This window comes from Triturus cristatus, chromosome 5_1, assembly GCF_964204655.1.
Source record: "Triturus cristatus chromosome 5_1, aTriCri1.1, whole genome shotgun sequence".
In the NCBI taxonomy this organism is placed as follows: Eukaryota; Metazoa; Chordata; class Amphibia; order Caudata; family Salamandridae; genus Triturus; species Triturus cristatus.
In genome coordinates this window covers 257,089,389-258,242,821 of record NC_140587.1, presented here as the reverse complement: position 1 = coordinate 258,242,821, position 1,153,433 = coordinate 257,089,389, and the positions used below count along the sequence as shown (strand labels likewise).

General features: G+C 45.5%; 6 protein-coding genes across 10 annotated transcripts in view; 2 read left to right on the top strand and 4 right to left on the bottom strand.

Moving 5' to 3' along the window:
* The window catches only part of PHF20L1 (PHD finger protein 20 like 1), an 802,667-nt gene extending 590,830 nt beyond the window's left edge, over positions 1–211,837 (top strand). For all 3 annotated transcript variants that reach the window (XM_085604898.1, XM_085604900.1, XM_085604899.1), the window contains 5 exons: positions 23,495–23,594; positions 100,496–100,691; positions 155,476–155,845; positions 174,097–174,259; positions 211,553–211,837. In XM_085604898.1, coding sequence (XP_085461024.1) covers positions 23,495–23,594; positions 100,496–100,691; positions 155,476–155,845; positions 174,097–174,259; positions 211,553–211,695 — 972 coding nt within the window. In that variant the 3' untranslated portion in view covers positions 211,696–211,837. The remainder of the gene's footprint in view (positions 1–23,494; positions 23,595–100,495; positions 100,692–155,475; positions 155,846–174,096; positions 174,260–211,552) is intronic.
* Positions 211,838–326,055: 114,218 nt separating this feature from the next.
* TG (thyroglobulin) lies at positions 326,056–986,296 on the top strand. The gene is made up of 48 exons (XM_085604890.1): positions 326,056–326,170; positions 327,518–327,626; positions 330,905–331,002; positions 335,039–335,242; positions 338,597–338,756; positions 437,665–437,771; positions 439,751–439,894; positions 447,110–447,295; positions 452,460–453,551; positions 455,664–456,251; positions 464,292–464,534; positions 468,709–468,849; positions 472,559–472,636; positions 473,167–473,279; positions 494,366–494,477; positions 498,699–498,905; positions 505,900–506,109; positions 514,897–515,051; positions 516,033–516,189; positions 523,649–523,864; positions 528,995–529,144; positions 532,454–532,624; positions 538,654–538,773; positions 539,890–540,005; positions 542,076–542,184; positions 551,743–551,940; positions 569,267–569,434; positions 590,483–590,602; positions 591,867–591,947; positions 592,143–592,280; positions 620,386–620,562; positions 624,371–624,482; positions 628,780–628,859; positions 631,159–631,299; positions 638,009–638,074; positions 685,500–685,634; positions 685,870–686,034; positions 692,356–692,575; positions 709,339–709,429; positions 724,559–724,718; positions 739,652–739,845; positions 899,938–900,102; positions 905,614–905,781; positions 919,953–920,134; positions 926,974–927,081; positions 975,468–975,608; positions 976,884–977,074; positions 985,812–986,296. Exons 1-48 carry the CDS (start codon positions 326,107–326,109, stop codon positions 985,931–985,933), a joined length of 8,373 nt encoding a protein of 2,790 aa, XP_085461016.1. The 5' UTR covers positions 326,056–326,106; the 3' UTR covers positions 985,934–986,296.
* Positions 754,378–865,122, bottom strand: SLA (Src like adaptor). Of its 3 annotated transcripts, none has more exons than XM_085604896.1 (8): positions 865,022–865,122; positions 792,925–793,013; positions 780,273–780,372; positions 768,254–768,340; positions 765,378–765,481; positions 761,495–761,626; positions 756,912–757,044; positions 754,378–756,814 (listed from the first exon to the last, which is right to left on the bottom strand). In XM_085604896.1, the coding sequence occupies exons 2-8, from the start codon at positions 792,983–792,985 to the stop codon at positions 756,583–756,585; spliced, it is 849 nt and encodes a 282-aa protein (XP_085461022.1). In that variant the 5' UTR covers positions 792,986–793,013; positions 865,022–865,122; the 3' UTR covers positions 754,378–756,582. The 3 variants fall into 3 exon arrangements, with proteins under 3 accessions (XP_085461022.1, XP_085461023.1, XP_085461019.1); XM_085604897.1 differs by lacking the exon at positions 865,022–865,122 and adding an exon at positions 864,827–864,847; XM_085604893.1 differs by lacking the exon at positions 865,022–865,122 and adding an exon at positions 830,556–830,918.
* On the bottom strand, positions 822,903–823,812 carry LOC146830700 (uncharacterized). The gene has a single exon (XM_085605121.1). It carries the CDS (start codon positions 823,503–823,505, stop codon positions 822,903–822,905), a length of 603 nt encoding a protein of 200 aa, XP_085461247.1. The 5' UTR covers positions 823,506–823,812.
* LOC146830699 (uncharacterized) lies at positions 822,980–824,942 on the bottom strand. The gene is made up of 2 exons (XM_085604892.1): positions 824,011–824,942; positions 822,980–823,918 (listed from the first exon to the last, which is right to left on the bottom strand). The coding sequence occupies exons 1-2, from the start codon at positions 824,940–824,942 to the stop codon at positions 823,885–823,887; spliced, it is 966 nt and encodes a 321-aa protein (XP_085461018.1). The 3' UTR covers positions 822,980–823,884.
* LOC146830698 (uncharacterized) lies at positions 825,925–830,266 on the bottom strand. The gene has a single exon (XM_085604891.1). It carries the CDS (start codon positions 828,682–828,684, stop codon positions 826,594–826,596), a length of 2,091 nt encoding a protein of 696 aa, XP_085461017.1. The 5' UTR covers positions 828,685–830,266; the 3' UTR covers positions 825,925–826,593.
* Positions 986,297–1,153,433: the final 167,137 nt, after the last annotated feature.

The window sequence follows — 1,153,433 nt, the reverse complement described above, 5'->3', positions numbered from 1 at the left end:
CTGGCAAGTTGTTAAATGCCCACTACTTTTTTGACGTGCATACTTTCTCTCCCTCAGAAAAGTATTTTTCAATTCAGTTTTAGGCATTTCTATTGCTTCATTGGGGTTTTCCAAAATATTTATTTTAAATAGATCCTTGAAAGTTTGTACTATATAATTAAGCCAAGTGATCTTTAAACAATTATCTAGTTGGAAACAGTCTTTAATAATTTTTCTGTTGAATGTGGTCTCTTCTTTCAGCCATATAGATCTCCAGATCAATAATGGTCTTGGCCCAATTAGGTCCATCAGGTAATTAATCCCCACTTCGCTGTGTATTAGATCAGAAGACGCTGAAGTGGGTAAACAGAGCAACTTTTTAAGAAACATATTTTCCTCTGTTTGCAAATCACCATGATAATGATGACCCCATACACCCGCACCATAAAGTGCGATTGAGGTACATCTCTGATAAATGTGCATCATATCTTTAATTCGGTGGTCCCCTATTTTGGTGGGAAACCTAAAGACCCCATGTACACTTTTTGCCATTTTAGACCTAACATTCGTCATTTCTTGCGAACATTTACTATTACCAGAAAAAGTTATCCCTAGGTAACAGAACTTATCTACCGTTTGTATTCTCTGTCCTTCTACAAAAAAGGATTTGGTTCTTCCGGGCCTTGAACCACAAACCATAGTATATGTTTTAGTCTTGTTAATCTGCAACTTTCTACCCTTAATAAAATCGGCAAACTTATCTGTTAACCTCTGTAGACCTATAGGTGTTCTCGTACGGCATCATATGCATAAAGCAAGACCGGCACATCTTGACCCTCCGCCTGAGGTGCAATCGACTTTACAAGTTTGAGTGCTGCCCCCCACAATCACTTTGCACCCACTCAAGACTTGCTCAAACAACTCACAGCCCTCAACTGCACCCCTCGTGTTGTTGACTCTGCAAGATCTTTAGGTATAACTCTGGACAAATACCAGCTCAACACATTAAGGAAAATCAAGCCATTCTTGCCCTCTGAGGGCATTCAGTCTGCAGTCCAATCCCTAGTTATCTCATGCTTGAAATATGGATTGGTGATCCTAGCTGGGTTACCTAAAGCTAGATTGGCACCACTTTGAGCCACTCTGAATACTTCGGCTGGACTCATCTCTGGTTCCAAAAAACATGACCGCATCACATCAGACCTAATGCAACTAAACTGGCTGTCTTGTTGAAGCAAGGATCCGTTTCAAGATAGCTTGCCTGACACACAAAGCTATTCACCACAACACCCCTGTTTACCTGGCAAAAAAACTTGAACTATCTGGTTCAAATCAGAACTTAAGAAGCTGTAACACCTTACTGTTGAAACCTCCCAAATTCAAAAAGAAAAGAACATACAATCATGCTTTCTCTGGTCTTGCACCAAGAATATGGAACGCTTTTCCTCCTGAGATCACGTTAAACCCCTCTACCGGCTCATTAAAAAAACATGTCAAATAGTTAATCCTGAATGACCATCTACAGCAATAGTCCCGTAGCCATTTTAACTGACCTCTATTTCCTGTCGACACTCTTAAATACTTTTGTTCAAAGGTTCTAATTTTGGCTCTTCACATGCCCTATGAGATTTGTTGCTCTTCTGGAGCTTTACATGTCCCACAAGATGGGTTGTTACCTCAGTTCAACCTTGTAATTCTGTTTTTCCATATGCTCCTTATGACTTTGTTGCTTTTCTGTTACCTCACATGTCCCTTTATGATGTTGTATTCCTGCTTTTTCCTCCTTCCACTTTCCGCTCCTTTGTACAGCTCTCTGATACCCGTACGGGTCTTGTTCGCGCTTTATAAAACTTTTCAAATAAATAAATGTTTACCTTTTGTGTTTGGGGTCAGAATACAACTCAAGGCCTGTAGTGAATGTGCCCCTGTGAATCTGAACACCGATGTGAGACAAAGTTATGCCTTTCCAAGCACAGGATGACTACAGGCCGTCATGGGTTGAAATCGAATGGAAAGGAAAGTCAATTTTTGCTATCAAAGTTGTTCCTGCAGCCGATCTTTGTTGCAGCTAAGCATGGGCGTAGTTGGGGCGTTACAACCCCTAATAAATGTATTATTTAATAAATAGTTGGGTACCAGAGCTTTCAGTGGGATACAGTCGGACTCTGTTCGATTTTCCCTGGAATTTTGACAAAAACACACACACTCTCATCTCTGTTTTGAAGATCTTGAAACATGGTTATTTTACAACATGCTGCGTTTTAAGTACCCCTCACAATTCCACTTCTTTCCCTTTCTACTGACGTTTAGTCCCCCTCATACGCTGCTTCCCATATCAAAATCAACATGGTATGCTAGCTTGATTGTCGTAAAATTTGAATCTCACACCCGAGGCTTACTGACCAAGCTACGCCCCTGAGTCGAAGTCCTAGGGTAAGTTGAAGAAAAAGCAGAAATCCAAGTGGTGCTCAGCACCTCTCCTCCACTCTAGAACTCTTTAGAAGGTTTATGGGCATACATGTTCCGGTCACTCTTGCTCTGTATTCTTTCTTCTTCAGAGCAGATTCTGAATTTGCTCCAGACACAACCCTAATGTCTGGGGCTATCGGCGTCACCACAGCAAATCCATGAGCTCCATGACGCCGTGCTGCATTTTTTTGGCATGCTACTGACTCCCTCTGGTATAGCTTTGGGCTCCAAGTAACCGCTAGGACTCTACCTGGAACTCTACTGGCAGATCTGCTTTCAGCACCAGCTGGAACCTCTGGACTCGCTGCAGGTCACTCCGGCTTCGTTGCCGACTCTGATCTTGGTGCTACGACAAATCTGAGGGCCTTCACGCCAGATGACGAAGCACAACTGATCGTGCTTTCAAACCCTGAGAAGCCACATCTTCGATGTCGACCAAGGCTGTGCCCTTATCCACCAGGCTGCAGCCTTCTGTTAAGGCATCTGACTCCGGCACAATGCCCTTGTCTCTAGGAAGGGCCCCATCATGCATAACTGGTTTTATACAGACTTGGACAATGACCCTTGCGATGAAGCGGATGAATTTAGTCACACTTATATGGATGACAACTGGTATGAGGAGTTAGAAGATGCCAACAGACTGGATACTTCTCCAGACTCTGGGCTTTTCGCCAACACCTCCTGCCACTGAGAAAAATGTCTTCTTTGCAGGGGTGATGTGAAGGGCGTGAGACTTTGCGCCCAAATACCCAGCATGGAAGTTAAGACCAATGTCTTGACTGCAGTCCTTCAGCCTGGGCAGACTAACACTGAACCTCTTTTAGCATTCAATGAGTCTCACCGTGACACTTTACTTAAGGCATGGACCCAGCCATGCTGTGGGCCCCTGGTTATAAGGCAGATTGCGAGACTCCAATGCCCTTCCTGGTGATCCAGCCTTTCTGACTCAACATCTGATACCAGAAAGCTTGGTAGTCCAGGCATCCACCAGTAAGATCAACCCCAATGCTCACCTTACTACTCCGCCAGACAGAGAATACAAGTGCATTGAAACTTTTGGAAAGCGCATGTTCTCTTCCTCTAGCCTGGCATTGTTCACTGTCAATGCCAGCTGCGTACTGGGTCACTATTCACATTCCATTTTGGACTCTGTTGCTCATGTCTTGCCTGCTGTGCCTGAGGACTTGCGCCCCACACTCATGAAAGTCTTTCAGAATAGCTGCGATGCTGCAAAACATATACGATCAGCATTCTTTCCCAGGGTGGCAGACAATCACTTTGGCAATGGATCTGCAAGTTGTCCAGACGGGTTCCCCCTTTCTCTTTCCCTCCTCCCTGCCACACTGGGGTATGGTCTTTTATAGAGTATGTGTTCCTTTAAGTAGCTTCCCTTAGCCAGTGTTCTATGTAGAGTGTTTATGTACTGCTGGGGGGGACTGATCCCTGTCTGACGTGAACAGTGGGTTCCTTATTTCCATTGGAATAAATTCTTTCTCTGCAACTGAAGCATTGTGAAATCATCTTTTTGGGGAAATCTACTGGATTACTACACTTTTCGGCGATGAGCTACTTTGAACGCTTCGAGGAACCTCTGTACAACTGTCTTACTGGGTACTGTTGTTTTCATTAGGGAACTTTTCCCTTATTCTCTTGGACTGCTTGTGGATCAATTATTTCTTCCAAGGATCCTATTGCTTCATCAAAGACCTCACGGCTTTGTGCCTAACTTATTCTGTTGGGGCTGCCATGGAAATGTATTCGCTCGCACTTAGGCATCACGCTGTTAGAGCAATTATTCGTATTTCCGTTTAATGCTGATGAACATCACACAGCTCTTGCACGACACAGCTTAAGGTGCAGCTTTGCTTTTTAACAAGTACTTTTGTCAGTCTCTCCTGAGAATTCTTTTTCATATTGTGTGCAATCACTCTGATTTAAGAGTACTTGCATGTGCTTTTTATGGCCCATAAACTCAAGAAGGGAATCTTTTTTCTTGTGTCCACTTGTTTTCGTATCCGCGCATGGCAGGACAGCAGATTCTTCAGTTGGCGGTCTAATGTCTTTTCAATGACATACCAGGAAGTGGCTGCATAATACTACCTGGAATCTACTGAACGGCCATCCTCACTTGCTGTGTGTCAATCAGGCATCTTCTCCTGGATTTGCTTCGAGCAGATCTGCATTTAAAGAACCTTCTTCTGTATTTTTGTTCTCCCTCCCTCAAAGACTATTGTGCTCAGCTGTGTACTGCTACAAATGGATTTGAGGGCTTGATGTACATTCTTTGTTACATTGTAATGAGTATGTGTTCCTTTTGTTATTTTATATATGTTTTGCAGTTTTTTAAGATCAGAATATCTTATGTCCACCTTTTTTTCTTCTGTCACCTGGGAATCAGCTTTACAGTGGTCGAAGTGGAAAAAATGTTTTATTAATTATTTTAAAGTTTGTGGTTCTAATATTTCACCTGAGCAAGAGACTTCAATGCTCATAAATTGTTCAGGAGCCGACGGTTAGGAGATTTCTGAAAATTTGCCTGAATTATCAGATGATAAACTTTACTTAAATTGGATAGGCATTTTTTACCCAAAGTTTCTACTATTCTTGAACAAAATCATATTGTAATGAGAAAGCAGTTTAAATATGAGTCTATGGAAGATTTTGTTACTGTAAGAAAATGTGCTTCTATGTGCAACTTTGGAGACTCAGTAGAAGAACTCGTTAGGTATCAGTTCATGTTGAAATGTAACAGTGATAAAATCAGAGAAGAATTGTGGCTTAAGGATAATCCGAAGTTGGGTGAAGGTATTACCATAGCGGAAAGAGTTGAGCATTCAATAGCCTGCGTTAATGAATTGTGTAAAAACAGTGGTAATATTCATAAAATTGATTTAAAACAAACATTCTTAAACATTCAGTCTTCAGTAAACCCCAAATTTTCAGTTTTCGCTGTGGTCATCCCAGTCATTTTGCCAACTGCAAAGATTGTCCTGCCATTCGGGTAACATGTAAAGTGTGTGTCAAGAAAGTGCATTTTGCTAAATGCTGTAAGAGATTTCTTCTGGTACTTAGGATGTTGTTCTTCAAATCAATATTAACCTTGTTAGTGATAATGCCAAAATCTCTTGTGAACATCCTTCAGATTTGGTTAATTTGAATGGAGTCATGGCGAACATGATGATGGACTCTGGAGCCCGGCTGTCATTGGTCTCTGATCGAGATTTTGAAATTTACTTCAAAGGGAAAGTGACTATAAATGAGGCTGATGTATTTCCGTTCAATTATGGGGGTAAGCCCATAGAATTGATTGCCTATTTTGCAGCAGATATAGAGTTCAGGGGAAATCCTACTTCAGGGAAAATGTATATTCCTGTCAAAGGGGACACCATTTTGAGTTGGCCACATCAAAAAATGCTGGGTATATATCTTGATGCAATCGAACTCCCCAAATGTTGGTGCACGATGTTGATTCCTTGAATTGCCTTCCTCCGACGCTACAACAAGAATTTCCTGAAGTGTTTTCAGATAAAGATGGGTGTGTTAAAGGGTATGTTCATGGCAATTGTGTGGAGCCCAATGCAGTTCCAGTTGCTTGTAAAGTTAGAAATGTACCCATTGCTGTACATAGCCAAGTAAAAAAAAACACAAAAGGAGTTGGAGCAGCTATGTATAGAAGGAATCATAGAACCTGTGAAAGCTACACAATGGCTTCCTGCAGTAGTTGTAGCTTTTTGTTTTTCATTTCAAAATGATTTATTGGTTCTAAGCGACTTAAACATATTTTGTACATAGATTGAGAAACCTTGAAAAAACTAAATATACAGACACTGTTGCATATATGTTTTCATTACTGTAAGAATATTGAAGGCTAACAGGACTGCTTATAAAAAAAATGACAGGAAAGTAGATAAGTGAGGAACAGAAAGGAGAAAAGAGTAGAAAGGAGTGGAGAATATACAGTAAGGCAAAGAATATATATATATATATATATATATATATATATATATATATATATATTTTTTTTTTTACTATTATCAAAAAAACACAACATTTGTAATGATTCCAATATTCACAGAGGCTAAATTTGATCAAGACAAACGGTTAGTTTTTCCCCATGTGGATTGGATATTCTGTTTCCAAGGAAGTGCTGTAGCGTAATGTGATCCGCTCCTCTAATGTAGAATAGCAGTTCCTTCCAGGCTTGGAAGGAGATTTTGGTGGATCTTTTCCAGATGCTTTGTATAGTTTAACAACAACTTATAAGGATGAGTTTGAGAAGATATCTGTCATTCACGCTTATTAGTTGTGTATCAGGAGGACCAAAAACAAGATTTGAGAAGCAGAATATATGTTACATTTCCAAAACATCCTAAATAAAACTAAAGTCTGAGTAGATGACAATAAAAAAAGCTTGTGAGCAAGGTCTCCTGTTGAAACATGACTATTCCAGCATTATGGGTAATTTCTTAACTTCGTTTTATACATGGTGTCCAAAAAGATCTAGTTCGGTAGTTATATTGGTTTGTGACGGAGGGCGTGATTTTATATTTAAAACTAGATGTCCACATCTCTTGCCAGTTGTAAGGGGAATTGTCGATATTGGTTTCACATTCCCATTTGGATTGAGTGAATGTCAGTAACTTTGGGAGGAGGAGGGTGTAGACGCTGAAAAACAAAGGGACCACTACTGTTGTAGAAGGCTATTAGATCTAGAATCGATGGGGAGGAGCAAGCTTAAGTTTAGAGATAACTGATTTCAATTTAAGGGATCAGTAGAATTTTGTATTGTGTAAGTGATATTTAGTTAGTAAGTTTTCAAATATCTGAGGGGATTGAGGGGGCGAGGCTGGTCCAACTAAATATACCAGCCACGGTCTAACTTGATACTTGAGCCCTCAATTTTGATTAGTTTACTATTCCACATGGAAGCCAAATTAAGTTTTGTGGTTGATTTCGAGTCAATAGATAAAATCATTTATTTGGGTTGATGAAAAATCTTGAGGGAGATGCACATTAGAAGCAGTTAAAAAAAAATTAGATAAATGTTGATGTTTGTAGGATCTGATGCTTTTCTTCCAGCCAAACTGATTGGTATTGGCCTGGTTGTGATAACCATTTAGAGCTTTGTTTGAAGAGGAAAACGTTATAATATAATGGAAGTTACCTAATCTGACCCCTCCCAAGTTTTTGGCTGTTAGTTTTTTCAGGGGGATCCTTGGTGTCTTGCCATTCTAAAGGAATTTGTTAAAAAGATTGTCCAAATTGCAAAATAAATCATTTAATAGGGAGATTGGAATCATAGAAATCATATAACTAATTCTCCCCCACCAAGTCACACATTTTGGGGACCAGCTTTCCAAGATTTTACTTCAGATTTATTCATGTCAGGGCCACCGTACTTATGCAATTCTGCAGTCGCTGTCATTTTCCGCATAATTATGGATTTGACGCATTTGCCACATACTGCATCATCTGCTGCATATTCTGAAGATTTTAACCAAAAAAAAAGAAATGTTTCTAGTTCAGACGGATCAAAAGAAATATGGTGACTCTGGTTCTTGGGCACCAGAAAGCTTTTTACAAATGTTGACTGGTTATCTTTCAGTTGTTTATTGCTGTATTTGGGTGTTAAATCGATACTAATAAGGTGAACTCTTTTCTCAGACACTGTTACCAAGTGTAAAGAAGACAAAATAATTAATTAATGCGATCGGAAAATGTGCTGCATCATGCCACATAATTTGCCTTGTCTTGCTGCATAATTTAGTCAACCCTGCCACATAATTTGGTCCTCCTCTGCCACATAATTCTAGTGGCCCTAGTTAATGTACATCCTGATAGTCGTGAATAAGCTTCGATAATTTTTGTTAAGGCCTGACTATATGCTTGAGCGTGTTCAGTAGAGTATAATATATCATTCACATATGTAGCTGCTTTAGCCATAATATTAACAAATTTAACACCTGCAATATCCTTATCTTCCCATATGGCTTGTAATAAAGGGTCAGTTAGGAAACAAAAGAGAACTGGTGAAAGTGGACAGCCTTGTCTCGTACCTTTCTAGGTCAAAAATTGCCAGAAATAGTACCATTAAGTCTAACTTACTATAGGATGGGCGTATAAGGCCATAACCATTTTAATAAAGTCTTCTCCTAGGTCGAATTTGTTAAGAACTGCTTTCAAAAACGGCCAGAATACCTTGTCAAATGCCTTTTCAGCATCAAGAGCTATAGCAACTGTTGGAGAAGTTGACAGCGAGTCCTTTACAATAAAGTGACAAAACAATCTGGTATTATTACTGGACAGTTGCTTCTTAACAAATCCAACTTTGGTGGGGTTAATTTATGTAGAAATTAGTTTATCCAACCATGTGGCAAGAATTTTAGAGTAGATTTTACAAAATATATTAATCAATGATATCGGCCTATAATTTTTCGAAAGTGATAGATCTTTACCTTCCTTTGGAATGACGACAATAACTGCTTCAGCAGGTGTGCCAGTGATTTCTCCTCTTGGAGTAGAATAATATCCCTTTTCCAGTTCTAAAGATAATCGGGTTTTTTGACAGGGTGATTGAAACTCTTGGCATTTAGCGGAAGAATGTTGAGGCTGATTTTCATTTGAACCATGAGTTAATATGAAAAAGATGGTGGAGATACATTACTAACATGTCACTCTAGGAAATAATTAAACACAAATTGATAACATGAATTCCTCCAAGGATTACGCAAAGGAAATACAATATTGAAAAAATAGCCAAACCAGACCGCAAATAAGTACAGCTCTCCAAGAAAGAAGAGACAGGAAAATGAGAAAAAAGAACAGAGAGAGGTATAATACTGGACTATAATTGAATCACGAGCTTCCAGCAAAGGTGTGAAATATTTCCTAAAAAAAAAACCAGTAAAGTGGTGACTAAATTAGTTATCAACCCCGATCCCCCCCCGATATGTTGGGTGGTCTGCAAAAGAAAATTCCATGTTCCTGGCTCTCAGTCTTGGTCTAAGGGCTAAGAAGGCTTTCCTAGTGTCCACTGTGGCTTTTGAGTAGTCTTGGGCAATGTACATTTTTGTGAGCTTTCTAGATGCAGTAGCTATTATTTTCTCATATAGTTCAATATGCGTTCCATGTGTTAAAATCTAAGAGGTTTACACACAGTTGGTCTTGGAAACTTCTTTTTCCGATTGAGACAGGCCCGGACCCTATGAGCTCTTTCTAATTCAAAGTTTTTCTGAAAGGATAAGCCAATCGTTTGAGGAATCCACGTCTCCAAGAATTTGATTCAGCCATTAAAGTCCTGGCACTCTGAACCTTGAGGTAGGCAAAGAATGAGAATGTTGCCCCTTCTAATCTGCTATTTCTCCATGTAATGAGAGAGAACAGGTCATAAGAATAGCGAGCTGCTTCAAATGTGAAGAATACCTGTCCTTAAGACTGCTGATTCGATCCTTCGCCACTGTAATTCTGATGTTGATCTGCTTAACCTCATTTTTTATCATAGAGATATCAGCATATTGTTCCTAATAGAGGTGGCACAGTCATGTATTTTCTTTATTATTCCCTGCATGATAGATATTGATTCAGATGTATGTTAAATGGGAGAGTCCGGGATGGGAGGATATGTCTTCGATGTTTTCATGGCTATTTTTAGGTCTCGCCTAGGCAGCGCGCGGGGACCTTTTGGAATCGATCAGCATTTTGGCTAAAAGCGTGCACGTTTTGCATTGCTTTCTATTGCAACGCGTGCACTTTTGGCGTTTCCCTTGCATGAGCGAGCATTGGCGCCATCTCTTTGTAGTTACCTTGAAAACAGATGGTGCCCCTGCTCGCTCCCGCAAGGGAAACACTGTGTGTGTCTGGTCCCTGTTACCATGCAGAGACTGCTTGTCTTTCACATTTGGCGGCTCTCGCTTTCCTTCAGTGCTACGCTCTCGCTCTTTCTGCTTTGGTGACTCAGTCCCACTCAGCCTCAGGGACTTCCTTCTTCTCTCCCTTGTGGGTTCACATTTCAGGGTCTTTGTCACACTGTTTTTTCATATCTCAATCGCTCTTTAAGCCTCGTTGTCAGGGGCTAGCTTTTTTGAGTCTCCCCTACACCTGCTTGTTCAATCCCAGAGCTCGGCTCCGCTGCCTCTCTCATGACCTCTTCTGCATTGCACACTTCCTCCTCAGCATAGAGTCGCTCTGTTCCACTTTCCTTCTAATTAAGACAGTCTAGCATGCCCACTCACTCTCAGACCATCAAGTATTATAGGCTATGTTTCTCTCACGTTTATATTTCTTCTGCCTCAGTTTTGTTTATTCGACTCTGTTTTCGTTAACACGAGTTATGAGTAGCCCTTTTGCCCAATCCTGCATGCACTTTCAGCTAGGATATGATGTTTCTTTTAGTTATATCTATCTATCTTTGTACGTGTCAGTAGTCCGTTTCTATTGCGTTCCCGGACAGGGCTTTGAATTATGGAATGTAACAAGCATTGATAAATGCATTAGGTTTCGCCTACCTTACTTGTATATGATAAAGAGACCTGCATGGAAAAGGCTTTGGCAACTTCAATTTAAGCAGTAGTTTAAAATATGTACAGAGTAACTACCAAGACAAACTGAAAATGCTTTAGAAAACATCAGCGTGGTGGGATTCCAGTCTGACGAATGTGTAATAAAAAAAATAAAAAAAATTGGGCGGACCTAAAAAGTCTTCCCAAAACCCCAACACATTCATGGATAATGTACTCTCAATAATACAGCCCCTCCTATTCTGTAGTTACCCTGAACTGGTTCCAATAAACACTACGGAACAGTTGTGACACACTGAAAGAGTGAATTCTAGAACATTTACGACATTACTCTAAAAGTGATGAAATATATAAAACATAAAAAATGTCAACTACAAATGCGCTTATATTAGTGGTAGGGAGGCAGAGTTCCCTAAACAAATGCCAGCAAGCATTGTCATAGCCAATAGAATAGGTCTCACCTTTGCGACCTTATAAGTGTTTAGCCATGCAACAGTTGATGTTGTTGCACCAAGGATATTGTGCTGAATAACTAAACACTTATAAGGTTCCAAAGGTGAGACCTATTGGCTATGCCAATGCTGGTTTGTTTCTTCTGGTCTTTCTCAGCCGCGTATCATCAGGTCAAATTTACCAATGATTCAAAAAATGTTACATCTTTCATCACACCTTTTGGGTGTTTCAGATTTAATCGTATCCCTTTTGGGTTTTTGCCAGTCGCTGTATTTCAGAAGGTTAATGAGTAATTTATTAGAATATTAAACCCATGTGAAGTTTTTACAGGATGATAAAACTTGTTTACAATCAGACAATTGATGATCACATGAATTCTATTGTACAAGTAATGGTGATTTTCCAAAACAAAGGTATTACCTAGAGAGTAGACAAATGTAGATTTGTATGTGAAGAAATACATTATTTTCGCCATATGATTTCAAGAGATGGTGTTCGTCCTAAGTAGAAGTTAGTTAACAACATTCTTAGTTTGATTGCCCCCACTAAGAAGGAAGATGTGCAAATGGGTTTGGGCATGAGGGGGTTTTACTCAAAATTTATTCAAGATTTTGCCATCAGGAAACCTTTGAGAAAAGGTGACGTTTTGACAGGAATGAAATGTGAGAAGGAGGTTTTGATTATAATGAATTGTTTAGCCAAACCTCAGTTGTTAAAGAGTTTTATACGTGGAAACCCTTGTTCTATAACTACAGATGCCAGCAGTAAAGGTCTAGGAGCTGTGTTCAAATAAATACATGATGGACATGAAGTAGTGATTGCATTTGCTTTAAGTAGTCAAAGGAGGTGAAAAGTAGGCATTCTACCATTGAGAAATAGGCGTTGGTTGTGTTTTGTGCGATCAATACATTTAAAAAATTTCTATGGGGAGCCAAGTTTGTTGTTCTTTCAGGTCACAAACCTTTAAGAGAGGTGTTTGCAAAAAAAGGTTTATATGGTATTTCATATCGCATTTGCAAATGGATAATTGCTAATTTGGAGTTTAGTCCATTCTGGGGTATACCAATAAAGCTGCAGACTGTTTGTCCAGAATGCAGTGTGGGCTGCGGATGAGAAAGTGTCCCTGATATGTGGTGGGAGAATGAAGAGTACAAAGTGAGTTAAGTGACGTCAAGTTGTGTCTTTTGAAGAGTGGCTAACTGAGCTTAACAAGGACCCTGTCTTGAAAAAGGTTGTTGAAATGGTATTGTCTGGATTCTGTGATATTAAGAGCGGCAAGGAGTGTGAGTAAAAAGATTTTCCATGAAATCTGTGGTGAAGATGGTTTGCTGGTCAGAAGCTCATGGTTAGTGGCACCACAAGGTGTATGCAAACAATTGATGGCACCTGCCCATGAAGGAAATCAGGCAGTCAGTAAAACTAAAGAGCATTTGAGATCATTGTATTGGTGGCCTGGAATGGATCTTCAAGTTTAAAGGCTAATCGGGTGTTAAGTGTGGATTGAGTGACAAATCTAAGATACTTAAGCAGCTCCCATGATCATCAGAAAATGTTCTGGTGGTCCTTGGGATGAAGTTGCTTTTGATATAGTAGGGCCATTGTATTCTAAATCAGGTGTAGAGTATATCTTTGGTTTTGCGGACATGTATTCTTGGTGACAAGAGTAAACATATTCTCATGACAATTATACAGCTTTGGTGATTAAGTTCAAGTCAGAGACCTTAGCCAGAGAAATTAACACCAAAGTTTTGCTGATGGACAATGGGGTTCAATTAACATCTTCTACCATGTCTGACGTTTTGAATTAGAATTATATAGTTCATAGGAGTTGTTGATTATATCATCCCCAAACCAATCGGTAGACCTTTAAAGGAAACAATTCAACTGGCTAGAAGTTGTGGAGGCAGTTGGAAAGATGTTGTAATGGACCATGTTATTCAGTATAGGTTTACACCACATTGGACAACTGGAGTGACGCCATTTGAATTCTTCCTCAAAATGTGGCCTTGTATTTGGACTATCATATTCCCTCCATCAGTAGAAGGTAGATTGAATTAATCAAGTGTTTCTGAGGGAAAACAACGGTGGAAAGGGCAAGAGTCAAAAGAACAATTCAAACGCAAATATTATTACAACAAGAACAGGAATGTTAAAGCTTTTTTTGTCGAGATTGTTCACATGGTGCAGGTGAAATTACCTAAAGAGAAATAAGTAAATGGCATCAAGTATAGCATTCCTCAAAAAGTCGTTAAAGTTAATGGATCTGTTCAGCTCGAAGATGGGAGTACTGCTTGCAATTGCTGGCATGATCTCTGTCTGACATATACAGTGGGTTCCTTATTTCTACCTTGAAAAAATGATTTATCCGCAACTGAAGCATTGTCAAATCTTCTTCTATTTGGAACTCTACTGGCTGATGGAGGACAATATATCTCTCTCGCAGCATAGTGCAGGCCCTATTGCCTAAAGGGGCTATACAGAAGGCACCGCCGCCAGAAGTAGGTACTGGTTGTTACTCCCGTTACTTTCTGGTATCGAAGAAAGATGAGATCTTGGCCCTCTCAATGCCTTTCTGCAGATGGACAAAATCAAGATGTTCGTCTTGTCCCAGGTCTTATCTGCCCTTGACCTTGCAGACCAAATGGTAGCGTTGGACCTGCAGGACGCTTATTTCCATATCCCCCTTCCTCCTGGTCAGTGGGGTAAGAGCCCTTTCAGTTTGCAGTGCTCCCCTTCTGCATCACCACTGCCCCTTGGGTGTACACAAATGTTTTGGCGGTGGTTACAGCGCAACTTCAGAGGTCAGGTGTCCCAGTCTTTCCCTACCTGGCTGGTGAAGACTGGCTTGCCACAGCAGGTGTCACCTACCTCCAGATTTCAGAAAACTTTCTAACATCTTTGGGGCTCACTATCCACATGCTAAAATTTCAACTGACTCCTTTGCAGATGTTCCCTTGCATCAGAGCCATGGCAGACACTGTGTAGGTTTGTACCTTCCCCATGGAGCAGAAAGTTTTGGACATTAGGGCTATGATCCCGTTGTTTCAGCCTCTCCCCTGGATTTTAGTGAAGATGACTCTTCGGCTATTGGGACTGACGGCTTTCTGCATCCTGCGGGTGAAACATGGTAGATTCCATACGTGGGCCCTGCAGTAGGATTTGAAGTCCCAGTGGACACAGTATCAGGTGTGGATCTGTTCGATTATGTCCAGATTTCGGAGGAAACTGCAAAAGACATGCAGTGGTGGGTGGTGGATCATCATTGGGTTAGTGGCAGACCTATCTCCTTGTCCCACTCAAAGCTTAACTGTGGTGACAGATACATCGCTTCTGGTTTGGGGAGGCCATTTGGGAGAGGTAGGGATGAAGGGTGTCTCATTTCAGGCAGAGGCTCGGCTCCACATCTGGAGCTGCATGCCATTCTTTTGGTGTTGAAAGCCTTCTTGCCAACCTTGGATGTGCTGCTTGGAAATCCTGTTCACCTATCCGCTGCTACTACTCCTGCCTAGAGTTCTGGTGAAGAAGAGAGTGGTATCCGGAGCACCTGGCCATGAGCATCTTTCCTCCGATCGGACTGCTGCTTCAGGAGTATCTTCTGTTACAGCAGCACTGAAGGGTCCTGCATCTGGGCCTTAATAATCTTCATCTCCATTCATGGATATTGAGCGATGATAGTTGACAGCTTTTGACTTCTCTCCCAAAGTCGTTGATGTAATTCTGGCAGCTAGGCATCTAGCCACAAAATCAGTATACACCTGTTTCTGTGGTTGGTGATTTAATGAGGTACTCATCAGATTGACCCACTTCAAGCCAAACTAACTAAAGTATTGCTTTTTGTGCTGTCAATAGCCCAGCCAAGGACTAGCTTTGGGCACAGTTAAAGCTAACATGTTGTCTCTTTATGCTTTTTTGCAAATGCCAGTCCGCCCTCGTTATTTAAATCACCTGTTGTGGGACCTGAACTTTGCCCTCACATTCCTAATGTGTACTCCCTGTGAAACGCTGCACAGCCATCCTTTGCAGCTCTTCACTTACGACGGATTTCCTCATCGTCATGACATCGGCATGGCGGGTGAATGACCTACAAGCTCTTTCTGCCATCCTGAACAGTAGTCGACACATTTCTCACCTTATATTGCTTATTCTCATCCTGACAACATGACTCCTAAGGTGTTAAGAGCTTAGGTATTTTAATTACCTTAGGAATATTGGTTGTTTCTTTGTGGCCCCCCCCCCCACTATCTTTTTTAAAAAGATTATTTTTCTGACTCTGTTCAACTGAGTCAAAAACTGGCTGCCAACACTTCCTGGCTTGCAGTGTTGCCACCCAATCAGATCTCAGGCACGAAATTGGAAGGGGTCACAGATCCACTGTGGCCACAGTTGTATATCTGAAAAAAATCTGTACATTTCTCATCAACTACTGAGCGGATTTACACCATTTAAAAAAAAAGAGTTCTTTCTGGACCAAGAGCTACCTTTTGGCCAAATTTGGTGTAATTCCGTTCAGCAGTAAGGGCTGTAGCCATGTGTCTAAAGTTCCCTATGAAAATTAACATCGGGGAAGGGGGGGCGTGTGCTTTGCCCCCCCCTCCCCATTTTTTATCGCCCGCGCTTGACGGAGCACCTGAAACGCGCACATATATCAGCTGAAATGCATTATGCTGTGGACTAATCTGTGAATCTGTGAATAAAAGGCTCCCGCATTGTATCCCGCTGTGTCCTAGAATTACTTTGGAGAAGTTGATCGTGGGGCAATATATATATATATATATCAACGCTCAAAGTCCACCTGATAAGGAGCACTCATGGGCGGGTGCCGGCTTGCGGCGGTGGATTCCGCTATATATTTTCGCTCAATTCCTTGGATAACAAGAAAATACCGCACTCACAGGGGGGCGCTTGAATACTTTATTCAGCAACCAACGAACAAACGCGTTTCGGCAAGAAGCCTTCCTCGGTGTTCATGACACACCGGAGGAGGCATGTTTAAAAAGCATTCCATCTATGCACTGAAATCGAGGGACAAGCGCTCTCATACTACCGTGAGTGCCATCTTGTAATTCTATACAGATATACATGAATCTATATAATTCATTGACAATAAACTTCGTTTTTAACATGATTGTGGTCAGAATTAGTACTTTCAAATCAGCTTCTTGCTAATTTAATCAATTCAGCCGTATATCGGCTGTACTATACTGCGTCACATAACATGTTTTTAAATCTCGCCGTGGATCGGCCTAAGTCCCTCCCTACACATCTCTATCACGATGCATTTGTGTAATTGCTATTAATCCCGCACACTGTCATCAAAAGTTTCAAAAAACACTTTACATAATTTCATACAAGCAAACTCAAGAGACTTATGTCTTGACTGTAGCTATTTGCAAATTAGGAGCCTATATGTACCGCTAAATCTTCCCCACTATTCATTCCTCGTGGAAATTTCGTGAGCAGTTCTATAATGTATTGTGATTCTAGTCTCCGTAGTTTGCGTAATCTGTCTCCTCCTCGAGCATTAGTTGGAACACAATCTAGACCAAAATACTGCAATTGGTTTCTATCACTCTGATGAAATTCGGCAAAATGGCGTGCTACAGGATATGCGGCATCCACTTTGTCTATGGCTCTTAGGTGTTCCAATATCCTGATCTTCAATTGATGGATAGTGCTGCCTATATAGCGTAAACCGCATGGGCATAACAGACAGTATACTGCATACGGTGTACTACAGGTTATGAACTTAGTTATTTCTTTTGTTTTCCCCGTATCTGGTATCTGGTATCTTGTAAGACAGGACTCTTCTACTTTTAGAACATGCTTTACACCTGCCGCAGGGAAAGAACCCCTTCATTTCTGTTAGAGTGCTCATTCTTTGTGGTGCTTTCTCTAGATGGCTTCTTACCAACATGTCTCGTAAAGACCTAGCCTTCTTCAAAGTTACCAAAGGATATGCCGGATTATCATCATAGATAACACTGTCTGTCTTCAGAATATGCCAGTTTTTTTAAGCATATATTTCAAATGGTTTGCTTCTGAGGAATAAGGGGTAACCAACCAGAATTTACCCTTATCATTATTACCTTTTTCCATCTGTTTCTGTCTGTCCATTAAAAGTTTATCTCTTGGGATCCCTCTCACCTTCTGCAAAGTTCTTGTTAAGGCTATGGGCTCATACCCCCTCACAGTGAATCTAGAGATACACTCTGTGGCAGCCGCCTCAAAGTCCTGCTCCCTAGTGTTGTTTCTCTTTAGTCTGAGAAGCTCGCCGTACGGAATGCTTTGAATGAGTTTGGGTGGATGGTTGCTCGTGGCATAAAGTGTTGAATTGCCCGCTGTGGATTTGCGGTATAGTGCCGTGTGTATCCTACCATCTTCCACAGACACCCTCCGGTCCAGGTAGTCCACTGCCACTGGACTCACTGTTCCCGAAAAGTGTAGGTTAAGGTCATTATTGTTAAGGGCATCTACATATCTAAGAGCTGAGTCTGTTGTACCCTGCCATACAATGAACAGGTCATCGATATATCGATACCACTCCACCACCCTGCCACTGCTCTGACCTAAATAGGTTTTGGGCACCCGCTCCTCCCACCAGCCAACGAACAAGTTAACATGGGACCCTACCTACCTACCTACTAATGGTGCTGGATATTACAAGCTTATATACTTGTATAGAGCACGAACACGGTGCAAGGGCCGTACAGTTTTATCTGGAGAAACGTCAGTTACGATATTCTGAACATAATCATCAGTGTGATAGAAACCAATTGCAGTATTTTGGTCTAGATTGTGTTCCAACTAATGCTCGAGGAGGAGACAGATTACGCAAACTACGGAGACTAGAATCACGATACATTATAGATCGGCTCACAAAACTTCCACGAGGAATGAATAGTGGGGAAGATTTGGCGGTACTTATAGGCTCCTAATTTGCAAATAGCTACAGTCAAGACATAAGTCTCTTGAGTTTGCTTGTATGAAATTATGTAATGTGTTTTTTGAACCTTTTGATGACAGTGTGCGGGATTAATAGCAATTACACAAATGCATGGTGATGGAGATGTGTAGGGAGGGACTTAGGTCGATCCACGGCGACATTTAAAAACATGTTATGTGACGCAGTATAGTACAGCCGATATACGGCTGAAATAATTAAATTAGCAAGAAGCTGATTTGAAAGTACTAATTCTGACCACAATCATGTTAAAAACGAAGTTTATTGTCAATGAATTATATAGATTCATGTATATCTGTATAGAATTACAAGATGGCACTCACGTTAGTATGAGAGTGCTTGTCCCTCCTTGATTTCAGTGCACAGATGGAATGCTTTTTAAACATGCCTCCTCCGATGTGTCATGAACACCGAGGAAGGCTTCTCGCCGAAGCAGTTGAAACCAGACGGCTTTATTATTTCAGAGAACCAGCATCTTCACTTGATGTAAGAATATCTTTGCCGACGCGTCTCGAGACAGTAGTCCCTTCTTCATGGGCAGCTCAAGTTCTCCACTCAGATGACTCCAATCACATCTTTAAGTACATGCACAGACCCCCAGTGGGTCAAAGATGTGATTGGAGTAATCTGTGTGGAGAAATTGAGCTGCCCATGAAGAAGGGACTATGGTCTCGAAACGCGTCGGCAAAGATATTCTTATCTCAAGTGAAGATGCTGGTTCTCTGAAATAATAAAGCCGTCTGGTTTCAACTGCTGTGAGTGCGTCTTCAAAAGCTTCAGGCCATTGTTCACAAATATATATATATATTCACTTAAAAAACCATAGGTTTCACACATGTTATAGTTAGCTGGACATTTCACTCGTAAAAAACAATGAAATTCCCCCGTTATAGTTGGTGCAGGCAACTATAACTCACGCGACCGCAATCCTCTGCTGATGACGTCAGATATTACATCACTGATGACATATGTGTTTTTATGAAAAATAAATATTTGTAATATATGTATAGCTAAAGATTAATGGAAGAAGACATGGGTAAATAAGTGTCTAAATACAGTGATGTAATATCTGACGTCATCAGCAGAGGATTGCGGTCGCGTGAGTTATAGTTGCCTGCACTAACTATAACGGGGGAATTTCATTGGTTTTTTACGAGTGAAATGTCCAGCTAACTATAACATGTGTGAAACCTATGGTTTTTTAAGTGAATTTGCAAGGTTTTTTAAATGCTAATTCGTAACTATAACCTATGGTTTTTTCAGTGAATATATAAATATAATCTGCATATCTATATAAATATAAATTCATGCAAACATATACATATATGCATACATATGCATGGTATGTACATGAAAGTTTGAAAAACTCTAATACAAGCAAAGCTAAAAAGCCACCTAATTACAAACAGAATTGCTTTAACTTAAACGAGGGCGAGACCTATTGCATTTTCAGTGCTTGTTTACTTTGATTCCATCAAGAAGGCATTCAGATGTGTCCCACATTTTCCATAAATTCTGAATGGTAGCACTCTAGTTGCTCATTAGATCACTGTAGTAAAGCTACTGCTCACCAGGCAAGTCTGCTGCTGGTATTGAAAGTGCATGTTTCAGTCTGCATGTCAGAATTTTTTAATGAAATAGAAGAGGATTTGATAAGTCACTCAAAATGTGCCCTAATTTTTCTTTTTTCCTCTCTAATCATAATTTCTATGGCAAAATGAACCTCCTCATTGTGTTCCTTTTAAATTAAACTACTCACTCTCTACTACTCACTCGCTACTACTTTCTACTACTCACTCTCTACTACTCACTTTCTACTACTCTACTACTCTCTACTACTCACTCTCTACTACTCACTCTCTACTACTCTCTACCACTCACTCTCTACTACTCTCTCTACTACTCCCTCTCTACTACTCCCTCTCTACTACTCACTCTCTACTACTCACTCTCTACTACTCACTCTACTACTCACTCTCTACTACTCCCTACTACTCCCTACTACTCACTCTACTACTCACTCTCTACTACTCTCTACTACTCACTCTCTACTTCTCCACCACTCTCTACTAATCACTCTCTACTACTCACTCTCTACTACTCTCTACTACTCTCTCTACTACTCACTCTCTCTACTACTCACTCTCTACTACTCACTCTCTACTACTCACTCTCTACTACTCTCTCTCTACTACTCTCTCTCTACTACTCTCTCTCTACTACTCTCTCTCTACTACTCATTCTCTACTAACTCTCTACTACTCACTCTCTACTACTCACTCTCTACTACTCATTCTCTACTACTCATTCTCTACTACTCTCTCTCTCTGCTACTCTCTCTCTGCTACTCAGTCTCCACTACTCACTCTCTACTACTCTCTGCTACTCCCTCTACTACTCACTCTCTACTACTCTCTACTACTCCCTCTACTACTCACTCTCTACTACTCTCTACTTCTCACTCGCTGCTACTCTCTACTACTCACTACTACTCTCTCCTACTCACTCTCTCTGCTACTCTCTCTACTACTCTCTACTACTCTCTCTACTACTCTCTCTCTACTCTACTCTCTATTACTCATCCTCTACTCTCTACCTCTCTACCTTTCTCTACCTCTCTCTACTACTCTCTACCTCTCTACCTCTACCTCTACGTCTCTACCTCTACGTCTCTACCTCTACATCTCTACCTCTCTCTACCTCTCTACACGCACACATATGCACATATATGCATTTATATATATTTATGTGTATATATATGTATATACATACATATATAAACATATATATAATCTGCATATCTATATAAATACAAATATAAATGCATGCATACATATACAGATATGCATGTTATTTACATGAAATTTTGAAAAACACTAATAAAAGCAAAGCTAAAAAGCCACCTAATTACAAACAGAATTGCTTTAACTTAAACGAGGGCGAGACCTATTGCATTTTCAATATTTGTTTACTTTGGTTCCATCAAGAAGGCATTCAGATGTGACACATTTGCCATAACTTCTGAATGGTAGCACTCTAGTTCCTCATTAGATCACTGTAGTAAAGCTACTGCTCACCAGGGAAGTCTGCTGCTGGTATTGAAAGTGCATGTTTCAGTCTGCATGTCAGAATTCTTTAATGAAATAGAAGAGGATTTGAGAAGTCACTCAAAATGTGCCCTAATTTTTCTTTCTGCAGCACTAATCATACATTCTATGGCAAAATGAACCCTCTCATTTTGTTCCTTTTTAAATTAAATGTTTTAAATGTTACCACTTTATTCCAATCAAGATGGCTTCAGGTGTGCCATTCCTTTGTCATAAGTAAGACTGTTAGCGCTCTAGTTGTTCTTTGGAACACTCTGGGAAGCTGCAGTAGAACACAAAGGAATCAACTGACAGTCTCTGCCCTTGTTGGATGTACATGTTTTACTGAGAATGTCAGACTTCATTCTCACATGACTGAGAAAGATAATGTGAATTTACAGAAAATATGCTCTCAGTTTAGCTTATAGATCACCTTCCAAACCTCTGTGGGAAAAGCATGTGAAAATAGTTTTCTCTCAAACATGATTCATGATATCCCAGCAGAAGGCTTTTTCACATGGTAAATCACCTTAGAACATACTACAATTCCTAAAATGAGTATGGTACCATCAACAAATGATTTATAATGTAACTAAAGTCTTAAAACCTTCTATTAACTGCAATGCTTTTTAATGAGGTGCTATCATGTATATTGGTCCCAAGATGGCTGCCAACACTTCTTGGATGAAGTGCTGACAGCCAATCAGATCTCTCAATGAAATGTGTAGTTAGGCTCCATACAGATATGTATATGATTTTACTTTTGATTTTCTCAGGAACTACTGAACGGATTTACACCATATATGCAAAAGGCACATACATGCCTGACCTGAGGACTACCTCTTTGCCAAATTTCAAGTAATTCTGTTCAGCCGTTCTGGCTGTAGCTGTGTCTAAAGGTCCTATGGAAAAATGCATGGGGAAAATGCATTTTGGGACCCCCCTTTTTTCTCGGCCCCCGCTTGACGAATCACCCCGAGACTTTCAGGGTAGGAGCTGAACGGAGCGCCCCATTAGTTTTGAAAATTTCGCGAGGATTCGTCAACCGGCGCCAAAGTTATTCAAAATAGAATTTTGAGATTTCCTATGGAAACTAGGTTGTAACTATAACTATCTACTGGCGACCGCCAGTAGATAATATATATATATATATATATATATATATCACGGGGATGGGCAGAAATTGGAGAAGCTGCTAGGGTGGCTGACACGAGGCCAGATTTTTGGGATTTTTTTTTTTAAATCTATATATCTGGGAAGAGAGGTTAATGCTGTAAGGGTTTTGTGGGACGATGCAATATAAATGTCACTGTCTAAGTCAAAATTCAGTTCTGATAGAGCACGTAACAGTGACCGTTCTATTCGGAGACTCGTTGTCTAGACCGGTTGTGTTCCCTGTTCTTTTTTTAATGATGACCTTAATTAATACCATGTCCGAAAAATAATTTAGTCTTTAATAAAAGATTAAGTGGGTCTATGTTTGTTGATGAAAAATGTATTGTGGTATTTTTAGTGGTATGTGCAGCTTTAGTCATTTTTTACTGTATATACATACTTATATGCGCCTTTATCTGTTCTACTGTGTGATCAACTGTAACACAGTACTTTTTCCATTTTTTATGGTTTTGGTTATTAAATCGTTGTTTCTATGTTGGCTTTGTAAATAATTTGAGACATTTTAATTGTGTTCAATCAAATTTATTATAAGCATAAATATAAAATATGTGGAAATTAGACTATAATGAACTAGTTGGTATATGTTCACTGTGGAAATTAAATCAAGTATTCATTTTTTAAGTTCTTGTAGAGTGTCACTTGCAGCATTAGGCTGGTGTAAGATATTTTGTTCTGGGAAAGACCTGAAAGAGATTGCTGAATGTTGACCCATTTTCATCTGTTATCTTTTGAATGTCTTTTATTTTTGTGTTTGTTTTGAGTTTATAATTTCGTAGGTTTAGATTGCATCTTCCATTACAGTTATTGTTCAAGAAGTCAGTTATTTATTTACTTTTTTTGTTTTTTGTTTACAGTGTGAAGAGTGCCTTTGTTGGCAACATAGTATATGCATGGGATTAATAGAGGACAGCATTCCAGAACATTACTTGTGCTACATCTGCAGGGATCCTCCAGGTAAAGTGGTGTTACTTACAGTCAAGGTTGTATCTGTTCACATTACTAGCACCATACTTTCAAACCAGTCTCAGACTTGTCATCTTGCATTTTAATTTAAACCACTGTCACTATTTCATAAAGCTTCACAAATATTTCTTCGTAGTATTATTTGGACCACCAGTATAATACATCTTTCATAAATGTGTTGCTTTGAAAAACTATCATTGTCTAATTTTAAGCCATTATCATAACAGTACACTAAAGCTTTACTGCAGTGGCCCATCCTCCTTATTTGGGATCTTTTTTCTTTCAGCCATTGGATGGGACTGCCTTTTACTCAGCCTTCTGAAGCTGTATCAGAATCTTATAGTGCTGATATGGGTTTCCTTTGTCAGCAACCTTAAAAGCCATTTGCGGCCCTATTTAAGATAGTAAATTCATATGGATGTTAAGCAAGGCTTCTAAAGATGTCGGAAGTACAAACTCCCTGCTGGTCATGGCATGCACTCTGTGTCTCAGTATTCTGTATGTATACTTCTCTTCAGAGTCAAATTAGTTGTCTGGCTTAGGATTTTTTTTTCTTAAACAGCCTGTTTAATTCAAGTTGTGTAAATGTTTTCGACAGAAAAAAAATCTCTATCAAAAATACCTATGTCAGAACCCCTTTCAGAGGACCTCTGGGTACGCAGGGGATACAGAGCCCAACTGTGGTGGTTGAGGTCCTGAGCAGCTGGGCCAAGCACCCTTCTGCACTTGACTCTGAGTGTTAGCTGTGTTCGGGCACTCAAGTCCCCCTCTGTGGTGATGTAGATAAGTCAGTGAACACAACTTATAAATCAAAGTGCAAACAGTATGAGCAATAAATCAATGTCTAGTCCAATACTCGCTTTATAGAAAAAGAAGTATTTTATTTCTAAGTCTTTACACGCAAAGGTATATGACATTCAGAAACAATAACACAATCCTCCTGAGGCTGGGGCTCTAGTGGTTGTCAGGCATATCCCTGTCCCACCCTCCTTCACGTAACATGTTTGGGGTTATTCCCCAGTCATTTGTGGCCACATATCGGGAATGCAGACTTTTCAGCCATTTTCAAGCGTTATGCCTTTGACTCTTTAGGAATCTGTCAAAAGTGTCTATGGTGCCGGAGCACCATTAGCAGCAAGTCCCCCGGGGCTCCAAAGGCCCAGTTCCTGTCTTATCTGCTCCGGCATGAAGACAGTGTTCAGCAGTGCAGCAAGTGCCTACTCATGAGTTTGGATCCTGTACGGCGAAGTGAGGCCACTTGTGGTGTGCGTGGCAGCACTAGCAAGTTCTGCTGGTTCATGCCAGTAATTGAAGCTGCTCCCACTCGCCAGACACAAAGGTAAGTTGCTCTTCCCCCTAGCAAAGGGAGCAGGTATGCTGGTGTGAACCTCCAGCTACAGACAAGAGCTCCAACAAGAGTACAATGTCCTCGGCGGCATCTTGGTGATCTTCGAGGAATCTGTCAGGTGCAGATCACAGCACAATATAGCTGCTTGGGAGATGACGAATGTTTGGGGACTCTACCTCCCTTTCTTATAGTCCTTTTCCAGACACTAAAAATTATTTAGGGTCTGAGTCTTTGACGTTTTATGTTGAGATTCTGCTTCTTTTGAAGTGTCATTGTCTCTTCTTTCCTTATAAAAGTTGTCTGTTACAGCAGGCAAGACTCCCAACCTGATTGTCCCACAAGACCACTCTTGGAAGTAACTAGAGTTCACACCTGGATGTAAGCCACAGTGATATGTGTATCAAAAGGTTTCCCAGACCCCATCCCTACTCTTTAGGACTCTCTTATCTTCATCTATCTTCCTGCGATGTGTCCAGACCCTTCCTTATTATCTATAGCTGAATCAAAGAGCAGTCTTTTGAAGTGTGTAAGGGAGTCTCTTCCTTTTCCCTCGAGTGTGTGTTCCATCCAGCACACAGGAATGCAGCAGTATTCAAATCTTTCTGGTTGAACTCCTAGCCTCTTCATGTCCACTTCATCAGACAGGCCTGGGCTTCCCAAAATGGAAACTTCAAGAAATGGCAGAATGTACACTGATTTTTCACCCAAAACTTCAATCACTATTTAAATGCTCAAAGGCAATGGTTTGTTGTGTGACACCGGTATCTCGCACCAGCAATGCACGAATAAATATGTGTGCAACATCACATATGATCTAGCAGAAGGATTTTGTTTATCTTTATTACACGGGGGATGAGTCACTTTTTTGTGTAGCCAATCCACACTATTTGAGTGCACACTGCGTTCATTTAGATTATTTGAATTTTCAGCAACAGACTGAGGAGTTTCGGTTTATCCGACTAGTGAAAGCTAAAGGAAGGGGATTTAGGCATGGCAATGGGCGATGTATAAGTGGGTTAAACCCTTGAAAAGCATTCTGGACGTGTATTGTTTTTGGAATTATATTCACTTATTTCAGCTTTTTAGTTAATTTGGTTTAGTATAAGTTGTGTTTTTTGTCACCATTCACACACATTTGTGAACCATTTCACATATATGTGTCTGGAACAAGGTTACTTTACATTTTTAAACAACCATTGGTCATTTTGCATTTAGTAATATAACAGAATTTGATTCTAGTGCTAGCGAAAGTCGCATTCTAACACAAATGTGTCTTTTATTACATATCCCCATTCCCCCCCCCCCCCCCGATGAGGGACAATGGCCCGCAATACAGTGGGTACAGACACTTTACATTGATTCACGGAGAATGATGAACCTGCCATATGCTGTTAGAAGAAATAATGAAATGAAATAATACCAGCATTTGTAAACCGCACCGCTACCTCCGGAGAGGTGTCTCAGCGCTGGGGGCCGTCTGGAAGATTAAGCAAGCTATTGCCCAGAGTCACATGGTGCTGGGCTAACATGCCTCCCGTGCCGGGGATCGAACCTTGAACCCCGTGGTACGGAGTCAGGCACCCTGGCAGCTTGGCCACACCTCTTCCACTAAGAAGAAGGCCTGAAGTGGCATCTTGTTCAATGTATTGCTTGAACTTGTTGCTTCGACTAAAACTATGGATAAAACTTATTAAAATTGAGTTAAGATTGCTTACATTTAAATTTGTTCTACGGTGTGGCATCCCGTGCCTGGGGTTCCTTACGGGGTTCCAGCTTCCTGCTTCCCAAAATGGAACCTAGGGTCCTCCATATAATGTACCATTGCAGACACACTTACTTAGTGTATGTTCTCAGCACACCTACTGTCCAGCACTAGTACCTTCATGCATTGTACTATTACATATACACATGCCGCGCACTCAGTCTGCGCGCATTGTTCAGCACTGAAGCTTGTATTGTACTTCTCACAAGCACACATACACCCGGCACATGCTTTTATTGTTAAAGCACTGCACAGCACTACATCTTTCATGTCATTGATTCCTCACCGCATACATACACTCAGCATGCACTAATCTCACATCTACTACACTGTGCTGCTCTATCCCTGTACTGTACCCCTCCCAGGCACACATGCAGCCCAATGCAGAGTCACTACTTGGGTCTGTCCTTGGATGTAATATCTCAGTCGCCGAATTTCACACTCTTGGGTGACCTCAATCTACACCTTGAAGACCTGTTGGATAGGGATGCAGTACATTGTATCGATTTCATGAATAGCCTAGGACTAACTCAGCAAGTAACCAGTAGCACCCACTCGGTAGGGCACCTGTTGGACGGCATTTTCTCCAATAATAGTGTTCTACAATGTCTCCCATCACTCCTGCTTATCTGGTCTGACCACAAAACCACCAAGTTCTCCCTTTCTCTTCATCATTTAGGATCTGAGAATTTAAGAAACCAACATCCTAGACTTTTTCGACCATGGAATAAAATTGCATCTGAAACCCTTGAAAGCTCCCTAGCCCAGAGTCCCCCTAAGATTAACAATGACACCGACATGGCAGCAGTTGCCTTTGAGCAGTGGATCCGCAGCTCAATTGACCATGTTTTCCCGAAAAAGTCCACCACTAATCAAAGAGCAAGACGCTCTGAACCCTAGTATACTGAAACGCTAAGACTTCAAACATAAAACTGTCGCCATCTTCAAAGGAAGTGGAGATCCTGTTATGATTTTAGTAACAGAACAGCCTATAAACAATCATTGCTAGACTATAAAAAAAACAAATGCATATTGAGAAGACCCGCTATTTCACCACAGCCATAACAGCAGCAAAAAACCCATCCAAAGAACTATTTGCTACAGTAAAAAAGCTTGCCATATCCCCTGAAATAGCCAACACACCAGTAAGCCAAACGTTTTGCAAATCCTTGGCCACCTTCTTTCAGGATAAAGTTAAATCAGTCTACAGTGGTTTCTCCACATCCCAGTCTCAATATGCGACCCCCCCAATGTACACTAGTCTTTCCTAACATTAAAGAGGAGGTATTTTTAGTCACTTCAAAAGCTATCGATCTTCCAGAACTACTTCATTTTCCATACTTCTCCTCTGATCAGTTAACCAAACTGCTTCTGTCTACTAAATCTCCATTAGACCCACGCCCCAAGATTTTTAATCTTCTACCTGAAATAATTGCTTCTCACCTCTCTCCCATTTTCAACCAAAAGTTTTCCTAAGGCATATTTCCCACCAATTGAAAATTAGCATCAGTCCTTCCTCTTCTAAAGAAAGCAAACTTAGATGGGGCAGATCCTAATAATTACCGTCCAATCTCAAGACTCCCCCGGCCCGCCAAAATGGTCGCGAGGGCCATGAATGTGGTATGATCTGAATACATCGAGGAAAATGCTTTCCTGGATGTCACCCAGTTCAGCTTCAGAAAACACCATTGCACGAAACTAGCATTGATCTCTGCAGATTAGGCAGACGGACGATGCAGGGGGCAATGCAGCACTTGTGCTGCTTGACCTCTCTGCCGCAATCGACACTGTGAGTCATACAAAACTACTGGAATGCCTTGAAAGGATAGGCATAAAAGGAAAAGCTCTCACCCTACTTAGATCTTTTCTGTCTGACTGAGAACAATTTGTAGTGCTTTCTGAATTCAAATCACATAATTTCACACTAACTTCTGGGGTTACCCCAGGGCTCTTCACTGAGCCCCACCTTTTTAACATCTACTTTGCCCCCCTTGCTCAGCTGATCAGATCTCTGGGCTTTTAGCAATTTCCTATGCTTATGATGCCCACATTGGGACATCGGTGACAGGCACGCCTTCGGACATAGCATCACAGTTCTATACCTGCCTCTGTCAAGTTGGTGATTGGATGGCCACCAACTGTCTGAAGGTAAATTCCAACAAAACCTGAAGTTCTGCTCTTTGGCAGCAACACCACTTTTTGGTCCCCAGCTCTTTGCCCATCGGACCTGAGCCCTTTGCCCACCCCTACAAATAAAGTAAAAAACCTAGGAGTCACCTGTGATTCCAAGCTCACATTCGAAGGTCATGTGAACCAGGTTACCTCTGCCTCCTTTTATACATTAAAAAATCCTTCCTTTCATCTCTGTCAATCTTCGCAAGCTGGTGATCTCTGCTCTGGTCTTGTCCAGAGCCGATTACTGCAACGGTCTTTTTTATCAACCTCAAGTCTAAATGCTTGACTAAACTACAGATTGTGCAAAATGCCGCTGTGCGCATCTTGATGAAAATCTCTGTAATAAACATGGTGAAAGGTAGAGTAGATGGGATCAGAAAGAAAGAATGGTGCTGCTGTTACATTCTGCATTTTTTTTTTTTAGAGATAAAAATAAATAAAAAAAGAATGTATAATCAATTGCACAGTAAAGCAGACATAAAACAAGTCCACCATTCACATGTAAATTAATTGCAACAATAAAGACTGACAAAGTTTTCCCTTTAGCAGTGTTTGTCAGCGAAATATGACAAACGAAAGGCTGTGTTTGTCAGCGCAAGATACACAAGGAGCTGTGCTTGTCAGCGAAACGTAGGAACAAGCAGCGAAATAGCTGTAAGCATTCATAAAATGAGATCATTCGAGAGTTGCTAGGAAACATGAAACACAACAGAGTAGAAACGTCACCCTTGAACCAGAAAGTGTGCCATTTCCTAAGTCAGCAAGTTTCTTAAAGGTGACGGCACTCTAGAGGGCGCAGTCCGGCGCCTTTAGGTAGTCTCTTAAAGGTAATGGCGCTCCAGACGTTGCAGTCGGCGCCTTTCAAGCAGCGTCGTACGAGGAAGCCCCAACAAGACGCGCTCGATACAGCGTGCGACACCCTGTGAAATTAGTATTGTGTTTATGGGTTCACAGCAACAGTGTGATGAATGAAACGCAACTGGGCACGGAGGGGTTCCGAGCGTGCAGAAGCCTCCAATAAGTGAGTACGCTACAAAATTAGATTAAAAGATCGAGATGACAGGCATTTACGTGAGCGTAGAGTCAAATCTCAAATAGTACAGTGTGGGGCAGCGATCACAAAAGAAAATTTGTGAGAAGAGAAGTGGTAGTCTTTAAGCAGGGCGAGCGTCGAGCTCAGTAAGGACACGCGTTTCAAACAGGAACAACGCGCGATGTGTTAGGACGCTTACAGGTCAGATCTCACCTCACAGCAAAGTAACGTCGCGAAATTCAACTGAGTGAAGTATGAGAGTTCACCACGGGTTACTGTCTCTTTGATCCCGGTCGTCGCCAGTGTAATAAACACGGTGAAAGGTAGAGTAGATGAAGTCTTCTTTATTTCAAGAACATCCATCAAAGCGTTCCAGCCACAGCAGGTTCATCTCAACTGTCGCTTACAGAACACTCTAACTCTACACCGTTCTACATTCTAGTTCCCACACCAATGAAAGGAACAAATATATAAATTAAGAACAACATCAAGAACATTGAATACCGGATTACCACAATCTCCAAGCGTAAATCTGCCACTGCTGCGTTAAAAGAATTGCACTGGTTACCAGTGAAGAGTCGCATTGAGTTTAAAGCCCTTTATATAGCATTTAAAGCAACCCATGATATAGAACCAGCCTTTTTCAAGCAGAACCTTCATCGGTACTCTCCCACACGCCACCTACGCTCAGCTCAGTCCCACAATTTGGTGATTCCTAGGTTCAAGAAAAGCTCCTGAGGCGGCAGAAGCTTTCTGGTCGGTACTACCCTACTCTAGAACTCTCTTCCCCAGAGGTTAAAAGACGAAACTCGCCTGTTGAGTTTCAGGAAAGCACTAAAAGACATGGCTGTTTAATCTATGACTCTGAATTAAGACCTTACAGCATATTTGATCAGATGAGACACCTTCGGGTAATTGTATTGCGCTCTTTCATTTCATTCACTACTCCTGTGCTACGCAGTGTAGGAAAGTGCCCCTTTTGGGCATGGTCACCCTCACTTTTTGCCTGGTATTTTATGCAATTTTACAGAAGTGCACTGGGTTCCTGCTAACCAGGCCCCCATTGCCAGTGCTCTTTCCCTAAAACAAGGTCATTGTTCAGTTATACCCAAATTGGCAAGGCTATTAGCACCTCTGTAAGTTTCTAGTAAATGGTACCCCTGGTACCTAGGGTATGGGTACTGAAGAGGGCCCATAAGGGCTGCAGCATGTATTGTGCCACGCTAAGGCACCCACCACCAAACTCATTGCCATTACAGGCTGCGTGAAATGGTGCAAACAAGTGTGAAAACACAAAGTGGCACACGCCCTGTGTGCTATGACCAGAGACACTGTGTGCTATATATGTAAGTCACGCTTACAGCAGGCCTTCTAACCCTAAGGCAGGGTACATTATATATCTGAAAGAAACAGTTAGTTATAGATTCCTTACCTTAGAATTACCCCCAGGCGTCAGACTGGATCCGGAAAGGTTTTCGTCAGCAGTACCCTTGCGCGTCAGAAAGACACCGCCCTCGCTCCCTGACGTCGGTTCTTTCTTTTTCCGCGCCAGCAAGAGCAGATCCCGAGAGAGCAGTACCCCCAGTCACTTTTTGACTGACTTTTTCTCGACTTTTGTTGACATCGTTTTTTTTAATCCATCGATTCCTGGTGCACGAGGGATGCCAGGCTTCAAGGCTTGCGGTTCCTGTAGCCGACTGATGTCGATGACGGATCCTCACCGCATGTGCCTCTTCTGCCTGGAGCACGACCACGACCCCATGTCGTGCTCCGACTACCGAACCATGAACCTGAAGACTTTGTGGGAGCGTCCAGAAAGCTGCTCGAGGCCCGGCAGTCGGTTCCGTGCTGCTCGTGGTCCCGGTCGCATAGGAGGTTGAGGAACCGGTCGCGGAGCCACCATCATTCTTCGTCCAAGTCTTCGCACTCGAGGTCAGGTAAGTCAAAGCACAAGAAGAAGTCGAAGAAGCATAGTCGCTCTTAGACTTCTCCCTGTCCGTCGGCCAACGCGACGAGGGTGCTCCCCCCGCGGCTTTGCGTGCGGACCCCGAAGGGTCGACTTTGGGTTCCCCCCCCTATCCGGGACCTGGTGCGACCCCTGCCCAGCTTCATCAGTTTTATGAAGGGGTGCACGCCATCTTTGGGCAGCCCAACACCTTCGGGCCCCACGGATTAGGCTGGGAGCCCTGGGCCTTCGACACCGGCGGCTCTGGCCTCAGCACCGCAGGGTCCGCTTGGATCCAGGCCTGGATCAGGATTCGTGCCATTCGACCTTGTTACACCTCCCACAGCACCGATTCCACCCGCACCACATCCGCAGCCGGCGTCGGCTGTGTCCCCAGCCGATGTCGACCTCGGCCTCCATCTTGAGGTAGACATGGAGCCGGACAGGCATCGACAGACGCCGAATCCGGCGCCGACGGGTACTTTTGTGCCCCTGTTCTACCCTGGCTCTTTGAGACCAGATTGGCAGCCAGAGGACGGTGAGAAGGACTGAGAGAGGCCCGGAGACCCTTTAACAGGCCAGTTAGGTTATGAACCGGACTGGAGAGAGGAACTGGGGGAAGCCAGTGGTCTGGATACCTCACCAGACCTTGGCAGGTTGTCTTCTCCTACCGTGGCTACAGAGGAGAGCGTCGCATGCAGTGGTGTTGCCTAGGGCCGCCGAGTAAGTAAGTTGGCAGTCAGGACTAACCTCCTGACAGAGGTGCTTCAACCGGCAACAAGCTATTCAGAGCCCCTGCTGCCGTTTAATGAAGCCCTAACTGACATCCTTTTGGGCACCTGGTCCAAGCCCAAAACAGGGGCCCCTGTGGACAGGATGATTGTCAGACGCCACCTCCTGGCCCCGGGTGACCCCACTTTGCTCTCCCAACACCCCACCCCTGAGAGATTGGTGGTCCAAGTCTCCACCTCCAAGGGCGCATTGCCTAAGGCGCCACCTGATAGGGAATCCAAAAAGCTGGACCATCTTGGGGAGAAGATGTTTTCTTCCTCCAGCTTGGGACTGCGGTCAGTAAACACCACGTCTGTTGGGCCGTTACACCCACTCCGTGTGGGACACGTTTGCGCAAGTGCTGCCTCAGTGCCCGGAGGAGGCCCGGGCCATTCTCTCTTGGACAGTTGGCGAAGGGAGAGACGCAGCAAAGTTTACTATCCACTGTGAGCTGGATACCACCAACTCACTAGGCTGGACGATTTCCACGTCGGTAGCCCTTCGACGCTACGCCTGGCTGAGGTCGACTGGTTTTTCAGGGGATGTCCAATCCACCCTTATGGAAATGCCCTTTGTTGGCCGTCACCTATTTGGTAACAAAGCAGACAACGCGCTAGAGCACTTTAAGGACTCTCGGGCTACGGCCAGGTCCTTGGGCCTCTCCACCACCCTCCCTGCGCAGTCTGCTTTTCGCCCCTTTTGTGGCTACGGAAGGGGTGCCCCGCCATATCCCGCCCAGAGCCGCAGGCCAGCGCAAGCTGTTCAGCTACTGCGCTACCGGAGACGTGGGAACCACCACCGTGGTTCTGAAGGCCAGCGGGCGGGCCAGTCCACCACTCCCCCCCCCCCCCCCCCCCCCGCCCCCTCCCCCCTCTGCAGCAGCCTCCAAACACTTCTAGTCCGACCTTCCAGGATCACCAATCGCCAGTGGGAGGCAGGATTCACTATCACCTCCCCCACTGGGACAGGTGGGTTTTGCAGATAGTCCGAAGGGTCTACTCCCTCCCCTTCGAGACTACCCCTCCAGCCATGCCACCTCAGTACCATCGCATGTCGGAGGATCATCTGTCCCTTCTCCAACAGGAAGTTTTAGCACTCTTGGCCAAGGGAGCCATCGAGCGCGTTCCTGTCCCAGAAGTAGGTCGTGGTTGCTATACTCACTACTTTCTGGTGCCCAAGGAGGACAAAGGCCTGCGTCCTATCTTGGCTCTCCGGAATTTCAAGCTTATTTTCACATCCCCTTCCTGCAGGCCCACCGACGTTGCCTACGGTTTCCTGTAACCCACAAGCACTTTCAGTTTACTGTGCTCCCGTTTTACCTTACCTCGGGTGTTCACGAAAGTGATGGCGGTGGTCGCAGCTCATCTGCGCAGATCAGGGGTTTCAGTCTTCCCCCTATCTCGACGACTGGATGTTGAAAGCGAATTCGCCCCAGGCAGTCGTCTCCCACCTCCAGACTACGGCCGACCTCCTGCACTTGCTGGGGTTTTTCATCAACGTGCCGAAGTCGCACCTGATTCCATCTCAGAAGCTCCTCTTCATCGGAGCGGTTCTGGATACGGCCCAGTTTCGGGTTTCTCCTCCCGAACAGTGAGTCCGGGACATACGGGCTATGATTCCGACCTTTCAGCCCCGGTCCTGGGTTTCGGTCCGGAAGACCCTGAGCCTGCTGGGCCTCATGGCCTCCTGCATCCTGCTGATCTATCATGCCAGATGGCATATGCGGGCTCTGCAGTGGGACCTGAAGTTCCAGTAGACGCAGCATCGAGGAAACCTGTCCGACTACGTCCAGATCTCAGAGGGCACTGTACAGGACTTGCAGTGGTGGCTCACGAACCAGCATTGTGGGTCAGCAGCAGATCTTTCTCCCTTCCCCAACCGGAGTACACAGTAGTGACGGACGCGTCCCTCCTGGGATGGGGCGGCCACATGAGAGAGGCGGAGATCAGAGGCCTCTGGTCTCCGGCAGAGTCCAAGCTCCATATCAACCTTTTGGAGCTCAGGGCGATCCTACTTGCACTGAAAGCATTCCTTCCCTCTGTCAAGGGGAGAGTAGTGCAGGTGTTCACAGACAACACCACCGCCATGTGGTACTGCAACAAGCAGGGCGGGGTGGGGTCGTGGACCCTATGTCAGGAGGCTCTACGTCTCTGGACGTGGCTGGAACGTCAGGGCATTTCCGTGGTGGTTCAACACCTGGCAGGTACCCTGAACGCCGGTGCGGACAAACTCAGCCACAGGTGCATGTTGGATCAGTAATGGCGTCTTCACTGAGAGGTGGCACATGGTTTCTTTCAACAGTGGGGAGAACCTTGGTTAGAGCTATTCGCCACCGAAGAGAACGTGCAATGTCAGCAGTTCTGCGCGTTGGAGTTTCCAAGGCGGCACTCGCTCGGAGACGCTTTTCGTCGCGAGTGGAGTTGCGGTCTATTCGCCTATACCACTTCTGCCCAGAGTGCGAAAGATGATCAGACATGACCGGGCCCAAGTAATTCTTGTGGCACCGGACTGGGCTCGGATAGTTGGGTATCCCGAGCTACTCAGTATGAGCGTGGATCCCCCGATCCGATTGTCTCTTCGTGAGGATCTCCTGTCGCAGCAACAGGGGACGGTCCTCCACCCGAACCTGTCCAGCCTCCACCTCCTTGTGTGGAGATTGAGCGGCGACAGCTGATTCCATTTGACTTGCCTCCTGAAGTCTGTAATGTGATTCTGGCAGCCAGGCGTCCCGCCACTAAAACGGTATATGCCTGTAGGTGGAAATATTTTGTGGCATGGTGCACAGCAAAAGCTGAAGATCCTCTTTCTGCCCCTCTTTCGGAGGTCATATTGTTCCTTCTCTCTGCTCTGGGCACTATCCAGGGCAACCTTTCTGCTCTTTCAGCCTTTCTTAGGCTGCCTGATTTCGTCCTTTTCCCTCCTATTCCTTTTATGATGCCTCAATGGGACTTGAACCTGGTTCTCACATACTTGATGTGTGCTCCCTTTGAACCTCTTTATAACTGTCCTTTGCGGTTATTTACTGTGAAAACTGTCTACCTGGTGGCCATCACCTCCGCTCGGCGGGTGAGTGTGCTCCAGGCTCTTTACTGTAAACCTCCTTTCCTGGCGATTCAGCCGTACAAGGTTGTGCTTTGACTAAGTCCCTCCTTTCTACCAAAAGTAGTCTCTGCCTTTCATCTCTTTCTTTCCGCCTCCGCACCCTTCAAGGGAAGAGGAGTGGCTCCACTGTCTGGACCCAAAACGTGCGCTTTCGTTCTATCTCAACCACACACAACAGTTTCGGGTGGATGACCAGCTCTTTGTTGGCTACGTGGGTGCCAAGAAAGGTCGGGCTGTGCACAAGCAGACTATCTCCCGATGAGTTGTCTTGTGCATTAAAACCTGTTACTCTCTGGCTAAAAAGGAGCCTCCGGTTGGGCTGCACGCCCATTCTATCAGGGCGACAGCAGCTATTACAGCATTGGGACGCGGTGTCCCACTTCAAGACATCTGTCAGGCGGCCACTTGGGCCTCGTTGCATACTTTCACAAAGCACTATTGCCTTGACAGTAGGGTCCAGACAGAGGGCTTCTTTGGCAGTTCGGTTCGCCGTGACTTTCTCTTTCAGATGCACAAGTCAATTACTTGTGTAACGATATATCTGTAAGAGACATTAGTTTGTGATAGATTCCTTACCACCCGCCCATCCTCCCCATTCTGGGAACTGTTCTCTAGGGTTCAGGTCATCCCTTTTAGGGCCCTAGTTCTATTGCACCAGTAGTCGGTCGCTGGCATGGCTCTGCGCTCCTGGCGTGGAAAAGTTATTGCACCAGTAGTCGGTTTCTGGCATGGCTCTGCGCTCCTGGCGAGGAAAAGTTATGTACAGAACTGACGTCGGAGCGCGTGGGCGCGTCTAAGTAGCTCCGACAACGTCATCTCGGTGGCTATGACGCCACCAACGTATGCAGAGCCACACAACGCCACGTACCGATCGCAGGGGTACTGCTGACGAAAACTTTCAGTATCCAGTCTGATGCCTGGGGATATTCTAAGGTAAGGAATCTATCACTAACTAATGTCTCTTACAGATATATCGTTACACAAGTAAGTAACTTGTGCATTAAGGACTTCCTTTCAGGGCCCTAGTTATGTGCACCAGTGGTCAGTGTCTTGCATGGCTCTCCGCTTCTGGCATGGAAAGTCGTGTACAGAACTGACGTCAGCGCCTGAGGGCGGCATCTAAGTAGCTACCGTGACGTCATCCCGGCGACCACGACGCCAATGACAAACGCGGAGTCGACCAAGGCTCAAGGGTACTGCTAACGGAAAACTTTCCGGATCCAGTCTGACGCCTGGGGGTAATTCTAAGGTAAGGAATCTATAACTAACCTATGTTTCTTACAGATATATTGTTAACCAAGGTAAGTAACTTGTTCTACATATGAGAACATATCTGAATGAGCAGATATGCCCTTGTGCTGTCTAGTTAAATAACCACATAGTACAAGGGAACAGGGAAGTTATCTTAAGTATATGTACTGGGCCCTGGTCATTTTGAGTTCCCCAGCTAGTTGTATGATAGAAGCACGCATGGCTAAACCATGCATGCCTCTACCACGTATCCCGAACTACAAATGCGGCTTAACCACGCATTCCTTTACCACGCATACCATGCCACGCAGTTGACCACGTGGTAAAGGCATGAATGGTAACTGGGTATACGTAGCTAAGTTCACCACTACTCTGACATCCGTCTCTACAAGCTACATACCCCCTGCCTGCACCCTGTCCTGATGGCCAAAACCCTCCCCCAACCCCCTCCCATCCCCCACACTCTCCCTAAATCTAACCCTTCCTCTGCCCTTAGGCCTAAAACCCTAACCCCTAATTAAAAAACTACCCCTCCTCCCCCCTTCCCCCCCCCATCCATAAGCTCTAAAAATTACCCCGCCTGCCCCTAAGCCCTAAAAATTACCCCAACTACCAATTCCTCTCCCTCTGCCCTGAGGCCTAAAACCCTGCCCCTTTACATACACTACCCGACTCATCGAGAACCCCACACTGCTCCAAAAACTACCCCGCCCTTCCCACTGCTCTTAAACCTAACCCCCAATTAAACAAGCATTGGCATAGCCAATAGGTCTCGCCTTTGGGACCTTCTAAGTGTTTAGCCGTGCAACAGTTGATGTTGTTGCACCAAGGATATTGTGCTGCATAACTAAATACTTATAAGGTCCCAAAAGCGAGACCTATTGGCTATGCCAATGCTTGTTTACAAGTTCTCTGCGCATATTAGTACAGAGCTACCACAGCCTGTGGATCTAGTGTGAGACCGAATGCAGTCCCTGTCAGTTGTCCTGGATCCAGTGTGTGAGTGAACGTAGTTTCGTGTCAGCAAGAGGTACCGTGGACCTAATGTTACGATCCGGGTTTAACCCCACACCAACAATAAAAAATATGGTAGGACAAGAGAATCCGGATTAAAAAAAACATGAGATTCCTGAACTTTGGCCAATCAAGTCTCCTGACGTTGTTGTGGATAGAATACGCGAATTTGCATCCTACATGTTCAGCGGATGAGACCACTTTCATAGTGGCTGCACCCCTTTCTTTAAACACTGCTGCCATATCAAGGTTACAGCGAGCCGCTTCTAAAGAAAGGGGCGTGCACCCCATTGAAGTGAAAGTTCGACATGGGGCGCTTTCCCGACCTCCTCCCTGCCCTGAAAAGAACCCTGACCCCTCAGCCCTGAAAACTACCCCCAACCCATTCAAACAACTCCCCACCCCCTCAAAACCCTGCGCCAGTCACCTCACCGCTTCCTATGCTTCCTTCTCTGAGGTCCTCCTGCTTCCGAGTTCCACCAAGCTGCAGCCAGCAGCTAGACCCCTTAGTGCCTTAACAACGCATATGCGTGGTTAAGGCAAGCGTGGTAACGCTTGCGTAGTTGGAACACGCATGTCTGAGGCCGCGGTGTTCTGACTGTTTCCCTCCCCAGCTACATGATGGCTTTACTGAAACCCATGTTTGGTATGAAACACCTTGTCTAAATGAATCCATATTGATACCAATAGTGTATCGATTAAGGCATGCACCCAGAGGTCACCTTAGAGGTGACCCCCTGATAATCCTACCACTAGCTAGTGTGCTTTCTGACTGGTTTCATCCAGCCTGCCACCACAAACATGTTTCTGTCTCCGTGCAGGTGAGAGCTCACCCACTGAGGCCAGGAATAATGCCTGCTCTGGAGAAAGATGTTCACACCTGGAAAATGCCACCCCCTGCCCTGAGTCCCATTTGGCACCAGGACAGGTGGGAAACTAGCTATGCAAGTAGGCATGTTGCACCACCAGGCTAGTCACACCCCTACAGTGGGCTGCCTGATGTGCTCCACCAAAGAAGGGTTCCACCTTCTTGATTTTGTTGGAATTAGGAACTCTGGGACATGGTTATGCCCACTCCGCACAGGAGGTGGTCATAAAGGGGGTGTAGTTGCCCCAAGGATAAGTTAACCATTGCATACTACTACCCTTCACTCCCTTAAACTCTCCTGAATTAAGTATTTAGATAGCCCCCTGACACCAGGAACTCATATTTGACTGACTCCAAAAGAAGGACCAAGAAGAGCCGAAGAACTCGACAATAGAGGACTAGCTGTGGACTTTGGCACCAAGCCCGCAACATCGGGTACACTCATCTGGTGACCACCAGGTCCACCGACGCAGCAGCCTCCCAGAAAGTGGTCACCGTGCCCCAGTAGGTCAGACCTGTCTCCCCACCAAGTTTGGAGACGCCAGGAGCCGCCCTACACCAATATCCGAGGTACTGGAGCCTGAAGCAAGCACCAAGGCTTGTTTGTGTTCAGTCTGAAAACCGACCTGCATGTCGAAGGACTTCACCAGCGGCCAGCTCCACGCCAGAAGTCCTCTTGCTGTGTTTCTTCCCCTCTTTTGCATGTGCACTGAGAACCGGAGACTCAAACTCGACAACCCGCCGGACAAAACACCAATGCACCTGAGCCCCCCCAGCCCGAGTCCATTGAAACAGATGGACTCTCTATGGCCCTGGGCCCCGCAAGAGTGGAGCCCCCTTTGGGTTCTGCCGGACTGGTCCCCCAGTCCTTCCTTGCAGCCTCTTTTTCTTATAAATACTTTTCCCATTGACTTTAGCGTGTAGCGTCCAAGGCTACCACTGCTAAACTCTTGGTGCTTTCTTGGACCTTGGCCCTACTCACTTTAAGTGAAGAAGAACAGTCCTGTAAATTGTTTGCAAGTAACACAATGCAATAAATGTTGCTCCCATAGGATAACATGACCGCATTCAATGCTCGTGCCTCAAATTGGACTGCTGCCATTGTCTATGGTTTCTGCTGTAAAAATTGCTAACGTCTAAAGTACTTTCCCCGATTATAAGTTTCTTGTGTCTGAAATTCTATAAAAAAAAAAAAACGAAATTGGTCTAGAGTTTCTCCTTGAGTGTGCGTTTCCTTTATTGACTCTGAGTGTACAGCAAATGCTTAACACAGCCCTCTGATAAGCCTAAAATGCTCACCCACACTACCACAAAAGAGAGCATTTGGGAATATTAATTTAAGCCCTATAAGCCAATGTGGGTTGTCTAGACTTTCTACACAGTGTACCTCATTTTGGTACACTACATAAAAAAACAGCTTCCTACACGCGGCATCTGTTAGTTAAGCAGCTGAACTTTTAAAAATGTGAGTGACCGAGTAAAAAGGTCCTGTTCACGAAACTCCTACACCTGAAAAGGATAGGATTTCTTGTGGTGTAGATGAATGGTGTCTACACTGGCACTTTCTCCTGAGAAAAAAACCCATCTAGCTCTACTCTGGATTTTAAAGCTGTGAAAATTTCAGCACCATAGCCTCTGCTTTGGGCACTCCTTCTCTGTTAACGTCTTGCGCTTATCCAACTTACTCTCCTCTTTTTTGAACTACCTTGTAAAAGCATTACCACCAGGAAGCAGCCGAATAGGAGAGCAAAAGATGTAGTATGATGGAAAGCTATCAGAGGAAAGGGCATGACTCTCTTAGGAAAAAGGATTTTCTTTCTCTTCATCATTATTCATAAGCAATGAATGGTACTGCCCGTAAGTGTAATTCCAGAGTACTCTAACAGCAAAGGAAAAAAAAAAAAACTCTCCAAGAAATCAAAAGAACCCAAGATAAATTTAAAATTGGGTTAGAAAAACATAGCTGCGATGTTACTCAGGAAAACTTCTTTCCCCTTTTTTAAACGTGAGGCAAGTGAAAAGAAATGGCTGTTGTAATAATACAACCTTGCATAGTGAGCAAACTCTGCTGTCATTTTAAGGGTGCTATTGACCCACTGCAGTCCCAACATGCAGCAGAATGGCAGTCCCCCAGAATACTGGGGTTTGCCCTTTTATCTCTGTTTATGATAAAAATGCTTGGGTGTGTCATATTTGATTCTGTACTCCACATCTTTCAGCAGTGTTTTGAAACTTGTTGTTCGAGGCATATGAGCTGCAGATTGTACACTTAGCATAGGTCGCCATCTGGTGTTGGGCCCGGATGTTTGCAGTTTGTTTTTCTTCTTGGACCGTGCTTGGAAGTCACGAGTTTGGTGACTCCTCCTTCGGTCCGTACTGCGCATGGGCTTCGGCTCCATCCTCAGATTGTTTTTTTCCGCCATCGGGCTCGGATGTGATACTTCGTGCTCCGGCTTCGAACTTCTACGGTTCCAGCCTCGACGGAAAATCCTCGATTCTTCGAGTTCCTTCATCATCTTCATCTCTCGAAGCGGCACTTTTTCCATCCCGTACATCGACACCGGCCTTCGGGCCCTCCGCGACTCCGGTCCCGGCCGATGGAAAGGACTCCGTTTAAAAAGTGCCCAGAATGTGGGTCTAAATTTCCCCACACCGACCTCCATCAGGTGTGTAACCTTTGCCTCTCTCCGGAACACGAGGCTCGAGACTGCCCCGCCTGCAAGTCTTTTCGATCGAAGAAAACGATCCGAGATCGAAGGGCTCGACGCACCATGGCGCACTCATCCTCGACAGTTCCACCGGACATCTTCGGAGACGACGCCGAAGCTTCGGGGCAGACACACACCGAACTGGGAGAAGACATCGTCAGCGCTTCCGAGGCCGACGACTCCGACCTGGAGGACGTAACACCAGGACAGCGGGCCGTGAGTACAATGCCCCCTCCCAGCCCCGCACCAAAAACCAAAGAGACTCCGGTTACTCCCTCGCCTGCCGGCCTGGGCAAAACCAAAACCAAAGCCTCGATCACCCCACCTTCGGGCCCGGTGTCGAAGCACTCAAAGTCTCACGGCAGCTCGGGATCGAGCCAGCCGACGCCCGGTGCCGATAAACACCACTCGGCACCGAAGCCTGCAAAATCCAGCTCGACTCCGAAACCACCGGTGCCGAAGCCTGGACACTCGGCGCCGACCAAACACAAACAGAAATCGGTCGGCACCGACGCTCCGGCGCCGAAACAGCATTCGACGCCGAAACACACGGAGACCTCCAAAAAGCAAGGCGTACACAGAACATCGAAACCTCCGGTTCCGAAATCGCCGGTGCCGACAGACGACTCGGCGCCATTGGCTCTGTTTACACCAGACCCTTTACAAAAGACTTTGTCCAGAGATCCAAAGACTGGCCTTTTGACTGTGATTACTAAGAAGCGTCGCCTTGAGGCTCCGGCTCCTCCTCCTCCACCCAAAAAGAGGGACTCAGCTACTTCTCCCCTTAGAGTACCCTCCCCACTGCCACCCCCCCTCCCACCACCACCCCCTCCACCTTTACCTCACTACGATCCGGCCCCATCCCCAGATCCGGATGACGGGGACCCGGACAATGACCCAGGGGACGCCCCAATGGATCCCACTCCACCAGGGACCCCAGATCCATGGGAGGATTATAATAACCCTGATGTACCCAATGTACCTCAAGACGACCTATACCCATCAAGGCCGTCTCCTCCAGAGGACTCTTTAGGGTTTCACCATTTAGTGCAGAGAGCAGCACACTACCATGGGGTGGACATGCACACGGAACCAGTGGAAGAAGACTTCCTACTGGATACATTTGATTTACAGGATCGTTCCACTGCTATTTTACCCATGCTTAAGGGTGTCACCAAGCACGCTACAGAGGTATTCAAAGACCCTGTCAGAGCCAGAGTACTAAACCCTAGAATAGAGAAGAAGTACAAGGCGGCACCCACAGACCCTGCATACATCAAGGGCCCTGCTCCTCTAGATTCCCTAGTTGTCTCCACAGCTAGAAAGCGGGCTAACTCCCAATCCTCAGGAGATGCCCCACCACCAGACAAGGAATCTAAACTTCTGGACGCGTCTGGTAAACGCACCGCCTACCAGGCTGCAAACATGTGGCGCATTGCAAATACACAAGCACTGCTTGCGCGATATGATAGAGCACACTATGATGAATTAGAGGCTCTTATGCAGCACCTTCCAGAGAAATACAAACGCCAAGCTCATGACCTGATACAGGAGGGCAAACTAATCACAAACACCTCCATTAAGTGTGCCCTCGATGCAGCAGACACTGCTTCTAGAGCCATAAACACCAGTGTCCTGCTTCGCCGCCATGCCTGGCTCAGGATATCAGGGTTCAAGCCTGAGGTCCAGACATCAATACTTAATCACACCTTTGACCAGCAAACACTCTTTGGCCCAAAGGTAGACGAAGCGCTCGAAAAAATGAAGAAAGATACAGACACAGCGAAGTCTATGGGAGCGCTCCAGACCCAAGCCTCTAAGCGTTCCTTTCGACGCTCGTCCTTTCGTGCCACAGGTAGAGGCTCCTCCACCGATAATGCCTCTACCTCCTACAAATCCCCTCCTCAAAATACCTTTTCAAAGGGCAACCAAAGAGGTGGCTACAGAGGCAACAACAATAAGGGCAGGGGCAAAACCAACAATACCCGTTCTGCCACCCCACCCGCACAATGACTCCCCTTCGCTCCCCCCAGACCATTCCACTCCGGTCGGGGGCAGACTACAAGATTTTATCCACGTATGGGAGTCCATAACATCGGACAAATGGGTGACCCAAATCATTCGGTCAGGGTACTGCCTCGAGCTAACATCTACCCCACCCAATATCCCACCAAGGCACCGTCCAATGTCCCAAGAGCATTCCACACTGCTCAAACAAGAGGTACTCTCGCTCCTCCAGAAACACGCCATAGAGCAGGTACCCGACAATCAACGAAATCTAGGGGTCTACTCCCTATATTTCTTAATCCCAAAGAAAGACGAGACCCTCAGACCCATTCTGGATCTCCGGCCTCTAAATGCCTACATACATTCAGACCACTTTCACATGGTCACCTTACAACAAGTCCTCCCACTCCTCTGCCAGGGAGACTTTCTCACAACACTGGATCTGAAAGACGCGTACTTTCACATTCCAATACACCCCTCTCACAGAAAATACCTCAGGTTCGTGGTGGACGGGCAACATTACCAATTCAAGGTTCTCCCCTTCGGGGTCACCACTGCACCACGGGTGTTTACCAAATGCCTAGCAGTAGTAGCAGCACACCTCAGACGTCAACATGTTCACGTCTTCCCTTACTTAGACGACTGGCTCATAAAAGCCGCGTCCTACCACCAATGCGTGCAACATACAAACAGCACCATCCAACTGCTTCATCAGCTAGGCTTCACGGTGAACTACCAAAAGTCCCACCTCATACCATCTCACACAAAGCAATATCTCGGGGCCACCATAGACACCTCAAAGGGTATTGCCTATCCAAACTCAGCCAGAATCACAAGCATTCTAGCCTTACGCAAAATATTCCTTCCTCAACACTCTCTACCAGCAAGAGTGTTTATGAAGCTCATAGGGATGATGGCGTCTTGCATCTTCATAGTGCCCCATGCAAGACTCCACATGCGTCCACTTCAGGAGTGCCTAGCACAACAGTGGAACCAGGCCCAGGGTCAGCTGACGGATCTGGTGTTGGTGGACGGCCGCACACATCACTCTCTGCAGTGGTGGAACACCACAAACCTTTCCAAGGGACGGCCGTTCCTGGACCCGGTTCCCCAAGTGACTCTAACAGCGGACGCATCGCTCTCCGGCTGGGGAGCGCACCTCTTACACCTCACAATGCAAGGTCTATGGACGCCACAGCAAAAAACGCTCCACATCAACCATCTGGAGCTTTTGGCGATCTTTCTAGCCCTAAAATCTTTCCAAAAGCAGATTTCAGGCAAAGCAGTCCTCATTCGCACAGACAACATGACTGCGATGTATTATATACAGAAACAGGGGGGGACACACTCTCCCCAGCTCTCCCGCTTAGCCCAGAGCATATGGAGATGGGCAATTCCCCAAAACATTTTTCTCCTGGCACAACATGTTCCAGGCGTACAAAACACCATAGCAGATCTGCTCAGCAGACAGACTCAACAACTACACGAATGGGAACTGCATCCACAAGTTCTTCACCCATTCTTCCAACAGTGGGGGCATCCTCAAATAGACCTCTTCGCCACCCACGAAAACAAAAAATGCCCAAGCTTCGCCGCCAGATACCCACACCCATTGTCCAAGGGCAATGCGATATGGATGAACTGGTCAGGCAGATTTGCATACGCCTTTCCACCTCTCCCACTAATTCCATTAGTGGTCAGGAAACTACAACAGCACTCCCTCACACTCATTCTGGTAGCTCCGACGTGGGCCAGACAGCCGTGGTACACCACGCTACTACAACTATCAGTGGTACCACATCAAAAACTGCACCTTTCCCCATGCCTCCTAACCCAGAACCATGGAGAAATCAGGCACCCGGACCCAGCTCAGCTCAACCTGGCGATCTGGCTCCTGAAATCTTAGAATTCGGGTACCTTAACCTTCCCCCTGATTGCATGAACATCATCATGGAAGCCAGACGTCCTACCACTAGAGCATGCTATGCCGCAAAGTGGAAAAGATTTGTAATGTACTGCCGTAACAATACAATCAACCCTCTAGATGCATCCATACAACACATCATATGCTATCTGCTCCATCTTCACAGGTGTAACCTGGCGTATTCATCCATACGCCTACACCTAGCAGCGATCGCTGCCTATCTACAAAACAGACAGCATTTGTCACTCTTCAGAGTGCCCGCTATTAAAGCCTTCATGGAAGGCCTTAAACGAGTAATTCCTCCCAGGGCACCACCCTCCCCTGTATGGAATCTAAATTTGGTCCTTACACGACTAATGGGTCCGCCCTTCGAACCAATGCACAAATGTGAGCTACAATTTCTCACCTGGAAAACAGCTTTCCTTGTAGCTATCACTTCCCTTAGAAGGGTTGGTGAAATACAAGCGTTCACCATACAGGAACCTTACATACAAATGCATCACAGCAAGGTCATACTTCGAACTAATCCGAAGTTCCTGCCCAAAGTCATTACCCCCTTCCACCTCAATCAATCAGTGGAATTACCTGTCTTCTTTTCGCAACCCCAATCTGTTGCGGAAAGGGCCTTACACACACTAGATGTGAAAAGAGCGTTGCTATATTACATACAAAGAACGCAACCCTTCAGGAAGACCAAACAGTTGTTCGTTTCCTTTTCTCCACCACATAAAGGCAACCCCATCTCAAAATCAGGGATAGCTAGGTGGATTGTAAAATGCATACAAATTTGCTATCAGAAGGCAAAGAGAACATTATCTGTTCCCCCTAAAGCCCACTCTACAAGAAAGTTAGGGGCTTCTATGGCTTTTCTAGGGAATATACCCTTAGATGACATATGCAAGGCAGCCACATGGTCTACACCGCACACATTCACAAAACACTACTGTGTAGATGTGCATTCCCAGCAGCAAGCTAGGGTGGGCCAGGCTGTACTAAAAACACTCTTTCAAACAGCTGCAACGGATACCGGTGGTCGCCGCTAAGGTTGGGTACTGCTAAATAATCTATGCTAAGTGTACAATCTGCAGCTCATATGCCTCGAACGGAATATGCTACTTACCAGTATGCATCTGTTCTTGGCATGTAGAGCTGCAGAGTTGTACACGCCCACCCGCCTCCCCGGCTACCTGTATCCGTTCCAGTCCATCTTATTTAGATACAACACACATGGGTTTCTCACTGTTATTACTACGCTCCATCATTTCCCTGTTGGCGAAAAACAATCTGAGGATGGAGCCGAAGCCCATGCGCAGTACGGACCGAAGGAGGAGTCACCAAACTCGTGACTTCCAAGCACGGTCCAAGAAGAAAAACAAACTGCAAACATCCGGGCCCAACACCAGATGGCGACCTATGCTAAGTGTACAACTCTGCAGCTCTACATGCCAAGAACAGATGCATACTGGTAAGTAGCATATTCCTTCTGTTGGATAACTCCAGTATTGAGCTCAGTTTTCTCTCTTTCTTGGTCAGTGAGTATAACCTTTTTCTGATAGGAATTATGGATAGTGGGAATAACGTTGAATATAAAATTTCCTTGCTATCGTAAAGGAAAGTTTCAATTCTATTAAGGATGCAAAGGCGAGGATTATGCTTTCTTTACTTTTAATAAACAGCAGCCATGTAAAACATCATAATCTGCAAGCCCCAAGAACATTAGGGATCAAGTTAATTGGAGTTCAGCAAGGATCAACCAATCGGGGCATTACTACGCCGTCATAGTCCCCCAAACAAGTCCTTTCTTCCTCTTTCTTCGCACGACGAGGAGTGAGAATCAACCTTTATTCCTGCTTGCCTGAATCATTTCCTGAAATAGAGACAAAAGGATTGAGCTCATGTCACAAAACCTCGGTTAACAGTTCTCAATGCGTTGACTAGTTGATCTGAAAAAAACACGTTAGTTAGATTCCTCACCTTAGAATATCCCCAGGCGTCAGACTGGATCCGGAAGATTTTTCGTCAGCAATACCCCTTGCGCGTCGCTAGGTGTCGTCTGCGGCTCCGCGTCCGTCGTCGGCGTCGTGCGCCGGAATGACGTCGTCGGAGTACTTAGACGCCGCCCTCGCGCGCTGACGTCAGTTCTTCTTTTTTCCGCGCCAGTAAGCGCAGATCCGGGAGAGCTACCCCTTTAGTCAATTTTTGACTAACTTTTTGATCCTTTTTGATCCTGTCTTGACTCCGGTGCCGGTAGGATGCCTGGTTTCAAAGCCTGTACGGACTGTAACCGCTTGATGTCGGTTACGGACCCTCACCGCCGGTGCCTTTATTGCTTGGGCCTCGATCACGACGCGGTGTCGTGCTCGGACTGCAAGGCCCTGACCTCGAAGGCTAGACTGGAGCGGTCCCGTAAGCTTCTCGAGATTCGCCACTCGGCTCCGCGCGCCTCTCGATCCCGGTCCAGGAGGAGGTCCAAGGATCGGTCGCGGAGCCGCAGCCGACGTCACCATCGGTCGTCGGGATCCAAGTCTTCGGGTAAGTCGAAGCATTCCAAGAAGTCCAAGAGGCGACACCGCTCTTCGGACTCCCCTCGCTGGTCGCGCGACTCGGCCGAGGGTCAGGGTGGTTCCACCCCCGCGGCTCCGGCGGAGCCGCGCACGTCCCCATACCCTCCGGTCCCTGGGACTGACGCGACGCCGGCGGAAGTCAGTGCCTTCCTCTCGGCCATGAGGAATCTGGCTCCGCCGTCGGCGCCCGCTGGTGCGCCTTCGGGCCCCGCGGACCCGACTGGGCTGCCTTGCCTGCCGGTGGCTCCGGCCCCGGCGCCGTTGACGGCTCCGGCCTCGACACCGCAAGCGCCCGTGGGACCCGTTCTCGAGTCCCCGTCGACGCCGGTCGACCTCGTCACGCCTCCTCCGCCGGCGTCGACACCGGTACCACCCCCGACGCCGACGTCGACTCCGTTCGACGTCGAGCCCCGGTTCAGTCCCACTCCGGGCCCGGCGCCGGTACGGCGTCGATGGACGCCGCGATCGGCGCCGCTAGAAACACATTGTCTACCGCCCGGCTCCGTTACTTTCTCCTCCACACCAGGAGTCGGATGATGGGGACAACTGGGAGGGATCCGAGGATCCTATGGCCGTTCAGGCTCAACTGGGCAGATGAACTGGGGGAGGCCAGTGGCCTGGATACCTCTCCAGACACTGGATTTGTCTCTCCTCCGACTGTGGCTTCGGAGGAGGGCGCTGCTTTCACTGTGGTGCTGCGTAAGGCGGCCGCAGCCCTTGGGCTCGAGCTGCCTGCCGTGGCTGTGAGGACTAACGTCCTTACTGAGGTGCTTCAGTCTGCAGCAAGCTCCACTGAGCCTCTGCTGTAATTCAATGAGGCCCTCATTGACGTTCTGCAGGGCACCTGGTCCAAGCCCTCCACAGTTCCTCCTGTGGACAGGAACGTCGCCAGGCGCCACCGCCCTGCTCCAGGCGACCCCAGTTTTCTGTCCCAACACCCTACCCCTGAGAGCCTGGTTATCCAGGCCTCCACCTCCCAATCCTCTTTCCCGACCGCCCCGCCGGACCGGGATTCCAAGAGACTTGAACAGTTTGGCAAGAAGCTGTTCTCCTCCCTTAGTTTGGGCCTGCGGTCTTTGAACACCGCTTGTCTCTTGGACCGTTATTCCCACTCTCTGTGGGATGCGGTGGAGGACGCGCTGCCCCTGTGTCCGGAGGAGGTCCGGACACGACTTACCCAGGCTCTGGCCAACGGGAGGGATGCCGCGCGACATGCTATACGATGTGGGCTTGACACCACGGACTCGCTGGGTAGGGCCATTTCTACCACAGTGGCGCTTAGACGTCACGCCTGGCTGCGGTCCACGTCATTTTCGGGCGATGTCCAGAGCACTCTCATGGACATGCCCTTTGATGGCACTCGCCTTTTTGGCGACAAAGCAGACAGTGCGCTGAATCGCTTTAAGGACTCCCGGGCTACGGCCAAGTCCTTGGGCCTCTCGGCCCCGCGGTCGCAAACTTCCGCCTTTCGTGGCCAAGGAAGGGGTGCCTAGCCACCAGCCGCAGAACCAACCTGCGCGCGGACGTGGTTTCCGCCGAGGCGGTTCTGGAGGACGACGAGGTCAGTCCACATCCACCCCGGCAGCATCCGCCTCAAAGCCTTCCTAGTCCGTGCTTTCAGGCCCATTCCACGCCAGTGGGCGGCAGAGTGCGCCATCAGCTGCTCCACTGGCGGTCCATCACATCGGACAGGTGGGTGCTGCAAATCGTCCGAAGAGGCTACTCCCTCCCCTTCGAGACGACCCCTCCAGCCATGCCACCGCAGCACCACCGTATCTCGGGGGATCATTTGAATCTTCTCCACGAGGAAGTTTCGGCCCTCTTGGCCAAGGGGGCCGTCGAGCGTGTTCCGAGCCCAGAAGTAGGTCGTGGTTGTTATTCCCACTACTTTCTGGTTCCCAAGAAGGGCAAAGGGGGCCTACGCCCTATCTTGGACCTCCGGAACGTCAATACCTTCCTCCGGAAGGAAAGGTTCAAGATGTTAACTTTGGCTCAGGTTCTAGCTGCCCTAGACCCCGGAGACTGGATGGTAGCGCTGGACTTGCAGGATGCATATTTCCACATCCCTGTCCTGCCGGCCCACCGGCGTTACCTGCGGTTCACGGTGGGCCCAGAGCACTTTCAGTTTACCGTGCTCCCCTTCGGCCTCACCAGTGCCCCTCGGGTGTTCACGAAAGTGATGGCGGTGGTCGCAGCTCATCTGCGCAGATCAGGGGTTCCAGTCTTCCCCTATCTCGATGACTGGTTGTTGAAGGCGGGCTCGCCCCAGGCAGTCGTCTCCCACCTCCAGACTACGGCGGATCTCCTGCATTTGCTGGGATTTTCCATCAACGTGCCAAAGTCACACCTGAGCCCCTCTCAAAAGCTCCTCTTCATCGGAGCGGTTCTCGATTCGGCGCAGTTCTGGGTCCATCCACCGGAACAGCGGGTCCGGGATATACAGGCCCTGATTCCCATCTTTCGGCCTCTATCCTGGGTCTCGGTCAGGCTAGTGTTGCGGCTTCTGGGGCTGATGGCCTCCTGCATCCTACTAGTGCATCACGCCAGGCGGCGCATGCGGGCTCTGCAGTGGGACCTGAAGTTTCAGTGGGCCCAGCATCACGGCAACCTGTCCGACCATGTCTTGATCTCGGAGGGCACTGCACAGCAGTTGCAGTGGTGGCTCACGGACCGCGATTGGGTCAAGGGCAAGAGCCTCTCCCTTCCCCAACCGGAGCATGTCGTAGTGACGGATGCGTCCCTCCTGGGATGGGGTGGCCATATGGGAGAGGCGGAGATCAGAGGCCTCTGGTCTCCGGCGGAGTCTCGTCTCCACATCAACCTGTTGGAGTTGAGAGCGATCCGACTTGCACTGAAAGCCTTCCTTCCCTCTGTCAGGGGAAGTGTTGTGCAGGTGTTGACGGACAACACCACCGCCATGTGGTATTGCTAAAAACAGGGCGGGGTGGGGTCGTGGACCCTTTGTCAGGAGGCTCTGCGCCTCTGGACATGGCTGGAACACCAGGGCGTCACCCTGGTGGTTCAACATCTGGCGGGCTCTCTGAACGCCAGAGCAGACGAACTCAGCCGCCGGTGCATGATGGATCACGAATGGCGTCTGAACTCCGAAGTGGCGCAAGGTCTCTTTCAGCAGTGGGGAGAGCCTTGGTTAGATCTATTCGCCACCGAAGAGAACGCGCAATGTCAGCAGTTCTGCGCGTTGGAATTTCCAAGGCGGCACTCGCTCGGCGACGCTTTTCGTCACGAGTGGAGTTGCGGTCTGTTGTACGCCTTTCCGCCTATACCACTTCTGCCCAGAGTGCTGAAGAAGATCAAGCGCGACCGGGCCCAAGTCATCTTGGTGGCTCCGGACTGGGCACGAAGGTACTGGTATCCCGAGCTACTCAGTATGTTGACCGATCCTCCGATACGTCTGCCCCTTCGGGAGGATCTTCTGTCGCAGCAGCAGGGGACGGTCCTCCACCCGAACCTGTCCAGCCTCCACCTCCATGCGTGGAGATTGAGCGGCGGCAGTTGATGCCATTTGACTTGCCTCCTGAAGTCTGTGATATCATTCTGGCAGCCAGGCGTCCCTCCACAAAGACTGTATACGCCTGCCGGTGGAACAAATTTGTGGCATGGTGCACAGCAAAGGCTGTGGATCCCCTTTCCGCCCCTCTTTCTGAGGTTCTCCTCTTTCTTCTTTCTTCTTTCTTCTTTCTTTGGCCCGGCAGGGCTCTGCCTTGGGCACCTTGAAAGGTTATCTTGCTGCCATCTCTGCCTTCTTAAGGCTTCCTGATCAGCCTTCTCTTTTCAAGTCCCCTGTAGTTACACGCTTTCTAAAAGGCATTACTCACACGTTCCCTCCTGTCCCTTTTGTAATGCCTCAGTGGGACTTGAATCTTGTCTTGACATTCCTGATGTGCGCTCCCTTCGAGCCTCTTCACAATTGTCCTCTTCGTCTTCTGACTCTTAAGACTGCTTTTCTGGTAGCCATCACCTCGGCTAGACGGGTGAGTGAGCTCCAGGCTTTATCTTCAAAGCCTCCTTTTCTGTCTGTTCATCCGGACAAGGTTGTCCTTCGGCCTCGTCCCTCCTTTCTTCCGAAAGTGGTGACTCCATTTCATCTTGGGCAGTCTGTCACCTTGCCCACCTTCTTTCCGCCTCCGCATCCTTCCAAAGAGGAAGAGAGGCTCCACCGTCTGGACCCAAAACGTGCGCTCTCCTTTTATCTGGACCGCACAAAGCAGTTCCGGGTGGACGACCAACTTTTCGTTGGATACGTGGGTGCTAAGAAGGGGAAAGCGGTGCACAAACGGACCATCTCTCGGTGGGTCGTTTTGTGCATCAAAATTTGTTACTCCTTGGCAAAAAAGGACCCTCCTGTTGGGCTGCGCGCCCACTCCACTCGGGCCACAGCGGCTACTACTGCTTTGGGACGGGGTGTCCCTTTGCAGGACATCTGTCAGGCGGCGACGTGGGCTTCGCTACACACGTTTGCCAGGCATTATTGCCTTGACAGCCAAGTTTGGAGGGATGGCTTCTTTGGCCGTTCTGTCCTCCAGGACTTTCTGGTGTGATCTTGGTTCGCAGACCCACCACCGGGGATGGTATTGCTTGGGTATCTATTCTAAGGTGAGGAATCTAACTAACGTGTTTCTTTCAGATGAACAAGTTACTTACCTTCGGTAACGATGTATCTGTAAGAAACATTAGTTAGTTAGATTCCTCACCGACCCACCCATCCTCCCCGTTCTGCGAACTGACATCTAGGGTTAAGGTTATCCTTTTCAGGCCCCTAGATTTTATTTTTGGCACCAGTGTCGGTCTTTGCATGGCTCTGCGTTCCTGGCGCGGAAAGCTATGTACAAGAACTGACGTCAGCGCGCGAGGGCGGCGTCTAAGTACTCCGACGATGTTATTCCGGCGCACGACGCCGACGACGGACGCGGAGCCGCAGACGACGCCTAGCGACGCGCAAGGGGTATTGCTGACGAAAAATCTTCCGGATCCAGTCTGACGCCTGGGGATATTCTAAGGTGAGGAATCTAACTAACTAATGTTTCTTACAGATACATCGTTACCGAAGGTAAGTAACTTGTTCTTCATGGATAATACAATGCATTCATCAACAATTTCATTGGAACGTTCAGAAATTACTTTTTGGCAGCACAAGCATAAAGAATTGAGATAATTTACTCACGTTCATTATGAATACATACATATATCCGGGGGGGGGGGAGGATATTCTGACCATGACCCCGGGGGGATAATCCTCGCCTACGTGCCCTTAATAGAATTGAAACTTAGCTTTACGATAGCTAGGAAATTTTATATTCTGTGTCAGGACCGCAGGCGTGGATTATGCCAATTCAAAGCTTATCCACTCCAAAGGATGCCATGCCATGCTATGATGCAGCTTAAAAAAAAAATATATTTTTAAATCTTTATTTAAAGAATAACATAAATACAAAAATACAACCAAAACAAATGCAGTCCGATGCATTGATCATAACATTCTAGAAAAGTGGTATACAATACACTTATATGTTCAGTCAGTGGGTTAATTACAAAACACACATCATTCCATACCTTGGACTATTTTAAAGAATAACATAAATACAAAAATACAACCAAAACAAATGCAGTACGATGCATTGATCATAACATTCTAGAAAAGTGGTATACAATACACTTATATGTTCAGTCAGTGGGTTAATTACAAAACACACATCATTCCATACCTTGGACTATTTTAAAGAATAACATAAATACAAAAATACAACCAAAACAAATGCAGTACGATGCATTGATCATAACATTCTAGAAAAGTGGTATACAATACACTTATATGTTCAGTCAGTGAGTTAATTACAAAACACACATCATTCCATACCTTGGACTATTAAATATCTTCATCGACCACAAGGGAGGGAGGGAGGCTAACCGGAGTACACAGCATGCTTCTACTCTTTTTCCAAGGGCCCCATATCCTTGTTCATTTATGGGGGCAACCTCCACTCTCTTAGACAACCCTCTCCGCCTGCATGCACCAATCCATGGCCAACTCCCAGTCAATGTACCTTGGCTGGGTTCCTCCCTTCCATGTTCTAGCTATATAACGCTTTGCCACCATACATCCTAATGTAACCCATAGTTTCTCAGTGCGTGACAAATCTGTGGCATCCCCGATGTTTAACAGACATAACCGGGTGGAAACATCAATCAGTTTCTTACATAATCCGGTCATTCCAGTGATAACCCTCTCCCAATATTTCTGAAGGATCGGGCAGTGCCACCATTAATGTATATAGGTACCCACATGACCACACCCACGGGACAGTGCAGCGATGTCATTACCCCCATCTTGACCATTACTGAGCTGGTGTATTAGGCCCGATGTAGCAATTTAAGTTAAATACGTTTAAATCTGGAGCGCATCGCGACTTCGTGGGGAGAGGGTAAGCGCCTCCCGCCAGTCGTCGTCATCGAAGTCCCCTACGTCGTCTGCCCACTTTATGCGTAGTTTCTCCTGGGCTTCTGGAGTATGATTAAGAATTTTACGGTAGGTCAGTGAGATGGCTTTTTCAGGGAGATAGTCATCTAATAATCAGTCTTCCAGAGGTGAGGAGACCGATAAATCCGAGTCTCTTGGAATAGCTTTGTACAATGCATTTCTAGCCCGTAGGTAGCGCAAGGTTTTCCTTTCATCCAACTGGTAGTCTCTTTGCAGGTTGCTGAATGGAATCACTTAACCCTTCACCCACATGTCTCCTACTTTCAAGAGGCCAATCAAGTCCCATTTGTCGAATCCTGGTTGTTTCGATAACATACCTAAACGGGCTGTTTCCAATAATGGGGTAACTTGGGTTAATTTGTCTTTCCAACCCATAGCACGTTCTAATGTGAGCCTTAAAGCGACAGTGGAGGATGTAGTAGCGAATTTAGGCGTGTACCTAGCCCCCCTATAAAGCGCCCTCAGATAGGTGCCCGGAAGCATGTTATACCTGTCCATTCTGTAAGCCGGGTCCGTTATGGGTCGATGGACCCAGTGATTCAGAACAACTAATTGTAAGGCCCAGTAGAAGGATCGAATGGCGGCTAGGGCAATGCCTCCATCATACCAGCTTTTTGTTAGTTTGGTGAGGGCAATACGAGGAGTACCCTAGTTCCAAAGCAAAGCACGTACTTCAGAATCTATTAATTGAAAATAGTGCAGTGGGACTAAGTACGGTGTATTTTGCAGGGCATATAAAAAGCGCAGGAGTGCCATCATCTTATAAAGGGCAGCTCTCCCTAAAAGTGTAAGAGGTAACGTTTTCCAATGGAGTACATCCGCTCGGAGGTGACGCAAGGGGGGCATCAAGTTACGCTCGTAGAAAACGGAGGTCTCTGGCATAATATATATTCCTAAATAATGAAAGCCGTCTGTTACTATTTGGGCCTCACACCCCAAAGGCAGACTCGGAGGGTCACCACTCAAGACGTATATTAGGGATTTATCTCAGTTAATAGTGTAGCCATAATGTTTTTGAAAGAGAGCAAAGATGTGTAGTACTCTACGAATAGAAAAGGGGGGTTTAGCCAAATATAGCAAAATGTCGTCGGCGTAGAGGGAAATCTTAGCTGTCCACTCAAAGGACCAATTCAGGCCCCTAACAAGGTGTTCTTCCATTATCCAGATCGCCAGGGGTTTCAGTGCCCTGGCAAAGAGCAAAGGTGACAGCGGGCAACCCTGTCTTGTGCCCTTTCCCAACGCAAACGGCGCTGAGTGGGCGCCATTTACCGAGATCCTCGCCAGAGGCTCCGAGTAAAGAAGGCGCACCCAGGACAGAAACCGACCACCAAAGCCATATCGTTCAAGTGCAGCGAACAGAAAGGGCCATTCGATCAAATCAAATCAAAGGCCATTTTGGCATCAAGGGACATAATAAGGGAATCTTCTTGTATAGTGGAGGGTCTCCCAGGACACCGTATTGACGGCAGAGATTCAATGCTGTATTCCTTGTCGGCATGAAGCCGGATTGATCAGGATGCACTAATTTGAGGAGGCATGGGGTGAGACGTTGTGCCAGAATCTTGGCTAGGATTTTAACCTCAGGGTCCAATAGTGAAATAGGTCGATAAGAGCTACATTGTTCGGGGGGGGGGTTATCCTTTTTATGAATTACTACGATATTAACTAGTCTTTGCGTCTCAGGCAGAGTGCCCTAAGTCACGCTCTCCTCATACATTCACACTAAGAATGGGGCGATGGTCGTGGCATTGGATTTATATAGTTAATCATCATCAAATATTTCATCTAAATATAATCATAAAAACGTATTATATTTACAAGACTCTAAGTAGCAAGGTTATATACTGATTTATCATTTTGGTCTTGACCCCTATTACGCAGGATTTGATTAAAATGTATTCACGATACAGTCCAAGGATAACAATTCAATTAGCACGAGCGGACCCTTTGGGCTCCACTGCTACTAAAATTTACAGATGATTCCAGCTAAAACATTTAAGAAATTAAAATGCATACAACATTTTGAAATCCATTTTAAAAAAAAAACTTTTTTTATATTTAAGCCCATTTCTATATCTAATATGTCTGACCGCTAACAAATATTTACTAATGCCAAATACAATAAGTTGGGCACTGTCAGTTTTTATGGTTTAAATCTTTTATTGGTTTTCAAACAGGAGACAAAAAGACCCCCAGCTCCCTGAGAACAGCGCAGTGAAAACAACAAGTGTCGCAGTAGATAACATTACTAAAGTAAGATGAGCGGAGCGGGTCTACGGGAGGAAACAACAAGTAGGCGTGGGGAAAAACAGAACAAAGATTTAAAACCCAACTTTACCTCCCTCCAAACCCCCCCCCGATCCACCCCCCCCCCCCCCCATCTTCGTCCATTAAAAAAGGGGAAAAAAAGAGAATGAGCGCACTGGAAATCAGCGTGGCTGCATGGGCTTACGCAAGGAGCTAGTTTGCGGGACTTGTGTGTCAGCAAGGCGAAGAAGTCTGAGATATCGGGGGCATGTTAGTTCTTGGAATTCAGCTGTGAGCAAGGTCAAAAAGGGTCGCCACATCTTTGGAAATTCAGACCCTTTGCCAGCTAAAGTGAGGGTGAGCTTTTCAATCCCCAGTACCTGCCAGAGCCTCTGTAGCCATCCAGTGTGTGTTGGGGGCTGGGTGGAGCGCCAGTGTGCAAGGATATTCTGAGTGGCTGCGCCCAGTGCGATAGCAATCAACCGGCCGCTCCTGGACTTTAGGGGATATGTTGTAGGAGTGGCTATCTACCTCATCTAGTTTGTCGGGCCAATATGGTTGGATGCGGTCGCAGCCCCAGAGAAGATGCGTGAGGGTGCCCACTTCCCCACAGCCTCTCGAGCATAGGGCACTCTGTCGAGCATTGAAGCGGTAAAGCCGTTCCGGTGGGTTGTACCAGTAGGTGGCTACCTTAGTCAGTGTCTCAGTGAGTCCTGTGTGGTATGCTGAGTGCCACGTCCTATGGTAAATGCCATCCCACTCCTTATGGCTACGTGTCCGTCCCAGTTCCCGCTCCCATCGCATTCGACCAGCATTGTAGGTGAGGGTAGAAGTTAGTAATAACTGTTTATATAGGTCGGAGATGATTTTTTATCGGAGGTGCGGGTGATGAGCCATTTTTCATAAGGGGTTAAAAGGCGCTGAGCGCCTGGTTTGATGTGCGGCTGAAGCGCCCAGTGCCTGAGTTGGAAGTAGGGTAGGCGTTCCGATTCAGGGATGCCATAGTGTGTCTTGAGTTGTGGGAATGGAATAATCCCTTCCAGGTGGAAGAGGTGGCCGCGGGATCGACATGCGGTGGAACGCCAAGCTGCGAAGGCCTTGGGGTCTATGCCAGGGTGAAATTTTGGATTATTGAATAGGGGTGTCAGGGGGGAGGGAAAAGAGGTCAGGGCGTGGGTGGTGTTGGTGCGATCCCAAGCCTCCATGATCGTGCCCGTGATATATGACGCATAGAGTTTGGGTGGCCTATGTGTCTTACGAAGGAAGGGAATGCCCTGGAGGGGCATAGCTGCCACCGCCTGGTCTTGAAACAGCCAATGTTTCTCTGACTCCAGGCAATGCCATTCTACTAGATATCGAAGTTGAGAGGCATAAAAGTAGAGCTGTAGGTCCAGGATCCCAACCCCCCCACCCCCCGACCGGGTGCTTGAACCGGGGCTTACAGCCCTGCCAGATGAAGTTTGCTAAATCAGTTTGTGTGTGTTGAATCCAGCCTGGGGGAGGACGAAGGGGGAGGGTCTGGAGGAGATACAGGATCTGGGGAAGTATGGTCATCTTGGTGGCTGCAATTCGGCCTAACCAGGATAGAGTGTAGTGCTTCCATTGCTCCAGTTCCTTGTGAATGTGTGCGCGAAGTTTGGAATAGTTGATGTCAATAGTGGCTTGTATGGTAGGCCCTAGCTGAATTCCCAGATAGGGGATCGAAGAAGTTGACCAGTGGAGAGTATGTTCGTCCTGCAAATGAGCGAACGTGGTAGAGGAGAGAGAAATGTCTAGAGCGGTTGACACATGTATGTTGACCTTAAAGCCGGAGGCCTGTGCAAAGCAGTGCAGCTCAGTAAAAAGGGCGCGCATCACGGAGATCGGGTTAGAGAGGGAGAGCAGGATGTCATCTGCGTAGAGGCTGATGGTATGGATATCCCCTCCAAATTTGATTCCCGTAATGAGGGGGTGATGTCTGATCTGTAGAGCAAGCGGCTCCATATAGAGCGCGAATAGGAGGGGGGAAGAGGGCACCCCTGCCTAGTACCTCTACCTATAGAGAGTTGTACAAAAGGGAGTGGTGATGGCCGGAGCATCAGAACCAATCAAACACTCACACCCAGTCAACAGATCTGGGTTTGATCCATCACCGTTCTTTAGCCCACTCTGCCACCCCAGTTCAGACATGGCCATATGCAAATCAGTCTGACCCTATGCCCTATGAAGGGTATGCCCAGACGTGGGTCCCGTGCTCACTACGCCACTGGATTCAAGCTATCCTGGCTGATGACGGCTGATAGCCAGAAACCGGTCCTAGGATGCTTGATTCCGGTCCAGGGAAGACATGGCTTGGCAGTTCGGGCTGGACTGTTCCCATGAGGCACAGGGTCAAGACTGATTTGCATATGGCCATGTCTGAACTGGGGTGGTGTGGTGAGCAAAATAACGATGGATTAAACCCAGATCTGTGACTGGGGGTGAGTGTTTTGCCATTGTGCAACATTCCGTCCATCATCTTGTGTGTTTTGCTGTTCTACCTATAGAGAAGCGTGACGACGTCTGACCATTCACCCGAACTGTCACTTTGGGTAAGCGGTAACAATTGAGGATCCAAGTGCATAGTTTTTCGAAGGCCTTTTCAGCGTCGATGGCTAGTAACATGTACTCCCCCATTGTGCGTGATACTTTCTCTATCAGGTGGAGGACTCTTAGTGTTATCGCTTGTTTGCCGTTGCGAGATAAAGCCGGCCTGGTCTGGTTCTGCCAATTGGGTCATATACGGTGCGAGACAAGTTGCGAGGATACTAGTGTAGAGTTTAATATCTATATTCAAGAGGGAGATCAGTCTATACGCGCTACTGTGCGTTCTATCTTTCCCGGGTTTCGGGATGACTACAAGTGATGCTTCCAGCATCTCCTCTGGGATTGCTCCATCTTCTGCGAAGGTGTTCAATAGGTCACACGATACAGGAGCTACTTGGGTGCAAAGGGTTTTATAAAAGGCCGCTGTATAGCCATCTGGCCCAGGTGATTTGCCAAGCTTAAGGCGAGATATCGCTGCTATAACCTCTTCTGTACCTATGTCCATGTCCAGATTGTCGGCCTGTGCTTTGTTAAGAGCGGGGTATGTGCGTTGCCGCTAAATAGTCATTACTGTATTGTGCATCTAAAGTGTCACCTCAGTAAAGCGTTGCGTAGAAGTCTCGAAAGGCTTCTGCAATTGGCGCGTCATCCATGGTAAGTTCGCCCCCGGTAGTACGAATGGTCTGTACGCCCTGTCGTTGCCTGGTTTCCTGCAATTTGTGGGCTAAGAGGCAACCACATCTGTCGCCCCCGGTGTAATAGGAGTGGCAAAGACGGAGAGCCGCATATTCGGCCCGATCCTGGTCAAGTGCTGCGAGTTGTTTCCGTTCTACTCATAGTTGGCGCCAGGCTCTGGCGGCTTCAGTGCACTGGTGCATCTGCTCTAGCTCTGTGACTCGTTGAGTAAGCTCAGCTCGTTTGTGACTGCGCTCTAGGTTATCGGCTGTGGATATGTCTATAAATTCCCCCCGTAACACCGCCTTGAGGGCTGTCCATTGTGTCGCTAAAGAGGTTTCTGGAGTGGCGTTGAGGGCAAGATAATTCGCTATAGCGGCCTTAATTTGGTCAACTGTGGAGGCCCGGTGAAGCAATGCATCGCGCAATCGCCAGTGTCTCAAAGGCTGTCGTGTGGGAGGGAACTGAATGGAGGCTATGACTGGGGAGTGATCTAATAGGGACGCCGTCAGGATCTCGGAGTCAGTTGCAAGCGCTTGTAGTGGGGTGGAACTAAGGAGGTTGTCTACTCTGGCATATGTTTTATGGGCTCCCGAGTAAAAAGTATAGGCTTGGCTGTGGGGGAGGAAGTGGCACCATAGATCGACAATCCCTAGTTCTTGGAGACGGGCCAGCCCTGTTGGGGAGAGAGCACCAGCCTGGCTCGTTCGTTGACACGAGCGGTCATGGAGGTTATCAAATACTACATTCATGTCCCCACCCAGCAATAGGCGCCGCTCCGAGTTAGCCGTCGCCTCAGTAAGTGCGTCGTGAATTTTTTTTTCTTGTCCTTCATTAGGGGCATATATGGATCCTGCTATGAAGGAAACTCCAGCTACAAGAAACTGATATGTGAGCAAGCGACCCCTGATCTCTGCCTCTTTCTGGAGCACTTTACCCTGGAAGGATCGGGAAACAAGAATGGCAACCCCGGCCGATTTAGTAGGATTGGAGGACAACATCTGTGTGGGAAAAGCCTGTGATTTCATCCTAGTGTGGTCTTTGGGGATAAGATGTCTCCTGCAGAAGGTATATGTCAGCTTTGGATTGTTCCAAGTAGTGAAGGACTGCCCTGCGTTTATTTGGGTTGTTTAAGCCGCGTACATTGAGTGTTAAAATTGTAAGAGGTTTATGTGGCATCAATGTTAAAAGGGAATACAAGCTGTGTCGCATCATGAGCGGTGATACGGGCTAAAGGGTGGAAGACTATAAGAAGGCATCCCATATCAACTGATAACTGGTACGCTCAGCGCAAAGATGAGAGGTGGACGAGGGGACCCCCCCCCCAAAAATAAACCCCTAAAAACAAAGCGCCAAAACAACATCCAGTTGGGAACAGTTCGAATAGTCAAGGTCAAGAAACATTGTCCGTCATCCCGAGATGACCGGTCAGACAAAAAAGGGTGGTCTGTTGTGTGACCAATAGGAGGAGTGCCACTCCACCCGCCGCCCACCAAGACCCAGTAAGGGAGCATGCAGAAGGTCCAAAGACCCCGAGGCTTTCATTTGGTGCTGGAGCCCTCTCCTGTAAGGGCCTCCGATACAGCAGTAGGGGCTGCCTGCTGGCTCCTGACTATTTCTGATTTGTGTGGTTTCCTGGAGCGTCTCCGTCTGCCTTGCCGCTGCCATCCTGATGGGTATATCTCGGGCCCCGACCCGGTGCTGCGTTCATCATCGTCTTCGCTCGGCAGGGCGAGGCCCAGCAGTCAGCAAGAGTCTATAAGTGAACGAAGTTGATGGAGTTTGCCATTGTGACGGAAGATTAGTTGGAATGGGTGCCCCCATGAGTAAGGAATCCCCTGCTGCCGAAGGTGTTCGGTCACAGGACGGAACTGCCGACGACGTTAAACTGTGATCAGAGCTAAGTCCTGGTACAGCACCGGAGAGTGGCCCCGGAAGGAGATGGGGTGCAGAGATCTTGCCCTAGTGAGGATGGTTTCCTTGATTTTGAAGTCCTGCACGCACACAAGGATATCTGCTGGGAGGGGCATTGGGTGCCCGGGGTGGCCCAACTCTGTGGGCCCTGTCTAGGATGATTTCAGAGTCATGGGAGTCACCAAGTATATGATGAAAGAGGGCTTTGGTAAATGTGAACAGATCTTTGGTGTCCTCTGCAGTTTTCACCCCACGGATCCTGATATTGTGTCTGCGGGACCTGTTTTCCAAGTCCTCTAGATGTGATTGGATGTCTACATGTTGATCCTGTAATCTGATTACTTCCTGTTGAAGCATGGTCAGCTCGGTTGCAGCAGTGTCGCTCTTCTCCTCCAAAGTGGCCACCCGCCCTCTGACATCGTCCACGTCCCTTCGTATCTCCTTGATCTCCGCTGCGAATTCAGTTTTGACTGACTGCATATCTTCCCTGAGAGTGAGAAACAGCGACTCCAGAAAAGCTTTTGTTATAGGTTCGTCACCAGAGGACACAGAGGGTTTAGGGGCCTCGTTCTCGGGGGCTGCGGCAGCCATGTTGGGGTTAGATTGCGAACTACCAAAAATATCCTTCAGAGGTTTCACCTTTTTCGTCCTAGACGTGGACATTCTCTTCCGTTGCCCCAAAGCCTACTACAGAAGAGGACGGGCGCTAAAGGAACCCCTGCCTATCCAACAAGGCGTCGGGCAGGTGGTATGGCAAGTTCGCTGTGCAGCCCGCGTCTGTCCCCTGCAATCACACCCGGGCCGTCCGATTCCGTTGTAGGGTATATGTCTCAAAGTGAGGGCAAAAATGCACCACCCCCTTTACCACTCCCTCAGTGCACCAGGGCCTTAAGAAGTTGTCGCTGGAAGGAGCGGCTGGACGGCGGTGATGGAAGGCGAGGACTGAGGCATCAGGTAGGAGGCCAAGCCCAGAGGGAGAGTCAAAAGTCTATGCAGCGTGGTCAGGCAGCTCCGCCCTAGGTTCTCTCAAAGTGCGTGAGGTCTGCGCGCTGTGTGGTCAATGATTGTCGGCATGCAGGGACTGCCTTCACTCAGGACAGGGGGCTCCCCGTCGCCCTGTCACCCGGAGTACACTCTTACCGGGGATCCGCTTGGAGGAGAGTTCTCGTGGGCCACAGCAGCAGTCTATCTCAGGGAGACAGATGGGCGATGTGTTCCGTGTTGCGTGTAGAAATCCACTGTGCAGGGGGGCGCGCTAGAGGGCGCACTGCGGGATGGCTGGCTGAGAAAGGCAGCTCCACCGGGCGGAAGCTAATTAGCGGACTTTCGCCCCCTTAAAACACCCCAACAGCGGCGAAAACAACAAATATGGCAATCGGAAACCTCAGCGCTTAAGTGATTACAGCTGCGAGGCAGAAACAGCGGCGTAAAAGGACATTGTCGGCCAAAAGTGGACGAGGACCCGAGAGCCACTACAAAATGGCCGCGCTCGCCGCTCAGGACTGCCGCCGCCTCTGAAAGTCTAACAACCGGCCCACTGATACCCGGACCCGCTGTGGTACCAGAAGCGGAGCGCCGACATCGACGCACCGGGGTAGTCTGGAGGTGAGCCCTAGTGCACGAGAAAAGTGCTTGAACACAACGTGCGTTCCAGCGACCGCAAGATGGCGGAGGAGCTGGATCGCAAACCCGAGGTCCCGAGAGGAAGGGCGGCACGAGCGAGTGAGGCGAGATGACCACCGCAGTCTCAGGATCGGGAGACACACGGCAAGTGGCTGATGGCGGGATATGACATGGGCAGCAAACGAGAGTGCGCCTACTAAAAACGACTGGGTGGAGGCTTCGGCTGCGAGGGAGAAAAAGGCGCGAAAACAGTGTTGCTGAGAGGCCAGTCCAGGCAAACGGGTAGTGCACGTCCCGTCCCGGCTGAAGCCTTAACCAATAGCGCAGATTAGCTAGCAGCTAAAACAACGACCCCGGACTGGAGCGCGACCATCACCTCGTGGCACTGAGGGAGGCACTTACTTGCATCACAGGAGAAACGGCACAGCAGCGGACCTAGGAGCCTCCATATTCAGATCGGTAAGCGCAAGGGTGTAAAGGCGCATGGAACCTGGGAAGGCTGCTTAAGCCAGTGCTGACAGGGATAAGTGTAGCGCTACTACTGCCAACAACCGACAGATGGCTGATGAGTAAACCCACTACCTTGCTGAGACCCCGAACACCTGCCCGCCGTACCACAGCCGTGACGATAGCCCAGAAACACGCTAGCCCGCACACCCAGAGCCCCCGGACACAAGTGGCCGACATGGGTAAACCGGACAAGCAACAGTCCAAGCTACAGTTCGAGACCAGAAAGCAAGGAAAGAATAACGCGACCACCCCAGACACTGAGGGTGACCGAGAGACGACTGAAGGCACGGGAATGGAGACTGTCCTGAAGGCGATCCAGCAGAGCCTACAAGAAATGAACAACAAACTGGATAACGTGATGCTGAGGGTCGACAACATGGCGGCAAAGATTGAGAAGCACGATGGACTGCTGACGGAAGCGGAGCAAAGGATCTCAAAAGCAGAAGACGACTCCAGGGCTGCGTTGAAAACGTGCAGTGGTCAGGATAAAGCGCTAGAGACTCTGCGAGCGAAGGTGGAGGACCAGGAAGCTAGGTCCAGGAGGAATAACGTACGCATTTCTGGCCTGCCAGAGTCCACAAACACTGGTAAGATGGAGACCTATGTGGAAACACTGCTAAAAGAGGTCTTCGGAGCTGACAAACTCTCACCTGTCTTCCTTGTTGAGCGGGCTCATAGATCACTGGCACCGACACCTAAACCAGGAGCAGCCCCACGCATGATAATAGCAAGGTTGTTGAACTACAGAGACAGGGATACAGTACTCAGGTTGGCCAGGGAAATGGGCAAAATCACGCATCAAGGAAATAACCTGGAATTTTACCCAGACCACACTATGGCGGTACAGATGGCACGCAAGGAGTTTGCCCCGATGAAGAAAAAATTACGAGATATGGGGCTAGAGTATGCAATGCTCTACCCAGCAAAACTCAAGGTCATGTCGGCGGGTAAGCCGGTAATACTCCCAACAGTGCAGGCGGCGCAGGAATACGTCAAGAAACTGGGAAAGCGGAGGGAATCACATGAAAGGGTCGATCGAACCAGCGACGTAGAATAACTCTTAGGCACACTGGACCACAAGCGAAGACAATGGTAAAAACTACTGTCCACCCAGCTGTGGATGTATATCGGCTGCCGAATGCCAAAAGGCGGACTGCGATCAGTACGCCATTGAGCGCCCAGTAAGACGACGGGAGGCCCTGTTCTCCCACTGCATGCGGGAATGAGGGCCTATGACAAACCCCGTGCCTGGAGCAGCTGATCGGTTGCACCGGAGGTGTCACCTCTCGCAGTGAGTACAGTGCAATCCAGCTGAGAGAGACAGCAGAAACTGAAGCTTGCAAGTGTAATGGGAGGTGCTGAACACTCAGGACACGGCAAACTTGCGAATCGGCAGCTAGGTCGAAGGGTGCGGTTGCGGACTTGCATGGGGTGAGGGAGGGGACGGAAGGGAACATGCAAGCTATTCAATATTAATGCACTAAGCTTCTGTCCACATCCACCACGTGGATGGAGATGTGTGAACCTGGCGACACCCCCAGGAGGGTGCGCCCCACTTCAAGTCTAACTATACTAAAGTTACTGTTACAGTTAATTCAGGGATGGCTTTGGCAAAGTTTGGGCGCTAAAGTGGGTGGGGGGAGGGTGGGTAACTTAGACTCTAACCGACTGCAGCCTCTGTGTCTGAGAAGCATGGCGAACTCCTTAGTCATGTACTATCATGTATATAATGTTTGCAATCAACGAATGCCGTTGTCACGTTCCAATACTGTAAGGTATAAAACTGTGCACACACGGTATGGAACGCTGATTAAACGTCTGAAGTGGATAATCCATCACCCAATACATACACATGTCGCGTAGTGACTCGCTGAAATTACTCACTTGGAATGTGAGAGGTCTGGGCAACCCAAAGAAAATTAGGCGACTGTTTGCTTATTTTGATAGATTGCGAATTAACATCGTTTTCTTGCAGGAAACTCATTTAGAACGAGACGGCACTTCCAAGCTGGGGGCTAAATGGGCTGAATCGGTAACTCACTCTAGCTACTCATCTTACTCCAGGGGAGTGAGCATATTGATTAGGAAGGGTACGGGCTTTGAAATTACCGACATTCACAGAGACACAGCTGGGCGGAGCGTGGTAATAGCTGGCAAGATTAGAAGGCAACAGATTCTATTAGTGAACACATATGGCCCTAATGTGGATGACCCGGGGTTTTTTAGCAAGGTATGGCACACCATCACGGACATGCAGGCGCCTCACGTAATATGGGGAGGGGACTTCAATGTCACGATGCAAGACGCTCTTGATAGAACAGCACACACTGCGGAACAACATGGGAATGCCAGGACACTGTTGCGGGACGCCATGGAAGACCTACATATGGTAGATTTATGGAGGGCACGTAACCCAGGGGTGACGACAGCGACACATATAAACGCGGCGAACAACAGTTGGTCCAGGATAGATTACTGGCTGGGCACACAAGATGTACTCTCATGGGTGTTAGATGTTGTACACTTACCCCGAACAATATCGGACCACAGTCCGGTACTTTTGGAAGTAGATATCCCACACTACGACCCACCACCCTTCACCTGGCGATTTAACGCAGCGGCACTGAGAGACCCAGTATACGTTACTACAATACATGAGGCAATAGGGGATTACTTTGATCTTAACGGCCCAACAACGGAAGACCCGGGTTTGTTATGGGAGGCCTTTAAGGCTACAATCCGGGGAGTCTGTCTCAGTACAACCTCGGGCATCCTTAGAGATATCAGACGGCAACTGCACACACGTGAACAGGCCATTCAAACACTGGAACAGTCATACACCCAGACGGGAGACACCAAAATTTTGGGGGATATCCAGGTGCTATTGACGGAGCATGCTAAATTTGCAACTGACGAGCTACAATATGTAACTAAACGAGCTACTGCGAGACGGTATGGGGAAGGAGGTAGACCCGGCAGGGAACTGGCCGCAAAGATATGCTCAGGCAAATCACCACAAAATATCACGTCCATAACTACCAGCACCGGGGAGGTGGTCACGGACACCAAGGGTATACTGCGAGAATTTATGAACACATATGGCACACTATACAAGGCACACCCCTCGCCGTCACAGGCTGAATTATTGAAGTACATGGAGGATATAGAGATGGCGTGGCTAGCTGATGGACATAGAAAATACTTAGAACGCCCCATAACTGTAGAAGAAGTCACAGACACCATTAGACGCTTACCTAACAACAAAGCGCCGGGGCCGGATGGCTTTGTAGCGGAATTTTATAAGGCGTACGCTGACTTACTCGCCCCGCACTTAGTACACTTGTACGGGGCGGCACATGAGGCCCAGACACTGCCGGCGTCTCTGAGGGAAGCCTTGCTCATTGCATTGCTGAAACCGGGCAAAGAAGTAGATAAATGTGACTCATACCGTCCCCTATCATTGTTAAATGTAGACACCAAAATCATAGCTAGTCTGCTGGCAGACAGGCTAAAACCGCTTATGCCGATGTTGATCAGGCCTGATCAGTCGGGATTTATCCCAGACAGGGCCACCACACACAACACCCGCACACTGTTCGCATTAGCGCATTATCTGGCTCCGGAAACGAAAGCTGTGGCAGTGCTACTAGACGCTGCTAAAGCGTTCGACACTATTGGCTGGCCCTTTATCCACGCAGTACTGGTGCGCATGGGATTCCCGTGGATATTTCAGAGATGGATAGCAATGCTCTACACAAACTTGACGGCACGCATCAGAGTAAACCGATACATATCAGAACCCATACAAATATGCAGAGGCACTCGGCAAGGGTGCCCACTCTCGCCGATGCTTTTCGCTTTAGTGCTGGAGCCACTAGCCTGCAAAATCCGGCAACATTACCATCACTCAGCGATTCAAATGCCCTCCCGACCTATACATATCTCACTATACGCGGATGATATGGTGTTATACGTTAAACACCCTGAACAACACCTAAATCCGCTCCTGAGAGAGTATATAAAATTCGGTCACCAAGCAGGATTACAGATAAACTGGGATAAATCCCTTGTACTGGCGCTAACAGACAGCACACAACCGACCAAATTGGACTATCCATTAGAGTGGCAAGAGGAACCCACAAAATATCTGGGAATATGGTTCCACAGAGACCCTGAATTGGTCATTAGGACGAACTACGGGCGGACGATAGCAGCCCTGGAAGACAAAGTTAAACAATGGAACAGACTTCCACTTTCATTGGCGGACAGGGCTGCGATAGTAAAAATGGTACTTCTACCGAAATTCCTATATTTATTTAACAATATCCCAATAAAACCTCCCGCTGCTGTCTTCCGCAATATCAAGACGCTAGTCCTTAGTTTACTGTGGGCGGGCAAACAGGCGAGGATGGAACTGCGCACCATGACATTGCCATATGCTAGGGGGGGGTTCAAAGTACCAGACTTCTACTTATATTACTTATGCGCTCAGGCGCAGTACGCACACTTCTGGTACCACGAAGTGCCATTCCTGACACATGTGGCGGTGGAGGCAGGCGACACTGACCCGATCCCTTTGGCCAATATACTCACGCATAAACGCACCAGGCTACATGACCGTGATATTAACACAGTTAACACGACCACAGAGGCATGGAGACTATTGGGCAAGGAAGCAGGCTGCCTACCACTCTACGCACCCACACTCCCACTAGCGCATCACCCAGCCCTCTCGGTAACGCACGAGAAGGTTGGCATGGATCTGTTCCGGCGGGCCGGAATAGACACATTGGGGGACCTGTACAAAGATGGCGAATTCCAGACACTTGATAAACTACAATACATCAGCAACCCATCTCCACTGTTCAGTTTCAACTTCTATAGGCTGCAGAGAGCACTACGGGAACACTACCCGACACATCCGGAAGAGCCGCCTACCCTTGAACCCCTGCGACTACTCTTGACTACACCCAAAGCATCTCACCTGGTTTCCAAACTGTATGCGAGTATACAGGGGGCGGTAGGGAACAACACACACAAGGCCAGGGACAGGTGGAGCGCTGGACTAGCAGTACCCCTGACGGATGTAGAATGGGATTCCTCTTGGATGCTTACGGGTATGCTGACACCTAACGGGAATTTGAAAATTATACATTACAAGTATTTGCATCAGGCTTACCACACACCTCAGAGGCTATACAAACATGGCTTAAGGGAAGATTCAAAATGTGGCAGGTGTAATCAAGAGGATGCGGACTTCATGCATCTAGCATGGCACTGTCGTAAAGTGGCGGGATATTGGGAACAAGTCATACAGGTTTTGAACGAAATGCTAGGGGTTGTCGTGCTGTGTGAAGCGAAGATCTGTCTGTTGGGTATTACTCCACACCTGAGAGCCTTGAAGCGTAAATTCTGTGCTGTTGCGCTACTGCTAGCTAATAGAAGGGTGTCGATTCACTGGAATAGCAAAAGAGCGCCAGAGGTAAAACGCTGGATTGAAGATATGGTGTATTGTCGAGACACGCTCATCACATACGAAGAGGAACTGCCAGTCGGCTCTAGGCCCAAAGACTATTGGGGGTACTTACGAGCCTATTTACTTGAACATGGCACGTCAGACTCAGAAACGGAAGTTGAGTAAAATGAACGTCTGAAAGTGACAGCACAGGGCGAACAATTGTACAGTACTGACACTTAGGAGGGAGGATGCTGTGATGCAGAGGGAAGGATGCAGGGGGAGAACTACAATTTGGGGAATGCACTGTTAAGTTAAGTTTCAGTTAAAAAAAAAACTGTAAAAACGTAAGATTATTGATGTATCAGGCAGTGAGCATAGCACTGACACACAACTGGATACTATCTGATAACACCCCGCCGCCTGCTGGATGTCGGCTGATGGGCTGTGTACAACTAGCACTGTTGCAGAAAACTGTGATTGCATGACGCCGGCCCGTTGCGGTTGTAGGCGAGCGCACTATAGGTGATTTTCGGTATGTTTTGTATGTGATAAAAAAAAGTGCAATAAAATTCCACCACCAAAAAAAAAAAAAAAAAGAAATCCACTGTGCAGGCCCAAAATCCAGCGCTTCGCCACCAGAGGGGGCCCCGCCAGGGAAGTCGTAGAGGCGCTCAGGTCTTCCCGCACTCTCACACGGGTGCGTCTGAAATGGAGGCTGGGAATCATCCTGGCCTAGTGCGTTAGTGAGCCCAGTTAGTGCGCACGCAGTGCTTGTGTCCAGGCCCGATGAATGCCAGGATCCAAACTCGATTGGCGGCGTGCAGCAGCTGAGGACGTCCAAAGTGTCTCCGGAGGGCCAGACCCGCCCCGCCGGCAGCCCGGGATGCAAGTCGGGGGCTCCGGATCTAGCCGCCGGTGGCACCACCTTCGGGGTTCTGCAGTGCAGGGCTGATTCCAGGCTCACCTCCTCATGCACCGACGCGGTATCTGGGCCTCCAGGTTGCACAGCCGGCGGTGCAACGTTGCGAGCCACATCTCCCCCCGGGCCCCGCGCTTTGTCCCACTGCGGTCTCTTCACTCACCTGAAGTCCGGGAGGTGTGGGTCACTGCCAGTGTAAGAACCGCCTCCCGAGTGCGTCTGCAGGCTGTCGGGTCGGTGATGGCCTCTGCTGTAGGGGAGCGTCACAGGCCACTGCTGCTCATCCGAGGGCATAAGCAGGCACGTCAGCAACCTTTCTGCTCGCCCGAGGCTTTAGGGCCCTTCATGTGCGTCGCCCGGGGCTCCCGCACTCCCTGTGGGCAGCTCTAAAATGGAGGCCGGGATCCTGCGGCCTAGCAGGCCGCGCGTTGCGGTCCGTTCGGTCTTTCCAGTGTGGCGATCCCCTCTCTGCTAGACACCGGAGGCACCCGCTGCATCCCCTTGGTCTGGTCCCATAGAGTTGGGGGCAACCTCCAAGGATGCGCTTGCCCCTACAGGCCTAACAGCAGTGAGGACGAGGCCAACACACCGGTCCCGAGTCCAGCGTCCTCTGGGGCGTATCAAGGTCACAGGCGGACAACCCGCGTGTCATCCGGGTCGCCGATGGAGCGGCTGGGTGGTAGGTAGCTGGCCCCGATGGTCCAGAACTCCGGGCCACCGCGTTGTCGAGGCCACTCCCAGGCGTTTGCGAGAAGAGGGCCGCGTCGCCTCGTACGCGGTCTCGGTGAGGCTGCTGTCCTTGGCGTCTGCGGCGGAGCCACAAGGTCAGTGCGGGGAGATCCTCGTCAGAGAGATCCTCCGGTGATATTTCAGGCTGTTTCTGCACCCCGCAGGGATCCGGGAGTGCTATTTTCGGCGGGCGGCAGGCAGGAGCTTCAAACAACGCGACCTACTTTGCAGCCATCTTGGCCACGCCCCCCACTGTGCGTTTTTAAAATTGTTAGGGACTCTAAGTAGCTCCTGATATTCAAACTTCTGCACAGGGGCTTGATCCACTTTTGTCTGGGTCTAGCATATGCAACGCAAAAGAATAAAACATGCACAATATCCTCATTAGCACCTGATGTACACAGTGAGCATTTTGGATCACTTGCCCTCAGTTGAACTTTTGCCCATTTAGCTGTAAAAGCATAACCTTGTAGTGTCTCATACCTGAATTTTACATAGAGGGACTTTGGCAGTTGTGGTTCAATCTCATCTAAATAGGGCTCAAAGCTCGGAGTCAGTTTAAAAGACAAAAATTGATTAGTCAGTCTCCCCAACTCAGGATTTAAAGTGACTTTGTGCGTTATGAATTCCCAATCTATATATTTGATCTCTCTCTTTGAATCGGGGGTCAACAAACTCTGGGTTGCCCAGTATCGGCTCAGACTTAAATCGGAGAGCCATTTGCGGAACCAGGGAAGAGTGACAAATGTATCCAAATGCAGTAGCTCCCCCAGGGTCTGCCTGTAAATCTCTAGTTCCTCCGTAGTCCAAATTCTAATTCAGTAGGCCAATAACCTCAATACAGCAAGAAATCCTATTCTTTTTATCCCAAGTCATATGTAAGAGGGATCATCGGGGTATTTTTGGGCATACGTGTAAGCATTCTCATGATCTTATTTTCCCCAATAATGAGGCTGAACATTTTCTCCCCCTCATAGCTCAGATCCATAGAGTGAAGCTGATTGAGCTCTGGCTTTGTAAACTTCTAGTGCAGGAGTAATTGCCTTTGATGAGGTTGAGTGCTGTTTCCTCACTACAGGAATGGAGTTCTTCATTAGGATTGTGTTTGACTTGTTTATTTGGGACTTCCATGTAAGTTTCGAATCTAATCTAACACCTAGGTATACAAAGTTTGGAACACATTCCAAAAGCTCCCCATTCAATGTTAATTTTTTCTGAAAGTTTTTATGTGGGTTGATAGCCATGTATTTAGTTGTGTTGGCATTTATCTCAAGGCCTTTTGTCTTGCAATAAATATCAAGTAAGTTTCGGAGACCCCTAGGTGTTTGTGACAACAGTATTGTCATCTGCAAAGGTAAGGGCACAAATATGGGTGCCTCCAAGCTTGGGGGAATCGTGTAAAGCTGAGTGAAGATGTTCTACCATGTCATTTACATATAATAGGAAAAGGGGTTGGCGCCAGGACACAGCCCTGGCGCACCCCTCTCCTAATCAGAATTTCTTCCGACAGCTCACCTCCGGGACCCCAGCGAACCTTTGCAAAATTCCCATCATGAAGTCTTATGATCTGATCTAATATCTTCTCTGGGACTCTTCAAATCTATTAATGCCACATATAGGTGACCATGTTTTATCTTTGTGCACTTCCAAGCTATACTGAAGAGTCTAAATAATTGGTCTATTGTGCTTATTCGCTTTCTAAACCCAGCCTGACAGGGTGAGAGGATGTCTTTCTCTTCCATCAAAGCAGTTAGCTTGGCCAGAATTTGTTTGGCGTACACCTTTTGGGTAATATCAATCAGGCTGATAGGCCTGTAATTCGCTGGATCGTCCCTACTACCCTTTTTGTGGATAGGGAGGATCTCAGCCCCCTTCCATGTATCTGAGATAGGCTCTCCCCTGGCTGTTGCGTTGCACAATTGATTCATTATTATGGAATCTGTTTATTGGCATTTTGTTAACATAAACATAGCACGTAGTACATTCAAGTGAACTTACAGGCAATGAGTCAACAGGTCCAATGACATACCTCCAATCGTGTACATGGTGACTAACAGGGTCCAGTGTCGCACCCGTTTGCTATGAGAGACAAACGTTATGGATCTCCGAATCAGTCCCATGGGCTCACCACCCCTCCCAACCTCATGTCACCGGGGCTTGCGTCCCAGGGGAGCCACTCATATAACACCCGTTTGTCCTTAGTACAGCCCTCTAAACAGTTCACTTAAACAATAAGAAAAGAAAGAATCAAAACAACATATGCACTAGTATAACCACATCAGCAGGCTCGGTCCGTACTATAAAATCACCATGGATCGTCCCCTAATCTGACCCTCCCCAGCGGCCTCCCGCCCCCCAGTACAGCCCACTCCATTGCAGGCAATCCTCCATTCCCCCGCACGTCACCTGTTTCAGTTAAGACCCCTGCAACCTCTCCCAAGCCTGATTCCCAGCCAAACCTCCACCCCCCTCCCCCCTGGTAATCGCCTCTCCAGTGTGCGCCCCACAGTCCCAGAGCATCCCCATCTAGCTGCATCAAGGTCTGCAAGTGTGTGTTCCACTGGCTCGCTATTGGTGTTCGCCTTAGGCCCAGTGTTTCCTCTCGCAAGAGGGCCGTGCCCTCAGCCCCTGCCCACACCAGCAGCGAACTCCGCCACGCCTGCGCTCGAGGAGGCTCTGCCGCCTTCCAGCATTTGGTGAGCAGTCGCTTCGCCACCACCAAACCCAAGTCGAAAAACCGAGAGGCGACCTTCGTGGAGGGGGTTCTACGGAACAAGTGCAGCAGGCATGCCGGCCATTCCAGCGGCACTTGGCGGCCCGCGCATTTACTTAATACACCGTGCACCGTCCGCCAATATGAATCCAGCATCGGGCAACTCCACAGCATGTGAACCAGTCCAGCATCCAGAGCCCTGCAGCGCGGGCAGCTTGCATCTATGCGATGGAAAGACCGGTTTATAGCGTCGGGAGTGAGATACGCTCTATGTAGTATAAAGTATTGAATTTGGCGAAACCGCATGTGTCTGGGGATACGTGTCGGTCCCCGCAACGCATTAGTGCACAATTGATTCATATAAGGAACCCAAACTTCTGGGGCATGTTTCAAAAGGTCCCCGGGAGTTTTATCTGGGCCAGGCGCCTTTGCTGGCTTCATACTATCTATCGCTAGTGCAGTATCCTCTAGACTATATTATATAGTTCAATTGGGAGGTCACTCGGGCCCATGGCCTTGCCGGACTGCAAAGAGCAGATTGCTTTAGTAACCTCTTCGGCTGCCAGAGCTGCATCAAGGTCTTTAACATCTTGGGCGTCTTAAAATAAAAATTCTTGAGCACAGAGTCTGAGGACCAGTAAGCCACGTTCATAATATCCTTTAACCTGGCTCGCAAGGCAAAAGTCTTTGATGCCATGGCTCCCCTGGTGGAATGAGCCCCGAAAGTCTGTGTGTTGATGCATGCCTCCTTCTTGGGCCATCTGACCCATTGAGCGATGGTAGGGGGATGAAACTGCCCTATGTGGCTTTGTGAGGGTAATAAGGATTTGGTTTTCTCCATGGGAACAGGTATCTTCCATCACAGCTTCACAAACCTTCATACATCTGACCACGCGTAACTTGGGAAAATGTGGAAATGCCATGTAAGAGTTGGAGTTGGTCTTTGTCTGTCTCGAAACATGAAAAGTGACTACCTCCAGATTAAACACTCTGCTTGTGATGTCTAAAGACCTGACACCGGGCACTCTCCTACAGGAAATTAGAGAAAGAAGGGATGTGTGTTTGGCAGATAACTATTTCCTAGACCAATATTTGTTCCTTGGTCATGAGAGGAACTGATTGAGAAGCACATTCACGTCCCAGAGTGTTGAGGACTTTGGTTTCGTAGGATTAGAAAGGCGTATTCTAAAGAGTTTTCGCATCATAGGATGTTCGCCTACCGGAAAACCCTTGATAGGAAGGTGACCAGCCGAATTTGCCGATCAGGTGTGTTGACTGTTTTGTAAGCCGGGCGTTTCCGAATCCAGAAAATTCAGGACATGGACAATGGAGATTCAAGTGTTGTTGATGACACCAGCCCAGCCCAGCCATCTGGACCAGTGGTATTGTTTCCCCATGCATTGGAGAGGAGGTCTGCAGGTTGGCACGAAAGGTCCTGGACATGCCAGTGACCTAGTAATCTTCCACGCGATTAGACTCTGGGAACCCTCCAGGACTAGATGATTGGGTTTGCCGGAACGATCCCTGGCTGAGAGGCTGATACAGGGATCCACGAATTGGAGTATTCCAAGAAGATTCCATCTGGACTGGAAACCATGCTTGAGAACTCCATAGGGGAGTGATTACCACCACCTCTGTTGCTGTAAACCTCCCACGCCCCATCCCCCCATTTTGCCAGACTACTGATGCACTTTGACTTGATGTGCCCTGGGTCCCTGACAATCAGGTTCCCAGGGTCTATGTTCTTTCCCAAAAACTCTACCTTGTACCCCCAATTGGCACCTCTCTGGTACCATGGACACCAAGGGCACTGTGGCCAGGGAAGGCCTCTAAGGGCTGCAGCACTTATTGTGCCCCCCTTAGAGGCCCTGTATCTTTACACACACACACACACACACACTGCACTTGCAGGCTGTGTGTTTTGGTGCAGAACAAAGTGAAGAGTCGACATGGCACACATCCCTGTGTGCCATGCCTACAACCCACTGCCCTGGCATAGATCAGCCACCCCTCTAGCTGGGTGCACTATACTGGTGGTGAGGGTACAGGTGCATGAGCCCTGTACCCCTACAGTGTCTAGACCAATTCCTAGACATTGTAAGTGCAGTAATGCCATTAAGAATATATGGTGCTGAGAGTTTGTCATTACGAACTCCACAGCACCATGATGGCTTTACTGAAAACTGAGAAGTTTGGTATCAAACTTCTCAGCTCATTAAACCCACACTGATGCCAGTGTGGGATTTAATGAAAAATGCACTCAGAGGGCATCTTAGAGATGCCCCCTGGAAAACGACCAGCCTCTTTATTGGTTGCCTGACTGGTACACACTAGCCTGCCACCACGAGATATGTCTCTGGACCCCTGGGGTGGAAGCCTTCGCTCACTGAGCCCAGAAGAAATGCCTTTCCTGGTAGGAGGTAGTCAGAAAAGCCATCCGTGGCAGGGTAGCTTCAAAGGCCTTGCAGCGTTTGTAATGCGACCCCCAGCCTCTCCTTCTATCAGAAGCAGGCCCCCTTCCTGTCTCCCCTCCTTTTCGGAGGGAAGACAGTTGGGAAAAATTAGCCAGCCCAGAAGGTGTGCCCACCTCTGCCAACCCCACCGCTCAGGTGGGGGAGGCGAGGTGCAGCACACTCTCCAGTGCCTGCCATCTTGAAGATGGCAGGCACTCCCCAATCAGGATTAGGGATTGTGCTCACTCCTCCACGTGGGGTGAGCACACCAAGGGTGTAGTCACCCTAGGGTCAGTAACCCATTGGCTACTGACCTCGAGATCCCTAAAACGTCCCCTAAATACAGTATTTAGGGGCAGCCCTGAACCAAGAAGACAGATTCCCGCAACATACAAAGAAGAAGGACGAAAGACGATGCCCAGCAGAGGAGACTGCAGAGAACAACTGACTTGGCCCCAGCCCTACCGTCCCGTCTGCATTATCCAGAGATCTTGCCCCAAAAGTCGCCTTGTCCTGCAGCCAGCGACCTCCAGAACACTGGGAGGACTGACTGCCTTAAACAAAGACCGGATCTCCTGTGAACAGCAGCTCTGTTCAAAAGAAACTCCCAAGACAGACTCTCAGCCTGCTGAGGAAAAAAAAAACCCGACCTGGAAACACCACTGCACCTGTCACCTACGGCCCGAGTTCGAGTGGCCCACCGGTCCCAGCGAGGTCCCCAGTGCTACATAGTCAGAGTCCACCGTGAGTTGACCCCTCCAGGACTCATGACATCGCCTGCAGCTTCTGCACAGAGACCCCCCTCCCGCAAGTGGCCTGGTAAGGTGAAATCCGACCTCAAAAGACACCCCTGCATCCAGCCCCCCTGGAGAAAAGAACCCAAGGTGCACCTACGTCTCCAAGCCCTCCAACTTACCTATCCAGCTGTTGATTCCTCCCGGAAGTCTTCCTGGACTGAGCCTGCAGCTAAAAATCAAAAACAAAAATCCCCATTGAAAACAACAGGGCACCCTGAGCCTAACACCAGGAGCTTTGCTCACATAACCTTATGGTCTGCTTGTGAGCAGCCACCAACCGGAGGCCCCCTATCCCCCATTGGATAACATTGGGCCTCGGCACGCTGCACCCGGCTGGTCTAGTGCCCCTGATGGTGCTTTGAGAGTGCATCCTTGACCCTGGGGGAATTCTTGTTCTAACCCCAGAAACTCAACCCCAAAGACCGAGTACTTACCTGTTAACCGATAACTTAATGTTCGAGACATATGAGCTGCAGATTACACACATTTCTTCTTGGAAAGTCTTTGGAAGTCACGAGGTATGCGGCGACTCCTCCTTTGGATCATATTGCGCATGGGCTTCGGCTCCATCCTCAGATTTTTTTTTTCCGCCATCGGGCTCAGATGTATTCTGCGCGCTCCGGTTCCGAACCGTTCCAGTTCTTCTGATCGGCACGCAATCCTTTCCATGGTATTGTTTTGACCGCGATCTCCACACTCGACGCGACTCATCATTCGAAGTCTTCGATTCCGGTCGTCGACGAAGGCCTTGGCTGATGGAAAGGACGCCATTCAAAAAATGTCCTCAATGTGGGTCGAAGTTTCCCCACACCGATCTACATGAGGTGTGCAACCTCTGCCTCTCCCCAGAACACGAGGCAAGAGACTGTCCGGCTTGCAAATCCTTCCGTTCGAAGAAGACTATTCGGGACCGACGAGCGAGGAGAACAATGGCTCACTCGTCGACTTCGATCCCCGATGACATCTTCGGAGAAGGCATCGATGTTCTGGAAGAGCAGCACTCCGAAGAGTGCCTCATCAGCGCCTCCGAAGCTGACGACTCCGATGTCCGATGTCGAGGACATCACTCCGGCACAGAGGGGCGTGAGTACTAACATCGACCCCCACCCTCGACGACATCGAAAAAGGCTTCGGTCACGCCTTCGCCCTTGGGCCTAGGCACGACCAAAGACACTGCTTCCCATACCTCGCCTTCGGGCCCGGTTACAAAGCCCATCAAGCCTTCCGGCGGCTCGGTCTCGAGCCAGCCTGCCGTCGGTGCCGAGAAACACTCCTCGGCACCAGCACCGAAAAAGAAGACGGCCTCCTCCGCGCCCAGCTCCACAACGAAGCACTCGGCGCCGAAGACTGGCACTAGCTCCTCGGTACCGACACCATCCCCGGAGCCGAGCAAAAAACAAAAGGCCCTCGAAACCCACACCTCGAAGCCAAAAGTAATCTCGGAACCGAGGAAACAAACAGACATTTCGAAAGCCCACGGTTCAAAACAACGAACCGATGCCGAGCCGAAGCCTAAGAAACCTACGGCTCCGACACCTTTGGCACTGAAGGATCGGCCCCCCACAGATGAACTATTTCGGCCTGATCCACAACAAAAAACACTCATGAAGGACCCTAAAACCGGACATTTGATGCTCAGCATCAAAAGGAGACCGCTGGACAAGCCTGCCCCAGCTCCACCTCCAAAGTGAAAAGACTTTGCTACCTCCCCTTTGAGACTACCTTCACCCTCTCCTCCTTCACCTCCTCCTCCACCTCCTCCTCCCCCACCTCATCATTCTCCCACACCCTCCCCTGATGAGGATGATGATGACTATGTCTACGACGACACGGGACGGGCTGGATAACCAGCCCACAGGGGACCCCACTCCTACAGGCTCCCCAGACCCCTGGGACGACTACAACATCCCAGACGTCCCTAACGTCCCGCAGGACGACCTTTACCATTCAAGACCGTCCCCCCCTGAAGACACAATGGGGTTTAACCAACTGCTCCATAGGGCTGCACACTACCATGGAGTTGATCTCCATACAGACCCCGTGGAGGAGGACTTCCTCCTAAATACTTTTGACACTACACAGAGGGCCACTTCCATTCTGCCCATGCTTAAAGGGGTTATTAAGCACGCACCGGAGGTCTTTAAAGACCCGGTCAGGGCCAGGGTAATCAACCCTCGCATTGAGAAAAAATATAAGACCGCCCCTACAGACCCCACCTACATCAGAGGTCCCGCACCACTAGACTCCCTAGTAGTCTCCAATGCGAGGAAGCGTGCAAACTCTCAGGCAAGGCTCCACCATACGATAAGGAGTCCAAACTCCTGGACGCCTCTGGCAAGGGAACTGCATCACAGGCTGCCAACATATGGCGCATTGCAAACACCCAAGCGCTTTTAGCAAGATATGACAGGGCACATTATGATGAACTAGAAGCCATAATGCAACACCTCCCTGACAAATACAAGAATAGGTCCAACGAGCTAATCCAGGAGGGCAAAATCATCACCAACACCTCCATTCGTTGCGCCCTCGATGTAGCTGACACCGCCTTTAGGGCAATTAACACCAACATCCTCCTACGTAGGCATGCCTGGCTACGAATTTCAGGTTTCAAACCCGAGGTGCAGAGTTCCATCCTCAACCACCCCTTTGACGAGCAACATCTGTTTGGCCCCAACGTCGACGTTGCCAATGAAAAAGGACCCCGACATGGCAAAATCTATGGGAGCCTTGCAGTCGCAAGCTCCCAGGCGCTCCTTTCGCCGCTCTTCCTTTAGAAGCCACTCCAGAGGCTACTCCTCCGACAGCACCTCCACTTCCTATAAGGCCCCTACCCAATCCACCTTCACTAGGGGTTACCAGAGAGGCGGCTACAGGGGTAACAACAATAAAGGCAGAGGCAAAACTAGCACCTCCCGCTCTGCCTCCACCCCCGCCCAATGACTTCCCTCCACTCCTCCCAGGCCATACCACTCCGGTCGGGGGCAAACTCCACAATTTTCTTCCTGTCTGGACCACCATCACCTCAGACAAATGGGTGACACAGATAATTCAGTCAGGCTACTGCCTCGAACTAACATCTACCCCCCCAAACATACTACCCAAACAGTGCCCAATGTCACAGGAACATTTGTCACTTCTAAAGCAGGAGGTCATCTTTCTCCTACAAAAGAGTGCAACAGAACCAGTTCCTGCCCACCAACAAAACATGGGAGTTTACTCCCTATATTTTCTCATACCAAAAAGGGACGACACTTTAAGGCCCATCCTAGACCTCAGACCCCTAAACCACTACATACACTCAGACCATTTCCACATGGTCACACTCCAGCAGGTACTCCCCCTACTCTCCCAGAACGACTTCCTTGCCACCCTAGACCTCAAGGACGCCTATTTCCACATTCCCGTCCTCCCCGCTCACAGGAAGTTTCTCAGATTTGTAGTCGACGGTCAACACTATCAATTCAAAGTACTCCCTTTCGGAGTCACCACAGCACCACAGGTGTTTACCAAGTGCCTAGCGATAGTGGCAGCACACCTGCGAAGACAACACATCCACGTATTCCCATACCTAGACGACTGGCTCATAAAAGCCAGCTCATACAACCAGTGTGTACAACACACTCACGCCACTATCCATCTACTTCACGAACTGGGCTTCACAGTAAACCACGCAAAGTCCCATCTGCAACCGTCACAAATAAAACAATACCTCTGTGCCACCATAGACACCTCAAAAGTGCTAGCCTATCCCAGTCCTGCCAGGATAGCAAGCATTCAGGCTCTACGCGCCAAATTTCAACCGGAACACTCTCTTCCAGCTCGAGTGTTCATGCAACTTATAGGAATGATGGCCTGTTGCATATTCATAGTACCTCACGCAAGACTCCAGATGCGTCCTCTCCAAGAGTGCTTAGCACGCCAATGGAACCAGGCCCAGGGACAATTGACAGATCTGGTGTTGGTAGACGGTCGTGCCCATCGCTCTCTGCAGTGGTGGACCACCAAAAACCTTTCCAGAGGGCGACCGTTCCTGGAGCCAATTCCTCAGATAGTCCTGACAGCGGACGCATCGCTCTCCGGCCGGGGAGCTCACCTACTGCATTACACCATGCAGGGCAGGTGGACACCTCAACAAATGTTACTCCACATTAACCATCTGGAGTAACTAGCCATATTCTTAGCCCTAAAGGCCTTTCAAACACATGTCTCAAGCAAGGCCGTCCTAGTCCACACGGACAACATGACAGCCATGTACTATATACAGAAACAAGGTGGCACACACTCTCCGCAGCTCTCTCAGCTAGCACAGAGCATATGGAGATAGGCCATACCCCAACATGTCCCAGGAGTCAAAAACACTATGGCCGATCTGCTGAGCAGACAAACACAACAGATCCACGAGTGGGAACTCCATCCACAAGTTCTTCACCCCTACTTTCAAATGTGGGGGCATCCACAGATAGACCTCTTCGCCACCCACGAAAACGCCAAATGCCCAAACTTCGCCGCCAGGTATCCACACCCATTGTCCAAAGGCAATGCGATATGGATGAACTGGTCAGGCAGATTTGCGTACGCCTTTCCGCCTCTCCCACTCATTCCATTAGTGGTGCGAAAACTACAGCAACACTCTCTCACTCTCATCCTAGTAGCTCCAACTGGGGCCAGACAACCGTGGTACACCACACTGCTGGAACTATTTGTAGTACAGCACCAAAAGTTACACCTCTCTCCACGCCTCTTAACCCAGAACCATGGAGAGATCAGGCACCCGGACCCAGCTCAGCTCAACCTTGCGATCTGGCTCCTGAAATCCTAGAATTTGGTTATCTTAATCTTCCCCCTGACTGTATGAACGTCATTAGAGAAGCTAGACGACCTACCACTAGAGCTTGCTACGCAGCCAAGTGGAAACGTTTCGTGATCTATTGTCACAACAATAAGTTCAATCCCCTAGATGTGTCCATTCAACACATCCTAGGCTATTTACTACACTTACAAAGATGCAACCTAGCCCACACGTCTATTAGACTGCACCTTGCGGCCATAGCAGCTTATCTACAAAACAGGCAACATCTATCACTCTTTAGACTACCTGCCATAAAAGCCTTCATGGCCTCAAAAGAATAATTCCCCCCAGAGTGCCACCCTCACCTGTGTGGAACCTAAACATCGTTCTCACAAGACTAATGGGGCCTCCCTTTGAACCTCTACACAAATGTGAAATTCAATTCCTAACATGGAAACCTGCTTTTCTTGTAGCCATTACTTCACTCAGAAGGGTCAGTGAGATACAAGCACTCACCATTCAAGAACCCTTTCTGCAAATGCACCATAACAAGGTTGTTATTCGCACTAATCCATAATTCCTCCCTAAAGTAATTTCTGCCTTTCACCTAAACCAATCTGTGGAACTGCCCGTATTCTTCTCGCAGCCACAGACCATTGCAGAAAAAGCTCTCCACACACTAGATGTCAAACGAGCCTTACTCTACTACATCGAGAGAACACAACCCTTTCGTAAGACCAAACAACTGTTCGTGTCTTTCTCACCACCACACAAAGGCAACCCCATCTCCAAATCATGGATTTGCCACTTGGATTGTCAAATGCATACAGATTTGCTACCACAACGCCAAACGTACGCTCACTATTCCCCCTAAAGCCCACTCTACACGTAAGATAGAGGCTTCCATGGCATTTTTAGGGAACATTCCCTTAGATGATATCTGCAGAGCAGCTACATGGTCTACATCACACACTTTCACTAAACAACTATTGAGTAGATGTGCAAACTAAGCAACAAGCTAGTGTGGGCCAGGCTGTACTCAAAACATGGTTTCAAACGACTGCAACAGATACTGGCGGTCGCCGCTAGGAGCGAGTACTGCTATATAATCTATGCACAGTGTGTAATCTGCAGCTCATATGCCTCGAACGGGGAATGCTACTTACCAGTATGCATTTGTTCTTGGCATGTAGAGCTGCAGATCTACACACACCCACCCGCCTCCCCGGCTACCTTTATCTGTTCCAGTTTCATCTTATTTAGATACAGCACACATGGGCTTCTTCACTTCTTATCACTACACTCCATCATTTCCCCGCTGGCGGAAAAAAATCTGAGGATGGAGCCGAAGCCCATGCGCAATATGATCCAAAGGAGGAGTCACATACCTCGTGACTTCCAAAGACTTTCCAAGAAGAAAGACAACTGCAAACATCCGGGCCCAACACCAGATGACGATCTATGCGCAGTGTGTAGATCTGAAGGCTCTACATGCCAAGAACAGATGCATACTGGTAAGTAGCATTTACCTTCTCTCCTTAGGAATACATTGACTGTTTTCCCTTGAAAAATGTTCTAAGTGTGGAGTTGATTTGTATGAAAACCTGAAAAACTACAACTGTACAAAACTAATTTTACTTACCTTTTCTCTTGGAAATGTACCAGTGTGATATCTAGGTAGAAAAACTAACTTAATAAGTAATCTGAAAGGTAATTTCGACATTTTAACTTCCCTGTATTTCCATCAGTTGCATTTGAACCAGAATTCAATTGTAAAATGTTGCATAAGATTTTGCAAAGCATTTATTTCACTTAACTCTGCCATGCTTGGCTTGGTTCTAGAAATAAAATAACTTAATATTGTTATACAAACAAAATTGCTCTGAGTTCAGTCTTTGAGTGTGTGAATGCTGATTGAGTGTGTACAACACTACCCTTGAATAAAGCCTTACTGCTTGCCGACACTACCACAAATAGAGAGTAAGGTGCTATCTACTTTTACCTCTGCCTACCTTTGGGGTTCCACTGGACCCGGTGCACACTATACCTCATTTTGGTATAGTATATGCAGAGCCAGCTCCTACATGATGTGTCTAGCCTACAGCTGAAGTATTTGTCTACTTGGTGATCCAGACTTGGGTGCAAAGAGGTCCACCGAGAAGGGGCCCCAATGGAGGTTCAGCTCCCAAAAGACAGACGGGTGCAGCTTCTAAAGACTGAGGTCTCCCAGATGGCGGAATTGCCAGTCCGCTACCTGATTGTTTACACCTGGAAGATGTTCCACTGTAACTGAGATCTGGTGTTCTAGGCAATACTCCCAAACGCTTCTGGCCAGTTCTGACAGTGGCTTGGATAGAGTCTCCTGAGGTGATTGATGTGCCTGACCACTCCAACATTGTCCATCTTTAGGAGGACATTGCACTGGATTTAGTCCTTCGTCTGCACTCGACAGTGAAAGAGCTTGCCATCCGCTCCAAACAATTGATGTGAAGAGAGCTCTCTAGTTCTGACCATCTTCCTCTTGTGGAAAAATTCCCAAGTTGTGCCCCCCCAAACCTACACCACTGGTGTCTGATTCTATTACTACGTCTGGTTGTGACCCACAAATGGCACCGCAGTTCACGCTTCCATGTGCGCCAGCCACCAGTGGAGCTCCGCTTTCGCTTCGTCGAACAGAGGCACTGATTCAGAGTACATCAGGCCCCTCCTTAAGTGAGAGCTTTTGAGTCTTTGGAGGGCCGTGTAGTGCAAAGGGCCCGGGAATATAGCTTGAATGGATGAGGAGAGAATGCCGACCACTCTCGCTATCTGGTGGAGAGAAGTGGCTGGTTTCGCTAGTGTGCAAATCCGCTTGTGTCGAATCTTGGCTATTTTGTGCGAGGGAAGACTTAGGGTTGTCTGGAAAGAGTCCTTCACAAACCCCAGGAAGACGATGGACTGTGTGGGAACCAACACTGACTTTGACCGCTGAGATTGCAAAAGGGATATTGCCCATTGGAGGGGATTCCGAAAGACCCTCGGGTCCTAGTTCATCAGAAGGAGATCGTCCACGTATATGATGAGGCTAACCCCTCTGGCTCGAATGTGTTCCACCACTGGCTGAAGGATCTTGGTGAAGCACCAAGGAGTCGAGGAAACTCTGAATGGCAGGGTACTAAACATGTAAGGGGGCACACAAAAGAATCGGGGGTTGAAATCTCTAGTAAATACCTTGCACGGGTTAACAAGGGCGCAAATGCACCTCAGGAGACCTCCACACGTGGTACAGAGAACGTGGTCAACGACCTCAATTATAGACTCAAAGCGCATAAGGAGCGCTATGCGCATTACTAGTGTTAAGCTTGTTGCTGTATACAGACCCTGGGGGGAGCGTGCACACTACGGGCCCTGGGCTCAGTAACCAGGAAAGCGGCAACCGAGATCGGACCAATCGTGTTCCTTGCGAGGAATGCAGACGATCCGCTGATGCGCCAAGCCTTCCGATTGCACCCAGCGATTCGAGGACCACCGCACACATCCCCAACACACCTGTAATAAGCAAGAGCACCACGTAGAAGCGAATGTGCTTCCATAGACCAACGGATCCCCTTTGAAGGGAAAATCAGTGAAACATGCAATTACAAGGATTTACACACATACGATCAAAGAAAATGGCACAGAGCCTGCACTTATCTTGTGGCTGTGAGGAGCAGCGAAGAAGAGGAATAAAGGACTCTCTTGGGGGACTAGGACGGCCTCTTGATGTCCTGACTGGTTGATCCTTGTTGAAATCCAATGAACTTTATCCCTAATGTTCATGGGACTTGTAGTTTTTTTGTTTTCCATGGGTGCTGTTTATTAAAAGCGAAGAAAGAAAGCATTATCCTCGCCTCCAGTCCTGACATAGAATCCTTGTATATTGCCACTGATTTCCCTATCTGATGGTTTTTTTTAAAGAGAAAAACGTGTCTCTGCTCCACTGATGTAGGTTTTTGAGGCAAAATGTTTAACATCCATTTCTGGGCTGTCTGATCTCGTAGGGGTCCCTAGGTCTCTTAACTGTTCAGGACAACACAGGGTCTATGTTGGAGCTATGATCCTAATGCTCCTCTGACCTCAGAAAAGGTCCCTCCAATGTATCTTCCTGTACTTCCTTGTGCGTTGTGGGGAGGCCCTTTTCCTTAAGGGGAGTCCCTCTATCATGGTGATTCTCTTGGCTGCATTCAGAGTTCCTTAATGTCATATTGAGGGCCTCAATGTCATGGATTCTCTAAGCCTCATGAAGAGGTCCTCCACAATCATTGGCTGCCACGAAGAGGACAAAAAAGCAATGATAGGGACCCATGCCAAGAATAAGCCAGCCACACCATCAATAGCTCATCGATTTTGCAGGGAGGTTACATGCTCAATACCGTAGATCTCCATGTAATATATGCTTTGTCCTTCTTGGCTTTTTCAGACATGAATTGTATTGGCCACATAGCGTCTGTCAAAGGTACCTGACCTTGTCAAAAGGGAGGAAAGGCTCTGAAAAAGCAGCCTAAGGCTGCAAGATGTCAATGGGTTTGCCTTAGTCTCCATACCTCAGTACCTGTAGGTCCAAAACAAATGCTGCTCTGAAGATTATGGCCTGGATCCCAGTCGACGCCGGTCGACCTTACGACCCCTCCGCCAGCGTCGACCCCATCGGTGCCGCCCCGCCGCCGCCTTTGGATGACGCCGTCGCCAGTTTTAGTCCCGGGCCCGGCGTCTGAGCGGTGCCACCCGGCGCCGTATCCGGCGCCGATGGATGACCGGTTCATCTTCCGCCCGGCTCCGATCATTCACCTGTATACCAGGAGTCGGATGACTGGGATGACTGGGAGGGGCCTGAGGACCCTCTGGCACAGCAGTGCCAGTTATCTCAGGACTGGGCAGAAGAACTGGGGGATGCCAGTGGTCTTGACACCTCCCCCGACACTGGCTTCATCTCTCCTCCCTCCGTGGCTACGGAGGAGGGTGCTACATATTCTGTGGTGCTGCGCAAGGTGGCCGAAGCCCTTGGGCTGGAGCTCCCTGCTGTGGTGGTGAGGACTAATCTCCTCACTGAAGTGCTTCAACCGCTAGTAAGCTCCTCGGAGTCCTCTGCTGCAGTTCAATGAAGCACTGACAGACGTTCTGATGGGCACCTGGTCCAAGCCCTCCATAGTCCCTCCTGTGGACCGGAACGTGGCCCGGAGCCACCGGCCTGCACCGGGCGACCCCAGTTTTCTGTCGGTGCACCCCATGCCCGAGAGCCTGGTTATCCAGGCCTCTACCTCCCATACCGCCTTCCTGTCCGCTCCCCCGGATCGGGAATCCAAAAGGTTGGAACAGTTTGGGAAGAAGCTGTTCTCCTCCCTTAGTTTGGAGTTGTGGTCTATCAACACCGCGTGCCTTTTGGACCGTTACACCCACTCCTTGTGGGATACGGTGGCGGACGTGCTGCCTCAGTGTCCGGAGGAGGCCCGGACACGGCTCGCCCAGGCTTTTGCCGAGGGGCGGGATGCAGCACGGTATTCAATCCGATGTGGACTGGACACAACGGACTCGCTAGGCAGGTTGATTGCGACCACGGTGGCGATTCGTCGCCACGCCTGGCTGAGATCCACGAACTTCTCCAGGGATGTCCAGAGCACCCTCTTGGACATGCCCTTCGTGGGAGAGGCAGAGATCAGAGGGCTCTGGTCTCCGGCGGAGTCCCGGCTCCATATCAACCTATTGGAGATGCGGGCGATCCAGCTTGCACTGAAGGCATTCCTTCCCTCTGTTCGGGGAAGTGTAGTGCAGATGTTCACGGACAACACCACCGCCATGTGGTATTGCAACAAACAGGGCGGGGTGGGGTCATGGACCCTTTGTCAGGAGGCTCTGCGCCTCTGGACATGGCTGGAACATCAGGGCATCACCCTGGTGGTTCAACACCTGGCGGGCTCTCTGAACGCCAGGGCAGACAAACTCAGCCGCCGGGGCATGATGGATCACAAATGGCGTCTGAACTCAGACGTGGCGCAAGGCCTCTTTCGGCATTGGGGAGAGCCTTGGTTAGATCTATTCGCCACCGAAGAGAACGTGCAATGTCAGCAGTTCTGCACGTTGGAATTTCCAAGGCGGCACTCGCTCGGAGACGCTTTCCGCCTATACTACTTCTGCCCAGAGTGCTGAAGAAGATCAGGCGCGACCGGGCCCAAGTCATCCTTGTGGCTCCGGATTGGGCACGAAGATACTGGTATCCCGAGCTACTCAGTCTATCGATCGATCCCCCGATGTCCAGCCTCCACCTCCATGCGTGGAGATTGAGCGGCGGCAGTTGATGCCATTTGATTTGCCTCCTGAAGTCTGTAATGTTATTCTGGCAGCCAGGCGTCCCTCCACAAAATCAGTATACGCCTGCAGGTGGAACAAATTTTTGGCATGGTGCACAGCAAAGGCTGAGGATCCCCTTTCCGCCCCTCTTTCTGAGGTTCTCCTCTTTCTTCTTTCCCTGGCCCAGCAGGGCTCTGCTCTGGGTACCCTCAAGGGATACCTTTTGGCTATTTCTGCTTTCTTACGGCTTCCTGATCAGCCGTCTCTTTTTAAATCCCCTGTTGTTTCTCGATTCTTTAAGGGCATTACTCACATGTTTCCTCCTGTCCCTTTGGTAATGCCTAAGTGGGATTTGAATCTAGTGTTGACCTATATGATGTGCGCTCCCTTTGAACCACTTCATAATTGTCCCCTTCATCTTCTTACTCTTAAGACTGCTTTCCTGGTTGCCATCACCTCTGCTAGAAGGGTGAGTGAGCTCCAGGCTCTATCTTCTAAGCCTCCTTTCCTTTCTGTCCATCCGGACAAAGTTGTTCTCAGGACTCGTCCTTCCTTTCTCCCTAAGGTGGTAACTGCCTTTAACATCGGCCAGTCTGTTACACTGCCCACCTTCTTTCCGCCTCCCTCGAAAGAGGAAGAGAGGCTCCACCATCTGAACCCAAAACGAGCGCTGTCCTTCCATCTGGACCGCACCAAACAGTTCCGGGTGGACAACCAACTGTTCGTTGGCTACGTGGGCGCTAAGAAGGGGCGGGTGGTGCACAAGCGAACCATCTCTCGGTGGGTCGTTTTGTGTATCAAGGCCTGTTATTCCTTAGCTAAAAAGGAACCTCCTGTAGGGCTGAGGGCCCATTCCACTCGGGCCACAGCAGCTACTACTGTCCTGGGTCAGGGAGTCCCTCTGCAGGACATTTGTCAGGCAGCAACGTGGGCCTCGCTGCACACGTTTGCCAAACATTATTGCCTGGACAGCCAAGTCCCGAGAGACGGCTTCTTTGGCCGTTCCGTCCTCCAGGACTTCCTGGTGTGATCTTGGTTCGCAGACCCACCTCCGGGGTTGGTATTGCTGGGGTATCTATTCTAAGGTGAGGAATCTAACTAACGTGTTTCTTTCAGATGAACAAGTTACTTACCTTCGGTAACGATATATCTGTAAGAAACATTAGTTAGTTAGATTCCTCACCGCCCCACCCATCCTCCCCGTTCTGCGAACCGATATCTAGTGTTAAGGTCATCCCTTACAGGGCCCTAGATTCTTGGCACCAGTGTCGGTCTCTTGCATGGCTCTGTGTTCCTGGCGCGGAAAGCTATGTACAAGAACTAATGTCAGTGCGCGAGGGCGGCGTCTAAGTACTCCAACGTCATCCCGGCGATTACGACGCCGACGACGGACGCGGAGCCGCAGACGACGCCTAGCGACGCGCAAGGGTATTGCTGACGAAAATTCTTTCCGGATCCAGCCTGACGCTTGGGGATATTCGAAGGTGAGGAATCTAACTAACTAATGTTTCTTACAGATATATCGTTACCGAAGGTAAGTAACTTGTTCTTTAGGGGCAATCCCCATGCAGAGAGAGCTATTCTGTAGTCTCCCATTGCCCCCAGAGGTGCAAAACCATAGCAATTCATGGGGGAAATGGATAGATTTTCCTGTGGCAGCCTGTGTTTTGCTTGGTTTAATTTTGACATAAAGTTAGTGAAATATGAACACCGTGCTCTTATGAACCATGAGCACTCATCCAGGTTTCGTTCCCAGGTTAGTTCAATTTTCATTATAACCTTTTGTCAAAGTGCTTTTTCTCCACATAAAATAAGTCTTTATATATTGGATGTCAGAATAGGGAAAAGTATCTAAAGAAAACCACAAACTTTGTTTGGCAATTTTGGGCCTCTTTGCACTGAATAAGCCACTTCAAAGAGGATCCTCTTCAGGGAGATCGTTTAACTCAGGTGAAAAACAGTACATCGTGCTCATACAAAAAAGAAAAAACAATGTAGTTAGAAACAGGTAAGGGTTGCAGACAGCTCAGCAATGAGAACAGTTGGAACAGAAGCAGTTGGTTCATTATGCATCAGTAACAACTAATGACCGTATTAAATGACAGATCAAAGCAGAGAGAAGTAACCCATGTCCACTCACTTTGGTGGACACACTATTTCCCAAGATAGTGATGTCCCCGAAATGTGTGGCTGTCGCAGAGGTGCTGGCAGTGTCAGGTTCACCCTCCACTCGCTTCCCAGTAGCACGGGTCACGTTGATATCGCCCAAGGGGGCAGAAGCAGCACCTTAGTCCAGGGAGAGAGAGGTTCGTCGGAGTTCAGTGCAGGGAATAAGGGAGGTTGTTAGCTGGCAGTGTATGGCTGTGCTGTAATAGGTTACAAGAGGTGTCTCCTCTAGTACACTAGGGAATCCTTAAGTGTTTGAAGGTCGTATAACAGACCGTCCCAAGAAGCAGCAAAGGGGACTCTGCGCCACACACGGATCTTCTCACGCCGCAATGCCACTGCTTCAGCCCTACCCCACTTGAGGGTTGCCGCAAACCAGTGCTGGAAGGACAGTAGGGTGAGCTACTTTCAGTGCATCGTTATGGATCGCCAGGCTATAAGGAGGGCCAAGTCTAGGAGACGGCTGGTCACCATTTGAGCTTTCTTCCTTTTAAATGTACCTAGTAGCCCCCCTTCCATGGTGAGGAACACCTCCCGGCTGGTCACCTCTGTCTGTGCCTTCGCCAGTCCTTGCCAGAGAGCCCCGACTAGCGGTCTGCTCCAGAGCACATGCGATATGTTAGCCTAAGGTGCACGATAGCGGGGACACAGCGAAGAAGACCCAAACATTTTATGTGGGCTTGTAGGAGTGAGATACACCCTTTGGAGAATATTGTGCTATATATACTGTATAGCATTTCGAGATACCTTCCACTCTTAATGTAGGGCCCTTTCCCACTCTTTGGCAGTGAACTCGGCCCATGTTGACCAACTTCGACGTGAGACCTGCAGGGGTCCGAAGTGGTGTGTGATAGAGCCCACACAAACCACGTTAGAAGTCTGCATTCGCTGCTCATGATGTGTAGAGTGTGCAAAAGTGGGTGATACTCTGACTCGGAGTCTATGATGCCCCACAGGCATCTCACAGCTGCCACCAGCCTGCCATAGGCAAGGAAATGTCCTGCCAAAAGGTTGTATTCTTCCTGCAGCTGATCAAAGGAAAAAAGGGCATCCTCACGGAACAGGTCTCCCAGCGTTTCCACTTCGGCTGTGATCCAGATCGCCACTCCCTCACATCAGAGTAGTGCACAGAATGCTGTATGTGGCTTATGCTGATCGCTGAGAAGTACGAGGTGATCGGAAACAGGCGCAACCTTCTGCGGTAGCTTGCATAGGTGGTGCTCAGGAGACCAGCGGACTCCTGAATAAGACCTGTCTGTGGGATTAACAGATTCCCCACCATGGTCTGTACACGTTTTACAGGCGACAGACCAATCTCCTCCGTGAGGCGGCCCTCCAGCTATCTTGTAGGTCACTGCAGCTGTGCTGCCAGGTAATAATGCTCGAAATTGGGCGCTCCCAATCCCCCATTGTCTACGGGCAGTTGTAATTTCCTGAGTGCCACCCTTATCCTGCCCTTATTCCACATGAAGGTTCCTAGCATGGCGTGTGAAGTCCTGAAGGTGTCCCATGTGATATGCACTGGGAGGTTATGGGAAAAGTAAAGTAGGCGTGGGAGCATTACCATTTTAGATAATGATATTCGCCCTTGAACCGTAAGAGGCAAGGTGCTTCAGAATGTCATCTAAGGGCACAGGGAGGATATGGCTCTGGTAAGGTTGCCATCAATGAGGTCCTGGGTATCATGGTATATGCGTATCCCCAGTTGGCAGAAGGCATGCGGTTCCCACTTAAGTAGGTGGGAGTCCATGAAGAGCTGTTGCTGGCAACAGCCTGTACTGAGTGAGAAAGCGGACAGGCTCTCACTGCGGCCAACTGTGGCTTGAGGATAGTTGCCAGTAGGCCGTGGCCTCCTCCAATGCGGCCAGGTCCACCCAGCCCCTCCATGCTCAGGTCCTTGGCTCCGCTGGCTCAGGAAGCACTGCTGTGGTGTCTCACACTTGCCCTCCAGTCTCTGCAGTCAGGAACGTTGGACGGGTCAGTTCGGCCCCCGTGGCTGTCAGCAGAGGCTCAGGAACGATTGTCTGCAGGCCGTGGCCTCATTTATGCTGTCATGGCCACCTCTCTCTGTCCCACCTGAATCCTGGGCCTCACCAGTTCTTATGTGCCTCAGGAGGCCCCGCATCGACATCATGCCTTGTCCCTCTATGTATTCAGCCGGCAGTGGCACGGATCGCAGCGAATGTGGGCGGATCGTGGGTCTGTGCTACGGAGCTAGCCTACCACACATCTGCCATCTTCTCAGGTCAGCCTCACACCTCCAGATAAAAAAATAAAAAACAAATAACCTTAGTGGTTGTCAGACCCCGTTCAGGAGTCCAAAGAGCTGGCAGAGGCTACTAGGCCACAACCATGGGGTTTGGAGCCTTTTTCTACTGTTGATCCAGGGCCTGCCTTACTGTGGCTGTGTAAAATTGGGCCACGTACAACCCATCCCGCACTTGACTGTCAGTAGTGGCAAGGGTGAGCAGTCACAGGCTTCTCAGAGAGGTTAGTGTTGGGGTTACTGAGACTCCAGAATCAATGCCACCCTCAGCAATGCATTGTAGAAAAAGCAGATGACCGTTCTTGGGCATGGTGGAAGCCAGAAGCTATCTTTGGCACACAGTGCTTTGAAGCAGCAACCTGGATTCTTGAATAGGTGCCCCTAGGGCCTCTCTAGGATCACTTAATGTTTTAATCTGGCTCTGACCCAGTTGGCACACTTGGCAGAATCACGGTCACACAGTCCACTCGTGGGGCACAGGAGCCACCAGGAAGAGCTCATCCCGGCTTCATTTGGCCATTGCACATGAGCACACATCTCGCTAGCTGCTCTGATGGGAATAACTGACAAAGATCGCCCTGCTTGACCTAGCACTGCCATGATGCTTTTGTCTCACTTGCTTAGTGAATCTGTCGACCCTGCGCCAGGGTCAATTGCTGCAGCCCCTTCCACAATCTGCTCCTCCTGCAGGGGTAGTTCTTCCTTCCCTCGCTCACAGGTAAGATATCTGGGCACCCAAGATCTACCTTTAATTCCTCCTTCAGATAGGACTCCAGGTATTTGTCCCTTGCCTGGGCAGTCCGTGCTACTCCAACCCTTGGCTGTGTAGCACTCCCTGATGAGCCCCTCTTCAGTAGAAGGAACCACAATAACAAAAAACGATGGGTCTTCAGCTCCCATCTGTATACCAAAGGTCTGTTCTTTGTAATCGATTTGGGTTGTTTCCGTTTCATCTTCCTGGCCAGGCCACCTCCCAGGCCTTGCCTCTGTCTCCAATGAAGTTCTACCCAGCAGATCGGTGTTCTGGTGGTATGCCCACCCCAAGAAGTATAAATAGATTAGAGCACTTAACACCTAACTATTTACGACCCCTCCTTACAGTGATAAGCAAGAGACAGGAATGTATGCCCCTTCAGAGGACTTATTTCCCTAATAAGAGGTAGAGCAGGCCTCACCCTGTTTCCCCTGCCATCTACCTAATAACAGCTGCTGTTAGTCATTTACAGCCCAACATATCGGTAATGGTCCTGGCATTTCTTAGGAAAGCCTACCTCGTTTTTTGTCACCAGAGCTTCAGGTGCTCCTCACCATTCCATCTAGAAGATGCCAGAAATACACATATGTTGTCTGTAGAAAGCAGCTTATCCTCTATCTTGTACTCTGTTCCAGGCTGTGGGCTTACAACCTGCAGGCCTGTATCACTCAAGAGTGGCACACTATGACGTCTAGCCCAAATGTACAATGCACAGGATATCAGGTTCAAATCTCCAGGTTTCTCGTAATTAGTGGAACGTTAGATGAATGGGCCTGTAAGCGTGCTTTAATGTATAGCAGGTAAAAGCCCGTCAATCTAATTCACTAACACGGTATGCTGCCACAACCGCGCTCCATGCATGAAACCCATATCTGATAGAGACCTCTAGCCACAGATTCCTTACCTTTGAACTTCCAGGCGTCACGCTGGATCCAGAAGATTTTTCATAGCAGTACCCCTGCGAGGCAGTACGTTGGTCGACTCCGCGTGATGCCGTCAGGCTTCTTGTTTGTCGGCGTCGTAACATCCGTATCTTCAATATAAACGCAACTCCGATGGGCTTACTGCAGTTCTTTTCTTTCCGTGCCAGCCAGCGCCAATCCGTTGAAGAAAGTTACTCCCTTTCTAGGAGCGACCTCCGCCAAACTCCAAGAATTTTATGACGCCATGTGCATCATATTAGGGTGGCCTGACCCTGCCAGCGTGCCTTCGGGCCCCGCAGGCTCAGAGGTTGGAGGGGCCCCCGTGCGTCCCGTGCCTGCATCTACGACCCCGGGTCCACGGCCTCCGAGTGAGCCCATTCCCGGGTCCGGACCAACGCCGGTCGCACCTCCACAGCCACCTTCCCCGGCGTCGCGTCCGGCATCCAGGTCTTCGGCCGCGCCTCCCCGATCCTCATTCCTGACGACTCGGAGCTGCTCGGGCATCCGCGAGACCGGTGCTGACAGAGCTGTACGGCTCCATGCTGGTTAGTGCTGGAGGAAGAGGATTCGGAGGGGAGCAGGCTCCCTTAGAAATCCCGCAACAACAAGATCTAGACGGGTATGAGGAATTTGGTAAGGCCAGTGGTCTGGACTCCTCCCCAGACTTTGGCATGCTTTCCCCTCCTACCCTGGCTACGGAGGAGGGAGCACCTTTTGCCATTGTGGTGCATAGGGCTGTGGAGGTCCTCGACCTGCAGCTTACTACAGTACGAACGTCTTGACAGAGGTCCTGCAGCCTGGGGTCTCGAGTTCGGAACCCCTACTGCCTTTCAATGAGGCCTTGACAGACGCCATTCTGGGGATGTGGTCCAAACCCAGCACAGCAGGGGCTCCTGTGAATTGGACGATCACCGGCCGCCATCGCCCCGCGCCAGGGGACCCACTTTTCCTCACCACCTAAAGCTTGGTGGTCCAAGCTTCCACGTCCTGAGGTGCATTCCCTTACCCACCCCTGGACAGGGAGTGCAAGAGGCTGACAAACTTCAGGAAGAAAATGTTCACTTCCGCCAGCCTAGCGCTGCGGTCGGTGAACACCGCATGCCTCTTGGGCCGTTACTGCCATTCTGTATAGGTAGTACAGGTGCTGCCTAGAGTGTCGGAGAAAGACCGGGCTCTACTCCCCAAGCTATATCAGATGGGAGAGATGCAGCGAAGTTCACCATCGGATGTGGTTTGGACACGACGAACTCTCTAGGTAGAGTGATTTCCACGACCGTGGCAGTTTGAACATCTGGTTTTTCAGGGGATGTCCAAGCTAACCTTGTGGACATGCTCTTTGATCACTCCCATCTCTTCGGAGACAAGGTGGATGCTGCACTTGAGCACTTTAAAGACTCGCGGGCCACGGCCAAGTCTTTGGGCCTCACTACTGTCCCCAGGGCTTCATCCAATTTTTGCTCCTTTCGTGGCTGCAGAATGGGCTACCAGCCGTGCCAAGCCTATCCTGGCCAAATGGCTCCACAAATTCAGCAACCTCTACAGGACCGCGGACACAGCTCACCCCGACCTCGTGGGTCAGGGAACCAGAAGTCGAATCAAACCACCATCCCCTCCGCAGAACCTTCCTAGTCCGATCCCCAAGGCTCACTCTCAGCCAGTTGGTGGCAGAATATGCCATCACCTCCTCCACTGGCAAAACGTCACATCGGACAGGTGAGTTCTGCAAATAGTCCGAAGGGGCTATTCCCTCCCCTTCGAGACTACTCCTCCTTCTATGCTTCCAGCATACAATCGGCTGACAGAGGATCACTATGCCTTGCTCAGCAAGAAAGTCAATGCTCTCTTGGCCAAGGGAGCTATAGAGAGAGTTCCCAGGCCCGAAGTAGGCAGTGGTTGCTAATCCCGCAACTTCCTGGTCCCCAAGAAGTACGGAGGTCTTTGTCCTATCCTAGACCTCAGAACCCTCAATTTCTTCCTCAAAAAGGAGAAATTTATGATGCTCACCCTTGCTCAGGTCCTGTCTGCCTTGGACCCAGGAGATTGGATGGTAGCGCTGCACTTGCAGGATCCCTACTTCCATATCCCCATCCTACCTGCCCATTGTCGTTACCTGCTGTTCACGGTGAGCCACAAGCACTTTTAGTTTACGGTGCTCCCCTTTGGCCTTACCAGCGCCCCTCGGGTGTTCACAAAGGTGATGGCCGTGGTCACAGCTCATCTGCAGAGATCTGGGGTTCCAGTCTTCCCCTATCTTGACGACTGGTTGTTGAAGGCAGGCTCGTCCCAAACAGTGTTCTCCCACCTCCAGACGATGGCAAACCTCTTGCATTCGCTGGGGTTCACTGACCATGTTCTGAAGTCGCTCCTGACTCCCTCTCAGTCGCTTCCTTTAATTGGGGTGGTTCTGGACACTGCAGTTTCGGGCCTATCCTCCCAAACCGCAAGACCAGGATATTAAGGCTATGATAACGATGTTTCAGCCTCTGTCCTGGATTTCAGTGAGACGGACTCTGAGGCCGTTAGGCCTCATGGGCTCCTGCATTCTGCTAGTAACCCATGCACGGTGGCAAATGCAGGCTCTACAGTGGGATCTGAAGTTCCAATGGGCACAGCATTGAGGAAATCTCACCAACCTAGTTCACATTTCAGAGGGCACTGCAAAAGATCTGCATCTGTGGCTGATGGACCGCGAGTGGTTCAACAGCAGATCCCTCTTCCCTTCCCCACCCAAATCTCACAGTAGTGACAGAAGCATCCCTTCTGGGCTGGAGTGGCCATCTGGGGGAGGTGGAGATCAGAAGACTCTGGTCTCCGGTGGAAGCCAAGCTCCATATCAACCTGCTGGAGCTTCGGGCGATCCGCCTGGCACTAAAAGCTTTTTTGCGGTCAATAAAGGGAAGGTTTGTTTAACTATTCACAGACAACACTACCACTATGTGGTACTGCAACTAACAGGATGGAGTGGGGTTGTGGCCCCTTTTTCTAGAGGCCCTGCTTTTCTGGACTTGGCTGGAACATCGGGGCATTTCCCTGGTGGTTCAACACCTGGCTGGTTCTTTGAACGTAGTTAGATTTGTTTGCCTCCGAAGAGAAAGCGCAGTGTCATCTGCTTTGCGCGTTGGAGTTTCCAAGGCGGCACTCACTTGGCGACGCTTTGCATCGCGAGTGGAGCCCACGCCTCCTATACGCCTTTCCGCCCATACCACTTCCGCCCAGAGTGCTCAAGATCAGGAGCGACCGGGCACAAGTTATTATTGTGGCTCCGGACTGGGCACTAAGAGTTTGGTTTCCCGAGCTTCTAGACATGAGCATTGATCCTCCGGTCAGGCTGCCTCTTCGGGAGGATCTTCTGTCGCAGCAGCAGGGGATCTTCTGTCGCAGCAGCAGGGGAAGACTCCTCCACCCAAACCTGTCCACTCACTGCCTCGCATGGAGATTGAGAGGCGACAGTTGACCGCTTTTGACCTTCCTCCTGAAGTCTGTGAGGTTATTTTGGCTGCCAGGCGTCCCTCTACAAAATCAGTATATGCCTGCCGATGGAACAAGTTTTGAAAATATTGTACAGACTGGTCTATTGACCCTTTATCTGCTCTCTTATCTAAAGTCCTACTCTTCATACGTTCTTTGGCCCAGCAGGGCTCTGCTCTGGGCACTTTGAAGGGCTATCTTTCGGCCCTTTCTTCTTTTCATCGGCTGCCTGATTAGCCATCCTTGTTCAAATCTCCTATAGTGCAGAGATTTTTGAAGGGGCTAACCCATTTGTTTCCCCCTTCACCTTTCATCATGCCACAGTGGGACCTTAATTTGGTGCTCACCTTTTCAAAGTGTGCACCGTTTGAGCCGCTGCATAACTGTCCTCTGTGGTTGCTCACCATCAAGACAGCTTTTTTGGTGGCAATAACCCCTGCCAGGAGAGTCCGGGAACTACAGGCTCTATCCTTAAAGCCTCGTTACCTGAATACCTTTCCGGATACGGTAGTACTCCAGACTAGGACAGCCTTTCTACCTAAGGTGGTAACACCATTCCTCCTGGGACAGTCGGTTACCCTGCCCACCTTCTATGCACCTCCGCATCCTTCCAAAGAAGAGGAACGTCTCCACCGTCTAGACCTAAAAAGGGCGTTATCGTTCTGCCTTGATCAAATCAGAGTTCCAGGTGGATGACCAACTATTTATAGGGTATGTGGGTGCAAAGAGAGGCCGTGCTGTCCAGAAGAGGACTATGTCCCGATGGGTTATCCGCTGTATTAAAATTTGTTACGCCTTAGCGAAGAAGAAGCCCCCTGAAGGGCTTTGGACCCATTCCACCAGGCCAAAAGCTGCCACCACGGCTTTCCAGGGTGGTGTTCCCGTTTCGGATATATGCCAAGCTGCCACGCAGACATCTCTGCACACGTTTGCCAGACACTTCTGCCTGGATACCATGGTTCGCGGAGAGGACCTCTTTGGTCACTCTGGATATCTGTTGAAAGGTATGTATTCTGCGGCTAGATGTCTCTATCAGATGGACAAGTTACTTACTTTCGGTAACGCCTTATTTGGTAGAGACCTGATCTAGCCACAGATTCCTTATAGACTCATCCATCCTCCCCACACTGCAGAATTTGGTTTTCAGTGTCAGGGTTGTCCCCTACAGGGCCCTAGCTGTTCGTTTTTTAACACACCATGGTCAGTCACTTCATGACTTCGCGCTTCTGGAGTAGAAAGTCGTGAAAAGTACTGACGTCACCGTGCCGGAGTGGCTGTTATATTGACGATGAGGACATCACGACGATGAACACGACGCCGACATCATCACACAGAGTCAACCTACGCCACCTACCGGCGCGCAGGGGTACTGCTACGAAACATCTTCCGGATGCCTGACGCCTGGAATTCAAAGGTAAGGAATCTGCGGCTAGATCATGTCTCTACCAGATAAGGCGTTACCGGAGATAAGTAACTTGTCCAATAGGTACGGTTGTCTCCTGTCACAATGAGAGTGCACGTGTTGCTTCTCTTTCTGTTCAGAACTAGGTTCATAAGCTATCATTGTCAAACAACCCAAAATGAAAATATCAGGATCACAACTGTGCAATTCAGGCATACAGTACTGGAGACCCAACTCTTCATCATGCAGGACACATTCCTGCCTCAACACGGGTAGTCTAAATGCTCAATAGGAGAAGTAGTTAATACAGCAGATGTAAGCTGCAGAGCTCTACCAGGCAGTCAACTGGAGTTCACACCTTTTAGACATTATCTTTATTGGGAATCCAGAGCTGATATCCACGTGTGTCAGACCTCCTTAAAGACTCTTAAGGTAATGCGTTATTCCTGCAGCATTTTAAACGAATGTGCATATTAGTCTATTCAGTGTGTATTACTATCCATGAAGACCCTTGAAGGAGAAGGAAAAGCTTCTTTCTTAAAGCCCTAGTGAAGGAAATGTTCATAGAATTCTTAATCCTCACTCCCTCTGTTTTTGCTTTATTATCTCATTCTGCCAGGATTTTTTTTTTTTAATGAATCTGTAGCTTGCATTTGAGAAAGAACTGTTGTCACAGGTAAGTTTCTTTTCCTTACTGTTAATTTACATTTGCAACGTTATATTTTGGCATTTAAATGTACATGTTTTCAGTAATCTTGCCATCCAGAAATTTCATCTAAGATGGACCTCCAATATTTTCTTCCTGTAAAATTAGTCTTAGCATATGCCCACTCTTGGGAGTGTCTGCAGCCAATATCCCTTGCTCCACTTTAGCAGAAAGACAACAGTGTTCCCCACTCCTCCCTCCCAATTCAATATCTCTTAAGGTTTAAGTTTTTTCAAATCTGATGTGTGAAATAATATTTTATCTTTCTTGCCACTTGCCCCTCAACTGATGGCTGAGATGTTCGCTTGTTTTACAGCTATACTCAAACTGAGGAAAGGTTTGGTATCTTCGCCTACTGCCTGGAAATATTTTTTTAAATGGTCTTCCTTGTTGGCTGAAATGATCATCCACCAGAAACATTAACACTTACTGTACAATATTTGCAGTTAACAGTTTTTTTTTAATTAACTTTTAAATTACTGTCTGATGAGCACTGAGTGTTGCACCATTGGAAAGTCTGATTGATGCTTTTCATCCATAGGTCAGAGATGGAGTGCAAAGTATCGTTTCGATAAAGATTGGTTAAATAATGGCCGAATGTGTGGATTATCATTTCTAAACGAAAATTACTCTCATCTAAATGCCAAAAAGATAGTTTCGACACATCACCTTCTTGCCGATGTGTACGCTGTCACTGAAATACTTCATGGTTTGCAACTAAGGATTGAGATACTGAAGTAAGTGGGACTTTACACTGATCACACATAGAACACATTTGAAATAACTCCAGAGAACTGCATGCAATCACTATGATAAAATTATTCCTGCAGTGCATACCTGGTAGTGGATTTGCATGATGGGTGTGTGTATAACACTATTTCTAGTGTTGGATTCTGAATATATTTTATAACATGTTCATAATTTATTGATCACCATAGTGTGTCTTCCCCAGTTTCCCTGCAGTTAAAACCGTACCATCCTCCAAACCAGTACATTTATTATAGCCTTATGTTTTTTCACTCTCTTGCAACAGATAACTATATCTGTATGTCACAGACTGCATTTTAACCAATGCATCAACATGTGCGAGATTGGGCAATGGGTCTTAACCTCCACTAACCACCACCCCCATCCCCGCTCCGGATTTGATGCGTTTCTCCTTATTCTTGTGAGTTGTTTTGCTTTCTTGCTTTTTTATTTATTATTTTAGCCTTAGTACTCAAAAGGAGTACATGTCTTACTCCTTTCTTAGTCTTTCCCAGGCTTTTTTCTCTCTGCACCTCCTCCCTTGTCATCCTCTTATTTCTCTCCCTACTCACTACCCCTTTAGTACACTCACTCACACCCCCTCCCGCAGAAATTGAGCACTGCGGCTGTTTAGTGTCATTCTCTTTTTTTCTCCCCCTGTTCTTCAGTCTCCTCTGCCTTCCCTGAAGACCTTCGACACATTACGTACCCTTGCTGCTATTGATGGATACATCTGCCAGTGGATTCCTCACCTTGTGAATATCCCCTGCGACAGCATTCCACGGAAATTTTTCCCCAGCTCTCCACGCGGATGTGGACGTCATAATTCCACGGCTCAGCTCGCGACTCCGTATGACATCACCGGAGCCATAAGAGAGCCACGTCGGCGTGATGACGTCAGTTCTCTTTTTTCCGCGCCGTTGACGCGTAACGGTTTTCCAGCACTCTCCTTGATTGTAGAGTTACTTTGTAGTCTCCTTGTGGGTTACTGTTTCTGAAGTACTCCTGTCTTCGTCGAGGAATTCAGGTTTCAAGCCGTATAGGGAATATGGGGGTCACATGTCCATCACTGACCCCCATGAAGACTGCTTATAGTGTTTCTTCGTCGGATCACGACATAGAAGACTGTTCCTGCTGCAGGAAAAAAAATCCTAAGGCCCTAAAAGAAAGAGAAGCGAAGCTGTTCATGGCCAATGCGAAGAAGGAGGGCAGAGGTCGAAAACGAGACAAGTCGAAGCCGGAGTCGTCGACTTCGCACTCGTCGAAGTCGAGAAGACACAAGAAGAAGAGGAAGCATGACTCTCGGCGACGATCGACGAAGAGTAGGGCTTCGAGGTCGCCTTCACCTCGACGTCGAAGTAAGGACTTGGTCTCTCCTTCACCTTCCCCTTCATTCTCCACAGAAGTCTCTTTCGCCAAAGATAACTCCGGCGCAGTCTCCGGCGCCGATGGATTCTCCAGCTTCCGACGCCGAGCCTGATCAAGTTGCTGAACTCTCTCCTGTGCCTGAAGGTGAACCTGTGGATCCAGTAGAGGATCTTTTGGCTCCGGCTCCAGCTACTCCTCGGCTGGATTCAGGTTCAAATCCATACCCGCATTTCCCGACTCCGGGTGCAGATCCAATGCATTTTTTGAATGCTATGTATGGTGGTTTCAAGAGAGCAGCCTTCCCATCCGGTGCACCTTCAGGTCCCGTGGGTCCAATGGCGTTTAGTTTGGGCGTGCCTCAACACTACGCTCAGGCACCTTGTATGCCCTTCTTGCCGATGGCGCCGTCATGGCAGTTCCCGGTGCCGTCTGGAGAACCTTCCTCCTGGATCGTGTGCCTTCGTCGGAGCCTCCCTCGACGCCGGCGCCGACTCCAGCTGCGCTGCGTGTGACGCCGCCGACTCCTTCGGCACAACCGGCTCCGCGTATGGCGCCGCCGACGCCGTGTCCTCGGATCCGCTCTCGAAGAGAGGCTCAGAGGCTTATAGAGGAGGACCAGTATCGAGCAGATGAAGTGGAGAAAGGTGAATTGGTTGACTCCATGGATGAATTTGAAGGTATTCAGGAGGCAAGTGGATTGGACACCACTCCTGAGTAGGAACTTTCTTCTTCCAGATCTTCTCCACCTCAAGAGTTGGCTCCTTTCTATTTGGTAATTAAGAAGGCTGCGGAGCTGTTGGACTTACAGTTACCTTCTGCGGAGTATAAGCCGAACTTATTGACTGAGGTCCTTCATTCGCCTTCTTCTATTGTCGAACCTCTGTTGCCTTTTAATGAGGCTATCTTAGATCCTATTATGAAAGTTTGGCGCAAGCCACTTTCTTCGCCTGTTGTTTCCAGGACTGTGGCGAGAAGATATAGAGTGGCTCCAGGGGATCCAAACTTCCTTTCCTCTCATCCTTCTCCGGAGAGTCTTGTAGCACAAGCATCCTGCTCAGAACAATCTTCGGGGGCTTTTCCGCAAGCGCCAGATGACAGGGACTCAAAGAAGATTGAGCAGTCAGCTAAAAAGGTCCTCTCATCTGCTAGTATGGCGCTTAAGTCAACAAATGCCACTTGCTTGTTGGGCCGCTACATTCATGCATTGATGGACTCTGTGAAACAGTTAGCTCTCAAATTGCCTGATGAGGAGAAGGGTTATTTTATGGAGGTTATTTCTGACACTCAAGCTGCAGCTAGGCAAGTTATTCAGTCAGGCCTAGATACGGCTGACTCTGTTGCCAGAGTTATGGGTTCTTCCATAGCCACTAGAAGGCAGGCTTGGCTCCGCTCTTCCGGTTTTTCTACAGATGTTCAGGCCACTCTGGTTGACTTACACTTTGATGGGGAAAAGCTTTTTGGAGAGAAAGCGGATTCCACCTTGCAGAGATTCAAAGATAGCAGAGCTACTGCGAAGTCTTTAGGTTTGCAGACACAGTCAAAAGGGTTTGGCTTCAAAAAGTATAGGGGTTTTGGAAGGTCATCCTTTCGTTCCTTCCGTCAACCTCAGCAGCAGAAACAAAATCCTCTCTATAGATCCTATAGAGGAAGACAGAGGGGTCGGCGTGGTTCTGGCTGCAATCCCTCCTCCTCAGCCTCCTATGCTCTTAATGATCCTACAGGGAAGCAGCCCTAGATCCCCCATCCTGGATCATGTGAGGCCTGTTGGGGTTGGGTGTCCCACTTTCTGAGAGGTTGGAAATCGGTCACGACGGACCTTTGGGTTTTAAACCTTGTGGAGAATGGGTACGCCCTTCCCTTTCGGGAATTTCCTTCCTCTTACCCTCCTTGCCAAGGTTTTTGCTCAGAGGACCATCTGCTTCTTCTGCAGAGGGAGGTTCTTGCATTGCTACAAAAAGGTGCGATAGAGGTGGTTCCAGAGCAGTTAAGGGGTCAGGGATGCTACTCCCGGTATTTCCTGATTCCCAAAAAGGACAGCAGAATTTTGAACTTTAACCTAAAGCAGGAGAAATTCAAGATGCTAACCCTTGCACAGGTTCTTCAGGCGTTGCAGCAAGAAGACTGGATGGTGTCGATCGATTTGCAGGATGCGTATTTCCACATGCCAATCCTGAAGTCGCACAGGAAGTATCTCCGTTTTACGGTTGGGTCGCAACACTACCAGTTTGCGGTTCTTCCGTTTGGTCTTACTACTGCACCTCGAGTCTTCACCAAGGTGATGGCGGTGGTGGCTGCCCATCTCAGGAGGTCGGGGATTCCGGTTTTCCCCTACCTGGACGACTGGCTTCTGAAAGCAGAGTCGCCAGAGATGGTGCAACATCATCTGCAGGTAACATCTCATCTGTTATTCAACTTGGGTTTTTCAATCAATGTGCCCAAATCTCACCTGGTGCCCTCTCAGCGCAACCTGTTCATAGGGGCGGTACTGGACACTACTGTGTGTCGAGCATTTCCTCCTCCACAAAGAATTCTCGACATTCAGGAGATCCCTTTATTCCACAATGGAGCGGTTGTTCCACTTCTGAAGGTTCTTCGCCTGCCCGGTCTGTTCACCTCCTGCATTCTGTTGGTCAACCATGCACGCTGGCACATGAGGGCACTCCAGTGGTGTCTCCGCAAGCAGTGGTATCAGCACAACAGGGATCTCAGGGAGTCAGTCAGGATCTCCAGAGAAGCTGCAGTGGATCTGTCTTGGTGGAGCGTGGAGGGCAGTCTATCTCAAGGAAAGCCCTTTCATCTTCCTCCAACGGTGGCCACAGTGATAACGGATGACTCCACCCTGGGGTGGGGTGCTCATCTGGGGGATCTGGAGATCAAGGGTCTTTGGTCTCCAGAGAAAAGATTGTATCATATCAATCTTCTAGAATTGTGGGCGATACGTTTGGCGCTCAAGGCCTTTCTCCCTTCCCTTCGCAGTCGATCGGTTCAAGTCCTGGCGGACAACACTACTGCGATGTGGTATGTCAACAAGCAGGGAGGAGTAGGGTCGTACTGTCTCTGTAGAGAGGCTTTGCGACTCTGGTCCTGGGCTCAGGACCATCGGATTTGCTTGATGGTGAATCATCTGGCCGGGGTGCTAAACGTGCGTGCGGACAGTTTCGGTCTGCAGTTTTCTGCCGACCACGAGTGGAGGCTTCATCCAGAGGTAGTTCAGCATGTCTTCCGGACGTGGGGGACTCCTCGGGTGGACCTGTTTGCCCCTCAAGAGAACGCGCATTGCCCGTCATTCTGCAGTCTCCAGTTTCTGATGCAGGGGGCATTGGGGGATGCGTTTCAGTTGAGTTGGGGCTCACAACTCCTTTATGCGTTTCCTCCCATACCCTTGATTCCTCGGGTTCTGAGGAAGATTTGCCAAGACCGGGCCCAAGTTATATTGATCTCCCCGGATTGGCCAAGAAGGGTGTGGTACACAGATCTACTTCACCTTTCGTTCCACCCTCCGCTCCGTCTCACTCTCCGGGCAGACCTCCTCTCGCAGTCGGAGGGGCAGGTTCTACACCCCCACCTCCAGAGCCTGCACCTTCATGCCTGGAGATTGAACGGGGCAACCTGAGTTCTTTCTCTCTCCCACCGGACGTAGTGGATGTTATATTATCTTCCAGGCGACACTCGACTAAGTCTATTCTAATAGATGGTCTAAGTTTGTAAATTGGTTTGGAGAGAGATCTATTGACCCTTTAAAGGCCCACTTGTCAAATGTGCTTCAGTTTGCTCTTTCCTTGGCTCAGCAGGTTTGTGCTGTGGCCATGGTTAAGTGCTATTTATCAGCCTTATCGGCTTTTCTGTGTCTTCCAGATCAGCCGTCATTATTTAAATCTCCTATTGTATTAAGATTTATCAAAGGTCTTACTAACGGGTTTCCACCTACTCCCTTTGTTATGCCACAGTGGGACCTTAATCTTGTTTTAACTTTTTTGATGGGGTCTCCTTTTGAGCCCCTTCATAGTTGTCCTTTGAGGCTGTTGTCCTTTAAAACGGTCTTTCTTGTAGCCATAACCTCGGCAAGGAGGGTGTGTGAGCTTCAAGCTCTTAGTTTGAAACCCCCGTTTTTATCCTTGCATGCTGAAAGGATGGTCCTCAGGACCAGGGCTGCTTTCCTACCTAAGGTAGTTACTCCTTTTCATCTGGGGCAGTCCATTACTCTCCCTGCGTTTTATCCTCCCCCTCACACTTCCAAGGAGGAGGAGAGACTTCACCGCTTGGACCCTAAAAGAGCAGTGAGCTTTTATTTGGACAGAACAAAGGATTTTCATTTGGAAGATCAGCTCTTCGTGGGCTATATTGGACACTCAAAAGGCAAAGCTGTGCACAAGCGCACTCTGTCCATATGGATCATACTAACCATCAAGATCTGCTACGCCCTTGCTGGTAAGGTTCCTCCTGAGGGTATTAGAGTTCATTCAACTAGAGATAAGTCTTCCACCTCTGCTTTGGCCAGGGGTGTTCCAGTTGCAGACATTTGTACGGCCGCGACTTGGGCTTCCCTCCATACTTTCGCAAAGCATTATTGCTTAGACTCTGAGATGAGGAGGAAGGGCCATTTTGCGCGCTCTGTCTTGCAGGACTTTTTGGTATAGGAAAGTGGACACCCTCCTCCAGGAGTGGGACTGCTGTGGGAATCTATTCACAAGGTGAGGAATCCACTGGCAGATGTATCCATCAGAAGAGCAAGTTACTTACCTTCGGTAACGCTTTTTCTGGTGGATACAGTATCTGCCTGTGGATTCCTCACTGACCCACCCGCCTCCCCGTTGCCCACCTTTGTATACCTTAAAGGATGCCTTATTTGACATGTTGTTTTACATTGTATCTTCTTCCTATCTGGTACATTTATAGGAAATGCTTATGTTCTTTAGCTTTCCTTTTGTTTATGTACTATGTCATGTCATGTCAATAGGAATTTGTAGAGCGCACGTACACCGGGGAGGTTTCATGGCACTAGTTTGGTAGAAGTCCAGGTCCCTGAGAAAGAATTAGAAGGCCTGTCGAAAGAGCCATGTTTTTAGAAGACTTCTGATGCCAAGGAAGTTGGTGGAGAGATGGATTTCAGATGGCAGGGAATTCCAAAAAGAGGGGGCCAAGGTTGAAAACCTGGTGCCACCGGTGCGCTTGAGTCTAAAAGGGGGGAGAAGAAGAAGGTTTTTGTGGGCTGAGCAAGGTTGCGTGTGGGAGCATATTTTTTAATCATATTGTTAACAAATTTTTGTCTGTTACCGTTGAGTGATTTGAAAATTAGGCATCCAATCTTGAAGGCACACAGCTGGGCAACCGGCAGCCAATGAAGTTGCTACAAGAGGGGGGGTAATGTGATGATGCCGAGGCAGATGAGTAATCAGACGCGCTGCCTGGTTTTGTATCAACTGCAAACGTTTTGAGAGATAGAGAGGGATGCCAAAATATAAAGAGTTGGCGTAGTCGACATGTGATATGACCAAGGCAATGATCACCTGGATCCGAGCATCAGAAGTAAGAAATTTACAGATCTTCTTTATTTTTCGAAGTTGAAAAAAGCAGGTGGCGATCACAGAACTAATCTGAGGCTTCAGAGTAAGATCTTGACTGATAACCACCCCAAGGCTTTTAGCCGAGCTGGAGGGGACAGGAGACTGACCCAGCTCTCCGGGCCAGAAGTGGGGTCCCCAGGGATTTTTGTCAATACCACCAGTCAGAATTAGCTCAGTTTTGTTCGGATTAAGTTTCAGATGGTTCTCGTTCATCCATTGACTGATGAACAGCATGGTGGATTGGAAAGCATGGATTGACTCAAGTATTACTAATGGAAAAAATAAGTTGAAAATCATCTGCATAATTAAAAGAGCAGGCTTTGTGCTCCCTCAGGGCTCGGACAAGTGGAAGAAGGTAAAGATTAAACAGCAGGGGAGAGAGGGAGGCGCCCTGAGGGACTCCGCAAGAGATTTTGACACTAGGGGCAGTGAACTGAGCAGTGCGAACTGCCTGGGAGCGATTTTCCAGAAAAGAGTTGATCCAGCTTAGGGCTGAAATTCCAGCATCCCTGACACGGTTGACCAAAAGAGAGTGGTCAACCGTGTCAAAGGCAGCGGAGAGATCAAGCAGGACGAGGGCCTGTGGAGAACCACTGATAGCCTCTCTATGGAGGGTATCCAACACTGTAAGAATAACCGCCTCGGTCGAATGGGCCGCGGGCAGCAGTCGGTGGGTGATCCAGATTTGACTTTGGAGAGAAGTTTAAGAGAGGTACGCTCATATATCATGGGGAAATGCGAGAGAGAGCTGTTATTAGTGATGAGAGGGGGACTAGGAGACAGTCTTTGACTGACCGGGATACTGGACTTGATTTTTTTATTTTTATCGATAAAAAAGAGGTTTAAGGCATTACAAAAGGTTTGAGAAGGGGGGGGGCCTACACAAGGTTCTTTCAGGGTTAGATAGCTCATCTACAATGTGAAAAATCTCCTTCAAGCGGGTGGTGGCTGACAAAATTTTAGAAGAAAAATGTGCCGCTTTGGCCATTGAAATAGATTTTTTTATAGGTTTTCATAAAGTTTAAATAGGACATTTTTGTCTTCAGATTTGTAATTGCGTCGCCACTTTCTTTCCAATTGTCGAAGGACTAGTTTTTGGTGTTTTAATTCACTTGAAAAACATTTTTGAGCATCATGGGAGCGGGGATCTTCCTGAGAGGAGCAAACGTATCACTAGGGCCGATAACCAGTTAGTAAGCTGGACGTCAGCCAGGTCAAGTAGGGGATTGCCCGGGGGAGCCGAATTTATGAGGGAATCAAGAAATAAAGATTTGTCAATCTTGTTCCAGTTTCTCCAAGTGCAACTAGCTAAACTAGGGTTTTTATTCATGACATTATCTTGAACTGTAAAGTGTATTATATGGTGGTCAGACATTTGTGCAGGGTGAGACTGAAACAGGAGACCGTGATATTCACAGTCCAAACCTGGTCAAGAATATGTCCCTTAATATGAGTGGCCTTGGGTACCTGTTGGGTTAGGTTTAGTTCGGAAAGTAGCTCGGTCAACTCAGCCAATTGGGGGCCACCGAGGGTGTCATTGGCCCAATAGTTGAAATTGCCAATCAGCATAACCCTCCCATAGTTCGTTACCAAATGGGCTATCTGTTCACCCAAAGAGTAGGGAAAGTGGGGCATCCTTTGAGGAGGTCTATAAAGCAGGACGCATACTAATGGCGCAGCGCTAGATTCAAACTCAAATTTCATCACCAGGTTGTCCACTAGGGGGAAATCAAGCGGGGTGAGAGTCTTGCAATTATAGTCGTGACAAGTGATTATAGCTACTCCTCCACCCACTTTCCCCTGGGGACGATTAGCCTGGGTTATATGGTAATCAGAGGGTAATGCCGCAAGAATATCAGGAGATGACTCTTGAGATACCCAGGTTTCAGAAAGCAGAAGGAGGTGAGGCTGCTTGCATTTGAGCAACAAAAAGATATCCATCTGGTGTTTAACCAGTGAACGAGTGTTTAGATATATAACCGAGATCTTGCGGGTATTATGGTCCTGGCCGTGTTGAGTTGTAGGTGGGCCAATTATGTTTGCACCACAGATTTCAGGGAAGGTAGTCCTAAATTCCAGGATTCCCTGCTCCAGGATGCTGGAATGTGTGAGGGGATTGAGCTTGAAATTGGCAGTGACTGTATGGAGTGCTAGCAGCTCGCCAAGAGTATAGCTGATTCACCGAGCATAGTGACAGGCCCCAGGTCCTAGAAAGGCGCGGACGGGCGCAGAGGGGCTTGCATTTGGCGCGCCCGCTGCGCACGTCTGCTGCCCTCCCGCGCTGCGACCGGCATGAAGTAGCCAGTGGTAGCCTTGGCTCCGCCCCCCTTCGCGCTGATAGGCTGACTAGTGGGCGTGACAGCCAGCAGCAGCTGGGCCGGGAGGAAGCGTGCGGGTGAGAGAATCAATTTTAAAAAGCAAATACAATTCTTTTTAAAAAAAATTAGCAGCAGAGAACAAGCGAGCCGCTTCTAAAACTATTCTGATCGTGGGAGGAGATCTTAGCCAAACTACCGCTCCCGCGCTGCGACCGTCGTGAAGTAGCCGTTGGCAGCCTTGGCTCCGCCCCCCCTTCGTGCTGATAGGCTGACTAGTGGGCGTGCCTGTGTATATTTGTTTGAATGTTGTATACTGTGTATACTTTGAATCTGTTGTCGGTCCACCTCTTCGCCTCGGAGGCACGGAAAAAATGGGTGGTACTGACGTCATCACGCCGACGTGGCTCTTATCGCTCCGGTGACATCATACGGAGTCGCGAGCGGAGCCGTGGAATTATGACGTCCACGTCGGCGTGGAGAGCTAGGGAAAAAATTCCGTGGAATGCTGGCGCAGGGGATATTCACAAGGTGAGGAATCCTCAGGCAGATACTGTATCCACCAGAAAAAGCATTACCGAAGGTAAGTAACTTGTTCTTTACCAATATCTGTAGAATTCTTTTGCAAGCATTGACAAAGTATAAGTGACAGGGGACTCCCAGGTGCCAGAGTGGATCTCTAAACATTTTCCAACAATGCTTATGTGTGCCAGGAGGTGAGGCTGAGTAGCTCTGCTGTGACTCATATCCCCCTGGAAGTGATAGAACAGAGAGCACATAGAAGTCACCACTGTGCCCTGACATCCATTTGAATCCGGAGCTCTACTTCAGACTCTGTCTTCAGATGACTTCGGAATCCCTATGATGATAGTATGCTAGAGTGTGTCAAGAGTACAGGAAGATGATATCTTTCACAGACCTGCATAACATGCTTTTGTGATACCTAGGTTACGATCAGGACATGGAAGTCATGTGAGAAGTGCACCCATATGCACCCAAAGGTGATCCGGGAACAAGTATTGAAGCTGTATGTCGCAGAATATAAGCGATCACGGTCGAAACACAAGCCCACTCACGGTCACAAAGCAGTTACCCAAAAAGTCCACTTCCTGGTTGAAGTCGTCCAGTAATTCAAAAGTCCTGCCATAAGCTCAAGAACGCCATCCGGGACTGAGTCGCATCCCGCTTTCGTAGTCTGGTGAGAAGGTGCAAGGGCTTGAAGTTAAAGTTCTAATGTATACTTCTAACTTGCAGATTCCTCATCTTTAGAATATTCTCCAGGCGCCAATCTCGATTGGTACATTTTCACAAATAGTGCTCTTGACCTTGTTTTGCCCTATAAGTGACTGAGCATAGCCGCATGTAAGCATAACCTCTGCTCGACAATGTCAGTTTCTGTTTTTTACACTCCTGGAAATCTGCTCCACTTTTTGTTAGTGGATGAAATCTTTCAAATTCTTTTTTCATGTGTGAAAGGGAACAATGTTCCCATTGAAGAGTACAAGGTTCAAACCGTGGCACAACTGTCGGGAACAGATGCCAGTAATGGACAAACATGGCGGCTGCCCCTGATGTTTAGACTCTTGGAGCGTCTCCAGAACATACAAAGAATGTGCCCTCATACACTCTAAGGCGATCTCGAACCGTGAGGCAAAGCTGTATGTTGCAGAACAACAAAAGAAGTCACAGGCACCACACAAGTTAGGCTCCAATTCGAGAGCATGGATCAGCAGATTGAGGCCTTTAAGGAGGCCATGCTATACATTTCACCCCCACATTACAATGACAATAGTGTATACATGGATTAGTATGAGGCCAGTGAGCTTGATACTTTTCCTGATACAGGGTAGATTTCACCCTATGGACACTCAGCGGATGAGAATGCTTCATTGCCTATTTTGATTAGACATGTGGCTAAGGTTCTAGACTTACAGCTGCCTTCTGTTGAAGTCAAGACACGGCCTTACTGAGGTTTTCCACCCTGGGCCAGCATCATCTGAGTCCTTACTTCCATTAAATGAAACACCGATTGGCAACTTTATAGGCACTTGGGCTAAGCTTTGGCCTTGCCAACAGGTAAGTGGCCAGTCGCCAGAACAGTGCCTGGTGGATCAGATTTTCTTATGCTGCACCCTACTCCTTAGTTTGGTGATCCATGCTTCTACCAGCAAAGTAAATCCTGATTCCTTCCCCACAGTTCCTACAGAGAGAGAGTGTCAAAAATGATTGAAGCATCTGGGAATCACATGTTCGCTTCGGCCAGCTTGGCAATGAGATTGGTCTATGCGGTCTGTTACACGCATGCCGCTTGGGACATGGCCAGCAAGGTATTGCCAGCAGTCCTGGAAATGTGTTGGGCCGCTAGCTTAAACCATCCAGAATGGACCTTACACAGCCAAGAAGGTAATTAGGACTGCCCTTGATACTATTGAGTGCTTGGGGCGAGCGATGGGCACTAGTGTAGTGCTCAGCTGACATGCATAGATGCGATCCCCTGGCTTTTCTGGAGATGTGCAGGCACCCATTATGGATATGCCTTTCGATGGGGCATATCTATTTGGCGAAAGGTCTGACTCGTCCCTCGAACGTTTTAAGAAAAGCAGAGCAATACCTTCAGGCTTTCCACCCCTGCTCATCAGCTTTCACATCAGTTTTGCTCATTCTGAGTCAACCCCAGAGATCTGTGGTATAGCCAGGGCCACTGGAATTATGCGGCAGAGGAAGACCAAATTCTGTGGCAGGGTTGACTAAATTAGGCAGAAAGAAAAGGCAAAAAATGTGGCATATTGCAGCACTTTTTGTGATAGTACTCCTTCATTATTTTATCATTTCTACACTTGTTAACATTGTCTGAGAGAAGAGTTCACCTTATTAGTATCAATTTAACACCCAAATACAGCAATAAACAACTGACAGCTGACCAGTCAGGGTTTATAAACAGCCTTCTGGTGCTCAGGAACCTGAGTCGCCATATTTTTTGTAACTTTTGAAACGTTTGAGCTAGAAACATTTGTTTTATGTTTAAATCTGCAGATTATGCAACAGATAATGGAGTATGTGGCAAATGCGGCAAATCCATAATCATGCGAAAATCTCCACACAATTTCATAAGTCCAGCTGCCCTGCCTGTAGGTCGGTCTTACCCTGTTCTTGCTTAAAATTGTGTGGGGATGCTCTGCAAGTTGGCCTTTCTGTAATCTGAGTGATGAAGTTTCTGCCTGCTTATTGGCTCTTTGTGTATCATTTTAGACTGGGTGTTTGCTGCTCCTAGGCATGCGTGACTAACTATTCTGTCTTATGAACATGATATGATGCCAAGGCATTTGAAGTAACTGAAGAAAAAATAACTACATCCATGCTAAACATTTTTGGGCAGAGAAATATGCGTCCTACTTAAAGTGTTGACTACAAGCATCCCTAGTTGTCTGCTGGCTGTAGTTGTGCAGAGTAAGGCAAATTCATTTGTATAGGTCTGTCTGCAGTTTGAATGGCTTACAGGTCTCTTCTGTGGCAATTTTGGGTGCCAGTGTGATTAATGGTAATCTGGAAGGTGAGCAGCTCCTAGTGTTGCATAGCATGAAAGCACACAGTCAATCATGTTAGGATGTAGTTCAGATGCTGATTCCTCTGTATTGGCTCTGATGTGACTCTGCTTCATCCCAGCTTGGTGTGCTCTCCTGTTAAGAGGTAGGCAGGTTTTAGGCTTGGTCATCATACTTTTGTGAAGACAGTTGGATTCTCTATTCCCGTGCTACTTGAAGCACAGTTTGAAGTCCATCCTGTTGTCATTTTGAGGTTCAGTAGAGCTGTGTGGCAGCTTCTTTGTAATTGAGGATGTAGGTGATGATTATAGTAGGTTCAGAGACTGTACCTAAATAAGTTGGCTCATATCCATATGACAAGTTCAGCCATGTAGAGGGGCCTTTTGACCACTATAGTTTATGAACAGTGCAAAAGACCTTACATTTAACCCTGGAATCTACAGGGTACTAATGGAGTGCTTTAACAGTGCATTTGGTGTGGTCTTAGTTATGACGGTTAAAACGCAGTCTGGGTACCAGGGCCCAAATAATTCAGAGCCTAGCAATGATTTTTTGTGGAGACCATAGAAAAAATGCAGTGTTTGAGTTGTTCTAGGATGAGGGGTCTCAGCAGCATAAGTCTGTAGTCCGTGTTGGGGAGTTAGAGAATTTCTTTTAAGAGATAATTGCATGTACACACCCTTTGCTACTGCTTCGACTCAGAAGCCGAAGAGAGCCAGTCAAATAGTAGTGTATCAGGTTCAGTGTCTCTAAATACCCGGATCTGCAACCATTCATGCACAGGAAGCCCTTTTTTACCTAGTGGAACATATGGTTGAGGCATGCAGTTATGTTCTTTGGAATCTTCGGACCATTTTCCAAGCAGGAGTGTGTCTTAAGTATGTCTTAAGACACACTTAAGATGGGTGTCTTAAGTGTACATTTGAAAGTTCACGTAGTACTGCAAGCAGCTGAACCAGAGGGTGGATATAAATATTGAAAAGAAATCACGAGACGGATGATGAAGAAAATCACAAGGCAGAGTGTGTGCATGACTCTGACTACCCGATCCTAACGTCTTAGCTTCATTTGGTAAGAAATCAGTGGAGCCATTGCAGTGAAAGTACAGAAATGGCTGTCCATTGTTGGAGCATTACCAGCAGGATTGGAGGGTAAAAAGTTCATAGGTGCAATTTTCTTGTTATAGCCAAAGGAAGAAGATGCTCTTCCCTCATATTGGCCAAGCTAGATTTGGAACCCTTCAAAGCTGTGTAGAAAGTAGTTAATTTTTGCATACTCTTTGTAGTTTTCATCACCTCCTTTACAGTGACTTTGCAGAGGAAAGGGAGTTAGGATACATGCTAGCAGTGGCCTGGATTTTTGGGTGGAAAGAAAGTTTTTTTTTTTTTAGAAGAATAGTTAAGATCGCATGTTTCAGAAGGCCCAGAATTGTAACAGAGCTAAGCAAGTTTTTGATCAGGGGAGAAGAGTTCTTTAAGGTATGTAGGTGAGCACAGATTTAGAGACTAATTGGACACCTTTTGATTTGATGACCAGAGGTTTAAAACCTCAGCAGGTTCCATCGGTATGAAGGAGGACTGTAGTGGAGGGGATGAGATGAGGGTGTAGTGGCGCTCTTCTGGGTGTTGGCAGTGGATTTGGCAATTAGGATTCCAAAAACTCAAGTTATTTGCAGTGATGTTGGAATATGCAATGATCACTTTTTAGGGCATCCGGGTTGTACAGTTCCGCAGATATAATAAATTCCCTACATCTGATCGGTGCCTCGTATTCATTTTGTAAAGTGAGCTTTTATGTCTATCATGATGGCTTTGTGATGGCCTTCCCACTGTCTTTTGTAGCAAATGCATCTTAAGGTGTAGAATGAGTTCAGAGAATTCATCAAAAAAATGTGGTTGTGTCCTGATGGCAGTTGAAAACTACTGTGTTGGAACTACTATTTGGATTCATGAGCAGGGTATGGCGATTCTTAGTAATTGGGTTTCTGGCTGTCACAGTATGCACCATGTACAAACAGGAACCATAATCCTAGTCCGGGTAAGCTAGATACACACTAAAAGATAACCCGTGCTCACCCTCGGTAGCTTGGCGCAGAGCAGTCAGGCTTATGTAAAGAGGCAATGTGTGAAGTATTTGTTCAACACAAACACACAGTAACCCAATGAAAACACCAGAAAAAGACTCCACACAGGTTTAGAAACCTAATAGCTTTGAAGCAATAGCAGCTTTAGGAGTTACTTGAGGTCGCGCTGGACCGGTGCAAAGTCAACAGTTCAAGCCGACTGCACTGAAGCGTTGCTGGGGACAAGAGCTACACAGGCCCGGTGAACAGGGTATCTTGATCCTGGTCACAACAGCGAGATGCAGGGTGCAGAAGAGGGAAGCATCATTATCAGGCCCGCATTCGAGGCGATGTGTCGATTTTCTTCTCAAGGTGGCGGCGATGTGCCTGGGTCCATTAAGTGAAGTGCAGGTTCTGAGTGCGATGGTTCCAAAGACGATGCGCCAGGTTAATCCACGCTGAAGGGATGATGCATCGATCTTCTCCACACAGTGGCGGCGATGCGCTGGTTCCGAAGTCGTGGTACCGGACGCGGTGCAGCGGTTCTGAGTGTGATGTCCCGGGTTCTACTCCGCAACAGGGTTCTGGTTGCCGGTTCTGCTACACACAGACTGTAGATGCGTCAGTTTCCGTGATGCAATTGTCTGGGTCCACATCCAGTGAACAAGGCTCATGAGCAGGGGCAGAGACTTTTATATCCCTGAGTCTCAAGCAACAGAAGGCCAGCCAACACTCCATTGGAGATCACTTCATTTGCAAGGCAGGGTACTGCTCTCCTCAGCAGGGCCAGGGAGCAGCAGGCAGCAGCGCAGCACAAGATTAAAGCAGGCCTGTCAGCGCGGCAGTCCTGTGGAGTGGCAGTCCTAGATGCAGCGCATCAGTTCTTCTGACAAAGTCCAGTTGTAGGTCCAGAAGTGTCTGATTTAGTGAGGTCAGAGACCCAGTAATTGTACCCAAATATGCCTTTGAAGTGGTCCCAACAAGCGCACTCAGGTCTATTCTTCTGAGCCCTGGCTCCAGATTATCAGTAGGGGGTAATCAGCCCTTTGTGTGGGAAACTGGTGCTGCCTATTCAAGTGTAAGTGTCCGCTCCCCTTCTCTTCCTGCTCAGGAAGAGCCATCAGAATGCGGATGTGTACCCAGACTAACCTTCCTGTGTTTGTGGCTGTCTAGAGGTAATGCACAAAGTGTAACTGTCACCCACCCCAGATGTGATTAGAAACAGACTGTAGGCACACAGAGCAGTAAGATCAGAGAAATGTCCACTTTCAGAAAGTGTAATTTCTAAATTAATAAGGCTATATTCAGCTTTACCAGTAAAAAGGATTCATACCATTCCAAAGATGTAAAACAGGATGCAATGGCAGGCCTGAGACAGGGTTGAAAGGCTTCTTGTTTGGGTGGCACAATCTGTGCTGCCAGCCTACTAGTACAATTTAGTTTACAAGCTCTTGGTATATGATATACTACTTTACAAGGGACTTACAAGTAAACTAAATGTCAAATGTGTATACACCATCCAAATCGATACTGATTCTTGTCTGTGGTGATCAAGATAGAGGAACTTGGGCATCTCAATTGACTCAGGCCATTGATGGTTTTCAGTTTTTGGAATTTATATCTTCTCTAACCTGACCATTTCCTGGACGCATGACAATAATCCTTTACTGTCCCGTGTCTGGGAGGAGGTGAGACCTTTGTCTCCCTTGCCTTTGTCATTACTCGGACGGTCCACCCTTTTAAAAACGGTATTATTACTGCAACACTTAGTGCAGAACAGCCCCTATGGCATTCCAAAATCGTGGTTCCGACAGATTAAAGCATTACTCAGTCACTTCCTGTGGTTGGGGCGGCGCTATTAGAGTAGGCCTCTGCACTTGTGTCTAGTGTACCTACTGTGTGTAGCCACAGGAGATGTTTGTTCTTATTACTCCGCCTCCTACCTACTCAACATCAATGAATGGTGGTATAGTGAGCAAACTGACCGAGCATATGCCGTAGAGAGACGAGCGATGGGCAGCCGGCCAATGCTAGACTTCCTCTGTAGTTCTACTGGTATAGACCACCTACCCCCAGCGGCCAAGGAGGTTATACAACTATGGTGGCAGATGAGCTGGCGGTTGGGGTGGTGGGGGAAGTTGACTCTGGAGACCCCACTGTGGCACGGAATCTTCATTCAGCAGGTGGCGGCGCTACCTGGGTTCCGTGCATGGGACCTTATTGGCTGGTCCACAATGGGGGACATTATGAAGGGGGCAATGCTCAAATCCTTCCAATAGTTGCAGGACGAGTATCGGCTCCATCATAGCCAATATTATAAGTGTGTACAACTCAGGCATGCTCTAACACCGTATATAAAGGACTTGACAGACCTAACGGTGTTTAATCTATTAGAAGGCAGGCTGTTAATGGGTGTTCTCTGCTCTCATAAGATTAGCTAATTATACCAAACCCTGATTACACACAGCCATACCACCCTGGGGGCACTGCTGGCTACCTGGGAGGGGGATATTGAGAACTTAAATGATGATGATTGGACTGTGACTCTGGTGGGACCCCAGGGTGCCGCTATCTCGTCACGTCACTGCCTAATCCTATTTAAATACCTGCATTGAGCCTACTACACAAGGAGCCGCCTATGGCGGTGATATCCTCTCCCACAAATCTCCACTGCAGCGAGGAGAAGGGGACCTTCCTCCACACAGCATGGAGCTGTACCGCACTGCTGACCTTCTGGTATGGGGTGACCTCTTGTCTAGCTCAGGTGCTGTTCTGGCAGATCCCCCTCAAACCTGAGTTAGTTCTCCTACATAGCACAGACGCGAGAGGCAGCAATAGATGCAAACACCTTCTGTTTAAGGGAGTGACATTAGATAAGCGCGATATCGCCCAACATTGGAAAACAGGCGCCCCCACCCCATGTAGTGGGTGGGTAAAAGCGGTCCATGGACAGATGTATGGGGATGGAAATAGTCTTTCAGACAATGGACTGCCCCCAGAAGCATAACAAAATCTGGAAGCTGTGTGCGAATTATAGGGGTATTGATTTGCCCTCTGCACAACCCTCTGAAACCCTTATAGAGATGAAGGTAAAGTCATATAGACTTGGACACAAAAGTATCCTGCAGCTGTAATCTTATTAATACTGTAGACATTTATCCTGTTGGGGTTCGGGGGGTAGTATTCAGTCTGTGTCTGGTTTTTGAAGTTTTTTGAGATTGGTATCGCTCAGAATTGCAGAATGCCTTATGTATGTGTATATGCGGGCCTTTTAGGCTGTGTTGTATTATCAATAAAACCACGATAAAATGTATTTTGTAAAAAAAAATGTATACACCCATGTTGCCACGTTTAGGAGAGAAGCACATGCACTTTAGCACTGGTCAGCAATGGTAAAGTGCTCAGTCCTAAGGCCAACAACAAGAGGAGATTAGCAGACAAAATGTTTGGGGGAAGTCCAACCTAATGATGACCAGTATAACAGTGATTAAGCAAATAATATAGGAATACAGTGTTGGGAAACTACAAAGTAGGACAAATGTAGAGTGTATTTATGAAGTGTAAATTCCCTTTTCTGGATTTTGCCACTGAATAGCAGATGTTGCCCAACTTAACCGTTCTTATTTTATCGAACACAGCAGGATTAAAAGCTGATGTAAACTTGTCACTCGGGTTTTGAACATGCAGCCCCCTTCGGCGCCCTTGTCTGTGGACCCTTTACTTGATGTCCTTCACTGTGGGTCAGGGAATGTGGAGCCGCTTCTGCCCTTTGAAGTTTCTCTTTATGATGCCCTTTTGGGCACCTGGGTTCGGCCAGCTTCTGGTGACCCGGTGGCTCGTTCGGTCTTGCACCGCCACCGTCCTGCGCCACATGATCCGGTCTGCTTATTTGTGCATCCCGACGTGCAGGGGTTTGTTTTGCAAACTGCCTTCCCTTCCTTGCCTAGGCTATTGCTTCCTCCCTCCTGGAAGTCCAGTTGCCTTGAGTCATGGGGTCGGAACATCTTTGCCTCCACTGGTGCTGCGCTACGGTCAATAAATACAGTGTGTGTCCTGGCTCAGGCTACCTCTGCCCTGTGGGACTCTGCAGAGTCTTTGTTCTCCACCAGCACGGAAGGCGCTCATTTTGACCTGCTTCACCTTCTCTGGGATGGCCGTTACCTTGCTGAGTTTACGATCCGCTCCACCTTGGATACTGCTGATTCCTTAGGCCGGGCTATGGCTGGTTCAGTCGCCCTGCGGCGCCATGCTTGGCTACGGGATAGCGTCTTCCCAGAAAATATACGGGAGAGTCTTGTTGATTTACCCTTTGATGGGGTATTATTGTTTGCCGACTCGGCTGTTCAGCGCCTCCTTGCGGACTTTTGCCCCACCCCCCCTTAGGCCTGTGTTCCTCAGCCTGGGGTGGTACCTTTTCATTTATCATTCTTTTGATGCGTTGTGTTTTAGGATGATAGTAAGCCTCAGGTCTTCCTTTTGCATGGTTGGAGGTGATTACCCTTTCATTTCTCATCCTTTGGATGCATTATGCATTTTACACTGGCGGTTAACCTGTTGTGGCAGTGTTCCAAAGATTGTTCCTCTGACTGTGGCTTGCCCTTATGAACGTGTTCCCCGTTGTTAGGGGGATACATACTCCGTGTGGGGTACTTGTTTGCTATTATATAGCTCTGTTATGTCAACTAGGCCTACGGGTTCCTTTGGCCTCTAGGCGTCCTCTGGGGCTCTTCTTGCCGTTGTACGGTGCTCAATGTGCTGCCTTGGCGGCATCTTTACGTCATTTGTCATCTTGCTTCATTCTCCTCCCTCGGAGGTTTTCGGGGTGTTCATCACGCTTTAACTGCAGCTTCCGTCTGCCATTACGGTACCAGGTGTGTTCCTCTACAACGATGTTGCATAGTCGTGGCTAGTTTACCTGTTTTTGCATATATCTGTAATTGGGTATATATGCCAGTTCCATGGGTACTCTTTTTCCTACTCTTCAACTCTCTTCGAGGCTGCAAGGTCTGGTCCGAAGTCTCCATGTTTCAGGGACTTTTCCGGTGATGCATGCGGCATTACCAATAAGGCCCCTTTTTGTGTTCAGCTTGCTGGGGTGGTTCCACGATTTTTCGCTGCTCCCTTCTTTGTGTTCAGTTACTGAACGATTCTCTGGTTTGGACAAGGGTTACTTTCCTTCCATTTGGAGGGTGTGGTCTGAAATTCTGCGATTATTCCTCAGTTTCTACGCTTTAGTGCCTCTGCGGCACCTTCCTTCAGCTGTGCTATACTGTATCAGCTGGGCATGCGGGACAGCTCTTCTACTGTCAGGCGTCCTAGATCTCCACCCTGCATATCTGTGTTTCGTGTGTTGGTCCTCACCTTGATCTTACCGCGGCCTGGTCGAGCAGCCTTATGCTTATTTTAGCTACGCCACCTTATGGTCTCTGTAGCTGTTTGCCCTGCGCATGTTTCTGTGGTGGCCTGCATCAGCGGGCTTAAGACTGTTACTGTTCGCCCCTGTTCCCCCTTTTGGGACTGGGTGTGCGCCTGGCGTTTTTCTTGTCTCCACCTACAATTCTAAGAACATTGCTAATTCTATCTCTTTCCCTTTGGTTCTTGGCTGTAGCTTCTCCGGCCTTCTGTACGTGGGCTAGCCTGGTAGGCTCTGGTTGCATCTCTTGATGTTTCTTTTCAACCTTTGGTCGGTGTTAACATAGTGCACCATTACGCTGAGAGGGGTCTTCCTTCCTCTCTTTCTTTTGTTCTGGTATATGGCTGGTGCCGTTTCTACCTCTCATGCTATACAGGTATGGTGTAGCACCATTACGGCATTTTTGGGATGTCTTGCATCCTGTTATCTTTTGCTCTTTCGAGCTATTTGGGTAGCTGTTTGGCTGTTCCGCCACCGCCTTCTCCATTGTCCGTCACTCTGTTACCAGCTCAAATGCTTGGCGCTTTCTGTTGTCCTGTAGCAGATCCCTCTCCCCTTTGGGGTATGGGTGTGGTATCTATTCTAAGTTAAGGAATCTGTGGCTAGATGTCTCTATCAGATGTACGAGTTACTTACCTTCAGTAACGATGTATCTGGTAGAGATATTGTCTAGCTGCACATTCCTCAACGCCCACCCAGCCTCCCCGTTCTGCGAGGACCTTGCCGAGTGGGGTTCTCCATTGGCCGCCCTTTTACAGTTGGCATTGTTTTTTCTCTCATGGGTGCTCACACTGTTGCGTCTCTTTGAGACTTGCCATAATACAGCTCACTCCCTCTCAGGGGTTTCTGTTACCATAATACAGTTGTCTCCCTCTCAGGGTTTTCTTATCTGTAAAATGATGCCTTTTTGATTGACCTTCACCAGGAGATTCCTCTTCATTTCTTATTTTCTCCTGCTGCCTTCCCGCCTTCTCTATAGGCTCAGCGTTCTGGTCTCCCCTACAGTAGTCTTCTTGGGGATCTGTTCACCTCTGGTTCAGACCTCCATTACTGTAGGGGCAGTGCCAGACTTTAAATACCTTCCTGCGTTGGACTGTTGTTTACTCTGTGCTCCGTTCTTGCTGGACGGCACAGTTCTACATGGTACTGACAGTCTAATTTTGTCTGTTGTTCTGCATGGTAATAACGGTCTATTTCTGTCTGTTGAGATATTCTTCCCTTGTTGCACTTGGGAAAGGTCTTCGCTTAGCTTGCGAAGTTCTTTCTCACATTTTTTTTACTTATATGTAGGCAGTGTCTAATTCTGTCTTTTACGATGGTGTCTTGCACCATCCTACTTATTTATTTATGGATTTTCATCCATCGCACACTGTTCCCATACTTTCACAGTTTTTTTTATTGGTGGCTCTGCGTTGTGTCGTGGAAAAGCTTCTCCGAAGAAAACTGACGTCAGCGCGCCGGGAAGGACTTATATGACCTCGCTGACATCATGTACGTGGACGACGTCAGCGCGGGGTCGTGTGGCGCCGTCCCCCGGCACGCAGAGGTGCTGCTGCAAAAAAGTTTTCCGGATCCAGTCTGACGCCTGGGGATATTCTAAGTTAAGGAATCTGCGGCAAGACAATTTCTTACCAGATACATCGTTACCGAAGGTAAGTAATTCGTACATTGTTTTCCTCATAGGATAACACTGGACAGCGTGAAAAAGTGTTGAATTTATGAAGTGAAAAGTAATTTTAATTTAAAACGTACTTAACTTATTACAAAGATCTGGGTCTTAAAATAAAGTACAAACAAAGTATAATTTTGTAAAATTGGTCTGGATTGCCTTCTTGCATCGTGTGTCTATTATTGATCATGTGTGTGAAATAAATGTCTTGCACTCCTCTGTGTTAGGCCTAAGGCTGCTTGTCCCAAACTACCACTAATAGATTACTTTGGGTTTTGCATTGAGCCCTGTACACTTTTGGGCAAACTCTGACTCTGTGCACGGTATTACCACCTAGTGGCAATATCAAATACAGAGCCAGCTTCCCGCAGCTCTCCTACATAAAAAAAAAGAAAGAAAGAAAGCCTGCCTGATACCAGCTCTCTCTTCTAGAGAAAATAAAACTGTTTCTTCAAGAAAGCAACGTAAGAACTGCTTTTGAAGCCTCTCACACTGTCCATGGACTCCCAGACTCCACACTGGCACCCTTAGGGGCATCCTACATGCCGCTGCACTTCTCTCCCAGCTCCCTAAGAAACATAACATCGCGCCTCTCCAGACAGAACTTTATTGTCTCTCTTTGATGAACTGCACTATCTTCAAAACCAGCTGAATTAGTCACAAAGCCATGATGACCAGCATCCAGATGTTTTGGCAGATAACAATAAGTGGATGCAGATGAACTAAAAAGCAAAATAAAATCAGTCCATCCAATTCCACTTACGTTTTGGAATTTTGTTGATCCAGCTTCTATTCCATCTTCATCAACACACCAGCAATTTGAAGCTCAGAATGACCAAGGGGCACATTAAAATCCCTGTAGGATCATGGGAGATGGGACAAGCGGTCGGTCAAAAGCCTCCAGAATATATAAGGGTTCAATAAAACTGAATCAGTTTTGGATGTGAAGTTGTCTTTCAACACAACTGAATGAATTCTGTCAAATGTGGAGTACTTGGAAAATACCTGGAAAATAGTCTGATGGCACGCGCTGTAGAGCAAGCCAACAAATACCGCAAAATCTTGCAATAACATCTTTTTATTCTCCATAATTTAGTTGATAATGTCCATGAGATGCACATCTTTGACTGCATTATTCTGGGTGGCACAGGCTTGTTACCATTCAAAGACTTGCTTGGTCGGACCCTTGCACTGCACTTCTCTTTATCCTCCATCAGCCTTGCACCTGTGAGATGTACATGCTAGAGAACTGAGGCAGGGTTGCAGGGCTGTATAACAGCAGTTGCGCCATCTGCAGAATGGGCTGATCTGCTCTGGCACTGGGACTTAAGATGGAGTATGTGCCATAGCTATAATTATGCGAACATCGCTGTGGCCACAGAATTGCATGAGTCCAGTGACCCTAGGTATAGGCAATACTAGGCCCTACCAGCCTAGTTTTCTCGTGACCAGGGTTCAATCCGATTTCATGCAGGTTAACAGGAGTAACACTCTACCTAGACCCCTGCACCTGCGACATCAGCTTTCAAACCACTTTAGTTTGCCCCTAAGGGCACACAACCACCTTGTGTCAAGCAGGATCAGACATTTTCTCCCAGGATGGCAATCCATCACATCTGATGGGTTCTGCAGATTATGCAGCGGGGTTATGCACTCACCTTCCTGGCTGACCCACCACATTTTCCTCAACATCGGAGCAGTTTTCAGTGGATCACCTCTCCATCTTGCTGCAAGAGGTGGAGGCCTTACTGGCAGAAAAGGGGCCATGGAGGGGGTGCACACCTTGGAAAGGAAGAAAGGTTGTTGCTCCTGCTATTTGCTTGTGCCTAAGAAAGACAGAGGTTTTCGTCCTATTTGAAATCTTTGCCCTTTAAATGTATTCGTGGTGAAAGAACGGGTTGAAAATACTCACACTGGCTCAAGTTCTATCTGCCCTGGCTCAAGAAGACTTGATGTTTGCCTTAGACCTTCAGTATGCATCCTTTCATGTACCTGTCCTGCACTACCACATGCATTATCTGCTGTTCAAAGTAGGCTGTGCTCCCCTTCATCCTTATCTATACCAGTTGGAGTTTCATAAAATTAATGACGGTGGTCACTGTCCATCTTTGAAGGTTGGGGATACCAGTTTTCCCCTGTCTCAACAAATAACTTTTGTAGGTTGGCTCACCACAGTCAGTTGGACACCTTTCCAGACGACGGTGAACCTCCTGATATATTTGGGATTCTTGATCAAAATGTAAAGTCACACCTGACTCCTTTGCAGAGGCTTCTTTTTATAGTAGCTCTTCTGGATACAATGTAATTCAGGACCTTTCCTCTTTTGTAATGAGTCCATGACTTTAGGCCTATGATCCTGATGTTTCAGCCTGGGTTCTGGTAAGAGCAACTCTGAGACTACTTGGCCAGCTGACCTCATGCATCCTAACTGTCCAGTTCACCAGGTGACCTATTTGGGCTCTACAATGAGATATAAGGTCTCATTGGGCCCAGCACCAAGGAATCCTTTCAGATGTTATCCATTTTTCAAGAGAAACTGCACAAGGTCTTGCATTAGGGCTGCTCGTCTGCAACCTAACTAGAATCCACTGCCCTTCCAGAGCTCAGATTGGTGACTGATGTGTGTCTGCTGGTTTGTGGAGGTCATATGAGAGAGGTTGAGATCAGAGGTCCATGGACTTCAGTGGAAGTCCTGCTCCACATAAATCTGTTGGAGCTGCAGGCCATCCACCTTCTATTGAAGGCCTTCCCTGGTCTATCAAAGGAAGCCCAGTCCAGGTTCTCACAGACCACACCCCATCATGTGGTACTGCAACAAGCAGGGCAGAATGGGGTCCTGTGCCAAGAGATGCAGGAGTCGACTGGAATGCGATTGCATTACCCTGATCATGAACCACCCGTTGGAATCTTTAAACACCTGTGCAGATGCACTCAGCCGGATATGCCTGATGGATCACGAATGGCGGTTGCATGCCTAGGTGGTGCAGGACATCTTCTGACAGTGGAAAGTGCTAAGAATGGATTTTTACAAAACTGCTGCACGTTGGTGTTTTCAAGAACGCGCTCACTGAGACACATTCAGAGTAGAGTGGAGCAGTGGACTCTTGTACTCATTTCCGCTTCTTCCGCTACTGCTCCAAGTTGTAAAGAAGAACCGGAACAACGGTGCCAAAATCAAGGGCAGGATTCTGCACTCAAACTTGTGCGAGCTACACCCTTCATGTTTGGAGATGGGGCAGTGACCGTTGACTGCTTTCAGTTTTGCCTATTGAGATTGTGGATGTTATCCTCGCTGCCTTGTGTTCATCTTCAAAGTCTATTTGCGCAGGTCACTGGAACAATTAATGGCCTGGTGTAGGTTCCACAACACAGATCACTTACAAGCCAAACTTCTGGATGTCCTGTTTGTTTTATCTTTAGCCCCGCAAAGTCTTCCAATGAGCTATTAAACATTTTTTGCCTGCTCTTTTGGCCTTTTCACATTTGCTGGAACAATTGACCTTGTTTAAATCTCCTGTTGTGATTTGGTTTATTAAAAGTTTGACACAGTTGCTTCCTCCCAAACCAACTGTGATGCCACAGTGGGATCTTAATTTGGTCCTGACATTTCTCATGTGTGCCACCTGCAAGCCAATGCTCAACTGTTTGTTGCGACTACTGACTCTCAAAACCAACTTCCTCATCGCACCATATGCTCCAGGCTCCCTCTGTGCAGCTGTCCTATACTACCTTTAATTCCATAGAAACTGATGCTAATGAATATGGCAGGTTAGCTTAGTCATGACACCTTTTCAAGTTAGGCAATCCATTATCCTCCCAGTGTTCTTTGCCACAGAGAGAAACCATCGACTGGACCTCAAAGGAGCCATGACCTTTTACATCATTCACACCAAAAACCATAGGAAGGACAATAAGCTTTTTCTGGGGTTCTCCAGTGCTAAGAAAAGTGAGGTGGTGCAGAAAGGACTCTTTTGAGGTGGATAGTCCTCTGAATTAAGATCTGCTATACATTGGCCAAAGAATAGCCTCCAGAAGGACTTAGGGTTCATTCCACCTGGGCTAAGGCAGCTACCACTGCATTGGCAAGTCGAGTGCCTGTTCTTGACATCTGCCAGGCCGCAACGTAAGCATCAGTGCACATGTTCGCAAAGCACTATTGCCTTGATGACCAGGTTGGACAGGAATAACTTTTCACTTCTTCAGTTCTGCAGGACTTTTTACTTGTCACCTGTGGAGGTATTAATTATGTATCTATTTTAAAGGTGAGAACTCTGTGGTTAAATGTACCCATCAAAAGAACAAGTTACTTACGCTCTTTTTGGTGGACCCTCTATCTGAGTGCAAATTCTTCACTACCCTTCCACTTTCCTGCTCTGTGGAATGGTCTATTTTACCGTCTGAAAGTTCCAAAACTAGAGATCTACACTCTGGTAGTTCCAATTGTTTTGTACTTTTGAGGGCATGGAAAGAGACAATCAAGAAACGGACTGCCAGAATGGCACCCATATGTCACTTCCGGGGGGAAACAAGGTCATCATGGAACTTCACAATGCCATCTAGTGACACGCTAGTCAAAGTTTCCAGATCCAGCGTGGCACCTTGTCGAAAGGTGAAAGTCTGCGGTTAGATAGAGAATCCACCAGAAAGAATCTTATTGAAGGAACGTAACTCGATCTTACCCTTCCAGTGTCACCTGAACCCGAGCAGATCCTGAAGTGCCCAAAATCCCGCTTGCTTTTGTCTACTCCTCAGCAAATAGTGACTTTCGGAGAAGCCATGCTGCTGGTGGAAGTTGGATAGGTGCCCCCAGCTTGACTTCAGCTGGCAGGTCCACCCCGACACAGATTGGTCCCTCAGTACCTGTACTGATGCTGTTTCAGACTTCCACATCAGTACCAAGGTTCATGCCAGTTTCTTCCCTGCTGGCACCAAAACAAACTTTGGCACGAAGTACAGTTCTGACCACGAACCAGTGTCTCCATGCTCCACCTTTCTGGAGAGTAGCTAGTTGTTACAGAGCCAGACACCAGTCCTAGGCTTCTTCTGTGACTTCAGTGCTGCCAAAGTTTAGAGGCTTTCTTTGGTCCTCGTGACACTGATGATGAGGATGTGGATAATTTACTCCCATCACATTACACTGACTATGGCTTCTATTTGGACTTCTAAAATGCCAGCGAACTAGACACAATCCTGTGACTGCCAATGGAAGTAGATGCCTCTTTTGCAGTTGTGATGTGAAGGCCAGCTGAAGTCTTTGACATACAGTTGCCTCCTTTTGAAGCAAAGGCAAATTTACTAACTGATGCTCCAAACAGGCCAGCTTTTTGCCATTCAGTGAAGCTTACTGACACCTTGATGGCCACATGGGCTCAGTCAAGTTCTGGTTCTCTGGATAGTCAACTTGTGCCTAGGCAAAATAAACTTACCCTCACTGGCCAAGTTTTCCTGACTTAATAGTCTACACCTGAAAGTTTGGTAGTTCAGCAACCACCAAGTAAGTCTACATTAAATTATTTTTTTCCAGTTCTCAAGATAGTTCTGAAACGGATTGATGCTTATGGAAAGAAAAAGTTCTTCTCAGTCAGTTATACACCTATGCTTTGTGGAACATGGCCAGTAAAATCTTGCCTGCCATCCCAGAAGACTGCAGGACTTTGTTGGTGTAAATGATGCAAGATGGTCAGGGCTCTACAAAGTATGTACTACTAGCCATCTTGGACCCTACAGACTGCTTACGTGAAGTTATTGGAACCAGCGTCTTGCTTAAAAGGCAGGCCTGATTGAGCTTATTCGGATTTGTAGGAGGCAAGAAAGGGTCGCTAGCGGCTGTGCCTTTTGATAGGTCCAGGTTGTTTGGAGAGGAAACTGATTCAGCTCTAGAATGATTTAAGTGGCACCACAACACTATGTTTGAGACTATTTGTAAGGAAACAGGCTTGTTGCAGGTTTACCCCCATTTTTGTGACTACTAGGTACTGGTGTAATGACTCTAAAATGCCATGAGTCATGCAAAACAGGACTCCATGCATGTGCTCTGAACCTTAAATTGGTGTATGTTTAATTAGCTTGTCCCCAGTTGGCATAACCTGACTTACTTCTAAGTCCCTAGCATATGGTACCAGGGGTACCTAGGGCCTTCAGGTTGAAGTCTCTCGTGGACTGCAGCTCTAATTGTGCCCACAGTACGATTAGGTAAAAATGACTCCTAGTCAGCTATTGAAGACTGGAAGGGCAGTTTAAAACTTGACTTTACCATTTAAAGTAATTGCGAAACCACAACCTTCCCTTTCAATATATCTAAGTCACCCCTCTGGCAGGCCTAACGAACCGTAAGACAGGGTGCTGTATGTTAAAAAGTGGAACCTGTGCTTTTACATGTTCCAGCTGTAAAAGCCCTAACTTGTCGTTTTTACTGTTTTTTAGTTTCCGAAGGTTTCCAGTGCCCATTTAGTGATGTACATGTGGCTTGTCCTGCACACAGTGTTCTGCCCTCCTGTGGAGATGGGCTAACAACTCCCAGCAAAGGACACAATAGGGGCCTGCATGGGAGAGAGGTGTTACCTCCCTCCTGCAGGAAGCCACACAGGTGTTAGCCCAAAAAGTGAGCTTAAAAGGAGAAGCCACCTTTGAAGGGCAAATGGGTAACACTTAGGAAACGGGCACTCTATTGTTTAAGCAGACAGGCTGGCTCTGGGAAAATTAGAGTAGAAGCCAGTTGGCAAACCGGTTTTCCCAGGGGTGTGTACCCCCTTGGTAGCCACACCTCTGGGTGGGCTAGGGAGCTCTGAGTGTCAAGAGATGGGTCTCGCCATCTTGGGAGTGGGCAGAACGATGCATCCTGTGATAGCCAGAAGCCTCACTTCCCAGGAAGTGATAATCAGGAGGGAGGGAAGCATGTAGCCCATTGGCTACCAACTGCATCCTATCCTGAGATCATTTTCTGTAGCTAAATAGGGCTTTCGGAACTCAGATCTCAACCGTCTGGAAGAAGGAATAAAAGAAGACTTTCCCTGCTGCATTGAGGGACCAGCAAAGAGAGACTGCATGAAGAAGACTGCACCTGCTGGCAGGCGAAGAAAGGGACTGTGGCTGCTGTGCCCTGCTCAAGGAGAAGTTGTCTCCAGAGCCCAGCAAAGCCAAGAAACTCCAAGGAGCAACTGACTGGCCTCCTGTTAGCAGCACAGCAACACAATAGCTAAAGAAGCCTGCTGGGGTGTTGGTAGCCCAAAGTCTTCAAGCCACTACCACTGTCGTCGTGCAGCACCAAGGACCAAGACACAATGCACATGAGTTGTATCCAAGTTCGCTGAGCCCGGGAGTGCTGTCGGAGAGTTGCTGTGACCCTCAAAAGGCGAGTTATTGACCCAGGAAGAATTGGCCTGTGACCACAGCATCGGGCGACTGGTAACCCAGTGGCAACTGGACTATGGCTAGATCGAAGAGGACCTTGTGGGATGTCTACCCTGCAACCAGGACCCCTTCACCATCTTCGTGGAACAAGTAATCTCTGTAGTTAGACCCTGTAGCATCCCTAGCATCGTTGGCATCCTTGGTGCATCTTCAGCGTCCTTCATCACTTGCATCAGGAACACTCCATAGGAAACCATTGCAGCATGGATAAAGTCCCTAGAACTGCTTGAGGACTGCTTCTTTTGTGGAGGTATCTGTTTATAAGGACCTTGCGGGTCCCCCTAACTAGCTCTGTACTGGAGTTGGTTGCTCCAAGTACTTCTACCCGACCGCACTGACACTTATTCAGGCTTTCCTTGAAAAAGTGCCAGATTTGTTGAATTTTCCAAGGCTTTTTGCAGTTCAGTGTAAATGCTTTGAATTATTATTTCTTGTAAAATCCATATTTCTGGAAACATCCAGTGGATCTTTTTCGTTGTGGTGTTTAAATTCTTATAAAAAGTACAGTCTATTTTTGTAAAGTAATGTCAAATTTCTTCAGTGTCTTGACTATTTCATCTTAAATTGTCTTGGTGCTGTTTAAATGCTTTACACTAGTTACTCTGTGTAAGCGTTGCTGCTCAATGCCACAGCTACCTATAGTTGAGCTGAGTGTTTGACAGACAAAACCTACTGGACCTAAAGGGTGTTTGTAAGTGGTTTACACAATGAGGTTGTACAACCAAACCATATGTGGCCATACGGTAAGAGCGGTTGACTTCAAAACTGGGGAACCGGGTTAGAGTCTCGGCAGTGATGCTCAACATCCTGTCATTCTGGGCAAATTACTTAATCTCCCCGTGCCCAATAAAAAATGAATATGTCCTTGTGTAACGCAACTGGTGCTCATGTAGAGCGCTCTGATACCTTCTGGTCAAGTTCGCACTATATAAACCCCCCCCCCCCACCCCCCTCCCCAAACATATATATTTTTTTTATATAGTGCAAACTTGACCCGAAGGTATCAGAGCACTTTACATGACTATATATATATATATATATATATATATATATATATATATATCGATCGATCGTGAACAAGGCTCGCGTGAGCCGAACGCGTTATGGCGACCACGGAGTAAAAAAAAAAAATATTCTCTGCACTTACCTTGGGTCCGTGTCCGTTCTTGGTGCTATCCAATTATAAACGGAAGAAAGTGAGATGTATATCGGACAAGAACGGACACGGACCCAAGGTACGTGCCGATTTTTTTTTTTTTACAGAACTTTTTTTACAGAAGAAAGTGATAGATATATATCACAGCAAATTTCCCCGCACTATTGTTTCCAGCCAAGCAATTTTAACACTATTAAAGAAAGTTGAGCTGTTATTCCAGGGGTCAGGCTTACTGACAATGCCAGCCCTCCCAGCCTCTGCTAAATCAGTGGACCCAGCCTTTTCGGGGCAGAGAATGTGGCAGGAGCCCAGATGGTTCATACCAACACAGGTGGTAATCCTGCAACTCCCTCCCTGCTGCAGCAGCTTACAAATGTCTTAGGTTTGCCTTCATTTACAGTGGTGCTGAAGAGTGTGCCAGTTGTAGTACAATTAGACCATTTTACTTTGTTTCTACAGAAAGAGCACTGGTACTCGGTCCTGGTTAGCTGGGACCCAGTGCACATCAGTCAAAAAACATCAGTTCCAGTAGCAAAAAGTAGGGGTGACCATGACAAAAAGAAGCACTTTCCTACAGCCGTCTCCCACTTACAGAGGACCTCCTGTATTTGCTGGGGTTCACTGTTAATTTGCCAAAGTCACACCTGGGAGGGCCCAGACACTCACTTTCATCAGAGCCATTCTTGACACCGTGCAGTTTCGGGCCTATCCTCCCGAACGGCGAATCCAGGATATTTGGGCTATGACACCGATGTTCCAACCTGGTATGGATTTCACTGAGACTGACTCTGAGGCTGCTGGGCATCATGGCCTCCTGCACCCTGCTTGTGATGCATGTCCGTTGGCATATGTGGACTCTCCGACATGGTCCGCATCTCAGAGGGAACTGCAAAGGACCTGCAGTGGTGGCCTACGATCTGTGATTGGGTAAGCGGAAGACCCCTCTCCCAACCAGATCTTACAGTGATGACAGATGCGTCACTCCTGGGATGGGGAGGTCATGGACCCTTTGTCAGGAGGCCCCGTGACTCTGGGCATGGCTGGAACAGCAGGGCATATCCCTTTTTTTTCAATATCTAGCGGGTTCCCTGAACACAGAGCGGATACAACTCAGCCGAAGGTGACTAGCTGATCACAGATGGCGTCTCCATCTAGAGGCGGTTAAAGATCTTTCATCAATGGGTAGAGCCTTAGGTAGATCTGTTCGCCACCATAGAGAACACGCAATGTCAGCAGTTTCCGTGCGCCGGAGTTTACAAGGCGGCTCTCACTCTAAGATGCTTCTCCTCTCGGTGGATCTCAGGCCTCCTGTACTCCTTTCCGCCCATACCGCTCCTACGCAAAGTTTTCATGATGACCGGCCAGGCCCAGGTCCTCCTCATGGCTCCGGACTGGGTACAGAGAGTCTGGTATCCTAGGCAGTTGAGCATGTCCATCGGTCCTCTGATCAGGCTGCCCCTTTAGGAGGATGTTCTTTTGCAGCAGCAGAAAAGGGTTCTCTACCTGAAACTGTCAACGCTACGCCTTCTTGCATGGAGATTGAGCGGTGACAGTTGACAGCTTTCGACCTTCTGGCTGAAATCTGTGACGTTATCTTGGCAGCCAGGCGTCCCTCTACGAAGATGGTTTATGCTTGCCATTGAGTTAAGTTTGTGGCATTGTGTTCAGAAAGAGACTCTGATCCCCTTTCTTAACCCTTTCTCAGGTTCTCCAGTTTGTTCTTTCCTTTGTTCAGTAGGCCTCTGCTCTGGGTACTGTTAAGAGATATCTAGCTGCAATTTCTGCCTCTGATAGACATCTAGCTGCAGATTCCTTAACTTAGAATATCCCCAGGCGTCAGACTGGATCCGGAAAATCTGCGGGAGATGGCACCACACGACCCCCCCGTGACGTCGTCCACGTACGTGATGTCAGCGAGTTCCTCCCGGCACGCTGACGTCAGTTTTCCTTCTTTTCCGCGTGCATAGCGGATCTGGAGTGAGCGGTTCCTCTGGCCTGTTTTCAGGCCTTGTCAACGCTTTGCGTTGGGAACAGTTTGCATTGCCTTCGGGCTTTAAAACTTGTAATTCCTGTTCGCGACAGATGTCCGCGACAGACCAGCATCTTATTTGTATGTTGTCTCTGGGCGAGCACCATGACTCCACGGACTGCGATGCGTGCCAACACCTGAAGCCGAAGTCTCGGCGCGAGAGCCGTATGAAGCTTCTCTCGGCGAGGCTGTCCAGGTCGGAGTCGTCTTGCCCCCCAGCTTCTTCTTCAATGGCAGGTCCCTCTACTGTCCGGTCCCGCCGTCGTTCGGCCTCCGGGGTCCGGGGTCCGGGGCCGCCGTTCGCCACTTGGTAAGTCGAGGCACTTGTCGCCAAGGTCTTCGACCTCCCCTTCTTCTGTTGTCAGGGGCACTGGTTCCCGGAACATTCCGGACGTGCGCTCCCAACAGTCGCCCTATCCGTCCTTTCCCGGTGTGGGGGCGACTCGGGCCCAAATGGAGGCATATGCCGCAGCTCTGCAGGCCTCCCTTGTGCCCTCTCTCGTTCCTGGGGCATCCTCGGGGCCTCCGCATTTTGTGGGATCTCTGGTGGACGCTCTGGCGGGTTCGCCCCCGGCGCCGATTGAGCCTCTGCCCCCCAGGAATATTGGAGATGTGGTGCCGTTAGGGCGTGGCCCAGTTGGGTCCTCCTCTACGACCCACGGCGCCTCCACCGTGCCACATAGCCCCGCTGGGCTCCCTGTGGTGCCGCTGGTGGTTGCCGGTGCTCATAGCCCTGCTTTGAGCACACCCCGGGCTCCCGGGACGGCGGTCGCCTGTCTGGAGCAGAGGTCTGCGCTGTACCGGCGCCAGAGGCTCACCTCCTCGGCTCCACCTCCGTTCCTTTCTCCGTAGTCTGAGCCTGTTGACACACCCCGGGCAGGCGGTTGGCTGTCCGGAGCTGGGGTCGGCGCCGTACCGGCGCCGGAGGCTCGCTTCCTCGGCTCCGCCTCCACTCCTTTCTCCGGAGTCGGAGCCTGTCATGGATAAGGTGGAGTTGGCGCTGGGGCGGCGCCAAAAGCTTACCTCTTCGGCTCCAGCATTTGCTCTTTCCTCGGAAGGGGAGCTTGTCATACTCTCAGCACCGAGTCGAAGCCGGGTGCAGCCGAGTCGGCGACTGAAGATGCAGGGTTGGCGCCGACGCACGTCGCTTCGGTGCCGTGTTGATGCAGAATTATGGACTCTTCTCCAGAGGCCTCTGGAGAGAATTCGGCGCCGTCCTCTTGCCCAGCGTCACCGGATGTACTGTTGCCAGTGCCCCCCTTGGAATCTGTAGCGCTTCCTCAGGAACTCCCAGATCCGGCAGGCTCTTCGTCTCCCCAGGCGCCACGTCAGGATCCTCATTCTTCAGTGGGACTCCCTTCCGTGGAACATTGGTCGCACCATCAGTGTCTTGGGAGGGTCAGCTTACAACCCTCCCCCACTGACGAGTTGTTGTCCCCTCCGCAGAGGGCTACCGAGGCTGGTGCGGCTTTTCTGAGGGTGGTCTCATTGGCCACCCGCATTTTAAACCTGCAACCCCCTTCTGCCCCCTTGTCTGTGGACCCCTTGCTTGAGGTCCTTCATCGGGGGTCCAGTAATGTGGAGCTGCTTCTGCCCTTTGAGTCTTCCTTTTATGATACCGTTTTAGGTACCTGGGTCCGGCCTTCTTCAGGCGACCCGGTGGCTCGTTCAGTTTTGCACCGCTGCCGTCCAGCTCCGCATGATCCTGAGTCCAGATGGCTAGAGTCATGGGGCATGAACGTCTTTGTTTCCACTAGTGCGGATCTACGGTCCTTAAATACAATGTGTGTTTTGGCGTGGGCTACCTCTGCCCTGTGGGTCTCTGCAGCGTCTTTGCTATCAGCCACCTATGAAGGTGCTCGGGTTTATCTCCTTCACCTCCTCCGGGATGGCCGCAACCTTGCCGAATTCACAATCCGTTCACCCTTAGATACTGCGGATACTTTGGGCCGTGCTATGGCGGGCTCTGTTGCCTTAAGGCGTCACCCTTGGTTGCGCGATAGTGTCTTCCCTGAAAGTATCCAGTTGCGACTGGTTGACTTACCCTTTGATGGTGTTTTGCTGTTTGATGCTCACGCTGAGTCGGCGGTTCACCCGCTCCTTGCGGGCTTTCGTCCTCCCACTTAGGTCTTCTTAGGCCTATCTTCCGTGCTGGTACTTTTTCATTTCGCATCATTTAGATGTGCTCTGTGTTTAACATGGGCGGTGAGCCTTGCGTCTTCTTTTTCTGTGGTCAAGGTTGATTACCCTTTTATTGGCATCCATTAGATGTGTTTTGCTTTGAGCTGCCTGTTGGCATGCTGTGGCCATGTTCCACAGATTGCTGTGTCTGGTCCTCTGACTGTGGTATTAAGCCGGTGGCTCAGCTCGGTAATGTCATACGGCTCGGAACGCACGTTCACGGGTTCAGTTTGTTACTGCGCTCTTTTAGCTTGGCTTATTGCCCTAAGAAATGTTCCCCGTTGTTTGGGGTATTCATACTCCATGTGGGGTACTTGTATGCTATTAAATAGCTTTGCTTATCTCACCTGGGGCTCGAGATCCTGTGGGCTTCATGTGTCGCTTGGTGGTCCGTTGTACGGTGCTCTATGTTTTTCCCTGGTGCCTTCTTCTTACGCCATGGTCATCCTGCCTGTTGCCTGCTCCACCTCCTTGGGAGGTTGCTTGATCTCTTCAAAAGCGGCTCCTTTACTATACTAGGTGTGCTCTGGTAGGGACATGTTCATGCTCCTGACTTGTTCTGTCTCTACATATTTATATGTTTATACATTTATGTATGTGTGCCGGTTGCCTTGGTATTCCTTTTCCTACGTCGCCACCTCTTTTCGAGGCTGCTAGGGACACGCAGATATCTCCATGTGCGAGGGAGCTTTTCGGAGTTGTTGCAAGCTGCCCATAGGTTCTTCCTTGCTTCCGCTTCCTGGGGTGATTTCCCAATTTGACAAATGCTCCCTTTTTGGTGTTCGACTCTGTACTTGTCTTTTCTGGAGTGTTTGGTCGCGGATTCTGAGGCTCTTTCCACGATTCGTTACCTTGGTGTTTTTGGCCACATCCTTCGGATATGCTACTGCCTGCAAGTCTATATTGTGGGTTGTTTCTCACTTTGGCTTCATACTGCCCGGTCGGGCACTTTTATGCACTTTAAGGTCTCTGTGGCCGTTTTACCTGCTGCGTGTTTCTACCTGCTTCAGCGGTTTAAACTTGATGCTATTCGCCCCTATTTTCCCTTTTTAGGTCTCGCTTGATCCAGCCATTGCGCTGGTCTGACCGAGACATTTAGTGTACGGGTTTTTCAAGTGCTGCCTGAGGCCTAAAGCTTGCGTGCGCGCTCACGTGCACGCGCGCAGCCGCCATGTGTCTTACCTCCGCCGTGCGTGATCGCGATCACTTTCACTTTTGCGGGCCGCTATGCAATGAAGAACCCTCACATCAAAATGCTTAAAAATCTTATCATCCATTTTAGGCTTTCATCTTTGGTTGGCAAATAATTAATGGCCTCATGTTTTGGGACTATGTTTAGCTGGTATATTGAAATAACATTTAGCCAGATCAGGCTTCTTGCATATGTATCCTCATATTTCAATACATTGTGATATATGTTGAAGTTTCCACTCAATCGCGCAGGCGAAACCTATTTTTCTCTGCTTGTTTCTTTTTAATTACCACTCCCAACATGGAGAAACAGGTTAAACAAAAAAAGCGCCGGCATTATTTTGTAGGCGCACACATGCATGGTGCCTGCGCCTACAAAATGATTTGGGCGCCTACTTTATCAGCTTTTATTCAATTCTTCTTTAGACATGCTTCACATCAACTGGGAACTCTGTACAGCATCGCTGAAAACCATTGGCAAGGCCGATTGGTCTGAATAACGAGCACATTGCTTTGACAATGGTTTTTAAAATATTATTTATGCTCCCCCTTGGGACGCTCAGCAACATCAAAGGCAAACCTTCTTTTATTTCGTTTATCCTTCTTCTAAGAGACACTTCTGCGTTCTCAGATGACAGTGCCACAATATGAGCCACGTCATCATTCTGTCCCCTCTACCTCTCATGGTAGGATATTAGCTAGCACATTCTAAAACCCCAGAGGACCCGCCCACCCCCACTTCTTGTCTCATCTAATATTGCTAACTTGCGGTTAGATCTGCTGCTCTATGCCTTCCGGTGCACTACAGTACAGTAGAGATTGTACACGGGGTCTTGACGATCACTGATTGCTTGAATTGGTGGGGAGTATTAAAGGAGAGCTATATTTTTCCAAATCTTGAAGCGTAAGGAGGAACATTTTAAAATAGGATACAAGTGTTTCTCGTCAAATGTATGAAAAGCTGTATTTCTAATATGTAGCTAGCAAAAATAGCTCATGCGCTGTGTCTCGGGAAGAAAAGCGAACAAGCATTGGCATAGCCAATAGGTCTCGCTTTTGGGACCTTTTAAGTATTTAGTTATGCAGCTCAATATCCTTGGTGCAACAACATCAACTGTTGCATGGCTAAACACTTATAAGGTCCCAAAAGCAAGACCTATTAGCTATGCCAATGCTTGTTGGGATTGGGTGTGCTCTTGGCGTGTTTCTTTTCCCGCCAGCTGTTCCAAACGCATTGCTCAGATTCTAGCTCTTGCCTTTGGGGCTCTTGGCACGGGCTCCTTCAGCCTTTCTTCTATAGGCTAGTCTGTTAGACTCGGTTGCATCTCTTCAGGTTATTTTCGAGCTTGGGTCGGTGCCCTCATCGTGCGCCATTATGCGGAGAGTGGTCCTGCTTGCTCTCTCTCTCTCTTCTTTGCTCTGGTATGGGGCTCATGCCTTTCTACCTGTCATATTTTTGTATACCGGTATGGTGTAGCGCCATACTGGCATTTTTAGGATATCTGCCTTCCCATGCCATTCCGAGCTGCTTGAGTTGTTGTATGGCTGTTCCGCCACAGCCTCCTCCCTTTATCCGTCACTCTGTTGCCGAATCGGATGCTTGGCGTTTTCTGTTGTTCTGTAGCAGACCCACCTCCCCTTTGGGGTATGGCTGTGGTATCTATTCTAAGTTAAGGAATCTGCGGCTAGGTGTCTCTATCAGATTTACTTACCTTCAGTAACGATGTATCTGGTAGAGACGTTGCGTAGCCGCAGATTTCTTAATGCCCACCCAGCCTCCTCGTTCTGCGAGGGCCTTGCCAAGTGAGGTTCTCCGCTGGCCCCGCAGTTACAGTTGGCATTGTCTTTTTCTCTCATTGGTGCTCACATTGTTGCGTCCCTTTGAGATTTGCCATACTACCACTGACTCCCTCTCAGGGGTTTCTGTCACAATAATACCGTTGACTCCCTCTCAAGGGTTTCTTATCAGTAAAATGAGGCCTTTTCCATTGTCCTTCACCAGGAGATTCCTCTTCATTTTCTTCTTCTCCTGTTGTCTTTCCGCCTTCTCTGTTGGTTCAGGGTTCTGGGCTCCTCTACTTTAGTCTTCTTGGGGGCTCTGTTTCAGACCTCCGTTCCTATAGGGGCGGTGTCAGTCTTTTCATTCCTATGGTGGACTGTTGTCTCTCTGTGCTCCATTCTTGCTGGATGGCACAGTTCCACATGGTTCTGACAGTCTATTTTTGTCTGTTATTCTGCATGGTACTAACAGTCTATTTCTGTTGAGATGTCTCCCCTGGTTGTACTAGGGAAGGGTCTTCGCTTCGCTTGCGAGGTTCTTTCTCACAGCTTTTTCACTTAAATGTAGGCAGTGTCTGATTCTGTCTTTTACGATGGTGTCTTGCACCATCCTCCCTATTAATTAATGAATTTTCATCCATCACACACTGCTCCCATACTTTCACCGTTTTTTTGTTGGTGGCTCCGCGTTGTGCGTGGAAAAGTTTCTCCGAGGAAAACTGACGTCAGCGTGCCGGGAGGGACTTATATGACCTCGCTGACGTCACGTACGTGGACGACGTCAGGGCGGGGTCGTGTGGTTCCGTCCCGCGGCTGGCAGAGGTGCTGCTGCAATGTTTTTTCAGGATCCATTCTGATGCCTGGGGATATTCTAAGTTCAGGAATCTGCGGCTAGACAACGTCTCTACCAGATACATCGTTACCGAAGGTAAGTAACTTGTACTTTTCTTTGGTTGCCTGACCAACCTTCCCTTTTCCAATCCCCTATTTTATATAGGTTTTGGAAAGGTTTGCAGCATATGTTCCCTTTCACTCCCTTCGTTATCTCGTTATGTCCCAGTGAGATCTCAATCTTGTCCTCGTCTTCCTTATGTGCGCTCCCTTTAAGCCTCTGCACGATTGTCCACTCAGGCTCCTTACCATCAAGACGGCCTATCTTGTGGCAATAACATCTGCCGGAAGGGTCAGTGAGCTTCAGTCCTTGTTATCCAACCCTCCTTATCTTAACATCTACCCAGACAAACTGGTGATTTGTACAAGAGCTTACTTTCTTCCGAAAGTGGTCACTCTCTGTTTCACGTAGGCCAAACCATCTCTCTGCCTACATTTTACACTCCACCTCATCCCTGCAAGACAGAGAAGTGACTTCACTGTCTGGATCCAAAATGAGCGTTGTGGTTCTACCTTGACCGCACAAAAGAGTTCCAGGTGGATGATCAACTCTTCGTGGGGTATTTCGGAGTAAAGAAAAGACTGACTGTGCAGAAACTGGCCATCTCCTGATTGATCGTGCTGTGCATCAAAATCCGCTATGCACTGATCTTGAAGCAATCCCATGAGGGGTTGCATGCTCATTCCACCAGAGCTAAACCTGCAACTACTGCGTAAGTTCACGGAGTTCCTGTTCTGGATATCTGGCAGGAAGCAGCGTTGGCCTCATTGCATAGGTTAACCAAATCTACTGCCCGAACAGTCATGTCCATAGAGCTAGGCATTTTGCCCTTTTGGTCCTGCAGGACTTAGTTGTGTGAAATTGGTCCTCTTCCCCCACCTCCAGGGAGGTATTCCTTGGGTATCTATTCCAAGGTAGGGAATCTGCGGCTAGAAGTCTCTATCACATGAACAAGTTACTTACCTTCGGCAACGCATTATCTGGTAGAGACTCTATCTAGCTGCAGATTCCTTACTGACCCATCCATCCTTTCCCGGTATAAACCGATTTCTAGAACAGGATACTTCCCTTTCAGGGCTTTAGTTTTCCACACCAGTGGTCAGTGTACTTTGTGGCACCATGCTTCTGGCGTGGAGAGTTGCTGAATGTAACAGACATCCATTTGCCTGGGAAGCGCGTCCTAAGGTCCAGCAAATGTCATTTCCGGCACAACCCACGCCACGCGCAGTTGAATGACACCATCTACCGGTGGTACTGTGCACAAAACATTTCCGGATCCAGTCTGATGCCTGGGGAATATTTTAAGTAAGGATTCTGCGGCTAGACAGAGTCTCTACCAGATCAGGCTTTACCAAAGGTAAGTAACTTGATCTTCCCATACCTTGATAACCTGCTGCTCAAGTGTGGCTTGTCCTGGTAGTTGTCGAGCACCTCTGGATGACAGAGGGACTTCTGACTTCTTTGGGCTTTACCATCCCCTAGTCAAATTCACACTTGAAGCCCACACAGAGGATTCTTTTCATTGGGCTAGCCTGGAAATGGTGACGCTCAAGACTGTTTTTCAGCAGGCCCATTACATTCAACATATGATCCTGATGATTTGGGCTCGTCTTGGGAAACTGTGATAATGGCTGTGAGGCCATTTGGACTCCTAGACTTGTGCTTCATCCTGAACAGCAAATGGCCTGTATGGGTCCCGCAGTGGAAACTTAGATTCCAGTGGGCCTAGCGTCGGGGCCTTATCTCCAACTCCTTTCAGATGTCACAGGCCATGGCTCAGGATCTGCCCTGGTGGATGGTAATTAATTTCCTGATCTGTCGCATGCCACTTTCCCATCCTGAAATTGAATTCATGGTTTTGACAGATGTGTCATTACATTCGGGTTGAAGATCAGAGCCCTCTAATCTCCAACAGAGAAGCAGCTCCACATAAATCTTCTGGAACTTCATTTGATCCATCTGTCTCTAAAAGCCTTTCTTCCATCAAGCAATCAACGGAGATGATGTTGCTGATGTTGGGACACCACGACTGCCTGGATTCTATATCAGGAAGCCCTATGTCTCTGGTGCAGCCACCCTACATCTCCTTTTTTACAAGTCAATTTGATGCTGACGACTCAGGCAACTTCTTTACAGTAAGTTTGAAATCCTTTTCATGTCTGCCAATGTTTTTCTCTCTGCCTTACCTCTCGAAAGAGTAGAGGTTCCATCTGTTCGACCCTAAAGGGGCCCTGAGCCTCTAATGACAGTTCAAAAGACTTTTATGTGGACAATCAGCACTTTGCAGGGTTGTCTGGTGCAAAGAAAGGAAAGATGGTGCATATGAGGTTACTGTTAAGGTGGATAGTCCTCTGAATCCAATCTTATATGCACTGACCTCAAAACAAACACTGAAGGCTTGCAGGCTCATAACACCAGAGCTGAGGCTGCTGAGACAGTATTGCTAGGAGTGGTACTTGTTTTAGACAGATACCAGGCTCCAATGTTGGTGCATGTGTATGAAGCACTGCCTTGACAGTCTGGTCCGGAGGGAAAGCAAGTTTTGCAGCGTGAATCTTTTCTGGATTCACATGCTGTGCATTATTCTGCCGTGTAGTGGTTGGGTCCGGAATCTTCTCCCAAAACCTTTGTCCTACTACTATTTTTGTCTTTTGTTGTTGGTGGGTGTTGACGTAAAATCATTTGATGCTCTTTGTGACGTCGTCATGTTTCCTCCCAAAGCTCCCACCTTTGGTCGCCATCTTCAGGTTCTGTTTTTTCCGCTGTTAGGTCTGGAATCATGCAGGAGGATCTCCAGCAACCTGAAGAAACAAGTTACAGAGAACCTGGGAATATTTCACCGAAATTACACCAGAACGAAGGATTCATCAAAGGAAGATACCGGAGAAGTTCTGGGACAAGGACAAAGAATTTTCAGCTACGAAGAAGGAAAATGCGCATGTGGGAGGCCCCTGTACTCGGTGATGGAGAATACACCATTGCAGTTTTGCAAAAACTGCCAGCATAAATTTGCAAAGAAGGACCAGCCCTCGTTCTGTAACCTCTGCTTGCTGGACGATAACCGTAGTGAAGATTGTAACGCCTGTTCAGTATTTGCCCCAAAGACGCTGAGGGGAAGACAGTGACAGAGAACAGCCCACCATACAATGTAGGGCCAGCATCACACACTGGTTCTATGAGATTTGGTCCTATCTAACGACAAGGAGGAGAACGTCGCTGTCCATAAGAAGACACGAAGGCAGACATCTACATCACTGACGCTGACCAAGGGGGCAAGAAGACGTTGAAATCAGAGGTAAGGGACTCTGTTTTTCTAAAGTCTGTAACCGAGACAATAAGCAAAGTCTAAAGGCTCGAAGACTGCGTTGGCGTCAAAACACTTGATGACCGCAATCATGTCCAAAGATAAAAATACCCTCGGATCCTTGAGAAAGGACACCAAAGCGGTAGAGACCCCTGAAAAACCCTAGTCGTTGAAGGATGGTCAAGTAAAGGCCGCATCGATGTCTAAACAGGAGAGGTCAAAGACGGAACAACACAGTTCGGTGAACACGTCTTCTACAGATTTGTCGACAAAACAAATACATGAAGATCTCGACAACCAACAACAAGAGGCCGAAATTGAACAGAAGAGGAGACTGTTCAAAGCCGAAATGGCCGATATCCTACAAAGAAAGAAAGACTTCAACCAAAATCTTTAACAAGCATTTGCAATGTAATAGGTCGCGCATTGACGACCGTTTGAGCTACTGACATTGTAATTAACAATGCCTTTTATTTGTTTTTAAAAAGAAAACAAAAATAAAAGGCATTGTTATTTGCAATGTCAATAGCTCAAACTCACGTCAATGCGAGACATATTGCATTGCAAATGCTTGTTATTAAATGTGTCGCAATACCTGGCACACATTAACGGTGAAATATCATGCATACTCGCCCTGAAAACAAGCAAAACAGAAAGCAGCTCCACGTCGGGGCCAGGGAGGAGACCTGGGAAGTCAAGGGCTGCCCGCACATGGGCGGTACCTGTAACTTTTGCGTGCCCAGTGGCGCCTGTCCTCTTCCGGGGCTCCCGTGGTGAAGAGGGAGCCCCGGCGCCAGAGAGGAAGTGCGGGAGCTGAAGTCCCGGGTCCCAGGAGGGGGCCCGGGTGAAAAGCGGCAGATAACCGTACGGGGCTCCCATGCCTAAGGAGAGAGCCCCGCGTCATGCTGGCAGAAGTATAGAGGAGCTGGAGTGCTCATGAAGCGCTCCGTACCCAGCCGCCGTTCAGGAGGATTCCCCCCGCAGACCGGGTGAGTGGGGGGATTCTCCATTTGTCCAGTGGTTGTGCCGATGAAGGCACAGTGTCAATGTTTATTTCCTGAGCCGACCAGCCGTTGCGGGCCGCTCCAACGATGGGGCAAGTTTAAAAAAAAGAAAAAAGTGAAAGTGAAACTGCATGCTGGCTTGCGAGGACAGAAGGGGGACAGGAGATGTGCACACCTCACAAGTGCGTACACAGGCTCCAATCCGCCAAATGCCTGCGCGTGCCCATCTCCTGTCCCACTTCCGAGGCAAGTCAGCAACAATAGATCTCGCTGGCGACAGCGCTTCGCGCTGCGTTCGCCAGGTGAAACCTAAAAATTTGGAATCCCTTGCAAGTCCTCGACTTTGTAAGAGCAAAGGGATTTAGATCTCGAGGACCCAGAGCCACCTCTAACTCCTGAGCCTCAAGAAGAACAAGAAATCTTAGAAAAGGAGTAGAAAGATCACGTTTTCCAGTGTTCTGAGGCTTCAGAATGCCAGATATTAGATCGGCAAGATCTGGAAACAGACTCACCAGAGGAAGGAGGAGACACATACCCATCAAGACCATCACCACCTGATGACATTGGTATCTATAATTAGGTAATAAAAAAGGCAGCAGAGATCTGGAGAACAGCTGGATGAGAAAAAAACAACTAGCATGTTTTCTGCTAGAAACTCTCCTGCCAGCACAATCAAGGAGCCAATTTGTACCAATGCTCCTAAGTGTCTTAGATCATGGAAAGGGGTCTTCAAAAAACCAGCTACATGTTAGGCGGTCGCACTTACGGCAGAAAAGAAATACAAACATTCTTCTAAGGATCAAGTTATACAAAAGGAACTTTCCCGGTGGATTCAGTAAAAGAGCCAATGTCACAAGCACCACAGGACCTCCTCCAGATAAGGAGAGCAAAAGAATGGACCTCATAGGACGAAAGGTGGAAAGGAGTGCTCCAACCCAATAGTTCATTGCCCACTCCACTGCTCAACCGCCATGCCTACCAACTTTGGGAAAAAAATAGGGGAGCTGATGAAACTTCTCCCGGAGAAGTACTAAAAGAGAACAGCACACCTGGTAGAGGAGAGTATTATGATAGGGATCACGGAGAGACGAAATGCCTGGCTTAGACTCCGGTTTTAACCCGGAGGTGCAAGCTAATGTACTAAATGCACCTTTCAATGTAGAACAGCTATTCGGGAGTGCAATGGACAAGACCCTGAGTCAATTGAAAAAGGATAATGAGACTGCAAAGTCAGTAGGCGCTCTGCAGTTCAGAGGTAACATGCACAGGGTATCAATATCATCACTCAACACAAGTAGGAGGCAGATTAAGAAATTTCCTCCAAGAGTAGAAGAATATCACCACAGACAAATGGGTACTAAAATTAATACAGTTTAGATATTGCGTTGAATTAAACAAGGGAACGCCAAGCAAAAGTCCAAGAAGAAAGTTACATTCAAAACAAGAAACAACCCGCCTACTCAAGGAAATAGAGAAAATGCAGGCAAAAGAAGCTATAGAGCTAGTGCCAAGGCTGGAAAGAAACAAGGGAAACTACTCAACATACATCTTAATACCAAAGGAAGATGGGTCGCTCAGACCAATTGTAGACCATATGTTTTAAACAAATTCATAAGAACTCGAAAGTTCAATATGACTACACTACAGGAGGTAATATTGCAAATACAACTGGGGGATTATATGGCCACAGTAGATTTAAAGAAATCTTACTTGCACATTCCCATGAATGCAAGTCACAAACAAATCCTCAGACTTATCGTAAACAATCAACAATACCAGTTCAAAGTCCTGCCCTTTGGAATAAAGTCAGCACCAAGAGTATTCACAAAGTGCCTAGCAACAGTGGTGGCATACCTGCAGAGGCAGGGAATACACGTCTATCCCTATCTCAACGACTGGCTGGTAAGAGCAAATTCATACAAAAAATGCAAATAGCACTTGCAAATGGTGATAACAATGCTGTTTCAACTGGGGTTCTCAATCCACAGAGAAAAGTCTTCACCCGAACCAGAGTAGGATAAAGTTTTCTTGGGTGCAAGAATAATTTCAAACCAAGGGAAAGTTTTCCCAAGTGAGAAGTGAACAATGGCACTTCTGAAGGAGGCACAACTCTACCGGAAGGGTCAAGTACTGACAGTGAGGACGGTGGGGAAGCTGCTGAGAATTGTGGCTTCTTGCATTCCGTTAATACCTAACACAAGGCTTCACATGAGACCATTTCAGGAATGGTTACAGAATCAATGGTCACAATCAACAGAGAGTTGGGAAGATCTTGTGGTTGTCACGTAGAAAGTAGAGGAAGCGATAGCATGGTGGAACAAAGCACATATACTACAAGGAAGAAATTTCACACTGCCAAATCCAACCATGACTTAACAATGGACGCCTCCCAGATGGGATGGAGGGCACACATGAACAAACTCAGTGAGGGGAGCCCAGAAGAACCAGTATGCCTTACAGCACATCAACGTCCTAGAATTGAAGACCATTTTCCTAGCCTTATTAGCCTTTCAAAAAGAGCTCTGGAGGAAATCGATATTGGCATAGACAGACAACACATCACCATGTTTTATATAAACCAACAAGTCACTACCACTGTCAAGACTAGCCCAATAAATTTGTATCACCATTGTTAAAAAAGGTGGGGTCTCTTTTAGATCGTTGGAACTTATTACCCCTGTCCTTAATGGGGCGAGCAGCATTAATACGAATGTCGGTCTTACCTCTGTTTAATTTCTTGTTTGACGCTGCACCTTGTCCAATTCAGGTCTCTTTTTTTAATAAAGTGGATGCTCTGATCTCTTCTTTTCTCTGGGCTAAAAAATCTCCTAGGCTTGCACGCAACACTTTATACCTTCCTTTTGCACAAGGAGGGTTGTCCCTTCCAAATATTAGAGAATATTACTTTGCATCCTTTGCACATCATAGGTTTAGGTTTTTTTTTTTCAGACACTTACGAAGCAGACACTTTTTTTATGAAGAAGATGCTGTCAGAAATAAAAATAATTGATCCAATTAGAATTATAAAAGATCCAAAGAAAGTTCGTTACAAGTCCCTTCAGTGGATTTTCAAACAGAAAATTCAGTTTTTGAAATTCTACTCTATCCCTAGAATAAGTAATACAACGGATTTGAACAACTTTAACTTTGGAGAAGAGGGAGGTATGGAGAGTAAAATAATAAATCTCTGGAAAGAAAATGGCTTTGTGAAGATTGAAGACTTCCTCACCGGCAATAGGTGGAAGTCATGGGATGAAATCTCCAGACAGGTACATTATTCGTATTCCACCTTGAATTGGTCTTTCTGTATGCTCAATCCAAGGCTTAGAGAGTTGGATATAGGAAATCTACACCACAAAAACTATCTCGACAGCTTTGAATAATAAAATTCAAAAAAAGATGAGTATCTGGATCAAATTATTAAAAGAGGATAAAGGGCAGGAATGCTCCAGTAGGATCATTGAGAGGTGGAAAAAGAGGGAAAATATTGAAATCAACAAGCTTGTATGGGATAAGATAAATAAATTTAATAAATAATTTTTCGTGGCGCTAATTTTAGACGCATGCAATTTTACAATAAATGGTTGATTTATAGAACTCCCGCTTATCTCCACAGCATCTTTCCCCTAGTTGTTGATAAATGTTTTCGATGTGAGGAGAAAGGGAACTAGAAACATATTGTCTGGGAATGTCCTAAAATCCAGCCATTCTGGAAGGAAATTGAAAAATACCTCTCCTCTGAGCTTAAAGCCATTATAATATTCGACGACTTAGTTCCTGTACTAGGCTGCTCTATGAGCCACACTCCATATGATGAGTCCCTTTTCATAGCCTCTTTAATAGCCAAATCTCTTATTTTGCAGTCCTGGAAAACCGATCAAGTACCAACTTTTCATGCTTGGAAAGCAAAATTACTACGAATCCAGGGCAGGGAAAGAAAATATGCACTGAGATGAGGGGCACTCAAGAAATATGAGAAGTTTTGGATTGTGTTTGAAACGTAGTCTTTTCTACTGTATTTTCTGACAGCATTTAATTTTAACTATATCTTCTTAACTAATAGTCTGCTAGATTGTTTCTCCTTACGCATTTCGCACTTTACAATTGCACATTGCACTTTACAATTAAGATCTGAATTGTCGAAATTCGTCTTTTTTTTATTTTTTTTTTTTTGGTCTTACACTTTGCACTTTATAATCAAGTTTCGAACTGATGAATTTGGAAAATGTTTTTACACCTATGTGCCTTGTACCGTATTAATTTTACTACAAATGTGTTCCGTATTGATGATTTTGTCTTTATGAACTCTCAATAAAAAGAATTTAAAAAAAAAAGACTAGCACAATAAATTTGGATCTGGGCCATCCAAAGGGAAATGGAGATTTTAGCTATTCATCTACTAAGGAAGGATAACACGGAGGCAGACAAACTGAGCAGAAAAGCCTCATGGTCTCATGAGTGGGAACTGAATCAAACAATACTCTTGAAGATTTTTCAAAGATGGGGAACACCGGAAATAGATCTCTTTGCAACTCCCCAGAACGCAAAATGCCGATACTTTGCCTCCAGGCAGCATTCAGCAATCATTGGGAATGACAGAAATTAGACTGGCCCAGGACATTTGCATACACCCCCCCCACCCCACAACAATACCACCACTTCACAATGATGATCAGAAAATGCAGGTTCTTCAGCATTACACTAATACTAATTGTACCACAGTGGGTAAGATGCAAAAAAGTAAACGTGGTTCATCCAGAACTAGAGTCTTTAAGTCTGGCAGCATGGTTCCCGAAGACTTAGAGTTGGGACCCTTAAAGTTACCAGAAAAGATACTGGCAGTCTTAAGAGAGGCAAGAGAACTACCAACTATAAAGAGTTATATAGCGAAATGGAAAATATACTCACTGTGGTGTAGAAGAAGGATTATTGAAAAGAATATCTAGAGAAAAGACAGTGCTTTTAGAGTATAAGCGAACCTACTCATCCTTGAAGTTGCATTTGGCAGCAATAGTGGCATACACAAAGGGTCACATTGGAAGAAGTTTCTTCATGTCACCAGTCATCAAACGGTTCTTAGAAGGAGCAAAATGCCAGCTCCCACATGGAATTTAAATATTGTGCTTAAACAATTAGTGAAGTCATCCTTTCAACCAATACATAAGGCAACTTTACGGATGTTCACAGTAAAGACTGCCTTTTTAGTAGCCATAACATCACTACTCTGAGTTAGTGAGTTACAAGCACTCCCGTTACGGCAACCTTACTTTAAAGTGCACAAAGACAGGCTTGTCATGAGAACCGACCTACAAATCATGTCAAAGGTTATCTCACTGTTCCACATGAACCAACGTATTCAGATACCAAGCCTCTTTCAGAAACCAAAGATGCACTCAGAAAGAACATTACACACCCTCGAGGCAAGACCTTTAGGTGCCTGCCACTAAGTGCAGGGATTAACAGGATCTCCCATTTCTCCATGGGAGATTGTGCTACGGCCGGTTTATGGCCACAGCACAAGCTCCTATGGAGAAATGGGAGTATGCGACCGCACCATTTGCAGTCGCATTGTAATATCGGTGTTGGCACTGCCGACCCGAGGTCAGTCGTCCACAAGAAAGCAGCAATGTCCCGCCCGACATCGTAATCAGGCCCAGAGTATTTTTTGTGGAAATCTAAATCCGCCAGTGGAGCAATGTTGCAGGCTCCATTCAGTCAAGTCCTTTTGAATTGTAATAGCTGTTGGACAAGGCACTGCCGAAGCTATTGATTTTGGCAGGAAAATACAGATTTTACAACCGACAAAGTCCTCATGTTGTCAGGTAAACATTTTTACTTTAGTGTTAGGTTCTTTTTTTGGAGCTCAAAACATAAAGCTGTCCAGAAAAGCATGCAAGAGCTGGTTGGCAGAGCTTTGCTTAGAACCTTTGATACAACAGCAGAAGCTAAATCCCAGCATATGCTCTTGGGCCTGCTGTTTCAGTCTCAACAGACTTACTATCTCAGAACAAATAAAGCATCAATTGAAGGCTGTTTTGCTCAGCTACAAGAGCTATCTACCTAAGACTATTGTTTACCAAAAGAATTCAGTTTGCTTATAATTTTCTGGCTCTTAAGTCAGTTCGACTGGCAGACAGGTTTTTCAGCTTCACTTTCTTTGTTTTATGAGGAAAAGCAAACCGAAACAATGTCTCACTTCGGTTTGAAAGAAGTGCATATGTTTCGGCATCAGGCACTGAGAAAAATCTGCCTCTATCAAGCACCTACTGGGCTCAAACAGCAATAATACAAACTTCCTTAATGTGGACAGGCCAGCCTATCATGAGTGGCCCTTACACAGGCAACTGTTGTACTTTATCTGCGACAGTTATGTACTGCCTCAAAAAACTATTTTGTGACTCAAGTAAATTTCAAATGGCTGTTCTTCCCTCCAAGACATGGCAACCATGAACTCGTAGAGAGACATTTTCCATCCTTGGTTTCGAGTAACTACTTAATACTTACCAGCCATTCTTTCTGGATTCCACGACAAAGCACCAAGATGAAAAATAGCGACACATTCAACTATATAGGGCCACTGTTGGCAAGTCATCCTCATAAAATGTCAACAGAAGCATCAGCCATTTTCAAAGTGCATCTTCACTTTCTTACCAATAATTTCCAGTCATTTACTACAACATGACCTCTCCTTAATAGAGTGGAATGCGTCTTTTAGAATGTACACTAATAACAAAAGAATCTGAAAGGAACAGTTATAGATTCTTTCCCTTAGAATTACCCCCAGGCGTCAGACTGGATCTGGATAATTCTTCTTAGCAATACCCCTGCTCGTCAGTCAGTAGGTGGCGTTGCTCGGCTCCGCATCAGTCGTCAGCGTCGTGGTTGCCGGAACTACATCGCGGTGCCTACTTAGACGCCGCCCCTGCGTGCTGACATCAGTTTTCTTTTTTCGCGCCAGCCTAGCACTGATCAGTAGAGAGCTACCCCTTTAGTCACTTTATGACAAAACTTTTTTTGACGTTTGTCAACTTCTTTTTGAGTCTTTGACTCCTGGTGTGCGAGGGATGTCCCATTGTTGGCCCGGCTTCACGCCCAGCAAGGCCTGTCACAGGCTGAGGATTGTGACGGACCCGCACCTAGTGTGCCTTTGGTGTCTGGAGCGCAACCATGACCGCGAAATCGTGCTCCGACTGCTGGGCCATGAATCCTAAGTCTTTGCAGAAGCGGTCCTGAAAGCTCTTGTAGGCTTGGCGGTCAACTCCGAGTCACTCACAGTCTCGTTTGAGGAGTATGTCTCGAGACCAGTCGCAGAGCCCCCACACCTCGTCCCATTCCAAGTATTCGAAGTCCTCTGGTAAGTCGAAGCACAAGAAAAAAGCGAAGAAGCACCTGCGCTCTTCGCCTTCTCCCCGTCAGTCGGCTGGCGCGACCCGGGAGCCAGGGCGTCCCCTGCCCAACTTCATACATTTTGCAACGCCCTCCACCCTATCTTTGGGCAGCTCGATTCTGCTGGTGTGCTTTCGGGCCCCCTCGGAGCCAGTCGGGGTCCCTGGGTGCCAGAGGGCCCCCGTAGATCCAACCCTGGATCCGGATCAACGCCGGACTATCTTACTGGACCTTCCCCAGTGACGATGCCCCGGCGTCGGCCGTGCCCCGGGCCAACGCCGTCCTCATCCCCAAGATGGACCCGTACCGACGTCGGCTGATGTCAGACCTGACGCCGTAGGGTACTTTTATTCTCTTGTTCATCCCTGGTGTTCCCTATCACCCAGAGGGTGGTGAGGAGGACTAGGAGGGGGTCATCAGACCCTTTAGCAGACCAGCTTGAAGAGCTGGACTGGTGAGAGGACCTGGGTGACGCCAGTGGTCTGGACACTTCTCCAGACCTTGGCAGGCTTTCTCCCCCTACCGTGGCTATGGATGAGGGAGCGTCCTACGCTGTGGTGGTGTGAAGGGCAGCTGAGGCCTTGGCCTAGAGCTCCCTTCAGTGGCGGTCAGGACTAACCTCCTGAGAGGTGCTTCAGCCTGCGGCAACCTCCTCTGAACCCCTCCTGCCCTTCAACGAGGCCCTCACTGACGTCCTTCTGGGCACTTGGTCCAAGCCCAGCACTGGGCTCCTGTGGAATGGACGATTGCCTGCCACCACCGCCCGGCCTGGGGTGACCCAGTTTTCCTCACCCAACAACCTTCCCCGAGAGCTTGGTGGTCCAAGCCTCTTCCTCCAAGGACGCATTCCCTTCTGGCTCCCCCAGACAGGGAGTCCAAGAAGCTGGATCATCTTCGGAAGCCCATTTTCTCTTCCTCCAGCTTGGCATTGCAGTCTGTGAATACCACTTGCCTCTTGATCCGATACTTCCATACAATCTGGGATACAGTTGCGCAGGTGCTGCCTCAGTGCCTGGAGGAGGCCTGGGCCGTTCTCTCCCAAGCGGTGGCAGATGGGAGCTACATTCACAATTCGATGTGGACTGGATACCACCGACTCACTGGGCAGAATGATTGCTACGCCGGTAGGCCTTCGGTGCCCTGCCTGGTTGAGAAAGTCTTGCTTTTCGGGGGATGTCCAGGCAACCTTGCTGGACATACCCTTTGATGGCCATCGCATTTTTGGTGTCAAGGCAGACTCTGCTGGAGCGCTTCAAGGATTCTCGAGCTACGACATGATCTTGGGGCCTCGCTGGTCTTCCCGTTCACCGCAGTCTGCCTTTTGCCCCTTTCGTGGCTATGGAAGGGGCACCCCACCACATCCGGCCCAGTCTAGCCACCGGCTCACATAAGCTGCCCAGTGTCTGCATGGCCGCCAAAGTGGGACACAGTGTTCTCGTGGGTCCGGGAGCCAGCAGGTGGGCTAGTCCACCATTTCCCCCCTGCAGCAGCCTCTAAACCTTCCTAGTCTGACCTTTCTGGGCCATTTACTGCCAGTGGGTGGCAAGATACGCCATCACCTCCCCCACTGGCAATCCATTACGTTGGACAGGTGGGTTTTGCAAATGGTCCGAAGGGGCTACTCCCTCCCCAACGAGGCTATCCCTCCATCTATGCCACTGTTTTTCAATCACATGTCAGAGGTTCATTTGGTGCTTCTCTGCCAGAAGTTTCAGCTCACTTGGCCAAGGGAGCTATTGAGAAGGTCCCTGCGCCAGAAGTAGGCCGTGGTTGCTATTCCCGCTACATTCTGGTGCCCAAGAAGGACAAAGGCCTGCATCCTATTCTAGACCTCAGGGCCCTCAACCGCTTCCTCTGGAAGAAGTTCAAAATGCTCATGTTGGCTCAGGTCCTGTCTGCCCTCGACCCTGGAGACTGGATGGTGGTGTTGGACTTGCAGGATGCCTATTTCCATATCCCCGCCCTGCAAGCCCACAGAAGCTACCTACAGTTAACAGTAGGCCACGAGCATTTTTAGTTCACCGTGCTCCCCTTTGGCCTTACCAGTGCCCCTCGGGAGTTCACAAATGTGATGGCGGTGGTCGCAGCTCATCTTCACAGATCAGGGGGTTCCAGTCTTCCCCTATGTCGACGACTGGCTGTTGAAGGCGGGCTCACCCTAGGCTGTCGTCTCCCACCTCCAGACTACGGCCGACCTCCTGCACTGACTGGGGTTCACTAGAACCGTTCAGAAGCCACACCTGACTCCCTCTCAGTCGCTCCCTTTCATTGGAGAACGGTGCAGTTTCGGACCTATCCTCCCGAGTCCGGGATATTGGGGCTATGATACCGGTGTTTCAGCCCCTATTATGGATTTCGCTGAGAATGACCCTGAGGCTGCTGGGCCTCATGGCCTCCTGCATCCTGCTGGTGGATAGTGCCATGTGGCATATGCTGGCTCTGCATTGGGACCTGAAGTTCCAGTGGGCGCAGCATCGGGGGAATCTTTCTGACTACGTCCAGATCTCGGAGGGAACTGCACAACAACTGCAGTGGTGGTCAGCAGACCAGGATTGAGTCAGAGGCAGATCCATCTCCCCTCCCCTCCCCAACCAGAACTAACAGACCAGTGCATCACTTCTGGGATGGGGCAGACTTCTAGGAGAGGCCGAGATCAGAGGAGTCTGGTCTCCGGCAGAGTCCAGGCTCCATATAAACCTGTTGGAGCTTCGGCAAGGCACCTGGCACTGAAGGCATTCCTTCCCTCCCTCAAGGATGAGGTAGTGCAGGCATTCACAGACAACAACACCACCACCATTCGGTACTGCAACAAACAGGGCGGGGTGGAGTCTTGAACCTGATGTGAAGAGTCTCTCCGCCTTTGGACATGGCTGACACATCAAGGCATGACCCTGGTGGTTCAACACCTGGCAGGTTCTGTGACCTCCAGGACGGATTAACTCAGCCGTCAGTGCCTGGTGGATCCTGAATGGCATCTTCATTCAGAGGTGATGCAAGGTTTTTTAGAAAGGAGAGCCTTGGTTAGATCTGTTCGCCACGCAATGTCAGCAATTCTGCACGATGGAGTTTCCGAGGCGGCACTCGCTCGATGACTCTTTTCGTCAGAAGTGGAACTGCGGCCTCCTGTATGCCTTTCCGCCTGTACCACTTCTGCCCCGAGTGACTGAAGAAGATAAAGCGCGACTGGGCCCAAGTCATTCTGGTGGCTCCGGACTGGGCATGATGAGTCTGGTACCCCGAGCTTCTGAGCATGGCCATCAATCCTCCAATCAGACTGCCCCTTCGGGAGGATCTTCTGTTGCAGCAAAAGGGGACGATCTTCCACCAGAACCTGTCCAGCCTCCACCTCCTTGCGTGGAGATTGAGCAGCAACAGTTGACAGCCTTTGACCTTCCATCACACAAAAGGGCCCTTGGGTCTATCAAGAGAATGAGAGGGAAAGAGAAAGGAAGAGGCTCACCAAAACGAGACGGGGGTTACACCTTTTCACATAGGACAAATAATTACTCTGCCCACCTTTTTCCCTCCACCGCACCCTTTTCAAGGAGGAGGAGACTCCACCGTATGGACCCAAAATGTGTGCTGTCCTATTTTGACCGCACTAAAGATTTCCAGGTGGCATCTGCCAGGTGGCAACGTGGACATCTATGCACACTTTCACCAGACATTACTGCTTGGACAGTCAAGTCCGAAGGGACGGCTATTTTGCCCGTTCTATCCTCCAGGTCTTTCTGCCCACTCTAGTAAAGGAATAGCACTTTGAAGCCATTTCTCAAACACTCCCCTTTATAAGACACTTAGACCTGGACATTCAGTCTAGATCAGAGACTAGAGTGGACAGGCAGTTTACGGTGAACTGCCATCCTGTCTCTGCTTTTTGTTCTGTTACCACTTGATTGTTATCTTTCAAGCATGATGATCTGTGAAAGATCCAATGATGATGAGTAAAGTTGCTTGCCCCCCTCACAGTCCTCCAGTAGTGGTCTTTTCACTGCTAGCAAGATTTATGTGTGAACTATGGTGGATTCTAAGGTCAGTAGAGCTCATAACCTACCATTTCATTAGCTGTGTGACAATTGAACCAGGAATTGGTTATTGAACGGAGATCACTATTGTGAGTACTTTCAGGCACTGCTGATTTATTGTGTTTTCTAAGGCTTCCCAGCTGTACGACTAAGAGTAATTAAAGCATTTCAATTTATGATCACTACCGTCAATAGAGAATTTTTGTTACATGAAAGCGTTTACTACTCTGTATTACATGATGCCATACGGAGAGCTTTAAGGGGAGTTTTACAGTGATTTTAACTGATTACTGGAGGCTGAGTTGCACTAACTGTTACTTGTACTGACATACAGAAATCCAGGGGCTGCCCCAGAATGAATGATGCAGTTTGATTTTGTACATGGTTGGTTGAAAGCTGCTTACTGGCCAATATTTTATTAATGCAGAAATGTATCTCGCATTCATTTCACACTGAAGCTGTTATTTTTTTTTCTCCACCGAAGGAATAAACAACATCCTGACCTTCATCTCTGGGCATGTCCTGGGAAAAATAAACAGCACGACCATTTCACTCTTGGAGTTGAGAAAACAGTGACTCCCCAGGACTCTGGCATTTTGCCCGGAAGGACACCTCATGGACCAAGCAATAAAGAAACAACATGCTTATCTCATAAAATGGAGGAAAACTATATCACAAGCGAGCATAGTTACCAAAAACCACAAAGTTTTAGCCAGCAGCACACATCTGTTAAGGGTCAAATGAGCTCTGAGGATGATGATGCCAGCAGTTTAGATGAAGACGACCAAATTATTCATTCTGCCATTGGAAATATTTCAAAGTATTCTTTAAAAAAAGATGGTCTGGGTGAACTGGTGAGTCCTGCTTGTGACTTTGAATCTTGTAGCAAAATGCAAGATTTTACTGTATTAGGCTAATTTACTAATTTATTAATTTGACCAACTTTAGCATTGTTGAATGTATCTGTGAAGAGTATTGTGTGATTAATTGACCAACAAATGTATAGGTGCCTGCTGTTTAACGTGTTACTGAAGTAGCGTATGAGAGTATACACCTTATGCAAAGATGTTGTAGTTCAGAAAGATTGTTTTAATGTTTCCCAATGTTACCATTTAACTTAGCAGTTTACTCCAATCATGTCAATTGATCTACAGTCTTTCAGTACTGCCTTCAGTGGCATGACCCAAAATCTTTAATAAGACATACTACTAGGTCATGATAAAGCAAAACCAAAATACTTACCCTGTTCATGCTACCAATGCGTTCAGTGAGACACAGAGTGGACCACCATTTAATGGTTCATCTTACCCTGCTTAGAAGAGTTTTCTTTACATGTTGTAGCAAGGTGAGGACAAATGTCCCCTGTATGGCATTGTAAAGCTGTCATGTCCTGCCTTTGTACACTTCTGGACAGCAGTGTACATATTTCCTCAGTGCTCTTGTCAATCCTTATAAGCGCACTGACAGTTCTCCGGTTTAAACTCACCTGGGACAATGCATCTGGTCTTTGATGCCAGGGGCACTCACAGAGTGCGCACTACTTTTGTGAGAGTAACTTCTACCTCATCTACCCAGCAAGACTGACAATGGTGGCAGTGTAATAGGTATTCATGAGCACAGACATGTTTAACTAGTCCTGCTGGGGAACTGCCCACTTGCTCCCCATCGTAAAAATCTGTTCAGTACCCCATAACTATGCGCGCTTTATCTTCTTTGTGTCTGAGACATGTATAAAGTGTGGCTATTGTGAATTTTTGTCTTGTGTCTTTCCCATGTTTGAATGAACTAGGCTCTGCATGTGTGTATTCACAGGATGTTGGTCTCCATTTTGCAGGGCTGATGAGGTCCTTATGGACATGCCTTCCTAATTTGTGCATTTTCTGAATTCTGCTCTGAAGCCAGAGGGCTTATTGAGTAAGGGGATATAACCTCTGACCCAGCTCTTTGATTTTGCAGATATTCCCATGTTAAAGTAAATCAGAGCCTCTCTCTTTTCCTGCCTGTGTCCAGCATTCCCCCAACGAAATGCCCTCACCAGACAGAAATTTCCTCCTACAACTGATTTAGCCATAGCTGGTTTCTGGAGTGACAGCTGAACAGGGAGTCTGCATCCTGGGGCTACTGGAGCAAGGAGAATGCCTCAAACAACCTCCCCCTCCTGCATTTTAGAAGCACCTTGATATTTAAACAATGAAGCCTCCCTAGTTGCCTGGACTTGTCCATCAGAGTTATAGTTGAGGAGGCCAGTACAAAGTTCAGCATTCATTTCACTACAGAGTAGATCCTGTTCACCCGGATAGTAGACACTATGGAGCAAGAAGGTTAATCTCTGCGTAATTTCCACTCTCCCTCCCAACTGGGCTGAAGTCTGGAAAACTTTCAGAACTGTCTTGCTGCTAGAACTATGGAGAGAGAAAAGTCGTCCTGCCTCTGTTGTGCACCTGCACTGAGCACTTACTTGATATGCAGAAGAAAGCCAAGGCCTGTCTGACTAGATGGGCCTACCTATAGGATAGGGGCCACAAGGTCTTCCCAGCTAACGGCTCTGAAAAGATAAGCACACTTGGTCAAGAAGCTGCTCCTTGGCCTTTCCAACAGAAAATTGGAGCCTTTATGTACAGCTCAGTATCCTGTGATGGCCCTGGAGCCTCAAGAAAAGACCTAAAAATAACACTTTTCTGTTTTCCTTTTCCTATTAAAATAATAATATAAATGTAGTCTGTTTTTATCACTTTTCTTGCTTTGCCTTCGAGGGTGAAGACAAGGCATTAGATTAGGCCCTGAACTGTTGGAAAAATCTCCTATATGCCTAAAACACAACCAACAGCCCCTGTTGGTGTTTCTTTCAGTCTTCTGGCTCTGCACTCCCCACTTGGCTCGTTGGACTGCTTATGTTTCCTCCAAATGGCCATACCTATTGACTATCCACTTAAAATCTACAGCTAGCAGCTTTGCTTTGGATCATTCAAATTGGAGCCAACTGCGTGATGTCTCGGAGTACTTCATCTCCATAAGAGTTCGGCCTACAGGAATGTGTTCAAATAATAATAATACATTGTTGTTCTCACCCCTCAATTAGCCATTCATGTTTTACTTTTGGTATAGCTCCCCATTTACTGTAATAAAGTACTCACGTGCTCACTGTTTATCTTTAAATTCACCTTCAGGGATGTCCTTGTTTCCATAATCTGGAGGTCTACTTAACAGAGCCTCTACCTTCTTCCCAGAAGACCAATACGATCATACTCCCAATAGGATTGCCAAGTTAATCTTTTTGGACGCTTAAAACACCAGGGATAATAATGTTGAGTACTTAATGTTGTCTCTAGTTCGTAGTATAGATTAGAAAGTCAGATAAAGCTTGCCAGCCATTAAACTGTGTCCAGCCAAGGTGTCTAAGAAAAAAAGTGCTTTAAAGTACAGCTATGCAAAAAGAGACGTTTAAGTTCTCTAACACTGGACCTTTCCTAAATTGACATCTTTGAATTATTTGCCCTCATCAGACAGCTACTTCTCAATAGTAACTGTTAAAGAGTAGTGTTAAGAAAAACATTAAACCATGTTTGTTATGCAGCCTATCCACCTCCCCAAATGCTTTATTCCCCCTTAAACATATGCAGGAAGTGAGCACTAGTTCCTTCCCTCTTTCTGACAGGATGTGCCAAGGGAGAGTTTATATGAGAACTTCTAACTTCACTGAAACGCCTTAAAAATCTAAAAGCTTTCTCAAAACTTTGTGGGTCAAAGATTTTTGTTTATGTTCCATGAGCATTGTCCATTTCTAACCGCAGATTACTTACCTTCGAATTTTCCCCAGGCATCAGACTCGATCTGGAATTTTTTTCGGGAGTATTACCTCTGCGTGCCAGTATTTGGCGTCTTTTGGCTCCACGTGGCGTCGTTCGCGCCAAAAGTGACGTACGTGGTGCCTATAGAGGTGCCATCCCAGGTGCCATCCCAGCGCGCTGACGTCAGTTCTTTTCTTTTCATGTCACTCAGTGTGAATCAGGAGAGAGCTACACCCCACTCCTTTTTTCGAGTCTTTTTTTCAGCCTTTGTTCAAAGTTTTTTTAAATCTGTCTCCTGGTATGGCCGGAATGTCCATGAGAACGCTGACTTCCAGCCCTCTGGTGCCTGTCACCTGCCAATGCCTGTGACGGACCTGCACCACGGTCTCTGGTGCCTGAAGCGCGACTACAATGCTAAGACATGCGTCAGTTGTTATGCCATGCACGCCAAGGCCTTGAGGGAGTGATCTCTCAAGCTCCTTGCCGCTCCATGTGCAACGCTGCAATGGTCTTGATCCTGGTCCAGAGGAAGGTCCCGGGATTTGTCACGGAGTCATTGACCTTCATCAAAGTCAAAGTTGTCAGTGCGTTTTTGTAAGTTCCACAAAAAAACGAGTAAAAGTTAGACTTCACCCCATCTGTCGAAGTCATCTGACGAGACGAGGGAGCGTCGCCACTGGAGGCCTGGCTTTGCAGTTAAGCCTGCACCTGGGCCGTCTCCACACCTCCTGGAGTTTACTATATCTGAAGCAACCCTGCCGAACTCCGAAAATTTTATGAGGCCATGCACCTCATATTTGAGCAGCCTGTTCCCGCTGGTGTGCTTTCAGGCACTGCAGGTTCAGGCTATGATTTCGATCTTTCAGCCTCTATCCTGGGTTTCAGTCAGAATGACACTGAGGCTGCTGGGCCTCATGGCCTCCTGCCTCCTGCAGGTCGATCATGCCAGGTGGCATATGCGGGCTCTGCAGTGGGACCTGAAGTTCCAGTGGGCGCTGCATCAGGGGAATCGGTCCGATTGCATCCAGATCTCGGAGAGCATTGCACGTCAATTGCAGTGGTGACTCAAGAACCAGGATTGGGTCAACGGCATATCTCTCTCCCTTCCCCAACCAGACCACACAGTGGTGATGGATGCGTCCCTTCTGGGATGGGGTGGCCACATGGGAGAGGCGCAGATCAGAGGCCTCTGGTCTCCGGCAGAGTCCGGGCTCCACATCAACCTTCTGGAGTTCCCGGCGATTCGTCTTGCATTGAAAGCATTCCTTCCGTCTGTCCGGGGAAGAGTAGTGCAGGTGTTCACGGACAACACCACTGCCATGTGGTACTGCAACAAACAGGACGTGGTGGGGTCGTGGACCCTATGGCAAGAGGCCCTCCGCCTCTGGACATGGCTGGAAAATCAGGGCATAACCCTGGTGGTTCAACACCGGGCAGGTTCCCTGAACGCCAGGGCGGACAAACTCAGCCACAGGTGCATGATGGATCATAAATGGCGTCTTCACTTGGAGGTGGTGCAAGGTTTCTTTCAACAGTGGGGAGAGCCTTGGTTAGATATATTCGCCACCGAAGAGAACGAGCAATGTCAGCAATTCTGGGCGTTGGAATTTCCAAGGCGGCACTCGCTAGGCGACGCTTTTCGTCGCGAGTGGAGTTGCGGTCTGTTGTACGCCTTTCCGTCTATACCACTTCTGCCCAGAGTGCTGAAGATCAGACGCGACCGGGCCCAAGTCATCCTTGTTGCTCCGGATTGTGCACGAAGAGTCTTGTATCCAGATCTGCTCAACATGGCCATCGATCCTCCGTCCCGTCTGCCTCTTCAGGAGGATCTTTTGTCGCAGCAACAGGGGACGGTCCTCCACCCGAATCTGTCCAGCCTCCACCTCCTTGCGTGGAGATTGAGCGGCAGCAGTTGATGTCTTTCGACCTGCCTCCTGAAGTCTGTGACGTAATCTTGGCAGCCAGGCGTCCCTCCACTAAGACTGTATACGCCTGCTAGTGAAACAAGTTTGTGGCATGGTGCACAGCAAAGGCTGTGGATCCCCTTTCTGCCCCTCTTTCTGATGTTCTCTTGTTTCTTCTTTCTTTAGCCTAACAGGGCTCTGCTCTGGTCGCTATCAAGGGCCATCTTGTTCCATCTCTGCCTTCCTTCGGCTTCCAGATCAGCCTTCCCTTTTCAAGTCCACAGTTGTTAATCGTTTCTTGAAAGGCATAACTAGTCTTTTTCATCCTATTCCTTTCGTTTTGCCTCAGTGGGACTTGAACCTGGTTTTAACTTATTTAATGTGCGCTCCCTTTGAGTCGCTTCACAACTGTCCTTTAAGGCTCTTGACTCTCAAAACTGCGTTCCTGGTGGCCATCACCTCTGCCAGACGGGTGAGTGAGCTCCAGGCGCTTTCTTCTAAGCCTCCTTTTCTCTCTATGCATCCAGACAAAGTTGTCCTCCGGACACGTCCATCCTTCCTGCCCAAGTTTGTCACTGCCTTCCACATCGGGCAGACTATCACTTTGCCCACCTTCTTTCTGCCTCCGCATTCTTCGAAAGAGGAAGGGAGGCTCCACCATCTGGACCCAAAACGTGCGCTTTCCTTTTATTTGGATCGCACCAAACAGTTCCGGGTGGATGACCAGCTCTTTGTTGGGTACGTGGGCAACAAGAAAGGGCAGGCCGCACACAAGCAGACTATCTCCCGATGGGTTGTCTTGTGTATCAAAGCTGGTTATTCTCTGGCAAAGAAGGAGCCTCCAGTGGGACTGCGCGCCCATTCCACCAGGGCGACTGCAGCAACTACTGCTTTGGGACATGGAGTTCCTCTGAATCACGTTTGTCAGGTAGCTACGTGGGCTTCGTTGCACACCTTTACCAAACACTACTGCCTTGACAGTCCAGTCCGGAGAGACTGCTTCCTTGGCCGTTCGGTTCTCCAGGAATTTCTGGTGTGATCTTGGTTCGCAGACCCACCACCAGGGTTGGTGTTGCTGGGATATCTATACTATGGTAAGGAATCTATAACTAACGTGTTTCTTTCAGATGAACAAGTTACTTACCTTTGGTAACAGATATGTCTGTAAGAAACATTAATTAGTTGTAGATTCCTTACCGCCCTACCCATCCTCCCCGTTCTGCAAACTAATTTCTAGGGTTAAGGACATCCTTTCAGGGCCCTAGTTTTGTGCACCAGTGGTCCGTGTCTTGCATGGCTCTGCGTTTCTGGCGCGGAAAGTCGTGTACAGAACAGACGTCAGCTCGCGAGGGCTACGTTTAAGTAGCTGCCGCAATGTCATCCCGGCAACAATGACTGATGCGGAGCCGACTGGCGCCACCTTCCTACGCGCAGAGGTACTGCTGATGAAAAAAAAATACTTTCTGGATCCAGTCTGACGCCTGGGGGTAATTCTAAGGTAAGGAATCTATAACTAACTAATGTTTCTTACAGGTATATCATTACCGAAGGTAAGTAACTTGTTCTTTAACATCAGACTTGAGTTGTGGGATGGTCAGGGTGATCTCCTCCAACTTGGTACTGAGAGAGGAGTAGGTGTGAGGAGCAGAGACTTGAGGCAGAAGGTTCTGTGGGAGGGGGTGTTCAAAGGGATAGTCCTGGGAAGAGGTTGGCCAGTGAGAGCCATCTGAGGTGAGGAAGGGTTATAGGAGGAGCGAGTTTTGACAGGCAAGAAAGAAGGGCACATTAAGTGGCTATATGAGGACACTGGCGAGTGAGGGGTCTGACTAATATCAGGGGGTTGGAAGTTCAGTACCAGACTGTGAGGAAGATGAGTCTATGATGAGGGTTTTGGGCCCATTGCTAGAGTTGTGGTAGGTCAGGGTAAGGAAGGGGCAATTATGAGATTGTCAGGGGTGTGTATCTCAGTGCTAGCTACTCTGGGAGAGCAATGGGAGTGAGGGAAGGTTTGGCACATGGTAGGGGGCTGCTCAGACCCAGTAGAAGGAGATGATGGGTTAGTGTCAGGTAAGCAGATATCATGAGATGTGTGAGGGGTGGAGAGGAAAGGGACAGGAAGGCTATCTAGATTGGGGATGGATGTGGGGTGAGAGACCAAGGGATTTGCAGAGGGGGTAGGATGGTTTCGGGAGAGGGCGGATTTCGTGTTGTTCACCAAGTTTTTTTATGATGGGGAAAAAGTCAAAGAACCGGTCAAGGTTATGAGCAGAGGATTAGATAAGCATAGTTCCATTATTGTAGAGGGAGATAGTAGCTTCAAACTTATAGGCTGGTGATTCTTAGACCATGGGGATTTTTTTGGGATGTGGTGATAGTGAGTATAGAGCGCTTCTCCATTGGGCGCGTCTTTGGATATAGAAGATAAGATCACCGACTAAATCTTTTTTTATGCAGAGAAGAGGATCTGAGATGTGTTTCTGGGTTTGATTTAAGGAGTCGATGTTTAAAGTTTTTAGTTGCGTTCTTAGACAAGTTGGGAGGATACAGGATTTTATATGCGTTAAGGTCTATAGGCTCCAGATGCGAGAGTGAGGCTGTGGATAAGTTGGTATCCATATTGAGCTTAGTGGAGCTGGAGGAAGGTGGAAATAAAAGTGTGATTGCTAAGTTGCTTGTGAGTGCAGTGTCACAGGAAAGGAGTTACAAAAACGAGGAGTGCAAGAAGATGGTTCCGGAGGCACTGAGAAGGTAGAAGGCGAGGGAAGAACCTAGGGAACTAAGGGAAAGGATGAGATGAGGCAGCACCCAACTAGCCAGGCTCCTGACTGAACAAGGAGATTGGGGGTGGGGAGTGGTAGTGACTGTGGCGGAGAGGTGGGGGACAGAGATGGAATAGGAATCAATATGTGAGGGTTATTTGATAGGAGGACTAAGGGCCGCATAAAACCATAGTCTAGTGACATAAGAGGAGTTGGTCGAGTGGAGGAAAATGAGAATGATCTGATAATGCGGAAGGAATGATGTGTGAGAGACAGGGTAGGCAGAGATTATTCCGAAATGACCAAAATTGTGACATCAAAGATCAGATATGAGTTATTGGAAGTCTTTTACTATCCCCATAGAGCTCCGGGAGGCCAAAGATACGAGAATCTCTTAAAGGGAACTGCAGAGTAGATAGTCATTATATTATTAACTGTTTTACTGACTGCGTACGGGTCCCTCACTGGCTGGGGAGCTCATCTCCAACAACACACAGTGCAAGGCCTGTGGAGCCAACAGCAGAAGTTGTTCCGCATAAATCATTTAGAGATGCTTGCAATCTTTCTAGCTCTCAAGGCGTTTCAGACTCACTTGGAGGGCAAAGCTGTCTTGGTTCGTACAGACATGACATCTATGTATTACATACAAAAACAGCGGGGACACATTCTCGTAAACTGTCACACTTAGCCCAATACATCTGGAAGTGGGCCATTCACCACAAACTTTATCTCCCAGCGGAATTCCTCCCAGGAGTGAACAACCAAATTGCAGATCTCCTCAGCAGGCAGAGACAGCAAATACACAAGTGGGAACTTCACCCACAGGTTCTCCTCCCATACTTTCAAATCCAAGGGCATTGCACTAAGGATGAACTGGTCAGGGATACGATACTGCCTACGCTTTTCCGCCTTCCCCATTCATTCCATTAGTGGTTCAGAAAGCTCAGGCAAGCATCTCTTACACTAATCCTGATAGCTCCCACATGGGCTCGTCAACCTTGGTTCACAACCCTGCTGGAGCTGTCTCTAGTCTTGCATCAAAAGCTGCATTTAACTTCCAGTCTCCTCACACAGAGCCATGGAGAAGTCAGACACTCAGATCTCAAACAGCTGAACCTCGCGATCATGCTCCTGAAGTCTTAGAGTTTGGTTACTTAAACCTTCCTCCAGGATGTATGACTATCATTAGGGAGGCTAGAAGGCCTACCTCAAGAGCCTGCTATGAAGCTAAGTGGAAACGATTTGTTATTTATTGCGGTAACAATCATATCAACCCTCTTGATGCTTCCATACAAAACATCATCTGCTATCTGTTACACTTGCAACAGTCAGCGTTGGCTTACACTTCCATTAAACTACACCTAGCAGCAATAGCCGCATATCTACAAAATAGACAGCATTTGTCGTTGTTTAGAGTTCCCATAATCAAAGCTTTCATGGAAGGACTATAAAGAGTCATACAACCAAGACTCCCACCTGCTCTAGTGTGGAATCTTAACATAGTCCTCACAAGATTAATGGGCCCACCTTTTGAGCCCATGCACAAATGCGATCCACAGTTCCTCTCTTGGAAATACGCTTTCCTCATTGCAATCACTTTATTAAGGAGAGTGAGTGAACTACAGGCATTAACCATACAAGAACCCTTGTTCCGGCTACACAGAGACTCAGTGGTTCTTCGTACCAACCCCAGATTTTTACCTAAGGTTGTATCTGCATTTCACATAAATCAGTCAGTAGAATTACCTATATTCTTCCCTCAACCTGATTCCGTTGCAGAACGAGCTCTACACACCATAGATGTCAGAAGAGCACTTTTGTACTACAATGAAAAAACTAAATCCTTTCGTAAAACAAAACAACTTATTGTTGTTTTTGCGCCACCACACAAGGGCAATCCTATCTCCAAATCAGGAATTGCAAGGTGGATTGTTAAGTGCATTCAAACTTGCTATGCGAAAGCAAAGAGAACTGTAACTGTAGCCCCTGGGGCGAATTCCACTCGTAAGCTAGGGGCCACTATGGCTTGCTTGGGAAACATTCCCATAGTTGACATTTGCAAAGCTGCAACATGGTCTACACCGCACACATTCACTAAACAGTATTGTGTGATGTGTTAGCCAGACAACAAGCCAATGTGGGTCAAGCAGTACTTAAAACACTATTTCAGACAACTCCAACACCTACAGGTTAGCCACCGCTTTGGGAGGATACTGCTATATAGTCTTTGCACAGCATGTGATCTACAGCTCACATGCCGCGAACGGATAATGTTACTTAACCAATAAGCATCTGTTTTTGGCATGTAGAGCTGTAGATTCACATGCGCCCACCCACCTCCCCGGATACCTGTAACTGCAGTAGTTCTCTATTAATTTACATACATACACATGGAGATCTCTATTCTTTACTATTACTCCATTCTCACCCTCTACGGGAAAACAAACTAACAATGGAGTCGATGCCCACGCGCACTATCACCGAAAGGAGGAATCACCTACCTTGTGACTGGAAAATACTTATTCGAAGAAAAACAAAGTGCAAACATCCGCACCCAACACTAGATGGCGGGCTATGCACAGCATGTGAATCTACAGCTCTACATGCCAAGAACAGATGCTTACTGGGTCCTCCTTTTGTACCACTGCACTTATATTCTCGAAGCATGGAAAGTTGCATCTCTAGTAGCCGTTAATTCCTTGTGCAGAGATAACGAACGCAAACTGCTATCAGTGGAATGGCTTTTCATTCAGGTCCACCAAGCAGTTGTCTGCTCGCATACATTATTCATTCTAAAGGTTGTATCCACTTCACATCCTGATTAAATAATTGCACTCCCAACATTCTTTCAAAACCCTACAAGCCGGACAGAAAGAGCACAGCATTCACTGGATGGTAAGCCAGCATTTGCATACTTCATAGGCAGCATCTGGCCTTCACCCAGGACAAAAGCTGTTTCTCTTCTTAGCACCCACATACCTTGTGGAATGCATTTCTAAAGGGGGAATAGCCGAATGGATTACACGTTGGATTCAGGTTTGTTATACGTGCTCACAGTCAAGTATTTCGCATGCACAACTAGCCCATAAAAGGGAGCGGGCCTCTATGGCTTTCTTTGGCAAAATCTCACTATCGAACTTTGCAAGGCTCATACATTATCTGCTCATGCAGTCACAACACATTACCATATTAACATTCATGCAAAACAAAAAACAAACAAATGGGTAAAACTTTCCTAAAAAGAATATATACAACTCCCTCCACTTTCCATCCATGTCAGCCTTAATCTTTTTCACTGTTAAGATGTTTGTGCAATCTCTTGCAAGAGCTCTTTTAAAAAAGGGAAACAATGTTGTTTGAGTCTTAAAACACATGCACCTCTTTGATAATTTTGTGCACCCATTCAAACTGTTTTTAGCAAATTCAGGACTATGTATTGGTGCAACCTCTTCATCACTAACTTATTGCACCTTCAAAATATAATGAAAAATATGGGGATTTTGCCAGGTTTGTTTTAACAAATGTGCTAAATAGTTCGCTGCATTGCTCAAATGAACAAACATAAATCCCAGAACACTAAACAAAGAAATGTAGCCTTCTTTATCTAGAGTTTCTAAATGCCAAAAATGCCTGTTTTTTTCCTTGGTGGTTGTGATCTTCATAATCAATTATGTAACATTAGCTTTTGCTTGTTGGTGGTACATAATATGGATGCCTGTGTGTTCCATTTTGATAAGGTTGACACTACCAGGGAATCTGATAGAGAGAGGCTTAGTCCTTTGAACCTTTCTGGTGTGTAATTCATTGGAGGCTGACAGCCATGTATGATCCCTGCTTACTCCCGTGACCTGTGTTGTGGGTCACTCAGAATTGGAGCAACTCCTGCTGTGGCAGACTGTCCCTTTGCCAAAGGGCAGTGCAGAGAAGCGAGCACTTCAAAGGAGCGGACACCCCCCAACACAAATTTCAAAGGGCAGACATTTAATCACATGTGTCTGGATTTGCACTATAAAGGTGAGAGCATGTGTCCCATACTTTGTTGAACAGCACTGTCTCATGAGGAAAGGGAAGATTGGCATAGCTTCTTGCTGCAGGAACCAGGATTGGGGATCAAGGACTTCCAGTCTCCCCTGCTGGGTGAAGGGACATAACTCAAGACTACTTGCCCTGAGCCAGGAACCACCAGCTTGCCTGCCTAGATCAGAGCCTCATATGAGGACTAAAAGCACCTAGAGTCAGCCTACCGTCCAATACCAGAGTACCCTGTAAGAAGGACAGGACCTAGAGTCTGCCTGCCTGCCAAGGCCTGAGGGCCCTGTTAGTAAGCGAGGCCCAAGGGGGATCCTGGCGAGTGGATCCCAATGAACGGACTGTGAGATGCCTGGTCCTGTCGGTAGCATGGTAGGAGTTCAGGCTGCCTGCCCAATCCTACAGAAGCTAGGTCCTTTGTCCTGCTGTGTGAGTGCTGAAGTTTGTGACCCTGTGTTCCAGAAGGGTACCACCCTGTAGTGTTGGCCATTGACCACGGGAGTACTGTAGTGTGTGATCCTGTGTGCCAAGAGGGGGCCACTGTAAGTGTGAGCCGCTGCAAGTGTGAGCTGCTGCCCATAAAAGTGCTTTCGTTTGCGTACTGTGTGCCTAGAAGGGGCCATCGTAGAGAGAGGCCTTTGCCCTAGTTAGTAATGTCAAAAATGCCCCCACCCTCCAAGATGCGCCCTGGTAAAGCTCTGGTGATTGGAACGGTTGAAATTCCTTCAATAATACCAGTTTGCATAAAAAAAGATTATTTTTAATGTGACAACGGGGCTGTTCAGCAGAAACTTTATGTGCATGCCTGCCCTGTCCAACCTATCTTGTCAGTTGGTAGGAATTATATTGAAAAATATTTTTCTATCATTTCTCTCTCCTTACTTCACTTCACCCCTGCTACCTCACTCCTCTTTACCACTCTTTTAACTATTTCTACTACTCTGTGCACCTACAACCGCTCTTTCTAGCACAAATGTACCTCACCTCTCTCTCCATATATCTTTATCTATTCCACGTTTCTAACTTTCATGACCTTTCCCTCTATATCGCCTCTCAACCTCTCCTTCTGAAATCCTTCTATCTCGACTCTCTCGTCCCTCACTGCTCTGTTTCAATTTGACATCCCTTTATTACTGTTCTGTCTACTTCACCTATCGCAGCAGTCATCTCTCTTTACCTAACCTCGCCATCTCCCACCATGCTACTTTATCTCTCTCTACTTTTCTCACAGCTTATTTTCGACCTCAACACTTTCACCCCCTCTCTCATTTATCTCCTTAGCTGACGTCTCTCACTGCCCCATCTCTTTCTACGTCACCTTTAGGTTTCTGTCACTAGGTAACCTCTAAATTACTCTAACCATTAGTTTGCTACTTCCCCTCTCCATCTGCCCTCTGGCTCTCTTTCTACCTCTGTTCCCTTTTTCACTAATTTGCTCCTTTCTGGATTCCTTACGTTTTTTTTCCTCTTGTCCTCTATAATCAATCACTTTTTTCTTTCTCTGTTTCTCACATTCTTTAACACAATAAAAGGGAATTTTCACCCCGTAAAGCTTACTGAAAGTGAGTGTATGCAATCTTCATTGGAATTCTGTACTACATTCACCTACTCAGGCATCCTATAATATCGCCCCTTTAGCCCGGTAAGCGATTTCTGCTCAGCACTCCCAAAACTGTTTGCGGAAATCTGCCTAAAAAAAATCACATTTCACAGTGCATGGGTAACATACACTTCTTTAGTAACTAACATTGAAAACATAAAAAATCTCATGCAGGAAATGGCTGCAATCCAAATGGTTCAAATAGTTAAGCACCCACTCATGAAATAGGCCACCTATTGGGCCCCATGTTTACCAACACAAAAGATCTTTCAACAGACATTCCTATTCCTATGTGCTGGTCTGGCCACCACCTAGTTCCCTTTATGCTGACCTTCTCAGGGCAGTTAGAAAAAACTACCCCATCCTACCAGACTAAAACGTTGTTGGTCAAAATTAGATGCCACAACATGGGAGAGTTCTCTAGTAGAATCTACTCCATAAAGGAAAGGAGGGATTTATAAAAGATTTTAAAAAGACTTGAGCACTGATCACAGATTCTCTGGACGCCTTAGTCCCTTTTAAGCCCAATGGAGCAGGACGACAGGGAGGGTTTTCAGCCAACTTTGTACAGCCAAAAGAGCAGAAAGAGAATGGGTAAAGTCATATGATGAGCCAAGTAAGACATTATACAAATAATCCATGAAAAATAATCAGTATGCCATAAGAGAAGGCGAAGAAGTGTACTTTAAGAGCAAAATGGAAAATGCTCCAAACTCCTCAAAGGAACTATTCAAGGTGTCCAATACTTTCATGAAGCCGGCCAAGACCTAAAGAAGGCCTACACCCTCTGATGATCAATGTAACATACTGGGGAATGTGAACAACATCCTCCTAACCCTCCCCACAAACTCCACTCAAAATATTTCTAGTACAGACATAGTAATACCAAACTTCACATTAACTACATTACCCCAATTGAGTACTGATCCTACTAAGGTGACCCCTAAATTCAATCAAATCAGGGTCGCCCCTTTAGCCAGCTCCCTCAGACATTTTAGAGAAAGGAGGAAACATCATCTTACATGAACTTAACACACCTCCTCAATCAGTCATTAGACAGTCGCACGGTACGTCGGACATGGAAACATGCTGTGGTGAAACATCTTCTAAAAAAAAACCTACGCTGTTCCACTACTTGGGGAGAACTACCGCCCCGTTTCACTTCTCCCTAGGGTAAGCAAGATCCTGGAAAATATTATGAACCAACATATGAACAAACATCTTTCCACCTTCCTGGAAACACACAACATCCTACACCCAGCTCAAACAGGGTTCAGACCTGGTAGCAGTACCGAGACTGCCCTCTTAGCAGCAACAGAGGAATTGAGGGCCCTTCTGGATCAGGGGGTCCAGCTGCAATGATCTTACTTGACCTAGCATGGCCTTCGACACAGTATCACATCCGGTCCTTATCCAAAGATCAAAAGAGGCTGGAATAGGCAGAATCGCCGTGAAATGGCTATCTAACTTTCTAGACCAGAGAAGTTTCCAAGTCCAGGAAGAATCCTCAATTTCCCCAACCTATGCTTAAAATGCAAAGAACCCCAGGGATCATAATTAATTCCAAACCTTTTTAACCTTTGTGCATCCTCTGGCAGAAATAGTACGGAGCCATGGGTTCGCACTATTCTCCTATGCAGATGACACACAACTGGTCATCTCACTGTCCACTGACATCAAGTACACCTCCCATCAGATAAATATATGTCTGAACCACATCACCAACTGGATGTAAGATAGCTGTTTAAAATTGAACAGAGAGAAAGCTGAGGTCCTGGTTTTAGGATATAAGCCCTCACTTTGGAGTGAACTCACATTACTGGCCAACTTAGGGCCCCTACCCAGCAGTAAAGAGCATAGGTGTTTGGATAGACATAAAGCTATCCTTAGAAGTTCATGCTAAGAAGTTAGCAGTATGTTACTTTGGACTTCTCTGCACCCTAAGAAAAATACTAAGTTGCTTCCAGCACCTAATTTATTCACGTTTGTATTATGGTTATCCCAAATACGGAACCAACCGGCTGCAAGTAGTGTCATGTGCCTGAGTTAGGCTGGGTAGTAATTAGTATCATTCTTGCATGTACACAAATCCTTTTTTTCCTAAAGTTGCCTTCTCTTTACCACATTAGTGTTTGACACATATTTAGCATTTGGGACGCTTGGACTGGTATCTCAGAAACACTGACCTTGCAGACACATAACCCTTCGTGAGAATACTATTACGCTGCCTTGGCATTAGTACAAAGGCCTCTTACGTGCATAATACAAAAGTGTTTAATTATTGCATCCATATGCCGACACAGCTATCTGTAGAACACAAACCGTGGTTACCCGATTAAAATCTCGGCCCAATGCAAGGATGCCATTTTCTAAATATAGCCTTTTGTTTCCTAAAATAATCAGAGGAGACGCTTCTGCTGATCTCGAAGGGGACCCTGCATGCTGAAGCCTTCACCTAGCAACTGAATGACATCTCAGTGAGAGGTGTCCAATTTGTGACCAAGACTGAGGTCATACACCCACTATGTAAAAGGGTTAGATCATCCAGAAGGGGGTTTTCTTGGCAGACCATACATTCACACCCAGACACATAAGTTAGGGTTAGCATCATAGGGGTACGCTCGATTGTTATAATCTGTTTTTAGGTATGCATATATAACCTGTATTAACAAGATGGTGGAACTCTTTGTTTTATTCTCTGTATTGACACACATAACTTTTATCTGCTTCGGTTTATTAATCATCGCAGACCATATATTTTATACAAGAGTCACTACGGTTCAATAAATATTGAAAGCGCCCCTTTGTGTATTATTTGTCTATTTCTCTGAGAGCAAGAATGCACAAGTGACTGAGGGAAAGTTTTAAGTCTGTCACCACGGTTCCTGAGGAAACAGTCGTCCTGTTCAGTGGTTGCCGGAATTGTTTGCTCCCTCTTCAGGTTTAGGGTGGGCTAACGGTGGCACTGCAAGCTAGCTGGTCCAAGGGTAACATATCCTACGGGGTTGCATGGAATCAGTCTGGCACCATCGTAAGTTTGTCAGTCGCAAACGTGCAGTTCCTACTGATTGGTAGAAACTACATGATGGTAGTGCAGAATGTGGTGGCTCATACTTTTCAGTGTTTCTAAAAGAACAGACGCAGTCCCCACTCTGGCAGCGCTTCATTTACTACCAATCCATAAGAGGATGCAATTCAAATCTCTCTGTTTAGTCTATCGGGCCATTCATGAAAAAGGCCCCTCGCTCATCCAACGTCTTGTAACTCACTTTGTTTTGAACTATAACTTGCAATCGGAAGAGCACAAACTACTCCTGAAGTCAAGAAAGCAAGAAGTAGGGGAAGTTCTCTCACATTTCTAGCCTCCAAACTGTGGAACGTGCTTCCTGTCCACATCAGGCTAAATCGCTCTGAAGTGAGCTTCAGGAAGCAACTCAAAACAGATCTATTCTAGAATATAGCAGGCATCAAAAACCAAGAGCTGAGGTTTACCAGTGTTGGGAGGCCCATTGGGTAGCCATGCAGTATACAGTTCCCAAGAAAAGAACAGACTTTGAATTTATACTCTGAGTAATTGAACTGGCCAGCACAGGTGCATATCTGCTCATGCAGCTATGTCCTCACATGTATTATAATGCACCCCGTCTTAAGGCTGTAAATCCTGCTGTAGGGGTGACTTACAAATATTACATGCAGTGTCAGGGACAATGCATACAGGGTGTGTTCCATGTCGTGTTATCACTTTTTAGAACACCTTGTCACGCAGCCTGCAGTGGCAGTCTGCATGAATTTGGTGCTGGATCCCTTAGAGTGGCACACTATATGCTGCAGCTCTTAAGGATCCTTGTTAAGGTCTATGGCCTAAGTACTAAGGGTATCTCTTACTAGGGACTTACAGATGTGCTGAAGCTTGGGCCCATTAGGGATTAATTGATCAGTTACCTTGTTTTGGGGAAAGAGCACTGCTACTGGAGTACCCCAGTCAAAGTTGCATCAAATACCAGGCATAAAGTGGGGGACTACTGCAACAATAACCCAGTTTTGAATCTTTCTGGATTCGCTATGCTGTGCATTATTCCGCCATCTAGAGGTTGGGTCCGGAATTGTAGTCTTTCTTCACATTTAAAGCTGCAAAGGGGTAAAAGGCAGGGGAACAGTTATCATTTTTTTAACCGACTGAATGATGAAAATGATATGAGCAGTCCTTAATTTTCACTGTTTATGCAAGAAGACCAGTAGTGAATGGGTACATATTTGTGATTACAAAATCCAGCAACTAAAGCTGTCATTTTAAGTGATATGTGAATGTCTTATTGTAATAGTATGCACTAGTCCACCAAACATCCATCAAGTTATACTTAACGTGTCTTTTTCCTACAAAGGGGGTAGAAGGCTGGTTAAACACTGGATTTCATAAAAAATGTTGTTGCAAGTCAAAAAAGAATATCTAGATGTAAGCTCAAAAACAAACGACTATCATTGCTTTTTCAAACTTTACTTTGGTACAGTGTAGCTGATGTACACCAGGTAATGTGAACATTTAGCATATCAATTATTATTGTTTGGGATGACAAGTGCTTGAATTACCTGAAAATAAGTAATATATCTTTCCTGGGGCCTGGAAAAATGCTTAAAATGTCACTGAAATCTACCCCTCTTGGCAGATGCTCTTGCTGCTTTGCACTACATTTTAGTGTGGGAGCCCTTCAAGGGATTGCATTGTGAACAAGTAAGAAGAGTACACTCCTCTCCTTAGCCTTCTGCTGTTCTTTGCTTTGGCTTCTTATGGCACTTTTGGTTGTGGGATAATTGCATAAACTTCTTTTAGAGAGCAAGCCAGTCTCTTGAAAATCCCTTGGCTGATTTTCCTGCTTTCATGGCAAAATCAGTGTGCATAGGCGTGATAATAAGTAGGACTATGCTCCTTTCAGCAAAACACCTTCAGTCTGTAATATTTATAAAGTTATATTTGTGAAATATTGCTTGTGTGCTAACACATATTTTTGTTTTTAATACTTGGAAAAGACTGCCACAGAAAAGAATACAGTGTTCATTCTAAGTGAAAAGAGAGAAGCTGATGAGCAAGTGGACTCTCGACTTCAATGGCAGCTAAATCTCCTGACACATGTGGAGAATGTTCAGAATGAAATAACCAACAGGATGGACCTCATTGAGAAAGAAGTTGATGGTAAATACTAATCAAGCACAATGTTATCTCATTACTGCCTTTTTTGTTGCTATTACTTTTAATACAATATAAGTATTATAATATGTTTAATACAAAATAGCTTTTAGGTTATTTTGGCATGTTTTATTTGGTTATTTAAGCATTGGGATCTTCGTTAAAGTTCCATGGTGTAAACCAGCTGTTAAAGATTATTTCCTCCCCACTTCCTGGAAAAGGTCGTTGGTTTACTCCTGACAACTTTTTTCAGGATCAGACGGGACCCCCACCCCTCCTTAATGTAACAAAAAGTGGGGTGTATGGAAAGTGGTTTCTCCATGGGGTACAATATTTCCCCTGAGAGGAAAAAAGGTTTGATTATTTGCACTTACTCTTCAGATTTTGGCATGAGCAAATATATGTTGGACCAAAAATGGAATTTTTACATGTTGCCCCGTTTATGTTAATTCCCCATTATTACTTTTTTTTTTAAATAATGGCATGTATCAAACATGTTTTATTAAATTATGCCTTAGATAAATGCACCATAGGTTAGCAAAACTGCCTGTAACCTTCATCTGTTTTTCCAGTTGCAAATATTTGTTGAGAAATTAAGTTTTGTAAGCAAACCAATTACAAACGTTCATCCGAACTGTCTGCAAACATCATCCTTTTTTCAAGTTGCAAATATGTTTTTTTATTTTTTGAACTCAAACAATCTCCAATCTTGCTTTCATCATTCTGCATCTACTTGCAAACTATTAAGGATTATTGCGGGAGCATAATAAACAGCTAGAGTTAGTTATATTTTGCAAACATGTGGAAACGTCTTTGGAACCATGGTCAGTAGAACCAGATGAACTTACAGCTCAAATTGTTTCCTAAGTATTCTTACCTGAACAGTAAAGTATTTGCATTAAAAAATCATTTATATACAAGGTTGACCATCTTATACTTTTGGATAAATATCTTGCCTAATGCAATCCTCTTTCCAACAGCCATATTATGGCACTGTAACTGGGAGAAAAGGATTTGTGCTCCACAGGGTTGGGTCTACTTGGCTAGAGGACATAATAAACAAGAAGATTTGTCCTCGACTACAAACAATATTTCCTGGGCATAAAATGATGGGAATTCCCTACCCCTGCTTATTGTAAAAATCAGACCAAACTTGATTCAGGTGTAAAAAGAAAGGATACTTGTAATAGATAACTCCTCCTGCAGAACCCCTGCAAAGAACTCCTCACAGATGTACTGTGCATAATCTCTTCTGCAGTGCTGGATCTGCTGTGTCGGGCTTGGAACCCAGCTGCTTCATCGGAAATGATGCTTCAGGTGCAAAAGAGTGAGTTCTGTGAGGCCTAATATACAGGTCTTGTGGTAATCTGAAGTTACTATGCTTTCATGCTGATCTGGGAAGCCATTGATGAGACTGAAGGATTCATGGTTTGTGTTTTTTGTGGGTGTTTGATTGTATGCGGTTCCCTTGGAATTTGTGCAGTGTTTGCGTTTGAAATGCTTTGAGTGAGTTATGTGAGGGAGTATGATGTTGTAGGTGTATGGTTTAGTGTGCCTAAGGACTTTTCATTTTTCTCTTAGTCATTTAGTATCAATTGTCCTTTGCTTTGCCAGAATATAATGCTTTTTAATTCACGCATCACAAGCCAGGTGTCTTATGATTCAATGCTTGCCTGAATGTTTAGTTTGTTTCTTTTAAGATGTGGTTTGTGAGATTGCCATTGATATGACTGTACTTCTCCAACTATATGTCCTGGGAGCTGTGTGTGGTGCAAGAGGTCCATTTGGGGTGTGCTGTTTGAGAATGACTGTAAAAGAGGCAAACTCTTACTTACCCCAGTGTGGTTAGAGAGTCTTCCCGCCATTGTGTAAATGTGAGGAGTGCAGTCTGAACTTTAGGCTGTAGTACACACCTTGTCGGCTGTCGCGGTTAGTACAGTGGCGGTGTTGGGTGAAGGAGCTGGTGCAGGGTTTTGCAATCGTGGCAGCGGTCGACAGGTAATGGATGGCAAATGTCAAACTGGTGGGAAGGTAAGCAGCAACTACTAACGCCAACCAGGAAGGAGTCGGTTTATAAAGGGGGTATGGCTTCCTGCCCTGTTTCAGAACAATTAACCTAGTGTATATGGCAGGCTCAATCAGAATGAGTCCTACCTCATTTTTGAGGGAGAGAGTAGGGTCTGTTAGCCAGATAAAAGTATGTTAAGAGGGAAGAAGAGATCAAAAGGGGAAACATCAGATTTCAATTAATGGGGCTTGTTGAAAGACACAGGCTCCTCTTCTCAGACAAGTTGGGGACCAAGAACTCCAGAGGTTACTGAGAACTATTGGAAGAAGGGAGAGGGAAGGCTGTAGACTGGCTAAATGGTGCATACATAAAGACACCCTTTGTTCTTCTCAGGATCCTGACACGTTTCTTACGGAGCCGTAACCTGGGATGGAATCTAGACTCCAAGGAGCTTTAATGCAAGGTTTACCCTTTTGTTCCAAGGGTATTGTTCAAACTTATCTTTATGAGTAATTTTCTTTAAGGAGGAAAAAGACTGTTGCCTCTATAGTGTGGACTTAAAGTAACATTTCCATAGAGTATGATAATTCAGAGAATTCTATTGGTCACTGTAAAAAGAAGGCACAAAGGAATATCTCCTACAGTGTGAAGAAGTGTGATTGTGAATTATTGATGCATGTGCACAATGACAATTTATAGGTGAGACTGAAAAGATAGTGCGTGGTTTTAAACTTTGTCATAGACTGTTAGTGGATGTAAGATGAAAGCCAACATATGGGTTATCAGAGTTATATTGGTTGTGTGGTAAGGAGTATGCATAACATTGAATGCGATTTGTATGTTGTTTTTGGATTTGAATAATGTAAATAGTAATATTGTAACTATTTTCCCAAAATCACTTTTTATGGTGTTAGAAAGTGCTTTCTGAGGATGTGAAGTCGGCCTTGGTTGTACTGTAAAATTAAACCTGGATTGGTTAGGTTACTGTTAAAGTAGAGCCTTCTATTGGACCGACCATGGCTTGGAATCAAGTTTGGTCATTTTCGATATGCATAGAGGAAAGAAGAGAACAGACTCTGACCACTTGTCACTAGTATTTCAGGTCTTAGGGCTGCTAAAGGATAACAGTATATTGTGTGAGTGTAGTGAAGGATAGGACATAGCAGTGCAGCACATTGTTTGTCGATGGAGAGGAAGGATTCAGGGCACCGACCCTTCCTCCTTTGGTGCTGTAATTTAAGGGTCTTGACCTTCTAGGAGATGATGATATAGTGGGTGAAAGTAAGTAAAAGGAACATTTTATAGCATGAACAGTAAAAATGTAGCCAGTCAGGTTGATTAGTACGTCTGTAGTGGTTATACAAGGGAGAGGAAAATTAGGTAGGCATGCCAGTAGGAGTGAGTAAAAGGGAAAGTTTCATGCTAAAAGCCACATTTTCCAGTTTTGCTGTTCCTTGATTTGCCAATTCCGCAGGTGTGTATTGAAACCTGTGAATGATGTTCCACTTACACTTTTATTAACAGGTAAGTAAATTGCACATTTGCAATTAAGATAACCAATGACTCAAATGCTTGCTTTCCCTGCAGCGGAGATACAACCCAAGTGCTTCATACCTCCATCTCACTAAGTTCAAATTATTTATTTATTTATACTTTTGGCCCTATGGCCACTGTTTTCCTATTGGAGGTGGGCAGCAACTATAGAGTGCTTCCGATCTCTTTTGTTCTAAAGGGGATGAATGATGGGAGAAATATTGCTATGGATACAATAATGTGAGCTTTACTTTGTCAATACTGATTTTTTTCCCAACAGGTAAATTCTATGTCCAGTGTAAAGAAAGATGTCTGTTGCCTAATAACTCAATTTACAATCAGCACAACCCCCCACTTGAGGACTTATTGTGACGGATACTTTTATCTGTAGATTCCTCACCTTGGAATACTCCCCAGGTGCCAGATTGGATACGGAAACGTTTTCCAACAATGCTCTGGCACGCCACTAGGTGTACAGTGCAGCTCCATACAGCCCTAGAAGTGATGGAGTGGGCTCAAGGCACGACTTGAAGTTGTGTGAAAAGTGCACCCTCATGCACCCAAAGGTGATCCGGGAGATGAAGCTGTATGTCTCCAAACATAAGGAGTCCTCCATCAGTCTCCCTCGGCTGTTCTCACAAGAGGTCTGCCTCATGTTAAAAGTCCTCCAGTAAGTCCAAAACGAAGTATAAATGCATACCTAATGCAAATCTGGCCTCAACCTCATTGCGCCACTCCATATCCACGGAGGTGGTGTGAGGGAATCACAATGTTAATTGGTCACCTTCGGGGTTTCGGAGATCTGCAATGATTTCCCAGCTGATCCTGGGGTGCCTGAGTGTCCCTGGCCATCGGTAATGCCAAAGCAAATCAAGTCCTTCAAAGGAAGCCTCTCTGTAAATATTTAGTGCTGTTCCAGCTCCCTGTGGTGCACCTTCGGGCCACAGGGATCTATAGGTGCCTCCAGTCAGGTTACCACCGGTTGTTCCTTCCTAGGCACCGACTGACCCTTCCTGGGAGGGTGTAGGATCCAATATTTCTTTAGAGGATCACAATCCTTCACGCACGAAAAATGGGTCATACCTGATCATTCAGAATAGCTATGCCCTACCTTTTCTATTTGATCTGCCACATCTCCCCCCATCCGATTGACTTTCAGAGGAGCACCTCTCTATTCTGCTGCAGGAGGTGTTTTTGTTTGAGGTTGTTATTCTTGCCCTTTACTTGTGCCGAAAAGATAACACAGGCCTCTGAGCTATATATACTTAGAACAAATTGAAATGTTAATGTTGGTTTGGATCTTGGACACTCTGGACCTAGTAGACTGGATGGTGTCTTTGGATATACAGGATGTGTATTTTCATATGCCTTTCTGCAGTCTCACGGGCATTACATAAGATTCAAGATTGGTGAGGAGTATTTCCAGTGCTCCCCTTTGTCCGCACCTGACTCCTACACAGAGATTGACATTCATTGGGGTTGGTCTAAACACAGATCAATTAAGGGTCTTCTGTCCGCCGCACCAAGTCTGGGACATTCGTGCTATGATCTTCATTCTCTGTCCTGGATTTGGCTAAGAGCAGTTCTAAGTCTTCTTGTCCTCTTACTCTCCTGCAAATTCCTGGTCAACTGCTCCAGGTGGCACATGTGGACTCTGCAATGTAACGTGAAGTTCCAGTGTGCCCAGCACCAAGGAAAACTAACAGATGCCATCTAGATTTCAGAAAAGACGGCTCACCGTCTGCAGTGGTAGCTAGTAGTAAACCGTTGATTCCGTCATGCACCTCTCCCTTCCCCCTCCAAAGCTGATGGCGATGGCGGATGCTCTACTTCTGGGTTAGTGAGGACGTCTGGGGAGGGGGAGATTAGGGGACTAATGGGTTCCTGCGGAAGCCCAGCTCTATATCGGTTAATTGGAGTTGCTGGCCAATCATCAGGCGTTGAAGGCCTTGCTGTTAGCATTGAAGAGAGGCAGATGCAGGTTCTCATGGACAACACCACCACCATGTGGTACTGCAGCAAGCAGAGTGGAGTGGGTTCCTGGGTCCTGAACCAGGAGGCTCTCTTCCTTTGTAGCTGGCTAGAACGTCAGGACACTCCTCTGAACGCCAACCACCTGCCGTTATCCTTCTGTACCTGGGGCCGACAACCTAAGCCTGAGGCATCTGGCGAACCATGAATAGAGTATGCATCCTGAGGTGGTGCAAGGCATCTTCCTACAGTGGAGAGAACCCTGACTAGATCTTTTTGCCACCACCCAGAACTTGTAGTGTCAAAGCTTTTGAGAGTTTCTACAAAGACACTTGCTAGGGGATAGTCTGTTGAGAATCAACCACAGAACTTCCTGCCTCACTCTCCTGTCCCAAGTTCTGAACAATATCCGGAACAACCAAGCCCAAGTCATTCTACTGTTTCCAGATTGGGCCAGGAGAGTATAGTACCCGGAAGTTCTGTGCAGAACCATCTGACCTCTGATTAGCCTCCAACTTTGAGAGCATCCTGTGTTGCAGCTCAGCAGAGCGGAGTCCTTCACCCAAACCTGTGTAATGTATGCCTCCATTTCATGGAGATTGAGAGGCACAGTTAGTTGTGTTTGATCTGAATGAGAATCAGCTGACTGAAGCTGAACTCGGACAAGACGGAGGTCCTCATCCTCGGTTCCACCCCCTCGGCCTGGGACGACTCCTGGTGGCCGACCGCACTAGGAACACCCCCAACTCCCACGGACCACGCACGCAACCTAGGGATCATCCTCTACTCTACCCTCTCCATTACAAAGCAGGTCAACGCCGTCTCCTCCTCCTCCTCCTGCTTCAACACCCTCCGCATACTTCGCAGGATCTTCAAGTGGCTCCCCACCAAAACTAGAAGGACAGTCACCCAGGCCCTCGTCAGCAGTAGACTGGACTACGGAAACGCACTCTACGCAGGAGCCCGGCCAAACTCCTGAAACTGCTTCAACGCATCCAGAACGCCTCCGCACACCTGATCATCCCACGCCGCAGCCACATCACACCCCACCTGAAAGACCTACACTGGCTCCCTGTCAACAAGAGGATAACCTTCAAACTCCTCACCCACGCACACAAGGCACTCCACAACACCGGACCAACGTACCTCAACAGCCGACTCAGCCTCTACACCTCCACCCGCCAGCTCCGCTCTGCAGACCTTGCCCTCGCCACCGTCCCCCGCATCCGAAGAATGACCAGCAGCGGCAGCTCTTTCTCCCGCCTTGCCGCCAAGACATGGAACACCCTCCTGACCTTCTGAGCTTCAGAAGACTTCTCAAGACCTGGCTCTTTGAACAGTAGCAGCTTTACTCATCCCCCCCCCCCCCCCCCCCCCCCTCAGCGCCTTGAGACCCTCGCGGGTATGTAGTGCGCTTTACAAATGCCATGATTGATTGATTGATTGATTGATTGATTGATCTGTCGCAGGAAGTAGTGGCTGTCTTTCTCGCCATTCTACAAAGTCAGTTTAAGCCAGGTGTTTCAGCAGGTTTGTGGCCTGGTGTAGAGTTCACAAGACCCGTCCCTTAAAAGCCAAACTCTTGGATGTTCTCCTATTCATTTTGTCTTAGTCCCAGCAAGTCCTTTCAGTGGGCACTTTTAAATGTTTGTCTGCTTTTTCAGTCTTTCTACTTTTACTGAACGGACTGTCCTTGTTTAAATCACCTGTAGTGAGGCAGTTTATTAAAGGTTTGAAACGCATATTTCCTCCCAAACAGTTTGTGAAGCAGCAGTGGGATGTTAACTTGATTATGAGGTTTTTCATGTGTTTGCCCTTCAAGACTATGCATAGCTACATGATGCATCTTTCAATTCTAATGATGGCCTTCCTCATTGTGATCACTTCAGCTTGTCACGTGAGTGAATTCCAGGTACTATTAGTGTAATCCCCCTACACCACATTTTTTAAGGACAAACTGTTGCTGAGTACATGGATGGCCTTCTTGCCTTAAGTTGTGACTCTCTGCCGCAGTGGCCAATCCATCATCCTGCCTGAGTTCTTCACAGCTGGACCCCAAAAGGGATTTAATCTGTTAACATTGATTGTACCAAGGAACACCAGATGGACAGTCTCCTTTTTGTGCGCTTCTGTGAGGGTGAAGAAATGGAAGGCTGTGTCGAAGAGGACCGTGTCAAGGTGGGTAGTCCTCTGCATGAATATCTGCTACACACTGGCTAACTAGTTAGCTTCAGATACACACTTTCTGTTGGATACTCTCTAACCGTAGATTCCTCACCCATCACCTACCCACCCACCTCCCCATTCTGTGGAGTGGCCCCTTTTTAACATCTAAATCGGTCCTAAGTTGGTAATCTGCACACTGGAACCAACCAGTGTTTCATTCTCCACGTCTGAGGGCACAGAACGAGTTCATTAGGAAACTGCTGACAGCAAGCAAGGTGTCACTTCTGGAGTAGTATGGAGCCGCACAGTGCCACCTAGCAGCACGAATCTGAGAAAGTTTCCAGATCTAGTCTGGGGAGTATTCTGAGGTGAGCAGTCAGAAATTAGATGAAATATCCATGAGAGAGAATGTTACTGAATGTAAATCAGTCTTCTCATTGGAGTCAAGTCAAATTAACTTTATTCCGCACATGGCCACAAACGTTTCGACAAACAAACGATACAAATTTAAATGATTTTTTTCTAATAAATATTAAAAAGATTAAAGTTCCTTTGTAAGCTAAATTCATACTCGTATATTGATGCAATAATGGCCATAGAATTTTGAATCAGTTTGGCATAAAAACAAGGAATACAGAACATTTCATCTCCCCACCCAATTATTGCACATTATAACTCAGTTGACTAGAGGAAAAAGCAGTAACTGCTGCTTTTGTGACATATTTCTAAGGCTGGCAATTGTAAATCGGTCACCTAAAAGTCCGCTCATGTCTTTGGTAACACTTTTGAAATCTGACTCTTAGACCTTGGTGGGTCACATTTCTCACTGTGATCTATTTAGCTGAATGCTTCTGTCCTGCTTTGGTTCCAATATCTGAGGTAGAATTTATTATTTAGCCGCTACCAAGTTAAGCCGTTTATGGATGTAAGAGAGAATCACATGACAGAAAGGGAAAAGTTATGAAACTATAATCCTATTCCTCCATCATGGATGTTTTCTTTGAATCCATAAACATCTCACCTGCTTCCTTGTGGTTCTGAAATATGGCTAGAACTTTGTTTTGCCAAGGTCTTTTTCAAGTTTTACCTTCAAAATCGAACTGCTTGTCTGAACCTACAAATTGGGGTGTAGCAGCTTCTGGAATTCTTAAAGGTGCACTATTTGTTTGCATTGTATATATTCTCACTTTATATCATGTTAAAAGTTTGATATTTTTAGTTATATGACTGGCTTGGCTGATGAATTCATTTTTGAAAACAAAAATGTGGGCTCTTTATAATCGTGTGTTTTTTAAACTCCTGCTTTTTTTTTTCTTCACCTGAAAACAATAGATTATAAAAACGTGTAACTGGAATCCAGCAGTTGCTTGGTGATACTTTGCTGTTTAGGATTCAGATATTATATTGATGACGGAGAACTAGGATTACAGGAAAATATCTTTGCCATTCACTTAAGACCTTCCTCCCAGATGAAGAGGACTAGTGCACAAACTAAGGTTTACATTTTTTAAAATTCACTCAAATATACTTGAACATCCGTCTTAATATTTATCCGTCGGGGGAAAATACAATCAGAAAAGTGTCTGTTATGTTGTGAGCTATTTTGGGTTTACGGTCCTTTGGTTGGTGCCCAATAGCAAATATTTATTTCTGAGAGAGACATCTAATAACAGATTCCTCACCTTCTGAATACTTCCCCATGCGTCAGACTGGATCTGAAATCTTTATAGTGCCTCTGCGTGCCTCTTATTGGTGCGGTGCAGCTCCGCACTGATGCTGTTCTGCTCTGACAATGATATGCAGAACACCACTCACTGATGTCAGTTAGTTTCTTTCCGTCTTCCTTTCCACATCACCATCCACGGATACGAAGCACCCTTTCATCTCTTTTCGAGACATGTGTATCTCAAAATTCTGAGTCCGGTGTATAAGGGAAAATTTCACCCAAGACTATTATTATTATATTATTATTCTGAGTTTTATATAGCGCCTGGTTACCAAATAGGCATCCCAGCGCTTGACGGCACAAGCCACTACTGCAAAAAACAGGGCCTACACGGGAAACAGAAAGGTTTTTAAAAGTTTACGGAAACGAAAAATACTGGCTTCCGCGCGCAGTTGTAGGGGCAATGAATTCCACAGGGAGGCCACATTTATAGAGAACCTTCTGCCACCAGTTCTTGCCTTTTTCACCCTGCTGACCTGAAGGAGATGTTGATGGTCAGAGCGGAGAGAACGAGAGGCCTTGTAAGGCTGGACCATTTCCTCCAAAATGGGTGGACCCACCCCATGCAGAACTTTGTGGGCAATGCAAAGTGATTTAAATTTCACCCTGTCCCTCACCGGGAGCCAGTGCAATGCTCTCAAGGCCGGGCGGGCAGATTGGCACCTAGGGAGACCCGTCAGAAGCCTAGCAGCCGCATTCTGCACTTGCTGCAGTTTATTCAGGGTAGCTTCGGGAGCACCCAGGAAAAGCGCATTGCTGAAGTCCAGCCGCGAGATGATAAGTCCCTGGATGAGAAGCCTGCGGGTGGCTACTGGGAGTAGAGGCAGAATCTTCTGAGCTGAGCGGAGCAGGCCAAAGCACACGCCAGCAGTCTTTTTGGCATGGGCTTTAAAAGATAGGTCCTGCTCCAGCCATACCCCCAGGCTCTTAATCTCCCGCTTGGGGGAAGGTACCGGTCCCAGACAGTCTGGCCAGCTGCTGGGGGACAGAGATGGAGAAGAGTTCCCCAGCAGCATCAATTCCGTCTTGGAGCCATTTAACTTTAGGGCTGAGCTGCACATCCAAGTGTAGATCTTTTCAAGACACGTGTGCAGCCGGTCGGGATGGTGTGCCGACTGGGGAAGGCCAACCACCAGCTGAGTATCATCAGCATAACTGATGATTTTAATACCCAGCGGCAGTACCACACTCTCCAGGGGGGCCATGTAAATGTTAAATAAGGTAGGGCTCAATGAGGAGCCCTGTGGCACACCACACTGGAGAGGGGATGAAGATGATTTTTCCTGGCCTTCCCATACCTCAAATGAGCGACCTTCCAAGAAGGAGGCGAACCATTTGAGGGCCAAACCCGTTATCCCCACCCCAGAGAGCCGTTGGAGAAGCACCTGATGGTCCACGGTGTCGAAAGCAGCGCTGAGATCCAGGAGGATCACTGCCACTGAACCTCCCGAGTCCAGCATGCTTCTCGCATTCTCCACGACCGCCAGCAAGGCGGTGTCAGTCCCCTGACCAGGGCGAAAGCCCGTTTGGGAATCGCCCAGAAGGGAATTGATTTCCAGAAAGTCCGAAAGGCGGCTGTTCACCAGCTTCTCAGCCACCTTACTGATACCCGGCAGCAAGGAGATAGGCCGAAAGTTAGCGAGGTCAGCGGGATCAAGGTTAGGTTTTTTCAAAAGGGCCTTGACCACCGCGCCTTTCCAACTAGGGGGAACTACCCCCTGGGCGAGAGACAGATTTATCAGGTCCGTCACAGGGCCACCAATTATAGATGACACCTGTTTGAGATATTTAATCGGTACTGGGTCTTTCGGGGAGCCGCTCTTCATAGACCCCAGAACCGCCAAAACTTCCTCCTTAGTGACCGGACCAAAGGAGGCCAGCTCCACCGATTGCGACTTACGTTGGGAGGTGGGACTGTCCTCCAAGGACAAGACCTCACCTGGCCGAGGAAGGGAGGCCAAAATGTTGTCAATTTTACTTTTGAAAAACGAGGCTAGTTCTGTACATTTTTTACGAGGGTCCTCGTGGCGAACCGGAGGGTCGGGGGCATTCAATAGCTCCTTAATAACCCTGAATGATTCTTTAGAAGAGTTGGCCGCCGAGCCTATACGCTCTTCAAAGAATCCTGATTTTGCCACCCGGATAGCGGATTTATACCTGCTCAGGGCCGCACGATATTCTTTGCGACTCGACTCACTCCAGTCTCTCCTCCAGGACCGCTCTAGTCTCTTGCATCCCTTCCTCAGGGTTCTCAGTTCAGGTGAGTACCAGGGTGCAGAGCCCGTTCTCTTCCCCCTCGTGAGTTGTATCTTTTTAGGTAGGAGAGTATCCAGGGAATCCACGAGCCAGGTATGAAGGTTTGCGTCAGCAACTATAGGGTTAGATCCCAGGGAGGGCTGCGTGGCCTCCAAATGCAGCATCCAGGTGTCAACTGGGAGCCTCGACCAGGCTCTCTCTAGGGTGTGTACCCGTGAAACCACTGCAGTTGGACTATCGGATTGCCATATAGCGGACACCAAAAAGTGGTCTGTCCAAGGCAGGGCAAGAGCAGAAGATGAAGTAAGATGGTCCAAGTTGGAAAATATAGGATCGAGCAGATGGCCCTTCTCATGAGTCCTGCCCGAGTTGGCCAGATTAATTCCGAACGATTTAAGGTCGTCAAGCAAATCGACTCCCGCGGCATTAGTGGGGTCCTCGAAATGGATATTAAAATCCCCGAGGACGACAAAATTGGCAGTCGAAGAGGCAAGGAGTGCAGTAGTTTCAAAAAGGGAATTATGGAAGCTACCCAAAGGTCCAGGGGGGCGGTAAATCAACAAACCAACCAAAGACACAGTAGGTGACACCCGAAGGGAGAACTGTAAGCTCTCACAATCAGTCACCCCTCCATTCTGAATCTTACAAGCAAACGTGTCTCTATAGAGGACTGCAATTCCTCCTCCCCTCCCTTTAGGTCGATCAAGATGGGCTATGTGAAAGCCCGGGGGGAGTGCTCTGACCATATCAGGACCAGAGCTGGGGGCGAGCCACGTCTCAGTAAGATACAGTACATCCAACTCGTGGTCTAAGATAAGAGAGTTAATTTCAATGGCATGGCTTGGCAAGGACCGGCAATTTAGTAAAGCCATGGAAATAACAGATTTCACCGCCACTGAATTGTGGCCGGTGGGACAGGCTCTACACGGTAAAAACGGAATAGTTCCCATCTGAGCAAAGCTACAACTAATGGGGTGGGGCGGCCGCAAAGCCAATAAGGCGTCCCTCCCATATCGCAGCCAGGTGGTAAATGGAGCCACAGGGTCGGGTTTAATGACAGGCCCTGGGCCCGTCTGGGCCCGGACGGGCACAGACGGGCTTGACTCTGGCGAAACTCCGGCGAAATTCCGGCGATGACGCTGCGTGATGACGCTGCGCGTCAACATGGCTGGCTTTATACTCGTCGAGCGCGGGACACTAGGGAGACTAGAGCGCTACCTACGCCTCCTGCAATATCCCCCTCCCAAGATGGCCACCAGAACGAGACAGTGGGCAGGGACCCGCTAAAACGCGGTGCTTTATCCAAAATTAGGTGGAGGTAAGGTGGCAGCAATGCGGGTGTGCGAGTGGCTGAATTTTAAAACCAGGGGAAAACCGAGTAACTGAATTAAAATAAAAGACAAAACGGGACGTTATTTAAAAGTATTTACAGCAGCGAGCTGCCGCAAAATGGCAGTGAATGCAAGGCTATCCAAAAGATGTTAAGGGTGCTCACCTGGAATTTGCCTGACTTTATACTCGTCGAGCGCGGGACACTAGGGAGACTAGAGCGCTACCTACGCCTCCTGCAATATCCCCCTCCCAAGATGGCCACCAGAACGAGACAGTGGGCAGGGACCCGCTAAAACGCGGTGCTTTATCCAAAATTAGGTGGAGGTAAGGTGGCAGCAATGCGGGTGTGCGAGTGGCTGAATTTTAAAACCAGGGGAAAACCGAGTAACTGAATTAAAATAAAAGACAAAACGGGACGTTATTTAAAAGTATTTACAGCAGCGAGCTGCCGCAAAATGGCAGTGAATGCAAGGCTATCCAAAAGATGTTAAGGGTGCTCACCTGGAATTTGCCTGACTTTATACTCGTCGAGCGCGGGACACTAGGGAGACTAGAGCGCTACCTACGCCTCCTGCAATATCCCCCTCCCAAGATGGCCACCAGAACGAGACAGTGGGCAGGGACCCGCTAAAACGCGGTGCTTTATCCAAAATTAGGTGGAGGTAAGGTGGCAGCAATGCGGGTGTGCGAGTGGCTGAATTTTAAAACCAGGGGAAAACCGAGTAACTGAATTAAAATAAAAGACAAAACGGGACGTTATTTAAAAGTATTTACAGCAGCGAGCTGCCGCGAAATGGCAGTGAATGCAAGGCAAGGCAATTGCTATCCAAAAGACTACAAGGTCTAAACCTTTTTTCCATTGAACAATATAGTCAAACACAAAAAATTATTCTGAACTCTATATATTCACTTAATGTTAGTATCACAAAAAAGCAAGCAATATCATAACTGTTGTGCTACTACTTGTTGCACAATTCACATTATTGAACAGTAACTACAGATGTGCTGATAATGATGCTTCCTAGATGTTTTCAGGCGACTTGTCTTCTGTCCCAGCTTGGGACTTTATCAAGGCTGATAAAATGCTACATGAAAAAGAAAAAAACATTAATAAAATCAGTTCTTTAGTTAAATTGATTAAAGAAAATGTTTAAAAACTGCTTTCTGTCACAATCTTGACCCTTGACCTCAGAATACTGCGTGAGCAGTTCAAAAAATGGAAAAGACGTACACTTGTGAATTTATTGATCTTCCACAAAACCATATGCGATCTAGAAAAGTCAAAAGATAGAAGATCCATTGTGCATTTGGGTCTGTGATCTTATTAGAAAAACATACTTTCCCAAAAGGAACCGAGAAGTCAACCGCTAAACAGCTGCACTTGTTCTAATGCAAATTGTATTGCCCATACCTCTAAGTTACAGGGTCATAGAGAAAGTAAACCTAATTACCCTATATTCAAAAGTTTATATTTGAATGGTAGGTTAATCTTGTATGCGGAGAGAATCAAGAGTCAAGAAGATCGCTAAAAGAAACAGACAGATGACACTAAGAGTTAGCCAAGTGACCTCAAACATAACCATAAAGTTCATGGGCAATCTGAGCCCAGATGTGATGGCAAAAAGGCAACTAACCTCAAGCTTATATGTTAAGATGAAATGGAACAGCTAATCCAAGTGGTGCGTAAATACTGTTCTTTCCCAGTCTGGTGTGAATATGTATGCTCTATTCCTCTGCGATCTGACGCAAATGAACTCAATTCATAGATTACGGCTGCCAATTTTGAAACCACACAAACCTGTACAATTGAAGTGAATCTTATTCCACCAATGTTCTTAAGAATGACAAGATTATTAATAGGTTCGTTCTTGATGGTTTCTGCAGGACACTTTTTTACATCCTCATCCGGCAGGCTCACAGTTCCCGAAAGCGATGGTGATGCAACATATCTTTGGAGATCAGGGTTCCCAGTCTTCCCTACCTTGATGACTGACTGGGCTCTCAAGAGTGGCTCATCACAGGCAGTCATCACCCACCTACAGACAATGGCCTACAGATTCCTGACTTCTTTAGGGTTCACTATCAACATGCCAAAATCTCACCTTACTCCTTCTCAGATGCTCCCATTCATCTGAGCCATTCTGGATACTGCGCGGTTTCATGCCTTTCCCCCATGTAGTATAGTCCAGGACATTCAGGTTTTGATTCCAATCTCCCATCCTCGGAACTGGATTTCCTTGAGGTTGATTGTGAAGCTGCTGGGACTGAGGGCCTCCTGCATCTTGCTGATCATGCACACCAGGTGGCATATGCGGGCCCTGCAGTGAGAGCTGAAATCTCAGTAGAGCAAGCATCAAGGGGATATCTCCCACCATCTCCAAATCTTGGAGGAGACTGCAAAAGACTAGAGTGGTGGTGGCTCAACCACGACTGGGTCAGTGGCAGACTCCTCTCCCTACCCCATCTAGAGCTGACACTGGTGACCGATGCATCACTTCTAGGTTGGGGCAGCCAACAGGGAGAGGTGAAGGTCAAAGACTTCTGGTCTCTAGAGGAGGGGCCGCTCCACATCAACCTTCTGGAGCTGAGAGCCATTCTCTTCGCATTGAAAACCTTCCTGCCCTCCATCAAGGAAAGGCTGATGCAGGTGCTCATAGAAAACACGACTGCCATGTCATGCCAAACTCCCCAGTACTCACCAGTAAAGGTAATAGGCCCCAATTCGGGGGTAGGATGGCTCTTTTAGTAGATAGACAGTAGGCCGTCTATCCACAGGAGTACAAATGTATGTGCCTCTGAACTAGAATCACAGTGCTCCCACCATGAGTAACTGCATAGCCTATGCTGAAGTGTGGTAGCCACCCTTACTCCGATTATTTAAACTCTTTGGGTGTCTCCCAGTATTCAGAATACTGTGTCAATAAGCAAACAAAAAAAACAGATGTAGCACATCTAGTGGGCTTACTCTTTGAGTCTATTAGAGATAATCCAATAGGCATTTAATCAAAACAATGAAGGGCAGAAAGTCTGCTTTATCAAACCATGCAGGGGACTTTTGAACAAAGAGAACTGACAGAGGTGGGCATATGGACAGAAATTAGGTATCCCCCTCATAATTTGCACAAATATCTGTGCTAATCGCACACAAGAATCTTTCTTAACAGTTATGGAAGCAAAATCTCAGCACACCACTAGGTGGAGAGATGCACTTCATGTTGATAATAGGGAAAAAAACTGTGGATAAAGGGTTATGGGGGCATCATATAGGTATCCTTTTCGACAGTGTACCGTAAATGAGGCTGTAACAGATTTCCACGATACAATAAATAATTTATGTGTAGCAGTAGTTCTGATGGAACTTCTAACCATAGATGCCTGAATTTTTTTATTCCTCGAGGCATCGTAAAAAAAGAAGCCAAGCAAGAGGACTTAATTTCCCATCACCTTAGGATTTGACACATGACGACCTCCCCAGGACCAACCTAATGTCGACTTCAACATGGACATGCTGAAGGCATGCCCGTCTGCGACCATCCGCAACTGGACCGCGCACAGTACCAGAAACTCTGGTCCGACCATAGGCCAGAAATACTCTTTAGCCGTCCTTAAATCATGAGACCCTGGTCACTGTTCCCACAACTGCTGCTGCGCTGTGCCTCACACCACAGTAGGAGCTTTCACCTAAACCGACTGCCGGTTCTTCAGCAGCCTCCCACCCATACCCCCCACCCCTGCAAACACTTACGACACACTCATCAACCCTTCACAACACAAACACCACACAAGCACCAACGCCTACACCCCCACCGTATACCACACGCCACATCAAACCTGAATGTCAACACACTCGCATTCATGCTTCTCAACACACAATCACACAACAAACACACACGCAAGAAGGCCTCCTTCAAAGACCGCCTCAACAACAACGCACACAATAGCAAGGAGCTTTTCAACATCGTGAAGGAACTCTCCAACCCCAGCTCCAACACCAACGACATCCTGCCATCGCAAGCCCTGTGCGACTCCCTCACCACTTTCTTCCACCTCAAGATAGCAGACATCCACGACCGCTTCAACAACCAGACAGCCCCAACAGACAGCAAAACAAGACTCTCCGCACACCATTGACCATGACCCCCTGCTAGCCTGGGCCAGCGTAAGCATCGATGATACCATCTAGACCATGAGCACAATCCACTCCGGCTCCCCGTCAGACCCATCCCCGCACCACATCTTCAACAAAGCAAGCAGCTCCATCGCACCCCACATGCGCAACGTCATCAATCTCTCTCTCGAGACCGCGACCTTCCCAGAGAGCTGGAAACACGCCAAGATCAACGCCCTACTCAAAAAACCCAAGGCAGACCCAAGAGACCTCAAGAACTTCCAGCCCATCTCTCTGTTCCCATTCCCGGCCAAGGTCATCGAGAAGATCGTCAACAGACAGCTAACCCGATACCTCTAAGAAAACAGAATCCTGGACCCTTCCCAGTCAGGGTTCTGCAGCAACCACAGCACTGAGACTGCCCTCATCGCTGCCACCGACGACATCAGGACCCTGCTGGACAACGGTGAGACCGCAGCCCTCATCCTCCTGGACCTCTCCTCCGCCTTCGACACCGTCTGCAACCGCACGCTACGTGCACGCCTCCATGCCGCAGGGATCCCAGACAAGGCTCTAGAATGGACCACCTACCTCAACAGACAACTTTCCTTCTACATCCCCAACCACCAGCTCCGCTCCGCCGACCTAGTGCTCGCCACCGTCCCGTGCATCCGAAGAACAACCACCGGCGGGAGATCCTTCTCCCACCTCGCCGCCAAGACATGGAACACCCTCCCACTGAGCCTACGACAGACCGAAGATCTGCTGACCTTCAGGAGGCTACTCAAGACCTGGCTGTTCGATCAGTAGCGCCCCCCCCCCCCTCCCAGCGCCTTGAGACCCTCACGGGTATGTGGTGCGCTTTACAAGTGACTGATTGATTGATTGATTGACCTGCTGAGTAGCGATGCACCCATCATCCTCTTCATCACAGAGACCTGGCTCAACCCCTCACTGGCTCCCAACATCAATTAGGCAATCCCAGCGGAATGCTAAATGAATCTACTGGACCGCCTCAAAAGTCAGAATGGAACCCTCGCCTACCGACTACCCGAATCATGAGCCACCTTTACCAACCTCACCACTGACTTCGTAGCTCAGCTCACCATCGACTCCAGGGCCTAAATTCCCCTTGTGACCTACTTTCACCTGGAAGACCCAAACGTCCCCTGCTTGACAGCACTCCTCGAAAGCTGGAGCAAAATCGAACTCATCCAGCTAGTCTCAGAACCAACCCACACCGCAGGACACACACTGGACCCCATCTTTACCAAAAGCGACCGCATCAACTATACCTTCACCACACCGCTCACATGGACTGACCACTCTATTATCCACTTCCAAATCAACACACCTCATGTCAACACCTATACCAGGTTCAGGATACTAAGCTGCAGCTGGGGCAAAATCACAGAAGCAGATTGGCTCAGTGCACTCGGCATGGATCAACATTGCCCCAAAGACAGACAATCTCAACAAGGAAATCTACAACTTCAACGTCTGGATCAATAACTGAAATGATCCCTCACACCCATCAGACCCTGCAATCATAGTAATGCAGGCCAGCTGGTAAACAGAAGACCTTCAAGACACCAAACGACACAGCTAGAAAGGAAATGGAGAGCCAGCCACGACACCACTGACAGAACTACTTGCAAGGCTGTACTCAGATGCTATCAATCAATCAATCGGAATTGTAAGTGCGTTACTCACCAGTGAGGGTCTCAAGGCGTTGAGGGGGGGGGGTCCGCAGATCTGTTTAGCCAAAGAGCAAGGCTCACTGGAGTCTTCCTGAAGGTGTTCAGGGAGGGGGCGCGTCTGATGTCTGTCGATAGCTCGTTCCAGGTCTTGGCTGCAATGTGAGAGAAGGATCTTCCGCCTGCTCTGTCTCTGGATGCACGAGTTTGGAATATCGGAGGTTTCTTTTGGGTGCGTGGAAGTTGATTCTGTCGTTGAGGTATTTGGGTCCGTTGTTGTGTAGGCATTTGTAGGCGCGTGAGAATTTTAAAGTGACTTTTTTCTCCGCGGCGAGCCAGTGGAGACTTCGTAGGTGTTGGCTGATATGTTCGTGTCGGGGAATGCCAAGGACAAGTCTGGTGGTGGTGTTCTGTATTGTCTGGAGGTTGTGGTGTAGGGACTTGTTAATACCGGTGTAGAGTGCGTTTCCGTAGTCCAGTCTGCTGGTGAGGAGTGCGGGGGTGACTGTCTTCTTGGACTCAGGGGGATCTACTTGAAAGTCTTGCGGAGGATGCAGAGGGTGTTGAAGCAGCTGGAGGTGACGACGTTGACCTGTTGGTTTATTGTGAGTGATGAGTCGAGTACGATGCCGAGGGGGTAGGTGGGCTTCCGAGGGCGATCGGCCACCAGGTGCTGTCCTGTGCAGAAGGGGTGGTGACAAGGACTTCTGTCTTATCGGTGTTGAGCTTCAGGCAGCTGTTGGTCATCCAGACTGCAACGTCTTGCATTCCTTTCTGGAAGTTGAGTTTGGCAGTGGTGGGGTCTTTGGTGTGGGAGAGGATGAGCTGGGTGTCGTCAGCGTAGGATACGAAGTTGAGGCTGTGTTGTCGGACGATGGCTACGAGGGGGGCCATGTAGATGTTGAAGAGGGTGGGGCTCAGTGTTGAACCCTGTGGGACTCCACAGGTGATTTTTGTGGGGTCGGAGAGGAAGGGTGGGAGTCTGATCCTTTGGCTTCTTCTGGTGAGGAATGATCGGATACAGTCCAGGGCTGTTCCTTGTATGCCTGCGTCATGAGGTCTGGTGACTAGTGTGCGGCGGGAGACGGTGTCAAAGGCCGCTGATAGGTTGAGTAGGATGAGGGCTGCGGAGTGGCCTTGGTCCAGGAGGGTGCGGATGTCGTCTGTGGCGTCGAGTAGGGCGGTCTCTGTGCTGTGGTTGCTTCGGAATCTGGACTGGGACAGATTCCTGTTGACTGTTTTCTCTGCAACTTTGGCTGCAAAGGGGAGAAGCAAGATGGGCCGATAGTTCTTGAGGTCGGTGAGGTCAGCTTTTGGCTTTTTGAGCAGGGGTCTGACTTCTGCGAGCTTCCAGTCGTCTGGGATGGTGCCTGTATTAAAGGTGGTGTTGATGGTGCGTTGTAGCTCGGGTGCGATGGCGGCTGCGGCTCTGTGATAGATGTGAGGGAGACGGGTCGTTGGGGGGCCCCCGAGTGGATGCTTTTCATGGTCGAGGCAGTGCCTTCGGCCGTGATCGGTGTCCAGTTGGAGATGGTGGGCTGGCTGGTGTTTATGTGGAGCAGGGGGCAGTCTGTGGCACCTAGTGGATTTGTCGATGAAGTTGTTGTAGAGGTTTTTGATCTTGATGTGGAATTAGGTTTCAAGCTTGTCGCAGAGGTCTTGGGATGGGGTGATGTCTGTGGCTTCGCTGCGTGGGTTGGTGAATTGAATGACACTGAAAAGTTCCTTGGAGTTGGCCAGGATTTTGTTGTGGATGAAGTTCCTCTTGGTGGCTCTGATTTGGTTGTGGTAGTCCTTCATGGCGTCCTTGCAGGTGGTGTGGTTTTTGGTTGTCTTGGTGTTTCTCCAGACGTCTGCAGGTGCATCTGGCTTCTTGGAGAGCGGTGGTGAACCAGTCGGCTTTCCTGGGACGTTGTCTGTCGGGGTTGCATTACGGGGCAAGCTCGTCGGCACAGTTGGAGATCCAGGTGTGGAGTTCTCTGGCTGCGTCATTGGCGTTGTTTGCTTCAGGTGCCCAGATGTGAGTGTCTCGGGTGAGGGTGGAGTTAAGTTGCTCGTCTGTAACCTTGCTCCAGTTCCTTCGTGGTGGGTGTGGGTCTGGTTTGGGTGCCTTAGGTTTGTTGATGGTTAAGTGTACGCATTGGTTGTCGGTCCATGGCGGCTGCGTTGTGTGGCTGAATTGGACGATGTTTCCTGCCGCGAAGATGGGGTAGAGGGTGTGTCCTGCTCTGTGGGTCGGTGTGTTGACGAGTTGTTCAAGTCCAATGCTGGCGAGGTTGTCACGAAGGATAGTGGAGTTAGGGTCGCTGGGGTTGTCGAGGTGACACTTCAGGTCTCCAATGAGTATGTAGTTTGTTGAGGCGATAGCGTGGAGTGCGATGAAGTTGGTGATGGTGGTTGCCACGGGTGTTCGGGGGCCGGGGGTCTGTAGACGAGGGTTCCTCGGAGTGTGACTTTGGGGGTGGTCTGGATCTGGAAGTGCAGATGTTCGGCGGAGGGGAAGGTTTTGGTGGAGGTGCTGAGGCGGAGGGTGCTCTTGTGGGCGATGGCGAGGGCCCTCCTGGTTGGTTGTGGCGGTCTTTCCTCTTGATCTTGTATCCGTCTGGGATGGCGGTGCTGATGTCGGGGGCGGAGGATGCGTTGGTCCAGGTCTCTGTGAAGAAGGCGATGTCGGGCGAGAGAGAGTAGAGTAGGTTCCAGTTTTCAATAGCGTGTTTGTGTACAGAGCGTACGTTGAGGATGCATTTTAGGGTGTCGCCGGTGCTGGCGTCAGCGTTGTTGGAGGCTGGGGTGGCGGTGAGGGTCTGGCGGGAGTGGAGGCGAGGCATGTTGGCATTCCCTAAGTCTTCCAGGGTTGAGTGAGAGGAGGGTTGTGGTGTTGTAGCAATGGGTAGTGAGAGGTTCCTGGCGCTGGCCACGGTCGGGTCGTGGACAGGCACAGACGGGCTTGCCTTTGGTGCCGCAGCCGCCATTAATTAGAGGAGGTGGGAGGGAGGAGAGGCTGGGAGGCGGGAGCGGGGGAATTCCGGGGGGAGGTGCAGCAGCGGCAAAAGCAACAGGCAGGCACAAGAAAATAACAACAGTGGTGGAATTAGAGCAAGACACAGATGGGCACAATAACAGTGGCACAACAGGTAAAAACTAAGAAAAAATAACGGCTGAGTAAGGTTACGGTGGTTCCAGGCAGTTTGGTCCCAGTTGGAGCGGGCAGCAGGCGCAGGAGTGGGCAACAGCCTCAAACCTCCCAAGGAGGAGGTCGGGGTCTGGAGGCAAGAGACGGCACAGTGCGGTCAGGGGTCTTACTCTATCGCCAGCAAATAAAAGTCTCCAGAAAAAGGCACTAGTGGACCGCATCAAAGGGAGCTCCAATAGCTGCAAGGGGGCCTTCACGATCGTTAAGGATTTCACCTCACCCTCAGCCACAGTCACCAACATCGCTGCCTCCCAACAACTCTGCGATAACTTATCCAACGTCTTCCATAAAAAAATCACAATCCGCTTTGCACACCAGCCCAACCCCAGATAAACCACCAACCAAGACCACCACCTGACCGAATGGACAACCCTCAGAAACACAACAGAAATCATGTGGACCATTCACCCAGGGGCCACAACGAACACATGCCCCCACTACATCTACAACTTGAGAACATCACCAAACCGCACCACTCTGATCTACATCACCAACACCTCTAGCACGTCCATCCGTCACTTTCACAGAATAATGGAAACTTGCATAAATCAATGCCCTCCTCAAGAAGCTCATCAACAACATGCATTAGCGCCAGATGGAGGGGAACATGGCGGCCGGAAGCTAACGGCCGTGGCAGAGCTCCCTGACACTTTCTCCCGGTTACCGCGTGAAGCGCAGCAAGATGCACCCTTTTCGCTAATTTACTAATTCGGAAATTTTCGAAGCTCTTCCCAATTTAACTCCCATATCTTTGGATTAATCATACCTGGATGGTGCCTGCAGAATTATCGGAGATCTCGCAGCTCAGGCTAGGCGGAGCAGTTCGGGAGTGGAGGAAGCGCGTCCCGGAGCTTTGGTTCCGGGCTAATCCTGGCAGAGACAGAACCTGCAAGCCTGGAATCAGCGAGTGGAGGAGGAAGTATTCAAACGGGCTGGCGCGCTGGGGGAGACAGAAGACTCGAGGTGAGGTTGTCCCTGCTATTGAAATCCAGGAAGCACCAGGAGCTCTGGATATCGACTCTAGGAGGAACGGTATATTTTTGTCTTCTTTGAATATTGGTCGAGTTACTCCTAAAGAAGAAAGTGGAGTGACTTTTTCACATATTATCTATCAAGATTGTATGGATAGCACGGAGTGCGACCACCAGAGTGCCCCTCGTAGTATTATTTCACAGCAAGGGGTTTTGTTGAATATTAATAACACCTGCAATATAACCCCGGTCAGTAGATATACCCTGCGAAATAGAGCTGCAAGGCTGGAGATAAATACGGACTCGGCTCCCCCTGCTGTTAAGATTAAAGATTCTGCTTGCCAGACAAAGAAAAAAGCTACCACGGAGGGTCTCTCCTCTTTTTATAAGGTATTATCTAATCCCTTAGACAGAGGTAAAGAAGCAAACAATAAAAATACTATGGCTTCCCCCAACAAACAGAGTTCACAATCTGAGAAATCACCCTCACTCTCATCTTCCGAGAACGGTATTCAGTCGAAGCCAGCTGAAGGATGTGATATAGTATCTCTAACAGACACCCGATACATACATCCCTCGGTTAGCGTGTCAAATAGATATTCGGCCTTAGAAACCCTAGACAGCCCCCTCAGTTGTGAAAATCAGGAAACTTCACCAGGGCTAGTCAAAACAGCAACGGAATTAGATCCAGTTACGACAACCCCGTTGCTTGTTGTAGAAATCCCCCGTCTACCAGAAAGTGGATCTTCTAGTAATAGGAATGAAGGAGTAGGGGGGCTCGCGGATATCTTACTGGCCTTAAAGGAAGACATTGGGAAGCGTTTCTCAATCTCTGAGTCTAACCAAGCTGATATTAAATCCTCATGTGAGGTTTTGGCACAAAGGATTGAAGAGGTCTCTAAGAGGACTGATACATTGGAAGAGGAAATTCCTAAGTTAAGGAAGCCTTACATAGTTCCACTGTTGAACTGGATAAGCTAGCCCTCCCAAATAGGGGATTAAAAGACAATATGGAACGGCTTGAGAATCATGCCAGGAAAAATAATCTGAAAATCTTGAATGTCCCGGAAGATCTGGAGGGAAGCGACATAAAAGAATTCGTGATAGCACTTTTGAAGGGAACAATTCTCAAAGATGTACCAGATATGTACCTAGCTACCGACATACAGCGAGTTCACCGAGATCCCTACAGAAGGAATCCCACAAGGCCTAAACCGAGGAAGAGCTTGGTGAACTTTCTCACATATACATCCAAAGAGAAAATCCTATCTCTTGCACTGAAAATAGGTCCAGTGAAGTGTAACCTATATCCCAGCCCGTTTTCCTACACCATCAGGTCTGATATTTCCCAAATTACGGCCACGAGACAATGGGAACTGGGTAAAAGGATGATAATTTTAAACAACTTAGGTGTTAAGGTTCAATTAAGGTTCCCGGCTCTCCTCAGAATAATGTGGAATAACCACATGTATAATATACATCAGATTGAGGAAGTAGATGACCTTATCAGGAAATTAAGGAGCGGAAAAGAGGGAGAAGCTTCCTTGTAATGATTTGTCAATAATTGTCAATAATTATTTCTTACACATAGCTCTTGCTTAGCGCTACACAGAGGGACCCGGGAAACAAATTATTCTTTTCTTTTTTGCATACATGGTGTCAGGGAGGTCCTGCCCTATGAGCTCATGCTCAGAAGAGAAGGGAGGGTTCCCCAGGGCAGTAAGGTAGGGATATTGGGGTTGGATAGGAGCACGGGTGTTAGGGGAGATAGAAGGGGGGTAGGGAGCACAGGTGGGGTTGCAAAGGGAAAAAATCTAAAAAAATATCCTCATTCTCATAGAAATCCTGTAAATATGGTACTCAGTAAGCAGCATATAGAATCTCTGAATAAAACCCGGTTAAAGGGGTAGCCACAATGAATAGGTGTATAAACTTTATTTCATGGAATGTTAATGGACTTAGATGTCCACGGAGGCTTGGGTTGGTAATGAAATTTCTTGAACAAACTACAGCTCAGGTCTTTCTCCTTCAAGAGTCGCATTTGAGTCTTGCAGAAAGTAGGGCTTCTTTTAGTAAATTCCGCTGGGTTGAGCTGCATTATTCATCTGAGCAAGTAAGCCATACTAAAGGGGTGGTAATTTTAATTAGAACGGGTACTGGAGTGAGTATTAAATCAGTCTCCTCAGATCAGACAGGTAGATGGATCACCGCACAGATTGAAATTGAAGGGAGAGAGTTATCCATAGCATCATTCTACGGACCAAATCTCGATGATCCAGCATATATGTATAAACTCCAGGCCAAGCTAACTGAAACCGCGTCCCCAATTATTATTGGAGGCGATTTTAACGTCCTTCTTAACCCTATTCGGGATAGATCTAATAATAGTCATTATATTGGTAATCCTAATATCCGTCGTGGGATGATTAATATGATGCATGAACTCGGGCTAGCTGACGTCTGGAGGGTAAAGCAAGGAGAGAAGACAGGTTTTACCTTCTTTAGTAAGAAATATGGTCATTCTTCAAGAATTGACTACATATTAGCTGATAGGTCTGTCTTGGAGAATGTCCTTGATATCTCGATTCTACCTACCATCCTCTCGGATCATGCACCTATATTTTTCTCATTTTTATGCTCAGGGGGAAGGAGAACCCCCAGACCCAGATGGACATTAAAACGGTCAATGCTTTCTAATATCGATATTATTATTAATGCCCTTAAAGCCTCCACAGTAGATTATTTTCAATTTAATTTAGGTTCCACATCCTTAGATATTGTTTGGGATGCCTTTAAAGCAAACATACGAGGTCAGTTACACAGTTTGATTTGCTCAAAAAATAGAGAAGAAATATTGATCTTTAAAAACATGGAATATAACATAAGTAAGCTGGAGGATGAAAGGACGAATAACCCCCAGTACTCAGATGAAAAAATGATACAAATAAATAAAGATCTTGAACATTTACGGCAGGTCTATAGAGGTAAATTAGAGACCAAAATTAAGGCACAGTGGTCCGTCCAAAACATGCAACATTTTGAATATGGTGAAAAAGCGGGGGCTATTTTAGCTTGGAAAGCAAGAGCAGATCGTGCCAAGAATAATATAAGCGAGCTAATAATTGACGAGAGTGGGGAGAGTTCAGGAAAATGGGAGGACATGCAGAGATGCCTTGTTTCCCTGTTTTCAGATCTATATAGAGAGGGGTCTACACCAAATGCAGACAGTATTCAGAAGTGGCTGCAACTCAAAGCACTACCTGTCTTAACTGAAAGCAGTCGACTCATTATAGAAGCCCCTATAACTGAGTTAGAAGTAAAACTACACATTAGTAAGATTAAGAACAATAAAGCTGCAGGGACGGATGCCCTTCCAGGTGAAATATATAAAATATTACAGAATGAGTTAGTCCCTGGGATGAGTGCATTGTTTAACTTAATATATAGCCCAAGTGGTAGAGTTCCAAATTCTTGGAAAGAAGCTACCATTGTTCTTGTACTAAAACCAGGGAAAGACCCCCGTAAAGCAGATTCATATAGACCAATCTCCTTGCTAAATGCTGACTATAAAATCTTTGAGCATACTTGCAGGGAGATTGGTCAAGGTAATCCCCCTACTGATAAACGGGGACCAAAAGGGCTTTATCCCTGGTAGATTCATTCAGGATCAGACTCTCCAATTAATTGGTAGTATCGACCTAGCGATAGCAAGGTCGGAGCCCCTGGCTGTTGCTGCATTTGATGCAGCTAAAGCCTTCGATCGCGTTTGCTGGATCTTTTTATGGGAACTTTTGAAATCAATGGGCTTGGGTCTAATTTTTATTCAGACTTTGACTAATTGTTACCAGGGGGCCTCTGCAACAATTTTACTAAATGGCATGCTAACATCTAGCTTTGCAATTACTAGAGGGACAAGGCAGGGTTGCCCTATCTCGCCTCTGTTGTTCGATCTGTATATAGAGCCTTTGGCTCAAGCCATAAGGCTGGAAGAGTCAATTACTCCCTTCAGTGTTAACTTATACAGCAGCAAGGTAGCACTATATGCAGATGACCTACTCATATATACCAATAATCCAAGTGAGGCACTCCCCAGAGTAGAATCAATAATGGACGAGTATGGTGTCCTTTCAGGGTATCTTACTAATTCATCTAAAACGGAGGTGATGTGCTGGAACATCGAGAACTGGACTGGCCGTATTAGTAAGGAATTCAGATATCTAGGGGTGACTATAGTGAGTAATCTAGATGATATTCCGAGGATTAATCTGAAAAAAGTGTCAAATGAGATCGATCATCTATTTTTAAGATGGAAGAATTTACCCCTAACTATATACGGAAGGGTTAACCTGGTAAAAATGGTAATCTTGCCTAAATTAACTTATTTATTTAGTACCATCCCTCTTAGTTTTTCTAACAAAGATATTAGTAAAATTCAAGGCAAGATTGGCAGCTTTATTTGGTCTAATAAAACCACGAGGCTCTCCTGGAAGAAGCTAAGGCGAAGACTCCTAAAGGGAGGCCTCGCTCTTCCCGATTTGCTTTTGTATTCCTATTCATTCCAATTTAAAAATATTCGGACGCTACTTATCTCCCTGGGAGATTCAAATTGGGGGATGATTTTGAAGGAAATAGCTACTCTTGAAGGTGGAGGAAGGGGTTTCCTATACAAATTCGGAGCCCCGAGATTTTTCAAAAAGGTGCGCTTGAAGATATTAAAAACAGCCCTAATTGGGTGGTATAAAATCAGGAAAATGTGGGGAATCTCTTATTATTCAGAGTTTGCTCCAATCTGGGATTCCCCTGGTATGCCCGCTTGCCTGAAAGATAGCCTCGCGAAACCCATAAAAGATGCTAGTCTTACAACTTGGGCTGACCTCATTTCTTTAGAAGGTGTCCATCCCTGGGAGGTGTTAAAGTCCCGAATTGGTTGCTCTTTTTCAAAGTTTAAGTATCTCCAACTGGTTTCCTGGTTTGCCGCTGAGAGAGAGCATATAGGTGGAAATTGGGAAATTGAGTCTCTTTTCCAAAATACAAATCTCATCAAAAAAGAGGCTGGCTTTTGGTACAAAAGTCTTTTGGAAAATGTTACATCTGAGTCTCCCCCCACAACAGATGGTTTGGAACTTGTCAGCCCTGGACAAAGATACAGAAGAGTTATACGAACCTTCTTTGGCTATATTGTACAAATCCATCAAACCTGCCTCGTTAAAAAAGAACCATTTTTATGTCATAAACCGGTTATATTACACCCCAAAGAAAATAGCCAAGTTTGCTCCCCTAGTTTCTGCAAAATGCCCAAGATGTGAATTCTCCCCGGCTGATGATTTACATATTTTCTTTGACTGTCTGAAATTAAGGCCCTTTTGGCAGCAAGTAGAATACGCTTTCCAAGCCATCTTCAAAGTTAAGATCAACTTGAGTCCCCCGATAGTAATTTTTGGAATTGATAAGGACTTGATGGACTGGATGTCTGCAAAACAGAAAGGTCTGATTATGTACCTAATTCTTATAGCTAGAAGGGAGATATGCAGGCTATGGAAAGATCCATCACCCCCACTGTACGAAAAATGGCTGCGAATTTCTTTTAGTGCTGCCCGATTAGATCTTGGTCATTTGGATGGTCTGGAAAACAGCATGTGGTCACCTCTTTTAAGCTGGGGGAAGAGATTTGAGATTGATTTAGTACCCCCAGGTCCTATGATTACACCTAGCTTCAAAAGAAGCTGACCTGGGTAGGTCTATAGCTAATGCAAAACGCAGATGCCAGGGGGAGCTCAGGACCATAGTTGGCTTGCTGCTCTTTATTGCAGGTGCTATATGGTGAGATGAGGACTAAAAAAAAAAAAAAGAAGCTCATCAACGACCCAAATCAACAGAGCAACTTCCGACCCATCTCCCTGCTCCTCTATCTAGTGAAAGTGATTGAGGTCATTAACAAGCAACTCACAAACCACCTTGAACTTCGCCATCTTCTAGTCAACACTCAATCAGGATTCAGTAAGAAAAACAGCACTTATCGCAGGCGATGACGATTTTCAAATCATCTTGGACTGAGGAGAAACAGCGCCTCTCATTCTGCTCAACCTCTCCACAGCCTTCGACACTCCCATAACACCCTCATCGGAAGACTCCATGAGACTGGCATATAAGAATCCGCTTTCAAGTGGACATGTTCCTTCCTCACAGTAAGAACCCAAATGGTCAGGATGCCACCCTTCACATCAAACACCAAGAAACTGATATGTGGAGTCCCAGAAGGATTGTCCCTCGCCCAACCCTTTTCAATATACATATGACACCGCTCTCCAACATCATCCGATCACAAGACATCACGGTTATCTCCTACACCAATGACACACAACTTATCCTTTCCCTGAGGGACAAGACAATCGCCAACAGAACCAACTGCATGAACATGGTAGCAAACTGGATGCAAACCAACCGCCTAAAGTTCCACTCCAACCAGACGTAAGTACTGGTCTTCAGCAACAAGTCCTCCCTATGGGACTCCACCTGGTGGCCGTCGGAGCTAGGACCAACACCCAAAGACTATGCAAGAAATCTAGGGCTCATCATATACGACAAGCTCTACATGGCGGCTCAAGTCAACAGAGTGTGCACCTCCTGCTTCCACATCCTTTGCATGCCGTGAAAGATCTTCAGATAGTTGCCTTAGAACACCAGACAGACCATCACACAAGCACTCATCACCAGCAGGCTGTACTACGGCAACACCATCTGTGCGGTAATCTTCAAACAACTCCTATACAGACTCCAGGCCATCCAGAACACCACCACAAGACTCCTACTCAACCTACCATTCCACACCCACATCACAATGCACCTCATGAAGTTTCACAGGCTTCCCATTCTCATACACAGCCAATTCAAAATTTGCACACACACAAACAAATCCCTACACAATACAGGACCAGAATATCTAAACAGCTGCATACACTTTCATAAACCCAACAGACACCTAGGTTATGCCCCATTCTCACTCACATACATTCACTGCAAAAGCAAAACTGGAGACAAGGAATGATCTCCCTCAAAACATTAGAGCATCCTCCGCTTTTTTGAGTTCCGCAAGAAGCTGAAGACTTGGTTATTTGGTATAAGCACCTTGGGGACCACACACCTACACACCTGCCCAAGCGCCTAGACACCCTCTCAGGTAATTAGTGCAGAACAATGGATCGGATCCCAACATTTTTCTGCAATCGCTCCAGTGCACTTCTAGTTGGTGTAAATAGACCTCCTGGAAATGTAAGTGGTTGCCCAAATAACCATCTGGAACTTGGGCTCAATTATGTATTAAAAGAAGTCTTTCTCTAACGGATAGATGGACCTAACAGCATTTAGCTTACCACAATAATGCATGCATCATTCTTAGTGTGTTCTTCAAACATTTCTTATTTATACTATCTTTGGTAACACTATACCTAAAGAGACAATTAGTTATAGATTCCTTACCTTGTGAATTACCCCCAGGCATCAGACTAGATCCAGAGAATTTTTTCATCAGCAGTACCCCTGTGTGTCGAAAGGTGGCGTCGGTCGGCTCCGCATTAGTTGTCGGCGTCATGGTCGCCGGGATGACGTTGCAGCAACTACTTAGACTTGCGTGCTGACGTCAGTTCTTTCTTTTTCCGAGCCAGCCAGCGCAGATCCGGAGAGAGCGGTACCTCCAGTCACTTTTTGACTGACTTTTTTTTTTTTAGCGACTTTTGTCGACACAGTTTTGAGTCCTTGACTCCTGCTGCACGTAGGGATGCACGGTTTCAAGGCTTGCAGTTCCTGCCTCCAGTTGATGTCGGTGACGGATCCGCACCGCGTGTGCCTGTTCTGCCTGGAACGTGACCACGACTCCAAGCCATGTTCCGACTGCCGGACTAGGAATCTGAAGTCTTTGCGGGAGCGGACCCGAAAGCTCCTCGAGCCCAGCAGTCAGTTCCACGCCGTTCGAGGTCCTGGTCGAACGGGAGGTCGAGGGACCAGTCGCTGAGCCACCACCACCAGTCCTCTTCCAAGTCTTCGCTCTCCTCAGGTAAGTCAAAGCACAAGAAGAAGTCGAAGAAGCACCGTCGCTCTTCAACTTCTCCCCATCCGTCGATCGACGCGACAAGGGATGCGGGCGGCGCCCTACCTGTGGGTCGACTCCAAGTTTCCCTCCCAACCCGGGACCCGGAGCGACCCCTGCCCAGCTTTGGAGTTTCTACGAAGCGATGCATGCCATCTTTGGGCAGCCCGACACCGCCGGCGGCCCTGGGCCTTCAACACCGGCGGCTTCGGCCCCGGCACCTCAGGGTCCCCTTGGATCCAGGCCTGGATCCAGATTGGCGCCAGTCAATCTTGTCACGCCTCCCCCGGCGCTGATCCTACCAGCACCGCGTCCGTATCCGGGGCCAATGGGTACTTTTGTGCCCTTGTTCCACCCTGGTGTTCCTTTCAGCCCAGACTGGCAACCAGAGGAGGGTGAGGAGGACTGGGAGGGGTCTGGAGACCCTTTGACTGACCAGTTGGAATACGACCCAGATTGGAGAGAGGAGATGGGGGAAGCCAGTGGTGTAGACTCCTCCCCAGACCTTGGCATGTTGTCTCCTCCTACCATGGCTACGGAGGAGGGAGCATCTTACGCAGTGGTGTTGCGTAGGGCGGCCAAGACTCTCAACCTCGAGCTATCTACGGTGGCAGTCAGGACTAACCTCCTGACAGAGGTGCTTCAGCTGGCAGTGAGCTCTTCGGAGCCCCTGCTGCCGTTTGATGAGGCCCTAACTGACATCCTTTTGGGCACCTGGTCCAGGCCCAACACAGAGGCTCCTGTGGATAGGATGATTGCCCAATGCCACCGCCCGGCACCGGGTGACCCCACTTTCCTCTCCGAGCACCCCACCCCTGAGAGCTTGGTGGTCCAAGTCACAACGTCTGAAGGCCCATTCCCTAAAGCACCACCTGATAAGGAATCCAAAAAGCTGGACCACCTTGGGAAGAAGATGTTTTCTTCCTCCAGCTTGGGACTGCTGTCGGTAAACACGGCATGTCTGTTGGACCGTTACACCCACTCTGTGTGAGATACGGTAGCGCAGGTGCTGCCCCAGTTCCCGGAGGAGGACAGGACCGTGTTCTCCCGTGCTGTCGCCGAGGGCAGAGATTCAGCCAAGTTTACCATCCGCTGTGGGCTGGACACCGCTGACTCGCTAGGCAGGACGATTTCCACGTCGGTAGCCCTTCGACGCTACGCCTGGCTGAGGCCGACTGGCTTTTCCGGGGATGTTCAGGCTACCCTTATGGACATGCCCTTTGATGCTGTCGCCTGTTCGGCGTCAAAGCAGACAACGCACTTGAGCGCTTCAAGGACTCCCGGGCTACGGCCAAGTCCCTGGGCCTCTCCACCACCCGTCCTGCACAGTCTACTTTTCGCCCCTTTCGTGGCTACGGAAGGGGTGCCATGCCATGTTCCACCCAGGGCCACAGGCTGGTGCAAGCTGTTCAGTTCCTGGGCAGCCGGGGACATGGGACCCACCATCGTTATCTCCGTAAGAGACATAGATTAGTTATATATTCCTTACCGCCCCACCCATCCTCCCCGTTCTGCAAACTGATTTCTAGGGTTAAGGATTTACTTTCAGGGCCCTAGTTTTGCTCACCAGTGTTCAGTGTCTTGCATGGATCTGCGCTTCTGGCGTGGAAAGTCGTGTACAGAACTGACGTCAGCGCGAGAGGGCAGCGTCTAAGTAGCTGTTGCGACGTCATCCCGGCGACCACGATGTCAACAATGAACGTGGAGCCGACCGACGCCACCTTTCGATGCGCAGTTGTACTGCTGATGAAAGAATTCTCCAGATCCAGTCTGACGCCTGGGGGTAATTCACAAGGTAAGGAATCTATACCTAATCTGTCTCCCTTGGATATATTGTTACCAAAGGTAAGTAACTTGTTCAATTGTGTGTGTTTTCATACTCAGTCCCTGGTGTGCACTATGAACTTAATTGCAGACTATCCTATAAAATAGCGTATTTTTTTCTATTGTGTTTAAATGTTTGCATTCTTCACTTATTGTACTTCAGAGTGCTCATCCTGACTCTGTAGGTGACAACACCGAGCTGTATATAGGTGTCCCCCCCCGCATGCTGACGACAGTTCCCTCCTTTCCAAGTCCTTCAATGTTGATTGTAAGCTTTCAATCTTTTTGCTGCAGTCTTTACTAGAAAAGTCATTACTGAAGGGGTAAGTAACTTGTTTATGCAGTCGCGTAGAGGACTTTCATATCAGCCCACGGTATGTAAATCTCTTTGCATCATCTTCTACTTTAGGTCACATGCTGTGCACACGTCTGCCATCTAGTTGGAAATACTAAAGCTTGTTTTTCTTCTGAGAAGGGCTTTCGGTTGAAAGTGTCTCATGATACAGCTTCTGAAACCCACAATGCCAGAGGACGCATTCTCCACTTTAGACCGTTTACTCTGCCAATGGGGTTTGTACATGTTATTGAGCGCTCTGTATGAAAAGGATTTTTGGCACTGCTGGATCGGGTACTTTGAGGACTACCATTATGGCATCAAGAGCACCATCCAGAACCAAATCAAGCTAAAGGGTCAGGTCAGGAAGGACGACTTGTTTGGAGGGTGTTGATGGAGAACACTCCTTAGGTCTTGCTGAGTCAGCGCGCATGCGTTGCTCGGACAGACATTTTGTAGGTGAGTTTTCAAAGTGCTGCTGGCTGGCCTAGCGCTTGCGTTCACGCGAGCGTGCATGCGCGAACCGCCACCTTCAGCAGCACTTTGATAACTCGCTCTGCCTCTCCACTGATGTGCTCAACCAATGGTTTCTCCGCCACTCCCCCGCTGCTGCGCGCGCATCCCTAGCGTGCTTTAACGAGTCATCGCGATCACTTTCGCTTTCAGAGCGATCGCGATGACTTTCGCTTTTACGGCTGCACGGCATTACTTTTACTGCCGCGCGGCCCATGCTTGTTTCAAATGTCACTTGGTGCTTTAATCTGGAGTATGGTTATCATCGAGGGTCCTTCTGCGTTGAATTTCGGGTATCTACCAATTTTGACCAGTAAGGCAACATCCAGGGTTCCTGGTTTAAGACTTTTTGATTATAATGTAATGTTTTTACTGCCTTTGTTTTGATTAGTTTATTCCTGACAGACTTTCATATTTCTAGAACTACTTTCCATACTTGCATCTGCAAAGCCACTGAACTGTAAATCACACGTCATGATTACCATTTAGAAGAAATAAGCTCATTGGACGCGTTCTGCTCCACTGCGGTGGTCTTTTAATGAAAGCTACCCAGAATGAACTCCACTGTTATCTGTTCAGCATATAGAGGCCAGAGATGGATACCAAGAGGAAGAACAGTTTGAAGAGGATTGACTGCAGCTTTCGTTGCTATTCTTCAATTGACCCAAAGCTGGGTTGGTGCATGCATCAATGATTGTTGTTCAATAGTGATCTGAGGATTACCACAAACGGATTATTTGTCCTAAAGAGTCCACTTATTCTGATGTGTGCTTTGTCACTTGTTTAATATGCTGCGACAAATGTATTGTATATGATTTTGTTGAGCACTTGCATGTTAGCACAGAAACAAGAGATCTTACACATTAAACCAGCTGGAGTGCCAAGGTAAATGTATGTGAAGGCCAACACCTAGATATTTGGTTACGAGACCTGCCAGCACAGGTCTACAATGTTTGTGAACGTGTCACAATCAAATTTCAAAAGAAGTTCTGGGTCCAAGAATCAATGAACAATGTCTCTTTCATCAAACATTCAAATGATCGGTATGCATTCTAGTTTCATCCACATCATTGATATGCCCAGGTATCTCGTACCTCATCTTACACCTATTGCACATGATGTTGCAGTAAGTGTTAGATTTACAAAATTCTAGAGTGATGCATTCACCGTACATTTCGTACCGTCCACCCCTCCTTTTTTCAAATTAGCTGGGCATTTCTGCCTCCTGTTTCTAACCTGTCTGCCTCAGTATCCCTTTATCTTCTACAGACAACGTGGGGTGATTTAGCGAGTTTGCTACTGCCTTGTTATAGGCAAGTTCTTCATTCGTTTGATTCATTTGATTTGCCCATCCCTTTTGATGAAAGTGATTGTTACTGATGTAAACATGTGCTTTTGTCCATTTGCTCACAAGGCAGCCTCATGTGCTTACTACAAGCTGAAATGCAACCTCTGCGTGTACCCACTGAAGCTCGCAAAAATGTAGTCTGTAATTATTTTTTGTCAGAAACTATAGTTGCTGAGCACCAGTTTCTGCTGTGTAATGAGCCTTTTATGAGTTGATAGACCGGTTTAGTCCCGACCTTTGCTCATGAATGTTTTAGGTTACTAATATAAAGTTATTTAAGTGGTCTCAGCTTAGTTCTTACTGACTGTTGGGTAGGCATTTTGGCATTTAGGAACTCTCCTAATAGAAGTCAAACGCTGTAATGTGGCATGTCCAGAAAAAATAATAGATTTTTACCACAGTGGAGAGGCCAGTGTTGTGCAGTTGCATAAGCCCTGGGCACAAATGCTTCCATTTTACATATTGATGTTTAAAGTTGACATCTTTTTAAACCGTGAACTTTGTCACACATTTTGCTTGCCCATCAGCATATTCTGAAAATAATTGCTTAGGTGTATATTTCTTCGTAGCCACATATTCGTCTCTTGGAACACTCTGTACAAGGCCCCTAGTACTCTGAGCAAACTGTTATGGATTGTTGTTTGTTCAGTGATAGCCCTGGATGGGTAGAATAAACAAGATGTGGCCAGTCCGGAGCTCAGGCTCTGAATGCATGAGTTTAGTTTAATATATAAACCGCACAAACCCTTGCTTCGGCAAAGGAGCGTTTCAACAGGATCGTCCTGGTCACTTTGTGCCTGCATTCTAGCCCAGCTGGATTCAATCCCTATCCTGAGGAGGACGGGGGCCTGCTCTACACTAGACCTGGCTTTCGGATGATACTCACAAACCGGTAAATGGAGAACTAGGCCACTCTGGAGGATCAGGCAGATGAGCACACCTATACATATTAGAATAGGCAAAGCTAGGTAGGAGTTCTATTATATTTATTCATATAATCTATTGCAATTGCACAATGGTTGAATTATTTATCCTGTTTACCATTCTTTTCATGCTGGTGACATTGGTTTGCTTGCTTCATTCTATTAATCATTGCAGTGCATATATTTTACACAGGATACCAGTTGCCTCAATAAATATTTGAAACTGCACTAGTGTATTTCTTGTGGTACCTCTTTGGGCATACCTGCGTTACAAAGGAAAGGGCAAGGTTTGTTTGCACGATTTCCTTGAGGGAATTTGGGTTGTCTTGTTCTGATGTTGCAGACACCACCCAGTGTCCTGTCATTTTAGGGGCCCAGGTGGCGCACTGTGAGCTAGCCAAGAATTAGGTCAACATATTCTGATGGTATGTGCGGACTAAGTCCCCCATAGTTTTGATGCATATGTTGCCCAAACGCACAGTCTTGCTGAGATAGTAGGAGCCATACGACACCAGAGTATCACAGTTTCCTCTCAAACACTTTTAAGGTAGTCTCCCCATTCCTAGGTCTATACCAGCAGAAAGTGGGGGTTACTTCCCTATAACACAAAGTATGTGGCAGAAATGTGTATAATGATATTCTAGTGCACTCCAAAATTATGACATCTCACAAACCCCTTCGTACCCACCCGCTGCCCGGTCTCCTAAAAAAAAAAAAGAAATGGCCAGCTTTACTGGTATGTTTTAATTTGTGCTGTTTACTCTTGCTAATCTTGTGATACAACCCATTGTAAGGAGAGGGATGTCTTGCATATAAACTCAGAGCAGGGGGTTCCAAACCAAACAAGCATTGGCATAGCCAATAGGTCTCGCCTTTGGGACCTGATAAGTGTTTAGCCATGCAACACTTGATGTTGTTGCACCAAGGATATTGTGCTGGATAACTAAACACTTATAAGGTCCCAAAGGCGAGACCTATTGGCTATGCCAATGCTTGTTGAATGTTGCACCACTTTCATACAGCAATGCAAGCTACAAGCAGATTCTTTCAGGTAAGTAGCATTTTCCATATCAGTTCAACAGTTATTAAAGGTAAGAATCATGTTTCTTTCTCATGCTGTTAATTTTCCCTTCCTTTTAATGCAAAATGTCTGTAACGTTATGGTTTAAGACCTCAGGAGGTTAAGCAAAAACTCTGGTTTGGTGTCCTCTGGTGGCAGTGGGGGGCACGATTGCTAGTGCTCTGTACGCTTACTCATGTATGTATTCGATGTTATTTTTGCCTCTTAATTATAATCCCTTCTTGTTTTTTAGTTCTAGAAAGCTGGTTAGATTTCACAGGTGAACTGGAACCACCGGACCCCCTTGCAAGACTGCCTCAACTGAAGCGTAGAATTAAACAACTCTTAACAGACATGGGAAAAGTTCAGCAGATAGCAACTTTCTGCACTGTATGACGAAAGGGGAACCTTGACAATACGGACTATTAAGAAGATTTAAGATTTTCTTATAAGATAATAGGAAATTGAAATTACATATTTTTGTGCCACCACATTGTTGGCAACGTCGCCATGGAAAGGAAAGTGTCACACACATGATTTAATCAGTCATTGGACGTGAAAGCTTGCACCAGGTCTAAACTTGAGCATGAAACATACGTTACATATCAATAAACAATTATCTGCCTATCATCATACATTTATACACCGACATTGTTGAAGTGTCAAGCGATTTGCAGTTGATTACCCTCTACAAAAGTATGGCTTGAATCGGTAGAAAGAAATTTCTTTGAAATTGAATTACTACTGTTTAAACAGCATTGAACAGATGCTTGCCATCTGCGGTTTGTGCGTTGAATGTTTCATATGCAAGTATCCGTTATTTTCTTTTCCAAATGTTGTCATTTAGACAACTGGGAACACCAGTGTCCTCTTGTAGAGGTCTGTGTCAAAGCCGGGGCGCCTGGGAATAAACGGCTTGAAAATCTTTGCAGTGTGGCACGTTAGGTGTGCATTTTTTTTAATAGATGGTGTGCATGCTAGCCACAAAATGTGCCAAATATGCTTCTTTGATTGGAGTTGGAGTATTTCTCAATTTCTCAGTAATTGTCAAAATTTGTTGCTGTGCCAGACAAGATAATTTTACTTAAGAAGAAAATTCTTCAGAAAGCATTTTAATAGCACTATTCAGGGGTAAGTTTATTTTGCTTCTTGAGTAGCATCACCGATGGTTTGCTTTTTTCAAACATACATACAACTTCAGCAGGGCTGAGGATTGTCGAGCAGCAAAAAGGACTGTGAACTGTAAAACCACTAGAAAGAATATATTGTAGAATTTCTTTTTTTTTTTTTTTTAAACAAAACTAAAGCCTCAGTCATGATTGCACACAATGTAGAAACCAAAGGCAACTTTGTTGCTGCATTAGCTCTTTCTGGTATTGAGCCCTGTTCCTCCTCTACTGTAGTGCTCACACAGACTGTCACTGCACCAGTGCGTAATATGTATATATACATATATATATAAATAAATATAAATAATATACATGTTTATATGTACACATGTCTAGTTTTATTACAACATACTAAAAATACCTGTGGTTAACATATTAAATGTTACCTTTTAAACGACTGTTTCTAAAAATGGAAAATAATGTATGTACAGGATTTTGGAATTTGTATAAATGACTGTTAAAAAGGAGGCTATTTAACTGATGACATTAAAATACTTGAACATTTTATGTCTCGGCTTTATCTAGTCATTTGTAGAAAAAGTATTTTGCATAGAATCCCTCTTGATTTTATTTCTGATTGAAGTAAAAAGTACTGCATATTAAAAATGTTTAAATTTGCAAGCACCGTTTACTGTAAGGTAATGTCTGCTAAATTGTGCATTAAGTTTATTCTGCATAATTCTGCTTTTGATGGATGCTTCTACCTGCAGATTCCTCACATCCTAAATGTCTTCCAAACTGGATCCGTAAAGTTGAAATGGCTGTCCAGCACTGATAGGCAGCATCTTAGCTCCAACTTAGATCAGGGACCACTCTGGGTATGAAATTGAGCAGTATCATTCTCCACCCCAACGCACACAACCCATGGATCTCTAATCGTGGAACAGCATGGTCAATCCCACCTTTTCCTCTCGGAGGTTAACTCTCTTCCTGGATGCATCTCAGAATAGTGGCGAGAATCTTTTAGAAAGGGAAAATAGGGCATGGAAATGTGAAAGACAGTCATTTTAGCAAGCTGAGGGGGAAGTGATGTTATGTAGTTCCTATAAAACCTCTACAGGATCTGCACGTTTAGACAACATATACTGTGGGCTTGGTGTCCAGACTGATTCCAGACAGCCCCACCGGGTATGTTAGCCTGTATACCAGCTAGCTCACAGTGCCACTAGAAACTCCTCTTACCAAGGAGAGAATAGTTCTTGGCAACTATCGAACATGACAACCCCGATCCCTCAGGACCGGGGAAACAGTGTACTACTTTTCGCTCAGTCACTCGTGCATACTTAGTCTCAGAGAGATGCACAGAATAAATGGTAGGGACGTTTTCAATAAGTATTTATTGACTGGTCATTATTCTAGTGTAGCATATATGTGTTGTAACAATCATTAGACAGTAGCAGATATAAATGACTAAAGGCACTAAGAAAGTAAAAGGATGGTATGTTTCTACTATTCTGATATAATCATGTATACAGGCAAGTATATAAAAACATGGCAATAAAATTACCATAAAATACATACTCCTACGATGCTACCCTAACTAGATGTACCTAGGTGTACCTAGCATGTATGTAGGTATTAAGCCAAGAATCCCTCTAGGATAGAGTCCACTCCTATTACCTGAAGTGAGAAACTGGTGGACCCCATCCTGGTCTCGGGTTGGACAACCCCGCAAGGGATGTCAGACCACTGCAAGCTGAAGTATCTGCATGCAGGTTTCTTCAGCATTTCGTGTCAGTGTGTTGGCATGGAAGTCCTGATCTCCTCTCTCTCTGTCTCAGCAGGATGTGATATTTTTATACCCATAGGTCTCCCCGGGGTTCTACTTTGCTGTGCCAGTGTCGTACTTAGGATGACGTCGGGAGTTAACTTTATACACAGTTATTATGCAGGAGATAAGCCCTGCAGAGTTTCCAAGAATCCTCATTCATAATGTATGAGAATGCTACTAGGGAAATCCCGCTTTGTGTGTGCAGTCTTGTATCTAGGTAAAAGGTCAGTTCCCAAGAACCGTTGTGTGTAATGTAGGGGACAATATAGGTGATGTTACTTGAGCGTATATTGGGGTATCTATATGGAATATAACACCCACTCCTCATTCGACTGGACGACAATTAAATTCTAACATACTACTAGTAAGTAATAATTATTTGTTTTGTTTATTTGTACATGATTAATTAAAATCTTTACAAAATATCATAAAACATCGAAATAAGTGTTTTAAAATTCGTTGATACATTGCCTTAAGCTAAAAATTTACTTAAGATCAGTTAAGTAACCTTAAAAAGTTTTTTTTTTTTTTTAGTTGTCATCAGGTGCTCTTAAGTCTTTTACACATTAAATCAAAAAACTTTACGACCTGGCAGTTCAGTTTGGTATATTTCGGATTAAAACACAGTATTACAGCTTGTCTACAAGTCCGTGTGCCATACTGCTTAAAGAAAGGGCGTAGTAAGTTATGCCTTAAGTCATTCAATTTAGTGCAAATGCAGATCACGTGAACAATGTCCTCCTTGTCAGTTTTGCACAGTCGGCACTGCTCTTAGGAGTTATTCCTCTCCCAAGGTGGCAAATGTGGGAGTATAGGAATTACTCCGAGACGTAATTTCAGAAACCTTTCTTTGATTTTTATTTTCATGCTATACTTGTGGTTGTACTGGCCCGTAATCACCCAGCGTTGTCCAACCGTGCGCTCTTTTCGCTAGATCATTCTTGTCTTCAATTACTGAGATAATGCACACCGATTTTTTTGCGATTTTTTTTAAAGGACAGGTGGTCTGTTGGAGTTTCCCATAAGTCTTTCAGGCCCAAGGCTTGAAGTGATTCAAATAGATAGTCTCTGGCCAATGATTTTTGATGTCGAAATAGCTCCCCCCCTACGTTGGAACTTAAGGAGCCAGTCTCAGCGGTGCAAATCTTGTGCCAGGTTCCTACATACGCGCACTGCCTTCCTATTGTCTGTTTAATTATACCAAATTCCAGCCGAATCTGAGCAGGAGAAACGTATTTGGGAAGATTGAAAATGGCCCTATATGATTTGGCCATAAGTATGTCCAGTAGGGCAGCATCCTTCCCATGTAGGGATTCGCTCCTGTATGTGATGGTCGGCTGTAATTTTGCACGTAGTATTTGAAGGAGAGGTTTGTGTAAGATCGGGAAGTTTTGCCTTTAGTGATTTGATGGCCAGGTGGATCATAATCGCCTTCCCTTGTAGAGATTCAAGTTGTGGCTTGGACGTATTTTTTGCGTCCAGGATTACTCCCAGGTATTTATAGGTAGTTACCAGATCCATTTTCTCTGCATTCAGGTACCAACGAATTTCCCTTTTTTTCTTATAATTCACAGCCATGGCCTTAGTCTTTTTAAGATTTATTTGAAGGGCGTTTCTTTCAGAAAAAGTATATACAACATTCAAAAGATGTTGAAGGCCCGTTGGGGTTCAACTTATTAACACTAAGTCGTCTGCATATAATAAGTTGGAGAGGATAATTGACCCAAGGTTAGGCGCGTGGTTAGAGCATTTGTCAAGTTCTCCTGGTAGATCAGCTAAATAAAGGTTAAATAAAAGAGGAGCCAGTACGCACCCTTGTTTTAGTCCTCTTGTTGTCTTGATAGGTTTCGAAAGGTGTGTTCCTGTTCCAAGTTTGATTTTAACCCAAGTGTTGGAGTGAAGTAGTATTAACACGTCTAAGAGATGTTTCGGTATCCCCCAATGGCTTAGTTTCTGCCAAAGTTTGTTACGATCTATGTGATCGAATGCGGCAGTGTAGTCGATGAACGTAAGATATAAAGGTGATTTGGTCTCTTTGGCCTGTCCCATCAGCAGGGACAGTGCCATGATGTTGGTTGTGGTGCCTTGGCCTCTGCAGAATCCTGTGTGAGTGATCGGGATAATGGATTTTTCAGCTACCCATGTTGTTAACTCTTCCAGAATTATGCCTGCAAAATATTTAGCCTCTACATCTAGTAATGCAATGAGTCGGTAGTTATTTGGATGCTTCTTACTACCGTGCTTATAAATCGGGCTGATGACTGACCCATACCAGGAGTCAGGAAGTATCTGGGTGTAAGTTAGACTATTGAATAAGGATGCCAATGATTTGCTCCAAAATTCCACGTCTTCCTTATACAACATGGGTGGAATACCATTTGGGCCCGGTGCTCCCGCAGATCGCCCTCTTTTTATTTGTCGTTTTACGTCAGCTGGAATAATTAAATTTTGCCATTGCTCGGCACATATCGAAACTTCTGCCATTGGTACTAATTTATGGAGCTTAGGTGAGGTCTTAAACCCATTCTCACGCTTTTCCTGGAACCTTGTGGGTGTGCGGCTGGTTTCTTTGCCTTCAATTTTGGGCCACATGGTTACTGCACGAGGTATGTGGGTTACGACTCCCTCTGTGATGTCCTCATTGTTAAAATGCAGTGACAGATATTTTGTCCAAACCTCCTCTGGTATGTGTGAGTTTTGACCCCGGTGGTCTGGGTTATTTATCTTTTTAACCATTTACCAGAATTTCGAACTATTTTTCTGCTTCACTTCATAATGGAGCTTTGCCCATAGCTCTTCATTCTGTTCCTTCCTTTTTTCCCATTTCATCCCTTTCAGGTGTTTTTTTGCTGTCTGTAGGACTGTTCGCAAACTGCAATTTGTTTGATCCTTTCGTAACAGCCTTAGTGTTTGATTTATTAGCCGTTTTTGAGTCTTCATTTCTAGGGTTACTGGATTTTTATTAGGGACTCTCTTCCCCTGGCGTAACGTGTTTGGCTTGTTGTTTATCAGCTTCTCGCTAATTTTTGTAATGAAGCTTTCTCAGTTTTCCAACGCTTTACATAAGGAATTGGCTGCTTGAGTGAAAAGGTTTTTTGCTGTTGTGCTTACTGACCTAATGTTGTCAATGTTGCATCGTAACCGCCGTAGGTTTGACGTGACTTCCAAGCAGGGGCCTTTGTATAATTCTTTTTCCAATTTTGCGGTGACTTTTATTATGGTTTCTAAGGGTAGATGGTCGCTGAGGTCACTCATCCCTATTCTGAACATTTTGGTCCAGCTGAACATGTTTAGAGATATAAACATGTAGTCCAGATGAGAGGTTTGTTTATTGGAGTGGAAGGTTGCAACTGGTGGGTCGTCTTCGTCATAACGCCCATTTAAGGCCCTTAGGTTGAGATGTTCCAAATTTTGGAGCAAGTTTTTTGAATACTTAGTTTGCTGTTTTTTACCGAGCAAGGCACATAACCTGTGCGCAATGTTTGCAGCGTCCAGCTCAATAACATAATAGAATGTAATTGTGATTGTCCGTGCTGTAGAATGGACAAATCTTGTTCTAGTACATCAATAGCTGAAGATACAAAGTCGCCCAGTGAATAAATCCTGGATGTTAAGGTAGTCATACCATTGTCCACTACGGCTATCGCCTTTTCTAAGTTGATCCTATCTATCTCTCGTAGTCTCTCCGCAGCTTTTTGCTGGGAGAATTTCCAAATGTCATTATAGACGGCATAATAGAAACATTTCTGACGTGGATTTCGGGGACCTAGTAGAAAATCCCTTAGATTCACATCTTCCATGAGTAAGGATAAGTGTTGAAGTCTCAACACTAACAACAGCCAATCGAGGCATAACTTCCCAACACTGTGATGTTACCACCCCCGGATGTTCTCTATGTACACCCTTCAGTTGTACCCCTGAATCTTTCCTGACACCTATTAGTGTCTGTGGGCCAAACCAACCATCCCTTCCAATTATGATCTGTCCTATTGTATTGTAGAATGTCATCTAGAGTAACCCCTTCTTTCGATGTAAAGTTCACCTAGGTATGCGATGGTGTTAGAAACCGAGGTGTGTTCAAGTCCTTGTTCTTGGCTATTCCTAGGCAGGAAGTCTGTTGCACAGTCTCATTTAGAAATATCATCTGCTGAGGAATGAGGCATATTCTAAATAGTGCTCCAATCCACTGGACTTGCCAGTCTCTAGAACCCCGACTGATTTCATGTCTATAGTGTCTTTCCATAAGTGGAAACCTTGTTCAGACAGTTGGGTAATAAAGGAAGCTGAGTACATCTGTTAAATCACCATATTTTTCTGTGCATGTGTAGGTGAAACCTTGTAATAATATGAGGTTGGGTCTGAAATATTAAACCCTGATAAATACTTTTCGGTGGTGTTGGGCAATGTTTCCATTGGTGGTATGTGAAAACATTTCTAGGGGCACTAGATTTGTGTAGGAAATGATGAGCAAAATGTTGATAACAGTACATTGTGTTAGTCTGATGTGTCTTCTAATATTTCATTGCTAGAAAATGTGTCAGTTTCAGAATCCCAATCATCGGAAAATGTACTGGAGGTAATAACATCAATCAAAGAAATTTTAAACAAATGTGGTATTTTTAAAAGTTCTGTCGGTCCAAATATATCATAATCAAGTTTGTCCCATACTACACCATTGGGTATAGGAACTGCTGTAATTTGCACTGATGACAAGTCTCTTTGTTCACGATGTGATGAAACATGTGGTTTCAGGAGTAAGTTCACTTTTGATGGTGCAGAGCTTTGGTGAAGGTAAGTTCCATTAACAAGAAAGCAGAAGACAGTTACTAAGCCTAACCAAAAGACAAAGTAAAGTATCCCGGTGTTTATCCACAGTTCTATCCAAGGTGACACCAGGTAAGTCTTTTTAAGAAAGATGTAGCCATCTTTGTTTTGTTGCTTACGAGAAATTGGGACTGGCCTTGTTTCAAGATCACTTGGATCCAGAGAAAAGGTGTTAAAGTCAATGAAATAGCCAGATGCAGTTCGATCTATTCTAGGTAGCTCAGCAGGTTTTGTTGAACTTGTAGATGGTGATTGTTGAGGCATGTTTACGTAGACAGCAGTGTACGGTCGAATTGAAATTTGTCTTTCTTCTTGATTTTGTTTTCCTTGTTTAAGGGGAGCGAGTTCCATTGCATTGTTGCTTAGTCCATCATTCCAAATAGGAGGCTCTTCGAATGTGATGAGCCTTTCCGTCTGAACTTCTTGTATAGTTGTGAAAGGAGGGTGTCTGCTACTCAGGAGTCCCTGAGGCCTACTATTCAGTATCTGCTACATAATGTGGTTCGATCAGGTAAGTGGAGACAAATCTTTTCTCCTTTTTCCCGGCAAGAGGTGGTAGAAGCACAGTTCTTGTTCCTTCGATGGCCAGGACAGGTACAGGCTTTCTGTATGATGGCCATGTCTGAACTGGGGTGGCAGAGTGGGCTAAAGAACGGTGATGGATCAAACCCAGATCTGTTGACTGGGTGTGAGTGTTTGATTGGTTCTGATGCTCCGTCCATCACCACCCCCTTTTGTACCGCTTTGTTCGCCATAAGTTGGCAGGGTATGCTCAGACGTGAGTCCCTTGCTCACTTTGCCACTGGATTCAAGCAAGCCTGGCTGAAGACGGCTGAAATGCCAGAAACCGGTCCTAGGAAGCTTGTTTCCGGTCCAGGGAAGGCATGGCTTGGCAGTTCGGGCTGGACTGTTCCCATGAGGCACAGGGTCAGACTGATTTGCATATGGCCATGTCTGAACTGGGGTGGCAGAGTGGGCTAAAGTACGGTGATGGATCAAACCCAGATCTGTTGACTGGGTGTGAGTGTTTGATTGGTTCTAATGCTCCGTCCATCACCACCCCCTTTTGTACCGCTTTGTTCGCCATAAGTTGGCAGGGTATGCTCAGACGTGAGTCCCTTGCTCACTTTGCCACTGGATTCAAGCAAGCCTGGCTGAAGACTGCTGAAATGCCAGAAACCGGTCCTAGGAAGCTTGTTTCCGGTCCAGGGAAGGCATGGCTTTGCAGTTCGGGCTGGACTGTTCCCATGAGGCACAGGGTCAGACTGATTTGCATATGGCCATGTCTGAACTGGGGTGGCAGAGTGGGCTAAAGAACGGTGATGGATCAAACCCAGATCTGTTGACTGGGTGTGAGTGTTTGATTGGTTCTGATGCTCCGTCCATCGCCACCCCCTTTTGTACCGCCAAATTATTTTTTGTCCATTGTTTTCTCTCTGACTAAATCCCCAACCTTAGGAATCCAGACAGGTCTTGCCGTGACTGACTTGACTTCCCCAGTGGCGGTTCTCTGTACCTGCACATTGCTTTGCAGGGCTCTGGCTTCGTTCAGATCCTCTAAGACCGCTAAACGTTTATTGATGTCAAAAGGTTTTTCGTCCGCCACTGTGCCTTCACAATCTAAATCAGGTACACACATTCACATCCCAAATAGGACTTCATAAGGAGTGACACCCCCTTGAGAACATCTTGGCATGTTGTTTAATGCCCGCTGAACCCAATATAAATGATTGACCCAACTACCACCCGTGCCTAATACTCTAGCTGTTAAGGATTGCTTTAAGTCCCGGTTTTTCCTCTCCACAACCGAATTTCCCTCTGGATGGTATGGAGAGGAGTACCGCAATGCTACACCCAAACCTCCCTTGGCCTCCTTGTAAGCCCTAGAGCTAAACGCAGGGCCACGGTCAGAATGTAATGTGCCAAATGCGTATGTCCCTATAAAGACCTGCAAATCTTTGATAACAGTTTGAGCGTCAGCCAAGCGCTGAGGCCATACCCACAGAAATCTCTAGCAGGAATCCACTGCAACCATGATATACTTGTAGGCCCCATCAGATTGTAAGGGGGCGCAGTCGTCCAAATAGATGCACGCGAGAGGTCTGTCTGCGCTGGACGTGTTATGGTGGAGCCTTTCATCTGTTGACAGATGTCGCATTTTAAGGCATAGTCTTTGGTCTGCTTTGTTAGCTTTGGCCACCAATAGTGCTATTTCAGTAAAGAGATTGTTGCCGTAACTCCTGCGTGTGCAGAACCTAAACCCTTGTGTGCAGCTAATATTAAGCCTAATCTGCGATCCATGTTTGGTGTTACTCTATCCCCCACTCCAGAAATCTTAGCAAATGGAATGTTTGCATCTAACTTATAGGAGTACTTGAGTGGAAAACCATTCAGAGGTGCTTTGTTGTCCTTACGCGGAATAATGACAGCTTCTATTATCTGTCTGTCTATTCTCGTTTATGAACGTGTGATCCCAGCTATGGACGCAGTTCGTACTGCCGCCTTCGCGGCTTTATCAGCCAATGAATTCACTTCAACGTGAACACCATCACATTGATAACTCGGCGTGTGTATCATGTGAGCTCTTGGTAGTTTGTTTTTTAACTCCGCTACCTGTTCCCATAGCGTTTTGTGCTTTATTGTGCCAACTTTTGAGTCCTTAAACCTATTTCGTCCCCAATAATGTAGATATATTAATTGTATGACTGGGTACAGTAAAATGAATCACACACAATTACTTTGGGGAATTCAGGATCTGTATTTACCAGTACCAGTAAAAAAGCTTTTAGTTCTGCTAACTGAGCCGTGAAGTCTCCTAGAGACTGAGTCTTTGTACAGCTTGGATGGAACTTACCACCCTGCAAAAGACCTTTAACAATTGCCCATGCAGCGCTGTATTGTGGTTTACTTCCTATGGCCGGTTGTGCAGATCCGTCAGTGTAAATTATGTATTCTTACTGATCTAGAGACATTATTTCATTTGGGAGAGGATATTCTTGTTCATATTGCAGTAATGCTTGTGTTTTCAGACTGGGATCGTATCTGTATTCTATGCCTGATGCAGTGAGAGAATTAGCCCATTGTATCCATCTCGGATGTAAGGCTTTAGCGTTAAGAATGCTTGCCTTTGTAGCAGCCTCTAAGACTGGTACTGGAGTCACGACAACTGGTTGTTTCTCCTGAGCCAGTGCTCCTTCTCTCACCACAGCAGTCTGTACTGCTGTCAGAATTTTTTCTGTGGAATGCGAAGCGCATCTCCGCATTTGTATACAAGTGTGATTTGTAAGCAATGGGTACTGTTTTGCCTTCATTATATGTGAGGTATGTGTACCCAGATTGACCCACAACGGATTCCCAGGTTGCGGACATTTACACGTGTTTGTAAGTGTTTAGATGCTATCAGGTCATCCTGGCGTGAACAAAGTGTATCTGTATGTTCTTGTGTCCATTGCCTAACTGAAAAATAAGGTCTTATAAGGTCGTAGAAAGGTTTGACTCTTTCTGTGTAATCCAAGGTGTACGTTCTGCCAAAATTAAGGAATTCCAGTATTGCAAATTCTTCAATGATTTTGGAGGTTGTAGCAGCACACTTTTCTAAAAAGTTGCCTGCCAGGCTTTTCTCTTCACTTGAAAGCTCATATTCCAAAAATAGGACACTGAGGTGGACTATATTTGATTTTTTTTAAGGTAAATGGGTAACCCTCTGAGGTGAATCCCAAAATGATGGTGCTCACTCTCGTCAAGTGTTACTCCAGGTCATCATCCGTCAGATAAATATCATCTATGTAGGACCATACCTCCACGTCCAGATTTTGAAGTAATTCAGTAACTCTGGCGGAAAACAGCCCTGGGCTGTTTTTATACCCCTGGGCTAGTTGACAAAATTGTCGCTGGGAACCTAGTACTGAGAACGCTGTCAAATATCTGCTCTCAGATGCTATATGCCGGCAGAAAAATCCATTTGAGATATCTAGTGTTTTATGTTTTTTCTGCGCACTGTTATTCATTAATGCGGCACTGTGTGAGTTTTGTACTGCAAAAGTGTTCGTGTATGAATTTAGATGTCTATAATCCAAAACTAGACCATATGTATTGTCTGGTTTCATTACGGTAAACAAACGATTATTCATTAAGGAGGTGCAAGTTTCAATCCCTCCCCCCACCCCCCGGCATTCAAGTTGATCTTAGATCTCCCAGACCTGTTTTTTTTAGCTTCTTGCTTAATTGGATATTGTCTCGTTGGAGTAGATTTTAATGGTACCGTGGTGGGTTGAATCTTCATCCCATTCAACATGGTTTCGATATACTGCTGGAGCAAGGGCTACTGCCCACTCCAGTGCGTATGTATGTATCTGATGGAGACTACTAGTAGCAGATTCCTTCATGTAGAATTATCCCGAGGCGTGAGACTGGACCCGGAAAACTCTTTTGCCCAGCTTCCCTGCACGCCGGGGGGACGGCATCACGCAACTCTGCCCAGGCGTTGTCCGCGTACGTGACGTCACCGAGGTCACAGAAGTCCCTCCCCAGCGCGCCCACGGCAGTTTTATCCTTTTCCGCGTGCAACGCGGATCCGGTTTGTGCGCTGGGCCTGTTTAGGCCTTTTCCTTTTGCTATTGCTGCGTGTGTGGGAACAGTGTGCGAATGCCTTCGGGCTTTAAAACTTGCTCGTCGTGTGGCCGCCTCAAGTCGGCGACGGATCCTCACCCCATCTGTATGTGGTGTTTGGGGAAGCACCACGACGCCATTGATTGTGAGGCGAGCCAGCAGATGAAGCCGAAATCCCGGCGGGAGCGCCGGATGAAACTTCTTTTGGCTCGTGTGTCCAGGTCGGCATCGTCAGCTCGCCCGCCCCCTGCGGATTGTTCTCTGACCCGCAGCTTCCCTCGCCGGCTTTGATCTTCTCCCAGGTCGCAAGAGCGCCGCTCACCTCTTGGTAAGTGTTGCAGTTTGTCCCTTAGGGTTGGGTTCCGGCCTGTCGTGGGCGTGGGCTCTCCGAGGGTGGTGCGGCCCCACGTGTCGTCCCCTTTTCCGCCATTTCCCGCCGTGGGGGCAACTAGAGCCCAGATGGAGACATATGCGGTGGCTTTGCAGGCCTCGCTGGCTTCTCCTCCTCCTACTTCCCCTCCTGGGACGTCAGCGGATCCCTTGCAGTGTGCAGGGCCCTCCGTGGCGTTGCCGGCGGCACCGGCCCCGGCGCCGACTGGTTTAGATCCAGACTCGGAGGATGTGGTGCCGTTGGGGTGCGGCCCTTCGGGGGTCCCGCCTTCGGACCACAGCGCCTCTGCTTCGCCGCAAACTCCCACGTGGTATCGCGGGAGGTCGGGGCTCTGGTTGCTCCCCCAAGCCCCTCTCGGTCCTCGGGACAGGCCGCGGCCTTGTCCGAGGCCGAGGTGATGCTGCTACGGCGCCGGCAGCTGCTGGCCCTGGTGGCGCCACAGGGGTCGGCGGAGGGCCCATCTCGCCCTGTCACGGGTTGCGGCTGGCGGGGGACTCCTTGTCCCTCAACGGGCCCTTCTCGTCCCTCCATGCAGGCGGCTGCCTCGTCGGAGGTCAGGTTGGCGCCGCCCCGGCTCCAGCCTAGCACCGGTCTCCTGCGCCTTCTGCTGTTTCGGAGTTCACCCCGGCGTCTCCTCGGGCGCCAGTGTCCTGCCTCAGGTTGCGGACTCTACGGCGCCAGGCCGACGTCGGGTTGTTGACTCGTCTTCGGACGCCTCCTCTTCTCCAGAGGTTCGGGGGTTGCTGGTGTCATCCTCGCCGGAGACGGGCCGCCGTTTCGTGGCTTTTTCCCTGACGTCGTCTAAAGGCGGCTCCTCACTGTCTCCACGGCCACAGTCTTCGCCGGAGGAGCCACAGGTCCCCCACTCCTCAGTCCCTCTTCCTTCCTTCCGGCCTTGGCCCTCCCTTCCCCCGGTTGGCTTGGGGTATGGCCACCTTAGCTTGAGCTGTCCCCTAACGAGGAGCTGCTTTCCCCTCCGCTGGGCCCTACGGAGGCGGGTGCGGCTTTCGCCCGCGCTGTTTCCACGGCTGTGGGAATTTTGTGCATAGGTGATCCAGCCACCCATTTCCCCGCAGATCATCTTCTGGAGGTTCTCCATCAGGGCTCTGGTGGTAGGGAACTGTTGCTTCCCTTCGAGGGTTCACTTCACTCTTCTCTCTTGGGGACTTGGGGCCGTCCCGCCACAGGGGACCCGGTGCCCCAGCACCTTCTGCACCGCCACCATCTGGCACCGCGTGATCCGATGTGCCTTTCTCTTCACCCTTCGACCAGAGGCCCCCTTTTGCTGTCTGCCTTTCCTGCTTTGCCGCTGCTGTTGTCTTCCCCGTCACAGGAGGCCCGCTGGTTGGACTTCTGGGGGCGCAATATGTTTGTTTCGACCAGTGCGGCTTTGCGGGCCCTTAACACACTGTGTGTTTTGGCTAGGGCCACTTCTTGCTTGTGGGACTCGGCGGAGTCCCTGATGTCTGCCGCTTCTCAGGAGGGTGCCTGTGTGGATTTGAGACACCATGTCTTGGATGGTCAGAAGCTGACGGCGTTTATCCTTCGCTCTGGACAGCTCGGAGGTGCTGGGTCGTGCCATGGCTTCTTCGGTTGCCCTTCGCCGCCATGCCTGGCTTCGGGACAGTGTGTTCCCGGAGAATGTTCGAGAACAGCTGGTGGACCTCCCATTCGATGGTGCTCTTTTGTTCCATGCCCCTGCGGACTCATCCATCCAGAGGTTCTTGGTGGGGCTTCGTCCTCCTCCTCCCCCACCTCCTCAGTGACCTGCGTGTTGATCTGGTTCTTGGAGCTGTTTATCCGTTGGGGTGGGTTGCCCCGGTTGTCTGTTCTGTGTGCTTCATGGCCATTCGAGTCCTTGCTGAGGCTCTGGTTCTGTTGGCTGCGGGCCACGCCTTTTTGACTGTGCGTTTTTCCTTTGAGTTTTTCATACTATGCTGGGCCAGAGATTGGGCATTCTGCATTTCCTCTCTGGCTGCTTGATAAGCCTCCTGCGGGGTTTTTTGCCGCAGGTCTTTTTTGTTGTCCTCTGCTGCGGAAGTTTTTTCTTAAGAGGTTCCCATGTCTTGGGGTATGACATACCCTATGTGGGGCAGGGTTGGCTGTTATATAGCCCTGGTATGTGCTGGGGGGTTGTGGTCGCCTGCGGGCTTCTGCTCTTCGTGGCGTTATGGTATGTTGCAGATGCAACCTTTTTCTTCGCCTTTTTGCTTTGAGTGTTTCGTTCTGTGGTGTCCCTGGCATCTGGCGGAGCTTGCCAGTGCCGCCCTCTTGTTCTTTCTGCACCGTTGTGCCTTCTTGGGGCATTTGTGGGACTGTCATCCTGCCTTCTCCGCTGCTTGCAGTGGGCCTTGCACTCGGTTCTACCTCTTCTCCCTGTGGGGGGGGAATGGTCCCTGACTTCTGGACCTTCTTGCGGGCACAGTTTGTCCCTGCGGGGCGTTGGACTATTCTTCCTGGGTGACCTTGAGTTCCCCTTTTCGACTTCCGCCTGCTTCTTGCTGCCGGCGCCGTCCTGTCTGGGATTGCCTTTGCTCTGCCTCTTCTCCTTGGTCTCTCTAGTTTGCTCTTCTCCTTCGGTGCTCCTTTCCTTGCTTTGGCCTTGAGCGGAGGTTCTGTTGCCTCACGTGGGCGTGGGGTGGTTGGCCTCTTTGCGCCTTGCCTTGTTTCCTCTGCTGAGTGAGGACAGGCTATCTTCTTCTTTTGCCCCCCCCCCCTTGGGGTTGGTGGCCTCCTGCTGGCGGGGCTTTCCCTTTTTCCTGGGGGACGGGGCTCCTCGTCCTGTTTTCAGACTCTACCCCCGTGCAGCCCTCTATTGTGCCCAGGTGGGTGAGGTCCTCTCGCAGACCCTCCTTCCCCTTTGGTATGGCTAGGGTATCTATTCTAAGTGAAGGAATCTGCGGCTAGTAGTCTCTATCAGATCTACGAGTTACTTACCTTCGGTATCGATGTATCTGGTAGAGACGATTCTAGCCACAGATTCCTTCACGGCCCGCCCTTCCTCCCCGTTCTGCGAGGGCTTGTGATTTGGTCTTTTGCACTCGCTTCCCTGTGGGTGGTTGTGTCTTCTATGAGTACATTCTTGCCCTCTTTCTGTCAGGCTGTCCCTTTTTCCTCCCCGTTGTCACATGGGAGGATAGGTTTATTGGTACTTCTGGCTCTTTGCGATCCTTGAGGTTGGGGTCTTTTGACTGTGCCTCTGCCCTTGTTCTTGATGGGGGTTGCCACACTCTGTGATGGGAATGTCTTGGAGTTTTGTCGTTCCCTATGTGCCCCCGACTGGTTCCCCTTCCTTGCCTTTGGTTGGGGTTGTATTCCTGTTGCATGTTATCGTGAACTTTTTACATATGTCCCTTGTCTCCGGGGGGGGGCTGTCTCTGTACTGGCAGGGTTTCTGCTCTGTTCTTTATTCTTTCCCTCCCTTTGGGTACTGCATAGATACGGTGGTATTGGTAATTGGTAATAGGCGCCTGTAGGTAATTCCACCAGGTATTCAAAGAGGTTATATTAGTGACGGTGCTCAGGGGTTAGAGACCACCTGCCTCCCTCAGTTATTGTGGCAAAAGCAACAAAGAGTCATCAAATATGTACCCAAGCACACGGAAAATTTCCATTCACAGTTTGCGAATTAGATCACACATGAAACACAATAAATCAATCTTTGGTTTCTTTCTCGTTTCTTTCTTTTAAATTTTTCCGTTTGGAAAGTAGTTCCCAAGCCAACACGTGTTTCGTCGCCTCAGTATGATTGTACATGCGACTTGTTCACGGCTAGGTAGAGAGTGATATGATATTATACATTAATTTGTTGTTTTTTATGATTTCTCGCAAACATTTGTTATTATTAAAAAAAAAATGTGCTCCCAGGGTAATTACAATAACATTGTGCTAGTTGATGTGTTAACACCTCATAGTCTGGTGTTTGTTCATGCAAATAGTGCCATCTGTGACATGTAAAGAAGTGTTGAGTCACACTTTGACAAAACAGTTATACAGAGGTATTAATTTGTGCTGAATGGTGAGAAGTGCGCGTGATAATGGTTGATTATGTGATAGGAATTATTTTCTATCTATTTTTTATTGTAATTACCCTGGGAGCACATTCGTTTTTAACAATAACAAATGTTTGCGAGAAATCATAAAAAACAACAAATTAATGTATAATATCATATCACTCTCTACCTAGCCATGAACTAGTCGCATGTACAATCATACTGAGGCGACGAAACACGTGTTGGCTTGGGAACTACTTTCCAAACGGAAAAATTAAAAAGGAGAAAGAAACGAGAAAGATACCAAAGATTGATTTATTGTGTTTCATGTGTGATCTAATTCGCAAACTATGAATGGAAATTTTACGTGTGCTTGGGTACATATTTACTGCAGTGCCGGGCACTGCTCTTTATGGTGTTGTTCCTCACCAATCCTTTTTCTGCTCTTTCGCACACTGTTCCTATACTCTGTTTTGTCTGCTGGCTCCGCGTTGTGACACGGAAAAGTTCTCCGAAGAAAACTGCCGTGGGCACGCCGGGGTGGTACTTATGTGACCTCGCTGACGTCACGTACGAGGACGATGCCTGGGCGGAGTCGCGTGATGCCGTCCCCCCGGCGCGCAGGGATGCTGGGCAAAAATGTTTTCCGGGTCCAGTCTCACGCCTGGGGATAATTCTACGTGAAGGAATCTGCGGCTAGAATCGTCTCTATCAGATACATCGTTACCGAAGGTAAGTAACTCGTACTTTAGGTATTGGGGAATGAGGTCGGAAAAAGCTATCATAATTATCGTTTCTCCGTTTGGGCAATCTATAACAAAAACAGGCAGCCAAACTTTTTCCGCTAGTAGGATGTCCTAGCCAAATGTTAAGTTCCCCCAAAACAGACCGTCTTGGTTTGTCCCCCTCTATCCGGAGTGTTATTTCATGTAACTTATGTGGTACGCTTACCCTAGTATCGGGCGTTTCCACCGTGATCTATTCACTCAACTCCACTGTCACCAGAAATTCCATCAGGGTCTGGCGAGCTATTGTTACTTCTGCTGCTCTCTCTAGCATCGTCAAAGCCCATTCCCGTTCAGTAGTTGAGTCGTCAGAATTCTGGGCATGTCTAACTTTGAGACCTGCTACTTTCTACTTTTTAAATTGAGGTTTAGGTGTTTGTTTGTCTTCTTTTTTAGGTGCATAGTCCATAGTGCATTACGTGTCTCTGGACTTTGTACGTTCCTCCTGTCTGTGTTTCCAACATCCTTCTCTCTCCGAGTTTTTCAATGATCCCTGAAAGGAACAAGAGGAACGTGTATCAGTGTCCTGATACCGGTCAGGTTTTCAAATGTTGTCTCTATTCCTAAGGATATACCTCCTTTCCGAGGGCTCCCGTTGAGGAGACTTACCTCTTCATTGAGATCTATTTGTTTTATTCTTTTGTTGTTTGTTATTGTCCCATTTCTTCTTTGAAGAATCGGGTGCTTGCTTAAAGGTATCCTTCTCAGGACTCCCCATTAGCTGACGGTTTACTGGTCTAGCTCCCAAACTGTCTACCTAATTCTGCAAGTTTCTATACTGTTAGATAATTCTGTCTCCTGTTGTAAAGGAGTGAAAATCTCTCAAACGTTGGCGTATTGCCACTGATGCTGCCTCCTCTTTAATGTTTGCTAATATTATAGCTGATACTTGGCCAAAGTTATTTAATAACTTCATCCCTAAGTTCAGAGCAGGTTCTGCTCCATACTCATTCTGTATCTGTTGCAATACGTCTGGTATTACTGCTAATGAAGGGATACCATGTGTTCTGGTTTATATGTCAGCGAAGACTGTACCCCAAGAGGTACAGTCTTCTACCGGGGAGCTATCCCCATGGGCAAGCAAATGGTAAGCATTCTATGCTGTTCTTGTGGACCAGTGTGTGGAAATACTGCCCCAGCTGTGTTATCTTTTGAGCTATTCAGAAGGGGATTTTCTCACGTTTAGTCGGCATTTTACCCATTACTGCGTGTAATGTTTGTGGTGTAATTTTGGTTGTAGTAGTTTGGACTGGGCCTGTTGGTATAGCCGGTGTTGGCTATAGCGTGAGTGTTCTCATCACAAACCTGTCATGTTTCTGTTAATTTGTATTAGTTCTTTATGAAGTATGACTAAGTTTGCTCCTGGCATTGTCTCAATGTCAGGATGTTGTGCATATGTTGCTAGTACTGGCCATGTTGCTCCATCTCTTCCGAGCGGGCCGAGTCTTACTCTATTTCTTGTATGGGGGGGCGCCTTTAAACTAGTAATCATGCTCCTGGTAAGTGAGTGGAATTTCAATGTCCTGGACAATATTCGTTTTGGTATGTTATCTTTTAAGTAATAATGAAATGTTTTTGAACGTGCATCTACATGTGGGAATTTAACCCATGAATAGAATACCTTTGTTCTAAATGATTTGTGTGCCTCATTCACGAATATTACTGGCCCACCCCTAGATGTTAAGCCATATTCTGCTAGTTTTAGAGTGATGGCAGTTCTAACATTTTCCAGAATGCGTATTGCATCTGCATCTTCTCCGGTTGAAAGGTGTAGATTTTGTCCTAAGTTATCTCTTTCCTCAGTTATTGTTTTAGTAGAGAAGAGTCTTCCAAGAGAACTAAGATAAGGTGTTATGCACAGTAGGAACAATGTGTCCTTCAAGATTGATTAACCAACAGCCAATACATAGGATTTTGCCTACTCCGCTGAGGCAGAGTTTTGTTCCCTCCCACTCCAGACGTCTCTGGGGAAATGTGAGATGGGGTCTCTGAGAATAGCACAACTGAACTACTCAGATTTGACTGTTAAATAAATACCCCTCCAACGTTGGCGGTGCCATGACGTGTAGTTCCTTTAGAACCTATACAGGATCTGCGCGTTTAGACAACATACACTGCGGGCTTGGTGTCCAGACTGATTCCAGACACTCCCACCAGGTATGTTAGCCTGTATACCAGCTAGCTCACAGTGCCACTAGAAACTCCTCTTACCAAGGAGAGAATAGTTCTTGGCAACTATCGAACATGACAACCCTGATCCCCCAGGGCCGTGGAAACAGTGTACTACTTTTCGCTCAGTCACTCATGCACACTTCGTCTCAGAGAGATATACAGAATAAACGGTAGAGACGTTTTCAATAAGTATTTATTGACCGGTAGTTATTCTAGTGTAGAATATATGTGGTGTAATTATCAGACAGTAGCAGATATAAATGACTAAAAGCACTAAGAAAGTAAAAGGATGATAGATTTCTACCATTCTGATATAATCATGAATACAAGCAAGTATATAAAATACATGACAATAAAATGACCATAAAATGCATACTCCTACAATGCTACCCTAACTAGATGTACCTAGGTGTTTCTCGCATGTATGTAGGTGTCAAGCCGAGAATCCCTCTAGGATAGAGTCAACCCCCTTTACCTGAAGTGAGAAACTGTGGGACCCCGTCCTGGTCTCGGGTTGGACACCCTGCAAGGGATGCCAGACCACTATGAGCTGGAGTATGCATGCAGGGTGCCTTAGTGTTTCGCGTCAGTGTGTCGGCATGGAAGTCCTGATCTCCTCTCTCTGTCTCAGCAAGATGTGATAATTTTAAACATAATGATCTGCCCGGGGGTTCCACCTTGCTGTGTCAGTGTCGGACTTAGGATGACGTCGGGAATGAACTTTATACACAGTTATTATGCAGATGAGTCCTGCCGAGTTTCCAAGAATCCTCATGCATAATGTGTGAGGCTGCTACTAGGGAAATACAGCGTTTTGTGTACAGTGTCGTATCGAAGTAAAAGGTCAGTCCCCAAGAATCGTTCTGTGTATGTAATGTAGGGGAGAATATAGGAGATGTTACCTGAACCTATATTGGGGTACCTAAATGGAATATAAAGTGAGCAAGCAAAATACAAATTGGTACGAAAGGTGAAGGAGTTGAAACAACAGTTGTTGCTAGGCAATAGTTTCTGGGTCAGCTGAACCTTTATAGACTCTGTCTCATCTGACCTGGAAGTCAAATCCCAGCCCTATAGTGGCTGGGACCCAACCCATGAAGACTCTGTTCCCTGTGATGTGGTTTCCATTGCCCTGTCGTCCCCCCTCCTCCGTGTTCAATTTATCCTATTTATTGTTTGGGTTGTTTCCAAATACGTGACATACAGTGACATCAGTTTCCACCCCTACCCCTGCTGCACCCTTCGACATGGATCCAGAGTTACTCTGCTCAGATCACACACAAATGTCACTCTTTGACCCTCACAACATGGGTCTATAATGCCTGGACCCAAAAATTACTCCAGATTATGTGAGAACTGTGGTCTCAAGCATGCTAAAGCCAGTAAGGACTGGAGGCTAAAGCTCTTCGAACACTGAAGTCATCCTTCCTGGCTTGACTTTGATCTGCAAGTTTAAGAAGCGGATCACTTCCAAGAACAAGGAGAAATCAGCCAGGAAGAACAGAAGTACCACAAAAGAGACTTATAGGCTATACCGTGCTGCTCCCAATTTAAGGGTAGGTCTTCGAGTGGACCGTATCATTCCCTGACTCTAGGCTCAAAATCTTACTTTGGAGCCACTCCTAATGAAGATGTGTTTAATTACAGATTCGACTCTGACTGGACTTCAGCTGGTGGCTCAATACCTAACGCTGGTATACCTGACTCAGCCTTCACTTGATGCATTCTATTGCTAGCCAAGCTTCTTTGCCATCCAAAGATTTTGTGGTTACCCCAGCACCTTCACTGCCACCACCAGCACTGACTTTGGTTTCTTTACAAAATGTAGTGAGTTTGCCAAAGACCATCTTCATCAGAATCAAGTGCAAGGCTCAGCCGGTGATGGGGAGGAATCCCCTTACAGGCCTTCTCCAGTTACTTTCTTTTTGCCAAGAAAGGCATTAGCCTCTGTTTCATTCTGTTCCTTTGGTTTCTGAATACATTGCTTATGAAAGAGAAATTTCAAATGCTTTCCCTCACACAGGTCCTCTTGGCAGTGGTGCTGGAAGACTGGAGAATGTCTCTATACTTGCAGAATGCATACTTTCGTGTAACGATCCAGCAGTCGTACAGGAGGCACTTGTACTTTGTGGTGTCCTGCACCCACTATCAATTCTGTTTAGTCTGACATCAGCTCCTCGAGTCTTTATGAACGTGATTTTTAGTTACGGCACATCTTCATCATTACATTTCCCATACCTCTATAACTGGCTGGTGAATGTAGACTTGCAAAGCTGGTGTTGGACACCTGCCAGACAAAATCGCACTGCTCTTCAACATGGGGTTTTTCATCATTCCTCTCAATCTCAGTTGGCAATGGCACTTTTTGCAGGGTTATCCCCAAACGTTTTGCTTTTTCCTCCTATTTTTCCCTGACCTGTTTTTGTTGGTTTTAGGACTCTGAGCACTTTACCACTGCTAATCAGTGCTAAAGTGCATATGCTCTCTGTATAAATTGTGTTATGGATTGGTGTTTCCATGATTGGATATTTGATTTACTTGTTAGTCCCTAGTAAAGTGCACTGAGTGTGCCAGGGCCTGTGAATCAAATGCTACTCGTGGGCCTGCAGCACTGATTGTGCCACCCACGTGAGTAGCCCTAAAAAGGTACCTCAGACCTGCCATTGCAGAGTCTGCACGCAGTTTGTAAACTGCCATGTCGACTTGGCCAGTGCGCACACTTGCCGGTCCCTAACCTTCCCTTTTCCTACATGTCAGGCACCCCTGAGGTAGGCCCAAGGTATCCCTGTGGGCCTGGTGCAGTGTATGTGAGGTGAGACATGCCCAGGTGTGTGTGGCATGTCCCGATATTGAAAAACGAAATTGGCTGTAATTCACTATTGCAAGGCTACCAGTTCCCCATAGGAGAGAATGGGAGGTTTGTTTATATCATCTTATAAACATAACTGGCCCAGGGAATTCGGTAAGAAAATAAAATGTAGTATGCTTGAAGGTGATTCTTACATTCTGCGTTTGAAAATACCACTTTTAGAAAGTGGGTATTTTCTTGCTCAGTCATCCTGTGTGCCTCTGCTGGAATGTGGATTGCCTGTCTGGGTTTTGGTTGATAGAAGGCTGGATGGCTGGAGGGGCTCCAGATAGTCTAGGTAGGTCAGGAAAGGGCTGAATAGACCTGGCTTGCAATGGAGGGAGAGGATTTCCTTGCACCTCAAAGGGCCTGGTCTGCCTCTGACAATGCCGTCTCTCCACCTCCTGCCAGGAAATCACACCAGAGAAGGCAGAACTGGTTCTGGCCGGGCACAGGCCCTCTCTGCCTAAGAGATCAAAGGATTTTTGGACATAAATACTGGGTCCCAGACCCCTGATCTTTAGAACTCATCTGGAACAAGAAGACTGCCAAGAAGAAGAGCCGGAGAAGCTGCGTAAAGGAACGACTGCTTTGCTGGGCTGACCTGTAGTGGCTGCTTCTGTCTTGGGCAGTGAAAGGCCTGGACTGGACTTTCTGCAACCTAATTTGTGAGTCTCTCCAAGGGCTTGAGGTAGAGCTTCACGAAGTCTCAGGAACAGCAAAGACTTCAAGTTCACTTCAAGAGCACTGCCGCCACACTGCACCGCGACCCTGGTCTCACCGACGACGCCTGTTGATGCCGCCACAGTGCTGCTGCTCGCACCACGACCTGTGGGCACCGCACTCCGCACCGCCTTGCTTCACGAGGACGCTTAGGCCTTCCTGACGCCGCCACTTCCCGCCGAGATTGACGCCGCTGCTTGCTCTGTGGTTCGGGGACACCACTCGGAAGTTACACGACGCACCGCCCTCATCCCACACCGCAGCCTTGGCTCAGCGTCGCTGGCTCCATCGACTCCCGTTCGTCAGCCGACTACAGCACTTCAGCAACGATGACGACGCTGCTTGCACCGTGACCTGCTAGCACCGTGACGAGCACCGCCTTCATTACGCACAGCGACCCTGGTCTCACCGATGACGTCATCTGACGACGCCACTGAGCCGATGCTCACACCGCGACCTGGGGGCACCGCACGCCGCACTGCTGCCCTTCGCACCGCAGCACCCGACGCCTGTTGGCGCCAGCGCTCCTGATCCCATCAGAAAGGAGCTCGCCCTGCCACACGAGTGACTTCAAGGGCCCCATCGCCCTGCATCTCTGAAAGGTACTGTTTGCGGGTCTTCCCGACACCGTAGCTGGCCTGCGACCCCGCGGTCAGCCAGAATCGTTTTTGGATTTGTGTGTTCACGACACCGTGGTAGCCCGAACGGAGCTATCCACACAAGGAACTCTTTTTAATCAACGTATTTTGAACTGTGAACTTTTAAGTATAGTTTTGTGGATTTTTATCGTTTTTGGTCTTGTTTTAATTATATAAAAATATTGGATATCTTTCTAAACTGGTGTGGTGTCCTTTTGTAGTACGTACCCTGTATTACTGTTGGGCAACTCAAGACCTGTGGTGGTGGATGGATATTGGACCCTGTTCATGGAGTTGTGATCATTTGGCTATGATGTCCCGGGATCCGTCTTACTATGGCTCTGCAAACTGGACCTAGTACCCCCTCAGCATTTGACTCTAAATGAGAGTAATGTCAAGCAGTTACAGGCTTTTTAGGGAGATAGTGTAGATGGACACAAACTCAGAATTTGGCACCCACACAGCTGCCCAATCACTGAATGTCTATCCCATTATTTTAATTTTATAAGAAACGTACTTCAGTTCACATACTGGAAACAGAATATCACACCGATAATATCAGCAGATAAAAACCACTGGTGCCTTGGATACTTCTCTCCCCTTCCTCTTTTCCTCGGTGTTCCTCCTCGTGGTAATCCAAGTAGGTCCACTTTCAGGTTAGTTTTGTGCCTCATGAATCAAAACTCCATTTCAGATCCAAATTTCAGTAATGGTTGTACTCAGTTCAGTAAAGACCTTATGATACTGTCTCACCATAATGCTGGTCTCTCTGCCCTTTCGGCTGTTTTCAGGAAACCGGCAAAATATGTCTGATCTCTCCTGCTTCTGGGATGAGACTTGCAGGTTGCAAACCCGGCCCTCAAGCCAGGGCTGCCACAGCAGGATGGTGCAGTGGGAGATGCTGTCTCGTGTCCTTTAGCTCATGCAGGTATTGGATGTCCCTTTTGCCCCTCAAGAGGCATCTGCCATACCTCTGGGTCACACTGCAATGAACAGCAGATGTACCACCACTTTGACATTGGTCTCAGCGGTGGGATGTCAGCACCAAAATGTTCTTTAAACATGCAGTGTTGGCTACCGTCGCTGGCACACTTATTGCGTCTGGTAGCGCTGTTCACTGCAGTCACAGGTCATAGTTTTCTGTGGCTACATTTTCTATGGCAGAGCTCTGCGTTGGTTGCAACATCCACAGTGGGCACATTTCTTGATTTACATGGAGTGATCTGTCTTCTTGCATGGCAGTGTGGTCTGCCATCAATCGCGATTCCTCCTTGAAACCAGATTCATGTAGAGACTTCGCCAACACTCCTAGGGCTCTCAGAGCACTCTCCACAGTCTTCTATAGTCTGAGAACTATGCCGCCAGGGTCTGGCTGCTAATTGCACTCTTTGGACAGACAATTCCTGCAGGGTTTGTTGGCTCCTTTTCTGACGGGCAGATTGGTTTCCAGGTGCTTCAGGTCAGGATTACAAGCCGCGTGACTTTAGCCCTGGTGGCGCACGGTGCGGAAATCTTTTTTTGGCCCCCCACACCCAATGACCGCCTCCTCCGATTCTCTCACTACCACTGGGCAAAAGTGCCCCTCAGCTCTCCAATCATAAGTTATTGCTCAACACAGTGCCCCCCTTGAGGTCCGCGCCCCCTCAACAGGTCAGTGCCCATTGCGGTTGCACTGCCCTAAAGGCGGCCCAAGTTACAACTCTTAAGCAATTGAACAATCCAGGTAATGTCCCCTCACCTCTGGGAAGCTGGCTGTCTGGTTGCACAGCAGTCATTAAAGTACTCCCTTCTTTGGTCAAAGAGAACTTGGGGCTGGAAACAAGCACCCACCCTGGTGCAGCAGCGTCTGTTCCCTTTTTTCCACGCCTTCGCTATTGATTCCTCACAAAGAAAATAATTAAGTGCTGTACTATGTCGCCACCAAGCGCACAGGTTTTAAGCTATATGAAGGACAGATGACATTTATTGACCCCCACACCACTCTATTTGTCTCTGGTGCTACGGTTCAGATCACGACTCTCGCTCCTGTGAAGTCGGAACATGCACCCTAAGGCCATCAAGGTGCGTTAGGCCAGGCTTGTTATGGCTCATGCCAAAGACGACAGACTAAGTCGATGTCAGTCTAAACTTCGCTCCAGAGCCGCCTCTTCATATTCTTCGGATGCAAAATGCAGGAAACATAAGAAGCACAAAAACCATAAAGGTAAGTCGCACAGATGCTGTCCAATCTCCACAGAATTTTCTACCTTGGAACCATGTTGGTTATCGTGGAGCCAGCCCAAACTTCTCCAGGTGGCCCCACTCCAGCCGCTCTACTGGGTACAGTGCCGGAGCCTCTCCCGTCTCCACCGCTCCACCATTTACGTTCTCTAAAAAATCAACACCAACTCTTATGGAATTTCCAGGTACTGACCCAATGGCATTCCTTAATGCCATGTATGCCACCTTTTCCAGAGTGTCGGCGCTATGTGGCAAGCCTTCAGGCTCCATGGTGCCAAACGGCTTCCTGCTGTTCAGGCCTCTGGTCCTGACACTGCTCGGATCCAGACTGCCTGAACTGATGCCATGACCTCCAGCCATCAAACCAGAACTGCACCTCTACCATCTGTAATGGCCGGCACCACCTCGACCGGCACCACCACAACCTCCTCTTTCGGTGCCAGACTTGGCGTGGTCGGCGCTGGTCCCCAAAGCCACACCACAAAACAGATCACAAAGGAAAGCACAAAGATTCCTCAAGTCGAAGGATAGGATACATTAAATGATCTAACTCATACAACCTCTTTTCCATTCCTTCTAGACTCTGTGTCCAGTGCTTCATGGTGCAAACCGCCTTGGTCTCTTTGATCAATAAATTTACATGTTTTTGCCACTGCAGTGGTGCCTCACGTTTTACTGCCTGGTTGCTCAGTTCCACTTAGGTTCTATCTGTCCAGCCGGTGCAGCATACTTACAAGCATACTGTGAGGAAAAAGCGGTAAGATTTTTCAAGTTGAAACCCCCTAATGAGCATAACTTTGACAGTGCTGGAAATTACATTGCACGGCCTATGGATGAGGACATAACAGGAATCCACATTTTATGATGTGGGACCCACATGAGAGAAAAGCAGGTGGCTTTTGATACTGATGTCATCATGAGAAATAAATACCCTGACATATGAGACTGGCTTTTGTGCCATGGCTCATCTCTTCGTCTACAAACATGCCTTACTGTGGAGTGAGGTCAGACAGTACCTCCAGTGGCAGCCACAAAGCATGTACCTCTACAGTGCTTTCAGGGACAACTTGTTCTTTTCTCGCTTAGAGAGGTGTCCTTCCGTGTGTAACGAGTTACTCTGCTGCTCTCCAAAACCATGAGGATTTTCCTCCCAAAAAAGTGTCAGCCTATCTCCTAAATAAAGAATGTTTGCAAGACTGGTGGAGCCCGCCAGCCAGTGCTACCAGACATTACATACGCAGGCTCCATGTAGTCATATCACTGGTCCTGGCCACTGGGGAACCCACAGTCCTCATCGACTTCGAGAAGGTGTTTGACTCATTAAAATGGTCCTTCCTTTTTGGAGTGTTGACACAGATGAGGCTTGCTCCTGGATTTCAATCATACATTAAAATCGTTTATACCCAACCAAGTGCACAAGGGAACGTATATGGAATTCTGTCTAAGCTCCCCCACCCCTTTCCAATTGGCAAGAGCACCAGACAGGGGTGCCCCTTTTACCCTTATTATTTGCCAGTGCAATGGAATGGGTTAGATGTCAAAAAGGATACTGGGGATGGAGAGTGGGGGGCGGGGGGGGGGGGCAATCAAACTCCAAGCATTGGAATAGACAAATGCCTACAGTCCACTTTTGATTGGAGCATGGGAATGGCGGATATTAAGCTCTACTATTGGGCCTCCCACATAATAGACCTAATGATTGGCTTTGTGGGGAGCATAATGACTCGACATATCGCTCCAAGCATGCAATGATAGGCCAGGAGCGCGTACTGGGGCTTATACTTGGGAATCCTGTGCCTGCATTCCTGGAGGAAATTAAATTTGTAGTTCAAAGCTGGAGGTCGGCGCTTAGATGTGTGACAAGAGGTTGACATTAGAAATGCCTCTGTGGGTGGGTACCTGGCCTAAACAATGGGTGGTGGTTGGGCTTTTGTGGGATTTGGAACTGTATTAGCAAAACAAGGCAGCGCCAGATTTTGGAGAGGATTTAGTGCCGCCTTTTGGGGGGCTGATTTAGGGAAATGAAACAAAGTGGAAGAAAAAACGTACTCGGCCAGGGACTGATCCCAAATGTATAAAAAGAAATACGGGGCTATTGGTGCGTGAATTTGAGCATGTGTTGAATCTCCGTAGATTGTGGAAACTATTGTACTGAAATAAGGATTTATATATGCTGTGCTCTGAGTTGCTCAGTTATAAGCAAGATAAAATCAATATAATCTTATTAAAAAACTGAATGGCGGAGCATCGGTGGATAGCATGCAGAACTAGGCCTCAGTCCTTCCCCACACCTACGTGCTTTCACTGCTGATGACGTCACATAGTACATCACTGATGACATCTCAAATGACATCACTGATGACGTCATCCAGTGACTTTGTGTTTCTATAAACTTTAAATATGTTTAATATATATGCCAAGCTGTATTGAAGAATGAGTGGTGTATAAGTGTCTGAATAGATGATTTAGTAGGTGCGTAACTGACTGTATAAGTGAATGATTAATCGTGTCTTACTGAATGCATGGGTTAGTGACTAAACTGTGTGAATGTCTGTATTAGTCTGTCAGTTGGTGTGTAAGTGGCTGCATGGGTTAGTGAGTAGCTACATGAGTGTCTATTTGTGTTATTGATTGGTTGTCTGAGTATCTGTATGGGTGCCTGAGTGTCTGTGGGTGGGTGTGGGGTGTGTTACTCTGTGCATAGATTTGTGAGTAGGTGAGTCACTGGGTTCAAGAGTGCATCTGTGAAGGGCTGTATGGGTGGTTGAGTGTCTGTATGGGTGTGTTGGTGAGTGAATGGATGCCTCAGTGGTACATGTGTGAGTAACTGCATATGTGAAACGCAGTATATGTAAGTGTTGGACTGTATAAATGACTGTGAGAGTGACTCATTGTGAGAGTGGCTCTATGGATCAGTGTGTGCTTGTATTATTTATTGTAAGAGTTTAAGTGTGTTAGTATATGTTTCGATAAGTGAGGTGGCGTGTGTACAACTGTATAGGTGAGTAAATGGTGGTGTGATTGATTCTTTGCATGACTGACTAGGTGTGTGAGTAACTGTGGATGAATGGTGGTGTGTGAGTGTCTGTATAGATATGTGAGTGCATATGATAATGCTGTATTGATGGTTGACTGAATGTACGAGTGACTGTATGAATGAATGAGTGGATGTTTGTGGAGACCTAGGAATTAGTGAGTGGGTATGTACTAACTGGTATTGCTGTTTCTATGGTTTCGAAAATGGTAGTCTGTATTTTAGAGTGGGTGTATCAAAGGTTATATTAGGGTATGAGGAGGTGCATCAGATTATCACGTGGATGATGTCATCAGTGATGTCATTCAAGATGTCATCAGTGATGTCACTGACCATGTCATGAATGATGTAATATGTGACATCATCAGCAGTGCATTGCGGGGGCGCGAGTTATAATTATCAGAACTAACTATAACAGTGGAATTTCTATGATTTTGTACGAGTGAAATGTCCAACTTACTATAACTTATTGAAACCTATGTTTTTTTCAGTGAAGTTGTAAGGTTTTTAAATTCTACTTTCGAACTATAACGTCTCTGAAACATGTTTTTTTCAGTGAATTTCTAAGGTTTTTTAATGCTAATTTCTAACTATAATGTCCCTGAAACGTATGGTTTTTTCAGTGAATTTCAAAGGATTTTTAAATGCTAATTTCTAACTATGACTGGCCTAAAACCTATGTCTTTTTCAGTGAATTTCATCGTTTTTTTCAATGCTAATTTGTAAGTTTATTATTTATAAAACCTTTTTTTCTGTAAATTACAAGTTTAAAAAAAAAGATATTTTGTAACTCTAATATTCTATAATTATTTCATTTAATTGTTTTCATTGTAATTTAATTATGTAATGTCCTATGTCTTTAAAAATATATATCTTTTTTTTCTCCAAAAAATACTGAAGTCACGTACCCATCGTGTACCTATCACGGCGGGTGCGCGAATTCAAGCCGCCATATTGGAAAAGTCAAGAAGGAGCCGTATTAGGATTGCGACAGGTGCGTTGCCCTGCGAAACATCATATATGTATGGGATCGCGTCATGTGCGCGAATAGTATGCGATGGGTGTGTGGTGCATGGCCCCGCGTAAAGTCATATACGTATGGGTTTGCACCTGCCATGTGCGCGTTTTGTATGTGACGTGTACGCAGTGCTGGGACCCGCGTGATGTCATGTACGTTCTGGGTCGCGTCGGGTGCGTAACTCCCATAAAATAATTTTTTTAAAACTATATATATATATATATATATATATATATATATATATATATATATATCTTTAATGTACATATCAGAGCAAGAGATTATCTAAACAATTTTTTTAAAACATATAGGTGTAGTTGTAATAAACATAATATTCTTAAATATATTTTTGCAAAGTCGTGTTGGGTGCGCGCTGGTTGCGTGACTCCCATGTGACTTTAAAAGAAACCATTTCATTGGTTGACAAGGTTTTTCATTATAGAACTTGCAGGACCCCACCCTTTTTAGTCATTCTCTCTGCTGCCTCAGAGGAGAGACACCTGCTGTGTTTTTAGGAGCAATAGTGAGTTTTTTTGGTGTTTATTTGAAAAATTTCTACAATGGCTTCTTCTGACCCTGCATTAGAGCTTCCATCTGATGAAGAAGATATGGTTCCACCTAAAAAAAGACCAGAATCAATTGTGTGGAAATTCTTCACAATTCCGGAGGGTGAAAGAAAAGTGAAGGTGAGCTGCACGCTCTGTCCCAGAGTGCTATCAAGAGGCAGTGACGAGAAGTACTCATGTGGCACCTCTAGCATGTATAAACATCTGCAAACTATACATCCTAGACAACTTGCAAGAGAACAACTGCGACGTGCTAAGGAGGCCACACCACAAACTAACGAGGGAGCTGGTCCCAGTACTTCAGGAGGCTCAACCTCTGCATCTCGTGGTCCGGGTATCTGTTCAGAGTTTGCGACGCTCAAACAGCATTGTATAAAATGCAATGCCATTTTATGCTGTGGGGAGCAATCAGTTGACGCTGTATGTTCAGCAGCAAGAAATCATCGCTGCAAAAAAAAAAAAATTCAGTTGGAATGACATTTTAATTCCGAAAATTTAAAGTTTTGTCGGTTTGATTTTTCATTTTTCAAAAAACACCAAATAAATCTCAATTGTTTAAAAAACAAAAGAATTAAAAAACAAAAAAGGAGAAAAAACAGTTCTCTTCAGAACTACCTTAAAAACAGAAATAACTGCATGCTAACATCTGGGTGATTGCTAGAGTACATGTGTAAAGCATGATTGATTCTAAGAGTGCATGGGTAGTGATAGAGAGATGGCTGGACTGAATGAGTAATGCACAGGTAATTGTAGGTCTGCATGTGTTAGTGCTTGTGTTATTGTAGGAGTACATGGGTACTGACTGGATGATTAGACTATTGCAAGGAGAGTGCATGTTTATTTTATAAGTGCTTGGGTTTTGACAGAGTGATTGGATTAGTGCATGGTACTGGCTGGGTGATTGGAGGAGTGCATGGGGAGTGACAGTGTGATTGCTGGACTGCATGGGTACTACCTGGGTAAGTGGAGGAGTGAATTAGTAGTGTGTAGGTGGTTAGAGGACTACATTGATAGTGCACATGTGATTGTAGCACTGCATGTGTTAGTGCCTGCATCATTGCATGAGTACATGGATAACGACAGGATACCTAGAGTGCTGCAAGGAGAGTGTATGGTGAATTTGTAAGTGCTTGGATTTTGGCAGAGTGATTGGATAAGGACATGGGACTGGCTGGGTAATTGGAGGAGTGCATAGGTAATAACAGGGAGATTACTAAACTGTATAGGTAGCACTCAAAGGATTGTAGAAGTGCATTGAGTAAGTGCCTGGGTAATTGCATGAGTACTGACTGCATGTTTAGAGTACTGCAAGGAGAGTGCAAGGTGAATTTATAAGTGCTTGTATTTTGGCGAAGTGAGTGGATTAGTACATGGTACTGGCTGGGTGATTGGAGGAGTGTACGGGGAGTGACAGTGTGATTGCTGGACTGACTGGATGATTAGACTATTGCAAGGAGAGTGCATGTTAATTTTATAAGTGCTTGTGTTTTGACAGAGTGATTGGATTAGTGCATGGTACTGGCTGGGTGATTGGAGGAGTGCATGGGGAGTGACAGTGTGATTGCTGGACTGCATGGGTACTACCTGGGTAATTGGAAGAGTGATTTAGTAGTATGTAGGTGGTTAGAGGACTGCATGGATAGTGCACATGTGATTGTAGCACTGCATGTGTTATTCCTTGGGTCATTGCATGAGTATATGGATAATAACAGAATCCCTAGAGTGCTTCAAGGAGACTGCATGGTGAATTTATAAGTGCTTGGGTTTTGGCAGAGTGATTTGATAAGGACATAGGACTGGCTGGGTAATTCGAGGAGTGCATGGTTAGTAACAGGGAGATTACTAAACTGTATAGCACTCAAAGGATTGTAAATGGGTACTGACTGGGTGATTGGAGTACTGCAAGGAGAGTGAATGGTGAATTTAAGTGCTAGGTTTTTAACGAAGTGATTGGAATAGTACATGGTACTGGCTAGGTCATTGGAGGAGTGCACAGAAAGTTACAGTGTGATTGGTGGACTGCATGGGTAGTACCTGGATAATTGGAGGAGTGAATCAGTAGTGTAAAGGTGGTTACAGGACTACATTGATAGTGTACATGTGATTGTAACACTGCATGTCTTACTCCCTGGGTCATTGCATCAGTTCATGCATAGCAACAGAATACCTAGAGTGCTGCAAGGAGAGTGCATGTTGAATTTATAAGTACTTGGGTTGTGGCAGAGTGATTGGATAAGGACATGGGACTGGCTGGGTAATTGGAGGAGTGCATAGTTAGTAACAGGGAGATTACTAAACTGTATAGGTAGTACTCAAAGGATTGTAGAATTGCATGAGTTAGTGCCTGGGTAATTGCACGAGTACATGACTGCTGACTGCATGTTTAGAGTGCTGCAAAGAGATTGCATGGTGAATTTTTTAGTGCTTGGGTTTTGGCAGAGTGATTGGATAAGGACATGGGAATGGCTGGGTGACTCAAGGAGTGCATTGAGGGTGACAGGGTGATTGCTGGACAGCATGGGTAGTACCTGGGGAATGTAAAATGTGAATGAGCAGTGTGTAGATGGTAAGAGGACTGTATGGATACTATACAGGTGAATGTAGTAGTGCATGCATAATGTTTATTTTACTTAATCTTACCTTTACAATACTAGATTTGAAAGTCTTTGAAACAATTTTTGCAGTTTTTTATAATTTTAATTTTTTTAACTTTCAAACTTTTGAATTTTGGTCTGTAAAAGAGAAGAAAAAATATAGTTATAACACATAATATTATACTTTAAACTACACACCATAATTTTATCATTATATGTGATATTCGCGTTGCCTCTTTTGTTGTTCTCAGAATCTATTGAATTTCACCATAGACAGTGATTTCAATGTTGCTCATCATGTAACAGCGGGCAAAAAAATACAATCTAAGATTGTTTAAAAAAAAAATACATCTGTGTCCAAAATATTTAAAATGAACTCAACTATGTGTTCACATTTCCTAAAATAAACATCCTCAATTATATATTGCATATAATCCAAATATCAAATATATGAAATGCTTCTTTTTAAGACAATTTTCTAAATAAAATATCAAAGAACAGAAATGATAATTGAATCAGCAATTCTTCATATCTCCCCTATACTCTAAATAATGTTTGCAGTGAGAATATCCAAAATACACTTGTTAATTCATATCGATATCTTCTCACTAGGCCGAATGATATTGCTGAAAACCTTTGTATTGAAGTTATCCAAAACAAACTCATTAATTCATATTCCCAATAGGCCAAATTATGTTCTCAGAACTTTGGCATTAAGAATATTAGGTATACCCCCTTTCTCGCGTGGCGCGCAGCCTTGAGGCACACCAGATGGTCGGGGACGTTCACGCAACTCACTCCGCTTTGGCAAGGGACATGGCTGCGGGAGGTGGTGGGACTAGCGGGCTTTCGGCAGTGGGATCTTCTCGGTATCTCCTGTCTGGGCGATATATGGCGTGGGAGCCACATGTGTTCCTTCCAGGAGCTCCAGGCCCGCTTCTCGCTGCAGCCTTCTCAATTTTACCGCTACCTTCAATTGCGCCATGCGGTCCGGGCCCACGTCCCTCTAGACTCCAGATTGCCTTCCCATAGCCCACCTGAGGCTCAGGTGATGTTAGGGTATCTGGGGAAGGGGGGTATATCCCGCATTTATAAATCCCTGATTAACAATACCCCGGTAGACTGGAGCGGGCTAAAACAGCGATGGGAGGCCTGGGTGGGACCCCTGGATGACGCGGACTGGAGGGACGCCCTTATGGCCCCTCGGTCGCTTACCTCCTCCGCTAGGCTGCGGCTCATCCAACTCTATTACCTCCACACTGCTTATCTGACCCCGGACCGCCTATATCGTGCGGGCCTCCGCGTGGATGCCTCCTGCGCTCGATGTGGGGTAGCTCCGGCGGACTTCTTCCATATGGTGTGGTCTTGTTCCCGCCTGGAGGACTATTGGGCAGCGATTGAAGCCGAACTAGCGGAGGTCCTGGGATGGGAGGTTCCCCATGAGCCTAGAATGGCCCTGCTGGGCATCACGGACGGGATGGATGGGTCCCGTAATGAGAAGTATTTCCTCACTACTGCCCTTATGGTGGCTAAGAGGGATATAGCGGCCGTGTGGTCACAGCCAGACCCGCCCAGAAGGGCTACCTGGAGTAGAGGGGTGGATTGGTGCGCGGCCCAGGAGCGGTCATTATACGCTGCACGGGGCTGCCCCAAAAAATTCCGCAAGATATGGGGGAAATGGCTGGGGGGCCTGTTTTGAAGGGTGGGGGCGCAAAGGGTAGGGACGGGGGATGGGGGAGGAAGGGGGGGTCTTTACAATCGCTTGTTGATGCTTCCCTGATTGAAGTTACTGATGCCATGTTCAATGCACTGCTGTATATCATTCTTGATATTGTCCTTTATGCCGCAAAACACAATAAAAATTTGTTTATCAAAAAAAAAGAATATTGGGTATAAATTTGGTAATTCATTAGGCAACCGATATCTGAAAACCAAATGGGCATCATTACAATGTGTCCATCCTTTATTGCACTTTAAAAAGACAGTGTAGTGTCCAGATGTCGTAGAAGGTCCATCGTGGAAAACAATTGCTACTGTTATGAAAGTTTTTCCTGATATTGATAGTTGACTTGCTACAAAATTTTAAATTAAAGTTTTCAATGTTCTTCCATCTGCTCTACAATGTTGTATCATTAAAATAATATATTGTCCAAATTTTTCTATAAATAATGTTGATAACATTTCTGATTTGCGGTGGCTGCACTCCATATTTTGATTAGCGGATTTAACTAATTTGTTAAAAGACACTGTTTTACAATCTGATATTGTCAAATATATGAATCTTTCAGTGTCTATGTTAGTGGTAGAAGTAAATGTACAATTTTCACATTCATGTTTCCATCTATAACGAAGTCCGAACAGATTTTCAATCTGTATTCCTTCATCTTCCAATACTGCAAGCATAAACATAAGAAATTCCTGAGCATCTTGTTGCACATTCTGTGTAAATTGCGAAGTACCAGAGCATATATCCAGAAGATTTCGAATACCAGAAACACTTTGGAGTTGAGTTTGATCAGTTCTCAATTTTTCAAAAATTGAATGCAGCAAGGAACAAAACCGTTTTTCTCGATCCTCCTTAATTTGCTGTTGGAGATTTTCTTGAAAAAATATGACATTCACCACTACATTAGCATAGCAGTGATACTGAACTATTTTCTAACTGATATCCTACAATCTCTTCAACAGTTTCCTTTTTCTTTTTGCTTGGAATCTCAATATTGTCTTGATTTTTTTTCCTTCTTTCCAACTTCACTACAGACATTCTCATATCTTCGTTTTCGACCTACTACACGCTTTTCATATACAGGATATTCACCTAAGTTGGGAGCATACAGTCTTCTTAACCGATTATACTCTTACACAATTTGCATCTGCACTAATCTTTCTCTCATCAAAATCAATCAAATACAATCTAGATAAAGTTCTGACTTGGGACAATGCAACATATGCCATACCCTCTTTAAACACGGTACTGCCACTGTCTACACTTAAACCTTGAGATTTATGAATGGTCACCGCATATGCTAAAGAAAGAGGAAACTGTTTTCTATGAACATACACATTTTTAACAAGCAAAAAACAAACAGAACAACGAGCAATCTGTTTTACTTCTTCAATCTGATCAAATTTGATATTCAAAAAATCAATTCCATCTCTATTTTGATAATTAACAAAATCAACAACTTTTCCCATTGCTTCATTTACTAAACCTTTTTCCACATCCAAATTATGCCGTAAAATTACCCGACAGTTTTCACATACATATAAATTCTTTTCTAAACCAGCAGTTTTAGATATAGATTTTTCCAAAGAATCCAATTTTGTTTTGAATTTTTCCGACAAAATAATAGTAATTCCTTCATGCTCTATTTTATCAATGGCTTCCAGTTTTATTATTTGATTTTCCAGCTCTAAAAGTTCTTCATTGAATGTAGAACGCTCTCGCAGTGTTGGCATTAGGCAGAATATAAATTTATTTTTTCCAACATTTTGGTGTAATTTTTCTGGAACTACATTTTCATTTGGAAACAAGTTTGTAAGTAGCCGACTTTGCAAAGCTTCTTTGCCATGTTCTGTCAATACTCCAATTCTTATATCTTGAAGAATGTTTCCATAGTCTTCATCACTTGCCTGTTGCATATTTTTAATAAGTTCTTTGTATTCAAAATATGACCAAATGTTCACGTTTCCAACACTTCCCAAAGACTTTCTGGTGTCTTCATGCACAAGTGTTTTAAATACTGGTTGCCCTTTTATAGGACAAAGTTGCAGTAGATCGCCAAAAACTATCATGTTTTCCTCCAAAAAATAAGACATCGTGTTCAGTTTTTAAAATTTGCTGCATTCTTAAATGCACAAAGGCAAGATTTAAGTTTGAGATCATGCTCACCTCATCAATAATCAGAAATTTCATTTTATTTAGCACTCTTGAAACTTCATAACAAGCTTCTCCAGATAGCTTGTGGTATTCCAATTTGTTTTCATATTCAACAGGTAGTATTAGTAAGCGTTGTAATGTAATTCCTTTAATGTTGTGTGCTGCTAACCCAGTTGACATACATTCAGATAGGTTGAAATGATGTGCATGTGCATTCTTTTTTCTCATGAAAAAAACCATGGTCGATCTGTTGTCTCACTTGCTGATAGATTTCTTTCTGTTCAATATTTAGTTGTTCTTCCAAGTTTCCTAAGTCCATAATATCATGTTGAGCTTGATGCATTGCTATTTCCACTTCACTCATGGCGATTGCTGCTTCATTTTACACAATTGGTTGTTCTTGTGGATCTTGACTCGGTGGAGCAGAACTTTGACTATCTTGAGAACTGACTCTAGCAATCTCAGCTGCAATTGTAGCTTCTTGATCTATTTCTTCATTCAACATTTTGAGATAATTTGGAAAAACTGTGTATTCAATGTTATCTTTACATGCATTAAAAAAATCTTCATAACACTGAAAATCTCCAAAAGATTCCAGTTCCATACGCCAAGGCTTGAAGAGTTGCAGAAGTGCGAAGTAGTAAAATTCCCTTTTATCAGGAGTATCGCAACTCAGTTTCCTGTGATTAATCAGATTTCCTTTGCTATAGTTCACCAACCAGCCTTCTAAACCAATCACTGCATATTTTTCTTTATTTATGTTCTCTGTGATATTTCTCTTAAAAGTATAATATTGCAGCACTTCATAGAGACATATGTTTTCAAGATGAGGACTTCTATTTGGATAGTATGTATCCAACATGTTTGTTTTAACAATATCTGTGCTTTCCGGTTCATTTAATGCTAAACATTCGATTTCTTGTACAGATTTAAGTAGTCGATTTCGTGTTGCAGCAAGACTTCGACTAACCCAAATTATTCCTCTTGACTTTGAATATAAACTTGCAGAGGACGAGCAATCTGAACATTCGTAGGATCCAATATCTCGATGGGACAGCATCTTCAAACTAAAGCTGTACAATTGCTTACTAAGACTCTTCTTGTGGGAAATTTCTTCCCACATTTCTTTCAACTCCATCTTTTCTGATTTTGTTATGTATGACGTTACATACTGAGCAACAGCAATGGAATTATCCGCAACATACTGGATATCCATATTAGCATTCCACATCGGCTTTATCGGGGCCTCCGGGAGCACACTTCGGTCTCTGTGGCTGCTCTCCGGACACGGTGGGAGACAGATTTATCACTGACATTTTGTGATAAAGAGTGGGCTTATATCTTGAAGTACCCTAAAAAAGTATCCCGCAACTGCAGATTGAAAACTATTCAACTATTTGTCCTTCACAGGGCGTACCTTACTCCCCATACACTGAGTAGGATGTACAACATGGCGGATGCAACCTGCCCCCGCTGCCTGACGCCGGACGCCGACCTGTTACACATGTTATGGGTTTGCCCGACGTTGCGGGGATACTGGGGTAGGATAACGCACGTCTTGAGCACGATTGCTGAGCGCCCCTCCTGGGACACGGCAGGGGCTTGTTTATTGGGGCTTTTACCGCTCCCCTTGAAGGCAAAGCTGCTGCGCCGCTTCGCCAACCTGGCCTTAATGCTGGCAAAGCGCCTGATAACACAGCGGTGGAAATCCCGCACGCCGCCACGTGTTGAGGCTTGGGGAGACGAGGTGTTACGATGGGCGGTAGCGGAGCGTGAGGCGCTGTACCGTGAGGAGAGTCGGGGGCTGCGTAAGCGGCCTATCACCCTGGAATGGGCGCACCTGACTGAATTATTCAAAAGCGAGATGGAGGAGGAGGAGGCGGGGGCTGTGGTGTCTGCCCCCCCCGGAATACCCCCGCCTAAGCGGCGGTGCTCATTGACGGAGATGGGTCATTGGGAGTGAGAGTGTGTGCCTGACTCCGGCGTATGAGCGGTGTGGTGTTGCGTGTGGTCGGATTCCCCCTTTCGTGAACAATGGACTGGCCTCCTTCCTTCCTCATCCATGGGCTTGGGGTGGGGTTGTCCTCCGCTCCGGCTCGCCATCCCTTGTTTTTTCCCCCTCCCCCCCCCCCCCCCCCCCCCCCGGAGGATGCTCTGAGTCCCCCAGACTGAGACTGCTTACTTTGTGGCATGGTTGGGTATGGAGAGTGGGTTCCGGGTGGGATGGGGGGTTGTGGGACAGTTGAGCGGACACCGCTCCTCTTGAAAACAATTGTTCGTAGGCTAGGAATGTGGAGCACAACACTGGGATAGAATGGTGACCATCCTAGCGGTCTTGTGACATTATAGTGATATATTGTGGACAACAACACAATTGGAATGGATGACGCACAAAGTCTGAATTGTATCCGATGTCCCCGGAATACTTATATGTTTACTGTGATGTGTACTATGTTATACCCACACACGAAAATCCCAATAAAGTTTGTTTAAAAAAAAAAAAGCATTCCACATCGACAAAATAACCGGATTATAATCATTAATATACTTTGATTCTTCATTTCTTTTTAAATTGTAAGTATTTTTGGGAGATTTTCTTGTGATGTTATGTCTCACTCCTACATGAAACTGTTCACTCTTCCTTTAGATATTACTGGATGTGGAAATCCAAAACTACATTTGGTATAAAACTTTTCCTTCCGACAACAGTATTTCAAACATCGATGACTTTGAAACCTTAACACTTGTTGCCTTAAGGTGTTTTCTTCTCTTGTTTTTGGTATACCACATGTAACATAGTTTTCAATAAAAGATAAAACAGTCTTATCTGAATCAGTTCCAAATTTGGGTGCATCCTTGATCCATAAAAGCATATGTATATGAGGAGCACCTCTAGCTTGATACTCCTTTCTCCAAAAGAAATCAATAACTTCTCCAAGAGGAGGATTGTTTTTATTGCAGATAAAAGACATCATAGCTTGAAACCTATGATTAAAATATCTGCACACATTTACATCCTGTAAATGTGTGCAGATATGTTAATCAAGGAACACAGTTCTCTAGATGTTCAATGTTTTTAATATTTGAATTTGCTTCTCGAAGAAATTGAAGTAAATCATCCCATACGTATTCAGCACAGCTTAGCGTAACAAACCACGTAGGAGTTCCTAAGTTCATTAGCATACATTTAAGTTCTCCATGACGACGATACCAATACTCATTAGTACCACGTTGACATGCCATCAAATTAATCCATTGAGGTTCAAAATGATCATCTCTCTCATGTACTTTGTCCATGAATTCCTTTGCGGGAACATTTTGAAGATGAACTCCTGTTTTTAATATGTGGTTGCCTGCATATGAAAGTCCAGACAAATCACTTTCAAACAAAAGATGAAATATATATGGGATACATTGTCGAAATCTTGGATCTTCTGCGTACAATCTTGTTGTCCGATATTCTGATGCGGGAATCTGTACTGGTCGTCATCATATCGTCCGCTTTTTCCAGTGGGGAAGAGCTCTGGAAAACAACGAGCTTCCAAATTTTTTTCCCAAACACTCATGGGAGTCCCCTTCTCATTCTTCATTTGGAATAATTCAATAGTATTCCCCATCACTTCTTTGGAATGTAAAGGATGTACACTATAATGTTCATAAATTTCTTCACTTTTGCACATGTCCACTTTTTCAATTTGACCACTTGACAGTTCACTATCATCTCCTAAAACTATTTCTTCTTCTTCCACATACACTTTTTTGTATTAATCATTGTTTTTTATAAGATATAATGTTGCCTTTTGAACTTTGCTGACATCTACTAATTCTTGCCAGATTTTCTTACTCTTTGTATGAACACCCTTAACTAGAATAACTACTGGTTCAATTTCCTCTTTCTCTACACCAATAGCTTCAATATTTTTCTTTAAATCTAGAGGTAAATATACAACTCTTCCTTTTAATCCTATCTGTAAATCTGTGGGAGGCAACTTACCTGTTTTAGGCTCCATACGAACTATAGCCTGAAATGGGTGCACAGATTGAATCAGAATAGACTCATACGTGTTTAAATCTTCTAATTCTGGAGGAATAGCTACCAACTCTAGATTATTATGGACACCTATAGCTGACATTTTTTGTCCTCTAATTTGTTATAACAATATTTGCAAATATGTTGATCAGTACCCAAATCAAAGCAATCCTCTACCAACAAATAAGTTGCAAATTCCTGCCACTTACCATTATTTTCTCTTTCACTTCTTAAATACAGATCAACATTCCTAGTCTGATTTTTATAGTGAGTTCGTCGACAACAAATACAAGCATAATTTGGTCTTAAACTTTGTAATTTCTTCTTCAGACTTCTCAGTACTACTATGTTCCACGTCTTCTTCAACACCTACTTCTATCAATGTCTCACTTTGTCTACACTCTTCTTCAGGACCAAAGTAACAAAACTCTATTTCATCACAAACTTTTTTGTACATCTGATACTGACCAATGCAAAAGAGCACTGTAATTTAAAAATATTGCTGGACTTTTTGCGTAGTACAATCTTCTGACTAACTTTCGCATGTGAGAGTGATGTACTGCTAACATTCTAAAATGATGAAAAACACTTTGACACACTTTGGCACACTTTTCTAGAAAGACAAGCCAGAGAATGACCTTGCAAACCAGTATTTTTTCTTACTTTGCAAGGATCTATTCCTTGCAACATCCTAATCTTTTGTTTAACTCTTTTTTTTATTTTTTTTACTATACTCTCGTAAGAAATTGCATAAAATATCAATAGACTCCTGTCGTATACTACAAATACTACTACAATCCCAAGTATACACTGGGGCTTTACTACGTCTCCCTAGAACTTCATCAGCTATCACTTCTTCTACATTTCTAGGAACCATCTTTTCTTTTTCAATTGGACAACCGTTCTTCACTTCATAAGCACGACCACTGGTTTCAATTGCGTACACTAATGCATTGGTTTGAAAAGAGCTCTCTTCATTAAAAAAAGGCTCTGAACTTGGACTGTGCTTCCATTCACCCAACAAAAATCACAAGAGTTAGTCCTGTTAATTACTTTCTTCTTTTTACTATTAGACTTCATAAAATGTATTGGCTTATCTAATGATCGAATCCTGTTTAAAATGAAAATGAATAATTTCCTTTTGAATTGAAAAGCCTTTTCAACAATAGTTTCAATCTGTTTCTTCTTTTTATAAAATACTGATCTTTTTTTATATTTCTTGGCATCTTTTAATAAATTAAGTACTACTCTATTGTGATTCTTTTTTTCGTTATTTCATGAAATTGATTTTCTCCTTTTACCATGGATTGTTTTTTGAAAACGTGATTTCCCATTAATGTCTCCTTTTTTCATTTCATTCTTCTTTGTTGTTGAGGTATTCTTTGTACTTTCTACATTGTGCAAACTGTTTCTTGTCTTTGAAAGTCTTTTAATTAATTATTTTGTTATCTTACCGCAAGACTTTTTCCCCACATGTTGTACTTCTTTTAACTCTTGCTGTTGTCTTTTGTTCAAGTAATAGTCTTTCTTTTTTTTTGTTTCCTCTTTACTGTTTTTTTAGTCATGATAAGTTTTTTTATAATGATGCTGAAGAATATCTGTAAAACAAAAATGTAATAATATAAATCTATAAAATATACCAATCTATTACTAAACAAACACATTTTACATAAAAACGATTTAAACGCGTTGTTTTGATATCACAATACATTTACTGCAGTACACAGGTACTAACTAGATAATTGTGATAGTGAATGAGAAGGATTTAGCTATTTAGAGGAGTGCATGGGCAGTGCATAGAGAATTTTAATAGTGCATAGAGAATTTTAATAGTGCATGTGTTAATACCTGGGTCATTGCATATGTACATGGGTAGTGGCTGGTTGATTAAAGAACAGTAAGGAGAATGCATGGTGAATTTATAAGTGCCTGTGTTTTCGTGGCGAGAAAAGAACAAGGGGACCCGTTCTGGTAGCCTAGGGACCTCGGGTAATAACTTATTTTAAAGAACAAAGGTCCTTGGCATAAGAGGAGATAGTTTAAATGTTTCAACATAGACTACAATGAGCACTATGGAGGTTCTTCCAATGTCCAGCCGGACAGAGGAATATTTATTCAAGTAAGATAACAGGATGGACAAAATACAAGGCACAACAGAGATGGCGAACGGCACAGTCCTGTACCGAGCGTTTGAAAAGAAGGTATAGGGAGTATAGACACAAGAAGGAAACAGCAGGCAAAAAAGGGGGGAAGAGCAAAAGGCGGCTTACATTTACATAATAATACTGTGTAAGCTCAAACCAACAAACAACGCACTCATTTTGTCACAATGGTTGAATAGTGGTGTTTGCTACAAAGGTCGACGTTTCGATCCCTAGCTCTCAATACTATGGGATCATCATCAGGACTAGAAAATGAACTGTTGCCTGATAGATAGTGTCAAGGAGCCTGTAGGGTAGTAAGGCCCCCGGCCTTTCTCGATCCCTTTCTTAGTCCTCCCTCGATTTCGCCCACCCCCCTGGCCCGCCTTAAAACACCCACAGTCCCGCTTGCCCTTTGCTATCACGCCGAACGGAAAAGCAACGCTGCCATTTCCTTCCGCATGTGTACCATCACATTCACACGCACTCACCCTCTTCACGTAGCGAATTGTTACACCCCTCCAACGGTCTCCTGACTAGATATGCTCAAAGTAAGGCGGACTTGCTTTATTGTTTATTTATCATTTTTTGTTGTTTCTTTGTTTCCTGTCTTACTACCCTACAGGCTCCTTGACACTATCTATCAGGCAACAGTTCATTTTCTAGTCCTGATGATGATCCCATAGTATTGAGAGCTAGGGATCGAAACGTCGACCTTTGTAGCAAACACCACTATTCAACCATTGTGACAAAATGAGTGCGTTGTTTGTTGGTTTGAGCTTACACAGTATTATTATGTAAATGTAAGCCGCCTTTTGCTCTTCCCCCCTTTTTTGCCTGCTGTTTCCTTCTTGTGTCTATACTCCCTATACCTTCTTTTCAAACGCTCGGTACAGGACTGTGCCGTTCGCCATCTCTGTTGTGCCTTGTATTTTGTCCATCCTGTTATCTTACTTGAATAAATATTCCTCTGTCCGGCTGGACATTGGAAGAACCTCCATAGTGCTCATTGTAGTCTATGTTGAAACATTTAAACTATCTCCTCTTATGCCAAGGACCTTTGTTCTTTAAAATAAAATGTGTTTTCGTGGCGTGATTGGGTAGTACATGGTATTGGCTGGATGATTGGAGGAGTGCATGGGTAGTGACAGGGTGATTGCTGGATTGCATGGGTACTACCTGGATAATTGGAGGAGTGAATCAGTAGTGTATAGGTGGTTAGAGAACTGCATGCATAGTGCACATGTGATTGTAGCACTGCATGTGTTACTCCCTAGGTCATTGCATGAGTACATGGATAGTAACATGGAGATTACTAAACTGTATCGGTAGCACTCACAGGATTGTAGAAGTGTATGAGTTAGTGCCTCAGTAATTGCATGAGTACATGGGTACTGACTGGATAATTGGCATACTGCAAGGAGAGTGCATGGTGAAATTCTAAGTGATTGGGTTTTGGCGGAGTGATTGGATTAGTACATGGTAGTGGCTGGGGGATTGCAGGAGTGACCGTGTGATTGCTGGACTGCATGTGTACTCTCTGGGTAATGGGAGGAGTGAATCAATAGTTGGTTACAGGACTGCATGGATAGTGCACATGTGATTGTAGCACTGCTTGTGTTAGTCCCTGGGTCATTGCATGAGTACATGGATAATGACAGAATACCCAGAGTGCTGCAAGGAGAGTTCATGGTGAATGTATAAGTGCCTGGGCTGTGGCAGAGTGATTGGATAAGGACATGGGACTGGCTGGGTAATTGGAGGAGTGCATAGGTAGTAACATGGAGATTACTAAACTGTGTAGATAGCACTCAAAGGATTGTAAATGGGTACTGACTGGATTATTGGAGTACTGCAGGGAGAGTGCATGGTGTATTTCTAAGTGCTTGGGTTTTAGCAAAGTGATTGGAATAGTACATGGTACTGACTTGGTGAATGGAAGAGTACACCGGGATTGACAGTGTGATTGCTGGACTCCATGGGTACTACTTGGGTATTTGCAGAAGTGAATCAGTAGTGTGTAGGTTGTTACAAGACTGCATTGATAGTGCACATGTGATTGTAGCAGTGCATGTGTTAGTCCTTGGGTCATTGCATGAGTACATAGATAGCGACAGGCTACTTAGAGTGCTGCAAGGAGAATGTATAGTGAATATATAAGTGCTTGAGTATTGGCAGAGTGATTGGATAAGGACATGGAACTGGCTGGGTAATTAGAAGAGTGCATAGGTAGTAACAGGGAGATTAGTATACTGTATAAGTAGCACTCAAAGGATTGGAGAAGTGCATGACTTACTGCCTTTGTCATTCAATGAGTACATGGGTATCGACTGGATGATTAGAGTGCTGCAAGGATAGTGCATGATGAATGTATAAGTGCCTGTATTTTGGCACAGTAATTGCATAAGGGCATGGCAGACTAAGAGTCCACAGGGAGTGGCGGGGGATTGCTGGACTGTATATGTAGTGCTCTGGAGATTTTATCACTGCATCAGTTAGTGCATTAGTCATTCCATGAATGCATGGGTAGTGCTTGGATACTAACTGGGTGTTTGCACAATATAGAATCAGTAAATCATTTCTCATGTACTTATAAAATCGCATATTCACTACCTTTGCACTCCTGTAATCAGTCCACCTCTTAATAATTCAGGAAATATACATACAACTATATAAATACAATCTGAACACATACATGAGTCATTACATACTATCTAGTTAAGTAGAAAAGTACAACAACATACCACAAAGAGTAAAATGTGGTGGCTTATTTTTGAGCTACATCTTGACTTTTAAATCTAGAAATGTGCGTCATCATCACACTATACCTCTCAACAGACTTAAGAAGACTAATTTACAACACCTTTTATGAGCATTTCTAAAACCACACTTTTATTACACATCTTCACCATTCTATCTAAAATTATGTGGCATCATTCAACTATACCTTTGCTCAGACTACAAAGAAGCATAATTAACAACACCTTATTTTACCATTCTATCTTAAAACATATGGCATAATTTAACTTTACCTTCTGTACAAGCTAGTAACTGAAACGTAATTATTAACACCCTATATAAACATCTTTCAAAATTCACATTTCTACTGCATGTTCCACCAACTATCTAAAAATATGAGGCATCATTCAGCTATACCTTTGAACAGACTTAAAAATCTATATATTACTGTACAGACTGTTTTTTAAACGAACTTCAAGTACAATGAAACTAATTACAATACACATCTCTACATTTAATATTATATTTCAAACAACAGTTTTAAAATAATGTCAAATCTTTTTTTAAAGAAACCTCAAAAATATATAACTCACCTTGCAAATAAATCTGTTGAATGAAAAATCTCACACACTCAGGCAGGATTTTCTTTTGCACACAGTCAATATAAATCACCAGACTCTGCAAGGTGAAACCAGTAATGGCAAGATTTTCCTCTCTTTTTCTATACAAATACACATAAGCAACAAATGACATTGCTTCCCAGAGATTTTCAAATTGTAAAACACATTTTCATTGGTCACAAATAATATCCCTTATCAACTCACTTCTTTACCCCTTCTGCTTAATGTCAGTTTCCATAGCAACGGTCATGCAACATTCAACTTAACTGACAGGTCACAAGTTCTTCACACAATGTTGCAAATGACAACAGCAGGTGTGGTTGGAAGGTACATGAGAAAGGATAAGGTCATTATTTGCACAGCCAAACACTTTTTACTAACCAATAAGAAACTTGCTTTTTAAACAAAGTAAAATGCACCCTATTTTTGAATGTACAATGTTCTTAAACAGCCAATCAAATCTCCACTTTCTTAAAAACACCATTTTGTCCACCATTTTAGATCTCTCATTCTACCAACTGACTACCTCAACTACAGACATCTTTTCATTACCTCCAGTCATCACTTCAAGATGCTTTCAGTGTGGATTGTTGGGCACAGCTATGTTTTCTGCTGCTAAACGTATGGCGAACGCAGAGGTATTGACAAAGACCTAACTTTGCAAAATGTAGACATTAAATGGATTGGACAGAGATGATTAAAGTGGCACCAATTGATGCCTTTGGTTAAAACCTTTTTACATCTCCAACCCCCTGACCTCATGATTGTGCACTGTGGCGGCAATGACCTAGACACATTGACTGGGGTAGGTCTGGAAATGCTAATGAATGACACCTTTGCAGAATTGATGTTGCTTTTCCCCCAAACTACCTTTGTATTCTCTAACATATGCCAAAGACAGAAATGAAAGTGGTCCAATCAATTTTGTCCTCCGATTGAGAAAGCTAGGAAGAATGTCAATAAAGCTGTTTCTGCTTACCTCGGAGACCATAGAATGGGCTCCATATATAACAACAATCTACGTTTCCATATGGAGGGCATCTACAGAAGTGACGGAGTACACTTCACTGATGAAGGGAACAGAGTGTTTCTCAACTACCTAAAGCTCTGCATCCGCACTTGCATGTAGCTGCAAGAAACTCATAATAAACACAAGGGCTCTTTTTAGAGCCACCCAATTAGCCGACATATAACCAAGATTTATATTTTTTTTTAAACTGGAGCCGCACACCTATCGCGTTCACACTAGGGGGCCGCGCTGAGCGCCACGCACCCATCGCATTCACACTAAGGTGCCGTGCTGAGCTCCACGCACCCATCGCGTTCACACTAGGGGGCCGCGCTGATTGCCGCGCACCCATCGCATTCACACTGGGGGCTGCGCTGAGCGCCGCGCACCTATCGCATTCACACCATGCGCCCACGCTGAGCACCACGCTAGGGTCACTACTCCAATTAAAAAAAATAAAATTAAAATAAATATCCACTTTCATTAATTTACATTCGCCCCGGGGACCCCATCTCCGGGGGCATGCCCCAATGTTTAGGGACCGTGGGGTGAGCCCCAATCCCCCCACAGTCCCGCCAGATCCCCGTCTCCTGCGGGAGCCGGCATTGCTTTGCCACACAGGGAGCTGCTGACATGCAGCTCCCCGTGTGGAAAACCAATCTGCTTTGGATTTTGGAAGCAAATGCAGAAAACCTGCTCTTGCTTCCAAAATCCAAAGCAGAGTTTGATATGACATGCTCCCACCCTGTCATAGCAAACACCAGTGTCCCGGGGGTGAGCACCCTGGGACACTGCAAGAGCTGGCCCTGTGGGTGGCGGTCTCCAGGGCCATAAAGGGCTCCAGGGGGGGGTGACGCGCGGCCCTCCTCCCAACGTGTTTAAAGCCCCGGGGAGGTGGTGGTCCCCGGGGCTTGGGGAGGGCCTTGAGGGGCCCCCACACATTAAAACAAAAGGCCTGGGAGGTGGCGGTCCCCGGGATTGCGGGACGGGCACGTGCCCTCCCGCATATGATATACAGAGCCCCGGGGCGGTGGCGGTCCCTGGGGCTGCGGGGGCCTCCATGGGCCCCTGCTAATGAATTTATGGTGCCCCGGGACCTGGCCCATCCGGGGGCTTTTTTTTAAACGAAGCGCGGGAGCCCCCGCAGAATTTTTTTAATATAATTTTGGTGGTATTCGCGATCCCAACGCGTCTTCCGCAAAAAAATATTTTTTTTAAATGCTTTTTTTTGGCTGAGCAGGCCTGGGGGGGTCAGAGTGTTTCTACCCTGCCCCCAGTTTCTTGTTTTTCACCTTTGTTTTACTGTTTTCTTACCGAGTCACAAGATGGCTGCCAACATTTCCTGGTTTATAGTGTTGACAGCCAATCACAGTGAAGCTCGTGGTCGGGAGGGGTCGCGACTCCACCACGTCCCTATGTGTCGAAACTTTTATTTTTTAATTTCTCAGCAACTACTGAACAAATTTACACCATTTAAAAACAAAAGGATGCTTTCTGAACCAAGCACTACCTTTTTGCCAAATTTGGTGTAATTCCGTTCAGCAGTTTGGGCTGTAGCCGTGTTTAAAGTTTCCTATGAAAAATCACATGGGTAAAACACGTTTTGGGACCCCCCTTTTTTATCGGCCCCGCTTTGCAAATCACCCCAAAACTTTCAAGCCAGTAGCTGACCGGAGCGCCCCACTAGTTTTGAAAATTTCACAAAGATTCGTCAAACACGGCAAAGTTATTAAGAAAACAAAAAATGCTTTTCCTATGGAAAATACGTCCTAACTATAACTACCTACTGGCGACCGCCAGTAGGTAATATATGTATGTATATATATATATATATATATATATATATATATACATATGTACATATATATATATATATATATACATATGTACATATATATATATATAGGTACATATATATTATCTACTGGCGGTCGCCAGTAGATAGTTATAGTTAGGACCGTGTTTCCATAGGAAATCCGCAACATTCTATTTGGAATAACTGTGGCGCCGGTTGACGAATCCTCGCGAAATTTTCAAAATAGGTGGGGCGCTCCGCTCCGCTCCTACCCTGAAAGTCTCGGGGGGATTCGTCAAGCGGGGGCTGAGAAAAAAGGGGGGTCCCAAAACGCGTTTTTCCAATGCAATTTTCCATAGGGACCTTTAGTCCAAGGTACAGCCCGAACGGCTGAACAGAATTACTTGAAATTTGGCAGAGAGGTAGTCCTCAGCTCAGGGATGTGCCTTTTGCATATATGGTGTCAATCTGTTCAGTAGTTCCTGAGAAAATCAAAAGTAAAATCACATACATATCTGGGCGTAGCCTAACGACACATCTCATCGTGAGATCTGATTGGCTGTCAGTACTTCATCCAAGAAGTGTTGGCAGCCATCTTGGGACCAATATACATGATAGCACCTCATTAAAAAGCATTGCAGTTAATAGAAGGTTTTAAGACTTTAGTTACATTATAAATCATTTGTTGATGGTACCATACTCATTTTAGGAATTGTGGTGTGTTCTAAGGTGATTTTACCATGTGAAAAAGCCTTCTGCTGTGATATGAACCATGTTTGAGAGAAAACTATTTTCACATCCTGTTCCCATAGAGGTTTGAAGGTGATCTATAAGCTAAACTGAGAGCATATTTTCTGTAAATTCATATTATCTTTCTCAGTCATGTAAGAATGAAGTCTGACATTCTCAGTAAAACATGTACATCCAACAAGGGCAGTGACTGTCAGTTGATTCCTTTGTGTTCTACTGCAGCTTCCCAGAGTGCTCTAAAGAACAACTAGAGTGCTAACAGTCTTACTTATGACAAAAGTATGGCACACCTGAAGCCATCTTGATTGGAATAAAGTGGTAACACTTAAAACATTTAATTTACACAGGAACAAAATGAGGGGGTTCATTTTGCCATATAAATTATGATTAGTGCTGCAGAAAGAAAAACTAGGGCACATTTTGACTTCTGAAATCCTCTTTTATTTCATAAAAAAATTCTGACATGCAGACTGAACCATGCACTTTGAATACCAGCAGCAGACTTGCCTGGTGAGCAGTAGCTTTACTACAGTGATCTAATGAGCAACTAGAGTGCTAACATTCAGAATTTATGGAAAATGTGTGACACATCTGAATGTCTTCTTGATGGAATCAAAGTAAAAAACTGAAAGCATTTCCTACTGAGGAGACTGCAGTACATGAGGAAATTAGGAAACTTCATAACAAATAAATCTCCCAAGATGGCCACTAGAGACAAAAGAGCCCAAATGTAGCCCAAATATCACCCAGATGTAGCCCAGATGTAGCCCAAGTATAGCCCAATGACAGAATGTCCCAGAGTGTTCTTAAGAACAACTAGAGCGCTTACTGTCTTACTTATGACAAAAGTATGGCACACCTGAAGCCATCTTGATTGGAATAAACTGGTAACACTTAAAACATTTAATTTAAAAAGGAACACAATGAGGGGGTTCATTTTGCCATAGAAATTATGATTAGTGCTGAAGAAAGAAAAATTAGGGCACATTTTGAGGGACTTCTCAAATCCTCTTCTATTTCATTAAAAAATTCTGATATGCAGACTGAAACATGCACTTCTAATACTAGCAGCAGACTTCTGTGGTGAGCAGTAGCTTTACTACAGTGATCTAATGAGCAACTAGAGTGCTAACATTCAGAATTTATGGCAAATGTGTGACATATCTGAATACCTTCTTGATGGAATCAAAGTAAAAAACTGAAAGCATTTCCTACCGAGGAGACTGCAATAAATGAGGAAATTAGGAAACGTCATAACAAATAAATCTCCTAAAATGGCCACCATAGACAAAAGAGCCCAAATGTAGCCCAAATGTAGCCCAAATATCACCCAGATGTAGCCCAAATGTAGCCCAATGACAGAAGTGTGCAAAACACTTATTTTTTGTGTATTTGCAGTTTTATATAGTGCAGACTTGTCAGGTATTGGAGTGCTTTACATGAGCATCGGTTACATCACACAAGATCAAATTCATTTTGGTTGTAGACATGGGGAGATTAAGTGATTTGACCAGAATCACAGAATGTTGAGCTGAAGCAGAAACTCCAACCTGGTTCCCCAGTTGCAAAGTCTGCAGCTCTGGAAGTAACACCACACCCTCTCCCCTTGGATGCAACATTTAATCAAGTGGTCAACTGGATAAAAAAACTAAGATTACAAATAATTTAAAAGTTCTTTGTCGCTATTTGAAAACTCAGAAAATATGGCCTCATTTTAGTTTTTTAGAGCACTAACCATAATTTTGATGCAAATAAGACCCTCTCATATATGTAATTTCTAAAGGAAATGCTCTAGCCATTACAGTTTTGATTACATCAAGATGACGTCAGGCGTTCCACACTTTTGTAATATATATAGAATGTTAGCAATCTAGTTGTTCATTGGGATACTGTTGAGAGGCAGAGGTCAGGGGCACGGACTCTGAAAATTGAAGGCAGGTAGGAGAGTGCAGAGGCAACAATTTGACCACACTAGGCAGGCAGGAAGGGCAGTGGCAGCACAACAGACTATGGAGGGCAGTGGAAAGGGGGGCAGGGGCAACAAACCAACAATACAGGACTGGCAAGAGAGGCTGTGGCAATATAATAGACCATTGTGGGCAGAAGGAAGAGGCAGCGGTCATACAACCATACATGCCAACAGACCCGTTTCAGCCAGGAAACGTCCAATGTTTTTAAGCTCAAATGGGCTTTACTTGATCTGTTTCCGGTCTACAATCTTCTCTTTTTCAATGTAACTCAAAGGGGAAAATCAATACCCCAGTTTTATTTCAAAATCTCCCTCTTACCAAGTTCAAAATGTTCGCAAGTATGGTACATTGGTTCATGGTAGGCAGGAGGAATTGGGGTAGGGACATGAACTCTGATAACAGAGGACAGGAGGGACATTGAGAGGTGTACCAAACTGACCCTACAGGGCAGTCATCAGGGTTTGCAGCAGCACAATACACCACACAGGGCATGCGGGACGGGAGTGCAGCACAACAATCCATAGAAAGCAATAAGGAGGGGACAGGACCATGCACATGGACAACAGACAACAGAGGGGAAAGAGGCAATGGTAGCTAACTGACCATAATGGACAGACAGGAGAAAAAGCTACAGCATAACAGACCATAAAGGGCAGGAGGGACGGATCAGGGGCATTACAATGGAACCGATAAGCCAGGAGGGAGGGAATAGGGGTCTGCACATGGAAACAGAGGGCTGGGGGCAAGGGGGCAGGGCAGGAGCAGCAAGATGACCATGGAGGTCAGGCAGGATGGGCACTAGAAACAAGACACACCATGGAGAGCAACAGTGAGAGTATGATGGCATACACACAGACCATGGAGGGAAGGTGGGAGGGGGTCAGGAGCAGCTAGCTGACCACACAGGGAAGGTGGGAGGGGCCATGGCAGCACAGAAGACCATGTATGGCAAGCGGGAGGGTAAGTGGCAGCACAATGGCTATGATGGGCAAGAAGGAGGGTGCAGGGGCATGCACAAAGGACCATGGAGGATAGAAAGCAGGGTCAGGACCTGGGCACAGACAAGAGAGTTCAGGGGAAGGGGCCTCACAACAGACCGCGCGGGGCAGGCAGGAGGAGCAGTTGCAGCACAACAGACCAGGGAGGGCAGAAGGGTGTGGCAGTAAAATGGAGGACAGGAGGAAGGGGATAGGGGCATGGCATGTGGACAGGCAGGGTGGAGGTGGCAGGGACAGGTTACAGTCATCTGACAATGCTAGGCAGGTGGGAGGGGAGCTCAACAGAACACTCAGAGTAGATAGGAGTGGCAGGTCCATGGAACATGGTGGTCAAAAAGGATGGAGCAGGGGCATGCACAAAGACATCGGAGGGCAGGGGGAAGGAGAATAGGGGCAGCAAGCTAAGCACAGAGGCTAAGCAGGAGGTCAATGATTGGCCATAGAATTGGGCAATGGAGGGCAGGAGGAGTGGACTGGTACATCATGCTAAATGGAGGGCAGTGGCAGCACATCAGACCATGCATGGCAGGAGGGAGGAGGCTAGTCCATGGATTCAGACAACAGAGGATAGGGAGGAGGTGGATGGGGCAGCAAGCTAACTGTTCATAGAAGGTGGCTATTAGGAACTTTATTGTTTTTAAAATGTGTGTCTGTGCGAACTACTTAAAATATGAACAAGTATGCAGCATAATCTCACTTTTATTCAGGAAGAAGAGGACGTTTGGGACTGTGACTCCGTGCTCACTTGGCAGAAACATCCCCTGACCCTCCACCCCCCATCGCAAAATGTAATGCCCGTGAAAAGGGTAGGTGGACGCAGTGTTATATAGAACATAGTCCTGAGAGCAGGATTGAAAATGAAAACTAGATATAGTATATGGTATAAACTATGCACCAAAAAGTGTGATACAAGATGAACCGGGCCTTGAAATATAATATGCAATACATTGTGCGCAATGACAGATTCATTGGAGAGCGCGAGATAGCACAGGCACTAGCGTTTGCTATGTGATATGCGCCTTGGAGTGTAATATGCACGGGGCAGTGTTGTATAACCTAAGTAGTCTCTAAAGTTGTAATATAAAATATGTGCTGGGTAGTGTAACATTGCATATGCACTGTGACAAAGATATGGATCCCAGATTATAATATGTATGGCATAGCGCTGTGATTTAACATAGGCATCGAGGAAGGCACGTTAGATGGGGCAATATAACCCGTGCGAAGGCAAGTGTGGCATGACATATTCACGGGGTGGTGTTACAGTGCACATGGGCTAGAGAGTGTCATAGCATACGCACTAGCTGGTGGAATACAACACAGAGGTGTGTGGCACTGGTGGGTGTAACACAGCATTGGGCTCAGCCAGGAGCACGCTGTGACTCTCAAGTGAGGTTTGTCTCCTTTCCAGAGAGTAAAATAAAAAGTATTACACATCCGGCGGTGGATGTGTGTTTTATTAACCGTGAGGGGGTTTCTTGCATAGTTTGGTCGAATTTTTGTCGAATCCCCTTTGAATGGCTTGGTGTGCATGTGTATTAAATGTGCCCGTCAATAGCTACCCATGTTTGTATAAATAAACGACAAGGGTGTCTACTTGGAGAGTACCCACCAGCGGGGGCGCTGGGATTAGGCACGGTAGGGTGTCAGACATGTCAGAGCTTCACTAGCGGTGTGAATACATTCTACGTGGATTCATTGTATGCATAGTCGCCTTTTAATGAATATCACGCAAATCGTCATGGTGATAGGTACAAACGGTTTGTCCAGCATGTCCTAGGTGTTTCTATAAATATATATTTTTTTAAAATAATAAAAATCAAATGCCGGCCCCGGGGGATGGGGTCCCCCTCCTAAAGAATAAAAAAAAAAATAGGCCATGACCCGGGGGTTGGGGTCCCCGGGGCCGATTAAGGCCTTGGGAGGGCCAAATTAATTTTTTTCAACAAAAAAAAATAGGGTGCAGGCCCTGGGGGATGGGGTCCCCAGGGCTAATAAATTAGAAAAAGAAAGGGGGCCATACTGCCCTTCTTCTAAAAATAAAAAGAAAAAAGACCGGCATTGCGCCGAAGGCCACGCCCCCTCCTTGCAACACTCTGCAAACGCGCCCCCTGGCCAGTTGTAAGTTGAGGAATTAATTCCCCTTCAATACTGAGGGTCCCTGAGGGCCAACTAGCCCAACAGGTATCTCTAGTATGCGCCAGGGAGCTGCGTTGCAGACAGGTGTTCTGAGGCCACGCCCCTTTTTACACCTCCATGCAACGCAGCTCTGTGGCGCTTACTGGAGGTACCTAGTGGGCTAGTTTGACCCTAGGGACCCTTAGGATTCAAGGGGACTTAATCTCTCAACTCAGAACGGCCACAGGGCGCGTTTACAAAGTGGTGAAGGGAGGGGACGGGGCCTGAGGTGACGTGTGCAAACATGCCCTGTGGTGCGTTTTTAAGTTGGGGAAATAATTCCCTTTCAATCCTGAGGGACCCTGGGGTTCAACTAGCCCACCAGGTGCTTCCAGTAAGCACCACTGCTCTGCGTTGCAGAGAGGTGGTGCAGGCCGTGCCACTTTTTACACCTCTCTGCAACGCAGCTCTGTGGCGCTTACTGGAGGTACTTAGTGGTCTAGTTGGACCCTAGGGACCCTCAGGATTCAAGGGGACTTAATCTCCCAACTTAAAACGGCTACAGGGCGTGTTTACACAGTGGGGAAGGGAGGGGACGGGGCATGAGGTGACGTGTTCAAACACGCCCTGTGGTGCGTTTTAAGAGGTAGTTTTAATCCCCTGCCCTATTATATACTAGGGGCTTACAGAGGAGGTCATGTTAATCACAGGGGGACCCCAACGCATAGTGTGCCCTAGTGTATGTAGGTGTTTTCACTGTATTCTGAGTGTCTTTTAACATAGCACTGGCTCTAGGACTGGTTAGTCAGACTCAGTTACCACCAGTATCCGTCTGAAAAAGTTGAGGGTACAGGATGATTTTGCAACAAGGCTTGTCTCTGCTCTTCTGTTTGTTCTTTCTGCACGTTATACTTCTTCCTGCACTTTTCTTCGTCTTTGAGGACTTCTGTTGCTTCTTTCTGCATTTCTTTTTTTTCTTTCTGTGCGTTTTTCCTTCTTTCTTCACATGTCCTATCTCTGTAGGCATAGCTAGAAATTAGCATTTAAAAACCTTTGAAATTCACTGAAAAAACCATAGGTTTCAGGCACGTTATAGCTAGGAATTTGCATTTAAAAAACCTTAGAAATTCACTGAAAAAACCATAGGTTTCAGGGGCGTTATAGTTAGCTGGACTTTTCACTCGTACAAAACCATAGAAATTCCCCCGTTATAGTTAGTTCAGCTAACTATAACTCACGCGCCCGCAATGCTCTGCTGATGACGTCACATATTACATCACTCATGACATGGTCAGTGACATCACTCATGACATCACTCATGACATCACTCATGACATCACTGATGACATCATCCTTGTGATAGAGTGGCAGACCTCCTCTCCCCCTAATATAACCTTTTATACACACATTCAAAAATAGAAATTAAAATTTTCAAAACAATGGACATACCAATACCAGTTACAACAACCTACTCAGTAATTGTAAGATCCACATCCACTCATTCACCAACAGTCCTATACAGTCACTCATACATGTACTCACTCAACATATGTACTCATACACCTATACATCCTGTTACACAACGCCACTCATCCATAAAGTTACTCACACACATAGTCACTCATGCTAATAAAGAATCAAACATCCGTTTACCTGCATATACAGTTATACACACACCACCACACGTACTTCTACAGAAACTTACACATACTTAGTCTTTTAAACAATCACTTATAGAAACACATACTTATTCATACAGGAACTCTTTTAATCTCTCACTCTCACATATACTCACTTATATACACCAATAGTCACATATACTAGTTTAAAACATATGTAGTTACTCATAGAGACACTATTGAGACAGTCATTCACTCACTAACACACCCATGCACACACTCATCCACCCATACAGTCCTGCACACATGCTGTCTTCAACACATACAAACAGTGAGTCACTCATTCATGCACCTATGCACTACGTAATACCCCCCACCGAACCATACAGACATCAGACACTTATACTGATACTCAAAAACCAACTAATAACCTATATAGACACTCATGTAGCTACTCACCAACCCATGCAGCCACTTATACACAAAGTGAGAGACTGATACAGATATTTACATATTTAAACATTTCTCACTAAGCCATGTATTCACTAAGATACACTTAATCAGTCAGTTATACAATCAATTTTTCAAAAACAAATCATCCATTTAGACACTTGTATACCCATTTATTCTTCCATCGACCTTGAGATATACATATATAAAACATATGTAATTTTCAGAAAAACACACATTCACTGGATGATGTCATCAGTGATGTCATTTGAGATGTCATCAGTGATGTCATGAGTGATGTCACTGACCATGTCATGAGTGATGTAATATGTGACGTCATCAGCAGTGCATTGCGGGCGCGCAAGTTATAGTTAGCTGAACTAACTACAACGGGGGAATTTCAATGGTTTTGTACGAGTGAAAAGTCCAGCTAACTATAACGCCCCTGAAACCTATGGTTTTTTCTGTGAATTTCTAAGGTTTTTTAAATGCTAATTCCTAGCTATAACGTGCCTGAAACCTATGGTTTTTTCAGTGAATATATATATATATATATATATTTGTTGAAGCCCAGATTTTGTATCAGGTTGCAACACTTTTCGCACGACCCGACGCAAAATCTATTTTGTTAAATCTTGAAATGCGCTTAAATGTACTCATTATAGACCTGGTAAACATATGAGGTCTTAATATCTACTGTCACTTCTTGTGATGTCACGTCCGGTGCTGTGATGCCACGTGCTGTCTCTCGCAGTGACTTCATGCTCTGTGATGTCACGTGCCATGATGTCACTTGCATACTGACTACCTTGGTTATCCCCCCACTTTTGTAGGACTTGTGCCCTGCATACTACTACTATTTTCTGATCTTTATTCAGTTCGTCCTCCACATCATCGGCCTCCTTTGTCCCGCACCTCTGGTCTCAGGTCCACAGATGTATATAAATCCGCTTGCACTTTGCAGACGCGAATATCATTCGTTGTTAAGCCCCTTCTGTGAAACAAAGCTTTGTGCAAGTCATCGTGATGCCTGAAAGTCACTGAGGTGAGGCCTCTTAACATTTGTACTTTCCAAATAATCCATTCAGGCATGCCAAACTCAAGAGACCGCTTGCAAGCACATCACAACATTCACACGACGCTGTGAATTTACTTCTAGTTCTTGTTTGCTTTGCTTTTTTTAAAATATTATACCTGCACGAATAGTTCCTATCGATGATGCTTGTATACAACCTATATTTTGACCAGTGGCACTTTTTATTTTATTTTAGAAAACGAGAGGTGAAAATGGGAATTCCATTTTATAATTCAACGAGGCTGTTTTGTTTTTACATTGGAGATGAAAATAACGTAATGCTAACATAAGTGTTTTCGAGGCGAGAGAACTGATGCATAGGAAGAGTTCATTAGCTGGATAAATGTTATTTTTTTGCTTCTTCTTTGCGTAATGTATAGAATTACCAAAAGGTCTGTGTAATGCAGACCCAGAGTGAGTCGATATAGCTCAGTCCAGAAGCATTCATCAGGACTGCAGTGTGACCCTAAAAAGGAGCCACTATTTTTTAACTTTGTCACACCTTTCCTGAGGGATAACCATGCGATCTATGGTCCTGTCAGCAATATTCACAAACAGGAGGATAGGTAGGAAGCCTACCTGTGTGGATTTCTATTTTTTTTTCCTTCGACAAAAACTATTAATAAGTCCTTCTCCCCACTAAGAGCTTCCAGGGGAGGTCCCTGCTCATCTGCATGTTTGGTGGTACCGAGAGAAGGTACTCGCTGGTTGTGCATGCCTCTGGAAGAACGAGATATCCTTTTTAAGAAATCTCTGGTCGTGGTGTTTAGAAATACTACTGCTATTTCGCTCCACTTTTTCCTCTTGCAGTTCATAAAGACTGTGATTACCCACACTTAATTCTGGGCACCATGACAACTGTTTGAATATTAAAACGGGCATCTCAAGGCCCAGCCAATCCAAGTGCTTAACACGGTCTTCTGAGACCTACACATTTGCATGTAGAAGGACATCACCGAGCTGCAGAACATGCATTGTGTAGCATAGCAGTGTTATGCTACACCCCGTTTCCCATATGTGTGGCGCTATCGACTTTCAGCATGTTGCATGCCAACCACACCAGCAGACAGCACATCTGAGCCACATGCAAAACTGCTGTCACGTCATAAGTCTGCACGCTGTCATTGATGCCAGGTGATGCCTCTCACATGTCGTTGCTAATTTTCCTGGTGTGACTCCTGACAGCGTCATCATTCACCAATGTTCACTTGCATCACACCTGCATTCCAGTGACTATGGAGACAGGTAGGTTCTTGGTAAGTAGCTGCCATATGCATGTTGACATATGTAGTGAACTAGTCCACGCTGGTATGTTGTAGTCCAAGTAGGTTTATTCAGGTAAGTAAACAGGTAGTATAAATCATCGGTACATCCTCATCAACAGCCCCACCAGGAGCAGCCTGCTAGCTGCTCAGCCCCATCCACCAACTGTCATCACTCATCCAAACACTCAAGCATTCCACTCATAGCCCACACACCAACATTCCACTCAGAACACTCGCACAGGCTGAGCAGCTAGGGATTGGATAACATAGAAGAAAAAACACATCAGAATACTACTACATGCTATATGACAATCTGCAGAACTATACTATTCACACACGTGCTACGAATGCACATGAGCACACAGAGAAATGTGTGTTTAAAACGACATACACATTTTGCCCTTTGCAACTCATTCAATCCAGGGTATCTCTTCTCCACACAGATGCGTTTGCCCAGCCTCTGGCTCCGTATCTTCTGATATCCTTTTATGAGCCAATCACTGTAACACAGCAGAGCCCACATACAAGCGTGGGGCATCATGTAACCAACATTGGATCTGTGCAAACACTTCTGGAGTACAATGTTCTTCTACTAAGTGCTTTCCAAGATTATTCTGTCCTGCCATGTGTTTCACAATGTGTATTGCTTCGAGCCATATGTATTGTCCCCAAGCCATGAGCTCCCCACCCATACACCCCCCCCCCACCCCGCTGTGGTAGGGTGCATTGGTCAGGGATGGAAATTAGAAACTGCCAATTCAACTACTTTTTGCCTAAGCCCACACATTTTTGTCTCCTGCCCTATCTATGGGGAATGGTGCGCCAATGAGGACCCTTGGCTCAAACATCATGCCATCAATTACCCTTAGGAGGTCACTGTTTTTAAATAGATTAATATAGCACTAGAGAAACACATTGTAGGTTGTGAACAAGAGCTCCAATGACACACTAACCTGTTTTATTACTACTTTTATTCCCTGCATTGTACGATACTTACCTTGTTATTTATAACTCATATAGGAGCAAGGCTAAGCCCCGCCATTGTAACATATAATGTCCCTTTCAAATGTGGCGCCAGTTATATATAAAAACAGCAGTTGATGTCCTAGGATGCTTTTTTCCAGTCCAGGGAGGACCTGGCGCGGCAGTTCGGGCTGGACTGTTCCCATGAGGCACAGGGTCAAGACTGATTTGCATATGGCTGGGTTCAAACTGGAATGGCATGGTGAGCCAAAAAACGATGGATTTAGGCCCAGATCTCTGTACTGGGGTGAATGTATGACATTGTTCTGCATTCTGTCCATCAATTGTTGTTTTTGCATTTGTCACCCCGAGTGGGACGGGTATGCTCCGACGTGAGTCCCGTGCTCTCCATGCCACTGGAATCAAGCTATCCTGGCTGAAGAGGGGTGAAACCCCAAAATCGGTCCTAGAATGCTTGTTTCTGGTCCAGGGAGGACCTGGCTTGGCAGTTCGGGCTGGACTGTTCCCATGAGGCACAGGGTCAAGACTGATTTGCATATGGCTGGGTTCAAACTGGAATGGCATGGCGAACAAAAAAATGATGGATTTAGGCCCAGATCTCTGTACTGGGGTGAATGTATGACATTGTTCTTCATTCTGTCCATCAATTGTTGTTTTTCCAGTTATATGTAAGCACAGACTGACTTCAGTACGAAAGCATAAGGCATGACCCAGCCTCCATTTTGTAGACGATCATGTCTCCTTCACATATAGGTAGCCACACTATTATTGATCATGATGTTGCCATGTAGCCTTCCTTAGTAAGACTAAGGCTCATTCACACCTAGACAGCATCCAGGTCTCAATAGTTCCATTTGTTTTTCTCCCAAAGCTCGTGTGCAGATCACCAGAGTGTAATGTAATAATCTTTAGTGTACAGTTTACAGGTAGCACATGTTTCTGCTCATTGTGATCAATATACTGTTCATCCTCCGGGGAGTCTATTCACGCCCATCCTGCTGCTTCCTGGGTATCTGGCAGGACATCACCAGGTGGTGCTCTGCAGTGGGGTCACCACCCAAAATGGCTCCCATGTGAGAAACTGCTGGAAGGGCTTGAGCCAGTAGTCCACACTCAAGACCCTGGATCTAAAATGGAGGTTCCCTCTGGTGAAATAGAAGGTTAGATTCCCACTGCGTGGAGAGGTTTGCAGGTGTGCAGCCCAACTGAAGCGGTATGAACAACAGCAAGATGATGAGTACCTCTTGCTTTAGGAGTCAGATTGAAAGAGGATTTTCTAACAGTGAGCTGCATCTTAATGCCACTTCATGCCAGGAGGAAGAGCTGTGTCAGTGAAGCATGGTATGTGCTAGAAGTTGTTTTTTTAGGCCTACGATGAAACGTGTGTATAAGATGTTACATCCGCAGTGACCATGTTTTAAATTGACAGGATGGCTTGAATGGAGACATCAAACAAAGACAATTATCAATGAGAAATATTCGGCCAGAGACATGTGAGTGGATCTTTGTACCCCAGAGTGTGCAATGTGCGACAATAGAAGTCCAGTAGTAAGTCTGAGATCAGACCACACACGCCAAACAGTGTGAACCAAAGCAGGATTTACCACCATGTTCTAAGAGAGGCGAACCGTAGGTATGTAGATCACGACCATGAGTATCAACGTCAAAAGCTGTTTTCTTCTCTCATATTCTCTCAACGATGGAATACTTCCATACATATCATTTCCCAAGTACTCACAGTAACACACTAAATTTGTGGACATAATCCATGGACAAAGTATAATGAGATGCATGGCAACACATGTTGTGATATGGCACGTGCACAATAGATGTTGCTAAAGTGACAACATGTGATAAGTGTATATGAATGAACATGTGAAATGGTATATGCTTACAGTGTGACTATTTGACAGATTAACTTGTACAGTGAGAGCACCTGACCATGATGCGTGAGCACAAAAAAAAAAAAATCTTAGTTGTTTCCCAACAGGACTAAGACTGATAGAGGGACAGGACCAACCACCGGCTAAATGAGGCAGCCGGATGGCCCAGGGGTGGGTAACAGCAACTTCAGGACAGAACGTGGGTAAAGAGGGGAAACCCCAGCCGGAACCTACCTTAGCAGTCAAGAGATCGCCATCCAAGCCTCCCTCATCTCTATCCCCTTAGGGAGATCCCGGCAACGAGCCTCTATAGCAACCAAACTGTCCCAGTCATGCATTTCCCTTTATTGTTCGGCTTTTGGTCTTTCATTCCCAAGCAGCCCACCCTGGCCAGGATTATGGCTTCTATTTCCTTTTTTAACAATTACTATTCACTATCATTGCACTTTGTAAACTATGTTTCCTCCACACAATCCTCCCTTCCCTTCTATTATTTTTAAGTTACCCGTACAGATTTTACCTCCAGCTTTCGGGTTGCTTGTTGGAAGCTGGCGGTGAGTGTAGTAATGTGCACGGAGTTGGCAGGGGGCGTCTTACAGGAATCCACCGGTACTGCAGGCTGACATCAGTGCATAACGCCGAGCCAGAAATACAAAGACACTTCATGCCTTTCCCAAGCATCTAATGGGGCTGGCACCAACCGTAGGAATCATCCCACGTCGAATGCCTCATTCAGTCTAGGATAGCAGTGATGTGCATTGGGACATGTGGCGTGATTGTGTGCAGTGTGTGAGGTGACGCATGGTACACACGACACATTAGATCTGTGATATGTGTGTTCAGTGGCTTGGGGACTAGCGTCCATGTCAATGGGATGCCACATTTCTCTTAAGAACTCTACTGGTTGAAGGAGTATGCATGTCTGATAGTTCTTGCACAGATGTTGTAAGAAATGTTGCAGGCATAGTTGAATATGTGGGCATCATATGTATATACCATAGAGATGGTGAAACATATTTGGAGATGAGAGTGACATGGTCGATGAAACGGATTGGAGTGATGGTATGGGTTATAGTGAAGGCGTGATTGTAGGGCAGGCAGAGAGGCGGATGCCTACCAGGCTGGACCACCAAGGGTGACTCTATAGTCCAGATTGGAATGTAGGTCCACACAGATTGGATCTGGCAAGGGGTGCTGCCTCAGTAGGAGAAGTGGGCCTGCAAGATTGTTGGATACAGTGTAGCAGTATCCATTTATTGGGTGATCATACTACATTTGTAGTGGCAGACAGGGTGCCTTGGGAATTGTATTGTTTCCAAAAATAGTGACTTATGGAACTATGACAAAATGGTAATAAACATGCTGTTGTAATGAATTATCATTGCGTTGGTCGCACATGGGCGACGAGGTGCCTATTAGTAGAGTCCTTGCCTAGCCTTTCCACGGTCGCCTCTGGAAGAGATGGTCAACGCATCATGTGGGGAGGGATGTCTCTGGTGCACAGCTACCTGGGGCTGAGTCTCGGTTGTGCTCCAGCTCCACCCTATCCATTGTGCTGTTACCTTTGACCCAGTGCACGTCTCCTTCATTCGCCTTTTCTCATCCTGCCTTTCTTCTTTTACTTCCATCCTGGTGCTCTTTCCAACCTCATTGCATTCATGGTGTCATTGAAAGTGTCTGCAGCCAGGCTGAAGAGTTCACGATGGTGGTGCGCCACACAGCAGACCACAATGTCTTCTTCTCCTCAGGGAAGTTTCTCTTCCTCCTTCTTGATGGTGCATTAATTACCTGATTTGTGCTCCAGACCTCAGTGGTGTTGAAAGGAAGAGGGTCAAAATTGCAAATCTGATTTTAAGTATGTGCATGAGTGTGTCCTTGCTTTTAGGTGTTTAAAATGTGTGGCTGCTGTTCTATTCTGCAGGTGTCTACTCACCCTACTCCACCAAGCATATTGTCCAACTCAATGCATAAAATTGTGCTAAGAACACGAAGTAGCAAGCTTATATTTTGCGTTTGTAATATCACATATACGTACATTTACTAACAAAATTATTGGAAGTTGTAAAACTAAGAGCATCAGTCATTGAACATTGTGGGTGAAGTGTTGTAGCATTTGCGTGTGTCATATTATGTGCATATGAACAGGGAAAATAGTGGATTTACCACTATGTGGGATGGTAAAATTCAGCATGTGCCGATCAAAATGTAACCTTTCATTTTTATAATTCCAGCCTAGGTATCCAATATCATATTGGCCACCTTCAATATAAGCAGGCGTAGTAAGGTTGTGGAACTATTAGCGCTTTTTTTATGTATTAGTTTCGGGGACCATAAAGCGCTAGGAGATGGATTGGGTTCCACAACTGAGTCTGGTCAACAAATCAATATGTTAAGCACATTGAGCTCCACAAAAAAACGACAGATAATAATTTAGTTTTAAACCATGAAGGTTTATTAAAAGTTAATGGTTTACAGAAGGCAGAAATCAGGTTAGCATCAATTAATAATCAAAATGTGTGCACTTCAATTAATTTGCAACTCAAATGATATCAAATTCATGTAAATCCGAGGATAATCCACCATGGAGTCGGCAGAAGGAGAGGATAAAGGAAAGTCAGTCCTCTCTCTTGGGAGACCACGCACAAATCTCCTATCCTGCTGTAACTGGTTCTAAGTCTATGCCCTGCTCAATTTAGCTCTGCACTATCATAAAAGAAACACAAACTCTAACATTTCACACACCTACACATAGTTCTCAGAAGACTGCCCAATCAGGTTAAAACAAGATTATACAATTACATTCTTGACAGATTATCTACGTTTTCTCACTAACAAGCTTCTCTTTGTGTCCCCCAAACAAAACTATGTGTCATAGGATAAGATATAGGGCCAACGCTGCACACTGCAGGTTTCTTCTTGATTACACTATTCATTAAAACCTTTTGTGATTGTCACAAAGAAAAGAAAACATTTCTTCACATGGGACAGAAGGAAAAAGAACATTGTGTTCAGCAATTAGGACTCCAGATTGCTTAGAAATGTATATTCATGTGTCCCTTAACAAAGATGTCAAACAGCGTCAGTCATTTTAAAATTCAGGCCTTTATTAACTATATTCATCTACATGTGAATAAGCAATATTTCTCTTCTACAAATAACATTTGTGTTATGTCACGTCAATGGAAACATTTAATATATGAGAAATAACTTTACCAGTACCTCTGGTAAAATGTCCTCGTGTGGCTCTAGTTATTTTTGATAATCAATAGCATTGCACAAATTAACCCTTAGCCAGACACTTAGGGCCATATGTATCAAGCCTTTTTCCCGTTCGCAAACAGGCCGATTCTCAGAATCCGCCCGTTTGCAAATGGGAAAAAGCCTTTTAGGCTGTATCCTCCCAAAAGGCCATCGCAAAATAGAGAATCGCAAAATTTGCGATTCTCTATTTTGCGAATGCAATTAAGGAATTGCAAATTGCGATTCCTTAAATGCAATTCTGGAAGCACCAGAAATTCGCTATTTGACCTTAAGGAATCGCAAATTACCTTCAAGTTGGTGGTAATTTGCAATTTTCAAGAAAAAAACACTTTTTTGCTTTTTTCAAAGTGCCATTTGGCGCTCACACATGCCCTTAGGGCATGTATGTGCGCAAAATGTGCACACATGCATATTTCAGGGGTCCAACAGGGTGTCCTTTTGGCACCCTTGAAACCTTGAAATTGCACTCTCAATTTGCGATTCTCTAATTGGTAATCGCAAATTGAGAATCTCTTCCCATAGCCCATAGGAATGAATGGGACGGTATTCATTATTTGCGAATCTCAATTTGCAATTCGCAAATAAGGAATATGTAGGATTCACAAAGTTTTTAGCAAATCCTACATACATTGCCTTTTGGGATTCTCTAATTGCAATATGCTAAAAATCGCAATTTGAGAATCGCAAAACTCTTTTTTTGATACATATGGCCCCTAGTCTCCAGTGCTTCCATAAAAGTCAGGAAACTTGCAAAGGAATATGTCGGTTGTTTCTACCCACCCTCTCACTATCCATCATGACATATTCGCATACAGAGCCACTGTAAATAAAACTATTCCGCCTAAATGGAACATGCTGTGCAAAGGCAGCCTCCTAACTCCAATAGCTGCCCATTTTAAGACTGTCCAGGCATCATGTGGTGCTTTGCTCTCTCTCATTTGTTTCTAGCACAGCATTTACTGTGCATTTCTCAATAAACCAATTGACTGCCACTGAACAATAGTCTCTAGATCAGAAAGGTTCCAATCACTGTATTTATAGGGCAACTGGAGTATCCTTAGAACGGCAGGCGCCCACCCTCCCCACGCCACCAAGCAAATTGTCCAACTCTATCAAAAAGACTTCCAACAAGCATTTGCAATGCAATAGGTCTCGCATTTACGTGAGTTTAAGCTATTGGCATTGTAAATGACAATGCCTTTTATTTAGGTTTTAAAAACGAAAACACAAATAAAAGGCATCATCATTTACAAGTCAATAGCTCAAACTCACGTAAATGCGAGACCTATTGTATTGCAAATGCTTGTTCACTTTGTGCCTTTCCTTGAATGACAAAGGACGAGTCTTAAAGAAGATCTTTGTATGAGAATGAAAAGGTCAGCCGCTTTGACCTTTACAGAACCCAGGCTTTAAAAGCACTTGAGTTTAGCCCCTCCAGTACATATGTTGTGACTGAGGAACTACAGCTTTCATTCCCTCAATGCCACAGGGCAGTGGCAGGAGGGCCAGCTTGGCAAGAGCATGAATGGATGGATGTTTGTAGTGATGGCAAGCCAACATGTCTGGTGTATAGTTAACAAGGACCCTTAGGGGGTATTTGCTAATGTTTTGTTCTCGCACTGCGCAAATCATTGCATTAATGTAATAAAGCCCACGGTTGGAGCGCAAAGTTGCGCAACACTGCGCAAACCTTAGTAAATCTAGGCTTAAAAGATTTGTTTCATCAACGTGAGCTTCAAGGGCGAAGGCTACATAAGTGCATACACCGACACACTGAAAACCCTCTGGGGCTTATTCTCCAGTCCCTTGCGCCGTCGGTGCGTCACTTTTAACATGGGAAAAATGATCTACCGGCGGCGCAAGGAGCTTGTAAACAAGCCCCACTGTGCTTCCATTGTGACTTGGTATTTGGCAGACTTATCGATCACAATCTGATTGGGAATCGCTGCACTAAAGTAGGAAAAAAGTGTAGCAGTACTCCTTTACATATTGGAAAATCATAAAACTGTCACACCTCATCAAATGAAATAGCTTCTAAACATCGTAATTAAAAACAAAATGTGTGATGAAAGTGCATGTCGTGTGCACAGAAAATCAGAAAACACGCCAATTCTGTTATTATTTAATACTATTTTAAGAGAAATAATACACCCCATTCTTACCACAGGATCAACAGCCAGAAATTTAGGAAGAACTGAAGTGAGAATTCAGACCTCTTTTTTATGCGGACACTATTCAGAGCAGTGCATTGTAAAGTTTAAATTAGATGCAAGAAATTGTATCTAGAACTGCACCTGCCTGGTGCTGGGAGCCATCCCAAACTAGCATTTTCTGGGCAGATTGATTTACAAGCATTTCTTGTCTCCTTTCAAAGATGAGCAGGGAGATATATAGCTGGTTTAATTTAATGGGCCTGTGATATAAAAGATAATTATTAAAATAAACAGAAATTAAAAACTGCATTACCATATGCACTTTGAATGTATTTTCGTGCACCAGGCAAAGCAAACACATTGGAATTTCTGAAAGAAAAACGTACTTGTTGCACTGCTAGGTTGGTGGAAATGTTTTACCAGGTAAAATGGCTCAGTGAGTTAACCACTGTCTGTGACCTGCAGATTTTTAGTCCGAATCCTGGCAAAACCCGCTCAGTCTTCCATTCTTCCCCATGTCACCCAATTGGGAACCATTATATTACTTTAAGATATGTAATTTACAGCGCTTCAAACTACAGGAATGCGCTATGAAGCGCCATATTTAAAAAACTGTTGGTGCAAAATTTCACTACAAGAGTTTCTATCGAAACTGGTCCCAAAGACGTTTTTTATTTAACATGCACAGGTATTTTTGGCTTCGAAATGTGCACCACTGACTGAATTTAGTCCTCAATTTATTTTGTCCAAGAAAAAGAAGGCACTGTGAAAAAACTAACGTAAAAAATAATAATATTTTAAAGATATAAAAGTTTTTTTTTTATTGGGACATTTTTAATGTAGTATTACCAACGTAACACTCGATCGTTTGGAATTCGATGATTGATTTGTTATTGTTTACAGTTACTCCTGTGCACAAAGGCTGCAGACCGGTATCTCACTGTATACGATTGCATTTGACACAGAGGGCCCATTAGGAGGGCCGCTTTAGGCAAGGGAACTCCCACAGAGTTATATGTGACCTGGTTTGAATTCTCAATACAGGATTCTATTACAGGACCGGAGGCTTCGTATTATGCTTCTCTTTCTATTTATTGCTACTCACAGCAGCCAATGAAAACTTGTATTATGTAAAACAAAACTACATTTCCCATGATGCATGCACTACATCACTTTCTGCAATGCCCCATAAGAGCCAGCAATACCGGAACCAGTCCTCTTTCTTTGCTGCTCACGCAGACAGATAAGTGCTCTAGACTTTATGTTATATATATTTGATGTGTTTATCTAAACGCTATAGCATACGCTCATTCTGTTGTTTATTAATTGAATACGCTTTGCTTCGCGTGTTAAGGACGCTGTGCAACTCCCGTTAGACGGATAGCTCGCGTTCAGGCAGCCCGGTGGGGCTCTGTAGCATGCTGTTCGCGCTTTCAATCAGGATATCGCCGGGCGTTCTGCCCGCTCTGCTGCTTGCGCTTCTAGCGCGTTGGTACTAAAGGGAACCGAAGGTTTCCCGATTCCTGGGCAGCGCGTCTAGCGCGCGAGTTCAAAATTTGCATGTCGGGGATTCCGGTACCGCTCCGACTTCGGCGGGGTATCCCTCTATGATTTGTATGGAGCGAGGCTTCCCTAATCAGCCGGTGCGCTTGGGAGCCTTTTAACTTCGTTTTTGTTCTAGTTCCCACGTGTGTAGCCCAATTGGGCTATATTCTAGTAGGATTGGCCTACACAAGTCGCTACTGCCCGTTTTGCTTTCGTTTTTGCTCATTTCACCGGGATATTTCACCAAAGAGCATTGATTACGCCTGGCTGGCTGCAAAAACGATCAGGGCCTGGAGGGAGCACACCTCCTTGGACAAATTGGCTCTATTTTGGCTCCACTACGCCCTGTGGGCTGGAATAATTGGTGATACAGCTTTGCTGAGGAACTAGGTACCTTTCCTTCTGCTTGTGCTGTGGGTTGGCTCCCCCCCTTACTCCTCCTGACTTCTGACCTTATGATCAGGTACATTTACAAATTTGGCTCAGCAATGGAAAATTGGGTCCATTATGAGGAGGATGACACCCTATATGAAGAGGAAGTGGGAACCCCTTCCATTGAAGAGAATATTGTTGAGGCCCTGGACGCCTCGGTCCAGGAGTCAGTCAACAAGGCCCTGGAGAAAGCAGTTCCAGGAACTGTGCAGCAAGCGCTAGCTACTGCATTGAAACCGATCACCAAACAATTGGAGAAATTTGCGAAGTGTCATGGCTTCACTACCCCGACAGGTGTTACCTCAGAAGGTTCGCAGCCTAAACCTTGGCCCCACTCTGCCTCTTATTCTTCACTTCCTCGTCCTGATACTGAGAAGTATACGGTCCAAGATACCGATACGGATCCTGGTACTACCGACGTTGATACCCCAAATGATTCCCCGCCTAAAAAGAGGACCAGGAAGGCAAGAATGTGGAACCTCCACAGACCACCCCTACTCCTTTTACGTTCAATCCCGCTGACATTGTCCATCCCAGGTCATCGGATTGGCTTCCCGCGCCCGAAGTGGCGGCGTACTTGCATGACAATCTCTGCAAGAGTTTTTGACAAGGAGGTGCGCAACAGGCTGCGTTCAGAATGCCCCCGTCTGGACATTTCTGACAAAGTGGCGTAAACCCCCGAAATAGATTCCAGCCTTCTGACTTTCCTGAAAAAGTTTGCAAAGGATCCAAAAAAGGGTATATATCGCGCCTGGCGAGGATGCCAGGATAAGCTGTTGGATGTGGTTGGGCCTCTGGCCCAAATTTTGGAGATGGCTCTAGAGGCACAAGAATCGGGGACCACCATAGATTCCCATGTGCTGGCGGGATGGACCCAGAGAGCCATATGTCTCTTAGGTAATGCCAACTGCGCCATTTCCACGGAACGGCGCAAGTCCATCCTCATGCGAATGGATTCCAACCTAACTGAATTGGCAGGAGCAGAGCCTGGTCCCTTGGCGCACGGAAACCTTTTTGGAGACCGTTTTGTCAAGGATGTGGCCAAATACGTAGGCACTTTCACAACCTTGGATAAGGCGCAATCAGGTATAAAACGAGTTTTCCAGGCCGGGGTATTTAACAGGGCCGGACGAGGCCGAGGACGCTCGTTTGGCTGCCAGTACTCACAAGGTCCTCAGCGAGGAGACTTCGGTCGCGGCAGGGGAGAGTGGGACTCTACCCGCGGAAGTACCTTCTACCCCACCAGGCAACGCTTCAACAAGCGACGCTTCAATAGAGGCTCCTACCAGGGAGGTTTCCAGAACACCGAATCTACAGGTAGGTGCCCCGGACCTATTCCTGCTATCATTGGGGGGACGTACTCAATATTTTTATCACAATTGGGTTCAACTATCGCAGGATGCCTGGGTTTTACAAACGGTTCAGGGTTTCCATCTAGATTTCTTCCAGACTCCCTATCAAGCCCTTCGGCCCAGACAGCTTTCTTTTTCCCGACTAGAGTCCGATTTTATAGAATTCGAAATCGAAGGATTGCTGCAGAAACGCGCGATAGCGCCTTGCGACGAGGGCCCTCGCGGTTTCTGCAGCAATATTTTTCTGGTGCAGAAGAAAGGCGGAGGTTACAGGTTGGTACTCAATTTAAAGGACTTCAACTATTATATGACTTACAAACACTTCAAGATGGAAGGCATCCATCTGTTGACGGACCTCTTGAAGCAAGGGGATTGGTTGGTCCGACTGGACCTGTAGGACGCTTACTTGTCCGTTCCCATATTTCGGCCGCACCGTCGATTCCTTCAGTTTCAATGGCAGAACCTGTGGTACGAATATTTGGTCCTTCCTTTCGGACTTTCCTCGGCACCATGGTGCTTCACCAAGGTCCTGAAGCCGGTGATAGCTTATCTCAGGGAACAGGGAGTTTGCATGATCGTCTATCTAGACGACATTCTCATCATGGCGCAATCTCCAACGCTGGCAGCGCAGCAGTTACGCATGACCATTCGTATCTTACAGAATCTAGGGTTCGTGATCAACGAGACCAAATCTGTTCTGTGCCCTACACAAACAATAGATTTTCTGGGGTTCGTCATCAATTCTCAGACGGCTCAGCTCAGTCTTCCACGTTCCAAACTTCGAGACATCAAGAAGGAGCTATGCTCCCTGCTGTCCAAACAGATGGTCTCACTCAGGTTGATTGCCCGGATAGTGGGCCTTCTAGCGTCATCCATTCAAGCAATATTTCCGGGTCCCCTACATTACAGGGCCCTCCAGAGGCTCAAGATTCAACACTTGCAAAAGGGTCTCTCCTATACAGACTTAGTTCCCCTTTCACAAGAAGTACGCAAAGAGATTCAGTGGTGGCTAGCTCACGTGGAGGCGTGGAACGGCAGAGCCATCTTCGGCTCATTACCAGAGGTTGTCATAGAATCCGACGCCAGTCGTTGGGGTTGGGGAGCGCGCTGCAGAAATATTTCCACAGGGGGACGTTGGTCCCTCGACGAGCTAAACCTCCACATCAATTGCCTGGAACTTCTTGCAGGGTCGTTTGCGATCAGGACACTATCACCCAAACAGGTCTCGTGTTGCATCCGTCTGCGGATGGACAACATCTCGGCGGTTCAATACATCAACAAATTGGGGGGCACGAGGTCCTCAATGTTGGTGGAGATAGCGAAAGACTTTTGGCACTCCTGTCTGAGTCATCAAATCTCGGTCATAGCAGAGTACATTCCGGGTCAGTCGAATGTCGTGGCGGACTGGAACTCATGCCATCTCAAAGACTACAGCGACTGGCAACTCCAACCTCAGATGGTTCAGTGGTTGTAGGAGATCTGAGGTCTTTGCGAGATCGACCTGTTTGCCTCCAGACTGAATCGCCAAATGACAAAAATTTTCAGCTGGAGGCCGGATCCCTTAGCTCTGGCGACGGATGCTTTTTCACAGGATTGGACCCCGAGTTTGAATTATGCGTCTCCACCCTTCATTCTCATTCCCCGCGTGTTCACACAGGTGATGCGCCAGCAGGCGGACGTGATTTTGGTGACTCCATTGTGGAAGTCGCAACCTTGGTTTCCGATACTGATGGAGGCGAGTTGCGACTTCCACAGGAGGACCCCATGGTCCCCAGCGATGCGCCAGGGCCCTCATGGAGAGATGCACCTGATGGTAGTATCGGGGCAGTTGTCCCTGATGGCCTGGAGACTTTCCGGCAGCGTTGGCAAATGCCAGGGTTTTCGGAACAAGCTTCAGGCCTCATCAACCAAGCGTGGGCCCCCTCTACCAGGAAGCGGTATTCTTCAGCCTGGAGGTGTTGGGTTCGTTGGTGCGTGGAACACCACGTGGATCCCGTGGGGGCAGACTTACCCTTTGTTGTAAATTTCCTGTCTGAAAAAGCTTCTGAGGGATTGGCACATCGTTCTGTTAACAATTTCCGTTCAGCCATATCGGCGGGCCATTCTCCGATTGAGGGCAAACCTGTCGGGATGCATCCCCTAATATGTAAACTCTTAAAGGGTATCAGAGTAGCTAATCCACCCAAGCCGAAATATTCTTCCTTGTGGGATGTCTCGCTGGTTCTTTCCCTGTTTAACCGATGGCCCAGCAACAACATGTTGTCTAGGAAACAGTTTTCAACCAAATTGGCCAAGTTGCTATGCCTGGCGGCTTGTAGACGTTCTTCGGATTTTAAGGCTCTAGATATTACAGGTAGAGTATTTACTCCGGAGGGAGTTTCCTTTAATATCACGTCTAGAACTAAAACCATGTCACGCAGTGTAGACTAACATGCTTTTCCTGACCATGCTAAACTTTGTGTGGTTCAATGTCTTAAGGCCAATGAAGAATGTACCAGGCCTACTAGGCCTGATGGTGTGGTACAATTATTGATTGCTTTGCAGAAACCTTACAAACCTGTTACTGCGGCTACTATAGCCAGATGGTTAAAAAATGTTATGCAGGAAGCAGGTATTGATACTCGAGTCTTTGGTGCACATTCGGTTCGAGGCGCTATGGCCTCTAAGACCTTCATGTTGGGTTCTACTATTCAAGATATCATGCATTCTGCGGATTGATCTTCTGAGTCAACATTTAAACAGTTTTATTATAAACCGGTGGGTGACATATTCTCTGTGGTCTTTAATCAGCGTTAAACTAGCATAATACGAAGCTCCGGTCCTGTAATAGAATAAAAAATTAGCTAGCATTCGCGCCAAGAATTTTCAATTCTATTAAGGACACGGAGGCGAGGATTATCCCACCCGGTTAAATTACAGTATTGTAATTATTAGCCACCCATTTTGCATATATATTCTGGTTACACAGAAGTTACGGGTTGTTCTGTCTGTCTTTTTCAGGATCCGAAAAGAAGATGGATTAGACGTAATCCTGCTTGAAGTGACGTTCCTCCCAGCTGGTCTGGTTCTTCCACGTTGGAAGAAGTTGTTGGACTTTTGATTATATTATTGGACTTTAATGTTCGAAACAAAGAAAGAGGACTGGTTCCGGTATTGCTGGTTCTTATGGGGCATTGCAGGAAGTGATGCAGTGCGTGCATCATGGGAAATGTAGTTTTGTTTTACATAATACAAGTTTTCATTGGCTGCTGTGAGTAGCAATAAATATAAAGAGAAGCATAATCCTCACCTCCATGTCCTTAATAGAATTGAAAATTCTTGGCGCGAATGCTAGCTAATTTTTTATTCTCCACGGGGTGGGGTAAAGTGCTGGCTAATGCACTGTTGTAGTGATGTATTCACATTCCGTATGCAGACCCTCTCCCCAACACTTGGACGTGCAATGTGGTGGCAGCTGCTCCCTTCCTGCAATTGACAAACATGTTATCTTATGTCAGTGGGTGCCCGGGAGGGGTGAGGGCACCCCCTGTGGAGACCTGGTTTCAGAGGGTGTGTGACGCATTTGTAATTCTGTGGGCTGCTGGTGGCGCGTAATGTCTCTCATGAAGCTTCCTTGTGATTCCTCTCAGCTTCCCTTGTTATTGCTTTGGAAAAACGCGACAGGATTAGTACAGTTGGACTTCCTGCCAATTTAAGGTGACCGTGGCTGCGATTATCTTGTGTGTTATAAGATTCTTGTGATAAACAGAAAGAGAATGAACAGTTTAAAAACAAGCCCGGGAGTGGTGCGTGCGCGCGCGCTGGGGAGAGCAGTCTGCTGTCTTTTCCAAGCACATACTCATGCTTGTGGCGCGCCGCTGCGCACTCCCGCAAGGCGTATGCCGCCACAAGCACGAGTATGTGCTTGGAAAAACAGCTGCACGACGGCTAAAGGTCTCTTATGCAGTGCATGCGCACTGCATAGGTGAGGCCTAAAAAACATGTGACTTTCAAAACACATACAAGCATCTGAGAATGAGCACCATTTTAACAGCACTGACGACCAGAAAGACGCAATGTAATTAAAATGTACATGAGAGCCCTCACCCTACAGAGGTTCCATCTGCCATTGTGCTTGATCTAGTCCTGTAGGCTGTGGTATATTTTTTTGTGTGGAATATTTACAGAATATCTGTCTGCATGGCAAGACATGGCCATTCTCCACTACTCCTATTCATCAATGCTTGCATGGGATGATGGTACAATATTTCTAGTTGATCCAAACAATAGGTCAAATTAGGACACTTTTTTTGAGAACGATTAGAACCTTCTTGAGTCACAAATCTTTATCACGTGGTCATCAGCATACCACTCAACTGTGTGTACAAAACTGGTCCAATGTTTCTGCATATTCGTCTTAGAATTACAGTGAGGGCTTCAGTCACAATGGCCCATAATAACTGGAACAGAGAGTAGCCATGTTAAGTATTCCTACCAAACTCCCAGCTGTTTGACATTCACCAACATGCCCTTTTCCTTGCCAGAGGCCTACAGGCTGAGTCACAAACTACACTTTCTTTTACATTTTTTAGTACTACAAAACATATTGCACAGTGCTATTCACAAATTACTTGCAGAATACCTTTGTATGTTGGTACAGAGAATGTATTGGGTGGAATACTTGATTTCAGGATAGAGTGAGCATTCTTCGTGAAGCCACCGATGTTCTTTTGTATTTTCTCTGTATGTTTACAGGACTAACCCTCAACATGGACCAACCAAGGTATAACTTCTTATTATCTGAGAGGAAGTAATCGCTAACCTGATATTCTCTGTATTGGAACTACTGGGATGGCATTTTGTTGTAAAGATTAAGCCTACTTCAATTAGTGTGAGAAGTAGGTTACCTTTACTTTGCTTCTTTTGATTTACATGGTCTCAACAGCTTCACTGTCCAAGTGCGTGGACGTCTTCACTCTTGACTGCAACATTTGGAAGTGGCAGCGAGTGTGCATATAGGCTCTGTGAGCTAGACTGCTGTGCACTATAGACAATAGTTGTACCTCGGCACTCTTAAATTTTATGTTTCCATTCATGTATGGTAAAACATATCTCCTGATCCAAACTCAATGTGGCAACTCACGGGAAAAAATCTATTTGAAAAAGTCAATTATGCAAAAGAAGAACTCCTATTTATTTCTTAATAACAATGTTTCCTTCTAGAAGTAGTATTCAAATATACAGTGTGCAAATAGACCAGCCTTGAAGAAGTTACGTTTGTAACGAAACATGTGTCGGCTGCCATCTTCATACACTAACTAACTAAGATTGTTCAAGAATGAGACCTCTACGTGTTGTACTATAAACAGTTTCACAGGATATGAAATTATTTTTGTTATTGGTCTATTTGTACACTGTATATTTGAATACTACTTCTAGTATCACTGCTAACCAGTGCTAAAGTACATATGCTCTCTGTCTAAAATATATTGATGATTGGGTTATCCATGACTGCCATATTTTATTTACTCATAAATCCCTGGTAAAGTGCACCAGGTGTGCCCAGGGCCTGTAATTCAAATGCTACTAGTGGGCCTGCAGCCCTGGCTGCACCACCAACACGAGTAGCCCTGCAAACATGTCTCAGGTCTAGTGTCTGTGAGTGCAATTTCAAACTGCCATTTGGACCTGGCAAGTGCACCCACTTGCCGGGCCGAAACCTTCCCTTTTATTACACGTAAGGCACTCCCAAGGTAGGCCCATGGGAGCCCCCTGGCAGCTCCAGTATATTCAAAAGATAGGACATCTACTGTTTTGTTTTACATGTCCTAATAGTGAAATACGGCTAATTTGAATTTTTACTATTGCAAGGCCTCCCTTGCCCATAGGGTAACATGGGGATTGCCTTGAAATATCTTTTAAGTGTCATTTCTCATTGCGAGCGGATACAGATTTGGAGTTTGGGGATCTGAACTCAACATTTTAAAACACATCTTTTGGTGAAGTTGGTTTTTAAATTGTGTGTTTGAAAATGCCACTTTTACAAAAATTGGGTATTTTCTTGCTTAACCATTCTGTGCCTTTGCCTGTCTGTAGAATCCACGTATGGGTTGGCTGACAGATGGGCTCTTATGCATTCACTCTAGACAATCACACAAAGGGAGCAAAGGTGGGCCTTGCATATCCTGATGGGCCATCACCAATCTGATGGGCCTTCCTGAGCTAGAGGAGTTGTCACTGACTCCTGAATAGGGCTGTCCCTGTCCTCACACAAAGCTGTCTCCTCTCCGTGTATAGTGTTTGGAGATAGGTCAGGGACAGGCAGGGTCTTGCGCATTACAAAGACTTTCCTTCAAAGTTTGCTTACTTCAAAGGCAGAAACGTGTATAAGTATTGGACCTCTGACACCCAAAATTCCAAACACTTCTGGACTGCGGACATTCTGCAATGAAGAACAGCTGGATGCTGTAGGAGGGACTGCCATTCTGCATGTTGATTTGTTGTGCTGGTCTGCTTCTTGCTGCATCTGTCCTGGGAGTGAAAGGACTGTACTTTGCTTTCTGTATCCTGCTTTCCAAGGTTCTCTAAGGGCTAAAGTGTGCTTGCTTCCTGCGGCTAAAAATGCAACACTGCCCGAGTCCTGAGCACTGTGTCACCCACATCCGTGACACCTGCTCTGACTCCCTTGCTTCATGGCTGAAGAATCAATGCATTGCCTCATACGCAGCTCTGGAATCGATGCAGCGACTGCATCGCAATCAACAAAGCGCATCTGGATTTTCAAAGCATCGTCCCTCGAGGCCGTCTCTTCATCGACGCAGCCCAGCAGTAAGGAACTGACGCCACGTGCATGGAGATCGACGCAGCACCTCCCCTTCCAGTAAGGAACCGTCGCATCACCTCCCCTGACAGTACGGAACCGATGCGCCACCTCCCCAGCCCAGCAATAAGGAACCAATGCATCACCTACCCTGGCAGGAAGGAACCGACGCATAACATCCCCTGGGAGTAAAGAACGGACTCATTGCGTTGCTTTTGCGGTGCCTTGCTTACCCTGTGCCTGCTTTGTCTTTTTTTTTGACGCATCACAGGTACTTTGTTAAATGGTAGCGGCAGTTTTAGTCGATATCCTTTCAAGTATTTGCCCGGCGGTAATCGCCTCTCATACCACTCGATAATTTACCAATAAAAGAGACAGGCGCTGGAGACTGGAAGGCAGGAAACAAGGTTTTATTCCGTCGGAGCAGAACACATCAGATCAGACAGCAAGGTATCGTCACGAGGTGCTCTAACTGCATCTCTGAGACCTGGTCTCTTATACTCTGGTTTATTGCTTTATTATACATAGTATATTCTTGAGATTCCCTTGATGCCTGAAAGAACATCCCCTGAAGCCCCCGGCTCAGATCCGATCCCACACATGGTTACAGTAGAGGTTCCCACCCTACCCGCAGTGGGAGATGGCTATCGCGCAGCAGGGAATTCCGCTAATTCCCGGGGGTGTGTGCAACCGGCCGGGTCTCAGGGGGTAGGGGCTTTGATTCTACTGTAATCCCTTTGATGTGGGGTGTTTCCCTTACAGTAGGGGCAATAAACTGCATCCGCAGGGCTAGGTGATGGCCTGGGACCAGTTCAGATAATGGGGCGCAGGGGAAGGGGGTTATCAAAGGAGAGGCATGACCATGTATGGGTTGTCGGTCGGAAGTGGTTCCGTAGCAGGGTCGCGCAGAAGGAGAGGGTTTATGGCCTGTATGAGAGAGCGGGGGTGGCCGGCGCGCGGGGGGATGCTCGCAGCGCCGGGGGAAAGCGCTGGCGATCGAGAGTGAGCGGGGAGAGAGAGTGGGGTGCCTAAAATGGCGGCCGTGCATTTGCTGTGCGTGGCGCTGGGGAGAGGCAAGATGGCGCAGATAATGTTCAGTTTGCAAGCTAAATTTCCACAGTCCTCCCTTTTAACATATCTCGCCAGCTTGTCCGGCCAATATTCACCTTTGTTAGCCTTTCAGTTACAGTATCGTCAATGTTCGTCATATATTTAAAGATACAGAGTCTTAAGGGTAGGCAGGAGTAATCTGACACATTTGTACATTGTCTCATACAGTTTGATAAAGTAGGCGAGGAGGAAGTACATTCAAAGTTGCAGTATAGTCGTGTACATGGCTGGTGTTGTATGAATGTTACTATACAAAGTTACATTTTCTTAACTTCTCAGTGTACAGTCGGAAGTGATTGATGCAACATCATGAAAACTTGATAAGAAGATAGTTAATATAATAAGGTGGTTGGGAGAGGATTTTCAACTTTGACATGGGTCCTTCTTTCCAGTGTCCTTGTTTTATAAAGAGCTATCACTGGTAAGCTCTCATTGTTGTCCTTCTTTCGTTGGCACTGTTGAGCACCGGCGGTGGAGCTAAGGTCCAGCTCAAATCCGATTTCTCACGTGGCAGGGTGTGACCACTCACTGTTCTTTGATCACAGTCCTGTTCCTTAACACAGTTCACCACAGGCACTTTGAGACGGGGTGCCGGCCTTTTGTTCCTCGGTAGTAGGTCAAAGTCATAGTCCGAATGAAAGAGGAAGAGAGAGAATAGGGTGGCATGGGATCGGATCAAAAATGCGGACCAAGGAGAGCAGAATCTTTTCAGCACTGGGCCCATCAATCGGGCCCGACGGGTTGAGACTTCAGGCACGCTGGTCAGTGAGCAGGGGCCTCGATGTAGCCCTTCGCGCTCATCGTTCTGATAATGGTGTCTCGTCTCACACTCTTGTTGCTTCGTCGCTTCCCCCTTGGTCGATGTCATAGATGTTTTATGATCCGCAGCCAGACTGTGCGTCACGTCCGACCCCTCTCTTCCGATGGCTGCAGGTTATCCTTGAATAGGTTATAAGAAACGAAAGTCTTAGAGATCTTGGCAGGGAAGACATTTACATACTTCATTCTCTCTCCCAACCACTGAGTAGTTGCGGAAATGCTCTTATCTGTTACTACATGATTGGTGCCTACTAACTCTGATGTTAATGTGCGTGTTACTAATCTATTAATTACTGCTGTGGTGCAGGGTTCTGTGGGTGTCCCTGTCCATCGTCTGGCCTTCTAGGTGTCGGTTTCTGCGCCTTATAATACAAGGTTTGGTAGTACCCGTAAGTGCGAGGTGCTACTGTCATGCGTTCATGAGTATCCTTTTCATACAGTAGGTGACCCTTTATCAGTTTAAAACAGGGCCATCAGCTGTTTCGTTCGGGATACTCTGAGACGGCTAGTATAGGGCTGGAGTTATCTTTGGGAGAACAGGGTGCTTTAGACATTCTATTTCGGGCTAATTGGTCAGGGGTAATTCTGGGTGGTGGAGATGGTGTCCCTTAAGAACAAAAACCACTGACATATAGTCCCCGTGTTGAGGGTCAGATTGGGAGACATCAGTCGTCTTACCTGTCCTTTCCTTCTCAGCCGATTTAGGCTTAACGTTTGTAAAAAGGAGAGAGAGAGAGAGAGAGAGAGATAGATAGATAGATAGATAGATAGATAGATAGATAGATAATAGGCCACTTGGTGCACACACAACATGGAGTAGCATAGGTCTGTCCCATGTAAGAAAACACAAGCGGGGAAAAGACATAAATTCGGTGACCACGTAAACACAAATGCCGGATAGGGTGTGACAGTACATGCATCAAGACGGAGACTCAGGGCTGCGTCGAGCACGGGGACTTCTCCTTTCCTGTCCTCTATTCCTATGCATGCTGCGTACCTTTAGCATTTTGTAGTTTATCTTACGGGTTGTCTGACCCTTTATTCTCCTCCCTTTGATCGGTGGACGAGCACCTCAATCATACGATGACGCTCTCTTCAAGTGACCCGAACATGAAATGCATACACATTCATATCGTATAATCGTAGTACACACGCACAATCATATCATACAGTTTTTCATGTTCCCAATGGTGGTCTGTAATTTTACGCACTATCTCACAACGTTTGTCTATGTTTTCCCTGATATTGAACTTGGTGCGGTCCATGTCCACTCCACTCTTCAGTCGGAACTTCGTCGTGACCTATAGAGGGGAAAATAAGAGGGGAGGGGAGGTGCAGTATTCAAAATACCCCAGCGCGCGCAGACACAAAAAGTTCTACCTACCATGTACCAGGCTAGCCGCAGGGGTGGGTAATACCACGGACCTATTATTCTTTTAGTTCGAGGCAAAGATGCTCCAGTTCATTCATCTCCTAAATTCGGGTTCCCTGGTCGTGCATGTATTTCTCAATTGGTCGTGTATTATGGTGCAGGATACCATACCTTGCGTGCGACATATACCTTAAGTTATAGTTCATTATTGATTTTGACAATTCTTGGAAAAAGGGGGGGGGGGGCGTGATGGGTACAAATTCCGTTAAACAAAAATATTTTAGGCAAATTGAGTCCGTATTATCTGTATGCTTTCGCTTAGGAGTGACAATCTTTTATTAAAAAGAGAAACCTTCAACAACCCAGATGATTAGTCATGACACTGATTCCGTAATTCCTTTTTAGGAAGCCCTTTATTTAAAACAATGTCAGTGTAGAAATACGGGCCTACAGCCGCTACAGGCCGGCCACGGTGTGAGAGGCGTCGAGCAACATGAGCAACACTGGATTAACATAAAAATCGGTTCCTCCCCCTCTCCCCCACCATCATGTGTGAAAGCATCGCATACATATATTTATATATCTCTTTTTAGCACAAATGTCACGTGGCTGGAACGCCACAAGGAGTTGTAGGCCACTCCTACATCAGCGCCATCTTGGGGCGGGGTCGGGCCAGTGCACAGTCTAAGTCTTTCCATGAATTAGCTGTTGAACCAGAATTCCTTTCGGTAGTTCGAGAACTTTCGTTAGCGTCAACTTTGCGTCAGTATGGCGTCACTGCAACCTTGTAGCAATGCCACGGTTTGTTCTTAGGGTGGGGCAGCAGGCGGGTTCTTCCGCCGACGCTTTACTGTCTCACTGCACCAAGCGGAGGCAAGGTGGCTGCCGCCCGGGGGCAAAAAGAGCAATGGTGGTGGTTTTGTCCTTATCGGAAGTCCGCAGGAGTCGAATGTCAAATGACTCCAACCAATTCTGCAAGGCTGAGGGGAGCGTTCTGTCAAGGGTGGGGCCCATGCCCTAGCAAACAAGCTTTCGAGTCCAGAATAGTCTCACGGTGGGACAGGCCTGGAACCGGAGGGGTCAACCGCCGGAGTTCAAGGGCAGCAGTAGCAGCAGCTCTTCGGTACAGTCACCAGAGAGGAGCCAGCAGCAGTAACAGCGGCAGTCCGGATGGTACTGCCACCGGGGTGATTCCAGTAGCAGTGACGACAGCAGTTTGGATGGTATCACCACCAGGGTGGGTCCCCGATTACCTTGCTGCGGGGGCCCACTCCTCACGTCGGGTGCTAGCGGCAGTCCTGGTGAACCCGGTGCTTGGGTGGTTGCCTGGCGGCCGCGTGCAGGGGTGCCGGCTCAGCCGAACGGCGAATGGAGTGGCAGGGCGCAACTCAGCTGGCCGACGTGTGAAAGACGCGGTTTGGGGTGCCCTCATCTGCTGGCGACCCTCCACCTGGGGAGGTGGGGGAGGCCCGTCCGCGTCGCCTCCCCCCGCCAGGGCACCCTCCGCTATTGAAGGAAGAAGTGACTGGGAAGATCCGCACAGCGTGCCAGGGTGAAATTCAGCAGGCCGATGAAAAAGATGGCTGGGTGCAGCTTAGCTGGCCGGCGAATTAAAGACGGTTGGGTGCAGCTTAGCTGGCCGGTGAGTTAAAGACGGTTGGGGTGCCCGGCGAGCCTCCACCTGGGGAGGTGGGGGAGGCCCGTCCGCGTCGCCTCCCCCCGCCAGGGCACCAGCCCTCATTAAAGAAAGAAGAAGAGAAGGCGGAAAGGCCCGCACAGCGTGGCGGGCTCCGCCTTGGTGTTGCCAGAACTTCGGCGCTTCGTATAGCCTCCGGCCTATTCGCACAATCGCCCGCCACTGATGTCAAGGGATTTTTGCATGGCTTTTATAGCCCAAAGTCAACTAAGAGGGACCGCCCAAAACAGGCCAATGTTGCAATTTCGAGGAAGGAGAGGCGAGGACGGTGTCACGTGGACGTTAAGGCTTTGGGATGGAGGTTGCAGCAGACTGTCATGTAAATAGTTGTTTTAAAACGTGTTTTAACCTGTTTACCCTGTTGGTGTGTTTGTTATATCCTATAAGTTATTAAAATGTTATAACTACATTACTTCGTTGGAGTGTTTGTACATATTTGCGGTCTGATGACGAGCACAAGGAGGTTACTGTGCAATCGGAAAAATAACATAGCCCAATTGTGCGCGGTCTAGCCCTAGTTTGGTGACGTCGATGGTGGGTGTCAGCAGGCTTTCGTTTGTGCGGGATTTTGTCATGCTTATTGGGCGGGGTGGGCAGTAGGGCAGACATGTTTAGGTAGCGAGAGTAATGGAGTCGGGCTACCTCGCGGTCGTCTCGACCGTGAGCTTGACTCCTTCCCTTGGTTTCATATGTCCCACAAAGGGCTAACTCCTAGCGTTATTTTAGTTTTTGTAAGGTCAAAAAGGATCCTACCAGTGCCTTTACTATCTTGTCGAATCCTGTTTGTTCATCCTTAGTTAATCGATTCATTCTGGTGGACTCTTTCTTTCCTATCTCATGGTCGTCTAGCGTTGTAGTCGACGTTGGGTTCGGCACAAGAGGCTCAGCCGGCGCGGAGGCCGTGAGGGCCGAGGCCCTTGTACTGCTTTCGCTCGTGTTCGGGGGTTGTGGGTGTTGCACTACTGATTGGGAGGGTGCATACGGAGGGGGCATGTAAATGATCGGGGGACCTAACAGTAATTCGTCATTCGTTCGCTGCTTGGAGGACAACTCAGGGTAGAGCAAAGAAGGGGTCCTAACAGCGTACTGGCCTGAGGTTTCGGGCTCCTGTCTTAGTTTAGTTTCCCTTCTCTCCTTTATGTCTTCTTCTAACTTTTTAGCGGCAAGGTGAGCTGCCTTTCGTAATTCCTTTTCTGCTTTTACTTCTTCCCTCTTTTTCCGTTGCGTCGCTTCTTTGCGCCACATGCCAATACTGTCAAGCATAGTAGGCGTCGTCTTATTGCTACGCAGAGCTACTTCTAGCGCTTCTATCTTGCGGTCGTCGAAGGATCCCATCAGTGGCCACTGACTTTCGGGGTCCTTCTTGGTATATTTATGCCACAGCTTGCTATAGGCTACGGCGACTAGTCCATATTTAGTGAACATGTCCTTATTAGGGGTGCCTTCCAGTGGAGCCGGATGGTTCACCTCTAATAAGCGGTCCGGGCAGAACCAACTACCAATCAGTGGGGAGAAGATAGGCATGACGGGTTTCAACGGGGACAAAAGTCAGCACTACCTATCTTTTCACTGCTTGCAAAGACTAGACAGAATATCTCTATTCTTCGTTATTTGTAAGCAGAGAATACCTCCAAAGAACCAATATCGAACAACTAGTGTTCGGACAATCAATCAATCAATCAATGGGGAGATAAAGATAGGCATGACGGGTTTCAACGGGGACAAAAGTCAGCATTACCTACCCTTCACTATTTGCAAAGACTAGACAGAATATTCCTATTCTACGTTATTTGCAAACAGAGAATATCTCAAAGAGCACTATTCTTCAAAACAATCAATGTTCGGACAATCAATCAATGGGGAGATAAAGATAGGCACGACGGGTTTCAACGGGGACAAAAGTCTGCGTTACCTACCCTTCACTATCTGCAAAGGGAGAGAGAGAGAGTATTTCTACTCCTCCCCGTTTGTAGACAGCGAATATCTCAAAGAGAACAATCAATGAGCACAATCAATGAGCAATACTAGTATTTCCAGAGCATTAAACAATCAATCAATTATTTCTCAATTTGTCGTGTATAGTTTCTCGTCTTCCGCCTCCAGCGCCCGATCGTCCTCTACTCTCCGTATTTGCCGCGGCACTCCTGATGGTTCCCAGTCAGGACCGTAGATCACTCGAGAGAGGTCTGCTCGGAACCAGTGAAGTTCGGATGATCGGCTGCCAGACGAGGGTCTATTGGGCAGGAGCTCTCCCGATCGTTGCAGTCGTTCACTCTGTCGTCGGGACCTCTCCCACTGGATCCACGTGTCGCTGATGGGCCCCACGTTTGGGACGCCAATTGTTAAATGGTAGCGGCAGTTTTAGTCGATATCCTTTCAAGTATTTGCCCGGCGGTAATCGCCTCTCATACCACTCGATAATTTACCAATAAAAGAGACAGGCGCTGGAGACTGGAAGGCAGGAAACAAGGTTTTATTCCGTCGGAGCAGAACACATCAGATCAGACAGCAAGGTATCGTCACGAGGTGCTCTAACTGCATCTCTGAGACCTGGTCTCTTATACTCTGGTTTATTGCTTTATTATACATAGTATATTCTTGAGATTCCCTTGATGCCTGAAAGAACATCCCCTGAAGCCCCCGGCTCAGATCCGATCCCACACATGGTTACAGTAGAGGTTCCCACCCTACCCGCAGTGGGAGATGGCTATCGCGCAGCAGGGAATTCCGCTAATTCCCGGGGGTGTGTGCAACCGGCCGGGTCTCAGGGGGTAGGGGCTTTGATTCTACTGTAATCCCTTTGATGTGGGGTGTTTCCCTTACAGTAGGGGCAATAAACTGCATCCGCAGGGCTAGGTGATGGCCTGGGACCAGTTCAGATAATGGGGCGCAGGGGAAGGGGGTTATCAAAGGAGAGGCATGACCATGTATGGGTTGTCGGTCGGAAGTGGTTCCGTAGCAGGGTCGCGCAGAAGGAGAGGGTTTATGGCCTGTATGAGAGAGCGGGGGTGGCCGGCGCGCGGGGGGATGCTCGCAGCGCCGGGGGAAAGCGCTGGCGATCGAGAGTGAGCGGGGAGAGAGAGTGGGGTGCCTAAAATGGCGGCCGTGCATTTGCTGTGCGTGGCGCTGGGGAGAGGCAAGATGGCGCAGATAATGTTCAGTTTGCAAGCTAAATTTCCACAACTTTGTGCTAAAAGAAATGCATCCATTGATTTCTGTGGACAAGACTTGCTTAACCTTTTAAAAGTGATATTTTGACTTGTGTGCATTGGATGTTTGTCATTGTGGCCTTGTTTTATTCAGATAAATATTGACTAGTTTTCTAAACTGGTGTGGACTCTTTTTGTAGTATTTTAACTGTGTTACTGTGTGTGCATGTACAAACGCTTAACACATTGCTCTGAGATAAGCCTGCCTGCTCGTGCCAGGCTACCAAGGGGGTGAGCAGGGGTTATCTTAGCTGTGTGACTCCCTTACTCTGACTAGAGTAAGGGTCTCCACTTGGACAGGGTGCAACCACTGCCAACTAGAGACCCCATTTCTAACAATCCCGTAAACAGCAGAGAATTAGGGGAAGAGGTGGCCTGGCTACAAGGCCGTCACACACAGTATTGCTGGTTGAAAGGCACCTGTATCTCTTTTGATATGGCACAGTGGAGAGTAGAAGACTGCCATCAGTCTTTGCGGCAGATATGTTGGTAGTATGGAAAACCTTTCTATTGACATAAGGGTCAATGAGGCCCTTTGTGATGACTGGTGGGCTAGGCAGTATCCATGCTGTAGGAGGGAGTTAAAAAGAAAAGCCATCAGTGCAGAAAGCGTGCCGTCGGAAATAGTCCACCAATGACCCTTGACGGGAGGATGGGGGAGTACATCCTATGGGTCCCTGTCCCGCACTCATAATGATGGCTGGATGAGAAAGGAGCCACAATGTAAACCACGCTGTGCCATGTGGTCATGAAGATTTCATGATGCAGCTATGATGAGCCTCAAACTGAGCCTGATCGAGAAGGCGGGAGATGGTAGCAGGGTGTATGGAAGCGCAGCCAGGGCCTCTTTCTGAACTCCCACCGTGGATGAGGCTTCCTCTCCCATTTGTTTTTCAGGTCTGCATACAATGCATGCTCCAGGGCTGAGAGCCTCTGAAGGCCCCATGTCACGCTGCGCGTCATTGGATTGGGCATACATGACGCAGTGAACTGACTGAGCTCGCTCCTGTGATTCGGCCCCGGTCTGTATTGATGTACTTGACATCAACACCCCACTGAGGGGGGCTGCGGCCCTAGTGCTCAGTGACGAAAGCAACAGAGCGGCCCCAACGGACCCGCACTCCTCACCTAATGGGAAAATATGGATTAGGCTCCTCTGGGGGAGCGAGGAGGGGGGGCAAGACTTGGAGCTTTTTAGTGTCAATTAAAGTGGAAGCATATCAATATTGGGACCAAAGTGTAATTAAAAATTAGATTAGGAAAGGCCCTTCATCATGGCAAATACTTAACACAGCAGCTTTTGGACAGCTTAGTGGAAAGTAACTCTTTGAAATGGGCGACGGTGAATGACTTGTAATATGCGTCATACATGCTGCAGCAAATACAGGGATGAACATCTGTTAACCTGTGCTCAGGGCGAGCCGGGAATTCAAAGGAGCCCATTTCAATTCTGGAAAAACATATCTGTTCTGCTGGAGGTGTTGAGAGTCTGTCAATAGTAATACGTATGTTACATATATGTGCAAGTATTTAAAGCCTGAACCTGGAAGAGCTGTGTACTGAAGCATCAGAGAGAAAGAGCTGGAGAGGGGCTATTTAAGATGTGCATATGAGCCAGGAGAGGAGCAGGGAGGTGATGAGTGGGGAGGTAGTCCTCAGCTGCCACGGAGGAAGGTGATTTTGGACTTGTGGTGGAGTGTGAGCAAATGGTGTGCTGATGTCAGGGCTGGCTTTAACACTGGTGGCGCCCTGTGCCACAATGTTTGCTGGCGCCCCCCAATGACCACCTCTACCACGGACTCCCTCACTAGCCCCCTTTAACAGTGCCCCTCAAGTCTCTATAACCACGGTCTCTCAGATTCATTTAGTTTTATAGCACCACTCATACCAGTGTAAGGTGTCAGAGCACTTTACATCACATACACATTGCACAGAGACAATCATATGTGTGTAAATCAGTGTATAGGAAATGTTACATCAGACAGGACTACATGGTGTAGTGTAGGAGTGTAATGTCATCGATACTGGTAAGCAATATAGTTTAAGAGTCCTTATCCTGGAAAAGCACAAATTCTGAATTTAAAACATAACATCATTGTTAGGGGTTCTCTTTAATAATAAGAATTGTTTTCTACCCAAATGAACCCTTTTGGCAAGGTTAGGCTAATGAAAAACATATAGCTCTAACATATTCCCTGCAGTTTGCATGCAGCTCTTTGATGACAGTTAATAGCTCAATGTTCCATATTAGAATTTTGACTTATAAACGACAAGTTACAAAAGGAGCGATCTTACAGAAGCAGTAACCCACTGACCTATTTACATTATATGCACTTGGTTACCTGCATGGTACATGTTCTTAGCAGCAGGCATTTTAACCCTCTGCGCTACCTTAGGACGAGTCAAAACCTCCACTAGACAAACCTCCGGTCTCTTTCCAGGAAGACACTTAATCACTGGAGTTATCTTGACATTTTAATTGATGTCTGAATATTGCTGGAGGCCAGGAATACAACAGCAGGTGCTTTTAACGTGATAATATACTTGCAAAAATGACGCCCCTACCCCAAGTAAGCACCCGGTGCGGTGACACCGATCGCACCACCCTGGCTGAAGTATACAGTAAAATGCTTTCATTTTAGCGAGTGGTGTGATGTTTGTGGGCGGTATGCCCTGGTGTGAACCGAGATACACCGCGATGCGCTGCATCATACAAGCATGTTGCGTGCGATATGCTTTTTCTGCTACTGTGCATTGTACTCTGTTGATTGTGTACAGCAGTGTAAAGCGATGTGTTGAGCTGTGTTTCGGAAATCTACTGTACCGTGTTGTTTTTCAATAATGTTAAATGCTGTAGCTCCACTCAATGCCACCCGGAATATTATATTTTCAGTCAAGTGCTTTCATTTAACCAACCAATGCGTTCTGAAGTTTGTAGTCCGGTATTTCTGCTAATTAAATTTGAAACCTCACCCCCACCTGATAATAGTAGTTTGTAAATTAAAGCGCCGTACTGCAAACTTGGTGTCTATGTTGTGCTTAGTGCAGTGATGTGGGGGCAGTGGCATGGTGTGGAATGTAGTTGTGTGTGTTGGTGGCATGTGTAGGTAGTGCATGTTGCTGGGGTGCATGTGGGTGGTGTCATGTGATGTGGATGTGGTGCACTCACCCAAAAAGACGTGTGCATATAGAATCCATTTGGGAAGAGCTCTGGTGTGAAATCCTGGGAGTGTGAACCTAGAAATCGCCCTTGCAACAGGCCCCTTCAGTCACTGACCTGCTGCAGTTTCCTCGGTCTCCCCTGTCCCCTCTTCGGGACTGCAAACAAACACACACAAAAGGGAGATAGGACTACAAATGAACGCACACAAAAGGGAGGGGGTGGTGGGACGGCTGAAAGAACAAAGCAGGAGCGGGTTGTGGTATGGTGGAAATTATGTATCAACACTTAGGCAGACTTACCACTTGATTACCGAGATGTGAGACGACCTCAAACTGTGTCTCCACTAGATTTTTCAAGCGGAGGTAACTTGTTTATTGAACACTCTGCTGCAATCTTGCAATTAAAAAACAGTAATGACAGGGAATAAGTAATTCAGGGGAGGGAGTGGCTGTATCACCCTTAGCATAAAGCTGCTTCACGGGTTTCTGGCACCTGCCGAAAACATAATGAGCGGGAAGGGAGAGAAACCAGAGCTCAAGAGAAGCATGGCACAGCCTCTGCATGATGGTGAAACATAAAAACAAATTAAACATGTAGCGGGACGCTCATCTATGAAGTGGACGCCATGCAACAAAATAAAGTTTGTGTACACCTGCTATTGGTTGGAAAATGCAAGCACGATATTCGTGAAGTGGGCACCATGGTGATACACAAGCTGAGGCAAGCAAAAAAAAATAATAAATAGTGTGCACGAAGGAACATCAATAAAAGTAAGACCACATGTAACAGGGGCAGTCTCCTGGGAGGGTCTGAAACACCAAAAGGCGGGACTAATTAAGCAAATTCACCAAAATAAAGCAGGCATTTACGAGAGGCAGTAACAGGAACCAATAGACAACATGGTAGATGCTTGAAGCCCACATTGTAGATACAACATATCTCAAAAGAGACAGCGCATGCGCTGCCTAGGCGAGACCTAAAGAGGAATAACGCATGATCACCAGGTGGTGCACATGAGTGAATATAAAATATTTAGGTGTCCTATTTGATGATAAAGGCACCTTTCTACCACTCAAGCAGGAGCTGCAACAAAAAAGTAATGCCCTGACTGTTGCCTTCCAAACCGTAAAAAGATATATGGTTGTCCACAATTTTGAAGCATTGCTAAAGGTTGGCACTGCTAAACTATTACCAACGATTAAATAAGGCAGTAAAGCCCTCCGTAGACAGGACTCAGCAGTCCTCGATACAATAATGTCATAAACCTATAGGCATCTTTTCAGTCTGCTGACCAGTGCCTCTCCTGCCCATATGAGGATGGAGTTTTTGCTTATAAAATAGGGCAAGAAATGGGGCTTACCTCAAAACTTGGCAGGAATTGAAGAAGTCGGGTGACAATACTGTAAACAATACTTTATGGCTAGGACTGTCAAGCAATTAAATATACCCACAGAGGATATATTAAGAATCTGCCATCAATACTCTGGGAGCACGATCACTATGGTATCTCAAGATCTCTCCTGCAGTCGTTAAAAAGGCAATCAATCGCTCAAAGAGGCAATTGAAGACAAGGTTGCCCTTGCAAAAACATATTACACGGTGGATGATATTAAATTACCATAAAAACCTTAAACCACAGAAATACCTGACGGCAGGCTGGGCTCTGCATCTAAAGGATAAATTCCTGGGATTCGTTTTGGCTACTTACCCACCCTCTATCACACTTTGCCCTGGCTATGATCAGGAGTGCCAAGCTTCTTCTGCGTATGTGGTCAGATGTGGAAGACATGGTCCATCTATTGTATATCCGTCCCACCCTCCTAACGGACAGGAAAGCCCTATTAAGAAAGCCCTTTATTGATAAGAGCATTCGTTTTTGCATGCAGGCCATCATCTCTTGCTTTAATCTCCTAGAAACGCATCTAAATTGCTGTCACCAAATTTTTAATAAAAGAGGAACAAAGTCTTAAGGCCTTAGTATCACTATTTTAGTACTTGACTAAATTTTATTGTTTACTGAAATTGTATCTTTTGAAATCTTGTACCATATTCTTTATTTTAAACTGACATCTGCTCTGGGAATAACTGTTTTTATATGCAATGATTTAATTAATTATGCATAACAATAAAATGTAAAATTTGAAAATTTGACTGCTCTAGACTAGGAAGAAAGGAGTATTCATTGAGAGATATTTTCATACTGAAATTTACTTCATGGGGCCCAGTCTCATAATTTGCACATACTGAAAACTTCAAATTAAGTTGGTCTGTAGTTTCGAATAATTCATGAAGATTGGTTGCATGTCCTTGGAGATATCCAGTGTCCAAGGCATTTCTGATCTATTGTAAGCTGCCTCCAGTTTTTTGGCCGGAGGTTAGGTCTGCTGCTAATGTAAGTCTCAATCCATTTTAATGGCAGTGGCGCATTTTCTTCAGCTGGTGTCTAGAGACCTGCAGAGAAAATATGAGTATGGTTCACTTGTGGAGATGGGTGTCCCCTGTGGCGCAGGGGCTGCAAACGCTGGGTGGCATTCAAGGCTCTCAATAGTAAGTGGTGTGAGGGCAAATAATTGTAAATGTAATTCTTTGGTTCCATCAAAACTAGACTATGCTAATGGTTTGTATCACAGCTCAACCGCGTCGACTATGAAAATACAACAAAGAATTCAGAACGGCCCCTCCTACATGTAAAGCCACAAGCCCACATCTCTCCTGCTTTTAGGGCACTACACTGGTTACCAGTTGCCAGAAGATTGTCCTTCAAGCTGCTTTGTATCACACACAAAGTAATACATGGCAAAGGACCACTGTCTACCAGGGAGAACAATCAACAAATGCGTACAACAAAGGAAGTGTCGCTCAAGAATGGCCTCCTACATAGAAGAAAACAAAAAAGGGTGGAACATCTGTCTCCGTTCAAGCAGCCAAACTATGGAACGGATGCAACAGAGCGTCTGGAAGAACAAAAGAGTTGGATAAATCAAAAGCTTGCTTTTTGATAGCAACTGAAATTTCCTCTAAAACAAAATTAGGTGAATGAAGCATTCACTGTCTGGAGTGGTTAGGCTGGTTTCACAGCCCTTGTGCTGTATCACAGAGCAAACGTGTCCCATATACAGTCTAGATGAGAAACGCCTGTATCCTCTATGTGGGGTAATGCCCTTTTCCTGAGAATTCTTCTCTGTCTGTATTGTCAATAGAGATGACCTAAGGGATATTAATAAAAATATATAGGATCCCTTATATTTTTATTAATATCCCTGATCCCGTATATTTTTTAATAACATCCCTTAGGTCTTCTCTGGGACCCATATGGGAAATTTTTTATCTATTGTGAAAGTGACCGGGGGGCACAGTATGTCTCCACGCTGTTCGAGGGGGAGATGTAAGGGGAATCCCAATACTTTTCTATGCCAGGATCCCACAAGTACCTGTGACAGACCTGTTGCTATTGGCCCACACATCCCCCTCCTGCTATCTTTGTTCTTATTTCCCCCCCTTCACCTGCCACGCTATGTAATGGCCCAGTGTCACACAGGTAGGGAAACTTTCATCGGTGAGGAAGAAGTGGAACAGAGGATGCCTACCAGAAGAGGACCAGGGTTCTGAGTCCAAAAGAATGACTGTGGGTCCCGCTATCCCTGCCGCCTCCTGAAGACCACAGCAACTAGCCTGCCCTGCTCTTTCTGGCGCCCGGCGCCCACCAATCAGCATCCCCAATCAGCGCCTGGAGGTGCTCTGATATCGGACGCGGGCTCCCGCAACTAGGGTCCCGCTATCCCTGCTGCCACCGGAGGACCACAGCAACCAGCCTGCCCTGCTCTTTCAGGCGCCTGGCGCCCACCAATCAGCATCACCAATCAGCGCCTTGAGGCGATTTGAAATCGGACGCGGGCTCCCGCAGCGCAGGACGTTCGCGGGCCCATCTGTGCCCATCAGAGGCCGGGCTTGGCACTCTCTCTGACATCTGATGATCAGGACACTTGTGCAGGTGACTACACAATAGCAGTACTCCTTCTTAAATAAGGTCATTGTCCTGTATTGTGATCAAAGCCAAGAGGGTCTTGGAGTACTGGAAGTCTTCACGAACAGCGGTGTATAGACATTGAACCAAATTCATCTTGGTCTAACAGAGTTTCTAATTGTATAATATTGTATTTAACACTTGCTAGGGCTATCCAGTTTGGGGAAGAGGAAATTGCGTGAAGGTGGTACAGGTGATGCAAAGAAAAGGAAAGTCAAAAAGGGAAGAAGAAAAAGTCCTAGCCACAATGATGCTGATGGTGGTGTTATGGACAGGATTGATAGTTTACTATCCGAATGCCAGGGGTTATTGGATTCCATACACCCTGCCCAGGCCCCTAGGGATAGCACGCAACAGATTCAGAGTAGCAAACAATCCAAAGGGCGTGTACCCGACATATTTAAAAAATCCGCCAAAAAGCCAATAACACCAGACCCCCAGAATGTACCAGAATTAAATATAACAGATATGCAAATCCCTACACAATGGAAATGAGAGATACACTATTGGCCTGGACAATGCAGTGAGTAGCAGCCCCAACAATCATAGGTGCATGGGTGATCGAAGTGTAACCGGCACAGATAACATTGCGTCCGTTGCTAGCAACATACAACAAAAAAGACCTATAGATGACACCGTCCATCAAACAGTGACTAATAAACTGGTAACATTGATGGATGAAAGTGTCAGTTAGCATACTTAGTGACGCTATAAGTAAGGTGCATGTAGCAGTGGATTTGATTAAATCATCAATGGACACCCATCCGAGTCATAAATCATCCTTACATTCCGTTATGGGTGCTAGCAATTATCCAGTGGTACAAAGTGTGGCTAAGACATCCCAGAGGTCAAGTATGAGTGTATTTTCCGGGCCCCTAAATACGGATACGATGAGCAAAAGTCATGGGCACCCTGGGAGGAAAGACAATTTGACGCCTATACTCAGACCCCTGTTGCCCCCTGCTAAGGCTGTTATTCCAACCTCTAATAGATATGGTGGTCAGAGAGTGGTAGGAGCAGGGAGTAGCACACCAAGCACAGCAAATAAGGTGTACATGATTAATGTCCTCAAACCTTCAGGTGCATCCTATAGAGAAGATGAGGGATCACTTAAGAATAAGTGCACTCAGTGGATTCGTTATGGTAGGGGCCGTCAGTCAATAATAAGGGATGACATCTTTGCAGCAGAAAGACACTCATGCCCTAATGCCACATCTGACTATATTACCCTGACACTAACTCATCAACACTTAGTGGAAAACCTCGTAAGCTTTGATATTCGCACACAAAATCTTACCCATTCTAATATTAGACTACAGTACAATCCGCCAAATATGGTTTCAATTTCCAGCACATCACCACTAAGTAATGGTAGATTGAAGGTTACTTCCACTCGCTGGTGATTTTTTGGAGAATACAATACAACTATCCCCCAGCGAGAGTGGAGCTCCCGTTACATTTAATTTAACATGTACTGAACCTAGACAAACACCTGACACTGCCCTGCCAATAGCGGGAGGGAGGGATAGTGGTACACTATCTACCAATGTGGGCGTTTGGCAGTTTCATGTGGATTAATTACAGGTAGGCTGGCAGTATTGTCATGGAACATCGCAGGGTTGGGCACCAAGGTTACATCCTCTGATTGGTTAACATTTATTGACCGGTTCGACATCTGCCTTTTTCAAGAGATGTGGCTAGTGGACCCTCTCTATCGAGTGGCCTACCTGAATTATTATATTCCAGCAATAAAAGGGGGTAAAGGTCGACCTGCAGGGGGCCTTACGATCTGGGTGCGTCAGGAGATCATCTATAAAATCCAGTCTCTTCCAACCCAGAGTAATGATGTCCTCGCAGTACGGCTGAGAGTAAGCCCACAATGTAGCATTGACATTTCCAATGTTTAGGCAAGGGGTCTTAGTGGGGGGAAGAAGTCTGAGGTTATAACGGCCCTCGACGATCTTCTGGATATACATTCCTGGGACTCTCTAGTGTTGGTGGCTGGAGACTTCAACTCGACCTTTGAGCCTCTTGGCATTGAGGACCAAGACTTCACAGGCGAGGAAGATACTCAGTGGGGTGTCCAAAAATTGGAACTAGAGCCCATAAAAAAATGGACGGATGCAGCAATCCAAATTAAAGCACTTTGTCTTGAAAAAGGGTTGCGGGCAGCAAATGGGCGTACAGTCTCCGATAAGCATTGGGGCCAATACTTTTGACAATGGCCATAGTGCCAGCCGTAAAGATTTTCTACTAATTAATCTAAAGTTATGGAACGCCTTAGTGGATATGATTGTGAGGGATCGTCTAGAGAGTGATCATAATCCCTTATGCTCAACCCTAGATTTTCAAGTACAGAGCACAGTGGTTCAGCCAGTTCCTGAAGTACTTACACTAGATTTGATCCCCACTAACGATATGCGGCGATTAAAATGGGCTAAGCTCATTGAGAACCCAGATTTTCTAGATACTATTAACAGGGACATTCATTTTAATATAGTTCTCTAAGATAATTACCGCAACTCACAAATAATTTTTTTCCTATCTAAGATTGTATTTTTTAAAGCAGGATACAGATAAGAATATAAAAAAGAAAAAACCTAGCTCATGGTTTAATGAGGATTGTAGGCTGGCGCCAGACAACGTAAGGGTGGCCAGGAGTGACTATAGGAAGATCCAGGAAAAGGCCAAGAAGCCATGGGATGGAAGCAGATGGCAGAATTTGAGACTGGCATGTGCTAGTAATAACTCCAAACAGTTTTGGAACATTGTAAAATGGGACAGGGGAGGACAGCCAGTCCCGCCACAAAATCATGTACCTCAGGATGAATGGGTTAATCACTTTAAACACCAATAAGATTGTAGTGATAAAGAGGGGGACCCCGTTGTGCCTTTACATGTGTCCTACCAAGACACTGGCTGATGTTAACATTGCCCTCGGAGATGTAATAGGGGGTAAAGCCCCGGGTATAGATTGCATCCCGGCTGACATTTTCTTACACGATAAACCAAAATGGTGCCGGTACATTATATTACTGGCAAATGCCATTGTCAAAGGAGCCCCAGTGCCTGATTCCTGGAAAGGGGCTAAGATTATCCCGGTATATAAAAAAAGGGGATAAATCCCACCCAGGTAATTATAGGCCCATAAGCTTCATAGATTCACTGCAAAAGGTTATGGACTGGTAAGAGTTGAATAAGGTCCAAGCCTGGACTGATGAGTATGACATTCTTTCACCACTACAGGCAGGCTTTCGGACCCATATCAGTACTATTGATCAGGTTTTTCGGTTTACTTTAATATATTGGTGGACAGTGGTTTTAGGCATGGGTTCCTTGTATGCTGCATTTGTTGACCTTAAGTCAGCATTTGATTTAGTTTCCCGCAGCAAGTCATGGGCAGTGCTACAGGAGTTAAGGCTGGCACCTGAGCTGTTATCGCTTATCATTCGCTTACATGAGGATAATTTCGCCCAAATACGGTGGGGGTCACAAGGTAGTGTTATTAATCCATTTCCCATTGATAGAGGTGTGCGGCAAGGCTGCTTAATGGCTCCAACATCATTCTCACTCTTTATCATGGGATCGCTAAGTTCTTATCGCTAACCCCACGGATGCCCCCGTATTAGCGGGAATTCATATCCCTATCTTAATGTTTGCGAATTATATGCTCATTATCTCAAAAACTCCAAGCGGCCTTCAGCGTGCCTTGTTGCTATTCGAGGAGTTTTGTCATCTTAGGGGTTTGGAAATAAATGTAGCCAAAACAAAGTTTGTCTTTTAATCAACACAAAACTTTTAAGGGTAGTATATGTATGAATAACCGCCCCTTAGAACAAGTAAGGGCTTTCACTTACCTGGGGGTAATCCTCCAAAAAGACATGAAGTGGAACTGCTAACTTGATATGGCTACTTTAAAACACTGGCAAATATCTGGGGCTCTACTCTCTAAGTTCAAACCTTGCTCACAAAGCCAATTAGCCCTGTACTTCAGATATATGGCATGAAAGTTGTGAGCTCTGCTCTATATGGGGCCGAGCTCTGGGGTTGCAGAAAACAGGTTTTTATGTAGCATTACGGGCCTTCCTCATAGTACCCCAGTGTGTCCAATGCTATTTGAATTAGGCAGAAAATCTTTGGGTGATATTGCAAGAATACGTCCATATGTATTGGCGAAGAATCTGGTGCACACCAGACCTAGCACCTTATGCTTCTGGCCTAAATGATTTAATCCAGGCAGATTGCTATCACAAAATCAAATGGCTACGGGAGATAAGAACCGTATTAGTTAAGCTTGGCTTGGCCATGTTGTGGGAAGACCCTATTAATGCATCTTTCCCCCCCCCCAAAGAGTATCTGAAAGAAAAGTACTGGGAATTGGTTTCCTCTGATACCCATCGAAATAGTGCCACTTCAATGCTTACTGAAAGTTTTTTGGAAGTTAAGTTTCGGACAAATCTAGAGCAATATTGGGATGTAATAACCAAACCTTTGACCGGAAGCTGTACTTTCAATTCAGGGTGGGCACACTGCCAATAAGATTGCAAACAGCAAAATGGGTTCCATCTGGTAATAGCAGTGGCGGTGCGTCCATTGAGGTGCTGGGTCGTTGCTCCACTAATGCTGCCAGCCGCCCTCCCTGCCATCACATGTATTATTAAATAATAACTCAGGCTGACTGAGTCGCGCACGCTCAGTGACATTGACTATTTCATTTTCCACCGGGCCGCCCGAGGCAATCGGACGCTGAAGGGGGTGGGGCTAGTGATGAGCCCTGCGGCAGCATGCAGCAACTGACAGACTGTTGTAAGGTTACTGTTAAGGCGCACTAAGAGCAGCAGGGAAGCAGCAATAGTGCACATGTTCGGCTTTGGGCTAGTCATTTTTACGACCAGCCCGAACATGCGCACTACCTTCCCCTTGGGAGAGCGAGGGTTGCTTATTGCCGCAGACCCCGGTCTCCTAATGGGCAGGGAGCATCCCTGCTCAAGCCAATCCTGGCGCTGCTAATGCAGCATCTGGATTGGCTGAGACACCGCGCGCGCAGTTAAGTCTGAGGCATAAGTAGCCAGCATTAGTATTGGGTGCCACGTGTGGGTGGCACACTTGCTGAAAAGGTATGGCCAATCACTGTGGCTTATGTGTAGCCATGCAGTAGTGATTGGCCATTTTGTTCGTGACGCTCACGCACCTCGTCGCAGACCGTCAACGCGCCACAGACACCACATACCTCGTGCACTGCCACTGCACTGCTGCAATACCTCCTGCTCATGGCTCGTGTCGTGTACATTGGATCACCTCAGTCAGCCAGCCTTGGTTGGTTCCTTAATTGTTGGATCATTTCCGTCACCAATCAGAGATCCGATCATCCGCATCGTTACTTGAGGTCAGATTTACCTTATTTTTTATCTGTACCAAGTATTATTGGCATGCATGATCTTTCGTACTTCTAAATCAATTTGTACCTTGTTATTCATTGCCCGTTTTTGGCATTTATTTTATTTCAGTTTTGCTATAAACGCTTGTGAAAGTAAAGCGGGTTTACAGGAGGACTCACATATGCTGGTGAGGACTGTTAAAATTCAAGAGCCAATATGTTACACAAAAGCTCTGATCAAATTATTAATTTGCACTGAAAACAAGGGACAAGAGCAGGGCAGAGTTAACATTGTACTGCTGCTATTTTTGTTTCTGGGATATGTTGTCCTCGTTTTGCACCTACTGGCTTCTGGGCTGACTGCACAGGTGTTTTATTCTTCTCTACGTCCCATCGCACAGTGTGCCAATCAGTAAAGTGTAAAACAGATGTTTTCGTAGTAGTTGTCATTTTCCACATATTGGTTCCTCTGTGTATCTCTTGTTTCTCTTCGAAAGGGTCAGCAGTAAACATGGTTGAAGGACAGCTTTTTGGCTTGTTGATTATAATTTTTGTCCAGTTTTTTCTGTCTTTAGTTTCAGTCAGATGATATCTGCGGTGCCCTGCGACGATCAGGATTGCAGGTAATACGCTCTATGTTAGTGCTGCTGAGAGGAAATGGTCTTTCTCTTTCTGACTGGAAATAGTTTTGTTGTGTTTGTGTTTTGTACTTTATATGCTGTATTTTCAGTTTCTTGACAACTTGATTGATTTCTCGCGCAAGCCACACATGTTTTGCTTTGTTTTTTATTTTGTTTAGCAAACAGTCTCCCTTTTATCCATAACAGGTGCACTTCTGGTGCATTTTGTGTGCATTGCAAGACTCGAGATGGTTTACTATTTTATTAGGACTTTTGGGATCTGCACACAATATACAGTATGTTAAACATGGCCTCCCTTCTCCGTCTGCGTGTGGGCGATTGAAAGCCACCCAGTGTTTCCTAATTTGTGCTGCAACAGAATGATAGTTTTGTTAAGTCTCATTGCAGCACCATTTTTGTGGTATCTAGGATACCTGACCTAGGGTTCTTTGAGCCTATTTTGGGACTCCTCCGGGAGTTCCGCAGACTTGAGAAATGCATTTCTGGATAGGCTTGGCAGAGGGTCTGGCACATCTCCAGCACCTTTACTGTACTATCTCCAGCTCTTCTCCATGTCATACTCAGTCCTTCTCTCTAGCCCATAGTCAGCCGCCTTCTCTCTAGGCCATCCTTAGGCCTTCTCCCATCCTTTTCCTCTCCCTTCTCCCTAGCCTCATCCTCAGTCCTGCATGTCTATCTTCAGTCCTTTTCGGTAGCCCACCCCAACCCTTCTCTCTAGCCATCCTCAGTCCTCCCTCAGCCCATTCTCACCCTTATCCATAGTCCATCCCCAGCTTTTGTCCCTGTCACAATCTGTTGTGCATCTGATTTAACCCAGTGCAATGACAGATGCACAACCCTTTACAAGTGGAGGAGCAGCAGAAGGCCAAGAAAGATCAATTGGTGAGATAGGAGATCCACTCTTTGGCTTTACCATCAAACAACGTGAGATCTGCAAATAAGGTTGGGTGGCCACTGCCAGCGCCAGCCTATTATTGTCTAAAATGTGCTGAGAGGAGGAACTTGTAGATAAGCCTGTGAGTGCATTTTAGGCCCAGCATTAATTGCTTTATTAACCTTCCTGCTTCCTCAAACTTGCTTAAAAATGCACCGTTTGTCCACTCTTTTTTCAAAATTTTCTTGAGGGGTAGAACCCCCCCAAATCCCCCGTAGGTTGTTCGAGCTCTCTCGCTACGCTACGCTCGCTCGCCGCAGTGCAGTACGACAATAATGTTACACCTTACCACTTTCAAATGTCACCAGCCGCCACTGGTAAGTGCCCCTTGTGTCTGGACCGAAAGGAGACCCTGGCACACTTATTGTTTGTTTGTCCAGTTTATGTGCCCCCCGTAAAGTGTGGCTTAAGCCAATCTGTAGGTCTTTAGGCTTCAGAAGGAGCGCAGATGCATTATGAATTTTACGTACTGAAATATCTCCATGTATTACCATCGCAATGGCTAAGTTCTGGAGCTGGTCATGGACCATTAGATCTCGGCGAACCCTTGTAACCGGAAGTATGCACTGAAAAGAGCTATCATGGCGAGTGCAGATATGTTGCTCGTTATCACTCATCTTGTATTGTATTCATGCCTGGCTCTATCGTAAAGCGCAAGGTCTCAGAAAAAAACTATGCGTATTAGTGCCATTTTAATCTTAGGCCCAGTAATAATATTATTATTTTTATTCTCTGATTTTTAACTCCTAGAAATGTTTTAATACTTGCTATGACAGTTATTGTGAATATTTAATAATGTTTTAAAATTGCGCTTGCTTATTTATTCATTGCTTAGTGTGCTATGTAATATTTTATGTTTGTGATTTTATGACTTTACTGTCAAATAAAGCTTTTTGTAATTTGGTGACTGTGTAACACAACTTCTGGTGTAGACCAGGAGTGGAATTCCTGGTCAGGGACCTCCCTATTCGCAGTGCCCCCTATAGCCTTACAGATGTTAGCTTTCTGACAGTCCAGGAATTGCATAAACAACCACCTCACTCCCCAGTGAGCTGAATAAAATCAGTTTGCCAGACTCATTTAATTGGGAGGTTTATCACATGGGTGCTGATTGCACAAATACATATAGGATCAAGAATGTAAAGGTTGCTGTCCATCCAAGTCATTTGGATCTGCACTTTAGTCATATTGCATACTTACACAGGGTTTACGTTCATGAGAATTGTACCGGCTCCAGTAGCACACTCCCCAGCCCGGTAGCATACAAATAAATACACCACACACAGAAGTCTGGAATGTACATCCTTATGCCTCAGCATACAATCTCACTCTGTTCTCAGATTACATCATAGCCATTAATAACAACACCTTAACACTTCCATACAAGTTACGTATTTCCTCTATTGAGTCTGCCCAGAACAACGAGGGTCCTGCACACATGTCTCATGACATAACAGCTCCTATTCATACACATGGATTTTGGAGTGATGGAGCAAGGATTCAAAGAAAAGAAACTTGCTCGAATCAACCTCTCGTTAACAAGTATTAACAAGTAGGAATAGAGACTTGAAAGAAAATTAACATACACACGACATACATACAGAGAGAAAAAGGCTTTCTGCTTGCCTAAATAACAAAGAATAATGTGCTACGTAACTGGAATCCCGCTTGAAACCGAAAATCGCCTTGTGCATGTGTGAACCCGTCCCGCGTAAACAACCACGTGGTTAACCCATGTAAGAAGAAAAGTCTCACGCATGCGCAAGGAGTTGCTAACTGTAGGTCCTGAAGTACCGCATGCCTGGCATATGCTTGCCTGGATTTTAAAAGAAGTTTTTCGCTATAAGCGCTTTGCTTAACAAAGAAGAAAATAACATGGGATAGAGTAGAAGTGGGAGGTAAACTGTGATAATAACATATTTGAGTAATTATCATCTGTTTATGATTCTTTCATCAATAGTGAGCGTTTTGGGCCTGATGTGCAAAGCCAAAGGAAAAGATGGCGGGTGAAATGTAACGCAAGTTGAGCCTGCGCACTAAGATCTGGGAATGACCTGCTGACCGGGACATTGATCGGCTGCCAAGATCCAAGGACGTGTGCTTGGGAAAGTTCCTCAACTGAAGAAATTATATAAAAATTGTATCTATCTATTTTGTGGAATGCATGTGAAAGGAAGTGTCCCGAAAATTTAATAATTTAAGTGGGAAGGGTTTACTAAACAAAGAATTAGTAAAGAATTGTGGGATGACCGCATGAGGTGATGACAACTCCCCTGCCCCGGCCCAATCATAGTTCCTGATTCACAGATATTTGCAACCTTTGAGGGTGGGACATGCAAAATAAGAGGGTATAACTTGAGTGACTTAAGATTAAGAGAGAGAGCTGCTACGAAGAGACGTTGATGCTGAGTGAGGAGTAGGCAAGAAATGCTGCTAAGAAGAACAGACTGAGAAGATTCACTACTTAAGACAGCCTGATTAGATTGAAGATTTTGTGGAAGAATATCGAGGAGGGAGAGAGTGTAAGAGAGGGCTGTGCTCCGGTGGTCGGGTTCTAGAAGAAGCATAGTAAGTATAAATCTATCCTGCACCTGTTCTACAGTCTTTGTCTCCTGACTTCATCAGGTGACCTCTGCTAAACCTTCTGGCCAGGAGTTGGATTTTCCCATTTCACCATTAGGTAACAAAAATGTCCGTCTTGAATTTGCATATCTCTTTGCAAAGTACGAGATATTATGTCCTTCTGTCTCTTATCTGTAACTCCTAATGCGTTGAGATTGATGGATGAATTTGTTTGTTATTTGATAAATGAATTTTCTCTCCCATGAAAGTTGATGGAGTTTGCACTGAGAATCTGTATAAGTGAGCGTTCATTTTGATTGAATTATTAGATAAAATCTATTGAATCTTACTTGGAGTCTGTGATCATTTTATTGAAAAGATATCAGATAAATTAATGAATTTCTTAATATCACCATCAACTACTCGACTAATGGTCCATTGACCAAAAGAAGAGTGTTGATCTGTGAAGATTAGTTAGGTATTGACTAATTCAGATCCAAGAAAATAAAACTTGACCCCCAGTGAAACAGTCAGGAAATCTGAATGTGTATATGGGCCCATTGTGAATGATATGTTGATGAACAAAAAGTTTATCCTGGCCTTTCGCTGGATCAGGAGCGTGGTAGCAGGATAGCACATGTATTCCCTAAGCTAGTAATCATATTGGACGCTAGTTTCTCGTTGCCTCTCGGACTTCCCTAGGGTGAAATACCTCCATGGCCTAGGGGAATGTGACGGATGTTATGTACAGTGAATGGTGCATGGTTGATGGGTCCATAGTCAGACCCTTCCATTTTTAGGCCTGGGGTTAGCCAAACCGTTTTGATTTTACTCACATTGTATGTATTATATCTATACTTCTAGGGGCAATGGGTCAGCCCACTTCAGCCATTGACTGATGTTGCTGTGAGTGACTGCATTCTGCCATATTGCAAGGAGCACATCTACAGACAAAGGTGTTCAGTGCCAAGAACTACCATGGTAGTGTGTGTTTTTTTTAATCCCCCCAAAAATCTACTTTTAGACTTTTTTATAGATTAACAAGGGCCCATTTTTCCCCGAACTATCAATATTTACAAAAAACATGACAAAACTAAACTAGCATTGATTTTAAATAACATTACTCTCTCAGCCTACTTGAAGCCTGGAACATGTTTACTAACAAAAATCAAAAACATTAGTAATCGCGAAATAATCCAATGTAGCTTCCCCCCACTGAGTTATTGAGCATATACTACTAACATACCTAGAAATAGCATTACTTTCATACATTTTCTTCACATGGGGGAAAGAAGGAGAGAAATGGTTAAAAGTGAAACTCTAGGTAACATGATCTGATGACAAAGCGGTTGAAAGAAACTTGAGTGAAAGATACAGACTGGAGGCTTCTCTGCGGAGCTAACAAGATTTTAACTTTCTCACTTACAAGTTCCAAGATTAAAACAAGGCCTTGGTCCTCACAGACACGAAGGGCGGCACATCTGGGTATAACATACATTATTAATATAGCTCCTGGTTTTATGGTATTTATGTTTTGGACATTTCTGCCTGTATTTCTCCATATTTGTTTGTTCCTCATTTGATCTGTATTTATCCATCTTTATTTTGTACTTATTGTAAAAATGTAAGCTGCAATGAGTATATCTCCACATTTATTTAACCAACAAATGTTTACTCATTTTTGAATGCCTAATGGGGTTTGGCCATTTAGAGTACAATACAGACCTCTGAAGCCATTTGCATTGTAGAACAGCTTAAGCAGCTGTACTGTTACAGTTATTTAAGCTTCATTTGGAATCTATTTGACTTTTTAACTCGCCTACCTATCAGTCTGCACAGCTGTTGACAGGAAAATAGATGGTTTCCTGTCTATATTTATCTGTAAAAATCAACAGAAACAGAACAATGAGAGCCTTGATTATAAATGCAGCTCAAAAATACAACATGGACGGCCACCAGGAGTCGTCCCAAGCTGAGGGGGTGGAACCGAGGATGAGGACCTCTGTCTTGTCCGAGTTCAGCTTCAGTCAGCTGTTCCTCATCCATTCTGCGACGGCCTTCATTCCCTTGTGGAGGTTGGTTTTGGCGGTGTGTGGGTCCTTGGTGAGGGAGAGGATCAGCTGGGTGTCGTCGGCGTAGGAGATGATGCTGAGGTCGTGCTGGCGAGCGACATGGGTGAGGGAGGCCATGTACATGTTGAACAGCGTCGGGCTGAGGAAAGATCCTTGGGGTACGCCGCAGATGATGACGGTGGCTTTGGAGCGGAAGGGAGGGAGGCGGACACTCTGGGTTCTGCCGGAGAGGAAAGATGTGGGCCTTCTCTTGGATTCTGGCTTCTTGGAGGCGTGATTTTAGTGTGCAGTGGCAGACCGTGTCGAAGGCGGCTGACAGGTCCAGGAGGATGAAGGCCGATGTTTTGTTGTTGTCCAGTTGGGCCCTTATGTCATCTGTGGCGGCGATGAGGGCTGTCTCAGTGCTGTGGTTTCTCCGGAATCCGGACTGTGAAGGGTCCAGGATGTTGTTGTCTTCGAGGTATCGGTTCAGTTGCATGTGTTTTTCTTTTAAAACAAACTTTATTAAGATTTTCCATGAGAAGGAGCAATGAGTTACAAACTGCATAAATCACATTAAGTATACATAGGGCAGAGGAAACAATGCAGGCATCTTGTGCAAACCTGTAAATAATGTAGTATATTCGTCAATACATTCCTAAAATGCCTCAGGACGGCCTGAAGGCCTCCAGCCATGTTCATTGCTATGTATTACATACCCATCCTTCAAGATACTTTACCCACGGGGAGCGGTGCCCGCCCAACAATCCCCCAACTCCCAATCCCACCCTGGACCCACCCACCATACCAAACCATGCCACAAAAATTCAGTCTGAGGGCCGTAGAGCATTCCCCTGGGGGAGGGGGGGGGGGGGGGTGGAAAGAAGAGGGGAAGGAAACCACACCCTAAGGTTCAGTTGCATGTTGAAGATTTTCTCGATCACCTTTGCCGGGAGTAGGGAGATGGGCCGGACGTTTTTGAGGTCCTTGGGGTCCGCCTTGGGTTTATGGAGGAGGGCGTTGATCTCGGCGTGCTTCCAGCTTTCCGGGAATGTGGCTGTCTCGAAGGAGGTGTTGATCACTTTCCGAAGTTGGGGTGCGATGGCTACGTTGGCTTTGTTGAATATGTGGTGAGGACAGGGGACTGACGGTGATCCTGAGTGGATGGAGTTCATGCTCTTGTGGGTTTCGTCGTCGTTGACGGTGGTCCAAGAGGTCAGGCTGTGGATGCGGGAGGGGTATGCGGGTACGGTGGGGTCTGGAGTTGTCGAGGTGGTCGGTGTGTTGAAGCTGTTGTGGATGTCGGTGATCTTGTGGTGGAAGAAGGTAGCCAGCGAGTCGCAGAGTTCTTGTGAGGGCGGGATGTCGTTGGCGCTGGGGTTGGAGAGTTCTTTCACGATGCTGAAGAGCTCTTTGCTGTCATGTGCGTTGTTGTCCAGGCGGGTTTTGAAGGCAGATCTCTTGTCGAGTCTAATGAGGTGGTGGTGTCTGCGGGTGGCGTCCTTGTGGGCTGCGTGGATGTCCGCTGTTGTTCACGGATCCACTTCTTCTGCAGTTTCCTGCAGGTGTGTTTGGAGGTCTGGAGTTCTTCGGTGAACCAGGTGGCTTTCTTGCTGTTGGAGGGTTTCTTGAGTGGGGCGAGGGTGTTGGCGCAGTCGTTGATCCACTGTCGGAGGTGGTGGGCGGCGGCGTCTGGGTCGATGGGTGGGTTCAGGGAGAGGGTGGCGGCCAGCTGGCCCTCTGTGACTTTGCTCCAGCAGCGACGGGGCAGCTGTTGGGCGTGGTGGTGCGTTGTGGTCTTGTTGTAGGTGAAGTGGATGCAGCGATGATCGGTCCAGTGGAGTTCGGTGGTGTGGACGAAGGAGATGTGATTGCTTGTGGAGAAGATGGGGTCAAGCGTGTGGCCGGCGGCGTGTGTGGGATCGGTGGCCAGATGTCTGAAGCCGAGGTTGGCGATCAGGGTGGTGGAGTTGGCGTCGTTGTTGTTCTTGAGGTGGAAGTTCAAGATAACCCCTTCTCACCCCCTGGGTAGCTTGGTACGAGCAGACAGACATATCCCAAAGACAATGTGTAAGTATTTGTACTCAAAACACACAGTAATACAGTGATAACACCACAAATTGACACCACACCAGTTTAGAAAAATAAAGTATCTTTATCAAAACTCAACAACATCAAAACAACAAAATTCCAACATAAAGGTATTAAGAATATGACTTAAAAAAGATTATAAACAACTGGGTACATAGGAAACAATGGATGCGTGATTTCTCATGACAAAATTCACAAGGCGAAACAGCCGCAGAGATGTGAAGCGTCGAGAACATAAAGAGATGCGTCAGTTCCTGAGACCATGGGGAGGCAATGCGACAGTTCTGTTGCACGCTGAAGTGATGCATCGGATCCGTTCTGTAGGGGAAAGTGATGCGTCGACTCCAAGACAATTCTTGTCCGCCGGTGATGCATCTGGAAAACGTGCCGCACAGGTACGATAAAGGAAATCCGGGATGCGTTGGCGATCGATGAGGCGGCGTTGAGCGGTGATGCGTTCGGTTTCTTCAGCCGCGATCCCTCGATGCGTCGGTACTTGCAGCAGTGACAGGTGCTGTAAGACCACTGACTTACTGTCAGTGAAACTGCTCTCCCACCCTCGCAGCTCCACCATTAAGTGAGGCCTCTCTGATCCCTGAACTCCTGTAGTGTTGGTGTTCGAAGCCCTCCTCCACCCGCAGGTTATACCTGTGCCTCATCCCTGGTGGTCCAGTGGACCTCTGACTCTTTTCTCTTGCTCCGCCTTCTGCCCCTTTCTGCTCCGTTTTCACCCTTCAGCATTTTCACCCTTTCACTCTCCATAGCACTTTTCTTCTGCTTTCTGCTCCGTTTCACCCTTTATTCTTCTCATCCATGTACTCTTTATATCTTTTTTCCTTTTCTTTTTTCACCTTTTGACTCTTTTTTCCTCTTCTTTTATTGCTTGCTTTAACCCCCATGGCCCCTCCCCCCCAGAGCGACTAGCCCTAGACAGTTCTCCTCCCCGCTCCCGCCTCCTAGCTGTCCAGCCCTCCCCGACCCCTACTCAATGGCGCTGAAGGCGTGCCAAAGGCAAGCCCGTCTGCGCCCGTCCACGACCCGACAGCGACCAGCGCCAGGAACCCTGGACCTCCGCACCACCAACGCTACAACCCAGCGGCACTCCACTCACTAAACCCAGGCCGCAACAACAACTGCAAGCTTGCATCACCAGCCGATACCCACTGACACTTCTGCTGTCACCGTTGCCGGCACACCAGCAGCACCGCCAGGAACACGGACCCAGCACAACCCGCCCACAAGAACACAACTGAACCAAAGACCCTGCAATGCATCCTCCTCAACGTCTGATCACTCCACAAACACGCCACCAAAATCTGGGACCTCCTCAACAGCACCACCACGGACATAGCATTCTTCACCGAAACCTGGACCAACACCACCTCGGGACCGGACATCGCCATCGCCATTCCCCAAGGATACAAGATCTCTCGGAAGGACTGCCCCACCCGCCCGGGAGGAAGAATCGCCATTGTACACAAATCCACCCTCCGGCTGAGCACACTCTCCGACGAGCCCACAGACCTGATGAAACACCTACACTTCAAGATACAGGCCAGCCTTACCACCACCCTCCGAGGAACTCTCCTCTACCGACCCCACGGGCCTTTCACCAACTCCATCACGGATATCATGTCCCCGCAAGCCATTGCATCCACCAACTACACCCTGCTGGGAGACCTCAACTTCCACCTCGACAACCAACTAGACCCCAACACCACATCCCTCCTGGACAACCTCCACAGCACTGCACTCTGCCAGATCATGACCGAACCCACGCACTCAGCAGGACACACCCTCGACCCCTCCTCCCAACAGGAAACTCCATCACTTTCAGCCACCTCACCAAACTCCAGTGGACAGACCACTGATGTGTCTACGTCGCCTTCAGAACACCCACCATCCACAGGCACCAGCACCTGCTCCCATGAAGAAACTGGACCAAAATCACCGACGACCAACTCACCTCCTCACTCACCAACTCCACTGAAACCACCCCAACACCCCAGCCCGAACTCTGCACCGATGGATCTCCAACAGCGCCAACACCATAGCCCCCCTCAAGAAGAACAACAACACACACGCCAAGAAAACCAGATGGTTTACCACCAAACTTTGAGAGTCCAGACGCACATGCTGCCACCCCGAAAAGGCCTGGAGGAACTCCAAGTTCACAGGAGCCCGCAACAACTTCAGAGCCGCCACCAACGCCCACCACCAACTCATCAGAAATATGAGGAAAAAAGCAATTGAAGACGAATCTCCACACAAGCGCACAACAGCAAAGAACTCTTCTGCATCATCAAGGAGTTTGCCCAAGCCACCAGCGAGTCAACGGACATTCCTCCCTCACAAGACCTCTGCAACAAACTCAGCACCGTCTTCCACCACAAAATCAAGAACATTTACGACAACTTCGACAAAGACAACCAACACAATGAACCCTCACCAGCAACCACCGAAACCCTGAAGCCAACGATTGACAACTGGACAGCCCTCACCACTGAAGACACACTGAAGACAATGAAGTCCATCCACTCTGGGGTCCCCACGGACCCCTGCCCCCACCACATCTTCAACAGAGCCACCGACACCATCACACCCATGCTCCGCCACACCATCAACAGCTCCCTGGCAAACGCCTCCTTCCCCGATGACTGGAAACACGCCGAGATCAATACCCTCCTGAAGAAGCCCTCAGCGGACCCCACCAGCCTCAAAAACTACAGACCTATCTCCCTGCTCCCGTTCCCAGCAAAAGTCATCGAGAAAGCCATCAACAGCCAACTCGCCACCTTCATCAAAGAGCACAACATCCTCGACTTCTCCCAATCCGGCTTCAGAAAAAACCACAGCAGAGAAACCGCCCTCCTTGAAGCAACAGACGACATCCGCTCCCTACTGGACAGAGGAGAAACAGTAGCCCTCATCCTCCTCGACCTCTCAGCGGCCTGTGACACAGTCTCCCACCGCACCCTAACACGCAGACTCCACGACGCAGGGATCCAGGCCAAGGCCCTTGACTGGATCCACTCCTTCCTCTCTTGCAGAACGCAGCGGGTCAGACTCCCTCCTTTCCTCTCTGGCCCTACACCAGCCACATGCGGGGTCCCCCAGGGGTCCTCCCTCAGCCCCACGCTCTTCAACATCTACATGGCTCCGCTCGCCCCATCGTCAGAACCCACAGACTCAACATTGTGTCATACGCAGACGACACTCAACTCATCCTCTCCCTATCCAACAAACCCAACACAGCCAAACACAACTTCCAAGAAGGCATAGAAGCTGTCGACAAATGGATGAAAAGCACCTGCCTACAACCCAATACCGACAAAACAGAAGTACTCATTATGGCCCTAAACCCCGATGCCTGGAATGACACCTGGTGGCCCCCCGCCCTCGGAAGCACACCCACCCCCACGGACCACGCACACAGCCTTGGAGTCATCCTGGACTCCGAGCTCAAAATGGACGGCCACATCAACTCCGTCGCATCCTCCTCCTTCCATACCCTCCGCCTCCTGCGTAAGACCTTCAAATGGATCCCCCTCGAGCACAGAAACGCCGTCACTTACGCCCTTGTCACCAGCAGATTCGACTATGGCAATGCACTGTACGCTAGAATAAACAAAAACCTAACCCGCAAGCCACAAAACATCCAGAACACCGCTGCAAGACTGGTCCTCAACCTGCCAAGACACTGCTGTATCTCCCAGCACCTGCGCACACTCCACTGGCTCCCCATCAATGCTAGAATTACCTTCAAGATTCTCACCCACGCACACTAAGCCTTCCACAACACCGGACCAGCATACCTGAACAGCCGACTCAAATTCCATGCACCCCAAAGGACCCTACGATCAGCCCAGCTCTCCTATGCCATGGTCCACCGCACCAGAAAGACCAGATCGGGCGGCCGCTCCTTCTCCTTCCTTCCGGCCAGAGCCTGGAACGCCCTGCGGCTCCACCTCAGACAGACAACATCACTCCTCATCTTCATGAGAAACCTCCAAACTTGGCTCTTCGACATCTTGATGGACTGGATCCTGCACCCCCCGCCTCCAGCACCTTGAGACCCTTACAGGTGAGTAGTCGCGCTTAACAAACATGTGATTGATTAATTGATAGGCAGCGGTGCTGTGATGTGTGGCGATTTTTCTCGCACCGCGGTGCTGCATCGGGTAAACTGCCTCAAGAAGAGCGATGCGTTAATTTTCTAGTAGTTGCGTTGCTTTTCCAGCTCCCAACAGCAGGAACAACCTCGAGAGGACCATCACAGTCACAGGCACCTCTTGGCAGGTCAGAACTCCCAGCAAGGAAGTTCAGGGGAGCTGGGGGTGAAGTCTTTGTGTTCCTGAGACTTTAGAACAGGAGGCAAGCTCCCCTCAAGCCCTTGGAGATCTTCCTCAAGCAGAGGGACACAGCACACAGCAAAGTCCTTGTCCTTTTCTTGGCAGAAACAGCTACTGCAGGCCACCCCCAGACATCACACAGCAAAGAGGCAGTACGCCTTCTCCAGTTTCTCCAGCTCTTCTCCTTGGCAAAGGTTCCTCTTGAATTCCAAAAGTGGTCTAAAGTTCAGGGATCTGTTTCCCACTTTTTATAGCACAAATTCATTTGTTCTCTGGTGGCAGAGAAGCTCTTTGCCCAGCCAAAACCAGTTCTGTCCTCTTTGGTGCAGCTGTCCAGCAGGAGGTGAAGACAGCATTGTCCAAGGCAGACCAGGCCCATTCAGGTGTGAAAGAAATCTCCTCCCTCTACTCTAAATGCAGCCCAGGTCTATTCATCCCAGTTTTGACTCATCCAGGAAAGGAAGGACACACTTCACCCTCCCCCATACCACCCGGTGGCCGTCTGAGAGAATGCACATCCCCAGCCCCTGTCATTCAAAAACCAGACGGTCAATCCACAGACCAGCAGAGGCACAAAGAATGGCTAAGCAAGAAAATACCCACTTTCTAAAAGTGGTATTTTCAAACAAACAATATAAAAATCTTCTTTACCAAAAGATGCATCTTTATATTCCGAGTTCAGGCATACTAAACTTTATCTTTCTATCTTGTCCTAATAGGAAATTCTATTTATAAGATGTTACAAATTAACTTCCATGTTATCCTATGGTGCAAGATAGCCTTTCAATGGAAAAAAACGAAATTGGCAGTATTTCACTATCATGACATGTCACACACACCAGTACATGTACTACCTTTCACATACACTGCACCCTGCCCAGGGGGTTCCTTAGGCCTACCATAGGGGTGCCTTACATGTAAGAGAAGGGAAGGTCAGGGCCTGGCAAGTGCTTGCACTTGCCAGGTCGACATGGCAGTTAACAAACTGCGCACAGACACTGCAGATACTTTTTTAGGGCTACTCATGTGGGTGGCACAATCAGTGCTGCAGGCCCACTAGGTAGCATTTGATTTACGGGCCCTGGCACACTCAGTACACTTTATTAAGGGCGTACCAGTAAATCAAATATGCCAATCATGGATAACCAATCAAGTTCACAATTTACACAGAGAGCTTATGCACTTTAGCACATAATAGCAGTGGTAAAGTGCCCAGAGTCCTAAAAACAACAACAACAGGTCAGGAAAAAAGAGGAGGAAGAAGCAAAAGGTTTAGGGATAACCCTGCAAAAAGGGCCAATTCCAACACTTCCCATATGGGGTCTTTTAAAGAGCGATGTCCTGAAGGATTCTGAGCACTATTCTCAGGCTCTCCAACACAGTGTCTCTTATAAAACTCCAGAACATTCAGACCCCAGCAGATGTTAGGTGCACTAAAATACCCAGCTGGCCAATCATACACTCACTCTGTGCACACATACATATTCACTCTGTAGAAAGAAGCCATACAAAATTGGCCAATCATGCACTCACTCTGCTCACATACACATTCACCAATGCACTCACTCTGTGCACACATGAACATTCACTCTGTAGAAAGAAGGAAAAATACCTAACTGGCCAATCATACACTCACTCTGTGCACACCTGAACATTCACTCTGTATAGAGGAGTCAAACACCCAATGGGCCAATAATGCACTCACTATGTGCTCACATGCAAAGCCAAACACCCAGCTGGCCAGTCATACACTCACTCTGTGTACACTGTGTACATTCAATCGTTAGAAAGAAGTCGAACACCGAGCTGGTCAATCATGTGCTCTCCCTCTACACATAAGCACATTCACTCTGTAGAAAGAAGCCAAACAGACAGCAGGCCAATTATGCAGTCACTCTGTGTACACGGGCACATTCAGTCTGTAAAAAGGAGCCAAACACTCAGCTGGCCAATCATGCACTCACTCTGTAGAGAGGAGCACCGGATCGGTACAAGTTGTTTATTAAATGCATATATAAAGGGGACCCCCTGAACTAATGGAGAGTCCCTGAGACATGGAAATTAATAACTGCAATGTAAGTCCTCAGGCAACCACTCTCTTTACTTCTACATAGAGGTTAGAAAAAAGACACAAATTATTTTATTAACAATATTCAAAAATATATACACACATAACATACACATAAATATATAAAAAATACAGCTCTAAAACAGACCAGTACAGTCAACCGCAGCTGTCATAACCCATACACATTCATAGATTACACTGGGTAAACAAGAAATAGAGCTCCACATTATTTAAAGTTCTTTTTCATATTGATATACAAGTCCTAATCTGAAAGATTACCATTCAAACATGTTTTCTTAAATAAATGAAGATAGGCAAATGACACAAATTTCAATAGCCAAATATTATTGACAGATAATGGATGTAATGCAACAGGAGTGAAATGATACTCTAACAAGATATCTCTACGCATGTTTCGGCTCACAGGCCTTCATCAAGAGAGCCATATTTCGTATGTTTGGATAATACCCAAAGATAGAAAGATATAAAAGCTCTGAAAATACAAACACATTTGAATAATACAATGTGTGTAATCATTAACCGCACCTCTAGGGGTTGCCCATGAGTCATACCAGTGAATAAATCAGGAAACTGTCCCAAATTAGCGCCCGAGTGTATCACATATATATAAGTATATCCCAGCATCTTTAAGAGTGTTTGTGCATGTGCACCAAAAGAAAAGATGAAAGGAATAAAGAGAATGTCGAATACATTTATAATCCCCCAAAAATGGTAGAAAATTAGAAAATATGTTTATAAAAAGTTTATTTACATGATTCTCAGAATCTGGAAACAAAATGTTTCGGCTGCATGAGATAGCATAAATGTATGCCCAGTGATATCTAAAGGCCAGCTGGGCATTGGCTGTGGCCTGCCTGCTCAAAAAAGGGCACTGACTTCAAGTTATTTCAAGGTTAACGTGGATGAGTGACTTCAAGATGTCTTATAACATCACGGTGCGTCATCAGCTCATTGAGCGCTCAGTCATATAGCGCGAGAGTGACTCTCTTCAAACAAGCAAGAGTATAAAAGGCGCCTCCGGACCGAGCACGAGGCCCGCCACAGCTCCAAGCCTCGTCACAAGAAGGGGGTCTCAAAGACTCCAGAGGGGATAGCGATGGGCCCCTACCGTGTCACTGCCTTCCTGTGCCTCGTCACTGTCACTGCGGCTAAAATATCTGGTAAGAATATCTATTAAAGCTTCAATATTTCTTGTTTTGTGTGTGCATTGACTTGCATCCAATGCTTTGTTTGGAAACAATAGAATAAGTGCAGTGGTTTAAAGTTTTTCCTGTGGGCCTGCCAGATGCCGGGATTGCTCAATGCCAAGGCTACCTACTGGCTCTTTCTTCCACCACCTACACTTCCCACCTCTTCATTTCACTCTTGGAGGAGCTTTTTCACTCCTTTTTTCTTATTTTCCAATCTTTCTCAATTTTCTGCCTTTCCCTCTCTTGCTCTGGGTCAAAGTCTGAAGACAAAAAAAAAGGTCTGCAGTCTGCCAAATTGGGTGCTGGTGCCCACCACGGACACAAATTAAGCACCGCTTACATCCTAGTATGATACAGTATAGAATCCGCTCCGAGAGTATCAGTCAATACGTTACCTAGATCACACATACAGTAAGCAGACCTGCCAACTCACACGGTGGCACCGTGTGTCACACGATTTCAGCTCCCTTTCAGAGGCAGTAAGCAGCCGATGTCCATTAAGAGGTGTGAAAACACCCCAGGACATCTGTGACAGCCTCAATGCGCTTTGTTTTTTTTCTGGAAGGGGCTGGGGGTTTGGTGAGGGGCAGAGTGTCTCTTAGGTAGCTCTCGGTAAGAGACCACACCCCCTGCAAGGCCCAGCCCCCTCCTCAGAAGGTAAAACTTGTTTGTAAGTTGGCAAGTGCAATTATGTGTTGCTTGTATTTATGAAAACTGCCTATGACCACGATTAATATTGCCAAGTGATTAATCTGAACAAAATAGCCTACTTCTGCATGGATGTAGGTTATTGATGGCATGTTTGTTACATTTTAGCAATCAGTCCAGTAATAAGAATTGTAAATTATACTGGCACCCTCCAGTAATGCAGATACTACAAAGAAAGAGTTGCATGTATGTATGTTTCCCACTCACAGGCCATGCTTTGTTTGTTAAAAAAGGGTTTTATCTTAGGATCCCACCTCCGGCACTGCTGAACCCCAGTGTTGCCCAATACCAAGGTTGCCTTTTCTTCATTCCCCCACATGCCTCTTTCTTCCACCCCCTTACGCACCCTGTCTCTTTAGCTCATTCATGGAGTTTCTTTTCCATCCTGCTTTGTGCCTTTGTCACTACTTTCCCATCTTCCTTTCCTATCTTGTCTGCCATTCCTTCTGTTTCTTAAAGTCTGATTACCAGGGCCCCCCCAGCTGCAACCACCGGCACAAATTAGGCACTGCCAAGTTTATATCAATATTGCACATTTCAGTGATATGAACGAATGTTACTGAGCTGACTGAATGGATTCAATAAATGTGTTTTTTTGTGTGACAACAGAGTACGAGCTGGAGTTGCAACCCTTGCGTCCATGTGAGCTGGAGAGAGAGAAGGCTCTGGCGAAAGGATCAGACTATGTCCCGCAATGCTCAGAAGATGGTGCCTACAGGTAATGTGTATACAACAAACACCAATACAATGACCAGGAATACACTGTTTAACATGTTTCTCCACAATTTTCTGCCTTTTTGCCATTGATCCTTCTTCAGGTCTTCTCAACTGAGATAGCGTATGTGGCCATTGATGGTTCCAAATTCCAAGCCTGAATAGCTAATCTATCTCGGATACATTTTCCATTACAGTGATTTTGTTAATCTCCTTTTAAATTTAGGACTACTAGTAACAAAAAGAAAAAAAATCCTGACCTGAGTGAGCTATTTACACATGGAAGTGGGAAACATGAGATCTCAGCCTACAGGGCATGTTGAGAGAACCAGTCCTCAGTGCAATTACACATGCGCTGGTAGCGTACAAATGAGGGTTTACGCCTCTTCCACCACAGTAAATCTAAAGTAATTTACTGATGGCCACTGCATGCAGAGGTTTAGCAGCTGCCTTCATTCGACCTTGTCACTGGGTCCTAGATTTATCATTGTATTGTGTTGCTCTTGCATCACTCATGGTGTCACAAGAGCAACACAATACTTACGTCAGATTTACCAAGCAACGCAAGGCCACCTTGCAGCGCCTAAGGAGTGTTTTTGTGCAGGATGGTGCCTTTCCTGCACACAAACAATCCTGCCTGCAACACAGGCACCCTTGCACCACAGCACAATAGTGCCTGCGTTGGCTCTAGGCAGCAGATTGTGCATCAGTGCAGGCAGAGAGCAGGAATGTGCCGTATATTGGTAAATGCAGCATATTCCTGTCCCCCTCCCTTTCACGCAGCACAAGGCAGCAAGTTGTCTTCCTGCATTGTGTTGCACAACGTATTGATAAGTCTGCCCCCAGATGTATAAACTATCATGGCAAATGCCAACTATTGTGGTTGTAACACTGTGACTGGGGCATCATCATTAACTTTATTTTGCAATCATTTGTTTTGCAAACTTTTACAAATGTCCATAATATCAGCTAATTAATGGCCAGGGCATTTATTTATATCACAGATGGATGCACCAACTAAATCGTCTCTTGGCACTCTGAACTAAAAAAAGATATATAGTTCTTAAGAGTGGTGATGCACTAGTGAGTTACAGAGGTAAGTTTTCAGAGCTTTTCTAAATAGACATAAGGTTACTTCTTAATGTAGGAGGCATGCGCACAGATACAATACGTAAACAATTTGGTGAAGTCATCTTGTTCAGCCACCAAAAAAGTGCAGCTCATTAAAACTGGCATGATCCCTCCAATGACCGCTCACCTATGCAAAACAGAATCAGACTGTGCTCCGCCATAGAAATGTTTGGAAAGTTACCCCCTGAGCTACCAAAAGGAATGCGACTCCACACTAATGGTAGTTTGTGTGCTATACAAGTGCTAATTTACAGCATCAAATATTTAACGCTTCAACTGTAATCCCTTCAGTGTTTTATGTCAGTGTTGGTGCTACTTGCATCAATTACCTAATGCAGCACAGCATCTTATAATACAGGCTCATGGTTTTCTGTTTTTACCGATTTTCACATACAAACGCAGATAAAAACCCATCTATTTCCTCTGTATTTATTTTTGCATATGGAAAGAAATGGAAAATCGGTCTTCTTTTGAGTACCTTTGGTGTTGTGTATCATGAGTGCTAGGCCAACAGCAGTGGCGGCTGGTAGGGAACGGTGGCAGACGGTGGTTTTAAAAAAAAAGAAGACTTACCTGCTGGTTGCCAGCTCCGTCCTCGTTGTTTTCCTGCCTCCCGGCAGCACCGAGGCTCACAGACTCCCTTAGCCATTCACGGCGTTGCTGTAACCAGCATGACAGCAGCATTGTGATTGGTTTGAGCATCATGGTTCGGCGCTCAGACAGGGAGTGGGATCCTGTGCATGCTCTCCAACCAGACTGTGCAATACAGCCCAGTTGAGAACATGCTAAGTGCGCATGACGGTGTGGCCGGCCCAAGACAGCTGGCCAAACCGTCATACGCACTTATAATGCACCAACCACTCTCTGAAGTCGTGTGAGCCTAGACCCGCCCCGCCCTATACTGGCTGCAAGCTCCATACTAAAAATACAATGATAGTAACGTACTGTTATTATCATTTTATTTTTCCTTTGCACTGATCGGAGTGCAGTTGGGCGATGCTCCTCTGCCTTATCGGAGGAGCCCCCGCTGACCAACAGCTGTACAGACTAACACACAGGGACACACTGGGGAAATGAAAAAAGGCACAGCTTATTGAAGCTATAAACAGTTGCAGATGTGCGTTGTACTAAACTTGTATGGGTGTATTGCATGTGAGTGATGCATTATATATATTTTTTTATTTACAGAGTTTTATATAGCGCAAACTTGACCCGAATGTATCGGGTATCAGAGTGCTTTACACGAGCAGCAGTTGCGTTACATGAGGACACATTTGTTTTTGTTAGGCACGAGGAGATTAAGTGATGTGCCCAGAATCACGGGATGTTGTGTATCCTTGCCGAGACTCCAACCCGGTTACCCAGATTTGAGGTAGACCACCTTAGCCGTTAGGCCACATCCTCTCCGCCATATGGATTTTTAAGCACTGAAACCCAGGGGATTTCCGATTGCAAGTGTCCTTTTATCCGTGAATAGTAGTTTCAGGCTTATGTTTTACAAAGCACTAAATAAAAATGGATAAGCAGAGTTAAAAAGAGCAAAATAGATTTCGGGTTAATTGAAGATCGCAATGTCTGAAAAATAAATTGCATAAAACCAGGAGCCCTAATTATAATACGTACCCAGGAAGAGCAGATGCAGAACATGCCATTTCCTGCGCGTCCAGAGCATTAGTGTGCTACTGCCTTTGCAATATCATGGAATCAACAAGTGTCAAACAGGGGGGTACGTGGGTCTCTCCTGTTAGTTAAAAATGAAATCCAAGATATGTCTCAGAATTTCGGTGAAAAACAGCTAGATGTGTTTGAAAAATAAATAAATACAAAAATAAAAGGCTAGTAGTACAGCGTTAATCAGTTCTAGATGAAGCAGCCTTTGCACATCCGCCACCGGCAGGTTTTGAGTAAGTTGCTGTTACCGGGTAGCAGTTTGTGAGATAATGTGCTCTGGTGAACTATACAAAAATTAGTCACCAAAAATGTGTTGCCATACTAAAACATCCTTGCATGATTGTTTTTGATGCTTTTGGGTATCTTAAAGGAAAACGAAGTATGATAATCTGTGACTGTTGTATTATTCCACTAGTTAGGCAGACCACTGATGACCGATAGTTTCATGCTTACTCAGTAAAGCACCCTTTGCTCTTTCAGAAACATGCAGTGCAGCAGAGATGGAGGGTCGTGCTGGTGCGTGGACACCCACGGCGCCGAGACCCCGGACAGCAAGAAGAGCGGCTCCCCCGTGGTCTGTAAGTAACAACAAAGTTAAAACAGATACATCAGTGGGGTGGTACGGTTGCCATCGGCCCTAATTCAAGCTAGGACAAGTATCATTGTAAACTGATGTGTTGCAAACAAACACTGTTTGAGCACAGATGGAGCTCGACTAAGGGCCATATGTATCATTCCAAATTGCGATTGCAAACGCTGAAATTCACAGAATTTCGGCGTTTGCGATCGCAATTGGGCTTAGTGGTATGTATGAATGAAAAACAGCCTTGCAAAATAAGGAATTGCAAAATTTGCGTGTCCCTATTTTGTGGTTGCATTTAAGGAATCGCAAATTGCGATTCCTTAAATGCAATGTATGAAGCACAGAAAAAGTGCAATTTGGTCTTAAGGAATCGCAAATTACCACCAACTTCAAGTTGGTGGTAATTTGCGATGTCTTTAAAAAATGCACTTTTTTGCATTTTTCAAAGTGCCATGTGGCGCACATACATGCCCTTGGAGCATGTATGTGCGCCACATGTGCACACATACATATTTCAGGGGTGCAACAGGGTGTCCTTTTGACACCCTGGCACCCTTGAAATTGCATTCTCAATTTGCGATTCTCTAATTGCGAATCGCAAATTGAGAATGTCTTCCCATTCATTCCTATGGGCCTCCTAGCCCATAGGAATGAATGGGAAGGAATTCCTTAATTGCGAATCTCTATTTGCGATTCGCAATTAAGGAATATCAAGGAATCGCAAATTATTTGCAATTTTTTATGTACATCTCGTTTTGCGATTCTCAAATAGCGATTCTCTAAAAATCGCTATTTGAGAATCGCAAAACCAGTCTTTGATACATATGCCCCTAAGTGTATATAACAACCAAGGAACAAATTTACAAAGATTTGACACAACACAAGGCAGCAAAACAACTTGCTGCGCGGCCCTGAGTCAAATAGAGAGGCCAAGAAGGCGCTATATCTACTAAGATATTCCTGGGCACTAAGTGCCGTCTAGCCCCAACGCCGGCACTCATGCACCATGGTGCAAGGGTGCTTGCGTTGCAGGCAGCCTTGTTTTTGTGCAGGAAGGTATATCTTCCTGCACAAAAATAATCCTCTAAGGCAATTTCCTCGTTCTACACGTGCTGCAGAATGCAGCACACGTAGAAAGACAAAATAACAAGGAGAATTTAAGATATTTCTCCTAGTTAGGCCTCAGCTGGGGAGACGTAGCCTTTTGACGCATTTTCAGGTATACCAGTGATCAAGCGTTTCTGGGCCCACAATCTTTTCTCTAATTTTTATCACCTTTACTAGATCTCTTTATCCATACTTACTTTCTATCTTGGTCCTTCAATGGATATTTTAGAAGTCGTACTGAGGGGAAAGAGAGTTAACATTTCATGTTCAATCAATTCAATACAATTAACAGTGCAACCAATTGGCTATATAATGAGGACTGGGAATCGGTAGCCAAGTTCACGGTGTTTATTACAAAATAGTAATCATGTTCAAATATATAACTCTTAAGACCATACTGTAGAGGTATAAGATTACAACAGGGAGACAATGTCTGCTGAAACAAATTGGGCAAACCAGAATTAGACATACAAGTAACTCAGTGAGTGCTATATAAGTTAACAACATCACTTATCTGATGTTCAGAAAACAATCTCAAGTTCTCTTTTCCATGCATTCACAATCTAAATAACCCAAGCACAGTCCAGTAGGATAACATTGGTTCAGTTATTTAAGAGAGTTTCACAAATCAAAGAATTCCTGTCAGAACCAGGGACAAGGTAAGGTGGGCTGAATAAAGCAAGGATTAGCATATCAGAAGCTTGGTCTAAAGTCTTCTATAGGTCAGGAATAAGTTCTAGCCTTAGCTATCTTTGGGCAAACTCCAAAGGATCATTGAAGAACAGACCTCATGAAGTCTGCTCACAGGGATAGTAGGGAATCATGGGTATAGGGGTTCAAACATGATTTCTAGGGGTTCAGCAAAAAAGTCTGCAAAAGAGTCCAAGCAATATGCAAGGGTTTGTGTCGATCTGCCTCTAGTCATAACAGCTGTCAATAGGTAATTTTCCACAAGTCAGTAGGTGACACCCACTTTGTCACTTCGTTATCAGAATGTCCATTGTTCGTGCTACAATTCCATGTTGCCGAATGCAACAGCAGAGAAAAATCCCACAATGGAATGGCACATCTTTCCCATACTCATGTCAACGTTGAATAGTGAGTCCATTGTTAATAATTCAGTTCTCATGTGCTCGCTGTCAAAATTCCTTCCTCAGGTGATGTATCTATTGCTGTTACAAGAAGTGTATCTATTCTAAACTAGCAAAACACGTAAACACCTGCAAGAAATCAAGTCAGCAGAAATAACACTACAATGGGTTTATGAAATGCAGCAAGTAGAAATACAGGCCCTTAGCGTGAATGCTAACTGTAGACATTAAATTAAATAGTGCACATTCGTATACATGCGCACATTTACACATATATGAATATATTTCTTTAGTACTTTAGTTCATTTGGGGAAACAGCATTTACAATGCTGTCAATACCACGCTGGTAGATTACAACGCAGATGTTACATCGTCCGCGTTGTTACCACGCATGGCATTACATCACAAGTCGTTTCTACGACTTGCGCTAGATGGCGCTGAACACCAGGGAATGTGTTGGATTTTAAATTCAACACATTCCCTGCTGTTACGTTAACTGGAGTCGGAATAGTAATTTATACTATTCCTAAGTCTAGCACGCCATCTAGTGCAAGTCGTAGAAACGACTTGCGATGTAAAGCCATGCATGGTAACAACGTGGACGATGTAACGTCTGCGTTGTAACCTACCGCGTGGTAATGTATGGCGTAGTAACGTCATACATTCGTTCATTTGATATTGGCACAAAGTGAATAAGCAAATTGCACAATAATAAGCATGTCTGAGACGTTTGCATGAATGTTTGGCCGGCCTGAGAGGCAATTAGGAGTGGGCAAATCACTCCTCCCCTGCTCCTCTGTCGTCGGAGCATCTCAGCCCCAAACGCAAAGCTGCAGCAGAAGAAAACATATAATGATAATAACGCGAGGTATTATCATTTTATGTTTCCCTTACTTCACTGCTGCGAAGCAGTGGAGTGATGCTCCTCCGCCTTAGCGGAGGAGCCACCACTGCCCTAGTGTGTTTTAGATTAACTGCGCTATTTACCCCTTATGTTGTTTCCATGTGGTGTCTGGCATTAACCGTGCCTATTGGTATATGCTTATGCCAGAAGGCTGATGGTCAGCATTTCTCATGATGGTCAACATTCTGTTTCACAGAGACACCGAATGCCCTATAAAATAACATGGGAAAGAAATGTCCTAGGCCTTCGATTGCAGACTGGCCACACTGGCACCTAGTTGAGGTGGAAAAAGGGAATCCCAGAAAGTGATTCATTAATTGCCATCTTCGATCTTTACAACCTTGTTCTCAATCCCATCAACCTTCGACCTGGTTGCTCTGGGGTATTTGATACTTGTCCACGTTCCCCTTCTGATTTTGGCCGTTCTCTCCTTATTGCAAAATAGTTTTGTGGAAAAAGAACAAATTCACCGTCCCCACCAGATGTGATATCTTTATAGTTTACTCGAGCCGCCATTCACGGTCTCAAGCCGAGGGTGGTTCCATGACCTGAGGCCTCATAGATCTCCCATGGACACACACTGTAGAAGTAGCAGTGATCCAATCTGGCGGCAGAGTGTTTCCACGCTCACCAAAAAATATGGGTGGTCTTCAGAGTCTTCAATTTTTTTCTTCTCTGGCATAACATTTGATATTATTTTAACCATTCAATTTATGCAGCATTTGAGAACAATTCAGTACTTACATAAATCAGATAGCAAAGCCAGCCATGACATTATCAATCAGTGTAGCACTATTTCTGTATGTGGCATTCTGTAAGTGCTCACTTACACATTAATAACTTTTTGTCCTCCTCTCTTATAAAAAGTAATAGTATCTTCAGAATGTCTCATTCATTGTCTGGGATGTAACTGTACTTTCTTCTTCTAGGCTTGTCATTTTGCCAGCTACAAAAGCAGCAGATCTTAGTGAGTGGTTACATCAACAGAACCACCACCACCTACATCCCACAGTGCAGCGAGTCCGGAGAGTACAACCGCGTGCAGTGTGACCTGGAAATGAAGCAATGCTGGTGTGTGGATTCAGAAGGAATGGAGATCTATGGAACAAGACAGCCAGGAAAAATAACACAATGTGAATATTAACATTTAATATACTTACCTAACATGGCATGTTTTGGGGGAATGAGGGTGTGGGAGTCCCTGGTTCAAACTAGACTGGGCCTTTGGAAATGGCTGTAGACTGAGGCTAACTGTCATGAATGAAGAAACTGCGGTGGAACTAGAACACCGCCCTTGCGCTGCTACTATTCTGAATGCTGGTACAGAGGGGAGAGGATGTAGTGCAGCGGTCAGAGCTGCCCACTGGGGAGCTGTTGATCCGGGTTCGAGTCTCGGCGTCGGCTCAACATCCTGTGAATCTGGGGAAATCACTTAATCTCCCAGGGCCCATGAACAGCGCCTGGATACCCTCACGGGTGATACGCCACGCTCTATAAACCTACAAATGTAAATAAAAAGGTGCAAGCAATTGGGTCTGACTCCCATAGACTCCCTGAGGAATGGGTGTGGTCCGTGGAGACAGTGTCCTCTCCAACATTTAGGTCCTTAGAAAGTCCCACCGCATTGGAGAGACCACAACTTGTCTCGCCCACTCGGCAGAGACATTCCCAAACAGCAGTCCTGTTGACCACAGGCAAAAATTAGTGGAGATGCAGTAAAACTCTCTGTGTAGCATTTGAGTGGCCTCTAAATATAGTTCCTACTCACGTGGAAATTAAATGCTGCTTGTAAAATACACTGCTCACCTTGCCAGTGGATAAATATTATGTGACATTGAACCAGTCATTAGAGGATGCTAAAACCAGAACCTGACAATTACGAACGAGCGAGAGACGCATCTGTTTTAGTAAACGTTATGAAGACCAGTCACAGTCTGTATGACTCACGGGTGGGGGGGAGGTTTAATTTAAATAAATAAATGTAAAAAGTTAACTTACCTTTTGCGGGCCCGGTTCCGTGTCGTCTCTGCTTCTCTGCTCCTCTCCTGAAAAGGAAGAAGGCAGCCTCCCTCCCCTCCCCTAAGCCAATCACAACGCTGCAATGGCAGCGTTGTGATTGGTCGGGATGCCGACCAGCCATGCATCTATTGGGAGGCCATTTTCCACATGTATGCAGCCAGTGCTTAATTTGAGCCGGAGCTTTCCGGTGCTCAGCACTGGCACCTAATCATCAACACCGGAGCTTCTAGCACCAATTAAGGGCACACACATTTAGAAGCAAAACGATTTTCACCATGATCACAGAATGTTGAGGCACGCCGAGACTCGAACCAGGTTACCCAGCTCCGAAATCTGCAGCTCTAGCCATTAGGCCAAGTCCTCTCCAGTATAAGCGCCGTGGCTCTAGTCATGAGGCATTTTGCACCAGCACATTTCTCCTGCTGGCGCTGCCTCCTGAGGAGAGCCCCGGTACTTTTTATATTACAAATTAACCACTGTATGCAGCCTACATGGAGAAAAGGCAGAGTGCGCAAGACTGGTTTGTTTGGCCCTAGAGGGGCGACCAAATAGTCAGCGTCCCCAAAGTGGGCAAGCCACTCCTCCTCTGTCCTAGAACAGGCCCGCCCCCAACCAAACCCTTCAGCTTTCTCGCAGTGCGAGAAGTAGGAACATAAAATGTTATTTATAATACCATTTTATGTTCTTGCTTCTCGCACTCCGAGAAAGCAGTGGGGCGATGACGCTCCTCCGCCCACATGGTGGATCTACCCCTGAAAAGACCAGGATTTAAGAACCGATTGCTAAGCAACAAGGCAAGCAATCGTGGAACCATCATTTGAATGAGCCAGAGTAAAGTATGAACCAAGAAGAATGTAGATTCAATCGCTCTCCAAGACCATTATGTCTAATTTCATGCTATTTTCGAAATGGTAAAAAATCACTGCATGTTTAAAAGGAGGCGGGTGTTATATGCTTGGCGTTTGATGCAGTGACACTCATGATCTGGTACATAACATTACAACACAAGGGGTACTGTGATCAGTTGGGCAAACAGAGCATGACGGGTTGAAGATATGATCCACGAGGCGGTTATTAATGTCAGCCCTCGTAAAATGCATGAGGTCTTGAGTGGAGACCACAAGTTCAGCATTGGAATCAGTTATTTAAAACAAAAAAACATCCATTATTTTGATGTGCTGATGTGCATGCGAGGAATAACATTTACATATTTTTATTTAAGGCCATATGTAGGACACTAAACATGTAACTTGACACCCTAGTAACAGAAAGAGGGCTTGCCACTTTTGCACATGTGTAGGCCAGAAGCTGATACTGTATTACATAGCTATGCTCAGAGGCCACACAAGTTACCCGCTGCACCCCTTTAAAAGCTGCGTGACCCAAAACCCGCCTTCTGTCCATTCAGTGTTCACCCTTCCAGCCCGGCCAAACAGTCATGCACACTTTGCACGTTCCTCACCAGGGTGTAACACATAGCCTGCTGGGGAACATGCGCTGGCTTCCTGTAGGGGAGCCTGGGTGCCTCAGGGACTCGTCTGCAATGGAGGAGAGACTGAGGCGGCTGCTAAGAGGTAGGTAGTTTCTTTTAAAAAAAATATATTTTGTGCCCCTACCCCCTGCCAGCCGCCACTGTTGAAAGATGAATTTGATAGAAGTTGTGGCCATGGACTCTGATAACCATATATCTGTGGATATTTGATGCAAGAGCATTGTCGAAAGGTGGATTGCCTTAAATCTGAGAGATTAGCATGGTTAAGTCAGACAATGTTTCCAGGAAAATGTGATCACTATTTTACTAATGAAATCAAATCTTAGATTGTTGTGTATTGGAAGATGCGCTGAAGACCTTTGGAACAGGTCGCACACGAGTCTGTAGGGCTGAGGGATAGTTTGTAGTGTTGCGGTTAATCGTAAATCATGCAACATTATTAGAATTTGTAGACCGAGTAGTTGTATGCTTTTTTCAGCCTAGAGGAAAATAGGTTGCTCATGGTTGATATTGATATAGATGATTTAGTGCCTGGATACCCTCACAGGTGAGGTATACAAATCAACATAGGGCATAACATGACTTGGCATAGCATCATTTAATTATGTAATGAATTACATTCCTTGTGGTTTCTCTGTCATCATCCTCATCAAACTTGATTTGGCTTTATATCAGCGAAAAGTGATATACAAAAACAATTAATCTAGTTCACTAATCGATGCAAGTTGTTCAACAATTCGCAGTCATAATTCTGATATAATATGTAAACAAAATTGTAAAAATAAATAGGATAATAAAAGTGCCCACTGATAGCAATCCACAGTTGTCTTGCAGGCTCCCGCTCTCCAACCAGCCTGGCTCTCCCTGCCATTGAAGGGAATGGAGGGGACTGTGCATTCTTCTGTTGTTTGGGTGTCCCAGTCCATTGTGTGATCTGATGGTAGTATTGTAACCCAACCCTGACATTTTCTCCTAGGCCCCGGGAGCTGTGAGGTCCGCGATCGTCGGGTTCTCCACGGTGTCGGCGAAAAGACTCCCCCACAGTGCTCGGCCGAAGGGGACTTTCTGCCTGTCCAGTGCAAGTTTGTGAACACCTCAGACATGATGGTCTTTGATCTTGTCCACAGCTTCAACAGGTAACGTGCATATCTTGAACCGTGTAACCAGAGGGAGAATTATAGGAGACTGGTCTTGTGTGTCTGCATAAGAATAATTTGAGCACTAACAGTAATCGGTTAGCTCTTTCTGCAAGAGTTCTTTGAAGCACCAGTGTGTCACCTTAAGACCCGTTAGCAGTGCTGGATGGAGGTTAGGTGGCTGATGCAGATTGTTGCCGAGGGGGGATGTTATTGGTGGTGCGAGAATACTACTGGCATTAGTCTATTCCCATGTCTAGTGGGTGGTTCACCAGAAGCAATCATCTAACGATTGCCAATGCAGACCACCATGAAGTATAGATGGGTAGGGTTGACCTACTGAAAAGCATTATATGCATGAGCATTAGATGTATGAAAAAACTAAGGTACGGATATAGAGTTCCAGTGGTGACGGAATACCCTGCTTGCCGCACACTTGGCCTGCCTGCAGAATTTTGAGTTAGGCAGACTGCCAGGTGTACACCGATGTAGTAAAATTTACTCCATCAGCATAAACCTTCTTCCCACAGCCTGAGATAGTACAGGACATCAGAGGTAAGCCTTACGACAGTCCACCCCATTTAGACTGGCAGTTAGATGGCTATTTTTACCTGTCTACCGTGAGGGACAGTAAAAATAAAAAAAGTCCTTCACACCATGGGAGGAAACTCCCATAGTGTTGGGGCCATTAGTATTTAATTTTCCAAAAACAAACTCCACTTTGAGAGTTTGTTTTTGGAAAAAGAAAATCCTTAAAAGTTTGGTGTTCGTGCCTGTCACCAGTGATGGATGCATTCACAACTTTTAAATGACTTTGTCTAAACCACCATGACGAAGGCTCATACAAACCCATAGAGTTCACCGCAAGGCAGTGAAATCTAAATTTGGCAAGTAGAGTAAAGACAGGGTGCAAGGCGTTAAGACCTCAATCACCCTGACTGGCTTTACTCCACCCACCAAACTTTAAATTAGGTTTTAAATGTTTTTTAAAATGTTTCTAAGCTTGTTGATAGTTCAACTTGAATGATACACAACTCATGGAGACCTCCATTTTTAGGTCTCGCCTGACCCGGCGCATGCGCTGGTCTGGCGAGACTTATTGAGAGGGCTCCAAAAAGTGCTACCAGGCCAGCCTAGAGCTACAGTGCATGTGCGCGGGCGCGCGTGCCGCGCTTTACCGCGATTACTTTCACGGCCGCTTTGATGTTTGATCGTGATCACGATCACTTTCACTTTCGCAGCCCCACGGCCGCTTGGCATAGCCAATAGGTCTCACTTTTGGGAGCTTATAAGTATTTAGTTATGCAACTGATGCATGGCTAAACACTTTTAAGGTCCCACAGGCAAGAGTTATTGGCTGTGCCAATGCTTGTTTAATATCCTTCACTGACAATCAATAAAGTGGCAGATTTTCCGCGGACAGACATTTCTGTGGCATTGAACTTGCAGCAAAATCAACGTCAATTACATTGATAGTTCAAAGCTGGTGGCCAGGTGAGCCCACGATTATCATCAGTTATAAATAAAATATTTTAAAATATTTTGTCACCTGTGACACAGAATGTGAATTTGATAGTTTCTGAAATACAGCGGATAAAGCTTTGCGTTATGTTTACAATACTGTATTAGATGGCTGACATGCATGATGGCTGTGATATTGAGAACATATACATATCTGTGGGTGTCAGTTCTCAAATGAAAGTTAGAACCAAGAATAATTACAAGATACTTTTTCCATATATGTACCAGGGCTTCGACAGGCCAATGCGCAGGTGGACTAACCTGAGAACGACAGTATCCTCTGCAGCCAGATAAGAATACGCTCCCGCCCTCTTCTTCACCGTAGTTAGTGAGTTACATTTAAAATCCATCGGAGCTTTGGGGACATTTGTTCAATGGAACTAAAACTAGAACAGATCATTTTTTAACAGGTAGTGTTCTGGTATTTTTCCAATTTCACTCTATTCTAAAAGGTAAAGGATCAATTTATTTGACTAATTTTAATTGTTTGGATTGATGAACACTATATAAAAACAATTCTAAGATTTCCCCCCGACCCAAGGAAATCATTCCATTATCTGTAGCATCTCCCAGACAGTAAAGGCAGGAAGTAAACAAGTGCAAAGAACAATGCTTCATAGCTACAATCTGTCTAGGTTATCCATACAATGGTGCTACAAATTTAAGGCAAAACGAGTGTCTATTGCCTTTTGATTATATTCTGTGAACAACTGAGCCATGTTTTACAATTCTCATTTACATATTTTGCATTGTGCTCAGTACAATGTGGCTGGAATTGAATTCAAGTACAGATAAAGGTATCACAGCCCTCAAAGTTCCAGTTATTGCATGGGGCCCTTAATAAGAGTGCATTCAAAAGACAAGATTCACATTTATGTTACTTTTTTCCACTATTCCCCATACATTTATCTTGGAGTTTAATATACCACTACAACTCTCCAAGGCCACTTCAGAGTGCTGAGCAGAGGTAGGAAATAGAAAGCCCTGAATTGAAATTCCAGGGGAGCATCCCAACTGGGTGCACAGGAAAAGCCAAGATTTGGCCTTCTCCGATTACTGTGAAGGAGATAATTGGGTCCCCAGAAGCCATCACCCCAACAGTGTGCATGAGGCAGAATTCATTGAGGACGTCTGTAACAAAGGGGTTTCCCTTTACTGATATAAATCTCTCACCTCAAATAAGCTTTTCTTTGAAAACTGGACCTCTTGCCTGGGTAAATAATGTGCATCTTCTGTGGTGCAGAACGCTTTTATCAGAAAGTCTGACATGCATGTGGAGCACATGATGCTTACATGCATGCGGAACATATAAAGGATCCATCCATGCATGTGGGGCCCTAAGGGCCTGATTAGCACTGAAGGTCGTTATGCAATGGTGCAAGGCTCGGACGATTGCTTGGACAGCGCCTCCTGGCACTGCAGACATCAAGACACATGTTATCCCCTATTTCAAGGATCTGGGAAGGTGCCACCGGATCCACATACTATCAGCAATGAGCCTGAAGTCATGAGCTCAGTTTGCATTAATGAGCCTAATTCTGTTGCTAGTGGCATTGCTATTTCTCCATTGGCTCAACTACCTACTGCTGACTACTTATTTTGACACTGGCCATATTTATTTGGGGATGACTTTGAGGCGTAAAAGCAAAGGCTCTCGACTGTAGCCCTGGGAACAAAAATGGAGGCGAAACATTGCAAAGTATGCTAGAAAAAGTTACTAGTGTAGTCACCTTAGTCTTGAGGCCAGTCCAAGGTCTGGGCAGATGCTCTCACTTGAGGTGGTAAAACCAACTGGCCCGAAGTCTTCTCTTGACATAAGACGTATGTATGGGTACTCTCAGCCTGTGGCAGCGAGTCTAATGGCGAGAAGGTCAAAAGAGCAACCTTCAATCCAGAATCCCAATTGTTCCTTCCTGAGCTGCCTCGTGGGGAACCGAATGCACCTAGCTCGCTTTGTTTACTTAGTGTCAGAAGTGCCTCATGACATTTTAAGCACAAACAATGTCTTAAAATATTTTTTATAACTTGATCATGTTAAATAATCGGACTTAACAATAATTTATTTTATTTCCGACTTGTTAACTAATAAGGAAGGTAGTAGAAGATCATGGATCAATAACACTTGGGCCAGAAAGATTCTGAATAAACAATCAGATTTAGTAAGGCGGGTATCCTTCTCAAGCCAGTGTTTGTTACCAATTACCAAGGCATATTAAGACCAAGACTGTTAAGTTTTACTTCACAAAACTCTTCTTCTGGTTGTCCCAAAGCACATGGGGGCTTGTGCTAGAAGTTTAAAGGTCCAGAGCCACTTGTTTCAAACTATATTGACAACAAGGAATGATTGCCTGAAGGGAAGGTGATTGAGTGATCACCGGGCTACTATCGAGACTGCCATATTACTTTCGACCCTGCAGTTTTTACCCCATTTTCAGTACCTCAAAAACTGTTAATTTGTGCAGGCAATATTGATGATATCTATTAGCAACTAAACCGGGGGAGGGTGACATTGTTTTTTTTTTAAATTATATGAATGTAATATGTTTACAGCAAAATTTGGAAGACAACTAACTTTCAACTAAGTAATTTAATGACTTAAGTGATACTTGCTTCTAGGAGTTCAATAGGAAGAGTGAGTGCTGGTTTACACACGTGTTGCAGTGGTTCCTCGGATAGTTCTCCATTTTCTTTCGAGTTTTTTGCAAACTCTCTTGGATTCTCTGAAGTCAGCGTTGTACCACCTAGCTTGTTTTTGGATGTTTTGGGTTTGGTGTCTTTCAGGGGCACCAGGGTTTTGGCGCAGGGGGTGATCCATTTGTTGAAGTTGTTTGTGTCATTGGTAGGGTCTGGGTAGTTTAGTTGGAGAACGTTGAGCCATTCCGTTTCTGTAACTTTCTTCCAGCAGTGGCTTGGGGTGTTGCTAGACTCTATAGAAGGGGTTTGTGCCCCAGTTTTGTGGGAGTGGATGGTGGAGTAGTCCAGCCATGTGAGTGGAGTGATGCGGCTGACTTTACCCTTCTTGCTGGAGGAAAAGATGGGTTCCAGGGTGTGCCCAGCGATGTGGGTAGGGCCTTGTATGAGCTGGGTGAGGCAGATGTTCTGTGGACTTTCTACAAAGTCCTTGGAATTGGAGTCTGTGAGGTCGTTGAGATGAAAGTTAAGATTGCCTAGGAGTATGAAATCTTTGTTGCCAATGGCGAGGGGTGTGATGAGGTCGGTGAGGAAGTTACGGGAGTGGTTGCAAGGTCCCTGGGGCTGGTAGGTAACGGTGCCTTTGATAGTGGTTTTACTGTCTGTCTGAAGCTTGAAGTCCATATGTTCTATAAAAGTGGCTTCTGGTTGAGTGCAAGAAGTACACTTGATGGTGTCTCTGTGGATGATGGTGTGTCCTCCTTCTGGTTTATGGTGTCGGTCCTGGTGCAGGATTTTGAAAGCAGTAGAGATTGCTGCAACGCTGTCCAGTGCCGATGTGGGGTTGAGCCAGGGTTTGGTGGGGAAGAGGAGGTCCGGGCTGCTGGGGTTGATGAGGTCCCAAACTTTGGTGGAGTGCTTGCTGAGTGAAAGTGTATTGAGGAGCATGCATATGACTGAGTGTTGTTGTGCCGGGTGGGTGTGTGAGTAAGTAGGTAAGCAAGTTTATTATGCATGATTAACAAAAACCATTGCATATGCAGAACACATACATTAACACAACTTATACAAAGTTTTAACAGAAATAAAAACCTTGTTTTGAAACACATTGGCAAAAATAAAACTTTGGACTTCCAAACCAAACGTGAGAATTTCTGATTTCAGTTTTTCTTAATTTCGACCAATTGTGTCGTTTTGGTGCCAAGAAAAAGGGTGGGTGTGTGGGTGCAGGGGGAGTGTCTTGTGTTTTTCCTTGGTGGTGGTGGGAGCGGGTGTGTAGAGATGTTTGGGTACCTACTTAAATAGTAATAAAGTGAAAACACAACACAAGAAAAATCCCACACCAATTTAGAAAAATAGAGTACATTTGAATAAATTGTGACACCAAACTGAAAAAAATCTAATCAGTTGAACCAGAGGTATGAATTTGTAAAGTTTAAACTGAAACAAAAAAGAGCGAAATAGATCAAAGCGCCAAGTGTGGACATCTAGTTGCACAAGACTGGGGAAAAGACTAAAGTTATGGTTGTCCGCGATGGAGCACTGTTCGGATACTTCAAGTGGATTAGGCCCAGTCTCCAGTTACCTTCAGACTTAGAAGAATTTTTAAAGAAAAATGTCTGAAAAGTTAAAGTTCACTGGGGCAAGGCAGTTGGCAGTGTCCGAGGAAGAGGCATCATCATTAGGTAGCCACTGGATGAAGATTCAGTGAAGATTTCTATTTTCAGACTTAGTCTCTTTTTTGGAAGTTTGAAAATCTTTAGAGGAATGAAGGTGCAGGCTGTAGACAATGAGGGGTCCGCGAGGCCGGATAACCTCTCTGCGAGGAGCCGCTGAACAGGATTTGCTGCTGCGGTGAAAAATGTAGCAGGAGCTGGCACAGAGTCAGATCAACCAAAGATGCACTTTGGGTGGATCGGTGAGCAGGGAGGTCCCGGTCTCCTCTTGGTTCTCAGGGCACTTTTTAGTAGAAAATTATATAAGTCCAAAATTTTGGATTTGGGCTATCTGGGAATCTTTAGCACCACTTCCAAGTGTCCAAGACTGGAGGATCAGGACGTACTCAGAAGTGGTCTAGATGTGGGTTCAAGATGGTCAGAGCGTTTTCTGTCCCTGAGGCTCTGACCAGGAGGAGAGTCATCTAGCTCTTGGAATCACTATGGAAGTCGTATGTTTAGCAGGAAAGCAGGACTAAAACAGCCAGACAGTCCTCTGAGGGCACAGGGAAGGGTTTAGGCAGCAGGGGGGCAGCCCTCTTGTTGCTGCTGGGCAGCCCTTTAAAGTACACAGCAAGCCCAAGGCAGCAGGGCAGTCCTCTAAGAGTCCTTTCGCAGGTCCAGAGGTGAACTGAAGAGTGGGTCTGAGAGCCCTATTTGTGTACCTGGAAGTGGAAGAAACTTTTGGAATTTTTCCCCTACAGAAGTGTCTGGAATTTCCTGACTCCCTGCCTTGTTCCCAGTCTGATTCAGGCACAATAGACAGGTGTGAAGTTATTTGTGAATTGAGGCAATGTCTTTGAAGTGCAAGTAGGGCTGTGCACAATTACACCCCCCCCCCATCCTGCCTTGGATGGCCATTCCTGGCAACATCCAGGCTCTCTATTGTGTGGCTGTCCGGGAGGTATACACAAAGGCCAAATGACATCTACACCTAGGCACGTGACCCCAGAAACAGTCTGCAGGCACCAAATGGTTAGGACAGGAAAATTGCAACTTTCTAAAAGTAGCTTTTTCAAAACTGAAACCTAAAATCTGACTTTACCATTTTAAATTTCAATTTCATAGATCCCAAACATGATGTGTCTATCTGCCCTCAAACAAAAGTTATCACTTATTAAATGTAATCAGGAAACCCAATGTTATCCTATGGAAAAGGTAGGCATCACAGTAGTGAAAAATGATTTGTTTAGTTTTTCACTACCAGGACATGGAAAACCTAAAAGTACCTGCCCATCTTTCTAAATACAATGCACACTGTTCTGTGGGCTGTTTAAGACCTACCTTAGGGGTAATGTTTTGTTATTAAAAAGGGAGTTTTAGGCTTGGCAAATGGTTTGTTTTGCCAAGTCGAATTGACTGTTTAAAACTGCTCATAGGATGCTTTTCATACTTGTTTTTACCTGGCTAAATATTGCTATTAATTTACTGCAGTTTTATTTTTGCACCAGATATTGGTTTCAAACTGCTGCCAGGAAGGAGGCCTCTCTCGCTCTTCAAAAGGGCGGTGTTGATAGGTCACTGTTCTGTTACTGCCCACCTTTACATGCATTTTTAGGTCTCGTGCAGTGCATGTGCTGTCTCTTTAAAACATGTTGTATATACTCTATGGGCTTTTGCGACACCCATCACTTTTCATTGGTTGTTTCGTGTGCCTTCCTAAATTCCTCAGTTTTCAGTGGTAAATAGTAGCCATTTGTCCCTCCTTTTGGTGTGAGGTTCCCTCCCATGGCTACTGGCCCTGTTACATGTGTTATTTTGCTTCTTGCCATTTTAGCTAGTTACGGTGCACTATTTCTTTAGATTACCTCAGTTCGTGTGTTTGGAATGTTGTGTTTGCTGGCTTTCCGAAGCAGACCCCTCCCACGTCCCGTTGCTTCTGTTTCTTCCTACAGGTCGCAGCTCACTTTTAAAAAAATGCAGTGTGCGCGCAATATGAGGCTCTTAATAAAAGGTTGTTATTCCACTAGTATTGTCCAGGGACGTACTATTTTACAGTGTGCACACTGGTGTGTGTAAGGGCTCTGAAAGAATGCAGTACTCTTAATAACAGTTCTTTGTGAGAGACTGACCTTGTGAAACATATACCTCCAGCCATCAGGCTTGGATTCCTGTTTCTTTAGCCACTGCTTCGCCATGCTCATAATTCAACTTGGTACATTCTGGGTCTCCTCTACAATGCCTTATGCTAATTCAGTGACATCAGCACTAAATGCACAGTGATTGGTTGCTGATTGAATTACACCTCGACAGGAAGGGTGGAGGAGGTGTGCGCAGGCATCTCTGAAGAGAGAGCATGGCTCCAAGGTTGGCACGCCTCTCAGCAGCATGCTCTAGAAGCTTTTCTTATGTATGTACATAATATTTATTTATTTTTGTATTGCTGCACTGTTCCACCCGGTTAGACTGAAGAGCATGCTGCTGCTTAATGTACTCCTTAGACATTGTATTAATTGCCTGCTATCTGTGGTTCAAAGTGTGCGTGTCTTCGTAATTCACACGTCGTGGTCTGAGTCCGCTTTGAGTACACCTTCCCCTTTGTTTAGAATCGTGCTGCAGCCCTGCTGTGAGCTGGGTCTGGAGCTGTTCTCGCCCTGGGCCGACGCCCCACCTACTCTGTTCTTCCAAGCACTTGTTCTCCCACAACTTCCTTTCCATGTGCACGGGTGCACGTCCACGCGATAGCACCTGATGTCACCCCCTCACAAACCATGCAGACGGCTATTAGCCTTCTCTCTTCCCTGCACAAACTGGCCCATTATGCCCCCACCTCTCTAAAACACTGCCCCGCCATGTGCAATGCTCCCCATCGATCTCTCTACATACTGCACCCCTCTTCACTCCCTGCACAGTAAAACCCTCACTCAGTCACATCTAAACAATGAGTGGAACCTTCCCCAGCACCCCCACTGTGCCTCAGGCATCTTTTTTCCATATACACTCCACCACCCTTCCGCTGCACACTGTAACCTCCTTTTACACTGCTCTCCCTCAATCTTCATACACAGTACACCCTACTTGCCTTTTAAAATGTTACTTGTACGTTTCTCTCCAATAATTCCTCTTTACTTCACTGCACACCATAACCTACCCTTCCCCCTGCATAATCAATACACATTTCCTCATTATCTGCTACACCCGGCTGTTTCCTTTCCCGGTACACTGGTTCCAACTTTCTCCCTGTCCTCGCCCTTCCCATCTCTGTACACAAAGCTGCGCAGTGCTCTCACTCTGCCGCCTATATGTGCCACTGCTTGCCCCTAACTGAGCCCCTCTATGCAAATTTAGCCAAATCATTCGCTTCACACTGCCTGCTCTCATGCCCCTTATTCTGCCTGTCCTCCTTGCTCCTATTCCTTCCCTGGAAACTGCCCCGTTTTTAGGGGGGGGGGGGGGGGATTATTTGTTTGGCTTGTGTTGCACACGCAGCCATATTTCGTTGCTTCTAGGTGCCAATTTGGACCAGTTTTATGTGATTGGTGCCGGACTGCTTATTTCTGATTCCCAGATGAGAGTCGGGTATGACAGGGTTACAGAGGTCAGGACCTTGTCTTTCGGGGCTGTGGCTGGCCAGCTGTTCTTTTCTTGACCGTATCCAATAGAGGTTTATGAAACATCTCATGCAACAATCAGGTGAGGCATATTTATATCTGTGTATTATATGCAAAATACAAGCAAGACATAGATTGCATTCATGGTAGAAGAGTAGTGAAAGAGGGGGGTGAAGCTGCATTCATGGACCAGGTGGGTCGGTGGTCTCGAACTGCCATGCGGGTCGGTGGTCTCGAACTGCCATGCATCAGTGATCGGTAGTGGGAATTTAGCTGGGCAGATCGCTCCACAGGTTTGGGCCGCCACTAGCAGTCTCTGGTCACCCCTTGATTTTGGGGGTTCAGGCGACGCTCTTTTGCTGAGCCTTAGTTGCATGCTCTGATGTACTGTACCTGCTAGTATAAGCTGGCAGGGTCTGTACAAACGTGTGGCAAATCTGATTGTGGAAACTGGGGAGGGAAGAACCGTGTCTCTCAGTGGCTCTCTGGTCCACTCTAAAATCTCTTGAACAGTGTAACATGATTTCTAACTCTCCGTCAACTCACATCACCCTCTGACTTCTACCTCCTCCCCCCAGCTGTTCTTTATAACCCACATTACCTCCCCACCTCTCTCGCTGCTAACCAGACACCTCAGGCTCTCTACCCACAATGCACTATTGATGTGCCCAGGGAGATATTAGCGTTTTGGGGAAGGTTGCTCCACTCACAGACCTATCTCACCCTCTCTATTCTGTCCTTTCTTTTAGCTCCCCTTGGTCCTTCTCTCCCACATTTCCTGCCACCTTTCCCATCACTTTGAGGTTACATTAGGCAAGTATAGAGTGCCATTCAAATAAGTAACCTAGGGGCATATGTATTAAATTCCGTTTTAGCGATTCTCAAATAGCGATTTTTAGGGAATCGCTATTTGAGAATCGCAAAACAGGATGTAATAAAAAATTCGCAAATGTTTTGCGATTCCTTGGCATTCCTTAATTGTGATTAGCAAATTGCTAATCGCAATTAAGGAATACCTTCTCATTCATTTCTATGGGCTAGGAGGCCCATAGGAATGAATGGGAAGACATTCTCATTTTGCGATTCGCAATCTGAGAATCGCAAAATGAGAATGCAATTCCAAGGGTGCTAGGGTGTCAAAAGGACACCCTGTTGCACCCCTGAAATATGTATGTATGCACATGTGGCGCACATACTTGCCCTAAGGGCATGTCTGTGCGTCACATGGCACTTTGAAAAATGCCAAAAAGTGCATTTTTGAAAGAAATCGCAAATTACCACCAACTTGAAGTTGGTGGTAATTTGCGATTCCTTGCGGCCAAATTGCACTTTTTCTAGGCTTCATACATTGCATTTAAGGAATCGCAATATGCGATTCCTTAAATGCAATCGCAAAATAGAGAATCGCAAATTTTGCGATTCTCTAATTTGCGATGCCCTTATGGGATGATACATCCCAAAAGGCCTTTTCCCATTCGCAACCGGGCCGATTCTGAGAATCGGCCCGTTTGCGAACGGGAAAAGGGCTTGATACATATGCCCCCTAGTATTTTCTCAAGCAAAGATCTGCTAAGACACGTAGGAACCATGTCAGATCTAGCACCTGGAGCCTGAGGCACAAGAATGATGGGCAGGCTATAGTGGCAATTTTATTTACTCCTATTTTGCAGGCCCCTTCATTGCTGTATCCATCCCTCGAATGAAAAGTCGGTTTGCCTGGAGACTTTTGAGCTATTTGAGCTATTTATTGATTGAAGTTTTGGTCCTCAACTAGCATGTCATAGTTAAAGTGCCTTCAATTACTTGGCATATCACCCCTGTTGGCATGCTTAGAGCGCTCAACAGTTTTGTAGATTTGTACTGCTCCCAGGTATCAGTGCGATTTGGCATGGGCTCAGGAGTCAGAAAGCAGAGGTGCAACATATTTATTCATTCGGCAGCCCTGCAGAACATTTGCCCCTCCGATGGCACCAGTCGGGGGAAGATGCTTCACTAAAAGTAGAGAGAATTACAAACAGGCCCGACTCCAGGAACTTTTGTTTGGGTGGGCCAAGTGTGCATTCGGGTAAGCGACTACGGCAGTTGCGGCCAGCTTGACTCGCGGGGGTGGGGTGGGGGGCCTGCATGGAGAAGGGCAGAGTGCGCATGACTGGTTTGGGTCGCCCCAGAGGGCCGGGCAAACAGTCTTTGTGCACTCAGGAGTGGGCATACTACTCCTCACCTGCTCACAGAGCAGCCACACCCACCGCAACCAAACATAAAATGGTAATAACTACAAGTTATTACCATTTTACCATTACCAGTGGAGCGACGCTCCTTCGCCCTAGTGGAGGAGCCGCCCCTGCACTGTGGGCCCAATTTGTTGCTTCTGGAGGTAGCCTACAAGCCCTAGATCAGTGTTTCCCAAACTGGGGTCCGCGGACCCCCAGGGGTCCGTGACACATTCCCAGGGGGTCCGCAGGCAGCAGTTTTAAAAGCACAACAAAGTTTCTTGTATAATTAGCAGCTTTTGAGCAACAATAAAAGTGTCAAGATAATGCCAGTGATTAATGTACCTGCTGGAGAGAAATTAGCATTTTGTCCAGTGGCAGCTTTGACTTAGCTAATGTAGCACAGGGGGTTAATATGCCTACTGCAAAGAACGTGCAACATGCATTTTAAAAAGCAGTATTTTATGTGCATAGGTCCGTGGGTTACTGCTTTTGTCACAGAGATTCTTTTGTTACTGTGTACTTCATAAGTGACAATCGGAATCTAGCAGAACAACCTATAAACTGTCATCAAAGTCATCAAAGAGCTGCTTGCAAACTGCATGGTACCAGTTAGTAACTTTTGTTTTTTCCCAGTCATTCATTATCCTGATACTGCTAAAAAGGATTATTTGGGTGGAAATACATCTTTAATGTTAAAGTCAGTGCTAGCCACTGTGTTATGTTCTGAATCCTGAGTTTGTGCTTTTCCAGACCAGGCACTCTTTAAAAATGCCTACCCTTTTACCTTATGTAACGTTCTCTATACACTGATTTACGTGTATGATTCATTGTCTCTATATGTGTGTGATGTAAAGTACTCTGACATCCTACAATGGTATGAGAGATGCTATAAAACAAATGAAATACATGTGAAAGAGGGGGGCTATGAGGAGATGAGAGGCACTGTTGGAGGGTGATAATAAGGGAATCATTGAAGAACCCCAACAAAGATTGTGGCATCCTGGTGCATAGTAAGGTCTTCATTTACTATTCTTTAAAAGCTAATACAATTCAATATATCATGAAAAATGTGATGCAGAATGCACCATTGTTTCCTAACTTTTGTGAGAGAGAGAGCCTCCCAAAGCCCCCTTTGTAGTGGTCAAGCTCACTCCCCGCACTTGGGTGCACCGTTTGGGGACTGGTCTGAAATCATTTGCCAGGGCTGCTTTGGGTTTCCAGTCTGGCCCTGGCAGGAGCCAGAGCTTCGTACTGCGAAATAAAACCAATAATTTAAAAGTTAGTCACGGAGACGCAGCACCAACCTTCCCATTAAATGTTTTCCTTTTTTGCAAATTCCTTCAATATAAAATACTAAGGGCCAGATGTACGACCCGTTTTCATATGCATGCACAAATGGGTTCGCAAACGCGTTTGCGCATGCAAAAACCTATTGGGCCATGTACATAGCCTATTTCGTGAGTCGCAATTTTTTTGCCACTCGCTAAATAGGTTTTGCGACTCGCTATTTGGAAGGGGCATTCCCTTCCAAATAGCGAGTCTCAAAACCATGTACAAATGTATTGCGACCTCAATTGCGGTAGCAAAACACTCGCAATTACCACCTACTTCAAGTAGATGGTAAGGCATTTGCAAAGGGGAAGGGGTCCCCAGGGGACCCCTTCCCCTTTGCAAATGCATGCAAAATTATTTTTTAAGGGCAGGCAGTGGTCTCACGAACCACTGCCTGCCCTTAAAAAATGAAAGCAAAACGTTTAATTTTATTTTTTTATTAATGCAAGGAAAACGGGTTGCATTTTTTTTTTAAAACTGCTTTATTTTAAAGCAAGAACAATGTCTGGACCTAACTGCAAACCCTTGAATTCCAGCAGGCCAGGCTTCAATACAAATACTTGAATGCCATGCATATTATAATAGTTAAGGAAGTCCCTCTTACCACACGAAAGCCTTGACATCATTGTACTAGAAAGGCTGGCTATTTACTTGTTGCAATTTGTCTAACACTTTTTTCTCTGCACAAATTTATCTTGATACATTTTATTTTCCTATCATTCTTTTGCGATGTACTTTCATAGATACAAAGTCTTGAAAAACAGTAACACGTTTGAAAAAAGAGAAATGAGTATTTTTTTAAACTGCCAGCAGTTTTCAAGCCGACCATTTGTAAACTAGCAGTTCCAGTCTTAGAGGTAACCTTCTATTAATCTTTGAAAAATCCCTTGCAAACTCATCCATACATAGGTTTGCCGTGAGCTCCTTCTCATGTGCTAAAATAGTGAAAGGGCACACACAACAATAGACTTGCCTATTAGTTCACTAAAAGCCAGATGTACGACTGTTTCTTGCAGTTGCAAAGGAGAAATCAGCCCGTTTGCGACCGCCAAAAGGGTGTTGGTATGTACAAACGCTATTGTGCAAGACGGTATTAGGAAGGGGCATTCCAAGGGCGTCCCTTCCTAATAATGAGCAGCATTTGAATGTATCATTGTTTGTAACCGCAATTGCAGTCGCAAAAAACTCGCAGTTTACCACCTATTTCAAGTAGGTGGTAAGCCACTCGGAAAGAGGAAGGGGTCGCCAGGGGACCCCTTCCTCTTTGTGAATGGATGTTAAAATATTTTTTAAGAGCAGGCAGTGGTCCCTCAGACCACTGCCTGCTCTTAAAAAATGAAACGTTTCCTTTTTCTTTTTATAATGCATCCCATGGAAGGTCCCTTTGATGGGAAGAGGAGGTTTCTGAGGTGGGAGTATCGGGCAAGTACACTACTCAGCCTCCTTCATTGCCAGCCTTCAGAGAGAATCTCTCTTCATTACAACCTCCACCTGACCCCGGACTCTGCAGCACACTCCTTTCTAGGCATGATTATCCATTTTCTACCATCCCTCTACGGTGCACTTTATCTCACAGCTGACATGGGGCCCGGCCCCATATCAGCCACCATCCTGCTCCATTTTCATTATTCATTATTTCATTATTCTTGGTAAAAAACATTAGTAAAATCACCCTCAAAACTTAAAACACTGAATATAACAGTAAATATAATTAGCACCCACTGTAAAATATGTTCCACAGTGGCCCTAATGAACCGACTGCTAATTAAATAAACAAAAACAGAAAGGCCATGACCAGGCTGGCTTTAGGCTGGTGCGAAAGCCTTTATTGGTGCCTCACCACTACTTCTTTCTCCATAGATACCTTTACTACCACCCTCCAACAGTGTACTTCATCTCACCGTAGCCCCTCCCCCTCATGACCTCCTCCTAAGACTCCCTCACGACCACCCTCCAATGGTGCCCCTCATCTCTCTGTAGCTCCCCCCTCCACCCCATGACCACCTCCACCTATTCCCTCATTGCCACCTTCTACCAGTGCCCCTCATTGCTCCATAGCCCCTCTCCCCATGACCTCCTCCTCGGATTCCCTCAATACCACCCTTCACAAGTGCCCTTTATTCTCCGTAGCCTCTCCCCTATTGACCTCCTCCTCGGATTCCCTCATTGCCATCACAGTTTCCTTCATCTCTCTGTAGCCCCTCTCTCATATGCATTTTATTTGTTGTATAGCACTACTCATAGAGTAGGGTGTCACAGTACCTTACATCAAGCACACATTATGCAGAGTCAATGAATCATACAAGTATGTAAATCAGCCTATAGGAATGTCACATATACCAATGAGGATTACCAGGTGTAGGAATCACATGTCATCCATACTGGTGGGCAGTATGTTTAAAGAGGGTTTAGTCTGGAGAAGCACAAACACAGGATGTAAAGCATACCCCAGTGGGAGGGGCTGGGGGTGGTTGGCTTTACTGATTAAAATATATATCTGCCCAAACAAACTATTTATAGCAACATTAGAATAATGAAAGACTGGGGAAATTCTAACTATATTGCAAAACACACACACAAAAGAAGTTCTAATTATACCATTCAGGTTTGTATGCAGCTCTTTGATGACAGTTCATAGGTCACTGTCCTGTTAGGACTGGAACTCCTGAACTGCAAGTAACAAAAGGATCTCTGTAACAAAGGCATAACCCACTGAGCTATCCACATAAACTACAGTTTATCTGCATTTCAAAACTGCCAACAGACAATGGATTGCTCTCCAGCAGGATCATTAATCACCACAGTTATCAGCACATTTTTAGGTCTCGCTGAGACAGTGAAAGCTGTCTCTTTGAGACATTTTGTAGTGGGTTTTTGAAAGTGCTTCCCCTGGCATAGAGCTACAGTGCACGAGGCGTGCACGCGCGCAAAGCAGCCATATGGCTTTACTTCGCTCTCCCTCGTAGCCCCTCTCCGCCCCCTTCCCTGCTGCTATTTCACACCAGCTTATCTCTACTCGCGCTTCTCTCCCCCACCCCCCCACCATCGCGTCTCGCGCGTTCAATGCCTGTTCATTATCCCCCACCATCGCGTTTTGCGCGGCCAATGCTTGTTAAAATGTTTGCTTGTTAAAATGTTTACTTTTCCTCGCTGCTGCTCACTCAGACACTCACATGCGTGCGTTTATGTGTCCTGTGTTTCCTCCGCTAAGTGTGCCTGTGTTTCCTCCTCTGACCTGCGAGTGGCGCGCGGTTGTTTCCTCGGGAGAGTTTGCCTTAGTTTCTCCCGGGTGAGTGCTTCACACCCTGATGCCAGCATGTTTATGCTTTTGGACCATTGCTGGCCGTTTTTATTCCCCTTCGGTTTCATTATAAGCCCTCCCTCCACTCTTCAAGTGCACACAGCCCCTGCAGCAGCCAGCAGTCAGTTTTTATTTTAGCCCGTTGATGCGCCTTCCACACAAACGCAGAACCTCCCTGTTTGCAGCGAGGCCTCGACACATGCTGCGTGGCTTTGGCATCCTGCTCTATTTTTAATAACAGCTTCCACTACGTGCTCAGGGAATTCTGGCTTTACCAATACGGTAACGTTGACAGCTGTCTTGTAGCATACATGACGCGTAAATAGAAATGTGTGTATTGCAACATGCTAACGATTGGTAGTAGGTTCTTATCAGCATCGCCAGAGACTGGCATCGACGTTTAAAGGAAAGTGTTTGTCTCTGTGTGTGCTGGCTTGAGATAAACCATGCCCACCACAGCGTGACATTTTTTGAATGGTGCACACTTCTTTAAAAATGTCAGCCGCATACCTCTGTGTAGTCTCCCACTCTCTCTTTTGTGTGCAAAATGTCTTTCCCGTTAATTTAAACTTGCGATCTGTGGCCCCTTGTCTTTGCGTAAGAGATTTTTACGCTCCTTGATTGTAATAGAACAGTCGCAATATTTTAGAGCTTTGATTTCAAAGTAAGGCTGAAATATTATTTGCTTCTCGTAATTTGTTACTTAGATCTCATTATTTAATTCCACAACTGCAAATGGCACAGATAGAAACGGTCACGCTAAGGATAGATAAAGCAGAACACACCATAGAACCCCCTGACCTCCATCTTACGGTTTTTCGTTTTCTCAGCTGCATAACTCAAGACTCTTTCAGTGTTATTAGTGATGAGTCATAATAAAGCTGTGCAATTATTTTTTTAAAAATAGTGCTTGCGTTCGTCTTTAGCTCCTAATGACTTACTGCAGGGTAGGTGTGCGTTCAAACATTCGAGGAATAAACTAACAATGTCCCTTTTAGTGTAGCCATGTAAATTACCTGTCATCGATCTTGGAGGGACAAGCGGCAGGAAACTGGGCAAATGTAGATATATATTATACGCAGAAATGAAGAAACATAGGGGCATATTATCAAGAAACGGCGTTAAAATTATCGCCGCTTTAGCGGCAGAGAACTGCTGCTAAAGCGGCGATAATGGGCTTGATAATATGCCCTTGAGAATTCCCATAGAAGCCCAAGTTCTGGTGTGAACATGGGCTTCTATTGGAATTCTCAAGGGCATATTATCAAGCCTATTATTGCCGCTTTAGCGGCAGTTTTCTGCCGCTAAAGCTGCGATAATTTTAACGCCGTGCATGATAATATGCCCCTAAATTGTTCAATTTTACACCATACGCATATTGCATTGTGACCATGTTTTGCTATCAAGCAATGCTGCACCTGTTTGTTTAGCATTTTACATAATCCAAATTTGGAATCAACTGTTTTTCTGATCCAATCTGGTGACGTCGGGTGACAGATTCACCAGTGCATACGTATATTTCAGTTTGCACCAGTTCTGCATGTCACATTATAATTCTAAAAGTGTTGCATCTTTATGTCCTTCTCCCTACATATGCTGAAGTTCGTTAGGTGTGGAGTCAAGGCAATCTGTTTAAAATTTCCTGACAGGAGGTATGAACACATTTTGGCATCGTGAACCTTACACCAACACTCCGTACATTAGGATTCTAACAAACATTTCCATTCTATTGTCGGGAAAGCTTTAAAAGCAGTATGCTGAAACTGTCAGTATTCCTGCAATTGATCACATGGTGCACAGTGGAACATTAAAAGGCACAGGCAATTAGATCTGACATCCATGGTCTGGTATTTCCCCAAATATTTTGCCTTCATACCACCTGTTTTGATGAATTTGTTTTTTGTTGGCTTTAGGTCTGTGCACACTTTAACAATGGTAACAACTACTAAAGTGCTTATGCTCTCTCCTTCAAACATGGTAACATTGCCTTACACCAAATTAACAGATTGAATTACTTTTAAGTCCCTAGAAAAGTTGTACTACCTTTACCCATACCCTGCAGTACTCATTGTGCCACCCACTAAAGTAATTATCACTCAGGCCTGCTACTGCAGCATTTAGTTCAGTTTTAAACTGTCATTTCAACCTGGCACAATAAACCCTTGGCCAGCCCTAAACCTATCCTTTTTAATGCATATTAGTCACCCTCAAGTATGCCCTGTAGGCAAATTGGGCAGGGTGCATAGTATTTAACAAGCATTTGCAATGCAATAGGTCTCGCATTTGGGAGGGTTTGAACTATTGCCTTTGTAAATGACAATGCCTTTTATTTGTATTTTCAAAACCTGCAAGTGTTGCATAAACACGCACTTTGTACTTGTAGTCGTAGCTTATGAGAAGCAAAGTTGTCCTTTTTGACTGCCAGCCTTGCTTCTTGTAAGCAAGGACCATAAGTAACAAGCATTTACAATGCAATAGGTCTCGCATTTGCGAGAGTTTAACCCCTTGCATGCCCGCCCCTTTCCCCGCCCAGTGCCGCGCCTTCCATTAGCGGGCGGAGTTCATGACGAGCTGGACTCGTCATGGGCACAGCGCCACCGCAGCCCATGACGAGTCCAGCTCGTCATGGGCACTGAAGGGGTTAAGCTATTAGTATTGTAAATGACAATGACTTTTATTTATGGTTTAAAAACCAAAACATAAATAAAAGGCATTGTCATTTACAATGTCAATAGCTCAAACTCACGTAAATGCGAGACCTATTGCATTGCAAATGCTTGTTACTGTTGTCTTGCATTCCTGGCAGCCAGGCATGAAAACGATACAAACGATTTAAATGAAATATACACGGCATAGATGAAGTATGTGTCTTGCTGCGCCCACACAGATTTTAAAAATATGAACAAATAGCCACACATTCTTGAAGGATACACAAATTATGCATCTTGCTGGGCCTTTGAAGTTATAAAAAGAAAAACAGAATAGCCACACATTCTCTTACCTGCTCTGTTGGAACTCTGTCACAGCCCGATCTGCTAAGCAGCTGAAGGGGTCAGGGATGGTGAATCAGGATAAACAAACTCCTTTTCTCCAGGGCTTAATAGAGAAGAAAATATCCACGCAGCATGCAGAGGCAAAAGAAAGGACTTGTCCCCGTTGCCATGCCCCTATTCTACCTGCATGAGTGGGCGGGGACACAGACCACCTTTCCAAAAGGGGATACGTGATTGGGGGTACCTGTGAGAAACAGCCCAGGCTCAATCACGCAACTCCTAGAAGAAGAAGAAGAAAAACAACATTCGGAGGAATTAAAGTGGCCCTTCTGTTGGCCTTCCTGACGTCACTGCAAGGGCCATGGTTCATGTTTGGGTGGGTCAGGCACATGTTTGGGTGGGCCTGGTCCACCCGGCTCACTCGCTCGAACCGGGTCTGATTATAAATCAGCCCATAACATTTAAATACAGCCAATTCTTAGTAGCCATGTGACATTTTGAAAAGAGCGCGCCAGCATCTGAAAATGCGATTGCACATTTTACTAGTAGTGCAACTCAACCACAGGGAAAAAACAACAAGTGTGCATTATTGCATGGTTGAGTATTGAAAAACAGTCTACAAATGACTGAACAAAATTAACGTTTCAAGCGTAAAAGGCACAGAAGAAACACTGTCTTATTGGTTATATATAAGGTAACAAAAATGCTTATATATTTTTCTTATTATAACTTTTCAACATGCTGCCCAGCACCCACACAGCTCTACAACATAGCTTAAAGACATTGGCAAAGTCAATACCTCTGGCTAAAACACTTATAGGGTACCAAACCGAGACCTAATGGCTATGCCTTTGCTTGTTTATGTCTTTTCTTGTTACCTTCAAACTCATACAACTTGGCCACAAAGGCGGGCGCATGACTTACTGTTGGGTATTTTCTCTTGGTGACATTGTACAATTGCCTTGCACACAGACAGTGGCAATCACAGTTGGTTGAATTTAGTGAAACATGCAGCAGCAGTTGACGCTTTTACCACTAGAGGGAAGCATACTACACGTTACGCAGCACATCAACAGACTGGATGACGCCGACGTTTAGAAAAGAGCCGCAATTAGCGAGACTGGAAATAATGCTACATGTGCCAACGGACGTGCTTATCGAAGACATATGGGGTTTAGGGGTTTAGTTTATTGCACAGTTAATAAAAACTCCCAACATTTAATAACATGATTATATTGCTAAAAATTTAGATTTAAAACAACCAATTAAAAGGAAAATGTCAGCTTATTTAAGGTCTTTAAAAGATTTTTAAAAGTCTTAGTTGGAATCTATTAGTGTCCCGTTTTTTCTTTGAGTCTGGCCGCAACTATTTCAAAATATTTTGTTGTTCTGCAATTTAATTGAGTTTCCGTGGGGTTAAAACACAGCAACACGGCCTGTCTGCAGCTGGTTATCCTCCTCTGATTCCAAAGAATCCGGAGCAGGGAACGCCTTATATCCAAAAGGTTTTTACAAATGCAGATGATGTGTATTAGATCCTCCTTGCCGGAGAGGCATAATCTGCAAAGATTTTTTGTTTGATCCCTCTTCCAGGGTGCTAAATGTGGCATTATGGGTATGTTTCCTAGGCGGAGGTTAAGGAACTTGTTTTTTGTTTTATGTGTGAGACCCGTTGTTAGGTACTGTTGTGGTTTGAGAGTTGTGTAGTCTTTCAAAACTCCCCAACCATGCTCTCTCTTGGCTAAAGTTGCCTTGTCCTCTTTCAATGAGATCGCCTTGGTAACTTTTGTTACCACTCTTTTGAAGGTTCCTGCATCTGTTGGAGATTCCCACAGTTCTGTTAGGCCCAGGATGTCCAATGATTCCATTAAATAGGTCCTTGCTGGGGATTTGTCTCGTTTTATCAGTTCAATCCAGAGATGTGCGTTTAGTGTTCCTTGTTCAGCTTTTCTTATTTTCCACCAGCTTTTTTTGTAGGCGCCTCTTCTCTCCACTGTTTGTTTTTGTAAGCCGAACTCTAGGCGAATTTGAGCTGGTGACGAGTAACTTGTAAGGTGGAATATTGCCCTGAATGCATGACTGATGGTGTTATCCAATGTTGTTGCGTCTTTGCCTTGCATAGATTCAAAGCCATAGGTAAGCATTGGTTGTAAGCGAGCTTTTATTACCTGCAAGAGAGGGCCAAGGGTCCGGTCTGGAAGGGCTTTCTGGAGTGGCTTTATCGACATGGAAAAGGTTGTGCCCTTCCGACGAATGGCTTCTAATTGTTGTTTAAAGGAGCCGTTGCAGTCTAATATGATGCCTAAATATTTGTAGGATAGTACCTGCTCTAGTTTCTGACTATCCAAACGCCATTGACATTTCCTTTTTTTATGATAATTTATTGTCATTGTTTTGGTTTTGTTTAGGTTGATTGTTAATGAATTTACTTTAGAGAATTCGTTTGTTTTGTCTAAAAGATGTTGAAGGCCAACAGGGGATCGGCTGATGAGGACCAAATCGTCGGCGTAAAGGAGGTTAGACAATAATGTGTCGCCCAGCCGTGGTGCATGAGATGTAATTGTTATAAGCGCTCTTGGAAGATCTGCTAAAAAGAGGTTAAATAACATTGGGGCCAAGACGCAGCCTTGTTTCAGTCCCTTGTTGGTCTGTATTTTTCTAGAAAGAAACCTCCCGGAACCTAATTTGATCTTGACCCAGGTGTTGGTGTGGAGCGCTACCAGCTGCTGTAAAAGCGGTCCTGGAATTCCCCATTTGTCCAATTTCTGCCAAAGCTTGTGCCGGTCCACATTATCGAAGGCGGCGGAGTAATCGATGAAGCTTAGAAATAAGGAGGTTTTGGTGGTTTTCGCCGCTTCTATCAAAAGGGTTAGCGCCATGATATTTGTTGTAGTTCCATGGCCGCTTCGGAACCCGGTTTGGGTAACTGTGATGATGTTTTTTTCTGTTGCCCAAGCTGTTAAGTCCTCCAAAATTAGGCCCGCATAGTATTTTGCTTCGGTGTCGATTAGAGCTATGAGGCGATAGCTTCTAGGGTCATTCCTGGCCCCCTTTTTGTAGATCGGACTTATGATTGATCCGTTCCAGGATGGTGGAATTATAGTTGTTATTCTAATTTCACAGAAGACTGGTGCTAGAATTTTGCTCCAAAATGCTGCGTCACTTTTGTACAATATTGGCGGTATCCCGTTTGGACCGGGGGCTCCCTCTGTTTTACCTTTGGATATTTGGGATATAATTCTGTCCGCTATTTCTGAGTTATAGGATTCCTCCTTATACTCTGTTAGATCAGATGGTGATGGTTGTTCTCTGAACTCCTTTTGTACTTGGTGGTGAGTTGACTTATTCATGTAAGGTGAATTTCCTGCTTTATTGGTTGTGCTGACTTTTTCTAGGTTCAGATACGTGTCATCGGACCGATCATCGCCGATGGAGGTCTCCTCTTCCAATGCAACTGTATTGAAATGTGCTTCTAGAAAGTTGGCCCAGTCAGATTCTGATATGTTAGAGTCTATTCCTTTGTGGCCTGGATGCTGAAGGTTATGAATTATTTTCCAGAAGTTAGAGCTGTTCTTTTGTTTAGAACTGTGGGCGATTTTTACCCAGAGGTCCTCATTCAGTTGTCTTTTCCTTTCCCAGGTTTTCTTTTTTAATTGGGCTTTTTGAGTGCGAAGCTCCTGTTGTAGAGTATCGGTATTGGGGTCTTTCCGGAGCCGCTTGAGGATCTTTGTTATACCTCGTTTTATGTTTTTTATCTCTGGCGTTGTTATTTTACCGAGAATAGACCATGAGGTGTGTCCTTTGTGGGTTTTTAGTTCAGTCCCATGTTTAGCTCCCAGTGTCTGTGTGAAGTTTGCCCAGATGTTGGTCAAGTTAAGAAGTGGGCTGGGTGTTTGGTGTATGATGGCTTTTGCGCTGGCTGCTAACTTCTCAATATCTGACGTTTTACACCTTATTCGTCTGTAGTTTGCTGTGTAATCTAAGCCAGTTTGGCTTTTTTGCACCTCTGCTTTGTTTTCGCAAGTCAAGCTCAGATTGGCTTCCAAAGGTAAGTGGTCACTTTGAGAGCCTTCCCCTATCCTAAACTTGCTTATTTTCTCGTAGAGTGGAAGAGTCACCAACATATAGTCTAGATATGAGGTGGTTGTTGAAGAGAAGAATGTTGGTGCCGGTGGAGTGTCCTCTTCTTGGCGACCGTTGAGTACTCTCAAATTTAGCTGCTCTAGGTCTTTCAGCAGTTGGGAAGCTGTTTTTGTAGGTTTGCTTTGGGTCGGGAAAGATTGGCTTGGAATTTCCCAAACTTTATCCATTTCCTTGGTCATATCGTCTGTTGTTTTGTCGCCAAAGAGGTGAAGGTTAAAGTCGCCTGCTATAAACGTCTTTTCCATGTCCCTTTCTTCCATTAATTTTGTTAGTACTTTGACGAGTTCCGTTGAACCGGATTGTCTGTGCTTTGGGTGTATATATAAATTGACGATGTATAGCTCTTTGATGGTTGTGTTGGATGTAAGTGTTAATGATAATACCTGTATCGCATTTGGTGGAGTTAGGTTTATTGTAAGTGTTTCTATTTCACCTATTGTTGTTATTGAAGCGAATATTGCCAGTCCTCCTGCCCTGTGTCCGAATGGGGAACTACTGATTGCCGGGTTTGATCGACTTGTGTAGCCTTGTAGTGATATTTCATTTGTCTCCCATGTTTCCTGTAGGAGTATCAGGTCGAAGGTATTAAAGTAATTTATTATTTCGGGGTCCTCTAGTTTATCCATGAGACCGTTTATGTTCCAGCTACAAATTTTGAGATTAGATCTTGGGGTGTCTCCTGAATTGGTAGTTGATGCTGGTGCTGTATGTCAATTTATGGTCCGTGTTATGGTTGTTCTGCGTAGAGCTAGTTGATTAGGGCTTAGTCGTTGAGGATTAGTTTGGTGGTTTCCCTCTCCCGGCGATCGACTGAGGGCTCCTTTCAAAATCGATTTGACATTTTGATGGCGATCCCGGTAGTTTTCTTCAAGTAGCGGAGTAGGATACGCTGGCCTTTTTACTGCTTGGAGTTTAATTCCCCAGTGGGAGAATCTGCTTGTTTCCTGCATGATTTGGTTTGCAACATTGTTGGTTGTCCAGAAGGTCTTCGTTATTTCATTTCCATTGGGCGATTGGGCTGGATGGAATTCGATGGCGAGCAGGTCGAGGGTGTTTATTTTTTCTAATTTGTCGATTGAATTAATTAACTTCAGTATATTGCCCCTGTTTAGGGTGTCTGCTCTTCCTCTAGATTTAAATTCGGGTATGAAAAGTATTGTATCTGATTCGGATTCGCTTGGGAACCGCGATTCCTGGTGTAATTGTTGATTAGTTGTGTTGTTCTGTTGTAAGCTCTTGGTATTGGATAATGTTGAACTATGGATTATACTTGCGCTATGTTTTAATTCCTTGGTTTTACTGCTATCTTCTACTGTTGTAATGTCTGCTTGCAAGTTGCCTTTCGGTTCTATGGTTTTTGGCTGTATTGTGGGGTATGTACTATTTGTTGAATGGGCGGTTACTCTAGTCGATGTTCTAGAGATTTCAGATTCTTCTTGGGTATGTTTACCTGCTTCTGGGTCCGCTGGTGGTTCCTCTGCTTGACATGTGCTGTAGCCCCTTTTGGTCTTATGAGTTGGGGGTCGTAGATGACTCTGTAACTCCTGCCCTGATTGTTCCCTGGTTGTGTCGTTTGTAATGGTCAAGGTTCCTATTCTTGTTTTGAATGGGGTCTCTTTAACTAATTGATTTATGTGTTGAGGTGAAGGATTTTTGTATTCCATGGGTTGGGATGTGACTCCCGGCTGATCCTGCTCCTTTGGTGGAGTTGCCAGGCCGATCTCTTGTGTGGGCGGTTGGCTAGCTGGTTTGTTATACCTGCCCTTCCTTATTTGTTTTCTTCGAGTGCGCGCGTTTTTTATATCCTGAACTAGGTCTACTTGACCTTTTGCTGAGTTGTTCTCTGAGGTCTCTTCTATTGTTTTTTCAAGGTTTGACTGCTGGAACCATTGCTGTGTGGCGCCGACTAGGTCGTTTTCTTGTACAGTTAAAATTGTGTCGCAAGATGGACTTTCCAACCTTGCTTTGTTTGTTAGTGGCATTGTTGTTGTTGATTTTATTTCCTCTAAGAGATTTCCTAGCATCGTTGGTAATGAAGATAGTTTGTCGATTATCGGTGAGCATACGCAATTAATTCTTTCAATTTGAGTCAGTTTTACTGACTCTTGTCCTCTTTTAATGAGGCCGTTAAGATCGGCGAGTTTTCTATCAATCCCCGTTGTAGCCTCTGCCAGCTTGTGTAAAACTATCAGTTGTAAATCTAATTTGTCTGATTGATACTGGAGGGCTGTGGATGATAGTTGAATTGTATTTAGTAAGGTTGTCCAGAAGATATCGGTGGGGTCTTTTGTCCCTTCTGGGGACTGGTGTATGCTCTCATTTCTTGATCGGTTCGCAGGTTGTTTTGCGCTATAAGCGGCCACTAGATCATTCCATTCTTGTGTTACCAGGAAAGTCATATCTTTTTCCGAGGAAAATGAGTCCCTTGTTACTTTGATGGGGGAGGAATTTTTTGGGCGTGTTGCTTTTTCCTTTAGAGCTTGTCCCTTGTTGTCAAAGGGGTAGTTTAGTTCTGACTCGAAGCAAACTTCGTGACCGCTGGATGGATTGATTTCTGGCTCTTTTTTTGCATACATCTTAGCCGTTTTCTCTGTAGGCGCAGAGCAGGGAGTTGGAAGTTGAGTTGGGGAGATCTCTCTATTTGGGGTGCGGTTGCCAGGAGGACCTGGTGAGTCATCCAGCTCTGAAGCAAGTTTGCCCGGTGTGACGTCTTTTAGCATTATGTGGGATACAATTGGTTCCTGGATTAGACCTTCCGTTAGTGGGGCTGGATTAATGTCACCTAGTTTAGGTACGCCTTCGTTCGAAGTTAGGTTAATGTCGTCTAGTTCCAGTTCTTCTCTGGCCCCGGTTTTGTCTATGATTTGTTCTTTGTTCTCCCTTAGACTTGGATGCTCATGTAGTTCGACTACAGTTTGATTGTAAGCTTGGGGTAAAGGTTTGCTTGCGTCAGCGGGTTGCAGTGGGGTTTGCAAACCTGTTGCAGTATAGTTTGATGAATAAATCTCATTTCCCGGGTTCTTTAAAAAGGTGAATTTGGTATAAATTTTTGGTTGGAAGTCGTATTTAGTTGTTGGATGCTGACCTGCAAAGTTAATTAAGTCCTGTCTCTTTCTCGTTTTTTTGATAGGTGGTAAAACAGAAGTTAAGGTCTTGGTTTGGTCTGTTTCTGTTAACTGTTTTTCGTCTGTGAAGTGGTCAATTACGGTGTTAAAACTCCTTTGTAAGTCTGTGTCGTTTGAACTATTGGATAATTGTTTGTTTTTTGTTAATGGCCCTGCGCTTGAGGTTATGGTATTCCTTTTGTTCTTCGCCGTTTGCTTTGTTGGAGGTTTTCTTTCTCTTCCTGACCTCATGTTGTCCTTGTATGTGCGTTGTCCTGTTCTGTCTGCTGATGGTCTGCTCCGGTGCTTCTGTAGTCCTTTACCCTTGCTTTTGTGCCTTGTTGGGTTCCTTTTCAACTCTGGGCGTTGCTTTCCTGTAGCTTGCTGTTACTATTGGTCGCTGCTAGTGCGCTAGTGCACTTTCCGCGTTTTTACTGCCGCTTATGCTTTCCTGCGCTCTTATTGCTTAGCGTCTCAAAGCTTTCCGTTCCCTGTGGGGGCCTCTGTGGGCTGAATTACTCAACCTCTGCCCGGGTACTGGGTCCTGGTTCGGGGTCTGGTCCTCTCTCCCCCGATGCCCCCCCTCACAGCTCTCGGCTCGCGGTTTACGGCTTACCTACTGTCCTGCTGCCCCTTTCACGGCTGTCCCAGTTGTTCCTGCTAGCTCGCTGGGTCGCTGCTGGCGGCTCTCTGTGGTTCTTCGATCCTGTGGGGCCTGGCGGGTGCAGGCGGGTGGGCAGGTAGCCACTGAGATTCTTCCGGTGGTGCGGCTGAACCGGGACCAAAGCTCCCGTGCACTGTCTCCACCCCTACGGCTCGTAGCTCTGTGAAGGTTGAGCTAGCTCACGTCTAGAGCCGCTCACATTCAGGTGTTGCGCCACCTCGGTGGGTGGTGGTCTCCGACGGGGGTCCGGGGGGATCAGGCACCTGGTCGGGGGTGGGTCCGTGACTCGACCGAGCTCAGCGATGCTGCTTCTGCTCCCTCGCCGCTTCCGCGTCTCTCTGGCGACTCTCTGGTGCTCGCTGCTCGCTCGCTCGCCGGTGCCGCTTCTGCGGTACTCTGCTGCTCTCTGCTGGCCTGAATGAACATATGGTTTGGGGTAGATTTACATATGAACCATGATCAGCATGGCTGGCAGTATTCTAAAGGGCGTCCAAAGCGCATAAGTGGTTTTTTACCCGATGTATTTGTTGTTTGTGCATCGTGTCATAACTCGAGCTAATAACCCACGATGACGGTCCTGCCTCAGATCCCGGAGTCAGGCTTTTCCTCGGGCCTCACACAGCTGCAAGAACCGCCAGACAGTCCAAAAGTGCGACTGCACGGCAGGACTGCCTTTTTACCATGGCACGTGGTACTCGGCCTTTAACCACGGCACCTGGTACTCGGCCTTTAACCACGGCACCTGGTACTCGGTCTGTGATGAGAGTTGTCCTCACTGAGCCCCCTTGACTCTCCAAGCAGACATTTGTGGATTAGTGACAGCATAACACAGAACGCGTGATGTTGTGGGATTCTAGAGACCGTGCAAGAATTTAACACAATTGCAATAAAGATGTAAATGCGCAGTCTGATTTGTGTAGTACACAGCCGTTTAATAATAACTCCTGAAGTTATATAGGAAATGAACCGATTGAAAGCACAGGTGAAAAACCAATAACAAGTGATGAAATGCAATGGCCTGGTAAACAAGTGTCCATGAATATGCGCATTATATACTATTCACGATATAACGGGCCACTTTTGCAAGCGAGAGCACATTACTACAACAATGCAGGTACGTAAAGATTGGTTGGGTGAAGCAATGCGCCAAAGACCGCTGGCACCAAGTAAAAGTGATGAACACAGTACAAAATAGACGGCCACACTCCCACCACCGCAGTGGAGTTACACATTACAAGATGGTAACAGTGATGATTCACAACCAGAGTGCTTGTGACCTCTGCAATAATACATAAACAAAGCGAAAGCAACGGCCTACAATTAACAATGAACCTGGTAACCTGCGGAAGAGGAGGTGGAGGGTGTCTCAGAGGTCAGAAAGTGTATTCCCTGGGGCCAGGAAGCCCAGCCCCCTCCTGTGTTTACGTTCAGTGGTGTCGGTCGCCAGACATAGAGTTGACTCTCTTACTCGACAGCCTTACAGGCTGCACATCGGCCTCTTGGCACTCAGAAGGACTTAGCCTTGGTCATGAAGGGAAGAAGGCCCACGTCTGGCCTAGAGAGAAGGGTGCAAGCCCAGGGGCTCGAAGCGCTTTGCTCTGAATGCACAGAGCCCTCTCCTGCTCGGCCCAGATGGCTAGTCTACCGGGTGTTGGCTCACACTGGCCGGGTGAAGAACAGAATGTGATAGAAGGTGGTGCAGGGAGAGAGGTGCTCAGCAGGCAGTCACCGCTCAGCTCAGCAGAACTTGTTTGTGGCAGTAGTGTTGTTGAGCAGCTCACCAGCTGCCTCTGCTGTTGGTGGATCTTCAAGGTGCTATGTCCTCATCTCTGGACTCTTTGGGGTAGCTGTAGGCTTCTGCGCAGATATGGCCCACAGTATAGAGACAACATTAGAGAACTTTGGTGACTTGGCCTGATTGACTGCACATTTATTGTTAATGTAAGTGAACCAAGAGTATGAAAGACACACATTTCAAGGTGGTGCTATCATGCTTTGCACCCAGTCACCATATGTGCTTATCAAACAGACCCAACAGGGTATGTTTACATCATATTAGAAAAAGCTAGCAAGCAAGCACACACTGGTCTGTATAATTGAAAGTCCAACTCGTCCAGAGTCAATCAATTGCTTTGTAAAGAACCAAATCCAATCCACTGTTGTTTTTGCAATTCTTCTTTTACTTCACAAAGAAAGTCACAAGTGTAAACACCGTTTATTTGGTGCCGGTGAGCAAGATAGGAGCGGACGTATCAAGGTCCAAACTGAACTTCAGGTTCCCTGACATTTATGAAAACGGACAGGAGTAGAGGGGACATTTTGGAAAGGTTTTTACATACATTTGATATAATTACGGAGTCGGTTAGATGAATTCACTTACACAGGAATCGTGTCACTGTCCTCGAGCCTTGAAAAAGTCCGTGGGATGAAACACGTGTCGGCTGCAGTGTTTTGGATGTTTACACCTGTGACTTTTTTTTTGAGGAAAAGAAGAATTGCAAAAACAGCAGTGGATTGTATTCAGTTCTTTACAAAGCAATTGATTGACTCGAGACGAGTTGGACTTTCAATTTTACAGACCAGTGTGCGCTTGGTTGCTTGCTTTTTCTAACAGGGCCCACAGTATTGTTAGGACTGAGAAAACAGCAGAGCTTCAGCATACGTCGCAAGACTTGTTACTAACTATGATGAAACAGGCAGCACTTAATTCTCCATTCTAGACCCACCAGCAGCAGCAGGGTGCACGCTGAACCAGGTCCTGATGCGTGAAGCAAGCTAGAGGAACGCTTCCATTTATACAATAAAATACCTTCTGTTGGTCCCTAATTACCTGTCGGTCATCGTTGGTGCATCCTCTACATTCAAGAGGTACAGTCAACTAAGCTGGGGCAGAATTCACCCCTTTGGAGAGGAGTCTGGGAAAGACATATCTCCAGAGTGCATTGCAGTGCAACAGGGGGGTACACAGTATAGAGGACTACTTCTCAGGAAACTTGTGTATTCCTTCCGGGTAATCCTGGAAACAAAAAACAAAGGCGTATGAGGCATTGCAAATGGGATTGTTCTATAGATAGCTGACATCCTCTATCTAGAAACCATAATTCTTATAAACATACATTTTCATTAAAAGTTACAGGTAACTCTAACAACAAGTGTACTGGTAGTGTTTGTTAAAAATTGGGTTTCTGGTGGGTGGAGGTATGCCCCATGTTCGAGCAGGAACCACAATCGTAGTTAGGGTAAGTCACAACACCCTAAATTATCTAGTGCTCCACCTCTGGTAGCGTGACACAAAGCAGCCAGGCTTAATTTAAGAGGCAATGTGTAAAGTATTTGTGCAACACTTTAAACAGTAACACAGTGAAAACACCACAAAAAGACTCCTCACCGTGTTAGAACAATAAAGACTAATTTTAGAAATAAAACAAGACCAAAATGACAAAAATGCAACAAGTAGCAGTCGAGATATGATTTTTCAAAGAATAAATGCAAAATAATGCTCAGAAGCAATAAGCACTTAAATGAAATATCTGGTCGCACTGGACAAGGGAAAAATCAAAGTTCGGGCCAACCATGATGGAGCATGGACTGGATACATGAACGCTGAACCAAAGTACCTTGTTCCAGGGTGCTTCATCGTAGATGCGAGGCGCAGCCTAAGAAATGCGCCAGTGCCAAGCCATGCAGTGGATGACATGCATCAATTTGTTTCCATGTAATGCATCGGTACTGAGTGCAATGAGCTTCATAGATTTCGAAGGCGATTCACTGGTTCCGAAGGGAATGCGCCGGGTCTGCTACACGCAACGACGAGGATGTGCTGGTTCCGACTTACGCAAAGGTGAAGATGCGTTGCTTCCGATGAGGATGCATGGGTTCTGGTTGAAGCAGCACTTTACGCCCACTTCCAAGGGCCCAGGCCTGGATTGGCACCACTTGGCAGGGCCAGGCTTGCAGCAAGTAAAGTCCAGATGCTTGCTGTAGCAGGATGAGTTGAAATCTTTGATGTCCCTGAGACTTGGAACAGGATGCCGCTATTGGAGTCACTCTGGGTTCAAGTGATGCAGATCCAGTCCTTCTCACCCAGGCAGGAGAACAGCAGGCATCAGGGCAACTCAGCAAGGCACAAATTCCACAAAGCAGTAGTCCAGCAGAGGGTAATCCGTTCAGCAGCACAGCAGTTCTTCATCCCGGCAGAGTCTTCACAGGTCCAGAAGTATATCAAAGTCTTGGTGTCAGAGGTCCAGTACTTATACCCAATTGTGCCTTTGAAGTGGGGGAGACTTCAATGAAGGGTTTGAAGTACACATAGGTCCTGCCTTCCTACCCTGGCTTCAGCCTTACTGCAGGGGGGTATGCTGCACTTATTAAATTGTAAGTGTGAAGCTGATCTCAGTTCCTCTGTACCATCTCCCAGGAAGGCCCATCAAGACACACCTAAACTCCCTTTGTTTGTGACTGTCTTGAGGGAATACACAAAGGCCAGCTGTCACCCAACCCAAACTGAACAGAGACAGGCAGCAGGGACCAAATTGCCAAAATAAGTAAATGCCAACTTTCTAAAAGTGGCATTTGCCAACCTGTAATTTAGAATCCAACTTCACCATAAGTTGTGGTTTTAAATTGTGAGTCCAGTGATACCAAACTTGAAATGGCAATATCGCCACAATTGGGAATTACACTTAAAAGATGTAATAAGGTAATCTCAATGTTATCCTCTGGGAGTGTTAGGTCTTGCAGAGGTAAAAAACAAAATTACGAGTTTTTCTCTATCGAGACATGTAAAACTTAAAAGTACATGTCTTGCCTTTTAAATACATTGCATCCTGCCCGGTGGGTTATACAGGGGCTACCCTAGGCGCTGACTTATATGTATAAAAAGGGAAGGTTTAGGCCTGGCAAAAGGTATATCTTGTCAGGTTGAAAAGGAAGTGTAGACTGCACATACAGGCTCTGCAATGACAGGCCTGAGCCTTGGTTAGAGGGCTACTAAAGTGAGTGGCTCAATGAGTGCTGAATGCCCACTAGTAGTGTTTAATTTACAGGCCCTGGACACATGTAGTGCAATTTACTAGGGACTCATAAGTAATTTAAATTTGCCAATTGGGTATGAACCAATGTCACCATGTTTAGGGGACAGAGCACAAGCACTTTAGCACTGGTTAGCAGTGGTAAAGTGCACATAGTCCTAAAGCTAGTAAAAACGAGGTCAGGTAGGGAGGTAGGCAAAAGGTTGGGGGAAGACCACCCCAAGGCTGTCAAGTCTAACATGTGTCCCCCCAGCTGAAAGTGGGGAGAGCTACCCAGCCCCTTGGGAGTTCTCTTCATTAAGGCATAAGAATCTGGAGAGACTATCAGCATTGGTGTGGTCAGTCCCCGGGCGATGCTCCACCGTAAAGTCCATTCCCTGTAGGGAGATGGACCACCTCAACAGTTTGGGATTTTCACCCTTCATCTGCATGAGCCGTCTGAGAGGCCTGTGGTCTGTCTGAACCAGGAAGTGAGTCCCAAACAGGTATGGTCTAATCTTCTTCAGTGCTCAGACCACAGTAAAAGCTTCTGTTTCAATGGCATTCCACCTCTGTTCCAGCGGAAGTAACCTCCTGCTAATGAAGGCTGCTGGTTGGTCGAGGCCCTTCCTCATTGAGCTGTGCTGATACTGCCCCATGCCATGCTCTGAAGCATCAATTTGCAACATGGATTCCTTGGAGAAATCAGGGGCCCTGAGCACATGGCTTCCTAGAGTGAGTCAACAGCTTTCTTGCAAGCCTCTGTCCAGACCATTGATCTGGGCTGCTTCTTCGAAGTCAGCTCATTTAAGGGGGCAATTTAACAAATCTTCTGTAATAACTAATGAGGCCTTGGAAGGCTCTCACTGCTGTTTGAGTTTTAGGTGGTTGCCAGGCTGTTATGATTTCAATCTTGGCCTGGAGGGGCTGCACCTTGCCTCCACCTGCTACGTGCCCCAAATACACCACCGAATCCTGCCTAGTCTGGCACTTACTGGCCTTGATGGCCAGGTCTGCCTGTTGCAGGGCCTGAGGCACCTTGTGGAGTTGATGCTGGTTTTCCTCCGAACTGGAACTGTAGACAGCAATGTCGTCTAAGTAGGCAGCACAGAAAGCCTCTTTACCAGCCAGGACTCTGTTAACCATCTGTTGGAAGGCAGCCCAGGCATTTTTCAATCCAAAAGGCATCCCCTGAAACTGGAAGTGGCCCTCTGTTGTAGAAAATGTGGACCTCTGTTTGGCTCCCTTCAGTTAGAGTGATATGCCACTACCCTGACCTCAACCCAAAGCTACTGAGTAGCTTCACAGCCTGTGCATCAGTCCTGGTCACTTAGGTGAGTCCTCTGTAGTCTACGCAGAATTTAGGTTCTGTTGTAGTGCCCAGTGGGGCAGCCTTGGGTACCAACCCTACGGGGCTGGACCAGGGACGATTAAGGGTTAAATCACCCCTTAGGCTAACATCTTGTAGCCTCCCTCCTTGATGCTGGCTCTCAACCTGTCTGACAACCTGTAAATGTTGTTCCTTACAGGGGGTTGTCCCCAGTGTCAACATCATGGACACACAGATGGGTGAGTGAGAACTGTGAGGCAAACTGCCCCAGCAACTGGTAACAATCACTTTACTGTTCTGGGGTCAGGGTGGAAGAGAGGTGGACACCTTCCACTGACCAATTGTGTCATGTGAGGAGAGAAGGTGAGGGAGAGGTTCACTTTCATTTTGCACTCTCATCTGTCACAAGCAGCATGCTGACTTCAGAACTATAAAGTGAGGCTTTAGTGTGTATACATGGAGCATCCTCAGGTTTTTTTTAGGCGGTCTCCCCCCTTACACTGCTTGGCTTTGTATGGGCCAGCCCAGCGGTCCTGGAGAGCCCTGGGCTCTACTGGTTCCCTGACCCACACCTTCTGGCCAGGCTGAAACTTCACCAGAGAGGCCTCCATACCAGAGTTTCATCACTTGATGTCTGGCTTCTAAATTGCTTTTATCATTCTTTCAGAAGTGATGCATCTAGCTGGAGAGGGCTAGGATGGAGCTGACCACATCCTGAGGCAGTTTCTTGGGAGCTTTCTCCCACCCCTCCAAGACAAGGCACAGAGGTCCCCTAGCAGGGTGGGCATAGAGGAGTTGAAAGAGGGTGAATATCTTCCCCGGTTAGCTCAGGGGCCTCCTCCGCAGGGACCTCAACAACCTTCACTGCAGGAACTCCAGGGACCGGTTTCCTGCACCCCTTTCACCTTGTCTTAGCAGCTGTCTGGTCCATTGTTCCAGGCTCCAGATATCCTTGATTCCCTTTCTGGGCAGCCATGTCTTGTGTGGTCATACAGAACCACTCAGGCAATCCCATCATTTCCTAGTGAGACCTGAGCTCTACCTCCCCCAGGTAGTGTGCTCCAGATTGTTGCCTAGTAAATAATCAACAGGCATGGCAAGGCTCCCATCAACTTTCAGTGAACCTGAGACCCCCACCGCCCACTCAAAGGGCATCAGAGCCACCGGTAGATGGCTCTCACAATTGTCGGCAACTGCGACTTGATGGAATGTGTTCGGTAGGACCTGCTCTGCAGACACCATAGGACATTTTACAGTTGTCATGTTGGCTCTTGTGTCTCGCAGAGCCTCCACACGTTGCCCATTAATGGTGACCCACTGCCTATAGTTTGAGTGGTTTTGGTATTTGGTGTTTATCGGGTACACAGTTACCACTCTTTATTGTATGCCACTCATTGTTGGCCCCGTGATGTATTCTAATGTAGAGCTTTTACTCTTATGTTGTGACTACACTTGAGCATTTGACTCATTGGGAATATGCCCAGTACCTGAAGTGGATTTTATGAGTGTGCCGCCTCAATCTCCTGTGGTGTCGAGGCATATTTTACGTCTTCACAGACGCTGGAATAGAGAGCCTTAACAAAATTAACACATCAGGTTGCAAACCCCAAATATCATTGATGCTCATTAATTATTTCTTGTGTCGTCATTATCTTTCAAGCAGTTGATAGATGGGCACTCAATTAATGTTCTATTACATGTAGCTTGATAGCACATTTAGCCAGCACATTTTTCATTGCAGTCATATGGCCTATACCGACTTCCCCAAGTCTTAGTTTTAAGTGCATTTCTTTTCAATAGTCACTGTATACACTATTTCTTTAGTGCTGACAAAATGAAACCTAAATGAAATCTTCATACGTGCACACACTGTTTCTCGTTCCTTCAGTAAATTCTGCCTGACACTCAAATGGAGTTGTATGGTGACTAACGCCCATTATCAGGTGATACATGCGGAGGAGTGCGGTCATAGTTACTAAAACCCGCTCTTTTTGAAATTATAGAACTAGAGAGTCTGATCCTTTTCAGAAGTAGAAACCCCTTATGATTTAGCATTTTCTTCAATAACCAATTTTATTGATTTTATGCAGTAAATAAAACAAGGACCGCAATCCAACATGCCAAAGAGGATTATAAAGAGAGAATTAGTGGTCAACTAGACAGAAACACAGTGATAATCAGCCAGTATCGGCATCAACCAAATGCTGGGCCCACCGCCTGCACCAGATCTTTTCATGCTTAAGGGGACAGACCCAGGCCTTGTAGATGGGTCACTCTTTTATTTTTATTTTTTATGTATTTATTTGCATTTTCTTAGGTACATTACAAAACCACATCAGATATTCAAAACATCTCATTTCTGTTGTCAGTACAAGCATAGCAGAGTCCGGCAATAGTAGCACATAAGGTATCAATGACATCAAGTAGTTACTGTCAACGAGATCTTCCTTCCCACACCCGCTCCCCCCTCTGTGTCGTCCCCCATCCTACTGCGAGTCCGTGAGTGCAAGGCCATAAGAAGTTAGCCACGACTTCCATATTTTCCAGAATCTTTTTGGGCACCCCCTCGCTTTATAGGTCGTTTTCTCTCCCAGCATGTACATGTCCATACCTTTTCGCCATTCTTCTATCGTTGGGTTAGTCGCAGCACCCCATGCCCTTGCCAGGTCTCTTTTAGCTACTACCAGACCCAACTGGAGCAACAACAGCTTCACTTTGGGGAGATCTACCTCTGTAGGTATACCCAGCAAGATAAACGTAGGATCTGGGGATATGGAGTCTTGCAATATAAGTTCCAGCTCCTTCAACAGCGCGCCACAATACAACTGTACCTGTGTGCACCTTCCGTGGTCTTACACTTCAGACAGGTGGGTGACTCCGATCTGCCTATCCTATGCAATCGAGCTCTGTCATAATACATCCTGTGTAAATACTTGAGTTGAATCAATCGCAGTGTAGATCTAATAGCTACTTCCCTAGGATGTATCAAAGCCATCTCCCAATCCAGGTCGTCTATGTCCCCAGGTCCGCCTCCCAGTGCGATCTCAGTTTTCGCAAGGGGTCTGGTGTGTTATTCATGATCGTCCTGTAAGTCCAGGACACCGCCTTCTCCCCAATTTTGTCCATCAGGAGCCTTCCTTCTAGCGGGGCATATTCTGGGAGGCCCTCCATGTCGATACGTTGTGCCCGCCAAGCATGCCTCAGTTGCAAATATTTGAAGTATTGTGTCTTGTTCATTTCGTACTCACTCTGGAGGCGTGAAAACGTCACTAGCTCCTTACGATATATTATATCTTTGAGCTGAGATATGCCAACCAAATCCCATTTCTGAAAGCCTTTCAGTTTGGCAAATTCCTTGAGTTGTGTTCTCACCCAGAGCGGGGTTTCCTTGGACACCCTGCCATCCGATTTCATTCGCCTCTCTGCCTTCTTCCATGCCAAGTGTGTACCTGCCCAGACGTCCCCAAGGTGAGTGATCTCAATCCTATCCCGCTACATGAAGCCCTTTAACCCCGCAGTATGATGTAGCCATGTCCATTGCCATAAGGGGGTCAGACCTGTATGGCAACAGTTCCAAACCACAAGGGAAAGCACTTCTCTCCAGCATCGTACAGTAGAGTTTTGATTTTACATTTTTTGTGATGTTCAGATTTTTTATCTTATACCAGAGTTAATCTTGAGACTGAGCATTTAAACCAGGATCATCCAGCTCATGGCACTACAGGTTTACTTATAAAAAAAACGGAATTTATTATAGCATAATAGTCTGTTGAAGAGGGTAATTGAAGTTGTTGAAGGCTCTGAGCATGTTACACGCCGTTATAGCATTATACTTTAACAACCGGCATAGACCAAGGCAGATGAGCTATGAAACTATTAGAATATTCCACCCACTCGGGGTAGAATGTTTTAAATGAAAAAGGAAGAAAAAGAAACATAAGCTTTGGAATGTTGGACTATAAGTTCTCTACCAGCACTTATTGGCCCAGAACCACTTGATGAAGCTCTCAACATTCCAATATGTGAATCCAAAATTAATCGCTTTATCCAGTGGTTTCATTTCCTGTGACGGGATATGTAAACACATATATGGTGGAGATGTGCTCCTCAGTTAAATATCCGGTTGGGACCCGTTGAAATAGCAAGGTGACTCATTTCAACCTTTCATATTGATGCCAAAGAACTAAGGGGAGGGTTCCGTCCTAATGGTATACTTATTATTTTATTTTTTGGGGAGTTGTATTTTAAATTAAGTGATATAGTGCTTGCTCACAGTACGCATTGTGTGTGCGCGTATGTTCTTATGAGTGTTTTCATCTGGGCACTTAAACCCTCATTGATCAATAAATTAAAAGGAGAAACGGAGGCCTTTTAAAAACTGAGAAATGGCTTACAGCATGGTGACCTCTGTTTGGCACAGCAACATGTGGAAGCTACAGCAGCTTAAAGTTAGAGTCGAGAGAGAAAGACGCATTGTCCTGTTTTACCACGATTTATAGCTTATTATTGCATGTTAAAGTGCTAAAAGACTTGCATCAAATGATGTATACACTCCCAAGAGGTGACCAAACCCCACGTTAAGTGATGCCGCATAAATACCCAAGAAGTGTATGCCGACTGAAGAAATAAAACCATCATACATACTGCTTTACTATACTGAGTCTGTTTTTGCGCAATAAGGTGAATTATAATATTGGGTGGAATTAATTAGCACAATCCCAGCTGGTCTTTCATTATTTGGACTCGTGAAAAGATTTGCCAGGAGCACAATGGGATTTACAGGGATTTGTAATCATGGTGTTACATGAAGGGACTCTTCTCTTGTTTTCCCTTTTCATTGCTCGGTGGCCCCCGTTTTATGAATTCACTCATACTGCACCTCAACCTGCATTTCCCATGTTCAGCATAGGGTGCATAAAAACCACTCCTTCATCATTCAGTAGCCACTAGATCATTAATGTACTCTGTACGCACTTTATCATGTATTGTCCCATGTTCAGCGATAGGATGTACGCAAGCTATTACTTCACCGTTCATTAGCGGCCCGACGATGATGGTATGCATAACACACTTTAACCTTTATTTTATCATGTGTAGTGATAGGACGTATAAAAAATATATTAATGGTCGGTGGTTGGTAGCTGCCCTAAAGTATCATGCTTGCCTTTTTTTTCTTGCACAAACGAGTGATAAACTGCTTTTACTAGTTTGTTTTCAGCATCCATTCAAAGCAGACCGTGAGTTTTATCCTGTTCCTTTAAAAAAAAAAAAAATATCGTACGACCTGACGAAAGTTCCCCTTTTTAGACTTACTTTTAAACGACATTAATACATTGTAATGTACCAGTATTATTTCTGTAAATTTTTTATTGTTTAATAAGCTAAAACAATAAACCCACATTTGACTTGACTCTTGTTTTCAACAAACCACTTAACCCCGAAACAGTGGATGGGGGGGGGGGGTATATTTTCCCCAGTGCTGTCTACAGATAGTATATTTATCGGATGTGCTGTGCTAAATTATCGCCCATATGACTCCTGGTTTTTACCCATTGGAGCTCACACCATCGAATGCTCAAGACACTGCTTTAGGACATACTGGAGAGACCCGGATGCTATTCTTTACTGCCAGATGATTGGTTACTACAGGCCATGAGTCTTCATGACTCTTAGACCATAATGCCTAGATACAGTTTGCCAACATCAGTTTATTTTCAGACCATAATTCTTGGTTACACTTAGGCTAAACATAGGACAGATCACTTGGGGTAGAATTATTGGGTATACATTTGAAGAGCTCATTGTTACACCTGCATCACATTCTTTGGTTACACTCACAACAGATCACCTATGAACATCTAGGCCAGATAACTTTATGCACTTGGCCACGCCCACCTCTCTTGTAGGCTAGATCATTTGGCTACACTTAGGTCATCTCGCTTGATCCCCCTTAGACCATATAGTTTAGTTACATTTCAGATGGCTTGGTCATACGTAGGCCAGATTGTTTGGTTACGTTACGGCCTGATCGCTTTCAGATTGGTAGGTTACTGAAGAGACGGAAGACCCCATCGCGCTGTGCAGCTGTGCTACTCCACAAATTGCTGTCTCCTTGAAAAATCCCTAGTCATGTTGTTTTTGACAACAGTTAGTTGTGCCTATTGATCCCGAGACAACCCTCAAACCGCTAAGTTGGAGCTCCCTTTGGTGTTCTTTGACATCCATCCTCAATAAGGAAGCCCCCTTCGACCATCTCTGCTCAGGCCCTGGCAACGACAGCCGTTATAGGCGTTGGGTGCATGATATCTGCATCAAGCCGTGATGCCCATGTAAGTTGAGTTAATACAGATGGGGGCTCCTTGATATTTTTCTTTATCAGTGTGGAGTGTTTAAGGAACATTATGTGTACAGGAGCAATGATTTTGAACATCAGACAGTAGATAGCATCTTGCTTTCCCAAATTCTGAGGCACTGTTCCTTAGCTTTGCAGGTTACTGATTCACTGTATTTCCGATTCCCACTGTGTTGCCTTTGTTTTTATCTTTGTGTTTGGTGTCCACGATCAGAAGAATTGCAGACCATGAAGTTTTGGTGGCTTCATTCTAATGCTCCATTTTATGGCATTGAGTTTGAAGGGAAGAGTCTGGTGTTGAGTACAGTTTGTGCGAAATCCACTGGAAAAACCCAAGGGTTACAGTGGAGTTCTACATGAGACGTGAAGGTAGTAATATTTTAAGATACTTTAAAAGAAACCTTGGAAATTCAATTAAAGAACACTGAAAAAAACAAAGGTTGAAATGGAGTTGCACGTGAGACATGAGGAAGGTAGTAAGATTTCAACTTCTTTAGAAGAAAAAAAAACTTTTGAAACTTAGTGAAAAAGCACTACCATTTAAAAACCCGAAAAAGGTGAACTTAGCCAGTTATGCAAAACTGACATAAGTATAGCTTGCAGTGCCGCTGATTTCAGATGTCATCAGTGATGTAGTATGTGAGATCATAAGCAGAGCCTCACAATGGTACAAGTTGTACTTATGTCACTTATGTATAACTGGGGAATTTAACTCTTTAGAATAAATTCAACATTAGTGCTTTTTCAGTGAATTTCTACGTTTTTTTATGTTGCAATCACTCCTCCTTCGCTGCTCCTGTAAGGCTCTATTCCCCTGCAACATTATTGACATACTATGTCATTATTCTTTGCTACTTGTCAGAGAATATTTGCCCCTACACTGTCCACTGTAGTTTAGCCTCACATCCCCGTTCCGCTGCTAGCATCTAGTGACATGTTTACCCACATCTGCTGCTCGCTAGTGTCTCCACCCTTCTTTCTGCTGGGTCTTACCCCAGCAACTCACTCACCTGCTCCCTCTTCTTCTTACTTTCTTTTGTAATATGATTCTTGTGATTTACAATGTACAAAACAGGCAGAGGAAAAGTGTTCAAGAAGTGAGGACTTTGTTCCAGAATAGAACATTGGAATGTTGCGTGCTCCTTTGAAGACAATGGAGTGCTCCGGGCTTATAATGGCCAGTAGAAGCCCAGAGCAGTAACATTCCAATTGGTGCTGTGAACAAATGCCTTACAGAGCCCAAGGGGATTTAAACTCCCTTGAGCTCCGTGAGGCCCTTGTTTTACAAATTAGAACATTCTGCCCTCTAGGGGTGGAATGTTCTAATAGCCTTAGAGCCCTCCGTAGCAGGCTCTACTGGCCGTTAAAGACCTGGTTCCTTGTAAAAGGCCGTCGTCTTCGGCTCAGACCTTTAATGACCATTAGAACCTGCTACGTTTGGAGTGAAAACAAATGCCACCAATGTCACCATTACCCACCACCACTGTTGTCACCAGTACCCACTAAAGAAACCATCACTGGCAAAGCCAATAGGTCTTGTTTGTATTTTGAGTCCTGACTAATACAATAAAAAACTCTCCTGTAATGAAAAAGACAATTGATTTAAGTATACAATGCATCTATGAGATAAATAATTTCTTGTGTGACGATTCAGAGTACCTGTTAGACTTGGCATCTTTGGCATGGTTTCCCCTAACTTTTTGTCTCTACCTCCTGCATTTTTATGCTGTGCTGGATTTCGTTTTTGCTGGCTTAGATGCTTGGGGCACTTTACCACTGCTGAGCAGTGTCAAAGTGCAAGTGCTACCTGTGACAGTTGGTTCTCCCTGATTGCCATATGAGATTTACTGGTAAGTCCCTAGTAAAGTGCATGAATGTGCCAGGGCCTGTAAATCAAATGCTACTAGTGGGCCTGCAGCACTGATTGTGCCACCCACATCAGTAGCCCTGAAAAAGGTATCTCAGACCTGCCACTGAAGTGGCTGTGGCAGTTGTGAACTGCCATGTCGACCTGGCAAGTGCACCCACTTGCCGGTCCCTAACCTTCCCTTTTCTTACATGTAAGGCACCCCTATGGTAGGCCCAAGGCAGGGTGCAGTGTATGTGAAAGATAAGACGTTTACTGGTGTGTGTGACATGTCTTGATAGTGAAATACTGCCAATTTCGTTTTTCACTATTGAAAGGCTATCTGTCCCGTAGGATAGAATGGGGGATAATTTGTAACATCTTACAAGTATAACTTCCCATTGGGACAAGATAGAGTAATAAAGTTTAGTCTCTCTGAACCCAAACATATCTTTTATTGAAGATGGTTTTTAAATTATGTGTTTAAAAATGCCACTTTTAGGAAGTAGGCATTTTCATTTTTAACCATTCTGTGTGCCTATGCCTATTTGTGGATTTACTGTCTGGTGTTGGAGTGATAGGAGCTGGGGATGTGCATTCACTGTAGACAGCCACTGGGGGTGTTAGGTATGCCTGGGCCTTCCTTGATGATTCAGAGCTGAGCTGAATAGACCTAGGCTCTATTTAGAGTAGTGGGAGGAGTTTCCCCTGCACCTGAATAGGACCTGTCTCCCTTGCACAATGCTGTCTCCACCCCCTGTGGTCATACTGCACCAGTGAGAACATGACTGGTTTGGACTAGCCTCAGAGACCCTTGCAAAAAGAGAACAAAGACTAAATGGGGTATAAGTAATGGACATTACACCACAGAACTTTAGACCACTTCTGGACTCAAGCAGAACCTTTGCCAAGGAGAAGAGTTGGATAGCTGTGAGGAGGAGTACTGCCCCTTTGCAGTGTGTTGTGTGGGGTTGGCCTGCAGTTGCCTGTGCTGCCAAGGAATGAACAAAGACTGGAACTTTGCTGTGAACCTGCTTAATGAAGAATCTCCAAGGGCCTGTGCATGCTGGCCTCCTGTTCTGAAGTGTCAGCGACACAAAGATTTCAGCCCCAGCTGCCCCTGAACTCTATTGCTGAGAGTTCTTACATGCGAGGAGGTGCCTCTTCCTGTTTTGGGCCTCTGGAGGTTGTTCCTGTTGTTGGGAGCTGGAAGAAACCTAAGAGAAGTAAGAAAACTTGTCTCCGGCGCCGTCAGCGACGCAGCGACCTGCACTGAGGCCAGGGGTACTGCTCGTAAAGTGCACGATACACCGCACAGCCTGCACCGCAGCTCTGACGCCCTTTGATACCTGCCGACGCCTGCAGTTATCGACATTTCCCGACACCAGCAATCACACTGACTCCATCATCGCCAGCGCCTGCATCCTGTTCTCGCTGCGCCGATAACTGCCGAGGGTAACTCCACGAATTCTCTGACTTTGTGCCATCACCGGAACCGATGCCTCACCGCTGACACAACCGACGTCCTCTGTCCTGGATTCGACACATCGCCTCCTTGCGGACACCACGCCTCGCCTCCCCTGTGGCAGCCAGGGAGCCAGCCTCGACCTCGGGACTGATGCCTCACCTTCACAACGCCGTTATCCAAAGGTACTGTTTGTTTGGGTGTCCGTGTGGCTCTGTGCCCGACTCGGTGCACCTCGCTGTCGGCACCGTACTTTAGACTTATTGCTGTCACGACGTCGCAATAGCCCCAGTTAGAGCTATTTGTTTTCCACAAGCTTTATTCTTGAAATTACTATTTTACTACATGTATGTTGGATTTTTGTAAATTTGGTCTTGTTGAGTTTAGATAGGGATACTTTATTTTTCTAAACTGATGTGGTGTCCACTTGTGGTGTTATCACTGTATTACTGTGTGTGTTGAGTACATATACTTTACACATTGCCTTTGGGATATGCCTGTCTGCTCATGCCAAGCTAACAGAGGAGTGAGCAGGGGTTATCTAAAGTGTGTATCTCCCTTACCCTGACTAGAAGCAAGGGTCCCTATTTGGACAAAGGTACCTACCTCTGCCAACTAGAGACCCCCATTTCTAACAGTACCTTTAAGATGTAAAATATTCCCCTATGCATTGCAATACAACCCCTCAATAGAAGGTAACATGATACTTCAAACAGTCAGTAGAATAAGGTGAGCGACCATTACTTCTGGAGGAGAAGCACGATCCCACTCTACATTTATTCAAAATAATTGTTACCAATACGTCTGCAGACAGCTCTGCTGTCAACCCAGACTTAAAAAGCTATGTATCCATGCGCGACGTTCAAGGATATTGACTCATAATTTAATGAGGATTCTGAAGCTTGGAGGTAATTTTCTCCAAGGAAGCTTGGAAAGTAATGCTTGTGAGATAATATGCTCTCTTCAGCTTTTTGTTGCTGAACCTGTTTTTCAAAACCATTCTTCTGGCTAAATTAAGACCTTTTGAAATCCAGACATTTGTGTATTAGCACCATACCGCAAGGTGAGTTAATGCATCTAGGATCAATGCTTTTAGAAATTCAGTTGTCTTCCCCATATTGTTTCTAGTCTGTCTTGTAAGTCTTGAATGTCTTGATGCCTTAATTGGACATTGAACCAAGGCATGCCTTTGTTTTTACGATCTAAAACATGAAGAGTTGTTTTTTAGATTGAGCTTGAGTAAGTCTGTTGGGGATCAGTGCATAATTATATATAAAAAAAGCTTTCCGCTGATTATAATGGTTTGGAATCCTGATCCCAGGACAGGGAACCTTTTCCAAGATTTATACTCTCGTCGCTTGAGTTCGCTATGTCTCAAGGTCTTTTTTCCCCTGAGTTTCACATTGGAATTTGGACTGATCGGGTCAAAAGTTCCTATAAATCCTACTTTTTCTCCCTGAAACATTGCTCCTTCCACACTCCAACAATTAATTGCCACTCCTCTCTTCCCATATTGAATCTAAAGGCATTGATTACCCCACAGACACTTCCCCACCTCTTCTCTGTTTAGGAATGAACCTTTGTGTATGCAACGTATTATTTTGTAGTTGTCGAAACTTAATGCCACAGTACTCCTCCTAAAGACAATTTGCCAGGATATGTTGCTGCTTGTGCGAAGTTGTTGGGCTGAGTAGACTCCCTTTTCTATGATTGCTTGCTGGCTGCTGACAGGGGGTGCAGGCTGAAGAGGGGTGCAGTTGAGCACCTTGTTTCCTTGCAGGATGGAGTTTGCTCATGAAGGTATCACAGAGGCCAAGTGTCCTTTTGTTGGTGTTTTGAGTGGCGGTCATTGCTTTTGCTGGTTGTTGAGGTGGAGAGGCTGCAGTGTTACATGGCAGTGAAGAGTGGTATGGTGTTGTGAGTTCACACAAGGATGATTGTGAGAAGTGATGATAGGAGAAGGGATGAGAAGCGCCGGCTTAAGGATGAGTGGTGATGAAGAGAGCTGGTGGGATTAGCTGTGGGATGGTGCTAAGGGCATCTGAGAGTGATGGCAAAAGTGGTAGTGGGAAATAGTGTAAAGTGGAGGTAGACATTGTTTTTAAGATGTGTTACGTTGTCATGTGATGTAGTAGTGAGAAGTGGTGTTCTGTGTAGTGGTTTGAAGTGGTGGAATGTGTGGTGCTTTTTTGACTTTGCAGTGACAAGTGGTGATGGTGCAAAGCTGGTGGTGTAAAGTGGAGTTTGGAGTGCTTGTTCAAGGTTGTTGTGAATGGTGGTATAAGTGACCATTGACTGGTGGCCATATTTATCAAGAGGTTGTGTTGCTTTTGCACCTCGCAATGTGGTGTATCAGCTACCCAACCCCTAAGATGCGATTTATCAATCAATACAAGGCCCCCTTTTGTGGCCCTGAGTGGCTTGATAAATCCAGAGAAACGCAACGCAGCGCAAATTGCTGTGATGCATTACTCTGCCCCAGGGAGCCATTCCATGAGTGGTGCTTGGGTGTTCCCATGCAAAACCCATGGATTTTGACACATTACCAGATTTTACCATTACTGATAGACCTAGTGATGTATCAAAATGCTGCGCCTTCCCAAACGAGGCGTAATTCCCTCTTTGTGTGCTGCATCCTGCAGCACACATAGAAAGAGGAGAATGCCTCAGGGGATTGTTTTTGTGCAAGAAGGTGCCCCTTCCTGCACAAAAACAATCCTTCTTACAACGCAGGCACCCTTGCACCAGCGTGCAAGAGTGCTTGCGTTGGCACTAGGCAGCATATTGTGCACCAGCATTGGGAAAAAGCAGGAATGTGCCGTATTGTTATAAATACTGCACATTTATGTCCTTTCCCTATAAGGAAGCACAGTGCTGCAAGGTGGCTAGCTGTGCTGCTTTACAATTTGATAAACAAGGCCCTAAGTCCAAAGGGTGAAAGTAATTTTATGAAGTAGTGGTAAGTTTGCTGATGGGAGCGGTGGTAAAGAGCATGTGAAGAGTGGCCGTGAAAAGTGATAGGGAGTGGTGGTATGATATGATAATGTTAAGAGAAAAGCTTGATTCGGAACACTTACATAGAGCACTGCACTGCCTGAGCTCCCCAGTCAACGAGTGGTAGAGAAGGGGTGGTAGAGATGGTGTTGGAGAAGTAGTGAATGTGCAGTGTGAATAGTGGTGTGAGGTGCTAGTGGGAAGCGCTGTGACAGTAGAAGTATGAAGGTATGCCAAGAATGGCAGTCGGAAATTGCTCAGAAAAGTGGTGTGAAGTGGGAACGTAAAGTGGGTGTGGACTTTTTAGTGTGAAACAATGGTGAGAGTGATGTTGGCTAGACAGGCATTGGTGTGATGTAGTGGGTGGAGTACTAGTGTGAAGTAGTGGTGAAGACACATAGTGTCAAGTGATAGAGGTATGAATTTTGAGTTTTTTGACATGCTTTTATATCAAATATTCTGCAACTAGTATTCCATGATTATAGAATATAAGGTTTTCTCCTACATTTCTAATTTTTCCATCACAGCTTTGAGTCTTCTTGGAGTCCACTGCTAAGCTCTACTATTCACATTATCTTGAATAATTATGCAGTGCATTGATGATTTGTGTCACAAGTTTTGAAAGATGTATTTAACGATGGATGCTCCGACAGCTTTTAAATCTGTCAATCTAATTTATAAAAAAAATATGGTTAAGATGCTTAAAAACTATTACCTCAAGCAGCGTCAATTTAACTCTGACGGTAGTAACTCGCAAACGTTAAATCAGCCGCAGCTGTTGGATGTAGGGGAATGCTGATGGCTTTAGAAAGACAAAGGGGCATATTATCAAGCACAGCGTTAAAATTATCGCCGCTTTAGCGGCCGAAAACTGCCGCTAAAGCGGCGATAATGGGCTTGATAATATGCTGCAGAGAATTCCAATAGAAGCTCATGTTGACACCAGATCATGGGCTTCTATGGGAATTCTCAAGGGCATATTATCAAGCCCATTATCGCCGCTTTAATTGTAACGCTGTTTCTTGATATTATGCCCCCATGTGTTCTGGCTGCACACATTGCAAAGTAGAGCTATTTGAGGAATTTGGAGTAAGCTAAAAAATCACTGCAAGGCTACCACCGAAAGGCGAGATGAACGGTGACGATATTAAAAAGCTTTTCACAAATAAATCCACTCTGCTCGAAGAGAGAGTCAAAACAGCAAAGGAGATCTGGGGAACTTCCGGTATGAGAACAGGGGCAGTGCTAACCGGTTCCCACGGTTTTCTCGCTCATCTTGAGGCCAACTTCAGGAGCCTACTGGCATGCCCGTACGTAAATTCTGTCAGAGGTTTAAATGGGCAGGTACTGTCAGGAACTCAGTACCTGCCCCTGTTTGATTTGAAAAGGAGAGTACCTTCACCAATATACAGTGGCGAGGTGGAAGGGCAGCAGCAGTGGCGGTGGCAGGGGAGTGTTGAATTAAAAAAATAAAATTAATTTTAAAACTTACCTGACCCTGTGTCTGCCTCGCGCTCTGATGCTCCTCCGTTCTTCGGCATGTCCATGGGACAGACTCCCCATCCAATCCAGATGCTGCTCTCATACTATGAGAGCAGCAATGAGAGCAGCGCCGGGATTGGCCCAAGCATACTGCTTAGATGCTCCACTCAGGCACAGTGAGTCTGTGCCGTTTCTCCACCCGGCTGTAGAATACAGCCGGGTGGAGAAACCTAAATGCGAATGTCTGTTTGGCCAGCCCGAGACGGCCGCCCAAACAGATATGCGCACTAAGAAGTGCACAAACCAGTCCTCCTCCCTCTCCCATGGCCCCTGCCTGCCCCTCCCTACACACGCTGGCTCAGCCAACAGCTATAAAAAAATAAAACAATAATACAATATAGTTTTATTTTTCAGCTGCTGGCTCTGAGTCAGTGGGGCGACGCTCCTCCACCATTGCGCAGGAGCCGCTCCTGCCTTCACTTCTCTGCAGGGGTGCAATGCTTTCAGCAAGGGAGTAGCTTTGCTTCTCTGCAGGAATGCAATGCTTTCAAGGGGAGAGTACCTTCCCTTCTCTGCAGGGGTTTAATGCTTTCAACAAGAGAGTACCTTCCCTTCTCTGCAGGGGTTTAATGCTTTCAACGAGAAAGGACCTTCCCTTCTCTGCAGGGGTTTAATGCTTTCAACGAGAAAGTACCTTCCCTTCTCTGCAGGGGTGCAATGCTTTCAACGAGAGAGTTCCTGCCCATCTCTGCAGGTGTGCAGTGCTTTCAACGAGAGAGTACCTTCCCTTTTCTGCAGGGGTGTAATGCTTTCAACGAGAGAGTACCTTCCCTTTTCTGCAGGGGTGCAATGCTTTCAACGAGAGAGTTCCTGCACATCTCTGCAGGTGTGCAGTGCTTTCAACGAGAGAGTACCTTCCCTTTTCTGCAGGGGTTTAATGCTTCCAACGAGAGAGTACCTTCCCTTCTCTGCAGGGGTGCAGTGCTTTCAACGCGAGAAAACCTGCACTTCTCTGAAGGAAGCATGGTGAGTTCCGGCACTTCTGTAGTTCACCTTCAACCATTGGACCACCAAGGCCCTTAGTTTGTTTCCATAGAAATTGGGGATGAGACCTTCTCTGTTCTATGCATTTCAAAACAGCGAATACTTTGCTGTGCAAGTGGGTGTGTCCTGTGCTAACCATAAAATTCCTGCTTGGACCGTTGCATGGTTCTATTATTCTTCAGACCAACTCCCACCTGAGGAAAATAGAAATGTAGAGTCCTACTAGGTGGTGTGCAATTTGCATGGCTATATGCACTTCTGTAACTTCTGTATTTGTGGCAGTAAATTAACCAGCTCAGCTTTAGATTATGGTCACAAAATGATCACACTAACACTTCCTGCTTCAAATAAAGCACCCGAAAAGCCCTTCTTTTTTTGGTAAGCGACTACAGCATTTCTGAAATAACCCCTTATCACCCAATGGTAGCTTGGCACGAGCAGACAGACTTCTCTCAGAGGCAGTGTGTAAAGCATTTGTGAACACATACAGTAATACAGTGACAACACTACAAATGGACACCACACAGTTTAGAAAAACAAGTAATCTTTATCTAAAGCAAACAAGGCCAAAATGACAATATCCACAATACAGTACTAAAAATATGATTCTTAAAAGGTAGAAACAGTTTTGTTCCACAAAAATGTGGGATGCAACACTTTTACACAAGGTACCTTGAATGTGTCAAAAAAGGCAAACAAAAAGGGGCTTAGGGAAGGTGATGCGTCGGTTTCTTACACTCAGGAAAGGTTATGCATCGGTTCCTTGCTCCAGGGGAGGCGATGTGTCGGTTTCTTACTGGAGAGGATGTGATGCGTTGGTTTATTACTGCGTGGGTAGGTGATGCATTGGTTTCTTACTGCGTCCCCCAACGATGCGACAGACTTGACGCTTCGAAGCGATGCGATGATTTCAGCCGCATCCCCTCGATGCGTCGGTTCTTCTTCAACAGGGCCTGTGTCAGAATCAGTACATAGATTTCGGATGGTAGAGAACGGTGCACAGGATTCATTGCACGGCAGACACTTCAGCCGCGAGCAGGTGCTGCGCTGATTCTTCACCAGCGATGCGTCGGAAAATTCTTCTCGCACCGCTGCGATGCGTCGGAAACAGGCGATGCGTCAATTTTCACAGTTCTTGCAGTTTCCAGTCCCCAAACAACCTCCAGAGGTCCAGAATACTGGCAGGCACCTTTCAGCAGGTTAGAACTCACAGCACAAAAGTTCAGGGGGGACTGGGGGTGAAGTCTTTGTGTCCCTGAGACTTCAGAACAGGAGGCAAGCTCTATTTCAAGCCCTAGGAGATTGTCCTCAAGCAGGGGACACAGCACACAGCAAAGTCCTTCTACTTTCCTAGGCAGAAAGTAGCCACTGCAGGCCAACCCCAACCAGCTAACAGCACAGGGGCAGTATTCTTCCTCAGTTTTTCCAGCTCTTCTCCTTGGCAAAGGTTCTTCTTGATTCCCAGACGTGATCTTTGAAATCCTTTCGATCCCTGAGACTTGCAACCGGAGGCAAGGTCTACTTCAAGCCCTTGGAGAAAACTCTAACAGCAGGGTGATGAAAGCACAGTCCAGTCCTTTCCCTGCCCAAGGCAGAAGCAACCACATCAGGCTAACCCCAACAGCAAACAGCACAGGGGCAGTACTCCTCCCCCAGCTTTCCCAGGTTCTTCTTCCTGGCAGGTTCCTTAGTTCAGCAGTAATCCAAAGGCCAGGGGTCTTGCCCCCAACTTTTATGGTCCATTTCTCTTTGTTCTCTGGTGTCAGAGAGGCTCTGTGCTCAGTCAAAACCAGTTTTGTCCTCTCTGGTGTAGCTTTCCGGCAGGAGGTGGAGACAGCATTGTGTAAGGCAGACCAGGGCTATTCAGGTGCAAGGAAATTTCCTCTCCCTACTTTAAATGAAGCCCAGGTCTATTTAGCCCAGCCCTAACTCATTCAGGAAAGGCAGGACACACATCAACTCCCCTCCCAACGCCCGGTGGCTGTCTGAGAGAATGCACATCCCCTGCCCCTGACAGTCAATCCACAAACCAGCAGAGGCACACAGGATGGCTAAGCAAGAAAATCCCCACTTTCTAATATAAAAATCATCTTTACTAAAAGATGCATTTTTATATTCTGAGTTTAGGCACACTAAACTCCATCTTTCTATCTTGTCCCAATGGGAAGTTATATTTATAAGATGTTATAAATAAACGTCCATTCTATCCTATGGGACAGATAGCCTTTCAATAGTGAAAAATGAAATTGGCAGTATTTCACTATCAGGACATGCCACACACATCAGGGCATGTCCTACCTTTCACAAACATTGCACCCTGCCCATGGGGCTCCCTTGGGCCTACCTTAGGGGTGACTCACATGTAAAAAAAAGGGAAGGTTAGGGCCCGGCAAGTGGATGCACTTGCCAAGTCGACATGGCAGTACCAGACTGCACACATACACTGCAGTGGCAGGTCTGAGTTACATTTACAGGCTGCTCATGTGGGTGGTACAATCCGTGCTGCAGGCGCACTAGTAGCATTTGATTTACAGGCCCTGCGCACACACAGTGCACTATACTGGGGCCTTACCAGGAAATCAAACATGCCAATTATGGAATCACCTATCCATAAATACAATTTACTGGTAGAGCATATGCACTGGTCAGCAGTGGTAAAGTGCCCAGAGTCATAAAACCAACAAAAACAGGGTCTAAAACAGGATGCCAAAAAGCAAAATGTCTGGGGATAAACCCGCTGGAAAAGCCAGGTCTAAGACAACCCCCTTCCAGCCTAAAGCCAGGGCAGACTCATAAATCCCTTGATGGACTTCCCGGCTTGGGGCGATAAAACCTAGACCTGGCCCACAACAGCAGGGGCACGTTCTGGTTCTACACCTTGCTGAACCCAGTTGGATCCCTCTGTCCATACTCTCAGGGCCCACTAGGCTAACCCTTGGGGAACCGTCCTTCTCACCTGGGGACCCCATTTGTGCAGCACCTAACCTTAGCTTGCTCATAGTTGTGTCCCAGCAGGTAGACAGTACCCATATGTCCAACACAGTGGTTTGGCCCAGTCCACCTCCGGGGTGGGCCTCCTGCCTCCCTCCCAGGAGCAACTCTTTCCACCAGGACAGCAAGCCACAGTGACCACTGACAGCTGTCAGTGATGAGAGCCAGGCCCTAGGCTTTTCATAGTTCTCCAACCTCTGTGGCGTCAGAGTCTGGGGATAAACCCGCTGGAAAAGCCAGGTCTAACAGCCCCCCACCCTTCCGGAACCCTGTCAGGAGCTCTCAGACCGACTGCCCGTGCAGAAGGGCCCCCCCTGGAGCTTGGGTCCCCCCCAGTACCGTGGGGCCTGCAGGGGCTAATGTTACACCACTCCCTTTCCAGCCGCTCACAGACCCTCCTTCTGATTCCGTATCCCTGACAGAATGGGGAAGCCGCAACTGCTTGAACAGCAAGCACTATGGACATAATGTGGTGATGACCCTACAGCTCCTTCTGGGTACCACAAATAGGAGATGGACCCACTGGGAAAAGGATGTGCCGTTCTCTCCAGATCCTTCTCTGCTGTAGGCAAGGCAGTGGGCTGCTGATGTTGTGCTCGGTTGCAGAATGCCAGATCGGGGCTGATGAACCCAGTTCCGTTCTCCTTCTCTCTTGAATTGATTGGATGTTTTATTATAAAATGAAGATAGTCACAGACTAGCTGATCCTCTCTCTACGGATGCTGTAGCCTGAGTGCTAAATGATTGAAACCAGGCTCATGTTCAAGGTAAGAGGAGAGTAGGCTTTTACCCTTCCTGTTGGATAGGAGCCTGATTGCTTTGCTTCAAGCTTCACTGAGCCCTGAGCTTTTCCCAGAATAGAGGACAATCAAATCTTAATGCTTAGTCAGGTGTGACTTAATATGTAGGGCATCGAATTACCCACTGTCAGTCCAGCAGTAAGAACTCAAAGGTTTTACAACAACATATAAATATGTTTTGCACAATTTTCACAAATATTTCAATCTCTTCCTTTAGCTAGAATTTCACAAATCTGGTATTTGCACACTGTTCTATGGTGTACGTTTGGGGAAATTACTCTAGACATGATCACAGTGTTTATTTATGAGGAACCAATGTTCAAACTTAAAAGGTCGAAAGCACTTTTGGAGTATTTGGATTGATTTCTGACAAAAGAGGACTAGTAAAACATTGTAAACATGATCCAGCCAGCTTTTCTTTAATCCGCTTTCCTTGAATGTCTTAGCTTCAGTTCACGTGATCCTTGGTTAGGGCAATTAGTCATTCAGTTCCAAGACACGAAGAGGCTGTTCTATGTGGGGAGTGAGTGATTCTTGATCACCTAGTCAGTCATAAGGGTCATGCATTAATGTACTTTAAAGATGTATCTCTTACCACGACTGGCTACCTTTCCCCGTCTCCATTAATATTCAAATTTTCATTTAACTGGTACATAAAGCAGTCAGTCTGCAACATTCTACTCCCATATAACATCTCTAAATTCATAATTACCACTAGATGTGTTTATGCATATAACCTATATCTATCACAAAGTGGCCACTGCCACTCTGTAGTTATAGTTTTTTTATTTTTTTTATTTATGGATTTTTAGTCACAGATAACAACAGAAACCAAAAAAGCATACATAGCTCAGAGAAAAAATGAAGTATATAGAAAAAAAGAAAGAAAAAAAGAGAAGAGGGGAGAAAAGCAAAAATAAAGAGAGAAAGGAGAATATCAGACATCAAAACTGTAAGAAATGGTATGTACAGATTGATCATAAACATAATATTGTCGAATCCAGATTGGGAATACTTATAAATAGGATTATCAATAATTCATGACAGAAGTAAAGACAAAAATAATGAGGCAGTTAGTCCCACTGAAGGCTTGACTAGACCCTTCCGAATTTCACCCTTGAGCGTAGACCCCGAGCTTTAGCTACTGCCAGCTCCATTTCATAAACCCCCCTCAATAATAACCAAAAATCAGTAATCTTGGGACACAATGCATCAATCCAAACCCTAGCAATGCACAACCGGGCAGTAATGATAATGATTGAGACTAAGGAGGTGGATAAATAGCCTGGGTCTGCTACCAGGCCCAAGACTATTTCTTTCTCAGTTAATTGAATCTTCTTGCCGGCCAACCTACTCAACACACATGTAACATCATACGAGAACGTAGTTAGTCGAGGACACGTAACAAACATATATCTGAGATCGGCAGCATACTCATTACATTTAGGGCAGTATGACTTCGATGAGACCTGTAAGGTAGTCCATTTCGAAATGATCTGCGGGGTATAGTTATAGTAAGGGTTACCAGAGATAGAGATTTCTGTCCCTTAACTTTGCACCTGTTCGACGAATATTAGCAAAACTTTTAGAGTCCTATTGCACCTATTGCTTTGGTGAAGGATTGAGGTTTGGGGGCATTTGGTCAACAGGGTGCAAAGAAAAAAGGAGGTCCCCAAACACACTTGCACGAATATAGCATGTCACGATGCATGCTAATACATTGTGTACTATTATAACGCAGTTGTTACAAAGAACGCGTTGTTAGTACGCAATACTTTTACATCGCAGTCATTACAACGACTTGCTGTAGGGGGGTGCTGGACTTAGGAATAATATTATTTACTATTCCTACTCCAGTTTGCGCAACAGCAGGGAAGGTGTTGGATTTTATATCCAATACCTTTGCGCCCCCTACAGCAAGTCATTGCGATGTAAAGGTATTGCGAAGTAACAATGCGGTCATAACTACTGTGTTGTAATAGCATAGCGCTGTTTTAACAGCTTTGTAAATGCTGTTTTCCCCCTGTACACTGCACTGATCAACTCTCTCCTCCACTCTATGCTCGTACACTCTATTGTACAATACTCTTTTCCACTATTCAACACTTTTCTAGTACGACCCAGCACTCCACTCTACTTTACGAGACCCCACTCCAATTTATAACAGTTTGCTACCTACGCTACACCATTCCACGCCACTTTACTCTACAACACACCAATATTCTCTATTGTACTTTACTCCACACTAATTTACACCACTTTACTCGACTATACTCCTCTGAGTGAGATTTTATCTCCCTCTACGCTTCTATACAACAATCCACTCTGCACGGCTCCATTGTTTGACGCACTACTGTACTCTATGCAACCCGACTCTACAACACTCTACTACACTGCATGCCACTCTCTGACAGTATACTCTTATCTATACCTGTACACTCCACTGTACTATACTGTGTGCCACTATACAACACTCTACTCCACTCTATGATGCTCTATGATACTGTAGTCCACTGTGACACTGAACGTAACCCTTTGTATGCCACTGCACCCCACTTTAGTCCACTCTACTCTGACAGAACTCCACTTTGCTCCACTACCACTTACGGCACTCCACTTGACAACACTCTATGCCATTGAACTCTATAACACTGTATGCCATTCCACTCTACTACACTCTACAAAACTGTACTGTTAATCACTCCACAAAACTCAACTAGACTGTATGGCACTCTACTCTACTGTAGTCTACATCACTTTCCAATACTGTGTGACACACCCCTGCACTCTACTGTACAACACGATACTCCACTTTATGACACTTTACTCGAAACAAATGCTATGCTACTCCACTCTACTGTGCTCCACGCCACTATAGTCTATGACACGCCACTCCATTCTTTGACACGCCACGCCATTCTACACTACCCCACTCCAGTGTACTCCAGTGTACTACACCTTATCCCACTCTATGCCACTGTACTAACCTTTCGGTCTACGCCCCTCCACTGTTCGACACCACACCACTGTATGCAACACCACTCTACAACATTATACTACACTTTATACCACTCTACTTCACTCTATTCTCATCCACTCGAGGTCACTGTACTACACTGTATGACACTTAATGACACGCCACTCAACTTCTCTCTACAATACCCCACTCCACCATATGGCACTGCACTTGTCACTGTCCTCTATGACACTCCACTTGATGATACTACATTCTACAACACTTTACTTCACCCTACTCTCATCTAAAACACTCTACTCCCCTCTATGACAGTCTATGACACCCTACTCTACCATTTGACATGACACTCCACTGTACAAACTTGCTGCGCTAGTCTACGATACTTGACTCCACAATATGAGACACTATGCCACTATACTATATAACACTTTACTACGCTGTATGACACTCCACTACACTCCTCTCTACTACACTCTATTCCTGTCTTCAATTCTACACTCTATGACAATAGACTTTACAACACTCTCCTCCACTCTACCGGTCACAAAAATAAAATGTAAAAAAATGTTTTTAATTCAATGAAAAAAACAAGGGTTAAATCTTAGTTATAGTGAGGAAAACTTTTTTTTCCTATAAAAAACAAGCTTGAACTACACAAGCTTTAAAAATTGTAAAGTTATAACTTTAATTTACAATCTATCCACCACCTTCAATTTATTATAAATAGCACACCTTGTTACACACTCTATTCAGCTCGCTAACCAGACACTAACTACAACTCATCAGTCTACCATGCAATGTGTTCTCACAAATAATGAAACTCCACTGTACACCACTACACTGTACGAGACTCTCTGCCACACTACCACACGACACTGTACTTGACAACACTGAACTGTATGACACTCTACTCCAATGAACTACACTCTATGCCACTACACTCTACAACACTGTGCTGCACTCTATGCCACTCTGCTTGATGATACTCTACTCCACCACAGTCCATTTCAGGACACTACAGTCTACGACACTCCACTGTACAACACTTTACTCTACTGTTCGTCACGCTACTACACTGTACAGCATGCCGCTCCACTCTACGATACTCTACAATATAATGCTCCACGCCACCCCACTGTCAAAAACTTTACTCCACTGTATGCTACGTCACTCCACTCTACTCGACTCTATTCCACTTTACAATACTCCACTGTACGACACTAGACTCTATGACATTCTTCTTCACTGTACTGTACTACACTCCACTTTACAACACTCCAATGAATGACACTCCACACTGTGATTTGAAACACATTTTTATTAAAAATTAAAAAACATTAACATGCAATGAAAAAAACAAATGTTAAGGATTATTTATAGTTAGAAATACTTTATGAATTATTTCTATACAAACCCAACTTAATATACACAAACAATAATATTTGTAAAGTTATAATTATGACTTCGATTTATAATTTATGCACCACCTTCATATTACTATAAGTTGAACACCTCCAAACACAGCCTTGTCACCTCACTCGCCACACTGCATTAACAACAACTCATGCCTATTCCATGCACTGGTTGTGCCCTTGCATACTACATCACTTATAGCTTGTTAAATCATAGTATTCATAACAACACATAACTTCTCAAATTATGTAATTTGTCATAAGACAGTGCATGGTAGAGTGTGAGTTATATTTATTTATTTATTTAAAAGGTTTTATATAGCGCTGGCTGGACCCGAGGGTATCAGAGCGCTTTACAAGGGTATTAATTGCAAATAAGGCAAAATATTACAGCGTGGAAGTATACAATAGGAGGGCAGCATAAATATTACACAATCAAAATACAAAAGTTGCAAAGGGCTACAGCAAATCCTGAGAGGTTAGGCTAATGAGGGAGGGAAAGGATGTAGAAGAGGGATGTCGGGTAAGGAATGGGGAGAGGCTAGGGAGGGGGTAGGTTGAAGGCAATAACATACCGCTATACATGGACAATAAATAGTAATGTTACAAAATTACAATGAGGTAGTATTTAAAACTCGACCGGACATTAAAAACAACTCCAGTTTTACATGATCAAGTTACATGTATTGCAATGGGCTACTACAAGTCCAGAGCGATTAGCCTAGCGTAGGAGGGAAAGGATGGAGAAGAAGAGGGTCACAGTAGGAGGTCGGATGGGATGAGTGTCCAGGGAAGGGATTAAGGACCCCAGTATTTGTTGAGCAGGAGAAGTTTGAGGTCTTTTTTGAAGCTGATGTAGGAGGGGTTGCAACGAAGATCTTTAGGGAGGGAGTTCCAGATGTTAGGTGCGTTCCCCAAAAAGGAGCGGGATTGTGTGGTTTTCTTGTTTAACAGAGGAGGGACAAGAGCGAGAGTGTTGGAGCTCCTCAGTGCTCTAGAGCAGCCATGCAAGCTGTCTTGTAGGAAGCTCTACCTTCAATGGGAAGCCAATTGAGGACTTTAAGTGTAGGAGAGATGTGATCAAACCGTTTGAGGTCTGTAATGAGTCTAGCAGCCAGGTTAAGAACAGATTTGATTGGGGCAAGTTAGGCTTTAGGAGTTCCAGCGAGGATGGCATTACCGTACTCGATTTTCAACAAGACCAGCGATTGGACAACTAGTTTAAAGTCGTCTGCAGGAATGAAGGGTTTTATTTTCTTGAGGTGATGGAGTGTGAAGAGAGCGCTTTTGGACTCATTTTTTATGTGGGGCATAAGGGTAAGGTTCTGGTCAATGTTAAAACCGAGGGATTTAACTGCTTTTAATATGGTGAGAGAGCAGCTGAGTGCGGTAAGGTCAGAGATCCATGAAAGAATGGGAAGCGAGTTATTTTTAGGGGAGAGAAGAATGATTTTGGTCTTTTTTGGGTTGAGTTTGAGGTGGTTGTAGTGGAACCAGGATTGAATCTTAGTCAAGGCATTATTGAGGTGAAGAACATCCGAGCGGGATTGAATCTTATAGTAAAGTTGGGTGTCATCGGCGTAAAGGTGGTATTTGATTCCCGCTTGTTTAAGGATAAGGGTGAGAGGTTCCATGAAGAGATTAAATAGAGAGGGGGAGAGGATAGAGCCCTGGGGGACCCCTAGGGAGACGGGCAAAGGTTTGGAAAGGCAGTCACGGATTTTAATTTGCTGGGTTCTGTGTTGGAAGAATGAGGTGAACCATTTGAGGACTGCACCGTTGAGGCCAAAACGATCTTTCAGAGTGTTAAGTAGAGTAGAATGAATGAATCAATGTGTCTATCTTATTGGAGCAGGGCGTTATAGTTAGTGTTGTCTGATTAGGGAGCTGAAAAGAGTGTGTAACAAGGTGAGCTAGTTATAATAATTTGAAGGTGGTGGAAAAATTGGAAATGAAAGTTATAACCATAACTTTAGAATTTTGAAAGTTTGGGCATTTAAGCTTGGTTTGCATAGGGAAAATAGTTTTCCTAACTATAACTGAGCTTTAACCTTTGCTTTTTTTCATTGAATATAAATATATATATTTAATTTATATCAATTTAGAGAGCGTCATAGATAAATTCTTGAAAACCATACACCAAATGAGGGATTTTAAGTATCAGTTTACATATTGACTTTTGAAGTCCCTGCCAGAATGTGAATTCTTCCCTGCATGAAGGCAGTTGCTCGGGATTAGCTTGCCTGTTCCAGGGACCTGTTGAAAGACCTTTTCCACACATTCCATTTTCTTTTCAGAAACATTGCACTCACATTCATAGACTGCACTGAAAGGTTCTTGTAGTTTGGTTTCTCAGTGAGGTGGGAAAATTGCTTTCATTTTTTGGAAGGCTGTCTCAGGATTTGCAAATGGAGTGAGGTGAATGTTTAAATATGGGGAGAACTGTACCTCACTTTATAAAAATTCCAAAATAATTAATTTGTCCCTAGCAAAGGGACCTGGAGATTGTGTTGTCACAAAGCACCTTTCCAGGACAGGATTGGCATTATACCAGAGGAAAAGTAGATGGGCAGCGTGTACAAACTGATGTAGGTTGCAGTGAAATGTCCAACCAAAGATATGTCAGGATTTACCTTCAAGTCATTCTAAATGTCTTTCCTCATATCAAGATATGAAACTAAATAAGAAAGGAAGTCTTCTCTACATGGAGGAGCTGTTTCTACTTCCTGGGTAACTTCTGTTTCTAGGTATTTGGTTTACGAAATAGGAAGCCAGTTTCCTGATTTTCCTACAGGGTGCAAGTGAGGTCTCAGTCTGCAGACAGCTGTTGGCCTGTTATTTTCAGTTTTTAGGAATTTTCCTTTCTATAACTCATTTCATTTACATTTGGTGTGGACCCTTTTTTATTAACTCTCTGGTTGTTTGATTTGATGAACCAAAGTAACTATCAATTTGCTATAGGTCTGCCTTGCAGCGCTGTGGGTCTTTGTGTTTAGGCAGGGTGAACGTTCACTCAAAGGTTACACCAAGACTTTAACCTGTCTGTCTTACATTGTAGCAAACATACGCCTTACAGTACCATAAAATGAACCTACAGAATCCATACACAGCTGAAATTGTGCTGCCACTTTCAATTTATTCAAGATGTGGTCCCAGTATGACTTCATTTGTTGTCTTCTATTGGATATGGAACATTTTGGCTTTTTGGCCACACCCTCTCCTGGATAGATTTCACAAGGTTAAGAGTATTTGGCTATTGGGTTTTAGATAATGATACAATAAGTGCTAGCAGGGGGATATCTAGCAGTCCAGTTCCTATTAAATAACAGCTTTCTCTTAATATTCCTCATCCCCCCTTTGATCGGTAAGCCTGAGGAAGAAGGCAGCCCTCAGAGAAAAGTGTTAGATGTAAAAGCCCAATCAAAGAAAAATACATTTCAGACATAGAGAACTTTAAGGTCTTTATCTTATTTAAAGACCATGAAATACATTCAAGGAAACAAAAACAAGAGATATATTGTGAGAAGTTGGGTTTCTGGTTGACTGGGGTGTGAGCCCCGATCAAGCAGCAACCACAATCCGTGTCAGGGTGAGGCACAAGCAAACCCCAAAGCAGCCTGCGCTTACCCTCTGGTAGCTTAGCACAAAGCAGTTGAGCTTAACTGAGAGGCAATGTATCAAGTATTTGTGCTTAAAACAGTGAAAACACCACGCAAAAAGATTCCACACCAGGTTAGAAATATAGAATTTACTTTAATAAATAAAACAAGACCGAAATGACAAATATCCAACAGTAGAACTGGAGTTTTGAATTTTTAAACAATAAAGTGTAAAATAACGTCTAAAAGCAGAAAGCGCCAACCGCAGCTATCTTGTTGCGCTGGACAGGATCAATGTCATAAGTTCAGACTGTGCACGATGGAGCGCAGGTCTGATACAGTTCCTGATTAGTCCCGCTGAAGTATTACCTTCTAAAGTTTTGTGTCAAGTGTTCCGTTCGCTTTGAAGAGGGTCAAAGGCAGCAAGGAGAATGTTGCAGACGGTTGTACGCGTGGCATGAAGAGCAGGCCGGGATGCAGATGGGCGGGCTGGAGCTTCATGTTGGCTGTCCCCTGTGGGCTGTTGATGCTGCTGTGCAGAGTGTGTGGCTGGCTTGGGACAGCACACATTGAATTTCGGTGCAAGTAGTGCATTCCCACCCATCCTGCCAATGATGGCCCATCCAGTCACACATAAGCTACCAATTGTATGTGGCTATCTAAGAGGAATACACAAAGTCCAACTGTAAGATTCGCCCAGTCATGTGACCCAGAGACAGGCTGAAGGCATCAAACGACTGAGGCAAGAAAATACCAACTTTCTAAAAGTGTCATTTTCAAAATTGCAATTTAAAATCCAGACTTCATCATAAGATAGGATTTTAAATTGTCATTCCAGAGACACCAAACACGAACTGGTTATCTTATGGGAGAGATAGGTATTGAAGTAATGAAAAAACAAATGTAAGACTTTTTCACTACCAGGACATGTACAACGTACAAATATATGCCCTGCTTTTAAATATATTGCGCCCTGCCAAAAGGTTTAGTTTGCCAGGTCAAAATGGCAGTTTAAACTGCATACACAGGCTCTGAAAGGGCAGGTCTGAGACATGTTTAAAGTGCTACTTGAGTGGGTGGCACCACCAATGCTGCAGGCCAACTAGTAGCCTTTAATTTACAGGCCCTGGGTACATGCATTGCCACTCTACTAGGGACTTACAAGTAAATTAAATATGCCAATTGGGTATTTGCCAATGTTACCATGTTTTAAGGGGAGAGTGCAAGCACTTTAATACTGGATAGTATTGGTAAAGAGTGCAGAGTCCTAAGACCAGCAAACATGAAGTCAGAAAAACAGGAGGTCTAAAAGCAAAAAGGTAGGGGAAATATATGCCAGGGATGCCAGGTCTAACCTATATACATTTAAGGAAACAAAAACAAAAGGTATATACATTTATGGAAATAAAAATAAGACATATTTTGGGGGGGTTTAAGTATGCTAACTCCCAATTTAACATAAAAAAGTTAGTAAATTAGTCCGGATATGCCCATAATGCAAATTCTTAGCAGATAAGTGGGGTTTGTGTACATTCTGAATGACTGTGATTTACTTCACATTTACATGTGGTGGGAGAGCTAGCTTATGAATGATTTCCCTTGTGGTAGCATCAATTATTGGTGTGGGTATCTTGAAGTCTGAATGTCCTAGGCTTGATAGAGGTTGGAGCTTCAGCTCAAAGATGCTGATCTTAGGATCAAAGATGTTCACACTCCTGCTGGCTCAGTGGGTAAAACTGTGATAAATGACATTCATGATGATGTTGAAGGAAGATGCCTGCCTGGAAAAGACTGTTACATTCCCATTAAGCAAACGCAAAGTCTTCGGCTCCAGTATGGAGATGTCAAACTAACTGCTCAAACATGTTGAGGAATCCTATGTGGCTGACTGAACATTCCAGCTCTGAGGTGGAGTTTCCTGAGACAGGCCACTGACAACCCTAGGGCCTGTCTGCACTGGACCCAGGGTCAGAAGACGCTGGTCTTTGGAGTTAAGCATACAGTGCCATCTAGAGAAAGACGCATGAACATCTTCTGGGGTCAGTGGGGCAATTTGGTACCTATAAAAGTGTAAAATAACGTCTAAAAGCAGAAAGCGCCAACCGCAGCTATCTGGTTGCGCTGGACAGGGTCAAAGTCATAAGTTCAGACTGTGCACGATGGAGCGCAGGTCTGATACAGTTCCTGGTGAATAAGGTACCATTATTTCCTATAGTGAAGGTTATCAATGCATGCGTGTCTCCAGTCTCTCCTGTCGAGCAGGTTATATCTTCACCACCTTTAGGGTGCGTCATCGCAGGCCTCAATGATGACCCAGATGTACCCACTTGCAAAGGTCAGTGCACTACTAGAAGACCCGGAATCAATCCAACTCTAGTAAAACAACCTCTCCTGTCCCTCCATCAGTTGCTAGCCAATTCACATGAAGCCCAAATATAGAGCAAGTGCTCTCGAGAAGATAATACCTGGTGGAGATTAGGGGAAAAAGCCATCTCTTCAATGGGGAGACTGGCTGTGCTGCATGAAGACAAAATCTACGTTGAAATCACAATTTTGCAAAATGTGTCAGATTACATGTTAGGTTAATGTAATTTATAACGCGCTCAAATCAACCTGAAGGGTATCTCGGCACAAACAGGCGACAGGGCAGCGGGCACAGCTAGCTCAGAACAAAATTGTCTTAAGTAATTCCCTAAAATGAAAATGATCCGCACAGATCCTGATATAGTTTGTTCCAATATAAAGGAGCCATATAAGAAAAGGACCTGCCGCCCAAGCAGGCCCTGGTAATACACGTAATGATTAACAGTGCTTTATCACTTGATCTCAAAGGTCTTGGCGGGCAGTAATGTCTAACTTTGGTATCTAAGTAAGCAGTTAAAGTGACTGAAATTAGATAACCTAAATTCATTAATTACCCGAGTGCATCGGTTAACGTCCGATAATGAGGCATCGTGTTTCTGCATAAATATCTTTGGCAGAGCTCCCAGCGATCATGTCATCTTTAACCACTGATCTGAAGAGGAAAGTCCAGAATATACAAACTGGCCACCATTCCCCCAGGTTGACTACAAAAGCCCAACTTGGGGAAGGTACAGGCCCTGAAACACTTCAAACATCTATCACAGTCACCAATCAGGCTCAAATGATCTCTCAGGCCCAGGAAGGGCTGATAGCTTCAGCTGTTATCTCTAGCACAGATAAGCAAACACAAAAAGGGAAAAATATGGAAGCATCTTCTGTCTTGCTTAAGTTGGCTAACCAAGCAAAAACAAACAGTGTATAGTCTCAAAATTCCCCAATTATGTCAAGAAAGAATAAAAACCAACGAAGAAAATTTAATGAAAAGTCAAAAAAAGGGGCTTCATCTCCAGTAGCGGCTGGCATCTATGGGGAGCGCTGAGGCAGGCAAATGGGTGGTGGGTAGTTGTGCACTATTGCACGCGCTGCAAATAAAATAATAAAAAATGAAATCCACTTACCTTACATGGACTACTCGGCCTCCTCCTTGCAGCACGTCCTCCTCCTGCTGCAGTCCGATGTTCAGAGCGGGCCCCAGCCAACTGCCGTAACCAATCCAGGTGCTGCTCTCAGCAGCATGAGAGAGGCGCCAGGATTGGAGGTAGTTGCCTCTCTCGTCGCTCCTGAGGACACAGGAACCGTGCACTTGCGCTAACCCAGCTGTCTTACGACATATGGATAAGAGCTTTCACAGTGCGCATGTCTGGCTGGCCATCACAAGATGGCCGGCCAAAGGGGCATGAGCACTTTGAAAAGTACCCAGGCAGCTCACCCTCCTCCCTGCTACTACCACGCAACAAGCCCCGCCCCTCCCTGCGATTCGGTTTGGGACGGGGAGGATGAAAAATAAAATGCTAATAAATTAACTTTATTATCATTTTATTTTTTATCTAGGGGTTTTTGGTGGCATTTTACTTAGCGGGACGAAGCTCCTCTGCTCTAACGGAGGAGCCGCCCCACCTCATCGCAACAAAACTACTTTTTTCTATCAACCCTGCTAGCATTGTGACAACAAAGGCTTCACTTTCTTCAGTATTAGGAAACAAGCATAGTTCCAGTCATAGCAAGCGCAGGCTACACAAACCGAGCAACAGGTCTACTTTATTTTACCATCAAATGCAGATGAGCTCATGCGATCATACGCGGATCCTATGGCACCTCTCACTGGGGATAAGCCATCACGCCAATCACCTCGCGGATCTGTCTGGACCACCTTTAACTCAGACATACTTATTCAGACCGTGAATGCTGTGGGTGATGGCAGCACCACACAAGTGGCAAAGCCATTGGAAAATCTGCCTACACAGTTTACCTCCCCTGGTAACGGGCAGCATTGGCCTGGTTCGACAATCCCCCAAAACAGTCGTTTGGAGGACACCAGAGGCCCTTTAGACTACAATCGGAGGACCAGACCAGTCGATACTGAAGGGGCAGCTCAAACAACATCATACTATATCCTGAATATGTTTCACATGGCAAAGAAGATATACAGAGTAGAGTGAGCTTACTAAAACTATTTGCAGCCAACCCAAGCCTGAGGAATATACCCTCTGATGATATATCAATCAATCAGTCAGGATATTGTAAGCGCGCTACTGACCCGTGAGGGTCTCAAGGTGCTGGGGGGCGTCCGCAGATCTGTTTAGCCGAGGTCTTGTGGGTCTTCCTGAATGTGTTCAGGCAGGTGGCGCTTCTTATGTCTGCCGGTAGCTCATTCCAGGTTTTGGCTGCAATGTGAGAGAAGGATCTTCCGCCTGCTCTGGCTCCGTGGATGCGCGGGGTTTCGGCCAGTGCGAGGTTGGAAGATCGGAGGTTTCTTTTGGGTACGTGGAAGTTGATTCTGTCATTGAGGTATTTGGGTCCGTTGTTGTGTAGTCATTTGTAGGCGTGAGTGAGAATTTTGAAAGTGACTCTTTTCTCCACGAGGAGCCAGTGGAGACTTCGTAGGTGTTGGCTGATGTGTTCGTGTCGGGGGATGCCGAGTACAAGTCTGGCTGCGGTGTTCTGTATTGTCTGGAGTATGCAGAGTAGGGACTTGTTGATGCCGGCGAGGGGTGCGTTTCCATAGTCCAGTCTGCTGGTGATGAGTGCGTGGGTGACTGTCTTCCTTGACTCAGGGGGGATCCACTTGAAGGTCTTGCGGAGGATGCGGAGGGTGTTGAAGCAGCTGGAGGTGACGCCGTTGACCTGTCGGTTCATGGTGAGTGATGAGTCAAGTAGGATGCTGAGGTTCTTGGCGTGGTCTGAGGTGGTAGGTGGGCTTCCGAGGGTGGTCGGGCACCAGGTGCTGTCCTATAGATTGCATAGCCTTCACGGCGGGGCTAAAAGATTAACTAAATGAAAGAACTGAAATTTATATTTCTGATAAAAGCATTGGCCACCGAATATATGCAGAATAACAAAGCTTGAACAATGGGGAATAGTGATCGTTGAACTTATTGGGGCTAAATATCCATCAATATTTGAAACTTTTAGACAGTCCAAAAGAGATCACCATAGAATGAGACCTTTTTCTCTAAAGATGTCAGTTCTGCGCAGTGCCATTGGGCAACCAGACAGTACATCTCACCAAAAACTGCAGAACAATTTAATAATGAGTAAAGTTTTTTAATCGAGCATAAGGACTTGATGCTTAGCAAGTGCAATGGCAGATATCTGGACCTGGCTTCCAGGCACCATCCAACACCAGCCATAACCTAAATTCAAGCCAGCATTTCATCATGTTAAATATTTGCTCATGGAACATCAGGAGCTATATGTGGTGATGTGATGCTGGCAGAGATCAGCATGAATACTGTGATGTCATTTGGAGTGTTTACTAGCATCCTACACTGTGTGTTCTCTGAGTGTCAGTTACCACTTGTGCCTGGGCTCTGCCAGCTGGGACGGCTCTCTGTACCTCTTGAATAAATCCTACTTCAACATTTACCCCTGGGTCCTCTTCACTTCGCATCACTATATTACCTTAATCTCTTCACCTGACTACCTAACACATCAATGCTCCTTTTATATAGTTTCTCCACAAGAGACCTGGAAAATGAGCTCAATTCCTTGGCCAGACCACACCGAGCATCAATCTGCAGCAACAAGGCCAGCGAATGGCGGTCGTCCCTCTGGTGGCACCTCAATATACGTTGACAATCAACGGGCCTTCCCACCACTATCTTGGCCAAATTAAAAGGTGTGATCATTATACTAAAACTCACCACATCAGCAGAGCTAAGCAGCTCACTGCGTTCCTTGGTGCTCGCAAATATATACATAAACCCCAATCCGGATAAGAAAAGGGAGACAATAGAGTATCGACACCCTGAACCGATTAAGACCCGGCAACTTAAATTCTATATGGATATTAGCAGGGGACTTTAATGCTAATCTGCTAACTATAACGAATGACCAGGAATAGATTGAACTTTAAGATAAGCTATGGGAAATTCAGCCATTCAATACTTCTTGTCCTACTACATGCTCCAAGCTCTGCTCCACACTAACAACTGCCCTGAATGCCTTGGGTTTGAGATCATTGATTGGCATTAGCTGTACGAATCATGACGGGCATATACGCACACGTCGCCTCAATGACTGGCAACACCTGACTATCTGTGGATAAGGACTCAGCACTTCCACTGTGTGTCAAATTAAAAAATAGACCACACACTCATGAGTGAGCATGCCATATTGTCTTGTTCTTTCCACCTGAATGCCACCCATTTTCATAAAGAAAAAATGCTGGGACATCAATCAAACCTGGAAATTGTTAGAAGAATTTAATGGGGTGGTGGCCTAAATGTCAACATGATTGAGCAAATACAAACATATCTTCTGTCCTTGGAAAGGGAATTCAAACAACTAATTAAAGGATGGTCTGAATTCACTAATGGTCTATTAAAGACTTGTGCCCTTTTGCTGCTAGGTCTGTGGGCTTATTACTCCCATTGACTACGCTCTCAGAAAAAACATGATCTTTTACTGTTAAAAAGACACCTAAACAGATGTATAGGCGCTGCACACAAGATTAAAACAAATACAGCCTTGAAGGAGGAACTTAAAGCTCTACGAAATATTGTCGGTGTCGCATGTAGAAGAAAAAGAGCAGGCGCAGGACACTCAATGGTGGGCTGTTTTCCAAGCAATAAAATCTAAGTACTCCAAAAAATTCTGGCTCCTGGTTCACAAACTGTCAGAGATCCAGCCTAAAAGAGAATTACTTAACATCTCAGCATCAGGATGGCTGAAATATATATCTAAACTATATGTCGACCTTCTTTTTTTACTGCCTGCGTCAGTGACCAACCAAGACACGACTAGAGCTTGCGCCCCTTGCACAACCTTGGATCTAGTCACGGAGGACATGGTCGTTAATACCTTTGCCGTGGGGTGCTCATAAGGCGCTTCAGGCCCAAATGGTTAAGGCTATTATTCAGAATCGTTAAATCAAGGAGTAGCCAGAAAATTAAAATATCCCCCACTTTGATCCATCCTTCGAATGCCGTCAGGTGAGCAATGCGAGTAAACTACCCACTCTAGATGAAGAACCTTAATACAGCTTTCTGTCCATCTATTTCTCCATCCTTTAAACCTGTCATGCATCCATCCATCTTTCATGTTTCCCCCATACAGCTATCCTTTCTATCCTTCTACCCTCTCATCATTGCAGTCTTGCATCCATCCTTCTACTCACACTTCCAACCAGTCCTCCATACCTTTACCCATTCATCCATGCAGGGCCGGACTGGGAATGCAAACCGCCCCTGGCCTTTAAGTCTGACCAGCCGCGGGGGGAGTCGTGGGGGGCGTGTGGGGAACACCGCTGCTGCTTTTGGTACAGGGTGTCTATATTGCAGGACTGCTGCAAAACCGGTCCCCTGTATCAAAAGCGGCCCCCATCCCTCCAGCTTACCGAGAAAACGCCCGGTGCCTGCTACGGTCAGTCTGGCCCTTAATCCATCAATTCATTTTCATCCATTCACCAATTCACCCTCCTTTTATCAAACCTCCAATTCATCCTTTCGCCCTTCCATCCAGTCGTCTATTCATCCATCCACCTATTAATCCAGCCTTTTATCCTTACAGACACTTTCTCTCACACTCTCAGGTAAATCTCGTTTTCTCCTTCCATCCATCAGTCCTTTTATCCTTGCATTCATTCCTTCATCCACAGTTCCTTCCTTCTTTTTATATGTCCTTCCTTTAGCTCTTCCTTCCAAACCTCTCTCCCACTCTCTCTTTCATTCCCTCTCTTTTTCTCTTAATTTCATTGCTGTGATTAACTCCTAATCACCGTGTTGTTTATTATTTTCCTTTCCTTTTGATTTTTTAATAGCTTTTGTCTGGAGAGCTGTAGCCAGGACAGGGTCATAATAAATAACTATAACTGTCAAGAGCACCCCCGCTTGAGCTGTGAAATTGGGGAGTTCACAAAGCCGCTGGGTCAAATTGGCTAGCCCCCCAGTTTGATGATTGTTTAGCTAGGCTTGGCTCGATGTAAATATGGTGGACTCACAGGTGGGCAGGATGTTTTATGCAGTGGGTGCCTGTCTGCCACGTCCTTTGCCTGTGCTCCTTTCTTTCCCGCCCTTGACATTACTGGCTTGTGCCTATTTTTAGAAAACTGAACATTAGACCTTGGAAAGCAGCAGTCGCAGAATGCCTGAAAGCACAGTCATGTCAACTAACAGCAAGATTTGTAAAACTCATGAAGGCGCTACAACGAAGTTGTACGCGGGGCGCTACGGAGCCAGTGGGCCGTTCAACGCTAATTTGCACGCACTTGGGGGCATATCAACAACAACCGGCGATAATTATCTCTAAGCGCACTTAGCGCTAGGATAATTATCGCTGGCTAGCGTGAATTTTTATCGCTGAGATAGCGTGCTATTAGCAACGCTTATCTCAATAGCGATAAAAATCCTCACGCCAACAGGCTAACGTGAGATTATCGCTGGAAACCCAGCGATAATCTCACGTTACCTTGTTGATAGGGACAGGCAAACTTAGCCATGATATCCTCCTTCCATAGGATATCATGGCTAAGTCTGAAAAATACCAGACGTAAAAAAGCAGCGTTAACCGCGGTTAGCGCTGCTTTTTTTGTCTCTAACAGGGTTAGCGACATTCTTGATAATAGGAGAAATGTCGCTTAGCGACATTTCTCCTATTATTTTACTCTGGAACGCCCCCTTTGCATCTCATTAGAGATGCAAGGGGAAGCGTAGAGTAAAAAGGTGCTAACATGCAAATTTGCATGTTAGCACCCTGTTGTTGATAGGGCGCTAGTTTTATCTCTGCTTTTTTGGCTTTTAAAGCCAAAGCCCTTGTTGATATGCCCCCAAATCACTGTCAATGCACCTCATTGGACAGTTTCTTTCCATCCTTAGTTATGCTGCTCTCTATTGGCTGTCGCCTTTGCAAACCACTCTTTGCATATACAGTCGTTTACGCGAGGAGCACCTGCACTTTGGCTACCTTGAGTAGACACGACTGTATTTAATATGATCTTGGTATAATTATTTACTGTCCTCGCAAAGATGAGAGCTATTGTGTTGCTAATTTACACAGCACTTTTTGAACATGAATTAGGAGGACTTGTTTAATTGCAGCAGCGGATCCACCGGTTTACAGCTGTAGGCTCCAAACTTGAATAGTCACTGCACTTTTACTGTCTGCGGGGGAGATTTGGGAATTTAATATGATTTTGATGAAAAGCACTGAATTATAATTTACACTCTCAAGGGATTTAGTCATGTGTTCTTGTGCACATACGTTAGTTTCTTGCGCTTTATTAGTCATTTACAAATGTTTGTTTTGTAGCTGCTAATATAGGCCGAACTTGAGGGCAATGAGCATTTGCACTTTAATTACAAAGCGGGCTGGCCACATGCTTCTAACTTGTTGTCTTTTAGTTATGCTTTTTGTGACTTGTTTTATTTATATTAATTGGCAATTCTTGCTGTGATATGATTTGCAATGAATTAATCATGCAATGAAGAATACAACTTTGAAAATTTGAGGAGGGAGCTTAGTGCTGGTTTAATGACTAGCATTATAAATGAGTGAGAACAGGAGATAAGGGGTAACCGCTGTAATTCGATATTGGTACTGATAGAGTATGGTAGTTGCATCTAATGTAGGTTAGGCTCTGTTTTCGTAGTAATTCATTTATGATAAAGAAATACGCTGCACAAAAAAAAGAGATGATTAATTTGTGTTTTTCTGCTAAAGATGATAAATAAGAATGCATTTTTCTGTCCAGATAGGGTGTGGCTTAATGGCCAGAGCTGCCGACTTTGGAATTGGGGAACCAGGTTCGAATATTGGCTTTAGCTCAACATACTGTAATTCTGGGCAGATCACTTAAAGTCCCTGTGCCTAAAAAACAACAACAAAATGAAGTAATTGTGTAATGTAACGGGTGTTCATGAAAAGCGCTCCAGTACCTTCGAGTCGAGTTTGTGCTGTAAAAAACTGCATTAAAAAAAGGTACAAGATGATGAAGTTGTGTTTTCCTGTGGAAACACAAAAAACAAACGTGCCGCTCCTGTGGATTCTTAGAAGTGAGAACCACTCAACCTGTTGTGTGGTTGATAACCTAGTATAGGATGATCCTGACATGCCATTTTCTATTCACAGGAGTGGAGGTTATGTCTTCTACTTGCATTCTTTTAATTTATCGTGCATATGTTGTTGAGCTTGTGTGTGTTTTAATGTGTCTGCAAGAATGAGTCACTGAATGGATGCATGAGTGCAAAGATCAGAGGCAGGTGACTTATTGAGTGCCTAACCCATCAGTGACAAAAAAGGCAGTTAATACTTCAGCCATAATTATTAGCATTGCCAATGCTTGTTTGAATACGAGGTTGCTCTGATTTGAGGCTGCATTTAGAGTATGTTTTTCATGACATCATTCATCCATACAAAGGTATATTTTGTAGGCATTTCTGCTTTTCTTCATGGATGACCGGATTGTGCCCAACTCGTATTTCATGAACCTTTCCCAAGGTCGCTTGATGATGTGTCAGATTTTTTTAACCTTAGTAACATACCATGCACAGATACTGGTTTCATTGTTGCTGTTCTGTGGGCGTTTCCTTTGGCTTTCTCTCTTTCCTTTTTTCTTAGTTGCATTGATCCTTTTCTCATGAATTTTTAGTTTTTTATATTCATGTTATACACATTAACCTTCCTTCAGTATCGAATTTTTCAGCTTCCTCTGTGCGTTGGTGTGTCTGGACAACCAGACAACACTGAATCCCACTGTACTGACTTGTTAGCACCTCTCGGCCTCTTTCTAAATGTGCCTTGTGAACTGTGTTTAATTTAATATTATTACCTGTCTCCTTTTGATGCCATGGACATATTCTATTTAAGTTCTGTGTTCAAATTTCCAATCTAAGAAAGAGAACCAACTGCGGCACATCAAAGAGTCTTGAAGTAGGCGCAGCGTTCTAGGCCGTGGAATAGAAGACATATTGGTCTTTATTAGGATGTCGGTCTGTAAGCCTCCGACTGCTCGTTGGAGGCTTACTGACTGACATCCTTGGTTTGAAGTCCGACGCTGCATTACGATTAAGGCGGTTAGAATCTAAACCAGCCAGTCAATCCGCCTGGCTTCGGACGGGCTCAAGGAGTCCGTCGGCCAGTCAGAACTGCCACATAATCCCTTACGGACGGCATTTCCGCTGTCGGCATTATGATGTTGGTTTCCGACAGGCTTTCCATGTCGAGCTTTCAGACATGGAAAGCCTGTTGGAAAGCGACTCTGGGGGCCCCTAGCAGGGTGCCCTTCTCTCCGTGGCCTACGGTTGTGGGCCGGGGTTACCTCCCCTGTAAATCCCTGCACGGTGTGGCAGGCACCCAGAGGTGCCTGCCACACCGTGCAGGAATTTACAGGAACTCCATGTGTGGTCACATCGTATAATTGCAGTTTCAGAGCACCGACCCGAGGTCGGTTGGTTCCCAGAACCGCAGAGATGTCGGTCAGATGCAACTCCGGCGACATCGCAATCTCGCCCATTGAGTTCCGAACAGTATTTCTTTCAATCAGGCAGTAATATCTAGGTGCAGAGGAAGTGAGAATGCAACAGTAAGAGCTGTGCAACACGTTGCCAATTCGTAATTTCTGACGAGTTCGAGTACTAGGTCAGAGCCATGGGGTTAGAAATATTTCCTCTGGGAGAGAGAATTAGTGTGGATACTATATTTGAGGAATTCCAAAAGTGGCTTAATCTTAATGTATGCGAATACCAGACAGGGATAGTGAATGAAATGCAGGGCGTGATTGAAATATACAAAAGTTGAAACGTTAATAGGGTATTATTAAAACGTGAAAAACAACCAAAGAAAATTAACTTTTATTAACTTTTTTTTATCATCCGTAACTGTGTACCAAAGTTCACACGTTTTAGCTTCTACCTTTTCAAGATTAATGCCACAAGTGCCTATTAAACATGTCAGGAAGCAAATAGTCAGGGTATTTGATACTGGAAAACTTCACTTTGCGTGTTTTTATCGAAATAATAAGGCTGCATTGTGCTGTAGGGCCTGCAATGTGCTTAGGAGTGCTTCAATTTTTAGCATTTGCTGCAAGTTGTCATGTACACAAACCCAGAGATTCTGGAAGAAGCACAAGGCCAAGATCCTAGAAGCAGTTTAAATGGAGATGGAGAAAAACTAAAATGAACAACAGTAGACGGCAAAGCACCAACTTCCAATGATTAAACCTGCTCCCTTTATGTACACGGTGCAGGGATTTACAGTAACTCCTATTTCTCTATGGGAGCTTGTGCTGCGGCCAATTTCCATCTGTCACACAAGCAGTTTCCATCTGTCACACAAGCTCCCGTAGGGAAATGGGAGTTTGCAACCGCACCATGTGCGGTCGCATCATAATTGCGGTTACGGACCGCCGACAAGATGTTTAATGGAGATGGAGACAAACAAAAATGAACACCAGTAGACAGCTAAGCACCAACCTCCAATGATTAAACCTACTCCCTTTATGTACCAGAATGTGCAAACTCTTAGACCATGGGGTCATCAAGACACAATTCCGCCAGTATGCTGCATGTTGACCAGCAAGCACTCACATCCTCCTGCTGCACTCAAGAAATGTTCATCCTTACACGGACAGATATGATGTGTACTCCTTCACAGTGTTTAATTTGAGTCCAAGGGAATAGCCAGAAAAGCAACATACCCCCCACCCCCTTTCAACTAAAGCGCTGACGGCAACAAGCAAGCAAAGCAAGTGATCCCCAACCCTCCTAGATAAGCTTGCTATCTCTTCCATCCAAGCATCGATCCATTCATCCTTCCACCCTTCCAACCCCCTGCCGACATCCACTATTACACATTCTGTCATCCATTCACTGTTTGATCTATCAGTCAATCTTTCCCTATTCCATCCATTTAATCTGCCATCCATTGATACCGCCAACCACTCTGCCATCAATCAATCTATCCATCCATTCATCCACTCTGCCATCCATCCATTGTGCAATACATCATTCCATCTATCCACGCATCCTTCCATCCATCCACTCTACCATCCATCCATTATACATACACCAACTCAGCCATCCACCCATCTATTCATTCTGCCAACCATTCATTCATCCGTTCACCCATTTATCCATCTATCCCTTTACTCTGTCAACCTTTCACCTGTACATCCACCTTTCACCTGTACATCCACCTATCCATTCCTCCATCCATTCATCTACTCTATCCACGCATCCATGTCTGTCCGCCTATCCATTCAATCAGCCTTTCACCCACTAATCCATCTACCCACTCATTAAACCACTGATTCATTCAACCACCTACTCATTCATCTATCCTTCCCTACTTTCATCCTTCCTTACATTCCAATATTCCTTTCATCATTGGATTTTCTATTTACGTATCTTTTGTTCTTCCCTGCTGCTGCTTGCTCTTCTTTTGAGGCTACGTTCTTTATTGCGTTAAGCTGAGTTAAAGACTGACGAGGCCCAAAGAGGTCCATACAGAACCCCCGCCCCGCTGTAGCTGCCAAAGCGAAGGGTTCGCGACGCCCCCGTTTGTGCCAGTGGCTCCGGTGGCACAGTTTGTGTAATTCAGATGAGCAGAACAACACTTATTTATTAATTCCTTATGCCTTGAAAGCAACTAATTCTTCATGCTCAAGCCATTCTTCTAGCTCTGGGGCCTTGAGCAGTCCGAACTGTCGCACTTGTCGGAGTGTGATGGTTAGTTCTTGTGCCTGTACTGTCATTGGCAGCAGTGGCAGGGGAAATGGGTGGTGCAAGCTGTGGTGTCCTCCTAACGAGGGCCTCAGCACCTACTTTTATTTTTACAAATTAAGCACTGCTCTTAGTCATGTATAAGAAAGTGCCCCGAAGTCGCTGAAGATGTTATGCTATGTTCTGGAAAGCAAATATATCATATATCAGGAAATCGCTAGTGAACTTGCTGGTGTTATGCACCAGGATGCTGCAGAGTGCTTAGGTGGGCTCTGTGCACATGTTTCAGTGTGCGGCCAATGAAAGCGAAGGTGCTGCTCAGGTCACACGGCTGCAGTAACACTGGGGTTTGCTTATTGTACCAGGACAATGGTCATGATATGTTATGTTATGCAGACATGTAGAGCGCACTGCCACCTGGGGGGATATCCTGGCAGTGAGCAGGTGTGAGAAGTCACTGAGAGTCTAGGGGTCAGGCCGCAGTTCTCCCCAATACTCACTTGCGCCCCCTAGCGCGGGCATTTATTGCATTGCATTGTGGGTTTCCATGAATCCTCACTGCAAGAAAGATTTGTCATGCTGAATCTCAATTAAATATGGAAAAGTTTGAGTTTATTAATCAGAGCGCTGTTTCCGGGAGGGGGAGTTACGCTTTCCGGTAGGCTGCTTGGCCACCCCGCACGTGCACAATGGCGCAAATAAACGGCGCAAAACCGCAAGGGCCCCATTATGGAGATAATCTACAGGGCGTACGGGGGTGACCTGGGGGGAGAAGTACCCTCACGGGGAACGTGCCCTCTGCGCATGCGCATTCCGGTTGGAGGGCGGGTATAAGGGCGTACGAGGGTGACCTGGGGGGGAAGTACCCCTCATGGTGAACGGGCCCCCTGCGCATGCGCACTCCGGTTGGAGTGTGTGCATAATAGGATAAGGATCTGGCGCCGGTTATTGACCTTGCCGTAGACTCACAATAGGGATACGCAGAAAATAAAAGAATTAAATATTGTTATTATGATTATGGATGATGGTATGTTTAGATTCGGATAGAAAAACCTTGTATTAGAGATATGTTAAGGTTAGCCATCTGACATCTGCACCTACCAATGTAATCAATGTAATGTAATGGTTTTCTGCGTATTGTGTAAATATTGTATATTAAATTGGTTTTAAAATATTTTTATGTAAATAAATCCGGCCGGGGGGTTTACGATCCACTAATCCAAAAATTCTTCTCATGTGATCTTGACATTGACAGGGGAAGAGGGGGTCTAGGTAGTCCCTGGCCACACCGCCTTTCACCGTGAAGGTGGAGCCCAGACTTCGGTTTAAAGGGCTGCAGAGAACTCCCACCCTCCCCCCAGGCGGGTGCAGTGTGTGCTTGCACCCTCCTGCAGCGGGATGAGTGGTGGGGGCTCTGCTACACACATTCCCCCTTCAAGTGGGTACATTGGTGGCTTCACCGACTCTACTACTCCTCTTCTATTTTATTTATTTTTGCAGTTTGATAAAGCACAAACTCGGCCCAAAGGCATTGGAGCGCTTTATATGAGGCCAGTTAGATTACACAAGATCAGAGTCATTGTTATTTTCTTAGGCACATGGAGATTAAGGGATTTGCCCAGAATCACAGGATGTTGAGCCGACGCCGGGACTCGTTCCAGGTTCCCCAGTTCTAAAGTCGCCAGCTTTGGCCTGAATAACACATCCTCGCGTCTGTGTGGTGCACAGTCAGAGCGCCAACTGAAAGTCCATTTGCCTCTGCGCCTGCATCTGTAAAATTGCACTAAACTTATCCCCATTTGCATGCAGCCATGCCTCCTGCAAGTGAGGGAATGCCCCCTTGTGATCACGCTGGTGCAAAATGTGCCCCTGCACAATTTGTATTATAGAAGAGGCCATACAAGCAGCCGTGGTCCCTTTTTGAATACCAGAGAGACCAGGGGGTTGAAAGATGTCTGTTGTGCCCCTGGGGCACTTACTGTAAAATGGGACCTGGTGTATTTGCTCCTCATTTACAGATTGGAGCTAAAGATGGGGAATAATTCAAACCATTTTTTGAATGTTATTGCCTTTAATGCATCATTTGCATTTACCACCCGGAGGATGGCTGTAATTGCTCCCACAAACACAAAAGTGATCACAGGATGCTGGTACCTCCTGGTAGATGCTACTAAGTAAGCAGGCACGATACAATTAATGTGAGTGATAGGCTCATACATAGTATAAAAAAATGGGGAAACTACAAGCCCCAGAATGCTTAGTGCTGAAAGCTAAAAGGCAAGTACTGCCTGAGAGGCACCCTCATTGCAGAAAGCCAGCTTTCACAACTCCAGCACGTTAGTGAAGACAGGCATTCAGTAGAGGTGGCTGTAGAAACCAGCTGTGCTTAAAAGTCCAAAAATAGTAGAACGAATCCAACATCTTATTCAAGCAGGAATGTTGTGCTTTCCATCTATTCTAGTCGAATGCAATGGACTAACAGAAGCGAGGCCAGACATGTCAGCCTTCCAGTTTTCACAACTTATGTGGTTTTGTGGTAAGCGCTTAATCCCTGGGTGTGACGTGGCAGGAAAGAAGGCTGGTACCCACTGTAAACATCGTGGGTTTCAATTACCTTACAAGTGGCGGGAAAGGATTATGGTGCTTCAAGCACAGAATAACCACTGAAGAGGAGTTAGCAGGTGAAACGCAAGTGCTTCTTGGCATTTACGGAGAATCTCAGCCGGGTCACAAGGTCTGCACAATTCAACGTGCCCACAAACCCTTTATTACAGAAGACACGCCCTGGTGTAATGGCAGCTGTTCACTTCCGGTTAGCTGCCAGACCTTTCTTTAAAAGTGTATTTGCAATAAAAACAACAATCAGTACTTTTTTTTAGCCTAGGGCCAGCTCAAGGGTAAGACAATAGTACGCAAGCACGTAAGATGCCAACTGCAGGGGGCGCCATGTTTGTCTTTCAAGTACGAAATGTGGCTTAAGTCTTTGCACAACAGATCATGGCGGGTCTCGGAGTGGGAGGGGTGGGAGCATGGAATGATTGAAAGGGCCTAGGAGATCTGGCCTATGGTGCCTGGTTGAAGATGCCTCCTTTATAAAGAGAATTTATTACTTGTAAACGCCTTTATTCAATACGGGCTATTTCGTCCTCTGTGTCGCTGAGAGAATGAAGCTTATACAAATAAAGATGTACGTATGTTTTGAAGGAGGGAAAAAATATCGTCACGAGTACACCTGGAAATATATATATGTTCAATACCCTTTGAAGACGAAAGTCTGCAGATTGCCCACAGTGCAGATAATTCCCATCAAGTCTGTCGAAAATGGCAATTTCCACGTTGAAACTTTATTTCCCTCCACATTAAAAAATAATAATTCAGAGTGGAGTAAAGACTTCCCCTATAGTTTCTAAAAATGTGGGGTTGTTTTGGGTTTTCACACATACTCCAGTATTCTTAGCACTAAGGCTAAGTATATATACTGGGTGGGGGTCGCCTAGCAACATGGTCGACAGGACGTAAGCCCAGAGCTCCCGGCGGCCCACGACAAAATCCTTCATCATCCTGAATCCTGACTGTGCATTCCACAGGAAAATACTTGTGGGTACCCTCTGCATGCCTGTTGAGGGGTAACCAGGGCTGCCAGCAAATACATGTCGTTGTCAGAGGCCCGGGCAGGGCCTAGTTGGGAGCAGAGCTCATGGTGCCATTTGAAGAGCTGCCTGATGAGTGATACCTGTCTCTGTAACTCCAGGTCGATACGCCAAGCACCGTGATCGATTGGGACCTGTTGGGGTGAACTGATAACTGGTCCTTCCCTCCTTCCTCTACCAACATTGAGGTGATGGCGGACCCGTGCTTCGTGTGCTGCTCCTCCGAACTGAGCGCCTGGGGACTGGCAGCACCACAGCGAAGGGCCATGACCGGTCCCGGCAATGACCGAAAGGGACCCGTTGCGTGTGGTGGCCCCCGGATACCCGCACCCAGCTTGGCAGCACACGACAGCGATGGATGGCCCCCAGCTGCAGCGGAAGGCTGAGTGCCGGCACCCTTGACAAACGTCTTCTCTGGAGGCCTGTGACGGGGAGCGGTCAGACCCAACTGGGCATCTGGCCGATCCTGAGTCCTGCGAGTGGCGGCCACAGACTAGTAGGCGGAGCCCTGGTGAATGGAGGAAGGTGAGGGGCTCCGCGGGAACCTCACGCCTGCGGATGGTGGGAGCAGTTCCCCCTACGGGATCCAGCAATAACATCCCCTGCCCTTAACGACCAAACCCCGTGATGGCCCAGGTCCCAAGGTACCTGCGCACTCTGGGTTGTGAGCAACTGCGATGAGTCGGTGGCAGTGCTGCAGATGCGGTGGCCTCCAGAGGCATGTCTTAGTGTGAACCGGAGTGCCGGAATAATCTCATGGGGCCCAGAACATTGACCGGGAGACCAGGGATTCCAGCAGCAGCAGTATCATGTGGCGCCCAGCCTCTTGGCTGCAGGACTATCGCCTCTTGACAGAGCACATAGAGGGGCCTCAACCTCGTGCAGCTTTTCTACGAGAAGAAGCTACAAAGACCATTGGTCCACCACACATTGCGGGTCCTGGAGCCCCTGAAGCTGCTCTTTTGCAATGAAATGACCTTTGTAGTGGCGTGAGGGACCCATCACCTTGATCAATGGGCCTTGGTAGGACCCAGTGCTCTAACATACACATTGAGACGTAGTGGCTGAGGGAAGGAGCGACTCAGCTTCCTTTGCCCTCCTGGGTTGACAGTCTAGTGAGCGGACGGGACTCTGGATTCCAATGCAAACACACATGAGCAATGAGTCCGTGTTTGCATGTCATTGAGCCTGGTAAGAGAACCCCTAAGTATGCCAGCACCCCGTTAAGCCAATGGAGACCTCCCCGAAAGCATAGTGATGCTGTATTGAAAGCAGGAGTCCCCATGATTGAAGTACTGTTTTTGGCAGTTTCCCTTATATGACCGCACTATAGAAAGTGCCTTGGCCACCATTGACTAACATAAAATAACGGGCGAAGACAGAGCACCATGTTCCCACTCCACCAATACCATTACGCAATATACTACACCGCGCCAACAGCCACAGAGACTTACACGTCACAGAGGGGGAGGATAGTGGGGAGAGCCAGAGTCCAGAGTCATCACAAGCAGAACGTCATTAAAAACGAAGATAGTGTCAGTATCCATCGATGTAAAACTTCTGAAAGTGGACCTGAGAAAGGTGAAGGACAAGGTTGAGACAGCTGAGAGTAAGACCACAGAGCTACAGAGAGAAGTCACGGTCCTGAACCAGCAAGTGGCCCAGATGACCACGGCAACAGCAGAATTGGAGCGTCGGGTGGAAGACTCTGAGCATCGCTCTTGTCGTAGTAACCTCAGCGTGCTGGGAATTCTGGAGAAAGTCTAGGGCACGTCACTGGAACAATTCCTGGAGAACTGAGTGCACAGGGAACTGAAACCACCAGGACTGACACAACATGTTTTGTCATGTAGAGAGCCCTAATTTCCCCACCGCCATCAGGCGCCCCTAGGTTGATCACCCAGAGGAGGTCTGGGAGTGGTTGGAGATGAGAGATGTTACAACAGCTCCAGGAGCAGGTACTAGCCGCAATTGGACCAAAGGTTCTCGCTCCAGAGGAGGAACACAACAAAGTTACTGCTCTCTGCCAGGAAACACCAATGCAGAGCCACTAGGTCTGCAGAGAGTTACGATAAATGATGATAAAACAATGCAACTAAAGAACACTGCAGAACATTCACCAGCGTCAAGCACAGACACACAGCTGCTGGACCCTGGGGCTCTAGAAGGAACCTTAATCACTCATCCCGACTTTGTGCCAGACACCATGGCAGAGGCAGCCCAGCAAGTTGAAGAATTGTGAGAATTCTTCCATCTGTATATTTAACACCTGGGAGGAGGGAGAACATTCTTAGAGACATGGGAGCTGCACCCAGAGACTCGTATGTATTTCAGTCCAGGCCCTGCGGAGGCTGACACCTAAACAGGTAAACATTTACTCAGCGAAAATTCTGAACTAACAATAATCCTATGTAACATTTGGAGTGTGGGTTAAGGGTACTTCCTGATTTGCTGGCCGGGAGTTCGTAGATAGACTAGAAGTAACAATCCCAGTTGGACATCTTGGGATGCTGCGCAGGTCCTAGCACATGCTGTGTCTGTGGGCATTGGTAGGACATCAGTTGAGCCATGTATGCCTGCAGGAGGGTGGTGGAATTCCATTGTTTTTGATTCAGTTTCCAGTTGAAGGTTTTGTTGAATGGCAGCCTGGAAATATACCAAACAGGTGTATGGTGATATCACGACCGAATCCCAGGGACAAAGGGGAGTATCTATAGGTTCCTGACATGGAATGTCAGGGGACTGGGTTCCCATAACAAATGTTATAGGGTGCGCTCATTTCTAAAGAAAGACATAAGATTAGTATATCACACCTACAGGACACACACTTAGACGATGCAGGGGCAGCCAGACTGGGAAAAAAGTGTCGAGGCCAGGTATATCATTCCTCACACTCTACCTATGCCAGAGGAACACTCATATGGGTGGCACTGGGACTGCCATGCTTGTTGACCTCCATGGAAGCAGATGTGGGTGGGAGGTATGTGTTTTTACAAGGTTCCCTCGCTGGTCGAACGATTACACTCCTCAACACCTATGACCCTAATATCGACAACCCAACCTTTTTCCTGTCAATGCAAGATCTGGCAATGTAGGGGATGGAGGCCTCATTGATATGGCTGGGAGACTTTAACTGTGGCCTGGACGGAGACCTGGACAGGGCACCCCCAAGGGCTAACAAAAAACCTCTCATGACAGCGGCACTTAAGGAAGTCATGCATAACCTGGGATTAATAGATATATGGTGAGGCAGAAACCCAACACAAAGAGCTTAAACATGCCATTCCACAACAAATAACACCTTCAGTAGGTTAGACAGAATACTAAGTGCTGGTCATAGGTGACTGGAAGATATGGAAGGAACACATATGGGATGCTTTCCCTCAGACCACTCCCTGTCAGTTGTGAAATGAGATGGGGCCATCCACCTCTGGGAGCCAGTATTGGAGAATGCTTGCAGAGATACTGACAGATCCAGTAGGTAGGGAGACATTGTCACAATCCATGTTTGATTATTTGATCATTAATTGGGGCTCCACGGCTTGCAAGGCCATAGAGTGGGAGGCCCTGAAATCTGTAATATGGGTACCTGTATGGGACTAGCATGTGGCATGCGTCGACAATTGCAGTCAGAGCTGCGTAGGGAGGAAACAAGTCTGGCTACAACGCATTCTAGGGACTTGACACACTCGGAATGGTAGCTAGTGGAGCAGGAAGTGCTAGGCGTATAGAAGACATCTGGGATCGCCTCGACAACTATACGCTAAATCAATACAGACTGTATCTATATAGGGATGGAGATAAGTCGGGGCACCTCCTGGCATGGATATTGCACAGGGAACATCCTCCCCCATTCATATGACATTTACTCACACCAGAGGCCAGGTCAGTCGTTACAAGACAGGGCATTGTGGAAACGTTTAGGACACACTTACAGGAAATGTATACAGTGGACCCAACCTTCTCCCCAGTCAGCTACACCCCGTTACTAGAGAGCTTAACAATGTTGCAGCTTCCTGAAGGAGCTAATGAGGAGCTGGAAGCCCATTTGGCACTCAACGAACTCAGAACAGAGTTGAGCATGCTTCCCCACTCAAAGGCTCTGGGAGCGGATGGTTTCCTAGCTGAATTTAATCAGGCCCACTGGGCGGAGACCACTCAACGCCTAAAAGAAGTTTTTCTTGAAGAGTTGGACACAGGGGTACTCCCACCAACTATGCAGGAGGGGCAAATCTGCATGGTGCTAAAACCGGAGGGAGACGAAACGAACCCAGCGGCTTATCGGACAATCACGATGATTAATTCAGATGTGAACATTTTGTGCAAACTGCTGGCAAATCGGCTAGCTCCTCACATGACAGCCTGGATTCACGAGGACCAGTGCAGTTTTATTCCGGGCCGGCACTGGTGTATGAACCTGTGAAGACTTGAGCATGTTCTCCTTGGGGCACAGAGTCATGATGGCGAGATGGCACTGGTCTCGATTGACCTAGCGTAAGCGTTCAATACAGTTGACTGGGGCTATTTATTGAAGGTACTGCAGGTAGCAGGATTTTGATCTCAATGCCGAGGTTGGATTAAATTGCTATACACAGACCCAGTCACCAGTGTGCACATGGGACAGGCTCACTCAGAGACGTGGACATTAGGCCCGGGGACCCGACAGGGGTGTTCACTCTCCCCACTCCTGTTGGCCCTGGTGGTGATAGAGACTTTGACGATTAGAGCGCAACTGCGTCTGCATCACTGCAGTATACAATTGAGAGACGTACACCATACCATCTCATTGTATGCAAATGATGCATTATTTTATGTCTCTTCACCCCATATTGCAATGCCATTGCTACTGCATCTCCTGGAGGAATTCGGAGACGTATTGGGACTCCAAATTAACCAGACCAAATCTCTGATATTCTCTCTGGCCTCCCTGGTTGGGACTCCGGCCGAACATATCCCCTCCCGTGGTTTGCTTTGGGAACTGGTATAGTTTAGATACCTGGGAATACAGGTAGCCCACACCAGAGCACAACTGCACCATAATATGGGTAGGGGGCTTGACTCTCTAAAAACTTGGCGGCCTTCTAGAATACTCTCCTCATGTCCCTTATGGGCAGATTAGCCAACTCTAAGATAGTACTCCTGTCAAGATGTTTACTTACTCAATAACACTTTGCGCCCAATCGACAGCTGAACTCGCTCCTTATCTCGCTCCTATGGGCCAGTGGGCGTAGGAGAGTAGCATTGGCCACATTAACCAAGCCTTATGAAGCAGGTGGATTGGTGGCCCCACGTTTGGATCTCTATTATTATGCCGCCCAATTAAAACACACTGCACGATGGCTGAACACAGAACCTAGTTGGGAGACTTGGCTCTTGGGTGGACGCTTTTCGTCTTCCTAAACTACTAATGGAGGGGGCGGGTACAACAAGAGATATTCTGTATATTATAAAGAGAACACCCAGTAGCTTCTTCTTAAATATGGAAACACCCAGCAGCTTCTTCTTAAATAAGGAAACACCCAGCAGCCTCCTCTTAAATAAGCAGACACCCGGCAGCCTCCTCTATAACATGCGAGCAACCACCACCAGCCTCTTTTCAAAGACTCAAACACCTGGCAGACTCAAATTAACAAAGCAAACACCCAGCAGACTCTTCTTAAATAAGCGCACACCCAGCAGACTCTTCTTGAATAAACGCACACCCAGCAGACTCTTTTTAAATAAGCGGGCACCCAGAAGACTCTTCTTAAATAAGCGCACACCCAGCAGACTCTTCTTGAATAAGCGCCCACCCAGCAGCCACTTCTTAAATAAGCGGGCACCCAGCAGGCTCTTCTTGAATAAGCGCACGCCCAGGCGACTCTTCTTGAATAAGCGCACACCCAGCAGACTCTTCTTAAAAAAGCGGGCGCCCGGCAGACTCTTCCTGAATAAGCGCACACCCAGCAGACTCTTCTTGAATAAGCGCACACCCAGCAGACTCTTCTTAAATAAGCGGGCACCCAGCAGACTCTTCCTGAATAAGCGCACACCCGACAGACTCTTCTTGAATAAGCGCACACCCAGCAGACTCTTCTTGAATAAGCGCACACCCAGCAGACTCTTCTTGAATAAGCACTCACCCAGCAGACTCTTCTTGAATAAGCGCACACCCAGCAGACTCTTCTTAAATTAGCGGGCACCCAGCAGACTCTTCCTGAATAAGCGCACACCCAACAGACTCTTCTTGAATAAGCGTACACCCAGCAGACTCTTCTTGAATTAGTGCACACCCAGCAGACTCTTCTTGAATAAGCACACACCCAGCAGACTCTTCTTGAATAAGCGCACACCCAGCAGACTCTTCTTAAATAAGCAGGCACCCAGCAGACTCTCCCTGAACAAGCGCACACCCAACAGACTCTTCTTGAATAAGCGCACACCCAGCAGACTCTTCTTGAATAAGCGCACACCCAGCAGACTCTTATTAAATAAGCGGGCACCCAGCAGACTCTTCTTGAATAAGCACACACCCAGCAGACTCTTCTTGAATAAGCGCACACCCAGCAGACTCTTCTTAAATAAGCGCACACCCAACAGACTCTTCTTAAATTAGCGGGCACCCAACAGACTCTTCTTGAATAAGCGCACACCCAGAGGACTCTTCTTAAATAAGCGGGCACCCAGCAGACTCTTCTTGAATAAGCGCACACCCAGCAGACTCTTCTTAAATAAGAAGGCACCCAGCAGACTCTTCTTGAATACGCGCACACCCAGCAGACTCTTCTTGAATAAGCGCACACCCAGCAGACTCTTCTTAAATAAGCGGACACCCAGCAGACTCTTCTTGAATAAGCACGCACCCAGCAGACTCTTCTTGAATAAGCGCGCACCCAGCAGACTCTTCTTAAATAAGCACAAACCCAGCAGACTCTTCTTAAATTAGCGGGCACCCAACAGACTCTTCTTGAATAAGCACACACCCAGAGGACTCTTCTTAAATAAGCGGGCACCCAGCAGACTCTTCCTGAATAAGCGCACACCCAGCACACTCTTCTTGAATAAACACACACCCAGCAGACTCTTCTTGAATAGGCGCACACCCAGCAGACTCTTCTTAAATAAGCGGGCACCCAGCAGACTCTTCTTGAATAAGCGCACACCCAGCAGACTCTTCTTGAATAAGCGCACACCCAGCAGACTCTTCTTGAATAAGCGCACACCCAGCAGACTCTTCTTGAATAAGCGCACACCCAGCAGACTCTTATTAAATAAGCGGGCACCCAGCAGACTCTTCTTGAATAAGCACACACCCAGCAGACTCTTCTTGAATAAGCGCACATCCAGCAGACTCTTCTTAAATAAGCGCACACCCAACAGACTCTTCTTAAATTAGCGGGCACCCAACAGACTCTTCTTGAATAAGCGCACACCCAGAGGACTCTTCTTAAATAGGCGGGCACCCAGCAGACTCTTCTTGAATAAGCGCACACCCAGCAGACTCTTCTTAAATAAGCGCACACCCAACAGACTCTTCTTAAATTAGCGGGCACCCAACAGACTCTTCTTGAATAAGCGCACACCCAGTGGACTCTTCTTAAATAGGCGGGCACCCAGCAGACTCTTCTTGAATAAGCGCACACCCAGCAGACTCTTCTTGAATAAGCGCACACCCAGCAGACTCTCCTTAAATAAGCGGACACCCAGCAGACTCTTCTTGAATAAGCACTCACCCAGCAGACTCTTCTTGAATAAGCGCACACCCAGCAGACTCTTCTTAAATTAGCGGGCACCCAGCAGACTCTTCCTGAATAAGCGCACACCCAACAGACTCTTCTTGAATAAGCGTACACCCAGCAGACTCTTCTTGAATTAGTGCACACCCAGCAGACTCTTCTTGAATAAGCACACACCCAGCAGACTCTTCTTGAATAAGCGCACACCCAGCAGACTCTTCTTAAATAAGCAGGCACCCAGCAGACTCTTCCTGAACAAGCGCACACCCAACAGACTCTTCTTGAATAAGCGCACACCCAGCAGACTCTTCTTGAATAAGCGCACACCCAGCAGACTCTTATTAAATAAGCGGGCACCCAGCAGACTCTTCTTGAATAAGCACACACCCAGCAGACTCTTCTTGAATAAGCGCACACCCAGCAGACTCTTCTTAAATAAGCGCACACCCAACAGACTCTTCTTAAATTAGCGGGCACCCAACAGACTCTTCTTGAATAAGCGCACACCCAGAGGACTCTTCTTAAATAAGCGGGCACCCAGCAGACTCTTCTTGAATAAGCGCACACCCAGCAGACTCTTCTTAAATAAGAAGGCACCCAGCAGACTCTTCTTGAATACGCGCACACCCAGCAGACTCTTCTTGAATAAGCGCACACCCAGCAGACTCTTCTTAAATAAGCGGACACCCAGCAGACTCTTCTTGAATAAGCACGCACCCAGCAGACTCTTCTTGAATACACGCGCACCCAGCAGACTCTTCTTAAATAAGCACAAACCCAGCAGACTCTTCTTAAATTAGCGGGCACCCAACAGACTCTTCTTGAATAAGCACACACCCAGAGGACTCTTCTTAAATAAGCGGGCACCCAGCAGACTCTTCCTGAATAAGCGCACACCCAGCACACTCTTCTTGAATAAACACACACCCAGCAGACTCTTCTTGAATAGGCGCACACCCAGCAGACTCTTCTTAAATAAGCGGGCACCCAGCAGACTCTTCTTGAATAAGCGCACACCCAGCAGACTCTTTTTGAATAGGCGCACACCCAGCAGACTCTTCTTGAATAAGCGCACACCCAGCAGACTCTTCTTGAATAAGCGCACACCCAGCAGACTCTTATTAAATAAGCGGGCACCCAGCAGACTCTTCTTGAATAAGCACACACCCAGCAGACTCTTCTTGAATAAGCGCACACCCAGCAGACTCTTCTTAAATAAGCGCACACCCAACAGACTCTTCTTAAATTAGCGGGCACCCAACAGACTCTTCTTGAATAAGCGCACACCCAGAGGACTCTTCTTAAATAGGCGGGCACCCAGCAGACTCTTCTTGAATAAGCGCACACCCAGCAGACTCTTCTTAAATAAGCGCACACCCAACAGACTCTTCATAAATTAGCGGGCACCCAACAGACTCTTCTTGAATAAGCGCACACCCAGAGGACTCTTCTTAAATAGGCGGGCACCCAGCAGACTCTTCTTGAATAAGCGCACACCCAGCAGACTCTTCTTGAATAAGCGCACACCCAGCAGACTCTCCTTAAATAAGCGGACACCCAGCAGACTCTTCTTGAATAAGCACGCACCCAGCAGACTCTTCTTGAATAAGCGCGCACCCAGCAGACTCTTCTTAAATAAGCACAAACCCAGCAGACTCTTCTTAAATTAGCGGGCACCCAACAGACTCTTCTTGAATAAGCACACACCCAGAGGACTCTTCTTAAATAAGCGGGCACCCAGCAGACTCTTCCTGAATAAGCGCACACCCAGCACACTCTTCTTGAATAAACACACACCCAGCAGGCTCTTCTTGAATAGGCGCACACCCAGCAGACTCTTCTTAAATAAGCGGGCACCCAGCAGACTCTTCTTGAAGAAGCGCACACCCAGCAGACTCTTCTTGAATAAGCGCACACCCAGCAGACTCTTCTAAAATAAACGGGCACCCAGCAGACTCTTCTTGAATAAGCGCACACCCAGCAGACTCTTCTAAAATAAGCGGGCACCCAGCTAGCTCTTCTTTAATCAAGGAGACACCGAGTAGACACTTTGTAAAGAAGGCAGCAATCCTGTAAACACACAAACACCTTGCAGCCTCTGCTTATAGATGGGAGTAACCAGCAGTCTCTGCCTATAGATGGGAGTAACCAGCAGCCTATTTTTAAAGATACAAACACCCTTTAGCCTCCTCCTAAATAAGTGGACACCCGGCAACCTCTTGTTCTAGAATGCAGCAACCAGCAGCCTTTCTTTAAAGATAAAAACACCCTGCAGTCTCCTTTTAAATAAGCGTACACCCGGCAGCCTCTTTTTAAAGAAATAAACTCCCTGCAGACTCTTCTTAAATAAGCGTACACCTTGCAGCCTCCTGTTAAAGTAGGGAACATCCAACAGCCTCTGCTTATAGAAGGGAGCAACCAGCAGCCTCTATTTAAAGATACAAACACCCTGTAGCCTCCCCTTAAATAAGCGGACACCTGGCAGCCTCTTCTTATAGAATGGACCTACTTGCAGCCTCTTTCTAAAGACACAAAGCACCCTGCAGCCTCTTCTTCAATAAGCAGACACCTGGCAACCTCTTTTACAGACCCAGACACTTGAAAGGCACTTCTTAAACAAGAGAACACTCAGCAGCCTCTTCTTAAACAAGCAGACATCCTGCAGCCTCTTCTTCAATATAGAAACACCCAGCAGCCTCCTCGTAAATAAGCGGACACCCAGCAGCCTCTTCTTAAGTAAGGAAACACCCAGCAGCCTTTTCTTAAATAAGCGGACACCCGGCAGCCTCTTCTTAAGTAAGGAAACACCCGGCAGCCTCTTCTGAAATAAGCGGACACCCAGCGGCCTCTTCTTAAATAAGGAAACATCCGGCAGCCTCTTCTTAAATAAGCAGACACCCAGCGGCCTCTTCTTAAATAAGGAAACACTCGGCAGCCTCTTCTTAAGTAAGGAAACACCCAGCAGCCTTTTCTTAAATAAGCGGACACCCGGCAGCCTCTTCTTAAGTAAGGAAACACCCGGCAGCCTCTTCTGAAATAAGCGGACACCCAGCGGCCTCTTCTTAAATAAGGAAACATCCGGCAGCCTCTTCTTAAATAAGCAGACACCCAGCGGCCTCTTCTTAAATAAGGAAACACTCGGCAGCCTCTTCTTAAGTAAGGAAACACCCGGCAGCCTTTTCTTAAATAGGCGGATACCCGGCAGCCTCTACTTAAATAAGGAAACACTCGGCAGCCTCTTCTTAAGTAAGGAAACACTCGGCAGCCTTTTCTTAAATAGGCGGACACCCGGCAGTCTCCACATAATTAAGGAAACACCCGGCAGCCTCTTCTTAAATAGGCGGACACCCGGCAGCCTTTTCTTAAATAGGTGGGCACCCGACAGCCTTTTCTTAAATTGGCGGACACCCGGCAGCCTCTTCATAAGTAAGAAAACGTCCGGCAGCCTCCTTTTAAATAAGCGGACACCCGGCAGCTTCCTCTTAAATAAGCGGACACCCGGCAGCTTCCTCTTAAATAAGCGGACACCCGGCAGCCTCTTCTTAAATAAGCCGACAACCGCAACCTTTTATTATAGAAGGGAGCAACCGGCACTCTCTTTTTAAAGAAATAAGCTCCCTGCAGCCTCTTCTTGAATAAGCGGACACATGGCAGGGAACACCCAACAGGCTCTCATTAAAGAAGGGAGCACCCGGCAGCCTCTTTGTAAAGATATAAACTCCTGGCAGACTCTCCTCAACAAAGTGAGCACCCACCATCCTCTTCTAAAAGAAAGTTAATAATTTGATAGATACTATAAAATATATATTTAAGACTTTCAATTGGCAGTCCCTTGCACAGTATAACTTCCTTCCTTTGGGTTCCTACAGTTAATCTACACTTTCCCCTCTACCCAGCGAAAAAATAGTGTTATTTTTTATTCTTTCTTGATATTGCCTCCTTTGGCAAACCCCCAAGTTGGATTTCAATCTCTCGGTATTTAAAAACATGTTTTGGTTTGAGAAAGCAGTTAACGGTTCATTTGTTTCCTTCATGTACGCTTTACAAACTTGGATACAGCCATGTGTATCGAAATACAAATTGTACCCCAAAACATGTGAGCCTCTAACAACAAATATAGGAACTTGTCCACATATTGACCTATCAGAATTCTCTAAATGAGGGTTTTACCTGACCATACACGCCTTTTTTACTCAACTCTGAGGGTTGTGATGTAATGATGTTCCATCATCCAATAAGAATGAGTCTCTCACAGATTTGTCACCAGATAATCTGCATTGCCCAAGGTATTCATTAACAAGTCATGTAGCACTGTCTGCCAAGGACATTGTAGCAAGTACATTATGTTTAGGGCTCCCGGCGTTACGGTATTTATTTTTGGGAAATTTCTGTCTGTATTTATCCATATTTATTTTTTGTCAACTTTATCTGTATTTATCCATATTTATTATGAGTTTTGTGGAAAAATAAAACTGAAACTGGTATATTTCCACATTTATTTAACCACTAAATATGCACTCACACTTGAATGCCTGCCAGGTTTCAGTGATATGAGCACCTGCAGAAGATAAATCAATGCACTTATATGAAAATTTGCACATTTCAGTATCCGCCTTGTGCATAACTACTGTTGTTTAAGCCTCTTTACTAAAATTCCTTTCTTTTTTAACCCCTTACCTATCAATCCACACAGTTATTGGCCTGGCACTCACAGCAAAGTGTATTTTGAACCACTCAAAAAGCACCCAATATCCGTTTTTATCCACATTTAAAAATAAATACAGATAAGAAAATAAATGTTTTTTGTCTGTATTTATCTGTCAAAATCAGTAAAAACGAAAAACAGGGAGACTGAATTATGTTTAGGCCCACAGTTTCCACCAACGCGCTCCGAAGGGTGGCAGGAAATGACCTCTTGATAATGACCTCTGGAATGTTCATTGGTGCACGATGTTCAACTATGTGTCTTGGAGGCAATTAAATTCATACTTTCCAAAACACTTTTATTCAATAGTTGAAAACTTTTTAAGGTATTTTTCTCCTGCGCTCGGTAACACTATCGTAGCAATCTGAAACCGTTCGTACTTGATCTAAGTGTTGCAGAAATTGCCCTCGGAAGCGGAAGTGACCCCCGTACCATCAAAGTAACTGACATGACCTTCCACCGAGATGACATCACTGGAAGGCTGTATTTATTTGTAAGAGTAGCCATTACATCTGGAAAATATCAGTGAAAGTGGGGTCTGCACGAGGTGATCTGTAGACCAACAGCAACTGTTCTGTTTGAGTTCTTACTGAATACTGCACCAGCTTCATCATTAATATTAAGACTAAGGATAACTCTTTTAATTAAAGATGTATTTTTGCAAAAACGGCTAAACCTCCTTTTTAATTATTTCCATTATTTTTCAATATACCGTTGTGTCCCAGCAGTGCTAGACTGGTCCCCTGGTGTGCGTGCATCCTTTGTGTCAGTGAGTGCTTGCTTCTGCGCTGCTTTCTTTATTAGCACGCTGCATTCTCACTTCTTGTATTGCTCTCTCTGGAGCATCAGTGTTATTTCTGCTAGTGTCAGTGTATACTCTGCTATTGTCATTGCACACTCTGCCATTGCCAGTGCATACTCTGCTAGTGTCAGTGCATACTCTACTACTGGCATTGCATACACTGCTAGTGTAATTGCAATTCAATTCAAATAGCTTTATTTCGACAGTTTGTCATAAAAGCACAACCATACAACACATAACACATATATAAATAACACATAATATATACAATTACAGATTAAAAAGACCTATTAAATTCCATATACTGTCGGGTATCTAAAAAATTTAAGAGCAGTTAAAAAAGAGGGGGAAGAGGCAGTCACAAAAACAGGTCCTATTAAAAAGATACATTTTATGTTAAAATAGCAGCAACATTTTTATTTAAAGTGCGAGTGCGGATAACCCATGTCCAGCCCAGGAATTTGGCTGTTGCTATGGCTGTACTAGGGCTACAGTCAGACCCTAAGATTCTCAACGCAATGGCACATCTCCGGACACCCATCAGGCTGCAAATCGGCCTCAGCCATCTTCTCCGTGGGGCAGCATAAAGTGGACAAACAAAGAAAATATGGGGGATGGTCTCTGCCATTGTCACACAATGGTGACATTTATCATCAGTTCTAGATGCCCATTTACACGTAAAGGACTTTATAGGCAAACTACCTACCCTAAACTGAAAATAAAGTTTTCGATCAAAGGGCCTCTCGATCAAGTCCCAGTAAGCCTCACATACAGGCCATGATTTAAAATCCAAAAAACGACCTGTTAGGCTAGTTGCAATACTGGCATGACCTATAGATGAATAAACCATTTCCCAATATTTCTGCTTCAGTTGTACCTTTGTCGGAAACACTGCCGTCTCAGGGTTATTCCAGAGTATCTCTAAATCCAATTTAATTAGTAGGGCCCTAACCTCCTTTAACCAACCTACTCTGTGGAAACAATCCCGCAAGATCACATCCTTGAAACCCATAGCGTACTGCACAAGTTCTGGGGTGACCCAAAGACGCCTCCAATAAAGGATTGGCCGCAGCTTTGCTGTGTCCACAATGTTCTTCCTCCCTAAGTCTAGATGGAGCGGGAGCATGGGAGTACTTTGCGGGACACTTGCAAGGTTGCGTAGAAATTTATTTTCTAGTCTTACTAGGTGTGTTAGGTCGTTGAATCCCCAGAGCTCAGCACCATAGAGGGCCGAGCTCACTGCTTTGGCGTTATAAATCTCTAGGGCTGGAGTGATTGGTTTGGTAATGGAGGATTTATATTTCTTGGTCAGACACCCTATGTGTTGATGTAATTTTAGAGCTGTTATGTCCAAGTGGTGTTTCCAGCCCAAATCCTTTTGGAGAGAGATGCCAAGATACGTGAACGCACTCACCTGTTCTAGGGGCTCATTGTTTAATAAAATACTGCCTCTAAACGATTTGTGCTGGTTAAAAGCCATAAACTTGGTTTTCGAGATGTTTATTTCTAACCCTCTCAGGGAACAAAAATCCACAAATGCATTAATGGTCTTCTGGAGACCACTCGGGGTCCTGGAGATGAGCAAAGTATCGTCCGCAAACATGAGGACAGGGACATGCTTGCCAGCCAGAAGGGGAGCATCGGTAGGGACCGCTGAAAGATACTCAACTACCCCGTTGATATATAGAGAAAATAGGGTAGGAGCCAACACACACCCCTGTCGGACGCCCCGCCCAACAGGGAAAGAATCGGTAACCTCTCCCTGTACCCCCCATCTGACTTTAGCAAAATTGCCCTCATGCAGGCGGACGAGAAGTGTTAATAACTCTGGAGCCATCCCCATATCGCCGAGAACACCCCATAGTTTCCTCCGCGGTACCAAATCAAACGCTGATTTGAGATCTACAAAGACAGCGTATAACGACCCCTCATTCAGGAGCACGTTCCTCCAGTAAATAGTTATAAACCGAAAGATTTGGTCTATGGTACTGGTGCGAGAGCGAAATCCCGCTTGAAGTGGGGACAAAATGTTAGCATCCTCAACCCAGGTCTGTACTTTTCCTAACACTAACCGGCCCATAACCTTTTGAATTGAGTCAATAAGACTTATGGGCCTGTAATTACTGGGGAGGGATTTGTCACCTTTTTTAAAAACAGGGATTATCTCAGCACCTTTCCATGATGGGGGTACTGGGGCCCCATTAGCCACTGCATTAGCAAGAAGGGCTATGTACTGGCACCAAGTTGGCTTGTCACTTAAAAATATATCGGCCGGGATTCCATCCATACCTGGAGCTCTTCCCTTTGCTACACAGTCTAGTGCTGCCTCGACATCCTTAATAAAAAACACTGGACCAGAATAAAATTTTTCAGAGAGGGATGGTGGGGTCTGTTCGTTAATTGCGCTACAAGCATACTGGGGACCAAAGAATTCAGTCCATTTTACCTGGGGAACATTATTCTGTGGGGGATCGGGACGCCCTCCCCTATCCCAGTTAACAATGCTCCAAAAGGTTCTCGAATCCTTCGCATCACAGGCATTTCTTAAATCCTGCCACCATTGTTGGTCCCAATCTCTTTTGGCTTTTTTCTGTGCCTCCCTGTAGAGATCCCTAGCATACCTAACCCCCATGTGATCTCTTAACCTTAGGGCTTCACTTAGCCTTTGTCGAGCAGTTCTACAAGAGGTATCAAACCAACTAGCATCATTAATTTTCGAAACCTGTCTCCCTGGCTTCACATCCCTTAAAAAGTAGGATTTCAGGCTACCAAATAGGTTAGTATGGGCTTCAATTACGATTTGTGGGAAATCTTCCCTCCAAATTCTTGACATAAGGTATTTGGTACTCTTGGTTACTTCGGCTTTAAGAGCTTCCAATTTCTCAGGATGTTCAGTTAGTTTACTCCATTTTACACGGCGTTTGTCGTTAGTGATCACTACATCCGAGGTAACGGTTCCCTCAACGTGGGTCGCGTCGCCCTCTCTAGTAGTGGCCCAAAAATCCATGCAAAGAGGGTTGTGGTCGCTTTCAAGCCGCCATATTACCTTCATGTCATCAAGTCTATGCCATATCCTGAGATCAATCAGTATATAGTCGATACGGCTAACGAAGCGCCCATTGTCAAAAGTATATTCACCTTTCAAATCAGATCTTGTGCGCCCGTTTGCTGCCCTAAGACCTCTTTCCAAACACAACGCCTTAAGCTGAATTGCAGCGTTAGACCATTTTACGACAGGTGGTAAGTCAAGCCTAGGGATTCCCCATCTAAGATCTTGTTCTAATGATAGCTCTTGTACCTCGTTACCCAGTGGTTCGAATGTAGTGTTGAAATCCCCTGATACAATTGGGATGGTATAAATGGGAAGATTTTCTAGTTGTAAGTCCAAGGACGATATTGTCTCTGAACTAAGACCTCCTCTCAACCCCCTAGCATACACGTTGAATATAGCAAGGGTACTCTCATTGGCCCTACTAAGTTTAAACGCTAGAATATCTAAGTCTGAGGATTTTAACAGTTCCACATTATAATCTAATTTTTGGCGAACCCAGGCCACAAGGCCTCCTACAGGGCGCCCTTTAGGATTTTTTTTTGCGGGGGTGTAGAAATTAAGATATCCAGCCCTAAAAACAGGAGCAACAGCCCAGGACTCCTGGAATAGGCAGATATCATAATTATCAATAAAGTTGCCCCATTCAGGAGACAGCAATTTCTGGGTAATACCTGCAATATTCCAGGATACCAGAGATATTTTGCTACCAGTGTAATTGCATACTCTGCTAGTGTCATTGCACACTCCGCCAGTGTCAGTGCATACTCTGCTAGTGTCAGTGCATTCTCTGCTAGTGGAATTGCATACTCCGCCAGTGTCAGTGCATACTCTTCTAGTGTCAGTGCATACTCTTCCAGTGTCAGTGCATACTCTGCTAGTATCAGTGCCTACTCTGCTAGTGTCAGTGCATACTCTGCTAGTGTAGTTGCATACTCTGCTAGTGTCAGTGCATACTCTACTACTGGTATTGCATACACTGCTAGTGTCAGTGCATACTCTGCCAGTGTCAGTGCATACTCTGCTAGTGTAGTGGCATACTCTGCTAGTTTCAATGTATACTCTGCCAGTGTCAGTGCATACTCTGCTAGTGTCAGTGCATACTCTGCTAGTGTCAGTGCATACTCTGCTAGTGCAATTGCATACTCTGCTAGTGTTATTGCATACTCTGCTAGTGTCAGTACATACTCTACTACTGGCATTGCATACACTGCTAGTGTAATTGCAAACTCTGCTAGTGTCATTGCAAACTCTGCCAGTGTCAGTGCATACTCTGCTAGTGACAGTGCATACTCTGCTAGTGACAGTGCATACTCTGCTCGTGTAATTGTATACTCTGCTAGTGTCAGTGCATACTCTGCTAGTGTCAGTGCATACTCTGCCAGTGTCAGTGCATACTCTGCCAGAGTCAGTGCATACTCTGCTAGTGTCAGTGCATACTCTGCTAGTGTAATTGCATACTCGGCTAGTGTCAGTGCATACTCTGCTAGTGCAATTGCATACTCTGCTAGTGTTATTGCATACTCTGCTAGTGTAAGTACATACTCTGCTAGTGCAATTGCATACTCTGCTAGTGTTATTGCATATATTGCATACTCTGCTAGTGTCAGTGTATACTCTACTACTGGCATTGCATACACTGCTAGTGTAATTGCATACTCTGCTAGTGGTAGTGCATACTCTGCTAGTGTCAGTGCATACTCTACTAGTGGCATTGCATACTCGGCTAGTGTAATTGCATGCTCTCCTTCTGTCCTTGCATACTCTGCTAGTGTTATTGCATACTCTGCTTGTGTCAGCACATACTCTGCTAGTGTGACTGCATACTCTGCTAGTGTCAGTACATATTCTGCTAGTGTTAATGCATACTCTAATAGTGTCAGCACATACTCTGCTAGTTCCACGGCATACTCTGCTTGTGTCAGCACATACTCTGCTAGTGTCAGTGCATACTCTGCTAGTGTCAGTGCATACTCTGCTAGTGTTATTGCATACTCTACTAGTGTCAGCACATACTCTGCTAGTTCCACGGCATACTCTGCTTTTGTCAGCACATACTCTGCTAGTGTCAGTGCATACTCTGCTAGTGTCAGCACATACTCTGCTAGTGTAATCACACACTCTGCTAGTGTTATTGCATACTCTGCTAGTGTCAGTGCATACTCTGCTAGTGTCATTGCACACTCTGCTAGTGTCAGTGCATACTCTGCTTGTGTTATTGCATACTCTACTAGTTTCAGCACATACTCTCCTAGTGTCAGTGTATAGTCTGCTAGTGTCGGCACATACTGTGCTAGTGTCATTGCATACTCTGCTAGTGTCATTGCATACTCTGCTAGTGTCATTGCATACTCTGCTAGTGTCAGCGCATACTCTGCTAGTGTCAGTGTATACTCGTCTAGTGACAGCGCATACTGTGCTAGTGTTATTGCATACTCTGCTAGTGTCATTGCATACTCTGCTAGTGTCAGCGCATATTCTGCTAGTGTAAGTGTTTACTCTTCTAGTGACAGTGCATACTGTGCTAGTGTCATTGCATACTCTGCTAGTGTCATTGCATACTCTGCTAGTGTCAGCGCATACTCTGCTAGTGTCAGTGTATACTCGTCTAGTGACAGCGCATACTCTGCTAGTGTCGTTGCATGCTCTGCTATTGTCGCTGCATGCTCTGCTAGTGTCGTTGCATGCTCTGCTATTGTCGTTGCATGCTCTGCTATTGTCGTTGCATGTTCTGCTATTGTCGTCGCATACTCTGCTAGTGTCATTGCATACTCCTCTAGTGTCAGCTCATACTCTGCTTGTGTCATTGCATACCCTACTAGTGTCAGCACATACTCTGCTAGTGTCAGCACATACTCTGCTAGTGTCAGCACATACTTTGCTATTGTCAGCGCATACTTTGTTAGTGTCAGCGTATACACTACTAGTGTCAGCGCCTACTCTACTAGTATCAGCACATACTCTGCTAGAGTAATTGAATGATCTGCTGGTGTCAGTGAATACTCCTGTTAGTTTCATTGTATGATCTGCTAGTGTCCATGCATACTCTACTAGTGTTGTTACATACTCTGCTAGTGTCATTGCATACTCTGCTAGTGTCAAGGCATAATCTGCCAGTGTGAAAACTATAGAAAACAAAAACAGTTCAATGAATACTCTGCAACTGTCACATATTATTTTGCTATCACTATATACTCTACTAATATCAGTTTTATCGCATGCTCTGCCATTGCATGCTATTTCCTTTAGTGCCATTGATTTACCTATTATCATTGCATACTCTATTAGTGTCAGTGATTAGCCTGATGGTGTCATAGTTTATTCTTCATACTCTGCTGGTGCCAAACCAATGCAAAAAAACAATGCAATGCATATCACATATTCTTTTGTTATAAGTGCATAATCCTCAAGTGTCAGTCCTTACTCTACTAATATCAGTGCATACTTTGCTAGTTTCAGTTTATGCTCTGCTAGCTTGTGTTCATACTCTGGTACTTTCAATTCATGCTCTGCTAGTGCAGTTCATCCTCTACTGGTGTCATTTCACACTTCTAGTGACACTGTGCACTTTGCTAGTATCAGGCTTTGTTAGTCTGGGTGTGTTCTGTAAGGTTGTCTGATCCTGCCATATCTGGCGCACTTCTTACCCCCGTAAGTGGGATCTATGTGACAACCAAGCGACTCAACACAGACGGGGTGGGTTCATATTCATATTCAAGAGCCATAATTGCATCTCGGGTTGATGATGACAAACTCTGTTTTGTTTTGGTTTCCCTCACAAGGAAGGGGCATTTAGGCTTTTATGGTGGCTAGTCAGGCTTCAAGGCACGAATTGTGGGCAGAGGATACTAGGCGGTATCTTTGTAGTCTAACCTCATTCTCTTCAACCAAGATGTCTTGCTAGGCAAGCAAGGCTCCCAGTGTTTCAATGCCTAGACTGTACAGCTTCTTTGCAATTGTGGCGCCTGCGGGACACCTCAGGTCCAGAGTACAAAGCGATCTGTTTCTCAGAGCAGTTATATGATCCAGTAGAGAACGTGTTGGAGACACCCATGTAAAGAGGAGAAAGTCACTAGCAGGGCTTGGTGGTCAATGGCCGAAGGCGGCTAGAAGATCAAGGACAAAGAGAGAGATTTCTCAGTTTTTTGGACGTCATTGACCACATCTGCTACTGTGCATATGGTGGGACTGATAATGTGTTAAGTGTTACAATAGGAAGATGGTGCAAAGACAGGTCACAACTAAACCTGACGTGGTTTTTTGTTTCTTTTCTTCTAGGTTTCCAGGCATATTCCAGTCATTCAGCTCTTTCAGGAAAATGTTTCCAGAGGTCTCAGGATACTGCTACTGTGTAGATAGCCTAGGACGTGAGCTGGAAGGCACCGGTGAGTGGAGCCTGGAATCGTAAACATACCTAACCTCGCTGGCAGATTGTGGGGACCACCTGTAGATAAAATGCTTTCTTTGCACAGTCCCAATAAAAATATCACCTTAGAAATTTGTAGAAAGTTCCATGCTTGCAAATTTGAAAATTATTCAATATTTTAAGAATAACAAAACACGTCTATGCTGGGAATGTTGGCAGTATGACAAAAAATTAGTCAGTAGTGAATCAAATTTTAAGCCCGATAACAAAAGGGAAGAATCAACAGATGATATAATTCGTAATAGTCATAATGTGGATATTGTGGGGCATATTTACAAACCAAAGTTGCTGCTTTATATTGTGTCACCTGGAGAGAGCAGTACTGTGCCATATATTCAAAGAAATGTCACAGTTCTGCTCTCTCTATGTACTTGAGCACTTGTGGTTGCCTAGCAGCAACGTGGGCACGCTTGCGCCACACTGTAAGGGTGTCTGTGTTGTGCTCAGGATGGTTTGTGTGCAAGATCTCTACTTTCCTACACAAAACTATCCTTTGAGTCTATTTTCTATTTGCTTGTGTGCTGCACAATGCAGCCCACTTAAAGAATGCAGACACATGCACAGAGGAAATAACAAGGAGAAACAAAGATATTTCTCCTCATTATGCCAGCCTCAGGCAGGCGCACCATTTTGTTGAAAACCTATGTCTACATCTATTTGTGAATATGGGTTTTCGCCAGAGTCTATGGATCGGTGCACGGAAACACCCCTGTACCACCTGTGTAACGACTACCTGGAGCGATGTAACACAAGGCAGCACAATGTGCTACATTACTTTTTCCTACAAAGCCCTGCAAATCAACATTTGCATGGCTTTGTAAATACCCAAAAAAGGATTTTGCCTTGGGCTGCATCAAAAAAGTGTTGCCACCGCTATGCAGAATCTTTGTAAATCTGGGCTAGAGCGTAGAGAGACACACAAGAAATGGCCTGATGAAAAAGAAAGTGCCCACCAGTGTGGTTAAGAAATACCCTGCACTGGCAGTACCGTCTTATATATTAGAGTGGTTACTCCAGGTTTTTCTTCTAGAATCAATATGTTTAGAAAACAATAATAAATATTTAGAAAACAATCATAAATGTTTTTCTAAAACAATGCAATCATGCACAGCGGGCTTGTTGGCCAAGGATGAAAAAGTGGTGACCCTTATACAGAATAATTATGCAGTGCGAGAGGATATGTTTATGTACATCAGGTACAGGGATTATGATAGAATTCTAAGAGCCTGGTGTTGAAGAGACAGGAGGAAGCTACTAGGTAAAAGGTCACCTGTTCATTACTGTTGTTGTCGTGTGGATGGGACAATGTATGTAAAAAGGGTGTATACATGACAGGACTAGCCTAAAGGACATGACAGAATAAGTGAGCTCTATATGTGTGTGACTTTATTGCTCTAGTGATGTACATAGTTGTGAACTTATGGAAATACATTTCAGAGTATGGTGTATATGCTTCTGACCATGAGCTGTTATCACAAAATAGTACTTAAAGATAGGTTCAACCCCCCTGTCCCAATAACCTATTGCCGGCACGAGGGTACATATATAATTACAGTAAGAGTGTTTATGGAAGGATGCGTGTTATAATACATAAAAACCAATACACTTTGTGAAAATTCTACAATGCTTGTAGAATTTTAAGTGTTAATATGACATGAGGGTGTCCCGGTGGATGACGGTATTTACCGCATTTGCAAACTTTAAGTTTCTCTTCAATGCACAAATACCTTTCTGAACTGTGTATTGGGCCATTAGCTTCAGCACCGGAACTGCAGATTGTTCCTCATTCCAAAAAATAGATGGTTACACCAGGGAGACAATAATGTGGAATCAAAGTGGAACTGAAGAATATACCCTAAAAAATACAGCATTTTTAAAGGAGGCATTTTATAAGAGGTCTTCTTCAAGCATTTGTACTGACGTGTCTGTCTCCCATAGGTCTGGAGCTCCTATTGGATGAAGTCTATGATACCGTTGCTGCAGGGCTGGATCCCGCCCATTCCTTCACTGACACCATCATGTACCGCATTCTGCAGAGACGGTTCCTGGGAGTGCAGCTGATCATCTCCGGCAGATTTAGGTGTAAGTATAAGGATTACATGCGTGTCAGCACTTCCGAAAGCAGGAGCACATTAGTAGGTCTGGATTGGCAATGAAGCTGCCTGCAATAGGTATTGTATAAATTCTTTAAGTGGCTCCACACAGAGAAATAATACTCTCTCACTTCATGCTATTGGCTGTTTGATGTATTGTTCCACTTTCCATGAAGGGTTTCAATTGAAAAGCATGAGGGACCAGCCGCTACTGTCTTTACCAAAAGCAGCGCTGACCTGGAATCCTTCACAGATCCTTAAGGGAGCAGGGAGGGGGCCAGCGCACCCATCCCTGGAGTGCACTGGGGCCACAAAGAGCAGGCAGGCAACAGGTCAGCACACTAGTTTCCTCAAGCAAAGTGGCAGTTTCTGCAGCAGCCCAGTGGGCAAGCATGTCAGCATAACAAAGCAAAGTAGTCCAAATGGCGGTCCTCCTGGCATCAAAGCAGTCCTCAGGTGCAGTATGTAGAGCCAGCAGCGTCTGGTTACAAGTCCACACATTGTCTACAATATAGGGTCAGAGCCCCTGTACTTATACTCCTAAATGTCTTTGTTCAGGTGATGACTTCAAAAGAAACCTTAGAAGTGCACAACACCCCCTTTCAACCCTTTGGCTCCAGACATCAATAGGGGGTAAATCAGCCTATTGTGTAAGGGCAGGACACAGCCTATACAAATGCAAGTGCTCCCCACCTCCCTCCCTCCCAGCCCTGAAAGATTATCTGTATGCAAGATGTAACCGCGTCACACCCAACCCTTCCAGTGTGATAGCTGTCTGGAAAGTATGCACAAAGTGTAGCTGGCAACCTGTCACAGACGTGGATTGGAGGCAGGCTGCAAAGCAGAAAGAGTTATAAGCACAGAGAAATGACGACTTTCTAAAAGTGGCATTTCTAAAATAGTAATAACAAATCCAACTACACCAGTTAGCAGGATTTATCACCACTATTCCAAACATACCAACCATGGGAATGCTACTCCTTTCAGATGAGGAATTACCACTTGAACCCATATAAGGGAATTCCTAATGCTAATAACACAAATTAATGTTGGTGGAGGTCTAAGGGAAAGTTTTAGTACAAAATTGTAGACCAGCAGGTTGTAATTTCCCCTAAAGAACAATAATCACAGCACTGAAACAACCTGGGTCTGGGGCTGAGTAAAGAAAGTACACAAAATAGCCAAGGTAAACCCCATTATAAAAGTGACAACTCTATAAGAGAGCCTATCCTTAAACAGGACCCATCAATCACTTAAGGTGGTTAATTGTTATTATCATCTGGGTCTGTATGCTCCAACCTGCTGGACCAGTTCATGAAACAGTGATCCGGTCACTAGCATGGAAGAAACAACAAAGGAGGATAGTCACCTGATCCCTCACGGGTATTGTCTGGGATGAAATCCTACCCAAAGAGCAAAACGGGAGATCCTAAAATCAGCAGTAAAAATTATAATAGTGTGAATTTAAAAATGGCTAAGGATGCTCAAAGATTCTTTATTGGTAGAGGACCCTTGTCAAGATTAAGAAGCAAAATGGCAATATGGCATAAATAGTTTTGTCATTATGCTATTGTCCATAGCATGATTGGTCAACATGTTTCTGCCCACAAAGGATCAAATAGTATCAGGGCTTTCGTCAGGACCTAAATTACTGCTGTGGTTCAATGTGAAAATGTGTCAACAAAATATTCAAAAAGGGGTGTGTGAATAAACTAATCCTACCGCACCGGTCAGGTCAGGAACAATCAAAACCGGATACCTGTGGAAGAAAGTAAGAAGATACAATAGCCCATTGTGTACAAACAAACTTACTCAGTGGTCATTAATCCTAAATGACCTTAAATCACGCATATATTAATGCTGAATGGCATTCAATGTAATAAATTGAATTGCACTTACCCATATCAAGTGGGTGCTGCCCTCACCTCAACCTGGTCTCAACTCAGGGAAAGGGGCCCCGCTCTAAACATAAAAACAGTAGGAGAGAAAACAGGTAGCAACTGGTAATACCTGAAAAAACTCTCCTCTTGAAGGCATGGTATAAAACATGAGATGCACCCAAGTAGCGCAATGGATGGCAAAAAATGGTCAATCAAAACGTTAACAAAATAATAATAGCAACTAGAAGGACCCGGACTGCGGTGCCTTATGAAGACGGATAGGTGTTCACTCCCGTACTAACTCTCATGGTGCTACTAGGCAAGTGGAAGAGCCACATAGAAAAGTACCCCAGAGAGACAAGCCTCTTAACAGGTTTTCCAGATCCTTAAAGGTAAAAGGTCAGACCAAACTTAGGTAGAATAAGGAGGAAACCCAAAAGTGATCTCTCAGCGCTACCAAATGCTCAAGACCAACAAGAAATTAAAGCAAATCAACTAAAGTAACAAAAAGCAACCAAAGCACCCAGTACATACGAAACAAAGTTGACAGAGCTACAAGGTCTAAACTCACCTGTCCGTCGGTACCCCGGGGCGGTCTTTGAATCAAGACCGGAGGTATCTGCGGACGAACCGACACTGTCTACTTATCCCTCTCTATCCGTATTCGATGCAGGTGCGACGGGCTGGATTAGGTGTCCACAAACATGCCTGTTCTATGAGGCCCGCGCATGCGCAGAAAAGGGAACGCTAACCCGCAATCCCTCACCCGCAATGCGCGTGTGCAGTATCTGTTACCCACTCTGTACTGTGCCTTGCCAGCTCACACTCGTAGTGTGGAAGGAATGTTGCTATACGTAAGAACAGATAGCAAACGAGTTCTCTGTTCACTGAAGCCCGCGCATGCGCAGAGAAGGGAACGCTAACCCGCAATCCCTCACCCGCAATGCGCGTGTGCAGTATCTGTTACCCACTCTGTACTGTGCCTTGCCAGCTCACAATCGTAGTGTGGAAGGAATGTTGCTATACGTAAGAAAAGATAGCAAACGAGTCAGTGAATCACTTCAGAGTGTATTAAAAAAGTGCTTGAAACGCCGTATCCTTCTGTATGTAAATACCCAAAGTCATTGACTTGGGGCAGTGTTTTATATGCTCAAAACCAACCAAGAGTGCTATGGGTCAAATACAAATACCAATAGGGGTTACAAATAGTTTCCATATGGTAAGTATGACAAAATAACAAACTCCCAATAGTATCATCTGTCTGGCATGCAGGTAAATCCATATCCTTAATACTCTGTGAGAGGAAAGACTATAGCAACAACCAAGGAATCTCATCATTCAGACCTTCAGTATCTGAGTGCAGTCTGTGCACCCACCTCTGCTCTCTGCGTAATAGGAACTTTTGGATGTCAGTTATGTGAGCTGGAATACGTGGTTGTTCAAGGATGACCCACTGTAGCTCGTTCTCCTTGTGGCCCACTGATACAAAGTGGTTAGTGAGCTTGGTCGCACTTTTCTTGCACCGAATGGTGCTCTTGTGCTCCGATATTCTCACTTTGACCTTACGTGATGTCATGCCCACATAGTTCTTGTTACAGGGGCATTTTATTAGGTAGATCACCCTTTCGCTGTTGCAGTTCGTGTGTGCTTTAAGGGACCAAGGTCTACTTGTCCCAATATCTACCTCGGTAGTATGCCGAGTTTGAGAACATACTGAACAGGTCCCACATGGGAAATGACCCACAACTGGTGGTAATCCCCAAAGTGTAGTTGATTCTGGGTTCCTCATTAATTTAGGGCGGGTATGTACCAATTGGTCTTTCAAATTCGAACTCCTTTTAAAGGCAAAGAGGGGAGGAGGTAGAGAGCTACCCTCTATTTTGAGCACCCTCCAGTTCTTTAAGATGCTCTTCTTGAGTGCATTGGAGTAGTTACAAAACGTATTGACACAAGTAATCCTTTTGTTGTCTTCAATGGGGCCCTGTGTTCTCTTCTCAAGCAGAGCCTCTCTATGGTTGTTCCTAGCTCTTTTCATAGATGTCTTGATGATCTTCTTAGGGTACTGCCTCTTCTGTAGTTGTGTGGACAGAAAGGAAGCATGTTCATTGTATTTAGACACTTCAGAACAATTCCGCCGAATGCGGAGAAATTGTCCAAATGGAAGGTTCTCCCTAAGAGCTCTGGGATGGTGACTCTGGAAATGTAGGAGGGAGTTCCGTGCCATCGTTTTCCTATAGAGTTCAGTACTGAGAGTGTCATTATTTGGGCTGATCCGTAGATCCAAAAAGGATATGCTTTCTCTTGAAAAATCACAGGTGAATTTCAGGAACCTGTTCTTGTTATTCAACCAGGTATGAAAATCTCTGATTGTCTCGATCGAGCCCCTCCAGATGACAAAAATATCATCAATATAACGTTTCCAGGTCAAAATATGACCTAGAAACGGGTTTGTATCAGAGAGGATCTCGGTCTGTTCGATCTGGTGGACGTACAGATTCGCTAAGGATGGTGCGAAAATGCTCCCCATGGAAGTCCCAGAGACTTGTAAAAAGAGATCCTCCTCGAACTTGAAGAAGTTCTCTTTCATGGCTATGGTTGCACATGTCATGATGAAGTCCACTGGAGTTGGGCTCTGCATGGAGACACCCTCAAGGAGCATTCTTACAGTAGTTAATGTCTCATCCTGTGGAATACATGTATACAATGACTCCACGTCAAAACTCACCAAAAAATCTTGGGTGACATCAAATGGCATCCCATCCAGGATGCGTAGCAAGTCTTTCGTGTCTTCAACAAAAGAGGGCATGGTTCTCACAAGCGGTTTCAAGAAAAAATCTACGAAGGTAGATAGGGGTTCAAGAACAGACCCTGTCCCCGAAATTATGGGTCTACCAGGTGGAGGAAAAACCCCTTTATGTATTTTGGGTAATACATAAAAGTAAGGGATGATAGGGTATGCTGTATAGAGGAACTGAGCCTCATGAGCAGTGATCCAGCCTTGTTCTAGGGCCTCATCTGTCAAGATAAGTAGACAGTGTCGGTTCGTCCGCAGATACCTCCGGTCTTGATTCAAAGACCGCCCCGGGGTACCGACGGACAGGTGAGTTTAGACCTTGTAGCTCTGTCAACTTTGTTTCGTATGTACTGGGTGCTTTGGTTGCTTTTTGTTACTTTAGTTGATTTGCTTTAATTTCTTGTTGGTCTTGAGCATTTGGTAGCGCTGAGAGATCACTTTTGGGTTTCCTCCTTATTCTACCTAAGTTTGGTCTGACCTTTTACCTTTAAGGATCTGGAAAACCTGTTAAGAGGCTTGTCTCTCTGGGGTACTTTTCTATGTGGCTCTTCCACTTGCCTAGTAGCACCATGAGAGTTAGTACGGGAGTGAACACCTATCCGTCTTCATAAGGCACCGCAGTCCGGGTCCTTCTAGTTGCTATTATTATTTTGTTAACGTTTTGATTGACCATTTTTTGCCATCCATTGCGCTACTTGGGTGCATCTCATGTTTTATACCATGCCTTCAAGAGGAGAGTTTTTTCAGGTATTACCAGTTGCTACCTGTTTTCTCTCCTACTGTTTTTATGTTTAGAGCGGGGCCCCTTTCCCTGAGTTGAGACCAGGTTGAGGTGAGGGCAGCACCCACTTGATATGGGTAAGTGCAATTCAATTTATTACATTGAATGCCATTCAGCATTAATATATGCGTGATTTAAGGTCATTTAGGATTAATGACCACTGAGTAAGTTTGTTTGTACACAATGGGCTATTGTATCTTCTTACTTTCTTCCACAGGTATCCGGTTTTGATTGTTCCTGACCTGACCGGTGCGGTAGGATTAGTTTATTCACACACCCCTTTTTGAATATTTTGTTGACACATTTTCACATTGAACCACAGCAGTAATTTAGGTCCTGACGAAAGCCCTGATACTATTTGATCCTTTGTGGGCAGAAACATGTTGACCAATCATGCTATGGACAATAGCATAATGACAAAACTATTTATGCCATATTGCCATTTTGCTTCTTAATCTTGACAAGGGTCCTCTACCAATAAAGAATCTTTGAGCATCCTTAGCCATTTTTAAATTCACACTATTATAATTTTTACTGCTGATTTTAGGATCTCCCGTTTTGCTCTTTGGGTAGGATTTCATCCCAGACAATACCCGTGAGGGATCAGGTGACTATCCTCCTTTGTTGTTTCTTCCATGCTAGTGACCGGATCACTGTTTCATGAACTGGTCCAGCAGGTTGGAGCATACAGACCCAGATGATAATAACAATTAACCACCTTAAGTGATTGATGGGTCCTGTTTAAGGATAGGCTCTCTTATAGAGTTGTCACTTTTATAATGGGGTTTACCTTGGCTATTTTGTGTACTTTCTTTACTCAGCCCCAGACCCAGGTTGTTTCAGTGCTGTGAATTCCTAATGCTAGCCTATGAGAGGAGTAGGCCTCACAGTAGTGAGAAACCAAAAAAGCTGTTTGTCACTACCACGACATGCCACACAATAAACCCACCTGACCTACCTTTTACTCATGCAGCACCCTACCCATAGGGCTACCTATGGCCTACCTTAGGGGTAACCTACATGTAGTAAAAGGGGAGTTTTTTAAAGGTTTGTCACATAGCTTTAAATGCCAAGTCACTGTGGCAGTAAACTGAGCACGCAGACCCAGAAGTGGCAGACCAGAGACAGGTTTGAAAGGCTACATCTGTGGGTGACACAAGCAGTACTGCAGGCCCACTATTGTCATTTAATTTACAGGCCGTGGGTATATGGGATGCCACTTTAAAAGGGACTTACAAGACAAATTAAATATGCCAAACAGGTGTAAACCAATCATGCCATGCTTTAGATGAGAGCACATGCACTTTAGCACTGTTTAGCAGTGGTAAAGTGCCCAGAGTCATAAAGCCAGCAATAAGCGGGTCAGAAAAATGGGCACATTCAATAGGTGAGTAAGTAGTACTTTATGACATGGTTAATAGAATGGTTCCAGAGGATTGTAGGAATCACTGAGGGTCCCAAGTGCCCATTGACAAGAATTACATGACCATTGCAACACTCTGTGTGCGCCCTGATGTCTTCATTTAGAATAACCTGCACCTCTTGATGAACATGACGTAACATAACGTAACATACCATAATGTTCATGGAACAATGTGACAGTGGTGCCCACTCTAATTAGCATGTTATAATTGGAATTAATATTGCTGTTGCTGAAGAAAGACGCCATGTGTGCACTGGTTGTGTCTCGTACCTTCATCTTCTGTCACTGGTGATAATACACTCAGTAATTGTGCATGTTTCCTGCAGGTCCATCTAAATGTGAGCTCGAGCGGTTCACGGCGACTGAGTCTGGGGATGTCTTTGTGCCATCCTGTGATGACCGTGGGGAGTATCGGCGGGTGCAGTGCCAGCGTGGAGGGCAGTGCTGGTGTGTGGATGCCAGAGGGAGGGAAATCTATGGAACCAGGAGAGCCGGCGAGCCCCCGAGCTGCGGTATGTGTCATAAGCCAGGCTTTTCACAGACATTTTATTGATATGTGTACTTTTCTTTAAGCCTTGAATGTCACTCAAGTTCCAAACCCGCAAACACAACCACCTGTACGACCACTCCCTCTCACTTGTGCCCAAAAGAAACTCTAAAGGTTAGTTGCTCATAACATGGAGACTGGTGACTATTCCATCATAAATGCTGATAGCCAGATTGCATTAGAGGTGCTGTTTTTTGGGCCGTTTTTGAAAAAGGAAAAAGTCTCATGACCAGCTTTCAGGCAACAAAACAAGCCGTTTTAAGCAAACGTGTTTTTGTCCACGGGGCCAATCTATAACCACTACCTGTGGATGACCCTTCATGGATGAGTCGCAGGCTCCACCAGGATCCTCAGCTCAGCACCTGCGCCTTGAACCAATAGGTCACTAGAACCCTAAGCACCCCAGGAGCCGTATTATGGAAAGTGCCCCGGAGATGCAACGGGCATGTGCGCCTGTTGTGTGCACTCCGGGGGTACTTTGGTATTACAGGAAGGGCCGCAGATGCGGCTGCTTTAAAGCTCCTCAGTTTTTCACTTGAATGCGCTGCCCCCAGGGCAGCACGACTTTGTGACTTCCCGTGGGGCAGGACGTTCAATGTATTTTGGCGCACTTTCCCTGTTTGCACTCGGCGTACCTGTTTTAAGGTGCACCATGGTGCTAAAGGAGTAACTGCACCCTAAGGGCCACCACAGGCCTCTATGGATGCTTCCTGCGCACTCCTGGGGCCGAATTATACAACGCAGCACATTTTATCCTTGTTAGCACCGCGCGCACCTTTCAAAAGATGTGCTCTGCACTAACAAGGAGAGTGCGCTGTATTAGATTGAATGCGCTGCCCCTAGGGCAGCCGCAAACTCATGCTGCCCCGAGGCCAGCTTATTCATATGAAATACGGAGCGTCTTTGAAGCAGCTCCTTTTAGGTGGTGTACTGTCAGCGCTGCTCCTAACAGCTGCTTTACTCTGCCCCTGCTCCCGGGCCATATTATAGACACGGTGTAAAGAGATTTCCTCTTTTGCATGGGGACATGCCCCCTTGCGAATGAAGGAGTGCCCTCTGATGATAGTGCTGGTGCTATATGTGTGCAAATGCTAGGTAATACCAAAGTATTCCGGGGGAATGCAAAGCGGGCGCAAACTCCCATTGTGCCTCCGGAGCACTTTGTATAATACGCCCCCTGGGCCTCTCGGGAGAGCGCATCCCGTAGAGCCTGAGGGCCACCAGCTTGTCTTATGTCCCCAAACCTGGTCCAGGTGCATGATGCAGCTCTTCTCATTGACCTGTCCCAAAGAGGTGGTCACTCAGCCTCCCTCCACACCTCCTATAGCCCGCAGAGGCAAAGATGAATGAATCGGGCCCCGTGCGCCCTTGCTGTCCGTTACACCACATGAATACATTGTAAAAAAAAGTATATAGGTGCTGCGATTTAATAATTCCTGGTGAATGTTTGTCTTTTACACTCATTACTCAACCAATGGATCTCTCCTCAGGCTAACTCCCCCACTCCTGTACCACAGGGATGTATTTCTAACATTATAAAACTCTGGGATGCCGCTGGTGTTCGAGGAGGGGCAAGGTGTGTGTGCCTAATGCAGCGCTGTAGAAACAAAGGACGGACAATATAAATACACCTGCAGCTGGTCTCCAATGGGCTCGCAATACCCCCCCCCCCCCCAACACCCCCCACCCAGAAAGTTCTGAAGACAGATATCTAAAGGAGAGCCATAAAGACTGATAGGAGCAGATTGATGAGGAAAACGGTAGAGAGGTAAATGTGTTGGGGGAAAAGAGAAAGAAGAAGAAGAAAGGAGAGCAGGACATAGAAATGGTAAAAGAGAGTAAGGCTCGGGGAGGCCGAGTCTGAAAGAAAGAGAGTGTGTGGGGCCGGCAAGGAGAAAATTAGAACACTGTCAGAAAGAGAGTGAGAGAGAAAAATAAAGAATACAACTATTGTTGTTGTGTGGGTTTGACGGGAAGGAAGAAGGGGGTACTTTAGAGAACGAGTAGTGATCATATGGCATGGGAACTGTTCACTTTTTTCGTGGACAGGTACATTCATGACACGATTAATACAATTGTACCCCCAATCACTGATCCCCAAGACTGTTGCATTTGGCATGCAATTATGCCGCGCAGGAAGAGATGGGGTTCTTTAAATATGTCAGTCAACATGCCGATTGTGTCGTCTTGGCTCACAGAGCCAATCCGGGCCCCTCGCTCGACTCCTCCTCCTATGCAATCTCCGCTCACTCACACTTAGGATGTACATCACTTTCTGCCTTCATAAGTTTATTGAAAATTCTTGAAAGATCCTCCCTTTCGTGGGTTTTGTAGGTATAAGCAGTGCTTAATTTGTAAAACACTAAGTGCCGGGGCCCAAAGTATTGCTCAGAAGCCCACAGCAGGCGTTACAAATATCAGAGGTGATAATAATTTATAACACTAAAAGTAAGAAGACATAACAAACAATTAAAAACAGTAATAAATATAACTATATAAAAAAGCTATTAACCACTTAAACAATATTCCTAACTGCAATATTCTGTCTCACAATATTCTTGACATCACAACATTTTTCACACAATATTTGTGTCCAACGATATTTTTGGGATGATATTAAGGTTGTGAACATTACACACAGTGCAGAATTGGCTCCTGCAAAATGTGCAAAGAGATTTATTGTTAAAATAAAACGTGCTTTTAAACCATATCTATTTTTAGTAATATGCAGTATGACTGTGTTATGCCCTGCATAGTATTTTCATATCTTGCAGTTTCCCAGTTCTCCTGCTGTTCAGCCACAGCGTGTGTTTGGAGTAGAATGTTGAGAATGCTGTGATGCATAGAACGTTGGGAGTCTGACAGGGTGACAGATGACAGTTACAGATGGGCTGAGCAGCAGACTGGCTGCTCCTGGTGGGGTTAGATACTACCAAGGGGGTTTGATACTACAAAGGTGTATGCTGTGGCATAGGACCAAGGACTTACTACTGGGCTAACCTACTTTACCTTATCCTGTTACCTGTACTACCTGTTGGATGTACCAGTAAACCAACTTGCTGTACAACTGGAATAAAGGTACTAAAGAACTTACATGGCTATCAGCGTCTACTTCATGTAAGAGTACAACATATTTTTGGCGACGAGGATGGGATTAAGAGTACAACAGACTGTCCATAGTCGAAACCTTTTTTATACATTTCCATCAGAAGGTCACACTCCAGAATTAATTTGAGACCTTTACATTACTCTAAAAAAGAATGCATCTTTGTCACCATGATGCCTCAAATGACTCCATCATTTAAAACCCTATGCTGGCTCCCAAGCAGCCTTTAAATTTGCTGATTAACCAATTATTCACATTTACATTTCTTTCAGGTAGCAGACACCTTGGCTAGAAGGCTTGTTTTTGTAAAATTTAAAAAAAGATTGAAAACGTCGTTCCCAATAGATCCAGCCCACTTCAACCACTGATTTCATGTAATATATTTACAATAAAAGCATTAAAGAAGCGTGTCATGGAACAAAAAATTGACATTAAATCAGTAAAGAACACTGTTCGAAATCTTAGCTGTTTGGATAGCTTTCAGCAGGCAAAGCCTTCAGAACTGTCTCATACCTCATCTTTGCAATAATAATAATTATGAATATATGTATGGCCTGTAAAAACTTTCAATTAATAGATGCTATTATCCTCCATCTCAATTGTAGTTTCTTCTTCAACCTTTGAGGCATCCAGCTCTGAAAACAATGGCAGGGAACCCATGGGAAGCCTCTAAAGGTGTGGCAAGCTTCATCACCAGGTCTCCTTCTGGTCCTCATTTTTCAGGGACCTCTTATGATATTGTTTCACTCGGGCTTTAGTGACACTAGAAAGGGTGTAGGGTCATTATACCCTGTCCACATCCCACATCTGTATTTGCCTATATCATGGACACCTGCTATTAAAGGGATACCTGGGTGTTTATAAGCTATTTTTTTTATCTACCAGTAGACCCCGGCTGAAACAATATCCTAAGGGCCCCCTGAAAAACGTTTGAGCCCATCCTGGCTTTTAGGGACCAGGATGAGACCTGGTGATGAAGCATGCCACTAATAGAGTGGGTGAGGGTTTTTAACAAAACCTATGGTGGTTTCCCATGGGATACCTTCAGTTGTTTTCACTTTTGATTCCAATTGGAAGACTTGTTGATCACAAGGTGTAGGATGCCTTTTTGTGATGAATATTTGATTAGGGAGACTGTACCCCATATCCTGATATTAGTATTTCCCCTCACTGGTCATAAAACAGCTTTTTTTAACGAGATTCAGGTTCTTTGTCATGAAGATCTGAGTATGCTCTTTAGCATTTCAGCCTGTGACCTAGAACTTTCTTCTAAGCATTCATTCACTCAAACATAAAGAGTAATGAATTGTATAATAGCAGCATGTGCTAGTAACAGGGCATGTAAACCATAGAGAAACATACGTGTTAGTTATTAATAATACATTTATGTTCTTTTTTCCTCCACACGTCTCTGGTTGTGTAATAACTTCATTTGTATTATTCATGGCTGTGTTAGTTCACGAAGAGGATTTAGCATGGTTATGCTGAAAATCATTGAAGAATTGCACTTTTGCAGAGTGACTCCTTGGTTCTTTACCCATCAATAACTCTTGTTTTGCTTGACGTCATCCTGCAACCTCGCAATACCTTGGATGTGTCTGTTAAAATCCACCTGCAAGGGGCAGTCTAGACAAAAGGGCTTTACAAGCTTTGGCCACTGGTCTGTCTTTTTGGACCCAATAATAGAGTCTGTACCGTTTCAGTCCATTGCTTTGTCTGGAGTGCACAGCATTTGGGAGAGTACAAAATGTATGTTAGTTACAGGGCGTTGTCCAGATACCACAAGATCGCATGTTTTCTGAGGCCGTCAGACTAAGTCTTCCATCTTTTTGAACTGAAGTGTATAAGTATCTTCAGCTGGATAATAATACCAAATTTCTTGCAAATGGTTTGAGAGAAATATAGTTTGTGATGTGTGATATATAAACAGTTATTATTAAAGTACAGGCTCTCTTGTTCCACTGCATAGCATAATGTTTTGGAGATTTTGTAGTCATTTGAATTTTGTTTTTTCTTGTTTTAGGTGATGGACAAGGCTGCATTTTTAAAAGACGTCAAGCACTATCTAGGCTCTTTTATGGTCCCGTTGGATACTTCAGGCAACATAGTCTGTTCGAGGAGCAAAACAAGATCTCACAGTCACAAGAAACCAGCCCAAAACACTGCTCTTCCTATCTCCAGGAACTGTTTGCAACATCTGGGCTCCTGTCTTATGTTGGTCAAAGACAGGAAGTCAACCAGTCTAAGATTGTCCCTGTGCTCTCTGAAGCAATCCAGGGGTTGTTTCCATCTAGAAAATTGGGTAAAACTGCTCTTCAGTTGACCTCCAGTCCACAAAGATTTCAGCAAAATCTGTTTGGAGGGAAGTTCTTGAAGAATCTCAGTCGGTTCAACTTTACAGGCTCCCTTGGCCAAAGGGGAAAATTAAACTTTAGTCAATTTTTCGAGCAGGTTGGTCTACAAGGAAGGTATAGTGGTGGCAATTTTGTAGAGCTTGCTAAACTCTTTTCTCCAGAAGACAATTCTTATTTAACAAAAGAGTCGCTTGGGTTCTCAAAAGAGACATTTAATTTGGATCAGACTATCTCTGACAATTTCGGTCGCAGAGTGAACTTACAGGAAAACCAGAAAATGCTCACGGCTCTCTCCTCACTTCTGGAACAGAAGGAGTTCTTAACACTAATGGAGCATGTCACTTCTGTCCCTGAAAGCATCGATGTGGATTTAACGGATGTGATCAAAGCGGTTCTAGAGTCACAAGAATGTGATGCTTCATCAGAAATCTTTGTGCCAACCTGTACCAATGATGGAAGATATGAGGAAGTCCAGTGCCTCGCAGGAGAATGCTGGTGTGTCGATGTATCAGGCAATGAAATCCCTGGGTCAAAGATCCTTGGCAAACATCCAAAATGCCCAACTGAATGTGAGAAGACAAGAGACAGGCTGAATACCCTAAAGAAAAGCCAACCAGCAAATTCGGAATTGTTTGTCCCCTCTTGCACATCAGATGGTGCATTCCTTCCAGTGCAATGCGTCGGGAAAAGATGCTTCTGTGTTGATCTGGAGGGTAGATCGCTTCCAGGAACGGAAAGTGCTGCTGGGGAGCCATATCTATGTGAGTTATTGGGGAGACACAAGCTGGTGTAGTACCTCCACTAACAACTCAACCTAATTCAGATTGGTAGATTATTATAGATATTAAAAGACATTCTTATATATCAATCTTAGTTACAGTTAAAAAGTTAGAGCAGGGTTAAGATTGATTTGCTTATGGCTGAGTCTTTTCTGAGATGGCATGGAGGGCAAAAGAATGAGGGGTTGGAATGCTACCCCAAGTTATTGGCAGTGGTTAGGCTTATTAAAAACATCCTCCCATCCCCTTTCAGCCAGTCAGTGTGTGCTTGAGCACGCTTGTCTTAAGGGTGCGTTTTCAAAGATGTTGTCCCATGTCTCAAAAGAAGTAGCTGATCTTGTGCCCCACTTTGATGACGAAACAGTAGCCCGGTGATTTAACATTCGAGCACTAGTGGTTCTTGATGTGCATGCTGGGGTGTTTTTTAATGAATGCAATGTAAATCTGAGTGTTGCAATCCAGTTTTAGTATTTTTGATTGAATCCAGGGGACTGGATGAAGACTCACCATTCAATGTGGTTGACAGTGTTGAATGTCTTGCCCACTACTAATAAAATAAGTGGGATTGTGTTACGAAGCCAAGGTGACTAATGTTGAGTAAGTTATAACAGTTTGCATGCCATGAAGCGAGACGTAGGACTGCGCCTAAGTGGTCAAATTTGCTAATTATCTCCTATTGTATCCTGGAACATGCTGTGATGTATGTAATATTGTGATTCAATCATCTGTGGTCAGAGTGCCTACAGAAGAAGAAGTTGAAGGGCAGTGCCTTCATTACTGTGAACATAAAGAGGCAGAGCACACGAACAGCCCCAAATGACTTCCTGTCTGCCCAGCAAATCACTTACAGATGGTTGACTGGTGGACTGGAAGCCACTGTTAGGACATCAAGTAGCTACAGGAAGAAACGTGACAGATAATTATTAGTTACACCATGACTATCATAAAGGACAGCCCTAAAATCTGCTTAGTTGAAATATTGTGATGGCCACTCGGGCTAGTGGAACAGAGCACTGTGGTCATTTTAGCTTACCGTGATGATGGTGACTATGTAGCCAAACCAACTGCAATAAGTGCTCTGAGACTGGTGACCAGGTGGCAGGATACACATCTACATTGCCAACTGTGCTGATTTGTAGTCACGTGAAGGTAGATTATGTTCAAGGAAATCAATTCTTAGAGTGAATCAAAATGTGCATATTCTGTTAGGTTGCCTTGTGACACGTATGAAAGGACGGGGTCGGTGATAGCTAAAGCAACTAGAATAAACCAGGCAAGTCGCTGTACAAAATGTCTTTACCGGGTCCTAGGAGGCAGAGTCAGCACTGGTCTCAGACCGACGCCTAGAGCGTGAGGCGACCCCCATAGAGTACCCGCTGTAACCCGCAACAAGGGAGACCAGGTTCAAGTTGAACGTATGAACAAGGGAGTAATTACCATCTCCCTGTACTTCCACGAGAGCACCTTCGAATATTAGGTTACTCAACATTGCACTAGGTCCTGAAGAAAGCCCACCTGACCCTTCGGGGCTTATGAGGGCTGAAACATGTCGACCTTTTTTTGACACCAATTTTAAAAGTGCACTAGACCATAACAAGTCTTATATGTGCACACTTACAAGATATATTTTTAGAAAACCATCCCGAAACCAGTACTAATAAAGATATCTACTGGTTTTACGAGATTTTTATTAAACACTTTTTCACCACAAGTCACCTCACTTTTTTATTCACGATCACTACTGAGACTACCAGTGGTACAACCTCCGGGTGGAGGAAGCATTGGATTAACCCAATGATTATGCGATCACGTTGATAACAATTAAGCGGAGAACCAAGATATACCGCTTCACTCGATCCTTTGCCAAACGTGAATGAGGGTTTCTTAAACAGTACGATGTACTGACTTTGCAATACCCTGGTTCTTTCAGGACCAGTGATCCACTTTCCTATTGATTTTTGCTGCTTTGTGAAATCATGGACACCTAAATGGCAAGGACTGGAAGGGAGAACATATTCAGGAAGACATTGTGTATGCATGACGTGTTCATATGTGTGTGATATGTATAAATATTAGTGTGCTCTTTTATTTTAGGTCCCAGTTCCTGCCAGCTGACCGCAGGCCCGTACTTCCTGCAGATGGCGCAGCTGCTGTTATCCAGCCCTGCCACCCTGCCTCAGTTCTCCAGTGTGTATATCCCACAGTGCAAGGCTGATGGAGGGTGGAGAGCAGTGCAGTGCAATGGCCCCACTGAGCAGGTCTTTGAATGGTATCAAGCATGGGTCACACAGAACAATGCAGGCAAAGATGTGCCTCTCATGGACATTCTCAATGAAATTATGGAGTATAAAAAGACGTCGGCAAAGGATTTTGCCGTGTTTGTTGGCCAGCTCTACGGTGCGGGCCATCAGAATGTTTTCCCACTATTTTCCAAGTATGCCACGTTTGACAGCATTCCTTCAGGTGTGTTGGAAGGCAACTTCACATCTGAAACTGATAACATTTTATTGAACCCATATATATTCTGGAGGCTTTTGAGCGGCAGTGTGTCCCGTTACCCAGGATCCTACAATGATTTTAATCTACCCTACGGTCACTTTGAGCTTCGTAATTGCTGGTGTGTTGATGAAGATGGAATAGAAATTCGAGGAACAAGAACTGAGATCAACAAAATTCCAAAATGTAAGTAGAATTGGGTGGACCTTTTTAATTTTGTTTATCTATATCCACTTATTGTTATCTGCCAAAACATCCATCCTTTCTTTGCATGTATGTATGCATGTATGTATTTATTTATGTATGTATGTATGTATGCATGCATGCATGCATGCATGTTCATACATAGTAAAAATTCTAGTCATGGTGGCTTTGTGGCTAATTAGCCAGTTTTGAAGATGGTCCAGGCCATCAAAGAGAGCCAATATAGTTCTGTAAGGAAGGGGGTGATGTTATCATATTTCTTATGGACCTTGATGAGGAGTGCAGCAGCATGTAGGATGCCCCTAAGGGTGCCAGTGTGGAGTCAGGGAGTCCACGGAGCAGAGTGTTGCCCCCACCCGAATGAGAGAGTCTTCAACAGCAGTTGTGACATTGCTTTCTGGAAGAAACAGTTTCACTTTCTTTAGAAGAGAACTGTTACCAGGCTGTCTTTCTTTTATGTATGAGAGCTGTCAAAGAATCATGAGCAAAAAAAGAGTATATCCTGTACAAGGATACCAAGAAGAATACGTACAAAGTTGTGTAAAACTACATTCCCGTATTTTGCCTTCAGTAGTCCGCAGGAGGCATCTTATGTGACAACGAATTAAAACAGACATCTGTTCTAATGAAACAAGAGCTTTAGGAGTTTTCTAACAGAGGTTCATTGCTGATGCATCCAGTTAACATCACTACCTTAGAACCTTTTTAACGCTAGATTTTGCCCCCTACTCTGAAACACACAGCGCTACTGCTGAGGCATAGGCACACTTCATACATGTTTCAGTGTACAACTAATGCACCACAGGTGCAAACGTGACATACTTGAACAACCTAAGCAAACATAAGAGAGACCATAACCCTTCATTGTTGAAGTCTATACTAGCCTCAGGAAACAAGTCACCGAGATCAACAACCTCTGCTTTGCATTCAACCCGAACAAATAGTGTAATACATTCCAAATCAAACTCCCTACAAACATTCATTCCCGAAATCCACAGTCTGAATGCTATCATGTCCCACAGTGACCCCAGGAAATCACAAACAACACTTGTGGTATTAGTACCATCATGGTCTAAGCAAATAATAGGAACCAGGTGCCCTTCAACAAGATAGCCTCAAAAAGGTAATATTGAGCGTCATTCAATATACTTTATCACCTCTTCCACACCTCCACTTAATACAATTTTTTTATAGGTTACTCACCATACTCCTTACCTTTCACTACTATTCACCAACATTACCTACAGCTACTACATTGCCTAGTGCCACTCTGCTACCTCAAGACCCTCTGAAACCTGCATAGGATTTCCACCCTCCAGTTTACAACTGATTTGCCCTGTCATCTTATGTCACCTTCTGTACAACACCAATCGAGCATCTGTGTCTCTGAAGACACTGCCTTCTTCATACTCTAGAAAGACAAAGAATTCTCGCCACCGAATTGAAATGATATGGCTGATCTATACATGCTCCAAGTCCTGTTCTTTACCTCATGCTGGCCCGATGAACACAAATCTGTCTTGACTCATGACACCCAGGACATTTTGACAGAATCCAAATGCCATATAGTTGGCCTCATTGTGTCATGGTTTGGAGACAAAGCAAGAACCACTTCCTCCTTTCGGGCCAATCAAATCTTCTTGCAGAATAAGGAATATATGCGAGGGAGAGAGGCAGTAGTACCAACCTACATGACAAAGCTGCTCTTTCAGGTCTGTTCATGCACTAGACTCATGTATTCACTGCAGGGATCTGTGTTTGACCTCATTGACACAAGTTTGAATCCTGGAAGATCCAATCAGTCTTTCATCCTGCCTTGTTCGATAAAATAAGTACGGTTAAGTTGGGTATCATCTGCTATTCAGTGCCAAAATCCATGAAAGTGAATGTATACTTTATAAATGCACTTTACATTATGTCCTGCTTTGTAGTCCCCCAACGCTGTATTCCTGTATTTGAAGTGAATCGCCATCCACTGCACATGATTCCAAACAGTCCTTCCAACACATCAGTCTTCTACTGCCACAGGGACACAAGCCCATTTTCTTGGATGAATTCTCTGAAATCATTCTACACCTGAAGATGCCCTTGCTGCAAAAGACACAGGAAAGGTCATCACAAAGCCATCATGATAGACAATAAAGGCTTACTTTGAATAACGAATAAATGAGGCACCGATCAGATGAAGCAAATTTTCTTATATCAATGAGGAACTGTACAATATGGATGCCCTAAAAAGTGATCACTGCAAATCCCAACATCGTTAGAAATAACTTGAGTTTTTTTAGTCCTAAACGCCATATTCAGCAATTCCATCATCAACACCGTGGAAGAGCACGACTACACCCTCATTTCACCTCCTCCACCACAGTCCTCCTTTATACAGATGGAATCTGCTGAGATTCTGAACCTCTGCTCATCAATTCATTAGGTGTCCAATTCTTCTCTCTATGTGTGCTCACCTACATGCCTTAAATAATTCTCCTCCACTCGATCAAGAACTTCCTTTTCTCCGTTACAATTCTGGGTCTTCTGAAACAGGTGATCTTCACTATTCTTCTGAATCCAGGACAACTGCTGGCATATATTAAGACACCCTTTCCTCTGCAAAGTCATGGTAAAGGAGGTGATGAGAACTACAAAGAGTGTGCAAAAATGAACAACCTTCTCCACGCCCATCAGTCTGAATTCCACCCTTTGAAGGGTTCCAAATCCAGCTTGGCCAATAAGAGGAATGAGCATCTTCCTCCTTTGCCAATAACAACAAAATTGCACCTATGAACCTTAGTCCCCCAATCCTGCTGGTAATGCTCCAACAATGGACAGCCATTTCTGTACTTTCACTGCAATGGCTCCACTGATTTCTTATCAAATGAAGCTAAGGCGTTAGGATCGGGTAATCAGAGTCATGCACACACTCTGCCTTGTGACGTTCGTCATCATCCGTGTCCTGATTTCTTTTCAATATTTATATCCAGCCTCTGGGTCAGCTGCTTGCAGTACTACGTGAACTTCCAAATGTACACTTAAGACACCCAAATGTACTCCTGCTTGGAAAATGGTCCGAAGATTCCAAAGAACATAACTTCAAGCCTCGACCATATGGTCCACCAGGTGAAGAAGGGCTTCCTGCAGATCAGAGTATTTAGAGGCACTGAGCCCGATACACTACTGTTTGACTGGCTCTCTTTGGCTATTATGGGTGTGAGACATCCTCTTCCATTAAGGATGGCCTTCCCCGTTGACCTCCACTGAATATAGTGATGAAGGATGACCCCCTCCCCCCTCCCCATGAAGTATAGTACAGAGTCATCCCTTTATATCTGTGTGTCTTCTGGACAGGCACCCTACTTTTCGTGATATATGGCTCTCAGTGCCTGCTGAGTCGAAGCAGTAGCAAAGGGTGTGTACATGCAATTATCTCTTCATTAAAAAAATCCTCCAACTCCCCTACACAGACTACAGACTTATGCTGCTGAGACTCCTCATCCTAGAACAACTCAAACACTGCATTTTTTCTATGGTCTCCACACAAAATCATTGCTAGGCTCTGAATTATTTGGGCCCTGGTACCCAGACTGCGTTTTAACCGTCATAACTAAGACCACACCAAATGCACTGTTAAAACACTCCATTAGTACCCTGTAGATTCAAGGGTTAAATGTAAGGTCTTTTGCACTGTTCATAAACTATAGTGGTCAAAAGGCCCCTCTACATGGATGAACTTGTCATATGGATATGAGCCAACTTATTTAGGTACAGTCTCTGAACCTACTATAATCATCACCTACATCCTCAATTACAAAGAAGCTGCCACACAGCTCTACTGAACCTCAAAATGAACACAGGATGGACTTCAAACTGTGCTTCAAGTAGCACGGGAATAGAGAATCCAACTGTCTTCACAAAAGTATGATGACCAAGCCTAAAACCTGCCTACCTCTTAACAGGAGAGCACACCAAGCTGGGATGAAGCAGAGTCACATCAGAGCCAATACAGAGGAATCAGCATCTGAACTACATCCTAACATGATTGACTGTGTGCTTTCATGCTATGCAACACTAGGAGCTGCTCACCTTCCAGATTACCATTAATCACACTGGCACCCAAAATTGCCACAGAAGAGACCTGTAAGCCATTCAAACTGCAGACAGACCTATACAAATGAATTTGCCTTACTCTGCACAACTACAGCCAGCAGACAACTAGGGATGCTTGTAGTCAACACTTTAAGTAGGACGCATACTTCTCTGCCCAAAAATGTTTAGCATGGATGTAGTTCAAATGCCTTGGCATCATATTATGTTCATGCCTCATAAGACAGCATAGTTAGTCACGCATGCCTCGGAGCAGCAAATATCCAGTTTAAAATGATACACAAAGAGCCAATAAGCAGGCAGAAACTTCATCACACATTGAGGTGCCAGCCACAGGGTGCAGGGATTAACACAATCTCCTATTTCTCTGTTGGAGCTTCTGTTACAGCCATTTTACAGCCATAACACAAGTTCCCATAGAGAAATGGCAGAATGTGACTGCACAATGTGAGGTCGCATCATACTTAGGCAGTTGGGATCACCGACCAGAGGTCTGTCGGTCCTGTTTCTGTGATGCTGTCGGTCAGAGGAAATTCCGACTGACATCGTAATAGGCCCCAATGTAAGAAATCCGCCATCTTACAGCTCTGTAAAAGGACCGAAACAGACAGCCATTTTGATTGTGGTTCTTGAACGAAAGGACTTAGGCTCAATCTGAGGGCCTTCCACTGGCTGACAATGGCACAAAATATAGAGTTTAAAACCTCTGTCTCATGGGTAAATCAATGAGGGCTCTGAACTAATGCATCCAGTGCTGGACATACAAGTTGACACTTTACTACAAATCACCAATGAACTTTACTCGGCACATCTCAAACATGATGATCAACCCCACCAGGTAAATATGTGAAAGTAGATAAAGTACTGGTGGGGCAACAGGGTCTTGCGGATTGAGCCCAAACCTATCAATCTCTCTGCGAACCCTGCTTTTTGGATAACTGCCAGTTCACCTCTTTTCCTCAATGTACACATGCCGCTAGCTGCGAGTATAAAATAGTAAATGTAGGGAAAAGAAAACTTTCCCAAAGGCAGTCATTCAAGGCGATCAGTGCTCTATGGGCGCCAGGGAAGGGGCGTGCTCATTACAGATGTTTAAGGCAGCCTCCTTACTCCATCAACACTTACTGTTTTTTTTTTTATCATCACATGCATAAAGAGTTTATAATAATAAAAATCCACATTTGTCGAGCGTGAACAATCACCCGTAAGGGTTTCTAGGCGCTGGAGGCCGTCGGGAAGATTAAGCAAGCTATTGCCCAGAGTCACATGGTGCTGGGCTAATCTGCCGCCGGCGCCGGGGATCGAACCGTGATCCCCAGATTTCAGAGTCAGTCGCCCTGGCCGTGGCGCCACACCTCTTCCCTGGTTTCTCTTTCAGCTACTGCTGCTGTTCAGCTGCACGTGAAGGCATAAAACTCCAGTGCTTCATTAGTTGAAAAAAAAAGTACAGATGGCCAAACTTTTTCATAGGTGACCCACCGCCCACTTACATCATCGGACGGACCTACCTTCACCACTGTTACAGTCCGATAATTAATAGGGTCCTCTACATATTGTGACTAAAGTGGTACTTCGGTTGTGACTGAATTTAGGGCACTTGAAGCCACAAAACCTTATTGTCACAATATATGAAGCTTCCTATGCATGGTAACACTTTGCCTTTGGCACACCTCGCTGCGGTTTGTAATATGGCCACAAGGTGGGGCGAGTGGAATAACAGAACCATATATTTCAGTTCTGTCTAAACTGTATTCTGACAGTAGGGGACTGTCCTGGTCCCCTAAAATAAAGTCCAGTTTCCCACAAGTCACTACCAACTTAAAGTAAGTACTGCAAAACACACACTAATGTTTCTTGTAACAGGTGGGGTACAATATTGCAAACCTACACCCATCCTATTGTGGGGTTCCGCATGCAACATGGTGCATTGCACACCCTCAGAGAACAGCAGTCTCACCGCCCCCACCCCCTGTGACATGTCCTGCCTCCTCTTCGCAATTTAGGGTGTCCTCTGAGCCATAAAAGGAGGGTTGCATTTAGGGCTCAATGGGCGGGTGCAGATGCTTAGAGGGATAGGGGCAGATTGTGACACCACAGCAGTGCAGTCAGGCACTGTACAAGGAATCTTCAACCAAGCTTACTTTAGAATGGTGCATGCTGAAGGGCTTTAAATGGAAATATACAAGTACTGCTCCTGAGAAGTGCCCGTGCTCTCCCATTAAATGTATTGAAGCTTTGTAGAGAAGTGCAGGTACTCTCTCTTTCATCTTGAAAAAGTGCAGACACTCAGAACCGGACAGCACCTGCACATTTCAAGTACTGGTGTTGTGGAAAGGGTTAGGGTAGATCATTGGATCATTTGTTGCCCTCTGTAAACCCTCCTACATTGGAAGGGGGATAACGTACACTGCCCGAGTTGTCTATATTCTGCACCCCCCTAGCTGCTGTGTTGGCTGTCCTCATTTTCAGTGATGGGCAAATGTGCATGACCAATGGGTACAGGATATGACCCCATACTTGACATAAGTGTTGCTATTCATTATAATACGATATAGATAAACTGGAAAATATCTGATCCCATAATTAACCTTTAAAAAAAAAATGAAAACGAATTATGGATTGTTGCTGCTGCCTGTGGAATACAAATTAAGCACGCTGATTACGCCTCAGCATACTCTCATAATTCACATTTGAAAAGAAGAGGACATACACTTTCTCTGCTTCTGATTTCGTGAATACCAAACTTTTTTTTGGTCCATCCAATGTATGCCTTGTTTATCGTGGTGCAAAAACAATCTGCTCAATTCTCTAGTACACAAAGAGCAAAAGTAGTGATGAGAGAGCTTCTATTTTTCAACCACTGAAAATTCTCCGCTATATGGCCTCTTTTTAAAAAATTCTTTGAAGCACAGCGGAGAAAGGTGGGTCCATGTTCCTTCATACTAACAGGACTGGATTGACATTAAGAGACCAGCCCGAAGCTGTGGCCTACATCCCCCTATTCTTTGAAGTTTATCCACTCAAGGTGTGCATTAAAACCCCCCCATATTTGTTTTATATATACATAGTTTTGCGATTGACTGAAATCCTCGTATGCCCTGAAGAAGGTGTATGACTGCTCTTAGTCCCATACCGAAACACGTCTGCACTGTTTTGAAGAATTAATGAAGTCAACCATTTTGCTCTCCAAAGGAGACAAATAGTTGAATCATGCACCCAAACAGTGAGAGGGGGCTGAATGAGTAATTGATTAATAATTGTAGCTGAAATCAGTCAAAGGTGGGTGACTCACTAGGCCATAGCATCCTTGTCATTTTTTGTATTGCTTTTAATATGTTTGTGAGAAAGACTGAATACGGATGTATGAGTATGAATGAGAGATCAGGATGAGTGGTTGAGCTCGAATGTCTTGTGAGCAAGTGAGTGAAGGGGGTTTTCGATCAATGGGAGAATATTTCAAAAGAATTGTAATATAATGCAAAAATCAGGATTTAAAGAAAATAGTCATTTTAAAAGACAAAAAGGCAATAAATATGTTTGTGACAGTCAATAAAATTAGCTTTGTACAATAAACAGGATAGTATATTATGTTTTTTGCTCGACGTGAATGTATTGAGGTATATTTAACTTTGAGATCTATGAACGATTGGACAAGGATTGTGGGGTAAGTGGAATTTAGTTTTTCATTGGTAGGTGCACTGTGGAGATGGTTCATATTTTTGTCTACTCAAGAACTTGTGTGAGTAGGTCGAGCAATGCTTGATGTTGTGATTTTAACAGTCTCACTTTGTACTATGATTGTTTTTCACTTATTTGCACAGAAGTAACTTACAACAATGTACTTGTTCCTGGTGAAGGCTTGTGACTGGGTGGTCTTCAGCAGAAGATGCCGCCGTAGATAACGACTCTTCCTTTGTCCCGTAGGCCCCGGGCCCTGTGAGCGCGTCAGACAGCGCGCCATGCTGTTTGTGGACGAAGCGGAGCAGCTTGTCGCTGCTTCCAACAGTTCGCACTTTGCTTTTGGACACAGTTTCCTCCTGGCGAGAGGGGTCAGACTGACTGACAGGGAACTGTTTCGCCCCGCGGACACCTTCAGGTCCGGTATCTCCTTCTCGGAGCGGCTTCTAACCACAGGCGACTATTCTCTTCGACTCGCGGCGCAATCAAGTGAGTCCTGGGGCCGTATTACATGTAGAGCCCGGGAGTGGGCCGCTGGGTATTTGCCCCCCCCCCCTTTTGCACCACCAAGGCACTTTGGTAATAGAGAACTGGATGCAAACTAATCTGCTTTCCTTCCTTGACATAGATCGCACCAGTGCAAAATGTGAGTAGACACAAACCCAAGGGGAGACTCAATAATAAGCATGGGAAGCAAGCAAATGAGGGACTTCCTTTGAACCCACAGGCAAAGAAGCTGTCAGCAGGCTCACTGATTGTGTGACACATATGAAGTAGAGAGCAGTCAGTGCGCCCCCAATGGTGCCCCTCGGTACGGGAGCACTGGAGTCCCAGGGAATACCAGGCTTCCCCATGCAAGCACGTGCAGTCACACACTACACTACCTGCAGGTAGATCCCTGCCTCCACTGAAACTGAAGCTGGGTTTGCCACCTGCAGTGAAAGGCAGACTGGGGGAGGAGGTTTAAGCAGTGCCCACTTTTCAATAATGCGCGACTGCGCTATGGCCTGAGTTTGTGATTGCTCTGGGAACAGCAAGAGTTTTTATACCAGGCCTGGTCTATGGCCCTTGCACATAACTAAGTGGATGTCATGATGCAGAGCATCAGTGTGCTGCCAATATGTAATAGGGCCTCCATTCTATACAATATTTACCTTTAATGTCCTTATAATGTCATGCTTTAGGAAATGTATTCTGCATATTCTTGAAATCCACAAACGTTGGGTCATTTTCTTCTCCTGGAAAAACAGACGCATGCTGCCACTGAATTTGTAGTCACAGTAGGGAGTGGGAATGTTGCTCCTTGTGCTGTCTCTTAAGAGCATAAATGGCCATTTGGGTCTAAAAGAACAAACCCTGCGTTACAATAACTGGGGTACTGTTTTTGCAGTTAACTAATAACAACCTCCACATGTGTTCAATAAAAGTAAGAGTGAAAAGACATACTGTGTCACCTCATATAAAGCTACGGTTCCTACAGAAATCTATAGTTACCAAGAAACCGAAATATAAAGCTGTCGCAGAATGCTTGGGCCATCCCTTCTGCCTCCTCTTTGACCAAGCTGTGTTCATTTGGCAGGCCTCCCGCTGTCTGCGGTGCCTCCCGCTGTCTGTGGTGCCTCCCGCTGTCTGCGCGGCTTCCTTCTCTTCCATCTTTAATGCGGCGTCATATACTCGCCAGTTGCTGAAAAAAAGATGGAGTGCTATGGGTGTCAGCAGTGTTGGGCTGTACCACTATTTGTGTGGAAAGGGAAACTTCACACTTACTGTGCAATATAGTATTCCCTTTGTAACATCTGTTCCAATTATCTGACATATACAATTAGCTATAGTCGTTGGCACTTTACGGCCTCTGGACCCTATGCTGCTATACTCAGTCTTAAATTATGCTTAAATTGTCTGCCCATCTCCAAAAATCCAATGCAGTTGTCCTCTACACATTCTATATGTAAATGTTTTCTTGCACTGATCCTCTCACTGGTTATCCCTATAAAATCCTTGAATATTACTATAGAACAGCTAATAATCAAAGGAGATAATAGTTACCTTTAGTCGCACACCATACCGCCACCCCCCCCCCACACGTATTATGTGCGAGGCTTCACTGGACCACCTTACAGAAACATTGCACTGATGCAAACTGTGCAAATCCATTTATTCAATTTTTGAAGCTTTTGTAATACCGAAATGTCCAAGGTGACTCAGTACATGCTGCACCTCCTTTAAACATCTGCATGTGGCATCCTCATCACACATCAGCATGAGGCACCTCCATCATACATCCTCATGCACAACCTCAATCAAACATCTGCATGCCTCGCCCCATCATACATCCCAATCGTGCCACCTCAACTCAACAGCTGCATGTCTCACCCCATCATACATCCAATCGTGGCACCCCCACCGAACATCTGCATGCCTCACCTCAATCATACATCCATCTGTGGCACCCCATCAAACATCCACATGCTGCACCTTCCCAATACATCTGCATCTGGCAACTCCTTCAGACATCCATGTGCCTCACCTCCATCATACATCCACGTGTGGCACCTCGATCATACATGTGCATGTGGCATCACCATCATACATCCACGTGTGGCATCTCCATCATACAACCACGTGTGCCACCTGCATCATAGATCCACGTGTGGCACCTCCATCATACATGTGCATGTGGCACCTCCATCATACATCCACTTGCCTCGCCTCCATTATACATCCACATGTGGCACCTCCATCATACATCCACATGTGGCAACTCCATCATACATTCACGTGTGGCACCTCCATCATACATGTGCATGTGGGACCTCCATCATACATGCACATGTGGCATCTCCATCATACAACCACATGTGGCACCGCCATCATACATCCATGTGTGGCACCTCCATCATACATGTGCATGTGGCACCTCCATCATACATCCACATGTGACAGTTCCATCATACATCCACGTGTGGCACCTCCATCATACATCCACGTGTGGCACCTCCATCATACATTTGCATGTGGCACCTCCATCATACATCCATGTGTGGCACTTCCATCATACATCCACATGTGGCACCTCCATCATACATCCACGTGTGGCACCTCCATCATACATGTGCATGTGGCACCTCCATCATACATCCACGTGTGGCACTTCCATCATACATCCACATGTCGCACCTCCATCATACTTCCACGTGTGGCACCTCCATCATACTTCGATGTGTGGCACCTCCATCATACATCCACGTGTGGCATCTCCATCATACAACTACGTGTGGCACCTGCATTATAGATCCACGTGTGGCACCTCCATCATACATGTGCATGTGGCACCTCCATCATACATCCACTTGCCTCACCTCCATCATACATCCACATGTGGCACCTCCATCATACATTCACGTATGGCACCTCCATCATACATGTGCATGTGGCACCTCCATCATACATGCATGTGTGGCATCTCCATCATACAACCACATGTGGCACCACCATCTTACATCCACGTGTGGCACCTCCATCATACATCCACATGTGGCACCTCCATCATACATGTGCATGTGCACCACCATCATACATGCACGTGTGGCATCTCCATCATACAACCACATGTGGCACCGCCATCATACATCCACGTGTGGCACCTCCATCATACATGCGCATGTGGCACCTCCATCACACATCCACATGTGACACTTCCATCATACATCCACGTGTGGCACCTCCATCATACATCCATGTGTGGCACCTCCATCATACATTTGCATGTGGCACCTCTATCATACATCCATGTGTGGCACTTCCATCATACATCCACATGTGGCACCTCCATCATACATCCACGTGTGGCACCTCCATCATACATGTGCATGTGGCACCTCCATCATACATCCACGTGTGGCACCTCCATCATACATCCACGTGTGGCACCTCCATCATACATCCACGTGTTGCACCTCCATTGTACTCCATTGTTTAACCAGTTACGTGTCAAGTCGTTCCTTGTAGTCTTCACGTTGTGTAATGCAGTTCCAAGGCACACTAAGGGGGAGCATGCGCTGCACAAGTGGTCAATAATAAGGTTAATAATAAGGTTAAAATATTGACATTTTAAGAGCTCCATAAACATAATGAATGGCTCAGGGCCAGTAATGGCTGGAATGTCCTAGTGAGCTCCACCATTCCAATGCTTGTCTTTCTGTTACTCCCTTTTTAATTTAGAAAACGCTAGGCTCAGTGGGTGGAATGTTTCTATAGCAGTACAGCCCTTCTGCCCGGGGTTATTATGGTTGTTAAAGGTCCTACCCCACATTTTTGGCCTTAGCCTGTGGCTCAGGCATATACCTAGGGCCTTTAACAACCGGTACAGCCCTCGGCAGCCGGCGTCGATGCTATAATAGTGTTGTGCTACCCATGACTAGCTTACTGCTAGTCACGATGATAGAATCGGCATGCTGCAAATTCAATTCACTTGCTCACCCAGCCCTTAACACTCTCATGGGTAATGTTCACAACACTGTGGTATTAATAGCGTGCAAGCCCTGCTACTATTGAGACAAGTTTCACAGGAGTATCCATAGGCCAGTGTTACTTCTCAGGCACGCAGCTGGGCTGGTTCAATGCACTGACAGATGCGGGGCATCTATTTTCTTGTCTACTTCAGCTTTGCACTTCTACTGGAGGAGGTACTCCGCTTCTAGGCCTGCTGCGTTTGGAGAGACAACACTCTTTGGGTTTCAACCCTACATTCCTCAGTGCGACGGACTGGGAAACTGGCAGCCCGTGCAGTGCTACAAAAGCACCGGTAAGTATTGCATTTGAAAAGGCTTTCCAGCCACTCCTCGCTTCCTGAGAGCCATCGTGGCAACTGTGACTCCTGCTTTCTCTTGCATGCGCTCACTGTCTCCAACTCTCATTCTGTCTCTCTGCTTTTTGATCTCTCTCTTTCACGCTCTCTTGTACCCTCTACACCCACCTCTCTCTCTGTTTTTCTTTCTCCCCCTCCTTTCCCCCACACTCTCTCGTCTCTCTTTCTGTCGCGCTTTCTTTTCCTCACCTATCTTCTCTCTCACTCAGTTGTTCATCTGACCCCTTTTCTCTCCCTCACTCCAGTTCTCTGTCAGCATCTTTCTCCATTTCTCTCTTCTATGCAGCCCCTTATTCCCCCCTCCTTCCCTCTATGGATCTCTTCACCACATTCTCTCTCCCTCTCTCTCCCTTCTTTCTTACCCTCGCTCACTTCAATTAAACACAAATTGTACTTCATTGGGACAAATGTTGCCACTGCAAGGGTTGCCGAAGCTTCCTTCATTCACAGATTTATGGACAATTTCTAAGAGTGTGACATTCAGGCATACATTGGGGAGAGGATGTGGTCCGTCGGCTGGAGCTAACGACTTTGGTGCTGGAAACCGGGGTTCGAGCCTCGGGGTCGCGTCCACATCCTGTGATTCTGGGCAAATCACTTAATCTCCCCGTGCCTGAATGTGTAGGTAACCGGTGCTCATGTAAAGCGCTCCAATACCTTCGGGTCGAGTTCGCACTATATAAAATCTGCAATAAAAAAATAAATACATGTTCTGCTGCCTATTTGCTGAACATTTAATCGTATGCACACCCTCTCAAAATTGCGGTACTGCGGAATAAAATCATGTAGTAGACGTTCCTTTTTGGTCACATATGCCCCCCCCCCCTCCCCCCCATTAGGAAGAGTTTCTAGTTTTCTCCTAAACCCAGGCCATATTGTTGACAGATCCTGCCTGGTGGTGATGTCCATGTCTGACTTTGTAGAGATGCCGTGAGTGCGTTTCGGGCCCTAATGCTAGAAACGAAAGTGTGTCCTTTATGTAGGAAAATACAGCCTTGATTCGATTGGTGAGGGCCCTTGAGACCTCTGGGCCCTGGTGCCACTGCACCTGTCGAACTGTTGACAGCTACAGCCCTGTGTCTGTGCTTCCTGCTTTGATGTCAAATCTGAGGCCGTTGATCCTGCCCTGTGCCTGTGCCCAGATGCTCTGCCAGGGTGTCGTTTCTAGAATTCTGTAGTAAATTCGTGTGCTTTGCCTTGGTATCTGGGTTACCAGGTGGGATGAGCACCTTAGTTCAACTCCTTTTACTGGCAGGTTTAGACACTTTGGGGGATACGTACAATGAAGTGGCGGAGCGTGCCGTTAGCCTCCTTGGCTTAAAAACACTCTCCGCCACTTCGGAAACTCAGGGCTGCACCATATTTACAAGGATGTGGTGTAGCCTTGCGTTTCCCCCTGCGCTGGCGCTACACTTAAAAGTGTAGAGCTTAAAAGTGTAGCGCCAACGCAGGCACCCTTGCACCAGAGTGCAAGGGTGTCTGTGTGCAGGGGAGGATTGGTTGTGTATAGGAAGGTGTCCCTTCCTGCACATAAACAATCCTAAATGCCATTTTGTAACTTCCATGAGGGCTGCTTCATGCAGCACACATGAAAGTTACAAAATGGCATTTTTAAAAAGGTTTGTACATACACAAACAATGGCATTTTGCTTTTTCCATTTGTGCTGCTCAAGGCATAACCATAACCATAGCGTGAAAGGGGGCCTTATTTACAAGGCAGCGTTAAGCCACTTGGCTTAATGCTGCCTTGCACACAAGGCAAGGCCCCTATCGCCAAGTGAATGTCACAAAAAGTGATGTTCCTGTGGTGACAGGGGCTTGTACATATGCCACTGTGTTTCGGGGAATCTCTTGCCAAAATGTTCTGCTGCATAAATACTTTGTCCCATTGCTAGGGGGTTGTTGTCTCATTCTGTCATCTCTGTACCCTCCACCCTCGATTCCGCTGACTGTATTCCTTTCACCCGCCTTCTCAAACCCCTTCTCTTCTCCTGTGACTTTCTCTCTTGCTCTCTCTCTCTCTCTCCCTTGTATGTCTCTCTCCCTTGAATCTCTTTCTCCCCCACTTCTCTCTCGTCACAGCATTGATCTGTTGTGTGGATGACTCTACCTGTATCTATCTCTGAGCCTGTGAAGCCACCTTCGAATTCATTGCATTGACACATGGAATCGAGATGGACTGAGATTTGATGTTGATTTCTTCTTTGCCTGCTGCTCATTCCTTCGTGGGCTGGTCTTGCTGGGAAGGCTCTCTTCTGGAGTTCTTCCATGGCTGTCTTTGCTGAGGGAAATGGAAACAGGCCTTTGGCTAAGGGTGCATGATTGTCTTAGCATCTACCCACCTCTCCTATTTAACTTTGTGAGAGAGGTGGCCAGAAGCTTGAGTGTTGAGTTATTTATGTATGTAAGGTAAGTAAATGCGCAGGGGCTCGTAGAACATACCCCTTTAGCTTCCTCCATTACAGCACTAACAAAGAAGCTTGCTGAGTCCACACCATTATCATGGAATTGCCATCAGGAATGTCATTTGGCATGGCTGGCTAAAGATTGAGAAGCAATATGGCACTTTTCTTGCACATGATGACTGGATTGTGACTGTTTAAACACTTTCTGAAATGCACATTTGAATCTATTTCATTCCTTTCTATTCTAAAGGCCTCTTTTAGAAAAAGGTTGTAGAACCTCACATATTGTTCTGCTGCACCGCCATCAATATAGGTCTCATGTTTATTGTAATGCAGGTGGGGGATGCACCACCAGCCGAGGCTCCTCCGACTTCACCATTGGCTGCACATAAGTGTGGAGTTCATTCCACCAGACATGGCGGTGGGTTAGCTGGCCTGATTATTCATTTTGGTCATAGGTAACTCCATCAAAGGCCATCCTAGAAACGGTGATGGACCTTCATGAAGAGATATGTGGTGGGGCCTGACAATGTTATAAGCGTCTTTGGGAGCACGTATATGGACACGAGCATTGTCTCTCCTTCCTTTGAGGGTGCCTTTTTAATCCCCACATTTGTTGGCAGACACCCTGTTGGCAGTGCTATCCAATGCAGTGCTTAATGTGTACAAAAATAAATGCCAGGGTCCACTGCAGCTGGCTCTACTCCCATGTCACTCTAAACTCCAGGTTTAAGTCCTAGTTTTATCATGTTTTAAGATATATTAACTAAATGCTCCACTGAGTAACTCTGCTAAATAATACACGCATGGTGCCCCCATGTGGGGGACTCTCATAAAGACATTCTGGTGTTTACAAATAAGTGTGGGTGCTCAGCACTGGCAAACACCGCCACACATTAAGCACTGACAATGGTGGCTTTTCTGCCTGAGGCTTTCTGCCTTCAGTGCCTCCACTCCAGGGTGCATACAGAAGCCTCCACCACCGCTGCGGATCACACAGAACTGCACACGCTGTTACAGTAGACGAAGCCTCAGTAGTCACAAGCAGTATTTCCCTCTCCAGGTCTTTGCAGCTGAGGCACTGAGACTTCCCTTTTCCTGGGAGGCTGCAGTATCTATCCAGTCACCTCTTTGGGAAAAGATTTGGGGTCGTTTCTGGACCCAGAGTGGGCCAGCACATCTCGTTTCCTGGTAGCTACCTGACGCTAAAGGTTGTATCTTGCTCTCTTCTTCTTGCCAAGGTCACTGCTGGTGTGTTGACGAAAAGGGACAGTACATCACCGGCTCCCTGCGGACACGGGCATCACGTCTCCCTCAGTGTAAGTTGACTTTTCTTCTTCTAAGTCATGTGTGGCCTCTTCAGTCAGCCATCTATGTTGTACCATTGACGGGCAGTATTCGATGAGCACAGGTGATGGGCAGACGTCATGCCTGGTAAAATGTCCCTGATTTGAGATGAGAACTGGAGCAACCAGCTGGTGGGGTCCACTTTTTAGGTATTTACAGAACTTGGAAATTGACGATATAACCGATTGTAAATTTGGTCTCAGAATCTTTTTTCTTTTTAAATAATCTGCGGGATGCCTTAGCATCCAAGCAAGTGTTAGGGTCATTGACTATACACAAAATATATTTCAGGCAATTGGCGAGCTAGTAAAGATGTTTACACGTAACAACATTTGCAGAGGAAAACAGCCGCATTTCAGAAGCCAGTTCTGGAATACTAACATTTTCTGCTCATGCATTTATTTATTAGAAAGTTTTACATAGTGTGCTACTGCAAACAGCGAAATGTGTTTAATCCATATTTTTATCGCCATAACATTAACAGTGCTATTTGTTTTTGCAGGTAAAACGCCCTGCCAGCAGTCTCGCGCCAATGCCTTAATCTCCAGCTGGAAACAGAGTGATTCCAAGCTCTCGGGCACACCGGGTGCCCCTTTCACCCCAGCCTGCCTCGAGGTGAAGCATCTTTACTGTCTCTTTCACTTCCTTGTTGCCATCAGAATTACAATGAGATCGATGCCGTTTTTAATGTTCACCGTTCATTTTTCATACCCTCGGGAAAAAGTTTCAGCATCGTTGAAATCCATCAGTAATTTGATTCTTGATTATGAGAAGATAATGTAATTGGTTGAAGGACCAGAATTCCTACTATTTCCCCTAAATAACACCATTTTGCAGGCTATTGTAACTGTGGTAAAGCAAGTAGGAAGTAACCTGTTAAAGAACCTTGGAAAAATGACTTCTAATTGTATTCGTTTTCTTGTTCAGGATACAAACCCTTGTTTATAAAGGTCTCAGAGGGACGAGTGTCATGTAAATTCCTTACACTCCTTCCCAAGGACATTTTTAGATTCCTTACCATTCGATCACTTCAGGACATAAATATTTTGGAAGCCAGATTCTCTTATGCAGGATATCTTTTAATCAAAGATTTAGATTGTCTGTTCAAGAATGACTCCTCAACCACACGCGTGACCCAAAGTTTGTGCCTATACATTGATCTGGGCAATATGCATATCTTATAGGATAATAATAGGTTGAGCGTGTCCTGGCTGCCAGAACTAGACTTAAGAGCCCCTTATCCTGGATAAAAAAAATATTCAGTACAATTCAGACGATTTCCACAGTACACTGAGCAAATCATCAAATGATAATCAAATTGTAAGTATTTGGAAATGATACATTTGATTCTTCTTTATTTTTAAAGTTATTTTTAGATAGTACATCAAGACTCTGGGCGCAGGGTAACAGAAAACTTTACAAAAATAAGACAGCGCTCCAAAGCGCTCATGGAGATAAAGCATGTTACATCATCAATTGGATGTGCAGTATAGGATAGCCAATCAGGATGCACTTTTGGATTATGAAACACATGTAGCACATGTAGCTCATGTAATGTTTTCGTGAAAGTGTTGTTTGAGGTCACTTTTGAAGCCGGAGATTGACGGGGCCTGTCGGATGTGTACTATGAGAGCTTCCCATGTCTTTGATGAATGTTCTGAAACATGCTGCTTTAATGGGGAGATTTTTCTACATTTGTGAGCCTGTAAAAGAAAAGTTGATGGGTTTTAGGCATGTAAGGTAGAGGGCATGTGAGTTCTCCTTAGCAAGGAAGGATGGACTCTAAAATAAAATTTGATTGTTTATTATTTCCCACGGCCTTCCCCAACTATTCATTAGTAATGAGGGTAAAGGTGCTACAGGTAGTAGAAAGATTTGTGGAGTGCAATCCATATTCTGTGTGGCCGATCGAGTGTGTGATTGGCTATGTCTTCACTAAATGTAATAATTGTGGATGAGAAGTGGGACGCTGGGTCGTTGAGTTTACACTCCATACATGGGCTTGCAGTCGGCCTTATGCATTGATTCTCTAAGATTGGGAGTTGTCTTCTGGAGTGATTTGATATTCATATAAATCTCTATTTCAGGAAGAAGGAATTCGTTTGTTTGCTAAACATCTTGGCAGCTTTGAGTTAGAGACAGGAGTGGGGGATTTTTTCTGACTCATTTTGGATATTGTATGTATCACACCTTTTTACCAGTTATAATTATTTCCTTTGATCTTTTCAGTTTAGAGGTGGCCGGTGGTACTTTGTACATGATGCTGTAGATCTCTCCTTCATAGTGCTCGACCAACGTTTAGGAGTCAAGACTCCTCTCTACGTATAATTTAGTGTAAAGCTTAAAGGATCAAGGATCTTTTTGTTGCTAAGGTCCCAGAAGTTTAAGATTACAGCCTCAGGTTTAGCATGTATAGGGAGTGTTGAGGTATGCATGTTTAAGGTAGCGAGGAAGGGCCCTTGTCCAGTTCATTTCAAAAGATCCAGATAGCTCTATCTTATTCTTATCGCAAAGATCAGGTCCAAGGTAGAGTCCTTGTTTTCAGTGAAGGAGATGCAATGTTTAAATAGATTATTCTCAGATAGGAAGGATTTGAAGTTAGATGTGTGAGGATCTTCAAACTTCCCAATGCAGAATAAAATCTCCTAGGAAAATCTGATCACAGTAGGAGATGACTTGATGTTATCTGTAGTCAAGAAGTCCTCAGGGAAGCTCTTTTATTGTTGGTTGGTGTAAAGAAACAGGCTTATTGCAGGTTTACCCCCTCTGTTTACACCCATTTTGACTGCCGGGTGCTGGCGTAATGTCTCCGACATCCCCGGAGTCCTGCTAAACAAGGTCAGTGCATGCGCTCTGACCCATAAAAGGATACATGTTTAATTGGCTTGTCCCTAGGTGGGATAGCCTAACTTACATGCAAAGTCCCTAGTATATGGTGCCAGGGGTACCAAGGCCCTGTAAGTTAGCGAGTGTCCCCAGGGAATGCAACACTGTTTGTGCCACTTTGAGTGGGATAAGGTGAAACATGGCTCCCAGTCTGCCACTGAAGGGCAGTTGTAAGCTGCTGACTCGACTTTGCCATTTAAGGTAATGACAAAGCCCAATCCTCCCTTTTTAATATATGCAAGACACCCCTAGCATAGGCCTAATGAGCCGTAAAGCAGGGTGATGTAGGTTAAAAAGTGTAATGCACTTTTACATGTTCTAGCTATAACAACCCTAAATTCTCTTTTTTACTGTGGATAGGCTAGTAGCCCAATTGGCAAGTCCACAGTTACAGTCTGACACAGCAGTCCTGCTAACTTCTTAATGGGACTTCTAAAGGTGGTACTATATGAAAATAAAAGAATCAGTGCATTAAATCTAATTTAATGGTTAAATCAAATTGTATGTCACTGGTGGGCAAATGGTAACATAAGAATTTGCCACTTTAAGTTGTCCACCATTTTCTGTGCCCATTTACTGTTGTACTCGCGGTCTGTCCTGCCGATAGCTTGCTGCCCTCCTTGGGAGACATGCTAACAACTCCCAGGAAAGGTAACAATAGAGGCCTGTCACTGGAAGAAGTGTTACCCATGTGGCTTCCTGAATGGGGGAGGTTTGAGCCCAATATGCGAGCTTTCAAGGTGAATCTGCCTTTGAAGGGTAAATGGAGAATACTTGGGAGAGGGGCTGCTCTATAGTGTAGGTAGACCGGCTGGCACTAGTGACAGAGAAGGGAAAACCAGTTGCCAAAGTTTCCCCTTCATAGCCATACCTCTGGGTTGGGCTAGACCGCTCTGGATGCCAAGGGAGGGTTTTTGCCATTTTCGGAGTGGGCAGAATGGTGCATCCTAGGATAGCCAGATGCCACTCTTCCCAGGAAGTGGTCATCAGGAGGGAGGAAACTTGGTAGCCCACTGGCTACCAACAGCATCCTACCCTGAGGGCATTTTCTATACATATAGGGCACTCCTGTCACTCAGAACTCAGATCGCAACTGTACTAAAAGGAGGACCAAAAAAGGACTGCCTAGCTGCACTGTGAAACCAACAAAGAGAAGCTGCACCGGCATGGACTGCACCTGCTGAACTTGTTGGCTAGCAAAAGAGAGGGAGTGTGCCTGCTGAATACTGCTCAAGGTGAAGTAATCTCCAGAGACCAGCCAAAGCCAAGAGACACCATGCCCAGTGAGCTGGCCTCCTGTTCACAGCACAGAGACACAACAGCTGAGAAGCCTGCTGGGTCAAGTTAGCAGCTTAAAATCTTCACCCACTGCCAACCAGTGCCGTGCAGCACCAGGGACCAGCACCTGATGCACTAAGTTGCAGCCGAGTTTGCTGAGCCTGGATGTGTAACTAGAGTGTAATCGGGACCCCCAGAGGATGAGATATTGACCCAGTAAAGATTGGCCTGTGACTGCATTACCGGTAGTCCTGTGGCAACAAAACTTCTGCCACATCAAGAGGACTCGGAGGGACGTAGAGCCTGTGACCATGTCCACCTCACCCCCTTAGTGGACCGAGGAGTAGTCACAGTCAGGCCCCCGTCGACCGCATCACATTCACAGCATCCTTTGAGCATCTTCAGCATCCTTCAAGCATCAGCAGTATTCTTCGTCGCTCTCATCAGGACCACTTCCTTTTTTTTTATTTTTATTTTTTTAAATCTTTTTATTATTAGCAGGACAGGAGGTCAATTCCTTTCAACATACATAAGAAATTATAACATAACAAATCGAATTACATTAAAGCAGGGACGGCGGGAATACAAAGTTCAAAATTGAGCAGCAAGCATATTGTAGTTATTTACAAATAGCAGGTACATATTACAGTAAGAATAAAAAAACAGTAAAAAAAGAGAAAGAGAAAAAAAAAAAAAGAAAAAGAGGGAAGTTTTCACACAAAAGAAGATCCCCAAATTCTTTCTAGCCTCTGTAAAGATTTGACACCTCTAATCTTGGCAAGGGAAGACTCCATAATATATGTTTCTTTAGCGAGTATCCACCACTCCATAACATGGGGCGGATTGCTTGATATCCATGTTCTAGCTATAATCAGTCTAGCACATCCCATTAAGATATTTATGAGGTCATCTTGTGGGCTATTGAAAGTCTGTATACCAAGCAATACATATGCTGCATTGAGAGTTATTGGTCGGTGTAGTATCTAGGTTAAACCCTGCTTTACTTTCGACCAGTATTCAATAAGTCCGGGGCATGTAAAAAACATATGTTCTAAACTTGCAGCCATGAAATCGCATTTGGGACATCTAGTCCGTTCACTACTCAAGTTATTACTGGTCCACTTTAAAATTCTTTCTGGAGTATAATATAACTGACAGATGGTTTTGTATTGTTGAATTCTCAAGCTTGAGGAGTGAATAGATCGATTTAGACTGCAGAGAGCAGCAGAGATCTGATTGGCAGTGATGTTTATACCTAATCTTGCTCTCAATTTCTCGGCTATTTTCCCACAATCGTCCGGTTTGTAAGAAATAAAGCTTCTGTAACCCACACTGATGAGTGACCTAGCCTTGGTGGAATAGAAACATTGCCATATGTCAGAATCAAAGATATTTAACAGCTTCATTTTGCGTATGAGATAATCATGAATTTGAATGTATTTGAAACATAAAGTTTCAGGTAATTTATAGAGTGTTTTTAATGTCTCATATGCCAAAAAGCGGTCAGTACCATATAAATCACCAAGTGTTTCTATTCCAGCCAAATTCCAAGTTTTAAATATCCCATCATGAAATATTCCTGGCAAGCCGGGATTCGCCCATAGAGATAATTGGCGATGAAAAAACGAAGTGTTACATTTAGTTAAAATGAGTTGCCAGATTTTGACACTGTCTCTAATGGTCTTAAATTTTACTCGCTTGAAGTAGTTTGGATCATTCACTTTAGCTAGAAACATATTAGAGTCCTCGCCCAACATAAATTGGTAACAATAATATTGGTGCCTGTTCCGAATAAACAAACTGCGAAGACGGCTTAAAAAAGCTGAAAAAATATATAATCTAAAATCAGGAAAATTAAGCCCTCCTTGGCTAACCGATAATTTGAGTAAAGTAATTGATCTACGGGCTTTTTTGTAACCCCAGATATAGCTACTGAAGATCCCATCTAATCATTTAAAATAAGTATTATTGACCAAGAGTGGTATAGACCTCATAAATAAAGAAATTTGGGAAGTATACTCATTTTAATTAAATTAATCCGACCAGAAATACTAAGTGGTACCTTATTCCACTTTTTTAAAGTAATAGCAGTTTCTTTAAGAAGAGCCTCATAATTAAGGGTAGTTATTTCATTAATTTTAGAAAGGATTTTAACACCAAGATATGGGGCTGTTCCACACATACCTAGAACCGGAACCGGTGACTTATAATTCATAATAACTTGTGTTTTATGAGTATTGAGTTTGTATCCTGATACAGACCCGAATTTGACGGCCTCCTCAGTGATACCCGATATAGCTTCTGTTACATTAGTTGAGAAAAGGCTAAATTTTGAAATTATTAAAACAAAGGCTGATAAAGGGCGCGATGGGCCATCGCTCAATTACTTTGGGAAAATAACAGTTATACTTTTTGCGTGTTTTACGGCCCAAACACTGATGATTCTTCTATTATAGATCGGTTAAATATAGAATTACTTGATAGCAGTGGAGAGTTTATGATAATGGGGGATTTTAATCTTATCATGGATTACGATATTGATACTACCAGACACCGAGCCTTTCATAGGATGCGCCGCTCTCGATCTGCCATTACTGAACTTAGACGTATTCATAATCTAAAAGATGCACGGCGCACATTGTACCCTCTCGTCGCAGGTTTTACCTATTATTCAGCACCTCACCAATTATGTTCAAGAATTGACATGGCCTGGGTCTCCGACAACATTCTAGCAAATAGTTATATGGAGATCTGCCCGAGGGTGGCCACAGATCATAACCTAATTATTTTATCGTTTACTACCTTACAGAACCGGCAGAAACCCAGGCCATTTACGTTGCCTAGACATTTGTTGTCTAATAAGGACTATATAACACTCTTAAAGGTACACTTAGTGGAGTTTATTGCAATTAATTTAAACTCAGCTGCATCTAGTGTAGTCTGGGATACTTGTAAAGCTAGTATACGGGGTTTCACACAGCAGTTCGTATGGAACCAAAATTCACTCTATAAACTTGGTTTGGATACATTGGTCAATAAAGTTAGTATACTAGAAAAGCAAGTATCAGATGCATTGACTCAGGGACCATCAAACGTAACGGATATATGCCAAAAACTAGCCAGCTCAAAACTTAACATTAAAACAAGGCTTATGGAGAAAAATACGATTAGCTTACATAAATATCATCTCTCCCAATATGAGAGCGGAGACAGGATAGGTAAAATCTTAGAATATAAAGTTGCTGATGACAGGTCTAGAACACTTATTAAAGAAATTAGGGGTCCGAACAACATGATATATACTCAACCAGAACAGATCCTTGAGCAATTTGTGGCATTTTTTAGTGCATTATATACCCCAGAAGAACATCTGGCTACGAATAAGATACAAGAATATTTAGATTCTAATCTAACTAATGACAAGGAGACTGAAGGAATCGAGCTACTATCAGAAAATATCACCGAGGCAGAGATTAGACTAGCCGTTGCCACGTTACCTACAGGCAAAGCTGCCGGGGAAGATACTATCCCATTAGAAATTTATAAATTATGTATAGAGGAACTATTACCATTATTATCCATCGTGATTGGCAATATAGGAATTGCTGGGAATACACCTAAATCCTGGAATATAACAAGGATTGTCTTTTTTCTTAAAAATAATAAACCAGGAGATCAATGTGGGTCATACAGACCCATCTCGCTTATTAATACAGATGCTAAAATGTTTGCCAAGGTATTGGCCACACGACTAGCTCCACTAATCCCACATCTGGTGACTCCTCAACAACATGGCTTTGTTATGGGGAGAGATACCACAGCACATATCAACATGGCCATTACAGCATTTGATGTAGCTGGGATTAGTTCCACCCCACTCGGTATGATACTCTTGGACGCTGAAAAGGCTTTTGACCGAGTGGGGTGGGACTATCTGTGGATAACATTGACAACCATGGGGTTTAAAGGCCAATATCTTAAATGGCTACAGGCTCTAAACGATCAGCCAATAGCTAAGCTTAGCTCTGCTGGGATAACCTCAACCAGCTTCACAATTTCTCGAGGCACACGGCAAGGGTGTCCATTATCACCCTTACTATTCGCGCTATCTTTGGAGCCTTTTTTACGCGCTTTACAAGCTCACCCCAACATCGTTCCATTTAAATATGGCTTGAATTCGTTAAAAATTACGGCTTACGCTGATGATATAGCGATTTATTCAATCATCAGGACCACTTCCACAGGGAAGACCTGCTACATGTAAAAGGGCCTGGAACTGACTAAAGACTGCTTCACTGGCAGAAGTAACTATTTCTGAGGACCTGACTGGTCCCCCTGACTGCCTCCCTACCATATTTGGTTCCCTAAAAAGACTTCAAGTGACCACATTACAACTAGCCCAAACATTTTGATGAAAAAGTTTTGAAGTGTCAAATTTGTTGAACTTGCCATTGCTTGTTCGTAGTTGAGTAAAATAACTTATTTTCCTATAACTTGTAAATTCTCTTTCTCCAGAACCCTCCGATGGATCTTAAAAATGCAGTCTATTTTTATAAAGTGGATTTCTTTGGTGTCTTGTTGATTTCTTCTCCAATTGTTTTGGTGCATTTTAAACCCTTTACACTTTGTGTAAGTCTTGCTGCTCAGAGCCACAACTATTCAGGGCTGAGCTGGGGGTTTGACAAATGAAACATAAGGGTCCTAAAGGGGTTGGTAAGTGTATTTCACAGTGAGGTCTCACAACCGCACCATGTAAAACACTCCAATTCTTCACAGTTTAGCATAAGCGGAACATCTTTGGAGGTCTTCCGTAAGGTATTTGTTACTAATTAAAGTTTCTTGATTCTCAGTAAATGCTTGCTAATTCTGAAATTTGTTGTTTTTGGAGAGGCTGGGAAAAAAGGATCTCATAGGTCTTATTACTTACATCCTGTAATCTGATCTGGTATAAACCTCTTGTTGTAAGGTTGCCAGCCATACCGGGTCACGTTTAGCAAAAACACATGAATGAGAAAAGAAATAGGGCGCATTACATTGAGGTGCAAACACATCTAGAGACCAAATCACATTCAGGAGCACAGTAAAGTGCATGACATATGCAGGAGCAAAATCACTGTGTGGGGCATTGTGACATTAAGGTGCAAACACATGTAGGAACAAAGTCATAGTCTGGCTTACAAGTACATTAAGGGTCAAGCCACATATGGGAGAAACATTCCAGTGCTGAGCAGAATCTCCACAGAAACACAGTATGGAGCAGAAGCACAAGTGAAACAGTAGATTGTAACAGGATGGCGCGATTGTTTTGATGGTACGTGGTACCGTGGAGCAAATCAAATTAGACAAAAACATCTGGATCTGACTAACTGCAGTATTGAGCTCCTATTTTATTTGAACTTGCAATCATCTTGGTTGTATGCATTGCTGTCTGGGGGATACAGTAAGGGTTTATGTGGAGTGACTCACTGTCCCTACTGCCCGGGGGATCAAAAAGGGTTTTTTGTGGAGTGGCTCACTGCCCCTACTAACCTGAATGGGCACAAACAGGCATGATGCCCCAAAAAAGAAGCCCCTTGACTAGAAGATGCCTAGTTTGCATTGATCAAATAGGTACCATGTGATCAGGGACAGGAGGGTCATTCTCAGCTCCAGCAGCAACAGAAGCTCAAGCCCTGCTGAGCCCATGCAGGTGAGCCCTCAGAGGTATACTAATGGACCAAAGCACAAATAACTGTACCTGGCGAGGAAACATCGGGATCAGACAAGCCCAAATTGGTGCCCGGAGGTCACATCTGAGCATCGCGGAGGATCACAGCACTGGTGGTGGTGAAGACGAGGTCCTCCAATCCCGCTGCAGGACTTTGATGGCAGCAGGAGTCACACAGCAGTTGAGCTAATATGCATGTGAAGGCAGGAGGAAAGATACATCCAGGAGATATAGGCCCTATTGTAACGCCCTGAACGTCCCAGGATCGTTTAACAGACACGATAATGAGGACGCAACCACTTGTGAAGGGTTAGTTATTTTAATGAAGGCAAAACAATACAACGAATAAACAAAAGTTATAGTCACTGGAATCCTCCAGGCTAAGTACGTTACCAGCCCACAGCACGGATGGTCCTAACCGTCCTCTGCATATACGCCGATCCCGGCGTATGCCAACAGAGGGCAGAAATGAAATGGCCGACAATGCCAATCGGTAGGCTGTGAGGGGCACGACGAGTGTTGGGGAGAATCGAGGAGTCAGGGAAACACCCAGCCGGGGTCTCTACCTGAAGGGAGCAGCCGCTCAACCTCTTCCTCAGACTGCACCGGGACGCGGAGTCACCTCCTGGTGATGCGTCACCGATACCCCAATCAAAAGCAAGAAGACTGAACCGAGAGCAGCCGCTCGATCGATCCTGTGGACTTCCGAGTCTGTAACGCGGCAAACACCTCCTGGTGTGCGTTACAGCTGGCAGTCCCTGTATCTCTGGTCGGGCTGGGAGTTACGACTCCAACCAGCAAAAGCGCCACTGCGCTTTGACTCAGCCGAGTCAAAAAGCGAAGTTCAATGGTTGACCGGTAGAGCTTCCGGGTCCTTCACAGGTGACGATGGGGCAAGACACGGCCCAGGGAGTAACGACTCGACCTACCTCCGTTCTTGCCTTACTGGAGCACCACTCCGGAACACTGCTCTTCACGAAGCAGGTACGTCGGTGTAAACACAATATCCGACAGCCTTGTACCTCCCGGTTCCTCCCTTTATAGGGCGTGTTTTCCTTGAGTTATGTAACAGCTCTCCTGTTTACATAAGGGCGTGTTTTCCCTTGAGTTATGTAACAGCTCTCCTGTTTACATAACCTCTCAACCGCTAAGCATCCTGGGAGATGTAGTCCGTTTACGCTGGTTACCGTTTTCCTCCCCTCGCATGACAGGAATTCTTGACAGTACATCCTCCCTCTCAGCGGCTCCCCACGGGTCCAGCGCTGGCAGGAAAACGCCGATGGAACAAGGAGACCAAGCGCGGAGCATGAACCCCTTCAGCCGGTTCCCATGATTGCTCCTCCGGGCCATAGCCTTTCCACGCAACCAGGTACCACAGCTTCCCCCTGCGCCATTTGGACGCCCGTATGCCCGACACTTCATACTCCACCTCCGACTCCACGCATACCGGCCTAGGTGTCCCAGACGGCTTGGAGGGTGCTGGTTTGAGCAATGATACATGAAAGACAGGGTGTATCCGCAATGACTGGGGCAAGCACACCTTCACGTTCACGGGACCCAAACACTTGGTAATGCGATAGGGGCCCATGTACTTGGGATGGAACACACTGTTCTTTCGAAACCTCATGTTTCTTGTGGATATCCAGACGTAGTCTCCAGTGCGGTACAGTGGCCCGGGCCTTCTCTTCCTGTCGGCCGCAGCCTTGTATCGTCTCTTGGCCTCTATTAGGACAGCCCTTGAGCGCATCAACGTGTCTTTTATGTGTGCCACCCTGTCCGCTGTGGCGGGAATCCTGTCCTCTCTGAACGGATGTAGAAATGGCAAGAACCTGGGATGTTGGCCATAGTTGCTATAGAACGGAGATGACTGTGTGGAGCTGTGAGTGGCGTTGTTATAGGCTATCTCTGCAACCCATAGCAAGTCGACCCATTCTTCCCTGCCCTGGTCCACAAAACATCGCAGATACTGTTTGAGCGTTTGGTTCAGGCGCTCGGTTTGGCCGTCCGTTTGAGGGTGGTAGCTGGTGGACAGGGCGGTCTTAACATGCAGCGCAGTGCACCAAGTCTTCCAGAATTGCGCAGTAAACTGCGACCCCCGGTCCGACACGATCACCCCAGGTAATCCATGCAGTCGTACCACATTCTTTAGGAGTAGTGACGCCAATTCCCCGGCCGTAGGGACTCTCTTGCAGGGGATGAAGTGCCCCATTTTCGTCAAGTAATCCACCACCACCAGTATTGCCGTCATCCCCTGGTCTACCGGTAGGCCCACCACGAAGTCCAGTGATGTGCTATCCCATGGTCTATCCGGGGTCGGAAGTGGATGTAAGAGCCCTTGGGTTCGGCCATGGTCGGCCTTCATGGTAGCACACGTAGGACACTCCTGTCCCCACCTCCTGACATCCACTCTCATGGTTGGCCACCAGAAATGCCGTCCCATGCTAGCCACCGTTTTTTCAAAGCCCAAATGACCTGCGCATGGAGAGTCATGGCACCAGATGAATGCTTGTTTCCTTAGCCTAGGCGTGGGTATCAACAGGCACCTGCCCTTCAGGGGTATCCCGTCCTTCAGCTGCCATTCTCTGTGACTGAGGAGCCACCTCCGCCATGCGAATGACCTGATCCCTCTCTTTATTCCCCTCAGGAAAGTATCCGGTTGGATAACCCCCAATACCATCCTCGGGGAAATGATGGAACGCTCGGTCGCAGGCAATGGTTCCTTAACTGCAGATTGACGGGACAGGGCGTCCGCCTTCCGGTTTTCCGTCCCCGGCCGATATGTGATGCGGAAGTTGAACCCCGCAAAGAAGATCATCCACCGCAGCTGCCTGGGAGAAAGGTGTCTTGTGGCCGTCATGAACTGTAGATTCCGATGGTCCGTGTACACCGATACCACATGTCTTGCCCCCATCAACCAATGTCTCCATTCGGTGAAGGCGTCCTTGATTGCGAGAAGCTCCTTCTCCGCAATATGGTAGTTGCGTTCGGCGTCGTTGAGTTTGCGGGACATGTACGCAACGGGATGAAGCACCCCTGTGTCGTGGTTGCGTTGGGACAAGATAGCCCCCAGCGCCACATCCGAAGCGTCCGCTTCCACCACGTAGGGGAGATCCGGATCGGGGTGAGCCAACACCGGCGCCTTACCAAAGGCGCTTTTCAGGGCCTCAAAGGCTGTGTTCGCTTCAGGGGACCAGACAAACTCCTTGGACTTCCTCAGTAGCTGTGTGATTGGGGCCACCAATCCTGAAAATCCATCTATAAACCGCCTGTAAAAGTTGGCGAAGCCAATGAAACTTTGGACGTCCTTCACGCTTTGGGGCACCGGCCATTCTTTCACCGCCTTGATCTTTCGTTCTGCCATCTCCTGTCCCTCTGGACTCAGCATCACTCCGAGGAATTCCACGGACGTGACGTGGAAGTCACACTTGCTGAGTTTACAAAACAGCTTGTTTTCCCTCAGCTTTTGGAGCACAGCATTGACGTGGTGTACGTGCTCCTCCACACTGGACGAGTAGATGAGGATGTCGTCGATATATACGACCACGTAGATATCCAACTCCTCTCTGAATACCTCATTCAGAAAGTACTGAAAGGCTGCCGGGGCGTTGCACAGACCGAACGGCATGACGAGGTACTCAAAAAGGCCGAACCTGGTCTTAAAGGCGGTCTTCCACTCGTCTCCGTCCCTCATGCGCACCAGATGGTATGCCCCTTTCAAATCCAACTTGGTGTAGATACGAGCTTTCTTGACCTGTTCCAGCAGTACACTGATGAGAGGCAAGGGGTACCGATTCTTTATGGTTATCGCATTCAATGCCCTAAAGTCCACACAGGCTCTCAGCTCTCCATTAGCTTTCGGGATGAAGAAGAGTGGCGAGGCGGCCGGAGACTTGGACGGGCGGATGAATCCTAGCTTGAGGAGTTTATCCAGGTACCCCCGGAGATGCACGTTTTCAGGCTCCGTCAGGGCATACAGCCTGCCGCTGGGAACGCTGGCCCCTGGCACCAGGTCGATCTGGCAGTCAAACTGTCTATGTGGTGGTAGCACGTCCGCCTTCACCTCATCAAATACATCCTCAAAACTGTGATAAGCCTGGGGGAGAGCCACATCTTTTTCTGCCGCTGTAGCCACCGTCTGACTCCCGCTCTCATCTGCGTCAAGGGATTCCGTTCTTTTTCCACAATGCAGGATGCAATACGGTGACGTCATTTCGACGCGATGTGTTGGCCAATCCACAGAGGGGTTGTGTTTCTGTAGCCACGGCAATCCCAATATGACGCCATATTGGGGCGCTCGGATGATGTTAAAATCGATTTGTTCCAAATGGTTCCTCCCATATCTCATCGGAAGGACCCCCGTGTGCTGCCCGATGGGCCCCGTCACCAATCGCCTTCCGTCTACAGCATAGACGTCTTCGGGTACAGCTTTGGGAAGAAGCACTAGCCCTAGCCTGCATGCCTCGTTGTGGTCCATAAACATGCCAGTGGCCCCTGAATCCACCATGGCCACAACGGGTATCCACTGGTCATGCACTCCCACGTGCACCGTGAGAAACGGGTGTCGGTGTCCCTTAGTGACAGAGTTGGAGAGTGAAGGGATGGATGAGTGACTCCGAGATGCCCCTTCTTTGGTCTGGGAGTCCTCTAGTTTTCCGCCGGTATGTCCACCACGGCTGTTACCGACCGGTTGGCCCGATAACGTGACGTCTTCGGTTTGGCAGGGCATTCACGTACGTAGTGGCCTTTTTTGCCACAATATAGGCACAATCCTTGTTTACGGCGTGACTCTTTCTCCGTGGCTGTGAGGCTCGCTCGTATTGCGCCGATGTCCATGGGTTCTCCCTTGGATGCGGTGGAAGTTTCAGGACTTCCCACCGTCACATAGGATGGAAGGGATTTTCCTTTTCTCCCATGATCCCCTTTTCTTTCACTCAGCCTATGTTCCAGCCGTAATACCAGGTTGATAAGGCCCTCACATGTCTTGGGTTGAGGGTCAATATGAGCCACGGCGTCTTTGAGCTCATCGCACAGCCCGTGATGGAAGAGCGCCGTCTGTTTAGCAACAGGCCACTTGGTTTCCGCAACTAGCCGTCGGAACGCGTTGAGATACTGCACCAGGTCGTTGGATCCCTGTCTCAACTCACGCATTTCACGGTCCGCCGTGTACGAGTCAGCCCTTCTGTCGAATACCTTCAGGAATTCCTCGCGAAAAGCACCCCAATCACATAAGATGGGGTCGTCCCTGCTCACCAGAGGTACGGCCCATTGTGCCGCGTTTCCAGCCAAATAGGAAATAAGGAAAGCCACACGAGCCTGACTCGTGGGGAACGCCTTTGGTTTGCACGATAAATGTAGCGCCACTTGTGTGAGGAATACCTGCACTGTGTTAGGATCCCCACTGTACCTCTCTGGTGTTGCCAAGGGGATGGCTACCGGCATTTCCACTACTACCGCAGGGGTCTGGTTCGTGAGGGAGGTGCTGGGCGTGAGCGGGTCCAATTGGATAGCATCCAGTCTGGCTTTTACATCGGCTGTTTCTTGCCTAGAGGCAGCCACTTCAACTTGCACGGTCGCTAAAGCAGCCAGCACATCATCAAGTGTTGCCATGTCTGTTATCGACCGGGAGACAGTTAGTGTTATTACGGTCGGATATTTTGTAACGCCCTGAACGTCCCAGGATCGTTTAACAGACACGATAATGAGGACGCAACCACTTGTGAAGGGTTAGTTATTTTAATGAAGGCAAAACAATACAACGAATAAACAAAAGTTATAGTCACTGGAATCCTCCAGGCTAAGTACGTTACCAGCCCACAGCACGGATGGTCCTAACCGTCCTCTGCATATACGCCGATCCCGGCGTATGCCAACAGAGGGCAGAAATGAAATGGCCGACAATGCCAATCGGTAGGCTGTGAGGGGCACGACGAGTGTTGGGGAGAATCGAGGAGTCAGGGAAACACCCAGCCGGGGTCTCTACCTGAAGGGAGCAGCCGCTCAACCTCTTCCTCAGACTGCACCGGGACGCGGAGTCACCTCCTGGTGATGCGTCACCGATACCCCAATCAAAAGCAAGAAGACTGAACCGAGAGCAGCCGCTCGATCGATCCTGTGGACTTCCGAGTCTGTAACGCGGCAAACACCTCCTGGTGTGCGTTACAGCTGGCAGTCCCTGTATCTCTGGTCGGGCTGGGAGTTACGACTCCAACCAGCAAAAGCGCCACTGCGCTTTGACTCAGCCGAGTCAAAAAGCGAAGCTCAATGGTTGACCGGTAGAGCTTCCGGGTCCTTCACAGGTGACGATGGGGCAAGACACGGCCCAGGGAGTAACGACTCGACCTACCTCCGTTCTTGCCTTACTGGAGCACCACTCCGGAACACTGCTCTTCACGAAGCAGGTACGTCGGTGTAAACACAATATCCGACAGCCTTGTACCTCCCGGTTCCTCCCTTTATAGGGCGTGTTTTCCTTGAGTTATGTAACAGCTCTCCTGTTTACATAAGGGCGTGTTTTCCCTTGAGTTATGTAACAGCTCTCCTGTTTACATAACCTCTCAACCGCTAAGCATCCTGGGAGATGTAGTGCGTTTACGCTGGTTACCGTTTTCCTCCCCTCGCATGACAGGAATTCTTGACACCTATAAGGAGACCCCGCTCAGCCCCTAAAATGAGAAATGTGAGCTTCGCCGTTGGTGGGTGTTAGTTTAGTATGCTAGAATGGGTGTGTGATTATTTCTAGCCTTCAGTCAGAGGGTGGATAGGGGGAAGCTTAGATGGGCACAGAACTAGAACTAAAAAACAAAACATTTTCAGGCAAACACAGCAAGGAGATGGATTCCCTACAGTAAGTCACATACTAATGGCGATTGCGTAAACTCCTGTTGTCTTGATCTGCAATTTTTATATTGGTGTACAGGTATAAAAGCCTGAATCCTGAATAAGTATTGTGACTATTTTAATTTCTTATTTTTGAATATGGAATTAATTATTTTTAACATTTTAGTATACCTCTGGTTAAATTTCAGTTGATTTGGTGCAAATGGGAAGATCTGCATCTAGTTGCAGCACATGTCTTTTTGAACATTGTTTTGAGCTGAAAAACTACAGGACATTCTAGAGCTTGAAAATATTCTTTTAAACCAACAGTCATCATCAGTGGCCAGTTTGAAGCTTAAGGTGCATTAAAATGATAACTGAGCAATTTTACACTAGAGATTGCACACGTCTTTGCACTCACTGACCAATGCAAAATGATGTTTGCACTGATTGGTCACTGCAATAATTATAGTTGCAATGGATGAAAATTACTTCCTGCACTGGACGGTCAGTGCAAATGCTAGTGCAAAATTGCTCAGACACTAATATTGTGAATGTGATTTCTTCCATGAAATTGATTCGATACTAGCCCAATGTATATGCAAACACACCTGTGATGCTGCTAAGAAACCCCCTTTAACTCTTAAACTTCACTGGTGTACATTTTGCTCCTTTGTGCCAGCGTTGTGATTGGTCTGAGAGTCGTGGTTCAGCGCTCAGCCAGGAAATGGGAGCCTGGGCATGTTCTCCACCTATGCTGTAATACAGTCTGAGTGACCAACATGCAAAGTGCACATTAATGTTTGGCTGGCCAAATATTCATGTGCACTTACATGGTGCCCACCACTCCTCCCCCTGTTCTGAGAGCAGAGCAGATCCACCACACCCGCTAAGACGCAGCAGCAGGAACAATTAAAATGCTAATAACTTTGAGTTATTATCGTTTTATTTTTCCTTTTTTTCCACTTTGTAAATCAGTTGGGTTTCTCTCCTCCGCCTTAGCGGAGGAGCTGACACTGCTATTCAGGCGCTAGTGACAACTCCTCCCACCACTCTAAATGCAGAAAGGTCTATTCAGCCTGGCCATGAGTCGCCCAGGAAAGGTAGGACACACCTCAACCCCCTCTGTGACTGACTAAAGTGAATTCACATCCCCTGCTCCTGTCACTACAAAACCAGACGGTGAATACACAAACAGGCAGAGGTACACAGAATGGTAAGGCAAGAAAATGCCGACTTTCTAAAAGTGGCCATTTCAAAAACACAATTTAAAAACCATCTCTACTAAAAGGTGTGTTATTAAAGTCTGAGTTCAAAGAGCCTAAACTCCATTTCTCTATCTTGTCCCAATGGAAATTGACACTTGGAAGATGTTACAAGGCAGCTTCCATGTCAACCTAAGGGACAGACAGCCTATCAATACTGAAATACGAAATACTCATTATATCACTATTAGGACATGTAAAACACACCAGCACATGCCCTAGCTTTCACATATACTGTACCATGCCCATGGGGGTACCTTGGGCCTACCTGAGGGGTGCCTTACATGTAAGAAAAGGGAAGGTTAGGGCCTGGCAAGTGGGTGCACTTGCCAGGTTGTCATGGCAGTTTAAAAATGTGAGCACAGTCACTGCAGTGACAGGTCTGAGTCACGTTTGAAAAAGACTGCTTGTGTGGATGGCACAACCAGTGCTGCAGGCCCACTAGTAGCATTTGAGTTACTGGCCCTGGCACCCTCAGTGCACTTTACTGGGGACTTACCCGTAAATCAAATATGCCAATCATAGATTACCGATCAGAAGCACAATTTACACATAGAGCATATGCACTTTAGTACTGATTAGCAGTGGTAAAGTGCCCAGAGTCCTATAGTGAACAAAAACAGATCAGAAAAATAGGAGGCAAAAGGCAAAAAGTTTGGGGATAAACCTGCAAATAGGGCCAAGTCCATCCAGAAGATTAAGACTCTCTCACCTTAAGCTGCATAGGTAAACCCATTAGGAGCCCAATCACTAAAGAGACGACCTATCCCAACATACCAACAGAGTCACCAATACTACCTCCGGTCTCTCAACAACGAGGCATGGAAACTGAAAACCACAGTTCTCTTCAACCCAGTACAGAGTATGAGAATAATCTCAGCTCCCAATCGAGCAAAACTTACAAAGCCATGCAGCTAGCTATCAGGGACATGAAGAACCTACTTCTCCTATCAGAAAAATGTCTTTTAAAACTGGAGCGCCTACAGAAACCTGATCACGATACCCACAATAAAATAAAATCTATCCCAATGGCAGTGACAAACAGACTATCCCACTCTCGCAATCAACTCGGATATCTGACATACATTGAGCTACAAACCCTTGTGCTATCATATGAACCTTTCCCCAATCCTCCCACTAAGTTAGACAGACATCTCATTCAGTCAGTCCCAATTAACTTAAGCAGAACGGCAAAGACTAGCCTTAGAAGGCCAAACTTCAGTAACCTAAAGAATGTGATACTAATCCCCGAAAAGCAAGAATCACCACTCATCAAACCACAAAAACCTATTCCGTGTCTACTACTCAACTGTTCATCAGCAAAGAAACATGCCGCAGACATAGCTGACCTCATCTTAAACCATGAAATAGACGTAACTATTCCAACAGAATCATGGCTCTCTGACTCATCCTCCCCATGCCTATATCTATTAGTCCCCCCAAACTATTGTATTGTGAGACTAGACAGACCTAACAAAAAGGACGGAGGCATAGCCTGTATACATAGATCCGATATAGCCATTACAAAAGTGCAATCTGACCCTGTAGAGTCTTGTGACTATCTCGATCTGTCATTAAGATCCTCAGATAATCAAACTTGCAAACTTGACACATTTTACCACCCTCCTGGGAAAAACACCTTGTTCATAGACCAGCTGATAGAAATTATCACAGCAAACTCGACTCCCCATTCTAATGATATTTTTCTAGGAGACTTCAATCTTCACTGGGAGGATCATACCAACAATCAGATCAATCTACTCAAAACATTCCTTGGAGAGCAATCGCTGGTTCAAGAATGCCACCTACCAACCCATTCGAAAGGCTCCACCCTAGACTGGATCATCTCGAAAGAAAAAGCTGTTGACAAAATCGAAATCACCCCCTGCGACTGGTCTGATCATCACATCATTACCTTCCAAATACCCCACATAAAAAAGAAAACCTCATCACAACCAATTTGAACCCAGAAAATGGATTTGCGACACGAGAGTGCTCAATATGGAAAGTCTTGCAGCACGCTGTGAGGAAAAATTGCAACCTCCAAATAACCTAGTAAACATCAGTGACCTCACGGAATACTACAACAATACGATGACGAGCATAATAGAGGACATAGCCCGTTTAAAACTCAAAAGGATCCCTGACAAAGACAAAAACTCCTGGTTTAATGGATCCCTCAACGAAGAAAAATGATCACTCAGACTCACAAAACGGAAATGGCGACAACACCCTTCCTCACCACACTTAACACTACTAAGACAGGCTAGAAATGTCTACAATAAAAGCATCCTAAATTCAAAAAAAGACTTCATTAGGAAAGAACTGGATAATGCGAAAAACTGACCGAGGAAACTCTCCCAAATACTAAAAGATCAATCCAATAAAATGGCCAAATCTGCACCAACAGCTACAATATCAAACATGAGCTGCGAAGAATTCACCTCCTTCTTTACAGCCAAAGCCATATCGATGGAGAGGGAGATACCGAGAAGCCCCACATCAGGTGTGAAAAGCTCACACCAGTTGCATTCTGGTACTTGCAGTTTTAAGCATTAAAGTTCCAGTTCACCAGTAGCAGAGGATGTCTAGTGTGTGGAGCTGCGGCAGCCGCGCGCCAAGGCAAGGCAGCAATGGATTAAGCTGCGGAACAGTGGAGTTGAAAAACACTATTTAAAAAAAAATAAAAAAATGGGGACTATACTTGGCCCACAGTCCTGGCGACAGAACCCTGTAAATGATCTAATTCAACGAATTATTAACATTAATTTCACTTTTAAGAAAGTTCCATTCACCTGCTGCCACTTGGGGATCCGAACAGACACAAAAAGATCATAATTTCAGCCGCAGCATGTTAACACGGGGGCTCCAACCCGCCCTGCTGCTACCGGTCCATCTGCAGAAATATTTAACACCCGAGGGTAGAATTTCGGCTTTGCCGCCCGCCGCCCACCGCCCACACCTGTGCCTCCACCATGCCCACCGACAGGGCAGTTCATGCGTTCACAGTATCCTGATCTGGTCACCTTGCAAGCAACACGAGCCCTTTGACCCCAGGCTGCAGAAGGCACAGGGTTCCCATCACCTGCTGAATTCACGGACATAAAAGGGGGAGTGAAAAAGAACTGTGGGGTCGGGAGCAGCAGCCTCCTAAGTGCAGTGCACTCAGATCCAGTCCAGAGGAAGTCCGGTAAAATAAAAAATAAACACGCATGTCTGGAAGAGATGCCGTGCACGCGCGTGTGTGAGCTAAATCTCCAGTCCGGGTGGGCGGGGCCTAAGGGCGACAGGGCAGACACAAACCCCGCTTCCAAAGAAGCGGGACACAAGGACTATACATCTCGCCAAGGCGAAGCAGCACATGCGCTGCAACGCAGGCAAGACCTAAAAAGGGCAGACATTCTAACAGTGCTAAGGCCTACTTGAGGTATCTTTATTGAAAACAACTAAGTGAATGATTTATTTAGCAAAAGTAAGACACAACACTTCCAGCCCTAAGTAAAATATGCAACATATTTCTAAAGGTTATGAATATTATAGCAATTTAAGTCGGCAATATATTATAAAAAAGAATTCTAAAAAAGTAATTTAAAGTTCGTTTTTTAAAATTTCTGCTCTGCCTACTATAAATCTCAGTTTCAATGATCTCTTTTGCAATACCTGCCGCAAATTCTTTCTTATTTTTACTGGTCTCTACTATTTAGATATCAACGACATATCTTCAGCTCTTTCTGTTTGTCTTATTTCAGACTGGTGAATATGCTGGGCAGCAACACTCTGGTGCCGGCACCTGGTGTGTAAATCCTATCACAGGAAAAATAATCCGGCAGCTGGACAGCCAATCAAACAGCAGTGCTGCATGTAAGTTGAGCTCAATATATTGAAATTCAACCGAGCCCAGAGTAAATGTTCATTAGTTCTTGCATCTTGCATAGCGCTATGTACCATATGTGCAGTGTTGCAACATTAGCCCCTCTGGTGCCCCTGCCAGCCTTGTACGTGGGCGGCGGGCCCCTGGCATGAGAGCCTCTGAGTAGGTGCGGGGGAGGGCGGCCTCCATGTATTTTGCAGGGGGGGCCCTCAAGTTTTGTGAGGCCATTGCATATGCGCGCAGTCACTGCACTTCACAATGTGCGGGATGTGGGTCACATAAGTATAACAAACTACTCTAGATACTCTTAATTGAGTATTGCGTGGGGGGCAAGTGATGCTTAATCATTGTAGGTTGATAATCTGTTGATGGGTCTGAGATATTATTCACAAGGTGGGTTAGCTGTGGGAATTGATTTTATTCTGTGTATGGTGGACGCGGAGAGGGAGCGATAATCTTAATGCTGACGAGGAGAACTGAAGGATATTGAGAAGAGGTGAGTACTCACAGCATCCTGAAGGTACCTATAGCAGCAGGGAAGAAGGATGGACTTATTGTGAAAGGTACTTACTGGGTCAAATAATTTAAATTGGACCAACACAAGGCAACAATGGCACAGGAAACAAATGCCAGCCTAGTGTGATTATAGAGTTCATCCTTCTAGTCTAAAAGGCAATGGCCCTTCAGTAAAACATATTATCTTGCAGTTATTAAATCTTTTCTCATGTCTCTTCCCCGATTAATTAATGTTGGTATTCGTTTTATGGGACATGGTTTGGTCTGTGACTACTTTGATTTTTGACGCTGTTCATTATGCCACAACCTACCTATGGTAGTCTCTTGCATTGCTTTAAGTGTAAGTCTGTTTAGGTTAAGAGATGTGGTTGGTTGAAAGAGCTTTGCCGGTTCAACATCAATAAGTAGTTATCCCACTTAGATCCTTGGTCCTTGTAGCCATAGCTTCCTCGGTTTCTTCCAGGTAGGCGTGCACTGATGAGACAGACAATGAAAACTACCAGGCCTCGTCTCCTGTGAATGGGAAAAGCAGCGCACCTAGGTTCAGAAGCTCACTGTGCCACAGAACCCAAACCGCCCTTCACCATTAGGCCAATAACATCAAAATGTGTCAGGGGATGCTTCTGTGGATTAGCAATTCGTAGATTCAGTGCCTAATTTGTAAAAGATTAAGTGCTAGCGCCCAATGATCTGCTCAGAAGCCGGTGGCGGTGCTATTAAATTTCAATGCACGGATTGCCCAGCCTTGAATCCACCTTATGCCTCTTTAATCCATTACCAGACACACCTTGCCCCTTTATCTCACTCTTGCAGGTTCCTACTTTCTCACTGTGTGAAGTTTTTTCCGTCGTTCTCCTTTGTGTTTTTTTCAACCTCTTGCTGTCATTCAATGTTTGATGAGGAAAAATAAGTGCTGGTCCCCAAAAATGAGTGCCGTGGTTTCCACCGGCTCAAACTAACCCTTACATGGAGTATCTTTCTGCATCTCTGGCATGACTCTTTCATGGTTCTTCTATCTGGCTGATCGCACATACTCTGTATCTAAGGACAATTCCTCTTCACCCTCTCTTTCCCTTCTTTATGAGTACCTCAAGAGTTGATCGTGGACCCAGTTCTCTTTTCCATCTATGCTACTGCACTCTGAGGGATTATCTAGTCTTTGAACCTTCCATACCAACTTTACTCTGCAGCACTTTATCTCTTCATCTCTTTTTTTTTCACCTCCTTTCTTTATGATACCATTTCCTTTGGTCTTTCAGGAATAAACTCTTGGGTGTGCTCCCAAACATGTCCTTTCACACATGCCACACAACTCCTCAAAAACAGTTGCTTCATTCTTTCCCTCATCACTCCTCTATCTTCCCCTCTTACATCTTTCTCTTTATTCCTCTGCCTACAATTCTCTCCTTATCCTTGCATCTTCTCTCTCTTTCTCACTCCCGTTGTTGTCATCTGTACAGTCTTCACAACCACTGATCACTTCTGACATTCCCAGTTCCAAAATTCTTATTGTCAATCTTATTCTATCCCAGGTTCATTAAGGTTCCTTCCGGCTTATTGCTGTTTCAGCTTATTTCCGCGTGCCTTTCTAGAATCAGCCATTTTATTCTGCTATCCGCCTTACCGTCAAGCTTTATTTCACCACTTGACTCTCTCCCGACCTTATATCTCTTCTCTGCCTATTTTTAGGTCTCGCCTGCGAACGCAGCGCGGAGCGCTGCTTTCGGCGAGATCTATTGTTGCTGACTTGCCTCGGAAGGGGGACAGGAGATGTGCACGCGCAGGCTTTTGGCGGATTTGAGTTGGTGTACGCGCCTACAGCCACGCGGCGTGCACATCTCCTGTCCCCCTTCCCTCGCAAGCCAGTATGCAGTTTCGCTTTCGTCCTCACCAGCCTCCTGTAATTCACGCACGTACAGACAGACACGCGACGTGCACATCTTGTGTTCCACTTCCAAGGCAAGTCATCAATTTTGTGCCATCATACTCACTGTTGCCACTGATCCTTTGAACATTTGCGCTGCAGATCTGGACGATGCTGTTAAAATCTCGGGACGGGGAGCGCTGCGGGCCCAAGTGCCTGGGAGCGCTGCGGGCCCAAGTGCCTGTACATGGTGGCGGTAGTGCGTCTGCTTTTTCTCGCTGCTGTGAAGGCTTCCCAAGTGCTACCTCCTTCGATCCAATACGGCGATCTGACGTGCCCCGGTACTGCTCCCAAGCCCTCTCCACTGCTCCGGACTGCACCCTAGCGTTAGGTCCCCTATAGTCGGGTCTCTGAACGTGCCCCAGCTCTCAGCTGCGTACCCAAACACCCATACCACGCATGCGCCACACGCTGAGCAAGGCACGCCTTACGGCGGGCGCACTCGATCCTTACGAGCTACTGTCATAAGGGCTTGTTTTTACTGCAGTCTTCTTACCTCTATAAATGACTTAATTACAATGTGAGCACTTACTGCATATTTAAGGAATTTCAGTGATTAAATACTACAATGTTAGTATGGCCGTTAAACCAGTCTTACGGGAGGAGTATTTTAGCAGCCCTTTTGGCGGGGTTCCCTTGCATGTCGCTGCACTTTAATTTAATACTAAGTATGAAATGAACAGCCGATCGGAAATAATTCATGGGATTTAGAAGCTCGCGCACTGTACCCCTGCACCGTGTTTCCGTTAGTTTACCCCCGTGTCACGTTTTTTGTGTGCGCCTCACAGACTGTCTTTTTCAGCGGGCACGGAGGGAGCAGCGCCCCTCCTCGAGTGGGACCCCCCTGGGGATACAGGTGAGGTGAGTGCAGTAGTCCTCTCACACCCACAGTCAGATCAACCGGGAACATGTGCAACACGCGACCCCTAGTCTGCAAATGTACAGCTTATGCCCCAGTACGGTGACCCCGAGCCCACCCAGGGGTCGGGACGCGGCGACGCCCACACAGCCCTTGAAACAACACCGCTTCACTTAAGACACCCCGTAGTTTGATGTCCCCAGAGTAAATGTCGTGGACAGTCCTGACGCCACCCCATTGAATTTTAGTGGTAGAACAATACAAGCATTTGCAATGCAATAGGTCTCGCATTTACGCGAGTTTAAGCTATTGCCGTCATAAATAACAATGTCTTGTATTTATGTTTTCAAAACCAATACCAAAATAAAAGGCATAGCCATTTACAATGCCAATAGCTCAAACTTGCGTAACTGCGAGACCTATTGCATTGCAAATGCTTGTTCTCTTTCCATCCACAATTCTACTTGTAATGCTTTGTCTTCAAATGCTTTTTTCCATCTGTAGGTCCCCATTTAATCCATTATCTTCAAATGTGTCCCTGGTTAGGCCCTTCCTTAACTTACTTCTCTTGTTCACCTCTTTGCACCTTCTCTCTCCCTTCGTTCTGCCTCTCAGTTTAGATTGATTTTCCCTGTCTTCCTTGTGTCCCTCCTGATGTATATATTTTTTGGCTTCTTGCCCCTATACTGGGAAATGCTTTTTATAATGTACTGTATTTGATATTTGTTATGCACAGAACATATTTTATGTGTAAGTATTCTTCAGCCTTCTAGATAACATTTTGACTGTGTTAGGTGCATTATAAGATAATTTAGAGTGTCAGGTGGTTTATAGCGCGCACCAGGGAGCTACAGCGATTGATAATATATTGAAATCTTTCTTGTTGCTGAGTGCAAGTGTTTGCCTTTTTAGGCCCCGGTTTGTGCACCGCGTCTCAGACTGAAGCAAGGGCCCAGGAAGTGGGGCTCGGATACATACCTGTCTGCAGCGAGGACAACCGCTTCACCCCCGTGCAATGCGAGCAGGGGCAGGAGAGCTGCTTCTGTGTCTTTAAGAGCGGCGAGGAGGCCCCTGGGACAAGAGTCAATGCCACCGGACGCCGGAGACCCGCCTGCGACCGTGAGTAACGGCGACGAGTTTTAAGAAAGGAACAACTCTAGGGTGGATGCTGCTCTCATTTTTGGATGTACAGATTCATATTCGAGTCTACTACATTTTTTTCGCAGCCTGAAATAAAATCATTAAGCATAAAAAAAACAATCATCGTTAGAAGAAGAAAAACGCGGGCCTGAGAAAATATAAACTACTGTAATCATCGCAGTAGATGATTCTTAATTAATAGCAATTCATAATACACAATTTTGCGAGTGCTACAAAAATATGAAATTACTTTTAATTCAGTAAAACAATAATGATCAAATACGAAACCAAGATTCATCTGTAGTTCAGCCATCACATTTGGATAAAATGTTATGCAATTTGTCCAAGAATTTCATGACTGATGCCCTGATTAGGTGTGCTGCACCAGTTACTACTACTAATGTTGTTTCTACAACCCATACTATTACTGATGCTGATGTTAATTCTGTTATTACTACTATGCCAATTTCCATTGCTATTACTCTTACAACTACAAGAATAGACACTACTAGAACTATTACTACTATTTCTGCGGTAAGCACTACTACTTCTAATACTACTGTTATTGCAACTGATACTGATAGTATTTCTGGCTATTGTTACTATGATTACTTATACTGGCTTTCCTTTTACTACTAATACTATATTCACTATCACAACTATCACTACTGCATTATTCTATTAGCACTGCCATTGCTAGTGAGACTATCGCTATTGATATTATGAATACTCAGCAATGCACTCCTGTTACTACTATTACAACTAGTGGGAGAGGATGTAGCCTTACGGCTAGAGCGGTAGACCTCAAAGCTGGGGAACGGGGCTCGAGTCTCGGCAACGATGCTAAAACATCCTGTGTTTCTGGGCAAATCACTTAATCTCCCCGTGCCTAACAAAAAAATGAATGTGTCCTTCTGTAATGAAACTGGTGCTCATGTAAAGCGCTCTGATACCCGATTCTCGGGTCTAGTTCGCGCTATATAAAACTCTAAAAAATAATACAAACAAAAAAAAACTATAAGGAGTGTTATTCCTACTATTGCTTCAATTGCAACTTCAACAACAAATATTACTATGACTATATCGGCTTTCTCGAAACCCGAACGTACATGATGAATCTGTCCCATTCTCACCCACACCTCAACTAACATGGCAGTCCTACCAATGCGGTCACTTACACAATAATTCTGATATTCTCTGCCGCCCTCTCCCTTTTTACAAACCCTCAAACGAAGAAGTATCGACTTCCTTCACTTGAAGCGACTTGGTTGAGCCATTCTGTGATATTGTCATATTCATGCCAATTTTTGTACTAGGGCAGTGGACCTCAAATATGGGGAACCAGGTTTGGCTCTCGGCAACGACACTCAACATCCTGTGATTCTGGGCAAATCACTTAGTCTCCCCTTGCCTAACAAAAATGAATGTGTACTTATGTAATGCAACTGGTGCGCATGTAAAGCGCTCTGATACCCGATACCTTTGGGTCAAGTTCACGCTATATAAAACTCAGAAGGAAATATATATATATATATATATACAGACACACACACAAACACACATATGTGTATATATATATATACATATATATATATATATATATATATATATGTAAGGGCTGCGGTCCACTGGTTTTAATTGCTGGAGGGTGTGTCTGCTGTACCAAATAAAAGCGACGGGGAAAGCTCTTCTGTGCTCGAGTGCTGCCTAATTTGTCGAACATTCCCCGAAGGAGCTGAATATATATATATATATACATATATATATATATGTATATATATGTATATATATATATATATGTATATATATATATATATATATATATATATATATATATATATATATATATATATATATATATTATTTATTTATTTGTAACTATACCCTTAGGCATTTATAATGTTCAATGTGGTCAAAAGTTTGCATCACATAATGCAACTGCTGATGGTTTCTGTAACTACAAACCTCTGGTCCTAAAGTGCATTGTCTGCTCTTTACGCCAATGAACAGTGCACTGGCAACTTTATAGGCCATGATAGCAGTTTTAGAAAACGACAAAAGATATATATATATCTTCCGGGTCCAAGGGCATTTTCAAGAATAAGGAGTGCAAGTTTCATGGCAGTGGTACCTCACTATCTTACAAGATTAATCTCATTTTGAAAACATGGCATTGTTTGTTTTTCTTGAGATGTAGGATACCCCGAGTCAGAAAGTGAAATCTATCAATGGCCAATGTGAACTCACAGATTAGGAGGGGTCTTTCTATCTAGTGTAATGACGAAATTCGGGATAACAAGACACTTGCTTTTAGCAGAGCAGGCATACTTCTAGAGGAATGTTTTGATTTCTCTTGACATATTTTGGTCAAGCACTACCTAAAACATCACATTATGTTATGTTATGACGATTTAAATCATTCGAGCTGATGGCAACAGGGGTGATCAAGTCTGTGAGGAGATTGCTGAAGGTGACACGTGGTCCGGGGGGTCGGTAGGCTATGGTGCCTTGGATGGAGGTGTGGTTGCTGGTCTGAAATCGAAAGTGCATGTATTCCGGTGGAAGTTGTGCAGGTGATGGAGTCCTTATGGATAACGGCGAGGCCTCTTTCTGGTCTGCTCGTTCAATCCTGGTGGAAGATCTTGTAGCCCGGTGGGATGACTGTGACGACGTTGTGTGTTGATGTGGGTTTTAGACAGGTCTCTGCCAGGACATCTCGATGGTGTCCCAGACTCAGTAGCGTGTTTGTTGATATATCTGGTGTTGAGCAGCATGCATGCCAGGCGGGGTGAGGCATGTGTGGCACGTGGGGAGTGCGTGTTGGTAGAGATGAAATGGCAGTAAATGCGTGAGAAAGGTCCTACCGTGGAGCGAGGTGAGGCGTGGAAGCAGCTGACGTGGCAACTTCTGGTGTTGAGTGCATTCAGGCTGGAGGCTGTGCAGTGGCAGCATTCAGTCGGACCAAGGTTCGTGGTGCTAAGCTCGGGCCAGCAATGCTACAGCTATACATTAGCACTGTGGTTGCCATTAAGTAGGGCCTACAAGGCTGGAGCGCAGGGGGCGGAGGGTGGGCATAGGAAAGGGAGGGGCGCAGGAGAAGGCATGCAGTGGAGATGCAGGTAAGGAACAGGGAGGAGAAAAGTTACAGGAGGGCAGGGCGCAAGATGTTGGAGAATGTGAGCGATGGAGATGCAGGTAAGATGTGAGGGATGCAGGAAAGTGTGAGAAAGCTCTAAGCACAAAGAAGGAAAAGTCACAAAGAAGGAAAAATGGGTCACAGATAGGCACAAAGCAAAAGACTAGAAAATGGAAAAACGGGCTCAAGGGAGGCCCAAGAGAGAGAGAGAGAGGAAAGCGGGAGAACATGCAGAAAGAGACCAAAAAGAGAAAATGGAAAACGAGCACAAAGAGGCCCAAGAGAGAGAGTGAATAGTGTTACATGGACATAAAGAGAGAAAAGGACAGTGAGTAGGGTTAGTGGAAGGAGCAGAGGGCGAGAGCGAAGAATAAATACAAGAAAGAGCTGCGGCATCGAGGCCAGATTCGAAAGGGCCTTTGACAGGTCGGAGGACCAGTCCCTGGTAAGCAGGAGCTGGGGCCTAGATACCTCCTCAACTAGTCAAAGACATAACCCCCTTCAAAATACCCTGCCTTACCAATATATGCCTGGAATGTTGTGCTCCCACATACCTGCAAACCAGCATAAAGAGATAAACCACTCCATACACATATATTTACACAAACTCAGCCTCCGCACGACCTCCTAAGACTAACTGCAAGACCCAAAGAGACGGGCGTCTCCCTGTGGCCCTAGTATTTATAACAAATCAAACAACACCTACTCAACTCTTACATTCAGGAGAAAGCTCACAACCTACCTTTTCTAATTCTTATTGACATCCGCTCCATGACATCTGCCTCCTCTCACAAGCGCCTAATGCATATATGGAAAAAATGTAGAATTAAATATATATTGTGGGAACACACAGGAGAGACATGCCTCTGACGGTTTTCAACTCTGCTTTCCACTGACATTTTGGAGACTGCAAAGGTCTATGAACTGTACTTATGAATAGAAAGAAAATATGAGCACATGTATGTTTGCTGGATTTATCAGTAAGTGGCTCTAAAATTAAGGCATGAAAGCGAACAGGTGTGAGAAAATCTGGTTCTGGAGGTCCCAGGACCATCAGAAGTCACTGAGCCCCAATTGTTCCAATAGGGCTCTTTCACCTCTACTGTTCTGAGATCTCTGTATAGCAGACCCTCAAACCTGACTCTTGAACTAATGGCTGAGCAGTGCAAGTCTGAGAATTCAGCAATGCACACACAGAATGACAGTATATAAAACATTGTATAGTCAGTCATATTTCTTTAAAAAGAAAAAGGGGCACATGCATCAAAGGTTTTTTCGATCGCAAACGGTGCGATTCGCAAAAATCGGCCGTTTGCGATCGCAAATTAGCCTTTGGAGATGCATGAAAGTGTTTCCTAAGCGCAATTTAAGAATTCGCAATTATTTGTGAATTCCTAAATTGCGATTGCATTTAAGGAATCGCAATTTGCGATTCCTTAAATGGAATGCTAGAAGCACTTTCAAATAGCGATTTCGCAATTTGAGACCGCAAATTACAGACAAATCAAACTTGTCTGTAATTTGCAAAAACTTTGAAAAATGCACTAAAATGCATTTTTTTAAGTTTTATGTTACACACACATATGCCCTTGTGGCATGTGTGTGCGCAACATGGGTGCACATCACAATTTCAGGGGTGCAACAGGGTGTCATTTTGACACCCTTGCACCCTTGAAATTGCATGAGCAATTTGCGAGTACCTACTGGTACTCGCAAATTGCGCATGCAATCTCCCATTCATTCCTATGGGCCTGTAGGCCCATATGAATGAATGGAAAGGCATTCCTTAATTGTGACTCGCAATTTGCGAGTCGCAATTAAGGACGGTTTAGGAATCGCTATTTTTATAGCGATTCCTACATGCATAGGCTTTTGCAATTCCTTAATTGCGATTCCTTAATAATCGCAATTAAGGAATCGCAAAAGCCTTCCTTGATGCATGTGCCAGATTATGCCTTAATGCACTCACAACTAAATACTATTCACAAAATTAAAACTTTTAACAGATTCTCAGTTCCAATTATAAATTGAATTGTCTTCAAAATGAGCATTGCAGAATCACAAGGGTGTGAATTACCTATTCTAAAGAAATATTGCCGGTGACCACTAACCCGATATAGTGTGTTCCTGATGCCTCTGAATTGTTGTGCATAGATATAACGCAAGACCTACAGCCTTAAGTATTCATATTTTACTTTTGTTGATACTGACGGCCTAGCAATTATTCCTGACCCCACAACACATGGGCTTAGCTTAACGCCATATACCTTAATAACTTGTTTGCTGTGGGTGTCCTGCCACTCCAGGGCACCCTCTTTCTCCTTCATGGAAAACTTAGGTGGAAAACTTCTCCTTGTCCTGGGTGACGTGGTGGGCTGGCCCGGCTGGGTGGGTGTGGGGGGCACGGGTTTAAGGAGGGATAATCCAAGCTAACATAACATAACATACCCAATTGCCTTTGGGCGGGTTCCCAACCTAACTCTGGTTTTTGTTCTGGTACCCCAGATCATTGAGTATCAGTTTTTAATCTCTTTTCTTTTTGTTGTGTTTGTTTATATTGAAGCCTATGTTTTTATTTTCTATTGAATTGGGTGCTGCAGTCCTACTGCAGTGCGCCTGCACATATGCCATCTCATACCTGGCTGGCTGAAGAGGCATTGTCAAATAATTTCCTTAGAGTTGAGTCATGGAATGCCACCTGGCACTCTTGTCCAGCGTTGGGTAGCAGAGCCTCTCTTACCTTGCTTCATACTCCGAGGCGCAAAGTGTGGGGAAAGCTCACACAGAGCACCTGAGAGGGATCTTGCTGCATGGCTGCAATGCAGGGACCCAGGGACTCCAATGGGGTGAAGGAGGTTTTTTTCTGGTCACACTTGATTGCGGAGGCCTTTGACTTAGCTAATTTTGGAAAATTTAAATCAGAGGGTGCGACGACATCCATTAGCCTGAGGAGTCTTGAATGTGTCGTGGAGCTCATGATTTGGGTTTTGACGATCTCATTTGCACATGTTCATCTGGTTTGTCAGGGTAGCGTCACATACATCAAACATTATATGGACATCTGATGTGTGCTGGAGGGAGTTCATCTTAGAGGACATCTTTGTTTTTCTCTTTTTGATTGACCTTGATGCATTGGTGTGGGTGAAGTTGATCATGTTCCTTTTGCAGTGAGTAGGTTTGGTGATGTAGTTCTTGATGTTCTGAAGTTGAGGAGTTCATAGAGAGACACTTTGTTTTAGTGCTTTAGTCTCTTGTATTAAAATCTCTGAGGAATGTTGATTGGGTGTAGAGAAGGGAGGAACATGTAATGAGCTGTAAGATTTGAGATATGAGAATGTGTATATTGTTTATGGAAGTTGGTGTGTGTCATGTCTCTGTTGCAAAGAGTGTCTCTAGGCTGTGCTGTGAGAAGATGTCAGTTATGTCAAGTGTGTGTTGATGAGCATGAGTTGAACGTTTTGCACTGTTGGTGTGGATGTTTGTATGAGGGCTAGTGCGTGGTTACAGAAACCTAGTTGCCTTGCTGGTTCGATGTTATATATGTAGAATGGGTGTATCATTGACTGTATATGGTTTTTGTAAGGCTGCCTGCCTTTGTGTTCATTTTTTATGTTCGCAGTTGATATGTGCTGTGCTTGTTTCAGAAATAATCTTTGTGTCCCACCCAACTGCACCATATCTCACTTTGTGAAATGGTGAGAACTTTAATATAAAACTGATTTTCTTTATTACCACCTGAACTGCTTTATGCCAGTGTGTTCAGTGTGTCAGTCGTTTGCCACGGTTATCTTGTATCTGCGACACAGTATAATAACCCTGTGATGCCATTTCTTGCAGGACCGCAATGTGCGACCTCCTTCGACACCCTGGATCAGGATAATGGTGCTCTTTTTTGTGAGGTGTTATCAGTTGGTGGGAAGCAGGTACACCAGTGCCAACTTCTGTGTCATGAAGGATACGAGAATGCATTGGCTGAAACATCATACCAGTGTGACTTGGAGACACGTCAGTGGGTTTCGCAACCCCCACACCCAAAGGCATGCCAGAGTAAGTACTAATAGAAGGTTAGAAACAATGGTGTCTAAAAGTCTTTCAAGAGATGTATGTAGAATTGTTACAGAGCTCTGTAGGGTTGAGTGTTACCAGGTAGAACCTCTAACGATAGCTCGCGTTTCAGGCACCCATTACGAGTGGCCCAGGATATGTACATTATGGAATTACCAATACTAGTAGTCCTGGTAAATCTGGGCCAGGATTTTAGAATATCCACATAAAATGTACATATTCACTGGTTATTTGGCCCTTGGCAATCTGTGAAACAAACTTTTCGAAATCATTCCTGTCTGAATAATTGTTTTAATAGCCCATTATTCATTTTTGTCAATATGTCTAAAAAATGATGAGGGTTGATGAGAATTCAAACATATCACTTCTATCAACCAACATGTTCCTCATTATCGTCACAAAATAAATTTGAAATTTAAATCTCTCAGCTTGAAGTCTTGGGCTAACACCTCTTCATGGCGTTAAATTGATTGAAAACAGCTGTACCATTGATGCACGCTTTCTTAGTCTGAGATAATTATAATCGCACACTGGGCCACCATTTGTTAAACATATTGAATATGACACCCCGTGGTGTCCTCGCATGACCACACTGGGCGATGGTCTCCAGATGTTTGTACGTTTTCTATAGAAGGACCAGAGCGCTGTACGTCCATGGCGTGGAGAGGGAAGTAAAGAGTGTGGGTGTGGTGGGAAAGCTTATATTCTTGTAAGTTACAAGTTGTAAGCCCTGATAGCATGGGTCAAGGGGCAATGAGTAAAAGGGGGCCTTGGCAAACTATGGAGGTTTTGTGGCTGTTTCCAGTGACAGAATAGATCTGTGTTAGATCGTCCACAATTGGATATTTTGCACTTTTTTTGTTAAAAGGTAATTCACAAACTACTAATATTTCCATTTTTAAATGGTACCTCCCGCTTGTAGAAATAAAATGCAAAACATTATAGGTGGACATAAGTTCACTTGGAGGTGAAAGGGCAAACATACGCTCTGTGCGAACTCCCGATCGTCCATGATGCAACGTAAAGGCTGCAGACAGCACGTACCCAGCACTGAATTTGGCCAAGACTACCTGACAGACAGCTGAGGCACACACTTAAAAAACCCAGCCCGGCCGCCTGCCGAAAGCCTCAGTGACCAGGGCAGCACTACACCAACTGGCAGGCAGCTGATGATCTCGCGGTAGCCTAAGTACTTAAAAAAGTAAATTTTTTGCAGATTAGCATTTAAAAACTCTGGCACACACTGTCTAACTGACACTTACTTGTGAGCCATGGCAATTTGGGTTTACAGGCCAGCCGCCTGCGTCCTTAAGGTCCTGGCCTGTCCCTCCCTCGGCAAACGTGCGTCGGCCACCCGGGCTCAGACTCCTCACTTAGGCGCCTCAGCAGCAGGAACAGCTAAGCTGCACGGTGTGGGCTCCAGCAGCCGCCGGGGCCCGTTGGGTTGAGCCCAGCGGTTGCGGGTCATTATTAATTTACCACGCACGGCGCTGCAATGATTTGCCGCACTCTTAGCCAAGCAGGCTTCCCACAAAAGTGACGTCCTGCAGCACGCGCCTATTGGACACTGCCTCCTGCCATCTGAATTAATGCAGCGCCGCCGCTCCGGAAATCTCCTTTTAGCAATACAATGTGGCAACCAGTGAATTAGCAGCAACTACCCAGCCTCCAAGCCTGTCTGGAGCAGCACGCTGCCATTCTTATATTTTAGTGAGCACTACCAGCACTACTGCAGCTTGACAGCAAGGCAGGTGCTGTGCCTGTTATGCGTGACTTCGCATTTCAGTGAGGTTAATGCGGACCACGGCATTGAAATGTGTTAGTCTAACGCCTGAAGCGTGATACTTGGCAGAGCTGATCAACAGAACCCATATTTCCTGGTCTACGTAGCTAGCCCCCTGAAACTCTTTGTCCTACCGGTAATTTAATTGAAACAATCAGTTTGAAATAGATTACTACGGCTTTATCCCTTAAAGCGAGCACTGGAAATACTAATTTAAAACCACTCTCTCCCATAGATTTGGGCTGACTGGCATCTTAAATAGTGGATGAGCTGGCTAACAGGGCATAACACAACAAAACTGTCAAAGCATAATGGTACATAACAACCACCGTACAACACAGTGCAGTAATGGAGGACAAAAACACAACAGCCCAAAAACCATGCAACACTTCACCACCACAACTAAATGCGGCACAACAAATATGCACATTCATCATTGTGACGTATTACCACCTCCAGAAATCTGCTTTCATAATACAGATGTCAACGGTGGTGGCTACAAAGCTGCCTTACTTTGCACCAACGACATGTAAAGGCACCAGCCCAAAATGCTTTATGATTCCTACATAAGTGTATCTGCTGAAATTGATTGTATTGTGCATGGTGCGTATGTTGGTATGTTTCTGGAGATTTTATTTCCAAATTTGAATCTGATGAATGACACCTGGGCACCGGTTAGGAAGATATGTTGTAAAACAATAAAGCTTGTAAATGTGCACTCTATATTTGAAAGAACAGCATATTGTATGTAGTAAGAAAGGATACAGGTGCTTGATATGGGCGTTTAGGGATGCCCTGGTGGGCATACTAATGCCAAGATCTTCTTGTAAATACTTCCAATGAGGCAGCAACAGCCAGCATCGGGCTCACACCAGCATTTACCAGTGGTTTTAATTACTTGACAAACACACTGTTCAATTATACCTATACTGCACTTTAGAGCTGCCTTTATAACCCTGCTTTTGATGAATATGCCAAGCACAATGCTAAAATGTGTAGTAAAACACGCCAAGTAGCAAAACTGCACCAGTATTATGCCTCGGAGATCAACAGCTCTGACATCCAATAGCATGCAGTGTCAGTGCCCTGGCACGTCCCAGCATTCTAAATCTAATGCATTTTTTTTTACTTGTAGTTGGTAGCCTATAATACCGACTAAAACAGTCTCGTGCACAATTACGTGCAGAAATATAAAATGGCACTTTTTTAACCAGTAGTAAGGTATGAGGTCAGTTGAAGTGGTGTTAGCTGTTAGCAATATTTCAAGAAAAGATATTTGGGCCTTTCCTGTTGGTGTTCTTGAGAGTGGAACGTGTTAATCACCTGAAATTGGGCTTGTTGTTTCCTTATAGGGTTTGGACAACCCTAAATCTGGAGGAATAGATGCATGGTATTGTTTCCAATATTGCTCAATATAGTGTAATGCAGTCAAACAGTCAATACACAGTGGCAATTCAGGTTCTGCTGAATTTTTCATACTGGATCCTAAGGCACTGATATAGAGTTTGGTAGACAGGGTACTCCATCAAAAACGATAATTCATTCTATTGGGAGTCAGCGGAATTACAGTGTTTCTCAGGAAATAACCTTATGCTGTCTCTGCCAGCAGAAACCTGTGAGTGACTGCCCATCAGAGATTGGACTATTGGTCAATGTACCTCTGACCATCCGCCTATTTAGGGCAGAAGTTCCGACATACTTTTTCCTGCTTGGGCCAACTGAAGAACGCCTGGTGGTCATGAAGAGGAAACCAAAGAAAGAACCTCTAGACACTAGGAGAAATCTCCCAGTTTGTCAGAAACAATTGGTTTTTTTTTCAGTGACTTCCACTTTGGGAGTTTATTTTTGAAAACCTAAAAGCTTTGCTGAGTGGCCGGATTAAACATGGCACCCACTCGGCAAAGTTTCAGTGCCTTCAGCAGAGGTGCCTCATTGGTGGCTTTCCTGGAAACACTAAGAACTCCACCTACCTTGCAGAGAACTCTAAGTATGATGGTTGGCCTTCTGCCAGGCCAGCAGAGTACATCCCTTCAGTGCCCTGGTGGACTCGTGGGCCATCTGTCATACTGTAAATAAGGATATAAATAAGGCGCTCCGACAGCTCCATAGTGTTCATAAGGGATTCGGCAAGACTTTCCCCTTCTTCAGATCCACCAACAATTCGCTTCCAAAGCTCTTACTCCTGGTTTAATCTTTAGTCTATGGACAGCTCAGCAACTATTAACAGATTAAAGGCAGCTCAATGATAACCAGCAAATTGTCTCATAGATGACCTGGTGCGGTAGAGCTGGAGACTAGAAAAGTTAATAAGTCACCTGTCAGGTTTATAGGGCTTCTATCAGCTGGCAGCATACAAAGCAGCTACGAATGCCAGCGCTTGTATCACTAACTGGATTCAGACCCTTGATACTGATTCAGTTTATTACTCACTTTGTTTTCTTCGTTTCTTCTTTCTCTTTCCCTTTCTTCCCCCCTCCCTCATTGCCTCCCTCCCTCCTTCCCTCCCTCCCTCCTTCTTTCTTTCTTATGTATTTTGTTTCTTTCTTTCTTTTAAAAAAACAACTTTTTATTAGGAAACAAAATCGACATCTTATATCGTTGACATCATAATCAAGAGGCAGTACTCAAATCTAACAAGTATACACGTCTACAGAGGACAATTACACATTAAGGAATACCAAACACTTAGGGAGATACGGTTAGGTCACGATCCTGCACTGGCGTTGGCGGGGCGCATATGTCTCCCCTATAAGCATTCCATGGGACATCATCTTAAAAAGAGCTGCTCTACCCAACATGGAGAGTGGCAAAGATTTCCAGGTCTTTATGTCTTTTTTCAGTCTTGGCATGGAGGGTAGGAGGTTGCGAGTGAAGCGGCTCAAGGCACTTAGTGAGATGTAGATGCCTAAGTATTGAAAGCCATTAGATACTATCTGAAGTGGGAAGTTCCTCGGAAGGACAGGGGGCTCTCCCTGCAAGGCATAGAGAACCGATTTTGTCAAATTCACCGTGAACCCGGAATACCTTCCAAACACTGCCAAAACATCGAATAAAGATATCAAAGAAGCCCTCGGTGACGTCAGGCACAGCAGGATATCATCCACATACAAGGATATCTTATCTTCCCAATCCATTGACCAATGCATTCTGTGAATCACCGGATTTCTACAGATCCACGCCACCAGAGGCTCCAGGGCTGAAGCAAATAAGAGCGGGGATAAAGGACACCCCTGCCGCGTGCCCATATTCAATTGAAATGTCTTTGAAATGCGATTATTCACCACTACCTGGGCCATTGGCTCTGAGTATAGTAGCCTGACCCAAATCACAACGCTCAGACCAAAGCCCATTTTGGCCAGCACCGCAAAGAGATATGGCCATTCCACCATGTCAAATGCCATGGTGGCTCCAAGGAGACCAACACTGCCGGTTCTTGGATAGTAGCTGCTCTGCCCAGTACGCCATGCACCCTACGTAGATTCAACGCCGTGTTGCGATGGGGCATGAAACTGGATTGGTCAGGATGTACCAGACTATTTATCACTTTTACAAGCCGGTTCGCCAACAACTTTGCGAGATTCTTACGCTCCACGTTAAGTAAGGATATTGGTTTATATGAAGTACAACTAGTTTTGGGTTTCCCTGCTTTGTGAATGGCTATTATGTTAGCTATTCTTTTGTCTATGGGAGCGCACCTTTTTCCCGACTGTCTTCAAACATCGAGCGGAGATATGGGGCTATTTTATCTGGTCGGAGCTTGTAGAGTTCAATTGGCAGACCATTAGGACCTGAGGCTTTCCCGGACTTAATTGCCCGTATCGTCTGGGCTACCTCTTCATTTGAGAACTCGGACTCAAGATATTCCCTGTTTTCATCGGACAATTCAGGGAGTGAAATGTCCCAGAGCAGTGAACAATTCTCTTCCAGTGAGTATTTCCCACCTGTACTGTATATCATTTGATAGTGGGCAGCAAATTGGTCCGCGATGTTCTGTGGGTCTGTGATAGCCCCAGTCCCTTCTACATGGAGCTCAGGCACCAGGCGACCAGCCCCTTCCCTCTTATCCAACCATGCGATTAGTTTCCCTGCCTTGTCTCTGTGCTCATAGATTCTGTTTTGGGTTTCCCTTCCCTGGGCCCTGGCCCTATCCGTCGCTATGGCCTTGAACTCATCTTGTTTTAACTGCAAGAGATGTAACTTCTCAGGAGTAACCGCTATCTCTAACTCGTTCTCCAGTCTCAGTATTTCATCTTCAACCAGTGTCAACTCTTTCCGTTGCTCTTTTTTCTTTCTTGCTTTCGAAGAGAGAGCCTGCCCTTGAATCACCGTTTTGTAGGCTTCCCACAGCGACTGAGCGGACTCCACCGTACCCTCATTTTCAAGGAAATAGTGATCTGTTTCCTGGATTATGTTCTTTCGAATGCTTCGGTCTCGGAGGTACCATGGGTTGATGGTAGCTATCTTGCCTGCTTTCTTCTGGCCAAGCACCATATGTGTCCAGATCGGCGAATGATCCGAAATACCTCTGCCCAGATGCCGTATTTCCCGAATGTCAAGTGCCAGTACAGCCGGTACAAGTACATAGTCGATCCGCGAGATTTCTTTCTTTCTTAATTACTTTCTTTCTTTCCCAGAAATGCACCATAAGTGGTACAAAAGATGTGAAAGAATGTAAATCGCAGGCTGGAGGTAGTGAAACGTTCTTAGTTAATCACACTATTGAAATTTCAAGGGAGATGGCAGTTGTAATAATGCACTCATGGAGGAATAGGGGAGGCATATTATTGGCAGGGCATGTATGGTGATCAGATATTGCATACCACATTACTGAACAGATAACTTTTTAGAGCAACTTTTAAGACTGCTCAGGAGGAGCAGGAAGGTTTGGCGGTGGAGAAGGAGTTTCGGTGATAAGGACCCAACAGTTTGAAAACCCAAAATCTGGAGGTGGCGCACTGCATTGTAGATGATGTCAGTAGGGTTTGGCTGGCTAATATGAAATTAAGAGTGATAGTCTGTTGGAAGGTTGTTGATGAATGTGAGCACTACTATGGGTACCATATAGATGGCTCTATTCTTGGCATCTGGTGACGGTATATGGAGGTGGAGTGATGCTGAGAGAGATTAAAGAGTTTGCAGTCATGAAGTTGAGGGTGTTACCCATCAGGGCGTAAGACTAGATAGAGATGCGACAAGCAACCTGATGGAATAACCAATTCCACACCATGGAGTGGAACAGTGCTGAAAGGTAACAGTAGTCGGATCTTACGGATGGTGGGCAGTTGCTGTTGTGCTGCTGATGCAGGGTTTCAGCTGCCTGCCTGCGCCATCATGGAGCATACCGAACGGAGCACCCTTGTTCCTGGCTAATTGAGTGATAAATAGTGATTCTGGAGGAAAGAGGCTCATTAGAAAGAAGGGAGGGAGCATTTCCTGCTGGAAAGTGAAGGAGTTCCATTTTCAATGAGTTTAGCATCAAAGATTGTAGTGCAAAGCGTTTGGAGTTCAGGCGTGAGGGTTGGAAAGGAGAAGAAGATTTTGATATCGTCAGCAGAGAGGTGATGTGAGAAGCCTAAGGAGGAGAAGGTGTCACCCGGGAGTGATAATAAAAGCGGGTCAAGTACTGATCCTTTTGGATCACTCACTGAGAGAGAGCTAGAAACAGGTGACACTGTAGGAGCCGTCGGAGAGGTAAGACGGAAAACAGTTAATGCATGGGCTCCAGCGAGAAAGATAGACCACTGGCTCAAATGCTTCTTTCTTAGTGGCGGCTTGACACAGGGTAGGTCCCGCTCCTCCAGGAGCTCTAGTAGCAGCTCCTTTTTTGCTAATACGCAAGCGTCTCGGACGTCAGGACTGGGGCAATTATCCCCCTCCATTTAGGTGAATCCAGAAGGTATATTGTTTATCTGCTAATGATGGACTACATTGAGAGTCCAAACTATCGGGCACGGCACTTTACAGACATGCACTGACACCGTCCCTACTTGAGTCGATGAGGAGCCCTTGGTCCTGACGAAATGCCAAGATCCCCGGGACTATAATAGGCATGAAACATGTTGACCCCCTTAACTGCACATAAACTAATTGGAACTCGAGAGGCTGACATTCCCCCCTCTCTAGCCACGACTTTACCGTCCTTTGTTTTTACTATAGCATAGTAACCCAGCCAATAAAGGAATCCTGTGGGATCCCTATTGCTATTTTTATTCTGCACTTACTCTTTCCCACCTCTACTCATATTACTCTCTACACATATGCCCCTACACCCCTCAGACTGCACATCAGTGAAAAGAAAAGACCTCCGGTAAAGAGCCCCCAGCTGGGCCCGTTTCCCATTGGAGCGCCGGCCCAACGAGGAGCTGCCTGATGATGAAGCATGACACCTCTCAGGGTGTGTGAAGGCCCTTGCTCCTAAAAGGAGATATGCCGCCCTCTATCCTTCTGATATCTGGCATATCATTCCACTTTGCCCCCATCCGCATCTCCTTTCCCTGTCTCCTCTAGGAACTGCATACCCTTGTTCTCGCCATTCAAATGTCTCTTTGCCACATTTGACATTTAATGTCAATCTCAGAGCATGAAACTTTTTTTTAAAAATTGCAGAAATCATTGATGAGTTAAGTTCTAGCTATCGATATGTCAAACAGAATGCAACTTTTAATAACTGGTACTGCTGCTATCTACTACACATTGCCTGTTCTAGTTCTGAAATGCCTATTAAATCAATACATGTTAATTATTGTTAGTCGAGCAATAATTACTTCACACTGGCAAAACCATCACTTGATGTGTGCGTGTGAGTGATCCACTGAGGTGACTAATACATTTAAAAAATACAGAGCGGGCTTTTGTTATGAGGAGACAGAGTATTTGTTTTTGATTACAATTCTTGTGGATTTGAAGAAGATAAAATTAAATGCAATAGTTCAAACAATGGCACTGTATTGTAACTTAGAAAGAGTGATATATTTTTCTTTCACCAGAACTCCAGTTGCATCAAACAGTCAAAGTTCAAACAAACTTTCAGCTCCTGCTACCCGCTACCAAGGCCTGCAACTCTGGCTACTCAGGACTACTGCAGGCGTTCCAGACCTTTGTGCTCGATGACCTGAAAGCCCGCGGACTTTGTCATATCAAGGTATTTCACCTATGTGTGTAGATGGAAAAAAATTGTGAAACTCCTCCTGCTGGACTTTTGTTCATGGAAGTTAATGATTTTAAGTGGTGAAAGATGCATGGCCTGGATACCAATGACTTCGATAACACAGGCTACATTGTAGGTTCCCCTAGTTCGCCTTCTCTCCCAGAGGAGGACTGGTGGTAGCAGGTGGGGTGCACCTGCACCCAATTTTGAGGACTGAGGCTTATTTTTCATGATCAGCTTTTGAGCCACAGCAAGAGAGAAAAGGAGAAAATGGAGATAGAAGGAGGAAGGGAAATATAGGAAAATCGTGACATAGGGAGAACCCAGGGATGGAAAATAACCTATGAGAGTGAGATAAGGAGACAGGAAATGCAGGGTGGTGGAAGAAAGAGGGTGGCATAAACAGTCGGCAGCCTTGATGTTCTTCAGCCACAGCATTTGGTGAGGCTGATCGGGACCCTGAGAAAAACTTTGGGCCTTTGCATTTTTGTTTACATACTAAGCACTCAGGCAACAATCATGTTTGTCATTGAGCCCAGCATTCATATCGTCCACTACTCTGACCAACAGTCTACCCTTGACTTCCCCCCAGTAATTGTATTTTTCCAGGGGCCATGACCCCAAGCAGAACCCTATTGCTATTGAGCTTGGATCATGCACTACAAATACCAACACATATATACATACAAACATACATACATACATACATGCACATAACTCCATTTCCACTTCTGACATCCTGAGAACAGTTTTACATGCAGTAGGTTGTGCATAAAGTGTTACATGCCAATGCAGTGATACGTCAGTTTCAATACTAATTAAATCACAGGCCCAGTGTGGCACATCGGTCAGTGAAATGCTTTCATATTGGCTGCATGTAGCATTGTACATGCAGTGGTAAAAATGTTTCAATGTATTGTGCGTGAGCTCATTTATTTGAGTTGAATGTAGTGACAAGTGGTCTTCTGGTTCCAGGTCACTTCTTTGGGAAGCACCAAAGTCATTCCATTTTGTGATGACTCTTCAATATCCGTCGAGTGTCTTGGATCTGAAAAACTGATCGTGAAAGTTACCTGGCGATCTCAGCTTGAAGATATTCCAACGGCGGACCTACCAGATCTACATGATATTGGTGAGAATTTATTATTTTCTTCTCCTGACGTTTTCCTTTCCAATGGACTTAATATTGGTGTCAGACGTCAGGAACTGATTTCTAGTCAAACCTCATAGTAATCAGTATTCATCCCACCCAATAAATACCAAATCTTAAGTATGATCATTATCTCCAGCCCCTCTGGGACACTCATAATCAAGGTGAAAATTTGAAGCCAGTTTTCCAGGTTGTGGGGCAACCAGAGCTTTCTGAGAAGTACCCGTGGAGGGTCCAGCCATTTACCTTGATGCTGCCGACCCGTAGGTACTATTGAGGTCCAGTTGGGCAACTAGTTACTCTATTTTGACTTTTACCTTGGCAGTGATGGGGGAAATCACTTACTGCTTACTTAGAGGTTGTACTAGGTTTAACACAAAGATACAGTATGACTGAAAAACAAGACCGGACTGGTCGTACAGACGATGTTAAACTGTATCACAGATCACCATGGGCCCGATTCACAGAACTAACTATAGACAAAATCCTAAACTTACTACCATTTTGGTATTCACAGAAGGCACTTACTCATTTTGGTATTCACAGAAGGCACTTACTCATTTCGATGTTCACAGAAGTTAGTAGTCCTAACTTTAGGACTCCTAAATGCCTTCTGTGAATACCGAAAGTCTTAAAGTTAGGATTTTTCTCAGTTTAGGAGTAGTAGAGTTAGGAGTCCTAACTTTACTACTCCTAAACTGAGAAAAATCCTAACTTTAAGACTTTCGGTATTCACAGAAGGCATTTATGAGCCCTAAAGTTAGGAGTCCTAACTTTACTACTCCTAAACTGAGAAAAATCCTAACTTTAAGACTTTCGGTAACGTGCCATTACCGAATGTGTGTTTGTGATTGGCTCAAAAGAAGGAGCACATGGTAGCGTGGAAAAACAAAACAGGAACTGGAAAGTCACATCAGCATGCGGCCTGTATCCGTGACGTCACAGTGTCTGATACAAGCGGACAATAATAACGGACTGAAATCAAAAGCTTAATTTCGCGAATCCACTTCAACTTTAATCAGATGCAGATGCCTGTGGCACCCTGTGAATTCTCTCTTCGCTTCTGCTCGATATTTGCGTTGATTGTACTGCGTTTTCTTAGAAAGCAAGAATAATGTTACACATGGTTCATTTAGATACACACAGATTAAACCACAGCCAGAGTTCATTCCCAGCACATCCCAGGTGCTCATTCTGCTGCTGAGAGATAAACAGATATCTCCATGCCCAACAATCACGATTTGTGACGCTGCCATGTCTGTCCTCGGCATCAAAGACGGATGTTGGAAATCAAACTCCAGCTGGAAGACAGAGAAGAGACCCACTGGGTGCCAATCACACTGCCAATGCCCCACCTGAAGTAAGCCGAAGTGAACCGAGGTCGAGACGACAGCACAATAAACTTGTCAATTGCAACACAGCCGGCCTCTGCTTATCACAGCCAACAGCCCTGTTTGAGAAGCACGGATAATGTGAAAAAGATGATAGACAAGCATTTGTAATGCATTAGGCCTCCAAATTTATGTGAGTCCTATTGCATTGCAACTTGGCATCATGTACCAAGGGAGGGAGGACGAGGGGGGAGAATGCACGGACATCGGTAGGGAGGGCGAGGAGCAGAAGGCATGGACAACGGGAGGGTGAGTGGGCAAGGAGAGGAGAAGGCATGGACAACGGGACAGAGGGCGGGGAGGGGGCACCAAAACAGGTTGTGTTGCGCGATTCTAGACCCCACATCATCACCCCATGTTGTTTGAAAAGCTGCGTAAACGCTACGTGTGCCCCTCTACACACTACACATTTACCTGGTCCCTCTCCTGCGGCGGGCTCCGGCTCCAAAAGAAATAGTACACGCCCTGTGTACCAACCAAGTAAATGGGCCAGTAGCCATGGGAGGATACAAATGACGACATGGCTGTACTAAGGAGGGACTTACAAGCCTCATAATGAATCAGTAGACAGCATTTACAAAGGACAAACACACAAGCCAATGAAAAATAAGGGCGGTGGTGTGGGTGAAGCTTTTCTCCATACTGAACTACCACAGCTCTTCGCAGAGCAGCGCTTGCGCGCTGGCTCACTCTCAACCTAAAAATGTAGGGTGAGCATCATATCCACCAACAAATGGTTCACTCTTAGAACTGACACGCCAATTAAACCCTTTAACAAAAAATGTGTAAGGCCCAGTCGAAGAAGACAACATTTGCTGCAAAAGACGAAGGAGGAGCTTAGACAAAGCCATCAAAAGAGTAAAAAAAAATGCTACATCACACACTTTTATTTAAAACCACGGTCTTTTTCAATATCTAACAATAACTTACTGACTTCCTCATCTTCCTCGCATGCATATTTACCAAATTTCACAATTCTCGTGTCAATGCCCTGAAGTGCCTCATTAACTCCACCGCCGGCCAAACTCTGCTCTTACAATCAACCACAAGCTCAATCCAAGCCGTGCGCCCCACTGAGGCCCTAACCCTGGCTCTCAAAACAAAAGCATGATACACTCCTTCTGCACCATGCATGCTGTTCCCCCCACTAGCGATGAACCTAACCAACATGATCAACGCATTCCTCCTACTGACAGCACTGTCCCATGCTTTCTGACACTCCAAACTTGCCTTTGCCTCATAAATCAAAGCGGTTACAAAGGGTGGGGACATGCACTTCTTCCTTATCTGCAAAATTCTACTCCTTCTTTCTTAAAATAGAATCTCAAAGGCCTCTTCTTGGCACACCTGGACTATTGTAATATCATCTAATGTGTTCTACCCAAGAAGCCCACTGCCATGCTCCACAGGGGTGTACAAAATGGTGTCATAATTTCTCAGGAAATTTCACAAAATTGGATGAACATTTTGCCATATTACACTGTTGTTGCAAAATGTATTTTGCTGCTATCATGCGTCACATTATTACCTGATCGTGTACCTTGAGTAAAATACTTCATGAGACTGGTTCGAGCAGAAAGTGCCTCTTAGGGAGATACTTTCTGCATGAAGCAGTCTCCTGCTGGTATCTTGTGACAATTTTTGATTTTTACATAAGATATGCACTTGGGTATAGAAATTACACAAAATCACTCAATGTGAAATTTTGATGAATTTCATGAAACATGATTACAATTTAAGCCAGCCCTAACCCAAAGACTTGAGAACCAGTTAGCCAGAATGTACTCTCATTCCAGAAAGCCAGACAACATCAAACCCATCTTTGCTGCTCTTCACTGGCTCCTGTGCCCTGTTTTCAAGTGAGCATCTCCTGATGCATTGACTGTGTGATTATGGGAAGTTGACATGGGTCATTCCAAGTAGCTGGTGTCTCTGGGCCTGTAATTACCAGGTTCACAATCATTGGACCCAGTAACTCCAGGCTTGGAAACACTGGCAGGGACAGGGGCAGCACTACAGGGGGAGAATACAGGTCTCCCCCAGTCAGGGCCAGGCATTACCTGGCTCCCGTCCCCTGTGCCTAAGCCCCATCAGCAATGCTGGGTGTGAGTATGAACCCAATCATATTCAAAGTCGCAGGCCAGAGGCAGTCAGGGCCTCCATCCATCCTAATTACTTTACTAGGGATCTGACTACGCTACCCAAGAAGACCAGATCTTACTGGGTTGTGAGTACATCGCTCACCAACCTGGTCTCCCTTCTACCTAAGAGCTTACAGCTGCAATGCCGAGGGCCCTGCAAAAGGAGGAAGATATGGGCCACTTCGAGAGCCGGGGGTTGATGGTGCCTCTTCACCCCAAACCACTGGTCCATGAGCTAGAACAACCATATGCTGAAAGCACCGCCCTGAGGATCCAGGGCACCCCTGCCTTTCAGAGCACTACACGTGGGAGCATTCAATGCTGCTCCTGGAGTCACCATATCTTCCCTGGCCTGCCCTGACCCCAGCCCTGTTTCTACCTCCACAACCATCAGCCTTCCACTGACATTTTTCGACGGAAATGTCAGCAGATTTGTCTTTGGAATCATGGCAAAACCACCTGAAAAGGACAGGTATTCCTGGGTCCGTTTGACTATTCCTTATTCCAGGGACAACGCTTGTAATTGGCAAACTATTGCGCATGCAAACCGACTAGAATCGGCGCCCCGGTATCTTCGCCTCAAAATTCAGTCAACTCATAATGATGGGTTTGGTACATATCAGGCTCAAAGTTTAAGCATCGCATATCATTCAAGTGTGCTGAAGCAAGGTTCCTGCATACCTGTAGATATTGACACCGTTCTATATCCCTATCAGGGCCAATAATAGATGTCGCCCTAAGGGCAATTCTGGCTGGTATTCGCCTGCTTGTTGTAATGCCAAAAGGGTCTTAATCAATGCAGTTAAACTTAAGGACGGTGATCTGATTTGCATTGCTAGGAAATCCTATAGAGGTGCCATCTCTAGGGCAAAGATAGAGCGGGAGAACCAGTTTTGGTGTGACCTGAAACTGGCAAGCTCCGCTAGGGACTCGAAGGGTTTTTGGGGATTGATTAGAGCCAGAGATAAACCTGTGGACTCGCTCATAACTTGTAATATCCCTGAGGCCTCATGGTTCAACCACTTCTCCTCTCTATATAATGTAGCAATGGGCATTGGGGAAGTCCCTATTGATGCTCCTTTATCAGTTCTCCGTGAGCTGAGTACAGACTCTAAGTTTACGGTCAAGGAAGTGGTGGACGCAATTAAGTGTCTTGTCCCTAACAAAGCTGCGGGGCTGGATGGCTTACCAGGGGACCTGTTACGCATCAACCCGATAGAATGGGGGAAACTTATTGCTTCGCTATTAAATGCTAGCTTTTCAGATGCAGTTTTCCCAGAATCCTGGAGGGGCACTGAAGTCGCCCCGATCTTCCAGAAAGGGTCTCGGGACGACCCAGCAAATTATCGCCCCATAAGTTTATTAGACTCCACGCAGAAGGTGGCAGGAAAGGTGGTCCTGGGGAGGGTTGTACAGTGGGCAGAGGAGAAAGGTATCCTCGATTTTCAGGCAGGTTTTAGAACGGGTACTGGGACTATCGAGCAAACATTCCGGTTGTTGATGCTCTTCTGGAAAGTGGTTGTACTGGGCAAAGGCAGTCTGTATCTGGCATTTATAGATTTGCGGACTGCCTTTGACCTGGTCCCTAGTAGCCATCTCTGGAGGGTGCTATCTGGGCTGGGTTTGCCCCCATATTTATTGTCCCTGTTAATCAAAATGCATGCTGAAAATTTTGCGCAGATCAGGTGGGGAAACCAGGGTCAAAAAACATCACGAATACCTGTAAATAGAGGTGTCCGTCAGGGATGCGTTCTAGCCCCCACTCTGTTTTCATTGTATGTTAACAGAGTGGTGGATCACCTTTTACAAATCCCTTCAGATGCCCCATCGTTGGCAGGCAGGAGGGTACCTACCCTTCTGTTCGCAGACGATACCCTACTGATCTCTAAGACCCCGGTAGGGCTACAGAACCTTCTAACCAGCTTCCAGTCTTTCTGTGATTTTAGGGGATTGGAAATTAACACTGGTAAGACCAAGTATCTGGTTCTGAATCCCCCTAAGAAAATTGGTAGGCCACCCTTACTAAAATCAGTTCCCCTAGAAAGGGTAAAAGAATTTGATTATTTAGGAATTCGCCTCTGTGACACTATGAGATGGAATTGCCACCTCCACAAGATGCTATTGAATCACAAGAGGGTGGTGGGGGCATTACTCAAAGAGCAACGGGCCTCCTCCCTCAAACCAATTGCCCCGGTACTTGATATCTATAGGGCAAGAGGCGTGAGTGCGGCGCTTTATGGGGCGGAACTTTGGGGTGTGCAAAACGTGGATCAGTTGTCCTGCTCTGAAAACAAATTTCACAAGGACCTAATGGGGCTCCCATATAGCACTCCAACCTTACCATTATTGCTTGATATGGGTAGTTGGCCCATTAGCGATCAGGCAAGGATGCGCCCTCTTCTTCTTTGGGCTCGCATTTGGAGAGTCCCCGCACTGGCCAGCTACGCAGACGGCTTAAAAGAGATTTTATCGATGCCTGGCTGGTCCAAAATTAGTTGGTTGAGGGAAGTCAAGCGACTATTGGTAGAATTGGGGATAGAAGAAGCTTGGCAGTTAAGAATTGCTCCCCCCAAGTCTGTCCTGAAGAAACTGTATTGGAGATGGGTGGTAGACGGGCGAAATACTAATTTTAAGCAATGCAGGTCCACTACAGAATTCCTATTAGTGAAAGAGGTCTCTTTTTGCGAGCCCTATCTCGATATGATATCAAAATCTAGAGATAGGGCATTGTATTTTAAATTTAGAGTAGGATTACTTCCTCTGGGTGAACTAACTGTTAGGTGGAAGGCCCCAGCCCAGACTACTTCTTTTTGCCCACATTGCATGTCAAGGTTAGAGTCAGTTCCCCACTTCCTATTCGAATGCCCTGCCTATGAAGCTACATGTCGCAGGTGGTTGAAACCTCTTTGCAGAGAGTTAGGTACCAGACACTATAGGGAGGCCTTGCGAATTTTGAAAACGGACTCGCGGCCCCTATTTGCTTGCGGCCTGGCGAAGTTTCTAAGCTGGGCTTGGTCGATTAGAATAAATAGGCTTTTGTATCTTGTTTAATACTGGTTTTACTATGTATCCTTTTTATGTTATTTATTGGTGCCTTCGTATTATGAATTGTATGTATCTTTAACGTTTTTAAAAATGTGTTTGTATATGTACTGCTTTTTAAGACATGTCTTTTGTCGAAATAAAGCCTTTCTACTACTACTACTATATCCCTATCTGAGATTTACACTCAACGTCTGATTATCAGATCGACTGATGATCCCTTAAGAGACCACAGTGGCAGATCTGTATGTGTGTGAAATGGGTGGTATGTCCTTGACCCAAAGTTAAGAGCTAGGTCCAACCACATGAATTTCAAATAACTTGAATCCTGAACATTTTAGACTCACCTTGAACTGAGATTGTCTAGAAACATGGGTCCTGCCGAAAAATATCAGGCTTGGTTTACCATCCTGCACAATCGGATGCTAATTTCCCCCCTGACCTTCAAATAATGTCATATGCCTGCTCAAGTAACAGAAAAGGAAATGTAGCAATATGCAAGCATCCCTAATATTTACATGCATTATTAACTAATTGGTATACTTTTAACATTTTGATATTACTTTTTGTGTTATTGTTAATTAATATTTTATTTCTGTTATTTTATGACTTTTAGGAGTAGTTTAGCATATATATAATGTAATCCTTTCCCTTAAGAAAAACCTTTCATCAGTAATACACTCATATTACTCTTGAACCCCATTCTTAATTGTTCGTGTAGGAAGGTCCCAGTGATATAAAAAAAGGTTAATTATGTACATGAAGACAAACTACCAGTAAATGTTATTTCATTTCATTCATTATAAATATATACTGTTTTCATTCTAACTCAGTTGGAAAGTCATTAAGATGTTCGCTTTCTTACAGAGCATGCAGTTGCGGGTGAAGGTCTTGCTGGTCGCTTTGTGGCGATGATCAGGAGTGGTGACTATCTTCTTAATGTGGATTCCAAGCAGTTGCCGGCAGATGTGTCCATAGACTTTCCTCAAGATGCCGATTTCAGTCTCTCACCGTTGATTCAACTGGGATGCATGAAAGGGTTCCGAAAAATGTACGACCTGCAAAGAAAGCCTACAGGATGCGGTATGTTTTTTGTAGAAAACCGATTCAGAGCGGATCCATGAGTTACACAACACAACTAAGACCTCAAAGCAATCTTAAGAGATCAAATTATTTACTGGTCAGTTCAAAATATTCTATTTACACTGAAAAAATGTCCATCTATTTACCTCACAGTTTAATGACTGTTGGACATCAGAGTGAAACAGAGATACTTAGGGCCTGATTAATAATTTGTAGGAGGGTTACTCCATCACAAACGTGACAGATATTACGAACGCCTCTTCACAAGTGTCATAGGATATGATGCACTTGTAATAAGGCAGATGGGATATCCACCACATTTGTGACAGACTAACACTCCCACCAAACTCTCAATTGGGCCCTTAGTTGGATTTGCTTTTTCTAAAATACCAATCAATGGCAAAGCAAATAGGTCTCACCGTTTTTAAAGAAGCAATGATGTTGACATTTTCTCACCCTTCAAAAGCTGCAATCAGCCCTTTCCTGATATAGACAGCCGCTTCTTTGGCTGGTACTTAAAGGCCCACAGAGGTTGAGGTAGTGTTGGTAGGGTAAGTTAGTTAGGATAGGATTGGTAGGTTAGGTCTGCCATGCATGGCAAATAGGTTAAGTATGCCATTTCTGATGTCATAGAACATGAGTGATATAATATGTGAGGTTATACGCAGTGCATGGCGTGGGCTCAAGTTACAGTTAGCTCCTCTCAACCTTTTACAGTAATAAATCCTTTTTTAGACATCTCGCTTAAAATTCACAGCATTGTCAATAAGAATACGTTCTGCTTTTAATTAAGCACTCATTTTGCTCATAGATGAGTATTTTGTATGCCTGTCAGTGTTTTCCTTAATATTAAAAAAATAACAATAATAACCATAATACTGTAAAATGGCCTCCTTGCTGAGCAGAATCCATTAGCAGAATTACTTCGTACCTTCAAAGAAAAGTGTTGTGTTATCATGGCAGAAGATGAGGTTTGTGCCAGTTGTAAGTGGTGAACTTAAAAGACATACAGAGCAAAATATCACATAGTAGATTTGACAAAGGGCCTTGAGGGTTCTTTACAAAAGCCTGCGAGCTGCAGGAAAAAGATATAAATCCAAAATAATATAAAAGCAAGCAAAAAAGAAATGAACATGCAAAGGCAACTCCTGAATGGACGGTGATTCTTTTATGATACGCTTTGGCCTTGAAAACAACAGGTAGCAAAGCTGTAAGTCAGTAATTAAGATATTGCTGTGCTAACAAAGTAAATACATCAAAGGGGCAGGGAGTCATGCGTGGATGCGCGAATAATTTTAAAAAAAACAGCGTTGGGATTGGTAGGCAACCATGCTCCTCTGGCCAATCACTACGCGGCAAGGCAGCGTTGTGATTGGTTTTGAGCGTCCTGGTTTGACGCTCAACCAGTGAATGGGGGTCTGGGCATGTTCTTCATGCAGGTTGTAATGCAGCCTCCATGGAGAATGGGGAAAGTGCGCATGACTGGTATGGGCGGCACCAGAGGGCTGACCAAACAGCCATGTGCACTTAGGAGTGGACAAACCACTCCTCTCCTGCCCTGCTCCAAAAGCAGAGCAGCCCCGCCCACCCGCCCATCTGCAAAGCTGTACAAACATAAAATGATAATAACTGAAAGTTATCATTTTATATTTCCTCTTCTCGCATTGGTTGAAGTCAGTGGGACGACGCTCCTCCACCATAGTGACGGAGCCTCCACTGTCTTTATACTTCTTTCTGATGTATTGATGACAAACTGGCATTTGATGGCTCATCTCTCTTTTACTTCAGTATGTGGAAACAAAGTAGAAAAACATATGTTGTCAAAACTAACGCTGCAAAACCTAATATAGCCAAAATCTTGACTTTAAATAAGCATCTCCAAACAAAAATATACCTTATTCCAGTATTGACTGTGTGCACCCAAATATACAAGGACTGGAGTCAGAATAGTTAAAAAAAAAAAATGTGGCAAGTGAGTTTAAATGGATTTAAGAATTAAATAGAGGTCGGAAAATGTGTAGGAGTTTGTGTGTGTAGCTCGAGATTTTTTCTTTGTGTTTTTCAAAAGATGTTTTTTCCTGCCAATGTTTTCAGACCCTCAGTGAGCACGAGGACATATTAATATTCCCAGGCTTCACTCATCGGGAACAAACTTTAAGAGCTCACAAAGTACATAATCTCTCCTGAAGCTACTTACCCTGATAGAATAACACACTTGAGAGTGCCCTGGAGCAGTGACTCAGATGGAGGGCCTCAGGCCAAGTACTTGAGTGCTGTGCTCCATCTGAGTTACTCAATCTAAAGGGGAAGCATGCTCTTGAAAACCTATCTTTGTTTTTGAAGCATCAGTGGTATTATATTTACTGTGCAGCCTCTTATAGAAGCATCCATATTCTCACCTCTAACTGGACACAGAATGGAGGACAAACGGGTCCAGATGTTGGAAAAAGGGCAAGGGCAAATATGTAAGAGCAGCATAAAGGGCAATTGACACAGGCAGGAGGTGGAGATGCTGTGGAAGAGCAAAACGGTTGTGATTGGAAGCAGGCAGGTGGGCAATGTCCAGAAGTAATGAGACAAAGGGCAATGTGCAGATGAAAGGGACCAGTTTACAATATGCAGAAGTAAGGGGACAGTGGGCAGTGTGCAGAAGTAAGGGGACATTGGGCAATGTGAAAAAGTAAGGGGACATTGGGCAATGTGAAGAGGTAAGGGGACATTGGGCAATGTGAAGAGGTAAGAGGAAATTGGGCAATGTGAAAAAGTAAGGGGACATTGGGCAATGTGAAGAAGTAAGGGGACATTGGGCAATGTGAAGAGGTAAGGCGACAAAGGGCTGATGGAGAGATAGGGGAGAAGGAGCGCATAGAAAGGGGGAGAAAGTAATAGGAGAAGAGGGCACAGAGAAAGGCAGAAACAAAGAAATAATTCAGAGGGTGCAGCTGACGTTGAGCAGGTGGCAGGATGGAGAGAGTAAACACAGAAGAGTGCAGGCAGTAACAGGGTGAAGGAGTACAGGTGAACGGCAGGAGGATGGTATGAAGTATAGGCTTAGGCACTTGAGGAGACATACTGGTGAGGTAAAGGAATATGAGTCTGCCCATTGCATTAAAAATTAAGGGGAGGGACCCCCAAGAGGCTGAGACAACATAGCGTATTTATGTACTTGTTTATTTATTTATCAGTCTTAAATAGCATGAGTCAGACCCAAGGGTGACTGAGTAAGTAAATTCAAAACGGGGTACGGAGTTCCTCAGATACAGGAAAAATACAAGAGAAGGAGATGGGAACCAAGAGGGGGACCAGGGTTAGTCACCAATTGGTTGAAGAAAAATAAATAAAATAAAGGGGAGGGCCAGGGGAGTGCCCTTGGCGGAACTAGAGCTCTCACACACCCAGCGAGCTAGGTGTCATGCTTCATCATATGAGCACTGCCCCTCGTCAAGTCGGCGCTGCAATCCTTGACGGGCTCCCGTAACCGGGGCTCTTTGTCGGGGATCTTTTGTTCCTGCCGATATGTGCTTGGGGTGAGGGGCCTAGTGTGATGAATGTAGTAGGAAATGAAGGTGTTTAAAAAAGGTTAGTCAGTCCTAATCATGTTTTTTATTCTGAAGGTAGACTACCCTATTAAAAAGTGGTGTAGAGTGGCTAAGTCATAGAGTTAAGGTATCTAGACGTGAAGCCCTACTCTAAAGGATCAACATGTTTCTTGCCAAAATTGTCTGGAGGATCAGGGCAATTCATCAGGATCAAAGGCTGTCTACATAAAAGTGGTAATGTGGACTCTACATACCACGTCCTAGGTTGCTGCCCTAGTATAGTGACTAGATAAGCTAGCAACGGTGCTGGCGGAAATGAAGGACACCGATTGGGTCCAACGTCAAGGAACGTTAAATCCCGTAGACCTACCCGAATCGCCACCCCGGTTCCTGGCGGTTCGGGTAGGTCTACGGTTACGGGAGCCCGTCAAGGATTGCAGCGCCGACTTGACGAGGGGCAGTGCTCATATGATGAAGCATGACACCTAGCTCGCTGGGTGTGTGAGAGCTCTAGTTCCGCCAAGGGCACTCCCCTGGCCCTCCCCTTTATTTTATTTATTTTTCTTCAACCAATTGGTGACTAACCCTGGTCCCCCTCTTGGTTCCCATCTCCTTCTCTTGTATTTTTCCTGTATCTGAGGAACTCCGTACCCCGTTTTGAATTTAGGTATCTGGGGCATGTACGCTGGACCTCCTTAAATATAGCCCCTCGTCCCTCCCTTTGGATTATTGACTGAGTAAGTAAACATAGTGCAAGTATCACAATTGCAAACAAAGATGCAGTTTTACTCAGTAGCTGCCGCCACAGGTAAGAGTGGTGGGGTGGGGCAGGGCGGCCGGGTCGGGGCGTCACGTAGATCGACAAACAAAGGAGATAAGTTAAATTACATTATTTTTTAAACCACTTAACTTGCGAGTCGGCGATGTGGCGAGAGCAAGGTAAGTGGTTTTGTTTCTTATTTATTTACTTTTACTGATACCATGGTATGTTGACTTGCCCGACCCCCACCCTACCCACCTCGCCGCTCTCACCTGTGCCGGCCGCCACTGATTTACTTCTAGGGAATTCAGTTGTTCACAAAACAATCTAAGCATTTTTGTGAGTAGCTGTAAACTAGTCCAGGCGTAAGTGTGATTCAACTGTGAATTTCCAGAAATGAGCTCTGCTTATGCATCAATAAATTCTTTGTGATAACAAAATGTTCTTTTCTGTGAGTAAGCATACCTTAATCACCTACATTCCTAAGTAAGTCACATATAAGGCTGGAGTAAGACCCAGCTGCTCACAGGAAAAGCTTTGGGAATTGGTCCAATAGCTTTTAGGAGCCTATTCTGTAGTCTAATCATTCTCACTGAAAAAGGAGACCTTACTTGCAACTGTTACAAGCACTTTAGAAACCTATTGGTGTGCATGTGGTGTACGTATGGTGCTGTGACGTGAGAGGAGTGTGTACGATAATGCTCAGGTTTCTGTGCATGTACGTTCCAAAGATCGGTGAGTACAAGAGAGTGGATTCTGGACATCATGCTTTAGAAAAAGTAAAGATGAAGCTGGGTCCTGGTTTGATGGCACTATTTCCTTTATTTGCAGTCCCTTGTCCTCCTGGAAGTTACTTCCAAGATGAGGCGTGCATTCCATGTCCCCGTGGTTTCTACCAAGAGCGAGCCGGAAGCGTGGCCTGCACCATGTGCCCTTCAGATAAGAGTACCATCACCGTGGGCGCCTACAAAGATTCTTACTGTGAGTATTATTCATGACTTAGGCAACAATAGCGAAAGAATGCAAAGACATTCTAAATACCTGACAAGCATCCCAGGATCCCAACAAAGAGGATGACTTGGGCTATTTCCTGAAGCCTGGTGAGATGCTGCTGCTGGGGCTTTAGGATGGACTCTGGGGCCCATCCATAGACTGTGATGGCAATGAAAGAGGTCTAAGGAAAGAAGTTCATGTTTAACCAATCATGTCAACACAGAGATGTATGCATTGCTTGGTGTCAGGAAGTAATGTTGTTGGTGAGGTGGCAGGATGTGCTCTCAGTCGAGCCGCAGCATACAGGCATTTATTCTACCACTACCAAGGGGTTGGAGCAGACTGGTTCATGTTGGATAAGGTGAGACTACAGGAGTAGGGCTCTAGAAAGGAACATTGGCACTATATGTACGTTGTTCTGTCAAATTAGGCCTAAACACAGTGGTCGAAGAGTGAATTGGATGTAACAGCAGATGTTTACCTCTTTACATTGTTCTTGATGCATTAAGAAGCATTGATTCTGCATTTACATTGACCTGGAACCTGAGACTGGGGGAATGGATCTGTGACGTAGCAGGTCAGGGGCAATATACAGAAAACGCATTGGCAAAGCCAGTCGGTCTGACTTTATTATAGTAATGATGAAAGCGATTGGTATGATGTGGAGATAACATATTTGTGCCGAATACAACTGCATCAGAAAGGAGATAATCGGTGGTGCTCCACCCAAGAAGAAAGAGCAGAGACTTACTGGTGCAGCTGTTCTGCCTGCCATGGCGGAGAGAAACCTCTGACGAATGGTGGTAAGCAACTCGCTGCAAAGTTGGTGAAGAAGTGTGAAGAGTCTAAGACAGTGATGAGGGACTAATACAGGGCAGCACAAATAATACTATTTGTATCACCGTACAAGTGTATTATGTGAAGAACAAGATGAACCTTGGTTACGGTGTGTGCTTCATAGTGTGGTAAACATGCTACTTGCTTATTTGTGGATAGCATGTGAGGAAGTAGATGCTGCTAATAAATAAGAATATTGCCTTCTGCTCTGAATGCGTGTGTGCGATAAAGCATTGAATGTGACAAAATGAATGGTTGGGCTCTTAAGGGGTAAAGTAATCCTTCATAATGTGCAATAGAAGTGCTTCCAAGGATTCAAGCCTGCAACATTTGGTGAGAGAGAAATACTCCTCAGTAATCCCCTCTATGTATATTTTTAAAAAGTAAAATACAAAATGTTTTTTCACCACTTGTCCAATGACAGACTGTAAGAACAGGGTAAAGTGCTAAGAGAGGCGTTAGAGATAACTTAACTGTTACTGCATTTATCTTGGCATCAAGCCTCAAAGGCCCTACTTATTTACTGTAGAATTGATTATGGCCTTTCTACTGATCATATTTTCTTCACCACCACACCCAGTCTTGTGCGCGTGGGACTGGGCTCTTGAGGAAATTATTATTTGTATACATCTTGTTTCGAAGTTAGATGGGGCAAAGCTTCCACTCTCACAGCTATTTCAAAGAAAACTGCCTTTCAACAATGCATTGCAGTGGCCACTGTCTACACCTAGATCATCAGATGCACCTTCCTGATCCTTGTTCTGGCAGGAAATAACCTTAGGCAGACCCACCGGATAGCCCTGGAAACAAAGAGATAGCAGAGGAAAAAGTAGTAGGGGGCAGGGAGACCGCCTCATTCCACATCATCATGGACTCTGTTTCCAATAATGAGCTTTTGAATGACAAGCCAAGCAATTCTGGTTGTGGTAGTCTTGATTTCTTCCATTGAACTACGTAAAATAACACATCTGATTTTAATTGTTTTTAGGTTAAAATCTCAGGAGTAGAAAGAGTGTTTGCTCTGACGATAGGAGTTAACTTTTGAGGAGCGTTGACCTGTGGGCAGCATCCTTCCTCCATCTTGCATTCACCATTTTACTGAAAAACATTTAGTAAATAGCAAATCATGACCCTAATGACAGGTGCACTGCCAGTGTCTGGACACTCTGCACACAAGGTGTAACGATTTAACTTCATATTGTTAAAATATTTAAGTTTCTTTCTTAATGGATGTGCAATTTGTGCTCTTCTTAACTGCAAAAAATAGCCACAGAATGTTCGTAAATATCTCAAACAAACAAAAAGTAAACAAAGATAAAAAGACCACCAGCTGCCTCAAACTGGACGTATATGGGGAGGCGGGTAGGTATTTTCAATAGGTGCATCTAATGCACCCCAAAAGGTAATTGACACCAACCAAGACTTATACACAGGGAGTCAAGAAAGTCTACCCCCTTGTGACTACAGGGTGGGGAAACTAAAGGTGTGTCTATGCCATCAGGGCACATCATAGGAGTGACTCAGAGAATCCCCTATTTCGAATTAAAAGCCCCATAAACTGTTGCCAAAGAGATAGCGGAACTTTTAGGGCCAGGGAAAAGTGACAGAGATGACACAGCTGCCCAAATAGCCGGCGTTTCCGTACTTACGCCTTAACGCATCTCTGGAAACAGAATTGTGAAGCAAATTTGATTATTGAATATGTCTTACTTTGCTGAGGAAGCCCTCACATGACATCTATGATTTAGCTAACATTGTATTTTTGCTGATGTGCCATTCTTGGAGAAGTTCTTTGGTAAGTGTCCAGTTGGGAAAGCTCTGACTCCTGGAGCTCTTGATCACCCACACACGCCAGGTAGTCCTAAACCTGGAAAAACAACACAAAGTCTTATTGCAGGCCTCCATTTTTGCCCAGTCTGAGTTATGAGAGCCCGCCGATTATTTGTAGGCGACAGTGTTACTAGCTCAACTACACAACTCTGCTTAATATTCTCTCAAGCATGACTAAGTTTTGTGATAAAATAGCTGGTGATTAATACATAGAAAAGTGAAGTTGATGCGATAGGGAGAACTAGTGGGCTGTGCTTTCCTGTTCCTATTGATGGGATTCCAGATACATTTGTTCAGTCATTCCACTGCTCTGCACCGAGAACCTCCTAGCCCTCATGAGCCAGCCTGTCAACGCTTCTACTAAAGGTCCAGGCCTACTTGGAACAGAGGATTTGGGATATGTGCAAAGCAAGGCCATTGACATTGCTATAGTGAAGTTTTTAAAGAACCCAATGGCCATACCATCATGAATTCCATCATTTTATTTCCATACTGCTAGCCAGAAACCGTTACAAATCTGGCAAAGGATTTGACTTTGAAGGGTGTACTATCGTGAAATAAGGGTGCAGTAGAAAATGTGGTCTGCCTTTTATTTCAAGAGGTTCTATCTAATGTGTCTTTTTTAAACAGGCCTCACTGGCTGCCAAATGAACAACATTAGCCTAAAATGTGACGAAGATGGTCAGTATAAGCCGGCCCAGCAAGATGATGTCACAAAGGCGTATTTCTGTGCGAGTGTTACCGGCGAAAGACTGGCGTGGACAGAAACGGAAGGCCCACTTAGTGATGCACAATGCTTGTGTATGTATCTCTTAATTTCTGTGAATTTTGGGAGTGTGGACAAGTGTGTTAGTCTAGAGTGCTGGAGGCACAAGTGTACATTGCTGGGGTTTTAAAGACTACGTTCACAGGTTTCATGTGTCTCCCACTTTTAATTTATTCTATTGCTTATATAAGAGCTCTTTTGGCTAGTTGTAGAACGGGTAGTATAAGCATCAGTGCAGTAGGTTTAAATATTTTGTGCATTCAGAATATGTATGATTTCCTTAACTATCCAGAAGACTGAATGCAACACATAAATAGCAATTTCTCTTGATGTGTGCATATTTTGTTCATGAACATGACCTGCTACAGGCCCCTGGCTCTGTTTTACTTACTCTGATATCCATAAAGGACACCTACCTTTATACATTAAACTGACAAGAAGTGTTAAATGATTGTCCTCAGTAAGGGGCATATCTACAAGGCGGCAATATAAAATTATTGCCGCTTTTGCGAAAAGCAGCGATAATTTTATCACTATATCAGCAAGGTCACGCTATCGCGTGAAACCTTGCCTTAGCGCCTGAATTCCTAACGCCCATCTTCGAATCTTTAATGAGATGCAAAGTGGGCATTCCTCCCCAGGATAACGGGAGAAATGTCGCTAACCGACATTTCTCTTATTATCAAGCCTCATGCAAAGCAGCATAGCGACTAGAAAAGTAGCGATAACCTCTGTTATCGCTACTTTCCTTACACTTACTTTGAAACTGACTTAGCCATGATATCTTATGGAAGGTGGATATCATGGCTAAGTATGTGAGGCCCTATCAGCAAGCTTTCGCCAAACTTCGTGGGATTATCACTGGGTATCCAGCGATAATCGCACGTTTGGCAGTTAGCGCTAGGATTTTTATCGGTTTTGAGATAAGCACTTCTAATAGCACGCTATTGCAGCGATAAAAATTCACGCTAGCCGGCGATAATTATCCTAGCGCTAAGTGCGCTTAGCGATAATTATCGCCGGTTGTTGCTGATATGCCCCTAAAGGTTTTGTAGAAAAGAGTTGAGCCATCTCTGATCACTCACAAATGTCAAGATTTGTCCACGGTGGTGGGAGCAAAAGTGAACTCCTTGGCCATATTGTATGTAGGGTGCACTCCCTTAGTCTCAAATAGTTAGGTCTAGACTGGGTTAGTGCGCCCTACACCATGAATACACTACCACAGTTCAGCTATGAACTCTCACCTTCACTGGGGGCATCACTGAAAGGTGGACCAGCTGTTTGAAGCAGCCGGCGTGCCTTTCAGTGTGCAGGAGGCAACCATGCCTGCATTTGAAAGGGGGAAGGGATTCTCCTGGGGTCAGGTGCAATGAGTGACTGCACCTGCATGCAGAGTGATAGCTGGGGGAGGTTCATATGATTCTCTTTCTTCATTCCAAGGGATGCTATTGGGAAGGGGGGCGCACACTACCTGCACCACCTCTTTGTGGCACACAGTCAGTGCACACCCTACCCTCCTCCTTGCTTCTGCTACCATGTCTATAATACAGCACATGCTCAGTGGCAGTGTTTCTTCATTTTCACAGAGCCTCATCCCCATGCAAATGAGGGAACCCCCCTTGAGATTGTGGCAGCTAACACTTAGCACCAGACTAATCTTTATCACAGAAGAGACTTCTCAAGCATACGCAACCCCGTCTGTAACACCAAAGTGACCAGGGGGCTGTCCAAAAAGCAGACATACTTGCTTGTTGCACCCCAGGGGTAGTCAAAGATGGTTTTGTGATGCTTGAGAATGCTCCAGTAAAAGTTATTTAAAGCTTGAATTTACTATGATTTCAGTAAAGCAGTTTGTACATGTGAAATGAGATTTATTCCTAAGAGCGGAAGCTGGAATTATGTTTTTCACCACTTGAATTTAAAGTTGGTTGCAATTCTTATCCTCTGCATTTCAGTACATATCCTAGACTGCCCATTAATCAAGAGAGGCGGTTACATGTGGACATTATGTATTCAGTCCTCAGAGTAGAGTTTGCCAAAACCATAGAGGACGACTAATATGTATCTGAATCCTTCTCCTTTTGGCAAAAAGGTAATCCGAAAGATACCTGTGCAAAGACTGCATGGCTGAGGGAGCAGGCAAGAGTATCTGGGAATTATAATCATAGTAATAAGCGTTAAAATAAAAAAAGTCAAAGCAGAGAGAAAGGTGGTGTAAATAGAAAAAGAGAAGTGGATCTGCAGTGGGCTCTGGCACACTCCTGAAGTTTGAAGGATGGAAAGTGGCTCTGAACTCCTGCATCATGTAAGTGCAGTGTGGGAGAGAGGATTGCAAGTAATCTAGCATTTCAGAAAGGTTTGGGTGAAAGACTAGAAGAGAATTACACAACACTTAACATTTAAAGTAGGGTCCAGCTAAGGTGTCTTGAGAGAAATACAGAAACAAAAAAAAGGTTTTTGATAACGGAAAGCGAAAGACTGAGGTAGTGTCTTAAATAAGGTGTAGACATAATTGATGTGGGATAACTCTTTCATATGTTAAGGAATCTATCTCTTTACCCTGTTTCACTCGATGTTTTGCTCAGACCATCTAGTGTTATCCCTATATCGATGGCCTCCTTACCATGCTCGGCCATGTGCTCTGTTTAACCCCTTCACTGCAAGGCCTCCCCCCGTGCTATGCCTTTTTTGGGCTATTTGTGGTAGTTTGTACTTAGGCCCCTGTAACGTTTTGCCCACATAAGGTATCCATGCCAAATTTGTGTCCTTTTCTTCCAACATCCTAAGGATTCTAAAGGTACCCTGGGTTTGTGGATTCCCCTGGAGAGGACTGAGAATTTTAGCAAAAATACAGCTAGGTTTTTGTTTTTTAAAATAGAAAAAAAGTACTGTAGAAGAAAGCGTCTGTTTTTTCCCCTGCAAATGGTATCAACAAAGGGTTTGTGGTGCTAAAAGCACCATCTTCCTACTTTTCAGGAACAGGCAGACATTTGTCAGAAAACCAAACTTTTCTACACAGTTTTGGCATTTAGCCTATTTTTCCTATTTTTGTGCTTTCAACCTCTTTCCAGTTAATGGGTGTGAAAACAATAATGGATCCCATAAAGCTATACAGCAGACTAAATTCAGCAAAGGGTCATTTGTTTAGATTCTTCAATGTTTTTCTATAGAAATAAAAAAATATTAAAATTGAGTTGAGAAAAACTGCTGTTTTCACCTGTAACGTCTTTTAAGTATTGCAGATGTTTTAAAGCAAAACATTGTTATGTCTGCTGGACCCTTCTGGTTGCAGGGATATATAGGACGTGTACGTTCAACAAGAACCCGAGGTACCCAGAGCCAATAACTGAGCTGTGAATTGCAATGGTTTTTCATTGTGTACCGGGTATATAGCAATTCATTTGGTAAAATATAAACCTTGAAAAATAGGTAACAAGGAAATCTATGTATTTCCGAAATGGGAACGAAATAGAGTTTAGAAGCAATGGTTATTTGCACATCTCCGAAATTGTGGGTACCCGTACCAGCATGTGAATTACAGGACATTCTGTTCAGGATCACTCTGTTGAACACTTTGTCTTGATAGAAGTGATTGATAGAAGTGTCATCCCTCTGTAGTTTGCGCAGTTACTCAGTTCACCTTTCTTGGGGATCTTGATCAGATATACCTTCTTCCAGTCTGATGGCACCTTTTCTTCATCCCAAATCCTTCAAAACATGGGGTAGAGCATGTCTACTGATGTTTCAATGTCTGCCTTCAGTGCCTCTCCTGGAATGTTGTCAGGTCCTGCTGTCTTTCCAATACTCATATTGGATGGCTTGCCGTATTTCTTTGTTGGTTGGTCTTCTGCAGTTGATTGGCAAGTTCTACTCAGCTGGCTGTATGTCTGGTGGAGACTTCGTTATGTTCAGCAGTTCTTCAAAGTGCTCCACCCATCTTCATTATTGGCTTTCTTTACCCCTGATTGTCTTCCCAGTTTTTTCATTTACAGGTCTTTCTGGCTTGCTATATCTGCTGAGAATTTCCTTGTTATGTTGTACAGTTCTTTCAAGATTCCATGGCTTGCTGCTTCCTGGGCTACTGTGGCAAAACCATCAATTAATCTTTGCTTTCCTGCTCTTAAGCTTCTCTTTGTTCCCATGTTGGTTATGGTGTATTCGTCTTGATTGTTCACTTTTTCTGCTCTCGTTCGTCTGGTGTTGACTGCAGCTTTCTTTTCCCTTCTCTCTTGGATTTTGTAGAGGGTCTCGGTGGAGATCCACTCTTTATGCTGGTGTTTCTTTGGACCCAGTACCTCTTGGCAAGTTGATATCACTGTTTCTTTGATGTTCTTTCACTGGCTTTCTACTGGGCCTCTTTCATCCTCTAGTTCTTGCAGGACTTGAAACTTGTTACTGAGGGTGACTGAGTATTCTGTGCGTCTTTGCAGAGTTTGGTGTTATTTCACTGGCATTGGTTTGTCGGTTCCAGCCATGCTTTCTTCAGCTTTAGCTTTAACCTGGCCATGACAAGGTGATGGTCAGATGCCACGTCCGCTCCTCTCATCACTCTCACATCCTGCAAGGACCTCCGGAAATTCTTGGCAATGCAGGCATGGTCAATCTGATTCTCTGTTGAATGGTCTGGTGGCACCCACTTTGCTCTGTGTAATCTTTTGTGTGGGAATACAATACCGCCTATCACCAGACTGTTCAGGGTACAGAGATCTGCGAGCCTTTCACCAGTCTTGTTCATATTGCAGAGGCCGTGGCTGCCGATGACTTCTTTGTACATAGTGTTGTCGCATCCAATCTTGGCATTGAGGTCCCCCATCAGAATGGGGATGTATCTCTCAAGGCATTTCTCCAGGATGGACTAAAGTTTGTTGCAAAACTATTCTTTTCTTTTTCGGCTTTGCTGTCATTTGTAGGTGCACAGAACTGGATAAAATTCATGTTAATTCTCTTTTTCTTCATGCAGAAGGTCACTGTGATGATTCTGGGACCATGGACTTCCCTTCCAATCAGAGCCCTGTTGGCAGCTGGCATTGGCATCAGTGCTACTCCCTGAGTATGTGGGGCATCCTCTTCCTTATGTCCAGAATACGGTAGCATTCCTCCTGGAGCCAGCCTTTTCTGTCCAGACTGTGTTGGTCTGGTCTTACTGATGCAAAGCATGGCACGGTTGTATTTTTTTCATATCCACTGCCACTTGGGTTGTCTTGCCTATCTCATACGTGGGCCTCACTTTCCATGTCCCTATGGTGATGGTATTGGTTGAAAGCAGTTGGATCGACTTTGTGGCTTCCAGGGATCTTTGGCTTTCACCACAAGGCCTCATAGCACTCCGTGAAAGAGATCCCTCTCTCCCCAAGTCTGGGATGTCTTTTGGTTGACGTTTCTGTAGCTAGGAGTTTTTTACATGGTGTGGTAGCTAGCCCCATGAATAACCCTCCTCTTTTCACACCAGGACTTAGGACCGGCCATAGCGGAATTCAACTAAACTACCTGGCCTCTAAAATCATATGGCAAGTGTTCAGTGCAGCATGACACAATTCAATTTACTGGTCCACAAATGCAGCCTCAATGTGTGGTGAATCCCTACTTTGGAACTCCTTACAGGTAGATATCAGGCTTCAGTGAAAGGATGAAGGCTTTACTATTTTAGATCAGCACCAAAAGATTCCATGGGGTGTTAGGCGCTGCGTTAATACTGTCACTTACTCACCCATTTGCATCCATAAAATTGATCAATTAATTTCAAATGTTGGTGTGTCTGATCTCCCATTTGTAACAGTGTATGATGTTTTTTCACATTGTGATTTCTCGCTTCAGGTGATCCCAGTTATCATCTCTCTTCACTTTTCTTTCTATCTTACCAAAATGGGGAAGGCTCGATTTGCTAAGAGTCGAAATATATACTGTCTTTTGCAGATGTACTGTGGGCTGTATAAGGGCTTTTTTTATTATTTGCTATCGGACTTTGTTTTATGGCACTCTTCTTCTTGAAATCATCAATAGTGGAGAGTGGAGGTGTTAAATGAATATAGATTCCATTTTAAATCACCTAATTTCTTTTGTTTAGTGATGAGAAAGTTTGAGGCTGTTCCTGAATCCAAAATAATTTTCAGTGAAGAAGTCGAAGGGATCATACAATCGGACCTCTCCGTCGGAGGCAATGTTAACTTTGTGTCATGCTTCTCAAGTAAGTGGATATAAGGTGGGGCAGAAAAGTGACAGAATTAGGGTGCCTTGAGTAGATGCTATGGTCCTGGTTCCACTGTGAGTAGGGAAACAAGGTGTAATTTATACAAAATGTAAAGTATAACTGTGTGTGTGTGTGAATAATAATACATTGATGGTTCATATAGTTTATTAATTATTTTATGTCAGTAAGTCAACTAAGTGTAATTAAATATGCACCTATGGTTTTCCCATAGAATGGTGATTTATGCCCATTTGAGTGAACCTATTTTTTTTGCACTGGATTTAATCATAGATACTACCAGTAGCTATTGTGTGTCACCCTGCATCTACTTTAAAGCCCCCATGCATACTTCACAAATGACCGGATTAAAAAAAAAAAGTTTATGGCAACTTACCTTGGCTGCTTTCTGCTGCTTGGTACCTATATCATCAGTAATCCAAGGTGTGTCCTATGTATTCTGTACCAAGTTTTGAAGCGGGGCAATTGGAGTTGGTGCTGCCTGATGTAGGTTGGTGGTCTTTGTACTCCTACTTCTCTGCTATAATAAATTCTTGTTTGAAGAGCAGGTGGAATTGTTTTCAATACATTAAAAAAAATCTTTTATAAATATATTTACATTATTACTTTTTAAAACAATGCAAGTAGATGTTTTTATTTAGTTCTTCATTTAAAATAAATATATTGATTTGGATTACATTCATATTTAACATAAAAATAATGTAGTAATATAGATTTATTATGTAATAGGCTTTCCTAGCTTCCCCATTCTTTACTAAAGAGAGAACGCCAGTGATGAAGAACACCGACAATTTACAATTGTTTTGCTCCACCCCCTGTTGTAGGCGTAGAGACATATGCAAAACTTGGCTACACTTTGTAGTAGCTTTACACTTGGAGATGGTGATTACCCAAAAGTTGTAAAGTTGTTACAAAGTGTAGGAGTACATTTACACTTTGTGATTATTTATCTCCTGTTTGAATGAAAATGTTCCAAACAGCTGTCAAGGATGGAGGTGCGCGATTAGTTGAAGAAATATCTGCATGGCACTGATTTTGCTTCTCAGTTAATGCAAAGTGAACATCTCGCTGACAATTAGCTGTGGCTTCTTTCAGATTGCGCAGAAGAAGAGTCTTGCGAGTACTTCACTGTGTCTATGAAAGGTACCGAGGTACTGTGTGAGCAGTACCGAAGCGCACAGACCAACTTTAACTGCAGCACCTCAGAAAAGGTAAATATTCATGTGAAGGATATCAACAAAACTGCTGTATGTGGAGCAATAAAGGACAATAGAAAGTGAGAATTAACCATGAAGGTGCCTCAAGTGTATATGATGTGTGGATTCGTGGTGGTTTTTCAGGGCCATATTATTGAAGAGATTTATCAAATTAAGACTTATTCAAATAATTTTCTCTCAAGAACGGTGACTGGGAGTTCGAAAGATTCCACAGAACTTAGAATAAGGTCTGAAGGGGGACTCATGGGCTTTTGTGACTCAGACTTTAAATTATCAGCCCACCTCTCCGGGCCTCCCATTCCTCTTACCTGTATCGTTTGGTCATTCTGTTGTATGACACTTGTCCCAGTCCTTGTCGACTCCCTTCTAGTGGGCATCCCCAGGGTTAATTATTTTAACCTACTAGCTTAAATATATGCTTTCTGCCAGAGTGGCGCTATCTGTAGTTTAGCTTTTTCTACTACTGCTACTACTGGTTTATACCAAAAATTGCCTTTCCCAAACCCAATTCCCTTCATGAACCTGTAACTTTCTCATTGCTCTCATTCCCATAATGTCTCTGGGATCCCTCTGGCTTTAATAATTCAAATAGAAATCACTTATTTTTGGCCTTCTTTAACCCTTATCCCTTTTCTACATCTCCTGTGACCTTATTCTCATCTGATATCCTTGCTTCTCCCTCTCTATTCAAGCTCTCTGAGTGCTATTCAAAACTGAAATGCACATCTATTACAGCCACTTCATTTAGATATCAGCTTCTCAAAATCAGAAAAATCCACCCAAGGCCTGCAATTCCACACAACTATGTTCCTTCAAAAACTTACTTGTCGGGGTGAGGTACATAACTGCATTGGTTTTCCGGTCGCCCTTCCGAACTACACCTTCTCCCTCTTATGAAAGCTATCACTTAGCTCTTCAGGCTACTACTGACTGGTTTTCCCTCAGCCCATAGCAGTATGATTTAAGTTCCTCAACGTATTATTAAAACCTGAAATTCTCTCCTGACCTCCTGTAGTATCTTGGTTATAGTGCTGTTCTTGTCATTCACTGCTCCACCAGTGGAACACTGTGGAGATAATGTAATATGGCATGTTGGTCTATGAAATCCACAGGTGGAGAAGGGTCAAGCGCCTTGCTGGCTGCTCCTGGTGACGCTGCATTACTGCTGTATCACTTCTGTACTATTGATCTACAATAAATACTCCTAAAACATCCCAACCTGCCTGGAGTGATCACTACACCTCCCCATGCACTGCACACTGCCAACCTTCACCTCCTCATTGTTTCCAAACCTCGCTGTGCAAAATCTAACTTTTCCTCCTTCCACCTTTGTGGTTGCTACACTACAATGCGCTTACACTTAGGCTCTTGTTACAGATTATCCGGAATTTGATAAGGGTATACCAGGGGCTAAAATCTACATTCCAGCTGATATCCTTGCACCAAGTGTAATTTTTTCTGAGTTAGGTACCTAGAATCGGGAACATTGGGTCGTGACTAGGGGGCTCATTGTATGCTCCTCCTGTTGTACTACAATGGTTGGCCGGTGCCAGGCAGTGCTTCTGCCTGCAGACCCTGCCAGTGTAGTGGATTCATCGAGTGCACATCTGAAGTCCTGCTCCAGTGCGTCAAGGCCAGGGATCCCTGGGTACATTGTATGCGGGCCCAGGATTACCAAATTCAGAGTTTGCGGAACGTAATTTTGGACCCAGAGACCCAGAGCCACTCAATTACAAGTGGCTGAACTCTACTTGGGGTTACTGGAGTCACTGCAAACCAAACACAATCCTCTCCCTGTAAAAAAACATCCTGTTGTTGTTACCTCCACAAATATTGGTTACTGTCCCATTTATTACCTCCCAATAACCAATTCCTTTATACTGGTCAAGCATCCAATCTGTTTAGCTATTTTATGACCCTTGTTTCTATTTGAAGAATTTGTGTTTGATGTTCTCTTACAAAGAGTTAGTGTGTGTGTGTGAATAAACTCTTTTCACAGGTCACATATGTTATCCTTACAATGCTAAGTGTACTATTAATTTAATTTGATAATGTATTTTTCAGGGGGAAAACATTTTAGGAAATTCTGCTTCCATGGCTTTTGAATTCGTCAGCTGCCTGCTTAAGGTGAAAAGGAGTGACACCGACAAGATAACCGCATTCCGGAAAAAGGGTAAGTGGGCAGTGTTAGTATCATCAATACTTAAGTGGAAACATGTCCAAGATCAGTTTACCTAACCCAGCATCCTAATAGAGTACTCTAAAACTGCTGTTAAAATATGTAATACGCATTGTGTACTCTCCTTGTGAGACATTTCCCTACCAGGATCTCTCCCTCCAACAGTGCTGCTCTGTCCTTTTGTTGGTTAAAGCTCTTTAATTCTGGGTCTGAAGGCCCATTTGATTTCACTCAATGGACACCTTTCTGTTCAATCCAGACACTGTTACCCTTTCTCCAAGGCTTTACCACCACTTTGCATATATGTCAGTCTCCACTTGGTTATACCACAAGACGTTGTCTGTTATTATCCAGAACTTGGGATGTTCTCCTTCTTTCATTTATGTGAACTAAAGGACTTTGAGGCCAAAGGACTTTGAGGCCAATGCAAACCAATAGAAATGTATCTGTCAGTTTCTTTGCAATCCTTGATTTGAATTGGTCTGCCTAATCCATTTATTTGGTTTGTTGTAATGACTCTTCCAATCTCTACTTACCCAAACTTTCCTCACTCTGGATCACAGTCCAGCAGTTTCCACCGCACACACAGTTCTTTTCTAGTATCCCCCCTTTTGATCTCTCTATCTACTCCTCTACATTTGTCTCTTCCGACCTTTCTTCTAAAATCTATCTTTTCTGCTTCTTCTCTCTATGGTGGCTATCTCAATCCCTCCTGTTTCTTCCTTGCTCTTTCTTCTCTCTGACTTTACTTTCTCTTTCTTCCTCATTCCAGTCCTCCTTCGATCATTGTCTTCCTGCATCTCTTTGTCCCGCTATTATTTTCTTTAATTCTCTCTACACCATTTCTCAGTTTCAGAACTATATATATATTCATTCCTGAAAGGGAAGCCATGTAGTTACTAGGAGGCAGGGACAGTTGAAAGAACCTACATTGGGTAGGTCGTTCGACAATCTTTTTTGGAGATAGACTTGTGTGAGGACTAGACATTAGCAAGAGTGATCTGTGCTAACAAATTTGGCTAACTCCACTCAATTCATCTAAAGGTTAGACGCTGTCTATCTGTGGATGTGAGGTAAAGGAAATTCTTTGGACTGTGAAATGGAGATTGATTGGAGGGGAGGCCCTTTGAGGTTCCAGGTTCCTTTCACTCACAGTCCCACGGAGCTTGCAGCCTCTACCACAGAGCTGCGTTACTCATTCACTAACCTGTATACGCATCTCTTTAACCCATCAAGGTTTGTGTGGTGACTTATGTTTTGTACTTCTAACCTAGAGACCATGGTTCTAATTCTGGCTATGGCACTTGATCAAACATTCTGTGGTTCTGGGCAAAGTAATTCATATCCTAGTGTTTGAGATGGTAAATCTGTCTACCTTAAAAGCCAAAATGGTCCCAATAGTCATGGTTTAAACTGTTCCCCCATTCTTCACCAATCACATCCACTTCTGATCCCTGAAACCTTTCTACTACCTATGATCTAATATATGGCCTCATTAACTGCATCCAGAGTTTCTCATGCAAACGATTTAAATACAATTAAAATACATGTTTTCACTGCAAATTACTAGGATATACACATAGTGTAGTAGAAAAGGCTCACAACGTTTTTTCCTAGTAGATGGTATGATGGAGAGAGCAAGTAAATTAGCTAGCAGGCTTCTCATCTTTGCAGAAAGATATTGTGAAAAGGGGCATACTCTAAGTCTTACATGTATTTCTCAAAAGGAAAAGGATGGTTAGTTATTTACTCTATGATTCCAGCTTCATGGTAGAAGCTTAGAACTGGAACTAACATAGGCAGGATATTCTCCATATCAGCAGCTGGGTTGTTAGTCTGGAATTTGATAAATAATAATCTACGGGTAGGAGTGCAATAGACAATGCATATCTTTTCTTTATCTTTACCAAGCCCAAGTCACTACCACTCATGCAAAATTGCAATGATTCCTCGAAAAGTGGTACCATTTCTGCCACGTTGTTGGCCTTCACTCAGTAAATTTCAGATAGCCGAGCACACTTGACTCATCGCTATAGACAACTTGCACATCATAGGGCCTGGAGCTCAGTAACATGTTGATTTCTAACTTCCAAATTTGTTCACCTTCAACCTGTAGATAGTACACTAATGTTTCAGTAACACAATCTGTCTTCCCCGAGAATCCTTTTTTAAGGGTCATAGAATGAAACAGGCTTTTCATTCACTACCCCTTCCTAACAATGTATTGTGCTTCTCTAATGACCACTTTGGTCCTGATTCTGAGGTGCCCAGTAATCCTGGTTTCATCCTGTAATGTAAGTTGAATCAGAATTACAATATCCACAGTAACTCCCTGGATCTGGGCTGTATCACCCGGCCACTCCACCTGCTAAAAGTTTAGTCAAAGTCACAAGTGTCTTTATTGGGAAACAACCTTTACAACGCAACTATTACATCGCACTACACTTACAACGCAGGCATTACAACGGAACATCCTTTACAACGCATGACACTACAACGCATACCATTACAACGCATACCATTACAACGCAGACACTACATCGCATGTCACTACAACGCAGGCATTACAACGCATACCATTACAATGCATACCATTGGAGTTAGAAAAGTAATTTTTAACCCCTACACTATCCAACACTTACCCTACTGTTGCACCCCCTGGAGTTAGAATAGTAATTTTTACCCCTAAACTATCCAACACTTACCCTACTGTTGCACCCCCTGGAGTAAGAATAGTAATTTTTACCCCTATACTATCCAACACTTACCCTGCTGTTGCACCCCCTGGAGTTAGAATAGTAATTTTTACCCCTATACTATCCAACACTTACCCTACTGTTGCACCCCCTGGAGTTAGAATAGTAATGTTTAACCCTATACTATCCAACACTTACCTTAAATGCAATGTAACAGTATGCGTTGTAATGGTATGCGTTGTAAAGGTAGTATGCGATGTAATGGAATGCGTTGTAAAGGTAGTTTTTAAAAATGCGTTGTAGTGTTATGCGATGTAATGGAATGCGTTGTAGTGGATGTTGCGATGTAAAAATTGCGTAGTAAGTGCATGCGTTGTAAAAGTATGCGTTGTAACGTCATACATCCGTGTCTTTATTTGGCCAAATTAATGTGGCCATACTAACACACTGTATAAAATATATTTCACAACAATCATAGCCATGGTACAATAAAACATAAATTAATAATGATAATTTTGAAATGCCATGATATAAGATCTCCACATAGTGCAATTAAGATGCATAACTTTTCCTTATCTTCATAGCAGCAAGAATATAACTAAGTTCAGCAGAGCAAAATTCAGGCGAAGCTCAGCTCAGCTTTGGAAATAAATCAGCCCATCTCTATAAGAAATAAAGTGCTTGTGCTGAAGATTTGGATATTAAAAATGCTCTCTGCAATACAAAGTGCAAACAATAAAAAAGTGCAGGGTAGATTGGGCGGAGGCATTCTCAGATGGGGAGTGTGGATGAGAGGCAAACCACCTAGAGGGAAGGCCACTGAAAAGTGGGCCATGTTCAGTCTCAACCTGGTCAAATAAAATCTGTGCTCATAATTAGTAATCCAAGATAAATAAGGTTCCATGCCTGAGGTAGTAAAAATTTGCATGTAACTTATAACTGAGCCCATGTCGAGAGACCTCAGTATTCTAATTTCCTCTCTATGTTATTCAGAACATCGTTTAACCATTTCTTTAGTTTGTAGAACAATACTTTCAGCGAGTCAAAGAGGTGACTATGGGCCACATGTACAAATGTTTTTAGCTGTCGCAATCAGAAAGTCAGGAAGTAGGTGACCGCTAAATAGCCTTTTGATATGTAGTAACCTATTACCGTCTCACAAAATAGGGTTTGCAAATCGGTATTAGAAAGTGGCATGTCGAGGGCGTCCCATCCTAATAGCGAGTCACAGGGAGATGTATGAATGTTTTGCGACCGGAATGCGGTTGCAAAACATTCACAGTTTACAACCTACTTAACCGGTTGAGTGCTCATGACGAGCTCAGCTCGTCATGACGAGCTCAGCTCGTCATGAGTCACAGTGGAGCTATGCTCATGACGAGCTGAGCTCGTCATAACGTCCGCAGCCCGCCCACTCGCGATTAATTCCCCACCTGTGCGGGAGAATTAATGAGTGGGCAGGGTCGTGACGAGCTCAGCTCGTCATGAGCACAGCTCCACTGTGAGCCATGATGAGCTGAGCTCGTCACGAGCACAGCGGTGCCGCGGCCCCCTCCTCCCCGCCCCGCGGGGGAATTACCCCCACGGGAAAGGGGTTAACGTATGTGGTAAGCCAGTCGCAAACATGAAGGGGTTTCCAGGGGACACTGTCCATTTGTGAACGGTTGCGAAAATGTTTTTTAAGAGCAGGCAGTGGTTCCGCAGACCACTGCATACTCTTAAAAAATGAAACTGAAACTTTTCATTTTTCCTTTTGATATGCATCCCGTTTTCCTTTAAGGAAAACGGGCTACATTAAAAAAAAAATGTTGCTTAGTTTAAAAGCAAACACAGACATGGTTGTCTGCTATCCCGAGCAGGCCACCATCCCTGTGTTTTTAGAGATTCCCAATGGGTTGAAAATTATGACCTACCTCATAAATATTGGTAAGGTAAGTAGATTGTGACCCTATTATGACTTGCTAAATGTGTCTGAGACACATTAGTACATAACATTCTGCGACTGCCTAATTGCGAGTTGCAAAAGGTTGCAATTTAGAACACACAAAATGAATTAGTCGTATGTGTGGCCCCTATATCTCAAGATGTTAAAAGTATCTAACATATGTCCGCCATTGAATGGTGATCATATTGTATAGGTATAGGCATCCCTCCAACATCTGTCTTGAAAATCCTGCCTGAAGACTACTCCATAACTTTAGCCACAATAATAGAGGCGCCATACCAACTTGATCCTTCAGAAAGCTCATTTCCAATTCCAAATGTGAAATAAAACTTGAGGTAGCTTTAGGAATGGCTTAAAGCATACATCAAAGTTTATTTTCAGCTCCCTGTAATTTTGCAGGGTGAGGGTGGCCCCAGACTCCTGCCCATATGTGCTACTGGAACACACTTGCTCCTTTAGAGCTGGAGCATCTCCTTAATTGGCTTGTGGCCTAACCTTTTAGCAAATCTAAAGATCGTGTGACAGGCTGCCTTCATTTTGGTTAATTAATCTATCCAATGCCCCATTAGCATCCAAAAGAATACCTACTTAATTGAAAGAAGGTACTTTTTCATTCAATGACCGCAATATAAAAGTTTTGGGACTTTGTACATTTAGGGCCACAAGTCATTATAAAGAATTTTTGCCAATTTATTTTGAGATTTAGTTTTGACATAAAATCATTAAAATCATTTAAAAATTTCTAAAGACCATTTGCTGTCAGTGCTAAAACAAATGCATCGTCTTCATGGAGCAGCACCGGGACTGTATGGGGGACAATTATTGGTACATTTTTACTACAGGACCTTAGGAAGGTATCTAGAGAATTAATATAAAATAAAATCAGGAAGGGGGCTAGTATACACCCCTGCCTATCCCCTCTAGCAACCTTTATTCGGTGTGTACAATCCTCATACTGTGTGTAACAAACCTTTGTTGTTGTATCCTAATGCAAGCGCATTACTAGGTCCAACAAAATTGGATCGACCCCCGCCCGCTTCATTAGTTCCCACAGTCTACTGAGTCAAAAGCCCAGAAGAAGTCCATGAATGCCATATGCAAGGCAACTCTGCTGGCTTTGTCGTATTACCCCAGAATCTGGAATAGGTTGAGAGCTTGCTCCATAGTCCTTAAAGTGGGTCGGAAGCCATATTGCACTGCTGAAGATAAAGAGTTGGCCTCTGTCCACGTCTCCAATTTACCCAAGATCACCCGCCCTAAAATCTTTGCTGTGGAATCTATTAATGAGATTGGATGATAACATGCGGGTAAATTCCGCTCACCTTTTAAGATACCCATACATTTGTTTTTAAGAGGAAGATGATAATTGGTTTGGAGTCTGTTAAGTGTTTAATTTTGAGCTTGAGCCTAATTATTATACTGGGCAACTGGCACTAAATTTTTATAAAAGAAACCCAATGGCAGGATCTTTATAGGACATGGTTTTACCGTGCCAGCTCTTGCTTGTGCGGGGACTTTGCCAGCGACTGTGGGGTTACAAACATTTATAATTATGGTACCACCTGGGTATTGCCTTTTCAAAGGCCCAATGTCCCCCACAAATAGGATCTCATTAAGTCCCACTGGCGGCTCATCATATGATTCAACCAATATACCACTTTGTTCTTAAGTGCCCATGTTGATTCAGAGGAGCCAACAGGTAAAATGGGTACGTTGGCTAAAACAATTACATGATGGCAGGAGTCAGGGGGAAGGTCAATCGCTGGCAGAGAATCCGATGTTATGCGATTTCTGTCTGGCTGAATTTTGAGGCATATCGGGGAGTGGGGGCATGAGCCCCCTGCTCTCCTCCCAGAGTTTTCAAGATGGGAGCTATCTCTTGGGTTGTAGCCAAGTTCTCAATGTTGGCACCATCACTTTCCCTAATTTCCCTATTAATGGTTGCGGAGCAGATATTGTAGTGTTTGATGAGGAGTTTATACCGGCAACTATAGGTTGTTAAGTTCCGTGAACTTAAAGAGCCTCCCTCCCCAGGTTTTACCAATTTACTTAAGCTGGTCTTAATGGCAAGAATCTAGTTATAGACCATGCATAGTTTGTCATCCAAAAGATCACTGAGGCGCCCTCTTATAATGTTCCATGGATCCACGACCTAGGATGGTTGGACATTCAGGGTCAGGTTGCCTTTGTGTTACCATGGTGTGCTTGGAGGTAAACAATTTTGGTTTCTGCGTTCTTTTCCTACGTTTGGCCGCTGGCCTCGGGACAGGCAAGTTGACAGAAATTATGGTGCCATTTGCCTTATCAGCCCCATCTGCTAGTCCAGCACCAATGGAATGATTTTGACCAATACTTTCCCCTATGGACGCATCATCGTTAGTTCGAGGAGAGGATCTGTATGGCAAAGTGGGGCAAATGGGGTATAATGTCATGAGGGAGAGCCACCTCTTCACCAACTTTATTTCATTTGAGACAAGGTCCACGGCTCTCACTAAGAAACTGTCAACTGTACATGAGCGTAATTGAAGGCCTGTGGTGGTCATGGGAGTAATCGTTCTTTTCCCCATGTCAACCACAGAGGAAGGTAAAGATGGATTAAACGCACAGTACCTTATATGGAGGCAGTAAGTTATTCTAACATGCCGCAAAGAGCAGGATCCAAGGAGCTAAGAGAGTGAGCCCTGCCTCTGTCGGACTATGACGGGCTAAGAAGGGCCCGCTCATGGCCGGTGCACATGCCTGGGCACGACCCGCGCTGTGGGACACCTCTCATCTCTTTATGGTTATTCAGCTCCCAATCGGCCCCCATATGGTAGCCTGAAAAGCTGGGGGATGTAGTCCCACCCCAGCAAGTACGGCTGTTTGGCAGGGCAGAGAACAATGTCAGTGGCTTGTAAACAAGGCTCCCGAGTACGGGATGCCTCTCATCTCTCTATGGCGCTCCGGCACCCAATCAGCCCCCACGTGGTAGCCTGGAAAGTTGGGAGATGTAGTCCCACCCAGCGAATACGGCTGTTTGCCAGGGCAGAGAACAATGTCAGTGGCTGGTAAACGAGGCTCTTTAGTCTTCTGGTAAAGTACCAGGCAATGAGAATTAAGAATTATTGGGGAATTTACTGATGCCTCCAGTAATTGCTCATTACTGGACCCTAGGGGTCCCACTTTTAACCCTTCATAACTCAGGCATTTGTAACTCTGTAGGTCGGTGTTACCAGGAATTACTCTGATACACTTATATTAGGGCCCTTTATGGTTCTTTGTGTTTCCTGCTTCTTCTACACAAATGCTGAAGTATGTTTCACATCTTTTTCTGTTAATGCACAAGATTCCTGTTAGCATAGGACAAAGGAATTGGAGGAGAGGCATAAGCATAAGCACGCACTGTAAAAAACAGAAAGATTAGCAAATATGCACTAGTTGTTAAAGTGATAAATTTAGAATGTAAATGCTGGGCAAGCAAACCAAAGCATTCATTAAAGGCTCATTTTTTCCATTCATTCATCTCATTGCAAGACACTCACAAAACTAATATGTTTATTCTACTATTTGTAGATTCAACCTTGCCTCCTTACACTTAGTGCAGTGTCCTATACCCAACACTGTGAGGTTATACTAGGATTAGTGTCCTCTCCTGAATCTTGAAAACAGCGATGGATTGTGGTCTCCAGTCTGAGCCAGAACATCTTCCTCAGTACTCTGATCCATCCCTCCACCACTCTGATCCACCCCCTCGAAAAACACCTGTTTACCACCAACAACCTCTCTTTGCATCCTCCAGATTTTGGGGCGTGATGTACGTTGGTAATCGTTTGCAATTGCCAAATAGTGAATTTTTGCGAATCGCTATTTGGTAATCACTAACAACAATGTACAATCGGTCTTTGACACATTTTGCAATTCCCAGTGGGTCGCAAATAAACCTTCCTTGTTAATATTCATGAGGTAGGTTTTTGGCTTGCGACTCATTGGGAATTGCAAAACTCACAGGGATGGTGGCCTGCAGACCACCATGTCTGTGATTGCTTTTCAATAAAGCAATTTTTTTTAATGCAGCCCATTTTCTTTAAAGGAAAACCGGATGCGTTTCAAAAAGAAAAATTACAAGTTTTCTTTTCATTTTTTAGGCAAATGTGTTTACAAAAATCCACAAAGGGGAAGGGGTCTTTTGGGGAATCCTTGCCATTTGTGAATTGATTACAACCTATTTGAAGTAGGTGGTAAAATGTGAATGTTTTTCAAGCGCATTTCGGTAAAAAAATATTTGCACAGTCCACTACGATTTTTGTATTAGGAAGGATGCCTTAAACATGTCCCTTCCTAATACTGAATCGCAAACCCAATTTGCGATTCAGTAATAAGTTACTGAATCGCAAATTGGGCCTTTGTACATTGAAAAAAGCCTTTAATCATTCGCAAATGGGCCGATTCTGTGAATCGGGCGGTTTGCGAATGGCTAAAAGCTTTGTACATCTAGCCCATAGTTTCGTAGCGCCCATGCACCAGGGTACACTAACCTTGAATGTAATGCCTATTACCTTCAATGCTGGATTTAACAACCTCTCTGTGAAACCTTCTCTTGTCTTGCATAGCAGTACATTTGGTATATTCCAGCTCTGCACCTTTTAGTAAAGTGTACTGCTGAGTTATGTTCCACTTGTGGGTCTCACTCCTGCTCTGGATCACTATGCATGGTCACTCATCATCTGGATCACTCTGTGAATTTACATCACTAGCTGTAGACACCCTAAATAAGTAATTGCGTTTGTTGTCTTGATCATGTCCCCCAATGTCTTCCTCTATCATCTCAATTAAAGTATCCGACTGTAGCCTTGTTCATCTATGTACTGCAATTCAGGCACAGCTGACCTCAGTGCCACAAGTATTCATATGTATATCCATCTCTCCTCCTAGGACATGAATTTACTACCTCTGGTCTGAAGACCTTTGAGAAGACTGACTTTAAGAACTCCCGTTCTGGGGTCTACAATACCATGGCTTTCTCCGCCGCTGGCACAACTTTGACCGACGCTCACTTGTTTTGTCGTCAGACCTGTGAACGCGACTCCTGCTGCGATGGCTTCATATTGAGCCAGATCATACTCAATGGAGGTTAGAAAAAATATATATATATATTTGTAGATATTATTTGTAGCTATGCACCCCATTTTCCATATGTTATTAACATATTTCATTAAATGCGATTCTTCAGTAAGATAAAGGACAACATATAAATTACGAAGTAAGTAAAAGAAATATAGTACCACCATGCATACCAAAATATAACCTTTACATTGGCTTCTGGCGCCCACCGGTGGAGATTGCATAGCCACCTATATAGCGTCCACCTTGATTCTGGGATGAACAAGCTACAGGGTGGCTGTATGATGAATACAGTTCAAAGTGATGTTTTGTGTATAAAAGCCTGCAACACCAGCAGTTGCCTGGATCATTTATGTGAGCCTGAATTGTTAATTAAATGGGGTTTTGACTCAGCGTGTATAATGCATGCAAATAAATTCAATTTTTATTATGAAAATAAAGTGAAAATATGTTTCCTGGGGTTGATAGCAGGATATATAATTTGTTTATTCTGCCTAAACCCATCCTAAAACAGAATATCTCATAGGGCTCTTTGCTCTTTTTTCATATAGCCCGGGGGTGAACCTGTGCTGCTCTGTCAGCAGCACATTAGTGAAAGATGGGCCTGCTAATTGAAGCAGCTGGCCCATCTATCAATGTGTAGGTGGCACTTGGCCTGCACTTTCAAGGGGGACAGAGCTCACCCTGCAAGCGGTGCGGTGAAAATGCAGCCACCTGCAGGGGGATGACTGAAAGGTGGTCAAATAGACGCCATTTACGCCCTCAGAGAGTCTCCATTGAGAGGGGGGTTGCGCTGACTGCACAATTGGTTTGTGGCGAACAGGTCCTGGACCCTTGGCGTGGCTTGAAATCAAGCTTTTGGGCTTTCCACAACCGCGAACGGGCCGGTTCGCACTGAGACCATGTCAATGACAACAAAATTGTGCACGAAACTCCACCAGTCCATCTCTTTGCACCACAGCGTAGAGCAGCCTGCAGGTGACTGTTAGCGGGAAGCTCCAGCTTGCCTGTCCGCGATGCCTGGTCTGTTCTTCGCACAACACCGACTGCCACCCGTTATGCTCTCCTTGCTCCTTGTGACCCTCTTCAATACGAATGGGACTCTTGGCACAGAACTTGAGAAGGTAAACACCAGCGGGACTAAATTGGGACTGTAGCCAACCTGCGTTCCATCGCGGTGAGCCTGGATGTCTGACTTTGACCCTGTCCATTGCGACCAGCTTGCTGCGGTTGAAGCTTTATGCTTTTAGTCGCTATTTTACAGTTTTAAATATTCATAACTCAGATACTAATTGTATTTTTGTCATTTTGTGGTTTTTTTCACTGTTTTAGTGTTTGAAGTGCTGCAAAAATAGTTTACACGTTAAGCCTGACTGCTCTGTGACAAGCTACCAGGGGATCAAGCACAGGATAATTTAGGGTTGGCTTGTGTCTCACCCTGAAAAGGAAGTTGTTGCTGCTTGTCCAGAACTTACACCCCAGTCAACCAGTAACCTAATTTCTAACATTGGTGATCAGCGATGAGGATGGAACTTGTGTTTGAGCAGTGTCATACGGTGATTTGTTGTACACTACCATCCCATATCTGAGACCAATTTGAGTTTGTTTAATATTCTTTCCTACTCTACCTGACTGTTTGCATCTGTGACCTCACCTGCAAAGATGAAGTTTGAGCTTATCAACCTGGAGAACTACACTGTTGCTCAGCTCAAGACTTTTTGACAGGAGAAGGGGCTGCCCGCTAAAAGGAGCACCAAGAAGGCGTTCACTCCCTTCTATATTATGCTATGCCATTACGGAGACCAACCACATGCAACCCAGCCTTGATCTTCATTCAAAGGGAACGGTCCGGCACAAACTGCTAGGCAAGGCACCCTCTAGACAGATTCAAAAGCAATCCCAGATGCAGCCCCAGACTAGTGTGCATTCTGTTGGAGCAGGAACAAGTTTGATTTGCATATGATTGCTTCCTGTCCAGATTGATGGATGGGGCGAAAAAGTGATAGAATGGAGGGTGGCCTCAGCAAACTGCCAGTGGCTTTACTTCAACTAGGATGGTGGCTGCTGCTTGACCAGGACTCATACCCCAGTCAACCAGTAACCCAATTTCTAACAGCAGTATTCACTTTTCATTTCACCCGGATGTCTCTGGACCGCACACACCACTGCACCTCACTGTCCATGGATTTCAGAGTGTGTCAATATGACCAGTATCTCATAAAGTGCCATCCACTTCAACTTTCCTCTTTATTTCACTCCTAAGCGTAACATATCTGTAGGCTTGCGTCACATCTTCTCACCAGGTGACCACCGTCCACTGCCAAGCTCAACTGCACAAGGCTAGTGAGCCCATTCCTTGTAGCCTCTTTTACATCTGGCACCTCTCTAAACCCAGCCTCAATCTCCCTATGCAGTCTATGAGGCCTTGTGGTGTGTGATCCCGCTGCTTCTGGCAGCAAAATATATCTTGAATCTACTGTCGAGTGCCCGCTAAGATTTTTGCTCTGGATTATTATGAATTGAATTCTTTTCTGGAAACTTTTGCCCAAATAGTGGCACATAATCGCACAAGTTACTAGAGAGCACCCATGCCAGTACTCTGGTTACGTTTAATCTTTCCGCGCTAATACTTACTGTGGATCATAGGATGCTAATGGATCTCTTGCACGCTATTGGACCTCACCTAGGGGTGTTGTTCTCCAATGCTTTAATTCTTGTCTTACTGATAAAGCTTGGGGGTTTGTCTTCGTTCTAATGCGTGGCACGAAGTAATTTACGTCTGGTCCCTGGCAGGCATCCATGCTGTCACCCAGCTTGTTCAACATTGATGTTGAGACACTGACCAATCTAACCCAGTCACATGGCTTCCTTTTTACATCTTAGTGTATGATGCCGGGGGATCCCCTGCGTGGATTGAGATCAGCGTGTAATAGCGTGGAGGGTCTGTAGATGGGTCCAATACTCGGGATCTCTCCCATTTCAATTCTCCCTCAAGCACAGTCCTATCTAACAGGAAGGCTGTGGGTTTTGTATCTGGTTGTTGAAAGTTGGAATCCACTTTCTCTGTAGCAATTTAGTGTTCACCGTCACGTCTGCTTACACTCAAATATTCCACATCTGCAGCCGGTGCAAGTTTGCAAGATGGACAATGGTGTTGTTTACTGTTGTCTTTTGGGAGATTGTAAAAAAAAAACTCAGTCACAGGCTGCCGATTTATAAGTTCCACACACCACTGTTCAGAAGCGGGAGAAACAAGATTCCTCTTTTTAATTTTAACAACAGATCACAGTCCGAAAAAAGTGATTTCTGTTAGATACGAAGATCTTAAAAATACAGGAGTTGGGGAATTATAGTTATATAAGCAAGCAGGATTTAGCTATTATTTAATATCTGCTTTAATTCTTTATAAACTATTGTTCTGTAAATAAATGCAGTATGCTTTCGAGCAGTGCGCTCCCGTGCGGCGCACCGGGGGATTGCCCGGTGCCTGCTACGGCCAGTCCGGCCCTGGTGCGCTCCGTTTAGAGTGAGCCCGGGATGATCAACATTATCTAGATGTTTTCCCTGCAGTACAAAGGGTAGAAATGGGTCGACATACAGTGTATTGTTGGAATAGACCCTACATGAACAAGCAGTGGCAATGCCAAGAGATTGGGCCTTAATGTGCCAATGCATGCAGATGCTAATTACATGCATTGATGTACATGTGCTCCTTATCACAATAATGCCTGCTCCATTTGCCCTCCTAATGCCTAATTCCTAATTGGAAAAAAGAAGGCAGTAGGGATTGAGTCTGTTTTTTTTTTCTCAATGAAATCACTACCTGGAAGGAACAGCCAATAGCGTGAGGTGCTCATGCAACACTCGTCTGTGTTTAGCTAAGCCCACTTAATGTAAAATGCACAATTAAAGAATTGTTACCAATATATACTGAAGACCGCTAAGCTGTCAAACCGGACATAAAACGAAAATTAATCTATTCTGCAATTACCCACGTTTCAAAGGGCAGTTAATATTTGAGCATTTTCCTTTCTGAAAAACTGGAAGAGTAGATTGATATTTTGAAAAAGATTCTGAGATTCAGGATTTCTTTGTGAAGTGTAAACAGTGAGGGCTGAAGTTTAGTACCGTAAAGCAAACATGCAAAAATACTATTTTCTCACCATGTTGACATCAGGATTTTTGGTGTCATTATTATGGAAGTAGAATGGCAGATTTCCTCAAAGAACACATCTATGCAAATGTTCTGATGCATGCCCAAATAGCCATTTTTGAATAGCTATTAGAATTGCCAGTAAACGTCTTAATCTATACTAGTATTCTATACCCGATAGGGAAATAACATAAATTGTATTTGCAGAGCAATGGATGTTATTATTTTAGTTCTAATAGATATCGTGCATCAAAACTGTTGTTCATCCCAGCTACTATTTTCTAGTAATTATGTAATTAATCGAGTTTACAACGTGTATCACCCCCGTGGGTTTTGGTTCTTTTCGACCCAAAAAGTAGATTCCTCGCCCTTTTTTCCCTCATATTCTCCATACCCTGCATAGTCATTGCATTTTTCCGGTGCCTGTCTTCCCTGACTTATCATGATTGCGTATCTCTTATCAGTTGGATTACCTAGCTCTAACCTTCCTTATTTTCATTCTTCCATTCTTATTCCAGTAGTTACTTCTTAAGGTTACATCAAAATAATCTAGCTAATAAGTAAATGAATGAATGAATGAAAGCAGCTTATACCGTTCACAGCAACTCCAAGGAGTGTCCCGGAAAGTGGCACGTGTTAAGAATTAATCGGACACGACGATCACTGGAAAAAATTATAAAGTCTTTATAGCTAAATTTTTTTAATTTTAAACAAACCTCTACCACTTACACTACTTTCCTGCACAGGCAGTTGCCCCTAAGAGTAGCCCTGAACCTCAACCCTTACAAGGTAATTACCTAAGAAGACCTAGGACAGAGGAGAAGAGCTTTGGAATGAAAGGTGGATCATAAATATAGAGACCAAGAAACGAAAATTTAAATACTGAGATTTTCAATAAGAAATCCAAACATTGCCTTCTGATCTTCATCTCTTTTCCTATCCGATTATTTGCTTCCTGATGATATATGCCTGCTAGGAAAATAATAGCTCATATTTATCACGCACCCAGCTAAGGTGTCACATGCAAACATGCAGAAGTGCTTGGATCATTGCTGTGACAAAACATTGAACCCAATCTGTAGGCAATTTAAAGCCAAATGGAAAAAGAAGTACCAAGCACCTCATTATGCTGCATGAAAAGAAAAATAAACACATAACGCGGTACCAGAGAGCTGACAAAGCTAGTAAACAGAAAAGTTTGCAAAGAATGTTAAACTTTTTGGGCACTGTGCAAAAACTGCAAAACGCTTTAAAACAAATAGAGAGTCTAGCTCATTGAACAAAATCTTACTTAAAAGTTATAGAAGGCCCTCTGATGAGTTGCTGGTGATGCGTAAAAATCCGAGAGTCAGTTGACACTGATCAGCTTCAGAATCATGTGGGAAATTTTGGTATCTTAGATTTTTCCAATAGAGGTTCTGCCCTTGCAGTGATGTTACGATAGACTCCATAGACGTATAGGATAACTTACTAAATACTGTAGATGAATGTAATATTATAACGCAAAAATACTCAGCCTGTCAACTGCTTTTGGTGTAACCATCCAGAGTTTACCTGTTTACTAAGTCTGAATGATTTCTTGTTTTATAGCAAAGCATTTTACTGTTTTTCTCCTTTGTTTGGGATAGTGCCCTAACAGTTGGACTGAGAAATTTTTTCTCAAATCACAAATCTCTGAATTCTAGTGTGCCAATGGGGTTACCCTTATTGCCCCTGCGTGTTCATTAAATACAGCAAACCCTACTGTGTGTCACCACAATCATGCGCTGGAATGCCAGTTATATATGGATGTTTTAATGATAATGTTGAAAATAGGTGGGGTTCATGATCATTTTAACTATCTACCAGCATGGTTTTCATAAGCTGAATCTTTTTTTTTTTACAGAGCTTTATATAGCGTGAACTTGACCCGAATCGGGTATCAGAGCGCTTTACATAGCACCAGTTGCGTTACATGAGGACACATTAATTTTTTTAGGCACGGGGAAAATAAGTGATTTGCCCAGAATCACAGGATGTCCAGCGTCATTGCCGAGACTCAAACCCAGTTCCCCAGATTAGAGGTCGACCGCCCTAGTCGTTAAGCCAACTCTTCTCCCCAATCTTGAAGGACTTAGAGATGTCTATATAAATGGGGCAGAGTTGAAGCTTACATTCTCTTGAACACACAGTTGATTCATCACCAACTTTTCCTAATCTGTTTGGACAGCAGATCATAACATTATCAATCGTAAAAAACATGGTGTCCTCATTGATAAAAACCCAGCAAATCAGCCTCCTCAACAGGAAAATCATGTAATAGCTTTCACATGTAAAACAAATTATTGAGGTGGTTCCAGCTGTCCTCAGTCAACAGCTATGAGGTTCATTGTCAATTGTGTGTCAATGCATTATATCTGCTAATCAGCATGAAATCAATTTGGATTAAATCAAGAACATATGTGTAAATAATGAAACTGGCCTAATGCACAGCAATCATATAGCAAAAGGGTGCAAAATAACTTCACTCGCTTCCGGTTAAGCTAAAATTAAATTCAACTGACTATATGTCACGGTTCTATTTTCTAAAGAAAAAATGGTTGACTAATCTATAGTGAGGCTTCTGCTGGCCCAAATTAAACATGCATTGGCAATGTCAATAGGTCTAGCTTTAAAGGAATGTTGTATGGTAATGTGAAGCATTAGAAATAGCTAGCCTGGTAATGGATATATATTTGTTTGGGAGCAAAGACTTGTAGAATAATATTGGTGTAAGTATTGTTATCTAATGCACTAATGTCATGTGTGTACCCCTCAAAGTTCTAGCTCAAACAGCTAGACAAATAAACAAAATGATCAAAGCTGTGTGAAAGGCGAGCACTTTTTTGTGGAAGCACACAGGTTTTGACCTCTAAATAAATGTACTCCAGGGATCCAACACGTGGGTGGAGCTAAAGTCCCTCTCTCCTAGTGATTCTCACAGGATTGTCTGGCGACAGCTGCACTGTCAAGTCAGACCATAACACTCGTGGTCATGCACTTACTTTTGCTACACATTTGTACATGGCAAATAGTTTATATGGGAGCACAGCTGTGGCATGCACTCCTTCATTATTAAAGCTGGTAACTTATGTTGACTGCTTTAAGGCAAAACTCATGACCTGTTTGTTTACATCTCCCCTGCCACAGCACCCTGTGTAACCAGCGCCTAGTTAGTCACGTAGCAGCAACATACGAATGTTCTCACAATTACATTAGCTTTTGCGTGGTTGCATGTTATTGTTTCAACTCCAGTCCCACAATCAAACCACAAGAAGATATTGTTACGGGGTCTCTGGAGTGCACAGGCCCGGTGGTGAGCTGGAATAAAGTGACACACACACACACACCAGTTAGTCGGTATGGGTGGAAGGACCTCAAGAGATCCTTGCCCGTTTATTTAAGCCCTATGGCCACGCCTGGCCAGAGAGTGATACATTGTTGGCAATCCCTTCCGGTCCAGGCTCCGAGTCCTGCTCCGGCGGGACTGAGATCATTACAGATATCACAACAGCAGTATCATTGCCTCAATTATCTTGCACGCCTAACTGGAAAGACAATTCAGGGTTCTAGTACTAAACGTCAAGGCATCCCTGTCACCAAACTTCAAGGAGTGATGGAAGACAGACCTCTGGACATCTGCTTAGACCCTCGACCTGCCTGTGCTTCCTCAGAGACATGACTCCTGTCTCCATCAAATGGGTAGATGCATGTCAAAATGACTTACCCTGGAATGACCTAGGCACGCTCGACTCCAGCTTCGCATATTCCAATCACACAACACAGTTAATCCATGTGAAAGAAGAAAACTTAAGTCTTCTCTTAACAAACCCAAAGTTCCCAAGCAGGTCACATAATCACAGCTTCAGTACAAATGCACTCTTTCTTGTATTTGCACTTGTTTACATATACATACATTTCTGTATGCAGATGTGATTAAATATGTGTAAAGCCAGATGCCCATTTTACTCACCTCTTCTCATTCGTTTACACCCGGTTGATGATCAAGCCATCTCACCAATCATGCCAGGCCTTAGCAGCTTGACAACTATTGCCTATGGATGAAACTTTACATGCCCAGATTGATGTATAGCACAAACTAGTCTCAATCACCTTTCTCTGACTAACATCACCTCTTCTGTCATTGCTCCGTCTGTTTCCTTTTAGACTAGATAGGCTTCCGAATGTTGCGTACCGGCCCAGTCCTGGCTCAGTACAATCTTCTGAGCCCCATGCAATGCAGATCTACCAAATTACGAATTAGAGTGAGGAAAATGGACAGGAGTCCCATGAATCTCTCCCAACCTTCTCTGGAAGGAGTCCATGTTAGAAATGAATTTACCTGCAAGAGACCACAGGTAGTTTCTTCTGTTTCCCTCACCCTTTTCCAGAAGAGACCACACACACAAGAAATTGGGCCTAGTATTAGTAGGAGCTTTTTAGGTGCAAATCTAACACAGACTACATGCAGAATTATGGTACCAAATATCACAATTGTGGAAATAAAGAATGAAGAGAACAGAAACAATATGAACAGAGGCAGCATGTTATTCTATATAGTTTTCCTTTCTACTCAGTCTTTCCAAATTAGAAGTACTGCCTAAAATTCTGCCATTGATAGAGACGGAGTATGTTATGACATACTTTTTTGATGTGAGCGGGCCCTGGTACCTATGGTGTGAGTACGTATAGCATTGAAATGTGCTGCTTTAGAATACATATTACATCGTCAAGCTCTAGACCACCTAACATTTTAGTCCACTGCAATATCTTGGAAACCTACCTAGCTAGGGGCCTGGTTCTTATTTACCAAGTTAAACATCCTTATTTATTAAAATACTTAATTGTTGGCTACCTTCCTTTCCAGGACAATGGAAAGCATATGCCACGAGAGCAGTAGTATCCCTCCGCATTCTCCATGGTGCTGGTTTGTAGATTTATGGAAAAATTTGGACGAAAGGAAGATATTTAATCCCTCAATCGAGTTCGAATTAAACCGTCTACAGAATGCCCTGCAATTCATTATGTGGATAGAGGGAAATACATCTGTATTTCCTAACCCACAATGTTTGGAAATCAAAAAAATACAGCACTATAAGCTTTCCAAGTGAATCACCTGACACACCCCGGGCCTCATTATCATGTCTATGGTAATCCGGGTTCAGGCAGATGCCGCCAAATAGGGATTACAGGATCTGAGGTCACTCCACGCGTCAATGGCGTTACAAAGCATATTGATACTGGAGAAGTGAAGTGAGCTCTTTGCTGACAACTGTTGTATTACTGTCGTTTTGTTATGACTTATGTAGCGGATACTTTTTGAGACGCAATGTTAGATAATGTTCTGGGAGGGTTCATGCGTACAGCACAAGCTCAGACTTCACACATAGGCTAATGACCGGCCTGTTGACTTCACAAGTATGTTTGTAAGTAATACAAATACACATGAACGTGCTATATGTGCAGTAAATATTGTAAATCCGGTCCTTCCACAAAGAACACTTTCTTTAGCATCCTGACTTTATACAAAGGAATTAAATAAGGAAATTATAAATTAATAAATATGTATTCAATAAAATGGATACATTTGCAAGTTCTGAAATCAAATAAACAGAACAAATAATGAAAAATAAGTATTAGTTAGAATGTATGGATTAGTCCAATTCACAATTACGTAAAGGAAAGAAAGCAACAATAGACTTATCCTGGCTCCTAAAGTGAGGCATAAATAACATGTGTGGATGATAAATATACACAGAAGGCAGCCTGGATGCCACTTTGCTGTTCACTTTGGCAAATCCAGTCCTCACACCTCGGATTATCAGGAAACTTCCTCAAGGTCTTGAGAGGACTGAACACACGTCATTTCCTGTTGGTCTATATCTAAACAGAACTCAAAGAATCCTGGACTCCACCCTGCGGGCACAGAGGGTAGTAGGCGTGCCAGTAGCCTGGGACCCATCAGCTGGTGCACTGTGGGCCATGCCTCTCTTCACCAGTGATGTGATGTCACCAACTAGGAAGTAATAACAATAAAGCACTTCCTTCATGGGTTGTGTCCCCCTTGGGCACTACATTGCTTGGTTCTTTGTCAATTTATATAATGAGAATAAACGAAAATTTAAGCATCAAGTTCTTTATTCTTCAATTTTCTTCTTCCATCATGTTTGAGTTCATTCGTTAATTCAATAACTCATAGTATACGGACTAATACTTTATCCATCCAATGCATTTTGGGTTGTATAAAAACCCTTCATCAGGGATTAGTCCTAGGATTTAAATAATAATAACATAAGGAATTGTCATTCATTCTATATTACCAAAACGTAAGACTTTGTACATATATTCAATATTCAATGCATTTTCGTTGCTCAACTCATTATGTTCTGTGTTTAAATAAAGCTTTAAATAAAAGATTGAAATAATTTGTAACACTTCAATGAAATTACGGCGTGATTAAGTGAAAGTTGGTATGTTAACAGTTACTTTTGTAAGGAGTTCAAGGTTAAAAATACGGTTGTGTTCCTGTGTTGGAGCGATAACTAAAAGTTTTCAGTGTCATTAAAACCAGCGAAAATATTCATGACGAAATGATTTGTTAAGGTAGATGAGGTGCGGGTGACGTGTTATACCATTGAAAAAGTAATTTTCATGGCGTTTAAATGAGGCGGGGATGATTAGAAGGAATGTACGAAGATATGGTGCGAGTAACTAAATGTTGTAATCAAGACGTAATTGTGAGGATAAATATGGTTCAAGCGATTGTTACATGGAGTATAAATAAAGTTAAGCAGATCGGGCTGGTAACATTCATACCTCACTCGGTTGTAGTAATTCCGTATGTCTCTTGGTTCAGCCAAGCTTGCTGTTCGTATGCTGTAACCAGCGTTTGTTCCCTCGTGTGGCGAATAGGAGTAGAGAAGGGATTGTGCTTGTGGTTTAAAAATGGTGATTGTTGTGCGTGCGCATCAATGTAAATGTAAATGTATGTGTCTTGTAAAGCGCACTGCTGCCCTGAGGCGTCCTGGCGCCGTAGACCGCTGGGGAACCCGTCCTGGCTATCCCTGTGAGATGGTCCCTCCAGGGTATCTCCAAGGTGAAACCAGGCATCCCCAGCGAATGTGGGGGGCCGTTGTGGAGATGAGGCAAGCTAATGCCCAGAGTCGCCGAGTGTGATCCCTGGTTAGAGTAGGCACCGAAGCGAGAATTATCGAGTCCGCTGGCCCTGGTCCTCGACCCTGCCGCGTCGGGAATTGAACCCTGGTCCCAGGCCGTTCTCTGCTTCTGGGTCTGCTTCCTATAAGCAGTGAGCCACACCTCTCCACTCAAGCGGAGTTAATTTCCGCATGTTGTGAAATAAAGGTAAAAATAGGACTGTGTTTGTGATTTCAATGTTAACGTGATGGTGGCCATTTTGTAATGGGTTTTAAGTGAAAAATATGTACACTTGCTTAAACCATAATGTTAATTCAAGGTATACATTATTAGTACCTTACTGCATTCGTGATTTAAAACACTTATGCAGGAGAGAAAAGAAAACTTTAAATAATTATTTCTACATTCGAAAGAATTATATATAAACATGCTTAAATCAAAACTGTGTATTTAGACAATGATGATAACGATAAGGCATTAATTATAGATTGCATGATAGTTCAATGCGTTCATTCATTCCGTACGGATGACTGCTCTCCAGTTTTTTGATCCAATAGTTTTCTCGTTTTAATAAATGTTTTCTGGGATCACGACCTTCTTGTGGTGTTGTTACCTCGAGGATTAGGAACTTGAGTTGGCTGATGTTATGATTGTTCAATATGAAGTGGTTCGCCAGAGTTGACTTGGTATTTCTTGTGCGGATGTTAGATTTATGTTCATTTATTCTTGTTTTTATTTTTCTCTCGGTTTTACCCACGTAGACCATGCCACATGGGCATTTTAATAGATACACAACGTTCATGGTGTCACATGTTATTACAACGAGAAAACTATTTATTGGATCAAAAAACTGGAGAGCAGTCATCCGTACGGAATGAATAAACGCATTGAACTATCATGCTATCTATAATTAATGCCTTATCGTTATCATCATTGTCTAAATACACAGTTTTGATTTAAGCATGTTTATATATAATTCTTTCGAATGTAGAAATAATTATTTAAAGTTTTCTTTTCTCTCCTGCATAAGTGTTTTAAATCACGAATGCAGTAAGGTACTAATAATGTAAACCTTGAATTAACATTATGGTTTAAGCAAGTGTACATATTTTTCACTTAAAACCCATTACAAAATGGCCACCATCACGTTAACATTGAAATCACAAACACAGTCCTATTTTTACCTTTATTTCACAACATGCGGAAATTAACTCCGCTTGATGCGCACGCACAACAATCACCATTTTTAAACCACAAGCACAATCCCTTCTCTACTCCTATTCGCCACACGAGGGAACTAACGCTGGTTACAGCATACGAACAGCAAGCTTGGCTGAACCAAGAGACATACGGAATTACTACAACCGAGTGAGGTATGAATGTTACCAGCCCGATCTGCTTAACTTTATTTATACTCCATGTAACAATCGCTTGAACCATATTTATCCTCACAATTACGTCTTGATTACAACATTTAGTTACTCGCACCATATCTTCGTACATTCCTTCTAATCATCCCCGCCTTGTTTAAACGCCATGAAAATTACTTTTTCAATGGTATAACACGTCACCCGCACCTCATCTACCTTAACAAATCATTTCGTCATGAATATTTTCGCTGGTTTTAATGACACTGAAAACTTTTAGTTATCGACACAGGAACACAACCGTATTTTTAACCATGAACTCCTTACAAAAGTAACTGTTAACATACCAACTTTCACTTAATCACGCCGTAATTTCATTGAAGTGTTACAAATTATTTCAATCTTTTATTTAAAGCTTTATTTAAACACAGAACATAATGAGTTGAGCAACGAAAATGCATTGAATATTGAATATATGTACAAAGTCTTACGTTTTGGTAATATAGAATGAATGACAATTCCTTATGTTATTATTATTTAAATCCTAGGACTAATCCCTGATGAAGGGTTTTTATACAACCCAAAATGCATTGGATGGATAAAGTATTAGTCCGTATACTATGAGTTATTGAATTAACGAATGAACTCAAACATGATGGATGAAGAAAATTGAAGAATAAAGAACTTGATGCTTAAATTTTCGTTTATTCTCATTATATAAATTGACAAAGAACCAAGCAATGTAGTGCCCAAGGGGGACACAACCCATGAAGGAAGTGCTTTATTGTTATTGTTCTACTGACGTTTTGAATGAAGACGCCACCCCTGGAGCACACATAAACATTGATCAGTCTAGTAAAAATTCATTAATCCAGGTTGTTGCGCGTATTTATATTTTATTATAATACCAACTAGGAAGTCTCGCACAAGATTTGGAAATCCCACAACTTGACTTTATTTTATTTCTTTTAAAGTGGTTGTAAAGCGTTACTCCACGGGAGGGCACCGTGGCCCTAAGACAGCAGAACAGATCTTTACAGCCACTATTTCTACGGATACAGTCGGATTTTTAATCCTTTCTGACATTTAAGCAGTTTTGGCTCTAGACGTATGGCAGAGGGGAGGGTATTCCATTGAGTGGTCCGGCCACTGAAAAAGCCCCGCCTCCAGTAATTATCCAGTCTGCTTTAGGAACATGAAGAATGCTTTGCCTCTTGGGTCTTAACGACTGTCCAGGACCCCAGGCTGAAGTGTGCTGAGGACATTTTTCCCCAGTGAGTAAAGTTTTAGAATTACTTTGTTATCGTCCGTGCATGGCACTCTACCAGAGTTGACCCAGAGACCAACAAAACCCCATGTAACTTCCGTATCATGCAAAGCTCCTTGAGATGGCTACCACTGCTTTGATTGCTTAGTAATAAATACATCAATAACCCACATACGTAGGTGCTTTATATGAATATTATATTTATTACAAGGATTATATTTATTGCAAAGGCATACCATGCTTCTGTCGTTAAAGCTGACACCATACTCGATAGAAATCATGTTTTGGAAGAACCCTTAATAAATTTGCCCTCCATTAGTCAGTTGGATCCACTCTTGGGGCATGACAGTAAGAACATAAGGTGGGGTGGGTGACCAGGTCAAGGCATGACCTTAACTCATGAATGTGACGTCTATTTGCAGTTATTGCTGTAGCCACTTTTAACACCCATGTCAACCCTAGCTTTCATTTAATTTTACAGTGAGTTTTGTACCCAGTTTATTGGTAGATAAATGGTTATAGTCAAGATTATTGTCTGTAATATTTAGATGTTGGCATGTTTATTGTCGGTAATTTATAGATGTTGGCCTGTTTATTGTCTGTAATATATAAATGCTGGCATCTGTATTGGCTGTAATATATAGATGCTGCATGTTTAATGTCTGTAATATATAAATGCTGGCATCTGTATTGGCTGTAATACATAGATGCTGCATGTTTATTATCTGTAATATATAAATGCTGGCATCTGTATTGGCTGTAATGTATAGATGCTGCATGTTTATTATCTGTAATATATAAATGCTGGCATCTGTATTGGCTGTAATACATAGATGCTGCATGTTTATTATCTGTAATATATAAATGCTGGCATCTGTATTGGCTGTAATACATAGATGCCGCATGTTTATTGTCTGTAATATATAAATGCTGGCATCTGTATTGGCTGTAATATATAGATGCTGCTTGTTTATTGCCTGTAATTTATAGATGCTGCAATGTTTATTGTCTGTAATATATAGATGCAGCATGTTTATTGCCTGTAATATCTAGATGTTGGTTGGTGGTCAGTATTGCATCCTGAGAAGGCCACAATAAATCAAAAGGCATCAATTTAATCTCATTGTTGTTTTTTTTATAACAGACAGAAACCATGCGGGATCTTATAGAATGGTAGAACGCAGAATGGAAGAATTTGTTAGGAACAACGGCCTTTAAGGACAAACTCCCGGATGTTTGTGGGCTGCTAAAAATGTTTAAATTATTAATTTTCTGTCCCGCATATGAAGCTATTTTCCCTCTTTCAAACAGTATCAAATGTTTCTCTGTATGTTCTTGGCACGTCAGCCCTCATCTTCTGATAGTCAGACATTGTGTCCCTGTTCTTACGTGATTGCTTTGGCAGAAGGTACCAAGTGAACATCTGTTTCCAGATGTCGGTGACCCCTTGTCTTGTGGAGGCAGATTTGAAGCAGATTTCGGGGGAGATGTTGTCCTTGAGTTGTGACTAGGCCTGGATCTTACACGTGTCTGAACGTCAGCACACTAAAGTGCGGAGGCAATATGGAAACAGTGTATAATGACCTCCGCTCAGATTCATAGTTCTGATAATTGTAGTTATTTTCTTCATTTTTACTTTTATACGGTTCTCTAGAGCTTTCTGCCAAAGCATTTGCAACCACTGATAAGATGGTAAATTAAATAATAACTACAGGCTGAGTTCACGAAAAATATTAGATATAGGAGACGTACATATATTTAGGGAAGAGGTGTGGCGCCGCGGCCAGGGCGTCTGACTCCAGAATTTGGGGATCGCGGTTCAATCGCCAGCGGCAGATTAGCCCAGCACCATGTGTCTCTGGGCAATAGCTTGCTTAATCCTCCCGAGGGCCCCCAGCGCCTAGAGACCCTTACGGGTGATTGTTCGCGCTTTACAAATGTGGATTATTATTCATATTTTTTTTTTTTTGATAACCAACTTTATTGAATTTTGAATATAGGTACAGGATTCAGCTGACACGTAATAGTAAACTTCAGATAATGCACAGGACAAATAAGCAAGGCAGAGCATCATGGGACAAACTTCCAGGAAGGAGACATAGTCATGCAATGCGAGAAAATATAAGGCTATTCCAGTGGACCCAACCTCTTCCCCCAAATACGTTCGTGTTTAGAACGGCATTCCTGGGCCTCATACACAGGCGTCTCTTGTTGCGCACACCAATCCACACCATGTCTTCACTGTGACACCGTAGGTGGAGCAGGAGCCTTCCACTGGGCTGCGATGTCTCACTTCGCCACCATTGTAGCTGTTCCCAAAAGCACCCAATCTGTCCTCAAACCCTCAGGCCTCTCCAAAACACCAAGCAGCAGCACTAAGGGTGAAAGTGGTACCTCCCAGCCCACCACAACTGACAACTCCCTACCCACAACAGACCAGTAGTCTGGATCAACGGGCACAACCACACAGTGTGATAGAAATCGGCTGAGGCACCTGACGATCGTGGTAGAAGTATTTTATGTAGCTGACACAACTTTCACCCTCCCACCGTCGGTAACCTGGTTGCTATTAAATTGAGTAATAGTAATATCTCTTATTTACAGCACTTAGAAACAGCAGAAGTGCAATATGGAGCCCTAAAATTAAACAAATAGTAAAACAAAAAGAATATGATTATTATAGCTCCTGTGTGCTATGAGAATAACAGTATTATCTTTCAGTCCTGCTGAGTTCGACCATTTAACAAAAATATGATTGTGTCTTTAATTCATCTAATTTTCATTATTCATCCGTTGCTAATGGTACCTAGGCAGGGCTCAAAGTTCTTCATCGTTTCCCTATTTTATTTATACTTCAAAACCTTAGTATGGTCAATCATTTTAAATAAATTGATCATGACTGCCGACAAATTTTCATTTTGCCCATTGTCATAGCCCTTTCCTGATGCTCAGTCTCGCTTTTTGTGTTAATTAGCCTTATTGGGAGACAAAAGGACATGCACGCCTTGATGGCCATGTTGCATGTTCTTCCTAGACCTGTATAATTGGTCCTGCCTTATAGTTTGAACCATTGAAAACAGTGGGCCTAGAAAGACCCCATCATCCGAGTCCTTCATCCATTGACCCATGTGTGTTAACAAGTTCCTCAGCCAAAAACTCTATAATCACCATTAAACAACTTAAATTGTAAATTGTTCTCACCAAATACTAGTGTCTGGTGCAATTGCAGTAATGCTAGCAGGTGTGGGATTACAAGGATATTCATAAAACTAGCAAAGAAAGATTGCGATGGATGGCCACAGCAGTGCTTTTTTAATATCTTTAGCAAAAAGTATAGGCTGTTATTTACACTTGGTTTACTTTTTTTTAATGTAGGTTCCATCCTTTGTGGGCTAATGAGCTCACCAAATGTGCTCCTCTGCCATGAAAACGACTGGACAAAAACATCAAAACTTGGTGGTGATGGAGTGTGCAAAGGCGTGAAATCGAACAAAGAGCAGAAGCAATTTTGGTTCAGCCTGGGAGGACAGGCGTTCACTGGAAGTAAGTCCATGAAATGTGTTTCCACTGAAGCACAAGGTGGTGTGGGACATCTTGAGAAACACTGTAGCACAGAGTGGTGTAGGGCATCGTGAGAAACACTGTAGCACAGGGAGGTGTGGGACATCTTGACAAGCACTGAAGCACAGGGTGGTGTGGGACATCTTGAGCAACACTGTAGTACAGGGTGGTGTGGGACATCTTGAGCAACACTGTAGCACAGAGTGGTGTGGGGCATCATGAGAAACACTGTAGCACAGAGTGGTGTGGGGCATCTTGAGAAACACTGTTGCACAGGAAGGTGTGAGACATCTTGAGAAGCAATGAAGCACAGGGTGATGTGGGACATCTTGAGAAACACTGTAGCGCAGGGTGGTGTGGGGCATCTTGAGAAACACTATAGCACAGGTTGGTGTGGGACATCTTGAGAAACACTAGCACAGGGTGGTGTTGGAAATCTTGAGAAGAACTGAAGCACAGGGTGGTGTGGGTCCTTTTGAGAAACACTGGAGGACAGGGTGGTGTGGGGCATCTTGAGAAGCACTGTAGCAAAATGGTGAGGGGCATTTGAGAAGAATGGAAGCACAGGGTGGTGTTGGACATCTGGAGAAACACTGAAGCACAAGGTGCTGTAGGGCATCTTAAGAGGAACCGAAGCACAGGGTGGTGTGGGACATCTTGAGAAACACTGTAGCACAGAGTGGTGTGGGGCATTGTGAGAAACACTGTAGCACAGGGTGGTGTGGGGCATCTTGAGGAGAAGTGAAGCACAGGTTGGTGTGGGGCAACTTGAGAAACACTAGCACAGGGTGGTGTTGGGCATCTTGAGAAGAACTGAAGCACAGGGTGGTGTAGGGCATCTTGAGAGGAACAGAAGCACAGGGTGGTGTGGGACATCTTGAGAAACACTGCAGCACAGGCTTGTGTGGGTCATCTTGAGAAATACTGTAGCACAGGGTGGTGTGGGACATCTTGAGAAGAACCGAAGCACAGGGTGGTGTGGGCCATCTTGAGCATCCAAACTTTCCTGGTGTAAACTCATACTACAGTTTAGTCTTATTTACAGTGCTTATGAAAGCCACAAGTGCACGAGGAAGTTCTTCACAAAAACAAGTTCTTATTACAATGACAGGAAATAGAGCAACTACCTATGCAACATGACAGTGGCTTCGATTTCCTTGGGGTGATAAATGCTTAATACGAAATAGCGATATGAGTGTATTTCTTTATATATACACATACTGCAGCATGTTGAATGTTCCAAGTACAAATAACACTGCCTGCTGCCTGCATGAGATGAGTTGCACTTCAAACTGACAGAGTGTTATGTGGAGCATTATTTAATGAAAGATTTTTTTTATTATTATGATAAAAAAGAAATGGAAGAATCGAACATAGAACAGGAGGTTTGCTTGTGCAAATTGAAGAAGGAATATTAATTTCTGTGTTTTCCACACAGACTTTTGATGATGACTTCCACTGTAGCGCAGGGTGGTGTGGGGCATCTTGAGAAACACTGTAGCACAGGGTGGTGTGCGGCATCTTGAGGAGAAGTGAAGTACAGGTTGGTGTGGGACATCTTGAGAAACACTAGCACAAGGTGGTGTTGGGCATATTGAGAAGAACTGAAGCACAGGGTGGTGTGGGTCCTTTTGAGAAACACTGGAGGACAGGGTGGTGTGGGGCATCTTGAGAAGCAAAGTAGCAAAATGGTGAGGGGCATTTGAGAAGAACTGAAGCACAGGGTGGTGTAGGACATCTTGAGAAACACTGAAGCACAGGGGGCTGTAGGGCATCATGAGAGGAACCGAAGCACAGGGTGGTGTGGGACATCTTGAGAAACACTGTAGCACAGAGTGGTGTGGGACATCTTGAGAAACACTAGCACAGGGTGGTGTTGGAAATCTTGAGAAGAACTGAAGCACAGGGTGGTGTGGGTCCTTTTGAGAAACACTGGAGGACAGGGTGGTGTGGGGCATCTTGAGAAGCACTGTAGCAAAATGGTGAGGGGTATTTGAGAAGAATGGAAGCACAGGGTGGTGTTGGACATCTTGAGAAACACTGAAGCACAAGGTGCTGTTGGGCATCTTAAGAGGAACCGAAGCACGGGGTGGTGTGGGACATCTTGAGAAACACTGTAGGACAGAGTGGTGTGGGGCATCGTGAGAAACACTGTAGCACAGGGTGGTGTGGGGCATCTTGAGGAGAAGTGAAGCACAGGTTGGTGTGGGGCATCTTGAGAAACACTAGCACAGGGTGGTGTTGGGCATCTTGAGAAGAACTGAAGCACAGGGTGGTGTAGGGCATCTTGAGAGGAACAGAAGCACAGGGTGGTGTGGGTCATCTTGAGAAACACTGTAGCACAGGGTGGTGTGGGACATCTTGAGAAGAACCGAAGCACAGGGTGGTGTGGGCCATCTTGAGCAGCCAAACTTTCCTGGTGTAAACTCATACTACAGTTTAGTCTTATTTACAGTGCTTATGAAAGCCACAAGTGCACGAGGAAGTTCTTCACAAAAACAAGTTCTTATTAAAATGACAGGAAATAGAGCAACTACCTATGCAACATGACAGTGGCTTCGATTTCCTGGGGGTGATAAATGCTTAATACGAAATAGCGATATGAGTGCATTTCTTTATATATACACATACTGCAGCATGTTGAATGCTCCAAGTACAAACAACACTGCCTGCTGCCTGCATGAGATGAGTTGCACTTCAAACTGATAGAGTGTTATGTGGAGCATTATCTAATGAAAGATTTTTTTTATTATTATGATAAAAAAGAAATGGAAGAATCGAACATAGAACAGGAGGTTTGCTTGTGCAAATTGAAGAAGGAATATTAATTTCTGTGTTTTCCACACAGACTTTTGATGATGACTTCCACTGTAGCGCAGGGTGGTGTGGGGCATCTTGAGAAACACTGTAGCACAGGGTGGTGTGCGGCATCTTGAGGAGAAGTGAAGTACAGGTTGGTGTGGGACATCTTGAGAAACACTAGCACAAGGTGGTGTTGGGCATATTGAGAAGAACTGAAGCACAGGGTGGTGTGGGTCCTTTTGAGAAACACTGGAGGACAGGGTGGTGTGGGGCATCTTGAGAAGCAAAGTAGCAAAATGGTGAGGGGCATTTGAGAAGAACTGAAGCACAGGGTGGTGTAGGACATCTTGAGAAACACTGAAGCACAGGGTGCTGTAGGGCATCATGAGAGGAACCGAAGCACAGGGTGGTGTGGGACATCTTGAGAAACACTGTAGCACAGAGTGGTGTGGGGCATCTTGAGAAACACTAGCACAGGGTGGTGTTGGGCATCTTGAGAAGAACTGAAGCACAGGGTGGTGTGGGTCCTTTTGAGAAACACTGGAGGAGAGGGTAGTGTGGGACATCTTGAGAAGCACTGTAGCAAAATGGTGAGGGGCATTTGAGAAGAACTGAAGCAAAGGGTGCTATAGGGCATCTTGAGAGGAACCAAAGCACAGGGTGGTGTGGGAGATCTTGAGAAAGACTGTAGCACAGGGTGGTGTGGGACATCTTGAAAAACACTGTAGCACAGGGTGGTGTGGGGCATCTTGAGAAACACTGTAGCACAGGGTGGTGTGGGGCATCTTGAGAAACACTGTAGCACAGGGTGGTGTGGGGCATCTTGAGGAGAAGTGAAGCACAGGTTGGTGTGGGACATCTTGAGAAACACTAGCACAGGGTGGTGTGGGGCATTGTGAGAAACACTGTAGCACAGGGTGGTGTGGGGCATCGTGAGAAACACTGTAGCACAGGGTGGTGTGGGGTATTTTGAGGAGACGTGAAGCACAGGTTGGTGTGGGGCATCGTGAGAAACACTAGCACAGTGTGGTGTTGGGCATCTTGAGAAGAACTGAAGCACAGGGTGGTGTGGGTCCTTTAGAGAAACACTGGAGGAGAGAGTACTGTGGGACATCTTGAGAAGCACTGTAGCAAAATGGTGAGGGCCATTTGAGAAATACTGAAGCACAGGGTGCTGTAGGGCATCTTGAGAGGAACCGAAGCACAGGGTGGTGTGTGACATCTTGAGAAACACTATAGCAAAGGGTGGTGTTGGACATCTTGAGAAACACTGTAGCACAGGGTGATGTGGGACATCTTGAGAAGAACTGAAGCACAGGGGGGGGTGTGCCATCTTGAGCAGCCAAACTTTCCTGGTGTAAACTCATACTACAGTTTAGTCTTATTTACAGTGCTTATGAAAGCCACAAGTGCACAAGGAAGTTCTTCACAAAAACAAGTTCTTATTAAAATGACAGGAAATAGAGCAACTACCTATGCAACATGACAGTGGCTTCGATTTCCTGGGGGGTGATAAATGCTTAATACGAAATAGCGATATGAGTGCATTTCTTTATGTATACACATACTACAGCATGTTGAATGCTCCAAGTACAAGCAACACTGCCTGCTGCCTTCATGAGATGAGTTGCACTTCAAACTGACAGAGTGTTAGGAGGAGCATTATTTAATGAAAGATTTTTTTTATTATTATGATAAAAAAGAAATGGAAGAATCGAACATAGACCAGGAGGTTTCCTTGTGCAAATTCAAGAAGGAATATTAATTTCTGTGCTTTCCACACAGACTTTTCATGATGACTTCCACTGTGTAGTTATAGGTAGGTCATAGTTTCCATAGGAAGAGCATTTTGTTTTGCTAATAACTTTAGTGCCGCTTGATGAATGTGCACAAACTTTCCCAACCAAAGGTTCATCCTTCTCCACCCGCTCGTGGAAGGATTGAACTATCAAGCAGGACCAAGATATAGCCCCATGCTAAACATTGTTTTACTATGTTTATTCGAATGGAAACTGTGCTCTCTGACACAAAAAAATGGCTGAACTTAATTACCCCAAATTTGGGCGAAAAGTAAAAATTTGCTAATCTAATTTGGTGTGATTCTCTTCAGCTACTATTGAGAAATTAGCGTTTAAAGAGGTGCTCGGGTTGGGCTGGACAGGGTTAACAAGACAGGTACATCTGTATGGTTGCTTTTCTCCCATTGGTCATTTCATACCCTGAGACCGCTCCCGAGGTACTGATTGATTTTATTGTCTGGCTGCAGCTCGATAAAAATGTTGCAGCCACCATTACTGTACTCAAGGACTTTGTCCCAATATCCAGAACAAGCTTTGCAAAATAGGGCATAAGGGGCAATATGACCCCAAGCACTTTAGAAATGTGGTGGGTGGGGGTGAGGGGGCAGGGCCAAAATCCCCTTAAGCCAAAATAAAAAAAATAGCATTTTCAGGTCATGCATACTGTAGCACTCCCGTGGAGCCCAATGGGGTTTCTTTCTGAGGTACTGAAGTACTCCTGCTGTAACCAGTGTCCAAGCAGGGTAGCACGAAGGCCATGAGATGTTTGTGCACCCGTGGTGGGGTTGGAATTGGACACAGGGCTGGAGGCCAGGTCCTGCAGCCAACCCCAGCTGGGGTGGCATTGGCTGTAGGTTTTCCAAGGAGGTTAGGTGTATGCTTAAGTTTGAATCTGATTTAAAAAATGAAATCCTCCAAAAAGCAAAGGTTCAATTGATGTTATAGCCAAGTATAGTAATAAAATTGCAGCATGTGTTTAAGAAAACAGAAATTCACAGAAAAAACAAAGGTTAAAATGATCTTATAGGTTAGGTGGTAAAGCAGATAAGAAGTAACAATATTTTAAAGTGGATTTCCTGTTTTAAAACAATTTGAAATCAAAGCTACAATGTTCTAACAATACTTAACTACTTTCAGTGAAAATACACACCAACACACATGTGCATAAAATGAAACGTAATTATTGGACTTCTACAATGCATGTGACATATTCAGTAAAGAAGGTCTGCTCACTGATGTTTGCCTCAAATTCAAAGCCTTACTTTTTCCTCCGTAAGTAGTCTATAAACAAATGGTAGAACTTATATAAACAAGCATTTGCAATGCATCGGTCTCGCCTTTGGGACCTTATATGTATTTAGCTATGCAGCACATTAGCCTGGGGCTGAAACATCTACTGTTTTTTAACATGGAGGGAAAGTAAGCACCAAACTGCGTGACACGCCAGGTATGGTCTGGCTTGAGTCAATGACTGCATCGCAAAGATTGTGAATTGGGGAGCTACAATTGGAGATTAGGAGTTGGGACTCTGCAGAGTGAACACTGGTGACGACTTTGGAGCCAAACAATGTCGCCATCGAAGAGCGATCCCAGCCCGGACCCTAGGGAGACCCCGGCAGCAAAGACAGATCATTTACATGTAATCCGCTCTGCAGGGCGGCCCCGGTCATCGAAACAAAAACAATCAGATCGGGCAGCCATGTTACCTCCTCCCCCTCACACATACCCGCGCCCCGCCTGGCACCGCAACTCTTGCTACGTATACCCACAGACAAGCAAGTAGGAGCGGCCACCCTCGGAATCACCTGCCCCGTGCACCACTGGGAACCTGCGCCGGGATAGTGGCCCGTCACTCGGAGTAAGGTTGTGCGACATTTGGGGTCAAGAGCAGCTGTCCAGGAGGTTCAGCTTGCAGGGCTCTCCTAAAACTGAGACAGGCAAGGCCAACTCCAATGATCGGAGCTCAGTATTTTTGCAACACTGGCTATCAGCCTTAACATGCAAGTTCACCTCCGAAAAGGTTGCACCACCCGCTATAATCATACCTTATGCATATGACAGGAAGAGTACACCGACCTACACCCTTGAATCACTGCTCCATGCAAATTCTCTATTGCCTTGCCATGACACTCCACCTATGTAGCAAATGCTCCTCTAACGAACTGCTTCTGGAGGGCTCCCCACAAAGCGTACAACGCCACCTCCCCCTGATGTCACAGGACACGGCAACAGTGCACCAAACATCTGCTGCCACCGACCCCTCTGCGTTTCAGCTCCCCTGGGCGGACAGCTGTGCCAGGAGTGTGGGCAGCCCCACCCCTGCAGTCAGACCCAAGAAGACGTGGTCCTTTCAACAGTAGACCAAGAACAATCACTTTAAACTATCCATTCATATACAGGCAGCGCATATCTACAGAGGGCCTGCGCCCTGCCAATATTCCACAGTCTAGCAAGTACACATAAGTCCCGACTCATAACACATTCAGAACCAATCTCCTTCCCTGCACAACCTCCGGACCCCAGCAATGGAGACATCCAGCTGCTCCAGTGTAACGCGCAAACACAACCCCTATTGTCAACAGCAGGGAGCACTCACCCCGCTTTGCACTCAACTGGTGGTGTGGAGGCTGCTGTCCACCATGGTAGGCCGGCGTTAGAGCACCTGTTATCTCTAGGCAGTGGCGGCACGTTGCCTTGTCAGTAAATGTAGGAGTGCGCCTCGCTCCGAGCCCCCTCTCCCGCGCGTGAAGCCCCAGCTCTCAGTCCTTTTGCGGCTTCCTCCCAGACTCTCCTTGCAGCCAGTCAACTGCAAGAAACTGAGCTTGGCGGCATCTGTTCAGGCCATCCTTGATTGGCTGGGCCCGCTGCGACATCGGAGAGCGCTTGCCCCCCAAATGCACGCCCCATTTGTTGTGTTATGCGTGTGCCGCCGCGGAAAAGGAACCCAGTACTGAGCGAATACAGCGGCCATCTTAGAATGGTATTTTGAAGGAAACAATGTAAGATCTCGGACTAGATATACCCCAGGACATCCTAATTGGGGCATGAAGTACTATTTATATGCTATTGCACCTCGATAAAATCGGTAAACGATGCAGTAGAAACAAATTCCAACTACCCTTTCATGATTTTTCAGCAAGTTTCCCTACAATAGTAGCATCGGGCGACGCTTTTGTAGAAGGCATGAACAGGAGAGCTGGGGAGGGGGCGGCGCATTTGTAGAAGGCATGAACGGGAGAGCGGGGGAGGGGGCGGCGCATTTGTAGAAGGCACGAACGGGAGAGCGGGGGAGGGGGCGGCGCATTTGTAGAAGGCACGAACGGGAGAGCGGGGGAGGGGGCGGCGCATTTGTAGAAGGCACGAATGGGAGAGCGGGGGAGGGGGCGGCCCATTTGTAGAAGGCGCGAACGGGAGAGCAGGGGAGGAAGCGGCGCTTTGCATGAGCAGCAGTTGTAGAAAGCGCGAACGGGAGGGCAGGGGGCGAGACATGAAGAAAATGTGTCTGTGCCTGGGAGGCATTCCAGCATCACGTGCTTCAAATAAAAAAGTCCAAAAACCAAAATAACGCCCCTAATACAAGTAAAGGGGCCAATAGCCATAGGCGTGGCTAAGAGCCCAAAAGGAGGGACTTAAAACACTATTAACCAATACCAACTACAGAAGGTTTGAAAGGCACACTGGACAACAAATGAAAACAACTATTTAAAAAGAGGCGGTCTTCCACTCACTAAAGTATATACTGCATGTCTCAACGAGACAGCGCAAGCGCTGCCTAGGCGAGACCTAAAAAGAGAGCAACTAAGTGTTGTACATTTTGCCCTCAAGTGAAATATGCTGCCCATTTTAGGTTTGTGGAAATGCAGCAGGCAGTCTAGAAATACCACTGAAATAAGAAAAAACTGCTTAAATGGACAAAGAAAGAATGTAAATGCTCTAAAATATTTGTCAGGTGTTCTGTTTAAATAATTAGATTTTTTTTTTAAATGTTATGTACCTTTGTGTATACAAAACAGTTTCTTTAAAAGTAACATGAGGCATAAGTTATAGAGCATTAACATATTTATTTAAGATCATATTTGAAGTAAGCATTTTGTTATATTGCAGAATGTGTGGCTTTTATAATTAAAAGTCTTCTTTTCATAATTGCTTCTATATTACCAAATAGTCCTCATCATGTGTTGAAAACAATTCACCTCCTGCATTGCAGGAAAAGTTCTCCCTAGGACACGGATGAATCCACATAATGGCCAAAGAATGAGGATGAGGCAGGACTATGCCTATTGGCTGCTCCAAAATAAAATACTGTCCTAACTAAGGCTGTGGCTGATGGAAGCTTGCCCACACAAACTAATGGCTCAAAAAGAAGCTGAACAAAACACACTTTCTGTATTGTGCTTCACCGTGCCTTAACAAAGTAAAACAGAGCAAAGGATAAAGTGCCACAAGTTGTACATGCTGCCACCTATGCTGTCATGGGATCATAACATGCACGTTTTGAAGGATGCTAGAGACAAAACTACTGATATAATAAAGATACATGTAGGCATATATTTCTGGAGCGGAATACCTTTTAGGTAATAGAAAACTGAAGCTATGATATATAATTTTAACTTTTGTCACACTGTTTTTTGATTGCTAGAGGTTACCAGCCAAATCGACTCTCATCAAGTGGTCAAACAATATTGAGTTGATTTTATCGCACTTGGACTGAACAAGATTGAGAAAAATGAACATTGGTTCTTGAATAATGTGTTCTAGGCTGGAGGTCACATGGATGGACACAATTGTATTTGTTTCCCTAACGTGTTGGCTGCACATTTAAGCATATGTATTGGCATGTGTAGAGGAGCAACTGGGAGGTATACATAAATGGAGGGATGGAGGACATTTCAAGATAATCTACACCTTTCAAATATTTATAATTTGAGCCACAGTTGGGATTAGGTGATTTTCCCAGAATCTCTTGATTTTTGTTCAAGTATTGAAGCTGGTATTAGAGCTTAGATTGCCAAGATTTTCCTCACATTCGTGAAGTTGTTCATATGTCACCTATCCATATCAAAGGTGAGATTGAATGTATTTCCTACTGAGCGGGACACTGGCCATTTGGTCTGAGACTCACAGCTAGGCCCCCAAACCTTCCCAGACTCTTAGTAGTAAACCTTAAAGGACTACTATGAGCTAGTGTGAAAGGTTTTGGTAGATGCAGAAAAACACCACCATGAAGATGGAATGTACAGATAGGGTTGTTACTTCAAAAAAGCCCTGTAACTTTAAAGCACTTTAAAAGTGATCACACAGTTTAAAGGACAACAATTAATAAGAAATCACAAATCATAAACCACATACTATTAAATTACAGCCTCCAAATATGATATTCACAAAATATAAGGACTGCAGTTCTCTGTCATAGGAAACAATAGACCAATGTTAACATACAAGATAATATAACCATATATAGCCCTGGCACTGTCCAAAGTGCTGAAGTATCCTAAATTGAGCTCCAAGGGGAACAACCTTTACAACGCAACTATTACAACGCACTACACTTACAACGCAATTTTTACAACGCAACATCCACTACAACGCATTCCATTACATCGCATGACACTTCAACGCATTTTTAAAAACTACCTTTACAACGCATTCCATTACATCGCATACTACCTTTACAACGCATACCATTACAACGCATAATATTACATTAAAACCCCTACACTATCCAACACTTACCCTACTGTTGCACCCCCTGGAGTACGAATAGTAATTTTTACCCCTATACTATCCAATACTTACCTTAAATGCAATGTAATATTATGCGTTGTAATGGTATGCGTTGTAAAGGTAGTATGCGATGTAATGGGATGCGTTGTAAAGGTAGTTTTTAAAAATGCGTTGTAGTGTCATGCGATGTAATGGAATGCGTTGTAGTGGATGTTGCGTTGTAAAAAATGCGTTGTAAGTGCATGCGTTGTAAAAGTGTGCGTTGTAACGACATACATCCGAGCTCCAATAGTAGTGCGCCTGGAGTACCTTTGTAGTGATACTAATCCACATGAGGCAATGTCTACTCGGCCTACCAAACCTCTAACTACTGGCAGTAACTTTTGCAAAACAAGCCTACCGCAAAAACGATACATTCACATTTGATCCTTACTTTGATTAATCTACATAATACTAGATAGAAATCTGTATATCTCGATCACAAAGTTCGTGGTTCAGTTTTTAAGGGCAACTATGGGTTTTAGAGCTTGCTTTAATATCTCTAAATTCACTCTTTGTAGGCTGAAAAAAATTCCAACTCAATTTGCCCAGGGGCTCTTGGCTTAGCTAACCAAGCACTGTGGTAACCTAAATCATTAAATGACTATACATCTTTAACTGTATGTTTCCGCCAAGAAATTCCTTAAATGCCAAGCAAGTCAGGTTTTATTGTTAGGGTCTTCTAAGGATATTAAACCCTTATACCAAAATTAAAAGGTGCTACAGTCACTTGGTGAGCAGTTCCAGTGCTATATGGGCTTAATTTTGTAGGTGCAGAGGCAAGATGGGATTTGCCCCTCGGATGTAAATTGAGGGTGGGCCAACAAGGACAAATGACCCACAAAAATTAGCGGTGTGCACAACTGTCAGAGGGAAAACGGGACAGTTGCGCCCGCACCCCTGCCCCCACCCGGTATCGAGGCTTCCCCGAAATACGGAGCTCCTGTTCTCAACACGACGGCATGTTTGATTTTTCTTGTCCTGTGAGACATTACTATAAAACAATTTGTTTATAAAGACCTTTCGAATGCTTTTCTCCTCATATGGCAAAGGGAAGAGCAGCGTGTTTCCCACTTCCAGCAATATTTCACTTAAAATGAAATAATCACGCACCTGTGGCCATGAACTACAAGGAAAGGCGCGCGGCGACTGCTTATATTTTTCAATATTCAGCATTGAAAGGGAAAGTAGGTTAGCGAGAGGGATGTTACGGGGAGAGTGAGGGAGAGCGCGAGAATGAGAGAGAACTACAGGGGAGGAACGGAGAGAAAGTGAGCAAGGAGTAACACAAAGAGAACGTGGGTGAGAGCGTGAGAAAGAGAGACGTAGAGAGTGAGGGGGTAGGAGGAGAAAAGAAAATAAATAAATAAATAACACGCGAGTGGTGCGCACGTAGAAAGTGAAAAAAGTGAAAGGTAAAAAAACAAAACCCATGAGTTGTATGCGCGCGCACACTAAAAGAAAAGAAATAAAAAATAACACGCGAGTAGTGCGCACGACGCGCACGTGTGAGACAGCAAGAGGGAAAGCAGCTGCAGCACCATGTCTGGAAAGTGGTGTGCGATGTGCGCGCAACATGACGAGAAAGGAAAGCCAGATGGCGCCTCTGCTTGTCATTGTGCGCGTAACCGCATGCTCTATGCTGCCCAAAAAGAGTGTGGTAGCACTTTGAAAACCCACTTACTAAATGTCTTGCAGCGCATGCGCTGGCTCAGGCAAAACCTAAAAAAAAACAACAGCGGTGAGGCTACCCTTCTCTGTAGTACAGTTTCAGCAGAAGATACCACATAATGGAGTATGCCTGGACACAGGAACCGCTGAATATTTCCTCCCAGGCAACAGAGGAATGAGGAGATTTTGTGCCTAAGATGGTGGCCGCGGTCAGCGCATCTTGAGGCAGAAGTTCAAAATGCTGGAAAACAGGTCACGCATTTGAAAAAGTGTCCGTAAAAGATATTCGCCGTGACAGCGTAGCTTCCGCCATTAGGAGCGCCTTACTATGTCTATTGAAATGACTTTATAATGCGGTCGGTCCACGCTGCCCAAAGGAGTCTCACTGAGGTGCCGCCATCTTCTACGGGCATCAAGCCACGCCCCATCCCTGTATTTATGATCCACCTATACACACATACAAATGAAGCAACAAAATGGGTCCCCATTATGGGCAGTGACTGGTTTTAACTTTACTTGAGTGGAGGATGGGTGAATCATTCGGAATTACTGGTTAGGTGCAAAACCATTGCCAACCCTACACTTGCTGGAGCCTGGGGTTGAGGAGGGTTACCCTCTTTGTATACATGATGGTCTTCGAAGTGTGCCCCTGGGAGCGCTGTAGTTGTTTTTGAGCGATCTCTTAAATTAGGGTCTACTTAAACTGAATGGAAATAAGAGGGAAACTTATGGGGGTGATAGAAAAATGGAAAGATGGCAGATCTGGTAAAGAAAGTCTTGGAAGCACTTGAAACACCACTCCAAAGACGATGCAGGTAAGTTGAAGGTTTTATTTAAGAAAACAGGAACCTGCGGGGAAAGCGTGGCTCATCCCCAGCCAGCCAGTCACCAACTGATTTCCGTGGAACTTAACACTTAACAGTGGAATGTGGAACGCACTCGCACAGTGCTCCACACTCCACACATGAGGAAACAAGACAGGATTGATCATAACAGAAAGCTGCAGCTTTTAGCCTTTACACCAAGTCTAAAGGTTACAATGTAGTCAATTTAGCCTGCAGACATCATCTGATTTTTACATTTTAGTAGACCTTGTTGACAGCATTGTCAACCTAAGTATTTCAGCAAAGCAAACAATGTAAAAATATCTGCCCAAATGTACAGTAGAAAAGGAACACTCCTTGTAATAGATTACACACCTGCAGTCCTTTTAGAACAATTTCACTTCATAATCAAAGCACCCCAGAAATAACATGAATGCAAACACAGAGTGGGGAGCAATACCTTGTTAGACAGAGCCTGGCATTCAAAATATAGTTCCCCAGTTACTGCGTTACTATTGGAATTTTATGTAAGGGTTGCTGTATAGATTTAAAGGGTCAGACTTCCTGGCAGCCATTACTACGAATCTTGTACAAAAGACAGATTTCAGTAAGCTAGTCTTAATATCGAAACAGAAAATGATTTAAAACGTAAAATATATGTTAGTGGGATTGGTTTAAATAGAAGACAAATATGTTGAGATAATTCCACATGCTGTATGTAGGGAATTCTAGAAAGCTTGTCCTATTCTATGTACTGTGTACATCAGCAATTACATTCACATGAATAAAGAAATGTAACATTGCCAATCATGTAAAACAATACAGTATATAAATTCTCGACCTGCTTTTCCACAGTAAATTCTGCCCCTAAGTTTTGTTCGTTCTGCTGGCCTAATCTTGTATATTTGCCAAATATTTTATTATGCTTAATGTGAAATTTCTTTCATCATTGTTTCTGCCATACAGTGTGGCATAATGTATAGAAACTTGATTCCTACAGAAAATGTCTTGTAAAGAGACTTTTTCAGCATGAACCAGTGTGCTACCTGCATTTTAAGTAACTTCAAGAAAAATGATGAATAAACCTTTTCTAAATCCTAATTTGGAGTGTGTTTTAAGAAATAATTTCCCGTGCATTTATCACAGTTGACATTAATACTGATTGCTTCTATATGTCGTGTTCTAGGTGTAAGCGTGTCGAGTTTCCCAGATATTTTCTCCTACTGTGTTTATTCTGGACAAAATATGTTAGATTTGATCTTTGGTATGTTTTATTGAGTTATGTTTGATCTTCAAAAAAATGCTTTTCATGGAGGTCATGAGATGGTTCATGTATCACGAGACATTAACACCAAAAGAGCTGCTGCTATTGGTGGGATCAGCGTGGTCAGGCTTGGGGCATGTTTTTTTGATAAGCGTCTGGTAGTTGGGGCATGTGTTCGTCCTACACGCAGGCCATGCTCGCTTACCTGAGTGGATTATGGTTAAGAAGTGTTAGCGTGCTCCGTTGCACTCTGGCTGGCGGACAGAGTTTCAGCTCCACTTGACATTGGCAATGGAAATGGGGAGAGAAAAGGTGACCCTTCATGAATATTAAATAATATTACTCGAGTTGTAGCCGATGCTTAGTAAACACAAATCCACAATGAATTTAAATAGCCTTGTAGAATCATGCTGACCCTCATCAGATATCTGCCATGGGAGTTGTTGCACCCTGGCAGGTGATCCATACAACCCATGTTGATGCCACCCATGAGCCTTTCTCCTTTGCTTATTGCTGGGAATACAAATGAGTGTCCTTCTTCACAAACAGGGCTACTTAAGGTTGAAGTTCTGTTTCACAGGCTTTAGCTGGTAAGAATGAAATATGAACAGGAATTGCTACATTCTGTGATTTCTGGCTGAACCATCTTGGATGGGACTTGAATCAGCGAGAGCTAGTTTACACAGTTCCTTAGTGGGGAAAGCACCCTCTTAGATCTAAATTAGAGGCCCCGAATCTTTCCAATTAGCCCCTATAATTAAACTGGCAGTAACACTGATGATAGCTGCCTCAAAACTAGACTAAAACGTAATACATCTTGGCCTATCAGAAAGGGCGCTGAGTTAATTACATGTAATTGAGAATTGCACAGCGAGAACAAGGGACACAAATATTGCTTTTTGTAACAGAAGAAATATTCTGTCAGACAGCCTTAATTTTGCATTAAGTTCCACAGAAATAGGCCCAGTCACCACCTCCATTCTTCCAACTTCTGGAAGTCCTAAATACCAACTGCACTCCAAACCCCCAATTTACATAACAAATTCAGACCTCGGGTCTGTGTTAGACTCTCTATAGGGGCAATCCAGTTTATAATCTACGTAGATCCATCCGGTATTCTTAACTTTAAAAGTGATAAAAGTATATTGCAGAAGATTACCACAGTCCATCAATGCTCCGACTCCAGCCATACTTTGTCGCTGATGCTGGTCCCATGGGTTGACTCGTTTAATGCAGCAGAATGCACCCACCTCTCCTGAGTAACAGATATGAAGGAGGCAACACTAATAACTCTCAAGAGTTCAGCCAATCCTACTCTTGACTATAGTCTTGCATTGGTTTCTATTAGGGAAAAATGGCGCCACCACCAATACTCATACCACCAATACCACTAATACCACCACCAGCAGTAACACTGCCCTCAATACCACCACCAATGCAATTGCAACCCCTATCAGTACAACCACAGCTAAAACAAATGCAGCCAATACTACTACCACAAAACTAATGCAACAACCAATACCATACTACCATAAATACGAGCAATAACACACCTCTACCAATGCCATATGATCACCAATATCATGTAACAATCATGGTTGAGGCCTAACTGAATAATAGCTCCTTAAAGGATTTTTTACTTCACAATCACCAATACTAGCTTCACCACCACAATACCACCACCACCAATATAACGGATACCACCACCATCAAGATCCATACCATCAGTATCACCACTGATACTATTAATACCAGTACCACCAGTAATACACAACCAACTCCATATCGACAATACCACTGACACCATCAATACCACCACCTCCAATATTACCACCACCACTAACATTACCACTACTAACAGTACCACTAGCAATGCAACAAATACCATCACTACAAATAAACCACTAGCAATACCCCACAAATAATACAACCACTATCAACACAATACCACCACCAGTGCCACCACGAATACCACAAATGCCACAGAACCTGTATCATCAATACCACCACTAATACCATATCACCACTGCACTACCAGTGCCACCACCAGTACTACCAACAATACTGCCAATATCACTACCAATTCTTAACCACAATTACCACTGTCTCGACCATCCCATCCAAGCATTGGCAAAGCCCATCTGGCGTTACTGTGCTGTTGCATGGAAACCTGATTTCTGCATGCTATTGTTTGCATATATTGTCACATTAAACCTATTCGCTTTTCCGATATCTTACTTTAAAGTGTGTTTCTCTATTGATAAAAGTAATAAACACCTGAAGAGGCGTGGTAACAGATGATTGATGGTTCACAGGCTCTCCACAACAGTTGAACTTTTACAATTTTCTTCTGATTTTAATTCCTGCTTAAAGTTTTATGTTAAAGTACAAATCAGTTGCATAGGGAATTGAGTAACTGGCTTTTCGAGCAAGGTGAATCGCAGCTGCTTGCTAAGATTATGGCTCAGTTTATTATTTTTAATGCTTATGTACAGGTGATTTGGAATCAAAAGCAGCCCTTGCAAAATATTTAATATGAATCCCGCATTACACTGAGCACACAAGGACAGAGCAAGCCTGGCCCCTCCCATCATGGTCTTGGGGATATTGTCCCCGAAGGAAAAGTATAGGGTCCGTTTATTAAAGGCTGCACTTTATAGCACTAATTTCCAAACATATTCGCTTAAAGTCATCCAGGTTAAACCAGTTCAGAATGGGAACCGATCCAATATTTCAGCACTCCGAAATTTGTATTTAACCCCCGGTACAATATTTCTCCTCAGAGACCAAACCTGCATGTTCCTGTAACAAAATACAACGCATTGGATGCACAACAAAACACCATTTGTGAAAAAGGGAAAAGAAAGCAAAAATGCGATGGCAGAGGAAAATACGACCAGGTTCAACACTAAAGTCTCGACGTTATGCCAACATTGGTTTTCATGCCAGTTAAAAAACCATTATGATGTCTGTGGGACAAAACATCCTACTATTACATGTGATGCTTTTTGCCAGACACTCCATCACCTGCCAAGGTACATCTACCTCATGAAGGCCACCTTTGCTCAATTACCGAACATTGCGACCAATTACATTAGAATGCTATTCAAGCTGCCTAGAGTAATGCTCGTAATATGACGCGCAACGCACCAGTGCGCGTGGGGTGCTACTCAGGTATGTTAACGAGGCGATCAGAATGCCAGGTCTCAGGGTTCAAATAGGGCAGGATGCTCTCTATGCCGGGAGTATACCCCCTGTACTAGAGGGCGGCTTAGTGTACTAGGGCTTTCACACCAGGTGCTACAACTTGCAAGGGTTACCTATTACCCTTACCCAATAGTCTATACAGCCTATCACAATCCTTCCTCACACATTCTACCTCTGAATCAAAGCAAAAAGGAGAAATTGTGGGAATGCAAATATCCTATGGGGATTGGACACGTGAAAGCTCAACGACTAGAAGTAAATACTAAAAACATTGCCATGAAATAGAAATAGTTCCTCGTATGTTAGTCCTATGAGTTATTAAGTCATCTATGACGTGGGTCTCCCAGGTGCTAGTGTCCTGTGAGAGGTGTGCCTTACATGCAGCCCAACCCAGAATTGCTGTCAGCCACTGCTGGGATGCCACAGATGTAAAGAGATATGAGAGAAGCATCTCAGAGGCTAGTATACTCCGTGTCACTGCCAGCAATCAGCTTTCAAAAATTAAAACTTAAACATGTTAACTATTTCAAAATCATGTAAGCAGAATAGTTGAAAGTGTAAGCATGCGGGATCAGGTCAGCGTGCTTCATTGACCCTGCTCTGGAAGAAGTGTCCTCATCATATGCATTTTGAAGATTGTACTACAGGATATCGAAGCTAGGAATATGGAGATACACTAATATCATATCAAAAGACAAGATACTGAAAGTAAGTGCATATAGGGATGTATAGATCTGCTTCTCTTAACTCCACATCTATGCACCATGAAGTTCTAGACACCCCGTCGAGAGACATACATGGGGAGTCATATATAGAAGATCTGTACTTACATTCGATATTGCGCTCATGATACTCGGTGCCAGGGATTCCAGCCTCGAGATTCCAGGGCTCAGCCATTTTGAGCGAATAGGTGCCCCCTGAATGAAGGAGTGCGATAGGTCGAACAATCCCACTGATTTTTCTTTGAACTGTTTTTGCATTAGGCATGCTGGATCGGCGTCTGTTTTACAAAATCATTTCGTCTTCATTCTACACTGTGGAAAACACGTGTGTTTTTGTAGCTGCGCGCCTGTCTAGGGTTTCGTGTTTGATTCCCAAATAAGAGATGCAATCTTTCCCTCGGTACTCACTTATCTTGTGTCTGATCTTGTCAAAATGTTTTTCCTGCATTTTGTTTTACTTCGACAAATTCCTTTTCAATAATTATTGAGTTTTAGGATGTTTCCTGTGTTGTGAGACATTTACACCAAGAGCTCTTCTACCCTTAGAGGGATCTGAGTCTCTGGCCTCGGGGCTTGTGTTCTTGATATGGCGCATAACTCCAGGTGGTAGCTTCTGAGAACTGGTGCTGGCTGCAGGCCTCTCGCCATCCTCGCATACTTTGCTTTTATTTTGGAAAGGAGTGCCGGTGTTTAACCTTGGGCGTTGGTCTACAGAGGTTCTGCTGCTCGTAGGAGCTGGGTGATTGGCAATACTGATGGTCGACAATAAGAGACACTTTACACATTTGATTGAATTGTATGAATAGCTATGCTCAAAATATTTACATTTACTACTTATTGCATAATGCGCAGACGAGCTGATCATTGCGATTTGGTGATAGTATTCTTCAATAGCGCAGAGCAGTACTCGGCACTGTGGAGCCACCCAATAAGCAGCCACAGTTTTACTAGTCTAAATCTGGGTCCTGTTCTCTGGAGTCCAGCGAGTCTTCCTTACACCTGGGGTGTGAAAGCGCCCCAAGTTACTCAACCGTTGCTGGGTATAGGGCACACAGGAGAATGGTTTAGTATACTTGCAACTGATATTACCTTTTCCTTATGGTATCACCCTACCATCACCATGTATTTATATGGTGTTTGCACATTGACTGATCTTGAGAGGGCAGTAAAGAATGCAAACGCTCAGGAGACCCAAACAGAGCTTGGAAGACTAAAAAGCTGTGCTGTTGGGAAGGTATTGTATTTCTTGATTCATGTAGTGGCTTTGCAAAGCAGCATATAGCGCCCTGAGGCTACTTTTGAGATGCATCAGAATGGAATTGTGTGACCCATGAAGAGAGCCAGTGGTCACAGGATTGATTCATGTCATTGTGGCTGAGGGTCCACCACTGGTTTCCTACTTCATTGCGAGATATACGGGCTCCTGAGCACAGTCGATGATGCCCTGTCCTTTCCCGAAGGCAGTGGGGTGCAGGTGATCATTCATGTAAGAAGTGGTTGAAGCCTTCCTAGTGTCCTAGGTTGAAGTGTGTTCTTAGTTTTTTTTTTTTAAACAGTGTTTTATATAGCGCGAACTTGACCCGAATCGGGTATCAGAGTGCTTTACATAGCACCAGTTTCGTTACACGAGGACACATTCATTTTTGTTAAGCACGGCGAGATTAAGTGATTTGCCCAGAATCACAGGATGTTCAGCATCATTGCCGAGACTCAAACCCAATTCCCCAGATTCGAGGTCGACCGCCCTAGCCGTTAGGCCAACTTCTCTCCTTTAATAGTTGCAATGTGAAGCGACAATGAGATTTCCAGATCAGATGAATGCCTAAGATGTTTCACAACGTCAGAGAGTTTCTGAGGCCATGGGAAGGGAAATGTTGCCTCAGAAGGCCATTTTGGTCTCAGTTCGGGTGTTGTCCAGATGCGAATAGCTCTCAATCACACAGGCATGAATGTAATTTATAGAAGTTTAGATATTTTTCGGATACTGTAGACAAATTTGTAATCAGATGTTAACCTGGTCTTATTTAATATGTATGTGGAAAATATACATTAAACTTTTTTGGCCTTTTTGAGTACTCAGTACCCTACCCACCCCTAAACCCTAAAAATGCCCTTATCCACCCCATACCCACCCCTAAGGCCTAAAAATACCCTTACCACCCCATACCTCTGCCCATCCCTAAACTCTAATAGCATCCTTACCACCGTATACTCCTACTCACCCCTAAACCCTAAAATGCCCTATCACCCCATAATCCTAAAAATGCCTTTACCACCCTAGAACCCTGCCCCTTAAAAATACCCTTACCTCCGTATACCTCCGTATACTCCTACCTGCCCCCTAAACTCTTAAAACATTTTTACTACCCTATAACCTTACCCACCCCTAAACCCTAATTTATACATACATATATATATATATACACACACACTCACACATATACAGGTATACACACATACATACACACAAACCTAGCTTAAATATAGTTACATTGCATTGTAAAGGCATGCATGCGTGGTAAAGGTATATGTGTGGTAAAGGTATATGTGTGGTAAAGGTGTATGCGTGGTAAAGTCATTGCTTTGTGGTAAAGGAAGCATGATAAAGGCATTGCATGGTAATGCCTGCATTGTAAAGACTATTTCCCCTGCTGGGGTACCACTGACTTCTAGGAATAAGCCAACAATAAGTCAGGAGGGCTCCTGTAATTCAGCAGTAAGCCAGGAGTGCTACAAGAGTAAATCACAATTACAGCAAAATATTTGTGAAACCAGCTGAAGTTCAGTAGTCTCAATATATCGGCATAGTGGGAAAGTTTTGTACGATACCAATTCACATTTATTTATGAGTGTTGTGCAAGTTTCTGATATCTGAAAATCAGAAGATTTAAATGATGGAGAGAACTTGCAAGTGATGAAAGTAAGTAATCGTACCATGAGTGCCACCATTTGTGCTAAAAATTCATTTTGTTCTGCAGCCTACTCGTTGTTGTCAAAAAGCATTAAGTCGGTGGAGTACAGCACAACGCTCAGCGCTGAGACCAAAGCGGAGATCCAGAGGTCCTTCGCCAGTTTTCAGTCAGTCTACCTGTGGAGGGGTGAGTTGTCCATTGAGGTGTTACATGCTTTAAGGGGGGTGGGGGTGCTTTGATTTACTAACATTAAAGGACACGCAAGCCTGTCTCGCCTCTCGCTCCATATGGTCAGATCACTCTCAACTGAGTCCTGGTCCTGTGTGCTGCATTCATTCTTATCAGGAGCTTTAGTGTAACTGGTTAGTTGAAGACAACTAAGACCACGACACCGAGAACGCATTAGGTTATCAAAGGAACTTCCAGAACTTCAGCACATTGACAACACCCTGAGTAAAATCCTATGTACTAGTGTAATACACATTAACTGTTTTGCAAACTGAAATACTGAGAAATTTAGAGATTTCTGAGTATGTGCACCTCAACCTCAAAGCAGTAGTAGAGGCCATTGTTAGGTCTGCCTAACCTATTGTTGCCAATTTATTAACTGACCAGTAGCGGTCCGTGGAGGGAGTTCCGTGGGGCGGTGAGGCAGGGGAGGGGCAGGGTGGGGGAATGTAAACACCGGAATATGGATGAACGTAGGTAAGTACACATTGAAATTAATAAAACGAATTTCGTTCCGCTCGCTGCATCGCATTTTGCGATGCAGCGCGCGCAAAGGAATTCGTTTTATTATGATGTGCTGCTTTGCGCCACTTCTTTTTGATACTGCTAATGCCGTTTAGATGCAGCAAAATCATGTTAAAAAAGAAATGTAGCTATAAAGCGTAGACGCGCTGCATTGATGGCTTGGCAACTTTACAGTGATGATATATGTACCAAAGAAAAAATGCCAGCAGTGGCTGTTCAGTGTAAAAACGAGATCTGAATCAGATTAAAATTACATTTTGCAGTGAGCCATCACAAATGCGGGTTAAAAAAAGCCCATTCGCCAGTGCAAAATTGTGTATTCAGAGCTGTAATGTATCTATTACAGCCAGAAGAATCCCCCTTATATTTCAGCGAAATGTCAGCGCATTGGTGGGTGAATGCCCTCTAGTTAGAAAAATTTGCATTCGGATCTGCTTAAGCTGGCACTTAATTTTCACCTTTATTGCCCCGTCAGCCATGACACTTAAGGATCTCTCTTAATTATGCTCAAAAGCGTTTCATAACAGATACAGCACTAGCTGGACTTCCGGTCTCCCTATGACCTGACAACCAAGGTATCCTTTTTGGTGGGAAGCAAAGCACTTGCGTGTCTCCTGAAACAGTTCTTTTAATGCAGGTAAACTGGTCTTTTTTTCCTTTGCTTATTATGATTTTGTGGGTTTTTTATTTTCTCTAGACTCAAACGTCGCGAGCCGCCCCTCATCCTCCCAGTGCGGAATCCTTGCCGTCCAATCACAGAATGACACCTCATTGCCAGGTACTACTTCCTTTAGCGTTTCTTTTGTTGTGCGCAATCACCTGCGCGTGTGTCACCGGCATCTATGTTTGGACGATTTATGAGGCGGTCAAGTTCAGATGACTTCTATATCGGGCCTAAAGTAAAGAAACAAAGAACAACATGTTTAATATCATTGTTGAATTTCCTATAAACATCTTTCATTTTTTGTGTCAGATTCTGCAGCGCAGCTCTTCGAGTTGGTGGAGAATGATGTAATTCTGGTGGAGCCAACCCGCGCCTTGCCACAGCAGCAGTACCGGCTCTTGAAGCACGCATACTCCGCGAAACAGGCGGGCCTTTGGTGCCTCACACGTAAGCACTCTTAAAATACACCTTCGGCTGCACTCTTAATGAAGACAATTCCACAATCGAGTTTTAGCTGACGTGACGGGGTATTCATACATCTGACCGCTTCTGCAAACACAATACACAATTAGGAAATGTGTTAGGGAGGAGAACGAAAAGAATGACCGGACCCCTATAATGTAATACTAAATACGGCCTCTAGGCGGCAGACGAGGCTTGGATTCTCCAGTCTCACGTTGAATTGCAAGAGACGGAGGGGAACATTTACAAAGAATTCACTCAACGCACCACGGCAAGTGAAGTTGCTGCGCTGCGCTGTGTTGTGTGAAAGGGCAACCGGAGGCAGAAAGACAATGATTAACTGACACTCGGACATAGATACAGTAACAGACGCGAATTTACAGACACTGGGATTCAGAGAAATAGACACAGGGGCATGAAGAAATGGGCAGACTGCCACTACAGCTTAATGCAGAAACAGGGTAGAAAGGCACAGGGAAGTCACACCAAAACGTAGGGACACACAAATGGTGCAGCTTAACATCACTCCAGGCCAGGCCTCTCTCCCACATCTGGGCGCCTGGCCCCAACAGGATGTGTGAGGCCCCAACTGCTACAGCACACTGATGCCTAGTGTTGCCCTGCGGGCTGGCAGAAGAACAAAACACAGATTGGCAGCCAACGTGGGGACCGTCCTCTCCCTGCTGGCTGAATCCATCTGGAGAGCACCCTCAGGACTCAGGGCCTCTTTCTCTCTCTTTGACGCGAGTGAATGAAGTGACCAAGTGACCAAGTCGGCCCAACAGCACTGGGAGAGGCCGGGGCACCAACAACATCATGAACAGTTAGTTGGTGCGGATCTCCCTATGTCGTCGTGAGCACCCACTGATTCAGACTGCAGGCAGCGGCAGCTCACTGATCGCGCACTCATTGGAAATGATATAATTAACACACACTGACAGAAACTCGGGTGGGTGGCAAGTGGTAACTACTGACTAACTGTTCTTGATTATCTTCAGCCAGGTAGCGCTGCATGACTGACTGTCGTCGGCGACTCTCTGCAGCAGGCTGCCAGGCTCAGGCAGGCCTCGAGCCACCCCTGCGGCAATCATGTCGGTTTGCCGCCGGCGCACTCGTTAGTCCAGGCTGCGGACTGTCCCTGTGAGTCCTATCTGTACTGGCGGCTTTTGCAACTGGTCAGTGAGCGTGACGGTCAATCAGTCATGACTCCGACGACGTCCACCGCTGCACTATCCCTCGGCCGGGCTCGGCAATTTTGAATTCGCCAGGCAGCAGCCATAAGATAAGCCCCACAGCGCGGGGGCCCGGCTGGGCCTGTTCGAGTACTAGGGTCAGCAGCGGACAGCTGTGAGCAGAGCACCATGATGATAGTCCCATTATGGCAACACACCCCACCCATACCACAAGAGAGTATGCATGCATAAATAAATACACAACACAAAATATTGCTGCAGGTTTTTTCCATACAAAAGTATGCAATATGGTGGGTTATCTTACGGGAGATCCAAAGGTAGACAGCTGTACCAACCTATGCTGCCCTGCCCAACTGATGAGCCAAGCACTGTGGAAAAACCAATCAGCGCTACCCTTATGGGGGTGATCCCCTTCCTGGATCACGGGTGATCTCCTTACTGGATCACGTGACACATTGGTCCCTTATTACTCATGCCCCTTTCAGGGTGGAGCGTAGCAAGGCAAACCCTCGGTTGTTCAGGCCCACAACCGCCCGAAGGACTAACGGGGCACCGACGTAGTTGTTCCAGGACCCTCCACATGAGGTTCTTGTGATTTGGCTCTGGCACCCCTATTGTGCTCTTGCAGTGGTACCCTTCTGTACCCATATGCTTCCAGATCGCCCTGTAACTCCGCCTGCAACGACAAAGAAAACATTACAACGTTCTATGTACTTTTCCTGCCAACCCCACGCCGGGTAAACGGTAGGGTGGGAGACGGCGTGTCTGGCGCAAAGAGGATGCCAAGATGGCCAGGGAGGCATAAATACCTCCCCACCTCCTCTGCGTGCCGGAGGTGACGCGTCTGGTAAGGGGACTCCTCCTCGAGTCCCCCATTATTAGTGGGGGTGGGGAAGTGCCCAAATGGCACTAAAGGGGCCGCCCGTTTAGGGAGGCCCCCTGCGGGGGCCGTGGGCAGCCGCATAGTCCCATTATGGCAACACACCCCACCCATACCACAACAGAGTATGCATGCATAAATAAATACACAACACAATTTTTGTTTGGGAAAAATATTGCCGCAGGTTTATTCCATACAAAAGTATGCAATATGGTGGGATCCAAGGGCAGGCAGCTGTACCAACCTATGCTGCTCTGTCCGCCTGATAAGCCAAGCACTGTGGAGAAACCAATCAGCGCTACCCTTATGGGGGTGATCCCCTTACTGGATCACGTGACACATTGGTCACTTATTACTCACGCCCCTTTTAGGGCGGAGCGTAGCAAGGCAAACTCCCGGTTGTTCAGGCCCACAACCACCCGAAGGACTAACGGGGCGCCGACGTAGTTGTTCCAGGACCCTCCACACGAGGTTCCTGTGATTTTTCTCTGGCACCCCTATTGTGCTCTTGCAGAGGTACCCTTCTGTACCCATATGCTTCCAGATCACCCTGTAACTCTGCCACAGCTCTGGAGGCGGCCACCGTCGCCTAAAGAGCCCCCCCACCAAAACAGTTCCTTTCTCACTGCAACCAGCAATTTCCCGGGCCTCCTTCATGTCCAGTAGGAACAGATCCAAGCCCACCTGTGCCAAGTGCACCCCAACTTTGTCAAAATAACCTTTGGTGTTCGCCTGGCATGGCTCATGCCTGATGAAGCCAAAGCCCCTTGCTCTGCGAACTTGCGCATGGAGCGGTTTATGCTTCTCCGGGAATGTACCAGTGCCTCGCATGCCCTGTAAGGATGTGATGGTCTCCCAGGAGGGAGCTCTACTCTTAACCATTGCTATATAACCCTACGAGCTGATGTGGCTCCCCCCTCCTGCAACCTGTAGTTGCAGTCCTTCTAGCACTTCGTGCTCCCTAACACCTGTTTCCCCAATTCATGGAACAGCAGCGGACTTGCTTCGAAGAATGCTTCCACAACCAGGCTATATACTCTGGCTATGCGGGCGGGGCATTTCATGCTCACTGAAGCAACCCATAACCTGCCCTGGGAGCAGAGTGCACCCTCTTTGTTGAAGTTGACCAGACATGTGCACCGCCCATTGTGATTAATAAACCATGGCGAACCGGACTGTTCGCAGAGCGCACACTATTGCAGTCACAGCAACCATTAGGAGTGACAATTTACGCCACCTACCAGACTTGCTTAACTAAGGCTTGATGACAGATACACACATACCTGCTAACCAGCTGTGACCTTTGATGCTCAAACCGGCTAATGACCTAGTACTTTGTTATTCCAGTTAATATTAGCCAGAAGGGCCAAGTCCAACAAGCACCACTCTATTTATGCTGATACTTGCAATGTACCCTTCTGCCCCAGTATGGGTGGGAAAATACCCGTAACATTGCAAATCCCACCGCACCGACATTCTCGGGCAGTCCAGTGGGGGAGAGAGGTCTTTAGGATTGGTTCATCTATCTTGCCTGGCCTCCTGGCCCGCAAGCACCCTCGTCTGACAGCACACTATCTGCTGTGTCGCCCACACAATATCTGCACCCTGGCGCAGGACGTCCCGTTCTATACCTCTGCTAACAGACTACCTTCAGTGCATCTGACCATAAGAACCTTGGTTTGCTTTGGGAGGGATCAATTTGTTTCATCTGTCTCACTCAAAATAGTGGCGATGTGCTGTACTTTTGCATACTACACTTCAGGGTGGGACTACATACCCCACGAGACCACGGAGTCGTGTGTATATTACCAATGATACTATTAGGATCTAAGGTTCCCAGTGTCAATTGGTGACTATCCTGCCATGGAATATGTGACATTAAGCAAGGAAGCCTTCGTGTACTTGCCATTATCCCTCCTGTTGTACAGTTATTTTGCCTTTACAGTTAAATCTGTGGTATTCGCCCCCAGACTTCCCAGGCTGCATACTGCTGGCCATGTGCGCAGCTGCTGGCGTAATAATGGAAATCTCTCCTTGCGACTTGCAATGAAACAACGCCCGCTTGAATGAGCTACGTTGTAAGCGATCTAGTGCCTAACATATCTCTTCCCCTTGAAAAGATACCACAAACCGCACTGGTCATTAGAACCTTAGCAGCACACAATTTTCACCTGGGCATACCTCTAACTGAGAATGGCTCTACACCGCCGTAAGGCCCGAGACACACACTTCTTAAACATATTCGCTGGGTTTGCCACTTGGCACCCTTCTGGTTGGTGATACAGGACCTTCTACCCAGCATAAGCTGCCAGTCTCGCGTTGCTGTCACACCACCTGTGTATCTTGAATCACCCTCCTGTGTCACCTAACCTCAGTTCTAGAGTGCACTTAATCTGCGCCGTTGATCAGATAATTTCACAGACCTCTTTGATTGCTAGACCCTGGTGACCACATTAATGGTGTCAAATCTGGTTTGAAACAATATATGCATCGTACCCTCTATTGGAGCCAACTCACCCCTTCGTGGAGTGACAACTACACAGGTGCCTACACAATTCCCCCAACAGACAAGTTGGCCCTGGCTACCTTGTGTTCTGGTGCCCGATTTGGAAAGAGCCTTGCCTTCACTTGTTGCTCCCTGGGAAACACACAATGCCCGTGCTCTGGCCGCAACGCGGTGATGCCCTCGTGTGGCATCGCACCCCTGGTCAAATACGAGTGGCAACTCCCACTACTTAAAACTACACCTTAGGCATGGGTGGATTCTAGCTCTCCACAAACTTCTGCTATTGTAACCCATGATCACGCCTCCTGTTCAGTTCAATTCAGTAATTCCTGGTACTGACCAACAAGGGCCTAATACTGGGCTGTGTAAATGTGGCCCAGGGTGCCCTAAACCATCGGCTTAGTGTGGATGGGTGTTAACAGTACCTGGCTGAGGTGCCATCCCCTTGCCAATCGCTCCTGACAAGATGTGCCAATGCAGGTAGAAGAAAGTTATCCATCCCGCCTTACTTCCTGTCCCATTTATCTGAGAAAATTGGTGAACGATGCACGTTTGAACTGGCAGCTGATACTGTTACTTACGCCTGCAAATGCTCTGCTCAGAGCAACCCGCTAGACAATGGCTCCCCTTGAAAGGCGGTGCCAACAGACCTCCAAGTACTTAAGGCGGTACCTCAGAATAGGGCTCTAATCTAACAGATGCCACTTGCATCGGAAACCGCATCTGGCTGTGAGCCGCTCGGTGCTACTGATGTCTCGGCACTTCCTGGCCCACAGCCAGCTCACCCTAATACAATCCACTCGGGGCTGGGACTCAACCGTGCGGCGAAAGCGCACGACATCCTAGCCTGACCTTAGCTCTTCAACAGACTCCCACACAAGAGCCCTCCACAGACCTTGTGGCCTAAAACATTCGCCCTGTGGGGCAGTTGCGAATAGACTGCAAACAAATCCTAGGCATTCTCTACCAATGTTGTAAATGGAGCTTCTGGTTGGCTAGGGTATGCAACTAAGCCTGGCCGAACCCACCTCTCTAGTAAGGAGAAGGGAGTACACACTTAAGCTGACACCAGCCCACCGCCTAGGTGGTTAGGCAGAGACTTTGGCTTAGCCCAGAGGCAATGTAACTGTAAAGTGCCAACCGCACTCCCACCGTGGCACACTAGGTACACTACAGAGAGACTCCATACCAGGTTATTTTAATTACCCTGGATTACATAACTCACTAGGTCAATCGGGCCACCGCCCTACAGCCCAGTTAGCACAACCCTGTAGGTAGCTGCTAGTAGGAACTGCACTTAGCATAACACCTTATGCATCCACTCAATCAGCAGTGTACCATACTAACACTTGTAGCAGGGTGCATATAATAAGTACCTCATGCCCAACTAAGGCATCACATGATTTGTCAGTCTGCTATGATTGGGATTAGAGGTGTGTCTCTCTATGGTTGCCGAACATCTTAAACGGCAGGTGAAGAATGGTTAGGCATCGCTTGCCGCATGTTTCTGCATCGTTTGCCCTAGTGTCCAACTATTTATTCAACCCACCACATTGGACGTATCGCCAGCTCGGGCCAACGCCTTATCCATGGTTGATCGCTGCATGATTTGACTAGGCAACAACTCTGGTTTCCTTGAAGAATGTTAACATTCTTTTGTTCTGCAATGAAGGAACTGCAAGATGTATGATGAGTTTCTGGTAAGGTACACCTAGTTCAACACTCCACAAAATTACAACTTTATCGCCGTGTTGCATGAGTAGGGGCAACCTGTCAAAGTATCCAAACGCCACTAAGAATTCGAACCATACCCTGAAAAGTAACCATCACTGGCCCCAAAACTGCCGGGCAACTCAGCAGCCTCCCTCAAACTTTCCTGCTGATTATTTGCTCAAAAGACTGGCAGCTAATAGCTCGTGACCCCGTGTGACCCCTGCTTGCCATCCTTGCAAGGGGTGGGCCTTAAGGGCTACTTCTCATGCACCATTTTGTGCCTGTGCCTTTAAAAGACCTTTGTCGTGCTGCAGTTGCCTAATGATTCTGGCCCTGCACTAGAAGCTCTCACTTCGGTGTTGGACCAAAACAATTCACCAGGAACCTCCTCAGTCATCGCATCCAGTTATGTAATCAACATGCATTATTCCACCTGCCGCATGAAGGACTATGGACTCAAAAATTCAAATCAGGAGTCACAGCCCCTACGCAGGAAACGGGTGAGCTTAACCCAAACGTACTGATGCTCAACTGCTATGCTAAACGTTCACTTTTTAATCAAATAAAAACGCTCCGAAAACTTTGGCTGCAATCCCATAGGTCGCTACTCTTATTATTGAATGAAGGGATTATTCATTCATGTTCTGCCAAAGTGTGAAACACTGCCCCCCCAGTGGCCTTCCCACTTTATGGCACCCAGGCAGTAAAATTGGCTTAACCACCAATAATCAACCCCAAGCTGATATACCGTTTTGCCCCACCCAGGGCACCCTGTCCGGTTACAGCCAAGACAGACGCACCGCAACGCAAACTGAAGGCAGAGTAAAACACAAGTTCTGACCTAGAGCTGGTTATGGCGACACATGCCTAGAGACGCCCAATATTGCGCAACATGGCCTTCCCACTTTATGGCACCCAGGCAGTACAAATTGTCTTAACCACCAATAATCAACCCCAAGCTGATATACCATTTTGCCCCACCCAGGGCACCCTGTTTGGTTACAGCCAAGACAGACGCACTGCAATGCCAACTGAAGGCAGAGTAAAACACAAGTTCTGACCTAGAGCTGGTCATGGCGACACATACCTAGAGACGCCCAATACTGCGCAACACTAGAATCCGCATTTGCCCGCGCTACACTACAGCAAGGCAGTTCTACTCAAAACATGACAATTGTGCCACTATATGTCAGGACTCACGTCAGGCAGCCACTTTCTTTTGCACCACACCTTGTTCCTGCTGTGCTGCCAATCATAGTAACGGTACAGGACCTAGCCCTTTTTCTGAACTGCTCCCTATCCCCCAATCTTTGGTGTCGCAATCATAGTAACACCACAACTACAAACCCTGACACTCATGCAAGCGTGCAATTCCGCCTATTCCGTGCCCTCAAAGCTAAGAATGGCTTCGGCAGCAGGCAATAGTAATTTTAATATAACTTGAGTTAATCAATGCCTATTGTGGTCATCTCTAAATTAGACCGAAAGCGCCAAACTCATGGCAGACTGTCACAAGCGCCGGTGTAGCAATTTAGTGATGGGCAGCTCTGAAATCAATGTTTGCACCCAACCACAAATGCAACGATAGCAGACCTTTCTGCCCACCGCCGCCAGTATAGGGATATATGAAGCCCTCACACATACCGGTCTGTGACCGCTAACAACCATGGCCTTTCCACCGAGCTATGTATGTATGCCTGCCTCTGCCTGGCCCTTTTGTACGGACCCATGTACACTTCCTTCGGGAAGACAGCTAGGCGCACCCTCAAAGCCACAAGGACATGCACGCACCTTGGAACACCCACACCTTGGATTGTGAACCTTGTAGTTACTGCAGGCACTGAAGAACACATCCGGTCCCCGTCTTGGAAGCCCACGCTCCGGTGACTCACGGCACCCCGCTGCGCCGCTTCTGCTGGTGCTGCTTTCACTTACAGACAGCCTCATTAGAGTCCCTGAGGAGTAGCCTGCTTTATTTAAAAATTTGTCGGGATAGCAGTAACGTCAACAAAGACTTGAGGGACAAAAGGCGTGTGGCCCACCAGCCACACTCCGACACAAATCCCTAGCATCCTTCCTGCCAGGCACTGCCGCCGCACCACTGCATGATCGTGCACACTGGACCAACTGCGCTCGAGGCGGCCTCGTCATTGGATTAAAATATGCAAGCCGATCCCTATGCTTAGCGAAGCGTGTCACCTAGTTCAACCTCTTTTGTCATTGAGTCCCATATATGATCAACCCTTAACCTTGTACCTACTGCAAGCCAGGGTCCTTGACCTTGTCAATGGTGTAAAGGAGGAACAGGCACAATGAATTCTTCCCTGGAGCTGGATGCTACCATTTATGAAGAGCACTGATCCAGCTCAGCCGCAGGGAGCATCAGCTTTACTGATGGCACCACGGAAGGGGGTGACCTAGCCAGGTCCCTCAAGGGGTCAACAATCTGATCCCCCATAGTGTTTCCTATTGGCATGTTTAAAACACAGACGCCGTCATGCCGATTGGAGCACTTCAATAATAATAAGTCCCGGTTGCCATGTAATCGGATTACTTTAGAAACAACCCTCCGTTACAATCAACCTTCGACACGAACATCCCTTAACACAGACCCGCACGAAGGCGAAAAAGAGTACGGCACCACGGACCAAGAAACCACATTCTTGGTCATTCAATTTACCTTCGCGTGCATAAATCACAGACGACATCATGCAAATTTCAAAAACCTGAGCGCAATTGCGTAGCTGCCAAACCAATATAGCGCAACGGGCCCCGTAATACTATGGCCTAATCATACGATGGACACCGGCAACAAAGATGCACACATAAAAGACTCACATCGTGCATAAATACCTCCCCACCTCCTCTGCGTGCCGGAAGTGATGCATCTGGTAAGGGGACTCCTCCTCGAGTCCCCCATTATTAGTGGGGGTGGGGAAGTGCCCAAATGGCACTAAAGGGGCTGCCTGAATAGGGTGGCCCCCCTGCGGGGGCCGCGGGCAGCTGCATTGCAGCAGGCGCCCCCTGCAAACCAGTGAGCCGCTGGCCTGGCTTTCTCACACTCCCAGCGGTATTCAGGCAACAGGAGTCAGGACATGACTCACCCCCCCCCCCCCGCGGCGCTATGCCCACACTTAATGCATCAAACAACCTGACTGGGCCCCGGCAGTCTCGGGAGCTATTGGGCACTACCCGACTGTGGCATCAGGCTGTCTGACTGATAGCTGCACGGCGCTGCTGCAATCAGGATGAAGATACATTGTAGCACTGTGAGCCTGCCAGCGCCTTATCTCTCAGCTGGCAGTCCTGCCAAGTACCACCAAAGCGCCTCAAGCCTGCAGGAGCGGCCACACACTCGGTTTGCAGCGCTTCAGTGACAGCGGAGACATATGCAGATATGCGTGACAATGCATTTCAGTGCGGTGATGCGGAGCACCACACTGAAATGCGTTAGTCTAATGCCTGATACGTGGTACTTGACAGGACTGTCCTTGTCTCCAAGTTGGAGTGTGCACAGTACCGCTGCGGACGGGCCTTTCACAGCCTTCAGAAGCTCCCATTCAAGCTTCACTGATGTCCACCTCACACAGTGCAGCAATGCCTGCCAGCCATTTCAACCCCTGCAACGGTGTGAAGCAAGGGTGCACTGAGGAGGTAGTTTATAGCTTCTCATTGCGCAAGTGGATGTAATTTGCAACATTTATTGATTTCTCTGGTCTTCATTGCTTCATTTTGCTCGCGAGACCGTGTCACTCATACTCGTTGAAATATCACTTATAATAACACTGAGATAGATGAAAATGTCACATGGGAATCTGAAACTTTGACAGCTATGCATATGGAAATCATAAAGGAAAGCAAACATAAGAAACCCATAGTCTGTTTGAATGCTAATTTCTGTAACACCATGCTAAATGATAAGTAGCCTCTTGTGTATCATGCTGTCCCATCCCTGTGTTACTTTGGTTCCTGGAAGAGCTCTTGCAAGAATCCAATTAGATTGCGAAACATGAGCCCTCTTAGATATTCTTTTTCCACTAATTTTTAGAGGAGTACCAGGTATTTATGTAAAACATTCACATGCATCCACTGGAACTCAAACCACACAAGGTTGGCATCTGTACATCAATGTCAGAATATTGCCTGACATAAATTTTGTGTGCTAAATATTGTCTACAAAAACATTATAGGTAAAAATAGAAAATCTTCACAAAATTACATTATGTTTTTGTAAAAGATTTTTAGGACGCAAAATGTATGTCATATAATATTTTTGTAGGCAATATTCTGATTTACAATCACAAAACAGTTCACTAAAAAGCACGAAAGCAATGTCTGCTATTAAAATTATTGGGCACAGGCACAAACATTTTAACTGAGTTTGTACTTCTCGGGTATCACTCTGAAGCAGCCAAGAGGATGTGTGGAGCTTTATAAAATGCTTTCTGAAACATAATAAATTAAATGCGTTACATTCCTGGGTTTCTTTGTCAGAAGTATTTTTAAAGCTTGATATGCTCAAATGTAATGACTTGAAGCCTATTGCTAATCAGTTCTGGTTTACATTAGAGGTACTCCACACTGCTCAAAAGAACATTTGCTTTGTTCCTGGTTGTTTGCCACACACATGGAAGCAATTCCCTATCAGTCATGGTTCAATTAGATGAATTCATGCATGATTTCATTCCGATTGTGAACCACAAATATTACGCTCATGGAATCTATCTATCATATGAAATACAACAAGAGCAGCCCCTACACCAGTCAGAACCTGGGTACGAAACATACAATTAGAACAGTGGTGCACCTGGAATTCATTCAGCCATTTTCACGGGTAGGCAAATAAATCAGCTTTAAGCATATATTTGAGCAAATAGTATAATCGATACACTCAAGATGGGTTTAATTAAGCCGCAAGAAAAATACCTGCCAGTACCACATATCTGTGACGGCCGGAGCCCCTACCGAGCTCGGACGTCCCCGCATCCGGTGTTGTCACACCCACAGTCTCGTGGCAGGCCCTTCGGACTTCCCCAATTATCTTAGGCACTTATATACAGGCATGCTAATATAATGTCCTGAAGATGATCCACGCACTGCTCACTTGGATCGAAACGCCGTTGACACCTTAAAACGCCTCATGCACTAAATGTGATGTCATTATTAACTGTGTAGAGAAGTTACTTGCGATCTGTTTCTTAAAATTCATACTACTTGTCAAAACAAACCGTAAGCGTTGCCTGAGCCTCCCTTTAATGTTCTCCCTATTTTATGTTTGTATGTTTGTGTAGTAGAATGCAGGCTTGTGTCCCACTTTTCAGTATTTGTGTTTGTTTATATCCAAAAAACTTTCTGATAAAGTAAATATTGGACGTTATATATCAGGCCACCAAGCGGGTGCTTGATCTGTTGTTAGAGGGGCAGCCCCTGTCACCTTCCTGGAATGTTATGCATTATTGTACGGCATCATTTCACAAGCATGTCAGTTTCCTTGTGCACACAGTCCAGTCTATCCATCACATTTCAATTTCCATTCAAAACGTGTATCTCACCAAGGGCTGCCAATGGGATCATTCACTTTCTACTTTAGAAGTCATGTGACGCTGCAGTCTCAGTCGTGCCAGGCAGCACAATCACTGACAGTGAAATATGTCACTGTCATGTTATACTCCCTCTGAGGCGGAAAGCCGGAGGTTAGCACGCTGCATCAAAAAATTGTATTTTAACGCTGTCACCACTATTTTTCACTTACTGTTGTTTTTAATTTTGGTAACTGACCACGATGCTCCCCTGAGCAGAAGCGCTGCAGTCAAGCGCTCAGCCTGCCCTCCTAGACCCTCCAAAACACAGCGAGCCCACGCTGCCTGAGAGGAAAACGCCCACACCGCCAGCGCGGTCGAAGGCGAAGTCACGCCCACTGCGAGGCCACGCCCACCGGACTACTTAAACGCTCCCGAGAGCGCAACACCCACTTCTGATTATACTCCCTCTGAGGCGGAAAGCCGGAGGTTAGCACGCTGCATCAAAAAACTGTATTTTAACGCTGTCACCACTATTTTTCACTTACTGTTGTTTTTAATTTCGGTAACTGACCACGAAGCTCCCCTGAGCAGAAGCGCTGCAGTCAAGCGCTCAGCCTGCCCTCCTAGACCCTCCAAAACACAGCGAGCCCACGCTGCCTGAGAGGAAAACGCCCACACCGCCAGCGCGGTCGAAGGCGAAGCCACGCCCACTGCGAGGCCACGCCCTTAACATCTACTACAAATGTGTCGGCCATTCCAGCGCAGCGGACGAGCGCAGCGGGAGCGCCGTTTGCGCGCCGAAGGCGCGCCTAAGGCAAGCCCGTCTGCGCCCGTCCGCGCACGACCGGGCCTAGGGCCAGACTATATGCCTGTCCCAGCCGCCTCTAAGGTAAGCTATTCCCGCAGAGAGCTCCTCAGCCTTAGACCCACTAAAAACAGCTCATGTCTGGCACTACACGACCCCACTGTCCCTTTTCGCCGCTGTGACAAATGCAAACCAGGCAATCTCTCCCTTCCAAAACCCCCCGTCCCTCCCCCTGTCCTTAAAATCTCGACCCTTAACTGCAGATCACTTCCCAAACATGCCCTGCTTATCAACCATCTTATTGTCGACTTTAAACTGGACATACTTTTCCTCACAGAAACCTGGATTACGGAGCATTCCAACGCTGACGTCGTCCTAGCTCTCCCCCCGGGCTTCCTCATCATGTCTCAACCCCGTCCCCTAGGTAGAGGAGGTGGATTAGCCATTATCCACAGGGACCACTTTATCTGTCGATCCAAAGACTGCGCGATCCAAGACTCAGAGAGCTGCCTCTTCACGATTCAGCTGTCTTCGACGAACTCCCTGTCAGGCCTTCTGGTGTATCGGCCGCCCGGCCACTCTGGCCCCTTCACAGCCGCCCTCCTGGAAACCGTTTCCTCCGCGGCACACCTGACACCTAACTTCCTTATAACAGGTGACCTAAACATCCATCTCGAGGATCCCCTTGACACTGGGGCAACCGACTTTATTGACGACCTAGCGGCCTTGGGTCTGCTTCTCGCCAACTCTGAACCAACTCACACGAAAGGGCACCTTCTCGACCCGGTGTTTTCCAACATCCCTTCCCTCCTTTTCATTAACTCCCAACCCCTCCCGTGGACGGACCACTTTCTAGTCACGACCCATCTCCCTGGAGCTTTCAAAAAGCCTCAAAAACCCCCCACCTTCACCAGAGACAGAGCGTGGGCCAGACTCTCGGTGGAGGATTGGTCCACAGCCCTGGACGCTTCGACCCCCAGTCTTTCTGAGGACCCCTCCACCGCCGACTCCCAAGTCAGAGACTGGATATCCTCCACTCTCGATAATCTTATCCCCATAAAAAATCGGGAGATCAAAAACAGGATAAAAGGCCAGGCCCCCTGGTATACTCCTGACCTCAGGGATCTACGCAAAGAGTGCAAAAAGGCCGAGAGGCAGTGGAGAAAGGACTGGCTCCACAGTAACAAAGACCTCTACAATAGTGCAGTTAGACGCTACAAATCAGCTCTCAAACTTGCTAAGGCAGGATTCTATGACAACAGAATACAAAACGCCACCAATTCCACAAAAGAAGCGTACCTGATTGTCAAAGAACTCCTCAACATTCCATCAGCACCCACCGTTTCCCATGCCCCCCCAGACAGAAGTAATGACTTTGCCTCCTTCTTCGACTCTAAAATCTCGCGAATATTGGACTCTCTCCCCAGCATCACCCCCCACATCTCCACTGATACTGAGGTCTGTATCAACAGCCCGCGGCTGTCCTCCTTTAGAGCAACCTCCCTCATTGAGGTCTCCGCCACGTTAGCCAAAATGAAAAGCGGCTCTCCTCTTGACCCAGCCCCGGCCAGACTATTAAAAGCTGCCGCCCCCAGCATAGCCTCCACCATCAGGGATCTCATTAACATCTCCTTGCGCCAAGGCACAGTGCCGCCCAACTGGAAAAATGCGGTTGTCAAAGCCCTGCTAAAGAAACCCCATCTGAATCCTGACGATATGTCTAACTATAGACCCATATCACTCCTTCCCTGCATCAGCAAGATGGCGGAGAAACTAGTTAATTCCCAACTCTCCCAATTCCTTGAGACCAACAAAATCCTGCGCCCATCTCAAACTGGCTTTAGGCCCGGCCAGGGCACGGACACAGCCCTCCTCTCCGTCATTGAGGAATCAAGGCGCATTCTGGATTCAGGAGGATCAGTGGCAGTGATCCTCCTGGACCTCAGTGCCGCCTTTGACACGGTGGATCACCGTGTCCTTCTACATCGCCTGGCCAGGGCAGGAATTGTGGGCTCAGCACACGCCTGGATTAACTCCTTCCTATCAGGCCGTTCATTTCAGGTGTGGGACGGCAACTCTCGCTCAGACCCCCTCCCACTGACTTGTGGAGTCCCGCAGGGGTCCTCGCTTAGTCCCACCCTGTTTAATGTTTACATGGCCCCCCTGGAAGACGTCGTGACCCCCTATGGGATCAAAATTGTCAACTACGCTGACGACACCCAACTTGTCGTCTCCCTCTCCCAGCTGGACAAACACCCAGACAGCCTGCGGAACTGCCTCCAAGACATCTACTCCTGGATGTGCGAATCTTCCCTAAAATTGAACGGTTCTAAAACCGAAATTATGCTCCTGGGCAACAAATGGTCATCAATCCCCGCTTCGGTGTGGCCGGACACCTTTGGTGAGATACCCACTCCAAAGTCAGAAGTCAAAACGCTAGGCGTTTGGCTGGAACCAAGCCTCACCATGAAGACCCAGGCAACCAAGACCGCTGGATCATGCTTTGGCCTCCTGCGGTCAACCCGAAAAATTCTCCCTCTCCTTCCTCCAATATCCAGGAAACTGCTGGTTCAAGGGCTCATCCTAGCCAGACTCGACTACAGCAACGCTGTCTACCTCGGTGCACCGGAGTTTACCTTAGCCAAACTCCAACGGGCACAAAACGCCGCGGCAAGGATTTTAATGGACCTCCCCCCCAGAGCCTCTGCCAAATCAGCCCTCAAGGCCCTGCACTGGCTCCCTGTCCGCCAACGAGTTGAGTTTAAGGCAATGTGCACCAGTCACAAACTCATTAATGGTGCCGGCCCTGCCGCCCTGAAAGACCTTGTCGCCCCCTACAAAGCCCCTAGGGCACTGCGCTCGGACGACGAGCATTTGGCCATCGTCCCTAAATTTAAGAAGGCTCGGACCGGTGGCCGTCGCTTCTCGGTCAAAGCCTCCTCAGGCTGGAACGCACTGCCTCGCCACTTGCGTCTGGAACCCTGCCACGCCCTCTTCCGGAAAAAACTAAAAACTTTCTTATTCCCCAAATAATCCTCCGGTCCCCCCTCCTCTTGGGATATCACAGTTCTATAGCGCGGGGATGCCTCCGGGTCACCAGGCGCTTTATAAATTTATAAATAAATAAATAATAAATAAATAAATGAGCTGTGCGCCACGACGAGGACGTGTCCTGCGGCATTGCACGTGACTTGACTTTGATGGGGTATCAGTTGCGCTGCACCTGCGCTAAATCTAAATTTTTAATTATGATGATTGTCACCCACGGTCCCTGACGGTGACAATCATCATGATTAAAATTTTTGATTTATTGCCTGCAGGCTGCAGCTAGCCATGGGCGGCCCGCGACGGAACCCAACTCAAGCCACCACCTAGCTCTGCCCTGGTCACAATTTAAATCCACTGCGCAGAACCTTTCCTCCACTTCTCCCAGTCTTTTTGGGTGACTTTGGAGGACAAAAAGCGCTACACAATATGTGACATCGTATAAACATGGGGTGGTCAGCTTTGCCCTGGTTCCAGAGCACAAATCAATCCATCTCTAGAGTTTCCATACAGGACTGGATGGCTGAAAACAGCACAGTGACTGGATTGCAAAGGACCGTGGTAAGGCTTGTGGACTTTACACATTATGGGACCTTCCAAAATTAAGTAGTTGGTGAACATAATTATCCTGTGTGGACAGTAATGTACATCGAGAAATCTGATCTAGTTGTATGATTATTTAATGTGTAACCAGGTGGCTGGCGTTCTCATTCCATCATCCAAACTTACACAAATTGTGTGATCCTCTGCAACTGATTTACATCTGGCTATCTCATATTGCTTCATTGTCAGGTGCACAATGCCCAAATCACCTTGCAATGTAAGCCTTGCAGGGGTCATCATTTCCCCTCATAAATACATGTCTACAGCAACTGCAGTGTAAAATCAACAATCACCCTTTCAGAACATCTACCATATGCATGGAACAACTTGAACGCCCAGTCCCACCTATTTGTGATCTGCTAAAAAGTGGGATCCTTCGATGCAGGTTAAACCACCCCCAGAATTATTATTCTCATTCCTTGATTTATAATGGAGAAAAGGACTCTACGACTACAAGAACGCTGCTGGGTTTATGAATTTGGAACCTGCACAACTTGGTTTTCAGCACTTGATTAAATAAAAAACCCTCTGACGCCGCTAAGATACTTTTATCTTTCTGAAGCTCATACTAGCGTGTTAACATGTACCAAACATAAACATCAACTGCAATGTGCTGTCTGACATACACTCATACGGACAATACACTAATGTTTTTGTACAGCACCTTATGTTTAATATATGGTTGCTACAATAAAAACAATCTGCAAAGCGCTTGGCCAGTCAGTGAGCTATTTCGGCATGCCATCAGAGATAGTCAAAATAAATGCAAACTAAACAAAGTACTTCCGCTGGACATGACCCAATGTGAACCTCTGGCCCCACACCAGGCTAAAGTATTAAATAATATATTAAATGTCGTCTGCATACATTGCCAAGGAGCCAACCGATGAACGCTCTGCTTTCCAAACACCCGTTGACCTATTAGCAAATGTAGGCCTTATGTGTACATCGAGTGGGACTGACATCATCCATCGAACTCCAAGCCCTTGCTAGCATGCTTGGCATTCTCTAGTAGGTACGTCTGAGCACTAGAGGTAGGGAGCCTTACCTCTTCCCTCCTCACAGTCCCCGGTCCCTGCTGCTGCCTGTTCGCCGTGTGTGGGCAGGCGAGCCATTTCAGGTGCTCCTCAAGCAGCTACACAATTGCGATCGCCTTTAATGAGCACGATGACTCCCTGTGCTCACGGTACAGCAAGGCCCCACGTACACAGTGAGACTGGTCTATTGTGTGTGCTGGGACACCACGGAAAAAACTAATAACAGTGCCTAAAGTAAAAAAAAAAACAGGCCACGGACTAGCAGCAGGAAACACGAAGGAATCCGGCGTGTGACTTCTATGTTTTCGTTTCAGAAATCTTTATTTCGATCACAGATCATAAAAGATACATAGTAAAATATGGACAATTAAAAAAGTATTAAACATGATGTGATCCAATGAATTAAGACATTAAAATGCATTAAGAGAAAAAAGGAAATATGATGTACTGTACTAAAATCTGACAATAAGTCAATTTATACAAGTCTTTTCAGGACGCTGCTGCGGGTAAACCACATGGAAGTTAAGAATTTCGCAACTGCAAAAACGACAATGGGAGAAAGGTCTGACTTTAAGACCCTATAGGCTGGTTGGAAGGATCTGAAGCCCAAGTTCCTAAGTAACGGGACTAACCAGCGTTTCCTGCTCCTCTTGTAGCCCTTGCAGAAAAAAACGGCGTGAACTTCGTTTTCTTTCGGATGAGCACAAACAGGGCAGGTTGCTGTGGTGGAGCATGGAGACCAAGACGCTGTGAAAAAAGCTAGAGGAAGGCATCCATATCTCCATTGAAAGAATAATTTCCTCGTTAGCAGGGGGGAGATCGCATCCAGAGTACTTTCAAGGCAGTAGGCGTCTTTTGCTTTCAGGAATAAGTGGGTCAAGGATCCTTCACGGCTCTCGTTGATGGCTCTTGTGAGCATCAAATTGTAGTATGCTCTTGCGAGTGCCTTCTTTGAAATCTTTACACAGGATTTGGAAGGATCGGTCCATAGTTCCGGATAGCCCAGATCCTCAAACCTGCCCTTGACATAGGTCAGCCACGGAATCCTCGAGGCGTTCCGCAGCTGTAAGAATTCCTGAAGTTCCTCTCTATAAATTGAGAGATCGGAGCTACACCACAAACGCCTCCAAAAGGTTAGGGGTTTAAGACCTAGCTCCTCTGATATTGGTCTTACTCCCAGGTCTAATCTAAGGGGGAGTAATGGAGTGCTTTGAGGGAGGGCAGTTACCTGTCTCAGGAATTTGTTTTCGGTGGACTGTAACTTTGGGACATGAGTGTGACCCCAGATTTCACCCCCGTATGTAACACCCGCCCTTGCTTGGGTTTTGTATATATGAATAATTGGGGTCAGTGGACGGTAGAAAGATTTGTTCGCCAAGCGCAAAGTGCCACCCGCCAACTGTGCCAGTTTGATGGTCGCTTTGGCCTGATGAGACGTCCACGATAGATGTTCGTTTAACGTGATCCCCAAATATTCAATATTGTGCACACGTTCCAATTGTGTTGTGCCGAGCCTAGGTGGGGCACGATTCTGGGGCTTGGGGTTCAGAATCATGAACTTAGTTTTTTGAGGGTTAATTTCCAGTCCCCGGTCGTTACAAAAATCTAGAAAGCCATCCAAGATGCGCTGGATCCCCATAGGGGATTTAGACAGCAGCAGGGTGTCATCTGCAAACATAATTGCAGGCACCCTGCTGCCGGTTAATTTTGGAGCATCCGAGTTGTGAATCCTGTTTAGGTGGGCAACTACCCCGTTCACAAAGATGCAGAACAGGGTCGGTGCAAGCACACAACCCTGTCTCACGCCTCTGCGAACGGGGAACCTTTCGGTTAGTTTGCCACCTTTGCCACACCTTACGCGAGCGTAGTTATTGTGGTGCAGTCTCATCAGGATTGTCAGGATGTCAGTAGGTACGTCCAAATCTTCCATAACTCTCCATAGCCTCGCTCTGGGCACCAAATCAAAGGCGGCGCGTAAGTCTACAAAGATGGTGTATAGACTGCCGCCCTCGATTATGGCTGTTCTCCAGTAGAGGAGATTTAACCTGAAGATTTGGTCTATGGTTGACACGCCCTCCCTGAATCCTGCCTGGTAAGGGGACAAGATTTCCATTTCTTCGATCCAGGCCTGCAATCTATTCAGAATCAGTCTACCGAACAATTTTTGGGATATATCGATTAAACTGATAGGACGATAGTTGGAGGGGAGCAAGGGGGATCCCTTTTTAAAGATTGGGACCACCTCTGCTCCCCTCCAAGTATCAGGCACCTCCAGTCCCCCGGCGATAGCATTAAATATTAGTGTGAGGTAGGGTGCCCATATTCCAGGTTCCTGCTTAAACAGGTCACCGGGCACCCCATCGAGACCCGGGGCTTTTCCAGCAGCTAACCCTTTAATGGCTTCCCTCACTTCTTTTTCAGTGAAAGCAACCCCAATCGGGCAGAATGAAATTGTGGGACCATCTCTGTTCTGTTCGCCCCCACCCTCTGCGTACAGGGCTTCAAAATGGGTCTGCCATACCGTGGGGGCTATATTGGGCTCTATTGCGGAAGATAAATCCTCCGTGCCATTCGCCACTACACGCCAAAATTTACGGGAGTCTCTGGTTGTTAATGCATTAGTGAGATTTTCCCAGTAATCGTGGTCCCATTCTGCCTTTGCATTCTCCAGGAGGATTTTATAGGATCTTCTCCTGGCGCGAATTTCATCTTTGTTGTGATGTTCCTTTATGGCAAGTAGCAAGTTGGCCTTGGCTTCCCTGCAAGCAGCATTGTACCAGGATGTCTTTGGTTTAAGGCCATTCCTTTGCCTTGAAGATGAAAATAGATCCTGCTCTAGGGTAGTGAGGATGCCTGCATGTATTTGTGCAAGCTCTCCTCGCATAACGTCGTCTAAAACCCTAGATCCTAGCTGGAAGGCATCCTCCAGTAATGGGATTATCCTTGCATATAGGTGGGATATTCGATCTGGGTTGCTGGCCAATTTCTCCCACTTGACCTTCCTACGATTATTTTCAAGTAGGAGGCCCGTTTTATCTTTAACCGACCCATTGATTCTTGGGTCTCTCCCAGGTAGACAATAGGTCAATTCCAGGGAGTTGTGGTCACTGTCTAGTCTTGGGGTAACTTTGAAGTCCACTATTGCTGACCACATGGACAGTTTAACCATTATGTAATCCAATCTGGATTCGCTGCCGGGTTTATTAAAAGTATGAATACTTGGCGTGTCTGATTTAGTGCGACCATTGCATGCCCTTAGACCAAGGTTGAGGGTGAGGGCGGTTATCTGTAGGGCTAGTGGAGTCCAAGCCCGTGGGGAAGGTGCCACCGTCTCAGGTATGAGCCAATATGAGTCTTCTTCCAGAGAAGGACCATCACGTAGCCCCGGCAGTGGTTCATATTGAGCATTAAAATCGCCTCCTACCAGGCAAGCCAGTTCGCTTGGGATACCTTCTAGGAGCTTGGCTAACTCATCCACTGTGCCAGATTCTTTATGCATTGGAACCGGCCTTGAATAGATATTAATTACTATCAACTTCGATGAGTCTGGCCACTCAAGTGAGACAGCCAGTAAATCATCAGAAGCGGTCTCTAGATAAGTAGCTTGGCATCCCAAATCCGTGGCTGCCCATGTAGTTAGTCCCCCAGATGGCCTGCCCCTACCCCCCCATTTAGCTGCTTTGAAGAAGGAGGTAAAACCCGGAAATACTATTTCATCACGCGCCCAAGTTTCTTGTAATAGAATTATGTCCTTCGAACTGATATATGTACCCCATTCTGTGCAATCTATCTTGCTAGCAAGGCCAGCCACATTCCATGAAATCACTATTATTTCTGGTGGTTGGGTGGAGGCCGTGCCCATATGAGCCAAAGTGGTGGTGGTGCACTCGTGGGGCCGCCGAAGGTTTGTGGGAACGAGGGACGTGCCCATGGGATTATTATCATGGATGGGAGAGGGGGGCGCGACACTTGGTACATGTACAGGATCAACTGTACCAAATGCTGAAGGATGAATATCAGCAACCGGGCCAAATTTGAGCCCATTTATGTAAGATATTTGAATTGCGCTCCCCTCATCAACCGCATGTCAGTCTACCATCTCAAGGCTACTAAAGCGGTTATGGGTAGATAGGTGGGCGGGGTAGTGAATTCTATGTGGCCCTGGAATTCCCCTCCTCTGTCCACCGCCTCCCCCCCTCCTTACCACCGCCTCCCCCCCTCCTTGGACTTCTATGTGCAGTGTTTGCTAACAGAGCACGGCGGAAGTACGGGCAAGCGAAAGTTCTCGTGTCAGGAAAAAACCAGCTGTACTGAGTAAGCATTGTTTAATTAACGAGCAGCGTGGCGAATATGAATTCCCTTAGTACAATACAGAATTCTAAGTGGTATGCAGTAGATGAAAAACATAAGGAAAATCGGCCCCAGCAACAAAACCGGCCCCCTCTGTGAAAAGACCGTCCCCCACCCCATCCAGCCTACCAGGGGATTGCCCGGTGCCCGAAATTACCAGTCCGGCCCTGAACACACCGATTTGCGCTGCCTTACTCAAGATTTATGAGGCCACTTAAAGCCACCAATGTGGCTTTGCGTGGCCTCATAAATCTGACGCAGACCCTTGCGTCACGCCCTTACCACTTTGCATGGTGCAAACGTGACACAAGGCTCTCAAAACACTATCTTGCAGTTTGCACATGGGTCCTCTTTATCATCAGTGCTTTTCAACATTTTGTGAACAGCATCACTTTCATTTCCTCGTACATAACTGACACTCTGGTTCATCCCAGCTCCGGAAAAAAACAAGTGTTAAGCAAATTAATATTACACTCTGAATGAACTACACCCACCGCTGAAAGAGCAAACAATTCCTTTGCTTCACACTCCCCAAATTCCTACAGGAAATTTGTCTAGCTTTACATGCCCCTTCTCTCCAGCTAAAGACATGTTCCTAGCCATAATCATAAAAAATCTAGAAGTAATTTTCATTCTGGATTTAGTTTTCATCTGCAAGATTGCCATGACTGCGAAAGATGCCAACTTCCAGTTTTCTCTGCTTTGCGAAGTTCTGCTGCTCCCTGAAAGAGATGATGGAGTGAAACTAACCAGGACCAACTACACCTTTCCAATGAAACCTGCCTGGGCCCCTTCAAGAAGCTCATTCACAGGCTACAGAATTAAATAGAAAAGCTTTACCTCGGCTGGAGGATACAGGGTCAGATCCAGCCTCCCTTGAAGGTACTTCATTGGCTATTGGCTGCTGCTACAATACTATTCAAAGTGCTGTGCACAGTACATAAAGCTTTCTTTAATAATGGTCGTGCGTCCATGCAGTAATGAGCCAGCCACTGCATTCAAATAAGCAGACTCTGATCAGTCACGGCACAGATTATCCTCCCATCACTGTTCAAGAGGCTGACCCATCCAGTACAGCCCTTGTGTTTTGAAGGGCTCTCTAAGTATGCCATGGTAACCTAGGCAAACTACCTACTCTCCAGGATAATACTAAAGACAAAGGGCCTGATTATGATCTTGGCGGACAGCGTTACTCCATCACAAATGTAACAGATATCCCGCACACCAAATCACAATTGCATTATATCCTATGGAACTTGTAATATGGCAGACAGGATATCCATCATTTTTGTGACTGAGTATCCCATCTGCCAAGATCATAATCAGGCCCAAAATTTAGAAGTCACATAATGTTATGACTCAGACCTGAGCAGTGACTAACACCAGGTGGCAAGTTTTAAATTGTAGACTACCAGCGCAAACTGAATCCTCACACAGATGACAATCTGAGCTGGTATCAGCAAAAGCTGAAGATAGCCAAGTATCTACCCATACCATACGAAGCATCCCACAAACCGCATAGGTATTAAATTATATCCAAGAACTTGCGCAATTATTTTGCTTGCCTTTCCATGGCAAGCTAAAAGTAGCATGTTAGCTCAACAGAAAGCAAAATTAAGAAAACGCAAAAATAAAATGAAAAATAATCATTAATTAGTAGCCTAAACTTACCCTCTGCATAGATAATTGCATAATGAGCATAAGTTACTACACCCCCACCCCCTTAGCATTTGTTTTGATTGCAATGTATAGAACAGTACTTCGGTAAATAACAATAATACAGATTTTCCATTTCTAACTCAGGCAACTTGAGCTACATTTTTCCAGCCCATGATATCATTTAGACCGCTCAGTGAACAGGAATACTGCAGTTCATGCTTACCCAACTACCACTCTTCTCCATCTATAGAACATAAACGAAGGTGGTGGCTCAGTCAAAATGTAAATACTCCTCCCATCCTCTCTAACAATATATAAGGTATATGTTTTAAGTCCATCTTGAAGAGCTCCTTCTATTCCCTGGGGACCAAAAGGGTTGATTAACAACGAATGTGTAAAGGAAGGGGGATATTTTCACCTTCTCATTACCTTTCCACCTTCTCTCAATGGGCATGCACCCATGAGGGGAATTCCATCAGCGTCTTAGCCCCAGTATTTATATTCATCGCCCATAAAGCTTTCTAAAGAGTGTAAGCCTTTCCATTTTATCACCCATCAGCCAAATATAATCTAACTAACCCTAGTAGCCTGCGACCTAGTTTTGGTTTAATTCTTGATTTATATGAATGGTGTATAAATATAATTAGAACATTGGAAGGTGGAGCACTCCATTAAATAGAATGAAGTGCTCTCTATTTCTACAGGCCGGTAAAGGCCCTCAGAGCAACATTCCAATGTTGTTTGAACAAAGGCCTCTCAGATCCCAAGGGGATTTCAATCCCCTCGGGCTCCGAAAGGCCTTTGTTTTATTTGTTAGAACATTCTGCCCTCTAGTCGATGTATGTTCTAATAGCCTTATAGGCCTTCGTAGCTGGGCTATACCGGCAATTAAAGTCCAGCTGGAGTGGGCCTTTAATAGCCGGTATAGTCCGTTACGGGAGGCTATAGAGCTATGTTATTCATTTCCTGAAACTCTTTGCTATGGGGTTCATTTCAGTATTTAGGCTGGTATCTACGAAGACTAGGGTCTCAGGGTTCTGTTGTAGGGGTTGAATGGGTTGACACATGCACTGTACCCACCACCATTAAAATCCAAACAACATATGCACAGGCATTTCAACTACCCATACTGGCCCCTCTTTCTACTGACATATACATTTCACGTGCAATACACACATCAGTCTGACACAGCCATCCTCTTTAGATTTCCTGAACTCACTGGAATTATGTGAACGCCATCAAAAAGCACCATGTATCAGCAAACCTGCAATTGCTCAAAACCTAAGGTGCAAACTCAGGCACCCCCTTTAGCCTGTCCACACATGACCCACAGTAATCCTAAAACTCTGGAATCATTCCATTACCAACAATCACACAACCTGCTGGTGCTTGATTGACATGAGTCAAACTATAAGGCAATGTAATACCATGCAGAGGTGCCGGCATAATGACTCGTCTTCACACAAACAGGGATCAGTGGAAGACATGAGGAATGTTGGGAAGCAGCTATCCAGGCACTCCAATGAGAAACACTAAGATGGGAAGACGTAGAAGAAGGGAGACACCTGCATATTAAGATATTAGAGAACATGACACAGGGCGTAGATCAGCGATACTGGGTAATAAGGACAAACAGAGATATAGACACTGAGAGGTACTTGCACATGGATACCGAGAGACATGAGCCCAGGTAAACATGATCACAGTCAGATATGTGGAGTCACAGAAAAGATGAGAGATATATGAAGGTAGACACGAACAAGTGGAGACTTAGGTACTCCATCCCGCAATACAGACTCCAGTCCATAGAAAGTCACACCTGAGTAAGTCCACAGCAATGGCTTAGGTGCCATGTATAAATCATTGGTTACATTTTATAGCTTATAAATGAAACACTCCTGCCATTAGTACTGCTACTTTCACTCTCTCAAACTTCACTTAACCTTTTACCCATGACATGGTGGGATTCACATATCTTTTTCAAGGATGTTATCACAATTTGCCACTAACACATCTGACACTAACCTCCCACTTTTCCCTGTACCTTTAAAACTCTCTTCTCAAACTTAAGACAGTTCTCTTTCTCTTTCAGCTAGGACAAGGCTTAAAACTTTCCTGTTCAAACAATCATTTTAGACGAGTCTTCCTGTCAATTTCTGAGTGGAATAATGGTACCTTATTCCTACCTTCTTCCTGCTGCTAAGGGTGGAATGGTACCCTCTAACTGCCAAGCGATAGAATGCTATGAAAAAGTAAATTGCATTACGTGGCGTAATGTATTCATGAGAAAATTGTTTTACACTAGACATGGCCTCCCTTAAATAGAAGCCAATAAAACAAAAAGAATATATATTACCAAATCCAGTTCTCCAAAACACCGAACAACTACAAGATAGCTAATTGGTTATATTAGACTCATACCCACACCAATTTTTGATAACCAATAACTCAAGTCTGACAGCAAAATGTAGATTCCTAAGTTAACATCAACCAACACATGATTTCAAAATCCATAATAAGAGTTAAAAACCCTATACGTCTAAAGTCACCCAAATACGCCATCTCGAGTCTCTCATGCCACTTCTTTTGTCATCCACCAAACCTTGAAATAATTAACTTAAGCCCTGATGTACGAAGTGCTTTTGCTTGCAAAGCCTGCGATTTACAAAATCACAGACTTGGTGACCATAAAAGCACAAATAACAATGTAATAAAGGTACTTTGAGACTTATTTTCAATGACAAAGATGAAGGGGGCATTAAAGAGGGCCTCTCCTTCTTCACTTAAAGTCACAGTGATATGCATCCATGGTTTGTAACCATAATTGCAGTCGCAAATCCCTGATAGGTTACCAACTCCAGACAATGGGTGGAAAGCCATTTGTAAAGTGGAAGATGTAGGGCAGTTTCCACCTTGAATGGTGTATGTGAGGCCTTGGGGAGAAGACAGTTGTCCATGACACCACTACCTGCTATTGCTAATGTATTTCCCTGCATGCTGATTTTTTACAGCAAAATAATTCTGATATGCAGGAAATCCACATGTAGGGATGGAGGTCTGCTGTTCCTTTCAGGCCTCCATTCTTGGATTTGCAACATTCAGTATGGTTTACAGAATGCCTTCTACCTCACACTTAATATTGAGACAAGAATTTTGTGACCTTCTGCAAATGTGCATTTGACAATGCAACTGATTACTACATGGCACACCAGTCACATTAAATGTGACCTGTGTTTTGCAACACCATCATGATCAGGCCTTGGAAGAACTTTTTACACAAAGTTAGCTAAAGAACAATTGTGGATTCAACACAGATCTGTGACTGGGGTTGAGTATCTGAAAAGTTTCAGCACTGCGCCCATCATCTCCTTGTGTTTGCTTTGTTCGCCCTAAGTTGGCAGGGTGTGCCCAGATGTGGGTCCCTTGCTCACTTTGCCACTAGATTCAAGCTAGCCTGGCTGATGAGGGGTGTTACCTTGAAACCAGTCCGCTTGTTTCCGGTCCAGGGATGACCTGGCTTGGCAATTCGGGCTGGACTGTTAACCTGAGGCGCATGGTCAAGACTGATTTGCATTTGGCTGGGTCTGAACTGGGGTGGCGAAGTGAGCTAAAGAATGATGATGGATTAAATCCCGATCTGTGACTGGGGGTGAGTGTCTGAAAAGTTTCAGAGCTCGGCCCAGCATCTCCTTGTGTTTGCTTTGTTCGCCCTTAGTTGTCAGGGGATGCCCAGATGTGGGTCCTTTGCTCACTTTGTCACTGGACTCAAGCTAGCCTGGCTGATGAGGGGTGTTACCTTGAAACCAGTCCCAGAATGCTTGTTTCCGGTCCAGGGATGACCTGGCTTGGCAATTCGGGCTGGACTGTCAACCTGAGGCGCAGGGTCAAGACTGATTTGCATTTGGCTGGGTCTGAACTGAGGTGGCGAAGTGAGCTAAAGAAGGATGATGGATTAAATCCAGATCTGTGACTGGGGGTGAGGGTCTGAAAAGTTTCAGCGCTCGGTCCAGCATCTCCTTGTGTTTGCTTTGTTCGCCCTAAGTTGTCAGGGGATGCCCAGATGTGGGTCCCTTGCTCACTTTGCCTCTGGATTCAAGTTAGTCTGGCTGATATGGGGTGGTAACCTGAAACTGGCCCTACGATGCTTGTTTCTGGTCCAGAGAAGACCTGGCGTGGCAAGTCGGGCTGGACTGTTCCCATGAGGCACATGATCAAGACTGATTTGCGTATAGCTGGGTCGGAACTGGGGTGGCGAAGTGAGCTAAAGAATGATGATGGATAAATCCAGATCTGTGACTGGGGGTGAGTGTCTGAAAGGGTTTCAGCGCTCTGTCCATCATGTCCTTGTGTTTGCTTGGTTAGTGTTTCAAGTCTTTTGTAACTTTTTGTACACATATGAAAATGTACAAAGAAACTCATTAACAAAACTTACAAGGTTGCACCACCTTTCTGTAGGCTTAGTTGATGTACAAGAGAGCCTGTGATAGTCTCATACATTTTCTCTCAATACCACTCTGGTAATACACGAAGTTAGAAACATGGTCGCAGAATTTACCTTTCTAACATCCTCCCTATCTTGCTAGAATTATTGCACACAAAGGAAAGAAGCCCCACAGAATGAGCTATGTTTACAAAGGCAATATACAGTATGAAATGTTCCTCCTATAGCTATGTCATACTAAAATCTTTTTTTTATATATATATATATACATAGAAAAGCAAATTGGAGATTCATCAACATTGCCTAACTGTGTACAACTGTTGTTCTTCTTTGTAGGCTGTGCGGATGAAGCTGCTGTTTGCCAATTGGCAGATCTGACGGACACTTCCAATCTGTTCTTCACATGTACCCTCTATTCACAGGCCTATGTCTGTGATAACTTTACTGATGCAATCCCTGAAAACTGCAATGTTGTACTTCCTCAGAAACCACAGCTTCTGTATAAGAAAAAAGGTGAGTCTTATAACGTTTCTCTAAACTGCATGATTATCTGAAGGACTGGCTTGAAATATTATTTAAAATGCGAAAATAACATAATGGCTGAGGGTTGGTCTCTGTGTGATGGCCATGTCTGTAAGTGGGCAAGCCTTGAAGACAGGCTTCACTCCACTGTTTACAGAAAAGCTTTGTGAATATGCTATAAAGATCTGCACATCGTATAGTATACATAAGTAATGCCAACAAACAGTAACAACATTATTATCTCCAAACAGTCGTATTGGGTGCTGACATGAAGCCAAATACTCATCCACTAGGAGTATAAATAATCTTTGCGACTATGAATAATCCAAAGATTTTAAACCAACTAGAAAGGCAACGTAGCACACCACCATAGTCTAATAATACCCCAAATTAACCATTTCCTTGGGTATTGTCCATCAATTGTAGAGTTCATAGAAAGATGTACATCATTGTCCGATCTTGGTAAGGTTGTTGTGTTGCGTTTATTTATTGTTAACCAAGTAAATGTCCAATGTTCAGAACGCAGCCAACGCGTGTTTCGCCCAAAGGGCTTTCTCAAGGCTGCATACATACAAAAAAAGGGAAAATGAAACATAAAATCTAAATAACTCCGTATATAAGTATGCAACAAAACATGGTAATCTGCACCAAACCATAAGTAAGAAAGAAAAAAGCAAGCAGATTGTACTAGAAACCATGATAAGGTCAAGACTGGAAGGAAAGCTCCAAAGAATACCACCACCAAAGATAACCCCGTATCAAGTGGAGTAGAGGATCAGAATAATAAGCTAAACAATGACCAAGTATAATACCAGATTGGAAAGTAGAAGCAAAATCTGTGAATAGTATTTAAGAAATACGTTGGCGAATAAGTGAAACCCCATAGTATAGAAGATAAATGTACTAGTGGGAGAACCGTTGTCTCACCTAAAATGGTTCAAAGTGTAGATTGTACCATAGGTGATTCTTGGTAGTATTCAACTTATTTTGTAGAATCTGCAAATAAACAATATGTATATATATGTGTATACACATATTATAATTATCAGGATGACCGTATATTCACGGCACATGGACTCCTTATAAGTTGAGGTGTTGGAAATCTTACCTAATGTGAAAATTTCCAACGGGTGATCAAATGTTTTTACGTCAAAAAATTCAAGTAATAGAGCTCCTTTTTCAGTAATGTCCAAAAGATGATTGGGACCAGTATCCGTCCTCTCTGTTGAAATGCGACAAGAAAAAACATTCTATTGTGGGTTGCCTAATAAGTACGGCGAACATGTATGTACATGAATAAGTAAGAATACTCAGTCTCTAGAAACGTATCTCAAAGATTATAGATGATACGCTGATTAATATACGATCTGGGTCTTAGTATTAATAAGATCATGTATAATTCTAATCTAGATATGTTAAATTCCCATAATGCAATATGAATGCTGGCGAGTTCCAAGCCTGAACCCATGTGTTCGGGTGGCAAGAACAACGAGCCAAATACGAGTAGGCTAAAAACAACGAAAGCATGGGTATAATTGTTTTCGAATAAAGGAACGTAACGTGCTGGTTGTTTTAAACTAAAGCATTGAATTATTCACTGACCCAATTACGTGTATGAAGATTACGAAGCAGAAACTAAAGGCCATCTACTTATCCAAGGCTGCTTATGATCGCCAGGAAAGCAACCAAGCAAAACAAACAGTCCTCCAATACCAACTGACACCACCCATTTTAGCGGGGGTATTCTTACTTAGAGAACATTGGAATATTACAGCACAGATTTATACTACTTATGTTCCGTTTATCCTAGTTCATCAACTCAAATGTTCTTCGTCATCCCTCAATGTAAGGATGCAACACCCCCTGGTCCTAATTTTTCATGTCAGTGTGTTTGCCTCGTAGGGCGGGGGTGCTGCAGACACACAAGTTCTGACAAGGATGTTCCACCCAGTCATGTGTCTTGTTCATCATGAACCACACAGAATATGGTGCTAATACAAAGGTCCTGCTCTCCAGGCCCCACTGTCTATGAGAACTCAATCTACAGGGCTGCTGGATTCTGGGCAAAATGTCATTAAAACTTAGGAAGATGCTTACATTGTTTCATATTGATCCTTTTTCACTTGGTTGTTGAGCTGGCGCCCCTATGGACAGCAACTTAATGTGAGTTATTCATAAAGTAGTAACCTCATCAGAATCTGTCTCAAAGGAGGGTCATTAAATGTACTGTGTAGACACATGACTATGGTCTTCAGGGATGGGTTGCGTGACTGAGAACATTCAAGTAAGGATTATTTCGCCACACACTGCACAGAATATCTGGCCAAGTGGCCTTGTAGTGCGTTGGAGTTAGAGATAATCTGCTTTATTTTGGGTTTTTTTCTAGTTAGCAAAATAACCTTTTTTATTTTTGAGTTTTTGTTTTCTTTTAATTTTGAGGATGTTTGTGTCTTATGAACATTGGTGCAACTGTGCTGACAAATGAAATTTTCTATAGTGATTTCTCATCATCTTTGCTCCCATCCTGAGTTCTGCTCCCCACACCACAGGCACGCCCATCTAACCTTTGTTTTCTTCAGTGAATATAAATATATACATATATGTATGTGTGTGTATATATATATATATATACACATACACAAACACACGTGTATATGTATCATAACACACATGCATATATATATCTGTATCTATATGTCTATAGACACATATACACACACACAACATGAAGTACAAAATGGGTAACCGTGTAATAAGGTTGCGTGTTGGCATCAAGGGGTTCTAGTTACATAATAAACTACAAACCCAAACGAGGAGGAGGTGCAGTTTCTCAGTCCCAAGAGATGGAAAATACATAACAATATATGTACACAGAGGTGCAGTTATGTCACTGTAGTAAAGGTTCACACTTTACTCCAGTAGACAGTCAATGTTGCAGCCTTAAGAACTTTTCTCTCCTTCAACCAATCTGCCCCAAGCTTGGAGACATTTTTGGGGGAGATACGAGAGCATGCCAAAAATGGTGCAAAAACTTTAAGAGGGTCCCAAATTCGTTTTTCACTCATCCAGAAAATGTGACTTTCCATAGTATTTTTTTCCCACCAAATTTCTATGGAATGGCAGCCTTTCTGGAGTGGGAACATACAGAACCACAATAGGGGTAGTGCGGGCAACCAGTGTTGCACGGGTTCAGGGGGATCCACAGAAGGGCAGTAGGGCACCGGTACATAAAACGGAGGGTGGAGCACACAGGAGCTGCACTGAATGAAGAACACATACACGGACTGCAGAGGTGAGGCATGATGGCACACTGGGGGGCTGATGGCTACCAGGAAAGAGGAGGCTGTAGGCCAGGCAGGAGAGCACCTCCCGGGACGGGCAGGCTGGCCAAAACCAAATGCACCACTCTATTTCTCACTCATGTGAAAGATGACAACACAAATGACATCACGTCCCTTTGGTGTTAATTTATTTAATTTGTTTTTGCCACCCATTTTAATGTTTCTTGTCTTGCTGGTGTGAGTTCCTCGTTGCAAAATATTTTGAAATTGCCTTCCCACGCTTTTATGTTTTTCACTCGAGCCCTCCTTTGTAATTCCCTCCTTTTAAATTTTTTATTCGGGCTATTTCACTCACCATATAAACATGAAATTGATAGTATCATCTTTCGTCATAAGCGATCTCATCAAGGAAGTAGTGCTCTTAGAGCAGCAGCTAGGCTATTGCACTGCTGTAAAAGTGGTTTTAAATGTTGAGCCAACCTTAACTGGTGAAATGTCGTCTCTTTTTTTGCCTCTAGTCGTCTTGGAAGAAACAGCCAAGAACTTTTACAGTCGGTTGCCCTTCCGGAAGTTAACAGGAGTTTCTGCAATAAACAAAATTACTATTACTGGAAAATCTGTTTCGAACGGGTAATGTAAAACAAACCTACGTTTGTAGCAGTATTTGTTTCACATCGTCTTTTGGTCTGAAAGCCTGTCTGCCTTGCCTGTCTGTGTGTCTGGTTTTATCTCCATCATTTCCTTCCCTTTTAGCTGTAGTGTGTCTATTTTGCACCCATGGGCATGCACAATACATCGTCTAGTGAAGGCCCCCTGCATTTGCAATTCACTTGAATGCCTAGACTTCCCCTAAAAATAAATATAACATAAAAGGGAACTTTTAAAGATATTGGTTTATTGGGGTGCTTTCCATTGCACCAAAAAGCTGCCCATTGGTCACTTTATAGGGCCCGGCATCCTAGGAGACAAGAGGCTGTAGGGACTGACCTACAAGTTCTGTAGTAGTAGTAAAATGTATCTGGTCGTTTTCGCATTCACATAAAAGGATATTCAACACAAATTAATTTAATATCCAAACATCACAATTTCAGAACAAATGCATAATTATATCGACAAGTTAAGTTGTGATTATTGTTGTAGGCCCACTACTAGATTCTGCTCGATATTAAAGCACGATCAATACTCAAGAGGTGGTACAAATTTGGTTTGGGTGCTCTCCCTCCAGGTCATCAAGAACCATGTTTCCAGCCTTGTGTTGTAATCTGATGCATTCTGGGTGTTGTATTCCTGTTTTGCTTCCATTGAACTAATTAGATTGACACACCTGAAATCAATGGCTTGTAGGTGAGAAATTCAGGACAGAAGGCAGTGTCCATAATGACCTGAATCAGGTAGTCAGCATGAAGTTGGTAGTGCTGGTGTAGGCGTGGACGTTTTCACCGAGTATGGTACGGGGTAGATTTAGGTATTGTCGCGAACATTTGATTAGACCCGCACACTAAAGGCTCACTCATCCAGCATGAGGCCTTGCAGTGTGCCTTGTAATCTTTAGATCTGAGCCCTATATGACTCACTGAACACTCAACAATATCCTGAAAAGTATAACATGTGACCATGCTCTTATGGGTGGTGGGGGGCGCTGATACGTTGTTTGGGTCCTGAACTCAGAGAGCTCTTCTTCCCGTGCTCCTGAGTTTTAGACTTTTGAACCTTGTGTATCAAATGGTCCTAGAGTTGGCTGGATGGAAGCTCTTGGTTGGAGCATCAAGTACAGCCCCAAAAATATATAGGACTGTGTTCTTGAACAGTTTGTGCATTGTGTATAAAACTTTGAATGTGAGCATAGCCTCCTCCGAGAGCCAATGGAGTGCTCTGAGAGTGGGCTTAAGGCGAACCTGCTTCTTCCAATGGTTGGACTTAGTTTTATATATCTCACAGGGCCAATACACAACCAAATCATTATTTGTACACAAACAAACACACATTATACAGAAATAAAAATACACAAGTCTTGAATATAAGGTTTATTCATGAATATTTACCAGCAGTCTTATTCTGGAATAGTTACCAGAAGTCTCCTACTCCTGTGCCTCGCAGCACCATCACAACTATGTACCAAACCTGCAGTTTCATTCTTCGCCACTTGTTTTTCAACCGATTGTCTAACTTGTTGCTTCCTCTCTTTCGTTTTATACAAAGCCAGTTGCTTACATTCCAATTCTGCCCTTGTACAAGTGATACAATTGCTCTATGTCTCCTTCACAATATCAGGCTTTGAGAACTACGCCGTCTCACTCCTGAACCTCGCTTACTTGATCATAACTAAATCTTGAGGTTCTAAGATTATGTTCTCAGTAACCTCCGTTTGTGCATTTTAAGCCTTAATCTGTTTCCTTTGCTCTTCCTCCACGTCTCTAATTCTAAATGTTCTACACATTCTAATATGGCCTCAATTTCGCCCGATATTCCCCTACTCACCAACCTGAAGGTTATCATGTCAAGGACAGTATTGGTCATCCTCTGTGCACAGCTAGCCTTGTGCACAGCATCTGTGACCCTACCAATGTGTTGTGATAAACACCCACACGGACAATAACAATTCTCTCACTTTTGCTAGTGCAGTCCACATGACCTCCAAAGTCAGCTCCTAACTTCTCAGACACACAATTGTGAATTGTACACGTATGAGGCATTCATCCCTGCCCATCATTCCTTCAAGAACCTTACATTTCCTAGCACCCTTTTTTGTGATTCAAGTCAATTGTGCGGTATCCACTGACCCAATCATATTCCTCCAAATCCAGTTGAAGGTATGCCATTTTCACCACTCATCCCACTTCTTTTCTCAATGGGTAACTCATTCACAATCCTGTAGAAGGTAGCTCTTGCCTATTCATGATGCCTTCTCAGGACTTAATACTCTTGCTATTATTCACTATCATACTACTTGCAGAACTCACTGTTTCTCTTCCATACTTTTCCACACTCTGCCACTTTGGCACACTGAGGTGTATAGTCAGCACTGCCATCACTACATTCACAATTACCTTTACTCTAGCCCCTAAACAGCAATTAATATACACAGCACATTAACCTGCCTGGTTCACATGCCTCAGGATGGATGTAGGATGTCACCTCAACTTCCCTCATCAACAGAGTTTTAAAGCAAACACAGAAAATGACTTTGTAGGTCAATGGGGAAGGTCTGAACTCAATATCCTCTGGTAATTGTCTCTAAGAACAGGGTGTGGCAGGGGACCACAACATGCTGGGCCACCAGTTCAGCCTTCCCACGCTTACTATTCCATACACCTGAAGTTAGTGCAGCCTAGCTGTGGATGTCAGCAATCCAAAGATGTGTTGTCAAATGTGACATTTCATAGTCTTTATGATTGATGCGTTGAGGAAGGAGTTGTGGGCCATAATCTAAAAATGATAGATATGCGAGGATGGATAGCACTTGACACACTCCCCTATGAAAACATGGTTGGATCTAGTGCAGAAGTTTCCAAAGTCCCCGGTAATCTCCTATGCCTAGTACTCAGATGTAGCTAGTTCTATTGCACTAAAATAAGATCCAGATCTTGAATGGCACAACAGGGTAGCCACCAATCCATTGGGGTATTGTTGTGGAGCAACCATAACCCGATGGATATTAGGAAGACATTGGGAGGATATTAGGAAGACCCTCAAGACCTGGCTCTTCGGCTAGACAGATCTGCTTACCTCCTCAGCGCCTTAAGACCCTCACGGGTGAGTAGCACGCTTAAAATTCCCCTGATTGATTGATTGATTGATTGATTGATGTGGTGCTGACGGTTGACATTCCTGTTCATGGAGATGCATGTGCAGCGGGATGTGGAGTACAGGAGATTTCATGCTGCATGTAGGTAATGCCAGCACCACAGAAACCGTCGCTGCCTGAGTGGTGACAAAAGTGCCAGAAACCAGTATAATTTAATGTCAAAAGCTCAGAGGTTCACTAAGGCCTCGTTAAGGCTGGCACCACTTGGAAATAACTGGTATCCCAAATGTTTGATATTTTCATCAAACAATTACATCTTTCTTTACAGAGCATCTAGCCTGCCTCTTGAAGGGGTTTTGTTACAGTGACCAGCAGTATGTAGGTTCTTCCTTAGTAGTGGCATTGTCAGGTGCACAGTTCATCTGGGCCCTGAAAGTTCACATTTCGGTAACATAGATTCTGTATTGCTTCCGATCACCAGCTTGGGAAGTCCAAATGGGTGGAGGGGAATTAAGGAAACGTCTTCTGGAAAGGTATAGGTAAAATAAAAAAAGTAAGAAAGATTAGTATCTTCGTCAACGAAAGTGGATTTATTTACTTTATGTTGTTCTTGACGGAACATAAGTCTGCTCCTTGGATGGAATGGCCTGTATGTGGTGTACCACAACTGCCTTGGTGAGTCTTGAAAAAATCACGAGGTCAGAGATGATACAGATATCTGAACTGCTATTCAATGTTGTATTACTTTAGCCTGTAATGTTTTCACCAGAACACATACCAATAAACAATTAGGATGTATTTGCTCATGAAAAGGACTGGCTTTCAAATTATCTGCACTGGAAGTTGAGTTTTCAGTTAATTCCACTGTAGTTTGTTTATTTTTCCCTTTGCTATTCTTCTAGTTTGTCACCTAAGTCCTAGTCTCTGTGGTCAGAGGTTTCATATTGCCCAACTCTTAGACCTTAGTGGATTTAAAGCTTATGCGTTTTTGGGAAATACCCCATTGTCCTCTGGAAAGGGGGGATTTCTAGGAACACATACGAAAGATCAAAATCAGCATGGGAATACCCTAGACCAGTGGCCATACTGATCCTGTTGTTTTCCGAACATGGGTCAAAGGCACCCTGATGGATGCTGAGGACTGTGTATTTACCTTTAGTTTGTTTCTTTTTCTCTTCTCAGCTTCTTTGATTGTGAGCGTCACTGTGATGCAGATGTTTGTTGCAAAGGATTTGGATTTTTACCTTTTCCCGGATCCCCAGGTATGATGGTTTCATACTTTTTATGTTGCTCCCACACGTGCTAAGGAGTTCTTTGCTTGCTATAAACCTGATTACGGCATGTGGCTATTATAATTTACAAGTCTACATGGGTCTATTATAATTTGTGGCATGGTGAACTGAAGATTTTTCCTGGCACAGCATCCAGATGGAGAATCTTTGTTTCATACTTAATTGCATCATGCCATATAGCAGGCAAAAAGAGTGCTAGAGGTGGGCCTGGTATTTCTGCTTGTAAATCTGTAATTCATTGACTCGCTCTTGTGAAGTAGAAGGAATAACTCTGCATGTGGAAGGTCATTTTTAAATATCAATGCACTCTCTTCCTGTGGGCATAAGGAATGCAGCGCTTGATGTTTACCATTGATTGCCCCCATGTACTGACACCAAACCAGTGAGGGCTAAGCCTTTTACCTAGAGACCCACATCCACCCGTAAGGGAGGATCCTCAAAGATGATATCCTTAGAAGCAAGAATTGACAAACTGTGAACCTTACAAGGAATCAGATACTTTCTACATACTTTATTCATAGAAGCAACAGGGCATAATTATGTATGTGCTGTCTATAAACAAGATGGGTGAAGTGTCACTTAATTAAAATACAAAATATTTACATTCAGACGTTCTTAGGTAGATAATGAAAGCTAGCATTTTAGATCCTGTATAATTGATGGGTTGCTACCATAAGAAAAGTTACTCAGTAGTTTGAAGAACGTTTGGACTTCTATTTATTTTATGTTTGTTAAGGAGCATATTGGATATGGGGTGATATACATAAAATGATACTGTGTATGGAGAATCTGGTGGACACCAGATTACAGAAATTTGGGTGTGATACAGAGGTGTGGAGGAAAAATGTCATTGTGAACATAATTGTGCCCTTCCCAGGGGTTTACATACATGAACCCTCATTTCATCCACGTGTGTTTCTCTTTCTCATACGGAAACATTAATTTGTGGAAATCAGTAAATCCTGATTCCTTGAAGCACAATTTGCATTTTACAACATTGTGGTCCTGTTTTTGTGCACTTAAGAAGGCCTAAAAATCTCAAAATGTTTAGTAGTTATAGACCTTAATATAACAATGTGTAGAGCAGTGGTTCTTAACCTTTCTACTTTTGTGGACCCCCTACTGAATCACTACTTCAAGACGGGGACCCCTGCCTAAGCAATTTCTATGATTTGAACCTCAAAACAATACACAATGATGAAGTATTTTATTTGCAAAAAAATGCAAAAGACTATGGGGTCTATTATAATGGCGATCCGCCCGCCATTATTCTCCGGCCGCCTTCCATTTCCTCCCTCCATGGGATGGCGGGGGGGACCCCGGCCGACGGAGAGACCGTCCGCCGGGAAAAGGGGCCTAACATTGTGGCGGTGTCTGCAAGTTACCGCCATCTATATTAGCATGCAGGCAGAGATGTGCCTTTCCATGGAGCCGTTGCTGCCATGGAAAGGCTTGCGGTTTTTGCCAATGGGGGCCCATTGCGGGCCCCCAGGTATTTGGGAGTGTAGGGGTGCACATGGGGGTACCTATGGTACCCCGCGGCATTGGCATGGACAAAGTGGCAGGGACTGCGCGGTGCCTGTCACCTTGTGCATGCCAATGCACGACATGTATTCTCAGCATTGTGGCGGGCGGTGCTGTGAGCACCACTCGCCACAATGCTGGGAATAGGGGATACAAAGCGATACCAAAGGGGATGATGGATGGAGCGTTTGAACAAATCAAACACTCACCCCCAGTCAACTGATCTGGGTTTAATCCATCATCATTCTTTAGCTCACTCCACCACCTCAGTTCAGACATGGCCATATGCAAATCAGTCTGACCTTGTGCCTCATGGGAACAATCCAGCCCGAACTGCCAAGCCATGTCTTCCCTGGACCGGAAACAAGCATCTTGGGACCGGTTTCGGGTTCATAATCCTCATCAGCCATGGTGGCGGTGGCATCGTAATTGCCGGTGCTGGACCGCCGCACCACTGGCGGCTGGTCCCAGCACCACTAGGGTGCCCGCCATCCTAATAGGCCCCTACATTATAATTTTAAATGGAAAGTTGCAGCTTTTCAAAATGTAGTTTTATTTCTAAGAGATGGTGCGATATGCAAGACTCTGGCATATCATTTGCCTATTTTTTTATATTTTCTGCACTGACATAAATTAAATTCTTGTTATCAGTGTTCTAATATTTTATGTTTTTATAATGTTAGCTCTAACAAAACACTGTGACTAATATCAATACTGAATATTAAAGTGTGCATGCTCTTTACAGGTGATACAGTGCTCTGCTTGATGCTCAGCAGCCTGGGAGTTCAGACCTGCAGCGAGGAACTGGAGGGTTCTTGGCGTGCTACGGAATGCGACTCGGATTCAGGCAAACTATCTGCTCCATTTGGCTGGTTTCAGAAACCTGGTAAGCATTTGATATTAGATGTACTTTAAGGTTGACAATAATATATTTAGGACAGTGGTGTAGTGCAAAATGATAGGCCAGCCCAGAAGAATGTAGTGTGGGGCCCCTTAAACTCCCATATTCCACAGATATCCATAGTCTTTGGACTGAATTGAGGGCCCTCTCATTGGTGGGACCCAATCCTAACTATGCCTCAGCGAATGAGCGCAGCGAGCGAGTGAGCATGAATGATTGTCTAACTGGAGATTTGAGAAGTTTCTACCCTTTACATTTTTTTTTTCAAAGAGTCAAATGGTGTATTTCCAGGACATTGTTTAAGAAAAGGACCAAGAGCAGTTTTACGTGCAATTTTAAAGGAGCACTTGAAATATTTCAGAAAACATAAAGTGGTGCATTTCCAGTACAATGCTTAATCAAGTGACTAAATAGCAATTTTACAGGCACCTTTAAAGGAAAACTTAAAATATTTCAATTTTTTTTATTTCTCACCAAGAGGCAAGAGTCCTTGGGGTGACTATCTCCACCATGGAACTTTTGTCAAGTATATAGTTTGCTCATCTATGATTAAAAGGGAAATTCATTAATAGTAAGAATATTTAAAATAATTGATAAAGTAAATATCAATTGAAACAATTTAATCAGGATAACACAATGACAGTATTTTGATGTAGACCCTAGCTTCAAGATTGCTTCTAATGCTGGACTTATGAATCAGTTACACTTTACATTGTACTTTTTCACTGGATTTATTTAAGCCATTAGTCACTATGCCCATCAATATTAGAGCATCATATGGCCCGCCAACAGGCCAAGTGAGGGGAGGGCATGACCTCTGTTTTACTGTTTGAGGATAAGCCTTGGATCTGGAGATCCTCAACAGACTTGCAGTAGCCTTCAGAGCTGCTGAGACTTTCCTACCAAGCCAGAAGGCTGCCTGATTGTCTACCTGTTGAACTTGGCCCTTTCTGCAGGGTCATCCCTAAACTTTTTCCCTTCACACTCCTGTTTTCTGAACCCGTTTTAATGGCTTTTAGGACTTTGCGCACTTTTCCACTGCTAACCAGTGCTAAAGTGCTTGTGCTCTTTCCTTTAAAAATAGTGAAATTGGCTTACCCCCAGTTGGCACATTTAATTTACTGGTAAGTGTTATTAGGTGCACCAAGGGCCTATAAATTAAAAGCTACTACTGGGTCTGCAGCACTGAATGTGCCACCCACATAAGTAGTCTTTTAAACATGTCTCAGGCCTGCAGCTGCACTCTGTGGTTGCAGTTTTAAACTGATATAAGTCACCCCTAGGATAGGCCCTAAAAAGCCAATAGGATGGGATACAGTATATTTAAAAAGTTGGACATGTACTTTTAACTTTTTCATGTCCTGGTAGTGGAAATCCCTTACATTTGTTTTCCACTACTGCAAGGCCTACCCCTCCCTTAGGATAACATTGAGTTCCCTTATTACATTTAAAAGTGCTAACTTTTAATTGGGAGCAAGTAGGAATATCGAGTTTGGCGTCTAAAGAATTGCAATTAAAAACACTCTTTAATGGTAAAGTTTAATTTTAAGTCACAATTCTGAAAATGCCACTTCTTATTCTAACCATTTGGAACTGCATTCCTGGGTCACGTGACTAGGGGAAGCTGGTAGTTGGTCTTTGTGTATTGTTCCCAGACAGTGAGACAAAGGAGAATAGATGTTGGCAGGATGGGCCATCTCTGACTTGATGAGGGGGAGACGCTGTCACCTACCACTCTTGCACATCACAAAGGCTTTGCCCAACATGCTCATAAAGGGTTTTGATATTAATCTTTTGTGACCCCAGATAATTTGGGGCCAGAGAAGGGAGACAGGAAATTCCAAACAGGTCTGGGAGTAGAAACCTCCAGAACCTTCTCCTACTTCTAGGTGGGCATCAAGTATCAATAATGGACCCTCAGACCCAACTCTTCAGTTCACCGCTGGACCTGTGGAAGACTCAGAAGGACTGCAGTGCTGCTGTTCAAGAAAGACTGCTGCTCTGTTGCCCTGCTGCCTGAGTGAAAGGACTGGACCTGCATCTTGACCCAGGACCACCAGAGTGACTTCAAGGGCTAGTTGTCTGGCTTCCTGACCAGTGCCTCAGGGACAGAAAAGGCATCAACCACTTTTAACACAGCACGTTGAATCTATCTACTGTGACTACTGACTACCAAGTGGTCCCAACCCAGTCCTGGACCCTTTGAAGTAAGCCTAATGGTGCTCTGGCAGCCCTGGTATGGTCCTGTCTGCAGAACCAATGCAGTGCAACAGATCTCCTCTCCGCACCTTCGCAACTGCCACTGAGCAGTGCATCCCTGACCCAAAACCTCACATCACAGCCCACAGTTTAATCGGAACTGCAACTGTATGACACATTCTTGACACAGACCTTCTCATCGCAAGCCCCTTATCGACTGCATCCTGAATGACAACACAGGAAATCTCCTCGCAGCCCTGCAGCTTCTTCAGAACCGCGGCTGCATGATGCATCCTTGTCACAGGTCCTTGCAATGAAAGCCCCTCTTTGAGTGCATTCTGTCAATGACGTAGAACTCTGCATCATAGTCCTGCTGCTTCCTTAGAACAACCGCTGTGTGATGCATCTTCATTGCGTGACCTAGCAATGCTCCACAACCAAGAATTTAAGGTACTATGTTCAGAGGGCCAACTTTAGAATTTTTATCTGGCCTGTACTCCATCCCGGTCAGCCTGAACTTGTGACTTTGTCCCACTCTGGCACGACCAGATAACCACAGTTGGCGCTTCGTGCTTCTTGGCACTATTTTAATTAAATCTTTACAATTGCATATCTCTGCTGATTTGATTTTTGTCATCTAGGTCTTGAATAATTTATAATATTTACTCTATTTTTCTAAATTGGTGTGGGAGTTTTCTTGTGCTGTGTTTTCACTTTATTACTGTATGAAGTGCTGCATAAATACACTTTTCCTCTAAGTTAAGCTTGACTGCTTTCGTGCCGAGCTACCAGAGAGCTGAGCACAGGTTAATTTAGGGTTTGTTTATGTCTCCCCCTGACAGAGTTTGTGGTTGCTTCTTAAGTAGTGTTTCACTCCGCTCAACCAGTAACTTAATTTCCTACACTCCTCTTGCAATGTTCTGGTCTGGAAATTATCCTTCTTGGATTGTGGCTCGAACATTTCTTGGGAAAGGAATGCTTCCAGTTGTCTGCATGTGTTGAGCATTCTTTGAAGGACTAGGCATGTATATTGTTCTTGATATATTTAAAGATTGCTTCAAGTTTCTCCTTAATGTCCTGTGACATTGAAAGCGCTTCTTAAAAGCAGGCTATTTGCTGCTACCTCTCTCCTACCCCTGAAATAATCTGTCTCCGAACCACCCCAAAATCCAGGGCTGAGGCCATCTGATTGTCAGAAGCCTCACGTGCTAGAATCTTGGCTGGGGGTCTCCATATTTTAGAAAACATATGCACAAGTGTCCTCTGATCTCCCAAACACAGAAACCGATTGGCGATACTTGGCCAAATATTGAGAGGAATATATGACATAAGTCCCCGGTCTGCGTATGTCTGCTTCGCCTTAGGCTAAGGTCTAGCTCAGTGGCATTCTCCTCATCATATTGTGGAAAAGATCAGGATGACATAAGAGGAGGATTTTGAAAGTGTGAGGTCTTGGATGTTACTGCAAAGGACACCTGGTCTGGTGCTCCCATCCGGATCTTTCCATGTCCTATGACATCAAAGGGGGGGAGATTTGAAGAGATTTATTCTTCATACTGCCCCTCTTTCTTCGTCTTTGAGGGGGGATGTCTGCATGGTTGTATCTTTTTACTGAATGACCATAGGTACGGCTAGGCCAAACATATTCTCAAAGAGTACCCACCCTGATTTACTGGGTGATGTCTGACCACATGAGAGTATTTCTCATCTATAAAAAGGCTTTACAACTCCTTATCTGCAATGGAATTAAGGCCACTGATCCCCACAGCCTCCACCTCTGCGGGCATGGTACTAGACTGTGGTTCCCTCTTCTCCCCGGAGCTGTGAGGACTTCTGCAGAAAAACATGTTTGTTTATCCCAACAAGGACCAAGTTACTGAATATTGATGTAGTCTGATGATGGTTTGTGTGGAGGTCAATTTTGCTTCCAAAGCTGTGGCCCCTGTTAGGCCATGAACACTAACAACTAGACTTGCAGCGCTCCTCAGACACCTACATTCTTCAACTGCCTGAGATGTTTCCAATCCTTTTCAATCATTTAGCACTGCAGGTATGGTATATCTGGCGTAAAGTCTCAAAGGACCCCAGAGAGCGAATGCCATGGGAAGGTTCTGTTCAACACGCACAGAGTCAATCCAAACGTATCTATCCCATCAATTCAATTAGAAAGCAAACCTAGGCCGGACAGGGCACTGATCAATGCCTCCTGAAGATATGATAAAGGAAAAAAGTGAGAAGCTGATTGTTTTGGCGCCTATTATGGGCCGGATCCACACTGTAAGTGAGCCCTGAAGTAGAAAGGAGTTTGACAACATTTTAGAGTCTTTGGAAAGCTAGCAAAGTGTTGCCTATCTTTGGAACCAGGTGCACCCCCAGCCAATGTAAACACTGGAACAAGGAAGGGGACAAGAGGTTGTTTTATCCGCTCTCCTTTGTGTGACATTGGCGTTGCAAACAGTAGTAAACCCAGTTCCGTAATTGCTATACAGAATCTAAAGTCACTAGTTCTCAGTTGGCGAGGGAAAATATTTGAGTCCAGTATTCGTGGGTGTTTGTTCCGGGATTTATGTCCGAACCTAGAGCATCTCTTCTCTTGATCTGCAGAGCACTGTGATGCAAACTATTGGCCATGACTGCATAAAACATAAGTCAAAAAGAAGGTCAAGTGTGTGACCTGAAGACACAATTGATGAAAGATCATCAACAATCAGCGGTGCCGGTGATGGGTTCCTAAGATAAACTTCAGGCCCATGCATTTTTTTCATGCAAGTTAAGGGTTCTCAATCAGAGACCCACTCACTGGATCTCAGGACTTCATTTCTAATACACCCTGTAGAATGCAGGGGTGTAGCTTCCATTGGGGCAGAAGGTGCAGTGGCACCAGGGCCCAGAGCCCTGAGGGGCCTATTAAACCGTGATCATTGCTGTGTTTCTCTACCCCAACAGCAGTCAAAGGAGCCATTTTCTGTGCTTTGCATCAGGGCCCATGGAATCCAAGCAACTCTACTGGTGGGATAACGTCATCTAGCAGAGAAACGGATGGTCAGGGTAGTTTGTTGGCATCAGTAGCACCTGCATGGTGTGTTCCTGTGTTGAGGGGGGGCACAAAGATACTTCTCTGACTTGTGGCAAGATCCGTTTGAGAAGAACGGTCAGCTGCATGCTGTGTTTCTCTGCAAGGTGTTATTAGTCAACATTTGTAAAGGACAAAATGTAATCGATTGTTATCCAGTTGGAAACAGTATGGTTGATTTTGTGGTTCGATGTGTGGTAATAGTTCTTCTGGAAATATGTATGCCGTAACTGGTTAAAGAAGGGGGCAGCGCGTTGTTCAATGTGCAGGGGAACAAATATTGCTTACCTTTCGAACAGTAAAGGATACACAATACATAGCTAACGCTGTTTAATTCAGAGAACTTATGGAATGGTTATTTTCTCACTCCCTCACACTTTTCTTCACATTTAATAACAATTCAATCCCCATCCTTTTCTGACTTCTTCATACACCCACTTCCCCAAAATGTAAGCGGTGTGTGATATTTCACCTTACAGTGCTGCTCTGTGTAAATGTATTCACTCATTCATTCATTCAGTTTAACAGTGTGCTCATGATGGTTTTTATTGAAACCTATTTTGGAGAGCTCTCCGGAGCTGCTGATGACTCTTACATACTTCCATCCTCTAAGTGCCTGATTTGGAGTTGGGGGTCCGGATTGTACTCTGTCAGGACCACGGAGTGAAATACTCCATCGCCCTGACAGAGTGCCCATGCTCGGGATTTGGAGTTGTCCGCTGGCTCAGCAGACGACCCTAGTCAGTGACAGGAACTGTTGTCATGGCCGGTCCTTCTAATGTGTTAAAGTTTGACAGACGGCTCTGCCAAGCATTTTCTCCCATGGTGCGGGGGGGTCATTTAAACATTTTACAGTCCCTCACTGCCACGTTTTTCACAGCAGTAATGGAGGGTAAAAACTGCCCATTCAACCACCCACTCTAAAGTGGGCGGGCGGTCGAATGGCCACCCCTCCGATGGCCCTTTATCTGTCGGGCCGTCAGAGGAGTATGTCAGCGACGGGGATGGAGTAGTCTCTGACCCTGACATACTTAGGTCCACCAGTAACTATGTCACGGTCCACCCTTAAGTATGTCAGCCGGGCAGACCATCAGTTCAGCATAGAGGGTTCTCAATCACCTTGGCAACAAAAGGCCCTCTGCACCAAACTCTACATCGGCCCCTAAGTACTTACTGGGAAAACTCAAACCTGACAGACATTTTTTATTTTATTTTGTAATTTTGCAAAACGCTTGTAACGCGCAACTCAACTTGCTTTCTGACTCTTACAATAATAATGTCCCAACATGATGTATCTTTTCCATTTAAGGTTAGGAGAAGATTGTGCTTTCCTATCCCCATGGAAACACTCTTAGTAAACGAGGCTGTGTCACGTATCCACTGTACAGCGTGTGATTGATGTTCACCTTTTGTTGTTTATAGAGATTCAGCCGAGCAAGGATCCAAGCGTGTGCCCACCTGTCCTCCCACATTACGTGCCGGAGAGAGGTAAGACGCAGAATAACACGTCCGTGCTTTGGACCAAAACTGTACAAAAAAAATAAAAAACATAAGCTCTTCCTCTCACTCTCAGCAGCAACCCTGGTTTGTGTGTATGATATATATTGTGTTTAGATACTTCACCCCCTGTGCGTCAGACTCCCATCCCTTACCACCTTTAGAAACAAACTCCAAACACTGCTCTTTCAAGGGTATTTCTCTGACCCCAAATAAAACCTCAGCACAATCTGTGAGCCATCCAACTTCCTTGAGTTGCAGAATATTTCCGCCCCCCCCCCCCCTTGAAGGCATCTCTGCCCCTCTGTAGAAAGGCTCTCACAGCCCCTCCCACTCCTGTGACATTTGTATCCACTCCTGACCGGACTCCTCAACCAAAGTGCAGCGCCAGCGTGGCGCATCCCCTCCCCATCTCACCCTTTGAAACCCATTAGTTGACTGGGAGCTAAACGCAGCCCAGGAAAAAGTGTTCATCCCAACGCCTAATGTGCCGAGTTACTCCGACCTTCTCCAGGAGGGCGTGGGCTGTCACGTTAGGTACATGTCTACTAGAAATTTGCCCTTTTTGGGTATACACCAAGTTTATTTGGTTATTTTTTATTTATTTTACCCCAACTTAAAAAATATAAGTGACATATGCGCATTATAAGTCACAGAGAGCCAGATGTACGACCGTTTTTTGCTGTCGCAAAGGGATTTCGCCCCCTTTGCGACCGCAAAAAAGGTCTGCCCAATGTACTAACCCTATTTTGCGAGTCGCTAACCTATTAGCGACTCACAGAATATGGTTAGCGACTCGCTATTAAGAAGGGGCGTGCCAAGGGCGTCCCTTCCTAAAAGCGAGTCCATACCCAATGTATGATTGTTTTGCGACCACTATTTTGGTTGCAAAACACTCACAGTTTACCACCCTTCTCAGAAGGGTGGTAAGCCACTCGCAAACGGGAAAAGGTCCCCAGGGGACCACTTCCCCTTTGTGAATGGGTGCGCAAATATTTTTTAAGAGCAGGAAGTGCTCCCAGGGACCACTGCCTGCCCTTAAAAAATGAAACTGAAAAGCGTCATCTTTAATTTTTAAATGCATCCCGCATTTAAAAAAACAACAACTGCTTTACAGACAAAGCAGTCCCAGACATGGTGGTCTGCTGACCCAGCAGGCCACCATCCCTGTGAGTGCTAGCCATTCCCAATGGGGTTGCCAATTGCGACAGCCTCATTAATATTCATGAGGTATGCAATTTGCGACCCCATCGGGAATCGCAAACAGTGTCTGAGACACTGTTGTACATTGAATTTTGTGACTCACAAATTGCCACTCGCAATTTGTTGCAATTTGAGAGTCGCAAAATTCACTGGTCGTACATCTGGCCCAGAATTACTTAATTTGATAACTGATTACTCTAAGTGGTGCTGCGTCAGTGACTGATGATGGGAGACGTCCATTCCAAGGCAGGTGGTGGTATGATCAAGTGGCTGTAGGACACTGTTGCAGCTTGAAACATAGGGGCATATTTGCGAGCCCCTTTATGTTTACTCTTGCACCACGACGCAAATTAAAAATGAGATTTATGAAGCCACACAAGTTAACCTTGCATGGCCTGAGTGGCATCATAAATCAGTAATGCAGCGCAGCACAAATCCCTACGTTACATAACTCTGTGCTTGGGAGGCATTTAAATGGGTGTTTTCAAATGTAACATCCATGGATTCTGACGCATTGCCAGATTTAGCAGAAGTGGTAGATCTGGGAATGTGCCAAAATCCTACGCCTTCCCAGGTGAGTTGTAAAAAGGAGAAATATGTTTATTTCTCGTAGTGTTTTCCTCTTTCTAAGTGTGCTGCATAATGCAGCACACATTGAAACATAACGAGGAAAAAGCCTCTGGGGATTGTTTTTGTGCAGGAAGGTGCCGGTGCTTTCCGGTGCTCGGCACCGGCACTTAATTTTCAACACCTGTGCTTGTGACAGTCTTCCACAAGGTGGTGATGTTCGGCTAATTTGGAGATGACCCCAATAACAGGTAATTATTAAATTAATGTACATTAAAAATTAATATTTGCCGCCCAAGCCATTCTTACAGCTTTAGAGGCCTGAAATAGTCCAAATTGTCACACTTGTAGGAGTCTGATGGTTAGTAGTTGTGCTGTTACTATCATTGGCAGCATAGCAGGGGCAATGTGTGGTGCAAACTGCAGTGAAATCCTGACGAGGGCCCTGGCACTTATTTATTTTTACAAATCGGCTTGAGTAGTACGGAGCCCTGCTTTGCGTAAAGGAGGCCTTTTCTCTTTAGTACAGTGAGATACTTTGCACATGACTTTCTCGATATGTCACAGTATCCCTTAACTGTTACCAGCAGACACAAAAGTAATTCATCCTTTTCACAGATACTGAGTTGCACGTCAGAATATATCATTGGATAAATTCACATATACACACAGCTTTGTTCATGGAACAATGTGATTTTCAGCTTAAAAACAGAAGTATTGCGTTTCTGTTACTGTGATGTATCACTTGTTTGATCGTTGCACGCCTGCCCTGCAGGGGGCAGTGATGCTGTCATGTGAATGCACCTCAGGGGTTTGTTGTGCTCAGATTGCACAGAGCCTACCTCGCCTGGAGGCATGCATATTCATATCAGGAGGAAACATTTCTTGGCATTTACTCACCATGTAATTATAAAGTGTGCCTTCTGCAGCCGGATGAACTGCACACTGTTTGGTGCTCTGAAGCTGTATTTTTAGGCCTGCCCACCCGCGCACTCGCACTTACCAAGAGCTATGCTTTCTCAGATAATACTGATGCTGACTGCAAAAGGGACAACCCTTGTAATTGTACCGACCTCACATCTAACTTTATTGTCTAGGTTAATGAGAAAGTAAACTAGGTTTCCTCCACGTATAGTTTTTCTAGTAATATTTTGCACGTTGATCATAGTTTCCATGTATGGCTACGAGACATCAGTCATTGTTTTACTCTTTTATCTGATACATCCAACAAGCATGGGCAAAGGCAATATGTTTGGCGTGTTTTAGGTGCATGTCTGTTGCCATGTGAAAGTTCAGAGAGAGGCACCAAATTGCTGGTCGGGTGGTAGCGCTATGGCAAACACCGGATTTTAGTTTCCGTTTTAAGCCACTTCCCAAATCATACAAGCCATGCCTTTCGGAATGCATACATAGTTATTCTTCATAAGCCATGATCCTTTTAGAGACCCCCCCACTTATTCATCCCACTTAAGGCCCTGATGAAGTACAAAAATGTGCAGCAGCGAAACTATTAAATACACTTCTCTTGTATGTTCATCCACCTCACCTGATTGAACGGTGGCAGGTGATGTCTGGACAGAGAGATGGCCAGTCATTGTGTGTGGAGCATATAATGGCCTTCATTCCTCTGTTTTCCTTACATTTTCATAAGGGGTATATGTTTAAGACTATTTCCTCAATAATAAGAGAGTAATTTGTTCTTCTGAAGGAAGCAGTATCACTTCCACTCTTGTGCTGCTGATGTGACGTGGCGTCAACAGCACAAGAGGACCCACCCACGTAGTTCTGACCGGCAGGCTGCAATTCCAGACTCACAACACATCTGTGTCGAGAATTATCAACAGCCTGTCATGCACCTTTGATCGTTGTGTGGGCCATATCAGGGAAAGGGGGCATTGCTGATTATTGCTGTCCTGTAGAAACCAGCGACTGAATGATCCATCACTCAAACCTATTGTGACAAAATAAGGGCGTGGTATGCCCAAGGCTCAACCTGACCTACCGTTCAGTACCTGTAACTACCCACACTCACGCAGTCACTCAGAAACTAGAAAGATTTGACATTCTATGGAAAGAACCACAGACTCAGGAATTACTTGTCTACTAAAGGCAACTTGTTCAATTATGGTGGACTATTAACTGATGTTGGTTATAATGTTTAATTTACTGAATTTAAAATATATTAGTTTTGTCCTTGGGGCACTGGAAATACCTCACTTTTAAAAATTCTTCCAAGCTCATGGACAAGCTGAGTGGACCTTGGGCACAGTCACGTACATTGCAATAGAGGTTTTTTTTGCCCATCGACCATTGAACCAGAATCCAGAAAGGCTGAAACTTTGCTTGCCCGCGATTTTCCAAAATCATTACATCGACTACCACATCGGGTCTCATCTGGACCTCTGAAGTAGTTGACAGGGGACACAGTTAATGCCACCCAAAGGCAACCAATTGGTTGCTGAAAACTAAACCAGCTGATCGTGGGCAGCCACCATCAACCATTAACTGAAATGGCCAACATGAAGCTAAGCCATTACAAACTTAAGTAAAAACAACCAGTCCTAAATGTTAATCTATACACACCATCCCATTCAACCACCATGGTGGGTTGAATCTCAAGTGTCTTGGGATAGCTTAACATGCACCTCTGCCCCCTCAAATGGCCTGAGGTGTCATCCATAATCCTTGCCTTGACTGGCCTGTTTTAGGGAATTTTGGATCATAAAACTCACCCAGACTTTCTTGACTCAGTATCGTCACTCTCTGTCTGACCCACAATGAATGTTAATGTGTTCATGAGCTGAAAAAATAGTGCATCATAAAACAATATACCTAGCACCGGAAGATGTAAACTACACCATCTAAAACTGGAAACAACATTCACTCTCTCTTGCCTGGATTACTTTTCTGAACCTAGCCCATCCCATACTCAGCCTTCACCCCTGTATTTTTTTTAAGACTTTTTTTTTAATTGGTCACAAAGTAATTTATTGTTTGATTATTTGAACTTTTTACAATAAGATTCAATAAAAAGTAGAGCACTGATGGCGATCATTTAAAATATCAAAAGAAACGTATATTTTAGGCAATTGAAAAATGTGTACATCAGTGAGCAAGTGAGAAGATAACATTGATCAGTCAAGAGTCCTTTGAAACGCCCCATTTTTAGTTGCCTCTGCCTTGAAATATGAAGCAGCCTGACTAACTACTGCCCACCACCCACTCATACCCATTAGATGAGCACATGACAGGGACCGACCTGAGGCTTTACTGAAAGCCACTGCACTCAGCACCCAATCTTTCTGAACCACACTCTGTTATGTTTGCGCCCCCCACCTCATACCTACAAAATGCTTGCTGGTCATGGAGTGCAGTGCCAAGAGACAGCGAGGGTGGCTGAAAGGTCAGCTTTCTGGCATCCTCATCTGAAGCTAACTCCCTCAAAGTGGGCAGCCTAAAATTGGAGAGAGCATCCACCATCAGTTGATACTATGTACAAAAAGGGCAGAGAGCCTGTTCTTCAACTTTAAATAGTGCAAGATTAGTGCCCTTGGCAGCACCATACTGTGGGGGAGCTTTGCCGCATGCCTATTCAGCAACTGCACTAGTGACTCGCTCTCTGATCACAAGACAATCTTTCTGTTTGCGCCCTCCCCAGAAATTATTACTGCAATTATAATCTGGATTAGTTCCCAAAAAAGGCTTTGACTGTGTGTCCAGACTCCTTCCACAAAACTGTCCACCTTAACAGTTGAAGACACCAGGATGTAGCATTGGGCATCATTAAATCCCCATGTCTGGGTGAGGACCGTGACTACATAATGCTGTGATCTCAGCTCCCGGAGGTCTCCTTTCAGCCCACAGCATTGCTACCCTCAGTCCTTGGAGGATGGGGGTACAAGGCAAGCTTTAGCATCAAGCATTCTGCATAGTAAATGACACTGGCAGCTCTTGGGAGGCAAATGTTGTCACAAGTTTATTGATTGCACAGGTTGGGTCACCTTAAAGGCAATCCAGGTGAAACTCCTCCCCGCACAACTGTGAGGGGTTCGATGATCCCTCACATAGATCTTTCACTTGCCTGAACACTGGTCTCGATTTTACCATCCAGACATTTCAGCTGCTAAAATCTGTTTGCGAAAGGACTGCATTGCAGCCTGGACCCGCTCCCTGGCCCCCAGCTGATTTAATAACAAGACATGGGGAGCCTGCTAATTTTTGGGATTGTGAGAAATGCACATCATGTGCTTTGGTCGTTGTGCTATTAGGGGAGGCATTGCAATACTTTTTAAAAGGCGAAAATAAATGTTTTACTGGCGAATTGTGCAAACAGGGCAATATGTTCTTTTCTGGATTAAGACACAGACTATTCAATGTGCTTGGGGTATGATGCAAAGTGACCGGGGTCTGATTTATAGGGCTTTAAACAGCACAATGTGTTCTTAACACAGACATGCTTCTTCCAGGCTGAGGTTAACTTCTATTGCTTGTCCCTGCATCTCTCCTCCTCCTAATAAAAAGGAGAATAGCAGGCGTTTTCAGGCCATTCAGATATGTCTTTAAAATAAACAATAATGTAGGAGATTGTCTTTACCTTAATAAGTATTTGCCATGAATAATGCTGGGTAATAACAAGTTTTACTTTATGCGGCAAAGCACCAACTAGAACCTAATGAGTTTCCTCACATATTTACTTCTTGCTGAAAACAGGAGGAAATTATTCAAGGAAATGGGCCTGGAATCAGAGAAAATATGTAAAATATGTGAAATCGAACTCAGTCTAATCCATGTCCCACATTTCTTCTCTGATGCTGGGTCCATCAACTCGCAATGGCAGATAAATGGGGCGCGGAGACCAGCGGGTTTCCATATCTTCCACCTCCAATTGCTGGTCTACTCATAATGGAACTTGTAGTATAAAGATGGTGCTGGAACCTCATAAATACTGCACTGTGCTCCAAGGTCTCCCATAGCGCAAAACCACTGTCTTTCACTTTGGACAATAACATGAATGGATCTACATATAAAAGCAATGGTGATTAGAGTACATCTTGAACTGAGACAACACAAATCCTCTAAGACGACCCGAAAGCAAGCATTACTGGCCGTGGGTTATAGTCAGACTGGGCTAATAAACTCCTCTTATCAACTTTTTCCCAACAAAGGAGTTTTTTGGACACAGTACATAGACTTATCTTCACACACACGCACGCACACACATCTCAAAAATATATATACATAAATATATGTATATATGCCACTTTAACTTACCTGTAATGTAATGCCTACTGCAAAGTACTACATGTGAAATTAAAACCTTATTTTGTACTTAGGAGATTTTGAACTATTTTGCAAAATACCGTGGCAGCTTGGGATGGTGGCTTGGCGGGAGAAATGATCAATTATGGCTAATTAGCACCTGTATATTTCAGCCCCTCCTGAAGCGAAAGAACGAACATATCGAGTACACCCCTCTCGTGAGTGCGGACTCCCCAGTCATTGACATAAAGAGGGGGCTCACAGCAGACACTGATAAACACTTCCTGTCCTGGTGCTCGTCTGAATCTTTACATTTATGGATGCGAGTGGTCTGCGCTGCACACAAAGCCTGTCTTCAGGACCCCTTAGATTGGGGTCCTGCTTTTTTGGGAAGAGGATGTGGTCCGTCGGCTTAAACTGCCGACTTTGGTGCTGGAAACCCGAGTTCTAGCCTCGAGGTCGCGTCCACATCCTGTGATTCTGGGCAAATCACATAATCTCCCCATTCCTGAATGTGTAATGTAAATACGGTGCTCATGTAAAGCGCTCCAATACTTTCGGGTCGAGTTCGCGCTATATAAAAGATGCAAAAATAAATAAATACACTGCATGCTTTGACGGCACATATTATATTTAACAATGATGGCTACAACTCGCAGTAAACATCTGGTTTCATTATTGCTGCTCTGTGTTGGAAGCGCCATCTTCGAGAACATTCGAGCGTGCACGTCACGTTTGCGTGTCAGCGTGCTAACCCTTCTAGAAGCCCCAAATAACATCTTTGCTGGAAGTAAGTGGCAGACATGGCATTCTAATTATAGCAATTGTAGGTTACAGGAAGTGGCATATTCTCGTTCTAGTCAGCTAGTGGAAACTTAAAAAGGTGTTTGTGGTGTGTGCGTGCTCCGGCCCCTGGGGACAGGCATGCTATTTGAGTCATGATACCAACTTGGGGAACAAGCATTTGCAATGCAGTCGCTCTCGCATCCACCAGAGTTAGAGCTATTGGTGTTGTAAACGACAATGTCTTTTACCTATGTGTTTCGGTCTGGAGTGGAGTGGATGTTTGTGGTTTGTTCTTGAATTGTTAGTTGTGGAATTGTGCGGTTGGAATTGTGTGGTGTGTAGTGTAGTGGAATGATGTGGCATGGTGAATAGATGGGGTGAGAGCTGCACAGAATAGATAGAAAGGAAGAAAGAGAGGGACAGGTAGTTTGTGCACAAAGTGGTGGATGAAAGAAGGAGCAGAGTGTGCGCGAAAGAGAGAAATCTGGTCATTTTGTATTGTGGACCAATGTATATTTATAGGGAACCGCTCTATAAATGAAACATGGTTCACAATACAAAATGAAATACAAAAGTCATCTTTTAACACCATTAAAAAACTGACATGCCTCTGTTCCATCTTGGGTGTATAATTTCGGCACCTCAGTCCACTTTTTAGCAGAAAATGTCACAATTGTTTCTATTTGCTCTCCTAATACCCCAATTCATGCAGTTAGAAGCTGATAATATTGCTGCACTAAAAATGAAAAACAATGTCTATTCTTGTCTCAGTTGTAAATTATCACTCAGTGGGGATTCAAATGTATTTTGCAAAATCTCATCAAAGTACAGTCCCATAAAAAAACCGCCCAATCAGCTCAGAAGCCGGGTCAAGGTTCAATTCCAGCCCACCTCAGTTCTCTAATAAACAAACCCAGAGAACCCTTTCATTCATGCTCTATTGTACTGCTAAAATGTATGTATTCAAAGTCCTTTCATCAAGACTATTTTGAACCTTGTTTTGCTTCCTAAATGCCAGGTAGGTTTTCATGCATGGCCATTCAAGGATTCGAAGCGCGGCACATCGAGGCAGTTACATGTGGTTCACCGGGTGGTATATAAGGCCGACATGGACTCTATGGAGATGGCTGCCACGCCGGGCCTGGCTCAGGAAGTCAGCAGCGTGGACCCCCCTTCTTACCTCAGAATTGTAGCTCGTGAGCAGTGCAAGGGAGGGAGCAGGCTCCACATCAGGCAGTTCGATCTTGGCAGAGGTGGTGACCATGCCCAAATTGATCATAGTTTCAAAAACACCTCTACCATCAGCAAACATACCTGTATGCCAGAATGCACTGTGCCGTGTGATCCTTGCCCACTACGTAAGTAGCCTGCCAGTTTTACATGGGCTGCCGGTGATAGGGCCCAGGAGGGTCAGCAGCTCCTCCTTCGCCCCCCTTAGCTGCATCCTCGTCTGCAGAGGCATTGGAGGCAGCGTCAGCCCCTCTCGCTGAGGCCATGGCTGAGTTAACTATGCCTGGCCTTGGAAAGATAACCGCATAGTCCCCATCTCACCCCGTACAGAGCACCTCTCACTGCTGTTTGCAATTTGCAATTTGTCGAGGTAGAATGAGGGAAACCTACCACTCTGGGTCGCAGGTGGACACACGCTTAGCAACCCTCAACCAACGAAATACTTCCAAAAGAGATAGCATCCCTGGGCTCTGCATAAACTCAGTGGTCATGTCGTTGTGACTCTATTGTGTACGAAAGCAAAATAAACAGCTCCAGTTCAAATAAGAGTACCATTGTGAGAACCATAAACGTTTCTTGACCATCTTTAACATGGTATAAATGTGCAAATATTTTTGCACTGTAATATTACGATGCATCAGCAATCTTAACGGCTTCACATAAAATATATCTATTTTACAACAGAGAACAAGAATGCAACTTTATTATGTTTATATTTGTAACAGTTCAAAATGTGAGTGAAAATCGGGATGAGCATAACGATTTTGTGGTGGCCCCTGGAATGTCTTAGAATGACTGGAAACATCAGTCATATTAGTCCTTCTTTTATCACTCTGTAATACTGACGAATATAACCAGCTCACTACATTTATCCACAACAGCACAAGGAAAAGAAGAAACAACAAAAAACAAATGCAATCCCCCTTAAAAGTAAGCCCAAAACCAAATGCATATCAACCTAAAAAAGCCCAACTAACTGGTGACATCGAAAATTGCAAAAAGGCTAAAAGAAATACAACTAACAGAGCGGGAGGCATGGCGTGGGAGGCAGCACTAACACACCTGTGGCATTAAGAGGAGGTGGGAGGGAGAAATACTATATTTAAATGTAAGCAGCTTTGGTGCCGAAGCTGAACACAGGCAAACAAGAAAAAAAGAGTCCTCAAAGAACAGATAAATAACCATAGCGTAAAGAGACAGTACTTAGTCTCTGCTCCCTGGGAAGAACCGAAGAGAAAAAGGAGAGACAAAGAGGCGCAACCGACCACTAGCAAGCAAGGATTTTTAAATGACACTGACATAGACAAATGAAAAGCAAAGGCAAGTAATGGGTGGAGTTAGAACTCCAAAAAGCATCTACAACAGGTCGCTAAACGACAGCACAAGCGCTGTCAAGGCTAGACCTTAAGGCGTCCATGGTGGCTACGCTGCTGACTCGAGGGTCAGGGTTCAAATGCCCACCTTGGCATTAGACTAGGAATGTGTGGTTTTGGGCATATCGTATCATCTTCTTTACAAATACGTACATATGTAGGAAGCAAATGTGTTACTCGAAAGATGCATTTCCCACTTGAGACCCTAATAATTGTGCCTTGTTTTGTACTCTAAGACTGTGCTCCCCCTACAGAGCTACCTGAGTCATGGGTACTGGTAACATTAGGGGTACAAAATTATCAGGGAGTGCAAGTGGGAAGCTGAGGTTTAAATAATAAATTACAGGGGAACTACGTCATAATGTGCTCGACCTTGCTGATACTTCCTCATTGTCCCCTGCAGTACCACCCAGAAATTGTGACTTCTTTCTGGAGCTTTTGGTCCCATTGGAAACTTGTAGATTGGGCTCAAAGTACACTGTGTTCTATTGCCATGGTTCTTTATGGATTACCAGTCAGGATCCTGTTCTCTAAATATCAAAATGTTCAAACAATCAGCAGTTTCTTCATTACTCACCAACACTCTGACTGGAAAGGGGGTTCGGGCCAACAATAATATCTGGAATTTGAATCTGACATGTTCATGTATAGTGCCTCCACTGTATGTAAGGATGCATTTTACTATCATTAGCTTATAGAAAAAATGTCAATTTTTTCAATCAAGGTACTAGGTTCTATAACCTCACCAAAATACATCAATTAAAATGTATTACTTTTAAGAGGGACAAAGATGAAGACAAGAAATATGAAAAATATGGTCATTCTAGGAATCCTACAGGAAAGGACGACAGCCGGTAGCCACAGTGCCATGTGTTCTGCATAAATGCCTTCCAACAGTTTCCAGGCCCTATCATCCCAGAAGGCCCAAAGACCTCTGGGCCTCACTGGGTTTGTTTTGTATAACCTCAGTGGATCTTTGAGGATGTCTCAAGCACATAACTATGATAACACTGTAGATTTACATGACTGATGTCTACAAGGGCAGTAGCTGCTGTTAGCTCTGGCTGATGCTGTGTTTGTAAGAAGAAGGAACTACTAGTTCTGGGCTCCAAGGATTTGACCTCATGGCACCACAGTATGCATAGAGAACTTGCTTTATCTCTTGTTATTATGAAGTCTGTGAGTTTGAGATCTCCGTTCAGAGACATGTGGCCTGATTAAGAGTTGAACAAACTCACTCGATAACATTTCCCCAGGGTGCTGTATTTATTGGCTGTGGGAAACACAACATATTGTGTGAATCTTCCCTGGGAAAGAGGAATAGTATGTGGATGACGTTTTTTTCTGTGTCACTGCCACTGCTTGGGTGAAGCAGACACGCCTGGTTTTCTCTCGGACTGTCCACCTATGGTTGACCTACCCCAGCTACTGCCGGAGGACAGTGCTGCAGTCCACTACACAGCATCTGAATTGGGAAAGATTGTAGATGAGAAACCCATTGACAAATTCATACTTTATCAGTTGGACAAAATTGCTGCCACTCAATTGGCCAGGCCTTTATTCAGAGACAGGTAGCACACTGAGTCTCCTCTTTTTGAGAATTTATTTTTCTAACACGTTGGATTTGGGTCTGAATATGAGATTAGTCAGTCTTTGAAATTCCTTCCCGTGGGCACCTTGTTCAGAGCATTGACTATCCTGGCCTGGCCCTTAACATCACATTTGTTTTAGAAGAAGGGCATGGCTTTAATCAAAAGACCCTGGAATTTTCTTTAAGGATGCTATTAATACGTGTCTGTTGATACCGTGCATCCTGCTGCTAGTGACATCCTTCTGCTGCATATTGTCAAAATGGGTGAAGCCTACTTTTCCATAGCTGCCTAGATTTTCCTAGTGGTAGTCACTATGACATTGCATAGAAGTGGAATGCCACTTTGTTTGATCCTAGGATGAACCACTTTGTTCACTGCAGCATAGAACAGCATGACATCCTGCGTAGGACTGGCAGCGGCTTCATTGTGACTGGTGCTTCAACCTGGTGAATGGGCAGACTTTATGTCTGGGCATCCCACATCATACAGCTTTTGAACCGGATTCCTTTTAAACAAACTGCATTGTAGAAACGGATCACCCTTGATTGTAACTAGCAACTTGAAATTTGTCATCAACTAATCATAATGTAATGAAATTAAAGTGCTTATGCATCTCTAACTGTGATGTAAACCACTCTGAAATCCATCTGGCCTAATGTTGTGCCCCAAGAAACTGTTGGGAGGTATGAGGAACCTCAAGGCTACAGAGACTGTTGGGAGGTATGAGGAACCTCAAGGCTACAGAGACTGTTGGGAGCTATGAGGAACCTCAAGGCTACAGAGCTACAGAGACTGTTGGGAGCTATGAGGAACCTCTAGGCTACAGAGACTGTTGGGAGGTATGAGGAACTTCAAGACTACCTAACCTCTGGTTTGCTGTCTGTTGACCTGAATTCCAGAGTTCATGATTAAACTACAATAAAGAAGTAAAGTTCCTGACCATCTGATCTGTCGAGACTTAGGCAGATCGGTGGGGGCATAGTCTGCACTGCCTTCCTCCCAGCACCCGTACTTTCAGCCTGGCATTCTTTAACAACTCATGCATAATAATGACTATACAAAAACGTATGCGCCTAGTGCTGCTGTGTTCAACATTTTACAGTGCTACAGATACTGCACATCTATTTGTGTCCAAAAGAGTTTATGGAATGTGGTTCTTGGCAACGAGCCACAAATTGATAGCTGGATGAGTTTATCATTGCAGGCTTCAGGGAATAATGCTCATAATTCAATTTGATAGCAAGCACAATGTTAAACGTGCTTGTAGCATGAAATTATGATTTAGCAACAGAGTGTTTTAGTTGTTTAAAATATCTAGGCAAAGGCAAATTGCCAGAATGTACCTGTCCATATTTGGAGAAAAAATGAACCGCTTGTTGATTAGTCCAACACATCATCCTTGCACTTTTGTGTTTGGAAATTAGAGGGCATACTTATCAAGGTTTGTTGTGGCCCATGCGCCACGCTAGGGAACACCAGGGTGGCACAAAACTTAAATGAGATTTACCAAGCCACACAAGGCCCCCTATTTCTCAAAACCAATATACTTCTAATTGGTTACAATATAACCCAGTTCTAAATGGTGAACTGGAATTTCTGGTAGGGCAAACGTTTGTCAGCACAATTGCATATATTTCTTTTCCACATTACCCTTCAATAGCCTGACAGTGTCTGATAAATGGTACTTGTAGCCTTATTTAGAACATCACATTTATGGTAGAAACAAATGGCATTTATGTTACCACATGCCTATGCCCTTATATCATCAATAATGCTGTAATCCTATAAAGACACTTTTGAGCACCTAAATACTATGTTAGGTTACTGCCGGCGAATGGCAGGTGGTAACACTGCACTCATAAACGAGGTAAAACTGTAATCACAATAATAACTCAGTTTTTCACCATTGCAGGGTCAAAATCTCTAAATCGAGTTATATGACACTTCACAGTTGCAGTAACAGTATTCCTACTGTTGTGTATTACCTCTGATGTCATTTGAGATGTCATGAGTGATGTCACTAACCATGTCACGGGAAATGTAATATGTGAGGCCATAAGCAGTGCATTGTCTGGGCGTACGCTATAGTTAGCTTAGGTAACCATAACTGCTGAATTTCTATGATTTTGTGTGTGTGAAATCTGAGCCTACCTATAACATCCCTGTAAGCTTTGTGTTTTCAGTGAATTTCTATGTTTTTTAATGTTATTTCCTAAATATAACATCCCTGTAACCTTTTTTTTTTGTTGAATTTTTTTTTATTTGTCAAACAGCACATATAGAGCAGAGCTCTTTACCCCAGAGATATCTGCATAATAAACGTACATCAGCATGAATTTGACTTTTACAATGACATAATCGAGGAGAAATGGAAAGCAATCCAAGTGAAAGAAAACACCAAGGAGAGAAGAAAAAAAAACCAAAAACCCAACAGAACAAAACAATCCCCCCGGTCGTACTAAAGTCTTCCCCCAGAACAGCACACCATTAGAAAAGCACCCACCCCTAGGAATGTGGCACATTCTTGCGCCTAGAACTGTACCTCGCACCAAGTAGAAACTTAAACTATGTCAGGCACCCCTGGCGGAGAAACGGGTTCCAAATATAGACCACGATAGTCCGCCCATCGCTTCTAAATTTTAAAATGCTTTTGCCGGCACCCCCTTGCTTTAAAAATTAAGATCTCCAAACCCATGCAAAAGTCCAGGCCATTCTTCCACGCAGTCAAGAAGGTGCTGTCCGCGCCCTCCATGACTTTGCAATGTCTCTCTTGGCCAGGGTAAATCCCAGTAAGATAAGATGAGGTTTATATATCTTACCCCCACCATCATCCATGATATGTAAGAATACCAGCTTCGGCGAGCGGGGAAGATCCCAGCCCAATACCTCCGAGAGGCAGGCCATGACACCCCTCCAAAATCGAGCTAGAGCAGCGCAATGCCAGATCGTATGTACCAGAGTTCCCTCCTCCCGTTTGCACCTAAGACACGCAGGGGAGGCCACCAATTCGCCGTCCACAATCTGACCCTAGTAAAATATACCCAGTGAAGGTACTTGAACTGGATAAGACGCAGATGCACCGCTATGGCAGCCCCCTGAGGAGAGGCCAGTGCCTCCGTCCAGTCCTCCTCTTCCAGTGGGCCTAGATCACCTTCCCAGGCCTCTCTATGTTTCTGTAGTGTTAAAGAGCTATGTGTAACTAGGGATTGATACATTTTAGATATCTTATGGTCCAGGAGATCCCCCATAAATGCCTTTGCCTCAATTGGGCTAAACTCGGCAAGTGACTCTAACCCCTCCAAGCTGGGGGAGATGGCATGCCGGAACTGAAGATATCTATAAAATTGGGTTTTCGGCATCTGAAATTCCCGCTGGAGCTCCTAAAAGAAATTCAGTACCAGTCCCCGCATTACATCCCCCAGGGTATTAATGCCAATACTCTCCCAGCCCCGAAACCCAGACAGAGCAGCCACCTGTGGGAGTTGCCCATTATTCCAAAGGGAGGTCTTCCTCGTCAGCCTATTCCACCACCCCATCTTCCGAAGAGCCTGCCTCCATATCTGGAATATGACCCTCGTAGCGGACGGCAAGGAGTTGCATAGCGGTGCTGAATACAGTATAGTAGGCAATGTAGAATTCCCCATACACCGCCGCTCAACTGCATAGGCAGGGTCTGCCCTATCCCCGTACCACCACTTGTTTAACACAAGCAGATGTGAGGCCATATAATAGGATTGAATATCAGATGTCGCCAGCCCCCCCACAGTACGTAGACTGGAAACACGTCCGGAGCGCAACTCTAGCTGCCCCTCCTGCCCATAAAAACTGCCCCAAGGTCGTGTTGACCTGTCAGAACCACCTAGGAGGAATCGGATAAGGATGATTTTGCAAGTGATACAGTAAACGGGGGAGCGAGACCATCTTAAAAATAGCCGATCTACCATATATAGACACGGTCATATGGTACCAGGTCTTAAAATCTTCCCGAACACGTTCCCATACTGGAGCAAGGTATCTGTCCCAAGACACGTCAGGCGAGTCAGACAGGAATACCCCCAAATACTTCATGCCCCCGTTGGCCATCTGAATCGCTGAAGCTCAGGAGCCCAGGTCCGCCGTATCCCCCGGGACCCACAAAGTGGACTTTTAGGGGTTCATAAATAATTCCAACGTCTCCCCGAAGATATGCATGATATGAGCAGGCGGGTTCCCGTCCTATTGATATTAGTAAGAAAAAATAGCACGTCGTTGGCGTACAGCGCAATACGGTCCGATAAGCCATGCTCCCATTCAAACCCCATCACCTGTGCATCCATTCGTATCCAGGCCGCCATGGGCTCCATGGCCAAGGCAAATAAGTATGGTGACAGGTAGCAGCCCTGCCTACTGCCACGCCCAATGGAAAATGTGGATGAAGTAGAACCAGCAATGCGTACCGAAGCAGTTAGGTCAGTGTAGAGCAGGGTCAGATAGGACAGGAAATGTGGGCCAAGTTTCAGATGACGCAACAGCGCGAATAAATATACCCAGCTAAGGGAATCGAATGCCCTATCCATGTCTGCCAATAGCAATGCTGCTTGTTCACCCGACTCCTGAACGGCTGCGATAGCAACATGTGCTCTACGAATATTATGTCGAGTCGCTCTTTGGGGCATAAATCCAGTCTGATCTGGATGTACCAAGGTGGCGATCTGGGACCGAAGGCGATTGGCCAAGGCCTTGGCCAAGATTTTTGACTCCACATTCAGTAACGAGATAGGGCTATATGAGGCATGTAGGTCGGGAGGTCGGCCCGGTTTGTGGAACATCTCCGCATGTCTCCAGTCGCGAGGGAGATGCCACTGCTCCCTGGCCTCATCGACTACTCTAAGAAAGTGGGGCCCCAGCTGCGAGATGTACTTCTTAAAATATTCACAAGGGAAGCCATTTGGACCCGGGGCCTTACCAGAGTTTAGGTCCCCCAGGGCGGCACTCAGCTCCTCCTCCGTGAGCGGAAGATCCAGTTCCGCGCTGGCCTCACTGGTCAAGGCCTTAGGCGGGAGATCGTCAAGGAAGGGGCCTATCACATCTTCATGTAGACACTCTGTGGGGGCATGTTGCTCTGTATAGTAAGTGGCAAGCTCTCAGCAATCTCTAGGAGATCCCTGAGGGGTTCCTCATCCGGACCCGCTATTCCAGGAAGAGCCTGGGGGGGACAAAGCGCCCTGACACAGCCGGAGGAGCAATTTGCTGGACTTATCCCCCCACTGGTAAATCCTACTCCGGGTCGCCAGCCACGCCTGGCGGGCCTCGTCCAACAAGTGATCTGCATGCGTCTGTTGTGCTAGCAATAATTGTCGGTGGACTAAACCACCGTCATTTCCCCTGCTGCGATTCTCAAGCTCTATCAGATTGGCCTCAGATTTTAGAAGGGACTCCCTGCGCGCTCTATGAGCTGCCAAACAAAAGGAGATATCGATCCCCCGTATTGTGGGCTTCAGTGCTTCCCACAGAGGTTCAGTCCCCTTCTTCGACCCCACATTAAATTCCAAGTAGCGGTCAATCGCATTCTCGATATGTACCCTATATTCCTCGTTGTGTAGATTCCAGACTGAAAGGTGCCATCGAAAGGGCTGTCACTCGGGCCCATCTGCAAGATGAGAGCCACTGGCGAGTGGTCCGATAAACCCCGCGGGAGGATGGTGGCCCCCACTACCGCCCGAAGCACAAATATATAGTCCAGCCGGAGTAAGAGTCATGTACCGCCGAGAGATATGAATACCCCCACTCATTCCCATGTAATCGTCACCAAGGGTCCATCCAGTCAAGGCCCATCACCAGAGAATATAATTATGTGGACTGATGAGTATCTGGACGTCCCCCGGCTCTCCACCTGTCTCCGGCTACTTCCATAACTTCATTCCAGTCCCCCCCAACCAAGGACAAGCCCTCGGGCATATCTGCCCACAGACTCAGGAGTCGCTCTACCAGGCCCCAGGAGAGTGGTGGAGGAGCATAGACGCAACCCAGCACCACCCACTCCTTCCAGATAGTGCCATAAAGAAACAAATATCTCCCCTGGGCGTCAGCCCATGTGTTAACATGCCTGTAGGCAATCTTGCGATGGATAAGGATCGCCACCCCACGGGACGCCCTTACAAATCCAGAGTGGAACACCTGAACATAACCATAGCATTGTAGGCACAGTGCCTTCGTCCCTATCAGGTGCGTCTCTTGTAGCATGAGGACATCAGCTTGGGCCCGCTTTGCCTGTTGGAGTATAGCCCCTCATTTAATTTTATCTAGTGCTCCCCTAACGTTCCAGTTTACTATCCGGAGATTACTAGGGTAAGCCCGTTGTCTTCCTGCTAGGGCTGCCATAGGTGGCCATAATAGTAATCACAGGTGCATAAATAAACATCTGGTGAGCATGTAGTGACTTTATACCAATGGGAAATAGTGCGATCAGGAAGCAAAACCAACCCAACTGCCCCCCCGCCCCCACCCTACACCTCAGAACATTTGAAGTATATGTCGCAGCGGGTGCGGCCTGCAGACCCCCAATGGGAGTACCCGGCCCATCCCCACCAACGGATCCCCGACTTACAGCCCATTTTCCACAGGCGTTCTCTCCATCAGATAAATCCGGCAGAGGTACGGGCCATCATTCGTTCTTCTCCTGGTCTAAAGCCGTAGTGTCCAAGTCTTTCAGGACTGAAGTCCCACAGTGTCTATGAGGCCGCGGCATGTTGCTGAGGAACGACCCGGTCCAGGAAGAGTCACTGCATGGCTGAGATCAACGTCGAGACCTTAGGCTTTGGCTTGGGCGCCTTCCGTACCACCTCACTAGATGAAGAGTCTGATTCCAGTCGGGCAGCGTGTGGGGACGAACCTTCACTGTCTCGTCTGTCCATTGAAAGACCTCCTCCTGCCAGTCAAAAAAGTGGGTGCAGGACTGATAGACAACCCGCAGTCTGGCCAGATATAGCAGGGCATATGGAAGCTTGAGGTGCCGAAGATGGGGCTTGGCTGCCAAAAATGACTGTCTCCGCTGTTGGCCAGCCTCGTATAGATAGGAAACACCAGGATACGGGCATTATCATACAGCAATGGTTCCTTTGCCCTAGCTTGTTTAAGGATGATGTCCCAGTCGTGGTAATTTAATAGGTTAGCTATGACCGGCCTCGGTCGGGCCCCCGGCAGAGGCTTCTGCATCAGAGCTCTGTGGGCGTGCTCTACTACGAAGCACCGAGATAGGGACCCCGAGGGGAGCCAGCTCTCTAGCCACTGAGTGAGGAACCGCTCCATATCTCCCCCCTCGCAGCCCTCCGGAAAACCCACAAAGCGGAGGTTATTACGCCTGACCCTGCCCTCGGCATCCTCCACTCGTGTCGCCAGGCCACGGTGGGCGGTTTCCAGCGAAGCAACCTTCTTTTGCAAGGTGGTGGCCACATCCTCCACTCCAGAAATCCTGGTCTCAGTTTCTGTGATGTGCCCCACTGCATTGCACAGATCTTGTCGAAGCAGCATGGCGTCAGAGCCGACTGCTCTGATTTTAGCGTCTAGAGCATCTCTGGATTGTGTGATAGCCGCCATGAGTGCGGTATTATCCGGCATGCTTCCATGTGCACCTCCAGGCTCCATCGCGGCAGCCCCGGGGCCAGTGAACTTGTCCAGCGTGTTCTGCTTGGCAGAGTCCCCCTCCTGTTTTATCCTTCGTCATTGTGGTCTCCGAGCTGCCCAATTCCCGGAACAGCCCTCTTTCAGTTCACGATATAGTGCATCTAGGATAGTACAAAATAGTGAGAAGGCTCCTCCAAGTAGTAAAGGCGGTCCACCTCCACTCCACCAGCCAAGGAGTATTCGGGCCGGACGAGGACCGCCCACCCACAAGCCGCACCAGGCACTAACCTGGCCGCCTCCGTAGGCAAGCGCATCCCCCTCACCCTAGTGGGCGCTCCGAAATGCAGTCTTTTGTCCGACTACTTCTGTAGGCCAAGATAGGCAGACCTCTCACTGACAGATAGCTCCAGGCCCTCCGACTCCAACCGCTGCGTCACTCCACGAGTATACTCCACTGTCCCCAGTGCAAATAGTTGTTAATGTCTACGGGGCTAGGTCCCGAAGTCCCGAATCTCCAGCACCTCTGCCACAAGGGGAAGTCTCTTTATAGAGCAGGTCGTAGCATAGACAATGGCTACGGAGCACACCACAGCGCTCACAACATACGGGGCTCCAGCATTCAGGCCTGGATCTCTTGATCCCTACTCCAAGGCCACAAGAACAGATAATCACGGTCCGTGCAACCAGTCCTGGCCGCCAAATGCAGGCCTGCCAACCAATGGGGACGGAGCTAGAGGTCTCAAGTCTGTTCATCCAGCACCCATGGGCACTTTACGCCACTACAGTGGCACCTTGCTCCGCCAGGGCCCACAACCGTATCCCCCGGTGGCTATGCACAGCAGCCAGTGTCACCACCCTTGACACACCTTTAAATCCGGGGGGCCCCCCACACCACGCATTGCTCCCTCTGGGGCCCACCACCTGTCACTTCAGCTCACCGTAGCAGCCAGGGCCATGAAGGGCCTCAACTAGCCCGCAGACCAGCACTTCACTCCCTGCGTGACCCGAAATGGCCGCCAATGCGAGATCGCAATGCAGGGGGGAGGGGAGAGACAGCGGAGCAGCCCACCGGACACTGAAGACTGAAAATGAAGGTGGCCGCAATCACCACACCGGCCTGGGACCAGGAAGGCCCCCACAAGCCCCCAAGCAAGGCACCCTACCCACCGCTCCCCCGCGGCCCGATACAGCCGCCGACAACGAGGCCACAGCCCGAGGGGGAGGGGCAACGGGAACGTGCACTCACCGGGCTATGGAGCTCGGCCCCGGCCATCTCCCGCAGCACCAAATCGTCCCCTCAACAGGGATCCAAAGCAAAGACTCCACCACGCCCCTCTGTGTGTCACTGGATGTCCCGATCTCACCTCGTTTCGTCTCCGGGCTGCGATGAGCAGCAGCGAGGCCCCGCCTTGGCTCTGTCGCTCGGAGGCCATGATCTGGCGGCAGCCGCTTCGGCATAGCACACGGTGATCCAGGCACCAGCCGGGGTCCAGGAAGCAGTCACCATCCGCGGCACTCGCAGGATAACATCAAATCCCCAATTATGACCGGGTAAGTAGGATAAATATAGGATAATGGCTCAGGATGAGCGGAGTTCGTCTAGCACACGTCCGCCAACACGGCTTGCAAGGCCCAACCTTTGTTTTTTTAGTGAATTCTGAAGGTTTTTAAAATTGTATTTCCTAACTGTAACCTTTGAGAACGGGTGTGTGAGTGGCTGTATGATCTGTGAGTGGGTGTGTGAGTGGTTGTATGGGTCTGTGAGTGGGTATGTAAGTGTGTGTTTGAGTGATTGTATGGGTGTGTGAGTGGCTGTAAGGTTGTGTGAGTTGCTGTATTGGTGTGTGATTGGGTGTGTGAGTGACTGCATGGGTGTGAGAGTGGGTGTGTGAGTAGCTGTGTTGGTGTGTGACTGGGTTTGAGAGTGCCTGTATAGGTGTGTGAGTGGGTGTGTGAGTTGCTGTATTGGTGTGTCAGTCGGTTTGTGAGTGGCTGTATCGGTGTGTGAGTGGATGTGTGAATGGCTATATCGATTTGCAGCTGGGTGTATGAGAACATGTTGTACTGTGAGTGGTTGTGTGAGTACCTGCATAAGTCTGTGAGTAACTGTGTGGGTGTGTGAGTAGGTCTGTCAGTGCCTGCATGCATTTCTGAGTGGGTATGTGAGTGCCTGCATGGCTCGGTCAGTGGGTCTGTGAGTGCCTGTGTGGTTCTGTCAGTGGGTATGAGAGTGCATTTGTGGGTCTGTGAATAAGTGGTTGTGTGGGTCTATAAGTGGGTGTATAAGTGCCTATGTGGGTGTGTGAGTGGGTCTCTGAGTGCCTGTATAGGTTTTTGAATGGGTCTGTCAGTGCCTGAAAGGGTCTGTGAGTGGATGTGTGAGTGACTATGTGGGTCTGTGAGTGGGTGTGAGACTGCCTGTGTGGGTCTGTGAGTGGGTGTGTGAGTGCCTGCATGGGTCTGTGAGTAGGTCTATGAGTCCCTGCATGGGTATATAAGTGGATGTGTAACTGCTTGTGTGGGACTTTGAGTGGGTGTTAAAGTGCTAGCATAGAACTGTGAGTTGATGTGTGAGTTTCTGTGTGGGTCTGTGAGTGGGTGTGTGAGTGCCTACATGGATATGTGAGTGCCTGCATGTGTCTGTGAGTGGGTGTGTGAGTGCCTATGTGGGTCTATGAATGGGTGTGTACCTGTGTGGATCTGTGAGTGGGTGTGTGGGTCTGTGCAGGGTGTGTAAGTGCCTGTGTGGGTATGTGAGTACCTACATGGGTATGTGAGTGGGTATGTGAGTGCCTGCATTGGTCAATGCTTGTGTAGGTCTATGAGTGGATGTGCGAGTGGTTATGTGGTTATGTGGGTCTGTGAATGGGTCTGAGAGTGCCTACATGGCTCTGTGAGTGGGTGCATGGCTGCCTGTGCGGGTCTGTAAATGAGAGTACTTGTGTGGGTGTCTGAAAGTGTTTTTTTTTCTCAAAGTGTGTCAAGATTAGCGGATCCAGGGGCTGTGCCTTGCAGGGGATCCGCGGATTCCTGCAGTGGGAAAAAACCCTGATATAATTCAATTTCATACCCAATATAGGTCCCTCTGACACTTCTCTAACACACCCATGGGGTCATGGTACCTCTATCATGATCCCTTTAATCATTTTGCAGATTCATTATAGACCCTGGGACCATTTCCCAATACTTAAAACGTTGTCCTCAACCTCCCGATCAGGTTGTGGTCAGCCAATAGCGGCATTGCTGGTGGCACGTGACTTCATGGATCCACTATTGACGATCCGGGAAGGGTCCGTGTCCCTAGATATGCCATCTTGTTTTTCCTTTAATAACTCTGCAACTACTGAATGCATTTACACCAAACCACAAAAGGGCTCTTTCTGGACCAATAGCTAACTCTCTGCCAAATTTGGTGTAATTCCTTCCAGCAGTGTGGGCTGTAGTCTTGTTCAAAATCCCTATGAGAAATTGTGTGGGAAACGCACATTTTTGACCCCCCTCCTCTTTTTCTCAGCCCCTGCTTGACGGATGACTCCGAAACTTTCCATGCAGAACTAGACATTACCTACTGGCGGTCGCCAGTAGGTCGTTATAGTTAGGACCACGTTTCCATAGGAAATCCGCAACATTCTATTTTGAATAACTTTGGCGCCGGTCGACGAATCCTCGCGAATTTTTCAAAATAGGTGGGGCGCTATGCTCCGCTCCTACCCTGAAAGTCTCGGGGGGATTCGTCAAGCGGGGGCTGAGATAAAAGGGGGGTCCCAAAACGCGTTTTTCCCATGCATTTTTCCATAGGACCTTTAGACAGGGCTACAGCCCGAACGGCTGAACAGAATTACTTGAAATTTGGCAGAGAGGTAGTCCTCAGGTCAAGGAAGTGCCTTTTGTAGGTTTGGTGTAAATCTGTTCAGTAGATTCTGAGAAAATAGCCTTTAAATCAATATATATATCTGAGCCAGCTTACGGTGCGCTTACGGTATGCTTACCGTACGCGTACGGTGGCGTGCGCGAGCGCGATTCTGATTGGCTCTTAGATCTTAGTAAACATTCGAATCGGCCGAAACCAGGAAGCGGCGGCCGCCATTTTCTCTCTCGCACTGAGAGTGATGATGAAAATACAAAGCACAAAAACATGTAAAGGGGCTGTTTAGACAGCTCCCACACACATAGCCATGTTGAGGGAGTCCCCAAAGATCCCCCAAGGCCAAAAACGGATTTTTTTTTTTTTCGCTAATTTCGCCGATTACGCTTACCGTACGCGTATGGTTAAAAATTATATAAAAAAAAAAATTATCCACACTCTCCCCACCCTGTGTGCAATTGGTGGCCGAAGGCCACCAATTGTGCATGGCTTATAACAGATGAGATAAACTATAATATTTACCCTGTGTGCAATTGGTGGCCGAAGGGCACCATTTGTGCATGGCTTATAAAAATTACGAAAAATTAAAATATTACCTTTCAAAACGAAGTGCATCATCTGTCCTCCATGTGCGCACGGTGCGCGAAGCGCATCGTGCGTACATGGCCCATCTAGTGTAACGTGGGCACGCGGTGCGCGTAGCGCACCGCGTGCCCACCGTGCGTGCACGGCACTAACTGCGTAAAGTGGGCGCGCGGACCGCAATCTTCTGCTGATGACATATGTGTCTTTATGAAAAAAAAATATTTGTAATATATGTATAGCTAAAAATGTATGGAAGAAGACATGGGCAAATAAGTGTCTAAATACAGTATTAGCATCAGCAGAGGATTGCGGTCGCGTGAGTTATAGTTGCCTGCACTAACTATAACGGGGGAATTTCATTGGTTTTTTATCAGTAAAATTTCCGCTAACTATAACATGTGTGAAACCTATGGTTTTTTCAGTGAATATATATATATATACACACACACACAGATAGATAGATAGATAGATAGATAGATAGATAGATAGATAGATAGATAGATAGATAGATAGATAGATAGATAGATATTAATCAACCAATAAATACATCGTTTCAGAATAATGGCCCCCTGAAAAAAATATATATATCTCTCTGTTGTCCTGATGTCAACCTACGAGTTATTACCATTCTTCTGGTCTTCTCATTACAGGAGCTTGTTAAGATGTATGCTTTTCTTTAGGGTTAGATCTGATCCTAAAATAATTTTGTTGACCTTCACCATCTTTTCGTTGTTCTTCACCACAGCTGTCACTGCGCCGTTTATTCACTTTTACACTTCCAGTGCACCTTGGTTGTTATGGTTACTGCAATTTAGTTGTATTCCTGTGCTTCTATATACAAAAATAACAACCTTCCATCCTCCTCGGTCTCCCTTGTTCTTCCTTGTGCTATATGATTGATCGCTTGTTGAACAGTCCCCCTACGTGATTTACCTGTTGAGACATTGTTTATTGTTGCCATATATTACCCGGTCTCAATTGGGTATACGGGTTTACTCCTGTTTTTGCTTGTCCCTGATCCTAACTCAGGCATTTGTAGCATTTTCGGGCATTGTTTTGTGTTATCATTCATTTATCTGTTGATCATACAATTGATAGAATTTTTTGTAAATGTATCAGCATCAGTAACCCAGTGAAATGCATCTGAACACAGAGTAGTGTTTTTCCCTTCTGCAGAAACGAGATTTTACCTTTGGTGCAAATATCAAGAACAAACTGGTATTCAAACCAACCTGTATGTTGTGAGGCACCACCTTTATTGGTAGCTCCTTGTTAGTACTTAGCTATTTATTTATTTATATAGCGCTAGAATCGACCCCCGAAGGGGCATCTAGTGCGCTTAGAGTGGACTGTGAGGGTGTGAAGCAACTCCAGCAGAGTTTAACAGGCGCAGAAAAGGGTGGTCTTTCTCGGAAAGATAGGATGAGCCCAAAATTAAGCAGTGCCTTATGAATGGTGCAGGAGATTTTACATTTGACCCGTTGGCGGATAGGGAGCCAACGCAGCTTCATGAGAAGAGGGCGAGAGGGGGTCCTAGAGGGGGCATTAAGGACCAACCGTGCCGCAGTGTTCTGTACTACCTGTAGTCTGCTGAGTGAGGCATCATTAGCAAGGACCAGCAGGCCATTACAGTAGTCCAGACGACTTAATACTAGTGCCTGGACTAGAGTTTTCCAGGGGGAGTCAGGAAGCAGGGGGAAAACTTGGCGGAGCTGGCCTATTACATGAAAACAGAAAATAGTTATCTGAGTAGCGTGCTCCTTCAGACTGAGGGCTTGATCTAAACGGATACCCAGGTTTTTGACTGTAAACTTGGGAGCCGGATGGGAACCTAGGTCGGTCGGCCACCAATCTGGGGTCCATAGGAGGGGGCCCTCTCCAAAGAGCATTATCTCTGTTTTTCCCACATTACACTGGAGGAAATTATTCTTCATGGCTCTCATCCTATTGGAGAAGGCTAGCCGTACCGCCGAGGTGAATTTATCAAATGGAAAGAGTAACTGGGTATCGTCTGCATATGATATGGGAACGAACCCATGTGTCCTCAGAAGATTGGCCAAGGGAGCAATATAGATGTTGAATAATGTAGGGCGCAGACATGAGCCCTGGGGTACTCCCTTTGTCAGTTCTATAGGGGCCAAGCGATACGGGCCTAGGTTGACAATCTGGGAGCGATCAGACAGAAAGCTCCTCATCCATTGTAAGGCTGATTTTCTTAGCCAAACCTCTTCCAACCTTTTGATCAGAATACTGTGGGAAACTGTGTCGAACACTGCGGATAGGTCCACCAGCACCAGAATCATAGAGTGGCCTTTATCTAGGGTCATCCTGATGTTATCTGTGACCGCTAGTAATGCTGATTCGGTGCTGTATTTGGGCCTAAAACCGGACTGGGAAGGATCTAAACATCCTGTCAGTTCGACATAGTTGGAAAGGTGGGTATTGACATGTTTTTCCATTCGTTTTCTCAGGAACGGGAGGAGTGAAATAGGACGGAGGCTAGAGAGATCCGTCCACAGTGTTTTAGTGCTCTTATGAATGGGTCTAACCTGAGCAACCTTCCACTCCAGCTAGTCCATCATTGATGGATGGAAGCCTGAGGGAGAATATTCTAACTGATAGAAGTGAATTCTTTTCCGGTTCAAATTCTAGATGGTGGGATGTATAGAGGTTGCATATCATAGTAACCTAGCCTTTCTTTTGAGTAAGTGTTAATATTTAAATCTTCACCAAACAAATAGGTAGGCTGTCCTGTACGCTCTTGTCATGTTGAGACCATTTTAAAAAATGTAATGAGTTGATTTAATGAACAGAAACAGATCATAGCTTTTCCCCAATATTTGATTGAATGTCTACAAGATGGCTCTCTTCACTAAGTGTGATCCCCATTTGATGTACACAAACGTACAAATCCCCATCTAATGTACACTGATCGTTGCTTCCTAGCTAGGCTCATACTATATAAATACCAAAGCATGCTTACATATATACATACATGGGCTACATAATGGCGGACCTGGGACTTGAGGACGACTGTACATTTAGAACCCTGCTTTCCCATTATTTGGCTCTGATTATTCAGGATATCATCCCAGAGTTGTTCACTGGTCCAAAAACACATTTCTCCTTGAAATTGTGGCTACTCCCTTATTTTGGTGATACTAGTTTCCATTGGCTGATGTGCAATCATAGCCCACCTGTTAGACCCTGTGCTTTAATTTGACATGGGATGTATCAGGTGTACCTCAAAGTGCACTAGATAATGTTGACATTAACTCAGCAATCCTTATTTCCTGTCAGCATGGCTTCAGTTTATTGGATCTGCTGCAGATATGTGGCTTGGCTGGGGCGACGAGAGTAGAGGTTGGTGGAAGGGGCGCTGCAAATGCGGAATTGGTATCTGGCAATGGAGGTCGTTTTCCTGCCATCATCTTCCAGCTTCTTCCGCTTAGTTCTAAATCCGTCGCCCCTTCAGATGTGGTGGGATTGAGGGGAGAATAAATCAGCGAGAGCAACCTGCTAGTGGGAGGAGTCAAGAGTCTCCTCCCACCACACTCTATGCAAAGGCAGAAAGATGCAGAGAAGTTAAGATACAGCTGCTCATCAAAGAAACATGAGCCTGACTGTAATTAGCATTTAAACAAGTGTTTATGCTAAAAGGCGGAGCACGAATATGAGGGCGCGGTTAGCTAGATGTTCCCCTCCCCTTAGTGTGACAAGTGTACATGGAAATAGCTGACACAGCATGTAGACCAATGCCACAGACTGCTGCGGCTTTCGCTCATCTAAAACCATCGAAGCAAAAACACATTCCCTAGAGCCTGAAATAACCACGGCTGAACAGCTGGACGACCGAAACCACCCCTGCAGTAAAGAAACCATTTCACAGGACAAGATATGCAATGAATGTGCCGCATTGAACTATAATTAAGATACATTCTATCTCTCAGTGCACAGTCGGCCCATCTTAAATACAGCTCATTACATGGGTCCTAGCAGGGTGTTCTTCCTTAAGTACGGTATGCTTATTTTCGCCAGGTGTGTGCTTGTTGAAAAGATCGGTGTAAATGCCGCTTCAGTGTGTTATACTGTCCGTAGCAGTAAACTATGGACCTGAATCAAAGAAAAAGTCAGAAATGTACTCGCATCCGTTTCCTGCTACTCATTAACAAAACGCTGTAGTGTAGCTGCACTTGACACCTTTTCTTTTTTCTATGTCCACATGAAATATTTTTCCCTGTGGAGAACCCCCTTCTCCGACACCCCCGCACAATGTATGGGGTTCTCTCTCATCATTCCCTCTTTGGGCGCTGATTTGCTCCTGCCACTCACAGAGCAGATATTCGACCATGCCAAGCAGCGGCGGCCCCTCCATGGGGGCTGAGGTGTGTCGTCCCCCCGCCACCACGATCAAACAAAATGGGTTTTAAACCATTTTTTTTATCGTTTTATTTTAATCCCCCTCTAACGAATCTTGGGGGTGGGTACAGGGGGGATGACACTCTGGGGGAGTGGTGGCCACTGTTAAAGTGCACATGACGGATTGGCCGGCCGTTTCAGGCCGGCCAATCAATCATGCACACTGAAGCTCTCTCCAGCCTCAGCTGCGTTGCTGGGGCTTGGGAGAGCAGGCACAGGCTCCCAGTCTAACTAGCATAACATAACAGGTGTATTTGTAAAGCGCACAATTACCCGTAGGTGTCCTGGCGCTGAATAAAAGATGTTTATTGTTACCCAACTCAATGGTACTCATTTTATCAACCTCAGATGGATGAAAGGCTGAGTGGACCCGCCAGGATTTGAACCTGTGACCATGAGGTCAAACACCGGCCCCTGCAGTGGTTGCTTTAGTCCACTGAGCCACCAGACCCGGTTCTGGAGCACAAGTTGACAGCGCTCAGGCCTTAGCCGCAGTGCAGTCTGGGAGCCTGTGCCAAGAAGAAGAGGACTGGAAGAGCTCAATGCGGCTGGCAGCTGCGGCTTTTGTTCTTTTAGCATAATTGTTTTTGTCCCCAAAACCACCCCCCCCCCACTTTGGCAGGGGACGGGACGCTACTGGTGCTGAGAATGAATACCCACATGCATGTAGCTTTTTAGGTGTGCATAACTACATTCCTGTCAACTCACACAGAGCCACCGTGTGACACAAGATATCAGCTTCCATCACATGGTCACACAGTGAGGATCTAATATCACATGGTGGCAGGGAAAAAGAGCTGAAGACCACTGTAAATTATGATTTTCCAGCTCATTTTCCACGGCTTTGAACTGCCGGCGTCCATTAAGGGGTGTGAAAACACCCCTGGACATTGGCACCAGCCTCAGCAAGCTATTTTTTTGGGGGGGGAGTGGGCTTGGGGGCAGGGTGGGGTTCAAAAATACGTCTTAAGTCCTTCTCGGCACGAGGCCCCACCCACTCGAAGGACCCTCCCCCTCTTCACAAGTGGACATTTTTGTTCACTTTGGTAAGTATGAAGCTGCCAGGCCAGTGTAGCTCTAGGACAACCACTTCTAAAAGCTAGAAGTAAAATTGTTCACATCCACAAACTTGGCAGTAAAGCTCTCTACAAGTGTAGATGCCTATTTTGGAAACCCCAAACATCCATTGACACTTGTAAATTAAGCAATTTGCACACCTAAAGCGTCCACCGACACTTGTAAATTAAGCAATGTGCACACCTGCGCTAAGGCTTTGTTTGAAGCAAGCCACATTCATACTGCAGAGAAGAGCTTTTGATTCATGACTTCAATAAGAGAGATGCCCCAGGAAGAATGTTACATCACTTCTCCATGTATTTATTTGAGGAAGGACAAAGTAGGATTTCCACAAGAAGCCTTGTATGTGGCAACTAATACTTTGCATAAAGATATTATTGTGTGGGTGGATTACAATGGAAAGGACTTGGTGGGGATTGTGGGAGAGTAGAGACAACGATGGCCACTTAGATGTAAGCAGACAGACAAACACATAAGAACAACATTAGAACACATTCATGTAAGAAATTGGGCTACTGGTTGAATGGGGTGAAACCATACGCAAGCAGCAACCACAATACTTGTCAGGGTGAAGCCACAAGAAAACCCTAAGTTAACCTGTGCTTAACCCTCTGGTAGCTTGCTACAGACGAGTCGGGCTTAACTTAGAGACAATGTGTAAAGTATTTATGCAGCAAGTCAAACAATAATAAAATGAAAACCCAAAACAAGGAATATCCCACACTAAATTAGCAAAACAGAGTAGGGTTTAATGAATAAAACAAGGCCACAATGACAACAATTAATTAGTAGAACTGTAGACAGGCAATTTTAAAGATGTCAGTGAATATAGCACCAAAAAGCACAAATCGCCAACTGTGGTTTTCTGGTCCCGCCGAACCAGGACAAAGTCACAAGTTCAGGCTGACCGCGATGGAGCACGGGCCAGCTGTAGGCCAGCCGAACAAGAGTACCTTAAATCCTGGTTGCGAAGCATTGCGAGGTCCCATATCGAAGATATGTCACACAGCCATGGCGATGCAAGCTCCTGGTCTGAGATGTGACGCACAGCGGCGGTTATGAAGAGCTGCGAGGCTGCAATGCGAGGTCCTGTGTGGTCGTTGAAGAGGCCGCCACAGAGGTGGGCTTGCGATGCAAATTCCTGTGTCGAGGATGTGAGGCTCACTGGATGGTTCCAAAGAAGCTGCAGGCCTTATTATGTGGAGTCCTTTGTCATTGTCGAGGATGCAGTTGATGAGGGGCTTGCAATGCAAGGGCCTGCATCGGGAATGCATCATCCAGAGGTGGTTCCGATGAGGCTGCAGGCTGCAAAGTCCTGCCGCCGAGAAAGTCCATGCAGCAGAAGCAATGCTTTGGTTCTGCTTGGGGATGTGCTGCGCAGCAGAGAAGCATTGTTTCTGCTGGGTCCACGGATGGACTGGTAGAGCACCTTCAGACCCACTTACAGTCCAGGACTGGGGTGGCACCACTTGACAGGGTGATACTCATAGTTCCAGAGTCCAGGTGCTGGTTATGAAAGACTAGCCCTTGGAGTCACCCTGGTGGTCCTAGGTACAGGTTGTAGGACCATTCTCTTTCACTCAGGCAAAAGGGCATCAGGTCAGCACTCTTTCAGGGCAGCAGTGCAACAGAGTGGCAGCCCTGTCAGCAGCACAGCAGTCCTTTTTCCTGGCAAAATATTCCACAGGTCCAGAAGCAGTTATTGGTTCAACTTAATCAGTGCCCGTCCGCTGCTCCAGATGCGATTGAGGTACTATTTTGTTCTGTTTAACTTTAGTTAAACTTCTTTTTTCTATAGTTAAGCTTCTTTTATTTTGCCAAGTCTTCTTATCTCACTTCGCACCCATGTTTTCGTTTAATTTAGCTCGTGAGCGCTCTTCTCAAAAGAGGAGGATTATTTTATTGTAAAGAAACATTTTTACTTTCTTCTGTGTAATTTCTGAAGTGATGCTTCAACACATAATCATGCAGTCCACCCCTATCCAACCCACTCCAATCCGCTTGACTCCAATCTACGCCAATCCACCCCACCTCAGCCCACAACAATCCAAAACAATCTGCCCCACTCAAAACGTCTGCACTATAATCTGCCCCACTCCAATCCAAAACAATTTGCTCCACACCAATCTGCCCCACTCCAATCCAAAACAATCTGACCCACTACAATCCAAGATAATCTGTCCCACTCCAATCCAAGACAATCTGCAGCATCCAATCCAAAACAATTGTATTGTATTGTATTGTATAAACTTTTGTATAGCGCAGCTATCACCCAACGGGTATCCTGGCGCTTGGAGATCATGATGACGTGTAGCAACAGAACAACTATACCACGGATCAGGAATGTTGCTACCTGTTCCTGGCAAATAGCCAGGTCTTAAGGTTCTTCCTGAAGTCCAGCAGAGTCAGCTTGTCTATGGTTTTGGGGATCTCATTCCAGAGACGTGCTGCTGCTGTACCAAAAGCCCTACCTCCCATCCTTGCCAGCTTTACTCTAGCGATGGACACCAGGCTTTGGCTAGTGGACCGGAGGAGTCTTTTGGGCTCGTACCAGGAGAATCGCTCTCGTATGGGTAGCGGACCTGTATTGTGTAGTACTCTGTAGACCATACACAGAGACTTGAAGCTAATTCTGTCTTTGATGGGCAGCCAATGGAGGTCCCTCAGCGCCAGAGTCGCGGAGGAGCCACGCTGTCTCTTAAGAGCTAATTTAGCTGCCATAGACTGGACTCTTTGCAACCCCTGCATAATGTATTGAGGAGCACCCAAATACAAGGAGTTGCAGTAGTCCAGTCTACTCAGAATTATGCTTCGGACCACTAAGGGTCTAGCCTCGCTAGGTAGTAGAGGAAGAATTTGCCGAAGAGCTCTCATCAGGGCAAAGCAGATGCCGATTGTTTTGTTGGCCTGGGATTGCATCTGAAGGTCTTCATCCACCATGACCCCTAGATTGCGGACCGTTTTTGCTGCCACTATGGGGTCATCCTCTGGCCTAAACCTGAATTCGCCCATTAATTGTTTAGGCATTTTGGCTGCAGAACAATACAACAGCTCTGTTTTCCCGGCGTTGAGCTGTAAGGAGTTAGCCTTCAGCCAGTCTGAAACCCGCCCCATACATGCCTGAAAGGTGCTCATAGGCAATGCATGCTTTCCTTCGATGGAGAACAACAGTTGGATATCATCGGCATAATTGACCACATCGATCCCATAAGATTTTATAACAGGGATCAGGGGGCCTAAATAGACATTAAAAAGAATCGGGCTGATTGCCGAGCCCTGGGGTACTCCATAGCAGACTGGGGACCAGGGGGAAGCAAATGGCGTCATAGTAACCGCCTGCTGTCGATTTGACAGATAAGATTGTAGTCATTTCAGGGCACAGCCCTTCACCCCCAGTCTCTCCAATCTCGCTACCAATACCGCATGCCTAACCGTGTCGAATGCGGCCAACATATCCAGTAACACCAACACCGAGGAGTTCCCGTTGTCGGCTCGCATTCGAAGTTTATCCAACACGGTTGTCAAAGCGATTTCCGTCCCGTGCCCAGGCCGAAATCCAAACTGGTCCCTGTCAAGAGATGGTTTTCTTCCAGATAACATGACAGGGACTTACTAACCATCTTTTCCAGAATCTTAATGGGAAACGGCAAGAGGGATAAGGGGCGAAAGTTGGCTGGTATTGTTGGATCTAAGGAAGGCTTCTTCAGCAATCTGCCCTACTCCAATCCAAAACAGTCTGCTCTATCCCAATCTGCACCACTCCAATTCAAAACAATAATCTCCACTCCAATCCAAAACAATGTGCTCCACTCCAGTCTACCCTTTTCAAATCCAAAATAATCTGCCTATTTCACTCTGCCTCACTCCAATCTAAAATAATCCACCCCACTCTAATCCATTCCACCTCACCTCACCTCACCACAATCCAATCCACCCACTCCAATACCCCCACTCCAATGCAATCCAATCTACTCCGCTCCAGTTCACCCCAAGCCACTCCAATTCACCACACTCCATTCCACCCCCACTCCATTCCACCCCACCCCACTCCAGTCCAATCTACCCCACTCCAGTTCACCCCACTCCAATCCACTCCACTCCAATCCACCCTACCCCATTTCAGTCCACCCCACTTCAATCTAATCCAGCCCATTCAGTTTACCTCACTCCAATCCACTTCCCTCCACATGCAGTCTAATCCACCCCACTCTACTTCAATCCACCCAACTCTACCCCAATCCAGTCCACCTTACTCAATCCAATCCATCCAGCCCACCACACTCCAAACCACCCCACTCCAGTCCAATCCACCCAAATCTACCACTCCAGTTTACCCCACTCCAATCCACACCCCTCCAGTCCAGTCCAATCCACTCTACTCCAATTTACCCTACTCAAAACCACCCTACTCTAATTCAGTGCATTCCACCCCCATTCAATCCACATCCCCCCAAACCAATCAAATCCACCCCACCAAATTCTCCCCAGTCCAATCCACTTCACCCCATTTCAATCCACTCTACTCCACTCCAACGCACCCCATCCAGTCAATCCACCCCACTCTACTCAGCCCAACCCACTGTACCCCAATCCAGTCCACCCCAGTCTACTCCAATCCAATCCACCCCACTATCTCAATCCACTCCAACCCACTCTGCCCTATTCCACCCCACTCTACTCTACGGCACTCCACTCTATGCCACTCCACTTATGTTACTCCACTATATGCCACTACACACCACTCTACGCCACTTCACTCTATGCCACTCCACTCTATGCCACTGCACTGTATGACACTGCACTCTACGACACTCTCTGCCACACTCTCTACCACTGAACCACTAACTTCTACTCCACTCTACTCAGCTCTACGACACTCTACTCCCCTACTCCTCTCTCCTACACTCTACTCCAACAGATCCAGTCTTTGACACTCTACTTCCCCCACTCTACTCTAGGACACTCCACGCCACTAACCTTTAGCCATTCTAAACAACAGCCACACTGGTGTACAACATGGCAGAAGCACATTGCCAAAGCCAATAGCTCTTGAATAGGTGAGACCTACTGGCTTTACCGATTATTGTTTAATGTTTGTGACCACCAGGTTTTACCGTGGAGTGATGGATAGGAAACAATTGCAATAAACCATCAGCTCTAAATAAGGTGGGCGGTATGATGCCCATACTCCAACTGTTTTAAACAACAAGGGAACCCAAAAGGCAATACGTCAGGGACCTTGTGTGTGTAAGCAATTTCTAAAGACAATGGTCCCTAGACAGTTACGAAATAGGAGCAAACAGTAAACATATGCGGGATAGACTATATGTTCTTTGTCCAGCCGGACAGAATTGTAATGATTAAATAAATTCATAGAAGGAAAATCATGTACAAATTCAAGTGGGACACAACCTGCGCCCAACTCACAAACATAGACAGACAACAAGAATAGGGGAGGGTTTTTTCAGGCAAGGGGAAAGTGTCTGCATATCATACAATTTAACAGACTTGAATCGCATGAGAGTACCATTGCACACTATAGTCCACAGTGTTTATGCATATGGTATACAGAGTGTCGACGACGTTTCGATCCCTAGGGCAAAATCATGGGATCATCTTCAGGACATTAATTATTTACATACCTGTGTACGAGCAATTCTAGACATTTGAATTATGCATGTCAGAATTGTTGCAAGTGGTTTGCGGCACATGTTGCGGTAGCTATCCGTGATTAAGTGTCAGGCGCCAACAGTAGTTGTCCAAGGAATTGTAAAGGTGTCCGGCTGGACAAAGAACATATAGTCTATCTAGCATATGTTTAATGTTTGCTCCTATTTCGTAACTGTCCAGGGACCATTGTCTTTAGAAATTGCATACTCCAACAGCACTTACTCTATCGGAGTCAGTGGGACACTACGGTCAGTAAACTGATGGTCTGCTGGACTCAGGATAGGGTGCGCAGACAAAGTACCCTGTCCACCAAACTCTGAATCAGGCCCTAAGTGTCTGCGCCACTCTGTGGCACGACATGCTGTCAAGGCCCAATGTGCAGGCAGACAAAGGAGGAGTACCATTTTTATTCCGTCTGAAGATGATGCCATGAAATTGGGTGTTTGTACTGTGTGGCAGTATATTTTTAAATCTGGTTTTAGGGTAAATCGTTGTTTGCTAGGTTTTTATAATTATTTTTAAAGGGAAACATTAATATTTTATTCAGCTGCAAAGTGTGCACCAAAATTTGCAGTGCCAATTAGGTGTGGGACTACAACTATGAATAGCTATTTTCCACCCAGTAGTACTACAGTTACTTTTAAGAACAATGGTGGTTTATGAATAAAAACTAGGCAACACACATATTTGAAGTACGTATGTATGTATTTATGCGGTGTTTCTATAGCTCAAACCTAGTCAAAAGGCAAGGGGGCGTTGTACATGGTCAAAGGCAAGCATAAAGAGAGGAACACATGCTTAGTTTGCTCTGTCACATAATCCTGTCATTCACACTCCACCAGGCTAACTGTTTCAGAGAATACCTCATTGTATTTCTTTTTCAGCTTGGAATTTTTTTTATCGATGTTTAGTTTTGTTGGTCAGTTCCAGTTGAGATGTTTAGAGTTCAGTTAGAGAACCTCCCTTGTTTTTTCAGACAGATACATACTTCTTTAGACTAAAAATACATATTCTACAAATGGATCCGGTTCAGCACATCCCTAGGGTGGCAAACACCAGCATAGCGTTCCCTGCATGCTCCAGGGCTCCCTTCCAAAAGATGACGTCATCATGCATGCAAATGGGGTTGTAAACTAAAGCAATACCATGGGAATGTTCGCTGCCTGGCATTTAACCAACACAAGAAAAGCTACCTGAATTATCCCAGATGTTTTGCTTCTGCACTTATAAATATCTAAATCTGTATCCGGTTTCCAACATCTCGTAACAGCAACTGGAACCATTAGAATCTATTTGTAACTGGTATTTACGCCAGAACTGGGATATATATTCCAAGAACGATCCCTAAATATAACATTAACGACGACAGTTACCTGGAAGTAGTTAAAAACACTGACATAGATTAGAAACGCCTCACACGTAAAACGTTGTGGAGGTGCTGTTAGGTTGTGGTTTCAGACACGGATCATTAAACTAATACTAAATCACATTGCAATTAATGATTTAGTTGAATTCCACTCGTCTTTCCGCAGCTGAGACATTGATTGCAAAAAAGGGATATTTTGTACACAGTGAGTTTATGCCTGTGTGACCCTGTCACTATTGAGTTAAATGAAGATAAATAGGAAAGACTTTGTCAAATGCGAACCCTTAAATTCTCTAACCCTTATAATATACTCAAAATAGGAGATTGACTATGGTTTGTGATAATACAGTAATTTGTGCGTCTGTCTCTCACCTCCCTCCTCCACGCTGCGTCCAAAGACCAGATACGGCCACCTCTCTGGCCACTCCTGCATGACACCAACCGCTTCCAACATAGGATGACAATACACAGAACACTTTGCCAAAGTTGTGAACTACACCACGTGGTAGCATGCTACTCACCCCAAAATGCTCTTGGCCCTATGAAAATCCACAGTAGGCTGAGGACCAGGGGGAAGATGGACAGAAGAATCATCTCCTATCCAGCCTGGCATCCGGCCGTGGGGAAATGCACACAATGTTCTTGTTGGTAGATTGTCAGACCCTGTTTGGGGGACCACAGAGCAGGCGCCGGCAGAGGCTACAGGGACACAACTGTGATGGTTGGGATCTTTTGCCTCTGGTGTCCTGGGGTGTGTCCTACTATCACTCTGCAAACTGAGCCAAGTGCACCTTTTCGCCCTTGGCTCTCAGGGTAGGGTGGGCGAGCAAACAAAGTTTTCTAAAGAAGGTACTGTGAGGGATGGAGAGGTAGAACTCAACAGTCAAACAACAGGCATAATAGCAAACTGTTCAGTCTAGAATGTGTATTAGAAAAGAAGAAGCGCCTGAATAGAAAACCAAAAAAATGCAGCTCCTAGTGATGGGAGTTCGTCTACATGGTTCTACAATGCCATGGGCCCAAACCAACCCATACAGCTCCCATACTGCCCTAGTGGGATGGGGACAGTTCCTACCCCTCTACAGCATTCTACCACAGTGGGAGCAGTTCCCAAACTACTTCAGTGACCTAGCGGGAAAGGAAATCTCCTGGGGGAGAATCATCAGAGGTGCAAGTTCACTACTTGGCCTAAGAGAGTAATCGCTGAATCCTGGGACCTTTAGGTCAATTCAGTTTGTATCTTGCAAAAGAGTTTATATTGGCAATAATTTTGCTTTCAACTTGCAGTTTTAGAGCAAACACAGTTTCCCAAGTTCTTAGAACGACGTTGTGTTTACCTAGACATGAGAATGCGGCTTAGCTCTGGTCATATGAGTGACCGCTCCATCAGTAGGCACAGGGTCGGGATGGCAGCCCCTGCTGCTTGGATCTCATAGCTAAACAAAGCAGCATGGCAGGTATTTGTCAACAGTCACCTGTCTTTTGCAGTTTATCATCCAAGCTGTTATGGGTTTTCTACCCTACAGAGAGTATGATGTCTTTTTCCACTGCACGTTGCAGCACTGTAAATATTTTTTGCATACTTGGCAAGGTCGGACAGCACACTGGTACTTAGGGAGTTGTTGTCACGTCACACAGTTCGTTGCATGCACCACAGAGGAAGGCTGTGTGATCCTCTTAGCTCTCGACATCCTTTGGATGCTGCACACCCCAGAAACACAACTGGGATTCTCCTGCGGGATAGTCTATCCTCTCAAAGGCGAGACACTCTCCTTTCCCTTTCTGATCAGGCAGGCTTCTAGGTGCTAGACAGACCCACAACTTCTACAGAAAGCTGTGCAGACTTCAGATGATGTCCCCTCACTCTAGAAGACTGGCTGTCATGCAAGCCTGGATCATAGCAACTCTTTGAATAATCTGTGTGGTGGTTCTTGACAGGGGTGGGTCATCCACGATCTTAAGTCCTAAAATTACTTTCGAGCAGTTTCTTATCAAATGTAATTTTCTGGCTACAGTATGGACACAGCCTTTGTGCAAGGTGATGGCTCTCACAGCAGGTAGTGATGATGCTGGCTCTGAGCACGGGCATCCCAAAACATGGGCACATTGAAGTGACTATGGCTGTCATCATCATCCTTCCTGAAGTAGCAATCAGGGAAAGACAAAAGGGGAAATCTGCCTAAAACCCCCCTCACTCTTAACCCCATAACACCTGCTGACTCACTTCATCTTCCCCACCATCCACCCACATGGCAGTGCTCAGGAAGGAAAAATCAGCAATCCCTGGTTAAAGGATCTCATAAAATGTCATGGGGCAGCCTTGTCTCCATTCTCCCTTAATTGAGCCTCTGTGTCTCTTCTCTTCAGCTGCAGGAATGCAAACAAACCCCTTCTGCTGACTGGGGAAGCTGTATCCCTTCCTCCATCTTGTGCCATGGCAAATGAAGGGCTCTCCAAAATACTTCCCAATGGTTCCAGCGATATGACTCTCACCATTACTCAGAGTCTTGCTACCATCCACACCGTACATACACGGACTGAACATGCACATGGAATGTCAACACAAGAGTCTGAGTGCCACTTCTGAGCATTACTTTACATGAGTGTAGTAGGTAGGCCACATTCGTCAGGAAACAGAAAAAAGGTCTGATTCGTTTTATCAATCCACAAAAGTACCAGTATGCTGAGATCACCGCCTCCCGCTACCACTAAGGCCATAGACAGTAGTGCTGTGTTAATAAAAGGGGCATGCGTAGTGTGCGTTTACAGGTTACGGAACAAGTTCTGGACCTTAGAATCACTATGGACAAGCCTAGGCCTTCAGCGAACATGCTAGATTAGCATGTCAGCTGGGCCAACTGAAAGTCTGAAGACTAGTTTTGCATGCAGTCGGTCGCTCAGGCCAGGCAATGGCATACAGACTTGTTTACCATGCAGGGGACAGGCCCATCTCAACGCAGTTATATACTTTGCTCCCCCTCCGCCTCAATCCTCCTGGGGATGGTCGAACTCAAACTCAACAATCACTGACTATAAAGGCGGGTTGGCATAAACAACTTTTTCAGGGCTGCTGCCGGTCCATCCTCGCGTAGGAGTATAAAGCTCTATATTAATGCTACAATACACAATGAAAACCCCTTTAACATGTATTATGAGACAATATTGCATGAAGTGCAAAAAAATGAGCTCCTCAGAGTAAACAAATATATGATATATGTGATGACACGTGTGGCCCCTGCAAGCACAGAATATTTACCATCTGCCACCAAAGGAGGGGAAATGTTGGTGCCGGCTGACAGTGGCAAACACCCAGTAGCTCAATTTGGCTAATGCCACAGCATCCCAGATGCATTTATGGCTTTGGCTTCAGTGACCTGCTGGCCCAAGCCACTTCACTGCAGGCGTTCACACTCTGCCTTAGTATCTGTAAAGGTAAAAACATGTCTGCAAAGCAGTGTTTAGAGTGACACCTTGTAGAGGAGATGTTCCCTCCAATTTTGCTTGTGAAGAAAAGTTGTCCCTTTGAAAGACAATTCTGCACAGATAAATAGCAGTGTTCAGGGCAGCCTGAAGGGCATTGAACCCAAGCTGTTCGAGGACTTCATCCAGTCTGCTTGCGGCTTCTTAGTCTGCCTTTAGGGACGTTTCCTAGGCAGAGAGGGATTACATGTAAAAATCACTCTTTACCCAGCAAAGTTAAAAAAAAGGATAGGGCAAAGCATTTTTCTGCCCTCCGAGCAGCAGCGTAGCGTGGGTTGCAGGGCCGGGGCAAGGCACATATCCTTCCACTTTATTTTTAAAATATTGTGCCCCTAACAATGCCCCTAAGAATTTTGTGCGCGGGACAACTGCCCCTCTGCCCACCCCCCACACGCCACGCCACTGCCTCCTAGGCATTTCTGCCCCAGGACTGCTGGGTAACTGTGGCTTTGTAAAGCAGAGGGGGCAGTTTTGTGTGTGTCCTCCTGGAGAGGGCAGGGTACTTCCCCACTCCTCAGGGTATGTGGCGTAGTCATGTACACAGTTGGTTCTTCGAGGACTCCTACTTATTCCCCAGTATCACGGCTCAGAATGAGACTAGCAAATGTCTTGTCTTATTCTAGGTGGTTTTTCTTCCACCACAGGTGCTTTGGTGCAGTAAGGGGGTCGGCTTCATTTGCATGGAGCTTGCCCCCATACATATAAGGCTCAGTCCATCAGTAAGACAGACCACTCTGCCATCGAACCCCGACCTCTACTTACTAGGTGCCTGATTATGAGTCAAGCGGAGGGGTATCCTCAGATAGAATACTGCTTCACCCAAACACAAGATTTTCAGTGTTCTGGCACCCAGATTAATGGGTGCGGGATCACCGGGCCTGATTTTGCAGGCAAGAAACCCAGCTGGTAAAGTCATGTGCTGATTGGGTAGGGATTGCAGGAATGCAGGCACAAGTGCAGCCTCATCTTAACGTGTCTCCGCCCTATTGGATGAATGAGAGCATGCAATGCTTCCCCCAACTACTCCACAGCCTGCCCCTGTCTCTGACACCCAGCACGCGACCCCGTCCTGCTTCGCCCCCAACTCCCATCTACCACCTGCTTAGAGAAGGCGGTAAAATGGAGCGGAATTGTCCCAAGAATGGGAGATCCACATGCAGAAAGGGACCCGGTAATTCTGGGTCTGAATGTCATTCCCAAATAGAGGGAAATAACTTGGAATTGCATTGCAGAGGTGCCAAATCTCACTCCTATTGGTGACTCAGAATCTGGTAATTTTGGCAGCCATGTATTGGACAACTCATAATCAGGGCATGGACGACAACTGCTGCGCGGTTATAGTCCGAAATGCTTCTGACGTGCAGTGCTTCAAGGGGGCCAGGGCTGAGCTCCAGCGAAGCAAAAAAACTGCCCATTCTGAGCTGTCTATTCCTGCACCTTGCCAGCTTGAATTAATTTTTTTACCTTTCTGCCTACCAAACACCAGCGGAGGAACAAAATGTCACTGGAAGTCCCCTTTGTTACAGGGGGATGGGGTGTGGTGGCGTTGGACTACCAGCTCCTGTGTGCATGTTTTGGAAGAGTGGGCAGATGGTCATAGGGCTATCCCTCTTTGTCCCTCAGATGCAACCCTGTCCCACACCAACTATCATGATCCCCTACAGCTGCCCAAGATGTGCCCTTCCTGACATCCATTACTACTTTTATTTTCAGAGCAGCCTGCTTTTCACTCCAGCTGCTGCTCAGCGTGTCTCTCTCAGCCCAGTGTGATGGGGGCTGCCATCAATGGGCGCCTCTAAGTTGTTTTTCGGTCCATGATGCTTCAACTCCTGAACTAAGGAGGATGCCTGAGTTTTAAGGGTTCATCTCATCACTGTGGTGTCTAGGAAGTGTAGCTTGATGTAGTATATAGGGTAGTATACACATTAACAGAGAGTCTGGAGCATTCAGCAATCTTGGGTTAGAGTTCCATTGATTCCAAAGTCCTTCAATGCTCATAGCATGCTTGGGGTAAAGTGACAGAGGCAGAGCAGAGCTTTTAAAGGCTGTTTTAATACACTGAGCGCAAGGTGTATTTTATATTTAATTAAACTGCATGGACTATTTGAGCACAAGGTGTGTGCCTGGGTCATAGGAGCATGGGCCATGTGCCTGGATCCTGGCACAGCAGATGTGTGCATAGGCCAAGAAAGACTATAGTATTATAGCATGTACTAGGAAACAGAGGAAGAAGAGTGTTTACGTTATGCTATTGATAAAGAGCAGTCACCAAAATAAAGAAGCTCGTAGATGGAACATTGTTCCTCACAAGAATGCATGATTGATGAAACTTAGTGCCAGAGATAAGTAGAATCAGTCATGCAGAGAGATAGAAGGCAGGAAACCTTTTCAAAGAAATAAAGCATGCTTTTTGCAGCAGCTGCTTTGAGAACTAGCATACAAGGGAGAAAACTGAAAACACATGCACTCTCATAGGGTGCCTCATGAAAAAGAAATAAAAGAGTTACCAAAAAGCGAGCACTCATGGAAGAATACAAGGAGCCAGCCAGAGAGGCGGTAAACAGGCAATGCTCCATGGTAGGAACAAAGATCTGCTGAACGGCCTGTATCAATCAAAGCCAGCGAATAGACCCCAATGAATGTAAGTTCCAAAACACAAAGGTAATGGTGAGCAATGGGCGGAATGCATACTAGGTAAGCTTTTAGCATGTCCCCAATATGTCTGTGCAACCAGACTGCTGTGCTCTCTGGTAGGATTTGCCCGAAAAACGCACGCATGCGTGTTCCTCTTGTTTTGTGTAACAAGTGTGACGGGCTTATTTGCACAATGTGGCACATGGGCAGAAAGGGGCAGGTGGCTCCAAAGTGCAAGGAGTCACATAAGATACACAGGATAAGGAACAGATAGGAGTGAGGAGGCGTACTTTACTCAAAGAAGGTGATTCAGGAGCCACAGACAGGGGCAGAGAGATGTAAGAGTGTCAGGGGGTGCTGGGGCATACATTTGGGCACAAAAGTGAAGAGCCTAGCGGTGTGGTATCATAAATGGGTTACATGGCATTGATGTGCGAGTGGCTGAAAGGTGCACTGTGCCAGGAGAAATATGCTGGCAGTGGCGCCGCGTGGATGAGCAGAAGGGCATCCCAAGGAGGCAGATCGGTGTAAACTTTTGGGCAGCCAAAGAGGCACCGAGACAGGCCAACACATTGGGTATCCAGGGCCCGGCATTGGAGGGGCAGGACCAGTGAAGCCATGAGCAGGGAATGCCCGGGGGTACAGGCAGTGATGAACCTGGGAGTAAAAGAATACACCTGGGGCACTGGAAGTACAAGGCGCGCAGAAAGTGCAGGGGTGGCACTCTGGACATGGGGGTGTACAAGATGTGCACTGTTTATAGCTCTGCTGAAACACTTTATTGCTAAAGCGCCCATACACCAGATGCTGTGCGGATGGGTGCCGATGACAGCACAGGGCACAAGTGCATCTGACGGTAGCTATCATTAAGGGTTAGGCAGCCTTCATTCACTTCACCACAAATATCCTTTAAAAAAACAGCACTATCGGTGTATTTAATTGTGCGTTGTACGTCAGACTTGCAAGTGGTTTAACCTCCTGCGTCTTCGAAGGTTGAAATAAAAAGCGCGATGCCTGATGTAGCATCCATCGTGAGCCTGTTATGCTTTGGCCCTGCAGAAGGCTGTCCATGCAGCCGCTGAGCGCAACAGAAACAGCTCTGCACACTAAAGGCAGTCGGGAATAACCTGAGAGTTAAATCATCGAACCTTTGGCACTTCTTGAAAATATTCTCATACTGACATTGAAACCCGACCAGTGACCCGGGCGTCCTTAGCGCGGGTTCCAAGGCGCCACCAGGTACAGACCGACACTTACATTTCAGACAGACTTCTCGGTGGTCTTTCCCGCCTTGACAGATCTATGTATAACACGCAGACGTTATTTGGTCAATTCCATATCGATAAATGGCTTCGCGTCAACATAAAACCTCCTAATGTATGAATAGATCAACCCCCAGAGAGGTAGAGACGTTTTATGGCATGGGCACCAGGGCTGTGGCCCAGAGCCCCAGCCTTTCATGGGGCGCATTGATAGAGCAAGCTTGGTTCTGCAGAGAGTCCTGTCCTGATGAGCTTGAATAATTCTGAAGCAGATTGTTTTAGCTTTCTTTTAATTTACTCTTAATGTGGGTGATGTGTGAGCCCATCACAGACATTTTGCAGAGAAATGTTGTGTTTATGTTTCACGTAACATCCACATCAAAGTTACTTTTAGATCAAACCAGGACTTCACATATGGAAAATGGGAGCTTGTCACAGAGATTATTTGCAGTGATATTAGTGAGCTGCGGCTGTGTTACAATATTGAAAACACACATAACTATCCCTGAATATTAGGTGTAAACACATTTAAAATGATATGGAGTGACTTGGCCAAAGAGGGCATGAAAGAGCTGAAATTGGATCATAAATTCAAAATTATCCCGAACAGGGTCCCCCCCCATACATGTTTGGCCCAGGGCCCCCTAAATCCTTCTGATGTTTCTGAGGGACCTGTGAGGAGAAACTATATCAACATAAAAGAGATCAGTTCGTTATGCCCCTTTTGCTGAGGTTAACACCGAGCCTCATTCAAGCAGCAGGAGTCGTGGAGACGTCGTTCATACCCGCCACAGCTTTTCCCCACAAGAACAGTTACCAGGTTTCTGCAGAGGCCGTATTGAGAATAGAGGCATATATGAGACTGGAGTCTGCACTCGATAAGAGCCTAGTATATTACAGTCTGGTGTTTGCACCCAATAAGAGCCTTGTATAGCACAGTCTGGAGACTGACCCCGATAAGAGCCTGGTATATCACAGTTTGGGGTCTGCACCTGCCTAAGAGCCTGGTATATCACAGTCTGGAGTCTGCACCCAACTAAGAGCCTGGTATATCACAGTCTGGAGTCTGCACCCGATAAGAGCCTGGTGTATCACAGTCTGGAGTCTGCACCCGATAAGAGCCTAGTATATCACAGTCTGCAGTCTGCACCCGATAAGACCCTGGTATTTTACAGTCTGGTATCTACACCCAATAAGAGCCTGGTATATCACAGTCTGGAGTCTGCACCCGATAAGATCCTGGTATATTACAGTCTGATATCTGCACCCGATAAGAGCCTGGTATATCACTTTCTGGAGTCTGCACCCGACTAAGAGCCTGGTATATCACAGTCTGGAGTCTGCACCCAATAATATCCTGGTATAGCACAGTCCAGAGTCTGCACCCGCTATGAGCCTAGTATATCACAGTCTGGAGTCTGCACCCGACTAAGAGCCTGGTATATCACAGTCTAGAGTCTGCACCCGCTAAGAGCCTGGTATATCACAGTCTGGAGTCTGCACCCGACTAAGAGCCTAGTATATCACAGTCTAGAGTCTGCACCCGCTAAGAGCCTGGTATATCACAGTCTGGAGTCTGCACCCGACTAAGAGCCTAGTATATCACAGTCTAGAGTCTGCACCCGCTAAGAGCCTGGTATATCACAGTCTAGAGTCTGCACCCGACTAAGAGCCTGGTATATCACAGTCTGGAGTCTGCACCCGCTAAGAGCCTGGTATATCACAGTCTGGAGTCTGCACCCGATAAGATCCTGGTATAGCACAGTCCAGAGTCTGCACCCGCTAAGAGCCTGGTATATCACAGTCTGGAGTCTGCACCCGACTAAGAGCCTGGTATATCACAGTCTGGAGTCTGCACCCGATAAGAGCCTGGTATATTACAGTCTGCGATGCAAATAATTGCAACCTTAGAGAGTAAAAAAAAAAAACATCCACAATTTATTAAACACTTTCGATGAGTAGATTTGCAATTTGCAATCCCGATTGCGACTCCTTGCGATTTTCAGGGAAATGGCGTCATGAAAGTGCCCTCCCCCCACCTTCCCTGCAACTCACAAGGGTGTGTACGAATGATTTGCAGCCTCAGTTCCATTTGTAGACTCTTGATTGGACACGGGCTCCTGAAAAGGATTCCTATCAATTCTCAGAGCAGAAGTTGTCTTGAGTGACAGCTCCACTTTGTGAATGCGGCTGTGGGCTTCGGGGTGGGGGCACAGGAGTCCCCGCATTGGTGTAAAAAAAGCCCCCATAGCCCTTGCGGTGCGGAGGGTGTTGGCCGAGCACCGGGGGCCCGGTCGGTCACTGGCAGGTCCCTGGCCTGAGCGCTGTCGGGGGCCCCCTGCATGCCCTTTGAAGGGGGCCCCCCTCAAATATCGCTACACCACTGAGTCACCGTGATCGCTTCATGCTCACTCTGATGTCTTTTAGACAGTGCGGTTTTTGTTGTCCTTGCAGTCCCTCTCCCACGGGCTGCAGTCACATCTTTCTGTGAATGCGAATGCAGGGGTGGAGACCTGCTGCTTTTACAGCCTCCCTCACTGCCTCGGGGCATTCTCAGCCAATCGGGAGGACGCACGCAAGGAATCCGGCCTCATCACTACGTACAGTGTATTCCTCCGAATCCTACCGAAGGGTCTTTTGCGAGATAAGTACTTTTGTCAAAGTACAAAAATAGCAATCCAACGTTACTACGTCACTGCCATAGTTATTAGTGGTCAATATTCTGTTCCCCAAAACACTGCCTGCCTTTATGGGGGCAACAGATGCAGACCTCGGCCTGCTTAAAAAGTGTTTTACAACCCCTCTTTCTTCAATCAGCACTTTATTTTGTTTGGACCATGAAGAGGTCTAGTAACATCCAGTTTATGTTCCACTTCTAGATGTGCCAAGTTAGCGATTTTGGAATTGTGAGATTTGGATTATAATTTCTGCTCTACACTTCATCAAATTATGTGCCCTCTGGAAATGATTTAAAACATAAATAAATACTATATGAAGAATCATTGGCAAAACCAGTAGATCTGGCTTTCACAAATGCTGTTTATCATATTAATTCCTGCCCCGTTGGCTCACCCAATGTTGGGGGAAAAAGTAACCAAAACGAGTGCTTACTGAATAGGATGCAAGTTGGATAAACAATTGAATGTGACGAACAGCATGTTGATTGCGCGCACTTTTCAGATGTAAAATAGTCCCACACACATTTCAGCAGGAGTACTTCCTGGAAGGCGGAATGATGCAACAAATCGCCAATGCCACTACTTCAAATAATTATTAGCAATAGGTCTTCAGGCAGCTGCATTGTCCAGCCAGAACTAATATGAAGTGTTATTTCCATGAATGAGTGAAGTTCAGTTTTCCTGTGAAGCCGGATTCGCCATGCCTTGGAGTTCTGTTGAGTTTCGTTTGTCAGTAATGCTGGTCTGAAATGATTGTTTTTCTTATAGTGCCTCTAGATGCCTGGAGGCGCCTGGAGTCCTCGTCCACTCTTGTTGATGCGTCACTTCTAACCTTTGACATTGCACACGTCAGCCTAGATCAGCCCAGTGAATTCATCGCTGCCAGAAATTACTGTTTATCAGGTGATTATTAACATTTCCCATTGGCTGGTTTTAGTTACATATGCCTTTTATACCTGAACATGTTTCATGACTGTGGTATTGTGCCTGAGAGTTGAATTTGACTCTCCACGAAGAAATGTTGTGAGATCTCATAAAATGTGTGACTTGTCCAAAACTAGATTTCCACACACCTCTCCTCCCAAATTTCAACTACTTTCAACATTACTTTCATTATTCCCTTTTTCCTTTTTCTCAGTGTGTTCCCAAAACTACTCCTGTGTTGTAACTACGCTTGAGGTGCTACCGTCAGCTGTGAGATGTGTTTTTTACCCGGAGACGCAGACCTGCACGCACAACCTGGAAGGCCGCCATTGTCAGCTTTTGCTTAAGGAGCCAGCTGCCTATATCTATAGGAGGCAAGGTAAGCCTGGTCTCTTACACACTCCTCTCCTGCTCTGGGCCCACAGCAAAGGCAAATCAGTCTGAACAGTGCCCTCTGTCTGACCTTGACATTTCTGGATGGAAGAAAATCAGACTCACCAGGAGGTTCAAAGTGGAGTATCAACTACCATTTTTAGCGACTCATTTCAATCACCCAAGACAATGTGGGTTTATTTTAAAAGCTTTTGTATAGTGCGGCCTCCCCGTTTCTTGGCGCAGTTTGCACGCATCGCTGCCAAGTTTCCCATTTTCATGGGTGATTAGCCGCCCCACTCCAGGCTTTCTCTTTAAATTCTGAGACTTGTAGTCCTGGTTTTATAATGAGATAAACAAATCTACCAGCCTCATAATGGAAAGAAAGCACCTGGTTTGAACAGCTAGTCACACACCTGGGAATCTTGACAGTGCTGGTGGCTGGGTGGGCCAGAAGCGAGGATGCCTACATGAAGGTTGTGTCAGGTGACTGTAAGTCTCAGTCCACACGTGCGTGCCCTTACAGCCAATGGAGTGTTCTCTGGGATTGAGAGCGTGAGTCAGTCCTGGTGTGGTGTGTTTTTAGTGCACCTGTTGTGGTTTCATTGGTGATCGGGTGATGTCTCTCTTAATCTCCATGTGTCCACCGGCTGCCCTTGTCTGGGTGTGGGGTTATCAACGCTGACGTCTCTTTGAGTGGCTGGTCTTGTGGCCTGCCATCAAAGTGCTCAACTAGCCGAAGATTGGAGAGTCATGTCAAGCTAGTGCTGCGTAGTTGGGATGTGATGTGTATGTCAATGTCTACATGTTCGTCTTTGGTAATGTTGTGGCCTATTGGGTTAGATGTCTGTTTTTATAAAGGTATTTTTAAAACACTGTGATTTAGGTACGACTATTTTAATCTCCTCTGCTCGTTTCATGTATATTCATGACACACAAGAAGTACATGCTCTCATCTTTACCCATTCTTATTTCATCACTTCTGTTCTTCTGCTTCATTATAAAAGCACTTCTAGAAATAGTTTACCGCACTCTTTTTTGTCACTCGTGCTCATTGGTAGTAATACACTTTCTCCACCGTTTTACTTTTAATGTTGCTCTTTTGCACCTCCTCTCCTGTGCCTTGTTGTGCTGTCTGTGTGTCGCTATGTTATGTTATTGCTGTCCCAGCATGCTTTACTTCCTTGGTGTCAGGTGCTTTAGACTCCTGGACAGACTAGTGTCTGCAATTGTGGCATTTCCTGATGTAACAATACCCTGTAGGAGAGAGAAAGGAAGTGGTCGCATGGGGCAAACAGCCTTCCTAGATCCATGTGTGGGTGGTTTGCTGCTGGTGAATTTTGCCGATGGTGCATCTGTGAAGTTGGCAGGGCGGATCTTTCGACCTTCCAACCTAACACGTCATTGCTAACGGTGATATTGGTTATCCCTTTGTGGAATGGGTATGGGTCATGCAACCATCTATCCAATTCATATTAACAATGGCTTTGATTTCCTATTGCCCTTGGACTCTCAACAATGTCTCAGTGAGTGAATGGTTTTGTCGTCTTCCATTGACCTATGTGAGTGTGTTTAAGAACTTTTCCCTGTAGTTTGTGTATCTTTTGATTATTGTCTGAGGTGCTGTTTTCTGAGCTTATCACTGACAGAGCTGGCATGTCACCCTATAATTGGGAAAGATTAGCCCTCTTCTTAGCCCAGTTCTCTTCTTTTCTTGTCCCATGTCCTGTTATCCCTTCTCCGCTATTTCCTAACCTGGTGTTTCTCTGTGTTAGAGAGTTTGAGATCCCGTTTCTACTGCCTCAGCCAGTATGGTCCGGTATTAGGTATACAATCCATTCAAGAAGACTATAGGGACAGACCTTCTCGGCTCATATCCCTAATAGATAGGTTTTATATGCAGAGGTTCCAACACCCACAAGGTGGTTTGTATCTATTACCTACTATTAGCTAAGAGAAGAGCAGCTATGTGTTGGGGTAAGAGACCAGTTCACATTACCAAACACTAGATTAGAGCCCAAAGGGCTAATTTAGAGTTTGGCGGATGGGGGTTTACTCTGTCAGGTGATGCAGTAAACTACTTGTTGCCCTTACGGAGTCCCTGACTGAACAGTTCTGAGATATTCAGCAGCCGAGCAGACATCTCTAGCATTGGCAGGATCCACCGTCACTGCCATTCCTATGAATGCATTGTAAGTTTAATGAATGGATCTGTCAACATGACGGAGCACACGACACATGAACAATGTTTTTTTTTTATATTTTCCAAAACAAGAACACAAAGTAGGATTTTGTCTTGAAAAATAAAAATAACAATGCCTCCCTTGTCATGGGAAGATAAACAGATGCACAGTACCAAAGCCTTTTGCCCATAAATAGAACCCTGGGATATATTAGAATAGACACAACAGTTCAGTGGGTTTTATTCATAAATTGACATGAAGATAAACTACAAGGAAGCACTGCCGCCTTGATGTCTACAATGGTTTCTAGTATTTATTCTCCGAATAGGTGCTTCATAAATTGCAAAAGTGCAGACGGCACGGTGCTCATAGGTGCAGTGGTGTGAACAATAAAGTATGATAAATATATACAATAGGAATATCCTCAAATTCATGCGATGCACAGTTCAGTGCAAAAGCTGATTTTCTGTCTTAAATCCTACGTAACCTGCCAATCCCTAATCCAGTGTCAACAGTTATACTCACACCCTAAAACCAGTGGATTTCCTCACGACAAGACATGCCATGTGGCACAGCACTTCCAAGCTGTGTCTACCCTTCCCATGCTGGGGTTTGTCGGAATATGATGCCCCGTAGTTTGCTCACCAAGATAAAAATTGTGTTAACGAGAAGCCCCAACTTAACTGGGATCCTCCGATCGCTACGCGTTTCAGCGTCACTGCCCGTCAGTGTCTTCCGAACCATGACAAGAGGGGCTTTTTGCAGTTTTCACTGGCTTTTACTGTCACAGATCATGAAAATTGGCCAAGTGTTTGCCCACTCTAAATTGGGTGGGCAGACAAATTGTCTTGTCTCCGACGGGGACAACGACCTTCACAACGCGGTCATTACACCGCGGTATGTTTACATCGTGGGCATTACAACGCAAGTCGTTACAACGACTTGCGCTGGATGGCGCTCTAAGCCAAGGAATAGTATGATTTACTATTCCAACACCTTCTTTATTGTAACGTAGGCTGGAGTTGGAATGGTAAATCATACTATTCCTAAGTGCAGCACCCTCCAGTGCAAGTCGTTGTAATGACTTGCGTTGTAACGAATGCGATGTAAAATACCGCGTTGTGAATGTATGCGTTGTAACGGCCCTTACTCCGTCTTGCTGTCGGAGGTTTATGTCATTGGTGAAGACAAAGTAGTCTCCTCAATCGACATAATGAAATTCCGTCTGTCTGTAAATGAGGTGGGCAGACCTTCAGATTAGTGGAGATGGTACTCCATTTCTCTCTGCCAAACTTTAAACCAGGCCTTAAGGGCCTGATTTAGAGTTTGGTGAATTGGTTACTCCGTCACAGGCATGACGGATGTCCCGTCCACCGTATTACAAGTGTATTATTGCCTATGGCACTTGTAATGCTGTGGATGCAATATCCGTCATGTTTTGATGGAGTATTCTGTCCCCCAAACTCTAAATATGGCCCTTAAACTACAGTAGTGGTATGATAGAATAATTTGGTACAATTCTACCCCATGCTACAGCATACTGTTGCTGCAGATCAGCAAATGGAACCCCCTTCCAAGGCTAACTTCTTACGGCAGCCACCCCCTGGAAATGGCAATTCATGAGGGGAGTACTGAGTAAATAGAAATTAATGGCTGAAAAGGAGTGGATAGGTGGAGATATTGTACTTAGGAAACGGATCAGGGATTTGAACAGCTTGATATGATCTAGGTGACAAAGTGGAAGTGGCCAGACAGATAACAATATGGATGAGGGTCCCTTCACGTATATCATGTTTTATCCCTCTTGGTCCAGTTTTCAAGCTGACAGTACAGTAATGAAGCGATATACTTAAATTGGTCAATATCCAATATTACCACAATGTGATATAGTCAGACCTTAAAAGATTTGATCTGAGGTGGTCAAATCACACATTGTTCTTCCACTACACTCAAGAATGGTGGGTGTCTCAATTATTTCTTCACCTCTAATTCAACGGAAAGGCCATTGATGAGTGAGAAGAGTGACAGGTTAGCCATGCTGTGCTTGAACCCTGCATTCTTATTTTGGGCATAGTAGAACACCAACATTGCCATTTGGGGTAATTTTCAAAGGGATGCACATCCTTGGTGTCTCTTAATGTGATATTGCAGACAAGGCTTGTTGAGAAAGATCCATTGAGCATAAATGAGCACTTTTTCAAGAGATAATTTATTACTGTAATAACCTTAACCCACTGGTGCCTATAGTTAATTGAAAGACTGCTGCAGTTCGGGTGTTCAGTGACATATCAAAGTGAGAGCAAACCAGCCATTCTTGGAAAGACTGCATTTGTTACTTGTACAAGGAAGAATCTCATTCAAACATGCAGCACCTAACTCACAAATTTGTGTGGGTTTCAACAATCCGACTAGACACAATTTGGGCAGGCTCAAAATGTTCTTCGGAACAATATTGAGGTCAAAAGCAGTGCACTGTACACAGATTGACTCGACTGCCAACTACCACCTATTGATTAAATGGACAAGGTAGGAACCTATAATGTAGTATGGAGTTCCTATTGTTAGTTTGAGTTTTACTTATCTTATCGATTTGATGGTAGTCAATATTGTGAGCAAATATAAGTGCAACAAAATATTTAAACTAGAGAAGGAGGTGTGGCCTAGCTGCTAGAGCTGATCACTTTAGAGTTGAGGAACCAGGGTCCAGATTTGTTAAGTTTGTGTATCACCCTTGTGCCACGCGAGGGGACGCAGAGTGACCCAAAACCTAGATTGGGATTTACCATGCCAGGCAAGGCCACCTTGCGTAGCTTGGTAGATTTGGAGTAACGCAAGGGAGCGCAAGTTGCTGCCTTGCATTACTCTGCATGGAGGGAGCGTTACATAGGTGGAGCGTGGGTGTTCCAACACATCTACCCATGTATTCTGCAGCATTCCTAGATTTACCAATACTGGTAACCCTGGGAATGCATCAGAATTGTACGCCTTCCCACCAGAGCCGCAGCACGGAGAAATATCTTTATTTGTCCTCGTTGTTTCCTTTCTATGTTTGCTGCATTCCTCTAGGGATTGATTTGGTGCAGCTAGGTATCCCTCCCTGCACAAAAACAATCCTGCCTTTAACGCAGGCACCCGTGCTGTATGGCGCAAGAGTGCCTGCGCTGGTGCTAGGCTGCAGATTGTGAATCAGCACAGGCAGAGGACCAGAATGTGCCCTACATTGATAGATATGGTGCATTCCTGCCCGCTCCCTTTCACGCAGCGCAGCAAGTTGTCCTGCTGCGTTGCGCTGAATTAAAGAATGTTGAATCTGGCGCCAGGTTTGAATCATGGGACAAGATCAACATCCTTTCAATCTGGGCATATCAGCTAATCTCCCAGTGCCTAAAAACACGAGCACTGTAATCTGGTTCTCTCATACAGTTCCTCTGGGCCAAGTGTGTGCTAATTAAAACTGAAAAAATACTGTGGTAGAATTCTTCAGTGTTGAAGTCTATGGATGTGCAACATCACTGCTGTGCCAGTGATTAGGTATGATATGCTTTAGCAACTGTGCTTGCGAATTTTGGCGCTTATTCTACAGATTGCTCATGGGAGGGAAGCAAGAATGGTCAGAATTCCTAGGGAAAGGGCGGATGTTGCCCACATATACTATGACCTCATTTGTACCAGCGTTAAACATCAGCTTGTTATGGTATTTCTGTGAGAACATGTCCTTCAGACTATGACCGAACAGAGTTTAGTTGCTACATTTTTATTAAAAAGATCTGTGTATCCTTTTCGTGTCTAAGGTCGTTACAAATCAGCAGAGGATTTTGATCAGATGGAAAATGTAAATATTTCAAAGAGTGGATTAGGGCATCGTTCCTCTTCTCCACAGTATACACAATGGTATATACTCAGTTGTTTCCATACTGCTCAGAAGACATCATGTCCCATACAAATCTGTGCTTAACCGACTGATGACAATTGAAAACAATGAAACATCCCATTACAAGATCTGGTAGATGGGGCAACCTGAGACTGGTGTATTAGTTTGTTGACATTAGCTTTTTGGCAAAATCTCCTCCATTATCCCTCTCTGAAGGCTTACCTGTCACAATATGTCAGACCCTAACTCTTCAAAATGTTCTTATTTCAAACAGATCTGTCATTCAGCAGCTCTGAGTCCATTGCAACGTCAGCATTTATTGCTTCGCACGGGACTGTCTTTGGAAAATCCCAAGCTGTCCAGATGGGTTCCGAATGGAAGAGTATCCGTCAGTTCCTGGGCATCCCATACGCTGCGGCTCCAACTGCTGAGAAGCGATTCCGCTCTCCCGAGCCCTACAATTGGACGGAATCCTGGAATGCGACTGCTCCTCGGTGAGACAGCCACAGGGTACCACTTGCATACTCCAGGTTGTGGATGGAGCTGCGTGTTGTCACCAAGTGAGATGCTCTAGGGCTTCAGAGATTGTATCTCCTGCTTTCACGACTTTAGCAAAATAACTAGTTAGTGAACTAGATAGATAGAATTGAGTACCCACAATAGTAGGATTCACAGATATTATAACATATAGGTGATTCCGTGGTCTTTTTATCATCATATGTTTGGTTTCCGTATATTGGATGAGTGTTAAACCCCGCTATCAAATCACTGGAGTCATTAATCCTCCTTCCTTTTCTATTTATTTAATTTTATTTACATTTCAGTCTATTTATCTTCGTTTTTTACTATGTTTTATGAACTCTCCTCTCCTCTCCTGTGCTCTCCTGTGCTCTCCTCTCCCATCCCATCCCATCTCCTCTCCTATGACGCTTCCCATCCCATCCCACTCCCAATCTTGCTCCCTATTAAAAAAAAATGTTTTGGCATTTCTTTATTGTTTTTTTATTTATTATAAGGGCCCAACAACTGCACTCTGCTACTGAGACACTGAGACCCTCCTTGGTAGCTATAGCACTCTTATAAATATGAGCCACGCTGATAATGCATTAATGATCGACCTCACTGGAAATCAAAATTAGCCTGGCAAAAATGTTCTAGCCAGCCCTACGCTACAGGATCCCGTAACTAGAATGGGAGTATGGGAGCATGTTTAGGCATGGTTAAGTCAAGCAGGTCTGCAGGGGGCTGCTGGGAGAGCAGCCCCCTGTGGACCATTGGCACAGACTGGCAGAACAGCCAGCTTGTCCCTGCATATGCACAGGATTTCACTGTGTCTGTGGTTTTGCTACTTGTATGTTTAAATGTGCACTCTTCACCCTGGTCTCTGAGGGCCCGAACATCACAGACTTGCCGCACCCCTCTGGGCGTCTTTAGGAGCCACCCGAATAAATCAACATGGTCTGCAGAGTATTTTGTATTATGGCGCACAGTGTCTGCACAAAGCACTCTTTTATAGTATGGCATCTGGCGCCTTTTGGGATAAGTGAAGGATGAAGAGTAGAAGCAAAGATGTGCTGGACGAAGATGTAGTTGGAAGGGATAAGAAGTACTCAATGTAGGTGCATGAGAGAGGGGCAGTGCTTAATTTGAGCCTGTGGGTTCGGGTGCTCAGTACCTGCACTTAATTGCCAGCAATGGTGCCTGTAACAGTCTGCCATAGGGTGGCGCTGTTTGGTTAATGTAGCGATGACCACAACAACAGTTATTTCAATATACATTACAAATTACTATCATGCCGCCCAAGCCATTCTTATAGCTTTGGGGGCATGAAATAGTCTGAATTGTTACACTTGTAGGAGTCTGATGGTTAGTAGTTGTGTTGTTACTGTCACTGGCAGCCCTGGCAGGAGCAATATTTGGTGCAAGCTGCAGTGGCCTCTCGACAAGAGCCCTGTACTTACTTTTCTTTTTACAAATCAAGCACTTGAGAGGGGCCTTGGTTTGAGAATCACATCACTTTTAGTATAGTAAACATGTACCCATCTTTATTATCCAACACCCTTTTAATAGATTCTTACCTTTGCTTAGGGGTCATAAGTCAGAAAAGAATTAACTTCATTGCTAACTGCACTGGTAGCCACCAACCCTTTATTCTGCTGATTAAGTATCTGTACATGTATTGTATTTCCAAATAGGCGATCTGATAATAAATACAGTGTTAAACCACAGAAGCCTTGTCCACACCTACATTTATCACACAGTCCTTTGTAAAATGCACATCTAAGTTTCGTCATAATCACATTTTATGACACATTTTTTATAACTTACATAATGTCTTTATATTTCAGGATATTTTTCTTTTTTATTAAAAGTAATAACATATAGACAGTTTTGTGAATGTTACTCATAATTGATTTAGCAATAGAATTTGAAAGTGTTTAATTGCAATACTATGCACTAAATAGTCAAACATTATCGGCGCTCTTTTCCTGTTGGTGTCTTGTGTAGCAGTGTATCATGGCAGCAATATAATTATTTTATTTAAATGAATTAAAAACTAACAAATAAATAAACAGAAACAGGGTTATGTAGTCCGGTTCACTTAGCCATATGGTACAAATTTGACATTTTCAGAGAATTACTGTTGGAAATTGAGTTATTGGTTTGGAGGGGGGGGGGGAGTATTCCCAGGTCGCCAGGATAGACATCTAAGTACTAGGGGGCATATTCACAACAAAAGTGGAGGAGCGCAGGTTAACTCCAAAATAGCTAACACCGCGCTCTGTCACTCTAAAACCAATAATAAGGTACACCCCTGCGATTCTCCCTGTGCTGGTGCTAACTTCAGCTGCCTAGCACCAACAAAGGCACCCTTGCACCATGGTTCTTGTGTTGAGGGAATGATTGTTCATGTGCAGGATGGTGTTTTGGTGTTTCGATGTATGCTGCAGAATATGCAAACATTAGGGAAATTAAACTTTACTCTTGGTTTGGCCAATTTAAGACCAGGTTTTCACTGGTCTTAATTTTGGCGCTGACCCATATTCACGCCACCTTTGTAAATATGGAGCAGGATCAAAATCAATGCATGTTGCAGCGAAACGCCCACCACAGCACCCATTACCCACCCCTTTCACTCTAAGCATAGCATGAAAGGGTGCCTTATAAGGCTGCCTTATAAATAAGGCAAAGCCTGTATCGCCACAGGAATGACTTTAAAAGTGATGTTCCCGTGGTGATAGGGACTTGTAAATATGCACCTAGATTTCTCTCCAGACCGAAATCTCTCAAAGTTTCCTGCAGTTTCCACCCACAATTTACCGGATGGATCATCTTCAGAAAATAAAACCTTTCTGCCTTTTGTGTCCCTGCAGCAATGGACAGGACAGGAGGCTAGCAAAATGACTTGTGGAGGGCAGGTCCAGTCTCTAGGAGCCAACTGAGATCAGAAATCCTTCAATCATCGTTTCCAGAAGTCAAGTAGATTCTTCTTTCTTCTTCAGAGGTTCTTCCAGGTCAAGGTCAAGACATGGTGATTAGTTGCCATTCTTATCCTCTGTTCTAGCCAGTGATTTGGTTATTCACCATACCCATTCTTAGCAGAATTCCACCAAAATTCAGCCTCATTTATTCAAGCATCTTACCTTAATGTAATCTTCTCATTGCTCTTTGTTTTGGATTCCCCTATCAATCTTTCCCTGGGAGGAGCCTGGTCCCCTCCAGGTCCATCTCTCTGTAAGTGGGAAAGACCCCCCACCCCTCCCAGTGTTAGAACAGAGTTCTGTCCACTTTGACCAGAGGCAAATGCCTGTGAGACACCTGGACCTGAATAGGTTTCTGTAACTTGGGTTCCCATTTGCTAGCTCCCCTCAAAAAAGCAGGCTGCTATGGCAGTCCTATCGGTTGTCATCTGTTATTAAACCCACTCAAAGACTCATCCCTGCTAAGCAATTAATTGTTTACACAACAAAACCTTCCTGCTCTTGGAAGTGGCTGTGCTGTGCTTCAGGAGCCCAGTAGTTCAGGACTAATTGGGATGCTAATTACAGATGCAGGGAGAAAAGAAGGCCGATGGGACTGGTTTATTACAGTTTATCTTCAGGCAGCTCAAATCACTTTGCTAAAAACACTTTCCCAATGCCATCATCAAAATCTATTTTAACCACTGAATTTGATTTTTTAGCAAAAAGTGAAAAATACCTTTTAAGCAAGTTTTAAAATATTTTCTTAGGCTGAGCTGTAAATTACAATGTTTATTTAAATGAGACCTGTTCATGAAAATTTACCTGGAAATACACATTGAAAGACCATTTTTGGCAACTTTACATTATTGAGACACGCTTTCCTTTAATAGTTAGTATCATTTCCTTTCACTTTAGCCCTCTGCGTCTTAAGAGTGACATATCAAGTTTGTGAAAGTATGTTTTATACAGTGTAAAGCACTTTATTTAGCCGTGCTTCACTGCACTGGTTTTAAAATTGTAGTCTAGTCTGGGAACAATGGTGTTTTGTATAGCCATATATTTTGCCCATACATGTGGGTAATTGAAATATACACCAAAGGCTACCATAGTCCAATTTTAAAGTATATTTTTAGGGGAAAAGGGCACGTGTTATCACATTTAATGGTAGTGTCATAGCACACAGATTTCTAATCCTAGCAAAACCAACAGGAACAAGCATTAACAAAGCTAAAATGTCTGGTCTTGGCATTGTGGTACAATGTTTACTTTTTGTTTAACTCAGCATATGCCACAAAAATAAAGAGAAAAGAAAACGGAGCCACATAAATGTGGCCCCCATGTGCGTACAATAACATTGTTACATAAAACAATGATTAGAGAGTTTTTTTTAAGCTGTGCCATGCATTTTACCATTAATTTTTATGAAGGTGAAGAGAAGACATAATCGGTCAACAAAACACTCACATTGCAGTCTGCTACAATGTCATAATGTCTTAAAAATCAATTATAACAACAGCCTTTAAAAGGACACATGAAGTAAATCAGCATAAATCTGGGGCACACATTTTTAAAACTAATAAGCAAAAAAAAAAGAGCTTTGGGCCACATATGCAAAACTTCGGAATTGCGATTTCCTAATTACCATCCTTAGTGGATGGAAATTAGGAAATCGGCATTCGTAATGTAAAACTTAAAATATTTCAAAAGCAATTCCTACTGGGTTGCAAATCGACCTACCTCGTTAATATTAATGAGGTAGGTCGCAATTTGCGACCCAATAGGAATAGCAGCCATCACAGAGATGGTGGCCTGCTGCGGTCAGCAGACAACCATGTCTGTGATTGCTTTTAAATAAGGCAATATATTTTTTTTAATGCAGCTCGTTTTCCTTAAAAAAAAATAGGATAGGTTTAAAAAAAAAAATGAAAAGTGTTCTTTTCATTTTTTAGGAGTAGGCAGTGATCCGTGAGCCCACTGCCTGCTCCTAAAAAATGTTTTACCAACCATTCTCAAAGGGGAAAGGTTCCCTTGGGACACCTTTCCATTTGCGAATGGATTACCACCCTTTTTCAAATGGCGGTAATTTGCAAAGGTTTTGATACCACGTTGTGGTCGCAAAAAATTCACACATACCACTGCGATTCGGTGTTAGGAAGGACTCCCTGAACACGCAACTTCCAAATAACGACTTGCAAAACCTCAAATGTGATTCGGTAACTAGTAACCGAATCGCTATTTGGGCTTTGTAGATGCCAAAAAGCATTGTTGCTGTCGCAAAGGGCCCGATTCAGCGAATCAGGCGATTTGCGACAATAGAAAATGGTTCTTACATGTGGCCCTTTGTGACTGAAGAGAAAAGAACTCCTTTAAAGCGAATGTGAACAATGTGCAAGAGCTTTATTCAGTCACTTAATTTGAAGGGAGCCAATGGGTAAAGAGTGATGACCCATTGCCCCACGCGGTCTGCTTTGGTGGGTAAACAGAATTTAAATGACAATTTAACAGACCCGTGGATGAAGCCTACTTTCCAAAAGTCCCTCTATGTTTGTAGATTATGGGCCATATATATCATTCAAAATTGCGATCGCAAACTCCGAAATTCGCAGAATTTTGGCGTTTGCGATCGCAATTTTGCTAAGTGAGATGTATGAAAGGAAAACATCCTCGCAAAATAAGGAATTGCATTTAAGGAACCTCAAATTGCGATTCCTTAAATGCAATGCAAGAGGCCCAGAAAAAGTGCAATTTGGCCTCAAGGAATCGCAAATTACCACCAACTTCAAGTTGGTGGTAATTTGCGATTTCTTTGAAAAATGCCCTTAGGGCATGTATGTGTGCCACATGTGCACACATGTACATTTCAGGGGTGCAACAGGGTGTCCTTTTGACACCCTGGCACCCTTGAAATTGCATTCTCAATTTGCGATTCTCTAATTGAGAATCGCAAATTGAGAATGTCTTCCCTTTCATTCCTATGGGCCTCTAGGCCCATAGGAATGTAGGATTCGCAAAATTATTTGCAAATCCTACATACATAGCATTTTGCGATTCTCAAATAGCGATTCTCTAAAAATTGCAAAACCAAAGTTTCATACATATGGCACTATGTATGACCTTTGTGGTAAACAATAGTCGGCTGAGATACCTTAAGCTGCTTCAATGGCCAAACCTAAAAAGGTGGGACAATACTAAAATTATTTCACTCCTTACAGTTACTCTGATGACAAAAACATTGTGGCCATAAAATATTGAAAAATCTTCTTAATCCCCATTTTGATTGTACTACAATAGCATTATGACATTGGTGAGATCAAATTAACTAGGGCACATTTTGAAAACTATACAAAGAGATGAGAGAGGCACAAGGTTTAACTGGGGTATGACAGAAACATGCTGATTACATCAAAGTGACCTCCTGAAGTAATGTCTTGGTAAGTGTTCTTTTGAGTAAGTATGGTTGAATTCCTTTACATCAACTGATGTTCTTATAAATATTCTTCAGCAGCATTCATAACACAGCCAACGGGATCTGTTTCATAAATTGAGACTTGTTCTTCACAGCCCATAGTGCTAGGGCTCTGAATCTCTACATGGTCCACTGAGTAGGTGGGCTGTTTTGTTATTACCACAAGACAACATCCGGGATGTTAAGAATAGAGATTCTGTGTCCTCTGGTTAGCTAAATGTTGGGTATATTCGAGTTCAGGTCTTCCAATAATGTCTATACTGCATGTTGTACAAAAATGTGTAAATGTACCTATTGTCATACAAATATGGGACACATATAACTGTTTACGACTTGACTAAACATTAATGAGGGCAGCAGTCTCCAACTATTTTTCAGTATATGTGAAATCTTTTCCTTTGTGTTTATTCTTCCACTCACTACCCTTTTCTAAAAATATAAATATTTATTTTGCCGATGAGCACCTTTCTTTGGCCTTGTCTCAGCCCATAGCCTCTAATAGTTGGAAAATGCATTTCTTTTTTCACCATGCGTATTCCTATTAGGAATTTTAATGTCTCTTATATTTCTAACCCTTCCTTCCTACAGAATACAAATGTTGATTATTGAATCTTGGCAATAGCCCAGTGAGCTATGCACAAAATATACTGTTCTGTGATCTGCACAGTACACGCCCTTTGCAGCAGGCATCTTAACTCCCTGAGCTACCTTAGATGAATTAAAACGGCCACTAGACAAAACTCCGATCTCTCTCCAGCAGGTACATTAATTACCAGAGTTATCTTGACACTTTTATTGTTGCCTGAAAATTACTGGGTATACACGGAACTCTGCAGCAGATGTTTTCAAAACTGTTGCACTGCTACAAAAACAGCCCCCAGTAACAAACAGCAGCGGTAGGGGCTTAACACAGGCCGCCGCATCCCACGCGGTGCGGGGAGGGCCAAGCTCCAGGGGGCCCCCTCAGCACAATGCCCCGGCCCGGGAGCTCCTGGTTGAGCCCCGAGGGGGCCCCTCCACATACCTTGCAGGGGGGCCCCCTCAAGTTTCGTTACGCCACTGAGCAGCGGCTCCTCTGTTACGGCAGAGGAGCGTCATCCCACTGCCTCAGCCAGCAGATAAAAACATGTCAAATAAAATGATAATAAAGCAGTTTTATGATCATTTCATTTTACAGGACGGGGCCACAGCCAGAGCGGAGTCTTGAGGGCGGGGCCATCCTCTGACAGCAGCAATAGGACTGGTGGGCACAGGATACCGCAAGTGTGCATGACGATTTGGCTATCTGACGTAGGAGAGCCCCACCGTCATGCGCACTTCGATATCTGCAGGCAATTGGATTAAGATACAGCAGGCCCAGGCTCCGATCGCCAGAAACAGGCTCCCAGTCCCCCTGGGACGTAAAACCAGCCAGATCCTCCAATCCCAGTGCTGCTCTCATGCTGAGCAATAGCATTTCCAGCATAAGAGCAGCGTCTGGATTGGCCCTGGGGAGTCTGTGCGCCTGTGATCAGGAGCATAGGAGCACCAAGGTGGCAGGTACGTTTTCTTTTTAATTTATCTTTTATTGCCCCTCGCGCTGCCTCGCCACTTTTCCCTGCTGGCTGACGCCACTGGTAACAAAACCGTCCCCTCACACTTCCAGCCTCCCGGGGAACGCCAGATGCCCGGTGCAGGTAGTCCAGCCTTGTCTTTGTTAGCCCTCCATAAACCCCTTTCTTTTTACTCATAACGAATCCAGATTGATTACCCCCCCAATCATTCTGCTCTTTGGTGTCAGTAAAACTCTCAGTCTTTTCTCTTTTTCTCAGAGTCCCTCGGGCTCTCTGAACCCCATATTCATGGAGCACATGCAATAGTTCACTTGGGGTCTCAACAGTCTGATGTCAGAATGGACAAATATTTAAAATATACGGTGAACAAACGTATGTTTGACAAATACATTTTCTTTCTTTTCTAGACAGAAATACACTTTTCGATTAAGATTGTGTATCAGGATGCACTCTGAGTTTTTAACATTTTTAACAATGGTGTGGTCATTGAATGTATTTCAGTTCGTTGAATCCTTAAAGATGCTGTGGGCGCGCCTTTCATTCTCAGGGACCAGATGAAAAGGGGTTTGGCAACCAGCTGCAGCTCTGAGGCATTTATTCCTTGATGTCCTTTTTTTCTTTCTTGTCCCATATCTTTCGTCTAATCTTTTGTCTATTAAAATACCTTGTGTCAAATTAAGTGATGTGAGACGGGGATTGCTAAGTAAGGGTGTGTCTTATATGGCAGCCAGGATGTATATCACACACGTCAGTGCCCCTTATGCCAGACACAATGTCTAGTGTTGCACTCAGGATGTGTGATATACCTGCCAGATCTGTTATAACACCTGGATGCTAAGGTCAGCCACAATGGTTCATCCGCCTCCCTGACGCCACACACACCCCTGCACACGGCTGCAAGCCTCATCACAAACCTGAAGAACGCTGACGACATTCCAACCCTGAAGGAAGTATACTGCTCCACCTTTAGCCCACATTATCTTTAAGAACCGCTGCCAGGAACAACAGTCTTGAATACCTGGCGACGTAAATCACCCACTCTAACGCACAGGAGCGCTCCAATGGCCAGAACATGCCCAGCGTGGAAATAAAATGAAGAAAAGAAACTCAGAATGTGGACCATCTCCAGCTAGGCTTCTAGGATCTGGAACAGTGTTCCCATCTTTACCAACAACTTTAGAGCTGCTCCTTCTGTCCTGCTGTTCAGAGTGACGGTTTCAGAGCAGGGACATCTTAAGGATTTTTGGGGCCCCAGGCAAGACATACTTTGGGGCCCCCTGTTCAGGACAACTTTCCCTTTATTGACCATTTACAGCTAATTCAAGCCCTCATGGTTCCAAACAATATGGAACAGGGCCACACAGAAAATAAAAGTGCTAAAGCATGTGTTTATTACATGTCCTGAAAGAGCACTTTTCCCCAATTACTATATGTTGACAGGGATCTTACTTACAGTGTATTTCACTCACTGCCTGCATCACCTTCCACCAGATAAGAAGTACATTAAATGCACAGGTCAGTCAGCAATGAGGTGCCTGCGCCCAGTGGGGTGCCCAGGTCTCCTGGTTGCGCCAGGAGAGGTAGAAAGAGAGGCAAATAGATGGACAGAGAAAAGAGTAAATTAGAGAGCGATAGAAGAAGACAGATTGCAAAAGAGGGGTAAACAAGCTAAGGTGAGACAGAGATGAAAGAGCAACAGATAGGTGACTTAAAGGAATACTAGCTTGAAAAATAGAGTGGTGAGGTAGGGACAGGTAGAGAGAGAGACACGGTCAGAGGCACAGGTAGTGAATTTGAAATAGAGAAAGAGTAAAAAGAGTCGTCTTACTATGTCAGTCACTTTCCCAAGAGGGAGCCTTGAAAATTTGGTGCCGTTGGACTGTTGCCTACTTTGGCCATGTCCTAAAACATCTCTGTTTCAGAGTGATCAAGCTCCCTGTACAATGAGAACCAATCTTTACCCCTATATTGCGAATGATCAATAGTCAATTCTCAGGTCATATGCCGCCTGTCCAGCACTTGATTGCTTTTCAGCTGGGTTCACGATGTGCGAATACCTATACATACAACAGCGGTACTAGAATTTCTCAAACTTAATCTAAGTCAGCCAGAATCCAAGTTAAATTCGCCTTATGAAGTTAAGTCATCCAGAGCCCTGTTTGAGTCATTCAAGACCTTATTTATATCAGACACATTTTCAGTTGGTAGATAGGATATATGTTAAGTGTTCCAGGACCTCGTTACGTATGCTTGGAGCTCAGTTAATTCACCGTAAACATCAGCCAAGTCAGCCAATATCACAATAATATCAGTCAGAATGTCAGGCTAGTCAGGCTTAATCTCACTTACTGGATCTGGAATCTACATTATCCCAGCTAGTATGTCTGTTAGTACATGCTGATAAGCCTGGCTATTCTTCTGTCAATCAAGATTCCAGTAACGACAACCAGAGGAGGGACAATACATAAGACTGCCACACTGTGCAGTGGGTTTGAGCAGCCTCATGAATCATGAGTAAGTCGACGCAGGGCAGATCACTGCCTCACCTTACTCTGAGCCGCAGAGGTGTTCCATGGGCATTGAATTGCGTTTTACCCACGCAACACCCATGGATTTTGATGCTGTCCCAGATTTAAAAAGTGATGTAAACCTAGGGAAGCTTCAAATTCATACGCCTCTCGATGTGAGGTGTAACAAGGAGAATATGTCTATTTCTCTTCATTTTTTCCTCTTTTCGGGTGTGCTGCATTGAGCAGCACACATAGAATGAGGAAAACACCTGATAGAATTGTGTTTGTGGAATAAGGCGTTCGTTCCCGCACAAAAACAATCCTGCCTGCATCGGAGGCACCCTTGCACCATGGTGCAAGAGTGCATGCGTTCGTGATAGGCTTCCAAAACGGCGCCAGCCAGGGAGAAAGGACAGGAAGGCAACGTATTGCTTAAACACTGTGCATTCTCTGCACTGCAACGACACCAAAATGGCATAAATATTGGCCTTAGTGTATGTAATGTATCTACTGTTAAATCTGAGAGATGAGTACCCTGGTTCTGGGCTACTGTGTTGGACAATGTTGTATTGATCTTACTATGGCAATGCCACAGCCTAGAGAGACATATGTTTTTTTCTAGCTAAAGCAATATGCTATTTGCAAACCTTTTACTATTATTCTGAACGTGTTAATTCATAGTGATATGCTAGACATGGTAGGAGGATCTGTAAATGCTAAAAAACTTTTAGACTTCTTGGCATCAGTAAACCGTACGTTCCTCATTCTGTGCTTAACATATTTCTGTAACATTTAGGTGCGAATGGTTTATCGTATGCTCCTTTAAGAATTAAATACATTGAGTAACAAAATTCCATAAACGTGGAAAAGGACACTGAATGAGCAACATGCTTTTTTAGATTGAAATAGTCAGGGTGCAGAGAAATTGTTCTTGAATGAACACTGTGTTCAAGTGGGAACACAATAATAATAGTAGTAGAAGAAGAAACACTTGTTTTTATACAGCATTTCATTTCTAGTTGCTGTAAATCACTTTATTATAATTCAGTGTATTGGTAGTATTAACTGCTAAAGTTATTGTAATTGAAAGAGAAGGATAGTGCTACAATGAGCGGCGAGGGCTTTATTGAGCACCAGTGCAATGCACGTACCAGAAAAGTGAGATGTTTCTGCCTAACAATAGTCAAACACTCGAGCATCCACATTTGGATACTACTTCCATCTCGAGAAAGAAATTATGCATGAACAGATTGAGGAGCACAGACCAAGGATGGATCCTTTTAGCACCGACTTATCCTTTTCCCTGAAAAGAACTCCATTATTTAACACTTTTTGTTGTCAATGTCTCAATAATTACTGAACCAACGTCGCTCTTATGACTTAGGTATTGAACCTCATTGTGAGACTATTGACTTTATCTCATTTGAAGCATTTACTGAAGTCTAACTAGATCATACAAGTCTCTTTATGTGCTATGGATCTTGAGATCCATTCATTTCAAGGTATTTAAATTGTCCTTTCAAGGACTGGATTCAGTGTAGGTCTTTTGAGTGCTTTTCTTGATTGTCTGATAATCGTTGCCATGGTGTCACACTTGGGAAAGTTGTCTAGTGTACCTTTAAGATGGTCCCAGTTATGGGGAAAAACACTGTTGACGTATATATGCCAGGGGTCAAACTCCCCCTGACCTCCAGCAATTCAGCTGCAATAGGCAGAAATAAAGGACAAAAAAAGAGAACAAGTGAGCAATGAACACAACAAGACACAGGTAAAGAAATGCATTGAGATGCATCTTCCCCTCAGGACTGCTTCCTTTATGTGTGATTCAAACAAACAAAAAGTGACATCACAACAACGATTCCTACTTCATCTTGGATTGGGAATTCCCCATAGACTTCTCTCTCGATAAGTCACCATCTTGGGAATGGTAGTTCATAGGCTTGACCACGCCTCTTCCATTAAAATCATGGAATCGGCTAAACATGTGAAGAATGCCAAGTTTGAGATCCTTTGCTCATTGCCAGAATCTGCAACTGTACCACCTCACATGGCAGCAAATGCCTCCAGCTGATTTTGGAGTATGCCGCAATCACAGAACCATCAGTGCGGCCAAGACCATCAGTACTCCTAGCTACGTACTGGGTATGGCATCCAAGAACACTGTCAGAGTGTGTGCATCCCACACACAGTCCTCCTCTGACTGAGGTCAACCCCTGGTCAGCTCAGGGAGCAGACTTGACATATTCCTTCAAAGGAACTTCAGAAATATCCCCAATATCAATCATCAATCCAATGGAACAACTCCTATTTTTAGCTGTGAAGCAAATCATTTTTGGTGTACTAATACCCCTACTTCCTCGACAGCAGCTTACATCCCTGGATCCCATCTCGTTGCACCGCCTTGTCCAGTTTAACATTCATAAAACTGAGCATGATTTCCTCTCCTACTCCACACTTGGCCTGCATGCCCAGACGCCCCTCTGCGTTGAGCAGCCATATTGAGGACTCTGCTCTTTTTCCCTCTGGCAGCCATGGAGGTCTGGGAAGCAGGATCCCAGCTCTCCTTGGTAGGTATGGAGTTACAAGTGACTGTTTCATTGATAGTCTGTGTTTCTGTTCCTGCCTCCTCCAGGAATCATTGAAGAACAGTAGTCAGTGAAGAATGTCATCCTGATAAAATCAGGCTGACAAAATTACATTTCAGTGAAGAGTCATAATAACGAGATACCTTTTCCATGGAAATCCAATGATCTTCATGGAAACATTATAAAGGACTGGGTTTCGGATGCTGGATCTGGTTTGGTTTAAGTACATATAAAAGAAAAATGTGCATTTTCAAATAAATGAGGACCTGCAAGTGTGAAACCCCTTTAGGGGTTGCCATAGGGCAGGTTATTGGCCTCCAATGTTTGTGGTTGAGGTGTTTTGCCACGCTGGCCCGGGTCCTGTCCAACTATGGCTCTGCATACTGGGCTAAGTATAGCCCTTTCCACATTTGACTCTCTGGATAGCAAGGGTGAGCAGTCACAGGGTTTTCCGGGAGGTAGTGTGGGGTGCACTAACCAACAGAAATGATAACTTCAGTGTTCTTCCCAGTGACTGTCTTCTTAGAAAATAAGTACTTTTTAATCTCACAGCAGTACTGAAAACTTAAATAATTAAATCCTTTACACAGCGTAGTGATCCTTGTCACATCTCTCTTGTGGCACTTCAGCCTTAATTTCCCTCCATGCTAACTCTCACCTGGATTACCTGGGAAGAAACAGTCCCCAACAATTTTTGGTAGAAGCATGAATAATGTTGAGGTGCACCCTTTATGCCACATAAGTCAAAAGTGTAGCTCAAGTTTTAACCCTGGTGGTATACCAGGTAGGAATTCAGCTCCTTAGTCGTTAGACTAGAGCACATTTGACAGCATTTGATGACTTCATCAGACCAACACAAAGGGAGGTCCACGGTATCCGGATTAGTCCTGTGTCAAACAGTGGTCCTGTTACTACTGTACAAGCACTTGATCCGCAACTGCAGTCACATCCTGGCCAGTGACATCATTGAGGTAGATGCAGCCATGACTGGGCTGATAGACACCACAAAATGTGTGCCTCCTCCCAGACTGATGCAAACACCAAAGCAGTTGACTTTCCGACTGAGTAAATGTGAACATCAAGGCACTGCCAACCCCAATTGTGCCAATGCACATACCAAGGCAACTGTAGCCTGACCAGGCTGATGTCAACACCAGTGCACTAGCAGTCTTGACAAGGCTGATGTACAGAGGCAAAAAGACTTTCACTGTTGTCGCTGGGAACTGCGGAGAACTGTGAGATCCTCTGCAGCAAGGGTCACCCCTGACTTCACTCGCAGCCAGTCCCCTTTCTATGGGTGTTCGTCCAATCAAGAACACACTGGACTTCTCTTGCTGGACAGTCTCTCCTCCTACAAGGCCAGGCAGATGTCTTCCTTTTCTCAGCAGGCAAGCATGGACTTCAGGTGATGGCCCCTGATAGACTGGCCTTCAGACAGACACCATCCATGGGCACACATCAATCCTTCCAGTACTCTACAGAGTACTCCTGTCCTTGGTCATGAAGAACTTAAAACTGGAATCAAGTGGGGTGGTCTAAGCCCCATCATTATGCTCATTTTCTAGATAGGGAATGTGGATCCCCTGGCTCAAACCTGAACTTGAGTCTGCTTCTTAGGCTGCTCTCTGAAACACAGTCTTTGTGTGAAGTGATGCTTCTTACAGCCGGTAGCACAAATTGAACCATCTCAACATTGACACAATGAAGTATGAGGATTCTGTGCCTCAGTCTCTCTGAAGCAGTAATTAGGGATAGACAAAAGGGCAGAACTGAGCCAGAAACATCCTCATCTTGACCACCAGAAACTACAGCCCCACCCTTAAACCCTACCATCCACCAAATGGCGGTACTCACGAAGAACTATTCAGCTGCCCCTTTGCTAGCAGAGTGTTCCTCACTTCAGTGTCTGAATCCCCACCCTCCAGCAACTGGGTTACAGGCAATACACTTCCATTGTCTGGGAAAGCTGTCCTAGTCCTCTAGGTTGTGTCATGCTAAATCATGGGTATCCCAAATGGATCCCACTGGTTTCAGTACTCGGACTCGTGCACACACAAAAAGCCCTACTATTGCATGTGTCACATGAACTCAAAAATGTATTAGTTTGACAATAGTGAGCTAAGGTCTGGAATACGTGTCCATGTGAAAGATATAGTGATCTGTCATCCAGTGCCTAATAGAAAAAAGTGAAAGATTTGGAGAAATAAATGATTACCATAAACTGAAGCATTAGCGAAGGTCCATGTTTTGAACCTTAGGTGAGGAACCACATGCGCAAAGAGTATGCCCTGTCCTCAGCATGGTTGAGTCCAAGACAATGAGGTGTAGATTTCCTAAAAACTCACTCAGTGCAGCACAGTTGCTAAAGTAACTAAAGTTGCTGGGCTGCATTGGTTGAGAGGCAAGAGAGTAGGACTGCACCATATCTACTTAGACATGACAATGTCATGCTCCTTCCCTTGTGCCGCTCACAGTCAGGCTTCCTAGCACCACACACATTCACATATTTGCAGTGTCTGTATAATACCTAGAATAGATTTTATTGTGGAAAGGTAGCCTTCCAGTACAAAAGATTAGACCTAAAAAACTTTATTATTTTTTACCACTTTGGATGTGTGCTGTACAGTGTTGCGCACATACTAATTCTGAAAGCTTTAGAGAAATAAATAATTTCTCCTTTTTAAAATTAGCCTCAAAGAGACATTATTATTTTACAGAAAACCTTGTCTGCTGTTGTTAGAAGACAAGACACGGCTTAAAAATCCATGGGTAGTAGCATGGGAACGCACATGTACTGCTCATGGAACGCCACCTTCATGCAAAGTAATTCACAGCAGCGGAAAGCACTTATTTATATTACTCTCAGACATCTTTCCAGTGCAAAACAAGTTTTGCTCTGGAAATAAATTCCCAAATAAACATTTTACAAAAGTTTGCGTCACTTTGTGCTGGAAACCTGGTGCAAAATGTCAGTAAATCTGTCCCTCATTATATTCAGAAAGCTCCTGGACCAAATGAAAGGAGAGCCATACTACAAAAAAAACAAGGCCAGATATAGGGCCTGTAGTTTCTGTCTTATGAGGTGACAGTAGGCAAGACGGCCTGACTCTGGTGGCCCTTGCTTGCCAGGACTTGCAATGTTTCTATGAATCTGACTTTGCCATGTCTATGACACGGAGACGCTTGCCGTCTAGTGCCATACTTTGAACAAACCAATAAAAGTAGTAGAGTGACAAGAAGTATCATTCAACCCTGGTGACATCACAGAACATGGCATTAAACAACATTTCTTCTCAATAAATATGTATACATAAATCCATATATACATATATATATTAGTTTAACAATTATTATTGGAAAATTCAATGCTAGTGTATAATTCGACACTGGTAGGCAACAGTCTCAGCTAGCCACCTACAACATTTAGTGACAGCCAATGTCATTCTTTCAGTATTGCTCGACTGGTTACATCAAAGGACTGGAAAACATCTTCATGGATTGGGCGTTGAAACATATGAGCATTATTCAATTAATCTAAATAATGCCCCTTGCCACAGGTCCTGTGCCTTCGTATGAATACAAACTGTATCGTATACAGTGACAACAATTGCACTGAAAGCAACCATTGGTTCTTCAGCCTGTTTTCTAATATGCATATTTATTGCTGCTTTTTTTTCAGAGCCACGTGTTGGCAACCAGGCGATGGAAAGGCTCAATATTCATCTGTTAGTGAAGATTGTTTATACTTGAATATCTACGCCCCTACCGCAGTAAGTTCTGAATTTTTGAAAACGTTGTCTTTGCATATCCGTGTATGAATCTAAATTCACACATAATGTTGGTCATGAAGCCTCATAAGTCAGCTTCTCTTCCTTTGGTCTCTCTCCATCAATGCATTCGCACGTCCCTATGGCATGGGATAGACTCTTCTAAAGGTGGGTGCTGTTCTAAGAACTTACGACTCTGATAAGAGGAGGAGCAAGACTCTGCTACGCCTGTGTTCAGAGTCTGTTTGACCTTCACTCAACAGAGTCCTCACATCTTCTAGCAGAGGGTGTCTGCCACTTTTGTGACCACGAGATTGATGTGGTACGGAATCCTCGTAAGTGCTATTCACCTATAGACACTCATGGCATATTTCATTGTAAAGGCATGCGTGGTAAAGGCATATGCGTGGTTAAGACTTGGTTAAGACTGCATGAGTGGTAATGGTATGCGTGGTTCTGTCACACAACCTACATGCCTTAACAATGCATATTTCTTTGGAAAGGAATGTGTGGTAAAGGCATATGTGTGGTTAAGACTTGCGTGGTTAAGACCACTTTGAACCGGCATGTATGGTGATGGCATAAGTGGTTTTGTCACACAACCCTCTGTGTCAGTGTAATTTATACTGCTTGAAGTTGTCCTCTTAGCCAATCATCTCCAGGGATTTTTATGAATGAGGATAGTATGGACCTGTTCACCAAAGGATTACTGCAGTCTCTGTGCAAAGAGGCACAAACATTTGTCTCACGTTTGGGTGTTTGCCTGTGGATATTCCCCTATAATTGACAGAAATAAGAAAGCAGTCAGATTCTTGAAGATGAGATCATCATGTTTAATTGCCAGGGGACAAGAATTTCCCAGCACCCGGCGCAGGTAAAAGTGATACCGACGAGGCGAGTCCAGAACATCACGAGAGGAATATCAAGTGCTCAAGATCATGACCAGAATATTGAGGATCAAAGTATGTATAGATGTTCTGTTCCTAACTCCACAGCTACATGCCTTGATGATGTATGTATTTTCTGGGTACATAGATGTGGAGTTACGAATAACAAAAGTATACCTCCCTCTGTGCACTTATTGCCGTGATATTTTGTCACAATGTTGTGACCGCCCGATATTCTTTTCACGGTCATCCAGACCACAACCAATATTGGGACGCAGTATGGCACAGACTCACAGCACGATTCAAAAAACGTATTTGTGCACCACAGCAAACTGCAGGTGTGCACAGAGCAGTATTTGTGAGGGGAAGACCCCAGTTCTAATTCACATTAACAGAAATGGTGCAACTTGGCTCTGGTACATGGGATTTGCTCACAAAGAAATTCTGTCACTTTTGTATAATTTCCAATTGAGTAAATCTGCTGCTGGGGTGAGTTTGTGGGCTTTCCAATGCGGATCCACCTTTTAAAGATGTGAACACCCACAGTCCCCAAGTGCGTGGGTATTCACCAATAATGTCCAGGTAGTTTCCCACCACGGAAACGCTTGTGAAGTTGTTTCTGTCAATGTCAGTAGTTTCTTTTCCGCAGAAAAAAATATTTACCTCAGGGAGAAAAAAGCTGAAAAACATTTTTAAGTTTAAACGCACTTTCCCATGACATTTCTGCATGTGGCTATGTAGATCCGTGTCTCAGAGTATTTCTTGAAACCTACCACAGCCGCAGAATCCCAGCTGCACTCCAGGGAATCCTTGTGAATTCCTAAAATGTTGCATTTTTTCTCCAAATATTAGTCATTTTATAGAGAACTCTTCAGGCTAAGGGGAGGATAATTCCTGCAAGCAGCAATGTGGTTTGACACAAACAAACATCTATAGTGGGGACCTCCAGCCTGGATAAAGGCCATCCGGGGATTAAGAGCCACCTTCCTCGAGCTTGTTTATGTTGTATATGCATACAAAAGTCTGCAAGCACAGGAACAATTTGTCCAAGGTTTATTTTTGATGAAAGAAAATTCTGTAGCAAATAAAATGGAGAACAGGGGCTGTATTATCCCAAGTTGCCCAGGGGTGCATCTGTTGTTTGCACCACTGAAGCACTTTCCTGTTTCAGAAAGGGTCACAGATCCTTGCAGGGCTCATGTGCTATGGCTATTTGGTTGCACTGGTGCATAGTCTGCAGGCTCTCAATAGGGTAGTTCCCTCATTTGGATGGGGGTGTGGCCCATGCAAATGAGGGGACACTTTACCATTGTGCCTGCACTCCATTACAGACATGGGGCAGAGGTAAATAAGCTGTTAGGAGGTCGCTGATTGGGTACCACATAGAAGGTAGATCACATGCACTCTACTCGCCCTGAGGGTTCTCCGTGGGAGAGAGGGATGGGTGTCCTAGGACCCCACCAGGCATCACCGTGAAGTTGGGTGCAGTTAAGTACCGCGCCCTCCAGCTGAGGATCACTGTACTTTCTTCAGAGGCCCGTCCCCCTGTGGTAAATAAAATTCCTTTACCGGGACTTAATTTGATATATAAACATAATAAAATAGCTCAGTAAAATGAGAGGCAGAATCCGTGGTATTAGAGGTTCGGAATGGGCTTTATTCCAGTGATCGATTATAATCGGTTGCTCCAAGTTCCATCACCACGGGGGTTCAGGAAGTGAAGTACATACTTTATTGACAAGAAGTAACTTTTATAGTACATACATTACAACAAAGCGAATGCAGTAGGCGTAACAATTGATAAGGAAATTGACGATTTATCTGCGTAACCAAAAATGGGTGTAATAAGGAGTAAAAAGGAACGTAATTGGTTATGATGTCACATATAGGTGGATCTATAAGATAATACTTGGCATAGATGCGCGCGCAGCAGCATGACGTGTAATTGACGTGCAACTAGGGGGTGAAGGGGACTTGACATTTAGCTCTACATGTGGAGACAAAAAGTCTGGGGGGTCAAGTCAACCTAATCCCAAATCATATCTAACATCCTATGTTTAAAGAACTATGTTATCCACGAAAGAAGGACTCTCGGACAGAATCTATTCTATACTGACTGTGCGTGCGTGTACAAGCGTCTAAGTGTCTACACTGAATGCGAGGGGGTAGAAATATTCCATGGTAACAGGACTATGAATTACTTGCATAAGGGCAGAGAAGCCGGGCCTTTTGCTCGGTAACTGGAAGAATGTTTACTTAAACTACTAGGCAGGAATGCATCGGCTGAGGGGGAAGCAGATAATTCGAAGGTGAAATACAGTTCTTGGCAGAGAATAGGCTGATGTCAGGCTTCGTGAGCCGCGCAGAGAATGAGACAAAGTTCATGGTCACAGATGCAGGCTCAGACTGGAGTTTTCAGAGGCAGGAAGCAAGAGGAGTTTGATGACAGAATCAGGGCCTACTTGCCTGGACTGTAAAATGGCATAAGTGAACCATATAAAGCCGGTGGCCTTTCATATTTAGGAATGGAATATCCGGCCTATTCATGGCGGATCTGACAGAGGACATGTTGACGGTGGACGCACATGTATTTGCGTCTTCATAACTGGAACTGGAGGAAACATACATGTACTTGTGACATGCACATAGAACCGTTGGGGTCCAAGATAGGGGACATAACTGACCAGAAAAATCCATATTTCCACATTCCCTCCATGTCCCCTACTTGCCCGTCAAGAGATATCAATCTTCATTAATCCATTGATCTGTTCATATAGCATCATTTGTTCTTCTTTCTTCTTCCGGGATCTTGAATGAGAATCTTGATGTGGAATGCACGATGTGGCACATAGACCACAGATCGCTGGTCCACATTGTAGACATAGACAGCAACTGAATAGTATGAGAAGGCCAATACCTAGGAAGGATAAAACTCTCCATCCCCAGGCTGATACCACACTCCAAAACCAACTGGACCAAGTCCAAGTACCTGGGTTCTGGTGTATCTGGTTTACAATCTTATGAAGGCGAGTTATGGCTTTATATACTGATGGCGAATTTTCTGGTATGAATACGCAGCAGCTTGATCCGATGACCCTACAAGCTCCGCCCCTATCAGCCAGGATGACGTCAAGGACAAGACGATTTTGAAGCACAACAATCCGCATAGCAGACTGCTCTTCCGTTAAATTGCCTAGGGCGGAAATAGTTTCATTTACTACTGCTTCAAGGGTTCTAGTTAATCTACGTATCAGTTTACTATTAGTAACAGTACCTATATAAGGAAAGATGCCTTTATTGAAATCTGTGTATTTTTCCCATGCTGTTTCAGTGTAATCGACAATTGGGAGATCTCTCCGCTCTCTGTTGTGTACTAAATGAATATTTCTGTAATAATCAGGAGGAGCTAGGAAAACAGGTGGCAAAAGGAATGCAATGTAGCAGGTACCATCCCAATCTAGAGGTAGACGCATATATGCAGTCTGACCACATATAAAGTAGGAGTGGCGATAAGCTCTAAATGAAGATTTGCCTTGATCACTGAATTCTACTATAGTAGTGCATTTACTATGGCCCATATGTATGGAACCAACCTTTCTTACACACAATTCACCCTTCGCTGGGAATACTGACATGGTGGGTAAGACTAGTTCAACTTCGGATTCGACATTTAGAATCATGAGATTAGGTGTAAATTTACCTAATCCATATACTTCATTTTCTAGATCAGTTCCTGTTCCTTTGGGGCGACCCTCCTTGTCAGGGTAACAGACTTTGAATAAAACTAGGTTCAGATTTCCCCATACCCAATGATCTTGGTAAACTGCTGTGTCTGAATCTATGGAATTGATTAAACTAAACCATGCTCCACAGGAGCCATTATGTGTAAATGGGTGTGGAAAGAATGGCAGGACTCCTTCATAATTCTGATAGGGAGGGAGCCGACCACACACCCAACAATTGGTGGCATTACTAGTCTGATGGGAATGATGTAACATACTAATGAAAGTGTTATTGCGCAGCGCAAGTCTATAAGACAATTCATGTGGAGGTAAGTCACTAAAAGAATGTTCAGCAGTAACATTATAAACATGTCTAGAAATAGGGTAATATATGTGCAACAATATACTTGCAGTAATTATTAAAAGACTCAAGAAAAACAAGATTAATAATGTCACTATGCAGTGGCTACGCAGTGATTTACAATACGCCTGTTGTTTCAACATTTTCCGCGGCTGTCCATGATTCAGGTCTAGAGGATATATGTCAGAGACAAATTCAACCGCTTCACCTTGGAGAGGACTTAAACAATCAAATTGTCTGACGTTCTAGGCCTCAATTTTACTTTATAGAGTTCGGTTTTAGTCTTTTCAACCAAAGGAAGTTTTGAATCAGTCTGTGAGGGAGTGCAGGGCACAATGTCTATATCCGAGGATAGTCCATGAAATTTCTTGATATGACTTGAATGAATCCAGCCCTTGCGGCCCTCGATCTTCACGGCTGTCCTTGTAGTGAGCAGAACCAACTTGGGTGTCTTCCACCTGGGTTCCAGCTGAGTCTTTCGGTCGAAATTTCTCACAAATACGAGATCACCCGGAACTACGTCATGGGGTTTCACCTCAGTGTTGTCGGGAAAGGCTGCAGCTACCTGTGAACGACAAGATTGTAGTGCAGACATCAAGGAAGCCAAGTAATCTGTCAGCATATTACAGTCAACATCAGTTATTTTGCGTGGTATAGGCGTCCCCCACATATTTGGTGGTCTGCCAAAGATCACCTCATACGGGGATAGCCCTGTTCGAGAGTGTGCTACCATTCTCATGTAAAAGAGTGCAACTGGTAACGCTACTATCCAGTCGACACCTTTCTCTCTGCATATTTTGGACAATCTGATTTTCAGTATCTGATTATGTCTTTCTACGAGACCTGCTGCCTCGGGGTGTCGGACACAGTGGAATTTCCACTGATATCCTAACAGAAGTGAAACATGTTTCATTAATTCGGATGAGAACGGCTGGCCGTTATCTGAGTAGACAACACGTGGTAAACCGTATCGTGGGAAGAATTCTCGAACCAACTGTTTGGCAGTAGTCGGGGCAGTGTAATCTGAAACCGGGTATGCCTCCGTCCAACGGGACAGAGCGCAGACAACTACGAGAACATATCTGAATCCTCGACATCGTTCCATCTGGATATAATCCATCTGGAGCACTTCAAAAGGGTGATCAGGAGGATGAAATCCACCCTGTTCTACGGGAACGCTTTTTCCTGGGTTAAACTGACAACAGATCATACAGGTACGGACTTTTTGTTTGGCTGCTGCTCGTAAATGTTTATTGAACCAAATGTGTTGAATGCTGTCTAGCATAGCTTTTTCTCCTAGATGTGCTGGACTATGTATAGTGTTAATTATAACTTGGACCATTGAATCAGGAAGGAACCATACAGACTTTTCCTTCATCATCCATCCTTGGTCCGTTTGGATCCCTCCTAATTCAGTCCATTTCTTTATTTCGTCTGGTGTAGCATGTGTCTGTATGTCAATTACGTCAAGAGTAGGATCTTTAACTGTCATACACTGTGTCGGGACTATTGTCTTTATCATGTCGGGGGTTTGAGTTTGAGCAGTCTGTTTAGCTGTTCTGTCGGCTAGATCATTGCCTTGGGAAATGATATCAGTAACCTTCGTATGAGCCTTACATTTCATAATTGATATTGCAGTGGGTCGATGTATTGCATCTAATAAGGCATGAATGAGGGGTCCGTGCTGAATGTGGGCACCGTGGGAAGTTAAATAACCTCTCTCTCGCCACAGCACGCCGAAGTCATGTACAACTCCGAATGCATAACGTGAATCAGTGTATATGTTGACTTTTTTATTCGTGGCTTGAATACAGGCTTGTGTCAGAGCGATGAGCTCTGCGGCTTGAGCTGACAAAGTATTTATACGATTAGTTTCAATGACTTCAGTATCTGTTGTGACTGCGTAAGCGGCCACTAACTCTCCTGTACTTGTTCTCATACATGAACCATCTACATACAATGTCAGGTCTGGATCTGACAATGGGACATCGGTTAAGTCTTGTCTGGGTTTTGTCGTTATAGTAATAACTTCAATACAGTCATGAGCTAGTGGGTCTGTTCCGGTTACTGGCAAAAGTGTGGCAGGATTCAATGTGTTACAGCGTCTGATTTCTATATGTGGCTGAAACAATGTAAGTTCGTACCCTGTAAGTCGCGCTATAGTCAAGTGTTGTGTTTGCGTTCTATTTTCAAGAACCTCTACTGCGTGTGGCACTTGAACTGTCAATGGATGTCCTAACACTATGGCATCGCTTTGTCTGATTGCTAAAGCTGTCGCTGCTACTGATTTCAGGCATGCAGGCAAAGCCTGAGCTACGGGATCTAATGTACTAGAAAAATAAGCACATGGTTTGTGTGCTCCTGCTTGTTCCTGTGTGAGTACTGACAAAGCAGTACCTTCGCGTTCTGTAACAAAGAGTGTAAACTGTTTTCTGTAACATGGTGTTGCTAAGACAGGTGCTTGACATAAAGCTTTCTTTAGGCTTTCAAAAGCTTGTGTATGTTCCTGAGTCCAAGGGAGGACAGTCGATGTGGCTGCCTCCTGTGTGGTTAACTGAATGAGTGGTTTTGCTAGAAATGCATACTGAGGGATCCACTGCCTGCAATATGAAGTGAGGCCTATGAAAGCCCGCACCTCCTTTTGTGTCTTGGGTATTGGCATGTTAGCTATTAACTGAATGCGGTCGGGTGTAAGCTGCCTTCCCTCCTTGGACAGCGAGTGTCCAAGATAAACAACTCGCTGGACACAGAATTGCAGCTTAGAAGGGGACACCTTGTGCCCCTTTTCGGCTAGAAATTTTAAAACTGTCAGTGATACTTTTTCACATTCCGGTTCGCTTCTCGCGGTGATCAGCAGATCATCGACGTATTGAAGCAGGGCAGTGTTAACTGGCATGTGGATACTGTCAAGTTCTCGTTTCAGTGCTTGGCTATAGATGCTGGGGCTTTCTGTAAATCCTTGAGGTGCGCGTGAGAATTTAAAGCTACGTCCATTTAAACTAAATCCGAACAAATATTGGCTTTCCGGATCTATTGGGACGCTGAAAAAGGCATTCTTGAGATCAATTACAGTAAAGAATGTTGCTTCAGAATCAATAGCTGTCAGTAATGACGAGATATCTGGGACCACAGGGAATTGTGGCACAATGCACTTGTTTAACTCGCGCAGATCAATAACCAATCGATATACTGGCGGGGCCTTAGGATCTGTTCGTTTAAGAATCGGAATTATCGGTGAATTACATACATTGGAGTCTGTTTCCACAACTACTCCTTGGGCAATGAGCTCGTCAATGATTTGTAGTAAAGCCACTACAGCATCTGGTGGTAACTTGTATTGTCGCATTCGTGGTAGCACCACTCCTGCCTTTAATGTGACTCGATATGGTGTAATATTCATGCAACCAACATCAGTAGGGCCTTGTGCCCATAGATGTGTAGGTAAAGTCTGCAGTCGGGGATCCATGTCTCTAGACACATAGTGACCTTTAAAATCACGTAAAAACAACCTTACTCCTTCCGGAGAACAACATATTATGGCTCCTAGAGCTTTCAGTGTTTTTATTCCTAGCAAGTTTTCTGGACATGATTTAGTAAGCAATAAATCTGTAGTTCGGGTCAGAGGTCCTATCGTAAGTGGAAGAGGCTGTGATACTTCATTAACAATAGGTTTGCCTGAAAAACCAAGGGAAATATTCTGTGAGCCTGAGAGGGGTGCCCCTGGAACTTCACTACGTTTTATAGTTGTTCGACTTGCCCCTGTATCGAGTAAAAATTTTCTATCTTGGCCTAATAATTCACTATGTACATAAGGTCCTTCTTGATCTACAGGTATTTCAATAAGGGGTAAGTCAACTTCCCTCTCTAGGCTAGTTCATGCGTAACGCTGATACTCAGGATATTCATACTGTGCGGTCTGATACATTTGTCGTGTTGTTGTCTGTGTGGCAGCAACAGGCAACGGTGGTGCAGCTGGCACAAACTGTATTGGCTGTTGTGCGGCTGGCATGGCCTGGGCATGCTGCAGAGCTCCTTGTTCATTCTGATCTTGTCTGAGTGGCCGTGATCTTTCTTGTGTTTTACCTATGGCGATATTATGTTTTAAAACTGGACAATCGTGTACGTAATGACCTGGCTTTTTACAATAATTGCATGTCCCTTTTACAGGTCCTACTGAATCGGAATGTGTCATACCCTTTTTATGTCCTTCAGCTGGAACTGTCTGGGAAACTAGCATTTTCATTTTCGTGTCTTTCATGCGTCTGTGTTCATGTTCTTGTTCCTCTCTAATTCTATTGTGATGGTACTGTAACATTTGTAACATTTGTGATGGAGTGTTACCTTGCCAGGTACTCTCGAATTTTAATACTCTATTCTTTACTGGGGGCAGGGCATTTTCTACTAATTTTGTTACAAACAGATGTGGGTATGATTCGCTACTTGCTTTTATGCCACTATTTATACCAAAACATTTTTCAAATCGGGCATAGTAATCACTAGTGTCTTCATCTTGCTTCTGTTTACGGGCTGAAATTGTACCCCAATCTTCCTTTTTCGTATTCAATAAACGTGGCAGTACCTGTACTAATAAACCTGGTAATGCTTTAGTTTTATCCCCAAGTCCTGCTCCTGCAGTTCGGGCCTTTTCTTCCGCTTCTAACACTGACCATTCTATCTTTTGGTCTCCTACCTCCCACTCTTTTTCCTTGAGTTTCTCATAAATACCAGCAGGCATCAATACCTTTAATATTGTCATAATGTCGGGATAGGTATACTCTCCCATGAGTAACATGTCTTTAATTTCTCGGTGAAAACCCGCTGGATCTTTGTCATGACTGGGTACCACTTTCTTCATTTGTAACAATTCTATTTTTGATATGGGCGTATATACAAATACGCGCTTAAACTCGTTGTCCTCGCCTTTTATTGGGTGCACTTCTCGTAAGGGATTCTGTCTATCCATGTGATACGTGGTTCTTTCCTTGACGGGCAATGAGACATGCTCTGCGCATACAAAAAGAATATACTGCTTTCTTGATTCTAGAATTTCTTTAATTAATTTAGTACCTGCACCTCTCCATTTATTCATAAGCAATTCAGTCAATATGTCAGGTAAGGGACCAGGGTCCGAACGCTGACTCCGATATAGTATAATGAGTTGTTGAATCATATAAATCCCAACTAACCTCTGTTCATCTGGGGTGAGATTCAAAAATGTGCGTACTACTGTATCATCACTATATTTTCCGGGACTGTCCACCCAATGGACAGCTGCCCTGGCTAAATCTTGTTCATCCATAGAATCGAGAAAATGATAACCCCTTCGTTCTCGGAGTAGTTTGTCGGCGGTTTGGAACGAATGCTCGTTAGACCTTATATTAATTATAGGTATTTGGAAATTCCTGTTATTATCTGGACATATCGGACGTATCGAGTCAGTAAGACATCTATTACTATTACAAGATCTTCCTCTACCTACATAGGCTATGGTGTCCGACTGTCCCACGGGCAGTCCTGACCCTTCTTCCTCGCTTTGTTCGAACTCGTCTACCTCTAATCTTTCTTCGTGTAGGCGTTCTATTTCTTTACGGATCTTTCGGCACATGGCTATTATACAATTTTGCTTATCATGTCTCCCTTCTGATATATTCTGGCTCCATCTGGTAAGAATTTGCATTGCTTCCGGGTTTACCCCCGGTCGGTCTTGATTTCTGATCACACAATTTATGAGGAAACGTAACAGTTCCCCCTGTATCTCTACTTTCTGGTATTCCATAGCTCTGTTAATACATTCTGGATCTCGCCCTGTTTGGACAAAATGATATATTTTATCTAGATGCGCAGTCATTCCTGGTAACTTCCCTAAATACACTGCGGCTCGTCTGATACGCAATGATGCCAGGGTCATTTCGTCCTCTTTACCGGGCACAGGGTCATATCTGCAATCTATAAGAAGTTCCTTCAGCGTACGGGCACTTATGAGTTTGGGTGTACGTGAATGTGCTGACTCTTGAAAAGTAAGTTTATTTATTCTGGGTGGCGTAGAAAAAATATTGGTAGCACCTCCCGTGGCCCCATCTGGGGTGTCGGGTGTGAAAGGATTCGTTGAACGTGACACAGCAACTACAGGTATGGACACAGCTATAGAAGTAGCTGTAGGAACAGATGCAGAAACAGATGTGCTTGCCGGAACTTGTGACTCGATTTGTTGCTGTAGGGATACGGGTACTGGATCTTGGCGTTGGACCTCCCTGGTATGCGGTCTATGCGGGGCGGAATTAGCATACTCGGGAGCTGCGTCATCTAAATATGAGGAAAGAAAAACATCTTCTGCGGTTCTAGGATGCCCCTTAGGATGTACCTTTATTGGGAATAATGGGGGTGGCAAGTCTTTCGGTATCTCTGGAGTAGCCTTAGGTAATCCTTCGGCCAGAAGGGGATACATACCATTCATAAGGGCATTTCTTTGCCTATCTACTTGTTCTGATTTCACTCGGATACCTTCCTCAATTAATGGATTCTCTCGAACTTTATTTGAACTCTCTTTATTCTTTTCTTCCTGTCTACGTGCTTTTTCTGTGCGTCTATGAGATTCTTTACGCCATAACTCAACGGCGTCTTTCTGTGACTGTCTGACCTTCCTTTTCCATAACTCTTCCTCGACTTTCATGATGCACTCTGCATCCCAGGTTCCCGCTGCGGGCCACCTCTGACTTTCTGGTAATCCCTTGGTGTAGTCTACCCATAAATCAAGAAATAATATAGCGTCTAAGCCATGTTTGTGATACATGAAGTGCCCTGGAGTATCCCTAGGAGGAATAGGGACGGCTTCTTCGAGAACCCCTTTTCTAGTAGTGATCTGTCTTAATTTCGAAAAGAGCGGCATATTGGCAACTGATCCGATACTTAATCTTGAACACACTTAATACAAAAGCACAATAATGAACAACCATTCATACCACAATATGCAGGACGTTTTTTAAACACATTAAACATTAAACATTAAACCTTTAACTGAAACAACAATGATGATCGTCTGCATAACTAATCACCAAGCTTAATTCTTAACAATAACTAGATACTTCGGAATACTTGATATACTGCTAAACAGTACAGATACACTGCTAAAACAGTGCAGACCGGATTTGTGTACCCAAACCCGTCTTGACCGGCACAACCTATGTGCACGTCAGAAATGCCTCCCCAGTAATGGTACTCACCGGGTAGCTTCGGAAACGGAAGGCCTCGGTAACTTGAACTTGAACCGGACTGGACTCGACTCGACTCGTCGGAAACTGGGCTTGACTTCGAACTGGTGGGTCTCTGTATACCTCGGATCTTGCTCTCTCAGCTAGGCTCTGGTCGGGATACTTCGCACTTCTCACCGCCTCGTCTGGGTGTTGATCGCAGTCTCAGTCGCCCCCGCTTGACCGGAGGGAGCTACAGGAAATCCTGCTGGTACGCGTTATTGTCCGTCCAGCTGTGGCAGGAGACCGGGCCTGCAACTCACCGCCGGCGCGTGAGATGAGAAAGTGTCCCTGTTCGGGCGCCATTCATGTGGTAAATAAAATTCCTTTACCGGGACTTAATTTGATATATAAACATAATAAAATAGCTCAGTAAAATGAGAGGCAGAATCCGTGGTATTAGAGGTTCGGAATGGGCTTTATTCCAGTGATCGATTATAATCGGTTGCTCCAAGTTCCATCACCACGGGGGTTCAGGAAGTGAAGTACATACTTTATTGACAAGAAGTAACTTTTATAGTACATACATTACAACGAAGCGAATGCAGTAGGCGTAACAATTGATAAGGAAATTGACGATTTATCTGCGTAACCAAAAATGGGTGTAATAAGGAGTAAAAAGGAACGTAATTGGTTATGATGTCACATATAGGTGGATCTATAAGATAATACTTGGCATAGATGCGCGCGCAGCAGCATGACGTGTAATTGACGTGCAACTAGGGGGTGAAGGGGACTTGACATTTAGCTCTACATGTGGAGACAAAAAGTCTGGGGGGTCAAGTCAACCTAATCCCAAATCATATCTAACATCCTATGTTTAAAGAACTATGTTATCCACGAAAGAAGGACTCTCGGACAGAATCTATTCTATACTGACTGTGCGTGCGTGTACAAGCGTCTAAGTGTCTACACTGAATGCGAGGGGGTAGAAATATTCCATGGTAACAGGACTATGAATTACTTGCATAAGGGCAGAGAAGCCGGGCCTTTTGCTCGGTAACTGGAAGAATGTTTACTTAAACTACTAGGCAGGAATGCATCGGCTGAGGGGGAAGCAGATAATTCGAAGGTGAAATACAGTTCTTGGCAGAGAATAGGCTGATGTCAGGCTTCGTGAGCCGCGCAGAGAATGAGACAAAGTTCATGGTCACAGATGCAGGCTCAGACTGGAGTTTTCAGAGGCAGGAAGCAAGAGGAGTTTGATGACAGAATCAGGGCCTACTTGCCTGGACTGTAAAATGGCATAAGTGAACCATATAAAGCCGGTGGCCTTTCATATTTAGGAATGGAATATCCGGCCTATTCATGGCGGATCTGACAGAGGACATGTTGACGGTGGACGCACATGTATTTGCGTCTTCATAACTGGAACTGGAGGAAACATACATGTACTTGTGACATGCACATAGAACCGTTGGGGTCCAAGATAGGGGACATAACTGACCAGAAAAATCCATATTTCCACACCCCTTCAATGAAATGTGGAGTCGGTTCCAAACTGCAGCTTTGTCCTTCCTTAATGCGCTCTCAGACATTGTACGCCCCTCTGTCCCGTTGCCTTGGCCCACGGTGCTCTCTGTCTGAGGCATGTCCATTGGAACATTTCAATGTTTGGCCTGTCAGAATCACCTCAGACATCAGCAAACCATCTGTAAAAGAGAGCAGTATGACATCAGATCAGTGCTGATGATCACAGCGAGCCGGGGTCAAGGGCCGTAATGTATTTGTGCCGCCAGCAGATTTCTTAGAAAGAGGACAAAAACACTGCAGTCTTGTCCCCTGAGTAAACATTTGAAAAAACACAGTGGACTCAGTCAGTCAATCGAAACACAGTGAAAGCAGAACATAAATAGGATAAATGGGAGGGGGCATGATGTAGACAAGTGTTTGTGAGAGAAGGCCAACGCACCTCTAGAAAATGGAGGAGAAACACAGACTAAAGAAGAAGCACAGGTCTAAGAGCATGTTTAATCGAACTGCAAGGAGAAGCGAGGCAGACAGGTAGGGTGCGGGTAGGAAAATGGATAGGAACTCCTTTCACAGGATTTGTAAGTACTAGTTTGTTTAAAAATGAATTTTGGTGGGTGCTATGCAGCAATGATAAAAAAAAGCAGAAAGCAGGAACTGATGCACTGAAATGAACAGTTTCCCTTTATTATTGTCTGGATGCACTAATGCAAATTTACTTTGGCCTGAAAAATGAATTGGAATATCATTTTAATTTGACTCCTAGCGACAGTAATGAGTAATCTGAAATCCTTGAGGACATTCTGGTCGGCCGGAATTGCCAATACCAGCCAGCATCTCCACTTGGAATTCCTACAATTATTAGTTACACCCCACAGAATTGGGATATCTGTGTGAAATTGTTGTTCTAGAGGGGATTCCGCATAAAATCCACAATTCTGTGGGGTTTGATGCAGACATTTACCATCTGCTCTGTGAGTGCCCCTGTGTGGGAGGAGGGGTGAGGATGGGAGGGTGATGGAAAGGGTGGGGAGAAGGAATGGAGAAGATGTCGACTAGCAGCGGGACATACCTTGGCTGAGGGTTGGGTGGTGGCCAAGAAACTGATCGACCTGCCTTTCAGCCATTTCTGAAAGCGATTGTGCGCACCTACATTTTCAACTGGAAAAATCCGGTCCAGTGTTCCTGCACCTGAAAGATCTGGGTGCGGAAACACCAACCAAAATATAATTGTGTGCACGGAAATCCTACACTGGAATTCTGCTCCACACTACTAAGGGTCTTAAACATGTTTGCTCAAGCTGGCCAATGAATAGCCTCATCTGTGTTCTTGTAGGTGTCACTCAAGAATTGATCACTAGGATTAAAATACAACATTTTCAGTTTTTCACTATTTCATAATATTATCTTTATATTCTGAAGTAATTTGTATTTGGTGCTTGCAGGTCAGAAATGCACCAGTTCTGGTCTTCTTCCACAACAGTCCCAGTGACTATAGCGGCAAAGTGCAAGCAATGGTGGATGGATCATACCTAGCGGCTGTGGGAGATATTATTGTCGTCACTGCAAGCTACAGGGTTGGAATCTTCGGTTTTCTTACCACAGGTGAGTCTGACCTATTCATTTTGCAAACTTAGTCCCATTTGTGGGCCAACAGGGAGAGATGAATCTGCAGGTTTTAATAAAAACTATTTACTTTTACCTCACTTTCTTCCTTCATTTCTGCAAAATGTGTACCCTCTTCCTACAAATATTCATTAGGTATTTACTTGTTCCCCACATCTTTGTTATCAGTGTTATCTTATGTCATCTTACTATCTGGTTAGAGTATTTTGCCAATTGTGTCTATCTCCCACTGCTTCTGCCTTTTTCTTGACATTTCTACACTTTATCCTTGATGTTAACGTATGGTGTATAGATGCTATAAAAATTATGTTTAGAGGTGATGGAACATTGAATCTGCTTTCGATGCAGCCCAGGCCCTTATGGGGTCATTCATGTAATTTACGTAAATGGGTCGCGACACTGCTCGTCATGCTGCAAATAACCCCAAAGGATTCTGGATAGTGTAGTGGCTACGGTGAGTACGCCTACGCCACGAGTATATAGAAATATAATGCCATCCCTGGACACGTGTTTCGAGGTAATTGCCTCTCGTCAGCAGGGAGCAGGTAGGTATGCGGGGTGCCGATGACTGCCATATATATAGGTAAAATACCTTCCAAGGCGCGCAGGTGCAGACACCGGGCTCGTCAGCCAAAGTCGCTCGAATGAGCTATTAGTAATTTACGTAAATGGGTCGCGACACTGCTCGTCATGCTGCAAATAACCCCAAAGGATTTTGGATAGTGTAGTGGCTACGGTGAGTACGCCTACGCCACAAGTATATAGAAATATAATGCCATCCCTGGACACGTGTTTCGAGGTAATTGCCTCTCGTCAGCAGGGAGCAGGTAGGTATGCGGGGTGCCGATGACTGCCATATATATAGGTAAAATACCTTCCAAGGCGCGCAGGTGCAGACACCGGGCTCGTCAGCCAAAGTCGCTCGAATGAGCTATTAGTAATTTACGTAAATGGGTCGCGACACTGCTCGTCATGCTGCAAATAACCCCAAAGGATTCTGGATAGTGTAGTGGCTACGGTGAGTACGCCTACGCCACGAGTATATAGAAATATAATGCCATCCCTGGACACGTGTTTCGAGGTAATTGCCTCTCGTCAGCAGGGAGCAGGTAGGTATGCGGGGTGCCGATGACTGCCATATATATAGGTAAAATACCTTCCAAGGCGCGCAGGTGCAGACACCGGGCTCGTCAGCCAAAGTCGCTCGAATGAGCTATTAGTAATTTACGTAAATGGGTCGCGACACTGCTCGTCATGCTGCAAATAACCCCAAAGGATTCTGGATAGTGTAGTGGCTACGGTGAGTACGCCTACGCCACGAGTATATAGAAATATAATGCCATCCCTGGACACGTGTTTCGAGGTAATTGCCTCTCGTCAGCAGGGAGCAGGTAGGTATGCGGGGTGCCGATGACTGCCATATATATAGGTAAAATACCTTCCAAGGCGCGCAGGTGCAGACACCGGGCTCGTCTGCCAAAGTCGCTCGAATGAGCTATTAGTAATTTACGTAAATGGGTCGCGACACTGCTCGTCATGCTGCAAATAACCCCAAAGGATTCTGGATAGTGTAGTGGCTACGGTGAGTACGCCTACGCCACGAGTATATAGAAATATAATGCCATCCCTGGACACGTGTTTCGAGGTAATTGCCTCTCGTCAGCAGGGAGCAGGTAGGTATGCGGGGTGCCGATGACTGCCATATATATAGGTAAAATACCTTCCAAGGCGCGCAGGTGCAGACACCGGGCTCGTCAGCCAAAGTCGCTCGAATGAGCTATTAGTAATTTACGTAAATGGGTCGCGACACTGCTCGTCATGCTGCAAATAACCCCAAAGGATTCTGGATAGTGTAGTGGGGTCATTCATGCTCTGAGGGTGAGTGTTTACTCCTTCTTGGCTATTCTCTGCTTTGATGACGACATATCAGCTAGCTTAACTAGGGGCATCCTCCGCTCCTAGGTCATGTCATCTTCCACTCATAGGAGGGGGGTAGGATCGCTCCTCCTGCTTCCTGCCCCATGTCGATGCAAACAGCACCAGGCTCTGTGTTCTATCTACAGCATGTGGGCCTGCTTCCAAAAGTGGGGTTCAAGTGACCACCATTCTCATTGTCGGGTATGGGTCCGGCCATAGGCATGCCCTAGTGGGTACTGTTCATTCGTCCATCGTCTTAAGGCCTATTGACTAACATTGTCACAGATGAGCAGCTATGTTACCATGAGTGGTTTACTCTTTTCCTGTCAATGTCCTTTTGTGTACATGGCAGCCGATAGTGATCTTTGTGTAGCTGGACTTCTAAAAATGTGATTAGTCTCAGTGATCACAAAGGAGTCAACTAGGGTTACAAACAGGAGTGGAGGGGAAGTAATTGCAACACCTGTTGACCTCTGAATGACATAAGTGCTCAACCCTTCCTGCACCACATCAGAAGAGGAGAGCTCTTTGAAAGAGATTCACCGGTTCTCTCTATATTTTACAGCATCTACTATCAGGTTGGCCTTTGCACTTGAAATGTTGGCAGACTTGCCCCAACCAGATTCTGGGCCAGTAAACTATCATTATGGAACAATACTTGAAATGGCAATATAGCAGTGCAGGTGCTCACGGTCTCAGAGTACCTGTTTGATACTGGAAGTGCTGGTATTCTCGATTTGCAATCCTGCTGAGAAGTATTGATACTTTTCCTTTCAAATTACAGAAGGGCATCTACTCACTCACTGAGAATACCTGGCCGTGTATAGAGCAGCCTTTGCAAGATAATAGCTATTCAAGTAGTAAGCCGTGGCCAATTTCCTTCAACCTAAACTGGTCAAAACCTAGACCTTTGCTCAGGGACCATTTCATATATCATTTACCTCTGTCATTACATGATGCCAAATACTAGAGATGGGGTAGATACTGCACCTCCTACATCCTATGCTTCCCACTCACACACACAAACACTTTCTTCCACCCATCCACTCACAAGAGCACATACCCACACCCACCCAACCTCATGCACACTCACACCTATCCATTCACAAGTGTGCACACATACACCTGCCATTCCCAAGCACATACACATGCACAAACACATTCACAACATATAAGCAAGGATGGCTATACCTTAGTACATACACACATGCATCCAACATTCAAGAAGCACTTACTGGACTGCGCATAGACTTCAGGAGGTGGAAGGGAGAAGCAGGAATGCCTCCATGGTTGCTGGAGGCTTTGGGAAGGAAGGGACTGAAGATCCCGTCACCTGCTCCCATTAGCTGATCTCGTCATGGGCCAGCCATGAGAAGAGGACCTTCCCTTGCTCCTCACAGAGATAGATGGGGTTAGTGGGAGTAGCTGACCCCACCCCACTCTGTGATGAGGTGTCACTGAATGAGGTGTCACTGATAGACAGTGTCAGACCTGCCAGTAGTAGGGTAGTCTTCCCCCAAACCTTTTGCCTTTCACTTCCCTTTTTTTGCTGATCTCGATTTGGTTGGCCTTAGGCCCAAGTTCTTGTGTTTTCTCCTTTAAGCATGATAGAATTGGCTTACAGCCAATTGACATATTTAATTTACTAATAAGTCCCTAGTAAAGTGGTACTACATGTATTCAGGGCCTATAAATTGAATGCTACTAGTGAGCCTGCAGCACTTATTTTGCCACCCACTTAAGTATCCTTTTAAACATTTCCCAAGTCTGCCATTGCAGCCTGTGGTTTTAAACTGCCATTTCAACCTGGCAAAATAAACCATTTTTCCAGGCCTAAACCTACCATTTTGATACATATAGGCCCCCCCCAGGGTAGGCCCTAAACAGCTCAGAGGGTAAGGTGCAGGGCATTTAAAAAGATGGACATCTACATTTACTTTTACATGTCCTGGTAGTGAAAACTCTTAAATTCTTCTTTTAGCTCTGTTGCAAGGCCTGGCTCAACAATAGGAAAACATTTGGTTAATGTATTGCATTTAATAAGTGATACATTTCAATTGGAAGCAAGTAGGAATATCAAGTTTGGAGTCTAAAGAATTGTAATTTAAAACCCTCTTGAATGGTAAATTCGGATTTTAAGTCTCAATTCTGAAAATGCCACTTTTAGAAAGTTGGCATATTGTTTTCTCAACCATTTGGTCCCTCCAGCCTGTATCCTGGGTCACATGAGTAGGTAAACTGTCAGCTGTCCATAGTGTATGGCCTTAAAACAGTGAGACAGAGTGGAAATAGGTGGTGGCAGAATGGGCCATCTCTGACTTTATTAGGGGGGAGGAGCTGTCACTCACCCCACTTGCACATCAGAAAGACTGCCCAGTACACTCACAAAGGGATTTGACAGTAGTCTTTTGTGACCCCAGACTAGCTGGGGCAGTCTGGGGTTCCAAACACCTCTGGGGGTGGAAATCTACGGAACTATTTCCTACTTCAAAGTGGGCATCAGGTACAAATAATGGCCCCCAGACCGAACACTGCAATACACCTCTGGACCTATGGAAGACTCAGAAAGGACTGATACTCTGCTGCCTGAGTGAAAAGGACTGCACCTGTCTCTTGATCCTAGTACCACCAGAGTGACTCCAAGGATTATTTGGCTGGCCTTCTGATCAGAGCCTCAGGGACAAAAAAGGATCCCACCACCTTGAACCCAGCACCTGGAATTTATCTGTTGTGCGTCTTGCTCCCCAAATGGTGCCACCCTAATCCAGGACCCTTGGAAGTGGGCCTGAAGGTGCTCTGCCAGCCGAGCTATTGTGCTGTGATTAAACCCGACGCAACGTAATGCATCTCCTCACAGCTGTTTTGGAACCACTAAAGTACAATGCATTCCCCTTCCCAGCCTGCATCTTCCTCGGAAACGTTGCTGCATGACACATCCTCCACTTAGGCCTTCGTATTGCAAGCCCTTCGTCAACGGCATCCTCGGCAATGACACAGCCACAAGCCCTTTGTCGATGGCATCCTCGGCAATGACACAGCCACTTATAAGTGTGCATGTCTGTTTGGCCGGACAGTCCTAGGCCAGCCAAACAGACTTGCGCACTTATGTTTCTCCAACCTAGCTGTGTTTCACAGCCGAGTTGGAGAAAAAGCACAGGCTCCAAGGCACTGAATGAGTAGCAAACGAGGCCGCTCAGACCAATCCTGACGCTGCTCCCATGCTGTTAGAACAGTGTCTGGATTGGGTGTGGAGCCTGTGCCCTGAGGCCCATCCACATCCAGGCAAGACGAGAGAAGCAACAAGGCGGCTGGTAGCATCAATGGGAGTGGCGGGTACGTCTTTTTTTATTTTATATTATTACCAAACCCTGCCCTGCTCCCCCCCATCCACTCGCTCTACCACCCTAGATAGGCGGCGGTTGCCACTGTCTGTCAGGCTGACCGTTGCTCAACCTGACAGACACTCATCATGCTTTTCAGAAGGAAAGTGGGCGGAACCCCTCTGCTCTTAGATAGCCACCCCTATCTGTAGTGTATAGGGTAAGAACTGGCACTGCATCTTGAGCACTTAAATAAAGCTGTGTAAAACAAAAAAGAACATTTTTAGGTAACAAGAGACTTGCGAGCCCTGGTACTACAGGTGACTACACTTCTTCCTAGAAACATTTAGGGGCATTTTATGAGTGGGGTGCATCACACTTGCACCACGCAACATGGTTCATGCGCGACAGAAGCCTAAAAGTGATTTATGAAGCCAGGCGAGGCCACATTGTGTGGCCCTGAGTGGCTTCATACATCCAGAGTAAAGAGACACCGCGAAAATTGCTGCGTTGTTATTCTGCGCCCGGGAGGCATTCCATGGGTGTTGCGTGGGTGTTTCCACACAACATCCATGGATTTTGATGCATATCCTGATTTACCAAAAGTAGTAAACCTGGTAATGTGCCATAATGCTACGTCTTCCCAGGTGAGGCGCAAAAAGAGATTTTTTTTTTTAATTCTCATTTTTTCCTCTTTCTATGTGTGCTGCATCTGCAGCACTGATAGAAAGAGGAAAATGCCTTGTTTTTGTGCAGGAATGTGGCGTTCCTGTGCAAAAACAATCCTCCTTATAATGCAGGCACCCTGGCACCATAGTGCAAGGGCGCCTGCGTTGGCACTAGGCAGACAAAACAGCACCAGCGTAGGGACAAAGGCAGGAATGCGTTGTATTTATAAAATACGGCGCATTCCTGCTCTTCCTCTGTCACACAGCGCAGCAAGGCGACTTGCTGCGCTGTATGACTTTGCCATAAATATGGCCCTTACTGTGGAGCTAGAGATCTTGGCACACATACCAGCTCTAGATTCCTCTAAGGATGTGATGATGCTTATAGTAAGGGTTCTATTGTCTCTTAGAAGGACAGCATCCATCCTGAAATATATTCCATGACCTGGACAAAACATTGATTGACAGCAAGGGGCTTCACGGTGCATTGTGCAGTGCCTTCTTCAAACTATACTGCCTCAAATGTCTTTGGTTCTCTGCAGGGGTGTTAATTTACAACTAAATACGCATTGGATTGCCATACCATCCAGCCTAATATTTCTTCATAGCCCAAAATAACATTGTTGTATTTATGAGAACATTGTGTGCTTAGTACAACACTCTGGATACTCATTAGATAATGCATGGAAAAGCAATGCCTATTTTTTATGTTGTGCCTTAATAGAAAAAGGGCAATTAAAAATAATATAATGTTGATGCCAAAGTATACAAAGGTTTTGATAGTACCATGCTTTGAAATGTCTCAGCCTGACAGGGTAGCCTCTCAAATGAAAGGTGACAGAACTCCCCTAAATATGCCACCCATATCAGGGTGTCACTGATGCTTACGTAGGTCAAGAAGGGGGAGTAGTCAGAACCCAAATAAATTTCTTTGACAGAGGGAAATTAAATATGAAATAGTTCCTGAGCAAAGCTCTAAGTTTTGATCTGTTTAGGTGGAAGGAAGTTGTACATATTTTATGGGTCCCTTCATGTAACAAATTTGAATTGTATTGCCCATTTGCTGCTAATTCAAGATTGTCTGATGCCAAACAATGCTATATTATATGTTAAACTTTAACAGGGTCACACAAACAGCCCATGACCCCAAAAATCCATAAGATGACCATGTGTAGGCAGATTCAGATAGAGACAAAGTACACTTTCCTTTCCCATAGGGCCCCTTGGAAGGTGGGGGCTGCGGGCAATCGCCCACTTTGCCCATGCCTGAACCGCCTTTGTTTATAGCAGTGCTATGAGTGGCCAGATACGCTCACTGAGTGAGTACATGCACTTCTGTAATTTGAAAAATAAATATCAACACTTCTCAGCAGGGGTGCAAATATTTTAATGGAAGAGTACCAGCACTTCCAGTAGCAAGCAGGTTCTCTGGGACAGTGAGACCTGCCCTTCTATATTGACATTTGAAGTATTGTTCTATAATGATAAGAATGCCTTGAAATACCCCAACTATAGTGGAGTGGAGTTGGACCAGAGAGGAGCAGTGTACAGGATGCCACTGGACAAGAGACGAGCAGTGTACAGAATGCCCCGGAATGATAGGAGCAGTGTAAAGAATGCCCCGGGACGAGAGAGGAGGAGTGTACAGAATGCCCTGGGACAAGAGGAGCAGTGTACAGAATGCCCTGGGACAAGAGAGGAGCAGTGTACAGAATGCCCTGGTACAAGAGAGGAGCAGTGTACAGAATGCCCCGGGACGAGAGAGGAGCAGTGTACAGAATGACCCGGGATGAGAGGAGCAGTGTACAGAATGCCCCGGGATGAGAGGAGCAATGTACAGAATGCCCCGGGACGAGAGAGGAGGAGTGTACAGAATACCCTGGGACAAGAGAGGAGCAGTGCACAGAATGCCCTGGGACAAGAGAGGAGCAGTGTACAGAATGCCCCGGGACGAGAGAGGAGCAGTGTACAGAATGACCCGGGATGAGAAAGGAGCAGTGTACAGAATGCCACTGAACGAGAGAGGAGCAGTGTACAGAATGCCCCAGGATGGGAGAGGAGAAGTTTCAGAATGCCCCAGGAAGAGAGAGGTCCAGTGTACAGAATTCCCCGGCACGAGAGAGGAGCAGTGTACAGAATGCCACTGGACTAGAGAGGAGCAGTGTACAGAATGCCACTGGACGAGAGAGGAGCAGTGTACAGAATGCCCCGGTACAAAAGAGGAGCAGTGTACAGAATGCCCCAGGACAAGAGAGGAGCAGTGTACAGAATGTCCCGGGACGAGAGAGGAGCAGTGTACAGAATGCCATTGGACGAGAGAGGAGCAGTGTACAGAATGCTGCTGGACGAGAGAGGAGCAGTGTACAGAATGTCCCGGGACAAGAGAGGAGCAGTGTACAGAATGCTGCTGGACGAGAGAGGAGCAGTGTACAGAATGTACCGGGACAAGAGAGGAGCAGTGTACAGAATGCCCCGGGATGAGAGAGGAGCAGTATACAGAATGTCCCGGGACAAGAGAGGAGCAGTGTACAGAATGCCACTGGATGAGAGAGGAGCAGTGTACAGAATGCTTCTGGACGAGAGAGGAGCAGTGTACAGAATGCCCCGGGACGAGAGAGAAGTGTACAGAATGCCCCAGGAAGAGATTAGACCAGTGTACAAAATGCCCCGGCACAAGAGAGGACCAGTGTATAGATTTTCACTGGACGAGAAAGGAGCAGTGTACAGAATGCCACTGGACGAGAGAGGAGCAGTGTACAGAATACTGCAGGATGAGATAGGAGCAGTTTACAGAATGCCCCGGGACAAGAGAGGAGCAGTGTACAGAATGCCCCAGGACGAGAGAGGAGCAGTGTATAGACTGCCCTGGGCTGAGAGGAGCAGTGCACAGAATGCCCCGGGATGAGAGGAGCAGTGCACAGAATGCCCCGGGACAAGAGAGGAGGAGTGTACAGAATGCCCCGGGAAGAGAGAGGAGCAGTGTACAGAATGCCCTGGGATGAGAGAGGAGCAGTGTACAGAATGCCCCGGGATGAGAGGAGCAGTGTACAGAATGCCGCGGTACGAGAGAGTAGGAGTGTACAAAATGCCCCGGGAAGAGAGAGGAGCAGTGTACAGAATGCCCCAGGACGAGAGAGGAGCAGTGTACAGAATGCCCCGGGATGAGAGGAGCAGTGTACAGAATGCCGCGGGACGAGAGAGGAGGAGTGTACAGAATGCCCCAGGACGAGACAGGAGCAGTGTACAGAATGCCCCGGGATGAGAGAGGAGCAGTATACAGAATGCCACTGGACGAGAGAGGAGCAGTATACAGAATTCCCCAGGATGAGAGAGGAGCAGTGTACAGAATGCCCCAGGACGAGAGAGGAGCAGTGTACAGAATGCCCCGGGATGAGAGAGGAGCAGTGTACAGAAAGCCCTGGGACGAGAGAGGAACAGTGTACAGAATGCCCTGGGACGAGAGAGGAGCAGTGTACAGAATGCCCTGGAACGATAGAGTAGCAGTGTACAGACTGCCCTGGGCTGAGAGGAGCAGTGTACAGAATGCCCCGGGATGAGAGGAGCAGTGCACAGAATGCCCCGGGACAAGAGAGGAGGAGTGTACAGAATGCCCCGGGAAGAGAGAGGAGCAGTGTACAGAATGCCCTGGGATGAGAGAGGAGCAGTGTACAGAATGCCCTGGGATGAGAGGAGCAGTGTACAGAATGCCGCGGTACAAGAGAGGAGGAGTGTACAAAATGCCCCGGGAAGAGAGAGGAGCAGTGTACAGAATGCCCCAGGACGAGAGAGGAGCAGTGTACAGAATGCCCCGGGATGAGAGGAGCAGTGTACAGAATGCCGCGGGACGAGAGAGGAGGAGTGTACAGAATGCCCCAGGAAGAGAGAGGAGCAGTGTACAGAATGCCCCAGGACGAGAGAGGAGCAGTGTACAGAATGCCCCGGGATGAGAGAGGAGCAGTATACAGAATGCCACTGGACGAGAGAGGAGCAGTATACAGAATTCCCCAGGATGAGAGAGGAGCAGTGTACAGAATGCCCCAGGACGAGAGAGGAGCAGTGTACAGAATGCCCCGGGATGAGAGAGGAGCAGTGTACAGAATGCCCTGGGACGAGAGAGGAGCAGTGTACAGAATGCCCTGGGACGAGAGAGGAGCAGTGTACAGAATGCCCTGGAACGAGAGAGGAGCAGTGTACAGACTGCCCTGGGCTGAGAGGAGCAGTGTACAGAATGCCCCGGGATGAGAGGAGCAGTGCACAGAATGCCCCGGGACAAGAGAGGAGGAGTGTACAGAATGCCCCGGGAAGAGAGAGGAGCAGTGTACAGAATGCCCTGGGATGAGAGAGGAGCAGTGTACAGAATGCCCCGGGATGAGAGGAGCAGTGTACAGAATGCCGCGGTACAAGAGAGGAGGAGTGTACAAAATGCCCCGGGAAGAGAGAGGAGCAGTGTACAGAATGCCCCAGGACGAGAGAGGAGCAGTGTACAGAATGCCCCGGGATGAGAGGAGCAGTGTACAGAATGCCGCGGGACGAGAGAGGAGGAGTGTACAGAATGCCCCGGGAAGAGAGAGGAGCAGTGTACAGAATGCCCCAGGACGAGAGAGGAGCAGTGTACAGAATGCCCTGGGATGAGAGAGGAGCAGTGTACAGAATGCCGCGGGACGAGAGAGGAGCAGTGTACAGAATTCCCCAGGACGAGAGAGGAGCAGTGTACAGAATGCCCCGGGACGAGAGAGGAGCAGTGTACAGAATGCCCTGGGACGAGAGAGGAGCAGTGTACAGAATGCCCTGGGACGAGAGAGGAGCAGTGTACAGACTGCCCCGGGCTGAGAGGAGCAGTGTGCAGAATGCCCCGGGATGAGAGGAGCAGTGCACAGAATGCATCGGGACAAGAGAGGAGGAGTGTACAGAATGCCCCGGGAAGAGAGATGAGCAGTGTACAGAATGCCCTGGGATGAGAGAGGAGCAGTGTACAGAATGCCCCGGGATGAGAGGAGCAGTGTACAGAATGCCGCGGTACGACAGAGGAGGAGTGTACAAAATGCCCCGGGAAGAGAGAGGAGCAGTGTACAGAATGCCCCAGGACGAGAGAGGAGCAGTGTACAGAATGCCCCGGGATGAGAGGAGCAGTGTACAGAATGCCGCGGGACGAGAGAGGAGGAGTGTACAGAATGCCCCGGGAAGAGAGAGGAGCAGTGTACAGAATGCCCCAGGACGAGAGAGGAGCAGTGTACAGAATGCCCTGGGATGGGAGAGGAGCAGTGTACAGAATGCCGCGGGACGAGAGAGGAGCAGTGTACAGAATGCCCCAGGACGAGAGAGGAGCAGTGTACAGAATGCCCCGGGACGAGAGAGGAGCAGTGTACATAATGCCCTGGGACGAGAGAGGAGCAGTGTACAGAATGCCCCGGGACGAGAGAGGAGCAGTGTACAGAATGCCCCGGGATGAGAGAGGAGCAGTGTACAGAATTTCCCAGGATGAGAGAGGAGCAGTGTACAGAATGCCCTGGGACGAGAGAGGAGGAGTGTACAGAATGCCCCGGGATGAGAGAGGAGCAGTGTACAGAATGCCCTGGGACGAGAGAGGAGCAGTGTACAGAATGCCCCGGGATGATAGAGGAGCAGTGTACAGAATTCCCCAGGATGAGAGAGAGGCAGTGTACAGAATGCCCCAGGACGAGAGAGGAGCAGTGTACAGAATGCCCTGGGATGAGAGGAGCAGTGTACAGAATGCCACAGGAATGTTCTGGTTGCAGCACCCAAGATAAATGGTCTACATGGTTCACCGTAGAGTGACAGAGAAACAACCCAAAACATGCCCCTTCCTGCACAAAAACAACCCTCTGTGGCATTTTCCTTTTTCTATGTGTGCTGCAGAACGTAGCACACATAGAAAGAGGAAAAAACAATGACAATTTAAAGATATTTCGCCTTGTTACACCTTTCCTAGGGAGACATTTCATTTTGATGCATTCACAGGTTTACCAGTAATTGTAAATCTGGGAATCCACTAAAATCCAAGGGTTGATGCGTGGGAACACACAGGCTCCACCCATGGAATGCCTCCCTGGGGCAGAGTAACTACTCTTGATTTATCAAGCCATGCAGGGCTACGGAAGGTGGTCTTGATAAATTCGACTTGGGTTTTGCTTCTGGATTGGTCAAGGGCATCACAAAACTTTCAAAAATATATGCCCCTGGATGTCTGCAATTCTTTAAATTTTCATCTGTCCTCAACTAAGTGTGCAAAGTTTTAGGTCATCGCCTACCTTGGGGTAGATTCCTTTAACTACACAGAGTGGAGAGTGTCCCAACATTTGATCTAACTGGTGAGTGAAAAATCAATGTTTGCACCCAAATAGCGGTGGCAAAAACCAATCTTGACACCAGTTATTGGTGCAAATGTCTATTTTAGTGGTGTGCAGGCAGAAATGCTGTGTTTGCTGTTGGTGGGCGGTTTAATGTAGAGCAAAGTTTATATCATTTTGTGCCCAAGTTTATCGTCTTACTTTAAAGAGCCCGCAGACTCAAGCGGGACATCCTTCAGCAGCACCCTCTGCTCAGTATAGGTTCATTTCTTCCAGCTGCTACTCGTGTGTGCACACCCCTAGTGTAAGCCAACAGTATGTCTTACATGTAATGCTCTCTGATGCTGCTGTGCAGAACCAATTAAACCTTACTGTATGTTTACTTCATAGAATGGGCTTTAAATATGGGTTTTTGTGGTCACTGTGTACATCTGGTTCTTGCATGGCAGGAAGGGAGGAGCAGAGGGAATATTTATAAGCAGCTGTATAATGTACCATGCATGTCCTCGCTGGCTTCACTCTTTCTGTGCCTTGCCAAACATTTGCCCGAAATACATCAAAAGGGCAAAAACTAAACAAAATCGGAACGAGGTATGTGTTTAAATATTTCTTTTTGATTCTTGTGAGGTGCTGTATACCCAAATAAATTCGCCTCGCAACGCCAGCGGGAAAGGGTTAGGAAGATAAAGAAACAAGCCATGTAAGCAAATCAAAATATCCTGTATATCTTCAGGTGATCAATGCACATAGTCAAGCAGGTAGTCATTAAAAAGAGTCTGTTGTCCTAATTCACCAATCATCCTTTATTAATGAGCCCAAGTCGTGGGATGCTCTCATGCAATAAGTAGGTTAGGGTAGAAAGCCATAGAAATAGACCGATTGGAAATGAACCAATCTTAGGCATTGGCCCAAAGCCATGGATTCTGTCGACGGTCATTTTGAGTGTGGTCAATTTGCGTATAGTTCTTCATTGCAAGTTTACTTGTAGATTGTAGAACGTTCTGTAGGTAAAGTAGTCGTGATTATTTCTGGTAGCATGAGCTGAGGTTTTGATAGTGCCCTGCTTCAATAAAGCTGTAAAATGGCACAAAGCTGCCCTGTAAGCCTTTATTCATAAGGGGAAAAGCCTCATGACTCTATACTATCATATTAAAAAAACAAATTTACAGCAAGTGACTTTCTCTACTGCTGCGGTGCTTTCCCAGATGCACCCGCCTTAGCTGCATCCCATTATCAGTCATAGATACAATGTGGTGGGCTTCATTGGGGGACGCCATCCACATGTCTAGTGTGTGCTCTGTCTACCCACCTGTTCTCTCAAGTCCTAATCTTGTGTTTTTTGATTGCCCATCACCATGTGTTTGCCAGGCTACTCCTTCCTTCCCTGCGGCCCCAGGCCTCAAACTGGCAAGTAGCAGGGTGTATGTGCTATGCTTTCGTTGCAATGCATGCACTGGCCCTGAAGGGCATGCTCCCAAACATCAACTGCAGGGTCTGCAGAAGCAGCGGCTGCAGCACCCTCCAATAAGTAGGCCGTGCAATATCATAAAATGGCGGTCAGACTGCTACCATCTCTGGGGACCGATGAGATGTGATTGGATTATGAACCAGGGGGAAAGTGGACTCGAGAGATGTGACTAGCCCTAGTGGGCATGAAGCTGATGCTCAATTCATGACCACTCCTTGCTTTGAGGACTTTCTTATGCTTCCACTGCATCCCATCCCTGAATCTGGGTCTTGGGACTATACAAATATTCTTATAAAAGACCTATCTCAAAACGACCCTCTTCTGCTAAACATCACAGTATTGTGTCGTAGATCAACAACCCTCTTCATTCAGAGAATCATAACTGTTTTAGCTTCTCAGTAACAAAGTCTCAGCCTTCATAGTGCACTGAACCTGTCCTGGTATCTGCCATTAATGCCATCTGCATGCTACCTGATGCTGAAGGAGAAGTAGCCTTGATTCCTTTGGACCACCCGACAGCTTGCTAGTTTAGAAGACTTTGGCTTTGTCTTGTGATGGTTTTATTATTCCTTAATAAATAACTCCGAAGGTGGAACTCATTCACTCCATCCGTGTTAATTTAAAGAGAACCATGCGGGGCTCCACAGGTCTCTGCATAAGCCCTACTCTTCTAAGCATCTGTGCCTCCCCTCTGGCCGTCCGTATCCTGGCCTTTGAGCTGAAATTCTACTCCGATGCAGGTGACACCCGTCTAACTGATTCTCGGGCTAGTTGGCAAGTGATTCTCGGGCTAGTTGATGAGTGTTCATCATTGCAAGCTCAGTTCAAAGACTACATTTGTGCAGAGGTTCTCTGGATGGACTGATGCTTACTATGGCCAGTTTTAAACTGGTCTTTCATGCTGTCTAGCACTGTCAGATGGGCCAGCTTGAAAGAGCTAGAGTGCGAGATGCTTTTTGGTCCAGTGGGCTATGGCGGAACAGAAACAAACAGCCCATTTAGGCTACATCATTGCAGAATTCTCATTGCAGAGATTCCGACCTGAGTGCGGAGACTCCCCCACGACTGTGGGGCCTCTTCCACGAGTGTGGAGGCACTTTGTGAATCAGGCCCTATGTGTCTTGGTATGTCAGCTGTGGAGCTGCATGTAAAAATGAAGCTGATACACCTTACTTACAAATGTCAACATTTAATGCTTTTCTATAACTTTGCTCATTTCCTTTACTCCTAGACTCTGGTTTGCCAAGTGGAAATTGGGGCCTGCTCGATCAGGCGGCAGCGCTAAAATGGGTCCAAAGAAACATCGCCAGTTTTGGAGGTGACCCTTCCAAGGTGACCCTGGCTGCAGAACGTGGTGGAGCAGATATTGCCAGCCTTCATGTACTAAGAGCAGATACAAACCTCTTCCGAAGAGCCATGCTGATGGTAAGCCTATTTATTTCCCAGCATGCTGCGCTCTGATGAGGGCACGCTGCCTGAGGTCATGTTCAATTTCACAAGCCAAAATCCATATAGGGTATACTCCTTAGATTCCACTGATGCTTGTGTGGCCTATAATGAACGCAAAGGAATAGTTGCGCCCAAGGAGTCAGTGGTAACCAGGCTTCTGTAGCTGTGCTTGACACATGCTCCACACAGTTAGCTGTGATTGTGATTCTATAGGTTGTGAATAAGTTTTACTAGCAAAATGCACAAGTAATGATTCATAGATCATTTTATGCAAATACGTTGATAAATGTGAATCTGATTTTAAAAGGAGGGAGTGCTATATGCAAAGAATAATGTGCACATTGAGATAGTGAATTCTGATCCAAGGATCTGCTCAGCTACTTGTGCAGTGTGTTGTACATCACAAAGAGTATCCTTCAAAATCTAAATTCACTTACAGGGCAAGTGCATCTTGCTTTACTATAGACTGCTTTATTGTTTTACTACTCAATGAGTAATGGGTCTTTTGATGCTTTCCCTACTGTCAAGTTACACCGTGCCCAATTAGGCTTGCCTTACATTTTAAGTTTACCAACATCCATGTACTTGATTTCCTACAGTGCTTTCTTAGTTTTTAGGTCCACTTCCTCTCTTCAGCAGTTGCTTTAGAACAAGCTGGTCTTGCCTAGCGACTACGTCTACTGGTCAGGTATTAAGGCCTTCTACAGGTTTCTTGCCCGTCTACTCCAAAACACTTGCAACAATCTTGAAATCTCACCTCCGTGCATGGCAAGGAGTACACGGTGAGGGTTATCTATGTAAGTGTGATATAGAAGTGTAAGAGTAAAGATCACATTACTAAGTCCACCACAGGAAAGATCATGCTAAGACTCAGGCAGCAGTTCAAATGGTAAGATGAAGGCATTATGCAGACATCTCAGGCATATTTTGGCTCATTTGAGTAGTTCTTGGTGAAAATGACAATCTTATGTTTGGTGACCAAGCATCTTTTTACTAAAAATTAAAAATAGTATGTTGAGGATAATCGTATGTTTTTTTCTGAAACTTACATGCTTTTATTTGGGGAAATTAAGTTCATTTAAATAAAATGAAAGTACTTAATTTGCATCTCACCTAAATTAAAATTATTTTCCTTTAATTAAAATGCTGATATTTGGAAACAAGATGGTTGTTTTTCCAAACTATATCAAATTGCTAAAGGCTTTAATGAGAATACTGCTAGAAATGTTGCCTTATCTGATGCGCTGGCATGGTCACTATGGGGCTCATTACGATGGCGGACTGACTTCAGTCCGTCCCCCATCGTTACGGATTTGGGATCGGCCGCCTATGAGGCATGCTCCTCACAATCCTAATCCCGATGCGACTGCCACCACGGCGGTCGCATCACCTATATTTTGCATTGTGGCGGGGATGCGGTCAGCAGCCCCGCCGCAATGCAAAATATAGGGTGCAGACATATCCCTGCACTACGTGGCAGGCACCCTGCGGTGCCTGCCACATGGTGCAGGGATATGTAGGGGGGCACCATAGGTGCCCCCTAGTGTACATCTCCCTGCCCCAGTGATTAAGGGGGCATGCTATGGGCCTCAAATCCATTTCCGCCACTGTGGTTTGTCCGCCGCAAAACAAACGGAGGAAAGGGACATCATAATACCTACGGCGGTGCCTGCAAGACACCGCCGCAATGTTGAGCTATGTTTCTGTTCCGAAGGGCAGTCGGAAAAGGACCGCCTGTCAGAACCGTGGCGGGCGGTCTTTACAGCCCCTGCGCTGACCCAACGATTCCCCCCGCCATCATAATATGGTAGGGGGAAAACAGCAGAACGATGGCGGTAGGCCCGCCACCGACCAGCTGCCGGTGGCAGGCCTTCCTCCATCGTAATGAGCCCCTATGCTTTTTCCTCAATGCAGGGGCCACTGATGTTGCCAGGTTTGATTCAGTCACTATTCTTACGCCAATAATATTTGTTAGAAGCTTGTGATGATTTTCATTTATTAGTGGTAGCTAGTATTACTGAAGGATTAGAGAGCACTGCCAAAGGTAAAACTCTGCATTTTCAGAAATCATCACCCTCCTCCCCCTGGGAAACATTTTCTCTTTGTGTTCTTTTTCTCTGCAAATTCCGCATGACCAGCTCCCAAACCTACATAAACAAATTTATACGTAAATATGAGGAAATCAGGAGAGTTTTGCATGCATTGTCATATTTACTAAATAACGTATTTTATTTCCACGCCACTTAGAGTATATTAACATGAATTTATCTATAGCAACAGGGCATGTTTCATCAATCTGTATTCCGGTGTTATAAAATTAATATTTATTCTTACCAATTCGCATCCTAGCTGATTCTCTGGGTTGTCCACCAAGGAGTAAGAACATCTTCATGGCAGGATATAGTGCCATTGATGGCTCCTACCAATTCTCAGTGTCAGATGAAAGAAAAATACACCTGCAAATGGTTTCAAAGATGTATATTGTTGATGCCATTTCCGGTAAACATATATATTTAAATTTGGAGAGCCCTGCAGGGTCACAAGAAGCCACGAGACTTCCTTCTCAATGTAGGACTCGTCTCCTACATCCGCTCCAGCCTTGAACATGGATCGGACCTTGTATCCCACATTTGGGATCAACTCCTGATAGGTGCAGAGTCTCCGGAAGAAAGTAACCTTGGGGATATTTAAAGTGTGGTGGGTGTGTACACCTGCCCTATTTGGAGCATGTACACAAATACACTCTCTGAAGGGTGGTGCAACATCTGCCAGTTTAGAATTTGGTGGATGTGGGACATCTGCCTGGAATTTGCCTTTTCTAACTAGGCACTTGAAAATAGACCCACATAAAGAGCGGGATCTGAGTATGTCTTTGGCCAGCAACAGGAGTTCCCTTATAACAGATATCACATGTCGCATCACTCGATTGGATTACAAGGATAAACCACAAGGTCAGACCTGTGATGAATAAATTGTGATATTAATAAAGACTTCCACATGTTGTTTTTGCTTCTATAAGAGGCCTAGAGGGGATGACTTGTGGTCCTCGCTAATTCTGCATTCCAGATTTACCAGTGGAACTGGCTGCAGAATTTCCACGTAAGTACCACATTGCAATTACTGTGGGACTCATGGGTACTGGAGTAATTGTATTGCAGTAGCTCTGATCCCAATTTTACTGGTTCCAGGAGTATCTGTAATTCTGGAATACGAAAGTACTGGAGGAAGCACATTTCTAAGCATTGACTGGGAATCTTTATACATTCGGCCCACAGTGATTCGAATATACAACATTTAGGCCCTCATTTTGATGTCGGACGGACCACCACTGATAGGCCAACAACATCCAGGCCGTCGGTCCGACTGCCAGATTACAATACCGGCGTTCGGAGCGATGATGTCGGGGTGAAAAGACCGTTGCCTCCGACAGGCTCAAGGAGCCCGTCAGGGCAGTGGTCAGACTCCTATCCAAACCATAGGGATTAGGATGTCCCCTCCCGACTGCCTTTTCATGGCAGTTCCACCACCATGGAAACACAGCCGCAAAGGGACTTTGGGTTCCCCAAGCAGGGCCCAATCCCCCACACTACATTCATGCACCGTGTGCCAGGCCCCACATGGAGCCTGGCACACAGTGCATGGATGTGTGAGAAATACTTTTTTCTACTGGTGCTTGTGCTGCGGCCCTTTGCTGGGCCACAGCACAAGCTGCAGTAAAAAAGGCAGTATATGACAGCCTACACGGCGGTCTTATTGAAATATGGCGGGTGCGACCAGCAACTCCTTGTTGGGCAGTCTCATTACCACTGCGATACCGCCATCGTAATTTGGCTCTTAATTATGAACATATTGACCAAATATAAAGATATGCCACACTTTCCATGTTCTCAAACAGTTGTTTGATTGTAAGCAGAGTGTTTTGCTCACCCTTATTTGTTCCTTTCTCCATCTCATCACATTGCAATGAATTTTTTTTTGCCTAAATGGCTGTATACAGAAGGTGCATGCCTGATTTTCAAGTCTGGGTGCCTCAAGTTTTACCCTCTGCACTAACAGGTATTCATTTAAGATGTTATTTCTGGCAGGTATTCAGATAAATCACACCTCGTCTCATGAAAATCATGCACAAGGAAAATGTCCAACATTGAAGCTTGAAATCACTCGACAGACCCATCGGTCTTATGGTGTGACCTAAAATCCTGAATGAACCCTCCCAACACCATCCTGCTTCACTGCTTTAGACATGGAACCCAGGCTTTTAATGAAGCTGGGACACAAGAATGTAGATCATCTAGCCGGCAACCACTTTATGTCTGGCTACAGACAGCTATAGGTGTCTGTCAGGCAGAATATTACCAGTACTTAAACTTATACATTGAGTCAGCCGATAGTTGATGTTTTGTTGCCTTTATTCCCTTCTCGTGATTTATTGGCTTCCTGTCTAATTTTGTATTTGTCTCAGCTACAAGAGTATTTTAGTCTCACCATTTATAGTTGAAAGTCGCATCCCTACACTAAGGACATCACAATTTTTTGTTATTTTGCATCTTATGGCAGCCATTTGCTTTTCATGACTGATATCAGCGGAGCACCGAGCTGTTTGCTGACAAGTGTAGGATATGAATGAGCCTATCGATCATTCTTGTCTTAATGTCGTGTTTAGCAGCATGAACTATGATCCGCAGCACCACCCATTCTCTTAACCACCTTCGATGGCCACGTTGTGGGGACAGCATCACTGTCTGCTCCTCCTCCTGCTTTGGCACTGGGCCACCTATCAACTCCCAGGACCTTGTGGCTGCTGGGGTCTGCTCTAGGGCCGTATTGGAGTCATCAGTGGTGCTGACTGGTGGCGCCCACTTTACCTGCTGGATTAGAATGCGGCCTGTGGTGTGGCTTAACTGCTCCCCGGAGCAGTGGCTGAAGCTCTCTCCTCATGCAGCCATCATCGACACCTGTCCAGTGCGGCTTTACAAACTCGGCTCTAAGAACCTTTCCACTATATCCATTAGAAATGCGCATTGCCCAGCCGCACATTTCACACGAGTTGGAATCTGGTTTCAAGTGCAGAAAGTTGAACCTTAGTTGAGGACCACCTCATACAAGCAACTCAACAAGAATTTAAAGTAATCTTTCTGGTCAGGTCAAAACCATATTCCACTGGATTATCCCGATGAGCATGCACTTGATAATTGGAGTTGAGTGGGTTGGCTATTGACTCCATTGAAAGAATTGACAAACCAGCAGAAGATGTTTATTCACAGCACTTTATTAAGTTAATTAATTTGGAAAATAAATATAGAGAAACTTTTTAGCAAAATAAATACTAGTGACTTGATAGCAACAGGCACTGTGTGCATACTTAGTTTTTTCTGCTTATTTGTATTCTGGGGCGATTCACGATACATCCATGAAAAAAATATATATATATTTTTTTTTTGTAAGAGAGCAAGCTCTGCTGATGTAAGGAAGGATAAAATGTTGCATATTTGCTATGAAGCATATCTTGTCTCAAGTTTGACGGTTCCCTCAGGTAGGTGCCGCATCTTTGAGGAAATGTGTGACGCAAAGCATTTTTCATTCGCTATTCCCAGAATGCTTTGCAGCAGTCAACGTGAGCACAAGGAAAAATTTGTTCCTATTAACCCGAGTTATACATATAATTATGGGCTTAACCAACCAAAACCTCTCATCCCTTCATTTAGTTATGATTCTTAAGAATAGTAAAAGCCAAGCAAAATGTTCGAGAAACTAATTAAATATGTTTTTTTTACCTGTTATTGATACTTCAATTCAGATGCAAAAATATTTTGTTTTTAAACACACGTGGTTGAAAGTTTTTTTTAAACTAATTTTGCAACGTGTCCACCAGTCCCAGAGCGATGTACAACTAAAAGTATATACCACGAGACACACAGTAGAGTTTACGCTGCATTACATTTTCAATAGATGATTTTCAATTAGAACAATATTATAATTAGGGCTCCCGGTTTTATGGAATTTATTTTTGGGGCATTTCATCTGTATTTATTCATTTTGCGTATAAATGAAGTTGAAAAACTGTACATTTCCATATTTATTTAACTGATAGACGCGCACTCGTACTTTGATGTCTGTTGTGTTTTAACTATTTAAGCTGTCAAATAGTACATAGCAATACATTCACTGGTAAATACTAGCATTATACCATAAATGTATGTTGACATATGCCGTGATTAAAATACATTTCATCCTGTTTTTTAATTTCCCATGCTGTCCATATGCTCAGCATGGAGAAACACTTAAAAGGAGCACAATTTTCTGTTTTTAGTTTACCCACTATTAAAAATTAATGCAGACAGAAAAAACATTGTTTTCTGTCTGTATTTATCTGTAAAAGTCCGTAAAAACGGAAAACAGGGAGCCCTAATTATAATGCAATGTGTGGACATAAGAGCTTTGGAAGGCAGGGCCGTAAGATAAAGTAGGAAACCGAGAATGAGTGCTCATTGATTTAAGGGGAGGGTGCAGTACTTAATTTATGCTGGTGGTTGCAGGTAGTGAACACTGTCAATGATCTTTGGGGGCCGCAACTTATTTATCCTCATTAGACTTTGACCCAAAACAAAATAGAGAAAGACAGAAAAGTGGCAAAATAAGGATGATGAGAAAGATAGGAAAACAGTGACAACAGGAGAAAGTACAAATGAAAAAGAACCTGCGAGAATAATATAAATAGATGGTAAGTATAAGGTGACGGAAGAAAGAAGCATTTGTATTTCAGTCAATCAATAAATCAATCAGAGGGTATTTGTAAAGCACGACTTGTCACCCCCTGCGGACTCTAGGCGCTAGGTCCTAACATCCTTGATCGAAAAGCCACGTTTTGACTATTTTGCAATACTTACTTGGCAGCGCTGGTGGCAGACTACCAAGAAAAACCTTTCCATCCTGCATCTTTTTTTCATTTTAAAAATTTAGCACTGGGACGATGGTGCAAATGGGGAGGATTAAAAACAAAATAGTGGTTTCAATAGGGGTCATGATGGTCGGGGTCTTTCATTGGTAGAGTAGATTAGGCTGTTGCAGTTTAGGAGTCAAAATAGAGAATTTCGCCCGAAAGAAGTAAATCATGTGCATTTGGTGAAGGGGAGAGTGTAGGATCTTCTGATTGAGAATTAAGGTGATGGTGATGTTTTAATGTGTCCGTCATTCCTTGTAAAGTTCATAAGATGCTCCACGAGGGCTAACAGATAGAGTCCTTCCCACGGGGCGCAGGGTTGATTGAGAGCGCAAGCACCACTGCATAGACTCGGTAGCCATGTGTCTTTGAGCAGTCATTCAAAAAAACCTCACTCACTGGGAAAGAGGCAGTGCTTAATTTGTGGCGCTGGTGGGCAACAGATCTCATTTTTGTGTCCAGAACTGATTTTTCATCATCAGAGTTTGACCCAGAGCAAGAGAGAAAGTCACAAGATGGAGCCAAAAAGCAGAATAGAAAGATAGGAAAAGATTGACAAAAGGAAAAAGAATTTCTGAAAAATAGCCTGTGAGAGTGGTGGGAAAAAGAGACATAAGGTGGAGTCCAAATTTGTCAGCTCTAGTTTTCTTCACCAGGGCTTTTGAAAACAAGGTGGCCGCTCCTATGAATGATTTAGGCCCCTAGACTGTTTTTTTTGGCAAACTAAGCGCTGAAAAGAGTTCGAGGTGCAGATCGCTATTAAAATTAGTACATGGACAGCAACTTCAAATTCTACTTTCTGTAGTTTGACATATAAAGAGAGTTAACCCTCCAAGGCTTCATTTAGGGAAATAGCGTTTACAATGCTGTCAATACCACACAGCACTGGCGTAACAAAACTCGAGGGGGCCTCCCTGCAAGGCACGTGGAGGGACCCCCTCCGGGCTGAATCGGGAGCTCTGCAGCCCGACTGCTGTGCTGAGAGGGCCCCCTGGAGCCTGGGGCCCCCCGCACCGCGGAGGCTGCGGGGGCCTGTGTTACGCCCCTGCCATGCAGGTAGGTAACAATGCGGTCATTACAATGAACGCGTTGTTACCACGCGTTGCATTACATCGCAAGACGTTTCAACGACTTGCGCTCTGTGGCGTGCAACATCTGGGAATGTGTTGGATTTTTAAATCCAACACCTTCACTGCTGTTGTGCAAACTGGACTAGGAATAGTAATTTATACTATTCCTAAATCCAGTGAGTCCCCTAGCGCAAGTCGTTGAAACGACTTGCGATGTAATGCCACACGCTGTAACAACATGGTCATTGTAACAACCGCGTTGTTACCTACCGCGTGGTAAAAGCACGCGTTGTAACGTGCTACATTCCTTCTATTATAATGGAAGAACTTTGTTGTGAAGCCTATCTTGTGCTGTTCACTTCTGCCTTCTTCAAGATGGCGGCTCTCAGTGAGCACGCTCTGCCAACTAAAATACTTTCTTTTAAAGTCGAGATTTGCAACAATGTAAAAATGCTGTTTGAGTGTCCAGCTAACAAACCAGCAAGGAGGAAACAAGCCTATCTGAATGTTCATTTCAATGAAAGTAGAAAAGACATATAGAAAATAGATGCTATGCATGCATCCATTAACAGAGTGACCCAACTCCATCTTATAAGCACTCATCAAAATGTGTGCATTGATAGCCATGCAATGGGCTGCCCGCTTGTTTAGTAGCTACGCTCTTTTAACTAATGCGTGCATCGCTATCCTTCTAAAAATTCATCCAAACCAATAGCTCAGTGAATGAGGGCATACTCAGTCGGATACAAAGGTAATGCTGTGCATGGCTCTGCAGCCAGGCGTTTCAGTGTTCGAATGCTACAATGCCCCCCTTCACAGTGTAGCCTGCGACACAAATGACATCGCCCCACCCCCCTTCCCTCCTTCCCCTCACCCCCTGGTCACAGAAGTGGCAGATAAAGTACAGACGGCATAGCGTGCACGACCATCAGATAACGGGTTCTGATTATTACAATGCTGCTTTGCAAAACACCGAACATCACTCGAAAGGAAGTCCTTTGAGGCAGAAAGGGGCCGCTGTCATATGTGACCTGTTCTAGAATTTTCCACCCCTAATTATTTTTCGTGCAGAACTTCAAACCAGTGACCAATATATTGTGTTCCTATAGACTGGACTGCGATAAGACGGTCTGTTGTGCATTCATGGACTGAAAATGCGTATTTGTGACCATATTTTAAAAATCGAAGTCCGTTTTAATAGTGTGTGGTATAACTCAATCAAACGATGTGAGCCTGCACTTTTGTGCAAAAAGGGTTTCCTGAAGTATACAAAATGATTTACACATGAATACTGGTTGGGTTGTGAAACGCATGCGGTGCAGTGTTCACATGACTCCTACTGGCACCAGACTGAGCGCGAGTCAGGGGTTCACTCACTGGAACTTCTTTGCAAACCCACCCCTGCATCTCTTCAATTCAGTAACTTAGCAACAAAAATCCTAAACATCTGGCATGGCCGAGAGATGGATAGCAATGGAAAATCCTTCTGATTTCTAGGTGAATTTCATCCAATAGGGTCATTATTTATTTATTAATGCATGGGTTATTGCATAAAGTGCATCTATACAGCCTAAATGGGTATCTTGGTGCTACAGGACAGACCGTGAACAAGCAAATGATAATAATAACTGAGAGTGAAAACAGTCACGTTTTTACTCTATATTTGATTTTGTTAGTTCGCGGAGGCCAGTCTCCCAATGGACGTTTAACAGAAGAGACCGAGGCTCCTTCATAAGCCCGAACTTGGGGACTTCAGCCCATTGATCTTAAGGTTTTTTGGGTGTATATAAAGTGCACAAAAGGCAGCCAGTGGAGCTGCCACAGGACGTCTGAAACATTAACATTTGTTAAGACCTAACAAAGTTCTAGCAGCTGCAGTCTGAATGTGCTAGGCGCTCCCTTTTAAATTGAAGTACCACAATCCAGGTGGGATTCTACAGATGCAGTGGTGTAGCTAGGGGAGGGGGCGGTCCACCCAGGGGGACACTTTTTTGGGGGGGACGGCACTTCACCTGAGGTGTTTGGCATCACCCCCTGAAAAGCGGTGTTTCTGCGGTAAGCAGGAGGAGTGGGGGCCAAACAGGGGTCAACGCTGAGAAGAGTCGCATGCAAATGATTGGGCATGTGACAGGAGGGTGGCGGGCACGCAGGCAGTGCAAGAGAGGGAGCCAGTGATCAGGCAGCCACCTCAGAGCGAGAAAACAAGTCGCACCGACCTACTGCCGGCCGCCTCCATTTGTAGCAGGGGAGCCGCACAGTGCCTATGCACTTACCAGCAGTCCGTGGACCAGTGCTCCAGTCAGAACCACTGTAGTAATTTTGGTGTGAATGAGGGGTGGCAAACTCAGGTACCACCCCAGGCAGCAAAAGCTCTAGATACGCCACTTAACAAATGCCTTTATAATAGCCATGACTGTCTGCGAGAAACAAAGAAAAGGAAGAAAACCCTGTTCAGAACTTATAAATTGAATAAGCCTACTTTGGGAGGTGCCATTCCTTTTCTCAAGGGAATTCCAACATGGATTCTTGTCAGGATTTACACCTTCCCCCAAAATGAGAAGATTTCAAGGCTGGGTTGTGAATGCGTTCTAGAGTCAAACTCTCAGCACTTGGATCTGAGCAACATCATGACTGATGTCCTCACCTTCGAGAACACGACTGAGGCCTGACAATCCTTGACTTTCAATCCCGCTCTTCCAACGAAACACGGTAATGTTCTGTGCTTAGCGGCATTACAAATTTACCATGCACCATAGTGCAAGCAAGAATAACAGGCCCCTGCCTGCTGCTTGGATTGTAAAAAATGCAATAGTAGAAGTTCAACGTGCCCCTCGGGTATACGGGCCTTGGTATCACTGCACCTCCTGCACCATTGATAGCTACGCCCCTGCATGTGCTGCCTTTTCATAGATGAAAGCCTGTCACCAGTAGCTTCCTTCTTGAAGTCAGCTAAACACTGTGGGAAAAGGCCTTCATTAAGAGTGCTGTAGGAGAGGTATGGATGTGCAGCACTGCCGGTCCCTCACATCGTCCCATTGCAGTGGACCTATAGTCGTGTAGCAACACACATTCCCTTTGTGATAATTCAGCATTACAGTGTTGGAAATGGGGGTCTCTAGTTCACAGTGGTATAAACCTTGTCCAAGTAGGGACCCTTCCTTCTAGTCAGGGAAAGGGAAGTTACACACCTAGATAATCCCTTCTCACCCCCTTCGTAGCTTGACACAAGCAGACAGGCTTATCTCAGAGGCAATGTGCAAAGTATTTGTACATAACACACAGTAGCATAGTGAAAACACTACAAATGGACACTGAAAAAGTTTAGAAAAATACATTATCTTTATGTAAACCAAACACGACTAAAATCCAACATACACAACACAAAATATGACTTTTTGAAGGTTTAAGCAATTCTGTCTATAGAAAACTCTGAATGCTTGATATTTTACACAAGGTACCTTAAATGCGCCAAAATCCACAAGGTAAAACAGCCAAAGAGGAGGGAAGTGCCGGTAAACACAGCGATGTGTCGGTTCCTGAGTCTTTGGGGAGGCGAAACTACAACTGTGCTGCACGCTGGAGAAGTGATGCAATGAATCTGGACTGTAGGGGGAAATGATGCGTCGATTTCAAGATGGCTCTGGTCTGCAGGTGCTGTGTCGGAAAAACTTGGTGCCCAGGTGTGATGCATGGAAATCCGGGTGCGCTGGAGGTCTATGCAGCGCCGACAAACAGAAGCTGCATCAATTTCTTCAGCTGCGGTTCCACAATGCGTCGATTCTTACACTCTCATAGCAGGGCCTGCGTCGGAGTCAGTGCTGGGGTCACTGACTTCGGAGACACTGTGCACTGAACTCTGGTTGCGGTGATTTCATCAGCCACTGACAGGCGCTGCATCGAGTTTTTCAGCCACATGGCGGTGGTGCATGGAAATCTCTCCTGCACGGTGGCACTGTGTCAGAAACACAGGCACTGGAAGGGCGATGTGTCGATTTTGAGGTCTTTTTGATGCTCCAAGGCAGGTCGGAACTCCCAGCAGTTGAGGTCAAGAATGCTGCAGGTGAATTCTTGTGTCCCTGAGACTTCTTAACAGGAGGCAAGCTCTACTTTAAGCCCTTGGAAAATCTTCTCAAGCTGGCTACACCAAAGTAAAAGTTCAGTCCTTTCCACTGCCCACAGACAGAATCAGCAAAAGTCTGGGGTTTTAGGTCCAATACTTATACCCCTATTGGCCCTTGAAGTCTTTGCAGTTTACAAGTTCCTGTTTTTTCTGGCTTTGGCACCAGACACATTCCACGGGGGTGGAGACAGCCTTGTGAGAGGACAGGCACATCCCTATTCAGGTGCAGGTGACAGCTCCTCCCACCACTCTAGCTCAGAAAGGCCCATCAGACCGGTGATTTGTCATCATCATATGCAGGGCACTGCTAACTCTCTTTGTGTGACTGTCTAGAGTGAATGCACAGAGAGGCCCCTGTCAGTCTAAACCATATGTTGATTCCACAGGCAGGCAGAGGCACAAGGATGGTTAAACAAGAAAATGTCACTTTCTAAAAGTAGCACTTTCAAACACACAATTTAAACCATCCTTACAAAAAGATGTAATTTAAAATTCTGAGCTCAGAGAGCTCACACGCAAATCTCTAGCTGTTCCCAACTGGAAGTTACACTTGTAAAATGTTACAAGGCAGCTCCAATGATAGTGTATGGGAGAGCTAGTCCTTGCAATAGTGAAAAGCAAAAATTGGCAGTATTTTACTATCAGGACATGTAAAACACACCAGTACATGTCCTACCTTCCACATACACTGCACCCTGCCCATGGGGGGACCTTGGACCTACCTTAGGGGTGCCTTTCATGTAGTAAAAGGGAAGTTTAGGGAAGTTTAGAGCCTAGCAAGTGGATGCACTTGCCAAGTCGACTGCACTCATAGACTCTGCAGTGGCAGGCCTGAGATAAGTTTACAGAGCTACTCATGTGGGTGACACAACCACTGCTGCAGGCCCAATAGTAGCATTTGATTTACAGGCCCTGGGCACACATAGTGCACTTTATTAGGGACTTACCAGTAAGTTAAATATGCCAATCATTGACAACCAAACAGAATCACAATTTACACAAGGAACACTTGCACTTTGACACTGATCAGCAGTCGCAAAGTGCCCATATCTAAACCAACAAAAACACAGTCCAGCACACAGTAAAACATATAGAAGGTATAGGGAAAAAGACAGGGAAAACCAGACCAAGGATACCTGGTCTAACATACATCATTGCAAACTGTGACATGTCACCACTAGCAGAGATGTGGTAATATCTATGCACTTTACGAAACATCTCTTGGTAACATTAAGGCAAGTTATTATCCCAGTCCAATGAATAATACTGCATCTTCAGAATTAGTAGTGTTAGGACCACATCAGGGTATGAATTCTGTATGCCTGTTTTTTCTGTGTACTCTAAGGTACAAGGTGTTTCACTGATATGACAATAACCAGAAAAATACTAACACACAATACAATTCTATGCAATTTCGGCATAATAAAGACATGAATCCACCCTTCAAGAGACTTTTAGACACTTCTAAGTGGTTAGGCCATAAAAGGCGCGTGCTATAGTGACATTATTGGAAATGTTAAGAAAATGATGCCCTTTCTTTTGTGTGCAGATAGCAGTTTTTGCTTGTTGTTCTTTGTGCTACTCAATAATGATATCTGGACTGCTATTATAAGTGCACTCTTCCTGTTTGCTCCATTGTGCACCTTTAAACAGGTGCACCGTGCGATAACAGTCGCAAACTTGTGCCTCCCATGGGGACAGTGCATTAGTGATAGGCAAGGAAGCTGCTTTAAGCAACCACTACATATTTCTCTGTTAAGGTGGTACCCCCCTGTATTTCTAAGGGTTAACATAGATTCCCTAGCAGGTGAGTGCAGTGAGTGACTGCATCCACCTGCAGGTGGATGTCTGCAGCATCCATGGGATTTACTTCCCCTCCTCAGGAGGGTTACCTCAGGGTTCGCTTTTCTTTGTGGCGCACAGTGAGTGCACCTCCTGAAGTCCTCTGTACCTCTGCGCCCTCGTCCATAATGTGTCGAGGGTGCAGAAGAATATTGTTTTCCTCATTTGCATGCTGCCACACCCCCATGCAAATGAGGGCACAGCCCCTTAAGATAGCATCGGCACTGTATGTGTGCTCGAATAGCTGTCTTTCAGAAGGGGCGGCACAAGCATTTGCAGCCCCTTTTGTAATACCAAAGTGCCCCGTGGAGCAGAAAGCAGGCGCATATGCCCATTGCACCCTGGGGAACTGTATCTAATACAGAACCATGTGGTCATATGGTAGGTGTGCTCTGTAGAATGTGTGTTGTATCCTTTAAATTCATATTGCGCCAAACACCTTCAAGGTGCTAGTTGACATCAGCATATCGAAGAGGCAGATGAGTGAGCGGCTTACATATCGCAAATTGCCAATCTCATTCATTCATACGCTGAGGTCACTGAGACATAAATAAAATTTAATAAAGCATCATTGCAACAACAAAAAAACAATATATACAGACAGGGAAGTACAATGAGGGATATGGCATGCGTGAATAACCTAAAGACACATTGGATCCATCCTTGGGCTCCTCCAGAGCGGTGGTCATTAGAAGCCACTCTTGTGAAGCTGTAGTCACTTACACACAGTTGATAGACCCCAAGTGGAACATATTGCTTATGACAGACAGCGACCATGGACTAAGCAAGGTGGTGTATTTTGACACAATAAGACAAACTTACTTTGGGATGTCAGCCACACTGGTAATCATTTCAGGCTGTGATGGAGAGGTGCTGAGGCAACACAGCTTCAACAGGAGGCCCAGCACTAGCTGTGAGTCCCACAATAGCCCCTGTCCAGATGCAATTCCATGCTCTAAATGTGTTGAAAGAAACACGTGGACCGAAGATTCCTTCATTGAGGCAAACTGAAGAGAGCACTTATGAGTAGAGAAACAGTATTCCTACCATAATCTACAAACCATAGTTATACTCTTAAGATTTCTACGTCATCAGGTACAGAGTGGCAACAGCTGAGTCCCATTATTAAAAGCACTGGGGACAATGCCCTGTTAAGTATGCACTGGTCTAGGGAAGCAACAACCATGATGTAGATAGGATTTGTACTAGGATGGACACTTTAAAAGTTTACTTAAAGAGAATATATACATTATACACAAATAAAATATTTTGCTCTTTACTATAAATATTTTAACTTTTGCTCTACTCTCCCATCAAAAACATATTTTATTGGATTTATGTCTAACGTTTTAATTTTTTTTATTCATATTCTCAAAGAAATAAATTCAAGTTTCATATATATTTTAACAGACAATTATAAGAATTTACATGAACATTCTTTTTACTCAGTCATTCCACTATTTTGTGACCTGTACAGTGTGACGGTGGTATGCTAATTTTGTACGGGCCTTAAAGGAACTCCCACAGTACTCCTGAGAATCACAGACCCAAATGACAGATCGCATTTAGCATTCTTGTCTCACGTTTTGGAACTGTGGCTGAGCTCACAGCATCCTTTTAGGGAGAGCCGCGTGGGGTGGCGGGTATGATGGGCTCAGTGAGCCAAAATGCATTACGTATTAGAGAATACCAATTGTAATGCACCAACATCGGGGCAATGTACTGTCTAGTGTTTATTGGCCAATATACAATATAGGCCTGCACTTTTGTTCCTCCCTTTCTGGCTGCCTGCTTCACATTTCGCTATATTGACGGAATGCTGTATGGGATGTGGTGAATTTTCTGCATCATCATATCACATACGGACATTCCCTATCTACTGCATCTGCCTTTTAAAAATGCAAATAATCCAACTGGGCGGATACCGAAAAAGAAGCAAAAATTAGAGTCCAAACATTGGCCCCCAATTACAAGTTGACCAGAGCGTTATCCCCCAGTGGGATACCGCTCAGCCCAACTATAGTGGGATACCGCTCTGTCCGCACCTGGATTTTCCCTGTACGGGAACACCTTACCCGATACCAGCCAGACAGTCTAACTGGTAAACTTGCTTTAGTCTTGGGCTGCTAATCTAGTCCATCTGCTGGCCCACTCCCTATGCACATAAGAACATGTAATTCTCCCTGTGTGGACCACATACTCCCCTAGACCTTCATACCACCAACCCTTGCCAGCATCAGCACCAGCCCCCCACTAACCTTTCTTTTCAACTGTTAAGTGCAGGTGGAAAATGTGTAGGTTAATCCTCACAGAATAGTGAATTCCTTGCAGATGTTCACCTGGAAAAAATACGTCCAAAGTTATTCTTCATTCCATTGAGATTACCTCAGAATAGTTGGATTTTGGTGCAGAGATTCTGGGTGGAACTGTAAATACCGGCCATCTGGTACCCTATATCCATCCTACTTATAATCAGAGTCTATGGTCTTGAATTCTTCCTGTAATTCCTGATATCAGCCCTTTAGTGACTGACCATGTTTTGAAAAATTGCTCATTTGATAAACAGCACTTTCTGAAAAGTTCTCAGAAGGTCAAAACCCTGCAGGTTCCACAGTTTGTGCTTTGGTTATGTGTCATCCAGTTCATCGTCTAAACAAATCTTTCACATTGTGTCCGGAATTCTTCATTAGTCCTTCTCCATTAGAATGTGTGTCTTTGTTATCACGCTAGCTTTGATTGCGCTATGGCGATTGCAGATCTTCTTCTTCGTAATACTGCGATCTAATACTCCTTCGATTGTGTGCCTCAGATATCACTTGACTTTGCCGGCCCTTTTTCTTGCTTTTGGAATTGGACGAGTTGTTCTCTCCCACTAGTAACATGTACGAGGCGATGCTTTGTCTGAGGCCATAACTGAGGAGGGGATCATCATGTTCACCAGAGAGTCTTAGTTCTTCCCGATTCGGCTGAGGCCTAGAAAATAGTTGTTAGCAGTTAAACACTTGCTGTCAAGTACACACATGTGGCCACATAGAGGACTGTAGTGCTTGTTGGATGCTATAATACTCACTGTTTTGTACTTCTCCAATTAAACTGATTTCGGCGCATCACCACGGGCTCCACTTGGGGTTGTGCTTCTCTATTGACGGTGCATTGAGTGAGGCACGGGGTGGTAAGTACACAGCACAGGCCATCCGCCATCTCTGAAAGACGCAAAAAGGGATACCGTTGTTATTCCCAACAGGGAGCACGCTGTTACATGGCAACATGGTTTATCAATATTGTAAGAAAGTATCCTTTCTTACTCTGGGCCAATTCCACCTTGAACTCAAGTAAATAGATTGTTTTGGTCCAGTATATATCCCAATGCATGCAAACCTCCAGGCTTCAGTTCAGTTCAAATGGGAGCTTCACATTCAACCCATACTCCTCTACACAAAGCTTATTATCTGTCACTCTTTCATTTCCTATCTCATCTTCTCCAAAAGTGAACATTACTGTCTGCTTTGCAGCAATTGAGGGTTCAGTAACTCTCAAATCCTTTCAGAAAAAATCATCTATTTCCACTCGTCCACTGCTTTGATGTCACTGCCTTTTGCCTCGTTCTTTCATTGTGACCTCATAACTCCCTTCTTCTCAGGCAAGAACCCTCTTCAGCAGCGTCATACACATACCACTCATCTTCATCTTTCTTAACATTTCTAACATATAGCCCCATGTCACAATTCAGTCTTCCAAGGCACCTATTAATTGTTGCAAGAATCCAGGCAATATATTATTGTAGGTGTACTTTATTCATAACTATAAGTAAGTGCCAACACGTCCCACCTCATCAGCGTCCAGTGAGCAACTGGCATCTGTGGAATGGCCAGATGTTCCCTGTGATTATTACATAGCTACATTCTACTTCCAAGAATAAACACAACATTAATTCTCTTGTAATGAAAGTAAATTATTGTAAAAGTCTTCACTTAGTCTCTAAGCCTGCTTTTCATGCTCCTTGATAAGGTTGCAAGCTTTGCCATCAACACTCACTTCGGCCTTCCATGTTCCAGTTCGGCGATCTCTTTCAGATGGAGGTCAGCTGGCTCTCAGTTCACATTGACAATGTGTCTTCTAAGCTTGAGTTGGCACATGCATTAATAAAAGCAGGTCTTTCTTATCAATCTCAGACCAGTCTCTACAATCTCAAGATTCCAGCCTTCCGAGCTCCCTTATTCTGGAATACCTTCAATCTTCATTTAATGGCGGTCACTTACCTCCTTGCATTTAAATTATCTTTCAATGGCCCCCTCATTTTCTGGGAGAATTCTCAATGAAACCCCATCCTGCTCTTCCTGGCAGATTGAGTACAGTTGATCTGTGCATTATAAATACTTTGGGAAGCTCATAGCTTAGGATCAGGAACTTGCATGGCCATTCTCCAAAACTGCACAACTGTACTAAGCTTGTCTAACACCAGTGACTACAGGTAAACATAATGGCTCACTTTTATTTCAATGACATATGCCTGCCCAGTTTCATAACTTTCCCTGTCCAATCATAGATTCTTTACAACTTTTCAAGCCTCGTAAACTTTGCATAGCTTAAATTGTCAGTAAAATGAAACCACGGTCTGCAGATATACATCTAAGCAAAACAATATTTTAAGTAGAAACAGCTACTCACAAAAACATGTGTCATAAACATCTTGGCAGGTGTTTTATTTTTACCCACAAGCGAAGTATTTGTAAACTTTTCAACGATTTGCAGCCCTACGAGTCACAACACATGCAAAATCAAACGTTTTGGGAAGATTTTCTCAATTCAGGGTACGTTCGAACCTTTATTTGCCAGACGTCCAATGGTACATTATTAGTTTCTTTTTTCTTGCCTTTTTCTCTTTACCCAAGTATTCCTTTAGCATACATCATTTTATGAAACTATAAATGAGTCAATCACCAAGCAATGATCACACAGAACATAAAATGATCTTCAAAAACTGAAGTGACATGGCCATGTCCCACTCAACTACTTACTTCATTGGGTGTGACTCCAGTTTCTTGGGCGCTACTTGAGAATAAAATTGGGTTTTGCATCACTCCTATGTCTATGCCACCACCCATGACACATATAGACTCAGCCCCGGCTTTACATAGACTTTGCAACTGGTTTATGTTATATTTTTAACACAGACCCGAACCATGGTTAACTGGCAATGCACTGCCTTGGGTTACTTTGTGTCACGGGGACATTCCTTTGGTGGTGCATAGGCATTTCCATATAGCCACACACACGGGTTTTGATGAAAATGCCTACCTACAACGGACTGTAGACAAGTATTAGCACCAATAACCTGTGCTTCCCCGAGGTAGTGTAATAAACTAGAATATTTCCATATCTCCCTGTTTCTTAACTCTGCATGTGTGCTACATTGTATAGCACACATATAAAGAAGAAAATGCATTAAAGCATAGTTTTGTACAGGGAGGAACCCTTTCCTGTACAAAAATGATGCTGAGCACAATGCAGACTCCGGTACAAGGGTGCCTGTATTGGCGCATGGCTGCCAAAAGTGCACCAGTGCAGGGAGAGAGCGGAACCGTCTCAATTCTTAGTAGATATGGTGCAGTTCTGCTCTCTCTAGTTCATGCAATGCAGCACAGCAACTTCACTTGCTGCACTGCGTTGTATGAAGTCTTTGTAAATATGGCCCTCAGCCTGGGACAATCATGATCAAAAACTAGTTTTACAGCACAAGGATGGAGCCCCTAAGGGCTCTACTCACAGAAAACTGCATCTAGTTTCACCAGTATGCTGATGATACACAACTTTACCTGAAAGTCTCTTCTACTCCAGACATCCAGTGCCTCAACACTTCCTGCACCTCATCCAGACCTGGATGTCCAGCGTCTACCATAACATAACACAACATGTGTATTTGTAAAGCGCACAGAGTTCCTATTATTTGCCAATAACAACAAACGAGAAATAAAACTAACCTGGCTCAGTGACATGAACCTTGATGGATTCAAACCCCAAATTTCACCGAATGCCAGGTCACTTGGAATCACCTTGGAAACTAACCGTACCTTCAAAACGCAAAAAAAACCACTAAGACATCCTGGTACCAGCTTTCTCTTCTAAAGTGAGTGAAACTCCCAGAAAGCGACTTCTGTATTTCTGTTCAAGTCCTTTTATTCTCGCATCTGAATGTGGTAACATCCTGCTCCATTGTCTTCTACACTCGACACTGGTACTGCCTAAGTGCATCTTAAATGCTGCAGCACATCGCAACCAGGCCTGGAAGAAATATGATCACATCACCCCAATCCTGATTTAACTCATTTGGCTCTCCTTACTGACCCACACCATCAACAAAACCAGCTGTTTCATTTACATAACCATCATGACCATCACCCCTGATTATTGTGTAGACCATCTCTGATGGCTCTAGGCACACCCACAGCCAGATAACAATAGAACTGGTTAGAAGTAGTGTAAAAAATGAAAAGAAATGCATAACACAACACAACTTATAATGAAGATGCCACCTCTCCAAAGAGACAGTGGATGTCAACTGCACTTATGATGGCGAAGATATGTATGCTTCGCCATTGGCGCTCCCCGAGCCTCCCCACTGACCTGGAATGTATGACTGAACTGTTCCAACTGGGCACCTATGAATGAAGCATATACAAGGCACAAAATCGACTCCAACAATTCCCTTCCATTTGAAGTCTATTCTTCCTACTCACTGAATGGTAACTTCTGATGCACTCCTCTCCCCTAACCCTGTCATGAGCTTCGCCATAGCTCTGCATTCCATAAGAAGAAGACATTTAGGAGCATGAAGAGGGGGATGCTAGACTCCATGGCACAAGTCTGCACAATGCAAAACAGAACATTACATACAGGGAGGAGTGTCCCAACCACCCACATGCTCTCCCATCACTCATAAGCAGGATGCCCAATAGGAATCATATCTACCCCAGCATCCTCATGTCACAACCCCATGCGCGAATGTTGGGGTGAAAGTGTGCACTCAGGGGCAACTGACACTGAAAATAACAATGGACAGTGTAACATATTGTAAAGTGCCATGGGAATCAGCACCTTCCTTTATAACTGCTAATACATACACTTTATATAACCGATCCTGACCCAAAGTAGTGAGGACTCTGACTAGACGTGGACCTTGGTACACACTGCAGGTGGAGAGGGAGGAGGGCGGGTGGATGTTGAGGACCACTTTGTTTGTCAGCTTACAAGGGGCTGGGTGGGGTGCTGGGCACCACTTTAACACAGTTATCTGCTTGAGAGAACCCCCCACATATTGCCTTTTTTCTTGTTTTCTTACTCTTCCTTCCTTTTTCCCTCTATACCAGAGAGGTCAGAGACCTATGAGGATGTACTTGCAATATATTTTGTGTGAAAAATAAAACCCAATAAAGAAATGTTCCAAAAGACAAGAAAAACAGCAGCTCTTTTCCATCAACATGATCAGAAACAACATAATTCTATCGAAAAGGAGCCCCCTAATGCTGCTCCAGTGTAGGACACAGTTGTGGACACACTTCTTTAATAAACACCACATCACAATACAGTATCAATCCAATAACCAACTACCTCTCCCAATCATACTCACATTAAGTAGAGCTACTGTACACCTACCAGAATAGTGATTGACTAGGTGCTCAAGGCACTGGAAGGTGAGCCGCGGTGAGATGTAGTACCAGTTGTTTGGGAGGCGGAAGATGTGGTAGTGCTTCACTTGTCTGTGCCGCACCGATAAAGAATACATACCTGCAAAAAGTGGTAAATGTTGAGGCACTGGGCAAATGAAAATATTCACAATTCACAAGGGACAGATAGAAGATGTACATAGGTGAAAAAGGTCTAGCTTTTTTAAACCCCTTCTGATACCGAGAGTGAATGGTTTAGTACTTGCATTAGGGGATGAGCACAAATTGTGTGGCAGGCACCTCTAGGTGCCTGCTGCACAGTGCCAGGATTAACAGAATGTCCCATTTCTCCATGGGAGCTTGTGCTACGGCCGTTTTATGGCCATAGCACAAGCTCCCATAGAGAAATGGAAGTATGCGACTGCACTATGTGCGGTCGCATTGTAATGACGGTGTCGGGACCACCGACCAGAGGTCAGTCGGTCTTGAGACCACAGTGAATTTGTAATCAGGCCCTTAGGTAACCACACATGCAAAACAGTGTGCAAGGGCATTAAAGTGGACTAAAATGTATGCACATATTCATCACCATTTTATCAAACAGATGTAAAAATCGAGAGCAGATACATGCTCAATGAGATGCATAAATATTATTTGTGCCAGGATAATTTTTGAACTATTTAAACCTCATGTTCCTAAATGGCTGTATAAACCTTGATTTAAATGGCCATATAAACGTAAAGAGTTGTTATGTTTTACATGTGTTGGGCCAATGGATGGAATACATAAGCAATAAGGAGTAGAGCACCTTTGCGCACCATAGCTCATTATTTTCCCCTGACACATGCAGGAGGGAGAACTATTTCTTTCTCCTTTGTCAGCATTTCACCATATCAATTAAATCTTTCAGAACTTTGTTCCAAAACTTGGACATTTAGAAGTGTTATATACACAGTAATACGCCAATTCACAAGTAATAGTGTGAACCCTTGGGAGCCAATTCACAAACTGCATTTTGTAGTACTCTAGTAGTACTTCAAGAGTACAACAAAATGCTATGCACAAACCTACAAGTGTAAATCTCCACCTCTACTAGCTTTTCTATGGGAGACCCTCACACATGTAAGTTTACTACTATGGGCCCGATTCCAATCCAGGTCGGAAGGGCACTAAACGCGATCCGGCTGGAAAAACTACGAGCCGTATGCGTGTTTTCCGCCTGACTCATACAGCTGTACGATGCGAGCTACGTGAAATTCACCAACCAAGTCGTTTCCAGGTCCGAACCGCTCTGTACGTCTCGGTCGTGACCGTGGCGTGCAATGGATGTCATTTACGACCGAGCCAGTATGATGCATGCGTCAGACAGCCTGTGCGAGCCGAGTGTCTGGCTCGCAAAACGTCCGGGAAGCTGCCTTTGGTGTCTGCGTCGGACCCTCTGTCACCCGCAGCCCTATGACTCGGACACAGGGGGAGACCCAAGGGTCCCCCCAACACAGGCATGTACGTTGCGGATGGCACCGACGCGTACCCACTGTAGGGGGCGCCCTTGTGCGAGACGTACCCATTCAGTCAATGGGAGCCCATGTACGCGTCGTACGACCGGCTCCCATTGACTTCTATGGGAGTCCGACTGAACCGAGTCCGGCAGCATACGGCCGCATCGTACTCGCTCGGTCGGACTGCAGGACTCCGGCTCGTTTGGAAAACACTTCGGAACTGGGTCGGTCAGGGAGCTTTCCGACCCGGATCGGAATCGGCCCCTTGGTAGTAAATGTGGGAGGGACTGGGGAAATGGTTGAAAATTAGGGAGCACTTACTACAAAATAGGTGGGGATTAAGGATGAGCAAGGAGAGATTAAGGGAGTGCTAGGGAGGGGTTTAGGGCGGAACGTGCACCCAGTCACAAAAGCCCATTCCTCTTTACAAACTGCACTTCAAAAGTTACTACAGCCAAAACAGACCTACACCAATATTCCAGCTCAGAGCTGGAGTAAGTCCACCACCACACATAGCCAACCACTGTTACTACAACAGCCTACCATTAGAAATGATGGAGGTAGGGACTTAAAGTGAAACAGAATAGCGAATAATGTTAACTGAAATAACATTTTCTAAAATAGTTAAAAATATAAATACATTCAATGTAACATTTATATTGTTTGATTTTAACTTATTTTAGTAACCTTTTTTTAATTTAAAAATGAATGTAGCATTACTTTTTATTAAAATATAATTGCATTACTTTTCAAATTTCAAATGATCTTTTTTAATAATAATTAATACATAATAAAAACTATTTTGTAATTTTAGGTGGAAATTATTTTTTTTTATTTAAACATCAGAAAAATAATTCTAATTGTATTTAATATATTCAAAAATCATTACAATTTAAATGAATTGTAATGTTCTTTTTTTGTTCAACATTTAAAATAAATATAAAACAATTTACAATAATATTTAACATTAAAAACAATTTCTCTCAAGTTAAATAAACCTTTTCACTTTCCCTATACTTTACAATGGGGAGTTCACTGCTATCAGGTGAATCAATTAATTATTTCATTTAAATAATAAATGAAATTAACTTTATTATTTAAAAGCTTTATTAATTAAACAGTTTCGCCTGAAGTAAAATGTTTATGTTGCTCTATTATGTATTATACATTTCTAAAGATAATGTATAGAATGCATATAATTATTTATGTTTCCAAATGAAAGTTACATTTATTTTTCTATTTTAAACGTTTTTCAAATATTTTATAATAATATTTTAAATATATTATGATTATTTACCATTAATATATACATGATTTTGTGAATAGCCTTTAGTAAGAGTATATTTAGTATTAGTAAATCTACACATGTAGATTTACCCTTTGTGAATAGGTCCCTTTATATCCACTTTTGAATCTCCATGTGATGTGGTTCTACAACATAATATGCAACACTGTATGCTTGATTTATTGGTTTTCTATGGTGTTCATAAAGTGCAGTCTCCAATGTCTTATATATATTTACGATTTATGCTGAATGTAAACCAAGAAGAGTTGGAGCACAGTACGAGAGTAGAGTATTTTAAATTACTCAACACTCATAGTTAGACAAAACAAAAAGACAAAATCTAAGGAAATTTGGAATTTAGTTTGCCAGGTCCCTAAATTGCATATCTCTGGAAATTCGGTTAATTTTGCGTTGGAATGAAAGCTTGCCAAGGTCTAATTCTCCATAATGATGTTAAAATCATATAAGATTCTGGGGAGCTGGGCGTATCTTGTATCCTCCTAGACATGATACAAAGAGTGGGTGAAATAATTTGAAAAGTAGTCTTGAATTATATAAAGTGTGTTTCATCAAAAATCATGAATCACTAATGTATGTGGTTGTAGCAAATACTGCTAGACACACTATTTTTTCTTCCTTCAACTCTCTTTGCAAAAGAAGACTCAACATGTGTCTTCCAATCCTATCCGGACAACAAATGTGGAGTCAGAGGTACAAGCATAGAGCCAAGCATCTAACTTAACTTTACATTCAAAGCAGTCCCTGTACCTCACGTGCTGTTGATATGCCTGTGCACATAGTGGGAGGATGCAGGATTATTTATCATAATCTTCAACTCAAACACAGGATAATCTGATCTAATCCAAATGAATTAACCACCATTCAGGGTAGGGTCCTTCTGGTGCCCCATATGGACTCTGCCCTTACATACCTTTGGATGCTTTCTTATTTTTTAATGTGGTGTGCAATGTATGTACAAAAAATGTAGTGGCATGTAACTTTGGTGAGATGGCTCACTGTTCTCATGAAGGTCCCAGTTTCCCAAGTAAAAGTAAGTGCACTGACCTTATTAGTCTTACTGCCCTCACCTTTCTTACTTTCACTTTGTCGAATCATGTAACAGCCCATCTTGGTCTCCGGAAGCTGCAGAAGTTCCTCTGCTTTCTCTCGGCTAACACCTTCAAATAACCAACTGCACAGAAACAGTGAAATTTAGAAAATCGGTGATTAGATTAAAATATAATGGCTAGTCTGAGAAACTGGTTTTTTGGTTTATCGTTTAGGGGCCAGTGCACAGTGAAAGATTCCACATGCACAGGGTTGCTTGGGTGTTCGCAAGGAACAAGATTTTGAAAGACCTTAGGGAAATACATGAGGCTATTTGTCGAAGTGCACAACCACAGAGCAATGTAGTAAATACAGGAAGAAGTTGCAGGTCCAAGCCACATTTAAAGAAAGGTTTATAGAATTCAAAATATGATGCATGGATGAAAGGTTCTATCATTATCTGAGCAAATTAAATAATCGGAATTAAATTTAAAAAGGAAAACAGTTCCTTTATCATAAATGTTCACCAGGGGGGAAACAGTGAACTAACATTATTCATTAAAGGTAGAGCAGGCAGACACATGAATGCTTCGAACAGGCCGTGCAGATCTCCACTCCATGAATGATCTTGATATTATTCACAATGCAGAATTGGATTTTTTTAGAAACATTCTAACAAGCTTTTTAAGAGCAGCATTCTTCAGAAAGAGCAGTACCTCACTAAGCCCTCGTGTCTAAATGGTTAGGAAGCACCCCACAACCATAGAGGTGTTCCTTGCAGCCTACAGTGTAGGGAATTTCATCAAGACAGCTGCACTCCATGAACATTAGAGGATCATGGAGCCAACTGCCAAAGCAGAATTTCTGTAGAACATTTCCACCAATCCCTACACTACCAGGTTTTCTCCAAACATTTTTTTCTACAAACAATGTTTTCTGAGCTTGTTAGTCTTCACTTGTTTCCAGATTGCGACATGAATATAAACAAGTACGACCTGAGCTAAAAGAAAAAAATGGTCTTTGTTAGGATGCTCTTTGACTTGTCCCAGTATCTATCTTGTGTGTTTGATGAGTAGATGTGTTGTCATTTTCAAAACCGCAAGCCTTCAAAAATGGAAATTATTTTTAGTTCTTTATCTGTGTCTCACAGTTCTGTGTGTTATAGGTATGTTTGCAAAGAGTAGGGATACTGGCTTTTAGCCCCACCTACATATCTTTAGAAATGTCACTCACGGGCCATTGTGAAATTGTACATAATATTACTAATTCATCTTAGGGTGTACACCCTGAATATCAAAATCAGATTTTGATGGCAGAGAATATTGAGGGCAAAATGCCAGATTCATGATATTGACAGGTAAGCAAGTGGAGACATTCTGTACCAAACTCCACATATATCCACCTCACCGACATGTGTCTTCAAGGGATACAGATGTGGAATTAGGAATAGTACATCAGTACTTCCCTATATGAATGTACTTTTTCGATATTTTGGCCCTCGATATGCTGTCCACAATATTTACGTAGGCCGATATTCTGGGGGTCGATATTTATTAATACAAGCAATTCTAGTAAACAATTGTAGTTGATAGATTTAATAATTCAAGGGGCATAAAATGTGATCATACTTACATGCTTTTTTAATTTACCACACTATCCTATTCTGTTTAAAGTCTTGTCCTAAAATCCCCTCTTAATTTGGCCACCAAACTTAAGATCTCTGGGAGGATCCGGGTAGCCAGAAGCAAATACATTATCTAGCTGGCTATACCTGATATCCACCAATATGAAAGTCTTGCTTTGTAAATTCTCTCTGTCGTACTGTAGCTTCTCCTGACATAACATTGTCTTTCATATTGTTGTTCTTTCATCTGGCCTTAAAATGTATTTCTTCGAGCAGTTTTTTCATGCATATTGCTAGCCAAGTACTCATGCTTGACATATGAAGCAAACATTTTATATTCTGCCTTTATTGTTTTTAGCATGCATATTTTTTATCACCATAGTACCTATTTTAGGTTTTTATTATTCTCTAGTGAATTATATATATTTATTTTCACAAAGTGCTTGTTTAATACTTTTAGGTTTATTTATTTTTCATTATTATGGTTTATAGAACAATGTACTTTCCTTTTTGGATAGTTAATTGCACACTTGATATAATAAATTAAAAGAGAAAATGCCGGCGACAACATTTGGGCTACAGTAGGCTACACATTACAGTTAATGTAGCTGGTTAGTAACTTGACTTTAGCAAACAACTCAGTGAACGAAGCAAATATGCTTGGATTCTGGATAGAAGGTCATGAGTAGTGGGAGTATGGAGAAAACTTCCGATATGTGAGGAATTGTTCTTCATAAGCAAGAATCCTTCATTCTTGCATTTCTTATTGTTTCTTGTTGTTTCCTTGGATTCTCGAATAACAATCATATGATTTACTGAACAGCTTTGCTTTCTGTAAATTCCAGAAGAATTGATAACTTGGTTGTGCTTGCATGGCTAATGGTAAAGTCTTTTATGGCTTAGGATCCTGTGTTTCCAGAGATAAGTACCATGTTTCAGTTTTTTGTACATTTGTTGGGATATGATCTTTGAATTGGCCAAGGAGACATTGCTGTGTGTGTTACTGGTCTTTGATCTGGACTAGTTTTTGAATAGTGCAGCTAAGGCTTATTGATCATAGCTTGCACCAAGACCCAGGCAAGTGTTTATAGGGTGGTGGGCCTAAGGACCTGCACATACAAGTATTCTATAACATGTTTCCATTTTATATGCCTTTCTACAGCAATGTTTAGCAATTATGGGAATTCATTTGTTAAACATGTCAACTGGAATTGTTAAACATTGCATGTTCAAGACCAGGTTCAGTATATTAAACATCTTCAGATGGTTACAGAATGCATACAGAGTACTCACCCATGGTAAACCTTTGCTACGTATTGTGAGGGAATATAGTTTTCTCGACCAGTGTTTAGGGAAATCACTCTCCACCAGCCTCCTTCACTGTAAGGTGAACAGAATGAGAATTTGTGTCATGAATGATGCTAACAGATTGAAAACAAACACATCAAGAGAGTAAAAGCAAAAAAGCACAAGCACTCTGCCCTGCATCTTGAGTAATGTGGTAATGCTGAATTGGGTGTAGAACCCCATTTGCATCGCAGTTAACTGGAACTGGACTTTTGTTCTAGAATTATTATTACAGAACGTGCACACACATCACACTGACCTCTCATTTATTTGCTGAACACACTTACCATGGAATACTAGACAACTCAGTAACTAAGAACAAGGGACAGTGTATGGTATTACCGTGTCATTTCTTCATTCTACCCTGCAGAATTCATGTTCGGTAATGTTCAACCACAGCAGGGGAAAATTGCACTCTGTGGTATCTCTAGTTCCTCTCTCGCTATTGCCGGTCTCAAATAGAAGGAGGACGTCAGTTTCCTAACATTTTAATATTTGGGTAATTAGCTCTAATTTCCCATTCTCTCTACCCTCTTCTTCTCTCATCTTAACTCTAGCTACCACTTCTCTCCACACATCTACATTTTATCTTCTCCTCGCATCAGTTCCCCAATAGTACCTACTCCTGGGGCTGTGCCTATGCCCCTTTAGACTCCAGGACCGACTCCTGTGGTGTACGTGGTTTTCCTTAAATAGCGCTATCTCTGCTTCTGGATTGACCCTACAGACGCAATGCTGCAGTGTCTGCTATAATGCTTATGTTGCACTAGCTCTGCTTCCGACTGAACCTTTAGCTCCACTTCTGAGATGTCTGTTTTTGTCCTTAGTATGCACTGGTTCCACTTCTGGGTGAACCCTACAGACCCACTAATGAAGAGGTCTTCAAACTATTTGATGCTGAGACCCCCTTTCAATTGTTTTTAGGCGTAAGGACCCCCTTCTGACAAACATTTCTAGAACCTGGTACCCCTCATTATCAACAACTACCGGCAACCATAAACGCCCCCAATTCCCACAGCAAATCATTTTTACGGTGGGGAAATAATATTAAACAGTGTTAAGCAAAGGTCAGTGAGCATGGGGGTGTGGTCAAAGGTTAGCAAAAAACAAAGGGCCTCATTTATGAGGAATTGGCATAGAGCAGCACATCAAGTCTTCTTGCTGAGCTGCCCTATGCTAATGTGAAAGGGTTTGAATGCACCGTATATATGAAATATGGTGCATTCCTGTCCTTTTCCCTTGCGTTGGCGCACAAATTGCTGCCTAGAACCAACATAAGCAGGATTGTTTTTGTACAGGAAGGGGCACCTTCCTTCACAAAAACAATCCCTAGAGGTGTTTTCCTCTTTCTATTTGAGCTGCTAAATGCAGCACACATGGAAAGAGGAAAAAACGAGGAGAAATGAAAACATTTCTCCTCATTACACCTCCACTGGGGAGGCCTTCATTTTTAGAGCTGCCCCAGGTTTATGTGATTTTGTAAATATGGGGCAGCATCAAAATCCATGGGTGTTGCGTAGGAAGCCCACGCAAAGCCCATGGAACACCTCCTTGACGCAGAGTTAGGCAACGCAGTGACTTGCTCTGCTGTGTCTTACTCCATATCTATGAGGCCATGCAAAGCCATGCTGGGTGACTTTGCACCGCCTCATAGGTATGGTTGTGATGCTTGCGCCACCGGAGTGTGAAAAAAAGTGATGCTCTTGCGATGCAAGCCTCTCATAAAAAAGCCCCAAAATATTCTGTACGTTTTTTAGGCCTTTAACCATCAGGTATGTATATAAAATATGGGCAGCATAAATGAAAAATAAATGTAAAAAGTTGTTACTCAGTGGGAAATACACTGTAGTACTTTATGAAACCTCTATTAGTTAATGCACTGCATAGGCCTGTGTGTAACCAGAGAGAAACAGAATTAAATCTTGATTGGTGCAGTGGAAAATAGTGATGTGTATTTTAGTGCTACGGGGTCACAGCCTGTGACAGAAAGCATTGTGAAAATGTAAGTCATTATTTTATACTTGCATTACACACAGTGTAAGATAGAATGCTGCAAAATGTGCAAATAGTTTAACGGTCAAATGGTGCTTCCAAAATATAGATTTTAGTAATACCAGAGTGTATGTATGCAATTTAAAATTAAAAACAAGCACTTCCCACCCCAGTTGTGAACTCTTTGCACTTCCACTCAAAAAGCCAAATCTTTGTCATCACAAAGCAGCTTGGAGTGATTTGATCAATTAAACCAGAACAGCTACCAAGCATCCTTTACACTTGCAGATTAACATTTGCATTTCATCCAGGCAAGCAGCTGATAATGATCTAAATTAGCTGTTCCAGGACAGGTTCAACACAACACTGCCCCCCAGCACAGGTGATATACAAATGACTGGACCCCACCGATGTTTCTTTTTGATAATTCTGGCACCCTCTGGAAAGGTTTGGGTGGGAAGAGAAGGGGCGGGTATCCTTTTGCTAGTTCTTCTTGTTTGTCTTCCTTTCTACTCTCTCTTTTTGACTATTGGGGGCGGGCGAGTGTGCGGGTCAGCTCTAGGGCAGGGTAGGAGTGGCTTGTCCACTGCTGAGGGCGCTGGGCTGACCAAACCAGTCATGCACACTCTACCCTTTCTACATGCAGCCTACATGGAAAGAATGGCCTCTCCATATGCGCCTGGCTGGTCGGCTCCTGACCAATTACAATGCTGCCATTGCACCATTGTGGTTGCCTAAGGGCAGGGGCGAGAAGCTGCCTGCTTCCTGGAGACAGGACAGCAGGAGAGCAGGTCAGGAGCAGAGACAATGCAGGATCCAGGAAGGAAAGATTATTTTATTTTTAAATTACCCATGTGCATGAACCCCCGCATGACCCCCTCCTCACCCCCGCCCGCCGCAAGTCATGCCGGCATCGACTGATTCTATGTAGCTCTTATATAGCACATAGCTACCCTTAGGTATCCCACCGCTGATAGTGTGGCACAGGACAGATAAAGGGACCTAGAGTGAGCTGTTCTGGAAGAGCCAGGTCTTTAATGATTTGCGAAAGGGAAGTTCTTTATTTTCTGATCACAATGAGTCGGGAAGGCTGTTCCAGAGTTTAGCCGCATTAAAAGCAAAGGAGCGACCTACATATTTTGCCCTACAAACTAAGGGCACTGTGACAAAATGTGCAGTGGAAGAGCGCAGAGTTTTGCCGGGGAAGTAGGGCGGTACCAAGGGACAAGTGATCAAAGGCCCTTTACCCTTGAGTGCCCTATGAACACTGCAGAGTGATTTAAATTTGATTCTCTCGGCCACCGGGAGCCAATGAAGGGTGCTCAAGGTAGGTCGAGCAGACTGATGTTTTGGAAGTTTGCACAGAATCTATGCGGCCGAATTCTATACTACCTGCAATCTCCTTATTCCAGTCTTTGGCACTATCAGATAAAGAGAGTTACCATAGTCCAGGAGTGAGAGAATCAGAGCCTAGACATCCAAGCTATTTGAGGTGAAGGGAAGGAAGGGGAGGATTTATATATTAAGCTATTCGTACTTTAATTTGCAAAGCAATTATGTCTTTATTTATGCATGTGTTAGAAAACATCTGGACTGCAGTGGCGTTCTCCTTTCCCCTCTACCCCAGCGAGAATGCTACTAGGTAAACTTATGAATGACCTAAACGTACAGTAAGAGAAAGGTATAGTAAACCAAGCTCTCAATTTTCAAGTATTAGCAGCACTTTGTCGGACACATGTGCCTTTCACACAGTGGTTTGCGCTTGAAAATAGTACTCTTGATTGTTAATTCTCCATTTGAATCCCATACAGAATGTATGGGGGTGCAGCAGCACCCCCACACCCTACTTTTACTGCTACTAGTCAGGCATTACAGTCTGTTAGGTCTGTTGCTGCTCACATTTCATTTCCGAGTACCGTGGTCATGTCCACACTTCTGTATCTAAAATGTACCCTGGTGAGCAAGTGTGCACTATACACCACAGCCTAGATTTACAAGGCTTTGTGCAGGTTCTCGCGTGATGCGAAGCCGTGCACAGTGGCACTTCCTATTTACTATCCGACTTAAAAGGTGTTTTCTCCTGGGAAGTGAACTTTTCACAGTGCAGAAACCTCCTTGCATCAAAAGTATGTTACAGGAACATTAGTGAGGTGGTTCAATGAAACACTCATAGGCTTGGAAGGAAAATGCAATCTGCTGAGATAGCCCGGGGCGCCTTTGCATCAATATTTAACGCCCACTGGAATCGGGCATAACAAGGGGAAATGTTTTCAATTCTCCAAAGAAACAGCAAGTTGCATGTGCGCTGCACTTTCACAAAACACCTCCAATGTGTGTGAACCCTCTGAGTTGTCTCTACATCAAAGTTTGCCTCCATTCCATATCCTTGGTAGACAGCGCACAACCACCTCTGCAACACGTCGCGGGGCTGCGCGCCGCACAAGGTGAGACTAGCCGAAGCCGATCTTTGTAGTGATGACTGTGCGTTTTCTTCCTTGAACAATGCACCGCAGCAAATGTTCATGCTGCTCTTCACAGAGTGAAAAGACAGTTCTTGCTGGGCCAAATATATGGTTCACATTATTGTGATTGCCACTTGCACACAATTGCCAAAATGCTAGCTAGACACCAACTCACATTCTTGCCCCCTTGTACATTTGCTGATCTCAGTTTAATTTTCGCCAGGATGATGCTTTATGCATCTCAGCAACAAGACAACTTAGTTTTCTTCAGTGATTGGCGAGGATGGATAACATCTGCTGCTCGAGGCACTGTAAGAACTATCAGAAGCTAAGCTCTCTATCTGAAAGTAAAATATCAGATGTGGCAGACATGCTATTTCAGTCTATCCGCATCTGCATTTAGCATCAGTATCTGTATTTATCTCTGCTGCCCTGATCCTCTTTGAAGGGTCATCCAGCACCCTCCCTTCTCCACTGTAAACCAAAGCCCTTCACACTGTGTACCTGCTCCCTCCTTCCCTCTGCATTTGCACTCCTCGCTGTGAGACTTCCATAGTGTATTGTGATCCATTGCTTTGTAGCATGGCTCATGGTATACGTCACATACATCGAAACATATGTACGACATACTTGTAATGTCGCTTCCCCTTTGTGAATGTTTGTTAAAACATTTTTTAGGAGCAGGCTACTCTAACAAAATGTAAAGAAAACCTTTTATTTTTTATTTTTAAAACACGTCCCATTTTCCTTTTAGGAAAACGGGCTGCATTTTAAAAAAAAGATTGCTTTATTTAAAAGCAAACACAGACATGGTGGTCTGCTGACCCCAGCAGGCCACCATCCCTGTGATTTTTGTGATTTCTTATGGGTAGCAAACACAGACCTACCTCATTAATATTCAAGAGGTAGGTCTATTAGCGACCCAGTGGGAATCATAAAATGTGTAAACCACACATTTGTACATGGGTGTTGGCGATTACCAAATAGCGAATCACAAAAAAATTGCTATTTGGTAATTACCTATGTACAATTGGCCGCAGAGTCTCCTGAGGTCATGGCACTAGTTTCCCATAGACAGGTCCCTGAGTCCCACTTCCCTGTCACTAACGGTAGTGGTTATTCCCATTCACTATAGGTGACATTCAGGTTAAGCCCCACTAAGGTGACATTCAGGTTAAGCCCTGCTAGTAGTCTGAGTCTCACTGGTTTCACTCCATGTCTTCTAAAGTCAAAAGTAATCCGGGGCCCGAAGCACTTTGCAGCAGAACATGTTCCCCCAGGGCCTTCTGGCTCTGCGATCAGTGTAGCCCGCTCCTTCTAGGGTTGTGCTAACACAGTACCCGGGAGTATTTCACACTTGGATGTCGCTGAGGACTGCAGCGTTTGCTGACGGTGAGTAGCACCTGCGGCTCTGCAGGTGCAGCAGCTGGGCATACACAGAGCTTCCTCCGATGAGACAATAACTTTCTCTGATCCCTCTCACAGGTGGGAGAGCCGATCACTCGGGCTCAAATCAGGGCTCGGACACACACAGGCCACCACAGCATCCTCTCCTCTTGATCACGGCGAAACCAGGAAACCTTCCTTGTTCTTCTCAGTGGCTCCCTCTGGCATATGGGGAACACTTTATTCCACACAAGGGCGACAGCCCGATCGGCAAAGCAGTCCTGCAATCTTCACGCTAGTCCCCTCTGCCATTAGGGGTTGCCAACTTCATTCCATGCAATGGCTGTGGCTTGAACGCAGTGATACCAAGTTCAGAGCAGCCACTTCTTGCATATGACATATTTACTCTGCATACTTGCCTGAGATTTATCAATGCAACTATGGCTAACTTCATGGCGGTCACCTCTGGCACACAGGATTGCCGACCTTAATCTGTACATGGGCAACGACCAGATGCCTGCAGCAGCATTTTCCTCTTACGTCCCTACAGGGAACCACTCGCCAGAATCCCGCACTGGGAGCCGCTCCCTCCAATAGATCTCTTCTTCCTCAGAGGGCGTACTGGTCTTGGCAAACTGGCAGGCACTGGAGCTTCAGGGGCTTATGGTCTTGGATTTCCCTGGATGGTGTCCCCTCACACAGCTGGGAGACTGGCAGACCTTAGACCCCGATCATGGTCACAGGCAGATGTCTTGCAGAGCGTCTCCTCCTCGACAAACAGCCCGACTGGCTGCTTGACAGTTGACATTTTTGAGGGGCCTTGAGTTCCCCTTCTTATAGTCCATTTCCAGACACCTAATGTAACTGAGGGACGGAGTCTTTGAATTTTGCGTTGGGGGTCTGCTTCTTTTTGAAGTGCCGCTCCTCTGTCCTGCATTCTTTCAAAAAGCAGTCCGTCACAGCAGGAGCACCTCCAAATCTAATGCATCAAAAGGTAACCCAGGGCTCCAGCCCTGCTCTTTATGATTCTCTTATCAGCCCCAGCTCCTTCCTGAGATGAAGCTTGGCCCCTTTCCATGTCGTGTCCTTGAATCAAAAAGCACCCTTTGAAGTAATATGTAGAGCCTGACTCTCCTTCCTTCCTTCAGTGTGTGTCCCACCCAGCTCTCAGGAATGCAGCAGTACACAAATATGTCGGGGGGGAATTCCTCTACCTCCTCATGCTTCATCCTGGGTCTCCCAAAATGGAACCCAGAATCTTTCATTTATTGTGGTATTCACAAGCACAGTGGCGTAATGAAATTGAGGTGGCCCCCATGCAAAGTACATGCAGGGGGCCCCCCGCGGATCCAACCCAGTCCGGAACTCACATCTGTCTATTTGAGCTTGCTGGGTAGGAAGAAGGGATCAATGGTAGGTGGATAATTGTATAAATCTTGAAAGGAATAATTTTCAGGATTTCATGTAATGCATTTGGACTGGTACCAATCTTAATAGTTCAGCTATGAGGTTTCGGGTTCTTGGTACTAAGTAAAAGGTTGCCTAGTTGATTGCTTCTTGTATTTTTTTATTTTGTAGGGGTGAGGAAAAAGTGAATGTTTGCTCTTGATCTTGCTAGAGATTCCAACAGTATGTAGTTTGCTTTTCAGAAACGATGGTAGGCCTAGGTAGGGACGTGTACATAATACAGGAAACATTCCCCTGCTTCAAGGGATAATCAGTGTAAATCCTTTAGAATAGGAGTGATCTGATCAGGTTTTGTTTGCTCATTAGAAGAGCCAAGCAGCATCATGCATTGTGGTTCTTAGGAGTACCAGTGAAGAGAGGGGTTGGCCTAACAGTAATGCATTGTCACCATCAATTGACATGAGCACCAGAGATAGCACAGTCCCTGTAAATGTGTGTGGAACAATAAAGGATTTTCTTTTTCTAAAATGGTGAAGTTCGAAAGATGGTTGGCTTATCACTTATTCCATATATGCCCTAAGTCTAGTTGGTTTATGCTTTACCAATTACCTGTAGCTAATAATATAGAATTGCCTACGAGTGACATTTTGACTACGTTCATAATTATTTTTGCCATATGTTTAAATCATTATACATATATATATATATATATATATATCAAACGCAGAAGGTTACCCTTTAGAGGAGCCTCACACGTCAGGATTACACACCAAACCGCAGGCGGCAGTGTAGACAGCATGCTCCACACGTTTCAAAAGCCATACGCGTTTCGAGCGATTAGGACGCTCTTTTTCACTGGCAAACACAGGCAGGAAGCGGTATGTGAAGAACATTGCTTTTATTGAAATTTTGGAGTCCAACCCATGTGGGCGTGCCCATTAGCATGCTGGTCCTTGTAGTCCAAATATTGCTGAAGGACTCCATCGTTCTCTTGCCAAGTGGCCACAAAACCTGCCTATGTTGAAAATCAAATACCCTGTTGGGTGAACAGCGCAGGATGCACCGCTGTACCACATTGTCCCATGTCACTGCGGGCGAGGCTCCTGACGTCCCAAGAGCACCAGTGGTTCTCAGCACTCGGGATCCGCCCGCAAGCGTCGGGGCTCCTCGCGACCGAGCGAGCCGCTATAACATCAAACGCAGAAGGTTACCCTTTAGAGGAGCCTCACACATCAGGATTACACACCAAACCGCAGGCGGCAGTGTAGACAGCATGCTCCACGCGTTTCAAAAGCCATACGCGTTTCGAGCGATTAGGACGCTCTTGTTCACTGGCAAACACAGGCAGGAAGCGGTATGTGAAGAACATTGCTTTTAGTGAAATTTTGGAGTCCAACCCATGTGGGCGTGCCCATTAGCATGCTGGTCCTTGTAGTCCAAATATTGCTGAAGGACTCCATCGTTCTCTTGCCAAGTGGCCACAAAACCTGCCTATGTTGAAAATCAAATACCCTGTTGGGTGAACAGCGCAGGATGCACCGCTGTACCACATTGTCCCATGTCACTGCGGGCGAGGCTCCTGACGTCCCAAGAGCACCGGTGGTTCTCAGCACTCGGGATCCGCCCGCAAGCGTCGGGGCTCCTCGCGACCGATCGAGCCGCTATAACATCAAACGCAGAAGGTTACCCTTTAGAGGAGCCTCACACATCAGGATTACACACCAAACCGCAGGCGGCAGTGTAGACAGCATGCTCCACGCGTTTCAAAAGCCATACGCGTTTCGAGCGATTAGGACGCTCTTGTTCACTGGCAAACACAGGCAGGAAGCGGTATGTGAAGAACATTGCTTTTATTGAAATTTTGGAGTCCAACCCATGTGGGTGTGCCCATTAGCATGCTGGTCCTTGTAGTCCAAATATTGCTGAAGGACTCCATCGTTCTCTTGCCAAGTGGCCACAAAACCTGCCTATGTTGAAAATCAAATACCCTGTTGGGTGAACAGCGCAGGATGCACCGCTGTACCACATTGTCCAATGTCACTGCGGGCGAGGCTCCTGACGTCCCAAGAGCACCGGTGGTTCTCAGCACTCGGGATCCGCCCGCAAGCGTCTGGGCTCCTCGCGACCGAGCGAGCCGCTATAACATCAAACGCAGAAGGTTACCCTTTAGAGGAGCCTCACACGTCAGGATTACACACCAAACCGCAGGCGGCAGTGTAGACAGCATGCTCCACGCGTTTCAAAAGCCATACGCGTTTCGAGCGATTAGGACGCTCTTGTTCACTGGCAAACACAGGCAGGAAGCGGTATGTGAAGAACATTGCTTTTATTGAAATTTTGGAGTCCAACCCATGTGGGCGTGCCCATCAGCATGCTGGTCCTTGTAGTCCAAATATTGCTGAAGGACTCCATTGTTCTCTTGCCAAGTGGCCACAAAACCTGCCTATGTTGAAAATCAAATACCCTGTTGGGTGAACAGCGCAGGATGCACCGCTGTACCACATTGTCCAATGTCACTGCGGGCGAGGCTCCTGACGTCCCAAGAGCTTCCGAAGTAGAATATTACTCTCAAATTATAGATATACCTCTGGTTTCATAATCATGTTTTAATTTACGTTTTTGGACTACCTTAAATGAAAATTCTGTATAATAAATTCCACCATTGCCTTCGGTTCTCACTCTAATAAAGACAATTGACTATTAGTGTCAGTTATCTATTGCTATTCCTTCGATGTTTGTTAACTGCGGAACAACTATCGAAAACTGTGCTGCAACCAATATAACAATTCTGGATTTTTCTTACCCAACACATCATGCTGTCGACCCAACATGAGCAGGGTAGTGCCTGTGCAATGCAGAGATGCTGCTTCAACTGCGAAGGATGTGGCCTCATAAATATGAGGCAACGCCTTTGCCCATGTGCCTGTGCCCTGTTACAGATGCACAGGAGTAACGCCCTTGGGGGTAGAGGCACACCCAGAGCCACATTTCGGGGGGGCTGCTAAACATTTCGGGGGGGAAGCTAATTCTTCCAGCCATAGGCAGAGTTGAGATGCAAGGGCTCTAAGAAGGGGTGAAAAAACAACAAAGCCTCGTTAACAAGTAAATGGTCTTTTAAAGACCTGTGAAGTACTCGGGTGCGGCTGTGTGTGCCCGGGAAGCTCTCAGCCCGGGCTGCCACACAGGACGGGGGTGGCTGAAGCTCTTTGAGCCCAATGGGCGTTGCGCGCCTGCTTGCGGGCGTACACTAACTGTGAAGTACCTTGACGATAATGTTCATTTATTGTGCCCCAAAGGGATCCTTGAGAAGAGAGAGAACCGGATCCCAGGACTCACTATGGGTGGGGTGATAGCGGGGATTTCAGTCACAGGCACACTGTGCTCCGTCTGCAGTGAAACCGGGATGCGACAGTCTCAACACGTCCGCTTTAACTGCTGCTCTTGCCCCAAATGAGTGAGCTAGTGCATGCTTTGGAGAGAGCTCAATACTGAACCATGATCTGCGGTCAGTGGCGTAAAGAAAGTTGAGGGGGCCCCCCTGCCACGCACACAGAGGGGCCCCCGCTCCGGATTTTATCCAAGCGATTGGGCCTGAGTACTGTGCTGAGGGGGACCCCTGCAGCTCGGGGCCCCCACGCACCGCGGGGGATGCGGGGGCCTGTGTTACGCCCCTGTCTGCGGTCCATTTCGCCTCTGTGTTTTAGTGCAGGTGAACTTCTAACCTTTAATGCAGGCACAGAATACACCAATGAGAGCGAGTGTAGTCACAGGCCGCACCCACTACATTGAGCCTCCAAGCACTCCACGGGCTGGGGTGCATGGTGCCTTTACCCTGAAGTGCAGCCACTGTTTCTGTTTGGCGACACCTCGTCCTTTCTTTGGAAGTATGCTACAAATCCCCATGGTGGTCTCTGGAGGCTTACTCTGACCCTCGAAGCTCCCTCCTAAAGGGTGTAAAACAAATGTGCCACTTCCTGGGGGAATAGATGTAAGGCCTTGCTCCTGGACCATTATGCTTGTGCACATGCATTAGTGACATGGAGAAGGCTCTCAGAGAATAGCACGCCTTCATCTGTAAGGGACAACACCTCCATGCAAATGAGATAATGCCCACCTTACATTCTGTGGGTGCTAATTTGGCTCCTGCACAACACCTATTACAGAAGGAGTCGCACAGACAGCTGTGGGAATAAACACCTATTTACTCCAGGGGTAAATTGTGTAGCACGTAATTGGGACCTGGGCCTCTGACTGGCCCAGCCTATTGCTACATGAACCTAAACCCAATGGAAGGATGCTTCTGCAGCAGAATGCAAATATGGCCAAAAAGCCCGGGCTCAGTTTTATCCAGAATGTTTCTCATTGACGCCTGGTGCCTGATCAATAACTTTATTGGTTATTTAATGCAATAATATCTTTATATGGTATTACAACATACGTTTGCCTTTTAACCAGTAGAGCAGAGAAATGTACTAGTTTGTATTGTATTCAGATATAGAATCAGGGGTGTAGCTATCACTTGTGCAGCAGCTGCAGTGACACCAGGGCCTAGTGGTGTGAAGCGGTCCACTTCACCGCAGTTAGTGCCTGTTTTTCACTACAAACCAGGGGTTGGGAGGGCACTCCCTTGTTTGCATTAGGGCCCTGGGCACGCTTGACACTCACTCTATAGACCTTCCATCACAAACAATTATCAAATAACAAAGGAACCAACTTACTTAGATAAGACGCGAAGCTTTTCCCCAAAATGGAATACGGGTTGGCTCACATCTGGGGCGGGATAGTCACAGAGGACTGCAAGGAATTCATTCTCTTGTTCTAAGAAAAGAAAACAGACATGGGAAGGTTTCATTTGAACACCTATCCGACATCCTTCGGTTCTTGGTTGCCACATCAATGAGTCAGTAAGCCACAAGTCCTGAAGTCTTCTAATAAGAGAGAGCAGGAAAGGGCACTCATACCCATACCTTTCACTTGCTCGAGTACAGTCAATTTGCTAAAGGCATTCTCTCCCACAAGATGGAACGATATTTTGTAAAGCATTGGTAGGTGACTCAAGCGTACTCCATGGCAGGAAAGCTGGGGGGATATTTTTAGTCACTAACACGCTTCTTCTAGCCTACTTATAAGGTTCAGCTGTGCATGGGGAAAGAAATGTGGGATGCTGGTATCTGTAGTCCCCGCATTCGCATTTTTCTTCATCCTGGCCTAATTTACCATTCTAATCTGAATGACTGTAGTGTCGCTGCGCCAGCATAAATGACGCGGACACTATCTTTACTCAAGGGAGCTTTATTCACTTTCATCCCTTACGTTCTTATCCCTGCTCAGCCCTGCCCTCTCTCTCGCTCCCCCTCTTCCGCCACCCAGCTCTCCACCCCATCTCTTAGTCTCATGTGCTGGTCCTAGCGCCCAGCACATGTCACAACATTACAATGACCAATTAAGGCTTTTTCTCTAATATCACAAGAGCTTGAAGAAAGTACAACAGCATTATTATTTTGTACAAAAGGGGTATAATCTTAATCCGTGGCCATATTACACAGTAAGCAAAAAGGATTCAAAATTAAATTGCTTCATCTCTGCATCACTGAAAAGAATAGGATATATAACTGCAAAACTAGAGCTTGAGGTACAGTCCAGTTGAGGTCATGTAAAGGCATAGGTGGAAGCACCCGGAGTTTTTTAACCCTGAATTAAAAAAAATATATATGTGTATATATTGTCCCTGAATTAAAAAAAATATATATGTGTATATATTGTTTAATAAAGTGCGCATTTGAACAGAGACATGATTCAGGAAAAATAATCGTTTGTTTCCACTGTTGTTATCCAGTTGGCTATTCCTTTTGCTAATGCGGAAGTAACTTAAAAGAATGTTTTGAAAATCCTTTTTTTGTTTCACCTAAAATAGTTTGTGCGAGTTTATTAGCATTCGGTAGCGCCTATACCAGTGCTGCAAACTTTTTTTAAGGCTGATCCAAGTGTTTGTAGGCAACGTTCAGACATTTAAGTGGCTGAAAGCACCTGCAAGGAAACGATCGGTAGAGTGGGATCTTTAAAGATCTATAAAGAAAGAAAAAGGGAAATAAAACAAGTAAGTAGATAATGTAGGTTCATACGGTGAAAAAGAAGAACATCTTCTTCATATCTTTATTATGAAGTGAATTGGCCAATCATCACGCAGAGATCCCACAGTCTCCTTCTGACACCAGGTTGTTCTCCTGGACACACTTCCCTAGACTTCTCCCTGCCACCTTAGCTTATGCCACTTTTCTCAAGAACCCACGGCTGTGTGCCGGAAGGTACTTTTGGCTCTAAACGTACCTAGGGTGCCTGGTAGGCATACATTTGTTTAAAACTGCCAGAATTGGTGAGAAATTCACAGTTCTAAACCCTACTTAAAGGATGGTATAGTTGTGTTCCAAGTCATGGTTTACCTCGTATGTGTGGGAACGTTCACATTCATGTATGTTTGTGGGTATTCCCAAAACCACCTTTACCACCTTGGAACTTGCCGTAAAGTTATTCCAGTCAGGGGATGGGCTGAATCCACTTCCAGGATGGGATCCTAATTACCTAGAAAACAAGGTATGGAGTATCTCTGTAATGGAGTGATAGCGAGAACATCACTCAAGCTCTTCACTCTGCAGTAGCGTGTTGAGGAACATCCCTCCCTGCCACTGAGGGAAGCATTCCGAGAGACCGCGATGCACAATATGTTCTAGAACTTTCCCTCTGGTGGCGAGCAAAGGCGTCCTGTAATTCAGACGTTCATTTGAAAAAACACGGTGCCCTAAATAAATAGGTGTGAAAAGTATCTATGTGGGCACCTGTTTCCACGCTCAACCGCAGTTCAATAAACAAAAAATGGAAGAGCTCTCTTAATTAATCCTCAGAGGGAGAGCTCTAACATAAAACCTTGGTGGCTGTAAAGATTGACCATGAGTTCTCATTTATTAAGTATTTTTAGGATGTGACTAGTTTCTGTCTTGTTTTTAAGACAGATCATATTGCAATCTCCTTATGTGAACACAAAAGATTTCATATTAACAACGTACACTACATTTGTTTCAGCCTTTATGGGAGAGGTGTGATGCAGTGGCCAGAGCGGCTGTCTCGGGAGCGCGGGGCTCGCGGTTCGATCGCAAGTGGCAGCTCAGCTCAGCATTATGTGACTTTGGGCAATATATCACTGTTAGACCTGGCATTTCTTACTCCTGACTTTTTGCCTCTACCTCCTCTATTTTTGGTGCTGTGATAGATTTTGTTTTGCCAACTTAGATGCTTTGGACACTTTGCCACTGCTAAACAGTCTCAAAGTGCAAGTGCTCCCTGTATGAAGTGTAATGGTTATTGGTTGTCCCTGATTGGTATGTTTGCCTTACTACTAAAGTCCCTAGTAAAGTGCACTATGTGTGCCAGGGCTGGTAATACAAATGCTACTAGTGGGCCTGCTACACTAATTGTGCCACCCACACAAGTAGCCTTAAAAAGGGAACTCAGGCCTGCCATTGCAGTGCCTGCGTGCAGTTTGTTAAACTGCCATGTTGTTCTGACAAGTGCACTCACTTGCCAGACCTTATCCTTCCTTTATATGCACATCAGACAACCCTATGGTAGGTCCAGGGTATCCCCTGGGCAGGGTGCACTACGTGTGAAAGGTAGGAAATGTTCTAAGGTGTGTACCGTGTCCTGACAGTTTTTCACTGTTGAAAGGCCATCTTGCCCATAGGATAGAATGGGAAGGCTGTGTAATGTGTTTTCCAGCCTATCTTCCCAAAGGCTTAAGATGGAAAGGTGAAATTTAGTATGCCTGAATTCACAATGTAATAACACATCTTTTTATGAAGGTGGTTTTTGCATTGTGTGTTTAGAAGCCACTCTTTTAGAAGTGGCTGGGTTTTTGTGCTTTAACATTTCTGTGTGTCTCTGCCTGGTTGTGGATTGACTGTCTGGATTTGAAAGCGATAGGATCTGGGGAATGTCTTGACCCAGGGGAGGAGGTGAGACAGCAACAGGCTGACCTGCATCTGGAGTATAGGGGGAGGAGTAGCCCCTAGAGGTGAAGAGGCCTGGGTTGCTGCTATAAAACAATTGTCCCATCTCCTGCTGAGTGATTGAGAATCCAGACCCCCACTAATCAAAGGAAGAAGGTGTCACTGGCAGGGAGGCAGCCAGAACTGGTTTGAACAGGGGTCAGTGTCCCCTGAACACAAAGACTTCAAAGCCATTGAGGGTATAGCTATGAGAGCTGAAGCCCCTGAACTTTGGAGAATGGTTTGATCAAGATTGAACAAGACTGGAGCTACTTTGTGGTCAAGAGGAACCTTTGCCAAGGAAGAAACAACTGAATAGACTGAAGGAAAGGACTGACCCTTGCTGTGTGTTCTGGGTCTGGCCTGCAGTTTGCTGTTTTAACCAAGGAAAGGCTGAAGGGACTTTGCTGTGTGCTGTGTCCCCCTGCTTGAAAGGACTTTGCTGTGCTGTGTTCTGAAGTAACTTATCCCCAAGGGCCCGAGGTGAGCTGGCTCCCTGTTGCAGAAACTCAGGAACACAAAAGTTTCCAGGAGAGTCTCAGCGGCACTGTGTGCGCATGCTTGTTGCAGCCTGAGACCCTCGTAAGATGTGCCCTGTGATCGTGGGCACCTGGAGTCCAAGCGAGGATCAGCGATGCTGTGTGTGTGTGCTTTTTGCAGCCAGAACCTTTTGTGAGGATTGTCCAGTTATTGTATGCACCGGAATCCAAGTGAGTCTCCCGACACTGTGTGCGTGTGCTGTGTGCAATGTGAAACCTTCGTGAGGATTGCCTTGTTATCGTGCACCCGGAATCGAAGTGAGTCTCATCGACGCGGTGTGTGTGTGCTTTGTGCAGCGTGAGACCTTCATGAGGATTGCCTTGTAGCGTGCACCCGGAATCCAAGTGAGTTTCCACGACGCTGTGTGCTTTGTGCAGCGTGAGACCGTCGTGAGGATTGCCTTGTTAACGTGCACCCGGAGTTAAAGTGAGTCTCAGTGACGCTGCGTGCATGTTCATCGTGCAGCCTGAGACCTTCATGTGGAGTGCCCGGTGATCATGCACCCGAAGCTCAAGGGAGTCTCAGTGACGCTGTGTGCGTGTGCCCTGTGGCAGCCGGAAATCTTCGTACCTGAGCCGCCGGCCCGAGTCCACCGTTACCAAGTCCCCAAAGATTGCATCGGAGGCCCAAGTCGCTGGACGAGGAGAGGAGAGTGAGTTTGCGCCCTCCAGGTAACGTGTGTTGACTCCTAGGGCTGGGTGCGGGCTCGGAGGGAGACGCTCTTGGCCTCTCTCTCTTTCAGCAGCGCAAGCCTCTGCTTCGGCTCCTATCGTGACCCGTATTGCCAAGGGAGTGGCAGTACCGGGGCCAGAGTGCGAAGCTGCACTTTTTATGTTATACCATACCCGTGTGGGGGGCAACTGTTGTCAGAGGCTACCTGTGAGTCAGCACGAGTGGAGGAGAGACCGCCGAAGGCACGGTCATCGGTGCCGGAGTGTATTACGGATTACTCTATTTCTGCATAACGGAGTACCTGATTGTCATATTACACATTGCATCATTTCTGGCTAACGAACTACCTGATTAGTGTATGACGCATGGTATTATTTCTGCATAACGAACTACCTGATTGTCGTATGACGCATTGCATTGTTTCTGCATAACGAACTATCTGATTAGCGTATTACGTATTGCATTATTCCTGCATAACGAACTACCTGATTAGTGTATTACGCATTGCCTTATTTCTGCATAACGACGTACCTGGTGGTTGTATTACGCATTGCATTATTTTTACATTCCAAAGTACCTGATTGCTGCGTTACGCATTGCATTATTTTTACATTGCAAAGTGCCTGATTGTCGGGTTACGCATTGCATTGTATTTACCTTGCAAAGTGCTGGATTCTAGCATTACGAACTGCATAATATAGTATTAGGATTACAGTGGAATGTTTAGAAGCACTCATTAATATCGCCAGAACTTACAAGGGCTGGCTGGCCTAACAACCGGCCTGTAGGAACAGTACAAATACGCATATGTTGGATTTATATTGTGTGCTCTTATCGTATATCTTTTTATATAAAGTTTAGACTTGTTTTTACAAAACTCGTGTGGAGTCTATTTGTAGTGTCATCATTGGGTTGCTGTAAGCGTGGTTGCAAATACTTTACACATTTGCCTTGAAGATAAGCCTGGCTGCTCGTGCCAAGCTACTAAGGGGGTGAGCGGGGGCTATCTCAGAAGGTGTCCTTGCTTTCCCTGATGTGGAAACGCAGTCCCTATTAGGCCTAAGGTACCTACCTCAGCCAACCAGGGATCCCGGGTCTAACAATCACTTAATCTCCGCGACGGCCCCCAGCAGCTGGGTACCCTTAGGGGTGATAAATTGCGCTGTACAAATATGGGATTTAGATTTTAGGTTTATGGCAAGATGGCCAGCTGTATGAATTAGCAGCCATATAATAATGATGTCTTGAGTTTCCAGATAGAACGCGATAGAAAAAGAGACATCCAACATATGTCTCTTCGATCAGACTTTTTCAAGTCAATACAGGTTGATAAAAATGCAAGATGGATGATGGTCCACAGAATTGGTAAAAACAACAAACAGTACTGGTTCTTCATTCATTCCCTTAACTACGGGTGACAAATACAACCTTTCACCAACAATACTGGACCAAACTACGTCCGCTGTCCACTGTCACTTTACTCTAGCAGGACCACAGCCCCTTCCTTCACTTTGAAAAAATATTTCGCCTACAAATTCCTTGGACCTTCTATCACTCTCAATCACCAGGAGTCCATTTTATTAACGCACCCAGAACTAGCTATCTCATTAGTATGGTGCTTTAGGAGAGCTCTTAAGTTTCCCGCTTAAACAGTGTGGGTATTCTATTAGCTCATTGGTACCTATATAAATCAAATGCCTAGATTTACTAAGCACTTGCGGTGTCCTTGCATCACACACACAATTTGACGGGAGGCAATGCAAGTGCTTAAGTGACATTTAAAAAGCCACGCAAATCCATATTTATGTGGCTTGACATCACCTGCAAATTAATGCAACACAGCGCCTTGTGCTAGGAAGGCGTTACAAGTGTGAAGCATGGGCGATCCTGCACATCCACCCATGTATTTTGGCACAAACCCAGATCTGTTAGAGTCAGTAAACCGGGGTTTGCACCAAATGGTGCACCTATCAGACTTTGGCATAACGCGGAGAAAATATCTTTATTTCTCCTTGTTAACACCTTGTTGTATGTGTGCAACATTCTGCAGCACACATATCAAGAGGATTACGCTTCTAAGGATTGTATTTGTGCAGGAAGGTATGTCTTCTTGCACAAAAACAATCTCACCCATAACACAAGCACCCTTGCACCGGGGCGCAAGGGGCTCTGCATTGGCGCTAGACAGCCACAAGTGCACCAGCACGGGGAGAGAGCTGCCCAGCGCCTTGTATTTGCGAATATGGCGCAGCTCACTCCACTTCACACTACGCAATGCAGAAACTTGCCTCGCTGCATCCCGTTGCGTGAAAGATTGCGCCTTGAGTGTTCTCGGCTCGAGCTCACTCACGTAGTGCTGCACACTGTGAAAATGAGCTGTGAATAAGTGCGTGCAAGCAGGCAGTGTATACTTACATGGTACCTTGGGTGAAAATTCTGCAAAACGGACAGTGTCTTGAACAATACAGCGTTAGAAACCTTACACCTGTAGTCAAATGACCCAAAGACAGCAAAGGGATCAGCCCTTGAACCTTTAATGCAGCCTGCCTTAGGTCAAAGGTCATCCCTCCCTAATGAGACTTTATTTTACAGAAGAATGCAGCAGTTTATAAATTGTTCACCACTCCACGCTCCAGCGACTTTTGTAGCAGCACTGTGCATGTGCTTTGCCTCTAGCGTGGGAACATGTTTGGTGCAGTGTGAGTGGCGGCTGAGAACTAACATATCACGCCGTGGGCGGCTTCCTCACTGTACACACTCACGTGACGCAGTGTGTGGGCATTGCACAATGTACTGCTGGCCGCTCGTGCGTGTCATGAACTCTAGAAAGTTGCTGTTGTTCCTTCACGCTTGAGTGACAATCACTTTCCATTGCCGTCTGCGTGATGGAAAACAAAGTTTGCTTGAGAGTACAACAGAACGAGACACCTGTGATGCATTCTTGCCCGAGGCAATACTTAAAGCAAAGTTGATCTGGTCTCGAATTTAAAGCATGTCTGGTAAGTGGCAAAGTGCATTAAAAACAGAAAATCAATCAATGCATCATTGGCAGAATTGATGGGTTCATTAGGCCATGCATATGCTTTTCATAGAACGTTTTTCTGAAGAGTTTGCCTTCTCATCAGCAAAAAGAAAATTATATGCAGGTGTTTTGCCTCATAATTTTTTCGTTTTTATTTTTAAAACTCTCCTTTTATGTCATTGGCATATTACTTCATAAGAGGCAATGGGGTACCCTTTCGTTTTTATTGTATAAAATGTATACAGCACTTTCGCTGGACTAAACTCATGCAAACACGCACTTATGGCATTTGTATCTCCTCGAAAAGCTCTAAAAGGAAAGTCACAATGCATCATCTTAGTGGTTAAGAGCAGGAAACAGAGAAAAGCCGTTATTCACAGAGGATATGAGAGAAAGTTTAAGTGGGAGGTGCAGCGAACACAGGGGAAATGGACTCCAGTGTGTGGGAGCAAGAAGTGAGAAAGTGAATGAAAGATTGTGGAGTAGAGGGTCGGGGGCAATTAGGAACAAGACGAAACTAGGACTAGGAAGCAGAGTAGAAGTACTTGGTTGATATGCAGACAAAGACAAGAGAAGAAACACCAGGTGGTGGGGCAAGATATTGGGCACATTTAAAGACAAAACACAGGAAAAGAAACAGGAGAGGAGAATGAAAAGGGAGCTGTTGAGAAGAGGGTTGACATGATATGGACAATAGGCATCAAAGAGCAGAACACACGAATACAGGAGCCGAAGTTTGGTCAAAATAGGACAAGAACATGGGCAGAGAAACCAAAGAGGAGACAGGATCAAGAGTCTAGATAAGAGAACTACAGAGAACGTGAGAAATTGGAATATTTTTAGGACGGAACCGGCAGATTTTTCTGTGTTGCTAACACCTGCAGTTCCTTGCAGTGGTGAAGAAGGGTGTAGAGCTTAGAAATGGAGAGAGGCGGGACAAAAGAAATGCGTACGTAAGTTGTGGGTAGCAGATTTTGCTCTCTGTAGGTGAAAACTCGTGTGTACCATACCAAAAACAGTCTTCTTAAAGCCCGCCCTTTGCTTACCATTTAATGGCTTTATTGTTACTCTAATTTCCTTCCTTCTTATTCAATAGCTTGCCTTCTGCTTCTTGTGTTTGTCCCTCCCCGAAAGTACACCCCTCCCCTCATTTTGGTTGATGGACTTGTATCCTTCCACTGCTCGCATTTCAGGAACTACTTTTTTCTTTTGCATTAAGCTCCTCAGTGTGCATGTTTTCCTACACTATCTTGCTTCCCCTTCCTCTGTCTGCACTTGCCCCTCCATTGCTCCTCATTCATTAACACTCACTTGATTATTATTCTTTTATTTCAATTTTTTCAAGGGTCTGGTAGCTGCAATTTGCTATCAGTCCACTCCAGATTCAGAAATATGTGTTCACATGCCTTCTCAGCTCCATCACTCTAGAAAGCTCCCCATTGGTTCCCCCACCCACATCTCAGTTACTCCCCCACCCTTTGGTTTCCTAAATACATTTCTTTATTTAATTTTTTTGGCTAGCCCAATCATTGCCATTTGCTGCTGAGCCGCCTTGCACTGCAAAAAGTGGTTTTGGAGAAGTAACCTTTTTATTTTTTATTTTATTTTATTTACCAGTCCAAGTGGTGCCCAGCTCTAGAATTAGTAAATAAAAAAAAATGTTTTGTGTTATTCAATGAGAGCACACGTGTAATAATGCATGTGCGTGCATGCAGATGTTTCGTCCACTAGCAGCAGGTGAGTCATCACACCTTTTGTTTTTGTCACTTTCTTTTTTGCTGATGTGGCACAGCTTGGCCAAAAAACATTGACAAAGCCAATAGGTCAATAAGGCGAAACCTATTGGCTTTGCTATGCACAATATTAAGAAAACTTGCAAAGGTTGATGCTGTTAGTTTCGATGGGTCCAAACATATTTGAAAGTTCCATGTTGGAATATTCAGTCACACAGTTAGAAAAGTTATTTACAGTTTAATATTAATAATTCTAAAAATGTCCATTTTCTTTTGTTGGAGAAATATGACTAAAATTCATGGATTTTAATTTTTGATACGAAATTGTGCACATCAAATTCACAATCACATCTTGCATTTTCCACCTGCATTTCATGAGGATGTGTTCCAAAAATACACTGCCAATATCCATGGATTTTTAGTTCGGGTTCTCCCTAAAACTGTTACTTTTAGCACATTCCACTCAGTGGTTTTATTGAAATAATAAACGTTACCGTAGCACCTTTGCTTAAGCTTGATTCCCCATTTGCATATGGGGGATGCGGATTCGAAGGAGATCATGAAATACCATTAGCCCAGGCATGTCCCCAAAAGCTCCCAGGGTGGCACAGAATTTAGAACATTTGACACGAAAGTACAGAGTTATGTGATTCCAGAGAACACCACACTTGTTCTTAAGAATCTTTCTCTACAAACGTGTTTCTTCAAATTTCGGAAAATGAATGACATTAGCAGAATGTTAAATCCATCAAGGTGAATGCCCTTCATGTCAATACATTCCAGACAGCTCTTCACCTTTTTTTTCCTAAGATCACAGCAGATCCTTTGTTTCATTTTTAAGGGGGAGCCCTGTACATCCCCTTCTCCATCTTCCCTGCCTATGCTATCTGGCTCAATTGTGTGGAAGATCCCCTAAAGCGACCCCCCCCACACACCTTGCTTCTCTTTTTTCGTCATCTCTGTACCTCATTCTTTAACAGGTTTTTTTCTTTACCACTACCCTATACTTCTGCCCATACCTTTCTTCTCTATCACTACCCACCTACAACTTGATATTTGTACATGCTTATTCCCTAGTGTAGTGCCTCTCCCACTAAGTGTACCTTGGTGCCACCGCCTACAGCGTAGTACCTCTTCAATTACCTATTCAACAGTACCTCTGCCCTTTCCTGCCAAACATCATAGTATGTCTGCCCTACCTGTTCCTTACCACTTTTACACCACCTATGCCATGAGACTTCTACCACAACCAATAAGCTTTATACTTACAACCTGTGAATGCACCAGTACCTTTACCCCTAGTTATACAATATACTTTTAAAATGTTTTCCACATTTTGGATTGGGAGATTGCTACTCAATAGGCTGGAGGACTGGGTGATGGAGAACAATGTGCTGGCGGAGGTCCAATATGGTTTTAGGAAGGGAAGGGGGACAGTAGACCAGTGCCTAAATCTAGCCTTAATTGTAGCCAAATATTCCTTTGCAAAAAAGGACAGTGTTTTATAGCCTTTACGGACATGTGTGTCTCACAGTCAATTGTGGGCCATTATTGAATTGATGGGCATGGATAATTCCATAATTCTTTTTATCAGAGAACTTTATAGGGATGCAGGGGCAGTAATTAGATATGGGTGAATGCTCAAAACCTTTCAGGATTGAAAAGGGTGTGAGACAGGGTTGTGTCTTTGCTCCATTCCTTTTCTCATTATATACCAACAAATTAAGTGAGGTCCTTAGCGTTAATTGTAAGGATGTCCCAGCTATTGGTGGTCTACCTCTTCCCATCCTGCTTTATGCGGACGACGCAGTCCTACTGGCTAGGACTCCAATGACCCTACAATGTTCTGTAGGCATATATTCTGCCTCTATGGCAGAAGCAGGTCTTTTTTGTAAACAAATCCAAGACCTTTGTGATGGCTGTGGGCAGCAAAACGAAAAAACTAATGACCCTTCAGATAGATGGTACAATTTGTGAACGAGTGGAGAATTTCATGTATTTGGGGATTTTCTTTGATGCTAAATTAAATTTGTCTGCGATGGTGACCAATAGGGTAATTCTTATGACAGAGAGCGTAGCAGCCCTTTGAAAATTTGCCTAAATTTAGGAAAGAAACCGAATAAGGAAATGGTGGAAATATATTTGGCGAAATCGGTTTCTATTGCTACCTATGGTGCTGCAATCTGGAGTATAGCCCAAGTGGATGCTCTGCAACTCATTGAAGATACATTTATAAAAAGATTATTGTCTCTCCCAAGTTCATGCCCAAACATCATTGCTCATAAAGAATTAGGTCTCCCTTTCATATCTGATTCCATTAAAATGGCTCCGCTAATGTTATGGTTAACATTATGGAAAAGGAATTCTGTCAAACTAAATCAAATGTTGCTCGAGGATATCATATTTCTTGATTGAGCAGCCTATATTCCCTGGTTAGCATATGTGAAACGGTCTTTTAGCGATTTGGGTTTAGCAACTTTGTATGATTTGCCAGCACAGTGTGTGACTTTGCCAAAGACTAAGAGATCTCTTTGTCACCAAGTGCGATCAAGATAGATGGCAGGAAAATTGTTCAAAATCCTCGGTGTTAACCTATCGGGCATTGCCCTCTGTGGCATCTGGCCATTCTTCTTATCTCTACTTTGTTTCTATTAATATGCACTGTCTCTTGTTGACAAGGTTTAGACTGAATGTTTCCCCTCTAATGGTTGGTTACCCGTCACATGCATATTCAGTTAATCAGCTGTCTTTATGTCCTTGTGGCGATCGCTATAGCCAATCTATCGTCCACATCTTATTTTTCTGTTCCTTCTATAACGCAGAGAGGAAAAATGTATCATTCCACGGTTGAGTATATTGAGTTTACGCTCGCATGCACAAGCTCTGAAAGTATTGCAAAAACTGGAAACTCCTTTCACATGCTTTATGATAGCGTGCTTTCTACACTTGGTGATAAAGACTAGAAAGGTGTTCTCCCCTAGAGGAATTATTCTAACTGAATTTTAATTATTTGACGATGGAGCTCTGTGTTAAGCATTTTAAATGATTAGTGCATATGTTATTTCCTTTTATCTGTGTGTTTTGCCTAATATTGATACTGACTAGGCTATGGTAATCATTATTTTAATAGTCAACTTTTTAGTATTTATTTATCGCTGGCCCGGTCTTTGTTCATGATGTATATTAATTATTATTATTATGTACTTTTATGCATTTATCGAATGAGAAATAAATTGGATTGATGATGATGACTGGGGTGTGATAGAAGCAGGTCCAGGCCTTTTTTCCACTATTTGCCATTGCTGTCTTCGTTCCTAGAAAATCTTCACTGTACAACAGCAGTTACAAATGTGTGATTACTCACCCTCCTGGTAAGGTTCACTTGTTTCTGTCGGTGCAGTAGGAGTCTTTGTAACATTTCCCATGTCTGCTTTTTTGCTGAACTTTACTGATCTACGACAGGAAGCAAAACAAGTGGAACTTAGTCAGTTTTTGTGGTAATGTAGGCATGTACTGTTACCTGAGGGGCAATTTTGTTACAAACTGGATACTGTTTTCGTAAGTTTCATAAAAGATGGAAAGTGCATCTGACATTAGTTGCAGAAGCATTGCCTTTTGCATGTAAATATGAGTGCATGTGGTGCAACAAACCGAGGCCATAAGTATTAGTTTCATTTCAAGAAATAATATGACACTATTCAATCTGAAGATGACAATAATTACTATTTTAATTAAAAGTGCATGAAATACATTGTTTGTGAGTCTGTGACATTTCATCCAACGTAGGTTAAATTAAAGGCTGAAATTCAAATTTGGGAGGGCTGACATGGTTTCCATTATTACCAGTTCCACATACACCTTGAGTTATGAATTTCTGGTAGCAATTGTTCAATGTGGCACAGAGCAGAAACCCCATTTTGACAACAGAGGTGATATGGACTCAATGCAGCTCATTGATACTTGATCAAAACAATGCATGTTTTGGCGCTAATTCCTGTATTTCCCTGTGCCTCAAATTTTAAATATGGGCATCAAAACCAAGATGATGGATGGAATTCTTGAATTAATCCCATCCACCGGCAATCGCTTTGGGTCGCATCCCAATGAATCAGTCTTGAGCCTGCTCCAGCGGCAACAGCCCAACCTGACCTGCCAGACAAGATCCTCCTTGAATGAGAATACAAACAACCCATGACCGGTTTCACCCTTATTAGGGCTCATCAGCCAGGTATAGCTTAGTTCCTGGGTCACAGTAAATAGACAGAAGTTGGAATTGGAGACCAATAGAGGAGCAGAAGAAAAAACCCGAAAGAAGGAGTAAGCGGCACAGGAGAATATCAAAGAAGTGCAGTGAACAAAGAGGAGGGGCAAGTAAAAATGGAGACAGAGGAGATATACAGTTTCTCCAATGCTGTAGACAACTTGACTGTTGTGACTCTCACAAAAGTAGAGGAACAAATATGGAATCAAGACCTTTCTTTCTGTCCGGATTGATCTTTAAATTAATCACAGACAAGGGTGGATGTTTATACATCTATAGGAAGTTGAAACTTCAAAAATATTATACACAACAAGCAGGTAAAGAGATAAAAGTCATAAATAAGAGACCCACAATTCCTTTTAAAAGTGTCAGATTTGGAACTAATGAAAGAACTGCAGGAACTGGAAAATGAGAATTTAGGCATTTCTGCAGATGTGACAAAGGAAGGACTGAATATAGAACAAACATTGAATGTCTATAAAGATAATGAGAATTTCTTTAAACCATCTTCAAGCTTTTCTCCAGTTATGCAGAGTGATTCCATTGACATCTATTTTGATTTTGTGATGCAAGGTAATAAGAAATTGTTTGTTAAAATAGGCTGCGAGTCAACAAATATGCAAAAAAGCAAAAACAATACAAGGAATTACTACAGAAGTTGAGGGAAAGAACAGACTGCATGATAAGAAGGGCTGACAATGGAGGGAATATAGTTCTCCTGCCATTAAAGATATATATGGAAGTAGTTTAAAACAGTTGAATCGCAGAATGTACTACGCTAGGTCCACAAGTGAAGCAGTGAGTGAAGCAAAGATTAACTATCACAGTGAATTAGTGGAATGGCTTAACTTGGACTTGTTAAGTCAAGATGAGTACATGCTTATACATAAATACTATCCTTATTTGCCAGTGTTCCATTTGATTCCAATAATCCATACGTTTATTACAAATCCACTGGGGCGCCAATAATGTCAGCAATTGATTGGATTTTTGAGAACACGTCTAGATTTGTAGATCTTTTTTTGCAGAAATATGTGAAGAATTTACCCTCTTTCATACAGGATGCTGGTACCTAAGATGCATATTTAATGTATAATAGGAAGATTATTATATGTTTATGTCATTGGATGTAACATTGTTATATACAAGCATATCCCATGTGGATTGTTTGAGAGCTGTAAAGTATTGTTTGGGTGCTAGACCACTAAGACTGCTCAAATATGCGCAGTTGTTGTTAAGTATCATTAGGTGGGGCGTCACAAATATTGTTTTCTTTTCAACAATGAAATGTTCCAGCAGAAGACAGGAACAGCTATGTGCACCTGCTTCGCCCCAAGCTATGCTAATTTGCATATGGGCTGGTGGGTGGAGCAGGTGCTACAGACAGATCAAATTGAAGACTGGTCTCAGCATGTGAGAATGTGGGCACAATACATAGACAGCTTTGGAAAGGATCAGAAGAGAGTGCACACCATTGTGTAAGAAGAATTAATATTAATAACCTTAATCTACATTTTACAAGCACAATAAGCAGACTTCGATTTGACAATTTACAGTAAGGACAGAAAGACCCAGTCCAAATCATTTAGAAAGCCACCAGCAAGCAATACCTTGCTAAACGCAAGTAGTTTCCATCCAGGGAGAACGAAACACAACATACCTTATGGAGAACATCTACAGATGATGAGAAATTGTTGTGAGACAAAAGAACAAATGATGGCACACGTGGAGTTGGGGAGGAGATTCCCACAAAGGGGGTACTCACAACAGGTGGTAGATGATGCCAGGTATAGAACCAGCCAACAAAAAAGAGACAATATGTTGTTTACAAAGAAAAAAAGAGTTAGGTTGCATATATAAAACTAGATTTTTTTTACCACATATTGCAGGGAAGAAAGCCAGTTGATAAGAATAATATGCCAACACTGGCATTTAGTTAGAAAAGATCCTGTAATTGATAAACTGGCTTCATGGAGACAAGGGATAACAAATAGAAGGGCGAGATCAATCAAAGATGACTTGGTCAAATCCAGTCCAGAGATGACAACAACATCAAATTGGTTAGTAATAGAGGTTTTATAAAGTGTAGCAAGTGTAAAGTCTGCCAATATGTCAGTAATAAAGCTGAGTTCTTCTCCCCACTACGTAAGAAAACCATGAAAATATTAGGTGCATATGATTGTAAAACTGGTTACTCTGTTTATGTATTGACCTGCCTCTGTGCCCTGGTATACGTAGTAATTGCAAAAAGAACAATTGATGGACAGAAAGCAGAACAATGTCATTCATTCACCCCAGTACAGAGATCTGGGCCTAAATCCATCGTTTATATTCTCACCATGCCATTCCAGTTTGGACACAGCCATATGCAAATTAGTCTTGACCCTGCACCCAATGGGAACCGTCCAGCCCGAACTGCCAGGACAGGTCCTCCGTGAACTGGAAACAAGCATCCTAGGACCGGTTTCGGGCTTTCAGCCCCCATCAGCCAGGATAGCTTGACTCCAGTGGCATGGAGAGCACGGGACCCACGTCTGGGCATACCCGTCTTTCGGGGTGACAGACGTGGGTCCTGGGCTCACTGTGCCACTGGAATCAAGCTATCCTGGATGATGAGGAGCCCAGACGTAGGTCCTGGGCTCACTGTGCCACTGGAATCAAGCTATCCTGGATGATGAGGAGCCCAGACGTGGGTCCTAGGCTCACTGTGCCACTGGAATCAAGCTATCCTGGCTGATGAGGGGCCCAGACGTGGGTCCTGGGCTCACTGTGCCACTGGAATCAAGCTATCCTGGCTGATGAGGGGGGAAACCCCGAAACCCGTCCTAGGATGCTTGTTTCTGGTCCAGGTAGGACCTGGCTTGGCAGTTCGGGCTGGACTGTTCCCATGAGGCACAGGGTCAAGACTGATTTGCATATCGCCAGGTCTAAACTGGGGTGGCATGGTGAGCAAAAGAATGACGGATTTAACCCAGATCTCTTGACTTGGGGTGAATGTTTTGATTTGTTCTGCATTCCGTCCATCAATTGTGTTTTTTTTGCTAGTATACGTAGTAAGCAGTATCTATCAAGTACATAAGCAGATACTGCATCATGTAAGGGGCAATAGGAAATAAGGATAGGACATATCCTGTAGCGTGCCATTTTGCAGAAGTTCATTCAGGTGCATGGTGGGATTTCGGCTGAACCGAGAAAGGGAAAATATTATATAGAAAAGGAAAAAGGAGGCGATACTTTCAGGTATTTGCAGGCCACATACACTGGTGGACATAATTTGTGGCTATAATTAAAAATAGGGCAGATGTAATTGCGAGGCTCTTGGATCATTAAGGTTAAAATAATTTTAAAATACAGGTGTTGACAGCTCTTCCTAGAACTGATTCAGAACACTGGGTTTGTGTAGTCTTTCCATGCTAGCTATAATTAGTCCTCCAATAGTAGTGGGGCAATACTTAAACGTTGAATTTAAACACCTGTGGTCATTGCCATTTGAGAAAGGCATTAAATCAAAAACGCATCATGCCGGTCCACATACAGTGAAGCTCTGCAAATCCGCTGTGTGCTCTGGTTTGTTTCCTGGAGCGTGCACTTTCCTGAGAGGAGCGGCCTGCTGTTGGATTTATGCGACCACGTTCACATTGGAGTGCATGCCCTTAAGCTGTTCGCGGCAGCATTTGCAATTCTTTTTACCCCAAGGTATTGGAAGCCGCTGAACCGCCGTAGTCCCGTAGAAGGAAGAGCCTGCTGACAGAAGCCTGTCCATGACCACATGGATTAGTGCTGTTTCTTCAAAGCCGCACTATCGGGACCTGTTCTACAAAGGACAGACATAGCTGGATGAAGGAGTCTGCACAGATGTACTTTTGTCTGAAGACATGAAAGGGGTGTAAAGAACGACAAATATATCTGCACAGTAAAAGGAAAAAGGAGGCACTACTTTCACGTATTTGCAGCCCACATGCACTGGTGGATATAATGTGTGAACATAATCAACAATAGGGCAATGTAATTGTGAGGCGATTGGATCATTAAGATCTAAATAATTTTAAATTATACGTGTTGACAGCCCCTCCTCAAATTGCTTCAGAACACTGCAGCCACGGTCCATGCAAGTAACAGCAGTGGGGCCACGTTGGGGGGGGGGGGGGGGGGGAATTAGAGGGACGATGCAGAGGGAAAATAAAATAAATAAACAATTTTCCCTATGCATCGTCCTTTGCAATCCCCCCCAATGCGGCCCCACTGGCCCACCGCTGTTGCCTGCACAGACCGCGGCTGGAACACTGGGTTCGTGTAGTCAGGGCCGGACTGGGAACCAAAACTGGCCCTGGCACAGAGCTCGGCCGGCCCCCCTGGGAGCGGCCGAGCTGTTTGCCAGGGCCTGTTTCGGGCAATTTTGTTACAGAGGCCGATTTTGCAGTTGTTCTACAAAAACGGCCCCTTAAAAAAAACGGCCCCCAGGGGAGCAAAATCGGCCCCCACCCTAGCGGCCCACCGGAGAAATGCCCGGTGCCTGCTACGGCCAATCCGGCCCTGCGTGTAGTCTTTCCATGCTGGCTATAATTAGTCCTCCAATAGTAGTGGGGTAATTCTCTCTTAAACGTATATATATATATATACACACCCATTTTCTTCCATGCATCATAACAGTAAGGTTGTAGCATTTAGTTATGGGAAAACGTAATAATTTCCAAATTTTATAGTATAACTCCCCAATCAGAGTCTTTGTTTCAACCACAGTAACAAGGATGCATTCAACAACCAGCACAACAAAGTGTAGATTAACAAAAGGTTATTGTGACACAGTCGTTTCTGAAATATATTTTGATTCAAACCAGCACTTTCACTTGCACTTACATGGAGGTGTGTTCCCCTGCTTCTATACTGCATGCTCAATCATAGGTATATGCCTGGAAAATATTCCTTCCTGGTCGAGAGCACATCAGTATGGGGCGGGGTTCAAATTGTACTCCCTAAAGGGTGGCTTTCCAGACTTTTCAATAGTGATTACCTTGCACAGATCTGCTGTCGACAGAGCTTCACTGCTGGTGCAAACAACATACCCTGTCATCTAAGTGGGTTTCTATGATTGTTTAGGATATTTTGCCCTTTTTCCAAGAAAGCATCAAAGAATCTTTCTGAAAGCATGCCACAGATAGAGCAGTTTGGAGCTATTAACACGTACAGACTCCGGGTGGTCGGTCTTGATCGCTATTTAAAATTGTTTACCCAATGGCACCTCACTGTGGAGACCATTTTGTGTGTTATGTCTCCCACCTGTGTTCCTTTCAAAAGTTTTTCAACAATGTAAGGGGTTCATTTTTCTTATTTCAAGTAGTTGCTATGATATCTTACTTTTTTAGCTAATTAGGGTCTTTGTTATTTAATAGTTCTCGGTCTGAACTTTTTATTTTATTTTATGTTGAGTGCCTTCCCACTACTAACGAAGAGATGCCCCGCGCTCTGTCTGCCGGTGAGTGAGCACCTTGGCCTCCCGCTGTGCATGACTTTGGCCAGAGATCTGGTTCAGTGCCCATAAATGTAAATCCGTATCCTCCCTCTGACTGAAGGTGGAATGCGCCATTACCGTGGCACATCCTACAGAACATTTCTAAGGCATCGTAAATCATATATAGCAAACTCCAGGTGGAGTGTGATCTCACCAAAACACAGAATACTAAGTGACACGTCAAACTAAGCTTTGTGTATAGTTACATTATAGACATTTTGAAGCCAGAACGACAAAAATGTGTTAAAATATTTTTTCAAGTTCGGCGCTTTCCATCAGCTTATTTTCTGGTACAGAAAGAGTCAATGTGCCTAGACACAGGAGTACTCACCCTTACATATTTGAAACTTTTCAGAAAGAAGGAGCAAAAAAGATGGGCACATCCACAATGACGGGACCTCGAGATTTGCTCACACGTTGTCCATTTTTGACCTATTATGTTTATTAGTCTACCTAAGCTAGCATAGGGCAGGCATGGTGGGAGACCAGCTGCCTCTGAAGTGCCAGCAGTGTGTCAGAGAGTCAGGTGATCAAACAAAGAATGACATACATGCAAGAAACTTGCCTTTGTCTCCTTAGCATCTCTTCAAATGAAGATATGACAGGGGGTGTTCGTTTGGACTGCACTGCGATAGAAATTATATTATGAACCATATCAGGAGAGAAATTCATTTACAACTGCTTTACAATTTAACTTTACCACTTCACAAAAAATACTCTTGTCTCAGTGCCTTCATTTAAGTTCTGGAAAAGTTTTCTTTTTAGCTTTACTGTTGATAATAGTCTATTCTCAGAAGTGTGAAATGTATGCCAATTTATCTGGGCCGGGCAGTGATACCGCAAACGAGGAAGTGGATATGAAGTCTGCAGCGAATGTTTCCATCAGCCAAATTTAGAACAGTGTGTGCGGTTAACAGGGTTAACTTCAGAGAGATCCTGTTAGGGAGCTGGTGTGCAAACATATCTTAGCATGTCAAGTAGAAGTGCATGTCAGCGTAAATGGTCATTTATCCTGAAATAGTAATGCCTGTTTTCAGGTTTAATGCAAAGCTTTCAGTTGTTTACTGGAGCACATCGAGAAGTCTAGGGTTGCACATGTTTGTGATGTGTGAAAACTGGCACTAGAATTCAACTTCATAATTTTACTAGTAGACCCTTATAGAATGACTGAATTACTTACTGGTATTTCAATATATCCAATTCTCACTTTTGTGTCCATAGGGTTACATGTGAGCAGGCTGAGCCCTCTCTCATGTATGGAAAATGGAAGGAGTGAGATGAAAAAAGTCCTCTATGAAGGGACACTTTTTTATAAAAAAAATTCCGAGTTAAAATTTTGGACTTATGCTCCATTTTAAGTGAAAGAATGTCTGTCTGAGAATGTTAATATTTCTTTAAGATATTGAAATTTTTCGTTGAACCTAATTCTTTTATTAAAATTTTCTCATGTGTTTCCCTTTTATATATGTTCTTTTACTCTGGGCAGGAACCTCTTCTCAGTCAAAGATTCACCACATTTCTATCAGAGGCAAAGTGCCTTTTGATTTAAAGATGACATAACACGCTAAATCCCCTATTTCACCCTTTGTCACTCAGCAGTCTCTTATTTGATGTCAAGAGCTTAGGGCTGGACTACTATTTCCCGAGGTGCTGCAAAGTCTTCCATTTAGTGTGTGTGTGATCTACATACTAAATATTAGTTTTTGTCATGGCGAACTCCTCAATTTAAAACAAAGTATATCATTTTGTCAATCTTTTTTTTTTTCTAAGTTACCACATTAGCATTTTTCAATATCTAGCCAATTCAAAATATCATCTGCTGGTTTATACTGTCCCCGAGATACGAAACACTTTCTCAATGAAAATGTATTCCCTTTTTTTCTTTGAATATTCACATTTCAACGCAGTCTCAGTTCACCAAATTCATTTATTAAGATTTTGTACATTCATTTTCGTGATTCTTTACACTAATCAGTATCAGGCTTATACAATCTCAATGCATTGTGCAAAATCGCACTTCTTCAGGTTGGCTGATTCTCGGTTGTGCCTACAAAGAGATAAAGCCCATTGTTAGAACTTGGAGTTTGCACCCTGCTCAAGCAGAAACCACCACTCTAGTCAGGGTAAGCTAAATACACACTAAAAGATAACCTGTGCTCACCCTTTGGTAGCTTAGCACAGAGCAGTCAAGCTTATCTAAAGAGGCAATGTGTAAAGTACACAGCAACACAATGAAAACGCCACCGGTAAAACAAGACCAAAATGACAGCAATCCAATGAGTAAAACCCGAGTTATTAATTCTTAAAGACTACATCTAAAAGTAGTGCTTAGAAGTAAATAGAGCTTAGAGGTTACTAAAGTCATGTTGGACCGGGGTAAAAGCAAAGTTCAGGCTGACCGCAATGGAGAGCAGGCCGACGACAGGACTCACGCAGGTCCTACTGAAAAAGTACCTTGGACTCGATGCATCGGTTCCGATCTGTGCAGGTGATGAAGGCTTTGCCAACTAACCCCTTTGCAGGCACTGTGTCATCGTTTTCGAGCCACACTGTCTGTCATCTTTGAGCCATGCAGTCCTTTGAAGGGATATCATTGATCGGCTCCCGAGTGAGGTCGAAGGACAATGAGTCAGTTCCAATCAGCACGAAGTCATCACTGCGTCGTTTTTTATGGTTCTGGACAGCAGAAATCACTTTTAAGGACCCAGGACAGAATTGGCGCCCCTTGGCAGGGCAAGGCTCAAGATGGTAGAGTCCAGGTGCTGTTTTAGAGTTGAAGGAAGTCTTTGAGGGCCCTGAGACTTCAGAATAGGGGGCAAGCAAGCCCTTGGAGGCACTCTGGGTTTAAGTGAGCTGAGTCCAGTCCTTGTCCTCAGCAGGCAGCAGGGCAGCACAGAAAAGCAGTTCTTCTAGAGCAGCAGTCAAGCAGAGTGGTAATCCCTGTGGCACAGAAGTCTTTACTCCTGGCAGAGTTCTTCACAGGTCCAGTATTGTACTGTCTTGGTAGGGTCAGAGCCCTAGTACTTATAATCAGTTATTTTGTTGAAGTGGGGATGACTTTAAAGCAGGCCCTTGAAGTGCACAGATCCCCCTTTCATCCCAGTCCTGGTTCCACACTATCTGTAGGGTGCAATCAGCCCTTTGTGTGGGAAACAGGATGCTGCCTATCCAGGTGCAAGTGTAAGCTTCCCCTCTCTTCCTGCCCAAGAAGAGCTACCAGAATGCAGATGAGTTCTCTTCCACACCCACCCTTCCAGTTTTTGTGGCTGTCTATAGGGAATGCAGAAAGTGTATCTGTCACTCACCTCAGACTTGTATTGGAGACAGACTGTAACACACACAGAGCAGTACAAGCAGAGAAATAACCACTTTCTAAAAGTGGTATCTCCTAAACAGTAAGGTTAAATCCAACTTTATCATTACAATTCCAAAGATATAAAGCATGATGCAGCTACTCCTTACTGAGGAGGAATTACAGTTTTAAAGTGTTTTACGGAATTCCCAATGCTAGCCAATGAGAGGAGTAGGCCTCACAGTAGTGATAAACAAATTTAGCAGTTTGTCACTACCAGAACATGCAAAACTTAAGAGTACATGTCCTGCCTTTTAGTTACATAGCACACTGCCCTTAGAGGTACCCCGGGCCTACCGTAGGGGTTACATGTAATGAAAGTGGAGTTTAAGGCTTCGAAAGTGGTTTTAAATGCCAAGCCGAAGTGGCAGTAAACTACACACACAGGCCTTGCAATGGATGGTCTGAGACAGGTTCGAAAGGCTACTTGTGCGGGTGGCGCAATCAGTGCTGCAATCCAACTAGTAGCATTTAGATTACAGGCCCAGTGTATATGGTATACCACGTTAGAAGGGACTTACAAGTAAACTAAATATGTCAATTGTGTATATACCAATGGTACCATATTTAGGAGAGAGGCACATGCACTTTAGCACTGGCCAGCAGAGGTGAAGTGCTCAGAGTCCTAAGGTCAACAAGCAGATACAGCAAACAGTGGAGGTAAGCACGCAAAATGGTTGAGGGAAGACCACCCTAGGGTTGACAGGTCTAACACCCATCATTTATTATTATTCTTAATACAGCAAACTAAATGCCACATAATCATTCCAATTTTCCGTTACTTTCCTTACATCAAATCATACTTAGTGGTTAATTGTGTTCTGCCATCAAGACACCGATCTCACTGTAGACACCTCATGCAAAACACCTGTTAAATACATTACGTAGGGGCCTTTCAATCCTTTCTACCACAAGTATTTCTTCTGATTCTATTTTAGATGAATGCTTTTCTCACTCCTACAAGTAGCATTTTAAATCTAATCTGTCATTGCAACCTTTAGGGATCATTAAATCTGATCTTTAAAGCCAAAGAAACCCCTGTAGGAGTAGGAGCCTCTTTTTGTCTTCCCCGTGTTCATGCCTTGGTACCCTCGCTAACACTTACCATCTCATTTGCTGTCTATTATGTTCCGTCTCCACGAAAGATGCAGCTGATGTGTCTGTCTTACCTTTTCTTCTCATCGTATGATCATGGTCTGTCCATCTTAAATGGGCCTTATGTGCTATTATCCCTACATATCATTTCTCACCAGGACATTAATATATGCAATTGCCTGTTTCCCATGTTGAATAGTCTTTCACTTTATTGTGTTCCTCTGTGTGCATAAACATACCTTCATTGCATTTGAACAATTAGAAAAATTTAGACATGGATCAGTCCCACTTCTCAGTTTACTTAATAATGTCTGCATCTCACGTTCCTGCTTTTTTTCATGGGCATCACCATTAATATTTTCTAGTATCGTCCACTGTTTCTGAGTGAACGTTTTTATTTCCTTTGCATGAGCTGAATATGTTGAGACAAATACCAGTTTTGACTCCTTCTCTTTCGTTTATAACAATACCTCCCATTTCTCTCATGATTGTTTGCTTTTTGCCACCTAATTATTTAGTTGACACCAATGCTGCCATATTTTTCTTGTCACATTTTGTTGGGAAGGTAATATCCCATGCATGGTAATCAGATGTGTACCCCTTGTTCTGGGTGCCAAACTGCATGTGCAAATGGTATATTGATTTTTTGTGTGGCTCTGTAACCAGGCTAAACTAGCAAGTGCACAGATACCTAGCCCTGTTCATAGTAATGTGAGTTCCATACCAGTTTTGTGACCTGAAGGGGCACTAGATGCGCCCTCCTAGCTGGCATGGGACTACTGTTCATGCCCTGCGGTAGTCACAAAAATCATTGGAGATAGCATACCAAGCTTGGTTAATCATTCAGCAGACCTTCTTCTGTGGCAGATTAGAGTGTGGTTTACTTGTTGTGAAACTCAGATCCTTGCACTGACATTCCGTGTTCATGTCGAGTGCATGTATGTGAAGTGGGCGGGCAGTATATGTGTGGTAGTAGCACTCTGTGTGGTAAGAGTCTGAGTACTGCGACCAGTGGCATCCATTTTGGATGGCCCCTTGTTTGGCCTGGCACAGAAGGGATGGTGGATACAACTTCATCCGATAGTAGATGTGTATTAACTGCATTCCTGTGACTAGAGGGCGAAGGCCTATATTTGGAAGTGAGGGAGGATGGAGACAGAGCTACCCTTAGAAAATCAATGTGGTCCTTGTTAGCAAAAGACTGCTGATTAGTTATTCCCGAGCACTGCCATTTGGTAGACTGTAGAGGTGAGAGGTTGGACTGCAGTTTCTGGTGTTCAAGGTGAGATGGTTTCTAGACAGAGCTGTCCTTTTGTTTGTCACAATGTAGTGCTTCAGGAAGGCTGCTGTCTGTCAAGTGCAGAGATTTTACTCTTCATTGTGCCCTTGTTTTGGGTATTCCTGCTTGGGATCAGCATCGTTGCTACTGGCTGTGAGAGCCATCACCTTGCACAAAGGCTGTGTTTTCAAGACAGTCAGAAAATTACATTTGAAACATAAATATCACCAACCGCTTCTGAAACCTTAGACGGCGGGTCCACATCCACTGACTAGAAAATTAGTATAAAACTGGGACCTAAGCCACCCCACTGTGTACGAGTTCCAAGATCTTCTTAGCCAAATAAAAAACTTCTCTACAGTGTACCTATGGACTACTGTATGAGTGGAACTGGTGTCTTTATGACAGCCAGTCTCACAGAAGTGAGGGGTCATCACCTGAAGTCTGCTAATGGCTGGACATGCTGAGGGTTATCTAAAGCTTAGATGCCTGCCTGTTTGCCCATAGAAGGAAGGAGAGGGCCTGGCCTTGCAGGCTAATGGACTGTCCTGGAGGAGAAGCCCAGCATAATCCAGGCATGTGGAACACCCAGATGTAGCTGACTAGCTTCAGGGAGCGAAGCCAATGTTAACCCGAGTTGTGAGGGGTGCACCGTTCTCCCAGTGCAGTTGTTGTAGTGAGTTGTGTGAAGAAGCTATCCATCAGAATGCCATCCTGTTGTCCAGTATTTCCATTGCAGGTTCTGAAGGACTATATTGCTGCTGCCGGTCGGAGGTGCTCACCAGTGAGGAGCTGCTTTCAACCTCCTGGAGGTTGCAACCACTGACCATGAGTACCTATCTTCACTGGCCTTTAGGTCTCAACTGCAGACAAGCACTCATCTGCACTGGCCTAGAGGCTATAACAGCTAAAATGAGTGTCTGTGTGCACCGACTGGGAGGCTACAACAGCCAAAGATGTGTTCCCTGAGGCCTGACGTCCTGTTCAACACTGGTGGTCAAGGCAGGAGTGAGACAGCTGTCCATGGTCCCCCTTCACTGATAATGAGCGCAAGAGTGTGAGCTCACTGACCCCATCAGCCAGCGTGACTGATTCACAACCCTGTTGAACAGGTAAGACGATGCTGAACTCATCCTTGCGAACAGACTGTGCCCGATCTGTGCAAAGGTGAACCTGGCTGCTAGAACTGTAAGCTTTGCCAGTACAAACTCAGACTTTTGAAGTAACCTATCAACTACCAGTTGGGGTAATCGATTGTAATCTGCACCCCTGTTCAACCAAGGCCTTTGCCTAAATTACTATAGACATTGGGAACTTCCCACAGGGAGGAGAAGACCCGGTATAGGGTACAGCACTTCACTAGATGCATAGGTGAGTTCACAAGCCTGTATCTCAACCATCCTTGGAGTATGTAGTATCTTGTTTTACTGTAAGATTTAAGTATTTTCTATTTAACTAAAGATAAGCACTGGAATGGACAATACCTTATTCTGCCTGTTGTTTGTTGAGTTCTATGCTCTTGCCCTCCACTCTGCTTCCTTGAGAGGCCTTTGAGTGTTCTCCCTCACTACTCTGAGAATTAAGTGTGGAAAGGGTGTTCTTGAACTAGTTGGCCGAGCCATAGTAGGGTGGACCTGAGGACAACAGAGACAAAAGACCTCAAACAGCTAATCTGTGGCCCGGTAGTCCCTGTCATCTCTGTGGCTCCCAAAACGTGCTCTAACGCATACAGATTCAATTTCATGTCAAGTCCTTAATGCCTCTGGATGTATGTTTGGCTAATATAATACATTGTTTTTTGCTATTACTTTCTTGTATAAATCTATTTGCCATTTTTGATTTCGATAAAGGATCTTACCATCCAAGTAGGTAATCTCAGTCGTTCTTAAACGTAATGCTCTCAGGTTGCATATTAATTTTTTAAGAATTTTCTAGCAACGTTTTCCTGATGCAGACCATACCATAAATAAATCTTGTTATAGTGAAAAATACTCACAACTCAATGCATCATTGTCTATTTTCCAAAACGTATTTACTCTTAAAATGTTATCCTAAATATATTCGGACTTGATAGCATGCACAGGGACCCACCAATGTTCTAGTTAATTTTAAAAGCTGTTGTTTTAGCTTCTGAAATAATTATAATACAAAATAAAATGTGTCAACTCTACCAAAGAAACATAAATTGCTCAAAGTACATTGTCTTCCACTATCTTCTTTTCTTTTACATCTAAACCTTCTTTTGTGAAGGATTAACATTTACAATTAAATTTACCTAACGTCACTATCTCCTCTTCCACTGCTATTTTATTTAAGTTGTTAAGAAAATCTGTCCTATCTTGAGCGTAAGTTGAAACCGTTACCAAATATTCCACATATTTTGTAAGTTTCCTTGTAATGGACCAATTCATTAAATAATATGTAAGTTGAACCCGTTACCCAAATTCGTTTCAGAAAATATTCCACATATTTTGTAAGTTTTCTTGTAATGGACCAATTCATTAAATAATATGTAAGTTGAAACCGTTACCAAAATTCGTTTCAGAAAATATTCCACATATTTTGTAAGTTTTCTTGTAATGGACCGATTCATTAAATAATATGTCTATTAGGTGACTTTTCAAGTTCCTAATGGATTTTAGCTAACAACTGTTTCATTCTTACTATCTGTGCTTTCTGGTATAAAATGTACATGTTTTTCATTTATATGATCCCGGACATGACCTTGAAAAATTTGTAATTGTGGTTGAGACAAAATTTGAAAAAAGAACATCGCTAGAATTTATGAAAACAATGGTTAGTTGGAGTTAAGGACAATTAGTCTTATGAAGTCCATTGAAAATATTGGCGAAGACAATGCTTGAGCTGCACAGTTAAAACAAAAACTCGCTTGCACGTATAGCTTCATAAATACGCACAAATCATAACCCCCTCTACAAGCACGACCAAATGTATATAGATTAATACCAACAATACAGCATCTGAGAAAAGCATTACATAACTACAAATTATCAAGAATTGCAATAGAGGTGATTGCATTAACATTCACAAGCAAATAAATACTGCCTTGCAATAAAATATTCTGGACAATGAATCAGATAAACTCAAAGTGCCAGAGAACAAAAAAAACAGCAAATGCTTGCAGGGCAAAAAATGAAACTAGCACCAATCAGTGAGGCCAGAGCTAGAAATAACACAGCCTTTACAGGCACAAATAAATCCAGAGGAGACCTACACCATCACCCCTGAAGGAGGTACCCTGATGTATGTCTTTGAGTTTGTGCACTTACAAGCTTCATGTAACCCGCCATGCATGGGATTGAATCGTACCTCCGAAATATGTCCCTCCAAGCGCTCTCTGTTGTCACATCACTACTGCAGGTATGAAACAGTTACATCTAGAACATGGACACGATGTCCATCTGTCTCCTCACAGTTAAACCACGTGACCTGGTTATCTGCTCAAGTGCAGTACATGGACTCAGGTAGGCAGTGGAAGATACAATGACAATGAAGATGGAAAAGGTTCTGTGGGCTGATAATTTCACAAAGTACATTTTGTAAAACATTTAGTATTACTACAATATGCTATTCAGCTTCTACAGAATGCTATTCACATACCTCCATGCGGAGGTGTATGCCTCCGCCTCGCCGATCTTTTCTGTGCAGAGATCTTTGCACACGTACACCTATATTTAGTAGTACTTGTGGGAGGGATGGAGGGAGTGGCTGAAAAATGGGGAACACTTACTAAATGGTAGGGGTTTAGGTACAAATAATGAGGGTTTGAAAGAGACGTAGGGAGGGGTTTAGGGATAGACATGCACCCACCCACCCACAAAAGAGTAAGCCCATTGCTATGCACAAACTGTCCTTAAAAATTTACTACAGCTACAAAGGACCCAAAGCAGAAGTCAATGAACTCTAGCGCAGACCTGGAATATGTCCAATACTACACATGACCAATCTCATTAAATGCTAAAATAAACTACATATAAATTAAAAATAATTATTCGTTTACTTCAAATTTTTTTTTTATATGTTAAAATAAATATTACATTCTTTCACAATAATTTTAATGAATTGTATACCCAACTTTTAATATAATGAAATATATTTAAATTATATATTGAATTTAAAATTAAGTTTTTAGTGCTATAGCATTTTCTGTGTGTTTCTACATTTAAATTAAATATATTAAATGTACTTACATTAATATTTTCTCTACAAAATGTCTCAATATACTTTAAATAACTTTTAAGCTTTTCCTGTGCTTTAACATAGGGAGATCTTCGACCTGGTGATGGAACTCTCTCTCTACATGTAAACATTTATAAGTAGTAACTTTACACTTGTAAATTAGGCTTCACCTCTGGTTTTAGGGGCTGGAGATACATTTGTAGTACATTTATATTCATAAATGGTGAATAGCCAAAAGTAGTACAGTTATCACAAAGTGTAAGAGTAAACTAATGCATGTATATTTAATCACATGTGTTTGTCTTTGTGAATACTAACCTATGTTTTCCTGTGGGTAAGGTATGTGGTGAGTGGATGTGGGTGTTAGTATATTAATAGTGCTGGGGTGGTTGAGGGATTATCATGATTGTGCGAAAGGTCATCATTTCCAGTAAACCTTCATGGCAGCCTTCCTCACAGACCTTCCCCATCTCTCTGCATTTTACTCATTGATATTTGCATTTGCTATTTCTAGACTGTAACAGATGAGAAAGGTCTATGGTTGCTTTCTTAAATTACAATTCCATTACCTGTCAGTTCTTGTTAGCGCTGGGCCTTGTGCAATAGCACACCGCTCCTTTCACTAGCAGTGTTTGTATTATTTACATTTTTTCTAGATTGTGCAGCTCGCTGTAAATATCTTAATTTACTTCCTCAGTTGACCACCGTTTCCACTGATCTAACATGGATGGTGTCCTTTCGTTGAAGTATGTGAGTTGCAAACAACCCTTGAGTTGTGGAGCAAGTTTGCGATCCATCCCCTTCCATGGGGTACTAGTGCGATTTTACAATATATGTGCCACAGAGTTTCTACATATGTCAGGGTCCTGCTTAAATAATCTACGCTGATGGCAATAGAATCATGGTGTAAAGCAACCAATGTCCTGGAACCTCCAAATTCCAAATTGATCCTTCCGTCACAGGTTGCTGAGCGATAAAGTGCTAGCCCATAGTTTTGCTGCTGGTTCATGAGTGATGAGGATGGCAACACCCATGGGGTTTTGAGATGGGGATGAGTTACACTGTTTCCTGAAACACCAATCAGAGCCACAAATGATCCACAGATAAACCTGAGTAAAGGGAGGATTTAGTACGTGGTGCCTTTTGTGCGGTCCCCCATGACAGAATACAGGTCCAGGTGGAGTCTATGGTGCCTGTGTAGAAGGGGGATGGCAGTGCTTCATAGGACAGCATGTTGTTGAAGGTCTGAGGGATGATCATGTTAGCAAAGTTGCCAAGAGTCCTTGAGGCCTGCATATGCGTGTTACCTTTTCAAGTTTGCAGATGTGAGCAAAAAAAACAGCCTATTTTAATGCAACAATGAAGATTTAAAGGCTCCAGCAAGGAGTTTGCTGGTAGGATATCAAATCAGATATCCCAGGTTTGCATCAAATCCACTATGTTCCAGTACGTATGTAGTATGTATGTGTGTGTGTATACAGATGCATATGGGATTTCTATTTCACAAACCGAGCCAAAAAGAAGCAGAGCACTGAATAGAGTGAGCTCTGCCCTTGTTTAAATATTTAAATAACATAAATAAGGTTTGTAGCATATTTGTTCATTCTTTTCAACATAATGTGCTTTGTGTTTGCCATACACCGTGAGACTGCATATAAAAGCAATGACAGCCAGGAAACTTTGGAAATACAAACATGAAGTAGCTAAAACGCAAAGGGGCCACTTTATATATGGGCTGATGGTCCGTTGTTCCTGGTGGAGAGGCCACCTTTAATAAATGGAGGCCAAGCAGGCACACATTTATAATGCATTGGCAGGAACAGCCGGTATGTTCATGAAGTTGCAAGCAAGTCTCTACCCACCCTAGTGCTATTATATTTTTCAGCACAATCTCCCTCAAAAAAGGCTCAGACGTTATAGGTGTTGCAGACAACAAAAGCAATCTTGGCACATCATTTCACATTTTTCAAAATGTACTTTGCATCTTTCTTGACATCTTCATTGATGTTTGGCCAATCAAACATGCTTCTTTTTTAATTTAGTGTCACTCTGAGGGTCAAGGGTTGTGCAGCACAGCCTTACACACCACAAAACAGGACACTCAGAAAGACAGCCCAAGAGTTTTGGTGGGGGGGAGGTCTGCCCCAAAATTTATAGGAATGGCACTGTTATGGCAAAGAAACATAATTCAATGACACATTTAATATTACAAATCAGTCTTGCTCTAATAAGAACAGTCCAGCCCAAACTGCCAGCAGGGGCATAGCTTACTCATTGCAATTCAGGGAGGGGTGAATCTCAAATTTCCCAACTAAAAAAGCAGTGAGCTGTAGGATGAATAACTGAGGTGACTGAGGTTCTGAATTGACTGTACCCAAGAGGAGCTGGGCCAGTGCTGATTTGCATTATGTGGGCATGAAGGGCTCATTTAGTGTTTGGTTGACAGGTACTCTCTTGCTATGGCAACAGAGTATCCTGTTCACCAAATTCAAGGTCTACCCACCTGATTTTGAGTTGGGCAGACTGCAAGTTTTATGTTGAAAGAGTAAACTGTACACCATTGTTGTAAAACGTCCTCCAACGGCCCAATGGAGTAAGGCCTAGTTAGAGTGGATGATCTGATTATTAGTTCTGTTCTGAGCGAGTAATAGTTCTGATTACCTTTTTTTTTACTGCCCGTCACTGCCAGGTCTACCCAGGTCTACCCTGGCAGTGAAGAATGTGTGTGGGTGATTCGTTTTTTTATTTTTCAAAGCAAACTCCTGCTTTGGGAGTTTGTGATTGAAAAATAAAAAACCATGGAAAAGTTTGACGGCCGGCCATCATGTTGATGGAGTGCTCAATCAAACATTTTCTACATGGGCAGGAACTGACACGATGGAGGGTCATGCCAATGTATAGACATTTCTAAATTTGGTGGGTGGAGTAAAGACAGGATGGCAGATGTAAAGTCCTCCAGCCCTGCCTGCATTTACCCCATCTGAAAACCCTACATCAGGCCTCTCCCCCAGTCTACTATGACACAGTGGGCCAAAACAATGTTTTGGAATGTCACCCCAAGCAATTGCCAGTGATTTGACTATTTACAAGCATTTATCCCTTCTCCTTTTGGGTGTTTCATTACTATGCTGCAAACCTGATACTGGTGCAGCTTTCGACGCCTACTGTTTCCAATGTTTGTGAATTCCAAAAAGCAGTAAATTTGCATCCATTTAATGAGTACTTCTGTGTGTGCAAATTTGCTACTTTTTGGTTAACCGGGTGTTGGACTTGCCCCTTTTTGCAGGGTCATCCCTGAACTTTTTGCCTTCCTCCTATATTTTTTCTGACCTGTTGTTGGCTGTTTTATGACTCTGGGCACTTTACCACTGCTGATCAGTGCTAAAGTGCAGATGCTCTCCCTATTGTAAATTGATGTATGGATTAGTGATTCCATGATTGGCTGGTTTGGTGTACCGGTCAGACCAATGCACCAGGAGTGCTCAGGGCTAAGGCTTGCCATTGCAGAGTCTGTGTGCAGTCTGGTACTGCCATGCTGACTGGGTAAGTGCACCCACTTGCCAGTCCCTAAACCTTTCCTTTTCTTCATATCAGACACCCCTATGGTAGGTCCAAGGGCAGGGTGAATTGTAAATATAAGGTAGGACATGCCCTGGTGTGTGTGGCATGTCCTAATAGTGAATTACAGCCATTTTCGTTTTTCACTATTGCAAGGCTACTTGTTCCCCATAGGCCAGAATGGGCAGTTTGATTATTACAGCTTATAATCATAACTGACTCTGGGAACATGGTAGGAATTGCAGTTTAGTATGCCTGAACTCAGAATGATAAAATGCATCTTTTAGTGAAGTTGGTTTTAACATTCTGTGTTTGAAAATACCACTTTTAGAAAGTGAGTATTTTCTTGTCTAACCATCCAGGCCTGCCTCTGCTAGATTGTGTATTCCTTGTCTGGAGTTTGAGTGACAGGGGCTGGGGAATTCCAGGTGGCTGGGGAATTCCCGGAGACAGGGTGAGTCAGCACAGGGCTGAATAGAGAGCTCTCCATGTAGATGGGTGGGAAGAGTTGCACCTGGGATCTGAATAGGGCTGTGCTTTCCCTCCACAATGCTGGCTCCACCTCATGTGGTGCATCTGATGTCTCTGCCCTGCACTGTGAAAGGAAAGAAGGAGTCATGTCAACAAAGCACTTTGTTGACATGACTCCTTGAGTCCTTGAGCACCAGGACTGACCAGAACAGGTTTGGACTAGGGAAAGGCCTCTCTGCCTTCAGAGAACAAAGAGAAAATGTGTATAGAAAGGGGACCCAGACCCCAGAACTTTAGATCACTTTGGGAAATAAGAAGAACCCTTTGCTGAGGAGTGGAACCAGAAGAAACTGAGGAGAGACTATCTAAGCTGAAGTGCTGCTTGGGGGATTGGCCTGCAGTGGTTGCATGACTGCCAAAGAAAGGAGAAAGGACTTTGTGTGCACTGTATTCAACTTGTGAAGGATCTCCAAGGGCTTGGAAAAGAGCTTGCCTCCTGCTGAAGTCTCAAGGACAACAGACTTCACCCACCAGCTCCCCAAGAGTTCTTTGGAAGTGCCTGCTGTTTTGCGAGGCTTCCTGAGGGACTGCGTGTTGCAAGGAGCTGAAAGCGCGACTCACAAGCAAGAAGTGTGTTGCCGCACTGCTGCTGTCGCTTCACAACGAGGAAGTGCCTTGCCGGAGAAGAGTATCGACGTTGCATCAGACACTGCCGCATCACCGGGAAGCTTGTCACAGGGCCTGTCGCGTCTCGCATCGTTGTTGAGGCAACTCGCATCGCCGGAGAAGAGGATGGACGTCGCATCAGACGCCGCCGCATCACCGGGAAGCGTGTAGCAGGGCCTGTAGCGGCTTGCATCATTGCCGAAGCAACTCGCATCGTCAGGAGAAGAGGCTTGACATCGCATCAGATGCCGCCGCATCACCGGGAAGCATGCCGCAGGGCATGTCGCGGCTCACGGCTCACATTGTATCGCACCAAGAAGAAAGCGCCGTCTTTGTTTCTTTGCACCAGATCTTCAACGCACCACCGTCCTTGCAACACTTTCGTTGTCTCGCGTTATGCATCTTAAGGTACATTGAACTCTAAGTGTCGCATTTACCATCTAAAGAGAACTAAGCTAATGCTACCATTTTAAGTATAGTATTGTGGATTTTTGTCAGTTGTAGTCTTGTGATAAGTCTATATAAAGAATACTTATTTTTGATATAAAACTTGTGTGGTTTCCATCTGTAGTGTTGTCACTTGGTTACTGTATGTGTTCACAAATGCTTTACACACTGCCTCTGAGATGAGCCTTTCTGCTTGTGCCAATCTACCAAGGGGGTGAGTAGGGGTTATTTTAGGAGTGTACCCCCCTACCCTGACTAGACGCAAGGGTCCCTATTTGTCACAGGTACCTACCTATGCCAACTAGAGACCCCCAAACCTAACACCGGGCATTTTATATATTTAATTTCAAAATATGAAAAAGTTAAAACTCTAAGTGAAATCAAGGCAAGATAAAAACCAACAAATACATAGCAGACCAGACTCATGGCCCCCCATACCCAACTACCAAAGCAAGAAAGAATTTATGTGGGTGGTTTCACACCCTCAACACCCCCAGAAGCTATGCCCCTTTCTGCCAGCCTAAGTCCTCGCAGAACTGGAACACCAGCAACCCAAGACTGATTTTGCCATGATTGGGGCTATTCAGTCGGGTGTAGCTCGATTCTTGTGGCGCAGTGATTAAATGCGTCTGATAGATTCCAGTTCACAAAGCAAAAATGCACACCCATTTTAGAAATCTATGTTTTTTATTGAATAGGAGGGCTTCGACAATTGAAAGCTGTTTCAGGCAGTTGGGTGGGATTACTACAGAAACCTGCAAGGTGTGACAACCATTTCTGAGCCTTATGCATCTGGTCAATAAGTGGTATAAACCATTGGAATCACAATTCCTTTTTCAGGTTTACATTGATGCAATTTGTAAATGACGTTTCATACAATAGCTATTCTAGTGATCACCTTAGCACTATTCGAACATATATTGGATTGCAGCAGGCTTCAGATCCATTTGGCGGCATTCCTTTACAGTCCAGGCCATTTTTTTCCCTATGAGTTCAAGCAGATTTTGGGACCCTGCGCACACTATGACAAGCTTGTTTGGTGTAGGCAGCAGTTGGGATGGTGTCAATGACCTTTGTATCTGGAAGTAGGAACGGAGCCAGTCACCATTCCAGAATATTCTGTTGGACAGTTTTCTGTTTGTTAGTGCAATAAAGGCCTTGGTATGTGGGCGGTGACTGCGGTTGCACATTGGTAGTTCTGCTTTTGCATCTTAAACAAGAAGCTCTTGTTCATCTGATGTAGAAAAACATGTCATTGTGTAACCTTCCTAATTATTTGGATGCAAAACGCTGCTGGCGACAAAGGTAGAGGTATGTGGCAATTGCTATGTTCTCTGACAACCTAGCTAGCGTCAACAGGACTTTGATCATTATGCACTCTTCAGACCTAAGAGGAAACCACATAGAGTCTGGCTCACGTCAAATGACGTATGCAGGACTAAACAATCCATTATTGTCATATTCTTCTGGCTCCAGATACGTTAAACGTATCTTGTAAAGGAAGAAGAATACTCACATCTTAAATGTGACCACCATAAGACTGAAGCTTAATTACATTATATTCAATAAAATTGCAATAGACTTCATGGGTTAGGCTGAGCCCCGGTTACAAGCCAGGGAGGGTCCTTAAGCGAAATGCAGGTCAACAAAATGGTGATGTCCCAGTTTACAAACTTTAAAATATGCTCTAAAATTCAACAGGGATTGAAAACAATTCATTTCTTCTTCCTAGATGGCCAAGTATGGTCTTTCAGCTTTATAAAGAGGGTTCTATTTTCCTTCAAAAGTCTTTTCTTTAGACGTCAGCTTTACAAACTGCTGAGTTTGAGAAACCTAGTTTGATATGCAAAGTAGATGCAATCATCAGCATTACTTGTTAAAGATTTGTTTATTAGAATTTTTCAAGAAAAACACATGGCAAAACAATGTTACACCTGCAACCAATCCATATATCAATACTTTACTCTTCCTTTCAGTTGTGATTCTCAAAAACGCGATCCACCACTGGACCAGCCCACCATATATTTGTTCATAATCAGTGTACACAATCCCGCAATAAAATTTATGGCAGCCTAGTTTCCGGACGCATGCCAGTGGCTCTACTGCCAATGCAAAGGTTTTGGGGGACAAAGGACAGCCCTGTGTCTTCCCCTGCCTCAGACACTGAATGAAATTGGTGCCGAACCCCATATGTCTCAGGACAACCCACATATATTGCCACCCTACCGTGTCGCATGCCCTCTCAATATCGAGGGTTGCCCCCGCGTAACTATCCATGGAGGTGGCCAGCATATGCATTAAATGATTCAAACACCAAAGGTTGAAAATGGTGCCCCTATTTGCGATAAACACAGTTTGATCTGATTATATCTGTGCCCGGACCACACGCAGGAGTCTGTAGGGCAACAACTTACATAGTTGTTTAAGGTTCATGTTAAGCATTGACAGGGGTCTATAGGAAGAGAGCTCAGCAGGATCTTACCCTGCTTTAGTTGCAGCACTATCGTTGCCTGTCTCATAGTCTGTGGTAACTACTCCTTCTCTCTCGCCACCCTATACACTTTTAATAATTGTATGAGTGTGACAGACAGCAGCATCTGATACAATTCTGCGAAAAGGTCATCAGTCGCTGGGGTCTCCCCAAGCTTCAATCCACCAGCGCTTCCTTGAGCTCTTCCAACTCTAGGATGGGCTTTCATGAATGTTTGATGCTCCTGGCCCTGACTGGACACAGTAGCAGTCTGGAGATTCTCCTCCAGAACATCTGTCCCTTCCAGTGGTATCTAGGAGATGCTATCCTGCATATGTTCCACATAGGAGGCATGTATCTGGTCGTAAGGCACCATAACCCCCATGCTCTGGCGCAGTGGGACTGTGGCCTACCTCTTTTTAACAGCCATGCTACCATTCTGCCTGCCTTATCACTTTCCCTAAATACTTTTTGTCTATATTGGGTGTGAGATTATTTCTCGAGTTGTGCCCAAGTGTCTGATCTGTGTCAGATGCTGGCAGGCACCAGGGTCCCGGTCAGTGAAGTTATCCCAGCCCGCCTGCCTATGTTCCAGAAGGTGAGGTCCCACTCTAACTGCAGTCATACTCCATGCATGTAGCCCATACATTCCCCCCTTAATGCCACTTTATAAGCCTGCCATTTAGTCAGCCTGCTGTCAGCAGTGTTCGAGTTCTATCAGAAGAAACATGTAGTGAACCCTGTAATGTGCCCACGAAATTCCTCGTGCTGGAGCACCTCCATGCCGAGTCTCCAAAGCAGGATCTTGGATCTAACCCACACAGAAAGCAACTTGACAAGTAAGGAGCAGTGCTCTGGTAAACAGCAGTTAAGGTACGCAGAACTTTCAAACATATTAATATCCTCTTTCCACACTAGCACCATATTTAACCTGCTGTGGACCCTATGTACAGGGAAATAAAAGGAAAAGCCGCTTTCACCCATGCGATGGCGTCCCCAGATTTCCAACAAATTGGGCCTCTCCATTGCCTCCCCCAGAGAGGATTCCATGTGAGGCTTGTGGTCTTGTCTAGAGGAAGCTCTCTTCAGCCTCTAGCTGAGGACACAGTTAAAGTCCTCCACCCATGAATTGCAGGTGTATGTAGGGAGCCCTTAGTTTCAACATCCCAGGATAGAACCATTAGTCATCCACATGGGATGCTTAAAAGTTCACAATGCAAGTATCATACCCATCCAGTGTTTCCACAACAATAACAGAGCGCCCCTGGGGGGCGAGGTGCACCTCCTTCTGTAAGAAAGGAACTCCCACTGCTATCCATGTCACCACCCCTCGAGCATAATTGGAATATTTTATGGCAAATAAATGTCCACACCATCTTTTGGGGTAGTTTTAGGGACAGCACTGGGTGGGGGGTTGGGGTAGTGTATGTTAAGGAGCAGGGTTTCGGAAGTCAGGGTAGAGGGAGGGGAATGGTTAGTTGGGGTAGGTTTTAGGGTTTAGGAAAGGGTGGGTAGTTTTTAGGGCTCAGGGGGTCACGTAGTTTTTTTTAATTAAGGGTTTAGGGTTTTAGCCCTCAGGGCAGTGGAAGGGGTTTGGGTTGTTTTAGGGACTGCGCGGGGGTGGGGGTTTCGGGGTAGTGTATGTTAAGGGGCAGGGTTTTAGGTAGGGGGAGGGGAATGGGTAGTTTTAAGGGAAGGTTTTGGGCCTAGGGGCGTGGGGCAGGTTAGAGAGTTTGTAATTTAAGGCTTAGGGCTGGGGGTAGGAGTGTCGGAGTAGTGGCGACCCTAGCCCGCCCCGGGGCAGCATTGTGCAGTGGTGGTTTCAAAGGCTGTGAGGGTTTTGGCAGTGATGCTAGTCTTTGCAAAGGGTCTAATCCATGCAGCGGTGGCAATGCGTCGGTTCTGCTTGGGTTTGCGTCGTGAAGCCAAGGATATGCATGAAGTGACAGTGCAGGGTTATTAGGTATGTAAGGCCACTTGCAGACGTGGTGGAAAAACATGGCTTTACAGTCTTATCCTATGGTGATGACACCCAGATCATTGTCTCCCTGTCCTCTCAGGAGAATCAGAGTGCAGTAACAATGCATAGTTCTTTTACTCAAGTCTGCTCCTGGATGAACTCTAACTCTTTGAAGTTAAACGGAGACAATACTGAGGTACATGTTTTGGGAAACCTTCCCTGTCTCTGGGGCCCGAGGTGATGGGCACCATACCCACCCTGTCCCAGTAGTCAAAAATCTCAGCATCTCAATTCTGTCTATGAGTCATCAGATCTCTAAGGTGGCTGATACTTGCGTCAGCATTTTGTGATGAATCAGAAAAATCTTTGGGTGTCTTTCGTTTTTGGCCCAATTAACTGTTATTCAAGCCTTGGTAATTTCGGGGATTGATTACAGAAATATCTTGTATCTTGGAGTAACAAAGAATCTGCTTAGACCATTTCAAATAGTGATGAACGCAGCAGCAAGACTTTTACTTCATTCCCCTAAGTTCTACTGTACTGCGAGCCTGCTTCGCAAGCTGCGCTGGCTCCCTGTTGAATGTCGTATCCAATTTAAGGCACTGTGTTATGTACACAAATGTCTGTCGAACTCTTGTCCCTCCTACTTAAGATCCTTGGTGCTGCCGTACACTCCCAGCTGTTCCCTACAATCAAGTAACTTGGACATCGTAGTAGTTTCTAGAGTTAAGAGGACTAAGCAAGGAGGCCAAGACTTTTCTTTTCTTATGCCCAACGTTATGGTATTCTCTCCAGGCTGAGCTTAGATCATGTTGTTTACTCTCAGTCTTCCGCAGGAAACTCAAAACCTGGCTCTTTTTAAACTCTGACACCTAAACCGGCTTCTACTGTGCTCCTTGTTACCACATTGTAGCGTAGCACTGGGAAACTCTTGGCTGGCTATCCAGGAGCTCTATGAATCTGGATAATAATAATAACAACAATTAGGCCTTTTGTGTGGAGACCAGACAAAACCTATTCTGGTGTGAGGCTGGGTTAAGCTCTTCCCTCCCATCCTGCCAGTGATGGCCCATCCAGCCACACCTAAGCTCCCATTGTGTGTGGCTGATTAGAAGGAATACACAAATCCCATCTGCCAACTCCACCCAGTCATGTGACAGGCTACAGGCACCAGTGGGCCAATGACAGAAAATGTATACTTTCTTAAAGTGGCATTTTCAGAATTGCAATTTAAAATCCGACTTCATCATAAAATAGGATTTTAAATTGTGATTCCAGAGACACCCAACATGAACCAATTATCTCTTGCCATTTGAAAATTACACTTACAAAATGGAATAAGGGAACTCAAATGTTATCCTTTGTGAGAGATGGGCCTTGCAGTACTGAAAAACAAATGTGAGAGTTTTTTACTTCCAGGACATGTAAATCTTAAAAGTACATGTTCTAATTTTTAAATACTTTGCACTGTGCCCTCTGGGCTGTCCAGGGCCTTCTTTAGGGGTGACTTATATGCATTAAAAAGGAAGGTTTGGGTCTGGCCAAAGGTTTATTTTGCCAGGCCCACATGGCAGTTTAAAACTGCACACACAGGCTCCGCAATGACAAGCCTGATACATATTTAAAGATGCTAATTACGTGGGTGGCACATTCAGTACTGCAGGCCCACTAAAAGCATTTAATTTACAGGCCATGGGCACATGTAGTACCACTTTACATGGGAACGTATGAGTGAATTAAATATGCCACTTGGGGAATAAGTAATTATTACCTTGTTTAGAGGAGAGAGCACAAGCACATTAGCACTGGTTGACAGTCATAAAGTGCCTAGAGTCCTAACACTAGCAAAAATGAGGTCAGAAAAAGTGGAGAAGGAAGGCAAAATGTTGGCGCGAAGACCACCCTAAGGCTGACAGGTCTAACACAATGGATTATTAAAGATTCTATTCCTATAATCAAGTCAACCTTGGTGTACAAAAAATAAACTATTGTAGCCTAAGTCAGGGTGTCTGGGGTGATATCACATCACTTTCAACTATTGAGATGTACACGACATGTATGCTAGTAGTCTTCATTACTTTTTACATTGCCGCTAGAGCCACTAGCCTGAAGGATTACATGAGATGCACTTAGAAGTTTTAGGTGGGATGAAAACTTGGATGATAGAATAACTTGAAATGTAGAGAATATATATTTGTAAAATGTTCTGCTGCTGATATTGTCATCTGGGATTTGGGCTTCGAGCACTGAGCTTTCAGCTTCAAGGAGATAACTCTGTTGGTCCACTTGACACCTGGGTCCAACTTTACAAAGCTTTGTTTGGGAGCAGGGGTGATACTGCACCAGAGAATGAATGAAATAAAGTTTGTAAAGCGCAAACAGCTGCCCCCAAAGGAAGCGTCCCGGTGCTAAAGCAAGTAGAAAAGCTGAGAACAATAACAATTGCACTCTCCCAAAAACAATCTCTATACTTCTGTAAACAAACAGGTTTTTAAATTTGATTTAAAAACAGTTTTGGAAGCTGTGCCCCGAAGATGCTCGGGCAGGGAGTTCCAAAGAGTAGCAGCCTGAGAGGCAAAGGACCTCCCACCTGCTCTCGCCTTGTGTATCCTTGGGACATACAGGAGTCTTTGACTTGCTGAGCGAAGTGCTCTAAGCAGTGTGTTCCAAGAGGTTTATATTTGTTTATTCTCTTCTGAGTATAACAAATGGCCTTTTTGTACAAGGCTCCTTGGGTAATCATTTGAGCCTTTTACAGAAAAAAAGGTTTCTACTGTTAATGCAAAACAATGTCATTAAAATTGGTGCGCACTGGGTTTGATGCAGAACCATTCACTTTATAAAAGTCAAATGATTAGCTATTCAATACTATAACTAAACATCTATAAACATCACTGTCCTGAGAGTGTAAACATCACCATTTGATGGACTTGGTTCAAGGGCTTTTGCAACACTCGGTTGCGGGGGGAGGGGGGGGCGGGGGCGCCGGCACTCAGTTTTGGGGACCGGAGCTTATGTTTTCTCATCAAGCTTTGACACAGAGCAAGAGATGGAAACACAGAAAGGGCAAAGAAGGATGAAGACAGAGAGAGGGAAACATCAACAAAGGGAGGGAGCAAGGAGTAAAAAACAGCTGAAAAGATGAGTAAAAGTGGCAGAATGGTGGTGAATTAATAAGGCATGAGGTGGAATCAAGTCTATGCGCCTTTGTATTCATCACCCCGCTTTCACTAGTGCCCAACGCTAGCTTTTTGGCAACATTTTGGGATCCAGGCCAGCACCCATTCTTTTACAAATTAAGCACTGTCGCTTAGCAAAACACTTTGATATTTCAATGTAATTCAAGTGGAGTGAAAAGGACAATCCAATCTTAATAATGTTTTCACTGTTAACAAAAAATAATGTTCACATCACAAAGTTATCAAAATTGCAGATATTTCAGCAGGGCGCACAAGTTTTAGGAGAATGACAAACATGTCGCCTCTATTCTCATGTTCCTTGCTCTGCACCCTCATGTACCTCCTGATGATGCTAACACATGATAAATATGAAATCTATGGAACTTATACACAGAGCTGTTATTAATAAAAAGAGGTGATGTTTATTGCCACATAATTTACCACTCTCTACACCTTAACTCAGTCAACACTCTGGTGCTGCTGCATGATTTTTGAGGCAGTGAATGCAAGTATTTTGTTATAAGATGTGTTGGGAAACTAGCCCACACGATATGCACCACTCCTGAGTCAAGGTGCAGGGCTGCTGCTCTCGATACAAGCTGGAAATGGGGTTACATGGATTTCATTGGTGTGCATAAAAAAGAGATAGATTCTTCCAAATTATCTGGGACTGTGGCAATTCGTTCCTTCAAATGACAAACATTAAAATTTGGTGACAGAATTACACAATTGATAAAAAGACTGTTATTCCCCTAACTTTCTTAGATTTTGTGTGTGGATAAGTCCATGTGTCCTATTTGTGCAAGAGATTTTAAAGGATATTGTGACATATTCTGAGCTTATTTTGTAAAATAATAATAATAATATTAATTAGTGCAGGAACCCAAAGTCTTTCTTAGGAGCCACCACCGGCACTGCCGCGTGCTGGGGACGCCAGATACAAGGGCGGCCTTGATCTCATTCCATCCCATGCCTCTTTCTCCCTGCTCTTATCCCACTCTTGCAGACTCTTCTTCATCTCAACTTTCTCCCTGCTCTTATCCCACTCCTGCAGACTCTTCTTCGTCTCCTCTTTCTCCCTGCTCTTATCCCACTCCTGCAGACTCTTCTTCATCTCCTCTTTCTCCCTGCTCTTTTCCCACTCCTGCAGACTCTTCTTCGTCTCCTCTTTCTCCCTGCTCTTATCCCACTCTTGCAGACTCTTCTTCATATCCTCTTTCTCCCTGCTCTTATCCCACTCTTGCAGACTCTTCTTCATCTCCTCTTTCTCCCTGCTCTTATCCCACTCTTGCAGACTCTTCTTCATCTCCTCTTTCTCCCTGCTCTTACCCCACTCCTGCAGACTCTTCTTCATCTCCTCTTTCTCCCTGCTCTTATCCCACTCCTGCAGACTTTTCTTCGTCTCCTCTTTCTCCCTGCTCTTATCCCACTCCTGCAGACTCTTCTTCGTCTCCTCTTGCTCCCTGCTCTTATCCCACTCTTGCAGACTCTTCTTCATCGCCTCTTTCTCCCTGCTCTTATCCCACTCCTGCAGACTCTTCTTCGTCTCCTCTTTCTCCCTGCTCTTCTCCCGCTCTTGCAGACTCTTCTTCGTCTCCTATTTCTCCCTGCTCTTATCCCACTCCTGCAGAATCTTCTTCGTCTCCTCTTTCTCCCTGCTCTTATCCCACTCCTGCAGACTCTTCTTCGTCTCCTCTTTCTCCCTGCTCTTATCCCACTTTGCAGACTCTTCTTCATCTCCTCTTTCTCCCTGCTCTTATCCCACTCTTGCAGACTCTTCTTCGTCTCCTCTTTCTCCCTGCTCTTATCCCACTCTTGCAGACTCTTCTTCGTCTCCTCTTTCTCCCTGCTCTTATCCCACTCTTGCAGACTCTTCTTCATCTCCTCTCTCTCCCTGCTCTTATCCCACTCCTGCAGACTCTTCTTCATCGCCTCTTTCTCCCTGCTCTTATCCCACTCTTGCAGACTTCTTCTTCGCCTCTTTCTCCCTGCTCTTATCCCACTCCTGCAGACTCTTCTTCATCTCCTCTTTCTCCCTGCTCTTATCCCACTCTTGCAGACTCTTCTTCATCGCCTCTTTCTCCCTGCTCTTATCCCACTCCTGCAGACTCTTCTTCGTCTCCTCTTTCTCCCTGCTCTTATCCCACTCTTGCAGACTCTTCTTCATCGCCTCTTTCTCCCTGCTCTTATCCCACTCCTGCAGACTCTTCTTCGTCTCCTCTTTCTCCCTGCTCTTATCCCACTCTTGCAGACTCTTCTTCATCTCCTCTTTCTCCCTGCTCTTATCCCACTCTTGCAGACTCTTCTTCGTCTCCTCTTTCTCCCTGCTCTTATCCCACTCCTGCAGACTCTTCTTCATCTCCTCTTTCTCCCTGCTCTTATCCCACTCTTGCAGACTCTTCTTCACCTCCTCTTTCTCCCTGCTCTTATCCCATTCCTGCAGACTCTTCTTCGTCTCCTTTTTCTCCCTGCTCTTATCCCACTCTTGCAGACTCTTCTTCATATCCTCTTTCTCCCTGCTCTTATCCCACTCTTGCAGACTCTTCTTCATCTCCTCTTTCTCCCTGCTCTTATCCCACTCTTGCAGACTCTTCTTTATCTCCTCTTTCTCCCTGCTCTTACCCCACTCCTGCAGACTCTTCTTCGTCTCCTCTTTCTCCCTGCTCTTATCCCACTCCTGCAGACTCTTCTTCGTCTCCTCTTTCTCCCTGCTCTTATCCCACTCCTGAAGACTCTTCTTCGTCTCCTCTTTCTCCCTGCTCTTATCCCACTCCTGCAGACTCTTCTTCGTCTCCTCTTTCTCCCTGCTCTTATCCCACTCCTGCAGATTCGTCTTCGTCTCCTCTCTCTCCCTGCTCTTATCCCACTCCTGCAGACTCTTCTTCGTCTCCTCTTTCTCCCTGCTCTTATCCCACTCTTGCAGACTCTTGTTCATCTCCTCTTTCTCCCTGCTCTTATCCCACTCCTGCAGACTCTTCTTCGTCTCCTCTTTCTCCCTGCTCTTATCCCACTCCTGCAGACTCTTCTTCGTCTCCTCTTTCTCCCTGCTCTTACCCCACTCCTGCAGACTCTTCTACGTCTCCTCTTTCTCCCTGCTCTTATCACACTCCTGCAGACTCTTCTTCGACTCCTCTTTCTCCCTGCTCTTATCCCACTCTTGCAGACTCTTCTTCATCACCTCTTTCTCCCTGCTCTTATCCCACTCTTGCAGACTCTTCTTCATCTCCTCTTTCTCCCTGCTGTTATCCCACTCCTGCAGACTCTTATTTGTCTCCTCTTTCTCCCTGCTCTTATCCCACTCCTGCAGACTCTTCTTCGTCTCCTCTTTCTCCCTGCTCTTATCCCACTCCTGCAGACTCTTCTTCGTCTCCTCTTTCTCCCTGCTCTGATCCCACTCCTGCAGACTCTTCTTCGTCTCCTCTTTCTCCCTGCTCTGATCCCACTCCTGCAGACTCTTCTTCGTCTCCTCTTTCTCCCTGCTCTTATCCCACTCTTGCAGACTCTTCTTCATCTCCTCTTTCTCCCTGCTCTTATCCCACTCCTGCAGACTCTTATTTGTCTCCTCTTTCTCCCTGCTCTTATCCCACTCCTGCAGACTCTTCTTCGTCTCCTCTTTCTCCCTGCTCTTATCCCACTCCTGCAGACTCTTCTTCGTCTCCTCTTTCTCCCTGCTCTGATCCCACTCCTGCAGACTCTTCTTCGTCTCCTCTTTCTCCCTGCTCTTATCCCACTCTTGCAGACTCTTCTTCGTCTCCTCTTTCTCCCTGCTCTGATCCCACTCTTGCAGACTCTTCTTCATCACCTCTTTCTCCCTGCTCTTATCCCACTCTTGCAGACTCTTCTTCATCTCCTCTTTCTCCCTGCTCTTATCCCACTCTTGCAGACTCTTGTTCATCTCCTCTTTCTCCCTGCTCTTATCCCACTCCTGCAGACTCTTCTTCGTCTCCTCTTTCTCCCTGCTCTTATCCCACTCCTGCAGACTCTTCTTCAGCTCCTCTTTCTCCCTGCTCTTACCCCACTCCTGCAGACTCTTCTTCGTCTCCTCTTTCTCCCTGCTCTTTTCCCACTCCTGCAGACTCTTCTTCGTCTCCTCTTTCTCCCTGCTCTTATCCCACTCCTGCAGACTCTTCTTCATCTCCTCTTTCTCCCTGCTCTTATCCCACTCCTGCAGACTCTTCTTCATCTCCTCTTTCTCCCTGCTCTTATCCCACTCTTGCAGACTCTTCTTCATCTCCTCTTTCTCCCTGCTCTTACCCCACTCCTGCAGACTCTTCTTCGTCTCCTCTTTCTCCCTGCTCTTATCCCACTCCTGCAGACTCTTGTTCATCTCCTCTTTCTCCCTGCTCTTATCCCACTCCTGCAGACTATTCTTTGTCTCCTCTTTCTCCCTGCTCTTATCCCACTCCTGCAGACTCTTCTTCAGCTCCTCTTTCTCCCTGCTCTTACCCCACTCCTGCAGACTCTTCTTCATCGCCTCTTTCTCCCTGCTCTTATCCCACTCCTGCAGACTCTTCTTCGTCTCCTCTTTCTCCCTGCTCTTATCCCACTCTTGCAGACTCTTCTTCATCGCCTCTTTCTCCCTGCTCTTATCCCACTCTTGCACTCTTCTTCATCGCCTCTTTCTCCCTGCTCTTATCCCACTCCTGCAGACTCTTTTTCATCTCCTCTTTCTCCCTGCTCTTATCCCACTCCTGCAGACTCTTCTTCGTCTCCTCTTTCTCCCTGCTCTTATCCCACTCCTGCAGACTCTTCTTCGTCTCCTCTTTCTCCCTGCTCTTATCCCACTCCTGCAGACTCTTCTTCGTCTCCTCTTTCTCCCTGCTCTTATCCCACTCCTGCAGACTCTTCTTCGTCTCCTCTTTCTCCCTGCTCTTATCCCACTCCTGCAGATTCGTCTTCGTCTCCTCTTTCTCCCTGCTCTTATCCCACTCCTGCAGACTCTTCTTCGTCTCCTCTTTCTCCCTGCTCTTATCCCACTCTTGCAGACTCTTGTTCATCTCCTCTTTCTCCCTGCTCTTATCCCACTCTTGCAGACTCTTCTTCGTCACCTCTTTCTCCCTGCTCTTATCCCACTCTTGCAGACTCTTCTTCATCTCCTCTTTCTCCCTGCTCTTATCCCACTCCTGCAGACTCTTATTTGTCTCCTCTTTCTCCCTGCTCTTATCCCACTCCTGCAGACTCTTCTTCGTCTCCTCTTTCTCCCTGCTCTTATCCCACTCCTGCAGACTCTTCTTTGTCTCCTCTTTCTCCCTGCTCTGATCCCACTCCTGCAGACTCTTCTTCGTCTCCTCTTTCTCCCAGCTCTTATCCCACTCTTGCAGACTCTTGTTCATCTCCTCTTTCTCCCTGCTCTTATCCCACTCCTGCAGACTCTTCTTCGTCTCCTCTTTCTCCCTGCTCTTATCCCACTCCTGCAGACTCTTCTTCAGCTCCTCTTTCTCCCTGCTCTTACCCCACTCCTGCAGACTCTTCTTCGTCTCCTCTTTCTCCCTGCTCTTTTCCCACTCCTGCAGACTCTTCTTCGTCTCCTCTTTCTCCCTGCTCTTATCCCACTCCTGCAGACTCTTCTTCATCTCCTCTTTCTCCCTGCTCTTACCCCACTCCTGCAGACTCTTATTCGTCTCCTCTTTCTCCCTGCTCTTATCCCACTCCTGCAGACTCTTCTTCATCTCCTCTTTCTCCCTGCTCTTATCCCACTCTTGCAGACTCTTGTTAATCTCCTCTTTCTCCCTGCTCTTATCCCACTCCTGCAGACTATTCTTCGTCTCCTCTTTCTCCCTGCTCTTATCCCACTCCTGCAGACTCTTCTTCGTCTCCTCTTTCTCCCTGCTCTTATCCCACTCCTGCAGACTCTTGTTCATCTCCTCTTTCTCCCTGCTCTTATCCCACTCCTGCAGACTATTCTTCTTCTCCTCTTTCTCCCTGCTCTTATCCCACTCCTGCAGACTCTTCTTCAGCTCCTCTTTCTCCCTGCTCTTACCCCACTCCTGCAGACTCTTCTTCGTCTCCTCTTTCTCCCTGCTCTTTTCCCACTCCTGCAGACTCTTCTTCGTCTCCTCTTTCTCCCTGCTCTTATCCCACTCTTGCAGACTCTTCTTCATCGCCTCTTTCTCCCTGCTCTTATCCCACTCCTGCAGACTCTTCTTCGTCTCCTCTTTCTCCCTGCTCTTATCCCACTCTTGCAGACTCTTCTTCATCGCCTCTTTCTCCCTGCTCTTATCCCACTCTTGCAGACTCTTCTTTATCGCCTCTTTCTCCCTGCTCTTATCCCACTCCTGCAGACTCTTCTTCATCTCCTCTTTCTCCCTGCTCTTATCCCACTCTTGTAGACTCTTCTTCATCTCCTCTTTCTCCCTGCTCTTATCCCACTCTTGTAGACTCTTGTTCATCTCCTCTTTCTCCCTGCTCTTATCCCACTCTTGTAGACTCTTCTTCGTCTCCTCTTTCTCCCTGCTCTTATCCCACTCCTGCAGACTCTTCTTCGTCTCCTCTTTCTCCCTGCTCTTATCCCACTCCTGCAGACTCTTCTTCATCTCCTCTTTCTCCCTGCTCTTATCCCACTCCTGCAGACTCTTCTTCGTCTCCTCTTTCTCCCTGCTCTTATCCCACTCCTGCAGACTCTTCTTCATCTCCTCTTTCTCCCTGCTCTTATCCCACTCTTGCAGACTGTTCTTCATCTCCTCTTTCTCCCTGTTTTCCTTTCTTTCTCCCCACGCCTTTCTTTCTCCCTACGCCCTTCTTTCTCCCTTTTCTGACTGCCTTTCTCGTGTTCTGTTTCAAAGTCTGTTAAAGGAAAGTAAGTCCTTGCTGGTGTGAGTGAGCGCCAGGGAGCGGTACAGCAGGGAGGAGACAGCTTAAGACGGCTTCTGGTGTACATGTTCTCAGGGTGCAAGGAGATTCTCCTGACTCTAAAGATACCCGAGTCCGCTAGCCACTGACTGACGTGAGAGTGACACACTCATCCTCAAACTGGAGGCCTCTTGTAATTGTAGGATGCTTACCATGGACCCTACTATGCCTGTCATGTTCCTCTGTCCTTATTTAGGATAGGTAGAAAGACAGTATTTTCCCCTTTTCTGTGAACCGTGGGTTTGGGCAATAAGGATTTTTATGATAAAAGAGGCTGTTAGGTTTCAGCTGTATTTTTTACCAAGCTTGCCAACTCTATAATTATAGCCTTTAATTAATTACATAAGTCTATTTGATCATATTGAGACACTGACAAATTGTTCTTGTGAATTTCGTATTTTACTTTGAATCCAGATGGCCTTTGGGAATCATTTTGTTCTTGATGGAAGTGCCAGTTAGAGATGCTGTAAACTGATTTTGTTTCCCAGAGGGTAACTGCAGGGCTGGGCCACAAAACACTTTTATTGGCTTTATTTCATGTCATTGGTGGTAAGTGAAGGCAGTGCTTGGTAGAAACACTTTTAATCAACATATGATAACAGGATTCTGGCAGGGGTAATGTGTGACAAGTACATTTGTGCATATTTGCCGTGTGGCGTTTTGTTGTGGTGGTGATGAATGTTGCCTTTTTTTAGTGCAGCTGCGTATAATTGCTGCAATGTGATTGTGTTGGTTTGTACTGCAGTTGTATGTTATGTTGACTGTTTTCTGTCGTGATGTGCCCTGTTATGTTCTAATTGTGATGTTATATCACTCTGTGTATGCTATTGTGGAAGGTTTTGTGGTTTACTTTAGCTATATCACGAAATATGAATACACTGCCACCAGAAGCAGCACATGCGACAAGTACCCACATACCAATGTTTGAGGTGGTAAAAAAGCGCTGCTCCAGAGACCCCCAGCCCACAGCTGAGGCGGAGACGGCCCAGCATCCCCACTGCTCGCTGCACGTGGTGTGGTCCAGGGTGCTCGTGCGTCTGAATGTACATCACACAGACGGCAGGTCCAGTGAGTCTTTTGTACACTTCAGGCGATGCATATACCATTCATGAGTATGTTTTATATACGTTTTATATTATACCTTATTCTCACTGCTAGCTGTCTTTCTCTCAGCAAGCCTTGTATCGATAAGCTAAGAATGGAAACCAACAGCCCTTTTGTGATCACTTCTTTTTCCATTTACAGAAAACTATGATCATTTTCGGTCTGAGAGATTCCGACAGAGTCAGGGGTCATCGTTTTGGCTAAACGTGTGTTTGCCTTGACTCGTAATTAGAGATTATGCGCCCCCTCCCCATTTACTAACAGCGAGGGTCCGGCTGTGCGCATCCACACTCTATGTTCATTTATTGTAATGCATTTAAAGGCGCAGCGGATCAGTGCCAGGGACTGTCAGTGCCGCGCTGACTGGCTGAACTCCCCGATAATAGCAAGTCAGCTAAACTAAGCAAATAATCCAACGAGCCCACTCTTCCATACCCCCGCTCACCGACCACCCTCTCCCCCCACCCCCATACGTGTGATACCGCGAACTCTCTTTTATTCTTGGGTTTGCGTATCCCTTTTTCCGTGCCTTTTGTTTGTTGCATGTTGTAAACTCCGCGCAGCGGTGTGCAGCAGGGCACGAGAGAAGCCTTACCTCAGGTGTGAAAGACCCCCTCCTGCCTCCTCCTGGTTCAAGGGCAGACCCTGGCATCACAGTCCCATGGTCTCCACGTCCAAGGGCGCAGGCGGCAGCGCGAGGCAGCAGCGTGGCGCGCCAGCATCAGGGCACTTTGTTGTGCAGGTCCTGCACTGATGTAGAACGGCAGTTGCCAAACCGGTCACCCACTTCCTGTATTAGAACAAGGAACTTTTCGCATGCTTGCTAAAGACGAGGTTCCTGTTTTACCTCTTCCGGCTGTGCTGCGACTGTGTGCGTTCTATGCCTGCAGCATAACTGCAGCCTCTCTGTGGAATAACAGAATACTGTAGAGACGCAGATGCAAGCGTTTTAGAAAACTTGCCTAAAAGAAAGGAATAGCGACAGCAGCAGGGTGTAGTGTCCTGCGTGACACGTTCTAGTGTCCTGTATGACACGTTCTAGTGTTCTGCGGTACACGTTCTAGTGTCCTGTGTGACACGTTCTAGTGTCCTGCGTGACACGTTCCAGTGTCCTGTGTGACACGTTCTAGTGTTCTGCGGTACACGTTCTAGTGTCCTGTGTGACACGTTCTAGTGTCCTGCGTGACACGTTCTAGTGTCCTGTATGACACGTTCTAGTGTTCTGCGGGACACGTTCTAATGCTCCATTAAATGTGACATGCAACCAGCCACTTCCGAGAGCTGGCTCCCTCACTCACCCCGCACCCATCCATCACAGGTGTCACTGGTCAGGGGACCCTGCAAATAAAAGGGGATGGGCACACGTGCCTTGGGCCAGTCCCACTTACTACAGCTATGCCTTCGTGCCATTATTCTAGTGGCGTGAGGGCCTAGGGCCCAAGCCACCACACGAGGGAAGTAGTTTGCAGACACAGGGACACACATCACAAATAGAATCTTCTAAAGGGTAATGGTGGGGCGGTCTTCCAAGCAGCATGGCCAGGCAGGTCTGGAATGAGTACTGATGTAAGAGGCAGAAAAAGAACAGGTGACTTGTAAAGACCTTCTTGGGTCGAAGCATGGGTGTATGTCAGCTTGGTGCTGCCTTGTCCTGGAGCAGTTCTCCTCTGTGTTCTTATTGCATGGAGCCGGAATCTACTTGAAGGTCAAAACAAAAGACAACACAAAAAGACTATTAGGGACTTATTTATGGGATGTTGGAGCAGGGCAGCGCCGCAAGGAATCTTGAGGATACGGTGCATTGCTGCCCTTTTACCCTGTGCTGGTGCACAATGGGCTGCCATGCACCAACGCAGGCACCCTGGCACCATAGTGCAAGGTTGATGGTTCAAGGGTGCCTGCATTGCGGGGCTGATTGATTTTGTGCAGGAAGGGAAACCTTTCTGCACAACATCAATCAATTCAGGCGTTTTCCTCTTTCTATGTGTGCTGAATGCAGCACACATAAAAAAAAGAAAAAACGCCTGGGGTGGTGTTAGAATCTGACGCATTCCCAGGTTTTCGATTTCTCTTAAATCTGGAAATGCTTCAGATTCCATGGATGTGGTGTGGAAACACTCATGGAATGCCCCTACATGCAGTGTTCTGCATGAAAGGGCACATATTTTCACAGCCATGGAAAGTGGCTTTACGTGGCCTTGTAAATATGCCTCGGCACATTGCACCACTGGAACGTCAAAAAAGTGACGTTCCGACGGCGCAAAAGTGCCGCAAGTGGCTCCCTAAATGAGGCCCTAAGGGTCTTTTAAATACAGAGTGATTTCTCTACCGCCCTCCTGTCCCTCCTCGTTCTTGATGTTTCCAGCCCTTGTGCCCTTCTCAATTTTCAGAAAATCAGGCTGCGTTGAGTAGCCAGGAAATACGATTCTGGACACATTCTTACAGAAGAACTAAGAGTGGAGTTACTAGTTTTCAGCTGGTTCTACTCACTTCCTCTTCCAGTGCCATCTAGATGCAAACATTTTGGGGTAGTTCCCCCTCCAGCTCTAGTGCTTTCTCCCTGCTCTCCCTGGCTTGGAGAAGTGGCGGCTCCTTCTCGATGAGACCCATCACCCCGCCTCTCCCATGCAAGTGCAAAATGAGAAGTAGAACTCAGATCCTGGCGCGGCCTCAAGGTCAGGAGTAGTCTGGCACTGACAGGAGTAGATATCAGGGATCAACCGAGCTCTGCTAAGGGGGAGTGGTTTGTGGACATATTGGGCGCAGGTGTGGGATGCATAGGGAGTGCCACAGTGGAATCCGAAACGGGGAGGGAGACAAGATTTTGGAAACCAAATACCTGGACTTTACACAAACATAGAAGCAGGACTACAATCCTGCATCAGCTAAGTGGGCATGTAAGGACGTACCTAAAATGCTCGCCAACATAGGAAACACAGAGAATGAGGTACTGAGGGTAATTGCATGCAACTTTTATATATAGTATCATCTGTGGTTGTGAAAAGCCTGATGTACAAAGTCAGTTTGTGGTCGCAAAGCCTACGATTGCCAAAATCACAGGGTTTGCAACCACTAAATGGCTTTTTGTTACATACTAAACACATTTTATGATTCTGTAATATGTTACCAAATTGCAAAATGAGTTTAGAAACCCATAATAATTCGCTATTTGGAAGAGGAATGCTTTCGGTGTCCCTTCCGAGTAGCATTTCATTAAGGTATGTAGCGATGTTCTGCAAATGAAATCCAGTTGCAGGACATTGACATTTTACTGACACCTCAAAGGACATGTTAACTCATTTGTATATGGGAAAGGGAGGGTCTTAATACCACTTTCCCTCTGTGGATGTTACAAGAAAATGGATTCATTCCTTCGATCACTGGATTGAGTTCATTATTTTGAAAACGTTTGGGTGAGGGGGAATTTGAGAGAACCTGTGAGTAATTAACCTACATAATTAACCAAACAAGCCTAGAAAGGAGCTAACATATATTTGTTTAGAAGGTGGGGTGTGTTTATGGTCTCAGCCTTGTTTTTTCGTGCCTACATAAATCCACCACCAGCAATGTAACCCAGATATTTTACCTGGTTTCGACTTAGAGCATTTTTTCTCTGGATTGTGTAAATTGTTTTAGGCTAGAGTAACCAGTATATAGGTGCCATACTTGATCAAACTATAAATCCATAGAGGTAACTGTATAATAGAGAAAACCTCCCCCACCCCCCAATTTTTTTTATAAATCTTTTTTATTAACATGCTCAGCATTCGGTAATTCACTTAAGTTACATTATAGCACAGAATAAGTTGCATGTCTTTGTTTTCAAATTGGAATAAACATAAATTTCGACAAACAACCCCAGTGCCATCCCACCATACAAAACCTCCAAAATTAGTTATTTTGCTATACTGGACCAGTTGTATTGTAACGTTTAGGTAAGTGTGTACCCCACATGTAACCCCACTGGTAGCTACGCCCCTGGATTTGGGCTATAATGCTTCTAAACTTTTAGGTAAGGAATGTGATGTACCTGACGTGTTTTGAGCACCATGTTGATACTTAAGTAATCAAACTACAGTCGATAGTGCGTATAGCCTCGGGAGATAGATGCAGCGCCTTGATGTATGGTTATTGACATTGAAGTAGATAGCTTTTCAAAGCTATGTTCCTTTCCAAGTATCATCATGTCAGTGATTGCTTGCAGTTTTTGTGATGTACTCGTAGCAAGGTGATGGATACTCACAGTGATGTACCTGGACTTCTCGCAATTAAAAGTCCTGCACAGTGCAAGTCCCTCCAAATAGATCTTCTTTGCATATAGCTGTTAAACCATCTTCAAGAAATGACTGAGGATTTAGATAATAATCAAGCTGGACTAGTAAATCCTTACACCACTGAACCAGAGGACCTAGAGCAACGCAACTACTATATGTCCTACCCAGAGCCTCTACGCTCACGTCATCTAGCAGACAGATGATTCATTTGTGGAAGAAGATCACATGGTTTCAGGTGGCCAGTTAGAGGGCGGGCGGCACAACTTGGCCCCTCCAGCATAACAGAACTCATTGGTAAGAAAAGAGCACAGCAAGCAAAGAGGGCTTTGCTTACACAAGTGGTCCACTGTTGGCATGGCTATAGTGAAAATGGTGATGGTTTTCTTCTGCTCGTTAGTCTCCTGTGGAACAGATCACATACAGGGCCGGACTGGCTGTAGCGGGCACCGGGCGTTTCCCCGGATGGCCGCTAGGATGGGGGCCTGTTTTGGGCCCCTGGGGTGCCGTTTTTGTTACACGGCCACTTTTGAAGCATAAGCTGCAATATCCGCCCCCGTAACAAAATCTGCCAAAACTGGCCCTGGCAAACAGCTCGGCTGCACACCCAACCCCCCGGGGGCACAGCTGAGCACTTTGCCAGGGCTGGTTTTGGTTCCCAGTCCAGCCCTGATCACATACATCTTTGAAATGGATGCAAGCGAACATGGACACAGAAAGTCTCAAATGATGAAATTAGAAAGGGCTGACCAAAGACTAATATTTTAGCTCTCCTGACTTCCTCTTTGGAAAGCACACTATTTTCACTGTGCGAGAGGAAGTGGTTGCTTAGTTTATGTTGGACTTGGCTCTCTCTACAGGGTCACCCACAAACATTTTGCCGTCACTCCCCTCCTTTGCTGAACCCTTTTTTGTTGGCTTTTAGGACTCTGTGCACTTTAGTGCAGCTAGTGAGTGCAAAAGGGATTGTGTTCTCTCCTTCAAACATGGTAAGATTGGACTACACTTAACTGGCACATTTAACTTACTTGGAAGCCTCTTGTGAATGGTACTACCTGTACTCAGGGACTGTAAATTAAATACTACTAGTGGGCCTACAGCACTCATTGTGCCACCCACTAAAAAAGCCTTGTAAAACATGTCTCAGGCCTTCCATTGCAACCTGCAGTGCAGTCCTTTAACTGCCAATTTGACCTGGCAAAATAAACCTTTTGTCAGGCGTAAACCTTCCTTTTAACACATACAAGTCACCCCGAAGGTTGGCCCTAAACAGTGCACAGGGTAGGGTACATTACTCTTAGATTGGTTTTTCACTACTCTAAGGGCTACCTCTCCCGTAGGATAACATTGGGGTAGCTTATTACATTTAATATGTGATAACTTTTGATTGAGAACAAGTAAACGTGTCATGTTTCGACTCAAATGAATTGTAATTTAAAATGCTCTTTAATTTTAAAGTAATTGTTTAAGTCACACTTCTGAAAATGCCAATTTTAAAATAGTCTGGATTTTCTTGTCCCAGCCATTTTGTGCCTGCTGCCAGTGTCCTGGGTCACATGAATGTGAATTGCTTAGCTGTTGGGCTTAGTGTATTCCCTCTCAGACAGCGAGACAAAAGGGGACAATGTTTTTGCTGAATGGGCCATCCTACCAGGATTGAAGGAGCAGAACTGGTCCCTGTTCCACTTAGACTTCAAAGGGCTGCTTCCAGGACATTTACAAATGAACCTGACTAGTCTTTTGTCACCTCAAACTTCTTGGAGCCTTGGTAGGGGAAGGAAGAAACTTTCCAGAACCAGATGTGGGGGTAGCCTAGAAGATTCACCCACTTCAAAGGGTGACACCAGGTATAAATATTGAACCATCAGAAAAACATTTCAGTACACTCCTGGACATGAGTAATATTTCAGAAGAAAAGTCTTGGACCTTCAGAGGACTGGCCTGCTGCTTAAGGCCAGCTTTGTCCCACTAGAGGTTTTCGACTTCAAAAACGTTGTCTAAAAAGGTAAAAATCTTCACCGTCTCGATGGCAATTAGCTCTCCATTGACGACAATGATCTCTATCTTCTCCCGCTGTGATCTTTTTCACACCATTGTTGACAGCTTCACCAAGATTTACATCCAGTACTCTCCGGTGACAACGAATCCTCGGCCACAGCTTGCTGCCTTGCCCTGCTAAATTCCTCCTTCTCCTGGACTTTTCTTTAAATCAAGAAAGCAATCATCGAACAGGCTTCCAGGGCAAGACCACTTCTGCTAACAATGTTACATTCACAAGAATTCTTCTTAGAGGGTGCTCAGTTCCAACTAATGAAGCTGCAGGGCCCTCAGATGAGGCCATCTCTTGCTGATGATTAGGGCATCTTAAGAAGAACAACATTTTCCTTGAGAGATTAAGCACTATCGGAGATGAAAGGCAGTTGCTAATGTCTATGATCAGTTCTCAGGTGGATGTTGAATCTGTAAGGGTAGGTTCAGTGGCGTAGCTTTCAATAGAGGTGCAGGTGCTGTGGCACTGGAGCTTTGGGGCTGTAGGAATCCACCACACCCCAATTGCGGCTTTATTCTAGTAAGCAGAAATGGTATGCAGTTCCTAGAAGACAAGATGAAGAGGCTGGGTCGGTCTACTACACTTACCCTATGGTAGAGACAGGGTGTCTCCCAATTTGGGAAGTAGGGTCCTCACACACCCGGCTGGGTGTCATGCTTCATCATAGGGCATGCTCCTCGTCACGCCGGTGCTGCAATCCCTGACGGGCATCCTATGAGGTATGGGGTCCATTTTCCGTGCTTGTACTTGGGCCCATGGCACACTTGTATGCCACCAGGTAGCAGTTGTCTTCCAAACCTTACCTGACCCCAGCTGCCACCCTCACAAGCAGCTCTCTGTCTAGACACAGCAGATGAAGAAGTGCTGTGAGCAAAGGTGGACACAGTTGGAGGACAATCCTGGATATGAAGGTCCACATTTATTAAAGATGGTTCGGGCAGGCTTGTTACGCTACACAATTTAGCACTGCCCATAGTGTCATGTTACTTCACACGCTAAAAAAAAGTTTATATTACAGTATTGGTTGAGTAAAATATACATTTAATAAAACCCCACACTACTCTTTAAATATATTTTACCCATAGGTTTCAATTATGAGCATGAGTTTCATTATGATTCCAAATAATTATGTATTTGTAATGTTGCTACGAGTAGACATTATAATTGTTTGAGGATAAGAAAGAACTTTTCTATTGTTGGATGGGCAGTATGGTACCCATGAGTTAGCAGTGAACAAATTGGAGGATTACAACGGTTCATGGGTGTATAAATGTGATAAAGGATTATATATATGTTTAGATGTTTTTCATATGAAATGATTCAGTACAATTCATGACTGTAGTACATTATGCAATAGAAATGAGTGTATGTGCAATTAGGTGCTCCACACACCTCTCTGTTGTACATTGATTCATTTATGAATCACAAGGTCTTACTGGGTTAGTGGATGAGCAGTGCAGGAAGTTTGAAATCAGTTAACTCTAAAAATTGAAATATCAGTGGAGAGTTATACAGGTTGAACCATTTACCTGAACAGAATAATAGAGCCAGAATATTTGCTCAGTTTACTACAGCGAGGAAAGAAGAAGCGTGAGAACAGACCACATGTGTAGATGTTTCATTGAGATTTCTCATAACAATAGCATTGTTTAGGTTTCTCAACAAAAATAGCATAACATTTGCAAATGTAGGTCCATTCATTTAACATACATGAATAGTACAATCCTTAAATATACACTATTTGCAGGGCCACTGCAATTATGCAATTTTGCAGCCACAGCATTTTTGCATAGTTATAGACTTGCTGCATTTGCCACATAATCCATTATCTGCTGCATAATCAGCAGATTTTAACAAAAACAATTGTTTTTAGCTAAAATGGTTTAAAAAGTAACTATAAACGCAGTGACATGAGTTGCAACCCAGTGTAAGCCCCTTTGCAAAGCTTGACTGACCCCCTTTCTGTTGCTTATGATTATATTGAATTAGTACTAATGAGGTGCAACCAATGCCTAGATAGTGGTAAAAAGCGTAAAAATAACAACATAATCAAATAATTCTATCAAAGAATGTGCAGCATTATGCCACATAATTTGCCTTTCCATGCTGCATAATTTACTGAACCATGCCACATAATTTGGGCGTCCACTCGCATAATTCCAGTGGCCCTGACTATTTGTAAGCACCAAAACAATATATGCCACCACCCCCAGGCCACACTCACACATGACATGGTAAGCCTTATCTCAGTGAACCCCTTTGACCCCTAGTAAATGTGCACCCAGCTTCTAGTGGCCCGGGGGCTTTAAGGAGCGCAAATATACAAAACTAGAAATAGTAGATGTGGCAGAGCCAAGGGCCCCATCTCAAGTTCTTTGGATTCTGGTTTATATTACTTGGTGCCTCAAGTTTAAGGGTAAATGCCAAGGCTCTCTCTGCGTGGCTACAGTTGTCAGGTAGGGTACCCACATATATTTATTGGCTGCCTACAATGTTTACCTTTATCATAGCACCTTTAGGAAATGCAGGTTCATTAAGGCACTAATGGCTTGATTATGAGTTGCACAGTACTCTGCAATTACGAAATGAACCACAGGGAATTTCCCTATGGACTCTGTGGAACCAGATTTACCTACCACGATACAACACAGAATTCCAAATTCTTTGGGGTTTAGCGCATACATTTGCCACGGGCACTAAGCAGGTGGCAAATGTATGTGGGACTTCTGTGTGGAATGGGATGAAGGGCGGAGGGACCGGAAGGAACAGAAAAGGCCCGGCACAGTGGAGCACTGACCGCTCCCTCAGATAGAATAAAACATCAGAAGGCGAGACTCGGCCCTGCTTCAGCCGAATCCTGGTGAGATTGGACCAGTTGGAATTGCCGCTCAGTGAATGCGGGTCTGGTGTTCCAGAACTCAGGAATATCAGATGTGGGAACACTGGAACATCAACCTCACGAGGAGGGACAAGGGCTTGGGAGGTCCAGCATACTGGCCTTAATCAATAGTACAAAACACAGGAGTGTGCTGTTCCTAGGGGTTGGGGGGAGCAGGAAAGAAAAGGGAGGGAAAGGAGATGGGTTTATAGTCCAGGCGCTAGATAGAGAGTGCGTAGTTGCACTGGGAGTGCTCCTATAAGGAGCAAGGGTCCTCACACCCCCTTGCTTCATGATAGGGCAGCTCCTCGTTGGGACGGTGCTGCAATGCCCAACTGGCCCCGCATGGGGGCTCTTTGCTGGAATTCTTTTCTGGTTGCCATCGTGAAGCTATGTGTTATGAGGAAACTTGAGAATAAAATTACCCTTGGAGTTCCTTGTAGTTTTTTTAAAATCACAAAACACTTTCTTTCACTTCTACTCATGACACACAAGTTCCCTCATAACACCTAGCTTCACGGTGGCAACCAGAAAAGAACTCCGGCACCGAGCCCCCCTGCGGGTCCCGTGGGGCATTGCAGCGCCGGTTTGGAACACTAGAAGACTCATGATCAGAGGGATGGAAGTCTAAAAGGTCATTCCACTCCACCTGACCCATAATCCGGCCCTGGTTAGGTTCTAAAAAGGAGACAGATAAGGAACCAGGGCTGGTGTGACCCTGTCCAGAGCATTCTTTGATACCATTCCAGCCAAAGGCGAAAATATATTGTAATGTACTAATGTTTCCATCATTTCACAATACTTTACCATTCCTGTAGCCGTGTAAGTCCTAAACTTCACTTTAAAAAACGTTTACAGCACTCAGAATGGCTTCGCCCCAGTATTAAAATGGAACCCCTTAGGCTGTTTACAAGCATTGGCCAGATGTGGCGCTGAGCTGGTAGTACCTTCAAATGTTTTACCCGAGGAAGTGTAAGGAACCCTGGACTGCCGTATTTCTCCTTTGGAAACAAGGAACTCTCTTTTCCTATTCCAACTGTCTTAACAACCCACATCTCACAAGCAGGAAGCGTGGGGTTCATACTGCTCACACCAATGATTTTAGGACTGGCTGAGGACCAAAGTAGGCTTATAGTCGGGCAAGAGGGCGCCACTTTTTATCCATCCTGAATCACGATTTTGTCACTATCTAGACGCGTCAGTTCATGTTTTGCCCCCAACTGCTAGGCTGTGCCTTCTGGGTGCATCATGTGGTTAAAACCCACATAACGAATGAAAAAGACGAGCATTATACAGCTCAGCTGATGACAAACCTGTCATTCTCAGACCCCTGAAGCAAAGAGCCATGCTATGTCTAGTGTCAGTGTGTCCTCTGAAGGTAAGCAGTACTGCTGTTGTTCTCGGGCCACGGTGCCAAAGGTCACTTCTGTGAGAAATGGGCAAGTGTCTGATGCTGTAAGGTTCACAGTGCTGGGCATGATACAGTTCTATGTAACATGGACAGGGTGCTGAGGTGGTCTGGTTCTTGTGTAACATTGACAGGGTACTGAGGTGGTCTGATCCTTGTGTAACATGGACAGGGTGCCTGAGGTGGTCTGATCCTTGTGTAACATGGACAGGGTGCTGAGGTGGTCTGGTCCTTGTGTGACATGGACAGGGTGCCTGAGGTGGTCTGGCCCTTGTTTGAGATGGACAGGGTGCCTGAGGTGGTCTGGTCCTTGTGTGACATGGACAGGGTGCCTCTGGTGGTCTGGTCCTTGTGTAACATGGACAGGGTGCTGAGGTGGTCTGATCCTTGTGTAACATGGACAGGGTGCAGAGGTGTCTGGATCCTTGTGTGACATGGACAGGGTGCTGAGGTGGTCTGGTCCTTGTGTGACATGGACAGGGTGCTGAGGTGGTCGGATCCTTGTGTAATATGAACAGGGTGCTGAGGTGGTCTGGTCCTTGTGTAACATGGACAGGGTGCTGAGGTGGTCAGATACTTGTGTAACATGGACAGGGTGCTGAGGTGGTCTGGTCCTTGTGTCCCATGGACAGGGGGCTGAGGTGGTCTGGTCCTTGTGTCACATGGACAGGGTGCTGAGGTGGTCTGATCCTTATGTAACATGGACAGGGTGCTCAGGTGGTCTGATTCTTGTGTGCTGAGGTGGTCTGGTCCTTGTGTGACATGGACAGGGTGCTGAGGTGGCCTGATCCTTGTGTGACATGGACAGGGTGCTGAGGTGGTCTGATCCTTGTGTGACATGGACAGGGTGCTTGAGGTGGTCTGGTCCTTGTGTGACATGGACAGGGTGCCTGAAGTAGTCTGATCCTTGTGTGACATGGACAGGGGGCTTGAAGTGGTCTGGTCCTTGTGTAACATGGACAGGGTGCTGAGGTGGTCTGGTCTTTGTGTAACATGGACAGGGTGCAGAGCTGGCTGGATCCTTGTGTGACATGGACAGGGTGCTGAGGTGGTCCGGTCCTTGTGTAACATGGACAGGGTGCAGAGGTGGCTGGATCCTTGTGTGACATGGACAGGGTGCTGAGGTGGTCTGGTCCTTGTGTGACATGGACAGGGTGCTGAGGTGGTCGGATCCTTGTGTAACATGGACAGGGTGCTGAGGTGGTCTGGTCCTTGTGTGACATGGACAGAGTGCTGAGGTGGTCGGATACTTGTGTAGAATGGACAGGGTGCTGAGGTGGTCTGGTCCTTGTGTGACATGGACAGGGGGCTGAGGTGGTCTGATCCTTGTGTGACACAGACAGGGTGCTGAGGTGGTCTGGTCCTTGTGTAACATGGACAGGGTGCTGAGGTGGTCTGATCCTTGTGTGACATGGACAGGGTGCCTGAGGTGGTTTGGTCCTTGTGTGACATGCACAGGGTGCTGAGGTGGTCTGATCCTTGTGTGACATGGACAGGGTGCTGAGGTGGTCTGATCCTTGTGTGACATGGACAGGGTGCCTGAGGTGGTCCGATCCTTGTGTTACATTGACAGGGTGCTGACGTGGTTTGAGCCCTGCCATGGGGGCTCTTCGAGGCATTGCGACTATTGGCCATTTGATAAGGGTTAGTGGTGGCAGATCTTTAGATATCCGTCTGACCCACCCCTCTTTTCATAGACATCTATATTCATCAATGGAGGAATTTTTTTTTTCTGTTTGAAAAGCTTTATTAAAGAAATTGATAATACAAAGATATCAGCAGGAGGTGAAAAAAGAATGAAAATAAAAGAAAATATAAAAATATTAATCAAGCCAATATCGGATACAAAGGGCAAAAGCAATTTGTAAAATTTTTGGGTAAAGGGACGAAGGGAGAAGAAGGGGAAGGGGGAAATAAAGAAATAAAAGGGGAAAAAGAGGAAAAAGTTTAACAGAGCAATATAAAAAACAGTAAATTTATGGAATCAAATTAAATGCTGCAGATAAAGCAAAAACAATGTTCAATTCAAAAAGGAAATAATATGATCACAAAGAGGCCCTGTAAAGAAAGATAGAAGAGAGGGTAGAAGAATGGAAAAAAGATACATCTTCCTCAAGGTGGTTTAAAGTTTTCCGAGTTGACATGTGAGAAATTCTTCAAAGCCAGCCGATCCAAATATGAAGTAAGAGGAAACCAGAAGAGATCCCTGTTGTGAGTGGGACTGGAGGAGAAAGCAAAGGCAACATCAAATCTGTGAAAGTGACATAAAGTATTCCACCAGTAACGTATGGAAAGCTTGGTAAGGGATTTCCAATTAGAAGAGATGTGTTGAAATGCAAGAGCAAGCATGAGATCAAAGAGACCATGAGAATGTGGAGGGAGATCTAAAGAATCAGATAAACTACCAAGAAAAAGGAGAGGAATAGGATATGGAACTGAGAAAAAGAATATACGAGAAATGTTCAGCCAGACAGTACGCCAAAATTGAGAAACTACTGGACATAGAAAAAAGAGGTGAAGAAGATCAGCATTAGGAGAGCAACATGTCCAACAGTTAGAGTCTGGAGAGGCAGAAAAGCGTGCTAGAGAAAGGGGGGAAAGATAAAGTCTATGATACAGAAAGAATAAAGACTGAGTCAGAGAAGCAGAGCGAGAAATTTTCAAAGATCTGGACCAAAGTTTATCCCATAGAGTAACGGACCAATCACATCCTAGATCAGCTTCCCAAGTGAGTTCCAATTTAGATTTAGCACGATCCGGATTAGGAGAAAGGAAGAATTTGTAGATGAGAGAGGCTTTAGGGAGGGTAGAATGAATTTTGAGAAGGGAGTTTTGGGATTCAGAAGGAGGGGCAGGAGGGAGAGAATAAAAAAGATCAAGAATAATTGTCATTAGTGTAACAAATTTCTGCAAGTAGGAGCGAGAGCAGTGAAAGGATAATTGAAATTGAGGAAAGGAGCAAGGTGAAATACCATCGAAGATTTGATTAACCCATATGATACCTTTTAGTCTCTAGGATTTCCAAAAGATGGGTCTGTTATTTAGAAGGATAAGCAAGTTGTACCAAATAGAAGAGTTCAAGAAGGACTCACGAGTAATTGAGGTAGGGCCAACCAAAGGTTTTAAGAGAGAGGAGGTATATCTGAATAAGGGAAATTAAGTATGGGGAGATTTGGCAGAGAAGCGTATAATTTCACTAAAGGAAAAAGGTAACAGCAATGTTTGTTCAATGAGAAGCCAGAGAGGAGAGAAAGGAGAATAATCTGAAGCCAACCATCGAGACGCCTGGCGTAATGAAAAGGATTTATGATAGAGGCGAAAGTCTGGAAAGTTAACACCACCATTAAGTTTGGGTTTTCGAAGAGAAGCTAAAGAGATTCTAGACTTCTTGTTGTTCCAAAGGAATTTTGACAGATGTGAATCAATTCGTTTGAAATAGATTGCGGGAATACGAACAGGTAACATGGAAAAGATATATATTAAAATAGGGGCTATCATCATTTTAATCGAGTCCAATCGTCCCCACCAAGAAAGAAGGAGAGGGTTCCAGGAGGAAAATAACTGTTCGATACGAGACAAGACTGCGGACATGGTCAGGTGAATAGAAGAAGAGATAGAATTAGAAAACCAGACACCTAGATATTTAATCTTCGAGCTATTCCAAGCAAACCCAGAGGATGAGAAGAGGTGAGGGAAGCAAAATTTAGTAAGAGGAAGAATTTCAGTCTTATCTGAATTCCTTTTGTAACCTGAAACCTGTGAAAATAAGTCGAATTCAGATAGCAAAGGAGGAATAGAAGTTTCTGGAGCAGAAATGAATAAAAGAATGTCATCTGCATACGCAGAAAGCTTCACTTGGTTCTCCCCATAAGGAACGCCTGAAATAGAGTTGTTGTTACGAATAGAGGACAGAAAGGGTTCAAGAGCCAAGACAAAAAGAAGTGGAGATAAAGGGCAACCTTGACGAACACCTCGTTGAAGAGGAAAATATGAAGAAACCTGTCCATTAACTAATACCGAAGCTTTAGGTGCAGAGTACAGAAGGGAGATAAGAGAGATGAAATGGGGGCCAAAACCGTGCCAACGCAGTGAAGCAAACAGAAAAGACCAATCAACTCTGTCAAAGGCCTTCTCAGCATCAACAGAAATAGCTGCTAACGGGATAGAAAGGGATGAAACTTTGTTTAAGACATTGAGAAAAAGACGAGAATTATCGGAGGTAAGTCGGCCCTTGACAAATCCACATGGCTCCTTACCAATAAGATGTGGCATGAAAGGATCTAAGCGTAGAGCGAGAACTTTGGCAAATAATTTGTAGTCTACGTTAACTAAAGAAATCGGACGGTAATTCTTACAAAATTGGGGGTTGCGGCCATCTTTAGGGATAAGGCACATGGTAGCTTCTTGAAATGTACCCTCTGCATTACCAGACAAATGAAACGATTGAAAGAGAGATAAAAGTTTGGGAAGTAAAAGATCAGAAAAATGTAAATAAAATTCAAATGAAAAACCATCTGGGCCAGGAGATTTACCTTTAGGAATTTTTAAAATGGTAAAATAGTGTGCGAGATGGGAGTATTTTAAAGATCATGCATGAGGTTTTCTCTGGGCAAGGCCTATCCTCATAGCAGACATGGCTCTGCATTAGGGACACAACAATCAATGAAGGAAACGCCCAATATTCCCGTGTTCAGCCCATTAACACTGTACACAGTTCTACACGCTGTAGAAATGGGACCTGTCATGGTATGTGGAGTAGGGTAGCATTCTGAAGCTCAGATATCTGCACATTGTCCTGTTGTAGGCACTGATGACTGGTAGGAGAAAAGTGTCTGTGCAGCGTGGTTTAGTTTTGACAATTACTCACAGATGCTCTTACAATTTTAAACTGAAATATTAAAAAAAGATGTGGTTGTCGATTACCATTCTCCTGAAAGGTTGACCCATCTGGATAAAAGCAGAATCCGTTGTAAAACATACGAGGTGTATACACACCTGTGTAACATTAAAATAATGATAACATAGGAAACACTTACATGTATAGCACAACCATGCTGCAACATTTCGCAATCACGATGAAATTCTAAAGAAAAGCACACATCTTAACTTCCCTTATTCACTGGCTATCGAGATCTCCAGACAAGGAAGTCAGTTCTGTTTTAGATAACAGAAGCCCAGATACAGAAGGTAATTGGCAGGCACCATGCAAAGACATTTATTCAGTGTTTTGTTTTTATGTAGTGCGTGCATGGCCTAGTGGGCGTCACAGAGCTTTGCAAAGCATGCAAAACACAGTTTGCATTTGTGAAACAGACAGCATGGCCTCATTCCATTTCTTGCATAATCCCAGGAAGTCATACCATGGCAGCTTAATTCATACACTGCCAGGTGGGTTATACTTAGACCCGATAAATATTTCTATTTTTGCATCCTAGATTTGGGAATAATACAAGAATTTGATGTCTTTTTCTGGATTAAGAGTAGCAAAAACTCCGAAATTTTCTGGGTCTCCAGTTCCCTAGAAAAAAATCACATCTTTGTGTTTTTATGATTTTTTCTACTACTAAGGGTCTCTCTTTCCCTGGTGGCTTTTAAAAAATCTATTTCCTAGCTGTTTACCAGCTGGGCTAACATGCATTCTGCATTGTCTGATTTCTCATTTCGTGGTGGGTATAGTCATGCTTTCCTTAACGTTCCAAACCTTATATTTGTGTCAGTATATTTGCTAAAGTTTACCATACTTTGACTCCCATAGTCACATTGTCACCCTCTTTAGAGCACCAGAGCCCACCTCTAATCTAGCTATTCTGTTAGACAAGGCTTGCCCAAGAACACATGTAGGGCACGCTTTTGATGCCCCAACAATGAGGCACATGAGTCAATCGTTCCCTCGTTAGTTTCAATATACACAATAATGTCTAACTTTATCACACCTTTGAAGGATCTAATTTCCAGGGCTTTGCTTTGAAGCAGGGGCAGCTGGTGAGCTTTGACATCAAGGGATGTGTGTAGCTCTGTAAATGTGAGTGAGCTAGAGTACGCCTGGCTTCATGGGGAGGTAGAGAATTGAAAAAAACAAGGCCAAATGTGCATTTTATAGACTATTGACCACAAATTGATACAAATGTGGAAGTTCTGAATGTGCACTAATGAAATGTTCCAGTCCCGGAGTGGGGTGATAAGCAAACTTTATCCTCTCCAAGGCTGCTGAGGTCCACCCCTCCCTAAGAGACTGTGAAAAATTAGAAGCAATCAAGTTGAATCTCCAGCATAATTTTTCTAATATTTGGCAAAAAGCTCTAGGCGGCAAACAAAATTATGACTATGCTATGTCACGTGGCCTATATTTTTTCAACATTTTCTTTCTTCACTTCACTTTCAATTCTGCTGCTTGAAACTTGATTCTTAGTCAAATGTAATGACAGAATTTACTCAGAAGAGGCAGGTTGGACAGATAAATTAATATGCAGATCTCACAGTCATAGGCCGTAGACAACAGTGCTAGACAAACTTAGACGTGTAAACAATAATTTTATGTCTACCATTTAGAGACCTTACATGATAAGTGTTAGAAATGGGGGTCTCTAATTGGCAGTGGTATACACCCTGTGCAAGTAGGGACCCTTCTTTCTAGTCAGGATAAGAACAATAAACAATATAGTTTAGAACAATAAAGAATCTTTATCTAAATCAAACAAGACCAAAATCACAAAAATCAAACATACCCAACTCAAAATATGGCTTTTAAAAGGTTTCAAGCAATTCTATCCATAGGAAACTATGGATGCGTGATTTTTACACAAAGTACCTCAAATGCATCAGTATCCACAAGACAGAACAGCCTCAGAGGAGAGGAGTGTTGGAAAACACAGTGATGCGTCAGTTCCAGAGTCCTTGGGGAGGTGATGCAACAGTTCAACCTCATGCGGGAGAAGTGATGCATCAATCCGGACTGTAGCAGAAAGGGAGGTGCTGATTCCAAGACGTTCTGGTCGGCGGGTGCTGCGTCGGAGATGCATGGCACACAGGTGCAATGCGTGGAAATCCGTGAAGCACTGAAGGTTGACCCAGTGGCAGCAAACAGGCGGTGCATCGATTTCTTCAGCCACGGTCCCATGATGTGTCGATCTTAACGGCCACACAGCAGGACCTGCATCAAAGTCAGTGCTGTGGTCTCAGACCTCGGAGACACGGTACACTGAACTCGATGTGCAGCGGATTTTTTGGCTGCAGGCAGGCGTTGCATTGGTTTCTTCAGCTGCACAGTGGCGGTGAGTAGAAATTTCTCAGATGCAGTGGTGCTGCATCGAAAAACAGGGGCTGGAAGGGTGAAGCGTTGATTTTGATGTCTTCAATCGGTTCTTTGTAGCAGGATCAACCTCCAAGGGCCAAGAACTGGATTTGGAACCACAAGGCAGGTCAGAACTTTACTTGACCTCAGAGGGGAAACTACTTATCTCTCCCCCTCCTCCCCAGCCCCCCATAATATATCATGATTATGTGACCTGGAATTTACTTGTCCTCCAGATCCAAATTTTGTCCTGTTGGGTGAGACAACTTTGTGCTATATGCACTGTATATATTCTTGCACAATTTTTTTGTCACTTAGTTTCACTTGTACTGCGCCGTCACATGTAGCACCTTACCATTGTTTGGAATGGTCATCTGATGAATACGAGTAAGTAATCCAAACTTTAAAATTCAATAACATTTCATTCATTTCATTTCAGAAATCTTTATTTCGATCACAGATCATAAAAGATGCATAACATTAGTACAAAAATTTTTAAAAACGAATTAAACAACAGTGTGATCCAGTAGTTAAAACAGTGTTAAAAAGAGGGTGCATAAAATTCAGTCTGTAGCTATCAAGGAGACTTTTTATACGAGTCTTTTTACCCATCGGCTTCGGGTGTACCACATGGAAGTTAAAAATTTCGAGAGGGCAAAGACTACAGTGGGGGAGAGGTCTGTCTTTAAAACTCTATAAGCAGGTTGAAAGGATCTAAAACCCAAGTTCTTAAGTAGGGGGACTAACCAATATTTCCTGCTCCTCTCATAGCCCTTGCAGACGAAAACAACGTGAACGTCATTCTCCTTTGGATGTGCGCACACTGGGCACGTTTCTATGGAGGAGCGGCATGTCCAGGACGCTGTGAACGATGCTAAGGGAAGTGTTCCGTATCTCCATTGTAAGAATAATTTCCTTGTTAGTACAGGAGACATGGCATCTAGAGTACTTTCAAGATGGTAAGAATCTTTTACTTTTAGGAACAAATGGGTCAAAGATCCTTCTCGTGTGGCATCGATAGCTCTGGTGAGCAATAGTTCTTGGTATGCTCTCACAAGAACCTTTTTTGGAGTCTTTAAACAGGCGTTTGTAGGATCCGTCCATAGTTCCGGATAACCAATCTCCTCTAGCATTCCCTTAACATAAATCATCCATGGAATTTGCTTGGCTTTCCGTAGGTGCAGGAATTCCTGTAACTCCTCTCTGTAGTTTATGAGATCTGGGCTGCACCACAAGCGTCTCCAAAATGTCAAGGGTTTAAGACCTAGCTCCTCAGTTATCGATCGAATTCCCATGTCCAATCTTAGGGGCAGTAGTGGAGTGCTCTGCGGTAGGGCAACGATCTGTCTCAGAAATTTATTTTCCGTTGACTGTAGTTTAGACAGATTGGTGTGTCCCCACAGCTCACCCCCGTATGTGACACCCGCGCGGGCTTGAGTTTTGTAAATATGAATGATTGGGGTTAGTGGGCGATAGGAAGATTTGTTCGCCAGACGCATAGTGCCACCCGCCAACTGAGCCAGTTTGATAGTCACTTTAGTCTGGTGTGACGTCCACGTTAGATGTTCGTTTATAGTAATCCCCAAGTATTTGATGTTATGCACACATTCTAATTGGACTGTGCCTAACCTAGGTGGAGCTCGGTTATGGGTATTAGGATTCAAAATCATAAATTTTGTTTTTTGAGGATTAATTTCCAATCCACGCTCAGAGCAGAACTCTAAAAAACCGTCTAGGATGCGTTGGATCCCCATAGGGGATTTAGACAACAGCAGGGTGTCATCTGCAAACATGATTGCAGGCACCCTGCTGCCTGTCTACTTGGGGGCATCGGTGTTGGCAATCCTGTTCAGGTGGGCAACTACCCCGTTCACAAAGAGGCAAAACAGGGTCGGTGCAAGGACACAACCCTGTCTAACCCCTCTGCGAACGGGGAAACCATCGGTTAACTTGCCATCTTTGCCGCACCTTACGCGGGCGTAGTTGTTATAATGAAGTCTCATCAGGATTGCCAGAATATCACCAGGGACGTTTAGCTCTTCCATGACTCTCCACAGCCGTGCCCTAGGTACCAAATCGAAGGCGGCACGTAAGTCTACAAAAATAGTATACAAAGTACCGCCCTCGATTACGGCTGTTCTCCAGTAAAGGAGATTCAGCCGGAAAATTTGATCTACTGTCGATACACCCTGTCTGAAGCCCGCCTGATAGGGGGACAGGATGTCCATCTCCTCTATCCAGGCCAGAAGCCTGTCCAAAATCAGTCTTCCGAAAAGTTTTTGGGGTATGTCGATGAGACTGATAGGACGATAGTTGGCTGGGAGCAGAGGGGAACCCTTTTTGAAAATTGGAACCACCTCTGCTCCCAGCCAAGTATCGGGGACCTCCATTCCCCCCAGAATGGCATTAAATATTAGTGTTAGATATGGGACCCATATCCCTGGTTCCTGTTTGAACAAGTCCCCAGGCACCCCATCGAGTCCCGGGGCTTTTCCCGCAGCTAGACCCTTGATGGCCTCCCTCACCTCTTTTTCAGTAAAGGGAGCTCCCGTATGACTAGATGTCTTTATGCCACCAACTGTATTTTGTTCCCCCCCTACCTCAGCATAAAGCGTCTCAAAGTGGCGCTGCCATATCATGGGCACTATGTTGGGCTCTATTGCCGAGGATAAATCCTCAGTACCATTGGCGACTATGCGCCAAAATTTGCGCGAGTCTCTGTTAGTTAGTGTTTTAACAAGGTTTTCCCAATAATCCTGGTCCCATTCCGCCCGCGCATTTTCCAGGAGCCTTTTGTAGGATCTTCTCCTAGCTTGGATTTCTTCCTTGCCATAGCGTCCTTTTATAGCAAGTAACAGATGGGCCTTGGATTCCCTGCAAGTGGCGTTATACCAGGATGTTTTGGACAGGGGGCCTTTCCTTTTCCCTGAGAATGAAAACAGATCCTGCTCTAAGGTGATGATTATGTCTGCATGAATTTGTGCAAGCTTTCCTCTATTGGGATCATCTTGCACCTCCTTTCCAATCTGAAAGGCCCTCTCCAGCAATGGGATGATCCTTGCATATAACTGCGGTATTCTATCTGGACTATTGACCAATTTCTCCCACTTGACTCTCCGCCGATTGTTTTCAAGTAAGAGCCCTGCTTTATCTTTATCCGGTCCGTAGGATGTGTCCTCGCCCCCTGGCAGGGAATAAGTCAATTCCAAAGCGTTATGGTCACTGTCCATTCTTTCAGTGACTTTGAAATCAACTATTAATGGCCACATGAACAATTTGACCAAAATATAGTCCAGTCTGGATTCGCTACCTGTTTTATTATAGGTATACATGCTAGGGATGTCCGATTTGCAGCGGCCATTGCAAGCCCTTAGGCCTTGATTAAGAGTGAGGGCAGTAATCTGCAAGGCCAAGGGAGTCCAGGCCCTAAGTGGTGGGGCCACCGTTTCTGGAACAAACCAACATGAATCTTCCTCATAGGAAGGGCCGTCACGTAGTCCAGAAAGTGGTTCGTACTGTGAATTAAAGTCACCTCCCACCAAGCAGGCAAGTTCGCAAGGAATGCCTTCTAGGAACCCGGATAATTCATCTATAGTGCAAGATTCTTTTAGCATAGGAACAGGCCTTGAATATATGTTAATGACTAACAGCTTAGTGGAGTCTGACCACTCGAGTAAGACAGCCAATATGTCATCCGAGGCGGTCTCTAGGCAAGTGGCGTGACAACCTAGGTCAGTTGCTACCCAGGTCGTAAGTCCCCCCGACGGCCTGCCCCTTCCCCCCCACTTTGCGGGTTTAGAGAAGGAGGCAAAGCCCGGAAATAATATTTCCTCACGTGCCCAAGTCTCCTGGAAAAGAAGTATATTTTTGGAGCTAATGTACGAGCCCCACTCTATGGAGTCTATTTTATTGGCTAGGCCTGCCACGTTCCAAGAGATCACAGTTATATGCGCCGATTGGGTGGTGTCTAGGCCTGCGGAGACAAAGTTATTAGAGTTAAGCTCAATGGGCGCCATTTGGCTAGTGGGGGAATAATTTGTGATAGAGGTTATATTAATGGGAGACAGGATGAGATCCGTCATGCCTAATACGAGAGCCGGCTTGTGTTCGACTATGTCAATTGCCCTAGTATGTATATCCGGGACTGGGGGTATACTAATCTCCATCCTGGGAGATACTATTAGAGAACTCCCCACTTCATCCACCTGTCAGTCTACCATTTCCAGACTGCTGTATCTATTGTGGGTGGGTAAATAGGCTGGATAATGTGTTCTGTGTGGCCCTGGGATTCCTCTCCTATATCCTCCACCCCCGCCCCTCCTCCGTGTAACAGTTTCCCAACCAGCCTCCCCCCCATACTGGTGGAAATGATGTATAGGTCTTCCCCTATGGTATTGGGGCACATTGCTCTCCCTGGGGCAGTTGTCCCAATCCTCCAGCAACTCTTGATGGTACCCCCATCTCTGGTCCTCTGAATTATAGAGGCTCGAAGGGTAGAAAAATGAAAGAGGAAGTGATTGAATGTTACTGCCAAAGTCCTCGTCAGAAACCCACGTGCAGATATATGCGACTGTATTCGGGTCTCTAAAGGTGACCAGAATGCAGTCCCCACTAATAGATTTCCTGGTGTAACCCACCCACGTTGCCCTCCTGGCCATGGAGATATCACTGGTTGTTCCTCTCGGAAGGGGTCTATTAATAGAGAGCCAGTTGATAACTTTATTCCTAAGAGAGGTAGTGGATTCGAATGTTGAGGATTTTAATTCCGGGACCCCTACCAGAACTAAGGTGTAGGGTGCTGCTTCTGGGGGGAGGTTTACAGGCTTTTGTCTGCGGTTAGGGTATGGTTTCTCGCCAATAGGTGGCGAATCACCCTTGTTATTGGTTGCGGGTATAGCAGTAGCTTTAAGCGGGGGGGTTATTTTCGGAGTGACAATTACTATAGGCTGGGTTGGAGTTGGGTCCTTGTTATCATTTAAGGGTTGCAAGGTCTTATTTACTACAACTTGTGGAGTTTTGGGGTTTGTGAGTGGAGGCTTGTTATTTGTGGCAATAGGTGGTCCATTCCCCTTAGTGGGCTTTGGTCCTAAACCCTCTATTGTAGTTTTAATTCCACTATTGTCAAGTTTCCTTGCGTCAACAAGTTGTACAGTGGCTTTCTCAATGCTATCTAATCTAGCTTCGATTTTAATCAGTCTAGCTTCAAGGGGACTCAATAGGGACCTTAAGAGTGTGCCTATGTCCTCCAGTGTGATATCATCAGAGGTAATATCCACTGGCGCGGTATTGGTGGACTGTGGTAATGGAATTGTATTATTAATTCTAGGGGGAGTTGTCATTCCTGACTTCTCTAGCATAGAGACAGAGGTGGCTCCTTTCCCCCCTTTGCCTCTCGATTGTTTGGATTTGGGGAATTTTGTCCTATTATTTTCTTTGTTTTGGGGCCCCCTCTTCTTTTTTTGTATTGCCCCTTCTCTCACCCCCCTATCTCTATCTGTGTTAGGTTCTATAGCTTTAACTGCCTCAGTGTTCTCGGTTAGTGTTGGTAGGGTAATTTGGGTGCTAGGTAGGGCCATTAGGCTCATGTCCTCAAGGTCACTCAGCACCTCAATATTGAACTCTGGATTAGTAGTTGAGGTGCCAGGGAGTGAGCATGGTGCTTGATCAATTCTACCACTAGTTGATAGGCAGGATCTAACTTCTGGGGTTCTGGCTTGGGCCATTGGGCCCATTGAAGATCTCCTTACCCAGTCTATTTCTTGGGAGATTCTTCGCTCCAGCACCTCGATTTCCTCGATCAGAAGAGAGCCAGCTTTAGCAAAGTAGGTGTCAATAGGTCCTTTGACAGCTCCGGCCGCGGCTAGGGAAGATGTTTTACTTCTGGTTTCCCTGGTGCTCATTTCGCTGGTGGTTGAGCGGCCTAAATGTGAACATGAAAGAGGAGGGGCCCGGACCGGACTCTCACGTACTCGAACGGCCTCTAACGGCCCGCTCTTTGCCCGGTCTTCGCCCCGGTCGCTCCCGCTCGCTACCGCGCAGCGGTAACTCCTATCTTTAATATAGAGCTGGGGTATGGCGGGGGGCGTGGCCGGCAGGGAGAGCGGCCACAGGTGTGACACGCAGGGACTCCTGGGCAATGGAGTCCCTGCTAGGCTGCTCGCAGCCCTGCCGGAGTGCAGATGGTCCAGGAAGTTTCCAGCTCCCCACACGAGCCTCTCAGTAGGTGCAGGCGCAGCGGGACCCGCGCAGCGGGTCCTGCAAGGTGTAGAGTTTTCCGCGAAGAAATCCAGCGACGAAGTTAAGAAGGGTAAGAGCCTCCACACAGTGCTCTGGTCGTCCAAAAGGCAAGGTTTTATACTTGTTATTGTGGCAGCAGGATTTTTTATTCTTGGTTCCCCTGCTTATTCATTGAGGGCCTTAATCCCCTGTTCTTTTTCTGATGTCCTTTGGCAAGCATGCTGTCTTCAAGTGAATCTGATGTCCATGTGCGGCCCATGTGCCTACTCCGTGCGCTGTGCCGTGCGTCCTTCTTAAGTCATGTTGATGTCCGTGAATTTGGCTTTCATTGCTGTGCCCCCTTTCTCCGGGCAATGCTGATATCTGATTGATGCCTATATGCTTGCAGATACATAGCTTGAGCCCTTTCTTTGACACTGATGTCCATGTGAAACCAGCATTCCTGTGCACTTCCTTGCCATGCAGACCCTTTCTTCAAGTGACGTTGATGCCTCTGTGAGTTCTGAGTGCATCACCACCAGGATTGACACTGTGAACCTTTCCCACTTGTGCGCCCGCTTTGAGTGCCAGGGCACTGGTCCTTCCAATGCCAATGGTCAGAGGCGTAACACATTCTCCGCAGCCCCCGCAGAGTGGGGGACACGGAGCTGCAGGGTGCCCCCTCAGCACAGTACTCTGGACGAGAGCTTCTGATTCAATCTGGAGCGGGGCCCCACCATGTACCTTGCAGTGGGGGGCCCTCAAGTTTAGTCATGCCAGTGCCACTGGTACCCTCAGCCATCTTGCGTCACACTGAGGCTGCTGCTTATCACCCTCAGCTGCAGCCTCGGGCCGAGTGACTGCTGTGACCGGAGCAGGTCAGGCGGCGCTGTCACTATGCACACCTCTGTGTATCCACGTGAGAGACGGCTGAAAAGACCAATTCCCTGATAAGTGCATGTGGGTGTAAGGTACAGCAACGTTTTTTTCCCCTGAGTTTTATATAGCGCAAACTTGACCCGAAGGTATCAGGTATCAGAGCGCTTTACATGAGCGCCAGTTGCGTCACAAATAGACACATTCATTTTTTTATTAGGCACGAGGAGATTAGGTGATTTGCCCAGAATCACTGGATGTTGAGCGTCGCTGCCGACACTAGAACCTGGTTCCCCAGATTTAAGGTCGACGGCCCTAGCCTTTAGGCCAGATCCTCTCCCCTGTTACAAAGAGACACGTGTGTAAGATTTGTTAATGCCATAAAACATCTTAATGAGAATATTACCTTAATGCTAAAAGTTGTATACCTTTTTTCTAAACAATAACCCTGTTTGCACATCATGTTTATTATGACTGATACGTGTGGTGCCTGAACTAGCCATTCTTCCCTACGCCACCCCCCTGGATGCTAGACTTCGATAGCTTCTGAAAGTCAAAGCCTAAAGTCGTTCACATAAGCAAAATACTGTGGGCTGATACTGACGGTGATGGGCAACCCCTAAAGCCAATGTCTGAAGTTGTTTGAGCCACAGTAGCCAACTGCTGAAAGGGACTTTGAAAGTCGAGTGAGTCTGTGCAAGCACCTGGGGGCATATCAGCAAGCAGGCGTTAAAAACTATCGCCGCTTTTGTGTTCGTTTTCGGACGAAAAGCGGCGATAATTTTATCGCCTTATCTGCAAGGTCACGCTATCACGTGAAACCTTGCCTGGCCTCCATTTCCCTTAACACCCATCTTTGCATCTCTAATGAGATGCAAAGTGGGCGTTCCTCCCCAGGATAACGGGAGAAATGTCGCTAAGCGACATTCCTCCTGTTATCAAGCCTCACGCAAAGCAGCATAGCAACAAGAAAAGTAGCGCTAACCTGTGTTATCGCTACTTTCTTTACGCCTGCCTTGAAACTGACTTAGCCATGATATCCTATGGAAGGTGGATATCATGGCTAATTATGTGAGGCCCTACCAGCAAGCTATCGCCAAACCTCGTGGGATTATCGCTGGGTTTCCAGCGATAATCACACGTTTGGCAGTTAGCGCTAGGATTTTTATCGCTTTTGATATAAGCGTTGCTAATAGCACGCTATCTCAGCGATAAAAATCCACGCTAGCCGGCGATAATTATCCTAGCGCTTAGCGATAATTATCGCCGGTTGTTGCTGATATGCCCCCTGGTTCCTGTGTTTCTAAGCACTGCAACAAGTCTGGACGCAAAGAGTGCCTATTTAACCTCCCAAATATATACAAATGTTGTTTGTGCTGCTGGTGCATTCAGTGACCTTCAAGGCTGTTGTGAAAGTGAATAACTGAGGCAGATAATCGGATGTGATGGTAGAGGGGTGCGGGCGGCGATAGAGATAACATAACGTCTATTCGTAAAGCGCACGTTCACCGAAGGGCATCTTGGCGCTGAATAACAGATCATTATATGGCGGTAAAGGGGAGAGAACGATGTCACGTGTCTGTGTATGTTGCAGGAGTCATATTTGAATGGAGTGTGAGACTTCTGCCTGTTGGTATGTGTTATCGATTTTTAAAGCACAGCCATTTTTTTCCAAACTATTTTTTAAAAAGATCATAACTCTGAAAATACATTTAGCGTTGACCATTTTTTTAAAAGAATGTATCTCTCTATCGGGGGTTCTATTTCTTACAGTAACTTTTAGACAATCGGTTTAGAATACTTTCGAAAAATTGCTTGATTTAAAATGCTTCCCGTCCGGGCCACGCTGTAAACATCAGTATCGCGCCGCCTACGAGAATGTCTCTTCTCATGCCGCGCCCCCCATTTTACTCCCACGAATGTTGTCCAAGGCAGACATAATCGTGGGCTGAACACTAATAGCTCCATAAGGAGATTAAGGAGCTATAATTTCAACGTAAACAAGGCCTGCGGGTCAGGCGCTACTAAATCTGTAAATACAGAGCGTTAATCCTATTAAAGAATCATCTCTTATTGGAAACGGCTAATTACTTGTCGGCGTCTGTCAAAAAAAGACACCTGCTTTAGACACAGATTTGGCAATATGTTGGGTGTTGGCATCCTGACAGGGATGTGTGAGAGGGGCGCTTTACTATAGAGTTAAAATCAGTGAGACCGTCTCAAACGTGGCCACTCCCCACATGTACCCTCTTCTTCTTAATTTGATGTTAATCGTGAACTCGATGGAGATGATGTTTTTATGAACTTTGACTGTATACATCTTCAAATAACATCCTGACGCCTCCTGTTTACATCTGCCCTGGTGGAGGCCTGGCAGTGTTACCTGTACTGGAGGTACTTTTGTAGCCCATCACGTTAGGCCTTTCCACTGGCCACAATTGCAAGGTAGAAAAGTCCTCATTTAGCATTAATACTATGCCTGAAATGCCACGAACATTGATGGAGCTCTACAACAGGCACTGAGTTCCTGGAATACGCTCATATATACAACTAGCCTTGGCAAAGCCAATAAGTCTCGCCTATAAGAGGCGCGGGCTTCAGTACTGACTCTGCCAGTGCTCTATATCTTACTCTTCTAAAATGGCCTTTAGCTCCCATGCATAAAAAAAATATAAAGGTTAGAAAAGGAATCAATGGCAATGTATGCATGAACCGCTTTTTAAAGTAGTTCACACCCACAACATGCTGTGGGGTGATACTGACACCAGCCGCTGTCTGTGCAGGTAGCAGCAGTGGGGTGATGGGGCCACATGGGGGGGGGGGGGGAGGGTGGATTTCGAGGGACGCTGCAGAGGGAAAATTAAATAAATAATTAATTTTCCCTCTGCATCGTCCCTCGAAATCCCCCACCCACGCGGGCCCACTGCCCCACCGCTGTTATCTTGAGAGACCGCGGCTGACTTACACTGATGGACAGCACCTAAAGTCAGTGCTAAAGCCACTTCAACATCTGTAGCCAACGACCAATGGCTCAAAGGGGCTGTCCTTCTTTGTATAAGTATGTTAATGTTGTATATTGTGTGATGATATGAGCTCTTTTCAGACAGCTAAGGCTGTCCGTATGCACGAGTTAAAATATACTTTAACAATTTGAAGTAATTTGAAAATTCGTTATGTGTAAATATACTTTAGTTTATTATTTTTGTTGTTGTTTCTCCAATGAGAAAATAGTTTCCATGTAGATAAATAGCTTCTAAGGGCCTTATTACGAGTTTGGCGGTCTTCCACTGGGACCACAACGGTCCCAGGAAGACCGCCAACCCTGTGGTGCACCCACCCGTCGGATTAAGAGTGTAATCCAGTGTGGGTGGGCGGTGCTGCGGCTGTCTCACAATGGCGGGTATGTTCGGCTCATAGGTGAGCCTATACAACATACTGCCACCGTGTGGCATGCACCATGTTGTGTATGCCACACAGTGAAAAATGAAAGCACACCTTTCCATGGGCAGGTTCACCTGCATTTCTGCCACCCTCTTCACAAGGGTTCCCTGCCATGAAATGGGTGGTGGAATTGTAATTCATAATATGCTCGGTAGTGCTGGCATCGGCACCTCCAGCATATTCAGGTCTGTTTCGATCCTCCACTGCCGTGGGATCCTGGGTCTCGGTGGAGTCGGTGGTCTTGTGGCGGTCCCACCACCTCCATCGTAAAAGCCATGGGCGGACCACCGGGGTAGTGGTGGTCAGACCACCACCGCAAGTACGGTGGTCCAGAGAACCGCCGTACTCGTAATAACCCCCTTATTCATTCCTCAAACACGGAGTAATTTCCTTCATATTACCAATTGAAAGCCTCTTTACCCTACCTGCATAGGGAATAAGCTATGAGTGATTGTATAGTATGGCTTCTTACCTTACATATACCTATAGGCCGGTGTGCACCTACTTTTGCACCTAGAACTACCCAGGAACAGCCATCCACCTTCCCTTATTACAACATTTGTGATCGCTGCTATCCTACCTTACTGACAGGAGTTACACAATCTCAAATGCACTTTGTACGTTTATAATCCTGACAATCTTGATACTGTGAATGACAGTCTGTAATATTCTCCCACAAATGGCTTAGTCACAGGATGAGGTGTTCTAGTATACTGAGTCACAAAGACTGCAAAATATCACATTTTGTAGCTAATAATATGGGCACTGATGCAATTGTTAAAGTTCTTAACTGGGAATGTTGACAGTATTTCTTTATCGTCCACTATGAGGTTCAGTAACATTTCTCAAGTAGTGTGGCGCCTTAGTGATCTCACTCAACACTTTCATTCAGTGTACTTGACTTTTCAAAGGAAGAACTGCCCCTCATTATTTTCCAGGGATAGGACAGAATCAGACAACAGTTTATACTTGTTAGCATCGTTTCAAATGGTAAATATTTTATTGTGAGGGAACAAGCCCGTTTTAGAGAGGAATTGGGAAACGAACGTCCACATATTTAGTATTAGTAAAGTATTAGATCTTTCTCAGAATGGAAACGTTTTCCCTTTTTGGAAGTAGTAGTGAAAATGCACCATTTACTCATGCTGGATTTTTCCGAAGTGGTGTTTGCACATGCATACTTTTTGTGCATGTCTATACTCATTGACATGCACAACTATTGTAACTTTCCAGAAGTTTTTCTAGTAAACTTTGGCAATCCCATACATAAAAGCTGCACATTTTCTCAAAAAAGGAGCAATTCAACAGAAGCAATGTTCTGCCTGTTTCCAAGCCATTCACGACCTGGGTTCTTTTGTTAAACTTCATATAGGTTTAGTGAGAAAATGATTAAAAAAATGTTATTCTTTCATCATAATTTCTTGGAGGCTATGCCTGTACTCTTTAGCTTAATGGCAATGTTTTTATTTTTCCATGATAGGTTATTGTGTAAGAATAGAGAAAGCATCCTACATGCATCACATAACTGGGTGTGTCATTTGTTGTGATACTAGACACACACACCTTTGAAGCCTATGATCAAGGCGAATGTTCTGTGGTTGATAATAGGCACCAAATTACAGTACAATCAGGCAGTAATGAGATGCGGCAGCAGTAACTCTGGCACAATAACATGTTATTTTAAAAAGGGCGAGACAATATGATGCCATTACAGAATGGTAATCAAAATACAACCTAATGTAGTCAGTTGTGTTTTATAATAATACCTTGACAAACATGATAATATTCAGACAACCACACACAGTACTAACTAATGGAAGGTTTGTAGAGTTTAGAATGTAAAGACTGAGGGGCCTCACTATGTTTTGAGTCAAAAAATGGATACATTATACCACAGTGGTTGGGAAGAAATGAGCAAAGGTTTACATATCGAAGATGATGCACACTGACCCAAAAGGTAATGGTTAACAACTGGAATGGCCTGACACTGCCAGCTCACGTGGCTGCTCTGGGTATTAGCCTTGTTGGGGTGTGGCCTGTCTCGATGAATGACTTCAACTTCTTTTATTTATATTTGCCGACGACCATTGTTTAAGAAAGCTAGTGATATGCATAATCTAGTTCCCTTTTTAGCACATTGTAGCAATGTACATAAAAGAATAGTGTTATTAGGTTGCAATTTCGTTTTCATATTGATAATTGTTAGGAAAATATTAAAGCCCAGATTTACAAACACTTTGCGTCAGGTTTGTGTTACTTTTTTAGCGTAGAACCCAAACAAAGTGTTGAGCTGGTATTTACAATCCAATGCAAATTATGACTTGTATTAGCGTTGGATTGTAATACACAGTGAGGCAAAACCACGCAATTTGAGGTCTTGCGTTACTTTGGGTCAAAGGGGCGTTCAATGGTTTGTGCATGGGTGTTAGACCTGGCATAATTTGGTGTGGGTTTCCCCAGTATTTTTGCCTTGACCTCCTGTTATGTTGCTGTGTGTTGGACTTTGTTTTTGCTTATCTAGATGCTTTGGGCACTTTGCCACTGCTGTTCAGTGCCAAAGTGCCAGTGCTCCCTGTAAATTGTTGTTCTGGATTTGTGATTCCATGGTTGGCATATTTGGTTTACTAGTTAGACCCTAGTACAGTGCACCAGGGGTGCCTAGGGCCTGTAAATCAAAATGCTGCTAGTGGGCCTGCAGCGCTGATTGTGTCACCCACATGAGCAGCTTGTGAATGTAACTCATGCCTGCTATTGCACTGCCTGTGTGCAGTCTGAAACTGCCATGTCCACCTGGCCAGTGCAACCACATGGCCAGGCCCTAACCTTCCCTTTTCTTTCTTACATGTTAGTCACCCCCAAGGTAGGCCAAAGGTGCCCATGTGGGCAGGGTGTAGTGTATGTGAAAGGTGGGACATGCCCTGATGTGTGTGGCATGTCCTGATAGTGAAATACTGCCAATTTCGTTTTCATTATTATAAGGCTATCTGTCCCCATAGGATAGAATGGGGAGTATGCTCATAACATCTTCTGAGCATTACTGCCCATGGGAACAAGATGGGAAAATAACGTTTGATATACCTGAACTCAGAATGTTAAGATGCATCTTGTAGTGAGGGTGCTTTTTTACATTCTGGATTTGATAATACCACTTTTAGAAAGTGGGTATTTTCTTGCCTAACCATCCAGTATACCTCTGCTAGGTTGTGTATTGACTGTCTGGCTTTGGAAGTGACAGTAGCTGGGGATGTGCATTCTGTTCAGACAACCACTTGGGGGGAGGGGGCGTAGTTGTGTCCTGTCTTTCCAGGGTGAGTCAGGGATGGGATGAATAGACCTGGGCTGCATTCAGAGTAGGGGGTGGAGATTTCACTCACACATGAATGGGCCTGATCTGCCAAGGACAATGCTGTCTCCACCTCCTGCCAGGAAGATGCACCAGAGAGGACAGAACTGGTTTTGGCTGGGTAAAGAGATTCTATGCACCAGAGAACAAAGAGATTTACTGTATAAAAAGTGGGGCCCAGACCCCAGACATTTAGATCATTCTGGGAATCAAGAGGAACCTTTGCCAAGGAGAAGAGCTGGAGAAACCTAGGAGAAGTACTGCCCCTTTGCTGTCTGGAGTTGGCCTGCAGTGGCTCTTTCTGCCAAGGGAAGGAGACGGACTTTGCTGTGTGCTGTGTCCCCTGCTTGAGGAAGATCTCCAAGGGCATGAGTAGAGCTTGCCTCCTGTTCTGAAGTCTCGAAAACAAAAATACTTCACCCCCAGGTCCCCCTGAACTCCTTTGCTTGGAGTTCTGACCTGCTGAGAGGTGCCGGACAGTGTTCTGGGCCTCTGGAGGTTGATTTGGGACTGGAAACTACAAGAACTGTGAAAATCAATGCATCGCCTGTTTCTGACGCATCGCAGTGGTGCGAGAAGACTTTTCCGACGCATCGCCGCCAACGAAGAATCGACGCAGCACCTTCTCGCGGCAAAAGTGTCTGTTGTGCGATGAATCCTGTTCACCGACATCTTGAGATCACCGCACCGATTCTGACGCAGGCCCTGTTGTGGAAGAACCGACGCATCGAGGGAACACAGCTGTAATCATCGCAGCGCATTCCAGGTCTTCACGCATCGCATTGTACCAGCTTGTTGCCCATCGCATTGAAGCACCAAGCCTGTCGCATTGTTGGGGGACGCAGTAAGAAACCGACACATCACCTCCCCACGCAAAAAGAAACTGGCACATCACCTCCTCTCCAGTAAGGAACGGACGCATCACCTCCCCTGCGCAGCAGTAAAGAACCGACACAACACCTCCCCCGGAGGAAGGAACCAACACATCAGCTTCCCTGAGTGTAAGGAACCGACACATCACCTTCCCTGTAACCCTTTTTGCTTGTATTTGTCGACGCATCAAATGTACTTTGTGTAAAAGTTTTGCATCCAACATTTTCTTGGAATACAACTGTTTCTAACTTTTAAGAATCATATTTTTAGTACTGTATTGTGGATTTTTGTCATTTGGTCTTGTTTTGGTTTAGATAAATATTACTTATTTTTCTAAACTGGTGTGGTGCCCATTTGTAGTGGTTTCACTGTATTACTGTATGTGTTCACAAATGCTTTACACACTGCCTCTGAGATAAGCCTGTCTGCTTGTGCAAAGTTACCAAGGGGGTAAGGAGGGGTTATTTTAGAAGTGTATCCCCCTTACCTTGGCTAGGAAGAAAGGTCCCTACTTGTACAAAGGTAAATACCTCTGCCAACTAGAGACTCCCATTTCTAACAATGGGCATTCCAAGGAGCAGCCACTCATGGATTTTGATGCAAATCCATTTCTACTAAGACTTGTTGATATGGATTTGTGCTAATATCATCCACCTCCCGGACGCTGGCATAACAAGGTGAAATAGTAAGCGTTCTCCACATTTTTTCCTTTTCGAATGTCTGCTGCATTCTACAGCACACATACAAGGAGGATATTGCCTTTTAGCATAGTTTGTGCAGGAAGGGACTCATTCCTGCACAAAAACTATGCTGACCATCATGCCGACAGCCTTTCACTGTAATGCAAGGGTGTCTTCATTAGTGCATGGCAGAATGAAGTGAGCCAGTGCACGGAGAAAGAAGAACAGCACCACATAGTTATATCTATTGAGAAGTTCTGTTTTCTCTCATTCACACAATGCAGAGCAGCAACTTCAATTGCTGTGCTGCGCTGGGTGATTTGTTTGTAAATCTGGGCCATTAAACGTGGCAAGAGGTTGAAGGTGATGTTTGGGCTCTGCTTACTTTTGGCAGGTGCCTACCAGGGATCAGCACCAGAACTCCTTTTAGAGCACCACAACTTGTGTGGTGATTTCATTCAAGATTGCACTACTGTAAAGTGGTCTAACAATTCTTTAATTTTGTATGAAAGAATTGCTGTTGTTGGAGCAGCTTTGCCAATGTAACTCACTGCAAAACAAGATGGCAGAGGGGCTGAGACTGACTTCACAGAGATCACCAGAGTCTCTGCAGTATCCTAACGGCAGTGATGCACTTGGTTCCTGGGTTTCTTGTGCAGTACTGCCGGCCATCCTTCGGTGCCCTACCTACAATGCTCCAAGATGCTGGATGTTCAGCTGCACTTGCTGCCCATCCGGGCCAAGAGGATCTGACTGAACACTATCATTTGCTACAGGTCCAAAGGTGTTGAGAGCATGCGAAGAGACCCTGAAGCACAGCTGGCCATATGGACCTCAGCGCCTGTGAAACCCCCCATGCAGCTCCTCCCTCCTCCCCAGCCAAAGGTGGAAGATGTCAGGTTCTGTACTCCTCAGGATCCGGATGATGCTATAAGGGGTCCACCCCTTGACATCCCCAAACGCCGAATAAAGTCACAGAGCGTTAGGGCGATCAAGTGAGGGAAGGGAAAGGTAGGGAACAGCAGGGATGAGAACCTATAAAATAAAACAACAGAGATCAAAACACATATACACATATATGACTACTCTCTGTAGGGTCTCACTAAATTCCATAACTACCTCATCCACCAAAGCCTTGCACGTCCGTGCATATCTCCAAATAAGAACAACCAATCTGGTTCTGGTGAATAACTCCTACAAAACAGAGCATAAAGATTATACTTCAAAACTCTCACTTCCGCCCACACAGCCCCAGTAGGTGTGCCCCACCATCCCTTATTTCCTACTTATCCAGCCTGCTCACCGGTTCTTGTTGTGGGCATCCAATATGTTAAATAACAAATGAAGTCTTGTTTGAAACACAAATCTTAAGGCCCACATGACAAAGTTCAGGATACAAGGGGGAACCAGTAGCACAAAAAATATGAAGTCCCGATCACTTTACCGCGTTGGTAACACGCTGGAAATCCAGTGAAGGTGCACACAGAAAAATAACTCCCATAAATAAAACGATACACTCCAAAGTCGCTCTTTCCCTACCTATTCAATTGCGTTTGCTGCACCGCGGTGCCCAGAAATGTTACAGCAGTCTGTTCTGGGGTAAAGAAAAGAAAATGCCATCCACGGTAATAACATCGCTGCCGTTTTAGCCGTAAATAAGACGCACGTTCACCGTCCGGTGTAAACGCCGTCTTTACGTCTTCTCTACGAGAGAATACCTGATGCAGCACTCACCCCTCCGGTGCGATGCACCCTCTTATGATCTGATCACCATAGGACTGCCAAAACTAGCTCAGCCGAGCTAGCAACTGCGGCTTCTCGCTCGCCGTACTCCTGCCACCGAAAACAAAATCCAAACTCCGATTCAGAATTACGCAAGCTCACTGGTGCGCGCAGCGTCGTCTTGTAAATGCTGACTCCTCCCCAACCGCATGGCTCTTGGGGATTGTAGGTTTTTCTTTATTTAGGCGCTCTTGGTCACGTACTCCTGACAGAAGTTGCTGTTTTGGGACATCCTCTGGGTATGGGCATTGTAACCAGATCTGCTGTAACATGAATCCTTGCATTGTTCAGTAGCTCTTTGAAGCAATTAGTAGCCCTAAGAATGTCCCATACTCTCTCAGGGGATACTGACCAAGTCCATACCATCATGCTTCACTGATTCCTTTGGAGGCTGACTACGTTGCTCCCATGTATATCCATAAGCTACCAAATCACCTCCTATACCTTGGTCTTCATCTTAAAAAAGAATAATTAATTTGTAGATTTATACAGCGCGGCTTATCACCTGTGAGGGTATCCAGGCGCTGACCTTGGGCTCAGGGAGATTAAGTGATTTTCCCCAAATCACAGGATGTTGCGCCGACGCAGAGATGTGAATCCGGATCCCCAGCTCCAAAGTTGGCAGCTCTGACCGTTGCACCACATCCTCTCTCACCAACTCCTATGTCTTTGATTGCCCTATTGGAAAACAACAGAAATAGGATCTTAAGATACTGAAAAGTGATCTTACTGGTCATTTTAGGTGGAGGCTTGATATTTAACATTACTGGATAAAACTTTATCAATGCATATAATGTTCTGCCTTGCAAACTTTAATCACCATATCTATCATTACTTGACCAACTCTCAAGCACGTGTCAGTATCTCATCACTAGTGATCTGCATGAAACTTCCTGAAACATTACAGGACCCACCTTGAAAGATCAAAAGCCCCTCTAACATCTTGTCTGATGTTAGCCCCACTAAAATGGAATTCATCACTACTGCACAACTCATTGACACACCTGCTAAATTATTGACCTCGAGATGCCAGTTCTGCTAAGGCTCAACATATCTGTTAATCATATAGCCAGAAGCATAATCTCATTGATCCTTTCCATTCTTCTGTGTTCTGACTGTGAGGCAGGTCAGTAAACGAGTTCTGGGACCAACTGTGAGAAGCGTACTACTTGTGTGAAGACGTTGTAACAAAAAAATCCACGCTACTTGCTCACTATAAATATTTCCAATAATGGAAAGACAATGATGCATGACAATCAGCCCAATATTGATAAATGTGTATGCATCTATTAGTAGCTAAAATAAACACTGGCATGCACACCTCAGATGTGTTTGCTTGACATGGTCAAGACGATACACCCAACATACCACAGATTTGTAGCAGTGGCATTGCTGTTAGCAAAACGTAGAGTCGCTATGGACTGAGGCAAGAGGCCGGCACCTAAACCTAAACAATGGCTCCTTGATCTGACTTACTGTAAAGAACAGTTGGAGTTGTATGTAGAGGAATTACCATTACCATCATGCCCTAAAGATATCTGGAGCACACTTACAATATATCTAATGTCCACCTCCTCGCCAAAACTGTGATAAACTGCATTGTGAGTGTGGTGCTGACTGGGAAGTAATGGGTGGGACAATATAGATTACACTATACATATGCTGTATTTCATTACAGGAGACAACATATGTCATGTTGATTGCATTTTGATTTTTGTAAACGTTGGAAAAATCTCAATAAAAATGTGGACATGTAGTAGCTAAAATAAATTCCCTTGCACTAATTCTCTTCCAGAGTCAAGCAGCTTCTCACAAACAGTGACAGGTGACACCCTCACCTCTCCTTCTCTCTGCATATCCCCCACTCATCGTACACAATACTCCCCTAAACCTACTTCCAGTAAACATCCAATACCACCTCCCGCCACCTTTCCTTCTAAAAAATCCTAGGGTCTTCAATACCTATCAGTGCCTAAAACAGTGCATCCTCAGTGCAGATCAGTGGTCAAGATTGACTGACATTCATGATTTCATCATACATCACTCTTTCAACTTGCTGCCATCACTGAAACATGGCTCAATGGTTTCTCCATGCCAGATATTGTCATTCTCCTCCATTCCGATTGCAATATACTCACTAAGGACTGAAAGTACGGTAGAGGCGGTGGGGTTTTCTTGATTCACAACAACTAAACCCCAGCATAATATTTAATTAGTCCTCCCTTAGTATTCTTCGAATATGTGCTATCCAAGATGGTCACCAGCCCAAACACATCCTTTATTTGTGCAGTGATCCTACCCCTCCTAAGAAGGGCTTCACCTTGTTTCCTTCTTAATTCTTACAGCTCACCCAATATATACTCTCCATCACTAACAGGGACTGCTTTGTCGGCGACCTTAATGTTTGTGCAGTTGATCCATCCAATTTTTACAGCCAACATACCTTTGAAGAACAGAATGCTGTAGGCTTCTCCTACTGGGCAATGTCCCAACACAATTAAGAGGTCACTGTATTGGCATTTGAGGGTACTGCCAAGGATATCCTTACATAAAAACACCATTCTCTCCTTTCTGTGACAGCTGATGCACCTGCGTCCACAGGCCCTAAATTGACCAGCTCCTCTTACATGCAGCTGAGTTGATGGAATCCCATTAGAGGCAGCACTCTTTAGTGATCTAGGACAGAATGAGTAGTCCAGCAGTGTAATGGTGGTTTACAAGGAGTACTTCTAGTGGCAGTGTTAGTCGATTGAAACTTTGAAAATCAGTATTCATCATAGGAGTTTGCTACTCACCAGTTAAATCTATATTGAACAGAATATGCAATGCATTAAAATATTCTTCCTTACATGGCACTTTATTTTTGAAGATAATGTATGATACAATTCCATTGTTAAGAATTATTTTCTTTAGATGCAGCCTTATGATGCAACAGGATAGACGAGACACAGTCTAGAAATTATACAAACAAAGGGATTTGAACCAGAGTGAATAATATATTGAAATAACAAATGAACAGTCCACAAATACATATCCAAAGGCAGAATTCGGAACCACTACTAATAGGTATTTAAGTAATAGCGATAGTGCAACTGAATTAATTAATTATTGCAGTTGTTCATAACGAAACAGTTGAGAAATTCTGTGTGAGGTGATAACATTGTTGTTTATTAGTAATTAAGATTTCTTATAGAAAGAGACATAGCACTTCTTGCACTCTTCCGTTCAGGTGGAATATCAGATGTTACCATGTGTCCTTCCATGCATTCCTTTACCACACAATTATTAAAGTGTGTTAACCTTTACAAAACGTTGTAATACTCAGTCCAGGGATGTCATCTTCTACATATATACATTAAATGAAAAAAAGCAAAGGTTAAAGGGATGTTATAATTAGGTGAAAATATCAGTTACAACATACTGTTTTAAATTAACAAAAGCACTGACACTCACTAGTTATAGTTATCTTAAATAACTACAACTTATGACCTAAATCAACTATAACTAATGCCCCCGCCATACAGTGTTGTAATCAGTTATGCCATTTCACATGTTACAGTGATGCTATGAATTATTCCATAGAACATTTCACGAGCGATGTAATATGTAAAGTAATTAGTTTTATATGGCCAATACTTTAAAATAATATGGTAAGCTCTACTGGGCTCATGAATTCAATGACCTAAGAGACTAAGTAGCTCATTTGGATGTCAGTCGAAAAGCCTCCAACCGTAGGTCGGAAGCTTTCCAACCGACATCCATGGCTTATAGTCCGATCGCCTAATTACAGTGCAGGCGGTCGGAGTTTAAACTGGCCGATCGGACCGACTGGCTTCCGACAGGCTAAAGGAGCCCGATGACCAGTTGGAGGCCTCACACAATCCCCTACGGACGGCGTTTCCGCTGTCAGGATTATGATGTTGGTTTCCGACAGGCATTTCATGACTGGCTTTCTGACATGCAAAGCCTGTCGAGAAGCAGGACCCCCTCTGCCTTTGGTGCCTCTGGTTAGGGTTCTAGAGGCACCTATGGTGTCCCCCTGTAAATCCTTGTACCGTGTGTCAGGCGCGATGCAGGGAGTGTGGCAGGCACGGTGAGGTGCCTACCATACGGTGCAGGGATTTAAAGAGACTCCTATTTCTCTATTGGAGCTTGTACTGCGGGTGAGAACTACCTGCAGAACAAGCTTCCATAGAGAAATGGATCATAATACGGTGTGCAGAACTGCGACTTATGGTCGGTCGGTTCACACACCGAAACTGTGTTGGGCGTACTCAAGTCCGCCGAACATCATAATAGAGCCCATAGTGTGTTTCTTTCTAATGTTCCTGGGAGGCTGTTGCACTCCCTGCAGCCATCCAAATTGTAAAAAAAAAAATTGCTTGGTGGTGTCAAGGGGCCTGCCTGGTTCCCCCAAAAATGTTTTTTAAAGCTCTTGCAGGGCACTATGCAGTGCTCCCCAGGCGGAGCAGTAAATGTGAAATAAGTGGCTAATCTGCTCAGTTCACATTCACAAGGTTTTTTTTTATTTTGGGAGGGGGTGTACTCAGGGGTCCCTGGGGCAACGAATAGCCTGTGGGTCTTGCAAGCCTTCCTCCCTGTAAAATGTTATGAGACCCTGGGGATGGGGTCCTTGTGACCTAATAATGGCTTGGGGATGGGGGCTGCTGCCCAATCCTGAAAAAGATAATACAGCCCGCGGACGAGGTCCCTCTCCAATAAAAATATAAGCGGCTACACTTTGGACCATCCCAGGGAATCCTATTTTTAAAAAAAGGCAGGAACACCCATTTTTTTTTTGTTTAACAGCACCACAAATCTGTAGATCCGTTGGGCCGTAAAAACCATGAAACTATGTTTTTGGGCCCAGGAGCCTCCCTCCCCTCATAAGGTTTACAGAGGCAGGGTATCCTTACCCTGCCTACCTATGTGTTGTTTAGTTTTTTTGCAGGACAGATGACTGAGCCCCCGAGTCCCGAAATAGGTTCCGCCACACCTTTGCCAGTCAGATCTTATCTTTAGAACTGTTGACTCCGTGGATCCTCCGCGGTATTAAATATACAAATATTTCTACCCTTAATTGATCAAAAATTAGTAAACATATTTACACCAAATCACAAAAAGCGCACTTTCTGGCCCAAGATCTAACATTCTGCCAAATTTGGTGTAATTCCATTCAGCTGTTTTTGCAGTAATGCTGTTCAATTTTCCTAAGGAAAATGGCATGGGGTAAATGTGTTTTGGGACCCCTGATTTTTCTGGCCCCCCCATGCGTTGATGTACTATCTGAAAACTTTCCAGGAAGCAGCTGAGGTGGATGAACTTTTTTGGAATGTTTTTTGAAGATTCGTCAAATGGTACCAAAGTTATTAGCAAACCCCCAAAAATGTTTCCTATGGCAACGTGGTCCTAACTGTAACTAGCCAGTGGCGACCGCTACTGGGTAATAAATTAAACACATTTAAGGTGTTTTGGGGACCCTCAAAAACCACTCTTTTCCTAAAACCTTTATTTACCTTTACCCACGTCTAAATTCTAAAATCACCCTAACCATCCTTTACCTTTACCCACCTCTTAATCCTCAAATCACTCTTACCTCCCTTTACCTCTTCCTACCCCTAAACCCTACTTATCATCCTTTACCTCTTCCCACCCGTAAAACCCTAAAATCACCCTTACCACCCTTTATCTCTACCCAACCCTAAACTATAAGATCATCCTTACCCTCCTTTACCTCTATATGCACCTAAACCATTTAAAAAAAAACATAAAAATAATGTTATTTCAAATTAAGAACTTGTATGTTAAAGTACAGAGTGGTAAAAGGTGAAAGTAGAGGTAAAAGCCTACAATACACCCTTACCTGTGTGGAAAAGACTGCGTGGTAAAGGTCACGCGTGGTAAAGGATGCAGGATAAAAGCTACATAACATTCAGGTGATGTAGTGCAGTATCATCAAACAGTTTTGTAGGCCATTCTTCAGTAGCCATGATCAGATGGTTGTTTCTCTTCCCATTCCACATTCCCTGTGGAACTCTGTGTCCTCGGGTGAAGGAGGTGTCAAAACTCAGCGGCAATGCAAAGCATCCTGGTAGTAGAGTTCATGTACTGATCATATTTACTGACAGTTTCTAAATCCCACATTGGCTAACCAATTGGGTGTCATGGATGCCAGGGATTTCACATTAGCCGATTAGGCTATTTTTTTACAGGATATGCAAAAAGTCATAACTGAAGCTAAAAAAGAGAATCAATGGTTGAGGCAAAAGTTGTAGATTTGTTGCACCATTTAAATAGTTGTTACTGACAAGGCTGCCTGTTCCACACTATATCTGCTTTTTGAGGGTCTTTCAGCTGTCCTGGTGTAATTTATTTATTTATTTATTTATTTTATTTGTGGGTTTTATATAGCGCCTGAATCACCCCATACGGGGTATCTCTGCGCTGAGACAGCCAATTGACCACCAAGCAAGTGAGATTAAAAAGGCTCTGTTTTCAGCAGTTTCCTGAAGACTAATAGGTTGGTGCACTGACGTAGTTGTAGTGGGAGGAGATTCCAGTATCGGGGGGCAAGGTGAGAGAACGACTTCCCTCCCATCCGCGCCAGTTTGATACGGGGAGTACACAAATATGCGAGATGGCTAGATCTTAGCATTTTAGTGGGAGAATATCTGACTAATTTATGAGCCAGATAGCCAGGGCCCAAATTGTGTAGTGATTTGAAAACCATACAGCAGATTTTAAACCTGATTCTCTTTCTTATAGGGAGCCAATGAAGGTCACGGAGCAAAGGAGCAGAAGGGGTCCTGGGAAGTGCATTGTTGACTAAACGGGCTGCAGTGTTCTGAACAACCTGTAATTTATTTAAGGATTTTTCTTTGGCTGCAATCAATAGAGCATTGCAGTAGTCCAATCTACTGATAATCAACGATTGAATAAGAGTTTTACAAGTGGTTAGAGGAAGGAAGGGATATACCCTTCTCAAGAATGCGAAGAGTGTGAAAGCAGGTTCTGGCCGTAGTGTTTACATGTTCTTCAAGAGTTAGGTCCTGATCAATACGCACTCCTAAATCCTTTACTACATCTTTAGGGGACGGGGCAGAACCTAACTCCTCTGGCCACCAACTAGGGGATCATATTAGTTTAGCCTCTCCAAACAGCATTATTTCCGATTTATCGGTATTCAGTTGTAGAAAATTCTCCCTCATCCAATGCGCAATACCCTTCATTCCCTCAGAGAAAGTATCTTGGGTATGTGGATTCGATTTATCAAATGACAGCACAAGTTGTGTGTCGTCTGCATAGGATATGGGGATGAATCCCAACCTTCTGAGGTGTTCTGCCAAGGGGGTCACATAGATGTTGAATAATGTGGGGCTCAAGCAAGAGCCCTGTGGAACCCCCTTGTTAATACAGGTGGTTTGAGAACGATAGGGACCAAGATTAACTGTTTGCGTCCTATTGGTAAGGAAATCTTTTAACCAACTCAGCGCTTTACCCCTAACACCTATCTCCTTGAGGCGGGTAATAAGAACCTGATGGGATATGGTGTCGAAGGCAGCCGACAGGTCAAGCAGGACCAGCATCACTGCCTGACCCTTGTCTGCTGCCAATCGGATGTTGTCTATGACCTCCACCAACGTTGTTTCGGTACTATGTTTTGGGCGGAATCCCGACTGTGATGGATCTAGGCATTGAGTGGCTTTTATAAACTCAGAAAGATGTTTATTAACATGCTTTTCGAGAAGTTTACTATTAAGGGGGAGCAAGGAAATAGGTCGGTAATTGGTGATTTCCTCTGGTGACAACTTGGGGTTTTTCATTATGGGAACAACCTGAGCAGCTTTCCATTCATTTGTAAGGACACCTTCATCCAAGGATTTATTGAGGATAGTACCAATAGAGTTTGCAAGAGAGGTTGACAAAGTGGCAGCAATTTTAGCTGGCATAAGGTCTAGGGGCGAGCCTGGTTTGGTGCTTTTTAGAAGGGCGTCAACTTCTAGATTGGTGCATATAGGGAAGGTGTCTAGGGTTTGTAGTGGCACCTTAGCGGGGATTAATTTTATGAGCGGACTAGAACATGGTGCGGTAGTCGAGGTAATTTTTTGATAAATTTTTTCAATCTTCTGAACTAGATAATTTGTAATGTTATCACAGAGGAGTTGTGTGGGGGCAGCCTCAGTATTGCATGCTTTGGGGTTAGTAAATATATTTAATATTTGGTAAAGCGTGCGGGAGGAGTTTTCGGCATTATCAATCTGAGTAGCAATATATAATTTACGAGCAAGCTTTAGATTTTTATTATAGGCCGTCAAAGCTTTCCTAAATAGATCTTTATCCGCTTGATTATGTGAGAGGCGCCAGGTACGTTCCAGCTTTCTGCAGTGGCATTTCTCTGTTTTCAGAGAGGGTGAGTACCATGGAGTCTGTGCCCGTTTGTGAGGGTTTAATTGAGATTTAGAAGGGGCTAAATGATTTATGGCTGCCATCATGTTAGTATTCAAAGATACTAATTGTTCCTCTATGCTGTCTGATTCATCATAGCGGGGGGGAATGAAGGTATCCTGAAAGGATTGAGGAGTGATTTTGTGCCATTGCCTAAATGCTCTGGTGGGTCTGGTTTTAGAACCACCTAATATTTGTTTACTCTGAACCGAAAAATCCACCAGAAGAGGATCTGACCACTCTAGAGGGGTCGTTGTATTATAGCGGATATTCGGGGAATTAGTTAGAATAAGGTCTAGCATATGTCCGGCCTGATGCGTCAAATCGGTGTTTATTTTCCTTAAATTTAAGGTGGATAGGTCAGTTAACAAGGAGAGGGTTTCCTTAATGCATAATTTAATATTGAAAATTATCTTGATACAGAACAAATTCACCCATAACTTTCACCCTGATTTCTCTCAGTTGCTTGCTTCTTCAAGCACCTGATATCCATTTGGAGTCCCCAGATGATATCTTAAATGTAACCACTGCACTACATACCTTTGCTATACTATCCACCAGTTAAAAGAACCCATTGAAAATCCACACGTTTCACAGATAACCTCTGTCAAGTCAGAGCTCTAGAAAAATGCTTGAAAAAAAATAAATTACCATCAGTTTGCATCACAAATAAAGGGCACTGCAGATGCTGCAAATTAGCAGAGAAGAAAGCCAAAAAAGAAATATCTCCAAGCATGCGTCACAGAGAATGAAAACTCAAATAAAGGACAATTTTGTATCTATGGGAAATGGTGACCCCCCCAATCAATCTTCCTACCACATCGTGCCATCAAGCGATGTTTGTGACAAATTACTATCATTCATCAAACAAATTGAACCTCTAAGTAATTGCATCTCTTCATCTGGCCCTATGCTTCCAGAGTCCTTACCTTAACTCCACCCTGAAGACTCAGTTGCTGAGTTTACACCAACCACAGACAAATCCTATTGTCAAAAAAATTGGATGCTTGTAATGGTAAAGTCCATTTGGGTCTCTCAGCACTGATGCCAATAATCACCACAATGATCAATGTTTCCCTCTCTTACAGGATCATACCATAAAAAGCATCCTACCTTTGCTTTCATTCTAAAAGCAACCTACAGCTGACTCAGTCAATCTTAAATATTACAGACATATCTCCAGACTATGCTGTCTTACTAAGGTGTTGGAAGGAGATGTCACTAGTCAACTCTGTTTTCATCTGGAATCAAATAAACTCAGCAACTTTTAGACAGAGCACCTAAACATTAGTATATAAGTACTTCACACAGAGGACCAAAAGATTCTCTGTTTCCTGATTGTGACTGACCTTTCAGTACAATTTGACACCACTGACCGCCTAGTTCTAGCTTGAAAATCTGAAAATTCAGTACACATCAGTACAACAGTACTCTCCTTGTTTTCCTCTTTTTTGCCAAATTGCACCCACCAGGTTAAATGGGTGTATTTTTCAAGATCCTGAAACATCACATGTGGAGTACCTGAGGATTCACACTATCACCAACAATAGTCAACATCTATATTTTCTCTCATACCAATATCCTGTATTCCAATTGAAATGTATATCACATGCATGCTGACGACTCACAGCTACTCAAACTAGAAAACATCACCCACAACCTTTCCAATGTATCAGGGTGTCTTTCCCACATTCACTGTTGGATGTCAGACACAGGTTATGCAAAAGTAAAGAAAGAACAGAGCTCCTGCTCCAGGGGACTCTTAGTCTTGTTCAACTACTGTTGGAAAACGAGGCAGCATCTGTGTGGCCTGCACAAATAACATGACTACATTTGTCCTTCACTGGGAACCAAACACCCAATTGTAGCGCCTGACTCTCAGAGGGTAGCGTTGCAGAGCAGTCGGAGGCTTACTCAAGGGAGGTGGTGTTAGCTAGTAATCGCCATTTGCAGGTGCACAAAAATAACACTCAATAATTGATTGCCCAGTCTGTACTTTGCTTTATAAAAGTAAGAGTACATTTATTAAACACACACACTACTCAATACCATTCACCAATTTACAAATATACATAAGCTGTTGGAATTACTTTGTGACATTGCATAACATCTCCACCCCTCCCGCAGGGGGGGTGGGGTCTAGTACCACCACTCCCATGTATGCACATCAACTTGCCCCCAATGCAGTTAGTTGAACATAACCTGGAGCGAGGGCCCTGCGCACTGGCACCATCCCAGTGGCGACCCACCCCATTACCTCAACCAGCATTAAAAAGGGGTAAACCTGCCTTGGTGACACATGACCCTGACTGAGCATCTCCTACTGATCATAAAGTATGCACCTCTATATCTTAAGGGCTAGCAGTCTGGGGTCTTCACCTAAGCGCAGCAGCAAGAATCCATGTTTACGCACACTTTAGAATGACAGTACTCATTACCTTAGTTGATCATTTGAATGCATTGCAATTACAGCCTCTAAAGGCATCACAGATGAAATCACAGGATTACGCATATACAGCCAGACACCCTAGCAGGACTGTCTGACAACATAACCCCACTTGGCTTATGACATCACCTTACACCAGCACATCACATTAAACAAATGAACTTCAGTCCCTCTGAAAGAAATAACTATTAGTAAATGTCTTTCGGTGCAGTTACACCACTTCACCTCCAGACATCCCCAACTCAGCCCTTCACTCCATGATGCACTTCGTAGTACACCCTCAGCTGTAGAACATAAGTTCCAGCCCAGAAGGTGATAAATGCTGGCTGAGCCCTTGAGGGGTTATTCTTTCAGATGCCCCAACTTATGGGGGGACGGTTCTCCTTTAGGCTGGGGGAGGCTGCGGTGCTCCTGCAGCCCCCATGCACTTTCTTTCACACATGAGGGTGACCCCCTCCTCTGGGGGCCACCAGGCGCCAAAAACGATGTTCTCCCCATGCCTTGCAAGGCATTATGGGGCGCTTCCAGCTCCTTTTTATGCATAAAAGATGAGCGGCTCTCCCGCTGTGCCGGGGAGAGCCGTGTTGGTGGTGCCGGCGGCTTCGCCGCATCTTCCTCCCTCGGTGGGGGGCCCGGTCCCACCCGAACCCCCAGGTGATGATCGGCAACTTGGGGAGCCCACCCCCAGCCGCTCCTTCTGATTTCTGGGGCCCGGTCCCACCTGGGCCCCTCGGGCCTCAATTCTTCTGGTTCGGGGTCCCGGTCCCACCCGGGACACCGCCTGCCTCCGCGATGGAGGGCAGCCTGGGGAGCCCACCCCCGGCTGCCCCCGCCGGCTCCCCACCCGGCCAGCACCCTCGCGTGCTGCCACGGGAGCCGGCACGGTTCTTCTCGTCTGCCCGCTCCAGCGGGCAGACACGCCGCCTCCTCCATGGAGCGGTTCTTCGGGGGGAGTGCGACGACACTTCCCCCCACCTTCTCCCCCCTCGGGACCCGGGTATGGGGTCCCGGGCCCCCGAACATCTTCGGGGGGTGCAACGGCTTTCCCCCACACCCAGCATCGGTGGGGGCCAGGGTGAGCTCCTGGCCCCCTGCTTACAGCCACCTTCACGGGGAGCGCGATGGCGCTCCCCATCCTCCTTTTTCGGCGGGGGCCAGGGTGGGCTCGCGCACCCCGACTTTTCTTCCTTGGGGGGCAGCCCCCGGGACCTGACCCACCCCGGGGCAGTTGCCAGACCGGCGGCGGAGCCCCACGTGTTTCGTTGTCGGTCCCATCAAAGGTCGTGTACCTTCTGGGGGGCATATCTCAGCTCCCAGGGGTCCGATCTCCTCCATTTTTGCGTCCTCTGGCTCCTGGTGGCGCCCCCAGCCACTGAGAGCACTCTCCTTTGCCCTCCGGGTCTCCAAGAGGGTGCCTTCTGCAGGAAACGGTCTTCACTGGCTCCCTGCGCCAGCCTTTCGCCTGGCTCCCCTTCGGGGCCTCACTTCTCCCTGTGCAGAGGCCACTGCTCCTGCGCACCGGTCCTGGACTCTTCTTCTGGTGCTGTTTGGGTCCTGGGGGCAGTCAGGGGGTCTCTCCTTCCAACTGCCCATTGCGCCAGGCTCCACCACCTTCAGCCTCCACCGACCACACCCCAGGGAGAGCTTCTCTTCCTGTGCAAGCACTTTTTAAAAGTTGAGTAGGGGGCTGGCAGGAAGTCCCTGTTGGTCCTATCAAACAGCGACACATCACTTTCCTGCCCCTGCTCCCTCCTTCTTGTCCAGCCTCTGGGTTTGTTCAAAATGGCGTCGTCCAGTGTCTCTGGCCACATCGCCTCTGAAACCCAACTCCTTCCACGCTGCCTTCCCTCCTTGGTGCAGCCTGGTGCCTGGCACCCAGTGACAGCTGCTAATTGATGAGCCTGTAGCCCCTCCCATCTTCTCTTCGTGGAGAGGAGGCCCTAGCTTGTGGAAGAAAGGTTATCAATCCCTCCAGCTGAGGTCAGCCCTCCGCCTGGGTCTGGTCATGGCTGGCTCAGAGAAATATGACAGTTCTGGATGACCCAAAAGCAGCACAAATATGACTTTGGATTCTGCAGAATACTTCTTTTCACATTTGCTACATTGGACTTAAGTGCGTGTCTGGAATCTGTAGGCCTAATTGAAGTTAATCTAGCCCCTGGCTCCCCATTCCCATAGGGGAATAAGGAAGTGAAAACACAGTAAATCACACTGACTTTCCCTGGCATGTCTCTTCCATCCTGAGTTCACTGTGGGTGAGTCCCAACTTATGAGACTCCCCCACAGTATAAGCTCAACAATAAGGTGCTCAAAAAGCGAAAAATCCGGGCGGCCCATAGTGTCAGAACCACCTTCTAACAACTACTTTTTGCATATTTATATAGCGCGAACTCGACCCGAAGGTATTGGAGCTCTTTACATAGCACCGTATTTACATTACACATTCAGGCACGGGGAGATTAAGTGATTTGCCCAGAATCACAGGATGTGGACGCGACCTCGAGGCTCGAACCCTGGTTTCCTGCACCAGAGGCGGCAGCCCCTACAGTCAGCTTTAAAAGCTTGCAACCTCTCTGTATGCTTCACAACGAGCTCTCCTTCACGCCCCAGAAAAATGCCATCAGTAAACTAGCTTACTACACTTATGATTGCTAATTGATGTTCTTCCACTTTTTTACTTACCTCCCGCAGAAAGTTTCTATGATTCTTGCAGTGGCTATCTCCTGCCTTGATCACTGCAACAGCCTCTACATGGACCTTTCCAATAAATCAATCACAAAAGTTCAGAGACCAGATTAATGCTGCTTGTCTTGTATTCACTTTGATCATATCTCAGTGGGTTCTGATGTCCCATCGTTGGTGCCTCGCAAACGAAAGAACAATCATCGAAACCCTTTGTATAGTCTATAAAGTATTGCATGGTCAATAATGATTCCACTTGGTCAATCTGTTTCACCCTTACTACCCAGCCATTAGATACACATCTGTACATCTCAATCTACTGTCTCTTGTGCCATTCCGATAGAGATATTTGTGCACCCTCCATGCACAGGGATCATCTGTGTGGAACGTACTCCCTGTCCACCTTGGATATAAAACTGACTCTCTCACCTCTTCAAGTAGGGGCATGATTAGCATACACCCATGCACCACCTTTGCAGTCTCTTGTCCAACCTAGGCCACTAGTTAAATGCCTAAAACCTACATTTTTCACCGCGTAGATCAAGGTGCTTAGATCCAACCTTGATTAATTCTATTAAAACGTTACTATTTTCTTCTCAGCTCACATTTGGCTCTAGTTGGCGCTCTTATAGATATTTTGCTGAGTCTTTGAGATTGTTCTGAGACTACCATATGTTGGCTTACAGTGTTTTAACAAACCAAAATAAACTGTAGGTGAAATGCACACAGTTTCCTTCACAAGAAAAGCGCCACAACCAAATTAAATAAAATAAAACATAAAATAAAATAAAGGCACAACAGCCTCTCTCAGACCCCACCACACTTGTCCTTGAATGGAGAGGCTCTGGCTCACCTCACAGTGGTTGTTCTGAACCAAGTGGTGCCAGGCCAGGGCTGTCCATCATATGCGCCACCCACTGAATCCCATAGGGACGTGGGACCATCTGATGAGTATGCCACTGCTTGGCTAGATTGGGATTTAGAAAACCGGCCAAAGCATAGGGGAGTTCCAAATTGACCCATGACAGACAGTAACCTATTTAGTCATTTTGTTTCATTGCATTCTGTGCTTGTAGATTGGTTTTTGAGACAAAAGGTTGGCAGAAAGTACCAGAATGCATAGTTAAAATGGCCCTGAGCAAGCTACATGCCCTATATATGGTACACTCGCGAGCAATCCTTTGCTGCATAAATCTGCTTATGTAAAATAAATGGAAAAAAGCTAAGTACACCTTGTTATTTTCATAGAGCTGTGAAAGTCTAATCCGGGACCAGTCAAGTGCTCTACTTTCCAATAGAGTTGACGCAGGAACCTTGTCAATGCAAAGGACAACTCCATAGGGTGGCTCCGGCAGGGGGCCGTGCTGGTGGGAGCTTGCAAGAGTGGATACATCCTATCATAATCCTTGAATCCCTGAATTGTGTTTCCTGCCGGCTCAGCGTGCTCTAAAGCAGGAGGTGGAATGTTGGTGCTGCTCTGCACCCAACAATGACATTTGTAGATCTATAGAATTTGATATTTAAAAAAACTCGGCAGGGAGGAGGAGCCTAGCGCGCATCCAAGATGGTCGCGTGAGCACAGGGCTCCCCGGACCCTCGCTGCTCCTCGGAATTTATCCTGACTTTATCCTGACTTGGCTGACGGAATCTGGAAGGCGAATTCTGGCTGAACGTTGACCTTCTTTCAGAAACCGAATCGGACCTGGGAATCCTGATCTACGGTGGTTGGAACTTTCGAGGCCCAATCGATGGCTGTGCCCGGTGCGAGGGTGACCTGTGGAGCCGGGGCGTAATTGAACAACAGCGGCAGCGGATCTGTGCCAGTGGCCGCTCCATTACTTTCGGTTTCACTTTTGGATCCCTGAGGGGCTGGAAATCGTAACTGCTTGGAGCGGCTGGGTGTTTATCTCTGCTGGATGCCCTTGTCTCCGCCTGCCGCCAGTGTGCCCGTTGACTTTGGTCTCCTCGCCCGGCCGCATCACGGTATCTGGTGCGGCTTCTGACTGAGTGGCCGGTGCCCCCTTGACGCTTGGCCGGTGGTCCCCGTTGGTGAGCGTGGTTCTCATGGGTGGCAGAGGGGCCCCGAGGGGCGTAAGACTAAGACATCCCTCCGCGGGGGTCCGGTCCAGACGAACAACATGGACCGCTATACTCAAGGAAGAGGGTCCCCTGGAGCGGCTGGTGCCCCCTCGGACGAAGCTGGTGGTGGCCCGTCCATGTCTTCGGATCCGTCCCTGCAGGACATTATGGGCGCCATTAACGGCATCAAGGAGACTATTGCTACGCAATACGAGGCCTTGGCCCGTAAAATCGACACGGTGGCTATTGATGTCGCACTGATTCGGGCGGATCTCTCCAAGACCAACGAGAGGGTTCAATCGCTTGACGTGCGGACGTCCACCCTGGTTGCGGAGGTGTCGGACCAGCGGGCCACTCTCGGCGACCTCAAGTCGGCCAACGATCTGATGGCCCGGCGGCTGGAGGACTTTGAGGGACGGGCCCGCCGCAATAACATCCGCGTCATAGGCGTCCCGGAGACCTCAGACAACCACCCGGTGGATCTCATGGTGGAGGAGCTCATCCTCAAGCATCTTGCCCCCGCCGGCCTGAGTAAGTTCTTTGCCGTGGAGCGGGCCCATCGAGTTCCGGGCGGGCGGCCGCGGCCGGGGGCCCCCCCGAGGCCCATTGTTGCCAAACTTTTCTACTACAGAGACCGAGATGTGATTTTGCAGGCCTCGCGGGCCCATGGCCCGGTCCGCCATGAGAATGCGTCTATTAACTTTTTCCCGGACTTCACCCAACTTGTCCAGAAACAGAGGATGGGCTTCCAGGGGGTAAAGCGTCGCCTCCGCGACCTGGGTCTCAAGTACTCCATGCTTTTTCCTGCTAGGCTCCGAGTGGAGCACGACGATCGGACAACCTTTTTTGACTCTCCCGCGACTGTGAGTGACTGGCTTGACTCGCTGCCGGGCCGCGGGGACCGGCCTGGGCCCTTTGCTGGTACCGAGGGTGGCGGGTCTCCCTCGGAGTGACTTTGGTCCTTGACTTTGCCATTTTGTACTGTTCGGCTGGGTTCAACTTCTCTTTTGCATTTTGTTTCATTATGATCTATGTGGGGGGCGGTCGGGGACGGGTCCCTCTCCTCCTCCGGGGTCTTTCCGTAGAATGGGGTTTATGGGGCGACAGGCACACTGCAAGTTGGGGTGGTTTTTCGGGTCGCAGGGGTGCAGGGTGGGGGGAGTTGGAAGTTGGGGGGGGTTGGGGGGTTTTGATTTGTGTGTTTTGTCTTTAATGCGAGGTCTTTGTTTTGTTCCAGTTTCGGGCGTTGCGCTATCTGCTGGGGGACCCTTGATCGACTGGAGGGGATGGGGGGGGACGGGTTGAGGTTGATGTCATGGAACGTCAATGGATTGGGGGACCGTATCAAACGGGGTGTTGTGCTGCAGTATTTGCGACGTATGTCTCCTGATGTGGTGTTTTTACAGGAGACGCATCTGGTGGGTAACGTTTGTCATGCCATGAACAGGGGGGGGTACCGACTCGTTGCCCATTCTGGTTTCACCACTGGCTCTAGAGGGGTTGGCATTCTCCTGCGCTCTTCACTTCCGCTGGAGATCACCAGGGTAGTCCCGGACGATAGAGGGCGCTATGTGGCTTTGACTGGGCGGTGGGAGGGGCAGTCCCTTTCCTTGGTCTCTGTCTATGTTCCCCCGGGCCTCCAGAACTCCACCTTTTCAGACTTGGGTCGAATGCTGCTTGAGCTTCCTGACAGTCTTCTGCTTATGGGTGGGGATTTCAATTCGGTAGTTTCGGGCGACCGGGATCGCCACCCGCCCAGGGCCCTCCCTGCTGCGCAGGCGTGGCTTGGCGGATTCTTGGAGACCTTCGGTCTGGTCGATTGCTGGAGGTTAATGCATCCTACACAGTGTCAGTACACCTTTCACTCTGGGGCGCATGGGAGTCTCTCCAGATTGGATTACTTTCTTATGCCCGCGGCCCAGACTGCCCGGATTCGAGAGGTTAAGCATCTGGCCCGGGGTATTTCTGATCATTCCCCACTGTGGTTGCTTTTTGACACTGGGACGCGGTCTGCTGGGCGGATCGCTCCTATTAACCCTTGGTACCTGCGGAACCCCACGATCCGCTATAGCCTGGTCAAGTCGATTGACCAATACTTCCTTGAGAATGATGGGTCGGTGATGTCCGCAGTGTCCCTGTGGGAAGCTTTTAAGGCAGTACTCCGTGGGCAGGCCCTATCCCAGATAGTGGCGGCTAAGAAGGTTAAGATGGAGGCGGTGGTGAAGCTGGAGACCGACATCTTGGGGTTGGAGGCGGCCTTGGAGACGGGTGTCACTCTGGATGGGCTACATGCCCTCAGCCTGAAGCAGTTCGAGTATAAGTCCCTTGTCACTGACGCTGCCAGGACCATGTATAGGGAGCAGCAGGGTAGGTTGTATGATGCTGGAGACAAGGCTGGTAAATTGATTGCTTGGCTGGATAGGAAGGAGAGAGTGAATCGTGTGGTCCCAGAGCTCCGGGTTGCGGATGGAGTGTGTGTGACTGAGCCTGGCGAGATTGTGGAGTGCTTTGCTGACCACCTCCGGGCGGTGTATTCCCCGGTGTCTGATAGAGATGAAGACGACTCTCGTCTTCTACTACGGGATATTGTCCTGCCCGGCTTATCCGTCGAGGACCGTGAGCAGTTGGATGCCCCCTTGTCCGTCGATGAGATTGCTACTGCGATTAGCTCCCTTCGCTCGGGCAAAGCCATGGGCCCTAATGGCCTGCCGATCGAACTATATAAACTACGCCCGGATAAAATCGCGCCCTTCCTCCGTCGTATGTTTCAGGAGTCGAACGAGAGGGGTTCCCTTCCTGCCGACCAGCGTCTGGCGACTATAGTCGTGATTCCTAAGGAGGGTAAACCACGTGACCGCTGCGCTTCATATAGACCTATCTCCCTCTTAAACGCAGAACCCAAAATCCTGGCTAAAGTCCTCGCCAACCGCTTGCTGAGCGTTATCTGTGATCTGATTCATCCGGATCAATGCGGCTTCATCCCCCACCGTAATACCGCTCTTAATCTGCGGCGGCTGCACGGCGTCCTAGCTAGGGCGGAATATTTTTCTGAACCAGCCGTATTGGTTTCCTTGGACGCCACCATGGCCTTTGATACCATCGAGTGGCCATTCCTCTGGGCGGTCTTGGAGAAGTTTGGCTTTGGGGAGGGATTTCTTAGCTGGGTGAAGATTCTTTATGCCGGACCAATGGCTCAGGTGGTTGTCAATGGGCGGGCTTCCCGGCCTTTTGCTCTCGGGAGGGGCACTAGGCAGGGGTGCCCGTTGTCCCCTCTGCTTTTTGCTCTTGCCTTGGAACCGCTCGCCGCCTGGCTCCGCTGGGAGCCCTCTATCAGAGGGATCCGGTGGGCCCCGGGCTTCGAGGATCGGGTCTCGCTGTACGCGGATGATATTCTTCTGTACCTCACCTCGCCGCGACAGTCGCTTAATGTTCTCTTTGATGTCCTCACTTCCTTTGGGAAAAACTCGGGTTTGATAATTAACTGGTCCAAATCTTGTGTGTACCCTATCTCTGGTGGCCCTCCCATTTTGCCGCCTCTACTTCCTATCCAAACGTCCTCATCCGGCTTTAAGTACCTGGGGGTATATGTTTCGTTGGACCCGGCGGTCCGCTATGAGCAGAACCTCCTGTCTCCACTCCGACGTTTGAGGGTGGATACGGCTCGTTGGTGTAGGTTGCCCCTGTCTCCGCTTGGTCGCGCGGCCCTGTTTAAAATGATGTCCCTTCCCAGATTTCTTTACGCACTTCAGAACTCCTTTGATGTCATTCCGGTGGCCTACTTTCGGGAGGTGGAGAGTCTGCAGAGGAGACTGGTCTGGGACGGGCGGGCGCGTATCGCTCTGGCAAAGCTTACTCTCCCCTGGTATGACGGGGGCATCGCGCTTCCTGACATTAGACGGTACTATTGGGCCTCCCAACTGTCGGCAATTAACCATGCCACGTATGCTCCTGGTCTGAACCCGGCGTATGAGATGGATAAATTCCTGCTTCCCGGCGGTAATTATAACAGAGCGTTTTACTCCCGATCTGCTGGTAGGACCCTCACGGGCCCTACCAAGATTGCGGTACGGGTGTGGAAGGCGGCGAATGTAGCGATGGGCTGGAGTTAGCGTTTAACGTGTGCTACTCCCTTGTTTGCCTCAGACCGCCTGGGGAGCCTTTGGACGACGAAAGGCTTTGAGCACTGGGACACGATCGGCATTAGCAGAGTGGGGGATCTGTGGGTTAAAGGCGCGGTCAAGACCTTCGCGGCGCTCCGGAGCGAGTATGAGCTTAGTGAGAGGGAGTTTTTCCGCTACGCTCAGGTTCGGCATGCCCTGCTCTCGGTTTTTGGGGAAGGGTCCACGGTCCCTGTTTCTTCGCCCCTCGAGGACCGCATACTCGACGGTCACGATCCCGATAGTACTAGCTCTTTGATCTATAAAAAATTGATAAATAATCGGGCTGACCTCTTGGTGCGTCTACGGGAGGCATGGACGGGGGATGGGGTTGAGTTGGACGACGAGGACTGGCAGTCCGCGCTGTCATCTCCTAAGGAGGTTGCCATCCCGGCCCGTCTCCGTTTGGTCCAGCTTAAGATCCTCCATCGCGTTTACGTGACGGGTCCCCGATTGGTCTCGATGGGGTTTTCTGAGGACGGGCTCTGTAAGCGTGGCTGTGGGCACAGTGCCACCTTTCTCCACATCCTGTGGGAGTGCCGCGAGGTGGTGGAATACTGGCGTCAGGTGCATGAGGTTATGAGGCGAGTCACCGGGGTCACGCTGTTGCCGGAGGTGCGTCGTTGTGTTCTGAATGTGTGGGAGCCCAATGACTATACCGCGGCCCAGACTCGGTGGGCGGCCCTGGGGAACATGATAGCAAAGAGGGACATAGCGCAGCTTTGGGGTTCGCAGCGGCCCCCCACCGTGTCTGTCTGGAAGAAGAACATGGACTGGTGCATGTTCAGGGAAAAGACTGTGTATGTGGCTCGTGGTAAACCCGGGGCTTGGAGCAGAATTTGGGGGCAGTGGAATGTGTATCGTGGAAGTATTTGTGCTCCCCCCCTGGTGGAAACGTCTGAGGTAGCCTTGTCCCCCTGATCCTTGATGGTTCCTTACTTATCTGGCACATCTGAGTATAGATTTGGTATTCCCGTTTCTCCCCCCCCCCCCTACCTCTTAGTTCCCCTTCTTCTTGACTGCCATCGGGTGGTCGGGTATGGAAGTGCCCCTGCTGTGGCCCGACGCCCATCTCATGTTTTCTTGCCTCGCTTTTGTTTTAAGTTGTTATTTATGTTAAAAGGGTGTATCCTGATTTCCTTTATGTGCAGTCTGATCTTCTGTAGGGTGCGGAGCCCCGGTGGGCCAGTCAATGTGTTTGCACTGTTTGAACTTTTACCTAATAGCGGCCGGCCCAGGTGGTTGTAGGCCCGTGCTTGTAACCTTCTTTCTGCACAATAAAAATTTTCAAAAAAAAAAAAAAAACTCGGCAATCGTCGGATCACTGGGATAATAATATCTCATAATGTGTTTGAGCCTCATATGTTCTCCATACCAGTCGCCCTGATGTGTACATTAGTACCATGAGGGTTCTTGCAGTGCTACAGGAGGGTGGACAGCTTGGGACAAAAGAACAACCAGCATGTAGCTTTGACAATAGCTGACTTTGGCATAAGAATCATCCAACATTGCAATGGCCCTATGGGATTTGTTAGGGATAGTCTTCTTCTTGGTGTAATGCTCACCCTAGTGTATGAGTGTCATGGGCCCAGTCAGTCCGTGCTTGCCTCATTTAAGGTCTTGTCATAGTACCACCGAGAACATCAACTCTGTTCTACATTTTCCCAGTTCGTATAATTTGCACAACACATTTGGCTGCTGGGAAGTGATATTTCTACGGCGCGGATGTTGTAATGAGCCACACTGTATGTATGGCAGCTGAATGAAAACGGAGCCGATGTTGCACAATCTTAAAATTGTAGCCTTTCAGATTTAGTTGTCATCCGAGTTGCTTCATAAAGGCCAAATTAACTTTCTGATGAACTGGGTCACGAGTCACAAAGCCATGTATGTGTATACTTCTGCCTTACATACGAAAATATCTGGATTTACTGCACTAACATATTCACAAAAGGAGACCTCACACATGGACATCGATTAACCAAAATGCCTGGGTCAGTGGAAGTGACATCACATACCCTTTGACCTTAATGATATTGCAGGGAGTGACATCATATGACTGACCCTTGACCCTGATTTTTCCAGGAACTCATTTCACATGACCTTAAGCTTGATGACATCACAATAACTAACATAATATGTGCCCCAAAATTTAGTTAGCAAGTGGAGCGAGTAAACCAGACATCTTCAAGGGGGTTTCAGTCCCCTAGAAAAGTTTGAAAAGAAATGTATCTAAAGCACAATTTTCACATAAATTTGCAAAAATACCTTTGACTTTGAATGAACATTCATTAAATATTCAACTTGTTAGAGGCGCTAGGTGGCGCACAGCGGAAGGCTGCCTGTGGGTGAAGCTCCCGCAGCCCAGCAATGAAATCCTGCATAAATCCTGCCTGAGCGTCGTGATTTCCTACAAAAACGGACCCTGGTGACTTACCTGACATCGCTGCTGCTGCCCGTGCTTTACATCACCCTGGGGGACTCTGCGGGGCCGGACTGAGAGGCTGCTGCTGACCGCGCCGGCTGGCGCGAGAATCCACCTGGAGCCGTGACCGGGGTGCTGCCGCTACGCGACGGCGGCGCTACACATGTGGACGGAGGGCCTCGCCTCCAGCGCTTGGACCGCGGGCGGCCGCCCCGCGTGGTGACTGCAGTGGGCTTCGTGTGCCCCAGCTGGTGCCCTCCCCCTGTGCCGCTACGGCGGCCGCGACAGCGCCTGCACTGAGAGCTTGCTGGGGGCACGGACATTGAGGAGGCGAGCTGCCGGCTGCCGCGACGACCGCGGCGGTCACTTCCCCGGCCCTCCTCTGGATTCTGCGGTGGCGCGACGCTGCCTCATCTGCCTTGCTCTGTGGGGATCAGATTACCCCCGCTGTGACCTGTCTGCCTACCCGCCTGGTGTAACTTGGTGATCGGCGGACTCGACGGGGCTTTGAGGCCCGGGAGGACTTGATTGCTGGAGGCGGAGACCCATGGCCTGTCCTGCATCGCCTCCTGACTTGTGGGGCCCACGCCAGAGATCGTATTGAGGCTGCGGCGGAGCTGCGGTGGTCGCTGTTGACCCGGAGGCGCTGGACGGCGGGGCCTGCCTTTTTTCACCGGACTGGCTCCTGGTTGGAGGGTCGCGGCTGCTGTGAGTACCTGGGGGGTCCGGTTTGGGCCCCTCTGCCCCCCCTGGCTGGTTCATGACGACTGGTGGCCCGGAGAGTGGGAGCCCCTGATGCCCTGGTGGTTAGCGGCCTGTTGTGGAAGTGTGTGGCGGCCCCGAGTGGTCGCGGGCGGTTCCTGGTGCTGGGACCTGTCCCTGGCGTGCCCGCTCGCCGCTGGTGGAGGGGACTGGATGGCGCTATTGTAAGAGTTACCGTGTGCATGAGTCCAGATTGGTGGATTGCCTCTACCCCTGCGGAGCCGCGTCCCCCCTTGGTCCCCCCTTTTCCTCGTGGTCTACCCTGCGATCCGGTCTATCCGGCTGTATCCTTGCTCTTGCTGTGAACTACTAGACGGTGTCATTATGGGGAAGCCGGACAGCCGTCAGGCTCGCCTCACCTTTGAGGCAAAAAAGGCCACCAGGTCCCAGCCGGAGGCCGGTGCGGGGGGCCCGGCGCCGGTGGACGCCCAGCCGGGGGATGATGTCAAGTCCATACTGCTGGATATGCGGCAAAGCCTAGCGACCATAGTGGACAAAATGGACTCAATGCAGTCTCGTATGGACTCGATTGTGCACAAGGTGGACAGTCATGGAGAACGCCTCTCAGAGACGGAACGGCGTATTTCTGATTCCGAGGATCGCACGTCCCAATTGTCTGACACTGTGGCGCGCATGGACAAAGTCCTCCACGTGATAGCGGCCAAGAATGAGGAGTTGGAGGCGCGTAGTCGGAGAAATAATATTCGCTTACTTGGCATACCAGAGTCGACCCACACGGGCAAGATGGAGGACTATGTGGAGGGTCTACTGCGCGCGGTGGTGGGCGTTGACTCCCTATCTCCTCAGTTCATTGTTGAGAGGGCACACAGATCGCTGGCTCCGAGGCCACCGCCGGGAGCCCCCCCCCCCGCCCTATCATCGCCCGCTTGCTGAACTTCCGAGACCGAGATGTGGCACTTCGGACGGCGAGGGAGAAGAAGACCCTATCATACGACGGCACTGCCTTTACCATATTTCCTGACTTCACTCCAGTGGTCCAGGAGGAGCGGAAGAAATTCGTACAGGTCAAACAAAAGTTGTGAGCTGCTCAAATTGACTATGCGCTACTCTACCCAGCTCGTTTGCGCATCACCCACCAAGGGAAACAGTTCTTCTGCACTAAACCCCAACAAGCAGAGGAATTTCTGAAACGGGTCGGGAGGCGCGAACCAGACTGCCCATCCTCGCCGGCCTCGGAGTGACGGCGCCGAGTTGTCGTCCTGTCGCATCCGGGGCAGATATTCGATAGTTGGTGGGCTGGTGCAGATGCATGCTGCCACGGACCATGTTATGAGAACTCGACGGCCTGACTGCGCTGTTAGTAAGGGGATGTATCCAGAACCCTGCATCCATTTAGTGCGCACTTGACTCTCAGGACTTTTTACTTCGCTGGGCGCCCTTTGTCCCTGGAGAGGGCTCGGACTATGACCGGGCGCGCTCCCAGGGTTCAAGGGGACACAGTGCCTCCACCTAGACTGACCTCCAAAGGGTATTACCCCATTGTCTTTCAGTTTGAATGTTAATCCCTTGTGGCACTGGCTATAGAAGGGTTTGGTTTTGGGGTGGGGGGGAGGGGGAGGGGGACTATTCAGATGGCATGATTGGGATGCTGCTGTGGGTGGGGGGAGGGGGGAGGAGTTGGGTATTGTTTGTGCTTGTTAGTGTTAATTGGTGTGTGGTGGTATTTGCATCGTCTATTTCGCATCATTCTAGGGGCGGCGGTGGCACTGAGTTGCTACATCTGAGGATTGTTGTTCCCCATGGGTGATCCGCAGGTACGTAGGGACTTTACTGGGCAGCTTAATTTCCTGACCTGGAATGTGAGGGGTTTGGGGGACCCTAGAAAACGTAGACAGATCCTGGCGTACCTGGATAGACATCACATAGGCGTGGCTTTCCTTCAGGAGACGCACCTGGACCCCTCCAGGCCATCGCTGTTTGCATCGCGGTGGGCCATACATCGTGCCTTCTCCTCCTACTCCACTTACTCACGAGGAGTTGCAATTCTCATTAAAAAACACACCCCCTTTGTGCACCTGGGTGAACGAGCAGACAGGGGGGGATGTATTGTATTGTCTGGGGACGCATGGGTGTGGATACACTCACTCTGGCGTGTTACTATGGCCCCAACTTTGATGATCCAAATTGCCTTCAGACGCTCTGGAGGGAGATTTTAAGCATAGGCTCTACTTACTTAGTATGGGGAGGGGATTTTAATGTAGCTATTGATCCCACGAAAGATAGGGCGAACCCTGGCCCTCAACATTACTCTCGCTCGCAAGCATATGTTCATGACCTTCTTACTGAGCGTCATCTGCTGGAAGCATGGCGCTCGAGGCACCCGGCGACCTTAGAGGGCACGCACTGGTCAGCCGCACACGCCACGTGGGCGAGATTGGACTATCTCTTGGTCTCCCCGGGACTCGCTCCCACGATATGCTGGGTAAAACACCTTGCGCGTACGTACTCCGATCATGCCCCGGTCCTGATGGGTGTGGAATTGGTTGACCTTGCTGGCTCTCCGATGTCATGGAGATTGCAGCCTTCTGCCCTGCTAGATGAGGTCTTTCGGTCGGAAATTGCACAGGAGATTGAGAGCTTCTTTCAACGAAATGGTGAAACGGTGGACAGTGTTGCTGTAGTTTGGGAGGCCTTTAAGGCCACAATTAGGGGGCTGTGCATTTCGAAAGGGTTGGGAGTCCTCAGGGACCTACGTAACACCCTTCGTAAACTGGAGGCTAACCTTAGGAGCCTGGAGACCGCCCCCACGTTTCACACTGAGGCTGAGGCGCAGGCCAGGTTCCGAGACCTATTGTCTGACTATAAAGACACTGCGGATCGAGAAGTCCGGTTTAGGGGGAAACACTTTCAGGCTCGCAGGTACGGGGAGGGGGAGCGGCCGGGAGAATTCCTGGCTTGGGCAATACGTCTGCCCCGATTCAACAACCATGTCCGTGAGATCCAGGGAACTTCGGGGGTACTCCACAGGGATACCCGGTCTATAATGCAAACGTTTGTTACCCATTATTCTGACCTGTACTCCTCTACTCATGCACACGCGCCGGAGCTGGACCGATATTTGGGTGAAATTACATTGGGATGGCTTTCTGACAGACAACGACGGTTCCTAATGGCTCCTCTTGGGATCGACGAAATTCGGGAGGCTGTAATGCAAATGGCCTCGGGGAAGGCCCCGGGCCTTGATGGATTCCCGATAGAGTTCTATAAATCTTACATTGATATCCTTGCTCCGATTTTAAAAGTGGTATTCGACGAGGCCCACACGCTGGGGGAGCTTCGCCCATCTATGAGAGAGGCACTAATTACCTCCCTCCTGAAGCCGGGTAAATCGGCGGCTTCCCCGGACTCATATCGACCCTTGTCCCTCCTTAACTGTGACGCAAAGATCCTTGCTAAAACTCTGGCTAATCGTTTGACACTCCTCATGGAGGGATTGGTACTCCCGTAATCAATCGGGCTTTGTACCCGGAAGGGCGACGTCGCACAACTTGCGCACGCTATTTGCGACCTTGCAGAATGTGGATCCCAGCCTACAGATGGTGGCGTTTTTTTTGGACGCTACGAAAGCGTTCGGCTCTTTGGAGTGGGATTATCTGGTAGCTGTGCTGACTCATATGGGTTTTCCTCTGGTGTTCCTAGGATGGATAGCTATTCTTTATGGCAGTCCGTGTGACAGGGTCTTAATCAATGGCAGGACGTCAGAGCCCTTCGGGATTTCCCGAGGGACCAGGCAGGGGTGCCCACTCTCCCCACTTTTATTTGCACTGGCGCTTGAGCCTCTTGCCTCGCGGCTGCGACAACGCCATCGAGACAGGGCACTGTTCTGTGAGCAGCGACAGATATTGCTGTCGCTGTATGCAGATGACATTACTCTGTATGTGCGGGACCCTCAAAATAACCTGAACCCAATCCTCCGGCAATTCGTGACATACGGGGAGATGTCGGGCGTGCACATCAACTGGTCAAAGTCCCAGATCTTCCATCTAACTGATGGCTCACAGACCTTTTCGCTCGACTATCCCATAGAATGGAGTGACTCCGAGGTCAAGTACCTAGGCATTAAGATTTCTCGAGATAGGGAGGAGCTCATGCGGTTAAATTATGGCACGACATTGCTGCATGTCTCCTCTTGTGTCGACCGCTGGATTACGCTCCCTCTGTCGATGGCTGGGCGTGCAGCCCTGATTAAGATGGTAGTGCTTCCCCGGCTTCTGTATTTGTTTATGAACATTCCCTTCCCCCCGAGCAGGCATTTTTTCACTCGTTTGCGTTCAGAATTGATACGGCTGGTGTGGGGCGGGAGGAGACCTCGATTGAAGTGGGCTACGATGACCTCTCCATACTCGAGCGGAGGCTTCGATATACCGGATCTGGAACTGTACTATCATTGCGCCCAAGCGCACTATGCGTACTACTGGTTCCACCCGATCGCTTTTATGCCCCAGCTCGCTGCGGAGGACTGGCTGGCGGCACCCTTGCCCCTGCCTGGTTTATTGCATAGTGTGCTCCCACATACCACTACCAGTTACAATGCCTTGCAGGGCACGGTGAGGGCTTGGCTGGAGCTGTCAAGGCGAGTGGGAAGTTCCTTCCTGTACTCCCCCCTTCTCCCCATTGCCTATCACCCGCAGCTTCCCCTTTTCCAAGAGAGACTGTTTCACGATTTGATTCGCAAGCTAGGAATTCAAAGATGGGGAGATCTGTTCTCCGGCGGGCTCTTTCGCGACAGGGAACACTTCTTCGAAGGTTACACGCCTACCCCTCTGGAGCTCTTTACCTACATTAGACTGAGGCATGGAATGAAGGCCATATTGCCGACATTCCCGACTGAGCCTGACACCATGGCTCCATTACACAGGATCCTACAAGCCACCTCACCCTCCCATTTGGTCTCGATACTGTACAATGCCATTCGCTCTGACGCTACTCTCAACATTTCTCGGGCTCGTGGGGAGTGGGAGCGGGAGTTGGGACTGGAGCTGGGGGATGATAGATGGGCATACTGTTGTTCGCAGACGGAACAGATTTCTGCGAGCAGTAGACACCGTGTCATCCATTTTAAATTCCTGCACCGTCTCTACTGCACTCCGGTCACCAAGTACAGATTCCAACTGCAAGATTCGGATAATTGCGAGAGATGCCATGCCCCCCAGGTGGACTTCCTGCATTTATCCTGGGCATGTCCCACTATTCTGACCTATTGGACGCACGTGTACTCTGCCATTTCGCAAATGATAGAGCTGCCCCTTGCACCTGATCCTGTACAGGCGTTATTGGGGCATACCAAACCTATTCCGCGCGCGAGTCGCAAATTTGTTACGACTGCGCTCCTATTGGCGAAACGGCGCATAGCTTGCCGGTGGGGACGGGGACGGCCTCCGAAATTTAAGGAGTGGCTCACGGACCTGGTCTACTGCCAGGAGCAGATACTGACATACTCTGAATTACTCCCTGCCCAGTCCCGCCCTGCCAACATCTGGGGACCATTACAAAGTTACTTACTGCAGTGTCCAGGGGCTCTGACAGCAGACGCCCCTCCCCTGGCTGCTGCCGATCCGCATCCCAGCGCCCATGACGTACATCCTGCTTAAGGTGGACGGTGAGCTGCCGTAGACGTATGGGGGTGGATACAGTGTTTTCTCTTCCCCTTTCTTCCCCCTCATCACTGGGCGGCCCTTTTGGGTCTCTCCCCTATGTTTTTCCCAGGTCATGTGGATTGTTCTTATGTACTCTTTATGCGAGATTTATGGGATGAGGTTGCGCCGTTGGTGATGTGCAGCGCATGGGTAAACTCTGCCTGGGGGACCCCCACACCTATACCAGGTGATTATAATGTGTTTTGGCTTTTTGCCTGATGTCCCTACCCTATGTACATGCGTTAAGACTCATATTCTACTGTGTACGATTGTTCACTTGGCCCCTGTGATTACACTGGTTCAGATGCTCTTGTGACCTGTGATCTGCAATGCCACCTGCTTTTGCTTATGGTTTTGTTTTTTGTGTGTATGTAATGACACGACGTAAAATCTCAATAAACAAAGTTTAAAAAAAATATATATATATTCAACTTGTTTCATAGTGTTCCAAGCTATTGAAACCTGACACTCTTTAGGAATTTACCCCATTTTTTCAAAATGTTCTATGGGTCCCCCAATATATAAAAAATTATCTCCATTGTGCCAGGGCCCAAATTCTGTCAAGTGTGCCCCATGTGCCATGGATGGCCCTAATATGCTTGTGCTGGAATGTTTACATTTATGCCATCCGTGTGCCATAGATGACCCTGATTTTATAGATTCCCTCCGTACGTCAGAAGCTAATTGTTTTCATGGTTGCCATCCTCCCATATGTCAGGTTGTCTTCTCTAGTGCCAAGAATGACCTCAAATATGATAGTACCAGCATTTTGTCGTAGATGTCCAGTTGACAAGAATTTCCTCAAGTATGCCAGGTTTTGTCCACAGGTGCCCCATATGCCATAATTACCTTTAGTGTGCCCCTGCCAGTATTTTACCATGGGTGCCCATTATGCCAAGAATTCCTGCCAGGGTCAATATTTTGTCATTGATGCCTATCATGTCAAGAATTGCCTCAATGGATGCTTATGTAAGACAAGGTTTTGCTTCAGTGTGGCAGGGACAATGGCAGACTCACAAGTACTACACCCCATTCTCGTTCACATTCTATAACACTGTTTTACACTCCTTATTCTTTCTCACACATTCGCACTCACCTGTGACTCTCACTCACTTTCACTCACAGACATTCTTACACAGACGCACATACTCGCAACAAAACACACATGCTCACATATACACATGCTCTCGCTCGCGTAAACACACTCTCACCTCCAAGCACACCCACAACATTCATTTTAAAACCTTTTAATTATCTCAGCTTGCACCAAAGGACCTTTTCTAGCTAACTGTGCTTCTTTTTTATTACACAATTAGTAGTATAATGAAAAATTAACAGAAACCAAAGACTGTGCAGCCGCCCATGTGTTTTACACTGATTTTGCCACCTCTGATGCCAGGGGTCCCAAAAGCAGTTCCAGGGAGAGCAAGGGGCCTGATCTACATTTGAAGGGCGGTGATATACCCCGACACTATCTATATATTGTGAGGCAGGCGGGAAGAGCCTGGGAGACAGCAAGAAAGAGAGTTCTTGGATGACTGCCATTCCTCAGGTCATTGGATTTCTGAGTACTACAACCTTTCAGACATACAAGTCAAGACTTGTCTATTGCTCAGTGGACAGTATCAGGAGGTGTCTCATTTTAGAAGATCTCAAACTGCAAGAGGCTTATATTTTCTTTCCATAGGTGCACTAGGAGTTCAGAGTTAGACCTAGGCAGTTCTTCAAAATGTTAAACTAGCCAGAACATCAAGGGAGATCTGGACAGACTATCGGAGAGCACCTAGCCTTTCATATACTCTTGAGTTACTTTTAGAACTGAGATGGGGCTTAAGCAGGTCTCCCAAATCTAAGGGACCCTGAAATCTGATACTAAATCCTTCGGTACAAGGTTCACGTTAATATACTTTAATTTACTTCATTGTACATGAATAACACCATTAAAACATGAAACAATATCCAGAAGGCCCTCTGCCTGCCCGAGGTGTGGGTGACAAGCTTCATATATTCATAGGACCTGGCATTGTGGGACTACAGCAAAGTACTGGAAGGGACTGGGAGGAAGAGGTAATAGGATTATGGTGGATGACAGGGATTAACCTCAGTTCAACACTGTCTGCTTGGGATTCTTTAAAGGCCCAAGAAGGGTGGGACTGGCTATAAATTTACAACATTGGGGTCCGTGCTGGCAAAGCGCTGTACAGCTTTTCTTTGGCTCGGCTGCCAAGGTCCTACTGGAATATTCTGGGAAAGAGATATAACTGAACGGGCATTATCATAAGCATCCTACAAGAGGGCATTTAGAATGGATGGGAAGGCCTTGGAGGACCTGCCAGAGAGGGGAGGTATACACCGACTGTCAGATCCCTAGATGTTGGATATTTAGGCCGTCCAATGGACAGTTAACCTAGCCCACACGAGGTAGAGGAGAGGACAAAGGACAGCCTTCTCCTTCATGGTTTTAAATGGAGTTGGAATGCTGTGGAGATGCACATTTGGTTAATACAAATATTCATGCTTGTAATGTTGTTTAGGAGTTGCAAATTCTAGAAAAACTGGATAAATGGACTTTTGATTTTTTTCTAAAGATGATAACTTATGTTATAATATAACATAAAATTATGAATAAAGATGTTTAATCTGTATACTGAAAGTCGGTATGTATATATTTGTAACTCCTGTGCTCAGTCAGATGGTATTTCAATAGCACGATAGATATTAGAAATCTTGATGGAAAAACTATATACCACAGAACATATTCATTGTAGACTAGTGGCCAGATATACAAAGTCATTTAGGAGTTCTAAATCACAGAGTTTACTACTGCTCAATCTTTTTTTAAAAGGTTCTAAACTAATTTTGCTATTCTGTACAAGCTTACTAATTTGTTAAATGGGTTTCGAAAAGGATAATAAATTGCAATTTAGAAGGGGCGTGTTTATGCCATCCCTTCCAAATTGCTTTTCGGAATGCTATATGTCAATGGTTTGCGATCACAATTTCAGTCTCAAAGCATTGGTTGGTTACTGACTCCTTAAAGGAGATAGTAAAAATATAATAATACCAGTATTTGTAAAGCGCAAACAATTATCCCCAAGGGTGTCAAGGCACTGCGGGCCATCGGGAAGATTAAGCGAGCTATTGCCAGAGTCACATGGTGCTGGGCTAACCTGCCACTGGGGATCGAACCTTTATTTGGACGGTTTTGTATAGCGCGGACAAGACCCTTGCGGGTATCAGAGCGCTTCACATATCTGACATAGGAAAAGGTGTGTACATAAAAATACAGAGTTATGTGTATACAAGGTACATGATACAGAGAAATGCAGATAGCTATAGTTCAAGTAAATTTGGACATGAGAATTGATTTCACTTCTTTTTTGAAAAAAGCCGTAGATGGATTGAGTCTCGTTTCTGGGGGTAGGGCATTCCATATCCTGGGGGCCATTCCTGAGAAGGTACGATTGTACGTTTTTTTCTTGGAGAAACGTTGCGGTTTCAGTAAAAGCTTGTTAGAGCTCCTGGTAGATCTGTTACCACCTGATAATACCAGTTTTTCGGCTAGGTACATAGGGGTTTTGTGGTGTAGTGCCTTATGAGTCATACAGGCGATTTTTAACTGGATCCTGGCCTCAAGAGGTAGCCAGTTTAGGGCATGTAGGTCAGAGGAGATGTGGCAGTTTCTTTTAGTGCCTGTAACGAGTCTGGCGGCTGTATTGATTGATGCTCTGAGAGGGGCGGTCGTTGCCTTGGGGAGACCACAGAGAGCGACGCTCCCATAGTCAACTCTGGGAATTACTAGGGATTGAACCGCCTGTTTGAAGTCCATTGCGGGAATGAAGGGTTTCAATTTTCTCAGCGTGTTGATCTGAAAGTTTGCTCCTTTTGTTGCAGCGCTGATGTGCTTCTGCATATTTAGCTTATTATTCAGGGTTATTCCTAGAGATTTAGCGGAGTCAATGATGAAAGGTTGACCGTCGAGTGCAGTTAGATGCTTCATCCACTCACGGATGGTCGTTGTTTGGTTGGGGGGAGCGATTAGGAGGAATTCTGTTTTTAGTGTGTTTAGCTTTAGATGATTCTTAGCTAGCCATGTCTGTGTCTTTTGGAGCGATGAGTTCAGGGACTTGATGTCGTCGAGAGATTGGATCTTAATGTAGAGTTGTGTGTCATCTGCGTACATGTGGTATTGGATATTTTCGTGGCTGAGAAGCTCTGTGAGTGGTTCCATAAACAGGTTGAAGAGTGTAGGGGAGAGGGAAGAGCCCTGGGGTACTCCCAAGGTGACTGGGGTGGGGTTGGATAAAGATTTGTTGGTCTTGAATCTTTGTGTTCTGTTTTGGAGGAAGGAAGTGAACCAGTTTAACACTGTTCCGGATAGCCCCATTCTATGCTTCATGAGGTTCAGTAGATTTTCATGTTTGACAGTGTCGCACGCTGAAGAGAGGTCAAGTAGGATAAGCAAGCATGCTTTGTTTTGATCCAGTATTTGTAATGCGTCATCAATTATGTGGGTCATGGCTGATTCGGTACTGTGCCCTGATCGAAAGCCTGATTGGAATTGGTCGAGCAGGTTGAAGTGGTCTATATGCTTACTAAGCTGCATGTGGACACATTTTTCAAGTAGTTTGGCCACGGTTGAGATATTGGATATTGGGCGATAGTTGTTTAGGTCTGATGGGTCCGATGAGGCTTTCCTAAGGATGGGGGTTACCTGACCAGCTTTGAGGATGTCAGGGATGGTTCCTTGCAAGAGAGAAGAATTTATGATTCTAGTCCACAGGGGCACTAGCAGTGGCATGAAGGTCTTTGCGTGGGATGCTGGAAGGGGGTCTGTGAAGTGATTGGAAGGATTCAGAGTGGTGAGCGTGTTTAGGATAGTTTCTTCGCTGTAGAGGTTGAAGATAGTCCAGGAGGCATTGTTCTTGAGGTCATGTATAATGGGACCGATAAACGGGGTACTTGGTGAGGATCGTGAGGGGATTGAGTGTGTATCAGTAATGGATGATAGATCATTAAGTAGGTCTGCCTTTAATTTGTCAGTCTTTGTTGTGAAAAAGGAGGCAAGATCCTCACAGTTGGGGATTGAATCTGGATTGGCTTGGGGGGAGTGGGGGCCACCCTTAGACTGAGTATTGATTATTTCGAACGATTTTTTGGGGCGATTCTTGGCTTGGTCTAGTTGTACACCTATGAAGTCAGCTTTTGAGCGACGAATCCTTCTGTAGTAGGCATTTCTGGTGCATCTTAGTAGTTTGAGGTGGGCAGTGGATGGGGCTGTTCTCCATTGTCTTTCAATTGCTCTCAGTGCTCTTCTGTCTTCATTTAGTCTACCATCATACCAGGGGTTTGAATTATTTTCGGTGACTCTTTTTAATTGTAATGGGGCTAAGGTGTCAGCCCCGGTGGGGGCTGACACCCCTGGGGCTAAGGTGAGCCCCGGTGTTCCGGAGTCAGCCGCCCTGGCCGCTGAGCCACACCTCATTTGCAAAGAGGGAGGGGGACCCGTTTCCCTTTATGAAAGTTAAAAACAAACTATGTTCAGAAGAGGACAATGATCCAGGAGACCACTGCCTTTTCTTAAGCAAACTTTGTTAAAAAAAGTATATTTTTTCTTGAATGTAGACCCGTTTCCTACAAGGTATATGGACTGAACTTAAAAAAGTATTGAAATGTTATCACAGACATGGTGGTTTGATGATCCCAGCAGGCCACCATCCCTGTGATGGCATCCAATCAGAGTAACTCTCAATTCAGGACCTACCTCATTAATATTGAAGAGGTAGGTCTAACTGCGATCAGCTCCGAATGGTGATTTTGTGCACAAAGCTGTAAGTACATAGGTTAATTTGTAAAAAGTCAATTTACATTTGGCAAACACTTTTTGTGAATCGGTTCTTTGCCCTACGACCCCAACTACACACAGGGTGTTGGTTCTTGTACCCCTGCTTCCTGTTACAGAAAGGAGGCATTAAGGCTATGCGAAGGTAGCTTAGCGCTTCCTTACTGTAGTAATATGTGCTGGAGGCTCCAACTCTAGACCATATAGTATGTGAAGTGAGCCAGTAGAAAGTGGCAGAATGGAGGGACCTTTGCACACCATGCTTTATCAAGTTTCATTAAATGTGAGGTGAAAATTCTTTAAAAAGAGTTCATCTTAATCAATGATAATCACCAAATCCAGTTCATTCATTCATTCTGTCTCTTCAATCTAGGGAGGATCTGCTTTTTCTCCTGTGGCTGTCATTAGCAAGAAGAGCGCCCGCGAACTTGCGTCACTCGTGGCCAGTGACGTCGGCTGCGCTCTCACCGCCAATGAAGATGTGGTATCCTGTCTGCGTGGTGTGCCTGCAGATGCCCTCAATGCTGCTCAGACCAAGGTGTGTTGTTACTTCTCATTCCAACTCTTTACTAGTTTCATGAGCATGAAGATTCTCAAAGTCGGAAATGCACAGCTAGTCAGCTGGTTAGTTTTGAGTCTTCTGCGGGCTGTGTCTGCCAAGGTGGCAGGGGTTTGAAATACTCCCGACATTTTATACCGTTTATACATTGCCCGCCTCCCCACCCTTGAAAGAAGACGTGTGTGGGCAGATGCCCTCCTTCCTCAATGCAAGAAAGCTGCTGCCTTCCACAGCCTGCTGAGCTTGTGGATGTCTGCCCTCTGGAGTGCACACAGTTTTAAACTGCTTGCATTATGGTTCTGTACTCAGGAAAGGAGTCTGGACATCTGGACACGCAAGTAGCTTTTGTGAATTCACCCTTTCTTGAAAAAAACTTTAAGAGTACAACCCAGACGGTTGATTTCTCTCTTCTTGAAACACAAGCGTTGGCAAAGCCAGTAGGTATAGCCCTGGTAATCAGGTGCGATGCCACAAAAGTAAAAAAGGAAGCTAAAAAAGTAAATATGCCTCTGTCTAAACGTGGCAGATATAAGCTTGTAACACATAATACCATTGAGATAAAACATTGTCTATATATATAATTGAACAGCAGTGGTGCAGCCTGGTACGTAAGTGTTCTTAGAACAGGAGTAGGCATTCTTTCTACATTTAATGTGCATTACAGGGAAATCTGTCTCTAATTGGCACAAAGCAAAGATACTACTGGCTTCCAATTGCTATGACATAAAGGCAAAGATTAAACACACAATGATGGCTAAAAAATAAAAAAAGAATGGAAGGAAAGATTTGGCAAAGTAACACGTTGGTAATCTTGCGTTGGCAACGAAGTGTACATCTATTTTTTAGGAGTTTATAATGGTAATTTTAATTTCAAACGTCGGGGTACACTGCTGCTGTGTCTCACACACAAGCCTTTCTGAGGCTTGACAAAACCGATGCCAGAAGTAATAGTGGCCCTGGGTGCTTAAGAGCCTGGGTCAGAAGCACCGCCGTAAATTACCGGTGCTACAGAAACACGTAGACTGACACCCTGCATAACCAACAGACCAAGTTACCTGGTAAGGCTAAAGAGGCGGGGGGGGGGGCAGAATATTTTGGGTTAAGAAACAATGCTTACACATGGGCATAAATGTGCATAGGTATAGTACCTTTACTTCCACTATTCAGCTATCTAACCATAACACAATGACGCAAACATTACAAGACTATATGGAGAGGTCGTTGCTGTACACATGTCCATCAATGCTTTAAAGCAATTTTAAGACACGTGGAGCGGAATATGAACGCTCCTGCTACTTCAAGTGCTGGGTAAAACGAAGGGGCGCAAACTATTTGAGTGCAAATTCTGGTTTGTACAAAAATGGGAATTCCAAATTGAGTGATATTTGAAAATACACTAATTGTACTTGTGTTTTTTACCCAAGTGTACATTATGTACTACATGCTATTTGCTCACAACCTTACGCCAAGTAAAACCAGGCCATGTATTTTAATTGACGCAATATGTATACCTTTAGGGACATTTGCCTAGTAAATATAGGTATAGCGTAACAAATGTGTCCTAAATTTTGTTGAAGAGCTTCAAACATGTCTCCAAAGAGTACATTTAGTATGTGTCAATGTTTGTGTGGTTTTGCTGTAACGCTGTCCTTATAGTGGAAACGGCAGGCGGTGGTACGCCCTGCTATATACAAGTGTGTGCAGGGAGGTAGCCTTTCAGGTTGAAGTGTTGATGGGAGACTGCCGAAGTCACTAAATCTAACAAGCAGAGCAGACAGGATACATACCAGGAGTAGTGTCAGCTCCACTGAGGCCCGATGCTGTAGGTCGGTATCCTAGCCGGCGTGTCTAGTCTGTTCTGCTGACAGAATGCCCCTCGCTCTAGCCAGTCACTCCATCTACCAAGGGGAAGTGTGGAGGGAAGCTGGAAAGGGCACGTGAAGGATCCCCCTTTAGTCTAAATGGGTTTGAGAGTCCAAACCTTTAGTGATGGCGTTATCTCCATGGCATCCACAGTGGAGGGCATGATAGTGCTTCCGCTGGCCTAATATTATTTGTCTAATATTCTTAATATCCTCTCTGATTTTTAAAAGCAGTGACCAGGCCTCAAAGGTGCTTGTGGTGTCCTTTTGACTACTATACCTTGCAAAAGCTACTAGCAAGGAGATAAAAAGCACTGGCTAAAGCAATAGGTCTGCCTGTCGTATGCTGGTTCAATTTCCTTTTATTTGTTTATTGCAAGACTATGCCACATAGTAAAAAGAAGAAAAACACACAGCTGATTAAATGTGGCGGTCATGTGCATGCAATAGAATGTTTACATTAAAAATAGATTTACTGTTACTCTACATTAAAAAATACGTTTATTGTCACTGGAATTCTACTAGAAAACTATGGGTGCTTTTTAGCAGTAGGGGTACTTAAAACCCTCTCAGTTTTCTCAGGATACAAATTGGCACAAATAAAAGGCATTATTGGTTTTAAAATACTGCGACCTTAAGACAAAGGCAAATTTTATTTTATTAAAAGCAATAAAAAATGATACAGAATTAAAAAAATAGGGGCCTATGCATCAACAATGCCATTTGCGATTCCTTATTAGCGAAAAATAAGGAATCGCTAATAAGGAATAGCAAAAGGCTATGCATGTAGGAATCGCTATTCAAATAGCGATTCCTTAATATCCCTTATTACCGAATCGGTAATACCGAATCGGTAATAAGGAATACCTACCCATTCATTCCTATGGGCTTGGAGGCCCATAGGAATGAATGTAAAGCCAGTCTGTATTAGCGATTCGGTATTACCGAATCGCTAATAGCGGGAGCACTTTCAAGGGTGCCAGGGTGTCAAAAGGACACCCTGTTGCACCCCTGAAAATGATATGTGCACATATGTTGCACACACACATGCTCTAAGGGCATGTGTGTGCGCAACATGAAACTTTGAAAAATGCACAAAAGTGCATTTTTCAAAGTTTTTGCAAATTACCATGCAGTTCATCTTCATGGTAATTTGCTCCCCCTATTAGCGAAATCGCTAATTTTTTAACTTTGATGCATTGCATTTAAGGAATCTCACTTTGGGATTCCTTAAATGCAATCGCTATTTAAGGAATCGGTATTTAAGGAATCCCTATTTAAAGAATCGCTATTTAAGGATTCCTTAAATAGCGATTTCTGCTTTTGGGTTGATGCATTGGGATTGGGTATTTTTTACTTAATACCGGGAGCTATTACCGAATCGGTATTTTACCGACTGGATTTTGGGTTGATGCATGAGGCTGTTTGTAAATAAGATTAGCTCACCAGCCCTGGTGCTGAGGTTTCCTATTTTTAAGGTGAAGATGTGCAAGTGATCAAGCACGTTGCTGTTACTCAGAGTGCAATGGAGTCTATAGCCGAAGTAGGCTGACCCACTGCCCAATTCTCTGTGCTCTGGTGGGTGGAAGCAAAATGTGAATGACAGGTGAATAGATAAATAGATGATAGGGTTGACCCAAAGCCTTTGATGTGCATCTATTTTTTATGTATACTTTTTTTTTATTACATGAGGCTGGCACACAACTAAAGCTGTCCGCAGGCCAGTCCTAAGAAGAGGCTAAATTCAGCTAGAAGAGGTAGACAAATTGATCTCACTAAGGAATGATTTCTTACTCACACATAGGATGTAAGAGGTAGCTAAAGACCTCTGTCTATTAGCCTCCAGGCACCATAAATTAGCAAACTGGTACAAAAGATGGATAAAGGGAAATACATGCTGTGCTGCAACAATGGTGTATTGCGGCTTCACTTCAACTCTTCAACAACAGGAACTTTAGGGTTCTGTGGAGTCTAAAAGGTTAGATTGAGTCATAATAGTAAAATCTAGAAAAAGGGGCTTTCAAGAGCCAGTAACACCATATTCAAGATGATAGACACCATTAATCATAGCTCAGGCAAGCCAACTAGAGCAGGTTTAATGAATCACTCAACCTCTCCCTCGCGACACTTAATCACCAGTCATACTCACATCTTTAATGTAGTACAGTAAAGGAATCATGCATTAGAAACTTGAATTAAATGATGTTTAATAAGTGGTGAATTGACGGACATTCCTCGGATCAGGTTCAGGGTTCTGCAAGCTACTTGGCACCATAGCTTGAATATGTCTGCAGAGTCAGTACTTTACCCCATTAATGCTAAGTCTGCGCATGTCCTATCCTAACAAATTAGACTGCACCAAATAATTATTAGACTCATTCTATCCCTTCTGATAGGCATATTATCTATTTTATCCTCATATGCAAACTTCTTTCAAAATTATCAAATTATTCTTGAATATAAAGTAATATATTAACTACTTATATTATCACTTAAAAATAAAATTGACTGATTTATGTGATTCTACAGTAACAACAGAGAGATATTGTTAAAGGAATATTCTACACACAGTAAATTGATTATCATCTTAGTCAAGAGGAAACAGTAGTAGAACTCTTCTTGATTGCCTATGAAAACTATTCTAGTTGCCAAAAACAATAGGACATCTGAGATGCCAGGCTACATGAGGTTTTTTCGTACCCATGAACAAGTCTACAATATACACCTTTGCGAATGACTTCCTCCTTGTGTTTCTGAATGAATCCTCTGTCTGATCCGTGTATTGAAATCTTTTTATTCTGTTTCTGTTGTCATTGCTCTGGATTAATTGCAAATCATAAAAGTGAACTTTGTATCCATCTTTAATTTCCAAATGTTGATAACTTATTAATACATTTATCAAATGTGTGTGTTCTATCAAGTTGCTGTTTATTTGTACGTCTAGTTCATAAAACCTTTACTGTAGGTCAAAGTTATGTACAAATTATTCCTGAGTACAGCCCAGGGGTGGATGCACAAGCAACAGTGCCCAATGAAGGAACAGATTCAGAAAGTACTGAGTGGCTTATTTTCAATCCAAATGCCCACACGCACTTTCCCAGAAGCTGTTTATAGTCATCAATCGGCAATGCATAGTACATTCTGGGACAAGACTTGGTTTTGTCAACACCTCACTTTCCTCGTAATTGATGTTGTAGATGTTGTTATTTGTAATGTCATCTGCGATATCTTGTAATAGGTTAATTGCAGAAGGTTTTGCATTGGAACAGCACAACCCTTAAAACTGAAGTTAATTTGTGAAATTTCAATGTTATTTTCTATAAAACAAATCACTGTTTTCTCTTCATAGTAAAGAATCCTAACTTCCCTTCATCATAATTCTAAAACCAAAGCAAGACACTTCTTTGCATGGGACCTTGCCATGTGCAGTAGGGTCTATGCCCCACTACTGGCCTCTGGGTCCCCAGAACCCACTGCGCTTGGCCTTTCCTCTGATCTCTTAGCAAACAGGGGTAATTAGTTTTCCAACAATGCATACAAACTGTGTATTGAACACACCACTGTTTCAAGGTAGAGTCACAAACATGTATAAAAATTAATTTTACTATTACTCCTTTTCCTAACACAGCTATTAGCCAAAAATGGACCATTCCAATCCTGGGGCCCTGTTGTGGATGGTGTTTATATCCGGGAGCCCCCATCTAGCACATTGCTACGATCAGCAACAAGGAAGATCGATTTACTTATTGGAAGTGCAGCTCAGGATGGCTTGATCAGAAGAGCCAAGGCTATTAAAGTAAGTCTGACATTGTTGTGTTCTGTCCCTGATCTAGTGAGACAGATTAGCTGAATGGGGGGCCTACTCTCCATCCCAGCCAACACATTAGAGATTGGAATCCTAGTAAGGGCAGTTTAAATTTTCATCTTTCTGAGGTTAAATAAATTGGCGAGAGTAACATCTGTTACCAGGAACCAATATTTATTTGGGATTTTTCTACATGATTTATAAATATTTGTATTATTACATCAGAGCTGTGACACACCAGCTTCTCCTCACCTGATATTTTACACATGTGAAAACAATCACACTTCCATATGGAACTTGCACCACTTTTATTTTAATATGGTGTGGGAAGGTGGTGTTTCCCACCACCAGACCCCTAAATGGATGGTGGAGCAAAAGCAGGGATTCCTCCAATCAGATGGCAGTTCCTTTTAGTGCCTCTCTTTGTTGGAATAGTGTGGCAGCTTGTGTGCATAGTGAAGTAGAGTGTTGGTGGGGGGTAATTCTGTTAATTTTACCTAAGCGTCCCATTTCGTCCACTGGGCGCAGCTCCATCAGTCTTACCAAAAACCGACACACATTCACCACCACACTCCAGAAAAACTTGTCAATCTCTAGTATTGCTGCCAATAGGTTGCACAAGCACCCCTCAGTATTACTGTAGTACCGGGGATTCCCTTTGCTGTGTCCCTAGAACTCCTTATTTTCAGAAGATTGCTTGTCATGCTAAGGAAGGTAATCTTAGCAATTACTAATGTTCTCCAGAACTGGTAGATTCTGTGATTACCCAAGTCTGGAGAGTGCAGATGGCTTACAAGTGGCATCTGACAGTCCCAAGGACAAGGCTAATAGCAGGTGTATGTGTGGATGAAGGAGGAGTGAGAGATGCAATTATCTTTCTAGTGTTGGCTCTCAAGAGTCATGTGAGCATGACGAGGGACAATTTGCATACACATTCAAAGCATTTTGCACATTATACTGCAAGAAAGGCCTAAAATCAACAGCAGTATGTAACTTCCCTTGAAGTCTAGTTTGTCCAGAATTTTTTATGTTTTTGTAGAAAACACGTTTTTAATGGAGCTTCTGAACTTCACTGGGTATGACCTTCCTACACAGCATATGGCTTATGGAATTCTAGAGATTAAAGGGTTCTTATATCTTTTGAACCAGAAATTAGAAGACATTATTCTGTACCCATATTACCCCCGTAGAGATTTTCTCCAAACTGTGTTTAAGAGCTGTTTGGAACCTTGGGCCTCATTTAGACTTTGGTCGACAAATTACTCTGTTACTAACGTGACGGATATCTTGTCCCACTCATTAGAAGTGCCATAGAATATAATGCATGTGTAATAAGGCTGATGGGATAACCATCATGGTTATGGCGCCGTACCCCTGTCCATCAAACTCTAAATCATGCCCTTTGTCTATTCACCATTCGAAGAGCATAATATAACACAATATGTCATCAGTGATTTATGAAGAGACCAATCACAGGAAAGTTTTCAACAGTATTTTTGAAGTATCCTCACTTCAACAGCTAACACCGGCTTTGCTCTGGTTCCAGATGAGCTAATAAGCCTTATCAGTTACAAAATTAAAGAAAATCACAACTCATAAATTCCAAAATGGCTACAAGTCATTGTCACAATAGAATTAAACATAACAATACATGACTAATAGACCAGATGATGCTGACTGCAGTTTCCACACAATGTACTATGGACTTATAGGAGAGCTATATAAGCCAAACACGGATTAGCTCATTTCCACCTACTTTAGAGGTCATCGCACATACACTGGGCACTAAACAGTAGTGTCCCAAAGTGCAGAGTCTAAAAATCAGCAGTAAAATTCATCAAACAACTGGAGGTGACTATGCAAAAAAGGGGCATTTTCCGACAGCCACCTCCTGTAAATTAGTGTGAACATGTGGACATTAGACCGTTGCAAGACTTATGTTTGATTAAGGGTCTTATTTGGAGTTTGGGGGACAGGGCACACTGCCACAAACATGCTCTCTGTCCACCAAACTGTCAATTCACTCGCTCTATTTAGAGTTGGTCGAACCATGATGTTTCCATTGGAAGACCCCCGTTGAGAAGTCAGCCAAAGTACCTAAGACCATCTTCCCCTTTAGGATCGACCTTCTGTTGTTCTTTCTTTCCTGTTCTGGACTGCCAGGAAAAGCCTGGTGGTCTAGAAAGAAAAAAAGAAAAATACCCCCCACGCCCTGGAGAAGACCTCCAGGGGTGTCACAGCCATTTATTGTTTTGCTTTTCAAAAACCCACTCCGATTAAAACTAGCAAAAAGTTTGTTGAGCAGCCACATAAAACATGGCTGGTGTTTAGAAAAGCTACAGTGCATTCGGAGGAGCTGCGGACGCGGCGGCTACTCTGAAGTCACAGAGATCTCTAAATATTTTATGTGGGCATCCGCCAGTCTTTCCTGAAAACATTACAACAGCAGGCTCAAATTGCTAATCACATTCTGAAGGAAGATGTTAGTAGAACGAAAAACAGATTGTCCAAAAGTGGTGTGCCTCAGCATGTCAAACATCAGCTAGATGGAACCATCAAGGCAAAATAGGAATTTGGCCTTAACAAAGCCATATAGGTAATCATGGAAACATGAAACCAGTCACGGATCTGTATTCTCACAACTATATGCAAAAATCTTAAAACAAAAAACTGCAACATTTGCATATAGTGAGGATTTAGCCGAAAACATAGCAGAGATTTGGAACGCTGTTAATTCCACGTATTTTTCGGTCTGTCTACAACAGTACATCCAGTCTTCAGAGCCAGAACAAAAAACATGAAGCCATACGCAGCAGGATAGGGAAGGATGCAAAACTATACTGTGGTGAGGAAGACTAGGACTCAGAGTACTGAAGATTACCGGTAAGTAACCAGGCATTATCTCCTCTTCCATCTTCCACGCCACAGTAATTACACAATGAGCTAATACCATAGCAAGAATTGGCTTTATCAAGAATGCAGGTAAAACATAAACCAATGGAAGAAATTGCAGAAGGCACTCCAACCCAAAAGAATAAATTATGTTCCCACATATATACACTACAACAAACTAGAATGTAATACAGAATTAGCAAACAACATAGATGCACCCCAACCAACCTCCAACTGCAAGAGGATCATATGGTAGGAGGAGTCACCCACATGGCTGCAACACAGACACCCACCATGGACCCCCCCTTTTATTAAAACATATTTTATTGATATTTAGTTTATCGACATTGCATTATCTGTAACCTTTATTTTTGTGTTTGTGTATACGGCATTGTGCAAAAAAAAACAGATCACTCTACAGAGTTACAGCAATAGTCAGATATCATAGACAAATATGTGCTGCTACCAAGTGCAAGAACCTGTCCCAGTCCAGAAAACAAACTCCCTAACCATCCCCCCAAAAAACTGTTTGTGTGGTCCTGCTTAATTGAGGGTGCATGCAGTTGGGGGTGCGTGAGACGTATGTGTATGGCAATGTATTGGGAAGTGCCTAATGCTTATAACAGTTAAGGGGAAAATGGAAGTTCCTTTATACCTTTCAGGCTTCAGGTATATGTGCACGGAATTGCTTCAGCAAATGAGCCCAGTCCAATGAAATTGGCTTCTTACAGAGCCCTCTATATTCCTCTCAGCTCAGTGCTTCGCCCTCCGTGACAGCCCAATGTATAACCTCCTCACTCCCGGGCCACTCCTAGTAGCTCGTTGTGATTTCCAACGTTGTGTTAACATTCTTTTCGCCAGTAGTAATGAAAGGTCAGTAAAGCGTCTGAGCACTTTAGCTGTTTTAGGCAGAGGGGTCAGACCCAATATACAGGAGTCTAAGGATGACCAGGAATGTATGCCGGACATGTGAGAAAGACCTACCGACACTTCGGCCCAGAATCCTGACAGTGAGGGGCAAGACCAGATCATATGGATAAATTCAGCATTGCGAGTATGACAACGTGGGCATTCCAAAGAGGCCGCAGAGTATATAGTATGTAATTTGTGTGGCGTTAAATATGTCTAATCAATACAAAGAGGACACTGTTACGGGGTGCAACATGTCACCCACTCACTCAGAGGAAGGAAAGAGACAGAGAAATAGGAGGTGAAGAGTATCCTAGGTAATTAGGAACCACTAGTGAGAGGGAAGAACAAGTCTTACCTCTTATTGCCCTCACATACCCCGAAGGATGTCATGCTTCATCATCGGGCATTTGCTCGTTAGGGTCCGGACACTGGACCACAACTGGCTCCTGGTCCCCCATTTTCTCTTTTGTTGATACATTTGAAGCATGGCGTTAAATATGCTCTATTTAGTATTGAGACCTGTATGAACTTAAACTGCGGGAGACCCGCTTTGGGTATTCAAGAATAGTGGCCCATTCCTTGTCCGTCAGGTCCCTCGCCAGGTCAGATTCCCATTCTGTCTGAGGGGGAGTAGTGAAATCGAGAGATGGTCTCTCAGGTTCTGGTATAGTCAGTGCACTAACTGGCTCCTGTGTCCCATTGTGTGAAGCGCACAAAGTAATTCATATGTGGGAGGTTCCTTGTTTTCGACTAGCCAGTGTTTGCAAACATAATGAAGAAATCCAGTGTGGGTTAAGAATAGTGTGTTGGGCATCCCATAGGTATGCACAAACTCTGCATGAGCCAGCAGAGCTCCATCTGTGAACAGGTTGCAAATGTCGTCACCCCTGCCCGCTCCCAAGGGATCAGCCTGAGAGTCGTCAAAGTGCCTGTAGCTAATAGTAGCCCACAACGCGGAATATTCGGTGAATATGGTGTGGGCGTGTTTGTGTATTTTAGAGCCATTTTCCAGTAGTGTATAGTATTCCTTAATAACAATGAGGCCATATGTGGTGTCATGGACTCTGGGCATAGTAATGTATGTAATTTTCCTTGCCATAATTGTAAGGGTGTATAACCGATTTCAAATAAATTGTGTCCTGCCAGCCAGTATGATAACCATTGTAGTTGCCCAGCTATACGCTTTAAAATCTGGGGCCCGAATTCCCCTTTCATTGTTGGCAACTGGAGTTTGGACAGGCTAATCCTATTGTTTCCCATCAAGTGTGCCCCCAAGCTGCACATATCGGCCTTGAGTGTCAATCTTAGATTCTAATACTGCGAATGGGACCTCGGCCAACACCAACACTGCAGCGCCTCTTGAGAATGCAGAGTAGTAAGTGTAATGTAGTTGCCCTCTCCACCGTTTACTCAGTTTGAGGGTCTCTGAAGTCACAAGGTGGATTTCTTGGAGGTATACTATTTGTGCGTGGCGTCTATGTAATTGTGCCAGTATTCTATGCCATTTGTGGATTGAGCCCATACCCCAGATATTCCAGGTAATAAAGGTATAACATTTAGTGGCTGTTGACATGAGGAGACTGCAATGTTATAGAGTGACTGTGCCCCCCTTTAAGATTCCTACCCCCAATGTTAGCAGATGAAGTGACCACAATAAACCATTACTACAAAACAGGTCCCCAATACTTGGTCCAGTTCTTCATCGTCGTTCGACCAAACATTACAAAAACCAGGAACAATTTGAATTCTGAGATAGGCTGTGCCTTCACCTTAAGGGCAGGCAGAGAGCTCCTAATGAGCATGAGAGTGTGAGATTCATACAGTTGATGGTACCGTTCAACAACGCCCGGACCCAGGGTCGCAATCGGCACAGCTTTAAACACAATACCTTATCTTGCCTACATTATTAAAGCCAAAAGGGATGACATGGACAGAACATGCATGACAGTGGGTATATCGGCTGCAGTAGCCTATGCAATGGGTAGTCGTGACATTCGGGTTAAACCCATAGCATGTATTCTCGTTACCACCAGGTGTGACCCCCCTTGACTCAAACAACTGCCGAAGGGTGGCAGTGACAAGGATGTTTACAGTGTCATCAGGTTAGAGGATCATTACTTGGTTGAGGGGATGCCAAGAAGAACAGAGCCATATTTCCCCCAGAGTCCTATGCTTTTGTTTGTGAGGAACTGGTGTTGATGGGCAGACGGGTTGTGCTCATGTGGATGCAGAGTGGAGCACTTCCTTTCGCCCCCCAGGGTGTGCCGTGGGGAGGGCGCTCCGCTGAGGCTGTCCTGCGTAACAAGTCCTATTCTATGTCTGCGCGGGGCGTGCTGTGACGTTGGCGGTGCCTGTATGCTCTGAGCCCCCCCCCCCATGGAATTTGGGAATTGCTACTCCAACCAGTCACAAGCACTCTAGGGAGTATCCAAAAAGTGGGAGCATTGACCGTGGAGTACCTTCAATTTAGCTTGGAAAAGAAGTTCAAATGTAGGGTGAGATTTAATGTCCAGAAATGAATAGCGTTTACGCTGCACCGCCATGGTATAGTCTGGAAATATGGAGACTTCAGTGTTGTTGACCAATATGGGGCCTTTGTCACGGACAGCCTGTAAGAGCAGTCCCTGAAGTTAAGAATTTTTGCTATTATTGGACGTGCATTTGCGCCAGGACTGGCTTTCTGGAAGGTACATGGTGCATCCGCTCCACTGTGAATAGATCCGAGAGTTCTGTGGGGGCCACCACTGATTTAAGCCAGTCTTCTATGGAGAGCGTCACGCGAGGGCCCTCCGTTCCCTCAGGGAGGCCCACTATGCGCAGGTTATTCTGTCTGGACCTCCCCTCAGCATCTTCCGCACGGGCCTGAAGTAGTTCTACCTGGTGGCGTAGTTGCGAAAGCTGGACGGAATGTTCTTTGGAGCTAGAAGCCACCGCCTCCAATACTGCCTCAATAGCTTTAACTATATCCGCTAATTTGCAGTGGTCGTCCTTTAGCATGATAAGCTCAGTAGTGATCACCCCCAGGTGTTGTGCAATGGCCGATCTGGACTCACAAATCTCTTGAAGGATCATATCCAATTTGTCCACATGGGGACCGGAGAACCAGCTCCTTCTGGTACTTAGTGGGTGGGAGAGGCCTCTGATGGTGTGAAGTGAGAGAGGACTCGCGTCATGAGTGTCCCCGTCCTGAATTTTGTGCCCCCCTTGGTTGAGGTCAGGTTTTCTCCACTGTATAGCTGCAGTGAAAGAAGACTGCAAACAAGGTAAACCTGTGATCTGTCACTACTGATTGGGTCATCTCCACACAGGCCATTAGAGTAGTACCCTTGGAGGGCTGTTATTTGGGAGATCTGAGATAGTAGCCACTGAAGTTCAGCACAGGGTCGGGCCACTTGGTAGGGCCGTGGTAGTTGGAGAAGATCACCCCTCAATCAGCGTCTCTGTCCGAAGGTCTAAATCCGGTCCCCGCCCCGTGGCCGTGGCACTGACCAGAAAGTCACTCAGCATACAGTAGACTCAACATCCAAGCGGCCCTCCCATTGAGACCGAGTAGGGGATGGCTGCCAAAACCGTGGGGATTGTCATTACCACACAGCCGGCGTGGGGTTCCTGCAGGCCTATAGATTAGGCAACCTAGTGGGCATTACTCCCCACATCTGCCGGGATACCAAGGTGCGCAGCAAGGTAACGTGGAGGCAGACGGAACCACCTCTCAGGCAGCGCCCCCACTGTTATACAAGGCGCAGTCCATCAGTCCCAGGGCTGGGGGCCTTCTCGTGTGCTGCAAATCGGACCAGCGCCGCTCCAAAAGATTGGGCCACACTGAGAGGGCTGTGATAATATATTCACAAAAACAAGGAGTATTACAGCCCTGCGCAAGGGGGTTGGCACTACACTGTCTCTACAATTGATCCTCTCACCTTTAGCGGCCCCAGTCAGGCCCACAGCCACACTGCGGGTGGAATTACCGGCACCAGGCTGCCTCCCTCAGGCCTCTCGGCAGCGTCAGTGTTGTCGGCCAGAGCCACAGATGATTTCACCAAAGAGAGTGAGGGCTCGTCTTAGTACCTGTATGTTGCGGCAGAAGCTGAGGGGTAAGTGGTTCCACTCTCTGGCCTGATCTCCCCAGTCACTGGGCCTCAATCTTCCTCCGGGCCAGCCTCCAGTCTCAGCAGCTCAGTACCTTGCCCCCAGGGGCAGGTCGCGGTGGGGCATTCCAGCCAGGGCCGCACTCCCATCCTTCATGCGGCAATTTGCATGGATCAGCGGCAGTTTCCCACTCTGGGTTGCCGAGAGCCGATCATAGGTTGCCGCAGCGGTCGGGTGCCACGATGCGCAGAAACCGCTCCGTAGGCCTCTGTACACCGGATGATACGCCGCCGCCTTAGTCCCAGTGCCCAGGATTTTGGGGGAGTTGATCAGGATTAAAGTCCTGGGTCCGGTAGTGTATTGATTATGCGACTGCAATCTTGGGCTGCTAGCCATACCCCCCCCCCCCCCACCGTGGACACCCCTTTGAATGCTGTCCAAGCAGCAGCCACAGATCCAGCAGACATTCCCAGACCGCCCAGGGAATCAGAAGCCCAACCAAAGAGACTGTATAATCCACACACCAAGAGTGGAGTCTTAGGGTATCAACCCATTCCACACTGGGCCAAAAGGCAGAAAGAAACCAACTACCATCCAGAACAGCACCATCCGGGATAGGTAAGTCAACAAAACACAAAACACGCCCAACAGATGGACCAAAATCTTGAGAGGATCAGGACAAAAAATAACAGGGAGGACAACCAATGCATACCCGTGGAAATAAGAGGCAACCATCGGAACAAAGACTAACTCAGCAGCCAGAAACGCAAAAAAAAAGGATCTGCCCACCGAAAGAGAACCCAACACGTACGGGCATACAAAAATGCTACCAAAAATACCAACTCAAGAGCCACTAACCACAGGCCAGCTGACTCGAGAGGAACAAATGGCACCCTCCGTAAGTTACAGAATATCAAGTCAAAACCCAAGGAGGCACCGCCACCATATGCCCAAAAGAGTCTAAAAAGCAGAACACAAGGGGCTCCAGAAAACCAAAAAAAAGGACACCCAAATGCCCCAAGAGCCTCATACTGAGCATGAAGAGTGGAAGAGAAAGGAATCCGCTCGTCCAACCACCAACCCAAAACTCCCACACCAGCACCATCACTGGAGAATCCGGAATGCAAGCCCGAGAACTCGGCAACCAGTTGAAAAGGACACCCTGCCCTGAGCAATGGATACATACGGAGATGAACCCACTGAGGCACCATAAGGGAAGCAGACAAAAGGCCCTGAGATATGGCAAATGAGTCACTGGGGGACACCACTGTGCAAGCCACCCTTGAACCCCCATCACCAAGGACATCACAAGGGCCACTGGTAAGAAAACCAACCGGAGCAAATGACCTGAAAAGCACCCCAACGAAAGTCAGAACCTGCATCGGGACCAGACAAGACCACCTGATGATCACCATGATTCCATGAAACTATAACGCATTGCAGACCACCTAGACCTACGTACTGCAGTCGAAAAAGAAGCAGAGATCAGCAAGGCATACAGATAATGAAGAGCATAATCCCCAAACCATGGCAAGAAGAGACAGCATCTCAAACTACACATGAGGAATAAAGGGTTGCAAATCCACCACAGGACAGAGAACACTTGAATGTCAATCCACCTGAAAGAGAAAAGAACATACCTCCTCTCCTCCTTGAGAAGGATGGCCAGGAATGAGAGCCCCGTCAACCGGAGCAACTGAATTCCATCCATGAAAGCCTGTGGCAACTCGCTCTCCACTGGACAAGGAGAGTCCTGAAAAATATCTGGGGGGAAACCACAAACCAATCAGAAACCCTCCCCTCACCACATGACTCACCCACTGATCTGCCATAGTGTCATCCCAAGACAATGGAAACAAGAATATTCCGACCTCTTATCTGGGTGACAACAACTGACACAAAGTCAGGATTTCGGGTGGTCCAAGAGGTGGCAGCAGCATGCCGAACCTGGATTTGTTGGCAGCAGGGGTACCCCGGCCTCGCCTTCCTACCACAAAAAGGTTGAATGGGCCTTACCGGCTGGTAGCACCAAAGGCAAAAAATGACTGCCTCACAGTCATAACTGGGGCCATCAGCATGCGAACCACAGCTGCCCACTCGATCACAACCACCAAGGGTTGCAAACAACCCAACCACAGAGAAAGGAAAGGTAACCAATAACGCCCCTGGGACGCAGCAGACTACCATGAACTAAACCATCACTAGTGCCTGATCACAATGGACGACGCTACAGAGGATACAGCTGCACACACAGAGTCAAGAAATGCCAGACAACAGCCCAACCTGCTTTACAACAAAGCCAGGGCAGGAGAGAAGCCCACATCCTGTTCCATCAGCACGGCCAGGGATCAGAGTATTACAGTGGAGACAGAATAGAAGAAGAAGAATAGGCTGCTGCCCTAATTGACAAAAGAACACATAACGTCCACATCCACTCCAATAACAACAGGGTCCGTGGAGCGGCCTCCCCAGAAACAAACACCTATGTCCATCTCCCACTCAAGACTCTCAAACACCATATGTAAAGAGGAATGGAGCAGCAGGGGCAATGGCACATGACAAAGGTATTGGGACAGAATCCACGTACTCCTGAAAAACCACAGCAGGAAAAGCCATGTATAGCCCAATGGATCGGAGTACCACTGTAAAATTAGGACCGGGCACATACCTACCAAATGATGGGTCTTCATACGAGTCACCCCATTAGCCCATAAGCAGCTGACAAAAAGCTACCGCAGGCAGAGAGCCTCTGTGCCCCTTGGAGAGGTGATCAAACAATAGAGAGCGTGCATACAGACATGCAAATAGCCCACATACACTCTGCCTCCAATCAATCACCACGCTCCCATCTGTCAACTGGACACAGAACTAGTCAGTCAGCCTGCACTTTCCCAAACAGAGCACCCGGCAATGAACACACTGCGCTAGTCATAGCGGGTCTGGAACAGACGCAAGTGCCTCGGGACCTCTCAGCTGGACCGCAAACATGTAATGGAAAATACATTGGGCTATGCGTGATTAACAAATCAGTGGTAACAGCACCAACATGAACCTGCTACAAACCAGGAAAACCCATAAAGACCAGTGCAGGGGCTGCTACCGCTAGAACACCAACTGCTGGGCATAAAAGAGTCAGCTATAGCCAGACCTCTGCCCTTCACACAGACACAGGATGAACCAGAATGCACTTGTTCAGGCAGAGAACCCCCAACTAATCTGCGTGTACCCACTGGGATCCACAGTCCGACAATGAAGATACAAGGCCTAATAAACCTACAGCACCTGGTATTCCCAAGCACACTACTACTTTGAGCCGGAAATTAACCAGCGACCTGAGGACGCCAGAGATGCTACCACCGACCTCAGCCCTAAACTGAGCTATTGAGGTGCGGCGAAAGCGAGGCGGGAACGCGCACAAGCGCTCTCGGGTCCGCTCATCAGGACCTCAATTGGGTAACTGGAAACACCTGGGGCCATGCACCTCAACAACGCAGCGGGAACAGCTCCCTCATGAGACCATCATAAAACAGGTAAAACAACAACAAATACTAGAGCAGGGTCTGTTAGTGCCAGACTTCGATCTGCTGGGCACAAATGAGTCGGCTACAGCCAGAACTCAGCCCCATTACAGTTACCTGCATAGTGGATTGCAGAATCACGACTCAAGGTTTCTCTGAAATCAAAAAACAGGATGTGCTGTGGATTTACTTCCTCTCTAGAGGAGGAAGAGGAAGTCGGCCATATTGGAGGGATGGGAGGCTAGTATGCCAATTTTTGACTTGGGAGTTTCTGTGGGAAGCTAAAACTCATTGTATAATTACTGTGGCGAGGAAGACAGACGAGGATGTAATGTATAATTCCTCTGTGCAATCCATATATCCAGGAGGCTTGGGATAGGTAGCAAGAGGATGCAAATTGTGGCATAGAAATATTGATAGCAATTGGCCTCTATGAGTGGTTATAGCTCACTGCTACTCCACTCCAAAGCTTTCATATTTATGGTCAACCCCATATAGAGAAAATACAAATTGGCATGCTGTTTGCATTCTTTATTTTTACTTAGGATAAGGTCACTTTACTGCGTCACAACATTCCTCAAGTGAAGTTATTCCCACTTTCTTTTAGACATCATGTGTCGGGGATTTCGTCATCACCGTAGGATCACATACTGAAAAAACACAATAAAGAATAAATGGGCAATTCCCATTGAATATGAAATGAGCCACCCTCTCCTGCTACCTGTTATGTCCACCTAAAGACAGAGCCCACAGAGTTAGCAAAAACAGAAACTCCAAATATCTGGGTCGCAAGGACAAGACCCCTAAAAATCAATATTCCATTCACATCATGTCCTTCCCTTTTTAACTCTTAAAGTACAGCCTCCACCACCTTATAACTTGAAACTCTGCAATAGTTATCTTCGCCCTGAGAGTTGTCATTTATCCCGCCAATTGACAATGTGTATAAAAATGTGTTTTCCACATTTGCTCTCTTCGCATGATCTTTCTCATTGACAACAACTGAATTCCTGCTCTGTGCACAGCCTTGTTGCGTATTGATTATGGTGAAGCAAATCCAGGGGTCTCCCCACCAAAGTGTTATGTAAGCTTCAAAGAATGCTAAACTAGCTGCAAACAGGATATGTGACACCCCCAAAAGAAACACCTTCACAATAACACAAGGATTAGAGTTGATAGAATCACCCCGAAGCAATCAAGAAAACAGGACATAAATCATCCTCTACCAGGAGATCCCAAGGGATCCTACGCTAAACATCTTACCCACAACTTTCAAAATAATCCCCCAAACTTGACCCACACCGCACCAAAGCCAGATATAGCTTGCTCAGGTCTGGCTTGGACCTGCAGTCAACAAAACAAAATTCATTTGGATTTGACAATTTGTGAGGCAAAAGCACAGAAAGGTGTATCATAATGTATTGTAGCGTCTCCTGCTTGGTGAGGTATATGCATGAGACTCTATACATGAATCTGTCTTCCCTGTACTCCAGAGTGCATACCTTGTTGGGATGGAGATCAGAGCACAACAGACAGACACAGGAAATGCATATTGGCAAATCTGAGCAGAGATCATAATAGAGAAAATGAAGCCGGACATTGTGGGTAGGGTAAGAAAGGCCATGCAGAGGAAGGAGAGGGTGAGGGTTATAAACCGACATTATACACTGAAGTTAGAGTGTGATTGGGGAACACTTCAGATATCCTAGAAGGACTATGAACTCCAAGATGATTTCCGGGTATTCTGGTATGGAGGCCAAGCACTATAGATCCACTGGGGATTCTGGAATGAGGGCAAGAAATTGATTAACAAATGCTATGGGGACTTGTGATGGGTCATATGATCCCCGTCCTTAGTTATAAGAAAAGGATAAATAAACTCTAAAGGTTTGACGGCATGTCCAAACCCAAAGAAGAAGGCATAGAAGCACACAAAAGTGCCCCATTTGCATTCATGACTATCACATCCGGTACAGGTTTTTTCTTAAAATGCTGGTAGTTTGTTGCCATGTTTATCTCATTTTAAATTCAAAATGCAATGAAAAAATCTGGACTGGATGATCTACAAGGTGCAACATTGATGTCAAATTTGGGTAGTCAAGGATATCAGCAGCTGCCTATAATTTGCCCTGGCCCTGCCCTTTCTTCGGTTCAGGGTTCATGAAGGCGGTGCCAGTAAGAGGAAGTAACCATGGCTCCTAGAGCTGTGTTTACTTTCTTTAAGTTCCTCTCTTAGCCCAGCCCCAACACATTCTGGAAGTTGTCAACGTGTCTGTTGACGGTCTAAAGGTGGGTAAGGGTGACCGCCTTATGTCATTTGAGGTCAAAATGGGTGCACTTCCGTTCCCCCAGCATTTGGTGAAATGACGCCCATGAAATTATTTTTGGTACAATAATGCAAACCTTAAAAATGAACGGCATAAACCCTTAAAAGGAATAAATGCCTTTTGTCTGTACTTAAGGTTCGTTGCACAAGGGTCAGGATGTATTTGCAAGTGCCGAAAGAGAGCGAAAACTCATGATAATGTGTTCCCCGTAGACGCAGAGGCAGGTGTTAACAAATGTATCATGTCTGATGTTTCTAGTAGCTCATGCCTTGTCTTTTTTTTTTTTATCTCCTTGCGGCTACTGTATAAACACAAACAGCTGCTTTTTCTCAAATGTGTCTTTTTTTTTTTACCACAAATTACTACATTGCTCCGGAATTTCGATGCCTCTCTAAACATGCAATAATTTGTTTGTGCTCTGCAGAAATTCGAAGAGAGCCAAGGGAGAGGCGAGAGCAAGACCGCCTTCTACCAGGCCCTGCAGAACTCCCTGGGGGGAGCGAGCCTGAACCCGCTGGTCAGAGACGCCGCCGTCTGGTACTATTCCCTGGAGCACTCCAGCGACGACTATTCGGTGTTTTCCAGGGCTCTGGAAAACTCCACACGGTAAGGAGCCCGGGCACGCGGCCAAAGGTAGCGACGCCGCTCTGCAGCCCGATCCCCTCACACACACGGTGAATTAATTAATGGTTTCCTCCTGAGAGGATATAAATGCAGCAATGGTTGACAGGTAGAACAACTCGCCAAAACCGGAAGCGGTTCATTTTCATACAATCCAGAAATCGCTTATTTTTGTCCTCACATGGAAACGCACTCCGTCTTCAGGTCAGTTTCAGTCAAAGAACCTGGGTGATGGATTGAAGAGGTCTGTGTCCAGAGTTCAGTTTATTTAGCACGTGGGCTGGTGTCTCACGCTGCACCTGGCCTGGGCCCTCTGGAGCTGCGTGCTGCGTTGACTTTGGCAGCCTGTGGAGTACAGACGGCACGAAGCCATCCTAAATAGTTCTCCAAGACACACACTATAGCTGACACTGACAGGCCCTGCTAGCGCGAGGGAGCCGGAGTGACGCCAGGGTTCCGCCAGCATATGTGGTCTACACAGGCAGTGCCTACGACGTGGCGGAAAATGGCTTCCGATGGCTGGATGAGGACGCAGCTTGAGGGTGCGCGGGGACACAGGCCGAAGCTAAATTGAAAGGGGTAGATTTAGAAGAAAGTGACACATCTGTATAGATGCGTCACTTTCCCTGCGCCACCATGCAAAACCCTTACGTCACCATGGATGTGCCGTATTTACAATATGGCGCACCATGGCGCAAGGATTGAGAGATGCGTCAGAAATTCGGACACATCTGTTGACGGAAAAGTCACGCATTGCGTTGTGTCGCAAGCACGGCGCAACTCCAGCAATGCGTGTTGCGGCCTATTCCCAATACACTGCGTCACTCCTTACGCCTGCTTCAAGCAGGCGTAAGGTTTTGATGCACTGGCGTCCTAAAAGTCACGCAGTGAAATCTTGTAGATTTCACTGTGTCACTTTTACGAGGCTTTCCTGCGTGGGAACGCCTACCCTGCATACATTATACCTGACGCAGGTATGATGTCACACAGTGCTTTACAACGTGACGCATCTCTCAAGATGCATCACGATGTAAATGGGCCGCAACTTTTACGCCACCGATGCGTCACAAAAGTGATGCAACAACAGCGCAAAAGTGACACAAGGGGCTTGTAAATCTGCCCCAAAGTTGTCATAAAAGTGTAGCATAGGAATTGGCGCTTCCTTTGGGTTGGTTCCCGTTTACTCAGTAACACGTATAGGTTTTGCTATACATTACCTGCAGTTGGAAAAATTCTAGACACACATTTAATAAGAAATCAAAAATCACAAAAAACATACTTTTCCACAAGTTATACAGTAGAATTCTCTGAGGTAGTAGAACACAGGAACTGCCCTTAAAACATAACATTCTGTGTAGGATCATTTTCTTATCCCTTATCAATAACCCCTCAAAGATCAGAATCGCAATTCATGTTTCTCTCTGTTGCGTTACTGACCTGATCAATAACACTTGTTATTGGCCTTCACCTGAATCTCTGTGTTCGGAGAGGAATCATAGGGAATAACCAGCATTACTGACCTGTTCTAAGGGGAGTAATGCTACAGGTATGTGAAAGTGCTAGCCCTGGCGCCTCTTGTCTCACTTCTGCACCTGCCTCATGCAGTTGCTACCTTGTAGAGAACTTCAGGTGTGGGCCTGTCATTATCAGAGCCACACTGGCCATTTGTTCCCTTGGGTGTTTCCCAGGTGGGCTGGCGTTCATCGGAGGCCTGTCTTTAAAGCCCCAGGGCCACTTGAGGGCTTGATACCACCACATGGCTCCAGCATCTCTTTCACAAGCCACTGGGCATTTCATGCAGACCTTTTCTCGTTCCACAAGAGATCGTGTTTATAAACTTCTAAAAACAAACAACGATTTGTGTGATTGACTCTGGACACTAGAATGGACAACTAAGAGGGGCCAGTTTTGTGCGACTGGGCAGATAGAAGCGTTATTATTTATTAAAAATATGACATGGCAATATAGCACAGGCAAAGTTAGATTCAAGAGTAGGGTATTCATTTTATTATTGTAAAATTTCTTTTAGGTATTCACCAATGACACCCACATTTACCAACAATAAAAAATTACCCGAAGCGACAAGCATGGGGAGGACCTCCAGTCTGATACATATCCAGGCGGTTATGAAACTCCAAGAAAACCAACATGAAGAAGCACAATTCCCGCAAAGACACAAGAAAAATTTAGGACAACATCAGCTATCCCAACTAATCTGAACTGCGTATCACAGGCATGCACGCCGTCATTCACACACAAAGGTGCCCCACTCATACCTGCATGAGAAGGCAAAGGCGCTCAAAACAGAACCTTTATGAGCCATCCATAGAGACAGCACTCAACCTAACAATAACAGATAAGAGGGGAAGGAGCACACAGAACAAACCTTGGGGTATGATCTACCAAGAAGACACGAATGAGAGGAGAAAAGTAGGCATGGGCAGTATACCTGTGGAAACAATTTCACGTAGCACCATTTTGACCCACATGCCACTATCCAAATGCACACGCTTTCTGCTACACTCATAAAGGCCCCCAATCGCCAGGAAAGAGGAAGCTCACAGAGACCGAATGGGGCATTACCTCCCCCATCTAGGCACAGACAAGGAGAACAAGGAAGCAATTGCAAGCATAAATGTATTAAAATACCAGTAGGAGAAGAAAGAAAAGTACAAGCAGATATTGGCTAACAGGAAAAGTCAGTTCATAGACCCTTACACAATCATCACCATTCAACAAGCTTTTGGCACTCCAAGCTAGTCCGCACAACACGCAATTCATGTAGCTCATGCATTACTTGCTCTCTAGCGAAGATCTATCCAGTGTTATCGCATGGGTCCTGTGGATCTACCAATATAGGCCCTTCACCTATGATATGAATTTATTATTGCATGATTAAGGTGACTACCAGTTTGGGTTCAGGGCCATCGACTCTCAAGTTTCCCTCTGGGGGCCACGTCTTTGCTTGAAGAGGAAGTGTGGTTATTGGTTATGCTTACTAAAGACATATCCAGCATTAATAATATTCAAGTGTTGACCCCCCCCCCTTTAAGCCTCCAAAGTATTTTGACAATCATGCACATCACAATCTTTCTGTTTTTTGTTCTCAAAGTTATCGTCACATTGCATGCTTGCAATTTCGTAAGGTACATTTCATGGTTTTGCTGATTTTCAGAGGAGGTCAGCCTTTCAGCAGTTGATCTGCCTTAAATGATTTAAGCACTTACAGTGCAATACCTCAAAAACAAGGTTGTAATCCATCAGCAGCAAACCATCTAGGTCTGGAAGAACACAAAATCTGGCAAGTCCTTTTTGGGGTGCCTCAAATGGGATGTGTTTCTGCATCAAACACACCAGTTATATAGTCACCTTCATTAGCTTTGGCAGTATCTGTGGACAAATGGAAAAGCGGGAAAAATCTTCCATGTTGCAAACTTTTGGACTGCTGGGGGCTCCCTCGTGTTGACAAGACTCGAAAATGGTTTCAGCAGCTACCTTTTAAGACTACAAAACATCACATATTCAGTAAGAAAAATATTTAAACGGACACCATAGCTATGAAAGATCTCATGAGTAACTTGCAGGACGCAAATGGTTCAATGAACCAGAAGACTCTGACGCACACAACGATTCAATTACACAATCACACATCCATATACATCACGACCGCACAGATTGACTCCAAGGCCACTATAATGGTCCCCAATGGAGACATCAATAGGGGTAACTTAGCCTGCACATACCAGTCATGGGTGCAGCTAGCACATGTGAATGAGAGGAAAAGCACATTGCCTCATTAAGAAGACACACTTGAAAAATATGGAGACATTTACTAAACTGTCAAGCGCAAAGGATTCCTACTACCTATGCTAGTCTAGAGCCAGTACCTTTAAGTAAGTCAGGGACAGCATTTGCTTACAGTATGATGAACCCTCACCCCCTAATGTGGCATGTTTATGTTTGGGTTCCCATCTAGCACTTGTTATCCACATGGTTCTGTTGAACTTCTGTTGGGTATGTGGTGTAATGGGGTATAAATGTGCGAGAAGAGACAATGGTGGCAGGGTTTATAATTGTGTAGGTCGTGACTGTCCTCTGGTCTCAATATATTCTTACCCCCTACTTCTCAAGGTTAAAATATTTATCAGAAGGTCTGTTGTTGAAATTTACAATATCTGTTCTAGCAGAGCACACATTCTGATTGTTATCTCCCTTAACAGTGTATGAAAGCAGTCCTGATGAAAGTGCCTTATCGTCTTTGAGTGTCGAAACATGTTGACTAAAAAGACAGTCAGGGTTGAGAAACACCCGCTTGTTTGTATCCTCATCACACCACATACCTCACAAAAGGTAGTCACAGTTGCCCGGGTGGCAAGAGGATACTGGAGATTTTTGCCTGCTGAAGACTTTGTCTGAGAAATTAACCTGCTCTAGGAGAAACTAGGAACCTTTATACAGATCTGCATCCTTTCTGACATCAGCTAGGACATATGGTCATTGGACGCCTGCAAACTATTTAGAAAAAGCAACCAGACTGTCTAATTGACTGGACAATTCTTCTGTAATTTTTCCTGATAGCCACAATGATGTGCCCATTAGCTATAACTATGGCTTGTCATAAACCACCGTGGGCACAAAACCAATTAACTGCAGTGTTCAGTGAATCTAGCCAAAGCCATGGTCACCGCAGAGCCGGAGTGTAATTTGACCAGGAGTAACCTTTATATAAGAAAGGCCTTTGGCCCTACAACGTCTTCGGAAATATTTCAGATTAATACAGTATACGTTTAATATTACTTTAAGAAGAAATCTGAGCCTGTGCCTACAACAAATGTACCTTTCACAGGTGAAACATTGTGTGCCTACAGTGGCTTTGTCAATTTTAAATGTGTAACAAATTTTGAAACTCACTCTTCATAAATGATGGAAGTAACATGTCTACTATCTTGCCTTGTGCAATACAATTGAACATGAATGGGTCAAAGATTGCTATTTTGTAATCTAAAACATCTTCCTAGAATGTGTCTTACTTGCTTTAGAAATAGAACGAACTGCTTTAAAGGTATACTCTGTGAGATGATAAAGCCACTTATCACAGAAAACATATGCTGAGTTCAGCCCAGTTACTTTGGTAATATAAAGTATCGGCCTAATCAGAATTACTAGTCGATTGAAAGTATGGCTCTCTGATGGTTCAGTCTCCGACATATCAGCAGCAGATAGGTGCTGTGATGTCCAAGCGGGAAACAGCACAATGTGAGTATCGGGCATTGTGTACTGAAACACTGATTTCACTGTAGTTCCCTGTTTCTCTGGGGACAACCAAAGTCATGAAGGTAATACCATGGTATTATCACTTTCCAGAATTACCACTCTCCACTGTATTGTCGCCTGCATTAATTAGACAAATCCGTTTTATGGTCATAAATAGAAAGAAACTGGATTTAGGGCCTGATTACGATCTTGACAGACACGGTTACTCAGTCACAAATGTGAGGGATATCCAATCCTCCAAATTACTTTACCATTATATCCTATGGAACTTGTATTAGAACATTGGAATGTTGGGAGCTCCATTGAAAACAATGGAGTGCTCCGGGCTTATAATGGCTGGTATAAGCCCGGAGCTCCAACATTCCAATGTGTCTTTGTTCACAGCTCTGGCTGTGAACAAAGGCTTCAGGGAGCCTGAGGGGATTTCAATCCCCTCGCGCTCCCTGAAGGCTTTGTTTTGTTAGAACATTCTGCCCTCTAGTGGAAGAATGTTCTAATAGCCTTATAGCCCTTCGTAGCAGGGCTATACCGGCTTTTAAAGTCCCTCTGCTTTGTTAAAGTCCCTCGCCTTCAGCTCGGGCCTTTAACGCTGCAGCGGGCCTTTAACAGCCGGTATAGCCCGCTACGGCGGGCTATAAGGCTATATTAGAACATTGGAATGTTGGGAGCTCCATTGAGAACAATGGAGTGCTCCGGGCTTATAATGGCTGGTATAAGCCCGGAGCTCCAACATTCCAATGTTTCTTTGTTCACAGCTCTGGCTGTGAACAAAGGCTTCAGGGAGCCTGAGGGGATTTCAATCCCCTCGCGCACCCTGAAGGCTTTGTTTTATTTGTTAGAACATTCTGCCCTCTATTGGCAGAATGTTCTAATAGCTTTATAGCACTTCGTAGCAGGGCTATACCGGCTATTAAAGTCCCGCTGCTTTGTTAAAGTCCTTCGCCTTTGGCTCGGGCCTTTAACGATGCAGCGGGCCTTTAATAGCCGGTATAGCCCGCTGCGGCTGACCATAAGGCTATAATATAGCGGGCGGAATATCCGCCACAATAGCGATCGAGTGTCCCATCATCCTAGATGGTATTCAGGCCCTTAGTTTCAAGCTCCTCGCACATAAAATCTATTAGAATTGAGGATCCTTGTGCCAGAGCACACTACTCTCATTCTAGCCTTGCTATTTACCTAATGTGCTCCTTTGTCATCAATTGTTTATTGTCACTTGTTGCATGGAGCTGATGCGAGGGCCCTCTCTGGTACAAACGCTCTTACTGATATCATCTGCGTTCCCACAAAATATGCTATGGACCCCCACATGTTTCAGCATTGTTGTCCAATCGTATGCCATTTGTTGTGGTCAGATGTGAGACAATCTTACCCTTGATATTTAAGAATTACATGATGATGATCAACATTTTTATCATAATTTTAATTTGGCCTTATTGCGTCAGACAAACCCTAAAATCAATTATTAGTAAGCACTGTCAACTATTGTATTTGTATGATACTTTTCCGGGAGAATGAATGAGTGACAATGTATTTTTCTTTCTGTTTAGAGATCATTTTGTTATCTGCCCTGCGATAAACATGGTCAGGCACTGGGCTGAGACGAACGGGGGTAATACGTTCATGTACTATGTGCCCGAGAGTGCTCTTCAGAGCAGGTAAGGTGCTGCCATGTAACTGGGGATTGAAAGCATTGGCTCATATAATGAGTGTTATGTATTAACAACTTGTTTTAGCTATGTTTTTGTTGCATTTAGCACCAATATTTTGCCTGATGTCCAATTCAAGTTGCTTTTTTGTCCTAATTAATAATTTGTACTAATAATACATTTGAACGGAACACCCAACAGGCTAGGTGGGAAGATTCAATCATATATTATATTCAGGACTGAGACCTACAATGAGATCAGCCATTGTCTGAATGGAAGGAGTTAGTGACAATAATTGATGGCTTTGCAGCAGCAGCTGTAACAGTTTCTATTTGTTCATATATGTGTGATGGCTTCGATCGAATTTGTATTACTCACTGTGTTTTAGCTCACAATTGCCTTGAGTCTGGCCACTCTGAGGAAGTATTGTCAGTGTGGCTGTATTTGGTTAATGCATTTCAAAACTAAACCTGCTAGTCACAAGTTGCTTGACAAGTTCAGTTTTCCGAAAAGTATCAATGAGGAATCTGTTTGTTTGTGCTCTCGCAGTGTGAGAGCTATTCAGAGTCTGTCACATCTATTCTAATTGCTTGCCTCAATATTTAACCTCTTGCACTTCTGCTGCCAGGTGATTAATAAAGGGCTACCTGAGTATAGGTGCCTGATGTGTTTGTCATGAGTATCAATCTCTGCTGATCAGCACCAAAATTGTTTGTTATTCCAGCAAGGTTCAAGAAACTCTCTTACATTCAATGACAGATGTGGTCCAGGACGATTGTGGTGCTGGTGTGACTCTTTTGAGTGAGTCACAACAACACCACAAACTGTCTGGGGTATTTCACTCTGATCTGACTAGTGTATGTCCGCCGTAAATTTATGGATGAGCTCGAACAGTCTAAAATTGAATTAGAATTAAATGGGAGGAGGCCCTTTTTGGTAACGACCCTTCCTTTTGGTCCCTTGAGTGGTGGACAACGAATTCCGGCGATTTACGGAAACCAGCAGAAAAGGCCAAAAATCTTTGGGTAATCGTGGACAATAGGCTTACCTTTGCTAAACAGATCAACGCTCTTACTTCGTCCACCTGCCTTTTATCCCAGTAAACTATCAAAAACTGGTCATATCAGCTTCGATATTGGCCAGATTAGATTATTGCAATGGTCTTTATCTTAATATGCTGTTCCAACATCTGAGCAAACTTTAGGTTTTGCAGAATACAGCTGCGAGAGTCCTTACTCATACTCTGAAAAATGTTTCGGTCAGGAATACAATCAAACAGTTACATTGGGTACCTGTGAAGGAGTGGATCCAACTCGAAGCTTTGTGCTTTGCGTACAAGGCTTTGCACCATTTGGGTCCTCAGGACTTAGCTCAGTACTTTAGATGGGACTCGCCCACTAAGAAACTTAGATCTTCCAATTCTAGAACTTTGAGGGTACCAAGATTTAAAAGAACAATATGGGGTAGCAGAAGTTTCTATTTGGGCACCATTACCATTTGGAATGAAATTCCGTTATTTATCCGTTCAGCCACTTCCCTCCTTGAATTTAGACAAGAGTTGAAAACCTGACTTTTTAGCAGATCCGATTATTGGTAATGATTTCTGATCGCCGGTTTGATCTTAGGTTAGCGCCAGGACACTGTTCGGTAACAGTGTGCTCTACAAATTCCATATATTAACATTAACATCTGAACATGGGTAATGTTTGCACACCTCTAAAGTTGTCTAATATGTTGGCCAGTTAAATGACGCTGAAGGTACATCTATATTTTAAATAGCAAGGGTGAGCTATCACTATCAAGGACAGTCCTCCAGCACTTTCACCAGACGAGAGCTGTCCTCTGACTGATTTAACATGCCGAGCCTGGTCAGTTGACTGTGATTGTGGAGGAATTATTGGAACCAGTAAAACATGGTGCTAAACATTCCTATCCACTCTTTTTAGACATTTTAGGATAACACTTTTGTCTACTGTATCATTGGGTGATAAAGTTTAAACGTGAATCAGCCCGCCATGATTGCGTTTGCCCTTCATTTTCAGTGTTTGTTATTGCCGTTCTGGGCTGTCTCATTGGTTAAAACCAGACTGACAGTCATGTGGTAGAGTTCATTGCATCTATTATGTAATTTTGTATTGGTAACTCTAAAGTTCAAACCTAGTAATCAACAGAGCACTGAACAGGGGGCTAGCCCAGAGGACACATGAGTGGGGTAGAGTGATATGTAGTAGTGAACTTAGAGATATAGGGCCAGATGTATCAAAGGGTTTTACCCATTATGTGTCTATGGGAAAATGTGTTCATACATATGGCACAAAGCTCCTTAACAGGGTGATATTTAACCACTTAAATGCGGAGGACCATTCTAGTGTGGTGGCTGTGAACACCGCATTGCTTAAAAGAATCTTTCTGGGGCTCACACCAGAAGGATTTTCTTTTTCAATATGGAGACAAGATCCCCTTTTCAGCAATTTCTCTCCCTAGTGGGTCCTCACTTGGGGTTTGCCACAGGACAGCAATCCCCAATCAGGGATCCACCCACTAGATCTCTGGAGTGGCCTCCCAGGCACAAGCATGTTCTTCTCCACTGGAAAGTGGGTTTTGAGGGGCAGAAGCCCACCAGATGAGAGTGAACATGAATAATAAAAATGGTGGTGGTGGCTAGCCCTGGCATTGGGCCATGCCCCCATCCAAAATATCTAAAATAGTCTTTCTGATATCCCTGGGGGCCGCAGATTGGGGGTTTACCCCTGGTGGGCAGAATGATGGGTTTTACCAGGCCCGGGGACAGAAAACCCACTAGACACCAGGGAAAATATTAAAAAAGAAGGGGTGCGGGCCCCTAAATCTGAACTATTGAGGGGTTGGTTTGGTTGCTGAGGGGGGAAGTAATCATCCAACACTTGGAGCTATGCTGTTTCTGTACTGAATTGTCTTAATCCAGCTTAGTTGTCTTGAATTAGGTTGTAGTTGGGTGGCAATTACCTTCTTAAAGATTTTTTTTTTTTTTTAAAAGGGAGGTGGGTTTAGTTGGAAGTTGGTGATGAATGATTTTATTTCTAGGTGTTGAGTAGAATGTTGAAGGCTTCCAAAATGTGGTGCTGGAGTAACCAGGTAGATTAAAGTCTCAGAGGAAGGTTGGATAGAAGTGTTGGATGGAAGAGAAAGTGGAGAGGTCCATTAGTTCTAATATGAAGTGCTTTTAGTGTCTGGGTGGTCTGCAGATCATATGAAAGGAGGCTGTCCTGTATGCTGAAAGAGGAAATTGACAGAAAAGGTACTTATTTGTCATAGCGTTGTTGCATGTGCAGTGCCATCATGACTTGTGTATAAATGTGAGTCCCCCTTCAGTTTTGTATGTTCAGTCTATTAGTTGGCTGCTCGGCCTGTTGGGGGACAGGATGTCTAGAATGCTTGTAGTCCAGGGTGTGAGCCAGGTTTTTGTGATGAAGAGAGTGCCTAGGTTGTGGTGAGTGTCAGGGGTGTCGGGACATAAGTGATTGTGGCATGTGCATTGATGAACATGACTTGAAGTTGGTGTTTTGTGAGAGGTATGTATAATGTAGTAGGTAGATGAGGTTGTTGATGTTGTATGCATGAGTTGGGTGTACATGCTAGTGAGGTCTTAGTGTGGAAGTGGATAAGGCACATATAGTGGTGTATTCTGGGTCATAGTGTTGGGTACCTTGCCTAGGCAGAAGGGGTTCTGGCCGTAGATCCTTCAGGCCACAATAGCTAAATAGGTTATACCCTTGTCATGTATGGGCTTTGCTTGGTAACCCTAGGAAGTGGAATAGGAACCCAGTGAAAGGTGGAAATTCAGTGCTGGTTGCCTATTGCCTAGCAGGTGGTGCCTTGAGGGAGATCATGTGACATTCCTATGGTGACTTCTGGGGCAGGAACCTATGGCTGGAAATCTTGTCTGGTTACTGATTGTCTGGTTACTGGTGTCACAGGAAATCCACACTGTTTTATATAATCCTTAAATAATTTTTTTACTTCCTTTGCCAGTATCTTATCATAAGAATTGTGAGATTAGATTTTGGCCTGTTGGTGCTGTGGATTAGTGTTTTGTGTTTTTTGTTTTTTAAGATAAGGCTAATGATGTCCTGACGCTGCCATCAGCGTCAAGAGAATTTCCTTGTATTGTGTTTTTTTTGTCTTAGGTTAGTTACTTTGTTCACTTCTCCAAGTTCGAAGAAGGTATGTAATGAGATTACATTGGTCAGAAATATAATTAAATAAAGGGATAATTCTGCATTGTTCAAAGATTGTTGGAAGATTGGTAGAAGTGTCTTGTATTACATGGTGCAGCTTTTTTTCTTTCTCTGTCAGTGGAGATAACATATTGACTATTTTACTCCACTGATTTACTGCTTCACTGATTCTGCTCCATTTAAATCCACTTTACAGCTTCTGTTTAATCTGCATTTTGTTTGGGCAATTTTGTCAGATGGCATTGTCTTTGTCTGTTATTGGCATTGCAACAAATATTGTCTTCCATTTTAGTGGTGTTTCTGAAATCACAACATGAATAATTATTTATCAAATTGTGATTTATGGAGTTTATCCTTGTATATGAATATGTTTACTGATATGTCCATCGTAAACATAATTGAGTATTTTTTGCATGAACTCTACAAACTTCATAAAGTATTTTGTTACTTTCATTCAATTGACTGTGTTTCGTCATCATTTTGTGTAATTTTATAACTTGACATTCTCCTCAACAAATGCTTAACATCTTTTCCTCGGGTAGAATTGTTCTCTGTGTGGATCTGTCACTGGTGCTACCGGTTGAGTATTGCGTACACCACTTGGTCCATGTGTTTACAAAATGTTGGAAGATGATCTGAGGCAGTGTAAATTTCTTTCTGGGATGCTGGCCAAGAAGGTCCCCTTAAAAAAGTTCTCAAATAAACACACTAAAGTGTGGCCTGGTTCCATACTAATGGAGGGTAATTTAAAAGAGGATGGGATTGGACTTCCACCAAAAATCAGCAAATTTCCTGTCTACCCTCCTAGTGGTTTTCACCAGCTCATATAAATATGTGGAAACCACTCTTTTCCCAACAGTGCATCTGCGTACAGGAAAAGAATGCCCACCAGCTAGGTGCATCCTGAATATCGACCCCAGAATATTGATAGAAGCCAATATCATGGACAAAATGTCTACAAATAAAAAAAAACTGGTACGCAAGTCCATATTTTCTATACCTAACTCCTAATTCATGTTCTTTGGAGATATATATATATATATATATATATATATATTACCTACTGGCGGTCGCCAGTAGGTAGTTATAGTTAGGACCACGTTTCCATAGGAAAACCTCAACATTCTATTTTGAATAACTTTGGCGCCGGTCGACGAATCCTCGCGAATTTCTCAAAATAGGTGGGGCGCTACGCTCCGCTCCTACCCTGAAAGTCTCGGGGGGATCCGTCAAGCGGGGGCTGAGATAAAAGGGGGTCCCAAAACGCGTTTTTCCCATGCATTTTTCCATAGGACCTTTAGAACGAGCTACAGCCCGAACGGCTGAACAGAATTACTCAAAATTTGGCAGAGAGGTAGTCCCTAGGTCAAGGAAGTGCCTTTTGTAGGTTTGGTGTAAATCTGTTCAGTAGATTCTGAGAAAATAGCCTTTAAATCAATATATATATCTGAGCCCGCTTACGGTACGCTTACCGTACGCTTACGGTAAGCGTACGGTGGCGTGCGCGAGCGCGATTCTGATTGGCTCTTAGATCTTAGTAAACATTCGAATCGGCCGAAACCAGGAAGCGGCGGCCGCCATTTTGTGTATTTCACTCTGAAAAAAAAGAGTGAAAACAAGGAAAGGGGGCAATGAGGAGAGTTACAGACCCCCTAACATTTGTAAGGGGGTCAAAGAAGGACAGAAAAGTACAAAGAAAACATTTATTGATTTTAAAAAAAATCACGGGGTACGCGTACGGTAAGCTTACGGTAAGCGTACGGTAGGAAAAAAAAAAAAAAATGAAAATCAGATTTAAGTGTTTAGATATTAGGGGGCTCTAAAAAGAGCCGTTGTGTTTATGAAATGATTTTTTAGTGGTACCTACAAGTAAGTACCGATGCAGAGTCTAAGGTTCAAGAGGAAGACTCTGTTCCCTTCATCATTGAAGTGCACACCATCTCCTCTATAAATGTCTTGCATGTCATAACGCAAGTTGTTGTGGTAAATGGCACCCATACCATAGTCACGGAGGAAAGCAGAAACAGATTTGTTGACGTGCTTTCTTGCTTTGTCATCGCACCGCGTGCCCACCGTGCGTGCACGGCACTAACTGCGTAAAGTGGGCGCGCGGTGCGCGAAGCGCACCGCGTGCTCACTGTGCGCGCACGGTGCGCGAAGCGCACCGTGCGCGCACGGAACGAACTGCGTTAAGTGGGCGCGCACGCCACGAATGGCGTAAAGTAACTTAGCATTTAAAAAACCGTACAAATTCACTGAAAAAACCATAGGTTTCACACACGTTATAGTTAGGAATTAGCATTTAAAAAACCTTGCAAATTCACTGAAAAAACCATAGGTTTCACACATGTTATAGTTAGCGGAAATTTTACTGATAAAAAACCAATGAAATTCCCCCGTTATAGTTAGTGCAGGCAACTATAACTCACGCGACCGCAATCTTCTGCTGATGACATATGTGTCTTTATGAAAAAAAAATATTTGTAATATATGTATAGCTAAAAATGTATGGAAGAAGACATGGGCAAATAAGTGTCTAAATACAGTATTAGCATCAGCAGAGGATTGCGGTCGCGTGAGTTATAGTTGCCTGCACTAACTATAACGGGGGAATTTCATTGGTTTTTTATCAGTAAAATTTCCGCTAACTATAACATGTGTGAAACCTATGGTTTTTTCAGTGAATTTGCAAGGTTTTTTAAATGCTAATTCCTAACTATAACGTGTGTGAAACCTATGGTTTTTTCAGTGAATATATATATATATATATTACCTACTGGCGGTCGCCAGTAGGTAGTTATAGTTAGGACCCCTTTTCCATAGGAAATCCGCAACATTCTATTTTGAATAACTTTGGCGCCGGTCGATGAATCCTCGCGAATTTCTCAAAATAGGTGGGGCGCTACGCTCCGCTCCTACCCTGAAAGTCTCGGGGGGATTCGTCAAGCGGGGGCTGAGATAAAAGGGGGGTCCCAAAACGCGTTTTTCCCATGCATTTTTCCATAGGACCTTTAGAACGAGCTACAGCCCGAACGGCTGAACAGAATTACTAGAAATTTGGCAGAGAGGTAGCCATAAGGTCAAGGAAGTGCCTTTTGCAGGTCTGGTGTAAATCTGTTCAGTATTTCCTGAGTAAATAGCATTTAAAAGCATATATATATGTGGGCGGAGCCTAACCACACATCTCATCCTGAGATCTGATTGGCTGTCAGCACTTCATCCAAGAAGTGTTGGCAGCCATCTTGGGACAAATATACATGATAGCACCTCATTAAAAAGCATTGCAGTTAATAGAAGGTTTTAAGACTTTAGTTACATTATAAATCATTTGTTGATGGTACCATACTCATTTAAGGAATTGTGGTATGTTCTAAGGTGATTTCACCATGTGAAAAAGCCTTCTTCTGGGATATCATGATTGAGAGAAAAATATTTTCTCATGCTTTTACCACAGAGGTTTGGAAGGTGATCTATAGGCTAAACTGAGAGCTTATTTTCTGTAAATTCACATTATCTTTCTCAGTCATGTGAGAATGAAGTCTGATATTCTCAGTAAAACATGTACATCCAACAAGGGCAGAGACTGTCAGTTGATTCCTTTGTGTTCTACTGCAGCTTCCCAGAGTGTTCCAAAGAACTACTAGAGCGCTAACAGTCCTACTTATGATAAACGTATGGCACACCTGAAGCCATCTTGCTTGGATTAAAGTGGTAACTCTTAAAACATTTAATTTAAAAAGGAACAAAATGAGGGGGTTCATTTTTCCATAAAAAGTATGATTAGTGCTGCAGAAAGAAAAATTAGGGCACATTTTGAGTGACTTCACAAATCCTCTTCTATTTCATAAAAAAATTCTGACATGCAGACTGAAACATGCACTTTCAATACCAGCAGCAGTTTTCCCTGGTGAGCAGTAGCTTTACTACAGTGATCTAATGAGAAAAAAGAGTGCTAACATTCTGAATTTATGGCAAATGTGTGACACATCTGAATGCCTTCTTGATGGAATCAAAGTAAAAAACTGAAAGTATTTCCTACTGAGGAGACTGCAGTAAATGAGGAAATTAGGAAACTTCATAACAAATAAGTCTCCCAAGATGGCCACCAGAGACAAAAGAGCCCAAATGTAGCCCAAATATCACCCAGATGTAGCCCAAGTATAGCCCAATGACAGAATGTCCCAGAATGTTCTTAAAAACAACTAGAGCGCTTACTGTCTTCATTATGACAAAAGTATGGCACACCTGAAGCCATCTTGATTGGAATAAACTGGTAACACTTAAAACATTTAATTTAAAAAGGAACACAATGAGGAGGTTCATTTTGCCATAGAAATTATGATTAATACTGAAGAAAGAAAATGAGGGCACATTTTGAGTGACTTCTCAAATCCTCTTCTATTTCATTAAAAAATTCTGACATGCAGACTGAAACATGCACTTTTAATACCAGGAGCAGACTTCCATGGTGGAGTAGTTTTACTACAGTGATCTAATGAGCAACTAGAGTGCTAACATTCAGAATTTATGGCAAATGTGTGACATATCTGAATACCTTCATGATGGAATCAAAGTAAAAAACTGAAAGCATTTCCTACTGAGGAGACTGCAGTACATGAGGAAATTAGGAAACTTCATAACAAATAAATCTCCCAAGATGGCCACCGGAGACAAAAGAGCCCAAATGTAGCCCAAAATCAACCAGATGTAGCCCAAATATAGCCCAATGACAGAAGTGTGCAAAACACTTATTATTTTGTGTTTTTGCAGTGTTATATAGTGCAGACTTGTCAGGTATTGGAGTGCTTTACATGAGCATTGGTTACATCACACAAGAACAAATTCATTTTGGTTGTAGACATGGGGAGACTAAGTGATTTGACCAGAATCACAGAATGTCGAGCTGAAGCAGAAACTTCAACCTGGTTCCCCAGTTGCAAAGTCTGCAGTTCTGGAAGTAACACCACATCCTCTCCCCTAAGTGCAACATTTAATCAAGTGGTCAACTGGATAAAAAAACATAAAGATAACAAATAATTTAAAAGTGCTTTGTCGCTATTTGAAAACTCAGAAAATATGTCCTTATTTTAGTCTTTTAGAGCACTAACCATAATTTTGATGCCAATAAGACCCTCTCATATATGTAATTTCTAAAGGAAATGCTCTAGGTATTACAGTTTTGATTACATCAAGATGATGTCAGGCGTTCCACACTTTTGTAATAAATATAGAATGTTAGCAATCTAGTTGTTCATTAGGATACTGTTGAGAGGCAGAGGCCAGGGGCACGGACTCTGAAAATTGAAGGCAGGTAGGAGGGTGCAAAGGCAACAATTTAACCACACTGAGCAGGCAGGAAGGGCCGTGGAAGCACAACAGACTATGGAGGGCAGTGGAAAGGGGGGCAGGGGCAACAAACCAACAATACAGGACTTGCAAGAGAGGCTGTTGGAGGGAAGATCTATTACGGGTCAAGGAAGCTAGGGGCGGTCCCCAGATCCCCGGGAGCCACCACAGAACTGAGCAGGAGAGTGAGTCAGGGACAAAAGGGGCACCTTAATTTGAGCCGGGGTGCCTAGGAACGCTTGCTCCAAAAATGAAGAAAACAGACATATGAGACATGGAATTGGAGGCAGAATACAATGGCAGTTTAATGAGAAGATGCAACTTCAAAGAAACCGCAGAATAGAGACATAAAGTACAAAAAACAGAATCCAGATAATCATACAGCTGTCATAATATTCTCTGTATCTCAATTAATGTACTGACAGAGAGAGAGAGAAAACACATCTATAAATGCATCATGAGAAACAAGTTACACCAAGGAAAATGTTACCTAGGAACACTCACGTTTACTCTTAGAGCAAGCATTCCTGCAATTACAATACAAAATCTTTTAAATGCAAAAGTAAAGAGAACAATGGTTAAACATAACATGACATTTCATATAGGTAAAATAGAATAAGATACTTCAAGCAAAGCAGAGCAAGACATTTTAAGCAAAGGAAGACAAGAGCTCCCAGCTCTTGGGGAAAACCTGCACTGCCTGTTAACCTACATACAGACGGCGAGGTAGTCCGTCGATATCTGTGGGTGCTCCCTTTTTATATCATTTTGTGGGCTCCTTTGCACGCTACATCTACCTACGTATGCTACCCAAAAGCTTCGACTGCAGATTTTACCAGACATTTCGTCATTTACCCACTTAATGCTGACAATGGACTGGGTGAAAAGGTCAGTCTCTCAGGCCAATCGCTTATCGTAAGTTCCATAGAGCAAGCAGAAAATAATGGGTATTGTACGGGAATTCAATATATTCATGTATAAAATCTCCTCAGTTCTCCTAACTTGACGCTCTGCGGTTGCCACTTCCTTAAAAGCGGGAAACCTGCCCAGGACGCAAGTACCAGTCCAGGATGCAGCCTACTGTATGTCTACAGCTTCAGGGGGATGTTGAACTTTGATACCGAGCACGGAGCACTCGGGTAGGGTGGGGGCTACTAGTTTGGATCAGAAGGCCTCGCAGACCTGCCTTCAGACTGCTATACACTAAAATTGCAGAGCTATGGTCAATTTAACAAAGAGGCCTACATATTGAACAGAAGGGCCTACACAGGGGTTTTATGCTGGCTGAGTGGTAAGGATGTCTCAGGATAATTATATAGCAATACGGGACCCGCTGGTCAATTTAATACGGCCTACAAATGCAGCTGGCAGGGCAAGGACAAGGGTCTCATACTTCAGGTGTGGACAGAACGGGCCAGGGGCCCCCTGTGATACAAAATCTACCCTCCTTCAAGGCTGTGGCAATGTAATAGACCATTGTGGGCAGAAGGAAGAGGCAATGGTAGTACAACCATACATGCCAACAGACCCGATTCAGCCAGGAAACGTCCAATGTTTTTAAGCTCAAATGGGCTTTATTTGATCTGTCTCCTGTCTACAATATCCTCTTTTTCAATGTAACTCAAAGGGGAAAATCAATACCCCAGTTTTTTTTCAAAATCTCCCTCTTACCAAGTTCAAAATGTTCGCAAGTATGGTACATTGGATCATGGAAGGAAATGGGATAGACACATGGACTTGGATAACAGAGGACAGGAGGGACATGGAGAGGTGCACCAAACTGACCCTGCAGGGCAGGCATCAGGGTTTGCAGCAGCACAATACACCACACAGGGCATGCAGGACGGGAGTGCAGCACAACAATCCATAGAAAGCAAGAGGGAGGGGACAGGACCATGCACATGGACAACAGAGAACAGAGGGGCAAGAGGCAATGGTAGCTAGCTGACCATAATGGACAGACAGGAGAGAAAGCTGCAGCATAACAGACCATAAAGGGCAGGAGGGACGGATCAGGGGCATTACAATGGAACAGACAAGCCAGGAGGGAGGGAGTAGGGCTGGGGGCAAGGGGGCAGGGCAGGAGCAGCAAGATAGCCATGGAGGTCAGGCAGGATGGGCACTAGAAGCAAGACACACCATGAAGAGCAACAGTGAGACTGTGATGGCATACACACAGACCATGGAGGGAAGGTGGGAGGGGGTCAGGGGCAGCTAACTGACCACACAGGGAAGGTGGGAGGGGCCATGGCAGCACAGAAGACCATGCATGGCAAGTGGGAGGGTTAGTGGCAGCACAATGGCTATGATGGGCAAGAAGGAGGGTGGAGGGGCATGCACAAAGGACAATGGAGGATAGAAGGGAGGGTCAGGACCTGTGCACAGACAAGAAAGTTCAGGGGAAGGGACCTCACAACAGACCACACGGGGCAGGCAGGAGGAGCAGTTGCAGCACAACAGACCAGGGAGGGCAGAAGGGTGTGGCAGTACAATGGACCATGTAGGACAGGAGGAAGAGGATAGGGGCATGGCATGTGGACAGGCAGGGTGGAGGTGGCAGGGACAGGTTACAGTCATCTGACAATGCTAGGCAGGTGGGAGGGGAGTGGCAGCTCAACAGAACACTCAGAGTAGATAGGAGTGACAGGTCCATGGGACATGGTGGGCAAAAAGGATGGAGCAGGGGCATGCACAAAGACATCGGAGGGCAGGGGGAAGGAGAATAGGGGCAGCAAGCTAAGCACAGAGTTTAAGCAGGAGGTCAATGATGGGGCATAGAATTGGGCAATGGAGGGCAGGAGGACTGGACTGGTACATCATACTAAATTGAGGGCAGTGGCAGCACATCAGACCATGCATGGCAGGAGGGAGGAGGCTAGTCCATGGATTCACACAACAGAGGATAGGGAGGAAGGGGATGGGGCAGCAAGCTAACTGTTCAGAGAAGGCGGGTATTAGGAACTTTATTGTTTTTAAAACATTGTGTCTGTGCGAACTACTTAAAATATGAACTAGTATGCAGCATAATCTCACTTTTATTCAGGAAGAAGAGGACGTTTGTGACTGTGACTCCGGGCTCACTTGGCAGAAACACCCCCTGACCCTCCACCCCCTATCGCAAAATGTAATGCCCGTGAAAAGGGTAGGTGAACACAGTGTTATATAGAACATAGTCCTGAGAGCACGATTGAAAATGAAAACTAGATATAGTGTATGGTATAAACTATGCACCAAAAAGTGTGATATAAGATGAACCGGGCGTGAAATATAATTTGCAATACATTGTGCGCAATGACAGATTCATTGGAGAGCGCGAGATAGCACAGGCACTAGCGCGTGCTATGCGATATGCGCCTTGGAGTGTAATATGCACAGGGCAGTGTTGTGTAACCTAACTAGTCTCTAAAGTTGTAATATAAAATATGTGCTGGGGAGTGTAACGTTGCATATGCACTGTGACAAATATATGGATCCCAGATTGTAATATGTATGGCATAGCACTGTGCGTTATAACATAGGCATCGAGAAAGGCACGTTAGATGGGGCAATATAACCCGTGCGAAGACAAGTGTGGCATGACATATTCACGGGGTGGTGTTACAGTGCACATGGGCTAGAGAGTGTCATAGCATATGCACTAGCTAGTGGAATACAACACAGAGGTGTGTGGCACTCGGCAGGCAATGGTGGGTGTAACACAGCATTGGGCTCTGTCAGGAGCACGCTGTGACTCTCAAGTGATGTTCGTCCCCTTTCCAGAGAGTAAAATAAAAAGTATTACACATCCGGCAGTGGATGTGTGTTTTATTAACCGTGAGGGGGGTTTCTTGCATAGTTTTGGTCGAATTTTTGTCGAATCCCCTTTGAATGGCTTGGTGTGCATGTGTATTAAATGTGCCCGTCAATAGCTACCCATGTTTGTATAAATAAACGACAAGGGTGTCTACCAGGATTAGGCACGGTAGGGCATCAGACATGTCAGAGCTTCACTAGTGGTGTAAATACATTCCACGTGGATTCATTGCATGCATAGTCGCCTTTTAATGAATATCACGCAAATCGTCATGGTGATAGGTACGTACGGTTTGTCCAGCATGTCCTAGGTGTGTCTATAAATATATATTTTTTAAAAATAATAAAAAACAGTGGCCGGCCCTGGGGATTGGGGTCAAAAAAATATAATTAGGAGACTGGCCCTGGGGGATGGGGTCATCAGGGCCAATAAATTAGAATAAGAAGGGGAACCAAACAGCCCCCCTTCTTAAAAAACTAAAATAAATAAAAGACTGGCATCGTGCCGGAGGCCATGCCCCCTCCGTGCAGCACTCTGCAAACGCGCCCCCAACAGGCATCTCCAGTATGCGCCAGGGAGCTGCGCTGCAGCCAGGTGTTCTGAGGCCAAGCCCCTTTTTACACCTCTCTGCAACGCAGCTCTGTGGCGCTTACTGGAGGTACCTAGTGGTCTAGTTTGACCCTAGGGACCCTTAGGATTCAGGGGGACTCTCAACTTAGAACAGCCACAGGGCGCGTTTACACAGTGGTGAAGGGAGGGGACGGGGCCTGAGGTGACGTGTGCAAACACGCACTATGGCATGTTTTAAATTGGGGATATAATTTCCCTTCAATACTGAGGGCCCCTGGGGGCTAACTAGCCCACCAAGTGCTTCCAGTAAGCGCCACTGAGCTGCATTGCAGAGAGGTGGTCCAGGCCGTGCCACTTTTTACACCTCTCTGCAACGCAGCTCTGTGGCACTTACTGGAGGTACCTAGTGGGCTAGTTGGACCCTAGGGACCCTCAGGATTCAAATGAACTTAATCTCCCAACTAAAAATGGACACAGGGCGTGTTTACACAGTGGTGAAGGGAGGGGACGGGGCCTGAGTTAATGTGTGCAAAAACGCCCTGTGGCCTGTTTTAAGAGGTAGTTTTAATCCCCATGCCCTATTATTCACTAGGGGCTTACAGAGGAGGTCATGCTAATCACAGGGGGACCCCAACGCATAATGTTCCCTAGTGTATGTAGGTGTTTTCACTGTATTCTAAGTGTCTTTTAACATAGCACTGGCTCTAGGACTGGTTAGTCAGACTCAGTTACCACCAGTATCCGTCTGAAAAAGTTGAGGGTACAGGATGATTTTGCAACAAGGCTTCTTTCTGCTCTTCTTTTTGTTCTTTCTGCACGTTATCCTTCTTCCTGCACTTATCTTCGTATTTGAGGACTTCTGTTGCTTCTTTCTGCACTTCTTTTGTTTCTTTCTGTGCATTTTTTCTTCTTTCTTCACATGTCCTATCTCTGTAGGCATAGTTAGAAATTAGCATTTAAAAAACCTTTGAAATTCACTGAAAAAACCATGGGTTTCACACACGTTATAGTTAGGAATTAGCATTTAAAAAACCTTAGAAATTCAATGAAAAAACCAAAGGTTTCACACATGTTATAGTTAGCTGGACATTTCACTCGTAAAAAACCATTGAAATTCCCCCGTTATAGTTAGTTCAGCTAACTATAACTCGCGCGCCCGCAATGCACTACTGATGACGTCACATATTACATCACTCATGACATGGTCACTGACATCACTCATGACATCACTGATGACATCTCAAATGACATCACTGATGACATCACTGATGACATCATCCAGTGATTGTGTGTTTTTATGAAAATTATATATTTTTTATATTTATGTATATCTCAAGGTCAAAGGAAGAATAAATGGGTATATAAGTGTCTAAATGGATACTTTTTTTGGGAATTTTTTTTGTGTAACTGACTGTTTAAGTGTATCATAGTGAATACATGGCTTACTGAGTAATCTTTAAATATTTAAATATCTGTATCAGTTTCTTACTTTGTGTATAAGTGGCTGCATGGGTTGGTGAGTAGCTACATGAGTGTCTATATAGGTTATTAGTTGGTTTTTTATCACTATGAGTGTCTGAGTTTCTGTATGGTTCGGTGGGGGGTATTACTTAGTGCATAGGTGCATGAATGAGTGACTCACTGTTTGTATGTGTTGAATACAGCATGTGTGCAGGACTGTATGGGTGGATGAGTGTGTGCATGGGTGTGTTAGTGAGTGAATGACTGTCTCAATAGTGTCTTTATGAGTAACTACATATGTTTTAAACTAGTATATGTGACTATTGGTGTATATAAGTGAGTATATGTGAGAGTGAGAGATTGGAAGAGTTCCTGTATGAATAAGTATGTGTTTCTAGAAGTGATTGTTTAAAAGACTAAGTATGTGTAAGTTTCTGTAGAAGTAAGTGTGGTGGTGTGTGTATAACTGTATATGCAAGTAAATGGATGTTTGATTCTTTATTAGAATGAGTGACTATGTGTGTGAGTAACTCTATGGATGAGTGGCGTTGTGTAACAGGATGTATAGGTGTGTGAGTACATATGATGAGTGAGTACATGTATGAGTGACTGTATAGGACTGTTGGTGAATGAGTGGATGTGTATGTGGATCTTAGAATTACTGAATAGGTTGTTGTAACTGGTATTGGTATGTCCATTGTTTTGAACATTGTAGTTTCTATTTTTGAATGTGTGTATCAAAGGTTATATTAGGGGAAGAGGAGGTCTGCCACTCTATCACAAGGATGATGTCATCCGTGATGTCATTAGTGATGTCATTTGAGATGTCATCAGTGATGTCATGAGTGATGTCACTGACCATGTCATGAGTGATGTAATATGTGACGTCATCAGCAGTGCATTGCGGGGACGCGAGTTATAGTTAGCTGAACTAACTATAACGGGGGAATTTCAATGGTTTTGTACGAGTGAAAAGTCCAGCTAACTATAACGCCCCTGAAACCTATGGTTTTTTCTGTGAATATATATATATGTATATGTATATATATATATATATATATATATATATATTTATATATATATTTTGTCCCTCAATATTCTGTCCTTGATATTGTGGTACCACAATATTCTGGGGATCGATATCCAGTAGTGCAACTTGTCAAACACTGGTGAAATTATACCAGAATCCTGACCTATTTAGGGAGGACTTAACAGTGTTGTGGTCATCAAGTGTTTTTTTGCACCGCATGGTGGTCTGTTGCATAGAAAAGCCAACAAAGTCCCACAGGTGCTGGGAGAAATCTCCCATTATATTAGGCAGATTGATTTTTTGTTTTTCATAAAACACACTCCTACTTTTGGGGTTTATTTTTGGAAGGCAAGGAAAATGCCTGTGTTTTGCCATGATATGGTGGGTTGGTCAGTAATGATCACTTTCACCAAAAGTGCTCTCACTGTGTTTGTGAAAGCTCTTTTGCCAAAAATGCCCTGCCGGTAGGCCAGGGAAGCCTAGTTACAGAGGGTGGGCCACAGCTGGGATGGCAGATATATTGCCTCTGCTGCACCAGACTCATCTTGGCCTTCTTATGGGTCTCGAAATGAGCCCCATAGTTTGTGCTCTGCATCCCATGGACGACAGGGTGAAATTGCAAAGGTGTATTCATGGATCTACAGAAAGTCAGATACACACTAGCATGAAGAAAAATATACTTCATCATATTATTCTCAAATCAAACTCTCTCTCAATCACCGTATGAGAGAGAGAGCTTGATTTGAGAATGATATGCTAAAAGTAGCGAGACAGGGGCACCTCAACTTTCCGTTAGAGGCAGCCTGTTACAGTAAACTTCTGTACGTCTTCTGGGCAGTGAAAAGTAAATAGAAGCAAACAACTGGTCATGTGGGTTTCCCCCCCGTATCCTTTTGCACCCACCTAGAAGTTGGGCTGGTAATAATGATTTTCACTTGAAGTTGCAAGGGTCTGAGTCATCGAATATGGACCAGTGTCTGTGTGGCAGCATGCACTTGTCCCAGTTCCCTCTAACTCGCCAATGAGTTTGGAAGCCCTTAGGGATAACTGACTGTGCATTACTGACCGGTTGCCCACTAAGGGTCTGTGTTTCCAGGTTAAGCAATTCCTCTCCGTGAAGATGGAATCCTTCACACAGTTGATTTTGTGGAATTTGACCATCAGTGCCTACTCAACACCCGGCCATCCATAGTTTGAGTCAGCCATGCTTTGCATAGCAGTTGCGTAAGTGAAAAGACAGCATCAACAGGTCCTCTCCAAAGAGTGTGAGCCTTCTGAAACTGTTGAGACATTGATAATGTGGCCACTAGCCCATCAGCAGGATGCTTCTGACAGCAAAGCTGACTGTTGCTTTGTCATCAGAAACTGCGCAGCCTCCCCACCTCAATATTAGGTGGAGGAACCAAAAGTATGGTGGTCAAAGACGGCACCAATTTTTAGGATGTTCCACTTTACTGCTCGTCTATAAAAAAGGCTCTTTTCCTTCTGGCTCCTAGGCTTCACAACACGTGGTATACATGATGCTCTGCCTAAAAAGGCACCTGCTGCAGCACACGTATGACTACATATCTGTGAATAGGCAGTCTACAATGAATTTGCCTATCTTAATGCAAATGTGTGTAACACGCTTCTTTGCAGGTTGAACATGGATATAATCTCCATACGTCATTGCTTGGAAAAGCTATTCATAATCATGCTACTGGGTAAGCAGGAGTTTCTATACTGGAATACATTGTAACCAGTTGAAACATACAGAAAGAGTTTCTAATGCTGCACTTCCTGCCTACAGCTTCAAAGTCATGAATGCAGTGTCAGGGATCAGAGGTTAATCAGGGCTCTAAGACACATACAAAGATATTTCCAATCCTCACTTTACCCTACCCCCACCAACAGAATAGAGGTCATTGTGGGGCTTTTTGGACAAGGGTCGGCCTTTTGAAGTCTGTAGGGGTCAAAAGGAACATGATGTCAATACTCCTTACATTTTGGCGAGTCCATGCTAGAATTATTTAGTAATTGTGTCAGATCATCAAAGGTTTTCCCCCATTGGTCATATGGACCTTTGTTGGTTGACATTAAGTATTGAGAGGGAGCAAACATCAATAATACATTTCTGATTTGTGAAGCCAATGAGACTCCACAATAAGGACTAAGAGTCGTTAAATATAGTTAAAGTGTTTTATTTTGGTTTACCAATCAATCCAGCATATATGCAAACCAAGAGCAAATTCAGTAAATTGAAGTGTTGTATTGCAATAACCATAAAGGTATAGAAACAGATTAAAGCGAACAGGGGTTCCATATAGAAACTTCCCTTCTCTCTCCTAGACATAGATCAGCATGATCAGATGCCAGTAGAAGTCGTGGTAAAAGGAAATAGGTGTTCAGCATAAAGCCTCACACTTGCAAGAATAAGGCAAGCAGAGAGGCCTGTACCTCTCAAAGTCCAAAGGGAATCTGCTCTGACTCTAACTACGAGAACACCAATTGGAAAGTAACCGGAGATTCAGAAACGTCCTTATCTCTGTTCACACCACCAGGGAGCAATCAAAATCAATACTCAAGTGCATCTGCAACATGGCTTTCAGATTCTCATCACATTGAACTGAAACTCCAGCTCTCAACCTTGAACATCTCTCCATCCAGATACATGGTGAACAGCAGGTCCTTTTCAATATTAACTCTCCACGTTCATTTCCAAGTATCCATCCAAGCCTCTCTATCAGCAGTCTAATACAGACAATAAGCCTTTCTGTGACTAACAAGAATCATGATAATAAAACTGTAAAGAAAAGGAGAACATGATGGCAAAGCAAAATGCATTTGATTTGAGGCCTGTAGTCAGGCTCACTTTAGTTCATTTACTATGCACTTCACATATATGATTATACATGTGCACGTGTAGCTTTAAGAATAAATGCAAATGTAACATGAAATTTAAGTGTAAAACATGTATAAAGAATATATGCCTTCATGTTTACACTGAGCATTAGTTCACATATGTTTCAATTTCTAATCTCTACTGTGAATACATTTTGTTAATGCATTTGGATGCTTCACCGATGTTAATGAGGTGAAGTAAAAGACACACAAATTGCGGAAGGAATGAGGAACAAATCAAAACTTCACCCCCAGTCAAGAGATCTGGCTTAAATCCATCATTCTTCTGCTTACCATGCCACCCCAGTTTGGACCCAGCTATATGCAAATCAGTAGTGAACCTGCTTCTCATGGGAACTGTCCAGTCCAAACTGCTAAGCCAGGACCTCCCTGGACCAGAAACAAGCATCCTGAGACCAGTTTAGGGGAATCACCCCATATAAGCCAGGTTATCTTGAATACAGTGGCACAGTGAGCCCCGGATGCACGTCTGGGCCTATACGGCACACTTAGGGCAGAAAGCAAAAGACACACAAATGATGGACGGAATGCAGAGCAAATCAAACATTCACCCCCAGTCAGGAGATCTGGATTAAATCCATTGCTCTTTTGCACGCCATGCCACCCCAGTTTAGACCCAGCCATATGCAAATCAGTCTAGACCCTGCTCCTCGTGGGAACTGTCCAGACCAAACTGCCAAGCCAGGTCCTCCCTGGAACAGAAACAATCATCCTGGGACTGGCCTAACAGGGCCCCTTGGGGCCTCAGGCCATGGGTATGCATGCAGGGGGGCACATGTTGTGCCCTGCTGTGTGCATGCACCCCCTTTTCTGCACGGCATAGACTAGGCATGACCTTTGGTGCCCCCACTGTGGTGCCTTTTTCAAAGGCATGGGCGTGGAACCCACCAAAAGACTGCGCGCCAGACAACGAGAATACTTTGGTAGTGTGGGAGTGAGGCGGCGGAGTGGCAGCCCCACTCCCACACTGCGAAAGTCATAATCAGGCCCTAAGCATGTGTTGAATTTTTTTATTCAAACGCATATTTACTTCCCACAACGCTAATGGGAAAGAAGGCAGCCAGAGCGAACGGACTGACATACAAAACATACATCAGTGGCAATTGTAAAACATTTATTATTCCTTCTCAGTAGAAGTTTACATACCTCAGTAGAGTCAATTTCAATACTCCCATGCAAACATTTATGCTTTATTACACTGCTCACAAGTGCATACATTGCTTATGGTGTTAAGAGAAAAAACTAAAATGGCGACCACGCAGGATGTCTGACAAAACCCCATATTTGTCGCATCATGAATCATTGCCTCGCTCATGGCTAAACACCATGCCTGAGACGTGGGTAGGTTTTTATCCGATATCCAGCACCGTCACCCTTTGAATTCTTTTTATGAATATTATCATTTATTAATAGAACCCTTGTTAAACCGCAAGCCATGTTTCACTTTGCATGCCTAAGTGATACCAACAACAGGGCCAAAAAACACATGAAAAGAAAACATTAAATGTTTTAAGCTCATACTGGAGCTGCAAATGTACAACTCTAAAGTAAGAAGGCCTCAAAATAGAAGAGGAAGGATGTGGGAAACCACAAACAAACACAGGCCATGGTGAAACTGAAGGATACTTTAGCAAAAAAAAGTGTTAACGTGAGAAAATATTTTTGCCTCGTAAAGTTAAAATACGATGCTCGTAAACTTTGGAAAAAATAAAACTGAGACAAACTGTGAGGAAAAGTATATTTCATCGCACCTCTACCTTTCGCATGTCCGTGATTTAAATACCACATACATGAAGATTTACACGTGTGTAAGCGAGTAGCCAAAATTGAACAGCCGATGAAATTCCCCAACTTTTTATAAAACAGTATACGTGGTTTTTCATGCTTAGTTTTTTATTTCATCCTTGTTTTGGCTGTTTTGTTTAAGCTAAAATTTTAGATTTAATTCTTGGTTTAACTTTTCGTCAGTGTCTCCCTGAACAGTTTATGTTCTGTCATTGAAGCAGTAGTGTTATATCTCTTACGCTGAGTCTAGCCTAGGACTTCACAAAGGCCTTAATGCGCTGTGTCCCACCTACAGGAACAGGACAGGCAGACACTGCCTATGAACACCTAGTAAGCTGTACAAAAAAACACCAAGTTCACAAGCACATGCTGGATCAAACAAATGGATGGCATGGAGGTGGTTCTTTGGAAAAACAAACATAACGAAAAACATGACTCAAACAGTATCCAAGAAAGCAAAAAAAAATTTACGTTTTTTTAAAAATAACAAAAAATAGCTCACAATGCTTTTCTACGCCTTTACAGACAAAAGTAGGGAGCAGTGGGGACATAATGAGCAGATTAAAAGTGTAATTTATTTAAAAAAAATGCTTTTTAATTGTATATAATGCTTAAGTCTATAACACAAATCATAAATATGTTGGCTATCAAATGAGATCTCTGTCAGCCAAACGGCGTTTGAGCCCTACCATAATCCTCATCAAAAATGACTGAGAGAGCGGGAGAAAACCTTGGGATGTTGTGGAGTGGATTCAGGCCTAGATTTACTAACATTTTACATCTGCATGGCACCCCTTTCTTAAAACAGCCCGACACAAAATATATTTCTGGTGTTACTGTGCCAAACAAAGCCTGTTTTTTGTGGCTTAGTGAAAACAAAAAAGGAACGCACCGCAGCACATAGCACTGCCTTATGTTACTTCATGGCGGGAGGCGTTCCATGGGTAGAGATTCCCATGCATCCGCACATGGACGTCCATGCAAACCCAGATTTACTGAAGGTAGTAAGGTTTGTGCCAAAATTGTGCTCCTAGTCAAGGCTGGTGTAACAAGGTGAAATATTTTCATTTCTCATCATTACTTCCTCGTTCTATATGTGGAACTTTCTGCAGCACACATAGAAAGAGGACTATGCCTCAGGATTGTTTTTTGTTCAGGGAGGTGTAAAACCCCATCCAGGGGTCGGATCTCCCCTCCCTGCTTCCCCCCCTCTTCCAACCTGTTATGCTCTGCTACCTCAAATCACCACTGACAACTTCTGTTGGGTGCCTGAAAAGGTCGCAGTTTATTCATATCACCAAAACTTTATACAATCGTAATGCATTGTTCATGGTCATGTACATAATGCATGGTTAATCTTGCCCCAGCTCTATCAATCAACTGGGAGGGGAGGGGACCCTTTCTGCTTCCGGGTTTAGGCTTCAGCTTGCTACCGATTGGGCGGGTCTCCGTTTGGACCTGTCCGGGCCGCAAGTGCCGTCCCGCTCGCCCTGTGACCTTACAGGGGCCCTCCCTTCTCCCCGAGGCCCCTGCCGGCTGGCATCCCAAGGGCCTTTCTTGTGTATCTACTTTAACTTCTTGTGACTGGGTCCTTTGTTTTTTGTCTCCCTCTGAGCCCCTGCCGTGAGGCATCCCAAGGGTCATGGGGAGAGTATTGTCTCTAATCCTTGTTGGCGGCGTGCCGCCCTTTTGGCTCCCTCAGTGCCCCTGCCGTGCGGCATCCCCAAGGCATTGCGAGAGCCTCTCATCTATCTTCTACTGGGTTCTCCCCTTTCTTTTGTTAACTTAGTCTGCCTAGCTCCGCTACCCTCCACCTTGCAGCTGCGACGCCCGACTCTTAGGTGTGGGTGGGTGGGTTTCTTCCTTGCTCGCCCTTGGCCCGGGAGGGGAATTGTGGAGACCTGCCCTGGTGACCCCCCTTTTATTCCCCCCCCTGGCCCACGAGCGCGACCCCTGATTGGGGGGGGGCTCGCTCCCGCCTTCGGGGCCAATCCTGGCACCCGTCGGCCTAGCCCTTAATTTACATTCCTGTGGGGGTTGGCCGGGGGAGGGGCGCCGCCCCCGGACGGCGTTTTGCCCGGGCCCCTATCGGGTCCGGCTTCGCCTACCCGGCCCGGGCTCTTTCTGCTAGGAATGCAGGAGCAGTGGTGCCTGCATTGACGCTGGGCTGCATGAAGTGTGCTTGCACTATGATAAAGCAGGAGTGCTCCATATCTTAGTAGATAGAGTGCATTTCTGCTCTCGCCCTTTCACACTGTGCAGCAATTGCTTTGTTGTACTGCCTTGTGTGAAAGGATAGTAAATGTGGTCCTCAGTTTTTTATTTTTAACTGGGACCTATGCTCAGGATTGATCTAGTTGAGTCTTCCAGATGGAGACTCCGTCATGGAGTTACTGTCCTGGATTAACACCTATGATCCTTACTATTTAACATGTATATGTGCCAACTAACCAAACGCATTGGGTGACTCAGAGATTTGATTCAGTCAGTGGTATGCAGCTGGAAACCTAAATATGAAAATAGAATATCTGCACTTGGTCTTATAACTCAGTGACCATAGAGCAGGAAAGGACAGAAAAAACCACACCACCAGCAGGTTGGTGACAAATCCTTACAACTGAAAGCAACCCCTACCACAAATGTGAGAAACCTAGGTGCTGTCTACCATGCAAATCTCTCCTTTACCCATGAAATAGATTCTATTTTTCTCTACCAGTGGTGTAAAAAGTCATTCCATTCTCCAAAATGAACATGTGGCATTCACAAAATTCCTCATTCTGGTGTGGTTAGACTACCGCAAGCTGATCCACACTGCGTGTGGAAAAATATGAATCAACAGAGTGCAATAGCCAAACTGACCTGTGATCTAATAAAAAGGATTTTATATGACACCCAAACTTAATACACTCCTTTGGCTATTTTTCAAATTCAGGATCACATTCAAGGTACTTTGCAAGAGGTTCAAGGAGTCCTTATTAGAGTGCCATTCCTCAACTATCTGAACCTCATCACTAGCCCATCTCCTGTGAATGTCAAAGTGACGTCATTAAACTCAGATCATGGAACAGTTTAAGATACTCTGATGTGGGTCTAGCCATTCCAAAAGCTTAGAAGATATCAAGTGAGGCGCCAGTGATCATAGCGACAGCATTATTAACCCCTTCCCAGAACAAACTGAGTTTGAGACCCATCCAAACACTCAGCTGCTACCCGTACCACATAAATCATTGTCAGCCCTACCAAATTCACATGACCCTTATTGTGATGGCTCCCCTTGCTGGCCCCCACCAACTTCAAAACCAGCAGTATCTTTTGCAAAGCCATTAAAACCTCAGACCCCTATTATTTTTCAGACAAACTTTCCATTTCCCGTAGCTCTCACCACACCCCCAGCCAGGATTCCATCAGACTACAATCTATGATGTGTATAAAAGTAAAAAGAAGGCAAGGGTCCTTTTCCATCTATCCCAGTATCTGGAAGAACATCCTCGTATCCATCAGGACCACCCATACACTGGAAAGAGTTGTAGGCTCACCTCTTTAAAGAACTCTACATCAAAGTGCATTAACTGTCCCCAACTCTCCATTCACTCATTGGCTTCATGCTTATCTTTGACCCGGCAAAGTGCATGCTGGCTTTCAACTAGGTTTGTGCTATAAAAATACCATATACATACATATATATACGTACATAAACACATAAACATCTTTTCACAAGTGTAATGAACAAAACACACATAATGTGAACTTTCACACTCTTCACTGGTACGTAATGTTGTGGGAAAAAAGCAAGCTTTGTCTTGGAGCAAGAATACTATCTCAAAAGACACACCAGACCTGACCTAAATCAGATAATATTGGTGGACCTACTTAAGGACAAGAGTTGTGCAGCAGCCACGAGGCAACATGTGGGTGCTATAGAAAAAAGCACATTTATACATATATATCTATAGCATTCAAATGAACTATAATATTAATATCTCTAAGATCACTACCGCTTCTTCCTAAAGGATACCTAATATTGTTCAAGGACAAAGAAAATAAACTTCTGAGGGCTGCACTTCACTTTAAAATTAATTTTCTCTCCATCATCCCAGTGTGAGGCTCTTTAATATAATATAATGTCTGCTTGGCTCCATTGCTCACATTTTTTCTTAGGAGCAGTTTCTTTTCATTCTGTCACTTCTAAGGTACCCAGCCAAATAATCCACATTTGTTATTTCTTGACAACTATTTGGAAACTTGGGAAGAGACAAAAGAATATTAAATTATAGTTAGGATAGTCCATGGGCTTCTTACACATTCATTATGACTAATATAATATATGTTTTCTGACATTGATTGTGCAACAAAGATTTCCATTAAGGGCCAACAGATTTTTCAGAAAGCGAGATTTTTGCAAGAAAAAGGAAGAGACATAATTGCACAGGCCCTGCCAAGATCTAAGACCTAGTATTAATTTTGTATGGCAGAGATCAGAGTGTGTCTGTGTCTTTTTTCATCAGATGTGAAAGGTATGTTGGATGATTTTCTTTTAGAGAACTTTGGGGTCTATTTACAAAGGTTAATTTACGTGAGAAAATCTGCTGTCATAAATTTACTCTACACCTTGTAGTAAATGTGCTACTTTAGATTGTTTAGCATTGCTGAGTATAAATGTACTACAAAGTGTAGGCGTTCCTGTCTCTACCACTTTGATACAGGGGCGGAGCCACATTTACGAGTGTAAAATTAATACTAGTAACTTTTCACATCAAGCCGGGACATCCATGTTTCCCGGGTTGCGAGTCTCGCAAGAAACATATTGGGGTTCGAAACGCGTCGACAGTTTTTCAATTGGCCAAATAGCTGTTCATGTTTATGTGCTACCACTTTTTCTCACAACCAAGTTTTCTTACTGTAAAATGATTATAAGGGAGCACAGTAGGGTCACTATTTGGCCACTTCCTCTGAAATGATTTAGAAATATTACCTAGCGAGACACTAGCCAGAGGTATTTTTGATATTCTTGTGGTTGCAAATGTATACAGAACCTGAGCTATAAATGATTGGTATGTCATTTTTTCCAATGTGATTTATATGTTTATTGATAATGTATTGTGTGATGTAATTTGTACGTCTATTATTATTCGTTGTGATTCCAGTGTATGTCCAATTATTTTAAAAGTTTTTTATGTACTAAAACAAAAATTTCTAAAGGATTTGCATCTAAACAAAACAAAAAATTTAAATTAAGAAATTAAATCATTCTTTGCAGATCATAGCAATTAGTTTATGTGATCTTTGAATGAAAGTATGAGTGATTGTTGATCAGTATTCGCATTTCTTGTGGTGTTTTCTACCTTTTTATTTTGGCATCTTCACCTTAATCGGACAGAGACTGGATTCAACTAATATACAAATTCTGTGGGTGCCATCGGGGCGAGCAGCTTCCCCTGGACCACTGCCTGCTCCTGTGATGTTGCCAATGGAAATTCACAGAAAGGATGCTGTGCATTACAGACAGCTGCCGCTGTGCAAATCAGGACTGCTTGCTTTGACAATAACCCGTCAGTATTGTGTGACCACAATCGCTGTTTCAAACCATTGATACATTGCATTGCAAATCGAAATGTGGATGCCCCTTTCATGCCCCCGCGCCTTCTAAGTTGCACTTTGCAGCTAAAAAACACATTTCTGACTCTCAAAGTACTTTTTGTACTTGGTGATTTGCTGCTTTGTGGTCACTAGGCCAGTGATTTTGCGAATCACAGGCTTTGCGATCGTAAAACAGTTTAGAACTTTGTTTTTTTGTCCACATTGCAGTTTTAGATAGGAAAGCAGTCTGTTTTGCTATCAGGACAGAAATAGCTGGTATTGTTACTTTTTCGATATGTGGGTAGGAATGATGCAAATGTAAACAAGCAGAAATGTCGAGCAGTGTGCCAAACAAACTTACTGACTGTTAATTCATACCTGATCCTGTTTGTCTTGGACTGGCTGCAAGTCCAACACTAAATCATCCTGCTCTTTAGTCCACAGAGACTCAGGAGCTTATTTCACAAGATTTAACCTCTCAATTTAAAGCTTAATAGAAAGAATGCAGGGTGATTTGTGGCAGGGTTAAATACATGGTAGACACATGGTTGATTTTTCAAAGTATTCTAGTAAAACCTCCTGTTTACATGTGCAAGTGATAATCCTTTAAGCCAGAAACAGAGGCTGTCAAAATACCACCAGGATTAGTGCGTTTGAATGATGGCACCTGTTCCCCAATGACTGATGATGTTCATAATATTGCAAAGAATTCACTTGCCTTTTTTTGAACCTTTGTAATGTACATTAGATGTTGAATAGTACGATCTGAATATCTTTGTCTGGGTTCAAAACAAATAGAAAACAAGCCTTGAAATCAAAGTTTGAAAAATAAGGAAAGTGGAGAAATAGATTGCAAACCAGAACACGAACTATGAGGTGGTATATGCTCTCCCCTCAAATGGATTATGCAGCTAACAAAGAGGGTGTCCCAAAAAGTGAACACTAATAAGGTTAGTTCATTGGCATATATTAATACCAAAGAATAGTCTCTAAACCTTTTTGAGACAGACACATTTGAGCTGATTCGCAAAGGTATCTTACACTTTTGAGTACTTTACACTTTTGAGTAAGTTTACTACTTTTGGGCCATTCGCAAAATCCAAGTGTAAAATTACTCAAAAAGTGTAATTTACATGTCTTCACTCCCTAAAAAAGGAGATGGAGCTTCATTTATGAGCATCAGTTCCTACTGACAAAGTAGCGGTAAGTCCAGCTTGTTACACATGGTCAACCACTACTACTGCAATACCACCCCATAGAAAATAATGGAGTTAGGAACTTTAAATAAAACCCCATATGAAATAATGTTAAATTATTTTGTAATGGTTGAAAATATAAATAAATGAAAGACAATGTTGATAAATAAATAATTTACATATTTAGTATTTAATATCAAAAACGATTATTAACCATTTTTTAATGTAAAAATTCATGTCACTTAAAAACGTATTTTAATTACTTATAAATAATTCTATATATCACAAATAAGGTTATAGTGCCATTGTATTTTGTCTTTTGATGTACATTTAAAATAAATATATAAAATTAATGTGCATAATTTAACATGAAAATATTTTTATATTTTGTTTGAGTTAAATAAACATTTTTTATGTTTACCTGTACTTTACCATACAAGATCTCCTCCCAAACTACAGAGCATCCATACAAAAAAGAGGAAGAAAAGAGAATTGCTGACCTTGCAAAATACATCTTAATATTCAAATACTATTGGCAAATGCAAAAATTTGCTAGTTCCAAAACTACAGTACCTACTGCCCATAGCAACTGATGGGCGGCTTCGAAACATACCTCACTCTGCTTGCAAAGCCGAATTACTTATTTCAATAGTGTAACATTTCCTAATGTGGTCACAATATTGCTATTATTGGGCATGTGCCAACAGATGACGATCCCTCTCCTTTGCGGTTTAAGCACTGCATGCTTGCTCACTCAACTATACACCAGATAACAAGACGTGTAAGGGGTGATGGCTAGTGAGGGGACTTCTTGTGTAACACAATTCAAAGCATCCACATAATTTCTGCACACAGTGTGTGTATGCATTCTGCACAAGCTGTAGTCAATTGAAATACTGTTGACATGTTTCAGTCTGCATAATATTTGCTTGGACTTCATGAGGACACAAATTATTCGCAAATGATGTGTCGAAACACTAGGATAAAGAGATCTCTTGCTAATTATTCTGAAGCCACAGATGGTGGGAGGTGCTGTATTTCCATCCTGTTCACTTTACAGAGCAATGACACTTCAAGAGTGTCTTTAACAAATTAGCTTTTCTCCATCATAATACTTAAAATACATATAGAAGGCAGTGAGTACGTTAATCTGTGAGGATATCACTGCAACGGTTATTAGTATCAGGAATTCTGTATGCAACAATGATATAGTGGAAGGATCACATAGAACCCCTTTGATTGGCAGCAAAGGGGGATAACTATCCGGGAAAGTTCCCAAAAAACATATTAAAAGCAACAGAAAGGTCAGATACATTAAAACATCAGCAGACCATTCAACAAAAGGAAGCATTAAATATATGAACAGAAAATGGAAGTGGATGAAATAATGCTAAGCGCAGCCACCCATTGCTGATGTACATGAAACAACCTTGTTGGGAGCACCAGAGAATTTCCTAGCAGCAGACTCTGGTGCCGCCGTGGAGCAGATGAGATAAAGGCCAGGGTAGTTGCATTAGTTGATCTGGCCTTCACAGAGCCTTAGAAGACGTTTTTCAAAAGAACGGCGAATGGGCAGGGGCCTTTGACTGCTTTAAGCAAGGACAGCCAGAGTCTCTGGGAGACAGAATGCAAACAAGCAGATGAGTGGGAAAAGAAACATGCGAAGATATGAAATAGTGAGAGGAGGTGCACAGTGAAGCATTGTGAATTGAATCTTTGTATTGTGTTTCATTTGCACTTTTATACTATTTGAATGTCCCGAAAAGTGCGTTATGGGTTCAGTATCAGTAAGTAGATATATAGCGCTTCATACCCTTGATGAGTTTGTGAAGCTCTCTAACTTGCACTGGGTTCCGGGGTGCCCTTAAAGTGCATGGTTGATTGGGTGATGGTTGTAGTTTGACCAGTATGGGAGCCGTTGGGTGAAGTCCATGAGATTTGATACTGAAGTGTAAGCATGGTGGCTAGAACTGTAGACACTAGGTTTTGTGGCTTAGTGGACTAATTTGGCCTGTGTTTGACCTCATGGTCTCAGGTTCAAATCCTGGTGGGTCCACTCAGCCTTTTATCCTTCTGAGGTCGATAAAGTTAGTATCATTGAGTTGGGTAACAACAAACATCTGTTGTCCAGCACCAAGATACCCTTGGGTGAAAGTGCACATGTAATGTTATGCTGAAGCATGGAGGGGTGCAGAGAGTCTGGGGAGTAGATGGAGTCATGTTTGCTCTTTCTTAAAATATAAACACCTAGCATTCCATGACCGAGAAGAAGGGTACATTTTACTTCTCACAGAGACTGATGTTTAATCTCGTGTATTTTTTAAAAGGGGGCTTTGATGTGTAGGAAAAAGTCAGGATCACACAGTCAAATCAAAAGAGTAGCCGGGATTAGAATTCAGTTCTTGTACTCAAGAGTAGCAGGGAGCACTTAAGAACAAATATTAGGTCGGAAGGAGAATGACGTAGGTTTAAGGGCCACGCGAAATAACAATAAGAAGAAAAACATGGAAAATAGAGTTCAAAAGTAGAAAAAAATACAAGGGGGGGGGGGGGAAGCAGAGGGCTACAGATATAAAGCCAGAAAGTGATAAATACTGTGATTTTTCTACAGAATTGCAACATTGTTGCAATGTAAATAACAGATGATGTGGTTTTCGAATGGTGCTCACTCTATGAACTTTTAAAGGATGAAATGCTGAGTCAGCGCCCTTGGGATCTGAGCATGTGTGGTAGAGATGGACCATTGTTTTTATAGCACAGATTTTTAACCCACTGATTACGGTGCTCGTTAGATACAGTGATCACTGAGGAAGAAAGTGACATCTGGTATTACTAACTATAAGGGAGGGAGTGACACAGATAGAAAGAAAACAAAGCGATAGCAGAAAATGAATAAAGAAAGTGTCAGGGCCTGAAATGGAGACAGTGAAAGGTGGGAGGCAAAAAACAAATATATCTGGAAAGGGATCCTGTTAAAAAATGGGGAGTGTGACTAGAGAGAGAGTGTACTTCACGTGAGTGAATATGATGGGTATTTGCAGAAGCAGAGCCCTGGATGATTCATGAACGTATCTAACAGGAGCAGTGTTTTAGGCTAATTATCAGGGGAAGCATTTTGAGAATAGGGTTGAACAGACTTGCTCAAGGCACAACTCACTGGACATGAGCGGAGGCCGGCCCATGATTAGGAAGGAGAGAATGAAAACCGACAGGACTTTTTCCAGGGCTAGGTCTTTGAGTAAATGTGACTGTGTTCAGTAGCAGAGCTCTATGTGAAAACGGGGGTATGAGGAGCAGAGCTCTGATTGATTGTGGAAATATTCAGGAGCAGAACTCTGAGTGAATCTGGACGTTTTCAGGAATGGAGCTCTGAGTGAGTTTGACCATGTCTAAATTAACCTACACTTTCCTTATCGCTTGGTCTAATGCTTCGAAAAATGTGGGATTGGTTACATTGATTGAGTTATGCACTGTCCCATGCTGATAAATCAAAGTTCACCTATCTCAATATTCGTTTTCAAGCCCCAGGCTGTAATGTAGTGTGCTTGTGAGTGTGGCATTTACTTGCCTTGTAAAAATGTGTCTCTGGAACTTCCTGGATCCTTTTTCAGAGTTTGCCTTGTCATTATTTTGAAACGCCAGCATATATCTATTAACCTCTGTCTGTGGATTCCATAGCTAGTGGGGTTTAAATCATAATGGGCCCAGCAACTACATTTTTCCTGGTTCTGCTCTTCAAGCCAGCCTGTCACTGCTCTCAACTCTGATGAAAGAAGAAGTATTACTGAACCTTCACGCCTCCTTGATGGCATCCACTGCACCTTTGCGCTGTGAGGTAGCATCGACCCTGGATGTGCCTATGAAGGAGGAGGATTAGGAAGATGAAGATGAAGGGTTACTTCCTTCCTACGGCAGCGGTAACATCAGAGGACGACCACCCTATACATTAGTGATGCTGGTTAGGACCTTAGCCCGTTTACATGATCAATCGGGTTTCTTGTAAAGCTCAACTATTCACCCATAGGGTCTCAAGACTCTGTGGTGGGGGGAGGGATCTGCGGTTCAGTCATAGAGCCAGGTCTTGAGGTCCTTCCTGAATTGAGGCAGCAACGGTGACTGTTTGAGATGGAGAGGCAGGGAGTTTCAGGTCTTCGCCTCGAGGTAGGAGAAGGATCTTCCTCCAGCCGAGGTCTTGAGGAGCCATGGGATGGTGGCCAGGGCCAGTTGGGTGGAGTGGAAATGTCTGGTGGGTGTGAAGAAGGAGAGGTGGTGGTTGAGGTATGCAGGTCCGGCGTTGTGGAGGGGGTTGCAGGTGTGTGCGAGGAGCGTGAAGGTAATTCTTTTGTTGATCGGGAGTCAGTGGAGGTCTTTTAGGTGACCGGTGATGTGGCTGCGGCGGAGTCTGGCGGAGGCGTTCTGGATGTTCTGCAGTTTCTCACAGTGCTCTCACACTTTAGGTACATAATGGCAAGGAGGCCCAGTCAGGTTGGGTCTGATGCGCAAAGGAGATATCCAGGCTTATGAGTGGCTAAGAAGCAGCTAAAGCATGAGTTCATTACACATTATTTACAAAGTCCGGTGTGAGAAGTTGGCCTGGCATATGCTGTCTCCTAGTTATAGGGACACCTTGCACCAGTCCAATTCGACTCTTATTGATGATAGGTTCAAGACAACCTTTAAAGAAAGCTATCCTAGTGGTAGCTGTGGAGAGCAGCCTTCAGGCTAAGTCTTGAAGGAGTGTTAAGCTTATTGTTTTACCATAGATAACCTCTTGAATAACCAAATGAAAGAGTAGTCCACACAGGTATATATATAAAATATATGTAGTTATTCTAAACAGAATCCCACAGTCTCTTTATGAGGCTGAGGCAAAGTTACACATCAAACAAGCATTGATAGATACAAATAAATAGCACTGTTAACATTGGGCCCCAGGGGGGGACCAAACCATACACTAAAATAGTGGTATAAGAACCACGACAATTCTACAGACAATGTCTAGGGCATTTAGGATCGCTGGCCCCTTAAGAATCCACCCCAGGTTATGAGGAAGGGGACCCACGGGAGGCGCGTGCAGTGGAAGTAGCTGCTATCGGGATCTCTATGAAAGCCTATGGAGAATGTCGCAGTTGGAAATAAATAGTTTAAAAATACTTCTAGCAGGAGTACAAAGTTAAAACTTTAGACTTAAGCTTTTGAGGAGCCCACTACCCCGAGAGTACCGAGGTACCACTGTTACCTGCCCCAGGGAAGCCGGGTGCATAGGTTGTTTCTGCTGTCGGGTCGCGGGCTGATTTTCAATAGGAAAATAGTCAAAAGTTCTGCTAGGCAAAAGCGTCGATGATTCCGTGAAGATCAAAGATGTGAAGATTGTAGAGAAGAACCTGAAAGCAGAGGGGACAGAGTCTGGGTCACGGCAAAGTGACCAGGAGGCTCAAAGCAAAGAGCCCTTCGATGTCGGGTGCTTCAGGTGGAAAGGGGTGTAGCTTGGATCTGCAGCCACGGGCTCCGGAAGGCTTCAAGGAAGGCCAGCTTCTGGAGGGCAGCTGTCCCACGTTGGATGAGGGTCGCTGCGGTGTTAGTGTCCGGATTGGATCCACTAAGCCTTGGCAACCGCAACCCACGCAAGATGAACAAATCTGCTACGGTGCAGACCCACGAGGTCTGAGAGAGGTCTCCTTCGGGGAGACTGTAGAGCAGGCCTGGAGCAACCAGGGGAACTCTTTTTTTTTTTTTTTGAAACCGTTTATTACAAAGTTCAAAGAATATACAAAGATGGGCCTACAACCTTCAGGCCGGCCGCTAGCAAACAAGAGGAGCATATGATACACACAGTAGAACGCATGCTGCGGCAAAGGGAAACGTACAGGAGTTAGCAGCGTTGATGGCCACACCATCCAGACCCCACTTGACGGTTTCTTTTTAACATAAATAACAACAAAAAATCGAACCACAAGGCAACCCACGATCGAAAACAGCAGCATGTGCTCCCCTAGAAGGGGGACCCTACCAATCCATAGGAGTATCAAGGGGGGGAGAAGGTCAGGACAGGGACTGGGTGGACTCAGTGCCCGGTACCGGAAAGCTAAACCGGCTAAGGGGACGGGGCAGGCGATGGATCGGGCAATAACGGCGGGGCACAGATTCCCCCGCGGTAGGCGTTCCAGGGGCCCCATACTTTCACCCATGTCCCAGGTTTACCTCTCGCAACATACACCACCTTTTCCCGAAACATGCACCAATCCATGTTATCCTTCCATGCCGAGACAGTCGGCGACCTCTGGGAACCCCACAGTTGAGCAATATCGCGCTTGGCCACCATATATCCCAGAGTCACCCACCACGTCTGTGGCGCCGAATAGTCGGTTGGTTCCCACACGTTCAACAGACATCTCCTCGCTTCGGGCAGCAGCGACACACGCGTAACCACCCGCAGGACCTCATGCACACCACGCCAGAATCGCTCCACCTCTGGGCATTCCCACAAAATATGAAGAAAGGTCCCCAAAGAACCACACCCACGCTTACACAACCCGTCCACAGCATAGCCCATACGCAATAGCCTTGGCCCCTTTATGTAGACCCTATGGAGTATCTTGAGCTGGACGAAGCGAAGGCGGGCCGGTATGGCCACCTCTTTCGGGGAGGCCACCGCAGAGACCCAGTCCTCGTCGTCCAGCTCCAATCCATCGGCAACCCAAGCCTCGCGAAGATTAGTCAGCAATCCCGAGCGGTCATTAATCAGTTTTTTATAGATTAATGAGATCGTGCTTTCCGGTACATGTCCATCCAGCACTCTATCCTCCAGAGGGGAGTACTCCGGGATGGAGGCGACGTCCGGGAAGGCGGAGCATAGTGCATGACGGATCTGCATATACCGAAAGTACTCCCTGTCTTGCAACTGGAATTCCGTCTGCAGCATCTCGAACGTTTTGAATCCCCCCCTCGTCCAGAGATCCCCCACCCTGCTGATGCCTATCATGTCCCACTTCTCGAAGCCCTTCGAGGTCCACAGGGAGCCCAACTGCTCAGATGCGTACAGTGGTGACGCCCGGGTCAAACGATCCTTCCACCCCATCGCTACATTAGGCGCGTGCCACACTCGTACCATGACACGCGTGGGGCCCGTCAGACGTGCGTCGGGCGAGCTGGAGTAGAGCGCTCGATTATAGTCACCACCGGGCAGTAGCATCTTATCCGTTTCAAAGGCCGGGTTTAGGGCGGGCCCGTATAGGCCGTGATTAATCGCAGCCAGCTGGGAGGCCCAATAATACCGTTTAATATCCGGGAGGGCAATCCCCCCGTCATACCACGGGAGCGTCAGCTTTGCCAGGGCGATACGCGGTCTCCCGTCCCAGAACAGGCGGCGTTGCAAACTCTCCACCTCGCGGAAGTAGCGCGCCGGGACGAGGTCCATTGTATTCTGCAGAGCGTACAGGAAACGCGGCAGCGACATCATCTTAAACAATGCCGCCCGGCCGAGCGGCGAGAGCGGCAAACGCCGCCAACGCGCGACATCCTCCTTCAGGCGCTGGAGGGGGGGAAGCAAGTTCCGATCATACCGGGCCTCCGTGTCCAGGGTAATAAAGACACCCAGGTACCTAAATCCCTGCGGGGCGATCTGGATAGGACAGCCCCGCGGAAGGATAGGAGCCTCCCCAGAGAGTACATACACGCACGATTTAGCCCAGTTGATGACAAGGCCGGAGTTACGACCAAATGAATGCAATACATCAACCAGTACTATCAGTGATTTACGTGGGGAAGCCAGGTACAGGAGAATATCGTCAGCGTATAGAGATACGCGGTCCTCATACTCGGGGGTCCAGCGGAGACCGCGAATAGAAGGTTCCCACCGCAGCCACTCCGCCAGGGGCTCCAAGGCAAGCGCAAAAAGGAGCGGCGATAACGGGCAGCCCTGCCGCGTGCCCCTGCCCAACTCAAACGGAGCCGACACTCTACCATTCACAACCACCTGCGCCAGTGGGCCAGAGTACAACAATTTAACCCAGCTGATAAACCCTGGGCCAAACCCAAATTTCGCGAGCGTCGCCCAAATATATGGCCATTCAAGTGTGTCAAACGCCATAGTGGCGTCCAAGGACGCCAAGATGGCCGGCTCCCGTATGAACGGGACACGTGCGAGCACCCCATGCAAACGCCGCAGGTTAAGCGCTGTGTTGCGATGGGGAATAAAGCCGGACTGGTCCTGGTGGACCAAGTCACACACTACGCCGACCAGCCGATTGGCCAACACCTTGGCGAGAATTTTGGGCTCCGCATTCAATAACGAAATGGGTCGATAGGATGTGACCCGGTCCCGTGGCCTCCCCTCCTTGTGGATAACCACGATGGTAGCCAGACGCTGGTCTAGCGGGAGGGAACCCACCGAGTGGGCCGCAAGGAACATAGCACGGAGATGCGGCGCCAGCGTATCCGGTCGCAGTTTATACAACTCGATGGGAAGACCATTAGGACCCATGGCCTTGCCGGAAGCGACCGAGCGTATGGCGAGGGCAATTTCTTCGGAGGTTGGAGCGGCGTCCAACGACACTCTGTCCTCCTCCGAAAGGGAAGGCAGCGCGATATCTCTGAGCAGGGCATGGGAATCCTCTTCAGAGCGGGAAGACACCGGGGAATACACCCCACGGAAATAGTCCGCGAAGCAGGAGACAATTTCCTCCGGTTCAGTGACACACACGCCATTCGTTTTCTCAATCAACGGGACAACTCGACTCGCTCTCTCTTTTTTATCCAGCCACGCAATCAATTTACCAGCCTTATCACCCACATCATACAGTCTCCCCTGTTGCTCTCTACTGAGGCCCCTGGCCACCTCCGTGACGAGGGCCTTATAGGCCGCTTGCTTGAGTTGGAGAACATGTAATTTGTCATCCGTCACCCCACATTCTAGATCACCCTCCAACTCGGTTATCTCAGCTTCAACACGGGTCACCTCCTCCCGCTCGCGCCTCCGGGAGTGGGAAATAAGGGACAGGGCCTCTCCTCGGAGTACTGTCTTGAACGCCTCCCACAGTGAGACCGCCGATGACACAGACCCCACATTCTCGTCAAAATAGCGCGTAAGGGATTTAATCAGCTCTGCGCGAATGGTGGGGTCACGCAGGTACCAGGGATGGATCGGGACCACCCTACCCTCTCCCATCGGCAAAATATCAAAGTGCAGCAAGAGCGGGGAGTGGTCCGAAATACCCCGTGCCAAATGGCGCACCTCTCCCACCCTCCCCACATAAGCCGCTGGGACCAGGACATAATCTAGCCGTGAGAGACTACCATGAGCCCCTGAATGGAAGGTGTACTGTAGCTGCGTGGGATGTTTTAAACGCCAACAATCCACCAGCCCCAGGGTATCCAAGAGGCCAGATAACCACGCATGGGCCCGGGGGAGATCCCTAGGGGGGTGACGATCCACAGTTCCGGAAACTACAGCATTAAACACCCCCCCCACCACTAGAATCCCCTCCGGAAGGCCAAGGAGGAGGCGCGCCAGGTCCGCAAAGGTGGTCGTCTGCAGCCCCGGCGGGACATATACTGACACAAAAACGACCACTCTGCCCTCCATTCTGCCCACCAAAACCGTGTAACGTCCCCTATCGTCATGGCGCACCTCATCAATCTCCAACGGGAGCGAGTTTTTAACCATAATGCCCACACCCCTTGAACCAGACGTGAAGCCCGAGTGGGCCACAAGGCGGTAGCCCCGTCGATTCATAGCGCAAAAGGAGTTGCCAATGAGGTGCGTCTCCTGCAGAAAAACTATATCGGGCGAAATTCGCTTCAAGAACTGCAGGACCACACCTCGTTTTATCCTGTCCCCCAGTCCATAACCAGGGGAACTCTTGATTGTTGAGATTGACCTCCGCTAGGGCCCACAAGTCGAGAGACAAGGGACCGCGGGAGGCGGCAAATTGGAGTGCGTAAAAGGGCACCCACGGGCCACCGGAGAGGGCTAGGGCACTGGTCTTTGGCACAATTGCTGTAGAGTAGTTGGCTTGTAAATGGGCCAAAGCACAACTTCCCCACTGGTCAGGGTCGAGTGCTAGGCAAGAGGTGGCTGGTGTCCTGGGGTATTGCGGATCTCGGCACCCACGCGGTCCACGGTGCCCAAACTCATTGAGCACACTCACTGGCCTCTGGGATGCGCTGGAAACCCACCTCAAGGGTGCTGGAAGTCGTCGAAGTCCGCAGGAGCAGCAAAGTTCCAACTGGGTCACTTGCAGTGTTTCAGGTGCCTGCCAAGCGGCGGGATAACTCCTTTACCCAAGGGAGATTTCTTCAGTCAGCTGGGCAGCAGCTCGTCGAAGGTCAAGTCTTTGAAGTCCAAGATTAATCTGAGGCTCTGGGGCCACGTTATTCACCTTTATCCCCAAGATTAGGGGAGTGTCCAGAGTAGTGTCCACCAATGGCTGGTGAGGTGGGAAAGGGTGGCTACACCCTCTCCCCTTTGTGTGTTTCCCGCCTGGGCGAGGGGCAGGATGCCCCTGAACCGGTTCCAAGCGGTGTATGAAGAATGAGGACTCTGCAGCTGCCTACGTGCAACTCTGAAAGGACATTTGGTGCACCCACCCTGTTCCAATCCACATTATCCTGTCTGGGAAGATGCTAGCACCTCCCTGTCACAGGAGCCCTATTGTCCAGCTGGCGAGGCTGGGATTTTCCCCAGCAACAGCCAGCCAGGGTCGTGTAGGTGGCGGGTAGTAGCCATTTTGTGTTACTTGTGCACTTTTAAATTGGTGTCTAAATTCTGCCGCTTTTCCCATATCGCCCCTCTAGCAGGGGGGAATCGTACCCTCATGCCCATGGCTGGACTGGGGGTATGATTCCTACATGTTTGACACCAAACACGATATGGTTCTGTGTAGCCATTCTCCAGTTATCGCATTATCGCGATAGACTTATAATGCGGTTAAGAGTATATGGTATGGCTACACTACAAACAACCCAGCAATGATTTTACGAAGGTTGCAGGGAGGTCCTACTCATGTAGGGGTCCCTCCTCACACATACCTCAGCACCCTGCCTTGTAGGATTAGCAAGGCCTGCCATAGGGGTGACCCATGAGTGTACATGTGTTGTAATGGGGTGGGATATAGGGTACCTATATCCCTGTAAGGGGTGCTAGCACCACCTTACCCAGACTACAGTAGTGGTCTGGTGGTGTCAGTTTGTATGGCTGTCCCAGGGTGGCACAATAAGTGCTGCAGCCCTGGGTACCTAGGGTACCATCTACAAGGGACTGCCAGGGTAACCTCAGTAACCAATTGGCTTGTACCTAGGGTACTCACATCGTTTAGTAGAGGAAACAGATAGGCTGGGGTCCTGGATAGCAGGGCCACAGCCTGGCTAGTGTCATAAAACAGTCAAAACATCAGCGAAAAGTTGGGGGCAACTATGCAGTCGATGCCAATCTCCTACTTCCGGCTGATATAAGTCAGTTTGTAGCTTATTCAAGTGGGCATCATTTACACACTCCCAAGGTTTCTCCTGGGATTTCCTTGTGAGCATCACAGTAGTCGGGGGAATACCACACACATGTTATGCACATCCACATATGTGTGACTTTTTAAATACTTGTGACTAGAAGGTCTAGACATGACTGCTGCAGGAGGTGTGGTAAGGTAACCAATTACATGAAGGTTGTTGGAATACAGGAAGTGTTATTTAAACAGTGTGTTAAAGTTCCTGAACTTAAAATAGCCTATTTTTTATCAGTCAGTGGTATAAAATGATGGGCTCCCTCCGCAGAATGTGGTGACAGCCAGCGGCGTAACATTAGCCCCACAGCCCCTGGCATGAGAACTCCTGACTGGGTCCGGAGCGTGGGCGGCTCCTCCATGTACTTTGCAGGGGTTCCCTTCAAGTTTTGTAATTGCACTGGTGACGGCACAAAAAATGCACAGGTCTATGGTTGAATTAGGGCCCTATGCAACCTAGTGTCTGCGGGTGCTTGCGTAACACATGAGATGTACCAACCTAGGCCTAAAAAAACAGGTTCAGAATGCAGATGTATTTTAGTAAATGCCATGCACTCCAGGCTATGCTTAGCAGGAGTCCTACCTTATGCTTGTTTAGGGAGGGAGAAGGGAAGTTTAGTAAATAACCCAAAACGACATAGCCTGATGACTTACATAGTCATTACATGCTACAGCAGTGAGTTTCAAGTATTTCATTAAATGAGGGCCACTCTAAATTGTTAAAGAACTACACATGCTGCATGTGTGATGTAGCAGCCACTAGTCCCAGTAGCAGCTGCCACTATAGTAAAGTGGTAGGGTTCTATCTATCTATTCATCTTTGCCGCTCTATCTTCCATCTATCTATACATCTCTCTCTCTATCTATCCATTTATCTATCTATCTCTCTATCCATCTATCTATCTGTCTGCCTGCCTGCACGGCAATTTGTCCGTTCGTCCGTCCGTATCTATCTATCTATCTATCTATCTATCTATCTATCTATCTATCTATCTATCTATCTATCTATCTATCTATCTATCTATCTATCTATCTATCTATCTATCTCTGCCTGCCTGGCTGCCTGTACGGCAGTCGCTCTGTCTTTCTTTAGGGTTGGCAGCACAATCTTACCCTGCATGGTGTCTGGCCCCAATCTCCAAAGCTATGCAAAGGCTCAATTATCCTGATATGAGGTTTAATGGGGAGACAATGACATGAACCGAGAGAGGAGTGCATTGAGGCAACACACGAGATCCGAGCTCCCTGCAGACAGTGGGACTCGTAGTAAAAACTCTCAATGAAGTCTCAGAAAATCATAGTCTGTATAAGGTATAAAAAGCACTGGCCACGCCACTGGACATGCATTATTGTGAGAGGAAGTGGTTGGGCATAGTTAGATGTTTTTGTACGTTTACCTCAACTGTGCCAGATGTCTTAATAAAGCCACATATTTTGCAACATGTAAGTTAGGAGTGAAGTCCCTTCGCTGGACATACTGCAGCGAAACTTTGTAATTCCTAAATTTCCAGTGTGAAACGTGCCCAAGCTCTGCAATTTCACAAAACGTTCACTTTTTCCCCTTAAGCAAGATATTTTCTCCACGAGCCCTTGCCAGTATCTTGTGTGACTTCTCTGTGTGAGGTAAACTCTTGCGGAAAATAATGACTCAAATTACAGCAAAATGTGTTTCATGCAATACATGTAATTTGGGAAGATTATATATATTTCACCAAAAAACCCTCAAAGCTCAGCAGTTTAGCTTATCTAAGCTGTATCCTCACACAAGTTATGCAAACAGAAGTTGAAAGATTACGTTTACGTTGTAAGTGGTGAACTTAAGAAGCTTACATAGTAAATATTACATAGTACATACTTCTGTGTGACCTCTGTGTTAGAGGTTTCACTGAAATGAAGGACTGTTCACTTTATTATGGAAATGTGGTACCCAAAACAGCGAATGAAGCAGTGTGCTAGTTAAATACTATGGGGCATATCAGCAAGAACCGGCGATAATTATCGCTAAGCGCACTTAGCGCTAGGATAATTATCGCCAGCTAGCGTGGATTTTTATCGCTGAGATAGCGTGCTATTAGCAAAGCTTATCTCAAAAATGATAAAAATCCTAGCGCTAACTGCCTAAAGTGAGATTATCGCTGGAAACCCAGCGATAATCTCACGCAATGTGGCGTTAGCTTGCTGATAGGAACTCACAAACTTAGCCATGATATCCACCTTCCATAGGATATCATGGCTAAGTCAGTCCTGAAGCAGGTGTAAGGAAAGTAGCGATAACAGGGGTTATCGCTACGTTTCTTGCCGCTATGCTTCATAGCGAGGGGCTTGATGATAGGAGAAATGTCGCTTAGCGACATTTCTCCTGTCATGTCAGGTCAGGAACGCCCACTTTGCGTCTCATTAGAGATGCAAAGCTGGGCGTTAGGAATTAGTGCGCTAATGCAAGGTTTCAGGCGTTAGCGTAGCCTTGCTAATTAGGCCGAAAACGGCCGCAAAAGCGGCGATACTTCTATCGCCTCGCCTTGCTGATATGCCCCTATGAGCGGGGTGCTGGCAGTTGGACCAGGGCTTTCTCCACACTTTCCTACTGCATCTGAATTCGGTACTGATGGATGCATGCTGGCTTTATGAGCAGGCAGTGGCTGACGAGAGCCCCGGCACTTATTTTTTTGCAAATTAACCACTGTTAGTCCAAAGGGGGAAATGTCCAGTGGAATAAAAGGTCTGGCTGGTGCTGGCATTGGTGCCCTTTGAGCCTGCTTTGCACCAGACATTCACCCTAGCACCATAGTGCCAGGGTGTGTGAGTGATCTCTTCCACAGGGTTTGTTCAAAATACTATACTTAGATATCATTTAAAACTGCGACTGTGTGCTGTACAGTACACAATAAAACATTTTCCCATTTTAACACCTGCATCGAAAATATGTTATTTTTTGGCACAAAGCCCTGTCTGCCACTTTTAGCCTATAGAGATTTTAGTCAAAACCCATGGATGATTCATGGGGACGATGCATCCAAGACACAAAGCTTAGCCTTACTTTAAGGCAACTTTCCAGCCTACTTATAATTCACCACTGGAAAGTAAAACCAAATTATTATTTATTATTTTTATTTATATGGCGCACAAATCATCCCCAAGGGGGTCTCTCGGCGCCTGGGCGGCAGGGTACTACAGTGACATGTCTCAGTTGAATAGCCAGGTTTTTAAAAGTTTCTTAAAACTGGTTAGCGAGGGGCAGGAGCGCAGTTCTAGAGGTAATGCATTCCAAAGTTTCGGAGCCATTTAGGAAAAGGCACGGCCCCCTGGCTGCTAGACCTTAAGAGTGGCGATGGAGTGTACCATTCCAGCTTTTCCAAGAGGTATTTATGTCCCTGTCCATGGAGTGCCTTAAATACTAGGCACAGAAGTTTGAAGAGTGCCCTTTTTCTGATGGGCAGCCAATGTAGCTCTTTTAGTAGTGGCATGGATGCCGTCCGTGGAGGTTTGTTTAAGGCTAAACGGGCGGCCATGTTTTGCACTACTTGCAGCCTGGAAAGTAGGTCTTCCCTAGCCCCCACCAGGAGAGCATTCCCATAATCCAGTCTGCTTACTAAAAGTGCCTGGATCAGGGCCCTTCTGGAGGAAATGGGAATCTATGGGAAGACCTTCCTTAACATACGCATCAGTCCAAAACATTTACCCGGAGGGTTTTAGTCTGTGCTTCCATGGATAGATTGTTATCCATTAAGATACCTAGGTTTTTTACACTGTTTTTGGGGAGGGGGACTGATCCTAGTTCCTCTGGCTACCACTCATCTGTCCAAATCTCTGCTGCTTTGCCAAACAATAAGATCTCCGATTTGTTGGAATTGAGCTGCAGATAGTTGTTTTTCATCCATGCGGAGATTTTCATCATGCAGCTCTTAAATCTGTCTCTGGTCACCCTGGGGTCCTTCTCTATGGGAATTATCACCTGGGTGTCATCCGCATAGGAGATGGTTTGGAACCCACAAGATTTTATAATGGTGGCCAGGGAAGAGACATAGATATTGAACAGGGTGGGGCTTAAAATTGAGCCCTGAGGAACCCCCTTATCTGCCTCCGAGGTCTGTGAGACGTAGGCGTCCAATTGAACACATTGCGATCTGTCCGATAGGAAACTCTGCAGCCACTCTAAAGCCCTTCCCATGACACCAATCTCTCGCAGTCTCTTCAACAGAATTTTGTGAGAGATGGTGTCAAAGGCTGCTGACAGATCCAGAAGTACTAGAATCACAGGGGTCCCTTCGTCAAGCAGCATTCTGATGGTGTCCGTTACCTCAACCAGCACAGACTCTGTGCTGTAGCCCGCGCGGAAACCCGACTGCGAGGGATCCAGGAGATCAAAGCTCTCCAGATGGTCTGATAGTTTGCGGTTTATCAGAGTTTCCATGATTTTCGAGCAGCCTGGGAGGAGCGAGATCGGACGATAGTTCTGTAGGTCGGCACTATCTGCTGTGGGTTTCTTGGGTAGGGGTTTGACAAAGGCCTTTTTCCACCTAGCCGGAAAGGAAGAGGTGGCTAGGGATAGATTACATATTTCTGTAATGGGATCAGCTAGTTCAGCTGCTAACTCTGACAGCACATAGGGGGGAGCTATGTCAGACGGGGAGCCTGACTTAAGACCTTTCAGAAGTGGGAGCACCTGCTCCCTGGTGACCAGTGCGAAGGTCTCCAGCTTTACTATGATGGAGGTGTTTTCTATGGTGTATGTGCTATCCCCGTTGACTGATTCCTGCTCAAAGGAGGCATATATGTTGTCTATTTTGTTTTTGAAACGCGTGGCTAAATTATCGCATAATTCAACATAATTCAACACTTTGTGTAGGTTGTCACCTTTGTGACACTTGCAAAATGTGGATCTGAGGTTTCCTTAAGCTTTCAGCTTGAGTTACTTGGCCCTTTTACACAGTGGGCTGCCAGGTATGCTCTATGGCATTGTACTTACTATATTATCAAACGTGGGACTCTTGACTGTGTGCCATATTTTTCCTTTCAAATACTCAAACTTTAAAATGTCCATGACTTATTATTGGTAAGCTCAGACCAAGCGTGCAAACACTTTTACAAGTTTCATGTTTAGGCAAGAATTTAATTCTAGAAATTATGTCGAAAATTACTTATTGCAAAGGCCTTAATCTGATCCGGTTTGAGGAATTCTTTGGAAGATATGCTGCACTGTCCTGGCTTGCTGTGAGTATGTCATAATAGCAAAATAGTCTAGTGCAAAATAAACATGCAGTGGTCTGTTTGACACAGATAATGACATGTTTTAAGGTTTGACATGCATTTTTTGACATTCACGTATAAATAATTACAGAGTCAAGAAACACTGTAATAAAAATACCCCGGATGTAGCTAGTGTGGTGACTGGTAGCAAACACAAGGCAAATTGCGTTCTTCTCATAAAAAACAAAATTATTTTGTGTGTACTCTGGGGTGTAAGGTATTTTCAGCTAGGTAATTTCCATGCCCAGAAACAGAATATTGTCATTAGTGAAATTCAAGAATTGACTTGAGCGCATAGGTGTAGCCTCCCTTATTTATTACCTCCACTTGCGACTACCAATGTTGGCAATCGCTTTATTTTCACAGTGAGTGGAGTCCAGGACACTATTCAGCAGGACCCATGAGTGGGAAGTCTTGTTGGACCCTGTGAAAAACTTGAGTGGATCTGATGGAGTCCTGCAGGGTGGATGTCAGGATCCATCCAAAATTCAAGGGATTTAAAATGGTGGATCAATCAAGCAAAATGACGCGTGAGGCCTGTGAATCACCCCATTAACAGAGGTCTACTTCTTTGTTAGCCTCTGTCAAAAACAGCCACGATGTATAGTTTTGATAACTTTTGGTGTACAAACCAAAATCTTTATGCTAATGTGTCACCCGTCACAAATATTCAAAGGCCCACAACATGTCTTTCAGATCACTTAGTGTTCAAAATGTAAAATTGCTGAATTAGAGAATACTTCATGTATACCCAGAAAAAAACATTTGGCCAGCAGAAATAGCGCAATAGTAATTTATCCTCATTTTTAAGAGAGCACCTATGTGTTGTTCGACTGAACCGCAGACGCTCCCACCCCCACTCAGCGCCTTGAGACCCTCACGGGTGAATAGTCATGCTCTATAAGAACCCTGATTGATTGATTGAAGAGAGCATCCTGGAAAAACAATATTATTTTTTTCTATTAATTCAACTTAGTAAATCAAACCGGCTAAACCCTGCAGAATCGAAGCAGGATTACACAAATACAAAGACTGCATGAAAGACTGAACAAATGATGTTGCTGAATATCAAGAAACTCAACGCATGATAACATTTGCCATTGACGTAGCCCGTATTTTGTGGTTTTTAGGGACAAACTCAGTTCTTGTAATCATGAGGTAGACGGACATTAGTAGCACCTTCCTGGCCAAGGGTCTGCTCAACCCACTGGCATTTGCCCGGGAGGCTGGAAGGTTGGGGGCCGGTTTTGGAGTGGTTGTGGCTGGTTTTGTTACTGGGGGCTGGTTTTGCAGGGATGCTGCAATAGCGCCCCCCCAGTAACAAAAGCAGCAGTGCTGGGGGCCAGTTTTGTTAAGCAGCAGTGCTTCTAGCTTGCAGCCTCCCGTCCTCCCCTCGAGGGTGCTGATCCAACAAGATTGCTAGGGCTACTTTCGATTCCCAGGCCGGCCCTGCCCACTGGGACCTAGGCCTTTGAGGAGTCAAGTCTCCTACTCTGTGGTGAGATGGAAAGACCAGTCAAGTAACAAATATTCAGACAAGTGACTGAGACTGAATCTGCCTCCATGAGCTGAGAGATTCTCAGGCTCCAGGCTGTATGTTTGCTACTTTCAAGCCGCCTTCATAAATGTTCACTGTGCTGTGAGCTCCACAGCATTGCAAAGATTGTGCATGTTGCATTGGTCCATACAGTGAAACGTGAGGATCTCACTTAGCTTCATTCTTCGGCCATTGATCTGGTGAATGAAGATCGGGAGGGTATTTCTATTCGTGATCCTTCTCCTCTCCTCATTGCTGGTGGGTCTCTTGGAATACAGTGCCTTAGAGGAAGCCTGGTAACATTTAATATTGTGACCTTGAATGATTTGGCTTATGTGTGTCTATGTTGTTATCGACCTGTAGGGGAGGAAGGAATTTGCCTAGTCGCGCTCCGCAAAGCTCCGCGAAACAGTAAAAAATCTCCGTGAGCACGTAGAGTTCCGCAAACACACGGAATTACTTGTTCAGCCCGTTTGCGATGCTTTTTTCTTGTTCGCGAACTCTGTTTGCATGCTCGGGGGGAAATATCTCGCGAACATGCATTTTAAAAGCGCAAACATGCAGAAAATTCCACAGAGCCGCGTATGCGGAATTTTCGTCAATTCCGCGTTCTCCGCGGAACGCGTAATTACCCAAATTCCGCAAATTCCGCGATGTAATGGGATCAGGTAAGGTGAAGGCGCACGTTAGCACCCTTAAAGTTCAGTGCACTGACGGTAGGTGGTCAGGGCACTGGATCATGATAGAAGTCACTGGCGTTGCAGATGAAAGAGAGAGGAAATGATGAAAAGATGACCTATGGTAATATGACCAACTTGCATTGCTAAATCTGTCAGCAATTGCAAGAGCCATGAGGCTTACCACTGTAAGTAAAGTGGGCTGGGAGTGGAGAAATATTTAGCTCTTAGGTAGAAGGAAATAAATATTGATCCTGTGGAATTAATGACTCCAACATTTCAAGCAATCCATTTGGTGCTTTTGTGTGTGCTTGAACTTTTTCAGACCCAATTTTTGCAGATACTTAACTACATACATCAATCGCTGCACATTGAGGACTGGTATAACGGGGGTACTAGTGCAATCCAAATTACACTTGGTCCAAGTTGAGTGAGGTGTTAATTGTTGATTAGAGGCTAGTTTAATGTGCAGGGGTGTGTTGTTTCCAATACTAAGGAAGCAGGACCCCTTCAAAGAAATGTTCAGGTACAGTTATATTGCATCATGGCTGTGAATTACTCAATGGTTGACTCTTCATTATGTAATATAAGTATCGAAGATAACAATGTGGTTTCAGTGCCCAGTAGTATGAGTGATCATTATATAACTGTAAGCAAGTAGACGAGGATGAGGAGCAGATGGTAATGATACTGATGATGCTAACTTGACGATGACCATCATCGGGGTCCTTGCTCTGCTCTTATGCACCTCCTCCTAATTAATAGAGTCCAAGTACTTCGACCCTCAGTGTGCTTGCCCAGTAGGCGTGTGGTCATAGAGGAACCTGAGACCTACAAAAGTGTCACTCAGATCCCGACACTGTTCAAGGTTACAAAGATCTTCATAATCTATGAATATCCCCAGAATAGAGATCCAAGTAGAGCCCTGCAGAGTGATAAATTTACAGTTCAGAAGAACATTCTCATTTATGAGATATTAATGAGGGGTATGGCCTCTTCCTTTAAGATTTGTAAAATCAATACCTGATAGTTTAATAGCCAGTATGTTTGATACTACTTCTTGTTGTGATGTTCAGGTGTATCACACATACATTTCATGTACTGTACAAAAACACATGCCAGTGCAGAACATTTGAATCCTTTCTTCTGCGTGTCAAATTTACTCCTATCCCTGCATGTGGAATCAATGTGTGTCCTTATTTCCAGTCGGATTTGAATCAATGCATTTGGTGTTTTTTTAGCTGCAATTGCCCTTGTCCACAAAGCAAGTCATGTGCTTTGCTACTAGACCACACAATGGAATGTGAGCGTCTCAATTTGCCTAATTGTTTGGCTACTGATCCACGAATTTGACCTTGTGTAATGCAACTGGTGCTCATGTACAGTGCTCTAGGTCGAGTTTATGCTATATAAAACCGAAAAATAAAACTGCATTGATTGCTCTGTCTCTTTGGGATGGTGCAATTAAATTTGATGATTCTATTTGCTAGGTTCGAGTTTGATTAGCACAAATGTGCTTCAAACACAGCAGACACTCAGTGTGCCTTTCTTGTTTTTTTCCAGTTTTGGGTTGGAGCTTCCAGAGGACGTGGTCTTCATACTTGGCCTCCCACTACGCCCGCAGTATAAGAGCCAATTTACAGAAGAAGAAAAAAGACTTTCCCTAAAGATCATGCAATACGCTGCAAATTTTGTAAAGTCTGGGTATGTAAACACGTCTTCAGTTACTGCCTTTGGACATTTCGTTAACACAAATTGAAATGCCTTTCATGAAATAACATTGGATTTCTTCATTAACTACGGGTGGACTCAGAAATCAACCGTACCGTAAAATCTATTTGGGTTTTCAGATACATCAACAAGTATGCAACCAATCTCCATTGAAATAGACTGTATGTAATTGTTTCTCAGGCATTTGCATTATGGCTATCCTGAAAGCCTGAATGAATTCCACTGGAATCTGTTGACACAGATTTAGAACCAGATTTAGATTTCGGCGGACTGGTTACTCCATTACAACGATGATGGATATCCCGTGTGCCGAAATGTAAACCAGATAGGATATTATGGGATTTATATTTCGGCGGATGGGATATTCATCACCGTTGTGACGGAATCACCCGTCCGTCGAAATCTAAATCAGGCCCTAAGTAATGGACTGCGAAAATCTTGATTGACTTGAAAATGTAAATTACTACACAAGGCTGCTGTTCTTAGTGATGCACTGTATCAGGCTTGACTCTTACATGCTGCCTAGAAATTGTAAGTTAATTGAACACAGAGGTGATTATCGTCTTCTTGAGCTAAAGTTGATTTGAGCATATGCATAACTACTTCTTTTTCCGTGTGCTTAAGAAATATTCAAATTCTGGGGAGTGAATAATTATTAAAAAATTATTATAGATTCCTTTACTTCTATGGTTTTCTGCTAACAGCAAATTGATTGTATGTGCTGAACATCCTAATAACTTATGTTATTATCAGTGGTCAATGTTGGTGCCCTGTGCTTGGATTCACTACAGGCCAGGGCTCTGCTACTTAGCATCAAAAGGACCAATTCTATGCCAGATGCTTAGGATAACCACTGACGATGTAAATAATTTCCTCTTAGAGTTGTATGTGAATCTACCCAATGTGGATATCCTGATAGTCTGACATGGATCAAGTCCCTCTCGACCTACATTGGATACAACTGCTCTACGTTACAAGAGAAATAAAAGTGTCTCAACGTTAGAGGTTGAGTGAAATGTTGCTTACCTTATGCATTTGTATTTGAAGAGAAATAGCAATTTTCCCTGTGGTATAAACATCTGCAGGTGAACAAACCAAGTGTTTTAGTTTGGTTTTCACAGTGTTCAAAATCCATACGGCTAAACTTGTTGTGCCATATGAAGGTGTGTTTTACTTGCACCGTATTCTCTTACTCTTCTTTGAATACTCCTGGGGATTAGGACCTGACAGTCTGTTGTCTTTCTTTAGGAATCCAAACTACTCTTTCGACTTCTCACGAAAAGCCACCAGCAACTTACCACCATGGCCCATGTACCTCTCGCACAGTGATGGAGACAACTACAAACAATTCACTGCATCCTTGGAAAATCACAAAGGGCTGAAGAAGGCTGATTGTTCCTTCTGGAACAAGTACATCCCAGCGCTAAAGGCATCAACAAGTAAGTTGTAGCCTAGTCTTTCACAGAGGGTTGCAATGGATCCTGTTCTGGTGATCCACACTTACATGGTGGAGGGTATGGTATCAGTGCATGTTCTAAAATATGTCAACAGGTCTGAGGGATTGTCACACAAAATGAAATACTAAGTTAGTCATTTCAGAACCTTAAAATACTATGAGTTAATCTTTTGGGGTTATATCCTAAGCCTTAGTTGTTTTTGTAAACTCTTACCTGTTTGATATGTAGGAACAGCTACTCTCTGGCGCAGGGAAGATCATAGCAATTAAAAAAATGTGTACTTAAGGACCTGGGAGATGTCAACTTTTATTATTGTAAATGAAACATGAGCAATATGTTCTCTTCCATCTTAATGTCAGTTTTTTAAAATCTCCTGCACCTTACAAGATCTTTATGCACCAAAGACAATGTGGTTGGCTGGGAAGGTAATGTAAGGTATGCTAAGACCTGCATATGTGATAGAACTCATTTGATATAACATTAGGTACCTCTTCGTGGATTAGTGCAATTTCCCCATTTCTTTCACCCTACTGTTTATATAAGGCGTGCCTTACAGGATTGAGGTAAAAGAAAAACCTCTGCTGTCCAGAACAGATATTTATTTATGAAGTCTGCCATGCTAAATCCGAACCCAGATATATATAAACACACACGCAAGGGGCACGAGGTGCTGCTTTATCTGTGAGTTAATAAATATGCAATTTTATAGTAGAGCATTGAAGCAGCCTTTCCCCCAAGAAGGAGACTCAAACCCCAAGTCAGTGTTACAGGACTTCTCACAGCCCGGCGCTGGGTGCCACCCCGCAGATGACAACCGGCTTCACATCCAGGCGAGGAGACATGACCTGTAAAGTCTAAAGTGTTTTCCTGGAGGAGCTGTGGATCGGCCTTCCGAGCGCTTTAGACACAATAGTGGGCACCAGAGTCTTATGGACTCACCACAGGCTTGACTTTAAGGTTTTTAAATCTGGAAATATCCTCATTCACGCCTCTGAAAAACACCTCACCACCTTCGAACACCATTACAGCACCTTATCTTACCTTCTATCGAAACCTCCCTCCAACCCTTCTGCCTCCCAATCACTGGATGACCTCCTGCCCTCTCTCTCTCCTACTACCATCCCTCCTCTCTCCGACACTTCAACCACCTTGGATATCTCCCAATTCCAGACTCACAGACTCCTTCCCACGTCAATAACCTTAAACCCTTCCGAGTCATCAATGGCCCCCACTGTCACCCAAACTCTCTCTCCTCCTCTTGTTTTTGCTTACCACCTCACACTAATTCCTCCCTTTTATCTTCTTCTTCCTCCCAGCACCCTAAATTCAATCCCCCTTCGGCTCAACTACTGACTCCAATTCCTTCCTCTCTTAACGACCCTCCCCCCCTTAACCAGGATGTCTGCCCTCCTCACTCTCCCCACGCTCCCTCACCATCCTTTGACTCTCAACAGGCTCCAGTGAATCTCCCTTCTCTCCTCCCTTCGTCCATCTACCAGAATTCACCTCTCCACCCCCCACCCGGGCTCCCAACCCGCCCACACCCCAGAACTCCCATCAAAACTAGCCCGGAACATTCTCCTCTCCCCCCGACCTCCCAGCCCCCGTCCCTATCTCTCTTATAACACAGACACTTTTTAACATTGAACTCCATCTCGCTAACCTGTCGTTTGAACTCACCTCACACAGGAAAGATGTCAATTCCCTCTCCACACTTAACCGCCCCAATCATTCTATTTCCCTGGGCTCTGACCAAACCAACACCTCACACCCCCAACAATGGAACACTACCCCCCTCTGTTACGATACACATAGAACTTCCAATGCATCAAGCCAACTCCCCTCCCCTGATCTCCGTGACCTCAGTAACTCTTTCCCCCTTAGCACTGTGATTACAGACCCTCCTGTCCCCTACGCATCCATCCCTGTGATCCTTGGAACTAGCAGATTGCCAGCCTCCCCAGCTTCACCCAGACTGCCTCCGCAACTTACCACTATCCATTCTATCCCCCCTCCCAAATCCAATCCCAACCCCCTTACCTGCATGCTGGTTAACTGCCGCTCAGCTGCTTGTCATGCGATTGAAATATCGGAAACTAGCCTTAGTGAAACCATCAACATCGCCTTTCTAACTGAAACTTGACTCAATGATCACTCTTCTTCCATTCTTGACCTGCTCTCTCCCCCTGGCTACTCCATCCTCAGAAAAGATAGACCTGGCAGAATTGGAGGTGGTCTTGCCATAATTTATAAAAACGAACTCCAACTCTCACTTGTGCAGAACTCCGATCATTCTACTTTCCAATACCTCGGAGTGGAACTTCAACGTGCATGGTTCCCCGCCAATTCGACTTCACAATATCTACCACCCTCCTAGTGACTCACTTCCCTTTGTAGAAGAATTGTCCGACCTTCTTTCCCAATCCTCGCTTTCCAATTCTAAAAACCTCTTCCTTGGGGACTTTAACGTCCGTTGGAACAAAAAGGATGATCCTATGGTTAACCTCCTCACGGATCTACTTATATAAATGACTTGAAACAACTCTGCCATTCGCCTACTTACACAAAAGGAGCCACTCTGGACACTATCATTACAAGCACTGATTTGGCCTCCCTTTCCTCCATTGTTCCCATCGACTGGTCTGACCATCACCTTATCCTTTTCACGATCTCTAACACTAGGCTACCCCCTCCCCCTAAAACCATCAAACATAGGAAATTGACTAGAAATTTCCATCTTATTTCCCCCTGGCAAACTTGAGACTAAAGTCAAAGCGCAACGTCGACTTTCTTCTCTTTCCCAAAATGCTAATGACCTCACCGATCACTTTAATAAATCCATCACGGTTGTCCTTGACCAAATTGCTCCAACCAAACTTAAACTGCAGAAAAACACCTCCTCCAAATCCTGGTTTAATACTGATCTCAACAACGAGAGGCGTGCCCTTAGGTCGACTGAACGCACGTGGTGGCAAAACCCATCCCCCTCAACTCTCGCACTCCTCAGATCCGCCAGGTCCAATTACAAAAAGCATATCCTCAATACTAAGGCTGCCTTCTTCCTCTCACAACTTGACCGGGCCAAAAATAGATCCAGGGAACTATTCAACATTATTAAAAACCAAACAACCCCTGCCCCCACCAAGGTGACGGCCACCATTGAGAGATGTGTAGAAATTTCTAACTACTTCTCTGAAAAATTGATTATTCCTTCATCTTAACTCCCCTCCCACATAGCCCACTACCACCCCTTGACTTTTCCTCCAATTCTCCCTCCCTCTTAAAACCTCCTCACGACCCCTCATCTCTGCCTATAGTCGTTTCTCTTCCTGAATCCAACCCCTCCAAACTTTAGCAAAAAAATAATGCTTCCAGGCATAATTTCCATACGGTCACTGAACTCGAAGTCCTCAACGTCAGCGCCAGACTTAAACCATCCTCTCACTTCAGAGACCCTCTCCCTGCCAACCTTGTCCAAGATTTAAAACACATCATTGCCCCTTATTGGACCTCTATCATCAACTCCTCCTTTGCCTCCGGTCTTGTCCCTGTTTCCCGCCAACATGGACAAATCACTCCCATCCTCAAAAATCTTCTCTCTAAAGCCCTTGAAAAATGTGCCCTGCGCCAATTAAATAAACACATTGACACATTCAATCTATTGGACTCCTTACAATCCGGTTTCAGAAAGGGCTGTAGTACTGAAACTGCCATGCTCAATATAATTGATGACATCCATCACTCCCTCGACAAGGGCGAGTCCTCCCTTCTCATTCTCCTTGATCTCTCTTCTGCTTTCGATTCTGTTAACCACTCTACTTTACTCAACACTCTTAAAGATCGTTTTGGCCTCATCGGTTCAGTTCTCAAATGGTTCTCCTCCTTTTTCCAACACAGAACCCAGCAAATAAAAATTCATGACTGCCTTTCTAAACCTTTGCCAGTCTCGCTGGGTATCCCCCAGGGTTCTATTCTCTCCCCTTCTCTGTTTAACCTCTTCATGGAACCCCTCACCCTTATTCTTAAGCAAGCGGGAATCAAGTACCACCTCTACGCTGATGACACTCAATTTTATCATAAGATTCAATCCCGCTCTGACGTGCTACACCTCAATGATGCCTTGACTAAGATTCAATCATGGTTCCACTACAACCACCTCAAACTTAACCCAGAAAAACTGAAATCATTCTTTTCTCCCCTAAAAACAGCTTGCTCCCCATCCAATCCTGGATCTCAGACCTTTCAGCTCTCAACTGCTCTCTCACCATCTCCAATTATGTTAAATCCCTCGGAATGAACATTGACCAGAACCTTTCTCTGATCTCCCACATAAAAAATGTGGCCAAAAGCACTCTCTTCACTCTCCATCACCTCAAGAAATTAAAACCCTTCATTCCTGCTGATGACTTTAAATCAGTTGTCCAATCACTGGTCCTGTCAAAAATCGACTATGGTAACGCCATCCTCTCTGGAACACCTAGAGTCCACTTAGCCCCAATCAAATCGGTTCTTAACCTCGCTGCTAGCCTCATTACCGACCTCAAAAGGTTTGACCACATCTCCCCTGCCCTTAAAGCACTCAATTGGCTTCCCATTGAAGTTGATCTACCTACAAGACCGCCTGCATTACACACAAAGCCCTTCATCAACACACCCCACTGTACCTTGCAGATAAACTCAACAAAGCGGGCTGCTCTAGAGCACTGAGGAGCTCAAACACTCTCGTTCTTGTCCCTCCTCTGTTAAACAAGAAATCCACTCAATCACGCTCCTTCTCTGGAAATGCGCCTACCATCTGGAATGCACTCCCTAAAGAACTTTGTTGCAACCCCTCCTACTTCAGCTTCAAAAAAGACTTCAAACTTCACCTTCTCAACAAATTCTGAGGTCCTTAACCCCTTCTCAGGACTCTCATCCCAACCCGGTTTCCTACTGTTTAGGGTCCCCCCTTCTGATCTCCTGACTCCCTTTCTCCCCCTCCCTATTTTTCTCTTCTTCCTTTTCTTCTTCCTCTCTTCCACTAAGCCCTCTCATAGGCCCTGCCGGACATACTTGGCATTTCCTTACCCCCCCCCCCCCAACGCCTCACACCATTCCTACATCCTTCCCCCCTCCTCTCTATCCCCCCTCTTCCATGCTAGCCTCTCTTCTCTTGACTTGCTGTTGCCTATCGTAATTTGTGTAATCTGATCGTGTAAATTGAGCTGTTATCTACTGTTTTAATTGGTTTTGAATGCTACCTCATTGTATTTTGCTATATTGCAATTCCTACTCATTAAACCCATGTGAAGCGCTCTGATACCCTTGGGTCCAGCTAGCGCTATATAAAACCTTTTAAATAAATAAATAAAGGTCAGAATAGTTTTTATGCAGTAAGGGATACCTCCTTACACTTAAAATATTCTTAGAGGCTTATCCCTCTTTGTATGTGTGCTGTAGATTACAGAGGAAGTAAAAAGGAGAAATTAAGATATTTCTCCTCACTACAGCCTCAGGTAGGCACACTGTTTTGGCACAAACCTGTGTTTACTGACTTTGACAAATATGGGTTTGCTTCAAAATACATGGGTGGATGCACGGAACACCCATGCTCCACTTCTGTAACACCTCCCTGGTGTAAGCTAAACTATGTAAAGCCACTCAAACCTTGATGTGCATCGCTTGGTAAATCTCAACATGGATTTTCCATCAGATTGCGCCAGATTGTACAACACTGACACAAAATCTTAGTAAATCTGGGCCTCAATCACTAAGATTTTGAGGCCCACAACTTCTGCCTATCCCAGTCCCTGAACCGGTTCTAACAATGACCATTGGTTAGCATTGATTCATTCTCCTATATACATCCATCACTATGTTTCCTTCTAACTCCCTCCGTACTTGTACACTAAAGTCAGAGTAGTAATGCATGTGACACTACACGCCTTTTCACCCTCAATAACATCACATAAAATGAAACCGCACAAACAGTAAAAAATGTTTTTTTCAAGAATTGTTTTTGAAAACTCACACTTGCAGGATGTCAAAAAGTTTTTCCGTGCCAGCCCCATACACACAACGGGATACAAAAGCTGAGTAGCTCTGTATTTGGGTGGGGACTGATGACGGAGTGCAGAGTCTCAAGACACTCTCAGGCATTATATGTGGACCCTATTGCTGTGACGGGGCCCCACACATAATTGCCAAGTCAAATTTATGGCTGGTATTTAAAATTTATTTAATTATTTATTCATTTATTAGAAAGTTTTATAGAGCGCGAACAAGATCCTAAACGGATATCAGAGCGCTATACAGTCAATAAAGTTACTATACAACAAATAGATGTCAAACATAGCACATATACAAAGCATCTTCTAGAAGCAAAGCAATCGGCAGCGGGAAGAAAAAATGTCTGGGTTGCTTAGACGGTCCATTATCACAATAGAGGTAGGGGCACGGATGTGATTGGACTCCAGATATCTATAGTCCATACTCAAGTGAATTTGGCCATGAGGATCGATTTTACCTCCTTTTTGAAAGAAGCAGTGGAGGGGTTAAGTCTGGTTTTAGGAGGTAAGGCATTCCAGATTCTGGGAGCCATCCCGGAGAAGGATCTGTTATATGTTTTCTTCTTATGGAACCTTTGTGGTTTTAGTAGTAGGTTATCCGCACTTCTTGAAGATCTGATCCCGCCAGAGACCGTCAGTTTCTGTGCCAGATAGGTGGGTGCATTGTGATGCATGGCTTTGTGTGTCATACACGCTATTTTCAGATGAATTCTGGCTTCCAGAGGAAGCCAGTTCAGGGATGGTAGATCCGGGGAGATGTGGGAACTTCTTTTAGAGCCAGTGATGAGTCTCGCTGCAGAATTGATAGAAGCTTTTAACGGTGCAGTTGATACTTTGGGTAGGCCACAAAGAGAGATAATACCGTATTCCAGTCTAGGTATAACTAGAGCTTATTATTTTATGAAAACACAGTAGCAGAGTGACATATATATTTTTGGACCTGACGAATGCCATTACACTTTATTGAGTCTTTCCTGGCAGGAACATGTTGACCACATAACATAGGGTAGTTACATTACCCCCTGTCTACTCAGTTTTTAATTCTATCAAATAGGGGCACCAGACTAAAGGACCATTTTCGCCCACCACAAGTTTTAGCCACACTTTTCACACTGTTTTTGCACTTTGCCCCTCACCTTCATACATTTACATTGCTCATCTTAATAGCAGAACACCTCCTCTCCTCTTTGCTCTTTGGGGACTTATAGCCCACACTGGGTACCTTGCGGTCCCAGTGTGAGGAGGGAACCTTATGATGAAGCATGCCACCATCGGAGGAGTGAGGGTTCTCATCCTATCAGCGAAGTGCTCTCTTGTCCCATCACTTTTTTTCAGATCTCTCTTTTTTCGCTTACACTCGGACCACCAATACGTGCGTAGTGTGTGTTAGTACAAAAAAGTTTTGATAAGTCATATTAAGAAAGCTATTGAAAGTAAACCAAAGCTAAATGCCTTTTCCTTTTAAAGCATGAGTATTCAGACCCGCTGCATCGCTTAGGCTACAGAGCAGTTCACGTGGGCTAGAGCCGCAATGTAGGAATGCGATTGCTAACCCTAGATCTGAAGCAAAGTGTCAACCATGGTCGCTTGGGTGGCACCTGACAGTCCGGTTCTCTTGGGCCCCATTCACAAAACCATTTGCAGCTGTTAATCTATGTTCATAGTGGGGGGTGAGGGGCCGAGATGTTAGTATCAAAGGGCGGTAAAAGAAACTTCGTAGGGGGGCAGGAGAAGAGGTCTTCCATGGGAGAGAATTTGTATTTTATTATTCAATGAAAAGCGTTGCATGATACAGCACTGACATACGAAGCTAAATACAGCACTACCACTAGAATTTCAGAGTCCAGATGTCCGTGGTACTGGATTTACCACTCATGCAGATTTGTCTGCGATATCTGGATTTGCCAGTGGGATTTCCCTTATCAAGTACACAGATTTATCGTTATTTAAATTTGTAGGCATAAGAATATTGCTGTGGAATTTTAATATGGCAGCCGTACATTGTGCAGAGCTTGATTGGAGCACCTTTTGAAGCATATAAGGTGTTTTTCATTGCTGCTAGTGGTATTTCATTGCAAATCATTCTGCACAACAAAATAAATAGTGCAAACAGGCTTTGTCGTTGACAAATACAAACAACGCAGCACAAATCTATTTACAGGACACGGTGCCAATTCTGGTGTCAACTTCAAAAACGTTTGTGTCATACTTCCTGGAAAGTTTTGTTTGCATTTACGATTGCACTGTATGTAGCAGAGTGCACCCCCATTTACGAGAATAGGATATTTGTTAAACAAGGTGCTGATGTTTAGGTCTCTTTTGGTATGCTTGCTCTTGTTGCAAATTCTTTAAAATATAAGTAGAGTGCACTTTCGTTCCACCCAGGAATTGTAACTCTCTCACTTCAATTTATTGGCTGTTTGGTATATCAATTCGCGTCCCACAGAGAGCATTGATTTCAATTCAAGGGGAACTATTTTACATCTCAAAATTACTCTGAATCATCACACGCTAAATAATTGTTCTCAGAGATGCATATTAAACAGAAAGCAGCCGTTTATTTGTTTTGTTTTTTCATTGCAGTGAGCATTTTTTTAAATTAAATAATTGAGTCAAGACTGAAAATGCAAGCCAGACCTGTTGCTTTTGCTAATACTTCTTTTTCGTTTCAGGTGCACAATTACCTTTAGAACAATCTACAGAATCGAGTCTCAAGGACACAGTAAATGGCTCAAGCCCTTATGCTCAAGTTACACAGAGCCCGCCAATGAAAGGAGCCGATGCTTACAATTAATGCACTCTCTCTAACACTTGATACCGCCGTCACTGATTTTTATCCAGGGCCTGAGCAAAAGAAAGTCTTGTTAGTGATACTATCAAATGTGCCTTATTCTGTTGCTCAATTTTATTCTTAAATGAGATATTTCATTGTTTTAAAGTTTTTTGTTCCTAAAATTGTACATGTGTATTATTACTTTTTCTGCTACTAAATCGGCTGAACAATGCTTCTGCGTTTCAAGCTATGGGCAGTGTTTAAATGCTTCTGTACAACATAATAAGTAAAAATATATAAACTTGTGCACATTGGGAAATTTGTACGGCTGTTGTGTTATTTTCAGTGCAAACCGGATTTGTCAATAAATGAATTACTCCTGTTGCTGCTGTCTTTGTCTGAAGTGTATGGGAACCCAGACAGAACCCCTCGATAAATGCTCCATGGAACTGTTCACATGTGCATGGGAGACACACCACAAGGGTGCAGGCAGACAGCAGAATGTTCAAGTGCGACAGGCAGACAGAATTGTGACCATTTTGTCGGTACCTCCACGTCTTCCTGTAACGCGCTGCTCGTAGACTGAGACATTGAGATATGTATTTCTTCCTATATAGTTATGCAGCTGAAAAATAGCCCTGGGCGAAATGTAAATTATGCCGATGTAGTTTGCATAATTTCAGGAATTTCGCATCACACTTGTGAAGTGAAATTCCTCAAATTACGCCATTACACCTATCGGTTCGTAAAATAGCATAGGAACAGAATTCAAATGGCTGTTGTTCGCAGTGCTTTTGCTATTTTGCACTTTTTGTAGAGTGAGATGAGTCCTCCCATGAAAAATTGACATAAGGACGCATTTCGCGCTGAAATAAAGTGCAAAATAACTGATATGTATTTAATGCAATTGTACGCAATTTCACCAAATTATGCAGAAATTTGAAAAGTATGCAAAAGGAAATTACGCAGACTTCGCACACCCCTACTGAAAACTGACCTTTGCCTTTGAAGCTGCGTGGCTGAGCAGGTCTGCGCTTTACTCAGAATACCCTTGGTGAAACGGCTTTCAAGTGAGCTGCGGTAAATTACTTTAAAAGCAGTCCTAGGGGCTGTACATGATGCACTCGTCAGTCAAATCTGGTTGTGTGGTATAGTTTCTACATTTTGGAGCATAGTACCTGCGTGACACACCTTGGGGCATATTTACAGTAAAGTGGCGAAGCGTGTCGTTAAGCCAAGAAGGCTAACGCCACGCTTCATCACTTTAGAAACGCAGGGCTGCACCATGTTTAGTAGAATATGGTGCAGCCCTGCGTTCCACCCTGAGCTGGCGCTAACTTTAGCTGCCTAGCGCCAACGCAAGGGTGCCTGAGTTGAGGGGAAGCTTGTTTATGTGCAGGAAGGTCCAATGTCGTTTTGTAACTTCTATGTGTGTTACTTAATACAGCACTCATAGAACTTGCAAAACTGCATTTTTTTTAAAATGATTGTTTATATGCAGGAAGAGAGACCCTCCTGCAATTAAACAATCGTAGGCAATTTGCTGTTTCTATGTGTGCGGCCCAAGGCAGCACCCATGGAACCAGCAAAAATGAAGAGAAATAGAGCATTTCTCCTCGTTTTGCCTGTTTAAGACCAGGTTTTCCCCGGTCTTAATTTTGGTGCTGCCTCCTATTTACGCTGCTCTTGTAAATAGGAGGCAGCGTCAAAATCAATGGGTGTTGCGGTGCAACGCCCACCGCAACACCCATTGCCTTCCCCTTTCACGCTGAGTACAGCGTGAAAGGTGCCTTATTTACAAGGCAGCGTTAAGCCACGTTAAGTGGCTTAACGCTGCTTTGTAAATAAGGCGAGGCCCCTATCGCCATCACAACATCACTCAAAGTGACGTTGTGGTGGCGATTGGGTTTGTAAATATGCCCCCTTCATTTTTATTCATAAATCGCACAGACTTCAACAAGCTGCATAGTGCTAGCACTAGTGAAGCAAGTAGCAACAGGGATGCTTAAATATAACAAAATAACAAGCTCATATTGTACAGCAGCGCAGCTGCTATGTGGAATGACTTAAAGGTAAAAAAAAAAAAAGCGGTGGCATGGCCAGTGCTGGCCGTGTCATGACATCATAATGCATTTTTCATTGTTGGCCGGAGAATGGGGCGGGAGGCATCACAGAGGGATGGAGGACCGGCAACACTGAGGGTGTGGTGGAAGTAGGTGCTATGATGCAGCCAGACATGTCCGTGTCATAGCACCTTTTTTTCTTATGATCAGGTCTGAGGGCAAGAAGCAAAATGGGCAGTTCAGATGGGTGCATATCTGAAACATCATAGCACTTTTGTATTTGTTAAATAGGGCGGGTGTGGGCAACTTGAACAGCAGAATAGACAAGCAAAAGCACTGAGGTTGAGAGGGGGCAGAATGGAACAAGGAATAACAAAGAGAGTGGGAGGGGGCAAGCAACAAAATGGAGGGTGGGAGGGGCAAGCAACAACATGACAGTAGGGGCAAGCAACAAGATGAAGGGCAGGAGGTGGTGAGCAGCAACAGAGAGGTTAGGAGGGTGCAAGCAACTACACAGACAGTGGGTGAAGGCAAGCAACATCATGGAGGGCAGAAAGGGGCAGCACCAGCAGGTCTTCCAACATCAAAGGTGACAAGCTGTAGTCCACCACTTTCAAAAGACAATACTTTGACGAGTATGACTACTACAACCAGATGTATTACATCTTGGGAGAGTATGGCCTCTGTTGTCGCAGATGCATTACCTATCCACTGGTACTTGAGCCTGTAGCGCACATTAATCCACTTGGCTAAGTACTGGCATTTTAACTGGTGACCTGGATGTTATTCCACAGATCTCGGTAGCATGTGTATTGCATACATATTGGCGAACCCCAACACAAACTATTTATCTCGAGCTATAATAGGTCAGTTTGTTCTACAGTGGCTAGAATGCTCAGTAGGGCATCTCTGGACTGCAGAGACTCAGGGTTAATGATTAAACAAGGATAAAGGTAGACCCCCCCGGTGCGTTTGGGCCCCCAATCAGCACTGCACTTTGGCCAGAGAGCTCCAGATTTAGTCCTGAGGGGGGACCTTCATGTACCCTGCAGGGGAGTCCCCTCAAGTTTTGTTACGCCACTGGTCTATGAGCAAAACACAGGGTAGGTGGGAGGGGGCAAGCAAAAACACAGATGTGGTGGGGGCAAACAACACCCATGGCTGGTGGGTGGGGGCAAGCAACAACACTGACGGTGGGTGGGGGCAAGCAACAACACTGACGGTTGCTGGGAGAAAGCAACAACACTGATGGTGGGTTGGGAAAGCAACAACATGGAGGGGGATAAAAGCACATGGGTGAGAGCGCAACACCACGGGGAGGAGAGAAGAACATGAGGGAGACAGCCTGGAAACACATGGAGTGCTTCAACAAAAGAAAAAAAGTAGCTTTGAATGCCTGAGCAGCGAAAGGATACAAGTACTTGGGCCATGCTGTAGAGGAGGGCAAAACACAAGAAACTTGAAGCCAACACGCGGTGACCAAAGAAAAGCAAGTAATATACGAATATTATTTCACATCCTAGGCCAAGGTGACAGATAGCAGGACCTCCAAGACAGCCACTCTATCCATGACAAACGTGGCCGAACATAAGGGTATGACAGAGAACCTCAATTTGACTATTGGGAAACTCCTGATTTCTCTGAAGCTAGGTCATGTTAAATGCTACTTTCTACATTCTCTCATGTTTCCTCTTTCAAATCACAAGTTCTATGTACATAAATAATCACCTCTGTGTGCGCTTAATAAGCAACTAAATCATAACCGTTGTTCATGGGATAATAAAGTTATTCAGGCCTGTTCTTTGCTCTGACAATCTCGGAGTAGGGACTCCAGGGATGATAGTGCTCAGGCACATCTGTTTGTAAAACTTTCTTAAATTATTTTGTACCCATTTGGATTGTTATCATGAGATAAATTGTACAATCAGTTTGTTAGCTACTGAGGGGCATATTTTTTAAGGGTTTCACGCAAGGGGACACAAGGGCGATGCAAAACCTAAATGAGATTTATCAAGCCACACAAGGCCTCCTTGCATGGCTTGATAAATTTAGAGTAATGCAAGGCAGCACAAATTGCGTATTGCATTACTCTGCAACAAGGAGGCATTCCATGGTTGGAGCGTGGGTGCTCCCTGGAATTCACTCTTGGATTCTCGCACATTCTCAGATTTACCAATGTTGGTAGACCTGAAAATGCGTCAGAATTGTAGTCCTTCCCACCAGATGCGCAACGAGGAGAAATATCTTTCTTTCTCCTTGTTGCTTCCTTTCTAAGTGTTCTGCATGTTGCAGCATCTTAGAAAGAGGAAAATGCCTCTGAGGATTGGTTTTGTGTTGCAAGGTGTCCCTTCCTGCACAAAACATTCCTGCCTAGAACGCAAGCACGCTTGCAACATGACGCAAGGGTGCCTGCATTGGTGCTAGGAAGTCAAAAGGGCAGTAGCGCTAGGAAAGGACAGGAATGCGCTGAATACTTGTAAATACTGCACCTTCCTGCTCTTTTCCTGTTACACAGTGCAGCGCAGAAAGGTGGCTTGCTACTTTGGGTGAAACATGTATAAATCTGCCCCTGAGACTTTTACCAGGATAATTTAGCATATCATATGTGCTGTCTATAAGTGTTTCTTTAGCTACTAAAAGGTGTGAATGAGAGATAATGGCCTGTAGGGAAAGTGTAGGACCCTGCCTTGGTCAAGAAGAAAACTTGTATAAATAAGGAATAGAATGGTGCAGAAACGTGCCCATGCTGCATTGCAAGGATATGTGATGCTGTTGATGTTAATGTGTGCAATTCAATTATTTAAAATAACATGAATGCATATGGACCTTCCAACACAATTGTAATTGCATTACAATTGCCCCCTCAGAGCTATTCAAGGGACGCATTGCCTAATAACAGACACACATAGGTTGGGAAAATTAAGATTCAGTGTCAGAAACGTCAGGGTGATTGAGTAGAAGACAGCAGCACCAGCGCTTCACACTCTAGGGACAGTGGTTCATGGAAGGAGAAACAGGGTAAACACTAAAAAGAACACCCTCTGAAGTACTTATTTAGGCGAACCAGTACCTTTAATTACATCAAAGGACAATCAGCAAATTATTTATGTTAAGTTACATTTTGGCTCGATCTTACCTTTTTACAAATGTTATCACCGTTTTTTTAACATTATGTTTTTTCTTGTGAAAATCTATAGACTTTGTCTGATGTAATTTGACAATTCAGAGTTTAATCAAAATGGAGTATTTGTATCATACCCTTTTAGAATACAGTCTCATAAACTTTAGAGTAATGTACCTGTGGAAGAGGTGTGGCGCCGCGGCCAGGGCGACTGACTCCGGAATCTGGGGATCACGGTTCGATCGCCGGCGGCAGATTAGCCCAGCACCATGTGACTCTGGGCAATAGCTTGCTTAATCTTCCCGAGGGCCCACAGCGCCTAGAGACCCTTACGAGTGATTGTTCGCGCTTTACAAATGTGGATTATTATTATTATTATACCTACCTCATTCTGTAACTATAAGTACAGTCTGTTTAGACCCACTGAGAATCTTTTCGTACATGAGATAAGATTTCCATATGTCTCGTGCAGGCCCATTGTTGTTTTCCCTATGTTAGCATGAGCACTTTGCAGACTGTCCTCTGCTTTGTGCATGTTATTCTACAGACAGGTTTTGCTTTGTGTCACACTGTACTTTCACACAGAACACGCTGTTGTTTTTTGCGTTCTGTTCTTTCCTGGGATTTAGTTTGAACATGTAGACAAGTTTGAACAACAATGCCCCTTATTATTCTGTTCTGGTCAGGCCCTAGCACCTAGACAAAACACACAAATTCAGCTGTTGTTTGGAAACACATACTTTTGTCATATAGGTATGCAGAGATAGGTAACACACACTTGGAGAGGGACCTTTCCAGGGAAAAGATTGTGGCAGCACCTACGATGTAGAACTTTCACCTGTGTGTACCAAGGTACGGGGTCTGCTGCTAACACCTAGAGATCTTCTGATATATAATTATTTTGCTTCTGAACAAGGGAAGGGAGGTTAGGCTACAGTGTCATTTATAACGTCTGCTCCATTTATGATTTACGGACTACTTGCTATGCTAACCGTATTGGTGTTAGGCATTTTCCTACTTGTTGTGGCATGTATACTGCATAATAGAGCACAATAGTTGAAATAAACATTTTAAACTTTCCTCGTGTCTCTGTCCGAACTTTTGTGGACTTGTACGAGTGTGAGGGCGAAAGGGTGTGTCCTGTAACCACCATTCCTAAGAGGGTGTGGAGTGTTGTGTTCTGGGGTGTCTAATCACTTGGTCGTCTATTAGTGAGTAGGAAGGCAAGTGAGACACTATAACTAGTCGGTCCCGAGCTCCTGGGTACTCAGGTGGTAGGATGACTCAGTCCCTGTCTACTACGGTCCTATGATCCCAAGCATAGTTCTGTGACTCCACAGAATCCCTGCAACAAGATGATTTCATGGGCTCTTTTCCCTGTCCCCTCCCCCATGTTTAAGGCCTGTTGCTGAGCAGTATATCAGCTGTAGGAGTATATTATGGGTAGTATAGCACCCACAAATGTGTAAATAAAATGTACTGGGAGCAGTGGTGTTGTGAACCCCCTGCTTTCGCAGGTTAAGCAGTGTGATGTTGACACTTATAATCATTTACAAACCTGTTCTGTCTGCAGCTGTGCAGAGAAAAGCTCTTAAAAACATAAAGTAAGGGAAAACCATAACATAGGTCAGGTATGGGAAGCCGTTCATAGTAAAAGAAGATCAAAAATTTAAATGATGATAGAGAGATAAAAGGTGCGCAGGGGCACCAGGACCCAGAGGCCTGAGGGGCACACGGAAGCCTGTTTATCATATTTTATGAGTCAAATAGCAGCTGGGTGCCCATTTCCTTTTCTTGCACTAGAGCCCACTTTACACTGACTCAGCTAATGTCTGTGAGAAGGGGGCTGAAAGGAAGAGTGAAACGAAGGACATATGAAAAGAAAAGGGAACTGTGACAAGAAGAAACAACCAAAAGCATTAAAAGATGAATGGAATGGTGAAAGGGCTGATGGATGTAGGGTAAAACAACAATTACATGAATCGGTGAGATAGAATGGCATTGATGGGTGGATGGCTGGATGGATGAATGAAAGTCTGGATGGATGGGTGGATTGAAAAAAAGGAGGGTGAAATTATGAATGGATGAAAATTAATGGATGTATGTAGGAAATTGGGTTACTGGTTGAGGGGGTGAAACCCTACTCAAGCAGCAACCACATTACTGGTCAGGGTGAAACACAAGCAAACCCCACATTAACCTGTGCTTACACCTCAGGTAGCTTGGCACAAAAGCATTCAGGCTTAATTTGGAGGCAATGTATAAAGTATTTATGCATCACTCCAAATAGTGATAAAGAAAAAACACAACACAGGAAAAATCCCATAACAATTTAGAAATATAGAGCTATATTTAATAAATTATTTGAGACCAAAACAGCAAAGATCCAATCAGTAGAACTGGAGATATGCAATTTTAATGATTTAAGTAGAAATAGTGCTTAAAAGCACAAAGCACCGTACCGGGACAAAGTCACTAGTTCAGGCCAACTGCAATGGAGTTCAGGCCAGATACAGGGATCAAGTTGGGCCCACTGAACAAAGTACCTTAAATCATGGTGTTGTGTAGTTCCTAAGAATCCCCAGGAACTGCGTGTTTTGGTTGACCTAAACTGAGGGCTTGGTGTCCCAAAAGCTTCCGGACACCCCCACAGGATATGTCAGCCATTAGACCAGCTACTTCTACAGTGCCACTACTCCCCTGTATCTTACAGTGGTGTAGGTAGTTTCTGGCAACCACTGAACATGACAACCCTGATTCCTGAGGGATCGTGGAAAACAGTACAGTACTTTTCGCTCAGTCGCTCGTGCTTGCTTATTCTTAGAAAATACACAGGATGGGGATTAGGACGTTTCAATAAGTATTTATTGGTCCAGCATCAGTCTTGAGTAAAACATATTTGTTGCGGCAATCAGGAGACATAAGCATAAGAAAGAAATCGCAAGTACTATTATAGTAAAAAGAAGATACATTTCTACCATAGTGCTAATAAGATGAACATATACAGGTCAGATAAAAACACTAGTATTTGCATATTCCTAAAATGCGCAGCCTAAGTATTTTGCCTAAATGTACCTAGCATGTGTAGCATGTATATCCGTGTATCTGTAGCCAAGAATCCACTAGGGAAGAACCATTCCCCTCACCAGATGGTAAAGAACAAAGGACCCTGTCTCTTCTCCGAGGATGACACCACCCAAGGCATGTCAGACCGCTGCGTGTTGAAGATTCAGCATGCAGGACCCTGTGTCAGCTTGGAAGGAATTCTCCTCTAATTTGCAAGGAGGGAATAAGGGTCTCCTATACTAGAGTGGTCACTCCAGGGTTTCTTCTAGAATCAATATGTTTTGAAAACAGTCATAACTACTTTGAAGACAATCATAAATGTTTTTCCAAACAAATACGATCATGCACAGCTGGCTGTTGGCCAGGATGAAAAAAAATGGTGACCCTTGTACAGAGTAATTATGCTGTGCCTAATGACATATTTATGTACGTCAGGTACAGGTATTAGGATAGAGTACTAAGAGCTAGTGTTAAAGAGACAGGAGCAAGCCACTAGGTAAAAGGTCACCTGTTCAGAACCGTTATTGTCGTGTGGATGGGACAATGTATGAAAAAAGGGGTATACATGACAGGACCAGCCTAAAGGACATGACACTGGTTGTGGAGTGCTGCAAGGCCCCGCATTGAGGATGCGTCATGCAGCTGTGATTCGAGGCTGCAATGCAAGGTCCTGCATCACGCAGCAGTAGCTCCTAGGAGCTGCGGGGCTATGATGTGAGGGCCTGTATCGAGGATGCATCAGGAAGCGGCTGTTCCAAAGAGCTATGAAGTTTGGCATGTGGGATGCGCAGCAGAGAAGTGAGACTGTGAGGCAATGTGTCTCGCTGCATTGGTTCTGCCTGGACAACAGCTGGGCAGGAAGACCAACTTCAGACCCACTTCTAAGGGTCCAGGACTTAAGTGACACCACTTGGGGGGCAAGACTCACAGCAGACAGAGTCCAGGTGCTTGGCTCAAGGTGGTTGGAGCCATTTCTGTCCTTGAGGCTCTGATCAGGAGGCTGGTCAACTAGCCCTTGGAGTCACTCTGGAGGTCCTGGGTTCAAGATGTAGGTCCATTCCTTTTCACTCAGACTGCAAGGCAGAAGAGTAGCAGTCCTTCTTGCAACAGAGCATCCTACCACAGAGGCTTCCACAGACCCAGAGGGTGCTGAAGAGTTGGGTCTGATGGTCTAATATGTATACTTTCTGCCAGCTTTTGGTAGGAGAAGGTTTCCACCCCAAAGGTGTTTGGAATTTCCTGCCTCCCTGCCCTTGCCCAGCTTTTCTGGAGGCACAAAAGACTAGTGTGGAATCCTTTGCGTGTCTGCAAAGACAGAGCCTCTGTAATGTGTAAGTGTGGTGGGTGATAACTCCTCCCCTCTATCAAGTCTGAGATGGCTCATCCTTCCAACACAACCTATTCCCCTTCTGTCTCATTGTCTGGGAGTAATACACAAAGGCAACTACCAGCTACACCTAGTGATATGACCAGTATACAGGCTGCAGACATCAAATGGTTTGGACAAGAAAATGCCAACTTTCTAAAAGTGACATTGTTAGAATTGTGACTTAGAATCCAATGTTACCTATAAAGAGGGTTTTAAATTACAATTCTGAACAGTGGACACGGAGAAAGCCTTCGACCGCGTCCACTGGCCGTATTTCGAACAGGCGCTGATACGCGTTGGTATTCGAGACAAGATGTGGATGCACATCCTGAACTGGGAATCCTTTGCGTGTCTGCAAAGACAGAGCCTTTGTAATGTGTAAGTGTGGTGGGTGATAACTCCTCCCCTCTATCAAGTCTGAGATGGCTCATCCTTCCAACACAACCTATTCCCCTTCTGTCTCACTGTCTGGGAGTAATACACAAAGGCAACTACCAGCTACACCTAGTCATATGACCAGTATACAGGCTGCAGACATCAAATGGTTTGGACTAGAAAATGCCAACTTTCTAAAAGTGACATTGTTAGAATTGTGACGTAGAATCCAACTTTACCTTTAAAGAGGGTTTTAAATTCCAATTCTGAACAGTGGACACGGAGAAAGCCTTCGACCGCGTCCACTGGCTGTATTTTGAACAGGCACTGATACGCGTTGGTATTCGAGACAAGATGCGGACGCACATCCTGAACTGTTATCACTCTCCCGCTGCAACTGTTCGAGTGAATGGCCATACTTCTGCGCCATTCCCTATCTGTAGAGGCACTAGACAGGGGTGCCCTCTTTCGCCCCTGCTTTTTGCTTTATACATGGAGCCCTTGGCTCAGAGAGTTCGGGATCACCCACAGATTACTGGTATCCACTTTGGAGGAGACACACATACCATCAGCCTTTATGCAGATGACGTGTTGGCCACTCCCACGAATCCAACGACCGCCCTGGGGAGCCTCTTAGAGGAACTAGAGACTTTTGGAGGGGCCTCCGGTTTTAAGATCAATTTAGCGAAATCTATGGCACTGAATCTATCTCTCAATCAATGTGGATCAGGGTCAGAGAAGACTGGAAGTCAAGGCGCTGGTCGGGCTCTGCAGTCGGTTCCTCGTAGAACGTTGAGCAAAGCAAACGGCAGGTCGCTTGATGGTGCCTGTTTGCACAGGGTGGTCACTCCTTGGCCACAAGGGAGATTCTTCAGTCTTCTTCCGTAGTCGAATGTCGAAGGTCCAGAGTTTCTGTTCAAGTTCAGTTTATCAGGATAATCCAAAGTCCTAGGGACTCAGCTCCCACTCTTATACTAATCTGGGGGGCTGGGTTACCTGCTAGATCCCTCCTATGGGTGGGACCACGGAGGGGGGTGGTTACACCCCCTTCCCTTTGTCCAGTTTCGCGCCAGGACTGGGGCTGGAGTGCCCCAGCACCGGTTTGAACTGGACTATGCATGGAACACCTTGTGTGCCTGTTGTAATTTACTTGTATTCTGTGTGCAGGGCTATGTCAGTGGTTGTCCTGGTTACAGAATGTGAGTCTGATGGTTCCATGACAGGCTGGCATTCTGACTGAGGAGACACTGGAGAGCTGACCTGTTGGCTAGTCCTGTCGGTGGTTGAAGATAATAAAGTCTTCCTGTGGACAACAATCTTTCTTTGGATTTATTACTGGCGACGAGTTGCTTGATTGGGGACAAGCCACAACCACCGATTCCCCTGCGAACCTACGCTGGATGGATTAATGATTTGGTCTAATCTTGGGATTCAAGGAATTATCCTAATACGTGTTTTTGGCTACTCATTGGATTTACAGACCACAACTACAATGTAGTTTCAGCGAAATTTGGATCATAATTGGATTTTTCTTAAAGGACTTGTGACTCGATATTTGATAGTAAACGGCTGTTTGCTTACTTTCAAACGCCTCACGAGGCCATCTCTGCGCGCTGCTGACTCCATGGCAACCCTTCTTTGCACGCGCCTCGTCCTTCGATCTCCGACTCAGCTTTGAGTTCTAACGTTGTGACACTGACGTTCACGTTACGTGAGGTGAAGCGTCATCAAGCGTGGCGGCCATTTTGGATTGGGCTATTCATCACACCTCGCGTCAGTGAGCGTGGCAGCCATTTTGGATTGGGTCATTCGTCTCACCTCGCGTTTTGCCCTTCTCAAGAGAATTTTCCTCAAATCACATCAATATCAGCATTATCATAGCGAGGAAACTTTAAGGTGAGACAGCTGCCTTGATTTTTTTTTTTCTGGGTACTTTATTTAAGTTGGATATTAATTGAAATATGGCCACTTCCACCAGCATGTCCCAACCCCCTGCATTTTTATCTGAAAAGGGTGAACCCCTTCTTCCTTGGAAAAGGTGGCAGAACTTATTTGATTCTTATCTTGTGGCAATTGGGGGAGAAAAATTCTCTGCTGTACGGAAACAAGCCATATTATTGCACAATCTAGGTGTTGAAGGCAGGAACACTTATGACAGCATGGATCCTCTAACTATTGGTAGTGGAGATGGAGAACCATCAGATGTCTATGAAATGTCCATGACAATGTTAGAAAGATATTTTGGACCGCGTATACACGTTGTTTTGGAACGTCATAGATTTTTCACGAGGGTTCAAGGTCCTACAGAACGTGTTGGAACTTACGTTGCTTCTTTGAAGACATTAGCACGCACCTGTGACTTTGGCGAATTGTCGGATTCCTTGGTAAGGGATCAACTTGTACGGTGCACAAATAGTTCAAGGGTACAAGGGAAGTTACTGTCTAAAAATCCCTCACTGACTGAAGCAATCGCAATAGTAGAAGGTGTTGAAAACCCTTCCTCCTGGGTGAAAGAAATTAGGAAAGACAAAGAGGATGGTAACCAAACCCATAATGACAATACGAAGAGAAGTCAAGGAAGTGTCCACTCCATGGCAGAGTGTGACGATGAGACTGATTTCCCTGAGGGGATTGCTAAAGTGTCATTGGGATCGAGGAATAAAAATACTATGAGGAACACACAGTCACATGTCGCAAGTAGTAAAGACAAAGACATTCAACAGAGAAATGAGCGTGATCCTCGGCAACAGCGTGTTTTTGATAAGGAGAAGAACAGCAATGACATTAGGAGAGTACGCTGTTATAGATGTGGAAGCTTTTCACATTCCTCAAGTTTTCCTAACTGTTATGCCAGAGACTCAATATGTTTAAACTGTGGTATCAAGGGGCATTATGCCCGGGTTTGCAAATCCCCTAGGAAAAGTCATAATGTAGAAAACCCTTCTGATATGATTCGTACTTTAGTTATATCCAATATTTCAGAGGTGGAAGACAAGGTGGATTCGGGAAGGGTCACCATGCCTTTTTGTGACATTTCTGTTGATGACAAAAACTTCACAGTCATGGCTGACTCTGGCTCGCCATTCACACTGATTGGGAACAAAATTTGGGATGAAGTGGTTGGGTTAGACAGCGTGATGTTACAACCTCCGGACATTGCACCTTTTAGTTATGGTGGTTCCCGTGTGGACATTGTTGGATATGTAACTGCTAAGATTGGATTTAAACAGAGGGAAATAACGGGCAAAGTTTATATTGCCGTAAGGGGAGACAATCTTCTGGGGTGGAGGCATCAACGTGATTTGGGTATAATTTTAAATCCCAATGCCACTGACCCGAGGGATCAAGTCATGTTGATGGATGAGTTGTGTGAGAGGTTGAATGGAAGGATGTCAAAGATTGATGATGAGGTCAGTAGTGAGAAATATGTCAAAGACTTTCCGGAAGTATTTTCGGATACTCTTGGTTGTTTAAACGGTTTTGAACATCGGATTATTTTGAAGAGTTCAGCTAAACCTTGTGTACATAAGGTACGTAGGGTGCCAAATTTAATGATGGAACCATTGAAGATGGAACTTAAAAGATTGCTAGAATTGAAGGTGATTGAGGAGATTGAAGCGTCAGAGTGGCTGGCCCCAGTGGTTTTGGCACCCAAGGATGGTGGATCAGCGGTGAGAATGTGTGTGGACTTGCGCGGATTAAATGAATGGATCTGGGTAGATCGGCAACCTCTTCCTAACATTTCTGAATGCATCAGTTTGTTGAAGGGGGCCAAGGTTTTTAGCGTGTTGGACTTGTCCTCCGCGTATCATCAAGTTAAACTTCACAAGAATTCCAGGCATCTAACATCTTTTGTTACTCCTTTGGGGGCTTATCAGTTTTTGAGGATGCCTTTTGGTTTGGCTTCAGCCGCAGCTTGTTTCCAAAGAATTATGAAGATTGTACTCGGAGATCTTCCTAATGTCTTGTTTTTCCAGGACGATATTTTAGCTTATGGGAAGTGTGAGAGTGAGCATGAATGGGTTTTGAGATCTGTGTTGTGCAAGTTGAGGGAAAGAGGGCTCACTCTTAAGAGAGACAAGTGTCGTATAGGGTTGAAATCTGTGACTTATCTGGGACACGTTATTTCGGGAGAGGGTATACAACCCAAACTCAAGTTGGCAGATAGTATTGTGAAGGCCCCTGCACCGCAGGATAAGGAGCAGGTTAGGTCTTTTCTGGGCATGGCGGAGTTTTACTCCAAATTTGTGAGAGGGTTTGCTAGTGTGGCTGAGCCAATTAGAGTTTTACTAAGGAAAGGGGTGCATTTTGTTTGGACACCAGAGTGTGAAAAAGCTTTTGAGTCAGTTAAGTCAGAAAATGGAAGGATGCCCACATTAGGTCATTTTGATGTGAAATTAAGAACCATTCTTACAACTGATACGAGTCTCAAGGGACTGGGAGCAGTACTTTCGCAGGTGGAGGATGGTGTAGAGAAGGTTGTGGCATTTGCCTCCAGGGCTCTCAGAGATGCGGAGGTTAACTATTCGTGTATTGAGAGGGAGGCGTTGAGTGTGTTTTGGGCTATACATCACTTTAAGTTTTATTTATGGGGAATTCCTTTTGAAGTAAAATCTGACCATCGCCCTCTTGTTCAAATTTTCTCGTGTCATCACAGTGACCATTTGACTCCTAGGCTTAAGAGATGGAGTGAAGGATTGCAGGAATTTAATTTTCGCGTGCACTACATTTCTGGTGCGAGTAACAAGTCAGCTGATTGTTTGTCTAGGTTGCCAGCGAGTGGCGGAGAGCTGAATGATGAGTCTGTGAATGTGAATTGGGTGATGGAAGATCCGCTCTCTGAGGAAGAGTGGTTGGCTGGTGCTGCTAAGGATGAAGCTTTTGTTTCCCTGAAAGAGATTGTAGCTAAAGGCTGGCCAAGCTACAGAGTTCTTGATCCTGTTGTGGAACCATACTGGAGTGTTAGGGATGATTTATCTTTTTGTGGAGGCAAATTGATGAGGGGAGATAGATTGGTTCCGCCTAGTGTTCTCAGGGATAAGGTGGTTAATCTGGCCCATGAGGGACATCTTGGGAGAAGTCTCACAAAAGCACGTGTTAGGGAAAGGTACTGGTGGCCAGGGATGGATCGAATGGTGGAGTCTGTTGTTAAAGATTGTCATTTATGTGCCATCAATGACAAGTCTCATGTGACCAATCAGGATCCCCTTTCACCTGTGGATGTGCCAGACGCAGTGTGGACTAAGTTGGGGTTGGACATCATGGGTCCGTTGGAGTTAATGCCTCATCATGAGAGGTTTGTTGTACTTTTGGTGGATTACACTTCAAAGTGGGTGATTACCAAGTGTATGGCCACGGTCAATTCCAAGTCAATAATTGAGTTTCTTAAGGATGTTTTTATTTATTTCTGAAGGGGTACCCAGGTTTCTGGTTACAGACAATGGTGTGCAGTTCGTTTCCCAGGAGATGCAAGTTTTTCTTGAAGGTCTAGGGATAGTTCATCAGAAGACTGCATTATATTCTCCACAGGCCAATGGTCTCACGGAGAGGATGAACAGAGTTGTGCTCAAAGGGCGCTTGATTCCAAGGCCTCTTTGAGTGAAGTGTTGAGGGAAACCTGGTGGGCTCATCGAACAGTTCCCAATGCGATTTCTCAGAAGTCTCCTTTTGAAGCTTTGAGGGGGAGGTTGGCAGTTTCTAAGTTGAACCCGGTTTGGCTTCCTAAATGGGTGAGTAAGGGTGTATGTGAGGAGGAGAGGAAAACCAGGCTTTCTGAGTATCAGAAGAGATACAAAGTGCGTTATGATGACAAGAAGTCCGTGAAGAAGAGGGTATGGAATGTTGGTGACAGAGTTTGGGTGAAGAGAGTGAAACGTTGTCATAAAGGAGTGTCTAATCTATCAGGTCCTTTTGTCATTGTAACAATTAAAAAAAATGTTGTGACCTTGGACAATGGCTGTACTTGGAGTATGTCTAGGTTGGTTAAGTCTAATGGCACAGGTCTGGGTGCAGCCAGTGTTCATGGTTGTGTTCCAGAAGAAAGAAGTGGGGGTTTTGGGAGTTTGAATAGACGGAGGCAGATGCCTTCAAAGTTAAAAGATTATATTTTGTATTAGTGCTATTTATTTTCGTGTGTTCTTTAATTTGAGATGTTTGTGTAAATGCTAGGAGTATTGCTTTCCTTTCTTAGTTCTTGGATCTTGCTTTCTGGGGTGCTTTGAGTTCTTTTGGTTGTTTGTAAAGGGGATGTGTTGTAATTTACTTGTATTCTGTGTGCAGGGCTATGTCAGTGGTTGTCCTGGTTACAGAATATGAGTCTGATGGTTCCATGACAGGCTGGCATTCTGACTGAGGAGACACTGGAGAGCTGACCTGTTGGCTAGTCCTGTCGGTGGTTGAAGATAATAAAGTCTTCCTGTGGACAACAATCTTTCTTTGGATTTATTACTGCCCCAGGCATGTCTCATTCCTTTCAGCCCTCCCTGTCCCAATACACTAAAGTCTGTCTGGGGAGGTGCTAGCACCTCCCCAAGCAGGAAACCTATTGTCCAGGCCTCCCTGGCTGGGAGGGCTCCCAGCTGCAGGAGGTCAGACTCGTCTCTGTGGCAGCAGCATCCATTTTGTGATGCTGAGGCTTTGGTCAGAGTTAAACAGCAAAATAGGATTTTAACATGTCTCTCCCTCTTGAAGGGAGGAATAATATCCTCATCACCAGAAATGGTATGGGGGTATTATTCCAAAGTGTTAGACACCTTACACGACATGTTTCGATAAAGCCAAACCATAGTTACCATAGCTGTGTAAGATTATAAGGTACTTAAGAGTATATGGTAGGCGATATCATAGAACAGCTATAAGGACATGGTTCCGAAAGCTGCAGGCAGGCTCAGCTCATGCTAGAGCACCATCTCACATGTTACCAAGCACTCTGCCTCCAGGATTGTTAAGGCCTGCCATAGGAGTGGCTGATAGGTACACATGTGTCTATTGCGAGTGTAGATATAGGTATACTATATCTAAGCAAGGGGTGATTACACGACCCTGCCCCAGCTGAGTGATCAGCCAGTTGTGTCTGATTGTAAGGCCAGGCCAGGGGTGGCATAATACATGCTGCAGCCCCTGGTAGGCCTAGGATACACCTATACCCTGGGTACCTAGGGTACACTGTACAGGGTCCAATAAGGTGATCCTTACCAATTGGGTATGTACCTAGGGTACATGGAGTCCATTTTAAAGAGAGAGCAGACAGCCTGAGACCCTGAATGGCAGGATCTCAGGCCAACTAAGTCGAAAAACCAGCTAGACACTAGGCAAAATGTTGGGGGTAGCCATAGTCAGATATCCACCTTCCTACACAACCCCCCCCAAACGAAAGGAGATAAGGCTGTCCTTGACCAGGTAAGCCTCTATTGCCTAAGTGGCCATATAAGGAAGAACCAGCACTGGCATGGTTACCCCCTGTCTCATGGTCCACTAAGCAATCCCTAACCCTAAAGGTATCAAAGGGTCTCCACCAGAGGGAATCTCTACCTTTGGTGTGTCTTTGCAAAGTAAAAGGCTGGTGTTGAGATGGAGTACTGAAGTGAGTGTCCTCAAAGTGAGGCCTCAGCTTCCTCCAATCATCCTCCACCATGGATGCCTTTCTTTCTTTAACTGAGTTGCACTGTGCTCTCAGGGTCAGCCTCTGGCTACCTAAAGCTGAAGGCTGGGCACCTTTTGTGGGCTTACTGGAGGGACAGGTCAGGTTTAGGGCCCTAAGGTCCCATGTTTGCCTGTGCCCAACAGAATCCCTCTGGGGGAGGTCCCTACTACCTGTAAAGGAGATACCTCAGGAAGGTTTTTAACCATCACCTGGCTAGGGCTACTAGCCAGGCAATCCTCATTCTTTTGATGGGGGGTTCTTGTGGACAGGAGCCCTCTTGGGGTCCACTGGCCTCCCTGACCTCTGCAGCCCTGGGCTGACTGAGGCAGGGTAGAGAGAGGCAGGCTACCTGCACCAGACTGGGTCCCACCTTGGAAGGGTCCACTGACATCAGAGGCTCTGCCAGGCCAGGCCTGGCTACCTCTGGGGCAGTTCCTTTACAAGGGGTGAGGTCAGATCCCTGAGGAGGCTGACCGTTTCCTAATGTCTGGGGAGAGGGAGACTTTTCTTCCTCCCCACTACTCTCTGTTTGTGTGGAGTGATCCATAGTTTCAGGCTTCACTACACCTATGTCAGTCTGAGTATGGGCTGAGACCATTACAGCCCTGCCAACCTTTCCAGGGAGGCACTCAGTTTGGGTTTGAGCTGTGACTGTCACAGCTCTGCCAATCTCTACAGGGAAGTCTGTCTTTGCCTGGGCTGTGGCTACCACTGCCCTTCCAACCTTTTCAGGGAGGAAATCTACTTGGACAGGGGTTGTGGCTGGCACAACCCCACTACCCTTTTGTGAAAGGCCTACCATTTTAGAATGGGTGTCTTGTTCAACTCCAGCTCAAGCTGAGAGCTCCAGGTCATTCCCCAGTAAGCAGTCTACAGGCAAGGTTGGGGACACTGCCATCCTCTTAGGGCCAATGACACCTCCCCAGCTGAGACATACCTCTGCCATGGGATGACTGTTCTGTTTGCCATCAATGTTAGTTACCTGGTGTGAGAAACCCGGCAAAAGCTGGTCAGATGGAACTAGCCTGTTGGTCACCATAGTGATGCTAGCTCCAGTGTCTCTGTAGGCCTCAGCTTTTCTACCATTGATGTAGGGCTCCTGTCTGTACCTACCCAAAGTGTTGGGACAGGCAGTGAAGTTGGCAAACCCCATGCCACCATCACAGACAAGAGTAGCTGCTGTAGGGGACTTGGCTAAGCCAGGGTCCACCTGTGTTCCCCAAGAAAACCCAACCAAAATGTTTTTAGTCTTTGGGCAACTGCTGTCAGTTTTCCAATGCCCAGGAATTTTACATTCATGGCAGTAAGGCTTTTTAACTGTGGTACAGGAGGGAGCTTGGGACCCACCACCCTGTGTGGAGTTTTGGGACCCTGAGGAAGATTTCTCTTTTGTTTTATCCCCACCCTTCTCTTGAGGCTTGGTGGTATCTTTCTTTTGGTCACCACCCTGATTTTTAGGCCTAATCCTGGTCCTGACCCATTTATCTGCCCTATTTCCCAATCATTGGGGAGAGGTCAAATCTGAGTCTACCAGGTGTTGATGGAGAAGCTGGTTTTGACAATTATTAAGGATCCGCTCCCTCATAATCAAGTTGTACAATCCTGTATAGTCCTGCACCTTGCTACCATTTAACCAACCTTCCAAAGCCTTAGTGGCACAATCCACAAAATCAGACCAGTCCTGTGTCTGTGTTTTCTGGGTGTCTCTGAACAACAACCTATATTGCTCAGTGGTTAAGCCAAACCCATCTATCAGAGCACTCTTCAGGACTTTGTAATTGTCAGCATCCTCGTCACTAACTGTGAGGTGCTTGTCTCTACCTTTGTCAGAAAAGGAGAGCCAGAAGATAGCTGCCCACTGACTCTGGGGTACCTGCTGTACTTTTCAGGTCCTCTCCAAAGCACTCATCCACTTGTGGATGTCATCCCCATTCTGATATGGGGGGACTATCTTGCTTAGGTTTTTATGGTCATAAGACCTATCCCTGTCTTTAGGAATGTTGCTGCCACCAGTGGGTCCTCGCCCACTCAACTTTTGCTCTCTGGCCAGAGCAAGTCTTTCTTTGGCAAGGGCAAGTTCTTCCCTTTCAATCCTCAGATTGACTTCCCTCATTCTGACCTGATGCTCTTTTCTGTGTGGAGAAGTCATTCCCCTGTGAGAAGAGGCATTGGAGCTATTGGAGACATGGGAGTGGATAGATTCCCTTGAAGGGGATCTTCCTCTCCTGCTTCTCTGGTTAAGTCCACTTGAGGGTCTGAATGGGGGGACCCCAGTCAGACTCCCATGTAGGCTTAAGTTAGCCTGGCTAAGTCTCCTAACTTGGACCTGGCTGTCTACCTCATCTTCTGAAGTCCCTTCTGACTCATCTGTAGAGGGTAGACCCTCACCTGTACCTAGGGTACTATCCTGGGAGGCTCTCTGAGCATAATACTCTTCTAAGATCTCCACTAGTTAAATGAGGGTAGGGTTTGAACCCTGTTTTAACTTTCTGGAGGTACACAATTGTCTCATCTCCTGAAAAGTTAGGGTATCATATCTAGAGGGTATCTTTTTAGGATCTACCCCTCCTGAGAGAGAATCAACTTGATCTCCTCTCAGAGACATGATCTAGTGAGGGTGTGGTGTGTGCACCTACCTACACTAGTTGTATCTACTAAAACCTCTCTAGTAGTTGTAGTCAGGGTGTGCTAGGACCTTCAACCTACAACAACTAAGTTCAGAAGAACTTAAGTATTTATAAGCTATGTTATATGTACCTTACAAATATCCTTGTGATCTTTCAATTTGATATCTCAAGATTGCAATGGTATTACAACAGCAAGCTCAGATCCCACCGCTGCCACCAATGTGAGAAGTTGGCCTGATATATGATGTCACTAGTTCTAGTGTACACCTTGTATCAGTCCAAACAACCCTTATGGTGATTGGTTGTAAAGTCAACCTTATAGACCAGCTATCCTAGTGGTAGCATGGACAAGAGCAGTCTTAGGCTAAACTCTGTATGGCATGTGAAGCCAGCTGTTATACCATTTGCAACCCCTTGAATACCAAATGAAAGGACACCACAACAGATATATTATAAAAATAGAATGTATTTATTCTAGTCAAAATACCCTCAACACTCTTTATGAGATTCGAGGTAAGTACAACACAGTCTTATTTAAGCATACATAAGTCACACAGGTAAGTAATACAGTTAGGCCCTAGGGGCCACGCAAACCATATACTAAGTAACTGGTATAAGAACCACTGTCACGAACACAGGTTAGGCCTAGGCCTAGGGAATCGCTGGGGCTACACTATCCTATCAGTTGCTAGGCAGTGGGAGGCCCACGGGATTCAGGTGCAGAGTGGAAACACTCACGCGTAATGCGTTAAAGTCAATAGAAATAGTAGTATTTAGAAATTAAGAGTTTTAGGACACTTCGAAAGGAACTAGGAGTTAGAGACTTGGAAACTAGACACTAGGATAGTCAATACCCTTGTGAGCACCGGAGTACTCAAGTTACCTAGCCCACGGGCTGCGGGTGCATAGGTGTGAACTTGCGTCGGGTTTCGTCGTCGACTCCTATGGATGCCTGAAGAAAGTTGCTGACAGGCAGTCAGTGAAGAGTGTCCGGTGGATTCCAAGGATGGAATCAGGAAGGAGGATACCTGCAAGCAGAGGGGACAGAGTCTAGGTCACCAGCCAGGAGCCGGGAAGGAACCAGGAAGGAACCAGGCGATGTCGTGAAGATGCAGGTGAAGAGGTGAAGCTTGTCGCAGCAGCCACGGGTACCAGGAGGCGTCAAGGAGGACCAGAACCAGGAGTCGAGCTGTCCCACAAGGGCTCTTGCTGTCGGCAGCATCGATGTCGAGCTGGGACACAATAAGCCTTGGCAAGCGCAACCCATGCAGAATGAAGGATTCGCTTCTGTTGCAGACCAGGAAGGTCTGAGGTGCTTCTCTTTTGCAGGGAAGCAAGGGCCGGTCTGGAAAAGCCAAACCAGCGGTAGAAAGTTCAAGGTTCATCGTCTCAAAGGCTACTAGCCAACGGGCAAGCAACTGGACAGACGCGTCGAGCAGAGTAATGCAGAAGGGCCCCACCAGAACTCGTGGAGTGTGGAGGGCTGATCTTCAGTGCAGATGGTGCTCGGGGTTGGGGCTTCTCAATCCCCAGAGCACAACTTTGAGGATGCCTCAGAAGCTGCGCTGGAAGCAAGTCGCCAATTTTCCCAGGTAGCCGGTCCCACGTCTCTTGTCGCCCCCACGGATCTCAGCTATGCTGTGGATGTGGATCAGGGTCAGAGAAGTCTGGAAGTCAAGGCGCTGGCCGGGCTCTGCAGTCGGTTCCTCATAGAACGTTGAGCAAAGCAAACGGCAGGTCGCTTGATGGTGCCTGTTTGCACAGGGTGGTCACTCCTTGGCCACAAGGGAAATTCTTCAGTCTTCTTCCGTAGTCGAATGTCGAAGGTCCAGAGTTTCTGTTCAAGTTCAGTTTATCAGGATAATCCAAAGTCCTAGGGACTCAGCTCCCACTCTTATACTAATCTGGGGGGCTGGGTTACCTGCTAGGTCCCTCCTATGGGTGGGACCAGGGAGGGGGGTGGTTACACCCCCTTCCCTTTGTCCAGTTTCGCACCAGGACTGGGGCTGGAGTGCCCCAGCACTGGTTTGAACTGGACTATGCATGGAACACCTTGTGTGCCCCAGTCATGTCTCATTCCTTTCAGCCCTCCCTGCCCCAATATACTAAAGTCTGTCTGGGGAGGTGCTAGCACCTCCCCAAGCAGGAAACCTATTGTCCAGGCCTCCCTGGCTGGAAGGGCTCCCAGCTGCAGGAGGTCAGACTCGTGTCTGTGGCAGCAGCATCCATTTTGTGATGCTGAGGCTTTGGTCAGAGTTAAACAGCAAAGTAAGATTTTAACATGTCTCTCCCTCTAGAAGAGAGGAATAATATCCTCATCACCAGAAATGGTATGGGGGTATTATTCCAAAGTGTTAGACACCTTACACGACATGTTTCGATAAAGCCAAACCATAGTTACCATAACCGTGTAAGATTATAAGGTACTTAAGAGTATATGGTAGGCGATATCATAGAACAGCTATAAGGACAGGGTTCCAAAAGCTGCAGACAGGCTCAGCTCATGCTAGAGCACCATCTCACATGTTACCAAGCACTCTGCCTCCAGGATTGTTAAGGCCTGCCATAGGAGTGGCTGATAGGTACACATGTGTCTATTGTGAGTGTAGATATAGGTATACTGGGGCAGATTTATAATAACTGGCGAATCCCTGCATATCAGCAGGGATGCGCCAGTTATTTTGCGCCCCAGCTCCGCCATCATGAATGCGCCGCATTTATAATGCGTTACAACAAACAATTGATGGACGTAATGCTGACAATGCAGACATTCTCCCCCAGTCAAGAGATCTGGGTTAAATCCATCGTTCTTTTGCCCACTACGCCACCCCAGTTTAGACATGGCCATATGCAAATCAGTCTTGACCCTGTGCCTCATGGGAACAGTCCAGCCCGAACTGCCAAGCCATGTCTTCCCTGGACCAGAATCAAGCATCCTAGGACCGGTTTCTGGCTATCAGCCGTCATCAGCCAGGATAGCTGACTCCAATGGCGTAGTGAGCACGGGTCCCACGTCTGGGAATACCCATCCCACATAGGGCGAAAAGCGTTACAACAAACAATTGATGGACGTAATGCTGACAATGCAGACATTCTCCCCCAGTCAAGAGATCTGGGTTAAATCCATCGTTCTTTTGCCCACTACGCCACCCCAGTTTAGACATGGCCATATGCAAATCAGTCTTGACCCTGTGCCTCATGGGAACAGTCCAGCCCGAACTGCCAAGCCATGTCTTCCCTGGACCGGAATCAAGCATCCTAGGACCGGTTTCTGGCTATCAGCCGTCATCAGCCAGGATAGCTGACTCCAATGGCGTAGTGAGCACGGGTCCCACGTCTGGGAATACCCATCCCACATAGGGCGAAAAGCGTTACAACAAACAATTGATGGACGTAATGCTGACAATGCAGACATTCTCCCCCAGTCAAGAGATCTGGGTTAAATCCATCGTTCTTTTGCCCACTACGCCACCCCAGTTTAGACATGGCCATATGCAAATCAGTCTTGACCCTGTGCCTCATGGGAACAGTCCAGCCCGAACTGCCAAGCCATGTCTTCCCTGGACCGGAATCAAGCATCCTAGGACCGGTTTCTGGCTATCAGCCGTCATCAGCCAGGATAGCTGACTCCAATGGCGTAGTGAGCACGGGTCCCACGTCTGGGAATACCCATCCCACATAGGGCGAAAAGCGTTACAACAAACAATTGATGGACGTAATGCTGACAATGCAGACATTCTCCCCCAGTCAAGAGATCTGGGTTAAATCCATCGTTCTTTTGCCCACTACGCCACCCCAGTTTAGACATGGCCATATGCAAATCAGTCTTGACCCTGTGCCTCATGGGAACAGTCCAGCCCGAACTGCCAAGCCATGTCTTCCCTGGACCAGAATCAAGCATCCTAGGACCGGTTTCTGGCTATCAGCCGCCATCAGCCAGGATAGCTGACTCCAATGGCGTAGTGAGCACGGGTCCCACGTCTGGGAATACCCATCCCACATAGGGCGAAAAGCGTTACAACAAACAATTGATGGACGTAATGCTGACAATGCAGACATTCTCCCCCAGTCAAGAGATCTGGGTTAAATCCATCGTTCTTTTGCCCACTACGCCACCCCAGTTTAGACATGGCCATATGCAAATCAGTCTTGACCCTGTGCCTCATGGGAACAGTCCAGCCCGAACTGCCAAGCCATGTCTTCCCTGGACCGGAATCAAGCATCCTAGGACCGGTTTCTGGCTATCAGCCGTCATCAGCCAGGATAGCTGACTCCAATGGCGTAGTGAGCACGGGTCCCACGTCTGGGAATACCCATCCCACATAGGGCGAAAAGCGTTACAACAAACAATTGATGGACGTAATGCTGACAATGCAGACATTCTCCCCCAGTCAAGAGATCTGGGTTAAATCCATTGTTCTTTTGCCCACTACGCCACCCCAGTTTAGACATGGCCATATGCAAATCAGTCTTGACCCTGTGCCTCATAGGAACAGTCCAGCCCGAACTGCCAAGCCATGTCTTCCCTGGACCGGAATCAAGCATCCTAGGACCGGTTTCTGGCTATCAGCCGTCATCAGCCAGGATAGCTGACTCCAATGGCGTAGTGAGCACGGGTCCCACGTCTGGGAATACCCATCCCACATAGGGCGAAAAGCGTTACAACAAACAATTGATGGACGTAATGCTGACAATGCAGACATTCTCCCCCAGTCAAGAGATCTGGGTTAAATCCATCGTTCTTTTGCCCACTACGCCACCCCAGTTTAGACATGGCCATATGCAAATCAGTCTTGACCCTGTGCCTCATGGGAACAGTCCAGCCCGAATTGCCAAGCCATGTCTTCCCTGGACCGGAATCAAGCATCCTAGGACCGGTTTCTGGCTATCAGCCGTCATCAGCCAGGATAGCTGACTCCAATGGCGTAGTGAGCACGGGTCCCACGTCTGGGAATACCCATCCCACATAGGGCGAAAAGCGTTACAACAAACAATTGATGGACGTAATGCTGACAATGCAGACATTCTCCCCCAGTCAAGAGATCTGGGTTAAATCCATCGTTCTTTTGCCCACTACGCCACCCCAGTTTAGACATGGCCATATGCAAATCAGTCTTGACCCTGTGCCTCATGGGAACAGTCCAGCCCGAACTGCCAAGCCATGTCTTCCCTGGACCGGAATCAAGCATCCTAGGACCGGTTTCTGGCTATCAGCCGTCATCAGCCAGGATAGCTGACTCCAATGGCGTAGTGAGCACGGGTCCCACGTCTGGGAATACCCATCCCACATAGGGCGAAAAGCGTTACAACAAACAATTGATGGACGTAATGCTGACAATGCAGACATTCTCCCCCAGTCAAGAGATCTGGGTTAAATCCATCGTTCTTTTGCCCACTACGCCACCCCAGTTTAGACATGGCCATATGCAAATCAGTCTTGACCCTGTGCCTCATGGGAACAGTCCAGCCCGAACTGCCAAGCCATGTCTTCCCTGGACCGGAATCAAGCATCCTAGGACCGGTTTCTGGCTATCAGCCGTCATCAGCCAGGATAGCTGACTCCAATGGCGTAGTGAGCACGGGTCCCACGTCTGGGAATACCCATCCCACATAGGGCGAAAAGCGTTACAACAAACAATTGATGGACGTAATGCTGACAATGCAGACATTCTCCCCCAGTCAAGAGATCTGGGTTAAATCCATCGTTCTTTTGCCCACTACGCCACCCCAGTTTAGACATGGCCATATGCAAATCAGTCTTGACCCTGTGCCTCATGGGAACAGTCCAGCCCGAACTGCCAAGCCATGTCTTCCCTGGACCGGAATCAAGCATCCTAGGACCGGTTTCTGGCTATCAGCCGTCATCAGCCAGGATAGCTGACTCCAATGGCGTAGTGAGCACGGGTCCCACGTCTGGGAATACCCATCCCACATAGGGCGAAAAGCGTTACAACAAACAATTGATGGACGTAATGCTGACAATGCAGACATTCTCCCCCAGTCAAGAGATCTGGGTTAAATCCATCGTTCTTTTGCCCACTACGCCACCCCAGTTTAGACATGGCCATATGCAAATCAGTCTTGACCCTGTGCCTCATGGGAACAGTCTAGCCCGAACTGCCAAGCCATGTCTTCCCTGGACCGGAATCAAGCATCCTAGGACCGGTTTCTGGCTATCAGCCGTCATCAGCCAGGATAGCTGACTCCAATGGCGTAGTGAGCACGGGTCCCACGTCTGGGAATACCCATCCCACATAGGGCGAAAAGCGTTACAACAAACAATTGATGGACGTAATGCTGACAATGCAGACATTCTCCCCCAGTCAAGAGATCTGGGTTAAATCCATCGTTCTTTTGCCCACTACGCCACCCCAGTTTAGACATGGCCATATGCAAATCAGTCTTGACCCTGTGCCTCATGGGAACAGTCCAGCCCGAACTGCCAAGCCATGTCTTCCCTGGACCGGAATCAAGCATCCTAGGACCGGTTTCTGGCTATCAGCCGTCATCAGCCAGGATAGCTGACTCCAATGGCGTAGTGAGCACGGGTCCCACGTCTGGGAATACCCATCCCACATAGGGCGAAAAGCGTTACAACAAACAATTGATGGACGTAATGCTGACAATGCAGACATTCTCCCCCAGTCAAGAGATCTGGGTTAAATCCATCGTTCTTTTGCCCACTACGCCACCCCAGTTTAGACATGGCCATATGCAAATCAGTCTTGACCCTGTGCCTCATGGGAACAGTCCAGCCCGAACTGCCAAGCCATGTCTTCCCTGGACCGGAATCAAGCATCCTAGGACCGGTTTCTGGCTATCAGCCGTCATCAGCCAGGATAGCTGACTCCAATGGCGTAGTGAGCACGGGTCCCACGTCTGGGAATACCCATCCCACATAGGGCGAAAAGCGTTACAACAAACAATTGATGGACGTAATGCTGACAATGCAGACATTCTCCCCCAGTCAAGAGATCTGGGTTAAATCCATCGTTCTTTTGCCCACTACGCCACCCCAGTTTAGACATGGCCATATGCAAATCAGTCTTGACCCTGTGCCTCATGGGAACAGTCCAGCCCGAACTGCCAAGCCATGTCTTCCCTGGACCGGAATCAAGCATCCTAGGACCGGTTTCTGGCTATCAGCCGTCATCAGCCAGGATAGCTGACTCCAATGGCGGCAATGATTCCGGTCCAGGGAAGACATGGCTTGGTAGTTCGGGCTGGACTGTTCCCATGAGGCACAGGGTCAAGACTGATTTGCATATGGCCATGTCTGAACTGGGGTGGCGTAGTGGGCAAAAGAACGATGGATTTAACCCAGATCTCTTGACTGGGGGAGAATGTCTGCATTGTCAGCATTCCGTCCATCATTTGTTTGTTGTAACGCTTTTCGCCCTAAGTGGGATGGGTATTCCCAGACGTGGGACCCGTGCTCACTACGCCACTGGAGTCAAGCTATCCTGGCTGATGACGGCTGATAGCCAGAAACCGGTCCTAGGATGCTTGATTCCGGTCCAGGGAAGACATGGCTTGGCAGTTCGGGCTGGACTGTTCCCATGAGGCACAGGGTCAAGACTGATTTGCATATGGCCATGTCTGAACTGGGGTGGCGTAGTGGGCAAAAGAACGATGGATTTAACCCAGATCTCTTGACTGGGGGAGAATGTCTGCATTGTCAGCATTCCGTCCATCATTTGTTTGTTGTAACGCTTTTCGCACTAAGTGGGATGGGTATTCCCAGACGTGGGATCCGTGCTCACTACGCCACTGGAGTCAAGCTATCCTGGCTGATGACGGCTGATAGCCAGAAACCGGTCCTAGGATGCTTGATTCCGGTCCAGGGAAGACATGGCTTGGCAGTTCGGGCTGGACTGTTCCCATGAGGCACAGGGTCAAGACTGATTTGCATATGGCCATGTCTGAACTGGGGTGGCGTAGTGGGCAAAAGAACGATGGATTTAACCCAGATCTCTTGACTGGGGGAGAATGTCTGCATTGTCAGCATTCCGTCCATCATTTGTTTGTTGTAACGCTTTTCGCCCTAAGTGGGATGGGTATTCCCAGACGTGGGACCCGTGCTCACTACGCCACTGGAGTCAAGCTATCCTGGCTGATGACGGCTGATAGCCAGAAACCGGTCCTAGGATGCTTGATTCCGGTCCATGGAAGACATGGCTTGGCAGTTCGGGCTGGACTGTTCCCATGAGGCACAGGGTCAAGACTGATTTGCATATGGCCATGTCTGAACTGGGGTGGCGTAGTGGGCAAAAGAACGATGGATTTAACCCAGATCTCTTGACTGGGGGAGAATGTCTGCATTGTCAGCATTCCGTCCATCATTTGTTTGTTGTAACGCATTTATAATGCGGCGCACCATGGGGCAAAAACAGCACAGATGCGTCACGCATCTGTGCTTAAAAGTGGCGCATTGCTGGAGTTGCGTCGCAAGCGCGACACAGCTCCAGCAATGCTCTGGGGGGCCCTATCTGCACAATGCTGCGTCAATCCTTACGCCTGCTTCAAGCAGGCGCAGGGTTTTGACGCAGCATGGGCTCAAAAGTGACTGAGTGAAATCTTGTAGATTTCACTCAGCCACTTTTAGGAGGCGTTCCTGCGCCGGAAGGCCCCCACCTGCCCTGGAACGCCTACATGTGGCGCAGGGCTTTACAACGTGACGCATCTCCCAGATGCGTCACGTTGTAAATACCTCGCACCATGGCGCAGGATTTGCACCGCTGCTGCGTCACAAAAGTGACGCAACGGCGGCGCAAAAGTGGCGCAAGTGCAACATAAATCTGCCCCACTATATCTAAGCAAGGGGTGATTACACGACCCTGCCCCAGCTGAGTGATCAGCCAGTTGTGTCTGATTGTAAGGCCAGGCCAGGGGTGGCATAATACATGCTGCAGCCCCTGGTAGGCCTAGGGTACACCTATCCCCTGGGTACCTAGGGTACACTGTACAGGGTCCAATAAGGTGATCCTTACCAATTGGGTATGTACCTAGGGTACATGGAGTCCATTTTAAAGAGAGAGCAGACAGCCTGAGACCCTGAATGGCAGGATCTCAGGCCAACTAAGTCGAAAAACCAGCTAGACACTAGGCAAAAAGTTGGGGGTAACCATAGTCAGATATCCACCTTCCTACACAGATGACGTGTTGGTCACTCTCACGAATCCAACGACCGCCCTGGGGAGCCTCTTAGAGGAACGAGAGACTTTTGGAGGGGCCTCCGGTTTTAAGATCAATTTAGCGAAATCTATGGCACTGAATCTATCTCTGCCGCCGAAGGTCATGACTGACCTCCGGGCCCTATACCCTCTCCAATGGTCAGATGAGGCGGTTCCCTATCTGGGCATACAGCTTGCTTCGACTCTACAGGCCATAGGACAAATTAATCATTCCCTTCTGCAGGCCCACGTTCATGCTGCGCTGCTAAAATGGAAACACTACCCGCTATCGTGGCTAGGGCGAATCGCAACCATTAAAATGACCATTCTTCCCAAGATCCTGTACCTTTTCCAAACCTTGCCTCTCCTGCCCCCTACGAGTTGGCTACAAAGAGTCCAGTCTAACCTCTCCTCCTTCATCTGGCAAGGACGTAAGCCGAGAATGAAGCGGCTGGTAAGCTTCCTTCCACCGCACGAGGGAGGCCTCGGAGTTTTGGACCTCGCGCTTTATTATATTGCCACGCAACTCCGATACCTGGTTGAATGAAGTTGAGCGGAATCTGAGAAGCACTGGCTCTTCCAGGACCGGTCTGTCGCCGGCACGTCTCTGATGAAGGTCCCCTTCTTGCCCAGACCCCATCGTCCACCAAATCTGTACTCTTCTCATGTAACGCGTTCCATCCTTAAAGTTTGGGACCAGACTAACATATGGTACGCCCTCACCACACTCCTCTCCCCGCTCACCCCCTTAATGGACAACCCAGACTTTAGGCCCGACGTAGATCCTCGGTCTTTCCCGCTGTGGAGGGAAGCGGGTTGTCGCGCCTTGGGTCAATTGTTCCACAGGGGTGAAATTGTTCTGTTTTTGCAACTCAGAGCCGATCACGGCTTCCCTGAATTGGAACAACTGCACTACCTGCAGGTCCGACACTCGGCCATGCATCCCGATAATCGGGCACAGGCATCGCGACTCCTTACTCACTATGAACGATGGCTCATTACGCTCCCCTCCAACAAAAAACTGATCTCGGATCTTTACAAAATGCTCTTGTCCAGATTCACTCACACTTACCATGCCAGGCGATCACTATGGGAGAGGGACTTGGGGCGGGACCTTACCCCCCAGGAGTGGGAAGACGCGTGTTACAGGGCACGCCACACAGCAACACAAGTAGGCCTGACCGAGACCCTCACTAAACTCGTATACCACTGGTACTACACCCCAGAGAGATTGCACCAGGCTGACCCTACACATAGTCCCAACTGTTGGAGGGGTTGTGGACAGAGGGGCTCGTTGGTCCACCTCCTATCGGACTGCCCACAAATCCAGGCTTACTGGACACATGTCCTCAACGAAATAGATGAACACTAGACACGGAACTTCCTAGGTTCCCCGCATACGTATTGTTGGGAGTCCCAAATCCGCTCACTTACCCCCTGAAGTCAAAGAGGGGGAAGCAGATAGCCATTGCCCTGGGCACGGCCGTTCAGAATATACTCAGACATTGGAAATCCACCCGGGTTCCCTCACACACGGGGTGGTATCTGTGTTTGTGGCACGTGCTGGGCATGGAGAAGGTCTCTCTCACCTTGGCCGGCAAGGGCTCTTCCTTTAACGATCTCTGGCAACCCTTTCTGGCCCTCCTAGCCCCAGAATTCGGGGAACTGTATTGTCCCAAATATCTACGCCTCTTGCACCTTACCTCTCCAGACAACCCCACATGATGCAATTTCGCCCTTCTGGGGGAGAGAAGAGTGATTTTCTTTTTCTTCCTTTTTTTCTCTCTTTTTTCTTATCTGTTGGGGTGGGTGGCGGGAATGTAGGTTTTCATTGTAGCCCACATATATTAAAGCATTTCACGCTGAACTTGTCGAGCCCTGCGTGGCCCGCTTGCATTGTGTCTTCCACTTGTGATGCTCCATAATATTAATAATAAAAAGATTTAAAACTAAATTACAAATCTGTAGAGACCCAACTCGGTGCTCATACGTGCTCCCATTTAGAAGGTCTCATTTATTAAAAGTAATAAGGTAACTGTAAGAAATTAAGTTAAAGGTTGAGGGGAATGAAAATCTTCTCAAGCAGCAACCAAAGTTATTGTCAGGGTCAAGTCACAAGCAAACCTTAAATTAATCTGTTAGCTTGGCACGGAGCAGTTTGGTCTTAGAGGCTATGTGTAAAGTATTTATGCAGCACTTCAAATAGCAATAAAATGTAAACACCTCACAAGAAAAATCCCACACAAATTTAGAGAAATAGAGTGAAATTAAGTGATTCATTTGACATAAAAAGGGCAAAAATCTAATCAGTAGGACCTGAGATATGTAATTGTAGCTGAAAGATTTAGGTGAATATAGTGGCAAAACTCCAAAGCACAACTCACTGTTATTTGGCTGTGTGAGACTGGGAGAAACCACAAGTTCAGGCTGACCACGATGGAGCGTGGGTCGGATACATGGACAATGTTAGTCCCGCAGAAATGTTACCTTCTCAGTCCTGTGAAGAGTCCTGTTAACGGTGGAGGGGGCAGCGAGTAGTAGGGAAGCATCTTGGCCAGTCATTGATGTAGTGCAAAGGGCATGCCTGGCATTTCAGACTGGCGTTGCTATAGCACGAAGATCCTATTGTAGTCGCGAGTGGTCAGATTGGTGCTTTGCGGTGGAGCTCCCCGTGAGCTGTCGATACAGTAGTAGGTTGAGTCAGTTAACGGAATTTCGCGTTGGTAGGCAAGTGACAAGATTTCGGCACCAACAAATGGCCACGAAGAGCCCAAAAGCTTTAATCCAGCCAATCTGAGGCCACACCAATGTTCCAGGACCTGAGAGCAACACTTGGAGGTCAGGGGCTTGCTCCAGCTAGATCTGGGTGTTGGTTCAGATGGTTGGGGCCTGTTATGTCCCTGTGGCACTGAACATGAGGCCAGCAGACTAACCCTTGGAGTCACTCTGGGAGTCCTGGGTTCAATCCCTCTGACTCAAGCAGTAGGGCAGCAGGGCAACAATCCAGAAAGGCAGCAGTCCAGCAAAGTAGCAGTCCAAAAGAGCAGCAGTCCAGCGGGAAACAACCTTTACATCGCAGTCATTAGACTGCGATGCTTTTACAACCCGGTTGTTACAACGACCGCGTTGTTACAACACGATGCCATTACTACGCAAGTCATTACATCGACTTGCAGTAGATGGCGCTCTAACATAAGGAATAGTATAATTTACTATTCCAACACCTTCCCTACTGTTGCATAGGTTGGAGTTGGAATAGTAAATTATACATTCCTAATGTTACAGCACCGTCTACTGCAAGTCGATGTAATGACTTGTGTTGTAATTGCATTGGGTGTTACAGAATGCAATGTAATTGCATGCGTTGTAGCATGCTATATTCCAGTCCAGCAGAGTGGCAGTCCTTAAAGCCGCACAGTAGTCCTTTTCCTGGAAGTAAGTCTCCACAGGTCCAAAAGTGTACTGGGGAGTTGGTGTCTGAGGTCCAATATTTATACCAAGTGCCTCCTTTAAAGTGGAGAAGCTTCTAGAGGTTTCCCTTTGAAGTGCATAGTATCCTGCCTCCTCTGCCATGGATCCAGACTAACTATAGGGGGTATGCAGCCCTTTATGCAGAGGCAGGACACAGCCTATTTAAGTATAATTAGGGCTGTGCCCAGCTCCGCCCTCCCATCCTGCCAGTGAAGGCCTATCCAGGCACACCTAAGCTTTCTATTATGTGTGGCTGTCCAGGAGGAATACAAAAAGTCCAACTGTCAACTACACCCAGTCATGTGACCCACAGACTGAGGCTGCAAGCACTAAATTGCTACGGCAGGAAAATGCCACCTTTCTAAAAGTGCCATTTTCAAAATTGTAACTTAAAATCTGACTTTATCGTAAGAGAGGATTTTTTGTTACACTTCCAAAGATCCCAAACATAAACTGGTTACCTGTAACCCTTTGGAAAAGACAGCTTATTAAATATAATAAGGTAACTCCAATGTTATCCTATAGGGTAGTAGGCCTTGAATAGTGAAAAATGTTTAAGAGTTTTGCACTATCAGTACATACAATACTTAAAACGAAATGTCACCTGCCCTTTGGGCTGTCCAGGGCCTCCCTTAGAGGAGACCTATATGTACTAAAAAGGAAGGTTTGGGCATGGTAAGAGGTTTATTTTGACAGGTCAAAATGTCAGTTTAAAACTGCACACAGCCTGCAATAGCAGGCCGAGACATGTTTAAAAGGGCTACTCAAGTGGGTGGAACAATAACGGCTACAGGCCCACTGGGTACATGTAGTTCCAACTTACTAGGGACTTGTAAGTAAATTAAATATGCTCATTGGGGATAAGCCAGTGTTACCATGATTAAAGGAGTGAGCACATACGTTTTAGCAATGGCTAGCAGTGGTAAAGTGCACAGAGTCCTAAGCCCAGCGAAAATGAGATGAGCAAAAATGGAGGAGGAAGGCAAAAAGTTTAAGGAAAGACCACCATAAGGCTGACAGGTATAACAGTAACCATATATTATCCTATTAGAGAAGTTGGCCTTGTAATAGTAAAAAATGAATTTAAGAGTTTTTCACTATCAGGACATGTAAAACATGTACAAGTAAATTGAATGTGCCAGTTGGGTGTAAGATAATTTCACCATGTATAAAAGAGAGAACACAAGCACTTTAGCACTGGTTAACAGTGGTAAAGTGTGCAGAGTCCTAAAGCCAACAGAAATTAATTCATCAAAAACAGGATAAGTAAGGCAAAATGTTTGGGGGAAGACCACCCTAAGGCTAACAGGTCTAACAATGTATGAATGGGAAAAGGATGGATGAATGGCCTGAAGCGTGTATGGAAGGATAGAAGGATGAATGGAAGTGTATAATGATGAAAGGATGGATAGACAGAAAGGTAAAGGAAGTATGGATGGAATGCTGAAATGATGGATCGATGGAAGCATGAAAAGATGAATAGAAGGATGGATGCCTGAAAAGCTGAAAGTTTGGAGAGAAAGATGTATGGAAGGTGGGATGAAAGGCCCTAATCTAGAATGGGTATGGCATACTCACTTCACTCACCGATGGCATTCAAGGTTTGGATCAAAGTGGGGGTACTATAATTTTCTGGCTACCTCCTTGACTGGGAGTTTAGGACCTACTCTCAGTGAAAAACAGGAGGACTTATACAAGAACCATTCCACAATGCAGAATCCATTCTAGACAATATTTATCAGCTTAAGCTTCTACTTCTACTATTATTGAGAGTAATTACTTGCTGTTTTAGTGATGCCTAAAAGCAAAAATATCAGGCCAGCACCACCATTAGTAAATGATAGTGCCAGAGTAAATATTTAGGTTAATGATTAGGACATTTTTCTATGTTGAAAAAGAAACCGATCCTCACAGTGCTTGATGGAGTGTTCATGATGGAATGTCTGGGAACAGATACAGCTACAGCTACATTAACTACACAGTTTCAACCCGTTATTATTATATAATGCAGAGTTTTTAAATCCATGGAGCCTAATTACCAACAACTGCACAAGAGATTGCCAAATTAATATGACAGAACTATCAGAAGAGCTGCTACCTGAAACACTAGAAATCAAAGAGATTCTACAATCTGCAATCTACAATCCAGTGTAGCTTTAGCTGTTTTAAAGAATGGTTGATAAAACTGTCATCAAGTACCAGGCGACAAAAATGGCATCAAAATGAACTGAAAACAGAACTATCAAGCTCTACAGAATTTATCACCCAGAGGTAGCGTATTCATAACGACTTTCAACGATAATCCTATTGTCATTATGAAGTCCAAACATGAAGCAAGGCAACATTGATCCTACATAAGACATACACCTGGGTGAACTTTACAGATTGCACAGTCACCTGGACAGCTATAAAAAATAACACATAGTGAGAGGACGATCTGATCAATTTTCTGCTCAAGAAAATCCAATGCAACCACTGGAACAAAAAAAGAAAAGTCAAACTTTTTAATAGAATGTAATTGTGAACACCATGGCTCTATATTGTTCTGAAAATGCATATAAATATTTATCCTCCATATGAATGGCCTATAGGATCAGGAATACGTACAATGTAGAACCAAAGTCCAATTTCATGGATTTCTTTTATCACAAATTGGTAATTAACATTCACTAATGTTCAACAGATTTTACACAGGTTCTGAACATCATTATATCTAGATTTTAACCCAAGAACTGAAACTCTGGATATACAACACCTCCACTGTCGTACCCCTGACCTCCTCGAGTTCTCACTCCTCCTGTACCTTGGATGTGGGCGGCTTGAAAGATCAAGCACACATCCCAATACCTCCCTTGCTGTTTATGGGACTCATTGCCCAGGAGGCTTGACAACGTTCTTGGCATGGTAATTATTACCCTGAGGCCTAGGCCATCGCGTTATGACACACCAAAGTACAAACAGTAACATCTCCCAGGGCCTGCAAGCTGACTCATCATGACTATGGTGATATTTGAGCTGACTCGTTGGCACATGACTATGGGGATATCTTGGCTCAATCATAGGCACATGACTGTGGGGATATTTGGGCTGACTTATTGTTTTATGATGCTGAAAATCAGAAAATAGGACAACTCTTGAACATTGAGACATTGTGGGTATTATTTAACGTGCATACTGAGCACTTGGTATTAGCGCCCAGTGACATTCTTAGGTGCCATCCTTTCTTGTGATGTAGTCTGTGATTTCAAAAGCACACTCGTGCACACCTTGTGCCTAGTGTTGAACAAACAAGGTGTACCTTAGTGTGTGATGTGAAAACACCGTATTGCTTCTGCTGGGAGTGCAAGCACTCCAAGGGTAACAGCTGAATGTTGGAAGTTCGATGCAGCATTAGCTTCATTATCGTGTAAGTGACTGTTAGAACACATGTCAAAGGCAGGAGGGAATATTTCACGACTACTCATTTGTATGATAACCTCTCTACTTATATTTGCAGTATGCTCACAGAACACTACATTACGCACATATCATGATGATTCTCTCCAGGACTGATAAGAGATGTATGTACGACTCCAAGAAGACAGTGGCTGAGCTCGAAGGCATGCAAGTCTCTCTGTTTGTTATTTTGTCCCAACCTCCTTTCCCTCTGGGGCGGCATTTGATTCACAGTTACAATTCCCTGATCAGATGCCATCCTAGGAGAGATAGGAGGTCCAGTATCATCTTTGCAGACAACAGCCAGGTGAGTCGCACAACATCTACACCTCTCTCCTTTAGATGGCATATGTTACAGCAGTGGAGAGGTCTCTCAGGAATTCAGAATGGTTCAATGAAACACGCATAGTGTTTGTAATGCAGTACATTGGAGGTACACTTACAATAAACACACTACAAAGTCAAATAGCAATTCTTCTGGTGAGTTGGTGGCACGTCCATGGGTGCCACATTGGCATCCAGCCTTGCCATTTTTATTTGGCCCAATTTGAATCCCTTGATATCTACAGTGTTGAATGCAGCTTTATTAAACTGGTACATAAACAACTAAACTGGTAACTCATTCTACATAGATGCGGTACTATTCTGGGTGATAATACAAGAGACACATACAAGAGACCATAAGAAACCATAAGAAGAGATTATAAGCATTTACTTGATCTTCTCTATAAAACAAACACCACAATGGATTGTTGTTCTTTCAAAACCAATGTTCATGAGTTAAATGATGATGTCTGTCTCTCTGACGTAGCTAGCTGGATGTGAACACAAGGTCTGCAGCTGAATGCAGAGAAAACTAACATCCTGCTGTTTGGAGGTGCTGATAAACTGTGGAAAGGCACTTGGTGGCCCACCTCTCTTGGTGTGGGTCCGATACCCAAAAGAGCTGTCAAGAATCTGGGATTCGTGTTAGATGACTCTCTTGCGATGTAAGATCAGGTTAACATGGTATGTGGGAGATGTTTTGGACTCCAATGTATGCTGATAAAGCTATTTAGATGCATCCTTACAGCCCGGCGCAGGACAATTATCATTCTGAGCAGACTAGATTACGGCAATGCCCTATATTTAGGGATGGCTGATTATTTGTTTAGCTATCTGCAGGTCATACAGAACAAGGAAGTTAGAATAATCTGTAATAATCCCAAAAGAAGCTCAGCATTCGCCTGCCTCAATTGGCAGCACTACCTTCCAGTGTGTAAAGAGTCAGGTTTAAACTACTCTGCTACACCCCTAAGTCACTCCATGAGTTAGGGCCAGCGACACTGCATGGCAAAGTGGCTTTTTAAAAACCCAAAAGACCATTGCGCTCTTCTCATCTAGCCTTTATCCGCAGTGCACAAATCAAGAAAGCCAGAATGGGTGGCAGCTCGTTTGGTCATGTAGCGGCACAACATTGGAATTCCCTACCTGTGGAAATGCACCTCATGGGGGATCTCCTTGCATTTTGTAAGAACTTGAAGACCTGGCTTTATAATCTCTAGTAGCATTGACTTTGCTGAGCCTCTGGGTGTTTGATCTAGCACTGGGAAATCCCTATGGGGATGATGGCTTTGTAAATAAAAGAAAACAAATAAATAAATAAGACGTGGAGTGGGCACCTGCTTGAAGTCTAATATGACTGTATCATGGTCCTTTTGCACTAACAATGATATTTCTAGTTTAAACAAACATTCTCTGTGAACTTTCACTAAGTGTTCAGGGATTTATTTTGAAGTGTAGTAATTTATTCTGGAAAATTAGGCCGTTATTAATCGATATAAAAAGGTGATTTAGTGATGGTCTGAAGAGTCTAAATACCACCATTTAATATTCCTAACCTTCATATTTTTGGGGTGAAAGTGAGATGAATAGTGTGCATCAGAAGGTGGACAGGGCCATTCATGAGCTAAGTAGCTCAGTCTCACTTTTGATCTTCTGCCACTAAAATGCCAATAGCTACACAGCCATTTTCTGACTGAATTTCATAGAGTGGCATTGATTCTTATGTAACAGTTTTGGTTACTATGTGTTTACTGTTTAATTATACAACAATAACAATAAGTGGCACACGTTTGGAAAATGGATTGAGTCACCCAATCAATCCAAAATGTTTTTAATATCCATCATGAACTGGCCAACCGTAATCCCTAAAATAGCAATCCACACTAGTCCCAGCAACATTGTTAATCCTTATAATGTTCGTCAAATCCAAAAATGTCTTACATTTGTGAATCTTACATCAATACCCTAGAAGTGCCCTCCACACCTCCATCGCAAATCCTCAACTACAGCCCAGCTTCTAATCTGATTGGCTGCTAACCGCCTCTACCAATAATCAAATAAAATGTCCATACTTGTCAGTGCTTTGAAGTTATCAAAAGGCAACATACAATTCTAAACAAAACCCCTAAAGGAATCATGCCAATCTTAGGAGGCTTTCCCACCTAGAAGCATCCTAAATGGCTATGTGCAACAACTCAGTGAACTCTTTGAATACTTAACACTAGGGTCTGTACCAGTGCCTGCTTTAGACGGAAGACAACAGGAAATTAGCAATGTGGCTTCTCGTGTGCACCTGTTCATGTGTGGCCAGATCATCCTAAAATGACAAACACCCCTCTAGTTCTTACAGAAAACCTACATCTCTCCATCTTCTGTACTCCACACCTCAGGCATCCTTCAGCTTCCCATCTCTGTAACAATGGACTTAATATTCCTCAGCACTGACGTGGTCTTAGAAAAGGGAGTCATATTCCTTGTAGCCCTCAATGTTTCAACATAAGGCAGCCCTTTCTTTATGTCCTGAACGTGCATTCCTTTTCACTAGATTGGTGATCTGATGTAGCAAAGAGCAAGATTTTATGGCCCTTCTGCTTCAGGTCCCTTTTCACCTTTTCTGCCTCCAGGATCCTGTGCTCACATCTCATGTCTGTGACTCCAAAGCTCAACGTCAAATGAAGTAGTTATGTAATCCAACAGAGTCCATTCCACCTGGAGCAAGCTACCTTCAGAATTCAAAGAGCAGCTCAACATAGGAATCTTCAGGGCTTCTCCGACTCCCAGATCTTACATACTGACCTTAAGAGTCAGTGATCATTTAGTGACTTTTTAAATAGTGATAAGTTGGTTTGCCTGTGTGCGTTCTGACCGGGAAGGGCATGTACTATCTAAGACATTCAGTTGGCTTTAATTGTCCCTTCCTTGACACAACTGTATATGTTATATGTTATGTAATCCGATTCGGTCTGGTGTGAAGGAAAGTATAAATGTCGCAACAGCCTTGTTTAATAAAAGAAAAAAAATACATAACACATAATATACCATATGCAATGGTTGGTTTTTCGGAGCAAAAGTAATGCAATGCATTTGTATTACAATTATATGGTGCCCTTATTTAGGTAGTGGGGCATGTATTCCTATTTTAGCAGTTGTATGCATATGCTGGCAATAAAAAAATAAAAAAATAAAACATCACACCAGTTTTGCAAAGTGACACCTTCCTTCGCTTATTTTCCTATATTACGGTGTGTGGGCTTTCATGTTGTTCACCAGTGAAAATTACCTTATTACTATCTGAGCAGCAGGGTTGGTTCTCGATTCATTACACCCTCATGCTGTACGTGAGTAAGAGGACCTCTTCAGGCAGTGGGTGTTGTAGCAGAGTGCCTAGTCGATTAGTCAATTAACGTGTGAATAGCATTGCTGGGACACACCGACGCAGGGTTTCACTTGTAGCGGGTCACTGTGGATAAAATTAACAGAGAGGTGCATAATCAGAGAGAACAGTTACAAATCACATTCGATTTTTTGTGCCACCTAGTTTCTTTTCTAAATTAGATCAATATGGTTTCTCCCAAATGTAAAAGCTTTGCTGCTGAGTAATTAAGGATCTAAAATAGGTCAGTACCCTATTTCACTAGGGTAGATTAACCTGTAGAGGAAATTCAATGTATCTTTCTTCTCAATTTCTTATGCTATTTTGTTTTTGTTATGCATCCTAATGGTTTCTGGGAAAGCCTTCTTTACGTGACCTGTGATTTAGCGAATATGAATACGGCTATTTTCAGAGTGAGCACATCTTCAACAAAGGCTAGTTAGTGTAAGAGCCTGGTTAGCTGTGTCTGTTATCAATTTTACAACAAAGATTGCTTGCAAATGTTGGACAGTGGCATGTCATGTGGGTGAAAGGTTGTATGATGTCACATCCTGTGAAATTTCATATGAATACAAATCAATTTCATGGGTAAGCAAATATGATGCAACTTCTGCTTCACTTATGAGGGGGACAGAATGATCCCTATAGGCCGTTTCAATTTTTTTTTCTATGTGAATATAGAACTGTCCAGTGCCCCCTGACAATGAGCAAATGCTGCCCTTTCAGTTTGGGATTTCCGAAAAATGTATTTCAACTCTTATGCCAACCTCTGTTAATGATAGATAAGACATGATAGGTCCTGTTAATAACTTCCACAGCAGCTTCTGTCCGTCCATCCATCTCACAGAGAGCATTTGGAAACCCCTTCAAGATTCTATGTAAATTGAGAGTTTTGTCTAATGCGGCCATCAAAATAAATCGGAGCCTCACCAGGACCTAGGATTAAAGGATTAGAACCGGATGAACAAACTTTAAGAGCAGAGCTTTGCAGGGGCAGATAATCTTAAAACAAATCTATTGTAGAGCAATTGTGTCTACCCTTTTCAGACATTTTTCTTCTCATACAAAGCAAAAGGTACACGTTTTAAATTATTGTGATGCAAGTACAGTCTATTTTTATTATTCCGACATTTTGGCGCAGTGCAGCTTTCAAGGCGCTGAAAACCCTAGGCACGCTAAAGCTATAAAGCTTCCCCCGAGTTTGTTGCTTTTATTAGAACGGCCATTTTGCAAAGGGGACATTTAAGGCGAACAGAGATTTTCAATTAAAACGTCGCCGGTCTGGGCAAACGCCGCGTTAAAACTGCTAGACGCGCATTTCTGTTTTAATCTTTTCCATGGAAAAGAGCCTCATCGAACCTTGGGTGACCCTAATCCCCCCTGTAAGCTTGGTTTATTCCTAATGACATCCAGTGCCTGTGACGTACGCCTCGCGCTTGTTTACTCCTGTGCCGGTATGATTTAAGGATGTTCGGACATCTCCTCCCTCATCCGCAGCATTAATGGAGCATATTACAGAAGCAGACAGACAAACTGCGCGACGCGGGAGGGAGGACTTTAAATGTGGTTTACATTTGCTGCTGGCCTCCTGCCAGACTAAGGAGCTACAAAAATAGGCCAATGATCAAATGCCTCCAATAAAGCAAGCCAATACCCCTATGCATAGCGGAGCTGTTAAAGAGTGCTTGCTGCAGTATAAACCACACAATCCCTACAAAGGGGCAGATTTACAAGCCCCTTGCTCCGCCGGTGCATCACGTTGCGTGACGCAACGGTGGCACAGCCTGCTAAGTGATATTTACAAGAACAGGTAAAGTCAGGCTGCGTGACTTAACCTGTGCTTGTAAGTATTACCCCTGTTCACGCAACACTTTGCGTGTTAGGGGCGTGACATGGGTGTTGCTGTGGGTGTTCCCACGCAACAACCATGTCCGCCGATGCAGTTCCAGATTTACGAGAAATCGTAAAATCTGGAAATGCGTCAGAATGCTACGCCACCCTAGTGGCGTAGCGAGGTGCAACGAGGAGAAATGTTTTCATTTATCCTCGTTTTTTCCTCTTTCATTGCGTGCTGCATTCTACAGCATGTATTGGAAGAGGAGCTCACCTCAATTGATTGTTTTTGTGCAGGAAGGTCCCTCTTCCTGCACAAAAACAATCTCCTTATTAGGCCTGGGCGAAGCACTACGCTACGCTCGCGTAGTTTGCGAAGTTCGCGCTACTTCGCACTACGCGAACTGCACGTAGCACAGTGCGAACACGCGTAGCGTAGTGTTGCGTAGTGCTGCGGTCATTTTTTGCTTGCTCGCGGTCCTCAACGTCAAGTTGGCGACCGCGAGCAAGCAAAATGACATCCTGGCGAGACTTTTTCCTTGTTCGCGATCGCGAGCATGGAAAATAAACCTCCCGGCGAGATTCACAACGCGAGAAGGTCAGGTTTCTCATTGCGAGGGGTCGCGTATGCTCGCGACCGCTCGCGATGAGAAACTACCAGTTCGCGTTGAGAAAGCTGCAGCTCGAGGAAAAATCTACTCGAGCAGCAGAAAACTACAGCTCGCACTGTGCAAGATGCCATTTTCAATGATTGCACAGTGCCGGTTGCTTGTCCGCACTGTGCAATCATTGAAAACAACATCTTGCACAGTGCGAACATGTTACTTCGCAGTTCGCGAAGTGCTACGCGTAGCTCGCGTAGTGCGAACTTCACTTTGCGTAGCTTCGCGAAGTGCTACTTCGCGAACTACGCCCACCCTTACTCCTTATGACACAGGCATCCTTGCACCATGGTGCAAGGGTGCCTGCGCATGGCAGCAGTTTGTGCGCCAGCGCAAGGAGAAGCACAGAGATGCAACATATTGTTGTAAATATGTTGCATCCCTGTGCTTTGAAACAAACGCAGCGGGCGCAGCAAAATGACTTGCAGCACCGCGCTGCGTTAGTTTCTTGTAGATCTGCCCCAAGATGTTTATATAGCCCTTTTTTACAAAATTGTGATCCTTTGACTATGTATCACCATGAGAAAATTCACTTTTAGAAAAAAAAAACAGAGCAGCATGTGAAGTGGAACTGTTTTAGGGACTGTGACGGCTAAACTGCATGACCTTTATCCACGTGCAAACGATGTGGTTACATGATTTACCGGTCATGCTCATTACATCAACACTATACTTCCAGATCTGAGTCCTTACACATGAGTGAGGGTCCTCACTCCACGACAGATTTGGCAAGACGATCTTAAACGTATTTCCTTTATGTTTATACTTCTACTCCACCTCTTTTTGGATAAAGCTTCCCCCATACCTCTCCTCGTTCTGTAATATTAACCACAACAACCATTGACAAACCAATAGCTTTAGCGTTGGCCGCCAGCATGTTGGCAATTCTTGTTTTGTTTTGTCATGATTTTTTGCAAAACTTTATTGTTTGGGAAGCTGCAGGGCCATCATCAATCTAAAGAAAAACATCGGTGAAAGGCAAAAATGCTTTTTGGTCTAAAAATGCGCACATTACCATTATACTCCCGGGCACTGTAGGGAACTTCTTTGTGTGTGGATGAATTAGGGTATGCTGCCGTTGTGAAAGGGCAGCATGCCATAACTCATAGTGAAGGCAACCAATGGCTGAAGTGGGCTGACAAATTGCTACTTGATGCATGCTGGAGTGGGTGGAATTAAAATGTGAATGACACAACCACAGACAAATGGAAGATGTGTGGCTGAAAACCTGTATAAATAACTATGTCATAAACATACTTTTAGCAAAGTCAAAAGGTTTTTGCTAACATAGACCCAAAAAATCCAATCGTTATTGCCATTGGGTGCCAGCCTCGTGTCTGGAAAAAGAAAGAAAGAAAAACAGAGAAGGAAAGTAGGAAAAAGGAAAAAACTATGTAAAAAGGAAAGTAAGAAAAAGAAAAAAGGAAGGAAAGAAAGAAAGAAGTCATGAAAGAAAAAAGAACGAAGAAGGAAAAGAAGATAGGATGAAGGCAAAGAAAAGAAGAAATAAGGCAAGAATAAAGGAAGCAAAGAAAGTAGTGAAATCAAAAGGTCTTACCTAACATAGACCTAAAAAAGTAAATGGTTAAACCAGTGACTGCCAGCCTCTTGCCTTTTAAAAAGAAGGAAAGAATGAAAGAAGGAAAGAAAGAAGGAAAAAGAAGGAAAGAAAGAAAGTAGGAAGGAAAGAAAGGAAGCAAGAAAAAAGAAAGAAGGGAAGAAAGGCAATAGAAAAAAGGAAGGAAAAGAGAATAGGATAAGAAAGAATGAAGGCAGGAAAGAAAGAAGGAAAGAAAGAAGGAAGGAAGAAAAGAAATAGGGCTAGAAAGACAGAACGAAGGCAAGGAAAATAGAAAGAGGGAAAGAAAGAAGGAACGAAAAGCACTTGTTTCCCTGGGTAAACAATTTGTGCTAAATGCATTGCTTTTCATGCACTTCCTCCAGTAATGCACTGGCGACCCTCTCCCCCCCCCAAAAAAAAAACATATATACAAGATTTATTTGGTTCTGGGGATTAGAGGTCTGCGTAAATGCACTGAAAAGAGGCAAAATGAAAACCAGCTTACTCAGGCTTGATGTAAATAGAGCCGTGGACACGGGCTGCCCGCTCCCTGGTTTAATGATTGGCAGAAAAACACCCTGCACAGTGTGTGCCGCTCCTGTGACAGCACCTGCGCCAGCCACAGGAACCCAATAAACAAACCAATGCCTGGCACAGAGAAATGCATGGGCATATTTACAAGCCCCTTTCCCCACTGGACCGTCAGTTTTACTGATGCTCCAGTGGCGTAGCGCCATTTCACATATTTACACGGTGGCATTGAGCCACTTAATGTGGCTTAACGCCACATTGTAAATATGCCTCTGTCTGCCACAGTCTGCTGCGGCAAAGGGGCGGGCAATGGGTGTTGCAGTGGCCGGTCCATTGCAACACCCATTGCTTTTTTAAACTGCCCCAGATTTACAAGGTAGGGTCTGCACCAAAAACATAGGCCCATCTTCAAATAGCGACACGAGAAGAAATAGTTAATTTCTCTTTGTTTTTTGCTCTTTCCATGTGTGCTGCAATATTGATTGTTTATGTGCAGGCAGGTGTCTCTTCTTGCACATAAGCAATCGCCTCTTGGCATAAGGGTGCCTGCGCTGGGGCTTGACAGCTTTTTTAGCTTCATTGTTAGGGGAAAAGCAGGGGTGCATCGTATTTTTGTAAATATGGTGTATCCCTGCATTTTAAAAATGTTGGAGCGTGTTGTTGCCAAATTTGGTGTAACACCATGCTGTGAAATTTTTAATAAAAATGCCCCTCAGTTTCAAAGAAACCCTTCATTGTATTCACGCATGACGCAAAGTTATTTAAAAGAAACTGCTTGGACATTTTCCGATGTATCATGCAGTGTCTCAGTGCCATATCCTGGCACTTAACACCTAACACTGGTAACGTCTCACGCACAGCTTTTGGCAGTTACTCACAGAAGCATTTCCGTGAAAGGGGTTAAGCAATAAGTAGCCATACATTAACTAAACACATGCACACGTCTTTGTGCAATTTTACATGTGTTCACCACATAGCACCATCACGCAAAACAAGGGGCATATTATCAAGCAGGGCGTTAAAATTATCGCCGCTTTAGCGGCAGAAAAACGCAGCTAAAGCGGCGATAATGGGCTTGATAATATGCCGCAGAGAATTCCAATAGAAGCCCATGTTGACACCAGAACATGACCTTCTATGGGAATTCCATAGAGCATATTATCAAGCCCATTATCGCCGCTTTAGCTGCAGTTTTCTGCCGCTAAAGCAGCGATAATTTTTACACCGTTTCTTGATAATATGCCCCCAAGTTCCTTCAAAACTCCAGCTTTTTCAAGGAGGTCTGTTCTAGTGAACACGCTGCCTCTGCATAGTGGGATCATTGGAGTAAGAATGTGCACTTTCAATGCATTGTTATCCCAATGTATTTGTCCACTCATCTAAGTGTGTTTCAAGGTTGGCTTGAATTCACAGTTCCCTCTTTCTGCCCCCGCAGTACTGTGTGTGGTGTTTGTAAACCTGTAATCCTAGGTGTTGGTTGATTAGCCTGGATCCAGTGCATACATGTCTGCATGTGTCGCGTGAGGGGAGCTGTGTGTTGTGCACATAGTGACCACACCGTCATCCGCTTCAATCAACACGCATGCACAGACATCACCCAATGATTACACTGACACTTTCTTTGTGGGTGAAGAACTGCTGCAGGTTTATTTCATACAACATAGTATGATAATAAAAATTGGGTTATCTTACGGGCGATCCAGGGCAAGCAGCCCCTAGCTGCTCCGCCCGCCTGGTGAGCCAGCACACACGGTGGGTCGATGCCCGGCAGTGTGGCACATAATTATTTTCAGATCATCCACTGTGTCACGTGATCTGTCTCCTACTCCCGCCCCTTCTGACAGGGGCGGAGCGTGTTGTGGCACACCCCCGGTTGGTCAGGCCCCCCAACCGCCCGAAGGACTAACGGGGGCGCCGTCGCGGTCTTCCCAGAACCCCCTTCGGCTCCTGGACCTTGGCTCGGGCACCCTTACTGTGCCGGACAGGGGTACCCTTACTGTACCGCCTGTTGCAGAGGTACCCTTACTGTACCCGTCTGCCTCCAGATCGCCCTGTAACTCCGCCACAGCTCTGGGGAGGCTATCGTCGCTGCCAGAGCCCCCCCTCCCCCAATAGGTGTTACTGATGTCCCCTGCTAGCCAGCGCCTCTTGTATGTCGAGCAGGAACATGTCCATCCCTACCCTGGACAGGTGCACCCCATCCGCCTCGTAGTACCCCTCAACCTTCTCCTGGATCAAAGCATGTCTGATGAAGCCCATGCCCCTGCGCTCCATAAATTTCTGCATGGACCTATTGAGCCTTCTACGTGACCGCTCTACCGCTGCCGGGGACCTGGCCCCTCTCCAAATCCTGCGGGGGACAATTTCAGACCACCAGACCTCGCATGACCCCCCGGCCTGGCTGATGGCCTGCAAGTCAGTTTGCATTGACAAGAGCAGAGCCCTCCTCCCCCGGCAACCAGGTCATTACCCCCTAGGTGCAAGATGATAACAGAGGGTGGAACCCCTACGACTGCCAGGCGCTGTTCAATTGTGCCGCGGGCTTCACTCCATTTCATGCCCGGGGAACCCAACCACACAAACTGTGTATTAGCAAAATTCTGCGACCAGTTCCTGTGTGCTGCCCAGCGTTCCAGCCTCGTGATGTAGGAATGTCCCATCAACCAAACCTGGTGACCTGTCAATGAAACGATGAAGCGGCTTTTAGGTAGTCGTATCTTTATTACACACAAAAATTCGATACGTTCATCATCATGGACAGAAAAACCCCAGGGCGGGAAAAATTGGGTCTGCACATACAGCATTAAGGGCGAACATACCTCTTAAAACAGTCCGACTCCCATCGCCCCACCCCTTTTACCCCTTCCGGGCCCTGGCCGGCTTTGGCCGCTGAAGTAGCGGCACCAATTCTGAAGGAGTGCGAGGAGAATCTGCGCCCACACCCCGCTAGGCCAGCCTTAGCCAGCGTGGCTCCCAGTATACGGTCGAACTGAAATTTGGTGAGGGGAGATCCGTCCGCATGAACCAGGAAGGGACCCGGGGATGCAGGACGCAAGGCCAGGTATTCCCTGACCATGTGAACCGGGCAGTACCTGTTGTCCCCTAGGGTCTGTAACACCACTGTCTTGCCCCTCCCTGCCTGGTCTGTCTTTGATCTTCGAATCCGTAGCTCCAGTGATGCATTGAGGGCCACATCCGCAATCCCCAGCGCAGAATCAGACAGGTCAGCTTTCGACTTTGCCACTAGCTCGCTGACCCTAAAAGCGCCTAAAAATGCCAGGCAGAAGGCCGTTGAAAACAGCCTGGCTTCGAACGGGGAGAAAGTCACCAGGGGTACCGCGTCTAGGAGGAGCTGGAGGTCTCTGAATTCAATGGGTGCCCTGGTGTCAGGTTGTCTAACCTCCTCCCTGGCCCAGCCCTTCAGGGCCGCCCTAATCTTGGATGATCCCGTAGGGTCGGCACTCCCATCTAACCTGGCGTCGTGGCGCACTGCTGCCAGGTGACCACTGATCCAGGAGTGCGATCTGCCATTCTCCTTGGCCCACACCACAAAGGCCTCTACCTGATCTTCTGCCCCCAAGGCTGAGGAACCCAGCGCCTCCCCTATCGCTCTGAACATTGCTAACTGTGAGTCGTACTTCCTCCGCGTTGCTGGCGCCAAGGACCTCTCCCCCATCTTCCTCAGTCTCTCCCCCACTGAAGCAAGCGCCAGAGGTGGTCCGGGAATGGTGTCATCTCTGCCCTTGCCCGCGGCCAGGCCTCCCGGAACCGGAGCCACTGAAAGCGAGAAAGAGCGTCAGCTGCCACATTCCGTACACCCGCGATGTGCCGCGCCCTAAACTCGACGTTGCTGCGCAGACCCTCCCTGACTAACTCCCTCAGCAGGCTCAGGACTAGCGGGCACGAGGCAGTAAGGCCATTAATGGCGTGCACCACCGCCATGTTGTCTGACCAAAAGACAACCTTCATGTTGCTCAGTGTGGCCCGCCAGAGATGCAGTGCTACTACAATAGGGAAGAGTTCCAACACTGCCACGTTCTGTGTCACCTTCTTCTTACGCCATGCATTGGGCCACCGCATCGCGCACCACTCTTCCCCCAGAATCACACCAAAACCTTCCCTTCCAGACGCATCAGAAAACAAGCAGAGCTCCTGACTAGCTATCCATGGGGCCCTCCAAATCACCGTCCCATTAAAGCCCATGAGGAATTCCGCCCACATGGCAAGGTCAGCCTTCAAACCGGCGGTCAGACGTACAAAATGGTGCTTCTGAGTAACATTTGCCGTGGCCCCCGCCAGCCTCCTTGAAAACACTCTGCCTGCTGGAATCACTCTTGCTGCAAAATTCAGTTTGCCAATCAAGCTCTGGACAGCCCCGAGGGTCGCTTTGTCCTTGCCCAGCAGCGCCTGGATATCCTGCAACAAGCCCAGTACCTTCTCGGCGGGGAGCCTCGACTCGCCCTTTACCGTATCAAGCTCCACGCCAAGAAAGGTCAGTACCTGTGCCGGCCCCTCGGTCTTACCTGGGGCAAGGGGAACCCCCAGAAATTCTGCCAGCTCCTCAAACCGACTCAAGCCTACTGCACACTCGTCCGACCCACCCGGACCGAAGAATAGGAAGTCATCTAGATAGTGGGTCACATGTGTGATCCCGTGAAGTTCCCCCAAGGCCCACTGAAGGAACGAACTGAAGGCTTCGAAGTAGGCGCAGGAGACAGCACAGCCCATCGGCATGCAGCGATCATAAAAGAACTGCCCTGCCCACTTGAAGCCTAGCAGATGTTGACTAGCTGGATGTACCGGCAGCAGGCGGAAAGCGGATTCAATGTCCGCTTTCGCCAGCCACGCCCCCTTCCCTACTCTCCTGACCATGTCAATGGCCATGTCCAGGGAGCAGTATGCCACGGAACAAATACCCTCGTCCAGCCAGTGGTTCACAGAATTTCCTTCAGGGTACGACAGGTGGTGAATTAGGCGGTAGGTGCCCTGTTGTTTTTTCGGCACAACTCCCAGTGGAGATACCAGAAAATGGTCCAAGGGCGGGCTGCTAAAAGGCCCAGCGACCCTTCCTGCTGACAACTCCTTTCTCACCTTTTGGTCCACCACCCCGGGCATATCCCTAGCGGATTTCAGGTTCCTCACCTCTCTGGACTCCAGCGGCCCATTGTAGGGAATCCTAAAGCCATCGATGAACCCCCCCGCCAAGAGCGGCCTGTCCCGGAGCAGCGGATACCGCCTAATTGGTGGGAGGATATTTCCAAGGATGATGGGCGAAGGACCCTTAACGGGGCTGTGGCCCTCTGTGGTGCACCCAGGAATGCGAGGGACGGAACTGTTGGGGGTGGGGGGGAGGGCTGACGAAGGTGGGGGCCCATGTGTGGTCTCAGAGTCGGGCGTCAGTCCTGTTGGGTGCAGCGGGCAGTGGTGCGCTCTGGCTGGGGGGGCATGAAGTGGCAGGGTGCTGCGCGCCGCACTTGCTGCAGCTGTGTGCGAATTTACATGACCTCCCCCAGGTGCAGTGTCCCCCATTGTAAAGGCGGCACGTCCCTGAATTGAATCGCTTGCCCTGCCGCTGCCCCCGCCCCCTGCAACCCCGAAAAGGCTGCTTAAAGGGGCGCCTGGGAAACTGGTCCTTCTTCTTATCAAATGCCTCCCCTTGCCCTTTATATGCCTGGTCCTTCTTCTCCCTGGTGGGGCGGCACATGTGTTCTACCCAAAGCTGAATCTCTTTCTGGTCCCACCCCAGGTCCGGGCATATGGCCATTCTTTTCCTGAAATCCTGGTCGTAATAGAACCAACCCAACCCCCCAGAGAGCCTAGCCTCTTCTTGGATCGTGCTGGCATACTGCATTAGAGCCTCACTCTGTTCCGGAAATTTCTGCACTATGACAGCTGCCAATATATTAAATGCAGATGTCCAATTTTCGATCGTATTGTCCGGCCATCGCTGATACCTGACCCTTTCCTCTTCCTTGCGCCCCATCTTTCTCGTGTCCACCCCTGCCGACCCATGCATAAGTAATGTCAGGATGTCAATATACTCTCGCCTCCAAATCCCTTCTTTCGCGGCCTGCGGCACCAACCATGCCAGGGAACAGCGGCCTGATGCCAGTGGCGCTTGGGTGACAAGGGGCTTTGGGGCCTGAGCTAAACCTTCCCCTCCTGACGCCGCAATAACCGTTGCTACAGCGGGCGTGGACTCAGCCGCAGCAGGGATGGGGGGTGTAGCAATCGCCGGTGTGGGTGGCGGGGACGCCAGTGCGCCGGCCGGGGGAGTACTCGCTGCAATACTTGTGGAGGGGCCAGTGTCCCCTGGAGTTGACAACCCCGAGGCTCCCCCCAGCTCACCATTGCGCCGTTCAACGGCTGTACTCTGCCCAGCCCAGACTTGGAGCACGGGCGCCTGGGCAGGTGCGGGGCCCGACGCTGTGGGCAATTGTGGCAGTGCAGCCAACGCGTCGAGGCGGCTCTGGAAGACAGACATGAGGCCAAGCATCTGGTCCATGGCTTTGCCCATCTGGGCCAGGTCAGTGAGTCCTGTGGCAGAGTCGTGCACCGGCGTTGTGGCGACCGCTGGGAGGCCGGTCCGTGTTGTGGTCGCCTGCCGTTTCCTGGCCGGCTGGGCCTCTGGCATGTCTTTGGATGTGGGCTTACGAACCCTGGTGGACCTCCAGGGCTCTGACCCCGAAAGGCCTGGGGCGCCCTCGGATGGGGGGGGAGTTACGACCACGCCCGAATCCTCCACCCTGCGGCCCTCCAGAAAACCTTGGGCCCACGCCGTGCCCTTCTCACAGGCAAACGCCATAAAGTCCGCCCAAACCCCTTCCTGTGGTGCGCTCGACTGCGTCTCCTCGACCGACGTTTCTTGGGAGAAAAGTGGACCCGGTGTCCCGATATTCTCCATGGCAGGTGGGCTATTCCGAAAGTACAGCTATGCGCGTCCCCTTTGCGCCTTCGCCTCGGATCCTAGCCCTACGCTCGCGGGCAGTCCCTCACCGGATCTGAAATTGGGGAAAAGAGCGGAGTTAGTACAATAGAAAAGCGTCTTCTCTTTAACACAGAAGCTTTGCCTGTACAGGGATTGAACCTGCGACCTTGGGAAGTGATGCACTAGATATCCCATAACCCCCCACCGCTAGTAACCCGATACGCACATGCGCGCAGCGTGTCTTGTGCCCATACGCGTCGCAATACTACCCACTCAGGGTACGGGGCTAACCGCATCCGTGAATAACCTGTGCGCAGCTTGGTCTCAGTCCGACCAGGGTTGGCAGTCGCACCTCTGGGGTGAAGACAGTAATTGCACTCCCCCCAGCAGCCCTCCCAACCTGGATACCTTATTCCTAGCATGCCCGAGCAGGGCTGCGTGGCTGAATGCAACCCGCCCGAGGCGCCCTCTGTAGATTACAGCAGGGAAACGCGCCTCCGCGGTCAAATGCTTATCGGTCTGTTGCGCGCCGCCGCCCGCGGGGTATGAAAAACCTAGACACGAAACCACGTACCTAACTACCGCATCCTGAAAGGACTCGCGCCCAGAGACGCAGCGGGCCCTACTCGAATCTCGCCCGTAATGATTACAGGCCGCTGAAACGCTCCCCAGTGAGTGCCGCAAGCACGGGATAATGACGCGACGTCCAACAAGCCCACACCCAACCGGGTCTTATCACGTGCCACAGCGTTGCTGGCCCAAGCCACGGCCACAGCAAAAGGCGACTTCCCATGTGGATGCAGCGCCAAAGCGGGTTCTACAATTACTGTTGCGTAGTACTCTTCCGCGTGGCCCCGCCCACTAAGTCTAGGCGCGCTGCACACGGACACCGTATTTACATTACACATTCAGGCACTGGGTGGTTCGCGCCTGACCCGCACCACGAGGGGGTGGCTCGCCGTTCCAACAATCGCACAACACGCGGTCTAAGTGAGCGCGCCCCCAGGCATGATGGCCCGCGCCACCGTCGCATGAAAGGGAGGAGTACTCTTACTGTTTCGTACGCGCAGACCCGACCCACCGGAGTCCCGAACGTGAGGTATGGCCGCGCCTGTCCCTGACCAACGCCCCATCCCCCGCTAAGTCAGTCTAACGTGGACGCCCCCAAGCATGCTGGCCCGCGCACTGTCGCGTGGAAGGGGGGGGGGTGCTCCTACTATTGTATCGCGTGTTTAACTTCATCGCGAGGGCCCCAACCGCCGGACATGGCGCGCTGCACAGGGTCACCGTCGCCTGACACACATTTAATTACTAGGAGCGCGCGCGTCGTGGCCCTTAACATAGGGAATAGCCGCGCCGTCACTGACCAACACACAGCCACCGCCAAGTCCCCAACGATGATCGGCCCTGTGAAATACACCGTAACCAGGGGCTCCCATTTGTTGTGACTACGCATGAAACACGTTCGGCCAACACACCAAAATTCGTGCGCCGAACCCGACAAACCCCTTACATCACGCGCACACAGCTACGAACTCCCGATGCGCACATCAACTACGGTAAGGGATCACAATACGCCGAATGAGAACGCGACGTGCACAACAACACACAACGGATCCCCCATGTCCATTTCAACACAGCACATGGCTAGTGGCCTCTGACCTAACGTGGAAGAACGAGTACTCCTATTCCCTCCGCGTAGCTGCCTATACCGTGTAGCCCTGGTCCGCCATGATTGCGCGCTCTCGGCCCCCCCGCCGTACCTACATTACTCGTTAAGTCGAAGGACATGAGCTAGCCCTCCCTCCATGCGCACGCAACGCGCGAGCAGACTCTCCCCCCGTCCCACGGTATGTTCCTGTGCTACGCTGAACGCCGGTTTCGTAGCATCTGCCCCACCAGATTATTTCGATTTCCTTTCCGCAAGTCAGGGTGGTAACGGCGTCCAACAGCCTCACCGCACACGCGGCCCGTGATCGCGCCTAAATTGTCGGCAACCCGTGTCGACGCGGGACCAGGAAGGGGGGGTGGGGGGGGCTCGAATGCTCCCGTTTATGCTGCGTATGTCAGAGCAATAACAGTGGGAAACCGGATACTGCTACACCGGGCTCCGGCGTGCTCCTGCCTGCGGGCCTCTGCTCTCTGCGCGCCAGATATCTCTATGGGCGAGACGGCCGGGCCGATCCCAGACTCCCCACAGGGTCGCCGTGATCCGGCGGGCCCCAAACTCAAGTGATCTGCCTGACTCGCGCCGCGACCCGCCCACACTCTATGGCCTTCTAACTTGTGCCGCGATGGACCCACGGGAACAATGGCCGCGCGTGCTGCACGCGTACAATCGGACGGGAGCGCGCCGGGCTGTTAGTCCTCGGCCTACCCCCCCCGCAATCGCCCCACGACCCATGACCCCCTCCTCCAACAACACCCGCATTGCCCCGCAGGGGCGCGGGCCCCTGCTTGCGCCCCCCACACCCATGGCCTCCCGGGCCACAGGGCCCTGTACACCTCGTCATGCCCAGGGACAGGGCCGGGGTGGGAGAGGTCAGCAAGACTCACCGAATGTAGGAGAATTCACGGAAAGCACGACGTCGCTGGAGGAGGCCTCGATCAGGTACCGCGGGACGGCCGGAAATACGCGTGTCCAAGCTGGAGCAGCGCGCAGGAAACAGAGGAGGAACTGGGCGAGAGGGCCGCCTAAGTAGGGGGGCAAGCCTCGCCCCCACCCCCAACGGCCCGCCTCCACCTGCACACTATTGGGAGGTCTCCTCCCTGGGCGTAGCCTCGCGCGCGAGGCACAAGAGGGGGAAGGCTGCGACGGGCGGCCACTAGAGGGCTGCCCTGCTGATGTCCCACTGCGTGGGACGCGGGCAGCGCATTCTTATGACGTCTGCTGTACACCACAGTGGATGATTTTCCATTGTGTTATTATGGAGGTGCCCGCTTGCAGTGCTCCCACGACTGAACTGTCTTGTATGTGTGTCAGGTGAGATATGCATGTTTATGTGCCTGAGAGGGATTACGTGGATGCTGTCTTGTTCTCTGTATACTGTTGATATCTGAGTGTGATTGTGTGTGCCTCTGTGTACGTTTCTACTCTTAATCTGTTTGTGTGTATGAGCATGTATGTTCACTTTGCATGTGTGTATTTTTCTCCCTGCTGTGCTTTGTTTTAGTATTTTCTGTGTATGTACCTTTCTGTTAGTGTTAACGATTCTGTGAAATGAAATGAGGCACTTATAGAGCCCTACATATACTCGGCAGTGTCTAGGCGCTACCTTCAGAACAATCAAATTGTAGCTTGGACTCACTCTCTAAAAAGCCAAGTCTTTAGACCCTTTTCTGAATTTTACCAACTTAGTTTCTTTTTTCAGTATTGTTGGCATGGAGTTCTATAGTCTGGTCGTGGTATGAGTGAAGCTTTTGCCCCCCATTTGAGTTTTCACGACCTGGGGGTGACAAGGTTCCCGCAATCCGCTGAACTAAGTGGACTAGCCGGGGTGTATGGCTTCAGATACCGTGACATCTGCTCCGGCCCTAGTCCATGCAATGATTTAAATGCTATGCATAAGGCTGTAAACTGGATACCCTTAGCAACTGGTAGCCAGAGCTGTTTAGGGTATTAGAGGTGGAGTCAAATCTCGTAATCCCCAGATGTAGCCGAACTGCTGCGTTTTGTGCCAGCTGGAGCATGTGGATTCTTCACTTATTTGCACTAGTGAACAATGCATTACAGTAGTCTAAACAAAAAGCAATCCCTAGCACTCGTACTGAAAATAAATGTTTTAGAAGTATTACGAGTTTTCACAAAAACAATTTCAAAACACATTAGCAAAAGAATGAGTTAGTCTTTCTTCACTCTTCCAGTTCGTTGTTTATTGGTTTCTATTCTTCACAGTATTTTCAGTCAGCCAACACGTGTTTCGTCGCCACAAGGGAATGTAGTCCCGCGACTTTTTCAAGGCTCTTTCTTGCTTGAATAATGTTTTTATAGGGCGGTGATAATTCCAAACCGCCAAATGGTGTCAGTAGTGGTGGCGTCACTTGGCAGCAAAATAAAACTGCTTCTCCAGGTATCTTAAGCTCCCGAGTACTCGGGAGCTTAAGATACCTGGAGAAGCTGGCGTCACGTTCGTTAATGTTTTTCTACTTAATACGTATTGAATGGGAAACCACTTATGAATCGAAAGCAGTTTTATTTTGCTGCCAAGTGACGCCACCACTACTGACACCATTTGGCGGTTTGGAATTATCACCGCCCTATAAAAACATTATTCAAGCAAGAAAGAGCCTTGAAAAAGTCGCGGGACTACATTCCCTTGTGGCGACGAAACACGTGTTGGCTGACTGAAAATACTGTGAAGAATAGAAACCAATAAACAACGAACTGGAAGAGTGAAGAAAGACTAACTCATTCTTTTGCTAATGTGTTTTGAAATTGTTTTTGTGAAAACTCGTAATACTTCTAAAACATTTATTTTCAGTACGAGTGCTAGGGATTGCTTTTTGTTTTGACTGGGTCTAGGCCCATGATTCTGGGAAGAAGGGTGGTACTTCTCACCTTATAGCACCGTCATTTACTTAATCAAGGACATATTATTATGTGATTTTCCTTTTGGCGCCTATACCTTACAAACACCACCAATTCCAGTTTTCCATTACAGTAGTCTAGCCTAGATGAAATTAGTGCAGTAACCACTGTTTTTTTCAAATCAAAAGGAAGTATTATTCTCAGAACTTTGAGAATAAAGAAGCAAGAAGAAGTAGTGTGGTTAATTTGAGCTTCAAATGACAAATTTGTATCCAATAGTACGCCAAGATTTTTTACGTTATTTGGTGGGTTGGCAAAGGGCCCAGTTGGGAGGGCCACCAACTGTCTGTCTAGACAGATGAGCTGTTACCGAAAAGAAGTACTTTGGTTTTGGATGAATTAAGTTTTTGTCTAACATCCAATTGCCTATATGACACATACAGTTGTGGAATCTGACTGTCGTTGAGTATAATGAGCTATTAATTGAGGCAATTATCTGTGTCATCTGCGTAAGACACCAATACGAAGCTATAGCTTTTGATTAATTTGGCCAGAGGGATGACATACAGATTAAACAATGTAGGACTCAGGGAGGATGGGGAGATATAGTCTCCAAGAACCACCGCTTGGGAGCTCGGCAGGGAGAGCGCTTTATCCCTGATCCCGAGTGAGTATAGACGGTCAACCAGCAGATCATGGTTGACCATGTCAAAAGCCGCTGATAGATCTAACAGGATCAGGGCCACACTCCCCCCACCACCAAAGGTTTGACTGAGTTTTTCAGTGGCAGTAATCAAGGCTAGCTCTGTGCTATGGTGGGCGCGAAAACCGTATTGAGATGGATCAAGAATAGCATTTTTGGAAAGGAAGGTGGTTATTTCCATATTGATAGCTTTTTCTATTTCCTTTGAAAGGAAGTCTTGAGATTGGCCTATAAGTAAGGGTGTCGTTTAGCATCCAAATTGAACTTTTTCAACAGTGGTAGTATGGATGCTTTTTACGATTCAGTGGGAAATCGCCCTGTATATTTGTACACGTATTTCGTGTGCATGCTGTATGCAACTGTTTTTCTCTTAATTTTTATACTTCTGTTTCTGTCAATGCGTTTTTTGTCTGCCGTCACTGTCAGTGTTTTCTGTGCGTTAAATGTTTTGGTGTTTCCCACTGTATTTCAAAGTAGCCAGCTGAGATAGTGCTTGGGCGAGAAGGGAGACAGTTGATGCGCGCAGATTTCAGATGCAGAACCATGAATCCCCGCATAGTCGAAGCTCGCCCTCAGAGCCCAGTTGGCACGGTACTATAAAATAAAGCCCCCTCGCGGCAGTACCCTGTACCAGGACCACTGGGCCCCCTGACGACCACGTACCTGCGCGTGCCGCTTACCAACGGAGATGCATTTCCCGGTAGCGTTTCTACCTCGCTCTGAGGTTGCAGACTCCGGCTAAGTTTGAGGAAACTTTAGTTTCCTCTCGAACCCAACCAATCCGGCTGCAGCTTCTCTCATGCCGTTTTCAGCATTAGAGAAGCTGCAGGTTTGGATGGAGCAGGCTAACCCAGCGCTCCATTTGATACTGGGAAACCTGCCCTTAAAATGCCCTGGCTGCTTAACCCCTTTGCTGCGGCGCGAATTCCGCCGCAGCGCTGGGGGCGTTTGGGGGGGTCGACGGCGCCACTGTGCTCATGACGGAACCACGCCGTCATGAGTCACGGGTGAGCTGTGCTCATGACGGCGTGGTTCCGTCATGACTCCACCCACTGCGCTAATCGCCCGCACAGGCGGGGAATTTGCGCCGCGTGGGAGGAGCGGCCGCCAATGGCCGCAGCATGACGGAACCACTCCGTCATGAGCACAGCGCACCCGTGGCTCATGACGGAGTGGTTCTGTCATGAGCGGGGAAGGGGTTAACATAGCTGTTATGGCTGCCGGCAGAATTGCGTATGTCAGGTTGGCCAGAACAAGACGGCCGACCAATTCGACATGTGCAATCCACACTTGTCATGTCATCACTGCTGCTGCCAATCAGCAGTAATCTCCCCAGCCCCCAGCACTTGCTCGTAGCAAGATCAAGATGAGTGTGTTTCAGACCATTTTATGTTAATGTATTCATTCCTGCTTTAGGGCTGAGGAGCGTGGCTGCAGCTGGGGCGATGATCCTCTGCCCTAAAGAAGGAACGACTGCTGCCATCTGGTATGGTGTGAAAAAGCTGCAGTCAGATAAACTAAGGACACTCCAAAAGGAATTTACAATAGCATTTGCAGGAGACAGGAACTGATGATAAAGATGGAATGTTCTCTGTGCATGAAGAACTGGTAGAAAGCATTTTGCGATCACAACAAGCTCTAAACACAAATGCCACACTAAAGTAATTATGTAAATACAAAAACATTGACTCTGAAAGGCACCACTTTGTGTGCAGATGTGCTCATTGTGGGAGAGCAAAATACAGTCACTCAAAGTGAAGTCAACAAGTGGATGAAGTAGGCTGACCCATTGCCTATGCTGTATGCTGTAGTGGGCAGAAGCAAAATGTGAATGACACAAGAACAGACCAATGAATGAAGAGAATTGGATTAAAATCCCCTTCAAGCAAGATTATTATACATATAATTTTAGATTAAATAAAAAGGTCTTGGCTAACACCCAACCTAAAAAGAAAGAAAAGTGAAGGCCTTGGAGGAGAGCCCTAAGAAATGAGATGAGGAAGTTTTCTTTTGATGTAATGAAAATTACTGGTCAAAAAATGTAATCATTACCCTCTCACTCAACTTCCTCGTCTCCAGCCCTTTTTCTTGAGAACGTAAGAAGCTTTATAATGTACTGTCAAAAATTGGGGTTCTGGTTGGCACCCTGTCCAGGCAGGAACCACAATCACAACTAAAACATGTAAAACTTGAAAGAAAATGTCTTATTTTTTAAATAAGACATTGTCTTTTAAGTTGTACATGTCCTAGTTGTGATTGTGGTTCCTAGGGCCTACCTTCATAAATGAACAATGCTTATATATGGTGTGCTGAAACACATTTTATTCAGAAACATTGAACAGTTAGTTTTTTATTGCACTCAATGCTGCAGGACCAAAATGTGCTGTCCTTGGGCCCTCCTGAATACCAGCTGATAATGTTTACCAAAAGCACTGGAAACTGCCCAAGTGACTGCACAACAAATATCCGGAAGTGATACTCCTTTAAATTCATCTCATGATGTAGACATTCGATGGATCTTGCCTCATTCTGCCCCAGAAGGGACACCCCTGCTTTCACGTTAGCATATTGTGTAAACATGCATATCCATCTGCTCAGTGCTCTCATGGCAGGATGGCTTTCACCTTCACCTAGTGAACCAAACTTAACAAAAAGTGAATCTGTTACCGTAAAATAAATGCTCTATGTACATTAAGGGGCTTGTTTACTAATGTTTGATGCAACACAAGGCACCAAGCAAAGTTGCTACGTTGTGTGAAACAGTGAAACAGTGAAAGCAGAAGTGAGCCATATCAAGTAAGGAATGGCACTGAGGGCGGAGTCACCAACACTGCCTTAGATGGCCGCTCTCCCCTGAGCTCCTCCACCACAGGGGATACATTGCAACCCTAATTACCTTACCTAATGTCTCTGCCCTTTCAGACTGGTGGGGGCCCCCTCCTCATCCCCTGGAGCAAGCCGTGACCCTGTCCGGGGTGACCGCTCTAATGCCCTTGCTAGACTAGAGAGTCTTGACACTGCTGGTGGCCCGAGTTGAGCACTATACGCCCCAGGCCAGATCCTTCCTCTTCGGTATTCATTGGCCTTCTCCAGTGACCTTTATGCAAGGCCCGCCTGACGACCACTTATGCCTCACCTGGCCCAGCCACTCTACTCAGGCCGATCGGGCACTGCGTAGCTCTGGGGCACCATTCCCGGCACTCCCTTCTCCTGGCCGAAGACATCTACTCCTCGGCGCTTCTACCTGGGTGTTGCCAAAGTGCATATGCCACACGCTACATGTCAGCAGGTGGAGTTGCATCTCCTTCGCGGCCTCGCACGTTTTCTTCCAGCGGCCAGCACAACAATTCATGCCGAACCCAACGGTTGCTGGTCTCCAGCTAGGCCTGATCTGCGGTTCTATTTTCCAGAGCCAGGGGCCTTGACGCTGATGCTGCGCTGCTGCCACCGCACCCTCTATACCTGCCTGGACTAGAGCCCATCCTTCCTTCCCTCTGTGGCCTTCACTGTCCTATTTTACTAATGTGGGGATGCCCTGCTGCAACAAGACCACCAATTTGACTTTGCCTTTACCAATCCATACTTTGTGTCATCTTACAGCTACCAACAGCATAGACAAGTGCTCTACCTTCCCTGCCAGGACCACAGTCCCTATTTGATGAGGCTAGCTACCTCCTCCACAATCCTGCGGCGGAGCCTAATGATTTGCTGACACCAGGATGGCCCACGCTCCCTAAACGCATCCTGTGAGTGGCTACAGGTGATCGTGGACTTGAGACCTTAGGTACCCAGACCTCTGCTAGGTATTATCAGAATTTCTTCCGCACCTGATGACCTTGCCCTACTGGAAGTGCACATAGCCTCTGGGCCTTGAGTGAGGGACATTCAGCGGACCATTGGTGGGACAGTTTTCTACCTTGCTTGGCAGGCTTCCCTAGTGGCCCTCCCCTGGAGCCCTTCCCCGGGTGTATGATTCCAGCTCCCTTGACTTCGGCAAAATTGCCGGGACCTGCCCCCATCCCACAGCCTGCATACTGACCACTGTTTCACACGTGCCTGCCACCATTTGATGGAGGTAGGTCCAGGGGCTAACCCTGCTGATGAGTGCCTCTGTGGTCTTCTGATAATTATCTTGATTGTAATTGCCTCACAGGAGTCAATGGCCCTCCCTCCTCTTGATCCTCCTCTCTTGTACCTCTATAAATACACACCCCACTATATCAAAAGAATGGCACCCGGCAAGCCTTCGTGACAACTTCTCTTTAAGGAGGTCAATGGCAGAGGAAAAGCTGCTACAGCGTAAGCTCATCCTCACCTCCATAGGTACCCACCTCACTGCAATGGAAACGAAGATCGCCCATCTCACCCAAGATGTGAGGATCGTTAAAACAGATATGGGGCTCTTCCATTCGACAGTGGCTGCTCTACATCAATGCCTCTCAAAGACAGAGGGGAAGTGGCAGCTCTGGAGGCCTCTCAATTGGATATATGGGGAATCCAACAGAAACTGATTGACCTTGAATACAGCTCCCTCCATGATAATGACTGATTTGACGGCATTCCGGAGAAGATGAAAGGATCCGACACTCATGCGTTCTTGCAGGAATTTATCCCCAAAGTGATGAGGCTTGCCTTCACATCCCCTCTCGAAATCCAATGAGTGCACAGGATTCAGCCCCCTCGTATCTGGGGAAACCAGGCCCCATCCCATAATCGCTTGTTTCTGTGCCATTCCCATCCATACCAGAAAGATCTTCTTGGAAGCACGTGTTGCAGCGGGAAGCTCACTAAAATGTTCTTACTACATGAAATAATCTAATAATATTGAGCCCATTTTCTAATACACCCTAGTCTGATTATATTTTCATCTGTTACCCACCATTATCATGGCATTTAGATCCTCCGATGGATCTTTTTTGTTGAGCTGATAGGGACTAGAATATTTGAAAGATGCAGGCAATTATCCTATGAGGACCTGGAATAGATAACTGCTAACTTGACCATAACCTTCACAAATCAAAAATTCAAACTTCCTTTAGCCACTCATATAGATTCCTTGGGATAACAAATATGACCATAAGAAGGAGACAGAATCGAAAAAGATAATTCAGGAAAAACATTTATCTATTGCTTCAGATTGCATAGACAGATCAGAAAACACATTTGAGGTTGGATTAAATTATAGGTTTGTTAATGCAAGTAACCACACTGTTTGGCACAGATCAAACATTTAACAACAACGATTCAGCTTAAAATGAGCAGGGGAAAGATACAAATTCAGTTTATTGATCATACAAACAGTTCGCTTAATTTCTGTCCTCAGAAAACTCTGTCCAAGTTTAAGCTGTAGCACCGCATGCCACAGCAGGAGTCAGATAACCCCTCATGCGGAAAGGTCACTTCCCACACACCTTAGCCAGCCAGCAAAGCACAGGATTAGAGGTCACAGATTGAATTAAAACTCCAGTTCATCAGAGTCTTTCATCAAAGGAAATAGAAACGCATATAGAGAAATGATAATAGGACAGCCAGCCCCTGTCTCCTCCTTGATGGGGCAATTATACTCCAAATGTTCCAGGTTTACTCCCCCTTAACGTATCAATTCATGCTTTTTTTTATTCATGGGGTTTTTTATTGGTCACTAACGGTGGGCTGTTACGGGGTGATCAGTAAATCATACAATCCCGGATGAGTTAATGATTCTTTTTGTAAATCTCATTAATATTCATTTGTTCCATTTAATTAGCATTTTGTCACTTCCACAGAAGTATGAGGTACTTGTATTTTCCCAGGGACCTTTCCCTGGGTTTGCAATATTATTTGCTACAGATCTAGCAAATATGCTTCTAGTGAGAAGTGAATTCATTGTTAACCAGAACAGAAGTGAAACTCTACAGAAAGTTTTCATAGGGCTTAGGTGACTGCCTCACATGATTTTACATAGCATAGAGAACAAGCATTTGCAATGCAATAGGTCTCGCATTTGCAAGAGTTTGAGCTATTGGCATTGTAAATGACAATGCCTTTTATTTATGTGTTTTGAAAACCTGCAAGTTGTATGTAAACAGACACTTTGTAGTTGTCATTGCTTATGAGAAGCAAGCCTGGCAGTAACTGCGCCTCTTTTACTGGCAGCCTTGCTTCTCGTAAGCAAGAACTATAAGTACAAAGTGCATGTTTACCCACCACTTGCAGGTTTTCAAAACACATAAATAAAGGGCATTGCCAATTTTAATATCAATCGCTCAAATTCTTGCAAGTATGAGACCTATTCCATTGCAAATGCTTTTTGAGCTCTGAGACGGAGGCAGCAGCAGCAGCCATGTGCATGTTGACACCATCCCTTGTACCTGGAAATACTTTTGAGATCTAGAGATAAGTAAGATAATGGGGCTTGACATGTGGCACAGTGATCGACTGAAAATAACTTAGAAGTGAGAGCGAATTCACCTCATCTTCTTGAAAAAATAATGTACCTTTCCCAAGAGTAGAAGAAAAGCTTAAGTGCAAAGAACTTGGTGTACCTGTTAACTGTGTGCTTAATACTAAATGTATTGTTTAGTTCCAAATAATAATTTTATTTAGGAAAGCAACTACAGTTTGCTGTGTGTAACCGTAGCAACACAACCTCTGGTGGATGGGTACACGCAGACACGTCCTTGCTGAATACCTCAGACCAGTGACCTGCCTGTTAACACACACATTTGCCCCTTGAGACGTCACCTTAATCACCTATTCAGTTGGGCAACGGAGAAGGAAGGAGGGGGAGGTGAGAGGGGGGGGGAGCTAATCGGTTGGCGACTAACGTGAAAAGCAATGGAGAAGGAAGGAAGGGGGGGAAGCTAATCGGATGGAGACTAACGTAAAAAGCAACGGAGAAGGAAGGAGGGGGAAGCGAGAAGGGGGGAAAGCCAATCGGATGGAGACTAACGTGAAAAGCAACAGAGAGGGAAAGACGGGGAGGCGAGAAGGGGGGGAAGCTAATCGGATGAAGACCAACGTGAAAAACAAGTGGAGATATGGGAGGGGCAGCACAGACAAACGACAGACGATCCCGTGCACGCACGCAATAGACAGCAGCAGGAGGCATCTACCTACATATGTAAAGATTAACAAGTAAGCAGCCATGTATCACATTACTCGGAATGATCGGTTTAACTGCCCTTCACCAACAAGCTGGAGGCGTAGTGTTGAAAACATAGTGCGTCCCAGCTAATTAAGGTGAGTGTGTGACAAAGCAGTGAGAGATCCAATCCTGGTGGGCGGTGCTAAAAGGAGACAAGGCGGCAACAAGGAGGGACTAAGAAGCCTCCTTTGCAATGGGGAGAATGCGTTTTGCATGCAGGATGAGGCAAGCGAATGAGAAAGATGGGCGGGGCTTCAACTCCGCCTCCGAGTACTTCGGAATCTGAATTGATTCGAAGAAGCTCTCGATGCCGAGAGCAGCGCCTGCGCTGCTTACGTCACGAGACCTAAAAAGGGAACTCAGAGGCCTACATGAAAAATTAGCTGAATCACTATTGCATTAATATTCATTAAAATCATACATTTGCAAATTCATGTAATCTTCATTAATTCAGTTATGACTATTTTCACGACTTACATGTCAATATTAAGCAGTACTAAAAATGTTCTGCCTCGTCTTTATTTGGCACATTATTATGCAAGCATAATTTTAACGTTACACTTTTCAATGCAGGGATTATTTATCATATGCCTTTCAAAGGCTCAGAATCGTTCTTTCTGTTTTCCTAGCAGAGACATTTTCTACATTTCTTTAGTACAATTATTCATATATTGGGTTCCTTTTAATGCACAATTGATTATTCACAAACCTCTCTATATTAACACTATTTTTCATTTTCTTCACAACACATAAATGCATCTACATGAAATTCTCATTTTTCTCTCTTTGGTTACATTTTCGTTGCTTGTCTAACCCCTCGGCCTACAGGCCAAGTGAGTATATCGTTCCTAAGTGCAGACTCTGTTTGATTTTTGGTTTAGGTTTCACCCTCGACCTGTGATTGTTTCTGTGTGCACCCCATTACCTGCTCCTCTTTTCTTGACCATTACTTATTTTCTTCTCCTGCCCTGCAATCTTATTTTGCTAGATCTTATCTTATATAACTCTATTTTTCATATCTTATCTCATTTCTTACCCCCTTTCAATCCTCTTCTTTCGCTTGCCTCCTTCCCCTCTTTTTAGGTCTCGCCTGACCCAGCGCTTGCGCTGGTCTGGCGAGACTTTAAGTAAGGGCTTCAAAAAATGCTACCGCCGGCTACAGCTTGCAGTGCATGTGCGCACGCTTGAGCAGAGGCGCTGTGAGAAGTTGGCCTGGCATATGCTGGTCACTAGTTATAGTGGCCACCTTGCACCAGTCCAATTCGACTCTTATGGTAGATAGGTTTAAGACAACCTTTTAAAGAAAGCTATCCTAGTGGTAGCTGTGGAGAGCAGCCTTCAGGCTAAGTCTCAGAGGAATGTAAAGCAGCTTGTTTTACCTTATAATCTCTTGAATTACCAAATGAAAAGACACCTCACAGGTATATATATATCAAATATATGTGTATTTATTACTAGACACACTCTACTAATCTCTTTATGAGATTAGAAGTCAGGAACATATGCAAATATCAACATTTCACAATAAGTTATGCACAAATATGGCTGGGGCCCTAGGGGCGTACCAGACCATATACTAAAAAAGAGGTTTAGGAAAGTCGACTTGCAAGGGGACAAGGCCTAGGGCCTGTAGAACCGCTGGGGCTTCACTAATCCACCCAAGGCAGGTAAGTAAAGGCCCCACTGGAGACGCGTGCAGTGTGAGAACACAGCCGCGGGTTCCCTATTGATTTCAATGGAGCAAGTCACGGTTGGATTTTTAAAGTTTAAGGGTACTTATAGAGAGTCTACAAGCAAGCCACTTACAAGGTAAGTAGTTCGAGGGTCAACACCCACAGGAGCACCGGAGTGCACGAGTTTCCTCACCCAGGGAAGCCGGGTGCATAGGTGTCTTTTGGTGTCAGGTCCGTCATCGTTTTCTACGGAAGCCGAAGAAGTTTTGCTGCTTGTGAAGACTGGAGAAGTGTCCGGTGGAATCCAAGGCTGGATTCAAGATGAATAAGACCTGAAAGCAGAAGGGACAGTGTTCACAGTCACTTGCCAGTGACCCGGGGCCAGGAAGATGGATGCCCACGGAAGTCGGGTGATTTCAGGTGATCAAGGGTGTTTTGACTCTTCAGCCACGAGGTCCAGGAGGCAACGACGACAACCAGGAGCTGGATTCAGAGTGTGCCATAAAGTCTGCAGCTTACTGAGGTGTCGGCAACTGGATTGAAGCCAACGAGCCTTGGCAACAGCAAGTCTTGTGGAAATTGAAGAAAGTCAGCGGTGCAGACCAGCAAGGTCTGAGGAACTCACCCAGCAAGAGTAAGTCAGGGCATGCCTGGAGCAACCAGGGGAGCCCTTTGGTTTGATGAGAAAGTCTTCAGGGGACCCACAAGCCAGCCAGCAAGGGATCGCAAAGATGCCTCGTGAGGATTTGCTTCACAGGAGCTCACGGTCACTCGGGACAAGGTAGGCCTCTGATTTTCAAGTGAAATCATGCTGGAGGTTAGGACCACACGTGGTCTAATGCACAAGTTCATAGACTGTCGTGAAGGGGTTGCACTCGACAATAGTGCACGGTACCCAGGTATTGCTGTTTCTCATCACTCGTGGGGTCCACTCGCCTCAGCTCTACTGGGGACTCACAATGGCTGTCGAGAAGTCAGGAAATCCACTTCTGGGGCTGCAGGGACTTCGGACTCTGGCGGGAGCGGGAACGTTTGCGACCATTGATTCAAGTTTTTGGTGCCTGCCAAGCAGGGGAGTCACTCCTTGACTCCAAGGGAGATTCTTCAGTCTTCCAAAGGTAGTGGAACGTCGAAGGGCCAGGATTCTTCTTGTAGAGAGTCATTCAGGGATATCTGATTTGCAATGGTAAGGTTTCCCTATCTTTTTTTTTTTTAAACTTTGTTTATTGAAAGTTTTATGTCATGACAATACATACATACAAAATCAAAAGGACAACCATAAGCAGGGACAGGTGACAGTGCAAGTCTCATATCGCATTAGCGTCAGATCCATTGTAGTCGCAGGGAACAATTGAGCAGTCGTGTACAATAGAATAAGTTTTGATAACCTGTATACAGGGCAGAGGCCTCCAGCAAAAAGGCCAGTACACATTATAAACACCTGGCAGGGGCGTGAGGGACCCTTCAAGCAGAGTTAAGCCATGCGCTACACAACTCCCACAGTGTGCTCTCGGTCAAACGGGCTCGTATAACATACACTCACAGACAGTACTCGCGCCCTGGAGCATCTTGACGGAAAGGCCCAGAGGGGCCGCCAGAACTGCAACCCACCTCCCACATGTCCACAGTAGCACACAGCCTCCCCTATGTAGGATTTCCATCAGTGAGGGTAGGGTCCGGGCCGGCATCGGTCAGGGAAGGGGCGTCTGTTGTCAGAACCTCCGGATACTGCAATAAGTAATTTTGTAATGGTCCCCAGATATCGGCGGGGCGGGATCGGTCAGGGAGCTGTTCGGAGTATGTCAGTACTTGCTCCTGGCAGTATACCAGGTCCCTGAGCCATTCCTTAAATTTCGGAGCTCGTCCCCGTCCCCACCGACAAGCTACGCGTCGCTTCGCCAGCAGTAACGCCGTCGTAACGAATTTGCGACTCGCCCGTGGGATAGGCTTGGTGTATCCCAGTAGCGCCTGTATGGGGTCCGGTGCGAAGGGCAGCTCTATCATTTGTGAAATGGCGGAGCACACCTGTGTCCAGTAGTTCTGAATAGTGGGGCATATCCAGGACAGATGTAGGAAGTCTGCCTGGGGGGCATGGCATCTCTCACAGTTGTCCGAGTCCTGGAGCTGAAATCTGTATTTGGTGGCCGGGGTGCAGTAGAGACGGTTCAGGAATTTAAAATGTATGATGCGGTGTCTACTGCTCGCTGAGATCTGTGCCGTCTGCAAACAGCAGTAAGTCCACCTGTCATCCCCGAGGTCCAGCCCCAGCTCTCGCTCCCATTCCCCACGTGCCCGGGATAGGTTTCCCTATCTTATACTAAAGGAAAGGGAGGGACTAGCTCTATGACCACTCCTCTGGGAGGGTCAGGGGAGTGGGTGGTTACACCCACTTCCCTTTGTCCAGTTTCGCGCCAGAGCAGGGGCAGGTAGCCCCTGAACCGGTTTGAGCTGGCATATGCACAGAGGAGCCTACTGCTCCCCCAGTGCAGAACTTCAAAGCACTCTAAGAGTGCACCCACTCAGCCCCAATACATTAAATCCTATCTGGAAGGTGGTGACACCGCCCTGTGACAGGATGCCTATTGTTGGGCCTCCTCCACTGCGAGTTTCAGTCAGCAGCAGGAGGGCAGCCCAGTGTCAGTGCTGGTGGCATCCATTTTGTGATGCCAGGGCTCTTTCAGATTTCTACCGTGTTTCGACAGTAGGTACATGTCGTCCCCTCTAGAAGGGTGGGATCATACTCCCACACCAGTCACTGGTGTGGGGGTATGATTCCAAGTTGTTTGACACCAAACACAACATGTTTTGATGCAGTCATTCCAAAGTTAGCAATTACCGCTAGGTTATAATGCACTTAAGAGTATATGGTTTAACCGCATCCACAAACAGCCACAGAGAATAGACTTTGCCAGCTGCAGAGGGGTCCTGCTCATGCAGAGGCACCCCTCACATTGTAAACCAAGCACCCTGCCCTCAGGATTGATAGGGCCTGCCTTAGGGGTGACTGATAGGTTTATATGTGTGTGTAAGGTGAGATATAGGAACCTATACCTCAGTGAGGAGTGCTAACACTACCTCACCCAGGCTGCAGTAGCAGGCATGTGGTGTCAGATTTAGTCTGCTTCCCAGGGGTGGCATAATACATGCTTCAGCCCCTGGTAGGCCTGTGAAGTACCTATGCCCTTGGTACCTAAGGTACCATATACTAGGGGCTCATAAGGTACCACAGTATCCAATCACTAGTGCATCTAATATGCACTCCAAGTTGTTTAGAGAGAACAGAGAAACTGGGGCCCTGATTAGCAGGGACCCAGCCAGACTATAGCCAGAAACCAGTGTAAACATCAGAAAAAAAGTGGGGGCAACATAAGTGCAGATCCTACTCTCCTACACATGTGACATTCCTCATGCTCATTAAGCGCATTGCTCGCCGCGCGCTTGATCACGATCGCGATCACTTTTTCACGAGCCGATATTCACAGGTCTGAGTTATAAAATACCTTGCAACAGTCCCAGCCGCATCCTTGAGTTTCAGCAGAGAGGCCACCGATTTGGCGCAATCTCCCGCCTCACTGCAGAGTGGGCCCGTGTTAATAACACAAATGCGATGCTTCTTGTGTGTCATGTGCTCATAAATGTCAAACTTGGCTGTCCGTGAATTTTCATGACAGTGTTATCTGTAGCCACGGGTTGGCTTCCACTTTAACGCACAATATGCAGTTTTATAGGAAAGATCTTGAGAGAGTGATTCTTTCCTAAAGCAATAGGGTGCCACTGACATGTTAAAGATGCTGGTTCAATGTCAATAAAAAACGAGTTGTTTCTCTGGACTTCGGCGCAGGATTGATTGCACATGGAAATTCAGACTGTGTGGTACTAGACACGTTCAAAATTCGGAAACCTACAGTACTTTGGACTGGGGGAGGGCGAAATCTTTTTTTTTCCAATTTGGAGTTAGCAGATGCAAAAATTAGGGCAATTCTACCGTTTCCGGTGCTTTTGTGCTCGCCTGCTGAGATCGGCAAAAAAAGTGAAATGCCACCGAAATGCCCTGGTGAACAAGAATTGCTCATTCTGTGGAGTGAGGAATGCATGGAACAAGGGATTTCCTTTTCTCCAAAAACTTTATTAGTTTGTACAACCAGCACTGTCAGGGGCCAGACAACATAATTACATCGGTGGCCTTTGCATGAATTACACTGTCCGACTCCTGACAATGCTCTTTTAAGCAATTTCCCAGCAGTGTGGCACCTGATTGCTAGAGTGCCAGGAAGACCTTGCAGGTAGCCGCTACAAGCCGACATCCATCAAGGAGAAGTTGTCTTGAAGTGAATTGTCATGGTTCGGGGCAATGTGAAAGACCTTCTCCAGCTCCTCACAGTTCCTCTAAAAGCAACTGTGCATCTGGTTCAGGGTTTTTTACTCCAAAGCCTACCACACATGGCAGCTCTCTGGATTGCTGAAGAAATCTTTGGGACATTCAGAAAGCTTCCCTGGAAAAGCATTTCACCCATTGCTCACCATTGGCTTTGTGGCTTGTAACTCAAATGGGATTGGTTTCTGTTTGCTGGCTTTGTTTTAGGCTGTCCAACTTGAGTTCGACCCTCCCGCAGAGCATCACTTATTTACTGTATCCTTCCACACGTGTTTGATTTCTCTAAACCGGCCTTTAAATCTTGTTCTTATCTTGTAACATTTGCTGTGCATTCAAATGTCAGGCTCTGTCTTCCAAGGAAGCTTGGTGTTCACCTTTCTTTCTCTGTCTTCAAAGTGAGAAGATTTATGTGATAACCATGCTGGCTACTGTGGGTGTGCTGACGGAAGGCTGTAGGATGTTTTCAAAATTTGTTGTGCGCTAGAAAAAAATGCCTGTAAATGAATTGTGCGGATATTTAAGTATTTATCAGATTTAGGAAAAAACAAATGAAGCACCATTTTTTGGGTAATTCTGAAGTGTGGTGGACACAAATATTTTAATTTAATTTAAAACAAATCAATACACTAGGTGATGACATTTCCACACACTGTGAGCTATATACTTTTATCAGTAAAACTGCATGTCTGTGCAAATGTAATAGTCATTTTAATTGAAGATGTGCTGTCTCTAATACCAGTGTGCTACTGCACCATGCATACTCCACTTTACAGCACTCCACTTTACTCTGCTCCACACCTCTGCGCTCTACTCTGCACCGCTCTGGTCTGCACCATTACACTCTACTCTGCACCTCTCAACTCTATGCCAATGCCCTCTACGTCACTCTACTCTGTACCACTATACTCTTTGTCACTGTACTCTACACCACTCCAACCTAGGCCACTCCAGTCTACTCTGCACCACTCTACTCTTTGCCACTCTGCAACACAGCACTATATGCCACTACTGTCTATGCCAATGCACTCTTTGTACCACTCCACGCCAATTCACTCTATGCCACTCTAATATACTCTGCACCACTTTACCCTGCAACACTCTACACCACTGCACTCTACACCCTCAACTCAATGGCATTCTACTCCACTCTATGCAGCCCCACTCTATGCCGCTCCACTCTACCCTACACCACTTCACTTTACACTACAGAACTCCACTCTGAATCAATCTACTCTACACCACTGTATTCTGCACCACTGGACTGGACAAGACCTGAACTTACGGGTTACTACCCACAAACTCTGGGAGTTCGATGTGGCATGCTACAAACTGCCACAGGAAAAGAAGAGGCTTCGATCCCACATGAACACATACTTGGCAGACACCAACGGTTCTGTGGCATCTGCCCAAACGCTCTAGGCTGCAACCTAGGCCACCTTGTATGGGCAGCTGATGTGGGACGCTGTGTTAGCTAATAAACAGTGTAAGTATCAGCAACGTTTACTGGAGCAAGACATCAAGTTGTGCACCCGAGCATACACAGAGGTCTCATTTGCGGCCACAAGACGTGCCCTGGAAAAGGCCAAAATGGAACTCAATTTCTTTTCTACTCCCCCAAGCAGAATATGACCTCTATAAACTTAAAGTCCATCATTATGAACAGATAGAGAATGCAGGCAGACTTCTGGCTGCACAGCTCCGCCAAAAGAAAGCGGCAACATCCCTGCTATTAGGAATGACTCGGCTGTGTGGGCAGGAATCTACAAGATATTGCTAACAGTTTTGGGGCCTACTATGCCACATTGTACAGGTCTGACATTGGCGATGATGATGCCCAAATATATGCCCTTCTCTCCACTATCTCCCTTCCTAGTCTGGATGGAGAAATCACTAAGAAATAGGTAGCACAGGCCATCTCTGCCCTGCCCTATAACAGAGCCCCTGAAGAGGATTGGTTCCTGGGGGAATGCTATCGGTTGCTGAAGATGGATGCAGTGGAACACCTTCATGCAGAATTCCAGGAAGCAATGGACATAGGCTCTATTGCTGGCATGTCAAACAAGGCGGTGATCACTGTCCTACCTTAGCCCATCAAAGACCTTCCTCTTTGTGAAAGGAACCCTAGGAGATTTAATTCACAATGGGGTAACGGAAGTCATGCGCTGAATTACAAGAGGAGTTCCATATAGCCCTCTCACTGTTATGGCATTACTCTCAACTGCGACATTGCCTTCACGGTGCCCTTGGAACAAAACCGTGGAATATCCCAGCCACCCCCATTCACTAATATCTGTAAACCTGGTGAACCTACAAGGGAGTCATGTCCATGCATTACAACCTGTTGGTCCAGCACCTTCACTCATGCCTCGTTTTGTCCTCTCTCAGTACATCTTGGCAAAATTCTGTTGGCATTCAATACTTGAAAGGAGACTGGAAGGATCTGATTACAGACCTGAACAGTGGGGTGTATGAAGCTAGAATGAAATTTTGTCTCTTTGAAATGTACTGGAACACCTAAAACTCTCACCAGAGGGACTATTGCCCCAATCACAATGTTGGAGCTGCTTCCAACCCAACTGCGACATACAGCATATATTATACGATTTTCAGTTCATCTCTCATTTTAGGTCCCGGATAGGTGACATCCTCAGCCTTGAGCTTACCCTGACTTCCCTGCGGTCTATGGTTCTACTGCATGATGCTGCAGATTTACTTGATTTTAGCACACACACTTGGCGATTCTTGTCCACAGCTCTAACAACAGCCAAGTTATGTGTCCTGCATCACTGGTGCTCAAAACACCTACCCATCTGAGGAATGGATCTCTGAGATATTTAAAGTGGCATGGTATGAACGTATAATCTATCGATTGCAAGGCAAGGTAGACATATTTGATGCCATTTGGTTCCCTTTCTGAATCTTGATGCCACAGCCCGAGGCCTCCTCCATCTTAATCCTAATCTTAGTCTTAATCCTAATCTCAATCTTAATCTTAATCTGCTTTGATTCTAGGATTTGTGCCTGTACCCGTGTATTATATCCTCCTCTCCCATTTCAGATTTAGCTATGCCATTTATACCTTCCCCCTCATTAGACCTCTCCCTCCTTCCCCCAGGCCCCTCCCACCCTTTGTACGGGGTGCAACAGCCCGGGATGTTAGCCAGCTTCACCCACCCGCACCTCTCTCACCTTGAGCCTGGGATCCTTTCCCCATTCCTCAGCATTGCTACCCGGCCCACTGATTTGACTCCCCCTCCAGCCACTCCCCAATTAGGCCCCTCCATTTTCTTTAATCCCACCCTCACCCCGTGCGGAGTACTCCATACTTTTATTTAGAGTTTTTAGAAGGGTATCCTGTTCGATGTTAGTTTCTTATGGGTCTACTGTCTCAATGCATATTGTATTCCATCCTGTCAGCATGTGGGTTGGTTGTGTTGTCAATCTTGTTACCGGGATTGCTGGTGCGGCTTTGGCGAGTGGCCTGCTGCTTAACTGTTGATGTTGGAATGAGACCTACATATTGTGATAATGTATCTAAACGTTGTATGGCTGTATTTTTCGTCTTTGTTTCATAAGAACATTGTTTGAAGGGATAACTTCCTATAGAAAAACAATCCAAAAAGGTATTTTTCTATCTCCTGCATAGATAGAGGAAATAATGCGGTGCTGCATTTTATAACATCTTTTTAAATATTGGTCTTTGAGTTGCTGGAGAACAGTGGATAATGAGTTGTCAAATACCAGTATATTTGCTGAAAAGTGTTGGATGTTACTGCCTTTGTCTGTTGCATCATTGATCACAATAGCACCACTATGTGAAAGAGTTAGGTACCTGCCTGTTGCAAGCCCAAATAGGTTGCTGTTCAAGATCACTCCTAGTGCAAAGGTTTACACACATACGTGATTGCATCAGACAAATTGGCGAGCTGGTAAGACTTGAACTTTGTTATCCACTCACAACATGTTTCCAAAATCCCTCAAAATGGCTGCATGAAGATGAAAGTGGACTGACGATGGAATCTGGCGACTGAGAATATCTGCAGGCCACTTTATTCTCCTCATTATATACATTGTTATCAGAGAAGGGAGATGAGCCTCTGCTCAAGTGAAAATTAGGTGGGCATAACTTTCATAATTTGTTGACCCCGAGTATGCATTTTACACTAAACATTACCAATAAATACAATAGAATACAAACAGCAGCAGCCAGTAGCTGCTCACGCTCTGTCCCTGTGCTCTTGTGTTAGGCATTCCCCCCCAAAATTACTCTAAATTGCACAGGCGGGCGTGGCCAAGATGGCGGAGCGGTAGGATGCATCGCAGTCGGCTCCTGCCCGCCGCCTGCCCGGAGTAGCATAGCCTGGCCCGTGTAGGGCTCTTGCAGCTCGGAGAAACCCGGGTTCCCGGTCCAGGGTGTCCCGGACTCACGGTGCACTCACATTCCCAGCGGAGGAGCCGGGGGCCCCGTCGGAGCCACGGAGAGCTCGCGCCGGCCTTCCCGGTGAGGGGAGGCCTCAACACTGCGGTGGGCCCCGGCTGGGGCCATCGAGGCCGGCTTCCTTGCTTTCCAGGGGCTCCAGCGCAGCACCACGCCGGACAACCCCCCCCAGAGCTTGGGCTGCCTGCAAGACCGAGGCGATCTGCCTGTGTGGTAATTTGGAGTGGGGGTGCGGCCAGCATTGCCCCCACGAGCTGCTGGGATCTTGGGCCTGTGAGGCCTTTGACTGCGGCAGCGGAGCTCATCGAGCACAGCCGAGCACAGCGGCGTTGGGGAGGCGCGGCGGCCTGCCGACTTCGCTGGTGAGTCAGAACGCGGTGCTCCCCGACCCGGCGATCACGGCTGCGGCGGTAGAGGCGCTGGTAAGGCCGAAGATTAGGAGCGAGTCCTGGGCAAGGGCAAGGGCACTGGCCACGTGGGACTGCCTCGGTGCTTGAGTGGCCCTCCCCCCAGCTATTCTATCCATCATCTCCCGCATCTTCACTGGTGAGCTGCCGGAAGAGGGACCTGGCGGACATTGCATAGCGGGCCTCGGGCTGGCCGCTACGGCAACACAGGCAAAGCTGACGGCCCGAGTGGGGGCCCGGGACTCCAGGTGAGCGCGGCGCCTGCCCCTCTCTGTGCCAGTGCGGCGGCGCGTTGCTCATTGGCCCCACCGGTCTAGGAGTTTGAGTGGTGAGGAGGATTGGCGTCGAGGGACTGCAGTCGTGCTGCGCTCCATCCTTTCCCCGGCCTGAAGCTGCTGGCGCTTTCTAGGAGACGGGGGCTCGGTGAGTCGGCCGTGAGTGCCGTGTGGACGGGCGGCACAGTTCCCCTGGGAGATGCTACTGGAGGTAGCGGGGCCCCTCTCCCCGCAATATCACATAACGCTGGCCTGGCTCCTGGGGCTCCCGGAGGGGCAAGGGATTGGTCAACATCGCTTCTGGCCGCGCACTGGGTGCTGATGACGTAGCGCAGCGACGCGGAGCCGACGGACGGTGGTCCCCGAGGCCTGACGCTGTGCGGGCCCACAGTGGTACAGCGACTCCAACAGAGAACTCTCGTCTACCTGGAGGACCATGCTGCGCTCACCCACGGACTTCTACTAGCGGTTGCTGTGAGAAAGTGCCATCTTTCTTGCATGGTATGCCCCCACTTTTTGCTAAATTGCTGAATGTACTTCGATTGAGTGTACCCTGGGTTCCTGCCAATCAGGTGCCCAGGGCCTATGTTCCTTCCTTAAACCACACAAACTCCAAATTGGCAAACCCTAGCCACATGTCAGCCCCTAGTAAATGGTACCCTAGGTACCCAGGGCCTTGTGGCCAGGGAAGGCCTCTAAGGGCTGCAGCACTCATTGTGCCACCCTCAGAGGCCCTGTACCCTTACACACACACTGCCCTTGCAGGCTGAGTGTCTGGGTGCAGGACAAAACAAAGAGTCTGTGTACCATGCCCATCACCTACACTGCCAAGGCATATGTCAGCCACCCCTCTAGCTGGGTGCATTACGCCTATGGTGTGGGCACAGGAGCAGGAGCCCTGTGCCCCTACAGTACCCGGGTCCATTCCTGGGCACTGTAAGTACAGTGCTGTCATTTAAGAGTACATGGTGCTGAGAGCTTGTCAAACACGAGCTCCACAGCACCATATTGGCACCACTGAAGCCTGGGAAGTTTGGTATCAAACTTCTCAGCACATTGAACCCACACTGATGCCAGTGTAGGATTTAATGTACTAAGCACCCCAGAGGGCATCTTAGAGATGCCCCCTTACAGCTAACTTACAATCCACGTCTGCTATGAGGCTGCCCAGGCTGCCACACAGCAGACACGTTGCTGGACCCCTGGGTGGGAGAGCCCCTGCTCTCCCGGGCCTGCAACAATGCACATCCTGGGTGAGGTGAGAAATCTCCTCCCCCAGGATGAGCAAAGGGAAGCTTCAAAGGCAGGCCGCCATTTGGAGTTTCCCCAGGCCACTGCAACCCCCCACTCTGGCGGGAAGCTTGGCCGGAAACCCCATACAAGGACAGGGGATGTGCCAGCCTGCCCACCCCACCCCTCAGGCGAGGTGAAGCACATCTCCGGGCTCTCGCCATCTTGAAGATGGGAGGCCCTACCCTATCAGGATTAGGCTACTGCCCCCCTCCCACAGGAGAGAGGCAGGATAGGGGGTGTACCCACCCCAGGACAAGGACCCATTGGTCCCTGGCCTTCACCTACCTGTAACGCCCCTAAATCTAGTATTTAGGGGCACCCTGAACCTTCCTTCCTTAGATTCCAGATAGAAAATTACAAGAAGAGCAAGAAGAACAAAGACCTGCCCTGCAGCTGCTAAAAAGAGAAGAAGACACCAACTGCTTAGGCCCCAGCCCTACCGGCCTGTCGACTCTCGAACCTGCACCAGCGCGGCATCTCTCGTGGCCAGCAACCTCACCAACCCCGGAGGACCTGGCTACCTTTTGGCTCTAAGCCCCTGGGACTCCCATGAGTAGAGGCTCTACTCAAGAAACCTATTTTTAACCCCTGGCAGCAGCCCGGGACCGCGGACCCAACACACTCTGCACCAGCCAAGCCTGGCCAGTGCCGGAGTGGACAAAGACCCTGAGGACGACCCCACGGCGACTGTGACCCCGAGTCCGGCACCCAAGGACCCCCCTCGACATCCCGGAAGAAGCCTGCAGCCTCAGAACCAAGTGCCACCCCAACCGCGATCAACCAGAGGGTAAGATTCCCGACGTCAAAAGGCACCCCTGCACCCGGCGCCCTGCGGCCCCCTGTGCCAAATCCCGGGGTACCCACCTAACCTACAACTACCCAACTTACCTCTCGAAGTGGTGGTGGCACCTGAAACATCCTCGTCCCCGAGCCTGCAGCCTTTTTCCAAACCGGAACATTCCCATTGATTTCCATTGAGCGCCCGAGGGCTCAAAAGCACCCTGCACCCAGCCGCCCGAGTGGCCCTGGCAGTGCCCTCTCTACACTAACCTACTTCCCCACTTGCCCTGAGTAAGTGACCAGGAGCCCAGCTCCCACAGCCGCGTGGCTTGCCAGACAGCAGCCACCAACCAAGGCCCCCCTATCCCTCATAGGATAACATTGGGCCTAAACTCTCTCTGCACCCGGCCGTCCTGAAACCGCTGAGGGTGAACCAACTGTACCTACCTGACACTGGGGGACCCCTGAGTCCATGCCCGGAATTTCAACTCTGCCAGTCGAGTACTTACCCTTAAAACCGCTAACTTCATTTTCCTCATAGGGTAACATTGACTGGCTTTTTCTTCAAAAATCTTCTAAGTGTGAACTTTTCAAAACTGCAAAAATTCACCAAAAATCAGCCAAGTGACAAAAACGAATTTACTCACCTGCTCCTAGGTGAGCTCCCAGTGCTGGATCTTGGTGCCCAGCCCTGACCCTGAAAAGTGTTCACAACTATACTTACCTCTAACTCATTTTTCTCCCATAGGAAACCATTGTCTGCTTTTCTGTGAAATGTCTTCTAAGTGTCTATTTTTACAAAATTGAAATATTCTTTTAAAATCGTACCATTTCTGCAAACGAAATTACCTACCTGCTTTTGATAAGGATCCCAGTCCTGGGTCTAGGCACCCAGTCCTGGATTACTAAAGTAACGATAAAGTACTCTACCTGCAATGTGAATTTCTAGCCATAGAGATCCATTGAATGTTTTCTTTGAAATATTTTCTAAGTGCTAACTTTTGAAATAGCTAAATATTATTTAAAAATCATTACAGTTATTAAGTCGACGTTCATCACTTGATTCTGAATACTGACCCAAGGCTGGTTCTAGGAGCCAGACCTGGAATTCCAAAAGTAATCTGAAAAGTAATTTATTACAAATAACCTGAATTTACCATTGAGCTCAATGCATTGTTATGTTTAGGAAATAGGATTGTTTATTGCAACCAACTGTGACTGTTTACACAAACTTATTGCTTAAGACAAAAGTATTTATATTCAACCTCTCATTCTGAGAAAGTATATTTTTACCCCCTTTGTGGTTCTAAAAATAAAACAAGCATATATTTTATATATATAAACCATTGGCCTAGAGTTCAGTTATTGAGTGTGTGAAACCATTTGCTGACTGAGTGTGTACAATAAATGCTTTACACTGTCCTCTGGTACTGCCTTACTGCTCGACCAAGCTACCACTTTTGAGAGTAAGGTCATACCTGACTTTGACCTCTATCAGCCTCTGGGGGACTGTGGACTCTGTACACCCTGTACCTATTAGGGAACAGTATATACAGAGCCACTTTCTCACATTGGTGGATCAGCGGTGGGATACAAACTTGCATTTGTTGGACTACTTGGTTACCATCTGATCACACGACAGAACTCTTAAAAATTGCCTTTAGAATTCTGATTGGTTTTTCCAAAATTACTAAAAGTCTTGCTAGGGCCTTGCTTAAGTCCCATTAGAATTTTAGAAAAATAAAAGTCATTATAGTCAGGGTAGAGGGTTAGAACTGTCAGGTTAGAATGTCTCAAACAAACCCAGCTATTAGTGATAATAATAACATGAACCTGGTGGAGGAGCTCGACCTCACACCTTACTTACACTTGTCTTTCAAGGAATTGAGGTCCTTATGTAAACTCAAAAATTTACAAATGGGTCAGCATCCAACCAAACAAGGGCTCCAGGAGCTCCTGGCTGAGGATGCTAAAGACCACCCATCTGAACATGGTGATGGCCAGTCAGATGAGGAAAGGGAAACAGGGGAGGTGGACAGCAACCTCCCCATACTATTCCCTAGGGAGGAGATGGCACCCATACCCTCCAACTCAAGACATAGCATCTGGGCACCTAGAGACCACACAGGTGGCTCTGGTCCCAGAGACGACACTGGGGGACCCCCCAGTGAAGAGGACAGCCTTGTGAGGCTGGCCAGAAGAATAGATCTAGAGTCCAGACTCCTGGCCCTAGAAAAGGAAAGGAGAGAGATGGGTTTAGCACCCATCAATGGTGGGAGCAATAATAAAAACAAGGATAGGGAGGAAACTTCTGACCCTAAAATCCCCAAAGGGATTGTCCCTAAATTTGAGGAAGGTGATGATATCACCAATTGGTTCACAGCCTTTGAGAGGGCTTGTGATATCAGGAAAGTAAAGAAACCTCTCTGGGGGGCACTCCTGTGGGAACTGTTCTCTGGTAACTGCAGGGACAGGCTTCTGACTCTCTCTGGGCCAGAAGCAGGATCCTATGACCTCATGAAGAAAGCTCTGATTGAGGGATTTGGATTCACCACTGAGGAGTATAGAATTAGATTCAGGGTGGCTCACAAAACCCAGACCCAGACCTGGATTGATTTTGTAGATTTCTCAGTGAAGACACTGGATGGTTGGTTAGCTGGACATGGTGTGCAGGATTTTACTGGATTGTACAATTTATTCATGAAGGAACATATTTTGAGTAACTGCACAAATGAAAAGTTGCATCAGCATTTGGTAGACCTAGGTCCAATTTCTCCCCAAGAATTGGGAAAGAAGGCAGACCACTGGGTCAAGACTAGGGTGACCAAGACAACCACTGGGGGTGACCAAAAGAAGGTGGTCACAAAACCTCCCCAGGGGAAAGGTGGTGAGAATCCCCAAGATAAAAAGTCTGAGTCTTCCAAAGGGCCCCAAAAACCTGTTCAGGTGGGTGGGACCCAAACTACTCCCTATGTGCCCCAACCATATAGGGGGAAGAACTTTGATCCCTTAAAGGCCTGGTGTAAGAAGCAGGGACACCTAACTGTATCTTGCCCCCAAAACAAAGCCCCTAAGGCACCCAGTACAGCCACTCCTGGGGCAGCAAGTATAAAAATGGGATCAGAGGTGTACCCTGAGCAAATCTGGGAACACACTGAAGCAAGTTTAGTCTCCTTGGGAGAAGTGGAGTTTGCCACTGTGGCTGTGTGGCCCCCCAACTGTGGCTGTGTGGCCCCCCAACTTAAAGAAATACTTACAGTACCCCTGGGTAAATGGAACTAGGGTAGAAGCTCTGTCACTATGGTGAAAGACACACTGGTTTCCCCTGAGCAATACCCAGTCACCAACGCTGACAGTGTCACCACTAGTCATCCCATGGCCATGGTAACATTAGGCTGGGGGGGGGTTACTGGCCTGAAACAGGTAGTGGTCTCTCCAAAGTTGCCAGCTGCATGTCTGCTTGGAAATGATCTGGAAACCTCAGCCTGGGCTGAGGTTGAGTTAAAGGCCCATGCAGCCATGCTGGGCATCCCTGAATTGGTGTGTGTGCAAACCAGAGCACAAAGCAAGAGGAAGGGTGAAAAAGTAGGTTTGGAGCCTGGAATAATGGCCCAACCAACCAAGAGGAAGGGCAAGAAGACTGGGGGACCAGCTTCTGTACAGCCAAACACTCAGAACCCCTCTTCCCCTGGAGAGGATGTAGATACTCCTGAGGGAACTGAGTCCATGGAGCTTGACCCTTACCAGGTTGAACTCTTGGGCCCAGGGGGACCCTCTAGGGAAGAGCTGTGCCAGGGTCAGCGAGACTGTCCCACTCTTGAAAGCCTGAGACAACAAGCTGCTTCAGAAGCCAGGGGAGAAGTCAGTGGTACCCACAGAGCTTATTGGGAAGAGGGATTACTGTATGCTGAGGCAAGAGACCCCACTCCTGGAGCCACCAGGAGGGTGGTAGTGCCACAGAAGTACAGGGAGTTCCTCCTAACTTTGGCTCATGACATCCCCCTAGCTGGACATCTGGGGCAATCCAAAACTTGGGAAAGGTTAGTGAGTCACTTTTACTGGCCCCAGATGCACCAAAAGGTGAAGGAATTTGTCAGCTCCTGTGTTACCTGTCAAGCCAGTGGCAAGACAGGTGGCCACCCAAAGGCCCCCCTCATTCAACTACCAGTGGTGGGGGTCCCCTTTGAAAGGGTAGGTGTGGACATTGTGGGTCCACTTGAACCTCCCACAGCCTCAGGGAACAAATTCATTCTAGTAGTAGTGGATCATGCTACTAGGTACCCTGAAGCAATTCCACTTAGGACTACTACAGCTCCTGCAGTAGCCAAGGCCCTCCTGGGTGTCTTCACCAGGGTGGGTTTTCCTAAGGAGGTGGTTTCAGACAGAGGTTCCAACTTCATGTCTGCTTACCTAACACACATGTGGAAAGAGTGTGGAGTGCAGTACAAGTTTACCACACCCTACCACCCACAAACCAATGGCCTTGTTGAGAGGTTCAACAAGACATTGAAAGGTATGATCATGGGACTCCCTGAGAAACTCAAAAGGAGGTGGGATGTCCTGTTACCATGCTTGCTTTTCGCTTACAGGGAAGTGCCACAGAAGGGAGTAGGTTTCTCACCCTTTGAACTTCTGTTTGGTCATCCTGTAAGGGGACCACTGTGTCTTGTAAAGGAGGGCTGGGAGAGGCCTCTTCAAGAACCCAAACAGGACATAGTGGACTATGTGCTTGGCCTAAGGTCCAGAATGGCTGAGTATATGGAAAAAGCATCCAAGAACCTTGAGGCCAGCCAGGAGCTCCAGAAGCACTGGTATGACCAAAAAGCTGCACTGGTTGAATTTCAACCAGGGCAACAGGTGTGAGTTTTGGAGCCAGTGGCACCAAGGGCTCTCCAAGACAAATGGAGTGGCCCTTACCCTATCCTAGAGAGAAAGAGTGAGGTCACCTATCTAGTTGACCTGGGCACTAGCAGGACACCCAAAAGGGTCATCCATGTGAACCGCCTTAAACTCTACAATGATAGGGCTGACATCACCATGCTGATGGTGACTGATGAAGAACAGGAAGCAGAGCGTGAGCCACTCCCTGACCTCCTATCCTACAGCCCAAAAGATGGGTCAGTAGATGGTGTGATTTTTTCAGACACACTCTCTGCCCAACAGCAGACTGACTGCAAGCAAGTCTTGCAACAATATGCTAGCCTCTTTTCCCTGACCCCTGGTCTGAAAAGCTGGTGTACCCATGATGTGGACACTGGTGACAGTGCACCTGTCAAGAACAAAATCTATCGACAGTCAGATCAAGTCAAGGAAAGCATCAAAGCTGAGGTCAGCAAGATGCTGGAGTTAGGGGTCATTGAGCCTTCAGAGAGCCCCTGGGCTAGCCCAGTGGTTCTGGTCCCCAAACCTCATCAACAGGGTGAAAAGAGAGAGATGATGTTCTGTGTGGACTATAGAGGCCTCAACTCTGTCACCAAGACAGATGCTCACCCTATCCCAAGAGCAGATGAAGTGATAGACAAATTGGGGGCTGCCAAATTTCTCAGTACCTTTGACTTAACTGCAGGGTACTGGCAGATTGGCATGGCCCCAGGAGCAAAAGAAAAGACAGCATTCTCCACCCCTGATGGGCATTACCAGTTTACTGTGATGCCCTTTGGGTTAAAGAATGCCCCTGCCACCTTCCAGAGGTTGGTGAACCATGTCCTGGCTGGGTTGGAGTCCTTTAGTGCAGCTTATCTTGATGATATTGCTGTCTTTAGCTCCACCTGGCAGGATCACCTGATCCACCTTGGGAAGGTTTTAGAGGCTCTGCAGAGTGCAGGTCTCACTATCAAGGCGTCTAAATGCCAGATAGGGCAAGGCACTGTGGTGTACTTGGGCCACCTTGTAGGTGGAGGCCAGGTACAGCCCTTACAACCCAAAATCCAGGCCATCATGGACTGGATAGCTCCAACAACCCAGACCCAAGTCAGGGCATTCCTTGGCTTGACTGGGTACTACAGGAGGTTTGTGAAGGGGTATGGGTCCATTGTGACCCCCCTCACAGAACTCACCTCCAAGAAAATGCCCAAGAAAGTTAACTGGACAGTTAGTTGTCAAAAGGCTTTTGACACCCTAAAAGAAGCAATGTGCTCAGCACCAATTCTAAAAGCTCCAGATTATGCCAAGCAGTTCATAGTGCAGACTGATGCCTCTGAGCTAGGGATAGGAGCGGTCCTATCCCAGACCAATGATGAAGGCCAAGACCAACCTGTTGCTTTTATAAGCAGAAGACTACTCCCTAGAGAGCAGGGTTGGAGTGCCATTGAGAGGGAGGCCTTTGCTGTGGTTTGGTCCCTGAAGAAGCTGAGGCCATACTTGTTTGGCACTCACTTCCTAGTTCAAACTGACCACAGACGTCTCAGATGGCTAATGCAGATGAAGGGGGAAAATCCAAAACTACTGAGGTGGTCCATCTCCCTACAGGGAATGGACTTTGAAGTGGAACACAGACCAGGGACTGCCCATGCCAATGCAGATGGACTTTCCAGGTTCTTCCACTTAGACAATGAAGACTCCATAGGACAAGGTTAGTCTCATCACCTTTCGTTTGGGGGGGGGGGGGGGGGTTGTGTGAGAAAGTGCCATCTTTCTTGCATGGTATGCCCCCACTTTTTGCTAAATTGCTGAATGTACTTCGATTGAGTGTACCCTGGGTTCCTGCCAATCAGGTGCCCAGGGCCTATGTTCCTTCCTTAAACCACACAAACTCCAAATTGGCAAACCCTAGCCACATGTCAGCCCCTAGTAAATGGTACCCTAGGTACCCAGGGCCTTGTGGCCAGGGAAGGCCTCTAAGGGCTGCAGCACTCATTGTGCCACCCTCAGAGGCCCTGTACCCTTACACACACACTGCCCTTGCAGGCTGAGTGTCTGGGTGCAGGACAAAACAAAGAGTCGACATGGCACACATCACTGTGTACCATGCCCATCACCTACACTGCCAAGGCATATGTCAGCCACCCCTCTAGCTGGGTGCATTACGCCTATGGTGTGGGCACAGGAGCAGGAGCCCTGTGCCCCTACAGTACCCGGGTCCATTCCTGGGCACTGTAAGTGCAGTGCTGTCATTTAAGAGTACATGGTGCTGAGAGCTTGTCAAACACGAGCTCCACAGCACCATATTGGCACCACTGAAGCCTGGGAAGTTTGGTATCAAACTTCTCAGCACATTGAACCCACACTGATGCCAGTGTAGGATTTAATGTACCAAGCACCCCAGAGGGCATCTTAGAGATGCCCCCTTACAGCTAACTTACAATCCACGTCTGCTCTGAGGCTGCCCAGGCTGCCACACAGCAGACACGTTGCTGGACCCCTGGGTGGGAGAGCCCCTGCTCTCCCGGGCCTGCAACAATGCACATCCTGGGTGAGGTGAGAAATCTCCTCCCCCAGGATGAGCAAAGGGAAGCTTCAAAGGCAAGCCGCCATTTGGAGTTTCCCCAGGCCACTGCAACCCCCCACTCTGGCGGGAAGCTTGGCCGGAAACCCCATACAAGGACAGGGGATGTGCCAGCCTGCCCACCCCACCCCTCAGGTGGGGGAGGCGAGGTGAAGCACATCTCCGGGCTCTCGCCATCTTGAAGATGGGAGGCCCTACCCTATCAGGATTAGGCTACTGCCCCCCTCCCACAGGAGAGAGGCAGGATAGGGGGTGTACCCACCCCAGGACAAGGACCCATTGGTCCCTGGCCTTCACCTACCTGTAACGCCCCTAAATCTAGTATTTAGGGGCACCCTGAACCTTCCTTCCTTAGATTCCAGATAGAAAATTACAAGAAGAGCAAGAAGAACAAAGACCTGCCCTGCAGCTGCTAAAAAGAGAAGAAGACACCAACTGCTTAGGCCCCAGCCCTACCGGCCTGTCGACTCTCGAACCTGCACCAGCGCGGCATCTCTCGTGGCCAGCAACCTCACCAACCCCGGAGGACCTGGCTACCTTTTGGCTCTAAGCCCCTGGGACTCCCATGAGTAGAGGCTCTACTCAAGAAACCTATTTTTAACCCCTGGCAGCAGCCCGGGACCGCGGACCCAACACACTCTGCACCAGCCAAGCCTGGCCAGTGCCGGAGTGGACAAAGACCCTGAGGACGACCCCACGGCGACTGTGACCCCGAGTCCGGCACCCAAGGACCCCCCTCGACATCCCGGAAGAAGCCTGCAGCCTCAGAACCAAGTGCCACCCCAACCGCGATCAACCAGAGGGTAAGATTCCCAACGTCAAAAGGCACCCCTGCACCCGGCGCCCTGCGGCCCCCTGTGCCCAATCCCGGGGTACACACCTAACCTACAACTACCCAACTTACCTCTCGAAGTGGTGGTTGCACCTGAAACATCCTCGTCCCCGAGCATGCAGCCTTTTTCCAAACCGGAACATTCCCGTTGATTTCCATTGAGCGCCCGAGGGCTCAAAAGCACCCTGCACCCAGCCGCCCGAGTGGCCCTGGCAGTGCCCTCTCTACACTAACCTACTTCCCCACTTGCCCTGAGTAAGTGACCAGGAGCCCAGCTCCCACAGCCGCGTGGCTTGCCAGACAGCAGCCACCAACCAAGGCCCCCCTATCCCTCGTAGGATAACATTGGGCCTAACTCTCTCTGCACCCGGCCGTCCTGAAACCGCTGAGGGTGAACCAACTGTACCTACCTGACACTGGGGGACCCCTGAGTCCATGCCCGGAATTTCAACTCTGCCAGTCGAGTACTTACCCTTAAAACCGCTAACTTCATTTTCCTCATAGGGTAACATTGACTGCCTTTTTCTTCAAAAATCTTCTAAGTGTGAACTTTTCAAAACTGCAAAAATTCACCAAAAATCAGCCAAGTGACAAAAACGAATTTACTCACCTGCTCTTAGGTGAGCTCCCAGTGCTGGATCTTGGTGCCCAGCCCTGACCCTGAAAAGTGTTCACAACTATACTTACCTCTAACTCATTTTTCTCCCGTAGGAAACCATTGTCTGCTTTTCTGTGAAATTTCTTCTAAGTGTCTATTTTTACAAATTTGAAATATTCTTTTAAAATCGTACCATTTCTGCAAACGAAATTACTTACCTGCTTTTGATAAGGATCCCAGTCCTGGGTCTAGGCACCCAGTCCTGGATTACTAAAGTAACGATAAAGTACTCTACCTGCAATGTGAATTTCTTGCCATAGAGATCCATTGAATGTTTTCTTTGAAATATTTTCTAAGTGCTAACTTTTGAAATAGCTAAATATTATTTAAAAATCATTACAGTTATTAAGTCGACTTTCATCACTTGATTCTGAATACTGACCCAAGGCTGGTTCTAGGAGCCAGACCTGGAATTCCAAAAGTAATCTGAAAAGTAATTTATTACAAATAACCTGAATTTACCATTGAGCTCAATGCATTGTTATGTTTAGGAAATAGGATTGTTTATTGCAACCAACTGTGACTGTTTACACAAACTTATTGCTTAAGACAAAAGTATTTATATTCAACCTCTCATTCTGAGAAAGTATATTTTTACCCCCTTTGTGGTTCTAAAAATAAAACAAGCATATATTTTATATATATAAACCATTGGCCTAGAGTTCAGTTATTGAGTGTGTGAAACCATTTGCTGACTGAGTGTGTACAATAAATGCTTTACACTGTCCTCTGGTACTGCCTTACTGCTCGACCAAGCTACCACTTTTGAGAGTAAGGTCATACCTGACTTTGACCTCTATCAGCCTCTGGGGGACTGTGGACTCTGTACACCCTGTACTTATTAGGGAACAGTATATACAGAGCCACTTTCTGACAGTTGCGCCAGCCCTTGGAGGGGTTTTGCCCTCTCTGGTTATAAACCGACAGGCACCTGGCGGGGGAGGGAGAGCATGTCCAAATCCAGGAATGCCAAGGTGAAATCCCTGAAGGATATCTTTGGCCGGCCCCAGTCGCCCGCCGCCATGGCTAGCGCGGCGCCCTACGCTGACCCCTCTAGACTCCCTGCGAGCACCGGAGAGGAACCCATCACTAAGGCTTTCCTGGAATCACTGTTCCTTACTCTACGGGAAGACATCCAATCTGTGAAAACTGAATTTGCCGCGGAAATCAAGGAAATGCATAGGGATGTTGATGGTGTTGGAGAGAGAGTGGCCACCCTCGAAGAGAAAAGCGACACCGCGGCAAACAAACTGGCAATGCTTCAGCAGGAAGTAATTCGCCTGCAGGACCAGAATATGGACATCCAAACACACTTGGAGGACCTGGAAAACCGGTCTCGAAGACATAACATCCGGATCCGTGGGGTTAAAACGACGGAGGACACCAGGGACCTGTTTGCCTTCACAACAGCCCTTTTCCGGCACATCTTGGGGGACCCTCCTGAGGCTGACATTGTCTTGGACAGAGCCCATAGAGTGGGGCCGCCCAGAGGCCCTAACGCTCCACCGGCAGACATCCTGGTGTGTGTCCAGGACTTCAAACTCAAAGAGTCCGTCCATACCAAGGAAAGAGCCCTCCATCCTATCTCATTCCAGGGTCATTCCCCTGTCCTATATCAAGATTTGGCTCTGATCACCCTACAGTGGTGCCGGCAGTTCCGCCCCATGACGGAGCATCTTCAACAGCAGGGGATTACGCATTCGTGGGGGAACCCGTCTCATCTTTCGTCACGATGTCAAGCTCCACCAACTACGCTCTTTGGTGGATGCCTGCCGGCTGCTGGGCCTGGTGACACTGAGTGATGGGGATGACCACGGTGGTGCCGCATCGGGCCCGGAGACCTCCCCATCTGGATGGCAAAGACAGACTAGACGACGACGCCCTCGGAGGCCGCCCCAGTCGGAGATCGCTAGGGGTCAGCAGGCGGCACTAACCGCAGCTACGGAAGCTCTTGCTGGGAGCGACGCCACTGCCAAGTGAAACTTGGGGGCTCCCTCCATTCTTGGTCTCTCTTTCGGCATCTCTGCTGGCTCTGGGTGGGCGGTGGGGGGTTGCCCTTCTGGTGGCCACGCTAAGGACCCCCATACTTTGACTGACCAGTTGTCCCGGGACGACGGACTATACTTACTGCTGTTCATTGTTCGCATTGTTCCTGGGTTAGGGAGGGGAGGGTTTTTTTTTTCTTTTGGGGTTCTTGGGTTGTTTTGGGGTTAGCTCCTCTCATCCATCCTCCTTCCCTTCACAGACATGCAGCCTACTGGTAGTGCATTGTTTCCTGATTGTCTCCGCGTTGTGCCTTAGAATAGTTGCTGAGCGCTATGTTTTAGCATGTCTCTCTTCCACACTCTAGATGCCCCATAAGCCTCTTAAGATCCTTACTCTTAATGTCTGGGGACTTAACAATCCGGTCAAGCGTAGGGCGGTTCTCTATTACCCTTAAAGCCGTCCTATGGGGTGAATTCATAGCCATCTCGACGGCTAGTAATCTGGAACGCAGCCGCAAACGCGCTGAACTCACTCAGAGGGTTGCTGAACTGGAACAGATGCACCAGCGCACAGGGGCTGCCAGAGCCTGGCGTCGGCTGTTCGTGGAGCGGAAACAGCCCGCTGCGCTTGACTAAGACAAGGCCAAGTACGCAGCTCTCCGATTGCGCCAGTCCTTTTATGTTGGTGGCGATAGGTGTGGCCGCCTTCTAGCCCATAAACTGCGGGCGGCTCGGCAGCGCCAGGGGGTGCAGACTATCCGTTGTCCAGGGGGTGACCCCACCTCGGACGACGCTGCCATTGCGGAAGCCTTCCGTGACTTCTATGCGGCTCTTTACTCGAGTGACCCCCTGGACCCACTCCACTGCTCCGACTATCTAGAGGCTGCTCAGGTACCTACTCTCAACTCAACGCAAGCTGACTATCTTGACAGGGACATAGGGACTGAGGAGGTTATTGCAGCAATTTCGCGTTTAAAGCTTGGTAAATCGCCTGGGCCGGATGGTTATTCGACAGCCTTTTACAAAACCTTTTGTGCTCAACTGGCCCCCTTGCTAAGGGACCTGTTCAACACCTTCTCACAAGCTGGAGCCATCCCTGAAGAAATGTTGGAGGCGTCGTTCGTGGTCATCCCAAAACCTGGGAAGGACGCAACACTTTGTAGTGCATACAGACCGATTTCCCTACTCAATGTCGATCTTAAACTTTACACGAGCATCCTTGCAACTCGTCTAGGGCCTTACATGTCCCAACTGGTGGAACCGGATCAGGCGGGATTCATACCGTAGAGGCAGACGAGTGATAATACCAAAAGAGTCCTCCACCTCATTGAAAAAGCATCGCGCACCACCGGGGAATATATGTTATTGGCCATTGATGCAGAGAAGGCCTTTGACAGGGTGCATTGGCCATACCTGGAGCAGGTCCTGCTGAGGTTCGGCTTCGGTGAGAAGTCACGTACACGGATCTTGAATTGTTATCGGTGGCCCATGGCCACAGTTCAGGTTAATGGGCAGACATCTTCTCGGTTCCCCATAAGTAGAGGCATGAGGCAGGGGTGCCCTCTCTCCCCCCTTATAACTGGCATCAAATTTGGCGGAGACGTCCACGCCATTAGCCTCTATGCGGATGACATTCTATTATCCCTTACTAACCCAATCCAGTCGCTGAGAGCGCTTTTCATCGAACTACACAGTTTTGGGCGGGCCTCGGGTTTTAAAATTAATATGGACAAATCGACCGCGCTTAACATCTCACTTACTCAGCACAAGTTGGCTCGCATCCAAGATGAGCACTCGATACAGTAGGCTGCTTCCACGGTCCCCTACCTGGGGGTGCACTTAGGCCCCACCATTCAAGCAACAGTCACCGCTAATTACGATCGGCTTCCCACCCATATCCGCAACAAACCGGGTCAATGGAAGCATCACACCCTCTCCTGTCTGGGTAGAATTGTGGCCACTAAAATGACTATCCTGCCCCAGATCCTGTATCTTTTCCAGACGCTCCCTCTTTGTCCTCCTGCTGGCTGGATTAAAAAAACTCAATCGGACCTGGCGCAGTTCATTTGGCAGGGCCGCAAGCCCAGATTCAAGCATGCGAGAGCAATCTTGCCGCCGGAGCGGGGTGGGGTGGGGATTCCTGACCTTCAGCTCTATTTTTACACATCACAGCTCTGCTATCTTGTAGAGTGGAGCCGCTTAGAGTCTGAGAAGCACTGTTTGTTCCAAGACCAAGCGGTTGCGGCGACGACTCTGCAGGGTGTCCCTTTCTTCGTAAGGCTCACAGGCCACCGAACCTCTATGCATCCTACATTACAGGCACGATTTTGGAGGCTTGGGACCGCACTGCTACCACTCACTCTCTGACATCCTTTCCCTCCCCCTTAACGCCACTTTTTAACAATCCAGAATTCCAACCTGGCATGGAAGCTAAGGCCTTCGCACACTGGCGGCCCTCTCCCTGCAGATGCTTAGGGCATCTGTTTGACATGGATGGCATTCTTTCCTTCCCGCAGCTACGTACAGAATATGGCATCCCGGAGACTGCGAGACTCCCATACCTACAGTTCAGACATTGGGCCCTGCAACCACAAGTGAAGCCCGGTGCCCAGCATCTCCTAACCACATTTGAGAAATGGCTTATTACTAGATCTTCGGATAAGAAGCTTATTTCTGATCTATACAAGCATCTCTTGGCTACTACCACATTCACATACAATGCCGGTCGGGCACGCTGGGAACGGGAGATCGGCAGGTCCCTCACCCATAAGGAATGGGACAATATCTACAGGGCCTGACACTCAGCGCACCACACAGGCCTCACTGAGACAATGACGAAGGTGGTTACCTATTGGTATTATACACCAGAGCGCCTCCATCGTTTTGATTCCCGCCAGAGTGCTTTGTGTTGGAGGGGCTGTGGGGAGGTGGGCACCCTAGAACATCTTTTGTGGAGCTGTGAGCACATCCAGCCTTATTGGTCCCAAATTCTGGATGAAATAGATGCCCACCTGGATACACAGCTCCCACGCTTCCCAGCCTACATCCTCTTGGGCCTGCCTAATCCGTTGATGTACCCTCTAAAATCCCGAAGGGGTCGCTTGATCGCCATTTCCCTGGGAGCAGCCACACAGAACATACTGCCACACTGGTGCTCCCCTTTGCCCCCATCTCACTCTGGATGGCTGCAGAGACTCTGGCAGGCAGAGAGTCTGAGTTCCCGCAGCTATGGCATCCCTTCCTCACCCTCCTCATAACTGAATTCAGGGAACTGACTTGCCCCCGTTACCTCAGATTACTACGCCTGGCTGAAACGCAAATCCCACAGAAGGCTCTCCCGCGTAGAGCTACTAGATTAAGATGATCCTTTGCAGGTCCTTTAATCCTTTCCTTCCCTTTCCCGAGGGTTTTTAGTTGGTGGACGAGAGGGGGGGGATGGAGGGTGGACATGTTTGGGGGTCTTTTGGGTACATTGCCGTTGGTGGGTTCCCTTCTGTTTTTTGTTTTCTTCTTTTTCTCAACATGTTTTTTCTTGTAGCCTCGCTCCATGCCTTTTACCTGGGTAATGCTACTAGTCGCGACACTTGTGTCTGTCATACATTGCATCTAGGAGCCGGGGTCTAGTTTCCTTTTTCTCTATTTGTCTTGAAAATTAATAAAAGATTTAAACCATAAATTGCACAGGCGGGCATATTCTTTTGATAATTCTGCCTCATCAGAGTAACGCAAGATTAACAATATGACTCTGGCATAATTCAAATTTTGACCAGGCCTAGTGAAAATCATTTGTGCCAACAGGTTTAGGGAGAATGATCTGGTTCCCCTGCTAGTTTATGGATGCTCTGGCTACTTTGTAGTCCGTCTTTACCACCGGTGGTGTTCCTAGTAGCTTCAAAGCAAAAACCTAAGAGGATTTTAGGTAGCTGCGAAGTCCTTCCATTTTGGGGACTGATGAGCATTTTCTAATATTGACTCTTTCTCAGCAGAGTACTCACCTTGAACTGGCATCTTTCGTTAACACCATTAGAGTTAGTCTATTCACGGAAACATCCATCATTAGAATCTCCATGTTAGATAGCTCTTCATTGGCACTTTCAGTTTCAATTGCACACTGTGGCTCAATGGTGAAGGATCCCATCTGTTCAATAGAAAAGTCATCAATTCTTTCAAATGGAACAGAGCCCACAGTATCACAAAAACTGTGGATGCCATTAAAACCTACAGTCTTAAAGGCTTATTGGTGTTGAGTCCTCCTCCAACAAACAAATTACCAATCTCTGAATTTCCTAGCCTCTTTCCCAAGGAAGCAAAGCTTTTCCCAGACAAGTTGTAAAGGGGCTCCAATAAAATTCAAAGCCTGTGAAGGGAGAAGCATCAATTTCTCTGTGATTATAATGAAACTACGGCTTTCCAACGATCTTCAAACTATTTGTGCGTCCTCCTACACCTTTAAAGATGAAGCAGCAATAAGTCAATTATCTTCATATGTACATGCATCTATTTTCCATGCAGCGCCACCATAATGCTCCAGGGGGCTAATGGTAATCCTAAAGGAAGAACCTGAAATTGGAAGTGTTGCTGTCCCGCATTGAAGCTCAGGAACTTCTGATGCTCTTAATTTGTTGGAATATGGAAACATGTATCCTTCATATCTAGTTTTATCAAAATATTTGTTTTTCCCTCTGTATTGTTGTCATTTTGAATGATCGTTGAAATAGAAATTTGTTCAAATTATTGAGATTAAAGACCAGCCTAAAACAGTAGAACAAAATCCTTTTCCTTATTCTGTTTCCTGAACAATCATTATTGCTCTTTCCTTTAACAAAGAGAGTATCCTTTCTTTCAATGCCTCCCTTTCCACTTACACCACAGGCCAAAGCATTTGCTTTATTGGAATTTTCTGTTGCATTTCCTTGAATTCCAAAACATAACTTGCAGACTCTGCAGCACCCACTAGTCAACACTGTTGTCTACAAGTGTTCCTGAAAAAGAGAAATTCGCCACCCACTGGAGCAATTATGTTCTCCTTCCTGTAGTCATGCTTTTGGGTAGGGTTGACTGACGGTGCAACTGGATGTTGAAGCTCAGTACTATTAATAGAAGAAGGTCACCCGACCACAGGTCCATCGATGAAGGGGGTCTTCTGAATTGATCATTTTGTTGAAATTGGCCCATTACAAATTACCTTACAAAAAATTGACCGTGATCTGACACTGACCTGTCTGGATGACATCAGATTCTTTTTGTCTTCCATGGATTTCTGTATCTGATTCTCAAACTGAGGACCAAACAAACATGATCCTAAAAATGGCAAATGTAACCAAGCAATAGGCCGACTGGCATCCAATTTCCAGGATCATTGACATACATGTCTTTGGCCAGAAATAGCAGCTGCTGATGCTGCTGCCCCTGCTCATCACACATCAATTGGAACATCAAATAAAAATTGAACCTGCTGCTCCATTCACACTAGAACAGAAACTAGGCATTCTTTCTGCATCATTTCAAACAGACTTTAAAAATCTTTCAGTAGAGACTGCACCATGTAAGTGGCATAGGCCTCTGACCTTTATTTCAAAATTGCATGTAGCGTAAGCCCTCTTAAAGCTATATAAATTTTTTATCTGTATTGTCAGAGGGTAAGGATTCAATGAACCATTGGCCAATAACTAATCAGCTTTCAATAATACAAGAACTTCATTCCCAAATCTTTTCAGTTTATATTTTCTCTGGTGAAAATCTAGGAAATGTTTTTCTTTCAATATCATTCCACTTTTTGTCCATTTTATGTTGATCAACTGCATGAATTGGCAAGGAGTCACTGCTTAGGGTTCTCGAAAAAGTAGCTGGTGAGCTCCTAGTTGCTCTCCTGTAGGCAGCTCTCCTATATGAAGCCCAACCTGCTAAATTTAAAATCCTTTCCTTGGTTGAATTCATAAAGGTATGCCAAAATTGAGAGTTTATATTTGAGACAAAAATATGTTTATTGTCAGAACTCATCGTTGATATATGGAGAAAAATGCCAAAATATTTTAAAGGCTGATAATTGAGTGAGAAATGATGTGACACTGGGAGACTTTCTTAAAACCTTGGTGCCAGAGGCATTGCAGCTGTGGCTGTTATGTATTACCGATGTAGAGGCATTCCATATAGACTACATCTTTTTTACATTACCGCTGGCAACACAGCCTGATCGCTGGTAGTAATCTTGCGCATGGTGGCTACTAATGTAATCGTTTTCTGATGTGGCAACAATTAGAACATTCCCAATTTTAGTAGCTCTTGATGAATTTTATTGAACATACCTAGCTCTTATTACAGAAAAGGTTGGAGACCCCTGATCTAGCACAAAAGGTTTCTAGCACCTCTACCAATTCAGGGGCTGGGGACTTTAAGTTCTCTCTTACATGTCTCAGCAATGTGTGTAATTCTGGCCTTTGCGCACACGTCTTCCTTTGAGTTCGTCGTTGTCCTTCTCAAAAACAGCAGGCTCATTTCCCGCCTATTTTGCCAAAGCATGCTCTCGCGTCTCATTAAATATTATCTGCAACTCCCCTGGAGACGAGACCATTGTCTGATCTGCCTCCTGCTCTTGTTGAAGCTCCTCTTCATGTTTACGCTTCTTAGCAAGTCTCCTTGAAGTCTCCATGTTCCCTGGGAACCGGCATGGCCATAGAAGACATCAGAAGCAGTCTTTTGAATAGTCGTACTGCTTCCGTCTTTCCCCATTACCATGAGGACGAATAGAGCTATGACAGTGCACAGCACCGCTCTCCTGATCTCAATCAAACGCTCATGATGAGACTGCCAAGAAAACTCAGCTTTTTACCCCATACATAAAGAACTGCCACTGCCTGCACTATGTGGGGCCATCCCACCAATGACAATTGCGATTGAGCGCTAGCCACACCCAGCAAAAAAACGGCACAGTGTCTGCACTAAGCGGGCCCTCCCACCAATGACAATAGTGACTGGAGATGAGGGACTGGAGTGACAGCAGTGCTTAATTTGTAAAAATAGAAGTGCCAGGGCCCTCTTCAGGAGGCCCTTCCACTTGCACCGCCCATTGCTGCTGTCAGGGCTGCCAATAACAGGAACAACTCTACTACTAACCGTCACACACCTACAAGTGTGATAATTCTGACTGTTCCAGACCCCCATAGCTATAAGAATGGCTTTGACAGCAGGTATTAGTCATTTTTAAAGTGCATTGAATTAATAAACAACTGTTGTTATTCTCGTCTCTAAATGAGACAAGAGCACCACCATGCAGCAGACTGTCATAAGTTCTAATGTTGACAATTAAGTGCCGGTGCCAAGCACCTGAAACCACCAGCTCAAATTAAGCACTGAGTGAGAGGGTCATGCTATTTTTTCAATGCGTTTCTGATTGTGCAATAATAAATGGAGCAAAAAGGGACTGTATTTTCTAAAGTCTGTATGGGTGATTGCATAGTACAGAGCAATGTAGCACAGTGTGTGTAGGCCTTTGCACTGGAATGTAAATAGATGTGTCTTTTGTGGAGCGTTGCATCCCGCGAACGCCCATGCAAATCTTTAGCAAATGTGAACCAGGATTTGCTCCATTCAATATAACAGGAGTCTTAGGTGTGAGGCCATGGACAGACAGGGGTATATGGCCAAAAATCATTGCGGGTTGGGAACGTTTCCAAAGACATTCTATTTTAGACATTGCGAAAATACGTCCAAGTATAAGCACATGAAAGAAGAGAAAACAAGGTCCCTTCAGTAAGTTTTGTTCTAACGGATACTCTGTTTTCTCAGTAAATTCTTTGGGGCATATGTACAAGCCACTATCGCCAGGGGAACGTCACTTTTTGTGATGTTCCCGTGGCAATAGGGTCTTGCCTTATGTACAAGGCAGCGTTAAGCCCCTTAACGTGGCTTAACACTGCCTTGTACATAAGGCACCCTTTCACGCTATGTTTAGCGTGAAAGGGGCATGCGATGAGTGTTTTGGTGAGCGGCCCACCGCAACACCCATTATATTTGACGCTGCCCCCTATGTACAAGGGTGGCGTATATGGGAGGCAGCGCCAAAAAAAAGACCAGGAAAACCCTGGTCTTAAGTTGACGTAACGAGGAGAAATGCATTATTTCTCCTCGTTTTTGCTTTTTCCATGTGTGCTGCCTTGTGGAGCACACATGGAAGAAGCATAATGCCTTGGATTGTTTATGTACAGGAAGGTGTCCCTTCCTGTACATAAACCAACCTTTTAACCTCTTCAGTGCCCATGACGAGATGGTCTCGTCATGGGCCGCGGTTGCGCTGTGCCCATGGCGAGACTATCTCGTCATGAACCCCGCCCGCTAATGCAACGGCCGGCACAGCGCGGGGAAAGGGCGTGGCACTGAAGGGGTTAAAAAAAGCAGCACACGTGGAAGTTACAAAATGGCATTTTATGATTGTTTATGTGCAAAAAGGGACACCTTCCTACACATAAACAATCCTCTCCTGCACGCAGACACCCATGCACTTTGGTGCAAGGGTGCCTGCGTTGTCGCTAAGTTGTTAAACTTAACGCCATCACAGGGGAAAAGCAAGGCTGCACCACATTCTTGTAAATATGGTGCAGCCTTGCGTTTCAGAAGTGGGTGGCGGAGCGTGTCGTTAAGCCAAGGAGGCTAACAACAAGCTTCGCCACTTCCTTGTACATATCCCCCTTTGTCTTTAAAATATTCATCTTGCCCGGCTGGAGCATTTTTGTAACAACTTCTGAGTGGCAATGAGGGGTATAGTGCCTAGGGCATATACCCAGACCGTGCTATGTTTTTGGCCCACGCTGGGCATAGCCATGCAAAGTGGGTACCGACACATGCACTGGGCACAGAACTTAGCCACACATCCTGTTCCATCGGGTACTGTGGGCAGACATATTATGCTTAGCCGCATGCGTCTTGTAGTCACTATTACAGGGAAAGGTGCAGGGTGCAAGCAACATATGAAGTGCATGAACAGTGGGGGGTGGCATAGCTTATTGCAACTGACAGAAGTCTGAGATTTGTACTGTTAATGCCTAGCAGTTTCACTGTAAAGTTTTATATTCCAGTCGACGGTGAGCCTTTTAACTTTGACAGCATGCAGCAATACTATAGTACCCTTTAGAACTACTATCAATAAACATTTCCATGTACAAATATATATAATTAAAAAATATATCAATCAATGTATATTTGCTTTGTTTTTGTAGCATACAAAGTACATAATATAAAAACAAACATAAAATGTACACAGATTTGTTGTGCAACACGACTCAAAAATTCATTTTAACCTCATATTATACAAATTCAAACTGAAAACGCAGAGCATGGATTGAAAATCGATTGAAAAGTAACCCCACCAGTGGGTTACATGATAAAAATAAAATCATAGTAGAAGATGAGATCAGCTAACAAAATACTCTTGTCTAGGATACAAATAACACTTTACCCTCCCAAAGAATTTCATAAACATCCGTGGTAAAGTCCCAAATAAGAAAACTCACTTTATCATACACAATGTATCATGTACAAAGATAAAAAAAATACACTTCTACGCCTTTTCCCCAGGAAAATAGAAAGTTCTAAGCTTCAAACTTTCCCAAAGAAAAAAAGGCAACGTCAAAGCACACCAAAATTCTGTTAAGCTGTTGGATGAAACATAAAGAACGTCTACCATGTCTAAAATTAAACCTATATAAAAGAGGAACTATGTGGGATATGTACAAGGAAGTGGCGGAGCGCGTCTTTAGCCTCCTTGGCTTAACGACAAGCTCCGCCACTTCTGAAAGGCAAGGCTGCACCATATTTACAAGGATATGGTGCAGCCTTGCTTTTCCCCCTGTGATATCGCTACGTTTAGCAACTTAGCCAATGCAGGCACCCTTGCACCAAAGTGCATGGGTGTCTGCGTCCAGGAGAGGATTGTTTATGTGTAGGAAGGTGTCCTTTCCTGCACATAAACAATCCTAAAATCCATTCTGTCACTTTCATGTCTGCTGCTTTATTCAGAACACATGAAAGTGACAAAATGGCATTTTTTTTAAAGGTTTGTTTATGTACAGGAAGGGACACCTTCCTACACAGATACAAACCATGACATTTTGCTTTTTCCATGTGTGCTGCACAAGGCAGCACACATGAAAAAACCAAAATCAAGGAGAAATAATGCATTCCTCCTCATTTCGGCAAGTCAAGACCAGAGTTTTCCTGGTCTTAATTTTGGCCCTGCCTCCTATGTATGCCACCCTTGTACATAGGGGGCAGCGTCAAATACAATGGGTGTTGCGGTGAAACGCCCACCACAACACCCACTGCACGCACCTTTCACGCTAACCATATTGTGAAAGTGTGCCTTATGTACAAGGCAGCGTTAAGCCACATTAAGTGGCTTAACGCTGCCTTGTTCATAAGGCGCAGCCCCCTATCGCCACCACAACGTCACTATAGGTAACGTTATGGTGGCGATAGGGGCTTGAACATATGCCCCTATAAATCTTATCCCTAGAATACAAACAAATGTACAACAGAACATAAAGTGTAGATCTGATTGAGTCGACTTGCCGTCACATGAACATAAGCTGAGCTTCCCCAGTGAAAAACAATTTGCCGGGAAGCTCAGCATTAGTGGAATATAATTTAAACTAAATCTGGTTTAGATGAAATGGTGCTGCAGATTCTAAATAAAAATGTAATATGACTGTAAACCAAAAGATGAAGTAGACAGGCAGTAAAGAATAACTGTGAATTTATTCTTATTCACATCCCATCTGCTACCTGATGCCCTTTTGTTAAAAATAACTCCTTTAGCCTTGCCTTGGAAAACAACAAACATCTGGAAGGGGTATCAAAAGTTCAGATAATCCCAGAGCCTGAAAGGTACCCTGACGTAATGCAACCATGGGATCTTTAATGCAGAATCTAAGTTTAAACAATCCACCAATATGTTTTGCTTAAGTGTGACAGTCTTCTTTCTCCATATTGATAACCAAAGTAGAATTGGTGCTAACCTAATCGTATCTGTAATTTGTGGTAAGTCCAACCCACTGTGGGATATAAATTTAGAACAACTGGTAGATAGAGCTAACAGCATTTTAACAGATGCATCCTCAACTCGCTGAATCTGGTCTACATCCACCATACCCCACACCGCAGCCCCAAAAGTAGCATTGGCTACATATATTTCTAAAATCTCAGGGATGGGTTTAGACCTTTTCTATATAAAGTTAAAAATAGCCAATATACTTCTTTCCAAAATAAGGGCCCTATTGGAAACAATCTGTTTCGGAGAATTTGGCATCGAAAAATAAACCTAAGTATGAAAAGATCTCTGTCACCTCAGTCCTTCGGTTCTCAATGTTGAATACTGGGCGGTTCTTTGGGTGTGAACCAGAAATGAGTGTGAATGTCTTTGAGTCATTCACCTTGAGATCCAACTCCTTCATGAAAGATGTATGATAGTGTATGAGACTCTGCAGTGCTCTACCAGTCCTTGCAAAGAGCACTGCATCGTCTGCATAAAGAAGGATGGGAAGAGATGATGCTCCAATTTACTGGACATCTCTGTGGCTTCCAGCTAACACTGCCTCCATTCTGTTGGTATATAAGGAGAACATAAAATGAGCGAGGACGCATCCCTGTCTGATGCCCCGTTCGATGCTGAAAAACCTTATGCATTCACCCTCCCTCCCATACCAAACACACACGGTTGCCTGGCAGTAAATTTGCCTTATGAAAGTGATAATAGGGACCTCCACACCGATCTCTACCACAATAATCCAGAGCTTGGGATGGGAAACACAATCAAAGACGGCTATTAGATGCATAAAGGCCTTATAAATTTGGCCTTTTTTCACTATCGTATATTTAGCTATGCGCATACTCAAATTCAAACACTGATCCGTGGTCGCTTTTCCCTTTCTAAAGCCATACTGAGAGTGGGCTAAAATATTATTTTCCTCAGCCCACTTCTCCAGCTTATGTAATAGCATGCGGCCCATAAGTTTGGCCATGCAATCAATCAGGGAGATTGGCCAATAATTTTTAGGGTTCAACTCATCTCCCTTCTTATATATTGGAACAATTATAGATTTCTTCCATGAAGTTGGTTGCCCCACCTTAGCTATGGCATTAAATACATTCAACAGGAGGGGTGCCCACAGGTCCCAACAATCCAAGTAGACATCAGTGGGTACCCTATAAGGGCAAGCTAAATTTTTTCCAGTGCACAGCTTACATCCACCAGGTCAAACACCAAAGGATGGACGGAAACCACTGGGGAATAGCTCAAAGCATCCACTGTTGGCCCTCATCTACTGTTGGACTTATATATCTGGTTGAAATTTTCCACCCATACCTCTTCCACAATGTGCAGATCTAATGTAGATCCTTCTACATCCTTTAGGAGTGGGTCATTCACCACCTTTCAAAACCATACACTATCTTTAGGTGTGGATGCTGCTAATCAACTTGGTACCTCTTACTTCCTCGTAGGTGGGACATAGGTTCATGACCAGTGTCCTACCTCTTGGATCCACATGTAAAGCTGTGCCCAAGTTGGATAGTGCCTTAGTGCATGCTGAGTCAAACCAGCGGGGTGATGGACAGCTTTTAGTATGGTATTCCTGTGTTAAAGCAAGTTTTATATTCGACAGGACATGAGTAAATGCCACAATAATTTGTCCTGGCGAGGTCTCGGTACTCAGACATGCAAGAACCTCTGTCTGATTGTTTGCAATTTAGGACCCCGGGGAGGAGTCTCTCTTTTTCCACTTTTTCCCATCTCAAAATTTAGCCATTCTTCCTGGCCAAAATCAGCTTGGAAGCGATACGCACATAGGGGTTGTATACACCCTCTTGTTTCATACAGCAGGAAAGTGAGTCATGATCGCTAAGCCCTGAAAAGGTCACCTCCTTCTCAGTTACCCATATGCGTAGAATTTCGGAAGCAATCATTTAATCAATCATTGTCCCATTATCTGAGCTTCCATAGGTTTTAGCCATACATCCCAGCTTGTGGTCCGGAGCATTCATTATTATTAAATTCTGCTTGACCAAAAAGGTATTCAAGGCCTCCCTGTATTCACTGTGCCCAAAATGAGCAATTGTGTGTCCCGCGTAATCAATTAATCCGCAAACTGGCTTCTGCAACTTCACACAGCAGTGCCCGTTAAAATCACCCACCCAAATTACATTCAAGAATTTGGGAAAGTAGGTAACAATGGCACTAGCAAAACAGTTATTATAAAAAATTATGATTATCAAATCCCAATCCTTATGGAGTTCACAGACCAGACAATGGAAATAAGGAGAGTTATTATAAAACTTAAGTATTTTGAGACTACAGGTGTTCGCAATTAGAGTTAAAATGCCTCCCTTAGCTCTTCCAGCCCTAGATGGAACAGCAGGAGAGTGGTAAAAATGGAAACCATCAATAAAACTCGGGTCCACTGCCCATGTCTCCTGGAAGCATAAAGCATCATAACTAACCACTTCCCTGACCCAATCTAGATTTCCAAGTTTCCATTTTACACCCGCTATATTCCATGATAGAAATTGAATACACCCTAAAATCCCTGTTGGCCTCATAGGCAAAGGGGGCGGTTGGTTCTTGGCCACCTCCTCTTCAACAATGCACAAACTATTTTTTCCCAGTCAATCACAGGTTTCCAAACCCATCAAGGGTGCAGATCTATCTCTAATTGTCACCTCTGGTCGAAAGGGGGTATGGGTATGCAAATTAGGGATAAGAGGAATGGTCTCCCTAGACCCACATCCTTGAGACCAACATGATGTGGTCTATAAAATAAACCTAAAGGAAGTGCAAATATCTGTGACTCCAATGTGGGGGAAGAAGCTAACTGCCAGAGTAGTTTGCTCACTAGCGTACAATCGTCAAAATGTATCACAACACAATCCCCAGCCATGGATTTGGGAGATGGCCCTGCCCACTCAATCCTTCTAGCCATTAAAATGTGATCACATGCACCAAAACAAACCCCGCTGAATTTTTTCAACTAGTGCGCAGCTTTCGAAATAAGCTGGTCCGTGGTCTCACTCTGGAGTGGTCTTAGCCCAGTAACATTCGTCAGAGTGAGAACATAGGCACATACTGCAGGGGGCAATTCCACGGTATGGGTACCCCTTTCTTCAGGATCTAAGTGCTGATTCCCTCCATTAGTACCCAACCAGCCAGCGAGTACCTCCTGCTTCTGATCACCTAAATTAGGGAGAGGTTTGTCAGTCATACGACGCTAAAGGGCAGGCTTAGAAACAAAGGGGGCAGCAGAGCATGTTTGAGTGTGGAAATGTGTTTGAATCAGGTCGTGGCTTCGCGTCTGAGGATATAATGGTGAACCAACCACATTGGATACAGAAACCTGTAAACCCTCCAGTCTTTGAACATTACAAATGACATTTGTATCTAACGAATTCTCAAAGCCCCTATAAGAGGTGGTGTAAACATAAACCTCTCCCCGTTTGTCACTTTCACATCCTGAGACCCCTGAAGGTGCAAGGGCAGCTCAGCTTCAAAGGAGAGGTAGGCACCTCCAGCTTATCCTGTGAGGTTTTAGTCACTGGAAGCAAGGGGATTTTTAGGTCTCGCTGAGCCAGCGCATGCGCTGCTCTGCGAGACATTTAGTATCGGGGTTTTCGAAGTGCTGCCACAGGCTTTTGGTGGCCTAGCGCTTGCGTTCACGCGAGCGTGCATGCACGCAGCCGCCATCTGCCTCCCTTCCAGCGATCACTTTCACTTTTTCGCGCGCATCACTAATGTGTTTTGTAGCACTCTTCCCCATCATATACAGTTTTTGTTTGGGATGCTTATGGACAGTACTAGAGCGCTCTGACTTTCCGCTTACTGACCTCTGACGTGGCCTGGCACGGCGCGCGTCCTAGGTTCACACCGCGTGCGCTACGCCTTGGGCGCTCTTGTGGCAGGCCACACTGACAACCGATCGATAGTGCTCTGCGTCTGGAAATGTGGCAAAACAATGTCCTTGCACTTAAGCACAGGACTGTACACAGTAACAAAAGTAAGTCTGTGTGAGCGTAATAAAGCGTGCGCACACACATTTGTGCTTATAAAATACATTTTGTTTTATCGCAGCACAAGTGTCATGACAGCAATTGTACATGTGTGTGTGATAAATGTAGTGTGTACAGATACCACCAGCTAATGTAATCTGCGAACGTAACGCGCTATTTCTCACTACTCTTCTATCACTATTTTAAGTATTTGCTGAAGCCCACACAACAAGATGCACACCTGTGCGTGTGTTAGCCAGAGGTCGGAACGGGCAGTAACCGAGGGCTTGACGTGTCCATACATTTTTTAAATTTAAAAAAAACAGTTCCACATTTTGTGAAAAAACAACCGTCCCTAGATGGTAAATTCTGACAGTTGAAATGCTTCTGCTGAAGTTTAAGGCAGGGCGTCTTCTGTGTTGTGAAGCCCGAGGCGGGCTAGACGCTTCAACAAGAAACGACCCTTCTTGCCAGGGTGCCAGTTTGCCTAAAGGAAATGTCAATGTGCACAATGGTTAATCTGCAAATGTACAGGGTGCTTGGAAGCCCTTGTTGGGTTTAAATGATAAAATCACCTAGAACTTCCAGATGAAACAGATTTATTCTCTTTGAATGGTATTTCACTACATATAGTCTAGTCTGGGTATTACTAAAATCTTTATTTTGGAAGTGCTTTTTTGTCTTAAACCTGTTTGTGCATTTTGTAACAGCCAATGTTATAGTGTGTGTAATGCAAATTTAAAATAATGACTTACATATTCACAGTGTTTTCTGTCACGGGCTGGGACCTCGTACCACTAAAAATATACAAGTCACTATTCTCCTCTGCACCATAATGGATTACATTTTGTGGCTCTCTGGCTACATACACAGACCATTGCAGTGCATTAATAGAGGTTTCGTAATGTATGATAGGGCACTTCTCACTGATTAACATAACTTGTATTTATTTTTTATTAAAGCTGTGGGTTATTTTAGTTACCTGGAGGTGAAAGGCCAAAAAATAGGTTACAGAATATGTAGTTTTTTTGCCATGACTTTGAACCCGCCCGAATGCTCAGTGACCCTATCTCCCCGCCCCATTGCACGCAACATCAAAATTCCCATACTTTTTTAATGAACTTTGACCGCTGTTATGAGCACATTGAAGTGTGAGTGTGTGGATACAGTGACACAAGTCTGTGCAGCTAGTGCAGGGTCCAGATGATGTTTCTGGTGGCATAAGGTATAGGGTGTAGATGGCGTGCAAGGAGCTGACGGTTGACACGCAGGTGGGGGTGGTGTAGGGTGTGTTGTATCTGTTTTATTTTAGGGTTTTCTAAAGCACTGACATAGGCATAGGGGAGTTGGTGAGTTAACATGTACGAATCTAGGTTGAAAGTGAGACAAGCAAAAGCTAAAACATAATAGAAATTGAAAGTTTGAAATGTAATGTTTAATGTTGTTTATTAGATTGGCAATCAATTTGAAAAGCAAAAGTTTATTTTGTTTTAAAATGTTCTAACAATATTTCTGCACAGTACCTTAACCCTAAACAGCACCCCTAGCACTAATACTAAGCCTGTCATTTGCCATATACTGTTATGTTCCTTCATCCTAACCTGTAACCCTCACTTCACATTAACCCTGTCACCTACCCTATCTCTATAACCGAACAGTAAGCATAACCCTAACCCACTCCTTCATCCTCACCCTACCCTTGATACTATCCACAATCATAACCCTACCTCTTTAGCTATCCCTAACCTTTAACCCTACCCAATATATACCAAAACCTAACTCTTTCCTTAACACTATCCCTATTTCAAATACTTTTAATCATTTCTGAACTATTTTCAGGCTTCCCTACTCTTTTCATACATTTTGTTTGCAATGTCCTGTTTCCTTCTAACTTTCCAATTCAAAGCTTCAATATTTCTGATTAATTAATTCAGTCTTTCGACCAAATATCTGGCCATAGGTCACCCTTCAGCTCTATTATGGGATGTTTGCACTAACACTAAAAAAAATATCTATCATGAAATATTAATAACACAATATAGTAAATACTTAAGAATTGAGGCACTAGAGGTACAGGCAAATGTATCAAGGAATTGCTGAAAATTTGAAGTACTCCTTAGCTACTACCTCATGTTCTCACAAATGCAATTCACTAAGGTATGGACCGAGATCTCCCCCTATGCTAGTTCAATCTCTTGTGCAGAAGTTCTCTGCCGCAATGTACAGTGTTTTTGGTGTACGTGTCGGAGAGGCAAGAGGAAGTGGCTGGAAAGGGACATTCAAATGGAAGTTACTTACCTTCAGTAACGCTCTTTATAGTGTATATTCTATCTAACTACAGATTCCTCACCTTGTGAACATTTCAGGCATCAGGATGTATCCAAAAGATATGTCCAGCAACAACTTCTACTTGCCAACAATAAGCGTTGCATGGCTACACGGCGATCTCGTACCAGCCCATAAGTCATGCAGCAGGCCGCACATAGGCCCCAACCATGAACACTGGCATCAGTTTCTTAATCTTTTATCCTTTGTGCTCTTAGATGTGGACAGTTGTAAACAAGATGTAGGTGACAGTGTGGTCTTATTGTGCTCTTGTGATATCCACTACACAGCACTGAGAAGAGGGAGGTCAGTGACAAATATGTGGGTAGGTAGAGTATCCACCAGAAAGAAGATTGTCAAAGGTAAATAACTTGTTCCAGTGATGAATACTTCTAACCACAGGTTTCTCACCTTTAAAATAAATAATATAGCAGTACATCCCAAAGCGGAGGGTCTGAGCACTGGACTCAAACCAGGAAGTCTTGCAAGGCAGTGAGGGCAAAATGGCCCTTTCTGCAGGCCTGGCTATCACCGCAGTGTTGCTTGGTGAGCATATGCACCGACACCCAGGTCTCAGCTTGGCGGATGTCCAGGATAGGCACTCTCCTTGTCAACACAACTGTTGCACATTTAGCCATGATGGAATGAACCGATTGGCCTTCTGGGGTTTCTTTTCCGGTCAAAGCATAATATATTTGCATACAAGGCACTGCCTCAACAAATTTCTCCTCTGTACCGCGCTGTATTTCTGGCAAAATTAAACAAGCATTGGCATTGCCAATAGGTCTCGCTTTTGGGACCTTATAAGTATTTAGTTATGCAGTACAATATTCTTGGTGCAACAACATCAACTGTTGCATGGCTAAACGCTTATAAGGTACAAGGTTTAGCCATGCAACAGCTGATGTTGTTTCACCAAGGATAATATACTTATAAGGTCCCAAAGCAATACCTATTGACTATGCCAATGCTTATTAGAGATGGCAACTCAGTCTTTACCTCTTCTAGAGAAAGGCGCTTCACTGTTAGCTTAATTTCTTTGGAGAGAATGTAGTCCGCACTAGAAAGGAGTCAAGAGTCGTTGTGGTATCATAGCCGGAGTTCCTTAACAGGCTTTTCTCTTCACCATGAACTCCTAAATTCCAAAATACAAGGGACTGTGCTTAGAGGGGGGTCCCATTCCAGCCACATATAGCCGCTGACGCGCGCAGACTGGTCCGCCCTTGGCCCAGGCATGGCTCGCGCATGTCCTGCGCCACAGCTCTAATAACACTGTGGAAGCAGCTCAGGTGTAAACGATGCAGGGCTCCTCCTTGCCCCAGTAGGTTCTGGGATTAGAGGTTCCCAGTAGTTGCGGCCAGAAACATGTAAAGGGCAACATATTACAGGGTCCTGTGGGAATTAACCACATAGTTAATCTAATTTGCCTTCACTACAACCTCTCGACAGTATCATGTATGGAGAACAGTCCATACACAAGAAGGATAGTGCAAGTTACAGGGATTTCTATGCTTATATAGAGGACCAAGACCAAAGAATAAGAACCTTTTTAAAGTCATAGAGCTTAGAAGGTAAGGTAGAGGGTATTTAATACTTCTTAATACATGGCCCCACCTTGCCACAGGCCTCTTCTAAATCCTCTAGTGCTCTCTTCTTATGACAGCAACGAAAGTATTGCACATACATTGAATGAATGTGGAATCTGTACTGCGAAAACACGAAAAGGCAACTTGTATTTGGTTACAAAGCATTTTTCTATGAGTTTACTATGTCGCTTTTAAAAGCAGGTGTCACTCAGAGCATTTGATAACCTGAAGGTAGGTTAATGTTAATACACACACATACTGCCATAAAAATCGAGTTACCAGCTAAATATTACGAACCCTATTAAGAAAACCTAGCTGTCCTTTGCATTTTTAAATAGCAGTTACAATTCTGCTCGGTGACATGCATTTCCCAGTTTTGTGTCAGAATATCATTTCGCTCAAGAGCAATACTATATCCTAAATATCATTTGCAGAAGCCTCAGCACATTGGGTGTAACTATCTGGAACAGAAGGGGCTGACCATAAATACATGTCCATTCATTCTCATGAAGGCTCAGTTGACAACTAGTTGCCCCACACCAGATTCCCAGCAGCTGCCTTGAAGTTTATTGAAGTTTATTGGTTTATATAGCGCTGAATCACCCCAAGGGGGTATCTCTGCGCTTGGACGGTAATCCTGAACAGTCAGATCAGAGGGATAGAAGAGGTGAGTTTTAAGAAGTTTCCTGAACAGCGAGAAGTTCGAACAGTAGCGAAGAGGCAGTTCATTCCAAAAAGCAGGGGCAAGGTGAGTGAAAGCTTTGCCACCACTGCGCGCCTTTTTAATTCTGGGGGTGCAAAGTAGGAGTTTAGAACCTGATCTAAGAGATCGTGAGGGGGTATACTTAATTAGCTTGCTAGAAAGATAGGAATGGCCTAGGTCGTTTAAGGCCTTGAAGACAGTGCAGCCTATCTTGAATTTCACTCGCTTTCTCACAAGGAGCCAGTGGAGTTTTTGAGAAGAGGAATAGAGGGGGTTCTAGGAGGGGCGCTCGCTACAAGCCGGGCAGCCGTGTTCTGCACAACTTGTAGCTAGTTAAGGGAGGCTTCATTGGCCGATAGAAGCAAATATGCATACATATTACCATGCTGTTTATGAGGGAGGGCCTTATGGTGGCATGAGCAGAAGAGGTAGCTGGAATACAGCTATTGGCGGGGCTCACTAGAGAGCGGAAGGAAGCCAGGTGAGGCGTGCTTGTGGGCTGGTTGGCACAGTGGATAATAGAAGAGCTGGTGAGAGCTATTGGGATAGTGTGGCAGGAAGGCAGCACTTCCAGGGATAGCCTAGCAACCAGTCAGCCACTCTGTGAAAGTTAGACATGCAAAAAGTGAATGTAGCAAATAGAAATCCAACCCTATTGAGAACGAAAAGACCACACTGCATGCACAAGCACTCCAAAAACATACACAGAAAGAATACCTGTTCAGACCAGAACTCTTGACCTGTGTGCTACGAACCCTGTCTACTCAGCAATGGACATTGTTAATGTTATGTCTGCTTATAAAGCACTCAAATACCAGAAAATGGTGTCTCAGCGCTTAACTAATGCCGCTAATCGATGAAATAACGCGACAAATTAAACAGTGGAGAAAAGCCATGTTTTCAGGAGTTAACGGAATTCTAAATTAGATGTTGCTCTGAGATGGGAGGGTAGACCATTCCAGGCCTTGTATGCTCTTAACACAAATCCTCTCCTCCTCCCGCCCCCAGTTCCTCAGATGAAATCTAGGGAAGACCACCATGTTTGATGTGGATGAATGTAGGAGTCTGCTCGGTGTGTATCACGAAATACTCTTTCTCAAAAAAAAGGGGGGACCCTGCTGATGAAATGCCTTGTGCACTAAGCAAAGGGCTTTAAAGATTATTCTCTTCCTAATAGAAGTCATTCACTTATAACAATGTCAAGGAAGTTAAGGGACCTTCTGGTTTAGTTCATGGTATTTTCCCACATTGCTGTACAGCCGTGGCTAGTGCAGGTAAGAGCATTGGGGCAGTGGGTTCGGGTGGGGGGTCTGGGAAGGGGGATTTTGACAGACGACGAGGGAAAATTAATTATGTATTTATTTTTCCCTCTTTGTCGTCTGTTGAAACGCCACCCTCCCACCCCCCAATCCGGGCTCACCGCTCTTACCGGTATCGGCCGCAGACGTTTCTGTATCATTTAATCATCCTAAATGTTACACCTGGTGGTACTACATAGATAAAGGAAGATGCCTCAGGGAATTGTTTGTTGGGCAGGATGGTGTCCTTTCCTGCACAAAAATAATCCTATCTAAAACACAGGCACACTTGCACTGTAACGCAACGGTACCTGTGTTGGTGCTAGGCGGCCAAAAGAGTGCCAGCACTAGGAAAGGGAAGGAATGTGCTGTATATTGGTAAATAATGCGCATTCATGCCCTTATCAAAGCTACCTTTAAGTCCCCAATATATAATAGGGCATGGCAGTTTAGAGGCTGGCAGCCATTTCTGCACTTGCATGTGTGCACTGCTGAGGCCTTAACAATTAACAAATAATAAACTACAACATTTTGGCATATTAGGCATCCCCACGGTCTCCACTAACTGTCCCAGTAGTGGGGGGTCAGGTACGCATAAGGAGGACCCTTATAAAATAGGTTTTATACACCTTGGATTTAGTGAAATTGCACATTTCCCTTCCCACATTGTAGTAAAGTGCTTCCCAAAAGTGACATTTGTGTTAGTAGCACTACAGTAGAGTGAGGATCTGCAATATTTTTTACATATTCAGAACCCCTAACGTCACCCCTAGGAGTTCAAGGGGTGGGGGGTCCTGTAGATATAGGCAGGGTCCTTATAAAATATGTTTTATAAGTCCTGGTGTTGGAGAAAATGCCCAGTTCATTTCCCCCATTGCAGATCACCAGCCACATAGGTTAACATAGCAAGAAGTTATTAATTAATCATTCCCAGCAGGAAACCTAGGAAAATGTAATTCAAGGACTTACTAGGATGGTATTGCTAAATCCAAAAATATGCTATATTCGAATTTATCCTACATTGTGCCGACAAGATGTTATAATACTTTCTTGCCGGTAAGCCAAAATTCAGCATTCCAGTGATCTGCCCTGATTGGTCAGAGTTAAGTGGATTAGCCAGGCTGCTTTGTTGAGGTGATAAGTAGCCCCTGGGGTGAAGGAGCCATTTTGGGAGGAGAGGGCAAAGGTGAGAGGTCGTAAACAATGATCTTCAAAAGAAGGAGGAGATAGGCAGGAGAAACCAGTTTCATTTACACCGCTACTCTTTGAACCCAGCCAGATGGCAGGCTTAAGGAAGGAATATGCAGATGCCAGGGGGAGGGAGGCTATGGAGATGAGCCTAGTTAGGGTGTAAGAAGATTAACATGAACTCAATTTATTTATTTGCATTATCATTTGACTAATGTTTCTCCTTCATTGTATTAATTACGAGTGCTCCGAAAAATTGTGTATGAAGATGAGCCATTCTGGAGGTTGGTTTAGCCAGCTCTTGCCTCTCTGCTGAGACTTCAGCCATATTGAATTTTGGAGAAGTAGTGCTTTCTGGAAGACCATTTTGCCACACTTTGGAGGAAATGTTCATGCTCTGAGGTGATTTCCTGCACCTCAATGGACAGGAGTGCCCTCTTGTGTGACCCTAGAGAACACAGAATACATATCTAAGAGGGGAAGTGCCTGTCAGATCTGCTGCTTGAAACTAAAGGAGGGTCCATGCTGAGAAGTTTGATTTGCACCAACCAGGCCCTGCACCCTGACTGACTGCGCCTGCTGCACAATCTGGAACTACAGCCCTGTGAATCAAACCTGCTTTAAAAGGACTAGAGAGTGGACTCCCTGCAAGCTAAAGGAAGTTTGAAGAAGTTTGGAGCAATTTTGAAGAAAATTTAATTGGACCAACCCGACCTGAACAGCCAATGCGGCGCCCCTCAACCGCGAACCGGCCTGCCCTTCAGGTTCATCCCGCTGAAAAGCTCCGGAGATCCGACTTCCAGAGTTTGACCCGGAGCTGGTTGAAACCCAAGCCAGCGAACCCTCACTGAATCTGGTCTGGTGAAAATCATCGAGGGCCCCCGGGAGAAAAAGCTCCGTAAAAGTTTCTAAGTCCGAACATAGAAAAGGTGACCATGACCAACCTCAAGAGTCAAGCAGCCAACCTTTAACCATGAGCCAGCCTGGATCTCTGGTTCATTCCCGATGGAAAGATCTGCAGATCTGACTTCCATAGGTTTGACTGGGAACTCGTTGCAAGGGAAGCTGGCGAACCTCACTGAATTTAGACTGGCTGAGAGCTTCGAGGGACCCTGGGAAGAAAAGCTCCAGAAAAGTTTCTAAGTCCGAAGGTAACAAGTTTGTTTGAGAAGTACTGCAAGGGGTAGCCGCACAGGGCTCCATCGTGGTTGGCCTGAAACTTTGACTTTGTCCTGGTCTAGCATGACCAGATGTCACAATAGGTCTCTATGTGCTATATAGTGCTAAATCTTAAAAAAATTATACCTCCGGTTCCCTACATTGGATTTTTTTTCGTTATGGTGTCATTTTAAAGTTAAAAATATTTCCTATTTTCATAAATTGAGATTGGATTTTTGTTGTGTGTTTTGTCTTAATTATTTACTGAATTGGTGTTTTTAAATGCTTTACATACCTGTCTTTGAAGTTAAGCCTGAATGCTCACAGCCAAGCTACCAAGGGGTGAGCATGGGTATCATTTTCTGAGACCTATACTGAGCCCCATATTGTGTTAGTGGCATTATTGCCAGTGGTAGATGGATATTTACCACTACTAATAATTCACTTTCATTTTGTGTTCAGCGGTATGCATGAAGAATTGTGTTTAAAAAGTACACCTTTCAGTGAAGTGTATTAAGATGTTAAAAATTCTCTAAATTGCCTTAGACCAAAACGTTTGAATTTGATTTCCAAAATCGTTCTAAGTCTGTTGTGCTAGTTGTTGTGACCCAAAACTAGGTAACTATAGAGCTAGACCTGGCTAAACTGCCTAAGCTCAGGATGGCTGATCTGAGGGTACAGTGTAGGCTTAGGGGGCTGCCTGCTTTCAACAAGATTAGGAAGGTGTAGTAATCAAGTCCACATCAGGAATGTAGTTTTAAGTAGATTCATTCAAGTTGGTTACAAGATGTAGGTTCAGTAGTATTCAGCAGTAGAATAGTTGTAAATCAGCCCCACCAGGAGCAGCCAGCAAGGCGCTCAGCCCTTCTCCAACTGTGTCATTGTTAGATGAACATTCCACATTACATCATCTCCACAGTGTTCCACTGGTGGAGCAGTGAATGGCAAGAACAACACTATACCAAGATACTACAGAAGGCAGGGTTGCTTAAGTCCCTTAGGGCGGGAGCTGGGGTAGCAGGAGGAGATTCAATGGGGGATAGAGGGTGTTTCACCCAACCTCACCTGGGAGGAGGGTGAGGATGGTGCCTCTTCCATTTTCTCCAGTGTTAGCCATGGGATTCCAGATGATGAGTGGAGGGCAGGGTCCCCTACTCAGGAACCATCAATGTCCCTTGCAGAAAGGCAGCTTGAGGCTCAACTAGCTTCTATTGCCTTGGAAAGGGAGAACCTGGAATTTGGCTAAGAAGAGATGGGAGAGGGAGGAGGAGAAAGGAAATAGTGGCAGTGAAAATGATGAAGAGTTGTAGATGTCCAGGGGTGGTTGATTTGACCACAAACATCCCAAGGGTATGGTACCCAGGTACACAGAGGGGGATGGCATTGACAATGGTTGACTGCATTTGAAAGGGCCCTTGAGATTTGGTGGGTCCACCCCAAGCATTGGGGTTTTTTCTTGTGGGAATTGATTCCAGTGGCCTGCAGGGAGAGGAGGCGAAGTCCGATACTCACATGAGGCAATGTTTAGTTGAGAAATTTTGTTTAACCCCAGAGCAGTACAGGGTGATGTTCAGAAACACCCAGAAAGTGAGTACAAAGTCATGGGCAGACTTTTTGGGCATCTCACAGCAGGCACTGGAAGGCTGGATTGTTGGTAACAGTATTGACACATATAAGGGATTGTATGATTTGCTTTTGAGAGAACATATTTTGACTCATTGTGCTGAAGAGAAGTTACTGCAGTACCTAGTGGACTCAAAGCTGTCTAGTCCTAAAGACCTATTCAAGGCAGCTGATGAGTGGGTGAGAACCCGGGTTTCCACACAGCACCACCGGGGTGACCAGAAGAAAGGAGGTCAGGTCCCTTCCCTGGGGAAAGCCCAGGTAATATATCAAAAGCAGAAGGAGTCCTTCAAAGACTCACAAAAACCTCAACAAGGAGGGGGGCCTGAGCCAACCCAAATTCAAAGGTAGGGGATATCAGGGAAATAATAGTAGGTTCTTTGACCCCTCAAAGATGGATGAGTGCTTTGACTATAACCAGCCAGGGCACAAAAAGGGAGATGCTGTCAGCACAAAGAAGCCCCCCTGTAAGAAAGTGGCTCTGTATATACTGTTCCCAAATAGGTAGAGAGTCCACAGTCCCCAGAGGTTTGGCAGAGGCTAAAGTTAGATATAACCTTACTCTCTAAAGTGGTAGCTTGGTTGAGCAGTAAGGCAGTATCAGAGGACAGTGTAAAGCATTTGTTGTACACACTCAGGGGCAGATTTATGACGACTGGCGCATCCCTGCATATCAGCAGGGATGCGCCAGTTATTATGCGCCACAGCTGCGCCACCATGGATGCGCCGCATTTATAATGCGGCGCACCATGGGGCAAAAACGGCACAGATGCGTGACGCATCTGTGCCGAAAAGTGGCGCATTGCTGGAGTTGCGTCGCAAGCGCGACGCAGCTCCAGCAATGTTCTGGGGGGCCCTATATGTACAATGCTGCGTCAATCCTTACGCCTGCTTCAAGCAGGCGCAGGGTTTTGACGCAGCATGGGCCTAAAAGTGACTGAGTGAAATCTTGTAGATTTCACTCAGCCACTTTTAGGAGGCGTTCCTGCGCCGGAACGCCCCCACCTGCCCTGGAACGCCTACATGTGGCGCAGGGCTTTACAACGTGACGCATCTGGGAGATGCGTCACGTTTGTAAATGCCCCGCACCATGGCGCAGGATTTGCGCCACTGCTGCGTCACAAAAGTGACGCAACGGCGGCGCAAAAGTGGCGCAAGTGCGACATAAATCTGCCCCTCAGTCAGCAAATGGTCTCACACACTCAAGAACTGAACTCTAGGCCAATGGTTTGTATATAAAAATATATGGTTGTTTTATTTTAGAACCAACAATAGGTATCAAAATATACTTTCTCAGAATGAGTTGCTTTAGTTAAATACTTTTAAATTGGCAATAGACTTTTGAATGCAATAGCTACAGTTGTTGCAATAGGCAAGACAATTTCAAACACAATATAACATTGAGCTCAATGAGAATTACTTTTCTTACCACAGGACTGGATCCTAGATTCAGTCCTGTGACATCTCCTGTAAACAGTTGAGTAAAAACGTTTTGGTAACAGTTGTAATTTTTAAGGAATATGATTGTATTTTAAAAGTTGACACTTAGAAACTTTTCTCATAGAATCACCAATGTTATCCTATGGGAGGAAATTCACTTAGCAGGTAAGTAGGTTTATCGTTACTTTTTCTTTCTCAGTGTTGGATCCTGGATCCAGCACTGGTGCATCTCCTGTAACCAGTTGAAAGAATGCGTTTTTGTTATACAGGCGATTTTTAACGAATATTTGTAAGTTTGCAAAATCGACACAGAAGAATTTCTGGCAAAAACCAGGCAATGTTATCCTATGGAGTAAAATCAAGTTAGAGGTAAGTACGATTGTAATTACTTTGCACGGTCAGTGCTGGGCACCAAGATCCAGCACTGGGATCTCTCCTGATAACAGGTGAGTAAATTGGTTTTGATAATTCGGCTTATTTTAGGTGAATATTTTAAAGTTTCAAAACTCGACACTCGGAAGAAAAGTGAGTTATCGGCTTTTGGGTAAGTACTCGACTGGCAGAGTTAAGGTTCTGGGCATAGACTCAGGGGTCTCCCAGGGTCAGGTAGGTACAGTTGTTACACCCTCAGCGGCACAGGGGCAGCCGGGTGCAGAGTGAGTTAGGCCCAATGTTATCCTATGGGAGGCAGGGGGCCTTTGGTTGGTGGCTGCTGGCTAGCAGGCCACGCGGCAGTGGGAGCTGGGCTCCTGGTCACTTACTCAGGGCAAGTGGGGAAGTAGATTAGAGTAGAGGTTGCACTGCCAGGGGCACTCGGGCGGCTGGGTGCAGGGTGCTTTTGAGCCGTCAGGCGCTCAATGGATTTCAATGAAGAGGCTCAAGGACGAACAAAGGCTGCAAGCTCAGGTACGAAGATTCTTCAGGTGCGACCACCACTTCGAGAGGTAAGTTGGATAGTTGGAGGATAGGTAGGCACCCAGGAGTAGGGCACAGGGGGCCGCAAGGCGTCGGGTGCAAGGGTGCCTTTTGGCGTCAGGTAATCTTACCCTCTGCTGGTCGCGGTTGGAGGGGACCCTGGTTCTGAGGCTGCAGGCGTCGTCAGGAGCGTCGAGGTGGGTCCTTGGGTGCTGGATTCGGAGTCACAGTCACAGGGGGGACGTCCTCGTGGTCTTTGTCCACTCCAGCAGAGGCTAGGCTTGGCGGGTGCAGAGTGTGCATGAGTTGCGGTTCCTGGCTGATGCCAGGGGCTTGTTACTTGCTTTGAGCAGTACCCCTGCTCGTGGGAGTCCGAGTTAGTTAAAATCACAAGGCAGTCAGGTCCTTCGGGGTTTTTGAGGTTGCTGACCACTGGAGACGCCGGGGTTTAGCAGGAGCAGGTTCGAGGGTCGAGGGTCGACAGGTCTGTAGGGCTGGGGCCAAATCAGTTGGTGTCTTCCTCTTGTTAGCAGCTGCACGGCAGGTCTTCTTGTTTCTTGTTCTTCTTCTTGTTTTGGAATCTGGATCTGAGGAAGGAAGGTACAGGGTGCCACTAAATAATAAATTTAGGGGTGTTACAGGTAGGTAAAGAGCAGGGACCAATGGGTCCCGTCCCTGGGGTGGGTACACCCCCTAGCATACCACTCTCCTGTGGGAGGGGGCAGTAGCCTAATTCTGATTGGCAGGTCTCCCCATCTTCAAGATGGCGAGAGCCCGTAGATGTGCTTCACCTCACCTCCCCCACCTGAGGGGTGGGGTTGGCAGAGGCTGGCACACCCCCTTTCCTTCCTTGGGGTTTCCCGCCAGCCTTCCCACCAGGGTGGGGGTCAGAACCGGTAGGGGCCAGTTGCTGAGTACAACAAGTGGCCTAGAGAAGCTCACAAAGGCGGCATGCCTTTGAAACTTCCCCCTGCCCATCCTGGGGGAGGAGACCTAGCACCTCGCCCAGGATGTGCATTGTTGCAGGCCCAGGAGAGCGGATGACTCTCTACCCAGGGGTCCAGCAACATGTCTGCTGTGTGGCAGCCTAGGCAGACCCTCAGACAAGACGTGGATTGTAGGTTAGGTTCAGGGGGCAACTCTAAGTTGCCCTCTGTCGTGCATCTTACAGTAAATCCCACACTGGCGTCAGTGTGGGTTTACTGTGCTGAGAAGTTTGATACCAAACTTCTCAGTCTTAAGTGCAGCCATCATGGTGCTGTGGAGTTTGTGTTGATGACCTCCCAGCACCATATACTCTTAATGGCAGCACTGCCCTTACTGTGCCCAGGAATGGACCTGGGTACTGTAGGGGCACAGGGTTCATGCACCTGTGCCCATACCACTGGCATAGGGCACCCAGCTAGAGGGGTGACTGAGGTATGCCAGGGCAGTGTGTGTGGTGGGCATGGCACACAGTGTGCCATGTCAACTCTCTGTTTAGTTCTGCACCAAGACACTCAGCCTGCAAAGGCAGTGTGTGTGTGTGTGTCAGGGTACAGGGCCTCTAAGGGTGGCACATTAAGTGCTGCAGCCCTTAGGGGCCTTCTCTGGTCACAAAGCCCTGGGTACCTAGGGTACCATTTACCAGGGGCTGACATGTGGTCAGAGATGCCAATTGGGTTTAGGCTGTCATGCAGTTTTAGGGAAGGAACACAGGCCCTGGGTACCTGATTGGCAGGAGCCCAGGGCACACTCAGTCAAAGTACATCAGCAATTCAGCAAAAAGTCGGGGCATACCATGCAAGAAAGATGGCACTTTCTCACACCCCCACTAAGGGCCATCCCCAGGGATTGCCAGTAGAGAGTGCCCAGAGAGGGTTAGGCAGGTGGTGGAAGCAAGCTTAGTGTCCCTGGGTGGGGTGAACATTGCAACCCTTGCTGCCTTACCTCCAAACACGGATAAGTACAGGCAGTAGCCTACAGTTAATGGGGCTGAGGAGGGAGCTATCAGAGACACAGGGTCTTGTGTAACTATGGTCCTGGACAAACTGGTGCCTCAGGAGAGGTTGCTACCTGGTGATTGTCACCAGGTGACCTATGTAGAGAGCACAACCAAACTCCATCCTATGGCTGTGGTGGATTTGGAATGGGGAGGTGTGACAGGCTCTGTGAAGGCAGCGGTGTCTCCTGTGCTCCCAGTCCAGTGTTTACTGGGCAATGACCTCAAAACATCTGAGTGGTCAGAGGTGGAGAGAGGTCTCCATATGAAACTATTGGAGCACACTGAGTGGGTATGTGCTGTGACTAGGTCCCAGACTATCCTAAAGGGAAAGACTGGACACTGAACTAGAGGGCCAAGCATCTAAGGACAAGGGAACTGGGCCTGGCGAGCTAGCCCAGGGAACTCCAAAGGTGTAGGAGGAATTTAACCCTGATGGGGAGGATCTGGCCTCTGAGCGAGGGATTCCATCCTTGCTGGAGCTGAGAGAAGCAGGTGAGGAGTTTGGTAAGGGACTAGGAGACTGTCCCACCCTTGAGAGCTTGTGGCGGATTGCCTCTAGGCAAAAACCTCAAGGAAGTTGGTGGTGCCCCAGAAGTACAGAGAGTTCATCCTAACCTAGGGTCATGATGTCCCCTTGGAACCGGTTGGTGAACCATTGCTGCTGGCCCCATATGTCTGAAAAGGTAAAGGAGTTTTGCAGCTCCTCTGTCACCTTTCAGTCCAGTGGCAAAGCAGGAGGCAAGACAAAGGCTTCCCTAATAAATGGTTGTGGTTCCTTTTGAAAGGGTGGGAATTGACATTGTTGATCCTCTGGACCCACCTACTGCATCAAGGAATAGGTATATCTTGGTGGTAGTGGACCATGCCACCAGGTGCCCTGAGGCAATCCCTCTTAAAACCATAGGTGCTCCTGCAGTAGCTAGAGCCCTGTTTGGTGTGTTCACCTAAGTGGGTTTTCCAAAAGTGGTGGTGTCAGATAGGCGATCAAACTTTCTGTCCAGCTATCTGACTGCGATGTGGGATGACTGTGGTGTCAACTACAAGTTCACCACCCAATATCACCCCCAGAATAATGATCTGGTGTAGAGGTTCAACAAGACCTTGATGGGCATGGTCAATGGGTTGTCTGAGAAACTCAGGAGGCGATTGGATGTTCTCCTCCCATGCCTACTGTTTGCATACAGGGAGGTTCCACAGAAGGGAGGTAGTTTCAGTCACTTTGAGTTGCTGTTTGGACACCCTGTGAGGGGGCCATTATGCCTGCTGAAAGAGTCTTTGGAGAAGCCTCTCAAAGACGCAAAGAACAATGTGCTTTTCTTATGTGCTAGGCCTGAGATCCAGAATGGCAGAGTACATGTACAAGACAAGCAGATAGCTGGAGGCTAGCCAAGAGCTCATGAAGCACAGGGATGATCAGAAGGGGATTATGCCTGTGCATACTCCAGGACAGTTGGTGTGGGTGTTGGACCCTGTGGCTCTTAGGGACCTCTGTGAAAAGTGGAGTGGGCCCTATCCTATCTTGTAAAAGAAGGGTGATGTTACCTATCTGGTCAACCTTGGCACCCCCAGGAACCCTCATATGGTCCAGGATGTGAACAGATTGAAACCCCAGCATGAAAGGGTAGATATGAGGATGTACTGGTCACTGATGAGGGAGTGGAGGAGGAAACTGAGCCAGTGCCTGACCTCTCCAATAATGTGCAAGATGGGTCAGTGGAGGGAGTTGTACTCTCTCCCTAATTGACAGACCAGCAATACAGAGACTGCAAGCAGGGGCTGGAGCTGTTTGCTGGCCTGTTCTCTTTGACCTCAGGCATCACAAAGTGATATGTGCACCACATTCACACTGGTGGCAGCCTACCTGTCAAAAGTATACTGTACATCTTGTCTGACCATGTCAGAGCCAGAATTAAGGCTGAGGTAGCTAAGATGCTGGGGTTGGGGGTATTTGAACCGTCTGAGAGTCCATTAGCCAGTCCAGTGGTGCTGGCGCCCAAACCTAATCCCCAGAGGGGACCATAAGAGTTAAGGTTCTGTGTGTACTGCAGAGGACTGAATGCAGTCACTATGACTGATGTTCACCCTATACCTAGAGCTGATGAGTTCATTGACATCTTAGGGGCTGCTAAGTACCCTGAGTAGCTTTGACTTGACCTCAGGTTACTGGCAGATTGCCCTCACAGATGGAGCAAAGGAGAGGTCAGCATTCTCCACACCAGAGGGATTCTATCCCTCTGGTGTGGAGAATGTCAAAGAATGTCAAAGCCCTTTGGCTTAAAGAATGCACCTGCCACCTTCCAATGGTTGGTGAACAGGGTCTTGTCTGGGTTAGAGCAGTTCAGTGCAGGTTATCTGGATGATATAGCTGTATACAGTTCTACCTGGTGGATCACTTAAGCCACCTGAAGGAAGTGCTTCAGTCCATGCAGCAGGCTGGCCTGACTATTAAGGCAAGTAAGTGCCGAATAGGGCAGAGTTCTGTGGTGTACCTGGGCCACCTGGCAGGTGGAGGCCATGTAGAGCCTCACCAGGCCAAGATTCAAACTATTTTGGATTGGACAGCTCCTGTTACCCAGACTCAGGTCAGGACATTCCTTGGATCGACTGGGTACTATAGAAGGTCTGTTTAAAAATATTTGACCATTGTGGGGCCCCTAACAGAACTGACTTCTAAAAAGAGACCTGTTAGAATTGGGGGTCTCTAGTTGCCAGGTTGTTACCCGCGCCAAGTGGGGAGCCTTCTTCCTAGTCAGAATAAGGGAGTTGCACTTCCAAAATAATCCCTGCTCACCCTCTTGGTAGCTTGGCACGATCAGTCAGGCTTATCTCAGAGGCAATGTGGAAAGCATTTGCACGTTACATACAGTGCTACAGTGAAAACACTACTAAAGGACACCACACCAGCTTTAGAAAAATATCTAGGGCCTCATTTATGAAAAGTGACGCATCACTGCGTGAAAACAGTGATGCGCCACTTTTCACTGCGCCCTCCCTGCGACTCCAGTGATGCGTCATATTTACAGTATGACGCATCATGTCGCAAGGAGTCACAGATACGTCAGTATTTCTGACGTATCTGTAGGCGCAAAAGTGACGCATCGCTGGAGTGTGTCACAAAAGTGACGCAACTCCAGCAATGTGTCCTTTCACATGGGGCAAGCCCCATGTGAAAGGGCCTGCGTCAGTCTTACGCCTGCCGTGAGGCAGGCGCAAGAAATTGACGCATTTGCACCCTAGAAGTGGCGCAGTGAAATCTCGTAGATTTCACTGCGTCACTTCTACGACCCTTTGTTGCGTCAAAACGCCCCCCTTGCATACATTATACCTGGCGCAGGTATAATGTGGCGCAGGGGTTTACAAAGTGACGCATCTACCTAGATGCGTCACTTTGTAAATATGGCGCAACATGGCACATGTTTTACGCCACTGGTGCGTCACAAAAAGTGACGCACCGGCGGCGCAAAAGTGACGCAGGGGCTCATAAATGAGCCCCCTAATATTTATCTGTGTAAAACAAGACCAAAACAATAAAAATTCAACATACAGTTCTTCAAAATGCCAATAATGCAAAAATAGACTTAGAAATAGTTCCTTAAAGTGGATAGCTCTGTCCAGGGCTGCCCCGAAGGACTGGACCAACAAATCCCATGGTTCCAGCTGACAGCAGTGGTGCGGCCTGGCTGCAGTCTCGGAAGACCCTTAAACAGTACCTTTTGTTCCAGCAGACCACTGTGGTGTGGGCCGGCTGTGGCGGGTGTTGAGGCTGCGGTGTGAAGCGGAGCGGTGCGACGTGTAGGTCCCCTCAGGTCATGGTGCAGGCAGTGGCTCAGTGGCGATCGTCCAGCGTAGTTGGTGAGACCAGGGCTGCAATGCGAAGTGGGGCAGTGCTTAGCGCAGTTCTGTTGGTCACAGTGCAAGCAACAGTGTCTGTCGATGATCAGCGGTCACTGAGGCTGGCGTCGGTGGGCCATGGCTGTGGTGAGGCACAGGGTGGTGCTTCATGTAACTTGCGAGTGGTGCCCCAAAACAACGGTGCAAACAGCGGCGGCGATGTCAGCTGGCAGATGTGTCATCAGGGAGACCAGGACGGCGGAGTGAAGCGAGGCTTGCAGAATGCGGTGCCCGCAGGTCGTGGGTCAAGCAGCGACTTGGTGGGGGCGGCAGACGGCATCATCAGTGAGACCAGGGTTGTGGTGTGGGAAGCAGCGGTGCCCTCTGTGGTGCCTTCAGGTCACGAAACCACCAGCAGTTTTTGTAACAATGCAGGATTGTGGTACTGGAACACACGGTCCCAGAGGCGGTACCCAGAGGCAGGTGAAGTCTTTGCATAATGAGGATGTATTATTCACAAAAATAAATGTTGTATAGCAATTATGTCAGAATTGAACATGCTGTATTGCATGTTTTGTTTTATTGTCTTGTAAATATTGTAAATGAAATAATAATATATGTATGTTGTTGTAGCCCTTAAGAAGTCCGAGAGGATGAAACGCATTGGCTACGGTTCTTAAAAGACTATAAAGATAAAAGAATAAAGGATCATAAACTAAATATGTCCGATTGGTGTTTTGTATAAAGAAAATTGTGTCACACTATCCAAAGGGTGTTTGCCGAACTCCTTCTTTATAGAAGATTGTTTGATTGATATAATGTTGGGTGCTTAACCACTATGAGTTGATTGATTAGTTAAGGGTTCCTTAAACTTAGGAAGTTTAGGGGAGTTGAACTTCTGGTTCTGTGCACCACAATTAGTGTTTGATTATCCCCATAGTTGGATGAGTGCGGTCCTTGTTGCCTCAATCCCCGGGAGTCTAATAGTTTCACTACTAATATTCCACTTTCCAACACACGGTTAGTATGACATTGATACTCGTGAACACTATTACTCCTTCCATAAATATAGTACAAATATTGGGATTTCAGGACCTCAGGGCCCTCATTTGCAGGGAATTGGCATGGAGCAGAGCTGCAAGACCTCTTGCTGTGCTGCTCACTGCCAATGTGAAAGGACAGGAATGTACCGTATTTATGAAATACGTTGCATTCCCGTCATCTACCCCTGTGCTGATGCACAATTTGCTGCCAGGTGCCAATGCAGGCACCTTGCACCATGGTGCAAGGGGTGTTTGTGTAGCATGCAGGATTGTTTTTGTGCAGGAAGGTGCACCTTCCTGCACAAAAACAATCCTGAGAGGCATTTACCTCTATCAATGTGTGCTGCAAAATGCAGCACACATGGAAAGAGGAAAACATGAGGAGAAATATAAAACTTTCTCCTCGTTATGTCTGCTGTGGGGAGATGTAAAGTGTTGGCGCTGCCCCAGGTTTACATGCAGCGTCAAAATCCGTGCGTGTTGTGCGGGAAAACGCACTGTAACGCCCATGCAACGCCTCCGTGGCGCAAAGCAATGCACCGTAACGACAGCTTTGTTCTACTCCATACCAATGAGGCCATGCAAAGCCACGTGTGTGGCCTTTTAGATATGATTGAGAAGCTTGCACCACCTGAGCTTAATAAAAGGTGACGTTGGGGCGGCGCAAGCCTCTCATAAAATAGGAACGTTTTTTAACGCAATTATGGCAGAACACAATTATAGTTAGCTAAATCACTCTCTCCACAACAATTAAGTAGTAACTGAACTTTCACTTGCACATTTAAAAAAAAAGAAATTGGTATTACTCTCCAAAATGAACGAGCAATGCCCATTAGAAGCCGTCTGTGTAATATTTCCATGACTCAAGCAGTGTACACAGCATGGTTCAATAAGCGAGCTTGAATCATCGGCTGGAAACTCAGAATACATTATAACATCTGTGTACCAGGCATAAACAGAGACCACAAACCAGACAGAATTACCTGTAAGATTAGACTGGCGCGAACCAACTGGGGCAAGCAAATCCTGAATAAAGAAATAGCTCAAGCTGGAAGATGTAAACGGTCCATGCATCTTCTATCCTGTTCCGCTGTCTCCTAGCCATACTATTCACCTTTGACCTCAGTTCTGCCCTTCCCTGTTTGCATCTGATTTAGGCTGTTCACTCTGCTCTCCTCCGCTCCTCTCGAATGTCTGCCCCTATTTTTACTATATAACTTATCTCTAAATCTTCCTCTCTGTATTCCAAATCCATCTCCTATGGTTTTACAGCCCTGTCACTCATCACTGCTTCTCTTTCTACTTTACCTTCTCCTTCGTGTATTCTGTTGTACATAATTGATTTTTCACATTCATCCTCTTGTGGGTGACAGGTTTATGGTAGTATTAAATGTTCAGCCATTTTCTTTGCTTTCACTATGATTATATTCCCTTTCTCCAATCACTGTTATACTTGCAAAGCACACTGAAATAAAGGACACCTTAGCTATGCTGACCCCTTCAGAGCTTTTCCTGGAGCCTGGTTGTTCTTTTCATTTTATCCTGAGGGACACAATTGCTTGCCTTTCAAATTAACTTGCCCTAAGGGTAAACTGAAGACCTGTTTCAGGAAAAGGTGCATTTAATAGGAACTTCAAATTACATGACCCATTCTAGGGACAACACCTTGGAAATCCATTTCGGTTCAATGTATCTTCCAAGAACTTGATCTGAAGGTTCAAAATCAAACCTTTTTTAAAAATAATTTTGAAGCTGTATTTTAGTTTACTCTTTCCTTACCAGAGTGGGCAAGCATGGTGCTGATCTGCCCGTTCATCCCCTGGACATGCAGCACTGGGTCGGTCCTTCACAGATCTCCGTAAGCTTAAGTATAAATCCAAAATAACTGGAAGGTGGCAATTGCCGCCCAAGAAAACCAGCGACTTTTGGGCACATTAGCGATTAGCATAGTTTGAAACAAATGTATTCATGATCCCTGTCAGCCATACACAGCTGGCCTTGTTTATCTTTATTGAACTGATAAGATATAAGACAAAGCTAAAGAGGATGTGCCCAACTCCCCTCCATCAATTATCAGTAGATCTTTCCCCAAAAGTTAGGGTTGACTTTCCCCCATTCTGCAGCGCTGAGCTTCCCAGATGGCAAACTAAATCCAGACCAAAGGGATATGGTTTAGTCTCATTTGGCACCAACATAATCTATTCCTAGGCTATTTATTATCAAAAAGTCTAAGAAAAACTCAGTCAGGCTCATGCTCCAACAGTTGCGAAGTCCTACTACTCGGTAAACATAAGTTACAATAAAGAGTAAGCCAATTCACCCTCATATCGTAAAGAAGGTTGTCCCGATGCTCCACTTTCTCGACTTCCCAGACGTCATAGATAAAGGTGTGAGTTACTCAACATTGGCCTCATCAACGAACACACAGCAGCCAAATAGTCATTTGCGATACACAGAATGTGAGCAGAGGAGAAATGCTTCCCCCTTTGCAACCTACTTTAGGCCAACTATAAATCTGCAATGAGGAGCAGAGTGACCTATGGAGGTGCCAGAGTGGTGCTCAGTCCTTAACTTGAGTGGAGATATAGGACTCACATTTCACTCTTCCGAGGACCTCCCTATGCAACAAGATCCAACTCTTCCTTCATTGTTGCCAAACTTCACTGAAAACATAACCAAAATCCTTCTTTCCTTGAGTAATTACAGATTAGGTTAGATCAACACAAGACCTGTTACAAAAAAAACAATAAAATCCTATTTCTGGATGGCCATTCTAAATAACACGCAGGAATCAGAATTTTTACTGCCTCCATAATTGACCCGATTGACCATGGCCAGATCTCATAGCAGGGAACACACTGGTGTTGTCAGTGATAGACCTGTCGCATCTGTATTCAAGCCAACTCTTATTTAGACCACATTTTGAAATCTAAGGTGGTAACATCCAAATGTAAACACATCCTGCAAAAAATATTTAACTCCAAAGATATAATTAAATGCAGTTCCCAGAGAAAGCTACCCCTAGCAAGTGCCAGAAAACTTTCAATAAACTTTGTATAACACAGTGTATGGTTCAAAAGACCGCCCTAAACTACTGCTTTTTAAACGTATTGCACTCCTCAACAGAGTGGGACAAAAAAAAGAAGCCACTAGACAAGGCTCCACCTTATAGTTTTCTTCAAATCTGCACAAAAGTTTAGAAAGTGGATCAGAGGTGGATAAAAATCAAGTGAATCTCAGACAGTGAACCATTGAATGTTCACATGGAGGACTAGTAGTAGACAGTACAGAGTTCCCAGAACAATTATTTTGTTTCTTCAATCACTCGAACCTCAAACCAAATGATTAACAATTTTCTGGAAATCAATACAACAAGAAGTCATAATAAAAACACTGTCATTTCTGAAATCCTTACTCCCTTTAGGGAAAAAACTGAATTTGGTTTGATATCCCTAAGAAGCTGGAGCCATCTCCATTCATCGTGATGGAGCCATTTTCGGTTTGTTCTTTCCTCTCATCATTTCAAACAGTGAGCCCTCATCAGGTGAGCAAAGCAGCCAGAAAAGCTAAAACGTCCAATCTTTTTGTTGAGTCATGCTTGGCATCCACATTGCCTCACTCAGAAGAGTAACATTAGCCCTCACGGTGCGGAGGGCACCGGCTCTAGGAGGCCCCTTCCGGCACTGAGAAAGGGTAGCAGTACCCTGGTCTGGGAGCTCCTGACTGGGTCCGGAGAGTGTGTGGGGGGGGGCGTCCTTGTACTTTCCAGGGGGGACCCTTCAAGTTCAGGTATGCCACTGGCCTCACTTAATCAAAACTATATGCATATCATTAACGCCTCCCTTCAGAAAGGTAGAGACGATTAGGTATTAGATGAGGAAAGGGAAAAGAAACTTCAACAACAAACATCAGGGAAGATCTGGATTCCTCTCCTGACCCTGGCACAGTATAAATCCTAATCTTATTAGACCTATCTACTGCTTACAATCTAGTGGAAGACAAAATGCTTTTAGAACATTTGGAAAAATAGACATTCACAGAACAGGGGCCATATCATGATGGGTGGATCACCTGTTATTTCCATGTTGGTGTCTAAAGTTCCAACTTGGGGGTCGATTATGTTGGCGGGCGGATCACCACCACCTGTATGGAGGAGGCGATCCGCCCACCGATTCCCACTGCCTGCCTACCATTTCCCCCGTCACATTACGACTCGTTGACCGGGCGGAAAAAGGGCATGATATGGTGGCGGTGTCTGCAAGACACCGCCATCCAGATCATGATGCAGGCTGAGATATGCCTTTCCATGGCGATGTTGCCGCCATGGAAAGGCATACGGTCTTCTGTATTGGGGGCCCGTTGCGGGCCCCTGGGGTGTTGGGGGAGTGGGGGGTGCACTCAGGGGGTACCCATTGTTCCCAACCACATTTGCTCCCTACATTTACATGCACAAGGTGCCTGTCACCTTGTGCATTCAAATGCACAACATGCATTTTGTACCTTGCGGCTGGTACTGCTTGCAGCACCGCCCGCCACAATGTAAAAAATGTGCGATGCGCCCGCTAGTGTGGCGGGCACATCCTAATACCACTGGTGGGACCGCCGCACCTTCGGCGGTCGGTCCCTGGCTCCCTTGCAATGGAGGGCGGACTTTGTCCGCCCGCCATCTCAGAATGGCTCCAAATTAATGCATGAACTTTAAACAAAACACGCCAGAAACAGTGAGCAGAGGTTGCCTTTCTCTGTCTCAGACTTGTTCTGTCTAACATTCATGCATTAACTCAGAACAATTCAGAGTTAAATGTTTGAACATTAAACAATGTAGGTGCTCAGGTTGAATCTGAGTGATTTGGCATTCAGTTGAATTTGAGGTTCAAATTTATTCAGGTTCATATCATTTAGCCGGTTTTAGATTAGTTGTTGCCTATTGTTCTTGGTGAATAGTAGGAATTCTGCCTTAGTGGGTTTGCGTTTTAAGTATGTTATTGACATCCAGATCTGGATGTGGTGCAGGCAGTCTTTGAGTTATTGGATTCTTGGGGTGAAGGAGAATTTCAAGTAGAGTTGTGCGTCATCGGCACATAGGTCTAAGAAGTTAAGTTATCTTTAGGCAGCTGTCTGTAAATATTACCATGGACCTATAATCACACGACTTTCCATTCAAACATTTAAGTATACTTGTGGGACGTCATAGTATCTTGTGAATTTGACCTTGGCCACTCTAAAGTATTCATGTTTCTGTTCTGATTCATGCTACTCCTGCACATCTTTACCAACCAATGCACAACACTGTTTTTACTACTGCTTATGCTGACTAAAGATATCTCAAATTGGTGTTAGCAGTAGATCTGAATTGATTTTGTGCATTGTCTTAGCATGCTACTTGTCCCTAGAATAGTGTTGTTTGTCTTTCCTATCCAGAGTAGTGTCCATTTTAAGAGGTTATGCTGCTGCCCTTAGCTCATTTTACCACAATTGCTTTTCAGTGAACATATTTGCAGAGGTCAGTGTAGATGACCTGGGAAGAGAGCTCCTGCAAAGGCTTCTGTTAATTTAAAAGGTTACTGTTTTGACAGAAATCTGAACCCAAGTAGAACTGCTGCCCCTCAAATGAGATAGACACATTTTGAGTTATACCAACAGCTTTGAATCACCCCCTCTAGGTTATTCAAGAAGAAGTAGAGACAGTAATACAAGGAAATATGAATGTATGCCAAGCAACCAGGACTTCAAAAGCGGCAACTCATGTGTCAACACCCCATATAGATGTACATAGGTGCTCTGCCATCTGTCAACCCAGGGACCTTGCTTGAGGCACCTCAGCCACATATAGGTTTTAGGTGACTGCCACCAATCCCTAATGCACCCTTATTCCCTCTATTTCTAGGGGCATCCAATTAAAACAGCCACAGTAAACATCTCAAGCATTTAAAAGGCTGATATGATTTTGAGATGGATGGTAACTTTTTATGAATCATTGTCATCTGCTGCCATTTTATTCTTACTCTGATGAATAATTCTGAGAGCTGTTTGTCATGTAATCTTGGAGGCAATACTGTAACCTGGCCTATCAGGCACATTTATGCAATTTCTCAATAATCGATTTCTACATTTCAAAGAGTAGAATCATGACCTCTTAGCATGTTTTAAATCTTTCAAATACATTGGGGTATAGGTTTATTGAGGAGTGGGTAAAAATAGCTCTATTATTTTATGTGGAGATCATTGTGGGTGACAAAGGGAATCGGGAACTTCCATAAGGGATGTTGCTTAAACTGTTTCTAAAGATGGTCAGGATACTGTATTATTTAGCATATCGTTTTATTAAATATCTTCCTTACACCCCAGCCTCTTCTCTCTAACGTCCACCTCTCTCTAACCGTTTTCTTCACTCCCGTGGATATTCCACACAGTGAACGCTTACGGAGAATGTTAACACCATTCTATAATCAGGAGAATGCCACGCATCTCCCTTCCCATAACAAATTAACATACAATATAAACTACAAGAGCTTAAACACAAACTAATATACAATCAAAACTCTATGAAGCTTATGCACTCAAGAACTTTTCTCTTTTAAAAAAAAACACAGAGTTAAAACATGCACCAAACCCATTAAATCCATAACCCAAAGGTACCATCAGGTTACAATTGCACATAATCATCCAAATACTTGAATGATGGCTACAACTGCACATAATCATCCAAATACTTGGGTCTGCAAACACTTCTAACACTCCTCATTTTCATCAGAGTAGTTACATTCTCACCACTTTTTGTCAAATCCTTAACCTCTTCTACCCCATGCATCACTTTTGCCTCTCAACTCAAATTCCACACTCTATGGTCTTCTGTTCTTATGGCATTTTTGAAGACCTTAATCACTTTCATGGGTTGTAAAAATTTGGACCCGTGTAAAGAAACTCCTTTCCGAGGAGATTTTATCCTCACCACATCACTTATTTTAACTACTTTACTCTTGACCGCACATCAAAACTACTTCTTGTTTCTAATCATCTTCTCCATTACCACCTTATTCTTTGTCACATCATCCCTCTCACACTTCAAATTGTCTGTCTTGTCCAACACCCACTAAGGACAAATTAAAGTACATACTTTCTTTTTTCCTGAATAACTCAAACAGTGTTTTTCTTGTCATGGAGTGAGGCGTGTACCTATAATTCTTGACTTTATTCGAAATCTCACTCATCCAACACTTTTGATTGGCCAACGCTCTCTGAATAGTTTCACTTTAAAACATGGTTGAACCTTTCAACCATTCAATTGCCCTCTGGATGAGAAAGAGCTGTCTTCCTATGTGTGATGCCTCTCTCATTCAAGAACCTTTCCTTTTCCCTTGATACAAGTTGCACACCATTGTCAGAGAGTATATTCACAGGTAAACCTTCCATCTCAAAAATCTTCTCGAAGAAATGTATTACATCTTTAGTTTCAATAGATTTTACTATGCCTATCTCAGGCCACCATGAGTATATGTCCAGGAGAACGATGACATACTCATCCACGCTTGGTGTTATAATGGGACCCACAATATCAATGGCCACTTCCTCCCAGGCTTCTTTGGTCAACTTCCTAAAATTCATGGATTGCACCCTGGATTTCAACATTTTGTAACACCTACTGCATTCCACACACTCTCTGACGCTTCGTTCGATACCAATATCCATGCCAGGCCACCAGTAGGCTTGTCTTACAATTTCTTTAGTCTTAGAAATCCCTGGATGCCCATCGTGGGCAAACTCAATCAAATGATCTTTCAGACTGCTAGGAGGAACCAATCTCGCACAACGAAGGAGCAGACCATCACAAACTTCAAGTTCAGGCCCAATTTTACAAAACGGTTTTATTCATTCATCAAGTTTGACACTCGTACTACACCCAAACTTCACTCCTTTTATCGCAGTCTCTAACTTATCATCTCTCATCATTTCCTTTACCCATTCATCCTCTTTGATCACTCCATCATTGATGAGACATACTAGAAACTCATCCTCATCTGAAAAAGTATAATCCTCCACAGCCTGTTCAAACTTCTCACTTTTACCCACAAATCGTGAACAACAATCAGCTACATTGTTACTCACATCGGGAACATACTCCACCTGAAAGAACAACCTCCCATTTTTGTTTATCCTGGCAGAGATATTATCTTACCCTTTCTTTTCCAAAATTTCCTTAAGAGGCTTGTGATCCGTTTTAACCAAGACACAAACTTTCCTAACTTCCTGATGGCCAACACCTCTTTTTCTACCACAGAATAATTAAGATCAGCCGCTCTAAGACACCTTGATGTAAAAAGAATGGTCCTTTCTACCCCTTCTTGCCTTTGTAAGAGCACCACACCCAGCCCTACAGAACTTGCATCCACCATTATAATGGTTTCCGGATCAGGTTCAAAGCTTTTTAAAGATGCATCATGTGACAAGTGATACTTCAACACCTCAAACTGCTTCCTACACTCCTCAGTCCATTCGAAATTGATACCTTTTTTTATAATTGTCTCAAATTACATGTTTTGTCTGCAAAATTCAGTAGAATTCAGACATTCAGACATCCACAGAAATGTTGCTACTTCTTTCTTGTGTTTTGGTGTGGGCATCCTGGTGATGCTATCAACTAGTTCTTTCCAAGGTTCAATGCCATAGTTAGTGATCTTATGCCCCAAATAATAACTGTAAGATTAAAGTTGCATTTTTTTACTTTCAATGTGAGACCAAATTCCTTCAATTTTCGCAGTACCTCCCTTACATGTTCATTGTGTTCCTCTAAGGTTACACCAAAGACCAAAATGTAATCTTGGTAGATTCTGACACCATCCATTTTTTAAAACATATTCTCCATCATCCTTTGAAAGACCACCACTGTGGAAATTAGACCAAAAGGCATTCTCAAAAGTTTGAAGGTACCATATGGTGTAATAAACGCTGTAAGGTCTTGTGAATCTGGATGTAGCCTCATTAGATGCTAGGCAGAGGTAAGATCTATGGAAAAGAAATGTCTGGCTCCACCCAGCAACGTAAGACTCTCAGAGATATTAGGCAAGTGATAGTGATCCACCAAAACACATCTGTTAAGCTCTCTCAAATCCACATACAGTCTGGCTTCGCCATTGGCTTTATGTGCCATAACCACAGGAGCTAACCATTCTGTGGCCATTCTATCCCTCCTGAATTCAACTTCTCCAATTCCTCCAATATTTTTACTTAAACCCTTATTGAAACCCCTCTGACTTTCCCAACCATTGGAACCGCCTTATCCTTCAATTTGATTTTGTGCGCATACTCTTTCTGATGTCCCAATCGTTCACTGAAAACCTCAGGAAACTCCATATAATAATCAAGAGTTTGAGAATTCACTTGATTGTTGGCACACCCACTCACCACACTTTGTAGACAAACTGATGGGGTCTCATTGGGATCTAGGAACACATTAAAGTCCTTTTGATGCCTCAAACTTACTAAAGAATAACCTCTCTCAGAAACATACACTTTCCCCCACACACGCCTGTCTTTAAAGTCAATGCATCCATCTAAATACCCAACCTAATTTGATTGGCTCTCCTCCATATCTTTTAGGCTGACTGTCAAGTCTGTGTAACACAACTTTTTAAAATAGACTTTCCTGATAAACTTAATTGAGAATCAAAGCGATCTTGGCTCCTGAATCAAATAACATACAAACTGGAATACCTTCAATCTGAACAGTTTCAATGGGACTATTTTCTCCAAGTTCAGAAACTTGTAATATAATTATTTCCTCGGTATCATTCATCACATCACATGTGACCTCCCGAACATTCTGCTTTGTGCCATCACTCCTCCAACATATAGATACATGGCCTTTTCAACCACACTTTTTAAACTTTGCTTTCCACCCAATACCATCCTTATAACTAGCGACATGACCATATTCACCGCACCTATAACATATGCCCTGAAATTCTTTGACTGCTTTGTCTGTTTTGTTACTAGAAATGCCCTTACTTTGTGAATGGGCCTCTGAGCCTACCTTACCTTTTACATCTTTGTTAGTTTGTACTACATGCACTGACTCATCTTTTGCAACTTCACCATCATTCTTTTTTAAACTTCAACACATGCTTGAGTATGTTCACTGGTCTTCGCAATAGTTAAAACTTCAGAAAAGGAGGGATTATTTTTTTGCAAACATGCCTTCTTTGCCTTCTCTAGGTTACACCCCAGCATAAATTGGTCCCTTAAACGCTCTTCGGAAATACCGCCAAAGTTACACGTGGATGCTAACGTCCTTAAAACAAAAATGTATTCCTTAACAGTCTCCCCACTTCTTTGCATGCGTCTACCAAATTGATATCTTTCTAAAATCATTGAAACTTTGGGTAAGTAATGCAAATCCCGTTTTTATATACACACTTCAATGTTATTTAAACCACCTGCTTGCTCTAATGAAAACTCCGGTAAATTGATCCTCCAATTCCAAACAATGAAGTAGTAATGCAGATTTGTGCTCAGCTGACACTCGTGCATAATTTGCAAATGCACTTTTCCACTTTTTCCAATGTATAGGTGGATCACCAGGTTGCATTGGAAAAAATGGAGCTGGAGAAACATTCTGCATTTTAACTATGAGAAAACACTGCAAGAACAATAAAATAATTACAATCAAGATGTTATTAGTAAGAACACTGTAGACAAAGATTACACTTTTTGTGACTCCTTCAATGTAGGCTTGAATGCACCTCCTTTTGCTGTACACATCATGGCTTGTACCGTATGCACCTGACAACAATCATCAACTGTGATTTTACAAGCTGTGCACTCAGCACTTGTAGAGTATACTTTTTGTGACACCTTCAATATACATATACTTCAATGCAACCTCCTTTTGCAGCGCACATCAGCGCTTGTGCTGTATGCTGCTCACGACAATCACCAGTTCTTATTCTACAAGCTGTGCATATCAGCACAAGAACTACAGAAGGACTGAAGCAGAATAAACCAGAAAAAGTGAAACAGGTGGTAATACCCTTAGTAATAGTGAGCGTATCACTGACCAATCCAAGATGGCTGCCAACTTCACCAGGGACCATTCTTGAACTTAAAGCTAGTGCTCTAGCTGTTTGGAAGAGACTACTTCCATCTTGCCTGTCTAGATTCAAATCCTCATAACACGTGAGGAGAAACATTCACCAAGAACTTTGAGTCACATCTGCAGCTTGACACCTACTCTGCACTCAATGCAATGCATGGGATGGTAAGTTTTAATTTATTGAAAACTAACAATACCCGCAATCTCTGCGGAAACATGTAACTCCTCCCAAGTGCTGCGAATTCAGTCTGCTCACATGTAACCTCCAGACAGTGTCGATGCATGGAACAGTAGCATTTGGTTATTAGCTGACGATGCGCAGGACGGTGGTATTCAATTATGGAAGCCTACTGATACCCGTACCCGCGACACAACTCAGTCATTGATTTGCCCACCAATGCCGCCCCTTCATAGCTAATCCTCTTGACTGGCTTTACACCGTGCAAAGGGCAGATCTCACCGTTTAATTCCAGGGCCTGCTCTGGATGAGAGTGTTGATGTTGAGCGTATGAAAGGTGGGGCGGTGTAGTGAGTCTCTTTGCTGCTCGTTGCCAATGTAAAGATGATCAGGATACTGAATTATTTGGTATATCGGTTTATTAAGTATCTTGTTTACACCCCAGCCTCTTCGCTCTAATGTCCGTCCCTCTCTAACAGTTTTCTCACTCATGTGGCCATTACATGCAGAGAATGCTCATGGAGAATGTTAATACCATTCTATAATCAGGAACATACCAAACTGTTCTTATTGTAGCTGGATCAAGACTGATTTGCATATGGCTGGATTCAAATGGAGGTGGCATGGTGGGCAAAAGATCAATGGGTTGGAATGCTAACCCGAATGATGAAAAGTGATACTAAATAGTTAATTAATTACTTGATTTTATATATTTTTTGTTTTTACAATAATTAGTACAGTGAAATAGAAGTGATCCGTGGAGTGCCACGGAAAGCACTAAGTGTTTTTAAAATACCCCTCACACACTATGAGTCCCATAGTGTCATGCTTCATCATGGGGGTCTTCCCGTCCCTCTACGGGGCGGGGCGTGCTACTACCAACGACTGCGCGGGAGCACTGTTGTTGTGATAGTAAGGCTTATGTGTAGTGCAAGGGATGTGAGTGATTAGGGATTCGTGAAAATAAGAGTAAAATTAAAAAGACCCTGGCTAGTAGAAAAAACAATTTTATTCTGTTCTCTAGCTGGGACCATTAAAAATGGGGAAAAAGAGTAGGAAATCTCAATTTTGTGGTTACCTACTGGGTCGACATGTTTCGTGAGCAGTCCCCACTGCTCTACTCATCAGGACCAAAAAATAGTAATCCCTTAAGCACTAGAGAAAATTTCTAGAGTCATATGCCTATTCGTCTCTATTGGCAGACTTAAATGAAAGCTGCGCCCTAGGGTACACTGACCCTAATTGGAAAATAGGACCAAATTGGTATCTGAAAAAAAGGAAAGAGGATGAAGAGAACATCAGAAATACATGGCTTTTTTATCATCATTGTCGGGTATGAACACATCACCGTACTTATAGTATAACTTGCTGCAAATACAGTTGATATTGATCTGTGATATATTTTTCTCGATATATATATTTTTCGTTCTATATCTATGCGGGTATGGTAAATTGCACACAGCACCCGTTTTTTAGGAAGGCTAGAAGAGAAAGTTGGACATAGAAAACAGACTATACGAAACGTTACTACACAAAGGCACACAATGGTATATACATATAAAAAATACAAATAGACATGATGGTACACAATCATACACTACATACAGAAAGACGTGATGTACATACTTTGGTTAGTTGTACTGTTCAGGCTTCATGAGCACGCACTGGAGGGGAGGACGCCTGGTAATAGTCACTACAGAATAGTAAGTATCGTAATAGTTAGTGAAGCGGTAGCTGTTGGTGATAAGCGAGCTTACCAAACTCCTGACCTGTTTTTAAGGACCTGGCCAGGTCACAACTTACAGTTTTCAGGATCATGCCTCGCTTCCGTCTGCCTCCGTGCCGCTCCGTCGATGTAAACACTGAAGTGTACAGCAGTGTTTTTATTGGCCGGGAGCACGTAGGAAGCGAGCGCGCTACTAGAGCGTGAAAGGCTAAAAATGGCCGCCCAGCATGGACTTTGTGAAACACCAATCCCTCACTTCCTGGTTGCTATGGTAAAGGAAGCAAGCGCGCTACTAGTGCGCGAAAAGCTTAAGATGGCCGCCCCACATGGACTTTTGTGAAAAACCAATCCCTCACTTCCTTGTTGCGGCATTGGAGTTGCGGTTATCTGCAGAACACCAAATTAAGTCATCAGCCGAATTGTTGGGATTGGTGTTTCACAGCTAGAGAACAGAATAAAATTGTTTTTTCTACTAGCCAGGGTCTTTTTAATTTTACTCTTATTTTCACGAATCCCTAATCACTCACATCCCTTGCACTACACATAAGCCTTACTATCACAACAACAGTGCTCCCGCGCAGTCGTTGGTAGTAGCACGCCCCGCCCCGTAGAGGGACGGGAAGACCCCCATGATGAAGCATGACACTATGGGACTCATAGTGTGTGAGGGGTATTTTAAAAACAGGTCAGGAGTTTGGTAAGCTCGCTTATCACCAACAGCTACCGCTTCACTAACTATTACGATACTTACTATTCTGTAGTGACTATTACCAGGCGTCCTCCCCTCCAGTGCGTGCTCATGAAGCCTGAACAGTACAACTAACCAAAGTATGTACATCACGTCTTTCTGTATGTAGTGTATGATTGTGTACCATCATGTCTATTTGTATTTTTTATATGTATATACCATTGTGTGCCTTTGTGTAGTAACGTTTCGTATAGTCTGTTTTCTATGTCCAACTTTCTCTTCTAGCCTTCCTAAAAAACGGGTGCTGTGTGCAATTTACCATACCCGCATAGATATAGAACGAAAAATATATATATCGAGAAAAATATATCACAGATCAATATCAACTGTATTTGCAGCAAGTTATACTATAAGTACGGTGATGTGTTCATACCCGACAATGATGATAAAAAAGCCATGTATTTCTGATGTTCTCTTCATCCTCTTTCCTTTTTTTCAGATACCAATTTGGTCCTATTTTCCAATTAGGGTCAGTGTACCCTAGGGCGCAGCTTTCATTTAAGTCTGCCAATAGAGACGAATAGGCATATGACTCTAGAAATTTTCTCTAGTGCTTAAGGGATTACTATTTTTTGGTCCTGATGAGTAGAGCAGTGGGGACTGCTCACGAAACATGTCGACCCAGTAGGTAACCACAAAATTGAGATTTCCTACTCTTTTTCCCCATTTTTAATGGTCCCAGCTAGAGAACAGAATAAAATTGTTTTTTCTACTAGCCAGGGTCTTTTTAATTTTACTCTTATTTTCACGAATCCCTAATCACTCACATCCCTTGCACTACACATAAGCCTTACTATCACAATAAACAGTGCTCCCGCGCAGTCGTTGGTAGTAGCACGCCCCGCCCCGTAGAGGGACGGGAAGACCCCCATGATGAAGCATGACACTATGGGACTCATAGTGTGTGAGGGGTATTTTAAAAACACTTAGTGCTTTCCGTGGCACTCCACGGATCACTTCTATTTCACTGTACTAATTATTGTAAAAACAAAAAATATATAAAATCAAGTAATTAATTAACTATTTAGTATCACTTTTTTACACTTTTTTGATAGGATAGAATCACTTTTGTTTATTAAATATCAGATAGGAGGTAGGTTCTATCCTTATACCTCTTCCCTCCCTCTCTTTGATTATCTCTTTTTAACCCGAATGATGGCCAGTGGTTTGAACTTTTGCAATCATTCCTCTCATCACATTTTGCTGTAACGCCCTGTTTGGGAAGGGTATGCCCAGACGTTGGTCCCATGCTCACCATGCCACTGGAATCATGCTGCACCAAACTGATAACCCCCAATCACGGTGAAACTGGTCTTGGTTTGCTTGTGTTCCAGATCAAGGAGGACCTGGCATGACAGTTCAGGTGGACTGTTCCTATAGGAGCAGGGTCAAGACAGTGTTGCAAATGGACGAGTCCAAATTGAGGTGGCATGGTGGGCAAAATAACAATGGACTGGGATGCAGCCTGAGTAATTACCAGTGACTGAGACTAATTCAAGCATTCCATACATCACTGTTTGTATACTTCAGTGTGATGCACTAGATGTGGCAAGTATAAACAGTTGTGGGTCTCGTGCTCACAATGCCACTGTAACCAAACTGCACACAAATGACGAGACCCAATCAGAGTGAAACCGATTTTGGTTTGCGTGTGATCTAGTTCAGGGAGGATCTTACCTGTTAGTTTAGGCTGAACTAAAGCATGCTCTAAAGAATCGGAGCAGGGTCAAGATTGATTTGGTTATGGCTGGGTCCAAACTGAGGTGGCATGGTGTGTAAAGGAATGAGAGACTGGAATTTGGACCAACAATTACCAATGGATGAGATGAATTCAAGCATTCCATCAATAACTTTTTTGTAGACTTTGTGGTATTGCTCAGTTATTGTTCCATTCTGTATCTTATTTGACTAGCAAGTCAAGTCAAGCAGTCTTGTTACCATGTTTAGGTCTTGCATAGACAATGCATGCTCTGTCTCTTTGAGACATCTTGTTTATATTCAGCGGGCTTACAGCCCATCCATAGCTTAACATTGGTTAACTCCAGCATTGTTCTCATTTTCTTAGTTCCCTTTTGTCACACCTTAGCGCATCATGTCTGCTTCTTATGTCTGGCCCTCCTCTGGAGCATGGATCAAGTACTTGTGTCCTTCCACAGCTCCCATCTTTGAAGCTACTTTTTTTGTGTTCAAGCACTCCATGAGTGCTAGTATTTTAAGGTCATCTTCCATATCCCTGTCCATGTTCCTTCTTTTTCCTTCCAGTGCTGCTGTGTGCCACTGTGAAACCCTCACCCACACCCATATTGCTTGCCTTTGCCCACCTCCTTGTATTCCTCCTCCTGTATTTTCCTCACGTTTTTGCCCTCTCACCCCTTCGCTCTCTGTGTTCCTCCTTCTTTTTCTCCTTACGTTTTTTATTCATATTGGTAAAGAGCGAGGTAGGTCTCAGAGCTCTCTCCATGAACACTAGTTGCATTACACAAGGTCATATTTATTTTGTGTGCACAGGTAGATGAAGTGCTTTTTGTTTTTGGTTGGTGAGGTGGCCTACTTTGGTGTAATTTTGTTCTCGACATGCACATCTTGCAAAAAATTATATTAGTCTGACCTTGCCATGCTGGGGGGTGTTACAATGAAGGGCGTTGCTTGTTTGTTACACGTGTTCAATGTTTTTGATGTCTACCTGTGCACCTCTCTGCGGTGCCACCAGTTGTAAATTAGGGGAACCTATCTACTTTAGGTTTCCGGCCCCAACACCAGTGTGGGGGCTTATCTCCTATCATTCCAAGAACATATTTTACTATTTCTGCTTGCAGGGCTACCTTTTGGCATGGATGCCAATCTTCGGAGGGGAGTAAGGAGCTGTGTGCCCTAGGTCATGCAGACAGCAGAGTCCCTGTTTCCTGTCTCAAGTGCTGCAAGCCCTGTATTTAACACCCCATCAGTTTGCTCTGTTGTGCTCTTAACACCCTCTCACCCTCTGCTGCCACATATTAACCCTCCCACTCCCATCAAACAACTTGGCACCAGCATGAAGAGCTAATCTGTGAGTGATTCAAGTGAGTTGGGGGAATGTGCAGAGATGCATGTGTTCAGAGGTCAGACATAACTCTGATGTAATCAGACTGGGACTGACCACTTAACACAAAAGGAGCTCACTGACTCATTTTATTCACCAGCAGAAAGGAGAGTGCCAAATTTCTTTCCATCCAGGGCGCACTCCTAGCAAAAACGGACTCTTTCTGCTTGGCAGAGTTAAACCGTTTGCAGTTTGCAGCTTTTAATCCCTCCCCTGTTGTTTGCAGCCCTGTCACGCTCCACACAGGCATCCGGGAGGTATTTTTACAATCAAAGGGCCTTTACTCCTGCCCTCGGAGACATGGACATCTGCTGCTGCATACGAGCATGTTTGGTCCAGAGGGTTCCTGTGCTCAGAGAGGATGTAGCGTAATGCTGAGAGCTGCTGACAGGTTTGAATGTTGGCATTGGCTCAACTGCCTATCATTCTGGGCAAATCACTTAGGGGCTTATTACAAGTGTGGCAGTCCACGGACCTCCAGACTCGTGGGGGTGCGGAGGTGGCAATCTCCCCACCGCCCTATTACGAGATCGGTGGTGGGACCGCCACATCCCGCTGCAGCAGCAATGGACCCCTGTTCCCTGGCAGTGTTGCAGCAGTGTAGTTGCATACATATGTGGTGGTCCTGCCAAGCATATTAGGAGTATCCTCTCCGCCAGAGTTTACATGGCAGTTTCTCCTCCATGTAAAATCTGGCGGACAGGAAACAAAGGGGCCCTACAGGGCCCCCTGGTGGCTCTGCGCCATGTGGATGCTCACAGGGGGACACAACATGTGCCCCCTTCATGCATGCACACCAGTTCCTGCACGGCATGACTTTTCCGTCCATGCTGTGCAGGAACTGTTTTTGGCGTTCCCATTTCGGTGCCTGTTTTTAGAGGCACCGCCATGGGAACTCCCAAAAAAGCCCGCCAGACCAGAGGAATCTACTAATTTGGCAGGCGGCCCAACCCGGCTTTGGCAGTGCAATAGTGGGCAGACCCGGCGCCGCACTGCCAAAGTCGTAACCGGGCCCTTAATCTTCAAGTGCCTATAAAAAAAGATACCTTGCGTAATGTAACTGGTGCTCCTATGGCTTCAGAACAACTTTGTGCTGGTCGTAGTGTGAAGTCAACAGATAGGGACACAATGTATTTTAATGATATGAAACAGGGGCCGATTGTGTGACAAGGAAAGGGTAAAAATGTGCGGTATTTAAGTCAATATGGTGCATTCCTGCCTTTTCCCCTGTGCCAGCGACCTTTTGTCTGCCTAGCGCCAATGCAGGCTCTCTTGCACCATGGTTCACGGGGGCCTGTGTAGTAAGGAAGATTGTTTTTGTGCAGGAAGGAGCACCTTTCTGCACAAAAACAATCCCCTGAGGCTTTTTCCTCTCTCTTTGTGTGCTGCAGAACACAGCACACATAGAAAGAGGAATAAACAAGGAGAAATACACATATTTCTTCTTGTTACGCCTTACCTGGGCAGGTGTAGGTTTTGGGCCATTCCCAGGTCTACCACTTCTGGTAAATATGTCATAAAACATATGTCATAAATATATATGTAAATATATGTAAATATGTAAATATGTCAAAAATCATGGATGCTGCATGGGAACGGGAAACATCCTTTAGCACACAGTCGCTACCACGACCTGCCTTTACAACGCAGTCACTACCCCAACTGCAAAAGTACCCCATGTTCCTTTACCACGCAAGTTGTTCCAACGACTTGCTTTAGTGGGATCGTTGTTGGACTGGTGCTGGATTTTTAGACCAAAACCTTCCCTACTGTTACACAGACTGCATTTGGAATAGCACATTTTACTATTCCAAAGTCCAGCGTCTCCCCAAGGCAAGTCATTGTAATGACTTGCGTGATAACATTGCAATCATAGGAGTGACTATGTGGTAAAGGCATGCGGGTAAATGCATGCAGGGTTTCATCATATAACCAGTGGGAGCACTCACTCAACACCCATGAAAATGCCTCCCTGGCACAGAGTAATGCAACACAGCGATTTGCGCTGCATTTCATTTATCGAGATTAGTAAAGCCACTCAGGGTCACGCAAGGTGGCATTGCGTGGTGTCATAAATCTTAGGGCATATTTATGAAATTATCATTCAACGCAGCGCAGCAAACCATCTTGCAGCATTGTGTGATCTGGAAAGGGCAGGAATGGGCTGTATTTAACATTAAACAGTGCATGCACACAATGTGCTAGCACCCACACAGGCACCCCTGTACCATGCTGGAAGGGTGCCTGCACTGTAACCAGGACTGTATTTATGCAGAAAGGGACACCTTGCCGCACAAAAGCAATCCTGAGAGGCATTTTCCTCTTTCTATGTGTGCTGTAGAATGAGGCACACATAGAAAGAGGAAGTAACAAGCAGAGAGAAAGATATTTCTCCTCGTTGCACCTCACCTGGAGAGGTGTAGCATTTTGACGCATTGACAGATCTACCAATGATGGTAAATCTGTGAATGTGCCAAAATCCATGTGCGGATTCGTGGGAACACCCACTCCCCACCCATGGAACGCCTCCCTGAAGCAGAGTAATGCAATACAGCAATTTACGCTGTGTTGCGTTACTCTAGATATATCAAGCCAAACAAGGCCAAGGAAGGTGGCCTTGCGTTGCTTAATGAATCAACCTTAAGAGTTGCGTCGCTCTTGTACCACAGTGTGTGGTGCATGGATGACACAAATCTTTCATATGTATGCCTTGTAGGGGAATTTATGAGCATTGTGATGCAGTGTAGCACAGCAAGTCACATTGCTGTGCTGCACGGCAGCGAAAGGGCATGAAAGTGCACAATGGGCTGCCTAGCGCCAACGCACCATGGTGCAAGGAAGCCTGCATTGCATGCAGAATTGTTTTTGTGCAGGAAGGCACACCTTCCTGCACAAAAATAATCCTGGGAGCCATATTCCTTTGTCTATGTCTGCTGCAAAATGCAGAGTAATGCAATGCAGCGATTTGCATTTGCATCACCCCAGGTTTATAGTGCCACTAACAGTCATGCAAAGTGGCTCAAAAATCTGTCTTAAGGTTTGCGTCACTCTTCCGCCACGGTGCGTGGTGCAAGAGCAACCAAAGCGGAATCATCAATAGATCCTGTCATTTTTAATTTGCGTCGCTCTTGCACCACATTAAGTGATGCAAGAGCGACGCAAAGGGGCTCATAAATATGCCCTTTGTTCAGTATGCGCACACTGCGGTTGCACACCTTTTTTCTCGCATGCTACTACTACCAATATTTTCAAAACTACAGCTATTTATGTATTGTTCTCTTTAGATACTTCCTTAGCTTGGAAGCAAGGTTCTTGCTGCTATCACAACCAATCGGGCTTTAATGTTTTGATTTGATTATTGAAAAATGTATTAGCAAATGAAACTATCACAATGTGCCTGAATCCTTACAGGGTCCTAGATGGCGCAGGGGTCAATGTTTAGGGTAAGAGTGCGGCAATACTTCATGGCTTCAGATCCCAGGGCTTTCCCTTTTTCTCATTACACTGTTAGTGCATGTTTTTTTTAGCCACATGGCTCAGGAAACAGAATTTAAACCATAATATATTCAATTAACTGGACTGCTTTTTGATGTAGGCCTCGACCCCTACATGGATCACATAGGCTGTTAAACGATCAAAGTCAATCTTTCTTTCAATGTGCTTTGTTTATACAGATTGAAATGAATTGTAGTTACTGCTTCAGCTCATGTAATATGTTCGCTTTGCAGATCCTATGTTTGTGTTTGCTCATTATGACCACCGAAACTCATCAATCAATCCTGTGTTCAGTTTAAGGTAGTATTTAGTTCTCACTTAGCACCACAGTGCATGCCACTCAAGCACTGTGGCTAGCAGATCTAAACCTGACCTTTGCCAAGGCTGGGTAAGTAGATGATACAACGCTCACTCCTACAACCACACATATTTACACTGTATACTGTGCATTGTGCAGTATATCAAGCAGAACCTTTGGTTAAAGCAATATTTTCAAAGCTGTCCCAATGAGGACCTTCTGAAAAATAAATGAATGAATAAAAAATTAGTTAAAAAATAAAAAAAATTGAATTTGCCGCATTTGCCATAAAATCCATCATCTGCTGCATAATCTGCAGCTTTTACAAAAAAAAAATCTTTCTAGTTGAATGGATCAAAAGTTACTAAAGAGGTAGCAATATGTGTTCACATGCAGAGAAAGGCCCTTCGGAAAGGTTAACTGGTCATCTTTCAGTGTCTTTTTTTCTGAATTTGGTTGTTAACCTTGAACTAGAGTGGTGGAGTGTTTGGCATAGTGCGAATTTGGCATTGGGGTGCTTTACATGAACACCCATAGCATTACACAAGGTCATATTTAATTTGTAGGCATGGGGCAATGAAGTGATTTGCCCAGAATCACAGGATTTGGAGCCGATGCCGAGACTCGAACCGAGGGGCATATTATCAAGAACGGCGTTCAAATTATCGCTGCTTTATTTATTTATTTATTTATTTCGCGATTTTTATTGCGCAAACAAATACCCGAAGGTGTCTCGGTGCATGTGACAAAAACGAGAGACCAAGCCGCAGGATTACTGATTGAACAGCCATGTCTTTAAGAGCCTACGAAAGCTTATCAAATGGGGGGCAGTTTTTATGGTGAGTGGCAAAAGGTTCCAGAGTTTAGGTGTGGCAACCAGGAAGCGCCTGTCTCCCCAGGTTGCCGTTCTGGTGCGAGGTAACGGAAGCAGACAGGAGTTGGCGGATCTCAGCTGTCTCTTGGGGCTATACAACTGGAATGCTTCAATCAGAAACTTTGGACCGACGCCATGCACTGCCTTATAGGCAATGCAGAGGGCCTTGAATTTAATGCGGCCCTCTACTCTTAGCCAATGCAGGTGACGAATGGCTGGAGTAGTTGGCTGGCGGCGGGGGATGTCAAGAAGCATTCTTGCAGCAGCATTTTGTATGGACTGCAACTTAGATAGAACGAGTTTCTGAGTATTAAGGAAGAGGGCGTTCCCATAATCGATTTTAGAAAACACTAGGGTAGAGACCAGGGTCTTCCCAGCTGAGGTGGGAAGGTAAGGCAGTATTTTCCTGATTTTCTTTAAAATAAAGAACGCAGATGACACAACCTTGTTGACATGAAGGTTGAATGACAGCTTGCTGTCAAAAATGACTCCCAGGTTTCTGGCCTTATCAACTGGGACAGGAGGAGAGCCCAGCTGGTCAGGCCACCAGGCAGAAGACCAAACCGGGGAGAGATTACCAAAGGTCATGACCTCGGTTTTGTCCGAGTTAAGCCTCAGACAGTTGGAGGACATCCAGGTACTGACAGCAAGCATGGCGCTTTGGAAATTAGCTGCCACCGCTGGGCCGTCCTTGTGTATTGCCAGAACCAGTTGGGTGTCATCTGCGTAGGATGTAAGTCGCAGCCCATGGGCCTTTATTACCCTCGCTAAGTCTGCTACATAGATATGAAATAGCGTTGGACTTAGCGAGGAGCCCTGTGGGACTCCACAGGGGAGGGCAGAGACAGGAGAATAGAAGTTACCCAACTTCACTGTCTGGGTACGGTAGGCAAGAAAAGATGAAATGAGATTTCTAGCCATACCGTTTATCCCCAGGGCTGTGACACGGTCGACCAGAATATCATGGTCGACCGTGTCAAAGGCTGCGAACAAATCCAGCAGAATCAGGACGGCCGCACCTCCCTGGTCCATAATGGCTCTAATCTCATCTGAAGCTTTTATTAAAGCGGTCTCAGTTCCATGACCTTTCCTAAAGCCAAACTGCGTTTCGTTGAGAAGTTGGTGAGTATCGATAAACTCTGAGAGTTGTTTATTCATCAGAGATTCGCATATTTTGGCAGGAAAGGGGAGACACGCTATTGGTCTATAGCTGGCCAGAGCTGTGGGGTCCAGGGAGGGTTTCTTCAGGAGAGGTTTGATCACGGCCTTCTTCCAAAGATCTGGATAGTGACCAGTTTGAAATGCGGTGTCACAGATTTTCATAAGTGGATAAGAGATCACCTCGCTAAGGTTAGCCATCACTGAAGGAGGGCAGGGGTGTAAGGGGGAGCCAGACTTGGTAGTAAAGATAAGTCTGCTAATTTGATCTTGCGTAATGGGAGAAAAGGAAGAGAAGGGATCATGATCGGTGACAGGTTCTACACCACTGCAGACTCTGGATCTTGTCTCTGCGTTCCCTGCAAAGGATGAGTATATATCTGCTACCTTAGTGGTGAAAAAGCTGGACAGAGCATCACAGAGAGACTGAGAGGGTTCGACCCCAGGTCCCGTAGAGGGGGTGGACAGGGTGGTGACCACTGAAAACAGCTCTCTAGCAGAGTTGCTGGCATTCTCGATTTGAGCCGAGAAAAATGCACTTTTTCAGGCAATGATAGCCTTTTTGTATATTGTCAGGGCGTCTTTGTAGGAATGCTTGGCTATGGGGCAATAAAATTTCCTCCAGCGCCTTTCTAAGTTCCTGCAATGTTGTCGGTGGAGCCTAAGCTCTTCGGTATACCAAACCGCCGAAGGGGATAATCTGTTAGGTCGCGTAAACTTCTCCGGCGCCACCTGATCAGCAGCATTCCGAATCCAGTCTTGGAAGTCGGAGGCTGAGAAGACAGGATTGGCTATCCCCATAGGAAAGGATAGTGTTAGGATATCTGCCATCTGATGGATATCCGCATTTTTCCAAGCACGGGTCCCTAACCTAATTCGTGGCCTGGAAGGGGGAGGGTTAGCGTGCCGGGTATGGATCCCAAAAATAATGGCCCTGTGATCTGACCACGTAAGAGGAAGAATATCCAGTACAGAGATGTCAGAGTTGTTGGTAAACAGACCATCTAGTATGTGCCCCGCCTGGTGTGTAATTCCCTTCACCAATTGTTGAAGTCCTAAGGTTAGGAGATCCTCAGTGAGTTGAGTGGTTTCGTGGTTGCCCTGTTCTTCCAGAGGGAAGTTAAAATCTCCTAAGATCATGTATTCCAGCGAACTTATGATAAGATCATTAAAATCCGAGAGTGTGGCAAGGAAAGAATTTCAGGGCCCAGGAGGTCGGTATAGCAAAATTCCCTTGAGGGCTTGTTTGTGATTAATATTAATAGCAAAGGTGGCTGCTTCACATTTAATGGACTGTATGGGATCGAGTGTAGTGCGATAGAGATTTTTGTAAATGATAGCAAGTCCGCCACCTCTTCCTATATGTCTATCATGCCTAGCGACACTATAGCCCTCAGGGGTTGCCAGACAAAAGTCCGGTCCTGAACCAGCATCTCCCCAGGTTTCAGTGGCAAAAAGGAAGTCAAGATCATGGGCGAGAATAAACTCGCTGATCTGTAAGCTGTGACAGGGAAGGGAGCGCGTATTAATGAGCGCTGCTCGATAACCATGGGGCTGAGTGATATGCAATTCATGAAAAGGTATATTGCTAGGGGGGTCTAAGGCAGAGGAGCCAGGAAGACGAGGTTGCGGAAGTTGGTATTGACACCCAGGGCACGGGGTGGGGGTAACGCCCACTGCAGTGGAGAGAGGCCGAGTAATGCAATGTCGGTCGGAATGGCCAGGGTTCAACTGTCTTAGTTGCAGGGAAGAATAGCATAGTGGAGGGCCAGAAGTTATGGCCCTGGGCCGAGTCCGGTCGCGGACGGGCGCAGACGGGCTTGCCTCTGGCGCGCCTGTGGCGCGCCCGCTGCGCGCGCGTGCTGCGCGCTTGCATGACTCTGTGTTTTATAGTCTCCCCGTCTGAGAGCGTAAATGCACGTTGCAAGATGGCGCTCAAAGTTTAGGATCTAGACCGATCCAAGATGGCGTTCAAAGTTTAGGATCTAGACCGATCCAAGATGGCGCTCGTGACTAGGAAGAGAGAGAGAGAAAGATCCTGCTCAAGCGGCAGGTGAGTGAATTCTGATTTTAAATGAGGGTATGCGGTTCAGAGTGCAAATACAAACACAGTAAACACAGTAAAAGACACAATAAACACAGTAAAAGACCGAAATCCGGTCAGTGAACTAGCAGCAACGAAGAAAATATTAGTATCAGCAAATGTCCCTGAGTAGGCAGCAGCAAGTACCCATGGAACAGGTAGTGGCCCCGTTACAACTGACTCCTGCGGCTGAGGCTAAGCGTAATGTCAAAAACAGCTGCGCGCTTGCATGACTCTGTGTTTTATAGTCTCCCCGTCTGAGAGCGTAAATGCACGTTGCAAGATGGCGCTCAAAGTTTAGGATCTAGACCGATCCAAGATGGCGCTCAAAGTTTAGGATCTAGACCGATCCAAGATGGCGCTCGTGACTAGGAAGAGAGAGAGAGAAAGATCCTGCTCAAGCGGCAGTTGAGTGAATTCAGATTTTAAATGAGGGTATGTGGTTCAGAGTGCAAATAAAAACACAGTAAACACAGTAAAAGACACAATAAACACAGTAAAAGACCGAAATCCGGTCAGTGAACTAGCAGCAACGAAGAAAATATTAGTATCAGCAAATGTCCCTGAGTAGGCAGCAGCAAGTACCCATGGAACAGGTAGTGGCCCCGTTACAACTGACTCCTGCGGCTGAGGCTAAGCGTAATGTCAAAAACAGCTGCGCGCTTGCATGACTCTGTGTTTTATAGTCTCCCCGTCTGAGAGCGTAAATGCACATTGCAAGATGGCGCTCAAAGTTTAGGATCTAGACCGATCCAAGATGGCGCTCAAAGTTTAGGATCTAGACCGATCCAAGATGGCGCTCGTGACTAGGAAGAGAGAGAGAGAAAGATCCTGCTCAAGCGGCAGTTGAGTGAATTCAGATTTTAAATGAGGGTATGCGGTTCAGAGTGCAAATAAAAACACAGTAAACACAGTAAAAGACACAATAAACACAGTAAAAGACCGAAATCCGGTCAGTGAACTAGCAGCAACGAAGAAAATATTAGTATCAGCAAATGTCCCTGAGTAGGCAGCCGCAAGTACCCATGGAACAGGTAGTGGCCCCATTACAACTGACTCCTGCGGCTGAGGCTAAGCGTAATGTCAAAAACAGCTGCGCGCTTGCATGACTCTGTGTTTTATAGTCTCCCCGTCTGAGAGCGTAAATGCACGTTGCAAGATGGCGCTCAAAGTTTAGGATCTAGACCGATCCAAGATGGCGCTCAAAATTTAGGATCTAGACCGATCCAAGATAGCGCTCGCGACTAGGAAGAGAGAGAGAGAAAGATCCTGCTCAAGCGGCAGGTGAGTGAATTCTGATTTTAAATGAGGGTATGCGGTTCAGAGTGCAAATAAAAGCACAGTAAACACAGTAAAAGACACAATAAACACAGTAAAAGACCGAAATCCGGTCAGTGAACTAGCAGCAACGAAGAAAATATTAGTATCAGCAAATGTCCCTGAGTAGGCAGCAGCAAGTACCCATGGAACAGGTAGTGGCCCCGTTACAACTGACTCCTGCGGCTGAGGCAAAGCGTAATGTAAAAAAAAACTGCTGCTAAAGTGGCGATAATAGGCTTGATAATATGCCCTTGAGAATTCCAATAGAAGCCCATGTTCTGGTGTTCTGTAAAGCAGCGATAATTTTAATGCCTTTCTTGCTAATATGCCCCCTGCTTTCCTGTGTCCAAATTCGACAGCTCTGGACGTAATCCACACCCTCTTTCATTGCATCAAATCTTCCACAGATGCAGTTTGTTGTGTTGCTTACCCCGCTCCTCCTGTGGTGTTGGTTGTTTAGAATCCCACTGCTGTAGGGAGGCTCACCTTTTACCAGTGATGGAAACCCCCACTGTCTTTCTTTTCGACCCTTCTTTCCCAACCATCATGTTCATCTGAGTTACCACTCATATCCAGTTGTAGCTATATTTTAACCATTGACAAAGATGTCTGTGATCTTGTTGTTTTGGTCCCTAGTCCATCGGTAAACAAAAAATTCAGAATGGCTAAAAATTATTGGCAAAGCCAAAAATGTGCCAAAGCCAATACCCATTGGCTTTGCCAGTGCTTGTTGTTGATGTAATTGTATTATTCTTGCAGACAAGCTATAGCTCCTTCTTTGCCTTCATGCTTCAATTTACCAATATGTCAAGTTAAAAAAGAAACATTTGGGCTCCCTCTTTCTTTTAATGGAAAATATTTTTTATTAAAAATAATACCTTCCACTACACCTGCTGTGGACATTGGGAATTCTAGCACATATTTCTTCACTTGCTACATCACCTACTCCTGGTTCATTTAGGTGTATGTTTAAAGTGCGGATAAGTGTGGAGTGAGTTGCAAATGATTCTTAACACCGGCAAAGTTGTGACTTTGTGGACATTCACAACATTTTTAATGACCTCATCCTTGATGCTTTCCTGGAAAACCCACTTGATGTTGGAGAGGACTGTGGCATTTCCACACACATGGCGGAGACACTACAGTTGCAACTGACATTGCATTTCTTAAAATTATGCATATCGACTTTCTTGAATTAGGAATATACAAGCATAGGTTCCACTTTTGCATGCAATCATTTTCACTTACATGTTGTAAGAAATTGGGTTACTTGTTGACTAGGATGTGGGCCTGGTCAAGCAGCAGCCACAGTCCTTGTCAGGGAAAGGCACAAGCAAACCCCTAATTAACCTGTGCTCAACCCACTGGTAGTTTGACACAGAGCTGTCAGTTTTAACTTAGAGGTTCAAACATTAAAACAGTGAAAACACCACACAAAAAGATTCCACACCAGGTTTGAAAATGTAATAAATAAAACAAGACCAAAATGACAAACATCCAATCAGTAGAAGCGGAGTTATACATTTTTAAAGAATAAACCGCAATATAGCACCTAAAAGCATAAAGTGCCAACTGCGGTTATCTGGTCACACTGGACCGGGTCAAAGTCATACATTTAGGCTGATCACAATGGAGTGAGGGTCGGACACAGTCCCAGAATAGTCCTGCTGAAGTATTACATTCTTAAGTTTTGTGCCAAGAGTCCCATTGAATTTGGAGAGGGTGTCAGGTGCCCCACAAGACTTACCTCTGCTTGTGAAGCGATTCCGCAGAGACGACAAGAGCACCCGCCCCTTTACCCACCTGACCCTTGTGGAAATAGGACACAACAGGGATGAGATGGACGCAGAGATAGGAGCCAGAAAAGGAAGTAGAGGCTTGGTGAGTGGAGTGGAGCTTGCAGGATATCCCGGGGCCAACTGGAAAACAGAAAAGAACCTGATTGGTAAAGAACCCCACTCTCGTCTTTTAAACAACCCTTAAAACACACACAAAATGTTCTCCTGCCGAGGACTCACCAGTGCTTCTGTAGACCACGGTACTCAGACATCAGTGCAGCTCCATGGAAGGATAATCCAGGTGAGGCGCTCCTGCGCGATGTGTCAAACAATTGTCAATCGTTAAGGAACAGCGCTCCTGCGCGAAGGGGAAACAACACAACTGTACACCAAAACCAAAATAAAGCACTCCTTGTGCATGAAAACCCTTCACCCTTTCCAGAGCGCTGGCGAGGTAAGGGTCACTGTAGGCAGAACACGAACTGCCCCGGATGGCGCTCCTGTGCGGACACCAAAAGAACCAAGATAATAGCGCTCCAGCGCGGACACCAAAAGAACCAAAAGAATAGCGCTCAAGCGCGGACACCAAAGGAACCAAAAGAATAGCGCTCCAGCGCAGACACCAAAGGAACCAAAAGAATAGCGCTCCAGCGCGGGTGAAACAAACCAACAGCTGACTTCGGTAGCGTCTGGGCTCAGGAAACACCTACGCGTCTTCAGGGGAATCCGGATGGATTCGAAGCACGGAGCCGGCGGGAAACGCGATGTTTAAGCGTTTCCCCCGGAAGTGCGTCTGTGACCCGTCGTCAGCTGTCGAGGACTAGACCGGGGCTCAGCCTCCACCCGGAAGTGAGTATCCCGGCCGATTCGTGTGTGCTTTAGCAGGATGGCGGGGAACGGCAAGCGCCGTGAAACCCGACAGTACCCCCTCCCAAAACAGGCCCTCCCCCAACACCCCAGGACTTCAGAAAGGGGAGGCAGGGCGAGGGCTCAGAGGGTGACTCAGATGAAAAGCACGGACCAGAACGGGAGCATGGCGCACATGGGACAAGGGTTCCCAAGACCGCTCGTCCGGACCGTACCCCTTCCAGTCCACCAGGTAGAAAAGCTTACCCCTGACACAACGAGACCCCAAGATGGCCCTGACCTAATACTCAACATGGTCCTCCACCACCACCGGAGAAGGAGGAGAGGGAACAGTGCTACCAGAACGGACCGCCTGCAGAAGGGAGACATGGAAGACTGGGTGGATCCGCATGTGCGGAGGAAGCGAGAGCCTCATGGCCACAGGGTTGACCACCTTCTCGATGACAAAAGGACCCACAAAACGGGGCAATAGTTTCTTGGGACCATGCACATTGAGGTGCCGAATGGTAAGCCACACCCTGTCGCCCAAGCGGTATTCGGGCTCCTTCTGTCTATGAGCGTTAGCATGCGCCCTGTAGGTGTCCTTCGCCTTGGCCAACTCAAACCGTGCCTGCTGCCAGAGTCTGCGCAGGGACTCATGATATGAACGCACCGTTGGCAACTGGCTGTCCCGGGGTACCTCCCAGGCAGAGGTGCGAGGGTGACGGCCGTGGAGACAAAAGAAGGGGGACATGCCAATGGCCGAATGCTTGCTGTTGTTGTACGCGTATTCCGCCAACCATATCACCTCAGACCATTCCTTCTCAACCATCAGCAGCAAACAATGGAGGTATTGTTCCATGGTGTGATTCGTTCTCTCGGCTTGACCGTCGGTCTGGGGATGGTATGCTGAGGATAAGCGCACGTCCATCTCGAGGATCCTGCATACCTCTTTCCAGAAACAGGACACGAATTGCGATCCCCGGTCCGTTATGACCACCGATGGAATGCCATGGAGGCGAACCACCTCGTGCGCGAAGACCAAGGCCAGTTCGGCAGCTGTGGGCAATTTCAACAAAGGTACGAAATGCGCCATCTTGGAGAGGTGGTCAACTATGGTGAGAACCGTGGTGTGCCCGGTCTTGGTGAGCGGGAAGTCAACCACGAAATCCATGGAGATGGTGTGCCAGGGATATGGCGGCACAGGGATGGAACGCAGCAGACCAACAGAAGGCTCAGAGCTGTTCTTACCCAATAGACAAACGGCACAGTTCGTCACATGAGTTCTCGTGTCGGTCACCAGTGTTGGCCACCAAAACTATCTTTGTACGAGCTCGAGTGTCTTGTGATAGCCAGGGTGGCCGGAGAGGACATCATAGTGGCACATGCAGACTGCTATTTGTTGACAGGGCACCCCAGGTAGGTACAACCGTTCTCCTTTAAACAGCAACCCGTCCACACAAGTCGCCCCTTCGTGTTCTTTTGCCAGGACTACCGGATCGGACCGCTTCATGTCTTGTTTCACCAGAGTCAGGAAGTCCGAGGATGCTATAACGCCCTGGAAGTGTTTCTCCGAGAGGATGGGAACCGGCTCGGCGTTTTCGGCATCCTCGTCGGATTCGTCTAGCCGTGAATGGGCATCTGCTTTGGCGTTGTCTTTCCCGGGTCGGAACGTGATCACAAAGTTATATTCATTGAAGAATAAGGTCCATCGCAACTGTCGGGCTGTGAGGGCACGTGCTGAACGTAGAAACTGGAGGTTCCGGTGGTCAGTGTAGATGGTCACCATGTGTTTGGCGTCTTTTAGGAAGTGACGCCATTCCTCTAATGCTGTTTTGAGAGCTAGGAGCTCCCGGTCGGACACGGTGTAATTGCGTTCCGCTGGTTGGAGTTTCTTGGAGTAAAAAGCCACCGGATGCAGTTGTCCTGTGCTGGTGCTTCGTTGGGATAACACGCCCCCTGTAGCTTCCTTAGAGGCGTCTGCTTCCACTATGAAGGGCTGCTCGGTATCGGGATGCACCAGAATGGGGGCTATGGTAAATCTCCTCTTTAGTTCTTGGAAGGCGCTGTCTGCTTTCTGATCCCAACCGAAACGCACCCCTTTGCGCAGCAAGCGTGTGATAGGAGCCACCATTTCGGAGAAGCCTGTGATGAATCTACGGTAGTAGTTGGCAAAACCTAGGAACTGTTGGACCCCCTTTACGGATTCCGGAGAAGGCCAGGACAAGATGGCTTCTACCTTTTTGTTGTCCATTTGGATGCCTGCCGGAGTGATGATGTGCCCCAGGAACTCAACAGAGGAGACGTGAAAAACGCTCTTCTCCAGTTTTACGTATAATCGGTGCTTTCCTAGCTGTTGGAGGACGGAACGCACGTGCTGCACGTGTTCTGCGATGGTCCGAGAATATATCAGGATATCGTCTATATAGACAATACAGAAGACATCTATATAGTCCCTCAACACCTCGTCGATGAAGTACTGGAACGCTGCGGGGGCGTTACAGAGTCCGAAAGGCATGACCTTGTATTCGAAAAGACCAAATTTCGTCCGGAAGGCGGTCTTCCATTCGTCACCCTTTCGGACTCTGACTAGATGGTAAGCACCCCGCAGGTCGAGGTTTGTGTAAACTGAGGCGTTTTATACCTGATCCAGGAGGTTGGAGATCAATGGTAGAGGGTACCGGTTTTTCACGGTGATGGCGTTCATCGCCCGAAAGTCAATACAGGTCCTCAGATCGCCTTCCTTCTTCGACACGAAGAAAAGAGGAGAGGAAACCGGAGACCTGGAATGGCGAATAAAACCGTTGTCCAGATACTCGTCCAAATAGGATCGAAGGTGGATGTTCTCCTTCTCTGTGAGAGAATAAATTCTGCTGCATGGCAACGTGGAGCCGGGGATCAGATCTATTCGGCAGTCAAACGACCGGTGTGGTGGCAGAGTATTGGCTCCCTTCTTGTCGAACACCTCCGCCAGGTCCTGATATTCCTCTGGTATGGCTGCTTGGGAAACCATCCCCATGCCATCTACTGGCAGCGAACGTGCATGTATGGAGCGAGCCCCCAGGAGGTCGTCCTTCGTATAACAGGTTCCACAGCAGTGTTCCGAATCCAGGTGTATGATTCTGGCCACCCAATCGATGCGGGGATTATGCTTCACCAACCACGGCAACCCCAATATAACCTTGAATAGAGGGGCGTCGATGATGTCAAGACAGATAGACTCGGCGTGGTGGTTGGCAAAGGACATAGTCATGTTCTCAGTTTGATGCCTGATAGGGCCGGAAGTCAAGTCCGTTCCATCAACAGCCTTGACCATTTCGGGTTGTGCTTTTGACACATTGTTTATGCCCACGGCACGTGAAAAACCGGTGTCAATAAAGCTGCCTGTCGCACCGGAATCCAACATGGCGGTTACCAACCAGGTTCTGCCCGCCTGATTCTGTAAGGATACTTCTACGCCTACGAGATGACTGCCATCGAATACTGCAGGGATCGCTGAGGTGTGATACGAAGAACCCAGAGGACGGATTCCCTTGTCTACTGGGTTGTCACGTTTCCCGTCTGGTCGCCTTTGGTGATGGGCAATGCAAACGGCCTTCTGCCCCTAGTTTTAGGAGGTTTCACCGGACATTCCCTGACGAAGTGTCCGCTTTTCCCACAGTACAGACATTGGTTCTGCTTCCTCCTTTTTTCTCTCTCTTGACTGGTCAAGGGCCCTCTTATGCCCCCGATCTGCATGGGTTCAGGAGCCTCGCCCTGGGGAGTGGATTCGTCTTTGGCCTTTTCGGCGCCCTTGTCCCCAAAGGACAAGAAACGGTTGTCACTACCCTTTCCTTTCTTGGTCCTTCTTTCCTGTAGTCGGAAGTTAATTTTTACCACCAAGTCGATGAAAGGACCTATTTCGTCAGGCGGGTTGGGTAACTGTGAGATGAGATCCTTCAGGTCATCACGCAAACCTCGATAGAATACTGACACCTTCTTATCCTCGGGCCAATGGGCCTCGATAACAAGCCGGCTGAACAGGGTGATGTAATGTAGCAGGTCTTGGCTGCCTTGTTTTAGGTTGAGCAACTCATTGTCTGCGGCCTGCACAAAGGTGTGACGAGCGAACATACGCCGCATGGCTTCCTTAAATGTCGGCAAGTGGTGGAGCATGGGGTCGTCATTTTCTACCAAAGCAATGGACCACTGAGTGGCATCCCCGCCCATGTATGATAGAATGTCGTAGAAACGTTCAGGTGGTGCCAGCTGTACAGGATGGGGTGTGACGACTTGTATGGCGGTATTCTGATTGGTGGCAGCGGAGGACCCCCCCAAAGGTAAATGTAGGCTGTCTCAACAGACCTTCTTGTATGACTCTGGGGCTAGGGGTGGTTCCCCAAGGACTGGTAACCCCGGATGCCATTTGGCCCTGTAGGGCAGTTGTATCATGGCGTAGACTGAGGTTCTCGGCTTGCATGGCAGCCAGCATGACTGCTATGTCCTGCAAAGTAACCTCAGGGTCGCCCATGTCCTCTGGGTGGAATAGTTATCGTGGGCTTCGAATTCTGTCAGGTGCCCCACAAGACTTACCTCTGCTTGTGAAGCAATTCCGCAGAGACGACAAGAGCACCCGCCCCTGTACCCACCTGACCCTTGTGGAAATAGGACCCAACAGGGATGAGATGGACGCAGGTATAGGAGCCAGAAAAGGAAGTAGAGGCTTGGTGAGTGGGGTGGAGCTTGCAGGATATCCTGGGGCCAACTGGAAAACAGAAAACAACCTGATTGGTAAAGAACCCCACTCTCGTCTTTTAAACAACCCTTAAAACACACACAAAACGTTCTCCTGCCGAGGACTCACCAGTGCTTCTGTAGACCACGGTACTCAGACATCAGTGCAGCTCCAAGGAAGGATAATCCAGGTGAGGCGCTCCTGCGCGATGTGTCAAACAATTGTCAAACGTTAAGGAACAGCGCTCCTGCGCGAAGGGGAAACAACACAACTGTACACCAAAACCAAAGTAAAGCACTCCTTGTGCATGAAAACCCTTCACCCTTTCCAGAGCGCTGGCGAGGTAAGGGTCACTGTAGGCAGAACACGAACTGCCCCGGATGGCGCTCCTGCGCGGACACCAAAAGAACCAATATAATAGCGCTCCAGCGCGGACACCAAAAGAACCAAAAGAATAGCGCTCCAGCGCAGACACCAAAAGAACCAAAAGAATAGCGCTCCAGCGTGGACACCAAAGGAACCAAAAGAATAGCGCTCCAGCGCGGACACCAAAGGAACCAAAAGAATAGCGCTCCAGCGCGGGTGAAACAAACCAACAGCTGACTTCGGTAGCGTCTGGGCTCAGGAAACACCTACGCGTCTTCAGGGGAATCCGGATGGATTTGAAGCACGGACCCGGCGGGAAACGCGATGTTTAAGCGTTTCCCCCGGAAGTGCTTCTGTGACCCGTCGTCAGCTGTCGAGGACTAGACCGGGGCTCAGCCTCCACCCGGAAGTGAGTATCCCGGCAGATTCGTGTGTGCTTTAGCGGGATGGGGGGGAACGGCAAGCGCCGTGAAACCCGACAGAGGGTTGCAGGGAGCAAGGAGAGCTTCACTGGCAGTGACTGGCATGGCGAGAGGAGCAGCCCGGGCATTGCACATGGGCAGGCTGGTGCTTTGCGCTGGCAATCCTCCATGATGATAGATGCTTCCTGTGTGCAGCGCCAGCTCACGCTGAATTTCGGTGCACAGTCACTGAGGGCCCACAAGCTTGATTTAAAGAGCTCAAGAACCACACCAAGGTCCAGGACGTAATGAGCCCCACGTTGGGGGTCAGGAACCCATTGAAAGATGGGTTCAGGATCTGCTGGGGAACCTGTTATGTTCCTGGGGCTCAGATCGGGAGGCAAGCAGACAATCCCTTTGAGGCACTCTTGGTTTCTGGATTCAAGATGTGTTGCTGGTCTAGTTCTTTTTCCACAGGCTTGAGGGTAGCAGGCAACAGGTCAGTATAACAGGTCAGCAATTCCTTTAGAGCAGCAGTCTAGCAGAGTGGCAGTCCATGTAGCAGCATTGCAGTCCCTCTTCCTGACAGAGTACCCACAGGCCCTGAAGTGTACTGAAGAGTTTGTGTCTGAGGTCCTTCTTAAAACCCATTTTTGCCTTTGAAGTGGGGAAGGAGCTTCAAGCGGTTTTCCTTTCAAGACTCCAAGCTTCCATGTCCTGGTTCTCAAATAACTACAGGGTGTATGCAGCCCTTCGTGTGGAGGCAGGACACAGCCTAGTCAGGTGTAAGTGGGGCTGAGCCAGCTCCTCCATCCCCTCCTGCCACTGATGGCCTATCCAGGCACACCTAAGCTTCCTATTGTGTATACACAAAGCTCAACTGTCTGCTACACCCAGTCATGTGACCCAGAGACAGGCTGCAGACACCAAATGGCTAAGGCAAGAAAGTAACAACTTTCTAAAAATGGCATTTTCAGAATGGTAATTTAAAATCCGACTTCCCCATAGGCTAGGATTTTAAATTAGGATTCCAGAGGAACCAAACAGGAATTGATCATCTCTTCCCATTTGATAATTACACTTATAAAAATTAAGAAGGTAACTCCAATGTTATCCTATGAGAGAGATAGGACTTGCAATAGTGAAAAACAAGTTAACAGTTTTTCATTACCAGGACATGTACAACTTAAAAATACACATCCCACCTTTTAAATAAATTGCACACTGTGCTCTGGGCTGTCCAAGACTTACCCTATGGGTGACTTATATGCACTAAAAAGTAAGGATTGGGCTGGGCAAAAGGTTTATTTTCCAGGTCGAAATGGCAGTTTAAAACTGCACACATGGGCTCTGCCTTGGCAGGCCCAAGACATGTTTAAAAGGGCTACTTAAGTGGGGGTGGGGAGGAGGGGGGCACTATCAGTTCTGCAGGCCCACAAGTAGCATTTAATTTACAGGTCCTGGGTATCTGTAGAACCACTTTACAAGGGACTTATAAGTAAATTAAATATGCTAATTGGGTAAAAGCCAATTCTGACATGTTTTAGGGTGAGCGCTTTAACACTGGTTAGCAGTGGCAACGTGCACAGAGTCCTAAGGCCAACAAAAACAAATTCTTCAAAAATAGGAGGAGGAAGGCAAAAAGTCTGAAGATGGCCCCGCAGAGGGTGCCAGGTCCATCTCATGCATAAACTGTTTTATGAATCCAGGCCCTATATTCCTCACATCACACTCCAGCATTGATTGGCAGTGTGCCTTCTTTGTACTTTTAATGCTGCCAAATATATTTTGAAGTATATGAAAACTTTACAATTGGCGAAACAAAATATTCTGTTACATCTGGGCGTTTAGGCAACCTTTGCCATATGCTTTAGTTTTGACGTGAAATAAAGAACAAGTAGTAATTTGGAAAGGCGATATTTCACTGCTTAATCCATCTGACTTTAACATTCCAAGGTTACACACTAAGGCTTGTAAAAGAGAACAATTGAAAGGGACCCATTTCTGTCCTTTATCTTGTTGCAATCTCTGCAGGACATCTCGGGGTGCTGCAGTACCTGCTAAACACCTACTTCCAGCGCCAGTGCTCACATTCCTTTCTATGAGAAGATCTGCCTCCTGCTCATCCCCTTGTTTTGAGACAAAACATGTAAATACGATCTAAAAATGTATGGATGTTAGCATCACATGCTCCAACAGATCAAGGGTGAAGCTCTAGTTCATTAAAAATGAAGTTGTCTTCCTTTATTTTTGATTGCTTGCACGGTATTTTGCATTAAATGACTTCTGTAAGTTCTGCTGGCGCCGCTGCTAGTTACTTTTAAACTGCTTTTAAACTCACTGTGTCTTATTTTCCCCGCATTCCTGCTTATATTGTGGTAGTGTGACTGGGCATTAGGCATTCTCTGCTTACTCGCTTGTGTGCTCCGACCCCGGTCCACCGCAGCTGATGCTGATTGAGTTGAGGGAGGACACACACGACACACCCCCTGGCAAGTCAGACGCTAGACCACAAACACCTAGCAGGTCTGTCCTTTGTGAATCACTAGCTTCCTTTTTTAGAAACAAGGTGGAAGCCATCTTTTCCTCCTTTTCTCAACAGCAAAGAGGGGAGTCAGAGGTCTTAGTTAGGCCAGTACCAAGTGCCATAAAATTTGTACCTCTATTAGAGGGCTTCACACCACTCGAGACACAAGATTTAGTTAATCTCTTAAAGGCATCTCGATCCGGATCTCCCATGGACCCTTGTCCAGTGTCAGTGATTAAAAGTGTCCCTGAAGCCATTGCCCCTATCCTTACTCCTTTGTTCAATATCATCCTTAATTCTGGCCAGTTTCCCAAGTCCTGGAAATCAGTCTCAATACTTCCGCTTATAAAAAACCCAAAACTGGACCTTTTGGATCCTAACAGCTATAGACCTATCTCACGCCTCCCATTACCGGCTAAAATGATCGAGAGGGTTATGAACGTACAACTTAGCACATTTATTCAGATCAACAATGTGCTAGATCCCATGCAATTCGGATTTCGTGCTGAACACAGCACAGAGCTTGCCTTGATCAAAGCTACGGAGACAGGCGATGGACCAAGGTGGCGCAGCAATTCTGGTTATGCTGGATTTGTCTGCAGCCTTCGATACGGTCCACCATAAATTTCTGATGGACCGGTTATCGGTTGCAGGGGTGCAGGGCAAAGTCTGGAGCCTCTTGAAATCTTTCCTGGCTGACAGAATTCAGACGGTGGACTTGGGTAGGCATAGGTCAAAGCCGTTTTCTCTTCCTTGCGGGGTGTCGCAAGGTTCTTCCCTCAGTCCCACGCTTTTTAATATCTAGGTGGATCCACTGCCAGCACTGATAAGATCTTATGGGTTGCAGTTAACATCTTATGCGGACGACACAAATTGTGTTGTCTCTACAGCTAGACAAGGAACTGGAAAGTGGCCTAAAATGCTGTGAATGCATGAAAGCTATTGCCGGCTGGATGTCCTCAAATTGCCTAAACCTAAACACATGCAAGACGGATGTCAACATTTTCGGCAACAACCCTAACATCTGGACCCCTGATTGGTGGCCTGAAGAAATGGGAATCCCCGGCCCCTACTAGGAAAGCCAAGAACTTAGGGGTGATTATGGATTATAAACTAACTTTTGGAGAACAGGTTAGCGGAGTTGTTTCAACAAGCTTTTATCTCCTCAGAGTTTTGAGGAAAATTAAAATTCTTTCTACGTGAGATAGTTTTAGGACGGCAGTCACAGCGCTCATTTTGTCTCGGCTGGACTATTGTAATAGTCTGTATGTGAACATTCACAAGAAACATCTAAACAGACTCCAGCTGGTGCAAAATGCGGCAGCCAGGTTGCTTACCGGTACACCTAGGTTTGTCTCTGTTAGGAAGAAACTTAAGCAGCTTCACTGGCTCCCAGTGAAACAGCTTGCACAATTCAAAGTACTTTGCACGGTGTTTGTGTCGCTGACAGGCAGGGGCCCTGATTATCTAAGGAAACGTCTTCAATGGTATGTCCCCGGGAGAACAATGCGATCCGCAGAGGCAAAGCAAGTGGTCGTCCCACGAGTTAAAAAAGCCAACTGGGGTGGCAGAAGTTTCATCGCCTCTGCTGCTAAAGCTTGGAACAATCTACCATTACATCTCAGGAATGATACTGAGCTCCTCTCCTTTAGGAGGGGGCTCAAAACATGGCTGTTTTCTGAATAGCCATTTTGTTTTCTGGTAACCAGTTAGGCACGGCTCAGCGCCAGGACACCTTTGGGTAGAAGTGCACTTTAAAAGCTTATTAACATAGCATAACACATAACATTAAATGCATGTTAGACTTTGTATGTCTATCACGAGGGTTGTGATTTCTTTTAAACACTGTAGGGCAAGAGTACGTATGTACCTCAACCTCTCTTACCCTACCACTTATGTGTCCTGCTATCATCAATAGTTTTTTTTTTTATATGCCAAATGCAGTGCAATTCTGTGTATCTTCACTGATGTGTGCTATGGCCTACTTTAGTTCCTGGTGGACTCTCATAATTGAGCCGCATAGAATCACCAGTGAATGTCCACAATTGTTAGATTTTCTGCACAGTATTAGCATTTTGCCTTGCTCCCAATACACATGTTCATGAGATGTACAGTAGAAGGCCAAGAGATTCTAATAATAGTTGACGTGTTTCTCAATTTGCACTTCTTACTGCACTTCCAAAGTGTATAGGTGCTCTTCACCCAAAGTAATGCTACACAATTTGCTGTCCAGTAAAAAGTCGAAGGCTAGTTGAACTGGGCGGGATTCAAACTCGGGTTCTGAAGATCAGCAGATGGCTGTTATCTATGCGGTACCCTGCTTTTGAGTCCTTTTGAGCCCTGATTTTTTGCCCTACTCCCAATTCGTTTCTATTAATGGGCAACCATTCCCTTATATGGAACAAAATGGATGAAACAAGTGTGGACATCTGTCAGACAGGTCCGCTGAGGTTCACTTGAGCACAGTGAAAGTGGGATAATATATCATTTCTGTGTAAGTGTTGAGTTTCCGAGAGGTGGTGGACTCTGTTAAGCACAGAAATGCACATATACCACCAGGGTTGCCCATTTAAAAAACACTGTAGTACAAATAAATCGTTCTTGTGTTTTCACTTTAAGTTTCCTAAATCTCATTTTAGAAAGGTCGATTTATTTTATTCTAACACTGTCTAATTTTATTCACGTTGCTGACTGTGTTGAAATATTGGAGCATATGTACAAGTCCCTCTGCCACGGGAACGTCACTTTTTGTGACGTTCCTGTGGTGATAGGGCCTTGCCTTTTGTACAAGGCAGCATTAAGCCACTTAATGTGGCTTAACGCTGCCTTGTACATAAGGCACCGTTTCACGCTATGGTTAGCGGTTATGGTTATGGTTATATTTGACGCTGCCCCCTATGTACAAGGGTGGCGTACATAGGAGGCAGCGCCACAATTAAGACCAGGAAAATCATGGTCTTAAGTTGGCGAAACGAGGAAAAATGCATTATTTCTCCTCGTTTTTGCTTTTTCCATGTGTGCTGCCTCGTGCAGCACACATGAAAAAAGCAAAATGCCATGGTTTGTTTATGTACTGGAAGGTGTCCTTTTCTGTACATAAACAAACCTTTTTAAAAAAAATGCCATTTTGTAACTTTCATGCGTGCTGCATGAAGCAGCACACATGAAAGTTACAAAATGGAATTTTAGGATTGTTTATGTGCAGGAAGGGACATCTTCCTACACATAACCAATCCTCTCCTGCACACAGACACCCTTGCACTCTGGTGCAAGGGTGCCTGCGTTGGCTCTAAGTTGTTAAACGTAGCGCCATCGCAGGGGGAAACGCAAGGCTGCACCACATTCTTGTAAATATGGTGCAGCCTTTCATTTCCGAAGTGGCGGAGCGTGTCGTTAAGCCCAGGAGGCTAACGACACACTGCACCACTTCATTGTACATATCCCTCATTATTTGTTAGGTATGTTTTTATAAAGAATATAAATGTTCAGTCTACAATTGCGGGAAATTGATGATGTTATCTAATTACTAAATATATGTTTATGTGTGCACCTTTACATAACACAGGTACATAAATATTGCTTTGTCGTGTTTACCCTTTTATCTAGGACTTGCCTACAGACAGCTATAGCCAGCTATTGTTGAAGACCTAGGAGCTTATCTACAAGCCCCTTGTGCCGCCGGTGCATTACTTATGGTGATACACCGGCAGCGCAACCTGCTGTCCCATATTTACAAGGACACGTAAAGCCACTGTGCGTGGCTTTTCGTGTCCTTGTAAATATGGCCTCTTTACAGGAAACACTTTGTGTGAAAGGGGAGTGCCATGGATGTTGCTGTGGGTGCTCACATGCAACACCCATGGCTTCTGCCACATTTCCAGATTTGCGAGAAATCGAAAACTTGGAAATGCGCCAGAATGCTACTCCTCCCCAGGGAAAATTTTTCATTTCTCCTCGTTCTGACCTCTTTCTATGTGTGCAGCACACATAAAATAAGGGAAATCACTTCTTGTGATTGTGTATGTGCAGGAAGGTGCCGTGATGGAGGTTTCTGCCAAAGCATTTTAAATGACTGCCTTTTTGGATGCCATTTATAAATTTGGTGGGCGGCCCCTTCACCAAGAGGATGGAGCTCTTTTCCCATGGTGGAACGACAGGCTGTCAGGCAAAATATAAATCGGGCCACTTGTCAGTAAATAGCATTTTGATCAAAAGAGACAAGTGGGAATTTCCAACTAACTGAGGGAGTCCTCCGTCACCAAGAAAACTCACAAATGGAGAAATCAATCTGTGGGACATCCTCACCTCCACAGCCTCCACTGAAATCCCACATGTCTGTATCCTCACAGTCACTTCTCCGCACTCATCAGTTGACAGGTAGGACTCAATCCCTCCACAAAAATCAAACTAAAATTCCTCTGAACAATGGGGCAGCTGCACACTGCATCCATAACACCGCAACACTAACTGCTGTCAGGCAAATGCCTCATTCACTCTGAATACTGAAAACTTTATTTTCACAATGCACCTACATATATATCCTCATGGCTGCGTAGTGAATGTAACTAATTATTTAAAGAAACTGAAGCTCACACAGGGTCATTTGGAGTGCCCTTGTAATTCAAGTACCGGTACAAATGGATGTTTGAGACAGGATTAGGATTATAAGCATCCAATAAATGCTTCTCTTTCCCCTCGAGAAATTCAACCAGGTAAACATTGTGTGTGGAAAACAATACAATATTATGAACTTTGCATTTTAGAAAGGAAGAAAATATGTGGTTCTAAATTCTAAATACAAATTTAATTTATACATCCCAACAAGAAGTCTCCACTCTGCCTCATCAGTCCTTGTTGTTATTCCCCATTTCAGAAAGCTATCTTGGTGGTAAGGCCTTTATGGTCCAAGACCAATAAATGTGTAACAAGGTACCCCAAAAACCTACCAGACCTCAAACTATGACTAACTAGCTCCAATTCGGAAAGGGTCTTACAACCTGGCTATTCTCATACTTGTTTTTTAGGTCTCGTCTAGATAATATATGCGCTTTGATCGAGACATGCGGTATACACTCTGTGGGCTTACAGCCCGCCCATTGCTTTTCATTTGTTTGTCCAATTGTCCTTCAGTGGCCATCTTTCACAAATGTCCCTCCTTTTTGTCTGTTGTTCTCTCCCACAGAGCATTGCCCAATTACTTGTAGCCTTACACTTTATACTTTTAGCTGTATTTTAAGGCACTATTTTGTATTTCCTTTCTGCCCGTATTTCTGTAAGCTACCCTTTGTTTGTTAGTCTGTTATTGGTAAAGCTTTCAAACTTCATGGAATTTATTGGGTTTCGTTTTGTAACTGCAAGCCTGCCATCTTGTTCCTCTGTCGTCGGTAAACTTTTCAAACATTTTTGTAAATGTTTATTTATTTGCTGCTTGTTCTTCTGTTGTCGGAAGCTTACAAACATTTTTGTAAATGTTTATTTGTTAGTCTGTTATTGGTAAAGCTTTCAAATCTCATGGAATTTATTACGTTTTCTTTTGTAACTGCATGCCTGCAAGCTTGTTCCTCTGTTGTCAATAAATGTTTCAAACGTTTTTCTAAATGTTTATTTATTTTCTAATGAGCTTTCAAACCTCATTTTTAAATTATTTTAATTGAGTTTCAATCAGAAAGCACACACGATATACCTTGTGGGGCGGAACAATTTCAACTATAATATTTAGCACAACAATTAGATGTGATCGATGCTATTCTCATGTACATTTTTAGTAGGGGCTAACGTTCGCAATGCACAGTGCATATTTTAAGGAATACATATCATACTTCATTGACCTTTAGGGAGTTAGCATAGGGTCCTGCTGGTCCATCATCAGTAAATATTGTCGTAGTGGCTCCCAAATGTCTTTTGGTCTAGATGAGGATGGTAATTCTTCTGCATACAACTCCAGAGACTCTTTACAATAGACCATGTCTTTCAGCCAGTGATCGAGACGTGGGGCTAGAGCACTTTCCCACATCATCGCTATTCGACGTTTTACTAGCAGTAAAGAAAACCGTAAGAATTTCCTTACTGCTCCCTTAATATGAGGCACATAGCTCAGTAAACATACAGCAGGTATACATTGCAAATGTTGACTAGATATATTCTGCAAACACTTTACTACTGCAGACCAGAATTTAGCAACAGCCTCACAGTGCCACGCCAAGTGCCAGAAGTCTGCGTCCAGTTGATGACACCTTTTGCATTCACTAGTATCCTGGAGCCCCATTTTGAACAGTTTGAAGGGCGTGTGGTAAACCTGGTGGATGTAATTGAAGTGGATAATTCTGAGATTGCCATTTGGGGTTAGTTTACCCGTCAGTGTGCATATGTGTTCCCAGTCAGTTGGGGTCAGCGGAGGATCTAGTTCACTATTCCACTTGGCTAGACTGTCATCCTCAGACCACGCCATCTCAGAGCGTAGAATGTAGTGTGGGAGGTTCTTCAGGGAATGAGCTGTAATGGGCTCTCAGCGGTTGTTTCAATCTTTGGACGGTGAACTGAAACAGTATTGAGGTATTTGTGATGTATTGGAGGTCTTCATTCTTAAGGAAGTGACTATTTAGATATCCTACATTTGTTGTATACCCACTATTTGTAGCGAGCGGACCGCTCCATTGTCTTGAGTCACAGACAAGGAATCGTGGTGTGCAAGGGGCAGTGCTGGGGCATATAACAGGAGTTTCCTTGTCAATTTACCAATAGTCAATAGTGGTGTCTATCGGATTAATTTCCGTCCGCGATGTACCTCTATGTGTATGTGTTAGTATTCCAGCCAGTGGGACGGGATAGGCATCTTCGTCTTCCAATGCCACGTGGGGCGTGAAGGCGTGCGGGTTGTACCAATGGTAGGCATATTGGGCTTGCGCGCACAAGTAATAGACATATAAACCTGGTGCACAAAAACCCCATGCACATAATCTAATGTGAGCGTATGCCAACTCACCGTAGCCTGTTTGCCATTCCAAATCAGTTTTAATAAGTGTGTGTGAATAGTGTGGAATAGCTGCTTCGGTAGTGTAATCGGGATGTTATTGAATAGATAAAGAAATCGTGGCTGCGCAATCATTTTAATAATGGCTATGCGGTCCGCCAAGGAGAGGAGCAAGGAGGACCATCTATCAACCTGAGTTTCTAGTGTTGTGCATGCTGTGCCATAATTTTCTCTAATTACAATCTCCGGATCACAATGTACCCACACCCCCAGATACTTCACAGGATCTGCACACCAAATCAATGGTATTCCATTTGCGGAGGTTTAGTGACGGTCGTCAGAGGTATAACCACCGACTTATCCCAGTTAATTAAAAGTCCAGAAAATAAACCGAAGCGTATGTATTCCCGCAGTAATGGCGATAAATAGTTATGGGGCTCACGAACAAAAAGCACCATGTCGTCTGCATATAATGATATGCCGACGGGACGATGGTTAAAATTAAGCGCTGACTCCCTGTGTCGCTGCCGAATTACACAGCGAAGGGCTCGAGCGCAATAGCTAAAAGTAGTGGTGATAAGGGCCAACCCTGACGAGTGCCTCTATTGATGGCCAGTGGTTCGGAAGTAAGGCCTCCTACACGGACCCTTGCCGTGGGTTCTGTGTATAGCAGTTGTACCCAACGCATGAACATTGGCGGGAATCCCATTCGCTTCAAGATGTAAAACATATAGCTCCATTCAATAGAGTCGAATGCTTTTGCTGCATCCAGCATGACAGCAGCGGCAGGCAAGTCTGGTCTTAGAACATGATACATGGCGAAAAGTGTTTGTAAATTATGTGATGTAGAGCGTTCCGTTATAAAGCCAGATTGATCCGGAGGAACCAGGCAGGTCATTAGGGGACTGAGACGAGTGGCCAGTATTTTTGCTAGTATTTTGGCATCCAAATTAATTAGTGACAAGGGACAGTATGAGTCAAATTGGGAAGGGGGTTTTGTCTTTTTTAAGTAAGGTGATAATTAAGGCTTGTCTTAGTGATGGGGGGGTATACCCGTTTCATGGGCCTCTGCATATACCTCCAGTAGATATGGCGCTAATAGGTCAGCATATTCCTTATAAAACTCAGCTGTGAGTCCATCTGGCCCAGGGGCCTTTTTATTTGGTAAAGCTCGGATCGCTGTTTTAATATCATCCTCAGCAATAGGTTGGCTGAGATAGTCTCAATGACCATCCGCCAACCAGGCACAGGCTATATCAGAGAAATAGTCATCGAGTGTTGTTTCATCCGTGCTTCCACGTGACGCATATAACGTGGAGTAACAGGATCTAAATTGGGCAACTATCCCCTGAGCTGTATAGTATTCGCCCCCTCACCGTACGCCCACGCAACATGTCGGCATGATAAATAACGAATTTCTGTGTCTGCCAGTTTGTGATATTCTTGTAATTGTTCTTGAATATGCGCTACGGGACGGGGGGTGCACTTTATTCAGTGATTGGTGAGTATGTGTAGTGCGTGGGATCGTGAAAAGAAAATGTGAGATGGTTAAAAATTCTCTGGCTAGTGGAACGAAAATACTTTAATGTCTTCCCTGGCTGAGAATAGTATAAGTGGGGAGGTGTAGATGGTGTACTATAATGAGTCACCTCCTACAAGGTCAAGGTGACTACACATAC

Excerpts from the sequence above, each read along its gene's own strand:
- TG (XM_085604890.1), top strand. The coding sequence starts at position 326,107 with ATGGGCCCCTACCGTGTCACTGCCTTCCTGTGCCTCGTCACTGTCACT. Across the intron at positions 494,478-498,698 it reads ATCAAACAGCAGTGCTGCAT|GCCCCGGTTTGTGCACCGCG; the intron begins GTAAGTTGAGCT and ends TTGCCTTTTTAG. Across the intron at positions 975,609-976,883 it reads GCAAATTTTGTAAAGTCTGG|GAATCCAAACTACTCTTTCG; the intron begins GTATGTAAACAC and ends GTCTTTCTTTAG.
- SLA (XM_085604896.1), bottom strand. The coding sequence starts at position 792,985 with ATGGGAAATGTTACAAAGACTCCTACTGCACCGACAGAAACAAGTGAA. Across the intron at positions 768,341-780,272 it reads AAGCTTCGCGTCTTATCTAA|TGAAGGAGGCTGGTGGAGAG; the intron begins GTAAGTTGGTTC and ends TTCACCTTACAG. Across the intron at positions 757,045-761,494 it reads CCTAGTCAATCACTATTCTG|AGATGGCGGATGGCCTGTGC; the intron begins GTAGGTGTACAG and ends TGCGTCTTTCAG.
- LOC146830700 (XM_085605121.1), bottom strand. The coding sequence starts at position 823,505 with ATGAAGAAGAGTCTGCAAGAGTGGGATAAGAGCAGGGAGCAAGAGGAG.
- LOC146830699 (XM_085604892.1), bottom strand. The coding sequence starts at position 824,942 with ATGAACAAGAGTCTGCAAGAGTGGGATAAGAGCAGGGAGAAAGAGGAG. Across the intron at positions 823,919-824,010 it reads ATGAAGAAGAGTCTGCAGGA|GAGTGGGATAAGAGCAGGGA; the intron begins GTGGGATAAGAG and ends AAGAGTCTGCAG.
- LOC146830698 (XM_085604891.1), bottom strand. The coding sequence starts at position 828,684 with ATGAAGAACAGTCTGCAAGAGTGGGATAAGAGCAGGGAGAAAGAGGAG.